The sequence below is a fragment of the Candoia aspera genome, chromosome 9 (assembly GCF_035149785.1).
Source record: "Candoia aspera isolate rCanAsp1 chromosome 9, rCanAsp1.hap2, whole genome shotgun sequence".
Classification (NCBI taxonomy): Eukaryota; Metazoa; Chordata; class Lepidosauria; order Squamata; family Boidae; genus Candoia; species Candoia aspera.
Genome location: NC_086161.1, coordinates 20525802 through 21527675, shown reverse-complemented (window position 1 = coordinate 21527675; position 1001874 = coordinate 20525802). Strand labels below are relative to the sequence as shown.

General features: G+C 43.9%; 15 protein-coding genes and 1 long non-coding RNA gene across 25 annotated transcripts; 10 read left to right on the top strand and 6 right to left on the bottom strand.

The window, feature by feature from the left end:
• Positions 1-12286: 12286 nt before the first annotated feature.
• On the top strand, positions 12287-74222 carry SEMA4C (semaphorin 4C). 2 transcript variants are annotated; one of them, XM_063311459.1, is made up of 15 exons: positions 12287-12501; positions 34131-34355; positions 53813-53961; positions 54579-54641; positions 56758-56856; positions 56961-57057; positions 57435-57551; positions 59439-59590; positions 60425-60600; positions 60939-61083; positions 61825-62047; positions 64660-64775; positions 66150-66307; positions 66730-66800; positions 71282-74222. In XM_063311459.1, exons 2-15 carry the CDS (start codon positions 34193-34195, stop codon positions 72121-72123), a joined length of 2571 nt encoding a protein of 856 aa, XP_063167529.1. In that variant the 5' UTR covers positions 12287-12501; positions 34131-34192; the 3' UTR covers positions 72124-74222. The 2 variants fall into 2 exon arrangements, with proteins under 2 accessions (XP_063167529.1, XP_063167530.1); XM_063311460.1 differs by lacking the exon at positions 12287-12501 and adding an exon at positions 31713-31812.
• Positions 74223-104211: 29989 nt separating this feature from the next.
• Positions 104212-115510, top strand: ANKRD39 (ankyrin repeat domain 39). Of its 2 annotated transcripts, none has more exons than XM_063311130.1 (5): positions 104212-104250; positions 108584-108836; positions 110464-110567; positions 113763-113966; positions 115272-115510. In XM_063311130.1, the coding sequence occupies exons 2-5, from the start codon at positions 108734-108736 to the stop codon at positions 115419-115421; spliced, it is 561 nt and encodes a 186-aa protein (XP_063167200.1). In that variant the 5' UTR covers positions 104212-104250; positions 108584-108733; the 3' UTR covers positions 115422-115510. The 2 variants fall into 2 exon arrangements, with proteins under 2 accessions (XP_063167200.1, XP_063167199.1); XM_063311129.1 differs by lacking the exon at positions 104212-104250 and adding an exon at positions 104257-104509.
• Positions 115511-120550: 5040 nt separating this feature from the next.
• ANKRD23 (ankyrin repeat domain 23) lies at positions 120551-141137 on the top strand. Its single transcript, XM_063310914.1, has 10 exons — positions 120551-120637; positions 128376-128534; positions 130603-130734; positions 132524-132631; positions 135822-135920; positions 137436-137534; positions 137628-137726; positions 139005-139103; positions 139929-140033; positions 141029-141137. The coding sequence occupies exons 1-9, from the start codon at positions 120611-120613 to the stop codon at positions 140031-140033; spliced, it is 927 nt and encodes a 308-aa protein (XP_063166984.1). The 5' UTR covers positions 120551-120610; the 3' UTR covers positions 141029-141137.
• Positions 141138-144240: 3103 nt separating this feature from the next.
• On the bottom strand, positions 144241-182873 carry CNNM3 (cyclin and CBS domain divalent metal cation transport mediator 3). 2 transcript variants are annotated; one of them, XM_063310981.1, is made up of 9 exons: positions 181446-182873; positions 165408-165551; positions 163736-163888; positions 160361-160530; positions 155680-155776; positions 153646-153779; positions 149397-149532; positions 147576-147677; positions 144241-144615 (listed from the first exon to the last, which is right to left on the bottom strand). In XM_063310981.1, the coding sequence occupies exons 1-8, from the start codon at positions 182860-182862 to the stop codon at positions 147628-147630; spliced, it is 2301 nt and encodes a 766-aa protein (XP_063167051.1). In that variant the 5' UTR covers positions 182863-182873; the 3' UTR covers positions 144241-144615; positions 147576-147627. The 2 variants fall into 2 exon arrangements, with proteins under 2 accessions (XP_063167051.1, XP_063167050.1); XM_063310980.1 differs by lacking the exon at positions 147576-147677.
• Positions 182874-191665: 8792 nt separating this feature from the next.
• CNNM4 (cyclin and CBS domain divalent metal cation transport mediator 4) lies at positions 191666-255665 on the bottom strand. 2 transcript variants are annotated; one of them, XM_063310885.1, is made up of 8 exons: positions 254157-255665; positions 217629-217772; positions 216421-216558; positions 211601-211770; positions 209236-209332; positions 204017-204082; positions 201234-201421; positions 191666-197374 (listed from the first exon to the last, which is right to left on the bottom strand). In XM_063310885.1, the coding sequence occupies exons 1-8, from the start codon at positions 255631-255633 to the stop codon at positions 197168-197170; spliced, it is 2487 nt and encodes an 828-aa protein (XP_063166955.1). In that variant the 5' UTR covers positions 255634-255665; the 3' UTR covers positions 191666-197167. The 2 variants fall into 2 exon arrangements, with proteins under 2 accessions (XP_063166955.1, XP_063166956.1); XM_063310886.1 differs by lacking the exon at positions 204017-204082.
• A 19883-nt stretch (positions 255666-275548) lies between these two features.
• Positions 275549-298464, top strand: LMAN2L (lectin, mannose binding 2 like). 4 transcript variants are annotated; one of them, XM_063311290.1, is made up of 9 exons: positions 275549-275732; positions 276877-276995; positions 282977-283094; positions 286224-286306; positions 288648-288680; positions 290221-290382; positions 291437-291551; positions 294295-294414; positions 295146-298464. In XM_063311290.1, the coding sequence occupies exons 1-9, from the start codon at positions 275582-275584 to the stop codon at positions 295286-295288; spliced, it is 1044 nt and encodes a 347-aa protein (XP_063167360.1). In that variant the 5' UTR covers positions 275549-275581; the 3' UTR covers positions 295289-298464. The 4 variants fall into 4 exon arrangements, with proteins under 4 accessions (XP_063167360.1, XP_063167361.1, XP_063167362.1 ...); XM_063311292.1 differs by having other exon boundaries at positions 275598-276202; XM_063311291.1 differs by lacking the exon at positions 288648-288680.
• Positions 298465-305979: 7515 nt separating this feature from the next.
• On the bottom strand, positions 305980-310178 carry TM2D2 (TM2 domain containing 2). Its single transcript, XM_063311087.1, has 4 exons — positions 309815-310178; positions 308546-308633; positions 308284-308399; positions 305980-307263 (listed from the first exon to the last, which is right to left on the bottom strand). The coding sequence occupies exons 1-4, from the start codon at positions 310063-310065 to the stop codon at positions 307050-307052; spliced, it is 669 nt and encodes a 222-aa protein (XP_063167157.1). The 5' UTR covers positions 310066-310178; the 3' UTR covers positions 305980-307049.
• Positions 310179-312582: 2404 nt separating this feature from the next.
• Positions 312583-324556, top strand: LOC134502749 (disintegrin and metalloproteinase domain-containing protein 9-like). Its single transcript, XM_063311224.1, has 2 exons — positions 312583-312726; positions 323541-324556. Exons 1-2 carry the CDS (start codon positions 312621-312623, stop codon positions 323762-323764), a joined length of 330 nt encoding a protein of 109 aa, XP_063167294.1. The 5' UTR covers positions 312583-312620; the 3' UTR covers positions 323765-324556.
• Positions 324557-326977: 2421 nt separating this feature from the next.
• On the top strand, positions 326978-985676 carry LOC134502748 (disintegrin and metalloproteinase domain-containing protein 9-like). Of its 2 annotated transcripts, XR_010068477.1 has the most exons (21): positions 326978-327391; positions 328444-328522; positions 331094-331170; positions 332134-332317; positions 333415-333480; positions 334608-334679; positions 340216-340385; positions 341607-341688; positions 343302-343435; positions 343981-344152; positions 347394-347486; positions 349906-350101; positions 351913-352018; positions 352755-352938; positions 353355-353435; positions 355422-355527; positions 357378-357516; positions 357804-357900; positions 359919-359956; positions 362511-363921; positions 985646-985676. XR_010068477.1 is itself a non-coding variant. In XM_063311223.1 (20 exons), exons 1-20 carry the CDS (start codon positions 327381-327383, stop codon positions 362590-362592), a joined length of 2169 nt encoding a protein of 722 aa, XP_063167293.1. In that variant the 5' UTR covers positions 326978-327380; the 3' UTR covers positions 362593-365785. The 2 variants fall into 2 exon arrangements, 1 of the variants encoding a protein (XP_063167293.1); XM_063311223.1 differs by lacking the exon at positions 985646-985676 and having other exon boundaries at positions 362511-365785.
• LOC134502750 (disintegrin and metalloproteinase domain-containing protein 32-like) lies at positions 369635-403362 on the top strand. The gene is made up of 21 exons (XM_063311226.1): positions 369635-369761; positions 371176-371258; positions 374804-374865; positions 377625-377703; positions 379148-379224; positions 379591-379780; positions 382093-382158; positions 384115-384186; positions 384656-384822; positions 386678-386759; positions 390018-390154; positions 391938-392136; positions 393866-393955; positions 396063-396261; positions 397574-397682; positions 398367-398550; positions 399189-399269; positions 399865-399982; positions 401355-401514; positions 402813-402857; positions 403230-403362. Exons 1-21 carry the CDS (start codon positions 369692-369694, stop codon positions 403252-403254), a joined length of 2295 nt encoding a protein of 764 aa, XP_063167296.1. The 5' UTR covers positions 369635-369691; the 3' UTR covers positions 403255-403362.
• On the top strand, positions 411761-445270 carry LOC134502857 (disintegrin and metalloproteinase domain-containing protein 2-like). The gene is made up of 19 exons (XM_063311377.1): positions 411761-411816; positions 412497-412575; positions 415712-415788; positions 416901-417078; positions 417976-418032; positions 418701-418772; positions 419060-419226; positions 420421-420502; positions 424684-424820; positions 426833-427013; positions 428548-428643; positions 430210-430408; positions 432408-432513; positions 433382-433565; positions 433795-433875; positions 439130-439276; positions 441159-441358; positions 442854-442892; positions 445105-445270. The coding sequence occupies exons 1-19, from the start codon at positions 411761-411763 to the stop codon at positions 445109-445111; spliced, it is 2145 nt and encodes a 714-aa protein (XP_063167447.1). The 3' UTR covers positions 445112-445270.
• Positions 454078-481864, top strand: IDO2 (indoleamine 2,3-dioxygenase 2). The gene is made up of 10 exons (XM_063311234.1): positions 454078-454176; positions 457570-457665; positions 465553-465672; positions 467229-467347; positions 467930-467944; positions 469775-469874; positions 472019-472136; positions 474502-474553; positions 480465-480613; positions 481506-481864. Exons 1-10 carry the CDS (start codon positions 454078-454080, stop codon positions 481862-481864), a joined length of 1227 nt encoding a protein of 408 aa, XP_063167304.1.
• On the top strand, positions 531231-532416 carry TCIM (transcriptional and immune response regulator). Its single transcript, XM_063311184.1, has one exon. It carries the CDS (start codon positions 531343-531345, stop codon positions 531628-531630), a length of 288 nt encoding a protein of 95 aa, XP_063167254.1. The 5' UTR covers positions 531231-531342; the 3' UTR covers positions 531631-532416.
• Positions 668237-808990, bottom strand: ZMAT4 (zinc finger matrin-type 4). Of its 2 annotated transcripts, none has more exons than XM_063311085.1 (7): positions 808814-808990; positions 773352-773456; positions 739861-739950; positions 724091-724247; positions 715431-715658; positions 687727-687823; positions 668237-668542 (listed from the first exon to the last, which is right to left on the bottom strand). In XM_063311085.1, the coding sequence occupies exons 1-7, from the start codon at positions 808859-808861 to the stop codon at positions 668527-668529; spliced, it is 741 nt and encodes a 246-aa protein (XP_063167155.1). In that variant the 5' UTR covers positions 808862-808990; the 3' UTR covers positions 668237-668526. The 2 variants fall into 2 exon arrangements, with proteins under 2 accessions (XP_063167155.1, XP_063167156.1); XM_063311086.1 differs by having other exon boundaries at positions 773352-773453.
• On the bottom strand, positions 885907-888538 carry LOC134502713 (uncharacterized). The gene is made up of 2 exons (XR_010068476.1): positions 887490-888538; positions 885907-887424 (listed from the first exon to the last, which is right to left on the bottom strand). It is a non-coding gene; the product is annotated as an uncharacterized LOC134502713 (long non-coding RNA).
• On the bottom strand, positions 891623-935608 carry SFRP1 (secreted frizzled related protein 1). The gene is made up of 3 exons (XM_063310910.1): positions 934920-935608; positions 920146-920223; positions 891623-892297 (listed from the first exon to the last, which is right to left on the bottom strand). Exons 1-3 carry the CDS (start codon positions 935467-935469, stop codon positions 891975-891977), a joined length of 951 nt encoding a protein of 316 aa, XP_063166980.1. The 5' UTR covers positions 935470-935608; the 3' UTR covers positions 891623-891974.
• Positions 985677-1001874: the final 16198 nt, after the last annotated feature.

Sequence of the window (1001874 nt, the reverse complement as noted above, 5' to 3'; positions counted from 1 at the left end):
AAGCGAATCACATTATGGCTTCGTTGCATGTACGGCCTCAGATGTAGGGAGACATAGCAAAAGGTGTCTCTCTCATTGTAAGAAGATAACCCATTTGGCTAGCCCAGTGTTTCCCAACCTTGGCAGCTTTAAGACGTGTGGATTTCAACTCCCAGAATTCCTTGGCCAACATGCTGGCTGGGGAATTCTGGGAGTTGAAGTCCACACGTCTTAAAGCTGCCAAGGTTGGGAAACACTGGGCTAGCTAATTCTCCTGCCCCAAAGTAAACGCTGTTTGCATTACAGTCCTAGCATTACAATCCTAGAACCATCCTATATTATCACCAGTTGCTAGTTCATATAAAAATACCTGGGCTCTGTGAGGCTCACACGTGTAGCTGCAAAACAACAACAACAAAATCTCTTTTTTAAGAAGAAGTCCCTTTTAAACAATGCTGTACTGTTCTCCTCCACTTCTCCCTTCTTCACTACTTCACCCAGGGCATGTCTATACCACAGACCAAAACTGGTTTAACAACAAAACCCTTTCCCCTGCAGACTGGGCTCTCCTGTCCTAGCAGGAGAATGAAGAATATTGCAGTTAACAGCAAACGCTCAGCACCCTTAGCAAAACGGTCACTCCCCTGTTGCCTGGGAGGGGGAGACAGCCCCGTTCATCATATTAAAATTACGGAATGGTTGGGCGTAAAAATTCTCATTGCACAAAGAGCCGTGACGTTGCAGTTCCACTTTGCTGAAATTGCAAGCCAAGGACGCCAAGCCTGTGGGTTCTGTCAGCCAGCCTTGCAGGCAAAGACATGGTGGGGATGGAGCAATTATATTCAAGCAGAATCCCACCCCCCGACACAGCCCATTTCTTCCTTGTCCCAGATGGCCTGGGTTACAGACTCCATTGGGAGTAGATCCCAGCTAAAAGGGAGCATTGCTGACCCCGCTGCACCGAGCCAGGATCCAGCAAATTGTCCAGCAAAGAAGGAGGGTATTTGCAGGGGAGAAGAGGAACATGGAAAGTGGTTGTACTGCATATGGTGAAGTCCCCTTTCATGCCAGATCCTTTGCACCATCTGATGTCCGACCCCTTCCCGACCAAGGCTGGGCTGGGTGGAAAGCTCTTTGGGAAAGGGATTCGAGGCTGGTGAGGGAAAAGATATAAGCCCACTGAATGCTGCTGCTTTTCTGCAGAGTCCTTTCACAGCATCCTAGAATCCCAGAATTGGGGAATGGGAAGGGACTGCAAAGATCATCTAGTCCAACCTTCTGCAGTGTGCAGAAAACCAATGAAACCATCTGTGAGAGGGGGCTGCCCAGCCTCTTCTTCAAAGCCTCCAGAGATGGAGAACCCACAGCCTCCATTGGGAGACCGTTCCACTGTTGGACAGGAAGTTTTTCCTTATAAACAAACTCTAGGTAGCTACAACCTATGCCCGTGTCCTGGTCCTAGTTTCTGGGCCCATGGAAAATAGTTCTTGACCATCTTCCCTGCAGCTTCTCTGTACGTACCTGTCTCCCTTCCATCTTCTTTCTGCCACATTGAACATCCCACGTTCTTTCGGCCTGTCCTCTAGTCCCCGCATCATCTTGGTTACCCCCTTCTGAATTCTCTCTAACCTGTCAAAAGTTTCCTTTTGGAAATTAGCACCCAGAATCACACACAGTATGGCCATGATATTTTAAAACCATGATGGCAAATAAATAAATAAATAAATAAATAAAATAAAGCCCAAGTCAAATCAGCCACAGTACAATTTAGTACAGGGACTCCTCGACTTAACGACCATTCATTTAGCAACCATTCAAAGTTATGACAGTGCTGAAAAGAGTGACTTATGATCGGTCCTTGCACTTATGACTGTCGCAGCATCCCTGTGGTCACGTGATCAAAATTCAAGCACTTGGCAACCAGCAGGCGTTAACAACAGTTGCAGCATCCCGGGGTCACATGATCACCATTTGGAATCTTCCCTGCCAGCTTCTGACAAGCAAAGTCAACAGAGGAAGCTGGATTCGCTTAATGACCACATGATTCACTTAACAACTGCAGTGATTTGCTTAATGACCATGGCAAAAAGGTAGTTAAATTGGGTGTGATCCACTTAACGACCACCTTGCTGTTCTGGTCCCAATTGTGGTTGTAAGTGAAGGACTGCCTGTATGTTGCAGGACCCCATCTGAGCTGCACAATAGTTTAGGCTAAAATGTTGTGGACCAGTCTGTGGCTCTGTTTGTCTTACGAACCTGGCTGCTGCATCCAATATATGGTTCAAAGGGTTTACGGAATGCAGGCTGTTGACTTATCTCTGCAAGAGTGGTTCAGTTAGCACGTTGTGTGAACCTAGTAATTGAGGGGCTAACAGCCTTGGGAACTGTGTGCCCCAGCATAAAATGTGATTTCAGCCTTACTTAGAAGACAGTCAAACTTCTGCCCCCAGATTCTGTGATAAAGCTTGCATCACAAATATCAACCGCGGTTGATCTCAAAACGCAAAGCCAGGTTGGGCTTGATTAATGCTCGGATACAAGCACGCCAGGGAATCCCAAGGTGATTGTCCAGCCTGGGGGACTGAAGAAGCTTGCCAGAGGAGCAAATCATTTCAGTAATGCTGCCGAGCATCTACATGGATATATTCATGGAGTCACCAGGAGTCAGGCATGAATTGCAAAGTTCGCTGCACCAGGAACAGCTTAATAAAATAACAAATCAAACGCGTCCTGCGGAGCTCAGTGGGAGTAAATGGAGAGAAAGCGGCCGGATCAAGCTGCAGGCTATTTATAGCAACCAACCCTGCCTTTCCTGGCTCCTGTTGAGCCCCTGCAAGCCTCCTTTGCCCTTTTCCTGGCTCAGGAGCAAGCCCACCAAGGGTCTGCGGCCATCCTGGTTTGTGGCCACTGGCTGGTTTAAGCTCATTAGAGCCCAGCCAAGGCGGCCTCGGACGAGAGGGCAAAAGGCTTTTAGCAAAGCAGAAGTGAGATGGGACCAACCCGAGCAGCCCCCAACCCCAGCAGGTATCTTGCAGGGAAGGAAAAAGGACACTTGTTGGGTCTGGCCTAAGCTGCCCTCTGTACTAAAGGCACAGCTGGTGCCAGCTGATGCCAAGAGGGGGTGAATTGAGGCAACCTGCTCTTTCAGGAGGGAGAAAAGTCAAGGTTTTTCTACCTTGAAGGCTATTGGTCGTAATCTCCCCCCCAACACGCACAGGCACACACCCCTTGGCCTTCCTCTTCTGTGTTTGCAGGGAGGCTCTGAGGTTTTCAGGGTTATGATAGGTGCCTTTGGCACATGCAGGTTTAAAGCCCTCCTTTGGGCCCTACCCCCCACCAACCCCACCCAATGCAAAAAGGAGCCCATAGCTTAGCTCTGTGCCCCCTTGTGGTGGTGGGCGGGGGGCTAAAAGGTCTTGGAGAAGCTCCCTTGCCTTTGTGCTCTGGGCCACGAGGCTGTGTCTCTGGCGCTGGGCTCTAGCAAGACATGATTCATATGCTGTTTCATCTCCGTTTCTATTTAATGCTGGTATGATTATTTAAATGTCATCTCATAACTGTTAGTGAATCCTCTTGAAATATTATTTAATAATGTAAACTCTTCTTGTGGACCACTTAAGGAGGGAAAAAAGCAATGTACAAATAAATAGGCTTTAGTGCTGCTGCGAGCGGTGGTGGGAACTTCTGGAGAGCATCCTTAGCTTATTTTACAAGTTGTCAGTGTCAGCTCCTTGGGTTTCTAGGGAGTGGAAATGTAACTTGGGGGTATGCTTTTCAAAATAAACCATTTGTTCAGATTTTGAAGCTCAGGCCTGAGAATGTCAGCTGCTGAAATGGCACCTCCCATGCACAAGATGGGAATATTGTAGACTTGGCAACAGTCAGCCCGGCTGGCTTACAGGAAGAGAGGAAAAATGGGTTGGGGAAAAAATTGGAATGGAAAAAGTAGAGGGGAGATGGACATAAAAAAGGGGGCAGCTTTGATCATTGGTCACAGCTGCCATCTTGACTTTTTTGTCCCCCCACCCTCCCTGCAGGTAGTGCTGGTGGGAGTACAGGTACTCCTTGCTTAACGACCACAATTGGGCCTGGAATTTTGGTTGCTAAGCAAAGCGGTCATTAAGCAAATCTGACCTGATTTTACAACCTTTTTTGTGACAGATGTTAAGCGAACCACATGGTTGTTAAGTGAATCACATGGTTCCCCATTGATTTTGCTTACCATAAACCGGCCAGGAAGGTAGAAAATGGCGATCATATGACCACAGGATGCTGCAACAGTCATAATGTGAACTGGTTGCCAATTGCCCAAATCGTGATCATGTGACCGTGGGGACACTGCAGTGGTCATAAGTGGGAGGACCAGTTGTAAGCTGTTTTCCCAGCATCATTGTAAGTCTGAGCTGTCACTAAATGAGTGGTTGTTAAGTGAGGACTACCTGTATCCTGAAGGAGAACAGGATAGACTGGAAAATGAGAAAAGCAGGAACCATTAACCCAGTACTGTTTCTCTCTTGTCTATTCCTTGTATAGGTGTATTAATAATCATTATTTCTCAGCTTCATGCAACTAAGAAGAAGGCACTCTTTTCGTGGCCAGGGCCAGCATCTAGCATAGGAATAGGAAAGAATTGGCCAAGGATTGAAAATGTGTCTAGTTGCATAGCACACTTCAGTGGCATTGAGATTTTCAGGGAGTTTTCCTACATTTTTGAAGAGAGTAGGGGGTTTTTGTTGGTGGGGGGAATGGCGCATCTTAGTTTAATAAACGAAGTTAAGCCTACGTTAGGGCTTCTATTACAGCAGACTTCCAACCTGAATGTCCTCCAAAGGTTGAACCAACTCCCAGGGTGGCCACGGATGAGAATTCTGGGGACTGAAGTTCTCACATCTGGAGAGCACCCAGGCCGGGAAAGATTGTTCTACAGCAGTGTTTCTCAACCTTGGCAGCTTTCAGATGTGTGGACTTCGACTCCCAGAATTCCCCAGCCAGATTTGAAGTCCACACTTCTGAAAGCTGCCACGGTTGAGAAACACTGTTCTACAGTTTTCACCCCTTTCCTGCCTTGGAACGGTTGGAAACGGTGGCCATTTTTAGCAATAGTGATCCAGGGTGGCTCTAGACCAGTGCTTCCCAACGTCAGCAAATTTTAAGATGGGTGGACTTCGACTCCCAGAATTCTTGGACCAAACTTGGTTGCGGTGTTTCTCAGTATGCTGGCTGGGAATTCTGGAAGTTGAAGTCCACCCATCTTAAAGTTGCTGAGGTTGTAAAGCACCACTCTAGACCTCTCCAAAATAGAACTGGGGGCTATGCAAGACCTGGAACATCAGTTTGCCCACCTCTGGGATAAGAGATGGTGGAGGGGGGAATCCTCCATGTTCTTAATTTCAGCACAGTTGGCTTAATTTAGACACAAGAGCAGGGCTGATGAAAAAACTGGCAACTAACCATTGAGTGCTGCTGAAAGACTGGAACCAAGCTATGAAGGACAGCAGGAATGGAAACCTTGATGTTCTCCAGCGAGGTCCTACATGTAGGATTGAGGAGTTCCCATTTTGCAATCTTTGCAGCCAGAAATTGCCAGTATTGATGGAAAAAGCTGGAAGACATCAGCATTGTCCTTACTTATCAGAGCCTGGGCATGGAAGAGATGAAGGCCTGGAGAACTGACTCCCTGTAGGAGGAAAAGGAAGGGATGAGCAGATGAGGATGGAAGCTGGGATGAGTTTGGTCAGCTGGCTGTTGGCCCCTCTTCCAATGAAGAATGTAACTAACATATGTCTATGAATCTTTGGATTCTTTCATCCAGAATTCATTTGGTTGGCCATTAACTCACCCATAAAACTGATTATTCTAATTAGTAGAGGCCCAATCTCCTTCAGCTGGCCAGGCTTCAACTCCCATAATCCTCAACCAACATGACCATTGAAGATTAAAGTAAAAAAAAAAACCGAGCTGCTATTTGCTACCTTCTACAAAAAGCTTTCCATCCTTCCGAGGTCAGTAAAATGAGTATCCAGCTCGCTGGGGAAGGCAATGGCAAACCACCCCGCTATAGGGGTCAGACGTGACTCGGTGCTTGCACAGGGGACCTTTCACCTTTCACCACAAGACTCCAGATTTGCTGCTTGCGGTAGATTGCTACTTCGGTCTTACCATTATACGTTCTGGACCTTGGTTATCTCTTTTGTCTCCCAGTTGCTTTGGCCCTGATTGATTAGATTCTATTATTATTGTCATAGTTTGCTTTGGCTCCCTGTGCATGACCTTGGACATCCAAGGAAAGAAAACGGGGGTATAAATGTTTAACCGTTCAGTTAACTGGCTGTTTTCTTTTCAGTTTCTGAGAAATCTCTAGACTGGAATTTGCCTTTTTAATTGCTGCTGAAAAGCAAAAAGGTGGCCAAGATCAGACTTCCTCTTTCCTTGAAGAACCAACAGTCCTCCTCAAATTGAATGGTGGCTGCGGCTTAGCGAGAAGATGGTGACAGCGACAGGGTTAGGGATAGTGGTTACCTCCTCATGCTGTTTCTCCCTTATCCATCCGAACTCCCCTTCTCCAATGTTAATAGTTTGCTCCAGCAGAAAAGCCGTATTTGGAACGAGTCCGAACCAGGAGATTGCCTGGCTGTTTTATAAAAGGGAATTGGGAATAGGGGAGCATCCCGTGGCCTGCCTTCTTGATCTCATCTCATTGGGCCTTGATTGGTGTTTCTCATCCAGCCACCCAGCCACGTCAGCCACCACCTCTTCCAACGTCTCCCCAACTTTTGTGGTCCGGATACATTAAGAATGTAACGCAGTGTTTCTCAACCTTAGCAACTTTAAGCTGTGTGGACTTCAAGGCTGGCTGGGGAATTCTGGGAGTTAGAGTCCACACAGCTTAAAGTTGTCCTCGGTTAACGACCACAATTGGGATTGGAATTTTGATTGCCAAGTGAAGCGGTCATTAAGCGAATCTGACCTGATTTTATAACCTTGTTGCAGTGGTTGTTAAGCGAATCACCATAGGTGTTAAGTGAACCATGCGGTCGTTAAGCGGATCATGTGGTTCCCCATTGATTTTGCTTGCTGGAAGCTGGCTGGGAAGGTCGAAAACAGTGATTATGTGTCCGTGGGATGCTGCAATGGTCATAAATGTGAACTGGTTGTGAAGCGCCTGGATCGTGATCACGTGACCGCAGGGACACTGCAGCAGTTATAAGTGCAAGGACTGGTTGCAGCTCACTTTTTTCAGCACCATCCTAAGTCCAAGCCATTGCTAAACGAATAGTCGTTAAGCAAGGACTACCTGTAATGACTGGGGTTTCCAGCTAGCACAGATGTTTGAATTTACGATTTCCCCCCTTTCATTTAACCGCACTTATTCCCCTACCTTATGCTTCCCTTGATTAAAACTCCTGCCTTGCATTTTGCTTTCTATTCCTTCTATGTGAAGAATTCTCTTTGGAGGTCTGTGTGAAGGTGCACCCTGCCAACTCCCTGCACCCAGCCTCCCTATTAGCGTATTTTTGGAGAAGATGAAGAATGCTTCAGGGTCTGCAAGCCCTCTGACGAGATGATTTGTTCATTTTGCATTTGCGCCCCTTAACTCTTGCAGGGTCTTAATTCTGCCTGGATCCCAACTCTCTGGGGACTGCGACAAGCGGCCCAAGAGGAAAGAGGTCTTCTGGAGGAAGGAGGCTGTCAGAAGCAGATATTCTCCAGATGCTGCATCAGATGACTCCAACCCACACACTCCTCTGCCACAGACAGGATTACACCCTGCCAGGCACCCAGACAACGACAGAGGATGTCTCTGTTTGTACATGGAGAACTCTGCAATCAGCAGGCTCAGAGACTATAGAAGTATGGGGGCTTTCTCAAGGGGCTCTTGGCTCAAAGGGAAACGCCAACTCCACACTGAAACTGGTTGGGTGAGAGTTGAGTGGGGCTGAGGCAGAAAGCTGAGAAGGCCCTCTGGCTTGGTAATTATGATGAGGACCAGCATTCCTTAAGCTGCATTTTGGGAAACTAGGGTCCTCTAAAGAACCAGAAGGTGTTCACAGATGATCTCAAGATCCAAGAGGAGGGTTTTGTGTGGGAATTGGGATCCATTCAGATTTCACTCACCAATCCAGGTTCCCCCACCATGAATAAAGAGGAGTTGACAGCAGTTCCCTTCTCAGATGTCACAGTTTGGGCGGGGGGGATCATTGGATGACTGTTGAGTGAAAGGCCAAGGAGAAGGTTAGCACGGAAAGCCGTTTTCTTCCATGCACCTTTACTGAAGGTGGCTTTTCATCCCTCCCCAAGACCAAATACTGAAATAGCAGAAGGTACTGTGGGTGTGAAGACTTGCTAATCTCATTCTAGACACTGATGGAGCATGCCATCGCTGGCAAACTCATGGTTCTGCCAAGGTACACAGCAGAAGTAGAAAGTATTCCTGAAATAGGTTTTACTTCAATATTTCTCCCCCCCCCTAAAAAAAAAAGAAACAGTTATAGGTGTTTATCAAGACTGAGATATGCTGTACAATGTTCTGGGCTCTTGAAAAGGTTTAAGGGAGGCATGACATCTGAGCATAACTTCAGGTGACAGATGCCTCCAAGAAAATAGTAAGAAAGCTGCAAGGTTTGCTCCCCAGCTTGGTGCCCTCCAGATGTGTTGAGACTCTTGGGAACCATCCTGGGGGAGGCTGCTAGACCCTTGTGCAATTCCTTCTCCTTTCTTTATTATTTGTTTATTTTATTTATTCAACCACTATCCTGCCGAATCTTGCAGGACTCCTACCGGTTGACAAGATTGAGCAGCTAAAACCTCCACAGTAAATAATTGATAAAACCTCCACAGTGAGAGTTCAATAAACATCCATAAAACATCCACGGGGAAGATAAACCTTTCCTGTTAGCGCAGCAAAGGCAAGACCTTGGGGCTGAAGCCAAGGGCCTTGCAGACCAGCTGTGGGGTGTGTGTGTGTGTGTGTGTGTGCGCACGCGCGCAAATGGTCCGAGCTGGCACAGGCACCTTTGGGCAAGTTAGTGGGATGAATTCGACACACTTTTTATTGTACCGGAAAAAGTCCAGAGCAGGATTTTATTGGATGATTTTACTTTCTTTATTCAACCTTTCCTTCCTTAACCTTACCTAGGCTTCTCTGCCGCTCTGATCAGAGAATGCTGAGCGTCTTGCAGCCTTGCATAGAATAGTCAGGCTCAAATCCTATACTACAAGCCCCCCTCCCAATTAAAAAAAAGAACACTTAAAATGCAGCAAAACAGAAACTGTTCCCATTGCAATCTCGCCAAAGCTGTCTGAAAACATAATAAAGAAGAGGCGGTCCTATCTGGGGGGGGGGGGGGAGGAGAGGCTATTCCAGAGGAGGGAACCACATCTGAGAAGCTTCAACAAGAGGTCCCTGATGGTAATATCCTTTCCAGGGGGGTCTGTGCATCCAGTCAATCTTCTGGAGTCGGTTTCCTGACCTGGCCTTCCTTGCAGGGCTGGCACGAGTGCAGTTTTCTCTGTGCCTGGGGCATGCATTTGGCAGCAAGGAAAAGGAGGAAAAGCTGCTAGTGGGGCTGTGGGGTTAGGAGGGAGGCCTAGCCCTTTGCCCTGGAGGGCATCCTCTGCTGACAACTCACCCTGGTATCTGTATTCACTGACAGCCCATGAAACTAAGGCCAGGCCAAGTTGGACCAGGGTGAATTCAAAGTGGCAAATTTATTGTTCCCCTGGCAGAGTCCCTGTTGCTTTGGCAGCCATGTGACAGGCCAATGTTCAACAGGCTATGCTTCCTCCCAGGAGGCAGCCGGAATGGGGCAGAAGGCTTAGCTTGTTGTATTTTTGCCTGTGGGGTAGTTCTAGGTTTAAAAGGAAGGCAAGATGAAGCTGAAGAATGGGGACGTTCTGGAATTTCTACCTGTGGCGCAGTTGGTGAGAGACGGTCTGCGTCCAGATTGTCCCCCGTGTTGAATTTTGTTCCTTGAGAAAGTTCAATGAGGCACAGAGTCACAGATGGGAAATGGGCAGTTATACAAATTGAATGAATAAATGGATGGATGGATGGATGGAAACTGAGATGGACGGACATAAAAAAGAACTGAAACTTTGATCTCACCATCAAGGCCACCATCTTGACTTTGTTTAACCATGCCGTGCAGACTCCCCTGGAAACGCATACGGTTAACCAGTTTAATTGCACCTTAAGCTTTTGTGAATGAAACCCACTTCATCAAATGAGAGGTAGCTGTGGGGGGTTAAAAAATTCAAGATAGCAGTGTTGACCATGCAGTCAAAGTCCTGTCCCTTTTTACATACATCGCGGGTGCCAGCTTGACTTTTTTGACCCACTTCCCCCGTGGACACTCCTGCGAGGGAAGGAAACGGGTCGCCCCAAAAGTGGGGATGGGAATACCAGCACCCATAAGCATCTGGCTCATTTCCCCAGAAGAGAAACACGGAGCACGATGGGGAGAATATTGTTATCTTCTCCGTCTTTGGATACTTCGAAATACAACACTGTTCTCCATCCAAAAGCTTTGTGAACAAGTCCGTCTTTCCCTTCTTTGTCTGCTTTATTATCTAAGTAAGAAAAAGAGGGAGGGACTAGGAGGAAAATGAGGGAAAATGGCAAAAATAAGGGGGGAGGAGGAGGTGGATCCTTAGAAATAAATTCTTCTTCTCCTTAGAAATAAATTCTTCTCCTTAGAAATAAATTTTTCTTTTCTTCTCAAGCCACAAGTACCTAATCCAGACATCCCAAAACTGCATGAAAAGTAAACTTTCAGGATTAAGGGAAACAACAGTTCCGGGTGGTTTTAGCCTTATTTATTGCTCTATTACATACGTTGATCATTGCTCCCAAGAGAGTTTACGGTCAAAGGCTAAAAGTATAATAACCAGCATAAGCATCAGGATGTCATTAAAACACCAGAAATACCTGGCAGGGCTGGGATTTTTTTTTTTTAAGTTTTCCCTCTCCCCTTTTTCTTCCTGCTCCTCCTCAAACCTGTCAAAGCGTGTAAGACAGTGTTTCTCAACCTCAAGAACTTTAAGATGTGTGGACTTCAACTCCCAGAATTCCTCAGCCAGCACGGTATAAGGAATAGTATCCCTGCAGTGGGGCTGAAGTGGGCAGGGCTGGAGCCCAAAGTGGGCCAAAGCCTGCTTGTGGCCTCAAGGCTGCAAGTTTCCCACCCCTCTTGCTGGGGAAAGTTTCCCAGGTGGCTGTGACACCTGTAAGGTAACTCTTGTCACCTCACAACTGCATAAGAGTTGGATTTTTAAAAAAATGCTTAGACTCTTAAAAAAGAAGACATTCACACAGCAGGCGAGTTTTGCTGCCAATCAGCTGCCCCTGGGTCTAAAAACCAACTTTTTAGTGCTGGCCTGAGCGGCTTGATTGATTGATTGATTGAACTGCTCCGAAGAGACTTCTCCTATTTTATCAATAAGATTCTTGCAACTGTTGCCCGACGTCTGACACGACAGTCGCGTTCCCACCACTGCTGTCTAGCCAGCCGCGGTTCCCTCTCACCCGTTGGGCGAACTGGGCCATAGGACTCTTCGGCGATTCCCCGGGGGGTGCGAATCGGGAACATGAATTTCTCGCCGAGCGCGAGACAAAGGTGCGTGTGAACGCCTTTAGAGGGGCACGGGGCAAAGACCCCTCTCATCCGGACCGGGAATGCCCCGGAGGCCCGAAGAAAGGCAGCTCCAGCAGGGTCCTGGGGGGGCGGGGGGGAGGCGCCGACGGCAAGGCGCTGCCGTTCCGCCGGCAGAGGGCAGCGCTTCCGACGCGCCCGGGGCTGCCTCGGGGTGTTCCCGCAGCCTTTCGTAACGCCTGGATGGCGGAGGAGAGCGCCGGCTTTGTTCTGCGTGCCCGCGGCAGCTCCGGCTCGGGGAAGCAGCCGCGCGATTGGACTGCCCCGGCCCCCGAGGGCCGCGGGAAGGGGCGATGCTCCGGCCCCCCTCCGCGGTCCAGGCGCGTGGGCGGCGCGTAGAGGGGGCAGCGGAGCCCCTCGGCCGGCGGGCCGCGGGGACCCGCGGCAGCGGCGGAGAGCGGCCCTTGCGCGCCCCTCCGGGCTCGGGGGCTCCGCCGCGGCCGGCGGCGGCAGGGCGGTGGAATCGGCCGCCCGGGGGCGGAGGCGCGCGCGCCCGCCCGCCAGCCCGCTCGGGATCTTCTCCAGCCTCCCGCCCGGCCCGGGCTTGACGTCAAGGAGGGAGGGGAAAGAAAAGGGGCGGCCGAGGCGGAGGGAGGGGAGCGTAGCGGAGCTAACGCGCTCGCCCAGCCAGGCGCAGCGCAGCGCAGCGGAGAGGCGAGGAGCAGCGCAGGGCGCGCCGCGGCCGGGGAGCAGGCAGCGCCGGGGGCACCAGCCGCGGGTCGCCAACTTTGCCCGTCCGCGCCGCGGGAGAGGCGACTCGCGCCCGCCTCGCAGCCGGGGATGTGAGCGGGGCTCGCCCGCCGCCCGTCCTCCCGCCCCGGACCGGGGAAGACGCCGAGCGGGGCGCGGGAGCCGGAGAGCTGCCCGAGAGGTAAGCGCGGCGGAGGCGCGGGGCTGGGAAGGGTCTATTGTCTCGCTCGCCCCCTGCCCGGCCCGCGGGTGACTTTCCGGGGGAGGCGGCGCCGGCGGCGCGGCTGGGAGCCCACAACTCCCGGTCGGGAGGACAAGCACCCTCCCCCCGAAGGAAAAAAAAAAGGGGGGTCGCTCTGCGTCGCCTCCCCTGGCCCTGCCAACTCCAAGGGAGTTTCCTGGGAGGGACCCCCATCAGGTGGCAGCGCCCCCCCTTCGGCCCGGCGCGGACGAGGCATCCGCCACGCGCGGATCGGCGCCCCCTCCCCCGCCCGTTAAAGGGGCTCGAGCGTCTCTCCTTCGCCCCCCCCCCCCCCGCTTTCCATCCAAGCACCCCGGCGTGGCAGAGCCCTGATTGGAAATTAATTACTCGGCTGGGCGGGGGAGGGGGAAGGAGAGACAAAGGGAATCCGGCCCTTTGGGGAAGAGGCTGAGCGCCCTTTCTTGTCTCCGCGTTCTCTCGCCCTCCTCTCGTCGCCCCCCCCCCCCGGCCCCATTGGGTCGCCTTTGGCCAGCCGAGCCTGTTTGCCTCTCGGGAGAGGAGTGGGTGTTGCCGGGCGGGGAGGGGCGCGGGGGAGCCGGTGCTTGGTCGGTCGGTCGGTCGATCTGTTTGTTTGCCTAGTTGCTTCTTCTCTTCCGCCTTTCCTGCAGGAGCTCCGGGCGCTGCTTCGGAGCTCTGCTCCCCCCCCCCACCCCGGAGCTTGCCCGCTTGCCCCGGAGAAAGCCAGGGAGGCGAGCAGCGAACGTGGCTCAGCTTCCTCGCTCGCTCCCTTGGGTGAAAGGCTTTCCCCCCCCCTTTTTTTTTTTGCAACGGGCAGTGGGTGCAACTCAGTCTTCGGGTGGGTGGGACGCCAACCAGCGCCCTTTCCCCGCACACACCCTCTTGCTTCCCTGCAGTTTCTGTTGGCTTTGGGGGGGGGCGTTGCACGTTTTTTGGGGGGTTGCTCCTTTTAGGGGAACTGCCTTGCTAGAAAAAGAGCTCTGGGAAAGCCCCCCCCCTTTTTTTTCCTCCTTGCCTCCTCCTCTTCTCTTTCCTTCTTGTGTTTGTGCGGATCTGTTTTGCTCCGGATCAGATTTCTCCTTCCTGCTGACTTTCTGCCCTGTTCTTTGCAAGATTGCACCCCCACACGGGGCTTTTTTTTTTTTTGTCAAGTGCTTGGCAGAGGGCCTGTTTACTCCAACACCAGCAAGGGCGCCGGCTGGCAGTGCCTGGGGCAAGCTCAGGATTGCAGCATTTGACCCATGCTTCGGGCAGCTGCTTGCCTGACCCCTTCCCCAGCTGCTGGGGATCCCTGCTGACCTGCCAGAATCTTGCGAAAGGATCCTCAGTGGATTTTTGAGCAGACATTTATGGCCCGGGATGAGCTCGGCCTTCCCCCTCCACCTTTTCAAGAGGGGAAGAAATCTGTTGTTTTGGTTCTGCTCCGACTGTTCAAAGAGGCTGACCTTTATTTCTTTAAGAAAACCAAAATGAGCTCCCCCCCCCCCCAATTCTTGTTAGGAGATGTTAGGAGTAGCATTCTGCTACTTTTCCAGAGTTGGGCAGCTGGTGAGCAAAAAGGTATTTGTAAACCTTTTAAAACAGGGACCAAAAAAACTCCTACCCTGTTCTTCCCTACCTCTCTGGTTCCTCTGCTTTTACGCCTTACTCACTCACTTGGTTCACTCTTTTTCTCAGTAATCCTAAAACACACTGATTGATCCCCAGAGTTTGTTTACATGAGTACAAAGGCAGGGAGGCACCCGGCGTTCAGTGCAGCCTTTTGTTGGGAGGTGTTGTCTTGGCCAGAACAGCCCCCCCACACACATCTTGAGCCTTCAGCCGCAGAGAAAGTTGCCAGCTGATCTGAAATAACCCTGCTGGATCTGCTCTTGTGCCATGAGTGGCATCTTGAAGGGGGGAAACCAGCAGGTGAGTCTTTTTGGGGCATGGGGACAAAACCCAGCCCATGGGTCGATCTGCCCGCGAAGACTTTTAAACAGCTGCCTCAACAAGGCAGCAGGGAAGTTGATCCTGATCCTGATGGGCTCAGAGGATGTGCTTGGAAAAGGGATCACTTGCTTGAAAGCTTTTAATGATGGGGGTGGGGGGTGTTCACGAACGCGCTCACTCGTCTGCAAGGCAGTTGGCCGGCTGGGGGTGCCATGAATCCGGGCAATCGAGTGAATCCACCCCATCGTGGGTTAATGTGTTTGGTGGACACTGCTGAAATGGATTGCTTGTCCCTGATATGTCCTCTGGCCTGAGTGGTAGGAGGAGGGTTTCTTCCATCCCTCCCATTAAACTTGGCCTCACTGGAATCAGGCAGTTGGTCTGTGGGATCCGGTGACTAGTCCCTTCCATTATTTTTAAAAATCAGACCGATTGGAATGGGGGCTGGTTGTCCTCAGCTATTAGCTGAGATGGTTGAATGGAATGGAGCCTCCATGTCTAGAGGCAGGGTACCTTTGAGTATCCTGCTGGGTGCTGAGAAGAGAGCAATTGCCACGCTGACCTCTTCTCGGAAGTTTTCCGATGAGATAGGCCGCTTGCTCTGGGAAAATGAACTCTGCACAAATTCTGGAGCAGTGGAGCTTCTCTGGATTTGGAAGGGCTGTTTCTTGAGTTAGTTTCACTCCAAATCAGGGAGATTAGATTTGGGCAGCCGCTGCTGGGTGGGGGGAGTGGATTTCCCCATCCTTTCCAGGCGCTCCTGGAGGTTTTCCAATCTGTCACTGACTCTGAGAGCAGAGCCAAAGAGCGGTCATGCTTTCAAATTAATTAATACGGGCGTATCAGCGCTCGATGTTGTGTTTATGCAAGACCGAATGGTGAAAGGGGGGAACCATGTCAGAGCCTGGTTTCTTTTGGCTTTCATGTTCTGGCATTTTTGTTTATCCCTTTCCTGATTTTCCTTTTCTTCTGCTCTGCGGGATTCATGCCTTCGCTTAGCCTGGCAGGAGCCTTCGGGTCAGAGAAACTGTGAAGACGCCTTGCACAGATCTTCCCAGGCTCCTGTGGGGGTGTATGTGGGTGGGGTGGGGTGTCTGCATCACTTTTTTCATATTACAGAATAATCCAATACTTCTATTTTATTTTATTTAAAAGATTTGTATGGCCGCCCTTCTGAAACACAACTCTGGGCGGCTCCCAACGATAAAGAAACAATAAAACCAGTATCTATACAATCACAAACCATAAAAGCGAAAAACAAAAACCCCGGCACCGAGGGGGCCACTTTGCAACTTCTTCTGGATGTCCTCTTAAGCATCAGCTGCACAATACAAGCGACCCTCCATTTGTACATATATTAGAAATCATGCTGAATATTGATATACCGTTTCTTCTTGAAAGGTCTAATTCCCTTCAATCATCACAGCGTTAACAGCTTCCAGCTTCTATCGGATGGCAGCACTGCACTCAATTTTTATTTATATTCTGCCGTGCATTATTTGTATTCTGTAATAAAACAATTAACTAAGGGGAAATAAAAAAGAGTATAGTGTACAAAATACTGATGGCAGGAAACCTTAATGAAAAGTTTAAAAAAAATGGGGGGGCTCCATCTGACAGTCTCTCCCCACCCCCTTTAATCAACTCGTTCCATTTTGAAGATAGAAAAGGGAGGAGGTTCATCCACACTGCCTATTTAAATAACACTTCCCCTATACTTGGGGGGTGGATGAATATTCTTGTTGGAAGGGGGCACCTGCATCTCACCCCCCCACACAATTTTCCTTCTTTCCAAGGGTGGGGGGGGGAACACAGGCTATTTCTGTTCAGCTTTCTTTTTGTGAGCAGGACCAGCTTCCCATCTCCAAGTTGGAGACCCTTGGGGCTGAGGGATGCCTTCTCCCCTTTGATCTCGGGTTCTGCGGTTTTTCCTTTGGGGTGGAGCGGCTGGGTGGCTTCCAGAGAAGCTGAGTGGCTTGAAGAGCTGCGCTTCTGTAATTTCAAAACACACGCATGCAACGCGGGGTTTAGCTGTCCAGGCTGGCGCATGTTTTCCAGCCAGGTTATAGCAGGAGGCCAGCTGTGGCGGCTTTGCCTTTCTGACCCCATTTTTGAGTGTGCCAACACAGCATGTCAGGGAGGAGCTGGGTCACTGCCGTTGATTCTAGGCCTTTGCAGCTGGTGGGTCAGATGCTGTGGGAGAAACCCTGGCTGGCGGCCCCAGACCCTACGAGGCCCAGTCTAGCCTTTGGGGGGGGCTCCCTTACCCCACCCCACCCCCCGACAGAGAAAAATGGTGTAAATCTCAATGACAGAATATCTCCAGCAGAGAGCAGATGCACTGCTTGAAAAACAAATCGGCCCCAATGTGTCATAGAATCATAGGGTTGTTAGGGATCCTGGAGGTCATCTAGTCCAGCCCCTCACTTGTCAGAGAAAGGTAGAGCAAGGCAGCTCAGTGAAGACGGGTAGCTGCCCTATGTTTTTCTAGATCTGAACCATGGGGCAGTTGGCTAACTTACCCAGAGCAATCCATAGTTTGGAGCAGTGTTTCTCAACCTTGGCAGGTTTAAAATGAGTGGACTTCAACTCCCAGAATTCCCCAGCCAGCATGGCTGGCTGGGGCATTCTGGAAGTTGAAGTCCACACATCATAAACTTGCCAAGGTCGAGAAACACCAGGTTGGAGAGTCTAATTGTTCTGCTTTCCTCTCCTGATGTGTGCCAGATGTGGCCTGGCTGCCTAAGCAGGACAGTTGTAATCCAACATATTTGGGGGGCATCGTCAACTGAGCCAAAGCTGAGACTGGGTGACAAAGAGGCCATCTATTCTCCAGCCACATCCAGGAGCACTTGGAGGGGGGAGTTGGACCGGTACTGGGGAGATCCAGGGTCTAATCTAACCTCAGGCATGGTAGCTCCCCGGGCCAGACCCACTCTTTCTGCCCAGCCTACCTCACAGGCTTTATCTGGGAGAAATGCAACGAGACCGATAGATCTAGAAAGCACCCAACTGGGGAAGGCAGCCCAGATCCCTCAGCATGGACGGACCTTTCGTGGCAACTTGCTGGAACACACCTCTTTGGAACCCAATAAACTCTGTCTGCCTGTTGTGCCGCCCCCGTTTCACCTCTACGGGCCTCAGTTCTGGTTTTCCTTGATCCACTGCCTGCCCCCCCAAGCCTTTTCTAGCCATCCTTCGACAGCTCCGCCTTCCTTGATGACGGCCGACTGTCGTTCTTTGCAACCTGCAAACGTGGCTGCCTGTTAACCCTGCCGGTGTGCATTTGTGGGTGTCTCCAGTGTAAAAGATCTCTGCTTGCAATACGTGCCCTGCAAACACTGCCACTACCTGAGCGTGCAAGACCAGCCAGGTAGTTTCTCGCTTTGGGATAAAGCAGGGAGCACCAGTAGGGCATAAGGGCAAAGGGGCCAGGCTCTCCCTCTCTCTCCCCCCCCTCTTTCTCTCCCTCTCTCCCTCTCCCTCTTTCTCTCCCTCTCTCTCTCTCCCTCTTTCTCTCTTTCCCTCTCCCTCCCTCTTTCCCTCTCTCCCTCTTTCTCTCTCTCCCTCTCTCTCCCTTTCTCTATCTTTATAACTTCTATCTCTCCACCTCTCCATCCATCATCTATCTATATCATCTCTCTCTCTCTCTATCTGATTTTTTATCCCGCCATTATTATTTTTATAAATAACTCAGGGCAGGGAATGTTCCTTATACACTTTGAGTTAATCCCAGCTTACTTTTTAGGTTAGTTGCTGTGGGCATAAAGGGAAGGGACTCCGGATATAAACACAAAAATAAAACAGAAATTATAATGTCCTTGGATCAGAAATGGGCAGCCAATGCATCCCCTTTTTTTATGATTCCTGGAGCTCCCCATCAGTAAGAATGAAAATAGCAATGCATCTATAAAAATAAACTTTAAATCTTGACATTGGCCCCTCTGGGGTCAGAGCCCCAAAATAGCAACTGAGTTTACTCCTTGCCACAAAAGATGGTCATCCCACGTGAATAACCAGCACTTTTCCATCATGGGCCATTTTATCCAGCTGCCAGCTCCCTGAAGCTCTAGCCCAGAGGCCTCAGCAGCTGGGAGTTCTGGAGTTGCACATCTGGAGGGGGCCAACTTTGGGCAGCTGTAATGGAGCCTTTCTCTACTTGAAGGCAAGGCGGAAGAAGAAGGCGGGGTGGATGGGCTAGAGAACCATTGATCTGAGTCTGTCCCACAACTAATCAAGTTTGGTTGGCTGATCTAAGCGCTTTCTCTTCGGATGTTTAACGTTCAAATGTAAGGCATTAGCACAGCTTTCTCAGCCTTGGCGACTTTAAGATGCATGGACTTCAACTCCCAGAATTCCCCAGCCAGCCAACTAAAGCACCTCTTTGGTTTTGGCAAAAGGGAGATTAGAGCTGAATCCACCCCGCCTTTGTTCAACCACTTTTGACCCCCAGCAGGCAAAATGCTCATTCTAGGCTCAGCCGGTGGCCAACTTGGTCTGGGCTTGGAAGCTAAGCAGGGTCAGGCCTGGTTAGCATTTGGGTGGGGGACTATCTGGGAAGTGGCCTCTGGAGGCTAGACAGGGAAGCAGAAAAACATTCCAGAAGACAGCAGTGGCAAAGCACATTCATCATGTTGCCAAGAAAACCACATAGGTGAAAACAGTCCTGCTCAGCTGAGGAACGTCTTTACCTGGGCCAGTCCAGCATGAGCAAGTAAGAGTCCTTCCAATCTAGCACCAGAGAGATCCAGTTTCAGCTCCATTGTCCTCTATGGAAACTCACTGGGCTCTTTCTTAGCCCAGCCTACCTCACAGGGTTGTTGTGCATGGCAAAAATGAAATCAGATTTGTCATAAGCAACCTTGAGTTCCTGGAGGACTGAAGAAACTGCACTACAGTGGCTGACTCAGGGTGGCCTTCCTAGTAAGTTTCCCCAACTAAGGAACTTTCTCCTGCAGGAGGCGCACTGGCCACCCACGCTGCCTTGCTGTAAATGACAACTCCTGTTCCCTTCAGGCATTTGCAGCAGAACAGCTGCTCCAGAATCCGCCTGCCTTTTTCAATGAGTTCTGATTTAATTGTTTGCACTCCCCATGTTCTATTGTTCGGAGGCAGATAATCTCTAATCTAATGCTACCGAGATCCCCTTCTCTACAGTCTGTAATCTAATGCTGCTGATATCTGCTTTTCTGTTTGAGTTCCTGCCAGCTGTCGGATGAGGAGACAGGAAAGAAGGCGGGTTTGGTGTTTTGCAGGAAAAGGGGCCTGTGTTTTGTTCTACCTGTTCTCATTCAATGGGAGGAACCCAATTTTATTTTTTGAAATTCCTTCCAAGGGAGAAAAGGGTTCCGGTGAAATTGCTCTGGGTCCTCTGTGGTTGCTCTGGAATATGGTGACATCTGCAGCCTCCCTGGCTGATCCCCCTTCGGTTTGGCCCTGTGGGACCTTGCTCCATGGGGCTTTCCAGGTGCAGCCAGGGAGGCTGTTGAGTGTTGGAAGAGTGTGTCACTGCAGAGACCAACAAGCCCACTTGACAGCGTTGCTAGGAGAAATTCAGAAGAAATGTTCAGGTGCCCGATGGATCCAGCAGAGAAAGAGGCCTCTTTCTTTCTCAGGAGAAGAAAACTTTGGGGAAATTGCAAAACTTTGGTTTCACACAGTCTGCTCTGCTCTTTCGCACTTTCGGCCAAGAACTGCGTGGAGGTTGGTTTTGACAGAACAAAAAGAGAGGTGGCAATGCCAAGTCCTTGTTTCTCCAGTGGTGTGACTTGTAACTGCTGTAGATTTCTTGAGGCTGCTGGAAAACTTTCTCTTGCACCTGCTCTCCCAATTCTGCAATCACCACAATATCGCCATGCTAGATGTATCTGCCAGGGAACGGGGGAAGCGACAGGCAGACAGGCCGCACTGCTGCATTTGGGTGGGGTGTGCAAGCTCTACCCTCTTTTGCACGCATCCCAACCTACACACCACTTGGTCAGCCGTGCCACCTGATCCAAATGCCTTTCCATTTTTTCAGCTCTGCAAAGGGCCAGATCTTCTCCTCCTGTTGATGGGAGAGATCCTTCCTTCGGAGATCCCGTTGGTACCAAAGCAGACCTTTTTCCAGCAAGGTTTGGCTGGATTGTGTCTTAAGAGTTACGACCAGCTCTGCTACTTTGATATACTGGATTGATGGAGAGATTTAAATCTTGTCTCTCCTTCAGGAGTTCAAGGTGGCGTTTGCAGCAGGCCCTCCTCCTGTTTTTCCCCACAGCAGCAACCCTGCAAAATAGGTTGGGCTAAGAGAGGGCAACTGGCCCAAAGCCATCCAGAGAACTTCCGTGGCTGAGCAGGGACTACAATGCGGGTCTCCCAGTGCCAGTGCAATGGCTTTCTGGTCACCCCTTCCAGATGTTTCTGGGTTTTGCATGCCAGTAGATGGGCCTCCTTGTCATCCATGCTCAGCTTTGGCTAACTTGATGCCTCCAGATATGTTGGATTATAACTCTCCGAATGCTTAGCCAGCCCAGCTACCTCTGGCAGGCACCAGATAGAGGAAAGCTGAACAGCTGATACGAAACAGAACGCCTTTGCTTTGATTTAGGCCCGAAGGAGTAGAACAGAGTTGCATTGGTGTCATCTCGCAGCTGCGTTCTTTTAAACTTGATTGGGATTGGACAGCAAGGAGCCCAAATTTCTGGTCTTCGGCACCATGGATTTGATTCAGGAGCAAAACTTTTGGGGAGAAGCAGCCTAAGGTAAAGGTAAAGGTTTCCCTTGACGTAAAGTCCAGTCGTGTCCGACTCTAGGGGGCGGTGCTCATCTCCGTTTCAAAGCCTTGGAGCCGGCGTTGTCCATAGGACACTTCCGGGTCATGTGGCCAGCATGACGACTCCGAACGCCGTTACCTTCCCACCGAAGCGGTACCAATTAATCTACTCACATTCGCATGTTTTCGAACTGCTTGGTGTGCAGGAGCTGGGATTAACAACGGGAGCTCACCCCGCCGCGCGGTTTCGAACCGCCGACCTTTGCTGAGAGCATCCCTCCTGCTCCCCAATGGGTTTATTCCCATTATCACTTTTATTTTTTGTGGCTGGCTGAAATGTTATTTTTGGCAAAGAGCTATTTTAAAACGTGTGTCCCTTAATTGGAGCCTCACACCCAGAGCTGGGCAGATTTGACCGAGATTGCTGGAAGATTTCAAGCACAGATTGCAGCAGGAAGAGGAAAGAATCCAGAGTCTGCTTTATTGGGGGGCGACCCTCTGCATACATTTAGGGCCCTTGCTTGGTGCGGGCTCTTCTGGCCAGCAATTGAATCCAGCTCATCTTAGGAGAACCAGGTTGGGGTGGCTGGTGTAGAGATTCCCACTTCTGGGGGTGCGACAGTCGGTCACTCCACAGAGGACCTAAACCAGCTCCTTTTAAGCACCTCTTTCTGAATCAGCGCCGAAAGGGAAGATCCGTCCACATTACGGCTTGGCTTGGTGGTGTGGACTTCTGGAGGAATGCTCCACAGTTCCCACAGGATGCTAGCCGAGCTCTTTCTCCTTTCCGGGATCCATTTATATTCCTCTTTCTGCCCTGAACTCCCCCAGAGACCCTGGGAAAGTCAGTGCTTCCTGTTTCCCTTAATGGGAAACAATGGCAGCTCCGGCTCCCACCTTGGGGGAGACGAAAGGTTCTCGAGGGCGTTCGGACCGAGTCCCGACTTGTTCTGGCCTGGCATCTGGACATGCGGAAAGCGGGCGATTGGCTTGTGCCACACTCGGGCATTGCAGCGGCTACAGCTGGGTGTGTTTGGAGGGCCAAGGTAGGCACTGCCGCCTCTTTCACACGCAATCCTCTGCCTGCACGACCTGCTACGTATGGTAAAGTGGGCTGGGGCTGTGAATCAGGGCATCAAGCAAACCAATAGTGATTCGGCCAGAGTATCTCCCTGCTGATGGGATGTCCTTGTGGTGGGCTCTGAGATCAAAGCAGACTTTTTCCTAAGAGGGTGTGGATGGATTGCATCCAAGAGCTACAGTCCAGTGGTATTTATAGTGACTAGTGATGGATGGATATCTCGCTTTTGGTTCATGAGCAAAACTGAGCGCTTCTATTTCCTGTTTTTAACAACAACCCTGCAAGATAAGCTGGGCTGAGAGAGGAGGACTGGATCCAAATCTCCGGGGGTTCTCTCTGGTTGAGGGGGGAACTATAATCTGGGTCTCCCCGGGGCCAGTCCTGGGGCACCTCTCTGCTATTCTGTCTCCCTACGTGAAATTACATTATACTGCATACATTATGCAAAATGCAAGTGATGTGAATCGGGCATATTGTGAAGCAAGGGTGTGTTCATTTGGGGCACTGCAAGCTGTGCGAATCCAGAAATGGCACCGGTCATCCGGGTTCGGGATTAAGCGTTTGTGAGAAAGCTAGCCAGGATATGGCAGACAAGTGCCCGGTGTTTATGGCTGGCTCATGGGGCATCCACGGGGATGGGTGGGGTTCAGGAATGTCGAGATGGTGGGCAGCCTGGGTGATTGACGTCCCACCCGTTTTTATGTGCATGCAGTTAAGAGACGGTGTTTCAGTGGCCTGCCTCACCTGCTATTTTGTGGTTGTTGGCACCCCTGGGCTGGCAGGCAATTTTGAGAACCCATGATTGGTGTGCTTGCAAACTAGCTTGGGGGGTGGGGGTAGAACCCATGACCAAGCCCTGAGCTGCCACCTTCTATCCCTCCTCCCCCTTTCCATCCTGCAAGATGCTCCCTGCTGACACACATACTTTGACCCTTTTTGGAGCAGGTGGATAACTGTCTTTTAGCCACCCATTTTATTTTCTAAGCAAGCTTGGGAACCCACAGGCACCCTCCAAATGAAAACGGATGCTGGATCCGGAACGTTGCTTACAACCATGCCAGCTTTCCATCTTTTTAAATTAAAATAATATTTTTAAATGCACCAAGTCAGATGGAAGAGGGAGCCAAGCAGGCGCCAAGGGAGATGTCTGTGGGCATAATGGCACCACAGGCACCATATTAGAGGACCCCAGAATGATATGCGTGCCTGAACGTGCCCTTTGAATTAAAGATCTAAAGTGGCTAAGCTGTGACTGAGAGCAGCATGCTCTGGCTGAATGACTGAGCCATTCTCCCTTTCAAAAATGGAGAATTAAATGCAGATTTAAGTAGCACAATTCAGATTGGAGAATACATTTTCTTTTCTGCATTGTAGCAACTGCTCTATACAGGTGTGGTGGAGTTGCATTTAGAAAGCTTGTTGTGGATTATTCTGATCCATCTTTCAATCTGCGGTGTTAGGAAGGAGCAAACCCAAGTGATTGGGGTGGGGAGGCTTTTTGGTTTAGGAGAAAAAGTGGCAGGGAGTAGGAATAATGATTGAACTGTGCTGGCTGGGGATTGTGGGAACTGAAGTGTATGGAGGCCACCAGACTGGATGTACTGTATATGGAGGCCACCAGATTGGAGAAGGCTGCCACAATGTAATGACTTCTTGAATGGCTTACAATTGCCGCGTTGTGCAAAGGAGCGAGCAAATGAATGATAGCAAAGTGGTATGCTTAGGGACATCAAGTTCTTTGGGGCCAGAGAGAGAAAATGCAAGTATCACCCAGTTCATCCTAGGATTCCAATATATTCAGTGGCCAGAGCCGCAGAAATAAACAGGAGATGCCAGGGTCTCACTTTGGGGGAAGAAAGCAGACCAGAGTCTTTAAATGTTTCTCCTACATTTGGACATCTTTAAGGTTCCCCAATATTTACTTATTTTTGTCTTTATTCCCTGGAGTCAGGATAAGGTCAGCCAAGTATGGCTTTCTGAGTAGGGCTGGGTGACAGGTTTTGAAGAAAGAATGGATTAGTGAAATCTGACATATGTGGGATGCTCCCAAAGGGCAATTCAGCTGTCATCAGAACTAGCTTCTTAAATTTTTCAAACACAGTGTGGTCCCTCTCAGTTCCAAAGGATCGGCCTTACTGCTCTCCGCTGGGTGCCCTTGTCTAATGGTGGTCTTCCTCCAGTCTCTGCACAAAAGAAGGAACAATGCATCGCATAGACAGCAAGTAGTTTTTAAAACCCATCTTCCCATGAATTTTTATGTGCGTGGGGGGAGAATAAGTTACTTCTTTTAAAAGTTCCTGAGCAATGCCTCTCTGAAGATTGTGACACGGGGCGATGAATGACTGGGCCCCTTCCACCAGCTTCCAAGATTTCAAAAACAACTTGGTAACTATCGGGCAGAATGGGGCACAGAGTTACCTTTTAATCAATCTCCCCTCCCCATCCATATTCGTTCCCCGGGATCCTTCATTCTCATGGCTGCTTGCTTCCTTTTACCCAGGTTTGACCAGCGATGGGTGACTTAGAGAGACCTTTTTAGGAATGATTTGGTAACTTGGAAGCTTTGGCTAAATGTAGGCATTAAAGTGCTTTTCTGCAAGGCCACCCAGCTGTCTCGCCAAAGATGGGAACTTTCTCTTTTCAGAAAAATGAACTTGCTGAGGTCTCTGTTCGCTGCCAATTTTTGCTGTTTCTCTTAACAGTGGAGATCTGCAAAGATCTTCTTGGAAACAGAATGCAGAAACCTGGTTCTGAGACAGGAACAGCCAGAACAGGGCAAACTTGTAGTTTATTCTCCCATCTTGAAGGGCTGCTCGTGAAGTCGTGAGGTCACCAGATGGAGGATGTGCGGTTGGGATTTCGCTAGCTTTGGGTGCAGTGAGCTGACTGGAGGCTTAACAAACCTTTTCAAGGGATGATTTTGCCCCTGAAAAATAGCAAAAAATCATGTTGCTGAAAAATAGCACTGAGGTTGTGAATTTTGGCCATGCAGTCTTGGAGATGGGCAGAGGGGCTACAACAGAGGGGCTGAAGATCTGAGGGTTGCCTGCTGTTGCTCTAAGAACCTTTGGGCATGTGCAGAGTTGTTTCTTTTCTTTATTTGCTGAGCATGTGTGGCTTGGATTCACACATAGACTGCATTTGCTCAATACAGCAGGTCTCCGGTTTAAGAACAAGTTCCGTTCCTAAGTCTGTCCTTAAGTCGAATTTGTATGTAAGTTGGAACAGTTATTTAGCATCAGTTAGTCAAATATTTATCTTAGTATATAACAGTGTTTCTCAACCTTGGCCACTTTAAGATCTGTGGACTTCAATTCCCAGAATTCCCTAGCCGGCATTAGCTGGCTGGGGAATTCTGGGAGTTGAAATCCACACATCTTAAAGTGGCCAAGGTTGAGAAACACTGCTATATAGTATATATTTTACCTTTCTATGCAGATAGAACACTTAAGAAACACTTCCAAATTTACAAAAACATCTTAAACATAATAACACACAAAGTAGTGTTGTGTATGTAACTTGAAACATTGTACTTAACTCAGATTTTTAGTACAATAGTCTTTATGGCAATCCATTCTTAGCTGTGAGTCATCCATACCCAGGATGTTCTTAAACTGGGGACCTGCTGTACACTTAGCCATTTTCTGGCTGGGCATAATACACTGAACCCTAAACTAACCAATTTAGCTGAGTTCACCCAACAGGCTAAGCCATAATCCTTCCTCCCCCCTCCCCCAGTTTAAAATTAGCCCAGGTTTATCATGATGGGCAAATGCTTGGTCATCAGCTGGCCTAGTTGAAGCGTGCTGTGCAAAGAAGTGCATTGGAGTTCATCTCTCACCTCGCCTTACCCTTCCAACTTCCTTCACCCCCTCCTCCCTTCCTGTCTCCTTTTGGGGGATGTAGCAATGTGGGTGGGGGGGAGGTTTGACCAGGAAGGGATGACATAGGAGATCTGTAGTTCATCATCCGGGGAGTGCAGTTATTTCCCAGGAGTTGGGAGATGAGGATGCAGATCTAACTCAGCTGGGAAAGGAAAATCCTGCTGCTTTGGGGGAAGTATGATTACATCCAGCTCCTTCCTTGCCTCCTTTCCCCAACTCCCCCGTCCCCACCCCGCAAAATCTGGCAGGCAGCTTGCTCAGTGCTGGACTTGATACAAAGCAGGAAGCAGTTAAAGTTCAGAAAAAACCACAAGAAAGGTGAATTGATGTCGTTTTGGGGGCGGAGTGGGGGAGAGGGATCCATCTTGGATCGTGGAGCACAACGTGGTCAGCTGGCTGGCTGGCTGGCGCAGCCGAGGTCTGGTTGCAATTTGGGGTGTGAACAGCTGTGGCAACCAGCTTGGACCTGAGAAGGCATGGCTTCTCCTTTTCCAAAACCTCTTTCTTCTGTGCAGAAAGTTTTTTTTTCTCCCCCCTCACCACTTCTGTAGAAGGTACAGAGTCGGCTTTCCCTGGATGCCCGTGTTTAGATTCTGTTCCTCGGGGCGGGGAACTGCCCTCTGTTTACAGCAGTTGTCAAAGGGCTTGGGAGCTGCCAGTCAGCCAAGAGAAAACAGGCCCGGCATGTTTTGCTTCTGTGTTCGGGCTGGTTGCCAAAATAGTAAAAAAAAAAAAGAAAGAAAGAAGGTGGGGGGGGTTGTTATCTATACACCTGAGGTTGATAGACAAATTTCATGCTGGCTCCGCCCGTGAACTGGCTGAAAGATGTGAGGCTCTGCTGAACACCTGCCTTGCCCCAAAGACGACTGCTCCGGGCTCAGCTGATGGGCTCCATCCAGACCGAGAAGGCAGCTCTGGCAGTTTCAAGCCTTGGCAACCTCCTAAACGCCCAGCGATGCCTAACGGGGTCTTCTAAAAGGCTAAGAAGAGGCTGAAAGAGGGACGAGAGGGGTGAACATCTTCTGAGCAGAGTTAGGATCTTTCCTTTCTGGAATACCCCATAAGAGTGGGATGCCAGTCCATAAGTTGGGTCAGAATTTATTGAGCAGTTCAATTTGTATGACGCTTACAGGTAGTCCTCCCTTAACAACCATTCATTTAGTGATGGTTCAGACTTATGACGGTGCAGAAAAAAACTGACTCATGACCTCACACTTATGACCGTTGCAGTGTTCCCTCCCAGTCACACGATCACAATTTGGGCTCTTGGCAACCGGTTCGCATTTATGACCGTCGCAGTGTCCTGTGGTCCCATGATCGTCATTTTTGACCTTCCTGGCTGGCTTCTGGCAAGCAAAATCAATGGGGAACCATGTGATTCAATTAATGACCACATGGTTTGCGTAACCCCTGTGGTGATTCGCTTAAAAATCACTGCAAAAAAGGTCATAAAATCAGGTCAGATTTGCTTAATGACTGCTTCGCTTAGGAACCAAAATTCTGGTCCCAATGGTGGTTGTTAAGCAAGGACTACCTGTGTTTATTTGCAGATAGGCTGCTCCAATCAGCTGACTCGGAGGATGTACGACTCGCCAGTTTACCACCGGGATTAAAACAAACCATCAAAATCAAATTAAAAAGAACAACCTGCATTGTTAGCCTGTGGGCCAGGTATTGTGAGCTGAACAATAACAGCGAATCCATCATCCAGAAGGATAGTCCAACCCAGTCCCCCAGTCTTGCCTCTTCACCCCACATCCACGCTTTGGTGGCCATTAGCCCTACCTGCCCTTCAAAGCTGTTGGAAAGTTTTTTCTCTCCTCAACTTTAGGAAAGGCTTTCCACAAGACTACATAAATTTCTGTCTCCAGAAAGCGTAGCTTGGTGGCTAAATCTCTGAACCCAGATGCTCAATTCAAGTTGGCTTCTGCCAGCCGTTTCACCCTCACACCTCATTTGCAGCGCTTTGCAAGCCCTACTCTGCAAGGAGGCCATGGGTAGGAACTAATTCTGAATGCATCAAGAGTTATGGAAAAGTAAAAACCTCATTACATCCGCGGATGTCCCATTTTAGAGGAAAGTGAGAGGCCCACATGGCTGTGTGCAAACCCCACGCATTGAACAGCTGTTCAAGTTCAGTCATGCGCCTTTTTGGGGCAGGTAGGCGCATGTCAGGTCTGAAGAACACATCAACAGTACTTCAATCCAATGGCCCTTGTGGGGAGAAGCGCTCTGCAGCCTCTCCTTTAGCTGTCTCCTTCCTTTAATGCAGGCGGGGAGACTTGCAAACAGCTCTGGGCTGCAGTTCCCCCCTCCCCATTATTTTTATTTTCTATGATTGCCTCTGGGGCATCACATTCACTCCATTTAATTACATTTTTGGAAATGGAAATAGCTTCTGAAAAACAAAGTCAAGTGGGGTAGGGAGAAGGGTGTCCGCAGGGGGGGTCAAAAAAGTCGTCCCACCACAGAGGCCCTGCCTTATATGTATAGGCATCTTGACCCCTCCAGGTGCCCTGGTAGATGGTCTTGTGGGAGCCAAGGGCATTGCGTGGCTCCATCAGAGAACCTCTGCAAGGGCCAAACTTGATTCTCCAAACAATTTATACAAAGCACCCTTTTCCCCCAAGGGTATAGCGACCATATATCCTTTATTATAAAGCACAGTCCTTTATTTCAGAAAGCTGTCCTTTATATTGATTTATTCTTCACAAACACCCTTTTGTCCTTTATTTTGGTCATTTCACTTTTACTGTACAAATGGTACCACCTAATGCACCGTCTTTCACATTCCTGCAAAAAATGTGGAACTCGAACTACCTTTTTAAAATAAATTTCCGTACACTGTTTGATTTTAGATAGTTTTATTAGAAAAGGCGTTTTTGTAAAGATTTTTTCTTGGTTTTGCTCTTGAATGTTCCTTTGTAAAGCAATGTGATAAACATAAACAGTTATTTTTTTTATCCCGATGAATCTCTTTCAGATTTGCCCAAAATAAAGGTTTGTCCTTTATTTTTTCCAAGAAAATATGGGCACCGTACCCAAGGGGTCTGTGATTTGTGTGCGTCTGTAACTAAGGAGGGGCTTGAACTTGGCGTTCAAGGTCCAAACGTAAATGCGTTGTTCTGTGGGAACTGATTTATTTTAATTATAAATACATAAATCCTAGGTGGTAGACCGCCATGAAAACAGGATTTGGTTTACCCCATGGGCAAAGGGCTGTTCCTTAGCCCAGGTTTCTTATCTGCAGAAGTGGATCTGATGATAATAAAACCAAAGAGCTCGCCTTGCTGGAGACATGGAAGAGATATATGTGGGTGGGAAAAGGTTCTTTATTTTAAAAAAGTAGCTTTCTAATTACCTTTAGCCTTTGATAATGAAGAGACGCGAAAGTTGCCGCTGTGGTTCTCAAGGGCCATTCTGACCCCCTTGGAACCCGTGTGCAATGGCCAGAGAGCTCAGCCAAAAATGGAGGGATCCTCTTGTGGCTTCCATGTCTAGCATTGGGTTAATCGGTGCAGATGGGCTTGCAAATGAGTGGGACCAAGCGGGCAGGTAACCTTGACTGTGGTCATCTTAGAAGGAAGTCAATCAGGGAGCCTGGCGTGACCAGGAGGGAGGACAGCCTATATCACAGGTGACAGTGGCCAGACCGAATCTTCTTCCCCTGCTCATCTGCATGCGCTGGGATTTGCACGGGAGGAGCAGCACCCCAATCTATAAATCATTGGGTTGGGCCCCAGATCTGTCTAGCCCAGCCCTCTGCTTCTTCTAGCAGATGTTCTTCAGAAGCTCGCAAGCCAAGATGTTCTTCAGAAGTTCGCAAGCCAAGATGTAAAGATGAGGCTCACTTCCACTTCCTAGTCCTGAGCACCATCTGTACCTTACCTAAAGGTTCCACCATCCTTATTTTCATATGAGCAAAGGGGTACCGGAAAGCAGACAGGCATAAACTAAGGCCAGCTTGACTTTTTTGACACCTCCCTTCCATGGAAGCCAATGCTTGGATTCAGCCCCCAAATTCTCCAAACATTGTCTACCGATTTTGTTTTGAAGGAGAAGGAGAAGGAGAAGATGATCATCTGTATGCTGCGACTGTGGCTGGTTTACCAATTGTTAAAAATGTTTGAAAACAAGGAACAATATAAAAAAGACAAAAACAACACAAAACAAGCAAAGATGGACATAAACCTGAATGGGGACCAAGAAAAGGGTGAAAAAGAAGGAGCAAATTATTAAAGATATCTGCCTAGGATTTAGTTGATTTAATGTCATTGTAATTCAGTAGGCGTGCCAGTTAAATTATGGAAGATCGTCTTCTGTTTTCTACTTGGCCCCACCCACATTTTTGTCCTGGCCCCGCCCCCTTGGGGAGGGCAGGCCTTGGCCCAGAAAAGTTGCTGCCATAGAGCTTTCAAGGGGACCACGAGTGTTGTGGAAAGTTTGCCCCCCCCCCCAATCCATCTGCAGCTTGAAACCAAATGCAGTTTTGCCAGCAATGAAAATCTAATCCCTTCTGAGTTGGCAAGAGGTGCAGAGGACAGAAATTTGCTGATTTTTCCAAAAGGCCTTCCTGGATTTATAAAAAACTGGAATTGAATAATGTTCTTTCTGTTTTTATTTTTCCCCTCCCTGCTGGAAACGTTAGTGTGTGTCCTGTAACAGGGAAAGTAAAACAGAAAAACTTCTGTTCATCCTTCCCCTCTCTTTTCCGCTCTGCTTCTTGATTCCTTGGCTTTTGATGGTGTCAGAAGGCTGCTCTGCACACGGTCGTTTTCAAACTGCCATGGATTGGGAAACTTTACTCTGCAGGGAATTCGAAAAAGGGAATAATTTGTTCTGTTGCAAATTTTCTGCCTTCCAAGTTCAACTGCGTATGATTTGAAGGTTAGGATCCTGTTGGTGGATTAGTCCATCCAGATAGATCTTCCAAGCTTAGAGGCAGTCTATCTGAAGTAGCTTCAGAAACATGAACATACTCTTCGTTTTATGCACACAGGAATGTCTGGATTTGTGTCTGTGAACCTGTCCAAGGCTTGCAGTTGTGGAAGTGGTGAGGAGGGGCCAAGCCTCCTTGCGTGGAAGAGATAAGGAGGGAAAATGGATCTGGATGGATTGACCAACTGCAGAGCAATTCTAGCTTTTGTGCCTCTTTTGCAAAAAATATTCCAGAGCTGAATATGGGCAGGGAAGCTCTCCTTTTGCATTTGCTGTTTTTGCACATTCCTTCCTGGCCCACTTGCCCTCCATAAACGTCAATTGCAGGGCTTGAACAATCAGCTGTGTAAATAATACCACATCTTGAAAAATGACACTGGGTCAATTCAACTTAAGTAGCCCATCTGGTTCTTTTGCTGTTGGTGGTGGGTAGGAAAACAAGGGAGCTTCCTGTGTGTTCTGACAGAAGGCAATTCTGCAGAGAAAGAGCAGGCGAGCTGGTGTAGGTGTATCCTGTGCAAATGAGTTTTCAAAAAAAAAAAAATCTGCCCGCTTTTCCTGCCAGTTGGAGAGAAGAAGGGCTCGCTGCTGCAGAATCAGACGGGCAGAGCGGCCTTGAGCGACCAGATCGGGACTCTGCATTTGGTTACCACATCGGAAAGTTTGAGTCAAATATGTCAAAAGGGGTATGTTCCAGAAACATTTCCCTGGTCTAGTGTTTTAAAAGGACCAACTGGGGCCATTCAGAGATTCCCAGCCAGTGTGGAGTTTGGATGCAGGCTTTAAAGTTAAAATAATGCAGGCCAACTTGCCAGCTTTTGATGCACTTATTTTTAAGTAAAAGTTGTTAAAATTTAAGCAGTCTTTTGAGGAAGCCTTGGACACAAAGGAAAGTCAAGAGGGGCAAAACACTCCATGCACAGAAAACCTGGTTTTCACAGGCACATTTGGGGTATCTGGGGCTGTGCATGGAATGAAACGAGAATGTTTTGCTCTAGCCAGAAGGAATGGGAGGCAGAGCAGGGAAAAAGCCAAGGATATTGTGGGCCCAGTGAAGGCAGGGGAGGTACTGGGAAAATTGGGGTGGGGTGGGGGCTAGTCAGCCAGTGAAATATGCCAGACTGGGAGCTGCATTGAAGAGAGAGGATCTGCCTTTCTCCAGCAGTCTTGTCTGAAAAAAAGCATCCCCAGGCCCTTGCCATTCCTGAGCGTTGTATGAGCTATATTTCAAAAAAGAGTGCATGCACGCATATCAATGATTCCATATCTAATGGGTTTGATACTTACCCTGGATTACTAAAATCGTTTCCAGTTGTGAAGCAGTAAAGCCAGCTTTTGCAATCGTGAGCAGATAATCCACAGGTATATAAACTGTTGAGGTCATGCTGGCTGGTCCATCATTTTATAATCTAATGATGCCCAAGTGTGAAGTGTGAGTTTTGTAATCCAGGAGCTTCAGAGAACTTCCATTTGGGAAAAGCTGAGCTGCTGATGCTGTGATTATTGTGTAATGTTTCTGGATTGAGTGTGTTGCGTTCTTGGGACTCATGTCCTTTCACAAGAATTCTAGTGGTAGAAGATGTTATTTTCTTGTTGCTTGACTTAAAAACTCATTATGAAAAGAGTTGCATGAAACAGTCACTCTCCTGAAACAAGTTAAAAGGGTGTGTTACAACCCTAGTGGGAACTGGAACCACTTTGGGGTCACTTCTGGCCGGGGGTGGGCAGCATTTGGGGAAGAGGGTGGACCAGTTGGCAGCAACGTGTTTGTCTCCCCAATCCAGAGAGTTGATCTTGCTGGCTGTTGACTTCATTTATTTTTTATTTTTGTTATCCCGCCTTTGTTATTTTTATAAACAGCTCAAGGTCGGGAACATGCCTAATACTCCTTCCTCCTCCTATTTTCCCCACAACAACAACCCTGTGAGGCTGAGAGGGAGTGACCAGCCCAAAGTCACCCAGCTGAAACATTTCCCAGGTTTCTTCGAAAACGTTTCTTAGAAAGAGTTTCCAACTCTAAGAAAAGATAGCTTGACTTCAGCCTGATGAATCACTAGGGGTGAATTCACACAGTGGGCTTTGGATGGTTGGAATGAACTGGGAGAGATGAACTTATTTCCAGCCCTGGGAGGTGAGGCAGTGTCGCTTCTCTCTTTCCATCCCAGCCGATGCCAACCTGGTGTCCTCTAAATGTGTTTGGTTTAGGTGGGTCACGGCTGGGGGAGCGCCAAAACGGGCGCGGAATCATGTTTGCCCCGGCTGACACAGACCCTAGCTGCAGGCCTGCTCAGCTGTGGAAGATTATTTGGAGATTGGGGGGGGGGGTCAGTGGCTCTCTTCTGCTTCAGCCTACCTCACAGGATTGCTGCGGAGGTAAATTGGGGCGATGGAAGGGTTCCTCCGGCTGCCTTTTGCTTCCTGGTAATAAATTTACGAGATAATAATCTAGAACGAAACGAATTGGGGGAGGCTGCTCCCAGCAAGGAAAGGGATTTCATAATTCCCTTTTCTGTGTTTGGGATTGCCCACCTGGAAGCACCCATTTCCAATCCCATGAATGAATGCCCAGAGGAAAAGACTTAATGATTACCTTAGAAGCTCCTTTGGTTTGTTTGTTTTAATGCCCTGCTTATGTTTAAGGGACTCTTAAATACAATCCAGGAAATGCAGAAAGCCTTGTCCTTGATATAGATACACGGGAAGCAAGGTTGCAAAATCTGGGAAATAGGACTGTGTGGGCCAGCAAGGAGTGGTGGTGATGGGGGGCAGGGGATTCTCACATTTCCAGTTCCTGTTGCTCATCAGCTGAATCACCGGTGCCCTCGAGCCTCCGAGAACAAGACTGGTACCCAAATGGAAACTCCCTTGATGCTTCCTTTGTTCCCCTCGAGGGCCCCTTCCCTTTCGCCCCCCTTCCTGGTCCTTCCCACTGTGTCTCTTGGCATGGAACCGATGCAGCCGTAACCTTAGTCCAAGCTAACCCCTTTCCTCTCATTGTTGCCAGGCCACCCCACCGAGGAAGAGAGGAATCGGGATCGCAACTGCAGCAGCAGCAGCTGGGTGTGGATGGCTCTTTTCTGGCTGCAGCGGGACCCTTCCTTCCCCAGCAGGATGGTTCCTGGGTTGGTTCTTAGCGTGTGTCTCCTGGCCTTGCTGGTTCTGAGCACGGACGCCTCTGCAGTCAGCAACTGGTGGAATTTGGTGCCCAGAAAAACAGTGTCCTACAACGGTGAGTCTTTTGTCCTCCGAGAGGGACTGTCTTTGTGCTGGATTGGTTATCTAACTGATAAAAAATGACATGGCAAGTTGGTGGCAGCAGGTGTAGGCCCCTTAAAATATCATGTAGGGCCCTTACTGTTAGAGCTCCAATGTGTTATTAGGTTCCAGCTGTAGTTTTACCTGGGCTTTCCCCATTTTCACCTCTTTTGTCTCCCATTTGGACAAAACGTCTAAGGGAGCATTGTCCTGACAAAGGACTACCAGTGGTGAACACATTGTGCTTGTGACAGACATGTAGAAGGATAGATAGGTAGATAGGACCTGCTCTGATGGGACTCCTGTAGAAGTTTCCGTGAATCTGATGGGAAAGCACACAGCTCGGCCAACTTTAAGATGGATAATCTAGTTCCTAAAATTAATCTGTATCCACCTGAGGAAAATGGCGTGAGGTTCTGTGGTCACCCTCTCACTTCCTTTCCTATTTTAAATTATATAGTGGCATTGCAGAATTAACAGGTGAACCTACATTTTTACTATCTAAAAACGAAGGTTTTAAAACGGTCCTCTCTCACAACTGTGTTTCTAGTCCTTGTGGTTATGGTGGTGATAACACTGAAGATGCAACAGGAATACAATTGTGCATTTTTCCTTTAAATGTATGTCCACTTTGTAGACCTCATAAGCATGGTATTCAAGCTCTGAAGTGTCCAATTCAGGCTTTTGAAGTTTGAAATAATCTGAAGCTCCACCCCTCAATGAGAACAGCAAGACAAGCAACTCTACCACTCTGGGTTAACAGTCTAATTTTTTCCCCCGTGGCTCCCTGACCTTAATTTCTCCCTCATTCCCGCCTCACATCAGTTTTCATAGGAGACAGAGCTAGAATTGCTGCATGGCGTCATATTATCAGCCCCAGTAGTGGTAATGGTGCATTATAGCCCTTGGACATTTTGCTCAGCATTCTTAAAGAGGAGCCCAAGGCATGAATGAGAAGAGCACTGAGGGCAATGAGGCAAAATAGCATGAGAATAGGGAGAATCACAGCAGGGCTTGGTAAAGGAAACAAGAACATCAGGTAGCAAATTCAAGGACTGCCATTTAGCCACTAGCAGCCTCAGCTTGGTTCTCTTGTAAAGAAGCTAAGGGCAGCCGGGATGATGGTATTCTTTGAAAGGCAAGACCGCATTTCTCAAGGGTTCTGATGGATCTTAACTGCCATGCTTTTCTTTTTTTTACTTGGAAATTTGTCTTTCTGATCATTAAATGTAGGCTTGGGTGGACCCCTAATTGATTCATTAGCCATAGTTTCCTTGGACAGGCCTCTCCAACCTCTCTAGAGTTCTAAAAGCATGTTACAACTGCCATGGTTGGTCACAAAACATGTTTTTACTAGGAAACAAGATAGTGGGGTTCTCTGGACCTTCCAGGTACCCTTTCCCATCTCAAGTTGCTTTTGTCTTTTTTTCTGGCTGGGTGAGCATTGTTGTAACTGGAATGTCTTCATCTCAGGCAAGATCCAGAGCAGTGTTTCTCAACTTTGGCCACTTCAAAGATGTGTGGACTTCAACTCCCAGAATTCCCCAACCAGCATGGTTGGCTGGGGAATTTTGGGAGTTGAAGTCCACACATCTTAAAGCGGCCAAGGTTGAGAAACACTGGTATAGAGGCATGCCTGGAAACCAAGATGATGCTTCAGGCTGGGATTTAGCTTTGCGGCATGCCAGCATCCCTGTTAATGCTTTCGAATTAATTACGATTAAAAAAATCAGATGGGGCATGGAGGTTTCCAGGTGCCGGGGTGGTGGTGTTACATGGTAGTTTCAGATCGCTGGGCCTCAACTAGGAACCTCCTAGAGAGCCTTCATATCTACTGGGAAGAAGGAAAAGAACGGTTATGGACAGGATCCTGGGTTGGCGTCACTGGCTGGTTGGCACTGTGCCATTTCCCAGCCTCTTTGTAAGAGGCATGCTTCTGCCATTCTCCTGGCACGAGGGAGGAGGAGGAGGAGGAGGAGGGAGGAGCTACGATGAGGACGTGCCTGGTGTTTCTACCCAGCCTGTGTACTGGTTCAACCAGAATGTTATCCTCCTGGCCCATTGTCAGATACTGAGAACAGAAAGCCAGGAACATACCACCCTGCCAAGTTCTTAGTATGCACAACAGGTGTGTTCCAGCACAATATGGGTGTATGTAATTGCATTTGCTGCATGTCTCCAACCCTTCGTCAGAGGAACACAGAATTCCCGCTCTACACCCTCAACCAGGGGCGGTCAACCTGCAGCCAGAGAGTGGCCTGCAGCCCTTGGTCCCACTTCCAGAAATCTCTGGAAGAAATCTGTTCTGATTCCTGGCAAGAGTGATGTTTCCCTTCCCTGTAGTTGACTAGCTGCTTGGGAGAGAGAAAACAGGGGGCCAGTATGGGAAATAAAAAGGTGTGTTAAGGAAAGGTTGGGTGTCTACTTCCATCTCTGGCTCTACCCACCCACCCCGCAGCGTCCAACAGCTGGTGTCATTGAGAAAAGGTAATGCTTGGTAGGAAAAAAAATCAGGTGTCCACAGGGTGTGGGCAAGAAAGTAAAGATGGTAGCCATGACCTTGGAATTGAAGCTCCGCCATTTTTTATGTGCATCCCACACATGTTTAATCCAAAGTGGGTGACCCACCTGCCCAGAGTGAAACTGAGCTCCCCTCACCTTCTCTTGGATGCATTCATACAACACACTTCATCTCATTCCTGAATTAGCCTCTTTTTAGGGTTTGCATAATACATTGACCATAAATGATTGAGATGGGCTGGTTTAGAGGAAATGATGGAGAGACTATGTAACCTGCTTAGGATGTTGGGGAACACAACAGTTTGTAACTGCCCCAGTTAAGTGTGTTGAAGGAGCAACGTTAGCTGAGAGTGAGCTGTGAGCTGTACAGGGCTACAGGACTACCCTCTCCTTAAAGCCAGCTGAGGAATTTGATTCTACAGCCCACCAGGCGAGGAGGCTGTCCTTTTACAAAACGGAGTCATTCTCCCTATGCTTAGGGCTGTGTGGTCTTTCAATCCCTTTTTAAGCCAAACTCTTAAGTTTCTTCTTCGGAACTTGGCGTGTGCTTGCCAGCCCTGGGTTTTGTACATCAGAGATGGTGGTGATGCCACTGCAAGGCATCACCACCATCTCCCACGCTGGCTGGGATCGCTGTGGTTGGGTGGGAGGGGGACGGCAAGCAGAGGACAGAGCAGGATGGAAAGAAAGGGGTCTGCGGGCTGCACCTCCTTAAGTCTCTCCTGAATCTCAAACTTTGGGAGCCCCTGCCATGTTTTCAACCTATAGTATATTACTCCATGTCCATGATTTCTTTTTCATGGAGTTGAACCTGGGACCTTGGCCTCTGTTCTTAGAAAGTGAGGTGGGTTCTCCAAGTCTTGATCATGTGGAAGGATTTTGGCTCTTCTACTTCTCCTGGTTGTCCCATCCTCGGTTCTGGGGGAGGGCCCCCCATTGGCAGGCAAGCGCAGCCCACCCACCCCAGCCTTCATTCTGGAGTCGCTTGCTCTCGAGTATCATCAGCCATGGAGCTCCTGGCCTGGCCCGGCTGGGCATTTGTGGCATTAGCTTGTCTGCTTCCCTTTCAGAAACCCACCCCTGATGGCAACTGTCAACAAGGGGGGTGGGGAGATAAATGGAGAGCAGACGAAAGCCCTGTGGTCTGCTGGATTGTTGGATGTCGGTTTGGCTGGGGCTTCCTAGAAGCTGTTAATTAAATTGGGAGTTGCTGTTAATTACATGCAAAGAAGGGAGTAGGGAGGCTGGGAAGAGGACAGGAGCAGCTGGAAAAGGAAATGCTCATTTTTAAAAACCAGTGGCTTGGGAAACCAGACTCAATAATTCAGATTTTAGTATCTGGGAGTTGCAATTTTTTTTCCTCGCCAGGGTCTGAGGACTACCATGGGTAGGGCAGTGATAAAATGGTATTTTTGGATAGAACGGGTGCCAGATATTCAAGCTCCCCCCTTGCTTTTTATGGGGGGGGTGGTAATCATTTCCAACTGTGTTGAGCCCAACTGAAGCTCAGTTACACTGATTTTTCTTTGACTTTTCAGCAAGAAATCACAGTTGTTCAGAGGTTGGCTGTCAAACACAGGGGTTGCAGTCTTTGTATGAGCTCCAAAGGGTAGAAAACTTCAAAAAAAAAATCAGGACAATTCCCTGCTAGAGTATTCCCCGGGGTGGGCAATTAATGAGACTTGTGGGATCAATTCATACAGTGGATTAAATTTGGCTGAAATGGAGTTGGCTAGTTTTTGGGACTCGACTGTAGTCTGCATCTGTTATGTGAAAGAGGCCACCAGGTTAAGCCAAAATATGGTTTATTTGTTTAGCTTCAACCTGATATATGTCTTGTTAGCCTGGGTTGAAGGTTTAGCATGTTGTGTGAACCCAGGCATAGTGTAACTCCTAAAATAGATTTAAGGCAGCCTTTCTTAACCTTTTGACCCTGGAGGAACCCTTGAAATATTTTCCAGGCCTCGGGGAACCCCTGCACATTTGGGCTCAAAGATAGGCCAGAAGTTACAACATTATTATATTCGTTTCATGGGTAGGCCCATATAGATGCATTCATAGTGTTCTTAAACTAAAAATAAAGAATGAAACATACCTCTTTGATTTGAAGTTGCCCAAGTTTGAAATAATTTTTTAAATAAACCGTGATCTCCCAGGGAACCCCTAGGGACCTCTCGCAGAACCCTAGGATGCCACAAAACCCTGGTTGAGGAACCCTGGTTTAAGGTGTTCAAAAGTAAAAAGAAACCCTCACCCATCCTCAAAGCCAGACAATACTGGCTCTGCCCATGTGGGTGCCATAGCCTTGACCACTTTGCATCAGTACCAAGCCTCCAAAAATTTTGTGGGCACCCAAAAGAGGCTCACCCACTTTCCTCAAACTGGAATGAAGCGTGTGCATAATTACACTTGCTCACACTTGTCTTTTGTTCCTTTCTTCTCCTTCTTCATCATTGCCCTTTCCTCGCTGCTCTCAAATTTAGGTTATAAGCATCTCAGGGCAGGAATCCCTGTTGTTGGCTTGAGCAAAATGTACAGAAAGTGCCACTGATGTTAGTAATAATGGCTGATAATCCTCCTCCTTTTGGACAGCAAAACTCTGAAGTTGAAAGTTATTATTATTATTATTATTATTATTATTATTATTCATTAAAGGTATCCCTAAGTCTCTGAGGAAGATTTTCCAAGAAGCGTGGCTTTAAACACAGATGGCAAACCTTAACTTTAAGGAAGCTGTGTGGATTTTGCTTTTTAATTTTCTCTTCTGTAACCATCTCGGCTGCCAGAAACAAAGCATGTCAATGTAGGGTATTAAATTCACAGATGACACTGAGTTAAGAGCAGTGGCAATGATGAGAAGTGGAAAATTACATGGGGTGAAATAGAATGACCTCATGTGCTGGAAGGCAGGATGCTAGATGGAAAATCCAAGAATTGGGTGTCTAAGGAAATTCATGGGGTTGGGGGGTGGGGCTGGTCATAAATTCTTGATTTGTTCTGATCTCACCAGCCTTTCCCAACTGGCCTCATCTCAAACAGCTGGACTTCAAGGTCCGTAAGACGGGCATTGCCTGAGGCCGAAAGGAACCCAACTCCAACATGTTGAAAAGGCTGGGGGAAAATCCTTAGTTATGAATGGGGGCAGTGAATACAATTCTAGGATGTTTAGGGAGGATAGGACGGGAAATCAGTAGTGGAAGTGAAGTTGAATCAGCTGGCAGTGGGATCAGTGTGTTGACACCCCTGTTCTTCCTCTCTATCTAAAAGCTGCACAACTTTCCATGTCCGGCAGCTTGTGTTTTAAGGCCTTGTGCACTGCTGAGAAATAAACACAGATGGGCTGTGTGTTGGATTTACTCTGCCCCTCTTTTTGCTCAATTTTAAAGGTGGGGGCTCAAAGAAGCTCCAGAAATCTCTATGGATCCTCCTCCTGTTATGGGGCAACCAGAGAATCCTTAGCATGGCACCTGGGATGGCGAAGTGCCTGCCAATGTATTCCTTGGCACTTGCCTAATCTTAATCTTTTCTCTTCTGCATTTAATTAAACAAAAACAAATGGGGAGTAAGAATGCTGGCGAGCAGTGTACTAGCTTCGAGCATAAACTATATTTACAAAAATGCTTCGGGACATTGGTTGTTTGTTTGTTTATATGGCCATTTATGTACCACCATGAGTCTTGGTAGTGGGCAGTACATAAGTGGCTGAATGAATGAATGAATGAATGAACGAATGAAGGCTCCAAAAGCATTTCTGGAAAATTCAAAGGGCCGGGTAGGCTATGCTTTTTTGGCCTTTTGGCGCATATCTTTTTTGTGACGGCCACATCGGTGGAGCAACCATTTTGTGACAGCGTCTATGACACGTTTGCAAAATTCCCAGTGTGCCCATTGGCTCCAAAATGATGGGGTTCTGTGGGGGTAACCTCTTCTTTCTCTAAATATGCCTGTTTAGAATAGGGCTACCCTATCTGGGCTGTAGAAATCCAGATGAGCGAGAGACAGCAGCTGTGAAATATGGAAAACTGTATAGTTGGGTCTGATGTGGGAATGAGTGAGTGTCAATTTTTCAGGCAACAGTATTGTGCAAGAGGCTTTGCAGTCCCTCTAAACCCCAGATCACAGTTGCCTGAAATTTTGCAACCCTGAGATCTTGTCCTAGAATGCTCCCAAGTTTGCATGTTCTTGTAAAATTTATTTATTTATTTATTTATTTATTTATTTCTCAAATGTATACTGCCGCCCATCTCCCCGCACAGAGGGACTCTGAGCAGTTTCCAATAAAATTGCCCAAACTTCACATGCCTGGAAGATCTCATGAAACTGCCAAGCTCCCTCAAGGCTTGGTGGTCTCATAACCTTTTGATCCAACCTTAATTTTAAGAAATTATTTTAATTTAATTTTTTGGGGGGGAGGGTTGCAGATATCACTTTAAAGGGTGACGGAGATCTGATGCAGTGCCCTGATGCTGAACCCTTGGGTATATAAAGATGTGGAAAAGACAAAAAATTCTGCCGGTTTATTTGTCCACTTAGTAACCTTGTTCTATTGCAAGACAATTTTGCACTGTGGTGCATCAGAAAACAGTAAACATGACACTTTCCCCCCCCCCCTTAAAACAGTAAATCCATATTGGTGGTGTTACTGCCGTTTTGCTCTCATTAAAATTTAATCTAAAATATGTCACTTGCTTGCAAGGATGTTGCTAGTGCAGCCAAGGAAGTTTCTCTCGCCGATGAAAGAGACAGATTGGATTAATAAGCTATGGGATGTCTTGATAATGGAAAAGTTGAGGCACAAATCTGAGCTGAATTTGGAAAGTGGGGGGTGGTGGTGGAGACAGCTTTATGAAGGATGAGTGGCTGTGGATTAAATATTTGGAAAAGGATCAGCACTGTAAACTTAAATTTTTTATTGATGAAGACAGCCTGGTCTATCTGTGCAGCACAACAGGCTAGCTAGACTGCTTAGAGACAGAGTGGATTTTTCCATTTAGGACTGGCATGGGTGTGTGTGTGTGTGTTTCAAACGTCCTCTTGCATCCCAAAAGTCCGGGGGTGGGGGGGAGGAAAGCATCAGGGGGAAATGACACACCATTGCTGTCCCTGATGACTTCGACGTGGCTGAAGCTACGCTCCCTGAAGCAAATGCCCCTGTGGGACTCTACCACTTCATTCCGCCGCAGACCCATCTCTTTTACAACGGAACGTCCTAATTTGACTAAGCCTGGGGAGTAAAGTAAAGCAGAGAAAGGTTGCTGAGCTGAACTGAGCTGAGCTGGAAGGTAGGCTGGGAGGGTTTGGAACAGGGCTTCAAAATCTCCTGTTTTAGGGTTGCATTTCAAAAAAAAAAAATAGTACCAAAGCATGTGTGAGTGTGTGTTGGGGGGAAGAGTCCCAAATAAAAAATCAGCCCCTCAACCTTAAAAGGAAAAAACTGTTGAAATGTCCAACCCCACTTTAACCTAACTGAATGTGGTATGCAGTCCCAGTGATCATTTAGAAAGGACTGGAAGCATACAGTGGTGCTTGCATCATCAGTCTGCTTTCCCTATTCTGACACCCTCCATGCATTTTACAACACCCACCCATCACTCCCAGGTGGCTGTGAAAGGGCCAGCTGGAAAAAGCTCATTTATATTTGGGGCTGTTCTTTGCCCAGAGATATTTACTAGGCTGCTTTCTTCTCAAAGGCCCATGCCAGTCCTCAAGGGTCTGGCCCCTTCTTCTCCACAGTGGATGCTAAAAAACTTGCAGAGAAAATTCTTGTCCTCATGGCTGATGAGACCTTTGGTGGAGGGGACTTCAGTCTTTCTTTGCCCTCCCCCTCTCTGGCCACCTTTTCTTCTTTGATCACGTTGTACAGATCAAACTAAGTGTTCCACCTTGCCGTATTGTGTGAAGAAACCCTTCATTCCTACCAACTGAAATTTGTCTACAGTTCAATCAGTCTTGTTTTCATGAGTGGAATAATCCACAGGTGCCAGCTTCTGGAAGGTAAACCCCTGGGGCTGCCTTCCCTAACCTGAAGCCCTCCAGATGTGTTGGACTTCAACTCCCATCCTCCTTCACCATCAGAGTTGAAGTCCAGACCTTCTGGAGGGAGCCCAGTTGGGCAGCTGAAGAGTTTGCTTTGTCTTGGAGTATCTTCCGAGCAGCCAATGGATCCTTATTGTCTTCAGCCTCCTTCCATGCCTGCTATGAGCTTCCAGAGTGTGTGTGGTCTCCTCTGAATTGTCTTGCTCTCCCAAGGCGATTCCCAACATTGTCATAAACACCTGAGTATGACCTCATTCTCTGCCTCCCCAAGGATGCCTCTGTTTCCTTTGCAGTGATGCTGCCTTCCCTTATGTTCAGGTTGGCTGTAGGGAAAAGGGAGGGAGTTAGCAATCGTCCCTGTGGCCACCCAGACTAATTTTAGTTCCAGACATAACAGCCTGCGGATTCTTTGCACATAGCAAATGACTCCATGGTGATCACTGCCATTAGTGGCTTTTGTCTACTTACCTGTATGTCACCTGTGTGCTGGGTTAAGAAGACAAAAACATTACTGGCTGAGAAGACAAAAATATTCCGGAGTGAGAAGACAAACACGTTCTAGGGTGAGAAGTTAAAACTATATACACAGCACCAAACTCTTGTGGCCAAAATCTGGCTCACCCGAAGCAACAAAATCACTTTGAAGATACAACAATATTCACAAAGCTCTTAATTTATTTTAAACCTGAGAACCAATTGAGATGTGAAGGGAGATGAAGTTAGATTCATAGATGCTCAGTCAGGTCAGTGACTGGGTGTATAATTTACTTGCACATAAACACACATACACAATGCTAAGCTTGGTTACCTTATGGCCAGTTGTGGCTTAGCATTTTGGTGTACTTTGTTAGTTATGGCTCCACGGGTTTTGCAAACCCAGAAAATGGGATAACTTGATAATCAAATTAAACTTTTATGGAAGCAGCCTGTGCATACATGTTAAAATTTAACAGCTAGTTCATTAAATTAGTTAATTAAAGTAGCAATACAATTCTTCCCCATTATTAAACTTTTTGGTCTGGCTCTGATCCTTTTGCTGTGTGGCCACCAGCATGATTCTTAAGGAATTGGAATGATGATTCCCAGGATTCCTGATGTCTCCCAGCAATAGGAGCAAAGGATTCTGGGAATTTCAAACTTCAGCATATTTGGAAGATGCCTGACCTTGTTTATGGGGCTTCACACATCCTCAGGTCCTCTGTTGTTTGACTCTTTAGAGTTAGGGTGGGGTTGCAAGATGAAGAGGGGCGGAGGTGTCTGAAGAAAGTGTGAAGGATCGGCTGTTTGTGGTTCATTCACAGTCAAAAATTCAGCAGTATCTGAAAAATTTGGCTTTTCTATGCAGAGTTCTTCCCTTGTTGTATGCAGTCTGTCCCCCACTTCTGCTGGGCAGAGCAGCTGGTTCACTCAAGATATCTGAGGTAGCAAAGCACCATTGCCTGGGTTCACATAATATGCCCTACCTGTAAGACCACAAGCTTCACAGAATGTAAGAGTTGGAAGGCCGCAAAGGTCATCTAGTCCAGCCCCTTGCCCAGTGCATGACTACAACAATTGAGCCAAGCTGCTTAATGCGATGCCCTGGGTCACTTAACTTGCTAAAACAACCACTTGAGCCTCAGTTGTGTGCTGTGCACTCAGAAAAATGTGTCCGTGCAATCCAGAAGATTTATTTATTTATTCAATTTATATTGCCGCCCATCTCAAACTAGTGACTCTGGGCGGCTAACAACAATAAAAACAGGCATGATATAAAACAATAAAAACAATAACAAAGGTTAAATTTAAATAGGCTGTCGGCATGTACCATATTGGCACAATAATTTAGAATTCAAATCCAGTTTCTGGCTGAGCTGGTTTCTTGCACGGGACTGGGTCCCTTGAGAGTTGCACACCCGGGCTTCTTGGGCACCTTCAGGTTTTGGTCCCACCTAGTCCTCTCTCTTGCTGACTCAGCAGCGTTGGCAGAGTTGCCAACCTCTTTCAGAGCACTGGCAGGGCAGGCGTGGCACCCCTGAATTCCCTCCCTCCCTCTTTTCTTCGAGGGCAAGTGCCCCAAACATGCAGGGAGAGGCTGCGGCAAGAGGGGTGGGGTGAGAGCGCCCCAGAGTCCGTGCCATGTGCAACTGAGGAGGCCTGCCTGCCTCTCCTTCCCTGCCACCAACCGCGGGCATTAGCAAAATGGAGCTGGGCACCCAGCTGAGCACCCATGTAGCTTTCATCCTTTTCCCCAGTGGTGTTTGTCAACCTGTTTGGTTGATGCACAGCAAAAACGGCGGATCTGAGAGCTGCTCAGGAATTGACTGGGTGGGACGTTTGGTTGAATGAGCACTTGCTGGTCCTTGCTGGAAGAAGGGCTGGTGGGCCTAAAGCAGGAGAGGGCAATCATGGGTGGGCAGAGGCTACCTGTAGCTTGTTTTGGGAGCCTGAAAGCAGTGGGGCAAAGTGGGTGGGGCTGTTTTTCCCCAAAGGGCGTTGCTTTGTTCTTTCAACTCTCCCAAGCCCACACTAGTCTTCCAGTGTCTCCTCTCTGGAAGTTGTGAGAAACTGAGCTGGTGGTTTGCTGGTGCTCAGAGCAGGCATGGGTGCCCCCCAAAAGTGGCTTGGGGGTCACAATCCTGCAGAGGTTCTTTTCCCTTGGAAACAGATTGCTTGCAACCTTCTTCCTGAGACAATTTCTACTGGGAGAGGGAGGAACACGAGAACCACTAGGATGATGAACTTCAAGCGATTTTCCAGAAACCTTTGCTTCCTCAGAGAACTGATCTGAGATTCTGGGAGGAATTAATAAACCAAGGTTTTCCCAAAATAACTGCTTGTTCCCACTGAGGGTGGTGAGGTGGCAGCTCAGCAGGTTTGGCGTCCTCTGTGACTGGTAGGTGCCTTCAGATGGACCTTCCCTAAAACTTAGCATCTCCAGGGGTTGTTGGGAAGGGATTTCCACTCCCAGAATTCCTGGCTTGTACAGCTGTTAACATCAGGTTGGAGAGACTGATGGGTCCCCTTGGCCCACTCTTGTGAACTGGCCATAACCAGGCTGATAGGGACTTCGGGGGATTAAGAGTCCCAGCCCACCTGAAGGCATCAGGTTGGAGAAGTCTGTGTTGGAATGTCCTGCAGAATCCTTTATAAAGTGTTCTTCTGGTTTGGTCTCCCTTCCAGCGTCAGACTGATGGGTTAGGTTAAAATTCCAACCCAGTATTGTGTTTCCACAAGTGGCCAGGGTTCAGGAGACTCACCAACAAAGGCATCTGTGTCTAGACATCTCTATTTAACTATCATAGATGTTAGCCATTGATAAGAAAGGGAATAACTCACAGGTCGCTTACGCTGGGGATCAGCCACCTTCTCAGACCACAGGCATCACCCTTAAATTATACAGTACGCAGTCACGATCTCATGTTTGTTTTGTTTTGTTTTTAAACTAAGCAATTGATTTTGGTTTTAGTGGATGTCACTTAGAATCAATTATTGCATTCATGCCCCATCTTTTCTCTTGGGAGCCCCAAAGTGGCATGCACCGGAGTCTTTCCAAACAGCTCTGTGAGGCGGGTTGAGCTGAGAGAAAGAGAGCGACCCAGAGGTGCCAGATAAGCTTGCTGGGTAAATGGGGACTGGAAGTCAGGTTTCCTTGCCTGACACCTTAATCACAATACTTCCTATCTTGGGATATGTGCAGAGTATATGCGTATGTCATATTGGTAATCATCGGCAAAGAGAAACACAGAGGAGTCATTTGACCCTGGCAATCAAGAGGGTGCCAGTTGGAGAAGTGTAATGCAACATGGTTAGTGTTATAATAAACTAAGTCATCCAGGCTGACCCATTGCAGGAGATAGGTCCAAGTGAGCAAATTCAAGACTGTTGTTCCTTTTCGGCTCTTGGCCTGATTAACTCTGCTGATCTCTGTATGCCTAGATGGCAACAGGTGACTTAGGTGAGACTGCCCATCATCATCATCATCATCAACCACAACAATGTGAAATCACAGCTGCCAGTTCTTTAGCTGTGTTGGCCTTCATTCATATCAACTTCTTCCCAAGAACCTGGGATGCCTATGTATCAGCATAGTGTATGTGCAGATCTAAGAAGTGTGGCCTTTTGTAACTGACGGATGGAAATTGTGTGAATGTGCAGATTTTCCAACTGTTGCCCAGGGCTTTTTGGAATGACACCCAGCGTGCCGATAACCGCTGGGACCACCACGGCCGGTTTATGCCATAATCTTTCAACTTCGATTTTCAGATCTTGATGCTTTGTGATCTTCTCCAATTCTTTGTCTTCTATTCTACTATCCCCTGGTATTGCCATATCAATTACCCATTTTTTCTTCTTTTCAACCACAGTTAAATCTGGTGTGTTATGTACCCAGACTTTATCAGTTTCTCTTCTGAATTATTATTATTGCATTAGCTCAGGAACGATGATTAGGGATGCGGTGGCACTGTGGGTTAAACCGCTGAGCTGCTGAGCTTGCCGATCAGAAGGTCAGCGGTTCGAATCCGCGTGACGGGGTGAGCTCCTGTTGCTAGTCCCAGCTCCTGCCAACCTAGCAGTTTGAAAACATGCAAATGTGAGTAGATTAATAGGTACCATGGGCAGGTAACGGCGTTCCGTGTAGTCATGCTGGCCACATGACCACAGAAGTGTCTACGGACAAACACCGGCTCTTCGGCTTTGAAACGGAGATGAGCACCGCCCCCTAGAGTCAGACACGACTGGACTTAATGTCAAGGGAAACCTTTACCTTTACCTTTACCAGAACTATGTCTTCTCTTTTTTTGCATTTATTCTAAAATTATTACAGGTAATCCTTGCTTAACAACCACAATTGGGATAAGTGGTCGTTAAGTGAATCTGACCCAATTTTACAACCTTTTTGTGGTCGTTAAGTGAATCACTGCGGGCGTTAAGCAAACCTCGTAGTCATTAAGCAAATCATGTGATTCCCTATTGATTTTGCTTGCCAGAAGCCAGCCAGGAAGGTCAAAAATGGCAATCACGTGACCATGGGACACTGCAACCGTCACAAATGCGAACAGGTTGCCAAGTGTCCAAATTGCAATCACGTGATGGGGGGAATGCTACAATGGTCGTAAGTGTGAGGACCAGCTGTAAGTTGGTTTTCTCAGCACCGTTGTAAGTCTGAACCATCACTACATGAATGGTTGTTAAGTGAGGACTGCCTGTACAATGTTTGATGTTTGCCCTCAAGCTTTGGCATGGAGAAATATCTCCCCTCCTTGGGAGATCCCCAGTCCCTGCATGCGATTGTTGTAGGCCTGGTGTTATCTTCTGCAGGGGGGAGGAAGGGCAGTGTACATACAGTAGGTGTAGAGGGACCCTTGGCAGACACATCAGACCGCCTGCTCCGTGCTGTCTGGGATGATGGCTAGTCGGAATCCAGCCTCTCTGGAGCATCCAGGTTGGGAAAGGCTGCTTCTCAAAGGCACAACACGTTGCCGTGGTTTTCCTCCTGATGTGTCATTCCCCACCTTCTCAGGAGGGCAGATGAAAAGCGCGATACCCTCCTGCCTTGAGCCTTGTGGGCGTGCGGCGGACCCGACAAGGCAGCACCATCCCAACTCTTCCTCAGCCCCAGATCTGCCCGTGGCACGTTTAGTCAGGAGATGCTGCTTCAGGGAGACAGGAGGAAAACCGAGCAGCAGTGTGTGAGCGTCAGCAGCCGCTTGATGTCTTTCTGCACTGCAGTTTCTGAGCCGAGTGCAAGTTAACCTTTTTGCACAGGTTGCTAGCAGGGATCCCTGGCCGTGTTTAATCTTCTCTCTCTGTGTTTGTGTGTGTGTGTATAAGTGTAATTAAGGCTTGGAAACTTGCATTACGTATAAAAATGGAACGCTGGCCTTGTGTCCTGTGGGCAAACTCTGCCCCCTGAGTTCCATTTTCCTGGAGCCTCGTCCACCCAGAGCAGTGATTCTCAACCTTGACAACTTTAAGATGTATGGACTTCAACTCCCAGAATTCCCCAGCCAGCATGGCTGGCTGGGGAATTCTGGGAGTTGAAATCCACACATGTTAAAGTTGCCAAGGTTGAGAAACACTGACCCAGAGGGTTTATGATGGGACTCCCTCCCTCCTCTTCCTTATCTCTTTCCAAAGTGTTTCTTTTCTTGCACTGCCTCCCACCACCCCCTTCATTTCCTGGGGTAGAAGTGGCTTCAGCCAGATTTTCTGGGCCTTTTGCACAATGCAGTGCATGTAAAGTCAGCTTCTGCTTGGGCCCAGGACCTAATTGGTGCCAGATGCATGATCTCTGTGGTCTCTTTGGCGGCTGGCATCTTTTAGGTGCCCGATTTGGGGGCTCCAGGAAGCCCCAGGGTCTCCACGTAGGCAGGAATGCCTCTAAGAGGGGTAGCTCACGAGTGCTGGGGGTGGGTGGGGTATTTGGTTAGAAATCCAAAGGATCCACCGTGGATCCTGCTTTGGGCCACATGGGAAGCACATTAGCTCTGCAGGATCTTTCATGCAAGCCAGGTAAGCATCAAGGAACAATGAAGCATCGGTTGACCAGGATGTTGGTCCAAGGGCAATTCGGCTTGTGAAAGCCTCCTGATCATGTAAATTCCTTTTTGCATTTTGAAATGCCCCTCTGTGCTTCTCGGTCTAACAAACTGGCTGGAACGATTGGAAGGAAGTCACTAGAGGTATCAGGTGCCTCCTGTTTCTGGAACTCTGTAGGGTCCCAAATCTTACCTTGTTTTTAACTGGTGTTTAAAACTGGTAGGCAAGTCTCCATATGGTAGCCTTGGAGTATGTCAATAAGCCGGAAGCATTGCTGCTTGCTTTGTTTGGCCTTCGTTGCTCCATTCTGGGATGTTTGGGCGGAAGGGAGGAAGAAGAGTTTCTTCTGGCAGGTGGATGGGATTGTTCCGCTCCCACCAGGCTGCCTTCTGAAAGCAAAGCCAGGAGAATCTTGAGCATCTCTGTGGCCGAGGTGCAAGACAGGGCCCCACCAACAAAGCAGAGGGGGTTAGAATCTGGGTTGTCCCCCCCAGCCAAACCATGTCCCTCACAGCAAGATTAGCAGACAAGAGCAGGGCTCCGTAGATGATTCCTTGACTCCTTACAGCTTATGTAACTGATGTGACCTTTTGGAGACCCAGAAGTTGGAAGCCTTTTTGGCTAAGTTGCCTCCTTGTGCCAAAAACCTGTGGCAACCAGCTATTAGTCTGAATGGATGCTCTTAAATTCCTGTTTTTCCTTCCCCCTGTGCAAACAAAACGGTGCATGGCCCTCTTGGGTTTCATTCTGTCTTGCCAAGAAAATGCTGGTCTCGCCCCTTCCTTCATCCCTGGCTCTGTAGCTTCTGGTGGCTTACAGAGAGACGAATGTGTTTATCGCCAAGCTGTGAACAGAAAGCAGGTTGAAGATTAACCTTCCCTGGACTTGATGAGGCATCCTAGGAGACAGATCATGTGAGCAAAGCTGGCTTGCTGGATAAATCCTCCCTGCCAAGAGGAAAGACAGTGGATAATAGGGTTTCGCTGGGGGGCTGTCTTCTCCAGCCACTTGGTTCCACTCGCTTCCATTCCATCTCCCTGCGGTTCAGTTCAAATCTGGTATACGCTGAATTTGGCAAAAGAATACCCCAAAGACATCACTCCCCCAGTGCAGTTCTGTTGCCTTCTCTTCTAGGTGGGTTTGAACCTGTTTGGCTCCCTGGGTGTCTGTCCCCTGTTGCAATTGCACTCAGAAAGGGTAGGAAAGTTTTCCACCCCTGAATAGATTCTCCCACGTCAGGCAGGCGTTCATGCTGTTGTACATTAATTTTTTTCTTCTGTTCCCGAATCCTCATAACACTGAATTAATTGGGGGAAAGTCATTCCGTAGAATCTAACTGATATCCGTGGCCTTTTGCATTGGTTGAGTTACCAAAGCAGCCCAGGTTAACATCACAGCTTTGCAACAGTGTGCTTGCAGACGGTTGTAATTAAGAACCAGGAGGGAAGGACCAGGAAAAAAGCAGATTTTTCCTGAGATTGTCTTTCCCTCCCCAGATCTGGCTTGGCAGCCCTGTCTTCGCCCTGGGCCTCTGTTGCATAAACAGCCTTTGTTTTTCTTTTGTTTTTATTCAAAAAGTAGACAGTTCTAAACCCATAGCTGAAGAGGTCACAGAGACCTGCAAAATGCAAAGCAAACCCATTGGAACCTAAATGAAATCCATTGCTGGTCCAGGAGAAGTTGGCGTCTTCATGAAGAACACTTAGACTAGTGTTTCTCAACCATGACCACTTTAAGATGCATGGACTTCAACTCCCACAATTCCCCAGCCAGCATTAGCTGGCTGGGGAATTCTGGGGGTTGAAGTCCACCCATCTTAAAGTTGCCAAGGTTGAGAAACATTAACTTAAGACAGTTTCTGATCAAGAAGAGCTCAAGATTACACACTGCACAAGAAATATCCATCATGGGGTGGCGAGTACATCTGGATTTTGGTGAGAGTACTGTGGGAATTCTCACAAGGTGTCTACCACAAGAAGGTTGCCTGCTCGTAGAATGGGTACTAAGATGGGCCTGACCAATCACTCAATACTCACTCACCCCAAGAAAAACTAGAATGGCTGTTCCCTGCCACTCTTTCCTGTCTTAACGATGCTCTCTACCACCCAATGTAATCTTTGGCCTTTTTTCTAGGCAGGGTGAGCCCGCTCCAGACACGGGAGTCATGAAAATCACTCAGTCGTCCCTGGCTGCTGCCTGTCAGGCTTCACGCCAGCCCCAGCAGTAAATCTGAGCTTTCAGGACAGTAATAAGCCCATATCCATTCCAGGATCTTGCCTTCTGCAGTAGGTGCACAGCTAGAGGAATCTCTTCGTAGCCAGCTAGAACAAAGCCATAGATCCACAGAAGATCTGCCTGCTGCAGTAAACAGGAATCCGAGCCTATGCAGGGAGTCCCCAGGTTCTTTGTGGGACCCCTAAACCTGACTTGAGAGTGCCACGGGTGCAGAAGTGCTGCACAATTTGACACATTTGAATTGGTTTATTCAAGGGTCACTGGGATAACTCAGCAAGTGCCTGTATTGAAATCTGCACTCTAGGCTACATTCTGATTTAGGGGCTCTGCCCTGCATCCGTGGTTAAGTTTTTGAAGTTGGAGGAGTCTCTTCTTTTAAGAAGGACTGAACTGCAGCAGTATGGCCAAACGTCTCCTGCTGATCCCTGCCCAGTCGGTGACCTTTAAAATGATGGCGAGACTGTTCCTACAGCACTGTGTTTTGCCTCCGTTTTGTATTCCTCAATGCTAATATAGCTGTTGATAACCCGAAACTTACAGTTACATTTTAAAAGTTTCTGATTTCAGGCACATCGTTCGTTAAAGGTTGCCAAGCCTTGAATTAAAAGCTCTAGGCTTGGAAATAAAGGCAATTCACTCCCCGCTGAAATTGGAGACATTTAGGGATATTTTGTAGCTAGGTTTTTTTTTTAAGTATTGTGTTGTTATTTTTTTTTAAAGAAGCAAATGGGAACCCTCTCGAGGATGGGAAGAAAATGCTTAGTCTGGACATCCCTCCAAATGAAAAATAAATTCACAGCAGCATAGCTGCAGAAATCATTGTGCTGTTTTCTGCAGGAATATCTAGAAACCAGCACATTAGGGATGAGCAAGACTATTTTTGCTGCTGGGGAATATGGCCATTTGGAGACAGCCTTATCTATTACATTAATTTGGTTTCTCTGCTGAAGAAGCCTGCTGGGGTGCAATAATACAGAGCCAAGAATCTTTGGTGGGGTAAAAAAAACAGGATTCAGGTAGGAGCCTGTCTTTCTTAGACAGGCCACAGAAGAGGGTGTGGGGGGGGGTGTGCTGGAAAATGTGTTCTTCATCTCCTATCTCCCTGTCATCCAGAAAGGGCCCACAAAAACTAGGAAGGAATAGATACATCTGCTAGCTTCAATACCAAAACCAGAATCGCTAAAGGTAGTCCTCAACTTACGACCACAATTGGGACCAAACTTCCATCGCTAAGCAAGGCAGTTGCTAAGCAAGACAGTCGTTAAGCGAGTCACACCTGATTTTTCAACCTTTTTTGCCATGGTTGTCAAGCAAATCACATGGTTATTAAGCGAATCTGGCTTCCCCCATTGACTTTGCTTGTCAGAAGCTGGCTGGGAAGGTTGCAAATGGCAATCATGTGACCCCGGGATGCTGCAAATGCCAGTTGCCAAGCTCCTGAATTTTGATCATGTGACTGCAGGGTCATGGCGATGGTCATGAGTGTGAGGACCACTCATAAGTCACTTTTTTCAGCGCTGTCTTAACTTCAGAATGGTCAAAAGTCAAGGATTACCTGTGAATCCACCTTTAAACTCACAGTACAGTACTCAAAGGAGCTAATCGTGAGCATAAATGAAAAAAATATTTATGTAGATGGCATTGGCAAACATGAAAAAAAATTAAGGTCTCCATGGATGCGTGGACATTTAATCCCAGAATTCTCAACAATGGCCATGCTAGCTAGGACTGCTGGGAACTGTAATCCCCATGTATTTGGAGGGCACCAACTTGGGGAAGGTAGTCAAGAAAGCTCAAGCAGATCTGAAGTTGTTAACCACCCAATGCCAGAAAGATCATAAAACAATATATTGAAGGCAGCTGGCAGATTTCCCCAGGTAGAATTTTCTAAAGCACAGGATGCCACCACTGAAAATATCCTGTCTGGGCAATGTTTGTTAGCTGGGGCAGCCAGACAATGATGGAGATGTGCATTCGAGGCTTCCCAACAGGTCTGCTCACACAGAAGAGGTTGCCTAGGCAACAAGAACCCACTTGCAGATTTTCTGCCCCAGAACTTGATGGAACTGGGACTGGAAGAGTACCACCTTCTTAAGGTTGTCCACCCTTCCCTTGCAGAACTGAAAGAAGTGACCAAACATTTCTCCAGGGTAGGAGTGTCCAACTATACAACACTGACCTTGGCTGACCCCAAAGGACTGCTCTACGTTGGGGCGCGAGAAGCCATCTTTGCCCTAAGCACCAGCACCATGGAGCTGGAGGAAGCAGTAAGTAGAAGAATGGGTTTGGACTCTGGATCTTCTGCTTTCCAGCCTGGTGCTTCTGTTTCCAGCAGCGGATCATCTGACGTTCCTAAGGAGGCCCTAAACCAGGTCTTTCTCGCCACAGGTTCCCCAAACCTCTGCGAATGAAATTATGTTTAGTTCTGACTGTTGTTGCATTTGCGACATACAGCTGGGTCCCTTAAAGACCAAACAGCAGCATCTATCCCATGTTCTAGGTTTGGTCTCTCTTAATCTTGTTTTTTGGTGGCCTCGTGTTTTGAACCCACCAGTTTCCTTTGTTTATGCCTCTGTGCCTTGTGCACACCTACAACATGCTTAGCTCTGTAACCATGTTCAGTATGTATGAGAGACAGGTGGATTTAGACTTGTGAGGGATGATCAAGCTCCCTGTTTAACTCCTGGTTCAATAAATAGGCTCTGCCTGTCATGTGGTCATAAATGGAAGGGCAGGTCCCTTGAGGTTTATGGCCCAGGCACTAAATCAGCCTTCCTTCCCATCATCGCCAGCAGCACAACCCAAGGTTTGTGAGACAGGGCAGGGTCAGCCTTCAAATGCTGTTGCTCAGAGGGTGATTAAGAGGAATAATTATTCTTTGCAGATACTTTGGGAGGCCCCAGCAGAGAGGAAAGCGGAATGTGTCCAAAAAGGCAGAAGCAATCAGGTAAGGGCCTTCTGAAAACTCTACTTCCTGGCCTTTCCTTCTGTAGAATCCCTTCACAGTATGGTGCTGATGAGCAGGAGGCTTGATTACGTGAGCCTGGGGGAAGATTACCTTTTGTTTAAGCGCTTTCGGAAAATATTGATGGCAAACTCCATTTTCAAAGGAGTGTTCTTCCTTCCTTCCCTCCCACGAGAGAAAGGGTGGGAACAATGTCTCCTTTGAACTCCAGGATCTGCTTGAAATCATGCATGCTGCATCTTTAAAACTAACGACCAGAAAGCAAGCCCCCTCTTTTTCTTTAGGACCCTCTGCCTTGGAGTTTTCTGCCTGGGTAGGCTGCTCTAATCCACTCAGTTAATCAGTTAACTGACTGCAGTTTCTCTGGGTATCACTTCTGATCCTTGCCAGCTGCATCATTTTGCTCCTCTGGGGTGAGTTAAGTGGCTGATAAAGAAGGAAGGGTTCTTATGTCAGCCCAGCTGGAGTGGCCTTGGGGGACTCGTGCTTCAAGGCCATACCCTCTGTGGCCACCTTTACATGGATGGCTGGTGCCTATTCAGTTGACTTGCTCCTCCCCATGTGTACAGCCAGTGAAGATATCAGGTGTGGTTCCCTGACTGGAAGAGCTGCCAGAAAGTAGCACCTAAGTTCCAGGTAGCATCTTGGGTGGTGGCCAGTAACATGCTGCTTACTTGTTCATGAGAAAATGTTGGAACTCCGGTCCTTTGCTTAGAACTCATCACAGGGAACAGTTCACTCCTCCTCAAGTCCTGGGGAGACTGGGAGTTTTACATACATACTTCAGGGAAGAGAAGAAATTCCATGCATGCAAAAGGTTAAGCTTAGGCCACGGAGAAAAGGTAGAGATCCACCACCAGAAATTGTCTCCTGGCTCAACAGCATTTCTATCGAAAGCTTCTTAGACGCTGATGCTGGTTCTCCTCTCTCCAAGTCGATAGGCTTGGAGCTACATCCATGCACATTTAACAGCCCCCCTTCCATCCCAGGCTGTAGTTTGTGGCAAGTAAATAGATCATTCAGCAGCAATGTAATGGCTGGGGAACATTTCTACAGCAGCCTGGCCTCTCTGCCAGTTGTCCAGCAGGGCTCTGAGATGGCCTATTGCAGACAATAGAGGACTTTGGATATTGAGCTTTCTAGTCAATTCGTCTACATTCTCATAGAGGATATCATGTTCCAGACTAGTTTATAATAATGTCATCCTGTGGATAATTCTTTTCACCCTGAGAGTGGCTTTAAAGAAGCAGAACTTTGCTGGCTGCTCTGGGGCAGGATAAATATTCTGTCTTTGCTGAGCTGAGGGATGCAGAGGGGACCAAAGACACCCCAGGCAGCACTGTACTGGTGGCCACAGTCAGCGCCATGTTCTTTAGTTTTTCCTCTGCTCAGCTTACCTTTTAATATTATTCTGGAAAGTCTTGGTGTCGGAAATACTTGCCGTAATAACTTTCATTGAATCATGTATATTTAATACCAGTTTAAATAGCTCAGGGTGTTTTTCATTAATCGAAAGTAACTTTCATTAAAAAAAGATTGGAGATCCCTGGTTTATTCATCCTTCCCCATTAGGCACAGTGAATTATTCTATGCTGGCTGTAGGGTGCCTGATGGAGAATGCTGGTTACTGTGCCATTTGAATGGGGGTTCAGAATTCAAATTTGGATTTGTTGGTCCAAAACAAAGCAGGATTTGTGAGCCAAGAAGAAAGCCGGGCTTGTAAAAGAGGGTTGACTACAATTCTGGCTTCTTATTCCCTGCTAATGCAGCCGCTGTGCCTGCACATTTTGTCCTGGAAAGATGCGTCCTGCAGTTTCCATTAAAGATGTTCTTTAAAATTAAGAATTGGGAGGAGACATTCAGCAGGCTGCTAAACCCCTCCGTCTGATGTCTAAATTCCTTTCTCGGCTCTCTCTTGGGTTGCTTGGATCTTTCTACTTCAAGCCAGTCTTAGCGGCCTTGAGGATTAGATACCTGCTATTAAAGACGGCTTAATTTTCAGGATGTTGAATTTTGTGCAGCAGCAAAGCAAATGCCAAGCCCAGATGCTCTTAGGTGTATTGTGAAGTTTGTTAACAAACCACTTCTTTCTCCCCAGACCGAATGTTTCAATTACATCCGTTTCCTCCAGACCTATAACAGCTCTCACATGTACACTTGTGGTACATACGCCTTCCAGCCCAAATGTGCCTACATTGTGAGTATAGCAGAAACATTTTCCTTACGTGATACATTTCGAGCAGCCCAGCTTGTCATCAGGGTTTATCAATAGCCCATGTTTTGGGGGGATGCCTTTTTCAGGATCTGGCCACATTCTCCTTGGACCGATTCTCCTTTGAGGAAGGCAAGGGCAAATGTCCGTATGATCCGGCCAAGGGATACACTAGCCTCATTGTGGGTAAGTGAATAATGGAGCAGTCTGGAACCAAAGGGGCTGATGCGGGTATGATGTAAAGGAGAATTTCTTGGGCAAGAGGGAAGATCCAACTTCTGGAGAAGTTCTCCTGCCTGGTTACCTGCCTGGCTGGCTTTACTCGCCATAGACCAGTATTTCTCAACCTTGGCAACTTTGAGATGGGTGGACTTCAACTCCCAGAATTCAACTCCCAGAATGGCTGGCTGGGGAATTCTGGGAGTTGAGGTCCGTCCGACTTAAAGTTGCCAAGGTTGAGAAACACTGCCATAGAAAGTCAAGTACATCTGCTCTTTCTAACTCTGCTGGGAGCCCCAGGTTTCCCATTAGCTAGGCTAATGCCTTCTCCTTGCGTGTTTCAGAGGAAGAGCTGTATTCCGCAACACACAACAACTTCCTGGGTACTGATCCCGTGATCCTGCGCAACCTGGGCCCCCAGTATTCCGTCAAGACGGAGCACCTGCCTACATGGCTGAATGGTGAGATGCCGTGGGAAGACAGGGTGGTGGTTCCTCCACTGAGCCTTCTCACCATAGTAACACAAGGATTTGCTTTCATGAACCAGCGTGTTCCGTGTTGGGCAGCGGGAGGATCACAGTGCCACATGCTGGATGTATATTGCTTATACTGTTTGCATTGCTGTACAATTGCCTTGGAGTAACTTAGACCCATTGTTGTGTATTTTGAACTGGCTAGGTTTGCACAGCGTATTAGGCTGCACTCAGATGAGGGTGGCCAGTGCGTGGTCAGCTGTCTTAGCATGTTGTAGGAGCCAGGCTGTGAAGTTCATCCAGAATAGAGTGGATTTCTTTGGAGATCATCACATGTATGGATGCAGAGTTTAGCTGGGCTACTAGGTCTGGGCATGGCAGAAATCTCAGTGGCCACTAGATGGCAACAAAGAGTTTGGAGTTTCTGTATTTTCTGGCAGCCATGTCTTTGCTGCCATCTGTTGGTAGCCCTAGAATAATACGTTGTGGGAGTCCTGCCAATATGCCATCTGGATTAAAAAGTGGTGCACAGGAAGTTGCTTTACACCATCAGATCCCACTGGGAGGGATGTCGATATCCATGGTGCTGGGCAGAGGTCTCTCACAGAAGCTGCTATGTGATCTCTTTAATCTGGGCAGGGGCGTTGGCCCATTTTCCTTGGCACCCCCAAGCTTTTCGCTCTAAATTAATTTTGTTTTCATTAACTGAAAATAAATAAGTGGGAAGCTGACATTTTGTTCATTTATTCAATTTCTGATGCCACCTGACTCCAACTGACATTCTGTAAAGCAATGCACCAGTCTCTCGCACCTGCCTCTTGTCCCGTGTGGACCGCACCGGCATTCTTAGAAAATAAAAAATTGGTGAGGGGGATGTGTGTGGCTGCAATCCAGGGCTTGCTTTGTAAGTGTGCCCACTGAAGGGAAACTGGGCTGGTAGAGAACATTCCTGGGGGATGAACACGGTATTTTCTGATAAATAAGTGTTTAGTAACGGATCAGGTTTACTGGAACAAAATGGGCCTAGACAAGCCCCACCTGAGAGTCCTTTATGAGTGTGCCCATGTTGTGATCTAAAAATGGCTGACAGGCCCCCCTCACAAGAAGATTTCATATTCCTTTAATTCGACAAGGCGGAGATCTTACACAGACAAGGCACATTTTTTACACTGGATTACAGCGTAGACACGGATCAGATGATGCTCAGCCCTTCTTACTGCCAGGAGACTAGCCCTTCAACATTTGGAAGATAAATTTATAGCCCCAAACACTCAGGGGATGGAAGACCTGGTGTTGCTCATGACTTGTGAACGGGTTGCTTATAGATGTCGATTATCTATGGGTGCTGACAATGAAATGTGGTTGTCCGTTACTGAAACGGTTATGTAGAACTTCATATATGCATGCAAATGTGTTCTGGGTGTGTGCCTGTATAAGAATTTTATATAATTTTTGTCCTGTGGCTTTCTTTTTTCGTCTTCTTCTTTTCTGTTTTTGTTATTTTGTTATTTTTTTCTCTTTGTTCTGTTTTTCAAAATGAACTAGTGTTCTTGTTGTTATGTGTGTGTTTGGTGGTGATGGGGAGAGAGAGATGCTGCCCAGGGACCGGTGAGATAAGAGGCAGCTTAGCCCTCAGCTGGATAGTGGGCGGGGCAAGAGGCTCAGAAGGGACCCTCCCTAGTTTCTCAGGATGTAAAGGAGATTGTGGGGGGGGGGATCGTACTTTCTGGTTTGCCAGATTCTGTCAACATAGCTTTACAGTAAAGTAGAATTATCTCATCTGGTTGTGTGTCCTGTCTGGTCTACCTGGTAAGGCTGACAAGAATTGAGGGGCCCTTCTGCCTCTATTCATCCTGAGCTGCTTTCTCTCTGCAGAACCCCACTTTGTGGGCTCAGCATTCATCCAGGAGAGCAAAGGCAGTGATAAAGGAGATGATGACAAAGTTTACTTCTTCTTCAGCGAACGTGCGGTGGAGTATGATTGTGACATTGACCAGGTGGTGGCTCGAGTGGCTCGAGTCTGCAAGGTAGGGACATCTCCGTGGTGGGGCAGCTCTTTCTGGGCTCCTGGAGGCTGGAAGAATATCAAAACAAATCCTGGGGAGTGTGCTTTTCTAGGCCAATCATGGGGGGAAAATGGCCCACTCCTGGGCTAAGATCTGAAGAGCTGCATCTAAACCAAAGGTCTGTTGGAGCTGTGGCTTGGTTCTTGAGATGCTGCTGGGGAGCTCTCAAGAATGTGACTATTTTTGCTCCAAATTCTTGGCCTTTGAAGGCTCCCTGTCTCTGGTCCTGGAGTGAAGTCTCCAGAAACAGAGGCAGTCTGGCTGGGAGGCCAACTGAGGACGGACACTTCAGGCTTAGAGGAGAAAAGAAGTGACACTTGGTTCCTCCAACAGTTTAGCAGAGTTGGGTAGACAATGACTTTGGAACCATTTGTCAGAACTCAGAGCTCAATGGATGAAGATCAGGTTCAACTGCAGTAAATACATGATTAATAAAATGTTGGGTGCCGTTAACCTGAGGACATGTCCCTTAGAGTAGACCAAAACTGTCCATCTAGCCCAGGCTTCCCTACCCTCGTTGGGCTTCAGCTTCCATCACCCCCAGCTTGCAGAGTTTGGGATCTGCTGAACTAACATATGGTGATGCTCTGCTACAGTTTTCCCCCATGTGGCGCCCTCTAGATGTGTGCGTGGGGATTGCAGTTTTGCTTTCTAGGTTGGAAACTCAGGCAGGTGGCATCTCAGCACAGCTTGGGGGGCACCAGTGTCGGGAAGGCTCTCTCAAAATATCAACAATGGGGCTTTTGCTTAGGGAGAGAATTAAGTGGTACCAAAGCCATTCTTCTTTCCATGCAGGGGGATGTCGGAGGCGCCCGTACTTTGCAGAAGAGGTGGACGACATTTCTGAAGGCCCGGTTGCTGTGCTCTATTCCAGAGCAGCAGCTGCATTTTAACCGGATCCAGGGAACCTACACACTGAATGGTGATCACTGGCGCGAGACCAGCTTTTTTGGGGTCTTCCAAGCACGCTGGTAAGGCATGACAGGATTTCTCGGGGGGCGTGGGTCCAACAGTCCTTTGCTCTAAAAGTGCTGATAAGATTGAACATTGGCTGCAGATTTTTTTCTTTTTAAGTGGGAGAGACCAGTGGATTCGCTTTCCCTTTTTAAAAAGAAGCAAGCCTGTATTCCATAAGGCTGTGAAGGAATCTTTTATGGGTTCCACATGTAAAAACCAGGCAGAGCTTGGATCACCCTGTCGTGACGGCCATCTTGACTTTTTTCACCATTCCCTGCAGACACCCCTGTTTCACTTGCTTTCATCTAACAGGAATAAACCCCCAACCCCCTTTTTCCTTTATTTCCTGCAGGGGAGACGTAGATGTTTCTGCTGTTTGCCAGTACCAGATTCTGGATGTGCAAAAAGTGTTTGAAGGCCCCTACAAGGAATACAGTGAAATTGCTCAGAAGTGGATTCGCTACTCCGACCAGGAACCGGTCCCCCGTCCGGGAGCTGTAAGTCTGTGTCCCCACCAAGGCAGGATGCCTCACTCTTGCCCCTTCCGTCCTGTTTAAAAGCGTTCCTGTTAACTCTGTATCTCTTATTGCTACCAGGCAGCCAATGCAGGTAGTCCTCACTTAACGACTAGCCTGTTTAGTGACTGTTCCCTTGGTGAGGAATTGCCCTGGCTGAGGAGCTAATGAGCAGAGGAGGATACAAGGCTTTAGACTTGCTAGCAACTTGCCTTTCTTGCCTCCGGTCTCTGCATATCATCAAATCATTGAACTGTAATGTTGAAAGGAATCCCAGAGACCATTTAGTCCAGCTCTCTGCAGTGGGCAGAAAAACCAATTGGAACAAGTTTACAGCCCAGAGACCAGAAGGAGGATGCTGTAAGAAATGTTCTTATCGCTGCTTTGCATGGGTTAATCCTGAGTGCTGGCAAAAACAGAGCTTTAGTGCAGATGCACCCCATGTTATAGAAGAGAATGACTTCTGCAAGTTTGACTTTGCGAATATGTTCTGTAAGCCACAGCTAAAGTATGTAATAATTTGCATCACGCATGCAACACCAAGTCGTGTGGTCCAAGGATTAATGCTTGATTTACTCCAAAAAAGTCAGGTTGCACAAGGCTTTCCAGAATGGAATAGCTAGGTCGGCTTGGTAAAGCCTGTGTTTTCCAGACCCAAGTTTTTGCCAGGTCCCTATATTTTAAGCTCTAATCTAAATCCCGCTTCTGTGGTCTTTCCTGCAGTGTATCACGGATTGGCACCGGCACAACAGCTTCTCCACTTCTCTGGAGCTCCCAGACAACACCCTGAACTTTGCAAAGAAGCACCCGCTGATGGACAAGGCCGTGCCACCACAGGGCAACCGCCCCTTGCTGGTCAAGAAAGATGCCAACTTCACCCAGCTGGTGGTGGAAAGAGTTCACGGATTGGATGGGAAACCGTACGAAGTGCTGTATATTGGGACAGGTATGGGCTGAGGTCAAGATTACAGCTATGTTCCGCTTAACATGCCTCACTGAGTCAATCAAAGTTTTGGCAGCTACCTTTTGCAGCAGACTAATCTTGGCTGTTTTTAATCTTAGTTATTTTATCAAGAGCCAGTTTGGCATAAAAGCACCATGACAGAAACCATGAGTTCTAGCCCTGCCTTAGGCACAAATCCAGTTGGGTGGTTTTGTGCTGGGCCCTCTCTCGCAACCCCAGGAAGAAGATAAGAGCAAAACACTTCCAAAAACAGTGCCAAGAAGACTGCAGGGACTTGCCTGTGTAATCAGCAGGAGTCAAAACTGATGCAAAGGCCCCCAAAAGCAGTCATTTTGTGGTTCAGCACGTTGAGCGCACACAGCTCTTTGTGGGGGTCAGTATTTAAGTGATAAACCCTATTTTCTGGCCCTAAAACCTCTTCTGCTGACTCTCTCACGAAATATAATCAGAAAAATAGTTTGCACTGTCTTGCAAGGGACCAGCAGACGTTTTTGTTCAGTTCCATTAGTTAAAAATTGATCAGAGACAGGAGACAAACTTTTAAGAGGGATCACGTGACTAGAAACATTTTCCCCTATGTGTAAAGCAAGTGTGAGATGCCTCTTTTGAGACAGAGCTTCTCATCTGCCATTTTTATTATTAGCAATTTCGAAATGAGTAAATCACAACTCAAGGAGTATTTTTAGTTGGAAGAGATGTTTTAATTGCTTCTTCTAACCGCTTAGCTGATTTTTTTAATAAACAAATCCTTCTTTTGAAGCGTTCAGCAGAAAGTGATTAAAGCAAAAAAGGAACAGCCAAGCAAGAAGTAAAAACTGCAATAACCCAACAGCTCATTTTAAACGTGGCCTCCCACGTTCCATCTAGCCGGACTGCAAAACCACCGTCTCTTAAGAGAAGCCAATAGAGATTAGAAGGTCTGGCGGGCAATGCAATAATTAGGACTGATGTTCAGATGCAGGGAGCTGAACTGCCTGCATCTGGAGGGCTGGGTGCACCGAAAGTGCCATTATGATGTTGAAGCAGCATTGGGAATTGGACTCTTCTGGCAAGGGAGGATGAAAAGAGGATGTTTGTTTATTTAAAGCATTTAAATGGCCACCCAACTAAAACAGTGCAACTTTAAAATTGTCATGTGTTCTCTGTTCTGAGCCCATTGCTCTCCTGGCTGGTCAAGACTCCTGGAAGGTGGCATGTGGTTGGATCCAAGCGGTGGCTGATGCCTCGCCGTGGGAGGGGGTGGTACCACCTGTCTTGAAGGAGGGGGCAGTGTGCCCCCTTCTCAAGAGGCCATCCTTTGGCCCAACGTTTGTCAGTCTTGAACCTTTCCTCTTTAAGGAAGGTTGCTGAGAGGGTGATTGGCACTCACATGCAGAGGGCCCTGAATGGAGTGGATTATCTGGGCTCTTTTCAGGCTGGGGCGCAGTACTGACATGGCATTGGTTGTGCTTGTGGGTGACCTCTTGGAGGACTCAGGACCGAGGTGGCCCTCCTAGATATCTCAGCAGCTTTCAATACCATCAAACGTGGTATCTTCTGGACCAGCTCTGGGGATTGGGTTGGAAGCATTGTTTTGCAGTGGTTGTTCTTGCTTTCTCCATGGCTGGTTCCAGTTGGTGTTGGCGGGGCGGGGGGAGAGAGCCAGCGCTAGGCCTCTGCTTTGTGGTCAAGTGATACTGTTGAGATGCTGACTCAGTGCCTGGAGGCCATGAGGCTCTGGATGTGGAGGAACAGGCTCTGGCTCAACCCCAGCAGAACAGAGTTGCTTTGAGGTTTTGGCCCCCTGGGGTCTGGTGATGTGTCATCTTTGACTCTCAACGGGGTTGTACGTCCCTGGGCAGAGTTGGGCAGAGTTTGGGAGTTCTCCTGAACCTGTGACTCATGCTGGAGGAGCAGGTGGCAGCCATGGGCAGGGGGGCCTCTGCACAGATTCATCTTGTGGGCCAATTGTGCCCATTCCTGGACTGGGAGGCCCTGCTCATGGTCACTCATGCCTTGGTCACTTCCTGGTTAAGACTACTGCAACATGCTGTATCCAGGGCTGCCTTTGAAGACCACCTGGAAGTCACAAATGGTCTAGAATGCAGCATCATGCTCAGTGTTGGGTGCCCCTTGGTTCACTCATGTTACACTGCTGCTGTGTGAGCGGCATTGGCTCCCAGTTTCTTTCCGGGTGCAATTCAAGGGTCTGGTTGTCATCTTTAAAGCCCTCCATTGCACAAGCCCAGGTTATTTGTGGGACCACCTCTTCCTGAGGGTCTTGCTTCTTAATTAAAAGCATTTTTAAAAAATCAGATGGGACAGGGAACCCAGCAGATCCAAGGATGGCAAGTAGTTTCCACACTGTTTCACTTTGTTGCTTGTCTTCTGCTGAGTCAGACCTTGGTCCAGCTAGACCTCAGTTCCTAGCAGGGACTGGCAGCTGCTCCCTGAGCTTCGATGGGAGTTCTTCTGCCCTCTTGGAGATGCCAGGATGGACCTTCTGCATGCAAAGCTGGTGTTGCCCACCAAGCTATGTCCTCTCTTTAAGAAGGGGGTCCTTAGAGTTACTGAATTGTCTCCTAAGCACCTACCCTGGTTTGCTTTTTGTGCAGAGAACGGCTGGCTGCACAAGGCAGTGGCCTTGCCTTCAGGTGTCCATCTCATAGAAGAACTGCAGGTTTTTGAGGAAGCCCAGCCAATCAAGAGCCTGGTGTTATCAGTACAGAAGGTAAGAAAGGTCCAGGTATGGTGGTTTCCAAAGTTGGTGAACTCCCAGAAGTCTTAGCCTTTGGCCATGCTGTTTGGGAAGAACCGGACATTGAAGTCCTGATGTCATTGGGGAAAACGTGGGCATCTGCAGGTGGTGGTGGTGAGGTTGGTATGATGAAACACGCACAGTGAGGTCATCACGCATGTGCCCTGAGCTTTGTTGCGTCGGACATCAGGAAGCCGGAATACAGTGGCAGCATTTGCGTGATGATGTCTTCAGACACGTCCCTTTGGTGTTACAGTGGTTCTCTGCAGCCACTGCTGGGGAAAGTTGACATGTAGGATGAAGTCGAAATTTGAGAAAGTACTGGCACGTGCTCCCATGCAGTCCTCACTGTGCACGCGGAACCTCACCAACCTCACCAAAAGTAAACGGTGCGGCTTAAAGCCGTGCCTTATATCTGATAATTGGTGTGTAAAGGCGCCTGTTGGTGATAAGGATCTGGTGGAACAAGAGGCGTCAGGTAACAGGAGAAAGTTACTAGTCAGGAACTGGGAAGGCACAGCGTAGATGAGGACCTGCATTCACAGAATATGCTACGCCCGAGGCCGAGTTAGCCAAGCAAAATTGCTGGGTTCCTGTCGCATGCTGTACCTGACTGAATAAACTGGTTTAATGGGATGGTTTGGTTCACCCAACAGGCTAAGGCGCTTTCTGGGTTTCCAGAGGAGGTTGAACCACCTGCTACCCAACCGAGTTTAACCCTGATCCAGCATAATGTTGAACCTGGCCTGTGAGACAGAACTATAGAAGCCACGGCCTCTTTTGGATTTCAAAGGTTTCCTCAGAAGCTGCCCACCTCCTGCATCAGGGCTAGAAACTTAGTTGCCTGAATAAACAGAAATAGAGAGTCATGTTTGGCAGGAGATCTTTGTCATACTAGGTAGTCCTTGCTTAATGACCACAACTGGGACCTGAATTTTGGTTGCTAAGTGGAACGATTATTAGGCAAATCTGACCCAATTTTATGACCTTTTTGTGGCAGTCATTAAGCAAATCACCACGGGCATTAAGCAAACCACATGTTTGTTAAGCGAATCACGTGGTTTCCCCATTGATTTTGCTTCCAGAAGCTGGCTGGGAAGGTCGAAAATGGCGATCATGTGACCGTGGGACACTGCAGTGGTCATAAGTTTTAGCACTGTCAAAATTCCGAACCGTTTCTAAACAAATGGCCATTAAGCGAGGACTACCTGTAGTCTATCTGGTGCATAGCATCCCTGGCCTTCAGAAAGCAGAGGTGGTATTTTCAGGCCCCCTAAGCATCAGGATGGAGTGAAATGGGAGGACTCCAGATCTGACTCGGCTAATTGTATTCTTTTTCATCCTCAGAGGGTCCTCTTTATTGGTTCCAATTCACAAGTTATCCAGGTACCTGTGGCTGACTGCAGCAAGTACCGGACGTGCTCCGACTGCATTCTGGCCAAGGACCCGTACTGTGCCTGGACTTGGAACGGAAGTCGTTGTGTCCGCATCGATGCTTACGATGGGTAAGATGCAAATGGGCAGTGGGGGCGGTTTACAAACACCGTTTCCTCCCTGCAACCCGAAGTTCTAGAGACCTGATCTTTCTCAACAAGGCTGTAACCTTTGAATGCCAAGTGCTGCATCTGCACAGGGGCCTTGCACATGTGTGCAATGCACACACCTCCAGTTTTGGTCCTGTTCTTTCTAATCCTTAGGTCAGTGTTTCTCAACCTTGGCCACTTGAAGAGGTGTGGACTTCAACTCCCGGAATTTCCCAGCTAGCCTTGGTGGCTGGGGAACTCTGGGAGTTGAAGTCCACACCTCTTCAAGTGGCCAAGGTTGAGAAACCCTGCCTTAGATGATTCCTTGGCACTGTTTCCTAGCCTTGTTCTGTTTCCCATGTGGCAGGAATCCTTGGTGACGGATTTACTTTTGGTTTTTCTAGGACCTCAGTGCTGTTCCAAGATTTGAGAATGGAGCCAATGATGTGCAACCCCTTGCGTTCTTCCAGGCCAGGTCAGTCCTCCAAACGAATGTCAACCCCTTTGGTGATTTTCACTGCACCCCTATTTTTATTTTTGGGTGTGCGAGGGGGAGTTTTGCAGTATTTACTCTTGTTGACCTGAAATGAAAAAGGTGGTTACCCACACAATCCTGTGTTTTGAAATGCTGGCTCAGGGGCTGGGCTGGCAATTAGCTTCCAACATTCCTTTGGAACATTTTTATTCATTCCCACTCTTTTAAAAATGTAGGGGAAATCCCAGCGTCTTGGGGCTGTCTGGGGCCATCAGCACAAACACAGGTGCTTTTGTTGCCTGACCAGTCCTGTGTGCTCGGTCAGGAAGCGTTTAGGGCCCTCTGCTGCCCGGCTGAGCGAGTAAAGATGAACTCTCAGCAGGATCAAAAGTGAAGCCTGTTGTGTGTGGAGTCCTGTGGCTGCAGCCGTTTTCTAACAGCCGCTTGGGTGCTCACGGCAGACAACACAGCGTAGGGTTACCTGAGCATCGCTTGCAAGCCGCAGGCTCATATCTATAACCTAGAGCAAGAGAGCGTGCTCTGCGCTTTTAGAAACCAGTAACCCTGCTCCAGTTGCTGCTTTGAGTTTTGATCTCCCTCTCCCTCTCCCTCTCTCTCTCTCTCTCTCTCTCTCTCAAATTCAGTTTTCCATTTGCAGATGTGCACAGGCTCATTTGAGGTAGATTTTTTCAAAAAGAGCCCAACTGTTTGGTCTCCCAGTTTTTTGGGGACAAGAAGGATCCCTTCCACCATCCTATTTTGTTTGTCTGCCTGACTGCCTGTCTTCCTCTTAGCTTTATCCATTCATTCATTACCAACAGCTTTATGACCCTTCAGTCACCTGACTCTCAATGGGTGCCAGCAACACATACAATATATAGCATTACAGGAAATCAAAATGTTCATAATTGCCAAAAATATCAAATAATAATAATATTATCAGTTAGGTTGAATTTATCATTATTATCATAGAAACCCTAACATCTTATAATATCAGAGCAGCCAGATTCACCCCCAGTCCAGGGACCCTCCCCCATTCTAGCCTTAGTCCCCAAATGCAGGTTACAAACAATGCCACATTTTAAAAAGCTTCCTGGATTTTAGAAATACCGTTCCTGTGTGTAATCTGGATGGCTTTTCCCTCCCCTCGTCAATTTCAAAACCGCCAGTTACCGTCTCATCAGTTTCAGAAGCCCCCCCCCACCCCCAGCAGTTTCACAGTGCTTGGAAGGCTCCCTTAAGTGAAGCTGATAATACCAAAGAAATATGTTATATTCAACAGTGCGTGGAAGCTGCAATTGCTTTGAAGCATCATCCCCAAAGTAATCAGAGAAATGAACAGATGCTGGAGGGAAGCAAGTATCACAGGGACTGGTGGGAACAATCATGGTGTGTGCCGGGAGTGTAGCAGTTGTTGGGGTATATTGTCAGTGCAGCTGTGGTCTGGTGTCCTCCCTTTAGGGTTGACGTGGTTTTGCTTTCATCCTCCACGTGGGCCATAGTGGGGAGCTGCTCCTCTGGAGGTTATTGCTGCTGGCTGCCGGGGGATTCAAAACCTCGTCTGAAAGGAGTCCTAGGGCTTACGGGAAGAGACAACAGCTGTTGCCCTTCTTCCTGTTTGTGGGACATGCAGGTTATTGCCTTTGGTCTCAGATGGCAAAGCTGAAGGGTTAAACCCTTGTAGGCAGAAATGTGCAGTAGAGTGGAAAGCTGCTGATACATATTTTGAAGTTGTTTCCAGAGAGGAAGCCCCGTTAGCTTATTGTGGGGAAGAACAGCAGCATAATAAAAATAAGCAAAAACTGATGGAGAAGCTCAGGACAAAGGTGCTCATTCTCAGAATGGGGATGCCTGAACAGGGTGTCTAATTCATCCGCATGCTCTCTTGCTGGGCGAAGAACTTCCCAAATGACGTCAGAGCTGGGTTCATGCAACACACAACCCAGGCTTACAAACACAAAGATGATGTCCACACAACATGAAACCACCACGGTCTGATTCGCACAACATGCTAAGAGAAGGGCTGGGTTCCCACCACTTGCAGATGCTCAAACGGGCTCATTTTATGAGATAGATTTTTAACTGATCCTACCTTGATGCCAACCTAGGCCATATGAATATCCCCATTTTGTTGTCACAACAACCCATTAAAGTGATGTAATGGGATTGGACATGGAAGAATAATTGATTATGGCTTGGCAATGACATGGTGCAAGTTTCCAGAGCTCTAAAAGGCGTTTAAGTACAAAATGTTTCAGTGGGGCAAATCAAATCATTCTCCATAACAACAAATATCCCTGCTTATTTAAATGTGTACTACACTGACATAATTCACAAGGAATGCATGTTCATGTTTTTGGCTTTACGTAGCCGCATTGCACCCACTTAAGGAAGCTATTAAGCCATGGAAAATGAAGCGTCACCAAGAGCAGGCCAAACCAAAGTCCGGTTGCCACCTTCCCTGGCAGATCAGGGCACACACTGGTGACCTCAGGATTATTCACAATGCCATACAGCTCGGTGGCATCCCCACAGCCTCTTTTGAGAATTGACCCCAATCTGTAATTTTAACAGGACCCAAAAGGAGAACCTCTTAAATTCTAGACAGTAATTATAAGTAACAGTCTTGAGATGTAATGGGAAGAAGAAATAACCTTGAGGAACAGGAGGAAGAGCTTCAGCCAAGATAAAAGAAATCTGAGTCTGGGGCAGAAGTGTAATTTGAGAAAGCATCTCAGACAAGCCCCTCCCTGGTTCTCATGAAGATAAAGGGGATGGGTGGGTGAAGCACATTCAGAGTCTCAAGACTCTGTTACCATAACTTTATAATAAAAATAGTATGGCCTGCTTGACTTCCATTTCCTAGTCTGGCCTACCTTGAAGGGCTGACATGAATCAACAGAACATTCCATCAATGGCTTAAATTTAAGTGAAAATAACACTTTCTCACAGCTGACTTTTGCAGCCCATAAACAGCCCTTGGACCCCCAAACATGTTCGTTCCTTCAGAGAGATTCTTAGCCAAACCTGGTATTCTCAGTAAAAGAAGGTTTATCATATCCACCTCTGTCCAGGCCTTTCTCCAGATTAGGTTCACTTGATTAAAAAAAAAAATTAGTATTTTAAAACTGAAGGATAAACTATAGACCTTCTTAAGGTCTGCTGATCTTGCATTTGACTCCGTTCTTACCCCTACATCAACATGCATTTGAGAAAGCAACTTACAGACCTCAAAAGCATTCACCAATCTTCCCAACTTTCAGATGAATTGGCCTTCAACTCTCATAATCCTCAGCTGGCACCACCTGTGTTTGGCTGTAAGGGGCCATAAGATACTTTGGAGTCCATCAGGCTGAAAAGCACAATATTAATGCATTTATTTATTTGTTGATTGATTGATGGCATGCCACTGCCCATCTCCCCCCAAAGGGGGGACTCTGGGCAGTATACAACAAAGATAAAAACATTAAAATGCTCTAATAAATATAAAAACAAATATAACATAAACATAAATACAATATACAATATACAATCCAGGTGTACTGGTCAGTGACCGTAATAAAATTGAACATATATATACAATCCAGGTGACGGTAGCAGTTGGAATATCATTCACGTGTATCTGAAGGGGCCATTTAAGTCACTAACCATCTCCAGTGGGGATTACTTCCCTTCCTGCCCCAAGCGAGGTGGCAGAACCAACTCTTCAATTGTTTTCGGAAGGCCGCAAGAGATGGAATCTCTCTTATCTCTCTGGAGGAAGAGTGTTCCAGAGTGGGGGTGCCACTGCAGAGAAGGCCCACTTCCTGGACCCTGCCCGATGGAATTCTCTTACAGACGGGGTCCGTAACATGCCCTCTCTGCATGATCGGGGGGGACGGGTTGATGCAATGGGGGTGAGAGGGACCCTCAGGTATCCTGGACCCATGCCATGAAGGGCTTTAAAGGTGATAACCTTTAAATGAAGTAAAGTCTCTGTTTCTATAAGCTCTTTGCAGAGTTTAGAATCCTAGATGTAATGAAACCTGTGGAGATCAAGAAAGGTTTTTTCTGCCAAAGGTCTCATTCCAGCTAGGAGGACAGCAAAGAGGGATGGGGAGTCTGAACAAGCATGCCTGCTGTCGCATGTCCACCATAAGCAGAACCAGGTGACCTGTGTAGGTTGATCTAAAGCAGTGTTTCTCAACCTTGGCAGCTTTAAGATGGGTGGACTTCAACTCCCAGAATTCCCTACCCACCCATGCTGGCTGAGGAATTCTGGGAGTTGAAGTCCACCCATCTTAAAGCTGCCAAGGTTGAGAAGCACTTGTCTAAAGACTTCCTTTGTTTTGTTTGTTTTTAAAACTCATTTCCAGGACTTCTTGTGCATGTTGAAGTTTGGTACTTTATAAAAAACAGAAATTGTGAACTGTTGGGATCCCCAACTATTGATAGAGTGAACCCCAGTCCATTCTTCTATCTTTTACTTGTCCTCTCCACAGGGACCAAGATCGTTTCCAAGAACATCACCGTGATGGTCGGAACAGATCTGGTGCTACCTTGCCGACTCACCTCCAACCTTGCTAAGGCCTTTTGGACCTTCAATGGGCAGGATTTGGCTGAAAAACAATCTTCTGTGGTCTACGATGCCCATCTTCAGGCACTGATTGTCCTGGGCATCAGTCTGAAGCACGCTGGGTTGTACAAGTGCATCCAGCTGGAGGAGCTGAACGAACTGATGGCTGAGAGTTACCAGGTCAATGTGTTGTCTGGCCCAGCCGTGTCGCTGGAGACCCGGGCTCCCTTGGACAACTTGGGCCTGGTCTGGGTGTTTGTGATTGCTCTGTCGGCCTTCTGCGTGGTTCTCCTACTTGTGGTGTTTTCCCTGAAGCGCAGGCTGAAAGAAGAACTTGAGAAAGGCTCCAAGGCCATTGAGAGCACCCTTGTCTACCCCATTGAGTTGCCCAAAGAGCCCAAGAGCCCCACCTTCATTCCCAGCACCACCTCGGACTCTGACGAGAAGCTCTGGGACCCGGCCAGCTACTACTATTCTGACGGTTCCCTGAAGATTGTCCCGGGCCACGCCGTGTGCCAGAACGGGGGCACCACCCCCTCGCCCACCACTAACGGCATCCCAGGCCAGCCCCTGCAGTCCCCGCACCTCCATTCGCCCAACCGCATCAACCTGGGCAACATCCGGGGCTCGTCTTCCAATGGCTACATCCGCCTCAATTTGGGCACTGAGGAGCGGCCGGACTACAGTGACTTGGCCGAGGAGCTGCGCCGGAAGCTGAAGCAGAGGCAAGCTCTGCCCGACTCGAACCCTGAGGAGTCTTCGGTATGAGCTGCCCTGCAGACTGGTCTGACGATTACTCAACTACCTCATCTACCAGGCCGGGATCACTGCCCCCAGCCACAACGCCGCCTTCTTTTTAAGAAAAGAACCTAGACGCTTTTGTAACAGGCTTCCTCACAGCCCCAGTTTTGATACACTGCCAAGACCCCGTCCCTCGCAGCTCATGCCTTGTCCAGTGTTCTCCACTGTGCTTCCTTGGGGACCATTCCCAGGATTTTGTGAGTGGTGGTCTTCGTCCCTTCACCTTGGATGTTGAGTCCGAGCCTCTAGAGACTTACCCTTTGGCGCATGGGGGTGTTGAAACGGTTGTGCGAAAGGCAAGCTGGAGCGGAATTCCCGTGGCGAGGTTGCTGTTGGCTTCATAGCAATCGATTCCACGCTTCTCTGTTCTGTCCTGGCTGCCTGCAGCGGCTGGACTCCGCAGCCAGTGATTTTCCCCAAAAGAAAGGCTAGGGACCAGGAGGATGGCCAATAATTTCCCCTCCCAAAGGAGGACCACTTTGGGGAGAACAGGACCTCGGAAAGACAGGCATCCTAAGGGGCAGGGGCAAGGGGTGTGTTAGGAAACTCAACCGAAGAGAAGGGGTATGTTGGGGGGTGGGGAACACTCTTAGCCATAGCTTGGCATCCATCCTCTCTCATGGCCACGTTTGAAAGTGTGTGGAAGAGACACGCTCAAGCTGCACAAGAACTTTCCTTTTCTAGCAGTGGTGGGATGGGGAACACTTGGTCCTGATGTCCTTCTGGGGGGCTGCAGGAGGTCTGATGTCACTGGAGTCGGTGAGCAAAGCTTTCCAGCCCAATTGCTCAGGGGTTTTAAGGCGTGCAAGGCTTAAGCCAGTGTTTCTTGCCCTTGGCGACTGGAAGATGGGTGGACTTCAACTCCCAGAATTCCCCAGCCAGCCATGTTGAAGTCCACCCATCTTCCAGTCACCAAGGTTGAGAAATGGTGGCTTAAGATGTCTGTTTTGCCCCTTTAAACTCTCCTTGCATCTTCACCAAAAAAAAAAAAAGGCATCCAATTTTTTTGATCCTTTTCATTTTGGGGGCTCTTTGGGCCACATGCAAGGAATGGGTTGACTGGGGTAATTCTGAAAGAGTGGATAAAGGGATGGATTGGGGTCAGTCCCACATGGCGCACACTCTCCGCTAATGCCTTGCACGGTCCCTCTGCAGATGGGTGGTTCAGGTAGGAGAATCACACCCTCCCATTCTGCAATTGGGCTATTACATATCATCTGCCCTGTCTCCTTCATAGCACCCCAGGCCCCCTTCCTGCAGGATACATGCAGCTTCAGGAAGGGGGTGTGCATGTGCACTCACGCGCTTGGGTGCAATGGTCTTCTGCAGGTGGATTAAGGAAAACAAGTGCCATCATGTGTTTCATCCCTCAAATTGCATTCTTTGCATTGTTCAGTGTCATGACCCATGTGACATTTTGTTTCTGCCAGACAACGTGTGTGTGTGTGTGTGAGTGTGTGAGAGAGAGCGATCGAGAAATGCTTCGTTCACCCAAGATGCCTGACTGGGTCAAGGGCAGACCTTGCAGATGCAGTCGCCCAACACGTGAATTGGTTTGTGGGAAACCTTGGCTCGTTTTAGGGTGAGGCGCAAGCCTAGCCCGTTTGGTGAATTTATGGTTTGGCATGTTGGGTGACTCCAGAATGTAGATGGAATTGGCCACAAGGTTGAATGTATTGGGTAAATACAGCTAGTGAGCATCAGAGAAAGAGAAATGCCCTTTCTAAAGAAATGAACAAAACTGAATTTCTCCGCCCTCCTTTTTCAGTAGGGAGCATGCAATTACCTACATCCATTCCAGCCCCTGGTAGTCTTCCATGTGGCCATTCCCTTTTCTGTCCTGCATGCTTCTCTCACTAAAACATCTCCCATCACCAGATGTTTGGTTTCCTTCTTCCTGGACCCTCTTCCTTAAAACACTACAATGTACATAATGAACACAGTAGCTCAGTTGTTCCGCCCCAAACTGTAATTTATTTGTTATTGAAATGTATTTATTTGACGGAAATGTACAAATATTTTTATACTAATAATAAAATGAAGAAGAAGAAAGGGAAAAAAAGTCAGGCTTGTCATGCTGTGTTCTTTGTTCTTCACCTCCCTCCAAGTCATCAGTAATGTGGTGAATATTTATGCGGTTTTGGGGGCTTCATAGTCAATATAAAGAGGAGTGTTAATGCCACCGCATTTCAATGAGAGTATCAGAGGTCCTTGCCCCAAGCTAAGCTTATATTGGTACAGTGGCAAAAGAGATAGCAGAAGAAAAGGTGTCAACCAGCTTTCTGCTTCCCACATTTTCTCAATGAGTTGGATTATCAATCCCAGGACTCTCATTTTAGGAATTGAGAGAGTTGTTACCCTGGACATACCACTCCAATGAGCAGGACTAAGGACGACAGCGGCTAATCTACGTAAAGGTACTTCATACATGAGCCAAAGGGCTGATCTGCAGAACCATGTTGCCCCAGCACTCAGGAACATCCATGTGTGTGCCTGGGCCAAACAAGATGGTGGCCGGAATCTTGAGAGCGACATGGATGATGCACATAGAAGGGGCAGGTCTTCAGTAGCATAATTACAGCGGCCAACTTGATTTTCTGGACCCCCCACCCCTGGCTAGTATAGAATTAGTGCCACAGCTAGTATAAGTTTAGCAAAAAGGGTTGAACGCTAACTGTTCCTCAAGGGCAGGATTGTCCAACATTGTCCTCTGCCCCCTTCCATCCCTTTTGTCCTCTGCCCCCTTCCATCCCTTCTTCAAGGCAGCCACTGCCCGTCTGCTTGTGTTATGTGCCCAAGGCAGCATTTTGTGACTTGTGCTAGTGCAAACAGGTGCCCAGTTCATCTGCTGCACATTGTTTAAAGATTTGAAACAGAAGGAAATAGTTCTTCATTCAAGGTAGAATCAACCCGTGGAATATGCTGCTGCAAGGTGTGGCGCTGGGTACTGATTTAGGGCACTAGACCCATTCCTGGAGGACAGGTCTTTCCGTGGGTCTTCGCCTTGATAACTGGTCCTTCCTCCAGGCCCAGGGCAGCCCATCGCTATATACTACATACATAGGAACAACAGGGAGAGAGGAGGCTGTCTGGATCGCCCTGTGGGCTTCCTTGATGCATCTGGTGGTCCACCATGTGAGACAGAATGCTACCTAGATGAGTCTCGACCTGATCCGGCCAGGCTCTTCTTACGTTCTCATACTCGTTGCAGGCAAATGCTGCTGCTCCACCCCGCTACTGTGTGCTGCGGCCGGAATGTCCCCTTGCCTCCAGACACTGGCCACTTTTTTCTCATCATGGTGGACTAGTGAAAAAAAGTGAAACTGACAACAGTTCTGCCAGGTTCCCATTCCTGCCCAAGCCATAGGAAAGGTGGTAAAACCAGGGAATTGTACAATTACACCAGTGGTTGAAGCAGACAGGAAGGGGTCAAGCGGAAGGGCAGTTAATGGGGGGTGCTCCTGTAAAAGGTCCCTCAGCGTAAGCCACAAGTTCTCAAAGACCTTTCCTTGGTAGGAAGATTTGCTTTCCCTGCATTGATGGGAAAGGAGGAGACCCCACCGATCATCAGTTGCGGTTGCTGCCATCCAGACAGAACTCCAGGCCCTCTCCTTTGCCAAAAGGAAGAATGGGCTGAAATCCAGAAAGAGATTTCTTAAACCAGCTTCATTTGCAGCCATGCTATGCACGACAGTCAAGCTGCTTAAGGCTGCAAGGTAGAAAAGCCCAAATTGAAGGCTGAAAAAAATGAAAACTGTGATTAGGTTGGTGCTGGATGGCAAAAAGACAAGACCAAGGTGGTATTTGGAATTATTCCAGGAGGGGGGGGGGAGGGTTCATGTTTTAGAAGCAGGAAAGAGGATAGGGCAAAATTGAAGGGAGGGAGGGAGGGAGGGAGGGAGGGAAGGAAGGAAGGAAGGAAGGAAGGAAGGAAGGAAGGAAGGAAGGAAGGAAGGAAGGAAGGAAGGAAGGAAGGGCAAGGGTATATTGGGATAAGATGGGGAAAAAAGCGGTGGGGGTGGGTTTCCAAGTGTCCTTCCTGGAAACCAATCCCCCCACCCCCATGGATGAATTCTGGTTTTTGACAGGGAATGGCAAACGCCATTTAAGCCAAGTTTCCTTTGCAGTGTGAAACTTGTCAGAAAAGGACAGGCTCTTCTTTTTTCTAAGCCCCCCACCCCCCACCCAATCAATTCTGGAGATCTTTCAGGCTGTTCATTAGCTTTTGTGTCAACTTGGGCTGCTTTCTGCTATGATCCTGGAGGAGCAACAGCAGCATTGCTTCAGCCTCTATTTCCCCCCCGCCCATATCGCTTCTGAGCTCATGGAAACTGTGCCGCAGGCCTATAAAAGGACATTTCTGTCTTCCCAGCACTCCAGAGGACACAAGGAGGGGGGGCAGCCCCCATCCCTTCTCTTGGGACCAGCTACGGGGTGGGGAGGGGGGAGGCAGAAATCCTTAAGAGCTGCTGGTAGATTAATTGGCTGCGCTCTCTCCTTGTTTAATGTATGCCCATTCTTGTTGACTTATACCTGCACGCATATTAAGAACAAAAGCAACGGAAGATTTAAGGAAACAAGTTTTTTTCTCCCAGCCTTTATCTTTCCTTATTTATTGCTTTTAGGGTAGAAAAATCCATAGGACTGTTTCCTTCAGCCTCACTGAAGCTGCAGCTAGGAAACGAAAATGTACGGCAGGATGCGCTTCAAGTTTTGTGGGACAAAGGTGCCAACGTCCAGATCCTGCCATGTGCTATCTCTTGCTCTGATTTGGCAACCTAACAACAACTGGGACTGGAATTTCAGTTGCTAAGTGAAGCTATCATTAAGTGAAACTGACCTGATTTTATGACCTTTTTGTGGTGGTCGTTAAGTGAATCACTGTGGGCGTTAAGCGAAACATGTGATCATTAAGCAAATCACGTGGTTCCCCATTGTTTTTGCTTGTCAGAAGCTGGCTGTGAAGGTCAAAAATGGCAATCACATGACCACAGGATGCTGCGATGGTCATAAAGGGGAACCAGTTGCCAAGTGCCCAAAGCATGATCACATGACTACAGGGATGCTGCAACGGTCGTAAGCATGAGGACCTGTTGCAAGTCGGTTTTTTCAGCACCGTCGTAAGTCTGAACTGTCACTAAACAAATGGTCATTAAGTGAAGACTACCTGTAATTTCTTCCTTTATTTCCCCAGCATGACTCAATACCTATCACTTTTGATTAAGGAAGGGAAAGACGCCTCTTTTAAATATATATAGAGACACACCCATGCTGTACTGCACGGTTAGGAACCCCAAAACTTCCTAGAATTCCCAAAACAAAAACGGAGTTTTGCTGACCCACAGAAGACCTACTTAACCTGTGTTACTTTTAGAAATGGGACTTCAATAATTAAGTCAAAGGTTCACAATCTGCATGGCCTCCCCACTAAGTAGGTTCTTGGGTGGAAAGTCTGGGCAGAACTGAGTTTATTCCTTGTGGAAACCTTCCGTCTGGGTACCATCTTTGATCTCTTACGTGGATCTCTGTAATGGTCTTATCACAAATCAGCGTATCCCTTTCTTTTCCTTTAATCCTATGTTTCTGTGCAGGACCAAAGCATTCTGAGGCCTGACCAGCAGGAGTTAGACCAGTGTTTCTCAATCTCAGCAACTTTAAGGTGTATGGACTTCAACTCCCAGAATTCCCTAGCCAGTTGGCTGAGGAATTCTGGGAGTTGAAGTCCATACCTCTTAAAGTTGCTGAGATGAGAAACACTGTGTTAGGTGGCCTCCTTAGTCACAACTAAGGCCAAAGGAACAGACTACTTTGCAGATATTCCTCACATCCTTGAGCAGAAAGGAGAATTTCTTTCTTGGTTTGCTAAACGTTAAGGCTGGTCTCTTGGGGTTGTTTAAAAAGAGAACTGCTAACTGCGGGGCGGGGGGGCACTTTTCTGTAAACAGCCCAGTTGGGATAGCAAATTCCTCCTGGCAACTATCATCTCAGGCAGGAAATGGACCCTGCTGTGCATCATCTTACGTGGCCAAGCTCCTCCACTAAGGCTAAGCCATCAGGATCTCTCCTTCAGGCGTGGAGAATGTCAGTCTGTCTGCCCAGGCATCTGAGTTTGCAAATCAGAGTTTATGGCAGGATGCGAAACCTGGCCCCGGGGTTGTGTGATGCACATCAAAAACCACGTTGTGGGTGCCATCTGGACTTTTTGGACCGTCCCGTGCAGCCACCCCTGCCCGGGCCTCTGTCCCCCAGGATCTGATGCATCCCTGATGCTTTGATGCAGCCTCCCCCTGCCCCCCGCACCCTAAGGCCCTTCCCAAAGTTGTCGCTGAACTGTAAATGTTCATGTGACTAAAAACCCACATTTAATTTAACCCAGTTTACTTTTACCCTGGTCACATTCACTTCTTTTCCTGGCCAGCCCACTTTCTGGGAATGGGACTTCCCACCTGCTACTGCAAAGTCAAGTGTGTCCCCCAGAAAGGTTGTGCATCGCCATCTCTATATGAACTGGGTGTCTCCAGCTTGTTCAGCAAACCATGAAGAAAAGAAATTCCAGCTTAGCCCGACAAGGTGCCAGCTTTGGTTTTGGACCAGTCCAGTTTTCCCATCCCAGATATAACTGCAGCCTGTCAATCAGCAATGATACCACAATGCAGCTTCATGGCCACATTTTCAAAAATTGCTCTGAGCAACACAAATGTCTCCCTGACCTACAATTTTCTTCCTATCTTAGTTTTCTTCCACCCTGGGCCTTCCAGATGTGTTGGCTTAATACTCCCATGATTCTCATCCAGCATAGTTTTTTTGGCTGGGGATGATGGGGTCGGTCACCTCTGGAGGATATCAGGTTACAGGAGAGTGACATTTAGGGCTATCAGCAATGTTACTGCGATTTGGTGAGAGGGAAACTTCTTTTGAGATGGGCTTTGGGTTGCTTAAGATGGATTATCCCCAGACATGTCTGCCTCAAAGGTCCTAGGAGAAAATTTATTGGACCCATCTTCATGGGAGATGTTGGATGCTTTCCACCATGTGGTCTCTAGTGATGACAAGTGAAAGATAAGGGTCACGCTTTGGTTTTAATAGATTTTCTGTGGTAAAATGGGGAGGCAGCAGAGGGGAATACCCACTTTAGAAGGAATCATAAATAACTTGAACCAGTGTTTCTCAGCCTTGGCAGCTTTAGGATGGGTGGACTTCAACTCCCAGAATTCCCTACCCACCCATGCTGGCTGGGGAATTCTGGGAGTTGGTCCACCTATCCTAAAGCCGCCGAAGTTGAGAAACACTGACTTGAATCATTGGAAAGTAGAAAATCCTATCATCCGGTTCCATGGAGCATCTCTGATGAAGCTCAGCCTGTTTTGCTTCCAAGGAACATCTCAGCTTAACCTGTTTTCCTCCCACAAGCTGCATAATCATTTCTAGTGATCAAATGGTTGGGTGGAAAAATAACCTTGCTCAGGGAGGGACCAGGCCAAAGGAGTCTGCAGGGTATGATCAAAACGCTCAAGATGGTGGCCGCAATGGTGTGATTGAAGTTCCACCTACTTTTTATGTGCACATAAAGATATGCACTGCACATAAAAAAATAGCCAGAGCTTCAGTCACACCATGATGGGTCCCTCTAGATTTCTTTAGCTGCATCCCTGAACCGGACTGTTTACAGATAAGGCCTCTCCTCCCAGCTCCTTAAAGTTTGCATTTATCCTTTCAGACCACACAGATATTCAAGGGATGCACATTAATGATTTCGGTGGCTGCCCTGTCTCTTCCCGGCTGGTTTGACTGTCAAAGGAGCCCCATCCCAAGTTGGCAGGGGAGGGGATGGGCTCAAGTTCCCCCAGGGCCAAGAGCATCCTCGCATCAGGAACAGCCTGGCCTGAGCCGTAACCTGATGCTCAGGGCTGGGAATGTCACTGTCCCATAAGCAGACTTAGCCTGCCCGTTTTTCCCACCAGAGCAGTGTTGCCCCAGCCTCGGAGGCTGGCTGGGAATCGTGGCTGGTGTTGGGCTCCCCAAGAGATTGATTTGGCCAAGCTCCAGGTGCTTCATCCAGACTGGAGGCGGGTGGGTGAAATTGCAAAACGGGGAGAGGGAGGTGGGAAGGGCCGGCAGGGATGCAGTGGTTCCCAGATGGCTGCGGTTAGAGGAAACTGACAAGAGCAGATGCTACAGACTGGCCTGTGGGGGCAGCTAAGAAGGCCTCCACACTCTCAGTTTCACATCTGGGCCTTTGAATTTTGCAGCTGTGGCCTGCTTGTTTCTTTGGCAGCCGGTGGGGAGCAGGGCAGCCTTGGTGCCCACCCAGGACTGGAAGACAGGGGGACGGCAGTGTTCCACTCCATACTGCAGTCCCTGTTCCCACCCTTCCTTCCTTGCTTGGCTGATTTCATGCAATAGGCTACAGCACAACAGGCTAAACCAGGGTTAGGCCAAACCAGGTTGCGTGTATATCCTTCCATCATAACCTCATTGTGCAAATAACGCCTCTGCGCAATATTAAGTTGTGCGTGACTTCGCTGGCCCTGCCATGGACATCCATGAACGAGGAGATGGATGAATCTGAACTCTCAGTCTAACACTGCACAGGTCCAAGCCAGCAAGTGAAGAAAAAAGCAGAGCCTCTATTTGTGGTTTTGTTTTTAATTTTTTATTGCCACATTTGCACTTGGAATGCAGTGATAGAACGGAATCGTTCAGGAAGGCAAGGGGGGAAGAAAAACGCAGGTGGCGCCTCTTCGAGAGAAAGGTCCTGTGTACATCACCATGGGGGAAAATGCTCAGTTTGTTTATCTTTTTTAAAGTTGCACACTCGGACAGAACCAAAAACGTCTATCTTTAGCCAATAGTACGTGGCAAATCGTAAAGCAGATTATCAAAATGACATTGTGGTGCAGGACAGCTCCTTGAAGAGGCTCAGATCCTGCTTGTAGGAGAAGAGGCAGCTGCAGCAGTTTTGCGGAAGGCAGGAGCAGGCTGAGACACCCCTCAAAAGTGGTGAATCTGAGCTTGTGTTTTTTAAACTTGCACAGCCTTAAAGAGAGCAAAACCCAGGGAGGTTGGTCACTGATTTTGATACTCGGGCATCGTTTTGCACCGGTGAATACTTCAGGCATGTTGAGAGCAGGTTGAGGGCACCCTCACAAAATGGCCACCATGGCAGATCTAGCGAGTAGCACAACTCCCAGTGATCAGAAGGCAAAATATTGAAGCTGGTGCCTGCAGCATCTCTAGCCCACTTCTAAGATATTCTCTATCAAACCAGCTATCTGGGTTTTTGTCTTCTTTAAGGACAGATAGATTTCCTTTCCAGAAAAAATAAAAACACTTTTATTTGCTAAGAATGCTTCTAGGCCCTTGTAGGGCCAGGCAGCCTCCCATTAAATAAACACCAGAAGCCTATGGTTTGCATGAGGCAGATCCCCATTTATTTACGTCAGGGGTGAGCACTTTTTGGTGGCTGGGAGTGGCTACATTGAAAATTTGGGGAGAAGGCAAATTTGCAATGGGCAAGGCTGTGTCATGTACAGGAGCAGGCTTGAATGCTTTTGGATTTTTATTTCTTTATTGGTTTGGGAGAAATGGGAGGTTGTCCTTAAACTTAAATTAAATTAAAACTGTGTACAGGGTAGTCCTCGTTTAGTGACTATAATTGGGACCGGCAACTCTGTTGTTAAGCAAAGCAGTGTGAAGCATCATGATTTTACTATTTTATTTCAGCTTTCCTTTGCTTTACAGACCCACGAAGGTTGTAAATGCAAGGATTGGTTGCAAAGTTACTTTTTCCTTTGTAACTGCAAACAGTCACTGTCGGAGGCAGTCATTAAACGAGGACTACCTGTATTCGAATGGTCAGCCTTACTCTATAGTTTGTTTGCATCTCCTGTCTCAAAATAACGGGACCGTATCACTGCCTTAACATTTTATATTTTCTAGTTAAAAGTCAGGGAGGGCAAGAGGCTGGGTGAGTGTCTTTCGGGGGGGTGGTCTGTAGCGTATGGGGAAAAAAAGTCAAGATGGCAGCTGCAATGTGCAATCAAAGCTCCACCTGTTTTTGATCTGATCAGTGTTGCACCCTGAGCTTCAACTGCATTGTAACAACCACCATTTTGACTTGTTTTTAACTTTAGCCTGGTGTATTTGGAAGATCCTACCCTGCTGTAGCTAAAGTTAACACAGAGGTCTTTCCACTGTGATCGATGGAGAGGAACAGGGAGAAAGAGGTTCAGTACTTATGAATTATGGAGCTGGGGACTAAGAAGTACCACGGATTGCCAGAAGTACCCGTCAGTCAGACCAAATAAAGGCTGATTGCCCCTTAGAGCAAAGATTAGCAAGCTGGAGCTCACGTAGTTTGGGCATGTGATGTGGGTGGGTGACGAGCGACTGAAGGAAAATGATGGCACTTGGCAAGAAGAAGCAGAAGAAAGGGAAGACAACCTGTAATGTGTGGACAAGAATCCAAGAGATTGTATGTGGAAGAGCTGCAAGTTCTCAGCGTCAGCCCAAGGGGATTAGCATGTCTTGCTTTTATATTTTATAGAAATAGTTCCATGCAGTCCTAGGAGTTGAACCCAACTCGATGGCATCTAAATGCCATCCTGAGGAACGGCTCTTTTATGGAATTTAGCTCAACCAAGTCAACCAACATTGGAGGTAATCGGTAATAGATGGTTTCCCCCCAAGGTAGGAGGACATTTTGCCAGTCCCTTCTTGCTGCCCCAAGTTCAGGAGGGTGATTTTAAAGATTTGGAACAGAACAGGAAGGAATTACAAATAATGGGTGTCCACTTCAACAGACGCCTGAAGTGTTATTCTTAGTCGCAAGTGCACAACCACACCAGGCAAGGGTTGTGAGGGAAAGCGCCAAGGTTAGAGAGGAACGAAACCCAGAAAGCACACAAGCTGACAGTGCAATTACAGCTTGCATGCATAATGAATTAAGCACCGTGACCCTTCACAACAGCGATGATGGATGGTAACGTAGCCAAGTCAGCGATGCTGAGTTCATTAACCTAAGTAATGGGACGGGCACCCTTGTCTTTGTGCATACGCTGGAGATCTAATTGAATTGTCTCAGCCTCGGCTTTCTCCCTCTGATGCTGCTTGGTCACCCCCCCCATCTCAGGATCTGTCTGAAACTGATAGGAGGTAGACACCAGATTAAGCAGACCGTAGGCGAGTCCAGGAAAGGCCAGGGTCTACTGGACCGGTGAGGTTTTTCAGTGCTGCGAAGGAAGGAAGGAAGGAAGGAAGGAAGGAAGGAAGGAAGGAAGGAAGGAAGGAAGGAAGGAAGGAGGGGGGAGGGAGGGAGGGAGGGAGGGAGGGAGGGAGGGAGAAGGAAGAAGGAAGAAGGAAGAAGGAAGAAGGAAGAAGGAAAGAGGGGAGGAAGGGATTCTCTGCTTTTTATACCACCTTGCCTGATGATGCTGTATCACCTTTCTCTCTCTCATTCTCCCTTCCTCCCTCCCTTCCCTCTTCCTTCCTTCCTCCTCCCTTCTTCTTCCTCCCTTCTCCTTCCTCCCTTCCTTCCTCCTCCCTCTGCTCTGACCAGGTCTGCTACTTAGAGCTTGCAAATAAATATATTCAGGGGTTCCCATCCCAGCTGAAAAAAAGCCTACCCTTAGAATAATCTAGATATTGCCCAACTAGGCTTTGGCATTTATTCTTTCTCTTGGATCAACATAGGTATTTGGAGAGTTTATATTCCTAATAAGCTGGGTTATCTGTAAAGCATCAGCATTTTACATTAAGCTTAACAAAATCTTGGGAAACATACTGCGTGTCCTACCTTTATTTATTTAATTAATTAATGTTCTATCCTGCCTTTATTATTTTTATAAATAACTCAAGGTGGCGAACATACCTAATACTCCTTCCTCCTCCTATTTTCCCCACAACAACAACCCTGTGAGGTGGGTTGGGCTGGGAGAGAGTGGCTGGCCCAAGGTCACCCAGCCGGCTTTCACGCCTCAGGCGGGACTCACAGTCTCCTGGTTTCTAGCCCGTTGCCTTAACCACTAGACGAAATGTTTTCACGCAGAAGAAGGATCCTCCAGGATTCGCCTGGAAGCATTTCGCCACATCCTGGGCAAGAAGCATCGCTTACTGGGGTGGGATCCACCATCCCAGGCACCAAAGCCATTTCCCACCAGCCGACGTGAGCAACCAGCATGAGAAAAGGCCAGCTGGTGACTTCTTCGGGCAATGAGTTCATTCTGGATTAAGCAACGTCAGAATTGCTTGGAAAGCAGCAAAGGATTAACCACCAGGGCAGGGGGTCAAAGGAGCTGTGTGCAAACAAGTTAAAATGTCTGAAACTTGTTATGAATTTATTTTCCAAGGGAAATGATTTATGTCAGAGATAACCACTGGCCATTGGTCGCATTCTGAACAGGGGGACAAATGGAAGACTTATTATCCATCTCTGCTTCTTTTCTTTTTTAATCATTAGAGCTCGCCGGCTGAAATGTCTTGACAGGATCAAGGCTGGTGAAAGAAATGATGACTTTTCCCACCAGGCCGTCTCCAGATGTGTGGGAATTGCAGCTCCCGAAATCCCCAGCTACCACAGCCAAACACCAACTCTGGGAAGACTCAGCCAGCCCTCTTGTAAGCCTTCCCCATTCCAAAAAAAAAAAATCAGTGCAGGTTTTCTTCTTGATCAATCGAAAAACTCAAAGGCCAGGCTGAGAGGACAAAAAAGGACCAGACGTCAAAACCTAATGATGATGTATGTAAATGTAGGAGCTAAAGGGAGCCTCCACATTTAGAAGCAGTATACCTCAGACTGGAGTCTAGCCCTGCTAAGGTCCGACCATCCTCTCCTGTGCCTGCTTTCGGAGACACCAAACTTTCTGATATAAAGCAAACGGTCTAAGTCAGTAGCCTGCAGCCTGACCCCGAAGTTCATTCCCATGAGCAAACTGTGGCTTTTCATTATGAAAAGTCATGCTTATCTTCTGCCTGTTCCCTGTGCTGCATCACTAGCAATTTCCCAAGAATTCATTTGGAGAGCGTATCAAGGGTTTTGTTTTGTTTTGTTTAATGCTGGGCAGAGAATTTTTTTCCCACCAGTTCTTTTTCCATTTGATGAAAGGAAACACGCTCTCAGAAATTCTTGCGGAGGAGAGGAGAATTTTAGCAAATTGTTAATGGATGCAATGCCTGCTCTAGCACTCACATAGGTGCAAAGTGGCCGAGGGGTGGGGGCAAACGTCCTTTCCAGCGTTGTACAGCCCTCCCCACTAAACTTCCCCAGCTTCCTGCAATTCCTTGAAACCCCAGCAAAAAAACGATCAGAAAGAAACTCTACCCCCTTTTAATTAGCACATGAGTGCTAATTAAAGGAGGAATCCTGCCTAGGATTAATTGTGGGACAATTTTTATGCCCCTGTTAAAAAGCAGAGAAATCACCCACCCTGTTTCTTGGCCCGCACATTTCATGGAGAACTGCAAATAAGTAAATACCGCCCCACCCCTATAGTCAGTGCCATTCAGAGCTATGGCACTCCTTGGCCCCTGCACACATGCTGCCTGCTGGCTCTTCTTCCCCCTGGTTGAATAGTCCCCAAGCAATTTTGAGGGCCTTGTACAGTTTTGAAGTGTGGAGTCCTTGGTGCTCTCTGAGCTTGGTTGTTGGCTTGCAGACATTTCATTACCCAACTAGGTTATATCATCAAACTGATGATGACTAATGATGTTACCTGGTCGGGTAATGAAACATCTGCAAGCCAACAACTAAGCTCAGAGAGCACCCAGGACTCCACAGTTCAACCCTGAGCTACAGATATTCTCTTCTACTGGAATGTTTTGAACGCTCTTTGACTCACATAGTTTGGTCTTGTCTTGCCATAGCTCCCTTCAGTTTTGAGTTATAGCATATGCTAACCTGGTCCTGGGGAAAAAGATATAGCAGTTAAAGATGTAGGTGTTGAGAAACAGCCTTTCTCAGCCTTCTGACCCTGGAGGAACCCTTGCAATATTTCTCAGGACATGGGGAACCCCAGAACATTCAGGCTCAAATATAGGCCAGAAGTTACAAAATTATTATATTCCTTTCATGTGTAGGCCTGTATAGATGCATTAACAGTGTTCCTAAACTGAAAATAAAGAATGAAACTTACCTCTTTAATGTGAAGCTGCCGGAATTTGAAATAATTTTTAAAATAAATCGTGATCTCCCAGGGAACCCCCAGTGATCTCTCGTGGAACCCTGGTTGAGAAACCCTACTCTAAAATATGGCATTTGACATTTTATGAAGAGCTGTGGTTTCCTTGAGCCTGGGGCTCAGCAAAGAGAATAATTTGACATTGATGGAGAGAAATTCATTCTCGCAACATTATGGGTTTAAGATTTGATTGATGGATTGATTATATGCCATCAAGTCAGTGCCAACTCTTAGCGACCACAGGGATAGATTTTCTCCATGATCTGTCCCCAATCTGGTCCTTTAGATCTTCCAACAGTGCCCCCATCACCACTGTAACTAAATCCATCCCCCTTGCTGCTGGTTGTTCTCTTCTTCTCTTTCCTTCCACCTTTCCCAGCATCAGAGCCTTCTCCAGAGAGCTCGGTCTTCGCATCATGTGTTCCAAGTCGGATAATTTGAGCTTGGTCATTTGTGCCTCAAGTGAGACCTCCGGGTTGATTTGTTTGATGATCCATCGGTTTGTTTTCTTGGCTGTCCACGGTCTTCTCAGGAGTCTTCTCCAACACCCAAGTTCAAAAGCATCAATACCCTTCCTCTCCTGCTTCTTCGAGTTCAATTTTCACTTAAGTATCACAGAGAAAACCATGGCTCGCACAATTCTGATCTTTCACATGCTCATTATCCATTTCTGAAATGTCATTATGTTCTAAATAAAATGAAGCAATTATTTTACATATGCTTGAGAGTTAACGAGAAGCTTAAGGATTAAATAAATCTTATATTGACATTATATAGATTTTTCTTTTTTTTTTAGATTTTTTTTTATCCTGCTTTTATTATTTTTATAAATTACTCAAGGCGGCAAACATACCGAATATTCCTTCCTCCTCCTATTTTCCCCACAACAACAACCCTGTGAGGTGGGTTGGGCTGAGAGGGAGGGACTGGCCAAGGTCACCCAGCCAGCTTTCATGCCTAAGGCGGGACTAGAACTCTCCTACCACGCCTGATTGGCTCTTGGGCTGAGAGAGGGGGACTGGCCCAAGGTCACCCAGCCGGCTTTCATGCCTAAGGCGGGACTAGAACTCTCATACCACCCTGATTGGCTCTTGGGCTGAGAGGGAGGGACTGGCCAAGGTCACCCAGCCGGCTTTCATGCCTAAAATGGGACTTTTTTCCTTGTATCTTTTTTTTAAAAATCCCATTACGTTCTGTTTACTTTAATCACTGCAAGCTACGTAGGTTTTTTTTAACTGTACAATCACTGATTTTGTTTGTCTGTTGTACTTCGCTAAGAAAACATTTTTAAATAAAACTAAGCCAATTTTATGCAACTTCCACACTGTCATTTGTGGGAATGAGGAAAGTTACACTCGGTGGAAACCCTTTCTGTGGTGGCACTAGCGGCCAAATGAGTCATCAAGAATTTGGAAAGTGGGTGGAAATTGGGCTTAAAGGTCAAGGGAGACCTACCAGATTCATTAAGTTGGCCTTCCCCAACCAGGGTCCACCCTTCAGGGCTGTCGGACAGCTGTAAATGTCTGGCTGCAGAAGATTGGAGTTAACATGATCCAGCTCATTGGGAAAACAATAACGGTTGGGAATCAGGGTTTGTGTGCAGGCAGCTAGATAAGCTTCTCTGAAAAGATGTTCAACACTCAGGACACCAACACTGAGAAGGCTTCCTACATAACCAGCTGCTGCACTTCATTTGGTGGAACATCTGGGGACATGCCTCAAAAGATAATCTTAAGTCCCGGGCAAGTGAAAGAAGATCCTCGTTGTAACCTGCCCCTAAGTGTTCAACATGGTCATTGTGGATGGGTAAAATGTATTATCATGTCAAAGAGCAGCAGCTAAAATAGGTTGCAAATTGCAATCACGTGACCGCAGGACGTTGCAGGTGACACTGAAGGAACCATAACAGGCATGACCAAATCGTATGAATTACTGAATATGGCCAGCAAAGAAAATCTAAAGTCCATCCTTTCTGGTCCATTCTTTGAAGCAGCCTTTCTCATCCTTTTGACCCTGGAGGAACCCTTGAAATATTTTTCAGGCCTCAGGGAACCCCTGCCCATTCAGGCTCAAATAGAGGCCAGAAGTTGCATAAGTATTATATTCGTTTCATGGGTGGGCCTGTGTATATGCATTAACAGTGTTCTTAAACTAAAAATCAAGAATGAAACTTACCTCTTTAATGTGAAGTTGCCCGAATTTGCAATAATTTTTAAAATAAATCATGACCTCCCAGGGAACCCCTAGGGACCTCTTGCGGAACCTTAGGGTGCCACGGAACCCTGGCTGAGAAACCCTGCTCTATGCATTTGTTGATGGCTGATGTGTTGGAATGCCAAGCTTCTAGGAATTCCCTAGCCTTTACCTACTTATATTTTATTTGTGTGTTACCTAACTCTGTTGCATGGAAGACAACCACTGGTATTTCAAGAGTGTAGCCTGTTCAGTGTTACCTCTTTATTTGCCTGCTGTGTTTAACTGGATTCATTGCAGACTCATTGCAATCAAATCAAATCAATCTTTATTACAATCATAGACCAGCATAAACCATCACTTTTGTCTTCTGGTAATTGATGCTCAGACATCCCTCAGCACAGAAGGTGACAAGCGACCCTAAGTATCTCTTCAGTCCAATTAAACTTGTTGAAAGTGTCACGGTGTCATCTGTGTAGGAAGGCACAGCTACAGCAGGATACTGATGTTGTTGAAAGACCCCCTTGGTGAGACTTTGCACTACAGAGAGGACATGGAAATGGAATAGAAGAGGCATCAATGCACACTCTTTCTGAGCAGTGATAGAATTGGGTGGTTGGATACAATAGTTGCATTTAACTTCCATAAAGGAAAAATCAAAGCACTTTCTGACTGATAACTACAAGGACTGGTATACAACAGAAGACTCTAACTTCATCATTGGCCTATCCATGGGGATCATGTCAAAAGCTGCTTTAAAATCTACAAAGGTCCCTCTCAATCTGAAGATACGCTTCCAGCTAGATATTCTGCACGCTGTCTTGCTGCAACCAGTCAGGGAGTTTCAATAATAAAGCTCGCTTTGAAACCTGCAAAGGTTGCATACAGGCCCCTTTCTTGAGCCACAGATAACACTTCCCAACTAGATATTACTTGATTAAGCACAGATCAAGAATTGAGCATCCAACCCTAAATTCAGCCACCTCGTTGACTCATTAGGTGTCTTGCTCCATCCAATCCAGCCATTTCCAATAATTAGAGCTTGCAGCAAATACTCAGAAATGGATGGAACACTAATTGACTGGATCATATGTTCTGCCCATTCTTGCAAGTGGCGGTAATAGCTAATAGGCCCCTGTCCTTGGGCACACACCCCAAGGGATCGATCTGAGTAGAAGGAAACCGGAACAGAACTCCACCGATGTTGGACTTGATGGGTCTATAACTATAGATTTCCCACCTTCTTCCTCTCCCCACACACATGAAGGACATTCCTCGTTTTCAGCTCTGTTGGTCTGCTTGTCTCCAAGCCAACGAGATACAGACTTAAGTGGACCCTTTGATCCAGCATGTGGAGCAGGCTGGAAGCATCTTACAGTCTTTTGAAATAGAACAGTCCATTTAGGGGCTTTATCATAAAACGGTCCCAATGTTATCCACCCAGACATAGCAACATTTAGATTCTGGATTTAGAACTCTGGTACTAGACAACTCTCTGTTCCTCCCTTTCTATCTTCCTTACAGTCGTTCTTACTGAGTTCTGAAGGTTGCCTGCATTTTTACTGGATAAAGGTACCAACTGTTTCTGAATTAGCTTTTGAACGCAAATGCAAACCGCAAAAATCCCACGAAACCCCAAACCACGAAAATCTCACAGGTATTATACCTGTCCATCAGGGCGTTCTATGACACACCGTTTAATTCTAAGAATATAGGAATTGCTTTTGTGGGCCAGACCAAAGATTTGTTTTGACTGGCATCCTGTTTTCTGCAGGGGCCAGCCATAAATCCCCAGCATCCCATAAACGGGACATGAGATCAATAAGTTATTCCCAGTGACTGGTTAATTCAGAGGCATATAGATCCTGGGGGTACCATAAAAGTGCATTCATGACTTGGAGCCGATTGATTAAATCACCAATAGAGATCTATAGCTATACTCTGTAATTACATTTAACAACTACAGTTTACCTTTAATGATGGGTGGGTACCCACTGTCCACTGCAACACTCCCCTTCCTTCCTTCCTTCCTTCCTTCCTTCCTTCCTTCCTTCCTTCCTTCCTTCCTTCCTTCCTTCCTTCCTTCCTTCCTTCCTTCCTTCCTTCCTTCCTTCCTTCCTTCCTTCCTTCCTTCCTTCCTTCCTTCCTTCCTTCCTTCCTTCCTTCCTTCCTTCCTTCCTTCCTTCCTTCCTTCCTTCCTTCCTTTTTTGCATTCAGATTTCTGCCTGCAAAAGATTGCCTGAACTGTCCTGATATCCATAGAACCAAGATAGGGAGAACTGGGATCCAGCCCCCTCCTCAGTGTTTGCTTTGTACATGAGGATTGGATCAAGTCCACAGCCATTTACCTCTTCATCACATAATTCTCCAGGTTCTGCTTCTCCTCCTGTGGCTATTTCCCCTGCTGGGGAAAAATGGATTTGGGGGAGGGGGTATTTCAGTGGGGTCTTTTAAAAGAAATTTATCAAGACCATCATTGCAATCAGAAATCTGTTGTGGTTCATTTGTTCAGTCCGGTGTAGAGGAGAAGGAGTTGGACTAGGAGGGGGGAGACCCTGGTTTCTAGTCCCCCCTCAGCCGCAGAAGCTCCCTGGGGGATTTGGGGCCAATCCTGCTCTTTCTGCTCAACCTACTTCACAGGGCTGTTGCAGGGGGATAGGAGGAGGGAGTGATGTATATGCTACTTTTTCTTCCTAACTGAAAGGTGGGATAAAAATTATTATAATACAATACAATACAATACAATACAGTACAGTACAGTACAGTACAGTACAGTATAATATAATATATAAGAGCCAGTTTGGTGCAGTGGTTAAGGCATCAGGCTAGAAACCGGGAGACCCTGAGTTCTAGTCCCGCCTTAGGCACAAAGCCAGCTGGGTGACCTTGGGCCAGTCACTTTCTCTCAGCCCTAGGAAAGAGACAATGGCAAACCACTTCCGAAAAACCTTACCGAGAAAACTGCAGGGACTTGTCCAGGCAGTCTCTGAGAATCGGACACGACTGAACGGATTAAAAAAATATTATATTATTGTATTGTATTATTATACAAAACGATGCAGTCCAACAGCTCCTGGGATGGTACATGATTTCTTCTGTCTGACTTGGGACCTGTATCTAGACGGCTGCTTAAAAGCATCAGAGTCCTGTATTCCTCTGCTAATGTTTTCATATATTTTCACACTCCGTATGAATTAAAGTTAGCTCAGGCTTTTGATTCAAGAAAACAATCTCTGGTCAACAACTTTAAATCAGTGTTTCCCAACCTCAGCAATTTTAAGATGTGTGACCATCCACTCCCAGAATTCCCCAGCCAGCAAGCTTGCTAGGGAATTCTGGGAGTGGACGTCCACACATCTCAATGCAGCGGAGGTTGAGAAACACTGGCTAGGTGGCGAATTCTGGCTGGGGAATTCTGGGAGTGGACATCCACACATCTTAAAGTTGCTGAGGTTGGGAAACACCTGTGTGTCTGATTGTGAAGCAGTCTCTACAGAAAGAGGGCAGTGACACACTGGAAAAGCTCCATTCTTCTTTCGAAGTGCACGTGCACATCAAGTGCATTAAAAGCCTGCAATTATCCACACTTAACCAGAGAATAGGTAGTTCAGTGGAAATGACGTTTCAGTGGATGGATGGCAGAGAATGCCAACATGCAGCTGGTATTTAACTGAGCAGAAGACTGTGCTTCATAAAATGGCAAAAAGCGTTGTTGGCATCAGGCATTCTGCCATGAACTCTGGTTTGCAAACCATAATTGCTTGGTTGACACATCACCACAAGTCAAAGTGTGGTGGCTTAGCAAGCTGAGTAGACCATAAAGTTTGGTGGGCTTCCTACATTGCTCTAAGCCAGTGTTTCTCAACCTTGGCAACTTTAAGATGTATGGACTTCAACTCCTAGAATTCCCCAGCCAGCTTCCTTGACAAAGTGTGGACTTCAGCTCCAGAACTCACTAGCCAGAAATCCCCACCCAGCCAGTGTTTCTCAACCTCAGCTACTTTGAGATGTGTGGACGTCCAAGCTGGCTGGGGAATTCTGGGAGTTGAAGTCCACACGTCTTAAAGTTGCTGAGGTTGAGAAACACTGCTCTAAGGCATTGCTTGGTCAACATTGATTCAACAAGCCATGATTGGCTGGGTTCACACAACACACTAATCCAAAACCAAACATGGAACGTGGTGGCTGGCTGAGACCCACAGACTTAAAAGGGTCTGAAGACGTAGTTAGATGTCCCTATCCCCCATCCTCTTTGCAACTCCCAGCTCCCTTCTGGCAAACAGCCTTTCCATCCCTTCCCCTAAACTTTTTTTACAAGGGGCCAAACATCCCTGTCCCCTGCAGATATCATGGGTGAACAGACTCCAATAGAGGCCACATTTTTTTGTTTGTAATGAAAGTGCTCCTAGCCTGAAAAAAAAGTGCCTGTCTCTCTGCTGAGGCTACTAGACCTAGGAAGCAAACCTTTAGATCACTGTGTCTTAAACCTTTTGCACTTAGGACCCCTCCCCACTTTAAAAAATGATGGAGGACCCCCAAAGACCTTTTTTTTTGTCTGGGTTAAATCTATCAGTATTTACCATATTAAAAATTAAAACTGATACATTCATAGAATGTTTATGTATTGAATCATGTAAAAATAACAATGTTAATCCCATTAGATGTTAACATGAATAAAACATTTTTCATGAAAAAACCCTATATTTTTTAACAAATAAAAAATAATAATGAGAAGAGTGACAGTTTAAAATTTTTGCCAATATCTTCAATACCTAGCAAATAATTTGGAATTTGCAGACCCCAGAGAGGGTCTTGGAGGACCCCCAGAGGTCTTTGGACCCCACTTTAAGAAACACTGCTCTAGATAACCATTAGATGGCAGCAAAGAGACACTGAATCCTCTTATGCTGCCCCCTAGTGGTCTTCTGAATGTATGCAGCCCAGATATTCATTTATTTGATTTATATCCTGCCTTTATTATGTACAACTGAAGACAGCTTACATCATGCTCCCTTCTCCTATTTTCCCTACAACAACAACCCTGGGTGGGACAATTGAGAGGACTGGTCCAAAGTCACCCACCCCGCTTTCCTGCCTAAGGGATGACCACAACTCACGGTCTCCAGTCCGGCACCTTCACCAACTAGTGCTCTTCATAGTTTAACAATACTGTAGTTTTTTGTTTAACCTATAATTGGCTGGATTGGCTTATCATGCTAAGTGATAAACCTCATTTGCCAACCCCACTGGCTGGGTTGGAACAACAGTTCCCAAATCCAGCAAGCTACATCCTGGCTTAATGAGTTGCATGGTCCTGACCTGTGAATTTTTCTCTGCAACAGACTAACATGTTACCTCTCTGATAATTGCTTAAACAATGACATCCCTCAAAGCATCTTGGCTGAAATTCTGTTCATCCTTTCAAATCGTGGGCTGAGGGTGGAAGTGCACCGGCTACTTATCAAATATGCAGATGGCTCCAAGCCAGGGAACTCTGGGGGAGAAATCGGGTAGAATTTAAAAAGGAAGCTGTGTAATTAGGACTGAAAGCCTCTGTCAAGTTATCAGAAGGATGGATTGATTAATGCACTAAATGGTGGATTTGAAGAGGGAAGTTTAACAGCAGTTGAAGAATCGGAAAACAGTCACACCAAGAGGCAAAGGGTGCCCCGCACAGATTTTCTACTTCAAGGATGGTTTTATGTATTTCAAGCAATGGGGGAGCCCTAGATTTCAGTCAAGGCCCACAGAAACATGGGCCCAAGCCAGGCATTTTGGTGCTTGAGGCCTAGATCAAGACGGTGGTCTTCCCATTCGATCTGCAGTAGCCAGCTGGATCAACATCTTAGAAGAGAAAGGCACAAAATATGTTTTTTCAGTGACGCCTTAATGCCACTTATTAACTCTGCCTTGCTCTGCCTATCGTGTGAACGCTGCCAATTGTAGCTTATTTACTACACTATCATTAACAAACCAGGGCTTGGGTGAATCAAGACATTCTGCTTCTGTGGCTTTCCCCCACCTGTGAAGGAACCTGTGATGTTCACTGTTATTATTTAAGAGATGGTCAAAGTAACTAGAACCCCGCAAAAATGCTAGACTAAAATGGGATTGGGTTTGTTGCAGGAACCCTCCCATTTGCTTAACATGTATGAATCGGGTCGTCACAAGCCAAGGGGATGTGTATTTAGTCCCTGCAGGTTAGGGGACCACAGCAATGGAGTTTTGTGAACCTGGGTTGAGGGTGTTGTGTGAACTCCGCCTCTGCCTCAGAAGTGGTCTTTTCACTCAGCTTTCAGAGAATGCCCTAATGCTGCATTTTGATGTCATGTTTAATTGTTTAGGAGGGAGAAGCAATTAACTTTGTTAAATGTCTTCATATATTCCCAGTATGCCAAGTTGCTGCAAAGCTATTTTAATCAGTTGATGTCTCTTTGAATGGTAAAAAATAGAGGAAGTTCATCAACTGGCAGCAGGGAAAAACTCTTTTGTGGGTTTACTGCCTTTCCAGGAGCATCCAAGAAGGGGGCGCCCACCACCGCAGGATCCTTGCCTTTTTTTGACCCCCCCACCAGGAGGATGGCTGAGACCCCGCACGAAAAGTGGGACGGCTGGCAAAACTGAAAAGGGGGAATTGGAAAGTGGAGTCAGCAAGAGGACATCTTCCCCACAACCCCAGACGATGTCTTGGGATGCCTTCATATTTCCAATTTAATTTACATGGCAAAAAAATGCTTTAGAGGCACGAGGGCGTGAAGGAAAGTTACTGTGATGTGCAAGAAGGGCAGATTTTACAGCAAAAGGAGGCAATTGAGCATCAAAAGCCTGTTATCGGGCTATTAGTTCCTACTTCTCTAATTATCTGCTCCAATGTCTTTCTCCAGCTCTTTTAACCTTTTCCTGTCTAGGGTGGACAAAAGTCACTTTTTTAAAGAAAAGCCTATTCTTTCCTTCTTAAAACAAGAAAATCTCCTTTGATTCCTGGGAAATTCACTAATGCCATTTGCTGGGGAACAGTAAAGAAGTGATGAGTTATTGCTATTTTCTTGGACTTATTACTTTAACTTCCTGGTCTAGCCCACAGTTCTGGGATCACCTAGTGGTCCCCCATCCAAGTACTAACCAAGTCTGACTTTTTGGGAGGTCTAAGTGGTGTTCTTTCCCTCCTATGTACTTTCAACATTCTGTGAGATATAAACAGAAACAGGGATGTCCACAAGATGTGGTCCAAAAAGTCAAGATGTGTGATTGAAATTTCACCTGTTTTTTATGTGCATCTCATCACACCATTGTGGCTGCCATCTTGACTTTTTGGACCATACCTTCTGGACACGCCTGAACAGAAGGAGCTTTAACTCAGCATCACTGTGAAAATAAAGATGTCTGCAGGGTAGAGAGCAACATTTGGAATGGTGCTTACTTGGCACATGGCAAATGCTTTGGCACAGGCTCTGCTGTGTTTCGAGTGTGAAATGAGGCATGCACCTCACAGCTGGGGAGAAGCAGAAGGTGTTAGAAAAACCAGATGTTTCTGGCAACCAGTAGCCAATTACAGACTCCAATTGCTACTGTGCCTGATTTTTTTCATCCAAATTTTCTGTCTGTGGATGTGCACAGATTCAAATAATTGTACCTTCAGTTTTGTGCATGCCATGAGGTTCCTTTTTTAAAAAATTGGTCTTTTGCTACCCACATGCTTATTCCTTGGGGATAGCAGGAATTCCTTGGGGATAGCAGGAATTTCACTTGGGGATAACATTTTATCTTTATCCATTCCTTGTCTGCATCTTAGCAGGTGCTGTGATCTAGTCAGTTTCACAACCTTTTACTCCTAGCCTTTCTTCCCTAGAGATCCTTCCGGATCTCAGCCCTTGCTATAGGGACACTCAGCTTCTTGTCAGACTAGCCAACTCTCCTGTTTGCTTTCTCCTTTTCTGCACCGCTTGTAGTGCTTGACGGGTAAGTGAACAAACTAAAGCTGGAGAAAAAAACTGATCCAATTCAACCCCATCAATTGGTTTCCTTCAGAATATCAAGGTTTTATTGGGGGAAAAGTTGGACAATAAGTGATAAAAAAAAGCATGGGATCGAAAACAAAGCAATCAAAAAGTACTTCCCATTAGCCCCATACAGGTAGTCCTCACTAAACGACCATTCATTTAGTGACAGTTCGGACTTACGATGGTGCTGGAAAAAATGACTTACAACCAGTCCTCACACTTACAACCTTCACAGCATCCTGCGCTCACGTGATCACCATTTTTGACCTTCCCAGTCAGCTGCCAGCAGCAAAATCAGTGGGGAACAGTATGATTTGCTTAACAACCACATGGTTCACTTAATGACCACAGTGATTCACTTAATGACTGCCACAAGAAAGGTCATAAAATCAGGTCAGATTCACTTAGCAACCAAAATTCCAGTCCCAATTGTGGTCGTTAAGCAAGGACTACCTGTATAATTTTAATTTTGTAAGCCGCCCAAAGTCATTGTGTGTGAGTTGGGCAGCCATATAAATCTATTAAACAAACAAACAAACAAATGAATAAATCATGGCTACTCTTTCCTTAGGAACAGCACGGTTTTTCAAGCAAGACCCAAATGGATTGTGGAACTCCATTCCCCATCATCCCTAGCCAAGGGGAGATGGATGGCATTATGGGAGCTGCCATCCAAAGGCATCTAGGGGGCTACCCCTCCTTTTAAAGGCTCACTAGATGCTGGGGGGAAGGATCTGACTCCATTTCAATCAAGAGGCTTTTCTGCAGCGAGGTACCTTATTTAAGACTCTATTAGAAAGGCATTAGGAAATTGGAGCGGATGCTAAGCAGAGCATCAAAGAGGAGAGAGGGTTTAAAATTAAGAAAACATCTGAGATTTGAAGGCATTGAGCAATTTCAGCTTAGGGAAAGAAGATGAATGGAAAACAGGTTGACCATCTTCAAATATTTATTAGACTCTGCTAAAGGATGTAGGGTGTCTCTTGAAGGGGATTGAACTTGGATACAATGGAAGTAGCAGAGCCCTGGTTTAAGGCTCAGATGTGTCCCAAAATAAAGCCAGGAGAATTCTGGGATGAAGAACCTCATCTGGTTGGAGATAAATCACTTTCCCCCTTAACTGCTTTTCCAGTCAATACTGTTCTTCTCCCCTCTCATTCCTTCTGGTACAGGAGCCCAGCAAAAATCATCACCATCACCACCATCACCTAAGTTCGGAAGAAGCCCCGCACCCACCCCAAAACAGGTGCACCTTTAGCCCAGTATTTTTACCCCTTCTGCCTAACTTCCCCACTCCTGGGAGGGAGTTCTGTCCCCTAAGAGAATAGATTTGTGTTCATTACAACACACTGAGCCAGATTAATTAAAAACAGAGTGGCACCATTCATACAACTCAGATGTCAGGACTTTTTGGTCTAAGATATTCTGTCATCCCTGGGCCTTAGCTTGAGGAATTGGGGTGCCCCCACCAGTGGAGGATAATGGGGCAATCTGCAGAAACGCAGGCTAGCTGCAATATAAGTGGGATATGTTTTGATGACTAAGGAGTCACAGACGATGAACGGCAGGGTCAGCAGGATGTGGTGAGCTGTGGGGGAGAACACAGTTTTACAAGATGCCACAGAAATCCAAATCCAATCAGGTTGGATTCCAACCGCTTGCTGACATGCTTAGCCATGCCATGTGAATGGGGCCCCTCTAGACCAGGGACTGGCCTGATGAAGCATGTTGTGAGGAGACAGCTGTGAAGTTAGAAGCGGCCACTCAGGAATCCAACCAACAGGTGGATTCCAGCCACTGCTTGAACCAATCCAGAAAAAAGGAAGCAACAGGTGGGTGTCAAACATGCAACATGTACAAAAAAGGGAGGACAGGTCAAGCCACCGGCATCCTGACTTTCTTTGCCACCCACTTGTTGATGTCCCTCCTGAGTAAAGACATAACTCAGCTATAGATTCTGCATATTTCCCCAGTGCTGTGTCTGGATTTCCTTGAGAATTACACCTAGGTGCCTTCCCTAGAATTATTTGTTGAATTTTAGAGTGGTGGAAGGTCACTCAAATTCATATGGCTGGATCGGCTACTATCTTTTCTCTGCTGTTTACTGATTTTTAAATTTAAGTTTTATTATTATACTTCAGGTTCGGCTGTTTTTGAAAATATTTTGCCAAGCCTGGTGCTCCATCACATGGAGAGGAGGGTATAAATAGAATTAACAAAAATAAAGAAATAGCTAGATATTTCACAGAAGGGACTGCTTATGTTCCCCAGCAACTGGTACAATATACATAGCTGTCTTCACTAAGATCTGTTAAAAGCCTTATCCTCTGATAATTTCTTTAACCCCCATGTTGGTGGCTTTCCATGTACAAGGGGATCAAATCCACATTTTAACTTTGTATTGAGTAGAGGGGTTTCTGCAGGATGTACAGATAGTCCTTACTTAACAACCATTCATTTAGTGACTGTTCAGACTTATGATGTCTGACTTTTGACCTCTCCCCCCACTTATAACTGTTGCAGCATCCCCCCAGTCATGTGATTACTATTTGAATGCTTGGCAACTGATTCGCATTTATGACTGTCACAGCATCTCACAGTCACGTGATCGCCATTTTTGACCTTCCCGGCCAGCTTCTGGCAAGCAAAATCAATGGGGAAATGTGTGATTCACTTAACAACCATGTGGTTTGCTTAATGCCTGCAGTGATTTGCTTAACAACCACTGCAAAAAAGTTCATAACATTGGGTCAGATTCACTTAATGGCCACTTCGCTTAGCAACTGGAATTCCAGTCCCAATCGTGGTAGTTAAGCGAGACTACCTGCAGTAAAAAAAAGTCACCCATAAAAAGCAGGCAGAGCTTTGATTGCACCATCGTAGGTGCCATCTTGACTTTTTTGACCATACCCTGGGGACACCCCTGGCTATGTCTTTTGTTATGGTCTCTCCTGACAGTTTTGTCCTGTATCTCCCATTATTCAGTTATGGGATGATCCAAGTTGGGTTCTTTTTTTTTCTGTCTTTTTAAAAAAAATATTTTATAGTATTATTATAAAAGACAAAAAGCAGCATTCTGAAACACGAATAATACATTGTATTATTTGGGTAGACGTATTTATACAATGTTGATTAGAAATTATTAACACTCTGATTATTTAGATAACTTAAGCCTTTGAAACCAAAGGAAAAAAGGTTTATATCAATCTTAACTATGATTTCTAAAATATTAATGTAGATAAGTATAAGGCTACTTAGATTTTACTTCCAAAGCCAAGTGTGGCATCGATAAACAACTGCAAAATACATAAAATTATTTATTATGCTACAGGTTTCTCTCTTAAGCTTAATACTTAATAATAAGTTCTCCACTATATTATTTATTGTTGTTTTTGCATATTAAAATAAGAAAAAAAAATAGAAGCCAGAAAAAAAAACTATATGGTTCCTAACTTCCCCCTTCTTGTACCGCTGCCAATTTGTGGTGTTGATAAGCATTTAGGCCCCTGTGGAAACATACTGTAAATGTTGATATTTGCCATGCTGCGTTATATATTGTACTTTAAATTACTTATTTTTATTTTTATTTTTTTTTTCAAATTTTGCCACCGCTCCTCTCCCCCAAAGAGAGGGGAGTTCTTGATTGAATTTACAGGCAGCCCTTGCTTGAATGTACACGTAGTCCTTCCTTAATGACCACAATTGGAACTGGCATTTTGATTGCTAAGCAAAGCAGTCATTAAGCGAATCTGACCTGATGGTGCAACCTTTTTGCAGTAGTCATTAGGTGAATCACCGCGGGCATTAATTGAACCATGCGATCGTTAAGTGAATCACATGTTCCCCATTGGTTTTGTTTGCCAGAAGCCAGCCAGGAAGGTCAAAAATGGCAATCACATGACCATGGGATGCTGTGACGGCAATAAATGTGATCTGGTTGCCAAGAGCCCAAATGAGTGCGGGGACTCTGCAACAGCTGCAAGTGTGAGGACCGGTCACAAGTTGGTTTTTCATCACCGTCGTAAGTCTGAACCATCACGAAATGAATGGTCGTTAAGTGAGGACTACCTGTAATGGATGTTGTTTTATTTTGTACCCCTCCTTTCCTTTGAGAGCTCAGGGCAGCTCTCATGAGGAGCAGTGAGACTTTCCACCCCTTATTTAATCCTTACCCAGGCTATCCTGTGAGGTAGGTGGGGCTGAGGTTAGCGAGCCAGCCCACGCCTGCAACCACCTGTGGGGACTCAGCTCTGGCATTTAAGAATAGTGTCTCTGATCCTCCCCAAGTGCTGCGGGAGACCAGGCGGGTGGTGAGCAGCTTTTCTGACAGGCAGGCAAGCTTTGGGCAAGATTTCAGCGTCTCTGCTGAGTTGCAGAGGATAGAAAAAAGCAAATTTTTTGTTCCTAAATGCAGCTTCTGAATTGCTGCCTCCCCTGTGAAAATGCAGAGAGCGAGTGAGCGAGCGAGAGGCTGGTATTAAACATGGCATTTTTCCATAGCGCACCAAGCCTGACACACAGTTGCTTTTACATTGTTAATTTCCTTCCCTTCAGTTCCTATGTATGTAATTTTAGTAAATACAGAGAATATTTTGTCTACTTTGCTCCTATGTTAAAGATTAAAGATTTCTGGGCGGTTTGGTGGGAGAGGGTTTGTCTCCTGAAGGTGAAATTGAATCTAGAGTCAGGTGCTCAAGGAAAGATCCCCCCGTTGTTTCTCTGCCAAATGCTGTTTTCCAAAACCATTTTCCTTCTTCTCTTTGGGGAGTCAACTGGTGAAAGACACCCCACCATAAAACCAGCTTCTCCTTAATCTTTAATTGCTGCTCTACCATGCATTAAAGATGTCCACAGGCTAAGGTAAAAAAAAACAAGAGGGTGGCTGCGATGATGCGATGCGCATAAAAAATTGGACAGAGCTTCAATCACACCATCACAACTTTTTCCACCCTCCCCCTTGGACACCCCCGACCTGTATTATGGTTTGATGGAAGAGTAATTATATCAGAACAACATCACTGGCAAAGGTGATCCAAAACTGAAGGTACCACCTGCAGTTCCTTTTGAAAGAACCTCTCCTTATCTTTCAGGGGTTTCTGCTTGCCTGTTTTGTGCCATCTTCCAGTGTCCCACCCATGTTGTCCCATGGCTGCCTCTGGGCCCTGAATGCTATTTTTGTAGTCCTGACCACAACGGATGGAAACAGACAGTGTGGGTGTCCTGCCCATTTTGAATTGGGACATGATAGCTGAAGCATGAAAACTATAAGAAGGAAGGAAGGAAGGAAGGAAGGAAGGAGGGAGGGAGGGAGGGAGGGAGGGAACATGAGGAAGGGAGGAAGGGAGGAAGGGAGGGAGGGAGGGAGGGGCAATATTATATAGTCTCTTTACTGAATTAATCCATTTTCTGTATTTATACCATATATCAAAACCAAGGCATACTAGGAAGGGTGAGTTTACACGACATATGGCTACGCAGCCCTGGAGCAGGCGGTGGGCTGTCCTTTAATGAAGGTGTTTCAGTAGAGACTGGAAGGCCATCTTTGGGGCGAGGGTAGCAACAGTTTCCTGCCCTGGGCAGGGAGTTGGACTATATGCTCTCCAAGGTCTCTTCCCAGCTTTGTATTCTATGATCGTATGAGTGACTCTAACAAGGCTTGGGCTGCTGGGGGAAATACAGGCAGTGGGTTTGGGACTGAGCTTGTGGAGTATGTGATAAAAACACAACCATGCCAGGAAGCGGCTGCACCCCATTTTGCATCCTCACGTTACCTCTCAGCCCCCCCCCCCGCTTTAAAAACCTCTTCTGAAACTTCCGTCGGTCAGGGGAGACAAAGAGTGCAGGACAGTGATTATGTGTCCCTGGGCCTGTCCATCTCTCTAAGCGTTCCCAGATGGAGCGGCCTGGAAGATTCAAGTGCTGCAGATACAAAGGGTGCCCCTTCACACACAGCCCCGCCCCAGATTTGGAGAGACTCACCCTTGGGGGCCCTTTTGCTGGCAAGTGGAACGCCTGCCAGAGCAAGAGAGGGTGGAAAGAAGTTTCTGCAGGAAGGATCTCGGGCCAACAGATCCTGATGGTCCCGAGGGAAACGGCATTTCCGCAAAGGCAGGAAAATTCCCGTGAACGCCATCATTTCCCTCCAAGCTGAGCTGCCAATGTGCTAGTGCACCCTCTGCTCTCCCTTGTGGATGGCCGTCCGTGGCTGCTGGCCAAATACCCGCGCTGCTTTGCACGAGTGCCTGGTGCTTGCGGGGAGTGGGTTGCGGCTGAGGGCCAGGAGGAGAGCGTGCCAGGAGAGGAGCAGCAGACTTGCCCTCCCCCTGCATCCCTCCGAGCCAGAGCAGGATGAAGCCCAGGTGCCATGGCTGCTTGCCATTGCCCCACTGCCTCACCTGGAGAATGCCAAACACACACACACACACACACACCCTCCTTTGCTCACCACCGAGGCTGCTGTGCACGTCTGACCGCTGGATCACCCCTGCCACGAGATTTTCTGGCCTTGCTAGAAGCAGCTAAGGGTTGGTATCTGAGCAAGCAGCCAGCCACTGGCTGGAAGACATCCTACGCTTCCTGCACGAGTCAGGCCACTTTAATTAAAGTGGGAAGCTCTAAAATTATAGGTCTTCAGCTTGCCCACAGATGTCTGCTCCTTTGCGGTCAAGGGTGGGCCTTCTGTCAACAGAAAAGGCCACTCAGGAGCCACACGGCTCGGACAGTCATCGGCAGTAGAGTTTTGGTCCCTGCAAATGTGGATTTAACATTGCCACCCTCTGTTTGTGCTCTCGTGGCATTGGAGGGCTGGTTGGGTTCAATTCCAGGTTGAATCTCCTGCATTTCATGGTTGTATGGCTCCCCGGTCCACTCATGTCTCTCCCATCATCCCAGGCTCCCATCATCCCACCTCTCCCATCATCCCCAGCTGTGTGCTGGATGATAGGACAATCCTCCAGATGCTTGGAGAACGTCAATTTAAGGAGAGCTGTTAAAAGGAATCATTGAGCAAGGGGGCTGTCATTTTTAGGGACACATATAATACATTTGGGCAATAGATAACTTTGATTCCCCAGTGCTGTTGTGGGGAGGGGGTTATGGGGCTTGGGGAGCCAAGCAGAGGAGGTCATCAAACCTATTTTGCTTCGTAATGGGGTGCTCTTTTGAATGCTTAACATTGCACTGCTAAATTTCAGTGGAGCCAACTAAAGGAGTGGAATTAAAGGTTCATGAAACTAGTAGGGCTGAAATTGGGGGTTGGACTAGAAGACCGCCAAGGTCCCTTCCAACCTATGATTCTATGATATGATTCTATGAAATGTTACCCGAAAGTCTCAGATTGCTTATCCCAGCAGCACCCACAAGGGTTGATGGTGAAAAAATCATATTAAAAAAAATGTCTGGAATAACATACTATGAGAGACAGGGTCCCCAGCTTTATTTTCAATATGCTGGTTCCAATTACAAGGTTAATCTAGTCTGTGAATTAACCCATTTTCTGGAAGGAGGCAAGACACTGACTCACCATCGCCATAGCTATTGCCATCGCCATCATCACCATCCACCATTCCTGAGTTCTCGGCTCTCCCTAGTGGACATTTGACGCCACTGCGGGCGAGGCAACATTCGCTCTGCCCCCGGAGCTTTCTCATTGGTTGTCTGTTCCCGCCGCCTCGTCTTGGATTGGACGAAGCACATGTCTGTATCCGGCAGGAGGCAAGATGGCGGCTGTAAGACGGGTGTGGGAGATTGTTTTTCTGAGGGTCGCTCCGTTTTCACGTGTCTTTAGCTGAAGGAGGGGGGAGTGTTGTAGCCCCCCCTCCCAAGAGTGGAGATTAGGGGTAGAGCAGTAGGGGCTCAGAATCTTGAAAATTGGCTTGTGTTGTTGCTCCCATATTGTGGGACTGCGACCCCCATCCTCTCCAGCCAGCATGGACCAAGGAGACGAGTTGGAGCCCGACATGTCTGCAAAGCTCAGCATGGAGGAAGGTGGAAGGCAGAGCCTCTCGTGACTGAGCCTGGCTGTTGGTGATGCCATTTATTTTAATACGGAAATGACTTCACATTCCAGGATTTTTTTTTTAGGGTTTCCTTGTGGTCTCCCATCCAAGCTACAGACCAGTCTTGGCTCTGCGTGGCTTCTGAGCCAGCTAAGGATGCTCAAGGGCTGCTTGAGCTTAATCTGCTGCCCATTCTGCAGATGAAATTTGTATCGTGGGTGTAATACTTATATTACTTTAAAATATTATGGCTATAGTGTATTTATAGCAATCGCTGCCCCTCCTTCCCATCTCTCTCCCTCCAGAACTGTGAAAAAGGATTGCCCTACATTTTACTGGCTACTTTGGAGGTGTCTTCCCTCTCCTGAAAAATTTGGGTATCCCTCTCTATAGGCATTCAAAGGTTGTGGACACTTTGGAGTTTTTAACACAAGGTGGGGGGAAGAGAGTGTGGGATACATTACATACTTGTTAACTAGATGGAAGTTGAATTAAATTTAAATTAAAACCACCAATATAGAGTTTCTCCTCTCCCCACCTACTGCTTTCAACATGCTGCTAAAAAGTCAAGTGTGGTTCTTGTTCTGGAAGAAGTTCATACTTCTGGATGGGCTTCACAAAACTGATTAGACTCAGCTAAAATGGGATCCAGGTGGTTTCTGGGTCAGTGTGTTGTGGGAATCTAGTTGTTATATTAGTATGTGGCTACAGGTAGTCCTCGCTTAACAACCATTTGTTTTATGACAGTTCGGACTTACAGCAGTGCTGGAAAAAACTGACTTATGACTGGTCCTCATGCTTATGACTGTTGCAGCATCCCCACGGTCACATGATCACGATTTGGGTACATGGCATCTGGTCACATTTATGACGATTGCAGCATCCAGTGGTCATGTGATTACCATTTTTGACCTTCCTGGCCAGCTTCTGGCAAGCAAAATCAATGGGGAACTGTGTGACTTGCTTAATGACCACATGGTTCTCTTAATGCTCGTGGTGATTTGTTTAGCAACTGCTGAAAAAAAAGTTGTAAAGTTGGGTTGGATTCGCTTAATGACTGCTTTGCTTACCAACCAAAATTCAGGATAGCATGTTGTGTGAACATAGCAGTTGTGTTTAATGTGCTATGTGAACCTACCCATGGCTTAGTCTTTGCTTAGCTACACAAATGGCAGGTCTTTTTCCTGATTATCTGAGTGACTGTTTCCAAAAGGGGTGTTACTGGCTAATCCAGACGCCAAACTCAAAACTTGTACGCATTGCATTGTGGCTTGTTCATTTTTGACTAGAGGTGTTGCATAAATTTAGCCAAATATGGTTTGTAGACCATAGTTCTTTGGCCTTGTGTGACGTGTGAACTGTAATCTGTTTCATGAACCACCGTTCAGCAAATTATGGCTTTGTGACCCTGGTCAGAACCTGGATTTATAGACCTATTATTTGTTGTGGCTTGGTGCATTGTGCAAAATAAACGAGTATGGTTTGTAAACCATAGTTTAAGGCTTACACAGCCAATTGTAGTGCATTTAATAAATCATGTCATAACATGTAAGAATGCAGTTAGAGCTTGTCTCTCCCAGTTCCTTAAACCTAGGTTAACAATTATACAACTGCTGGATTCTTGTCTTGCTTAATGCAGTGCCCTGCATTCCTAGAGCAACTGAACCACAAATTCTTCTTAGTTACTGTATTTTATCCTGCCTTTTCTCTGAGAGCTCCAGAAGATCAGGATCATCCCTGATTTCAAAAGTGGGGGCTTAGAACTGGTAACTGGTCCAATTTTTATTTGTTCAACCTTTCTGACCGTTCAGCTTTTGCAGCCGTAAGAGCTATTAAAGCCAGGGCCTTGACAATACACACCTCTGTTGCCAGTGTTATGTCTTTGTGCTTTACTGCTTTGTCTAGATTTGTCGTTGTCTTTCTTCCAGGTAACAGGCATCTTTGTTTCATGGCTACATTATGTTGCCATAATTATGCTCATTACTTGGCACTGATTTACTCCACATCGGTTTATGTGTCTCTGATTTAAGCACCAAGCCACACTGGTATTTGTTGTAAAAAGCTGGAGTTGAACTTCACCTTGATTGCTCCGTGTTAAAAGTTTCTTTTTATGGTAGATGACTGCAGACTATAAAGTAGCAGATACTGTGGTGACTTTAATGGCTACTGCATTGAGATGCGTGTGGATGATGCACATTAAGGGTGTTAACTTTTAGGAGCCTTGGAAGGGTGCTAGTAATTCACATTTCCTACTTTAATAAGGTGTCCATTCCTAAAAGACAGAGCAGAGGAGCTATAATTAAATGGAGGCAGGGGGCCTGATATAAGTACGCCGATACGTAGCAAAATCAGTTCCTTTTCTCTCCTAAATAGCTGAAAATGTGCAGCAGACATGGTTTGGCAAAACAAATTTAGTCCATTCTCCGAAGTCTCAATAAGCTTTAAATTGGGGTGCCCAACGTAATTCTTGAGCATCTCATCAGTGACCCCAGTTTAAGCTTATTCTAAGGCTTTAACAATGGTGTTGTTATTTCTTCCTTGCAGAAGGCAAAAATCATGTTTCAGTGGGAAACTGCCAAATGTGGTTGGTTTGTGTGATTGAGTGGGATAGCAAGGAGCACCACACACACACACACACACACACGCAGAATTTGGAGGAACATGTTGTCCTCCCCTGGTTTTAGAGAAGGTTTAGAGAAGATGTGAGAGCCAGTTTGGTGTAGTGGTTAAGGGCAGGGTTTCTCAATCTTGGCAACTTTAAGATGTGTGGACTTCAACTCCCAGAATTCCCCAGCCAGCAAGGGGGACATTATCATCTTTGGTTCTGGATGGGGTTGCACTGCCCCAGACAGACCCGATGTGTAATCTGGGGGTCCTCCTGGACTCATGGCTCCTGCTCAAAGAGCAGGTGGCAGCCATGGCCAGGAGAGCCTTTGCGCAGCTACGTGCTGTGCACCAGTTACGCCCTTTCCTGGATCGGCAGGCCCTTCAAACAGTCACTCATACCCTTGTTATCTCTCATACAGACTATTGCAATGCGCTCTACATGGGGCTACCCTTGAAAAGTATCCAGAAGCTTCAGTTGGTTCAGAATGCAGCCACACGAGCTGTTTTTGGTGCCCCTAGAAGGGCACATGTAACACCGCTGCTGCGTGAGCTGCATTGGGTACCAGTTTGCTTCCAGGTCCAATTCAAGGTGTTGGTTATCACCTTTAAAGCCCTACATGGCATGGGGCCAGGTTACCTGGGGGACCGCCTCTTCCCCATTACATCAACCCGTCCCACCTGATCGTGCAGAGAGGGCATGCTGCAGACCCCGTCTCTAAGAAAAACTTCGTTTGGCGGGGTCCAGGAGGCGGGCCTTCTCTGCAGTAGCTCCTGCCCTGTGGAACATGCTGCCCCCAGAGGTGAGATTGGCCCCATCGCTCCTGGCCTTTCGGCGGAGTCTGAAGACCTGGTTCTGCCACCTTGCTTGGGGCAGAGAGGGGAATAGATCTACATGGGAATGGCTGCTACAGACCTCTCCTCCCATACTTGGACTGTTTTAGATTCTTTTGCCACTTGGACTTTTTAGTTTTTACTCTTATTTATATTATTTATTGCTGTAATTTTATATTGTATATTTTATTCATTGTTTTATTGTTGTTTTAATTGATTATTGTAAACCGCCCAGAGTCCCCCAATGGGAGGAGATGGGCGGGGGCAAATTGGATAAATTAAAACAAAAAATAAAACACTGGGTTAAGGCATCAGGCAAGAAGCCGGGAAACTGTGAGTTCTAGTTCCGCCTTAGGCACAAAGCCAGCTGGCTGACCTTGGGCCAGTCACTTTCTCTCAGCCCCAGGAAGCAGGCAATGGCAAACCACTTCTGAAAAACCTTGCCAAGAAGACTGCAGGGACTTGTCCAGGCAGTCTCTGAGAATCGGACACGATTGAACAGATTTTTTTAAAAAAAATTACAAGACGCAGCAGCTCCTAACAAGTTGGGCACTGTTATTGGTTGGCCATCACATGCTAAGAAATAATGCTTTTCTTGCATAATTATGGGTTTTTTCCCCCCCAGGCTGTAGCAAGTCCAAAACCTTTCTTCTGGAAACCACCATGCTTTTTCTAGACCATGTGCTAGAGAAGGGTTGATCCGTGCATCATAGCCACCTCTTCCCCTGAATAGAATTTCCAACTAAAGAATTTTCTGAGAGGACACACAGTGGCGATGACCTGGTCCCCGGGACACCACGAGGATGGGGCCTGTTCCTGCCACTCTGCGGCACCACAGGGTGTTCACCAGACTTTGGATGAGATGGATTTTGAGAGAGGTATGGAAACTCTGGGGAAAGATGCAGTTGTGAGCTTGCAGAGGCTCAAGTTAAGGACAGGATGAGACTCGCTTTAGCTACAAGGCTCCCTTCCCAGGGTCATGCTGCTGGAGAGGATAGCAGTCATGCAAGCTCATGGTTGTCATGATTCCTTGTGGCAGTGAGTTCTAAAGGTAGGGGTTTTTTTCCCCCAAAATACAACACACCAGACACTTGTCTTTTCAACACACTTTCTGTGGTATTTTCCAGGGTGCACGGGAAGCAAAGGTAGCTGTGGGTCTACAGGAAAAAAAAAACATTTAGCCCAGCCTTTCTCAACCTTTTGACCCTGGAGGAACCCTTGAGATATTTTCCAGGCCTCGGGGAACCCCTGCACATTCAGGCTCAAAGATAGGCCAGAAGTTACAAAATTATTATATTTGTTTCATGGGTGGGCTTGTAGATATGCATGAACAGTGTTCTTAAGCTAAAAATAAAGGATGAAACTTGCCTCTATAATGTGAAGTTGCCCAAATTTGAAATTTTTTTTATATAAATTGTGATCTCCCAGGGAACCCCTGGTGACCTCTTGCGGAACCGTAGGGTGCCACGGAACCCTGGTTGAGGAACCTTGATTTAGAGCATGGTTTCTAAAGTTTATACCAATAGATACTGCAAATCGGTTGGATAATGAAGAAATGGGAAGTAAAAAAATCGCAGATTTATCTATATTGTTTTTAGATACGTTTTTCTCTCCTTCTTTTTCCCTTCCCTTTTATTTTTAATATTTATACTGTAAACAATATGGTGGAGATTTTTGCTTCCAACTCTTCATGACTTCATGGACCAGCACATGCCAGAGCTTCCTGTCGGTCATCAACACCCCCAGCTCCCCCAGGGATGAGTCCGTCACCTCTACAATATCATCCATCCACCTTGCCCTTGGTCGGCCCCTCTTCCTTTTGCCCTCCACTCTCCCTAGCGTCAGCATCTTCTCCAGGGTGTCCTGTCTTCTCATTATGTGGCCAAAGTATTTCAGTTTTGCCTTTAATATCATTCCCTCAAGTGAGCCGTCTGGCTTTATTTCCTGGAGGATGGACTGGTTTGATCTTCTTGCAGTGGTGGAGATTTTACTAAGCTCAAAAATCATATTTCTTTTTCCCTTTTTAATATTATGAAAACAACTCAATGTACTTTGTGTGGCATTTTTTGTTAACGTTATATTGAGCATCAGTTGTTCAGTCATGGTAACTATCTGTCCATAGGCATTACGTTTTTTGAAAATATATCTGTTTCAAAAAAAAAAAAAAACAGAGTCCATTGCTGGACAGTATGCTTTTTTAGAGCCAGGCAGAATGCTGCAAAATAGTAAGGGGACTTTCCATTTATCCCAGACCATTCATCACCCTGGTTATTGAGCAGTATAAAGAGAGGAGAGGAAAACACTTGAAGTTGTAGAGTTTGGATTTAATCACAATCTGAAAAGGGGGTGGCTGAGAATTTGAAGAGTTGCAGTTCCAACATAGGCAGGGTTTCTGATTGATTGATTAAAGCCTGGAGCTAGTTTTAAGGTGTTATTTCCTACCCCGAGTCCTAACAAAAGAGTTTACCGAAACCTAAAATACTAAAAAAAAAAATGTTTGCATAGGGATCTGGAATGCTGCATTGAATGGAGACCTAGAGGGGGTCAAGAGACATGTCCTGAGCCATGGGAAGCCCAGTGAGCCAGACCCTTTTGGATACACAGCTTTGGTAAGTGCATTCAAAAGCAGGCAGATGGCTAAAACAAGACAATTAAGATCCCCCCACCTCCCAATAGAAGGTTTCAGGGTAAGGTAGCTCTTCTGTGGAATGTGGACTGCAAATGGGGTTGCTAATGTAGAGTCAGTTCAGAATAAGTTTTTAAGGGAAGTTCTGCTGCGCATTTAAGAATGGAAACAGGGTTGCCCTCAATCCTGGTCAGAGTTCACTGGAAATTGCCAATGTATTTCAAGAAACTTTATAGCCTCCCAGAGGACTGTTGAGTTAAATTGTGTAATTCACATTAGCATGAGGGAGCCCATTGGGAAAATATGCAGTCTCATCTTCTGCCACTGGAGAATCTGAAGCTTTGGGACAGCGAAAAGATCCATGATTGGTTCTTTTTGCAGGATGCAAGGCAAAAGGCTAATTCAGCATGTAAAGCTTTCCTTGTGGTATCCTTGTTGCAAGAAAGTTGGGGCCGTCTCACAATACTTATCTGAACTTCCTGGTGCCCCATTATGGAAGCATCAACTTCCACACGCTCAGCCTCCTTTGAGGGAAGGTTCTGTAAAACTCCAGTGAAAAAATACCTTTACTCTTGTGGTCGGGGACAAGCGGCATATATTAAAAACTATGTTCTGTATTGACCTATGGAACAATTAGAACAAAAATGCCAGGCCATAATATTGGCAGATTTGCAGCCTCTAAAGCAGAGAGTGTTAACCTTTTATTAGCAAACGCATTTCTTTATATTAGCATCAAGTGCTAACTTTATTGTCTGTTGAAATTAGAAAATAGATAATTTTACTAGATGCCAGGTAGTTTATAGCTCTAGGCTTAAACTTATTTCTTGTTTTAGAGGTGTAATTTTAAGCATTCTTAGAATGTTTTTAATGTTTGCATTACTTACTGTATTTTAAATTGTTTGTGTCTTAATGTGTTATGACCTGTGCTTACAACAATAAAAATTTCTTATTTACGAGGGGACAGCTAATTAGCTGTCGGGCTGATTTATTAGGTACAGAACTAATGATGTAGAAAAAGTACTTTACATGTTGTATGGAAATCTGAAAATGATTTAGCTCTTTAAAGCAGCTACAGCATCGTTTGGACTTGCATGGATGCATGGAAAAAGATGTGGCTGTTTTAATGGATAGGAGGGAGGTGTTCATATGATGCACGTCTTCCAAATGTTTCTAAAGCATTCTCAGCTCTACCCACCAGGAGCTTAACCTCACGTACAACGTTCTGATGCGTGTAGCAGTAACAGCCCCGTAAAACCAGTTGCATCATACCAGTACAGTGAAAGCAAGAGTGGAATATTCCTCTTAAAACAACACCACGAAAAGGTTAATGAAATATTCCAGCCTTTATTGGCTGTCCAAAGGATGATAAAGCAAAATCCAGAGGAAACTTCACAATCGGGGTGTTGCTGTTAGAAGGACACTGGGTTGCCCGGGCCCCAACTTACTTTATCTAAATGATGGGACAGAAGCCAAACTCCTTAAGAAAAGAAGCAAATGATAAACAGCTTTCTAGGAGAAAGGGTAGATCTTTTGGCCTCTTTTGTATCTCTTAGTCCTGAACTGTTTAGATTTTATGGAACCAGGATCTTGACTTGGAAACAAACTGGAAGTTAATGAAATTGATCCAAGGACAGTGAGGCCGATTGGTTGGTTGGTTGGTTGGTTGGTTGGTTGGTTGATTGATTGATTAGGTGCCATCAAGTTGGTGTTGACTCTTAGTGACTGCATAGATGGATTTTCTCCATGACGGTCTGTGCCTAACCTGGTCCTTCAGGTCTTCCAACAATGCACCCCTCACCGCTGTAACTGAGTCCCTCCACCTTGCTGCTGGTCGTCCTCTTCTCTTTCCTTCCACCTTTCCCAGGATTATGGACTTCTCTAGGAATTGTATGACTTGCCCAGATAGAAATGGATGGATGGATGGATTGTGTGCCGTGAAGTTGCTGGCAGATCTTAGCGACCTCATAGACAGGTTTTCTCCAGGAGGTTTTGTCCCCAACCTGGTCCTTCAGGTCTTCCAGTGATGCATCCATCACCATGGTAACTGAATCCCTCCATCTTGCTGCTGGTCATCCTCCTCTTCTTCCTTCCTTCCACCTTTCCCAGCACCGGAGCCTTCTCTAGAGGGATAGGTCTTCACGTAATGAGACAGACTTTTTTATAGTAGATTGTATTTGTTGTGTATGCTACTCTGGGCTGCAGTGAGAAGAAGGGTGATAAAATAACAACAACAATACTTGCTGTGTATTTTGTATTAGGTGTAGTTGTAGTTTGGGGGCAATTTTCAAAAGTAGAATATGTTACAGTAGTAATCAAAATGGGAGGTGATTGTGCTGTGTGATGACTAGTCCAGAACATCCAGACTGCTCACCTGGTCCTTTATAGGAAATGCTGCTACAGCCTGAACAAATGAGATTGCTAGATAGTTAGTCTTGTTTGCTGCTTTTCGTTCCTCCACGGGTCCCGTCAACAGTTCCAGCCTTCCGCATCCTTCTTGGCATTTGTTTTAATAGGGGGAAGAGAGAGACAAACAGACAGAAGACCCTGAAGTACCGTTTCTTATGGTCTCTTATGGAAAGGAAGATGGTTCCACACGCAGACGTCCTCCGTCAGTTCCAGTTACACTCGTCCCATTCGCTACCCCTTAGAAAGACAAGCTGCATGCAGGAATCAGTTGTCGTGTTTAAGGATGACTTGGGGGCATAACAACAGCTTTGCTGGAAAAATCTGCTGTCCAAAATCAGAGATCTTTTTGTGTGGATTTTTCTTCCTTGTCTCCGGTTTCTCAGACACTTTGCATCCCAGTGCAATCTGGATTTATCCTCGAGATCTAGGTTCCAGAGCTGAGTTAGTGTAAGGCACGGTCAGGTGAGTTAAAGCCCTGTTGGCTGCAGTCACACAACATGCTAAGCTTGATTTCTTTCAACCTGGGTGTCTTTGTTGGGGGATTCCTTGGTTGTGTGAACCCAGCCGATGTGATTAGTTTGTGGTTTACGACTCAGTGTTATTGTGTGACTCCAGAAAACAGGTTCACCCGGTAAATAAGGTTAGAGTTACCTAGGGCATATTGTATGGATTCCCATCTGCATGTTCTCTGCCCACCCAGATTGGAAGTCGAGGTGCCCCACAAGCCAGATGTGGTTCGTTTTTCAGAGAGCTCCCTTTTTTGTTTTTGCAGCACTATGCGAGTCGCAATGGGCATTATGACGTCTGCCGTTTCCTTCTGGGGAGTGGAGCTTCCTGCAATGCCTGCACCCACGGCGGGGCCACCCCCTTGCATCGAGCAGCTTACTGTGGTCACACAGCAATAGCCAAGCTACTGCTGGACCATGGAGCTGATCCAGCTGCCACAGATGACGATGGAAAGACCTGTCTGCACAAGGTGTGTGTGTGTGTGTGTGCAGAATAGCTCCAGCGACTTCCCTTTACTAGATAGATATCACAGGGTGCAGTGACACACCACTCCACATTTTTCTAAGGCAAAGAGACTTGGGTGCCCAGCCTGAAGCTTTAGCTGCAGAGGCTGTCTCCGAGACTGTGCTGTGCATGACTTGGATGAATCCAAGTTTACCCCAAGCATCTCCAGTAAATTCTCTGGAAGCCTCTTCCTGAAGACCATTTGCAGCAGCAACTGCCAACAATAAGCAGAAGCATGAGACTCCCTGGCGTTGATGCAGACCTCCTTTTGGAGCCCACCCAACTTTTGAGAAGCTTTTTAAGAAATGTTAAAAATTACACACAGAAAATTGCATGCTGGTCTACCTCAAAGCCGTGTCCTGCCATGATTTTTATTTCTAAGAATGCCTCTGGGGCCCACAAGAAACACGGTAGGTGGCTTCAGCTCACACCTACATTTGGAAAGTGCTCGACTGTCCCCAGGTTCTCAAAAAGTCAAAGGTAATCTCTGGAAAAGGGGTAGGAAGCCTAGGGAGGGGCTGGAAGAGGCAGTGGGGAGCATCCATACCAGTTGGCTTTCTGCTAAATGGGTGTTTTGTGACTGGCCATGGATAGGGTCACCTGCCCCCCGTAGCTGCCATTTAGCAAGAGTGCCCTCAGCAGGATTCCAAATGGCTCACTAGTGCAGTGTTGTTGAAAATGGCTCTCCCAGATTCTGTCTTAAGATTCAGAGTTGCGTAGCCTCTAGGAGTAGGTTTACAGCACTGTCTCAAAATTCCCAAATTGCCCTCTGGTGCAAAAATGGGGATCCCTGCAATAGAGTGTACTGGATGATCCAGTGATCTTGACTCAGTATACTAGATTGTCCTCTGCCCCAGTGGATGGGGAAGGCAGGAAGCTCGTGGTGGGCGTTCCACAAGATGAAAGTCCCAGACGCTGTTCCTGGCCTCCAGGCTTTGCTGGAAAAACCGGTCAAGGTTAACCATCTGGAGGTAGATTTACTAATAGTCTTGAGATGGGACAAGGCAGCTTCGTCTCTGAGCCTTGGGGAGTTGAGCTGGAGTCATATTTGAATCGGGTTGAGATAATGTGAACTAAGCTTTAGATCTGCATTCCCACTGCCCAGTGCTCAATGTATGGTTGAGTGTTGCTTGTAGAAATTAAGAGATTCTTCCCTTGCTTCCTTCCTCTTCCATCATCTCCCCCCTCCATTGCTCGGTTGGTCAAGGGGACCAGCCCTGGGATGGGTCTTCTGTTGCTCCACTGAGATGGTTTTTCTCCCTTCCTCCAGGCAGCAGAGAATGGGCACCAGGAAGTCTGCGAGATCCTCTTGGAGCACCACTCTCGGCTGAGGCATCTGCAGGACAACAACCAGAGACGCCCCAGTGACTTGGTTCCTGCCGAGAACGAAGGCTTGCGGAGGAAACTTTTGGATCTGTGATTTGTCCATTGACAACCTGGCTGTTCCCTGAGCTGAATGCCCATGTTCCGTCTTCTCTCCCGATATTACAAAGAAGCAAGTGAACTGAATTTGGTGTCCAACTTTATCTGTGTAGCGCAGTGTTTCTCGATTAGAAGTTCTTCAGGTGTGTGGGAACCACAGTATCCCAAATTCTCCAACCTTCTATGGTTAGGGAAGGTAGATGTAAGATGTAATTGGTTTGAAATTGGAGAGTGTTTCAGCCTGGCTTAACCTCAGGAGCCATAGAAAGCAAAACTGCTGGGAAGATTGTGGTGGGCTCTGAAAGATGTAGGGAATCTTCTGTTTCCTAGAAACAGAAAAATCAGCTGCTTTGGTTGAGAAAGATAACACATCCACAGACATTGTCAAGGTTCCCTACCACTTCCTTGTGGCCCCGCTTCCATTTCCCACTTGCTATTTTAGATTTGCTGTACAGCTCTGCTAAGTATTATTACTGTGGTTGCTGGTGTTGTATTGTTCAATTGCTGAATCAGTTAACAACACCTAGATTGAGTAAAGATGATTCCCCAAATTAATTAGGAGATTCCCCCCCTCCATGCAGTCCTAGAGTTGGAAGGCACCACTTGAGTTAAGTCAGTATAGGATTCCAAATCAAACTCCCCCTGGCAGATGGCTGCCTGCTCTCTGCTGGATCACATCCCATGAAAGGGAAGCCCGGCACCTTTCTGGATCCTTGGTTCGGCTGTCCAACTGCTCTTGCAGTTCGGAAGTTCTCTCTAATCGTCCATTGGAGCCTGCCTCCTTGCCATCAGATCTGTAAATTAAGTCTGGAACGAGAGGGGACAGATCCTGACTTCCTTCTGTGTAACATCTTCTGGCTATTTGAAGAATGCTTTAATATTCCTCCTCTTCTCAAGGCCAGACAGACTTGGTTTTCCAGATATGCCTTATTTTCCAGTCCCTGAACATTGCGCTTCCTTCTATTTCTCTGAACCTTAAGTGCTGCCCGGGACACAGACTTAATTGTAATATCATAACTTACCAGGACTCTGTCTTTTAGATGCCTTCTATCCATGATTTTTTTTAATGGCGTTGCGCTCAAACAATCTCTGTTAGATAGTGAATGGATATGGGTTTTGTGACTTTGCTTACTGGCCCTATTTCCCACCAGTGATGGTGTGCTTCAAAAGCTTGGTTATTAAGAGATGTGGCAGGCAACTTTTTTTTTTTTAATTGCTTTTAATCTGTAAGCTGGAAAGAGGAAAATGGTAACCAAACGCAAAAAATGGAAATAAAACCCAAACGAAGATACACCAAGAAAGAAAGTTGAAAAAGACATTTTGAAATAGATGGATATAAAAGGACACACTCTGGTCTTAAACAAGCAAACCTTGGGCTGCGTTCCATCCTGTTGGTGCGGAAACCGAAATGCCTCCCCTGAAAGTATACCTGCCCTTTAAAGACCAAGGATGCTTTTAAGTTTTTCTCCCTGCACAAATTCCTGCAGATGCATTTGTTTTGTGGTCCAAACAAAAGAGCTGAATCATTTTTAAATTGCTGACGTTCTTAATTATACCATTCAATCAAAGCAAGAAAGGACGGGGCGTGTTTTGATAACTCCCAAACTGATCCAAACAGAATATAGCTTGCTCAGTTTTGTATAGGTCAAAGGTCCTCCTGCATTCTTTTTCTAGGCTCTTCTGCAGCTGGTTTCTGAGCTGGTTTCCTCAAGATGTGTTGGGCTTACAACTCTGAGCATCTCCAGCCAATGTGGCTATGAAATTCTAAGCTGCAAAGCACATCTGCCGGATGCCAAATTGGGAAAGATCGGTGGGCAGTCAATCCAAGTGGACAACTCGACCATGGTAGGCCACGCTGGCCTTTCACTGAATTTCTTGCTGTGGTAGCCCAGGGTGGCCAAGGATCCCCCAGCTCATGGGAGAAGGCCTGTGGAAGAGAACAGAGAGTTCCTCCCAAGATCTGTCTGGGGAAGAGAAATCAACTCCCCAAAAGTTGCCAAGGTTGAGAAACACTGCTCTTGAGAAGCTGCTTCTCTTCTTGAGCAAGCCTCATTTAAGAGCCCCCCAGATGCCTTCTGCCTCCTTGAGGAACCAACCTATCAGTTAAGTCCACAAATAAAAACATCTAGCCTGCCAATATTATTCCTCATCTCCAGAAGATGACCTAGAAAGAGGGCAAGGTCCCACTTCTCTAAGAGTTGACTTGATTTTTAAGTCCACAAATCTTGAAAATTGTCATGGTTGAGAAACACTGCTCAAGAGAATCCCTCTGCCCTCTTTTAAGCGAGCTAGATTTTTGGTGTTTGTTTTTTCCCACCTAGGTGTCAATGACCACCTTATTTGCTTAAAGATAAAATGAAGTACCTTCTTGCTTCCTCCTCACAAAGAGAACAGTTGACCCTCAACAGGCTCAAGCATAAATGTCAGTATGGGAAATGGCTGCCCGTCTGTGGGGGAGAGCCGCAGCAGAGGCTGATCCTTTCTCTTGCCAAAACTGCCCCTGGCTGTGGCTTTCCTGGTGTGTCTCTCTGCTCCGCAGGGAGTGGAAGAAAGATTCCCCCCCAAATTGAGCTTGGCCCTGGTGACGTCACAGACTGACCCGTGTTTGGTGATGAAATGGAAGTTGTTTGCCATTGGATTATTCTAGGATGTTTTCTTCTCGTTTCCCCCTTTTTTCCCTTCCCTTTACTCCTTTCCCAGTCCAGCCTGTAGCCATGCTGTTTCCTGGTCCTCTCTCATCCAAGGAATAACCAGCTTCAGGCTGCCTTGGGTTTCTGAGATAAGCCAAGGTCAGAGACGTGCTGTTTTTCCTTGTAGTTGAATTCAGGGATGCATGTTCCCAGGCTGTGCCGGTAGCACCCCAGAATACTTAACCAAGTGACCAGGAGATCTGAAACAGGAGGACGCAGAGGGCCCAGGGTGCCCACTGCCTGGCTTTACCTCATGAGTTCACGCTGCGTGGCTGCCAAGTGGGAAGTGGAAGAGGGCATGGCGTTTGGCCATTGGCATCTCTCACCTTGGAGAGTGACAGGTGAGAGCCCACCTCCTTGTTAGGGCAGGTATGGCCCTCTCGTTCCTGCAACGGGATACCCGTCGCCACGCGGGGGGGCCCTGGCGCAGCCTCTGCAGCTAAGGGCACTGGGAGACGGAGGCCGCCTCCCTCCTCCTGCCTCTGGTGCCTCTTGCCAGATCCCACATTTGGAAGAAGAGGTCTTGTGCTCGGCAGTCTTGCTTTCGAAGCAGGAGGCCTGCTCCCCTGGAAGGCCAAGCAGAGAGGCTTGTTTTGAGAAGAAAGAGGGGAATGCCATAACACTGCTGGAAGATAGGATATCAGCACTGGGAAGCTATTTCCATCTGTAGCTGTAACATGAACTCTGGAGCAGCCTAGTGACACACAGTCCTGGATTTGGCATTGCTGTAATCCTTCGGGCTTTCTCTCATTGTGGGGGGACTCCGGCAGCAGCCAAGGAAGCCTGTTGAGTTGGTCGGGGTGGGGGGCAGGCTTATCTGGCGGGATTCTGGCGGGATTCCCATTCCAGGCACTTTAAATTTTAAGCTGTAGTTTACAAACACAACTGCCTGACCGCGTAACCATGATAAGCCAAACCTTGGCGTGATGGAGTCACAAACCTCCTCCAGAGGTCTTGCTACAATGTTGATTTATTTCATGAGCTCGTTGCAGGAATAAACTCTGGATGTTCTGCTTTGGATGTCAATCCAACACACTTTCTGTGCATTACTCCCCAACCTTCCTAAAGAAGGTCAGCATTAGATAATGATGTTCACACCATATGTTTACTAGGTGACTTGGAGGCCTAGGAGGTGCCAGTGATTAAGGTTATTGTTTACTTTGGTTAGAATGTTTTCAGCTGGGTGTGTTGTGCAAACCAGCCTGTTAGGCTGGTTCATGGTTCAATCTACGTACAAACCTAGAAAAAGGGGTTAATTCAGTTACCAGATTAAGAGTGTTGTGTGAATGCAGCCATTCAGTTCTTTAAACGTGAAGCCCTGTATGGCTCAGATATCCATGTTCAGGGAAGTAACATTTCAGGAAGGGATTGTCTAAATCGTGCCTTTCTACTTCAGCCATTGGCGCCCAGCAGAAGCTGTGATGATGTCACGGCACACCATGATGTCATTGTGCAACTGCTGCACCTCATGATGTGGTGACATCGCTTGACTGCCATTGGGCGCCCAGACGGGAGCCCTCAGGTTGTATTCCATACGAAAATTACAATCTAATACTTCAAACCACCTTTCCCAGTTCCCATTTCTGGCCATGCTGGGAAGTCTGAGAATTGTGGTTCTTGGTCATCCCCTGTCCACTCAGCAACATGGAAATAATTTGACATTTTAAAAACGTTACCAGAGCATCTGTGGAAGTTGCCTCGTTTCAAGTTTTTCTCAAAAATTGCATGTGAGGACTTGATTCTCGTTCTTGTCTTCAGAATGAAAACTCCCAGGTGACGACAAGCATTATTTTTCTGAGATGGGTGACTCACCCTCTGGTGCATTATTCTGTATTTGATGCTCCTACATTCTCCATTACTCAACCATAAAAATACAGATTGCTGTTAGCTAATGGTGGAAGCAGCCTATTATGAAAAATGCCCGATTTTAGCAGCTGAAAGTATGACTACTAATTAGCTTTGGAAAGCTGAATTCGTGCATATCTGCAGGAATCTGGAAATCCTGGGTGTTCCTGATGCTTTGGACTCCCGTGCCCACCATGAGCAACAGGGACCTGTGGGAGTCATAGTCCAGAACATGCGCAACACCTCAGTTTGCCCATCCTCTGCCATAGCTGTGCAACCTAGCAGGGAAAGTTTTCCACCAATGGCTTTTCCTGAAGGGCTCCAGCTGTTTCTCCTGGGCTGATAGGACAAGACAGTCCCATGTCATCCAAAAGTTTGGAAAACCCAACAACTGAAATGTTGAATAATGGCCTGTTCCCTCACCGCCCCCCCACCCATCCCTCTGGATATGGGCAGCTCACTAGAGGTAGCTAATGAAGTTATTTTAGCGGGTGTGACATGGCCCTCCAACAATCCAGTTGCTGGGCCCAGGAGGGTGCTGGAGGAGAGCTTTGGATGGCAGCCTAAATCCACCCTCCCCAGGATGGAATAAATACAGCTGCCCAGGCAAACCACCAGAGAGGGAGCATTGCGGCTCTGGAAGGGGGGGACCATGGAGATCTTCAGCATTCAGCAGTTGGTAAGACTGGGAAGAATTGGGTGAACTGCGGATAATCCAGCCCAAGACTGGCTCTTTGGATTTGCTTTGGGAGTGGATAAAGGGTGGACCTGATGGAAGAGGGGCCCAGCTTGTGGGTCAACTCAGGGCTGTTACAAGGGGGAAATGCAGAGGACTGAGTGGGAGGGAGCCATGGAGGGGTCTGCACATCCCCCAGGTCAGTAAAAGCTCTGATGTCTGCTTTTGAATAACATGCAAGGGAATTTGATTAAGTCAAACCGTGATTCCAACACCCTTCACCCTCCCTGCCTTGTCAGTCAGCATGATGTGTGAAACCAACCTGGTTTGGTTCAGTGTATTGTATGAACCCAGAAAACTGGTTAACTGTGTTGTGTGAGTGCAGGCAGATTCTGCTCAAGTTTATGAAAGCAAACATTTTTATTTCCAAGGACAGATTTTTTTTTTAAAACCAGGATTCCCTCTTGCTCACATCCACAAAGTATTGTGTGTGTTTCTCTCTGCACCAATTTAGCTGAAGCGTGTGCTCCATGTGTAGAGTTAAATTCTTTCGTGGTGAGGCAGAGCCGTTGTGCATCCAGAATGAACTAGAAACTGGGTCATTTCAGTAGCCGGAGCAAATCTGTGCCTTGGGACAGGAAGGGAGCAAAATTTCTCACCAGAACTTGAAAGGGGAAAATAAGAATAAATCAGAAATACGTAAAACCGTGTAATTCATCAGTATTCAGGATGGCAAAGCATATTTCTAAAAACTATTGAAATTCAGAGATCTCTTAAAACGTTTCTGTTTAATCGTACAATAATAATAATTACAGTTATAATCTGCACTGAGCTAAGGTGTGGATTTGCATAAAATGTGGGGTATTTTAACTTACAATGCGATGGATCTATTTTCCAGCTGGCAGTGAATCATATTTTTGCCAGTAGCAGGTGATGCATAATACCACGATGAATAATGTATACTAATGCTGAGTAAAATGTAACTATATATTCATCATTGGATCTTTGGTTATACATGGTTTCTCAACCTGTTGGCTAAGTTTGTAAAGAGTAGACTTGGTCTAGTTGTTTCCGGAGCTGTTTGGTCATCTGGATCCATCCCTCAAAATGTATAAATGAGTTTGTATAACTATAAACTAGGCTCACACAGAGTGGTAGCTTGTGTCCAGTGATTGTGGGAGCCATTGTCCATTGACTCGGACTGTTGGGTGAAACAGCCAGAATACAGATTACTGGTTTGGATGTGACACACTCTGTGGATAGCAATTTTCTTGTTATCCTGGGTTTGGGATTTCACATGCTATTATGTGAACCCACTCTCTACTTCCAATACACATTTTCTCCCTGAACCTCAGGGTTGAATGTGTGCAGAAATATGAGATATAAGTTGAATAAATAATATTAAAGTTTGTGACTTCAAAGATGTGGATTTTGTGGCGGCGGGAGGCAAATTCCCAGGAGCTGACATGTTTATCTGCCTCCACAACGTGTGATGTTGTTTTTAAAACCAAACATGCAACCATACCTTCCTGCTTTTAGACAGTTTGCAGTTCTCCTTTGTTCCCTAGATGGCTGGGGAATTCTGGGAGTTGAAGTCCACACATCTTGAAGTTGCTAAGGCTGAGAATCCCTGGTTTAGGAGTTGGCCCATGCACACCTTTTTGAGACCGAGCAACCCGTGGCTGAGGATTTGTTGGAATATTTCCTTCCTGGCTTTTTTCTCATGTATCAGTGCAGCTTTTTCTCCATTATTTTTGGTCCACCGACATCAATAGCTTAACGGTCAGGAACACGGAGGAGACTGAAATTCTGAGCCTTGGACTGGTTGGTTTCCCTGCCCTGAACGATAAAAAACAATCTGTCCAGTATTCCTTCCAAATACTGGATTATATTTTGGGTGGGCCTCCTTCTACATGAGGAGGCCAAGGGATTTCCCTGTCCCCTTTTAAAAAGGTCCTGATGTCTCGTGAACTCTGCCAAGAAGATAGCTCCCGACTGGGGAAAAATATTCTAGAAAATCTCTGCCTTAGAAAGAGAGAATGAACAGCTCCTGGTGCAAATAGGGATCAGAAAGGGCTCCTGTGGGAGATGAGCTCAGTTGTTTGCTGGGACACAACATCAATAAAGACGTGCCCCTCACCCCACCCCTTCCTCACACCTCCCCGGGCTCAGAGCACCCAAGAAAACAGGTTCCAATTTAAGCTGATCCACCAATGTCCCCACTTCTGAGCCCACAACGTGCAAGACACTTGATTCCCAATAGTCACTATGTCAGGGGTCGGAATCCTCCAGCCCTTAAGCCTAATCTGGCTTGGTGGGCTGCTTGGCCCACAAGGCCTCATCTCCACCTCTCCAGAATGGTAAGTAGCATGGCTGTGATTTTGCTACCTAATGAAGTTCCCTTAGGGAAAGAACTTTTCTCTGTGTGTCAAGGAGGTGGAAGGTTGATCTGATTGAGAGGAGAAGTTGTGGGTCAACTAGAACATACTGTTGTTTCTTGGGTGGTCTTCACAACGCCCAGAAAACCCTCTGAATGCTCCATGTGTGCCAATGGAGGAGAGAGGTTCTCCCAGAAACGTCAGCAAGTCCATTCCTGGCCTTGAGACAGCAGGTATCTTATTTTGGTGGCTGCATCAGGCCCAAAACCTGCTTGCCATCTCATGGAAGCCATTCAAGACTGCTGGGAATTTGTTGGCCTAAGAAGGAAGGAAGCAAACAAGCAGGTTGACCATCTTGTGGTGTCTGAAATTGCCCAGGACAGCAGTGGGGACATTCCTGCCCTGTTTGGCCCAAGAAGGTGGGAATGCCAAGATGGGATCGTGTTCCTGTAGCAATGTTAGGTTTGTCATTCCTGTGCCCTGAGTGATGGGCTGCTTCAGGTAGCCCATTTTGGAAAACCTTTCCAGGGAGAGGTGCTCAACTTAGGCTCCTGGGTCCCCAGGTGGTCCCTAAAAATGGCCTCCCAATTGTGATTTTTAATGAGACAGTGATTGAAGACAGGATGTCTACCTTAGGTTCTTTGCTTCACCAGACATAAACCAAGCAGCTGGGCTGGTTTTGCATACTTAACCCAGTTTATTCAGTAATCAGTATAACTGGATCATAGGTTAACCAAACTGGCTGGATTGTATAACAGTCTATACCACTGTTTCCCAACCTGGGCCACTTTAAGATGTGTGGACTTCAACTCCCAGAATTCCCCAGCCAGCCATGCTGGGAGTTAAAGTCCACACATCTTAAAGTGGCCCAGGTTGGGAAACATTGGGCTAAAGCATAAAAAGCTGACTGACTACCCTTCCCCAAACTGAGTATGGTGCACAAATACAGCTTCTGACTCTTATTTGGACTGGGTTCACATGTTGTGTGAATGCAGCCTGTATTTCACATGAACTGTGAACGCTCTGCAAGTGGGGAGAGCATATTCTTTGAGGGGTGCTTGCTCCCCATCATTTCCCTAAAGGGCCCTTCCTAACCTTCATCCATCAGGAAACCCCTTCAGACAAGCTCCCTCATGCTCTGCTGGATCCTGCCCTGGGCAGGGGTTGGACTAGATGACCTCTGAGGTTCCTTTGAACTGTAGGGTTGCTTTTCCTCAGAGCTAGAGGAGTGGGTGGCCCAGGGGGATCCTTCCTCAAGCAAAAGAGGGGATTTGGGACCTGCTCTGCCTCTGGTGCCTGACTGTCTCTGGCTACCCCGGCTGGAAATGTGGCCGGGCATTGACACCACATCATGTTTTTGCAGAGAGTCACACCCAGAGGCCTGCATATATATATAGCAGCTGCTTCATCTGGGGCAGGAGGAGCCGTGGCATGGGAGGGAATGTCAGAGCCAGACCTGGCACTGTCCTCCCAATGAGGGAGGGTGGCAGCTTGGATGGGTCAGCACTTGGCAGAAACCAAACGCCTTGGCCAAGGAGGGCAGCAGGGTCAGGTGGGTGAAGGAAATGAGAAGACGGGATCAGGGACAGTGGGCTGCGGCATGTCGCCATCTGTCCTGAAAGCCAGCCCCAGAACCCCAGTGGAGAACTGGTTTTTCCCATTCAGTGCAGGAATCCAGATCCAATTCTCCCCAAGCGATGGCTCTCCAGCTTCTGCTTGAGCGTCTCCAGTGAAGGGAAGGCACCATCTCCCTGGCCACTCTCTTTCCTCTTACTTTTAGGAGGTTTTGCAAACACCCGGTTGGAATCTGTCTCCCGTGCTGCAACTTAAACACATTATTCTGGGGCCTTGATGTTTGGAGCCAGAGAGAAGAGGGCTTGACCACCTTCTCCGTGACATTCTTTTAGCTATTTGAAGATGCCACCATATTCCCTTCCATCTTCTCCAGGGCAAGCTGGTCCAGGCTTATTCTCTAGTCCTCTGACCACCTTGAGGATCTTTTCTGAACCTCTTCCAGTCTGAGGACCTTGAGGGCAACCCCCTGCCCAGGGCAGCATCCCAGTTCAACCCTCCCCGAGAGATGGCTGTCCAACCTCTGCTTGAACATCTCCAACACTTCTCCAGGTCATTGGCTCCACTGTCCAACTGCTCTTCATCCTTACATCCCCATGATTAGGACCATTACTCCATTATCTTGCTCTCTGGAAAGACAAAGAACAGGACTTGCTCCCTCTCAGGAAGACAACTTTTCAGGATTTTGGAAAGGGCAAGCGTATCCCACCCTCACTTGTTGTTTCTCAAAATCAAACTCACCCAAGTTTCTCCTTGTGAGTTTCCTGCTTGTTCCTTGTTCCAACTGATGAGAAGGATTTTTTTCATGGTGCCTAGAACTGGATCCCATCCCAGCTCTTCCATCCAGACTATGATCCATCCCCAACCTTGTGCCTTCCAGAGGGAATAGATTCCAACAACCATCACCCAGCCTGACAAATGATTCCCCAAGGTGATGGGCATGGGAGTCCAACATGTGTAGAAGCTGTTGGAGCAGAGCTGACCCATTTCTCCCACATGTCAGCCAGATGCCTCTGTGCTTGTTTGCTTCTATAATTTATGTTCTGCTGTTCCATAGCAAGTCACACACCCAGCAGATGACAAGGCCAGGATTTGCTTTAAAAATGCAATTAAAATAACATAACAAAGCAATCAACTAGCAATAATTCATAAGCCACTGTCACTTTAAAAATGCACTAGGAGCCAGAATTAAAATAATAATTTAAAAAATGTGATGGAAATGTTTTCTAAGTGCATCTAAAGGCAGCCAGTGAAAGAAAAGCTGTAGGTGGAATGCTTAACACAATCCCTTTCCTACTTCTGTTATCCATTGCCAGTGTTGGCAGGTAGAGTTCTTCTGAATCTGGAGGTTCTGTTAAGCTGTGGGGCTACTATTTATGCACAGATTTGCCTCTGCCACAAATTTATGTGATTTCTCTTTAAATCAACTAAACGAGCGACTGCGATAGAACTTGATGCTAACACTCCTCCCTAATGGACAAAATTTCTGTTCCCTGAAATAATAGATTAGTCCGTTGCATCCAAACGTGTCTGGATTAGGCAGTTAAACTTGATAATTTTTACCTTAATTTTATGTCATCAATGTATATTTCATGCATATTCTGAGTAATGGCATCATTTCGCCAATCATGCAAATTGTGTCATTTGCATCTGCGAATGATACGGATTGATGCAAATGTCATTGTTCGGGATTTAACAGACAACTGGGAACAACAGACACCTTTTATTCTCCAATTAGTCTGCTAAATCACTACATCTTACAAGAAACAGAACATTTTACTCTTATTTCTGATTAAGAACCACTTGGTCTGCCTTTTTTTCACACAACAGAACAAGCCAGGTCAGATAAAGACCTAGCAACTGTATTGGCTGAATGTGATTAGCATTAACTTCTGTTAAGTTGTGTCTCCATCTATTGTGCGAGCCCAGAGAATGAATGAATTCAGTAATTGGTGGTTGTCTGGATGCAGCCCTCACAGCCTTCCCTGCACTGCAGCCACTTCTGAATGCAGGTAGGGAAGGGTGTGTGTTGGAATTAATTAATTAAATTCGTATGGTTGCCTGTCTCAATTGCACAATTCTGGGTGGCTCAGAATTAAAAACAAAATAAAAACAATAAGCTAAATCTATAATTTTCCCTGATCTTATCCCTGCATGGGAAGAACTGGCACATCTAGGAAAAGAGAAGGTTGGGTCTCCCTATTCCCAAAATTATTTGTTGAGTTTTTAAAACAGCCCCCCCACAAAGGACCACACTTTTTTTCTGAACTCAGATGTATAACACACTTGTGCTTCAGCTTGAGTGACTGCCCCAGCAGGACCTTGATGCTCCTGTTTAATGGTGCCAGCTGGCCAAGGGTCCTTCCCTGAATATTTCTGCCAACAGTGCCAAGAATGCCTGCAATTTTCTCATGGAATTTGGCTTTCCACATTTCTGCCAGCCAGGGACGGCTGTCTCCTTCCCCCACCCAAATTTTAGGCTCCATGTCCTTGGAAAAAAAAGGTGCAGCGGAAGGCAGGAGCCAGGCTCTGCAATAGAGTCTTGATTCTTTCTCCAGAATTTGCACCTGGAGCCACACCCAGACAGCTCAGTGCTGTCTCAGAAGCTTGGCTCCATGACTCTTTGCCCCCATTTTATGACGGCTACTGGTCCCAGGGCCTTCTTGGTGATGGCACCCATTTTATTCTAGCCCTGACGGACTGGCAAGAGGAGTACTCTTTCAAGGAGTTTTCTGTGCAGTAAAGATGAAGAGTTCTGATATCCAACTTTCCAGAAGCTTGGCCTCTCCCAATGTATTAGATTTCAACTCCCATAATGCCCAGCAGCACAGCTATGATGAGTGGAGATTATGGGGCTTGAAGTCCAACATACTGGAAAGGCCTCAGTTTGAGGAAGATAGAGCAGTGTTTCTCAACCTCAGCAACTTGGACATCAACTCCCAGGATTCCCCACCCAGCGAGTGTTTCTCAACCTCAGCTATTTTAAGATGTGTGGACTTCAACTCCCAGAATTCCCCAGCCAGCTAGGGAATTCTGGGAGTTGACATCCACACATCTTAAAGTTGCCAAGATTGAGAAACGCTGCTCTAGAAGTTACTGCTGCCCTTCCATCCATCCATCCAGGATTTGAAGAACTGCCTTCCTACTTGCCTTTTAAAACTAGACTGAACGTCCGTGTATGGATTCCATTTCTGGAATTTCCATTTCCGTATTTATTTTTCTTTCTTCAAGGGCATTGCAGCGAAGTAACTGCAACCATCGGCCAAGAAAGCAGTATCGAAAGAACCGCTAATAGAACAACAGTGATTTGAACAATAAGCACTCATTAGCTCAAGGACTGAACCAATTGTATTGCCAAAACATTATTAACAAGTGATGGACCTCCTGCTGTGGGCGATGGGTTAATTAGATAGCAAAAAGCGAAGCTGCTCCAACGAACTCTTACTGTGCAAACAGGGGTGCATCTGTTAAAAGTCGTAACCTGCCCCTTCCTCCAAGAAGTGCATGCCAAGCCCCCCTCCTCTCACCCCCCCCCAATTTTTCCACCTGCTGTGTTCTATTTCTTTTTCCTGGCTCTGCTCTCACGTAAGCTGTTGGGGAAACGAATCACCTCCTTGTTTAAAGCTGTGAATACTCTGTTTTTACTTCTGCAAACTTCTGGTTTCCTTCCATTATATCAAACCCTCCTTGTCTCTCAGCAGCCCCATTTGGGGTATAAATGCATTTGAAGGACTTGCACAGCCCAGAGCATCCTTCTTGTGATTGATCTCCTCCCTGGTCTCCTTCCATAGGTAAGTGATGAACGGCCCGAAGAGAAAGTCAGCTGTTTTGCAGTGCGGGCAAGAGGCGCAGCCTGGGAGCCTGAGCGTTGGCGCTCAGGTCCCGCTGGCGTCTGGTGGGAATCGGTGGAAAGAGAGAAGCAGAAAGCGGAAGACGAGAAAAAGAAAAAGGTGAGCTGTCTGCCAAGTGGCTTGTAAGTTTCTGCGCAAGATTGTAGAGATGGCCTTGGAATGGAGGTGAAGGAGAAACTCGGTCCTGGGAAAGTAGAAAGCGCGGGAAGGACACTGAAATAGCCCCACTTTAGTTCTGTTTGGTGTCGCAAGGAGCAGAGACAAACTTTGGCCGACTTTCAAGATTTGTTAACATGTCCCATAACCACAAAGTAGCATTTCTGGAATCCTTGTGGTGACTGTTTCCTGACCTGGCCTACCAAGGGCTGACATCAATCTTCAAAATCTCAGAGTTTCTCTCTGCCCCCTCTGATACCAAAGAGAATCAAGATGGAGTTACAGGGAGTCCTCACTTAACAACCATTCGTTTAGTGACAGTTTGGATTGACAGTGGTGCTGAAAAAACCAACTTATGACCGGTCCTCACACTTATGACCATTGCAGCATTCACCATGCTCGCATGATCACAATTTGGGTGCTTGGCAACCGGTTTGCATTTATGACCATTGCAATGTCCCATGGTCACACAATCACCATTTTCAACCTTCCCGTCTGGCTTCTGGCAAGCAGAATCAATGGGGAACTGCATGATTCACTTAATGACCACATGGTTCACTTAAAGCCTGTGGTGATTTGCTTAACGACTGCCACAAAAAAGGCCGTAAATTGGGTCAAATTCACTTAATGACCATTTCACTTAGCAACCAAAATTCTGGTCCCAATTGTGGTCATTAAGCAAGGACTACCTTCATTTTAAAGGCAAAACTGAAATACTTTGGCCACATAATGAGAAGACAGGACACCCTGGAGAAGATGCTGATGCTAGGGAGAGTGGAAGGCAAAAGGAAGAGGGGCCGACCAAGGGCAAGATGGATGGATGATATTCTAGAGGTGACGGACTCGTCCCTGGGGGAGCTGGGGGTGTTGACGACCGACAGGAAGCTCTGGCGTGGGCTGGTCCATGAAGTCACGAAGAGTCGGAAGCGACTAAACGAATAAACAACAACAACCTTCATTTTGAGCATCTTTCTTACACTTCCCACTTTCCTGGGACAGAGTTGCTGTTTCACTTCCTTTCATGGTTCCTCCATTCCAAGGTCAACGCTACAAAAATGGGACAGGGCTAGATTCCTTACTGGACTGATCTGGCTTCCTTTTTTATGCTTATGGTTAACAGTGGAGCCAAACCTGGCAGAGCAAAGATGTGAACTTACTTAGGGTGCCTTTTTTGCATGAACACATCTGTGCTAGGAAGCTTCGAGGAGGCACTTTAAAGCAGACATCAGTTCCCAGAATTGTCAGCAATGGCCATGCCGATTAGGGAAAGCTAGGAATCTGTACATCTGAACAGTACCCAGGCTGGGAAGACTGAAGTACCACTTGGGGCTGCAAAAATCCAGATTACCACTGATGATAATGATGTGCTACCAAGTTGGTGTCAACTCTTAGAATCTACATCAGTGTTTCTCAACCTTGGCAGCTTGAAGATGGGTGGACTTCAACTCCCAAAACTGAAGTCCACCCATCTTCAAGTTGCCAAGGTTGAGAGACATCGTTCTACATAGATTTTCTCCAGAATGATCTGTCCCCAACCTGGTCCTTCAGATCATCCAGTGGTGCACCAACCACCACTCTAATGGAGTCCATCCACCTTCCTGCTGCAGCAAATACATCTTTGCTGCCATTTAGTGGTGGCCCTAATATTTGCAGTCCAGACAGCTTCCTGGATCTGAAGAGGCCCAGGTTCAAGTAACCACATAATCAGGGATCTCGCTTGGTTGACTTTGGGCCAGGCTCTGTCTCCTGGCTCAACAGGGTTGTTCTCAGAGGATTATATAAATGGGTATCCCCACGTGAACTCTGTTAAGCTCCTGGAGTGAGGTTCACCTGGGCCCTGGAAGCCCTTATAAAAGGCTACCACACTCTGCCTGACCTCTAGAGGGCAGCAGAGAGGCCCAGAATGTTTGCTGCTCCCCTCTAGGGGTCCTCTGGATCTTTGCAACTCAGATCTGTGTCCTAACTCACAACTGTGCAGTGAGCTCATTATTCCTCACGTCCTCTTTTCCAGCTTGAGGCCCTCAACAATGCCAGGTTGAAGATTGAAACCCTGCAGGACTTGGAGGCCATTGTCAAGCTTCACAAGCAGAAGAAAAAATGTAAGAAAGTGGTCCTCCCCAAACAGCAGGAGCCAGAAATTATTGTGAGTATTCTGGACGTTTTCTCAGGTGTGCAAACCTCTGCAGGGCATCGTCAGCATGTTTGGGGAAGAGTCAGGCTGCCCTGAAAGATCCAAGTGTCCGTTTCTGTAATGGTACTGTGGGAAAGACCTTGGGAGATGGGGCGAAGAGATGCTGCCTAGGGAACCATCAGATAAGAGGGAGCAGAGCCCACAGCTGGATAGTGGGCGGGGCAAGAGGCTCAGAAGGGACCGTCCCCAAGTTCTCAGGCTGTAAAGGAGATGGTGGGAGAATTGGACTTTCAGACTTGCAAGATTCTGCCAATGTAGCCTGACAATAAAGGAGAATTAGCTCACCAGGTCATGTTTCCTATCTGGTCTTCCTGGGAAGGCTGACATCAATCTTCCAAGTCTGAAAAAAAAGCCACTGGGATCCTGCATTCCTGGAGGCTCTCCAATTCCCTTTTAAAACTGGTTCAATTGGGGAGGCTGTCCCCACATCTGATGGCAGCAAATTCCGGCTTAAATACTGTTTTTTAATCACTCGCAAATCTCCAAAGGCCCCTGAGTTTTAAGACAGAGAGACGAACCACGTCTCTTTATACATATTTTCCAGATTATGCATGATTTGATCTACTTGGTTTGGGAGACTTCCTCTGCATGTTTTCCGGCTTTATTCTTCGCCCATAAACATTCTTTGAATAGCATTTAATATGTATGTACCAGCTTTACTAGCTTTTTTGCTGCTTTTGCCTCATTTGTTCGTTCGTTTATCAGCTTTATTTTGTAAGTCAGTCAGTCCCTGGGGAAGCCTCTATTTCTGGAAAGGACAGATGTAAAAAGGATGGCTGATAAAAATTTGCAACGAGAAGATAAAATTACTGTTCTCTTTCTGCCTCTTTTTATAAAATATAAAGACCTCTTCAAGTCTGTGATGTTTCCTTGGCAACAAGATGGAGATGCTCTGCCATTCTTCTGGGTGTTACTGATATTTAGGGTTTTTTATTATCATTTTTATTGTAAACCGCCCAGAGTCCCCCGTTGGGGGAGAAGGGTGGTGATATAAATTTAAATAATAAATAAATAAATAAAATATTTCTCAAGCTGGCCTACAGGCCCAGGATTTCTTGGTGGTGTCTTATCCAAGGACTAACCAAATCCAGCTTATTTTGTGCTCAGCCCAGCCTGGCTAGGAATGCCACCATCCCTGGTTCTAAGGCTTTTCAAAATAGGATAATGACCATTCATTTAGCGATGGTTCAGACTTATAACGGTGCTGAAAAAAATCAACTTATGACCTGCCCTTGGACTTATGACCATCATAGCATCCCCATGGTCATGTGATTGCCATTCTTGACCTTCCCAGCAAGCTTCCATCAAGGAAAATCAATGGGGAACCCCGTGATTTGCTTAACGACTGCTACAAAAAAGGTCATAAACTTGGGTCTGACTTGCTTAATGATCACTTTGTTTAGCAACCAAAATTCTGGTCCCAATTGTGGTTGTTAAACAAGGACCACCTGTATAGTCTTGATACTGGCAGAAGAAAGAAGGGGCAGGAAATGTGTGGGGGGGTGTTTCTCTAAAAAAAGAGTATACATTCAAAGTCTGTTCTTTGGGGTGGGTGGGAAATGGCACAGACAGACTGAGCCTCCAGGGGCCACAGGGAGTCAAAAAAGTCATGATGGCAGCCTGAAATAGATGATCAAAGCCCTGCACTTAACTTTTTTGACCCACCCTCCCCCTTGGGCCCCCACCTCTCCCTTTTCGAACGCCCCGTAAACAAATGTAATTTCCGTGTTTTATTTCTTAGACAGAATCGGTGGAGCCAGAGCAGTTTCTTGATGCCGCGCTGGAGAACCGGATTCTTGTAATCAACAAGTATCTGGCTGACGGAGGGGACCCCAACGCCCATGACAAGGTATGGTGGGGTCACCAAGGAACACCCCCCTCTCCACACCCCAAGGGGGTAACTTTTCATGCAAAATCATTCAAGCAATGGGTGGGGGGAACAGACCCCAAGACATTTTATGTAGCTAGAATTTAAAGTCCAAAGCAGCATGGCTGTTTCATACTTATATGACCTATATTTTACAATTAATTTTGTATTTTGTAATCCATTCTTTGTAGCATTTGTTTAGCTCCGTGCCACCTGTCTCGGTGACACACCAGCATCGAACAGTTCTGACTGAACAGGGGAGGGCATAAGATGGGGCTTTTTTCCTACCTCTGAAACTTGCATCCCAATTTTTGCCTTTCAAGCTGTTTTCTGCTGGTTGAGCTGGTCCTGTTATCAAGGTACCCAAGCACCACCTGCTGGCCACCAGGTGCATTGACTTGCTCCATCTATGTACCAGACCAGCCTTTCTCCACCTTTTGACCCTGGAGGAACCCTTGAAATATTTTTCAGGCCTCGGGGAATCCCTGCACATTCAGGCTCAAATATAGGCCAGAAGTTACAAAATTATTATATTTGTTTCATGGGTAGACCTGTATATATGCATTAACGGTGTTCTTAAACTATAAATAAGGAATGAGATTTACCTCTTTAATGTGAAGTTGCCCGAATTTGAAATATTTTTAAAAATAAATTCTGATCTCCAAGGGAATCCCTAGTGACCTCTCGTGAAACCCTAGGGTGCTACGGAACCCTGGTTGAGAAACCCTGTACCAAATGGATATTTACAGAAATATAAAAAATCAAAAACCTTGATGCAGAATTACGTAAGTAAAGGCACCAGTGATGCTCTGGAAGTTGCTTGGCTATAACTCCTGGCAGCCACAGGCGATGTGGCCACTGGTTAGGGTTGATGGGAACTGTCCTTCAGCCAACCAACCAAGGTTCCCAATGTCTGTTGGATTAATTTTGTGCGTTTTAGTCAAGCCATTCATAATACAGGCAAATTAGTCTATTCAAGAACAGTTATTCAGAATAATGCACTCGTTTTTCATCTCAGGAGTTTGGAAAGGGCCTTTTTTTTTCAGAAGAGGCACTCAGATTCCCTTTTCTTTCAACCAAGAAAGAAGTACTTTATTTTTAAAAGGTATAAAAATGTTTGTATTAGGAATTTGGAGCATCTTTTCAAAGGAATAAAACAGCTTTGATATACAGCCATGCATGTTTCTTATTTTGTACATATATATGTTTGTGTGTTTGTGTTTGCATACACCTAAGGCGGCATTCCTGAAAAGATAGGCTGGAAGGTGGCCATTTGCTTTGCAGGAGAGGAGAACATCTTGGCATTCAATTTTTTTTTTTTAAACGTTTGTTTTTTTATTAAAAGATTAATCACCTTACTCTTTAATTTTAAAAAGATTTTTCAAAAGAAATAATCTTTTTCAAGCCATCCAGGAGCAACTGGAGTGGTATAGAAAGGGCTGCCCTAAAGGAGCACATCTTGCTTCCTATGCTTAGAAATTCCTGCACGTAAAAGCATGTGGTTATGCAAAGCTGCTCCGTGAGGGTCTGATGTGAGTTTGCAAGGGGGCAAGAGTGCTCGGGCATCTCCATGTTGGGGGAAGTAATGTCACACTTGCATCATGGTATCTCTTGAGACTGATAGCAACCAAACTGTGTTTGCATGAAATGCTTGTACCTGTTTCACTGGGCAAATTTTCTGAGCTCTCACCACCACCAAATCCTAAAATAATCACACAGGTTGGGTTCTCACAACACGCTTGAATAAAATGAGGTTGATTGATTTGTGGCTTGCTTCTCCTGTGTAAAGCCAGGGTGGGCAAAGTTGGATTCAGAGATAAAATGATGGGGAAGATCCAGCAGTTGCATTCTGGCACTGCCAATGCTTCCTGCTGCCTGTGCTAGCATTTAGTTCTTGCTGTTTTGGCACATGTAATTTGGAGGAACCAGCATGTGCCAGCCCAGCCTTCCCCAACCTGTTGCTCTCAAGATGCCCAGCCAACAGAACCATCTTTATGGGGTTTACATTAAATACATTGGGAGGACATCAAGCTGGGGAAGACTATGCTAGATCACAAGTGGGTTGAGGCACAGGCTGAGCTTATACACACCGTAAAGTGGTTTATTCAGTTTTGGTTTTGGCAGATTGTGAGAAACCAGCTCAGCTGATGTCTAAACATGGTTTATAGGGTAGTGTGTGTGCAGGCACAATCCATAGTGGCTGGTTCACTAAAGGATGGTCAAGCTAACCATGATTTAGTGTGGAGATGCCCATCCTTTTTGGGCTGCTGAGCCCATTGGTGAATTTGACAGTTGCAAGCATTCTCATAACCTGGCAACTGACAAAATGGCTGCCATGGAGCACAGAACCAGTTCTAAAGGACAGAGGAACCTGAGTGCAATCTGCTATTGTCCCTTATTTCCTTCCCTGCCTGCAGGGCTCTTTCCTCATCCTGGTCCCTTTTCTGGGCCTGGGGATATAGTTCTGTGGACATCCATCATTATTTTCTTATAAAGCTTATGGGCCCATTGGGCTGAAAGGCATTCTTGGAATGGGATTCTTGCATCACTGTGCTTTCCTTTACATGTATTGACCACCAGGAGGCAGCATATGATTGCTTTCATCCTATGCTGGGACTTGTCAGATACACACAGCCAGATCTCCCTATGGCAGCCAGCCCTCTACCAGGAAAGGTCTGGCTACCTACTGATGAGTCCCAACATAGGACAAAACCAGTCACATACTGCCTCCTGGTGGTCAATGTAAACAAAAGCACCACACAGGATAAAAACCACAAAAATAGAAACACCCCCCTCCCCCAATGTGTGTGGTAGTACATAAAACCTTGCAAATGAGGACATAAGATCTGTATCTCTCTGCCCTAAGAGCTTAAAGAAAGGTGGACTCTCTTCTGTTTTGATACTTACCATATTTTGTAATCTAAGTTTCTTGTGGGGTAGAAAACCTAGTGTCTGCATAAAGGTGTGTATCTGTATCTGGCATGAAATGCTTTACAAGCCTATAGGTGAAGGTTTCCCTTTTCCTCAAGAGATGCCACCCCACCCTCTTTTCTCCAAGGGCTGCACATGTGGAGATAGGATGCATTGGGGGTCCCCCAGAGCTGGAGTGGTGGGGAGTCTATGCTGGAGAAATATCCCCAAACAGTAACCGTCCTTCTGCTCCCTGCTACAGTTCAAATGCACAGCCCTGCACCGAGCCTGCTTGCGGGGCCACACAGAGATTGTGGACAAGCTACTGGCAGCAGGGGCCAAACTGGAGCCAAGAGACATGGTGAGTCTTGACAGATGGCCTACAAATCCTCAATGCTGGCATTTCCCAGATCTTGGGAGTGCTGCCGTTGCAAACAGAGCACGGCCGGGCATTTTGCACAGAGCAAGAATCTGCCTCTCTCGGCATGCATTCCAGGCCTTTGCCTGAGAAAGAATGAAGATTGGGTCCCTGCTTTGTCAGTCTTCCCCAATCTGGTGTCAGTCTTCCCCTAATTTGTTGGACTATTCCCACGCTGGCAGGAAATAGTAGTTCAACAGATGCAGCATTCGCAGGCTGTAGAAAGCTGGTTTAGGCATGCCAAAGGACACTGTCTACCTACTATCATCAAGGAAAAAGGGCTGCTCCTGTAAAATTTCCCAGCACAAATAGAAAGGTCTAGACCAGTGTTTCTCAACCTGGGCCACTTTAAAATGTGTGGACTTCAACTCCCAGAATTCCCCAGCCAGCCATGTCATATATAATTCTGGGAGTTGAAGTCCACACATCTTAAAGTGGCCCAGGTTGAGAAACACTAATCTAGAATGTTAGTCTCCAAGTCCTTCAAAGATATTCTTTCATTTAAAAAGTTCTAAAATGAGAAGCCCATCAGAGGTATCCTCTATCCTCATCTCCTGTTTCAGGGCACGTCCAAATCCTTTTTCATGCATTGAGAAAAAGCAGAGCTCTGAGGCGTGGGTTACAGGTGTGAACTCTGCTCACTCGCCACTTGGTCTGTTCTGCTCCTGCTACTACGAAGGACCAGCATGGAGGACATGAAGTTTCTCCACCGCTAGATATTCTCAGCAGTAGCAGCCCCTCACTGATTTTGGCGGATCTCAGAAATCAGCAAGCAAGCTTGGCCTTGGTTAGGACCAAGAGGAGGGACTGTGTGGATTCCAGAGTTGTTGGCTTGACTGGGAACTGAAAACATTTCAGGAGGCAAACAGCCATTCCATAGCCCAGGAAATTGCATGGATGTGGTTCCCAGGAGTAAAGACAGTCTCTACCTTTCTTAAAATAATAAACGCACACGCACACACGCACACACACGTGGGACAGCAGAGCTAGGTTTAGATTTTTAGAGGTGGGGGTTCTTAAGCCGAGATCTGCCTGTCCTGGTCCAAGTTTCTTCTGGGTTGATCCATGGGGTGCATTTCCTTCCTCTACTAAGATGCTAATGTAGCCTTTCCCAACTGGCGCCTTTGGATGAATCTGAAACTGCAGCTCCCAGAATTCCTAGCTATGCTGGCAGGGGAATTCTGGGCAGTGTAATCCCAGGTCCTCTGGAGGGGACCTTTTGGAGGAAGGCGCCCTGGGACTAGGCAGCCGACCAGCACCTTCTGAGGCTTTTCCTCTCCAGCTGTTGAGCAGGATGGCCACCCAGTCAGAACTTCCAGCTGCTGCTCCAAATTGGCTCTCTAAACCTTTAAGCCTCTGAGGTGCACTGGAGGTTCTCCTCCATTCGCCCCAAAGAGTGGAAGTTGGAAGATTGGAGAAGGCTAATGGTCTTGGTGAATCTCTTTTGCTTTGGTGCAGCTGGAGGCAACCCCCTTGTTCTGGGCTTGCCGTGGGGGACACCTGGACATCCTCAAGGGGCTGATCAGCCGCGGAGCCAAGATTTCCACACGGGACAAGGTGAGCGGTGGGAAGGTCTGGTCCCCTTTCCTGTACCTGGATGAGTGATGTCCCATATGAGGATTCAGGGTGGACTTTTTGTTCTGGTTGCAGCTATGGAGCACCCCTCTGCATGTGGCTGTCCGGACAGGCCACTCTGACTGTGCTGAACATCTCATTGCCTGTGGGGCAAACATCAATGCCCAAGATAAGGTAGAGGAAGTGGGGGGGGGGGGGAGGAAGCTTGGTGCCAAGGGCAGCTTTTGCCTTGGGCAATGAAAGGGCAGTGGGTACCTGGTCTTGGCCATCTCCACCCCAACCTTCATTATCGTGCCATTCTGCTGATCATCTCTTTGGGGGAGAGACATTGACAATAAGAAGCCCGTTTGCTTCAGTCTGAACCTGGATGATTACAACATAATGCTCAAAGACCACCATGTGGTGGCCAGGTTCACACATGCCAGGACAAAGGCTGGATTCTTACAACTTGCTGAATCGCTAACACAAAACCCCATCTTAACTTAGTCAAGTGTGTAACATGAATCCAGCTTCAATAACTGTTCCTAAGCACTTTTACGATTGGCCCATTGGTAAACTCTGTTTTAAAAGAAATGATTAAAATAAATAAATAAGAGCAACGATAAGGCATCTTTGCAGGATATCTACAGGGTGCAGTTATTTTCTCCCCTTCGGCACCAAGTTCAGAAGCCACGCTCCATTCAGCCAAGCCATGGAGTGGTGGCTGTGGCCCAGGGCCAGAGAGCCAGCTTTGCATCCTGCAAAATTCAAGGTCCAACTGCCAGCTTCTCAAAATCCTGGTGGGGAGAAGAAAGTTTGCTCTGGAGCTTTGGAGCACTTGGCCTGCTAGTGAGCAGGTTGACACAACAAACTAAACCCCCAGTCCACAAAACACTATGTTTACCAAATGTGCAAAGCTCAACAAGTAAACCTTTTATGGCTTAGTGAGGTGGGTCTGGATAATGTTCACAATGTGGTTGGTTTGGTTTCATTGTTGTGTGCCTCGCTGCAATGTTTGAATCCAGTGCATTAAGCCATGTCTATGCAAATCATGTCTTGGTGCAGTCTGTGAACCAGGTCATATAATGCATATTCCCATCTTTCCTTACCAACACTGCCACTCCAAGGGTTGGGCAGGGGTCTTTCCTGGCTGAAATGCTAGAGATTAACCCTGGATTTTTCTTGTAGCCCCATCCCATCTTTGAACTAGGAGCAGGATGGAAAGGGCTTTATGCACTCACTCATTGACTACATCTACAAAATAAACTTCACCAGGTCACTAAAGACCCAATATACGCATTCGAACAACATATTGAGCTTGGTTACTAGAGACCTGTTTTTGGTGGCTTAACGTGAAATGCAAACCCAGCCTGTTTGGTTAGTTTGTGCTCCAAGGCATTGTGCAAAGCCAGAAAATGGGTTAATTCATAATTGTGTTGTACGGACACAGACTCTCTCTCTTTCCCTGGCCAGGAAGGAGATACGCCCATTCACGACGCAGTCAGGCTGGGACGATTCAAGGCGGTCAAGACACTGCTGATGTACGGGGCAAATCTCAGCATCCAGAACGAGGTGAGGAAGAACCCAGGATGGTGGTGGTGGTGGAGTGCTCAGTTGCTAACACAGCAGGTTGAGTGTGGGATACTCTTTGGGCCTGCAAGAGCCCTGGCTGGAAGAAAGCAACCGAACATGGTGCTTCGTGTGGGAATGCATGATTTAATTGCTAAACCATTCCTTGTCCTGGAAGAGCAGGTGGGACCGCTCACCGATGGGTATCAGATAGCTCAAGAAGTCAGGATTAAATGTGGCTCCACTACATAGGCTTCTTTTTATGGAGAAAGTTAGTGCATCAGAGTAAAAGCAAAGTAAAAATCCTTGTCGATCCTGTAGTGTTTTGGAGCAACAGCAGGCATCTTCGGGGGGTGGAGGGTGCACTTCACTGGTGGTGGTGGGGGACATGATGCAAAGTGGGTGAAAATGTTCCACGACAGCAAAAAGGAGAGTTGGGAGTTGTTTTAGGCTAAAGCAGTGTTTCTCAACCTTGGGAACTTCAAGATGTCTGGACTTCAACTCCCAGAATTCTCCAGCCAGCACAGCTGGCTGGAGAATTCTGGGAGTTGAAGTCCAGACATCTTGAAGTTCCCAAGGTTGAGAAGCACTGGGCTAAGGATATATGCAGCACATGCACGCAAGCTTTGACTGAGGACTAAAGTCATATAGCCCAGGTGCAGTTTAGCGCTTCCTCATGAGGACTAGGATGCTCCGAGTAAGGAAGAGCAAGCGGTATGGCTTCTGTGGCTAATGGGGTGAGATCACCTACAGGGACCAACTGAGGAGGGGAAGGGGGTGGGGGGCCCTACTTTGCTTCTAATTATGGGCCATTCTTTGTCTTGGCAGGAGGTGGTCACCCCAGTAGACCTGGTGAAGGACTGGCAGACAGGGATTCGGGAGACGCTGCAAGCGTGTGCCGACCGGCAGCAAGGCCTGGCCAGGAACTGCTGAGTGTGTGTTGGGGGGCATCTTGGGTGATGGGGTGTTACCTCTATGAGGCAGTACCCCCCCCCTTTCCTCCACCACCCTGTGACCAACTCACCATCCTTGTCCCTGTTTTGCACCAAACTGTGGGCAGAACTGCCCATCCTCTACAATCCTGGTGCTGAGAGATTTAAAAAAAAAGGGGGGGGCTTTCTTGCACCCCCAGGCCGACATGGGGGAGCCTGCTGGGCCTTAGGCCCCCCCGCTGCTTTGTCTCAAAGGCCTCAAAGGGGAGATTTCCTCTGCATGCAGCAAACCTGGGCAGGAGAAGAGTTTGGCATCCATGTGCTCCTCTGGGCTACCGAGAGAGAGCAGCCTGGCCGGGCTGTGGGCGAGGGAGGCCTCTGGAGGAAAGCTTGGCCTTTCAGCCACCAGATCTGGGGGGCGGGGTGGGGGCTTAAGTGTGTCAGAAGCCAGGGGGCCTGCAAGGAAAAAGGCCCGACACGGAAGCCACCTGCCAACCTCCAGAAGTCCAAAACAGGGGATGCAAATTCTTGGGCAACTGTAAATAGCACAGATCGCTGAGCCCCACAGCTCCCCGTCCGCTCCGAGGGGCAGTGGGGCTGGCCCTGCTGCTCCCTGGATCTGCGAGGAAGGCAAGTCTTGAATTTTAGAGGAAGCATCCGGCCTTTTCTCCAACCTGCCACGAACTCCAGTGGTCACTTGGCGGCATCTCCCCCTCTTCTTTACCGGAAGGAGCGTCTTGCTGCAGCCCTCCCTGATGCTGTGGTCGAGGGCCAGGAAACGCTTCTCCAGAGGTGGGGAGACCCTTGGGCTGCTGGAGGGAGGGCAGACCAAAGTCCTCCGGGGCTTGTTTCCCCCCAAAGCCAAACTCCTCTCCGGTATGAGTCCGTCCCCCCTGGTGAAGCAGAAGAAAAGTGCATCTTCCCCCCCCCCCTTTTTGGCATCTTCTCTTCAGTCAGGAAACCCACCGGCAGCTGCTGCCTCCCCACCGTTTCCAGCCATTGCTGGTTCCGTGTCTCTGGGTGTCCTCACCCTTATTCCTTGTACGTTGGAGAAGTAGGACCTTGGTGCTGCTGGACAGGCCGAGTTCTCCCAACAGGCTCACGGTCCTCAAACAACGCAATTCCTTCAGTGAAAGGAGGGGCCAAAACGTGACTGGCAGCGCAAAGTTTGCACAGGCCGGCTGGCTAACCTTTCGCAAGCCTGGTGATGGAATATTCTTGGGGTGGGAACACGCGAGCAGGTACCCACCTCCCTCTAGTAACTCCTTCGCTTGGGGGACTGGGTTCCCCCTACTGACCTCTACCTATTCACGGCTTCGAGGTCTGCACCCGACAAATGCGCCCCAGAGCCAGGACGGGCATCGGCGACAAAGGCCGGCCTCGATCTCTCTGCCCGGGATGGGAATCGTACTGGCTCTGGTGATTATTTATTTATTTATTCATTTGTTCTGGCCCTCCCCTTCTCCCTTTTCCAGAGAAAGGGCCACCAGGGCTGGAGAAAGATACTTGAATTTATCTTTGTAAACCACTGCAACTTCACTTCTTTGTGCCAATTTTGACTCCAAATGCATCACAAGTGATACTGTAGACCTTTTGCCTGACGGTTCTGAGCCGTACCGGGCCACCGTGAATGGGCGACTCGCCTCTCTTGGCCACCTCGGTGGCTTAAGAATGGCTTTGAGGTTGCTTTGTGGTGGGCCGACGTCTTCGGTATCATCTCAGGGCCAGCCCTCCACCTGTGCCCACTGCAGGACCTCTGACTGCCCAGGAAGGGGCGCATGGGCGAGGATGGATGGCGTTCCAGAAAGACACTCCATTTAGGGGGCTGATCACGCATCGCTAAGGCTTCTGTTCCTTGAAACTTTGTGATGGCGGTGCTGCTGTGATGTAATTTTTTCTTTTGTAAATAATAAAAGTGTTTTAAGTTGTGTCCTGAGAGCAATTGTAGCTGTTAGAGGGCTGGTCTTGAAGCCACTTGTCTCTTGAGGCTGGAACACGACTTCCCTTTATCTTAAAAGGGAGATATTTATTCACACCCACTGAACAGAAATCTAAAGCCCCAATTTCTGTGCAACAAATGAAAACTATACTCTGGGTGTAGACTGCAAGGGTCCTCCGGGGTCAGAAGTCCCCGGAAACAAAATGCTAGCTTATCAGTGAAGGAGGTTCCAGCCCAGCCTGCTCTTTGCGCTGCTAGCTTTCTACCTGCAGGATTCTGCCATTTCTCCCCAAGCCCTCTGCAGCAAGCATTCACCATGGACGTCTTCCTTGACATCATCTTTCAGGTGCGCTTCCTGAAAGTAGGACAGCCACCAGAATTAAGAGGGAGATGCTAGCTGCCCGAATGCTGCCAAGGGAAAGGAGGGCATCAGAAACTCCCTGGAACAATCTGCTTCTCTAGGAAGGCAGGAGGAGGATCCACTCACTTAACCTGGTTACTAAAGGAACCCATTTTCTGAATTCCCCCAACACGGCAATCCGTAAACCAACCAAACAAGCAGGGCTCGCCCCACATGCTAAACCGCAAAAAACCAAAGATTAACATGAACCTGGCATAGCGTGTTGTGCCAACGCATCAGCTAGATCTTGATCAGACCAGGCTTCACCTGTCTGTGACTGCCTGCCAAACAGACCAAATGGGAAGAGGGGGGCATTCACATCCGCGTGGCTGTGACCTCAAAGGATGACAAGCAATGAGGGACCCATTCTCTTTCGTGCATAAGGGAGCCACCACCCATGTTCCACAGCTTGAGCGAGCCAAACATTTCCTGTGGCACCACTGGTTCTCCTCCTCCTCCTCCTCTTCCTCCTGAGTGTGACTTGCCCATCTCAGCCAGATTACCGTTTTAGAGATTAATTACATCTAATCCTGCATACACGGCCTGGGTCTCACAATGACAGACCAGCCGAAAAGCACGTCTCCGCAAGAGGACTGGCATGCTCCTTCCACCACCCCAAAATCAGGCCCTTGTCAATAGGCATCCTCATGGCTGGGGAGAAAAAATAATAAATTGGTGCATCTCTCTGGCCTTATATGCTTCCTGAGAGAGAAGGGGTGGTGGTGTTTAAACCCAAACTGTTTTTAGTGCCTGCCCCTGAACCATTACGATACTCACCTCAACCAGGAGGGAGAGAAAAGACGCAGGTTTCGTCCACCGTCATCAGTGACTTATATACAGACGTGAGCGCGTAGACAATTCCATGGGAAGATACAGCCCGAGGGCGGGTTACAAATAATTTACCCAAACCAAACACACGTTTTGGACACGTTCTGCTGTTGGCTGTGAGCAGGGAGAGGCTAAGGGAACGTGACGCCCTTCTCTCTGAACCCCTCGGGGGTTTTGCCTTTTTATTTACTTTAAAAAATAAGATTTTGGGATGGGCGTGTCCGGGAGGGGAAATACTGGAGGGGAAAAAGTCTCTCTGCCAAAGCCAGAGTGGAGGGTTTCTCTTGCCCAAGGGAAAAAGGGAGTTGCCAGCGAGCCCCTGGCGCCCGGACTGGGAATCCGAGGCGGAAGATAACCCAGGGGAAACAAGAGACCCGGTGTTCTTCCTGAGAGGGCGGGAGGAGCAGCCCCAGAAGTGGGGAGGGCCCTTCTGACGTTCACCTTTTCAAGGATGGCCGTGGTAAGGAGAGCAAGCCAGCTGGGAGGCAAGTAGCTGCCCACCCCTCCTCTGCAGGAGCCCCCCCTTGGCAGAAACAGCACATCCCTGGTCTGGCCCAGGGGAGCCGATTCTGGGCAAAGGGGGCAGCTGGCAAGCCTGACGCCAGGATGCCGAAGAGACGTGCAGGATTCCCAGAAGAGCCTGGGCTTTGGCACTGTTTGGGCAGGGACAGGCAGAGGACAGGGACTGGGGGGTGCTGTGCCTGCTGCAGGCACTCGAGCGAGCTTGGGGAGGCGCACGGAATCGCGGCTCGCAATTGGCAAGGCGGGGCATTCTGGACCCAGGAAGGCGGGAGGCCCCAGTGCCCGCAGCCAAGTAGAGAATGACAGGTGGTGCGACCAATCTTCGGGGCTGTGGCTGCGAAATCTGGCAGGGAGGGAGTCTGGCAAACGGAAGTGCTTTTCAGGGAGTGGGGGCCAGGAGGGATTAGCGTGGCGGGGAAGTTGAAGCACAGAGAACAAGTGCAATGCTGGCGAGGCAACAAGCAGGAATGGCCTGGCAGCTGCCTCCCCATCCGCCCGTCTGTTTGCACCACAGGTGTTAAAGGAGTCGAGTCTGTATTTGCAGGCTACTGCCCTCGGCCACAAACAAACTTTGCCCAGGTCCACCAGCCCTCTGCAGTCAAGCGCTGCTTGCAAACGTCCTGGGCGTGGCAGCCCGTCGGAGCACTGGAAGCCCCTGGTGTTCGGTCCAGCCAGCCCCCCGAGATGGCCAGGCTCCACCCGGCTTAGGAAGCTCCTGTTGGAAACGCCAAACTAGAAGTCCATCTGAAACGAGGGCAGAAGCCAGGAGAAGTGCTGAAGGTTTTAAGGGAGGGGTCCTCCCGGGCTCCCCAGCCTGCAGCCCTAATGCTGCTTGCGGAAATCAAACCCCCGTGCTTGCCTCTTCCAGCAGATTCAACTTGCTTTGCCATTTCCCTGGAACATGGAGACAAGGAACAGCCATGAAACGTGGTCGCACGACCCTTGCGAGGACAGGGCAGCAAATGGCGCATGATCTGCGGGAGGGGAAGCCTTCCAGGCAGGGAATGCTGAACGCCACAAGCTGCAAAACAGCGCACGGACAGAGTTCCCCAAAACCCTGGTTGAAAGCTCAGCTCGGCCAAATTTCCTAGGCAGGACACCCTTCTTAAGTATCAGCCTTCCACTGGCAAGGGGGAATGAATATGGCAGGCCTACTTTACAGGTCTGTTGTGAGATGGTGCCATTGAAAGGCAACTAAGCACTGTCTATTCCTTACATTTTTTTCATCTGTTCAATCGTGTCCGATTCTCGGAGACTGCCTGGACAAGTTCCTGCAGTTTTCTTGGCAAGGTTTTTCGGAAGCGGTTTGCCAATGCCTCTTTCCTAGGGCTGAGAGAAAGTGACTGGCCCAAGGTCACCAACCTGGCTTTGTGCCTAAGGTGGGACTAGAACTCCTGGTTTCTAGCCTGATGCCTTAACCCAGTGCTTCTCAACCTTGTCCGCTTTAAGTGGTGTGGACTTCAGCTCCCAGAATTCCCCAGCCAGCCATGCTGGCTGGGGAATTCTGGGAGTTGAAGTCCACAACGCTTAAAGCGGACAAGGTTGATAAACACTGCCTTAACCACTACACCAAACTGGCTCTCTACATTAATATACATCTTATCTATTCTGCGAAACTTTACATGCTTGCTTTATACATCACTTGTAGACAGAGGCCTCTGGTGGTCCCACCACACCCAGAAATGCCACTGTTTGCACCTTTTCCAACTCATGCTAATCTCCATAAGGTCTAGAAACATGAGCAGAGGATTCTGGGATGCTGAATGCTGCAGGGGACCTCAATTTTTCTAGGTAATTGTTCTGGAGGTAATGGGACAATAATGAAGGAGAGGGATCGTAACAGGTATGCAAACTGATGCGCACTGATTGCTAAATAAAAGCTGCTGATGTTTTCCACAGACAAGTAGGGAAGAAACAAAGAATTATCTGATAGGATCAACAGTCCAAACAGAACGCATTTTCATAATTCCTCTTGCATTTTTTTGCTATTTTACATATTTAAGTTTTCTAGTCATGAGGAAAGGGCAATGGAAATGGAACTGTATCACTCCCTTTGGGTTTGAGACATTTCAGAAGTCCTCCTCACTTTTTAAATCTGGGTAGCTATCTCAAATTTCTCCAAGCAATTCAGAACAACATACCAGGTCTTCCCTTCCTCCATGTTGATCGTCACAACAACCCTGTAAGGTAGGTCGGGTTGAGAGTCAAGAAACTGACTCAGACTAACCTAGTCACCATCAGGCTGTGCGGAATTTCAATCTGGGAGTCTGTCAGTCACAGTCACAGACCCTGCAAGCCAGCCTTCCCTACCCAGAGGGCTCCAGGTGTGTTGTGACCACAACTCCCAGAATTCCCAGGGGTTTTGCTTGGGAATTCTGGGAGTCAAAAGTCCCCAATGCATCTGGATGGCAAGGGTTGGGAGATGACTGCTGTAACCATTATGCGGTACCATGCAGGCTCAGAAGTTCTACAAAACGGCCAGAAAAGTAGAAGAAAGCAGGGATTTGAGGGAAGCTAAATTATCAACTCGTGGGGACGCGGTGGCGCTGCGGGTTAAACCGCTGAGCTGTCGATCGGAAGGTCGGCGGTTCGAAACCGCGCGGCGGGGTGAGCTCCCGTTGCTCGTCCCAGCTTCTGCACACCAAGCAGTTCGAAAACATGCAAATGTGAGTAGATTAATTGGTACCGCTTCGGCGGGAAGGTAACAGCGTTCCGTGAGTCATGCTGGCCACATGACCCGGAAGTGTCTATGACAACGCCGGCTCCAAGGCTTTGAAACGGAGATGAGCACCGCCCCCTAGAGTCGGACACGACTGGACTTTACGTCAAGGGAAACCTTTACCTTTACTTAAATTATCAACTCAGTATTGATGTTTGCGCTTCTAAAGAAATGGGGGGGCCCAACCTTCATCTGAACATTGATTATCCCTGGAATCAGAACTGTATAAAAGGGAAATCTGGATGTTTCTTCTGTTGCTGAGCTTTGAAACGGGGAAGCTTAAAAGCAGGGGCGTTCTGGAAGAGCGGCCTAAGGCACCCCCCAAGCAACCTGCTTAGCCAGGCCACATGACCATCGGGCACATGTATTCGGCCAACATACTAAGTTTGGGAAGTGCCTGGTTAGTTTCCTCCATGGCTTCACGGCTTATATGAATCTGGGTTAGTTTATGGTTCAACATACTGCGTGAACCAGAAAATGGGTTCACGCAGTAGCCAGGTTAGGTATCTTGTATGAACTCAGCCTGTTGCTGGAACCAAAGCTCTAAATCAGTGTTTCTCAACCTTGGCCACTTGAAGATGCATGGACTTCAGCACCTAGAATCCCCCAGCCAGCCATGCTGGCTAGGAAATTCTGGGGGTTGGAGTCCACACATCTTCAGGTGGCCAAGGCTGGGAAACACTACTCCAAACCATGTGAGTCCTTGACTCATGAAAAGCCATTCCCTGTCAATTCATTCCTGAGTGACACAACAGAAGGAACAGAGACAGCAAGCAGGGACCCCACTTCTAATCACACGTGGGTAGAAATAACATTCACTGCCTTGTAAACACCGTGGGAAGATAGCTGGGTTCGTCCATGGTAGGCAAAGTTTTCCTCGAGCAACGCCGGGATGTGGCTGGAACGACCCAGTCACGGGGCCAGGGGCCCCGTGGCTCGGCTGAGCCCCCTTCCCAGGTGTGGCAGGCAGCAATCCCTGGAACTGTCATATTGGTTCCCATGTTTGAAATCCTCCCCGAGAGTTAGAAACCTTCTGGAGTTTGCCCAGGGTCGGGCACCAACTGTCCAAAAGGGGAGCACCGAGACAAGAGACAGAGAGAGACAGAGAGAGAGAATACTATCTGAAGATATTTACCTTGTGATTTAAAAAAAGAAAGGAACTCCAGGCTATGGCAGAGAGGCCTGTGTTAAATGCGGTTTTCAATTGTGCCAAAGAAAGAGAGATTTAGCGGGAAGGCTGGAGGAGGGAGGAGGAAACAGAAACAGGAGAAAGAGAAGCGTTTAGCTCCTGAAAGCAGATGCAGAGAAAGAGAACAAGCGAGAAAGCTTGGAGAACAGCTTTGCCGGGCCAGGGACTCCAAGGATACAGCCTCGCCCCTCTTTGGAAGCCCGGCGGCTTTGGTCTGGGCAAACCCTAAGTGCCTGGATGGGACCCACCCCACCTGGGCTATCTTTTCTTCCTGCCCCATCACCTCCACCTAAGCTCTCTAGCTCCCCAGTGGTCTTGCCTGGAAAACCCTTGCAGGGGTCTTGTAGGACATCGGCTTTGATTCTTGTCCTGTCTCTCAACCCCCCACCCCTTTTCTTCTGCAAAGCTATTCGGGCAGCTCCTTACCCTGATACTCTATTGTAAAGATGCCTACTAGGCATATGATTTCCCTCAGTTCTATCTTCTATGCCAAAGGAGATGGCAAGCTCTTTGGGGCAAGGGCTCATCCTCCAGGATCTTGGTTTGCACAACCCAGATTTCATATCATGACCCCTGCAAGCATCAGGATCTGCACCCCAATCCAAAAACATTGCCTGCACACTCTGCCCCCTTGTTAAAAGGAAATGGCTTATTGATTTATTTTTTAAAAAAACATGGTTGAAATCTTGTGAGATTTGCTGAATTTCACAGTATTCTAAAGACTTTACATAAGAACTTAGGTGCTGTCATGAGTAAGGACAGGTGCCATCACTGAAATTTCAGCAGATTTAGTGATCTCATGAAATTTGGAAAGGGGGGGTTGGGGGATCTGGGTTGTTGTGCAAGAACTGGCATAGATCAAGACAGAACATGGGTTCCATCCAGGACAACCGTCCCTGCATTCCCCGCTTACTTTTATCTGGGGAAACCCCAGCATGGAAAGCTCTATGTTGCACAGGATTCTCAAGGGGCCTCCTTTGGTTGGCAAAGGACCCAGGTTGGGGCTCCCAGATACTTCAAGGCTCTGCAGCAAAGGAGTAGGCTGCCCCCACCAATCCAGCCCTTTTTCCATGGGAAACCAGGAACAAAGCTCAGGGATCTTTTTCTGCTGATCTTCTCTTGGAGGAGATCCTGAGAAGCCTCCTTGGAAGCCCAGTGTTCTCCAGAATTTAGCATTGGTGGGACAGGATCAACCCCGTCCAACCCAGAGCCCCATCAGCTGTTGAGAGTAGCAGGATTTGAAAACCTAGCTTCTCCTATTTCTGCCCTGATGTGGTTTTACTTCTTTTTTTGTCCCCCTTTCCCTGAGTGACCTCGGACCCTCTGTTCTTGATGCCTCCTTTCCTCTCTCTCAGGAACCTTTTCCCCCCAGTTCTCTCTGACTCTGACACTCCTCCTCTGTTTGCACAAGCATTCCAGGAGGACAGCCATGTTACTTATGGTAGCCCAAACTCAGGAGTCACCTGGCGACCCCTTTTCCAGCTAACAAATCTTATTCAACGAGACCAGCTTTTGTGAGCTACTGCTGGTGTAGCTGATGGAGACGGCTGCAGCTCACAAAAGCCAAAGATTTTACTAAGATTTGTTAGTCAGAAAAGGGGCCATCAGACCCCCCCTGTGTTTTTGCTCAAGCAGAAGTCCAAGTTTGATCTGAAGGCTTCTGCAGTCAGCTTGGGGGGCCGGAGAGAACCAAACGGATGTGAAATCAGCAAGGCCAAGCATCAGGGGACAGTCCCAACTGGCCACCCCAGCAGCGAAAGGGCCTACCTGCTGCAGCATTTTTGTCATTGAGGAGCTTTGTCTGGCTACTGGGGACAATCTTCAGATCCACAGCCTCAGGGGACTGAGGTGAGTTCTGTATTCTTGAGGCCATAAGAGCATTGAGATACTGCAAACGGGTGACCTGCAAAGAAGCAGCCGCATGCAGAACATCAGCCAAATAATACTGACAATAACCACTGCTCCTACTGCATCCTGCTCTTTCACTCGAAGGAGCCCAGAGCCACACGCAAAAAGAATGGAAGAATCTTCCATTAAAAAAACCACTCCAGTGAAGAAGAATAACAGTATAACAATTCAAACTAAATTCATTTGAACAACCATTTGGGGTAGCTGTCACCCTGCAAATATCCAAGTGAAGATGTGGGTCTTTAGTTGGCATTTGCAAACATACGTACAAATCATTATATACAGAGAGAGAAAAAAGAGAGAAAAGGGAAGGGGAAGGGACACCAAAGCATATCTGGCTTCAGTATTAAGTAGCCCTATAGATATATTCCTGTTAGGTGATACAGTTAAGTTAAGTCAAGTCACTAAAGATAACAAAAACAAGATAACTTAAACAGATAAGCTAGGATCTGCCACCTCAGTGACTATTACGTCTCCCAACAGGGCTCCTTTGCTCAGGTTGAGCTTCTGAGAAGAATTTAAAAAAAATCTCCTTCTAGCCTTGTAATAATTTCTCCCTTTCTGACTGGTACTGACATGAGTCTTGGGTCTATTTTCACAGTCTTTTTGTTAGTTGGCAAACTGCTAATATATGATCCAATCGAACAGGATTAACAATACAAGAGAATATCCGTGGCTCAGAGTTGAACTGTGGAGCCCTGGGTGCTTTCTGTGCCTGGCTGTTGGCTTGCAGACATTTCACTGCCAGACTAGGTAACATCATCAGTGCGAGGAGGGTGGCGTTTGCTCCCTGTTTATCTACCTTAGCTTGCCCTGCCAGTGTTGGTGGGGTGTTGCTGTGTCTTGATTAGGGTATTGTTTACTGCTTGATTGTTTGCCTGGTGTTAATCCTGGTGTTAATCCTTGCTTATCTGGGTGTTGATTGCTGGCAAGGAGGTGTTGTGGTCTTTTTATTTCTTTCATAGCTTTTTTATTGTCTCTTCTGAATGGTGCATAAATGTGGTTAATCTCAGTTGATGGCTGATTTGTCTGAATGCCAGGCTTCCAGGAATTCCCAGCGTTTTTGGATTTGGCTTGGTCTAGGATGCTGACAGTTTCCCAGTTGAAACTGTGGTTGAGGCTGTCCGTGCGTTGTGAGATTAAGGAGTTTTCATGTGTCTTCTGACTGCTAGTTGGTGTTTGTGGATACGCTCTGCTAGTCTTCTGCCTGTCTGTCCTACACAGTGGCTCTTACAGTCCTTACACTGTATGTTGACTCCTGTTTTTTCTTCTTGGGCTATTGGGTCTTTTGGGTTACTTAATATGTTTTGAAGAGTTTTAGTTGGTTTACGTGCTACGGTGATGCCATGCGGTGGTAACAGTCTGTTGGCCCCCTGAACAGGGACTGTCAAAGTGTAGGTGAGAATCCCCCAGAGTTCACCTGCAACTAGGAGGAGGTCCTTGGTTTTTATTCCCCCCCCCCAACATGATCAGGCTCAGGTAGGCAAAATCGGAGCACCATCAAACGTTGCTCTGCTTGTCATTTTGCCTGCGCAAGCCTCCAGTGCCAGCTGCTGAACCACAAAACAGGATATTTAGATTAAAATTTAATTAGTCAGAATGGCATATTTATTTCTTGCCCAGCCTAACACTAATGAAATCATTTGTTTAATACTCCACCATGCGTTACACAAAAGTGTATATAATTATAGGGGGCTGCAGTATTGCACTGCTGGGAAAGCTCTGCAACAGAACAGAAGCATTTCCCCAAACCGGTGGGCTTTTAACCCTAAAGACGTGCTTTTCTGTGAGAGAATTCCATAATCCAGCGCTGCCAAGAGGCAGGTTCTCCACATCAAGAAATGGTTTCTTTCGAACTGGGTGGGGGTCCCACATTTGGAGCAAAGAATCGCCCCGGATGAAGACAAAACTTGTTTCCAAAGGCTTCTCACCTTCAAATTTTGATTCACTGACGTCATTTTTAAAGGATTAATCCGATCCCTTTATTGAATTCTTTATATTAAAGAATTTTGCTCTGTTCTAGCCAAATGTCTGTCGCAAACCACTGAGCAGTATTTCCAGATTCAAAGCATGTTCTGTTTTTGCAAAGCTAAGATGTTTATCTTGCCCCTGGCAAGCCAACAATGCCCATGGCAGGTGAGTTGCTTGAGACCTGACAGGTCCCTACGTTCCAAATAAATAGACGAACACCCAAGGATTCAAGAAAGAGCATCCAAGCGGACTTCCGGTGGGGATAACGGCGGCTTTAACAGGTTTTCCGCAAGCTCTGCAGACTGACCTGACAGCCGGCTTTTTTTTCAAGCTCAGGCAGGTTTTCTTGGAGCCAAGGAGAGTGCTCTGGATTAAGGAGAACCCCATGAATCATCCCTTATGTCCTCCAGACGGTGGTCACGGCCAGAAGACCACAAAACGGGGTTCCATGTTTGACTAGTGAGTGATCAGCTGGGAGGTGGGGTTGTCATCTCTTCCCACACAGAGCTGAAGCCAAAAGCAGACTTGAAAGCTGACCACCCTATTTTTAAATCACCAACTTTTTTCCCTTATATTTGTTACGGAAGAGTGGCTTTCTACAGCAAAGAAATGTGGAATCTCTTGGTGACTCATTATTTTTGGGATTTTTTAATGTGAAAATCTGGCTTTTTAAATATATATAAACTGTAATATTAAGATTAAAGATCTTTGTTTTTCTATTGTCACTTTTTTAAAAACTAAGCTTTGAGGATTATAAAAGGCTTTTTTCCCTACTTCGTCGAATCTGCGGAGCTGAATTTCATCCTATCTGTTTTTATTTTCCTGTGGGAACGGACTTTGTTCTCACTTTCTACAATGTTGATTGGTTCTTTCTGATGATAAAGTGTGGGAGGATATTGTTATAACTGCCTTAGTGGACTTCACCTTCTTGAGTCACTAGAGGGCGCAATAATCTACTGTGGAGAGACATGGAGGAAATTAAAGTGATTTTTAAAGAATTTTATCTCAAGTTCTGGACAATCTCTCCGAATTTGTGGAGTTCAAACTGTGCCAGCAGTTGGAAGACGCTGACAAGGTTGACAGTTACTCTAAGTATAAGGCTGCTTCCCCAAAGAAGATGAGGATTATTGACTTGGAGATAAAAAAAGAAAGGGGAAAAAAACGAATTCTGGAGATTTGAACAAGAAAGAGATTTGGATTTTAAAAAAAGAGAGCTGGGAAAGGCTGTGTTGCTTAAACATCAAGATCAAAAAAGAGAGTTAAGCTTCAAACGCTGGAAGGTTATTGAAGAATATTTGGAGTGTTCAAGGCAGGCTCCAAAATTGGAGACCTATAAGGGGAAAGCTCTGTGGATAATGTTGAGATGTGTAAATGCTTTGGTTTACTTCGAATTGGGATAATTGTTGAAATATGGTTATAAGGATGGCTTTTTAAGGGTTTAGATGGATGCTTTTGCTTTTTGGGTAACGTTTTTATTTTTGGTAAAAGGATATAACAAACATATTTATTAGGATAGGTTTTAAGGGTTTAGATGGATGCTTTCGTTTTTTAGAGAATATTTGTAAGGATAAAACAAAGTTACCTTTTTCTATATATCACAGTATTAAGATCTTGGCAGGTTATTTTTGTTAGTTTAACTGGCAGAGAGGAATAAAATCATAGTGAAGAAGGATAGTATTTAACTGTTTATTAGGTGAAAAACCATGTTTGAAAGGCTTTTTTTTAACATTTGTTAAATGGGAGGGAGAATTGTTTTAGAGGGGAATATTGTATTGAGATTTGAAATGCCTCATAGAAATAAAGTTTATCATCTAAATTGGAGTAAGAGATGGATACTGATTTATGTATATCTGTTGTAGGAGGTCGGAAGTCACTCTAATAGTTTTCTTTTGTAATTTCACACCTTTTTAGTTTCCTTTTTTACTTTGTAGGTGTTTTAGTTCATGCTTTTTAGATTTTACTTACATGTTAAAAAGTTTAATAAAATTTTAATTTAAAAAAAAAAGAAAGGGCATCCAAGCTACCCACTAGCAAATGCAAACTTAGATCCTGAAGGATCTTGAGGATTTCTGCACGGCCACCCACAATCTGCCCCCGCCCCTCTCACTCTGCTTGGCAAACCACTCCCAGTGTTTACCTTGATGAACTGTAGATCGGTGAGGGCTCGGACGGTGTAGTCAGGACAGTAGGCCGAATAATTGGTGGACTCTGTGCCGTCCAGTTGCTGTTCACGACGATTCATCCGTAGAGTGGACACTGGGGACTGATGGACTGTCGAAAGGAAAAAGCAACACTGTAGGAGACTTGGGAACAAGATGTTGAAGCAGTGCATTTAAAAAAAAAGTAATCAAGTTTCTAGTTCTCATGAAGACAAACACATAGTTCTGAACATATCAGAGGCCTTTGCTGAAGGTTACTAAATGCAATATTGTGGATTCATTTCTAGCTGCACTCAGAGAGTACAGAGGGGTTACAATATAACCCTACTGGATGAACAAATGTAATTTAAACCAAATGCAAAACTGACTGCTGGGGTAAGCATTAGGAACTACAGACTGAACCACAAAATAGTCAGTGAGTCCGTTTCAACTTTTTTCTTCCTTTTTGCCACAGATGCCGAGGGACCTCAGCTAACCCATTTCTTTCAGCCTCAGCCCTTTTCATCTGCAATATGGGAAAGCTGCAGATGATGAACTGCAACCTCTTATCAATTGCGTGCTGGTTGACTGAAAGGGACTCTACTTGCCTTCCTTCCTTTACCTGGTCATTTTGAGATGTCCTGAACTTCAACTTTCATACCTCAATAGTTTAATTTTTGTGTGTGTTTTTTAAAGAAACAGAAATTAGAGTGGAAGCAATGGCTTGGGGTGTGGCAGAGTTGCAAAGTCTGACTCCTGAAAACATTTTTTAAAATTTTGCTGAATGTCTGCAACCTCCAGCTATTATCTCCCTCCAAATCAGTGTTTCTCAAACTCGGCAACTTTAGGATGTGTGGACGTCAACTCCCAGAATTCCCCAGCCAGCATGAATTCTGGGAGTTGAAGTCCAGACATCTTAAAGTTGCCCAGGTTGAGAAACACTGCTCTCAATACTGCTGCGACACATGGTACCTCAAAATGCTCTCAAAATGTGTAATGCGTTGTAGGAGGAGCACCAGGTTAGCCTTATCTAACCAAAATTATTTATCCAAAAATCAGAAGGGATCTGGTAGCCCCTATTCTGGCTAGCAGTTTTATTAAAAGGCATAAACGACAGCTCACTTCATCATAGTATCAAGAACTGCATGAGCATTCAGGAGCCTGGTAGCGCCTTTTTCTGATTAACGAGTTTTATTAAAAGGCATAAGCTTTTGGGAGCTATATTCTGATTTCTGAGGGTGCACAGGTGGGTAACTTTTTCAGTGGGAAAAAGGTGCAGGAGGGAATCTACTTTTCATCCCACCATGGATCCCAGTTCGGACACAGATCTTCTGGTGGGTGATGCCCATTAACTAGGTTAGCAACTAATGCACAGGAATGAAGAATGCGGCAACATTTGCACCAGCAAGCTAACACAAATGGGAGTTAAACAGCCTCTGGTCTCTGCTTTAAAAGGGTGAACAGAATACAGGTAGTCCTCAACTTACGACCGTTCGTTTAATGATAATTCAAAGTCACAACTGCCCCAGAAAACGTGCTTTACAACCTGTACTCACACGTACGACCATTGTACCAACCCCATGAGTGACTGCATGTTGATTGCAGTTCGGGCGCTTGGCAACCAGCTCACATTTACAACTGGTTGCAGCATCCTGCAGTCACCTGATCACGATTTGCAACATATCATGCCGGTTTCTGGCAAAAACTGTCCATTGGGGAAGCAGGATTCGCTTAACGCCCATGGTGATTCACTTAACAACCTGAGATTCGCTGAACGGCCATGGTAAAAATGGTTGTAAAATCAGGTCCGGTCATGTGGTGAGTCAACTTACGACCATGACAACTTACAATGGAAAGTCCAGTCCCAATTGTGGTCATAAATCGAGGACTACCTGTACACATTTGGGGGTCCATCAGGTTCTACTGATCCCTCAAATATGGGCATTATTAAAAATCAGTTACCAGTAAGGCCTCTGGGGTGAATCCTTGCCTCTGAAGGGGCTGTTCACATCCGGGATGAGCAAAGGACTCACCTGAAGAAGGAGCAGTAAGGGCAGAAACACCGTAATACGTGAAGGCTCCGTTTTCAAACTTCAGTCCTTCCTTTCCGATCTCAACTTCAACCCTGCCCTGGCAGAGGAGGAAAAGAGCAAAGTGAGCAAAGGAACATCTGGCTTGAGATGGGGAGAGGAGGAGCATTATGAGTCACACCCAAACTGCTTCTAGGACTCCCAAATCCAACTAGATCCTGGATTTTGGTTGCTCAGTTAATTTCTCCTATACCGGATTCTTCTCTCTTAAAAGTCTTCCTTTCACTGATTAGGGGTGACCCCAAATACCTGCCCCGGAGATACTCCCACAACACCAATCCACCCTCTTTCAGGGACCACAGCCCATTTTTCATCACAGCCACTGATAGCTGGCTTTTCAATCGCTGCTCTGTCCTCTGCTGTTTTAAGTACAGTCTGTAGGCTTTTTTAAAACTGTCACATTTATAAAAGTACTCATAACCTGTCCTGCTCTGTCTAGGACATGCAGATTTATCTGGAGGTTTTACTGCAGTCTCCCCCAACTTCACCCCTGGCATGACTACGTATCTTGCCTCTCCAGACATTTCACCCTGCGTTCTGCAACTTGCTTACATCAGAAGTTCACAGACCCAATACTGTTGAATAAATCGCTTCGTTGTAGGCAAGAATGAAGTGATATACATATCTGCCTCCTGAAAAACACAGAGATCGAGACCTTCACCGATGTCTGCTCCAGGGTTTAAATTCTGGGCCTTTTCACCCTGCCTTTTCGAGTCAACAGAAATCTGATGGTTTTCTTCCCAGATCTGCCCAACGGTTCTGTCTAGCCTGAGAATCGCTGGTTCCCACCTCACCAGCATCAGGCCTTACCATCTGGGGGAGCCCAGGCTGGGGAAGGTGGTTTCCACAACTGCTTTTAACATACCATTCTTAATTGCTGTCTCTGTTTCATAGCAGAGAGGTGGCAAATGAATATTGCAAAACTAAACTAAAAAGCAGCTTGGCCTCTTGCTAGGATATACTGCATTTCTTTTCAAAAGTTGGCCATCTTGGAGCTCAGTTGATACTCACACAGAGACACAAAATCACTTCCTCACCTCACCTCACTTTTTCTTTTTATTTGATATATTTTAATTAAAACAAGGAAACTGATATGTAGCAAAGTAAAGCGTCGTTCTCTTGTATCATATTTATTTCCAATTCCCCACAGGAGGTTCACTTCTAGGCAATTCTTAGAAACATCTGACCAACAAATGAGAAAGATAAAAGGGAGTGGTGGTGAAAAATCAGTGAATCAGTTTCACATGTTTACTTTTTTTTAAAAAAATGGATGTTTTCTGACCAGCCCCCTACCAGTATCATGCTAGCTGAAGAGACATTCCCTCTGCGCCCATTTGGGGCATCAAATGGAATCTGCCCACTTGGCGAGAACATCTCAGAGGAACCTGTTAAGAGATCCCCCATCAAAAGGGGGGGGGACATGGGCAGGACTACAGATCTTCTCTGTGGCAGTCCCCCATTTTGGGACTCTCTCCCCACCTCCCAGGTCTCCCTCTCCCCCTCCTGGCTTTTAGGTCCTTTCGCTGGGCCTTCAACTCTAGCTATGTTTCACCGGCAGTTCCATCTTCAGTTTTACAACTTTCATATATTCCTACTGTTGTTTCGATAATTTTAATGTGTTGTAACCTGCCCAGAGTGATTTCCCCTGGGCAGGCTATAAAAACAGCCAAATTGATTGATTAATTAATTGTGGGAAACTAAAATGGCAGCCCGCCATTACCAAGAGAGTTTTCCCACCAGATTCTGTGCAGAAAATCAGCTATGTGGATGGCCACAATCCCCTACAACTATAGGTCATATTGCCACTTATCTTTAGTATGCAGAGTTTAGATCCCAAGCAGTAGCAACCCCCCACCCTCCCAGTATCTTATAGACAGGTGAAGCGAGGACCCTGATGCTGGATCCAACCCATGGATCCTGCCATGGATCTGAATACAAGTGGTCCCTGGTTTTATTTATTAATTTATATTTATTTTTTATTTATTTTCTATCCCGCCTTTATTACTTTTATCAATAACTCAAGGCGGGAACGTATCTAATACTCCTTCCTCCTCTTTTCCCCACAACAACAACCCTGTGAGGTGGGTTGGACTGAGAGAGTGACTTCACCCAGCCGGCTTTCATGCCTCAGCCGGGACTAGAACTCACCGTCTCCTGGTTTCTAGCCCGCTGCCTTAGCCCCTAGACCAAACTGGCTTAAGAATGAGTTCTGTTCCTAAGTCTGTTCTTAAGTTGAATTTGTATGTGAGTCAGAACAGTTATTTAGCATCAGTTAGTCAAACATTTGTCTTAGTATATAGTATATACTTTAACTTTCTATACGTATAAAACATCTAAGAAACACTTCCAAATACACTAAAACATCTTAAACGTAATACACAAAGCAGTACTGTGTATTTAACCCGAAACTGTCCTAACAGTGAGACACACACTGAGATGAGGAGTAGTTCTCTAGTGTTTATTACTGCTACATAAACAGAATCCTAACAAACTGAAGAAGCGTGGGAAAAACCCAGACAGATAAACCCCAAAAGTCAAGGCGGGTCTGATCTGTGTCTCTTTGAATGGCTGCTTAATTCCTCAGTACTACGCATGCGTTTTCCCACCTGGATAGAGGCCCCCTCCTGCTCACCGTCATTACTCATGACAGAAACATTGCACTTAACTTGAATTTTTAATACAATAGTCTTTATGGCAGTTCGTTCTTAACTAGGCGTTGTCCGTAAACCGGGACGTCCTTAAACCGGGGACCGGCTGTACCGAGTCTCCAGAGCCCAGTCCAAAGGCAGGGAACCCAATCAGATTGCCCCCCCACCCCCGCCAGCAATTCAGCCTCCTCTTGGCTTGGCATCCCACCTCTTTCTCATCTCCACGAAGGAACAGCATTGGGGTGCACTACTCATAACAGCACAGAGGAGAAGACTCCCTTGCAAGGCCAGTGGCTTTTTTTGACCGTCAACAGACAGCAAGGGCTGGCATTGCAGGCTTTTGATGCAGAAGATGGGCAGTCCTGTGCGGGGTTTTGTGCATGCCTCAGAAAGGGTGTGTAAGGAAATGGCACAATGGACCAGACCACTTGGAATTCCAGGTAAGAAAGGACACTACGGAAGGCATCCCTTCCGTTTAACGATCGAGCGAAACTCATCTTGGCAACCACAAGGATTTACTAGGCGCTGTTGAAAGTCTTCCAGCGGCACAGGATTTATAGCACAGGGGAAGGACTGAACACGGTCAGTTCGTCTCCCCCTTTACAGAGTGGTGCATTCCTCCCCACGTAATCTCTCCAGTGCTGCCTTCCAGACACTGATGGACAATCACCCCCACTGCACCGGCCAGCGAGACTGTAGTTTGGCAACATCTGGAGGGCAAAGAGTCCGGCAGCCTTTATCCTCTGCGGCCAGCAGCAGGTCGGAGGCCCCCAGGTAAACATCTTGGGGGAGAGAATAAAGGGAGCTGGGCGACCAGGAGGCTTAAGGCCAGATTGAACGGTAAAGCAAGAGGGATTCAGGCCAGGCCACTTTCCTCTTGCAGCCCAGCCTACCTCGCAGGGTTCTTGCAAGACTCATATGAGGCGGGGAGGAAAAGAAGACCTATATGTCATCCTGAGCTCTCTTTCTGAGCTCCCAAGAGAATGCAGAATGCACATATAATAATAATAATAATAATAATAATAATAATAATAATAATAATAATAATTCCAATACCATTCTCCTGCCTTTTGGGAAATGTTTACCTTTTGGTAGGAGAATGGTATTGGAATTATTATTATTATTATTATTATTATTATTATTATTATTATTATTACATGTGCATTCTGCATTCTTCTGGGAGTGGGTTGGGCTAAGAGGCCCCCCAAGGAGGTCCACTATCACACAGTAACTTGAACCCAGGTCTCCCATCAGTGTCTGGAACTCCCTGCAGTGTCTATCACTGTAACCTTACACCATACTAGTTCAAAGTATTATTTTATATTTAAAAATATAAATACAATGAACGATGTTTTCACACTCTCTCTCCAGCCAAGACAGGAAGGCCCTTGACTGGCCGTTGGTTCCACAATTGTCAGCCTGCCAACCTTCCAGCATTCTGACAGGGCAGGAAGGGGTCTTGGAGGTCATCTAGTCCAACCCCCTGCTCAGGGCAGGATCCACTAGCACACCTCTGACCAATGACCTTCTACTGGAACTCCTCCCCACCTCGCGTGACAGCCTGCTCCTCCTGGACTGGATTTGGAGGCCAGGGTCTACCCCAGCAGCCTCAGCCTGGCCCCAATGGAAGGTTGCTTAAGCTCCAACATGTTTCTTGAACCACGGCCTTCACCCTCCCTCAAGGTCCTCTGCGTGTACCCTAAACAGCTTTTTTTTAACCAGTTCAATCATGTCCGATTCTCGGAGACAGCCTGGACAAGTCCCTGCAGTCTTCTTGGCAAGATTTTTCAGAAGTGGTTTGCCATTGCCTGCTTCCTGGGGCTGAGAGAAAGTGATTGGCCCAAGGCCACCCAGCTGGCTTCGTGCCTAAGGCGGAACTAGAACTCACGGCCTCCCGGTTTCTAGCCCGGTGCCTGAACCACCACACCAAACTGGCTCTCTTAAACCACTCCCAGCATATCGTAAACATACAGTACCTGCAGGATGAGGACAAAGTAATTGACTGGTTGGTTGCGCTGGTACAAGTAATGTTCGGCAGCCAAGCGATTGCAGTCATCGAACTTCACCTCCTGGTTGACACTGGGATGCTGCAACAGATGCAACAAGACCTTCTCGGAGATTCGGCCTGGGCTGAAGAGATCCACCTCTGGGGTGGGGTGGGGAGGGGAGGGGGCAACAGGGGAAGCAGAAAACACAGAAGCATCGTATTTAGTATTTTGAAAAAGGAGAGGTTATTTCTTTTTTAAACAATAAGCAAAGCAACACCCAGAAGAGGCAGGAGCAAGAAACTCAACCATGAGATGAGAGGGGTTTGATTCGGCACCTCAGAAAGACGGAAGGACAGGGGACAAAGATGGACTCCCTCTTCACCTCCTGTCAGCACTACAAGGTAGACCAGGTGAAGAAACCAATGCCACATAGCTCAGGACCACCTTTATTGCAACAGCCACCCTAACAGAACTCTGCAATTCTGAATGGGTTTCCCCCACCCTCACTTTATCTTCAGGTGAACTGGGGAGGGGCTTGTTGGCTTCTCTCCTAAGGTCACCCATGAAACCCCGAACAATTTTTCCTACTCATGGCCTTCAGTGCTTAGCTGGCATCTCTTGACATGGCTTGCTGGAACCGTCAGGCCTATAAGGTAGTCTGCACTAAGAAGTCAATGCCATACAGGTCGCAGCTGCAGTAGCAGAACCTTGCAAGTCTGAAGGGGCTTCCCCCTCCCTCACTTCATCATTGTGTGAACTAGGGAGGGGCCTGTCTGAGACGTTTTCTCATGTTCTTTTCTCTGAGACGTTTTCTCATGTTCAAAGCGGTGAACATACCTAACACTCCTTCCTCCTCCTCTTTTCCCCACAGCAACAACCCTGTGAGGTGGGTTGGGCTGAGAGAGAGGGACTGGCCCATGGTCACCCAGCTGGACTTTCATGCTTAAGGGAAGCCTGGTGGTTTGATTGTACTTTTATACCCCCCAACAACAGGAGTTCTCTGGCCGGTATACAGCTTCACTAATTATTATTTATATTATTTAATATAAATGAACATATGAATATGCTATTCATATGTTTTCAATATTTCATATTGAAAACATATGGAGTCAAACCTATTTGACTTAACCCTGAAGTAAATACTGAAAAAAATGGCAGAAGAATATTTGAGTTAACCGCCTTGAGTTATTTATAAAAAAGGTGGGATAAAAAAATACAATCATCTAATAATGACCGATCAATCACCAAAACCTTTGGATACTTTTCAGTGTTGTGACTTTAGCGGAACTATATCAGTGACAGTTGGGATCAAAGAAAATAGATTTCTTCCCAAACGGTCCCAGGGGTGTGTATGAGAGATCCCCACCTGAAATACTGAAAAAATGGCAGAAGTAAATGCCTGGAAAAAATGGCAGAAGAATATTTAGGAGCATTTGTTAGAACTATGTACACCTTTATTTTGCTTGCCAAATGTATTTAATGCAGTGTTTCTCAACCATGACCACTTGAAGATGTGTGGACTCCAACTCACAACTCCCAGAATTCCCCAGCCAGCCATGCTGGCTGGGGAATTCTGGGAGTTGAAGTCCACACATCCTCACGTGGCCAAGGCTGAGAAACACTGATTTAATGAGTCAGCTAGGAAGAATCCATTTTGCACCGATTAAGCCAAGTAGTGCAGGGCTTTGGAGAGGCTAATGTGCAGGGTCAGTTATTTTATCCAGCAAGTCTTCTTGCAATTAATTGGCTGCTAAGAATTATTACGCTAGGATAGAAATACTGTATGTGCAACCTGAAGCTTCATGTTTATCAGAATAGGTTTGCAGAAGCCATTCTCTATTATCTGCTTGAGCTTCCTCTTGATACACAAGGAAAGTTTTACATTTCTTTATCCCACTTTGGAGGGATTATGAGACCAGTTGAACCTACAGTTGAGTTGGCAATGAATGCTGAAGATATGGAAGTGAAATGAGGTGAACGTTGAGAGCAAACAGATTTTTACACTGTTTTATGGGTCTTTAAGAGTGTTTTTAATTAACGTTTAAAAAAAATGTTTTTTCTTTTGTATTATTATTCTATTTATGTTACGTTTATATTCTATCTCTATCACATAGGAGTTGAATTCTGGGCAAAGAAAACGGACTTGCAATCAAAAGACTTATTGTTCAGCATCAGAAACACAAAAATATGGCTCCAACTATTCAGGGGTTTGCAGAATTGATTAATATACATCAGCGATGGATGGCTGCAATGCATCACGGCTTCAGTTTACTGATATAGTTATGTCTGTAAATATATGTCTTCTATGGTGTTTCTTTTAGCTTTTTTTCCCCCTTCTATAATTTTGTGTATTCTTGTATGCATTCTTTTTCAATCTGCATGGATGCCTGACTTGGAGGGATGTGAGGAGGAACTGGAAGTCATGTTTCTTCCCTGGCTGAACAAATCCCATTCGGTAACTAAAAATAAATGCATTTCAAAAATCGGGATACATAGTTTGACTGTGCCAGCTGTTCATTACTGGCTCCTCTGCCCCCAGTTTTTAATCCTACGCAACTTGTTATGCTTCGAAATGAAATCAACGTAGCAAGTAAATTGAATTTAAGAGAACAATCCCCTTGCATTAAGGATTCGTGATAGCCAAGAACACTGGCCTATCATCCTGCCCAGGGTAACCTGATGGGGGACCTTTTCCTTTCTACAGTTCAAGATACAGCAATTCATTCAAGACTCATCAGGCTAGAAACCAGGAGGCCGTGAGTTCTAGTCCCGCCTTAGGCACGAAAGCCGGCTGGGTGACCTTGGGCCAGTCCCTCCCTCTCAGCCCAAGAGCCAATCAGACGTGGTAGGAGAGTTCTAGTCCCACCTTAGGCACGAAAGCCGGCTGGGTGACCTTGGGCCAGTCCCTCCCTCTCAGCCCAAGAGCCAATCAGACGTGGTAGGAGAGTTCTAGTCCCGCCTTAGGCACGAAAGCCGGCTGGGTGACTTTGGGCCAGTCCCTCTCTCTCGGCCCATGACATCAGCCTCGGGCAACAAGCCCGTCGGTCAATTCCTATTGCAACCAACGGATCAACATTCAGTTGATCTGAAAAAGCAGACCCTGTGCCAGCGGCAAAACAGCTAGGAAGAAAAAAAAAAAAGTTCAAGATTAAACAGCACCAGGTGCTGCTCGTCCTTAAGAAGCCATAGCAAAAATCCAGTGAGAACTCTGAAAAATCTTTTCCATCTTCCTCCAGGTTCAAGGTCCAAGACAGAAAAGAAGAAAGAAATAGAAAAGATAAGTGGGGATTGGACTAGAAGACCTCCAAGGTCCCTTCCAATTGTATGATTCTATGATAAAACTTCTCTCTTCCGTGCTCTTACCTCTAGATAAGAAGCGCTGGGTAGCTAGGAGTAGCTGAGGGGAGATTTTCACCTTGTACTCATTGTCAGAAACTTTGAACAAGGAGAAATCTTCTTTCCGGCGATCCATCAAAGTTCCAAGCGGAGGCGGCTTCTTCTTCAATCTGTTTTCCCCTGGAGTTTGGAGGGGGGCGAAGAGACAGTGAGAGGAATCAATCTATACCACTGTTATGGACACCCGCACAATTCTGTGCAAGGACAGGAAAATCACAAGACACTGTTACGGGTAGAGCCTTCAGTTTCAGGTCCTGGTATGGGGTTAAATACCCCACTCCAAGATTCCAGCCCTTATGGCCATCAACATCTCCAAGAGATACAAGGAAGAAATCTCGAAGTCCAAAATGCAGTTGAATAGAATGATTGAAGATGATCTTCCAGATGTTGCTGAACTAAAGTTTCCAGCATCCTCACCACTGGCCATGCTGGCAGCTGTATTTTAACAATACCTGGCAGACCAGCGGTTACCCATCCTTATTTAGAGGATGGGATTCAGTTTAGAGGATGATGATTCAATTGAGATTCAATTTTTTTAAAACACCCCAAAAGCAGATAAACATGATTACAGATAAATAAATCTAAAAGGGCTCATGCATCATTTCCCCCTCCTCTCACAATCATTACAAAGGTTCTGAAAGGTGAGCTGTCCTATGCAAGTTTGTTTTTCCAGACTAAAACACTGGAAATACTGCAACCAACAGGAAAAAAAATAACTTTTTTCTTTATCAGGCCACACAATTTTGGAGATGAGGAGCCAAGAAGCTCGGAGGGAGAAACAAACTACCACACATATTTTCCTGACTTTTTCCTGATCTCTGACATACCTACTGCATTACCTGCCATAATAAGAATTATGAACAATGCTTTGCAGCCCACTTCGAGGATGTTCAACTACCTCTATAGTGAAGACAGAATGAAACCACAGAGGAGGGGTGCCAAGTTTATTTATTTATTCATCACATTTTGCCACCGCCCATCTCCCCCCAGAGGAGGGAAGTTCATACCTCCCAGAGGTTTCCAACAACACCTACAATCTTCTTGCCACTAGCCATACAGGGTGGGATAGATGAGTCCTGAAGCCCAAAATGTCTAGAGGGCACGTGGTTCCTGACCCCTGCTGCAGAAATGGAAGCTTTCATGGGCTTTGTAGCAGAGCAAATATCCTGCCCTAAATCCCTGGCCACTTGGTGTGCTAAATTGGGCTGTAAATGTGGAAGAAAACTGGGGAAGAAAGCCTGAAATGGAGATTTGTGCGAGGACTGCTCAATAAGTCCTTCAATCAACTCAGTGTTTCTCAACCTCAGCAACTTTAAGACGTGTGGAAGTCAGCTCCCAGAATTCCCCAGCCAGCGCTCTGGCTGGGGAATTCTGGGAGTTGACATCCACACGTCTTAAAGTTGCTGAGGCTGAGAAACACTGAGCTAACTGTATGCTCAGAGGTTGCTTTGTTCCCTAATTCTAGAACCCACCACCACTTCTCTGCTTTCGGTCTGGGATGATGGGCTTCAGAGCGCTAGGTGGCAAAACCTTCTCATCCTAATAAAGCAACCTTAACTGGGCTAAGAAAAACAAGCAGCATCAGGAGCAGAAGAGAAGAAGCCTTAAACAGGCCATACCTGCGTTGGAACCCACTTACTGTAGTCGTCTGACTCGTCCATGATCTCTGACTTTATGATCTCTTCAATGACGTCTTCCAGGGTCACCAAGCCCATGACTTCGTAGAATGGGTCCCCTTCCCCTTCGTTGTTCACCTTCTGCACGATCGCCATGTGGGATTTTCCTGGGGAGAGAAGGAGGCCCCCCCAAAACTCAGCGTGCAATGGCAGACTCTGAAAAACACAGGCCAAGGCTGCCACAGATCTCCTCCCTGTGGAAGAGAAGATCAGCCGAGGCTTATGGGGGCCTCCCCAACCTTTTCGAGGCCACGGACCTGGGGAAGCAGGGTGTGGACTGCAGGCACAGTGGAACTTCACCTGTCATGGTGCCTGCCCTACAGGACCCCATGCCCCCTGAGATTTGGATGGCCCCAACTCTGTTGGTAAGACCCGGCTGTTCCCCCAAGTCATGTCCTAGTGAGTCTGCTGGGTACCACATTTGTGTACCAGAACATCAGGAGGAATCTGGTAGTGTCTTTTCCGACTAAGACATTTTATTAAAAGACAGAAGCTTTTGTGAGCTGCAGGTCCCTTCTTCAGAGGTTGGGAAGCTCTTGAGTTAAACCTTGGTGCCTTTGTACTATGTTCACAGTTGCAGGAGTTATTTTATTTTTCTTACTGGTGCTCCTTTAAATTGTGGTTACCTGCCTAGCGTTGTATGCAGAGATGGGTGGTCATGTAAGTCAGACACACAAATATTCACAAAATGGCCATGGTAGTAGAGCTACTGCATCTGGGCTGCAAAAATCTGAAGGGCCACTAGGGGGCAGGGAGATAGAAAAAAGCCCAACGTTCTGCTGCCACCTGGTGGTGGAATAGAGTTCTGCAGCCTGGATCTGACCACAATCCCATTAACCAGGAAGTAAGGCTACTCTCTACCAACTCTCTCATCCCTTGACTCTCACTTCTGCCCCTGTTGCTTGCCTGCCTGCCCTCCTTTCTTGGCAGTGGGATCATTTCCAAACCCACCCCTTCTATTTTCTGTGGATACAGAAGCATTTCTGAAAATAAAAATTATGCTGAAAGCTGCCAATTTACTTTGCAGCAGATCAGTTTCCTATGTTTTTAATTAAAAGAAATCTGACTTCTTTTTTTTAAAGGTCAGGAAGCTTGTAAGAACCAAGGAAGTGCCCATGGGCTGCATGTTGGAGATACAGATCTTAAATAATGTCTCTTGTGGCCAATATGATGGATAATTGTTATTGCTTTGGCTGAAAAGCTGACACAGCAACAAAGAGTTTTGCAAAAACCTGCCAGGAAGATAAATTTATTAAAATCTAATCACCATTCATTAGCAATGCTAAACAAACTTTCTTCCCTAATAGATTACCTCCGTCCACAACAGAAGATATATAGGCAGAAATAGGAAATATTATTCAAAAAGCTTGCCATGTCTTCCAAGATCAAATATATGTTCTCTCTTTCACACAGACACCCACGCAGACACAAACAAATACATTCCCCCTTTTTATAAGTTGCTGTTTTTGCTCTTTACTTTAAAAAAACAACTGTTTTGTCCAATGTCGGTCTTTCACAGCGGTGGTACAGAAGTGAGTAAGCAAGCATGACAGATAACATCTTTTGCAAAAGGGCAATTAAACTGATCTAAAAATAAATTTATGATTAATCAGGAAAAAATGACTCCAAATCCAAGTAATATTTAATATTTTCATTTGGCATAAGGCCTACACTTAAGCACAGTATAAGATGCATTCTTCCTCCGCAACCCTCTGAAGTAGGCTGGGCTGAGAGGAAGGGTCTCAACCCAAGCCCCACAGGGAGTTTTTGGGGCTGGGGGCTACAACCTTGGTCTCCCCACTCCTAGCCTAGCCCTTTCACCGCTGCACCAGCCTGGTTCTCACAGCCAGACAATAGCAATATTAGGGTCATGGAAAATGCACCAAAGAGCATGCAAACATTTGAATTATTCAGAACGCCTCACTTGCAGGAGGATCTGTATCAGCGGGCCACCTTCCCATGTTCTACAGTGAGAAAGTGCACCAAGTTCCATTTTGGCTATACTGCACTGAAAGGTCTGTGTCTGTGTCTGTCTGTGTGCATGTAGGGGTCCTGCTCTCTGGCTCATTTTACTCCTGTTCTTAATGAGGAGAGCCAAGACTGCTTTGGGGATTGGATTAGGATTAGGCCCATGTGCCAGAGGTGGCCCCTGCCCGTCACTATCTCAATGCAATTTTAATTGAATTTAAATGTGCAGTGAAATCAACTATGGACTTTTTTTTCGCATGGGAATTTGGAAATGGATAGAAACAGTAATATAAGCTCTATACAGGTAGTCCTCGACTTAGCGACAATAGGGGCTGGAAAAACTGGTTGTTAAGCAGTGAGGTCATTAAGTGAGGCATCATGTGACTGCATCTGATTTTACAACATTTTTTGTGGCAGCTGTTAAGTGTATCACACAGTTCCCCCTTGATTTTTCTTGTTAGAAGCCGGCTGAAAAGGTCATAAATGGTGATCACATGACCCCAGGACACTGCAACCATCGTAAATACCGGCCAGTTGCAAAGCACCTGAATTTTGGTCATGTGACTGCAGGAATGCTATGACAGTGGTAAATGTGAGGACTGGTCATAAGTCACTTTTTTCAGCACTGCTGTAACTTTGAATGGTCACTAAATGAATGGTCATAAGTCAAGGACTACCTGTGATAGATATTTTAGTAAAAACAAAAAACCTCTCTTTTGCCAAACACGTCCATGTTATTTTCCTGGCAACAATCCAGAGGTGGTTTCTCATTGCCTTCTTGTTTTTTTTTCCTTGGGGGTCTTCCATCCAAGTGGTAACCACAGCTTAGCCTTCAGAAATCAGCCAAGGTTGGCTAAACACATCGACCTAGCAAGACCCTTCCCCCAATTCCCTCTTCCCACCTTGCCCCATGCAAACGTGGCCTATCCTTTTTGCATCCTGATCCCTCCCTCAACAGCTGAACAGTGGTCCTTGGCCACCAAAAGGCTACACACCTTTGCATAGATGGGACACAGATTTAGCCAGCTCACTTGGGGGTCTGGGCTCTGTAAAATGAGCTAAGTGCTTCCCGTTGCACTGCGCTCCTAAGTTGACTGTCTGAGCTCCTGACATGCGACAGACTGAACCAACTTCCACCCAGTTAATGCCTTTCTATGTATGCTGGTGGCGCTTCCAATCCCCCCCCACCCCCATCTTCACTGCTCGGGTTTCACTTTTTCCTTTGCTTGACTTACTGCACAGGGCTGAGAAATAAAGCGAAGCCCACTTTTCTAGCAAGAGCCATGCAGGGCGATGTCCGACAGCTGGCAATCAGGGAAAGGGGACAGGCTGTACCTTGCCACCAAGGATCCCCATTTGGCATGCCCAGGTGAAGCTGGGAAGGGTCCCTCCTTAAGAACAGAGAGCTTTGCCAGCTGGAGAGTTTAGCTACTTCCCTGGAGGCCACCAGACACGGCAGTCTCCACACGCCTGAAGGGCACCAGGTTGGGGACGTCTGGGCAGAAGACCCTTCTCCTTTTAGAGAGGAAAACAGAAGTACGTTTAGCTATTTCCTTCCAAACAGCTGATCTGCCCTCAGCTCCAGAAGCTCTCTGGGGTGACTACCTCGCAGGGTTGTTAGGGCACACCTGGAAGGTGGTGTGGAATTCAATTGGGATTGGAGGAAAGGTGGGATGCAAATCTGCTCAAGAAAACCATTTACAGCCTGGCAAATAATTATTTGAAGCAGCAGATGAAAACAGTTCCAATGATACCAAATGTTCACCTCAAATCTTTGGGGTTCTTTGCTAGAACACTGAGCTAAGACCACTGATGGGCTGGCTGTGCTTGGCTGATTCTTACCTGTTTTGCTTTCATTATAATCCTCCACTGCCCTGTTCTGAACATTTTGTTTACAAGTTGCCTTGCACGCTGCCAAGCAGAAAGGTGGGGCGCTGATGTTTCTTAAATACAAACGAGCTCTTTAAAAGCACCCGATTTCACTCCTTTGGGTATCCCCTTTGAAGAAGATGCCTTTCCTTGCTTGTTCTTAGTGGCCCTCAAAGTTTTCAGGCTGCACACAATGGCCTGGAATGTGCCCCATGCGCTAACCCTGGCGGTGTGCCACCAAGCTGGCCCTTCCAAACACCAGCAGGAGGCTGTTTTGTTCTTATGCTGTTTTGTTCTTATGCACACTCCAGGCTTCTTAAAGGCGGATGACGCCGCCCACAAGTGGCATGATGCGTGCCTTTCAGCTCATCTCGGAGAAGGAGCTGAGCGTCACAGGGACCTGCCGTGCAGTGGAAGGAAACCAAGCGGCACAGCTGTGGAAGCAAGCAAGGAGGAACCGGCTGAGAGGTCACTCTGCCCTCTCTGAGCCCCATCATGGGTGCGACCTATGAAAACCTCTCCTGCCTCAGTGGAATATGGAGGAGCTGCACCAAACCAATTCTCTGGTTCAAGTCAGAGCAGTGTTTTTCAAACTTGGGCAATTTTAAGATGTGTGGACCGACCCCTAGAATTCATGCTGGCTGGGGAATTCTGGGAGTTGAAGCTGCCGAGTTTGAAAAACCCTGGGTTACAGACAGAGAATTTCACGGGGGGAATCACATCCCTAACAGATATTTCAATGAAAAGCACGCAAGCGCCATAAACTCTGCTACAGGTGACAAGTTTTGGCTTTCTGAGAACGCCTGCACTGCCAGATAAGAGGCACAGATTGATGCCTAGGATGTTTTTTAAAGCAGAAGGGCAACCAGCTCAGACCTCTGGAGAAAGATTTCCTCTTTCCCCAAAGCCTGGCGCTTGGGAAAGAGAAAAACAGAGTGGACATTCCTACTCATGATTTGCTTTGGCCTTATCCATCACACAGTCTCCAACAGACCTGCCAGCAAGAAACATGGTCCTGGATTTTGACTTTGCTTCTCCAGATCCTTCATGGAGACTCTATTTTAAAATATTTAGAATTCCGAGGTTAAGATTTTACTTTGTCACTGAACACAGCCCCATTTAACCACAGGCTAACCAACCGCGTCTGGCCAAGAGTTCCGATGCATGCAGAGTGCAGTTAAGCTCATGGTTCAGTGTATCACGCAGAGCCAGAACCCGGAGTTCACTGCAGTCCCAGGTTCTTCCACCAATGGACATTCTAACTCAATGAGAATTTGCTTTAGACTTTCAGAGAAGAGAAACTGCAGTGAAATTGTCACGGCTGGGAGGTTTTTCTGCCAAAGGTCAGTCTTGTGTGATGAAAGAGAGAACTTGCTTTCAAAAAAAATTTCGGAAAAGAGAAACGGCAGGGGAGTTTTCACGGAGGGAAGGTGCTGTGCTGGATAGGTTTGTTCCAAGAGAGATGAGGCGTCTTCTGTTGCTCCAGCTGTCCTGGTGCTATGATTGCTCCAGCAGCCGTCAGCTTCCCTGGCCTTCTTTAAATTGCAAGAAAAGAGATTGGGGGCTCGGGCAGGGGGGACATCCAAAGAGGCTGTTCTACAGACAGGAGAGGGGGCAGCCAAAGAGGCCCCAAAACGAAAGATGCATCATCGAAACCAACAGTTTTAGTCATGGTGCTTCTACCAGCTCTGAAGTGCAAAAGCCTTGCTAAAGCTTTTTGAGAGTAGTAGCAAAACAGAAGCCTCCTTCTTCCCAGGGGAGGTAAACTTTTGAGAAACCGTAAGACGCAGGTTGGAACAGCATCAGTTAATTGGATAAACCGCAGTTAAGCAGGGGCAAATGTGCCGGACGTGTACAGCCGCTCTCTTCCCGCCTCCCCAGGTCAAGCTAAAAATATCAGCATGTATAAACAGGCCTTCATGGACCACTTGCTGGGTGGAAACCACAAGTATGAATCTGATGCATTCCTATAACCGTGTGGCGAACGCAGTCAAGCGAGGAACACCATCTACGCACGCCACATGGCTCTGAAATAGAGGCAAATTGTGATAATCTGCATTCAGACGTGCGGCACCTTCCTTAACTAGCTACAATCACAGGTCCTTGCTAATGCCCTGTTCATTCTGCACAATTAAGAGCCGGAGCAGAGTCTCAAACTTTCTAATTCCAACAGTTATGCCAATACTCAGCAGCTGCATTCCATTCGACATAGCGGGAGGGCACCCACTTAACCCCCAAATTTCCATTTAATTTGGCTGCTGGGGTGAATCGGAGCAAAACTGTTAATTCCTGCCACATGCCGGGTGCAGAGAGCCTCTTGGCTATGAGGACAATCAAAGTTAAGGGGGGCTGGGGAAGTAGGGGAGGGAAGAACAGAGGCATGAGATTCTTCGGGGGTTTAAACTCTGGCGTGAAATAACCTGGCCCTCTTGGGAGGAAGTGCAGGAGTGGCAAACCCAACCTGTGAATCAGTTGTTTTCTTCCCCAGGAGAGCAGCCAGATCCCCACAGCTATGCTGAGGTCATGGGTGTCACTGGCTCTTCCTGCCAAGCGTTTCAGGAGAGGGCTGGAGAGGGGGAAAAAAAATAAAATAACACACAAAAGACGCAGGTCCTTTACTAATGCAGAATAATTTCTCTCTACCAAGGATACAGCAGTCAAAACGATGACAAATAAACAAACCTATTTATGAATTCAACAGCTTTTCAGCTGCTCCATCTAGGGCCTGGTTTAGTTCAGATAGTGCACTAAACCATGACTTGCTTGACCATCACCTACTAACCCCCCCGCCCAGTTTCTGGGCTCCCAAAACATCTGTGCCAAACCCAAACCACATGATTGTGTGAAGTCAGCTTCTTTCCCAACCTTTCCCAACTCACCCCTTTTGGATATGGTGAGATTGCAGACCCTACATCCCATAGCTACCGGCAGTGGATTACAGGTAGTCCTTGACTTATGACAACTGGGACCAGAACTTCCGTCGCTAAGCAAGGCGGTCAATAAGTGAGTCATGCCCGATTTTACGACCTTGCCACAGCCGTTAAGCGAATCACCACAGTCGTTAAGTGAATCATGTGGTTGATACGCGAATCCGGATCCCCCTATTGACTTAGCTTGTCGGAAGCCGTCTTGGAAGGTCGCAAACGGCAACCATGTGACCCCAGGACATTGCAGCCATCATAAATACATGCCAGTTGCCAAACACCCAGATTTTGATCACGTGACCGGGGGACAATGGTTGTAAGTGCGAGGGCCGGTCGTAAGTCACTTTTTCAATGCCGTTAACTTTGAACGGTCGCTAAACGAATGGTCATAAGTCAAGGACTACCTGTACAGGAATTGCAATCCCATCAGAAAAGGCTGCTTTCTGGAGGAGAGACATCCACTGAAGCCGTGATGATTATCAACTCTGCAATGATGTCATGGAGTGTGTGACATCACTTGGCCCCTTACAGATGTCCCTATTCCAGGGGCCCTCACTGTAGGTCAGGCAGTTGAAATATCACCCCCACCACCCCCATTTGATCCAAACTGATGTTTTCTCTGGCTTTTGCCAGTAAAAGAGCTGACTTGTACCAGCAAGGAACAGGGATGTGGATCTACTGAACTGCAGCTCAACTGGCTGACGACATGTTGGAGAAGAATGCACGCAAGCCTCTAAGTGAGCCAGATCTCCGTTCGCACGATGTGGGAAAGATGCAAACCCCACCAAAAATAAAGCACGCGAAAACCAGGTGCAATTTTGCGGAAGGAAGTGGAAAAACAAACCACCCCAGTAAGGAACAGCAATCTTACAAGCATGAAGGCGGGTAACAAGGAAGCACACGAATAGGCACCGCAGGTAAATGGAACCTCTAAGGACAGAGCAGCCTGATCGCCTGCGTTACAGAACTGCTGTAGGAAGATCAAATGGCAAAACTCAGCCTCCTCTGGTAGCCATCACATTCCCTGGGTGTGGCCTTTCTACCTGCCTGTGCTTTATGAATGCACAACTGTTTGGTCACTACTGCGCTGTCCCTACAATACAGCAGAAAACAGGCAAGCACTATGGGGATACCAGAAGAGCAGCCGTGTTACCCCTGTGATTCATTTCACGGAAGGGGGAACAGTGCTTAAACCCTCTCCCCCATCATGGCTAGCCTCAGCTTTCTTCTTGAAGGTCAGCTGAGCTAACAATAATTCATGACATGCTGCATGAGTTTGAAAATTGGTAGAATCCACACACCTCGGAGCCCAGGGGACCAGAAGCTAAGCAGGATTAGTTCTTGTTACCACTTGACTGGGCAATCCCTGGGCTTTGGGCTAGGCTGGGAAGACTGAAAACACTGTGGAAGAAGGCAGTGGCAAACACTGATGGGCTGTGCCAAGAAAGTTGCACAGATGGGTCTGCAGAATCAGCAGGGGTGTGTGTGTGGGGGGGGGGGGTGCACACACTTCCCCAAACTTTATACAGTTAAGTAGGCTACAATCATAACCAATGGTTGTGTTCACAAGTAATAATAACCCCGAGGTCAATCAGACTTCCATCTCACAAGGGAAGAAAGAATTTTTTGCTTAGTGTCTTTGGCTAGAAGAAAGCTTTTTATCAAACCTTGATAGCCCCGTGTGCGACTCTGTTTAGAGCTCCATGCAAAGTAGACCTGGCTTGTTTCACTGTGAGCATGCCAGGAACAGGGCTTAGGGCTTGTTCTTGGCTTCTGCACCTAGTCTGTTAAGATAGACGACCAAATTTCCAGTTCCGACAGAATGCCAAAGAAATCCTGGGCAGAGCCGTTAGCTCTGGTCCGCTACTCCTGCTGGCAGGAGAAAACTCATGGAGAACTGCAGCATTTTGCAACCCCCCATCATGGTTTGTTCCTGCAGAAGCTCGACTTCGGAGAATCCTGGCTTAGCCCGGCTTGTGAAAATGGCAAAGGCTCTGTTACACCCAAATGTATTCCTGGAGCCACTGCCTTAGGCAGGTCTGAATTTTTATTGATTTAAGGCTTTTCACTTCTTTAATCCCCAAAGCCAAGATATCGAAATCCAAAACAAACATTCCCTTCTTGCTAATATTTATCTGGTCCTTTGAAATTCAGGGTGAACCAGGAACACTTCAGACACCAGGAGACAGTTTCGAGGACGAGATGCTTCCCTTGGGCGTATCCTGGGAGAAAGCAAAAACAGGAACTGGGGGGAACGTTGGCCAAGGGGAGGATGGTATTTTGCGTCACCCCCTGGCTGAAATCAAAGGCGCCGCCCTCCCAGCTCCCACTCGGGCACCTGCTGGCTTTGTTGTTGCTGGAAAAAGACGAAGTTCAGTCACACCATCCCAGTTTCAACCAAAAAGCGGGGGCAGTCTAGAAATAGAAAATCTGGAGGGAGGTATGGGCGGGGGGCTGTGATGGGGTTCAGGAACACAAGAAGACTTGAGTTGAGTTGGAGAGAAAAAACCTTACTGAACTGAGAGCAGTTTCTGGAGATGAAGCCTCATTTCTATGCTCAACGAACAGAAAAGGCTTTATCTCGTAGGATAAGCAGTGATGGCCACTTTGCAACACTGGTTCCCTGGGTAGCTTACCAAGTATTTTATAATTACTTAAAAATTAGACGTTATTTATTGGTTAGTTTTATATTCTTTCATTCAGGAGCTGAAGGTAGCATAATTAGGGCTTCCTGTTTTTTTTTCCCCATAATGGCAGCCCGGTGAGGTAGGTTGGGTTGAAAGATAAGATCCCAAAGTCATCCAGGGTGCCTGTGGCTTGAACCTGGTCTCCCCTCTGCCAGTCCAGCATCTTAACCACTACAACACACTCTCCTTTAATAATTAAAAATATTTTTAAACACTGAAACACAGCAGTAATTTAGTTTCTCAACCTCAGCAGCTTGAAGATGTGTGGACTTCAACTCCCAGAATTCCCCAGCCAACATGGCTGGCTGAGGAATTCTGGGAGTTGAAGTCCACACATCTCCAAGTTGCCAGTCAATGGAGAGTAAAGCTATCAGGCAACCAGGCAGGAGAACTTCTCCAGAAGTTGGGTCTTCTCTCTTGCCCAAGAAATTCTCCTTTACATCATACCCGCATCAGCCTCTTTGGCTGAGAAACACTGATTTATAAACTAATATGCAGCTTATGCCAGGCTTTCTCCATCTGCTGCCTTCTAAGTGTATTAGATTACAATTCCCATCCCTCTCAGCTAGCAGCCTTTATCTGTGAGAGATGGATTTTGCAGTCCCACACACCAGGAATTTGCCAGACTGGGAAGGACTAGCTCACATACAATGGCTGTGCAATGGCTATGCTCATACAAGATGTTTTATTTCTTTAATTTAATTCATTCATTTGCTGGATTTGCACAATTATCCCCAAACAGGCTGTACTCATACAACATGCAAAGCCACGAGAACAAGGTTAGCAACGACAAAACTTAGCATTTTCTACCAACAGAGCTCCTAAGAGTCCTACGTGAATCCAGACCATGGCAACACCAATTTTGTTGGTTTAAAACATTAACTGATGAGACACGCAAGTGAATGCAAATGCAATGAAAAGATAATACATTTGGCGTTGGGAAAAATCTTCCAAATCATCTCCTTTGAAACGCAGAAGCTGACAATCCTGAGGGCGTACCAGGAGCTTGGAATTGTCCACATCCCACAACTTGTTTATTAGATTTATACCCTGCCTTTATTTTATACAACTCAATAGTACTCAATAGTATACATAATGCTCCCACCTTCTATTTTCCCCAAAACAACCCTGCGAGGTGGGTGGCCTGAGAGAAACTAATTGGCCCAAAGTCAGAATTTAAAAAATTAAATGAAAAAAAAAAAGATGTTGTCAGTCTCTAAAACTAAGAGAAAGAGGAAGGATCTGAAAGAAGGTGGCCTGATCTTGTGGAGCTGATAAATACATGCAGGAAAGTATAAATTTAATTATGAATATAAGGGCTACAATGTTGGCTGCAAGGTGGTTGTGGTTGCATATAAAATAGGCATCCATAACAGATGCACGTAGTGATAATGAAAGTACCAGGGAAGAGTTTGGGGAAAAATTGTGCAGCATCCTGAATCAATGTGATCCAGGAGAATTTTTTTCCCCCTGTGAAGTGACATAACTGAATGGATGGAAAAGATGAGAGAGTAGAGAAGAAGTGACGGGGCCATTTGGAGACCCCAGAAATGCATGAGAATGGGGATTGTTGAGTATCTGCTTTTAATAAGGTCTGCTTCTTTGAAATACCTACTGTAAACATTAAGTCTATTCATACATACACAAAGGAAAGGAATTATTATAAATCTAAAGCATGACTGGTTTGATGATTATAAGGAGGAGGATTAGTGAGAGACAGAAAAGCATGGAGGGATCCTGAATGTGGGACAGAAGATTTTTTTGATTGTGTCAAGATGGGTCTTAGCAAAAAAAAAAAAAAAGTTAACATAGAAGAAAAGGAAGGAAGACATATGACTGCAGGAAGAGAAGCCACAAGTCTTGTATGAAAAAGTATTAAAAGATACTGTCCCAATGCAATTAATTGAAAGAAGACATAAGAAAAGAGGATGTGGAGGCTACTTGGAACAGAATGAAAGCAAATGCTACAGAATGCCACAGAAGTGTCTGGAGTTACACTCATGGGAGGTATGAAAAAGGAGTGATGAAGTGAAAGAGGCTATGGATGTGAAAAAGATGTCTGTGAGAGGCAGACTGCTGCAAAAATTAGGATTAAGAAAGTTACTGAATAATATATATTAGAGAGAAAAAGATAGTTGCAAAGAAGGTATTTAAAAAGAGCAAGGAACTGTTAAGATGAAAAGAGATGGAAAATGCAGAGCAGTGTGGAAATAAAAAAATGTTATGTCTGCAGGTGTAGACGGTGTAACTGGTGAAAATATTTAAATATGGAAGTAGTTTCTTTCTAGAATGGCTGTGCGACTTGTTTAAAACGTGTGCGAAGGCTGCATCTGTGCCTGAATGGAAGAACGTTGTTACTTTTCTTGTATAAAAAGGGAACAGTAGCAAGAGTGAATACAAACACTGCAGAGGGATTTGTTTGCTAAATTGGCCTGAGAAGATACTTTGTACAATTCTGACTGAAAGAGTGTAAGATGTGAAAATAAGCAACATTTGGAAAGGGTAGCTTTAGACTGGGCTGGAAGTGTGAAGAGTAGATTTCTACTCTTCAGCAGGTCATTGAGAAATGTATGCATGTGAGAAAGAAAATCTGATTACATCTGTTGATTTAGAGAAAGTGTACGATAAAGTAGGGACGCGGCGGCGCTGCGGGTTAAACCGCTGAGCTGTCGATCGGAAGGTCGGCGGTTCGAAACCGCGTGGCGGGGTGAGCTCCCGTTGCTCGTCCCAGCTCCTGCACACCAAGCAGTTCGAAAACATGCAAATGTGAGTAGATTAATTGGTACCGCTTCGGCGGGAAGGTAACGGCGTTCCGAGTCGTCATGCTGGCCACATGACCCGGAAGTGTCTCCGGACAACGCCGGCTCCAAGGCTTAGAAACGGAGATGAGCACCGCCCCCTAGAGTCGGACACGACTGGACTTTACGTCAAGGGAAACCTTTACCTTTACTATACGATAAAGTAAACAACCTTGAACTATAGAATGTTTTAATGAAGGACTCAAAAGTTAATTACTGAATGGAGTAAGAGCAGTATACGATGGAGGTATGTATGTGAATAAATGGAATGCTTGGTGAGTAATTCAACAGTGAATGAAGAGTAAGACAAGGATGTGTCATATTCCCTAAGTTGTCTATGGATGGATGAAATGTTTGTGGTGTACCAGGAATGCTTGGGGTAGAGGCGTGATGGTTGGGAATACAAACACATACTTTTATACGCAGATGATACCACTTTGTCGGCTGAGAACCCAAATAATTTTGAACGAATGTTAGACTGCATAATACAAGGAGGACAATGGATCTGAAAATTTTAATAATTGTATTTGACGACAACAAAGTAAACTATTGCTGTACATAAATGGCAAAAAGCTAAAGTATATGATTTATGTATCTCGGTAGAATACTTACTAAAGATGGGGAAATGGACAGAGAAATGTTAAAGTGAGCTGACAGAGCGTGTGCTTCCACCCACTTTGTTATATGGAAGTGAGAGTGGGCGTGTCAGAAGAAACAAAAGGGTAATCTGAACACACCAGAAATAATGTACTTAGAAGTGTGGGTGGTAAAACAACAAGAGATAGGGTCAAGACTGAATAGCTGGTGAACTGAATACAAAAAAGAGTAAATCAAATATGGAATACAGAAGTGAGTAACCAGCATGAAAAAAGGAGTTTGAGGTGGTTTTATCAAAGACAGCAGATGAGTAAACATTGAATGGATGTATATGTATATATGAAGGAAGGTGTATATCAAAAGGAAGACCAAGAAAGTCATGGCTGGATGGAGATGGTAAGATCCTAAAAAAAGAAAGAGGGAGAGAAGTTTGAAGAACAATGGCAGTGCGTGAAGCGGTATTTGCATATGATGGAAGCAAGGATGATTTCTAAGGATGGAACAGTATGGGGAGGTATCATATATCATGCAGTGTAAACCAGATTTACAAATAATTGTATTTGAAAAAATTGCATGAACTTCCAAAGGTACTTCTTCAAGAATGAATGAGCAAGCAATGTATTACAGCCCAATATCAGATCACAGAAATTAAAACAACCAAATACAATCTGAGAAAACAGCAAAATCTACTTCTGTTGTGGGCCTGAATGTAGTAGAGCCTTAGGGTTGAGGCACCTTCTGCAAGAAAAAAAAATAGTACCCATATTTTACCCGGTTTCACCCTAAGAGGTGGTAAGATGAAAGACAGGTCTGATTCTGGGCATCCTCCACTTCGACCAGGAAACAGAAGAGAAGGTGGCTTGCTTCCACACCATGAACACAGCTTCACACTCCCTCAGGGGGGAAATCTGGATTTGGGTTTGCAAAGGGGAAACAGGCTCATCTATTACTGTTACAACTTAAACTGCAAAGAGTCCTGTGGCACCTTAAGGATCCACAAATATATGACAAAATAAAGGCAAATTTTGTAATCTGGATTCTGCCACTCTTGACGGCAGGTGGGGGGGTTTACATGATGGGCTGATGCTCTTGATAAACCCCCTCTATGAAGGAAACTGCTACATCAGAGCAAAGGGTACAAGGATATCTTTCTTCTTGACACAACAGTTTTCTGTGTGAAATCAGTTATTATGACGGGTATGGAAAAAACACATTCTATCAAATAGCCCTGACCTGCACAACTGTACCAGTCCAGAGGTGTTTATTTTTTGCAGGACTTAACCCACTATGTCCTAAGCCAGGCCGAGAGAAAGGATTCATAAGCCTTCTGGTTGAAAAAGTTGGCTTTATAGCCAGACTTTCTTTCTTTCCCCCCGTTTTTTGTGCCCACAGGAGTACTTTAAGCCACCAAACATTGTTTCCCACATACAGAAACATTTCCCTGGAAGAAAACGTATGTCAGCAGATGTATATTGTCACATACATCAATCACATCTGCACATATGTCTTGGGAAGATTTATTTATTTATTCTATTTCTATAGCTGCCCATCTCAACAAGTGACTCTGAGATGGGTCAAGATGCAAGTGGCCATGATATGAAGGAATATGTATGTAAAGCAATAAACTTCTTCCTTCTTGAAAGATCACACATGCCAACCTATGCAAGAAATGCCTATTGAGGAAGAAAATATGGAGCAATCTCCCGTTTTGTGCAACCTTCTCATCCTGGTGTCCTTTAGGAGTGTTCTCTTTAGCGGTGGTTCCTGGGGATTATGAAAGCTGAAGTCCAATCTGGGGGGAAATTGACTTAATAGTCTGAACTGCATGGCAAGCTGCTGGTCCCTGTGGGCCTTTTTACGATGCATTTTTGCTGAAGGTTTCCACAGTTCAAGAGCACACAGAGAGGTTAGAGAGTTCAAAAGCCAGCAATGTTCACAGATAATTAGCTGACCCAATAAAATTTATCATTTTACTCAGCCCTTGTAACAACTGATAAATCCTTAAAGCACCAAGATCAGAATTCACTCGTATTATAAGCTGTCTTTAAGTACATGGAATTATTTATTCATACGCTTCCTACTATGCATTCTGACCAGCTGTGGAGAGGGATTCTCTTCCCAACTTTTACTGACTGAATCTTCTACATCTAAAGAGGCACTGAATCACTGAGATGGTTTTGTCCCACATCAACTTCAAAACACCCAGATAATACTATTCTTGGACCATTCTAAATAGGATAAAAGAGTCTACTTTATGAGATGGGATGCTACACATAGTGGGGGACAGGGAAGAAGGAAGGCAATCTCAACATCAGGCCAGCATTTCTTGCTTCTTCCCCATTACCTCCCTGATGAAGAGCTCTAGAGAACCTCAAAATCTTGCATAGTCTTTTGTGCAACTTTGGTTTGTTTCAGAAAACCAAATGATTGCTTTTTTTTTAGAGGGGGACAAGGCAACAATAACTTTCATTACTTCAGGAGAAAGTTGCCTCAATTGCTTGTTTTCAAAACAAGGAGGGAGGAACCCAGTACCTGCTATGGATCTGCAGGCTGCCATAAAAAACAGAACTGTTCTCAAAACAGAAAATGTGAGCAGTTAGTGCTGAACTGGGACCAGAGAGATGTCAGTTCAAATCCCCACTGTCCTGAAGTCCATCGGGTGACATTGCATCAGACATTAATTCTAAGCATAACCCCACAGAGCTATTCTGAGGATGGAAGTATTGGCTAGGGGAGAGAATACCAGACAAGCCATTTTGAGCTCTTAGATGGAATATACACGTATGCAACAAATGCAGGTGGGAACAGCTTATGCAGGGCATGGCTGGATCTCACTGGATTCCAAATGGGGCAGCAGAAGTTCAACACTCGGTGAGCTGAGGAAAAGATCAGTAGCAATAAGCAAACTATTTAGGCAAGCTATCTTCCAGGGGTGTTTGTTCACCATCACTGATCATCTTGCTGGACAACCCTGGGTAAGCTTCTAAAGAAACTTTCAGAAGTGTCCAAAAACCAACCGTATAACCAACTGTTATACAGGCAGATGCTCACCAGGATTCAGGTAGGTATCATTCCCAAGGGTTTTTTTTTTAACCGGACAAGCAACAATCTACTCTATACACAGCAGATGAGGTGAAAATATAAAGATACGTGTTTACCTCTCTTGAACTCCTCCAGCACAGCATCCAGCTTGGTGTCATTGAAGACGAAGTGAAGCGGATGGTTGTAAAACTTGATGATGGTACTGAGAGGGGTGCAGTCATCAGGGTCCACCAAGGCCAAGTCCTTGACATAAAGCATGTCCACCAAGTTGGTGCGCTCATCCTCATACACCGGGATGCGGGTGTAGCCACTCTGCATGATCATGGACATGTTGTTGAAGTCCAGCACCGCACTGGCATTCAGCATGAAACACTCGTCCAGCGGGGTCAGCACGTCTTCCACAGTCTTGTTGCGCAGCGCACCCTTGCTGAATTCCTCCCGCACAAACTCATTGTAGGGGTCACTGTTCCGCACCATGTCCAGGATCTTCTCCCGCAGGAGGCAGGTGCTGGTGTCATGCCGCAAGGCCAGTTCCAGCACCCTGCTGAGGGGCAGCGAGATGGGGAACGTCAGCAGCATGAAGAACTGGGTGAGCCAGAGCCCGCGCGGGGCCAGCCAGAGCCCCCACCGGGAACTGACGGTGAAGGGCAGCACCTCAGCCAGCAGGAAGGCCAAGGCGGCGACGCCCAGGATGGCCGGGGCCAGCGCCCCCACGGCCCGGTAGAAAAGCACGGCCAGGGCGGCGTGGGCCAGGGCGCTCAACAGCAGCAGGGAACACAGGACGAACGTCCCCCGCTGCCGGACCGGCTCCAGCGCCTTGGAGGCACCCCGCTCAGCCTCGGAGCCGCAGTCCCGCAGCACGTACAGCTCCGCCGGGTCCAGCCACAGGGTGCTGAGCTGCAGAGTGCGGAGCAGGGCCAGGAGGGCCAGCAGCACAGCCACCAGGGTGCCCAGCAGCCAGGGGGGCAGCGGCGGGGGCCACACCTCCGCAGCCACCTTGCCGCCCCCGCCTTCGTCCTCCATCACCAGGATGGCGTCGCCAGGGGCGGCGGGGGCCCACTGGCGCCCGGGGCCCGCCAGGCTGCAGAGACGGAACTGGCCACGGGGGCCCGCGGGGGCCACCCTCACGGTCACCAGCACCGCGTGCTCGCCAGCGGGCAGGACGTCGTGGGCCAGGACCTCCGGGGCGCCCGAGGGCGAGGGCGTGGAGGAGGGGCCCCCGCACGGGGCCCCCGCCGGCACGAAGGCCGCCCAGGGCCAGCTGCGGTTGTGCAGGCCGGTGCCGTAGAGGCGCAGGCGGAAGGTGGCCCCCGGGAGGGCCCGGACGAGTCCCCCCGTGGCCGAGGCGCCGTCCTCCAGGCGGAAGCCAAGCACGTTGGGGCACGGGGGGCAGGGCCCCGGGGGGCCCCCGGCATCCGGGGGGCCCGTGCCGGCGGACGCCTCGCCTCGCGCCGCGGCCCCGCCGGGCCACATGGCGGCGGCCGCTGCAGCCCAGCCGCAGAGGAGTGCCGGCCAGCTGCCCCTGCCCACCATGGCCTGAGGCAGCGGAGCAGCGGAGCCGCGGCGGCAGCAGCAGCAGCAGCGGCAGCAGCAGCAGCAGCCCGGGAAGCTCCGAGGGGGAGTGGACGGGCCAGGGAAGGTCAGCTGACTCCCCTCCTGGCGCCGCCGAACCTGCCTGCGGCGCCCGGGCCAATGCCGGGGCTCGGCCGCCGCAGCCCAGCCAATCGGCGCGGCCGGGGGCGTGGCCGGGGCGGCGGGAGGACGGAGCTCAAGTTCGGTGGCACCGCGTTATAAACAAGGCAGAGGGGTTGGGGGGAGGACGGGGCCGCGCTTTAAAGGGGCCGCGGCCTCCCATTGTCCGCACGGCGGGGCGGCTGAGGACGCCGGGGGGAGGGGAAACGCCCGTGAGGACCAGTCTAAGGGATGGGAATTGGCCGTCGTCCCCCTTCCCCGTTCAAATCATGCCCGTGCAAAACTGGGGGAAACCCAATGCTTATTTGCAACAAGATTTAGTCGAGAACCAGGCGCAGGGGGATGCGCTGCCCTGTCAGCGTGCATCGAAAGGAGACCAGCCAGTCCCCCATTGCATTTCACCCCTACGTTGGGACTGCCGCTCCGCTAGTTCTCAGCCAGGCTGGCCTTTGGCTGTGCACGATGGGAATTGGGGTGCAGCGCGGCTGGAGAGCCCCAGCTGAACGGAGTTGATGCTAGACTTTTATTAGGTCAAAGTCTGCTTTGGAGTGCATGGGTGTTTGCTCTAAAGCAGTGTTTCTCAACCGTGGCCCCTTTAAGAGGTGTGGACTTCAACTCCCAGAATTCCCGGGCCAGCCATGGTGAGGTTTATGCTGCCTGGGGAATTCTGGGAGTTGAAGTCCACACCTCTTAAAGGGGCCAAGGTTGGGGGCAGCTTTTTCTCTCCCAAATTGCCTTAGCCAGCATGGCTGTTTGCTGAGAATTGTGGGAGTTGAAGTCCACACATCTGGAGGGCCATCAGGTTGGGGAAGGCTGCTGTAAACTTGGTTATGCATTGCAGTAAAGCCAGCTTAAGTATGCTTTCTGAGAAGTGGCTCCATATTTTGACCTTGAGCCATTTTGAACCTTTACAAACCACCCTTGGCTGGTTTCAGAAAACACTCTTTGAGATGCAAATACATAAACTACATTTTGATCTTGTGCTTTGTGTCAGCAAAACCCCCAAGTTAACAAACTGCACTGAACCATGGTCTGTTTATCATAAACCTCAGTTCGCTGAGATCACACAACATACTAAGCCCAAACAAACCACGCTTAGGCTGAATTGTATGAACCACAAACTCTGACTACAGAATTAGCACAATAAGAACAAGGGGCTGAGAATGGTCTAAAATCCTCACTTTCTGCAGACCCCAGCTAAACTTTTGAGCTGGGTGTCAGTTTTCTTGCACGCTCCAAGGTCTCTGCCATTTTTATACAGCACTTTAACCTGCAATGTGGTTTGATGGTTTTCATGTAATGGGCAAATTCAGCGGGCTTAATGTGTTATATAACCCCAGGCAATTGTACTTTACTCAGTAAACCACTCTTTAGCAAGTCATGGCTTGGTGTGGGGTGTGAACTTGGCTTTTGTCTTCTTTTGAATCCAATGACAACCCTCCCAGTTTCCTTTAAGCCTTTTTTCTCCCTTTTCCCAAAAACTAAATCTCCAGACATGGAATAAACTCCAGTGGAAGACAAATTCTTCCCACCATTTCTTATTTCCTCCCTCCTTATTCTCCTTATCGCCCCTAGAAGCAAGGGCATATTTTTTGTGCAAAGCATTATCCAATCCAATAGCATATCAGTAATATCATTAATTAGGCTGGATATTTAAACAATAAGGAAAGTATTGTGCCTAAAGCTTGGTTATCACCCTATGCCTTGCCTACTTGAGTCAATCAGCTTTTCCAGGACTGTGCCTTAAAATTTAAAGCAACCCTTCTAAACCATGTCCCTGTCCCCACCTTGCTACCCTGCCCCACTTTACAAAACCCTGGAAAAGGAACACAAATGCAGATATACCTTTATGGATAATGCATGTATTTGCTGTGGCGTGGCTCCCTGGTACAAAAGAGAAAGGTTGAAATTTAAATCAAGGAAGTGAACATTGACTGAAGAAACAGGTTGGTTGTGAGTAATAACAATATCAAGGTTGAAAGGAGGAGCTATTTTCTCCTTCATTGGGTCTGCTCCAGGAAGCAAGAGATACAGTTTTGCTAGAAGTGGTTTGCAAGGTCTTTTTTTTTTCATTCCCAGGGAATACAAATAGGAAAAAAAAATCAAAATAAGAGAATCAACAGAAGTAGCTCTATTCTCAGATTCAGAGGTGCTGAATTTGAGACCCACATAGCTCCCCAAAACCTAGGATGTGCTCCTCTCCCCCCCCCAGGATCCTTTCAAAAGTTTGCCACTGCATTGAACTGATTCAGTGGTAATGACATTTGCGTTACAATTGATTTAGGTTTTGTCCTGGCCCTGCACAACTCTGAAGCGTGTCTAAAACAGCTGTGACTCCCAGTTTGATGCCTCTGGCAGTTCAGAATGCAGCTGAGGATTTAGTTCTTGATTTATATTTCAACTGATATGGCCACCCCTCTCAAATTCATGACTCTGGGCTGCTAACAGCAGTTAGAAACGCCACATACAGTAACTGTCCTAACAACCAGGAAACACACTGAGACAATGAACTGGTCTCTAATATTTATTGCTAGTACTTAACAGGAATCCTAACAAACTGAAGAAGCGTGGGAAAAACCCAGACATATAAACCCCAAAGGTTAAGGCGGTCCTGATCTGTGTCTCTTTGAATGGCTGAACAATTCATCAGTGCTACGCATGCGCTTGACAGTCTGGATGGGAGCCCCCTGATCGCCATCCTTGCTCATGACAGTAACAGTGAAAATAGCTACATACACAATTGGCAACCAAGGTAAAAACCAAACAATGAACAGACAAATGAGCATAACCATTGCACAGTCTTGATATAGCAGAGCCGCAACTGGGGGGGGGGGGAGCAGGGCATGTGTCCCAGGCGCCGTGCTGGGGGGGCGCCAAAAGGTGTGCAGAATCCATGTTTGCCCCGGGTGACACAGACCCTAGTTGTGGGCCTGTGATATAGTAATGAACTTCTACTCAGTTAAAATCAATAATAGCTGTTGAAAGATCAGAGGTGTCCAACAGAAGAGAATCTCTGTAGCTCAGGGTTGAACTGTGGAGTCCTTGGTGCTCTCTGGGCTTGGTTGCTTGCTTGTAGATGTTTCATTACCCGACTAGGTAACATCACCAGTGCCTTGTATATATACTTGCAAGCTACTGAATATAAACAAACAGCAAACCCCACTCCCTCTACCACTGAAGATGTTACCTAGTCGGGTAATGAAACGTCTACAAGCAAATAACCAAGCTCAGAGAGCACCACAGATCGAGGTGTCCTGGTGGCCACATGGATTTCATAGAAAAGATTTGTATTTTTAGCTGGGCACTTGCAAGTAGGATATGAAACACTTCCTCAGTTAATTGCCCCAGCATGACGTTATCTCTAATGCTTGAACTTTCCTTGAACTGTTGCATCCGTTCTACCTGGAAATCCCAAAGCTCCTTCAGATCTTCCACATGTATGGGATGCATTCTATCTCTGGGCTATATCCACTCTCTTAGGGAGCACCGGAGGCTATGCTGTGTTATTTTGGACGGCTTTCCTAATTGCAACTCAGTCATGGAGAACGCTGTCTGATACCAAATTAGCTAAGCGCAGTGTTATTGAAGCTGGGCGCTTTTGCATAACATGCTAAGGGTACAGTTCTTCTCCTGGAAGTAGTTCCTTTACTTTTTAGAAGAATTTTATAGTGTTGTATTCATGGCTTTTTTTTTTTTTTTTGGAATGCAGATCTCTGTAACAAAACTCTGTAACTCTCTGCACCCGTGTAAAGTAAGGATGAGGGATTATAAATTTGCACTTAAACAACCTCTGGAATTCCCAAGTTTTCTATTCTGTACTTACCTGGTGGATCCTAGAACAAATCAACCCAGAGTTCTCACTCGAGGCACAAGACATATTATTCAAAGACTCTGGAGAAGGCTCTGATGCTGGGCAAAGGTGGAAGGAAAGAGAAGAAGAGGATGACCAGCAGCAAGGGGGGTGGACTCAGTCACAGTGGCAATGGGGGTGCAATTGGATGAGCTGAAGGACCAGGTTGGGGACAGATGGTCATGGAGAAAATGTATCTCCAGTATGTGGTTGCTAAGAGTTGACCCCTAACTGATAGCACATAATCAATCAACATGAAGACCTCACTCAAGACACAAATGACCAGGTCCCAATTCATAGAATCATAGAGTTGGAAGGTACCTAAGAGGTCATCAAGTCCAGCCCCCTGCACTTCGGGCACATAATGCAAAGATCTACAGTATCTCTCTGGAGAAGGCTCTGATGCTGGGAAAGGTGGAAGGAAGGAGAAGGTGAGGACAACCAGCAGGAAGGGGATGGGCTAAGTTACAACAGCAGCGGGTGCACCATTGGAAGACCCAAAGCTGCTAAGAGTCAACATCAATTTGACAGCACATAGTCAACCTTTACCTAAGGATATTGCATCACTGAGCAGAAATCAGGCTGTGGTCTGCTTTGCAGTGGTTGGATGTGCATCACTTCCAATGTTTTCCAGAAACGAACATCAAAATCAATCAATCATTAAGAAGTCTACCTGGGCCTACTCAGAACCAATCAGTGGAGAAAAATCGAAGCTAACATCCCCTTGATATTTTTATTTCACTCTTCCCACACGTGCAGGGATGAAGATGGAACCCAGATCAAGTGAATCACCTCATATTACTGCTTTTCTTGCCAAACGGTTCTATTTCCTGGAGGCCAAAAAAGGTGTGGTGGGGTGTTACCCATAGGCTAACCCCTCTCCCTTTGCACAATGCTGTGGTTAAAGTTAAGAGTACTATTTTGTTTCTGTATCCAACCCTGGATTATAATATATACACTTTTATAAAACACTTATAGCTCCTGCCCTTGTTGTCTGCACCAAATGCTATTGTTGTTTGCCCACCAATCTCTCTGCTCTGCTTCCAGCTGTTGCTCAAGAGAAACTGAGATCTGGGTGCTGGCCATAAACTGCAGATGGAAGCCAATTTGCCAAGGCTGTTAATTTACCGTTATCAAGTTACCTTTGACTTTAATCGGCGGCAAAGTGGGCACTTTCAGCAACAGGAGAAAGATAAATCTGCCATGGATAAAGCAGGCATTCAGTGAGCACACCTGGGAGCACCACCCCAGGTAGAAAAAGTCAGTGATAGTCAGAAGCCATGCAAAGTGTTTATTGGTGTGAGTTGAAGAAGGAATTTTTCCAGCACAGAATTGTGCTCTGGGGTTGCCTTTTGAAAAACATGGCAGTCCTGAGAAATTTGCAATGATTGGTTGAGGTCAGGTGAACCCAGGCACTGCCTTTTTGGACCTTTCGATCAGCCTAAGAAAATAGTGTCCTGGGTGGGCTGCCTTCAAACCACACACTAATCCATTGATTACTCCATTAACCCCATTGCCTGCATTTGCACAATGTACTGAAACCATAAATCCATAAAAACGGCACTCCCCGTGGTTCACAGAGGAGCTGAGGGTTTTGAAGAGGCGTAAGAGATGCCTAGAGTGCCACTGGAGGAAGACAAAAACCGAACCCGACCAAACACAAGCTAGAGCCGCGATTAAGGCCTACCTTGTGGTGGTAAGAGCGGCAAAGCTCCAGTACTTCTCCGCTTTATTGCGTCCGCAGAATGCTGCCCGGCAGCCCTGTTTAAGATTACCCGATCCCTTTTAGGGAAAGGGGAGTCAGAAATCCATCTACAGGGCCGTGCAGAGGAATTTTCAGGGCACCTGCAGGATAAAATCGCTCGGATCCGGACTGAGTTGGACTCCAAGCATGAGACAGAGTTGGAGGAGATACCCAGGGAATGTACTTACCAGGTTATTTGGGACCAGTTTGATCCTGTTGAACCCAAGGAAGTGGACAGGATCCTCCAGACTGCAAATGCCACCACTTGCCAATTAGACCCATGCCCCTCCTGGCTGGTGAAAGCAGCTTGGGAGGTGACATGTGGCTGGGTCCAGGTGATAATAAATACATCCTTGAGAGAGGGGGTGTTCCCAGCAGCCTTTAAGGAAGCGCTGGTGCACCCCCTCCTCAAGAAACCATCGTTGGACTCTACTATACTGGACAATTTTCGCCCAGTCTCCCACCTCCCCTTTTTGGGGAAGGTGGTTGAGAAAGTGGTGGCTTTGCAGCTCCAGAGGATTCTGGAGGAAATGGATCTAGACCCCTTTCAGTCAGGTTTCATGCCCAATTATGGGACGGAAACGGCATTGGTCACACTTATGGATGACCTCTGGCGGGAGCGGGATGGAGGCAGTGCATCCATTCTTGCTCTTCTTGACCTCTCAGTAGCTTTTGATATCATCAACCATGGTATCCTTCTGGACCGACTTAGGGAGTTGGGGGTGGGCGGCATGTTCTGCGCTGGTTCACCTCCTTCCTTCAGGGTCGGTCCCAGTCGGTGTTGATAGGGAGCGAGAGATCTGGCCTGCAGCCCCTACTTTGTGGGGTGCCGCAGGGTTCGGTACTCTCTCCGCTCCTTTTTAACATCTACATGAAACCACTGGGTGAGATCATCTGTCACTACGGGGTGAGGTATTATCAATATGCAGATGATACCTAATTATACATCTCCATCTTGGGTGAAGTGATGCCGTGACCACCCTTTCTGAGTGCCTGGGGGCTGTGGGGGCCTGGATGGGGGACAACAGGCTGCGGCTGAACCCAGGGAAGACAGAGTGGCTGTGGATTAATGGCTCCTTGATTTCTGCGAAATTGCCATCTTTAGTTCTGGATGGGGTTGCACTGCCCCAGACAGACCCGGTGCATAACTTGGGGGTCCTCCTGGACTCACAACTCCTGCTCGAAGAGCAGGTGGCAGTCGTGGCCAGAAGGGCCTTTGCACAACTTTGTGTTGTGTGTGTTATGCCCCTTCCTGGAGCGAGAGGCCCTGCGAACGGTCACTCATGCCCTGGTTATCTCCCATATAGACTACTGCAATGCGCTCTACATGGGGCTACCCTTGAAGAGTATCCGGAAGCTACAGCTGGTGCAAAATGCAGCTGTGCGTGCGATCTTGGGTTTCCCAAGATCAGCACGTCACCCTGTTGCTCCGCGAGCTGCATTGATTTCCAGTATGCTTCCGGGTCCAATTCAAGGTGTTGGTTATCACCTTTAAAGCCCTACATGGCACAGGGTCAGGTTACCTAAGGGACTGTCTCCTCCCCATCACATCAACCCGTCCCACCTGGTTGTGCAGAGGGGGCATGCTATGGACCCCGTCTGCAAGAGAATTCCATCTGGCGGGGTCCTGGAGGCGGGCCTTCTCTGCAACAGCCCCTGTTCTTTGGAATATCCTTGCCCCGGAAGTGAGACTGGCTTCCTCTCTCCTGGACTTTAGGAAACAGCTAAAGACCTGGTTCTGTAATTATGCCTGGGGCGGGAGAGAGAGTAGCCATTCCTGGGGATGGTTAGTTTCTTAGAAGGACCCTGCTCTGCTTGCAAATCACAGAGAACTTCCAGCCATCGGGGTTTTTATCATATTTATTTTATTGTGTATTATAGTGTTTTACAGTTTTATATTTTTATTCATGTTTTATTGTAAACCGCCCAGAGTCCCTTTTGAGAGATGGGCGTTGATAAATTTGATTAATACATAAACAAACGAACAAACCAGATTGGCTGAGCGCACTGAGTCACAAATGGCCCAATTGCCTTTTTGCCTGGGGAAGCCAAGCCAGATTTCAGCCCCTTCGCTTTTTCTCTAATGCAGAAGACTTCGGTACCCCCTTAGAAACCAGGAGCCTCCATCACCCTCTGCTTTCCCTGAGCAATTTTAGCACAAGCTATGTTCAGACCAATGTTTCTCAACCCTGGCTTATGTATGTAAATGTAGCTTATGTATTTGCATCTCAAAGAGTTTTTTCTGAAATCAGCCAAGGGTGGTTTGTAAAGGTTCAAAATGGCTCAAGGTCGAAATATGGCACCACTTCTCAGAAAGCATACTTCAGCTGGCTTTACTGCAATGCATGACCAAGTTTACAGCAGCCTTCCCCAACCCTATGGCCCTCCAGATGTGTGGACTTCAACTCCCACAATTTTCAGCAAACAGCCATGCTGGCTAGGGCATTCTGGGAGAGAAAAAGCTGCCCCCCTTCCTTGGGGAAGCTTTGCTGGCTGGGGAATTCTGGGAGTTGAAGTCCACACCTCTTAAAGTGGCCAAGGTTGAGAAACACTGGCTTAGGCTGAACTTGTTAAATTCTGTGTCACATGCTTGAAAGAGCACAACCTGCAGAACCAAAATGTGTTTGGCTAACTTGAGGCTGTATCACATGTTATGAAGGATCCTTTAGATTAAAGCCTTTTATGGCTGAGGCATAGAATGGCGTGTTGGGAACTATATTCTGAAAAAAGGAAAACAAATAGGTGGGGCTGGGAAAGAAACAAGGGATAGTTGATTTCATTGCAATTACATTTCAAATTCAGCCTCATTCATTTACTCTTCAGTCCTGGTTAATTTTAACATTTAAAATGATTAATTTTCTCATTCTAACTCAATTAGGTCATCGTTCCCCAACATGAGTGGTGCAAATTGCAAGGTTGCTCATTGACCAGGGGGGAAAAAGGGGTATCCTGCTCAACTGGCTTTAACAGCACAATCATCCACGGAAGCCAGCAACTGAAATTTCTCACTAATGATGATTACATCAAGTGGCAGCTTCTTTTGGATTGCTAACTCACTATCCCTGGAATAATTATTATAATTATCAAACAGCAGATGAGGCTGAGAAAGAAAAATCACAAACTTTTTCACCATAAATAATTTGATATTATTTATTTTATCTTTTTTCCTTTTACAGCGTATCTCCCCCGCCTGCCGCTGCCATGGGAGCTAGAATCTTAAAGCTTAGTGTTTGTATTTTAAAATCAGAAACAAAGACAATAAATTACATTAGGTCACCCACAAAGGGGCAAAAAGGTTGAGAAACCACTGTGCTTTCCGTAGGAATAATAATATCAATAGTTTTAAAACGGGAAATAAGACTCCGCACAAAACAGAAAAGTTTAATAGTCAGATGAAAAGCCACATTCAAATGAGACACATGTATAGTCCAATTAAAGCTGTTTAAAAGCGCCAAGATCCATTTACAATATCCCTGCGAGGGAGGAAGGGAAGCAGAGACCATCCCTGGCTGTAGGTCTAGCTACCCTTCCTGCATAGTTTTTTTTTTTGTTTAAGTTACAGAGGAAGTGAAGGAATTCCTATCCTCCTAAATTCCAGAATCAAGTATTGCTAGAGCCAAACGCAACTCAAATCCAATTCTGTAGGCGAGTTCCAGAAACAAGGAGGACAAAGGACATTATTTGGCCAAGCCTGGCAGAGGAATGAAAAGGAACATATGAAGACGGTTGGTCATCTTTTTTTTTTTTAAGAACCCCGCAAGGAGAACACTAGAACAACAGGGTGAAAAGGATCTTATCCGACACACACACATACACACACACACCCCTCTTCCTTTCTTAGGACTGACTTTAGGCTGCTCTCCTGCCTCAGCATTCAGAAATGGCATCAAGCGTTGGCAGCGAACTTCACTGCTCCAGACAACAGCATTTCGGTTTGCGGGGAATTCCTTGGCAAGGAATACAGTTGGTCGAAGAGGTAGCCCGGCAGCTGAGCTGGAATTGAGCATCTCTGGGGGTTTCCCTTCTACTCCCTGAGCCTTTAGGAATGTCCGCTGCCCACTTGCAAAACTCGGATCAAGGAATGGAGCTCACCCTGATGGCTTGCCATCGTGCTGAGGTCAAACGGCGGTTAAGGGCAGGACTAACGTCTTGTTGTTGTTAGTTGCTGCGTGGAATTCCTGACCTTGGGTTTGGCAGGTGGGAAACCAGGACTGTGGTTCATAGCCACGCTCTATGCTCGCCATGGAAAATGGGACCCATTCTGAATTCAACCTCAGGACCAAATGCAAGCCCCATGCCATGACAGTGTGCCCATATGCAACCGTTTGCTTCTACCCTATATCAATGGCAAATTTTAGGAGGATGGCTGCAAGTTCCAAATTATTCATGTTTTTATTTTTTTAGGAAGACACATCGATTTTGATATCAGCTTTCTCCAAGCTGGAGAGCAGAACTCCTACAGCGGAAGCTCAATGCAATCCAAAACATTTGCAGGGTACCATACTCTCTGACATGAGCACGTAGTTTTTCCTTATGGAATGGTGCCAAGTGGCTGACTTGTGACAAACTCATGCTAATGGAGTAGCGTCCTTCCTCCTGCTGCACAATAAATATATTTCAATAGAAACAGGACCTTTTCCTGTGGGGGCAAAATTAGCAGCCTGCATTCTCTCCTCATCTTCAGAGGAAAGCTTGGATAGCCATGAATGCAAATCCAGGCTGCCATCCTGGTTTGTTTTTCCCATCATGGTGACATCTGGAGATGTTAAAAGAAGAAACTTCGGAATCTCCAAGAACAGAATTCCCAAAGTTGGGCCTTTAGCTGATTTGGAAAATGTCAGAAAAAGGGTCCCCATTGTGCACACTGGGGCAATTTCTAGCAAAATGTGAATTCTGGGATTTGACTTCTGAGTCCTTTTATTTCAAAACGTGGGCAGTCTGAGGTCCTGAGGTTGCATGTGCTCCCGAGCCCTTTTCTGTGGCCCCCAGAATCTCCTTTAATGGCAGTTGGTGCAAATGGGCAGCATGATTTGCCATCACTAGAATGCATAATATTGTTAAGTCTACAGTAGACATAGTTTAAAAAATCCCCCTCCCCCACATAGATGCAAAACTCAAAAGAATCCCAAATGCCCCCCACCCCTTTACAACATCACTCAGCCCACAGCAGCCCTGGCTGCTTAGAGTTTGCCCATCCTGTTCTCGTTCACAGCAAATTGAAGCCTTTCATCAAAGGGCTTCTGCGCTGCACTGGGCCTGTAAGAGGTTTCCTGTTGTGCCTATATTGATTTGCAGGTGCTTTTCCTATAGATACAGAGCTGCAACTTGACCCTGAGCTAGGAAATAAAAATCAGTATGCAAAATAAACCACGGCACAAACGGGAGAGCCAAACCACCCGCTGTCTCTCTGCATGAGTTCCTGCACTAGAAACACCTGAAGGATTCATACAGAGATGCAATGGGCAACCTCCAGGTAGGAGATAGGTCAAGCTGGGTCAGGTATTCCCCATGACACACACTTCTGCTGACCACTCACCTGTTGTGCAAGATGCAATTATTAATTTTTAAACTCTTGCCTTTAGGTAGGTGACATACCCACTTTGGGAATCACTTTTATGATCCGTCAAGCCTCACCCTGAGCTTGATGAGGCTCTGGAGAAGAAAGTAGAATACATACTTCTGCAACAAATGTAATAAGTGCCTTGAGGCTCATTAAACAAGGTGCCACAATGTTCTTAATTATTTAGTTGCAACATGGCTTGCTGCAAGCCCATCTACAGGTTACTGGGTGACTCATGTTATTGTAGCATTATTATCCATATGGTATTATTAATGTGCTTTATGAGACGACAGGTATTTGTCCAGGGGTGGGGTGGGGAGAGCAGGGAGCTACACTCTTAAGTTCAGCTGGAAAGAAGAAAGAGAGGAAGGGGCAAAACAGAGATGGGAATCCTATATTTTGGTTACATATATTTAGATTTCATTAGCTGACCTTGCTTGATCTCTACAAGCTAAACAGGATCAAATCTGGTTATGCGTGGATGGGAGACCAGGAGAAAATGCCAGGGCGTGTCAGGGCTGTGAGTTAGACTAAGAAATTAAAAAACAAATCTGAAAGAAGCAATGGGAAGTCACTTCTATATCAAGAAAACAACACGGAAGTATCCGTAAAGTCAGCAGGGATCCAATCCAACTCAAAAGAAGACTAGTGTAGGCAGACACCTTGAACCCAATTCCCACCAGATGGGTTTAATTACAACTCCCATAATGCCCTGGTTACCATCACCCTTTGTCTAGGGATGAAGGGAAGTGAAGCCTTGCAGATCTGGGGGGTCCTCAAGTGTGGTGGTGGTTGCCCTTGTGCCCAAGGCCTCTTGGAAATAGTCTGGGGGGAGGATTTAAAACTCCAGGCGGTTCTGAGGATCAGAGGAAGCGAAATGAAAAGTAATGCCTTTTGAAAGGAAAGTGGGAGATCCTAGGATGGCAGACACAGGAATGAAGATGCTCAACAGAGATGTGACTGGCTGCCCAAACAATTCCATTTTCTAAGATGGGTTTGCACATTTTTAAAGCCATTGCTGAATGGTAACTGATTAAGAGTGGAGGGATTAAAGAAGCGTACATTCATATGTGCTGTGCAGCCTTGAAGAGCCAAACTTGCTAATTCAACATCTGGTTCTCAAGTTTGCAACATCTGCCAAAGGGCTGAGTTTTCATACCCATGGGAAAAAGGCAGCAGCATTTTTGCTGCAGATTAACACCTGTCCCAATGAATACCTCCCTAAATGAAACAGGCATTTTTGCATAACTGCTTTGATCCAACGATCATACTCTGTGTCTTTCTAAAAAGCTGCTATCAAAGTTGCCTCCAAGTTAACCAAAAATCGCACACGGTAAATTGACCAAACTATCAAGCCTGGCTAGATTGTACTGGAGTTTGTTTTACATCAACTGCATGACATTTGGCCACTGAAAATTAGTTCATATCCCAATTCCAACCAGTGGATGACACTTTCCCCATAAAACCTCATCTCATGAATTCACTCAGTTTTCATACATCCCAAAAAACATGCCTTACTTGTGGTCCACAAGTAAATCAAGAGGACATTGGATCCAAGTCAGGTTGAAAAAGAAATACAACAAAATGTATTACTACAATTACAGCCACATGTAATGTCTCCAAAAGGAGGCGATTCCAACATTAGGAGTTGGAATGACTGTCCTTCCTCAGCTGCAGCACTTGCACAATCCAATTCTTAATCTTGCCTTTAATTTGCAAGCCCCAAACGCCACCAACTGTATCCCACAACTATGACTGCACCAGAACCTCATGCAACTCTATAGGGTACCTTGAAATTGGAAATCAGAGATTGACTATGTATATAGCCCCATTTTGGGTTGGCAAAATGAACAGTACCGCTGGAGACAGGAAGTGGAGGGTACCCATTTAAATCTTCCCCAGTAAAAAAAGCAAGAAAAAAATGAGAATTATTACTCCAAACGGAGGCACCTCCCTGCAAGTAGAAACAAAGGACACCCAAGAGGAAAGCTGTACCTCTGCCCAACATTTATCTTCCCATGTTAGGTTTCTATTTGCAGAAGCTTAAAAAAAAAACAACCCTAGGGAGGCTTTTATTTGCTATTTATGACCTGATGTAACTTTCATTTGATCTCCTGCTGTTTCTTGTCGTAGGACTGACTTTGTTAGGATCCCTTGAAACATGAGGCTGTAACTGGGAACCAAACGAGAACCGAATTGGAATCGGGAAACTGAACTTTCTTCCAAAGCAGAGGTCCTTGGTGGGGACAGATCCTGGCTGGTTCCTCCTTGTCTTTCCTGCTATCAAATACCCCAAAGGCTTGATTAAAAAGAAAAAAAAAAGATAATCCCAAATAACGAAGTCTCAACTCCCTGAGATGGGAAAGCAAAGTTTGTCTTCTTGAGAGACAGCGGCTTACGCCCCCATAAACCTGCGTCTCCTTGGCTGAGTTTGGTGCCACCTTTGTCACTACTGGCTGCTGCAACTGAAGCAAGGAGCTCCCCCACCTCCTGGTGGGGAAGGAAGGGAGAACCAGAACGGGCCCTCTGGAAAAAGGCAGCTGCCTCTGGGCACCCCTGGCTGTGTGGTGGCTTGCTTCCTCCCCGCTGCACCAAGTTCGAAACCAGAACAGAGAAGGGGAGATCTGCTCTTCCTGCTTGTCTGGCTTGCTGAGATGCAAACTGGGAAGAAACCGGAACACTGCAGGCGACCCAGGATCGGGCCTTCCCTTCCTATCCATAGCCTGTCGCCTTGGAATGGGTGGCCAACTATCGCTTTCAAGGCTGGTTTGCCTGCCCTCCCAGTTCAAAGCCACCTGGCTGGGAAAACAGGGCAGATGAGTCGGAAAGAGTCCCGGGGGCGCAAGGGAGCATTCTCTCCCCACGGCCCAGGTGGCAGCTGCTACCTGAGGTTGATAGATGCCCAGTCAAAACCCTTCTGCGGGCACTGGCGTGTCTTCGGAAGGGAAAGGGTGGGCAAGCTGGGCCAGACCAGCTGCCCCGGGGGCCTGGGTCAGACCACGTTGTCAGGGGAGCTGTGGTTCGTCTTTGGGTGCTGGCAGTTCCTTTCGTTCAAGAGGCCAATTGTTTCGTTGTTGGCCAGGGGGCCCCCCTTTTCTGGCAAGGAGGTGTCCGGTTTGGGGGGGCTCCCGTCGGGGGACTGGGGACAGCTCTCCAGACGGGAGGCCATGAGACCGTTTTGGTACTGGAGGCGCGTGATCTGCAGGGGAGAGGAAGACAGAGGGGGTGAAACTCAGTGTGCAGAAGCATGATTTTAAAAATAATAATAATAACAACAACTCAAGCTGGGCATGGTGGAAAGCAATATTCTATTATATGCATGCATTAAAGTTCTATTATATGCATGCATTAATTATGCAAAGAAAGCTTATTTGCATTAATCACTTTTCATTACAGCCAGATACACCCACATTCATACCACTGTTTTGCATTATCCATTGCTTCTGCCAGTCATGGGGAGGATTAAAAGCAATGATTCCCTACCCTTTAACCTACAAAGTCTTTGGCGATTACTCACCAGCATCATGTGTTTTCAACAACAAGGACTAGCAACATGCTGCTAAAAACTGCCCAGGTTGATAAATTCTCTTGTAACTGAATGTAATCAGCCCAGCTAAAGATTCCAGAGGAAAGTCAGACTGGAGCTGGGAAGTGTTTTATTAGGCCACCCAGCTCCAAAATGACTCCGGGAGTCTTCACAAGAGTAAAAAGCAAGACAACAACATTATATAAAAGGACACGGTCTTCCCAAGGGAATGCATAAAATGCACCCTCCCACATCACCCCCAAATTAAAGAGTCCACCAAAGGCCTGGGGAAGGAGCCAAGGTTTTAGGGCTCGCTTGAAGGAAAGTAAGGTAAGGACTGTGGGAATGTCTGGCAGGATGTGTTCCAGGGCCAGAAGCTGTGACAAAGGAGGTCCACTTCCTGGGTCCCAGTAGATGCCATTGCTTGATGATGGAACTCGACTCTGTCTGATTGCACAAGAGAGGCAGGCACTATGGGAGACAGACGGTCCCTCAGACAGACAGACAGACCCCATGTCATGGAGGGTTTTATGGGTCATAGCCAGCATCTTGGATTGCACCTGGAAGCTTACTGGTGACCAGTGCAGCTCACAAAGGGGGGAGTCTTACACGGGCATAGTGAGGCCTGCCCATCAATGCTTCTCCTGCTGCGTTCTGGACCAGCTATAGCTTCTGAGCAAACAAGGATAGCCCAATACAGAAAGCGCTACAAAGGTCCACCTGCAAGGAGCTGTAGGAATAACCTTGAGGAGCAGGAGGGAAAGCCACAACCAAGACAACAGCCAGATAAAAGAAATTTGAGTCCAAGGCAGAAATGTAATTTGAGAAAGCATCTCAGGCTTGAACCTCCCTGGTTTTCTTGAACATAAAGGGAAGGAGGAGGGAGGCACATTCAGACTTGCAAGATCCTGTTACTGTAACCTTATAATACAAGGAGCATTAGCATTCGTAGATTGGGTTTCCTAGTCTGGTCTGTTTTGAAGGGCTGATACCAAGGCATGGATGACTCTAAGGAGCGTTTCCCAGTCCAGGAACAGGTGCAACTGGCACACAAGTGATACTGGAGCAAAGGCCTGCCTGGCAAGAGCTGCCAACTTCTTCTTGATTAGGATCTGAGAGTCCAGGAAGGCCCCCACGGAGCACACCAGTCCCAAGTGGGTTAATGCAATGCCATTCAGGACCAGTCCCCAGAACTGGGAAGACCAAGCAGCCGTATCAGGGTTGAACTTGAGCTTGTTCTTCCAGACACTGAGAAAAACATCACTTGGCCAACATCACTTGGCCAGGCAGGAGCTGAGATGGCCAACCAAGTATCGTCTGCGTGCTGCTGACACCTGACCCCGAACCAATAGAGGACCTCCCTCCAGCAGCCTCAGATACAGAGTAAACAGGAGGGGCAAGTGTGACGTGCCCTGGGGCACCCCACAAATTAGGGACTTCGAACTCAGCCTCCTTCCCCCCAATACTGACTGGAAATGTCTGCAAAAAAAAAAAAAAAAGGTAGAACCACTGTAACATTGTGCCCCTTACTTGGATACCCCGCAGCTGGAGGTCAAGGAAGTGCAGGACTATTGCACCACCTCCATCCTGGCAGTGTCACAGATCACTGGCATGCACGAACAATGCCAACTACATCCTGAAACTCGGGATAATCCATTTCTTCCAGGACCCTCTGCAACTGCAACCCAGCCACCTCCTCAACTTCCTTCCCTATAAAGGTTGTTGGACTGGATGAAAATTGTCCAGGATGGTTGTGTCCAACAATGGTCTCTTGAAGAGGGACACACCACTACCTCCTTCTAAGTCAATGGAACCATTCCCTCTCTCAGAGAGGCCAACGCCACCACATGGATCCTATCACAGAAAGGGCAAGATCTAACACAGAGGTGGCCCAGCTAACAGCCTGGAGGACCCCATCCACCTTATCAAGAATTACAGGATCAAATTCTTCCCAGCTAGCCAGGCAAGGCTAGGCCTCTCTCACTTTCATTGGACCAGCTCAGTTGGAGTCCAACTCTGAGTGAATCCAACCAACTCTGCCTGCTAGATGCCTAGAATATTCTTCACAGCAGCCCAGTAGATGGTCCTGAGGCCTATCCCTCACCAACAAGGGATGGGTCACCTAAAAAGGGGCCACTGGCCAGCTCTTAGTGGGTGTGGTAAGAATGGAGAAATTACATTTTGTTGCTGTTATCACACAATGTAATTCGTATCATGGGCTTTCACACGAGCTCAGTTGGGTTCATTTTTTATTCTCTTCCAATGGCACTCTAGGTATCTCTCCTGACATTTCAATTCCTGGAGTTCCTGAGAAAACTAAGGGGCCACCGGGATCAATGTACAGCAAGAGGATGTATAGGACCAATCTGGTCCAAAGCCATCTTCCCCTGCCTATTTCAGACAGAAACTGAGGCCTGAGATGAACAGTTGGTCAGGCCCTTGGGGAAAAACTCAACAGCCCTCTGAAATTCTTCTGGGTCATTAAGTGCTTGGAGCAGACCAGTCTAATAGATCCTACCTCCCTATAGACTTGGGGGTAGTACCAACAAGCTGAAAATCAGAGAGTGATCTGTCCATGGCAAAGGACTGACGGTAACATCCTCCACTTTCAAATCATGTTGCAGCTGCATCAAGACAAAATCCAAATCTAGTGGATGATCTTCACCGTGCATCACCCTCTCAATGATGTGCAAGAGGTCCATGGTTGCCCCTGGTTGCCCCTGAACTCCCAAGTGGCCCCAGTCTCAATCATGTCCAGGGGCAAGTTAAAATCCTCAGGGACTCTCAGTCTCAGGGAGTCAACTGCCAACTTGGCCATAGAATCCAGCAGCTCAGGCAGGGATGTCACTGTGCAACAGGGAGACCAGTTCAGTGGTAACAAATCCAACTCTTCTCTAGAGCCCAACCCCAACCACAAGGACTCACATCCAGTTATCTGTGGCTCAGACACTGTGAAAAATGTCAGAGCTTCTCCCATGAAAATCTCCACCTTATTCTGCCCTGGGATTGCCACTCATTATATCTTCAAGACAGAAACACCACCCTCTGGGCCCAGCCACCCTTGAAATGACAATCAACTCAGTAGAGAAAACCAGCCTGTTAAGAAGAAACCATTTTCCTAAGAAGCTAGCTTTCTCCATTTTTAAAAAATCTCGCTTAACAGCCACAACTGGGACCGGAATTTCAGTTGCTAAGCAATGTGGTTGTTAAGCGAATACGACCTGATTTCACGACCTTTTTTGCAGTGGCTGTTAGGTGAACCACATGGCTGTTAAGCGAATCATGCAGTTCCCCATTGATTTTGCTTTCCAGAAGCTGGCTGGGAAGGTTAAAAATGGCATCATGTGACCGCGGGGATGCTGTGACGGCTGTAAGTGCGAGGACCAATCGTAAGTCCTTTTTGTCAGCACTGTCGTAAGTCCAAACCATCACTAAGCTGTTGTTAAGTGAGGACTACCTGTACAGTATTTGAATGGATAAAACCAGGAATTAGTTCAGCTTAACCCATGGGAGACTTAGGCCTAAGGCTCACCTTGACATACTGGAGATCCGTAAGAGCACGAACACTGAAGTCTGAGAAGTACTGGGTACTTGCGTTGGCATTAAGCTGGTTGTTGCTGCCACTGAAGGTGGAAGAGATGGACTCAGAGCGCTCGTGGTAGCAAAGAGACGCCGAGCGATTCAGATTGCTCATATGAGATGGAGAACGCATTTCTGAAACTAGACAGAGAGAAAGAAGATGCAGGAGCCACATTCTACCCATGCTGTTCCTCCATTTATTTGATTCTTTCCTAGAAGGTGGCAACTCTTAGTCCACTTTGGCTGACCTCAAAAGAGCTAAGCAAACTGGATCACTTTTGTAATGCTGCTAAGGACACCTCAGGAACCTGCCCATGAAGCCACCAGACACTAAGCTGGATGTGGGGAGTCTTCACCTTAAACTGTCTTCCAGGGGCTCATGGGAGCAGCATCTTCTCTTTCAGTTTTTCTCCTACAACGATCACCCTATGAGGTAGGTTAGGCTGAGGGATACGGACTGGCCAAAAGTCACGTAGGGGGCTTCTGTAATGGGGCTTGAACCTGGGTCCTGCTCCAACACTGCACTCCTAGGTGCACATTTTGGGGTTCGAGGATCCCAAAACAGCTTGGAATGGCATGTGAGAAACAAACTCCTCAAAGTGGCTGGAGCAGGACAAAATTTAAAATTGGTTTCACTTAAATAATTGTTTCTGTACAGGTAGTCCTTGGCTTATGACCATTTGAAGTTACGATGGTGCTGAAAAAAGTGACTTACGACCGGTCCTCATACTTATGACTGTCGCAACGTCCCTGCGGTCACATGATCAAAGTTCAGTTGCTTGGCAACCGGCATGTATTTAAAACGGTTGCAGCATCCTGGGGTCACCTGATCACCATTTGCGACCTTCTCAGCCAGCTTCCGACAAGCAAAGTCAATGATAGAAACTGGATTCACTTAACGACCATGTGAGTCACTTAACAATCACAGCAAAAAAGGTCATAATAATGGGTATGACTCAAATAACATCCGCCTCGCTTAGTGATGGAAGTTCTGGTCCCAATTGTGGTTGTAAGTCGAGGACTACCTGTATATTTAATAGTGTTCTCATTTTTCACATTAAAAATTGAAAACCAGTGGCAACTTTTGCAGTGTCTCTGGGGACTGGACTTGTTCCCCATCAAGCATCACTTGCTTTTTAACTCTGCTTGAAACCCATCTCTTTTTCAGTGAAGAAAAAGATGCTCTCCATGGAGCTATGTGGCACATAGAACATTTTATTGAATATCATCTTCTTCTAAGTCCCCTTCATACAGGGATGGCCTCAGAGGAATATGTGATGTCACGTGTGTTTGACATCATTTGCATGCCATTATGATGTCATTGTCCCTTCTGCCGGGTGTCTATGACTTCACACCACAATGCAAGCATATGTACAGCTACGTGCTCCAAAATATGGTCAGGATTGCAAACTTTTGCAACAGATGAAGGCATAGGACCCTGAACCTCCATGTTTAGCTTCTGACAGTTGTTTTGAGTCAACTGTGCATCCCAGCTACCATCAAGATTAACTGCACAGAATGATTCTATGCAAATAACAACCCATGCTAGGTAGGTGCATTCAAGGAGCACCAGGGCTGGCAAGAGAATGACAACCTTCTCCAATGTGTTGGGACTTCAACTTCCAGAATTCCTAGTCAGCAACATCTTTGGCCAGGCTGGGTAGGAATTCTGGGAGTTGAAGTCTCAAGACAGCTGGCGGATGCCAGGCTGGGGAAAGCAGTCTAGTGGCTTTAGCATGGCAGACGGCTTTCAAGTACATTTGGGTCTGGGGCTGCAGCAAGGAGAGCTAGGGAAGCATCTTGGCATCTCCCTGGGCAATTGTGTGTAGCTGGTGCTGGTGGCTGACCCCAGCTCTGATGAGCAGGCCCCCAGACCCATGCCGAAGCACACACATTCCTCTCCACCCAACCGCAAAGTCCTAAGAAGAACCCCAGATTTTGCTGTGTGGTGTTGCAAAACAAGATGCAGTGAGCTGGACAGCAGTCTTCAAGGTCTTGCTTAAAATGAGACAGCCAAGAAAACTTGAATATAGCATGCAATTATTTAATACACCGCACTCCTACCCTTAGCAAAGCACCCCTAACCCAGGTCAGTTAAAGACATTTGCACAAAAGGCTTACCTTGGTTTGTGTTAAATTGGTTTAAATGTTACAAGCCAGTTTGGTGCAGTGGCTAAAGGGGTGAGACTGGAACCAAGGAGACTGAGTTTTAGGCATGAAGCCAGCTGGGGGACTTTGGGTCAGTCCCTTCTCTCTGAGCCCTAGGAAGCAGGTGGCAAGGGCAAACCGCTTCTGAAAATGCTGCCAAGAAAACTGCAGGGAGTTGCCAGGAGTCAGGACTGACTCGAAGGCACATTTAAAAAAAAAAAAAAAAGCAAAATCCAGTTCGTTCAATTAGTTTATGATTCAATGTATTGCACACAGCACCCCCCCGTGGGCTTCATTCAGTAACAAGTTGTATGTTGTGCAAATCCAGACAGGGAGGGTTACTTATTTTATTTTTGCAAAGCCAAGGAGCGAAAGGAAGGCAGAGGGGAGGGGGGAAGAACGAAAGCCATTCCAGTGAAAATGGAGCTGAAGCCACATCTCTCCAGCCCCATATTCCACCTGCAACTCCAAGCATGTTTTCAAGGAATAATGGCATGTCATCCGTTACCTCCTGCACCGCAACCTGTGGTGCGAAGCAAAGCATTAACATGCAGCACTCACCCCCAAACATCAAATGCAATTTTTTACCTGACAGCTTGGAATGCAAAGACCCTCGCTGTATAAGAGACTGCTGCTGGGGTCTGTCCGGTGGTGCTACATGCACATACACACACAGGGTGGGGGTGGGGGACCAGACAAGAGAAAGATGCAAAAGGAGACCAAAAATCAAAAATAACCTTGCCATGCAAGGAATGACAATATTCTAACCATTGTTGAAAGGAGAACCCAAAATACAGCGGGCTGGCTGGTCTCAGAGCTGATCCATTTTTAAAGTGGAAAAACGCTTTATCCCAGCTGATCTGTTTAATCTGCACAGTGGGTCCCCGGGGAGATCCTCTTTGGGCAAATGGATTGTACCAGGCAACCCTCCGCATGACTCTAAGGGCTCTTTTCTTTTTTCTAAAAGGAGCTTGTGCAAAAAAACGGCAAGCTTTGTCAGTCAAGCTCACATCTCTGCCGGGTCCCCCTTCTGCACCCCAAATCCACTGCCAGAGCTGCTCCCCTTAACTGGCTCCCCAGCAGAGGGGAGTCCTCCACATAAGGGAGGCTATCTCAGGAGGCTCTGTAGGAAATGTTAGCAAATGGAAACAAAACGTCACCCCCCGCCCACTAATCCTAACTGAAGCACAACAAATGTTGCAATACGTGCAAAAAAAATAGTAAATTCTCTAAATAAGTATAGTCCCTTTCATGATATGTTATTTGAGGGACCGCCTCTCCCCGATGACATCTGCCCATCCCACCAGATCTTGCAGAGTGGGCATGCTGCGGGTCCCATTGGCTAGGGAGCTTCACTTGGCAGGTCCTAGGTAATGGTCCTTTTCTGCTGTGGCCTCCGCTTTATGGAACATCCTTCCCCCCAAAGTGAGGCTGGCCTCATCCCTTTTAACTTTCCAGAAGTCCCTCAAGACCTGGCTGTGTCATCAGGCCTGGGGTCCCCAGGGACTGGCAAAATACTGAGATGGCTCCAATGTAATTAATACCTGTTCTTCATCCAATATATTTTTTATTTTTTTAGATTTGTGCCTTTTATAATTTAATTTTTTTAATGATATTTATTTGTATATATTGTTTTTAGCTTTGTTGTACGTCATCCAGAATCACTTGTCTGTGAGATGGGTGGCCATATTCATGAAATAAATAATGTCTTTCATTGGTACCCCCAATTCTTCCCTTTACTGTTATAAAGGGAGCCGCTGTGTAAAAGAAAATAGAAAAAGACAAGCGGATGATGGGATAAAATCATTATTAATCATAGACTCAGCTGAAGCAGACCCTTGAGGGGACTGTCTTATTTCTTGCTCAGGGCAGAAATCCCCATTAAAGCATCCCCAACAGATGGTCTGAACACATCCAGCAGCCAGGAGCCACCAACTTCCTAGGTTCCTGGTTCCAGGGTGTCTGTGATGGTGGGGGCAGTGTTATAATTGAAGCCCCGCCCCTTTCGTACCTGTGTACATGCACTTACGGAAGGGATGGAGCTTCGATCACAATGCTGAGCAAACGCTGATCACTCTCCACCAATACTCCTGATGGGTTCCACCACCGAACCTCTTTTAGACTTTGAAAAACTTTCCTAATATCTAATCGAAATTTGATCTCCTGAAGCTTGACCATTTGCTTCTGTTCTGCCTGAAGTACCTGAAGAGTGTTGTCATGTCTCCTTGGACAGTTTTTCAGAACACTAGAAGTACCTAGTTCTCTCCATTCCTCCTCCTAAGATGTAGCTTTCATATACCTGATCATTTGTGTCGCCTTTCTCTGCACCATTTCTCTGATTTGTTCTCAGAAATATACAGGCAGTTCTAGACTTACAACCACAGTTGGGACCAGAATTCCCATTGTAAGTCATTGTGGTCGTAAGTCAAATCATCACGTGACCAGATATGACTTTACAACCATTTTTACGGTGGTCATTAAGCAAATCATCGCAATTGTTACGTGAATTCAGTTTCCCCAATGGCAAAAGAAAATGGCAAAAAACATCACAAAATGTGATCACGTGACCGTGGGACACTGCAACTGGTCGTAAATGCAAGCCAGTTGCCAAGTGCCCGAAATGCAATCCTGGACAGGAGAAGTCATTATAAGTTGCATTTTCAGTTGACTTTGGGGAGACCACTTGAAGCATTCATTGCATTGAGCGATTTCAATTGCTTTTGTTTGATTTGTTCATTGCAAACCGCTGAAAGTCTGTACATTTTGACAATCAACCTGATTTGCAAGGGGGGCTCAATAATTTCGATTACAACTGTATGTGTGTATGTCTATGTATATGTGTGTGTGTGTGTGTGTGTGTGTGTGTGTGTGTGTAGGCACCCATCTCATAGTAGTGATGCTGATCAGTGCAAAGGGGACTAAAACCCAAAAAACCAAGAGAATATACAAAATATTTAGACAGTTGTGTATGAATGTCTGTCAAAAGACAAAATAGTTGTGCTATTTTGAGTGCTTCTGCTCTTTTTAACAAAATGAACTGAGAGTTAGGAGTATGTCAGGAAAAATAGAGAAGGAAGTTGAATGCAAAGAAGGAAGGAAGGAAGGAAGGAAGGAAGGAAGGAAGGAAGGAAGGAAGGAAGGAAGGAAGGAAGGAAGGAAGGAAGGAAGGAAGGAAGGAAGGAGCAGGCATCTTCCCTTTTTTGACCACCCCTGTGGGTGCCACTGGTGGTCTCCAGGAGTGAAGAACTTCAGCTTCCCTCAGCCCCCAGCAGCATGGCCAAAGGGCGAAGGCCTTTCTGCCTAGGAATGATGGGAGTTGAAGTCCAACCTATCTGGTGGCCCTCAGGTAGGAGAAGGCTGTTGCAGATCAAGTGCTGCCTGTTCTGCAGAAGAAGTTAAAAGCTGAATGTCGGCCGCTAGATGGCAGAAACCTAACATTTAATACTACCAAAACCAAAAGGATCAACTTGTCAAACATGACACTGCTAGTTTGGGGAGGAGTGGCTGAAGTTCCTTTAGGGCAGCTTTATCTATCCCATGTGGCTTTCCACCAAGTCCTCCGATTACATCAAAAAGCTTGTTCTGGCTGGGTCAACTCATCAAGACAAGCAGAGGGCATCATCCCTCTGGTGCTCATTTGTGATCCAGCTACTTCTCTGGGCAAACTGAACCTACTTTTTGACCCAAGTCCTCTGCCAACTCCAATTATTTATGGACTTGATTCATGTGCCCTTTTCCCATTAAAAACAGACAGACAAGGTGGCTTAGTGCTGAAAACCAGACACAAAGATTGAAAAAAAAAAGTTAGAAAAAGAAAATAGGAATAATAAAACCAATGACTTTGGAAGAGCTGGTAAAAGAGATGCATTCTGGATGCTATTCTAAAGGCAGTGCAGTAGGGACCAATTGCAACTTCCAAGGAAGGGCATTCCAAGGACTGGGAGTATCAACGGCTTGTTTTCTGGCATCTTTGTTGTTTGTATTATTTTAACTCTCTTTACTATGGAAGCACTTGAAATTGGAAGTGAGAGGAGTGGCATGTATGCCTGGTATAAAAAGTGAAATTGTGGGAGAAGGCCTTTTTCTGTGTGGGACAGCTGGTGCCCCAATAATCAAACCTTCAGCTTTGAAGGTTAAAACACAAACACCCTGGAAAGCAACGGGCATCTAGTGCCAATCTTTCAATATGGATCTCATGTGTTCCTGGTGTCTTGTACCCATTAACCACCGTTCCGCAGTGCTTTACGCCAGCTGCAATTTCTGTACAATTTTCAGGCACAGCATCCCCTTCCAACACATGCTGCCAATCCAGCCTCTCCTTCAGCTTTCTGGTTCTTGCTTCAGCCATCCAGCTCTTTTGCATCCTCATTTCTCATCCCATTTCTCCCTGCTTACGTTCTCTTCTGCCCAGTGGAACAGGAGACTTGCTCAACCAAAAAGCTATCTCCAGTTGGCTCCCTGACCTATCCTAGCTTGGCCCCACTTGGTGACCTCCAGTGTGTTGGGATTTGGATAGGAGCTGAAGTCAACACACTCGGGTGGCACCAGATTGGGGAGAATCAGAAGTGCGGCTTTTGGATTTCATAAAGGATCTCGGAAGGGCTGCGGGTATGCAGGAAAGGGGACCCCCTTCTGCATTCTGGAAGTTCAGCGTTTGCCCATGCTATAGGTAGCCTGGGAATATGGAAGTGTATTCTGCAGCAATGGGACGAGAAGGGGATGTCAAACGCTGTCACATATTTCTTGCCACCCATGTTACAATTCAGGGCACGCTTTAGCTGGGCGTGCACCTCACCCTTATCCAGGTAAGTGGAAGATTAACAGCCACATTTGCACAACCTCCTATGTTGATTCATTTTAACTTTGGTTCATGAGATAAATCAACCGATAAAATAGGTCAGATCAGTAACCAAGTTAAGCATTTTCGTGAACTTGCCCCTTGCTGGAATATTACATGGACAGTCATGAAGACAAATGTATGGGTGACCATTTTCCCCATGGACATCTGCAGGAGAGCTCAACATCTGCAAGATTTTGCATGGCGCATGGCATCGTGATCCAGTCCCACCCCTTTTGCATACAAGAGGGGCGTGGCTTAGATTGTGACACTGCACCCACCTTCCTGCAGATGTTGAGTCCCCCCCAAGACCTCGTGTGTTCTCCCCCTACCCACCTCCCCGTTGTAAGCCTCTTTCTGCAACACATCAACAACATTCACACCGTCTGGCCAGTTTTTTCTTTCTCCTTACAAATGATTTCTCCCTGCCTCAATCTATGTACCTGGAAAAATCTATAAAAATTCCCTATCATCCCCAGGGCTGCCAGCTGAGGTCTGCTGAAACGTGTTGGGCAGGGCAGCTCATACAGAGAGAGAAAAAGAGGCTTTGATTTACGGATCCCATCATCTATTTTTATTGCTTTTTGATTGGTTTATGATGTTATCTAGGGTTTAATTTCCAGGACTGCTTACTGTTTATTGCTTTGCCATTTTACTTGTACCATGGATGTTTTATTGTTGAGATTGCAACCTGCTGAGAATTTCTTGACTGAGGCAGGCAAGGCAAAAATATTGAACTGTGGAGTACTTGCTGCTCTCTGAGCTTGGCTGTTTGCCTGCAGATGTTTCATTACCCAACTACGTAACATCATTAGTGCTGTTTCATCATCAGTGTTTATTCAAAATATTGAATAAACAAATAAGTCAATGAATAAAACGTTGGAGGCTCACACTGTTACCCGACAGTTCTCTATGCCTCCTCCTGCCCCCTCCCAGTCCCTTTTGCAGCCAACTGAAGTGGGGAACTTACTTGTGACAGGTGGACTCAAAGCCATCACTCCATAGTAAGAGAAAGGCCCGGTCTCAAACTTCATGTTCTCCTTGCCAGCTTCTACCTCCACCTTGCCCTGACAAAGCAAGCCCAAAATATATACATATATATATCCAGGGTAAAACTTCACCAGTTTACCAGCTTAGGTTTGCAGCCTCCCAGAAGCATTTTAGTGCAGTTAAAAAAAAAAGTCAAAGTTTAAAGTATTATTTTAAGAAAACATGTTAACGGTTTGCATTTCTCCCCTTCTTTATTCTACATTAAGTACAGAGGATTTGATCTGGATCGGGACCCTACTTTGCAGAGTAAAAGTGGCGGGGGGCGGGGGGGACAGCTTTGCCAAAGTGGTCCTCATTCCCAAGTGTTGCAATCTTTACAAGTAGTAAATTGGGGTCAAAGAAAGGAATTGCAAATGTAAGGGCTCCAATCCAGATTAAGGCATGGTGGAGGGTGTTGAAAGATAAAACCTTTATGCTATGGTCCATATTCAGACCAAAGTAAAGAAAGCAACATTTTATTTATTTATTTATTTGATTTATATAGCTGCCCATCTTACTTTTACATGACTCTAGGCAGCTTACAATAAAACAAATAAAATACATAAAATACACAATATAAAAAAAAACAAAAACAAAAACACATAGCAGCTGGGCATAATCTAATCCAGTGTTTCTCAACCTTGGCCATTGGAAGATGTGAAGACTTCAACCCGCAGAATTCCCCAGTCAGTCATGCTAGCTGGGGAATTCTGGGGGTTGAAGTCCACACATCTTCCAGTGGCCAATGCTAAGAAACACTGATCTAACCTTTCATCCAATCAACCAGAAGATGGGCTCTAACCCATGCCCAGGGCCCCAGGCTTGGACACAATGCCAAGTTTTTAAGGCCTTACAAAAGGCCAACAGGGATAGGGCCAATCTAATCTCAGGGGGAATGATGTCCCAAAAGGTGGGTGCCAAGACAGAAAAGGCTCTCTCTAGCCGACAGTACCCGGAGCATGCCCTTCCTGTCAGATCGGGAAGGATGGGTAGAAAAATGAGGCTAGCAATGTCTTCAAAGGAGAATCTGCTTCCTTCTTAGCTATGGGACACTGCCAGGTCTGATCAAAGATGTGTTCTCAATTTACCGGGCTGTGAATGCTTCAGATCCTACATGTGATCTCAGCAAAAGACATGGCTGCTTTAAAAAGCTGGAAGGAGATGCTGTTTGCGATACCCACTTTTCAGGAACTGAATGCAAGGGGCCACATTGAGGAGATACTGTGAGACCCCCTGATATTTTGGGAACTTTTTCCTTCAAAGCTTTCTCCAAACTGATGGGTTCTGAGTCAGTTCTACTATATGGCCTTTTGTCACGTTCCCACACATGTGGAGACCTGCATGTTGGGACACCCCTCTTCTATAGAGGGATTTTCAAAGCATGTTCCAGGAAAACCTGGGGTTCTGCAAGAATTTGATGAGATTCTGCGAGAGACGAGTGAAAAAAAAATCACTTAAACACAGTCAATTTAGTTAAAGAAAACAAAACCTAACAGGTTTCATGGCCTGAAAAATTTGAAAAACCCTTTTCTATAGTACCACAGATGTTCCTTGGAGCTGAATCTAAGTGACAGCCTTATTCCTTACAGAAAAACTATATTCTGTGGATTGAGCTGATGTGGGTTGGGGGTGGGTGTTCTCAGGCAATTATCACCATTAAGATGCAACGATTAAAGCTATTTAAAAGCTCCTGCTTGTTTTTCTCATAGGAACTCTGCTGAGGAGGACAACGCTGCTCGTATTTCCCAGGCCCACGGTTTGCAAATGAATCCTAAGGCCAGGCCTGGATTTGACCACAATCCTTCCACCCGGGTTAAGCCCCTGCCTACATGGAAGCATTTGATATGAGCCACGGTGCGATGTGGTTGACACGATGCTGTCAACCACATCGCACCATTGCACAAAGGAGGCAATACATAATTTCGTTGTTGCGCAAATGACGCAAATTATATAATTTTACCATTGAGCGAATGATGCAAATTTGCTAATTTTACCATTGCGCGAATGATGCAAATGATGTAATTTTATCACTGTGCGAACGATGGAAATAATGTAATTTCATCATTGCATAAATGATGTGAATTATGTAATTTCACCATTGCGCGAATGATGCAAATTTTGTAAATTTACCATTGCGTGAATGATGCGAATTTGGTAATTTTACCATTGCATAAACGATGAGAATTTTGTGATTTTACCACTGCGTGAATGATGTGAATAATGTAATTTCATCATTGCACAAATGAGACGAATTATGGAATTTTATCACTGTCCTTTGGAAGGTGAATCCAGAGCAGCCCCGTTACCTGAAGGATGAGGATGAAGAAGTCAGCAGGCTTGTTCCTGTTGAAGAGGAAATGTCGGGGAGACTTCTTGTTCTCCTCATCAAACTTCAGCTCATGGATGACATCACGGTGCTTGAGCAGGCGCAGCAGAATCTTTTCCGAAATGAAGGTGGCCGTGAACTGCGTCACCTCTGGGGGGAAAAAAGGGCAGTGGGTTGGGCCACCTGATGCCAGACTCAGCAGGCAGCCTCTATCAATGTCAGCCCCACAAGGTAGACCAGGGCTGGAAATCAACTCCACAGGAAATCTAAAACTACTTTGAAATTGACTATAACTGAGTCCTGCAATTCTGATTGTGCTGGGCCTCCTCCCCTTCTTATATTGCAGAGAATTAAGGGGAGGTGTCCTAACAGCCAGGAACCACGCTGAGACAAGGAACAGGTCTCTAGTGTTTTATTACTGCTACATAACAGAGAATCCGAACAAGCTGAAGAAGCGTGGGAAAAACCCAGCCATATAAACCCCAAAGGTTAAGGCGGTCCCGATCTGTGTCTCTTTGAATGGCTGCTTAATTCCTCAGTACTACGCATGCACTTTACAGCCTGGATGGGAGCCCCCTGCTCGCCATCCTCACTCATGACAGGAGGTGTCCTTCTGAGCCACTTCTGAATGTTACCTGGAGCTTCCAGGCTTAAAAAACGTTTCAGCCCCTTTTGCCTAGGTAACGGATCCTGCATATCTCCATCAAGGCCATCTTCCTTTCTCTCAACAGAGTAACTTCAGGCATCTGAACTGAGGAGCAGCACTCTGCTCTCTTCCCTCCCCTCGGATCATTTCCGCACCAGTGACTCACGCACATCTTCCAAGCATCTCCCAGCTGTCCTTGAACTGATTTAAAGTCTGTCCTCACTAACAGTTAGGTTGGCATGACAATGGCTGGATACCTCTAAAAGGCACTGTATTTTCCAGCTTGGAGTTTGTAGTGCGTCAGTCTTCCCAAATAGATCAGACAGGAAACACGACCAGATAAGCTAATTCTACTTTATTGTAAAGCTACATTAACAGAATCTTGCAAGTCTGAAAGTACAATTCTCCTGCCATCTCTTTTACAGCCTGTAAAGTCAGAGAAGTTCCTTTCTAAGTTTGTCTGGCCATTATGCAGCTGTGGGCTACGTCCACTCTTATCTAATTGTTCCTTAGGCAGCATCTCTTCCCCCATCTCCCAAGGTCATTCCCACATACCATTACATCGTGTGAAGGTGCTGGACTAGCAGCCCAAAGAGCCAGGTTCTGGTCCCCCAGTCATGAAACGCCCTGGGATACTATAGGTCAGTCCCCCCCATCCCAAAATGCAGTGCGGTCCAGTGGTGGAGGGACCCAGATTCTAGTCACCCCTCAGCCATGGAAGCTCCCTGGGGAACTTTGGGTCAGTCTTAGCCCAGCCTACCTCGCAGGATTGTTGTTGTGGGGAAAAAAGAGGAGGAAGGAGCACTAGGTACACTGCTCTCAGCTCCTGAAGAAAAGTTGGGATATAGCTCTAACAACTAAATAAATAAAGAAGAGTTGGATGAGAACTCCTGGAATTCCCACCAGTGCTGAGTGCTAGGCTGAACTTCATGCCAAATTAATTTCTAAACTTTATATTTGTATGCTGCTTGTGGTACTGAAACTCAATCGTGCATGGACAAACAATCTTTGGGGACACGGGATGTACTGGTATTTTTGGAGTGAGGGTAAGGGTGCAGTGGGAAGGCAATACGCTGGGGGTGTACCTTGAAATCTCCTGAGGTTTTGTTAAGGGGGAGCTCCCCCCCCCTTTTTTTACAATGCATGATGCCCATTGAAGGATTTAAGGTCCTTTTTTTATGGCTATCCTGACTCAAAATGGGGGAAATCAAGGTCAAGTGCAGGGGACGATTATACTGTTGAATAATATTATCTCAGAGTGCAGGCTGGAATGAGGATGTTGCATAAAACAACCCTGGAAGTAGACTTTTTCTTAAAACTCCGAGGCAGACACAGGGATGAGCCTAGTTCACATTTCAGGCCCAAGGCTTGTAAGGTTGCAAACGGGGTCTATCTGCTGAAATTGCCCTATTTCCCCAGTGGGCCTCCCAGTGAAATTCAGCATCTTCCTGTTCTACAGATTTGCATGGGGGAAGAAAACAAAGCTACTATTCTATCACAAAAGAGGGTGCGAGCCAGTTTGGAGTAGCGGTTAAGACACCAGGCTAGAAACCAAAAGGCCATGAGTTCTAGTCCCGCCTTGGGCACAAAGCCAGCTAGGTGACCTTGGGTCAGTCCCTTTCTCCCAGCCCTAGGAAGGAGGCAATGGCAAACCACTTCTGAAAAACCTTGCTAAAAAAAACTGCAAGGACTTGTCCAGGCAGTCTCCGAGAATCGGACATGATTGAACAGATAAAAAAAAAATCATAAAAACTGAATCTTAAAAAACTCTCTTCCTCCTTCCACCTGGAATTTGTGGGGAGAGGGCACTGGTTCTCGACACTTAAAGTCTCTTTCAAGTCACGCTCCACTCCTGGGGAGTACCTAGAAAAATCTATAAAATTTACCTAGCAAGAAGACAGTATGTAGTGGTTTGCACCTGCCTTCTTCCAGGATATTTTTTCCAAATTCCCAATCTAGCCTACTGCCCTGGCTGTTCCTGGTGCTCTCCCATCCAAGTTTGTTTGTTTATTAAAGAGATTTATATGGCCGCCCAACTCACTCACAGTGACTCCAGGCGGCTTACAGAAATAAAACCCCAAATACAAAACCCACCACACCCCACCTCTTGGCAGCAATAATACAATTCAAACAAACCACTTGATGGGCTCCACATCAATCTGGGATTCCCAGGCTCGCTTGCAACACCATGTCTTCAGGGTCTTTCAGAAGAGTATTAAAGTGGGGGCCAATCTTATCTCTACAGGGATGACGTTCCACAGGGAGGGAGCCACCACGGAGAAGGCCCTTCTTCTCGGTCCCACTAGATGGACCTCCTTAATGGGGAGGACCCATAACATAACCCACTTCCCCAATCTGGTGGGTCAGGCAGATGTAACTGGGGAAAGGCAGTCCTGCAAATAACCTGGCCCCAAGCCATGTATGGCTTTAAAGTTGATAACCAGCAGCTTGAAATGGACCGGGAAGCAAATCGGCAACCAATGCAGCTCCCACAAAAGAGGTGACACATGTGCAAATCTGGACTTGCGCAAAACCACGTGGCTCGCAAGTTCTAATCAGATGGGCTCTGCTGAGCTTTTAAAGATGACACCAGCTCGGTACTGCCACTTGCTATGACTTTCCCCAAGCTATTGGAATTTTATTTATATATTTTAGAAAAAAGGCTATACTATCCTTAAAAAAAATCATTTTTTTTTTTAAAACCCACAGTCTATAATCCCGAAACCAGCATCTTAAGATAAAAAAAAGCCAGACAGGGTTTGTCAGGAAGAGCATTCCAGACATGGGGATCAACACTGCCAAAGCACCCTGGACCCCCACCTCCCCTTGTATGAGCAAGAAGGGGGTGTGTCCAGGAGACAAGAAGTCTTTGTAATATGGCTGGGGAGACAGGGCCAGGCATTTCTTCCTCCATAATTAAAATCTCCTTTCCCTTTCTCAGAAAGAGGGCTTTTCTCCCCCCCCCACCACTTTGTAACATCTGGGCCGAAAGCTTCATCTTCTGCTGGGGCTTAATTGCCTGGGGTAGGATGGGGGGCGGGGGGGAGACAAATAAACAAGCCAGGCCTGGAGGAAACTCCCATTCAAACCTAAAGCCGCAGCAGACAGGATAATGGAGGCTTGCTTTGCTGAGTTGGCAGCCCCCTGTAATTTCCCCATGAGACAATGGGGACAACCTGTGGGGCGGGTTTCATATTAGTCTTTGGAATCTGCCTTGGCCAGATTGCGGGCGGCAGGTCTGGCAGATCGTGGGAGGAGAGGAGGAAATGGCCTTTGCCGACCTCTGTTGCCCCAGCCACCGAGGGCTTCCTTTGGTGGTAGAGAACAACAGCTTGGGGTCACAACAGCCGAGATACCCTTAATGCAGTGTTTCTCAACCTTAGCAACTTTAAGATGTGTGGACTTCAACTCCCAGAATTCCCCAGCCAGCCATGCTGGTCAGGGAATTCTGGGAGTTGAAGTCCATACAACTTCAAGTTGCCAAGGTTGAGAAACACCGCATTAACATGCTGGCTGGGGCTGGATAGAGGCTGGTTCCGGCCCTTTCTGAGTACAGGTAGTCCTCAACTTACGACTGTTCATTTAACAACGGTCCAAAGTTATGACGGCCTCGGAATGGGTGCTTCACAGCCTGTAAAGCACTTCCGAGTGTCACAAAACATCGCACACCCCCAGCAGTCACATGATCGCATTTCAGGCAGCTTGCATTTACACTGATGCAGCATCCTGCGGTCACGTGACCACATTTTGCAACTTCTCTGCCATTTCTGGGCAAAAAACGCCCATTGGGGAAGCTGGATTCACTTAACGGCCTGTGATTCACTTAACAAACTCTGTAATGGTAATGGTAATAAAATTGGGTCTGGTCATGTGGTAACTCACCACCACAGTGACTTACAATGGAAATTCTGGTCCCAATTGTGGTCATAAGTCGAGGACTACCTGTAATTCCGGGACAGGATCACAGCCTTCAACTCAACCTTCTTCACTGTGGTCTTGTACAGGAATAAAACTAAAGGAGATCCTTCCTCCTCCCTATTCTGCCTTCCCCTCCCGGTGAAAAGTGGGACGAAAGAAAGGAAGCTCATCTTTTTGCAATAAGGGATAAAAGTATCTATTTTCAAAATTCCCCCCATGGGGGGGGGTTCTCTTACCAGTGGAGAGGAAGCGATGAGCAGCTAGGAGCAGCTGCGGGGAGATCTTCACTTTGGACTCCGCGTCGTTGTCCTTGAAGGCAGAGAAATCTCTCTTGTCCTGCTTGTGGCTCACACGCTTCTTGGTGCGGTTGTCCGCTACAGCGAGGAAAGCCGTTAAAGACACCACCCTACGTTCTGTGTTCACACAGCCTGCTCAGCCAGGCCCAATGAATTAATGCGTGATGTGTGAACACGCACGTCGCGCAATTCATTGGACAGTACGAAGGACAATCCGTGGCATCGTGGAAAAGGCCCACAATAGAGAGTTCTTCCTGTATTTCAGGGACAGGCAATATATTTGGGCACTGGAGCCCATTTGGGGTTTTGAGAGTTGGTATGGGGCTCTGTTGAGGGACGCGGTGGCGCTGCGGGTTAAACCGCTGAGCTGCTGGGCTTGCCGATCGGAAGGTCGGCGGTTTGAATCCGCGTGACGGGGTGAGCTCCCGTTGCTCGTCCCAGCTCCTGCCAACCTAGCAGTTCGAAAACATGCAAACGTGAGTCGATTAATAGGTACCGCTTCGGCGGGAAGGTAACGGCGTTCCGAGTCGTCATGCTGGCCACATGACCCGGAAGTGTCTATGACAACGCCGGCTCCAAGGCTTAGAAACGGAGATGAGCACCGCCCCCTAGAGTCGGACTCGACTGGACTTTACGTCAAGGGAAACCTTTACCTTTACCTTTATGGGGCTCTGTCACAAAATGGCTGCCATGGGGCACTTTACTCTTCACAGAAGGGCCTGATGGCCCTGGCCAAATTCAAAATGCTTACTGACCAGAAGGCCCTCCACCATCCTTTTGCGGATGCCCACAAATAATGCGGGTCCTAGAAGCTGGAGTTTTGCCTTGTCAGCATGTCGCAGTTCCAATTTTTGATTAAGATAATATTTTCAAAACAAGTCAGGTGGGACAGGTAGACCGGTGGGCATCCAGGAAGGTACATGAGGTCACAGTGTGACCTCCTAGTACTTGATATAAACCAAAATCTTATTAGGGTCATTGGCTGGAAAGCCAATATAATAAATAAAGTTTAATACAAAATACAACATTCATGAATTTTCACTGGTAACCGAGGTTACATCTGCAGATAATCACTCTGACTTGTGATAGTGATGTTCTTAAAAATATACATTCCCCCCCAAAAAGTGAAGATTTAAAATGAACCTAACTGTACATATCCGACTCGTCTAGGATCTCCGATTTGATTATCTCCTCGATGACGTCTTCCAATGTCACCAATCCCAACACTTCATAGAAGGGGTCACCCTCACCTTCATTGTTCACCTTCTGGACAATAGCCAGGTGTGATTTACCTGCGGGAGAGAGCGCTCCTGGTGACAACCGCACTGTGACAAGAGATACAAAGAGCAGGCTGGGTCCATGCTCAAAATCCACATGGCTGCTAGCACAGCTTCCCCCCAGAAGGTGCTGCAGAGTTTGGGCAAAGCAAGCTCTATCATCACCACCATGCTTTCCTGGTGATGGCACATGCCCTATGGAACAGCTCCCCCATGCCCCCAGAGTTCAGACACCCCTACTCTACTGGCCTTTCACGAGGCCGTGAAGACCTGGCTCTTCTCCAAACACTGGGGCTGGGATGTTAATACGGGGGGTCTGGCATGAGTGTTTGTGATTAGTGGTGTTGTCATTCTACTGAACCTCAGCATGCTTCTGTTTGCTTTTCTTGGTTTAATGGAATTCTTTGTTTCCATCTTGTCCATCGCCCAAATTTTTTTGCATAGATAGGTGGCCAGATAGATTGGACGGATGGATGCATACATTTTGCTAAGGATGGCTCTGGGGAAGCAGTTAATGTTCCGCCTTTAGAAACAGAGAGGACCGATCTGTGATTTGGTGAGCATGATGCTTTAGTGTGGAAGACAGAAGACCTGTTATGTCTCTCCCTCCACAGAAGCCTAATGGCCACTGGATCTAGCTGAGTTGTCAACTACAGTCCCCACACGATGCCCTCTGGTTGGGTTGGAACTGCAACTCGCAGCAATCCCAGTCAACACAACCAAAGGGTGATGGGCATTGTTGTCCCAACCCATCAGGACGACGTCACGCTAGGCTTTGAAATAGCACCATAGGCTTGACTTTGCCTTCCTCAGCCCTCTTCCAGACAGGGCACTTGACCCATCTTTCACGATGGTGCAACTCATCTGGCTGCATTCTTGTGCCATTTTGGACAGATTTCTCAGTTCAGGCCAAGTTCTTCAAAATCAAAGCTGGCTAAAGCTTGAAGGGAGCTGTAGTCATTGGGAGGCACCAGGGTGGGGAAAGCTGGTGCAGCAGAGGCATAGAGGGCTCGGATGACATTTTATAACTGAGAAGCAAAAACAGCAGCAGCAACAACACACACATACACACAAGGAATGGGAGGAAAAAGAAAGAGGGACAGCCTTATGTGGGGTCCTACCTTATGCCTTCTCTAAAGGCTGGGGGGCTGGCAAGGCCCCCAGTCGAAGGAAAGTCACCCCAATTTGGGGGTTAGTAAGATTTTTAAAAAGCACAATGGGGGGTCTTCAGCAGACATAAAAAAGGGGCACAGCTTCATCTATGTAGCTGTGGCCGCCATCTTGGCCTTTTTGACCTTCTTCCCACAGATGCCCCTGCCCAGGGGTCACAGGTTGCTCACTTCCAGGAATCTAAGGGAGGTTCTTGCCTGCTCTGTCCCAGGCGACAAACGATTTCTGACGGTGGAAACGAGAGAACTGCAGTGGAAAATGTCCCAGCAGAAAAGCCACAAGAAATCTTAGGAAAGGAAGGGAGAGTTTCCCACATAAGCACACCCTTCAAAAAACATGTCCCGGCTCTGTTGCATGACGTCCCCTTTCTCGGAGCCTCCATGCAACACAATGGGGGATCACTTTACGTAATTCTTCACGCTATTATAGCATTAGAGAAAAAGGCAATTAGATATCTTGGCATGTTGCAATTAGGAGCAAAGGAACCCACTCCTGCGTTTCTCGCTGTGGGTGGGACCAGACCTCCCATGCTCCTCGGCCAGGGGCTTCCTCAGTGGCTGCTGCGGGCGATGTGGTTTTGCTAGGCAGAAAAGAGGCGCTGCAAGTTCTCGTGCATGCGCTCCGTCGGTGCTGTGCTGCTCCCATGAGAACAGCCGTCTGGGAGGCTGAGCTGAACACAAAGACTCCAGCTCATGTCGCCAACGCTTCTCCTCCAAGCATCTAACTGCGGTGAGGTTCCCACATTGGGTAAGGCTGTGGTGCGCTTGCCAAAACAAAACTGGCCAGATTCACACTTCAGGCTAAGCCACAGTGTGGTTTACACACCACACTGGGTCCATGGAGAAAGCCAAGGTAAAACCAAACAACCCAGGTTGGGTTTTAAACATGATCTGCAAATCTTGCCTATGAGAAGCCAGCCATCATTAGCAGAGGCCCGTCACACTCTCTCAGCCTGGCCTACTTTGCAGGACCATTGTCAGGACAGAAGGGAGCACCAAGTATTGGGATGAAAAGCAACTAAAATGTCAAGACTACGGCAAGACTGCCAAGATCTCAACAATTATTAATAGATAGTATAGATAGTCCTCGCTTAATGACCACAACTGTGGCTGGAATTTTGGTTGCTAAGCAAAGCGGTCATTGAGCAAATCCAACCTGATTTTACGATTTTCTTTGAGGTGGTGGTTAAGTGAATCACCATGGGCATTAAGCGAACCATGTGGTCGTTAAGTGAATCACACAGTTCCCCACTGATTTTGCTTGCCAGAAGCCGGCTGGGAAAGTCGAAAATGGCGATCGTGTGACCACAGGACACCATGATGGTCATAAATGCAAACCAGTCGCCAACTGCCCAAATTGTGATCACGTGACTGCAGGGACCCTGTGACCGTCATGTGAGAACCAGTTGTAAGTCAGTTTTCTCAGCACCGTTGTAAGTCTGAACCGTCACTAAACTAATGGTTAAGTGAGGACTACCTGTACTGATACACTTAATTATTAAGATTACCTATCTATCTGCTTATAAAAGTCTGCCAAGTAAGGATATTTGTTCAAGCATTCCTTACATGGGAAGGAGGCTGAATGTTGGTGACCGCATGTGTCACTCGGCATTCAGCGCAGCACTTGAGGCAGCTGCATGGATACTTAGCATCTTGCAAGAAATACCAGCCCAGTCCAGCATCCATGAGTGCATTTGGGGGCTACCTCTCCTCCCTCCCCTTACGACTGACTGGCAAGGGCTGCACAATATAACGCAATGGGGTTGTCCTGATTTGTGGAGAGGGGATACGTTTTGCGGTGCTTGCAGTGCTACGCCAAGCTGGGGAGAGAAATGTGTGTGCCTTTTTTCTTCTTACCAATTTGATGAAAGAGAATTTGCCTTCTAAACATCCTTTCCAAGGAGGAGAAAACTAGGGTGAATTTTCCTGGGTGGAATCAAAAGAGTCTTGCACATCTTTGGGGAGAAGGTTGGCCAAGGGCCGTGTCTGCGAGTGTTTCTATTTATTCACGTAGCTATTTAGCGTATTTCTGCCCCGCTGCAATCAAAAAGCTTTCCAGTGGCTTTCGTAGAAGGAATGGCACAATTTAAAACATCCACAGGACAATCTTTAAAACCCTGCAGTCGTAAGTAGGAACAATCCAACCATGCTGAAATAAAAACAACCACTTCTGGACAATGTCTTTCGCTGCACAATCCTCTCTCCGGTAGTGTGGCCTCTGTGGCTTCCCACACACACAAGGAGCAGCAGTGCCCACAGGAGGAAGCTAGGCAGGGCAGATGGTGAAAGCAGCGTTGGGCCAATGCAATGCAAGCGCCACCCCTTTTATACTCGTGTCGTGACGCTGCACGCACATTGGCAAAACACAACGTTTGCACTGCAACATCGCAGCGCTGTGTTTGTCATCTGGATCCTGCAGAGGTCTCTCACCAGGAGGGGCCTCTTTCATCCCAGACACCCTTTTAGCCACCTGGCTCTGCCACTGCTAAGGGGGCACCTTGCCCTTGAAGAGCTATTGAAGTTCTCTTGGCCTTGAAGGGAAAAAAGAGCAAAATCACCTGGCTCAATTTCTCCACCTACAACTCTTGTGGAGAATTTTGGGAAGCCAGTTGCATTCAGGGATACAGGTAGTCCTCGCTTAACAACCATTTGTATAGTGATGGCTCGGACTTACGACGGTGCTGAAAAAAACCAACTTGTGACCGGTCCTCACACTCATGACAGTCGCAGCGTCCCCCCCAGTCATGTGATCATGATTTGGGTGCTTGGCAACTGGTTTGCATTTATGATCGTCACCATCTCCTGTGGTCACGTGATCACCATTTTTGACCTTCCCAGCTGGTTTCTGGCAAGCAAAATCAATGGGGAAGCACGTGATTCACTTAATGACCACCTGGTTCACTTAAGGCCTGTGGTGATTCGCTTAATGACCGCCGCAAAAAAGGTAGTAAAATCAGGTCGGATTCGTTTAATGACTGCTTCATTTAGCAACCAAAATTCTGGTCCCAATTGTGGTCGTCAAGCAAGGACTACCTGTAGTTTCAGGTGCAGGGTAATGACACAGCCGCTTCCATGCTTCTAACAACAGCGGGGCTAGAATGCCAGGAGCGGAAATGAAGACTGCAGGATAGGAGAGCTTGTCCTCTTACGCCAAGACCAGTGAAACATCTATTTTATGCTCCTTCTTCCATGCCCCTGGTTGAACCTGTGCCCTTTTCAACCCTGTGGTTCTGTGACTGGGTTTGTTCATCACCCACCTTTCTCCTCCCCATTAAATAAGAAGGGGGAAAAACAAGATTTCTTTCACTGTAAACCAAAGGTCACCACAAAACAATTCTTCAAAGGAACTTCCCAGGGAGCAACACATACATGACAAGGCAGAGAAAAACGGCTGGCACAGACTGGAGCTCGGCAACTGGAGCTCAGCATTGTTTTTCATAATCAACTTTTTCTGATAGCAAAGCATATAGGTTTACCAGGTCTGTTTCTTCCTGTGGTTTTGAGAGGCGGGGGCACTGTCACTGGAGCGTATCTGGATAAGGGAGGCCAAAACAAACCTAGAACAAGCCCAGGATGGGCTGCAGCAAGATCGCCCAGGACCCATGGTCTGTTGACATCTAAACCTCAGGAAGCACGAAGAATGTGCCAACTTCTGTAGCTCCAGCAGGCAGACATGAGGTGCCAGCACCCATGGCTGGGCAAGGGGGGAATCAGTTGGCAATGGGTGCAGTATTAACAAGCCCAGACTTGGCCCTGGAACCCCAAATTCAGACCCACCTCCCAGGAAGCTACTATTATCCAGGATCCCATCTCGGTGTTTACAGCCATTCAATGCCCACTGGTAGCACAGAGGTCTCTATTTTGGAATCAAGGGTATTTGCAGGATGTGGTGAAAAAAACCAAGATGGCAGCCACGATGCAGATAAAAACCAGGCAGAGCTTCAATCACAGTGTGGCAGCCGCCATCTTGACTTTTCTGACCACCCCTGGAGGACACCCCTGTTTGGAATGGTTTAGACCTTCTGCAAGAAGAGAGAAAGCTTTCTGATACATGTTCACAAAAGAACTCAGACCAGCAGGAAACAGGACAGGCAGAAACCCCGGTTTTGGATAAGGGATGGTTCTGCTGACTGAAATAGTTTGAGGAATTTGGAATACAAAGAGCAAAAAAAAAAAAAAAGGAAAAAAAAATTCAAATAAAACAAAACAAAAAGAAAACAGGAAGGGGAAGAGATCGATGGTCATCCCTGCTCTTAAGCTTTTCTTTCCAAGACCCAACAACAATCCCAGATCTACATGTTCCTTCAGCTAAACTGAGGATTTCTGCAGATGGAAATGGCCATTACTGTACTTTCTTCTTGCAACTTTTTCAACTTCTCAATCTAGGCTCCTGCCATGGAGTTTCCTAGTGGTCTCCCATCCAAAGACTAACCAAGCCTGATCCTGCTTAGCTTTTTCAAGATCAGATAAGTGCTGCCCTCTCCTGGAGAAAAAAGTGGTTAAAAGACTCAATTTAGTTTCCACTGGGAAAGACAGAATAGCAGATATTTATAGTGGGAGATGGGGAGGAGCTAATCACGAAAAGCTGGGATAGGGGAGGAGCTAATAGGAATGGGAGGGGTAGGGGAGAGGCTAATCAGGAAAAGCCGGGATAGGGAAGGGGCTAATAGGAAATGGGAGGGGTAGGGAGGGGCTAATCAGGAAAGGGGGAGGAGCTAATATTTGCTAAAAGCAAGGTCTTGTTTGAGTCCAATTCCTGTTGACCTCATGCACACAACCACGGAGTTTTCTTGGCAACAATATGGAAGTGTTTTGCTGGCACCTTCGTTCAGGATTTATTTGTTTATTCAATTTGTATGCCCATCTTGCCATAGCAGCTCTAGGCAGATAACAACAGATAAAGACAATACAAATCAAAACAGCCGCATCTCTAACCCATAATGACCACCCAAGTCACAAGCAATCGAGTAAAGTTAACTCCCCCCACCCCAGGGCTCCAGCTAACTCTCCAAGCCCCATGCCTGGGAACACACCCACCTCTTCAGAGCTCTGCAAAATGCTGGCGGGGTTGGGGTCAACCTACCCTTGGGGGGATCCGGTGCCCCCTAGGGCAGGGGCTTTGAGTCCCGCAAGGTGATGCTCTTTAATCGACGGGACCCACAGCATGCCTCTCTGGCAGGATCCAGTGGGGCAGGTAGAAACAATTGGGGGAGGTGGTCCCTCTAGCCCCCCCACCCCGGGCTTTCCCATCCAAGGATGACCCAGGTCTGGCCAGGCTTGGCTTCCTGCGTGGTTTCAAGAGCCAGAAGAAGCAAACTCTGCCCCCTCCCTGATTCAGGAGAGAAATACTTGCTTGCTGAGTTGCCCTGTGTCTGTCTCTCTCTCTGTCTGTAATTAACTATAACATACCACAGGCAACCTCACAAGGGGGGAGTTAAGGCTAAAGAAACAAATAGATAAAAATCCTGCGTAACGCCTTCGGCTTTCTTGCGCAAAGTCTTGCTCCCGCAAAGGCAGTGAAAAATTGCCCCTAGGAAATTTTTCCCAGAGGAATCTTTCCATCAGGAATCTTTTTTTAAAAAAATTTGCCTTCTAGCTCATCTCACACTACAGGTTATTTACGGGAAGCTGCTTATTCGCCGTTCTAACAGGGACAGGGCCTTCTGGATCACCGGGAAAGTTTCTGCATTTTAATAAAAGATATTGGTTGGGAAAGGATCCTTCTGATTTTTGGCCATTGTAGACTAACACAGCACTCCTTCTACAACGGGTTACCCGAATCCCCACGTGCACACAGACAAACCGCTCCCAAGCCACATTAAATGCTTGAACCTGATCGCTTTACATGGCCAGGCGGGATGCACAGCGCAACGCCCAGGCCCGAGTTTCAATCCTTGTGATGGCCTCTTACAGCAGAGGTGCACAACCTGGGACCTTAGGAGTTGTGTGAAACCCCCCAAAGCCTTGGCATGACTGTTGACCAGTGTGTATGTGTTAAAAACGTCAAGATGGCAGACGCCGCCACCCCTTCAAAGCCCTGTTTTACAGTTGGGCTTGAGGTTTCTGGCCACCATCTTGACTTTTCCACGGCCCACTCCTCCACGGATGTCCCTGTTGGTCATCTAGCACAGAAGCCGTATCTGAGAGCAACGGGCAGCCCCACAGCTCAGGTCCTGGGGTTCTGGCCATTCTCCTCCAGCCCTTTTTATAGGTAGGATCAAGTGCAGGAGAATAACTTGGCAAGGGAAATCTACAGCTGAGGATCTCCATGAGGGCTAGAAACTTACCCCTTTTATGAATACTTCAAAATCTCCATCAGGAGGAAGGTAAGGAAGTACTTCCACACGTACTTTCTCACCACTCACTTGGAGGAAGAATCACCCCATTTTACATCAAAGGAGCAGGCCAATTTCAAGCAGCCAACCTGAAGCGTGGCTAGCTAAGACCCCTGCGTGCAGAGCGCAGCATCAGGCCAGGATCCAACAGAGAGGCCAACCCAAAAAAGCAGAGGCTGGCTTCCCTTGGGGCTTCCTTCTTACCCAGCTCCTTTCTGCCCGATAAACCCAGGATTAAAGGGTTTAGGAGGCAAGGAAACTGACAAGTAAACAGTTGGTGGGTGGTAAATGCCTCAAGGCACTTGGGGAAAGGGAGGGGGGCTGCTAAAAAAAAAATCACAGCTCCAGCAAGACCAGGATATAGCAGAGACCACAGTGGCGGGGTTTTCTCTGGCCTCAGGGATGGAAAAAGGTACAAGAGCATCAGAAAGTCACTTATGCATCTAATTATACTGGTTCATCCAACTTGTTGTTCTTGTATTTATTTCAGGGCTGCAGAGAGGAATCTGTCCCAGCCTTGGGACTGAACCTTTGACCTTCTGTTATGTCCTGCTCAAGGACGCCATGGGGAGTGTTGTTAAAGAAGTCAAAATGGCAGCCATATCTGCTTGATCGAAGTCCTATCCCTGGCTCTGCCCCAACGCTGCCACCCTTAGAAGCCACTTCATACGGAGCCAAAAGCTTCTGCGCCTTTCCCAATGGGCTCTCCTGAGGTCTGCACTGAATAGCAATGGCTCTCCAAAATTTCAGGCAGATCAGACAGGAGATGGTAAAGACCGAAATGGGTTTATTTGGGTGCCTTCAAGTCAGTGCTGACTCCTGGCAACTGCCTGGACCAATTCTTGGCAGGATTTCAGAAGTGATTTGCCATTGCCTCTTTCCAAGGGCTGATGGGGAAGGACTGGCCCAAAGTGAACCAGCTGGCTTCTGGGCCCAAGATGGAACTAGAACTCATGGTCTGTTACTAGTCTAGCGCCTTCACCACCAGATCAGACTGACTCTTACAATGACTTCGAGTCAGACTTGATTCCAGCTGACCTACATGACAAGTCCCTGCAGGCACCTTTTTTATACAAAGCCCATGTTCTTTTCTGACTGCGGCTTTCAGAGGCAATCAAATTAGGGTTGCAGGCTCCCCTAAAGAGGAAAATCTTTTTCCAACACGTTCTGCTTCAAGACATCCATGCCAAAAGTAGAAGCTTGAGATGGTATGCTTCTAATATGCATCTATAAAATTATAAAAGGTATAGAGAAATTTACATTTTTCTCCTAAGAGAGCAATGCGATGACAGTGCAGTGCAACCGACCCACAATATGTCAGGGACTTCTGTTGTATTTTTTATGTTTTCTATTGTTTGTGTATGTTTGTTTCTCCTTTTGTGGTTTATTAGCTGTCCAGTTATTTGACTAAGATGGGTGACCATCTAAATTAGCAAAAGAAAGAAAGAAAGATGGAAAAGTATGTCATACAAAAAGAGTGAGCATGGAACAGGTTGCCATGAGATACAATCAAGAAAAAGTTAAAAGAGGGTAATTTTTGGCAGGATGGGCTTAAATCACCTGTGGGCAATTTATGGTCCTATTCCTACCTGTAGCCCTCAGTGCAATTTCCAAAGTCCCCCAGAACCCCACTATCACTGATTTTGACCTCATCCACCAGTGTCTCATAGCCTGAGTAGATCACACTCACCTTGCGAATACAACCATTTACCATAAAAAGACTCAGAGAAAGCTTTGAGGTTCCAAGGCAGAGGTACGTTTGGATGCATCCCTGTTTTGCAGCCCTGAAACTCATTTGCACCGTGTGAGTGATGCACCACATAAAAAAAACATGTGTGAACACCAGATGAACCAAAATAACGTGGCATAACATTGCAGCCCTGTGCTAAGCATGCTGACTTGGAAGTAAATCCTGTTTGAATTCAAGGAGAGTGTAGACACAATTAAACTCCCACTGCTAATTCAACTTTCTTGATACATGATATAAGCTACTTGGCCTAGTTTGGGAGGCAGTGTGTGTTAGATGTGGCCAGACTCTTAGAGCGGTGTTTCCCAACCTTTGCAACTTGAAGAGGTGTGGACTTCAACTCCCAGAATTCTGGCTGGCTAGGGAATTCTGGGAGTTGAAGTCCACACCTCTTCAAGTTGCAAAGGTTGAAAAAACACCGCCTTAGAGACTAGCAAATCCTCTTCTTCAACAAGGTCATTTCAGTTGCATTCACAATAATTCCATCTCTTTTATATTTAATTGTAGATTGTCGGTTGCCTTGAGTGGCCTACAGGCAGCACAGTGAGGTTACCAGTCCGTCAGGGTAATAAACAATAATCCACATAACAAACGTAATAAAGAGTTGTCGAGATGGACGGTGAAGAAATGTAATAAATAAATAAATAAACTCTTCAAGCAGGCGTGGCTGTATCTTCCAAAAATCTCAGATGTTCACCACCCATAAAAACTAGAAACCCACGTGTTTGAAAGGACGTGCAGCTCTCTGCAAGCTGAGAAGCATCTTGCACAATTCGTGCAGGGAAGGTCTATTACCCCAACGAGAGCACGGCACTTCCAGCAGAAAGTGCTGGTTTGGCTCCTGGAAGCATCAATTAAAAGCTTCCCCACTAAGGAAAGCAGGAGGAAATGTACAGTTTGGGGAAATACGTGGCTTGTTAATAGCGTTGTCAAAAAAGTCTTGCTATAATCATTGGTTGCCAACCAAATATGAGTCAGCAGCATGATGTGGCTTCGAAAAAGACAATTGCAGTTGTAGGCTGCACCCACAGAAGTATAATTTCCAGATTGTGGAAAGTAATTGGTCTACTTTATTCTGCACTGGTGGAACCCCACCTTGAATACCATATGCAGTTACAGGCACCAAACTTTAAAAAGGATTCAAACTAAAGCAAGCGCAGGGGATCAAGGATCGCCATGGAGCCTAAAAAAAAATCCGATGAAGAGAGATTGAAGGAATGGGGAATATTTAGCCTTGAGAAGCAGAGGACAGAGATTTATTTTTAGAATTCAAATGTATAGAAGCCATCCAGCTCATAACGATTCTGGGAGGCATACAAGTTAAAAACAAATCGAGTGCATTAAAAGCAAAATAAGGAGACAGCCGCTGGATGGCGGTTGCTGGAACACGGAGTCCGGTCAAACGTTCTAATTCCTGTTCTAACGGCAAGAGCAGTTTGAGAGAGAGGCGGTGAGCTCTTGAATGTGGCCAAGCGTAGGCCAGACAGCCATCGGTCAGGAGACTTGGGTTGGCAGTTCTTCTCCGAGTAGAAGCTTGGACTCCGAGATGAGGATTAGGACTCAAAGATGGTATGATTCCACGAACCCGGAAGCCCATTATGGGGAAATGCTACGCCCAAGTTCTGAAGAACCACAGATGTCTACTGTGGTCTGACCTCCTTTTCATTTTCTCAGCCTGGCAATTTATAAAAGTCCCTTGCTGGGGGATTTCAGCTGCCTGATGTGTCCCAAGGCTGTTTCCTCTCACGTCCTCCCTGGAATCCCAGACAACTGTAACTGAAGCGGATTAAGTAACACAAATTCTAGATCCAAAAATAGGCAAGGATGACCTCACCTGATGAGCAAGCTCTTGCGGCTAACGGAGTCATCCGTCATCCCATCTGCAAGATGCTATGTCTTGCGTCTCCAAATAAATCCTGGCAGAGACCAGGGACTCGTCCCTCACCCTATGTGCTGCAAGCTTGAAGGCAGCTCCAATATTCAAAGACAAAGGTTGAAAGAGCACTAAGGCTACCCCAAATCTATTTTTCTAAAACAAAGGAGAGCAACGGGATGCTGCAACCACCACTGCCAAGAGGGAGAACTTACAAATGGTCTAGAACTGCAGAAGAATTCAATTCCCACCACCCTCGCTAACTACACTGCCTGGGGATGTTGCAAATCGCAGAGTATCTCATCTGGAAGACACTGGGTGGGGAAGGTGGGCTAGAAATCTGCTTCCAACAGACCAGCTTTCCCCAAGCGGGAGACCTCCAAATGCTTGAGTATCAACTCCCAGAATTCTTAGCAATCACCATACTGACTGGGGCATTCTGGGAGGTGAAGTCCACACTGGGGAAGTACACCCCAGGCTCTATAACTAGGAGAACTTTAGGCTGTAGTTGGGATAGTGGATACTGACATCTGATACGGCCTACCAGTAATTTTCAGGGAATAACAAGATGTTCTCTGGTTCTACCTGTCAGCCCTCCAGAGTAGACCAAACATGGAAACCAAAGACACACAAGCTAATACTGTTTTTATTATAAGGTTATAGTAATGGAATCTTGCAAGTCTGAATGTGCCCCCTACAAGAACCAGGGAGAGTCATGTCTGAGAGGCTTTCTCGTATTACATTTCTGCCCCAGACTCATACTTCCTTTATCTGACCGTTGTCTTGGTCGTGGCTCTTCATCCTGTTCCTCACAATTATTCCTTCTTCCCATTACAACCACCTTTTCTGAACTTGGAAGAAACATCCCTTCAAACCTGACCAAGGCATTTTGATGCTGGGGACAAAATGGCGCCTGCTCCAACCTGTGTGCAGAGGCCAGTTAGACTTGGCTGCTGCATCCTCCTTCAAAGCCGGCAATGAGAATAGGGTCCCCTCCCATATCTGATGGTAGCTCTGTGTTTGAGATGGGGAAGACACAGGGGACTCAGGAGCAGCTGCTCTAGTTGGCAGCTCCCATCTGCCCAATTTGTGCGTCTCACCTGCCCTACAGGAGGGGAGTGTGAAACCTAGTATCTAGGGCAAAATCTCAGCTTTGGTTGCTAAGAATGTCCTATTTTTCTGATGCTATCAAATCTCTTCGTGAAACCCACTGAGCCTCAGACCCTAGATAGTTTCTAAAACGAATGCACCATATATAGTCATCTAAAGTGCAAAGGTCCATGAGTTCAATTCTGGGTAGAGATCTGAACCCTGCAGAATAATATCCGGGTACCTATATCTCATGAGTCCCAAACAGGACAAAACTGGTCATGTCGTGCCTGCCTCCTGGTGATCGGTGAGACTATTTTTCTGAAGATCTGGACCAGGGGCAGCTAAGCCATTCTTACTTTAAAGACTGAAAAACTGTATTTTCATCTTACCAGGCCTTCTTCTCGGCAAAATTTCAGGTCAGATGTCTGGCCTCCATGTAGTAAAACAAGCAAGAGATGATCTTCCCCCCAAATGATGAAACTGGCCCACAGTTATACTCGTGCAAAGCCATATGTGCAGATTAATTCCCACGTGTAAGGTGACTTAACTGCACCACTGCTCCTGTGAGCGCAAAGGTGAAGCAAGGCAAACTGCAGACAGGAAGTCTCCAGCCAGCTTGCTTTGAGTCAGCAAGCACTCCAGCTGACTCACTCCAGCCTTTTGGCGCAAGGACAAATTTCATGCTCGGCCTCATACCCAAGGGTCATTTCCCACCCTCAGGGTCAAAACGAAAACTGCGGAAACACTCCAGCCCATCCGTGATAAAATCCTGGACTTGGTGGCTCTGGACCCGTATATTTGGAATATATTTAACATGCAGGTTTGAAACCAGAAATTCACTCACTTGCTGATTGCATGAAGGGAATCTCATCATATTTCCTTTAGATGGGTCAATGCAAGGGCCAGCCTTCCTCTATAAAAATAAACTGAGTGGGAGGCTCTATAAAACCTATTTTTAGACAGCAAGGGCAGATGCACAAGCAACCTAAGTTTGAAATGAGTCAGAGGACTGGGCCACAAGCCTCACATGGATGCAGATCCTAACCAAATCAATGAAGCCCAATCCATGGAGGTGTGAGCTACGCAGGATCAGATGCAATCAAAGATAAATAGGTAGAACAAGACCTATAATGTAAATAAGGATCCCAAAAAACACAATGATATAACCACTCACAGGTCTTGTTGCAACCAAACTCAACACCTTCTAATTGGCTAACAAAGATGTTAATGGTCATCAGGACAATGCCACCGCCTTTTGAAAATGTGGTTTCTTGTTTTGTTTTTTGGACAATGTGAATTTTAAACTAAGTGTTGATACCTTTGACCCTAAATGCCTAAACTTAAAAAGGAAACAAAAATGAACAGTAGCCCAAATCTCATGACATCCCCACATCAGGGGGGACTTCTCACATAGCGGCAGGCAAGAATGAAGAACATTTTGGCCTTTTTAATTTTTTCAAAAGGTTGAAGAGGCGGGTGTGTGTGTTATTTATTTTATTTAGAAAACAAAGAAAAAATATAAGAAAGTGAAGAAGAAAGAGAGCAAGACAACAAACAGATGATATAGAGGAGAATTTCTCTCCTGTGCAGTTTTAAATAATAGCTTCAAAAAAGAGTACCCGTATTTCATTGCATTCTACGTCTGTAAGCAACTTGTTCATAAGCTGCAAGCAACATCAGGTCTTCAATCCGCTGAGGAGTTGGGGCCATAAATTTATCTTTTCAAAAAGTTGCAGTGGAAAGCAGAGCTGGCCTGGGGTTTAGGTGGGCTTCCACAGAGGACCTTTAGGTACATTCTACCTCCTTCAGATGCTCCACCCCAGATGGGTCCCATCAGCAACACTGTGATCAGGGTAAGGCCTACCACTTTAATTGTGCACCAGTCCCCTCCCTTGGAGAAGGTCTAAGTGTGTGGTCACTTGGAGTTCATTCCAACCTGATGGCGCACCGTCCATCTATCTGTCCTCATTTAAGTAGTGAATGCTACTACATTGAAAGTGGTTTGGGATATCATGCTCAATTCAGTGCAGGAAAAAAAATAATGACAGGCCAATCCAGCCAGGGTGGGAGACAGTTTGATGTCTCCCAGGCTAGAAACCAGGAGACCGTGAGTTGTAGTCCTGCCTTGGGCACGAAGCCAGCTGGGTGACCTTGGGCCAGTCCCTCTCTCTCAGCTCTAGGAAGGACACAATGGCAAACCATTTCTGAAACCCTGGCAAGAAAACTGCAGGACCTTGTCCAGGCAGTTGCCAAGAGTCAAAACTGACTCAAAGGCCGCCATCATCATCACCACCACCACCACCTTATAGCCAGGGTACAGAAAGCTCTGGTTCCTACCGACACACGAAATTTGCAGCAGGCATCAAAGGATGCAGTAAGCTGAGACCAGGCTTAATAGCAGTCTCGTTGATTCGTCCCACCAAGATCAATACAACATTTCCCCCTTCCTACAAAATACGCCACTTTGAGTATGATGCATTAAAGTAATCACCCTGCGCTTGGGGTGGGTGGGAGGAGAGATGCCATCTCACCATCCTCAACCACATATTTATTTAGTCAGTTTATACGGCTGCCCATCTCAAATAAATGACCCTGAGCGGCTAACAATAGTAGAAGTAAATAAAACCAAATACGTGTACAAAAATCACAAAAAGTATATGGCAAGCCCTCCGCCCATGACATACTCTTGTATGCTTTCAAGGTGTTTTAACATCATGCCTTCTCTGTGTTTATAGCAGTCTGGGGAAGGGATTTATTTATTTATTTATTTATTTTCTATACTTTTTTGGGGGGGGGGTAAGTAATGGAGGCCTAAGACAACAATGTGCCTTTTCTAGGGAAACATGCATGCAAAAATATTGCTCACTGATGGTGTGGTTCCAGCCTGTGGTTCCTCTACACACATTTGAAAAAAGCCACTCTGTGGTTGGGGGCAACTCCTGGTTCCTCCCATCTGGCAGCTAAGAGACAGGACACCAAGCCAAGGATTGCTTGTCTGCTAGGAGCTCCTAGATCAGAGATGCTGGGTTTTATCTGTGGGGTGCCGCTCCCCACAAAGTTGTCTTGTACAACGACGGTGGAACCGACGAGGTGGTACCCAAGCGAGGGAGCTAAGTGACAGTTTTCAAATGATACCTTTGAGTCGAGGAGGTGGAAGGCATGTATACGATGCAAACATTAGCAACAGGAATCCCAAACAAAAAATCCCCACCCTTCAACAGGGTACTTAGAGCCGTTAGGATCAGATAAAAGAAATAAAAATACAAAAGTCAGGAACAAAAAGATGAAGAAAGTGCATGCCACCATAGATCGATCCAGCGCATGGAGGTTGCTGAAATACTGTTGTGTTCCAGGTCTATTTTTAAAAGGAAGGAACAGCATGCACCAACCTTCTTTCCCATGCATTGCCTTGTTTGTGGGCTATCAGGCTTGCCTTGTGTCCCCCCACCAGCACCACCAAAAAATTAAAATAAAATCAGGACTGCCTTACAACCCAGCAGTAGAAAGATCTGGACTTGAACAGCAGGTAAGAGCAGAATAGTTACTGTCAGCCGGAAGGGAAAAAACAATCATTCACAGCCAAGAAGACTGAGTTTTCTGCCCTTGGGGCAGGGTGTGTCATGCCAAATAAGCAAACCACCCATGTTGGGAGGGACAATCTACTGATACCTGTTTCCACCCTGACCTTTGCTCTTCTACCTGGACAGCATCTTACAGGAGTTTCTGATTGCCTCTGCAGCAGCTGGTCTGTCAATGTTGCTGCCCCTGTTAAGCTGGCTTCCCTTCCTATATACCCCTAGCCTACCCCCCCACCCCTGGGTTCAGATACGTTTATTGGCTGTACGCCCCATTCAAATGTGTAGCAGTCACACCTCCGTTTAAAAGCAGAGCACCACAACAGTCACTGGGACCTTTGCAAGGCTCCTCAACTTCATGCTCCCCAAAGCCATCCCCTTATTTTGTAGGCCCCTCTTCCAGCCATAGGAGCCCAAAACATCTCGTTTTCCAGCCATAGGGATGAGCCGGAAGAATCAAGACCCTGCGATAAGGGTGAAGGGTGGCTTTTCCCAACGGAGTGCCTTTCGGATACTGGATATGCAGTGTTGGCGCTTGTTGGTCATTTCTCTTTTATTTCTTGTTTCAAAACTTTTCCTGACTTAGATGACTCTCTGCCCAGAATCTCTCCAGAAGGACCTCAAAGCTGGAAAGGGGAAGTAGAAAGAAGCGGGCCACAGCTTGCTTGAAAAGTTGTAAGGTTCAGTGGGATGATCTTGAATCAGGCAATCTCCTCCATTCTAGCTTCAGTTGCAATATGATGATGCCAAAGGAATCTGGCCAAGCCCCCACTTTTGGTATGGACCTTCTGCACAGCAGCCTAAGCCAGGGTTTCTCAACTTTTTGACCCTGAAGGAACCCTTGAAATATTTTTCAGGCCTCGGGGAACCCCTGCACATTCAGGCTCAAACATAGGCCAGAAGTTACAACATTATTATATTGTTTCATGGGTAGGCCTGTATAGATGCATTAACGGTGTTCTTAAGCTAAAAATAATGAAACTTACCTCTTTAATGTGAACTTGCCCAAATTTGAAATAATTTTTTAAATAAATTGTGATCTCCAGGGAACCCCTAGTGACCTCTTGTGGAACCCTAGGGTGACACAGAATCCTGGTTGAGAAATCCTGCTCTAAGCCATATTTTTTCAATGTATATCCTGCCTTTCGTTCAGGAGCTTAATGTACCCAATGCTTCCTTCTCCCATTTTTCCCTACAATAATAATCTTGTGAGGTAAGTTGGGCTGAGAGGGAGAGACTGGCCCATAGGGAGCTTCTGTGGATGCGGTGGGACTAGAACCTGGGTCTCCCCATTCTTAGTTCAGCACCTTCACCACTGAAGGTTCATGAGCTGAGAGGGACGGATTGCCCCAGAAGCTTCCATGGCTGAGGGGAGGACTAGTCTCCCCACCCATAGTCCAGGTCTTTAACCATCTCACCTGTCCTAACAGTCAGGAACCACACTGAGACGAGGAATAAGTCTCTAATGTTTTATTACTGCTACATTAGACAGAAAATCCTAACAAACTGAAGAAGCGTGGGAAAACCCAGACAGATAAACCCCAAAGTCAAGGCGGGTCTGATCTGTGTCTCTTTGAATGGCTGCTCAACTCCTCACTTCTACGCATGCGTTTTCCCCCCTGGATAGGGGCCCCCTCCTGCCCGCCATCAGTGCTCATGACATCACCATGTTGTATCTTGGGCAGAAGTGGAGGGACTGGCCCAAAGATACCAACGAAGCTTCTGTGGTTGAGGACGGGCTAGAACCTGGCTCTCCTCGCTCCTAATCCAGGACCTTCACAGTGACCCCACGCTGTTTCTAGGGCTGAGAGAGGGGGACTGGCCCAAAGTCACCCATGAGACTCCATGATTGTGATGGAACAGAATCTAGGCCTCCCCAGAGCCAGTCCGACATCTTCACTGCCACACCATGCTGGCTCTCTCTACTGCGGTTTGGCTTAATGTGCTGTCTCTGTCATCATCGCAGTCAGCAATCATGGGTCGTTCTGGGTCACCTTACCCAATCACAGTCCAGCCGATCCTTCAAAGGCTGACTAATGGCTCACTGATGCCAAAGTAGTTATTAATCTTCTAGGGGAGTCACACCAAGCGGAGCAGTCGCAAAGCGAAGGGACTCCGTCAGCAGGGCTTCTGCTACGCTCACTGGGGTTGGGTTGACCCAATGCGCTGGGTTAATACGTGGTGAGCTATTTAGTGGGTCTGCATGTTATGCAGACTCAGCCAGTGTTGTTAGCTTGTGGTTCAAAGTACAGGATAAACCTAAGAATTAAGTTAATTTCTATAAGCCAGGGTTCAATTAATCATAAATTAGCAAGTTGTGCAAAAAGAGTCTTTAATTTGATACGGAACTGAGTCTTCACCCCTTTGTACGCAGCACTTCTGGGCCCTCCTGGGCCGTGCGTATGCAAGCTAACAGAAGGAGACATGCCCAGCCAGATACAGAATGTTGCAAGTCCACTGGCTAAACCATGCTTAGATCATGTGAACACAATAACTAAACCCAAATTCATACATTGCACTAAGCCCTAATGCTTGTTCAGCATTAGAGTTGTGTGTTCTGGGAACTCAGCCAATTATGGTTTGTTCAGCCAGCTGCAGTTACTTACCCAGGCATGGCACTCTGGGCTTCTAAAAGGAATGACAATACAGTTAGCCCTCGCTTAACACCCATTCATCTGGCAATGGTTTGGACTTAACAACAACACTGAGAAAACTGGCTTGTGACCAGTCCTCGCATTTATGACCACCACAGAGTCCCATGGTCATGTGGCCAGCATTTTTCACCTTCCCAGCCGGCTTCCAGCAAACAAAATCAATGGGAAACCGCATGACTCAGTTAACGACCATGTGGTTCGCTTAATGACTGCCGCAAAAAGGTTGTAAAATTGGCTCAGATTCGCTTAATGACTGCTTCGCTTAGCAACCAAAATCAGGTCTCAATTGTGGTAATTAAGTGAGGACAAGCTATATGTTGTAGCGAGAGAGAACCAGGGATTATGTCAGGGAATCCTGGAAACCCTCCCCCCAACAAATGAGCCTATGTGACTCCTTCCCCATTGACCCACTTATTCCACTGGGGCTGGGCAAGGAATAACAGCACCCATCCTCAGCAATCATATTTCAATCCACATTGCAAGAAAAACACGGATGGGACCATGAAGCTCAACAAAGCAAACCACGCTGCACTGGAAACAAGTTACAAAACAACCACATGTAAAAGCAAACCCATCAGTAAAAGCAAACCCATCAGTGAAAAATACAAGCTTGTCCAGCAGCTCTACGTACCCCCTAAAATCTGGATGCATCTTTGAGACTACCATTCTCACTCCCTGCCCCAAGGTTTGCTCTCTGCAACAGCACCAGCGACAGAAAAACTTAAGCCTGCCAACAGCCAATTCTGGCTGAAGGAAACCAGCTCTGGGCATGACCCACAGTTTAAGAACCCCTGTGTTATGCTAACTGGTTCTCTTCTACTTCTGGGCAAGAGAAAGCAAACTTTGTTTTAAAGCTCAGTCAGAAGCCCCATCAGTAGACAAACAAAAGATTGCACACACCAGTAATTATTGTTGTATTTTTACCTTCTCCCTTTTCTGTCTCAGTCGGAGAGTTTAAAGCAGAGGAGGCTATCTTTGTAAGGGATGTTCACAAAACGTTCTAAACCCCAGGTTGTTTAATCATAGTTTACCAGCTGGCTTTGACACATTTCATGGGTAGGCTTGTATACATGCATTAACAGTATTCTTAATCAAAAAATAAAGAATGAAACTTACCTCTTTAATGTGAAGTTGCCCACATTTGAAATAATTTTTTACATAAATCGTGATCTCCCAGGGAACCCCTAGCGGCCTCTCATGGAACCCTAAGGTGCCATGGAACCCTGGTGGAAAAACCCTGCCTTTATGGCTTGGGCCTTCTTACCTTCACCATCATCTTTTTCATGAAGAACCCGCCCCACCTTCACAATCTGGCAGGGTTGGTGTTGTTGTTTTTCCCACCCAGGAGGAAATTGGGGAAGGGGAGGTAACCCCAGAGGCTGACTTTTGGCCCCTAAAGTTAGATGTTTTCCTACCTAGATGTTTCACTCTTCTGTTTGAAACAGCAATGGGTTTATTTAAAGTTTTTAACTGCTTTGTTTATTTTGTCTTGGTTTTAGGCATTGATTTTATGATTTCACTGATGTTTTACCTCATATATTGTAAACCAACTAGAATCAGAAGAGTAGGTGGCAGATAATTGTTGGTAAATAAATCAGTATACTTCCTGCTTTGGTAAGGGCTGGATCAGGATGGGCAGAGGACAGGTCAGGAGCAGCTGCTATAGATCTCTAGAGGAGCTGCATAGATTAGCAAGGATTTCAGATTCCAAAGTATTTAGCAATGCTTAAAAAAAAAAACAGCCAACTTTCCACCAAAAGTGGGTTGCGGAAATTAAGAACATTTGGGGGTGGAAAGGAATGCTTTTAGAACACAGCTCTCAATCTTGGCAACTTGAAGAGGTATGGATTTCAACTCCCAGAATTCCCCAGCACGGCTGGCTGGGGAATTCTGGGAGTTGAAGTCCACACCTCTTCAAGTTGTCAAGGTTGAGGAACACTGTTTTAGAAGGACGGAGTACAGATACTGTGTGTGAATCAAAACTGTCCTTCCAATTAAGGATTTGTCCCTTGCATCATATGACTTGGCGATCCATTTCGTTCAGTAACATTAAACCAAATCATGGTTTGCTGACTAAACCACAGTGTGGGTCCACACACTGAGCTAAACCATCAACCAGAGAGCACCAAGGCTAGAGGTAGCCCCCTCAAAGTCTTGGGGGGGGGGACAAGAAACTTTCCCCAAATTTACCAGTGATGTGATGGATGGGGGAATGGTTAATTCATGGAGAGAAATTTCAGCATGAAATCAAATTCACTTGCTGGAAGGCAACCTTCCACAAGTTACATCTAAAAACAACGTGTGCTGCCATAAATCACAGTTTATGAACCACAATGACTGGGTGGAAACAATCCCATAAGCCCCAAAACAAACAGATCACAAGGCTTGCAAAATGCAGGAATTCAGTCCATGTTCTGTATGCCTGCATGGCTTTAGCCCTGCACTGAAACACTGGGGAGAAAGAAAAGCACTACAATCAGCATTATAGGTGTTTCTACCACATCCTAATATTTTAAAATAGACACACTCCCCAGTCCCTCTCTTGGAGCTAACATTTGAAGACAACTTTCAAGACTGTGTTTCCTTGATCCAACTCAGCACAACAAAGCCGGCCGGCAGCAATATGGCCAAGTTATGCAAACAGGGAAGGGCTAAGACATTTCACTTTTGATGGGCTGTTGATTTACTGCCAAACAAATTGGAGCTGGCTTCTGGAAGCAGCTGGTAAGGCCAGGATCGCACATGTCAATGTAACAGATAGCCACTTTTGTTGTACTGAGAAGGGCTGGCCCACTGGACAGCAGGAAGTGATATTCTTAGTAACCATCATGACTCAAAGGACATGGGCCATGCTTTCCAAGCCAGCCTTCTGCAAATGGGCTTGGACTGCAACTCTGTCAACACCCAGGTAACACAGCTCTGAAGGGTTCCAGGTTGGAAAAGTAGTTTTGTTCAATTACTACCAGTTAGGAGCAGGTGATGAGAGAAACACTGGAGAACCTTTTGTGGTCGGTAAAGCATTTTCAAGCCATGCCATTTTCCAACACCAATTCCCTTCTCCTACTTTAGCCATGCAGGTATGACAACCCAACTCCCCAACCAGGTGGCTGCTGCATAGGTGGACTTCAACTCCCAGAATTCCCAGCTAGTATGGTCCCTGCTGAGAATTCTGGGAATTGAAATCCATATATCCAGAATGCCCGCTAAAGAAAGCTCAGGGGCTGAATCTCATAGCCAAAATGGGACCCTGAGAAATAAGAGGAAGGTAACAACAAGCGTCCTAAGTTCATAGATCTAGGTAGCTTTGTGTTGAGTTCATAGCAATTCCCTCAAAGCAACTCAACAAGAACCAGGCCTCTTCAGTGAAGAAAGGAGACTGAGCAAGCCTCATTCGGTTAATTGGAAAATTGACAAAAGGGAGAGACAGGAAAAAAATGGTGAATTTTGGAAGAGTAAAGTGGAACAACAAACGGTGTATCCCACATTTTATGTTGCAGCTTGGGGGTCAAAACAGTCAAGATGGCCACCCTCTTGACTGTTTTGACCCCCCAGTTATAATTCCCCCAAATTCAGCTCTATTGTTAATGCTGCTGGTGGGTTTTTATAGTTTCGTGGCTGCTCTGTGGTCTTAAAATTGTTTTGGACTATTGTTTTGCGGGTGGGGGGAAGAAGGAGTCTGCACTGTAAACTGCTTTAAAAAATGCCTTTCAAACAAGGAGCGATGACCAAGTATTTTACGTAAATATAGGCGAGTCACCCCAGGCAAACAAAATCTTTCTCAGCAGCAGACCGAAGTGGCAGGGTTGTGGCTCCATCCGCCGCACATGAAGAGCAACACGTAAACACTCCCCCACATTTGGAGGAATTACAATGACTCCCCTTCGAGGAATCTTATCCCACGCTATCAGATTTCTGCCCCAGCAGAATGCAGGAATTAATTCCCTTGTGAAAGCGCCTGCTTGGGCACAAGGGCAATTTATCTTACCCCGTTCAAAACATCCTTTGAAAGGGAAAGCAGCAAAACCCCCCAACTCAGCCAGAATCCCCTTTTCTTCTGTCTTCGTTGGCAGCCCCTCTCCAGCCTTGGTGGATCTAGAAAAACTCAGCGGGCTCAGATGAGCAAAGCTCTGCACACTTCTCACCTCATGCCATAAAAGTGCTTTAAGCACAGAGCAAAGCCAGCACCACTCTGCCGTTCACTAAATCACAAGTATCTTTTTTCAGGTTTCCACGTAAGTGTGGGGGGAAAAGAGAGAGAGACGCAGCTGCTTTAATGAAATCATTACAGCCAGCAGGCCTTCAACTTGACTCTTAAAGCGTTGCAACTTTTTCGAGCTTGGGCAGAATGCGTGATTTCACAAACAGCAGAGACGTTCTTGCTCAGATGAGATCCAAAGCACTTGCAACTCCAGCTAAGACAACCTTCCCCAGCCCCTTCCCCTTGGATTACAATTCCCATTGGCTCTACCAGCATCATCGTCTCACGGATAAATGAAACCCAGCAGGAGATCATTTTTCTCCTTCTTGCACAATGCTAAAACTTGGACTGGGGATAGACCAAGAGCAAGCAAAGTCCTTCTCTATCAACCCTGCAATCTTCAACAAGCTGATCAGTGGTTCTCAAGCACCAGTAAAAGCCAGTCTCTCCAATACATACTAACCCAGGAGGCTGGGCCCACCTCAAACATGCCCAAATCTGCTCTGCTTCTTCAGTTGGGGAGAGACCAGTGCAACTTCAAGTGCTGGTAAATGATCTTTACTTTCAAAGCAGTGTTTCTCAACCTTTAAGATGTGAATTCTGGGAGTTGAAGTCCACACATCTTAAAGCTGACAAGGTTGAGAAACACTGCTTTGAAAGGAAAAGGGTGGAATTGAAAGGGAGGTGCATTACACAGCGTATTGCTACCGGATGGAAAACATCAGCCTTGAGGATTGATCTGCAAAAATAAAATAGACTTGCCACAATGCTTGTGGGTTTTCTGTCCCAGCGAGGATTGCAAACCTGAGCTACTGTTTTCAACTTTTGCATGAGGCTTTGAGGGTTATTGCAGAAGAGCAGAGAAAGAGAATTAAGGTCGGGGTTCAAATCTTTGGCCACAAATGGCTTGAAGCCTAGACCACGTGACAGGGCTGATAAGTGGATAAAATGAGAGGAGGATAAAACTACACATGGGACAGAATAAGAGCATCTTTCTCCCTTGCTGTGTGTTGGCATCATCCTGCTTTTTTTGCCAAAAAAGCAGAAGAAAAGGAGGACAAAAAAATAAGAACCTTAATAAAGAAAAGATCCCAGCAAAGGCAGTGAAGACAAGCAGAAGCATCGATCCCCTTGGCTGGTGGCCAACCTTTTGGCTAATTTGACCAGTTTTCTCCCAGTTGCTTATTTTAAGGACTGTAACTTGAAAAAGAGACGCTGCTGCTGCCCGCTCACCACCCTGCCTCACTGCGCCAGGCAACTTAGACTGCAAGCTCACAGCAGCAGGGGCTTGCTTTAAACCCACCGACCCACCAGCGCTGTGATGGCGAACCTTTTGGGCTTGGCAGGTCAAAAATTTGGAAAATGCCTAACTTGATTCTGCTGGCGCGTCAACCGCCCCCCCCCCCGCAAAAGCTTTGCACAAAGCCAGCCAAAGCACGCCCCTTCGCTCAAAGGCACCCCCTTGTACAAATTGCAAACGGCTTCTGCAGGAACCAGCTTTGCGCAAGAGGGAGTCAGAAGACAGCCAGGTGAGCTGGGCTGGCGGAAGGCAGGGCATCAGGGGGCTCAGAGGCGGCGAGGGTGGCTGTGGTGACTGTGGCTTCCCAGGTTGTGGCAAGCAGCCATGTGGGTCTGGGGCTGCTTGCCGCCCCACAAGGCAGGGTGCAGGGCAGCCAAAAGGGCAGAGATGGGGGGGGAATCGGTGGGTGGGGGAGCTGCAGTGCCTTTTGTTCACTTTTTTACAGGGAAAATAGTTGTTGTCAGGTGTTGATGAACACTGACACGTCACCCAAAACTTTGTGGCATGTCACCTTTCACACACGTGTCATAGGTTCGCCGTCACTGCCCCAGTGCACGCTTGCAAGGATGTCAGAATGGTGATTCCAGAAAATAAAAACTAGAATCAGCAGGGAACATGTTTTCTTCCCTTTATGTTTCCTTTGCCACTCACATCTTTCACTTTGCTGATTATTTTTACTCAGAACTGGATCACATAAATCTATACAGGACATCCTCGTATAGTGACCACAATGGGGACTGGCAACTCATAAGCAAAGCAGTCACTAAGTGAAACCACGACAGTGCTTACAATATTCCTTCAGTTTTCCTTTGCTTTACAGACCTGCGAAGATTGTCAATGGGAGGATTGGTTGCGAAGTGACTTTTCCATCACCGTCGTAACTGCAAATGGTCGCTAAACAAGGCAGCCGCTAAACAAGGGCTACCTGCAATGCTAAATTTCCCCAAATTTAAACTTTTTTTTAATATATTAAAGAGAAGGCTTGGGGTAGATGAGTAAGAAAACCAGCAATGGAGGACAATAATTGTTCCTACTTTTGACAGCGAATCCTTGGACAGTTTGCACATCGCACTGCAAGGCTCAGAAATTAAACAATGGGCTTTATCAACCTACAACCAGTAGAATAGAGACAGGATCCAGTCATCTCTTACTGCAGGGTTTCTCAACCTTGCCAAGTTTAAGACGAGTGGACTGGGAGTTGAAGTCCACCCATCTTAAACTTGCAAGGCTGAGAAACACTGTCTTACAGTGGGAGCTGCAATGCACCACATCTGGAATGCACCAGCTTGTACATTCCAGATGCGGTAGACAGAATACAATACAAAAGATGTGGTGGATGCAATACAATACAGCCTGTATTGGGGTCCATCTTCCACAGCTGGGGATGGGAGGTTCACCCCAACAGATCTGGAAGGTAATAAATTGGACAAGGCTACAGTGAAAGCAAGTGAAACCATATCAACAGGTTTCATATTCAAATCCAGAGAACTTTCCCAATGTTGTCCTCACCAAAAGTACGTGGAGCAGTTCAAGGCTGCGAGCAGTAAAAGAATGGAGGGCCGCTTGCATTTATGCAGCTATTATATACTTGCCCCTCAAGAGATGTTTTGACTTCTTCCCAGCATCTTCAAAATTGGATTGCCCTACAGCCACAAAGTGATAACAAAAACAACTAGCAAATTTTAATCCCTTGGCTGGCTCAGATTCTAGTCCTAGAAATCAGCTTAGCAGGCTTGTCAGATCTCCCCTCTTAAAAAAAATCCTAAATCAAAGTTTATTTTATTTATTTATTTATTTTCTATTGCCTTTATTATTTTTTATTATAAATAACTCATGGCGGCAAACATACCTAATACTCCTTCCTCCTCCTCCAGTTTTCTCCACAACAGCAACCCTGTGAGGTGAGTTGGGCTGAGAGGGAGGGACTGGCCCAAGGTCACCCAGCCGACTTCCACGCCTAAGGCAGGACTAGAACTCTCATACCACATCTGATTGGCTCTTGGGCTGAGAGGGAGGGACTGGCCCAAGGTCACCCAGCCGGCTTCTCAGTCTCCTGGTTTCTAGCCCAGCACCTTAACCACTAGACCAAACCATACTTGCCCAGCTTATGCACCATGATCATTATTTGGAGAGAATGTTCCAGCTACGACTGAGTTCCTATATTTTTCCTGGGGCTGAGAGAGAATGACTGTCATCACGCTTCTAAGGCAGAACTAGAACTCATGGTCTCCTGGTTTCTAGCCTGTTGCCTTAACCATTATCGTGTTTCAATTTACATATGAGCAATGCTGACCTCATTTCTGGATGTAATCAATGCTCTGTTCTAGTTTCTCTGCCATAATAGCTTACTTTCCAGAAGGCCTTTGTGTCTATTCCAACCTCACAACGATAGTACAAAATAGGCCAGCATCTTCTTGTTGCCATCTAATGATTGTCTAGGTCTGTGCAGGCCAGAGATGTAAACCCTAGGATTCCTTCTCTGACCTGAGAGTACAGGAAAGGTTGTAGCGTGAATTTCCTGAGAATACAAACCCATAATGGATCTTTATGACTCGGCTTGCGCAACACAGTAGATTAGCCTAACCTGGGGTTGCATTGTTTGTTGTTCAACCTGGGCGCTGTCTTAGCTTGATGCACAAATCAGGCCATCATGTGAAACCATTATATGGTTTATTTGTCTGAGCACATTTAGGTAAGCACAATCGTTATGCTTTGCTACTGGACACAGGGTGAAATGCACTGTGTGAGCATAGCCTACATTTCGGGAAACTTTCCTACAGCAATGCACCCCAATTAAAACATAAAACCCTAGGGCATACAGAAGATCATTTTTCTGTAACTGCTGATCCACATCCCTCCTGTATTTCAAAACATTTCCTGCAATCTTCACGTGATGACAGTGGCATCCTGCAATCATCCCTTGATGTCCTACTGCTCTACCAGAGGGTAAGTGTGCATCTGCTGGGGAACAGCAATGCAAGGAGTCAATCTGAGCACTTTTACAAGTGGATTATGTCTTATTAAGAATGGCAGACCAGGAATCGCAGGGTGATCCATGAACGACCAGGAACTCTACCCAAGGAAATACAGGTGGAGCTGTCTAAAAGCCATGCTGGTTGGAGAATCATGGGACCTGGAATCCAATACATCTGGAATACACCTAGTTGGGAAAAGGAATGCTGTTTTCTGGTTGGCAAGCGTACAAGTTAACCCACCTCTGAAGCACACACAGTTGTCATGGTCAGCACAGCTGACAGGCAGCCTTCTAAGAAGTACGTGTGTGTATTCACAGGGCTACAGCTTACAAGAGACACAACCCTAAGCAAACAAGTTCTGAAACAGAGATCTGCTTGGGTGCCCTGCTGCTCCTCCCAAAGGCTCAGAGATTAATAGAGTGTTACAAAGGCTCCATGCAGCACCTAACCTTAGAAGCTCTTATGCTGAGCATCTCTTAACTGCCCTGGACCAGAAATGTTCTAAAGTGAACAGCTATCTCCCTGTCATGCAAGGGCAAAGGCTGAAACAACCCCAGTGTCATGCTGGCCAAGCTTTTCTGAACCCAACACTAGAATGCTAAAGGGTTGGAATCAAGAGAAAAGGCCACAGAGTTGGAAAAGCTTCTTCTGGTGTTAAGGTTGGGAAAAGACCAGGAAGGATAGGGAGACATATGGGGGGGAAGCTAAGGAAGAAGGAATGAATGAGTCAGTCTCTTCAAAAAATTATTCCAATTTAGGCTCAGGAGAGATTCTGGATTCTGCTGAATTTAAAAGTACTGGCACCAAGAAGTGATGAATTCAACAAATAGGGTCAAGTCTGTTTTCCCAACCTCTCAACTGCAGAAGACTGGGAAACGGAAAGTTTCTCCCTAAGCACACTGTATTATTTTCATTTACTTATTCTTAGCCTACAGATCTTCCAAAGAGCTCAAGGCAGTATACATTCCCTCTGATTTTTTTTGCCTTCCAAAGGAGATTACAGGAAGACACTGATGGCCCCAGATTACAAAGTAGGGTGAGAAGATCCTTGGTTCCAAGCATCATGGAAGGCTTAACAGTTGGGCTGGGGAATTGGACTGGTTTGACTAGCTTCTCCCCAGCACTTCTCTTGGATCTCAATGGGCTGGGCCAAAGTGGCAGCCTTGCTTCTTTCACAGGCTCATTTCAATCCCAGATTAGAGCAGCTCAGGTGGCTCCCATCGAGGAGGGCCTTTAAGTGCCCGCCAATGTTGCAATGTAAGAGTTGGTTCCCAGGTTAACCAAGATCCAGGAGACAATTAGGTAAACAACCCATTGCAAGTTTCTCCATTATTAGTGCAAAGACCCAACAGATCACAGGAAGACTATTAGAAAATCAAAACTTCTCTACCCTAATGTACAGAGGACGGTTCTAGATGGGAAATGGTTCAGTTTTTAGAATGTTGGAATTCTTGAGGCTCCATTTTCTCCCTACATTTTGCTAAAGAGATTCTAAGAACTGTGCCTAGAAAAGGATCACTCTGGTTTTAGGCAGCTGCCGAAGAATCTGACACCAGTCCTGGATCTTTCCAAAGACACAAAACTGGGTAAATCCTGGGGAAATGATTCTTTGAGTTTCTGTCTAATAGTTGGAATGGGTCTTGGGGAGAAATTCAGTTGAGATGCTCCCCCGGCACCCCCTCAATAGGTGGCAGGCAGGTAGGATGACCAGGCAGTTGGGATGATCAAGTAGGATGCGTTTGGCCTGAGAGCTACCAGTTTCCAGTCTATGGCAAACAGCATGCACAAACTCTGAACTAAATCTAGCACCACCTAGTGATGAAACTATATGAATGACGTTATCCATAAAGGGAGCCTCCTGATTAAAATACAACAGATGATCCCAGCCTTTTCGAGCCCAGCACCCTCCAGCTCTGGTCAACTACAATTCCCATCCTTCCCAGCTAGAATTGGAAAAACTGTTAGATTCACTATGCAGAGGGCCATCAATTCTGGTGCAATCCAATGTGTCACAGACCCACAAAAAATCTAGAAGAGATTTATTTTACTTTCAAAAATTTGAAACACCCTCCCCCCCCTCCCTCATTCCGCAATATTGGGAAAGCAGCTGGAGATATATTCTGAAAGGAGTGCTTAGTTTCAGAAACCGCAAGTGCTGGGATTGTCCAAGACTTAGACTATAAACTGGCAGGTATTCATGCCCCTGAGACTGAACTGCTCACAGATGAAGAGGGAGCAGCATTCCACGCATGTTCTGCATTACTCTTTTAACATTACTGTCATCTGCCACAGGATTGCATGCTAGGAATACTTGGCTCAAACTGCATTCCGAGCAGCTACTATTTGTTTGTCCCCTGTCTGGACTCACCCCCCCCTCAAATCATCTAGTGCCTATCACAAGCCCTCTCCGATTGACTTATAGCTGGTGGACATACACTCTTCACTTATGAGCTTGTCCTCTACTTTTTCCAAGTTTATGCAAGATGCCTTTGCAGTATATTTGCTGCAGACTTTGAGTAAGCTCCAAAGCACAGGATCCTAGTCACTCAGTAAGCTATTAAAATACACACACGCGCACACACACACACAGGCATGTTTGCACAACATGATGGAGTAAGCTTAAATAAAATTGGTCAGTGTGCTCTGGGAAACCAGACACTGTCTTGCTTGGTTTCAGACAAATACTGCTTAAGCCAGCGTGACTTATCCATTTGGGAAAAGCAGGCTCTGAGAACACAACTCTGCTCTCTGATCCCAAGTTAGGCCTAAGTCTGTGATGTGAACCGGACCATCTCATGCAGCCAAAGGGGTCTGAAGGATCTCATGATTTCAAGGAAACAAACACTGCTATGATGGGATGCAAGCTCTGACCCTTTTTAAAGAGCATGGTTCCATCCCAGCAGCACCAAGTGTGCTGCAGGTTAACTTCTGAAATTCCTAAGTAGCTGGAAATGGAAGGTGGCCAAATTAGGAGTCTCTTTTTGAAAGAAAAAAAAAAAGAATCTTGGACAAGCATCAATGTATGTTCAATATATGCAGAACATGTGAGCACCTGGCTGAGTTTGCATTACGTGTCGGGCTAAACTGCTGTTGGCTCATTTGTGCTTCAGTGACTTTGGCCATCACCATGGATCAAGTCAGACCCTCCCAAAGACAATTAACTCACCTCTGGGCACATGCAGGACATGACTGCTGGTGTCTGGCCAATCCTGGAGCAGCAGCCATCTCTGAAGTCTGTGGCAAGGGAGGCTTGAAGGCAACTTTATTGTGGTATTTGGTTGGGTGGGGGATAAGAAGTAAGAGTAATAAAATGACAGGGTAAAGCAGTGTTTCTCAACCTTAGCAACATCAAGATGCGTGGACTTCAACTCTCAGAATACCTCAGCGGGCTGGCTGGGGTATTCTGGGAGTTGAACTCCACACATCTTAAAGTTCCCAAGGTTGAGAAACACTGGGTGTAACGGACTGTGAGAATAACCTTGAGGAACAGGAGGAAGAGCCACAGCCAAGGCAATGGTCAGGTAAGAGAAATCTGAGTCCAAAGCAGAAATGAAATTTGAGGAAGCATCTCAGACATGAGACTCCCTAGTTTGCTTTAGGATAAAGGCAGGGAGCGGGGAAGCACATTCAGAGTTGCAAGCTTCTGTTACCGTAACTAATAAAAGTAGTTTTAGTATTCGTAACTTTGGTGTTCAAGTCTGGCCTACCTTGAAGGGCTGACACTGGGGTAAAGTCAGACAGGGGTCTTACCCACCCATCTGCTTTCTGTGCCTTGTCTACCCCTTCTTGTGCGCAGGACGAACCTGAGGAGGAGTCAGATGGAGGGCCTGATACAGCCCCAAATGCCAGGACTATTCTAAGGTTTTGTCTGCTCCAGAGCAGAGAAAGAGGGTTAGCACTCCATCAACCATTCCTTCCATGTTTGCACAATACACTTTAGCCCCATGCAGTCCCTGGTGTTCGTTTTTGAGGTTCAATGAGTTATGGTGTTTATGTGACACCCTAATGACTTCTTAACCTTCTTAAGGACTGGATAACTTTGTATTCCCCAAACAAGGCCAATGGATCCCAGGAACAGTGTGCAGAACCTCTAGGCTTGCCCATCCCATTTCTCTGCTTCTTCCTTCTTTCCTTCTAACCACACTTAGCTCCAGTCCAAGTTGTCTTCTACTACCTTATTTCAACTCCAGGCTTCCTTGGATATCCGCTCCGTTTGCTTCCTTGGATATCCTCTCTTCAGGTCACAACGGCTCTCTTGCAATACTTTCAGTCAATTTCCAATCTTGAACTACCTTCCCAACCTATTTTCTTCTTAACGCACTTCGTCTGATCTTAAGCAAGGAGAAACTTCATCACCTCCTGCTCTGTCTAATTAGCGTCTTGCTAAATACCATCTCATCTCTGCTCTCTTTCTTAAGCCTTATTCTTCATCAGCTCCTTCTGAAGAGCCTTCTTTCTCCAGTATGACTTCTTTCAGATAATGTTTTAGCTTCCTTGAACATGCAAGGTTTTCAACCCCAGCAAAGAAGACCACTTTCCTTTCTCTTTCAGAAGTTAGATTACAAATTATTTATTTCCCTGGATCACCTTGCAAGCTCAGTCAATTGATGCCAGAAGTTTCACAGCATTATATCCAGAGGTCCCCAAATGTTATCTGTTCATGGTGCCCTTAGTAATGTTTTTCATGGTGCCCTGTAGTTCCCAAATTGTGCATTGCACACTCCAGTTTCGGAACTGTGGGCTTAACAGAAGCAGAGAACTCACAGGAATGGTGCAGGATATTTTAAATTTTGGAGAGAAACACAGCGATACTAGGCTAGCAATTTGCAGAGTATCCAACAGATGTCAAATAACCTTTGAAAATTAAAATATCCCATAGCACCCCTGTGTTTGCAGCAGTGCCTTGTGGTGCCATGGCACAGATTTGGGAACCATAGCATTCATCCTTACGTACAGAGATGTATTCAACTTCAGCTCCCATAACTCCAGGACAGCATGCCCAAAATATCTGGAGGCACCAGATTAGAAGATGCTATTACAGTATATTAGACAACTCTTTGACCCATTGGGTCATCCTCTGAGAGAAAGGTAGTGTAGTCTGATGTGACCAGAATGAACATTAATTTTAGGCTGATCATATTTCTTTTTCCACTATGCTGGATGGTCCCATGATCATCTAAGAAGGGTATATATTGCAAATAGAAAAATAATTGTAGGGGCAAATGAACTTCAATAATAAGTCAATATATACTTACCTAAACAGATAATCAGAGTGGCCACGGGTGGACAAAAAGCAGTGGGAGCGGGAGCGACTTTTGACTTCCTGCTGGCTTCCCCACTGACTTTGCTTGTGGGAAGCTGCAGGGACCATCAGAAATCACGATCACTGAGGGGACGCTGCAATGGCCACAGCTTTGTGAATAAAACTAGTACGAACACTGTGGAAATTTCTATTCTACAGGAGTAATGGGTCCTGGATTTTTTATGCATTCTTTAAATTAAGCGGATTTGGGGTACCTTGATTCAAAATTGTTGCAGTACGATACCCCGTTTGAGGGTACAGACAGACAAACACAATGAGAATTTTAGTAGCCTATAGATTACTGTATATACATTCAAAGGTTTATATTCTCCTGATATTGCATTTCTGGAATGGAAATAATTAAAGAATTATCTTCTGGGTGGGTTCACATATTCTGCAATACTGTGATTTGTTTCAGTTTAATCATTATTCAAGGCAAAGTGGGGACATTAGCACAGTGTTAAGCTGTAAACTGTGGTTTACATACAAAGCTGTGTTGATGCAACATGCTAACCCAAAACATCACATTTATGGCTTAGTGGAATGGGTAAGCCCAGCCACACAAAGATACCTTTGTCCAGGATGTGCCTGTCCACTATCTGTTATTCCCTAAGCTGAGATGCATCCCAAAGGAGAGCAAGCAGATGGCCGAGGAAGCTTTCTCGACGTAATTTTCTTGTGAACAGTTTTCAATAGAATGGAAACAAGGGAACATCATATCTGTCCAGATTTGTTCCTTTTGCCATCAGAGAAGTTTGCACAGACAGTTGAGACCAGGGTTTCTCAACCAGGGTTCGGTGGCACCCGAGGGTTCCACGACAGGTCCCTAGGGGTTCCCTGGGAGATCAAAATTTATTTAAAAAATTATTTCAAGTTCAGGCAACTTCACATTAAAGAGGTAAGTTTCATGCTTCATTTTTAGTTTAAGAGCACTGTTAGAGCATCTATACAGGCCTACCCATGAAACAAATATAATAATTTTGTGACTTCTGGTCTCTGTTTGAACCTGAATGTACAGGGGTTCCCTGAGGCCTGGAAAATAATTCAAGGGCTCCTCCAGGGTCAAAAGGTTGAGAAAAGCTGGTTAGACCCTATCTGTTCATTTCTTCCGATAGCCTAGAATTACAGCCAAGGAAAATCCATGCCAATATGAAGGAAAGCTGATGGATGGGCATTAACCAGCGACTCACAGAACAAGAATAGTCTTCTCATCTCTGAGCAATTTTATCTGATCACTGTTGGCTCTATAATCAAGCTGAGGTTTTTTTTAAAACTAACCCAAAACTTCTACCCACAAATCTTCTTTCAAAAGAAGAATCTCATTCCCCAAACCTATTCTTTACTTTTCTATAGAATATCCCAAAAACTGCATCCAAAGTTATGTTAACTTCCACATTATTGGTAATGGCTTACACCCTGACTGCTTTGCATCTGCAGTTTAATTTATAAGTGTAAAGTGATGCATGCTGGGGCAAATCCCCTAGCTTCACACATTCTCTTCAGTGGGGCTGAACTGTGTGCAAAACTAGTCAGAAAAAAAAAAGATCTTAGAATCAAATGAAGACATTAGTGTGTAGCACCTATGAAAAAATCCATGCAAGGGATCATTAGTAAAAGTTAGAAGCAGAACTGTAATGCTGTAACTGTAACGCTGTAATGTATTCTAACATCAGAGATATTATGTATAGTTCTGGTTGCTGCTTTGGAAAAAAAGGATGGAACGAAGCTGGAAAAAGTGCAGAATAGGGCAACCAGGGACAAGGGACGCGGTGGCACTGCGGGTTAAACCGCTGAGCTGCTGAGCTTGCCGATCGGAAGGTCGGCAGTTCGAATCCGCAAGGCGGGGTGAGCTCCCATTGCCAGTCCCAGCTCCTGCCAACCTAGCAGTTCAAAAACATGCAAATGTGAGTTGATTAATAGGTATTGCTTCGGCGGACAGGTAACGGCATTCCGTTTAGTCATGCAGGCCACATGACCACGGAAGTGTCTATGGACAAACGCCGGCTCTTCGGCTTTGAAACGGAGATGAGCACCGCCCCCTAGAGTCGGACACGACTGGACTTAATGTCAAGGGAAACCTTTAAGGGCAACCAGAACAATCAGAAGGCTCCAAACACCTTTTCTAAAAAAAAAAAAAAAAAATCTAGAATCTTTGGGAGTCTTAAGCTTTAAAAAAAACGCAACTTAGGGGGAAATGATTGAGGACTTTAACATTATGTATGGCATGGAGAAAGTGGACAAAGAGAAGTTTTCTCCTTCTCTAAACAGGGGCTGATAAGAAAAAGATTTAGAACAGATAACAGGAAATGCTTCTTTACACAGCACATAATTAACTAGTGGAACCCATTACCCCAAGACCTGTCACTGAAATAACACTCAATCCTAAATGTAGGTTGGGGACAGCATATCTCCAAATACCAATTCCAGGTGAACAATGGTGGGAAGGTGGTCAGTTTGCCATTCAAATTTCATGTGTGGAGCTTGGTAGGGAGGGAGGGAAGGGAGGGAGGGAGGAAGGGAGAGAGGAAGGAAGGAAAAGAAATACCCCTAATATACTGAATATATTCAGAATTAAATTTCATTTGTTTAATGAGATTAAGTTTAGAGAATAAACTAAAGAGTACATTCAGGACTGGAGTCAAAAACTTTGAATTACTCATGGTTAGGCTGTTGATGTCTACTCAACGGGGGAGGTTTATTCAATATGGGCATTCACCAAAGGCCTGATGCTCTGGTTCCAATGGGTCATTGTCATGCTAAACACATTGAAGTGGTCAGGGCAACTGGCTACACCCAAATGTGGTAAATCAGAGCCCATTTGCTTTTGACTCACACGCTCCACCAGAAAGCAAGGAGTGCATTTCTCTCCATGGAAACCACAAAGTACATATATATGCTATAGTTTCACTTTTGCTCCTACAGTTGTGCCAAGATTTGTACAGTAGTCCCATGACCCTGTTTGGACTGCAAATACAGGGAAAAGTTTCATGACTTACAGTTAAAAAAAAACCTAATGACCCACAACCTTTTCCCCTTGTTTATATACATGATGTATTCCTATTTCATATTGCTGTGCAAAATCTAGACATGAAATCGATGTGGGGAAGGGTCTGGTGTTTAATAGCATTATTTCATTGTAACGCATGTTTCCTGATCCTTCTGTGGGAAGCGTTAGAAACATTCCTTTGGCAATGGAAGAGCAACAAAAAAGCCAGCACGGTTTATTAAACGCACACCTTGTCTGTGGGCAAAACTACTCAGGGCATGCTAGAGGAGTCGGATGCAGTTTCCTGGCCCTTCACCCACTAAATCTGGCCCAACACCGGAAGGATCTCATTCCGGAAGGATTTTCTTTCTCACTTTCATTCTACTTGATCAGCTCACTTGTTTTCCAGCAAGTGAAAAACACACCTTGCAAAAGAGAACCGCTGACAGATTAGTTTAAAAAGTAGGAGTTGCTTTTCCCCCTCCGTTGAGGGATTGCACACATCTGCCTGCTTCTAGATTACTGCACAGCAGCTGGGAGAGTCCCTTTGCAGGCTGTTGACATCCAAGTAACACCAGCCAACAATTCTGCTTTTCTCTCGCCCGTTCTGCTAAGTCAGCAGAACTTATGTCTGAACAAACATACGTAGGACGGGGCTGCAAAGCTGGCTCAAGAAAATAAGCCCAGCCATCCCCACGGGCCTTTTTCTGAAAACACTTCTGCTGTTAATACGTGATGTGTGAAGGACTGGGTTCACACATCGCCTCAAGCTATTATTTGCCTTTTATAAGCCACAACTGGCTGGGCTCTGTAGTTCTAAGAAGTCAACCTAAGTTTATAATTATTTGCCACCGAGGCGGCTTTCCCATGAAATCATCAGCCAAAGGTGCACAAAGGCTGTGACAACGTGTGAACAGAGTCCATGGGACAAATGAATTCCAGGCATCATAGTGAGCATAAGACCCTCCGAACCCTTTTGCTGGATTTGGCCATAACATTCTGCATCAGAAGCCTTGCCTAGAAGGAGGTGGCCCTGTTGCATCCCCGCCGCCAGGATTTAAGAGCACGCTCCGTATGATTCTGGAGGTATGCGTAATCACAGAAGACCCTGCATCTTTGCAAAACATGCCCTTGGCAGCAAAAAGCACCTTGCCCACACCAGTACCGATGCACAACCTTCCACCTTGACTTACCCTTTTTGAATTCCTCCAGCATGGCATCCAGCTTGGTGTCATGGAAGACAAAATGGACAGGGTGGTTGTAGAACTTTGTGATTGTCTTCAGGGTGGTACAGTCATCGGGGTCCACAAAGGCCAAGTCTTTGATGTACAGGATATCCACAATGTTGGACCGTTCCTCCTCAAAGACTGGTATACGGGTATAGCCACTTTCCATGATTTCAGACATGGTGTTGAAATCTAAGATGGCATCACTGTTGATCATGAAGCAGTCATGAAGGGGCGTCATGACATCCTCCACTGTCTTGGTCCTAAGCTCCAGTGCCCCCTGGATCATGTTCAGCTCCTCCTTCACCAGATCATTGTAAGGTTCAGTGATCTTCAGCATCTCCACCAGCTTCTCCCGGTTGTAGACTGTGCCAATTTCCTGGCCCAACACGAAGTCTAGGAGCTTGCTGATGGGGTAGGAAATAGGAAAGGTTAAGAGCATGAAGACCTTGGTGAGAATGATTGTATTGGCACCCACAGCCAGGCCATGACGGGAGCAGAGAGCTTGGGGCACAATCTCCCCAAAGATCACAATCCCAGAAGTGGAGGCAATGACAGCCACCAGCCCAGAGCCAATGAGGTCATCAAGCAGGATGGTGAGGGTGGTGTTGACCAAGACGTTGCCCAGCAGAAGCGAGCAGAGCAAGTAATTGCCCTTGCGCCGGATGGGTTCAATTTTGCGGGCATAAAGCTTCTCTGTCTCGCTGCCGCAGTTCTGGACAATGCGCAGCTCCATAGGGTCCAGGGCCATGAGGCCCAGGTTGAGCCCGCTGAACATGCCCGAGAGCACCAGGAGGCCGATGATGACGATGATCTGCAGCCAAAGGGGCAGCAGGTGCTTCTTCTCCTCCACCACGCGCAGGAAGGCATCCTTGCCCTCCAGGCGCAGCCAAGGCTGCCCGGGGTCGCTCCGAGAGCACAGCACGTAGAGCTTGGAGCGCTCGGCCTTCCGCAGCAGCTGGACCTTCACGGCGATCACCGCCGAGGTGGCGCGACTCTCGCTGGGGAGGGGATGCACCACCAGGTCCTGCGTCTTCTCCGGGCAGGTGGCGTTGGTCCCGCGGGACGAGGTGCCGTTGCCGCCGCCGGGCAGGCCCGCCACCTCGGCGAAGTACACCGCCTGGTAGGCGCGGGCGGTCATGCCCAGCCCGTAAAGGCGCAGCTGGATCTCGGCGCCCTCCTGCACCTGGAGCACGCCCGCGTCCCCCAGCTCCGGCTCGGACAGCGGCCGGTCGGTGCTCTCCAGCCGCATGCCCAGCACCACGGGGCCGCGGCGGGCGGGAGGCTCGTGGGCGGCGCCAGCTTGCCCGGGACTCAGCAGGAGCAGCGGGAGCAGCAGGAGCAGCAGGAGCAGCGGCGGCAGCCCCGGAGCTCTCAGGCCCGGCGCCGGGCCCCCGGCCTCGCCCCCTGAGCCGCGGAGTGGCCCGGCCCGGCGCAGCGCCATGTTAGACTCGCCCGGCTGGCGGCGGCGGCGGCGGCGGCGGCGGCTGCAACTCCGGAGCCGCTCGGCTCACTAACTTTTGCTCGCGGCGGGGGAGGCTGAAGAGCACGTCACGGGCTCGGCTCATCTGCATACGGCACGCCCCCTCGCTCCCGCCCCGGGGGCGCCCCTTAAGGAGGCGCCGGGAAGCGGGGCCGAGGTTTTAAGGAGGCGCCCGCGCAGAGGAGGGCAGCTGGGGGTTGGCAGCGCGGGCGTTCCGCCTGAACGGGTGCTTGAGCCCAAAGGGGCGGGGGGAGGAAAAACGGCATTTTGCACATGCTCGGTGGGCCGAGCTAGGGCGGGCACGGCCCGGGTCCAGGTCCCCCTCCAGCCGTGGAGAAAGCTGGCTCGCCCCCCGCCCCGGCAGAGATATTGGGGCGCGAACGCAAGCCCGGAGCGCGATGCGCGGCGCTCTGCCGCTGGAGAGGGACGCCGGATGGGGAGCGAGTAGCCCCAGCTGGTCTGGGACGCTCGCGGGAGATTCGGCAGCCTTGTCGCGCCCCTCCGTCGTTATCCTCGCGGTCTGCAGGGATGGGTGATCTCCCGTTCTTGTTCATTGCTACCCCGGTGGCTTCGGGTTGTTCGTGCCTGCTTGGCGCTTCTAGCTTCGAAGAAGGGGAAAGAAGGCGTTGGCGCCACCGGGGACCCAAATAGCAGGACAGGGGCGGCTGGCCGAGGGCGCAGGAAGGAGCGTGCTCGGAAAGGTCCGCCTTAGCCCGAAACGGGTCCACCGCGGCCGGGTTCCCTGAGTGCGCCCGCGGGCGCACAGCCTAAGAAGCGGATTTGGGCTCAGCGCTTGCGGGGCCCGGCCGGGCTGCAGTTGGGCAACGGTGTCCCGCTTGCTTCTTTCTCCCCGGGCGGGGAAAATCCCTTTGTCGACGCCCGAGGAGCGGCAACCTCGCCCGGCGTCTATCAGATGAGTTGCGTTGCAAATCCGGCCATTATCCTAAGCAGCAATGTCATGTTCCTGCTTTTTAATTTAGCCTGACACGTGAACCCGGCTAATTGTGGCTTAGCCAAGAGCTGCGGTCCTCTTCAGTTTCGGAGATCATGCGTGGCCCAAAGGTTTCTTTATTTAAAACAAAGAACAAAAACCAACAGCTGCTGCCAGGAGGTGGAATTCAACAGGTCAGCTTGGGGAATTAGCGTTGCTGACGTTACTGGTATTGTTCTTCATTTAATTGACCTCTATTCCTTCTTTAAAGATTAATGTGCTTCAGTGGGTTCATTTAGTGAAAGTATTTTGATGCGTCCATTGCTGCATGTCTTAAGATGATAGTTGTATTCAAATGGTTTACTATGAACTGTGTCCACAAGAGTATTAGGCAGTGAAGTAAATGATCCACCCACCCACTGTATCCTTACTCTATCCCAGCCTTCTGAACACAGCAATGTGCCCTCAAAACTGGCAAAACTCACCAGGAAAACAAATATAAAAATAAACTGAGCACCTGCCTCTCTTGTCTTGGTCTGGAAACTCAACAGGATTAGGCCTGGTGAGGGTTCTGAAAGGAGACCACCAGGGAATTTCCAAATTGTTACCTCTTTTTCCTTGGTGCTGCTAGAGTGCAACCTTGGCTGATCTCAAAAGCAAGCCAGATCAGGGGTAGTTAGTAATTGGGTGAGGGGCACCAGGAAATCCTGTTGGCTAGACTGAAAAGTTGGAAAACAAAAAACATCCAGAATAAACCACTTGTGTATTTTTGTCAGAACAACACAAATGTAGCCATGAAGTCAGTTGGAGTCAAATTAAGGAGAGCCTTTATGAATCTTGGCTTCCCCTCTGACCTGCTAGAGAGCAGCATCTAGCTTGGTGATTCTCAGCCTTGGCAACTTTAAGACATGTGGACTTCAACTTCCAGAACTAACATTTTGATTAATGATTGATTGATTATCTGTCATCAAGTCAGTGTTGACTCTGAGGGACCTCATAGATAGATTTTCTCCAGGAGGATCTGTCTCCAACCAGGTCCTTCAGGTCTCCCAAAGGTGCCCCCATCGCCGCTGTAACGGAGTCCCTCCACCTTGCTGCTGGCCCTCCTCTTCTTCTCTTTCCTTCCACCTTTCCCAGAATTATAGACTTCTCAAGAGAGCTGGGTCTTCGCATAATGTGTTCAAAGTAGCTTAATCTGAGCCTGGTTATTTGTGCCTCAAGGTTGATTTGTTCAAATAGCCATTTGTTTGTTTTCCTTGCTACCCATGGTATTCTCAGGAGTCTTCTCCAACACTTCTCCAAAGTGTCAACCCTCTTTCACTTACATAAGGTGTTGCAGGAAAAACTACTGTATTGTCTGCACAATTCTGATCTTTGCAAATATAGCTACTGACATCACCAGGTATACAGTATACTGTGGACATTATACATTCAACGAATGGGAGAGTTTTTACTTCTAAATCATCCCTTTACCCTTTTATTCCACTGAACCTCTCCTATCTGGCTGGACTTGGGGTGGCAGGGGGAGAGGCCTATCCACATTTTCTTAACCATAGTATACAAATTCACTGGTTGCCTGGATAGGCACATCACACTGAGCCATAAATCAAACCTGCCTTGCTGGATTTGTGCAAAGCAGAGGGCCACTAAGTAGCTGACTCTGTTTAAGTCTAGCATCTTGTGCAAAGCACCCTTTCTTTCCCTAGCTTTCTGTCACGCAGTGTCAGCAAGGTGAGCAAAAAGCTCCAAGCGATTCTTTTTAGGGACTCTTCTCCCCTCTTTGCTTCAATTATTCAGGAGTTTTAGGTTTACATTTTTTTTAAAGAAAAGCCAGTAATGGCAGGAAGAACTATAAGTGCAGGTGCGTAGGACCTTCTGATGCCTTCCATCTCCATTAATGCTTTCTCAGCAGAAGGGGAGATGAAACATTTGATGTTGGGAGGCAGGATGCATCCCTTGGGAACTGTCCTAACATAGAGCGAAGTACCACACTGAGACAGTGAGTTGGTCTCTAGTGTTTATTGAATGCTCTAGTAGATAGAAAATCCTGCCAGACTGGAAGAGCATGGGAAACCCACACAGATAAACCCAAAACTCAAGGTGGGTCTGCTCTGAGTTTCTTTGAAGGAAGGTTCAAAGCCTCTACACTATGCATGTGTTTTCCCCCCTGGATAGGGGCCCCCTGCTCACCCTCCATACTCATGACAGGAACAAAGTCAAGTGAATGTGCCCTACTTATGACATGCTTCATCTAAGATGGCTGGGTTTGCCCATTAAGCTTTACCCTATTGTGGTTGAATGTGTTGTATGAACCTGGAGCAGGGCCCAGACTGATTTGAGGAGCTCAGTTTGTTATGATCCAGTATCTATCCCTGAATCCATGCGGACAGCGCCAACTTCCAGCAGGTTAGGCAGGAACGGCCCAGCAACATCTCGGCTTTCTAGCTTCGTTCTCCCAAGAAAGGCCATTCGTTTGGATTTATGGAAAAGAGATTTGGTAAGCTAGGCTGGTTTTTGTAACCCCTCAATATTAGGCTTTGGGGGTTTGATAGTAAGCCTAAAGCTTTGGTTAAAGAGCCACCTGGGTTGGAGGAGATAAAATGACAGTGTGATGTTCTCAAGCAGGACTTCTTTGTTTAGCATGTTGTGTACATGTGATAAGCATTATCCACGAAGAACCAGGCCATCATGCAACACAATCTTCCCCTATATTCTGTAGCCATGTAGCTGAGAGTTGTGGGAGTTGTAGTCCGATCCCTCTGCCGGATACCAGGTTGGAGAATGTTGGGTAAGGTTTTGCCCCACAAATCAAAGCACTACCCTTTTCCCAAGATGCTGTTTTTCTCCCCCTCTCCTTGGTCCTTGGACTGTCTTGCCTTCAGCCCTCTTTTTCATCTGATTTCATTGCATGTTCTCAATTTACATAATTGAAATGACCTTCTTTTGCTAAGGGAAAATGCTCTTAAGTTGAGATTGACTCTTGGTGACTCCATGTAATTTTCTTGGGTAAAATATGTCATCTTCTTTTAGTGGTCCAATCCAGCCTACAGCCCTGGGATTTCCTTGTGATCTCTCATCCAAATGCTGGCCCAGGCTGACCCTGCTTAGCTCAGGCAAGGTCAACCCAATGCTGCCATCTGCTGAGACATTTCTGCTAAAGCCGTCTTCCTTCGCCTACAACACAAAGGCACTGCAGTCTCTTGGCACCTGGTGCAGCTTCCCCCAGCTAGGTTATTCCCAGCTTCTGCAACATCATTTGAATAATTGATCCTTCAGAAACATTACATCTTGTCATGCTGTACCTCCACCATGTCATGTTCACTGTTTCAATGCACACTGTACATCGTAACGTACACACCAATGATGTGAGCATGAGTGTGCTGCGAACAAGGCTCCTGCCAGCGATTATCCAATTATAATGTTTCCTCTCTCCCTGACTCCTCTGTAATTCAATGCGGAGCTCTGAGAGCCCAGCAGCATATGGTGTATTTATAACACCATTTATGAATGAACAAATGAAGCAATCGGCATGGTGGGTGAAGGCATCAGCAACACCAATGAGATCAGATCCAAAGGTGAACAAACTGATATGAGTAAAAGGGAATTTCCAGTGTTTCCCTTGGGGCACGATGTCTTCAGTCCCCAAATGTGCAACAGTTTGAGCAACTGGGATCCTGCCCTATCATTAGCTTCCTCTGCATTTTCATTCTGATGTTTTTCCAAACTGACTGTTGTCTTGCAAAAGGTAAATTACCTTGGGTTTTTTAAAATTGGTTATTCCCTTTTTCTTTTAATAGAAGCAGCCATAGGCCAGAGAGAATTCTTAAACATAGGGAAGAACGAGTCAAATCTGAATGACTTGTGCTGAAGGGAGCTCGCTGTCTCCCTAATTTTTGTGTCTGTCAGTGTGTGTTGCTGAAGGGACTACAGTAAATATATTTTACTTGGTCTTTCAAAAAGACTTTTATCAAGCCCATCAGAAAGACGCCTGATAATCTTAGCAACCATGGGAAGTGGAAGAAATCCTGTTACAAATCAGTAACTTCTTTCTGGCCACATTCTCACAACCTAAGTGCATCATCAAGGTGGTTAGAGGGTTGTGGGAACATCATAGGCCAAAACAGGCTTTCCCATGCACAGGGCTAAACTATTTCCATCAATTAACAGCGTTGTATATGACCCAGTCAGTTGCCCCATTTTATCTATCTAGTTGTGGTTAAGGTGCTGGGCTAGAAACCAGGAGATTGAGAGTTCTAGTCCCGCCTCAGGCATGAAAGCCGGCTGGGTGACCTTGGGCCAGTCACTCTCTCTCAACCCAAGCAACCTCACAGGGCTGTTGTGGGGAAAAGAGGCAGGAGTATTAGGTAAGTTTGCCATCTTGAATTGATCAAATATGTACAGCAGGTCCCCAGTTTAAGAATGAGTTCCATTCCTAAGTCTATCCTTAAGTCGAATTTGTATGTGAGTCAGAACAGTTATTTAGCATCAGTTAGTCAAATGTTTGTCATAGTATATAGTATATATTTTACCTTTCTATACATCTAAAACACTTGCAAATAAACTAAAACATCTTAAACATAATAATAGATGAAGTAGTATTGGGTATTTAACCCAAAACATTGTACTTAACTCAAATTTTTAATATAATAGTCTTCATGGCAGTCAGTTCTTAACTAGGAGTCGTCCTTAAACTGGGACGTTCTTAAACTGGGGACTGGCTGTATTTTTTATAAAAAGGCGGAATAAAAATCTAGTTGTCATCATCGTCATCATCAGTCCTCCAAGAAAAAGGTCTGGAGAGAAAAAGCAGCTAAAACAGCAACACTCTCAAGTACTGATTTTCTGGAGTTGCCAAACTACGCATATGGCTGCCCACCAGGCCAATGGGCAGGGAGCTGGTGATGCCATGAAAACTTGCCAATAAATCCTGGAGCGAAGGCTCACAGGATATTTTCTGGAGAAGGTAAGTGGGGTCTCAGTATTCCCCAGATGGTTATTTTTGACCCAGTCAAGCGTGAGGTCTGCTGGCCAAACCACCATAAGGATATTTGACTGGCCTAAGTTTAGCGGAGGACCTTAGAAGAAGAAGCAGAGCAAATAAATGGACCATTCCTGCAGTGGAGGAAAGAGAAGGGTGGGGTGGGGTTGCTCAAGCATCTGTATTGGACACGAGCTTTTAAATTTTAAATGGTCTGAGGTTAGAGGTCAGCAGTGACGTGGCTGGGTTTCCAGATGATATGGTATTATGTAGGGTGGTCATAATGAAAAGGAACAGCAAAGGATTTCTGTGGCTGGGCAAAGGAATATGAGAGATGCAGTTCAGGGTAAACAAGGGCACAGTGAATCTGAACTTGCCACTGAGATGGTCTTCATACAACACTAAGCTGTGGACAAGTGCCCAATTGTTTATTAAGTTAATCCACTTGCCTGGGTTAATCCAACACCTTAGCCATAAAGTCAATCCACCAGCTGCATTCACAGAATACCAAGCCCACAAACCAGCTGACTGCATTTTAACCTAGGGTGTCGTAGAAATCCAGCCATAGTCTGAATGTAGGCACCCTAAACTATGGTTTGGGTACTAAAGTTTCTGCACCATCTAAGAGCCACTGCCTTCTTCCAAAGATTTAAAGTGGCAGAGGGAACTAGACGTTTATTTTGGCTGCAGATCCTGCAGGTAGCAAGGACCATGGTAACAGATCTCTTGGCTGGGACAAATATTCACACCCTCTTCCCCAAAGACCTGGAAGAAGTAGATTTAACAATAATAGAGTTGGCAGAAAAGGCATAGGCAGAAGCTTCAGGAGTATTTTATTTCATTTCAGTGCCACTTAGTTGCACAGCTTTTGGTTTGTACCTTCCCACCTGTTTTTTTTTGTTTTGTTTGCAGCTTACTGGTAGTCCTCGCTTAATGACCACAGTTGGGACCAGAAATTCAGTTGCTAAACAAAGTGGTCATTAAGTGAATCCAACCCAATTTTACAACTTTTTTTCTGGCAGTCGTTATGTGAATCATCGTGGGCATTAAGCAAGCTATGTGGGGCATTAAGTGAATCAGGTGGTTCCCCACTGATTTGCTTGTCAGAAGCCAGCCGGGAAGGTCAAAAATGGCAATCACATGACCATGGGGTGCTGTGATGGTCATAAATGTGAACTGGTTGACAAGCGCCCAAATTGTGATCGCGTTACTGTGGGGACGCTGTGATGGTCATAAGTGTGAGGAATGGTCGTAAGTTGTTTTTTCAGCACCATCATAAGTCCGAACCATCACTAAACGAATGATTGTTAAGCGAGGACTACCTGTAATGATAGCCTGCTCTTACACATAGGACCTAGATCTCCTAAAAGTTCCCTGGTTCTCCAAGTTGTTGTGTTTCTTGACAGAAAACCCCTTGATTAATTGTTCCTTCAGGATTGCGTTGGTGCTACCTGCAACCCTGCACCATGCATTCCCAAACTGTTGGGCCCTGGTCACCCTGCTAAAAAAAAAATGGTGGGAAGGGGATGGAACCCTTTGTTTAAAAGCTTAGTCCTAGAAAAGCAGATTTCTGGTTTGGTTCACTCAGATTTGAGCTGGTGCAGCTTAGCTTCCTGGCTAGGGTGAAACTCACTTGGAACTGCAGCCGCACCCGGGCATCTGGAAAGTAGGATAGAGGGTGTGGGAGGGCGGCCATCCCAGGTAGGCATCTGGAAGGCTTCTGCGTGAAGTGTGTTACACCTGCTCTGTGACATGACAAAAATAAATTCAGTTACTGTTTTGCATCTGATTTTCTTCAGCAGGCAGGCCAATATTTTATTCTCGGTTCCGGTTGATGTTGTAATAATCATTGTCATCATAGACAGGGCTTCCTTAGTGGCAGCACCCTAATTGTGAAATTCTCTCCCAAGGGAGGGGCAGCTGGCTCCCATCCAGCCTCACTGAACATGGCAACTGAAGACATGCCAGTGTATACAAGCACTTAGAAAAAGCAGTTGCTCCAGGAACATGCTGCCTTTTAGATTCCATTTTTTTTAATAATGAAATTTATTTAAATATTGATACTTTAGAAGTGTTGGTTTTATTTCATATTGACAATTGTTTGTCCTCTTTTGTTCACTGCTCTTGGGGAGAAAGAGCAGTGTAATAAAATAAATGCAATTAATATTAAATGTTTTTACCCACTTTTATAGTTCCCAGTTGAAATCTGCCCACACCTGATGCCCACTACACATTTTATTTTAAAATTGGATAATGTCTTCTAAAAGATCCTTCCCTCCACCGACATCTTTGTTTGAATAGGTCCACCACTGGATGTTTCTCTTTTATTACTACACAGAACAGTGAGATGATAGATGTGTTTTTTGTTTTGTTAACCAGGTAAAAATGAAAAGAATTCGGCAACTTAACCTTTCTAGCCCAAGTCACAGGAAGAATGATAAAGTTGTCGCCTGTTTTCTTTCCTTCCTTCCTTCCTTCCTTCCTTCCTTCCTTCCTTCCTTCCTTCCTTCCTTCCTTCCTTCCTTCCTTCCCCCTTCCCTTCCTCTCTGTTTCCTCCCTTCCCTTCCCATCCCTTCCCTCTCCTCTTTGTTTCCTCCCTCCCTCCCTCCCTCCCTCCCTGGATAAGAAAGGTGGCAAATGACCACTGAGGGGCCGTGGTTAACACTGTCTGGACAGAACACCAAACCATCAAGCAAAGGAGAGGAGTGAAATCCAGAAAGAGATTTCTTAAGCCAGCATCATTTCCAGCCCACTGACTGTAAACTGGTGATCTCTGATTTAGCCCAGCAGGTTGAACAATCCCAGTTTGCATGATTGAAGACTTTAGGATGTCATGCAAAGCCAAAAAATGGGGGTTCCTCTGATCTCATGAATGTATGGATCTGAAATTCTTATCAGGCAGACAGCATTAAACTCACATCATCCTAAGCTCTCCTTAATGTCCAGGATAAGCAGTACGGTGTTACAAGGAAGACCAAAGGGAAGACTTTGTCTCATAATGTAGTATAAATACAAATGGGTTCAATCCACAGCTGGAATGAGGAGACATTCAAGAGGTGGTAGAATGGCAAAAAATGATAAGGTAAAAAAAAAAAGATTGTATCTTAGCTGGCCCAGACAGTTATTGATCTCTGGAAATCCCTTCTCAGTAATGGAGGAACTGAGGACATTTAGTGCATGCTGGGCACTCTGAGACCTCTTTGGATCAGATCCCATCTAGGCTTGGCTAACCACCAAAGTATTTTAGGATTTAAGTAGCAGTGACGTGGATGGGTTGCAGCCATTATTTGCATAGGGGTGATCTCTGTTAGGTGAGATAGATTAGAGCAGTGTTTCTCAACCTTGGCAACTTGAAGATGTGTGGACTTCGGCTCCCAGAATTCAGAATTTATTATGGCCTTTAGGCCAGAGAACCCTACAATAAAAACACATAAACCTATAATTATTAATAAAACTAAAAAGTAGACATACAATACAATAAAATTATATAAAGTAGCAATAATACAGATAACAGTGGCAATCACCATTTGTACTAATCTTTAGCCATAGGTAGGACAGATGGCACAAATGGGGGGCACACAAACAACCTGGAAAGAGATGTTGGGATGCTGGTCAGATAGAAGAAGTGACAGAGAAGCCTTGTGCTCTCTCACAGGGTAGTTCTTTAAAATAAAAGCAAATATATGAGTGTATCTACAAATGTATGCCCAGCCAAAGGTAAGATGTGGATGATGCTTTTCAAAAGCAGTCACAGCTTTTTCTAAGATGAATGAAGTCATCATGATGGGGACTTGGAACAAATTAATCCCACCAAGCATGGTCCTGGGAAGTTCCGATTCTATCAATCCATATACTACTAAAACCTTGTGTCTGTCTGATATTTGTAACCTTCAACTAGGCGAAATGGTGTATTGTAGGCCAACAATTTTTGAACCAAGGTACCTCAAATGGGCTAACTTACAGAATGTGTCCAAAATTTGGGACCCATGATATCCATGGAATTGAAATTTGGCAAATTTTATCAAACATGACATAAAAATAAACATTTTTTTTATCGTATGGCATAGCCATTTGGTGTTCATGCTGCTTTTTTTCTTGCTGGGAAACCCTTGTGAGGTCCAGCAGCCAGATGTGTAGACTATTTAGCTGTGACAAGTCACGTTGCCCGGGGTCCACCATGAGGAGGTTAGTCTCCATTATAAACAGTTTATGACAAAATGCAAAATGTCATAAAACATTTCCTGTAGTCAACTCCTGATGTTTGACTGTGCTATACAGTTCAACACTGGCTACTTTCAAGGCAGGTACATCTCTGAATATCTCCCTGAATTTTTAAGAACTTTTCCAGTACATTAGAAGCTCTGCTATCGTTGAAGGCATTGAGGAATCTGGTAAGGAAATATCTCTGAAATGACCCAACAGGTCAGAGGTTGTCTAGTTTACCCTACTGACAACTTCTCAAGGTTTGGCAATCTTTGACACAATCTGAACCAACAACGAAGACTTCATGGAGGAAATGGAAATACCAGGAACACTGAGGGAAAGCATGTGGATCCTGGAGTTAAGGCTAACTAAAGCTAGGTATAGGTGTATCTTGAACTTTTAAAAAAGCAGATTTCAGTGAATTCAGACCAATGTAAGAAAGAAGGGAAAAGATGCTCAGCGTGGGTGAGAGTTCCTAAAAGCCAACTGCAAAAATTTCCAGTGAGAAGAAAATAGTAGAAGCTTTAAATTAATGAAATGTAAGCAAGGTGAGTGCAAAGTTATTAAGTTTTGAAAAAAAAAATGCTTTAATTGGGGTTCCTGCATGTGCAGGAGGTAGGGCTCCGTTGCTTGAATGGCTCTTTCCAATTTAATGATTCTAGGGAGAAATATAATAGAATCATCACCTTCATGAGTTTCCATGCTTCCTGTTGGGGTTTGCAGCTTAGAGACAGCTGTCCTTTTCTAGTTGGGCAAGAAAGAACTTGTCCTGTCTATATGATGTCTCACCTGGTGAATCATCTTAGGAAAGCAATAAATACCTTGCTTTAATATAGTCCATTTCATCTCTTGACCAACATTTTCCTTTAAGCTGCACAGTGTTAATGGCAGGAGTTTGCTGTTCCATGTCTGAAGTGCAGCCAATTTCTTGGAGCAATATTGTGATTTTTTTAACAACAGAAAAGGACTTAACATGCTCTTTAAAAAGCAGAGCTAGCTGTTGAGGCTGTTTCCACCACTGCATGGTGGAAGGAAGTGTGAACAGTAGCATCAAAGCCAAAGCAAGTTTAATCAAATGAGGGCTTTGATTAATAATTTTGCATTATTTGTCAGTGAATTTCAAGGCTGGGGTTGTAAAAGGTAAAGAATCATCCAGGTTCCCCTTAACTTCATGAAGCTGTCCATCTCATATTCCTGATAACAATACAGAAGTTTATTGCCCTGCTGTTTTCTGAATTTTTTTTTCTTCTCAACTCCCCAATTTAGCTTACAGTTCAGGATTTCTTCTTGGTCCTCCATTATTAAACAAATCCAACCCTGTTTAGCTTTTCAATATCGATCAAGATCATCGTTTTTTAAAAACCAGTTTTGGCTGCTGGGGGTGCAATGCTGCAGCTGAGATCTTTGGAAGAGTTGGGAACAAAGTTTCTTTCCTCCCTTCTTATCCAATGTTTTCAATTTTGAAAAATTAAGCCAATTTTAATGTGCCTATTTTACTTCCTTGTTTTGGTTTAATTGGCGAAAGATTGCAAAATGTTGTACTTCCACAGTTTGCAGTCAAACTTCAGCTACACAATCTGGGAGGTTCTGAATATGAAAATAATACTGGAGGCTAGGGTTCACTTCTGATATGCCCAGAAGGCTGGGGAATGCTGGGAGTTCTGGGAGCTTGGAATTCTGAGAGTGATAAAGGTAAAGGTAAAGTCCAGTCGAATCCGACTCTAGGGGGCAGTGCTCATCTCCGTTTCTAAGCCTTGGAGCCGGCGTTGTCATAGACACTTCCGGGTCATGTGGCCAGCATGACGACTCGGAACGCCGTTACCTTCCCGCCAAAGCGGTACCTATTGATCTACTCACATTTGCATGTTTTCCAACTGCTAGGTGAGCAGGAGCTGGGACGAGCAACGGGAGCTCACCCCGCCGCGCGGATTCGAACCGCTGACCTTCCGATCGACAGCTCAGCGGTTTAACCTGCAGCGCCACCGCGTCCCTTCTGGGAGTGATAGTTCCAAGCATATCTGGAAGAAACAGGTGGAGGGAAGCTGCTGTCAACTGTACACTTCTATCATCCTGAAATTTAAAAAAAAAATCATGCTGGCATTTTCATTTGTTTGTATTTTTATACTTGCTGAGTTGGTGATTGTTGCTACCATATGTCTCCAATGTTTGATTTAATGCCATTGTTATAATTATTATTCCCATTATGTTACAATGTCCTTGACCGATTGTCGATGGATGCAAATGGTTAAGAATAGAATTGGATTCCTCTGGTTTTTAGTTTCAATGACTTTCTCATTTGATAAATACCATTCCTTCCATATTCTAAGCATTATTCATCTTGCAGTGAGTTTAGTATTCAGTTTTTACAACTATATTTAGTGCGGACCCCGTTTTAACTCAGTAATTGCAGTGGAAGTGGAACAATTAAAACCAATTGGATTTGATTTCCTGATTTCCTTCCAGCATTAAATGGGCACTGGAAATTAATGTCGTGGTGTTCTTAAATGCTACAATAATTTAACATCCTTACTGGAACTACAGAACGACAATAAAAATACTTCTGGGGTTGCAAGTAGATGGGGGTGGGGGTGGGGAAGGGACATGAACAGAAACAGCACAAAAAGCTAAGAAAAACGACTGGCACCAAAATGTAATGTAACTGAAGATGGAAAGAGAGACAGGCAGAGTTTTGGTGCAGAGATTCAGTAGCGTCCCAAGCCAGCTTGTACAGAGATGGGAATTGAAATAAAAGTGGAAGCAGGGGTGTCCATGGGGGTTGTGCATGTCAAAAAAGTTATTTTGTTTTGTCTTTTTAATATGTCCAAACAATAATAAGAAACAATACAGTGGAGATCTTAGTATTAAGTATGAAGCTTAAGATAGAACACTTTAGCATATAAAAAATAGTGTGATGTATTTTGCAGTTGTTTATTAATGCCACGGGAGCCAGTTTGGGGTAGTGATGAAGGCATCAGGCTAGAAACCGGGAGACCCTGAGTTCTAGTCCTGCCTTAGGCGCAGAGCCAGCTGGGTGACCTTGTGCCAGTCACTCTCTCCCAGCCCTAGGAAGGAGGCAATGGCAAACCACTTTTAAGAAACCTTGCCAAGAAAACTTCAGGGACTTGTCCAGGCTGTCACTGAGAATCAGCCACAATTGAACAGATTAAAAAAAAAAAATTAATGCCACGTTTGGCTTTGGATGCAAAATCTGAACAGTTTTATGCTTATTAACATTGACGTTTTAAAAACCATAGATAACATTGCTATAAGCTTCTTTTCATTTATCTTTAATGACGTTTTAAGTTATCTAAACATTAGAGTGTTAATAATCTCTAGTCAATGTTCTATCAATACCACTGTACTCAAATAATGTAATATGCCTACGTTTTATAGTAATATAATGCAACAAATTAAAAAAGGAAAAAGAAAAGGAGAAAAAGTCAAGATGGCAGCTGCAATTCTGGGAATGAAGCCCCACTCCTTTTTTACATGCATCAAAGGAATGGGGCTTTGATCCCATCATGACCACCATCTTGCCTTTTTTGACCTATTCTGCCCTGGTATTTATGCTATTCTCCTGATAAAGAATTCTTGGGAAGACTGAACACACTTAGGTGCACCACAAGTTGGCTGGTTTTAGTAAAATGTTTAGTGGTGCTCAGTAAGAGGAAGCCATCAGAGTTGACAATTACATCTTATGGTGTGAATTAGGTGTGAGCAGATTTTGAGAGGCAACTAGAGAGGTCGATGATTAATATTAATACTATTTATTTTGTTGCGCTGCTATTCCTCCCAAAGGGCCTACAGCAGTGCACAAAAGAATAAAAACAATCTTGACTAGCTGAAAGGATAAGACCTGGTCTATAGCTTTACTTGAAAAAGGAGCTGATAAAATCAATCCTACGACAAGGCAAAGCAGTGAACCCTCGTTGTACAAGGAATGAGGGAATTTAATCGTTTGTATGAGAGATAAGCCTCCTAGAAACAGTTGCATCAAACATGACGGGCATGTTAAAACATACCAAGACTATGTAAATGTTCAAAAATTCAGATCCAATTAAAAGAACAATAGGGTGAAAACAATAACTGTGTGATGCAAATACGGAAAAGAGGAGGTTTGATCACACCAGTGTGGCTGCCATCTTGATTTTTTTGATCCCTCTCCCCACAGACATCCTGTTGAAAGGCAGCCCTTGGTAAAGGTTGGAAGAACTGAACCAGCCCCTCCCCACAGAGAGGCATCCTTAAATCTGAATTACTTGAGTTATTATTTTTTTAATCCAAGAATCTGGCTAGAGTTTCTTTCTGTCCCCAGAGCTATTACTGAAGTGATGCAAATCCTGTTTTCAGTATGGTTGCATCAGGGCAACAAGGGCTGGATGACCCCAAGGGGGAAATGTCATAGTTTCATGGGTGTCTGACACAATGGCAAGGGAGGGGTCATGGTATCTTGATCTCATTAGGCTTTAATGTAAATTGTATCATCTACACCATATGCTTGAGGTTATCCTGGCTGTATGTCACCATCATGGCTTCTACTGGTTGCCTATGTGCGGTTTGCTTAGTTTGAGCTTAGCACATTGGGTGAATTCAAGTGAGTGTCATGTTCCAAGCGCTGGTTAGACAAACATGCCTTAGTCTGATGCGTGAACCCAATCACAGCAATAGTCCAACGTCCTGAAATCTGAGAACAAAACTCATTATGATGAATACAATCATTAACCAAAGTTGCTGCTGCTAATTCCATTTAAAGATTAGTTCTAGTACTGAACTTACAGGGATTCAGGTGAGAATACAGCTGTCTTATGCTGTGTTGCAGCAAAAACAACAATGGGCTTTGCGATTTCTTAAAAGAAACTCATGTGACCTTGGCTATATTAAATGTTTCTTCCATTGCAGGGATATATACAAACTGGGGAAAGAGAGAACCAGAGGCAGTTACTTAGAAAGAAAGAAACTTAAATGAACAGAATGAAACGTAACATACTAAGCAGTAGTGTGCTTAACCAAGGTTAATTGAATAAATCACAATTGGCTGGGTTCACTGAGCTCCGTAAGCCATGGTTTAGAAACTACCCAGGATGAGTTAACACAACTCCCTAAACCAGCCTTTCTCAACTTTTTGACCCTGGAGGAACCCCTGAAATATTTTTCAGGCCTCGAGGAACTCCTGCACATTCAGGCTCAAATAGAGGCCAGAAGTCACAAAATTATTATATTTGTTTCATGGGTAGGCCTGGATATATGCATTAGTGTTCTTAAACTGAAAATAAAGAATGAAACTTACCTCTTTAATGTGGAGTTGCCCGAATTTGAAATAATTTTTTAAATAAATTGTGATTTCCCAGTGAACCCCTAGTGAACTGGTGCAGAACCTGAGGGTGCCATGGAACCCTGGTTGGAAAACCCTGCCCTAAACATAAACGATCACTATTGGGGGAGGGGGTCAATGTGTTCTGTGAATCCAATCAGACACCATTCAGTTTGATATGTTTGAATGCAACTCTTCCCAATGGAGAAACCCAGGGTCATTCTGCCCAAAGGGCAGATCTAGAGGCTGTTGGCTGGAGCAAAACTGTTCCTGAATAGAGGCAAGATGGCTCTGTTCTTTACTAGAATGCTGAATGGTAAGGTCCAGATGATGGTTAAACCAGGGGTGTTATCTAAATTAAACAAAGCCAATCTGGGCAGATGAGGGATGGGGTAAAGCTGATGGGACTAATGCATCCAGAGATGGCTTCCTGAAGAGGGAAGGGCCACTGTTCCCCCACTTTGCTCTCTGGGTACTGGATGTGGCACCTCTGCTGGTAGGTGGTCCTTGGTGGTTCTGGGCTGGCATTGCCAGGAATGGTTGAGGCTAGGCTGTGCAGAATGACTTTACACTGGAAAGGGGTATGTGTTGAGTAGAGTACGACTCTTTAGCAAGTGATGTATGAATGTGAAGAGGAATGTTGGTTATATGTTAATTTGAAGGATGTGTGTGAGAATGAGAATAGGCCTGAATTATGGAATGTTGTGCATGAGTGTTGTGCATAAATGTGAAGTGGAAAGTTGGTTGCTGAATGTAATAGGAGTATATATGTTGGAAGTAAAGTGTGTGTGAGAATAAATGGAATAATCAGCAAAGGGTTCAACACTGAACAGACAGCTGGACGAGGATGGGTGATGTTCCCTTGGTTATTTACGTATTAATGGAATGATTGTGGTGATAACCAAGGTGGGGTCTGTGAGCGTCTGTGTGCTTTTCAATGCAAATGATGCCACATTGTTGGTTGAGAACCTGAATTATTTGCAGGAAATGTTAGGTGGTATGTTGCAACAAGAAGAATGGATCTGGACATTTTAAAAAAAAGGTGGTATGTTTAACAGTTAATTGATTTGGTGCATCAACAGAAAGCAAGGATGGTCTGCAAAGACAGAAAGGTGAGGAGCGAGATAAGGAATGAAGGCGTTGGGGCAAACCAGTTTCGGCTGTTTCTTTTCCCCCCCTTACCTCATGCTTTTAAGTCCTTTGGCTTGGTCTTTACTTCTTTTCTGAGCTCTGCATAAGGTTGCTTATCCTCAAAGGGAATACCATGATGGGTGGCATGCATATATACTGCAATGATATTCTAAAACACTCTCAGACTCATGAGCAGGAATTCAAAGATATCTGATTTATTAAAGAACAGTATGCAGGATCACAGAGAAAGCTGAGAACGATGAAAGCGCACCAAATGCAAACTAAAAACCCTCGGTGCAAACGAGATCCCTCCCCCCGTAGAATCTTCCCAGGCTCACAATCCCAGGTGCTCCTAACGGTTTCTGCTGGTCCGCGGGAAAAGTCCTTGAGCAGAGCACATAACCCAAACACATTCCATTGAAATGAACATAGATACAGAGCTTGGCACAAGGTTTCACAGCAGCTCCCTCCCAACAGAAATGCGCATCAGCGCCATGGCATGTGAAATGTTATGATGTATACTGTACACTGAAACAGTGAACATGACATATACATGAAGTGAGCTGTTTTCTGTGAGAATTTATGCAGCTTATTCCCCCCAAATATCGTAGGATTAAAGTTAGAAAGTCCAGGTGAACTTGATTCCAGGTGACTTCATGGCCAAGTCTCTCATCCAAAGACCAGCAATGTCTCACCCTGTTGTCAAGCCATCTTGCGTTCACAGTGCTCCAGATCAGTGTTTCTCAACCTTGGAAACTTTGAGATGCTGGCTGGGGAATTCCCCACATCTTAAAGTTGCTAAGGTTGAGAAACACTGCTCCATATGGTTATGCCGTTGTGACAGACACAGGATACACATTCCCTCATTTCAGTCAGATTCCACATTTTTATGGGAGAGAGATATTCTGAAAATCAGTGTTAGAATGTCAAGGTTTCTTTTCGGTACAATGCTAATTAAGCCTCACTGTTTCTTGTGCTCATTTCTTTGTACAAGTATGGAATTCAGTGTAACCTTGCCTTTTTATGTCTGCTCAGGCTATCCTCCACAAAATTTACTGTTCTCTTTATCAGATCCAGGCTCATTGATGGTAACAGGGCAATGCCATCCTGTGGCCTGCCTGGAACTCTACATGTACTTTTGTAAAGTTCCTCTTAAAGAAAAGCATTGTTGGTCTTTTCTTTTTAAAATAAAATTTATTTTCGTTTGTCTCTTGTGAGATTGGTCCAGCTCTCCAAAAGGGGAAGGCATGAAACCTGTCATGCGCTGCCTACCTCCGAGTAACACACAGACACTGGTTCCGTTGAAGCAGGCTCTGGTTTATTCGTAGTGTAGATACAGTGGTAGAAAAAAGCTGAGAGTGACAGGAGCGCGCCGGTGCGGGGTTTAAATACCCCGCGCCGGTCAGCGCCCCCTCACTCGCGGTTACGTCACCCCCCCTCTGTCCAACATGCTGTCTTGCCGGTAGGTGAGGGGTTGCGAGGCCCCGCTGGCGCTCCGGGATCGCCCATCATCGGTTTCCCTATTCCTCCGGTGATTGCTGTCAGCTGGGCGATCTCCGTTGCGCTAGCGCTAACAGCTTGGGTGTGCCTCGCGATCCGCTTAGCCATTGTATCTTGTTCTTTAGTCTTTGTAAGTTGATGGCTACTTATCTTGAGCCCCTTCCCGTTTCCTTGTTATTGTCATGTGTGCCATTGCGCTGATGTCTTCAGCTCAACGGCACTCATGACAAAACCCCTTGTTACATGCTGCTATGCCATAAGGTCAGCAGGTGGCCTTCCAACTGCCCCCCCCCCCCATTTAATCACTGGAAAAGCAGCATACGTGGTAAGCAGCTGATCTCTCATACACATCAGAGAAAGGATACCAGGTGAGTTGTGCCCCGGAAGATAGTGGGTGGCAGAGAGAATGATCAAACAGCTTCCGCAAGGCAGGGGGCAAGGGCAAGTTGTGAGGACCCAAAGACTTTAGGTAAGAGATGGCCGTGCTTCTACCCTTTGGTCAGCTGTTGACAGCCCTTTGAGGTTGGCAAGGTCAAGAAACAGGAATCCCATGGATTTGAGGAATGATCTTTCTTGCCGTTAGGGAATTGTAACAGAATCTTGGCAGTCTGTCAGAGTCCCTTTCTACTACCCCTTATACCTAAACAAGTCAAGGTAGAGTTATTCTGAATTAATTTCTCAGGCTTTCCTCCTTCTCAAGCACTCGATAAGATTTTCTCTCTTAATGGTTTACCAATCCCATACCCATTTCCAGATTAAGACTGAGATTCCCTCATAGTCTGGCTGCTGAACTCCCCTGTAACTCTTTTGGAACAGCCACAATAAATGTGTTAATCTTTATTGTATTGTATTTTTTTATTTTTATTTATTTATCATATTTTTATCACCACCCATCTCCCCCACACGAGGGACCCTGGGCGGCTCACAATAAAAACAATTTAAAATTCAATAAAATCATAAATAATCCCAGTAATCAATAAATGTAAAATGCAATGAAATCCAAGTAACGGCAGATCTAAATTCAGCCCATCTAACTTTAAGTGGTTACGAGTTGAGTTCACATGCTATGCATAAAATTGACTGGCCTTGGCTTAATAAAACTGAGAAATCAGCTCAGCATAGCGTGTATTACAAACCATGTTCAAAGCAGCCAGAGCCCAGCCAGATGTCTGAACCCAGTCTCTTTAGGACCTGCTGTGATTTGCAAACCGTGGGGGCTTCTTTATATATGTCATCAAGAGTCGTTTAACTTAAAGTTTGCTAGTTTTACCAAATTAAGCGAGCTTCCAGATTTGAGCTGCAAAACCGCAGACCATGCAGAAAATTCTTAATTCTTGGCAAACTTTCAGTTTGTTCATAGATGTCAAGATAGTAGCTTCAGCTGAAGTTGGCTGCATGAACTGGAGTCAGCCTCCCTGAGTTCAGTGGGGCTTCGTTTCAGGGATTTGAGTTGCAAAACGGGTGATGCAAAAAACTCTCAATTCTTGCAAGTCGGATCTGGTAATGTTGGCTTCAGCCTCCTATTCCTTAGGCTAGGCTGGCAATAACTTGAATTTTAATTTCTTTGCCACCCAGTCATCAGATGTTGAAGACACTTGTTGCATCAAGACGATCTCAGCGACGTCGCCAGCCCAACTCCGCAGCCGCCCCTGAAACAGGGCCGTTATCCCTTTAAAGCCGGAAGGAACTGTGCACTACGTTTCCCAGAATCCTTCACGGAGCTCCCCGTCGAGGTAAAGCTTTCTGCCAATCAACGGGGGGAAAGGAACGCGGAAGGGGGCGGTGCCCAGGGGATGGACCAATCCGGAGGCCTCAGGAGTCCGCGAGCCCACTCGGGGCTGGTGGAGGGAGGAAGATGGCGGCGGCGGTTCGGCGAGCCGGCGGCGGGGATGCCGGGCTCAGGCGGCGGTTGCTGCCGCTGCTGTTGCTGCTGCTTTGGGGAGCCGGGGCGGAGCAGATGGAGGAGCACCTGAAGCGGGAGCACTCGCTCACCATGCCTTACCAGGGTGCCGCCTCCCCTTCCCTCCTTCGCGGCTGTATCGGGTTGGCTTGCTAGGTGGAAACTCGTCCGGCGAAGCCTCTCCCAGGGACATGGTTCTTTTAGGCTCGGAGAGGCTCCACCTGTTGCATGCCTGCCTGCTAGGGCACCGGGCGTCCCCCGGAGTTACTTTCCTAGATAGGGAGGGAGGCTGTCGGGGTTTGCAATGCTGCCTCGGTTGAGCCGCTGCCCGCTTTGCAGAATTCAGCGTGCAAAGAAGCGGCGGAGTACAGTGGCAGGGATATGGGTGGCGGGGGGTGGGTGTTGGCACAGAAATTATCCAGGACTGGGACCAAGGTGGCAATTGCGGGCTGCAAGGAGAAAATGCCATAGGTGAACATTTCCTTGCCAACGCGCCTAGCATAACGGGAAAGCGGTTGCATTTCCACCTGTGGGGAGGTGAAATGAATGCAAGGTGGGAGTCTGGCGTTCGTCCAGGTTTGGGGTTTGAAATAGGATCTCTTGGCCCAAAACCTGGCCAGGAGGCTGGAGCAGAGAACAGCAGGATGATGGGGGTGCCAATGCTGGGAATTTGGTCCAGACTGGAGTTCGGTGTGTACAGAGGGGGTGTAACCTGTTGCAATTGAGCAGTGTTTCTAAGGTCCATCTGCACAGGGGATCTCCTCCTCCCCTTCCATTCTAGTCAAGCAGCTGGCTTCTCCCATAGAAACGGATGCCAAGTGGGCACCCCAGCTGCGGTTCTCTTTCCTGGCCTGGCTAGGATGCGTTGCAACATACAGCTGAATATTGTGGGGTTGTGGGGGCCAGAGTGCTCCTGAACGCCATCCTTGTTGTTCACCTGGTTTTGGAAAGAGATACTTTTTTATTAATAAAACCAAGGAACTAGAAAGCTGGCATGCTGCAAAGACCAAGATACGGTCAGCCTGTGATACGGTCTTTATTTGCAGCCTGGCCTTTGGGTCTCCCAAACCTCCCACAAAGACAGTAGAGATGCTGGGGGGGTGCTATTTTGCCTTCTGGCCAGGGGGAGTTTCAAGGCTGGCCATGTTCCTCATAGTGGCTATTTGGTAAAAAGGCAGGTCAGCCTCTGATGTGAGATGGAGTTGGGAACTCGTTTTGACTTGGGTGAGCACTCTGTCTTTGTTTTCCAGGTGTGGGATCGGCGAGTTCCTCCTTGTGGGAACTTATGGGCAATGCTATGGTGATGACCCAGTTTGTCCGCCTCACTCCAGATATCCAAAGCAAGCAGGGTGCTGTCTGGAATAGAGTGGTAAGGCTTAATTGACCTGAGGGTGGGCTCTGGGACTTCATTAGGGCTGAAATAATTGGCAGGTACCTTCTCTGTTGATGTTATCCTGTCGGTAGGAAACGGAGGGAAGGGTGAGGCCAGAAATAGCAAAAGTCCTGGGGGAACTGAGCCTTGCAAAAGGGCCTGATGCGTAAAGGTGATTATCTCTGTCGGTTGGAATGGATGCTCAGATACTGGCGTTGCATATTTCATTAAGCCAGAATTTGTTTAGCCATGGTTTGGGGAATAAACAAGAGTTGGTTTCACACACCGCCCAGTTGGCACCAGTCCTTTTCGGAAAGCATTCTTCAGGCCAGCAAAAGCGATTTGCCCTTGGCTGGCTGTTCTCATCTTTTAGGGCAGCATTTCTCAACCTCAGCAACTTACCACATGTGGACTTCAACCCCCAGAATTCCCCAGCTGCTCATCGTAAAGTTGTTGAGGTTGAGGAACAACTCTTTTAAGCAGCCTTTCTCAACTTGGAGGAACCTTGAAGTATTTTTCAGGCCTCAGGGAACCCCTGCACAGTCAGGCTCAAATATAGGCCAGAAGTTACAAAATTATTACATTTGTTTCATGGGTAGACCTGTATAGATGCATTAACAGTGTTCTTAAAATAAAGAATGAAACTTACCTCTTTAAGGTGAAGTTGCCCGAATTTGAAATTTTTTTTTAAATAAATCATGATCTCCCAGTGACCTCTTGCGGAACCCTAGGGTGCCAGCAAACCCTGGTTGAGAAACCTTGGTTTTAAATTTGTGTTGCTGTCCGTCTGTTTCCTCGTAGTAAGTTTGGGCACCAAACAAGGGGCCTGATTGCCATGCACCTCAGACATTGTAGGACAGCTGTGTTAGTCCATGGTAGCAAAACATCAGGAGGAGTTGATAGCATCTTTCCTGGTTAGAAATTATATTAAAAGGTCTGTGTCTCACATGTAATCTATATTGCACAACCACCTTTCTTCCCTTCCCCCCACTCCCCACTGCTTCATCCCAGTTTAAAACCTGTATCGGTCTAGCCCAGTGTTTCTCAACCTTGGCGGCTGGAAGACGTGTGGACTTCAACTCCCAGAATTCCCCAGCCAGGCTGGCTGGGGAATTCTGGGAGTTGAAGTCCAGACGTCTTCCAGCCTCCAGGGTTGAGAAACACTGGGCTAGCCATTCTGTGCATCTGATGAATGAGCTGCAGCTTTTATTATTATGCCTTTAATAAAATTTTAGTTGGTGCTATCAGACTCCTGATTTCACGTACCACAACTATCCCCTTATTTTCTGTTTCCTTGCAAACAGAGCAGCATTTGCCAGATAGAAGCTTTCGGGTGTGCTGCAAATTGTTGCGCTTCGCAAATTTCAAGGCTTCCTTTACCTTGAACAATGATGAATTTTATGACAGCTTCTGCAGCTTATAGGACCTTTCCTAAGATCACTGAAGCAACAAAGTTCTGATTTTTAGAACAACCATTCCTGTGATTTGAGATTCTAGCATTGATTTGAGATTCTAGCATGGGATAACTTGTGGTATCGAAAGTGAGTGGGTTGGATAACAAAGGTTATTTTCCATTTCATGGTATTTTGCATTTTTGTTGAGGAATTGCCTGAGCCAGTTATGAAATAACTTCAATTGGACACCCAAGTTCTCTTTGTCTCTAAAAATTTAAACTGAGAATTTGAAAATCATGATTCTGTATGGAAGGTTCATACATTACCCAATGCCAAGGTGTGATTCACTTGCTTATGGCTGCACGTTTTCTATGTCCCCAGCATCTTTGAGGCTGAGGCAGTAAAACAATTAAACTACAGGTTGGGACGATATATAAATTCAGTTTATTGTTATGTCCTGAAAGTGAACCTTAGCAAATAGTTTCCTCGTACCAAAATGTTAGAAGTTGACTGTCTGCCTTTTTGGCTTCCACAAAATGATGTTTGTGTCTCTTTTTGGTGGACTTTGAGTCTCTAACAAAAGAAAAGGCTGGCGCTCGGTGTTCTCACCTAAAGATTGCAGAGTCCATTCCTCTTCCTGATGGATGAATTGAACAGTGCTGGGTCATGGGGTTTCTACAGGCAGTCCTCGACTTAAGAACACAATTGGGACAAGAACTTCCATCACTAAGCAAGGCAGTCATTAAGTAACTCACGCCTGATTTTACGACCTTTTTGCTGCAGCTGTTAAGCGAATCACTGTGGTTGTTAAGTGAATCACATGGTCATTAAGTAAATCTGGCTTATCCCATTGACTTTGCTTGTTGGAAGCCAGTTGGGAAGGTTGCAAATGGCAATCATGTGACCCTGGGACGCTGCAACCATTGTAAATAAATGCCAGTTGCCAAGCACCTGAATTTTGATCACATGACTGCAGGGACACCGCAACAGTCTTAAGTGCAGGGACTGGTTATACGTAATTGTTTTCAGCCCTGTCATAACTTTGGTTGCGAAATGAATAGTCATAAGTTGAAGACTATCTGTACTGGGTTAGCCTATTTCTCAGTGGAAGTTATAGGCATAGAAGAATTTGAGCCAAGCTGTATTTTAAGACGACGGTTTCAATGAAGGCCTGCTACCCTCCCACTGGGGATGAAGTGAGCTGTAGTCTTTCAGGCCTCTGCAGGTCTTCGATGATGGCAGTCTTCAGGCTGGTTCTGGATATCAGGATCAGCTCTGAATGTTGGTCTGTTCTGCTTTCCAGAGGCATCTCTGAAAGCTGTTGGGAAAGGAAATGCTGGATAAGAAGAACTTTGGTTCTGATCCAGCAAAGCAGCTGTACTTTGAATTTAGCACTAGCTGGGAATGATGGGAGCTGAAGTCCAGCATGCCTGGAGGGCCTGAAGCAGGAAGAGACTGCATTGTCTTCATACGACAAAGGGGTGTGTCTGTTGTGCTAAGCCTCAGCCTGGTTTATTGGTTTTGGCTTAGGGTGCTATTGCTGTGGACTATGGTTTAGAATTCTGTGTGAACTCAGTAGTGGCTCTGTCAAGAAACCGTGGTTAAACACTGGCTTAATGAGGTGTGTACCAGGATTGTCTCAGCACATGCTTGTGCTACATATATGGCAGCTTGCTTCTTCTTTTTCTCTGTAGGAAGCTTGATAAAACTTTAATTCTGAACCGAACTAGTGCAAACGCTTCCTGTTTGTTGCTGCCAAGTCTCAGGGCATTTTAATATTTTTGGGGCAGAGAGGGCTAAAGTAGACTGCATGATTGGAAGAAGGTAAGTGTTTTGGAGTCTAATGTCCTGCTAAACTGCTTCACTGATTCTGCGGCATTCGCACTTGAGCGAATTTGCTCATCTTGATCGAGCTGTTTGCTTTCTGAGTGTGCTGTTCCCTGTAGTTTAATAATGTGAGTCGGGATTAATTACTGTGTTTCTGGCCCTAAATATAGCCTGGCTGGAAAGGGAATACATAGGTTATTGGCACAAGGAATTGGAAAAGTGCTGCTCTTTGCTGCTGAGGGTGGGGAAAGGTCCCTTGCAACTGTTGGTGTGCAAAATCAGTTGTCGATTTCTGTAGTGCTAATGTTTGCAAGCACTTAAAATACAGATAGTCCTTGTTTAACAACCACAGTTGGGACTAGAATTTCAGTTGCTAAGCGAAGCAGTCATTAAGCAAACCTGACCTGATTTTACGACCTTTTTTGTGGCGGCCATTGAGCGAATCACTGCAGGCACTAAGTGAACCACGTGGCTGTTAAGTGAATCATGTGATTCTCCATTGATTTTGCTTGCCAGAAGCCGGCAAGGAGAGTTGAAAATGGTGATCACAGAATGCTGCGACGTTCATAAATGCGAACCGGTTGCCAAGTGCTCAAATCGTGATCACATGACTGCGGGGACACTGCAACGGTCGTGTGAGAACTGGTCATAAGTAGTATTTTTCAACACTGTTGTAAGTCCGAACCATCACTAAACAAATGGTTGTTAAGTGAGGACTACCTGTAAACGAAGTGCCAGGCAAGATTGGACAGATGCTTTGGCTCTAGCTGAAAGCTTCTCTTCTGTGTGTGAAGACACAGAATTGGGGGAGGGAATGGAGAGTGCAGCTACCCACAGAAATGAAATAAAGGCACCAGCCTCTTGTTCATCCTTTGTGATGCCCAGGCAACTTCAAAGCCTGTGACATTCCATTCGTGAACATTTTTTGCTTGGTGGCAATTCTCTCTCTCTCTCTTTTTTTTGAGAGCCAGTTTGGTGTAGCGGTTAAGACACCAGGCTAGAAACCAAGAGACCGTGAGTTCTAGTCCTGCCTTGGGCACAAAACTGGCTGGGTGACCTTGGGCCAGTCACACTCTCCCAGCCCAAGGGCCAATCAGGCGTGGTATGAGAGTTCTAGTCCCGCCTTGGGCACAAAACCAGCTGGGTGACCTTGGGCCAGTCACACACTCCCAGCCCAAGGGCCAATCAGGCGTGATATGAGAGTTCTAGTCCTGCCTTGGGCACAAAACCGGCTGGGTGACCTTGGGCCAGTCACTCTCTCAGCCCAAGGGCCAACCAGGCGTGGTATGAGAGTTCTAGTCCCGCCTTGGGCACACAGCCGGCTGGGTGACCTTGGGCCAGTCACTCTCTCCCAGCCCTAGGAAGGAGGCAATGGCAAACCACTTCTGAAAAACCTTGCCAAGAAAACTGCAGGGACTTATCCAGGTGGCTCTGAGAATCAGATATGATTGAATGGGAAAAAAAAAATTCTCTTAGTTCCAGGTAGAATGATGCTTTGGCTCAGATCTCTGCCCCCTTCCACTTTTTACTCTTAAACGATTAAAAAAATCTAGTAGAGGGAAGAAGATTCAGTGTCAGTTTCCGTACATCTGGGTGTCTGTAAATAATGGGTTATTTTTACCTGATCCTTTGCATGCACTATCTTTACTGATAGTGTATGGCAGTATTTCTCAACCGTGGCAACTTTAAGATGTGTGGACTTCGGCTTCCAGAATTCCCCAACTTTAAGATGTGTGGACGTCAAGTCCCAGAATTCCCCAGCCATTCTGGGATTTGAAGCCCAGACATTTTAGAGTTGCCAAGGTTGAGAGACACTGGTGTATGGGAAACATCCACACTATACACTGGCTGGCTAGGGAATTCTGTGAGCTGAGGTCCACATCCCTTAACGTTGCCACATTTGAGAAACACCGCACTAGAACATTTTTACAAGCCAGCACTTCGGATGTTCATCTTCTTGAGCTATTTTGTGCTGAGGACAGCATCTGTTGCCTTGCAGAACCCCAGTGAAAAACCATCCTTTCCCTCCTTCAAAACCCATTTTGTTAGTGATACTTTTGGCAAAACGTCCCCATTCTTATGCTCTCTGGTTCAGTATTGTTGAATTGGAATAATTTCATGGTCTGGGTTCGCACATAAACCATAGGTTAAACCCTAAGACATAAACCACAGCTTACAAATGGTGGTGCTTGGGATTCCATATTGGATTAAACCCAAAGCAAACACCCACACCTGGCTTTGTGCAATATGTGAAACCAGCCATGAACTTGATTGCACCCAGGAGACTGAGCTGTGACAGGGTGTGCTTGTTTTTTGTTTAGAATATGATAGGAATCCAGAGTGTATTTTATAGTTTTTGCTTGTCTTGTTCTTTTTATGATATAAGCTGTTGCGCACTCTGAGAATTATATGTGTATGTATGCACACACACACACTTTCTAGCAGGATTTATGTTCCTTTGGAAGGATCCATTTCCTTGGGGAACCTACGCATCTCACCTGCAAAGGTGTTAGATACATTTTTCTTTTTAAAGAATTTTTCTCAGACTTTTAAACAAGAAGATTAAAAATGAACACAAGCTAATAGAAGTAAGAAAGTAAAGGGGAAATGAAGGGAGTCAAAAGAAAGAGCAGAAAGTGCAAGAAAAGGATAAAGAGAAACAGAAGGTGCGAGATACGTTTTTCTGATCGCGGAGATGTTACATAAGTCTTTAATGCTCTCCCTCCTTTCTAATTTGCATCTTTCTGCTTTCAACAGCCTTGTTACTTGAGGGACTGGGAGATGCAAGTGCATTTCAAAGTCCACGGGCAAGGGAAAAAAAACCTCAACGGAGATGGCTTTGCCGTCTGGTACACAAAGGATCGAATGCAGCCAGGTAAGCACTTTTCCGAATGCGTGCTGAGCTCTGGCCTCTGGTGCTGCAGAGACTGCAGCAGGCCACCCCACCTGCCAGCAATTAGATTTAGAAAGCTGGATCTCCTGTCCCTGGTTTGGAGCATCTTTTACATGTGCCACATCTTCTCCTGCATATGTATAAACCATCGGCATTCCACAATCTTGTAAAGCATAGATACGGGGCAGATTAAAAACTGCTCCACACAGATGCTCTTCTGTGGGGCCAGCTGGAATCATTGACCTCCTGGCTTCTGTGAGGAAATATATATAAAAGGCTTCCAAACTGATGCCTTTTCCAAGTGGAAGCGTGGCCTGAAATTCACCGGCACAGGAAAGAACAGTCCTGCTGGTGATGCGTTTTCTTATCTCCCTGTATTTTTTCAGCTCTCCCTCTCTGCAAAAGGGGCAAGGCAGACCTTAGATGTGGTGCCAGAGCCTGTCCAAATACTGCTGCTGAATGGACAGAAGGAAAACAAATAATGCAGTGGAAATAATCATAGAGGTAGTCCTCGCTTAACGACCATAATTGGGATTGGAATTTTGGTTGCTAAGCGAATCTGACCCAATTTTATGACCTTTTTTGTGGTGCCCATTAAGCGGATCACCACAGCCGTTAAGTGAAACACGTGGTTCCTCCATTGATTTTGCTTGCCAGAAGCTGGCCAGGAAGGTTGAAAATGGTGATCACATGACTGTGGGACGCTGTGATGGTCATAAATGCGAACCGGTTCCCTCACTTCTGAATCATGATCACGTGACCGCGGGGATGCTGCGACGGTCTTAAGTGCGAGGACTAATTGCAAATTGGTTTTCCAGTACCGTTGTAAGTCTGAACCGTCACTAAACAAATGGTCGTTAAGCGAGGACTACCTGTAATCACCTCTACTGTATTAAGTAAAATGAAATCAAGTTCAGGTGTGTGTCTAGGTCCATTTATTGGCCTGGGCTCATTTGTCTGAATCTTAGCATGCTGTTCAAAAGCCAAGTGGTCTGATAAACAGTTACAAATGGGTATCTGGTGTCATGATGGCCGTAACAGTGCAATCAAAGCTCTTTCTGGTCACAAACCTGTGGTTTCACTGGTAAAATAGACTTGAGCCAGTGTGGTGCAGTGGTAGAGATGTTGAACTAGGAGGAGGAAGACTCAAGGCTCAGGTTGCTCAAATCACATCAAAGTGACCAACATGGTAAAAACGCAGAAGTAATGGCCCAGTGCAGTAAAAAAACAGTGTAGCAGTTGCATAAAACCTGGATGTTAAGACTTAAGAAACAGAGAAAAATGGAATAAATGACAAAGCAATTTAAGATGTATAGTAGAGAAGAAAGCCTTCATAGCATCATCACTAAGATTAGGACATCTTGTGCCTTCCTACAGAAACCGCTGCAGATAGAAATGCAGCATCCCCCCTTGGTGATGGGAGGGATTGATCGGTGAGCAGGAAGGAACCGCCTCTCCCCCGAAACAGATTCAGGTTTTGTTAAGAGGTGGTAAAGGTATGCCTGCACTTGCATTGGTGTTGAAAGGGCAGCGGAAAAATACATGCGGGGGGCCTCGGCTGCATTTTGAGCACAAGGGCAGCCTCTCTCAGCAAATGGGAAGCTGCTGCACCTCCATCTGGTAGTGTCGTTGAAGTGAGCCGAAGAAAAGCCTCGCTTGTGCCGGGCAAACAAGGTTGACTAAGTAGTTTGCAGGTGTAAAAGGTTTCCTGCCAGGAACCCCAGCTGCAAGTTGGCTGTACCACCCTCATCCGCCTGCTGGACAATGCCAGAGACGCTGCGGGGTTCCAGCTGTAGCGTTCCCTTACCCTGGGATCAGCAGGGAATAGACAGACTTGGAAGGCGGCAATAACACAGTTCGGCCTTTTACCTGGCTTCTACTCCCCTCAGCCACAGAAGTCCCCTGTGCCGTGAGCCATGATTTCGCTCTCCCCCACCTACCTCATGGGGTTGTGGTGGAGAAAACGAGGAGGAGGCAGCACACACACAAAACAGGTGGAGCTTCAATTGCAGCGTGGTGGACGCCACCATCACCTTGGCTTTTATTTTATTTTTTTTACTATACCCTGAAGATGACCCTATGCAGTGAAAAATAATCAAACTTAAAAGGCTGACTTTTGCTTATGACCTTTGCTTGTGAATGCCACAGCCACCTGCTTGGCTCACAGCCCCATAAATCCCAGCCGGCAAGTTCAGTGGCCAGGAATTATGGGAGTTGCAATCCAGGGCCTCTGGAGGATCCCAGTTGGTCTCCCATCTAGGCACCAGTCGGGGGTCCCCCTCCTTGAGTGACTGGGCAGCTGCCATCTTTCCAAAATGAAAGAACCATCCAGTTATTAGCCACCTTCTCTGCGTTCCATAATAGCTGGAATCACACATGGTGTATTCCCCCTGGTTTATTTATATGTGGTTTAGAGGATGAGCCATGAGGCTGGGTTTACAAATAGTATGGTTTACAGACTGGCTTTCACACAGGATGACAGTCAAAGCAACACTATGGCTTAGAGTGCCTTCCTAGGTCATGCTTGCTGTGGTTTGTTTTCAGCCTGGTTTATTCAAGAAACCAGTGTGCCTGGTTCGGGCAACTCTTAAGCTATAAACCATGATTTACGAACTGCAAGTGCTGGGGTCAAACAACGTGCTAAGCCCAAACCCCAATAACATAAATACAGGTAGTCCTTGACTTATGACCATTCGTTTAACAACAGCCCAAAGTTACAGTGGCCTCCAAATGGATGCTTTACGGTGTGTAAAGCACTTCTGAGCATCACAAAACATCGCGCACACCCCGCGGTCACATGATCACATTAACAACCGCCTTAAAAATAGTTGTAAACTCAGGTCTGGTCACGTGGTGACTCGACTTAAAACTGCAACAACTTACAATGGAAATTCTGGTCCCAATTGTGGTCATAAGTCGAGGACTACCTGTACATTTTCCTGTGAAGGCCAGGTTCTCCAGAATATAATTGGGTGAGTGGAGAAGAGAATCTAAGCTTTGACACGCTGTAAAAATGGAAAATTCTTTGGGCCTTTCTGCAAGCATGAATCGAATGCTCAAGAAGCAGCTGCTGGGGTGGCTGTTGTAGACACACCTTCCTGTCTGTTGCAGGGCCGGTCTTTGGCAGCAAGGATAACTTCATAGGGCTGGGCGTGTTTGTAGACACCTACCCAAACGAGGAGAAGCAGCAGGAGGTAAGGGGCCCCCGGAGTGGCTGGGCAAGCGGTGGAAGAAGGCTGAGGGGGTGGGGCATTGGGCTTCTCTGATGTCCTGGCTGGTGGTTGGAGCCAGACAGAGAAGACCGTTAGTTGCCATGATGCTCCTCAGCTCCAAACCTGTCATTGGCTGCAAGTGGAACATGAATCCCAGGTGGACCATTTGCTGTTTGGTGCACTCTGCCCTTCGCCCTCAGTCTTCTAGCTCGCACGACCCACACAAGCTGGATGAACGTTCTGCTTGTTTGGAAGAATTGGAGTTGTTATGGGGAAGGGGGGAATTGAGGGAGAATGGTGAACCCATCTCCCCAGGGCCTGGAAGTGACAGCTGGCTGGGCTTCAGAGAACCAGGCAGGCACTGCTCTGTGTTTTCGTGCATAGTTTGGGGGAGGGGAACTCTGGATGACCTCTAGTGCACCACAGGTAGTCCTTGGGTTATGACCATTCATTCAGCAATCATTCAGAGTTACGAGAGTGCTGAACGAGGGCGACTTACGAGGGGTCCTTGGAGTTCCAGCCGTCGCAGCATCCCAGGGTCACGGGATTGTGATTTCCGACATTCATGCTGGCTTCCCACAAGCAAAGTCAATGGGGAGGCCAGCAGGAAGTCCGAAGTCCATGAGGTCCCCGCTTAACGATGGCAACTAGGACTGCTGGAATTGCCATTGCTAAGTGACACGGTCATGTGACGTTGCACTTCACAACCACGTTGCTTAGCGACGGAATTCCCAATCCCAATTGCCGTTGTAAGCCAAGGGCTACCTGTGGAAACCTGCTCACCTGTTTAGAATACTTACTCTTCTCAAGAAACCAACTTTCTGAAGAGTTTGGCACTTTAACTTATCAAAACTAATAGTGTAAAATATCTTCCTATTTTTTTTAAGTGTTACAACTAGCTGCCTTCTTTCTCTTTCTCTCTCAAATGTCTAAATCACAATAGATTTTCACAGAGTTATGGAGATGATGCCCATGTTAGCTTGCTGTATTTACACCCTGAAGTGTGTGTAAGTTATAGGTTTAATCCTGGCTTGAAACTGGAAGAAACGTGATCTTAGCCAAAAGGCCAAGACCCTAAGCCTAACACCCAAATTGTTTTGGTTGCGGTTGGCTTAATCATGGTATGTGCTGCATGTACAAAAAGTGGGGTTTCAGCGGCAATGCCGCTCCCACCATCTTGCAGATTTCAACATCCCCGGCAGACACTGCTGCATAGGACAGGATCCATAAGAGACCCTAGTGAGGTGGAGGTGGGACACTCCTGCAGTCTTTCCATGCTGGTGTAGTTGCACCTGACTGTGTGCATTTCCTAATTCATCACTGCACAGTTTAGGATGCTACTGGGCACACAGTGAGGACCGGATTAGGACGTTTTACTGATACGCACCACTTAGGATCTTCAGCTCTGTCTGTTTTTAATCTTCATCTTGTCAGCTCTGTCTGGCAAAGCCCTCCAGAACGTCATTCTAGCTCAGAATATTGCTTTTAGCATCTTGCTTGCTGTGAAGAAGTCCTGTGGTGAATCATGTAGAGATACAACAGGTCGTCTCCCCTTAAAACAGGAATAAGGCACAGCAGCTAGCCATTTCTGCGGCTTGTTCTGGGGGCTCACATGCGCCGTTGGGTTCAGTGTATTTCTCCTTACACACTTTCTGGAAATGTTTGCAGTGGGATCTTGATCTTCCTGTTTTTGTAGCCGATTGACATAATGCTGGTAAACCACCTGGCTGGCAAAGAGATGTAGATCAGTGTTTCTCAACCATGACAACTTGAAGATGTGTGGACTTCAACTCCCAGAATTCCCCAGCCAGCATGCTGGAAATTCTGGGAGTTGAGGTCCATGCATTTTAAAGCATGCTGGCTGGGGAATTTGGGGAGTTGAAGTCCACACATCTTCAAGTTGCCAAGGTTGAGAAACACTGACCTAATCTATCCCAAAATAGAGCTATATTTGTACTTGCACAACCGTAAAGCTGTATGGCATCAGAGAAGGCCGACCTGTTTTTTGCAAAGTTAGAAGGCCAGAATGTTTCTGCCTGCTTCGGCGTGCATTCTGGTACAAACTGCATTCCTCAGGCAGGAATCTCTCCTCTGGCCCCTCCAGTTCCAGGATCCCTTTGCTTCGTACCCCAGGGATATCTTGCAGCCTTTTCCCCTGATGTGAACCGTGGGCCAGCCTGCCCAAGGGCACGGAGGAGAGGAAGCCCAGGGACTGGATGAGGGATGACTATCTGTTGACTGGAGACAATCTGTTGGGTGACTCTCTCTTGCTTCTGTCCCCCCCTCCCCCCCTGGCTTTGCAATGACCATTATGGATTCTCAGGCACAGAAGAAGAGGTATTCTTCAGGAAACCAGGTACTTGGTGGTGCTTCCTAGTTCTATTCCAACCTTCTAGCGTAGTCTTTGCCCACCCCATTTCTCATTCTTGCTCCTCGACTCAGCTTGCATCTCTGGCAGCTAACACAACGGCAGAGCTTGGCGCAGTGATTGGTGGCCCCTGGCTTTGTTGGGCCCCTCAGTCTCTCCCTTCTCCTCCGTAGATGTGATGGTGAACAGGACATCTTGTTTTTATGGTTTTCCCCTGCTTCTTGGAGAGGTGTCTAGCTCCAGATCCCCCATCTCAGATTCCTCACGTGGCTGGAATCAGTAAAACCAGAGGGTAGTCTAGGGCAGCGTTTTTCCACCTTGGCAACTTTGAGATGTGTGGGCTTCAGCTCCCAGAATCCCCCCAGCATGCTGGCTGGGGAATTCCGGGGGTTGAGGTCCATACCTCAAAGGTGCCAAGGTGGAAAAAAACTGGTCTAGGGTGTACGTGGCCTGGTTAAAGCAGAGGGATTGTAATGGTGTGTGGGAAAGACCTTGGGAGACTGGGCGAAGAGATGTTGCCCAGGGAACGGACAGATAAGAGGCAGCGTAGCCCCCAGCAGGATAGTGGGCGGGGCAAGAGGCTCAGAAGGGACCCTCCCTAGTTTCTCGGGCTGTAAAGGAGATGGGGGAGAATTGTACTTTCAGATTTGCCAGATTCTGTCAACATAGCTTTACAATAGAGTAGAATTAGCTTATCTGGTCATGTCTCCTGTGCGGTCTACCTGGGAAGGCTGACAGGGATATAGCAGGCCTCTTCCCTCAACGCTCTTTGGTTGTGAGAACTTCAACTCCCAGAATTCCACATCCAGCGTGACCACTGCTGAGGATTCTGGGAGTTCGCCTTCACATACCTGGTGGGTGCCTAGTTCTGAGGGCCTCCGTTTGCGCTGCTTCCTTCGAAGAGTCAGTCATGCTAAGTTGTTCAGTGCTGCAGGAGCCTGGAGAGAAGAGCCATATATCCCTTATACCGTATCCACAGGATACTGTGTACTCAGAGGAGAAAATGCATTTCCACCACGGGAGCTGCAACTGCTGGGCAGATTCCGAAGCCGGAACGAGAGCTTGAGTGGGGTCTAATGAAAGAGGGGGGTGCGGCTTAGGACAAACCCTTCACGCAGCACGTAACTGACTTGCAGAGCCAGTTGCCACAAAGCATGGTGACAGTGGCTGGCTTAGATAGCACTAAAAGGCAGCACAGAAGCGGCTTGAGAAGGGCGGTCTGCCACAGGGCTGTGTGAAACACACACTGATACAGGGGCACTCCCTGGGTGCAAGAGCGGGGTGGCTTCTTGCTTTCCTCCTCCCCAAATCCTGCCCATCCCCGGCATCCCAATCTTTCGGTCAGATGCATTTGTAGGGCTGTCACCGTCTGGCTGAGTTGCTAGCTTCTCCGCTGCCTTGGCCTCTCCTGCTTGGCTCCACCCATCCCTGCTTGCATGCTCCTTTCCACTCCGCTGAGGGTGAACCGGCATGAAAATAGCCGTTTGAATGGAAAGCCGGTCTCTTCCTTCTGCTCCTCCTCTTCCAGCGCGTGTTCCCTTACGTCTCGGCCATGATCAGCAACGGGTCCCTTGCCTATGACCATGACAGGGACGGGAGGCCGACGGAACTCGGGGGCTGCACGGCCATGGTGCGCAACCTGGACCATGACACTTTCCTGGTGATCCGCTACGTGAAGAGGAGGCTTACCGTGAGTTTCTGTATCTGTCGGTTGAACCCCTGGATCCCTCTGGGTGGAGTTCCTTTCTTTTTTCACTTTCTGTCTTCAAAATGTAGCTGTCATCTTGTTAATGCAGGGAGACCTTGAAAGAAGTTTTGCCGTTGTCATCAGATCCGTTCCTGATTTGGGAATACTTTTACAGGTACTCCTTGACTTACGACCGATCGTTTAACAATGGTTCAAAGTTACAGTGGCCTTGGAAAAAGTGCTTTACGATCTGTACTCACATTTACGACTGTTGTACCACCCCCACGGTCCCATGATTGCAGTTTGGGTGCTTGGCAGCTGGCTTGCGTTTTGGACCTGTTGCAGTGTCCTGCGGTCATGTGATTGTGATTTGCAAGCTTTTTTGCCAGTTTCCGGCAAAAAAACATCCATCTGGGAAGCTGGATTCGCTTAACGACCCATGATTCGCTTAACGACCGTGGTAAAAGTCGTAAAATCGGGCCTGGTCATGCGATGAGTCGACTTACGAGTGCAACGACTTACAACGGAAATTCCAGTCCCAATTGTGGTTGTAAGTGGAGGACTACCTGTATTCTTTTTTCCCCTCTGTTTTTTAATATAATATTGGAAGTAGTGTGACTAGGTGGAACTCAGGGAGATACAGAGAAGCACAGTCAGTTAGTCAACGTTTAAACAAGGAATTGAATTAATGTTTATTAAATAACCTAAAATGAATTGTAAACAGATTCCCATAATCTTATAATGTATCTTTGGGAAGTTCGTCTTGCTTGCCTGGAGTGAAATAACTCTTCTAGCACTGTTACTCAAACAGATGGAGGTTTTCTCCTTGGCCTAGGACTTTGAGTTTTTCTCAGACCCACCTTTCTACTCCCACCCCCCAAAATTCCTCGCTCCCCATTCCCCCCCCTGTCTGAAATTTAAACCAGAAGGAGGTGCCCTGTGCTACCTTGCTCCGAGGGACAGGTCTAACACCCAATCATCATGTCCTTCCCAAGGATTCTCCAGGTACGTTTTGGAAAGGATGAAGTTAGTATGTGTCTCCTCTGTTTGACTTGAGGTCTTGCTTGATATTGATGGAAAGCATGAATGGAGAGATTGCATCGACATTCCCGGAGTCCATTTACCTCGCGGATACTTCTTCGGAATCTCTTCTGTCACGGGAGACTTGTCAGGTACTGCTCCTAAGACCAGCATATCCAGAAGAGCTTTTTCCTACTATTTTTCTGCTGGAGAAGATCCTGTGGAGCTTAAAAACTTGGGACAAGAGAAGGGAACCTGTAGGTAGCTTTGTCAACACAATGTCCTCCAAATGTGTTGGACTTTAGCTCCCATTATTCTGGGGACTCATGGGAGTTGAAATCCAGAACATCTGGCCTATAGTATTTGAAACCCAATGCTTCTTGAGAATAGTAGGTTGGGAAGGGCACTATGAAATTGCCACCATTTCTGGTCTTTTCTTCTAGCTGGATTCACACATTGTGCTGAGTGTTAAGAGATCACCATGGCTGGCTTCAGAACAACCTACTAATCCAAAGCCAGTGGTTTTAAGAGCCAGTGTGACATGGTGGTTAAGGAGCTGAACTAGGAGTGGGTTCAAGACACAGTTTCAAGTCCAGTGTCAGCCAGAGATGCTCTCTGGAGGAGTGTGGGCTAGTCATTTACTCTCGGTCCAACCTATCTCACAGGGTTATTGTTGAGCGGGGCCACAAGAGGAAGGAGCACTATATATGCTGCCTCGAGCTGAACGATAGGCAGGGTATAAATCTAAATAATAATAATCACCACCACCACCACCACCAAAAAATATCTTTACAGTTTAGTGCAAGGGATCAACTCAGCTGGCGTGGATGTAGAAAAGGTTGGAGGCGTTTCTGGATACCTTGCGTTTTACTGTTTGTTTATTTATTTTCTATCCTGCTTTATTATTTTTATAAATAAATCAAGGTGGCGAACGTACCTCATATTCCTTCCTCCTCCTCTTTTCCCCACAACAACAACCCTGTGAGGTGGGTTGGGTTGAGAGAGAGGGACTGGCCCATGGTCACCCAGCCGGCTTTCCTGCCTAAGGCGGGACTAGAACTCACAGACTCCTGGTTTCTAGCCTGCTGCCTCAACCACTAGACCAAACTTGCTTCATTAATGTTCATAGTTCACCACCCCCCTCAATTATTTTGGGGAGGGGGGCTGGTGGGCCCATTTGGAGTACTGGGAACCCACGGGGAGCTCTTACAAAGTGAACTCTCTAAGGATGCAGTGGGCCCTCAACTTCCAATCCTCACAGATTCTCCTACAGGCCATTCCTTACGGCTTCTGTTCATTTTTTGGCTGTGCTTCCAATTTGGCTGCAGCTCTTGAGCATTTTCATTTCCCCAACTTGGCCAGTGGGGCCCAGGGAATTCCTGGAAATAAAGATAATGCCAGAGGCCATGACTGGTCTTTGTGGTGTGGCTGCTTTTTTTTTTTTTTTTAAAGTACTTTTAGTATAAAAGGTCAGGTGGGCAGGGCGCCTGAGGTCCACACAGAAACCCAAGTTGGATGGATTATTTTCTTGCAAATTTGCCAGCAGTGCTTCTGGTTAACTCCTGATTACCGATGGGCAACAGTTCTGTCCCTCGTGCTTGATGACACCTTTTGTCCTAACTGCCAGGAACCACGCTGAGACAAGGAACTGGTCTCTAATGTTTTATTGCTTGTACATAACAGGAATCCTAACAAATTGAAGAAGCGTGGGAAAAACCCAGCCATATAAACCCAAAGGTTAAGGCGGTCCCGATCTGTGTCTCTTGGAATGGCTGCTCAATTCCTCAGTGCTACGCATGCGCTTAACAGTCTGGATGGGAGCCCCCTGCTCGCCATCCTCACTCTTGACACCTGTTGTTCCTTCATTGTACCCCACAGCTTTTCCTTGAGGGTCCTGGGGGCCTTCGCTCAAAGCTGGCTTTAGGAGTGCCTGCAGGGTGTGGTCAAAAGGTCAAGATAGCATCCCCGACTGTGTGATTGCAACTTTGCCCGTTCTTTATGTGCGTTGTGACGCACATAAAAAAAAGGGCAAAGCTTCTGTTGAACATTCGCAGGTACCATCTCGACTTCTTTGACCCCACCCTGCAGACCCCCCTGGCTGGTTTATTTCTGGAGGAATGTGTGGTGGGTGTGTTGCACCACCAAGGGCTGCAGTATGGAGTAAAGTGGTTGCAAGTCAGGGAACAGAAAGCATTGAAAGCATAATTCAGAAAGTAACTCTTTTTTTTTTTTTCAGACCAAGGGCCGTATTCCAAAAGATGGGCTGGATGAGATGAAAGAAGTGGGTGGGGCCAGAACACAACTGGTTTAATTAAAATTGAATTATTGAGTGTCACAGAGCTAATAATACAATTTTACCAACCTGGGAAAGTTTGGTGGCCTGCAAAAATTACGACTCAGTGGGAACTTCTGCAGGGTTTCGGAGGCCGGTGTTCATTCCTTGTCTCCTCCAGCCTCGCCAGGAAATGTTTTCCTTTAGGAAATAATGTTCCACAGGACTATTCCTCTCCTGTGACTTAGGGTTACGTTCATACAATACCCTTAATCTGGTTATTGAATTAACTCATTTTCTGAGTTTGCCCAGGACGTTGAGCACTATGCTTCCTTTAGGATGGGCTGGGTTCATACAGCATGCTTATCTGCAAAGAGAACCCCTAACCAGGTTAATCCTGACCAAGCTGAGCAGATGCAGATGTAGCCACCGAGCTGATTAAGTGTGTTGTATGAGCACAGCCTAAAATTTCTTAGTGTCTAAAACCAGAGCAAAATTCAGATCCAGGTGGGATTAGCAACAGCAGGATTCCTGAGATGGTTCGGCCATCTAACTGGGAAGGAGATTTGGTGAATGGCTCCGGGTGGAGCCCCCTCATTCTCCCTCTTCCTCTTCAAACTCAGACAATCACGACATAATTTCTCTGAAGCTGTACCAGCTGACGGTCGAACGGACTCGGGAGGAAGAGAAACGTGACAAAGAGGTCTTCCTTCCCGTGGTGGAGAACATGAAGCTCCCTGGGAGTAAGTAGGATGTTCAATTTCACCCAGTGAAATGAATCAGGACAGACAAAAGGAGGTTTTTTTTTTTTTTTTTTAACACGATGCATAATCAAACCTCAGAATTTACTACCATGAGAGGTAGTACTGCCTACCAGCTCGGTAGGCTTCAAAAACAGGTTAATGGAAGTCATGGGGCTCAACATCTGTGAGCCTTGATGGCTGCGGGACTGACTCTGAAGGGGATCTGCTGGAAGACGGGTAGGCTTCCTTGTGTGGCTGGTAGGCCATGGTGAGAAAAGATGGGATAGGCCAGGGGTCCGATCCAGCAAGGCACCGGTGATGTCCTTATGACAGCTGGGGTTTGGGGCCTGGAGCCGCAGGCAGGGTGCAGTTGCTTCCAGGATGGTGGGGGCCCTGTCAGTTGAAAGGGGCAGATGCTGCGTTTTGCTTATGAGTGTCCTGTTGGGCCTCTTGAGCAGAGGAAGAAGGCTCTGTTTCAAGAGACCCAGTGTAGGCTGTTCAAGAAAGGATTGGCCAGAGAGTGAGGTTCCCTTTCCTGCAGTTGGACGACTTAGAGAGGGCGTCAATGAAGCCAGTGCTGGGGAAGCCCACAACTCACATTGGGTGTCCAGGTCTCTAGCTCAGTACGTCCAGGTGCATCCAGGAAAGGTCCTGCTTTGAACGAGGCATCCGCGGAGTGTCTGGGCCTTGTTCTTATAGTGGAGCCTCACCTCTGCATCTGTCCCTTGTAGTGGAGACGCCGATGGAACCCATGAGCGGCCTTGCTCTTTTCTTGATCGTCTTCTTTTCGCTGGTGGCCATCGTCTTCGCCATCGTCATCGGCATTATCGTTTACAACAAATGGCAAGAACAGAGCCGGAAACATTTCTACTGACCCACAGGCCTCGTCTTTGAACCTTCGTGCCCTCCTCCTCTCTGGACAGCCATCAGATTTTATCAGCAACGGGCCGTCATGGAAACAGGCAGCTCATCTTGGGAAGCCCTGTCCAGTGGGCCTCTGGCTGTCTGGCTCCTCAACTTAACACTGGGCCAATGTAGGACTGGCGGGCTTCTTGTGGTGGTGAGACACCATTATCTCTGCTCTTTCCTTTGCCTTCTTTGAACTGAGTTCTTAGCACTGGCTTCCGGTGGGTTGTGACAGGCTTTGTCAGCAGCTCCCTGCATATGTAGCACACAATGGACTCTCATGTCACTGTTGACTCATTTGGGGGACATTTAATCAGTGATTCGGAGCTGCCACCCTCTGCTCCCCTGGTGGAGTTTGTTGGAAGATGGGGCTGTGGGGTGGGGAATCTCAAGACAGCAGCCCCTGGTGCAGTGAAAAGGAAACCAGGATATGGTAATCAGCACTAATGAACTGAAAGTTCCTTTGGGATTCCTTGAGTAGCAGATCTTTGCCTGGATGGCAAAGGCAGAACCCTTGTAGCCTGAAGAAAACCAAGGCCATTATCTTGTTCATCCTGCAACACAACTCTTTTCTTCTGTTCAGGGCAAGCCTCATGATGAAACCACTATCCTGCTGAATAAACCAATGTGAATCTCTTTGCTCCTTCAGCACAGCAGCTCCCTCCTCTTCCTCCTCCTCTCTGCCCATTTTCCCCTCCCATCTGCCCTCTTGACCTTTTTGGCTGCCCAGCGGTCCTTGCTGCTGTATGTTCTTTCCCTGGGTGAAACAAGTTGGCCCTCACGAAGAGATGGAAGTGTGGTTTCTGCTTTCAAAGTGGACCTCAAACCCGGGCCTCTAGCTTTGGAAGTTGGGGATAAATACTTGAGGCTGGGAGACCAGGCTTTACTTTTGGCTGCATCAGCAAAACCTGAAAAGAAACGCTTGTTGGACCACAGGGCTGCATTTCCCAGGGTCAAAGTGGTTCTTGAATGTTTGGGTCAACCTTTGGAAAACTGGGAAGCTTGTTGGCAGCTCGTGGGATTCAGAGCAGGGACTGTTGTTACAGTACTCCAAAAAATGGCTTTGTCCACCGCGACTGATCATCCCTGCATCGTCCGAGAATGAGCGGCTTGCAGGGAGTAACAGTGGAACCAGTGAGAGATGCCTTGGGCACTGAGCATAATCTCTAAAATCCCCCCCGCCCCCCCATGGCTTGCCTGGCCTCAGCAGTGTGGGGCTGGCAGATCTCAAGGGTTTCTCATGGGGGAAATTTAGCCTACAAACAGATGTGGCCCAACTTGAGATTTCCCTGATAATAAACACAACTCTTTTCTTCTGTTCAGGGCAAGCCTCATGGTGAAACCACGATCCTGCTGAATAAACCAATGTGAATCACTTTGCTCCTTCAGCCCAGCAGCTCCCTCCTCTTCCTCCTCCTCTCTGCCCGTCTTCCCCTCCCATCTGCCCTCTTGACCTTTTTGGCTGCCCAGCGGTCCTTGCTCCTGTATGTTCTTTCCCTGGGTGAAACAAGTTTCCCTGGGTGAAACAAGAGTAGTTTAAAACAAGTAGTTTTAAACTACACTTCTAAGAAAACAAAATGCTGCTGACTGACTTTGCTATTGTTAGATTTTCTAAAGCCAGCTTTTCCCTGTTACTCAGAGGATGACCTCACTTCATCTCCTTGGCTGCCTGATCCACCCATTCCCCTGTAGTTAATTTCACTCCTGCCTCTCCACGGGCAAAATTCCTTCTCCTACAGATCAGATCCTTCTTTTCTTCCCTCCCTCCTTCCGTCCCTCCTTCCTCTTTCTATCTGTCCCTCCCCTCCCCTCCCTCCCTTCCTTCCCCAAGATTTGCTGGTTGGAGGAAATGAAAATGTTATTCCCCACTGGAGCTTTTTAGCCCAGCAATTCTGAATATCCATCCCAGTCTTTCAGGAGAGGAGCTGACTGACCTACCTCCGCTGACAAAGTCCTCTTTGGTGGATGATCTCATGTGGGAAATTCATGGCTTCTGGGAATTTCGTGGTGATACTGTGTAGAGAAACCAACAGTTGCCTTCTAGAGTGAGAAAGTTTGGTTACTTCTCAGATCACAAAATTTGTTCTTGGGGTCGGTTTTCCATTGGTTTCTTTTTTTCCCACTCTTTATCCGTCAGTTGTATGTCTCTGAGCTGTGCTAAGTAGTCTGATCCAGCTTCTGTGTTGAAAATGCGGTTTTGGGGGAAGGGCTGATACATTTCCTCACATTCCATCATGGTCTCCTCCAGTCTCACCTGCTCATGATTTTTTTTTTCTTCTACTTTTCAAGGCTTGGCGGCATTTTGTAAAGGAAGGTTTTGCTGTCTTCCTTACTTGAGGTACCCCAAGAAACCAGAGAATACACTTAGCAGGATCATACTATAAGGCTTTATGTAGCCAGTTATGTGCTAGGGCTAGTGAGAGCAAAGCCAATTCAGAGTGAGGGCTCTGCTTTTCGGCCTAGTCGTATGGATAGTGCCAACCGGTGAGAACACAGACTGTACTCTTCCAATTTGTCTTCTCCAGGTTGTCCTCCAAATAGGTTGAAGCATCCAGAGTTTGGAAATCAAATTCCTGGACATCAGGTTTGGGGATGATTGGCTTTGGCAATGCAGGTTCATGGGCAAAAATTGCTAAAAGGGCAGAATTGGCTTTTAGGGGTGAAAAATATTCACCCCCAAAGACATCCCCCTGTGAACAAAGGTGTGTAGAAGTTTTCAGTTCTTCAGAACTCTTCATTAACCACGATGGTAAGCTAAATCGAAGGATTGGGGAAAGGGAGAAACACACCCACGACTGAGGCATCTCTACTTTTAGCTTGAGTTAATTCCTCAAGCGCATGCTTTTCTTCTCTATTCTCGGGGATATGTTTTGGACACTCGTGTGCTGCTCTCAAATCACAAGCTGCTGTTTTTAAAGAGGTTTTTTAATCTACTGTCATAAATATATAAATATTGTGCCCAGCTACTTCTGTAAAAGGTCAGCTAAGGAGGTCAGCAGCTGCGGATAAACTCCTTCTACTGCCAATGGAGCTGTCCATGGGATTATTGTATTTATACGTATATATTGACTTTAGTTTTTTAATTATTATTTTACATTACATTATACACAACAGCTACTACGTTAAACAGTCTTGTATCTTAAATTTTCCCTGCCTCCTGATGGGTATTAGTTTTGTCATTTATAAAACAGATAAAATCCTGCCAATCCCGATAAAATAATGATTTTTCCACAGTTTTTTAAAACATGCAAATTTTATCAGAGGCCTTCCCAGGCAGGACAGTTGACCTACTCTAATCAAACCATTTCTCAAGAAAAAGAGGATCCGGTTATTTCCATCGACTTTACTGCTAAAAGCAGGTAGAAAATAACTCTTGCTTTGTGATGTTTTATTCCTTCTGCCAAACAGAACTCGTAAGCCTAAATTTGGTGAGAACTCAATCCTTTGTTTATTGCTACCATTTTGTTAAAGACCTTCCCTCTAACATATTGCGAATATTGTAGTTCTAATGAAAAGCAGGTAACAGCCCATGTCAATAAATGGGAAACGCTGTTCCAGAAACAGGACTATGTGTTGTGTGCAGATGGTTCAGAGATGTCTCCTTGCTTTGGTCCCTATGATGCTGTCTTGTGGGTGTTCTTCCAGGGAAGCAGAGAACAGGAAGACAACCCCCATTATTTCTGGAGGTTACTTGGCAGTGGTGATTGTTTCTAGCAATCTTTTCAGTTTTTTCCTTTTAAATTCAATTTGCAAGAGAGGATGAATGATGTCATGAGCATTTGCTCTTTGGCCTTGGGGTGTGCATGATGCTGTCTAGTCTTCTGCTGGACACCTATGATAACAGGAATAGAAAATTAAAGACAGACATGCAAATTGCCCAGCCAGATTTTCTTCACTCTGATGCTGGCCAGATATGTAGATATCACCTCCTTTAATTCTTTGATGGTGCGGCTGAAATTCTCACTGGAAGTCAAGGGATTTGGCCTTGGGTACCTTTGGGGATACTAAGTTTATTTACTATTTATTTTGTTGGCTTCATTAGGCTAATATCCTGCCTTTCCTTCAGGTCCTCAAGGCAGTATACATGATGCTCTGTCCATCTGATCTTCTGAACAAGAATCCTGTGGGATAGGTTGGGCTGAGAGAGAAGGAACGGCTCAAATCACTCCCTCCTAGTCCAACACTTTAACCGCTGCATCACATTGGCTCTTTAATTTGTTAGATGCATATCTCCCCTTTCCTTCAGGAGCTGAAAGCTGCATATATCTCACCCCTTCTGCAGCAACAACAACAAACCTGTGCAGTAGATTGGGCTGAGACACTGGCCCAAAGTCATCCATTGTAGAGAGTAAGGAAGATGACCTTAACAGAGATAGGCCAGCTCCGTTACCGAAGTGACACAGAGAAAAACATGACTTAGGTCCAAAACAAGCAGAAAGTATGCACAAGCAGCTCAGATAGACATCTTCCTAATTCACATGGGTGTAAGGAAGGAAGGGGGCAGAACAGATTTACAATATTCTGTTGTTGGAACCACTCTCATAAAAATAGACTTTCTGTGGAGTTGTCAGGTCTACTTGGTAGGGCTGCCATCCATGGCTGAGGGTGGCCTGGAAGTTGGGCCTTTTTGCTCTAATCCAAGAGCTGTAGAAAACCACTGCCAGTTGGAGTGGACAATGCTTGCCTGGTCAGATTTGATACATAGGTATGAAAGTACTTGTCTGTACCAGAACTGGGTTTTGCCTCACTGAGGTAGTTTCACTGGACAATATTAAAGAATTCTTTGAGTTTTGGATCCTGACGATCTGCTTCATTTAGATTAGTTTTGGGTAGAGAGGAGGTTGCTTTGAATTGTGCACCTCGTGCTTTGTTGGAAATGCAGGTTGGAGAGCACGTTTGCTGTATGGTTTGCAGCTAAAAAGGACTCCATCTTGGATGATCTGACCCAGGTATTCTCACTTACAGAAAGCCCAAAGCTCAATAGTGGCTTAAGATGATCCAAAATGGTGGTTGATTTGGGTTTGGGAGCATAGTCTGAAACCTCAGTTAAAAAGCCATGTGCAGAGGGGAGCAAGAGGGCTACGCGTATGTGAATGGGTTTCTAGCCGAGTGGATCATACATGTACAGCTAGTGCACTGGGCGCCTGGCCCATCAGGCCCAGTGTTGTCCACACGGACAAGTTTTTCCAGCTTTGTGGGAAACCCTGGAATCGAGCCTTGGACGTTCTACAAAGCACGTCCTTGGGCTCCTGAGCCATGGCAACTTAGGACTTGGGCCTCAATAAATTTCCTTATAGGAGAAATAGAAAGGGGAGTTGTTTCTATGGAAATAGCCCCTGAATGAACAGCTGAAATATGAGTAAGGGTTCATGGTGGAATTACTTGGTTCCTTCAATAGGACCCTTGTAGGAGGTAGAATTTCTAGGGGAAAGCTTTGCCACTTCTAAAAAAAAAAACTTTCCTTTTTTTTGGCCAAACTGACTGAAATCCTCCCATGTGCATCTGCCTGTTTTTCTTCAGACGTTTGCGTCTTGAAATGAACACAAATGTGAAGTGTGCAGTCTCTTTGCTGATATGAGCGGATAGGCAAAACTTGTGCGACTCTGAATGGCCCAGCTTGCTAATTTGGTTGACTGAGCGACGAAATCAACACCAGTGAACTTGTGTGTGTGTGTGTGTGTGTATAAAATTGGAGTTATTAAAGAGAAAATAAAGGATGCATCTGGGATGTCAAAAAAGTCAAGATGGTGGCCACGTGATTGAAGCCCTGTTTTTTTTCCTCTATCGCACATACAATACATGTCAAATATGGCACGTTATCACACATACGATGCATGTCAAAAAAAGGTGCAGGGCTTCATTCACATGGTCGTGGCCACCATCTTGACTTCTAGGCCCACAAATGGACAACCCTGACACAGCAATGTAACATTAGACATGAGCACCAACCTTATGACCCTCCTAATGTTGGTTTCATGAGGACTTTGATGTGACATTTTCCTTTAGAAACATCAGTCTTAGGAGAGGGAGGAAGAGCCAAAGGTGGACTAAGATGCTTCGGTGACCTCTTTATATTTTTTTGGAGCTTGCCTGGAGTGACTCCGTGAGAAAAGAACTGGCTTGCCAGCTACTCAAATCATGCTGAAAATAGGAGGAATTTCCTTCAGTTCATTCTGCCTGGGCTTGAAGTGTTCAGTTAACCTCAGCAACTTTAAGATGTGTGGACTTCAACTTTCAGAATTCACCAGACAGCATCTTAAAAGTGGCTGCGGCTGAGAAACTCTTGAATTAACAGATGCCCTCCCATCATTCTAGCAGGTTGTGGACAGGAGTGTGAAACTGGACAGGCATTTTCTGTCCGCTTTAATTGTGGTTCACCTAACTCCTGGGGTCCCAAAGCTTGGAAGGGGGGACAATATTTCCTACAGACTCCATTATATTGCCGTACTGTCCATATAGTGACTCCAATACCCCTGATTGAGCCAACAGGGGGCAGTATTTCCTATGAATGACCTTGTATTGCCCTATAATCCATATAGAGCCTACAATTCCTCATTGAGCCACCAAGGGGCAGTATTTTGTACAGACTCCATTATACTGCCCTATTTTCTTATCTTGACTCCAGTAGTTTTCCAGGTAAACAAAAGTGAAAGTCAGAAATACCATTACAAGGAGTTCTGCAGATTTCTTAGAAACACTAGCAAATACAGTGTTCAAAGATGTAATCAAAGCAGACACAGGCCAAAATATAAAGCAACTGAAAGAAGCTATAAGAGATCAGAAATCATGAAGAGAGCTGGCTTATGGAATCACCAAGGGTTGGATACGACTGAATGGTTAATTGGATACAACTGAATGGTTAATTCGATTCGCATTGCAGAGAGGAGCCTTATTGTGCAGTATATTGCGCAATAGGCTCCATTACATTGCTCTATTGAGCCTGCAATACCACATTAAGCCACCAGGGGCCACTATTTCCAATAGATTCCATGAAGTACTGAAGTCTTCTTCAGCAAAGGATCATTACCTTGTGGTGCTGGAGCTTGAGCACCTCAATGATGCCATGAGCTAAACCGTGAAGGGCCACCCAAGACGGGAAGGTCATAACAGAGAGGTCAGACTAAATGCGATCCCTGGGGAAGGTAATGGCAACCCACCCCAGTATTCTTGACGTGAAAACTAAATGGATCAGTACAACCAGAGATATGTCGGTATACCATCGGAAGATGAGACCCCCAGGTCGGAAGATGGTCAAAATGCTACTGGGGAGGAACAGAGGATGAGCTCAACTAGCCCCAGACGTGATGACGCAGCTAGCTCAAAGCTGAAAAGGCGGCTAGCGGCCGATGGTGCTGGTGGTGAACAGCGAATCCGATGTTCTAAGGATCAACACACCATTGGAACCTGGAATGTAAGATCTATGAGCCAGGGCAAATTGGATGTGGTTATTGGTGAGATGTCAAGATTAAAGATAGACGTTTTGGGCGTCAGTGAATTGAAATGGACTGGAATGGGCCACTTCACATCAAATGACCACCAGATCTACTACTGTGGACAAGAGGACCACAGAAGAAATGGAGTAGCCTTCATAATTAATAGTAAAGTGGCTAAAGCAGTGCTTGGATACAATCCAAAAAACGATAGAATGATCTCAATTCGAATTCAGGGCAAGCCATCTAACATCACAGTGATCCAAATATACACCCCAACCACAGATGCTGAAGAAGCTGAAGTAGAGCAGTTCTATGAGGATCTGCAGCACCTACTGGATAACACGCCTAAAAGAGATGTTATTTTCATCACGGGAGACTGGAATGCTAAGGTGGGCAGTCAAATGACACCTGGAATTACAGGTAAGCATGGCCTGGGAGAACAAAACGAAGCAGGACATAGGCTGATAGAATTTTGCCAAGACAACTCACTCTGCATAACAAACACTCTCTTCCAACAACCTAAGAGACGGCTTTATACATGGACTTCCCCAGATGGACAACACCGAAATCAGATTGACTACATCCTTTGCAGCCAAAGGTGGTGGACATCTATACAGTCGGTAAAAACAAGACCTGGAGCTGACTGTAGTTCAGATCACGAACTTCTTGCACAATTTAGGATCAGACTAAAGAGATTAGGGAAGACCCACAGATCAGCTAGATATGAGCTCACTAATATTCCTAAGGAATACGCAGTGGAGGTGAAGAATAGATTTAAGGGACTGGACTTAGTAGATAGGGTCCCGGAAGAACTATGGACAGAAGTTTGCAACATTGTTCAGGAGGCGGCAACAAAATACATCCCAAAGAAAGAGAAAACCAAGAAGGCAAAATGGCTGTCTGCTGAGACACTAGAAGTAGCCCAAGAAAGAAGGAAAGCAAAAGGCAACAGTGATAGGGGGAGATATGCCCAATTAAATGCAAAATTCCAGAGGTTAGCCAGAAGAGATAAGGAATTATTTTTAAACAAGCAATGTGCGGAAGTGGAAGAAGACAATAGAATAGGAAGGACAAGAGACCTCTTCCAGAAAATTAGAAACATCGGAGGTAAATTCCAGGCAAAAATGGGTATGATCAAAAACAAAGATGGCAAGGACCTAACAGAAGAAGAAGAGAACAAGAAAAGGTGGCAAGAATATACGGAAGACCTGTATAGGAAGGATAACGATATCAGGGATAGCTTTGACGGTGTGGTCAGTGAGCTAGAGCCAGACATCCTGAAGAGTGAGGTTGAATGGGCCTTAAGAAGCATTGCTAATAACAAGGCAGCAGGAGACGACGGCATCCCAGCTGAACTGTTCAAAATCTTGCAAGATGATGCTGTCAAGGTAATGCATGCTATATGCCAGCAAATTTGGAAAACACAAGAATGGCCATCAGATTGGAAAAAATCAACTTATATCCCCATACCAAAAAAGGGGAACACTAAAGAATGTTCCAACTATCGAACAGTGGCACTCATTTCACATGCCAGTAAGGGAATGCTCAAGATCCTGCAAGGTAGACTTCAGCAATTCATGGAGCGAGAATTGCCAGATGTACAAGCTGGGTTTAGAAAAGGCAGAGGAACTAGGGACCAAATGGCCAATATCCGCTGGATAATGGAAAAAGCCAGGGAGTTTCAGAAAAACATCTATTTCTGTTTTATTGACTATTCTAAAGCCTTTGACTGTGTGGACCATAACAAATTGTGGCAAGTTCTTAGTGGTATGGGGATACCAAGTCATCTTGTCTGCCTCCTGAAGAATCTGTATAACGACCAAGTAGCAACAGTAAGAACAGACCACGGAACAACGGACTGGTTTAAGATTGGGAAAGGAGTACGGCAGGGCTGTATACTCTCACCCTACCTATTCAACTTGTACGCAGAACACATCATGCGACATGCTGGGCTTGAGGAATCCAAGGCTGGGGTTAAAATCGCTGGAAGAAACATTAACAATCTCAGGTATGCAGATGATACCACTTTGATGGCTGAAAGCGAAGAGGAACTGAGGAGCCTTATGATGAAGGTGAAAGAAGAAAGTGCAAAAGCTGGCTTGCAGCTAAACCTCAAAAAAACCAAGATTATGGCAACCAGCTTGATTGATAACTGGCAAATAGAGGGAGAAAATGTAGAAGCAGTGAAAGACTTTGTATTTCTAGGTGCGAAGATTACTGCAGATGCTGACTGCAGTCAGGAAATCAGAAGACGCTTAATCCTTGGAAGAAGAGCAATGACAAATCTCGATACAATAGTTAAGAGCAGAGACATCACACTGACAACAAAGGCCCGCATAGTTAAAGCAATGGTGTTCCCTGTAGTAACATATGGCTGTGAGAGCTGGACCATAAGGAAGGCTGAGCGAAGGAAGATCGATGCTTTTGAACTGTGGTGTTGGAGGAAAATTCTGAGAGTGCCTTGGACTGCAAGAAGATCAAACCAGTCCATCCTCCAGGAAATAAAGCCAGACTGCTCACTTGAGGGAATGATATTAAAGGCCAAACTGAAATACTTTGGCCACATAATGAGAAGACAGGACACCCTGGAGAAGATGCTGATGGTGGGGAGAGTGGAGGGCAAAAGGAAGAGGGGCCAACCAAGGGCAAGATGGATGGATGACGTTCTAGAGGTGACAGACTCGTCCCTGGGGGAGGCGACAACTGACAGGAAGCTCTGGCGTGGGCTGGTCCATGAAGTCACGAAGAGTCGGAAGCGACTACACGAATAAACAACAACTGAAGTCTTAAAATGGGAAATAGGCGAATACAATGGAATCTCTAGGAAATACTGCCCCCTGGTGGCTGAATGAGGCATTACAGGCTCAGTTGAGAAAATAGGGCAATATAATAGAATCTATAGGAAATACTGTCCCCTAGTGGTTCAATGAGGAAAGGTAGGCTCAATATGGAATACAGGGCAATACAATGGAATTTATACGCCCCTTGGTGGCTCAATGAGGCATTGCAGGCTCAACGGGGGAAAATAGGGCATACAATGGAATCTATAGGAAATATTGATTCCGGGTTGCTCAATGTGGTATTGGAGTCTCAGTATGGATAATAAAGCAATATTACCAAGTACCACTACACCAAACTACCTCTCCTTTTTAAAGGTATCTCAGAACATTACAGAGAACACACATCATGCTTGACACTTTGAGAGTTTACTCTTATGCAACACCTGGAAAGTTCAGCAGCCCATCATGTTTCATTATACTGCAAAAAGGAATACATTTTGATTTCAGTTTTTGAAAGGTAAATATCCTAGAAATTGCCATACTATTTCACTCCAGCTGACTAGAAGACAGCAACCTGTTCCTGTCGGCATGCAACCGCTATTACATGGATTATTTTTCTGCTGATATTGATCATGTTAACATGTTCCAACACTGGCTGGATTCTAGAAGGGATGGTTTGGTTAAGGTACCAGAGCAAGGATTTGCTTCTGTGTTAATTTGAAGTATGACTGATTTGTCTTAAAAATCTGTCTCTGACAATTTTCTCTTAAAGAGGGACAACAGATACCACTGCTTGAAGGAGACAAGGGTCCAGGACCCTGCTCTCTGACTTCACAAGCACATGCTGGGGTTGACATTAAATAAGTTACACTTGATGTAGCTAAAGAAAGGGGGTTGCTTCTCCATACCTCCAACACAAGATGAGATTAAGAATGGGGAAGAATTGTCAGAGATTCCCTATTTATGTACAAAGACATTTCCCATGGAACTTCTGACTTGCATTCTAAGGGAAAAAATAGTGCCACTATCCTCAAACGCAAAGTAAATAAGCATCAAATAGCCACCTTTTAATTCAGCCTTCAACCTTGCAAGTTACTGACAGCTAATTCTAGCCATGTGGACTTATTATAAAAACCTCTTCCAAACCCACAGCCATGAGAACCTAGGGCTAAGCACTGGGCACCCATCAGCAACTGCCATGGCGCAAACTGAAATACAGTGTAGCTTGATGTGTAAAAATTGCATTAAACTCATAAATAAATTTACAGGCTTCCTATAGGCAGGAGAACAACAACTCCTGTAGGCAGGAGAACAACTTCAACAATGAGGTATATACTGCAGAACCATGGTTTGTGTTTTTTCTGTTAAACCCCACCCTAGTCCCATGGAAAAGCAAATACAACACCACAGTCTCTTTTGTTGCCATGGCATTAATCTCAAGCAGGAGGTCTTCATATAAGCCAGGCTTCCACTCTCTTTTCCTCTCTGGATTAAGTCCAGCCAGAATGATAGCTTTTCAGTAAATGGTGCACCAATTGCTCCCATCGCTGGGCATAAGTCCTCCCGTAATGAGCAGAATCAGGTCCACAAACCACCAGATGCCGAGTCCTCCAAGGGTCAGCAGCTTTCCCACAGCTGTTCCTGTATGGCCCAGGCAGAATCGGTCTACCCCAAAGCAACCCAAGAAAAAGGAGTAGAGGAGAGTGGTAATGAAGTAGTGTCCGGTGTATCTGGAATTCAAAAGTCACAAAGAGAGGAACTGAATCATCAGACAGAAAAGGTGTTCATTCAAACACATTTTTCTGTCTTATTAGACAACCCTGTGACCCACTGGGTCGTCCTTTGAGAGGAAGGTAGTGCAGTCTGATGTGACCAAAATGAACATTTCATTTTAGGCTGAGCATATATTTTTATTTACTCCAATGCTGGACAATCCCGTGATCATCTAAGACAGTGTTTCTCGACTTCTGCAACTTTAAGATGTGTGGACTTCAATTCCCAGAATTCCCCAGCCAGAATGGGAATTCTGGGAGTTGAAGTCCACACATCTTAAAGTTGCTAAGGTTGAGAAACGCTGATCTAAAGAGAGTATATATCATAAAAATAAAAATAATTCTAGTGGCAAACGAACTTCAATAATAAGTCAGTATTTCCTTACCTAAACAGAGAAACAGAATGGCTTCCCCATTGACTTTGGTTGTGGGAAGCTGGCAGGGAGTGTTGGAAATCATCATCATGTGACTGTGGGGACACTGTAACGGCTGCAACTTTGCGAATAAAACTGTTGAGAACATCCTGGAAATTTCAATTCCACAGGCAAAATGGGTCCTGAATTTTTTACTTACTCTTTACGTTACTGGATTTTAGGTGCCTTGATTCAAAAATGGTTGTGCTATAATGCACCATTTGGGGCTAACTTGAGGGTACAAACAGAATGAGTGTTTTACTAGTATATAAAGTATGCACAGCACCCTCTAGTGGATATAACATGACATTACATGGAATACACAGCGCAAAAAACGGTTACCATGCAAGTGTGTGATTATTTAGGACTTCGCCTTAACAGAAACAAAGCTGTCTAAAATCAGCACTTGGGGTTAGAATGGAATTATTGAATGATTCTCTTCTGTGTTGTACTGATGAGTAGGGAGGCTCATAAAACAAAACAAAACAAAATCAGTAATGTATGCTGCACCTGGCTTCTGTGGTCATCTGAAACTGCAAAAATGTACCCAAGAAAGGGAACTCACTTTACACACGGCTTGTTCCCACGCAGAAAAGTTCGCTGTCCTGCGCACTCGATGCCATCCAATGCCCTGCAAAGGACTCGAGTGTGGCTGACATCGCTATATGCTTGGCCACCAAACTATTATAAGGACAGGAAACAGCAGAACAAATGGAAGATTTATGGGCTGACATTCCTTGGTTGAAGTATCTCTTTGCAAATAAGCATCCCTCGGAACTGAAACTCTTTGTCTAAGAAAAAAGCAACAAAACGACCTTCTTGCTCACCTTGAGACATCCGTAGCCTAATTCATCCCGTGCGCTTATGTTTCCGTTATGGTCCACAGGAGCTTCACATTCTACGAATTCTTCAGGTCTGCACGTAAATCAAAAATTGAGTTCAGATCTGAGGAACGGCTCTCAAAAGTTGTACTTCTGATGCTGCATTAAATTCAAACTCAGCACAGTGGCAAACACATGGTGTTCATGGTGTGTGTTCTCCAACATCTCCATACCTGTTACTTTTTATTTTATTTATCAAACTTTATCACTGCCCATCTCCCTCCCAGCTCCTGTTAGCCCTTTGAGATAGGCCAAGTCAGAAAAAAGGTGCCGTAAAACTTGACTTTATTGTTACGCGGTACAATAATAGAATCTTGAAAGCCAGGCAGAGTGTTTCCCTCCCTCCCTCTTATACCAAAGGCAAGGCAAACTTGAGTGTCCTCCTCACCTGCTCCTGTCTTTCTGGGTTAAGTTGATGTTTCCATAATGGCTGTCAAACTCCTCCCTCAGGGCTATCTCCAGATAGCCATCAATTAAACTTTGCTTGCCCAGGCTCCCAAGCACACCTCTAAACAGGGATGGGTTGTGTCCCAATCCATTGTCCATTCCTGACTTCAAGCACTTTTAACTGCCCTTGAGCAGAAATGAATTACTGGCTCCCAATTAACTTCTCCATCAACAATTTCTCTTTCCCTCCATCCCAACCAAGCATGCCTCACCCTCCAGACCCTTGACCTCTATTTCGCTTGAGGTTAATGTACTGGGCCAAATCAGAGCAATGGTAGCGTAAGCCGTACAGCCACAAACTCTGCATCCCTGGGTAACTGCTGGGGAGTTAGGTAGCTCATTGACCCCAATGCCATGGAGTTTCTCATGGTGGGAAACAACAGGATGCTCTTTTAGATAGGCTACGGTACTCTAGAACACAGCTGGTGAACCAAGAAGCCTCCAGAGCAGTGTTTCTCGACCTTGGCCCCTTGAAGATGTGTGGACTTCAACTCCCAGAATCCCCCAGCCAGCATATGCTGGCTGGAGGATTCTGGGAGTTGAAGTCCACACATCTTTAAGGGGCCAAGGTTGAGTAACACCGTTCCAGATGTTGCTGCATCCTTTCCCATTAGTTACTTTGGCTTCAGCAACATACGCAGGTCCACCTATTGCCCCCCTTCTCTTCCGCGTTTCTCCGCCCCGCCCCCCGAAGCCCCGCCCCCGCGCATTCAGTCATTCATGTTGCTCCGCCTCCGCGCGCCCGAAGCCCCGCCCCCAAGTCCTCACAGGTGGTCGCAGAGGACGAGCGGCGCGTACGGGCCTTGATACTCCCAGACGCTGGCGGCGGCGGAAGTGGCGGCGGAGGTGGCGTGAGGCGACCGCTGCTGCCCCTCTTCCTCCTGCGCGGCGCCGGCGGGGCTCTCCGTGGCGTTGTGCTGGTGGCTCCGGGAGACCCCCTGCAGCAGGAGCAGGTTGCCCAGCAGCAGCGCCGCCTGACCACACAGGAGCGCGTAGCACACCGGCCCTCCGCCCGCCATGGCGGAGACGGCGCTCTCCCGAGTTCCTGCGAGGCCGCTTCGGAAGTGCCTCGCGCTGGCGCCTCTCCGCCAATCGGGAGGCAGTTCCTCAGCAAGGGCGGGCCGAGGTCGCTCTTCTGACCAATCGGAGGCGACGCCTGTCCAGTTGGAGGCGGGTGCAGCGTCACCGCCGAGTATCATAGAGATAAAATAGGAGGACGCTGAACTTCGGGGTAAAAGCGCTATGAACCGATCTGAGACCGGAAGTATCTTCAGGATGGCATGTAGTCTCTAATGGTATAGCTGCCAGAGCTGGGCTATGCTGCCATCTAGAGGTCGTCAGAGCTTTGCAACCCAGATCTGGAGCTATTGCACTCCAAGTGCAACCACCTTTCAGCGGACGGTCCTCCCGCTTCCTCGAGCGCGGTTTCGGTTGGCCACAAGGCCGCTCCTGGGATCCAACAAGGGAAGACGGTAAAGAAGAACGGCGCTCCTCTGCATGGCCGGCAGGTGGCAGCAGCCGCAGCCGCTTGCTGGAGGAGAAGCGAGGTCCGTGATTTACTGAAATTGCTTTCTCGAGTTTGCACAACAGCTGGCGTGGTGTGCTATGTTGTGCAAATAAAGCCTCACGTTTAGTTTACCTGCCGGCGTGTTCAGCCTAGAAAATTAGGTTAATGCGGAAAGCTGAAAGCCAGTGTTTTTCAAACTCCGCGAATTAAAGGTGGGTGGACTTCAGCTCCCAGAATTCCCCAGCCAGCCATGCTGGCTGGGGAATTCTGGGAGTTGAAGTCCACATATCTTCAAGTTGCCAAGGTTGAGAAACACTGGCCTACAGAAAACCAATGTGAAATCTCCCATCCTGAGGCTGTAAAATCTTGGTTTTCTTTAGCTTTTCCATGGCTGGCTGGGGAATTCTAGGCGTTAAAGGCCACACATCTTCAAGTTGCCAAGGTTGAGAAACACTGATACAAACTAAAGAAATAAACCACCATTGACTTGAGGGATGGAGACTTGAAGGATGGAGATGCCTATTCCATGGGGCATTGAACTTCCTAGTTGAACAGTAACTGAACTATAGGAATCTAGGGATGCCTAAAAGAACTTGGCTATTGGCAGTTTTATATGAAATTGCTTTCCGAGCCATTTCGGGCATGGGTATGAGCCAGACTACAGCAGCCACATTAACCTGAGCTGCTGTGCCTGTTCAGATGAACCACAGGATGGCTTCACATCACTGCCCAGTTGACTAGGCTGACCATACGCACCGTTTTGAACGGGACAGTCCCGTTTTTTTTAACTTTTCCTGACCATCCCATCGTTTTAATATAAATGTCAATTTTGTCCCGTTTTGACCCATCCTCCACCAAGTCCTGCCTTCCTACGCCTCCTCCACCCTCCACCGATGCCTTCATTGCTGCCAAGCTGCTGCTGAAGCCTCCAAGGGTTACCCAGCTGGAGCTCGGTACCTGAACCTGCTGGCTTCTGTGCCGGTCCTAGTGCCTGCCTTATACCTAGAGTGGACTGGACTCAAGCCTTGTCTTGTACCTCGTGTGAACTGGACTCACATTTTTTTATAGCTTGAAGTCTACCCTTGCAATGCCAAAGACAAAGAGGCGAACCTGCAGTTTTAATGACAATCTCCAGAAGGAATTCAAATTTATTAAACTGGACAAACTGTGCAGTGATGGAACAAAAGTGGTATGCCAACATTGTAATATCCATTTTTCCATTGCTCATGGAGGTAGAAGTGACATCAACCAACATCTACATAGCCAGAAACACAAGGATGCTGGAAAGACTCTGGCTTCAGTTAAAAATATCAGTTCGTTTATGAGACATGATATTGAAAGCGATAAAATACAGTCCCCTTCTACGTCTAGGTAAATTTTTTTATAAGTTCTGTCCTTGAAGAATAATTGTTAGCTCAATATGTTCACGTAATAAAACTTTTTCATTTTAATGAAAACAAAAATCTTTTTATATAAACAGTAATCTGTTTCAAGACCAACAAATGGATCTTAAAAACTCTTTAAAACTTTTTCTTTCATCTTACTTTTTCATGAATACGGAATATTACATAAGTTTAACCCAATCCTGTTTTGCCATCCCAATGTCCGGTTTTTGTCTCAAGGAAATATGGTCAGCCCTTGGTTGACCCAAGCTGTCACCAGGGACTTTCCCTTTCAAAAAAAAGACTTTCGCCCAGGCAGTTCTTTCAATGGGTGGGACCAAGAGGGTCTTCCTTCCTTAAGCCCCTCTCCTCCCTGAGCAGCCCTATTCTAGGGGGCACCCCCATCCATCTCTGAAAAGGGATGGGGAATTTGGGGCTGAGGGAGGGAGCGGCAAGGCATTTGATGCCCACGGCCATCCCAGAGGCATCCCCCACCTACCCACCCATCCTTGGGGATCCCGGCTCAGGAGCTGCCTCCCAGGAAGGGCGGGCCCGCCGTGCCCTCTGGCCGGGGGTGGAGCCGTCGGCTCCTCCCCGGGGGTGGTCCCGGGACGGGGAGGCCCGCCGCTCAGCTTCCATAACTGGAGCGCCCGCCACGGCCCCAAGCCCCGGTCCGGTGGCGGGGATGCGGACAGCTGCGGGCGTCCGCGGTGGCGGCTTTCGGCGGCGGCTGCTGCTGCTGCTGCTGCTGCTGCTCTCCGCGGCTCTGAGCTTCCCGGCCGAGCAGCCCGGTGAGTCGCCTGGCCCCAGCGGGTCCCCGCCTCCGCGCAGCCCCCACTGCCCGCCCCTCCCCGCCGCCGCCGAGACGGGAAAGCCGGCGGGGATTGCCCGTCTGCCGGCCGGCCAAGCCCTGCACTCGCTGCCGCCTTCGGGCGGGTGGGGGCCGCGGAGGCCCGGGAGGAGCGGTGGGTTTCCCCGCAGGGCAGCCTCGGGGCGGCGGGGGGCAGGGGCAGGGCGGGGCAAGACCCACGGGAACGGGGAGAGCCAAGGCGAGCGCCTCCCCGCCTTTTGCGCCTCCGGTTCTTCCCGGGCGGAGCGCTCGGCAGAGGATGCTCTGCCCGGGGATGCTGAGCCGGTGGCTGGAGAAGGAAGGGGCCGGCTGCTAACGCCACCGCCCCCGATCTGGCGGGGTCGTCGCTGCTGGTGTCCCCGCGGCAGGCTTCCACGGGCCTCGGCCTCCGGACGGCTTCCCGGCTGCATTTTCGCCCGGGGAGAAAGTTTGGCTGCGCCCGCCCTTGATCGCAGCTTAGCCTGATGTGCCAGCGCGGATCCTGACGTTCGGCTTTGAGTTCCTGCGCTGCGTGAAGCAGAAAAAGGGCGTGGGTGCCAAGGCAGCTACTCTGGCTTGGTCCAGCCTGCCCCCTAGTATTATTGTGGGGGGAGCAGGATTAGAGCTCCTGGAGGAAATAGATTTATATGGGCTATAAATATAACAAACCAATCCACCCTTTTGAGAAAGTGTAGGCAGTGTTCCTCAACCTTGGCAACTTTAAGATGCCTGGACTTCACCTCCCAGGGAAAAAGGGGTAATTGGGTCAAAGGATTTAAGGACCACTGCCCTACAGCAGACCTTGCTCTCCTGGATTCTCCTCAAACTGGTATATTAAACCTCAAGCGGATATGCGATTGGGCCCTCTTCCAGCGGACTGTCCGCGGTTAGGCAGGATCCTTGTGTGCAATACTCGCTAGAAGACCAGTCGGTGATCAGCAAACAAAATCCCAGCATTGTTGACGGTTGTCGTCTTGAATTTATAGCGATGTTTCTCAACCTTGGCACCTTGAAGATATGTGGACTTCATACTATATTTAATGAAGGCAGTTATTGTTTTGCTCATATAAATATGCCCCAATGGTGATAATTAGGTGGTATGTAGAAAGAAGTTGTGAGCTATAATAGTATTCTATTAGAGTATGTGTATCGGAAAAGGCACATCTGGATGATTAATATACTGTGGTTTAGAGGTGAAGTCGCTTAAAATTTTATGATTATTTCTCCTCAAGAGTGTGAACAATAAATGTGGTGTCATCACTGGTATGTTAGTCTTAAAGATGCCAGAGGACTCTGTGCTGCAACAGATGAATTCAGCTGCGATTTCTTGCACATAAACTATGTAATGTATCAAACTCCTGAGTTACCAACAGGTTTGGTTAGTATAGTTGCAAAAACTGGATTCTTCTGGTGTGGCAAACCAGAATTTTACTGAATGTAATGTGGCTTTCTTTCTTGAAAAGAAGGGTGTGTGTGCATCTAGAAGTGAGGGCCAGTTTGGTTGGCTTAATCATGGTTTTTTGAATAAGTCAAGAACACGGAAAGTCATGAGCTATGGTTTAGGAACTGTGATGATTGAATTCATGTAGCCATAATGCATTTTGTTTGGTTTCTGGTTAGAGCAATATTTGGCTTTAGACAATGTGGTTTGTAAACCAGAGGCTTTGGCTTCGCAGATATAGGAAGTCCTTGCTTCATGACCACAATTGAGACCAGAATTTTGGTTGCTAAGTGAATCTGATCTGATTTTACACTCTTTTTTGCACTAGTCGTTAAGTGAACCATGTGGTCATTAAATGATTTATACAGTTCCCGATGATGTTTGCGTCCCCGAAGCTGGCCAGGAAGGTTGAAAATGGTGATCTTGTGACCATGGGACGCTGCAACGGTCATAAATGCGAACCGGTTGCCAAGCGCTCAAATCTTGATCGCGTGACTGCAGGGACACTGCAACAATCATTAAGCGTGAGACTGTCTGTCAGTTTTTTCAGCACCATTGTAAGTCCAAACCATCACCAGATGGTTGTGAAGTGAGGACTACCTGTAGTATGAGCTGAACCCATGACACTGAGATCATGTGAGTCATTTAGTTTTTTTTCTGAGCTCGGTGGGACAATTGGCTCCCATCACCAAAAGACTATCTAGAGATCCAGTACAGAAAAGGACGCAGGAAAAACTCCTCTGTAAGTTCCTTCTAGATAACTCCAATTGCTTAAATAATGGGACAAATTATATACTGCCAGGAGAGTGACACATAAAAAAACCCGAACACTGCCAGGAATCTAAACAGACTTGGACATAATTCGCCTAGGAAGTCTGTACATTTCCCAACATGAACTGTAATCTTAAGAATGTTGGATGCTGTTTGTCCCTTTGAAATTAGCAGGTTACAGTTTAAGCATTGTGATGAACAGGGTATTTCACCGTATTTACTCAAAAAATAATAATGAAAAGTGTTATCCAAACAGCATGATGATTTTATCAGAAATCCAGCTGTTGGTCAGAAATCCAGCAGCTAGAGGGGTTTTTCTTGAATTATATTCTCGCATCTTTATAAGGGGCCCATGAATAACTCCTAGTTAATTTAACACTTTTCCTTCAATTCATCATTTGGGGGCTTGGCACAACATACACTGAGCTGTGAACTAACCCACAAAATAGGTTGGTGCAACACTCTGGGTTCAAATCTGATCAGATGTGTTGAGTCACAGAGCCCGAGGCAGAGCTGAAAATGGTTACAGCTTCAGAGGGAGAATTCTAGGCCCTTTCTTGGTTCTGATACTTTCTTGTTCTGATCCCTGCAGAGATCTTTCACACTTGGCTCAAATGGTCATAATTAATTGGCAAAGAACTTTGTTCATCAGTGACCAGGCTGACCCCTTGTCCTGCCTACACTTTGCTAAGCTTATCCATAGGTTGTTGAATAAGCTCCAGTGGGTGGCTTCACATGCTGCACTAAGCCATAGTACAGTTTGGTTGGCTTCAGTTTACCATGTTGTCAGTTATGATACATATGTTAGTTATGGGTGCTGCAATAAAATGTAGTCAAGGGAGCCATTGTTCAAGAACAGGATGTTAATCCAGCCACAATATTTGAATCTGGTGCAATATACAAGCCCATGCAGGTAATAAACTCTGGTTTATAATGTAAGACAGCTGAGTATCCATATTACAGGATGTCATAAGCCATGTTAACACACCCCAATGTTTAGGCTCCACAGATCAAGGTAAGACCCAACCAAGCACATTGCAGTGTGGCTTGGAATCGTGTTAATCTGAGGCCAGCCTAGTGCTGATGCTGAGTTGCAAATTTCCTCCAGTGCTGAAACTAATCTACAGTATAAGCCCTCATTGAATTGAATTGTCTGTTTATTGTGGTCTAGAGATCAAATTTATTTCATTTTGGTCCAAGGCCACCTGTAAGATAACATTTAAAACTATGGGACAATGAATCCTTCCGAATGTAACAATCACTATATACAAACTGTAGGCAAGATAACTAAAAAATTAAATTTATAGCACAAAATTCTAAAATCCTTACAGCAGTCCTGTAAAAACTACAAAAACTATCGAGTAAATTATGATAAATATTAAAACCATGTGTAGAATTATGTTAAGATTAATATAGCAATAACTGTATGCTATCATAAAGGTAATAAAATATGGTAAAATATTCTCTGCTATCTCTAAAAGGAAAAAAAGTATTAAAATATTATTGTTAGCACATAAACCATAGCAATAAGATTTTCCTTCCCTCTTTGGAAGAATGGTTAACTAAGTTGTGGGGGTATGCTTTGATGTCTAAAATAACTTCATACCCTGAAAGTAGATCTGACAGAATTTAATTTGGACTAGAATCTAATTTGGACTAGAAAGTGCTATGGTCTGCACTTCGATTTATAGATTTGTGCCTCATCCAAAATTTGGGTTTTTCAATGTATAGAGTCTATATTTCAATTTTGTGGGATATTTAAGTCAGAACAGTTGATTTAGTTCAGTTTTGACTTAATTTACTAGTTTCTGGCTCTGTCTGGTGATTCACGCTGTTGACCACAATTCTTGATATTTATCCTTGCTTAGAGCTTGTTTAGTTTCTTAAAATAATATATTACATTCACTTGTTCATAATTAATTGATACACTGGAAAAGTACAACCCTTAAGATGGTTTTTTGATCCCTTGTTTACTTATTTATGCTTTACTTTCTTATTCCCTTTATCTGTTTATTTTTATCTGTATTGTTTTCCAAAAGGCTTAATAAAAAAATAGTCTAAAAAAGACTGTTAAACTAGGTACCTAGAAGGCTGAACACAGTAGACAGAAAGGTGAGAATGCTATTTTATAAGTTGGGGTTTTAAACTTTTACGGGCAGTCAGGTCCTGGCTTGTGAATTTTACAAGCAAAACTTTGCAACTTTGTATATAAGATTATAATCAGAAACAAGAACAAAGCCTTAAACGTGTTCCAGCCTTGTAAATTTTGCACCGATGAGAGATCTTTGAATGTTTCTATAAAATGAGCAGAAAAGAGGGAGTGTTTACTAATCTCCACATGCCCACACTTGTCCTCTCCCTTCAGAAAAGAAATCTTATACTGCAGTGTTTCTCAACCTTGGCAACTTTAAGACGGGTCGACTTCAACTCCCAGAATTCCCCAGCCAGTGTCGTAGTTCCCATTCTTCATCTTGGAAATGATTGTGCATGGCGGGCTTTATGGAATAAACATAACTTCACTGCCGAAAGACTAACAAACCGATTTCCCTTTTTATAACCCCTAAATCTCCCTCTGGCCACGAAGACAGGTTACCACTGTTCTGAGATGAGAAACGGGAAAACTATGTGCATCTCTAAAAGAAGCATTTCAGCTGTAAAGGAAAAGCTCCCAGATTTCTTCCAACCCATTCCCAGCTGGGAAGGTCAAAAATGGCAATCACATGACCACAGGATGCTGCTGCGATGGTCATAAATGCACACCGGTTGCCAGGCGCCCAAATCGTGATCACGTGACCACGGGGATGCTGTGACGGTCGTAAGTGTGAGGACTGGTCACAAGTTGGTTTTTCCAGCACCATCGTAAGTCCAAACCATCACTAAACAAATGGTTGTTAAGTGAGGACTACCTGTATTTGGTTTTTCTGGAATGCTAAAACTTGGGGGTTTGCCAGATGAAAAGCAATTCCAGAGGGTTGCCCTTATTAAACTCATGCTATGGCAGGGTATCTTTCAGGTTGCCACCCTAGTGGTGTCCTCCTGTTCCTTTGCCTTTAATAACAACATGGCAAGGAGAGATGTATCGGCTGCATCTGTCAACTGATACCTGTCAACTGATACAGTCTGGCAGCACCTTTTGAGCCACAGCTCACAAAAGTTTATGCCTGATAATAAAATTGGTCTGTTGGAAAAGATTCTACCAGGTTCCTCCTGATTTTTGACTACATTTCTAACTCAGTTCTCCTCCTACAATGCCATATTTGTCAATATCAGGTAAAGCTATTGCAGATGCCAATTCTGCACCTCAGAGCTGGTGAAGCAACAGCCAGCATTATCTAAAAATTTTCCTTTTTTCTTAGCTTTTTTCTTTGGGTTCATCACTCATGAATTGTTTTTTGAAGAAGTTTTGTTTTGTGTGTTTTTCCTTGGCCGTGTGTTATTCCCCTACTTGCATTTTAATCAACTGGTAAGCTATTGCCTTGGATTAAAAAAATATTTTAATGTTTTAGCAAAGCCAGCTAAGTTCCCTTGGCTTGGAGAGGACCTTTCAGTTTACTGGGATCTGTGTTCAATATTCTGATCCCAGGTTGTTTTTGGCTGTCCCTATTGCTCTGTCACACCGACCTTCTGCAGATGAATATTTTTCATACGTTTTTCAAAAGAGGACAATTAATTCCTTAATTTAAAATGGGCCCAATCTTAGCAGTTCACAAATCTTGTGTGACATCTGTGTCTTAAGTGAAACCATGGGAGATATTGTATGATATTTTTAAACGATTCTTAATTGGAATGTTTATGTTTTTGCATCTACAACATTATGTACTATAAGCAGTGATATGGGGACCACCATATGCAAAGGCTGCTGCCAGTTTAGGATGGATGAGGTTGACTTCCTCCTGCTTTTTTTCCACGGGGGACCTAATATTGCAAAGGTGGCGTCTCCTTTCAGGTTGTCCCCCTTTCCAGCCCATGTCAATATTTCATTAATAATTTCCATAATTTATATCAGTAAATTGTAAAAGGGAAAGAATTAAAACTATCCTATAAAATCATCTGTCCTTTGATGTAGAACGATTGGGATGATGAAACAACTCGCTTGTTTCAAATTGGACTTTTGCTAAAAACATAAGCTTCACCTTTTTAATATGCTAAATAGGAAGGAAAAGAACAAAAGGAAGTTAAAAGGGAAGCTGGTGGTGGGTAGGGCAGTGCACATTGACAGCATTTTGGATGTCAGGGAAGGAAGGCGACACGTTTTTTTCTAATTCTAGTGCCCTCTAGATATGTCGGAATACAATCTCCTTCCCAGGCAACATGACCTGCAGAACAAGAAGAATTTCCTTTGAGCTCCTTGAATATTTGAAGAATGCTGTTCTCTTGTACGTGTGTTCGTTGCCCCTTTCTGAAAGTACTAGATGAGATTTAAAACCTGCCCATTTCTGGCTGAACAGTGTCCTGTATTCAGAACCAGCAGCTGGACAGAGGGCCATAAAATAACGCAACATCATTTGATGGATGGAGGAACTGCTGGGTTGGTTATGGAAGGCATTCGGCAAGATCTCAGTTTCTTGGCAATGGTCGATATATTTTTGTTACAGACATATTTACTGCATGGGATCGGTCTGTTTCCATTTGTTCCCAGACGGAATCTTTAAGACAAAATCTCTAAAAATCAATGTGAGGAGGATGTGAGAAACAGGAAAAAATTTATTACGCCAAAGTTCATGGGAAAATATCCAAGCTGGGCTTCCTAGAAATGGGGATTATAAATCAATTTATCAGCTGTTTGATGTACAGTTTTCCCAAACATCTTCCCTGGGGGTAAGAAAGAGAAGGAATTAGTGTGCCTTAGTGTCAAGAAGTTGTGCTGCAAAATGGTAAAAATTCTCATTTCAAGTTTCAAGTGGCTGGTTTGGTAAGGAGCCTTTGGCGAGTGACTTTTTTTCAGCCTCATTTGGTGGTTTCAGAATGAAGATGATTCCACAAAGTTTGGGTCTAAATTGCTACTGCTGAGATGCACTGAGATTGTGAGTGGTTTGGGCATGGATGCTCTTTGGGATGGCCGATCCCATGCAGTAAATATGTAACAAAAATATATCGACCATTGCCAAGAAACTGAGATCTTGCCGAATGCCTTCCATAACCAACCCAGCAGTTCCTCCATCCATCAAATGATGTTGCATTATTTTATGGCTCTTTGTCCAACTGCTGGTTTTGAATACAGGACACTATTCAACCAGAAATGGGCACATTTTACAGGTATTCCTCACTTAACAACCATTCATTTAGTGATGGTTCAGACTTACAATGGTGTTGAAAAAAAAACTTAAAACCAGTTTTCACACTTACAACCATCGCAGTGTCCCCACTGTCATGTGATCATGATTTGGGTGTTTGGCAACTGGTTCACATTTATGACCATCGCAGCATCCCTTGGTCATGTGATTGCCATTTTTGCCCTTCCTGGCCAGCTTCTGGCAGGCAAAATCAGTGGGGTGATTTGTTTAATGCTCATGTGGTTCACTTAACACCTGCGGTGATTCATTTAACAACCACTGCAAAAAAGGTCATAAAATCAGGTCAGATTTGCTTAATGACTGCTTTGCTTAGCAACCAAAATTCTGGTCCCAATTGTGGTCATTAAGTAAGCACTACGTGAAAATGGGTCTAAAGGGGTTTTTGGCGAGGGTTTAAAAGCAGCCATGGGGCTCTGCAGAAGCAGACAGGACTCTCAACGCAAAGATGTGGAATTAGCCTGTCGTAACCTTTGCAGGGAATCTTGTGCAATAGTTTCACATAATATATCTAGAAGGTCCTCCAGTCACTAAACTGGAGAGGACTTATTTCATTTTTGGCAGCACTTTGAATGATCTAAACCTAAGCTTTGTTTTCCAAGAATTCTGCATTGCTCCATATTGATACTGTTTGCTTTTATGGAAGTCAGATGTTTATTTTATGAAAAGAGAAACGTCCGGAAGAACCGGCTGATTTCATTCACTGTAAATTGACGCCAGCTTGTTTCTGTTGATTCATTTCAATCGTTTCTGCCCACTTTTTTTTCAGTCCCAAACAGAGCCCTGGTATGTTGTACAAATCCAGCTGATTAGAGTTTATTCAGAGCATTGCGTTGCCTCTGCTGCTGAGGAACAAAAGGCATTGAAAATCCCTAGCGGGTTGAACTGCATGTAGTGGTTGCCATGCTAAAACATGGATTATAAGGCGCAGTGGATTTGAAACAACACTTGGCTTACTGCGTAGTGCAGTATCCATGGTGGTGGTGTAAAATTGGAATCTACCTCCATACTGAAGTGGTGTGCTAAGTAAGAGGCACCTGAAGGACGTTTCTGAACATTTTTGTGAAGAGGGATTGTGCTGAATTTCCAGCATAACCCCTCCTCACAACAAAGGCACTCTGTACTCCCTCAAGGAGACTTTATTTTTGCTGCCCCGCAACAGAGATAACCTGTCCATTCTTAGATAAAATGAAGCCCAACTACCCAGATTTCTTGAAAACAGAAAGCTGGTCATTCCAAGTGGTTCTAACATTATGCCTTTATTTTTTTGTTGTCGCAACAATAGCCGTCTTTCTTCTTGAAGAGCAAAACATGGTATACAGGGGGTGGGGGTAGGGGGGGGGAAGGCAAAGCTTCCTTTATTTTATTCTCACAACATCAACCTTGCCAGATAAATTGGCTGAGAGACATCCAGAGAGCTGCAGGATCAAGTGAGGGCATAAAGGTGGATCTGTCAGGTCTGAACCTACCAGGGCAGCTTTATTTCAGATGTGGGGCAGTTACGTTTTGATGCCACCCCCTCCCCCGCTGAGCAGTAGAGGGGCCAAATTTGTTGGCTGCATCCCACCAACTTGGAGGTTGATGGAACGTATTCACATACACTCAGAATACTTACTGGAATATAGACAGACAGACACACACACACACACACACAATATTTATAGCCTTCCCTGATCCAAATGGACTCTGGGTTCATATTGCCAAGGATTTTATAGTCATCTGCTCTTGAGCAGAGAAGGGATGTCTCCCATCATTGCTACTTCAGGTCTGGGCAACCTTGCAGCACTGTCGAGTCCCGGGTGCTCTCTGAGCCTTGCTGTTTTCTTGCAGACATTTCATTGCCAGACTAGGCAGCATCTTCAGTGCGAAGAGGGAGTGGGCCTTGCTCTCAGTTTATATACAGTAGCTTGCCCTGCCAGTGTTGGTGGGGGTGTTGTTCTCTCCTTAGTAGTTCCTTGATTGGGGTATTGTATACTGCTTGATGTTTGTCTGGTGTTAACCCTGGTCTTAATCCCTGCTTATCTGGGTGTAGGCTGCTGCAGAGGATGTGTTCCAGTCTTTTTGTTTCCTTCTTAGCTTTTTTATTGTCTCTGTTGAAAGGTGTGTAAATGTGGCTTATCTCTATGTTCCTGTTGAGGGCTGACTTGTTCTGAGTGCCAGGCTTCCAGGAATTCCCCAGCGTTTTTGGATTTAGCTTGGTTTAAGATGCTGACAGTTTCCTGGTTGAGTCTGTCCATGTGTTGTGAGATTAAGGAGTTTGCATGCTCTCATCTGACTGCTGGTTGGTGTTCATGGGTGCGCTCTGCTTAGGCTGACTGTATTTACTTAAGACAAAAATGGAACCTTGAGATGGCAAAATGGGGCAGGGCTGGGCGATGGGCTGGATTGTCAGGCAGGAACTTTTCCGGTTTTCTCAGGCTGGGAATCTTTGGATTCCTTTGTTTGCAAGAGGCAAGCCTGGGCTGGAGAGTCTAGTGAACGGCTGTCCCCGACAAGCCGTTCCTCCTCTGGCTGTGCTTTTATGTTCTTTTCTTCTCACCATTTCAAGGTGGGAGCCAGTCAGCTCCCCCTTTGATCACCGCCTATCAGCTGATCCTGTTTTTCTCTTTTTAGGTTTCCCGCCGGGTTGAGCTCTGTGGCTTTTTTCCCCGCCATTTCTGCTGAGCTCCCCCTCCTTCCCCTCAAAGTCAGACTGCATTCTGAGAGGTTTGCGGGAACTTTCAAATTTTTAAGTAAGGTTTTTAAGAAAATGGGACAAAATGGACATTTATATTAAAATGATGGGACAGTCTGGAAATGGTAAAAAAAACGGGACTGTCCCATTCAAAACGGGATGTATGGTCAGCCTAGCTCTGCTAGTCTTCTGCCTGTCTCTCCTTGTAGGAGCCCAAGGCAGTACCTGCTACAACATTACTCAATCATTCTAACTGCCGTTGTACCTGAGACTTCCTGTGGTGCTGCTGATCTAGAATCCCTGGAGGACAGAAATGCAGGAGCCCAAGGCATAAGCAAAAAAAAAATAAAATCCTAATATTGCATCCTCTTTCACAAACACACTGAACTCTGCTGCCATTAGGTTTAGCCTGATAGCCAGGGTTAATTGGGAAAATAAAGAAATGCTGGCTGGAGAATTCTGGGAGTTGAAGTCCACTCATCTTAAAGTTGTCGAGGTTGAGAAACACTGCATTAATGTATCTCACAAGACTCGATCCTCCAGCTATTTAAAAGCCAGAGCATTTGTTTTACAAGTTAATATTTCTTCTTCTGTTACAGGTTTTCAGCCACTTTCGCATCTGTCTTCCTATGAAATTACCGTTCCCAAGAGGATTGAAAGAGAACAGCTAGAGGCATCCCAGAAAACTTGGGCTTTGGTATTTAAGCATGGGGGAACTTCCTTCCAGTTAACTGAAGCGATATGGAACAGATTGTTTGGAAGCCCCTGCAAAATCACGAATACTATACTCTTTGTAGGCTGGCGCTTTCAAAGGTGGTCTTAGGGAGCAAGCAGGCATAATCTTTGCAGAGCAGAGGGAATGTTGGAAATGGCCTTCTTGTGATAGAGGCAAAGGTTGCATATGGCTGTGATGGGCATGTAAGGATGTAATGCTTTGTGGGAATGACCCTGGGAGACGGAGGAAGAGATGCTGCCTAGGGAATGGTCAGATAAGAGAGGCATAGCCTGCAGCTGCATAATGGGCGGAGAAAGAGGCTCAGGAGGGACCCTCCCTAGTTTCTCAGGCTGTAAAGGAGATGTGGGGGGGATTGTACTTTCAGACTTGCAAGATTCTGTCAATGTAGCCTTCCAAGAAAGTAGAATTAGCTCATCTGGTCGTGTTTCCTGTCTGGTCTACCAGGTAAGGCTGACAGACATTCTACACGTTTGTAGCCAAACCTTAGGGGCAGCACGAATTGGTTAACATCTGTGCCAGCTTCTCCCAACTGGGTGGTCTCCACTGTCTTGAATGGTGGTTCTCTGAACTGGCTCTTTTGTTTGCTGGGGATGATGGAAATCCCATTTGGACATACATGGAGGTTATCAGAGTGGGGAAGCCTAGTCTTATCATCCTGAAAGTTGGCCCAGGAATACTTCTGTTGGGGAAGGGGAGAACAGCAGATAATATATAACCTTCTGGAGCCTCAAGTCTTGAGGCGCAACATTCAAGTCTATCAAGTGATTTTTGGCAGTTAAGGCAAAAAAATTCCACAGATGTCTTGCCTGATTCCTGGCAATAAAAAAATGGCAGTAAATTGCAGTAAATTGTCATCAGCAATTTGCTATTGTTTCATGGATGCTTTTATAGATATAAATTAAACTTAACATTTATGTTTAATTTATATTTATAAACATAAGGACTCAGTGCATCTCTGATAAACATGGCAGTGCCAGGCTGCTATTCCAGGGGAAGAACCAAAAGTCCAAGAGAGGATTGTAAGTTTTCTTACAAAATAAAAATGATTGGTAGCTGCAACTCAGTGCTTTATTTCAAATCAAATCAATCCTTATTACAATCATAGGCCGGCATAAAGGGATGGAGTGCAGTCATTAGGGAGAAACATAAAAACACAAATATAAAGCATAAAATTTTATTTAATTGAATATAATTTATCCAGTTTAGGCACTGCCTGACTCCAAACTGACTGGGCAGTGTACAATGAAACCAAACAAACTGGAAAATACAATATAATAAATGATAAAAGGAATATATGAAAGGTTATATGTAAAAGCCATGTAAAATATATAAACTAAAAAAAACAAAAACAAATATACAGGTAGTCCACAACTTATGACCATTCGTTTAACGACAGTTCAAAGTTATGATGGCCTTGGAGAAAGCGCTTTATGGCCTCTACTTGCACTTACGACTGTTGTATCACCCCTGTGGCCACGTGATTGCAGTTCAGGTGCTTGGCAACTGGCTCACATTTATGACCGGTTGCAGCATCCTGCGGTCATGTGATTTTCGGTTTCTGGCAAAAAACAATCAAAAAAGTCCATTGGGGAAGCTGTATTTACTTAATGACCATGGCGATTTGCTTAACAACTCTTGAATTGCTTAACGACCATTGTAAAAATGGTTGTAAAATCAGGTCTGGTCTCATGGTGAGTCAACTTACGACTGCAATGACTTATGATGGAAATTCCTGTCCCAATCTGGTTGTAAGTGGAGGACTACCTGTATATAAGAGACACAGAAGATATAAAAGATTTATTTATTGATTAAATTTGTTTGCTGCTTGACTCCGACTCCCAGCATCTCACCAGTAAAAACCCGCTCCCCCAAACACAAAACTATAAGAAACAAAAATAAAGAATAAAAAGTGGCAAAGGTGACAACTGGACAGAAATGAGAAAAAAAAGGAAATAATCCACACAATCCAAGGGGGCTTCATTCACCCTCGTCAAAGGCCTGGAAGAAGGGCCAGGTTTAAAAGACATGAAAAGCAAGACCCCTGAAGGAAGCAATGGGAGCATTAGAAGCGTGTGATTATATCGACTGATTATGTGCCATCCAATCAATGTGGACTTTTAGTGACTACGCAGATTTTCTGTCATGAGCACTGATGGCGAGCAGGAGGGGGCTTCTATCCAGGGCGGAAAACGCATGCGTAGTACTGAGGAATTAAGCAGCCATTCAAAGAGACACAGATCAGACCCGCCTTAACTTTTGGGGTTTATCTGTCTGGGTTTTCCCACGCTTCTTCAGTTTGTTAGGATTCTGTTTTATGTAGCAGTAATAAACACTAGAGAACTACTCCTCGTCTCAGCGTGATTTCTGACTGTTAGGACATTTTCTCTACAAATTAGAAAGATCTAGGGGCCATGAAAAGTTCTGTGTATATAGTATGTGAAAGGTTTTATGGATGAGATTAGAGAACAGCCTAACACAGCGATGGTGAACCTACGGCCTGCGTGTCAAAGGTGACACACCACGACATTTGGGGTGACACGCCAGCGTTCACCAACATCTCACAACAGCTGTTCTCCCTGTTTGAGTTACCCAAGAAACTGAAGGAACAAAAGGCCCTGCAACCCCTGCCACCTATCTCCCCCCCTCATCTCTGCCCTTTTGGCTGCCCAAAATTGGATTGTATTTTTAAAAAATAAATGTATTTATATATCAAATTTAGTCACTGCCCATCTCACTCAGAGAGCAACTCTGGGATGAATGAATGAATGAATGAATGAATGAATGAAGAATTGTTTCTCTTTTGTTTGGGGTGCGTGTGTGTGTGTGTGTGTAACACGCCAGCAGAGTCAAGTTAGGCATTTTCCAAATTTTTGACACACCAAGCCCAAACAGTTCACCATCACTGCCCTAACAGGCGCACAGAGTTTCATTTATAAGGCTGAGTCCTAAGCACAAGTTAGAAATCATCATACCACAGGTTTTGAGTGATGCTGCCCAGAACCATCTGGCCACGCTGTATGTCGGGGCAGGGTTATTGTCCGAGAGCAAGAGGGAGGTGTAAAATTGCCCTGGGTGCCCTGGATATTTTCAGCTGCTCCTCAAATAAAAATTACGGTGAAAAGCAATGCAACAGTAAAACAGGCTAAAAACCAAGCAAACAGTAACAAGTTGGCAGCATAAAAACAGCAGGAATGCTAAACTGGTACCATGCTGGTGCCCCTCAGATGTGTGGGCCTTCAGTCCCTGTTGGTCTTGACCAGCAGGGCCAGTAGAAGGGGCTATGGGGGTTACAGTCCAGAAAATCTGTCGGACAATGGGTTTTTTATACCTATCTTTACACAAAGTCACATTTTTACAACTGTTGGATTTCTCCAGCTTAAAATATTGAGAGCAGAGGGACAGACAGTCAGCTGCTGGCTATCTTGGGGCGATAGATACTGAGATTCCAACTGATCATGCTTTGGACATCTACCATATATTAGGAACATATACTTGGTCTTAGATCGTTAGACCCCCCCATCCTAAAGTGTGTCTGTGGAACTTCTACATTTCATAGAATGGGGAGGAAACGCCATTTTGTTTGTTTGGGACTTGGTCCCGAGGTACAACTGAATCGTCTGCTAATGCTGCTTTCTCTCCACTTTTTGAGGAAACGTTGTCGTACGTTGTTTCAATTGAAGGAGTACAGTACACAATTCATCTGATGAGGAACAAGTAAGTGATTCCTTTCTGGCTGGGATTTGTGGATTTTCTCTCCCGGGAATCCTACTCTACTTGAAAGTGGCCCGTCTTTCCCCCTGTGGGTGAAAAGGACCCAAAGAGCCTTTTTGTACCCTACTCCGGTGCCCTCTGAACGTACTGGACTTCAGCTCATAGAATCACAAGGTTGGAAGGGACTTTATTTATTTTTTTATCAAATTTATATGGCGGCCCATCTCGCAAGAAGTGTCTTTGGAGGTCTTCTAGTCCAAGCCCCTGCCCAACGCAAGAATCCTCATCCCATTCTGGACCAGTGGCTGTCCAGTCTTTTCTTGAAAGCCTCCCGAGATGGAGCACCCACAGCTTCAAGAGGCAGGCTGTTCCACTGGGCCAAAGAAGACCTCATTGGTGGGAAACCATGGGAATGTTAAATCCAACACATTAAGAAGGCGCTGTGTTTGGGAAGACTGGCGGTACAGCAGCCATTCAGGGCCACCCCCACCCCTCCCTCCAAACACTACAGTGTGGCTTGATCTGATTTCCCTGCTCGTCATCTTGACTTCTCTTCCAAAGACCAGTCCAACTTTGTTGGTTTGGCTGCTGCGACCGCAGTGATGACTTACCTTTGGCAACGGAGGTGGGTTTCTTAGAAAGATGCTCGGCTTCATTGTCTGGGCTGTCCCTAGCGCAGTTGTATCTGGCCCTGTTGTTTTAAAGCATAACACAAGCATTTCAGGTGGGCGTGAGAAACTGAAACCAATGAAATACATCGATATGCCTCCAAGTGCAGCTTTTCTCACCGTGTTCCTCAGCTTTATATTTTTCTCGACCCTCCTCCTATAGTGCTCTTTAGGTCAAAAGTTACAAGGGGTAGAAAGAGCCAGAAGTTTAGTTGGGGATGCATGTCCCTTTGTTTCCCCACCCCACCCCACCCCACCCCACCCCACCCTTTCTCTCTGTGGCTGAGGTTTGGTCCACTCCTTTTCTTTCAGCCACATTTCTCTTACTTTGATTTTTAAAGCATTTTCTAGTTTGCATTCATGTGTTTACCCCCTCCATCCTTTCAGAGAACTGGTGCCAACAGACTTCAAAATTTATACCTACAATAAAAAAGGAAAACTGCAAACACATACTCCAAACTTACAGGTACATTTCATTTTTCTCAGAGGATTGATCAGAAAAAAAGAAAAAAAATGTTTCAAAGAATTTCCTCTGGCTGAGGAGGAAGGTGGTCATGAGGTCAAAAAACGTAGGTGGGCTTTCTCCCCCACGTCCTTTGGAGCCCTTCTTTCAGTCTGTGAGGAGAGGGGTTGAGTGTGTGGGCATGTGCATAGAGAGAGAGAGATTTTTTCTTCTACTTCTCTTTCAATTTGTTAAAAGAGACTTTACTTAAGAAATGCCTGTCGAAGGAGAAGAGAATAGAGAAGAAATACTTACAAGGGGTGTTTGATGTTCTTGCATTTATTTAAGGATGAATTGGCGGTGCACTGGAATATCTCATCTTTAATTGCACCATCCTCTCTCAGTGACTTGCTGTTTGCATCTGATTTTGCAGGGCTCAAGGCTGTTGCTGTACCGCCTTATGCCCTATTAGTTTTGAAGAGGAATCTGCTTAGATACTGTGACAAAATGTGTTGAGCCATATTTTGCTTATCCATAGTTACTGAATAAACCACAATTGGCTGGGTTTGAAACTTGACTTCCTTCTCCAGCTTAGCATCCTCCAGATATGTGATCTTCAGATCCCAGAATTCTCCAACCAACAGGGCCAATGCTGAGAATTCTGGGATTTGAAATTCATGAATCTGGAGGCCATTTGCTGAAGGAGCTTTAAAAGAATTTAGAATTGTCCATCCCATTGCAAAAGCAAAGGGCTTCCTTTAGCCTTTTGGGTGAATTAACACTCAGTGGGTGAACACTTGCAGGGAAGCCCAACTCTGTTCATATCCTGCTTTGTCTTCTCAAAGGGTCTGTGCTCAGCAGCCCCCGCCCCCCAAATCTGGCATTGCAGCATTTAATAGGATGGGAAGACCCAACCTTGATGCAATGTCTTCCTTAGTGTTTGGTGCCTATGATCTCCATCTGCCCAGTGTTGTTGCAATTTGGAGAAAAGGCATTGACTTTCGTTACGTTTCTTTTTATTAGAAGAATCTTGGCAGGTCAATAAGCTGGATGCAGACAGATTCCTCTGCCAGACCCAAGCAAGATATGTGCCCTGTTCTGTAGAGAAAAAAGATGGTTGCTTTTTGGGAATTCTCCTGCATGATTAGTAGGGCCATTTTTCTCCCTGGAATGTCTCCCTGGAATGTCTCCCTGTCCCACTCGCTCAGCCAAAGGTATAGCTACTTGAGATACAGTTACTGATAGTCTAGGCCAGTGTTTCCCAACTTTGGCAGCTTGACGATATGTGGACTTCAACTCCCAGAATTCCCCAGCTAGCCCCAAGTCTACACATCTTCAAGCTGCCAAGGTTGAGAAACGCTGGCCTAGACACTTGTTGTCTAGCCTCCATTCCACATTTTTGCTACCATGCTTCTGGAAGTTGGCAGTCAATGGCATACTGTCTCCAAACATGGAGGCTCTATTTAGCCAGCCCAATGTTATCCAATTGGGCTTCAAATTGCATAGTACCTAGCTTCCCAAATAATTGCAGATCAGCCTCTTTTCTATTAGAAGTGCATTTTTTTTTGGAGGGGCGGACAAAGGCTTCTGTGTGGTGCATTGGGACTACAGCCCAAAATGTGGTGGGCAAAGAAGTAGGGTGAGAAGAATGGGAGAAAACCTAAATTTTGATTTAATGTCTTTGGTGTTTCCGACTGATCAAATGAATTCAATCCATGTATTACGATTTGTGTCCCTTATGTTTAGTAATTTCCCCTTTGGGTCACACTAACGCTGCCAATTCCTGGAGCTGTTCCAGGAAACTCACCCAAGACTTTTGCAGGAGCAAATTCCACAAACGTAACTCATGTGCTGGCAGATAATTAATTGGGTTCATCAGGAGCTAGCAGGCATCTTGAGTGCGTGTTTTGCTTCCCTTTCCCATAACTTTGGGTCCCTCCGTGCCACACAGTAGGCTGCCCCACTTGGTGCGTGGAGACCGCCACTCAGGCTTTGAACAGGGTCAGAGCGACTAGCTGGCTGAGACAGTAATAATTTCCCTGGGAAACCTGTCTCTGTGGTTTATAAAGCATGTTTTAGAGCTTAGCATGAATGGGAACTCAACAAGGGATAGTCAAGCTATTGTTAAACCGCAGCTTAGCACGAGCTGCGATGAGGGATGGAGAACCATGGAGGTGGCCTTGAGGGGAGCCGTTACAGAAACAACCATTAGCCTTGCAAGTTTGCTTGTGATTTGCCTTCCCTCCCTCTTACACCCTAGTGCAGTGTTTCTCAACCTTGGTCACTTTAAGATGTGTGGACTTCAATGTGTGGACTTCATGGCTGGCTGGGGAATTCTGGGAGTTGAAGTCCACACATCTTAAAGTGGCCAAGGTTGAGAAACACTGCCCCAGTGAATGAGAGAGGAACTTGCCTGGGCCTTTTCTTAACTCTATCCCCTTTCCTGTGTTTAAGGAATGCTTCTGCCCTTACTTCTCTAACAGCTTCTGAATGTTCCCTTCAAGGCCATTGCCATGGCTCTCTATATCAGGGTTAAACTGTTAGGTTGACCCTAACGCTCAGTTTTCTTTCTTTCTTTTTCCCTCCCCGATTTAGAATCACTGCTACTACCAGGGATATGTCGAAGGAATTGCAGATTCGTCAGTTGCAGTCAGCACTTGTTTTGGGATCAGGTAACAGGATACCTTTGGTACATTTTCAGTGGGGAAGAAGCAGAGAAACAGCAGCTACGTTGGTCCTGCAGTGACTTGCCACTCTGGGGTCCCACTTTAAAAAAAAAAATCCCTACACAGGTAGTCCTCGACTTACGATCACAATCAGGAGGGGAACTTCCATTGCTAAGCGAGGCGGTTGTTTACGACCTTTTTTGCCACGATTGTTAAGCAAATCACAGCGGTTGTTAAGTGAATCCATCTTCCCCCATTGACTTTTCTTGTCAGAAGCTGGCTGGGAAGGTTGCAGATGGCGATCACGTGACCCTGGAATGCTGCAACTGTTGTAAGTGTGAGCTGGTTGTGAAGTGCATGAATTTTGATCATGTGACCGCAGGGACTCAGTGACAGTCGTAAGTGTGAGGAAGTCACTTTTTTCAGTGTTGTCATAACTTTGAATGGTCCCTAAATGAATGGTTGTAAGTCGAGGACTACCTATATATTTTTAAAACTTGTTTGATGAGGAGCATTAGCCATGGCACCTGCTCTCTTTCTTTCACTTCCATGCCTTGGGTTCTGAATTAGGGGTGCATAGCCAGGACCAGAGCTGGGTACCTAAAATGTATGCTTAATTTTGCAGAAACTGGTTTAGATTCTAGAACGGAAAGTAACTCAGTCCTCCCCTCCCCTCCCCTCATTTTCTTATCTTACATCTAGGCCCAGCTCAGAGTTTAGTTCTGATATCCTTATAACCTGAATGTGGTTGGTGAAGATTTTATGCATGTGCATGGATGTGTTTAGACATGACCCCACCCAAAATGCTTCCGGGCTGTCATAGTACAGTCCAAGATGCATGTTATTTCTGTATATTTGAATCTTAATTTCTGTTTTCTTACCACCAAGTGTGATGTTCTGTAGCTTTTTTAAGGTTCCTCCCTATCATTTGGAAAATAATTTTGATGTCTAAGGTATTGTTATTGCCAGGGGCGTTGTGCAAATCAGGAATATGACCTATGGAATTCAGCCAACATATGTAGCTTCTCAACATGCTGTCTACCGCATGGAGAATGTGAAGAGGGAGCCCAGGGCCTGCGGCATTCCTGATCTGGATGGAAAACAGGAAAACACAGATGCTCAGCACCACCCTGATTTTTCTCTGCTGACGAGAGTAGGTACCCTTTGGAAATGTTTCCTTGTTTACAGTCTGCCACTTGCAGCAATGAATGTCATTTTTAAAATCCCCCTCTTTGTTAAATTTAAGGAAAAAGAAAAAAAGTATGTCAGACCATCTGTGTAAGAAGATAATACAGGTAGTCCTCACTTAACAACCATTTGTTTAGTGACGGTTTGGACTTACAAGAGTGTTGGAAAAAATGACTTACGACCGGTTCTCACATTTATGACCATTGCAGTGTCCCCACAGTCAAGTGATCGCAATTTGGGCACTTGGCAACTGGTTCGCATTTATGACCGTCACAGCATCCCATGGTCATGTGATTCCCATTTTCGACCTTCCTGGCCCGCTTCTGACAAGCAAAATCAATGGGGAACCATGTGATTTGCTTAATGCCTGTGGTGATTCGCTTAACAACTGTCACGAAAAGGTTGTAAAATTGGGTCAGATTCACTTAATGACCGCTTTGCTTAGCAACCAAAATTCTGGTCCCAATTGTGGTCTTTAAGTGAGGACTATCTGTATCTAGAAAGTACAATGTACAACCTGCATATTCTAAAAAGGAGGAGGAGAGAGCATTGTATGGAAATAAGTCAACAGTGACAGAACAACTCAAGAAAATGTGACAAAATTGCTTGCAGAAGTAGCGGGTCAATGAGGCCAAATTGGTGGGTGTGGCTGGGTTGGTGAAGCCCTGCCCCCTTTTACATGTATGCATGAGTTTGGTTCATGAGAGTCAGAAGGATAATATGATTGACATATTGTGAAATCTGATCAATATCCTAGACATTGGTATTCTTTTGAAATAGCCTATTGGAACTTCTTGCCTGAAGTCGCAGTATTAAGGGAACAAATTAAGTGTTCGATGTTTGGAATGAGTGCGTGAAGGCAAATTTTTATACGGTGAAGGTGAGAGGGAGGGAAAAAGGGATTAGGAATGTTTGGTTCTCCTTTGTGTTTATTTCCCAAAGATACGGCTGTGGAATGCACGGAAAATGGGAAAGTGGAGTAGCGCGACATCCCTCTGTTCTGAATTTAAGAACCAGGAGAGACATCTTTATTATAACCCTGTTTTGTGTTTTTTTGGGTAGAGGAAAAGAGGCATTCTTCAACAAACAAGATACGTGGAGCTTTTCATCGTTGTGGACAAAGAAAGGGTATGATGTTTGTGGCTGACATACAATTGTCTAAAATAGTGTTTCTCAGCCATGGCCACTTTAAGATGGGTGGACTTCAACTCCCAGAATTCCCCAGCCAGCCATGCTGGCTGGGGAATTCTGGGAGTTGAAGTCCACGCATCTTAAAGTGGCCATGGCTGAGAAACACTGGTCTAAAACTTGATGAGCAGATGAACAAATCAGACAATCCATCAATCATTTGATCCTGGAGTCTGACAGCATCAATCTCTGTCTCATCATATTTTTGAAGCCCCCAACTGTCAAACCACTTGTTTCTCCCTCTTGGAAGATGATGCCTCCCCAAATCCAGCCAGCATTTGATATCTTTCTTTTGCTTCCTGCCATGTTTGATCATTGCCTGCCCCACTCCCCTGCATTTAAAGATCTTCCTAGAGAAGGGTCCCAGCTTAGTGGGGACAAGGTGTTTGGGGAAGTGAGGATGTAAAATGGGTGCACTGGGGCGGGTGCGTGGATTTTCCAATTTTAATCCAGGGGGGGCTTGGGGATTTTCTTGGAGTTTTAAAATTATGTAAAGCTAATGTTAGAGTCCACACCACCGTTTTCACGTGTTCCCAACTTAAAATGGTAGGAAGCATACCACTAATTTTCTGCAGTCAGGCTGGGGAATTGTGGAGAGAATTTTGAAGGCAAAAAGACCCACGGATTGTCCAGCCTTTACTGTAGGTAGAAGTGCTACCACATCATATATTTGGACTACTTGTCATAGCATCTCCAAATTCTCATGTTTCCTTGGAATTCTTATGCAGGGCTAGATCTGGAAGAAAAGGGAAGAGCTTTCAGGATCGTTGAAGGGTTATCTCCAAACTGCATCTTGGATCAGGGACCCCAAGCCTGGTGTGGTCCCCAATCGTGCCCCCCCATCGGGGATTGTCAGAGATAGGTGGTGATAAAATAGAGAAAAATTAGGCTGATCAAGTTGTTATGAAATTTGATAAGGTTTTCTACATCACAAAGGGAGCTGCGCTGAGTCTCTGGGTCAACAAAGCGGTTGCTGGCTAGCCTCAAAGAGTGTGATACTGTGTTTGACAGTTCCATGGGCTGACATGATGATGTGCATCACCCTCCTTTATTTCTTTTTCTTGCAGTATCACTTGCTAGGCCAGAATACAACTGCAGTAAGAGAAGAGATGATGCAGCTGGCAAACCATCTGGATAGCGTAAGTGGAAGAATTTCATGGCACACGCAAAGAATGCAGAATCTGTTGGGTACTGTCCCTGCCCTGGTTCCAGACAAATGCATTGTGTTTGTTGTTTATTCGTTTAGTCGCTTCCGACTCTTCGTGACTTCATGGACCAGCCTACGCCAGAGCTTCCTGTCGGTCGTCAACACCCCTAGCTCCCCCAGGGACGAGTCCGTCACCTCTAGAATATCATCCATCCATCTTGCCCTTGGTCGGCCCCTCTTCCTTTTGCCTTCCACTCTCCCCAGCATCAGCATCTTCTCCAGGGTGTCCTGTCTTCTCATTATGTGGCCAAAGTATTTCAGTTTTGCCTTTAATATCATTCCCTCAAGTGAGCAGTCTGTCTTTATTTCCTGGAGGATGGACTGGTTTGATCTTCTTGCAGTCCAAGGCACTCTCAGAATTTTCCTCCAACACCACAGTTCAAAAGCATCGATCTTCCTTCGCTCAGCCTTCCTTATGGTCCAGCTCTCACAGCCATATGTTACTACAGGGAACACCATTGCTTTAACTATGCGGGCCTTTGTTGTCAGTGTGATGTCTCTGCTCTTAACTATTTTATCGAGATTTGAAATTGCTCTTCTCCCAAGGATTAAGCGTCTTCTGATTTCCTGACTGCAGTCAGCATCTGCAGTAATCTTTGCACCTAGGAATACAAAGTCTTTCACTGCTTCTACATTTTCTCCCTCTATTTGCCAGTTATCAATCAAGCTGGTTGCCATAATCTTGGTTTTTTTGAGGTTTAGCTGCAAGCCAGCTTTTGCACTTTCCTCTTTCACCTTCATCATAAGGCTCCTCAGTTCCTCTTCACTTTCAGCCATCAAAGTGGTATCATCTGCATATCTGAGATTGTTAATGTTTCTTCCAGAGATTTTAACTCCAGCCTTGGATTCCTCAAGGCCAGCTTGTCGCATGATGTGTTCTGCATACAAGTTGAATAGGTAGGGTGAGAGGATACAGCCCTGCCGTACTCCTTTCCCAATCTTAAACCAGTCCGTTGTTCCGTGGTCTGTTCTTACTGTTGCTACTTGGTCGTTATACAGATTATTCAGGAGGCAGACAAGATGACTTGGTATCCCCATACCGCTAAGAACTTGCCACAATTTGTTATGGTCCACACAGTCAAAGGCTTTAGAATAGTCAATAAAACAGAAATAGATGTTTTTCTGAAACTCCCTGGCTTTTTCCATTATCCAGCGGATATTGGCAATTTGGTCTCTAGTTCCTCTGCCTTTTCTAAACCCAGATTGTACATCTGGCAATTCTCGCTCCATGAATTGCTGAAGTCTACCTTGAGCATTACCTTACTGGCATGTGAAATGAGTGCCACTGTTTGATAGTTTGAACATTCTTTAGTGTTTCCCTTTTTTGGTATGGGGATATAAATTGATTTTTTCCAATCTGATGGCCATTCTTGTGTTTTCCAAATTTGCTGGCATATAGCATGCATTACCTTGACAGCATCATCTTGCAAGATTTTGAACAGTTCAGCTGGGATGCCGTCGTCTCCTGCTGCCTTGTTATTAGCAATGCTTCTTAAGGCCCACTCAACCTCACTCTTCAGGATGTCTGGCTCTAGCTCACTGACCACACCGTCAAAGCTATCCCCGATATTGTTATCCTTCCTATACAGGTCTTCTGTATATTCTTGCCACCTTTTCTTGATCTCTTCTTCTTCTGTTAGGTCCTTGCCATCTTTGTTTTTGATCATACCCATTTTTGCCTGGAATTTACCTCCAATGTTTCTAATTTTCTGGAAGAGGTCTCTTGTCCTTCCTATTCTATTGTCTTCTTCCACTTCCGCGCATTGCTTGTTTAAAAATAATTCCTTATCTCTTCTGGCTAATCTCTGGAATTTTGCATTTAATTGGGCATATCTCCCCCTATCACTGTTGCCTTTTGCTTTCCTTCTTTCTTGGGCTACTTCTAGTGTCTCAGCAGACAGCCATTTTGCCTTCTTGGTTTTCTCTTTCTTTGGGATGTATTTTGTTGCCGCCTCCTGAACAATGCTGCCAACTTCTGTCCAGAGTTCTTCCGGGACCCTATCTACTAAGTCCAGTCCCTTAAATCGATTCCTCACCTCCACTGCATATTCGTTAGGAATATTAGTGAGCTCATATCTAGCTGATCTGTGGGTCTTCCGTAATCTCTTTAGTCTGATCCTAAATTGTGCAAGAAGAAGTTCGTGATCTGAACTACAGTCAGCTCCAGGCCTTGTTTTTACCGACTGTACAGATGTCCGCCACTTTTGTCTGCAAAGGATGTAATCAATCTGATTTCGGTGTTGTCCATCTGGTGAAGTCCATGTATAAAGCCGTCTCTTAGGTTGTTGGAAGAGAGTGTTTGTTATGCAGAGTGAGTTGTCTTGGCAAAATTCTATCAGCCTATGTCCTGCTTCATTTTGTTCTCCCAGGCCATACTTACCTGTAATTCAAGGTGTCATTTGACTGCCCACCTTAGCATTCCAGTCTCCTGTGATGAAAATAACATCTCTTTTAGGCGTGTTGTCCAGTAGGTGCTGCAGATCCTCATAGAACTGCTCTACTTCAGCTTCTTCAGCATTTGTGGTTGGGGCGTATATTTGGATCACTGTGATGTTAGATGGCTTGCCCTGAATTCGAATTGAGATCATTCTGTCGTTTTTTGGGTTGTATCCAAGCACTGCTTTAGCCACTTTACTATTAATTATGAAGGCTACTCCATTTCTTCTGTGATCCTCTTGTCCACAGTAGTAGATCTGGTGGTCATTTGATGTGAAGTGGCCCATTCCAGTCCATTTCAGTTCACTGACACCCAGGATGTCTATCTTTAATCTTGACATCTCACCAATAACCACATCCAATTTGCCCTGGCTCATAGATCTTACATTCCAGGTTCCAATGGTGTGTTGATCCTTAGAACATCGGATTCGCCGTTCACCACCAGCACCGTCGGCCGCTAGCCGTCCTTTCGGCTTTGAGCTAGCTGCGTCATCACGTCTGGGGCTAGTTGAGCTCATCCTCTGTTCCTCCCCAGTAGCATTTTGACCATCTTCCGACCTGGGGGTCTCATCTTCCGATGGTATACCGACATATCTCTGGTTGTACTGATCCATTTAGTTTTCACGGCAAGAATACTGGGGTGGGTTGCCATTACCTTCCCCAGGGATCGCATTTGGTCTGACCTCTCTGTCATGACCTTCCCGTCTTGGGTGGCCCTTCACGGTTTAGCTCATGGCATCATTGAGGTGCTCAAGCTCCAGCACCACGACAAGGTAACGATCCTTTGCTGAAGATGCATTGTGTACTTAAGATAATAATGATGATGATAATAAAATAATCTACCATTGTAACATAGGCCCCTGAACAGGGAGGGGGACTCCAATGGTGTGATTTTGACTTTGATCAAATGCCTCCCACCTTGCTTCTGGAATACCCTCGCCCACCCCACAGTGCTGCTTGTGTTCAAGACAAAGCAAAAATGTTCCTTTTTTTTTTTCTAATAAGGAAATTAAATGGATTGTCTCCATGGCTTTTCTGTGTCCTGCAACGTTCTTAGTTCTTCCACTGGGTTTATTTTAAATATGTCCTGCCCTAATGCCTGGAGGAAAGTTTTAAAATCTGTTAAGTATTTATGAATTTACGTAGGAATTACCCTGCCCATTGGTCATTCGAGGCAATATACAATGTGCACAGTAAAAATAACAATCCGAAAAGGAAATAAAGGCAGTCTAATAAATATGGGACACACAGGTAGTCCTTGACTTATGACCATTTGTTTAGTGACCATTCAAAGTTATGGCAGTGCTGGAAAAAGTGACTTGTGACTGGTCCTCGCACTTACAACCATTGAAGCATCCCTGTGGTTATGTGATCAGAATTCAGGTGCTTGGCAACTGGCATATATTTACGACGGTTACAGCATCCCAGGGTCACCTGATTGCCATTTGCGGCCTTCCCAGCCAGCTTCTGACAAGCAAAGTCAATGGAGGAAGCTGGTTTCACATAACAACCATGTGATTTACTTAATGACCATGGTGATTCACTTAACAACCATGGCAAAAAAGGTTGTAAAATTGGGTGTGGCTCACTCAATGACCACTTCACTTAGTGATGGGAGTTCTGGTCCCAATTGTGGTCATAAGCTGAGGACTATCTCTACAATGCAATACATTTAAAGATAAAAACAAATACAATACAGGGTTGATTCAGGTAAGGTCCTCTCTGATGGTGCTCCAACCTAACCTTTTAAATTAGTAGACTTATAAGGAGCCTCTGGAATAATTATTAGAGGGCATATAGTTTTTTTTCTGGATTAAAATGGGATGCACACTTCAAAAGGTTAAATATAGAGCCTGGGGTTCATTTTAAATTCCTTCTTCAAGGCCCCTGATTTCTTCAAAGTGCTCTGGAAAAAAAAATAAAGTAGTAAGAAATTTATATTCATGCCTGAATTTTTAGTAGTGTAAAAGAACTGCGCAATTTACCTTTTTACCCAGACCTTTACATGGAAGGTGGCAAAGGATGGTTGGGTTGGCGTAGATGGTTTTTAAAAAATATAGTGCTGGGTTAATCATGTTTCACCCGAGGCAAGGGCATTGAGCTTGGCTCTCTGTCAAAATTTCCTTTATTTTTAAGCACCAGCCTTTGCCAGCTTGGTGTCCCAATCCCCAAAATCTTCAGCCAGTATATACGGATATGGGTAGAAATCATCCGACATATCCAGACTGGATTCACATAAACCTCATGGTGGTTTCTATGATTTTGACTTAGAATATTGTGTGAAGCCCACCAGTTGTGGCTTATTCAGTGGTTAAGCAAGACATGGTTTAATGTGATATGGGAACTCAGCCAATTTTATCTGAGGGAGCACCGGGAAAATCTAGTGCTGTAGGCTAGACTGGGAAATCACTGAAAAAAAACTGCCTTGGGGAGGACAAACCACTTCCATACTGTTACCAAGGAGAAGCAAAGTCACTTGGTTGACTTTGGCTGACCTGGGAAAAAGCCATGCAGGGCCAAACCTGGTTAGTCTTTGGATGGAAGACCTTCAGGAGATCCCATCAGGGCTGTCAGCTAGACTGGGAAACTGAAAAAAAAACCATAATTGAGGAAGGTGGTGGCAAACCATTTCCATTCTGTTGCTAAGAAAACTGTGTGGATGTGTCTATAAAGTTACTAGAAGCCAAGACTTCTCTTTTTGAAATAATGAAGCCAGCCTTGGTGAATGCCTGTCAGCCCTCCCAGGTAGACCAGACAGGAAACACGACCAGATGAGCTAATTCTACTTTATTGTAAAGCTGCTTTAACAGAATCTTGCAAATCTGAAATTACAAATCTCCCACCATCTCCTTTACAGCCTGATAAGTTATGCAGCTGTGGGCTCTGCTCCCTCTTATCTGACCATTCCCTAGGCGGCATCTCTTCCCCCCTCCACCGGCCATCTGCCAAAGTCATCTTCCAAGGTTCCATTACAGTGCCATATTCAGGCTCTGTTATGTCCTCTGTTCCACCGTTATCTCTGCTCTTTCCAGATGTACATTATGTTGAACATCCGCATTGTGCTGGTTGGCCTGGAGATCTGGACGTTTGAAAATAAGATCCGAATTGAAGGAGGAGCAGGGGATGTTCTTGCCAACTTCGTGCAGTGGAGAGAGCAGGATCTTGTCCCACGCCGACGGCATGACAGCGCCCAGCTTGTTCTGTAAGATCTGGGCACTCCCTGTTTGGCAAGGAGGCCAGACACCCTTTCTGCACAAAACCACTAGACAGATTCCTTCCAGAACTTCCTGCCAGTCCCCTCTAATCCCTTTATTTTTTTTTCTGTGTCCACGCAGGTGCATCAGTGTGAATGGAGTGGGGCAATTTTTTCCATTTTGTAGATAGAGTACACGTAGTCTTCGCTTGACAACCACAATTGGGACTGGAATTTCGGTTGCTAAGCAATATGGTCGTTAAGCAAATCTGACCTGATTTTATGGCCATTTTTGCTGCACTCATTACGCTAATTTCCATAATAAAGGTGGGATAGAAAATCAATCAATCAATCAATCATTGTGCTCGTAAGTCAATTCACGTTACCAGACCCGATTTTACGACCATTTTTATGATGGTTGTTAAGTGAATCCAGCTTTCCCAATGGACATTTTTTGCTGGAAACTGGCAAAAAAGGTTGCCAATCACAATCATGTGACCACAGGACGCTGCAACCGGTTGTAAATGCGAGCCAGTTACCAAGTGCCTGAACTGAAATCAGGTGACCATGGGGGTGGACCAACGTTTGTAAGTGCAAGTACAGATCATAAAGCACTTTTCCCGAGGCTGTCGTAACTTTGAACCATTGTTAAATGAATGGTCGTAAGTTGAGGACTAACTGTAGCTAAACCAAGTCTCCGCCAGCTCTGTAAAATTTCAGGACTGCATAAGAAAAGGGCACCTTTACTCTAGCTGCAGATAAACTTCTGCAGAACCAGAGGAAGGGCTCTGTTCTCTAATACTTGCAACATTGTGGGAATACTGAGGTTTACAGCTGATTCTAAATTGGTTGAAACAATCCTTCTGGAAGTGACCAGGCCGTTATTTCGAAGAATGGGCCCTACTTAAAATCCTGTGTTCCTGTGGGATTCTGAATAATTTCATTTTCTGTATCTTTTAAACCTGATTGTTAACCCCAAATTTCTGGGGACTCCCCTGCTTCACTAGGTATATGCATATGTTTTTTTTTTTTAAGAATAAAAGCACATTACCTTGTAACAATAAATAATGTGATTTGCCTTTTGGCTGGTAAGAAAATGCTGCAGATGATGTAATGACTACTGTTTGCCAGCAGTACTGCATGTGGTTTTAAATGGCTTACTTTCAGATGTAATTAACTCACTTCTTAATTGTCATTAACCAACTTGGTTTATTTTCCCCTAAATTATAGGAGGAAGGAATTTGGTGGCACAGCTGGGATGGCTTATGTAGGAACTGTGTGCTCCAAAAGTCATGCTGGAGGCATTAATGTGGTAAGCTGCCATTAATCGCATCTCAATTGAGTTAAGGCTAAAATTACAGCTTTTATGGCTGTGATGGAAAGTACGGTGTCTGGGATGGTTTAGATTCAAACGCTTCTGTTGCATTTGGGCAGTGTGCATTTTTACCGATTGCATTTTTACTGATCTGCAGTGTGCAGATCGGTAAAAAAATTCCTTTCTTTTTTGGTGCTTAGTAGGGCAAAATTCCAGGGTTTTTTTTCTGTACAGATTTTTCAAAGAGGTAGACGTTTCATCAGCATTTGCATTCCTAATATGCAGAACCTTGGTTTGCATCTTAACCCTATTACCATACACATTTGCCTACATTATCTAAGAAGCCATTTTTCGGTGCAGATCATCTGCCTTCCATCCTATGGCACCTATATTTTCCAGGCTTTCAGACACAGATTCCTGGTGTCAGAATGCTAAGAACTTGGAAATTTGTAACAACGTCCTTTAAGCTTCAGTTCATTGCATTTTTAAACATCTCTCTCTCTTGCTAAGCTGAAGTATATAACTTTGAAGGGCAACCAGGATGACTAAGGATTGAAAACTGAGTCCCTTGAGGAGAAATGTAAGGGAGTGGGTACATTTAGCCTGGAGAAGAGAAGATAGGGACACATGATAGTAGGCCACACTGAATGTCAAGGTCACTTCTCCCTCATCTAGGATTTTAGGACACAGAATGATGGTCTTAAGTTGCAGAAAGATAGATAAACCCATAACGTTAGGACAGACTTTGCAGCGATAAAAGCAGTTTGTCAGTGGATCCAGTGACTTAGAGAGATGATAGGCCCCCTTTGTTGGATGCAATCAGACAGAGGCTGGACACTATCTGTGGGGATAATTTAATTTGGACTCCTGAATTGAGCAGATGGGAGTTGATGATCTCCCCACCTCCTCCAGTCCTGTGATTCTCTGGCTCCATAAATTTGATTGCCTGCTTGTCAGTGATGGGCAGCTTTCCCTTGTCAGATGATCACGTTTGCACTTCCAGTAAAAGCCTTGTTTACAGGAAGAAACCTGATTCTCCTTTTCCCTGACGAAGGACGTGGGACCTCTGTTGGACTTCAGTGGAGACAACCATTTCAGCTGGACCTCTGTTGCAGAAATACCTCCATGGGAAAGAACATTCTGGGATGAATGTTCCTGGCCATTGAAAGCAATCTTTTAATTAGACTTTGATTTGCCTAGGGCCACTACTTGCTGTTTGCCTGGCCCATTTTGGAGGGTGTGGTTGCTGGTGTGCTTCTCAAAGACCACGTGTGGCCCTCAGCTGGGCAGAAATTATCTTAATGTCACCGATAGTAGTTAATTCCCTTAAAGCAAGGAAGTAAGGCAGGGGCCCTTCCTTTCTCATCCTGAGAACTTGAGGAAAAAACAGAACAATGGCTGTTTTTCCTTTCCACAGGCCTGGGACAGAAATCAGTTGCAAATTGAAACTGCTCCTGCCTTTTTCAAATGCCCAGCACAAAGCCATTCACTTTTCCTTTCTCAGAATTTGCTGCATGTGTTGGGAAATTGCTTGAACCCCATGACATCTTGCCTAGTACTGTTGGTCTCAGAGTCTCATGCTGCCTTCTTTGTTCTGGGCTATTTTGTAGTTTGGACACACCAGCGTGCAGGTGTTTGCATCCATTGTTGCTCATGAGCTTGGCCACAACCTGGGAATGAACCACGATGATGACAGAAACTGTCACTGTGAAACAGGGAACTGTATTATGAACTCTGGAGCATCGTAAGTAACTCTCAGTTCTGTTTTCCAAAGGCATTTTGACATGTGCCCCATGGCCAACCTTGCCTGTAGTTGGAAGCTAAGCAGGGTCCAGCCTGGTTAGTACTTGCATGGGAGACTTTTGGGAATTTCAGTACTGGAAGCTAGAACAGGAAGCTGAAAACATCTCAGAAGGATGCAGCCATAGCAAACCACTGCTGTATTGTTGCCAAGAAAATTGCATGGATGTATCCATATAGTCACCAGTACTTCAGACTGACTAAAGATCTGAAGTCCTGAAATGGTTGAGGGTTGGTGGGCACAGCTGGAAGTTGAGAACTTGGGGTGGGTACTCTTGTATCATGGCCACCAGGGGTGGGGCTTGCCCATTCACAGAAAGGTTGCCCTAGGCCAGAACCATTTATAAAGCCCCAACTGATCAACATGCTACCTGCTATCCCTATAATTCCACTCCCAGATCCAGTTTGTAGAAAACAGACCACTCTTTTTACTGACATGCTTAATTGAAATACACTATATGAGCTTTTGAAATGGTCCCTTCTTTGTAGAGGTGCTAGAAATTTCAGCGCGTGCAGCGAGGAAGACTTTGAAAAGCTAACCTTGAACAAGGGTGGAAGTTGCCTTCTCAACATCCCCAGGCCCGATGAAACCTACAGCGTCCCCTATTGTGGCAACAAGCTTGTGGATGCAGGAGAAGAGTGTGATTGTGGGTCAGTGGAGGTGAGTAACATGTGCATCATAAAGCCAAACTGGTTGGCAGGACCAGTTTTAGCTTCCAACCCAGGTTGAATGTTGAGTGAAACCTCAAGAGGAAAGCAAGTGGCTTTCAAGAAGCACAATTGTCCCGAGACCTTGATGTGAGTAGAAATTGCACACAGACAACGGCATGTGCTTAAGAACTCGGCTTGCACTGGAGAAATGTCTAATTGTTGAGTTTGGAGGAATACAGTGACAGCACTCCAAAAAAGTAGTGGGTGAGGCCAGGACAAAAGGGAAATCTATGTCATTTACAACATTCTGTATGGTTTGCGCTGATTGATGGTCATAGAAAGTTGATGCCTGGTTAACCCCATAGTTAATAAAATTCTTCTCCATTGATGTGCTTAATAATTTTCTCTTTCTGTCATGCTACAAATTACAATTTGTGCCCTCTGAGGATCTCTAGGGGATGGAGACACCAAAGGCTTTTCTGGACTTGAGGCTGTGCGTGCCATTGTAGAGGAAAGCAGATAAAATTGGCAAAGGCGTTTCCCTCCTGGAAAAGGAGTGAATGCGGGAAAGAGATTCCAAAGACGCTGACGTTGATTCTGTATGGTATAAGAGGGGGCAGACGGAGACTCTGGCGGGCTTTCAAGGTTCTGTTATACATGTTGGTATTTCAGGTTGTTATTAAGGAGTAAGGTTATTATGGTAACAAATCACTCTGGCAGGGTGAACAGGTCAAACTTAAGTATCCTCAGTTTTGGGGGGCGTAAAAAGGCATGACCATATAAGGTAAAGCTCCTGATTTGCCTGGAGGGCAGCTTGCCTGGACTAGTTTCAGTTTCCTTTCTGTAGCCTCTCCTTCCAGTCCTCTCTGAGTGCGTGTGAATGCATAAACTTGTAAATATGTTTATGTAAGAAGCTTTCTGTAAATACATTTATTTTTATAGAAATGCCTGGTGTCTGATTTTTCTGATCTCTCAGGCCAAAATCTCTGAGAATACATTGAAACAATAAAATGGACTTCCACTAGTCCATGCAGTGCCTGTTCCCTGACCTGGCCTACCTTGCAGGGCCGACAGCCACGAGTGGCCTTGTGCTTCAGAGGTCTTGCTTGTTGCTGGGCTTGGCCACTCCTATGCGGACACTTGCGCCTTTTCTTAAAATATATAATTTAATTAAAACTTTTAAGAAAGAAGATAAAAAATGAAGAGAAACTAATGCAGAGAAAGAAAAAGGAGATCAAAAAAGGAGTGCAATAACAAAGCAAGAAAATACAAAAAAGTCACTTCTAATTTTCTTTACAGCAGTTATAAGTACAATTATAAGTTTACCTCTCGCTCTGTAGTGACAGCATAACTGATTTTTTTCTATAATCTTTCCTGCCTAATCATCAAAACCATAAATCATAAGTTCATTTTTTTTCTGTTTCATGCAAAAAAGTCTATGAGGGGTTTCCAGTCAGCAATAAATGTAGGTACAAGGTAGTCCTTGTAACATAGTGAAGATGACAAAAATGGACGTGCTGTCGTCAGGAGACCCATAGGATTATCTGGCTGCCTCGTATATGATAGACCGGTTAGCCACGCCCAAAAGTCTTAGGAGGCCCAGGGGACACAACGTGGACAGGGCCGCAACTGGGGGGGGGGGCGCCAAAATGAGCGCTGGGGTGTGTGTGCCAAAATGGGCGTGGAATCCATGTTTGCCTTGGGTGACACAGACCCCAGTTGCGGCCCTGCATGCGGAGGCGGTCTATCGATGGTCCGCTGTGTGGTACTACGTGGGGTTCTTCTGCTGACACGCTGCGCACTTTGGCTCTAGTGCTGGTCTATTCAGCTGCAGAGTATTGCGCTCCGGTGTGGCTCAGTAGTGCACACGCAAAAAAGGTAGACGTACAGCTCAACAGTATGATGCGGATTATTAGCGGAACCACCAGGTCCATTCCTACGCAATGGCTGCCCATCTTGAGCCATATCTGTCCTTCAGGCCTCCGGCGGAAGAACGCTCTTCTCCGGGAATATAGAAGGATAGCTCATAACCCCGAGCTCCCCATACATGGTGATATAGAGGAATCAGGAATAAACAGATTGCGATCTAGGCATCCACCTGTGGCTACTGCCAGGGAACTGGCTATAAAAAATTTTCATCTTCTCGATTCCTGGAGGCGATCTTGGCAAAAAGCCTGCCCACAGCACTGTCAAAGCCTACCCTGTATTACAACAAAGCCTCCTGCTTTTGATCAGCCACGCAGAATATGGCCAGCTATCAATAGAGGGCGCACTAATCGTGGCAGGTGTGCAGATTCCCTATATAAATGGGGTAAGATACCATCTCCAAGGTGTGACTGCCGGGCTGACAGGTAAACTGTTAGGCATGTAATACAAGAATGTAAGACTAGAGCCTACGACGGGAACTTTGCTGATTTCCTGATGGCAGCAGATGCTGCAGAAGACTATATTTGTAATCTTAATGTTTGTTTTTAGTTATAATTGCCCTATGACCAATGTATATTTTCTATATACCTTTTTGCATTCCCAATTCTTTTAATATAATATATTTGTAATAGTTATGATGTGCCGCCATACGATAAATAAATAAATAAACAGGTAGTCCTCGCTTAATGACTGCTTGTTTAGTGACAGTTCAGACTTACAATGGTGTGAAAAAACTGACTTATGACCGGTCCTCACACTTAACGACTGTCGTGGCATCCCCGCGGTCACATGATCACGATTTGGGCGCTTGGCAACCGGTTCACAATTATGACCATCACAGCATCCTGCAGTCATGTGATTGCCTTTTTCTACCTTCCCAGCCAGCTTTTGGCAAGCAAAATCAATGGGGAACCACGTGATTCACTTAACAACCATGTGGTTTGCTTAATGACCACAGTGATTTGCTTAACAACTGCTGCAAAAAGATCGTAAAATTGGGTCAGATTCGTTTAATGACCGCTTTGCTTAGCAACCAAACTTCCGATCCCAATTGTGGTCATTAAGTGAGGACTACCTGTATTGTCTTCTCTCTGATCAAAGAAGTCAGTTTAGTCATCTTAGCAAGTTCCATTGTCTTCACCAACCATTCCTCCATTGGGGGTACTTCCGAATCTTTCCGTCTTTGCGTGTGGACGCTTGTGCCTAAGAACACACACACAGACCTGCTTGCACATAGAATCTCAGTTAGCTTAGCCTTTTAGTTTCAGGATGGGGCTGAAAAGGGCTGGAAGTGCGCCACCTTCTTATGTGTTGATCTTTTTCAGGAATGTAAGTCTGATCCCTGCTGTGAGGCAGGAACTTGCAGGCTGCGCTCAGGGGCCATCTGCGGTTATGGAGATTGCTGTCAAGATTGTCAGGTGAGAACTTCCTGCTCCGAACTCCTGCAAGAAATAGCAGGCGGGGGCGGGGATTACTATGGGTCAGCCTATCAGCAGAACAAACCTGTGTACTTTTGCTTAGACATAACGCCCCTTGAATTCAATGGAGCACTGGCTGCTTTATTTTGTTGTTGTTAGACAGGCATATGTAATAGTACTTTTGCTGGGGGTTATACTCTTTCACCCATATTTGTCCAACAGGGTTGTTGTCATGGTGTTGATGTCACCAAAAGAGGTGGAAGCAAATGTTCAAGTCCAGTATTTTTGTCCAAAATATGTGTGTTAAGCCATCCAGTAGCTTAACTGTGTGTTAGGCCATCCAATGGCTTAACTCATCTACAGTATCAATAGAAGAGAATCTCTGTAGCTCAGGGTTGAACTGTGGAGTCCTGGGTGCTCTCTGAGCCTTGTTGTTTTCTTGCAGACGTTTCATTGCCAGGCTAGGCAACATCTTCAGTGTGAAGAGGGAGTGCCCAAGCAGGGCAAGCCACGGTATATAAACTGAGAGCAAGGCCCACTCACTCTTTGCACTGAAGATGTTGCCTAGTCTGGCAATGAAACCTCTGCAAGAAAACAACAAGGCTCGGAGAGCACCCAGGACTCATCTACAGTATTTTTAACCTTACTGTAAAACAAAAAGGCCCCTCCAGATTGTGCTGCTGAAAATGGCCGTTTGCAACTGAAGTCCAGCAGTGCAGATTTAGAGGAGAACCTGGAGAATGCAAAAATGTTCTCCCTCGGGGACTCCTTGTGACCCATAGACTGCCCAGCAGGGTAAGGGGGATACATGATTCCCCAAAAATGAGCGGAATTCTGTTGCCGGCTTGGGCAGGTGGTGCTCGGATCCGCTGAATTTTAATGTGGATTAAAAACACGAGCTGGAAGATTAAAGACAAAAGTTGGAAGGCCTATATTTCCTTTTTAAAATTTTACGTTGTGTCTAAGGGCTCTTTTAGAAAGGTTGGTAAACCAATTGCAGCACTGGACCTATTATACTGGTTATACCAGCTATGCTGGCTGGGGAATTCTGGGAGTTGAAGTCCACACATCTTAAAGCTTCCAAGTTTGAAAAACACCGCCTTGTCCAGCTTTCTGCATTAACGTAGGTTGAGAAACACTGCGTTACACAAATGTTTCTGTAGTTTTTGAACGACAAGATTTAGGAGCCTGAAGAAGTGCCAGAAAAAGGGAAGAAACCTATCTGCAAAGATCTCGCATTGCTCTAAGTGTGTTGTTGTTTTAAAAAAAGATTTAAGCACAGCTGAAAGACTGTTTGCTGTGTTTTCCGTTTTGAAAAAGCAATTCTGATTCTCCGGCAACTCCACAGATTTTGTGGATAGCCCCAGTAGGTGGCAGAATCTAGCCACTGTGGCTGCTCTTGAAGAAAGCTGAGCAAAGTCAGAGCTAGTTACTACTTGGATGGGAGACAACCAGGATCCAGAATTAGAGAATTTGAGAAAAATGCCCCGAAAGACAGCAGTGGAAACCATTTCCTATATTACTGCTCATGAAATAACAGGGGTGTTATTTCAGAATGAAATGAAATTCAACCTAAGGAAGTCACCCCCCCGCCCCCCCCATTTTTTTCCTTACCTGTAGATAGCATGTTTTTTCTTTGCATGCATTTCTTTGGGAGTGAAATCCTCTAATCTGCTCTTAAAAATTCTTTTACATCCAAGCACCTGGCGTAATATGTTTTTCAGCTACACTTCATAACCAAGCTGGAATTCATGGTGCATGAAAAGTTCACAGCTAATCATATTTACCAACTTTGGCAGGAATTATGTATTAGAAATTATATTCAGCCGGCTGAATAAAACAAAGGGTTGAACAATCCTTGATCGGTAATAACATGGTAGCTTCATTTGCTTGATATACAATAGCCATTTTGAATGGTTACTAGTCTGTCTACAGTCCCTCTCTCTCAGCCCCACTCGGTGCAATGAAGACTAGCCTCCTCCTGGTGCACCCTGGGCAACATGACTTGTCACGGCTAAATAGTCTACACATCTGGCTGCTGGACCTCACAAGGGTTTCCCAGCAAGAAAAAGCAGCATGAACACCAAACTGCTATGCCATACGATAAAAAAAAAAAAAACTAGTTACAGGGTTAGTGTACGTCGATGAGCAAGATACAATGCAATGTTTTAGGCACGTGAAATGTGATGAATAAATGATAAATAAATTGCATCATAGTGTGAGGTTGGGTCTATTGTGCTTAGCTTTATTCCAGTCTTCTTCAACCAGGTGCCATGCAGTTATGCAGCAAGTCCTACAAATCCCAGATAAATTGCCATTCCACCTTATCTGGAGGGCACTGGGTGGGAGAAACCTAGCTCATTTCCTTAATGGACTTAAAAAGTTGACAGTGGCCCCTTTCCCCTTTTTCCCTTTCCAGTATCTTTCCAAAGGCACCGTGTGCCGGGAGACAGCCAGCGAGTGTGACCTTCCAGAGTATTGCAATGGGTCTTCCGCCTTCTGCCCGCAGGATGTCACCATTCAGAATGGACACCCTTGCCACCAAGATGAGGCCTACTGCTACAATGGGGTTTGCCAGTATTATGAGTTACAGTGTCAGAATATCTTTGGACCACGTAAGGGAAATTATGGTTTGAGTCAAAACAGCCAGAACGTTTTGGCATTCAGCAGGGATGTGTTACTGCCCCATGCCTGGGATAATCGGATTTTGGAACAGTTGTTTCCTAACACCTGGATTGGGATGCTTTTTCCTGAGCATGAGACAGAACTACAGGTAGTCCTCGCTTAACAACTGGCTCGCATTTACGACCAGTTGCCAAGTGCCCCGTGATCCTGTGATCACCATTTGCAATCTTCCCTTCTGGCTTTCCCAGAAAGTCAGTGGGGAAGCCGGCAGGGAAGGTTGCAAGGGGAGGGTATGGAGGAGGGTGGAAACCCTTTGGCAGGCTGAAGGAACAGAGTTTAAATCCTGAAGATTTCTGCTTTGTTCTAGCAGCCCCATGAAGTATTTCCCCTCCATGCATGGAGGGGAGGGGAAACCCTTTGGTAGGTAGCTCTTTTGCTCTGTCTGCTTAACAACCCAGGAGATTGCTTTACAACACAACCGGGAGTGCTGGGATTGTGGTCGTTGAGCGAAGCAGTCACGTGGGCATCTCGCTTAATTACCAATTCGCTCAGTGACCGAGTTTCTGGTCCCAATTGTAGTTGTTAATCAAGGACTCCCTGTAGAGTATTGTTTCCCCATATGGCTTCAAATGTGCTGCTATAGGGATCAGCGGGAGCAAAAGCAAGCCTTTGCTTCCCTTATGTTTCATCCATGTATGTAGGTGGGTAATAGCTTTTGCCACCCAAACTACAGAAAAATTGGCCAAGGTAATGATTTTTTAAAAAAAAATTACAAGTGTTTTAGAATTTTCCATAGCAAATGGTGGAAGCAAAAGTTAAGCAAAAATAAGCACATTTATTATAACCTGCCTGTGCAGTCTTTAATTTAACTTAATTTGGGGGGTGGTATAAAGTCATTAGAAGCCAGTATTGTTATAAAGTGGCTCTAGCTTTTCCCTTGTTGGTTTTTCTGTTTTCTTTGCATTCCATCATTATGTCAGAACCTTCCTAATAATTTGGGGTCCTTGATTTGATGCTCCTTCTGGTTCTTCCTTTTTAGCCTGATTTCATTTGAGTCTCTTTTCACTTTTCTTTGTTTGTTTGTTGGCATATTTGGTTCTATAACCGGCTTGTATATTTATCAGACATTATGTGTTTGTTAGTTGCCTTGGATGTTTAGTCTAACAGAAAAGTCAGAACAGTGAGGCAGAAAACGTGTTTGTTTGTTTCTAAACAAGTAAATGAAAGGGTTGTATTAAAAAAAAAAAGTACAGTTGCCTTTTTAGCTCCTCCGTCATTAAAATCAACAACTTTGTGTCTTCAGTTCTTGAAGCCAGGGACAGGCCATCCCTGCCTGCTTATAGGTCCTACAGTACAAAGGACCTATTTTGTATCTCCAGAACACCTCCAACATTTTCAACTCATTTTTAAAAAAATGTTTGGCCATTTGATTTTTTTAGGGGACTTTGTTTAGGCCCCTTAGAAGCTGCCCCATCCCAGTCAGGCTGATTTTTCTCATTCTGAACAGGTTTTAAGGGGGAAATTTGGAGCACCCTTCCCACCAAGAAATTCACTGAAGCCTTTAATTCTTCTAATCCACCTAAAAAGTTGAAAATGTGGTCCCCATCTCCCTGGTGCCATCCTGGTATTATTAACCCCATCTCAGTGGCCTTCAGGGATAAATTAAGACACTGTTTCTAAAAGATTCCAGGGCATTCCTACCTGCAGAGGGAGCCTTGCTCCTCTTTTGGGCATTGGAGGGGCTGGTGGGCTAGATGAGCTTTGGATTGCTAACCTGGCTTACAAAATGTATCTTTTGCAGAAGCAAAGGTTGCCCCTGAAATTTGTTTCTTGGAAGTGAATTCCAAAGGGGACCGGTTTGGAAACTGTGGTTATCAGAACCGTGAATTCAAGAAGTGTTCAAGCTGGTAAGTAGGCAGGATGGGGAAATTTTCTGGATACCTAATGGAGGTGTTTCTTAGAAGGGCAAGTCCAGGGTATTTCATTCAGTTGGCAGAAGCTCTGTATTTCCCTAATTTTATTGGCAGTTCCCTTCAATTGGCCTCTATTGGTAGTCCTCACTTAACAACCCCAATTGGGACCAGAATTTCAGTTGCTAAGCAAAGTGGTCATGAAGTGAATCCGACCCATTTTACGACCTTTTTGCGGCAGTTGTTAAGTGAATCACCATGAGGGTTAAGCGAACCACATGGTCATTAAGCGAATCACATGCTTCCCCATTGATTTTGCTTGTCAGAAGCCAGCCGGGAAGGTTGAAAATGGCGATCACGTGATGACGTGATGCTGCGATGGTCATAAATGCGAACTGGTTGCCAAGCTTCCAAATTGTGATCATGTGATTGTGGGGACTGCGAGGGTCGTAAGTGTGGGTACCAGTTGTAAGTCATTTTTTCCAGCACCGTCATAAGTTTGAACTGTCACTAAATGAATGGTTGTTAAGTGAGGACTACCTGTAAATCCACTCTCCTCATGCTAGGACTGGCTTTTTCTTATGACGTTCAAGCCTGAGGGAAGACTGCCTGGGAGTATAGATACAGTTTGATCTAAATATCATTAGAAAACCAAATCCCAAAGAAAACAAAATGGATATTGACTTTCTGAACATGGTGTAGGCCATCACAGTGATGTCATTTGTCTTGCCAGGAATGCCATGTGCGGAAAGCTGCAGTGTGAGAACGTGAAAACCTTACTTGTCTTCGGGATCAAGCCTGCCATTATTCAAACTCCTATCAAAGGCAACACTTGTTGGGGTGTTGACTTCCAGCTAGGATCAGATGTGCCGGATCCTGGGATGGTGAATGAAGGAACCAAGTGTGCACCTGGAAAGGTGGGTTAAGCAAGGTACCCTCCCATGGGCCACTTGAGGATGAGTTGACTTCTTTTCTTCTAGAACATTGCTTTTGAAGCTTGGCAACTTTAAGGTGTGGTGGCTGGCTGGGGAATTATGGGAGTTGAAGTCCACACATCTTAAAGTTGCCAGGCTTCAAGAAACAGTGTTCTAGGCCTTAAGGCCATGCAAAGGCCTTCAAAAGAGGTCTTCCAGAATGGCGGCGGGGGGTGGGGGCACCTGCAAAGCACCTCTTGAACCCTTCACTTTGCTTTAGATTTAGCTGGAAATTTGGGGGGGGGTTCCATCCCAAAACTTTTGGATAGGGCCAGGTGGGGAGGGTGTGCCTCAGATAACCAGAGTTTAACGCTTGCGGCCCCCATGCAAATGAATCATGTGGGTGTGCTTTGTTTCAGGTTTGCAAACACTACCAATGTGTTGATGCGTCCGTGTTAGATTATGACTGCGACATAAAGAATAAATGTAGTGGGCAAGGGGTAAGTTCAAAACAAAAAGCAGCTTGATTTTGTAGACCCTCCTGTTGCTTCCTGGGTTTTGTTTCTGGAGCTAACATCTAGCTTGTAGAATAGAAAAAACACGGCCGTTTCTCACGCTTACGACTCTCACAGCATCCCCGTGGTCACGCGATCGCAATTTGGGCGCTTGGCAACCGTTGCGCATTTATGACGGTTGCAGCATCCCATGGTCACACGATCGCCATTTTTGACCTTCACAGCTAGCTTCCGATAAGCAAAATCAATAGGGAACCGCATGATTCGCTTAATGGCCACGTGGTTTGCTTAACAACCACCACAAAAATGATCATAAAATCGGGTCTGGATTCATTTAATGACCGCATCACTTAGCGACCCAAATTCTGGTCCCAGGTGTGGTTGTTAAGTGAGGGCTACCTGTAATAATAACAAACCAAAAGGAAAAAAGGAACAAAAACAGAAAGGAAAAGAAAACCAAAGTTAAGAAACATGTAGATGACTTCCAACCTTCTTTTCAACAGATAATTACATTCTTATTCTTCCTCCTCCCTCTTAAGTATTTTATAAGTCCCTTCACCCTTCATTTAGTTCTCATCTTTCTTAGTCTTCAAATCCATAAATCATCCATTCATTTTTTTTCCCCTTTCAGCAAAAAGTCCATATAAGGCTTCCAGCCTTTCAAAAAAGTTTTTGTTGTTTGTTCTCTGACCAAACAAGCCAGTTTTGCCATTTCTGCAAATTCTGATATTTTCACAATCCATCCCTTCGCTGTAGAGATTTCATTGTTCTAGGATTCAGCATCTCAAGAAATGGGAATGTGAATGTATTCCCCCCTGCTCAGGTTGCTTGGTAGTATAGTATATCTTTAGAGATAGTCCTTGCTTAATGACCACAATTGAGACCAGAATTTTGGTTGTTAAGCAAAGTGGTCATTAAGCGAATCCAGCCTGATTTTACAACCTTTTTTGTGGCAGTCATTAAGCGAATTGTGACGAACACCTACCCAAGTTTCCAACCAGACTCACACAAGAAGCTTATGGATATCTGATTTATTACTGGATAGTATGCAAGTTCAAGAGCAAAGCTGAGAATGGCAAAAGCGCGGGTCTTTCAAACAATTAAAGCTTAGACAGTTCCAGTCCCTCCCCCCAGAGTCAGAAAGAGTCCCCTCCCCGCAGCCTGCAGGAGTTCCTATCGGTTCCTGCCGGTCTTCGGGAAAGTGTCCTTGAACAGGCGAGATAACCCAAATAGACATTCCAAAGCCTCTCCATCAGTGCCTGGTACAAAAGAACAAGAGCAGCCCCCTCCCGAACAGTAACACGTGTCAGCACCAGCATGGCATGGGGACTGGTTACGATGTTCACAGGAACATTGAAACAGGAACCATGACATGAATCACTACAGGTGTTAAGCAAACCAGGAAGGTCGAAAATGGCAATCACGTGGCCACAGGACACTGTGATGGTCATAAGTGCAAACTAGTTGCCAAGCACCCAAATTGTGAACGTGATGGTGGGGGATGCTGCAACGGTTGTAAGTGTGAGGACCGGTCGCAAGTCGTTTTTTCCAACACCATTGTAAGTCCGAACCATCACTAAATGAATGGCTGTTAAGTGAGAACTACCTGTATATAGCTTGCTCTTTGGTAGTTTTGTTTTTTTAAGCTTTTCAACTAAAACTAGCTTTTAACAGTGTGGTGTATCTCCATCCAAGTCAGTGTCATTCAATGGGTTCTTGCAGTTTGCAGTTAAGCCCTGAGAATAAACAATGCTGTTATTTCTGTATGTTTTCTGCTTCAGAATGGTGGGAGGCTATTCCATGATATTTCAGAAAAATGATTAGGGCGAGTTCCTGGCGTTCCAAATTAAAGGGGCATATTTTAAATGGAGGTGCTAAAGATGGGAGGTGGGGCTCTTCCCATGCAAAGCATTTGCTCTCCCCCTGAGTTCTGCCGCCTCCCTAAATATCCTTCGTCCCGCTTTCAAACAGGTATGCAACAGCAATAAAAATTGCCACTGTAACTCAGAGTGGGCCCCTCCCTACTGCGATTCCCCCGGATATGGTGGAAGTGTAGACAGTGGACCCGCTTACAATGGTAAGTCTCCACAGTGGAAACCGTGGCACGTGGAAGGCACAAAGTCAGAGCCCAGCGTTGCCAGATACGTGTCCGGAATGCGGAATTCCTCTTGCTGACAGTCAGAATTCAGAGTCCTGGGCTAGATGGACAGCAATCTTCCTAGAGCCCTGATAAGGCAGGACTGCGATCCCTAGACAAACTTGTGAGCCTTGTCCTCCTGACCCTCGAGATTGTTCCTGCACTTCTGAACTGGACAACGACATATGGAGCCGTCCCCAATTCCCCACTTTTGAATCGCTTTCCCCAATTCAGCACCAGTTTGCACGCTGGACAAATGCAAGGTCGTCGGAAACGTACCTTGAGCCGTTAGCCTAGTTGGCAGCTTCTTTTCCAAGGATATGTAATGGCCTTCTCCAAGCCTGCGAAGGAGGATGGTGGTTTGCAAACAGGACAAATTTGGAACAAGTACATTTGAAAGAAATTTTGAAACCTGATTCTCCTATTTAAAAGAGAATCAGGAATCTGCCTGCATTTTTCTGTATAGGTAGTCCTCATTTAGCGACTGTTCACAGTTACGAAGGTGATGAAAAAGTAACTTTTTGACCAATCCTCGCATTTACAACCTTCACGGGTCTGTAAAGCAAAGGAAAGCTGAAGAAAGATTGTAAGCACAGTGGTGGTTTCACTTAGTGACTGCTTTGCTTAACGACTGAGTTGCTAGTCCCAATTGTGTTCACTAAACAAGGACTACCTGCACTACCTCTAGCCAATGTGCACTAGTTTGACCCCATCTTTCTCTCTGAAGGTTTCATAAGTTCCTTCTCTGAATTTTCAGCTTTTATTACAAGGCCTCTAGGCAATATTCTCACAAATACATAAAGAGGACAGTCTGTCTCAACACCTGGAATGTCTTTGTTCCTGCCTGTCCATAATCTGACCAAGGAAAGCACAGACAGTGAAGGAACTGGTAGGCAGTTCCTGTCAGCTTTTTGTTTTAATTTAGAAAAACAAAGCTACGTTTTCCTAGCACTATTTAAAACTGACAGTGTAATATGGCTAATATAGCTACTCAGAAGGGTGCTTCACTGCACATTACTCACAGAGGAGGTCATACAGAATTATGGCCATAAAGAACTGCAAACTGAACACATTATACAACATTCCTAAGTGTGTGGGAGATAGACTTCCAGTATTAAAACTTGCTTTATTATAAAAACTCATTGATTCCTACTAAAGACCACTTCCCCTGCTGCAACCTTTAAGTGGTGACCTTTTAAATGTTCTGCATTAGATTACCAGTACATGGTGTCAGTAATCTCTGTGTGGTTTTATTCTCTCCATCTGAAATATTTACGCAGCATTGCATGAAGATTTACATTGCAAGTAACGTTGTTTTACATTTAATTTTATGATTATTCCTGTAACTTAATTTTGCTTTTAGCTGTCTATAAATTGTTCCCCCCTCCCCTGCAAAAACCAACAACATCCTCTTGTTAATCACTCCCTAAAATGTCAGGAAATAATCAGATGAAACAAAGGCGATAAATCATACCTCTGTCAGCTTAGAAAAGGAGAGCAGTTCCTCAGATTTTTTTCCTGGGGGAAAAAAAAATCAGTTCACGTTTCCTACCCGACACACATTACTGAGCCATGAGATTTGTCTCTAAGCAGATCCTGACACACCTTTTTGATAAAGTCTGATTTTATTGCCTTGTGATTGATTTACTTGGTAGTCTTAACATGTGAAAGAGAAGTTGGTTAAACAAACTCAGTTGTTCTATTTCTTTTCTCCTATCCATGGGTTGAGAATGTGGGGGGCACAATTCTGGGGAAAAGAAATCCCACACTTCTTTCCTTCTTTTTTCCAGACAGGGATGCTGCAACACGAAACTGGATAATGGCGTTCGTGTTTATAGTTCTCCCCATCCTGATAGCTTTAGTCATTCTTTATCGCAGAAGAAATCAAATGATCTCTTCCATGATGCCACTAGTGGAGGCCTGTTGCAGGTAAGTGTTTCCCTGTCCTCTATTTTGCTCTGAAAATCTCTGCAGAAAAGCAAGCCTTTGTTTTGAAAAAAGAACAGATCCTCTCTTCTTTGTACAATGTCTATTTTCTATTTTGTGTGTGAAGACATAATCTGGGTTTTTCTTGAAAAGGCCCGCGGAAGCAAATCTTTGGTTTTTCAAAATCTATGCATTGGACAGCTTCTGAAAGGCACCCTTGAATCTAGCAGCCTTTGTCTTTCTCAGAGGCTTCAAGCTGTACTAAGTCTTTTGCCCACCTATTTGTTCAGACCTTTTCGCAGATCAGGTGTCGGTAGGCAGCAGGCTGTTCGAACCGAGCGCCCACGCAACTTTCCGTATTCTTCCAGAGGTGCATCATCTTCAGCGGTAAGAACAGCAGCATTTCCACTATTTACCAATCTTGGTGGTTTTAAGGGAAAATGGGAGGAGGCACTCCAGTTGGAAAGAATGGGAGCGCTGGCTACAAGCGTAAGCGTGTGCAGATTCTCCCGAAATAACAAGGAAACACCACTTTGGGGCTGGTTCTGTTGCAGGGCCTTATTGGATACAAGCACAGCACTTTTGGGGGGCATAAACGAGTCCCTCTTTTGGGGGAGGGGGGTGATGAAATTTGATAAACGAACGAACCAACCAACCAACCAACCAACCACCCCCTGTGGGTTACTGAGATTGTGTTATCCTGGGAATTGTTTCTATGTTATGGGCTTAGCTTTAATTTAAATTATCCTTTAACGTTATTGTGGATTACGTCGTTGGGTGCTCTTATTTTTAACCTCCAAGAACCTGCTTTGATTGAAGCAGGTACAAATTTGGGACTTAAATAAAATATGCAACCAACCAGTCCAAGAAAGACACAAAATATATGTGGATATGAGACGAACCGTTATATCAAACCAGGTTTTTTATCTGTTTAGCTTCATACTGGAGGCAGACCATTTGGGGGCTGGTTATTGTCCCCCTTTGCTGGATTTGCGTAATGCACGGAACCATAGCTAAACCAAATCACCAAATCACGCCACACACACACAGAATCAGGCCAAAGTTAAACCAACCAAGTTTAGTTTGTTGTGTGACTGTGTCTGCACACTCTGTAACTGATCTTGTTCCCATACTGTGGAAGCACAACCCTCAGACGTTGAGCAGCTCCCCATGGTTTTGTGCAAGGGTCTTTTCAGCCTTCAGGTGCCCTGCAGTTGTATTGCACTACAGCTCCCATCCTCCCCTAAACAGCATGGGTATCTTGGATGAGGATGGCTGAAAATGTAATCCAGCACATCTGGAGGGTATCACGTTTGGGAAGGCTGGTTTAAAGGCTTGTTTTGATGAGCATAATGTCATAAAGAAGAGGCTGTGGACATTCCCTCTTGTCCTTCTGGGACACAACTAATAGGTGAAACCAGTGTTTAACCACTCCCAGAAAGGTCCGATTGGCCCGTTGCAGGGGAAAATAGGATATTCCGGGAGAACAACAGGATGTCCTTGGAGCCAAATTGCTCCAGTAGGGAATTTCTGCACACCTTTTGTTCATAGATGAGGATTTCATATGTTCATATATTCTCCAAATTTGGAGCGGCTTTTTTTTTTTGATATGCCAAGGATTGAACCAATCTGCTGTAGGCAAAGCAAGCATTCTCACACTTGAGCTAAAGACCTCCACCTTGACTGGATGGATGGATGGATGGATGGATGGATGGGTGGGGAAAACAGTGCAGGTGGGTGGGAAGAGAGCTGGACAACACATTTCCTTGGCTCAGCTTGTCTACGACACTAGTTCAGCCATCTTCTGGGACCTCCTGTACCTCACACAAAGTACAGGCCAACAGATACCTTGGGCAACTGTACCCCATTAATCAACCATCTGTTGGAGAACCTCTCGTCTCATTTTGTGTCAGAAATGCAGGAAATAGAAAGGGGGAAAGTATTAATTAAAATTTAAAAAGTTAAAAATTTAATAAAAATATAGAATTTGTATAGCTGTAGCCCAGTACTAGGCCACATTGATGGCAGAGGTGTTTCCCACCAGTAAGTCACTGTGTGTCCACGTTAGTCCCAAAGGGCCCTGTAAAAGATGGGTCGTTGTTTGAATATTGCTGCATTCTCAGCAAATACCCTTTCCCTCAGGGAGAAACCTCCATTTTTCCATATAATCTTTAGTTCTGGCCAAACCAGTGCGCAGTCTGTTTAAACATATCCAAACCGTCCACTCCTCCTCCGAACCTCCAGGCAACTCCTCGAGTGGTTCTGCCCAATTATGAAGGTGTTTTACTTGAGATTTCCATCTTTTTAATCATTCTGTCTGAGGTATGGTAGCCATCTCCTCAGCAATCTCAGTAGCAGTCTCCTCAGAACCTAATTTCCTTCCTTCATTTCCTTCCCTCTCACAGGTAGTGTCATCCATGGACCAGCAGTGTGTCCCACCAAGGTCAGTATGGGAAGGATGGAGAACAATGCAAGCTGGAGGGTCTAACTCTATCTCTAACTTGGCGTTGGGAAGGTTTTCTTGTGGGAGAGCTTAATAGCGTTTCCAAGGCTGGTCTGAGGCTTGCGGCCCAATCCCCTCTCTGGCTTCACTGAGCCACCCTGGGCCAGTTCATTAACTCTCAGCCTAGCCAGGAGGAAATGTCTGCTCTCCATGTCTGCTGCCCATAATCAGAAGAAGACGACTGTTAAGAATAATGCATATTCATCCAATGACACCAGGCTGGTTCAGACAGCCCATGTGCAGAACATTCCCTGTGGGAGCAGTCTGGTTTCAGAGTATTCTATTTTTCTCCTGGAAAGTTCTGTTTCCCCCCAGAAGGACCATTCAAGGAATGATTTGTGCAATTCCAGGAATAGATTGCTTGGAGCACTTTTTTTGTGATTTTTGGTGCCATTGTGGTGCCGAGTGATTTTTGCTGCCATTTCCAGACAATTTCGTTTCTGGAAATACACGAACCGCTCCTGGAAAGGACAGATTGGCCTGTTGCAGGGGAAAATAGGGTATTCTGGGAGAAAACAGGATGTCCTGGGAGCCAAATTGCTCCGATGTGGAATTTCTGGACACCTCTTGTTCATAGATGAGGATTCCATAGATTCCATAGATTCTCCAAACCTGGAGTGGGTCTGGCTTTGTGCTCCCTCCTTTCTTATGGTCTCAGATGCTGGAATAGAAAAGTTCCAGGTTTTTCCAAGCTGAGAAAATATCACACAACACAACCAGAATACAAAACCAAGGTATGAGGGAAGGAGCACCGAGAGAGAGTAGCCACAATTCTTGATTTAACGCTGTATTGAACCAGAATGGAAATGGCATTGAATCATCACCCCCGCAAAAGAGACCCCTCCCCATCTTCTTTATCATATATTCAATTAGTAAACCCTCCCACTTCAAAGGACCTTTTTTACCTTTAACTATGACTTACTAAATCAAATTTATTTAATAGGACAGGGCTAGTGGATGGCATCTGCCTGACTGCCTGGGCTGAGAGGCTATTGGGAAGTTGAAAAACATTCCAGGAGGTGGCAGTGGCGAATCACTTCCATACTGCCACTAAGAAAGCAACCTGGGTGTGTCCATGATGTCATCACAAGTTCAGCTTCCTTTGAAGGAGTCTGTTTTTTATATAAAGAACCAGTTTGGTGTTGTGGTTAAGGCAGTGTTTCTCAACCTTGGTAACTTTAAGATATGCGAACTTCAACTCCCAGAATTCCCCAGCCAGCCATGGGAGTTGAAGTCCGCGTATCTTAAAGTTGCCAAGGTTGAGAAACCCTGGATTAAGGCATCAGGCTAGAAACCGGGGAACTGTGAGTTCTAGTCCTGCCATAGGTACAAAGCCAGCTGGGTGACCTTGGGCCAGTCATTTTCTCTCAGCCCTAGGAAGGAGGCAATGGCAAACCACTTCCGAAAAACCTTGCCAAGAAAACTGCAGAGACTTGTCCAGGCAGTCTCCAAGAATCGGACACGATTGAACAGATGAAAAAAAATTTTTTTATATACATTGCACTAAGTCATAAGATGGCTTGTTCAGTATTGGCATATTTTGGCTTATAAACCATGATCGATGTCTTAGCGTCTTGTGTGAACTCAGCCACTTCTGGTTTATTCAGTAAAACAAGGTTCATTGACTTATAACAGTATGTGAGTTAGAGTTTCTGAACTGATTGGGACCCCTTAGCTGTAAACCCCTTTACTTTTGACCTCCAGAAAAGTTGTATTTCAGTGCCAGTGAATTGTAGTTATTGTATTGGACTTTATTAAAGGCTCAATCAAAACAAAGGGCCCCTTGGCATCCTTGCACAGGCCTTAATCTTACCAGTCTCTCTGAGCTTACATATAATATGTGTGTTCACACAATTACTGTGATTCAGGGATGGGCAAGCTGCAGGTGTTCAGCTCCCAACACCCCACTCCATTGGCCATGCTGGTGGTGACTGCAGAAGGTTGCAGTCAACAGCATTTGAAGGCTGCTAATTCCCAGATTTGCTGATGACCAGGAATGTTGAATTTATTTATTTAATTTCTATAGCTGCCCATCTCAACAAGTGACTCTGAGAGGCTTACAATCATAAAAACCATAAAACAGTTAAAATAATTAAAAACCATTAAACAGTACAAAATAAATATATATGCTCGGCAAGTAAACAATGCATGGATGTTAGTATAGCCAAGAAACGGGGCCCTTAACACACATGGGGCCCTAGGCCCGGGCACATAAGGGGGCCTTCACGGCCTTATGGAAGGCCAACAGATTCAGGGACATCCTGATCTCTAGAGGGGGAATATTCCAGGGGGCAGGCGCTACGGCAGAGAAGTCACGCCTTCTAGTCCCTGCCAACCGACAATCCTTGGCTGATGGGATCCGTAGCATGCCCAACCTACCAGACCGAATTGGACAGGTTGAAACAACTGGGAGAAGTCGGTCCCTTAGGTAACCCAGTCCCAAGCCATGAATTCTTGGCCCACAGGCTGATGCTTGACTTTCTTCCCATTACAGGCCTCCGCCCCCAATGCTGAAAACTACAAAAGCATCGGACCAGATTTTTCCTTCTCGACCAGCACCTTTGCCTCCTATATAAAACATCTCATTTGACTTTCGCAAGCCGCCCCCCCCCCCTTCTTAGAGCAGAGCTCCCTCCAGCTTTCATCAAATGACGCTTGAATCTGTCTTTTCCTCCTTGGCACTGGATAAAGAGGAAAGAAAATACAGAAGCAAAAATGAGATGAAAAAACCAAGGAATGTAAACTTATCAAATACCTCTCCAGGAACTGAAATCACTGAGTCTGTGAAAACTGTCTGAGCTGGCAACATTTGGGCTGCGTTGCTGGAAGATATCAGTTTGAACTGGAACAAAGTTTTGGGTGCAACTGCATCTTCCTTCTTTTTACGATTAGATTTAATCATAAGATACTTGACATATGCAATCCCCCCCGCATCGCCAGTCCCTGATGGATTTTCTAGAAAATAAAATCAGTTAAGGGAAGGCGGGCATAACATTTTTTAAGGACCAGTATGCTGATCAAGAAGTCTAGTTGTGTTTCACTAAAATCTATCTTACTGAAAAGTGTCATTATCAAAAACAAATGCAGTTCTGCTTGGTTGGGGAGAGGAACTGGGTATGGACAGCACTGGTTGGCAGGAGCCTGTTCCTTCACCGAGACATCCTCGGCCTTGAAAGCATTGTGGCTATTCTTGAATTTTTCTTCTGAAAATAGTGCAAACAACAGACATGTATAACTGCGTGTGGCACTTTAAATGATTGGACCAAAATATGACAAGAGGATCAAGGCTTGCATGTAATATGCTTGTGTTTGCATCAGTTGCTCAAAATACAAAGCCAGGAGGATGCCAGTTCATTCTGTGGCTGAGAGGCATGGTTTGACAGCTGCGCTTTTAAAAAAACCCTTACATCTGTCCTCACATCTGTAGCTGCACCAAGATAGATCAGAGCTGCACTCCAAAGTAGGCCAACCCAGGAGTGGAAACAAAATTAAATTGTTCTGTGTGGATTGGAGTTTCTTATCTGGAAATGCATGGAGGCTAAAAGAGACATGGGAAAATGTGAAGAATAAGGACTGTGCAATTTTCTTCCTCTCTGCTTAGAAATAAGACCCACTAAGTTCAATGGGACATTTGTTCAGTGGGTATAATATTGCAAGCTCAGCCAAGCAGGGCTATCAGACCAAGGACTCTGACTGTTCATCGCTGACACTGACATTGTTCTGTAATGAAAAAAGATGGAAGAATTGGTAGGAGAAGAGTATAAATGGAAGATGATCCTCCCTGTGACTGGTTTGATAAGGATGTGGTCATAAAGTCCAAATTGGTGGCCATGATGTTGCGATCAAAGCTCTTCCCATTTGAATGCACCTGCATAAAAATGGGCAGAGCTGCAATCACACTACAGGTAGTCCTCTCAGCAACCACAATTGGGATGGGCAACTCAGTCGTTAAGTAAAGTGGTCGCTAAGTGAAACCACAACCGTGCTTACAATCTTCCTTCGGCTTTCCTTTGCTTTACAGACCTGTGAGGATTGTCAGTGCAAGGATCGGTCCCAAAGTGACTTTTTCATCACCTTTGTAACTGCGAACATCACTAAATGAGGCAGTTGCTAAATGAGGACTACCTACATCATGGCCGCCAACTTGACTTTTTCCCCGTGCCCTGCTGACAGCCCTGCTTCTGCCAGAATTGAGGCAGGGTGATTGCACAACAAGCTACTTGTCTGGGTGCCTTCTCCTTCCTGAAAGTTAATGAAATGCATTGTTAGCATGTTCATAGCTTTTAATGCTGTGGGTGACTGTTAACGCATTCTAAACAGCTAATTTTATTTCAGCTGGCTGACCTTACAACTGTGTTTAATAAAAGATGTTAGGGATGTCTAACCGTTTTTAGTTAACAAGCACTAACCTGGGAAATTCTTCTAATTAACCACTACTGGTTCTTCTAAATGATGGTACAAGAATTGCACCTTAGTGGGGAGTAAGTGGCTTAAAGGTTCCAAAAACTCTCCTGGATTTGCTAGAATTCTAAACTGTTTACCTGTCAATTTTTTTCCCCAAAAAGCATATGCTTGAAAAAGGAATGAAAACCAATGTCCAAGTTTAGAAATCAAGACTGTACTTTCCACTGATGGCTATTACGTTGACATTTGTCTAGTTCAGGAGTTTTCAAACTTTTTCAGGCCATGGAAACTGTTTGTTTTATAAAACATCCTGGATCCCTAATTAAGGGGGTTGAGGCTTCTGGATGACAGCTGACAAGCCTTGCCCTTTCTGGGGGCAGATGGCTGAGAGTGTTCAAGTCCCCCCCAATTCCATTCTGGAGAGGGGCTTCCCCCCCACTTCATGCTGCAGTCCCATTCAAGTCCCAGCAGAACCCCAGGTCTGCATGGAAGTCAGTTTGAAAAACCCTGGTCTAGTTTATTGTACTATATTTGGGGACTGGAAGACACTTCCCATGTTTCATATGGGACACAGAAGAAAGACCAGGGTGTCCCCCTTCTGAATATAGTCTGCATTTTTCAGGGTCACAGAAATGCTACACAAATAGTGCTAAGACCGTCCAAATTAGTGCCAGCTTTTCAGTTTTGCTGTGCTTTTCCCTGCCAAACTAATGGGCACCACTGAAAATACAAAGAGCAGATGGAAACAATGGTGAAACTGTGATGTTGAATATATACACGCCCAAATGGCTGACTAGATATGTTAGCTTCATGGGCAGTCTGCACCTTCTCCAGCTTAACCTATTTGCTCTAATATCTGCCTTGATGCAAAATCCATTTTATTATCTGAACCCTTGGACAATGGCATGAGCACTTTAAATCTGAGAGGCCTGCTGAAGAATCCAATCTGTCCTTAAAAATGGCTTTTTCAGATCAATCAGGGATGCTTATATTGGCTAAATATTGTTGGACTGAATTGTGCCAATCCTTGCACCATCGACTGAGCCGGAGTTTGAATGTTGCTGAAAAGATTCTGCTAGCTTTGGGGTCATAGATTGGCACGGGTGTTAGACAAGGGGGTGGGATCTCTCCCGGTTAGACACAATATGGTTAGTTCATAATGGACAAGGATTCTTGCAAATCAGTAAACTATCTCCAAAGAGTGGAATAGTTATGAGTAAATTATGTAAAGATTTATTCCCTAGCTGTCCAACATAACTCTTTGTTTGGTAAATGTACACATCATTCTTGCCAAAAGAGAGTTTTTAGTGTTTGTATATAGTCATTTGTGTTAATAAAATACTTGAATGATTTAGTCTCAAAAAATTGCCAAATACTCAATTTTGTGCATCGTAAACCCCACTAGAGTCCTACAGCTGAAGGTGCAGTGTGTCACGACTGTTCTTCCAGAGCTGAATAGTCTGGAAGAACAGCTATTATCACCTCCACCCAGCTCACAGATCACACTAAGCTGTGCTTCAACCATAGTTTATTGAACAAGTCACAAATAGATCCTGAATGAAAGGTAGTTAGCTGCCTGTTTTTTTAAAAAAAAAACTAGACAACCCGTGACCTGTTGGGTCATCGTTTCAGAGATATTTCCTTACCAGATTCCTCAATGCCTTCAACGATGGCAGAGCTTCTAATGTACTGGATACGTTCTTAAAAATTCAGGGAGACATTCAGAGATGTACCTGCCTAGAAAGTAGCCCACATCATTCATACTGAACTGTACAGCACAGTCAAAGATGACTGCAGGAAATGTTTTGTGACATTTTATGCCGTAAAATGTTTTATAAAATTTGTCAATTTTCAGCTCCACAGGAGTCATGGGTCCCGCATTTTGGATGCATTCTGTATGTCAGGCCATTTGAGCTACCTTGGCTCAAAAACTGTTGCCCTACGATGCACCGTTTCACCCAGTTAAAGATTACAAAGTCTCAAACAGTCGTGAGAATTTTAGTAGTATATAGATAGAGGATAGCCTGGTTCAGTGATGAAAAGTGGCCGGGCTTTGATTTGCAGGGTTGTGAATTGGGTGAACTGACCTCCACCCACAGACAGACAGACAGATAGATTTGTTTGTTTGTTTGTTTGTTTATCACATTTTTATTACCGCCCATCTCCCCCACTCGGGGGACCCTGGGCGGTTCACAATAAAACAGTATAAAATTCAGTAAAATCAGAATAATATCAATAAATATAAATGTAAAATATAAAATCCAAGTGATGGCAGATCTATTCCACCCCAAGGGGACAAGACTGGTTCCGGCAGGACTAGGGAACCAACCAACTCCAAGAATGGGTCTTCCTCTCCCCACTCCAAGCATGGTGACAAAACCAGGTTTTCAGCTGTTTTCTGAAGTCTGGAAGAGGGGGGGCTAACCGCACTTCCATGGGAGGGGTGTTCCAAAGGGCGGGAGCTGCTGCAGAGAAGGCCTGCCTCCTGGACCCCGCCAGATGGAGTTCTCTTGCAGACGGGGTCCATAGCATGCCCTCTCTGCACGACCGAGTGGGACGGGCTGATGTGATGGGGAGGAGACGGTCCCTCAGGTAGCCTGGCCCCGTGCCATGTAGGGCTTTAAAGGTGATAACCAACACCTTGAATTGGATCCGGAAGCAAACTGGCAACCAATGCAGCTTGCGGAGCAGAGGAGTAATATGTGCTGATCTTGAAGCACCTAAAATCGCCTGCGCAGCTGCATTCTGGACCAGCTGTAGCTTCTGGATACTCTTCAAGGGTAGCCCCATGTAGAGCACATTGCAGTAGTCTACATGGGAGATAACCAGGGCGTGAGTGACCAAAGGGCCTCTCACTCCAGGAAGGGCCATAACTGGCGCACAACACGAGGTTGCGCAAAGGCCATCCTGACCACGACTGCCACCTGCTCTTCAAGCAGAGTCGTGAGTCCAAGAGGACCCCCAACTTATGCACCAGGTCTGTCTGGGGCAGTGCAACCCCATCCAGAACCAAAGATGGCAAATTCCTAGGAGCCGAGGGGCCATTAACCCAGAGCCACTCCGTCTTACCCAGGTTCAGCTGAAGCCTGTTGTTCTCCATCCAGACCCCAACAGCCCCCAGGCACCTGGAAAGCCAGTCACAGCAGCACTTACTTCCCCCGGGATGGAGGTATACAGATGCCCCATCCACTCTACCAGTTTTGAAGCCATTGGTTGAGGTTAGCTCAGGTGGGGCAGAGAAGACCCTGGGCAGCTAGGCACCCTTTTTAAAAATTCAAATACCCGTTCATAAGGATCACAATTTGGGGAAACGAGAAAGCTGATGGAGCTGATCTTTCAAGAGGGCTTAAGGAAGGGGGCCCTGTCCCTTGCCGTCCCTCTTGGACATTAAACTGGCTTTTCTTCCTGATACAAACATGGGAGAAATTGAGCTTTCTCGCTTCGCTGTGGTGGAGGCTATTCTGCCTTTCTTTTACTCTCATTTCAGCATGCTAATGCTCTATTGATTTCCCTGCAGCGTTTGTACATTCAGCCAATGCTGGCATAGGATGTTCACCTTTGGATGTTTGAGAATGGAATATTTGGACAGAAAGAAGCTAGATAAAAGTGACAGAGGAACCTTATTTGCACTCTTTAATCAAGCCAGTGCCATGATCCAAGAAAATCCAGGTCTGAGGATGACTATCAGCAGGAAAGGTAGAAGAGAAGAGGAGGGGCAAGGAAAGAGCCTAAGACTTGACTGATCATCAGTACTCAGTTCCATGCTTGTAATTGTAACTTCTCAATTCCTTTTTGCCTTTTTAGTTTGTTCGTTTATTGTTGAAAACATTTATAGGTTGCTTCCCATTGCAAATTCTTGTCGTTTACAACAGAATTCAAAACGATGAAACTAATTTGAATCAAATTGATATAAGGTATATACTGAAGCACGTATAAAATGAACAGTAACATAATAAAATAAAAAAATGGAGTAAAGAAGTTAAATATATCACCGCAACGCATAAATCAACATTATTCAAAAACATGGGAGAATAAACTAATACTAGGGTAAAGATTTTCTGGAGAAGTAACCATTTAAGCCTTTTGCAGCAACACCAAACAGATCTAATTCCTTCTGTCAGTGTTTCTCAACCTCAGCAACTTTAAGATGTGTGGACTTCAACCCCCAGAATTCCCCAGCCAGCATGGAATTCTGGGAGTTGAAGTCCACACATCTTAAAGTTGCTGAGGTTGAGAAACACTGGTCTAACATGAAGAGGCTACTGAAAATTATACCTACTGTTGGCTGAAAGTGTTGCTGACAAGTAAGTAGGGCAATTTAAGTCTCCAGTTGAATATGAGATTATGGTGCTTCTCAATTTATTTTATTTTATTTTATTATGATTTTATTTAAAAGATTTATATGGCTGCTCATCTTAAGCACCTCTGGGCCTGCATAACAATTATATTTGCATTCTTGTTCCACAATCTTCCTGGCTCATTCATGGAATTGCACAGGCAGCTGACACCATCTTCCTTTTGTAACTCATCTGGGGGTATTAATCTCTACATCAGTGTTTCTTCAACTCCACACATCTTCAAGTGGCCAAGGTTGAGACACCCTGCTCCACCTGAAAGAGAGACCACACAACTCAACAGCTAAGTTAGATGGCTAGTAGGGCTTTGCTTGGTTAGGATTAAAGTTCTATCAGGGACTTGCAGCTGCGGGGGGGGGGGGGGGATGTGTTGTGCAAATCCAGTTTATTTAGCTAGATTGAGTGTCTGAGTTCACCCAACATGTGAAACCAGGTCGTGTGAAGGTCTAACACGCCCAGTTTTGGAATCGGGTGGTGCCTCAAGTGAATTAATGAATTAGACAAGCCGATGAATTTGCACCCTACGCTAAGCTTAGCTAGGTTTCCTGGGCCTTCCGAAGCCCATTTGCTAGCTTGGGCGTCAGTGCATCCAGAAAAACGAGCTCACTCAGGTCCCCGGGGGAAGCCTGCTGTGTGAACCCAGTCGACGCAGCGTGTAAGAGCAGGGAAGGGTGAATCCCATCGACTTAAACCCGCGGCGCGATAAGACGCGGCAGCCGGGCACGCTCCCAACAGCCTTGCGAGGTAGGCCCGCCGCAGACCCGGCGGGGTCTAAGCCTGTTTCGCCGCGAAGCGCCGCTTCCCGCCGGCCCCGCTCGGTCCTCTCAGCCGCGGCTTCCCGCCCGTTCCAGACGGGAGCCGGGACCGTTGAGCGTGCGGCGGACCGGCGAGGCGCAGCCCGAGAGCCGGGAGCGCCATGGGGCTCGGGCGCGGGGCCGCGTCGCCGCTGCTCCTTCTCGGCTTGGCGAGTCTCCTGGCGGACCTCGGTGAGCAGAAGGCGGAGGGGAGCCCCCAGTCGGCCACCCCACCCCGGCCCCCGGCCCCGCTGGGTGACCCGCGGCCCTCGCCCTCCCCCCCGTGCCCACCTGCCCTGATAAGGGTCATGGTACTAACCGCTAGCTAGAGGGGTTGATAAGGACATCACCACCACCACCACCACCACCACCATCATATAATATAGTAATAGCAGCTACATCGTATTTCTATTAGCCAATGACCTAATAATATTTATAATGAGGGTCGTCCTGGAAGTAGTTGGCTGGGCACGGCGGGATTTGCCATCTGACGTTTCACAGGATGCCCAGGATCCTGGGGCTGGTTGCCTGTGGGCTTTGTTCATCACACAGGGTGCTGGTCCAACCTTCCCCCACCCGGTGCTGTCCGTTCATGTTGGTTCTGTAAGCCCCAGTATTCCCAACCCGCCTCTTGGGAGGGTGACAGTTGCAGTCCGCAGAGGCTGTTCCGTGGCCAAGGACTATGCTAGCTCAATTACCGAATTGCGTCTTCGCTCGGCACCCTGATCCCAAACCCCTGTAACCATGTTTTATCCCAATTTATTTTGCAGTCCAAACTAGACAGTCTTATCTACCTCTGAATAAGACGGCTAAACTTCCTGCAATAAAGTTTGCTGCCATCTGGATTCTGTTTTACATTTATCTGTTATGTATTAATTGTGGTTTTATTATATTTTATTTTTTTAGTTCTATTGTAAAATGCCCAGAGTCCCTCTGTCGGGGGGAGATGGGCGGTAGCGAAATTTGGTAGATAGATAGATAGATAGATAGATAGATAGATAGATAGATAGATAGATAGATAGATAGATAGATAACATATGCTCATTCAGAAAATCAACCGACCATTTTCAGTGGCAATTTTAAAAAATTAAGGTGATTTTAAGATTAGATACATGGTATGTATTAAAATCGTCAGTGTCCATGGCTTAAAAGTTCAGAAAGTCTAAACGTTTTAATGTAAAGAATGGTCCAACAGTTAAGTTTGAATGGATAATGATTAGTTTAATAAAGTGGCAGTGTTGGGTATACCACCTTAAGCTCCTGAATGACAGGCAGGATATAAATTAATAAGTAAATAGACAATTGCATAGCAAAGTTTTTTTTAATAGGCCACACCCTTTGTAAATCAAGCCATAGTGAGGCTGTGTTCTCACAATATGCTAACTTACGATTTGCTTAATCATTGAAGGTTTACAAGCCACAAGGGCTGGATTCACGTAAAAAACTGCCAAATCCAAACCAAACAAGTCACATTTTGGTGGAGTGCAATGTGTGTGAACTGATTTGGGGGGGGGGGGGGGGATAAAGTTTTTTTTAAAGAAAATTCTGGGAAGCAGGATTGTCAAATTAAGTGCTAACTGGCTTTGTCCTGTTTTTTATTGTCTAGAGTGTCAAACATTTTTGCATATCACCTATCCACTGAAGATACCATCCAACTCATCTGAAGATTATATGGGTGATACTGATGAGGTATTTGGAATTTTAAAATGCAGCTCTTTGAACGTTTATATGGGAGAATGAACATCTGTCTTAAATGTAGTTGATTTGAATTGACATGAAGTGGATTTCATTCAAAAGGGATATAGATCGGGAACAAAATGAAGCTTGAGCATATGTTAGGAGGCCATAGATGGGGGGGCAGATGATGAAATGTGCATGCTGCAATTTACATACGTGTCAATCTGTCACATTTGTGCGAATCTGGAAGGGTGGCATTTATATGATGGCACCACGGCAGACGCGTCGCCATTTATTTATATTTATTTATTTATTTTCGATCCCGGCTTTATTATTTTTATAAATTTTTGGTGTTGGCATGGTTTGCGGTAGATGCGGCTGAGGATGGGAAATAAAAATAAAGTCTGTGTTAAGTTTCTCATTAAACTTTCTTCATTAAGCTTTGAATGAGAAAAATTTATTCATGGTATAACAGGGAATTGGATCAAATCCAAAGTCCTTTGCATGCTTGAGTTCCTGTTTCAAAACCATTCTGTGGAATCCATCCAGTTGATGACATTTCATGAACTTTCAACAAGTGAAGGATATTTCTTCTTTATTCTAAAGACCTGCTTTGCAGGGTTGTCTACAGGGTATGGTCAAAAAAGTCAACATGGCAGCTGAGACCGTGAGATCAAGCTTCCTGTAGTTCCCGTTTTATTAAGGAGGAATTATCTTTTTGACTCTGCTCACAGAAAGGTGTGGGCAGCAAATGGGGCAGAGGACAGACTAGTCCCATGTTCGAATCCAAGTGGTTGGCACTGGAATCTGACCCACTTGCTCTTTCAGATGGTGATTTCCTAAGATAAAAGGGGCACTTGGCAAAGCAAATAATTTGATTTACTGTTGTGAAAAACAACCTGTGGAGTTAACCTGTACTATATTAACGATGTTATCTGTGCTCTAGAAATGCAAGAAGATTGCTGGCACTCTTGCAAATTAATTTTTGTCGATTTAGCTTAATCTCTTTGTAAGTCCCTGATGGGAAGATCACTAAATTGCATGGTAACTAAACCGTGGTTTTCACTTACTCACTTAAGAGATTAAAAGCATCCCACGAACAGTACACATAAAGAAACATGTTCATAAACAAGTACATCAAGTGTTAAATTCACTGAGGTGTTTAATGTTATTTTTTAAGGTTAAATTGATTTTTAAAATAAATGTCTATTGTGTATTTCAATTTTGAATCCCTCCTGGTTTAATGCCTTTCAGTTTTTAATTTAATTTTAAATGCAGTTTAATGCCTTTTTCCAGATTTCCTTGGTTTCTGTAAAACTGCAGATATTTCTCATATACTTCTCCCATTTTGCTTTAATTGACTGTGTTTAAACTTTGCATTACACTTTGGTTTGTTTAACCATGCTTTATTGAATAAACCACCATTAGCTATATAAGGCATGTTATACCAAAAGAGGGGTGTCTGCAGGAAGGGTCCAAAAAAGTCAAGAAGGTGGCTGCAACCCTATGATTGAATCCCCACTTCATGAGCGAATGTCTTGGTAGTACACAACCCTTTCAGTCAAGTAGTTTGCCAAATCCCAGCCTTGTAGGGCCACCAAGTGGAAACATGATTTGATTTGGCTAACTTGGTTTACCTTAAGAGCATAAGCTCCCTGCTAGATCAAACCAAGACTAGATTCATGCATGATCCTAAGCCATGGTTTCCTTAATTATCATCATTTATTGAAGACATCACAGTTGACTCAATTCAAACAACATTAAGCCATAGGCTGTGGTTTATGAATGACAGTGTTTGGATTCTTAGAATATGCAAAACAAAACCCAAATGGCATAATGGTTCAGCCCAAAGGTCCATCAAAACCAGACTTCTCTTTCTTCTGGACCTCCAGATGCTAGTCTGTGCTGTTTGTTCACACCTTGGATGTTCTGGCAACCATTACTTTGCTGGGAAAATATGCAGAGTTGCTTACACGTTATGTGCCCTATTGTTGAGCATAAGAATTCGGGCCAACGAATATTAAATTTTCCTTTCCCTATCACTTTTACTCTCTTGTTTAGCAGCAATTCTTCTACTATCGTCCACATAGAGATAGCCTTAGCAGCCATGGGTTCTAAATTTGTTCCCAGATTTCAGGCCCTCCCCATGCTGCCTGCTTCCTTCTATTTATCTACCTCTGCCTTCTCTTTTCATCACCCCCCCTTTTTTTTGCTGTTATTTATTTGTGGAATTGGCCCTCTAAAGATGGAGAGGCCTCAAAGTCTTGGGCTGTTTTTTACATTGGTAAATATTAGGATTTTTTCAAGAGGAACATTAAGCCGTCAAGTTCCTGTTGAACCCCTTAAAACCCCTGAAATCTTCTCCACCCAAACTGGGAGCAATTTTCTGATTTTTGCTCTTACTGCTACTTTTTCCGATGCTGGAGGTCTCAGCTACCAGGTAAGCCATAAAAACCAACTCACTGGACTGCCAGAAGGATCAGACACTTTCTTTTTCTTTTTGGGTTCTGGCCAAGCTGGGAATTCAGTAAAATGCACCAGATGATCAGTGGAGGTCAAAGATACTATATTTATTCACCCAAAGTTGTCAATGAATGGGTGGCCACAAATGGACTGCCTTTGATCTCTCTTTTATAGGAATTTTTTGGTTTAAAATTTAGCCAATCATTATCAATGGAATGGAATGTGTTAGCTTATTACAAACAAATGTTTCCTTATCTTAGAGTGAAAGCAGATACCTCCTTATTTATAGTTAAACAGATGTCTCTTTATCTAGAGCTGAAACAGATATGTTTTTCTTAAATGGACATTTTATCTTTCCTATACATGTGTTTTTCTAAGATATATGTCTTCCCTCACATGGATTTTGCTGAGTGATGTCTTTATGGTTTCTAATGGAGAAGCCAGCTTTTATACAGTGGCATTACTACTGCCAATATGATCTTTATTCCAATGGGATCAAGGCAGCCAATCACTATTTAATCTTTTTTTTTTCACACTCTGGTTTCTCTTCAGATCATCTAAATCATCTTTTCTCAACTTTTTGACCCTGGAGGAACCCCTGAGATATTTTTCAGGCCTCGGGGAACCCCTGCACATTCAGGCTCAAATATAGGCCAGAAGTTACAACATTATTATATTTGTTTCACGGGTAGGCCTGTCTATATGCATGAACAGTGTTCTTAAACTAAAAATAAAGAACGAAACTTATCTCTTTAAGGTGAAGTTGCCCAAATTTGAAATAATTTTTAAACTAAATCACGGTCTCCTAGGGAACCCCTAGGGACCTCTCGCGTAAACCCGGGGTGCCACGGAACCCTGGTTGAGAAACCCTGCTCTAAATCTTTCCCTTTCCCTTAACTTTTTCTGCCTTCATTTTTAGCACCAAATGCTTGTTTAAAACAGATCTATTCTGGAATTGTTACTTTTATAGCATGTGGACGGTAATATTATACAGAAACTGTGCAATTGAGTGGTTTATTTAATGAACAGGAAAACTGTTTCAAAATAGTCTTCTAACAAATTGCCTCTTGCTTTGTTTTGTTCTAAATGGCCAGAGCATTCAGGCTTATAATCTTACCATCAATCAGCAGCTGTACACAATCCACCTGAAACAACAGTGAGTTACTTTCTGTTTTCCATTCTTGGCCTTTTGTGAGTGTGAGTCAAATTCTTCACTAGCTGAATGAGTTTTCTTGTTCAGTCTTTTACCTGCGTTGGCTGAAAGTCTCCACAAAAAGGACAGAAACAGCTATATATACAGTGGAAATTCCCTTGGAGACCCTGCCCTTTTCAGAATAGATTTATTTGCCTATTAAGAAAATGTTGAATCTCCCTTTACAATCCAAAGTTTGCAGAGCAATTTAAACAGGGTTTGAAGTGCACCTTCCTAAAAGGGTAAAAGATTTAAAAATAAATAAATAAAGGCTTTTATTTGACAGCGAGAAGGCCTGGTGTGCCTTTTTGGGGAAATAAAATCCAAAACCAGGGTGCCAGAATGGAAAAGTTAGTATCACTAATAAGCAGATGCTTTACCTCCAGTGGAAGAGGGATTCTGAGAGAGAGGTGTCCAGTAGAAGCCACACTGATGTCACATGGGTCATCAGGTCATCCTGTAAATGACATGAATTGCACGAATCATGGCAGTGATGACATAACTTGAATGAGGTACAGTACAAGTAGTCCTTGATTTATGACCATTCATTTAATGATGGTCCGAAGTTACAGTGGCCTTGGAATGGGTGTTTTATGGCCTGTAAAGCACTTCCAAGCATCGCAAAAGTCATACCACACCCCTGTGGTCACATGATCGCATTTTGGGTACTTGGCAACTGGCTTGCATTTACAACTGGTTGCAGCGTCCTGTAGTCACGCAATCACGTTTGGTGACTTTTTTGCCATTTTCCATCAAAAAACATTGGCTTCCCCCATTGGGGAAGCTGGATTTGCTTAATGACCCATGATTCCCTTAACAACCACTGTAAAAATGGTTGTAAAATTGGGTCCAGTCACGTGGTGACTCGACTTATGACTGTAACGACTTACAATGGAAATTCCAGTCCCAATTATGGTCATAAGTTGAGGACTACCTGTATGTAATTGCCCTGACTTGAGCTATGATGTTGTGGCAGATGTGACATCGCTTGCTCCCCCTGCTGATGCTCTGAGAGGACCCTTAGAAGGAACACCTGTGTTAAGGGAATTTATGGAGAGGGTTAGGCGTTCCAGAGGGCCTTAAAGACCTGGCTGTTCTTGCAGGCTCTAGGCTGGTGTGGTTAGAGCCACTTGCTGAATGTAGGATATGTTTTTCTTCCGAGGAAAATCATCTTGTTTAATATTTCATGTTCACTTCACTGAGTGTGTATTTGTTATTTTGTTATTTTGTTTTTATCCTGTGAGCCTTCCAGAGTCGATCTGGAGTTGGACAGCGCCCGAGTCGATGAATGAATGAATGAATGAATGAATGAATGACTAAATAGATAAATAAATAATGAATAAATAAATAAATAAATTTAAATTCTGGCATTGGGAGAAGCCTAGCAGAGGCATTTCTCCCTTTTCACTTTGCTACCTCCTTCTCCCTATATCTTATGATGCAGGTTTTTATACATTTCTTGTAGCTAGGTAAACTTAAAATCAATAGCACGATACAAACAAAGGAGAGGAAATCCTGGAGACAATGACAGAGGGAACATCCTCATGAGATTTAGTGGTCAAGAGGTTGGGCGATTAGCAAAGGGTAAGGAGAGCGCTAGGTAGGAGGATTCACAGTATTTGGCACTTAACCAAAGTCTTCAGGAGTCCCCAGTCTTAGATGAGGGCCGTCTGAGACACTTGATCTCTTCATGCTGGGGGAAAGATCCAGCCACACTGAGGATGCATTGGAATAACAGTGGAAATGCAGGGAGCGGTGGGGGAAATGCGGAGGAAGAAAATATGGAGGTAGATTGTCCTTTGCAGAAACCGAAGGTGGCCATGAGTAACACAAGGGAAATGAGAAGGAGTTTTCAGAGTAGATGGATCCTCCATTCTGTCCCTTTATTTTTCAGAACTATCCTTCTACTTCCTTGACCTCTGATTCGATATGATCTGGTGCTCTCTGGCCGAAATACGCACTAGAAAAGCCTTCCTCCACGTATACTTCACTGTACTGTGTTATGAAGGAAATTTTGCTGGTTGGTGGGACTCCATACTGCATGTAGGTCAATCACAGCATGTCAGATATTTAGCGGTCAGACCACCAACTGGCCATTGAAAGACTTTATGCAACCTTATTTATTTATTTATTTATTAAATTTATATCACTGCCCATCTCCCCCAGTGGGGGACCCTGGGCGGTTTACAATAAATAGCATTAAAACATAGCCAGATAAAAATTACATTAAAATATACATAAAAGCAAAACATGAAGTCCAACTTCTTATGGAAGTTGTCTTTCCAATGAGGTCCTTCTAAAGGGAAGGTGTGGGCAACCTTTCGGGGTTGGGGCAAGGTTGGTTTGGAATTTTGAAAGGACGTGATGGCTGGGCTCACAACTTGACTGACATTGCAGATCTAACCCAGAGTCAGAAAGCACCATGTCCTACAAGGCAAACTAGGCTGTTTATGACAGTGGAGCTGAAAGGCATTTTTGGAAAGAAATGGGATGCTAGAGGCTGGTAGTATCCTACTTGTAGCAAGTAAAATCCAGTTTCAGAATTAAATGAATCCTTTAGAACATTTATATATGGGTAGGACAGGGAGCCCAGTAGACCCTACTGGAGGTAACTGGGGGCGTATTGTGGCCCACAAGTACCATGTTCCTGTTCCTGCTACTGTGCAATTACTTATCCATCCTATGATACCAGTTTGAATGCCATTTCACTGGTTTCTTCACAGATCCTTTTTGCCAAATGATTTTATGATTTATACATACAACCCTGGAGGCTTTGTGCAACCCAGTTCCCCACAAATTCAGGTAAATATTTTTTTTGTTGCGTTTTGTAGTGACATGACTGAAACTACAGTTTAAATTATATTAAGCCACGGAATGCTGATTTTTTCAAATCATGCCTTCCAAAGCAATTGATAACATTTTGATTTGCTGCAATAGCACAAAAGTTAATATTATACAGCTGAAGAGATATTATAGGAATTCAGGGAAGGACTTCTGAAGAAGATCCTAGTTTCCAGGCAAGTTTGTGTGTTAAGAAGTAATCCTAGAATTATTTTAGTTCTAAAGAGTTTAGGGCTTTTCAAATTGAAATTCACATCTTGAGATAGTGGCTCAGAACCCAACAATGCTCTTAAGATTGGTGAGAAATGGTCTTTCTGCCCAACGGAGTCATGTCGTTAATATAATCATAAGTTCCAGGCCATCTTGCAAAAGTCCAAAAGGGCACATCAATTGTCCAAATAACTAGGGACAAATTATTCTTATTTAGAAAAGGCTATTTTTGATAAGTCAGTGAAGGTATTTGAACTACTGTTTTGGAGGAATGAGACAAGGAGAATAGAGGTATAACAGAAGTGCTGGGTAGAAAGATTAGAACAACCTACTTGTAAACCTGGTTAATACATACTCTTTAGGAGAGTGTCCTAGATCATTAATGAATGGTTTTATTCATTAATTGATTTTTGAAAATATGTATGGAGTCCTTGGTGCTCTCTGAGCTTGGTTGTTTGCTTGCAGACGTCTCATTACCCGACTAGGCAACATCGTCAGTGTGAAGGAGTGTGGGGCTTGTTCCCTCTTTACATACCGTAGCTTGCCCTGCCAGTGTTGGTGGGGGTGTCGTTTTCTCCTTGGTAGTTCCTTGATTGGGTATTGTTGTCCGCTTGATTGTTTGTCTGCTTGATTGTTTGTCCCCTTGGTAGTCCCTTGAGTGGGGTATTGTTTCCTGCTTGGTTTTTTGTCTGCTTGATTTTTTGTCTCCTTGGTAGTTCCTTGGCCGGGGTATTGTTTTCTGCTTGATTGTTTGTCTGGTGTTAATCCCTGCTTATCTGGGTGTAAGCTGCTGGGTTGAGAGGCTATGTTCTGGTCTTTTCGTTTCTTTCTTAGCTGTTTTTATTGTCTCTTTTGAATGAGGTGTAAATGTGGTTTCTCTGTGTCTATTGATGGCAGGTTTGTCTGAATGCCAGGCTTCCAGGAATTCCCTGCTGGTTTTGGATTTAGCTTGGTCTAGGATGCTCACCGTTTCCCAGTGGAAAGTATCATTGAGTCAGTCCATGTGTTGTGATGTTAAGGAGTTTTCATCATGTCTTCAGGGAGCAAACCCCACACTCACTAGCACTGATGATGTTACCTAGTTGGGTAATGAAATGTCTGCAAGCAATCAGCCAAGCTCAGAGAGCAACAAAGAACTCCACAGGTCAACCCTGAACTACAGATAGTCTCTTCTATTGAAAATATATGTCTTTAGAATGAATGCTACTATCAAGGGCATATCCAAGGCTTTCCCAACTCTGTTGTAATACTCAGCACCTGCTCTGGACTCAGGTAAGAAACTTACTCTTGAAAATAGCCACAGACTTAAAAGTAAGTCCCTACATTTCTCCATGTGCAGCTAATAGTTGCTTTGGAAATGGGAATGATGGAAGACATCATCTGGGGTACCAGATTAGACATGGTCACAATCTAAACTTTGATGCAGAAGCTTTTTCAGAAAAAAAAAATATTGGGAGCTCCAGGTATGAAGCTCCCGTGTGATACTTAGTTCTACCTTAACATTCTCTGGTTGGGGATGAAATGGTTCTGAAAGGACTGCAGCATATTTCATAGTGAATGAACAATGGGGTGGGAAGGTGTGCTGGGTCTGTAAATGGCCAAGAAGATCTTGTGCCATAGCAGTGTGGAAATTTTCAGAGGACTGCTACAGTTTGAGAATGTCACCTATGGAATTGAGCTCCTGGAATCCTCAACTACGTTTGAGCATCTAATTTATGAAATAAACAGCAAAAATGTCAAAGGCCCACTCTGGACAGAAGATCTCACCCAAGTAGACAACCAAACGCGGATTGAACATGCATCTTACAAGCTGCTTTCAGATACCGTGGTAAGTGCTGATCTCTTGCTTCATTTCCTTTTAAAGTGAGGTTGAAGAATGGTTATCGTGTTTATGTCTGAGGGGTGTATCTTCCTTTTTCTACCTGCTGAAGTTCTCAAGATAGTTACAATGTAGGTGTGTGTTTATACAATAGGGCTCTGCAGAGCATTTGAAAGGGGTCCATTGCAAAATGCACTGGCTGAAACAGGGCATCCTTCCCTAAAGTGTTAAAGCAGCCACATCCTTTGTAAGTCTTGCTCAATTCCTCTGAAGGCTGTCTTCGGTTGTGTGTGAGAGCATGTGGCTGCTTTAACACATCAAGGAGAGATGTTTTGCTTGTGCCAATACACTTTGTAAAGTGCCTGTTTTAAATTGCTTTAAGTTAAGCTCAACTTGATTTCCTCTGTGTGCTTAGTTATTTTTTTCTTTGATGATCAATTCAATCAATTTTCCTAAAAAGAAACATTAAGCCTATAATGTCCTGGGTTTCCCCTGGGTGCCCATTTAAAGATTGGTATCTTCCAGTCCTCTGGCACTGAGCCTTATTTGAGGGACAAATTCTGTAATTTTGCTAAGATGTTGACCATTTCACACTCAAGGTCTTTAAAAACTTATGGGTTGGTGCCCTCAGGACTTGATGATTTGTTACTGTATAGATGTTTTACACTATCTGGTCCATAAATTGGGTGCCAGGGAGCTAATTCTTGTCTTTTATCTCAGTGTGCTTTAATTGTTCCAGTTCATTCCCTGAGAAAATGAATGCAGGCTTGGGTATCTCTCTTCTGTAATAAAGACAAATTTTCTCAACAATCTCCATATTCCCCTTGATGATCTCTTTCATTCCTTGTTATCTAACAGCCCAACCTCTTCTCTGGTGGGTTTTCAGCTTTGAATATTTCTCTCTCTCTTTCTCCTATTGTCAAGTCTCTAAAGTTCTTACGATTTCCCTTACTGTTTTTGCCCTATGCTTCTCAATGTTTTCTCCCTTCTTTATTCTTTATACTTTTTCTGACAGAGTTTTTGGTTCTCCTTACCAGAAATGGTTTTCCGTTTCTGGAAGGAAGCTTTCTTTTATAGCCTCCTGAACATCATAGCCTCTTGGTTCTGGCAAACCGCTCCCACTTATTGTTGCCATGACATCACTAGGAGTTGAACTCAACTTGGAGATGGCTACCTTTTTTGCCAGGAAATTAAAGAAATCAACTCCATTATTTCCAGTGATTCCACGTTGCCCTTCCATCGTTTTACCTCATCCACAAGGCAGCTGGATCGAGAGACCTGTTTTGTTCCTGGTGGCACTATGGGGCATTGGGAGAAATCAGAAAGGTGGCAAAACTAGCTACCTGGGCCTATAAGAAGAACATTGCTCATACTGATCTATGAAGCTACCAGAGTCCACTAATGGAGTGGGAAACCACCAGAGAACATTTAGCTAGGGTTCCCTCAGCTCTGGAGTTAACTTTAAATGTAAGGAGCTAGCCATCTCCAACCAAGACTCTGGTACTGAGAGGTAGCTTATTCTTTGTGCCATTTGGTCAGAATAAATATGGCTACTGGTCAGATAGCTACCAATCCTTGTCAGCAGTCAGCTATTCACATGAGCCAAGTACCATGAGAGGCCAGTAATGGTCCATCTGGTCCATAAATTGGGTGCCAGGGGCTCAAGGATGCATTATTGGCTGGCTTCATGCTGATTCCATATTGCCCTTGCATTGTTTGCTGACTTCATGCTGTACAAACATGGTATGTTACATATGCCACAGTGGCTGGGGTCATGCACACTATCAGGCCATAAACCATGAAAGCTTGGCTTGTATAACATGGCAAGCAAACACCAAGTGAACAATCTCATGGGTGAATCCAGCCATTAAGTGGGTGGTTTTAGTTTCCCATTGATCTGCTTCTCTTTGGACTGACTTGATGGTCATCCTGCTTGGTTGCTCTCCTTCTGGTTAGCCTAGGGAAGAGCTTTGCACCAGAGATTTTATCAAGCATAACTAGATGGATTTTTCCCCTGCATCCTTGATTGTATCCCATGAAGGATTGTGGGCAGGAAAGAGAGCTGAGTGCAGTGTGGTTTTTCCCTAAATACTTTATTGATGATGGTGTGTGAGTGTTTGTGTGTGCGTGTGTGCGTGTGTGCATGTGCACATGTATAAAGAGAGGGAGAGCTTTCAGAACAATGGTTTTTAATAGTGCAACTTGCAGCAGTTCTAGTATTGCTAATGATAACACATTTTGCATGCTGCTGGCCTCGTATAACTCCAGCAAGTGAAATATAGAAGCATTACTAAACATGCATTTGTTTTGTCAATCCTCAGCCGCTGTCAGATACCACTAAAAACCACAGGTACATAGAAGTCTATATTGTTCTGGACAACAATTTGGTAAGTCTCTTAACCAGTGTTACTCAACCTTGACAACTTTAAGATATGTGGACCCAGCATGCTGGCTGGGGAATTCTGGGAGTTGAAATCCACATAGCTTAAAGTTGTCAAGGTTGAGAAACATTGCTCTTAACTATAAAAAATATTCTGTCTCATGAATTCTAGGAAGAACATTTCCTGCAATAGGTATGGCACAGAGCAGGGGGCATATCTGAGGTTGCATGCACCCTGAGATAGGACAGTTAAAAATGGGCAACGGCAGTGTGGGGTTTTTGTTGTTCTCGAAGGGGGGGAAATCAAAGGTGGGAATGGAAGTTTTGGGGAAGTAAACATGAAAACTGCCCTAAGGTCTGACTCACAAACTCAGGGTTGTAGTTTAAGGAAGTGGTTTGCTTTCCTGGTTCCATTCCTGCCCAAAAGGCCATGAAGGCTACTTCTCCCCATCATCATGTCTTTTGATAGCCTTCCAAAATGTTGGGAAGCCAAACTGCACCCCACAACTCTTCAAACATCTTGCAACTCTAATGCAGAGGACACAGTAGTTGAATTTAGATGGCTTCCAATTCCTGCTTATTTGGGACAATCGTTGCCTATCCCAGCCTTTCTCAACCTTCTGACCCTGGAGGAACCCTTGAAATATTTTTCAGGCCTCGGGGAGCCCCTGCCCATTCAGGCTCAAATATAGGCCAGAAGTTACAAAATTATTATCTTTGTTTCAAGGGGAGGCCTGTATAGACGCACTAACGGTGTTCTTAAACTAAAAATAAAGAATGAAACTTACCTCTTTAATGTGAAGTTGCCTGAATTTGAAATAATTTTTAAAATAAATTGTGATCTCCCAGGGAACCCCTAGGGACCTCTCGTGGAAACCTAGGGTGCCATGGAACTCTGGTTGAGAAACCCTGATCTATCCACTTAAATCAACATTATAGGGGTAGGGCAAGGATAACATGAAATAGTCCTGTATGGTCTGAGCAACTTAGAAGAAGCATGAGATGACAAATGGGTGAGTTTGAGACTAATTAACATCCCATCTAAGCAGTCAAGATCTCTCCTTTCAATTCTGATTTAGAAACTGCTGTGCTGAACAGAAAACATGTTCCCAAACATATGTAGTTGTAATGAAGTTGGGGCTGAAGAACTTGTCAGAATATTGCTCCTTTATGTGTTTGTTTATTTAATTGCAAAGTTTTTTTTCAAAAAAAGAATACAAAGATACAGAAAGAAACAACTAACTACAAAATAATGCAAGAGATAACCATAAACAAAAATAAAGAAATAAAAAACAGAAGAACACAATTAATGTCAAAGAATAATAAACAGAACAAAAAAAATATTATGAACCATCTAGGCATGTCACCTATATATCAAGTTTTCAATAATACATGAAAATGTCAAATTTGAGAAAAGAAGTCTATTCTTGTAAAGTATCATGAAATCCGTGCCCAAGGAAAACACACTGCATCATGTTTTGATTAGTGGAAAAAATGGCTTTTTCAAAAATAGTTAATAACAGATACCCTGATTCCAATCCTTTGGTGACCAGACTAATAGTGCTTTTCCAGTTTCCCGAAATAATTCTCTTAGTATCCCCATCCTTCATGGCTTAGTATCATGGTGGGTACTGTTTTTATTTTTGTTTGTTTGTTTGTTTGTTTGTTGACTAAACCAGTGTTTCTCAACCTTGGCAATTTCACGCTGTGTGGACTTCAACTCCCAGAATTCCCCAGCCAGTCATGCTAACTGGGGAATTCTGGGAGTTGAAGTCCACAGAGCTTGAAGTTGCCAGGGTTGAGAAAGTGGACATTAACTGAAATGTGAAATTGTGGTGAACTGTTAACCCATCTCTGATCTAAGCCAAGTTTTGCTTTGAGTGCAGGATTTGCATGTAAATAGAGGTATGCAATAATTGTCTTTGTTTTATTGCTAACTGTGTACCACCTCATTGTTTTCCAGTTCAACTATCTGGGTGGAAACCCTGATTATGTAACCCAAAGCATCGTGCAGATTATTGGCTTTGTTAATAGTGTAAGTTACTGACATCTTCTTGTTTTCTATGAAATTAACTTGTGTTCTGGCTGCATTTTATTCTTAGTTCTAGGAGCTTTGCTGTGGAAATGTTTACGTCGCCAAAATAATTGCAGAGGGTTAAATGCTAGAAATATGTATGCATGGTGCAACAACTTTTAGCAACAACAACTTTTAACACTGCAGCTTTATATTATGTTCCGAATATAATGATGTGCAGGCAGCACTTTTGGAGTGGATAAATAAATTGATCATGTAGTGATTAACTTAACTCCTGCCGCAGTCTGATTTTCTGACCTGGCTTTCTTCTTCAATGTACAATTCAAATGTGCCACTCTTTTTGGAAATAATGCTAAACCCACTTTAGCCACAAGAAGGCCTGAACCTGTTTTTAATTAACTAGAGTTCCAAGGTGTGGGGAATCCCCTTAAAGAAGAAGTATCTGACTGTTTTATTCTTATCTTTTCAGATGTTTGCTAACCTTAACGTAACAATTGTACTTTCCTCTCTGGAGTTCTGGACAGACTATAATAAAATCTCTACTGTAGGAGAACCCGATGAATTACTCCGGAGGTTTTTACAGTGGAAAAATTCATACCTTGTTCTGCGGCCGCACGATCTGGCCTTTTTGTTTGCGTAAGTGGGAAGACATTAAACACCCATCCTCATTCATCTTGTGATGTCCTAGATATTAAAGTGTTCAAGATGGAAAAAACATGTGCCTGCAAATACATACAGCAAACAGCTTTTGAAATGTGCTTTTAAAAAAAAAGAACATGCTTGTCTCTAAGTCCAGGTTTACAAAACACAATAGCTGCATGTATAGAACATGCTATGGCCAAATCAATGCATCCTATTGTGGTTTAACATGAAGGCCTAGTTCACATCTATCTATATATACTACTAATACTCTTGTGTCTCTTTGATACTTTGTAACCTTTAATTGGGCCAAACGGTGCATCGTAGGGCAACAATTTTTGAACCAGGTTACCTCAAATGGGCTAACTTACAGAATGCGTCCAAAAATCCAGGACCCACGACTCCCGTGGAATTGAAATTTGGCAAATTTTATAAAACATTTTATGACATAAAAATTTTCATAAAACGTTTAATGACGTAATACAAAATGTCATAAAACATTTCCTGTGGTCAAAATCCTGATGTTTGACTGTGCTATGCAGTTCAACACTGGCTGCTTTTTAGGCAGGTACATCTCTGAATGTCTTCTTGAATTTTTAAGAATGTTTCCAGTACATTAGAAGCTCTGCCATTGTTGAAGGCATTGAGGAATCTGGTAAGGAAACATCTCTGAAACGATGACCCAATGGGTCACGGGTTGTCTGGTAACATACTAAAGACATTGCTGGGTTTCCCAAAACAGACTGAACAATGGTACCCAACCTAGCCTAATTAACCTAGCCTAATGTTATGCAAACCCAGCTGGTTTATTGGCATGTCCTGATGTCTGCAACTGTAGTCCACTTTTTCTCTAGTTTTTAAAATACTTTAAAATACTCGGTAGTTTTTAAAATACTGTTAAAAGAATACATTAAATAGTTTTCATTCATTTATCAAGAGTAACAGGAAAAGGTCTTAATGGTTTCCACCAAAATAACTTTCCCAGAAAGAAATACTGCAGTAGATCCGTGCCTGAAAGGACAAAAATCTGGTTTAAAAAGTCACTTTTCAAAGTCACCTTAGGATTCCTGAAAGCAGTTACATTTTTTTCCCCCAGACTTGAACCATCTCTTTCTCACGTCCTGTATACACAATCCTATTATTTTAATATTCATGATCCTTTAAATTATTTAGCTCCTTTCCAAAAAGCCTTGGACTTCCCATCTGTGGACAAGGTGTCCTAATGTCAGCCTTACCAGGTAGACCAGATCGGAAACACGACCAGATAAGCTAATTCTACTTTATTGTAAAGCTACGTTAACAGAATCTTACATGTCTGAAAGTACAAATCTCCCACTCTCTCCTTTACAGCCCAAGAACTTACGGAAGGTCCCTTCTGAGCCTCTTGCCCCACCCACTATCTAGCTGTGGGCTGTGCCTTCTCTTATCTGACCATTCCCTGGGCACCATCTCTTCCTCCATCTCCCAAGGCCTTTCCCACATATATCTAAGCCCCACTTTCAACGCTCTTCCAGATGTTCTGGGACATAGATTGCTTTGCTTTATAGGGTCTGTGTTTAGCAAACCTTCTCTGTGCAGTTTAAGCTAGAACTTCAGTGCAAATATCTCCCTTTTTTTTTGCCTCCCTAAAATGGTTTGTTAGCATAGTTTGACAAATGAGGCCCAACCTAATCCTTTGGTCTTTACATTTGATCAGGTGAATCTCATTCCCTAGATGTATACGTATATGTGTCCCTGTTGGTACCTAAAACATACAACCTAGTACAAAGAGTTGGGCTTGTGATCTGAGGATCGGTAGCCCTTAGGGGTGTTCTCAGAATAGATTAACCCTTTCTCTCCCCTTGTGCTTTAGGTACAGAGAGAAGCCAAATTATGTGGGAGCAGCTTTTTCAGGGAAATTGTGCCTCCGAAATTTTGATGCAGGAGTAGCTCTGGTACTGTATCACAGGGTTTTGTTTTTTTTTTGGCTAATATTTTGATGTTGGGCTGGTTTGAGTTTAGCTGTAGATACTAGATAATAAGAGATGCCAGATTTAGACACTAGCAAAGTACATAAAAGAAGAGTTCCCCCTGAGCTTGTCCTTGTACAGGTAATCCTTGGCTTACGGCCATTTGTTCAGCGACTGTTCAAAGTTACGGTGATGCTGAAAAAATGAATGTATGACCAGTCCCCAAAGTTTGGGCTATCACAGCATCCCCACAGTCATGTGATCACGATCTGAGCGCTCGTGTTACGTGGCCCATCCCCACGGTCACGTGATCACCATTTGCGACCTTCCCTGCCGGCTTCCCACAAGCAAAGTCAATGGGGAAGCCAGCAGGGATGGTCACAAGTTGCTCTGATAAGTTGCTCCCACTTTTTCTCCCACCCACAGCAACCCCCACCATGCGCAGCCTCCGCCGGCATTCCCAGGCCCTCCCCTGGCCTCCCCCAGCCCCTGTGGCACCCCTGCGCTCCTTACCTGGAACTCCCACCTCTTCCTGCTTAACAACCCACATGGTCCTGGGGTTACGATGGCAACCGGGACTGCACGGGATTGCCATCACTAAGCAATGCAGTCACGTGACGTCACGCCTTATGACCTCATCGCTTAGCGACAGCGATGCTGGTCCCAATTGCTGTTGCAACCTGAGGGCTACCTGAAAGGAAAAATGGAAAGAATCTTGGGTGGGCTCAAAGATGATTGAAGATTCCTGCTTAAACTGTCAGGCTAGTGACAGTTTTTTTGTAAGAGATGCTTTAATAGAGCAGCAAAAAGGAACGTTGGTATGTTGCTGTGAAGGGATGTAGATCTGCTCTTGGGAATAGGAAGGAATAGCAAGCCATTAAAGGGGGAACTCTCAGAAAAAAACTGTTCAATAGAAGAGAATCTCTGTGGTTCAGGATTGAACTGTGGAATCCTTGGTGCTCTCTGGGCTTGGTTGTTGGCTTGCAGACGTTTCACTACCCGACCAGGTAACATCATCAGTACGAGGGAGGGTGGGGTTTGCTCCCTGTCTATATAGAGTAGCTTGCCCTGCCAGTGTTGGTGGGGTGTGGTAGTTCTCCTTGGTAGTTCCTTGATTGGGGTATTGTTTTCTGCTTGATGGTTTCTCTGGTGTTAATCCCTGCCTATCTGGGTGTTGATTGCTGGCAAGGAGGTGTTGTGGTCTTTTTGTTTCCTTCATGGCTTTTTTATTGTCTCTTCTGAATGGTGCATAAATGTGGTTAATCTCAGTTGATGGCTGATTTGTCTGAATGCCAGGCTTCCAGGAATTCCCCAGCGTTTTTGGATTTGGCTTGGTGTAGGATGCTGACGGTTTCCCAGCTGAAACTGTGGTTGAGGCTGTCCGTGCGTTGTGAGATTCAGGAGTTCTCATCGTGTCTTCTGACTGCTGGTTGGTGTCCGTGGATGCGCTCTGCTAGTCTTCTGCCTGCCTGTCCTGCATAATGGCTGTTACAGTCTTTGCACTGTATGTTGTAAATAACTCCTGTTTTTTCTTCTTGGGCTCCTGGGTCTTTTGTTTTACTTAAAACCACACCCACCCAACACTGGTAGGGCAAGCTACTGTGTATAAACAGGGAGCAAACCCCACCCTCCCTCGCACTGATGATGTTACCTAGTCGGGTAATGAAACGTCTGCAAGCGAACAACCAAGCCCAGAGAGCACCGAGGACTCCACAAAAACTGTTCAGTTCTGAGAAAGAAGGAAGCGTGGGTAAGTAATTCAAAATGACCCCACCTTGTTTCTGTGGAGTCTAAGAGGGGACAAAGAGAAATTTGGACAGGTTTTCAAATTTTGTTATTCAACCTTACTACAATAAAGAGAGTCCCTGGAATCTTTGCTGTGCCTGTTTCTTGATCTGGCCTACTTCGAAGGGCCAGCATCAATCTTGAAAGCCTGTCCAAGTTTCTCTCTCTCCCAACTTATACTAAAAGCAAGGCACTTTTTTTCCTTTTTCCCTTCTTTCCCACACTCTCCTGTTCCTCAGGATTGAGCAACCTCAAAATCCCTCCTTCAATGTCTTGCTCCTCCTCCTCCTCCTCTTCCCAAGGTCAGATCTACATTCCTTCACAGTTGCAAAACAAAGCACCGATAAGCCAGCATTATCTTTATTTGGAGGATGTCTTTTGCTCAAATGGGTCTTGCAGGGATTTTTAGAAGATAAAAATATCCGGTCCCTGCAATTTCCTGCTTTGTTTGGAAATGTGCCCAGCTGCCCCTCCCAATGATGGAGGGAAGCTTGGGGGCATCGGAGAGGAAGGGGGTGTCAAGAAATCAAGATGGTAGCCACAGCCATGCCGTTGAAGCCCCACCCCTTTTTATGTGTGTTGTGTAAAACAACCGGGGCTTCACTTGCACAGTTTTAGGCACCACACCCCCTTGACTTTTGTTTTTGACTTCCCACTTTGGATGCATCTGTTTGGGTGCTGGGGAGCAGCTAGAAACTAAAGGAGATGGTGGAAACCATTATTACCAGTTTGGCCTTCTGGTAGATAGGAATTTTGTTACTGGCCAAACTAACCATGGTGGCCATTTTGTGAGAGCGACCACAACATGTTCTCCCAATTCCAGCTGTGCCTTCCATCTCAAATGGGGGTTTATGGACCCCTTTCAATCTGGGATGAACTGCTTCAGCGGCTCGACAGACTTTGCTGCGCTGTGTTAAGCTGCTGGCAATGAAATACTGCAACACCCATTCTGCCTGGTCAATTGCTCCTGTTTTTTTATCACCACATGGGGTTTCTTGATGCTGCTGGACTACAGCTCTCATCATCTCCAGTGACTAGCTTGTGACTGTGAATAATGGAAGTTGTAGTCCAACAGCATCAGCGATCCCAGCTGGCATCCAAAGCCAATTCCAAGACAGGGGGAAAAACGCACATGTCACACTTTCAACACAGTGGTCCTACCAAGCTGTAGGATGAATCAGTTGATTAAAAAGGCAGAAATGATTCAGGAGAAGAGCGGTCTAAATCAGTGTTTCTCTACCATGCTGGCTGGGGAATTCTGGGAGTTGAAGTCCACACAGCTTGAAGTTGCCAAGGGTGAGAAACACTGGTCTAAATCAATATAGAATACGACTTTCAGATCTACAAAACCAACAAAAAACGAAAATGTGCTGTGATAGACTCATTGATATTTCATTGTTCTTCCCAACTGGGTGAAATACTTTGATTCCTTTGTTTAGCTTCTCTCCTTTCTTCTAGTATGAGAAGGCGATAACTTTGGAGACTTTTTCAGTCATTGTGGCCCAACTGCTGGGTTTCAACCTGGGGATGGAATATGAAGATGGCAAAGAGTGCAAATGTCCAGGACACATCTGTGTAATGCACACAAATGCCGTGCAAGTATTGTTGTTCTTCGTGTCTGTCCTCCATAGCTGGAATAGAGCTGGGGGGCCATACTCAGTATGTGATCTTGCTCGATTGGCTTTTGCTGGCCAAGAGACAGAGTGCTTACACATCACTGTGCTATGTGTACATTGGGGGTAGAGACTGGTGGATCACAGGGTGTTCACCTACCCAGTTCAGATGCTTGAAGGTTAGGGTGGAGCCTGGTGGGTATGCACTTAGCAATGTTTCCAATAATACAAAGTGAAAACTCACACATGCTGGATTCTTCAATAGGCTGCTAGGTTGGAAAGTGTTCATAATAGTTTCCATGGGCTCAAATTAGTAAAACAGATTTTGCAGTAGGCCCCGTGTTGTCACAATACATACAGATTTCTGTATTTTCACTTATTTAGTCAATTTCCAGGGCGGCCCACTTGCTAACAACTCTGGGTGGTTTACAGAGGATTAAAAATAAGAAGTAAAACTACAGGTAGTCCTTGCTTAAAGAGCACAACTGAGACCGGAATTTTGGTTGCTAAGCAAAGCTGTCATTAAGTGAATCTGACCTGATTTTATGACCTTTTTGCGGTGGTTGTTAAGCGAATCACGCAGTTCCCCTTTGGTTTTGCTTGCCAGAAGCTGGCCGGGAAGGTCAGAAATGGTGATCATGTGACTACGGGATGCTGCGATGTCATTAATGCAAACTGGTTACCAAGCGCCCAAATCGTGATCACATGACTGCAGGGATGCTGCGACAGTCATAAGTGTGAGCATAAGTGCTGTTGTAAGTTATTTTTTTCAGCACCATTGTAAGTCTGAACCATCACTGAACAAGGGGTCATTAAGTGAGGACTACCAGTAGTAATAAGAAACAACTGGCAAGCAAACTCTACCACATACAGTTACATATCTAACAGTCCCACACAGCATCACCCACCTGGTGCCGGTGGGAAGAACCAGACTTTAAAGGCCCTCCTAAAAGCAGGTTTTGGCTCTGCAGATTTTGCAGGGTATGCTGTTCCAAAAGGCAGGAGCAGCTACAGAGAAGATGGCATTGCTTTATTGATGGGACTGGGAGCATATCAACCCTCGTTTTTGTTATGTTGACTTTTCCCCCCCTTGTTTTTAATCCTCGTAAGCCACCCAAAGTCATGTGTTGAGACGGGCGGCCAAACAAATTGGATAAATAAATAAATAAATGCCCCCTGACAGATCTTATGGGAGAAGCTGTGCCAAATGTGGCAAGTTGGAGGTGGTGCAAAGTAACTCTGAAATAAATGTGCCCAGTCAGCATTTCGGGATGACACCTTCCCTATTTCATACATGGCTACTGTCTTTCTCATGCTGTCTCTGTTTCTCTGTGTATGTGCACGATCTGCCTGGGGAGTCTCTCTTTTCTATTGCAAGTGTAACTTCAGGATGGTGTGGCTATCTTGAGGACCATGTCAGAGCTGTGGCATTAAACTAAAAGGCAGCTGCTAACCTCAACATGATTAGCACCACTTGCAGAGTGCCCTTGTGGCCACGACCAAGGCTAAACTATGTGCAACCTTTGTTATGTTCCCCCTTAAGTTGTTCTCCTCAAGTATGAGAAATCTCTGCACATCTGTTGATAAAGAAACACAGTGATGGGGATCAACAGGCAGCGAGCTTGTCCTCTTCCATTTTTCTTCAGTTGCTTAACCACATGCACATAAGTTTTGTGATGTGGTGCGTATTTGCAATACGTATATTGGAAAGAGAGATGGATAGGTGATAATGTCATACATATTCTTTCCCTTTTTCTTTTTCCAGTAATTCAAATGGAATTAAAAGATTCAGCAGCTGCAGCATTGAAGACTTCCAAAATTTCATTAAGTTCAGAAGCGCCCCTTGCCTTTCTAATCGGCCAAATTTGAAATTATACTCTAGGAAGAGAATGTCAAAAGGCAAATCAGCTTGTGGGAATGGCATTTTGGAACCTGGAGAGAAATGTGACTGCGGCACTCCTGAGGTGGGTGTCTGAGAAACATTTTCATATGGGTTTATTTAAATATGTTCAGTATGTTGTCCTCTTCCAGAGGCTCAGACAGGTTGTCAGAATGCAGCATAAAATCATTAATGTAGGATAATCCTCACCTAACCCTAGGGAGAGATGCTTTGAGAAAGCCCCATTAACTTTGTGCTGATCCCCAAACTTCTCCTTTCATGCTCCTCAGCCTGGGAATTTTAAATTTACAAGCTGCCGTTTCCTTAAAGTGAAGTAGGCATTTAGATGAAAAAAGAAAACTTAAGATACTGTAGGGATCAACTCTGCAGTTGCCTGAATGCCGGAGCTACGTAAGTCAGCAAGAGATTGTAGATGTGAAGACCAATATAACAGCCACTATTTGAATTGCTGTGCAAGAACCAGCAGCAGTACCAAAAGCTTGGAGGAATATCTGCCCTGGAGCCATTCTGTCTCTGAGACATTGCAGTGATCCTATTGCCCAGTACAGCTGCAGTCTAACATGCATGTGATCATTCAATGCAGCGGAATATCTGCTGCCTTCCCAATGTGTGCTCAGGTCAAATCCCCAGATTTATTTACAACGGATCACTACCCTTCCTTAAGCCAGTAGGCCCCCTTCCTCCAGCCTTGTCCATTTCCCATTTCTTCTCCTTGGACTCATCTTTTTCCTTTGAATATTTTTCACTCACATGAACAGAATCCATGATGGTGAATAGAGGAAGGAGTAAATGTGTTGCCCAAAATGAGGCACTGTAGCTAGTCTTCAAACGTACTTGCCTTGCAACAATAGTTGGAACTTCCTGTTTGCAAAAGAACTTTCTAAGAACCCGTTTCTCTCTGCTTGCTCATCTGCCCAGTTCTTCTCTTGTTGGCTTCTTCCCCTTCCTCTTCTTCTACCTTGAAAACTATTAAAGGTGCAGCTATATCAAAGAGTGAAATGCCTTAACGGTGCATGGAGATTTCAATTACCCCAAAGAACTGTCACAAAATCAATGGTGGGGGGGGGGCAGGGAGACAGGATTTTGAGAAAAAATAACTCTAGGAGCAAAACGTGGAAGTGTGTCAGGCCTGGTGAGTGAACTCGATGTCAGGGGGATGGGAAAAAGTGCTCGTGCAGGTTGGGTCTTTGCAATATCTTGGGGCATTTGTTGCGTGATCACAAGACCTTTTCTGCTTAGTGAGGGCACTCTAAGATGCTGCCCTAATCAACATCTGTTACATTTTCTCTCTGCATCCCTTTTGCCAGAAATTGAAGATGCCTTTGTTTCAGTGGGCTTTTGTACCACCCAGTTTTACAGTAGCAGTTTGAGGAACCTAGTTTTGATATAACACTACATGATGCTTTTCAGTTATCGCTGAACATTTATATATACTGCCCTTCAGAAAGGAGTTTTCAAGAGCTCTGAGCTCATGCATTGAAATGCATGAGAAGAAGCTGTTTTTAAGCATTACGGTGAAATATTAGCTACGGTCTTCCAGCACAGGGAAGGCATTTTCTTACCTGTCTCGTTTTATCCGGGCTGCAGAAAGATTGTGTTGAAAGGAACATTTAATTATTACTAAGGGTCTCCAGAGAGATGAAGGATGGGGACCTTAAATGTGTGTACACTGGAATCAACTTCTAATCCAGTTTCTCTTGCAACCACTGTGCAGCCTGATGTTACGCCCAAGTTCCTTAATCATCTGAGCATTTCACAGCCCACTATAAATAGCCTCATGATTGTGTTTTCAGCAATGTAAAAGGAATAAATGTTGCACCAGCACTTGTACGTTTCAGCGTGGAGCCGTGTGCAGTAATGAATTATGCTGTGACAACTGCAAGGTAAGGCATTGTGAAAGGTCTCAGGTGGGGGAGGTGGGAAGCAGTGGGGTTGAGGCCTGACGGAACCATTGTGTGAATATCAAGCAGGTGCCTCCTGAACTCTTAAGGACTGGAGGAGAGCAGCCAAACATCCAGTGACTCAAAAATGTGGGAGTAAGAGGCCAAAACCCAGGAGATATCTGGGGCTGCCCTTAATGATCACCTGGACATTTCAGCTGTACAAAATGCAGCTGCATGTATGCGTACAGGTCAGGCATGTGATTTTCACATGATAACACAGCTACTGAAGCTGCATTGGATTCCGGTTTGTTTTTGAATACAATTTAAGGTGTTAGCTATTATAAAACCCATCCGGCTTGGGACCTGGTATCTTCAAGACAATCATTTTGAGTAGGAATTGCCTGTCCAGCACATGTAGGCAGAGAGTGCCTGTTAAGACTCCCCACATAGTGGATTTTCAACAAGAAGGGGCTCCAAAGTAGGCATTTTCTAAGGGGGCTCTCCTCCTAAGGAACAGCTTGCCCCAGGAGGCAAGAGTAACTCTCTTCTCTTACGGTATTGTGGCTTGTTAATTCCAGAAGGCCTTTGGGGATCACAGAGCATGTGGCACTATCAATGCATATTGATGGAGGATATGATTGTGTAATGCTGCCACTTTACTCTTATCACTATACTATTGTTTTATCTTGTTGACTTCTGCCATGTATGTAGTTGGACTGTAATTTGCCTACAGTAGCCTGCAATTGTAGAACTATAAAACCAAAATATCCCTAGGGCTCAATTTATGTGTTCTGCAGTAGATAGCTCTTCTACGCATACATGGCTTCTGTCTTGTCGGCAGCAAAACAGCTTAGCTATGACATGTCTATGAGTTTCTGCTGTAATCAAGTTTCTGAGTACAGAGATGAGTTGTCCAGAGAGTTGAGATTTGCATTGTGCTTGGTGAAGTCTGACTGGGCGTTAGGCCTGGAATAATTTAGATGCCCTTCATGATCATCTTGGATGTACATTCTTCTCAATTTGTCAGAAATGCCAGGCCTTGGTCCCTGAACTTTCCCTTCTAACCATTGCTAACTGATAGTTCAGTCTGCACTGCACCAAAATAATTGAACTGGGGCAATGTCAAGAGAGGAAGCCCTTGGAAGATGGAACGATGGTCTGAGGACTTTCAACATCACCAGCTATTATCACAAGGCCTAAATGCTGATTCTGTCCCAGGGAAGTGGCATGTTTTAGGAATTTCAAAAATGACATTGGCCTTTGCTTGTATTACTGTTGTAATAAGCAGGATGGGGAAGGGACCGCACTCAACATTAGTTTGAGGAGTGAGGAGTGTTTGCATCGTGATGCAAAGTGGGTGAGACCATCTGACTCATAGTAACAAGACCAATCTCCTTGGCTTCTGGGTTGTTTTTTGCTTTGGGTTTTAATGCTTCTTCCATTTAGAGCAGGGTTCCTCAACCAGGGTTCCGCGAGAGGTCACTAGGGGTTCCCTGGGAGATCAAGATTTATTTAAAAAATTATTTCAAATTCAGGCAACTTCACATTAAAGAGGTACATTTCATTCTTTATTTTTAGTTTAAGAACCCTGTTCATGCATATATATATATATATATATATATACACACATACATACATACACATACACATACACATACACATACATACATACATACATGCATACACACACACACACACACACACACATACATACATATATACACACATACACATACATACATACATGCATACATACACACACACACACACACACATACATACATACATACATACAGGCCTACCCATTTAAGAAATATAAAAAGTTTGTAACTTCTGGCCTATATTTGAGCCTGAATGTGCAGGGGTCCTCTGAGGCCTGAAAAATATTGCAAGGGTTCCTCCAGGGTCAAAAGGTTGAGAAAGGCTGATTTAGACCATATGTATTTCCCCCCTCAAAATAGTACCTAACCACAACACCACTCACTGTGACTGGAAAGGGTCCTACGCTCCAAAATAAGATTTGAGGTGGGGCTCTACAGCCTCATCTGGACCCTTCCTCCTATAAAGAACATTCCTTGTCCATTTTATTCGTTATCTTTTTGCCTAGTTTAAGCCAAGAAACACAATATGTAGACAAGCCATAGACAAGAACTGTGATTTTCCGGAGTATTGCAACGGGAGTTCAGGTTCCTGCCCAGTCGATGTTTATGCGCACAACGGTCTCAGCTGTGCCTTGGATACCGGCTTCTGTTACGACAGGTCCTGCCAGTCAGCTGATCTGCACTGCCAGGAGCTCTTTGGAATACGTATGTTGAAACCACCATTTCTGGGTCTTTTCTGTCCCCTTAAAGCAAGGAAGGCTTTTCCCCTTCTGGCCGTGGTTTAACACCGTTCTCAACCAACGCCACCTTTCTTCTGGGATTGCTTTTTGTGTCCAGAAGAGTGCATTCTTGGCCATTTATATCATGGGCTTTGAATCAGATTCAGGTTTCTTTATTGTAATTCTTGGGAATGGGCAACTGCTACTTCTCAAGTTACAGATCTCCCAAGACTATAGATGCCCGCGTGACTTGGGGAGAAGGAATGACTCTAATGCCCATTTCGGTTTATAGCACGGAACGAATCTGAGCTCGGATCTCTCACATACTTTGCAACCTTGTTTGTCCTTTTCAGAAAGGGCAGAGAAATCATTTTCATTGCAAACTGTTTTGAGAGGCAGTGATATGGGAAGCAGTGTAGAACGATATTAAATGAATAAAGTCAGTAAATGGGACATTAATACAGGTAGTCCTCGCTTAACAACCACAATAACGACCAGAATTTCGGTTGCTTAGTGAAGCAGTCATTAAGTGAATCCGACCTGATTTTACGACCTTTTTCGTGGCAGTCATTAAGCAAATCACCACAGCTGTTAAGCAAACCATGTGGTTGTTAAGTGAATTGCATGGTTCCCCATTGATTTTGCTTGTCAGAAGCCGGCTGGGAAGGTCAAAAATGGTGATCATGTGACCGTGGGATGCACAATGGTCTTAAGTGTGAGCACCAGTTGTAAGTTGTTTTTTTCAGCACTGTCGTAAGTCTGAACCATCACTAAACGAATGGTCATTAAGTGAGGAGTACCTGTAATGACTTCTGGTTGTAATGCAACCCCTTCTCACCTCTCAAAATAGAAGACTTTCAGCCTCCTTTTCCTTTTAAAATAAATAAGCATGTTTTGAAGCAGCAGCCATGTTTCCTGCCCTCTACCTCCTCCAAAGTCTCTACGGAAGCCATGTATAATGGCCTCTGTGTAATGGCTGCTTTTTTGCAAAGTGGTTTGCAGGCAGTAACAATTTTCCCCTGCCCTCGTTTTTTTCTTTTCCGTTCTCTCTCCCACCCTTCAAAAAAACTGTGAGGTTCACCAGAAAAAGTCCAGTTGGTATTTTTGTCCCATTCTCCCGTGCCAACATGCCCCCCCCCCCCCGAACAACTGCTCATGTGATGGGAGTGAATGCAAACGTATTAAAAAACCCAAAGAAACCCAGAATCTCACGCCCATGCCGAAGTTAAGATTTTGCCAGGAGAAAGGTCCCAGGTGGCATTTTTGCTCTTCTAACCGCACTCTGCCAAAATGTCTAGGGTCAAGAAATGCTCCGCAAGTGTGTTATGAAGAAGTTAATAGCCAGGCTGACAGATTTGGACACTGTGGCCTCGATCACAGAAAGAAATTTAAGACTTGCTCTTTTCGGTAGGTGATTAGAAAATAAAGAATAAATTGAAAAGTATTGTTTTGGGGAGAAGTGGTCTTGGATGGAATGGGGTTTGATCTATGGTCTGATGTTTTCTTGGACCAGTTTATACAGGTAGTCCTTGCTTAACTACCACAATTGGGACTGGAATTTCGGTTGCTAACAAAGTGGTCATTAAACAAATCTGACCCAATTTTACGACCTTTTTTGCAGCAGTTGTTAAGTGAATCACCACAGGCGTTAAGCAAACCATGTGGTCATTAAACAAATCACGTGGTTCCCCATTGATTTTACTTGCCAGAAGCAGGCCAGGAAGATAGCGATCACGTGACCATGGGATGCTATGATGGTCATAAATATGAACCAGTTGCCAAGCACCCAAATCGTGATCACGTGACTGGGGGGACACTGCATTGGTCGTAAGTGTGAGGACCAGTCTCAAGTCAGTTTTTCCAGCACTATTGTAAGTCCAAACTGTCACTAAATGAATGGTTGTTAAGTGAGGACTACCTGTATGGGGTTTTCATTGTGGTATTTCAGTGCCTGTTTTCTCATTTGCTTTGCGTATGCTTGAGGATGCTTGTGCTAGGAAATCAAGAGCAGAATGGGTAGATGGGGTGGCGATTGTAGATTTTAATGCCCACTGTATGATTCTTCTCTTCTTTTCCAAATGCCTTTGATAGGGATGTCAAATGTGGAAAGTTACTCTGCATGTATCCCTATGAAACTCCTTTTACTAAAATTAATGTTCCCGTCTTGTATACACTGGTGAAGGATGCTGTCTGTGTGTCTTTGGACCTTAAACAGCCAGAAGGCACAGCAGACCCTATGATGGTGAAGGAGGGTACAAAATGTGGACTTGGTAAGGTAAGGAAAACGACATGCTGTCCGTAATACTTGTTCTGTAGCAGGCAAATAACATTCTGGCAGTGGAAATATCCGGAGAAAGGCAGATGACATTCAAGCTGATGATGATTTGAATTATTGTGAACAACAACAATAACAATATCACCTTTCTTAGAATCTAGGATCTCAGGCTTTGGTCTTCTACCAAGGGTTTGTCCTGAATTCCTCACAAGAGGGGTGCCTCTGGGCTTGTCTGAGCTACAAATCTATCCAGTGGAGTATCAATACCTTAACAGAATCCTAGGAAATAGCGAGTCTTATTGGCAGTGAAAGTTTGTGATGACACGGATGGGCCTCCTGAGATGGGAAAGCAGGTCTAGTATAGTGGTTAAGGTGTTGGGCTGGAACTAGAGAGATCCAGTTTCAAATCCACGCTCAGCCATGGAAGTTTTTGTGATGAGTTTGGATCAGTCACCATCTCTCAGCTCTACTTCACGCTGTTACAGTAAAGAAGGGAGAGGAGAGGAAAGAAGGCTTTATACAATGTCTTGTGTTCCTGGAGGAAACGCAGCACATCAGTCTAACAAACCAATAAATGAAGCCTGAAGAAAAGCATTTATTTTTTTTTTGAAAACTGAAAAAAATATTGTTCTTTGTAGATTTGCATCAAACACATATGTGAAAATTATGACATTCTGAAGTATGATTGTGACCCTCTGAAAAAATGCTCAGGGCATGGCGTAAGTAAAATAAATAATAGATTTTCCTTGAAGCCTTTTTTAAAACAAGGAAACATCTTTCTTGGACCAAAAAAGGAGAGAAAGAGTCTTGATCATGATAAAGTGGATTTGCAATGCTCTTAAAAAAGGCATAGTGCTTTGATTGCCCAGTTGCTGTTGTCACTTTGACTTTTTTGACCCCCCTACCTCTGTGAATGCCCCAAAGGTGGGGTACCTGATGTTTTAAATTGATGTCCTATGCCAGTCTTCCCCAATCAGTTGTCCTCGAGATGTACTGTAGACATAGCCCAATATGCAAGCTGGCTTCTTTGCAGGATAAAGACGTTATCTGGGCCATGGCAAAATCTATATATGATTAATAGGTTGGATTAAAATCGAAATATATCAAGGAATAGAGTGGATGAAATCACCCCCAGATCCCACTGCCATCATTAACCTTTACCTTTGGTGACAACCTTTGAATAAACTCCTGGGACTTTAGCTTGTGTGCCCATAACCTTGGGTTCCACTTGCCAAAAGCAGTCTCCCATTTTGAAGTGAAACACTTGACTGCAAGATTTAGATCCATTAGAGTTTTCTCTGGTTGGTTTCTCAGGTGTGCAACAACAAAAGAAATTGCCACTGTGACCCAGGATGGGCTCCTCCAGACTGCAGAAAAAAGGGAAATCCACTGGGAGGAAGTCTTGATAGTGGACTTCGCCATCTGGAATCAGGTCAGTCAGTTGTATCTTACAGGGACATCCACCTGAACGGGTGTGTGTGTGCGCGTGTTAAAATGGCAGCCATGTTTGTTTATTTTTTTTTAATTGAAAGTTTTAACAATAGTAAGAACTAATACAAACTGAAGTAGAATGAAGAAGAAGAAAGAGAAAAGGGGTAACAGAAAAAGCTGAAAGGGCAAAAAAGAAGAAGTAAAAGAAAAGTAGAAAAGAGAAGATATTAAAAAAAGATATAAAGAATTGTCTTCTGATCTTCTTCACAGCAGTTATAAGTACAGTTATATTTTAACCCCTCTCTCTAAAGTTACATTATGACTCTGTTCTTTCTATAGTCTATCCCAGTGTTTCTCAACCTTGGCCACTTGAAAATGTGTGGACTTCAACTCCCAGAATTCCCCAGCCAGCATGTGCTGGGAGTTGTAGTCCATACCTTAAAGTTGCCAAGGTTGAGAAAGACTGGTCTATCCTGTCTAATCATCAAAACCATCAATCACAAGTTCATTTTTTTTCTTTTTAATGCAAAAAGCCCAGAAGGGGTTGCCAGTCGCCAATAAATATTGTCTTTTCTCTAATCATGTCAATTTAGCCATTTGTATGCTTAAAGCCCCCCCTCACTGCCAGCTGTGGACTCCCTGGGTCTGTACTGAGCAAATCCAAATCAGTTTTCCAATGGCTAATTTTAATTCCATATTTTTCAGGCTGGAATCGTACTTTCACGCCACATCCAAAACAGTGGAACTTGATTTCTGTTTTCATTTTCAATTGCTTAAATAATAAGGATTTAATAGGAGCAGTAAATACCACATCTTCTGTGCTTGGAGCAGGAACACGTTTTTGGTGGGGGGGAGAAGGTGAAAGGTGAAAGGTCCCCTGTGCAAGCACCGAATCATGTCTGACCCTTTGGAGGGATGCCGCTTTCACCACGTCTTTGTTAGGTCCCCTTAGGGAAATAGCTGAGGGTTGCATGTCCATGTCAGGCAGGACTAAAAAAGCCCTGCACTATTTATTTTTTATTCTCCCTCAGTGCAACTCACATTCCCACATTCCATTCTTTCTGTAGGCATCCACAGCTAGCACGATGAGAGGAAAAGAATGACAGGCGCATGATGATGTCACAAGGCAAAACCTGCCCTTTGGTCCTTGCGTCCTGGCACTGGATGCAGTAGTAAGTCTCAGGCTTGCCTTGTGACATCACAATGCGTCGTTCACCCCTTGCCCCCGACAGACACCTGTGATGATTTCTTCAGGAACCTGCCTGTCTCAGCCTGGATTTGGTTAAATTTCCATGCGTTGGCACGTTGGCCCAACCTTCACAACTGGAGAAGCCATCCAGGTTTAGACCTGTGTGAACTCTGTTCCGACCTAGATATTGCGGAAAAGGCCAGGGAAGACAGCATGCGGACATGGATCCTGCTGAGCATTTTTCTCTTCCTGCCCATTGTTGTTGGGAGCATCACTGTGGCTGTCAAGTGGAAACGCATTAACAAGTATTGCTTAGAAGAGAATGAACTGGACGAAGATTCGCTGTAAGTTGCTTTGAAGGGGCGGGGCAGGGAGGGACTGCAAACTCCTCAAGTACCAATAATTTGAATAAGTTTGCTACAGAAGGATGTAGCAGGGGCCGAGGCTTCTGCAGGGAGGGTCAAAAAGGTGAAGATGGCAGCCACAATGCACATGAAAAGGGTAAGGGCTTTGTGCAATTTTTCCCAATATAATGCAATTTATATATTATTTTTGCAAGTATTTATTTTCCTGTAAATCTACATTGCAACATTCAGAAAATTACACATTTTGAATAACTACGTTTTAGGTTGTATAGTAGGTCAAAAATGCAAAATTAGGTAAGTTTGCATTGAAATCGTATCCCCCCCCCCCCGCCTTTAGTGGAATGGAACTGCATAATAAATCTGGCATACGTGTGTTTCTTAGTTATCACATTTTTGTTTTGGCCAATATTTCCACTGACTTGGGCTAAAACCCCAAGACTGATGAAGCAGAATAAACCAAAACAGCATCTTCGCAGCCAGGCTTATGTTTAGAATCACAGAAAAATGTGATTCAGCCCAGGAATTTATTTTCAGTCCCAGAACAGAACTTACAGTTCTTTTACCCACAAACTTTCGCCCACTCCCTTCCCCCTTTTAACAGGGAACTTTTAACATTTGCTACCATTGTTTTAAAAGTTGAAAGTTAGAACCCCCTGCTAATCAACTGTATGTGACCAGTGACTGACCTCCTTTTTCCCCAATATCTGAATTGATTAATTTGGTTTAATTTTATTTATTTAGTTAGAAGCCACCTCAATCACTTTGACAACTCTAGGCAAAATACAACACAGTACAATAAACATACAGGTAGTCCTCGACTTACAACCATTCGTTTAGCAACCGTTCAAAGTTACGACGGTGGTGAAAAAAGTGACTTATGACAAGTCCTCGCACTTACGACTGCTGCAGTGTCCCTTCGGTCATGGGATCAAAATTCAGACGCTTGGTGACTGGCATGCATTTATGATGGTTGCCGCATCCCGGGGTCATGTGATCTCCATTTGCAACCTTTCCAGCCAGCTTCTGCCAAACAAAGTCAATGGGGGAAGCCAGATTCACTTAACGACCATGGCGAAAAAGTTCGTAAAATTGGGTATGACTTACTTAATGACTGCCTCACTTAGCAACAGAAGTTCTGGTCCCAATTGTGGTCGTAAGTCGAGGACTACCTGTATTTTAAAAACAAAATCAGCAGGATTGATAAAACAATGTTAACTATACAAATGGTATAAAAAATCATCTTAACTTAAATAATCTTAACTACTGTTGCTTTCTAGATCTTATTCTAGATCAGAAGAGAGTAGCACGACCGACAAAACAAGGTAAGCTTGTAGGAAGCAGATGCGGGGCAACCTCCTGCAATCTAGAGCCACATGTTGCTTTTGGGATAAGCGAGTCTGTTCTGTGAGAGCAGCAGCTCTCTAGGCAAAGCCTTGTTCCCTTCCATCTTAATTCTAAAAAGAACAAAAGTGAATGACTGCCAAATCCAGGTGCTTGGGTGGCAAGTCTTCCCATACCTTCTCCACCCCTTTTGATAGAGCTGATCTCTCAGGGGGCCTTTTATTTATCAGCTGTAACGCCTGAGAAAGGGATATGTACTTTCCTCCCCTCTTCTTATTTTGAAAACAACAAAGCAAACGCTTGTTCGATGGGTAATTCTCGTGATACTGCTTAACTTATCTCCTCCTCTTAAGTTTCAGCCAAACAGACCTGATGTGAACAGAGGGAAATTGCGCAGCTGCTTTCCAAGCCAGAAAAGAGAAAGCAGCAAGATCACTGCACATCTATGTATCACCACATGCCATATAATAAATCACTGTTTGCATGTATAAAGCACCGGTGAATGGCTTTCTAGGTTCCACTTTAGTATGGATGTGGAAGTCACCTGTCTGGGCAATTACAAAGCCCACAGAGCCAAGAGCCTCTGACCCCTATTGCATGTTTTCTCTCGCAGGTACAGTTGTTCATTCGCCCTCTCCAAGCAAGTATCCTGTGCATCAGGAAAGACACCTGAAAGTAGTGGGCCCTCTCTCCAAATACTGTCTTCTGCTCCATTTGCTTTCCTTTGGTCACTGCATGGATTAAATCTTGAGGTCCCCACCGTGTCACATAATGTACCACAGAGACCACTCTTGGCACCTACCAGCTTCCCTGTTCCTCTTTTAAAAAAAAAATATTTAAAAACATCCAGGAAGTTGGCTTGCTGCAAGTCAAAACATGGCTTCCAGCATAGACTTCCTTTTCAGAAAGGCCTCTATAAAACATCTTAGGGAATAACAGCGATGCCGGCCACAGTGTCACCTGCCCAGGAAAGAACAAAGGTGGAGTGTCTGCAGTGGAGCCTTGGGGAGAAATGTGGTGCTTTGTAGCTAATTATGGCCTCCACTGATAGGTTCTCAGCATTCCACATGTGCTCCCAAACCCCCAAAAGTTGACGGCCAGCATTACCTTAAAAGTGGGCTCCATTTTTCCAGGCTTTCTAGTTTTCTCCGGAATTTCCCCCAGTGGCAAAGTGGGCCTACTGGGGCCCCTTGTCCAAGGTTCCCATCAAACCCTGGAAACAGCACAGACAAGGATATGCAATACAGCACATGTTGTGATAAAAACTCAGTTATAGACTTGAGACCTATCAGGGATAGACACTCTGCTAAGCTATTGCTGATGGCTAGTGAGAACTGTGGGGGACCAATCAGATGGCATGCAGAAGACCCAAAATGTTGTCTGTTTAGTCCCTTTACTGAAATGCAGGCTGGATGAGAGGCTTTCACCAGAACTGAAATTGGAGGTGGACAGAGACAATGCTTGACATTTTTTCTACACATTGGCTTTCTGATCAAAATCACCCACTCCCTTCCAGCTACTTTTTTTTTTCCTCCAAGGGAGAATGAATATAAAAGCACATTAAGGATAGCAATTTTGATTGCAAAGACACCATTCCTTGAGGCACACACATCAGTGATTTTCATGCACACTGACTGGGTCCATACCAAATACGTTTTCCTCATTACCTGCCTTTTAGAGAACTTCAAGCTTGCAATGTCTTTGGTACTGCTTTGGTTTGATAAATATACAATGCAGCTAAATGGTTCACAGTAGGACAAGAAGTGCACCATGATTGTATAATGTCAGCTGATTTATTTAGTTTATATGAAGAATATATCATGAGAAATGCTGGACTAGAAGAAATCGAAACTGGAATTAAAATTGCTGGGAGAACCATCAACAATCTCAGATATGTTGATGATACTTTTATGGCTGGAAGCAACAAAGACTTAAGGAATTGCTTGGTGAAGCAAAGTTCTAAACCTGGTCTGCTGTTCAATATTTAAAATCCAGGATTACACCCGCAGGCCTCTGATGCCTGGAAAAATTAAAGTAATAAAAGAGGCTGACAAAGACAAGGTGGCTAGATACAATCGCTGATGACATAGGCAGGAGTTTACAAGAAGTCAAAAAAAGCAGCCACTGAGTCTTGGCAAAATGACATTCATTGTATCACGAAGAGTTACAAGCAACTGAACAACAGCAATAATAAAAGAATTACCCGTTACAGTTCGTCAAGTATCCTTTTTAAGGTTGCAACATGGCTATAATAAGCCATAATATTGCTGGTTTGATTTTGGCTTAATTCAGGGATTCTCAAACTTGGAGGCATACCCTCTTATTATTGCCTAAAAACTCAGGCACCCCAAGTTTTGTGTGGAGCTGGTAAAAACTTGGTCCCAGAATTTGGGAGAGAGACTAACTTTGCAAAGTGGCTTTTTCACCCCTCCCGACAGGAATCCCAAATACTTCAGGCACAGCGAAAAGCATTTATTAAATGGGTCAAGTCTTTTTGTAGGGTACAGAAACAAATGATACACATATGGGGTATATGGGATAGGCCAGGAAGCAACTAATCAAACAATAAAAGACATTGATTACATGTGAGGATTGTACAGTAGAAAACATTGACCACGGGTAACATTCCACCAGTGGCAGATTGATGGATTAGGTCACTCCCTTCCCCAGCTGGGTTTGCGGCCTCTTAAAACTTGCAAGTGAGTTGAAGTCCACACCTCTTTAGGTGGATGAAGATTCTCAGTCATCCAGGTGGAATTGTCTGTAGGTTGAGTCATGGCAACTGGATTTCTTTCTTTTTGGTTGAAACGTTTCAACCAAAAAGAAAGAAGTCCAGTTGCCATGACTCAACCTACAGACACCTCTTCAAGGGGCCAAGGTGGAGAAACCTTGGGCTGAGCCCTCCCAACCTGGTGACATTCGCGTGCTGGCATCTTATTCACCCGGGTGGTCCTCCCACCCTAAAGACGATCCTGGGCGACGCGGGCGCCTTTCCGGGACAGCCGGGAGCCGGTCCCCGCTGGCGCTTGGCCTTCGTCTCCAGGAGCAGCGAAGAGACTGCGCCAGAGCCCTCCAGAAGCCCCTTTCGGCTACCGGGCGCTTCGTCCCATCCCGAGCGGCAAGAGCGCGGCCAGCGAATATCCGGGCGCAGCCCAGAAGCCGCCCGACCGCGGCTTCCCCGCCGTTCGGGGGCGGGGAAGCGCCGCGCCGCCGGGGCGTTCTCATTCCTCCGCGCCCGTTAGCGGTTGCCCGTGGCCGCCGGCGCCGCCTCCCGGGGAGGTGGCGATGGCTCGGTTTGCGCTGCGCTTGGCGCTGCTCGCCGCCTCCTTGGCGGCCGCGCAGGGTGAGTCCGCCGCAGCCCCCCGGACTGCCGCCCCCGAGCGCTGGGCGGCTGCAGCCTTCTTCCGCGCTGCGGCGCGGCCCCGGGGAGAAGCGGGGACGCGCCCCGAGCTGCGCGGGCTTCCTCTCTCCCTGGGCCGGGCTCAGCTGGCCGGAGGGGCCCCTTTAGGTCCCTCGTAACCACAAGGGCACATTGTTAGAGCGGCGGTGGGCATCGTCACCAGTTTATTGGGGTTATTGGTGATGCCACCGTCAAGGCGAGGCTTCCAGCAAGCGTGAGCTCAGATAGGATAATAGCGCCATCATCATCATCTTCATCATCACGATCATCACCACCATCATCATCCCATCATTTATATATTTATTGGTTTGCGTACCCGCTGCAATTCACCTGACACAGTGGTGGGCAGATGTCAAATGCCCACTTTGCAATTAATATGTAAAAATGGAATTTAAGCCATGGCAACGAAACTCTAAAACAGGGGTTGTATAAACATTACCCATGGCGTTGTTACCTAGGTCAGAAATTGATTTAATTGATTATGTGCCAGCAAGTCAGTGTTGACTTCTAGGGACCACATACATAGATTTTCTCCATGACGATCTGTCCCCAAGATGGTCCTTCAGGTCTTCCAACGGTGCGCCCATCACCACTGTAACTGAGTCCCTCCACCTTGCTGCTGGTCATCCTCTTCTCTTTCCTTCTACCTTTCCCAACATCAGAGTCTTCTCCAGAGGGCTGGGTCTTCGCATCATGTGTCCAAAGCAGTAATGTGAGCCTGGTCATTTGTGCCTCAAGTGAGAACTCTTGAGTTGATGCGTTTGATGATCCATTGTTGGTTTTCTTGGCTATGGCTGGTATTCTCAGCTCTCTCTAATTCTTAATCTCATTTTATGATTTACGCTGTGTTGATTATTGCTGCTGTTACGATCTATTACTTGGATTTTAAAAAATGATTGTTTTTCAAATGGTAGTTTTGAAAATGATATAGTATATTCAGCTACTTCAAATAATTAATGAAAGACGGACAAATTTAACCTGATTCTATGATGCTTGTATATTCTCTGCTTTGTGCTTTATTTGTCTTTGTCTTTTTTTGCCTTTTTATTTCTTTTTTCGTCTGTCTTTTCTTTTCCCCTTTTCTTATAAATGCTTAATAGAAAATATAATAATAGAAAAAGCTCTCTGGAAGATGATGACGATGATGATTCCATGGAGTGAATAGTGAAGGGTAGGCTGGATCGTGCTTTTTGATAACCTCCGCTCTTGATCTGTAGGTAAAAGAACTCCAGCACCAGAATTCATTCTGTTGTTATTAGCGTACCTTTTATTCTAATTTATAATGATTACTATAACAACTTCCTCTGAAAGGAGTTGTGTTTGCTAGAACTCTAGCAAAAAGGCAACTTTTAAGGGACATCCCAATCTTTGCACAAGGTCATTATTTAGTTGTTACCATGAGAGTCAGCAGCCCCAAATGTGGGAAAAGTATCAGCACTATTAAGCAGAAAGAATGTGCAGTGTTGGAGTGTGAACAAAGCTTCAAGAGATACACTCCTAAGGATATCTTTTTCAGTGCTTTTCTTTTACTTCTTCTTGATTCAAAGCTAGAGAGGTTAAAAAAAAAAAAAAGGACATGGGCTGCTAGCTGAACAAGCCAGCCCTACGGAAAAGCACAACCAATGTGCAGAGCTTTGAAAGAATTGCCACTTGGGGAAAATACAGAAAATGCTTCTTGCAGAACCACAGTGCCTAGGAGTTTGAACAGAAATAGAAATGGTTAGCCAGGCAATGCTTCTGCAAATCTTTTCCCAATATAAGAGGTTTATAAATACAGTATATGATTATGAAACTCTTTCTTCTGCCTAGGTTTTCAGAGGTCATTTCTGCAAGTGATTGTTCCTCAGAGGAACCCATCTCATGCCACTGGAAATAAGGTATTTCTTGGATTTTTCCTTGTCTGCTGCTAACTCACCTTTTAATCTAGGCCATCCTCTCATGACTGCTTTTATAAAAAGTTTAACAGGGTAATTGACTAACGCAGTTGGCTGTATGAAGACGACTTGAAGCTATAGTGGGTTTAGAACACAGTATCCAGTAACAATAGTGACAATAAATTTTATTGATTAGTCCTCTAACCATATCAACAAGCCGTAAAAACAATACAGAGAAAACAGTAGAACATATTTATAATAAGTCGTCACCCCTGCAAACAACCCCAATCTGTTCTAGATAGTCTATCCTCTTCACAATCGTTTTTGATATAAAACTTAATTTATATACAGATTGAGCAGAACAGGAGCCAGTATACATCCTTCTCTGACCCCTTTGTTGGTGTTTATTTTCCCTGTTAGGGAACCCTGCGCTCCTGTGACATAAAATGAAACGATTGTCAATAGTAGTGTGACCAGGCCTAAATCCAGACTGCTCTTCTGCTAACAAGCCCTTTTCAATTACCTAGTTCTCAGTCTTGTAAAAAATATATTTTGCCTATAGTTTTGTTACCACATCAGTTGAACGGACTGGTCTGTAAATTGAAGGATCATCCTTATCACCCTTTTTGTAAAGGGGGACCACAAGAGAGCTCCCAGCCAGCTGGAATTTGGCAAGAATGATTTATATGAGTAAATAAACCTGCGAGTAAAGGAGCCCCCCAGTCAATATGGTATTTAAATAGTTCAGAGGGAAGGCAGCAGTACCCTGCTTATTGACTGTTGGAAGCTGCTACAGCACACAGCGTCAACATCGCAGGAGTGAAGTGCTGCTGATTGGCTTCTGGTCCAGTTCAAAGTGCTGGCTGCTTTCTGTGAAGTTTTTTATGGTTTATGCCTTGCACCTCCGAGGTAGAATCTCTCCAGACAGAATCTCTTTGCCCAATATATGCAGGCAGAGAAGTCTTGGTTCTTATCCTTACAAGTTTGGGGTGAAGTGGGGTAGGTGGAGATGGGCTTTCTCAATCCCACCCCCTCACTCTGAAAGACCTTGCTCCCCCAGATGGGGTTGGCCCTTTCTTTACTGACATTTAGGAGAGTAGTAAAGTCCATGCTTTTCTGCAGAGCCTTTGGCAAGGAGAGTGTTGTGTAATGCTGGTAGCAACTATTAGAAAATAATGAGGGACGATGAACAGGGTTTTTGCTGCTTAATTACCAGTTTCCCTGTATTTCTCCACCTGACAGTGAGTTTCTTTAAGTTTTAGATAGTTGCACAATCACGATAGGGTTTTCCTCCCTCTTTCCTTGGACTATTTTTGACTGGTGTGTTCCTGCATTTTTTTTATTTCTAGATTTGTGCAAAGCAGCTTAGATTTCCTTCAACAAAGTGATACATGCTGTGCAGGCAAGTGATTCTCTTTGGTGAAGTGAACAGTCAACACGATTCTCCTTGATGAAGCCCTTGGCACCACGGCAAAGCACTTTAGGCCAGTGCTGGGGGCCTTCTCCTGGACTGTTTGTTGAAGAAATCTCTCAACCATCTCCTGCTGCAGCATAAACTCTGTAAGGAAAGGTTGAGAGGGATTGTAAAACAGAGCACTGCAAAGTCATAGAGCTACTTTGCCTGTGGAACTCAGGGAGGCTTGCTATTTTGTGAAGGAGATCCAAGTACCCCTTCAAAGATTGGCACAGCCCTGTTTTTCACATTATTTTAACAGACATCATTTAATGTGCAAATAAGATGTGGGAGGAAGGGCAGACAAACCAGCCTAGATAAGACCAGGTAGAATTCTGAAGTCAGGTCTTCTGCATCCTGGCTGGTCAAATGCTGAAAGGAGCCAAAGGGTGCAGATGCTGGGAATGGCAGCCAATCAGCTTGGCTATAGTGACCCTCACACTCACAAAGCAGGACTGCAGTGGAGACAGGAAATCGATTGGTAGTGGGAAGACCAAATGTTATGCATGTTCTGTTTAGGACAACTTCCAAAGCAAGTATAGTGAACTCTCCAAGGTGCTGATGGTGTTTGTCATCCGTAGATGCCCAGTCCCTAGTTGGCTTTCTAGGACCCTCTAGCCTGGCCAGGACAAATACTGGTAATTATACCATCCTTTCTCCCTGGAGGTGGGAGATAGACTGCCTGGAAACAGGTTCAGCCTATTTAATGGTCAAAAGACCCGTTCTCCCACACACTTCCCTAATTCTTGCTAGTCCAGTAAAGCTTCCATGGGTGGCAATACATTTTTAATTCTCTGCTTTTTGAAACAAAAGAAGTCTTCCCCAAGTAAACAGTGAATGGAATAGATTAGAATGGACAAAAGGATCCACAGTGTAATTTTTCTTTTAAAAAAACCCAAGAAATGAAAGAAAGAGAGAGAGAGAGAGAGAGAGAGAAGTGAAAGAGCAACATAAAATAGGTCACGATGATGATGATGCTATCCGTTCAATCGTGTCTGATTCTCAGCGATTCTATGGATCAGCTCTCTCCACTTTTTCTGATCGTGTATGGCTGACAAATATAACAAATAAATATGATACATATTTAATAACATTTATTAAATATTTAAAAAACTATTTGTATTTTCAATATCTAAATATTCGTTGAATTGATTAAATATTATCAAATTAATTAACTGCATTATTAAATAATATTAAATATTAATAGTAAATGTTAAATGTTTAAAATTTATCTGAACTATTTAAGAATATTAAAAAATAATAATTAAATACGGTACAATATGTCACATCTTCAGCCTAACCTCAGATCTGAAATCACCTAAGAATGGAACAAGCACACTGTTAGAGCCTGTTCTGCATGCTTGTCAAAGGGAAATTGAGACAAAAGTACATTTGTGGTTTATCAGAGAGGAAATAAAGAATGGGCAAATGGACCTTTCAAGAGAGGTAGTTAAGAGACGACAAGCTATTAAGTAAGCTCTGTCTCTCATTCCTGCTAACCTGGTTGGGATACTGGGGGAGGCTGTGAATGGAGATAAATAAATCAGTGCTGAATTGGATCACAGCTGCCCTAAGACCTGAGCGTGTGGAGTGGAGGCCAGGTGGTGATGCCTCTCTTTGGAAGAAGAAGGGCAAGCCAGGCTGTTGCTGTAGCACAATGCAAGACAACCACCATGGTTCCCAGAAAAAGGAGGTTCTTGACTTTCAGTAGCTTCAATAGAACCCCAGAGCTCCTGTGTCCAGGTGGTCTGGAAGGAGGGCACTTCTCTTAGAGGCTGGGAGTCAAGCTGTGTGCTGGCTGGGATAAGGGGATGTGCAGTCTGGCATATTTGCAGATCATTGACTTGGGGAGAAACCTTCAGTGTAAATATTCCCAACTTGATCACTTTGGGGTGTTGGGATCCTTGCCCCTAAGCTGTGGATCCTAGCCCCAGGCAGAACACTGTGGGTGGGGGAGACCTGGACTGCAAGGTTGTATTTGCAGACCCTGTGATGGGATGTTCTACACCCAGTTAAGAAGCACCTCCAGCAAGCGGTAAAACTTGCTTTCAGTTGTACACACTTTATGAATCTGAATGATCTGTGCAGCTTGGATCTTGCAATGTAAATGCAACAACAGCAGTAATATGACAAACTCTTTGGCTGTTTCAGGAGAGGATGGCATTTGATATGAACATAGAAGGGACATCCTGTTCAATTTACCTGAAGCAACAGTGAGTAAGAGAAATAATTGGGAACTACTGTCCACTTTCCAGTTAATTTATATAATTGCATGAATGCTTAAAGAACCGTATAAATGGTTTAAGAGATTTCAAGGCTGGTCTGTCCAAGGAAGAAGGAAATGGTCTCCAATTCTGCTCTGCAGAAGGAATGAATTTACTTTCAGAAGCAAATCTTCCTAGCCCTGGTTGAAAAAAAAATCTTATTTCGAAAGGTACCCACAGAGGAACAGGGTAGAACATGAATGCAAACATCATTGGCTTATAACAATGAAATAGCTGGTAAATGATACATTTCCCGGGTGCTAGAAGCCTTGCTCCAGGATGCAGTAGGACTTGGTCAAGAAGAAATATGTAGCCTAGGGGATTCTGGGAACTGCAGGATCAGCACTGTTAAGCCCTCCTGTTAGCGAGATTATTAAAGTGGGATCTTTGAACCTTTTGAATCTTGTTTTTCCTGGAATGACGATGGACTAAGAGTTCATATATTTGAAAAACCTACAATTTTCTTTCTTTCTCAATCTCAGCCCAGTCTTATAATCTCTTATTTATTCGTTTTCTTCTGTGTTCTAATTCCATATGTCTATTGGGCTGTATCATGTAATGCATACTCTCTCTGTTTCTTCCCTCACTTCTTTGCTCTGCATCTGGTGTTTGTCTGCATTTTTTGGAAGAGCCTTTTTATCCAATTATTTTAGAGTTTATACCTACAGCACAGAAGGCACACCAGTTTCTTTTGCCCCTTCCATCCAGGTAAGATTTCTCTGAGATGGGAAGTAAGTCTTTTTATCTGATTGTTGTTTGTTTCCACTAAAACTATCCACTGATTCAGAAAAATAGTCTCTCAGTGATTAGAAGTTTAATTAATTGGCTGATCGTTACCAGGTTAGTCTATTTTTATTGTTACAATGTACAAAAAAAGGAACGAACTTTTACAATAAGTAAAAACAAAAAAGAAAAAAATAAGAAAAAGTACAAAACAATAAATCAAGTTAAACATGTGCAGAACATACAAAAACTCACCCAAAGGCTACTGAAAGGCTTCAGTGTGGCAAATAATCTTGCAAATGTTGAAGCTGTAAGATGAGGCATAAGAAGTCACTGATGTGCTCTGAAAATGGTGTTTGTGTGTGTGTGGGGGGGGGGGAATGTCCCAAAATGCAGCTAGAGCAAAGATGGCCAATCTCACAATGCAAATCTAGCAATTTTTTTTTCTTAACCACAAAGTCAAAAGGGGGACTACAGGTGGCATGAAGAGTTGCAAGGATTTTGTGGGGATCTCATTTCAGACAAATGGTTTGGCAGTGGGAGAGCTCCGATCATGTATGATCTTGAACTAAGCTGTAAAATCGGGTGGAAATAGCGGCTGTTAGTATTTGAAGAGAAGAGACCCATTTGGAATCATCTAGGTTAAGGTGCGCTATCTGGGGGTCATCTCGGACTCGCAGCTCCTGCTGATTCAGCTCTGGCAAGAGGGCCTTTGTACAACTTCATCTATTGTGCCAGTTGCACCCTTTCTAAGACTGAGAGGCCCTTCAGAGGGTCACTCATACCCTAGTCATCTCACATCTCAATTATTGCAACACGCTCTACATGGGACTGCCCTCAAAGACCACTTGGAAGCTTTAAATGATCCAGAATGTAGTATGCTCCTGGGTGTGAATCAAGGTGCTGGTTATGACCTATATGAAGCCAGTTTAGTGGCCTGCTAGAACCACTGAAATGGAGCAGAGCTTATAACACAGCTGAGAAGCTGGCACAGAAAAAGAATTATCTTAAAATAGCTTCAATGAGCATGCCAGAGAAATACAGGTTATGGATCTTATACACTCAGCCCTCCCAAGCATAAAGAATCACATGCTTAGACATATTAGGTTGAGAATAAAAAGAATCTTACTGATTTTATTGTTGGTTCTGCTACATCCATCTTGGTGAAAAGATGAAGTTCCTTTGTTCTTCTTTCCTTTCTAATTACATAGTTTGCCCTAAACTCTCAGCCCTACAGCTGCCAAGAGCTGCATGGAAGAAAGGGGAATTCCAGGCCCACCACATGGTGCCCAGAATGGGGAGAGCATTACACATCCGTGTGCTGGCTTCTGGTGGAGAAGAAGGAAGAGGGAAAGTGGGAGTGGCAACAAACAGCTTCCTCAGAGTTGCATTGTGGGACAACTTAATTTACATGTTAATTCACATGCAAATGAGGCATGCTGGATTTGCCAGAACTTCCCACACTATAAGGTCCTACATGGCATAGAGCAGTGTTTCTCAATCTTGGCCACTTTAAGATGCATAGACTTCAACTCCCAGAATTCCCCAGCCAGCATGACTGGCTGGGGAATTGTGGGAGTTGATCCACACATCTTAAAATGGCTAAGGTTGGAAAACAATGGCAGAGAGCGTGGTTATCTGAGGGACCATCTATCTTCTATAGTGTCTGCCTGGCTAGTAAGGGCTGACAGTGTTGGTGTGCTCAAGGTTCCTTTCATTAAACAGTGTCATCTTTCAGGACCCAGGAAATGTGCCTTTTCTGTTGCAACACTGACCCACTGGAATGAGGTTTCCCTGGAGATCTGTATGGCTCCCTCCCTCAAGAACCTGGCTGTTTCCCCAGGTCTTGGGGTAGGGTGGATGGGACCCCTTATTAACTGTGTTTGTGTTGATATTGTTGGCCAGACTCACCATCTTGTTCTTTATTTCTTTATTTTTATTTATAATCCTACTTATCTTGTATTTTCTACCTGTTTGGTTTTATTGTGAGCCACCCGGAGTCAGTCTGTAGTAGGGTTACCAGACATCTGGCAAAAGGAGGACATGTCCTCTTTTTTGTCCTCATGTCTTCCATCTGTCAGGCATAGCCTTAAACTCCAATATTGTCTGGCTTTTTGAGTACCTTGTGTTTTTTAAAAATTTGGACTGTTTTCACAACAGTAGTCATTCAAATTTTTGTGTAATGTGACCTGTAAATGGCCTGCTTTTTTCTTTCCCTCGTCTGTTGACAGACTCAACAGCCTAGATTTAGGTTATTTAATTTATTTCCTGATTCCAGCCATCAGCTTCAGTCCAGCCCCTTCAAACCTATGATTGCTGTAGTCTGTAGATCACATGACTCAATATACATTTTTGTGGTGAAATTCGAAAAGTGTGTTGTCATCTATTCTATATTATCGCTAGTGTATGTTCTTGAAAATAAAGATTTGTTGGAAAAATATTGTGATGGAAAAAAACAGTCTTTCTGATGCTGGAAAAAGTAATTTCATCTACATGTGGGCCTAAATACATTTTTTGCAGTATTTCAGTGTAATTTTTGTTGCAGATGCCAAGAAAGCTAAACAGTGTGTCCTCTTCCCCCCACCCTCATTTGTCTTCCCTTCCATGACCTCCTTTGCCTGTTCAGATATCTGGTAACCCTAGTCTGGAGTCAGGCAGTCCCTACATTAAAAAAATTGAATTATAGTACTTCCAAGACACCAATACTTGGAGAGTGGAGCCCAGACACCTTCCAGGCCAAGAAGAAGAGGTGGAAACAATGCACGAGTGATGCTTGCCCATTTTTTAAGGTTCAGAACTGGTGGGAGAAGTTTCTCCTAGAAAACAAAATGATGATGGGATTATTGGTTTGATCAAGTCTGGTTCTTAATCATCCCAATTTTAGTATGGGTATAAATGGTGTCTTAGAGCAACAGTCTTCTGCTTCCCAAGAGGTGGAACTGTGACTTAACAAAGGGGGACCTACTTTTGGAACTGATAATGAGAGAAACCATGTTGGATTTCCTAGTGCAATAGATGTAGATTGGAGATATCATCTATTTCTCCTCTTCTCTTCCTCCTTTACTATAGCACTTAGATGCCTCTTGTTGCAGCATAAATCATTCTTGTTTATTTTTTCTAGCGGGATTGCTATTATCAAGGCTATGTAGATGGTTACATGGATTCACTTGTGATGCTCAGCTCCTGCTCTGGGCTCAGGTGAGATCTTCTAATTCTTCTTGAGCAGACCCCTCTTGTCCCTCAGCCCAATGGTTATTGCATTTGGTCCTCTCCAAAGACAACACCACGGCTGCCCCAGATGCAAGTCAAGTATCTTTAGTGTGGCCAAAGACCTGTATGTAATAATACTCAATAGTATAAAACAGGTTGCCTATATAAATAAGGACAAATAATAAAACTGAGTGGGCATATCAACCCGTCAGCAGTGCGTTTTGCAAATGAAGTGACAGAATCAAACACACTATTTATTTAGCCATAGTACTGGATCTCATAAATGTCAAAAAGTTAGTTTTTTAAAAAAACAACTACCTTCAAAATGGAACCTCCTCCATTTCTCTTCCAAATTTATTTTTTTCCTCTTTGCCTAAAAGGACCTCGGCCCCCACCTATGTTAAAATGGTCAACTAGTAGTTTTGGCTGGTCATAAATAGATTTTTTTTTTGCATTCCTTCAATGGGAGAAAAATAATGACAAGTCTCTACCTTTTCTCATTTTCTTTAAAGATAGCTCTGCTGTCTGTCTGGGAAAGGGGATAATGAGTCTTTGCCCAGGACACTGAGCAGAAGCTAGCTAACCACATTTTAGCTTATCATGTTGGGCAAACCCAGCCTCTGTGATTAATTTACACTTTATTACAGCCTGCAAAGTCCAGAAAACTGGGTTGAGTGAATCAGGGTTCCAATAATTGGACAAGCACATTATAGCAAGCTACCACTTGGCTATTCAGGGCACAACAGAATGACACCTGGGTGGATCTCTTTATTTGTTTGTTTGTTTATCAAATTTATATGGCTGCCCATCTCACAAGAAGTGACCCTGGGCAGCATATATCAAGAAATATAAAAACAATTAACATGTCAAAAGCGGTCAAATTAAAAAATTTAGAAAGCATAAAACATACAAGAGGTTAGATCAGCAAGGGAGCCACCTCAGGATTTCACCAGTTCCCTGAGACCGCAACAGAGAAATCTAACCATTTCTTAGAGACTCGCTTTTTCAAATTTATTTCCCTTTTTCAAAAAACAATAACCTTGGTAATGGTGCATTATTTGTTTGTTTGTTTGTTTGTTTATGTTTCCTCTGCCCGCCAGCGGGCTGATACAGATTCAGAACATCAGCTATGGAATTGAGCCAATTGAGTCAGCCTCAGGGTTCCGCCATCTTGTTTTTCGAATAGATTACAATGATAAAGGCCTTCAGTTTTCAAAGCAGAATTATTCCATTAAATGGAGTACTGGATTAGCTTCAAAGAAAAACTCAGCACAACCAGTGAGTGCTACTGCTTTTTCTGTTTCTAAAATCATGATCAGTTGTTCAATTGGGTCCTGGCCAGGCCTAACATGTCTTGCATAACCCAGTTTGTAATGGAGTACAGCGGGTTAATTTTAGGTTTAAAGTAACCCCTCCTGTCCATTAAGATCCTGAAACAGGAAAATGAGAATTAACAGAGAGTTAAGTCTATCTTTCTGCTACCAGCAGAGGCAAAATCCTAGAGTGGCCCTACAAAAAATGGAACCCTTCTAGGAACTACATCTTGCTGCTAATTGTATTTTTTCACTTCTCCCCTGCAGCCACATAAAATAGAAGGGCAGAAAGGGATGGGCAATAGGTAGAACTCCTCCAGTTCTATCCATGATGGTGCTGACCCTGTTCAGGGTATGGGCATTTTTTTCCCCCTAAAAAGTAAAAAAGGCTACTCTCATTTGCCTGGGCTGTCTCTGAATGTGTGGTGTGGGCATCCCAGTGTAGCCACTGAATGGGTTGGCCACGTTGCCCAAATTTAGCCCTTGTCCACTCTGACCCGGTGGCACTTTCCAATATCTTTTCTTCCAGGGGTGACTGCAGGGTGTGATGAAAACAATCAAGATGGTGGGTTGTTTTTTTTTTTAACCATACCTTGCAGATACCGCTGGTTGGTCCCCATCCCAGCTCTCTGAGATGCTTTTCAGCAAAGATATTGAAAAATGACCTCATGACCATCTGTGTGTCCTTCCACACCTTTCACTGACCTCTCTGCTTTCCTAGGCAGGTCTTTGTGACCACTTTCCTCCCCTAGAGTGCAGGTCCAAACCTGGTAAAATCCAGGGCGAGTAAAGGAGGATGATTAGTCACCAAATCTATCACTAATAACAACTTAAACTTTGTTTCTTCCTTGAATTAAAACAGGTTACCTTTGCCACCCTCAGATATGTGGAAATGCATGTGGTTGTGGCCAAATCTCTGGTATGTATATTTTGTTGGCTGTATTCACCAGGGTTCATTGTCTAAAATGCTTCCACAACTTGAGTTGGAAGGAGTGTGGATAGTGATGTGCAGTCTAACTCCAGTCCATGTCAGTGATGCACCATTTCTTACAATTAATTTGAAAAACGGGAAAATTCACCTTCCTGATTAGTCGTAACTTCAGCTCTACTTTAATTCCCTCAGTATCTACACTTAAGAAATGTTCCTTTGAAGCACATCTGTCTCAACGCATAATTTTGTGAGAAATGACAGTCACTAACCGCTTCCAGTTAGTCCCAGTGCCTGCTTGGAAATGTTCTGGTGGATGACACAAATTTATACTTGTGACAGATTTCTTTCTATCCATGGCTCAGTGCATTAGTTAGGATCTCCTCATTAACAATATCCATCCAGCCGTTCCAGCTCCTGCTGGCCAGAATGAGAAAAGGAATAAAATGTTTGGGGGTAGGTTGTTTCTGTCTGTACCTTACCTGGAAGAAGTGTTTCAGCATGGTAAGCGGGTTTGCAAACTTTTAGTCTTTCAAATGCACACTGTGTACTGTATGAGTAAAGTGTCTTCAGTGGCTTCCTAAACATGTGTAAAGTTGATACTTTTGATTAATGAAGAAGTCTTTCTCTTCCCCTCCTCCTCCTCCTTTTCCTCACAGTATGATTATATGGGTTCCAATGAAGATGTTGTCACGGGAAAGATCATGCAGCTTATGAACTTCATCAACACTGTAAGTTGTGCCTGTTTATGTGCTGACAATATCTACACCAGCCATGCTCAGAACGTCATGCTTCTGCTTTGGCTCGTGATGACCGATTCTGCCCCCAAAGGCTGTCAGAAGTGCTGAATCTGCCTTCCTCTATAATAAGAACTTGGGCAACTTAATTGCATCCTGGCCGGTGATCTGTAGATTCAATCAGTATCAGTGAAGCAGGGAGGACTGGCCCCTCGTTACTCGTGTATGTTCTGAATCTAGGCAAGAGCCTTTCCTTGATTTATTCTTCCTCCTATTTTCAGATGTTTTACAAACTCAACATGAAGATTATCTTGTCGTCGTTAGAATTATGGATAAACAAAGATAAAATCCCTGTGGCAGGAACAGCTAATCAGCTGCTGGAGCAGTTTCTGCACTGGAAAAGAGACCACCTCACTCTGCGACCTCACGATACGGCTTTCTTATTTGTGTAAGAAGACGTTCTCCCAAATTATTAAAGAATGGCTTCTTCGGTATTGTCTCGAATAGACAACCCACAGGACGATACTGCGGTCTGACCGAGCAAATGAAATGCAGCTGGGGGGATTCTGCAGATGAGTTGGAGCAGTTGATTGCAAGGAAGGGAAGAGGGCTGGTGGGGTAAGGAACATTGCTGCGCATGAAGTGAAGGAAGGAAGTATCTCTAGATATCTGGGGTGAGGAGAAAGCTGAAACAGCCTGCATTGCGATCAGCCTATTGCGGCAACGTGAGCAGTGAGCCCAATTGATATGGGTCAGATAGTTGGTAGAACTGGTTGAAGACATTCTGTAGTGGTCTTCCCACCATCCCTGTTGGTCAGGATTGCAGAGAAGAGCCTTTCCCATTGGCTGCTCTTTGGTCCTTTTACCTGGAGATGCTAAGAACTGAGCCTGAATGGCTTCTGTGTAAAAGCAGGTGCCCTACTGCTCAACTTCACGGCAAGTTGTGTTCTACCATGTCAGACCTGTGTTCTGATGGACTAGAGTTATCTGAACTGATTGGGAATGTTTCCTCCAGGTTTCAGACAGGACTCGCCCCCGGTTACAACTGGGAGGTCAAGGACTGAAACCAGGACCTTTGGTAAATAAGCAGATGCTCTTCTGCTTCTGGCCCTACACCAGATTCCAACAATTCCACCATTTTGTCATCCATGTAGAATGCCCAAGTCCAAGATGGAGCCCTGTCCTGCAAGTATCATAACCTAAATTTGGACCAGGAAGGATAGAGAGAAATAGAAGTCTGTCACTTTTTCCAGACACAGAGGGCCATGGTTTAAAAAAATGGATTGGGACCAGGACAAGAGCTAAATGCTGTTTCTTATACAGTTCTATAATTTTTTAAAAAAAGAAAGATAAAAACTAACAAGAACTAATATTTAGAATAAAGAAAAGAAAGAAGAAAAAGAGAAGAAAAAGGCAAAGCTATATTTAAAGCAAAGATAGATAGATAGATAGATAGATAGATGGAAATATCATGGATATTCCAGAGAAGAACCACTACCCAAAGAACAGATGCATATAGGAGGTCATAGTAATTGTTAGAATGGCAATAATTATGCCTTTGACTTAGAAAATTTGAAATATTTCATATTGTTTTTATATTTATTATTTTTGTAGTTCAAAGCAATTTCTTCTCTTCCTTCAGTTATAGGAAGAAGGCTGATTCAGTGGGGTCAACATTTGCCAAAAAGATGTGTTCTAAACCCAGTTCTGGTGGAATTGCTATGGTAAGATAGAATAAATGCCCCATGCTGATTTGTCTTATTATTAATGTTATTATTCATCACTTCTTGGTTCTGTTTGCGCAACCCACTTCATCAGATCAGTTCATAGGTTTGCAGCTCCATTTACGCAACACCCTAAGCTTGATTAATTTTAGCCCTGGTACTTTTCTAAACCAGTGCATTGTATAAACCACGCCTCTTTGGTTGCTTTGTGGTTAAGGGCATTGTCTGTCCTCAGAAAATAACTAAATTCAGTCCCTAATTTAAAGTTAAGGTGCAGCACAGCCCTGATATTGTTAATTCCTGGTAGTTTAAGGTAAACTGGAGGTGGGGTGGAGTGTTAACTGCATGAATGCAAATGGATGTTTTTGTTATATAAATGTAGGATCTTAGGATAATGTAGGGGAGGTGGAAGGGGCAAGTTTATTTCTCTCTCTTCTGGCCATCTTCCCATTTTTTTTTAAATGCCTCTGAACTTTGAACTCACCAGACTGGATATGTATTTGGGGCTGTGCAGTGTTTTGTAGTCAATTTGGAAGAGGTGCAAGAAGGCACAGGAGTGCAATGCAACACCTACCTATGGTTCATTAAAGCAGCTGCCTCTTTGTTCAGGCTCACCTGACTGCAGAAACAGTTTAATGAGTTGCAGATAAGGGTTGCATTCATGCTCCCACATGTTCCAAAGTGTGTCTTCCGAACTAAATTCAAAGCAAAGGATAATCCCATATGGATGGGTGTAAAATTTGGCAGTATTGTCCCAGAATATAGGAATATCTGGACAAAATTGGCATGCTTTTGTTTCATCTTCAAAACTCTGATGGTTTTCCCATCATAAGTCAGGTGTGAAGAATTGCATAATGCACTTTTGAGGACTGGAGCAATGATGTTAAGAAGGTAGGGCTCGGTTATGCCAAGAAGCAAGGCCAGGATTTTCAGGGTGTTCCCCCGCTTTTTGGGGGCTGGGTGGGAGAGGGTTGAAGTTCTTCATTGTTAAAAGTGGGTTAAGCCTTTTTAAGGTTTTTGGTGCATCAGCCATGAGACTGATTTTCAGCAGTCTTTGTTGGAGTGGGGCTCTGGAGCTACCCCAAAAGGTTTTGAGGTCTGGCAGGATTTCCCCAACCTCAGCAAAAATCTTAGGTCCAATAAAACTTTATTAAAGTTGCTTCCATATGATCACATTCTGGGGATGTGCAAATCCCTTCACTTTGGGTTTATAATGATTTCTCTCTTGCTGTCTGTTCAGAAACTTTCTCTATAAAAGTGTCCATGTGAATTTTGTAAAGCAGATGCAAGTCCCTGGTTGTATTGCCTCTGCCTTTGGCTTAATGGCATGTCCTGTTCCCCATAAAAAGCAGAAGATAACGTACACTTGGTTCAGTATTGCATATTTATATGTGATTAATGTTTTATTTGTGGGCCTTTTGAAATTATTTGCTGAAGCAATTCTACATAGGTTCTTTTTTTGGTTGTCTTCATCTGCTTTGTTGGTTGCATGGAGGCTCCAAACATGGAGAGAGGTGGACTTAAATTGAGATCAGCTTGTGCGGTACATCACATTGGGCAGCAATTGCTCTCCAACAATTTCAATCAAAACATATTGAACTGAGTCTGTTGTTTCATTAGCAGTGAATTTTTTTTACAGGGTCAGGTTGCTAGGCTGACACCCAACTTTCCAACCTTTCTCATCCAGGCTTAGAACCAGCAGTGATGGAGGGAGGGGAGTAGGGTACTCATGAAGTTTAATTCCCCGTGTTCCTGCATGTGAGCTTCTCTGTAGACTTTCACACAGCCAATGCAAAGATTCGAAGAGAATTTCTGAACATATCAATAATCCAGAGTTACTGATTATGAAGTTAAAGGTGAAGTCTCCTTCAAGTCAAGCTTGGCATAGAAACATTCACGTTGTTTTCTTGATAACAATATTGAAGTGGTTTGCTATTCTGGGGTGGTTATATGTATATGTACAGTATATATCCCATTCTCCCCTTCAACTCAGGTAGTCACTGATGATCTTCCATCCAAGTACTGTTTAGATCTGTCCCTTAGTAGGGTTTTTATGAAGTCACTGCCTAACCCCTTCTCAATAGCTCAGGAATGATGAATACTTACAGAGGATTGTTAGAGAATATCATGTGTGTGCCTTTGAGGCAGTGTTGACTCCTGGCAATTGCCTGGACAAGTCCCTGCAGTTTTCTTGGCAAGGTTTTTCAGAAGAGGTTTGCCATGGCCTCCTTCCTAGGGCTGGGAGAAAGTGACCCAGCTGGCTTTGTGCCCAAGGCAGGACTAGAACTCACGGTCTCTTGGTTTCTAGCCTGATGCCTTAACCACTGCACCAAACTGGCCCTCAAACAACTTATACTAAAAATTTTAACCCGTTCAATCATGTCCAATTCTCGGAGACTGCCAGGACAAGTCCCTACAGTTTTCTTGGCAAGGTTTTTCAGAAGAGGTTTGCCATGGCCTCCTTCCTAGGGCTGAGAGAAGGTGACCCAGCTGGCTTTGTGCCCAAGGCAGGACTAGAACTCACGGTCTCTTGGTTTCTAGCCTGATGCCTTAACCACTGCACCAAACTGGCCCTCAAACAACTTATACTAAAAATTTTAACCCGTTCAATCATGTCCAATTCTCGGAGACTGCCAGGACAAGTCCCTACAGTTTTCTTGGCAAGGTTTTTCAGAAGAGGTTTGCCATGGCCTCCTTCCTAGGGCTGAGAGAAGGTGACCCAGCTGGCTTTGTGCCCAAGGCAGGACTAGAACTCACGGTCTCTTGGTTTCTAGCCTGATGCCTTAACCACTGCACCAAACTGGCCCTCAAACAACTTATACTAAAAGTTTTAACCCGTTCAATCATGTCCAATTCTCGGAGACTGCCAGGACAAGTCCCTACAGTTTTCTTGGCAAGGTTTTTCAGAAGAGGTTTGCCATGGCCTCCTTCCTAGGGCTGAGAGAAGGTGACCCAGCTGGCTTTGTGCCCAAGGCAGGACTAGAACTCACGGTCTCTTGGTTTCTAGCCTGATGCCTTAACCACTGCACCAAACTGGCCCTCAAACAACTTATACTAAAAATTTTAACCCGTTCAATCATGTCCAATTCTCGGAGACTGCCAGGACAAGTCCCTACAGTTTTCTTGGCAAGGTTTTTCAGAAGAGGTTTGCCATGGCCTCCTTCCTAGGGCTGAGAGAAGGTGACTGGCCCAAGGTCACCTAGCTGGCTTCATGCCCAAGGTGGGACTAGAACTCCCAGTCTCCCGGTTTCTAGCCTGGTGCCTTCTCCACTGCACCAGACTAGTAGGACAAATCTATTAGAAATGATTTACAGCAGTGAATTGTTGTTGCATGCTCTTGGTCAGTGTTTGAATTTTGTTGTCTATGGTTAAATATTTTCATAGGGTTTCTTTTTAAAAAAAAATAAGCGATATAAAATTGTGTTAGGAGTTTTTATCCTGTTACTTTAGGGCACAGGGCTTAGTAGCTGAAATCGATACTCTGTTTAGATTTCCTGTCATTCATTTTATGCCCTAGCTAAATGTCTGCACCACAGTATTATGCTCACACCATTAATACTCAGTTTGAAATACCTGTATATTTTAGTGATTTAGTGATTTTTATGTACTGTCCATCCATTTGTATTCTATATACTTTTAGCATTATATATAGTTTTATGTAAGAGTATACATCTCACATAGATTTATATGGTGATATTTATCATTGATTTTGAAGATCAATCATCCATCTCCTCCCTCCCTCCCTCCCTCCCTCCCTTCCCAGTATTAGTACTATATTTCTATATTGGTACTAGCACCTTAAATCATAGTCATTCTTACAGCATGCATGTTAAATTATTGGTGTAATGGGATGGCTTTAATCTTAGCACTGAATGTAAATTTTGCTGGTCAATGACCAAAATAAAGGACTATTCTATTTGTACTTTTCATATTCTTTTTTTTAAAAACTTTATAATGAAAAAAAAAAGAGAAGCTGCTTGAAATACTTAGAAACTGCCTGAAAATACAGTGGTCAAAACAGGGCCTACGTCTGCCCCATGGGCAGGTAAACTTCTGAACAGAACTTTCCAGATTATAAAATCCAAGGTATTTCTGACACCCTTAAAGACTCATCAGAACCAGAATGTGGGCATTTTGTAGTTAGCTATTACTGCTTTTAATGGATTTCTGCTTTCTCTTAGTTTCAAAATGGGATGACACTGGAAACCTTCTCAGTTATAGTGGCACAGTTGCTGGGGTTTAGCGTGGGACTATATTTTGATGACTCCAGAAAATGCTACTGTTCGGAGACAATCTGCTTGATGAATACCAGAGCAGCGTAAGCCTATATAACATTTGTTGCTTTATCATTAACCTGGGGTCAAGAATCAAGTGTGAGGTTTTGGACTTAATTACTTTTGACACCCTAAGTAGCATCACCCCCATTAAGTTGATGGTAGATGAGGGATGCGGTGGCGCTGCGGGTTAAATAGTTGAGCTGCTGGGCTTGCCGATCGGAAGGTCAGCGGTTCGAATCCACGTGACGGGGAGACCTCCTGTTGCTAGTCCCAGCTCCTACCAACCTAGCAGTTTGAAAACATGCAAATGTGAGTAGATTAATAGGTACCGCTTCGGCGGGCAGGTAACGGCATTCCGTGTAGTCATGCCGGCCACATGACCATGGAAGTGTCTGTGGACAAACGCCAGCTCTTCGGCTTTGAAACGGAGATGAGCACCGCCCCCTAGAATCGGACACGACTGGACTTAATGTCAAGGGAAACCTTTACCTTTACCCTAGATGGTGACTTTCCCAGGGAAGTGAACAGCTTTCATTTATCCTTGAGCAGATGGTGCTAAAACTAGCCTTTGGGGATTGTTGACGGCACCCAGCCTTCCACCCCTAACATGGAGCTGTCCCACCACCAAACATTTGGCAGTTGGTCATAAAGGAGAGGAGATGTACCACAGATGGGGTTGTACAGTATGCTAAATTTCTCTATCTATAGTCTGCCAGTTGACTGGTTGAGGCTCCTGTGGGCACACCCCTCTGGTCACTGTCACTGCCTTCCATAGCCATTTTGGCTTAGGCAGCAGGGGAGACCAGACATCCAGTTTGCGCAATGCCTGACCCACAATTTGCAGGATACTGTTCAAGCATTACATGGTACTGATCTTCAGAAACACTGCTAGATCTGTTCTTAATCATGCATTCAAATGATTTTCAAAATCTGGCATGCCTGCTGGTCAATGTAAGCTGGGGAAGAGATGTATCACTGGCTTTGTCCCAAATTAGTGCACTGTATGGTAGATGGGCCCATGATAAAGTGGACAGGAGGTCTCTGAATGTGCTATATGAACACCTTCCTTCTTCATCCTGCAACCCTCCTCCACCCCGTCAAGCTGTCAGCTGGATTACTTTTGGGACACTGGTCCAGAAGATGAGTAGAACCGTGCTTAGAAATAGCCAATGACAGGTTGCTAGTCCTGAGCACTACCCCATCCCTCCTGGCAACTTATTGTTCAAGCAAATTGCCCAGGCTTGTCCCATATATGTTAAGGAGAACAATTAGTTGTGGGTTTTCTTGTAGGCTAGAGATGGTGAGTGAGAAGGGAAATAAATTAGGGGAATCCGCCAATCACTGCCCTTAAATTGTCCTGAAGGAAACGTGCGGACAGGACCATGTGTTCCTGAGGCACGACCAACACGGATTGCACACTTTTGCACACTTCTGAGGTAGATCCACATAAATTGCACACATGTTCCTGAGGCAGACCAACAAAAACAGCACACTTTTCTGCTGACTCAAGGACCAGAGGAATGCATATTAACGTGGCCAGGAGAAAGAGTCCCTGATCTGGCAAAATGAGGGATGGGGAACAGTTATAATAATTATATTTTAATGCCAGGGTGCAAAAAAAGCTATGAACAGGGAGGGAGTGCAGAGTGAACCACAAGGAGAACCCAACATTGTGGTGTTCAAGCACCCATTTCTGACATCATCCAGCCACCTCTTTTCTTTCTCTCTCCCCCCCCACCCCAACATGCTTCCTTCTCTTTCTCAGCATTTATCTTCTTTCCATCTCACTGTCATCACCATTACATGGTTCATCATGACATCAGAAGCTGGCCAATGAATAAACACAGTTCGTTTAGAAAACCCTCCTATTTCCCTGGGCTGTACTAGAAGATGAGAAGGCACGTCAGCCTGAGTCTTCTCCTTGTAGCCATGGGTTGGGTTTCCTGTTTTAAACCTGCTGGGTGCTCAGCATCAACTAACCCGGGGTCAGGATGTCCTAGTTTTCTTTTTGGTGCCACCCAAGCCTGTTCGGAGCTGTGTTTTGCCCTTGCAGACAGTCCAGCGGCATCAAATCCTTCAGCAGCTGCAGCATCAGAGATTTCCAGAATTTCCTCAACTCTGCCTTGTCGCAGTGTCTTCTGAACAAGCCGCAGGTTGACATCTCCTACCGAGCGCCCCTCTGTGGCAACCGAGTGGTAGAAGATGGAGAACAATGTGACTGTGGGACAGTGAAGGTTTGGAAGAAAAAATGGGGGTGGGGGCTGGGATTGGAGAGAAAAAGCAAATGAAGGATCTCCTTAAAATAAGAACTAAAAATAACAAGTAACTGCCCAGGATGATGGACAATCCAGTCCTTTTACTGAGGCAGGTGTTTATGCTCTTTGACACCAGAGGTGAAGTCTTTTTACTTGTTTAATCACAGGATCATGGAATGTAAGGGCCGGATGTGACCCTAGAGATCATGTAGTCTCTCCCCCAGCCCAGTGCAGGTATCTGATAGTTGGCCATTTTGTCTCTGTCATGGGAGACCACAGGCATAGGGGAGGGGTCAAAAAAGTCAAGATGGTGTATGCAACCTGTCAGCCCTTTGAGGTCGTGCAGACAAGAAGCATGAACCATGAGAAATAACACTACCTGTACCAATCGAAGTGAATATTTGTAGCTCAGGGTTAAACTGTGGAGTCCTTGGTGCTCTCTGAGCCTTATTTTCTTGCAGACATTTCATCACCAGACTAGGCAACATCTTCAGTACAGCAAGCCACTGTATATAAACTGAGAGCAAGGCCTGTTAATATGTTTTTTATTACAGATTAAGGTTACTATGGTAACTAATCATTTTGGCCGGGTGAAGAGGTTGAATTTAATTGTCCCCTTTTCACGTGTTAATGGTTGCATTGCCTAAGGGAGGAACTTGCCTGGACCTGTTTTAGTTTCAGTTTCCCTTCTGTGTAGGCTTGCAGAGAATACGCAGCTGAGAGAAATCTCTCCTCTCAGCAAACAGCCTTTAAATATGTTTGTTTTCTGTAAATAAAATTATTTTTATAGAAATGCCTGGTGTGTGACTTTTCTGATCTCTCCTGGGCCAAAGGCTTCCTAGCAATCTGCCAACAAGGCCCACTCCCTCTTTGCACTGAAGAAGTTGCCTAGTCTGGCAATGAAACGTCTGCAAGAAAACAAGGCTCAGAGAGCACCAAGGACTCCACAACACTACCTATATTGTAAGGTTACAGTAACAGAATCTCGCAGGTCTGAAAGTGTCTCTCTCCTCCCTTAAAGGATCCTGTTTTGCTGACTTCCAATTCAACATAAGGGTTATGATAAATATTTCCTTGCTTAAACAGACAATGTCCATGTTTACCCAGGCCTTTTATTTAGACCAGTGTTTCTCAACCATAGCCACTTTAAGACGTCTGGACTTCAGCTCCCAGAATTCCCTAGCCAGCAAAGGCTGGCTGGGGAATTCTGGGAGTTGAAGTCCATACATCTTAATGTTGCCAAGGTTGAGAAACACTGATTTAGACCATGTGACAGTCTCTTGTGCAAATCCAGAAAATGGGTTAATTCAGCAGCTAGGGTCAGATGTGCTCAGTGCTTTATTTCCCACTGGGCTCTGGGGGGGTATCAAGCCTGACCTTCTGCCTAGGGTGGGTTATGACCTCCCACTTCAGCTGAAGGGACTGGTGTTCCCGCTCTCCAAACACGATGCAAACATGCTGCCAGCTGACTGGTGCAATGCTCAGCTGCCCCATGTATTCCTTCTGTTTGCAGGAATGTGAAAACCATCCTTGCTGTGAATCGGATTGCACCTTGAAAAAAGGAATGCAGTGTGCCCAGGGAGAATGTTGCTGGGAGAGAAGATGCAGGGTAAGTGCCAGTCAAGACAGTGCCATGTTTATGCAATGGAAGCCATGCTCCTTTTTCACCTGCATCACAGGGGTTTCCACTGCACAGGCATGAACATAATCTTGACTTTTTTGACACCCCTGCTCCCTGGTAGATGCCCCTGGTGTCAGTCAGGTACACCCCCATTTCCTTCAAAAGTGTAAAGCAGGAGTATATAGTCTGGTGCTCCAGGACATGAGTGTTTGCCAAGTGGACTCTTCTTCAAGCATTTGAACACCACAAGGGATCCTATGATGAATCAGCTAAGATCATCTTTGTCTTCCCATTGATCCGAGAGAAAACTTTATAGAATGCACTAAGCCTTCTAAATAAGCAGAGCTTCATATGTATGTTTGCTTTGAGTCAGGCAGCAATCCTGCAAATTCTGTCATGTCACCCAAGAAGGCCAAAGATTTATTGAGGCATGAAGGAATGGGAAGGACTGGGCACACTCTAAATCAGTGTTTTTCAAACTCAGCAACCTTAACATGGGTAGGTGTCAACTCCCAGAATTCCCCAGCCAGTATTGTGGCTGGGGAATTCTGGGAGTTGACGCCCACCCATCTTAAAGTTGCCGAGTTTGAAAAACACTGCTCTAAAGGCTATAAGAGGGAACCCATGAACTGCAGGGTGAACCCCAAACCTCCCTTCATGCCCAACAGGCTATTTGTCCCACTTGACTTTTTTTTTTTAAAGCTTCTTACATCCAGAAGGTGTGGCCAAAAGTCAAGATGGTGACCATGATGGTGTGAGCATAATTCCCCGTTTCTTTTATGTGCAGAGCTTTGATCTCACTGTCACAGTTGCCAACTTGACTCTATTGGTTTTATCATACCCTGTGAATATCCCCGCTTATATCCATAGGAATCTGGCCTTCTGGTTTCTGATGACGTCAAGTTGCACACTTCAACAATGTGTCAAGAAGCCCTTCCTTTTCTTACTCCTGGGTCTCCCTGCATGGATTCCACAGATGACCCCCCCAAGCTCAAACATTATGACAGCAAACCTCCTCCCTATCCGCCTCTCCTATTTCACATGATTTTACACTATGGAAGTGCCAAGACCAGCCAGAGTGACATCATGAAGCTGTTGAGCAAATCGTGTTTATTACATAATCTAACTAGCGCAAATTACATAATGGGAGCGACTTGCAGGATGCTTCCTGTGATGTCACTTGTCCCCTTGTTCCTTTGTAGACACCAGTAACCAGGGCTTGTTTTCTTTTGTGCAATTGTTGCTTTCATTTCTATGTTTGATGTGGGGAATGAAACAACTCAAGAGAGGAACTGCAGGACTTCACTTCCCAACATTTTGGTGGCACGCTTCTGCCTAATGCAGTGTTTCTCAACCTTGGCAACTTTAAGATGGGTGGACTTCAAATTCCAGAATTCCCCAGCCAGCCAGAATTCTGGGAGTTGAAGTCCACCCATCTTAAAGCTGCCGAGGTTGAGAAACACTACCCTAATGTAATATGCAACTTGATTCCTGGTTAAAGTTGATCACAGGAACTTGGGCTGGAATCTCCTCTTGGTTCTTCCTGTCTTCCAGTTGAAGGCAAGAGGTACCTTATGCAGAGAACTGCCGGACGAGGACTGCGATCTCAAGGAGTTTTGCAATGGTACCTCTGCGGAGTGCTCGGAAGACCATTATGTCCAGGATGGGCAGTGGTGCGAAAAGCAAACTGGGATTTGCATGAGAGGACAGTGCCAAAGTGCGGACCGATGGTGCCGAACAATATTCGGACCACGTAATAAAAAGTGTTTCTCTCCCTTTAACCTCTTTGCTTTCCATCTTTGTTCTTTTCCACTGTGTTTTAGTAAATGAATGTGGTACTGTTTTTGGGAGAGAGAGGGAATGAGCAAGCCATGGTGGAAGGGTGGACTTTTAGGGCCAGGGGCCTCTGTGGGATGTGTGTGCGCGCATGTGTGTGTGTGAGAGAAGCCAAGATAAGGAGGCATGTGAAAAAGGGGTGCGACTTTGATCACAAAGTTGTGCCTGCTCTCCTGAGTATTTTGATCCCCTCCTGCAGATCCTTCTGTTTAGGGGTGAGGCTACATGTTTATTTCAAGAGTAAGCAATTCTTGAATAAGAGCCTGAGAGAAGGAACCGGGGAAGCTGGGGATTTCAGCATCCTAGGTTTTTATTGCTACCCTACTTCAACATTTCTGTTTGCAGTTAAGACTTTCCTCCCATATTGGTTGCTCATAATTCTTCCTAATAGTTTTGTATGCAACTCCATGATAAAGTTACCAGGGTAATTATGTGCATTTATTATAATATGCCCTAAAATTCAAAATAAGACGAAAGACATACTTTCCCTCCCTCCCTTTCTTCCTTCCAAACTTTTGAGCAGAAAATGAGAAAAGATAATAGGGTCCTTTCTTTCCTACTTGTCTTTACAAGATGGAGGCCACTTTGTATCTTCCTTTTACCTCCCTTGTCAGAGCTGAGAAAACTGACAAATCATGGAGAAGCATACTCTTCTCCATCTTGGGTTAATCCAGCTGGGAGTGTCTGCAGGGTATGGTAGAAAAAGTCAAGATGGCTGTGGTGGTGCAATCAGAGCTCTGCCTTTAAAAATGTGTGTTGCACCCTGATTCCAAAAGAGGAGGGCAAGGGTCCATCAGCCCAGGGACAGGTCACTTGTGTTTGCATTCTGAAGCTTCTGTTATTGGATGTGGTTGAGACTGTGAGGTGGCCGTATCATTTTGAGAAGGCCTCTTTTCTTTGAAATTGGGCACCAATGACCTCTTGAAATTTTCTACCAGATTTCTGGGGTGGGGTGGGGTGGGGAATGGATGGAGCATTCTTCAGAATTTATCCAGGGGAGGAAGAAATTATCTCAAGCATTTACTTCTTAGTGGTGATAGGAGCACCCCTCCTTAAAAAAATGTTGTTGGGTGGAGTTTCTTTCTGATAGTTAAATACAGACCAGGATATTGTAATATTTATTAAGCTCCATCTTCCTCTCCTCTCCTCTCCTCTCCTCTCCTCTCCTCTCCTTATTACTTGGCATAGGGCCTGGTTATTTGAGGGACTGCCTTTCCCCCATAGTATCTGCCTGTCCAATCCAATCTGGCAGGGTTGGTATGCCCCAAGTTCCTTTGATTAAGCAATGCCATCTATTGGGACCCCGAACATGTACCTTCTCTGTAGCTGTGACTGCCCTCTGGAGCAAGGTGTCCTCCGAGATTCAAATGGCCCCCACCCCATTGGTGTTTTGAAGGGCCCTGAAGACCTTTTAGCCCAGGCCTTTGGCAGGTGTGATTTGAGCCCCCTTTTCTCCTTTTTTTGGTTCCCATCTGGGTTTGTTATCCCTGCCATCTTTGTTTTGTTTTGTTTTGTTCTGTGTTGTGTTCTTGTTTTAATGCTTTTAACAATGTGTAATCCACCCACAATCGCTGGAAGTTGGGTGGCATATAAATTTAATTTAATTGTGGTAATTATCCTATCCTATCCATCCTGTCCTTATAACCCATCCCAATTTTGAAGGCCTCTGAGCTGTGCAGAAGTATAAAAATAGAATAATAAAACAACAATACAGATTTACAGGTAAATTCCACAGAGGGTGCTATCCCTCCATCAACAGGGGCTAAAGGCTTGCCAAAACAAATTGGGGAGGGGGCAGCATTCTCAGCTGAGGGTCTCCCCCTCAAAATAGCCAGGATGGGTCTTCTTCTTGGGCCTCAGGCCTCTGACAGAACATTTTGTCCCTGGTAAGGTTGGACCTGTACTGTATTTTGCAGGCTCCAAAAGTGGAACTCCTCAGTGCTATGAAGAAATTAACAGTCAAAAGGACAGGATGGGTCACTGTGGCTCAACGACAAGAGGATACCAGACCTGTCAGTGGCAGTATGTTGGAACACAAGCAAACTTCACTAGATCAAGTCTCTGTTCTCTTACTGTTGTCATTCTCTTGAACTCTCCCAAGGGTTATGCGGTTGAGTAGCGGTACAGTAATGAAGCTGCTGGGCTGACAGGGTGGAAAATACATTCATTAGGAGTCAGAATTAGTCAAATAGCAATAATAATAATAATAATTGAGGAGCCCCTGGGGATCCAAGCCAGAGGCAGATTGCTCCCCTAGCCTTGAATAGAGCACAACTTCCCAACACCGGCATAGCATAAGACTTAAAGTCAAGCACGCCATATATATTATATGTGCAGAGCATTGCTGGCTGGATTCAAAAGTGACGCAGAGCCATGATATGGTTTCATTGATTTTGTTTTAAGGTGTTGTGTGAATCCAGCTCATTTGACATCTTCCTTTGATCCGCTGCCTTAATTTTTTTATAGGAAATTTATATTAAGCTGTAAGGAAAAGCAGCAGTCACAGATTAGGTTGAGTGCAAGTAATCGCCAGATGTTTATGCTGTTCTCTGCCTCCTGAGTTCTACTATTTGGAGGCTAACCAAAGCCTAGGTGGGTTATCTTTTAGGGAAATAAAATTGAGCCAACAGCCCCAGCCAGCCCTCAAAAACATCTTGCAAATCACATTGCTAACCTTTGGGAGCACAGATTTGGATGATACAGCTTTCCCTTCCATTTCTACTCTTAATCCCCTTAACTCTCCCCCAGACCACAAGGGACAGTCATCTATTCCCAAACAAATCAACTGTATGTTGGCCGAGGTTAGAATATTTGTCCTTTGGGACATCTGATGTCATTGGTGGATGTGAAACTCTGCGCCAGTCTCAGTTTCTTTATATTCAATTTGCAGAGACCTTAAGTGTGGCAAGCTGGTCTGCGAATATCCCAACAGAGTGCCCTTCTTTTTGGAAAATGCTGCCATCATTTACGCAAAAGTGCAGAATCGCTTGTGCGTCACTTTAGATTACATGAAGGGGCCAGGAGTGAAAGATCCGTTTCTGGTTCGTGATGGTACCGCCTGTGCAAAAAACAAGGTAAAAGTTTAAATTTGGGGTACAAAAGCAACCTGATGCTTCTGATTTCAGGTCTGGCCTAGGGGCCTGTCCCAGTGGATCGACTGTTCAGCATTGTTTTCTTCCAGTATTTCTACCACTTAGTCTTACTATCTCATTCAACATAAATTTCAGTTTCTGTCTGTGCCAGAGAATTGCTTTTAATTTTTTAATTTCAACTTGTCTTTTTTTTTTCTTTTTCCTTTGTAAGATTTGCATGAATCAGAAGTGTGTAGATCGAGCAATAATCAGACTGACTTGTGATGCAGCAAAAAATTGCCACGGGAAAGGAGTGAGTAAAAATAAAATCTGGAGGGTCAAAGGGATTCTTTACTATTGCACACCTACACTGATTTAACCATCATTCTTTCTCCTGGGGAATTACAAGAAATGTCATTTTTGAAGAGCAGCAAATGATAATTCCCATGGGGTGGAGGGCAAAGCAATTAAACAGAAATAGGATAAAACCAATACAGATTTGTCCTTCAAATGTGCAATGGAATTTTTCATTTAGTGAAAACACCCCAGACCACTTTTTCTGAATTTAAGCAAGATGGATGAAAATGCTTCTCCTAGAAAAAAAAGGGGGGGCAGAATTGATTCTCCCCCCCCCCCAGCCTCCATCAAAGTAGTCAACTTTTCAGTCACAAAAAATTGGCATTTGCATGGAACTTAAGTTAAACTGAGATCAGGGTAACCTTCCTGGGGGTCTTTCAGATGTGTGGACTTTGACTCCCAGAATTCTCAACAGTAGCCATTGTGGCTGGGGAAATGTGGGAGTTGAAGTCCACATATCTGGAAAGCACTCAGATTGAGGAAAAACAAGTTAGGGAATGGAGCCTGATAGATTCCTAACAGGACCAAAGCTAATAACAAAAAATTATTTTCTAGTCTTGGGGTAGTGCTAGATGATATAGAACAGAATCTTGGTTGCATGCCAGTCTAGGCAGAAAACTACTTCAAAACTTAGCATCCTCCAGAAAGGACTAAACTTTAATACTGAGAATGCCAAGCAACTAAAATTCCTTACAGTCCTAGAGATAACATTCAGAACAATTGAAATAACTAATGAGAACTGAAGAATTGTACAACAGACAATTAGATCTTTACCCAAATGGGCACAGAAAGATCCTCCTCATGACAAAAGGAACAGCAGTCCTAAAAACATCAAAGAAGGACCAAATCATCCCAGCAGACAAAGAACAAACCACAGTTATCATGGACAGGGTATAATATACCCCAGACTCAAAATAACTGCTGAATTACAGGGAAACCTATAACCTCTGATACAGAAATTGGACAACCAAATCAAGAAAACACGCATGGAAAGGACAAATCATGAAGAACAGTGACATGAAAAGCTGTGGAGCAGTCATCCCACACTTCTGTGGGCACCCTAAAATACACAAACTTGACATATTGAATCACTCTGCCCAATTGAAACACTGCTGGAGATTAGCCAAGGAACTCACCAAGGAACTTGGACACCTCATTGAAGGGAAAGGAGAGAACATTCCATCAATTCATCACTATGATGCCTTGAGAAAATCAAAGATATAAGAGTTGAGGAGGATGAAATCATGGCTTCATTTGATGTTACTGCATTCTTCACATCCATAGGTCCAAAATGGGCAAAAGAGTCAGTTGCAGTACTCTTATGTATCACAGCAAACAGCTGAATGTACAAAAAAAATGGAAAAACCAAGAACTCATAGATCTTTGCTTCACCACTTACTTCCAGTTTGATTGACAAACATATAAACACATCACCTATGGGATCATCCATTTCAGGATTCACCACAGATACAGTGATACAACGCCTGGAAGCTATAGTTCTCCCACACATAGAGCTCAAAATAGGAACCTGTTAAATAGATGACACTTTTGTCATAATCATAAAAGAACAACTAGAGAACATACATAAGACAATTGAGAATGCCTTCAAATTCACAAGAAAGGGGCCGCAGTGGCTCAGTGGTTAAGATGCTGAGTCAGAGGACCATTAAGGTCGGCTGAGTCAGAGGACCATTAAGGTCACCAGCTCGGCAGTTCAAAACCCGAGAGCGCGAGCCATGTGACAGAGTGAGCTCCTGTCAACTTGTCCCAGCTCCTGCTAACCTAGCAGTTCAAAAGCATGCAAATGCAAGTAGATGAATAGGTACCACTTCGGTGGGAAAATAACAGGGACATGAAAGGAGCCCCCTTAGGCATCCCCCCGGCAACAGTGACATCACCGGCAAATCCTTTCAATACAGAAGTGCCTTGGTAGGTGCTTCTGACACACACACACACACACACACACACACAAATTCACAAGAGAAGAACTCAATAACAGACTATCTTTTCTGGACCTTCCCATCAGCAGAGGAAACAATGGCAAACTACAAAGTACAAGTGCATTGCAAAGCAACTCACACTAACCAAGTACTCAACTGCCAAAGCAACAACCCAACAGCACACAAAAGAAGTTGTGTAAGAACTCAATTCAGAAGAGCAAAAACACATTCCAGTAACCCAGAACTCCAGAAGACAGAAATAGAGTACCTTTATAACATTTTCCAATGCAAAATATATCCATGCAACTTCATTAAAGAATGTCTATCTATGCAGCCAGTCACAACACAACCATCACAACCCACAAAAAGGATAACCCTGCCAAATGTCAAAGGTATCTCAGAAACAACTAACAGGTTACTACAATCCCTTGGCATCTCTGTAGCACACTAAAAGCAGAGAGCCAGTTTGGTCTGGTGGTGAAGGTGCTGGGCTAGAAACCAGGAGGCTGTGAGTTCTAGCCCTACCTTAGGCATGAAAGCCGGCTGGGTGACCTTGAGCCAGTCACTCACTCAGCCCAACTTTGTGCAATGGAGACTAGCCTCCTCCTGGCGCACCCCAGGCAACATGACTTGTCACGGCTAAATAGTCTACACATCTGGCTGCTGGACCTCATAAGGATTTCCCAGCAAGAAAAGCAGCATGAACACTGAACTGATATGCCATACGATTAAAAAAAACCCAACAACTAAAAGCAGAATCTCTCTAAAACACCACAAGCAAACCCCAAAATGCAGGAGCTAAACAAGACAAAACAGGGATCAGTTACAATATACGGTATAAGGACTGTGGAGACCACTAAGTAGGACAGAGAGGTAGAAAATTGGCAGAACGCATCCACGAACATCAATTAGCTGTCAAAAGACATCATGAAAATGCCTTAATCTGACAATACATAGATTCAACTGCAGTGTCAGCTGGGAAACTGTACACATTTTAGACCAAGCTGTTCTAAAAACAGAATTCCTAAACGCATGGCCCACTCACAAATTAGCTATCAATGGACAGACCAAAATAATCAAAATAAATTCCATTTATGAACCATTCAAAAAGAGCACGCACAATTCAACAAAAGGGCAATACTTTGGCCAATATCTAGATAAAAGGGAACCAGCTATAAGTTAGTGTATATAAATAGCCAACCAACCTTCCTTCTCTACATCAGTCCACTGATGATATTACCGAAGTAATGAATGTCTGCAAGGAAAATCCCAAGATCAGAGAGCAGCAAGGACCCAACAATTACATCATTTGCCCAACGATGACATGTGCAATACCTGTGACATTATTACAACCTCTACCAGATGTTTATGCTGTGAGCCAAGATAATTTTTTCTACTGAGCAAAGAGACAATTTTTGTTGACCTGGCAGCTAGGGAGGGAAGGGTTTAACCTGAGTATGGTCCTGATGGAAGACTCTGTTCCTCTCCTGGTGTTGAGGATTAAATGGGAAAAAAAAGTGATAATGGCTGCACACCAAGCCGTTAATTTGCTACCTGCAAATGCTTGCGTGTATATTTTTTTATTCCTGTATGTTTTCGACTTCTGGGGCTGAGGGATGAAAAAGAAACATTCTGAGTTCTGCAGACATTCTTCAGAAATGCGTGGCGATAAATCGGCTGAGTCAGGTTCTGTGCTAAAGGAATCTTTCTGTTTGCTTGGCGCCCTCAGGATTTCTCTCAGTGGTACGTAAGTGGTATGTAATTTCTCTCAAAGCCTGTACCACTTTGTCAATGCCCAAAGTAGAGAACCTGTCTGGTGTAGTGCTGCAGGTGCCGGACCCAAAACCAGGAGACTATGAGTTCTGGGCCTCCCTAAGCCTCTTAGGCATGGCAGCAGGGTGGGTGATGCAGAGCAAGTTACTCTCTCTCAGCCCAAACCATCTTATAGGGCTGTTGTGAGTAAAATGGGGTGTGGGGGAGCATTATGTATGTAGGCAGGATATCAATTTAATAAATGAAGATAGGGCACAGCACTGGAATTCTGATGTAGCAGTTAATTTTTAATTTTCATGCCAGGTAAATCAAAACAGCCATGGGGTTGGCTGGTGTGGTAGCCTGGGGATAAATATCTGGCAACTTAGATTTCCCCCCATGGTATCCCTTACTAAATAAACTCTAATTTCCCATTCTCCCTTGGTATCTATCAGGCTACATCTCCTCTTGGAGCTTTATTTTATTTTATTTACTCTAGATAATTAAAAAAAAATGAGATGGGAAAATGGCACGTAGCCCCTAGCTAACTTTGGGTGATACTGAACACGTTAAGCGAAGTCCAGTTGAGGAGGACTTGGATGAGAGATGGCTGGGGCTGCAGGCTAGTTGGGAAGTTGAAAAAAAAATTCTGCGAGGCAACGGTGGATCATTTCCGTACGTGCTGCTAAAAATTTACATGGGGGAGACAAGCTTGATGTAAGGGAGCCTTAGGCATATTTCCCACACACAGGTAGTCCTTGCTTAATGACCATTTGTTTAGCGATGGTTTGGACTTATGACGGTGCTTAAAACTCAACTTGTGACCGGTCCTCACACTTACAAGGTCACAGCATCCCCATGGTCTCATGATTACGATTCGGGCACTTGGCAACCGGTTCGCATTTATGACTGTTGCAGCATCCCACAGTCATGTGACCGCCATTTTCGACCTTTCCAGCTGGCTTCTGGCAAGCAAAATCAGTGGGGAACCATGTGATTCGCTTAACAACCATGTGGTTTGCTTAACGACTGAGGTGATTTGCTTAAAAACTGCCACAAAAATGGTCATAAAATCGGGTTGGATGCGCTTAATGGCTGCTTCATTTACCTGGGGTATACAGGTAGGCCTCGTTTAACGGTCCTGGTTGTGGCCGTTAAGCAAGGCCTACCTGTATACCCCAGAGGCATTCTTAGAATGCGATAATCGTTGGGGGGCCACACCCCAAGGGCTGTCATTGTAAATGTGCCCCCCCGCAAAGGAACTGAACCCTGCAAAACAGAAGCCAGCCGAGATTATGCTGGGAGGCTTGAAGGGGTGGTGGTGCTGGTAAACTGGCAGCCATTTTGTGAGCGTGGCACAAAGTCCCCGTGGGCCGCCCAGTGCAAAAAGAGTTTGGATCCCTGGGCTCCCAATTGTGGAAGGGGGTGGGTGGGAAAGGGTGGAGGGGAGAGTGAGCTGGGATCAGGGAAGTAACTGTTTCTTTCTCCGCTCCTTTCTCCTTCCTGGGTACAACTCAGAAGTGCAACAACAAAGGCAGGTGCCACTGCAACATGGGCTGGGCTCCCCCTGACTGTCAAAGAGCCGACCGTGGAGGCCTGGGAGGAAGCGTCGACAGCACCTTCCGAAGTGGTTTGTTCCCTCCCTTTTCAGACCTTTCAGACCAGGCGGGTTGACAAAAAGAATTTGTGCGTGACTCCTGTGTCACAGACGGCGGGGTCTGCCGCACAGCGGGGCAGGTTGCAGCCAGCTTGGCCTTGCAGGGATGGCCATGTGCAAGGCCCTCCTTTACATGTGGTGCAGCGGCAGGGCAGGCCGGTGTAGTGTAGTGCACATGCTCAGATGCACATCTTCTTCCTTACTTGCTGGCAAAAGAAAATCCAGCCAGACCATCAGGCTTGTTTTCTGCTAGTATTTGCCAGTTACCAGCTGAGAGCAGACCAGTTACAAATGCTCCAGAAAGCACTGAAGATGTTGCCTAGTCTGGCAATGAAACGTCTGCAAGAAAACAACAAGGCTCAGAGAGCACCCAGGACTCCACATGTATTTTGCTAACAAAAAAACCCTCCCTCCCTTCCGTCCTTCCTTTTTCTGTCCTTCTTCCCTCCCTCCCTCCCTCCCTCCCTCCCTCCCTTCTGTCCTTCCTTCTTCTTCCCTCCCTCCCTCCCTCCCTCTGTCCCCTGCTTGGATTAAAAAAATATGGGAATCAAATTATGTCAACTGACTCCTCTGACTACAATGCAGATGACCGTCATCACAGACAGAGGAGTAGTTTTGTCACACATATTTACCGGCCACTTCATTCATCTGAAAAGAAGACTATTCTGCTCCTTTTACAGTGGGAGTATTTTCTTACTGCGAAAACACAGCAGTAGAGGCAGGTAAACCTAAAGCTGTGTTCCTTTCAGCTAAGCAGAGGAATAGCACAGGATGTTGGTTGATGATTCAGCCGATCAAGAGATTATCTCCTTACAGCAGAAGAACTCTCTGGAGTGCGTTGAAGAAGAAGTTCTGCATCGGGGCCGTAGCCTATTCTGGAATCCAGATGTCCCTAGGAGCGCTACGTCTGAGCACGGAGACTATAATTCTGTTTCATGGTTTTTCCAATTCCACGGATCCTACTTTGAATTTAGAAATTACGTACAATTGCTACCCAATGGCCACGGAACAACTCTTCTGCCATGAATGTGTCTAAACCCACTTTAAAACCATCCAGCCAGTTTTGCCATTGGACAGCAACCACCAACATAAAATATTAGGCACTATGTGGAGGAGGACTTCCTTTTGTTGTCTTGAATTTTTCATGATATTCAGCTGCCCAACACAGTCCCAAGTTTTAATATTGTGACAGAGGGACGAAATGACGCTGCCTGCTTTCTTTGCATTTGTATTTTTCAAAAAATCCTTTCTTGTATTCCACTTAGTCACTTCTGTTTTAAAAAGCTCCAAGCAATTGAGAGACATCGTAAAAGAGCCCTTGTAAAAGAGCTGTTCCACCTTGCAATCCCCTTCCTTCCTTCCTTCCTTCCTTCCTTCCTTCCTTCCTTCCTTCCTTCCTTCCTTCCTTCCTTCCTTCCTTCCTCAGGTTTTTTGAGGGGTGTAGGCTGCAAACAGAACTATTGATAGCATAAAGTTACGAGACCTGAAGTTCCACTTTTGATTAGAATCATATACAGAGCATAGATTTTGCCTGATTCAAGAGTTCAAGACATTGTCTCAATATTTTCACTGAAGTGGCAAGATCTATGCCCAGGTCAGTGACTACCATCACAGATCCCATAGAGCTAAGTGTGAAATTAGGAGTTTTTCTTTACTTTTCATATCAAACTGTAGTTGCCACTTAATCACCATTTATCTTGGTTTGGAAAGCCATTTGAAGTTGCATCACATTTGCTATTGAAAGGTCTGCAGATAGCTCGCTAATTTCCTTCTGGTTCAGTGTATACAATCTATCCTTTCAGGTGGCTAAGATAAGACTTGGTTACCTGAAGGAACAATGAAGTTTAGGGGTAAGTTGCACATTTTTGTTAGAAGAACTTTACATTGTAGTTCTTCCCTTGCTGCGGTTTAGCCCTGCCCGATCATCAACCCAAGACATTTTCAGCGAGAAACTGGCTTCTTGTGGGCTTCTTTCTCTTCCTGCCTGTTGTGATTGGCTCCATCATCTTGGCCGTAAAAGTGAGACAAGCTGTATTACATGCAAATGTGGAGGAGGAAAAAGATGAGGAGGAAGAGTACGACACAGAAGGGTAATACAGTGCAACCTGATCCTCAGCATCCTGCCTTTGGAGGGTGGGGGGAGATGAGAAAGGAAGAATGTGTGGCTTTTGCAAACTGAATGGATTGATGTGGGGAGCACTCATAGACTATTTAATGCCTTGTGTGGCACAGAGTGGTAGGCGGCAGTATTGTAACCGAAAACTCTCCCATGACCCGGGTTCGATCCCAGCAGAAGCTGGATTCTCGGGTAGCTGGCTTAGGTCGACTCAGCCTCCCATCCTTCCGAGGTCAGTGAAATGAGCACCCAGCTTGCTGGGGAAAATGATGACTGAGGAAGGCAATGGAAAACCACCCCGCTCTATAGTCTGCCAAGAAAACGTTGCAAAAGCGGCGTTCCCCCAAAGGGTCAGATGTGACTCGGTGCTTGCCGAGGGGACCTTTCACCTTTCACCTTCCCAACCATGGCCATTTCCAGGTGTGTAGACTTCAGCTCTTAGAATTCTCACCAACGGCCAGGCTGGCTGTGGAATTCTGGGATTCGAAGTCCACACATCTGGAAATGGCCAAAGTTGGGAAACAACTGTCTAATGAGTTGCTTCTCATCATCTCAATTCCTCCTTTGTCCACTCAGGCATAGGTCAGGAATCAGGCCGCTTTTTCTAGCCCACAGAAATCTCTTAGGATTCCACCCAACCTGCAAGGTGTAGTACAAGCTGAACCCTGGTAGTCCAAAATATCCCTTTTGACAGATGTTACCAATGCTTTAAAGACCTCTCACCTACCCCTTCAGCATGTTTATGGGATCACGCACTGTACCAATCCATGCCTTATTCTAACCATGATTGGCTGAACAAACCATAATGGGCCGGTTTATACTGCATAAACTATGGTTTACCAAGCACAGTGTCTGGGTTTACACATCAGCTGAAGTCCACATCATTCAAACTAAATTATGGTTTAGTGCAAATTCAGTGCAATTTCTTAACTGAGTGACACAGTGGCAGATACAGGTGTGTTTAGCGATTCAGCTTCTGTAATAACATGTCGTCTGGTGCACCCCTGCTTATTGGATATGACTGAATGGGAAAATAATCTTCCCAGCAGTGGCAGCCATGGGGGGTGGTGGGGGTGGTGTAAAAGAACCAACAAGATGGTGGAAGTGGAATTGTGATGCAAGGCCTGCTTTTTTGTGCAAAAACAATGGAGCTCGTTTCACAATGCTGCTTCCACCATCTTGCCTTTTTTGACCCGTCCCCCCTCCATGCCACAGCTTCCCTGACTGATAATATTTTTGTAAATGGAAAGAATATTTTTTTCCATAGGGAGTAAGTTTTGCCTCCCTCCCCACAAAGACTTAAAATGGCTTAGTTCAGGGAGAACTGTATTACCACATCCTGGGCTTTCTGAAGGCACTCTGTAATGGGTGGACTGGAGAAGTAAGCAGGGCCAGGTCTGAAATGCCTTCAGGTTCCACATGTTTCCCAAAACATTATTTTGAAAATGTGTATATTTTATTCTTTTCAGATCTAAATCTCAGGAAGCCAACCAGTCAGAGAGTGCAAGGTAGATTTCTTGATGCTTCAGTCTGCACTTCTGCCTGTTTTCTTTTGGCTTGGTCAAGAGGGAAGGGCCATGGCTCAGTGCATACACGTTGCCAGGTTCCATCTCCAGGGATTCCAGGTGCCTCTGAGAAAACCCTGATCTGAAACTTCAAAAACTACCATCTGTCTGTGGCAGGCCTGCAACTAGGGTCTGTGTCACCTGGGGCAAACATGGATTCCGTGCCCATTTTGGCGCCCCTCCCCAGCGCTCATTTTGGCACCCCCCCAGTGCTCATTTTGGCACCCTACCAGCACAGCGCCCAGGGCACATGCCCCACTTGCCCCCCCCCCCCAGTTGTGGCCCTGGTCAGTGGAGAAAGTTCTAAGCAAAATGGCTATGCCGAGGAATTCAGAGCAGTGGAGAGAATGCTAAGCTCTGAGTCTATGCTAAGGAGTTCTGAGAGGTGACCTCTCAACTTATTTGGGAGTTGGGTTGGGAGAACTGTAGCCTGACCCCAGCTCTGCTCTCAACCCTGACATATGTTCACACTGTCATCTGGCCAGCAGCACTCCAAATGCAGTTTATGGTTCCTACAGCCAAGCCCGGTGCCTTTAACAGGGACTCTTTTTGACTGTGTGCTGTCACCAGAATAAAGAAGGTACTTGACAGTGGCAGGTGGATGAGCACACCTGTAGTTTGTGTGGCCAGTGCCTGGAAGGAGGCAAACCCAGAATAGTGACTGATGCTGTGATGGTATGTGGGAAAGACCTTGGGAGACAGGGCAGAGAGATGCTGCCAAGGGAACAGTCAGATAAGAGACGGCATAGCCCGCAACTGAATAGCGGGCGGGGCAAGAGGGACAGAAGGGACCCTCCCTAGTTACTCGGGCTGTAAAGGAGAATGGCGGGAGAATTGGACTTTCAGGCTTGCAAGATTAATGTTGGCATCGTGGGGTAAAACAGATAGGAATCACAACCAGATCAGCTAATTTTACTTTATTGTAAAGCTACATTGACAGAATCTTGCAAATCTGAAAGTACAATCCTCCACCCCATCTCTTTTACAGCCTGAGAAACTAGGGAGGGTCTCTTCTAAGCCTCTTGCCCTGCCCGCTATCCAGCTGCGGGCTATGCCCTCTCTTATCTGACCGTTCCCTTGGCAGCATCTCTTTGCCCAGTCTCCCAAGGTCTTTCCCACATACCATCACAGTTGCAGAAGAACAACTATTCTCTAGTGATAATTTACATATCTTAGCCTGGAGAGTTACCAGTGATCTGATTTATCCTCACAAGGAGATGCACCAGAATTCCCACTCTTAGCTGCAAGGAAGTAAAGTCAAAGAATGAATTGTGCAAAGGTGCTCCAGAGGACTATTTTAAGCTCTCAGAAATCTTCAGTCATTCAGTTAATCAGTCAATGGTTACATTCACATAGCATACTTAAGCTGATTATGGAATTAACCCATGGACTGGGTTTGCATAATACGTGGAACCATAAACTAACCCCAAAGACTGCATATACACACCATGGTAAGCCAAGAAAACATAACCAAGCTTAGCAGATTGTGAGTGTGTTCAGAGGGGCTGTTAGGTGACTAGGTGAATAAGAAAGAGGAAAAGTTCTAGCTCAGCAAAACTTCAGTTTTGAACTTTTTCTTCAGCAACCAAAAGGTTTTGGTTATTTAAAAAAAAGGGAGGAAGGTAGGATCTCTCAACAATCTGATATCCAGGCACAGCAGCATCTCCCGAAGCCTGAGAATGGGGCTATGGAAGTGCGTGTAGGTAGTTTTCTCTCAGCATTCCTGCACAGGAAAATCCTCAAAGTTCATCCTCCAGCTCTTTCCTTAGTCATTCTTTTGGCCTGGGAATGGTTGTGAAAGACAGTGAGTGCTGCATGGAGAAGGGTCCTTGAGGGATTTTTCCTGGGGTGGAATTCTAAGCTGTTAGCTTTACAACGTGAGTGTAAAGTGGTCTGGGCATCACTCCATCCACCCCCGCCCCCCAGTTTTAGTGATGGCCCTCAGGGGTCTAGGCTGGGAGAGAGGCCCCATAGCCTAGATTCTTGATTATGAATACCTTCCAAGTGAGACCCAACTAGCTCATTTGAAATGTTGGAAATAGCACCAGGAATGGTGCTGAATGTTGGAAAGAAGAAACAGCAAAGAATTTGCACAAATTTCCACTTGATGTCTGTTTCCACTAACCCTCTCCTCTGTTTCTGCTCTGCCTTACAGCGTATAGGCAGTGACCACAGAAGTTGCCCAGACGGTGACCAGATTCCTAAATGGCTGCAAAAGGTCTCTTCTCCTCGCCAGGAAATGCAAAGCAATTTCCCCCCTATCTGAATCCTTCACTCCATCACTTTCTTTGTACTGTAATATAATTATTCAAACATTTCAGTTTCTACAATAAATTGCTTTTATGCTACAGTGCTTTGAGCAAAATGTTTGTTATAGGTAGGAAGGTGGGCTAGAGGAAAGGTGTGGCTGGTGAGAGCAGAGTGAACTGCACCTGACTGAAGGAATTTGAAAATAATTTTAAAATGGATTTTGTTTAGTCCACCGGTCATCCTGAGTCCCAGCCTAGTTTAAAATCTCAGCACAGACTGGGTGGAGGGTTTGGTCTTTGGGAAAGTAATCCTCCAGATTCTCATGCACCTTTATAAATCACCTTGTAGGACCATGCCCCTCCCCTTCCCAAAGGTAAGTATAAGAGGTGTGGCATTAGATTCACAAAATGGCTACACAGCAGCAGCGAAAAAAAAGCAGGCACATGAGCCATGCTCATTCTTATGGAAAGACTCGAGAGAAAATAGCAGCACCCTCAGAGCAGCTAAGCCTAAGTCAGCTAGAAACAGGTTCCATAAATGCAAGCATCAGCAAGGAGGTCCCGTTTATCAAGTTCACCAACCTCACTGAAGCTCAACATCAACAGGCCACAAAAGATGTACATGGAGAACTAAGGTCAAGAAATCAACCCAAACTAAAAATATAGTATACTTCTACATTTACATTTTAGAAACTCGGCAGCATTGGCAAGAATTGTCTATGAAGCAGAACACTGACATGCATGCATCCCTTTGGCTTTACCTGCCTTTTATACATTTTCTTTTGCAGGCTAGCTGAAGAATGCATGTGACTCACCCTCGTGAACTCTTAACCTCTCCACAGCAAAGAATTTGAAAAAGAGCAAAGAACTTATCTGTAGGAGGGCAGCTGCAAACAGTTTTCTATCTATGCAAGAAAAACAGCTGAGCAGAGTCCACAGTGGCTCTTCTTCTCTGAGCCATAAACTTAGTAATTGCCAGGACCACCCCGCAGTGCCATGGAATTGCCATGGAAATATAGAATATGCCTAGGATGAATCCATGAAAACCTGAAAAAAGAATGTGGCTATTTTAAGGAGTCAGTTCATCAAAGCAGCTGCATCTTCTTTCAGACTCATGCGAAACCATAAAAAAAGATCTGGCTGCTTTAAAAAGGCACTATGTTGTGTTCCTGTGTATTAGGAAGCATGTCTTCTGAATAGTTTTTGCATTATGCAGAGTCCTAAAGGGTATTCTGTCCTTCTGATGCAGACAATCTCATTCAGAACTGGCTTAATGCCTGCACCCAGATACCGATCCACAAGATATTGTCTTGGTCCGCCTCAACCCCTTTACTGCAATCTTTTTCAATATTTGAAAAATGAGAATAGAGCTGGGGTTTAGGAAGTTGGTTAACATGGGTCCTCTAGGAAGCCTTTAGGATCCCTTCCAGCTCTGTAATTCTTCAATTTAAGTTTTCTTTGAGCAAAGCAGTCCCAAGGAAATGCCTCTAAAAATTAATAAAAGCAACTGTTGGTTCGTGGTATTATGGAAAAGTCTTTTCAATGTGAGTTCAGATGGTTGGTGTTGGGTTAATTCCCCCCCACGTCCTTTCATTACTCTACCAGGTAAAGACCTGGCTCTGCCATCTCACTTGGGGCATGAGGAGGGGAAATCAATCCTGGGGGTGGTTAGCACCTTGAAGAGGCTCCCATTAATTAAATCAATTTAACTGAAGAACTTTTTAACATCTCTATCTTGGATTTTATATTTATATTTTTATTTAAGAATATTGTTTTTATTGTATTTTAATCTTTATTTATTCCAGTTTTATTGTAACCCCGCCCCCCCCAGTCGCTCTTTGAGTGAGATGGGTGGTGACAAAATTTGAAATATAAATAAAAAGTCAATAAAGCAAGGGTGGGTAGTCTGAGGGTCACCAAATGAGCTGACTTACAACTGCCAGCACCCCTCACCATGGACCACATTGGCTGGGCTGATGGGATTTCAAGTTCAGCAGCTTCTTTAGGGCCACCCAGAATGGCAGGAAATCCTGTAGAATTTAGTTTTGTTAAAAAGAGTGACTGACACAGTTGACACTGTTGTATAGTAACTGGTCAAAAATTGCAGTTGACAGCAGTATCTACGTTTATTATTGACTGGAATCTGCTTCTGGACTTTCTGCCTAGAGCAGAAAAAAGTGAATGTATGATTTATGGTTTTGATGATTAGACCGAATAGATTACAGAAAGAAGAGAGTCCCATTGTAACCTTAGAGTAAGGGGTACATTTATAAATGTACTTATAACTGCTGTAAAGAAGATTGGAAGTGACTTCTTTGTATTCTTTCCCTTTTCTATTGTCCTTTCCCCTTTTCCCCCTTTCTTGCACTTTTAGCTTTCTTTCTGATTCTTTCTTTTTCTTTTCTTCTTCTTCTTACTTTATATTAATTTGTATTAGTTTCCATCTTCCTTTTTAAAACTGAGTCTGTTACTCATGCCTAATATCCCATGAAATCTTGCACTAGGACAGTACTGGGAAGGCTAAATGACATCACCATCTCCTTTCCATTGGCTACGCAAGAGCAATAGCCATGGCCTGGGGTCCCTACCCAATTAGTGCTTGGGAGGTATGTTCTGTTCTGGTAGTGATTTCTGTAATGGAGATACTTGCTTTTTCAGCACTTTTTAGCTCTCTTTCCTGGAGGAATAGGTATGTAAAATAGGCCAGTTGACTGGGATCAGGTATTCCCCAAGTACGATTGACTGAGTGAAGTTTGACCCCATTAGCATCTGACTTGGGTGAAACGTAAAGTTTAGCTGGTGTAGTCAGTAATGAAATATTATTTCTCCCAAAGATTCTGGCCTCACCAGAGTGACTCAAAGAGACTTACAACATCATCTCTGCACAACTATAAACCAACAGAAAACATAATAATTATAAGGCACCCAACATCCACAGTCTGCACAAAACACTTGTCAAACTGGTATGGTCTTAAGAGCTTTGCAAAAGGCAAGCAAGATGGGAGATGTCACAGAAAGGATCCAAAACATGGAGGCTGTCACAGTAAAGAGGAGTCTCTGAGCCTCCTTTCACCGCTAGTAGGGTTAGGGTTCTCAGTTCTTCTCAGGATGAATGTGCAAGGTGAGCTGATTCTAATTGGGGTGCTGAGCTGTGTAGGTACTACCCTTTTCCTGTGTTAGAAGGAAAGTTTGAGGAGAAAGACCTTGGTGTTCCTTTTAGGACCTTGGTGTTTCCCATCCACAACTAGCATCAGAATGACTGAGGACAAGTTTACTGATCATTCTCTTCCTCACTATGGTGAAATATTTCTAGTTAAACACCAGCCATTAATTCTGAATTGACATTTCTATATTTACATCGGCATATGCAAAACATTCTTTGATCAGCCCCTTTGGCAATGTGCAAACAGCCACTGTAGATCAAGTGTTATGTCCAACAAGCCCACTAAGATCTCCTTATGGGAATGATGGGATTCCAAAGTCTCAAGCAGAGATCATTTCCCGTCACCTCTTAGTAACCAACCCTTCTAATGGGAGAAGCTGGGGATTGAACTTCGGATATTTGCAAGCAAATTACCTGCTCTGCTGCTGAGCTTTGGATCACCTTGGCCTGCCCACAACCTCCTTGTTATCTGGGGGTCTTGCTGAACAAGAAAGAAACGAATGTTGAAGAAAGAGTGTTTCGGCAATTCACACTAACAAATGTTTAATCCAGCATTCTCCACAGGTAAACAGAGATGAGATGGTGATTGTCCAGGACAGAAACCAGGTGATAGAGATTTGCCCTGTTTAACAGGGACAGTGTGTGGTTTGGGGTCTGTGCTTGAGTCATGAACAGGTTCTACCCCAACTCTTACCTACTGTCCCTCAAAAGTTTTGATAAGCATCCCTTCAATCCATGTCACTTATAAAAATGCTGACATCAGGAAGGACTGCTCAACAAGGTAGTGTAGAACTTTGCCCATGATCGATGTAGGTCTTATCACTAGGTAGCTCCCCTGATTCTCTGTTTGGCGTCTTTGAAAGACAGGGATGATATTTACCTGTCTCCAGATTTCCTTAGGCTCCTAATCTGCTCTCCAAGAATTCTCAGTGATTGTTAACAATGGTTCAGAGAGAAGAAGCTCTGTAAACATTTGGATGTATGCTCTGATCCCAGGAATCTGAACTCATTTAAGGTGAATAGCTCCTGTGGCACTAACAGCACACAAAGGACTTACCAGAATAACTGGAGAGGAGCCAGACAAATGTTATATTTATTGCTACAGGGAATCACAAGACCCTAAAATCTCTGGAGGCCAAGAGCCCAGGGTAAAAGTTTCAGGAGTATATATAGCTTACATACTTAAAAAAAAAATTAATACATGCGCACTACAGTTCAGATGGTAATTACCTAGGCAGTTACTTAGCACCGAGGGGGAAGATAGGAAAGTAAGTGAGATTTCTGTATTTTTAAATGACTGACATTAGAACAAGGTTTGTTCATCTGATTTCTTCATTGGTAGGACCTGTTGTGATAAGAGCGTGCTAGGATGCTCCCTTATTGAGTTTTTAGGTCTTCTTGGTCAACTGCTATTTCTTCCCAGCTCAGAAAGGGCCCTCTTTTGCCCAGTTTACTACTATTTTATAGTACGCTAAGCTTTTATTGTTGCTTTGAAGCTAAAGGATGCTAAGAAAGGCATTTGTCACCTATGGTGAAGGGTTTCTCACCTCTTATTGCAAGATGGGTCTGATTTAAACACTGGAATTTTCTTCTACATTTTCATCTCATGTGAGTTTGTTCTCCTTGCACCTGGCTGAATGTAACTCCCTTTGTAGGACAGCAGAGGGAGGAAAAATAGGAGCTACCGGGTTCAGTCTTTTCTCAGTCAATGCTGCTTTGGTGAAACTCTTCTTTTTTTCTTGCTTTGTAAACCAGCCCCTTTTTGTAATATTTTCAAAGGAACTTTTGCAAAGCTCACCTAATGTTGGTTCTTCATCAGCCTTAGGCTTATTGCATGGTGAGTCTGATTTAACCTGAGACTGTCTTTACAGGCTTTGGCTATTTTGTTATACGCACCCTCTGCTCTGTTGTGGATTTTGTTATGTCAACCACCCTTAGTCCTTCCAGCAAAGAACTCAGTTGGATGCAAAGAATTCAGTGGGATGGGGGTGAAGGTGTCCAACTGATGAAAGCAGCATCATGGAATCCCAACACAGACCCCACCCCTTTTCTATGAACATTGTGCTTTTGCATGTATGACCCCCAATGGGCAGAAGCTCTCTCAATTACAGCTTCTTCCTTCCATCTCCAATATAGGCGAGGGCTGTGTAATGCATCGGCTTCCAGGACAAAAAGAGGCTTTGGAACACCTCTTTCACACACTGGAGGCATTTGCCAGAAGGCGCTCGTTATCCCTTTGAGGTTTGGACTGATCACAAAGACCTCCAAGCTTTACAAACCCCCAGGAAATTGAATGGCAAACAAATTCGTTGGGCTCAATTTTTTAGCCGTTTTAATTTTACCCTAAATTGCCTTCCTGGCAAGAGGAATTTTCTTGCTGATGCGCTTTCTCGCCTCCCGCAGTATCACACTGCCCAAACTCAAATTGTAGACACACTTCCCTCTCAGAAGCAGCTTGGAATGGCTTGCGAATCGCGCAAACAAGCAGTAGCCGGGAAAGTGAAAGTGCAGGCTGACCTAAAAGAGGAACTGCTTCAGGCACTCCCTAATGATCCCTGGCTACAATGTAACAAAGCCCAATTAACTGAAATTGACAACATCTGGTATTGTAAGGGCAAAATCTACCTGCCGGAGTCTCTTCGCCAGACAATTTTGCACCGTTCCCATGACATTAAATCTGCAGGTCATTTTGCCTTCACAAAAACTCTTCACTTGGTGAGGCGCCAATTTGGGTGGCCCTCACTTCGTGCTGATGTACAGTCCTATGTCACACCTTGTCACATCTGTGCCCAAGCGAAGAGAAAGGGGGGGAAACCGCAAGGACTTTTACAACCTGTAGCCTCCCCCAAGGCTCCATGGAAAGAAATCACCATAGATTTTATTGTGGATTAACCTGAGAGTAAAAACAAGACTGTTATTTGGACTGTAATTGATTTGTTTTCCAAGCAGGCTCATTTTATACCTTGCGCTAAAATCCCAACTGCTCAGCAATTAGCCAAGCTATTTCTCATGCATATCTATAAAATTCATGGGTGTCCCATGCGTGTAATTTCCGATAGAGGCATCCAATTTACTTCCAAATTTTGGCGGGCATTTTTGAAATTAATTGGTGTCCAGCAATCCCTCAGCTCATCGAGCCACCCGCAGACGGATGGAGCAACTGAATGGGCTCAGTTTACTCTAGAGCAATTCTTATGCTGTTACATTAGCTTCCAACAGGACGATTGGGTGGACCTCCTTCCTTTCGCTGAGGTTGCTTATAATAATGCAGTTCACCAAAGCACTGGGTTTTCCCCTTTTCATATTGTTTATGGCCAGGACTTCATTCCAATACTTCAATTGCAATCCTTGCCTGACTCCTCAGTAGCTGACTGGGCTGCACAGATTGCCACTAATTGGCCGGTCATCTGCCAGGTGTTAGATCACACCCATGAAACTCAGAAAAAGTTTGCTGACTGTCACAGGTGCCCAGAGTGGAAATTTAAAGTGGGTGATCTTGTTTATCTCTCTACCAAATTTTTAAGCTCCCAACAACCCTCAAAGAAGCTTGCCCCTAAGTTTGTTGGACCTTTCCCCATCACAAAAATTATTAATCCTGTGACTGTTCAATTACAATTACCCCCCACCCTCAAAAGGCTTCACCCTGTTTTTCATTGCAGCTTGGTTAAACCTGCACCGGAACATTCCAAGTGGCACCAGCCTGCAGCAACCCCTCCACCCATCATGGTTGATGGCCATCAGCATTTTGAAGTTAAAGACATTCTGGACTCTCGTTTTTATCGCAAATCTTTACAGTACTTGATTCAATGGAAGCATTTTCCAGATCCTGAGTGGGTTAATGCATGTCATGTTAATGCTCCTATTTTAACCAAAAGGTTTCATGCAAAGCATCCTTCTAAGCCCTCTCCTTACTAACCTCATTGCTTAATTTTATGTGATATCTGATTGTTTTTTAGTCTTTCTTGGGCGGGGCGGAATGTCAGATCCCCCCGATCAAAAGTTTTACAAAAACCCTTATCGGAGCATCTACCATCATTTCCTTCTCCAAGGAATGGAATCCGTGTTGCCAGATGGGAGGGGGTGTGAAGTTGGAGTGTGAAGTGGTTTATTATGGCTATGGAGGACATCAAGGACATGGGGTTGAGATATGCCAGGAATACCATCTGGATGGGAGGGGGGTGACATGGTTTCATGGGAAAGGGGACTAACTAAGGGAATGTAGTTTTTAAGTTAGGTTTGAGCAGGAAATCTTTATTCGCAGCTTGCCTTCTGTACCATTCATTACACTTCATTAAAACAGTTAAAGGAATCCCAGCCTCCTGACTGTGATTGTGTGAATGCTCGAATGATCAGGTGCTGACAAAATCCTGAAGTCAAACACATCTATTCCCAGGATTGTGCAACTATTGTGCAGGGCAGCTATGTGATCCAAGGAAAAGATGCAGCAGCAGCATCTGCTGCAAACTGGGATGATGCCAAATAATGGCCAATGCATGATGAGGACATCATGCAAAGGCCACCATTATAGATGGTGGTTGACTAATTCAGGTTTATAAGTTGCTGTAATGGTTGCCTATTCTGATAAACTCAGTCTCACAAGCAGGTGCTTAAGGATAACTGATTTATTGAAAGAATAGTGTGCAAATACAAAGAAAGCTGAGAATGAGCAAAAGCGCGCCAAATACAAACTAAAAACCCTCGCATCAAACCCGGTTCTGCCCTTGCTCCCGCTTAGCAACCACCCCCTCCCAGGTGTTAGCAACTGTCACCCACATCGGCCTGAGAAAGTAACCTTGAACAGAGTCAATAACCCAAACATACATTCCACAGTACAGTATGGAGATTACAGCCCGGCACGACTGGAAATCTCCACCCAGCAAACACGGATCAGGAAAGTGACATGCGAAACGTTACGATGTTTTCAGAACATTGAAACGAGGAACATGACAGTTGCATTATGAGGTTGTCACGCAGGCGTTGTCATTTACACCCCTTTCCCTCCCTGCAGTTACTTTGGAAGCAGCTGCTTTAATGACTGACAAAAGCAGCTACATGAGCATCCCAGCCTGCTCTGAGACACCTTTCTATTTTTGAATCCAAACACTGCATTGCCTCAATACACATCTTTCTTAAGTACACATTAAGAAAAGCAAAAATGCCCACAACAGTCCCAGATGGCATCCCAGAATTTAGCAGCAATTCAAAATAATAATTTTCAAAATATTGAAATTTTGCAAGATTGGTAAATTGCATGAGATTTGGGACAAGGCTTCTGAAATCCTGACACCAGATATTTTTCAGTCCATTTTTAAAAACAAGGTTAGTCTCATGGGTTGGTATCCAGAGCCTGAAAAAGTTGCTAACCTTTGTTCTAAACTTTTAGCTTTTTTGAGAGTTTGGGGAACCACAATAGCATCTCTAAAAGCTCCCCATCTCTATTTTCTATTATCAAAAGAGTTGGCAGTTGTGCCTTTAATTATTATTTTTTAGAATCTCACATCCCTTCTGAATTCTTTTCTCTTTCTGAATTTGGCCTATTGATGACATTATCAGCACCCCTCCCTGATGTTTACTCAGCTCACTGATCATTGGTCAGTGACATTTAACAGGTCAAAGGTCTGGGACTATGAGGAACAGAGAAAACACTACACATGATCAAGACCTATTGAGAGTTACTAGTAGGGTTGTCCTGGTCTGGCTGCCAAATCTAATAAAAATGGAGATCACCAAGGATCACGTGAAACAGAAGACGGCATTCACACTGAAGAGATTTCATATTTCTGAAGATTACGGTTTCCTTCTTCCAGATCCACTGGTAGGAACAGCCTTTTGCCAAAACCCTAAGGTGGGAGCGGGAGGGGACAGTCTGCAGAAGGCTGGGGGCAAGGAAGGAGGTTGAGGAACAAAATCTATTAGTAACTTTCTCCCAAAGTTGTCTGGATTTGGGCTTGCAGATAGGCAGAATTATCTGGGATCAATTTGTATTTGAGATTGAATATTTAAGAGATTATATAAGCTTTCAGATAGGGAGGAATGTTTATGTTCTGATATCCTTACATGGTTTTAAGAGTGAGAATGGGGAATGGGGTCTGGTACAAACAAATGTGAGAATATAGATTTTTTATTTTTTTCCCAATCTGAGAAGGACAGACAGTGAGTGGCTATTGTTTCTGAATGAATAGATTGGAGACATCCTTGGAGACCTGAAGATATCATCCCACTGCAGCAGCGATCTGTGGAATGACATAAAATAAGCTTTGCTGGAACAGGAAATATGATCTTTCATGGATCTTCTTTTAATTGAGGGCAATCAGATGTGGGTAGGCATGCGTACCCTTTTGAGGCCAAAGACCTAAGTAGGGAGAGTGACCAAAGCCAGCAGGAAGAACTATATTTGATATAACATAAAGGAGAATTAAATCAATTACATTAATGACAGTTATGAATATATTTCCTTACCTTGTCCTGAAGAATCTCTTCTTTCCATGCCTCCCAAAGCCTTCAACCTGTCCTTCTGCTAAACCTCCTTCAGAAATGATTACCCGACTGTAATTTTTAACCTTACAGTTAAACGTTGTTAAATTACATGAAGAGTAATTTTATTAACTATGTTTCATTCATTTAATTTGAGATAACCTGAAATGAAGTTTAACCTTTGTCCTGGTCCTGCTTATGTACTCCAGTCTGAGCCCAAATACCAAAAATTGTGCACTTTTCCTTAGTGATGCAGTTCTAGACTCATGTAGATGTTGTGTCATGCCCTCTGGATTTCTAGGGGCAGAGGGGCTAAGAAGGACTGAAGCTAGCAGCCTTGCCCACAGCTCCTGCAAGGGAAGGTCAAAATCTGCAAGACTGAGGTGTGGGTGTAACATTGTGATGCAATCCTCCTTGCTCCTATTGCAGGCATGTGCCACCATCTTGCAGATGTTGCCCCCTTCCCCTGTGGACCCCACCAAGCTCTGCTTCTGTAACGGCATGGCCCCTATCTGGATGGGTGCATGGTGTCAGGGGAAACGGCAAAGAGAATCATGCTGAGCCAGATGCAGACTCTAGTTTCTTTCTTATTCTCTACCATTGTTATGGAGATCACAGGTGAGGAATGAGGGGGTGCGTTCCAGGGGGAAAAACACACTCACAGTGTAGAAGACCTTGGGCGTCTGGCCAAGAAGTTCAGGCAGGACATGCCTTAGAGTTTCTGGAGTTTTTCCCTTAGAGCCTGCTAGTTTTGCTCAATTTGGCAAGATTCTGTTTGTATGATAGAAACCGTAATGACTAGCGCTTCATTCCTGGCTCAGTGTAGTTGCTTCGCCTTATCCCTGACAACCACACACAGAACCTTGCCATACTAAAGCTCCCTTAGCAGAGCTGAAGGGAAAAATCCCCTTGTGAGTCTCTCCTCTCCCCACCTTCCAATCTCCATCTCATCACCCCCCTCCTCAGGGAGAAATCCTACCACATATGGTCAAGCAAAGCACAGCTGGAGGCTTGTAAGAACCAGTCCAGGACATCTGAAAAGCTCTTAGATAGAGCTCAGCATTGAAGGTCTTTCAGAAGGAACCAGATCAGTGGGTAGAGAAATTGAGTGGACAATTCCTCAGAATTTCTGCAGGGACAAAAGAATTTCTTCAACTTCCCCTCAGCAGGAACTGGAGCATGGCTGTTCAACATCCCATGGATCTTCTTTTCTCCTGATGCCTTAGTAAATGGAAACATGGAAACCAGCAAAACTGCAGACTGTCAGGGAGACAGTGAAACAAGCCAGAATTTTCACACATGCACATTGGTCACATTATCCCTAAATAAATGGGGGAAATCCACCACCATTCAGAGTAATGTCTTTTTTCCTTAGCAAGGATTACCCTCTTTCATCAAATTAAAGAAGAGGTAGAGAAAAATGGAGGAGCATTACTCTGTCAGACAAAGCATCCAGTTGTGAAAGGTTGATTTTTTTAAGATTAAAAAAAAATCAGTTTAAGAGTTTTGCAGAGAAACTTTTCATCAGAATGGAAAAGAGTCACAAATCTCAACTTGAGGGTAATTCTAGAAACAGGACTCCACTTTACATCGTGAACATTAGCAATCCCAATGGTGCCAAATCCCACCATGGGGGAAGAGATAAATAAATCTTATACTTTGGATCAGCAAAAAAGACAGTCATAATGTAAAGCAATATTAGGGAAAATTAAAAGCAATGGCAACTATCCCAGGATGAAAAACAACAGGACAAAGAAAATCATCAGAGTTCCTAACCATTGCTAACTTCTCGGCAATCTTTTCTATTTGATTGTCTCGCGCATGGGATTATATAGTAAGAAATTTGTTTCCCATCACTGGTCAGGATATAATTAAAATAGCAGATTCCCTCCTCCCCAGGGAAAGCCCTCAAGTGGATCAAAATTTATTAAATGCTGACACAGCCAAGAATCTGGAAGAACTGAGAATTTCTGGTTGCATACTTTTATTACAGTAAAAATGTACCCTACTTCTTTGCAGACATTTCTATGTCACAGGGCAGATGCCTTTACCAGTCAGTTCTGATGATTAGGTGGTCTATAAGTGGCCACAGCACTGAGGCAGCCATTCTGTGAAGAGTTAAGCCTTCCCCATGATAATGTGCTTTGACAGCCTGTTGTGGGTGCTCTCAAAGTTCTAGTTGTGGTGATTGACCCCAAAGGTTACTTGTCCCCCAAGTAAAGAAGTAAGCAGATCAAATGCATCTTGATCTTTTAGATAATGTATGATCTAGTGAATTGACTGCAATCCATCAGACATGAATTGGGGCCTGACAGGGAGCAAAATTTGGGTATCAGCCAAGTCCTTCATGGAAAATCACATCTAGTAGGTGGGTGGCCATTCGTAGGAGGACCTAGACTTTGCTGTACCTCAGCTGCCAATATGACTGGTCTTTCTAGCTGGTGCAGTTGGGATCTTTAATTTAGGAACCGTTGGAGGACTACAAGTTCTCCATTTCTCTGCTTTGAGGATAATAAAGTCTTTTAGGCCTCTTTTCAATCCAGGGGTGGAGAAACTGCACTGAACTACATTTCTCAGCATCCTAAGCCAGTGTTGACAATGGGCATTGAATGCTGGGAACTGTAATTCCACAATGTCTGAAGGATCACATTCTCCATGTTCAACCTAATCTGTAGAATTCATATGTACACAATTCATATAATCACAAATTTCTCTTTTGTTCTCTCCCTTTAAGAAAGAACTTCCTCCTTTCTATAATCCATGGATGGAGATTGCTCACAGACTGACTTACTTGATTGAGAGCCATCAACTTCGTTCCCATGTGAACAAGGTACTGAAATTCCCCATCATGCATGCTTCTAGCCATAGAGATCTCACAGTGTGCTTCTTGGCTCTCCAGCAAGCCAGTTTCGTTTCTGTTGTGCATACTGAAGGACTGAAGGCTGGCTTTCCTTTCAGCCTTGTCTTTTAGTTGGGATGTCCACTTTTAATTTTTAAAACACCCTGAAAAATTGTGTGCTTATTCTCTCAGTATTTGTCTTATTGATTAAAAATGAAATGTGAGTTGGCAGGACATATTTCTTTGTGATTTTGAAGTGTGAGGAGTGGTAAGGGCAATTATTAATACATCTGATGGCAAACTTCCATGATGTTTGACTTCCCAACATACCATACAGCCCAGAGTGATTTTAAGGATCTTCCTCAATGTGAATAAGGTAGGAATACTTGCATTTTATAGTGGGTTAATGTCCTCTACAGTGTAGAGGCTATCACTAACAAGGCCTCACTCCTAATCCAATTTCCTTCATTTCCCAAGGGGTGGAATTTTTAGCAGGTCCTCGCTATAGAAGTTGGTTCTCAAGATGATAAAGATTCAAGCAGTCATCATATACACAACCAGGTGCCAGGTTCCCCTTTATCAGTGAAGAGACTTGCACCAGAAAACTATGGGGAACAGACTCAGAACATCTCCACTCTAATGTATGCAGACATATATTGTTTCTAAATTGAAAATACTTCACTTGCTGGAATTTTTGTATCACTGCTTCTTTCAGCTTAATAAATCTGGCTAAAGAGAACTCTGTGGTATTTGTGCTTGAGACAAAAAAATCACTTTCAGTTCAAGCAGCTTACCGAACAGCCTGATATTCTTGATGTTTGGGCTGGATGAGCAGAATCATGCTTGCAAGGCCATGGGACAAATATATATAAGGGACCATATTGTGCAGCCTTTGGTTCTGAAGCCAAGAAGATTGTTTGGGCCATGCAGAAATGTACCTGTCTCCAACTCCTTAAACCAAACCCATCTTTTCCTGGAACTGTGCTGCAGCAGTGCAATCCCAGGAAAAGACAAATTTGTGTGAAGGAATTGGAGACAAGCCCTGCTTGAGCATCCTGCATAAACCAAAGCATCTTTTATCCTTTAAATCTGAACCACTGCACAACCCTAATATTTTTTCCCTGTAGATGGACTTGAAAGCAGTTCTGAGCAGGAAAAGAATAAGATAACCTTTTCCTCTCCCCATGGATCCTCTCTTAAAAATTATCACCTTTCCACTACGTTTTTCCTTGGCAAACAAGCGAAGGGAAATGAGGAAAGGATTAGGCAAGTTTGGCTTTCAGACTTCCTGGGTTCTTGGTGTTTTCTGAGCTTGGTTGTTGCCAGGAAATGAAACATTTGCATGAAAACAACTAAGCTCAAGGAACACCAAGAATCCAACAATTCAGCTCTGAGCTCCCTATATTGTCTACATTTGGACCTCTGTCTAAGTCCGAGGTGTCCACAAGAGCAGGGCTGCAACTAGGGTCTGTGTCACCCGGGGCAAACATGGATTCCATGCCCATTTTGGTGCCCCCCCCCCCAGTGAGGCACCCGTGGCACATGCCCCGCTTGCCCCCCACCCCAGTTGCGGCCCTGCACAAGATGGGCGAAAAAAAATCAAGAAGGCTTCTGTGACCACACCACCAACGCCTTGCCCATTTTCATGTGCATCATGAAGTCATGGCAACTATCTTGATTTTTATAACCCCCCCCACCCCCATGGATAGCCCTGCCCAGCATCTAGGTCATACTGGTTTTATTTATGTAGATGGCAGTCCGAAACACAATTACTCTGAGATGAATAGATTCCCCAATTCAATTCAGTGGGGATTATTACTGAGCAAACACATTTTACAATTTTCTGTCTTCTATTTTACTGTGAAGCCTAGGGCAATATGGCTTAAAGGCTTCTGGAACTGATTATCAACCAATGAGGAGGGAGGGAGGAGGGAATGGAGATAAGCTTTAAGTTAGTTTTTTAATGATGACTAGCTGGAGTGAAAAGACCAAGAGAACAGAATATCTGTAGCTCAGGGTTGAATTGTGGAGTCCCTGGTGCTCTCTGAGCCTGGTTATTTCTTGCTGTGGTACTGAAGATGTTGCCTAGGCAGGCAACGTAATGTCTGCGAGCAAACAACCAAGTTCAGAGAGCACCAAGGACTCCACAGGAGTGAAAAGAGGCCAGGGAGATGAGGCAACAAAAAAAGTTGATCTCCTAGCTGGTCAGTGGGTAGGCCCTCCTTTCCTTCTGTCCAATGCTGCAGTGAGGTTTTGGCCTCAAGATGGAGGTAGAGGTTCCCACAGCCCAGGGCTCCCCCAGAAGGTGATTTAAGGTTAAACTAGGCTAAAATGGGGTTGGGCATTATAGATTCAGATTGTTGTGGAAAACAAGTCATACTGTTAGTATATTGTGTGAGCCACATGGAGGCCCCAGATTATCTGCCAGGACTACCTGTCAGCAATCGGAACCATAAGTGGACCATGCAATCAATGTCTTCACCTCTAAGGTCCAAGGGCAGATTTATTTTTCCTTCTCAAGTTGATGTCCTTAACTTGTTACTGCAGGTGACTGCCTAGTTTTGCCACCTCTGCCCATCATATAATATGGTTTATTAGTTTATTATGTTATTCACACAACATATTATGTGAATGCTCCATTGTTGTATTGTGAAGCAGCAATTAGGGCTAAGCATGATGGGTAAATTCAGCCACAATGTGCCTTAACCACATCAACCACCTCCCGTTTGGGTGAAACCAAACAGATCTGAATGATTTATCCCATTTTCTTTGAATGTGGGAGCTACATCTTGGCAGTGGATGGGGTTGGAACAAAGGGGATAGGGTGACCATTTCTCTAGAACTGGGACAAAATAGACGGCCCCTTTTTTCTCGCTAAATTTCTTCTTCTCTGTAGTGTGCTCAAACAGCTAAGACAGTTGTTCTTGCAACTTGCAGACAGATTTGGAAATTAGTTGGAGGGCTGCTGAAGTCAGGGTGACAAAAGTGTACAATCACAGGCATACACTATGCCCCATACCTGCTGTAACCTTTCAGAAAATTTTGTGCATTAAAAAAAAAGCAAATTGTGTTGTACCCCTTACTTGTTCTATATTTTAGAATAAGAAAGGAAAGGAAGAGGAAGAGAACAAATTTTGGCAAAGTGCTTGGAAGATAAACAAAGCATGTTCCGATTTCTGTAAAAATATGAACCTTTTGCCTTCTCCTCTGCAGTGCTGCAAGAATTCCAACAGAGGGCACTTGTCTCACAGAAGAGAAAATACATAGGCGTTAGATTTCTTTTTTTTAAATGTATATTTATTAAGAATTTTCATACAATAAAAGATGAATCAAAAGAAAAAAGAAAAGAAAAAGAAAAAGTGTAAGAAAAGAAAACAAAAACTAAAGTTAAGAAATACATAAATGGTCCGACCTTCTTTTCAACTGATAATTACATTCTTATTGTCCCTCCTCCCTCTTAAATATTTTACAAATCCCCTCATCCCTCATTTAGTCCACATCTTTCTTAATCTTCAAATCCATAAATCACCAATTCATTTTTTTCTTCTTTCAGCAAAAAGTCCATATAAGGTTTCCAGCCTTTCAAAGAAGTTTTTGGTGTTTGTTCTCTGACCAAACAGGTCAGTTTCACCATTTCTGCAAATTCTGGCATTTTTACAATCCATTCTTCTACTGTGGGAAATTCCCTATTCTTCCATCATTGTGCATACAATAATCTTGCTGCAGGTACCACATACAATATCAATCTACCGTGAATCTTTTCTAATTCATTCTAAGTTCCAATAAAAAGAGTTCTGGTTTCTTAGCAATATTGATCTTTAATATCGTTTGCATCATTATAAGAATTTGTATCCAAAATTTCTTAGCATTCTCCCAAGTCCACCATGCATGATAAGATGTCCCCTCATTTGTATCATGCTTTTCACATGATAGTTTCCCTGGTGTTATATACCACCAATGCATCATTTTATTAAAAAAATCTCTTAAATTATGACACAGCGTAAATTTAAGGCCAGTTACCCACACATTCTCTCCCAAGTGTCCATCTCTTATGTTATATACAAGATTAGTAGCCCATTTTGTCATGCAATCTTTAATCTGTTCTTCTTCCATTTCAAATCTTAACACGAGCTTATACATTTTTGCTATTACATGTTCATCATTTGTACAGAATTCAATTTCAAATTCCATTTTGTATTTTTCAATTACAATGGTCTTTTTATTTATATAAAATCTTCCTTTTAACTGTGCGTATGAAAACCATTGAAAACTATGTCCTTCTGCAACCAATTGTTCCCTTGACTTCATCTTGATTTCTCCTTCATTCTGTATTAATTAGTCTTGATATCAACCACTTCTCTCTGTCTGCTGTTTCTCTTCTATAAAATGCTTCCTGTACTGAGGTCGATATAGATATCTTCGGGCACAGCCTGGGTTGGTATTTATTCCATACTCTCAATATGGGAATTAGATTTCATTGGGTTGTCTATTGAAGCCTGCTGATGTCCCAGAACGTCTACATCAAAGATCTTGATCAAATCTCCAAGCTTGATTACTTTTTGCCAACAAATTACTGAGGGAGCCCACAAAGTAGGAATGAGCCCAAGATCAAGGGGAATTGCCACTTCAGATTCTGATGGTTGTATTTGGCCATTATGGCTACTATTAACTGATAGGCTTCAGGGAATTTTATTACCTCCCCTTTTTAAATTCCCTATCACAGCATCATCAATTTGAGGTACCTGAGAGTCCAGGAATAGCCTATCTACCAAGTGGTCAAAATTTAAGTAGTCCAGGATATTCAGATAAGGAAGTTTCTAAGAGTGGAGCAGAAGAGACAGAGCTGTTACTATCACCCTTCCCCTAATGGCCTGCACTGCAAGACCAGACTCTACAAATGTCAGTGAATGACAAATTGATTCAAGTGCTGGCTCTGCCACCTGGTCTTGGCTCTCTATGTGTATGTGGGAAAGACCTTGGGAGACCAGGTGAAGAGAAAAGTCAGAAAAGAGATGGCATAGCCTGCAGCTACATAATGGGTGGGGAAGAGGCTCAGAAGGGACCCTCCCTAGTTTTTCAGGGTGTAAAGGAGATGGGGGAGAATTGTATTTTAAGACTTGCTGTTGTAGTCCCTGTTCCAATGTTCCTGTTCCAGTGTTCCTAGAAAACATCGTAATGGGTTCCCATGCCATGGGGTTGACACGAGTTGCTGTACGGGAGGGGGCTCCTCCTGCTCCTTGTACCAGGCTGCGATGCGAGGAGTGAAGAATGAAGAATGCATGTTTGGGTTATCTTGCCTGGTCAAGGACATTTCCCGCAGACTGGCAGGAACCGTTAGGGGCACCTGCAGGGCATGGAATTGTACTGACTTTGCAGGGAGGGACCTGAAGCCGTTTGGGGTTTTATTAGGAGATACCTTGCGCTTTTACTATTCTCAGCTTTGCTTGTGATCCTGCATACTATTCATTATTAAATCAGATATCCATGAAAGCCTTGTGTGAGTCTGATAGTGATTTTGAATAGGCAATCATTACACTTGCAAGGTTCTGTTAATGTAGCTTTACGATAAAGTAGAATCAGCTTATCTGGTCATGTTTCCTGTCTGGTCCACCTGGGAAGGCTGACACTATGGAAGTTCTGCAGCCTCTACTCCTGGGCTCTCGAACCCAGTTTTCTCCTCCTGTCAGACTTCCCTCCTTTCAAAGTAGATTGGAAACCATTGATTTAAAGAACAAGAATCTAGGACTTCTGATCAATAATTTATTAGAAGAAAGGATAAGGGTGAAAGAGTTCCAGTAAGTACCCTACTTTCAACAAGACAGTTTAGGGCAGCAAAACCCTAGTTCATTTCTTCTGACTTTTTCTACATAAGAGTTTATTTATTATTATTATTATTTTTTAATCCCTCCTTAATTTTTTTTATAAATACTTCAAGGCAGCTAACATACCAAATACTCCTTCCTCCTCCTATTTTCCCCACCAACAACCCTGTGAGGTGGGTTGGGCTGAGAGAGAGCGACTGGCCCAAGGTCACCCAGCCAGCTTTCGTGCCTAAGGCGGGACTAGAACTCTCAGTCGCCTGGTTTCTAGCCCAGCACCTTAATCACTAGACCAAACTGGCTCTTAAACTGGAAGCTTGCCTTTTTTGTGAAGCAGCAGCAGCACTTTACTGTTTTATAGTAATAGTGTGAGAAATAACTCTCATATCCTCACAGCTGAACTGGAAATCACCGTAACAAAGCCATATTTTAAGGCATCCTATTCATGAAGTAAGCTTTAATGGGGCATATGCACTAAGGGCTTGTCTGATCTTTGATCATAATAAACTGAAATTGAAACACGTAAGGATCTTGTTCATCTTGACTTCATTCCCAAAACAACTGTGCCCACATGCCCATCGTTGCCCCAGGCTGGCCAGCTTCAGCAATGAGTTCTGCAAGGGAGCTTTAGTCATGTTTAAAGGTAAAGGTTTCCCTTGACATTAAGTCCAGTCGTGTCTGACTCTAGGGGGCGGTGCTCATCTCCGTTTCAAAGCTGAAGAGCCGGCGTTTGTCCATAGACACTTCCATGGTCATGTGGCCAGCATGACTGAATGGAACGCCGTTACCTGCCCGCCGAAGCGGTACCTATTAATCTACTCACATTTGCATGTTTTCGAACTGCTAGGTTGGCAGGAGCTGGGACTGGCAACGGGAGCTCATCCCGTCACGCGGATTCGAACCGCCGACCTTCTGATCGGCAAACTCAGCAGCTCAGCGGTTTAACCCGCAGCGCCACTGCGTCCCTTTAGTCATGTTTACTGGACTATAAATAGACCTTTTGCAATCAGGATCTTGATGAAGGCCTCTCATCACATTTCAGTGATCAGAGAAATACAGAATTCTGAATTCTTCCTGACTTTGCAGCTAAAGTCCAAAAGTAAGAGTGGAGAACTTCAGGGCTGAAAACAATTTGCTGTTAACATTAAAGGTGAGATTGGAGAGTGGAAGCTTTTAATTAGAAGTGCAAGAGCTCTGAAAAACACTTCAATGGCATTTTGCCTGCATTAGATCAAGCAGATGCTGCAACTGTATCTTATTATGAGAAGAAAAAGAAATGTCCAGTAAATAGTTACAGTTGCCCTGGAGTGCAAAGAAGTTTTAATCTGGAAGGTTTTCAAGCATCCTGTGATGGGTCTGATAGATGCTGTGCTGGTCTGGAAAGAGTCAGCAGATCCCATGCTCCTTAGCATAGCAAACCTGTAGTGTATGTTTCCCTTCCACTGTGTGATTTCTTCCCCTTTCAACTATTCTTAAGGGAAAGCATTAATAATGGGGAGTGATAAGTAAGTTCTGTTTCTAGTGCCTGATGTATGATGGCTAATTTGCATATGCACGTCTTCACTCAAAGCTGTGGAAATCAAGTGCTGAACATGGAGGCTTGTACAGCCCTCAGCTGGTGCGCTGTGACATGCTGGAGAGGAATGGGAGTTTTGCTGTCGTTATGTCAGAATGCAACGGGAAAACCAGAACTTAGCAAAGTTAAATAGAGTTGGAATGGGTTTATTGATCTGAAGTATAGCAGCGTGCATCCCACAGGAGATTTCGGACAAGCATTCAGTGGTGTTAAAAAGAGTTCAGATTGTATGAAATATTATTTCTTACAGTCAAGCTGAATTTTATGTATTTATTCTTAATGGAATATTCAGGAAGGAAGGAAGGAAGGAAGGAAGGAAGGAAGGAAGGAAGGAAGGAAGGGAGGGAGGGAGGGAGGGAGGGAGGAAGGAAGGAAGGAAGGAAGGAAGGAAGGAAGGGAGTGGAGGGAGGGAGGGAGGGAGGGAGGGAGGGAGGAAAATTAATAACAATATTGCTTCTGTTTAATGCTTTCCTGTTTCAACAGATGCCTCTACTAAGCTGCCAGTACCTCCAAGGCCACCGAGAACTGTATTTGGCCCATCTGGTCCTGAGCTGCATCACAATGGGCTATGTCTGGCAAGAAGGTGAAAAAGGGGCTGCCAAGGTATAGTCCACACTTGCAACATTTGGCCTTTATTAAACCTAACATGAATCAGAGCATCTGCTCTGCAGGAGGACGCAAAGGGAAAACACAAGTGCAATGATGTAAGCACGCAAATGCCACAATTATGACCTTTCATTAGAATGTCTGGTGCAAGAATGTAAGTCACAGCATTATTGTGCTGATGTCATCATGCATATGTGGTCATTCACTGCCTTTGTCCTCTCCCTACAGGTTTCTTTGATACAAACAGATCCATGCCTCCTACACTAATGTCTAGTTGGGATTAGTTACAAGATTGTTATCAGCTCCAGAAGCATATCAAAATGCTAATCCATCTGTCACAGCAACAGCCCATTGCCTTGATGTTTCTGCTTCTTTTACTATGTACTGTTTTATTGTCTGCACTTTTTAGTGCTTGTAGGCTATATTAATTGGCTGGCCTTTGGCACTAATAAAGAATTCATTCATTCATTCATTCATTCATTCATTCATTCATTCATTCATTCATTCATTCATTCATTCATTCATTCATTTTCAATTATCTTTAAATGCATGTCTTATAACAGCAACCTTTCCTCCAGTTAGAAAGTGTCCATTCTCAATATTCTCAATAGATTTTTTTTAAAAAACAGCAAATTACAGGTTAGGGTTAACCCTCGACTTATAACCACAACTGGGACTGGAACTTCTGTTGCTAATGAGGCGGTTGTTAAATGTGTCTTGTCTGATTTTTATGACCTTATTGCTGCAGTAGTTAAGTGAATCATGTAGTTGTTAAGCAAATCTGGCCTCCCCCATTGACTTTGCTTGCGAGAAGCTGGCTGGGAAGGTCACAAATGGTGATTATGTGACCCCAGGATGCTGCAACCATTGTAAATACATGCCGTTTGCCAGGTGCCCAAATTTTGATCATGTGACTGTGGGGACGCTGCAGGACAGGTTATAAGTCACTTTTTCCAGTGCTGTTGTAACTTCACACTGTCGCTAAATGAATGGTCGTAGGTCGAGGACTAACTGTAGTCCAGAAGGAGGTTTATAAATGACAGCTTTGAAATAGAGTCCTCCACCATCTTTATCAACTTTGTCTTGGTAACCATGTTTGCATTGGGAAGGCAAATACCCCAAAGCTGTCCATTTGGGAGCCACATTCCTTGCTGCTTGTCAAGATGTCAAGATGGGGCTGTCTACTCTTTGGCATGTACATTACACCTGCATAGAAGCTGCTGTTTGCTGAACCAAGTGGCACAGTGACTATGTTCTGCTGATGAGAACCGGGGTAGCAGAAGCAGTTCTGGGTTTTCGAAGGGATACTTTGCTTGAGTATCTGGTGAATGAAATGCTATTTTGGAGATGTACCTAACCTCAAAATATAACTCATTGAAGTCTTCTTCAATGCTTTTAGTATCGAAATATTGGGACAACATTGGGCAATATGGACTTACAAGGCTTTCTACTGCTTTCAAGATCCTTTTTCCAGCCACCTGGAACCCTGCTGAAATCCAGTAGGACACAGTCTGAGGCACAGCTGGTGTTGACCTGCTGGTCTTGTCTTCCAGATCTTGCCACGAAACCTGGCCATCCCCCTTGGACAAGTCTCTGAAATGCTAGGTCTGCCTCCTATCCTGGTCCACACAGATTTCGTTTTGGTGAACTGGAAGAAAAAGAATCCCCATGGGTAAATCTATTGACCAAAATACCTGTGCTTAATAGTTGGAGATCAGATCATAGCTGGTGCCATGTAACCTTAAATGTTGAACTGTCTAAATGGGATGTTTCCATCTGGATCAGTTTTGGTTGAGCAGGTAACTTTTAAAAAACGGAATAGAGAGTTTAATAGAGAATTATATTTTAACAATAGATTAATAGATAGATCTATTAATAGATTACATTTTAATTGATTATATTTAACAAGCATGGGCTGCTGTAGAAGTTTTGAGGAGCCAATTACATAATTTTGTCTACCCTGAATAATCTAATCTTAAAGAAAATGAACCCAGCTAGGTTCCCTAATTGCAAAAATAAAGAGAAATGTCAAAATCAATTTTAGGGCAACATGAGTTGGCAGCAGTTGCAGAAATGCTAGTGATGACTTATCCAGATGTTTGCAGCCTAGATCTGCTAGCCCTAACTTATGTGTGGGGATACGTTGTTGTTTAAAGCACAGTAGTACCATGGTGGACTTTACTCTTCAACTGATTTCATCTCTTGATTTTGCTTCCTTGTATATGTTGGCGGATGTCACTTCAATTTCTCCAAGGCCTCTGGAAATTGAGTAAGTCTTTGAGAATCCCTGTTTTTTTTTGCAGGACAAGATTAATTTAGCGATCACCTTAGAGTCAGTATTCAGGCTGTTTGAAGTCAAACAGCTGCTAGTTTTAGGAAGACAGCTTGTTTACAATGTTCCAAGCGGCTATTCTTGCCAGTTACGTTCCCACAGAATAGAAAGCTGAGATCTTAGAGAATCATCTCTGCCCATCAAACAGCTGCTTGGGGGCACGTGCAGCTTTCCTCTTAAACAAAAATGGCAAACTAACCAGAAATGGATTGTTTAGCAAGTAATTGCTTATCCAGGATCCTGGCCTCTTACCCCCTTTCCAGGCCAGTACTATAAACCAAGGTGTATTTAACTATTTATTTCATTTAGCTTTGTTTTTGCTTGGCTTAGGGTTCTTTACTGGAACACTAATCTAATTCAAAATTTAGGAATGTCTCCAGTGCATTGATTTGCACTGTTGGTTCTGGTTTATCTCAGTACCACTTCTCACTGCTACATGTCCCTTCTTAAGTTGCTTCTGGAGGAACACGCTCCTTGGTAGAGAAAAAATATTGCCGATCCTCTGTGTTCAGGTGTGAGAGGGATTAAGTGGACTTGTACATGGTAAGCTAGGAGTTACCGAACATCATATGGCAATGCACAATATTGTTTTTTCTACCTGCCTGCAATTGTAATAATAAGACAGAATAATGTTTAGCACTTAGGACAAGTTTGATACTGTTTAGTGGCCAGATGGCCAAATCTTAATACAAAATGTGAGGGACTTTATTTATCACCAGTCATCAGCAAATAATAGAGGATGGGATTCCCTTGTCCATGGGACTAATCTCGATCACTAGAATGACCCATCTGGGCTGCAGGATCTCAAAGAAGTCCTTTTCCAAGTTGTGTTGCTGGAATATGTTAACCATGTATAACTTTATTAATGAGTTAACTATATACCAGTATATTAATGCCTGTAGATTGTCCCTGATGTTTGATACCAATCAACATGTCATGTCATGATATAGTGCAGTGTTCCTCAACCTTGGCGACTTTAGGATGTGTGGACTTCAACTCCGCTAGCTGGGGAATTCTGGGAGATGAAGTCCACACGTCTTAAAGTCGCCAAGGTTGAGGAACACTGATCTATTGACATGTGGTTAGAGGCCAGGCATTTGTGTGAATGATGAGACCCACTTAAACCAAGCCATGGAGATGGGAAGGTTTTCTCAGGATGATTTTAACTTATTCAGAATGTGGAAAAGTACCAGAATGAAGACTCACAACAAAAGATGGTCCTCAAAACGACAGATGGTTCCCATGTGGACTGGCTGAGGCAATGGCATTCCAATAGAAATGAACCAAAAGGTATGAGAAAAGTGCCAGGATGGGTCTGGTCAAACTTTGATGGACTGATCAACCCTTGTTGGAAGTTACAAAAATCAATGGGAACCATCACATAGAATGAGATTCTGTGCACTCTAGGTGGCCTGCCTCACTTCTTCTGGAGCTCCAACCTCACTTGGCCAAATAGACTTTGAGTTGGGGAGGCATGCATGTGAATGAGTAGAGCTTTTAGTTTGGAAAGTGAACGATAACAGTTATAAACCTACATTTGTTTCTATGTGCCTGTGTCTTCTGCTCAAACAGGTGGTACAGATGTTTGAAACACCGTCAAAGCTTGCCAAGCTGTGAACGGAAGCAATAAGGGAGGGATTGTACACAGCCTATAAATCTACTGTTTTGTACACCTTGAGCTTTTTACAAGAAACAACCTCTCCCTTGCAAGCGCTAATAAATACTTGTACTTCCTTTCCTAGACTTTCGATTTTGCTCTCTTCACAGGAACCTGGAGCCCATAGTTAGTCTGCCTGGAGGACCTAGCACCACCGGGTTTATGCTTGTCAGTTTTCTGGCTGAGAAAGCTGCTGCACCAGGACTCAAGGTCTAGTCTTCCCTTAAATTAATTGTCAGTGTTTGTTCTGGATCTTTTGTGAGTGATCAAGGAGCACATTCACCAGTGTTTTGGCTAATCTGAAAGCACGGAGGTTGAGTTCACATAACGGGGTAGACTATGCTAAGACAAGCTGGTGGTCTGTGATTTGGATCTAACCATTCTGTCAGCGTGGACCTGGTCATCACATTAAGTCCTCATGTAGTACACTGACAAGGTGAGGAGGCACAGCATGTTCTGTGAACGAAGCAAATGTGTTTTTTTTAACCCTTGTTTAGGGTCATATGAACCCAGCCATAGCTCACATGGTAGAACTCCTAACTTCTGTTAAAAATAAAGTAGAATTTTGCCTAAACCATGCATAATGAACACATGCATAATGAACTGCAAAATGACTCAACACATTAAAAAAATAAAGTAGCAAGCAAAATGGAAGGATATAATGAAAGCATAATTAAATCCCAGGGTGCTTAAAATTTCCTATCATTATTGCCATCACTGGGAGAAAAGCAGTGGGTCAAAAGCACATCAGTGGGAGTGCCAGGTAAGTCTTCTGGAGGGCATTTCTGAAGTGGGAACTTGCAGTAAGAAGGCCCTCTCCTTTATAGCCCCCCATCTCACTTCCCATGGTGGGGGAACCAAGAGTTTGACCTGTTGGAATGGGCAAAAGGGCCATGCTGGCTCTTAAATTCATAAATAATAATGAATTACAAGTTAATTATGTCTCGAAGGACTTCCTTTTGTTCATCTTATAGTCTGAATTGGCAGGTTTTTTTTCAGATCATGGGCTATAACAGTTATTGACCTGCTAGCAGGCTATGCAAAATCTTCCCGATAGGTGGTCAAATTGTTTGGTCTGCTTTCACTTGTTTTTGTGAGTTTGGGAAGGGGATTAAGGAAGTTTTCTTTTCTTTTCTTTTCTTTTCTTTCTTTTTGCCTCACAGAGGCCTTGAACTCATATGTACACTCACTCTTGAAACCACCCCAACCTAGCAAAAAGAAAAAAAACCCACACCCAACTTAGTAAAATTGTGCCACTAAAAACTGCCCATTTTAGCACCAAAATTTGGCAGTGATATCTTGGGGTGCTTTAGGAGATACACATGGGATGCTGGGGTGTGTGAGTTGGGATATGGAAGAATTCCTCCAGTGATTTCTTTGGAAGTGAATTTGGGAGTTTACCTCCCAGAAGAACCCATGGTTTGCAGGAAGACAACACAACCAGCATTCGTCTTCTTGTTCTCTAAAAAAGTCATCTGCTGAAAGGTTGCACTTGTTTGTAATATATATATGGGGTGCCTAAAAATTAATACACCCTTACACTGTGTATTAAACTTTAAAAAACCCCAGAAACACTGAGCTAGCTTCCCTTCATTGGTTCTCCCTGGAAAGATCATGGTATCTATGAGAACTGCACCTAGTTTTTCTCTTTTTAATGAGAAGATTCTGCTTTAAAACCCTTCAAGAGCCAGGAGAGAGTTATGAACTTCTTTTGAGAATGTGCGGCAAAGACAGAAAGGGCAGTAGGAATTAAAAAAAGAACCAAAGAAAAAAAAAGAAATGAAGAGGGAGAGAAAGGGGAAAACAACATGGTGGTGCAAAAGGAAATTTATTCATTAAATCAAAAAGCCCAGTACATAAATGTATTCATTAGGGTGACTTTCAGTGTCAAACTAAATTTAAATTTAATTTAATTTAAAATTAATGAAAAAAATAATTTTTATTAAAGCTTTTAAGCAAGAAGATTAAAAACTAACACAAACTAATAGAAAGTAAGAAAGTAAGAAAGAAAAGGGGAAAAGAAAGAAAGAAAGAAAGAAAGAAAAGAAAAAAAACAGAATGCAAGAAAAGGAAATAGTTAAAGAAAAAGAGAAAAGAAATATGTAAGGAAGTGGCTTCTGATGTTCTTCACAGCAGTTATAAGTACAATATATTTTAACCTCTCTGAAATTTTGGAAAGTGCTTTCTGAGATAGGAAAACACGCCCCTGTTGGCCCTCTGGCCTGTGGGTTAAGAAGTTGGGGATATGCAGCCAGTGGATTCCTGGAAGGTAACTCAGTCACTGGGATTCAGGCGGCATATAAATTTAAATAACAACAACAACAACAAAAATCTCTTGTTCTCATTTCTGGCAGGCACTGGCCAAGGCTGTGACTGGACTCCTTCAGCCAGATGATGAAATCCTGGTTGACGCGTTGCAAGAAGTGACAAACACAGTTCAAGAAATGACCAAAGCTATGAAGAAAACACATGGTAGGCCTTTGATTCACAGACACTTAACCGAGTTCAGTCCTGGGCTATAACCATGGTTTGTTTCCATCACGATCTGTTGAACTATAATGGGCTGATCTGACCATAGCACATGGGTGCATGTGTTTCCCAAAACCTCTGAGGAAACTCCCAATTCCCTCCAAAAGTTGTTTATTGTAGTTTATCCACAGAGGGAATTATTAACTATGGTTTGTATAGTATAAGGAAACTTAATTATGGCTTAACACAATGTATGAACCGATATGTGGGCTTTATGAAGAAGCAAAGATGGAGAAAGTGCAAAATAAATAAATAAATTAATTAATTAATGTCTATATGTATATACTTTGGCCACATAATGAGAAGACAGGACACCCTGGAGAAGATGCTGATGCTAGGGAGAGTGGAGGGCAAAAGGAAGAGGGGCCGACCAAGGGCAAGGTGGACGGATGATATTCTAGAGGGGACGGACTCGTCCCTGGGGGAGCTGGGGGTGTTGACGACCGACAGGAAGCTCTGGCATGGGCTGGCCCATGAAGTCACGAAGAGTCGGAAGCGACTGAACGAATAAACAAAATATGTATAGACATGTATAGGAGGTAATGGCAAACCACTTCCGAAAAACCTTGCGGAGAAAACTGCAGGGACTTGTCCAAGCAGTGTCTGAGTATCGGACACAACTGAATGGATTTTAAAAAAAAGTATAGATTAATTCTTTTGGAATTCATGAAAAGCACTGTAATTTCTTGGCATTTATTTATTTAATTTAAAAAGCAAGTTACTAGTCTTTGTGGCTATGATGGTAATCTTGAACTGTTTGGAAAGCGTCTTAAAAGCCTGTTGAGCTGAACTGCTCTCCCCCCCGCCCCATTTGGATCCCACTATTCCTCCAATGACAATAACAGAGGACATACCTTCCGTCTCCGCCACAACTCTGTGAGGTGAAGTTGGCCAAAGCAACACTGCAGCCTGAATCTGGGCCAATTCATGTTGGGATGTTTAGGGCCGAGCCTGCACACGTTTCCTATAAACATGACGCAGTCAAGATGCAGTCAGAGTTGTCTTAATCACGAAGTGGAATAAAATACACAACACAGAAAATATATATTCCATAGATTCCAATTGCGCCCGGACTGCACAGGGATAATCTTTGTGATAATGTTGTTTTGCCGAGTCGCCCCTCCAGGGTTGCTCAGGGGAGAGCATTAAAAAGAACTCTAGACACGAACCATCAGTGGCTGTGATAGGAAAGCGGGTCTTTAATGCTGGGAGGAGCCTTTGAATTTCGCTACGTGGTCGATGGGTCTCAGTTCCGTTTGAAGCTCAGTATTGTTGTTCAGTATTGTTGACCCATTGCCTGATTATTTCCTTGGCCTTTTCCAGCCCTGATATTAGGAAAGCCTCTGATGCTGTAACATTTACCCACCATTTAGATCTGTAATTGTCTCCTGTGATTAGTGAAAGCAACCCCACTGGGGCTAGACTGAGGCTTAGCCAAATGGATAGAACTGATTTCCAAACGTTGGCCTCTCTGCTAGGCAGTCCTGCTTCCAATCTCAGGGTTGTATTTATTAATTAATTTAATTAATTTTTGTCCCACCTTTATTGTTTTTATAAATAACTCAAGGCGGCAAACACGCCTAATACTCCTTCCTCCTCCTGTTTTCCCCACAACAACAACCCTGTGAGGTGGGTTGGGCTGAGAGAGAGGGACTGGCCCAAGGTCACCCAGCCGGCTTTCAGGCCTAAGGCGGGACTAGAACTCTCCTACCACACCTGATTGGCTCTTGGGCTGAGAGGGAGGGACTGGCCCGAGGTCACCCAGCCGGCTTTCATGCCTAAGGCGGGACTAGAACTCTCAAACCACGCCTGATTGGCTCTTGGGCTGAGAGAGAGGGACTGGCCCAAGGTCACCCAGCTGGCTTTCAGGCCTAAGGCGGGACTAGAACTCTCCTACCATGCCTGATTGGCTCTTGGGCTGAGAGAGAGGGACTGGCCCGAGGTCACCCAGCCGGCTTTCATGCCTAAGGCGGGACTAGAACTCACAGACTCCCGGTTTCTAGCCCAGCACCTTAACCACTAGACCAAACTGGCTCATTTGGCCCACATCTCAATGTCAGGGGAAACAAAAACAGTCTTAGAGAGCTAGACTGCTTAATTTTCTCACAGGGAACCAAACCAGAAAGGAGTCACAGTTGTGCCCTATATAGTAACTGAGCAACAGATTTTGCATTGAATAATTTAATTGTGGTTAGGACAAATATCCTGTCTGTCTTCAGTGAAATCAAATGGCAGCCATGCTTTGATGGTCAAAAGAGGAGGCATACCTGCCAAGCAGAACCTGATCTTTATGTTCTCTGATTCCTAGATTATGTGGATCCTTCAATATTTTATGGAGTGACAAGAATATTTTTTTCTGGGTAAGTACGGCGTATAGTCCTTTGGATCTAGAAGTGTTTTTCGAGCAGAATCACAGAGAGAAGCAGCTGCTGATATTGAGAAGACCCACACTGCCAACTGAACTGGGCACTCTCCCTATTCTCCAAGAACTGGCCCAAGCTCCTGGACCAGTTAGAGGTGGCATTAAGCAAGCACAGGCAAGGGTTCCTTCTATTATTTTCCTTTGTAATGTATTACTCGTTTTCACAATATTCAGAGCATTCATTCTCAAGTCACACATAAGGCTATAAAGCTCTCCCATTTGCTTGGGATGGCTCAGGTTTATCCTTCCCTCCCTCCCTCTTTGTTTTCCTTGAGCACTCATTCATCTAATCTAATCTTTTTGTCTGCATTTTCAATTAATATGCATGTTTTCATAGCCCATGTTTTTTGACCCTGCAAGCTGCATCATTAGGTGTGAGAGAACAGATTTCAACACAGAGGGCATCTTTACTGGTCTGTCCGTTTGAGAAGCATGGGCTGTGCAGCATTTGCATCAAAATCTGCATTAGATGAATGCTTGTCTGACCCTCACCAACGCCTTAGTGTTGCTTTGGGAAAGTTCCTGGATCATAAATGAAGGAAGAGAATAGATGATTTCAACCCCTGACCCGCACATCTTCCCTCCGAGTCTTTACAACCTCTTCTCTTACAAAAAGCTTGCTAGCGGGCCATGTTAATCTCTTCCTTAATGCTTGGTTTCCTGAGGCCACATTAGCTAATTGTGTTGCCTTCACTTAATCAGGGCCTCTCATTAAACCTTCATTAAAATTGGGATGTATTAAAGCTGAGAGGGGAACAAATGATACTTGTAAGGAATGGAATTTTGACTCTAATGCCGAAGCCTCCCTTTGGGCATTGCAGAGTCCCTGAATGACCACAAAGGGAACTTGTTGCTCGATCGCCAATATAAAAGTAGGTTACATGATACTGTATCTGACTAACTCAGGCTGAGGCTGAAACAGGAGTGGTCCTCCTAGTTTAACAGGAGTAGCACTCACACAGAGAATGAATGAGAGGGAGAGAGAAAACCCTATAGATCTGTGTTAGATTGGGACCTCAGCAGAAACAATGGATAAGCCTGTTATTGGCCTCCATGCTGGGTGAGTTCAGTTGTCAGATTCTCTTTGCCTAAACCAAAATAAAATTGTGGGGGTGTCTGCAAGGTGTGATTAAAAAAAAAGTCAGGATGGCAACCATGATGGTGTGGCTACCATCTTAGCTTTTTGAGCATATTCTGTGGACACACCTGAAAAATTGTATTACCTGCATTCAACAGCAGTTTTTGATAAGTGGTTGTACTCTTAGCAGAATAGTGGCCCATTCTTGGGGAGGATTACTGTGTGTGTGTGTGTGTGTGTGTGTATTCAAGGAGTGAAACAAGTGTATTGAGATTTATGGAGGATTAAAGCATCCATGTTGCTCTTATCCCAAACCAACAGAAATAGCCCAAGTTTTAGGATGTTGGGAGATTTAAGGGATAAAGTGCATGCCTTAAGTATCACCAAACTCTGCAAAGCACCATCAACCACTCAAATCCACAAAACAGGCAAAAAGGTTGTCCTTGTCTTCCCCATTTGTGTTCTAGATGCTCAGAGACTGGGTGGCCATGAAAGCCCATGAGCCTTGAGTTGCCCACCCTTGCCTTAGATTTACATAACAAAGAAACTCACATCTGAGCATCAGAACTAAAAGGTCAGCTACATCTATTAACTTTATTGTGGTTGCTGACTGTCACTGAAGAGAAGGAGAACAGAGGCCCCAATGGGTTTCTGCTCACTTTTAGGAGAAAAAGGCCTGAACAGAGGCTGTGCATTCCCAGTACTGGGCCTGAAGGTGAGTCAGTGGCAATGCCTCCATAGTCACGTGTTGCTGGGCAAAAGGGGCTTCACATGCCAGAAACAGACTTTCCACCTCCCACATGCTCCCTGTTCCTTGGTAGAAATGCCCCAGTGCAACCAGGTCTTCTGAGCAGCTGCTAGGAAGCAGGCTTTTCAGCTCTTGTTTTGCTCTCTCTGACCGTTTCAATAAAACAGCAGCCTAAAAATAAATCTGATTGATCCCTGGTGCTTCTGTAACACCTGGCAGGGAGGGTAGGTGGCACAGGATGGCTAATGAGCAATATGCAGCTTGAGTCTCTGTGAGCGCCAACCTACCTGCAGTTGAATAGTGTCTCCTGCAATGCACCCCTTGGCAGAGGAATTGCGGGCTCTGAAGCTACCACCGCCCTCCTCCTCTTCCCAGACCATGAAGGTTCAGGAGAGTGGGGGAGTGAAGTTTATTTTTATTTATTATTTATTTATTCAAATTTATCACCACCCATCTCCCCAGAGAAGGGACTCTGGGCAGTTTACAATAAAACATAGATTGAAAAGCCTTATAAAACTATAGAATAAATATAATAGATAATAAAATATAAATATGGTAGGAACCCAATGGCTAAAAGTTCTTTATAAGCTGAAAGCCAAACAGGGCCACTCTACAGAAGTAGCCATCCCCAAAGGTGACTATTCTCCCTCCCGCCCCAGGCATGGTGACAAAACCAGGTCTTTAATTGTTTTCTGAAGTCCAGGAGGGAGGGGGCCAACCTCACTTCCAGGGGAAGGATATTCCAAAGGGCAGGGGCTGTTGCAGAGAAGGCCTGCCTCCTGGACCCCGCCAGATGGAGTTGTCTTACAGACGGGGTTCGTAGCATGCCCTCTGTGCATGACTGGGTGGGGCGGATTGATGTGATGGGGATGAGACGGTCCCTCAGGTAGCTTGGTCCCATGCCATGTAGGGCTTTAAAGGTGGTAACCAACACCTTGAATTGGACCCAGAAGCAAACTGGTACCCAATGCAGCCCGCGGAGCAAATGAGTAATATGTGCTAATCTTGAAGCACCTAAGATTGCCTGTGAGGCTGCATTTTGCACCAGCTGAAGCTTCTGGATACTCTTCAAGTGTAGCCCCACGTAGAGCGCATTGCAGTAGTCTATATGAGAGATGACCAGGGCATGAGTGACCATTTGATGGGCCTCTCACTCCAGGAAGGGGCGTAACTGGTGCACAACACGAAGTTGCACAAAGGCCCTTCTGGCCACGGCTGCCACCTGCAGGAGCCATGAGTCCAGGAGGACCCCCAAGTTACGCACCGGGTCTGTCTGGGGCAGTGCAACCCCATCCAGAACTAAAGATGGCAATTTCGCAGAAATCAAGGAGCCATTAATCCACAGCCACTCCGTCTTCCCCGGGTTCATCCACCTGTTGTCCCCCATCCAGGCCCCCACAGCCCCCAAGCACTTGGAAAGGGTGGTCACGGCATCACTTACTTCACCCGGGATGGAGATATATAATTGAGTATCATCAGCATATTGATGATACCTCACCCCGTAGTGACAGATGATCTCGCCCAGTGGTTTCATGTAGTTGTTAAAAAGGAGCAGAGAGAGTACCAAGCCCTGCAGCATCCCACAAAGTAGGGGCCGCGGGCTGGATCTCTTGCTTCCTATCAACACTGACTGGGACCGACCCTGAAGGAAGGAGGTGAACCAGCGCAGAACATGCCGCCCACCCCCAACTCCCTAAGTCGGTCCAGAAGGATACCATGGTTGATGGTATCAAAAGCTACTGAGAGGTCAAGAAGAGCAAGAATGGATGCACTGCCTCCATCCCGCTCCCGCCAGAGGTCATCCATAAGTGTGACCAATGCTGTTTCCATCCCATAACCAGGCCTGAAACCTGACTGAAAGTGGTCTAGATAATCCATTTCCTCCAGGAACCTCTGGAGCTGTAAAGCCACCACTTTCTCAACCACCTTCCCCAAAAAGGGGAGGTGGGAGACTGGGCGAAAATTGTCCAGTATAGTAGGGTCCAGCGATGGTTTCTTGAGGAGGGGGTGCACCAGTGCTTCCTTAAAGGCACCCCCTCTCTCAAGGATGTATTTACCATCGCCTGGACCCAGCCACATGTCACCTCCCAAGCTGCTTTCACCAGCCAGGAGGGGCATGAGTCTAATTGGCAAGTGGTGGCATTTGCAGTCTGGAGGATCCTGTCCACTTCCTCAGGTTCAACAGGATTGGACTGTTCCCAGATAACATGGTAAGTATGTTCCCTGGGTATCTCCTCCAACTCTGTCTCACACTTGGAGTCCAACTCGGTCTGGATCCCAGCGATTTTATCCTGCAGGTGCCCCGAAAATTCCTCCGCATGGCCCTGTAGATGGATTTCTGACTCCCCTTTCCCTAAAAGGGATCGGGTAATCTTAAACAGGGCTGCCAGGTGGCATTCTGCAGACGCAATAAGAGTGGAGAAGTATTGATGCTTCGCCGCTCTTATCACCACAAGGTAGGCCTTAATCGCGGTTCTAGCTTGTGTTTGGTTGGGTTCGGTTTTTGTCTTCCTCCAGTGGCGCTCTAGGCATCTCTTAACCCTCTTCAAAACCCTCAGCTCCTCCGTAAACCATGGCGAGTGTTGGGTTTGGATGGGCAAGAGAGGCCACACAGGCGCGATCCTGTCCAAGGCCCTGGCTGCCTCCCTATTCCAGGCGGCAGCCAGGGCCTCTGCTGGCCGTGCAGCAGATCCCTGGGCACCACCCCCAGCTCCCTCTGAAACCTCACTGGGTCCATCAGTCACCGGGGATGGACCATCCGAATGGGTCCTGCCTCCCTGCGGAGGGGGGCGGCATAGGAGAATCTCAGGGCCAGCAGGGCATGATCTGACCATGACAATGGGGACAGATGTGGCTCTCCCCTCAGATCACATTGCCACTGCTCTGACAAGACTAAATCTGGTGTGAGGCTGCTGTCTCGAGTTGGGTCCCGAATAATCTGGTGGCCATGAACTCCTGAGCTGCTTCCGAGGCCCACCCCAGGGAAGGCAGATTGAACTCCCCCAAAACCATAAGTCTGGGGAACTCCAATTGGTTGCAGATAGGCTGTGCTCATACAACATGCTTAACTAGATCAGGTTAAAACCTGCGAGCATAGTTTGGTAAGCTTGGCCAGGCTTTTCCTTCACTGGGGATCTTGTGGCCGGTCTGTTTTAATGAGTTTAGAATTCAGTATACAGAACATGGGGTAATTCAGTAACCAGCTTAAGTATTATGTATGAAAGCATCTGAATTGGGATTATTGTATCTAGTTGATCCTAGGGATGGGGGTCAAAGAATTGACTCTTCTTAGCCCCAAATTTGAGAACAACCTGGATTTCTGCTGAACACCTGAAAACCCAAAGGGCAGTTGCTCATGGTTAGACAAAGGGCATTTATTTGGAATGCAAATGGATCAGAAAAAGCTTGAATTATTCATATTTCAAGGCTATTGTCCAATAAAATAGCAATGAGGATCTTTTTTCTTTCCTGTCAAGGGCCTTTAGCCTTGTCCGGGGAAGGTAAAGTGATTGTAGGTAAAGTGGAAGCAGAACATGAAAGGGGCAGAGCCCAAAAGAAAGAAAGTTACAGCTTTCTTTTCCTTTGCAGAGAAATCAGGCCAACAGCTATCTGTCCCTCTTGGGCCTCACACTGCCCACCTCTGCTGAAAAGTAGGACATTTCTGAAGTCTGAGCATGGAGAAAATTCAAGCGTTAGAGAATCTATATAGCTCAGGGTTGAACTGTTTGGTCCTTGGTGTTCTCTGAGCTTTGTTGTTTTCTTGGAGATGTTTCATTGCTGCGTTAGGTAACATCATCCATGCATAGGACAGTGGACTTTTCTGGTTGTTGATAAATAGTACCTTGCCTTACCAGTCTTGGTTGGGGTGTGTTTTCTTCCTTGATGGTTCCTTGATTAGGGTATTGTTTCTGCCATGATTGTTTGGCCAGTGCTGTTCCTGCTTACCTGGGTATTGGCTGCTAGAGAAGGCCTATCTGTTGGTCCTCCTTTGTGCAATCCATTGGCCTGTTTTCTCTTTTTTAGTTGGAAAGATAACCCTGTTTTACCAGAAGGGTTATTGTATGAAGGCCTATGTGAACAGCCTCTGGCGTACTCTGGGGGCAGTGCAGCCCAAAGTTCCACCCTGCATGCCTTTGATGAGCTGCTTGGTATCCAACATCAGAAGGAGAGCGGTAAGGCCTGTCCTTTGCCTGCATTCAGATCTGCCGTTGCATGTTCAAACTATGGTAAACACCAGTGGGTTTTCCAAATCTTCCACCCAACTGGTGGATCAAGGAATCAGGTGTATGATTTCTCAGAATTTCTCTGGGAGAAGGAAGAAGAATTCCCCTGTGTGGTCACAGTAGACTTTCTACTGAGAAAGTCCCACCAGGAAGAATTTCCTCCTGATCTCTTCCATTGGGATTGAATGGAAGTGTGGGAAGCCAGAAAGATTGGGGACTGCAGGAGAGGCCATGAAGGCCGAGGCATTCATACCCACTCCTTGGCCACCTAGTTACTAAATAAGCATGTGTACATCACATTCCATCCATGAGAATTTCACTGAAATTAACTTCCTTTTGAAGGAATGTTTAAAGCAAAGTCTTTCTCTTCAAAGTGAATGAGGACTGTCAGGGGATAAATGCAGATATTTCCTCCATGCTTCTTGTTAAAACTCTGGTATAACTCCTTGAAAGTTGAAAATTAGAGGTCAGGGAGAAGAATCCTAATCTAGCTCATCCTTTGCCAAGTTAGTTTTGGTGCTCAGGACTAATGTTTACCAAGAATAAAGAGGATATGCAAAGTGAAAATTAAACAGAGAGACTGTGAAAGGGCATGGAAAGAGTTTGAAAGTCCACCATGTCCAGTATTGGCTTGTCTCTAGTGATCCAGCTGCTGTTAACATAGGCCAGCTTTCCTTAGTCATATGGTCTCTGGAAGCCTATTCCTGTAACTCTGAGCGTTGTTGGTTAGAAATTATGAGGGATTTCAAAATATCTAAGGGGCTATTTGTTGTGGAGGCTGACTTAATCATTTTAAATTGCCTTGAACCCTCTTATCCATTACTTCTATATCTTTCACCAGCTGCATTTTTGCACAGGATGAGAAAATATATGCCCCCTCACCATCAAGCGTTCATTGAAGAAATCCGATCTGTCCCTCCACTGAAGTGTCATGTCTTATCTTCTGGAAACAAAGACCTCCAATCCACGTATAACAAGTGTGTGGCTGCCCTTTCTGAGCTGAGGACCTACCATATCACCATGGTCACCAAGTACATCATCATAGCAGCTAGAAAAGCCAAGACCAAGCTGGGCAAAACTGTTCCTCAAACAACGAGTCCTCCATCTTTCTTGGAAGGGGTAGGGACTGGTGGCTCACGGGTTCTGAACTTCTTAAAAAGTGTCCGGGACACAACAAGAGAAGCTATGATACAACTCTAAAAGACTGTCCTTTTTGTCAAGTAGAGATTACAGTTATGATTATGGGGCCCAAGTCAGCCAACTTCTCTTTATATGTATATAATAGGAGTGAGCAACTCCACAGGCAGACGGCACCACTTTTTAAAATAGTTTTTATTAAAAGATTTTACATATATACTAAGAAATACATTCAAAGAGAAAAAATATTAAAGTAAATGTGAAAAAGAAAAAAAAAGAAAGGGACATAAATATATAAGTATAAATATATATTCATGTTTTCTGTAACATGAAAAAATGTATATATAAAGAAGTGGCTTCTGATCTTCCCCTTGGCAGTTATACATACAATTCTAATCAAACCTCTCTGTCTAAGATTACATCATAATCCCCTTCTTTCTATAACCTATTCTTTCTAATCATCAAAGCCATAAGTCACAAAAGCATTTTCTTTTTTACACAAAACATCCCTAAGGGGTTTCCAGTCATTGATGAATGTCAATAATGATCTTTCTCTAATCAAAGAAGTCAGTTGGGCCATCTTGGCAAGTTCTGTCAATTTCACCAGCCATTCCTCCATGGTGGGTAATGCTGACCATCTTTCTGCATATAGTAATCTTGCCACAGTAATCATATATTGAAATTATCTTCCATGACTCTATTTATCCATCAATCCTAAAAGGAAAAGTTCTTTCAATTGAGTATTAATCTTTAAAATCCCCTGTATCAATGTGTGTATTTGAATCCAATTTTTTTTTACCTTTTTTACATGTCCACCAAACATGATAAAACATCCCTTCATGTTATTCACACATCCAACATACATTTGAAATGCCTTTATACATTCAAGATAATTTCTCTGGCGTCAAGTACCAACAATCCATCATTTTATAAAAATTATCTTTAAGATCATAACATAATGTAAAGTTCAACCCTTTTGACCACATATTTTCCCATTGATCCATCTATATATTATAACCAAAATTCTTAGCCCACTATCATACATTCTTTAACCTGTTCTTCTTCCATTTCAAATGTCAACAAAAGTTTATACATTTTAGCAATTACATGTTCATCATCAGTACGCAACTGCACTTCAAATTCTTCTTGCTTTGCTCCATACCATAAGTCTTTTTATCCATTTTAAATCTTTCTGATAATGGTAAATGGGGAAACCATTGACAAGTATATCCTTCTGTCATTAGTTGCTCTCTTGATTTAATTTTATATTCCCCTTGGTGATTAAATTCCCCTTGAATTATTCTCCAATAATTCCTAGTACGTTAACCATCTGTCTTTGCCTGTTGTTTGTCTTCTATAAAATGTTTCTTGTGCTGAGATCCACAGTGGTGTTTTTGGGCACAGCCCAGGTATATTCCATATTCTCAATATAGCATGTCTAATAAAATGGTTTTTAAAATCCACATTAACTTTAACTTTATCATACCATAAATATCTATGCCATACAAACCTCAGGTTGTGCTCTTCTGACTCTAAATATCTTTTGTTTCTCAGCAACAGCCATTCTTTCATCTGAACAAAACAACAATCTACAAAATGCAATTTCAGATGTGGTAAACCCAATCCTCCTCTTTCTTCTGCATCTTGTGACATTTGGTATTTAACTCATGGATTTTTCCCTTGCCATACAAATTTAGATATATCTTTTTGCCATTGCTCGTTGTCAAAACAGGTATTGCCTGAAACAAAAACCTCATTCTAGGCAAAACATTCATATTTATCACAGAAATTCTCCCCAACAGTGACAATTTTAATTTCTCCCATTTTAATATGTCCTTCTTAATTTCATTCCATGTCTTAACATAATTATTTTGAAATAACATACAATTCATATTTGTCATAATAATGACCATATTTTACTTTTTTATCAATCTTAAAACCAGTTTTCTACATCAGTTCTATTTGATTGTTTATTTTCATATTTTCTGTTAATATCTTTGTCTTCTGATTATTAATCTCAAAACCTGCTAGCATACAGTACCAAAGTCCTTTAATTTTCCCATTAATGTTTCTACTCCCTCTAATTGATCTTCCAAAACCACCACCAGGTCATAAGAAATGCCCTTAACTTATAATTTTTTATAAAAATCTAAATTAATTTTTAATTCCACAAAATTAAAAATTGCCAAAATATTAAGAGTTCTTATGTTCAGACATAAAAATCTTGCAACTTGTTATTTCAGGAGATTTGGGGCATTTTTTGTTTTCATTTTTCATTGGATATTTTTAATTTAATTAAAGAAAGCCAAGTTGGAGATCTTTGAGCATCTTCTGCTGGAGTTCCTGATGCAAATTCCCTGTATGTGGAATCAAAGGGGCAGAGCAGACAGGAGGTAGCTGTTCTTAGTAAAAAGCTTTTCAAGAAAGATTCTCAATGACCATAAAGTTATTACTGTGCCACCAAATCTAGCAATGAACTGTGGTTAAGGAGGTCTTCTTGCAAAATAGCTGAGCTAGTAAGATCAGACCAGGGGGCATCACCTGATGCCCAGCATGAAGTAACTTTCCACTCAGATGCCATTTGGCAAGGACTAGGTTGAATCCAAAATAGGTTTCAGTCTGCTGGAAGAATCCATAAGATGATGACGGCCATTTTGGAAATGTGCCACATCTCAGTGGCAAAACTGATGTTCTGTAGGCAAACTTGAAGGCATATTTCACTGCAGACACAGCTTCCTGGGTTCTGCAGTTGAATCTCTCTTTTGAGAGAAGGCTGTTTGCTTTCCCTTTCAAATGTATGATAAATTTTGAGAGAAGGACCAAGCTGAGTGTTTGCTTGCAGGAGCTGAAATCTCTGTCATTTCCAGCGGTAGGAAACAGCGCTTGCCAATTTCATTCTCATCTCTTCCGCTTTCATTGGGCAGGGTAGCCATAGCTGCTTTTCTAAACTCAGTTTGACTCATTGACACTCCCACTGCAAGAATGAAGATCTAGACTGAGCTGATGCAGCATCAAAAACTAGAAGGGAGAAAGGTGTATCTGCCCAGGACTGCATGATCCGGTCATCATCTTGATTTTTTTTAACACCCCCATGGATGCCCCTGGAAGGGGGAAGAGGTACTTGAAAAAAATAGAATGTTAAGAAACCACTAACACGTCCTTACAATATATTGGTAACTTACAACGGCTTATGTTTCTCTTTGATCTCATGTTTCTCTTTAACAGATATTATCTTTCTAGAAGAAATGCTCAATACACTGGATTTGATAGCATGTACCTCTATTTCTTCCTAGCCATTCTGAGGCTGGCCCCCTTCTTTTTGTTTTTCTGAAGTTGTAACAGACAGCTTCGCAAGTTCCCATATTTGTAGCGGTGAGATTCAGCTGTTCATCCTGCTCAGTATCAGAAAATAATTTGCTTTCTTTCCAACCAGTTATTCTTCAAGCATCTTTAGACTGTTCCTGCGGCTGGATGTGATGCTGCAGTGGCCAAATGCAAAATTAATGTTCTGAGACCTGGAGATCAAATTCTGTGCTGAGAATTTCCCAAGCAGGTAATCTGCAAGCTTGCTTGTAACAGGCAAACTGCAATACTGCTTATTTGCAGAAACCTGAACTGCAGCAAAATTGAAATGAAAAATGTTCAGAATAAAATGAAACAGGGAGTAAAAATCAGCACAGCTCCAAAATCAGTGGCTTTTCATTGACGACACTTCATGTCACGTAATTGCTGGTTCTTTGGCTGGTTTCACATACAAATTCTATAGTACATATCCATTTTCATTATTTAATTTCGTTTGAAAAAAAAACAGGCTGCTCATCTAGTAAGCCCCTAAAAGCTTGCTCAACCAGCCCAAGGAAGATGAACTGTGCAAATGGGGCAGCTTGTCTACTGGCTCATCTTCCATGAAATGCACCTCCTGGCTTACCCCCCTGTCACTCCAAAAATGGCTGAGCATCAGTCACCAGTGTGCATTCTATGGCCACATGGCGGTTGGCTTGGAGGATAGAGACAACTGCAACCTGAGAAGCTGGTAGTGGCTGGTGCAGAGGAAGAGATGTCTACCATTAGAAAAATGATGTGGGAGAAAGCAAAGTTTGCTACAAGGGGCTACCTGCTGGAGCAAGACTGCAGGAAGATGAAGAAGGCCACAGCAACAGCTGCTATTTATTTATTATTTATTTCTTAAACAGATTTATAAGGCCGCCCAACTCACACTCGGTGACTCTGGGCGGCTTACAGAATTAAAAAGCATAAAAGCACAATAAACACCCCCCAGCGGCAGCAAACACATTCATTCCAGCCACTGGATTGGCTCCGAAGCAGCCTGGGGTCCCCAGGCCCATTGACAGAACCACGTCTTCAGGGCCTTCTGGAAAAGGAGCAAGGAGGGGGCCAATCTGTCCTAACTTAGAGCGAAGAACCATGCTGAGACAGTATCTTGGTCTCTAGTGTTTACTGAACTACTCTAGTAGACAGAAAATCCTGCCAAACTGAAAGACCGTGGGAAACCCACACAGATAAACCCAAAACTCAAGGTGGGTCTGCTCTGAGTTTCTTTGAAGAAAAGTTCAAAACCTCTAAACTACGCATGCGCTTTTCCCCCTGGATAGGGGCCTCCTCCTGCCCACCATCAGTACTCATGACACAATCTTACATCTGGGGGAATGATGTTCCAAAGGGAGGGAGCCCCCACGAAGAAGGCCCTTTTCCTTGGTCCCACTAGATGTACCTCCCTAACTGAAGGGACCCACAACATGCCCTGCCTCCCCACTCTGGTGGGCCAGGTGGATATGACTGGGGAAAGGCGGTCCTGCAAATAACCTGGCCCCATGCCACGTAGGGCTTTAAAGGTGATAACCAGCACCTTGAATTGGACCTGGAAGCAAATTGGCAACCAATGCAGCTCCTGCAAAAGAGGTGACACATGGGCATGTCTAGGCTTGTGCAAAACTATGCGGGCCGCTGCATTTTGAACCAATTGAAGCTTCTGGATACTTCTCAAGGGCAGCACCATGTACAGCACATTACAACAGTCCAAATGGGAGGTGCCTAGGGCGTGGGTGACCGTGAGAAGGGCCTGTTGGTCCAGGAATGGGTGTAGCTGGTGCACAACACACAATTGTGCAAAGGGTCTCCTGGCCACGGCTGCCACTGCTCTTTGAGCAGGAGCCGTGAGTCCAGGAGAACCCCCAGGTTACGCACAGGGTCCATCTGGGGAAGTGCAACCCCATCCAGAACCAAAGATGGTAATTCTCTGGAAACCAAAGAGCCCTGAACCCACAGCCATTCCATCTTGCCAGGGTTCAGCTTCAACTTCTTGTTCCCCATCCAGACCTCAACAGCCTCCAGGCACTGGGAAAGGGCAGTCGCGGCATCGCTTAACTCACCTGGGCAGAGATGTATAACTGAGTATCATCAGCATACTGATGATATCTCACCAATGGCAGGATGCTATTTGGATGTCACTGTATTAGCTACTCTAGAGCAAGGGTTTTTACACTTTTTACAGGCAGCAGACCCTGTTAGTTTAAAGAAACAAAAATTCCCACAACCCCTGCTCAGGAGGCAAAACTCTGTGATAGGGAATTGGCTGCATTCAAGTGGATTCCTCCCTCCACCTTTAGTCTCTGAAGAAACCCACTGAGCTGTCACAGAACCCTGGGGTTCTATGGAACATTGCTCGAAAAGCCTTGTGCTAGAGGCTAGAAACCTGAAAAAAATATCCTGAAATACTCAGGAAGCAAAACGTTGAACTCTGTACAAGCTCTTGCATTGGCACAAAGTATCACGAACTCTACAACTTAGCAGTTTAAAGTGTTGGAAATTGGAGGGGGGGGGTGTCTCTCAAAGCTCATACTTAACGCAGTAATAGAGGGAAAATAAAGATGTATTTTAGTAGTATTGCAACATTCAGTCAGGTGATTTAATAAAAACATGTAGAAGGTTGCATGCCAAAAGCAAGATTTATTTTGGACTTTGACAATTAAAGAACCAAGCCATTTTTTTTTACTTATTTATAGATAAAATCTGTTTTATCATAATTTGAGAAAGAAAGATTATCGTATGCTTTCTCTATGTGCATGTTGTAGGTAAATTCGATTGCCCAGCAATTCCACAATAATGATACCTTTCTAATAAGTCAATAGGAATAAAAACAAAAGACTTTGCCCAATAAGTCACCATGAAGTATGACACCAACCTTTACAATGATAAAAGTTATTTTTACAAAACGGTGGCTAGATCAAACACTGGACGTCTTTTAAAACCTAAATCATGGTCCCCAAAGTTGATATTTCCCCAGATGCATTGGGACGACAACTCCAAAATTCCCAGAATTTCCCAGCAATAGCAACTGGGAATTGTACTCCAACATTCAACATGAGAATCTAAAAGACTAACCTAAATATTCAGCCCCTTGGACAATTAACACCATTGGGGCCCATATAACAAAAAGGCAGGGCTTTGATTGTGCAGGGGTTCAACTGGCTGCCATCTTGCCTTTTCGACCTCCCATTCCCCTGCACTGCAATAAAATAATAAATTACCTTCTAAAATACCTTGTGCATCACTCCAAAATCTCCATAGTAGATCTTACTTCTATTCAAACTGATTTATCTCATTTCCCTGCTTTATCCAAAGAACCCATGAAATATGTCTTAGAGGTTGCTAAATCTTTTAGTTTAAGATAACACTGATTTAATGGAGGCATTTGCTTTTTTATTTCTTAGCATAAAGAAATTGGGCTCCTAATACAATTTCACACAAAACTATAGTTTTTCTTCAGTACTTCATCTTTTAGATACATTGGTCAATAAATTCTAGGACGGGTTGGGATTGCCTGTTGCTAAATATTATTGATAGTACAAATTTCCATCCAAATTCTCTTAGAATAATTCTACCACCAGTGCCTAAAATCTACTCTCTTCCCTTCCCACACCTCTAAGAAATACACTTATGATTGCTATAAGTTTTAAATAATTTTAAAGGAACGGTAAAGCAGTGAGTCAGATATTTAATCTAATTTTCAGTTAAAAGACACAGAGGCTGTATATTTAATTAAATTATTCCAAAGCTATTATCCCATTACACCTGATGTTCTTTCTCAAAATAGGTCCTTCTCCTGTGAAAAATGTAAATTGATCTTCTGCTTTTTTCAATATGTGTCTCAATTTAGAACCTTTGTTTGCTTGTTTGCCCCAATTATCTTTTCAGATGTGTCTGACTTGATGCTGCCTTCCTGCTGCTTAAATAATCTCTGATTTGGAATTATTCAGATATTTTTAATCTTTTTCCCCCTCCAGTTGGTTAGCCTGTATGTGTCTGCCATCTATTCAGTCCACAACTTTATCATTCCCATATGGTTGCCATGTTATAAATTATCTACCGTACTCTTTGTACTGCACTGTGTATCATATCAACTGAACCCGATTGTGGGTTTAAAGAACATAAATAAACTTTCAATTTACCCCAAGCTATTCATAAATCTCGAATGATATAAATAATCAAGCAGTCCTGAGCTCCTAGAAGTTCAAAATTCGGCTGACTTTCAGACTGGTACATGAAATGTGTATCAATTTGCAAATCAGGAAGCAAGCAGCCCACCCATTGCTGCAATTGTGAGTTTATGTGTGTGCATCGGTAGATGGATATGCAGTAACAAGATGATATTGATGAAAAGCGACTGTCTCCCCAATTCTGAATGTAATTCAGTATCAGCCCTTCCAGGTAAACCAGACAGGAAACACGACCAGATGAGCTAATTCTACTTTATTGTAAGGCTACATCAACAGAATCTTGCAAGTCTGAAAGTACAAATCTCCCACCCTCCCTACTTACTGCCTGAGTAGTTAGGGTGGGTCCCTCCTAAGTTTCTTTCTCTCTCTGTTACTCTGTTACGGGCTCCTTTCTCTTTTATCTGATTGTTCCCTAGGCAGCATCTCTTCCCCACATCTTCCAAGGTCACCCTTACACTCCATCACACTCAATCTCTACTTTCTATTTGGTCTATTTTACCTTCACCTCTGTCCCTCACAGAATGAATGCAAAGGAGAACTAATGGTTTACCCAGAAGTTCACACGGGAGTGTCAAAGGAGTCAAGATGGCATCCACAGATGTAATGGTCTGTGGGAATGACCTTGGGAGACAGGAGGAAGGGCCGTAGCCTAGACAACGGTCTGATAAACAAAACTTGAGTCCGAAGAAGGTGCGGGTGGTGAAAGGATCTTGGAAGGGACCTTCCCTAGTTTTTGGGAGAGTAAAAGTGACGGATGGGAATCAGACTTGCAAGATTCTGCTAAGGTAACCGTACAATAGAGATAGAGCGAGTATTCTTGGGAGTGCTTCTTGTCTGGACTACCTCACAAGGCTGGCCACTTTGCAACTAAAGCTTTGTCCCTTTTTTCTACATGTGTCCCATATGGTTATGGCTGTCATCTTGGCTTTTTTGACCCCCTGTTTGAGGACCTTCTCAGTTCAGCATAGCATTACAAATTTTCAGTGCTTAAGTTTCCATTCAAAGAGGGGCTTCTACTGGCATTTTAAGAAAATGTCATAATTCTAAATTATCTACATAATCTCTTTGCTTTATTATATTAATCTGTAATTTAGCTTAAAGAATTGGATCAAAATGACTTCTCAAAACCAGAAAGAAAGATCTTTTATTGTTGTTGTTTAATAATAATTTTAATTCTATCACTGGTATGGGAATGTGTTGCAGTAATACATTTACTTTATGTTACATTAATTTAATGTATAGTTAAATTTATTGCTGTTACTTTCTCTGAACATTTATGGCATCCCCATCTGCTAAGTTCATCCTTTATTTCTAGTAGATAAGAATTTAAAGCTTGTAACTATTTTCATGTAGAAAACTCAACTCCTAATTATTCTGCTGACGTTTTGTTATCTTCAAATTTTATCTTCCTGCAAGATTAATTCCTGTTCTGTAAAATAAAAGATTAGCTTGGTTTAATTGATGTTAACTATTCTGTTCTCACAAGATGAAAAAATATATCTGAATCCTATTTGATAGACAGTTCAAACTTTTTTTCCAGTCCAAAATAATTGCTTAATAGCAATTACTAAAAACCAAAGCTGGTTGTTGAAAATAAAGTAAAATGACGAAATGGTGTGGAATGGTGAGGAATGGTGAGGAATGATAAGCAGAGTTATGAGTTTCAGATGCCCTATAATGATGCCTAGGCCATCACATCTAATGGTGGATTCCTTGGACATCTACTGCCTGCAGGGAACTGTGATATCTCTGGCTAAACACCAGAGGATTTTAGGGTTTAACTGGTATTTAAAGTCCCCAAATGTAAAAAAACCACAAATGTATTTCAATTAAATCCAAACCCCTGCCTGGCATTGCTTTCTGCTACAGAGAATTTATTATGCAGGGGGTGGGTTTACCCCAGGCTGTGTATGTGCTAAAGCCAAATGCAACTTGCAGAGATGATGGGAAAGGATAGAAGTGGAAGAATTTTAGCTCCTGCATGCAGGCACTCCAAACAATTAAAACACAAAGAGTCATAGAGACATGTGATATCTATATACTACTAAAATTCTCATTGAGTTTATCTGTTTGTCTGTTTGTACCCTCAAGTTAGTCCAATGGTGCATTATCCCGCAACAATTTTTGAATCAAAGTACCTAAAATCCACTAACTTAAAGAATGCGTAAAAAATCTGGGACCCATTACTCCCCTGGAATTGAAATTTCCACAGTGTTCAGGCCAGTTTTATTTGCAAAGTTGTGGCTGTTGCAGCATCCCCGTGGTCACATGAGCATGATTTCCAATGCTCCCTGCCAGCTTCTGACAAGCAAAGCCAATGGGTAAGCTGGCAGGAAGTCAGAGGTCACTCCTGCTCCCGCTGCTTTTTTGCCTGCCTGTGGTCATTCTGTTGATCTGTTTAGGTAAGTAAATATTGACTTACTGAAATTTGTTTGCCACTAGAATTATTTTTCTATTTATGATATATACTCTTCTTAGATGATCATGGGACCATCCAGCACTGGGGTAAAAAAAAAGTATGGTTAGCCTAAAATTTTATGTTCATTCTGGTCACATCATACTGCACTATCTTCCTCTCAAAGGATGACCCAACAGGTCACAGGGTTGCCTAGCTTCTTCCAAAAACAGAATAGAGGCAAAATCTAGGGGGTTCCAGAAAGTGTGGTATCATAATAGTTAATGTGTTAGACTAAAACAGGGGAGATCCTGGTTGAAGACAAACCTCACACATGGCAACTAGGATACCTTGAACCAGCTATACTTTCTTAGTTGATGTGGCGATAAAGTAGAGGTATGAATGCAATGTGCATCTGCTTGAGCTACTGATAGTCAAGTGGGATGTATGTGTCTAATGAATAAATAAATATCTAACGATTATAATAGTATGGGAGCGAGAGATAAAGACATCTGGAGTTGAGTGAGACAACAAAAATCAGGGGAAGAATTGTGTCTCTCTGTGTGTGTTTGTGTGCGTGTATCTTTTTGCTGAAGCAGTTCTTCTTCCATGCTCTAGTTGTCATGCTTGGTGCAATGCTTTGTGCAGTGAGGATTTCAAGGTCACTGAACATCCAAATTGTCTTTGCTAACAAACAGATGGTATCTGGTGGGGAAGTGTATTGGATTCCTTTCTTCTTCTCATTTTTTGAGATCAGCCTCAAGCCAAAGATCAAGATGGTTTTGGTTATGGTAGAAATAATTGTTGACCGGTCCACCTGGATATGAAGTGTGTCCTGTCCAGATGTAAAACCTTTCTTCCTTGGTCCTTTCTCATTGCTGTGTCCCCCAAAGGGGAGGACATCAAGTAAGGAGGCTATATTACCCCTTTGGAGCTCAGATGGCTACCTATAGGTATGCAATATGTGTGTGTCCATTTGTAGATGTATTCACTTTTACATGTGCATGCCTTGGCTTCTTGAGCTGATCTTTGGTAGCAGTTTGAATTGCAGCAATAATGAGAAAATCAGGATTTTCCCTGCTTAGGGTGCATGCCTTCACCAGCATAGGTTTTTCCGTGGCTCACATTGCCTTTGAGCATCTCTTTGGCTATTTTAAAATTATTATTTGAGAAGAGCAACCATAATAAGATGTCAGCCTTCCCAGGTAGACCACCAGCCAGGAAGCATGGCAAGATAAGCGAATTCTGCCTTATTGTAAGGCTACACTAACAGAATCTTGCAGGTCTGAAAATATGAATCTCCTGCTTTCTCTTTTACAGTCTGATAAATCAGGGAGGTCCCTTCTCTTTCTCTTCCCATTACGCAGCTGTGGGCTATGCCGTCTCTTATCTGACCATTCCCTAGGCAGCATCTCTTCCCCCACTGCAAGGTCATTCCCACATACCATTGCGTAATATGATAACCAGAGTTGTGATGGAGTTAGGTGGCTATAAATTTAACAAACAAACAAACAATAACAGTTCTACTCCAACACTAGCCTCTACATCAAATCACCATCATCATCATGATCATCATCACAATATTGAAAAGGTGCTTGAGCATGAGGAGGTTAACATCCTGTGGGACTTCCAAATACAAACTGGTAAACATATAGCCCCTAATAAGCCAGTCACAACTACAGTTACAAAGAAACAGTAAGGATAATTGGTGTTGCTGTGAGAAAGAACTAGAAAAAAATTGGGAAATATGAAGACCTTCAAATAGAGATTGAGCCAATGTGGAAAAAGAAAGGAACAGTGGTGCTGTAGTGGTTGGTGCACTTGGTCCCATCCCAAAAGACCGGAAAAGCACTTTAATGCTATAGGAATGGACGGCATCTCAGCTCATCAAGAACAAGAAGTTGTATTACTTGGAACAGTGCTTATATCACAATGGTATCTTTAGCTATCATAGATCCTTGGGAAGGATCCAATAGTCAAAAGACCGTTTACTGGTTTGCCCACTTGGATCATTAAATCAGATACTGTATAATTTATTGAGAATGTATAGTCATAACTAGTTTACTTTGCTGAATGCTGCCTATGGGATCCTCACAGGAACTCAACTTTGGAGCTGGCATTTGTAATGCAACGAAAAATCATGGCCACAATAGTTTCAGTGCTCCTCATATGAAGCAAGGTTAACTATAGACTTCATTCTGGTGGTGCTAGGCTTGAGCTGAAGATGTTAGAAACTCCCTCAACCTCCATCCCAATGTTTGTGTCATGTTCACCCTTCCAATGTCACTGTTGCATCGTAACGTTTCGCATGTCATTTGGCTGATGCGTGTTTCGTCTGGGAGGGGAGGAGGATTCCGTCTCGTGGGATTGTTATATGTTAGCAGCTGGATTGGAATGTGTTTGGGTTATCTCGTGTGTTCAAGGTTCCTTTCCCAGGACATCAGCAGAAATGGTTACCAGCATCTGGGGGGGTGGGAGTTTGCAACGGCTGGGCGAGGGGAGGGATTACGTTTGAGCCAAGGGTTTTTAGTTTGTATTTGGCGCGCTTTTGCTCATTCTCAGCTTTCTCTGTATTTGCATACTATTCTTTAATAAATCAGATATCATTAAGTTCCTGCTTGTGAGTCAGAGTCTATTAGGGTAGGCAATCCTTACAGTTTGAATTACAAGACTGATATATGTAACAGCATAGAAGTCAACCCTGGGGTGAGGGTGGGCATCCTTCTGTAGACTGCAATGGTCTATCATCTGGATTTCTGTAGTTTTTAAATTAATCCACCAGATGGCAGCAGAGGGCTGTCATTCTTCTTATCTTTGGTAACCCTTCAGCTGAGAGGCAGGATCATCTGCCCCCCCTGCCCCCACCCCCCAAGAATTTAAGAAACAAAAAACAGTGATGACAAATGAGTAAACTGCTTTTGGGCAGCTGAAAGACTGTCGCAGGGAAAAAGAAAAGCCCTAAGTGTTTTGGAAAGTCACTTGTTTGACCATAAAAGAGATCTAAAGTTATTAAGATGGCTGCAGAGTGATAGGGAAAGATTTTTTTCACAGTGACATGGAAGTTGATCCATAATCACTTCCCCAAATTACGGTGGTAGTACTGGTGCATGACAAGAGACAGTACACACACACACACACACACACACACACACACTTTATTTTCCAACTCATAAATCACAAACACCCCATTTTCTACACCCCATTTTTGGTCCAATGGAGATGCCTTTTTCTCTTTTTTTATTACTGTAACTTTCTAGGGGTGTTAACACCTGTCCGAGTTAATCCCTGAATGTCCAGGTGGGCTAGCTTGCCTTTTGTGTAGCTGCAGGCAAGCCCAGTGCACGTCATAGGCATTTGTGCACTATAAAATGTGTTGCATGCTAAGTTACAAAATCACAGGACATCATTGGAAGGCACTTTGCAGGGTTTTGAACGGAACCCTGTATCCCATGTGGGATCTGCAATGCAGGCTCAGTTGAAGCACTGATGAAAGCAGGTGTACCAGGTCCAAGGAGAACACCTCACCTCAAGGATCAGCTCCACTGGGGAGTCATGTGTTTGGTTGGGAAGTACCTCCTGAAGTTTATTAAAAAAAAATGCTTCTCTGAAACATCCACCTGACGGTTCTACAGGTAGTCCTTGCTTAACGACCACAACTGGGACTGGCTAAGTGAAGAGGTCATTAAGCAAATCTGACCCGATATTACGAACTTTTTGCAGCGGCTGTTAAGCAAAAGACCATGGGCGTTAAGCGAACCACTTGGTCATTAAGTGAGTCATTGATTTTGCTTGCCAGAAGCTGGCTGGGAAGGTTGAAAATGGTGATCACGTGACCACAGGGCACTGTGATGGTCATAAATGCGAACCGGTTGCCAAGTGCCCAAATCATGATCACATGACCGTGGGGATTCTGCAATGGTCATAAGTGTGAGAACTGGTCATAAGTCATTTTTCCCAACACCATTGTCAGTCTGAACTGTCACTAAGTGAGGACTACCTGTAATCCTTCCTGCGCAGCAAGAGAAGATCAGTATTTTGCTCCATCTACTTCCAAGCAACTTATTGGACTTATCCTTCTCCAGTGACCATGTGATGTTATGGGTTGAAGGAAACATAATGCAGGCAGTGCTTTTCCTCTCTGCAAATCTACTCTTTCCAACGAAAAGATTTAAAAATAAAATCTGGGGTTTAAATCAATGGAGTATATGGCTACTATAGAGTAAACCAACAATACGTCTTCTATGTGGGTGGCATTCCCTTTTAACAGCCCAGCAGTTGGGGTAAAATGCACAAAAGTTTTGTTAGTTGGCCCCTTCTCTTCAGCAGGGGACCAACCAAGTGCCACTTCACTGCGGGATTCCTCCTCTTTCTCTCCCTTTTGTGCCGAGCCAAGTCTAAGAGGGGAAGAAGATGTTTGACCCACAGCAGCATGGAGTGAAATAGAGATTTGGCTCCCAGTGCTAAGCATTTCCAATTAACAGAAGTGAAGACCGTCATAGATTGCCTCCCAGCTGCTTCTTACATTTGGGGCATGTGTGTAAAAGGTGGACCTGCCCTGAGAAAAGACGGACTGGAATTCAGGTGCTTCCCTTCCTGCATTTCATCAGAATGCACAAAATAGCATTGTTTAGTCTGGGCTGGCCCAACAGATTTCAGTGCCTGGGCTGGCAAATTGGAGGACTGTTTTTTCCTGCACAGGGTGCAGTTCAGCACCACCATATTCTTAGACAGCTCCCAGAATTCCTCTTGAGCTGGAGAATTACGAGAGTTGAAATTATGCATCTAGACAGGACGTGGCTCAGGACAGGCTGGTAAAGCAGAGCCTTGGCTCTGTCTGTGCTTTGCTCTACCCCCCACCCCCCATCCCTTTCTGCAGTCTTTAATCTCAGCAAAGCTCCTGTCCTGTTTATCTCCTCCAGTTCCTACCTTGCAGCAGCAGCTCCTTTTAAAAACCAATAGCGCCTTTGTGAATGGGCTATTGCTCCCCAGAGCCCTCATTTGCTGGCAAAAGTTGCAATTATCCCATCACCAGGGCTTGATTTAATTCAAGGTGGTAGGGACGTTGAGAGCAAGGTTTAAGGAGGAGGACTGTGTGGGAAGATGTCTGAGTAACCCATGTTTTTTTTTTTTAAAGGAACCTGGTATTATAAATTTTGCAGAAGGTACATGTGGCAGATGTTTACAGCCCTGGTTTTAGCCTTGAATGTACCCTACCATTATACCAGCATTTCCATCTGGGAGTTGAAAACAAGTATTAAGTAGCAGGTGTTTTGGGCCACATAGGCAAAGTCAAATGATGCAGCCCTCTGTCCATGTTTCTAACTAGGGCCATTCAGAAAGATTATCTTGCATTCTTTCCCTACCAGCTTTCAACCTTTAATGAAAGGAAATGTGCTTTAGAAATTCTTTAAAAGGAGAAGAGAAACGAGGAGTGCATTGTTCTTGTCCTTATGGGCCTGTTCACTGCCGTGTTTAACTTGATCATGTGCAAATCCCTAATTTTACACAAAAAAACTTACTTTATTAATTAAGAGGAGGTTATGTTTTTCCCAAGTAGACCTGGCCCTGTTTGGATGCTAAACCAACTGTTCCCTCTGTATACTAACTGCCCCTGTCTTGCCAGTTACTTCTCAAGGAGTCAGTTGATTCTCCTCACTCCAGAGACTGAGTCAATGTCCTAGAAAGGATCCATGAAAATCAAGCCACTCTAGGAAAGCTCATCTTTGCTTCCTTGATAACTCTCCCCCACAAAAAGAAATTTGGAGACATCATCCATCCAATTTCCCTGCCTGAAAATGTGATGGGGGAATTTCCAGTTGTGGGTTGTCCCCAACTCTCATTTGGCCTCTTTACACCTTTCTTCTCGTAGCCCAAACTCACAATCGCAAAGCACAGAAGTGCCCCAATGCTCCCCTATAAAATGCTGGGGAAAAAGGTGCACAAATACTGTTGTTGTCTCTGTATTTCAAAACAAAAAGAAAGGTCTTGCTACCTGGCTGTGGAAAACTGGCAAGCTTCTGAGAAAAATGCCAAAAATGAGCTTTGTAAACAGTAACAGCTGGAAGTAGATTTCAGTCCTGTTGCTTTAGGGACCATCTGCTATAACAATGATTCCACACAGGGTCAGAACAAATAAACACAGAAATCATATTGTGGAGAGGATGAACATCACAAAGCTGGAATCAAGCCTGGGAGATGCTGGGATAACGGTATTCCCAGGGGAGTCCAGGGCAAATGAAAACTAGTCACCGAGAAGAACAACAATTATTATATTATGAATATAACAGATTTGGGAATCGGTAAAAGAAGTTTGATTATGTAAAAACTGGCAACTGCAATATTTTGAAGGAGGTCATCATCGTCCAGCTCTAGTTCTTACTAGGATCACCAAGCCATCCCACTTTTCCATCTGGCCATCATAGCAGGACTGGTGTCGCCATCAGGTCCTACACACCATCAAGGGTTCGCTGCTGTCACCTGATGTGAAATATAACACAGCCACTCCTTTTCTAGAGTTGTTATGTATGATAGTCCCCAGGCTTAATCTTTAACTTCCCCAGTTAGAACGGGGGTGTCCGCAGTAGGGTCAGATGGCAGCCACGGCCAGGTGATCAAAGCAATGCACATAAAAAGGGGGTGGGGCTTTGGTCACATGGCTGTGACTGCCATCTGGACTTTGTGACCACCTCCCTGCCGATGCCCTGAGTTAGAAGGATCTACTATTAGGGAATAGGAAACATTCTGGGGAAAGGGTTGTGGAGAGGGATGCAACTTTCTGCAGGAAACAACGCTTCCAAGTGACCTTGCTATTCTCCTTTTGCCACCCTTCTTGCCAGTATGTATCTTCCTTCATAACTTTCATCTGTCCTCTTCCTCAAAGAAGGGAGTCCTCCTCAAACTCAGGAAAAAAAAAGGAGAAAAGCAAATGCATCCCAGGCCCCACTATGAAGTGGGGACCTACTCAGTGGGAGGAGTTCTGTGAGACTCAGCAAGAGCTGCAGGACTGGAATTGAGCCCTGCCACTTGGAAGAAGCCATCCAGAAATGCTTCTTTAGCAGCTCTTTATTGGTTTTGACACAGGGAAAACTGTTTTCTGTTTTGTGCAAGCATTTGATGTTTCAAGCATCAAATCCATCATTCCCATAAGGACAATAGAAAACTCTGCACTGTTCAGGTGATTCTGTCGAGTTTTCCTGGTTTTCCATCTTTGTTATTCTGTCTGTTCTGAGATTCATTAAACATCACTTAAAAAAAAAAAGCTTGCCCTATAATTTGCCCTATTTCAGTGCACATTTCTCCAAATGTATATATTTTCCTTTGCAACTTGGCATGTATATGTACACACACACACACACACATTTTTTGCAAATATATTCTAAATTTAAGGTATTTTAATCTTTTTCTCTGCACATTTTTTCCAGTGTTGACAGATGGTATTGCAATATTCATAGAACTGAGTTCTGAGTGATAGCTAGGTTTAAGTGTGTGCATTGATTTAAAAAATGGAATTAAATAAATTTACATTCCAATGAGAAGTGAATTAATTCTCTTCTTCAGACCCTACTTAAACCAGTGATAGAAGTCCTTTCCTTACCACTTCATTTTGTGCCCCAGTTTTGAAATAATTGTCCTTAAAATGACAGACAAATGAGCCTTGGTAAATAGATTCCAGGGCATTATTCTTATTGTCTGTAGCTTATAATTTTGGTGGGCCAGTTGCTTTGCAGTCGTCTCCAAATCACAGCTTCATATGAATGCTGGAAGCATTTTAGTTGATTGAATTGTTGAATGGAATACATTAAAGGGCATTAAGGAAAACAACAGCAGTTAAAAAAATGATCTCACATATGCAGAGACTGCAGGCCTATCCTTATTTGGATATGGTCAAAAATTAAGGCCTTAACCTTGTCCCAGGCTCCAGTCAGTTATGAGCTGATAAAACATCAGTGGGGAATAGAACTAAAAACCAGCCAACCAACCAGGAAAATCTCCCCCAACTAGGCTCAGACGTGGGTGAAGTCATGGACACATCCATGTGATTTTTTGATAATAATATGGAAGTGATTTGCCAGGATCCTAGGATTTTTTAAAAATTCCCTGTCTAGCCTCTAGACCTGGATTTCCTGGTGGTGTCTTATCCAAGTACTGTTGACTCTGCTGATCTTTACAAGATCAGGCAAGGCTGAGGTGTGGGGGATAATGAAACGAGCAAACCAAACAGTGGGAAAATAATATTTGATGTTTCTGCTAGTTGCTTAAGTATAGTTAGGGGAGTGGAAGGTTTTTTCTTCTTTTTAGGACAAGGGCCATTCTGAGCATTCAGGAGGTATGTTGGAAGAGGAAATATATTTCAGAAAGTAGATGAGGCCAGGACAAAGAAGTGAACAGGGAGGCTACAAGTTGTCACCATTGTGCTACAGGTAATCCTCACTCAACAACAATTCATTTAGTGAAGATTTGGACTTACGACAGCACTGAAAAAACTAACTTATGACCCGTCCTCACACTTAAAACCATCGCAGCATCCCTGTGGTCACATGATCACTATTTGGGCGCTTGGCAACTGGTTCACATTTATGACCGCTGCAGTGTCCCATGGCCACATGATCACCATTTTTGACCTTCCCAGCCAGCTTCTGGCAAGCATAATCAATGGGGAACCACATGATTCGCTTAACAGCCACATGGTTCACTTAATGCCCAGGGTGATTTGCTTAACGACTGCAGCAAAAAGGTTGTAAAATCAGGTTGGATTCACTTAATGACTGCTTTGTTAAGCAACCAAAATTCCGGTCCCAATTGTGCTCATTAAGCAAGGACTACCTGTATACGTTGGAATCATTGGAGACTTCTGGACTGCTTTTGTGCAAATAAAATATTTGGGACTACCCACCCCCACCCCAAATTTACATTTGAAATGAGTTTGGTCATGAGGTTCTCTGAAAATATTATAATGAAAGCTGATGACAGGCAATAAAACAAATCAGTTTCACAATAATTATTTCAACATTCAGGGTTTTCAGTGTATGCCTGGGCCATTGACTTCAATGGGTTTTTAAAAGATGGCATAAGATGCAGTGAAAGGTCAGTGGCAGGAAGGGGATGCTCAAATGAATATTTTACCTGCAGGCTTCTCAGTGTCTTAGAAAAACTGCTTCATCCCTTCTGATGTAGGAATATGTGTGTTTTTTTAAGCACCTGTAATTTTCATTTTCAATTGATGAGGTTGAAGGCAGTCTCTGGGTTTATTCCTCCCTCCTTCCTCATGATTTAACATTGTAAGCTAAGTCTTTGCACATTGTCCAGGTTGTAGGTCCCAGATCTGGTGTAGTTCCAGATGCTGGCAAACCTACCTGTGATGTTCTGCTGAGGGATTTATGTTTGTTTTTTTTTCCCCTTCCAAGGAACTGTGTTGAATCAGGTTAAGGCTTAGGGGCCAGCCAGAAGCAGACAAAATCAGCATAACAATGACCTTTAAACCACTCCTGGTCTGTGTGACAAATGGGGAGATTGCCGAGAAGTAAAATCTGACCAGAGCCTCAAAGTTCTGGGTTGGCCCCTTGAGTTTGTAGTGGGCCTGTAAGCTGCCAGCAAAACTGACTTCTCTCTTTTGGTACTCTTTTAGCAAAACTGCCAAAGTTTCTCCAAGGCTATCTCAGGAAAAAGACAATAAATAAATAAATACATAAATAATTGAGGTTTCTAAAGGGGTCCCCCAGAGGGAAATCAGCTATCACGCAGAGCTGGCTGAAGTCGTTTTGCTGGAAAAGGAGAAGAAGGTATTTTCGGTCAAGTGGTGTAATAATTGCCAATAATGCTATCCACGTTATGCTTTTGTGGAGCGGGGATCTATTCTATTTGCTATCAATGACAAGGGTGGAGAATTTGATATTACCATTATATTAAAATAGCTCAAGCGAGGGGGAGATTAAGCTTCGAGGGAGCAGAGAAAAGCTCTTGCTTTTTCTCATTCTGTCAGATGGCTGAGGAATTGCTTTAACAATCTGTTTAAAGGAGAGGAGGACTTCAGAGGAGTTCTCATGGGTGGATGGTGGTGTTCTTCAACTTCTTTAGTGATGAGGTGGCCAAGGAGGAGATTGGAGTGCCCTGCTTTTTTTGCTGTCTAAGCATCTTCTGAGCTGTCTGTGACTTTCCTGCCTCCCCATTCCTTCCACTGAATCCCAAGAGAAGACATCAGATGGGACATTTTTCTTGGATTTTTCCACTCACAGTACTCTTCTCAACATTAAGGGGGAGTCCTACTTGGGAAATTATTGGAGATTTTCTCCTCTGGGGGGAGAAATTGGGAGAAATCATCTACCCTGTTTCTCTGGCCACGGATTTAGTGGAAAATGTTGAAATAAGATATGCATCTATAGTGAATGTGGAGAAATCTCATCCCATGAGGTTAAGTCATGAAGCAGCTGAAGGAAAGCTTTGATCTGATCTGTCAGTCAAATCTCACCTGTCAATCTGGATAATGAACTAAAATAATCTGAGCCAGTAAAAATCAAATCCCGAGCAACTAATCAAGTTTCCCTCTCAGGTGGGCTTTTAAAACCTGAAGGAGAGCATCTCCCTTCCCTTCCCTTCTTTAATTTATTTCCTGATTCCAGCCATTGGCTTCATTCCAGCCCCTTCAAATCTATCTGTAGTCTGTAGAGCAGATGACTCGTTATTTGTTTCTCTGATGAAATTTGAAAAGCGTGTTGTCATCAATTCTATTTTATTGTTCCCGTATGTTCTCGAAAATAAAGATTGGTTGGAAGAATATCGCGATGGAAAAATCAGTCTTTCTGATGCTGGAAAAAGTAATTTCATATACATGTAGGCCTAAGTATATTTTGTTTTGCAGTGTTTTGCTGTAAGTTGTGTCACAGATGCCAAGGAAGTTAAACTGTTAGTGTCCTCTTCCTCCCACCCCCATTTGTCCTCCTTTCCAATTGCCCATGTCCTCCTTTGCCTGTTCAAATATCTGGGAACCCTAACTAGATGCAGTATAGCTTGTTTAGGTCATAGACTGATTTCAGGTGTTGGGATCTTCGTGCGTCTTCATGTTCCTGGCAGAAGAAGTGATAGCCCCTTCAAAAGTTATTATAAATTTCCTTTCCCCCCCCTTTCTCCTGTTTTTTCTTTCAACACTCGTCTAGCTCTTTACCCTTGATATGCGTAATCAGACTTGAATTCTTACTGAATTGGTGACCCTTGTTCTGAAAGGAATCTAGCCTTTAGCCACAGTTGTAACCACAGGATTGGAAGTTTTTCAAAGTGATGAAAGCATCATCTTGCTTTCGTGACACACGGTCTACCCCCTCTATATGTCTGTGCCGTGTGGTGATGAGTAGAGCTAGCACTGCCATGGTGTGACAGTACCTTTTTCATTGTCTTCCCTGCCCTCTTGTCCCCCACTGGGGACATCTCTTCCCTTAATACATGCTTCTCTTTGCTTGGTTAAGCTACAGAGTAAGGTATAAAAAAGTTTGGCACTTTACTTCCCTTTAAGTAGGACAGGGAGTGTCCTCACCAAGGGAAAGTGGCTGGTAGCTACATTACTGAATAGGCTCTTCCAGGAGTTAGAAGCGGGTACTGTAAGAGTTTTGGGAGAAGGGTTGAGAGACCCATTTATGGGCCAATCCCCAGATCCTGTGTGTGCATGCATCCACACCCCCTAAACAACCTTCAACCCTAATTTGTCCCCTACTGTTTTCAGAACTTCTTTCTTGACAATGAAACAACAGTATAATTTCCTTCTGTATTGGCTAGGGGTGACATTTCATAGGAGAACAATAAAGTGAAATTTCTTGAGAAATTACCCTTCTTTTTCTCCTATAAACACACCCCAAACTGATGTAAGGTTTTGCTTTTCCCTAGAAGACATTGTGAAAAATCCCCCCACAATCCATCTTTGTTGCTCACAAAGTAGAGTCTTGGGCTCATGGATCTGGGCTCATGGATAAGATTAGATGTTGCTACATTTTGCATAGAGCAGTTTTACGATTAGGAGAAAACGACTTATGGGAGAAACAGATTTTGCTATGCATTGGATAAAAATAGATTCTGGCATGGAAGAAGACATTTCATAATAAAAACAAAGGAAGCTGCATTTTCAGTTGTGGTATTTTGACTAACTGAGCATTCAGTCCGAAATATATAGTGGCCCTAGAGAACCACGGGAAGATGGAGTCAAAATATGCAAGATGGCAGTCGTGACAACAGAAGCCCCATCTCTTTGGTACATGCATGTGATGTCAATGCACACACAAAAGGGGTGGGGATTCTGCTGTGATGCCATACCCACCATCTTACAAATTTTGACACCCTTTTGCAAATGCTACAGATAGGGACCAAAAGAGACCATCATCCTCTCTATAATTATGTCACCCCATAATGAAACATTTTTGGGGTAGTTCCACAGAAATTAAACAACAACAACAAAGGGCCAAAAAAGTGAGTGAAACATAAGATGTATTCAGAATTTGGTTCCAAATGTGGGTGGGTGGAATAGTGGTAGGGGACAGTGTCCTCCAAGCATCTTATGTAATATGCAGATATCTGCACCCAAGTTCTACAGTGAAGGACTCAAAACAAAGGGGGCCTTTGCTTGAAACCCTGTGGCCTGGTGGGCCAGATTAGGCCAGTTTAGGTGGCTGAATTAGGCCTCTGGGCTGGAAGCTTTTCACCCTTTCTCTATAGGTTTCACTCCTCTGCATGATGACTCCCATTTGTATCCTTTTAGTAGATTCTCCCCTTGTAAAGAGACCTTCTTCCCTGGTGATCCTTCGTTGCTCAAAATAATCTAAGTAAAACTTTGGTTAGTTCATTCCCAACCCCAGAATTTACGCTTGGGTGTACAAATGACTTCTATCTAATATTGGACCTATTGAGTGAGACTGTAGTGAAATTTGCAAGATTTCTCATTTCTGTTTTTTAAAATTAAAACCCAAGGGTGTAATAATGCAACCAACATGAAGTCAGAGATGCCTATTCTCAGACCAGTTCCAACCAAAATTCTGTCTTTTTCCAAAGAGTTTGATTTCTTATGCCAGTCATATATTTCTTAGCCTCCTTAGGAACCTGAAACAGGATAGTGATAATGGATAGGTTAGGATTTGCAGCTTAAAGTCAGACCTACAGTACAATATAATTTGTTGAAAAGTAATCATTACCAGAAATACAGAAATTGATTCTCCATCTTCTTATGATTTAGCAACATGCAATTATTAATTCAATTTACTTGTATTTAAGATGATCAAAGCCTGTAATTATTATACCACTTCCCAGCAGAAGAACACCAGTATGTTTATCCCAAGCTTCTCTTAAGTAGTGACTGTGCCCTACAGGCTAAATCAAAGAGTTCATTTCAGGACACACCTCATTAAGCACATAAGGGTGTTCTTTACATCTGGTTTTATTTAAGTTGGCCATAAGTGGTGGTGGTGGAAAAATAAGAAGGTAAAATCTCCTTTCACTTTTGCTCAATAATTCATGGATGGCAACACAAAAGAAGTTTGCCATTGCTTTTAACTCGTTGTTTCTTCAAGTTCCCAGTGTACCTTTTCAACTTCCCAATCAATGTGCCTCCTGAGGTTTACTGACCGTCTCTCCTTCAAGTACTAACCAGGTTCAATCCTGCTGAATTTTTTGAGATAATAAAAAACCTAACTGAGTAGATCTATTCAGATGGAACAGCATGATGCATCTGTGGTCAAGGCTGATCCCTGGTTGTTGCAGGACTTGAACCTGGAAATCCAGCTGGAGTAAACATCTTCACCACTACAGTTCACTTCTACAAACCTGTGGACTTCTTTACCACAATGCCTGACTTTCTAGAGAACTTCCTTCTGAATAATTATTTCTCAGCCAGCTCATTTCATTACCGTTTCTTATTTTCCAGAAGGTGGCAAAGGCCTTTTCTTTTTCATAACAGCTTTTACAGTCAAGGCACCAACCACCAAGATGACATTTATGGGCTCTGAGTTACAGCTCAGCTGGAAGGAATAGTGTATTTGAATTTGTTCTCTTGTTGCTCTGAGTTCTGATTTTAATTGTATTTTATTTCTGGCTTTATTGTACTTTAATTGCATTATTTATTACCCAAGCTGCTTGGGGAAGCAGTTAGACTACAAAATGAGATAGAAATCAAAGACAGCAATAATAATAATACCTAAAGACAAATATATACATATATATTGGGGAAAGGAGATTCCAAAGTATTGGTCTTGAAGTTTTCTCTCTGTCTCCATGGAGATCGGATGTTTTTAGGGCCCAATTTTAATTGGTAGATGAACTAACCAAAGTTTTACTTAGATTATTTTGGGCAACAAAGGATCACCATGTTGATTCAAGAAAATATTATGCAGTTTAATGCTAGTTTTTTCTGATCGGGAAAGGTTCTGACTTTCCCATCACCCGCTACAAAATGCATTTATCTGGCAAAGATCAAATCTGGGACTGTGATTTAAGGCACAATTCTCCCTTTCATGACCTTATCTAAGTACCATCACTGTTCTGCCTTTCTTCTTAGAAGTCAGAACAGAGCTAGCCTCTGAGTCACCGTAATTTTCTATTAATGAATAGAATATATTTGAGTATATGTCCTTCTTTTCAGAAGAACTTCCAATCATCAGTTCTCTAGAGCTGGGTTAGAATGTCTTAAGCAACATTTTCCTGAAAGTTTTCTTTCTCAAGACATAAGATAATGTCTCCCCAATTTGCAAAAGAGTGACTCTGCCTTCCCCAGTTTGCCAGCCCCTTCCAAAAGAGTCTGGGAATGTAGATTCTGAGTAAAGATTATTTAATTACAGCTTAATATTGTTGAAGGAAGCACCGAGCCTGATTTCTGTTCCTTCCCCATCCTCTCACGTTTATCTGGAAGAGCTGGGGGGAAATTCCTCAGAAGCAATTTTTATTTTTAGGCCTCCTCTCCCCCCTCTGAAAGCAGAGAATTCTGCCCCATTGGATGTATTGTCAATTACCAAAACCGAAGAAAGAAAAGGGGAGGGGGTACGGCTTTTCTTCGCTTCCTGAGGGGCCAAAGCAGCCTTGTAGACTCAAGACATTCAGATCCACCCAGCAAGGTTGTTCACGCAATTGACAAAATTTTGCTGGTTTCTCATATTGGATTTGGTTGTTCTAATTTTTATGATCTGGTCTTGAACCGTAATAAATTATCTGTTCGTTGCAGCCTGCTTGGAATCCGAGCCAGGCAGCTGCCAGTGTAGCCAGGGGACCTCAGCAGCGCTTATTGTATGTTTCCAGATGTCTTGAGATGTGCAGCTGAACAGCAACCCTAAGGAAGCAGTGGCGGCAGGGAAAGGGGTGGGCTGGGACGCTTATTATCTTCTTCCTTCCTGCCACTTGCCGACCTCCGGTTATTTCTGGGTAGCCTGGAGCTTGGGAAGGACGAGGAAACATTCCAAGTTGAGAAAGCCACCGTAGTTGCAGAACTTTGGAAGTCTCTCCCCAACTGTTCCAGTGGTACACCCTTCCCATGGTCCGTGCCCCACCTGGCTTTGTGTTGGCATCCTGTTCTGCTTGTGCACAAGCTACGCTGTGTATAATGAAGGAAGGGTCAGCAGCTGGCTGGAAATCTTTGCTTGGAAAGGGAATGGGCTGTCGAGCCATGAACTGCCCTAACGTTCACTTCAACTTAAGTTCCATTTTATAATGTTAGTCTTCCCTTGTCTGTTCTAGCCGGTTTAGCCTGGGGCGCTGGAGAGAGAGGGAAGCACAATTTTTGCTTCTAAAGAGGTATGTGGAGCTAATGTGTAAAAACATGTCTTCTCTGGGCCAACCGACCCAGTTTTCTTTAAAAGTGAGACATTATCCCCCACAGGGTTCTTGCCTCTGCTGCTTTTAAATATATTTGAGAGTGACTGTGCGCAGAAGTGGCGCAGAAAGATTTGCAGGTCACAAGACAGGTCCTCCCTACTTATTCCTGCTCTTTGGTTATCCATATTTCAATTTCTGTCCCCAAAGATGTCCTTCCATGCGAACTGTGATGGCTTGCATACTGGTGGCAAGAATAAAGGACCTGCAAGGGAACTGTTTTACGCATGTGGGGGGTGTCAGACTGTGGGTGAAAAGAGACTCTCAATGTCACTCTGGATTCTAAAACTCAAGAGTTACAAGTGCAACAGACAAGCTGAGAATTTTAATGCAAGATTGACATCTTTTTTCTCCAATATTTCTCAAAGTTCTCCTTGCATGAATGAGGCTTTCATTTTCTGCCTCTTCCTCAAAGTGCTTTCAGTGTGTGGTATTTTCAGCTTGACAACATTACAAGGCAGCCAAGAATGCTGCCTTTTCTGTTATGTTTATTTTCATTGCTCTGCAAACTATCTCATGATGGAGGTTGTTGGGGACCAGCATGGGAGGAGATCCCCAAGGGCTTAATTGAGACGAGGTCAAGTATTTCAAGCACATTTTTTAAAACAAAGGCCTCTAGGGGCCTCTGGGGTCTGTTGATCGAATGATATCACTAGAAGCAGGACCCCAACATTTCACTGATTTTCTTTTGCTTTTCACATGTTCACATAAAGCTTTGCAGCAGCATTTGTGTCATTTTAACCAAAGCTTCATTGTACCAAATGAAGTTTTAGCATCCACCTTCTCCTTCCTGGCACCCTTCCAATGCATAGGAATCACAAGTTGGCCAAGGGTGTTGGCTGGGAATGTGACACATCTGACACCATTTAGGGATTGGAAAATGGCGTCTGAGCCCATCAGACAATCAAAAGTGATTACATTTGGATTGTGCCCTTTCTTGGCTGCAACATAGTTGAGATTGTACAGTTGGATGTTTTAACATTTCCTCCATACTCTAGAGAAGTGGTTGGTGGCAACTCTGTTGCCTGGAATTTAGGCAGTGTTTGTGCCAAAAGATGATAAATTTGGTGTTACGCAATTTGGCTGAAAGTCAGTTGAAGGTATAGGTTAGTTTATCATCTCAAAGAGAGATGATTCATGGGAAGCACTACAGAATGGTATTTACCCACTCAAGAAATGTAAATCCCAGGTCTTCAATGATTGCCTCCATATCAAGATCAGATAGTAGTGAAATGTTCCAGAATATTTGACTGAAACTGCTGATGTACAAACATCCCAGCCTAACTGGAGAAAGAATTCATCCAAATGAAGACATCTGGAGATGTATTTAAAACATTTCTTAATTGCCCTTCTCCAAAATATTCTTGAGTAGTATGCAAAAGGGTGGATAAAATTATTTGAGCAAAACTTTACCATGTCATCAGTTGGATCTAGAGAAAGCCTGCCTAGAGTAGAAGCATTGCAGTAATTGAGAAAGTTAACATTTATTTATTTATACAATTTAAATAGCTGCCCATCTGCCCATGCTGGCTGGGGAATTCTGGGAGTTGAAGTCCACCCATCTTAAAGTTGTCAAGGTTGAGAAACACTGGCATAGAGGATTAAAAACAACAGAACATATGGCAAAAATTGACATAATAATAATCATAATCATACCTTAATATTATTAATATTATTAATATTAATAATAATAATTTAATATTAAATATTAAAGGTATTATTTTACCTTTACCGTTTAATAATATTAAACACCATCATCTGCCTATCCCAGGCCCTTGGGAAGGACTCAATAGGTGGACAAAAATGCCAAATCCAGTCTAAAGACCTGGCTACTGTGCAGCCAACCATCATAATAATGTGCTACTTTAAAGACTAAGCCCAAATCCAACTTTTTTAAAACAACCAGTTACCAAATACAACAATCTGTTTAATAGAATCACTGAATCCTAGAGTGGGAAAAAGCTATTTGGGTAGTATAAAAGCAGACCAGAAAAGGAGATTGGATTATAAGCTGCATGTATTCTTTTTTCTCTTCTCACCGTGATCTAAAACTCGCATAGATGTCTGTGGGCTCATAAATATTTGCCTGTCAAAATGCCACCTGTTTGCCAGAAGATCTTTATTCAAGAGGATGACGTTCAGGTCAGCCTGGAAATGCTGCAGCATAAATTTCACCGTCTGACTGGTTAGAATAGCAATAGCTGCTAAGAGAGAACCAGTTGGTACTGTGCTTAAAGGCACCAGGCTGGAAACCAGGAGACTGTGAGCTGTAGTCCTGCCTTAGGCAAAAGCCAGCTAGATTATTATTTTTGTCTGTAATTTATTGTTTATCTGTAATTGTATTTTTAGACACTGTATTTTTATATATTGTAATTGCATTGTATATTTATTGTTTTATTGATTATTTTGTTGTAAACTGCCCAGAGCCCCTCTGGTGGGAGGAGATGGGCAGTGACAAATTTCATAGATAGATAGATAGATAGATAGATAGATAGATAGATAGATAGATAGATAGATAGATAGATAGATAGATGACTTTGGGCCAGTCCCTCTCTCTCAGCTGTAGGAAGAAAGCATTCCAAAAATGTTGCCAAGAACACTAGGGACTTCTTGCAATTGCTGAGAGTAAAAAAATGACTTGAAGGCCCCCAGAAGGAAAACAAAGTGTATAAGTCAGGGTTTCTCAACCAGGGTTCCGCGAGAGGTCACTAGGCGTTCCCTGGGAGATCACGGTTTATTTAAAAAATTATTTCAAATTCGGGCAACTTCGCATTAAAGAGGTAAGTCTCATTCCTTATTTTTAGTTTAAGAATATTGTTAATGCATAAATACAGGCCTACCCATGAAACAAACATAATAATTTGGTAACTTCTGGCCTCTATTTGAGCCTTAATGTGCAGGGTTTCCCAAGGCCTGAAAAATATTTCAAGGGTTCCTCCAGGGTCAAAAGGTTGAGAAAGGCTGATATAAGTGGTGGCGATGCAACACCCCAGGAGGCATCCATAGGATCTCAGCACTGAATGAAATTTATCCTTGAAAATGGCTGCAATCTTGCAATATGGCTCCATCGTAGAAAAGATTGGTGCCCTGGCTTCAAATCTTGTTTAGAGGAAGAATGTCAATATTTCTTGACATTTTAGCCAAGTATGCTGAGAATTTGTCAGATCTTAGGAGAGATTCCAACTCTAAAATTCCCTGTCCTATTGGTCAATTAATATAGCCCTGACCATCAGATGAGACAGAAATTCCAGGGTTGGCTTGTTTTGGACATTGTTCTGTGTTTATAGAGGAGATTTCTGAACATTTGAGGAGAAATTGGATAATCCCTACTCGGCTGTCCCCGCCTGGCCTCTCACTCTCCTTTTCCTCCTCTCCTTTGTAACTAGAGATGCTTAGATAACATTTTATTGCATTCATAGGAACTATCCTGCCAGTAATGGGCTTCATCAAGATCACAACATATTTCCTAGCCAGTATTTTAGTGCCTTGGGCAACCGCCCACTCTGGGAACAGAATGAGCTGAAGCAGTGGCTGGCCAGGCCAGTACCATCTTGCACTGCCTGGCCAACCAGACAGGCCCATGTATTTTTGGGTTGAATAAGACTTTGTTCTAGCCCATAACACTCAGAAAGGAAGAACTAGAAGAGGAGAACAGTCAAAGTAGCAAGGTCAGGACATACAAATCTGTTCATACAACACTTCTGGGAAAAGCCGTGATCAAGATCAGCTTGTCAGTCAAAAGCAGTGGTGCAAGGCTGAATCCAAAAGGAACAGGTGGAAGGTGTGGTTGAGATATGATCAAGCAGTCTGGACAAACAAAACAAGGTCAACGTTTTGGATACAAGGCTTAGAACAGATTATGCCCAATGTTGTTTTCAGCAACCTCACTTAGAAGGGCTTATGTTCCATAAGATGAACCCCTCTCTTGGGTTCAGCTAGCACCTACGACAGACTGAACTTTAACTTTGTTCCCAAGCTGGGGGGCGGGGGCAGAGAAAATGACATGAATGCATGAATGGAGGTTAGGGCTGTGTGGTGGATTTCAGCGGTGTTGCTGGTTCTCAGGAAGGAGGGAGCACGTTCCAAGGAGGTGGAGGAGATAAGAGGAGGCCCAGTCCAGGAGGCAATGGTGGGAAAATGAAGAGGTTCAGGATAGCTCCGCCCTAGAGCTCTCCCAGGTTATTTCCCCTTAGGTTAGGTAGGGTAGCTTTAGTCTGGCAAGATTCTGTCTATACGGTGTGAGCAAATAAAGAACTGGAGTTTGAATGGACTGACTCTTCACTCTTCTTGGGCTGGGCCTGATAGGCTGGAAGTGTTTGCCATTTGCTGAGAAGGGGATGGAATGTTTGAAAGATTGGAAATGGGAGCCTTTTGCACCATAAAAGCAGCATGCCTCTATTTCTACCCTTATCTCGATAGCTGGTATGGTTCCATAGTGCTGGACCAAGAGCAGGAGAATCCAGGTGCTAGTCCTCCCTCAGCCATGAAAGCTTCTTGGGGGTCTTTGGTTCAGTCCCACCCACTCAGCCCAAGAGCCAGGTGTGATCTAGTGGTGGAAGTGCTGGAGCTGGGCTGGGGAGATCCAGGTTCTCATCCCCCTCCTTAGCTCCCTGGAGGTCCCTGGAGGACTTTGAGCCAGGCCTTCCATTTTAACCCAAAAGCTGGGGCGGCTTTCCAAGAACGGTCTTCTTGCTGAGGGGTAGAGTAACAGAATCTTGAATTCCTGTCAGAGTTTCTTGCTGATCCAACTTAAGCCAAATGAAATTAAGGCAGGATTATTCTGAGTTTCTTTCTAATCCCTTCCCTCTTTCTCAGGACTGAGCAATTTTTTCTGAACGTCCTCCTACCTTAACGGTTCACTCGTGCCTTCCGCGGTTCCAAAGCCAGGTCCTCATTCCTTCCTGGTTGGGTGGGTTTTAGGGGACGAAGAAATGCCCTTTTCTTTAAATCCTCTCCCTAGACCTCAGAATTGGCTTTGGGGGCTCTGGTAAAGACTGGTAATTTGCTTCATGGGTGGTGCATTGCCAGCCCTGATGGACAAAGACTAAGAATCTTGCATTCTTCTGTCACTGCTTGGAATCCTCACTGCATTCATTACAAGGCTGCAGTGAGCTGCTACTATTTTCAAGATGACACGTTTACTTTTTCTTGATCAGATCTATTTTTGTGTTTTCTTTCCATGGAACTTTGAGTTATTCTGGGGAAAAGCAGAGATAAGTAAAGCAAACAAACCTCTACACATATACACTGCCCACACTCCCAATTAAAAATACTTTGCTAGATAAGCAACTAAAAATGGTGCATCTGCTGTAGCTATTAATGGAATTCATTGGCTCTGGAGCATCGCCAGCAAAAGAAATAGATGCCATTTCAGATGTTGTCTATGAAGAACCTTTCCCCCACTTGGCATCTTTGGGTGAGCTGGGACTGGGACTCCCAAACTTTTCGAAGCCTGCAGTTTTTATGGATTGCCCATCTCAAAGTCCCAAGGAACTTTGGAAGGAAGGCTCTAGGCCAGGGTTCCTCAACCTTGGCAACTCTAAGCTGTGCAGACTTCTACTCCCAGAATTCCCCAGCCAAGGTTGAGGAACCCTGCTCTAGGCAACAATCCATGAGAATATCAATTTTCTAGTTCAGGGATTTCAAAACATTTTCAGGCTGCAGAACCCAATAGTTAAAAAAACAAAATTCTTGGAACCCTGGTTCAAAAAGCAAAGCCCTCATGATAGAAAATGGCAGTAAATCAAATCTTGCCCTTCTTGTGATTTATTCATGCAAATTCATATGTAAAAGTTAGCTGGTCTTCACAAAATGGATGCTTCTGTTGCTGTCCCAGAAAATCCCTCCGCTTACTATAAAAAGGAAGCTGTTTGTTATCAATGCAAAATTAACATTTCTAACCTACCAACAATAAAGACTTGAATTTCACAATTGCTTGGGAAGTTAATGCTTTAACCAAACAAATCAATGTTCATCGTCTGGGATGTGATTGTTTTTCCTTAAAAAAACTGCTATAGATGCCAATGACTGCATTCAAGTGAACATTTTGGGGGGAAGGGGGTTTACTTTCTCACATTTTTGTAGAATCCTAAGGTTCCATGGAACATGGTTTGAAAAACCTTGCTCTAGCCAATATCAGCTCTCCAAGGGTCTCAAGAGCTCTTAAGCAGAGTTGAAACAATGTATATTGAATATAAACCTCCAAAAAGCCTTTCCTATGATCCTTCTTCTTCTCAGGTTGAGGACCAACAGTAATAGTTCTATACCAGTTAGTCAATTCTAGATATCCAGCCTATATCTCACCAGTTCTTCCTTTGGCTTGGGTTAGTCCGCTACTATCAATACGTTTGAAGTGGGATTATGATCACCAACCCTGTTCATAGTTTAATATTCCAAAAATCAGCAAGAAAAGTTGTAAACCTTCAGTGGTTCCTATGTGACTGAATTTCTACCTAGTAAAGAATCAGTAGCACTGGGAGGGTCATAATGATCAACTTTATGATCCTCCATGTCAAGGGGTCCACAGGGCATGGTCAAAAAAGTCAAGATGGAAGCTGTGATGGTACTATTGAAGTTCTGCTTGGATATTATTTGTGTGACATGGCCCCCATCTTGACATTTACATTTGTGTGACATGTATATCACTTCAATTCTATCTCACCCCTCTTTAAAAACAAACAAACAAAAATCCTGGAAAGTCAGAGAAAGATCGTATCATTTATCCAGTATTCAAAATATCATGGATAAAAGCTAGACTTCCTTATTATCTGATGCTTTCTTCTATTTTGGGTTTTTTAAAAAACATAATTGGAAGAATTTTCTATTTCAGTTCTAAGTTCTAGGATGGCATTTTTTCTTCTAAGCCCACATCTAACAACTACAATTATAATGATACTTATTACAATTGTACATTATCCATAAAAATAGAAAGAGATATACAAGCCACATTTCAAACCACAATGTAAAAATACACCTGCATTTAAAATACTCAGCAGAAGCGTGAGCAGGTCAGTGAACAAGAGAACCAAAAATGGGTTGGGTCAGGGAAGTCATCACCTTAGAACAGTGTTTCTCAACCTTGGTGATTGGACAATGTGTGGACTTCAACTCCCAAGATTCCCTAGCCATGCCATCAGGTGTTTCATGGCCTGACTAGGTAACATCTTCAGTGCCATCAGGCATTTTGTGGCCCGTGTTGTGACCTTCCATGCACATGTAAAGGGCAGAGCTCAAATTTCAACACTGTGACACTCCTGTCGTCATTCTCATGAAGCCATTAGGTTCTGCTGATCTCTCTGCCTTGATACGGTCAAGAAAGACTGGAGAATCACCTGCCCTGCATGCTTTATTTAGGATTATGTTTTATTAGGAATAGGGGGACGCGGTGGCGCTGCAGGTTAAACCACTGAGCTGCTGAGCTTGCCGATCGGAAGGTCAGCGGTTCGAATCCGCGTGACGGGGTGAGCTCCTGTTGCTAGTCCCAGCTCCTGCCAACCTAGCAGTTCAAAAACATGCAAATGTGAGTAGATGAATAGGTACCGCTTTGGCGGGCAGGTAACGGCGTTCCATGTAGTCATGCCGGCCACATGACCACAGAGGAAGTGTCTACGGACAAACGCCGGCTCTTCGGCTTTGAAACGGAGATGAGCACCGCCCCCTAGAGTCGGACACGACTGGACTTAATGTCAAGGGAAACCCTTTATTAGGAATATATTTTATTTAGGATAATGTTTGGTTAAGAATCCTGCCCTGAGCAGGAAAGTGGACACAACTGTGTCGGTGGCCCTTTCAAACTCTGTAATTGGCTGATCCCAGGAATTTCCTCCTGTTCAGTGAAATTGCTGGTTCTAAATGTTTCATTTTCTTGTTTATTTAAAAGAAACAAACAAAAAAAATAAACCAACGTCTGGGACCAAAATAGATTTTTCCACTAAACACTGCTTGCTGATGATTCAAAACTGAACCTTTGGGTGAAAATGATGTTTTTATAGGAAAGCCACAGAACAACAGAAGCCAGTGACGTTAGGATTAACTGGCCCCAGATATCACTGGGAGGGCTTTGTCTAGCAGTTATGATGCAGAGAACCCCAGTTTGTTTATCTCCCCTGTAAAAATGGTTGCTTCACCATTCAGATGTATTGTGCAAGCTGGGACTTTAACCTTGGCATGAAGGTACTTACTACCAGATGATGGGGTATTCCAAAATTCCAACAATCCCTGACAAAACTGTTATATCAGAGGAGTGTGTGTGTGTGTATGTGTACTTGCTGTCCTGTTCACCTCTTCATCTCTTTGACAAATATTTAAATAGCAAAGCTGTCTTCTTTAAATGCGCAAGTTAATTATGCAATGTACAATTTCACAGAGTGATCCAGACTGCTAGGTACACAACATGGAATTGGCAGGTAGGACTTCATAGGTTGACCAAATCTCACCAAGGTTTAGTGAAGCTTCAGGATGAGATAGTCAAAACCTTGCCAGATGTTTTAATCCCTTTGGGTTATTCTGTGGGGGAAGGAGCTGGTGCCCAAGTCACTGCAGGTACCCAACATCTGGAAGGGTCACTGACCCCTGTAGTGGAAGCAAAAGGAGACTGTGTGTGTGTGAGTGTGTGTGTTATGGAAGACGGAAAGACACATTGAACTGGAGGAATCTAAAGCATTCCCCTTCTTTGCACATCCAACCAACTTGGATTTGGGATAGATGAATTCTTTCCCATTGGAATAATTGGGAAGGCACTTCAGAAGGTGTGTGTGTGTGTGTGTGTGTGTGTGTGTGAATATACTGGTCCTTCCTCCCTTTTGCCAGCAAAAGCATAACACAACTTTGGATACTGCAGATCCTTCATCTCTGTTTTTTCCACCCTAAAAGTAGTTTTGTTCTGCTAGATGGTATTTACTTGGAAGTGACTTCATTTAATTGACATTACCTGACACTGTGCTATAAAAGGTTAATGCTGCGCTGGCATCTATCTAGCAATTTCTCAGAAGTTTTCTTCCTTTGTGGAAGACGTTTCTGTTTTTCTATCATTTGGTGCTTGAGAATGTCTTTTGCACTTCTCCTGGTGGTGTTTTTGGACTGACTTTATTGCTGGAGGTGGTGGGGGAAGTTATTGCTGGTTTATTCAGTTTCAGTTGGACGTCTTTCCCTCACCTTGAATCCTTTCTGGATGCCTGGATTTCTCAATTGGAAAATGGGAGATCCTCATGAGGTTTCCCCTTGCAACTGAGTAGAAACGTCAACATGTGAATCTTGGGTGGCTGCAGACCACTGGAGAGACGATGAAAAATATGACATTGGCACATGTCCACAGCCACCTCGTTGCCAAGTCAGGGCAAGAACATATTCCACTCCTGCCTTCTCCTTGAAAAAAAGTCAAAAGCAAATTCTCTTTCATCAAGTTGAATGAGACATGGAAGGAAAAAAATGCTGGAGAATTTTTCTGTACATCACCAATAAATGTAAGAGCTGTTGCCAGATAGACAGGAAGTGGAGGCATCAGACTGGCAGAGCTGGAAGTTCAGTCCACAGTCTGCTCCAACACTAGAGAGTGAGACTAAATGGTCCTGTTTCAATTCATCCCTTCTAAGGACATCAGTCATCTTGACATCCATGGAAACAAAAATCTTCTAAGTGGATAGGCTTCCACTAGATACTCCACAATTCATAGGCCATGGAATATTTCCATCTCCTCAATTCTAGCCTCCCATTTTCCAAGAAATGGAGAAATCAGAGCTTCCCAAAATAGCAGCCTAAGCATGCCAAAGTGATGCCTCCAAGCAGGATATAACTTTGCATTCATTTTATCCCACTTGGGGATTGTCCTTATGTGGACCTAACTAGACCTCTTCCTTGCAAGCAGCTCCATAGTCTTTGATTCTCAAAGCAAGAACTGCAACTACCTTTTATATCCCAGAAGAGGAGAAAAAAGTTAGAGATCTGGGGGACTGCCCAAATAGAACTGAGTAGAACTGGCATGTTCACTTCCCCTACTCTACCATGCTGCTCTTGACTGCTAGCTCTCAAGAACTGGAGATAGTTGTGAGACAGACAATGTCAGCTTGCCTATTTCACAGGAAAAACAACTTGTTTGTTTCCGAGGAAAAACATATGTGCCTGTTTTACAGGATGGATTTGCAAATTTTGTGTATTCTTTGACTGTTTGATATTTCCTGTAGACTGAGAGGGGAGCATGGAGGGTGTCATTCTTTCCATGGAGAAGCCCTCTTTGGAGAAAGAGCTTCTTGGGCTGAAAGATCATGAGAAAGAATGCCCACTAACCCCAAGGCTAATTATACGATTTCTAACCTGGTCATGGTTTTGGGCATACAAACAGCCCTACCTCAGGTTCTGGCATGGAAACTTAGCCATCACACCATTCCTGATAGTACAATCTTCAAAGAATCCAGGCTCAGTTGGTTTCCAGAAAAAGAAATTCCTGTCAAAGGGACTGAAAGCACAACTCCTTGTTGGTAAAAGACTACTCATAAGGATGATTGCCTGGCAAGAAGAAACTTCTCGAAGGGTACCACTGACTCCCTGATCCTAAGCTTTGGGTGAAGTTCTAAGAACCTGGCTGAAAGGCACCCACCCTCTGGAACATTCTTCCTCCAGAGATGAGAGAGATTCCATCTCTTGCGGCCTTCCGAAAACAATTGAAGAGTTGGTTCTGCCACCTTGCTTGGGGCGGGAAGGGAAGTAATCCCCCCTGGAGATGGTTAGCGCCTAAAATGGCCCCTTCAGATACACGTGAATGATATTCCAACTGCTACCGTCACCTGGATTGTATATATATGTTCAATTTTATTATGGTCACTGACCAGTACACCTGGATTGTATATTGTATTTATGTTTATGTCATATTTGTATCTATATTTATTAGAGTATTTTAAATGTTTTTATCTTTGCTGTAAACTGCCCAGAGTCCCCCTTTTGTGGGGAGATGGGCGGTGGCTGAATTTAACAAACAAACAAACAAACAAATAAATCTGTTACAACAACTTTACTGCCTCCTTTTGACCTTGGGCATCTTGACTCTTGGATTTTCTTTGGAACAGTGTCCAAGTCAGGGGTGACCTCTTGCTAGCCTGCCACTCCTCTGCTCCTTAAGAAGCTTTAAACACTCAGCTGGCGTTAAGACTGGGGGTGGGAAAGTTGTAATCCCATACCATTTGGAGCCCAGATGACAGCCTGGGGAAGTTGGTCAAGAGCCGTAGTAAGTTGAAAAGGAAAAGGGAGGTGAAGAAGGAGTGGTGGGTCAAGGGGGAGGGAAATTAAGACTGAACCCCTGGTTACAGAAATAGATCTAAACTCACATATATGCATTCACTTCTTGCCTACAGGCTTAAAATGTTATTGAGGTTATAAACAAAACAAAGAATGAAACCAAGCAAACTGTTGGTTGCATAAATGCTTCACATTACAACAGTATAGCTACTTAATGAGGGCGATATTCCTGGTAGATGAAGGAGGCTATGCTGTATCTCTTCTTTGTCTTCTGCAATCAGATGAATTCCAGGTTTAGAAAAGGCAATGGCTGTTTTATCCCATTTAGTTCAGGCAGGCCATTGCACAATCTTGTTGGGCTTCACTTCTATCTTGCACACCAAGATGCTATAAATGGCACACATCAGACTCCTACAACTTGGTTTTGCTTAGGAAAGCTATTACAGAAGGGCAACCTGCCATTTCTTTTCCAGTGCTGAATTTTTTTTTTAAACTGAAGATTCTCTAATAAGTTTTGGAGGAACTGCAGGGACTTCTGGATCATAACCTTAAAACTATTCATGTCGTTGGTTGTCAATAAGCCAGGACGGATGCAAGCGTAATTAAATTTCCATGAAGCATAGGAGGAACTTGGCTGAAAATCTTTTCCAGCTTTTAACTGCTACCAGGGGGAGAGGCTTAGTGCTGTAAGCTACTCTGAGTCACTGGTAAAGCTGCAGAAGAGCACAAGGGAACCACGTCTTCAGGAGTTAATGAAAGAAGCAGATGGTACCTTTGCATGGCCTACCTTCACCCAGTGAAAGGTTCAAATTCTTAGAGCTTTGGGACATTAGAAAGCTGTTGTTAGTAATGATAGTCAATGTAGGCATTGATTGGCCTGTTCCAGACCCCATCTTCTCTGGGAACAGCAGCCCAAATCACAACATCAATAAACAGCACCTGCCATCTGTCCATATTTTTAAGCACCTGATGACAGTGTGTCCTGCACAACCAATGTCATATAGACAATGAGCACCAGAGCAGAGGATGTCTTAATGTTCTCCTTTTTGGTTCCCGAAAAGAATAAATTCAACAAGCAAGGTTAAAAAGTGCACTAAAGTAGAGGCTGACTTCTTTGCAGTAGAGGCACAGTAGAACTTTTTTCAGTTAAGGCTGATCAACCTCATCCATGGTCCAGCAGACCACGTAAGACCTTTTCTGAGTTTTCAACATTTTCCCCCACCCCCTGCAAAGAACAATGCTCTTGAGAACTCATTAATAGCTCACTTGCTAGTAACCAAGTTGGGAAAGAACCAGAGGCATAAGGGAAATAGATTTCTATTGGCAGAAGAATGGAAGGCTCTTCCTAATTTGGGATGACTGAAGTCACAACACGTAGCCAGGTTGTTTTGCAAAACTGTGTCTGTAATTTGTATGCCTCTATGGAAGTATGAGAACCAGTTTGGTGTAGTGGTTAAGGCATCAGGTTAGAAACTGGGAGATTGTGATTTCTAGTCCCTGCTGGTTGACTTCGGGCCAGTTGCTCCCTCTCAGCCCTAGGAAGGGGGCAATGGCAAACCACTTTCAAAAATCTTGCCAAGAAAACTGCAGGGACTTGTCCAGGCAGCCTCCGAGAATCGGACACGATTGAATGGACTGAAAAAAAAAGAAGAAATATAGTGAGCCTGCATATTCTGGCAAATGAATGTTGGAAGTGTGACGTGAGTATCAGCTCCACAACCTGCTGCCCACAAGAGGTGGCGGAGCACAGATACAGTACATTCCTAGCTAGCGATATCCTTCCAGAGATAAGACCAGAGATCATCTCAGGAAGCAAGTTCCCTGAGATTAGCAATCTCCCATCAAAGACCAGACAGATTAGGAGACTGCGGGGAGGCTGGAAAAGAAATGGAAGAACACGCAGACATCAAGAGCCAAGAGACAGCGGGTGAAGTAGATAACAGCTCTCTCTTAAACAACAACTTAGCCGGGGTGGTGAGGAATCTGGGAAGAAGCATTTCAAATCACTCAGAAAATCTTTTCCTTAATTAACCCATTATAAAGGAGGCTGGGAAAATTTCCAGTTCACTTTCCGGATTCTATATTTACCAAAGGCTCATGTTAAAGATACCTTACAGATTAAGAGGGATTACATCAATAAATCCATTCCTAGCTCCTGACGGTTGTTGCAAGCAGGCTATGTAGTGCTGAGAGTCAATGCAAACTAGCCGCGCTATCAAAGCAGCCTTTCATGGCTCTAGTAAAGTGTGCTGTGGGGCAGATTCCCCTTCTGCTTCTGGTGCTAGGTCCTCTTGTATCATACTAGAGGTTTAAAATTGACCCAGGTTCATACAACATGCTAAGCCGTAATGTGGTTTGCTTGGAGTAGCAGTATATCAAAGTAGCCAGTATGGCTTGTAAATTACGGTAGATCCATTAGTATATGAAGTGAATGCAGCCAGGTGGGGTTTATTCAAGAATCAAATCATGGCTTAGTGCAAGAGAACACAACTTCAGTTGGCTTAAGGTTAAACCATTTGTTGGGTAGCACCTCAAGGGCCTCACTCCAAAGTGGGCTGGGGCAGGATCGACTAAGATGGGGTGGCTTTTAAGGATTTGAAACGAGTGCCTTATGCCCCTGCCCCTTAAGCTCTGTAAATTCCAAATAATGCAAAATATGTATGGGGTGGTGGGGGCAAAAGGTTTGACCTGACCCGCTTTGGGAGACTCTGGGGACACCAATAGGATTCTGACGTGCCCCTGGTCTGCCTTTTAGGTTTTTCTGGCTTAGCGGGCATGGATCTAACCTTAAAAGGAGATCCCAGCATCAATGTCATTAAGAGACTGACGTAGAGGAAGAATTGTAGCTAACAGTTCCCAAGAAGTGATTTCCTCCTTCCAAGATTTTTAAGAATTAAGATTTTGGCATGAGGTGGACAAGACATTCCAAATGTTTAGTGTAAGTGATGTGATTTTTCACCATGCATCTGCAGATTACATTATGGCAGGTTGACTTTCCAGAAAAGACTTCCTTTAACACAACACTTGACTAGCCACTATAGCAGTGTTTCTCAACCTTGGCCTGTGCTGGCTGGGGAATTCTGGGAGTTGAAGTCCACACATCTTAAAGTGGCCAAGGTTGGGAAACACTGCTCTATAGGGTTGGAGCTATCACTGGTAAGCTGCCGCGATTTCCTTTGCAAGCCCTACCCCTGTGGAGCTCTGTTCTAAAATAGAGCTACCCCCAAGGCATCGCTGGAGGAACAAAATGGCAGGCATGGAAACTGCATCTTTTCCAAAAATGCTCTAGATTGTTTAGGGAATTATGGGAATTTTACTCCAAAAACCTCAAGGAGGCATCAGGTTAGGGAAACCTTTGCCTTTTCCAGGTTTGCAGCAGGCAGGTCCCAAATACAATCCCAGCAATCTTAGAAATAAAATGTATTATCAGCTCATCACACTGTCCCGATCAGGCCACTGGTCATTTTTCCAAGAGTTTTCCCTGAAAATGAAGTTTCTGCAGACAAACCCAGTTATGGTTGTTACTGTTGCTGTTTTTACTTTCACAGCCATCCCTTATTTAAAATCTCCAGTGGTCTTTTTCTTCTTCTTGTTACTATTCTGTCTTCAGTTTTTAATTAGTGAATCATATTTGAAATAAGCAGGAGGGGGGCAACAGAAGTGCCTTTTGGATTTTTGCTGCCGTTGGGTTTTCTTGAAAGAAACGTAAAGGGTGGAAGGAAAGTGACCAGAAATCAAACTTCTTTGCAATGAAGTAACTGCGTTCAGGAATGCCCTATGCAAGACGACGCTTGTTATGCATCGATTCATAGTTTGGAACCAGGATGTTCTCAGAATGCTTTCTTTCTCTGCAGTAGACCATTTCCAGAGTGAGAACCTGGAGGTATGGTGTGATGGGACAGGAAGGACAAGACAGAATGGTGTGCAACTGGCCCGGTTTGCACCTTCTAAACCAGGGTTTCTCAACCAGGGTTCCGTGGCACCCTAAGTTTCCATGAGAGGTCACTAGGGGTTCCCTGGGAGATCATGATTTATTAAAAACATTATTTCAAATTCGGGCAACTTTGCATTAAAGAGGTAAGTTTCATTCTTTATTTTTAGTTTAAGAACACCATTAAGACATATAGACAAAAGCTACCCATGAAACGAATATAATAATTTTGTAACTTCTGACCTATCTTTGAGCCTGAATGTGCAGGCGTCCCCCGAGGCCTGGAAAATATTTCAAGGGTTCCTCCAGGGTCAAAAGTTTGAGACAGGCTGGTCTAGAGAAAGCAGTCATAAATCAGTTTCAAGGCTGTCTACAAGAGTGTCAAAAAAAGTTGGTGGTTGTGACCACCAGATAAAAACCAGCCCTTTTATTATATGCATCATTCATGCACTACACCTGGAGTTATCACTTGGATAAGTAATATTCCATGGGTATCTTTTGAAGGAGGGTTATCTTTCCAACCTTACGTGTTGATCTTGTTTTAACTGGAGTTGCCTTGGAATGAACCTGGAAGAATCTGTAAGCATCTTTTCATTTAGTTTTTGAACACAGAGGTAAGTATTTATGGCATATCATCAGCAAAACTGGAGCCCATGAGAAATCATAACTGCACAGGCTCTGTAATATGGACCACCTTACTGAAGAAGGATACAGATGCAATTAAAACACAATCATTTGTTCTCTTTCTGAGATGAGAGGTAAGCGTGGATCATTCTGTAGCCAAACTGGCAGCATCACAGATAAGTGATGCTGCAAAATTGGAATGAACCAAAAATCTTAAGGGAAAAATAATTTAAGGCAAAGGAATCTATGCGAACTAGTTTTTGGGGGGAGGAAAAGGAATGGGCAAATGAGTGATAGTATAAGCTGGGATAGAAATACTATATAGATGAAAGAAAGAAAGAAAGAAAGAAAGAAAGAAAGAGAGAGAGAGAGAGAGAGAGAGAGAGAGAGAGAGGCCTTGAAGGGGCATGGCTGGCTGAGGGGAAACTGATCAGGATCCTCCATTGTGAGCATCAAGTCTAAGAGAAGACGGCTAAGGACTGTGGGAGGCAATCTGGCATGGACGGAGATGCTTCTGCCTTTTCTGCCACCAACTCCGCACGCTTAGCATTGCGCATACGTTTTCGGCTCTGGAGATCTTCAATCCAGGAGTGGCTGCAGGCTGTCGTTCTGCCTCGGATCGGTTAAAAAAGAAATAGTTCAGCCTTACCCTTTGCCTCAGCCTCACCCCCCCAGAGAACCTTGGCTCTTTTACAGGTGGTTTCCATTGCAATACGGCTGCTGAAAATAGCTTCCTTGACTGGATCTGTGTCTATGTACGTGTTTCTCGACTGTTTACCTGAAATAAAATCCAAAGGGAATCTGGAGGTTCTCTGTGCTGTGACATTGCTGAGAAGTTTTCAAGGGGAGCTAAACAAATTCCAGTAAGATTACAAAAATATTTGGTCTCTTCTCTCTCTCTGAATTTGGAAGGTTCACCCAGCAACTGAAAGAGAGTTAATGGAGAGATCAGTTGCGTGAGAGAAGCTCGACAAAGATTAGTAGGTACAGTAGTTCTCGACTTACGATCATTCATTTAGCAACCATTTGAAGTTATGACGGCGCTGAAAAAAGTGACTTACGACCGATCCTTGCACTTACGCCCATTGTAGCATCCCTGTGGTCACATGATCAAAATTCAGGCGCTTGGCAAACAGCATGTATTTACAATGGTTGCAGCATCCCAGGGTCATGTGGCTGCCATTTGCAACCTTCCCAGTCAGCTTCTGACAAGCAAAGTCAATGGGGAAGGTGGATTCGTTTAACAACCAAGTGATTCACTTAACGACAGTAGCAAAAAAGGTTGTAAAATTGGGCACGACTCACTTAACAACCACCTCGCTTAGTGACAGAAGTTACAGCCCCAATTGTGGTCGTAAGTCAAGGACTACCTGTACTGCTGTAGCTGGCAAACTCCCATGCACAGATAAATAGAAGAAACAGACTGAGTGGTCAAGGACTGTTGTAATTAGCAGAACAAAAGAATCCAACCAACCTCTGATAATTGTATCAATAATCAGAGTAAAGCCAAGAGCATTCTGATAGTCATTGCCACCACTAATTTCTTTTGGCCTTCTTTGGTGTTTCAATGCGTGCAATTCATTTCACCAAGTGAACACTGAAAGTTCTTAGGCATCCTGAGAGAAGAAGGAAAGAGGAACCTCTTTCATAGCAGACATTTGGGAAATTGCAAGACAATTTTTGGTACCACAGCACTTCTGTGCAACTGCATCCGAGCCTTTGGAGTGGGAGTGGGTGAGTCAGTGAAGAGCGATCTCTGGTTGTGCAGTGTTGATCTTTCCATGGTTACGGCTCGGGCTTGTTTGCTTTGTGTCTGAGTGCCAGGGGAAGAGAAGTTTGATGGATACAGTCAGCCAAATACAGTAGCCAAAGGCCAGCCACTTCTTCTGACTCCCCTCTTCTTCAGTGGAATGTTCCAAAATACAAGAAGTTTATTCAAGGAAGCACTTCAAAGGAAGAAGCAAACTGTAAATGTCACCAAGCAGATTCTGAAGTTGCCTAGACCTCTTTTTCACAATGGATGATAAATCAAAGAAGAATACGGATAATTAAGCAGAAAGAAGTGAGGGAAAGAAGAGAAAAAGCTTGTGATGATAACAGTCTTCCAAAGTCTAGAGTTTGTTAGAATACAGATAGCTCTGAATTCCATGAGATTGTATCAGAATAGATTGACATATCTATTCGATTGCATGGTGATACAGTATATCCATAGATTGCGTGGTGAGGCATGATTATGCTATGTTCTTTCTCTTGTCCCATGACATGACATTACATCTGTATTTTACTCTCAACAGGTGGCTGTATCTGGTTGACCGTATCTGGACTTAGAAGCTAAGCAGAGTTAGATCTGGTTAGTAGTTGGAGGAGAGAACACCTGGAAATCCCAGGATTGTAACCTAGACTAGGTGAAAAAAATATTATGGAAGAAGCCATTTCCATGTTGTGGTTAAAAAAAAAAATCACACAAGTGTCACTGGAAATCAGGTCCAACTTGAAGGAGTTTTTATCTTAAAATAGCTTAAGATAATGCTGGCTGGGGAATTCTGGGAGTTGTAGTCCACACATCTTCAAGTGGCCAAGGTTGAGAAACACTGATTTAATGGTCGGGGAGCACATAACAACCTCTACCCCACTATTATAGATAAAACTTCCTCCAGATATAGAATTTTTCTTCTAGGGGCAATAATAAATTAAGTGTTCCCTAAAAGATGTAGTGCAAGCAGTAGAATGAGGTGGCACATCTTCTTCAGTAGCTGGTAGAATATTGTCAAAACATGTGAGACTTCATGTGAAATCTTGTCAACCATCAAAATACTCTCTCACTTAGGGAGGCCAAGACTCTATGAGATTTGAGCCAATTATTTTTACTTTTTAGTGCTTATCAGGCTTGCCTATCTCATTTCTCATTTTCACTTTGGAAAGGATACAACAGTGTTCTTTTCACCAACAAACTAGTACATATGCTCAACTTAGCCTTAAGACAGCAGACAAAACTTTCATTTTATTCCTGCAGGAGCCATGATTTAAACGAATTCTGTATGCCCTTCTCAGAGTTGTTCTTTTTTATTTTAAACCCAGGTTGACCAATTGCCTTTTGTTTTTCTGTTGGTGTTTTTCTCCAGGATCAAAAACAAAGAAGCACTTGTCAAGAATGAAAAGGCAGAGGAGGAGAAAAAAAGAAATCTCTCACCATAAGATTAAGATCTTGCCCTGTTTCTGAGGCTTCTGGGCTTCTATTTTATTCTTAGGGTTCTTCAGAATTTCTTTGAAAGTTCTCCAGATGGTACTTTGCGGGTTGACTTGACTGGAGGAGGGTTGAAGGTTCCTGTGGGATTTCTCTGCTACTCATCATTCCCTCCCACTATAGGAGAATTTCTTTGCCAAGCAGGTCCTGGAGGAAGTCAGAGATGCTGGAGACAGCCAGGGAATCTGCCTCGGCTTCATTGTTAATAGTTCTCTGCTCGCGTCAGTATATGAATGCCAGGAAACAGACACATGTCTCGGCCACCATGGTCGTCGGTCCGTCTGCCTTACCCACCCCACAACCTGCCTGGTCCTCCTCCCAATGTCCTTGTACCAGAGCCAGCTACAGTGGCGTCTGGGATCTTTAAATCATGTTGTGAAGCTTCATGGGGATGCATGGAAGGCCCAGTGCATCAGCCTGTGCTGAGTCAGTGGAAATGCCTTCTGCAGACAAAGCATAATCCACAGAATAATTTGTCCCTCATCTCTGCTCAGAAATGGATAAGGTGAGACCCCAGGTCTGGATGTGGCATAGTCATTGGAGGCCTTTAAAAGAGGTTCCTAAATGTTCTTCAATTGTTTTAGGCAATAAAGGAAAAAATTCATTGAATCAATGGATTGAGAGGAATCATCTTAAATGTATTTTACTTTAATTAAAATATGAATGCAAATGAAATGAAATCAAAGCTAGGGGTTTTCCCCCCCTATGTCCTACCCATTCCTTTTTGGAGTGCCCCCCAAAGCTGATAATTCTTGAAGCACCCATCAAAACGATGTATTCATGGGCATGAATGTCTTTCTGTAGAGTAGGAACGTCTTCATTCAGACACAGCCAATTTTTTTCACCTTCACATTTCTGTCAAATAAACATATTTTCTCCCATGTGGATCTCCCACCAAGGGAGAAGGAACAATGTGGACTTGGGAGGAGCATCTCTGAAATTCCTCCCTTCATCTCTCTGAACTTTGCTCAGTTCATCTTGGCCCTTCTTTATGTAGTATCATTCCTCCAAGCTGCTATTGTGTCTCTGGAGGACTCCAGGAAAGGCCAGCAACTTTTTGGCAACTGTCAGGGGGGCATTCAGGAGCCATGGCCAGTGGGCAAGTCCAAAATATTCAGTTCAGTTTCTGAGATATTTTAATGGATGATGTTATTGGCTTAATTAGCAATGCATAAGGCATCTATTTTTCTTCTTAAACTTCCCATCTCCACAAAGGCTGAAAATTTCACTTTGCTCATTGGGCAGCTGCCAGTAATCCTAAAGTTGTAGGTGTCTCACCATTATGTGGCAGCCTTTTCATTTGGTTAAAAAACAGAAAGCTAAGCTCATGGGATGCCAACTATATGTAACAAATTGGATTGGGGAAACTGGACTCTCCTTATCCTTTGATCCAAAGGATTTAAGAGTCTTGCCAAAGTCTCTTGATGATTAATCTACCTGTTCAGAAAAGTCACCTTTTAGAGCTACCTTGAGGAAGAAATCACGTGATGAACCATTGCTCAAAAAGAGGAAATTAAATGACCAAAGGTCCTCCTCCTGTCTCTTACTTGCTTATTCTTTTTTATTTTCTTAAAAGTGAATATGCTACCCTTTAAACCAGAACTTTCACAGAGTGACATGCAACTGCTAAAAACACACAAAAGCCATACATCAGCACAAAATGAAGACACTGAAAGCCTGGGGAAGGCTTGGAACAGAGGCGTAATTGGTTCAATCAAATTGAATAAAAAATTAGGGAGGGAGGGAGGCAGGGAGGGACGGAAAACACGTTACCACAGTTTAGGATGACTAAACAGTACAACTAGCTGCGCTTATCCTCTGGTATCTGTAAGAACTTCTGTCCGGCATCCTTATCATTTCTTGGCATGAGCTCTTGTTTGATCAGCTAAGCTCTTGATGGTGATGCAACCTGAGAAATATGTTAGGCCTGGAGGTTTAAAAGGCTCCAGAGAAGGCCCGCCTCCTGGACCCCGCCAGGTGGAATTCCCTTACCGGTGGGGTTTGTAGCATGCCCTCTCTGCATGACTGGGTGGGATGTGTCGATGTTAAGCGGATGAGATGGTCTCTCAGGTAACCTGGTCCTTTAGCAAGTCACAACAGTCCTTTGTCCCCACACCTTAAAGCCATATTCATTTCAGCATGCAGTGCCAAAGAGGGAACCAGCACAATAATTCTGAATTAGTTATTTGCTGCTCACTTGTTTCCTTTTTGAGTTTTATTACAAATTATTTTCTTCAGCATTCTGCATCATGGATGATGAGAGTTAATGGCAACAGCAAGAGACTGGTCCAAAAATGATTGGCATTGCCATGTCAAATTATTTGCAGGCCTCAGCCTTTGCAGAGGTCCCACTGTAGCTTTCTCCAACCCTGGTTACTTGCATACGTATCGGACTGCCACTCCCATTACTCCCAACCATGGGCATCCTGGAAGCTGCAGTCTAGTGCATCTGGAGCTGTGTTTCTCAACCTACTGCTTGCACTACATCTTTTAGGGAACACTGGATTTATTATTGACCCTAGAAGAAAGATACTATATCTGGAGGAAGTTTTATCTATAATAGTGGGGTAGAGGTGTTATGGCTGGCTAGGGAATTCTGGGAATTGAAGTCTACACATCTTCAAGTGGCCAAGGTTGAGAAACACTCATCTGGAGAGCTAGCCTATAACTTTCTTTTATATGCTTTCACTAAAGGAATGATGGGGATCGTAGTCCAATCCATCTGGAAGGTGCCAGGTTGGAGAAGTCTGGTGTTTTTGCTGGGTACTGACATTATGCTAAGCCATAATTGGGCATACTCAATTGAAGTTTAGTGTGTTTGTGAACTTGGCCACTCTAACTCGCAAGACAGGTTTATGGCTGAATATGCTTTGTAGGAGAGTCTGTTTGGTGTAGTGGTTAAGGCTCCAGGCTAGAAACTGGGAGACCGTGAGTTCTAGTCCCACCTTGGGCTTGAAGCCAGCTGGGTGACCTTGGGCCAGTCACCTTCTCCCAGCCCTAGGAAGGAGGCCATGGAAACCACTTCCAAAAAACCTTGCCAAGAAAACTGCAGGGACTTGTCCTGGCAGTCTCCGAGAATTGGACATGATTGAACGGGTTAAAAAATGTTTTGTGAACCCTGCCTTCACGATCACAGGGTAGCAGAACAGGGTGCTGAAAGGGTGTCTCTGTACATCAGATTTCCCAACTTTCTGGTTTTTTCCTTTGGCAAGGTTTTGAGTGTACTTTCCATATTCAGGGAGGAAAAAAATAGCACTTGCCATCTGATGATAAAAATTTTAATTAAAGTGACAAGAGGAGTCTTTTGTCAAGCATCTGGTAATGAGAGAGAGAAAAACCTTATTTCTTAAAAAAAAAGCAGACACAGTCAAGGAAAAGGAACCACTTGTTTTCGAAATGTCATTCCTCCTAATGCTAGTTGTCATCAGAAGCTCAGCTTGGTTGAAAGCTTTTGGGAAATTTCTGCAGCCTTTTTCAACCCACTGCCCTATACTACAGAAAGATCCAACCCACTCCTTGCTCTTTCCAGGAGAGGAAGACATCTGATGATCCTTGGACCCAGGAGCAAGCGAACATCAGCTATTTCTTGACTTCCATCCCTCCTGAATGTTTTGAGACCCCGCTTGGCTGATAAAACTTGACGTCTGTTTACAGACGGAAGTTTTGATTGAAAGCGTGTTTTAAAAACCCACATTTGGAGAGAAAAGGCATTTTAAAACGTATAGTTAAATGTGGGTCCCCGTGCGTGTTATATTTAAATCAAATATCAAAGCGTGCAAAAGTTACACCGGCTAGACAAATAGACTCTTCCCCCATCCCTTAATTTTAACCAGAGTAATATATTTTGCATAAAGAGTGAGATTCAGGTAAAAGATTTACACAATCTGAAGAGAAAGTTGAAACCATCTCACACATATTATTACACTGTAAATTTTATAGGGATGTTAGGTCAATCTACATTTTGCCCCTAATAGATAAATTCCCTGGGAATACAGATAATTTGTATGTGAACCATCTTCTTCAGGATCTAAAACCATACATTATGTGCACAGTAGCCAAATTTTGTGTTGCCGCAAGGATAATAAGACAAAACCGGCTAAAGAAGTTAATTACCCTTGTTTTAAATATTACTTTTAAATTGAAATATCTTAATTAATAAATTGTTAGGGGAGATTTATTTTTTATTTTATACTTATTCATGTTTTAGACTCACACTACCTGGGTAACAAATATATTACTCCTCCAGTAATAGAGGAGTGAATGCTACATTATTAGGTGATCTATTTTATTAGTTGGTAGTATATTATTGTATCTCTTTGTTTGACTCTGTTTTTGTCCTTTTAAATTCTGCTGCTCATTGACCAAATAAATATTATTGATATTGATTGAGTCAGGTAGAAGATTTGGTTTGCAACTTCTGTCCCTCTGAACTTCTCTTTTCTTTTCTTTTTTACATGCCTTACCTAAATCCACTGAAGCAAATCTGTGCACTTGGTAAGCAGCAATACTTCTCTTGTCCAGTTTCACCGCGGAAGTGGAGAGAGACGAGAAGACTGGCAATTCAACTGTTAAACCGGCCTTTGATTACTGGATGTTGAACTCCGCATGATGTCATTTTTGTAATATGAGCTTCCACTTCAGCTCTCTGCTGCCTTTAAATAGCAGTGCCATCCCTAGGAGTTCTCTACGGGTTCCCCAGGCAATAAACTCGCAAGACCAACGCTGCTCTGTCTGACATCACTGGAAGTGGTGTGGAGCAAACCGGGACCAGCCAGCATGTCGACCTCCTTGAGAGTGAGCCCATCCGTCCACGGCTATCGCTTCGACACTGCCCTGCGTAAGAAAGCAGTGGCCAACATCTTTGAGAACCTGGATCAAGAGACTCTGGAGAAGCTCTTTAAAAACTCGGGGGACAGGAAAGCAGAGGAAAGGGCTAAGATCATCTTGGCCACTGACCAAGATCTGGAGGAGAAGGCAAGATCGCTCATGGCTCTGAAGCAGAGGACCCGAGAGAAACTCTTCCAGTTCCTGAAGTTCGGGAAACATTCCATCAAAGTCCACTGAGGAGCCACAGGAGCAAAGTTATGATGAAAGAGAGCACAGCTCTTCGGCCGGAGTCGTCATTTTCACACAGAGCATCTCCAGTGCCTGGCACGAGATGGAGGATGCTTGGACATATTGCTCATGGGTGTTCAATCCCCACCAATTGTGTGCTTCCTCTGCAGACTCCAACTTGCACAATCGAAAGAGAACCAAGGAAGCCTTCACCAAATGATGAAGGTGGCAGTTCCTGAGCCACAAGGATGGAAAAGTGGAGGAGCAGACACTGCAACTTTTTCCAGCAGCATGGGTGGACAAGAGACTCTGTGGTTTTCCCCTTGACTAAACTGTCTGCTGTCTGACAGTCTTGTTTACTGACTGTGTAAAGCCTTCCACGAGGTTCTTTCCTCTTGTTTGCTGGGATCACAGGCGATCAGAAAACCATCAGTGTTTGTCCATTTGCCTTTGCTAAAAATGCACCAGGAGAAACGCATCTTGTCTGCATGTCAGATATTCCCCAAGAGAGAACTTTTTCCAGGACAATGTGAAGCAATCCTGTTTCTGTTCCATTTCTTAAAATGAGTTGCACAAACTTTTTTTTTTTTAAATAAGTTACTTCCTGAATGAAATGAACCATGAAAGTCTCTTTGAGACACCACGTTCATTTTTTAAAAACTTTTTTCTGCCCTAATGACAATGCTGTAGTGATCTTAACAAGTGATAAGCTATGCTGATGATGCTGTAGTAATGGGCATTAATTTATTGCATATGCTGCATTGTGGAACAAATAAATTATAAAGTTGATATAAATTGTTCTTGATTTGAAATGCTTTATTTGGCAATTAAAGTTGGTTTTGAATTTCCTAAAACTTCTTCCCTCTGAAGTACCAGATCAAAATATCATTAGACAGGGTTGTTCCAGAACAGAAAACTCTTTTTAACAAAAGGAAATATCTTTTTGTTTGTTTTAATAGATGATCCTTGTAAAATGAAACATTAGTAAGTCTTTTTTAAAGTAAGTTTCAGTGGAGATTATTTACAGAACCTTTTTCTAATGCCAACCCTCAGATCCTGTGAAAATATAACTCTGAGCATATGCAAAGTAAATTTCACTGTGTACTGTTAAGAAACAGTAGCCCTGACGCATCTGAGTTTAGGTATTAAATTTAGGTATTAAATGATTTATGTTTGTTGGCTCTTCCCAGCAACCTGAAATCACTTTCTTTCTCTTTTCCTTTGAGTTCCTGGTTATCTCTCCAGGCAATGGGTCCAGAGAGATTATATCACCAAGCTTTTCATTGCTTTAGGCAAAGATTACTCCCACTTTATAGGTGAGCTTTAGTAAAGCTCATGGCTTCCCAAGAGATTTTGGCTGAGCTCCTCCATTCCAAATCTGGATTCTCAAGATTAAAACATTAACTGGAAGCAAATCTAAGCTGCATCCTTTGAAACTACTTACCTTGGGAAAAAGGAAGTTGTAATGGATGTAAGCAGCTTCTTACTGACTCACTCTTGGTAATGCAGAGCACTGGAGGGTCTTCTCCTGCAAAATTCATTGGAGTTATGCAGCAGCACAGGGTCTACCTTAGTTTATCAGAGTAAGTTGGGTAAATCAAATAATATTTAAGTAGGACCAATCACTCTGCTAATTACATAGAACATCTTTCAGAGAGAAAATTTGCCCTGAGCTTTCATTTAAGTACTTATTTTCCCCCCTCTCTTTGATGGCTATTTAATATTCTACCTGAGCCATTTTACACATTACAAACCTGCAGATTGAGGCTTGTTGATGGAATGTAGGTTTGACAGGGAACAATGTAGGTTTGACAGGGAAAAATCTGTCTAATGCATAGATGTTGGTTTAGAGTTCAGCTAAAAAGTCTCAAAGACATTCTTCCTCCTGAGCAAATGCCTGAGATTTTTCTTTTTCTCATTGCTATTTTCAGTGGTAGCACAGCCACACCTCCCCCCCGCAACTTCTTTGTCCATAGCAGTTCATGTTTGAAAGGCCAGCTGTTTACAGTGCTACTTATTACCTCCCTATGCTTATTGCATTGCACAACACACTAAACAAAATTAAAATAGGGTTGGATCAGTTGGGGTTCACCCATGGATATTAGCAAGTTGTTTAAGCCAGGCCTGCATTTTAAGCCAGGCACAACATGTTATATAAACCCAGCAAGAGGATTTGGTTAACCCAGATTTAGGGATTAGCATGCATGACCCACCCCAAACTCATTACCCCAAGAGTTCCCTTGCAGATATTTCTGGAGTCTTTTGCTGTAGATGCTTTGTTCACTGGCTCAGGTAGACATTACAGGCATCATTAAAAAAAAACACCTGATTTTCTATAACAGCCAATAAAATTAAAGTCTCTCTTGAATTGAGCACAACAGCGGGAACAGGTAACGTGCTAAAGCTCTCTTGGCAATAATTCGTAAGTGGTTTACCACTGTTTTCTTCTGGGGCTTTTTAAAATGTCCCAGTCCAGAATACTGGATACTTCTGGGATTTCCCCCCTCCCCCAAGTACATATCAGAATGGTTTATAGAGTCTACCTTGCCTTAAGCTCTCAAAGCAGAGAGATATAGATGTGACATTATGTCGTGCTCCTGTGTATGGGGTTTTGGAGGGAGGGGGAGTATTTATTTTTAGACTGTGTATATCCAAGAAGGGGTGGAAGTCATGTAAAAACCCCTGCATGGGGGCATGACGTAATCTCACATCTGTTCATTATACTGTACCATTCTGAGAGCTTCAATATATCCCCTCCTATAATGCCGCTGGGTGAGAGGATCTGGATAGTTCCTAAAGCTAATACACTGTATGTAGAGGTCTAAAATGCAAAGGTCCATGAGTACAGTTCTCAGTAGGGGGGGTTGAACCCCACCAAATAACATCTGGCTACCTACTTCTCATGATTCCCAGTAAGGCTGAAACTGGTCATGTAGTACCTGCCTCTATGTAGCTGAAAACCGCAGCCAACTACTGAGCAGATCTGACCCTGTTTAGATTCTGAGATTAGCTAGCTGCTCCTTTTATCAGGGTACACAATAGCCAAGAGAGAAAAGCAAAGTTAAGTTCCTTTTAGTGTATTTCAGAAAGGAATAGTATGGTTGATCCCTGAAAACTTTAGAAAAGGAATCCCAGTTTCATCCCACCCCACCCCACCCTCTGGGCTAGTCTGAAGGCACCAAAGAATGTGCCCATCTCAGGACATTTTCTTCTCTGTCCATTGAAATAAATGGCTCTGAATACTCAACCAAGGGAAAAGCAGAAGTTCTGACTCAGCCCACCCAGAGTTATTGTCTCATCAGCTGGACCTCAAAGGATATTGATTTTGGCCATCAGCCACCAAAAAGTTTCCCACTTTTGCCTTAGAAAGGTGAGTGGGCTGGACTTTGATAAATGTGAGTCCTAGCACTTAAGTTCACAATTGTAGTAAGGATGCCCCAAAGGCCAAATTAAAAACAAGAACAAGGTCAGAGAACACGATCTTTCCCCTTTTAAACTGGGAGGATTAGAGAATGCGAATGTCTTATGTCAATCTTGGCTTTCAGGTGAAGGTACAGAGATATGACTGTTTCCTGTGTAAACTTCATGGACTTAAATATGCGCAAGAAGCTACGTAGGTGCATATCTAAGGAAAAATTGAAATTGTGGCCTGGCTTTAAATCACAGCCAGTTCTCCCTCTCTGGTCCTCATGTTTGTGGCATCTACGCTCTACATTTTTAAGCGGAGAGCTGAATCTCAGCACCACCATGGTCCCACTCATCAGTCACTGTCAGACACTCAGTTTTAGCTTTCAGCTTTGTTTTCTGCATCTCTGAGTCTCCCCAAAGGAGATATGACAATGCTGGAGGCAGAAGCCAGACAAGGTATGGGAACATTCCTGCCTCTGGGCTGAATATGCCCCCCCCCAATTCTCCATTCAGCCCCCAAACTTCTCAAGAAGGTCTCATTTCTCTCTGCAAGCCATTTCCCCACTAGTCATTGATAGCATTTCCTACTGTCACCCAGGATTTGTGGAGACAATGTAAAACCTTCACTTTTGCAGAACAATGGTTGGATGACTCTAAAAGATGTTGCCCATGGGCATCCTACCTAGCCCTGTCCAAAAATAATGGAGGCCAAGGGGAGGCTCATACACAGTTAGAGGAATAGGTACAGAACAGAAGATACACACAAAACACAGAACACAGAACACAAAGCTAGTAGAGCTACTTGCGTTTAAATGGATTGAATGTTGGGCAAATTGTGTAGGAAAAAAAAGCATATATTTGGAATAGCAGCATGGAAAAAAGTATACAGAGGGGCAGCTTGATGCACTGAGAGTATGACAGATTTCCTGGCATTTCTAAAAAGCAAAGAACTCTGAAAAAATTGCTTGAATGAAATAATACAGGGATACGTATCGTTCTGACACAAAACAGATGTACAGAAATTAAACCCTGGATAAACACTGCTGGAAATGCCTAGTTTGAGAAAAAGTGTTCCAAAGATTGCTAGCGTGATATCCACCCTAGTTTAATGGTTAAAGTGCTGGTGGGACTTGGGAGGCCCAGGTTCAAGAACATCCCCAGGCACGGAAGCCTCCCGAATGGCCTTCAGCCACTCTCCCTCTGAGTTTAACCCAGGGTTTCTCAACCAGGGTTCTGTGGCACTCTAGGGTTCCACAAGAGGTCACCAGGGGTTCCTTGGGAGATCACGATTTATTTAAAAAATTATTTCAAATTTGAGCAATTTCACCTTGAAGAGGTAAGTTTCATTCTTGATTTTCAGTGGAAGAACACCGTTAATGCATCTATACAGGCCTACCCATGAAACGAATATAATAATTTTGCAACCTCTGGCTATATTTGAGCTTGAATGTGAAGGGGTCCCCTGAGGCCTGAAAAGTATTTCAAGGGTTCCTCCAGGGTCAAAAGGTTGAGAAAGGCTGGCTTAACCTATCTCACAGGGTTATTGCAATGATAAAATCTACGCTGCCTTGGAATTCTTAGGTGGGATCATTATGTAAATCATCCTCAGCATCAAAACTCATGCAGTGTTTTATACAGGAAGCCATCCTTGCCTGCAAAGCCCGAAGGGTGTAAGAAGTCCTCCACCCGGCTTTCTTTCACCCGTGCATCCCTTTGGAATTCCATGGGTGGCCAGTGCTAAAGGGCAGGGTGTCTGCATTGTATTGATCCCTTCCTGAGTCCCTGCGAATGCAGACTCAGTGTCTGTCAGGATGAGCAGGGCGCAGTGCTCAGGCAGGGCGAAAAGCCTTCCGGAACAACGTAAGGCCCATTGTAGCGGCGCAGCGTGTAACAAAACAAGGAAGAGACCCGTGCAAGAGATTTCCTGCTGGCAAATGCTGTGTGCTTCCATTAATTCTTCTGCCTGAGCCACAGAAGCAGTCTGTCTGGGCAGCTAAATTTATCCAGGTCTGTCTAAGATGCTCCATGGAGCCATGGCATGCCCACAGCTCTACTGAGCATGTCGTTGTGCCCTTGGATTGTCGGGGGGGGGGGCGGGGAGCAATGTGGCATTGGTGGGCACTAGTCTGTCCTATGATTCTTTCTATGGTGCTGTAAAGAATATGGAGGGTGGCCTTGGTGGAGAGATCTCTTACCAAGGCAATGAACAGATAAACGTGACTGAAGCCCATACAAAGATAGAAATGTATGAAAATGCCTAAGTCAAGTGCCCCCTAATTCACATGAAGATAAAAGAGGGAGGAGGGGAAGCACATTCAGACTTGCAAGATTTTGTTACTATAGCCTTATGTACATATGTATACAGTATATATGTATGTGTATATATAGCCTTATGTACATATATATACAGTACGTATATATGTGTATACACACACACACACACACACACACTTATGTACTTATATACTATGTTACTAAAAGTAGTTTTAGGTCTACAGGGTGTCTGTTTCTTGGTCCGAACTATCTTGTGGGGTTGACAGGTACCCACCAGGCTCCCAGCTCCATCACAAGGAGAAGTAGGAACCCAGCATTCAGCAAAGCACCAACTTCTAGCATTATAACTTAGGTAGGTCTCCATGGCATTGTTTCATGAATCCTCTCAGAATTCCAAATCTGCTCAGCCAAGCAACGTTGTCTACTTTGGGTTACCTGATACAGCAAGTCAAATGAAGCAAAAATGATAATAACAGCAGCAGCAGCAACAACAACAGCAATACTAATAATGAGGTTCTTTTTGAATGCTAAGAAATATTGTGCAGGACAAAAGTGTGGTTTGATACAGTTACTGAAAACATGAGTCTATGAAGTACTGTGTAGAAATACTATACAGAGGTACTGTATAGCGAATGAGCATCCTCCAGAAGCCGGGGTAAGCAACCTGTCACCTTCCAGGTGCTTCATTCATTCTACAACTCCCATTAATCTCCATCCCCATGAACAAGGATTGTACGAATTGTGGAGCAAAATCTTTAGCGGGCACCCAGTTAGTTACTCTTGAAGCATATAATGACTGAAGCTGGATTTAACTGGGGATAGAAAGTCAACATGTCTGCAATTTGGAAACATCTTTTCTGTCAGGCCCAGCCCAAGAACAACGAAGAGTCAGTCCATTCAAACTCCAGTTCTTTATTTGCTCATACCGTATAGACAGAATCTTGCCAGACTAAAGCTACTCTACCTAACCTAAGGGGAGATAACCTGGGAAAGCTCTAGGGCGTGGCTATCCTGAACCTCTTCATTTTCCCACCATTGCCTCCTGGACTGGGCCTCCTCTTATCTCCTCCACCTCCTTGGAACGTGCTCCCACCTTCCTGAGAACCAGCGGCACTGCCCAAATCCACCACATCTTCCCTGGCTGACCTCACAAACCTCTAGCCAGGTATCGCAATCCCATTGTGAGACCAGGACAAGACTAGGACATCAGGTTAGAGGCCAGCTGGAGATCTGTAGTATCTCAGATGCTTTAAGGGTGTTGAGCCAGAAGTTCACTTCCCTTGCAAATGCCATGCCAAGCTGTGAACAGTTATTAACTTGAATAGTCCAAAGAGTAAGTGCTTTTTGGTAAACAAAAGATGTGCCCAGTTCTACAGTGAGAAAATGCCACTGTTCATTGCTATCCCCAGAGAGAGTGTGCTTAGAGCAAGTTGAATTGCTGATTTCTCACCTTCAAATGGCTGAATGTTTATGGCCCTCTGTTGTCCAAGCGCTGTAGATCTGTCAGTCTCCTGCTCCCAGAAGGATCAAAGCTAATAAACAAGCCAAAAATATTTGCTTTCAGACTCACAAGCTGGCCCTGGGAAAACTAAGCAGAAAGCAGTGGGACTTTAGGCTATAGTTTTGCTGGGCTCGTGGTCCTGTTCCTTCATTCCAAGCATTTCACAGAAAGGAAGTCAACAGCTGAGACAAACAAGGGCTTAGCTGTTTTTGTCAGAGGGCCCTGAAGCTAGAAAGGACCTATGACACCAAAGAATAGAGATGGTTGTGCCAGAAGATCCTGCAGTTCCTGCCAAATATTACTAATTCATTCTGGAAAAATGGTGTGGAAATGTTGCTCGCCTGGATGCCCTAAGTCTGACGGAGACTGTTGGTAGTTGCTAGACAACCACAAACACAACGTCCTCGCTTTTTCATCCCCTTCACCGAGCTGGCTCTTGGCCGGTCTGAAGCTATGCTTGGAAGCACAATATACACCCACTCCTTTGCCCTTTGCAATGGACCACCCCACTGAGAGATGAGTGGGGGTGTGGGGGTGGGATGAGCTGCACTTTAGACTTCCTGTGACAGAAACCTGAATATTCACTTGCAGGAACGGATTTTAGGAAGGATGTATATACTGCATGGAGCAGCTCTCCATCTGATGATCTAGTGGGCTGCAGGTGACATCAACAGAAGTGTGGTGACCTTTGTGATGTTACAAGAAGAGGAGGTCCCTGCTTCTCCAGAGCTTTCAGGTTTTAATGGGTAGAAATGGGAGTGGGATGGCTCTGGCTGTTCTAATTTCTACCCATAAGTGCAACCTAACCTCCTGCTCTCCCCACCATGACCCAAAATCAATTTGCCATAATGTGATAGCGAAAATTGCAGCAGCACATTCTGGACCCATTTTGGGGGTTTGGGAGTGGGGATTAAGTGCAGAAATTAAATGGTCCCTCCTTCCTATTTCCACCCTTATTTTTGAGGGATAAAATTGTATGGCTGAACTTCAGCCACATTCTGGTGGCAAGAATTTAGAGTGCTGGTGAGCCAACGAGATGCTGGGTGGGTGGCCTTTGTTACCCACCTCTGCTCTATATGGAAAGCTGCCTAATGCAAGATAAGGACTTCAAGAAAGAGGACAAGGCACCTTGAAGTGGCTCATAAATAATTTCTGTCCACATCAGAGGTGCACAACCATGTTTGGACCAACATCCCATTTGATTATTGACTGGCATGCTGACAGTTGATAAACAGGGGCAAGAATGCCAAGGGTCCTTTCACAGAAATCCTGGTCTCCAATCAGACAGCCCAATGGGTTGCTAAATAAATCCCCTTCTTCCTTACTTGCTGGCCTGTGAAGGCAAATGAATTCATATTCTTTTAAGCAGCTTCCTAACACCCATCCAAGTTGTTGAACTACTCTAATTCCCAGCCAGATGCATTGCTAGCTTGGAAGTGTTGTGTGCTTATTCCAAGCTATGGATTGTCCCAGTTTTGGGAAGGCTGTGTGAGATACGGGATACCAGCTCCAATTCAACCTCTATACATGTCATTTCATAAATAAATTCACCCGAAGGTCTCAGGAACCTTGAAGAAGGAAGCTGGATGAAGGACAAACCAAGCTAGAATAAAAGCAAGGGACCTTTTCCAAGACAACAACATTTACATGCAGCAATTTACTGCATCTTTTTAAAAAAAGCCTAGTGAAGTTTACAGCTTGGTTTATGGAGTTCATGGCCCAATCATCCTGGCTGAAGGCTTCTGTGTGACGTAGAGGAAGAGCCCAGTTTTATTACTCACAATTTCCCATTGCCAACGCTCCCACCCACACCCATGGGCATTTGGTTTTCAGGCCGGAGGTAGAATGGATTAGCACAGCCCCAGACTCCAAGGTTAATGAGCCAAGCGGCAATTAGAGTGGGTTGGAGAGTCTCCTGTGAAGGGGATTGACCTGTGGTCCCAGAGCTGTAGTAAAATGGCTCCGAATTAAAACTGGGAAGTTCATGATTAGCCAGGAGTTCATCAGTGGGCTGAAGGGAGTTTGCATCTCCCAATAATGGGAAGGAATGGCTTATCTGCTTTCTATGTAAAAGGTCCCAGTAGTTCAGTTCTTGGCACCTCCCTGCCCATCAGAAACTGGGCTTGCGGATTGTGCTAAACCACAATGTGCTTTGTTGAGTTTGGCTTAGCATATCATGAGAACACAGTCAATGGTGGATCATTTGGTAAACCATGGTTAAAGGAGCCATACCTTAATCTGATCCACTCGCCTGATAGCTGGGTTTGCCCAGCCACTAACCCATTGTGTGAATTGTTTGGCCTTGGCTGAACATGTTGTGTAATCCCAGCAATTGTGATAGGCAAACCCTGGTTTAAGGTGTAGTGTCTTCTAAAGATTTATCTCACTATGACTTATTCACTAAGCTATGCTTAAGCAAATCACGGTTAGCACACTGCATGAGCCACACCACTGGATACAGAACCAGCTATAGAAACCAAATGCCTGACTTGGCAGAGGGAAGCTTCCTCTGTTCTTTAATTCCCTGGCCTTTATAGCCCTTTCACTTTTTGGGACATAATCTCCCTCCTTTACTTTGCCAGCACTCGGACCTGTGTTCCTGCTCAGTTTACCTCTGATGTCCTGTTGTACTGCATGGCAACACACTGCAGAGAATGGTGCAGTGGCCTATGGGAGTTGTAGTGTTCTCAGGGATTATTGCAGTGCATGAAGCCCTTGGGAATACTTTAAATCTGAAGTGTTTTTTCCTCTTCTGTATGGAAGGAAGGATAAATAAAGTCCCAATAGGAAGGAAGGAAGGAAGGAAGGAAGGAAGGAAGGAAGGAAGGAAGGAAGGAAGGAGACATAGAAAGAGGAAGGAAGAAAGGAAGGAAGGAAGGATAGGAAGGATAGGAAGGAAGGAAGGAAGGAAGGAAGGAGAGATAGAAAGAGGAAGGAAGGAAGGAAGGAAGGAAGGAAGGAAGGAAGGAAGGAAGGAAGGAAGGAAGGAAGGAAGGAAGGAAGGAAGGAAGTACACCTTTTCTCCTACCGGTTTCAAAGTTATGGCTGGGCTTTGAGACACTGCTGTGAGAAATGAGTTTTTAACCTTGTATAATACACAGCCCAGAAGTGAAGTAAACAATGAAGTCCCTCCTTTCTGCACCACCCTCAGATTTCAATTACCTTGGCAGCATTATTACTTGGAGATAATAGCCAGTTAACAATGAGTTACGGACAGCTCTGATCACCCAAACTGACAAGCAAACATTAAATCAACTCCAGGGAGAACAATGTCCTCTATTCAGCGTGGTGTGAACACCCTGTGCTTGCAGAGGTGCCTAGTATACAATAATTCTGCTGCCTATAAACTTTTATAACCCCTTTGTAAAAGACCACAGAAACCGACTATAGATTGTGTTATTTGTTGTCCTCCCTTTGTTAGCCCTGGACCATATTTTCTGGGATCTGCTTGTGGTAAATTACTGTTAGTATTTTTATTCGTGGGACAATGCCTTTGGATATGGCTAGTTTCCCCCAAATGCAAAAGAATATTATCAGGGATGTTGCTGGGAATGGATTTAGAGATTTTGTTTTCTCATGGATCCTTAGTAGGATAAACTAGGTAGCCCTTTTCCTTCCCCAGGGAAAAAGGTCAGATCACTTCTCAAAATTGTATAATATGGGTGGGCTTTTTTCTCTTTTCATAATACACATGTTTGATTCATTCATTGTAGACCTGTCTCTCCTTTGCAGGACCTTCTGGGAAAACCATGTGATCATGCAACATTTATTTATTTACTTACATCCATAGGTGTACATTTGAGAGCCTTTTCATGGAATTTTGTCCTGTTTTTTGAACATTTCCAGACCGTCCTGTCGTTTTAATATAAATGTCCATTTTGTCCCGTTTTCTTAAAAACCTTACTTAAAAATTTGAAAGTTCCCTCGAACCTGTCAGAATGCAGTCTGACTTTGAGTGGAAGGAGGGGGAGCTCAGCAGAAACAGCGGGGAAAAAAGCCGCAGAGCTCAACCTGGCGGGAAACCTAAAAAGAAAAAAAACAGGATCAGCTGATAGGTGGAGATCAAAGGGTGAGCCGATTGGCTCCCGCCTTGAAATGGCAGGAAGAAAAGAATGTAAAAGCACAGCCAGAGGAGGAACAGCTTGTTGGGGACAACCGTTCACTAGACTCTCCAGCCCAGCCTTGCCTCTTGCAAACAAAGAAATCCGAAGATTCCCAGCCCGAGAAAACCAGAGAAGTTCCTGCCTGCCGATCCAGCCCAGCCCTGCCCCGTTTTGCTATCCCAATGTCCTGTTTTTGTCTCAAGGAAATATGGTCAGCCTACTCTAAGTATTGTACACTCTGGTACAGAACAAGATTAAAACGGTAAGTAAAACCATACAACACAAAACCAAGACCATCATAATAACCTTCACCTCCCCCCAGTCAGGAATACCACACTCATCAACATAACCATCACACCCTCCAGGGGAAAAGTCCCAGTGCTTATCACAGTCCTCCAAAGCTTTTTGAAGTAGTCTGTTGTTAAATCTCCCCTCATCACATTCCAGGGTAGAGCATCAAATCTCACCCCAGTAAATGCTTTCTTTGTGGGGTTGAGAGAAGACTGTAAAAATATTTAGGGACAGCATAAAGAAAGCTGATAAGGGCCCTGGAGGGGTCAAAAGATGTGTTAGCCCCGTCGTTTTGCAAATTTAAATTGAATACTCTCTGTTTAACCTTGGTCATAGTCTTTTCTAAACCCAGCACAAGGTGAAAGTCCACAGTGAGCCAGATTAGCAGCTATTTATTTCTTCTGAGAGAAGGTGAATTTATCAGTCAGGGTGAGGCAGGCCAAGGACTCACCCTCAAACACTTGTTTCATTCAGTATTTCAATGGGTGGAATCTCATTAAAGCTTCTAAGCAGGGTGCAACTGTACTTCCCCTCTCTCCAAATGTTAGCAATGAGGATCATCCAAAGAAGCTCACTGAAAGGAGATTTAGAGCAGACAAAATAAGTGTGTCTTCATGTAGCATACAATTAACTGGTGAAGGTCACTGCCACCAAGACTTGGTGCGAGCCGCTCAGTTGGATGGCTTGAGAAGGGGATTAAGTACGTCCATGGAGGACAGATCTATCTTGACAACTCAGGGTCCATGCCCCCAAATCCCAGTTTCAGGGGAACAATGTCCAGAAAGTGTTACATCTTTGTTTCCTGCTTGTGAGTATCCCATATACTCTGGGAAACATCTGGCAAGAGAAAAAATGCCAAAAATAGAACTTGGCTTGAGTTAGCAGAGCTACTCTTATGTTATTATGGTCAATAGTAAGGATATATGGATATATCTATATCTATATATATCTGATCAATCGTGTTGGATTCTCGGAGACTGCCTGGACAAGTCCCTGCAGTTTCCTTGGCAAGGTTTTTCAGAAGTGGTTTGCCATTGCCTCCTTTCTAGGGCTGAGAGAGAGTGACTGGCCCAGGGTCACCCAGCTGGCTTTGTGCCTAGGGTGCGACTAGAATTCACAGTTTCTTGGTTTCTGGCCTGATGCCTTAACTGCTACATCAAACTGGTTCTCTGTTAGGATATAGTATCAAGTAAAATATGAAAGCCAGTTTGGTGTAGTGGTGAAGGCACCAGGCTAGAAACCAGGAGCCCATGAGTTCTAGTCCTGCCTTGAGCACAAAGCCAGCTGGGTGACCTTGGGCCAGTCACTTCCTCTCTGCCCTAGGAAGGAGGCAATGGCAAACCACTTCTGAAAAACCTTGCCACGAAAACTGCAGGGACCTGTCCAGGCAGTCTCTGAGAATTGGACACAACTGAACAGAAAAAAAAATCAAGCAAAATGCTGTTGTACATGGGATTGACAATTTCTGTCCACTTTTTCAAATCTTTCTGGTATGGCTCCTATGGAAACCTGGCATATAACCTATTCTTCTGCCCTGTGGGTTAGAATCTGCATCCCCTTTGGCCTACCTGTCTTATAAACATACATCCAGAAAACTGATTGGTGACTTCACATGAGTCAGCTCCTTATCATTCAATGTCATGGAAGGAAGTTTAGTTCAGCCCTGGAGCGCCGAATTTTGATGAAGCTTCTTACTTTATCCTGTTTAGAGAACAAACAAGCTTGTTTACACTGCTAATCTCTGCCTGGTTATCTCTGGAATTGGAGAAAACTCCAGCTAGTTTAAAAATGGACTCACCCTTTCTCCGTGTATAATAGAATGAGGGGGAGATCTTTCCAGAACTTATTCTTGCCCACTCTGGTAGCCACCAGATTATTTTGGAGTCTGAAATCCTGGAATTGTCAGCTGGAATTCTGAAAATTGTAGTCCCAACAGATCCAGAAGTTACCTGGGTGATAAAACTAGAGCGTCTTCCTAAGCTGCAAGAAAGCCACAACGTTCTGCAGAATGAACTATTATAGGGTTGAGCCATAGGATGAACAGAGTCTGTTCTGAGGTCATCCAGGGATCGTCATATGCAGATCAGCCTTGAGTTGGTTGCCCAATTCATCCATAAAAGTCTACTCTTGAGATCTATAGGATTTGGTCCATATTAACTCTGATTCCATTTAATGAGCACGTATTACCCAAAATATATATCTAATTAAGAAATTCTAAGCAGAGATACTCTGCAAACTCATCTCTGAATTTATTTTATTTATTTATTTTCTATCCCACCTTAATTATTTCTTATAAATAACTCAAGGCAGCGAACATACCTGATACTCCTTCCTCCTCCTATTTTCCCCACAACAACAACCCTGTGAGGTTAGTTGTGTTGAGAGAGAGCGACTGGCCCAAGGTCATCCAGCCGGCTTTCATGCCTAAGGCGGGACTAGAACTCACAGTCTCCTGGTTTCTAGCCCATTGCCTTAACCCCTAGACCAAACTGTCTCCCCTTGGTTTCTGAGATTGCAGTTGTCTTGCAGTTGTAATGGAAACTATAGAATTTTCTTTTTTTAAATAAAACACACATCTTTCCATGTCAATCTGCCACAGTCTGTTGCTATTGGCTATGCCTGATTGGAGTTAGAATCCAAAACATAAGAAGGGCACTAGGTCACCTGTGCCTGCAGTAACATAATCAAACAGAGGCAATCTCCTGATCTTTAAAATTACATTAAAAGAGAGGGATTGTCAAACAACTGGACCCCTTAAGTTGATGCTAGCATGCTTTTGACAAAGATAAAAGCAGCAAACAAGCTGTTGTTTTTTTTAAAGGAAACTGGCAAGAAAAAAGTGAATCATCTCCTTTCCATCTTGGGCCTTTGCAATGCAAATTCCCCTCTTCCCCCTCCTGCCCTCCTCACAGCCCAGACTATTTATACCTGTGTTTTTCCTAACTTGGGCATGTTCTATGGGTATAAAGTGATGTGGTACTGCTTTGAATGAGTTTAACAGATTAACCTGGGGACAATGTCCAGAATGCATCATTTCACTGTCTTAATGGTAGAAAGGATGCATATTCCAAAATCTGACAGAGGCAGATACTTAGGATACATTTACAGAAAAAGAGCATTTGGCATTAAAAGCCCTAGGAATGAAGTTAACAGCCCACTTATTTTTCTGGCTGCAATCACTAAAAACATGCTTCACTTTATCTGTAAACTGCTTTATATATTAGCTATACTATATAGATGCACACACACACAGATACAGAGGGAGAATGATATGGGTACAATGTATGACTCAGGGCCTTAGATCCTGCCCACCTAAGGGGACAGACAAGGCCTGCTGAAGATCTCCACCAATTTAGAAATGTGATGGGAGCCCCCCCTAAATTTGGCATTCTCTGTGGGGGCTGCTTGGAATTTTGATCTGGGTATAACAGGTTGCTTAATTTTCCCTTTTCTAAATAAGGTAAATGTAGCAGTTCAGTTCTATCAGTGTTCTTCAAACTTGGCAACTTTAAGACGTGTGGACTTCAACTCCCGGAATGGCTGGCTGGGGAATTCTGGGAGTTGAAGTCCACACGTCTTAAAGTTGCCAAGTTTGAAGAACACTGAGTTATACAGTAAGATATGTAAACGTAAGTAGGGCTAACAGTCATTAAGGGAGGGATATGTATGTGCCCTTAATATTTTTCTTTCTGCTCCTTCTCTTTTTATTCTTTCCAGCTGAATGAAATATTGCAAACCGAGTAGGTAAAGTTGCTCAGAACTCTGCCCTCCTGTCTATCTGCCCATCAGCAAGATCATGCTCTGAAAAGGGAATCGAAATGGAGCAAATATGGCATGTAGGGAAAAGCTGGCTGAAGACGGACTGAGGTCAAAATGGGCCGGAGTCTGCAGAGAAAAGATTCCTCCCCCCAAAGACCATTGGGCAGCAGTCCAGAGACTTGACAATTCCTCCATTCCAAGCCCTTCCCTGATCACATGACCCAAAGCGGAGTAAGTGCAGCCCACCCTGTGTTCTCAGTGCACACACTGACATGCACATAATCACAGGGACCAATGGGGACAGCAGGAACAAAGCAGCACATTGCTTTATTACACTGAAAAGATACCGAAAAATACAGATGCCTCTAGTGGCTGTGGCTAATGCTTTTCCTACCTTGAAATTTTACAGATGACAACGACGATGTAGGCTCACCATACGTCCCATTTTGAACAGGACAGTCCCATTTTTTTAACATTTCCAGACCGTCCCATTGTTTTAATATAAATGTCAATTTTGTCCCGTTTTTTAAAAACGTTGGAACCGTTACTGGGAAAAGCGGGAAAAAAATTGAAATTGAAATTGAAATTGAAAAGGAGGCTGACTTGGCAGCAGTTCTCAATCTGGGGGAAAACCTAGAGCGGAATCGCAGGAACAGCTGATTGGCGGTGAGCAAGAGGGAGAGTTGCTGCCGCCAATCAGTGCAGTGGAAGATGGTCGGAAAAGCGCGCCCAGCAGAAAAGAAGCCGATTGGCTCTAAGGCCAAAATGGCGGGGAAGAAAATAAAATAAAAGGGCGTGCCAGAGAGGAGCGGGTTGTCGGGGACAACCCTTCACTAGACTCCTCCGTTCCTGTCCTCCCGTCCCAGCCCGCCTCTGCCCTCAGCCCTCCTGCAACCTCTCCGCCCAATGCCACCCCTGGGCCAGCCTCTCCGGACCCAACCATTGCACATGTCATTCATTCATTCACTCATTCATTCCAATTGAGAGGCCGCCCAACTCCAAACGGTCCCGAGGAGCTTACACTTAAAACTAGTAGTAACAAAAAATAAAGAAACAGAAGCATCCAGAATGCCAACTTCTAGATCAATGCCTTTATCTAGCTTCTTTTTGAAACCGTTTTAATTTGATGGCCATTTAATTCACCATACTTAATGAATTCCACACTTCCTCCGGTGCCAAATTCCACCTTGCCATTTCAAAAGTCCTCTTACTCTGCCAAAGAATCCTTTGCTTCTCTAACCTACTTTTTGGGCAAACCAAGAATGTCTTTGGCATTTTTCTGGGTGGCATTTTTTTTAGCCAGTTCAGCAAGGGACAGAGAGGGGGTGACGATATTCTAGAGCTACCCCAAAAGTTGAAATAGTCCCCCTTAGAATTTTATGGTATGTGAGGGGGCCGAGGCTGAAGACCCCTGGAAAGATAATGATGCAATGCAAGTCCGGACATTTCCACACAATTCCTATCACTAAGTGAGTGGAGAATATTACAGCCAGGGGAATTTTACTGCAATTCTTGTTTTTGAAAGAAAGGGTGAAAGGAAATTCTCTCTCCTCAAACTCCAGGAGAATTGGGGGCGTGGGGGTGGGGAGAGACAAAATGACGTGTGGAGAAGCCTTCTCTTTATCAGCCCTGAAATTTGCTGCCTACCGTGCATGGATTTTTTTTAATGATTCTGCCAGCCATTCTCGGTTAACAATGAAAGAATTTAAACCTGAGGCTCCAATCTTGCTGGGCCAAGGAAAGTGAGTCCTTTTAAATAAATGCTAAGAACAAAATGACATCTGAACCCTGCACAGTTTTTCTGGAAGCAAGGCCAGATGGACACATATTTCTGGATAGGACTGCACTCTATCCAGAAAGGAGTAGAGGATAGGAAAGACTGCTCCCTGCTCCGAAGAGCTGTTAAAACAATGCAGCACAGATATTACTAAAGAGGCATTTGGAAAATTCAATGAGATAAAGCAGAATCAGTTAAACAGGTCATAGCTGGTTGCTCTGTCTTACCCAATCCAACAACACATAATTAGGTTGTAAAATTCTTCCCCGCCATCCAGATAAGCCGGGCTAGCTAATCTGTTCAGAAACTCTCCCTTACTATAAATAATATCCTGACTCAGTTTTTTGAGAGCAGTGATAATCAGCTATTTAGGGGAAGCTGGTTACTGGAAAACAGCCACAAGCTGCAGAAGAGCAAAAACAGCTAGGCTGAAGGACAACAGTCCATAATTCACTTCTACGGTACCTGTTGCAGTTCATTGCACCCTGAAGAACAGTTGACATGCACATTTTTCTCTGGGCTTCCACTCAAACATGCCACGTTCACAGCTTCTCCACCCAGATTGGAACATGGTGACCCTTTTATGGATCTATGAAATTTGTCATGGCTAAGGTTACCAGATATCTGAGGACATGGACAATCGGAAAGGAGGACAAATGGAAGGAAAAGGAGGACACACTGTTTAACTTTCTTAGCATCCACAACAAAAATTACAGCAAAAACTGCAAAAAAAAAAAAGTTCTTAGGCCGACATGTATATGAAATTACTTTTTACAGCATCAGAAGGATTGGTCGTTCAATCACCAAGTGTCAGAGCCCTTAGGAGGAAAAGCCTTCAGTGTGTAACTGATTATGGTCTTGTCAGTTTCAGGAAGGTTGTCAGGAGGGTGCTAATCATGGTCACAGAAGGGATCTTGTTAATTTGCAATTAGCACTTATTAAGGAAGTGCTGCACGTGGAGAAAAGCTGCTCAGGAGATGACAGCTGGTAGGTAACTCAAAAGCCGGGACAATATTTGATTTTAAGGCTATGCCTGCCAGAGGGAGGACATGAGGACAAAGAAGAGGACATGTCCTCCTTTTCCCAGAGGTCTGGAAACCCTAATCACAGCCCAGACAGACTGCAACCAACCATGTCTCAAAATTGCAAACAAAGAAGTGTATGTTTGGAAAAGATGCATCTACCACATGGTGTTAGTTTCCCATGTATTGTGTACAAAAAAGCATGTCAGGACTAGCGTAGTTTTCTGAAAACATTTATATTCATTTGTTGTGGTTGTTTAAATACAGCAGGGCAAGTTGAACACATAATTCAATCTCTTATATAAATTCCTGGGCACAAATCTGCGTATAAAAGTTAAACCCAAGTTATACAGCTGAGCCGCATGTTTTCCTTCACTCCTCGATCATGAGTTTGCAGGCTGTCCCCTTATTCCAGGCCCAGGTAAAATGTCCCCTCCCTAATGTCCCTCTCGTTCGGCAACCTGCGTGTCCTGCTCTTTTCCAGGACAAATCTTCTAGCAGAAGCTTTTGTGAACAGAGCTGGGACTTGATTCCTCTTGCCTTGACCAAATGATAAATCCTTTTGCACTTGTATCACTCCACTGAAAGCCCCATAGACTTCTCTTCCACAAGTAAATACATTACGCTGTAACTTAATATTCAGTTTCAGGATTTATAACATGGATCTTCTCTAGCTTCTCAGGTAAATGCTTTGTCATTGATAGAAAGGGAAGAGCTCCATTAATCGTGTCCTTCTTTGGAGGAGGAAAGCTAAGTGTGAGGGATGAGATCAGGGGAATTCAGGGCCCATCATTCATGGAGTGCCTGCTCTGCATGTCCAGAGGTCTGGCTTTAGTCCCAGACGTCTCCAGATTGAAGGGAAAGACGTTCCTCTCTACAGCCCTGGAGAAGTAGTTAATGTTGGTCTTGTGCCAGAAATGTCCCCTGAATTTTGTTATCTATTGTTCTCATTCAGATTTTCGAAAAAAACAACGTATTCCCCATTTTTGTTTTCAGTTCTCATGTGCTACCAGATTCTGGCAGCTGCTTTAATGGCCATGGGGTATGTGGGTCTGGTCTTTCCTTGTTGTGCTGCCTAAGGTAAAGGTAAAGGTAAAGGTTTCCCTTGACGTAAAGTCCAGTCAAATCCGACTCTAGGGGGCGGTGCTCATCTCCGTTTCTAAGCCTTGGAGCCGGCGTTGTCATAGACACTTCCGGGTCATGTGGCCAGCATGACGACTCGGAACGCTGTTACCTTCCCGCCGAAGCGATACCTATTGAAGATTTTGATACTCCAACTGGAGATGGATTTATTGTTAAATGCTATTAACAGTGCTTAAAACTGAGCCTTGTTGTTTTCTTGCAGACGTTTCATTGCCAGAATAGGCAACATCTTCAGTGTGAACAGGGAGAGGGCCTTGCTCTCTGTTTATATACAGTGGCTTACCCTACTTGTGTTGGTGGGGGTGTTGTTCTCTCCGTGGGAGTTCTTTGATTGGGCTGTTGTTTGCTGCTTGGTTGATTGGTTGGTTGACCTCATCAACCTCTGTTTTGTTGACCACATCAACTTCTGCCTTACGACCTACTTTCAGTTTGATGGACTAATATATCAACAGATCAAAGGAACACCCATGGGATCACCTATTTCAGGACTTATGGCAGAGATTGTAATGCAGAGTCTGGAAAGGATAGCACTCCCACACATACAACCCAAAGTATGGATCTGGTACGTGGATGACACTTTAGTCATAATACAAAAGAAACAACTGGAAGAAACTCATGAAACCATCAACAACATCTTTAATGGAATAAAATTCACAAGGGAGGAAGAAAACAACAACACACTACCATTCCTGGACATCCTCATCTGTAGAGGAATGATGGCAAGTTAGAAACACAAGTCTTCAGGAAAGCTACCCACACCAACCAAGTTCTCCATTACCAAAGCAATAACCGAACCTCCCACAACAGGAGCTGTGTAAGAACATTATTCAGATGAGCACTTACACACTGCAGCAACCCAGAACACTGGAAAAAGGAAAAAGATCATCTGTACAGCATCTTCCAGCAAAATGGACACCCTCCCAACTTTATTAAAAAGTGCCTCACCACCCAACCCACTACAACCCAACCAACAGAACCTATGAAAAGGATAACTCTGCCATACATCAGAAACATCTCAGAAACCACCAACAGACTGTTACAACCACATGGCATCACCGTAGCACATAAACCAACTAAAACTCTTCAGAACATATTAAGTAACCCAAAAGACCCAATAGCCCAAGAAGAAAAAACAGGAGTCACCTACAACATACAGTGCAAAGACTGTAACAGCCACTGTGTAGAAGACTAGCAGAGCGCATCCACAAACACCAACTAGCAGTCAGAAGACACAATAAAAACTCCTTAATCTCACAACACATGGACAGACTCAACTGTAATTTCAACTGGGAAACTGTGAGCATCCTAAACCAAGCCAAATCCAAAAATGCCAGAGAATTCCTGGAAGCCTGGCACTCAGGCAAAGCAGCCATCAACAGACACATGGAGGTAAACAACATTTACAGACCATTCAAAAGAGACAATAGAAAAGCCAAAAGACCAGAACACCTCCTCACCAGCAATCTACACCCAGATATGCAAAAATCAACACTAGGATTAACACCAGATGAACAATCAAACAGCACAATACACCCTAATCAAGGAACTATTAACTCAGTCAATCAACCAATCAGCAAACAACAGCCCAATCAAAGAACTCCCAAGGAGAGAACAACACCCCCACCAACACAAGTAGGGTAAGCCACTGTATATAAACAGAGAGCAAGGCCCTCTCCCTGTTCACACTGATGATGTTACCTAGTCTGGCAGTGAAACGTCTGCAAGGAAACAACAAGGCTCAGGGAACACCCAGGACTCCACAGTTCAACCCTGAGCTGCAAATATTCGCTTCGATTGGTACAGTGCTTAAAAATTGCCTCCATCTACACAAACCTCAGGAGTTTACTTGAGCAAACCAATGTTCCCCCTCCCCAAAGGGTATCTCTATATCTCTAAAAGAAGACGACATCTCAAAATTATAAAAAGAAACCATCACAACAATAAAGACAGGTGTACCTCAAAACATCTACAGTCCAAGGCTACTGCAACAAAATCGTTTTGAGGTCCTTGCTCAGCACAAAGAAGGTAAGAGGTAAGTGAATGTCTGGGGAGAGAATGTTCCATGAAGCTGGGCCCCTACTGAGAAGGCCTATCCCCAAGAAAATATAGAAAGAACCAGGCATGATTCAAACAGGGAGCCAGTTTGGTGTTGTGGTTAAGGCACCAGGCTAGAAACAGGGAGACCATGATTCTATTGTTGTATGAAAATGTTAGCATAGGTCCATCTAATCATTATCCATATTCTCTACCAGAATACCGTATCTGTGGATACTGTTGTTTCATGATTTATAGGTTTATAAACGCTTGGAGAACCAGTATAGGCAAGTGGTGAAGGTCATGGACTAGGAACAGACAAACCTGAGTCCTGCCTAGTACAAAAGGTGACAGGGTGACTTTGGGACAGTCCCTCTCTCTCAGCCCTCGGAAGCAGGCAATGGAAAACCACTTCTGAAAATGTTGCCAAGAAAACAGCAGGGGTTCATCCATGAAGTCATCAAGAGTCAAGGCTGACTCAAATAAGAGACTCAGTTTGGTGTAGTGGTTAAGGCATCAGGCTAGAAACTGGAAGACCATGAGTTCTAGTCCTGCCTTGGGCACAAAGCCAGCTGGGTGACCTTGGGCCAGTCACTTTCTCTCAGCCCTAGGAAGCAGGCAGTGGTAAACCACTTCTGAAAAACCTTGCCAAGAAAACTGCAGGGACTAGTTCAGGCAGTTGCCAAGAGTCAAAACCTGACTCAAAGGCACAAAATCATCATCATCCCTCATCATCATCATCATCAAATGGGGGCAAATGCTAATTAAAGCTAAGTCCTTGACATGCTGAAGTTGTGTATATATCTCCCCAAATCCCCTCCTTAAATTTCTGGAATGCCTTTCAAGAACATCTGGATTCTTATAAAAATGCTGCCATCATTGAGACACAGAAAGCCAGTTTTATCATCACTTCTTCTCCCACTTTCTGAGTGTTACTCAGGCCAGCTAGTTATCTCCAATTTTATGTTGAATTTCCTGAAAGCAAAACAATGCCACAATAAGGACAGATTATCAAGAGACCCGGAGTGGTGGTTTAGAGTTGGTTTAGGACTGGGGAGACTCAGATTTAAGTCTATTCTCTGCCATGCAACGGTACTGCCTGTCTCTCAGCCAAGTCTACTTCACAGGCATGTTGTTGTGGATATAAAATGGAGGGAGACTCTGGAGGAAAGGTGAGATATAAATTTAAAAATCTAATCTAATTAAGGTTGCTACAACCACAAGCAAGCTATGGTATACAACCACAATTGCCATGAGTGAAGGAGGAAGCAGCCACATATCAAGTGCTCAACATATCAAGTTGCCGCACAGATTGAATGAGATGATAGATCTGCCAGAACATTTCACTGCTCTGTTTTCCAGTGAGAATAGAAATTAGGAGTCTGTGAATGACTGGGATGGTAACTGCTAAGATACAAAGGTCTCAACCTTTGCTCAGCTGAATGTCAGGCTACACAAGGCCATCTTTAGAGAAAGTGAACTGAAGCTCTGATCAAAGGGGCTTACAGCTTTCTTCCTTCTGTGTACTTTTGCACACTTCTGTGCAAGGGGCTTCTCAAACACAGGCCATGGATTTTTGCTCACTTCTCATATAGTCACCCAAACTGCGATCCTTCGGCTGACCTTTGTTTTGTTTTCATTTTCAATTTTATATGATTTTATGAAAAGTTTTAAAAAGGAAGATAAAAACTGATACCAACTAATATAAAGTAAGAAGAAAAGAGAAAGAAAGAAATCAGAAAGAAAGCTGAAAGTGCAAAAAATAAAAAAAAAGAAAAATAGAAAAGAAAGAAAAAAGATACAGAGAAGTGGATTCTGATCTTCTTTACAGCAATCATAAGTACAATTATAAATTGACCTCTTACTCTACGGTTACAACATGAGTTTCTTCTTTCTGTAATCTATCTTGTCTAATCATCAAAACCAGACATCATAAGCTTATTTTTTTCTGTTTCATGCAAAAAGTCCATGAGGGCTTTCCAGTCAGCCATAAATGCAGATATTCTGCTTTCTCTAATCAGAGAAGTCAATTTGGCCATCTCAGCAAATTCCATCATCTTCACCAGCCATTCCTCCATTGTGGGTAGTGCCGAATCTTTCCATCTTTTCTGCATTCAATAATCTCGCTGCAGTTATCATATACAAAACCAAAGTTCCATGACTTTTTTCCAACTGTTTGTCCATCAATCCCAAAAGAAAGACCTCTGGTCTCATTTGTATATTAATCTTTAAAATCCTCTGAATCAGTATATATAAAATCCAAAATCTTGAATCCAAAATTTTCTAGCTTTTTTACATGTCTACCAAGCCTGATAAAATGTCCCTTCTTGTTCGCATTTACAACATAAATTTGAAGTGCCTTTATACATTCTAGACAATTTCTCTGGTGACATATACCAATGGTACATCATTTTATAAAACTTCTCTTTAAGATTACAACATAATGTAAATTTCAGTCCTTTCAGCCACATATTTCCCCATAGTTCCATCTGTATATTGTAACCAAAATTTTCAGCCCACTTTATCATGAAAATCTTTCACTTGTTCTTCTTCTGTTTCAAATTTCAATAAAAGTTTGTACATTTTAGCAATTACATGTTCATCATTTGTACACAATTCTATTTCAAACTCTGTCTTACAGTATCAAAAACCATAAACTCCTTTGTCTACTTTAAATCTAATTTAAATTTAAATAAATAAGTGTAACTAAGAAAACCATTGGCAATTATATCCCTCTGTCACCAGTTTGTTAATTTGCATTTTCAGATGGAAAATTATTCCTTTATAAAACATAAAATTCAATTCTGTGATTCTTTTTTTTAAAGGGCGGGGATGTAGAAAGAAAAATGAACTGGATTTAAATCTGTTTGGAAATAGCCAGGGCTAAATTCCTAATGTATTCATTCCATGAAAATTGTATTAAGGGGCATTTTAAGACTGCAAAGGTTTCCTTTCTGTCCATCCCATGTAATTTTCTTCCTTTAATATACCAGAGCAGAAAGCTGATATAATGCTTAAGATTTCATTTTAACAGATTAGCTTCCTTGCATGAAAAAACTCTTGTCTCATCTGATCATTTCAAACCCTGAAGCCTGTTTTAGGAGGAGCCCTTCTTTATGGGAGTCTTGGATAATTTTCCCAGTTTGGAAAAAAAGAGTCATTGGTCATGCACGATCAGATAGAGAAGATAACTCTTGTGCTGCCTCTGCTCACTTATTCTAGCTACTGCGGGAAGGTGTTATGTGAAGGAGCGTGGGATTCCTTGGTCTAGTTTGTTAATGATCGGTTTTGAAGATCTCATACGGAGGGCTTCCTTACCCTGTGATCAGATTCATTAGCTGGGGATGCCAAAAATTGAAACTATCCTCCTGCAGTGTTCTCTGACCCCGCCTTCCCTTCTTTGGGGCATCGGAAACAGAAAATCAAAATTACCACCTTTTCCCCTACCTTTCCCCATGCCAGGGTCCCCTAGATATGTTGGGCTTTAACCCCCCAGATAGCTGAGAATGATGAGACTGAAAAATCAAATAAATTGGAGGATGCCCAAATGCACAAACATGACACTTTGGGGTATCCTCCCCATAGTATTTAGTCTGGGCTTGCCCTGATGCCCTTTCTTTCAGTGGGGCCCATGTGCAGGAGAAGACCCTGCTCCTCAGGCTTTTCCCGGCACCCAAATCTTCTACCTAAGCTGCTGTCTCTCTTTGCTGAATACTGAAACAGCTTTTGTTCTGCATTGCAACTTCCTCCACCCTCTTTCATCAGAGTTGGGGGTGGAGGAGAAATCAGCTGTGTTTACTGGAGCCTTTCTCTGCAGGCCACAGTTGCGGTTGAGAACCACCAGAAAGCAGCTTAGACCAGTTTGTCACGCCCAGGCTAGGCTCTGAGTCATGGGGAAAGGTCCCTGAGTTTTTACTGTGTTCTCATGGAGCGGCTGGCCCTTGAGAAATGTGCTCACAGTTGTTTATCGCATGATTCTAAAATGCCTGATGAGTAATAGCTTGTGGAGGGGATGTTTATCTGGGCAAGCAGATCTCTCCAAAAACAAAGAACCAAAACCCACTTGACAAGCTTGTTTTCATGATAATATCCGTGGTTACTTGCCAACCGAGAATTTGCTCAATCGATTAGGCAGCTTATTCTAAGCTGACTCAGAGAGACATTACCTCCTTTTAACACAGAGGTAAGCCTTCACACAAAGCCTTTTAACACAGAGCCTTTTCCCTCAAGGAGACCCATTAAGCCTAGCAGTGTTCCAACACATTCCTTCTGGGAGAGGAACATCGGAACCCTTCCAGATGAGGTGCTATGTCAGCCAGGGTCTAGGTCTGTGTGGCACCCTGTGCAAATTCAGCCCATGTCGTGTTTTATGATTCAGCATGTCGTACAAATGTGAATAATTGAGCTAATTGAGTAAACCATGCTCAGTTAATCAAGGATATGCTTAGCATGCAAACACAGCCTATTTGTGTCATCTGAACATAACTGATTTCTGCTCTGGGTACACAAAGAATTAAATTGTCTTGGTGTTTTTTATAGCCTAGTTTTAGTTGTCTCCAACACTTTTACTTTGACTCTGCTGCGGCCCATATTTTACAGCAGATATAATCGGATGAAATCAACTCTTCCAGCAGCAGAATATGGGGGGCAGGGTAGGGGGGCAGATGGGCACCTGAAGTAGTGTGTTTTTTCTTCTAACTTTGGCTCTATTGTGTGAGTTGATGGAGCTATATAAAAATATCTGGGGTTAGCATTGACTAGGGCTTGTCTTCCTTGCATTTAACCATGGCACAACATGCCCTGAAAGTTACTTGGTGTCATGTCCTCATGATGTTGCTCCAGGTCCCTTCTATCAAGTGATGTCACCTGGCAGGACCTAGGAGGCGGGCCTTCTCTGTAGCGGCACCTGGCCTATGGAACAGCCTCCCTCCGAGATCCAGAGGACTTCTGCCCTCCTGGCCATCTAAAAGGCTGTTAAGACCTGGCTCTCCTCCCAGGCATTGTGCCAGGATGGGAGGTGAGCCCAGCACATGTGCATTTGGGATAGGGATATGGTGCCTCAGTTGTGTGAAATGGTTGTAATGATTTGTGTTTTGTTATTTTTGTATGTTATATGAGCCACCCAGGGTTATGTTGTATAAGATGGGTGGTCCAATCAATCAATCAATCAATCAATCAATCAATCAATCAAGCTCATCTTCAGCCCATAGGTGAGTTTTAAATTTGTGTTCTCTCTCTTCTCCTGGCATCCTTTGTGCTGTGGGTATGATCTGGCAAATGCACTAATGATTTGGTGCGGTTGGGGATGAGATCTCTCCAACTTCTTTTGGCCCCTCTAGAGTAGAGTTTCTCAACCTTGGCAACTTTAAGATGTGTGGACTTCAGCTCCCAGAATTCCCCAGCCAGCATGCTGGGAGCATGGCCCCTCCCTTCTGGTTGTTGGATTGTTCCCTCAGGGCCATTTTGGCCTGGTTGCTGGAGAGACAGGGCACCTGGTTTGTACGGGGACCTCTGCCTGGATAAGGCCTGATTGGTGCTTCTCACAATACTTGTCAAGTCTAATGCTGGCTTCTTATAAACAGAGTCACTGGGAGTTGATCAGCATATAAATTTTTAATAATAATAATAATAATAATAATAATAATAATAATAATAATAATAATAGGTCTAGCACAGTAGGTTTAGTGCTCTTTCCTTGTGCTGAATAGAGGGCAGTTTAACCTGTGTTCTGCCAACTATATTTATTTATTTATTTATTTAATTTTATTTATATTTCAAATTTCTATCACCGCCCATCTCTCCCGAAAAGGGGACTCTGGGCAGTTATATATATACTTTATATTTATATTTATATTTATATTTATATTTATATTTATATTTATATTTATATTTATATTTATATTTATATTTATATTTATATTTATGTATATTTGTATTTTATAACAAATCTTTTATTTTTTATTCTTTTATTCACTTGTAAACCGCCCAGAGTAAACCGCAACATGAGATGGGTGGTGAAGAAATACAATAAACAAACAAACAAACAAACAAACAATGTGTTGCTACGGAAGTTCTGTCGCCATTAGCTGTATTACAGGCTTTCTATGTTTCTACTTACAAGGGGCGTTGCTTTTTTTTACTGTGTTTATTATTATTTTATCTATTTATCTGTCATGAGCACTGATGGTGAGCAGGAGGGGGCCCTATCCAGGGGGGAAAACGCATGCGTAGGAGCGAGGAATTGAGCAGCCATTCAAAGAGACACAGATCAGACCCGCCTTGACTTTTGGGGTTTATCTGTCTGGGTTTTCCCACACTTCTTCAGTTTGTTAGGATTTTCTGTCTAATGTAGCAGTAATAAAACACTAGAGACTTATTCCTCATCTCAGCATGGTTCCTGCCTGTTAGGACATTATCCACAATTTTTATCCCACTAAAGCACAGGAGGGTGCAACAGCTATCACCCTGACTGGACAACTCCCGGGAAAGTTGCAGTTTCTACACCCATTTATGCGATGTGCCATGTTCACTTGTATCGCCGTGGGTGTGCAGGGCCCACTTCCTTCTAGTGTAAGCACTGGGCACCATAGTGATGGGTGAAGTTATAATAAACAGGCCAGTGACAGTGGTGTAAATCTGAAAGTCACCTCTAATATAGATGTTCTCTATGGCTGTTCAGTGGCCAGTGCCAGCCATGAGGTCAGAACTAAGAGCCTTCTGATGTGCAGTCAGCATTGCCATTCCCCTGAAGCATCAGTAGGGAATGGAGCTCACTTGTTCTCAGTCACTCCCTTCAGCTTCACCTTATCTCCTGCTCCCCACATCCTAGCCTGGCTGCTAGGGAACAGGCCTAGGGGAGGAAGAACATGGAGATACCTCCTTCCCACTTCATTCCACACCCCTCCTTCACACTTCTGACCTGTCAGCTGGGCCATTTCTGAATCCAGTTTTACTGTTTTTCTAGAAAAGTGCTACAGCCATGTACAGAAATGGCTCAACTGACAGCTAACAGACAAGGAGGAGGTTTGCCGAGAGCTTTCAGAGAGCCACCCAGAGTCACTTGCTGAGATGGGCGGCTATAGAAATTGAATAAATAAATAAAATAAAAACTTCCTGCTTTCCCCAGTGCCCTCCTTAGCATTTGCCACCTTTTAGCTGGTCAATATCCAAACCACAGCTCTAAGCATCTGTCTAAACTTGCTCCACCTACCCCACATTAGGGTCAGAGAATGACCGGTAGCTGTTTTCCCACCAGCAGGGAAACAAAGCCAGACGAGTCCCCTTTCCTTAACTGGGCCTGCAATACATAAAGCAGGACCACACCGTTGGCTGGCCTTCTAACTGGGGCAGGATAGGAGTAGGCAGTGGGGACAGTGAATGGTATGCCAACCTCCTTTTCTGCCAGCTCATGGGTTGAGAGGACTTGAACTGGGTCTTTAGGAAGAGTCCTGGGAAAGCAAGATTCAACATGCAACCCCCTGAGTCTTGCTTATGGGCAAATTCCTGGACTGGAATATGGAACCACTGTGTGTGCATGTACGCATGCATGTGTCTGTGTGCGCCTGTCTTCAAGTCAGTATTGTCTCCTGGTGACTATATGGAGAAGTCCATGGAGTTTTCTTGGCATCATTTTCAGAAGTGCCATCGCTCCTTCCTAGGACTGAGGGAGGGTGACTTGCTTTGCACCAAAGGCAGGTCCAGAACTCAGAGACTCTGGTTCTAGCCTGATACTTTTAACCACTGCACCAGACTGGCTTTTGGGAGCTATTTTCCTTGCACAAGAGCTTTTCCTTTGCTGACCTTGTATTATGCCTACTTTTATTTTGTGAGTTTGTACTATTGATGCAAGAAATTCTCCCTCTCTCCCCCTTCCCCCCTTCCTCCCTCCCTTCCTTCCTTCATCCCTTCTTCATCCCTCCCTCCTTCCCTCTCATGGAATAACCACACATATCATTTTCAATTTGCCTCCCATTGTTCTGGAAAGATAATTTTGCAAGAGCTTTTAGCCTTGCGCAACGACTCTTCCATTTATTCCCCTAAATCAACAGCTGCTTAAAAGAGAAATGACTGATCTCCATGGGAAAAAAAAAGATGTTCTCAGTGCAGGTCACAGAAATAGACTCATTAGGAACGGCCTTGCAGAGGGCTTTCTCACTGCTTGCCTGTCAAGACAGCTTCATCATTAAACAGAGTCACCTTGGGATTATGTAATTTTTCTTTTAAAGGCTTACTGTGCTGGGCTTCTTAAACCAATCTCCTAAATAGTTGCAGAAAAGCCAAGAAACGACATTTCAACGAAGAAGTAAACAGCCTGGATGGAAAAGGCACCTGTTTATAGCTAGATAACTGAAAGAGCTTTCAACTTTTCCCAGTGTAATGCTCTCCAACTGATAAGGACTCCAGTTCTTGGAATATCCAGCCAATATGGGCGGTGGCTATATTTTCCCTTGATATTAGAGTTGTTTTACTTTTTAGGATAGAGATTACATTGTTTGAAGGCACTGGATTTGACGCAATAATTCAGTTTCAATTGTCTCAGTCCAAGAATCCTGCTCTCTAATTACCTGCTACATTACTCTATTCCTGCCCCTCCATACCCTTCCCCCTAAAAAATGCTACTAAAAACATACCAGCTTGCCCAGAGAAAACGCTGAAAATGTGGTTGTGGTTGCCATTTTGGCCTTTTTGACCCCCTCGATGTCCCTGGCTGAAATGAAAGTCTTTTTGTGCTGACAAAAGCCCAAATATTGTTTAACTGGCTCAGAGGTTCAAAGCAGGAAGCCCTGAAGGAGTCGGGGGTGAGGGTTTTCATCCCAACCCAACTCTGGAGGCCACCGCATTGGGGAAGACTATTTTAACAGTTATAAACTGCTGTTTATGTGGGGTTGCCTTTTATGATGCAGAGTTGGATTTATTTTTTCTAGTTTGCTGACAGTCACTTTTTAATGGTTTATGTTTTCCGCATTACGTTTTATGGTTCTTTGCTTGTGAGATGCAGATGGAGCAATATTACTATGCAGCCATATAAACGCCTGTATATTACGAAGTAACAGATACAGCTTTTTGAGGTTTTAAGTGGTTTAAAGTGGGGGCGTAGAGTTCCCTATTCTCTTGGGTTTTTTTTCCAAATTTTGTTCTGTTACGTTTTGCTTTGTCTTGTTTTACAACATTCTGCAGCAGGAATGCAAATAAGACTGCAGCCTGGGGAGAAGAGTTTTGGTTTAAATGTTTTCCTGCCTATTCTTACGTTTTCACAGAAAACTGATCCTAACATTATTTGGAGCAAATCATCCCTTTCAGAGTTAAGCAGCAGCATTTCCTGGGTAGAAATGGGAGACAACTGATAGGAAAACAGACTGCAAATGAAAGAGTTAACCTCCCCTCTTTTGACCCCCCTGAGTAGACTCCCAGAATTCCTCAGCCTGTACAGCCATTGCAGAGAATTTTAGGCCATGATCACCCATCAAGGGGCATCTTTCAAAAGTCACCAGTGCCCAGCTCTTAGCTTACCACCGCTACCACTACAGGTAGTCCTCACTTAACAACCATTAGTTTAGTGATGGTTTGGACTTACAATGGTGCTGAAAAAACCAACTTACAACTGGTACTCACACTTACAACCGTTGTAGCATCCCCAAGGTCACATGATCATGAGTTGGGTGCTTGGCAATTGGTTTGCATTTATGACTGTTGTAGTGTCCTGTGGTCATGTGATTGCCATTTTTGACCTTCTCGGCTGCCTTCTGGCAAGCAGAATCAATGGGGAACCACATGATTCGCTTAACGACTGCTGCAAAAAAGGTCGTAAAATCAGGTCAGATTCACTTAATGACTGCTTCTCTTAGCAACCAAAATTCTGGTCCCAATTGTGGTCATTAAGTGAGGACAACCTGTATTGCTTGCTTATGTTTATTACTTATTAGTAGATAGCAGCTCCTTTCATTTTTTTCTACTTTTCAATATTGCTTTATTAGTAGAGTGTGGATGTTGTGTTAAAGTGACCTAGTCCTTTGCCACAACAGGAACCCAGCTGTTTGTGGTAGGAGATGGTGCACTATTAATAGGATAGCTTGGCTCTCAGTTTCAGTTTCTCTTATCTTTGTGGCTTTTAAAAAATCAGTATGAAAAGCTGTGGGCACTATAGTGTGCCCTTTTCCTTAGATGCAGTTTTATGCAAAGGTTTAACTAACGAATATGTTTTTGGAGCATAATATAATTGCAGTTTTGCAGTTTTCCTATCACAACACATATAATTTGTTGCATGCCCCTCCCCTTTACTTTGAGAGTGAGAAAAAACTACCATTAAATTCTGTGCAATGGTAAAGGAGAAGGACTTGATCCATCTGTTGATCCAGGAAATGCAAACTTTGTAAATGTAAACTGCACACAATGTTTACTTTTCCTAGGTATCTTTCAGCTTGTCCTATTAGACACTTCATCAGCTGAAGGAGGGAAACGCACAAATCAGAGAAAGTAAGGCTTGAAGAGATCTTGGAGATCATCTAGGTGAACCCTCTGCCCATTGCAGTAATCCACTACATGTAACGGTTGCCTATTCTAAAACACTATCAGACTCATGAGCAGGAATTCAAAGATATCTGATTTATTAAGGAATAGTATGCAGGATCACAGAGAAAGCTGAGAATGATAAAAGCGCGCCAAATGCAAACTAAAAACCCTCAGTGCAAACGAGATCCCTCCCCCCGTAGAATCTTCCCAAGTTCACAATCCCAGGTGCTCCTAACGCTTTCTGATGGTCTGTGGGAAAAGTCCTTGAACAGAGCACATAACCCAAACACATTCCATTGTACTGATTCCATATACAGAGCTTGGTACAAGGTTTCACAGCAGCTCCCTCCCAAACAGCAATGCGCGTCAGCGCCATGGCATGTGAAATGTTATGATGTATACTGTACATTGAAACAGTGAATATGACATACTGCCCCCCCAAAAGAAAGAAAACACTAAGCAGCAGGCTTCAAAGGGTAAGCAAGGTGGAAATGGCGAACTAAATCAGGAGCATTAACATGGCGGGCAGACACCCATTCAGGATGAGGAAAGTGTTTCCATAGGACCAGATACTGGAAGGTGCCTTGAAGCTTGCGAGAATCAACGACCTCCTTGACCTCAAAGTGCTGTTGGCCATCAATCATGATCGGAGCAGGAGGAGGAGGTTGAGGATGCCAGCGGGAGGGGTGGTGGACAGGCTTGAGCAAACTGCAATGGAAAACAGGGTGCAAGCATTTCAAGTTGTGAGGCAGGTCCAATTTAACAGTAACTGGATTGATAAGACCAACAATAGGGAAAGGACCAATGAACTTGGGAGCAAGTTTTTTAGAGGGTTGTGGTGACTTGATAAATTTGGTAGATAGATACACCTGATCCCCAATCTTGAAGTCATGTTGCAAGGAATGATGCATATCGGCCTGAAACTTGTAAGCAGCCTGGGCATCAGCCAAAGCTTGTTGAATCACTGGCCAGGAATCAGCCAGCTTAACAGCCCAGTCAGATGCAGAACATGTTTGGGAAGGGGGTTGTGGCAGTTCAGGGATGGGAACAAAGTCGTGACCAGAAACCACATGAAAAGGGGTTTGCCCGGTACTTTGATGGACAGCATTGTTGTAAGCCACCTCAGCAAAGGGCAGTAACTCCACCCAATCGTCCTGATGGTAGTTAATGTATGCTCTAAGAAACTGTTCAAGAGTGGAGTTTAAAATCTCAGTAGAACCGTCAGTCTCAGGATGGGAAGACGTGGATAGCACTTGTTTGGTGCCAATCAATTTTATAAATGATTTCCAAAACTGGGAAGTAAACCGTGTCCCGCGGTCACTGACCAAACGGGAGGGGCTACCGTGGAGGCGGTAGATGTGGATGAGAAATAGGTGCGCCAATTGCGGGGCTGACGGGATGGATGCACATGGAGTGAAATGTGCTTGTTTGGAAAAAAAATCTTTTACAACCCAAATGACAGTTTTCTTCTGACTGGGAGGAAGATCCACAATAAAATCCATAGAAATCTCATCCCAGGGACGGGACAGGCTGGCCACTGGCTGTAGAAGCCCCTGTGGTTTCCCCCCCTTACATTTTGACATTGCACAAACAGGACAGGAAGCAACATAGTCTTTTACATCACGTCTCAGGGTAGGCCACCAGAATTGATGACGAACCAAATGCAATGTTTTGACACAACCAAAGTGCCCAGCAAGTTTATTATCATGGGAGCACTGTAAAATCTCAGCTCTTAAAGTTTTGGATACATAAAGGTGGTGTTCCACCCATGCCAGACCGTTTTCAAAAGAAACAGCGTCTTTATTAGCTAGCAACCAAGTGTCAGATTTCAGCGCCTGGAGAAAGTCCTTCTGTAACTGACAAGGAACTTGCACTTTCTGCTTCCCAGACTGGGTCGGGGGCGGGGTTGCTTGCACACGGGTCTGGCTCTGAGTGACAGCAACCAAACCCAGTTGTGGTTCAGTGAGAACAGTCCCAACCACATTTGCCCCCTGGTCAAAATCCTGAGGTAAATATGACAAAGCATCGGCCAGAAAGTTTTTCTTTCCTGGGATAAATTTTAACTGGAAGTTGAAATGACTGAAAAACTGAGCCCAGCGAACTTGTTTAGGACTGAGACGCTGGGGGGTGCGGAGGGCTTCCAAATTCCTGTGATCAGTCCAAATCTCGAAAGGGCATTTAGTGCCTTCGAGGAGGTGAGGCCAGGCTTCCAAAGCGGCTTTTACAGCAAATGCCTCCTTTTCCCAAACATGCCACCGGCGTTCGGTTTCAGAAAATTTTCTGGACAGATAAGCGCAGGGTTTTAAGTGATTTTCAGAATCTCTCTGTAACAAAATAGCCCCAACGGAGGAGTCAGAAGCATCAACTTGGACCACAAAGGGGCGTTCAGGATCGGGGTGCTGTAGAATAGGCTCAGCAGTGAAAAGGGATTTCAGTTTTTTGAATGCTGCCTGGGATTCAGGCATCCAATTCAGCACTACTCCAGGATGTTTTACCTTGCGTGTCTCCCCCAAGCCCTTGGTATGGAGGGGCAAGGCAATCTCAGCGAACCCCTGGATAAATTGGCGATAGTAATTACTGAACCCGAGGAAACTTTGCAATTGCCTCCGGGTGCGGGGACGTTCCCAACTTAAAATCGCCTGAATTTTTGCAGGGTCCATTTCAATGCCTTTGTCAGACACCCTATAGCCCAGATAGTCAAGTTGGGTCTTGTGGAATTCACATTTGGAAAGTTTGGCATAGAGTTTGGCATTTCTAAGCTTGAGTAACACCTGTTTGAGGAGGCATTTGTGTTCCTCCTCGGTTTCAGTGTAAATGAGAACATCATCTAAATAAACCAGGACCCCTTTAAACAAATGATCATGTAATACTTCATTAATCAATTGCATGAAGACTCCGGCACCCCTGCCAATCCAAAAGGGAGGACTTTGTACTGAAATGAACCCAGTGGGCAATTAAAAGCAGTTTTCCACTCATCTCCAGCTCATATGTGGATGCGGAAATAGGCTTCGCGAAGATCGAGCTTGGAGAAAATCTTGCCCTTAGACAAATGAGCTAACATGTCCTTCATGAGCAGAAGAGGGTACTTGTTGAGAATTGAGATGGAATTTAACCCTCGATAGTCGGTACAGAGTCAAAGTGTGCCATCTTTCTTTTCCCAGAATAGCACAGGGGCCCCAACTGGGGAATTTGCAGGTTCAGTAAACCCCCTTGACAGATTTTTGTCAATAAAGTCCCGTAATGCCTCAAGCTCCTTCTGAGTCATTGGATAAATTTTTGGCTTGGGCAATTGAGCATTGGGAACCAACTCTATCGCACAGTCAGTTTTCCGATGGGGGGGGGGGTAGCCGATCTCCTTCCATTTCCCCAAATATGTCTGCAAAGTCTTGGTATCAATCGGGCAAGCCTTCTAAATGTGCCAAGTTAGGGCACAGCGTGGCAGTTGCAGCACTTCCAACCCCCGCACGTGCAGCTCTCTCCGCTGTAGGAGCTTGGTAAAACCCATCTTTAAAAGTCACAGTTCTGTGTTCCCAGTTTATATATGGGCTTCAATAGGTCAACCAGGGGATCCCCAGAATTACCAAGGGATTGCCAACAGGTGCTACAACAAATTTTAAAGTCTCACGGTGGCTGCCCATTTGCATTGCGACAGTTCCAGTGAAATGGGTTGCCGCCCCCCCCCCCCCGCACCGTTGAACCATCCAACTGTGTGAAGATCAAAGGCTGCTGGAGGGGGAAGCTAGGCAGGTCCAAAGCAGCAACCAGATCAGGGTGAATTAAACACCTGGAACACCCAGAGTCAACCAAAGCCCAGACCTCTGTAGTTTTTGTGCGGGAGCTCAATTTCACTTTTACTGCTAAAGTGGGACAGTAAGCACTCACCATAGCATCCTTGCGCCCATCCTCCTCCACCTGCCCGCAGTCGATCTTCATGGCAGGTGGCTGGCGTTTCCTGCCAGCTCCTTAGAGTTGTCTTCAGCCTCTCCCGAGAAGTAGAATACTTCCTCAGCATCGGCTGTGCCCTTGGCTGCTGTCATCCGCCGTGGGGGGGGGGGCGATTTGGCCGCCGGCTTGCCCGCTTGATCTCCAGCCTTGGCTTTTGGGCAATCAGCTGCTCGATGCCCTTCCTTTCCACATTGGAGATACTGACCCCTTGCGTAGCGCCGATCTCTCTCCTCATCCCAGGCTCTATAGCTTGGCCGGGGAGCAGCCGCAGCACTTTGGGGTGCCCTCATGGTGGCGAGTGGTCTTTCAGATCTTCTAGCTTGCATGAAGGTATGCTGAGCGTGCTCAGCCTTGCCTGCCAGACAGATCCATTCGTACAATGACTCTGGGTCGTCCCTACACAACGCTCACTGTAGGACGTCCCGGTTGAGTCCCTCTTTAAACCGTTCTATTAAGGTTGACTGAGACCAGTCGGGGATTTTCCCAGCTAGAGCCTTAAACTCCAGGGTGTAATCAGCTACAGACAGTTGGCCCTGGGTAAGATCCTTCAGCGCCTTCTTAGCTCTTCCCTTGGCCAGAGGATCCTCAAAATGCAGCTTTAACGCCCACATGAAGTCCTCAAAATAGTCAAGTGCAGGGGAGTCAGCCTCCCTTAATTGAACATACCAGTCAGCCGCTCGACCCTTCAGCTTGGTGGCAATGACAGTTATCTTAGCCTCTTCGGAAGGGAAGTATGCTCCAAACTGCCTCATGTAACTGTTAGCATTAGTTAGAAAGAAAGATAACTTGGTTGGATCCCCATCAAACTTGCCAGAAAAGTCTCTCACCCCCACTCCGGTTGGAGCGGAATTGGCAGCTGCTTGAGTGGTTGGGCCCCAGGTTACAGTAGCTCTCCCTCTTCGGGGTGGGGACATTGGTGATTGAGCCCTGCAGGGTGGAGATTCATCCTGGAGCTGTCTCTGGTCCCGCTCCACTGGCGGTCCAGATGGGAGGATGGGGGATGGTTGTGTGAAGCTGGATCTTCTCCGCGCCTCCTCTGCCCCCCCAATGACAGAGACAGGTTTCTTAGCATGTACTCCATCGATTCTATTTTGGCCTCCATCACTCTTAGCCTTTCAGGGGTTTGAGATTCCTCCCTCCCTCACGTGTTAGGCTGTCTCTCTGTTGATACCATGGTAGATTCTACGTCTGGGGTCAGTGGGAACCGATACTTCCAGGACACCTGGGACATCCCTGGCTGGGGTTCTCCCACTTCATCCCAGGTGATCAACTCTGTGGGTGATTTGCTGGGTGCCAGTTGCTCTGGTTCCCCCCCATCGTCAGATTCTTCCACCTCAGGACTGGAACTTGATTCCTCCTGGAAATCTGAAGGTTCTGGGGTGAGGCTCAGTTCTCCGCTCTTGACCGTTGACTCAGGCATCAAGCTAGCCGTCTCCTCAAGTCCCCCAGTCATGAGCTTGGACTCGGCCATCGTTAACTATTTCCCTCACAAGAAACTAATCTTGGTAGGAGCTAATGGTACAACTTTGGTGATTCTCAGCTTTATGTAACGGTTGCCTGTTCTAAAACACTATCAGACTCATGAGCAGGAATTCAAAGATATCTGATTTATTAAAGAATAGTATGCAGGATCACAGAGAAAGCTGAGAATGATAAAAGCACGCCAAATGTAAACTAAAAACCCTCGGTGCAAATGAAATCCCTCCCCCCGTAGAATCTTCCCAAGTTCACAATCCCAGGTGCTCCTAACGGTTTCTGATGGTCTGCGAGAAAAGTCCTTGAACAGAGCACATAACCCAAACACATTCCATTGTAATGAACAGAGATACGGAGCTTGGTACAAGGTTTCACAGCAGCTCCCTCCCAAACAGCAACGCACATCAGCGCCATGGCATGTGAAATGTTATGATGTATACTGTACATTGAAACAGTGAACATGACACTACAGCAACTACAGCATCACCAAGAGATGGTCATCCAGCTTGTTTTAACATCTATATCAAAGGAGAGTCCTCTATCTCCTAAGAAGTTCTCTTTACTTCTTGAGATGCTGATACCTTTTTTTTTTTTTTGCTGCTGAATCGTGTCTGATTCTCAGTGATTGCCTGGTCAAGTCCCTGCAGTTTTCTTGGCAAGATTTCAGAAGGGGTTTGCCATTGCCTCCTTCCCAGGGCTGGGAGAAAGTGACTGGCCCAAGGTCACCCAGTCGGCTGTGTGCCCAAGGCAGGACTAGAACTCACCGTCTCCCGGTTTCTAGCCTGTAGCCTTAATGACTAGACCAAACTGGCTGATACCATTAGAAGTCCTCAATTGGGTTTGACTAAGAGCAGAATGTGATTTTCATGGTATGTCAGGAACACACTCCAAGATCTGGTAGAAGCCAAGGAAAAGGATGGCAAAGTCAGGACAAACACAGAATCATCATGAAAAAACAACATTTTATATCAGATAATTTTATATTTTTATTGCTATTTATTTATATGGTATTGATTTTATATTGGATTGTTTTTTACTGACTGTTATTTTATTTGTAAGCCATCTTGACCCAACTTTTGAAGGAGCTTTGGCATCAGGTCTTATTTCTGCTTTAAAAAATACGTTTAAATTAACTGGGAGCTGAAAAACTTCACATCATCATCATCATCACCACCACCACCACCACCACCACCACAATATTTAAAGGATCACTTTACCTCTGTTAGAGTCAGAACAGGTTCCCTCAGTTTCTCTAAAAACAATGCACAGAATCTCCTGAAAAATAATTTTGAAGTTTTCCCCCTTCTGAAATACAACCCTAAATGTTTACATTGGAAATTATTGATGGGGAAAGGGTGGAGGGACACTGAAGTGGTCTAGTAAGTTTCAGCAATATTTGAATTGCGAGGGGCATCCTGTTCCTTAACTGCAGTGTTCCACTTTGGGGTTTAGAAGAAGTTGGTTGGTTTGAGAAGAATTTAAGCTCTATAGAGACATAAACTGACAACTGAAATTGGAATTGTCAAGGTCGTGGTTTTCCCATTTGTAACAAATGGCTGTGGAAGCTGCACCATCAGAATGTCTGAATGAAGAAAAATGGATGCCTTTGAATTGTGGTTACTGGAGAAAATTGCCAAGAACACCTTGGACCACAGAAAGAATAAAACTTTCAATACTAGATGAAGTAAGACCAGACTGCTCACTGGAACCACAAAGTTAAAGCTTAAATATTTTGGACACATAACATAAAGGGACAGTCATTGGAGAAAACGGATGCTTAGAAGAATTGAAGGCAATTGAAAAAGAGGCTGGCAGAAGACAAACTTGCAAGAACTCAAAGAAGTAGTTGAGTGGCATATTGGATGCTTTCCATTTCTCTTTCCAAGACAATGAAGTCACTCGGTAGGGGGCGTAAAACGGAAGTGCATGTGTGCCCATTAGTGAACAGTTTTAGCTTATCCTATCGTGAGAACCATCATGTTATAGTAGCTAAAATGCTGGTCTGGGGCTGGAGACACCCTGGTTCAAGTCCACCATTAATCATGGGAACCTGCTGGGTCATCACAAGGTTGTCTGTATATGGAAAATAGGAAGGAGATCTGAGTGTGTTGCCTTGAGCTCTTGGACAAAGGTTGGATATATATCTCATACCATGATGATGAAGGAGAAAGAGGAGAAGAAGATGTTGATGATCAAAAGTTTTTAGCTTACTCTGTCATGCAAACACAATGAAAGAAAGAAAGAGAAATCAGGCACATTATGTACAGTATACAGCTATGCCAATTTTAGGGAACTGTAAATAGAAATACAGTAGATAGTGAAATGAAGCAATGATGCCAGAAGCTGGTGGTAGTCTAGCTACTGGCAGTCTCAGCCATAGCAGAGAGAACTTCATGGAGACACCAAAACACATAAAATAAAGATTCCATACTGGATGTGTCGTTGCCTGGGTCAATAAGAACCACATCCGCTGCTGTGGCTCCTGAGCATCAGTTGATAAATGGACTACATGATTCAGTTGGTCCTACTAGGTAGCCAGGGTGGCTAGCTGCAGAGCAACTAGAAGAGCCAGCATAATGAACAAAGGACGGTCAGTTAAAGAAAATCAAGCAACCATAACACGCTATTTTAATTAGATATGATTAAAAAAACAAGCAACGAAGATTAAGAACTGGAGCGCACCAGGAAAAGATGAAGGATTTTAGCTTAATCTTCTGACAACACTCCATGGAAGATTGGCTACTCAGTTTAATGAAATATGGCAAACTGGGAAAGCTGAAGAATGGATGGCAACTAGTAAAACACATTTGATAATAAAAGACAGAGAGAAGGGTATTATTGCAAGCGATTACAGGCCAATTATTTGCTTGCCAACATTGTTCAAGCTGCTAACTGGTATATTAGTAAATCCTATTTCAAGTCACGTATTCAAATATTCATTACATCCACCTGAACAAAAGGTTTACTGCTGAAATTTATGAGGAACAAAAGATCAGTTGCTGACAGATAAAATAATACTAAAAAACTCCAAGTGAAGAAAAATCAACTTACAAATGGCTTTGATTGATCATAAAAAGATGTTTGATTCTCTCCCATAGTTGGAAACAGAATTGTTTGAAAGTATGTGGCATTAGTGCAAACATCCAGAATTTTGTAAAAGAAACTACGAAAAAATGAAAAAAAAACCTTTGATGACATGCGGTAAAAAAATTGGGAATGCACACATCAGGAGAGGATTTTTTTTGAAGGGGATTCATTGTCTCTATTGTTTTTTTTAAACCATCTTAGTGGTACTCCTCACTCATGTTCTGAATAAAAGAGAATTTGGAAATGAATTAAAGCAAAATGAAAAAAAAACACCCTACATGTACAACATTACATGGATGATTTGAAACAACGTGGAAAATCAAAACATGAAACTGAATCCTTCATTAATGCCACAGGATATACAGTAAAGATATCAAAATGGAAGTAGGTTTTGACAAATGTGCAACACTTAGCATAAAGAAAGGAAAAATTGAATACGATGAAGGAGTACAGTTAAGAAAATGGGACTCTCTTAACAACTTCACCCATAGAAGGAAGCTACAAATATCTAGGAATACTTGAATCAGATAACATTTTGCATGATGAAGTTAAAGAAAACCAGTATGAGTGTGCCAAATTCTACATTCAAAGTTAAAATGGTAAAAATACAAAGTTAAAAACACAGGGACACTGTAAGTAATCAGATACAGTGCTAGTATAGTAGACTGGGCCCAGCCAGAACTGGACAATGTAGATTGCAAAACCCCAAATGGATGGTTATGCATCATTGTTTCTATAAAGTGATGTTGATCAATAATACTTAGCATGAAAACTTGTCTCAACAGAGTAGCACTGTGATCCATTGGCATCTGTGTAAAAACTATACAGGACCTTTTGAGTTTCCTTAATATGGTATGATCACAACATTAAGAAAGCTGCTGCAAATGACAATATTAAAATGTCATGGGATTTTTGCATACAACGAAAACAATAATTGAAAAGAAATAATAATTTTTGCAAATGTAGGGACCTGGGGACAGCAGAATTGAGGAAAAGGACAAAAATATAAAATATAGAGATATAAGAATTGAAAGTGGTAGGTTATGGAAAAGATTTTGAAAAAGTCATCCTCGTGGTCAGGTCAAATTTTTATTTCAGTCATAGACCAGATAACATGCAATCAAGAAGAATAGCAGCCATTTCAGTAATAACACAAAGCTTTTAAGGGATAAAAAAATAGATAAAAACTAAGATTGCTAACCTAATACTATAATATTAAAACACTGAAACATTGCTTAGAAACTCTTAATGCTAAGACTAAAAACGGGCGGGGGGGGGGGGCTCTAACAGCCCCCAAAAGGATATAATCATAGTTATTAATAGTAATGATTGGCCCATTAGGTGGAATAGCAAATAGATTAAGGGTGTTTTGTTTTTTTACAAGAACTAAATATTTCAGCTATAGGAAATGTGGATTTGCATAAAGACACTTTGGGCATTCGCACTGTTATGACATTACTTGAATTAATTTAACTAGGTTCCCAGGTGGAACTCGAATTCCAGTCAAAGATTTTATTCTTTTTGGAACAGGCTATGGTCATGTTACTTGGCTGTTATGTTCTTTTAAGTCATTTCTGTTGTTTTTAATTTTGGGTTTTTTTTACTATGTTTTCATACTGTTAGCCACCCAGAGTCACGGATTTGAATGGGTGGCCATATAAAGGTATGAAATAAGCAAAGAAGTGAAAGTAATTTGCCATTGCTTTCTTTTGCACAATTTCCAATTTCCCACTGTATTTTGCAGCCTTCTGTGACCTGTTCTAACACCAGGCCCAATTCTGCTTAGTCTTCTTTGAAATTAAGCTAGGTGGCTATGGATAAACAAGACGCTTATGGCAAGCACAATCGCAAAATTAGCCAGTGCTCCGAATGGAAAATGATGCTTAGTTATAATTGGCTGGAAACGAACCATCTGGAAAATCTAGCTTTAGCTCAGTTTTATAGAAGTAATGTTTATTCCAGTTTAAATTAGAGTAAGAGATTGATACTCAGTTATCTATATCTTTGTAGAAAGTTGGAAGTCAGTGTGTATGTAGTTCGTAGCAGTCTTTTTTGTATTTTTACACATTTTAGTTCTTTTTTTTCCTTGTACACTTTATTTCATTTCTTGTAGTTTTTATGTTGTTGAAAAAAATTAATAAAGCTTTAATTAATTAAAAAAAAAAGGGAAATCTAGCTCTGGCAAAAATTGCACGTTTGTGGATAAATAATCAAGAATCCAAAATGCCACTTCGCTTGGTGGAAATACCAACCAGGATTTCGCTCAGCAGTCCTGTTAGGCTAGAGTGTTCTTCAAGCAGCCCTCTCCTTGTGCACATGCAGCAAATTCAATTGTGTGGATGGACCAACGGAGTGCATTTGAAACAGAAGAGAACAAGCTCGCCAATTATGCTGTGCCATTTCCTTGACATTTTCATTATCTGAGACACAGTAGCCATCAAAGAGGGCCTTGTTCTGAAATGCCATAGCTGTCAAATTAAGTTAGAAGGAACTGGGAGGAAGCTAAACCTTCCACTGCTAATCTTGCTACCTGGAAAATCAGCAGAGAAGTATAATTTTGTATTGTTTTTCAAAGAAACTCAAATGGCCATTTTCTGAACTGAAGAGTTAATCCAGTGCTAGGAGGGGGCAATTCCCCTCAACGTTGGCTTTACCAGGGAAGTCTCACTCCATAAGAAGAATGGCACCTGAAGATGGCACCTGATGGGGCCGTATTTCTCCCTCCAGGGTTCAGTGCTTTCCATCCATGGTGCAAACGGGGTTGACCACTGTTCTGTGAAGTCCTTGGTGCTCTCTGAGCCTTGTTTTCTTGCAGACGTTTCATTACCAGACTAGGCAACATCTTCAGTGCGACATCTCTAGTTTGCAAACCCTACTGCCTTTTCGCACTGAAGTTGCTACCTAGTCTGGCAATGAAACGTCTGCAAGAAAACAACAAGGCTCAGAGAGCACCAAGGACTCCACAGTTCAACCCTGAGCTACAAATATTCACTTCGACTGGTGACCACTGTTCATTAAGAAGACGCTTTCCATTTAAAATCAACAACAAGGTCCAGTGTAAATTTATCTGAAAGGACCTAAACTGGTAGGAAATGTGACTTTGGCAATGAGTTTCTTGCAATGTCAAGAAATAATTCCTTGTGCCTTTTCTTAAATCCACTGCTGGTTAGGGATGTACCTGAAATCTTCCTCCGATTTCTTTATAGTAAAATGTTGGACGTGTTGGAATTATCAGAGGTCAACTCAGCATTGTCTCATAAGCATAAGGGGGTCTCTCTAGCAAACACACCTCTATTGTGCTTGTGGGATGTCACATGGGTCATCTGATTTCCACTTCCTCCTTCTTCTTGGGCTTGGGGATTAACAATCTCCATTACCCTTCTGGCAGACCTGCAAGCAGGAGCTGCTGCAGGATGCAGCTCTTGCCCTTTAGAAAGTGTCTACAAAGAACCAGTGACAATAAGTGCTTTCTACTATGAATCTACCTGTATCCAGATCTACTGAATAAAAGTAAGCTATCTCTATTTTTCTTCATCTAACTACAGTGTGAAGACTGAATTTATTTCTGAATGTAATTAAGCTTAATGTGCAAGTTCTCTTTTTTGGTTCATGCTTCTACTCTGCAAGATTGCTGTTAGCTGTTTGGAGTTCTTTTATTAACCTTTAAACATTCCATCAGGACAATCATGCAGTGAGTCTATTAACATCTGTCCCTGTAATGCAAAGGCATTGAACAAATGTTGCATGTATTTGGGGGAACTGTGCATACCAAAAGTGTATGTCAAGGGGCTTGTCTTTGAACAATTGCATTCAAATATAATACATTTAAAATATGCACATTAGAGAAAGAAGCATACAAAACTGGAATTAACCACATGGTGAACCCCCTTTTCCTTTCCTTTTTAAATAATATCTCTAAGAATATTATGTACAGCTCACAGATATAGACATTGCATTATGTTATGCTCCTGTGTTCGAGCTTTTACATGACTTCTACAGAGGAAATTTCTTTATATTTTACACAGTATATCCTGTGTTGTGTTTTCAGTTCCATTGACATTGAGAGCCAGTTTGGTCTAGTGGTTAAGGTGCTGGGCTAGAAACCAGGAGACTGTGAGTTCTAGTCCCACCTTAGGCATGAAAGCCAGCTGGGTGACCTTGGGCCAGTCCCTCTCTCTCAGCCCAACTCGGTGCAATGTGGACTAGTCTCCTTGTGGTGCACCCTGGGCAATGTGACTTGTCACGGCTAAATAGTCTACACCTCTGGCTGCTGGACTTCACAAGGATTTCCCAGCAAGAAAAAGCAGCATGAACACCAAACTGCTATGCCATACGATTAAAAAAAAAAGTTCCATTGACTACCAGAAGGCAGTTATGTGACTGGTTCATTCCTTATTGGGCATAATTAGACATATGTAGCCAGATCTTATTCTATGGGGTTCAAATCCTCTACAGGGAATTAAACTCATGAGCATTGCACTTTGGATGACTGCATACAGTACATAAGCTTTGGGAGCTATCCATGTCCTGGTGCTCAGTGGTGTTGCAGGGAGGAATAGAATCTTTCAGAATGGTATATGCAGTCCAGCTTCCTATAAGCTTTTAGGTTTTTTTAAAATAGTAGTAGAACATTTGACTGAGCAGAATAATGAATGAATGACAGAAGAGTAAATGGCCAAAAGGAAGAGTAGGTTGACATATACCTAGATTTAGACCAAACATGTTCAGGATAGAAGCTAAATTCGAGTGCATTAAAATTAAAACTAAATTAATAATATTAAATTTAGCATGGCTTTGCAAATACACCCAACAAGGCTAAAATAGGAATGGGGCTAGTCATTCAGCATGTTACAATGTTAAGCCAGAATATAGTTTCTTTTTTGGGCATTGTGTATCATGTGAACACAGCAATAATATACTCATAACTCAGGAATGAAGTATAGCAAGATATGAAAACATAGTCTTCCCATAGTTTAAATTTAACTATCTGGCACATAAAACATTATAATTTTTGTTAGCTGTTCTGAGTGCTGTCCAGACTAGAAAGGTGAATTATCAATCAAGTCAGTTGATAAAATGACTACCAGAATTCACTGCAAAATTGATTTTAGGTGGTGGTAGTCTTTTCAGTTTGCCTTTTGACCAAAGCTCAGAAAAGCTATTGAAGATTGCCATGAGACGGTTTTCATTGCTTTTGTCTGTCTTTATCAAGCATCAGTGAAATGATAAGGTTAAAAATGCCATCAGCAACAATGAACATTTAAAAACAATAGGCAAACAAAATCTACCCCAGTAATTGTAAAGAAAAATACAGAAATTTATAGACAACAGATTGTAATATTTCTTTCCCAAAGGTGTGTGTATGTAATAATTTATTAGGAACTGCTTTCTTGATACACCTAAGAATAGAGAACAATGTGAAAACCGAAAGATTATTTAGCTGTTACATTAATTTTTTAACTGAAGCTGTTTTCCACACTTTGAAATATCTGGGATTTTCCAAACAAGACACTTTTCACTGTTCTAAGAAGTCTGGGGGCTTATCAGCTGTGAACTGTCACCTTCTCAGATGAAAGACCCCAAATTCATTACAATTAAAGGGACATTTTGGAACCTGGATGTTTTTCACTGAACACAGCCGGCCTCAAATTCCGCATGCCCCTGCAGTGTTTCCAGAAGCTGAAACCATCTGCATGCTTGTAAAAACATGTGTTCCCGATGATTGGTTGCATAATTTGTATTGCCTCCAGCCATGTGTCTCTTGCAACAAGAACATTTGCCTGTCTTGTTTTCAGAAACCTAATGAAGCATATTGATGAAGAAGGAATGAGTACACGTTGACATAAGAGTCAGTGGTGTTTTCTTGCTAGGACATTAGCTCCCCATGCCTTTTTACTGCCTGAAATGTTATGCTAGCTACAGTCAGTTAGTAAACAGAACTGCTTGTACTATATAGAGAATCATTAATCGGTTGATGAATTAGAAAAACTCTCTTGCCAGGAAGGACAGAAAGAATGGAATGTGCATTCCGACATCGTCATGCAAATGATGTGAATTAATTTTGCACTGTTGATTCAAATTACACATTTTACATTATATAGAGAATAATGCAAATTTTGTAATTTGTGTTGCTGAGGCAAATTACATTTGCATCATATGTACCATGATGTCATGATGCGTGTGATGTCATCATGGCCAGTACTGGAAATCTATGCTTGCTCCCACTTCTTCCAAAGCAAGAGTGGCACCTACTAACCATGAAAATAACCATATTTCAATCCTGTTGCAATCATTCAAGACTCCGTCATCTCATCGTCTAATTACTACAATTCTAATTACTACTATACCTCCCACTCTTGGTCAAGATCTGATTTGAATCATCAGCTGAATTGTGTCTGCAATCTGATTTGATTTGGATTTCCAACCTGATTTCAGAACTGGCTCAATTCAGGTAGGAAGTTGGAATGAAACTGTCTAATGAAGTTATTCAGAGCTCTAAACTGTTTTGCAAAAAAAGCTTATGCTTATATGGAGAAGTCATCCAAATCATATGAAATGTTTCTTGGAGTGACCCAACATGACTCTTACAAATATAGTTCCATTTTAATAAGTCAACTCAACTTTCTGCTTCAATGAAGTTAATTTGATTGTGAGATTTGATCAAATCACTTTCAAGTTGAATCTCCAAATTGAATATACATCCCTAAGCATTACTAATATTACTATTACTATCTCTAAATGGGCCTGCTCTTAAAGCAGGGGTAGCCTTTTGGGACTTGTGGGCACACTGAGATGTTTGAAAGCATCTCATGGATACTATCACTAAATGACTGCCATGAGGACCAGTCATTTACCAGAAAGAAAAGTGGTGGGATTGCTCCAAATATTCTCTACCGCCATGGTTTACTTTTTCCTCCTTCCAGTGCAGGCAGGCAATCTTCCTAATCTAGCTCAATGTAGCCACCCAACATTTTGATGTTCTATGGGATATTTTTCTATGCATCTTTAAGATAGTGAAGGTGCAGCAATGTGATATATACAGTCTCACCCAAATGGCTTTTTGTGTGGTGTTTTATGCGATGCACTTTTGCAATATCAACATGAAGGTGGACATCAGGATAAGCGAATGGCTTGACACAGTTGATATTTGTCCCAAACTGCATGCCCACATTTCATAATTCTGCAGATTTAGGGTGGAACCTAGCAGTGAGCACAACACTGAGTCATCCATGTCTCTTCTTCTTTATTTAAAAGCAAGCTTCTGCAGCCTGAAATTTGAACTGAATGTATTTGAGCAGCGTTTGAAGAAATCTTCAAAGCCACACACAGTATGGCTTTGAGATATGACTCTTGGAGATCAAGGGATATGGTGTGAGTCCAACTCATGATATCACATCTGATATTGAGCTGATCAACTTTAACTTTCAGAATCTTATGACCTGTGAGAGGTCCATAGTATTTCTGCCATATTTCTGTGCAGATCTACCAGATCCCCAAAGCATAGTATATCATCATCTGAAGCCTGACAGTGATCCTCAGGTGTGCCTAGTCATGACCACATCTTGACTGGCACCATTTAAAAGAAATGTAGCCCTTAATTAGGCGAACAATTTGCTTATGCTAATAATTAACCGGCACTTTGAAAAATGTAACAGAGGACTACTTAATGAGGCTGCGAATTGTGTGCACTCAGCATTAAGAAGCTCTTCAGTAAGGCTAAAATGAACCGGTTGCATAAAATAAACCAGGGAGAAGAATTTTTTTGTAGAGATTATTATTAACATATTTTTTTAAAAAGCAGATTAATGTCAAAATGGAACAGGCTTGAGATGATCATAGACTGGAGATTAACCATGGTCCAATTCCTGTAATGCTACTTTTCTAAGCAGAAAGCTCCCTGAAATGTGTGTGTGTGTGTGTGTGTGTGTGGGGGAGCTTTTGAATAGAAAGAAGCAAAAGAATGTGCTGTGGTTTCCTCCCCCCTGTACTCAAGTAATCCACCTCATCTGTTGATTATTCTTCTAGGAATCTGCGTACCTTGTCCTGAACTTCCAGATCCTCAGTTTTTCCTCATCCACTTTAAAGCTAGGCAGATAAATTCTTTTGAATTATTTCTGACCACCCCATTCAGTTGGATGAAAGTAGATTTGCTTTAGAATATATTTTGATGAAGAAGAAAACTTGGGAAGGGTGGAGAGTGTGATCTTGCACTTACATGACTGTGAGGTGGCTGAAGATGTGAGCAAGTGTCCTGTCTTTCACTGAGTTATCAGCTCTTCAGCATCTGCAGCCTCTCTAGTTTCTGTTAAGTCTTGGGATAAAACCAGAGAAATTGGGACCAGTTTTTCTTGACCAAAAATTTGATGCAGAATTTCCAAAAGTCATTTATGCCCAGGATTCTATTCTCATACAAAGCCATCAACCTTCACATTGTCCCATTCTGTCCACATTCTATTATCACAAACATTTTCCCGTGCTTTGACATCCAGTAGATGTTACAATGACCTCCCATGTGTCAGCCCTTTGAGGTAGTCCAGACCAGGAAACCAAAGTTATGAATGCTAATACTACTTTTATTATAAGGTTACAGTAACAGAATCTTGCAAGTCTGAATGTGTCTCTCCCCTCTCTGCCTTTACGTTCAAGAGAACTAGGAAGGGTCAAACTTGAGACACTTTCTCAAATTACAGTTCTGCCTTGGACTCAGATTTCCCTTATCTGACTGTTGTCTTGTGGCTCTTCTTCCTGTTCCACAATTTTATTCTCACAGCCCATTACACATGCATCATGACACCATTATGGAAATAATGCAGATGGTACACTGCATCTCATTTGTTTGGTGATGTCTATAATGTCACTTGTTCCTATGTGATTTGAACAAGGCTAGCCAACCTTTTGTTGGCCACTACCCCACTCAGCACATCTTAGTGAGAAGAATGATGATTGAAGTCAGTAGGGCCACATCACACAGGTGGGTGGGGACAAGATTTTCAGTTTCTCCCTGTTTCTTGGGGTGGACAGTTTTGGTTTTTAAATCTGTGTGAAGCCTATTTTAGCCTTCCAATACATTTTAAGGTGGTTGCCCTCCCAAGAGGGAGGAAACAACCAGGCAATCTGGGGGAAATATGATTGGGGAGCTGAAAAGGGATTTGGGGGTCACTTGTGGCCTTGAGTGAGGGGTTAACATGGACGTAGGGTATATATGTAGCACTCCTTGCTCCAATTTTATCTCCACAATAACAACCTTGTGAGGTACAGCGGGCTTAGCAAAAGTCATGGGTGAGCTTCCATGGCTGGATTTGAAGGTGGAACTCCCTTACCCTTATTCTCCATCTAGCTACTATGCCATTGCATTTCAGAAATCCAACAGCTTTCCTTCCCAAGAGAGCCTTCAGGCATCTGATTCTCCAAGCTTGGAACAGTATATTCCTGAATATGTTCTAGCATGTATGTGTACGATAATCACTTGGAACAAAACCAACCTAGTAGAGGGGGTCTGTATGATCAAATGATCCTTCCCCTTTAATCTTTTTACAGAATTTGTATCATGATGCTGCTTTTTCATTTCCTCCCTCCCCACCCCCTGCATACCTCTGTGCAATCAAAACTCTTGCAGCAACTAACACATTGAACCCCTTTGTTCTTGCTACAGAGATCACAGTCCATTTCATCACATGCAGATCGTGAAATGTAGGTAATAGTACCAAAGGCATTGGAAGAGGGGGGCTATCAAAAAGTCAGGTGTTTGTGGCTGCCCTCTTGACTTTTTTTGAGCCCCTCCCATGCACTCCTTTGACTAATACAAACCACCGTGTGAATATTCACTTCAGACCATTTGGTGTAATTTGAAAGCACTGAGCTTGACTCCTTGAACTGAATTAGATTTCTGAATCAAATCTGCAAGTCTATTGGCATCATCAAACTGGATATCTCCAAATTGGGTTGGATAATCTGGATGACTTCCATCCACGTCCCTACCCCCAACACTGATTCAGAAGTACAAACTGGATTGATATAGATGCTCAAATCAAATGAGATGGATGTTCTGAATGGAAATGGGAGTCCAGATTCAGCTGGATAGCAAATCTGAATGAAATCGATGATTTGATCTGGAGTTTACCTGATTCACACACATGTACTCCCAATTGTAACTTTATTGTGTTGGAAGCTAGCTGCCTTTTCCCTAATCTTTTCCATTACCTAATGAATGAGGTATAGCCCTAAGCTGCCATCTTGTGGACAAATTGTGATCTACTTGGCAGCCTTCATCTCCTGATCTCTCTCTCTCTCTCTCTCTCTCTCTCTCTCTCTCTCTCTCTCTCTCTCTCTCTCTCTCTCGATGCTGTTTTTCATATACAAATGGCAGGAAGTGCATACATGGTGAAAAGTGGTAAACAAGGGAAAGAAAGGAAAGGGGCACTGACGTGTTTCCAATCTTTCTTGACATTCAGGAGGACTAAAAAATGTGATGGAGAAATGAGACCAGTAGATTGCAGACATTTCAAGACAGGTCTAAGGAAGGAAAGATGGTTCACGGGTCTTCCCCAGAGCCTGGGTTGATCACAGTTGTCAAAGGATAGACAGAATGATTCCTGCCATTTTGAGACAAATACCCACATACAGGAAAACTGTAGTGCAAGCATTAACATTTGCTTTAGGCAGAAAAGTCTCTTACATTTTTATCCTCCAGAGCAATGATCTGTTTGATGAAGGAGAATTTCCTTCTGAAATTTATTTCAAAGGAGGAGGGAATTTGGGTGCAATTCTTACGAGTGGGTTGGAATATTTTTGTACTGGGGATGTCAGTGGCCTGAAATACTGCTAATCCATTGCTGTGCAAAGTTTAGCAGTTCTGTTAGATACAATGAAAAAAAAATGGTCGAGCTTGTCCAGTGCCTTGACAATTGCACCTGTCCCACTGCAAGGATCTAGAAGACAAGACTGTAGCCTTACGTTCTTCTCAGAACCTTTCCGGACCATCTGGATGGATGGACAACAGCAGATCAAAGGCCAAGCAAATGGCTGATCGGGAGGATCCAACCCAGAAGACCTCACATACCTGGGGGTAGAGTAGAGTTAGCTTCTTTTGGAAGAGACAAGGGCTATTAAACTTAAAGGATATTCTGACGTAACATGGGCAAGAAAGTAGTACATTCTAACTACCCTTTCAAAAGGCGGTAGGAGGGTAGGCAATAGCTCAGTCTTAAGTCAGAATGGGGGCAGCTTGATTAGAGGAACCACCAAAAGCTCCCTTTTAAGATTCAGAGTGGCAAATGAGCTATTATTTCCTTACCTATGTGGAACTGAGCTTCCAGGGCAGAAACGTTGTGCAGTTAGGCCTCTTTCCATCAGCACAGAAGACAAGTATAAGATTAGACATCACAAATAACCAGGCTTCTAGTTTCCAATTATCACAGCAGTTCCAAAGTGTCTGAGTTTTGCAGGGATCAGATTAAATCTTTGGGAGAGGAACAGTTGCTGCTGTGGTTGATGATGATGATTTATTCTCCTTATGCTTGTGTAGCCGAGATATGTTATTCCATTCCTTGCAAAGTGTAAATGGGGCTTTCTGAAAGTCTGCAGTGATCTAATTTAGATTTTTGCCCACTTTGCAGTGCATTATGAATCAAATACTATATGCTTGCAAAGTTCTTCATTGAGTAATGTTAGCATCTGTATATCCACAGGTTAAACAAGGAAGCTTGGAATGGTTGGGAAGGAGTCTAATTCCCACATCTATTTTAGCCTTTATTTTATAGTTTATCACAAGATGTTGAAATGGAGTGATTTTGGGGAGGACTTCAAGGGCCATAAAAATAGGGTCCTAGGCCTCATGCACAACATGGTTATCTACTCCAACTGTAGCATAATCTCAAAGTTTTTTGTTGTTTATTCGTTTAGTCGCTTCCGACTCTTCGTGACTTCATGGACCAGCCCACGCCAGAGCTTCCTGTCGGTCGTCAACACCCCCAGCTCCCCCAGGGACGAGTCCGTCACCTCTAGAATATCATCCATCCATCTTGCCCTTGGTCGGCCCCTCTTCCTTTTGCCTTCCACTCTCCCTAGCATCAGCATCTTCTCCAGGGTGTCCTGTCTTCTCATTATGTGGCCAAAGTATTTCAGTTTTGCCTTGAATATCATTCCCTCAAGTGAGCAGTCTGGCTTTATTTCCTGGAGGATGGACTGGTTGGATCTTCTTGCAGTCCAAGGCACTCTCAGAATTTTCCTCCAACACCACAGTTCAAAAGCATCGATCTTCCTTCACTCAGCCTTCCTTATGGTCCAGCTCTCGCAGCCATATGTTACTACAGGGAACACCATTGCTTTAACTATGCAGGCCTTTGTTGTCAGTGTGATGTCTCTGCTCTTAACTATTTTATCGAGATTTGTCATTGCTCTTCTTCCAAGGATTAAGCGTCTTCTGATTTCCTGACTGCAGTCAGCATCTGCAGTAATCTTTGCACCTAGGAATACAAAGTCTTTCACTGCTTCTACATTTTCTCCCTCTATTTGCCAGTTATCAATCAAGCTGGTTGCCATAATCTTGGTTTTTTTGAGGTTTAGCTGCAAACCAGCTTTTGCACTTTCTTCTTTCACCTTCATCATAAGGCTCCTCAGTTCCTCTTCGCTTTCAGCCATCAAAGTGGTATCATCTGCATATCTGAGATTGTTAATGTTTCTTCCAGAGATTTTAACTCCAGCCTTGGATTCCTCAAGGCCAGCTTGTCGCATGATGTGTTCTGCATACAAGTTGAATAGGTAGGGTGAGAGTATACAGCCCTGCCGTACTCCTTTCCCAATCTTAAACCAGTCTGTTGTTCCGTGGTCTGTTCTTACTGTTGCTACTTGGTCGTTATACAGATTCTTCAGGAGGCATACAAGATGACTTGGTATCCCCATACCACTAAGAACGTGCCACAATTTGTTATGGTCCACACAGTCAAAGGCTTTAGAATAGTCAATAAAACAGAAATAGATGTTTTTCTGAAACTCCCTGGCTTTTTCCATTATCCAGCGGATATTGGCAATTTGGTCTCTAGTTCCTCTGCCTTTTCTAAACCCAGCTTGTACATCTGGCAATTCTCGCTCCATGAACTGCTGAAGTCTACCTTGCAGGATCTTGAGCATTACCTTACTGGCATGTGAAATGAGTGCCACTGTTCGATAGTTTGAACATTCTGTAGTGTTCCCCTTTTTTGGTACGTGGATATAAGTTGATTTTTTCCAATCTGATGGCCATTCTTTTTCCCAAATTTGCTGGCATGTAGCATGCATTACCTTGACAGCATCATCTTGCAAGATTTTGAACAGTTCAGCTGGGATGCCGTCGTCTCCTGCTGCCTTGTTATTAGCAATGCTTCTTAAGGCCCACTCAATCTCACTCTTCAGGATGTCTGGCTCTAGCTCACCGACCACACTGTCAAAGCTATCCCCGATATTGTTATCCTTCCTATACAGGTCTTCTGTATATTCTTGCCACCTTTTCTTGATCTCTTCTTCTTCTGTTAGGTCCTTGCCATCTTTGTTTTTGATCATACCCATTTTGGCCTGGAATTTACCTCCAATGTTTCTAATTTTCTGGAAGAGGTCTCTTGTCCTTCCTATTCTATTGTCTTCTTCCACTTCCACGCATTGCTTGTTTAAAAATAATTTCTTATCTCTTCTGGCTAACCTCTGGAATTTTGCATTTAATTGGGCATATCTCCCCCTATCACTGTTGCCTTTTGCTTTCCTTCTTTCTTGGGCTACTTCTAGTGTCTCAGCAGACAGCCATTTTGCCTTCTTGGTTTTCTCTTTCTTTGGGATGTATTTTGTTGCCGCCTCCTGAACAATGCTACCAACTTCTGTCCAGAGTTCTTCCGGGACCCTATCTACTAAGTCCAGTCCCTTAAATCTATTCTTCACCTCCACTGCATATTCCTTAGGAATATTAGTGAGCTCATATCTAGCTGATCTGTGGGTCTTCCCTAATCTCTTTAGTCTGATCCTAAATTGTGCAAGAAGAAGTTCGTGATCTGAACTACAGTCAGCTCCAGGCCTTGTTTTTACCGACTGTACAGATGTCCGCCACCTTTGGCTGCAAAGGATGTAATCAATCTGATTTTGGTGTTGTCCATCTGGTGAAGTCCATGTATAAAGCCGTCTCTTAGGTTGTTGGAAGAGAGTGTTTGTTATGCAGAGTGAATTGTCTTGGCAAAATTCTATCAGCCTATGTCCTGCTTCATTTTGTTCTCCCAGGCCATACTTACCTGTAATTCGAGGTGTCATTTGACTGCCCACCTTAGCATTCCAGTCTCCTGTGATGAAAATAACATCTCTTTTAGGCGTGTTGTCCAGTAGGTGCTGCAGATCCTCATAGAACTGCTCTACTTCAGCTTCTTCAGCATTTGTGGTTGGGGCGTATATTTGGATCACTGTGATGTTAGATGGCTTGCCCTGAATTCGAATTGAGATCATTCTGTCGTTTTTTGGGTTGTATCCAAGCACTGCTTTAGCCACTTTACTATTAATTATGAAGGCTACTCCATTTCTTCTGTGGTCCTCTTGTCCACAGTAGTAGATCTGGTGGTCATTTGATGTGAAGTGGCCCATTCCAGTCCATTTCAGTTCACTGACGCCCAGAATGTCTATCTTTAATCTTGACATCTCACCAATAACCACATCCAATTTGCCCTGGCTCATAGATCTTACATTCCAGGTTCCAATGGTGTGTTGATCCTTAGAACATCGGATTCGCCGTTCACCACCAGCACCGTCGGCCGCTAGCCGTCCTTTCGGCTTTGAGCTAGCTGCGTCATCACGTCTGGGGCTAGTTGAGCTCATCCTCTGTTCCTCCCCAGTAGCATTTTGACCATCTTCCGACCTGGGGGTCTCATCTTCCGATGGTATACCGACATATCTCTGGTTGTACTGATCCATTTAGTTTTCACGGCAAGAATACTGAGGTGGGTTGCCATTACCTTCCCCAGGGATCGCATTTAGTCTGACCTCTCTGTCATGACCTTCCCGTCTTGGGTGGCCCTTCACGGTTTAGCTCATGGCATCATTGAGGTGCTCAAGCTCCAGCACCACGACAAAGTTTTTAAGAGATACAAAATAGCTGCAAGGAAAACGTTAAGGAAGAAAAAAACCCAGATATGTTTCAATGATGTTTTCAGAAGAGTACCAGGGAGAATGTATGTATGTATGTATGTATGTATGTATGTATGTATGTATTTATTTATTATTCAAATTTTGCTACCGCCCATCTCCCCCAAAAGAGGGACTCCGGGTGGTTTGCAATAAAATTAAGACTATAATAATAGACAATTCAGATCTTATAAAAACAAATCACAAATATAAAATACAATATAAATAAGTATAAAATCCAAGAGGTTAAAAATTCTGACCAGGTGGGAGGGGCTCTAAGGCACAAGCCAACCCCATGAATGGTTGCCCACCTTCCTGCCCCATGCGAGATGGCAGAACCAGGTTTTCAGGGCCCTCCTGAAGGTCGGAAGTGAAGGCGCCTGCCTCACCTCTGGGGGCAAGATGTTCCAAAGAGCGGGGGCAACTGCAGAGAAGGCCTGCCTCCTGGACCCCGCCAGATGGAATTCTCTTATCGACGGGGTCTGTAACATGCCCCATTTATCCACTACACTCACTTTAAAAACCATTAAATTGATGGCTCCACATTTCTTTGCACCTTGCTCAAAATGGGGAAATAATACTTCAACCAGGGAAAAATGATGAATGTCTGGTGTCCATTTATAAGTAGCTCTCCACAGTGTTAAAAAATAAAGTCAAATCTCCTTCAAACTTCGCTGAGCTCCTGGTGACTTTATGGATGCATCCAAGCAGTTTTCTTGGCAACAACACAAAAGCAGTTTGTTAGTGCCATTTTCTGGATGTTTTTTGGACCTCTCTGTTTAGCTTCAGCCCGAGCACTGCTTGGACTCCCACACAAGTCCTAACTAGGCCTAGATCAGCCAGACTTAAAAACTGATTATTACAAATTAATGGAAAAGAGGTGCACCAGTGACTATTAACTGTAACAACATGGACGCCGAGAAAGAACTAGGGATTCTTTTGGTCCCAACCCTGCTGGCATTTCATAACTATCGGGCAACCTGGATGTTCCCTCAGGATGGGACTTGGAGGCTGGGTGAGCCCATCCATGTAGTTTTTCTTCTTAATGTGACTGTTGTTATAACAGCTGGGTTAGGTGGTCCTCAGGTGACAGTGTGTTATCATTGTCTTATTGTCATTATTCTTTTGCCTTTTCTCTTGTTGTTGTCTTGGTTTTTGAATCCTGTGTTCACCAACCAAAGTCACACTTCCAAGATGGGCAGCTACATGAACTGGTATCATAGCACACATAAATGATTTACTAGACCACCAGTGATGGGTGGTCAAGGAAAATGGAAGCCTTTACCTGACAGGGTCCACTGTTAAAACCTGGATGGTGGATCTTCATCCAGTTTTATCCCAGTTCAGTTCTGTCTCTGCTAGATTCCAGCATCTTCTGGCCATGTAACTGCTCTTGGCCAGAAAGTGAAAACAACCCCAGAAAAGGGCAGTGGTGCCCCATTTCCATATTTTTATGATCCATTAGACTCCTATAGGAGTGAACTCAGGATCAGTTAAGTGGTGTGATAAACTGCAGACAGTCTTAAGAGTTGCACAGGATCAGCCTCTGGAAATATTCAGAGACCCACATTTGTATCACCTGCAAAGTGGGATGCAGCATTCATACATTCACTTTGGCATTCTAAAACTGTTGGCTTTTCATCATTTTGGTTATTCATGCAGCTGGCACTTAGCTTCCCATTGCTGCTGTTCTGCTGTCCCATCTTCAGAAAGAAATCTTGGCTTAAACAAAGACTGAAAGCTTCCTGAGATTCTTCAGGTTTGTATTAGCAGCAATTTCATTTAACACCCAGAATTAAGTGGAAATCTGAATGCAGATGTTCATTCATTTCATTCAGAATGAAATGGGGTTGCTGAAATTCACTAGCATTCAGTACTGAAAAACTTTGTTAGTGCTCCCAAACTAATGTTGCTGAAACCTGGAAAAATGCTCCCATATATAATGGGCTGTAAGAGTAACCTTGAGGATCAGGAGGACGAGCTGCAACCAAGACAATGGTCAGATAAGAGAAATCTGAGTCCAAGATAGAAATGTAATTTGAAAAAGCATTTCAGGCTTGATTCTCCCTAACTGTCTTGTAGATAAAGGGAGGGAGGGGGGAGGTGAATTCAGACTTGCAAGATTCTGTTACTGTAATCTTATAATAGAAGTAGTAGTAGCATTCATAACTTTGGTTCCCTAGTCTGGTCTACCTTGAAGAACTGACACTGCGTGATGCAGTCATAATTCTGCAGGTAACATTTATTAACCATCCCGCTTTTGGGGGAGATGGGCAGTAGCAAAATTTGAATAATACATAAAATAAATAAACAAACGTTTCTGTTTTGTGCCTGGTTAGGCCAATCATAGCAACCATTTTGTGAGTGTGTCTCAAAATAATGTGGGGGAGGGGAAAAGGACTGCAGCTATCCATTGCATCCATTGCTTGAAAGTTTCCTCAAAGCAACTGGCTTGTGGCTTTGAAAAACAGACTGTGAAACTACGCAGTCTACAGTCCTGTTAACCTTAAACTTACACATTGCTTAGACTTGTATAATGTTTCATTATAGTTTGGGACAACAGATGTTCATTATATCTACCTTACAAAAGTATGAATATTGTTTTCCATGTTCTCTCTCCTGTTCTTTATTGTTCATACCGTAGTGAATCCAGAAAATCTTGTAATTGGATGTCTAAGTCAGCTATGCCCTGTTTCCTCCAGCTTTTCATGCAGATGCCCACAGTATTTTGTGCTATGAAAAAGCTGCCAGTATGGAAAGGAGCAGACTATCATCCCAAATGCATTCCCCAAGGATCTCAACTGCAAAAAACACACTTCACCCAGGAGCTGAAGTGTTTAACTGATCTGTCACTCCACATCTATAATTGATAGGCTTCCATAAACTATGGATGAGTCACAAGCTGTCAGGAAAGAAGAGGAGAAGGCATCTCATCCTCTGGATGGGACATTGCAAGAGGACCAGGGATGACCCAGCACCAACAGGGGCTAAGCTAGAATGAGGTCCAAGTCCTCTATCTTCACTTTTAGTGGCTGAACCATTGACTTTGAGCAAGTGAGGAAGCCAAGGACCATCCTTTTTGACCCCAAATATAGCTCCCCAGTGAAAATCCTCCAGTGTTAGTGTTGAAATTAGTGCCATTCAGAGAAATTATCCTGAATTTCCATTCTACCAGTAGGATAAAATAGAGCAATATTTTATTGGATGTGATGTATTGACTTTTCCAAACAAAATAACCCCAAAAGACAATAGAATGCAACCTTTAAATTTAAAGCACATTTTTTTAAAAAATGACATTACAAGTGTCTATCATTAAGGATAAAAGTGCAGTGATGGCTTGGTTCCCTATAGAAGGAACAGTAATTAAGATCAAATCTATGTCACATTGCTATAAGATGTACAGCTGCTGTTAGATACTTAACTATACAAAGGGTTGTAAGTCTCTTAGCTTTTCTATTAAAAATCGGCGTAAGAGCATTCTCTTGTGGCTTTGTATCAAGAATAGAAAATGACTGATTCTATGCAACTATTGTGCATGTTCAAACTTTATTTCAAAGGGAAAAGGATTTTGGTGAAATCCACATGGCAGAATAAAGTATTCCTGGTCTTGTTTAATAAGGTCTCTGCAGAGGTTTGAGTGAGAGACTTGATTCAAGGATGGTCCAACTAAATCTCTGAATTGGAATGACTTTTCCAGCTGGAATGGTGATTTGGACTGAACTGGCAAGCCAGCTGGGTTCAAGTGGAACCTGATGATCTGGAAGGCCTTTGTGCATGTCTAAAAGTTGTTTTTTTCCCCCCAGATGACTCAGAGAATCAGATCCTTCCAGAACACAGTGGTGACAGATTGCATTAATGCTGTACAGGGAAAAATTCCTATACTTTCATTCCCTACAAGATCTTGTATAAATTGATGAAAGAAAATTTGCTTTTGGTTTTTTTTCGGAGAGAGAGAGAGAGAGAATGAGAGAGAGAGAGAGAATGAATGTTGGTGAGAGTCTCATTGATCAAGAATGGTATTCTTGCAGTTGTGTAATGATGTGTGCAACAGAGACATTTCTAGGTTCGAAGTCTTCTGTCAAAATTACAAAAGCAGCTTTGTGCCACTGCAATGCAGGTTTCATTCCTTTGAACATGCATAAGACATCACAATGCATATACAAAAGGCATGGGAGGTGTGTCACAAAGGTATAACCCCCCTTCCCCTTCCCCCTCCTTTCCTCCCTTCCTTCCTCAGCTCACAATATAAAGAACAAGTGCAAATACAATAAGATGAATTTTTAAAAAATCAGTAAGAGAAGTAAATAAAATGGCCGTTTTGGACAACTGGCATCAAAACCCCTTTAAGCAATGTATTTCTTAGATTTATATCTCAGCTTTCGTTCAGGAACTTCAGTCAGCATATGTGATGCTCCCATTTTTCCCCACAGCAACAAGTCTGGGAAGTAGGTTGGGCTGAGAAGGAGTGACGGGTCTGAAGTCTCCGCAAAGAGTTTCAAAGGCTGAGGGGGGATTAAAACCCAGGCCGGCCTGCTCCTAGTCCAGCACCTGGCTCTTGGGCTGGGGAGACAGTGGCTCAAAGTCACCCAGAGTGCTTCCATGATTGAGGATGGACTAAAACTTGGGTCTCCCTAGTACCAGGACAACATCTTAACCACCACAGATGGTCAGTTCAGTTCATTGGGTTTGAACTCAATTTATATCTCAGCTGTTTTTCAGAAGCTCAAGGTAGCATCCACAGCACTGTTGTTTTTCCAAGCAACCACTGTGTGAGGTAGATTGGGCTGAGAGAGGGACAGACCCAAAGCACCCCCAGGAACTGTCATGGCTGAGAAGGGGCTGGAACCTGGGTCTCCCCACTGGCAGTCCAACACCTTCACCATTACCCCACGTGGTCTCTTGCCAGGCAGATTGAGAAACTTTCATCTAGCCACTGTTAAAAATGAGCAAAGTAGTAACTAGGGTGCTGAAGCCGTTGTTTGGCACCTCTCCCTTTAAATAAATAAATCAAACAGAAATGACTGCAGGAACAGGGGCTAATTCCTATGCTGTGAGGATGAGGAGGAGGGGGAGGAGATGTTGCTGAGGCTGTCTAATTCTGTGAGGGAATTCATTGAATCAAATGCTATCAGAGAAATGCAGAGGTTGTGGGGAAGAGCAGGCAAATAGACGTCCCAAGTCCCTCCGGATTTATGGCTCGGTTTTGCTCACTGGCTCGATTTTCTGTTTTGTTTTTTTTAAAAGAAATGAAAGACACTGACTCAGTGGCAGTAAGTAGGAGCTTTATCGATGGCACTGAAAAAAATTGAAATTATACCCTGTGGTCAATAGGAAAAAAAAAGGGGGATCAATTACCCAGTTGGAAGAGCTGATTTGATTCAATTGTTTTATTTTAAAAATAATTTACTCCAGGGGGTCTTTTGAATAAAGCATTAAGGGAGTGCTGCTTCGTTCACTGCCACACATCCCAATGTTTCATTGAAAGGAAAAAGAGGTGGAGAACATTAGTGAGAAGACTGGGACAGATACAAAAGAATATGATTGGAAATAATTGTTCCTTCTTCCTGTGTAGAAATAATCCCCTCCTTGTCTATTAACAACTACGTCTCCCACTCCTCCCCACTCCCTGGTAAAGCTAGTTTAGAATCCTGCAAGCTCTTGGGGCCATTGGGCAGTTTTGACATTAAGAGTATGCTAGATATGCCCCAAGAAATGGCTGTCACAGAGACAGCAGGTCCATGCTGGAAACGGGCATTCACAGGGGAAGTGGGTGATGTCAAGGATGTGATGTCTTATGCCAGGTTATGGGCTGGGTTTAAAACACCACTTTCCCTTCTGTCTTCTACAGCTGTCTAAAATCCTTACCATCAGCTGTTATCTTACCTTTACATACATGCATTTTTTCTGGAGGTCAGTGGAAAGAAGGAAGGAGGGAGACCGAGGGAGATTTATTAGATTGGGATAAGGATAAGGAATCTGGAGATCCTGATAATCATTTGTTTGTTTGTTTGTTTGTTTGTTGATTGACTGATTGATTGATTTATAAAGCCGCACAGACTGTGTGACTTTGGATGGTGTACAACATAAAGACACAGTTAAAAAAAACAAAGAAATCTATCTAACAATAAAGAATATATAAATACAAAATCTAAAATCTGTCTGTCTATACATATATATATATATATAGAGAGAGAGAGACAGGGAGAGAGGGAGATAGAGAGAGAGAGAGTAAAGTGGGACAACAAAAAGTCTGGAGCTCATAGAATGGATGGATGGATGGATGGACAGATCCATCCATGAGTGGTAGGTCATTGTCATGAGTAAGGATGGCGAGCAGGGGGCTCCCATCCAGACTGTTAAGCGCATGCGTAGCACTGAGGAATTGGGCAGCCATTCAAAGAGACACAGATCGGGACCGCCTTAACCTTTGGGTTTTATATGTCTGGGTTTTTCCCACGCTTCTTCAGTTTGTTAGGATTCCTGTTATGTACTAGCAATAAAACATTAGAGACCAGTTCCTTGTCTCAGCGTGTTTCCTGGCTGTTAGGACAGTCATAGGATGAATGGATAGATTGAGAGAGTGGAATGAATGGATAGATGGATTAAAATGGGAAAGGAGGGTCTAGAGGTAGGTTGCGGGTGCCAGTAGGGAGAATCCAGATTTATTTTGTTTTTCTTGGGCAATATGAAGTAGGAGAATCAAGGAAGGGGCGTTGCTGGTAGGGAAGACTAGGTGTCAGTGAAGATGTGGGAACAGTCCTATTTCTAGGCAGATTGGAACAAAAAGAGCTTGACCCAGGGATGGCTCAGAAAGACCATCTCTCTGGTGGCAAAGGGAATCTGTAATGATTGCCTATTCTAAAACACTATCAGACTCATGAGTAGGGATTCAAAGATATCTGATTTATTAAAGAATAGTATGCAGGATCACAGAGAAAGCTGAGAATGATTAAAGCGTGCCAAATTCAAACTGAAAAACCCTCGGTGCACAGGAAACCCCTCCCCCTGTAGAATCTTCTCAAGTTCACAATCCCAGGTGCTCCGGTTTCTGATGATCTGCGGGAAAAGGCCTTGAACAGATAACATAACCCAAACACATTCCACTGTAATGAACACAGATACAGAGCTTGGCACAAGGTTTCACAGCAGCTCCCTCCCAAACAGACACACACATCAGCGCCACGGCATGTGAAACATTACGATGTATAAACTACATTGAATCAGTGAACATGACAGAATCCATGACTGTTGCTTCCCCATTTCATATTTCCAGCTCTGTGGCTCTTTCCTACAGACATTGCTCTGAAATGGTAGGGTGCTTACCTGTTCAACACTTTGCTGCTGACTTTAGGAAATGTGATCTTAGGATAATGGCCTACAAAATATGGTTTGATGGCCACATAGCCCATAGTCCATAAGAAAATCACACCTTACATATGGCGAAAACTTTCCCATTAAAGTTGGTTTATCTAGTAATTGTTTTCCCACAGGGACATGTGGATGAGCCAAATTCTGATTTGAGCTTTGCTTGTGATTTGCTTTAGTTCAAGGTTGGAGAGTCGGTTTGATTAAATTGCAATTTGTGATTCACATTCCATTTTCAATTTGTAGAGTTGGAAAAAAATCAGTTTGAAGATTCCATTTGATAATGGTGAGAGTTTACAGAAGTTTATTAAATCTACAGATTGATTCAAAGGTATCTAATTCAATTTGTTGCACCAAACCAATTAAGTAATTTCATCTGCAGATTCAATCTGAAGAGGTGAGGTGATTGATCCATTTGCAAATCAAATCTTTAAACCAAAGCTTCCCCCGTCATGCAGTTCTTTAAGCTTTTAAGCTCTGTTAATCTAATGGATTCAGTGTCATCAGAAAAGGAGATACTCACCAATTTAGGTGGTCTTTAAAAAGTAGAAGACAAATTCACAAAATAGATCCTTGATGGTTGTTTTACTCCTCCCTGAATCAAGGCAAGGCAACGATCTGAAGGACCAGCTGCTAAAAGAGAGCTACTGCATCTCAGTTCACGTTTATGATCTTCTGAAGTGAATCTGGTTGCCTGTTGTATAACCAAACTACTAGTCTAGATGGCCTTTGGCCTAATCCACCAGGAAACATTTTATGTCCTTATTCACAGTAAGTTACAAAATGAGTTCCTGGAATCTTCCAGTAAAGGGTCCAGGTTATAAATCTGGGAAAGATGCCAGTATGAGACTTGGTGAGCCCAAAAGGTTCTATAATATCATTTTAAGTAAAGGGACTTGCTGTGCATCCCCTCCTTTGCTCCCCTCCCAGTTTGTTGGGCACTGGCCCTGACAAGTACTTGCAAAAGTGGTTTATATGATATGGAGTAAGAGGTGAAGTTGATGGAAGAGAAGTGTGCAGATCTTGATTTCCCAGAGCTATATTTCATTTTGATTTTATTTATGACACCTCCCTCACGATCTCTGAAGTGGGCACTATGGCATTGTTACATGGCATCTTCCCTATGGTAAATCTAATTAAACTGCTTTAAGGTGGAAGGATTGCCTTTTTATTATTGCAAGGTGACCTGAAACTTTTGCTAAATGCTAATAAAAAATAATTCCACCCCCCCCCCACTTCAATATCTCCTGCCAACTGGCATTCAACATGAAACACCCTGGAGGATATTTATTGATGTAGCTTTTAGATTAATATAGTTATTAAAGTGCTTGGGGTAGTGCAGAATATCAAATAAATATGTGGCTAATTTTCTATCAGCAAGAGTGGTGGTGTGTCCCTTTTCTTACTGAGCTTGAAAGTTCCATGCCAAAGAGATCCAGAAGGAATTTATAGCTTTGTTGCTGAATCCTGTTGCAAAAGACACTTTCGGGCAACCTTCTGAGTCCCAGCACCTTGGCAAGACTCAGCATCATTGACCCTTGCTCTCCTGCCATTTTAATTATTGTAATGGTTTGTGGGAATGACCTTGGGAGACAGGAAGAAGAAACACATAATAGGCAATGGTCAGACAAGCAGCAGCTGAGTCCACAGAAGGAATGGGGGCGTGGCGAACATCTCAGAAGGGACCCTCCCTAGTTTCTTGGGCTGTAAAGGCAAGTGGGGAGGGATGTACTTTCAGACTTGCAAGATGCCGTTAATGTAATCTTACAATAAAGTTACAGCTAGTACTTCTGGGGGTGCTTCTTGTCTGGACTATCTTGCAAGGCTGAGAATTACCTGCAATGCTCAAGAGAGAGAGAGAGATTATCTGCCAGCCACATGTGGCCTTCAAGCTCGCTGTTTGCAACCCATGCAGATCTCAGAAATCAAGCTCCCAATAATCGAAAGTACAATGTCTTCTAAGTGGAATTCAGCTTTAGAAGAGATGCACAAATTTAATTGGTTCCCCCCCCCAGTAATTATCTCAACAAGTGTGCAAAAAACAAACCAAAGAATCACCGATAATCCTGGTCCACCCACTGTAACTCTAACCCATCTAAGTCACTGTCTACCCACTCTTGTTCTAAGTAGCAGCATCCATGGGGGAGGACAAGAGAATGTCAACTGCAGCATCATGGCATTGCAATGCAAACCCCTCCCTTTGTCACAGGCATTGTGACATGGCACACATGCTCCCAAAGGGGTGGAGCTTCAGCATGATATCATTTTGAGGAAAGCAGCAGAATTTTGCAGACACTGCTGGTCAGAGGCAATCCATGAGGGAGTCCAAAAAGTTAAGATGACTGTTGTAACTGTGCAATTGAAGCCCTGATTTTTTAAATGTGCATCAGCCATGTAGTAAAAAGTGATGGGACTTGGATCATGTGGTCACAGCCATCATCCTGACCTTTTAATAGCCCACAACCCTCAAGTGGACTCTCCTCTACCCTGGGCACCAGGGGATAATAACGTGCTCTGCATTTTCCCACCAGCTGTAGGCAGCAGTCCGCAAAGAGGAAAGAAGAATGGAACTTTGCGACATATCTTATTACCCATTTACTGTGCCTGTTCCAGTTTTTAGATGATCTTTAACCTCTTAGCATGTCCCACTTTTGGCTCAGCTCATTTTCTAACTCTGCTTCTGTCCCTGATTCACTCTGGATTTTTGGCTAAACGGAAATCAGCTCCAAAACAAGGGAAGGAGGGAGGGGGGAAGGAAGAGAGCAGAGGTGTCAGTCTCCACAATCAAGCATTTGGGGAAATGTCTGATTGTGTTCATCTGCAATGGAACAGCCACTCGACGCATGTCAGAAGAAGAGGGGCAGGGGGAAAATGCAAGGAGGGTGAAACGATCTTGTTCGGGTTTCAGGTGGGAGTCAAGGGTGTTCTGCAGGAGACACCTGCGGCTGGCAGAGTTGGCCGTTTGGAGGAGGATGGGAAAGAAACAAGGGGAGGGGAATGCCTGAGACTGGAATGTTTTAATGGGGGATTTTGAGCAGGAATTTCTAATCACAGCTTTTTCATTGTTCTGTGCACTTGTTTCCAATAAACCTAAATCCTGCATATACAGGAGCTGTTGTGCATGAGTTGGGTGAATGGTGAAACTGAGGGTGCCAGTCCTTACAAGAGGTATATATCATTCTTTCACTGCTTGGTTGCTTATTTGGAGAAGGAATGTATGTGGGAAACAACGATAAAACAAACTAGGAAAACAGGTCTCCTGAATTAAGGTTTGGCTCCTCCAAAGGTATGGCCCTTGGCAGGTACCCAGTGATATCATCTTCTTATGCCAACACTGCCATTTTAATTCAATATTGCTTCACCATAACATGTAATTTGGTTTTCAGTAGAAGCAGTTAAAAACTATGTAAGGGAGGCCAGCCCTATTGTCAGGTAGATGAAGCAACTATCCCAGATGCAACCTTGGCAATAGCACTATCTCCCCAAACTCTTCCTCTGGAGCAGGTCTGCCATTCCCTTCTCTTGCAGGAGAGACCTCTGTAGGGCATGCAACTTGCCTTGGTCCCCTAAAACTGGTCTCTTGGCATTATGGGAATGCCACCTCAAATGCAATGCTTCCAGGAGATCCAAGTGCTGTAAGTAAAAACTATTTGTCTTTTGCCTTAGGTAGCCCAATGCTTTGTGACGGCCTGGAGCCGCCATGCTTCCAGGTCACTCTGTTGCTTCAAGGGTGACTGACTGGCCTCCACCAATCACACAGTTGTATTTATTATGGGAGGCCTTTCTAATTACAATGAATATTAATCAAATATTTGGGTGGTTTTGTTTTTCCAGCAGTGTCACCTCAAATACATCTAAGCATGGGGCCTTTGACCTCGTGGAGGTGAAAAGGGAAGGGAAGGGAAGGGAAGGGAAGGGAAGGGGACATCTAGTTTCAATATGGGGTGGAGTAGGAATTTAAAACAGTGGAAGTATTTATTAAGCACTGAAAATAGCTCATGAGCCACAAGCATGACATTTTAGGCACTGAACAAAGCTCTGTCAGCTGTAATTACTAGTAAGAGAAAGAATGGGGTGTCTAAATCTGCCCAGCTTGACAAGTTTCCCTGGTAGTAAACATGGAAGGAGAATCTACCGTATCAAAAGGGGGGAAAAGATTCACCCAAAACTCTTACTGCTGTGCTCATTTTTTTTCTTTGTTTGTTTATATGGGGAAGTATTTCCCAATGAGGTTGTCCATAGCAAGCCAGCCACTGCCTGAAATGCTCTGCTTTGTTTTGTGGCATGTATAGTAAAGGTAAAGGTTTCCCTTGACATTAAGTCCAGTTGTGTCCGACTCTAGGGGGTGGTGCTCATCTCCATTTCAAAGCCGAAGAGCTGGTGTTTGTCCATAGACCCTTCCGTGGTCATGTGACCGGCATGACTACACAGAACGCTGTTACCTGCCCGCCGAAGCGGTACCTATTAATCTACTCACATTTGCATGTTTTTGAACTGCTAGGTTGGCAGGAGCTGGGACTATCAACGGGAGCTCACCCCATCACGTGGATTCGAACCGCTGACCTTCCGATCGGCAAGCTCAGCAGCTCAGCGGTTTAACCCGCAGCGCCACTGCGTCCCTGGCTTGTATAGAGATAGGCAAGGTTGAGTCGGATGCTGTTGTGCCACATGGTACCTCCCTCCCTCGGTTACCATTAGGCTCCTCATTTTGCCATTATTATTGATGATGATGATGATGATGATGATGTAAATGGCATGCACCAATGCTAAGTACCATACTAGACTGTCAGATGTATTTGCAATAATGTTAATGATAATGATAATAATTGGGAAGGACTCGATAGGTGGATAAAAATGCCAAAACCAGTCTAAACATCTGGCTGACTGTGCAACCAACAATAATATGTGGTTGGCATGGTCCAAAACTAAGTACCATATTAGACTATCAGATCTATTTGAAACAATGTCTTCTGGCTCCAGAAAGTTCAGTTTGGGATAGGAGACAGCATCCCAAAAGGTGAGTTTGCCTTCTGCTTAATGAATGTTTTAGGACTGGACATGTCTACCATGGTAGCCATTTTGTGAGTGCACTTATCATCTTCTCTTGAAATTCCAACCCAAAACAAAGGTTATGCCAACATCAGCAATTTATTATAGTAATGCAGGTTCTTACACTGGCCAATGCTGTTATGATTATTAAGTGTTTTTTAAAGGCATTCTTCATCTCACATACTGGAACAGTTTGCAAAACCAAGACCCACCAAAACTGAGCCTTCCCCCACAGAGTTACATAATTTTAAACATATAATACAAATCATAAAAATTGTAAAACTGATAAAAACAAAAAGTACAAACACCATTAACTGAATTCTGAGGAATATCTTCTGAAACACAAGGGTGGGGCATACAATCATCGGCTCCATGGTTACTTATCATTGCCAGCTTTGAGTAGGGTCCAATGCCACATTTTTAGGCAGATTTGTCGATTTTTGAATCCTGTATAGGAAAGCCCAGAAAATGCATTTAACACTTTGAGAATTTTTGATGGAACCCAGAACACATCAAACTCACATGAATTTGCATCATGTTTATTGTTGTCGCTGTTGCTGTTATTATCACCACATTTATACCAGGCCTTTTCACACTCAGTATTAAGGGAAGATTCTCTCAAAGGAAGAGAGGATGCTCCAAAGCGTTTTCCTCCAAAAGATTGCATGTGGAAACCCAGAAAAAGTGCTGAGATGCATACAGACATGAAGAAATGTCTGCAAAAGAAATGAAGGCACATCTGTCTGGACATTGTCTGCCAAATTTGCAAACTGTACCTTTGAACAGAAAGTATGGTCTGTAAAAGGAAAAGTTGGACCAAACTGAAATTGTTAGTTTATGCCATTCCTAGATGTGGCAAGACCATCTTTTATTTCAGGAGAAAGAAACCAGTCCAGGGCAGAATGACACTGACAATAATTTGACAGGTGCTGGGTATGCCAAAGGGCGGCTTTTATCTTTTGGCTCATGATAGTATTGACAAAATATCCTTCCCAATATCACAGTGCTTTTAGTCACCGATAAGTGATTTAATCTCCCGGCTGCCTTTACTGGAACTTAAATTAAGGCTGCAAAAATGTAATTTAAAGTCTTTCTTTCTTTAATTAGGACCTTGCACATAACCACAGCATCTGGACTTTATATCTGAAGTTTGGGTGGGTGGCTGTCCAATCTGCAGCCATTGTCTTGTATTCTCCACTGACATGTCTTTTTAATGGGTCCCTTTGTATTAATCTGTCAGGATTACAGATATTTCTCCTGCAAATGTAGAAGATCCCAAAACTAATTAAGCAACATTGCCAGGTCTTCCAGATTCTATTTATTACCATTAGTGGAATCTATTATACCAGGATGAGCCGTTTGTTAACAGCCAGCTACACAAGGGATGTAATCAGTTATTTTTACACATAATGGCAACGTCTAGGTGGCATGCCAAAGGTGTTAATGAAAGAAAGGATGATGAGTCATGTCCCTGCTCACTTTTTCCAGGCTGTATCTGTTATATTGTTAGTCCTAGCACAGGAGAATATTGGCAAGGCTTCTTGGCATCACCAGACACTTTCAGACTAGCTAGGCATGGAGCAACAAATGGGGCTTGGCCATGCAGCTGGCCAAATACAGTGTGGATATAAATGTAACCAAAATTTTATATTACACAGTCGAGATGTGATAGGTGATATATGACAACCAGTTTGGTATAATGGTTAAAGGCACCAGGAAACTGAGTTCTAGTCTTGTCTTAGGCATGAGGCCAACTGGGTGACTTTGGCCAGTCATTCTCTCTCAGCCCTAGGGAGAAGACAAGGCAAAACATGTCCAAAATGTTGCTAAGAAAAGTGCATGGACTTGTCCACATAGTTACCAGGAGTCAAGAATTGTCAGCCCTCCCAGGTAAACCAGACAGGAAACGTGACTGGATGAACTAATTCTTTCTACAACTTTATTGTAAGGCTACATTGACAGAATCTAGCAAGTTTGAAAGTACAAATCTCCCACCCTTCCTATTTACCACCTGAGTAGTTAGGGCGGGTCCTTCCCAAGTTTCTTTCTCTCTCTGTTACTCTGTTGGGGGCTCCTTTCTCTTTTATCTGCTTGTTCCCTAGGCAGCATCTCTTCCCCACATCTTCCAAGGTCACCCTCACATTCCATCACAAGAATGCCCCAAAGGCACAAAAAGAATAAATGGACATGATATATAATGGCATATTACTTTTGTCAGTATTGGATAACTGCCATACTACAGCATATACTGGGTTGCATTTGGGAACTGACGTGCAACAGAATTTGGAATATGTTAGATGTCACACAATGCCATGCAACATTTGAATATTTACTCTCATCCATGCATTCCTTCCAGAAATGAGTGTGTCCAGAAGTGAAAATGGAAAACAGAGCAGTGGAGGTGAAAATGTATTGCCCAAGCAAACAACAGAGAGCTATTTCTCTGCGATATTATTTAAATTAGGAGAATTTGCATGACAATTTCCTTTTCTCCCCATAATTCTTCAGCTTGATGCATCGACTTCATATGACCTTGTAGCTGCAAGTTGTTGAGCATCCATGTTAATTTAATTTACTTTCTCTGTAAGTTAAATAAATATGTCTACCAGTGAAATAAATGCAGGGTACAACTTAAGACAAATGGCATGTCTTCCAATTATATTTTGTAGTGACATAGCAGTAATCAAATTTGCAACAGGGCTGTGCTTCTGCATTCAGCTGGCAAGTGGGCAGTGAACATTTATGTTCACCCTGAATGTTCATTTAAATCTGGAATGGGTGATGAGAGTAGTTAGTAATTTGCAAAGGAGGTTCATAAATAAGGGGTGGAAGAACAAAAGTTTTACAGAACTTGGAGTCTTCTGCCCTTCCAAGCTTTGATTAAGATGAATTGATAGTCCCTCCTGTTCGCTTTCTCCTTTCAGCTAGGGATGCTGTTGAGGAGCTTAGCCGCTGAGTGTTATGTCCCCCAGAATCCTTCGTTTTCTCCAACAAAATATCATTTCCTGTCCAGTTCTTTGGAAATCACATGATTTACAGTTGAATAGGCTTAAGCAGTGTCAAGATCATACTATATATCTCCTGAGAGATTAGGTAAGGAAGATACGGAGCTTCTGGATCCTATCTTGCCCAAGAATTCAGATTGTAGTACAGAATCTGGAGAGGATCCACAGATCCCTTTCAGACCCTGAGAATGTAGTCTTAGATCGTTATGGAACTTTGCAATCCCAAAGCAAAACACATTGTTCCTAGTGCAATGTAAAGATACAAGCAACAGAATGGGACAAGAATACTGGGATTTACAGGGCCATGTTGGAATCCTAAAGAAGCAAGCATGGTTGCTGGTTGTGGCTGGAGGACTTGTCATCAGGAGCTTAAGATGTCAGAGACTGGACAGTATGGTGGAAAAAATATCTCTTGTTTTGTGCTCACGTGCCAGAATGTGTCTCAAGGGGGACCCAGTTTGATATAGTGGTACTGTGTTGGACAAAGAGTGAGAAGAGCCAGGTTCTAGTTCATCTTCAGCCATGGAAGCTCACTGAGTAACTCTGGGCTGGTTGTTCCCTCACTCAGCCCAACCTACCTCATGGAGTTCTTGCCACGGGGGAAAATAGGAGGAAAGACTACTGCATACTGCTTTGAGCTACTTAATGAAACATGGGACGTACTGTAAATCTAAGAAATAAAGACTCTGTTCATCTAGACATTTACTTCTTCTCTAGCAATTATCTATGCCTGATTCCCTGAACCTATGGTATTGTTTTGAGCCTTTGATTGGATTCTGACTATCCTAGCAATCTCAGTATTGGTCGCATGTTCCTGGGCTTGTTAATTAGGTTTTGCAATTTGTCTTCCTTTAGATCCTCCTGTTGATTCAGGAGCATCAAGGTGGCATCAGGAAAAATAAGAAGCTTTAGAGAAGTGCCTTGAGCAATGGGAAATCCAGCCTAGAAGTACCCAGCAGTCTCCCAGTTTGAGGAAAAGAACTTGGAAACAGGTTACTCAAAGAAGAGTCTTCTCTACCTGTGTCTTTGGATCTTGAGGACTTCACCTTCTTCAGATCCCCGTCAATGAGGTGAGGCAGAAGTGACAATGGTGATACGCTCATCCCACTCCTTCCACTGCCAGGTGAAAACCTTTTATTTTCCTAAGGGTTTTAGAAACCATTCTTAGCATGGTTCGAAGCGCTTACCATTTTATGATGTTTACTTTATATATTGTTTTATTTGGTATAACATATGTTTTGCGAGCATTAGTTCTCCTGAAGTTGGGGAAAAACAACACGACGGCAAATCTGATGGCTATAAAAACAAAGGACAGATGGAGATAAACCAGCCCACCCAAACGAGGAGGCAGAGCAATCCATTCAGAAGGGCAGGGAAAAAAATATGAAATATGGGGGCGGGGGGTGTTGAACATTGTTTCTCTATATAGGGCTTACTTCTGATTCACTGTATTTGCTCATTGTCCTTTGATTTCTCAAGAACTTACTTAAGTGGTTCATTCCAGGCTGGGAGATGAAACATGATTTTTTAAATCAGAGGATAGGTTATTGGGCAGTTTGGAAGGAAAAAAAACCCAGATGTACTGTACCTCCTAAGCCCAGTTTTTAAAGTTGGCTGAGGATGTACTGGATCTGTGGGGAGATGCCGCACATAGTGAATCTGGAGCTGGCAGCTCTCTGTGATGTATCTTCAGACTTGAGCCATCAGATCTGGGCCGCAGACATCTGGCCGACCACTAGATGGCAGGAGAGAGCTCCTGCTGTTGTGTGGTTATTATCTGGATTTTTGGAGACCGGATACGATAGCTCAAGGTTTAATGCAGTGACCAGACCAGACCTCAAATCCTTTTTCCGAACCCAGGAAAACAAAAACAAATATCCTAGCCCACCCTGTTTTATTATTCCAGGGCAGTGCCCCATGTACAAAAACTGTAGAGCTTAAATCAAGATGCTGCCATCTGTCATCTGGACATTTTTTAACTGCTCCCCAGACACCGCTGTTGTCACATTCACGGCAGCCCTCCCACTGTTGGATTAGCATGGGCTCTCTGAAATGTCCTGCATCTGGTTCTTTCTACAGTTTAGGTGAGCCTCAACTCAGATAGCTGTACATGACCAAACCTTGACCTGAAACCAGTGGGTATTTGCTCTTTCCAGTTTGGAATTCACCACGTGCCCCTTTTAGCATATCTTTGGAGGATGAGGGAACTCTTAATCTGAAGATTTATTGAAATAATTAAGATAATTAAATATCTTAAACCATAATAGTGTTCGTTAGGTTTTGGCTCAGAATATTATCTGAATCCAGCCAGCCATGATTAAAGGGACACAAGTGAACCTACCCTCACAGTTGGCATATGGCCTGGATCCAGCTTGTCATAGTAACAGTAAGAGATTTACAGGAGCATTATTTTTAAACATCACCCCAGGGGATATCGTGTCATTAAAGAACATCATTTGTAGCTTTATTTCAACCCTCTTGGAACATTTTAATTTTTCTCTGTTATGCCCTTGCCAAATATCCTTTGCCGCACCCCAAATCTTCTGAATTAATTTCTCCAAGTTTTGACATCTGAAAAGAAATCACCTGTGATTGGTGTCTTTCAAAGATGAGGCATTTTATTGTGCCCAGATCCCTTGTACCCCAAGGCCTGATCACCCCTGGAAAGATCCCAAATAAATCCATCGGATATTGGCAATTTGGTCCCTAGTTCCTCTGCCTTTTCTAAACCCAGCTTGTGCATCTGGCAATTCTCGCTCCATGAACTGCTGAAGTCTACCTTGCAGGATCTTGAGCATTACCTTACTGGCATGTGAAATGGGTGCCACTGTTCGATAGTTTGAACATTTTTTAGTGTTTCCCTTTTTCGGTATGGGGATATAAATTGTTTTTTTCCAATCTGATGGCCATTCTTGTGTTTTCCAAATTTGCTGGCATATAGCATGTATTACCTTGACAGCATCATCTTGCAAGATTTTGAACAGTTCAGCTGGGATGCCGTCGTCTCCTGCTGCCTTGTTATTAGCAATGCTTCTTAATGCCCGTTCAACCTCACTCTTCAGGATGTCTGGCTCTAGCTCACTGACCACACCGTCAAAGCTATCCCCGATATCATTATCCTTCCTATACAGGTCTTCCGTATATTCTTGCCACGTTTTCTTGTTCTCTTCTTCTTCTGTTAGGTCCTTGCCATCTTTGTTTTTGATCATACCCATTTTTGCCTGGAATTTACCTCCGATGTTTCTAATTTTCTGGAAGAGGTCTCTTGTCCTTCCTATTCTATTGTCTTCTTCCACTTCCGCACATTGCTTGTTTAAAAATAATTCCTTATCTCTTCTGGCTAACCTCTGGAATTTTGCATTTAATTGGGCATATCTCCCCCTATCACTGTTGCCTTTTGCTTTCCTTCTTTCTTGGGCTACTTCTAGTGTCTCAGCAGATAGCCATTTTGCCTTCTTGGTTTTCTCTTTCTTTGGGATGTATTTTGTTGCCGCCTCTTGAACAATGTTGCGGACTTCTGTCCATAGTTCTTCTGGGACCCTATCTACTAAGTCCAGTCCCTTAAATTGATTCTTCACCTCCACTGCATATTCCTTAGGAATATTAATGAGCTCATATCTAGCTGATCTGTGGGTCTTCCCTAATCTCTTTAGCCTGATCCTAAATTTTGCAATAAGAAGTTTGTGATCTGAACTACAGTCAGCTCCGGGTCTTGTTTTTACCGACTGTATAGATGTCCACCACCTTTGGCTGCAAAGGATGTAGTCAATCTGGTTTTGGTGTTGTCCATCTGGGGAAGTCCATGTATAAAGCCGTCCCTTAGGTTGCTGGAAGAGAGTGTTTGTTATGCACATTGAGTTGTCTTGGCAAAATTCTATCAGCCTATGTCCTGCTTCGTTTTGTTCACCCAGGCCGTGCTTACCTGTAATTCCAGGTGTCATTTGACTGCCCACCTTAGCATTCTAGTCTCCCGTGATGAAAATAACATCTCTTTTAGGTGTGTTGTCCAGTAGGTGCTGCAGATCCTCATAGAACTGCTCTACTTCAGCTTCTTCAGCATCTGTGGTTGGGGCGTATATTTGGATCACTGTGATGTTAGATGGCTTGCCCTGAATTCGAATTGAGATCATTCTATCGTTTTTGGGATTGTATCCAAGCACTGCTTTAGCCACTTTACTATTAATTATGAAGGCTACTCCATTTCTTCTGTGGTCCTCTTGTCCACAGTAGTAGATCTGGTGGTCATTTGATGTGAAGTGGCCCATTCCAGTCCATTTCAATTCACTGACGCCCAAAATGTCTATCTTCAATCTTGACATCTCACCAATAACCACATCCAATTTGCCCTGGCTTATAGATCTTACATTCCAGGTTCCAATGGTGTGTTGATCCTTAGAACATCGGATTCGCCGTTCACCACCAGCACCATCGGCCGCTAGCCGTCCTTTCGGCTTTGAGCTAGCTGCGTCATCACGTCTGGGGCTAGTTGAGCTCATCCTCTGTTCCTCCCCAGTAGCATTTTGACCATCTTCCGACCTGGGGGTCTCATCTTCCAATGGTATACCGACATATCTCTGGTTGTACTGATCCATTTAGTTTTCACGGCAAGAATACTGGGGTGGGTTGCCATTACCTTCCCCAGGGATCGCATTTAGTCTGACCTCTCTGTCATGACCTTCCTGTCTTGGGTGGCCCTTCACGGTTTAGCTCATGGCATCATTGAGGTGCCCAAGCTCCAGCACCACGACAAGGTAACGATCCTTTGCTGATGCCTAAACTAAGCAACTGGGGGTGGAGGGGGAAAGAGTTAAAGTAAAACTTACCCAATGAAAGCAACCCTTGGTGAGTTGAATTCCAGAGACCGTCCCTGCCACTTGGGCTCACAGTGGGAATTGGGAAGGACCCCTGGTGCTGTAAATAATTAATGGGGACAAACACGATGGTGTTTGTTTCAGTCTTGGCACCTCTTTTAAAATCCTCCTCCTTCGGTATCCATCCTGCAAATTATCAACTAGCCGGCAACACAAGAATTGCAGAGAACATGGCCTTTGTCTGTTTTGAAGGTAATAGACAAAGATGCTTTTTTGAAGTATGTGACTCAAGCTCCTGAAAGGCCTCAGTCAGCATGGCCAACAGGCAGGGTTGAAGGACAGTGTGGTCAAAAATATCCACTTTCCTCTCCAATAGAGAAATAGAGTGAAAATATTTGCCACAGAGATCATACCTAGGCCATGGAGAAGAAGGCTGTTCTTCTACATTTGTCACTGAATTAATCATTTCCATCTCCTTAAGGTACCATGGCCAGTGGCAAGGATGGTTTGATGTGTGCTCCACACATATCTGGACAGTTTGGTTTTGGGTGCTCCACAAAGTGGCAAACTCATAGCTGAAACTCACTGAAGCAGCTTACAGTGCAAGTAGAGGAAGACTGTCTACTGTGGATGAAAGCTTTTCTATCATGTATCAGAGAGAAGATTGAGTTAAATTAGTAAATATTAAGTAGATAAAGTACCACCAACCCACTCATACAACAGCATGCTCCTTGAGGAAGGGGATCAGGAAGGGTGACCAATCCAGCTTGGCGTCTTGTGGCTTTCTAAGAACCAAGGGATTAGGGTTCATCAAAGTGAAGCATGGCAGACATAGCAGGTCTTAACCCCTAAAATGATAGAACAACTTGAGTTGCTACTCTGGATATAGAAGCCATCTGGATCAGCAGTTTTATTGAGACACTTGTATCTGGATGGAATCTTTTCCTTTCCCAGAGAAAAACAGATGAACCTGTAAGGCATACAATAGATTATTTGGCATAAGACAATGGGCTTGAAACCAGGAGACGGTGAGTTCTAGTCCCGCTTTAGGCATGAAACCCAGCTGGGTGACCTTGGGCCAGTCCCTCTCTCTCAGCCCAACCCACTTCACAGGGTTGTTGTTGTGGGGAAAATAGGAGAAGGAAGGAGTATTAGATATGTTCACCGCCTTGAGTTATTTATAAAAATAATAAAGGCGGGATAGAAAATAAACAAACAAACAAACAAACAAATAAATACAGGTTATCCTCGACTTATGACCATAATTGGACCAGAACTCCTGTTGCTAAGCAAGGCAGTTGTTAAGTGAGTCACACCTGATTTTATGACCTTTTGCCATGGTTGTTAAGTGAATCATGTGGTCATTAAGTGAATCTGGCTTCCCCATTGAATTTGCTTGTCAGAAGCTGGCTGGGAAGGTTGCAAATGGTGATCACATGACCACAGGATGCTGCAACCATTCTAAATACTTGCTGGTTGCCAAGCACCTGAACTTTGATCATGTGACCACAGGGATGCCGCAATGGTTGTAAGTGCGAGGACCAGTCATAAGTCACTTTTTTCAGCACTGTCTTAACTTCGATGGCATAAATCCAGCCTGTGGAATTCAAACTTAGCAGCACAAAGAGGGTTGGGATAAAAGTGTTTTCCTGAGTTCATTCAAATGCAGAAGCATGCTTAGTAACAGTCTAACTTATATGGCTTTATGCCTCAAAACCAACCCTTATTTTGAATGCACAGATAACTTGATCTCTGCCAGACTTTTGATATGTCTTCCTGACTAATTTTCTGAACCTTGCTACACTGTTGGATACTTTGAAATGTATTGCAAATCTATTACAAAAACATATTCCTTCTGGTTTCCAGCTAGGATGAAAAATGGGATTAATCCATTTCAGTCAAGGGCTGCAGTGCCTCTGTTCCACTGGGTGGGGTTTTGAGGCCACCAAAAAACCTGCAGCCAGAAACATCGTTCCCAAAGGTAGCCCTGGGATGATGGGACACGCAGGCTGAGCCTCCTGTGGCGCAGGGCGGTAGGCAGCAGCATTGCAGCTGAAACTCTCCCCACAACCCGAGTTCGATCCCAGCAGAAGCTGGATTCTCGGGTAGCCGGCTCAGGTCGACTCAGCCTCCCATCCTTCTGAGGTCAGTGAAATGAGCAGCCAGCTTGCTGGGGATGTGACGACTGGGGAAGGCAATGGCAAACCACCCCGCTCTACAGTCTGCCAAGAAAACGTCGCGAAAGCGGCATCCCCCCAAAGGATCAGACATGACTCAGTGCTTGCACAAGGGACCTTTCACTCACTTTCAAGACCACAGCTTGAAAACCTGACACCTTGAAAGTGTTTAGGACTTTGGCTCCCATCAGTTCCACCCTGCATGGTCAAAAGCAAAGGATTATAGTAGTCCAAAACATCTGTCCCTGCTATCTAGTTTCCCCTTAGATGGTTTGGCAATGAACTGCCCTTTCTTGGTTGCTTCGAGATACATCTATTTTGGGCTGCCATTTCCTCCATTGATTTCGTATTTTTTCTAATGAATTCCAGGGACCAATCATTATATCGATGGTGGACACATCACAGTGGCATAGGCTCTAGGTGAGTGTTCTCGAATATGGAGTTCAAATCTAACTTTTGGACTGTTCCTGCCTTTCTTTGGTTTCAGTCCTTTTAGATGATCTATTCCTGCAAACTTTAGCAAAAAGAAAGACTGAGGTTCAGCATCTGAAAGAACAAGAAGCGGCTTTTATGCCTCGTAGAAAAATAGCTGTCTTCTGCATTATGTAGCAGAAGGCATTAAAGTAATGCCTGAAGGATTGGAATTAGACAACAAAACTGCTAGGAAGATTTTTCACAGCACCTTTTTTGAAAAAAAAAAGTGTAAAAATATCTGCCATGCTTCCTTTCAATGTACCCTTAATTGGGCTAGAAAGGACCTGCTGGTCATCTTCAAAGATATTGATGATAAACCCATATTTTGCATTCAGATTCAACCTTGGGAAACAAGCAAATGGAATGCGCTTTACTTGAAAAGCTGCAACCAATCGGTGAAGGTTGAAACTAAATGCTAAATGCTAAATGCTAAACACTAAATACTAAACTAAACCCAAATTTATGACAATTAAGCTAGGCAGAAATAGCCTTCTAAAATTCTCCATTGAAGAAATGGAGTGAGTAGCTTTTCTGAATTTCTGCTGGAGAAGGAAAGATTCTTCCGTAATTTCTCAAAGGTGGGATTCCCTCTTAGCAGGGACAGAAGCACCACTATTGAAAAACGCTCCATGAAAGAAGTTCCTTTTTGACGTCTTTCTTTGGATTTAGCAGACATATGGTTGGCCAGAACGCTGCAGACAGATAAACACATTACAATGAAAGACAAGTTTAGGGTTTTATTTCTGAGGTCACATTATTTTTAAAGGCGATGGAGGGTGTTAGTTGCTGGTATTGACTTTCCATCACTTCTGTAGCCTCCCTGCCTGCTCATCCTAGACGCTCTGGGACAACCCAGTGCAAGGAATTCTCTTTTGATATCTTCTACTGAGTTGTAAAGAAGGAATTTGAAACCAGGAAGGCTGCACACCACTAGAGAGGTGATTGCTGTGCAGTGAAAAACAGGAGACATGCGCGCTCCTTGGCCACCCCTTCGGTCCAGTGCAAGAACAATGCCCTCTATCCACATGCAGTTCTCTAAGATCCTTTTCTCCTTTGAAAGAAACATCTCTAGCAAAGCATCTTTGTCAAACTAAAAATGAAGTGTAGAAGAAAAATGCCTGATGATTGCTCAGCCCAGCCCAGCTTGACACTAACGAAGAACTTCACACAGTAGGCAAAGTTGAAACATTTAGTTTGCATTCTCCATCAATTTTCCAGGATTCTGGGATGGTGAGAGGAAAACACCTGCAGGGTCATGTGAGTTCATACTTTCATTGGGATGTTTGGAACACTCTTGAGAGATGTTCTCATCCTGGAGGAACTCCATCTCTCTCTCCCCTTAAAAATAACTCCTCTTAAATATTTAAGTGAAATGTGGTGGGAACTCCATCTAGGAGCAGAAATGGAAGAAATTTACTAAATTACCTTTTCAATGTGACTTTATCTAAATTTGCATTTCCAAACCAATGCATGAACCCAGACTGAAAAACATTCCCTGCCCCTTACACTGATTTTTTAAAATTATTCTGATGTTTCTACAATGAATAATTCAACCAATTCATAAATGTGTGGCCCCCCTCCTGGGTTGTGTAATTATCTGAAAATGTCATGGTCAGGGGAGGTACAGAATGCCAGGCTGACTGGAAAGATCAAGAAAGAATAGGAGTATTGTTACAATGAGGAAGGTCTTGTTTTAAATTTTAATTGAGATCAAGGACTCATTTATCAATTTGTATTCCGGTCAGGAACTAGGGCACAAATGCAGAAAATATATGAAGGTGCTTGGCTTATGTAAGCTTTTTAAGAGCTTGACTCATGTCCTAATCCTTTTTTCTTCTCACCTCTTAAGATTGAATTTCCTTTTCACTTATTTGCTGAGGGAATGACGAATAGAACATTGTTTTGTATTCCTCTTTCCATGCAAACATAAAAAAATATCAAATTTCCAAAGGTAATGAAATCTCTAGACAAACATGGCAATGCTGTTACATGATAAGAACATCACAAAATTATTTTCCATGTTCACATGCCAGTGGTTGGCAAACCTTCCGACTTGCACAGTCAAAAAATCAAGTTGGGGTCCACAAAAAAAGGATAAGGTTTAAACTGTGCAGGCAGCTGAATTGTTTTTACCCCTCCCTGTGGACACCTCTGGAAAAATGAGGTGAAATTCAAAGTAGTGCATTAACTGTTGGAATTATAATCTGGTTAGTTTACTACCTTGCATGAAATCCTGGCATCAAGCCATCTGTTAATTCAAATGCTAAACCAAACATTGGGAAGGATAGCTGAGTGGAGGGGTTGAATCCAGGTCCTGATTGTTCCTCATCTGATAGCTACATTCTATAATCTTCAACAGAGGGTTGGAAATTGATTCAATTTGTAGGGACTTCTGGATCAACAAAACCATTCATCCTCAGTAAAGCTGCATTAGAATATTAGGAAAAGAAGGGGAAAAAGTCTGACAAAGTACATATATGTATGAAGACCCAAAATTTTGTACACAAATCCTTTCCCAAGTGCATTTTAGGACACAACTAACCAGATGTGGTGCTCAAGAAGGCATCTGTGGGCTAAGGGAAGGGCAGGTAACCACAGCCCATGGGCCATGTATTGTTCCCAGATCTAGTCCTGCAGTTTCAAATTCTCTCCAGGATCACACTGTTGAATTTAAGTGGCAAGTCATGAGTTTTGGTGGTGCAATTTTTTTTTCTGGATTTTGCAAGATCTCAGGGCACACATACATGTGCTAACCTTCTACCATGCTCCTAGCCCCTATTTGATCTTTTATTCACCTAGAAATGGGTGAAGTCTTCAGCTTCACTCCTTCCGGTGACATTATTGCATGGGGCTCTCAAAGGCTGACAGAGAAAATGGTGGAGTTTAGTTTGGATTCACCGTGTTCACAACAGACTTTAAACTGTAAAAAGTACAACTCTGCTTCTTTCTGACTTTACCCAAAGAATTAATCCAGGCTACTCAATTTATATAATAATAATAATAATAATAATAATAATAATAATAATAATAGAAAAATTCTTGTTCCACCTTATTTTTCTAGTAGGGTTACTGTTACCCTCTCCATGCACAATATCCAGGCTATATAAACAGGGGATTATGAAAGCTGAAGTCCAGCAGATCTGGAGTTGTAGCAGTTGGTGAAAGCTACATTGACCAAAGGCTTTCTAAATTAGGGGATGCAACACAATGGTTAACACTCCTTTTGTGACATTTAGAATCACATTTTAAGGTGGTTCTTAATTGCTACTATTTGTACCATTTAAAACATGCATAAAAATATAATAAAAACTCATTGTCAAACCCTGGAACCAGAGAGGGAATGAATAACACAAGCACTTTAAAACACTGCATCAAAGAAAAAAAAAAACACTTTTGGTGTGTTCCTGAAAACTTCAGAAATTCAACCAAGCTGTATTTGTTATGTGATAGAAGAGAAAAATTATTAAATACAAAACTGGAGAGTAATCAAATCAACCATACATAATTTTATGTGTAAATAAAATCAAATTTAGTTTTTGTCTTGGCTCAATCTACTGGTTTTTGGATTGTAGCCCACAGCATGTCCTTCAGAATACAGCCTTCAGCCAAAATAATGCACCCTTGTATTAAAGCAAGCTTGGCAGAGAAAGGAAAGGCTATAAATAGATACCAGTGACTAAATCTAAAGTTTCTTCCATAAAAAAATAGAATCAAAAGAAAACGAGTCCACAATCTTTTGTTTAAATTACTTTTGGTGTGATGACAAGAAGAAGGAGGGAAGTTTGGGCCACTTCTTTCTCAATTTATGGAGCCCTCAAGGACAGGATTTAGGAAGATCTGGCTAAAATTAATTGGAGTTCCCAAGGAGAAGCCATTCATCATTGGAGTTGACAACGAGGAGGAGATTATTATGGATCCAACAGTATGGCTGAAATTAAAGCTGTATCAGAAGCTTTTGGAGCAGTGGAAAGGACCATAAATGCACTAAGGAGAAGGTCACTGGGAAAGTGGACAAAAGAGGTTGCTCGTTCAGAGCAGGATTTCATTTGGCAATTTTTAACAGAGTACAAGTAGTCCTTGACTTACGACCATATGTTTAATGATCATTCAAAGTTACAATGGTGCTGAAAAAAGTGACTTACAGCTGGTCTTGCCCTTACAACTGTCGCAACATCCACCCCAATCACATGATCAGAATTCAGGTGCTTGGCAACCAGCATGTATTTGCAACAGTTGCAGCGTCCCAGGGTCATGGGATCACCATTTGCGACCTTCCCAGCTGGCTCCTGACAAGCAAAATCAACAAGGAACCACCTGATTTGCTTCATGACTGTGGCAAAAAAAGTAATAAAGTCAGGTGTAACTCACTTAACAACCACATCGCTTAGTGACGGAAGTTCTGGTCCCAATTGTGGTCATAAGTCGAGGACTACCTGTAGTCTTAAGTCACATTAGCGCAGTGTTTCTCAACCTTGGCAACTTTAAGATGTGTGGACTTTCAGTAAAATTACTATTAAAAAAAAAAAGTAGAGGAGGAAATCTCTTTTCTTCCTGAGAAATTCAGAGAAATCATCCAGCCAATTTCTCTGCCCTCAAGGTTCAAATACATACATACATACATACATACATACATGCATACGTACATACATAAATAGTGTCCAAGTCTAATAGATTCTGGAAATATCCAGGCCACAGGGACTTCCCATTTTGATGAAATTTCTGGCTGGCCAGCTTGCTGTGTTGTGCTTTAAGAATGAAGCTTTGCTAAGTGGCCTAATCTGTTCTCCCCTTTGCATGCCAACTGGCTGAAAATAAGCTCTGCTGGGCCTAAGGTCCAGATGGCAAGGAAACTGTCCTTTTCGTTAATCACATCACATCCAAGGCTACAATATCTCAGCTTCAAAGTTCTGAATGACCACATTTGGGCAACAAAGAATATCCTTGAGGTACCGTATCAATTTGACAGCATCTAGTAGTAGTCCAGATATGGTCATCTTAAATCACACCATAGCAATATAATTTTGAAGAAATGTGGCTTCCGGGAATTAATGATCAGGAAGAAACCAGGCCATGTACAACGACTTTTTAAAAATCCTATCAAAACATACATGTCATTAAAAATATTGATCTCTCCTCTCACTTCACGTTTCCAAATCATTTCTACAAGTAAATCCTGATTGACCTGGAGGTTAGAAGAGTGGAATCCTCTTTTGATTTGACTCTAGAATGCTTGGAGTGCAGCTGTATTTTTTCCCCTGCTTTCACTAGCACATGACTGAAACTGAAACATATGATACTACTTCCAAGTCAAGTGGAATTGGAAGTGGTGCCACCTGGTGAAAGACCAGTGGGGTCTTATGTTACCACAGGAACAGGAGTAGGGAACTTGATAAGAGGCCGACAACAAGATGCCACGGCAAAAACTTGGAAAAGGAAAACACATCCCAATAAAAAGATAAGAATACAAACTAAGAAAAGAAAAAAAAAGATAAAGAATAAATAGAAAGTACAGGAAAGAAAAAAAAGAAAAAGAAAGAAAAAAAAAGAATATATATATATATATATATTCTTTTTTTTTCTTTCTTTTTCTTTTCTTTTATATATGACTTCCCTCTTCATCACAACAAGTATAAACAATTTTAGTAACTTACCACCTTCTCTTAAAAGACAACAAATGATCTTTTCCTCCCATTTCTCATCTCTTATCTATAAACAAATCTTTCAAGCCTCGTGTTCAGTCCTGGTCAGCAAAAGTCCATCAAGGGTTACCAGAGATAACAACCTATCTATTTTAACCTTGATCAAATAAACCAACTTTATATTCCTTCTTTTTACTTTTAACAATCTTGATCATTCTATATTTCTTTCCTTTCCTTTTAACAATCTGGATCCTTAATCTGCTCAAGGAAAGCCCTGGAACTTGATTTCTTCTCATTTGTTCTTGGCCCCTTCTCACAAAATTCTTCACAACTTTAACAAGTCTCCTTTGCAAATGCAGTATAAGAAAGTTATCCAGGTCACCCTTTTGTTTTGGTAAGACATCAACCAGCTTCATTTGTATGTCCAGTGTGGCATCTCCTTCCACATCATTCCCATAGCCCATCGTTTTTAGATCCACTTTCATATCAGACTCAATCCTGTCCAGTAAAGCTTGCTCCTTTTCCATATCATATTCCATATCCTCCTCTGATTTTTTCAAGGCCACTGCCTTGACCATATCCTATCGTTCCTTGAGGTTTACTGGAACTGTGGGAAGCCAAAAAGGCTGTTTACAGTGGAAAGAAGATTGCATAATGGAGACAAAAGGATTCTGGTAGCACAAATTAAGAGGTGGGTCACAAAAGTATATGCCTTTTAATAAAATGCATTAGCTGGAAAAGGTGCTATCAAACTTCAGATTTTTTTACCACTATAGACTAACAAAGTTCTCCTCCTATAATTAAGACCTGACATTGACACTCTGTGCCCTCCTTGTAACCAACTAAGTACAATAATATATTCTGCTCATAAAAAAATCACTTCTCCTCTGAACCCATTTCTAAAATAAATTATTATGCAGGAGAATGTCTTGGTCTGGCTTTTCTCTCTCTACCTTCCTTCCTACCTATCTACTTGCCCATTTATCCGTGCCTCTATTTATCCAGCTCTTTATTTAAAACAAGTCTGTTGAAAAGCCATGTCTCTCAGTTGAGGGGCTCAAAAGACATTAGTCACACCCGCTCAGAACTAGAGAAGTTGCAGTCAGTGTTCCTGAAAGGCTCCCAAACTGTGAATGCTAATTTAAAATAACCTAAGGCAATTTATTTTAATCTACCCCATCATAAAGGTTTTCCTTCAGGCCATCATGCTTTAATTTGCTGCAAGACAAAGATGCTGAATTCATTTCTTATACAGCAACTAGTGGGCAGGCTATTAGAATTTAAGAAAGAAAAAATATTGGTGCCATTACTGGACAATAACCGTAACTGTACAGTGGTGGTGGTGGTGGGATGAAGAAATGTAAAGCTGAAGCCAACTCTGCATATATGTGTAGGAGGATTCATTTTAAAATATCTTCCCAGTTAAACTGAGACTTGGAAGAAGTCAAACCTGAGGCCAAGGAAGCCAGAAAAAGAACACTAAATCCTTCCACCACAATTTCAGGAAAGAAATTGTAACAAGTCTAACCCCTCCATATTTCAAAAGATTTCTTTCCATTTCTTCATTATGTCTTTTGAAAGAATATAAGAAGTGGTCGTATGCATAAGAAAATCAGCTTCAGATAGAGAAATATGGGTGGATAGACAACAAATTGGAAATAGCATAAACCTAATATATTCCAACACATAATGAGAAGCTTAGAGTATTATGAGATACTTCATATCCATTTCCTTGTCAAAATCCATATATCCCTGTTAAGCTTTAAGCTAAAATATACTTGGTTAACATCGGTCATCACTGAAAGAAAATGATAAGTAGGAAATAATGCATACCACCAATGCTATAAATTACGCAACCAGTTAAAATATGCACTCTACAAATCAAATTTTGGGTGTGGCACAGTTCCATGTATAAGACTCTGGTTACAAAAAGAAAAGCTGTCTTTTTCTATTATCTCTTTGTTTTTAACCATCAAAGCCATAAATCATAAGATCATTTTTTTCCCTGTTTCATGCAAAAAGCCTATGAGGGGTTTCCTGGCAGCAATAAACATAGATAACGTCTTTTCTCTAATCAGGAAGTCAACTTAGCCATCTCGGCAAGCTGCATCATCTTCACCACCCATTCCTCCATCGTGGGCAGTGCCAAGTCTTTCCACTTTTGAGCATATAATAATCTCACTGCAGCTGATCCCCACTTGGGAAGAATGGCTAGCTAAATTGTGAGAGTATGGCTCCATATGTGGAATAACTCTGAATTTAAAAAGTAAATCCAATACAGGATTTGATTCTCACTGGATACCTTTCCTGGACCAAGATTATTATATGCTCAAAAGTGGAAAGACTTGGCACTGCCCACGATGGAGGAATGGGTGATGAAGATGATGCAGCTTGCTGAGATGGCTAAGTTGACTTCCTGATTAGAGAAAAGACGTTATCTATGTTTATTGCTGCCTGGAAACCCCTCATAGGCTTTTTGCATGAAACAGGGAAAAAAATGATCTTATGATTTATGGCTTTGATGGTTAAAAACAAAGAGATAATAGAAAAAGACAGCTTTTCTTTTTGTAATCATAGAGTAAAAGGTAATTTTGTAATTGTAATTATATTTGTGGCAAAGAAAAACAGAAGCTACTTCTTTCTATTTCTTTTCATTCTTTCTATTTGTCCTTTTTGTCTTTGTCTTTTTTCCTTTCTTTTGTTTCTTTACTTAATATTAATTCTTGTTAGTTTTTATCTTTTATTTAAAACTCTTGATAAAAAATTATACCAAAAAAAAAGTGGGGATCAAAGGTCTGGTCCAATAAAGGGCTTATAAAATCCTTGCAGCCATTAACATGTACAGGGCCAACCCAGTATATTTTGATGGGATGTATCGTTGAAAAGTTGTTTGCAAGGCAGCATGTTTGAGAATGCAAAGCTGGTGGGGGCCTTGCATACGTCACCTGGTGTTTTGGCTGGCTGCCAAGAGAGGCACACGGGCTGAATGCCAGATGCTACTTGGCTAGACTTGTTAACACAGCAGCAGCTTTAAAAAGTTTTGCCTGTGACTGCCCCACATTTAGATCAGATTCAAGGTTGTTTAGGGCCTCCCTTTCATACAAATCAGGGATGTGTTGTGTTTTCTAGGCTGTAGTTGTCCTTGTTCTTTAAGGGGGTAAGAATTAAGCTCTATTGAGCTGGACAGCCAGATCTATAGATTATTCAATGGAGACTCTATGGAAACCTACTTTTAAGTAGGTTTCTAAAAGTTTCTAAATATGTTTCTATATAGCAATGTTTCTCAACCTTAGCAACTTTAAGACAGACAGCGATTCTGACAGTTGAAGTCCACATGTCTTAAAGTTGCCAAGTTTGAGAAACCCCGCTAGTCTAGATCAGTGTTTTTCAAACCTGGCAACTTTAAGATGTGTGGACTTCACCTCCCAGAATGCTGGCTTGAAAAACACTTGTCTAGATTTAATGATATGCTTAAGGATTACATTAAATTTATATTAATATCACACAGACTTTTTTTCTTATTTCACTAGTTTCTCTACCACCCTTCCTTAAGTTTACTTTATTTTAATCACTGTAATGTACTGTATGTTGTTTTGGTTGTAGGACCACTGATGTATTATTCTTTGTTTGTTATACATTGCCAATAATTTTTTTAAAGTTCTTTAGATAGATGTTATATTAAATAGGACATTAAGATTGTCCAAAGATTCCTCTGTTGTTGGTTAGATGCATGAAAGAGGCTAGTGATGAGTAGTGATTTTGGTTTTTGCAGTTAAATACACCTCCAAAGAAAAATGGTAGAACAAGAGAAATTAATGTTAGATGTATACTCACTAACTTAGGCAGACTAGTGCTGACCTTTACATTCTTTCTTGGCGCTAACAGCTTTCCTACTACCATTCTGAACATGGCCCTTTCCCTTACCACTTGAGTCTGCATCACAGTGACAAGTGTGTAGAATGCATGATATTATAAATGCTTGTTCTTTTGACCATTCTGAATTAAGCCAGCCAACATTTCTTCAACGTGCCCAATTTTCACTATTTGTTTGCTCCCACTTCACTCACTTGCACACATGCTTTTTTCACGCATGCACATACAGAAATGTCTCTGTTCTTCTCATCCGTCTCAGCTCAATCCACCTCACAAGGTTGTTGTTGTGGGAAAAATAGGAGGCAGGAGTATTAGGTATGTCCACCGCCCTGAGTTATATATTACAAGGTGGGATAAAAATCTAATCCTCCTCCTCCTCCTAAAACAGGTCGTTTTTTTTTCCTGATTTGCCCCCAGACTGGATTACAATCTCTTCTTTGTTCCTTGCTCTCTCCGCCTTTAGAGGATCAGTAAAGATGCCTCTTTTCGGCCTTTAAATGTTAGTGATTTGACCATGTAGAGTAATTCCTTTGTTTTTATTTTATGTATTTGCTGGTTTATTAGGATACACAAGGTGGCCTTCATTTTAAGGCAATCCAAACAGAAAAACAAGAAAATAATCAAGAGAATTAAGAAATAAAATTGAATTGTAACTGTAAGTACAGATATTCCATGATTATTCCCCAGACAGGTAAATGATTCTAAGGATGTGCAAAACTTCATTATATCAAATCCATCTGACAACACTTCAACAATTCGATGCAATGAATCATTGTGCATAGCAATAAGATCAACTGTGCAGGTGTAAAAGACTCACTTTCTAAATCCTAGCAGGAAATTGAAACTATCTGACTTGCTAAATGAAATTGGCGAAACAAATCAAAGCACTGAATCGATTTGGTTTTCTTGACTGAGTCAACAAACTGGATCAGTCCTGATTTGCAAACCCATAATACCTCCCTTCTCACGCACCTCTCTTTTTTTCACATTAAAAAGTACAAATCAGCTGCAAATGGGTAAGGGATCTTTGGGGCCACAAATAAGGCTTTTGGAGGGCCATCTGTGGCCCTAAATCTGTGGGTTGAAATAAACGTGTGTTTGAAATAGAACTGACAGAGTCCAACTAGACCTGAGACTTTCTAGAGATCTCTACACCTTGCAGCCTAGTTAATCCATTTGGGCTTAGATCCTGTATGATCTTAGATCCATTGGATCTTAGATCCATTTGGGCTTAGATCCTATATCTCTCTCAGCACGGATCAGCCCCTCACCCCTGTAAATGAGAGTACATTCACAGTCTGTGGCCCTCAAAATATTGCTGGGGTTCCCATTACCATAAGCCTAGCCAGCATGCCTAATCAGGAAAGATGGAAGCTGTGGTCCACCTTCACTGGAAAACTGCATGTTGCCCATCTGTGCTATAAATATTAACAGTAGAAGAGGAAAAAATGTTTTTGTGTTCATAAGTATAGCTTAACTGGATTGGGCAGATGGGCCACAGAATTAAACCCTGTCCTCCTTACAGTCTTAGCTGTGTACTAAATCCTTGCATACCCATCATGGAAATCTGCAAGAATTTTTGTATTGCTCTGTGCTAAAAGACCTATATGTCTTAATGTGCAGATAAACCCCTGCTTAGGAGTCAAGCTGGATGCTGAAACTGGAATTAATTTGGGAGATCCGGGTAGCATCCAGGAAATTCAACCAGATTCGTGCCAGATTAACTGGGGAGAACATTTTGCTCAACTTTATTTCCAGAAGAAATCCACAATCTCCAACTTTTATTGCTTTGTGGGAAGAATCAGGATGTATAAAGAATCTGCAGGAGTTGTCTTGTAATATTATCATTTTTCTCTGTCAACACTCACTGTATCTTAGAGTAATTGCAATGCCCATGTTAGATATGGGGTGATTACTTCCAAATCCCAGAGCCTGCATTGCAGTGTTAACACTAATTATCAAAATGAAGAGATAGGCACAATTACCAGCCAGCTATTGTGAATGATGTCCTTACCAAATAAAGACAATTTCCAGACATTCCACATGATGGAATCTTCAGTCTAATTAACTCTCACATGTACATATTAGAATGTTGACTTTGGATGTTTGATACAAAGGTCCAAAAATATGTCATCAAATAAGAATTGTTCTCAAAATAGGGTTTCTCATGAAAAGCATATATTTTGGCTCCTTTATTGTTCCAAGCTGAGTTCAAGGACCAGACAGAAAATGCCTGTCAAGGAGAAGGAGAAGGAGAAGGAGAAGGAGAAGGAGAAGGAGGTCTTTAGAACGTATTTCCTGAAGTGGCCATGTTGATTGCTTCTATGGCAGCCATCCTCAGGATAGCTGGTGGGATAATAAGTTGCTGTGGAGAGTCATATGCCTTAAGCAGCTGCTCCAGGCAGTGGGTCAAATGGCTGATGAATCAGATGTGGTTCAAATTCACTGCCTCCCAGCTCTCCTGCTTGAGGCAGCTGGTTCAGTATCCCCAGTGATGGGGCTGGCTCAGGCACAGTGTTCTTGGGCTCCTGAAACTGGCCCTACCTGGATCCATCTTGCCAAATATGATTCTGCCTTCTAGTCCAACAGCTGAGGGGGGGCGGCTACTACAGGTGTCACACCCAAGAGAAGCAAAAGGGACTTGGACTAGGAGGCAGGACTTCTAGGTCACAAGCTCCACCCCTTTTGTAACAATGTTGGGCTTTCATTGCAATGCCAGACTGTGCTCTCATCATTCTGCTCCACGCCTCCATGCCTTGTGGAGGTTGCCAGCTGGTCTGAGCAGAAGCAGGCAAGATAGACAGACAGACAGACAAACCTGAGCAGATGCTGTTCTTGAGCCATATAAAGTCAGTTTTGTGTGCATGCAAATCAGGACAAAATGTGAAAGTTCAAATATGGTTAAAAAACCCCCACACCTTTATAACTGACAGGAAAAACTGGCTGCTATTTCAGCTCAGTCTTAAAGTGGCCAAGTCATTCTGTTTGATCTCTCATGCAGATTTTGTTGCAGGCACCCTACAGAGTTGCCTAATATTGCTGATACCCAGGAAGCTCTTACTAATATTCTTGCTTGATCTGTGTTCTTCAGGAAAAAGCAGTTGGCTGGCACTTTTGCAGATTGTGACAAATCCACCCCTTCCCTATATTTCAGTGGGACCTAATCAATGATTTCTAACATGGGTTCTGTTTGACAAATAATACTGAGATCATATTATTGTCAGTGGTTCAGATGTCAGTATAATGAGGCACTCCTGGAGTTGATCTCTTTAAAGAAACATCCTTCAGCAAGCTTCACACCTACTTCTGGAGCAGCTGGGTTTCTGTATGCCCACACAAACAAGTTTCCCACCTTTGGAGCAGCTGGGTTGTGAGGAAGGCTTTCAAAGATGGCCTGGCCAGTTGGGACTTGTCCTAATACAACTGGAATAAAGTGGCTGCTTAAGTAGCAAATTGTGGTCATGTTCCCATTAGTCTCTTTTGCCCCACTCGCTGGTGCAGTCCTTTCCTTGATCCTAAGGCAGATGATTGTCTGGTACAGCCTGCCACTGTCCCACCTGTCCTATAGACATCTCTTTGAGGGGGCCTGTAGAGTGACACATTGGGAGGGGGCTGCTGCTGTTGTCTGAGGGGCAGCCTAGGTTTCCCTGAGGAACATCATAGATGTCCAACTAGTCAGTGGGCCAGTGGCAGAACTGCTGCCAGTGAGGACAGAGTGAATGGGAAAGTGCACATGGAGGAAGGAAGGAGAAGCTGTGGATGTGTCTTCTAAATCAGCTGATGGGTGCTGCTAAGCCACCTCTAGACCTGCTAAGAGCTGGGAAGCTGCAATGGAGTTCAGCAGAATTTTCCCAGCATCCTACAGTAAGTATACCCTAAAGCCCTACTACTAAATAAAGTAAGTGATCCCAACTCTAGCTATACCCCATTGCATCGGTTCTTGCAAGCCAGCACACAATAATTCATATTATTTGAAAAGCTAATTCATGGGAATAGATGAAAGGATAGAGATTTGTGTCGTTTACAGGATCCGACTCATAAGCATCTGCTTGCTTCTTCATTAGCTTCAAGGATTGGGAAAGGACTGGAGACCACACACAATGTCCACACACAAGAAGACATGTTAAGCTGGCCCATGGCACCTGACTGCTTGAGGCAAAGAATAAGGTATTGCTTGTTCTCCATTCATGTACGGAATCCAATCGAACTGCATTTTTCTTTTACATAAGAAGAAATGTATCCTCTAGAAAGGTGTTTTGGCATATTTATGGAGTTAAAAATGGGTTGCGTAGTGCATCACAATCTCATATAGCATTTTGCTGCCACCTTCTAGTATCTGCTGCCTCAGACAGCATTCTCATCTTGTCTAAGGGGAGGGCTGGACAGTAGTCTTCCAGATTGCAACTCTAATCTTAATTCTCTCCAGAATCTTCAAACCCAAACCTAAACTTAATCCTAAACCTGTTCTCTCTTTCTGTTTTGTTCTTTCTCCACTCCCTCCTTCTTCACTAAGGATGTACAAAATCACACCTTTAAACATTACCTGCACAGGGTAAACTCTGGTTCTGAATCTGCATAATTAATGAACAATCTCAACGTGAAGCAAAAATGAACTCCGGTCTCTGCTCGGCTGTCAACTCTTTCAGGCTGAGAGCCTGCTGATTTTTCAAAGAGGAATTGGGCTTCCAGCCAAGTTGAGGTTGAAGCCCAATCCCACTGCAACCCATTAGAGCTAATGTTCCTTGTTGCCACAAGTTCCATTTCCACATTCTGCACATCCCGCTGAGTGGGAAGCTGCCGCCGTTGTAATTCTGCTATTGTGTGCGCTGCATCCTTTACAGCTAAATGGTCTGAAACAAACACCATATGGAGACTGATACAGCACAGCTGCCCCTACAGAGAGGGAAGCTGGGGTCAAGGGAATTATGTCCGCTAAGCCAACCCACCATGCCATCAGCAGCCCTGAATTAGCATGACTTTCTGGAACACTCAGTCGCCTCACCATTTATTGAGTTGCCCTCTGTAAAACCTTAGGGGAAGTTCAAACATTGGCTGCCAAATCATGCTTCAGGAACAGACTAATGTTTGGAGCAGAACTTAGGTGGATCTACTTGAGGAACAGCAACCAAGGATCATCCCTGTGAACTCCCTTTCTGATGGCTCCTTCTGCTGTGCCAAAACTGCCTTTGCAATTTCTCCAGTGGTTTCTTCTCTTGAGAAAGATGCTTCTGGTTTGTCGTTTTTCTTCCCCCAGCCTTTTTCTCAGGACTTTGCACATTTCTCTAGATGGTATTTTTGAGCTGACTAGATGAGTGGAATCAGCAAAGGGAGCAGCTGTTGCTGGTGAGCTTGGGCCTGACTCCCCTTTCCTTCACTCTAAAGCCCTCCTGGCAACTCATCTTTCTCCATCTGAAGAAGGTCAGTGGAAGTTTTTCTTCCCAATGCTCTTCTCTGGGATTGAATAGAAACGAGATGTTGTTGAGGCTGTATACCAGAAACCTCTGTGTGTGTGTGTGTGATGTCAGACTGGTAGCCATGACCTGCCCCTTTTTAAAGTGCATTGTACATGCATGATAGTCCTTTGGGCTTGAGGAAGACATGCTGTTGTGCAGTTCATCTGTGGACATGGAGGTGCTCTACAGTTCCAGTCAATTGCACAACAGAAGCCTGTGTGTGTGATGGAGCTTTAAGTGGAACAGCCGTTGCACAGGGGCAGTCCCACTCTCTCGGCATAAGGGACCTTAATCCAGTGACACGGAGAACCATTACAGCTGAAGACCTCTCCTGCTGCAGTGGATGACCAGGACATCTGAGTGTCTTGTGCTCTTAGCACTTCACACCTGCTGGGCCTGCCTTCTTGACCACTGGACCATTGATTGGTCTTCTCCACTCCATCTGCCAGGGCCAGACTTCCCATGCTGGGGCAGACCAATCCCCTATCTCACTGGGAGTCAAAGACCCATTGGCTGCCCTCACCTGGTTTGGCCCATCTGTCAAGATGGTTTACCGGAGTGTGGCTGCTGCACATGTTACAGCTACTTGGAGCCACAGGTGAGACCTGAGCACCAGGTGGGAATCAAAGGTGAAGAAGCAGCCCTAAAAAGGGCATGGTGGCCCCTCCATCAGGGGTGCTACTCTTCCCTGGACACCCCATAGACATGCAACATGCAACACATGCAAAAAACACATGTTGTCATGGCCACCACCTTGCCCCTGTGGATGTCTCTGCCGCCCACTCCTAGAGAAGTGAACATTGTACAGTGAATGACTGGATAATCATATGGGCCCCTTGGCTAAAGACACCACATTCCTCCTCCCCTTCCCCAATCTTATAAGAATTTCATCAAACCTGTCTTCTTTGAACTAAGTTTCCAAAGGAAATTCTCTTTCATCGGATTGAATGACAGCTGGTCAGAAAACTGCAAGGGAATGATTGATTACATGAATGATTAAAAAGTTAGGGCCCTAACTTTTTAAAGGGAAGGTCAGCAGTAGCTTCTAAAGTCTCATTAATTTGGGAGTGGGTGGGGTGGGGTTAGAAGCATGTTTTCTGGGCAGCTGGATTGATTTCAAAAGTAAAACTCTAGCTAACAGTCACCCTGTTATTTTGTAGGAAAAGGTTACCCCAGAAGTTAGTTTCCTATTTATTCTTCAAATGAAAACTTTGAAATAAAATACAACAAAATCAGAAAGCGTTAGGGGCCCAGGGGAGAACCAAGGCAGCTCTCTGAGGACATGAGGTTTCTCTAGGTACTTGGCCTTCATTCTGACTCGATTCTAACTACCTGGAGCTTATTTGGATTAGAGGTGTGCTATTTATTTATTTATTTATTTATTCATTCATTCATTCATTCATTCATTCATTCATTCTATTTCAGTGCCGCCTGACTCCAGACTGACTCTGGGTGCCTCAAAATATGTTAAAACATTTTTTTTAAAAGCAATACACAATAAGTAATGAACAAAATGGGAAGTCCAGCCAAACAAATAGAAAAATATCTACAAAACACAACCATCAAGGGGGCCTATCCATCCTATTCAAGGCCTGGGAGAAGAGTTTTAGGGCCCTCCAGAATGCCATCAAGGTATGAGCCATAGGGTATTTCATTCCAGAGGGCAGACACTGCAACAGAGGTGTGCTTCCTAGGTGACATGGTTTAATTGAAGGGATCCAGAGTGTGCCAACTCTGTTGGCTTGTACCAGCTGGCTGTGGTGGATTTCTGCAGTGCTGCTGATTCTCAGGAAGGAGGGAGCACATTCCAAGGAGGTGGAGGAGATAAGCAGAGGCCCAGTCCAGGAGGCAATGGTGGGAAAATGAAGAGGTTCAGGATAGCCCCGCCCTAGAGTCTCCCCGGTTATTTCCCTTTAGGTTAGGTAGGGTAGCTTTAGTCTGGCAAGATTCTGTCTATACGGTGTGAGCAAATAAGGAACTGGAGTTTGAATGGACTGACTCTTCACTCTTCTTGGGCTGGGCCTGACACTGGCAGAAACTATAAGAGATAGGAGGTCTCTCAGATAACCTGGCCCTACGCCATGGAGGGCTTTATAGGTAGTAACCAGCACCTTGAACCACACCCAGAAGTACATTGACAACTAAAGCAGCTCACAAAAAAGGGGTGTCACGTGGGCATACTGGGAAAGTGCAATCCCATCCAAGAGTAAAGGTAGAAAAGCCCCAATCTTTGGTCCCAACAAACACAGCCACTCAGTCTTGATAGGACCGAGCTGGAGTCACTTTCTCCACATCAAGGCCTGCACAGCCTCTGGGCACTGGGACAGGGGTTCACCAGCTAAGGATATCTGCCACCCTTGATTTATTCTCACCTCCTTTGCTTCACCGACTGTATGCACCTTGAAAGAACCCCGTAGATCAGTGTTTCTCAACTGTGGCAACTTCAAGATGTGTGGACTTCAACTTTAAAATGCATGGACCTCAACTCCCGGAATTCCCCAGCCAGCCAGTTATTGCCCAGATTTCTTAACAGAAGAGTCAGATACCAGGGTATACCCATTGCTTTGAAAGACTTCCAATGTCTTGAATGATTGACAGATCAAAAGCTTTGGAGTTGCATAAAACACAACTGGAGTGCTTTTGATACTCTCTTGCTCTTTCCATCATCCACTAAATGCCGGCTGGGGAATTCTGGGAGTCGAAGTCCACACATCTTAAAGTGGCCAAGTTTGAGAAACACTGCTGTAGATAAAAAGAGGCAGCAAAATCCTTTCTTGTAAAATGTAATAGAAGAAACATTGCTCTTATCCCAATGCCTTTGATCTTAGAATCTCAAGGCACTTTGTAAAAGTAAGAGTTTTCTGTTAATTAACCATGTTTGACTAGAGGAGATGCAGATTTATCTAGATCAGACTGGCATTTTGCCTCTAGGAAGATCTAGCAGATTAGAACAGGGGCATCCTCAAAGGGGAGGGGGCAGAAAAGTCAAGGGAGCAGCCCCAGCTGTGTGACCGTGTGACCAGACCCCTGCCTATTTATATGTGCATTGTGCCTGTGTACAGAGCCCATTAAAAAAGGCTGGAGCTTCAGGATGGTGGACTTGTTTGACCTTTCCGATGGATGTCCCTGGCTTAGAGGTTTAGAAGAGGGGAAGAGCTTCATAAAGATCCCAATAAATCCAGCAGCTTTGTCCATGGGTGGACACTTCTGGAGGCATTTTGAAGGAAGTGGAGTCTGTATTTCCATCTCCAGACTTTCTGGAGTCTGTCCTGTCATCTGTTGAATCCCCTGAAGAAGCATGGCTGAAACTTTGGGGCTTCTTTCTCTGAATAGTGGTGGGAGAGTTAAGGTGAGGATAGGAGCTGGGGACCTTAGGGAGGCAGCTCTTCAAACTCTAAGAAAGAATCCAAATGTATTATTTTTTCAGGGCAGGGAACGATGGGGTGCTTTGAAGAGTGGGAGTGGGAATGGGAGACTGTCAAGCATTTTGGGCCTGGGGGATGTGGAAAGAGACATACAGGTGATCCCTGGGTTAAGAATGAGTTCCGTTCCAAGGTGGGTCCTTAAGTCAAATTTGTATGTAAGCTGGAACAGTAATATTCTCTAATACTGTATAAGTAGTATTGTGTAATTAACACAAACCATTGTGTATTTAACTCAAATCATTGTGTATTTAACTCAATTTTTGCTACAATAGCCTCTGTTCTTAATTATGAGTTGTCCTTAACCCAAGGCATTCTTAACTCGGGAATTACCTCTACTCCTAAAGGCCTCATACGCCTATACCACCCTTATTGTATAAAAAACAAAAACTTGCTCTGCTGAGATGCAGCTATTTTGATGCTGAAAGAGTGGGATGAATTGTAGGGAGCATAAGCAGCCAAGGATGCCATCGCTTTGACTAAAATCTAGGAGGTAAGCTTGCTCCTTTAAATGGGTCAGTTCTTGAATTCAGCTCAGCTTCCAGGTCTCCATTTTAACAGTTTCTTTCAAAAGACAGTTTACCATTTATAACACTCCAGTCTTCCCATCTCTTGCAACTTTCACTCCCTGCTTTACAATATAGTTCCAAGGAGTTCAGAGAATATGCTGCATGATAAAAAGGGTACACACAGTTTTGAATTTTTGCGTTATAAAAACTAGGCATAGTAAAAAGTAAGAGATGGAAGGGGCCAGGACAAAAATTAAAATGGGTTTCACTTACTTATCATTTTCATTTGAATTAAATGAATTAAAGGCAGATACCTTATGAACAAGGAGTATATTTAACAACTTTTTAACAATCCTTGGCACCAAAGATTCCTTCTAGTGTAGGGGGAGCATACAATGCCAATATTGGAGATCAGACTCAGAACAAATATTGAAATATTGAGGAGTTAGCATTCCTCAACCTTTTGACCCTGGAGGAACCCTTGAAATATTTTTCAGGCCTCGGGGAACCCCTGCACACTCAGGCTCAAAGATAGGCCAGAAGTTATGCAATTATTATATTTGTTTCATGGGTAGGCCTGGATATATGCATGAACAGTGTTCTTAAACTAAAAATAAAGAGTGAAATGTACCTCTTTAATGTGAAGTTGCTCGAATTTGAAATAATTTTTAAAATAAATTGTGATCTCCCAAGGAACCCCTAGGGACCTCTCGCGGAACCCGAGGGTGCCATGGAACCCTGGTTGAGGAACCCTGAGTTAGATTATATGAAGCCTAAGGAGAAAATGATAGCTTCTTATGTAAGAGGTATGATTTCCCTTTTGTCCTCTTTAAGCAGTTTGATCACTGCTGGCCTTGAAGGCATACAGACATGACTTTCCTATTCTTAATGCCCATATCCCCGAAAGAATTGAGTAACTTCAGAAACTTCACAGGGGCAGAAACTACATTTGCACAACAAAAACCAAACCAGACAAAAACCCAATCCTAGAAAGGCATTCCAAATTCATGATGAAATCCATCAGACTGTGCACTTGTTTGATTTCAGCATAAATTTACTGGTAGATTTGATCCCCAGTGGAAACCAGTACATCACTCTGCAACGTCTATTTCTCCTTCTTCCTTCAAATTCAGGTGGAAGATTGTCCAATTCATCATTTCTGTTAAGAAAAATTGTAGTCTGAATGAGTCAGGAGAGGGTGGAGAATGATTTTCTGAAGAGTAGATGTGAATCTTGAAATGCAAAGAGAAAAATATCCAGTAGTGTCTCAGTGAAAGAAATACAAATCAAAAAGTGGAGCAGATCCCTGAGGGTTGGCTAGGAAGCAGGTAGGAAAACCGTGAACATGGGGGCAAGTCAATAAACTGCAGAGCAAATTACTGAAATCTCTGGTGGTAGGAAGTTGGGAGAACAAACTTTGAAACAAGGTCAGATGGAGGTCAATAGAAAATAAAGTGCTGCCTTGATGAAAATAAAAATCCTAGTTTTCATGTTCAAAATGAATGCTCCACTGAAAACAAGAATGGACCTGCTGCTGAACAATAGCTGCTGTACTGTCATAGGTTGCTTGAAGCCTGCTAACATAAATAAATTCCATATTCTCACCAGAATATCTCCTTTACTCAACTGGAGAACTGTAGCTGATCAGAATGAGGGGAAAAGTAATTGGAGGATGCTGGTTATTCTCTATCTAACTGCATCAAGGAGCAGAAACATATGACATCAGGCAAAAGTGTTCTTTTTTACATGAAAAGCAATAAATGCCAGACCTGCTAAAAAGCAACTAAGGCAGACTAACTAGAGTAACTAAGAAAGTCACAGAGGATGGGATAGGCAGTAATGGAAAAGAGCAGATCCATGCTGAAGTAGGGGGGGACTGGTCATTGGAAAGGCTCTAAATCTCCTTTGTTACTCAGGTTGGAAGGATAAGAGTCACATGGCTGCACAGGGCTACCTTCTGGTTTAGAGGCCTCTCAGCGTGTTGGACTATGCAACATATTCTAACTTGTTCTTTGTTGGGAACAGACCATTGCATGTGGCAAGGCATTGTTGAGGCCAATTCAGGAGGAGAAGGAGAGAGCTCTTTGGAGAACTTCTCGTGCCTGATCATGGAGAAGCTGAAAAGGGGTCCAGTGTCACCACGCAGCAAAGGAACTTTGCCAGACCATTTTGCTGAATACCTAGTGACTCATCCCTAAAGTACTGTAGTGGAAGAGATGTTTCAGGACCTGGGGGAGCTCCTTGTCTAAAGGGACAAGCTCTAAATTTGTTCAAATAATTGAGATGCTCCTCAACCTGGCCCTCTCCAGGTATGTTGAACTTCATTTCCTAGTATTCTCAGCCAGCATATAGACCTGTGAAATGACAAGCCCGGCAGATACTTAATACATTTATTTCCTCCATTTGCTGCTGAAAATTGGTAGGAAATTGTGCCATTATTTTGAAATTGGCTAATTAGTTTCATTAGCATGGTTTTAGGGCGCTCTGTGGCTGCAGGAAAAAAGTATTGGGAGGTAGAAGTTGCTCACCAGTTGCTCGTTCACTTCTCTTTGATTAGTTGCTCTTTCACAAGCCATTTAACTGAGCAGATGATTAATAGGGTACAAAGGAGAAGTCCAAGGCTTACTATCAGACCAATAGTGAAGTCAGGGTAAGTGATACATCATCAAAGAAATCCTGGGTTTGGGAGCTGAACAAATGGAATTCATCTGTTGGGTTAGCTAGGCTAAAGCCAAACATCATTCCCACAAAGCTCACCTTTATGCTCCAGCCAGCAGACATATCCAGATTCAGCTGCTAGTCTTAGAGGTTGACTAACCAGAAAAAGCTACTCACAGATTAGGACTCATGAGTAGACTTACTATCTTATAGTCTAGAGATCTAGCTAGTAGATAAGTCTATCTTATCTTTGTGTCACTTCATGTACTCTTCAGATCTATATTCCTGGGATTCTGTAGATGCACAATGGGGGTTCATCCTCTAAGTTATAGACACATACTACCAATTCCTCATTTTTGCAAGATGATGATCTTGGTACTGCTTCCCTAAATAAGACTGAGCTAGCAGGTTCCTTAAGCAATTTAAAAAGGTCTTTTCTAGGAGCTTTGCTCATGACAAAATGAACTGCAGGCCCAGAATTGAGTTCCCAAGGGGAAATTATGACATGTCACCTGGGCTATGAAATGGCAAATTATTTTGGGCAATAAAAATCCTCCCACTGCTCACAATACCAAGACTATTTATATGATAATATAGATAGTTCCATATCTGTGTGATCAATATTGCCATGTTTTTCCCATGCAGTCTGGATTTGGATGAGAAAGTTTTATTTATGGTCAGGTGGATGGGGGTTGACACCCATCTTCTTCCTTTCTCAGCTTCCTTAGGAAATTAGATGTTTCTATGTATAATTCTCCCAGAAAAAGCTGCCTGAATGATTTATTACATTAAATATTCTCTAACTGTTAAAACTGTAATCAAACAAGGTGGTTTATCATCAAACCTAGAAGTTCATCTTTATTTCAGATATAAAAAGGGCCAGACTAGCTTTGTGGTCTCAGCTGCACCCTTATGATGGAATCTGTGAAAGCTGATGCATAACAAATACATGAAGTCTTTAAGATGCCACAAGATTATTCGTGCTGCAGTAAGCCAACACAGCTATCTCTGTAGGAAAACAATAATGCTATTCTACAGCTCCTTAGATTAATGTTGGTTCATTATGCATGTGAAAGCCAGTTCAGTGCAGTGGTTAAGGCATCAGCCTAGAAACCCAAAGACTGGGAGTTCTAGTCTCATCTTAGGCACCAAGCCAGCTGGGTGACCTTGGGCCAGTAACCCTGTCTCAGCCTTAGGAAGCAGGCAATGGCAAACCACTTCTGAAAAACCTTGCCAAGAAAACTGCAGGGACTTGTCCAGGCAGTCTTTGACAATTGGACGTGATTAAATGGATAAAAAAAAATTATGCGTGTACATACATGTGTTGTGGAAATTTAAACCACCGCTAGAGCATGCAGGTCCATAAGGAAATAATTATATTGGCTTGTTCCCAATACCAAATTGCTGTGATTTATAAGAATCCAAGCTGGAACTATTGTGAAACTGACTAACAGATTCTGAAATTGACTAGAGAAACAGCCTGCATCTCCAGAGCCACCTAAGATATACAGGGTTGTATGCTATTCTTTCTTGTCTCCATTGTGAAGACATTTCTTTTGAACAGGCTGTTTGGATTGTTTTGTTTATTACATTGCATTTCTTGGATTGTTTTTCTGCCATGTTTAGCTTTGGTGTGTTGTAATTTTCTGTATTTATTGCTATTTAATAATTGCATTAACTTTTGCATCATCAGATTAGTCATTTTAAGAATTTGCCCTTTGGAGAAGAAAATAGTGCTTAGAAATTGTATTATTACTAAGTGATTAAACAGTTTAAATGTGCACAATTTCTTTTATACTGTATGATTAATTCTTCAATTCTAATTATTCTAATTTTTATTCTAGTTTTGCACAGAAAAAAGGCAGAAATTCAGAAAGGGCATCGAAGATTTGCCTCTAGACAACTTGATCAGTCATATTGTCAATTTCTACAGCATAATCTTATTTCATTTGCATATTTTTGCCTAGAACAGTTATAGAAACAGTGCTAGAAAAGGAAAGGAGGAGGGAAGAAAGGTTAAAATTCCCAGGAATCTGAGTTTTGCATCCAATCAAACTTTTTTGCAATGAGTCAAAAGAAAAGAAAAAGGTAAATATTGTTACAATGGGAGAATTACTGGGTAACCAAAATTGTCTAGTTCTATAAATATATTAAATAAAACTGTGCAAAGCTTTGAGAGAGATTTGATTCAAAAATGTTTGATAGAATCTCTGAATAAAATCTTCAGGATCAGATTGACAATTCAGATGCTCTCATCAATCCACACTGGATGTTCAAAGAGATCGATCAATTCAGAAGACATTGGAATGATCTGCTTTGGCTTTCTGAACTGAGATGTTGATTTTCTGAGTCAATTGAAATAATAAAATTGGATCCAATCAACCATCAGAACTAAGCAGACAATTGGAAGAAGATTGGCACTGTAGTAGACATTTTTACCTTAAAAGGGGTTCATTTAAACTGGAGATCAGGACAAACTACACGGAAGCACAAATTGGTTTATTGACAGCACCAGAGGCAAAGATTAGCCTTAAAGAGGGGGAAAGTTACAGCCCCCTCTTATAGGCTTATGCAAATTAAAATATACATATAATTGAATATAGCAGCCAGACCCTGGAGAAGATGCTGATGCTAGGGAGAGTGGAGGGCAAAAGGAAGAGGGGCCGACCAAGGGCAAGGTGGATGGATGATATTCTAGAGGTGATGGATTCATCCCTGGGGGAGCTGGGGGTGTTGACGACTGACAGGAAGCTCTGGCGTGGGCTGGTCCATGAAGTCACGAAGAGTCGGAAGCAACTAAACGAATAAACAACAAGCCAGGCATTACATTGGATGTAATGCATCATGCACCTAGTGAAGTCAGTAAGGCCATGAGGGTGTAAGTGTGAGGTAGTGGGGCAGGACTACAAAGACAATGGGGTTTTGAAAAGACAATGGGGTTTTGAAAAAACAAAGCAATATTTCATGAACATTGTTTCTTTCTAGGAAGTTACTTTCTTGAGCTTCCCAGAGCCCTGCTTGCTCCCCAGGGTCTTTTCCCAGCATATCATCATTCTTTGGCCTTCTAGATGTTTTTTATGGCTGAGCTGACAGTTTTAGTTTCCCTGGGAATGTATTTTTGTAATGAAGGAATCTGCCCAGTTAATCACCCTAGAGCTGAGCCAGTGTTTGGTTTTCCCCAGTAAGATGTATTTGGGTTAGGGGCTTTTAACTTGATCCCTCCCCCCAAATTCTCCTTCAGAAACAATGTTCATCCACAGCACTTTTGAACAAAATCTTGTCTGTGATCCAAGTCTAGGCATCAAATATTTTCGAGCTATATGCAGCATTCATGCGCTATAGGAAGAAGGATCTTGGATTAAACAATCTACAGTGTACTTAAATAATGTTAATAGAAGCCAGGATGTGATTAGCTTGACCCTTGCATCTCTAGACTCTACCAGAATCTTAGACTGAGAGAGAAGAAGGAGTGACTTAGTTCATCACACCAGTTACAACATTTCACGTTTCCTACAAGGTTATAAGCACATTGCTAGAAAAATTATCTTTATTCGTTCCTTTTGCAAATGGCAAATTGCACTGCTGTCCTAAGTATATATCTTTCTTTTAACTTGTTAATTTAAATGATGACAGGTAGGAAAGGAAACCCTATATTTTTGCATGAATATGTGAACAAATTTTAAGTTTACCTTGATCATAAGTTCAGCTGAAACATAAAAGCTCCAAGGTTTTGAGGGCTTTTCTTCCCTCAGCCATTCTATCCAAAAACACAGCAAAGAAAATTCGCATTCTGTTTTCTACCCCTAATGTGCTGTTTTCGATGTTCTCTTTAATTGGAGGCACAGAGGCCAAATGCAATTATATTGCTGGTTCTGTGAAATCACCTTGTAAAGTTTTTAAATGTTTCACCTTGGCCTGAAGTCTAGTTCAAATCCATTACAGTTTTGGATCTTAGAGTCAACTAGAAAAAAAACAAAAGGGGAAAAAAAGTAGCAACCTATTAGTGCAAAACAAAAATATGAAAAGAATAACCTTGATCCAGCTAAGAATTTCTATTATAGCAGGATATGTATATGAATATATCAGATTTGATCCCTTGTACAGAGGAATCCACATGCATGTGCCCCATAAAATGTGTATTTTTGCTCCTCAGCCACTCAAATCTAATATATAGAAGAAAATGCACACCAAAATCTGGGTGCACAAAGCTCTATTTTCCAGTGGGAAATTAGCTTGTCAAAAATGTGTACTGCAGACTTGAGTAAATGACACCTACCTTTGGATAAACAGATTTACAGTCCAGGCATGTGCAATCTAGATTCCCTTAATGTGGGTTTTGTGATTGCTTATTTTTCAGCTATTGCTACTTTTGTGGTTAAAAATACATTTCCCTTCAAGCCAAATTTGACTCCTGACGATTCATGTCCATGTCCATGTAGCTTTATTTCCAACAATTATGCTTTTGCCTTTTTTGGTTCTGGGGGTGGGGGGCCGGTGGACTTTGTAGGGTAGCTTAGAGCCTGGTTATTGGAGCACTAAGTAGGTCCAACACCAGAAAAAGGAAACAGATCGTCTGTACAGCGTCTTCCAGCAAAATGGATACCCCCCGCAACTATATCAGAAAGTGCCTCACCACCCAACCCACTACAACCCAACCAACAGAACCTATGAAAAGGATAACTCTGCCATACATCAGAAACATCTCAGAAACCACCAACACTGTTACCACCACATGGCATCACCGTAGCACATAAACCAACTAAAACTCTTCAAAACATCTTAAGTAACCCAAAAGACCCAATAGCCGTGTGGGGGAAATGGGTGGCGATAAAAATATGATTGATTGATAAATAAAATAAAATAAAATAAAATAAAATAAAATAAAATAAAATAAAATAAAATAAAATAAAATAAAATAAAATAAAATAAAATAAAATAAAATAAAATAAAAATAAAAATAAAAACAGGAGTCATCTACAACATACAGTGCAAAGTCTGTAACAGCCACTGTGTAGGACAGACGGGCAGAAGACTAGCAGAGCATATCCACGAACACCAACTGGCTGTCAGAAGACACGATGAGAATTCCTTAATCTCACAACACATGGACAGACTCAACCATAGCTTCAACTGGGAAACTCTGAGCATCCTAAACCAAGCCAAATCCAAAAACGCCAGAGAATTCCTGGAAGCCTGGCACTCAGACAAAGCAGCCATCAACAGACACATAAACAACATTTACACACCATTCAAAAGAGACAATAGAAAAGCCAAAAGACCAGTACACCTCCCTGCCAGCAATCTACACCCAGATATGCAAAAATCAACACTAGGATGAACAATCAAACAGCACAATACACCCTAATCAAGGGACTATTAACTCAGTCAATCAACCAAGCAGCAAACAACAGCCCAATCAAAGAACTCCCAAGGAGAGAACAACACCCCCACCAACACAAGCAGGGCAAGCCACTATATATAAACAGAGAGCAAGGCCCTCTCCCTGTTGGCACTGAAGATGTTGCCTAGTCTGGCAATGAAATGTCTACAAGAAAACAAAAAGGCTCAGAGAGCACCAAGGACTCCACAGGTCCAACTCTGCTTAGCTTCTAGGCTTAAACATGGTCATCCAGGTGCCACCATCTCCTGTAACTCTAAACGTACCACTTGTTCTGGGCTTTTGGGAGTTGACCCAAATTTGTCCCAGAAGAAAAATCAAGTGATTGGAGAGCAGGAATAGTAAAAGTGAAGCCTTCCTCTAGCTTTGTCCTCTTAGAGCTAAGGCAAAACTCCATTAACAAACCAAATCAAGATACAGATTAGGAGCTACTGTATAATTAAAAATAAAGCCAAAACCCAGCTATCAAAGGTTCTTTCCAAAGCAATCTGGCCTTTGCAAACAATGCCTTCTCTGTCGTTATAACTGGGTAAACATGAATCAACTGAGTTAGGAATTCTATCCTCCATGTTAATTCCCTCTGTTCTCAGGGTGTTACCAGAGTTTCAGGCATTTTTCTCTTTCATGAGATTACCACAAGGACAAGGAGGTAAAAGAATGAGCAAATTGGTTAATAAGAGTTACTAGGGTTACCATCTTTCCAGATCCCATAAATAGCTTTGTTCCTGCAATTTTCAGAGCAATCCAATGGGTAGAAAGATAGCAAGGGAAGTTTTAACTGTCTTGGACAAAAGCTTTATTTATTTAAATATCTGAACACCAGTCACTTGCTAAAGCCATGAGAGACAGGTCAGGAAGTATATTTTGGCAACCTTAGGAAGGATAATTTCAAGCCAAGATTCCATTAAGATCTGCCTATCCTCTTTCCATAGGGAAGGACCTCTAGAACAGCATTTCCCAACCTCATGCTTTCCAGCCTGACTAGTGATTCTGGGAGTTTCATCCCAACCTACCTGGAGGTTGCCAGCTTAGGAGAACCTTATAATGCAATCACTGAAGCATTAGGAAGCCATTTTCCCTAGAGCAGGGGTGATGCATGTAAAAATGGTGCAGGGCTTTGATCTCTAGGCTGCCATCTTGTTTGTGTCACCCCCTTCATGGACAGCCCTGATATGTGGTTCTACATCAAGCCAATGGATATAATATTGGCCCCTGAATTTCTAGTAGATGGAAATGAAGCCAAATGGTACAATGCCCAAGTTTGAGGAAGGAGGAGACCCAAGTTCAATCTACTGTCTGTCATGGAAGCTCAGTAGTGATTTTGGGCCAGCTACTCTCTCTCAGCTGAGCTTAGCTCACAGGGTTATTGTTGAGAGGAAAATTGCAAGAAAAGGATGCTGTTCATGTGGCCTTGAGCTCTTGGATAAGAAGTCAGATGCATTTCTACTGAAAAGCCATGATGAATAAGGAGCCACATGACTTTCCCCATCCAGCTGGCATCCTCCCTTCTCATGAAATGGCAGTGGGTGGTGGAAAACAGTATCTATTACTCCCCCATTCTGAATTCTTGCATTCACATCCACAGACATTGCAGCTGAATTGTTCAGGACTAGACTGGTGGTCAATCAGCTCTTCTTCCAGAGCTGAATTAGGTTCTTATCTAGAACTAGTTATTTTTTTTCCTAAGAACTCCAGCCAGTCAAAGATGGAGGACACCCAGCTCTGCTGCACTATCAGCACTCACCTGCCCGTGTACTACTGGGGCATCATCCACCTGGATGCAGAGGATGTGGCAAGTCTTGGCACAGCCTGGAGTGCCCAGATAATCTGTCCTCCCATTGGTGCTGCTACAATCCTGGGGAGTGCCTTCTCCTTCTTCGTCTTCCTCCTCTTGGGGTCTCCTCCAGCAGCTGCAACTGGAAGACTCAGTGTGGGAACTTCTTCAGCAGGCAGAGGCTGCTGCTGTTCCCCTCCCAAAACTTTTTCTAATGCTGGTGGCCCAAGGCTATAGCTGCCCTTGGCCTCCAAACAGTCCATAGAAAGCATAAGAAAGCTGCAGACCACTGGAGAGAGAAAGAGAGAGGGACATTCACAAAACCCTCTATAACTCACAGAAGAGAAACTCTGTAGCTCAGGGCTGAACTGTGGAGTCCTTGGTGCTCTCTGAGCCTGGATGTTTTCTTGCAGACGTTTCGTTGCCCAACTAGGCGACAACTTCAGAGCTAGAAGCTAACATCTTCAGAGCTGAAGAAGTTGCCTAGTCGGGCAATGAAATGTCTGCAGGCAAACAACCAAGCTCAGAGAGCACCAAGGACTCCACACCTCTATAACTCAGCCAAGAAGCACAGCCTAAAAATCATTGCCAAGAGAAATTTGAATTATCAATCTCCCTGAGAATCAGGCAGGAAAACAGAAGCTTTTGCCTGGGAAGAACAAAAACTACTGGTAAAAATTCAACACAACTTTACTACACAGGGATTCGAAAAAGTAAGCAGAATCCCTCCTGAGCCAAGCTGATGACTTGATGGATAGGCCACTGGTCTTCCAACTTCCTAAGCTAGTCCCCAGCCCATCCAAGTACTACTATAAGTAGGTCCATCCCTGTTTAGCCATCCCTGTTTAGCCTTCTAATCAGCCAGGATATCTACACCTGGTTTCCTGCTGTGACAAGTTATTTGAGGGCACCCTAAATCTAAGTCAACCCCTGCTCTTCTCCAAGGTTGAGATAGTTGATGCATCTAAGCTCTAACTCAGATTTAAAACAAGAGACTCACCATTCCTCCAAGATGGATTTTTAGGGGTAACGAAGCCCCCTCTCCTAGGATCCACCGTTTCTTCTAGGTAGGGAAGGAGATAGCATCAGCTTTGCCAGCAGACCAGTCAGTACAGGAGTTGGTCCAGCTAAATTCAGTGAGACTCTTTACAGGGTAGCAGCCTTAATTAACTGATGATCCATTATCCAGCTTTTCAGAGATGCTTTTTATTTTATTTTCTTCGCCTGGACCTCCACTGGAACCTTTTCCAGAATTATTGGATGATGGGCTCTCTCCCTTTCTCTCAAGCATCTGAGTTATTGCGCAAATATCATTAGTTTAATTTACTGCAGGAGGTAATTCCAAGACTGGGGACTTCTGCTTGCTGGGCAGGATAAATTGTTTCAGCAAACTGGCCTGACATTTAATGATGCTCTGGGGCATTTGTTCTAATCTGGCCCAAGGTGAAAGCAGGCGTTGGAAATCTGTGGCTAAAGAACGGGCAGATGGGTGGAAGCTGATGGTGATTTCTCAGCTGAGCAGTAGAACAACCATCTGCTCTCAAGCCAAGATGGGCATGGCTTTTGTGTTCCAATGCCCAAGTCCAGCACACAGGAACCTCTGAGCCTTTGTAAACAGCTTAGTTGGCTGGTTTCTCAGCCAGGTTATTTTGTTGCATGCTTAATTGCATCTTGAACCACACATCTTAGAGCAGCCTTCCTCAACCTTCTGACCCTGGAGGAACCCTTGAAATATTTCTCAGGCCTTCGGGAGCCCCTGCCCATTCAGGCTCAAAGATAGGCTAGAAGTTACAAAATTATTCTATTCATTTCATGGGTAGGCCTGTATAGATGCATTAACGGTGTTCATAAACTGAATATAAAGAATGAAACTTACCTCTTTAATGTGAAGTTGCCCAAATTTGAAATAATTTTTAAAATAAATTGTGATATCCCAGGGAACCCCTAGTGACCCCTTGTGGAACCCTAGGGTTCCACGGTAGCCCGGTTGAAAAACCCTGGCTTAGATGCTGTGTAGGCTCATTCTATTGTAAAGGGCAAAGGAGGGACGCAGTGGCGCTGCGGGTTAAACCGCTGAGCTTGCCGATCGGAAGGTTGGCAGTTCAAATCCACGTGACGGGGTGAGCTCCGGTTGCTAGTCCCAGCTCCTGCCACCTAGCAGTTTGAAAACATGCAAATGTGAGTAGATTAATAGGTACCGCTTCGGCAGGCAGGTAACGGCATTCCGTTTAGTCATGCTGGCCACATGACCATGGAAGTGTCTATGGACAAATGCCGGCTCTTCGGCTTTGAAACGGAGATAAGCACCGCCCCCTAGAGTCGGACATGACTGGACTTAATGTCAAGGGAAACCAAAAGGGCAAAGGAGCAGCCAACCCCCCCCCCCCCCCCCGGTTTGAAGGATCCACCCACAAAGTTAAGCGTGGAGGCAGTCTTCTCCCTTTTTATTTTCAGGCAGGAAAAATGTTACTTGCTTAGCAGCAGGGATGATGTGTAATTTCTTCCTCCTTTCCTCTGTTGGCACTCCATAATTCATGCTAGAAAGCCATCAATTCCTGAATCTTATGGAATTCAACATTCCTTGCATCCAGAAAGCTAGCCTATCAGGGAGGAAGGTACACAACAATCCTTCTACCTGACATTAAATTTGCTATAGGGGTTCCCTCACCCACCCCAAAAGGAAGCACAACCCTTGATATGGTACCATGCAGGAATGATTTGATCACGTAAGGAGCTGCATGGGCACCTCTCACTCCCTTTCTTCCTAGTTTTGATGGCCAACTGGCCAGATAAAATGCCATTTCACTTGCCTGTGTGGCTTTAAGAGCAAACTGTAAGGTTGCAAACTTTTGAACTAATCCATAAGCTAGTTCCACATTTAGGAGGTAACAAAATGTATCTCTAAAGGGCTAGCCCTCCCATTACAAATGGGAAAAATTCTTTATCAAGCCACTGATTTGGGCTTTCAGGAAGAGGTAGCAATTTGTTAACTATTCAACTGATTTTTCTTTCTCTCTCTTTGGCCAAAGGTGCCAAAAGAACTTATAAATATTGAATACTATTTATTTTTACCTGGGGGATATTTACTGTTCTATACTATTTTAGGCTTGATTTCCATGCCAGGAAAAACATACCAAGTTCTCCAAGCAGATGCTAGAGCAATGGAACCAGACATCTCCCCCGCTTTCCCCAGTTATTTGGCATCCATAATAATCACAATCAGCAATGAAAGTTCACAACACGAAGATAAATATTGTGCCTGCCCATAATGCTGTTTTAAGATGCATATTTACAAATGACAGATGAAAAGTTGGACCCCTTCCTTGTAAAACCAATGTAGAATCTATTTCTTCAGGATTTGGGGTGGGGAGAGGGGGACAATTGCTGGGTTTATCTGGGTATTAGCACTAAATCATCTACTCATAGATGTAAGCCCAGCCTTGTCCAGGATATCTGCCCAGTACTGTTCATTCAGAACAGTGTGAAATAATAATTCAAAACCAAGCCAAGTATGTCATGAACTTTCAGCTTGGAAAATGTCAGCTCCATTCATCCTTGGGCTCTCCCTCTGAAATCGATGGGGCTTGAAGTTTTGTAAAGAACCTCTTAAAATGGAAAAGAAATTCCACCTGGATCTGGAACAGAGAGCCCAGTTCTGCAAGGAAAATCTTCCTTCTTCTCTCCTAAAATTACCCATGAATCCCTGCACAATTTTTCCTACTCATGGCCTTCAGTGCTTAGCAGGCATCTCTTGACATGGCTTGCTGGAACCATCAGGCCTATAAGGTAGTCTGCACTAAGAAGTCAATGCCATACAGGTCGCAGCTGCAGTAGCAGAGCCTTGCAAGTCTGAAGGGGCTTCCCCCTCCCTCACTTCATCATTGTGTGAACTAGGGAGGGGCCTGTCTGAGACGTTTTCTCATGTTCTTTTCTTGGCCGGGGCTCAAGCCCATCTTATCTGGCTGTTGCCTTGGTAACATCTCTTCCTTCTGTCCTTCAAAGAAATAATGCATGGCTGAAACTGCATAGGGAGGTGTCTCTCCAGGACATATCAGTGGCAAGACAGAAACTTAATGAAAATATCATTCCCCAAGGGAGGTGGTGATCAAGAACATCCTGTCCATAAATTCTGGGGTGCCCATCATGCCCCTAGATGGCACCACTGATGAGAGAGAGAGAGAGAGAGAGAGAGAGAGAGAGAGAGAGAGAGACTGGTGGAATGCCTTCCTAGATGTCAAGCCTCCCAGAGCTGGGCAAGATCAAGGAAGCAAGAAATATACAGACTTCAGTAAGGTATGGGACAGCCTCATGTGGCGCAGAGTGGTAAGCAGCAGTATTGCAACCAAAAACTCTCCCCACAACCTGAGTTCGATCCCAGTGGAAGCTGGATTCTTGGGTAGCCGGCTCAGGTTGACTCAGCCTTCCATCCTTCCAAGGTTGGTAAAATGAGTACCCAGCTTGCTTGCTGGGGAGTTTTTTGTTTTTTTTTAATTGTATGGCATAGCAGTTCGGTGTTCATGCTGCTTTTTCTTGCTGGGAAATCCTTGTGAGGTCCAGCAGCCAGATGTGTAGACTATTTAGCCATGACAAGTCATGTTGCCCCAGGGTGCACCAGGAGGAGGCTAGTCTCCATAGCACCGAGTTGGGCTGAGAGAGAGTGACTGGCCCAAGGTCACCCAGCCGGCTTTCATGCCTAAGGCGGGACTAGAACTCACAGACTCCTGGTTTCTAGCCCAGAACCTTAGCCACTAGACGAAACTGGCTCTCAAACTGGCTGGGGAAGGTGGCGACTGGGGGAGGCAATGGCAAACCACCCTGCTATAGTCTGCCAAGAAAATGTCGTGAAAGTGGCGTCCCCCCCAGAGGGTCAGACCTCTGAAGGTTTTGTTACCCCCCTTTACCATCTCCCAAGCTTTCCTACTTGCTTTACATCTTCTTCTGTGGTTTGGTTTTAAGGGACCTTTCTTTGTCTGCAAAAGAAACCCAAATCACACACGGGCATCTTTTGAATGCAGAGCAGCTGCACGGTTTATTCCCCCCAAAGGTGTTGCTGTGGAAATTTCTTGTCTGGAAATGCTCATTATTTTCCCAGTGTTTCTTATTTAGTGAGCATAAGAGAAGTACACCCCAGTGGATATTTTAATGAAGGCAGAAGTCATTGGGCATCACTCTTTTTAGTCCTTGTAAATATTCCTTAACAACACACTTAATAAAATGAGGTTCTTATGTTTTATATTCAAATTACGTCAACAGATTATTAAAAAACATATATATTCAGGGTTTTTTCCTCTGGTAGGTAATGACTCCAAAGGCATCTGCTAGAGCAGGTTTTCTCTGCCTGGCCCATTGGAAGATGGATGGACTTCAACCCTCAGAATTCCCTAGCTGGGGAATTCTGGGAGTTGAAGTCCACCCTTTTCAGGTTGAGGCCTTGCATGACTTGGATTTGATGACCTTGGGAAATGTGGCACTTTTCTTTCGAGATACTATTTCCTTGATATTGGGGTTCTCCAGAGGCTAACCAAGGGGGCTGAGGGCCCACTGACATCCTTGGTTTCACATGTCCAATGCTGATAAAAGTCATCCCTTTCAATACATTAAATTTATTCTTAGATAAATTTAATTTAATTCTGTAGATAAAGCTATCAACAGGGATAAATTTACAGCATCCAACCATAATGGCATTAGCATCTGCACTGCAAAATAGATGCACAAACAGAGGCACATATTTGCATTCTTCTGTGCATAAACACTTGCACAATGCCACTTATTAATTCAAGAACAACTCAGCCATTTAAACTGGCTGTTTCACTCTGGCTGGGAAAGGGGAAAGAGGATAACAAATGGCTAAATAGAACTTCATTAATGATTACCGTATTTCTAAAACTACATCCCCCCCACACCCATTTTCTATACCATTAAATATCTTCATATCATGCCTCAATGTCTCATTTTCACTCAACACTCCTGCAGGAGTCTTCCACTGAACTGAAACCTCAAACCAGGCAGCCTTCTCAATTTATACCCTTTTCTTTTCCTTTTTTGATAGTCTCATTGTCTTGGCTATACTACCACTTTGTGGTTGGAGAAGCCCTGTTACTTTTTCCACTCTACAGCTTTAGGTGATTTTTGGTGCAGCCATTTTTCTCTGGCATAGCCCAGGCTCTGCTGATCTGGCTGTTGAGTCTGCAAGCACCACAATCCCTTTCTTCTGGGGCTGCTCTGAACCCTTCTGGAAAACAAGTGCCATTCACTGGGGCATTGCCACACCAATTCATTGCCATCAACCAACGGCAGAAAGTTGAGAACATTTTTACTAAATCTTTCTTCATACCTGGAGCTGGGCAGGCTGCCTGCTGTCACATTCTCCCACTTACAATCTGAAAGTGTAGCTCTTTATTCAAACCTTTGTTCTCTTTTTTTCCATAGAAACATTCACAGTGATTATTCAGGGGATTAGATGTCCTTTATTCAGTATATTTTGTGCCCAAGACAGGAGATATGCATTTCCATTTTATTTAATCTTTCAAATGGCCGGCATGTTGAACAGCAGGGTAGGGCTGTTTGCATGGAGGCATCTTCTGAGCTTTTCCTGGAATTCTTATGTTAATTTTACTTTCTCTGAATGGAACAGAGCTTCCCTACCAAAAATCATGGACACCATGCTAGAATTAGCTAAAAATGCATGTCATCTTTGATGAGTGCCAACATACATTCAGGAGGCAATGGCAAACCACTTACAAAAAAACGTGCCAAGAAAACTGCATGGACCTGTCCAGGTAGTCTCCAAGAATCAGACGCAGTTGAATGGGTTAAAAAAAAAATTCAGGGAAGAAGCTGTATTAAACTAGTCATGTTCCAATTCATGTAAAAGTTGTCCAGTAGAAATCTATCTGAGATGAAGTAGAGGAGATCTGCAAATGAGTAGAATTCCTTGAGGAGCATTTTTGCAACACCTAAGAACAACCAACTGAAAGAAATGGGCAAAAGACTAGCAGGAGCATATGCAACCATTGCCAAAGCAGAAGGCAGATCCATTTAGTGTAAATGATCACCAAGCACAATATTTTGATAGTTTCATGCAAGATTGACATAATTACCAATTTCAAACCCTGTGAAATCAGGTCAGTTTTTGTAACTCTTTCAAAGGTCCTGGCTGAAAGTCGATGAGCAATTATGCAATTGAATCAAGCCAATTAGCTGCTTGAAGTTATTAGCAAAATCTTGGGAATATAACATGCTTGTCAGTGCTGCTGCATTTTCTTCAAGGCACTGAGTTTGTTAATCATGTAGGGATCTTGCTGATGTTCTCCTCTCCATAGATTGGCCTGTGTCCACTGAAGGCTATTGTCTCTCTTTTTTGGGTAGGGCCAACAGATATAGCAGCAAAAATCCATGTCATGCTCCCAGATCAAACGTTCCCACAACATATGATCTGACTCGCACGCGTGAATGGCATCAACACGGGTCAGGAGGGGGGGACAAGCCAGGAGTGTGAAAGCATCTTGTTTGGATTATCTCTGGCATCCAAGATCAACCAGCAGAGCTGTTACAGACATCTGCACAGAACTGAACAAACTGGCACGAGAAGGGGAGGTGGCATACTGAAGAAGGTGGGGGGGGGGTGAGTTCATTGGGCTGTTTAACTTAGGGAAAGTGCGGGAATTTCTATTTGCAGCTTTTTCTCTGTACTGCAAACTACACTCCATTAAAGAGATTTCTACTTATTCACGTATGAATCAAATTTAATGGTAAGCTGAGTAGGCAGTCATCACAATCCAGATGATCCCTTGATGGCAGGAGAGAGAACGTTTTGTGTCTCTTTTCTGCCATCCACTGTGTTGTCTGGATGTTTCCAGCCTAGATCTGGTAGACCAGTCTTTTGGAACGGCCAACTGGGATGCCAACCTCTTTCCTTTCATATATAAACATGAGTGTAGAAAAGTAGAAGCTACGTCTTTTGTTGTGGATTTACTATTTCTATTTTTATACCACTTCCTTCACCCCATCTGCTAAAAGGCACAACAGATACACCAGACTGGAGAGGTCTGAGTTGATCCAGAGATGGTTGGATTGAGCGGGGTGGTAGGAAGTCTGGAGGCAAAGCACAGTGCAAAACCCACTGTGGCCCTTTTTAGAAGAGACTGTGATGGAGTGTGAGGGTGACCTTGGAAGATGGGGGGCAGGAAGAGATGCCGCCTAGGGAATAATCAGATAAAAGAGAAAGGAGCCCACAACTGAGTAATGGCCAGAGGAAGACACTTAGGAAGGACCTGCCTTAACTATTCAGACAGTAAATGGGGGGGGGGGGAAAGATTTGTACTTTCAGACTTGCAAGATTCTGTTAATATCATCTTACAATAAAGTAGAATTAGCTCATCTAGTTGTGTTTCCTATCTGGTTTATCTGGGAGGGCTGACATCAATCCTGGAAGGTGAAAGGTGAAAGGTCCCCTGTGCAAGCACCCAGTCATGTCTGACCCTTTGGGGGGATGCCGCTTTCGCGACGTTTTCTTGGCAGACTATAGAGCGGGGTGGTTTGCCATTGCCTTCCCCAGTTGTCACCTTCCCCAGCAAGCTGGCTGCTCATTTCACTGACCTCGGAAGGATGGGAGGCTGAGTCGACCTGAGCCGGCTACCCGAGAATCCAGCTTGCGCTGGGATCGAACTCAGGTCGTGGGGAGAGTTTTGGTTGCAATACTGCTGCTACCACTCTCCGCCACATGAGGCTTGCAAATCTGAAAGTATAAAGTCTTCCAAGTCCCCCTCACATTCCATCACTGTGCCCTTGGTTCTGGCAATGCCCTGCACAGAAAGGCTCATTAGATGCCATTTATTTGGAGCCAAGCAAAGTTGCCTCTTGTCCCATATCTTTTAATGTTACATTTATGGAAGCTGTGGTGGTGCTTTTTAATATTATCCCTGCTATCTAGTGACTGTTTGAATTGCTTTCTTACAAATGTTCTGCTATTGTTCCTACTTTAAATTATTTGAAAAAGGATTATAATGTGTTTGCAAGCCACTGGGAAAACTTCTGCTTTGAGGAATGACATAACCTAAATTAATTCATACATCAAGTTCAGCAGTAAAAGCGTCTTAAAATATTGAAACAATTAAACATTGAAAATGGTTAAAAATGCAAAATTAAAAAGGGCTTACCCAGATCTGAGTACCAACAACCTTTCAGAACTCTCCAGCCAGGTAGAGAAACTGGGTGAATGATTTCTTCAGATTGCTCCAGGGAAAGATCAATTTCACAAGAGCAAAATTCTCCTTAGCAGTGACTATTGCAATACAACTGAAAAGGCCTGGATGGGATTTCATGAATGTGTGAGAAGCCAGGGAGGCTGCAGATTATAGGAAGGGGTCTTGGGCAGTGAAAGGCAGGCCATTCACCCAACCTCTGGACTTCAGTGGATGATGGTATCCTGAAGAGGTGAAGATCTGAGCAACCAATTTCAATGAAGTTAGCATCTCAATTTACGTTTCGATTTAGTTAATATCAAATCATATTAATTTCCAAGTCTTAGGCTGCTCTATTGGGCCTGGAGGCTCCCCGCAACAATGTCATTTCAACAATTCTTACCCAGCATAGCCTAACTCTGGGGATGATGAGAGTTGCAGGCGAGTATTATAGGGGTCCTAAGATTGAGGATAAAGATTTTTTTAAGTAGAAATGCCAGATTTGGAACCCCTAAAATGAAAAACATGATTTCTCTCCAAGATGTAGGTATTATGTACATATATCAGTAGGCCCAATTTGTCTGAATTTTTCTTTTCCATAAACAAAACATATTGATCCTATGCTAGTATGGATTTATATTCAACTCTCTTGTTTAACTTGTATGGGTTGAACAAGTGCATATTTACAAGAATAGGATGCTTGGCCAAGTGAACATCTCCAATGTATTAAGTCAGGCTGTGTGCAAACAAGGTAATTACTGGAAAATATACAGTTAACATATCACAGTGTCTTGATGTTGGCTTCCATTCTGAGAAATCAACAAAGGGAGACGTAAATTATTCACTGTCCAGAGAATTTACTGTCCAACATTCAACAGATGTAATGGAGGCCAAAAGAAGTCTGAAATTTGATCTATATCCATCTTCATCTAGTGATATATTCATGCTGGGGGTTGCAAATAAAATGTGCATTAGCATAAATTAGTGAAAAGAAGCTTGTATGTTCCAGGGCATTGGTTTAGTGACAGACAAATCCTTAAGTTCTGTGAGCCCAGAAAACTCATTATCATAAGGATAAATGATGTATCCAACAAGCAAATAACACTGGCATGATTTATTGTCCCTAAAAAGGTCACATTTAATAGCTGCAGAAGTGGCAGTTGTTGATTACAGTTGTACCACCCAATCTAGGTAATCCCATGAAAGCAAAATCTTGGAAGAATTTTTAAAAAGGGTGGGGGAGTACAGGAAAAATTGATGCCTTTCTACTGATGCCCCATGTGCATATGGATTGAAGCAGGGCAAATGAATGAAACATTTCTTCCATAAAGCTAGAGATAGCCACCTCAGAGAATATGGCCTTTAAGATGGCATGGGGATAGGTTACTTGCGGGACCATCTTCCCAGTTGCATCTACCTGTCCTGTGAGATCCAGCAAGAGAGGCATGCTCCAGGTTCTGTCCATTAGGGAGTGTCATCTTCTGATCCCCAGAAGAAGGCCTTTTCTGCTGTGGCGCCCACCCTCTGGAGCATCATTCCCCAACAGATTAGACTTGGCCGAATGCTAGTGGCTTTTCATAATGCCCTAAAAACCTGCTTTTGTTGCTAAGTCTGGGGCCTGGGATGTGTGGTTGAGCCTCTGTCTTGCTTATATTGACTGTGTTGTTGGTTTGATCTCAGCTCCTATATTTGTTATTTAAACATAATAACTTTGGCTATGATGTTTTTATTTCATTTTTATTCTCCAGAGTTATATGTTGGAGAGGGGCTGGCATGTAGAATGAATGAATGAATGAATGAATGAATGAATGAATGAAAATAAATAACTATCCAGCTTTAATTCATTCTCTGTCTAAACCAGTCTCACTCTGATTTAAAGATCAAGACCCCTAAGAAAGGCAAGCTGGACCTTTCCAATCAGCTGTCAGAAGGCAGAGAGCCCAAACAATCAGGAACATGAATGGTGACTGTCTTCTCCAGATTTCAAATTTCCATTTATATTCCAGTAGTTACTTCTAAATGTATAATTATACATCACCCAAGCCCATAATTTCTCCTTATCTTCCTCTTTTTGCAAAGCATTAGTGGAAAATAACAGGTGGAGGTTAACTGTCTAAAAACTAAATTACTGGTTAACTACAATACTCACCAAGTAGAGTCATATTGTCAACGGGATCCCTAATGATGATCTTTTCCTTGACGATGGGGGAAAAAATATGAAATGTGTATCATGCCATCATTAGTCAAGCTCTGCCTTTTTGTCCTTGCATTGGAACATCACATGTAAGTATATAAAGAACAGAGTCTGTGTTATGGTTTTGCCACACGTTTCATCATCCCACCCGTTCTGCAGATGGTTACGCATATGGTCATTCCAGGAAGCACCACGCAATAGTGGCAGAGGATAGATGATATATATTGCTGAAAAGGTGTGCAGTTGACTGCCTGCCTCATAATCTGATGAATATTTTTCTGGCCATTCCAATATTAATCTGCAGAATGGAAATCTTTACCCCAAGAAAAGAATATAATGGGTTAGATTTACCCCAAATCACACATACCTACCAGCAGGCCCCCTAAGAATGATGAAAACAGCTTTTCACAGCTATCTCTTCCTTTCCCTAAAATGAACATTTCTTGATGACCCTTGGGGAACTGAGGAAGACTTAAAGAAAGGAAGAGAGTTAGAATGTGGGTCAGTGTAAGCTGAGTCATGAAAGCTGCTTCATGGCAGCTGCTTCTTAAATAACTCAGCACAATTGTTTGCCAGGTTGATTCCCCTCAGATAAATCTTGTGACACTCCTCTGCACAGCTGCTCCCAACTTGGAGGCGGTTGTGTGAATCAGGCTGTGAGGAAAGTGAGTCAGAGCAGATGCTCATTTGGATCACAAGCAAAGCACTGCAGTGTAACTGTTGCTACTGTGAACCCTGTTAGTTCCAGTAGGTGGGGATCAGCCAGCAATGCAGGGCATGAGAGATACACAAACAGGCCTTCACATTTTTCCTTTCAGTGACAGTGACAACTATTCTTAATAAAACTAAGGTTAAAAATCAAACTAAAATAAATACTTACTTCCTTCCTCCCTCCCTCCCTTCCCTCCCTCCCTCCCTCCCTCCTTCCTTCCTTCCTTCCTTCTCTCCTCCTCCCTCCCTCTCTCTTTTCCTTCCTTCCTTCCTTCCTTCCTTCCTTCCTTCCTTCCTTCCTTCCTTCCTTCCTTCCTTCCTTCCTTCCTTCCTTCCTCCCTCCTTCTCTCTCCCTCCCTCCCTTCCTTCTCTCCTCCTCCCTCCCTTCTTCCTTCTTCCTTCTTTCTTTCCCACTGTTTGGTCACAAGCTCAGCTGCCAATTATCCTAATAGCTCACTCCCTTCAAATTTTAAATGTGCCCTTTCCCACCCTGGTATCTTCAGATATATTAGGCAACAGGAGTGGTGAGGAATTTGGGGCACTTTGGGACTCAACTACTTCCGGCGAGTTCTAGACTGGGAAGGCAATCAGAGCAGGATATTCCCTTCTTCCTTCATCATGATGAAACGCTGGGGAAGGCAGTTCATTCTGAGCCCAGGCAGGGTTGCCGATTCTCTCGTGGGGCAGACGTCCGTACGTGCAAGCGTGTGCCTGCATTTTTAACAAAGGAAGGAGTCCTTTGTGTGCCTGGAAGCTTGTGAGATGGGCCTTTAAAAAAAATCTTGCCAAAAGGCCCCATTGGAGGTCCAGGGCAAGTCTGCTCCACTTTTATGTTTGCTTTTAGGCACAGTCGTCCAACGTGTTGAATTTCTGGCCAGTTTGGGTTTTTAGTCAAAAATCAGTTCCAGAGTTGCAGAGGACAAGAGGAGGTTTAACTTATATGAACACAGGAATAAACCGGTGGAATGGCTTCTCCTCCTCCTTGGCACATGAAACCAGGGTTGGCTGCGGGCACTGCCCCCTCTCAGAGGTTCCAGGAATTGTCACGTGACATAGATTAGTCACATCACAGGTCCAAGATATCCCCCCTAATACGGCTTTGACTTACCCAGTCTGTCATTAAAAAAAAAGTAAAGCTGCCTGTCAGACATAACATTCAGCTACTGATCTTAAGATCTTTCTGCTTTTTTTAGGGAGAGAGAACAGGAATTGGTCTTCATTTTAGCTAACGCCCATCTTGCCCCTTATCTAATTGGAACAAAACCCACCCCCATTCTGTTCCCCACAGAACTGGGAGGGCTTTGCTTCAATCCCCAGTTTTTGCAACCTTTCCTGGCAGGATCATGTGGCTATACAATGTTGCATGGTGGTTTCAGAGACTGCAAAGAGAAGTTGGCGTCTGCACCAAACCTTTTGCCACTGTGACTGTGTAGGACATTTTTATTGCGGGGGAAAAAAACAGCAAGAAGGTCACCTTGTACATTTTCAAAACTAAGGTGTATGTTTTTTCTCACCAGGAACGATGAATGCTAACCAGACTTCATTTCCGTTTAATACTGTTCATTCCACAACAGTTCTACAGGTAGTCTTCACTTAATGACCATTCACTTAGTGATGGTTCAGACTTACAGCAGTGCTGAACAAACCAACTTACAACCAGTGCTCAGACTTACTATGGTCAGAGTGTCTCCACGTTCATGTGATCATGATTTGAGTGCTTGGCAACCAGTTCGCATTTATGACCGTTGCAGCATCCTGTGGTCACGGGGTCACCATTTTTGACCTTCCCAGCCAGCTTCTGGCAAGCAAAATCAATGGGGACCATGTGATTTGCTTAACAACCACATGGTTCACTTAATGATAATGGTGATTCACTTAACGACTGCCACAAAAAAGGTCAAAGAATTGGGTTGGATTTGCTTAATGACCACTTCGCTTAGTAACCAAAATTCCGGTCTCAGTTGTGGTCATTAAGCGAGGACTACCTGTGCTTGGAATGGAAACTTAAATTGGCTCCTGGATCTACCATAGATAGTCAAAACCTGTTTTCCTTTGTTCCAGAATGTAGGACAGAAAATATTAGATTTAAGTTTAAGTAGATTCTGATTGAATGTTAGGAAAACTTCCTACCAGTAATAGCAGTTCAACAATGAAACCAATTTCGCTGGATGAGTTGAAGTGGAGGCTAGAAGTGGAGGTCATCTAGGTTGCTTTCATTTGAAGAAGGGAAGAAGAAGGCCAGGGCAAACCCCTTCCAAAATCTTGCCAAGAAAACTGCAGGGACTTCTCCAGTCGGTCACCAGGATTCAAGGCTGACTCGATGTTGCACGCAAGCATGTGCACACGCACACACACAAACACACACACATGGAGCAGGAGGCTGGATTTGATGGCCTAACAATTCGAGGATTCTAGAAAAGAACTTTGCATCCCCCCCAGTCACTTTCTTCCTTCTTCCCTCCTCCACATAATTTCCTTCATCACTTGCAACAGCCAAGAGAGGCTTCTAGGCATGCAAGATGTCTCTGCTGGGTGTTGCAAATATTGCAGGAGGCTGCTGAGTGCTGAAGGGGGTAAGCGAAGCAGAACTAAGCAACGTTGTCACTTCTAGTCCCTCTTAGAAGCAGGCAGGCCACATGTTTTGCAAAGCAGCATCACGGGAATGCTTAGCTCAAAACATCCCTGAAACGAAGCACCCCCTCAGGTTCTCCACAGTCCTAATGATACAATCTGTGCTTGAATTTTAATAAAGCACACGCACATTTCGTTTTTGTTACCCGCCGCTTCTTTTAACGGGATGAGACCGCAGAGCTTCCTAGGAGATGTGCTTCCCAATATTGCTGCTGTTGCCTAGTGGAGGGAAAATATTTTCTTTGTCTTCCTAGGTAAACAGGAATGAAGTGAGATTCCCAACATCTGCCTTTGGGTTTCCACTGATGGCATTGCAATATCATTAAGATGCAAATGAAAGCTTCACACCATTGATTAAAAACCTGTAAGGCAAAAGCTATTGGTAAAAATCTACAGGCTCCTTATGAAAGTTGATTAGGGAGAAGTAGCCTGTGTAGGATGGTAGAGTTTGCTGTAGCAGAGACCCACTGGAAACAGGGGCCTTGTCTACGATTGTCCTATTACACTTTACTAGCCCATATATTCCTTCCAAGTATACCAGATTAGCTTTATAGAGGATAACTGCTTCAAGGATATTATATGCGCCTTACTGGAAAGGTGGTCTGATCCTTCAATGGAAGAAGGGTTATGACTGTGGAAATACACTTCAAGATCTACAATAACTTCCTACCTTAAATTAAATCTGACACAGATTTCAACTCAAACTGGAAACCATTCTTAGACTATAATTTAATACATGGATTGGTATCCCATCTGAAATTGGGGTGTATCTATGCATAATATCTATATTTAAATTTTATGAGATACCTAGATCAGAATAGGTACTTCGTGACATAAACTGGACTTATTCAAGCTTTCAGTGTTTTATATTGTGGTGACCATGGTCCTTGATATTCATTCTTAAGTCTACCAGTGATTCCTAATCTGTTAATGTAATATAAAGTACAGTATGTTTATTTATAACTAATTAATGATGTATTAGAAAGCTATATCCTCCATAACATTTTAAAATCCTTGGTTTATTCACCTGTATTTTATTCTTTTTATTCATCTGTATTTTATTCTCTTTTTAATGCTCTCTGTTATACTTGCTTATATCATCTCTTTAAACTGTCTAATAAAAAAGGGGGGGGGGAACCCAAATTGTGTGGTCATTTATACTACTAGAATGAAGCAGAAACCCAATTTTAAAAAATAAGAAGGAACATCTGCGTGGGGAGGACGTCAGACTCTGCAACATGGTGGGCATGGCATTGCAATCTAGGCTCTGTCCCTTTGGTACATGAGTGGTTAACATATGTAGAAAAAAGAGCAGGGCTTGGATCTTAATGCTGCATCTGCCATCTTGCAGATTTTGACATCCCCCCTCCCTGTAGACACTGCTGGTGATCTCTGATGTTAAGTCACTAATGTCAATTCAAGCAATCGTCTGGGCCTGGAGCTCCAGACTAACCCCATTTCAACATTTCTTTTGCATTCCTTTATTGACCCATTTCATTCTGCAGCTTCTCTCGCTTCCAGCATTTCTATGATCTGATGAGGAGAGAACTCATGTCCTACTATGATCACCTAGGGTTTTTAGATGATAGCTGAAGAACAAAGTATAAAATTGATTCACTCTACAACTAAAGTTGGTCTCTATTCAAATCCTTGGTCTGTTTGTCTGGTATTTAGGGATTCAAAAAACAATTATCTCTTCATCCCATATCCCATCTCTTATTTATAAGCAAATCTATAAAACATCAACTTTTTGTCCTGGTGTCAGCAAAAAATCCATAAAGTGTTGCTAGAACTCTGCAAAAAAAAAAAAGTCTTATTTTAACCTTGATCAAATAAACCAACTTTATATTCCTTTCTTTTACTTCTGACAGTCTTAATCTTTAATTCAATCAAATGTTGTTGTAGGATTTCATTTCTCTTCAATTCTTCTTTATCCCATTGCACAGATTTCTTCATGGGTTTAACAAACCTCTTTTGTAGATCCAATAAGAAAATATTTTCTAGGTCATTCTCTTGGTTTATCTTTTAGACATAGTCTATCCATAGAAGCAGACATCATTACTGACAGTGTTGATATTGTAGTTGTAATTTCTGGCTCCATTCTTCAAATATCTTCTTTAAAGTTTCTGATGTTATAATGTTTGGTGCCATTTGTAAGTCCCAGTATTAACCAACATCTAGAGCAGGCTTGTATTTTTTTCCTCTTCTGCTTGGAATCTTTAGTCCCCTGTTGTGTCGAGTTTCCAAAATCAAAAAGTGACTTATCTTTGTTATAGCTTACAATAGCCAGGATAGCCAAAATAAGTCTCTTTCCTACAAGAAGCTATTTAATTTTATAGTTAATTCCAAAATCTTATAGTAAAAATCAATATTCCAAATTTATCTGAACCCTTAATCCAGTTATAACTTTCCTAGATCAAAATCTTATTTAGCTTTATTTCAAATTCTTTAAGTTTTAAAGAATTCTTTAAGTCTTAAGCTTGTAATTAATTTTTCTTTTGTTCAGAGTTGAAGCTAAACTCACCTGGCAACTTTTCAAACTTGTCGTTCTGAAGGTCTCTAATAGCTTTAAGATGGTTAATGAGCAATTTTATTTGAGAAGACAGAGAACGTACCAAAAGTGGAACTACAAATAACAGGCCAAGAGAATGATTTGGAAAAGGATACTTTACTGGATATACAAAAGAAACCAGCTGAATTTTTTAAAATTAAAAGGGAAATACAAATGATAAACCAAGAGAATTGTTGGAATTATCGGAGGTCAACTCAGCATTGTCTCATAAGCATAAGAGGGTCTCTCTAGCAAACACATCTCTATTGTGCTTGTGGGATGTCACATGGGTCACTTGATTTCCACTTCCTCCTTCTTCTTGGGCTTGGGGATTAACAATCTCCATTACCCTTCTGGCAGACCTGCAAGCAGGAGCTGCTGCAGAATGCAGCTCTTGCCCTTTAGAAAGTGTCTACAAAGAACCAGTGATGATTAAGTGCTTTCTACTATGAATTTACCTGTATCCAGATCTACTGAATAAAAGTAAGCTATCTCTATTTTACTTCATCTAACTACAGTGTGAAGACTGAATTTATTTCTGAACGAAATTAAGCTTAATGTGCAAGTTCTCTTTTGGTTCATGCTTCTACTCTGCAAGACTGCTGTTTGCTGCTTGGAGTTCTTTTATTAACCTTTAAAAACTCCATCAAGAATGACCTGGAAAATGGGATGAAGAGATATTTGTTTGGTAACCTTATAGTGGGTGAAGAGTTACTAAATTTGTCTATACTTGTTGAGATGAAGATTGGAAGTCACCTCTTTATATATTTCTTTTCTTTTCTTTTCTTTTCTTTTCTTTTCTTTTCTTTTCTCTTTTCTTCTTTCTTTCTTTCTTTCTTTCTTTCTTTCTTTCTTTCTTTCTTTCTTTCTTTCTTTCTTTCTTTCTTTCTTTCCTGCACTTTTTATTAGTTTTTACTCCTTTAATCAACATTCTTAATAAAAATTATATTTAAAAAAGTAATGCCATAAGTTTCATATTTGCTGGTCAATGACCAAATTAAAGAGATCTGACTAGCTTTAAGTGAGACTGAGTTCATGATAGTGGGGAGGCTGAGTTCATGAAATACAATTTAAAATATAATCTGACTATTCCTCCTTAAATTTCTGTGGAATTTTTCACCAAATTCTATCCCCAAAGCCAAATTATAGTCTAATTTAATTTTCAATGCAGTATGTATTGATAAACACATTGGTTCCTGTGGCACAAATCTACCTGGGGTTGGCCCACTAGTACAAATCAGAATAGGTGTGCCTAACAGAACCACAGAAAAATTTTGAGATTAAACCTAACTAAATTTAGGATGTCATGGAAATACAGCTTCTAGATCTTGGTGAATCCAGAGTGTTGGGTTCACACATGATGCCTGATACAGGCAGGGGTCCTTGCAACATGATGCCATGATGGAAGTGACAAGAATTATGTGCTTATGATGTCACGATGCAAGTATATAATTGTACAATTTGCATCGTGAGATCAAAATACAGGATTGTCATTTTGATGTGACTGCAGCTTGTTATGAATGCTTATGTGTTTGCTGCTTCCCACTGGTCTCCTGATACAAATTATCTGTGTTCCTTCCTCTTGGAACTTGTTCAGTGTGTCTTAGGATTTCTTCTTCCTTCTGTATCTTTAGCTGTCCCTGGATGGTCTGCTAACTGCTGATCTTCTGCTGCAAAATTTAATTCTACTTTTCCTCCAGACCAGCTCTCTGATGACTGATGACATAACCTTTGGCCTCAGCTGTTTAACTGACCCTTAGTGCAGACATTTCTTTACCTTCTTTAGAAGTCCATCATTCACAGTGTTTTCAGGAATATTTTCTCACTGGCTGACAGTGGAAGCATCTCAAACTTTTGAACACAAGATGGTATTCAGCTAGTACACTTGCCCTTTAGCTCATCTTTCTCTGTGGATTAACACTTATACTCAATAATGTAATATAGCTCAGATGACATGGCTTCCCACAAAACAAAACAAAATCTATATGGCAGTACCAATATTAACTGTACAACATACGTCATCTACAACACACAGTGTAAGGACTGTAACAGCCACTCTGTAGGACAGACAGGCAGAAGGCTAGCAGAGGGCTTCCATGAACACCAACTAGTGGTCAGAAGACACAATTAAAACTCCTTAATCTCACAACACATGGACAGACTCGTGACACATGGACAGACTCAACCATAGTTTCAACTGGGAAACTGTCAGCAACCTAGACCAACCCAAATCCAAAAATGCTAGGGAATTCCTGGAAGCCTGGCACTCAGACAAAGCAGCCATCAACAGACACATAGAGGTAAACAACATTTACACACCATTCAAAAGAGACAATAAAAAAGATAAGAAAGAAAACAAGACCAGAACACATCCTGTCCAGCTGCCTACACCCAAATAAGCAGAAATTAACACTAGACCAACAATCAAGCAGAAAACAATATCCTAATCAAGGAACTATCAAGGGGGAAACCACACTCCCACCAAAACTGGCAGGGCAAGCTACTATATATAAACAGGGAGCAAACCTCACACTTACTTGCACTGATGATGTTACCTAGTTGGGTAATGAAACAACTGCAAGCAAACAACCAAGCTCAGAGAGCACCAAGGACTCCACATATCTCTAGGTAAATCTTCCCTATTGATTTGCCTTCTAGATATGTTAGATTTCACCTCTTATAATTTCCTAAATCCTGGAAGTTGATGTCCAGCACATCTGGAGAACAACAGATTGTGGAAGGCTGATCTAGAACACAATGTCTTTTATTATAAAATATGTCTCTTTCATTCAAATTCTTTTATTCACCCATCTTGGCTTACGTTATACCAGGTTGTCAAAAAGTCATCTCATTTCCTTTTCCTAAGGAAAGAGAGAGTTCCAGAAACAATTTCTGGAGGAAGCATTAGCTGCCAGATCATCTGAGAGGGCCAGCCCAGGCAAATTATTCTGTGATCACCAGAAAGGAGATTAGGCTAGATTTTTTTCCATTCATCATTGCATTTCATGGAGCATGCTTTTTAAAGGTCAGGAGTTGCTAATTAAGTGGATTCAGCAGGAAGCTGACAAAGACAAACGACTTAAAATAGTAACTAAAGAGAAATTAATCATTGGAGGGAGAAAACTTCATAAAGGAGCACAAAGTAGAATTACTTCCATTGACTATGGTCACCTAGTTCTTTTTGCTAGTGGCAAGAGGTGGGGGGGGGGGGCTAATAAGAAGGGTTATTGTTTTAGTTCGTTAGGTGCCATCAAGCCAATCATGACTTTTGGTGACTGCTTGGTTACACACTCACCATTTTGATCTATCTCCAGACTCCAATAACAACTCATAGCTCCTCAAGGACATTCCCATGATCTCGTCTATCCATGTGTCCACCCTTCTCTTTCTTTCCACCATAATCGTTTCTCCTAGTCCATCATGCCAAAGAAGAAAATCTACTTTAGCACCATATTCAGCATACTAGATTTTTACATACAGAACATTAAGTAGAACTGGAGCCTCACCTTCAGTCTACAGCCTGCGCATAGGCATCTCCCTTCTATCAGAATAAGGCTCTACAACAGTCTCCCTCATGGCTATACTGAACAGAGACTGCAGCCACAACCTAGCTGTCGAACAAATTTCTTCAGTGTGTTGGAGAAGGTTGTTCTGTTGCATTTTGGCATGGTTTTGGAAAAAGATGTGCTAGCAAGTTGTTCATAAGGAGTTCTTCAGTCACAGAGGGGAATGAGAATATTTTTTTTTACTTGGTGGTTTAGAAAAATGAAGGCATCCTGTTTCTCTTGCTTTATTTTTCCTGGAACCATCTTAGCTAAGAGTCAAGAGAGTAATTAAAGTTGTAGGTAGTAGTATGTGAGGCCACCTTCTTTTGGGTCTTCTTGAAACACTCTCCTACTTGGCAGCCCTTGCATGGATTCATGCTGCAGGCCTTGGGACACTTGCCTTAATACTTCCATCCCTATAGACATGACCAGACTATTGCGAGTGGATCCTTCATCAGTGTTCCTCTCTACATTGTCTCCCTACACTCTGTATACTCCAATAAATTATACTGAACTAGGAACTTTGATAATTTCCCCAAATTTAACAAGGGGTTCTTAGAAGACCCCTGAAGCCACCTCCTATAAACCCCATCCACCACCCCCATCTATGCTCTGCTTTACAATGGACTATAGTCTTTTTGAAGCCCAAGTCAAGCTCAAGAACCCCTCCCCTAAAGTAAGAACAGCAGCTGGGGCAAAAGTGCAAGTCATTTGATCACAGTCTTCTCTATTATGGTCATGCTAGGCTTCACCCTACAAGCAGGAATGGACCACTTAAAGTTATAATAAAACTGGGAGCTTCAGATAAGTAATATTTACTGGAGAAAGTAGCATAAATATTAGGAAGTCAGATCCAAAGAACTTCAGCAACTGCTGTGATTCAAGAAAAAGTTTGCTATATAGAAATAAACACTCTTGGACTTTGCTTTCCTTTCTGCCCTACATAACTGTCTGCTTGGCCCCCTCTTTTGGGTGGGCTGGTTTATTTCCATCTCTGTCCTTCATTTTTGTATTTGTCAGATTTGCTATCATATATTTCACTGACTGTGAGAGAACTAATTCTCACAGGCTAAAGGTCAATGTATTTCTTGAATTTCTACACATGAAAATGTTTACATTCAAATAAATAGTCAAATAAATTATAGTAATTCTTTCTAAACTGGCATCTATACATATCTTAAGATTAAGACTGTTAGAAGTAGAAGAAATGAACATAGAGTTGGTTTATTTGATCAAGGTTAAAACAAGATATGTTGTTCCTTCTGGCAACCCTTTATGGACTTTCTGCTGACACCAGGACTAAAAAGATGATGTTTTATGGATTTGCCTAAAGATAAGGGATGGGATATGGAGTGAAGAGATAATTGCTTGTAACCTTAGAGGGGGTGAAGAACTTTGTTTATCCTTGTTGTGATGAAGGTTGGAACTCACTTCTTTACATATTTCTTTTCTCTTTATTACATTCTTACTTTTCTCTGTCTTCTCTCTTTCTCTTTTCCTTTTTCTTGCACTTTTTACCTTCTCTTCTCTTCTCTTCTCTTCTCTTCTCTTCTCTTTCATTAAGTTTAGTTTGTATTAGATTTTACTATTATAATAAAAATTCTTAATAAAAATGATATACAAAAATAAATTGGCATCTATACATACACATGAGTTAGCATGTGTCAATTTTCCGTTACCTTTTAATTTTTAAATTTTAGTTATGCACAAATGACCATCCTAAGAGGCTTCCTCATTTGGGATCGATATCTGACTGGCATACCCTTTCCCATAGCTGCCAGTATCCTTCTTGATCTGCCACTGATTAGACCTTCCTTAGCTCCATAGAGCCTGTGTGGTGCAGTGGTAGAGGGATAACCCCACTCTGCCAGCCATGTGGATTAGGGTACACAGGCTAAGCTCTACCACATTGTGCCTGTGATGGCTTAAATATATACTGAATGGGCAGATGAAAACAAGCCCATCTTCATCCCAAACATCTAAGTTGATGCGGCATTTTTTGTCCAGGACTCTTATGTCATCCCCAATCAGAACATACATTTGAGGGCACAAGGCTGGCAAAGGCTGACTGGTTGGATCTTCTGACACAAGGTCATTAATACCGGTACTGTAGGTCTAAGGTAAAGGTAAAGGTTTCCCTTGACGTAAAGTCCAGTCGAATCCGACTCTAGGGGGCGGTGCTCATCTCCGTTTCTAAGCCTTGGAGCCGGCGTTGTCATAGACACTTCCGGGTCATGTGGCCAGCATGACGACTCGGAACGCCGTTACCTTCCCGCCGAAGCGGTACCTATTGATCTACTCACATTTGCATGTTTTCGAACTGCTAGGTGAGCAGGAGCTGGGACGAGCAACGGGAGCTCACCCCGTCGCGCGGTTTCGAACCGCCGACCTTCCGATCGACAGCTCAGCGGTTTAACCCGCAGCGCCACCGCGTCCCTTTTACTGTAGGTCTAAAAGGGGAATTTAATGAATTAAGGATAAAAGGTAAGGATGCCCAGAGACTACATGGACATAATTTCCCACTCTAGTTTAAAGCTTTAGGATTTTCTGTGATCAACTATCCAAGAACTAACCAGGCTTGATTCTGCTTATCTTTTTTCAAGATCAGCCAAGGTAAATAAAAGATAGGTCATCAATAACGGTGACAAGTTTAGAGTATATCTGAGCAGGCCAGCTGTTAGAAAGAACAAATACAGAAGAACCCTTTTCTTAATAGACTTTTCAATCATCTCCTTGGCCATTGTAGTAAGCAGGATACTGGATAAATAGATAGAAAGACAGAAAGATAAACCAACTTGTAAAAAAATTTAAATAAAAATATGCCAACTTTTTAATTTGAGGCTAAGGGGTTCAAAAAAGCAAGCTAAGGATCAGTATTCCCAGAGTGTAAAAGAAACATGGAGATCACAGTTTCAGCAGAACAGGTACTTTGAAAGATGTTAAAAGCTCCATGCAGGAAGCTATTGGCTAGGCCAACTTGCTAAGATCCTAACTGAAGCCTTATATTGGCTGCCAGGGCCAAATGGTCCCTTAATCCCTTCCCTAATCACTGTTGACTTGACTTAAAGAGCTCTTTGAAGCCATTAGTGGACAGCTAGGACCACTGAATGGAGCAGAGCTTAACATAGCAGAGACGCTACACACAGAAAAAGAATATTATCTTAAATAGCTTTAATGAGCATGTCAGAGAAATACAGGTTATCGATCTTACACACTCAGCCCTCCCAAGCATAAAGAATCACACCCTTAGACAAAGTAGGTTTAAAAGTAAAAAGAGTCTTACTGATTTTATTCTTGGTTCAGTTACATCCATCTTAGGTGGAAAAATGAAGTTCCTTTGTTTCTTCTGTTCCCTAAACTTAATGAACCCTTAGCCCTCATAGCTGCTAAGAGCTGCATGCAGAAATTGGGAAAAATCCTTTTTCAAGGCCCAAGCATGTGGCCATAATAGAGGGAGAGAGAGCAGCATGCATTCTGCCTCCTTGGTTGGTGGAAGAAGGAGGAAGAGATGAGAGAGGAAGTGGGAGTGGCAACAAACAGTTTCCTCTAACAAGCATGGAGTCACATCATGGGACAAACTCATTTTAATTAAATTTGAATAATAAATAAATAAAATAAATTTACATGCCAACTGAGTCATGCTGATTTGTTAACATCTCCAACACTCTTGACACCTGCATAGCTAAGGAACTACAAACTGTCTGGGAGCATCATCTTTTGAAGATGAGGAATCTTAAGATGGTCAAGATGACAAAAAGAGGTTATAGAAGGTTTCCCTAGAATTGGGCAAACATGGGTCCAGCAAAGTTGTCTTGAAGGCTTTTCTGAGTTCTTGATTCTGGAAACATGGCACTAATCATGCCTTAGGGATGGGTAAATCCATATATTTTGGGTTTGTTCAGTTTCTGGTATTCCTGACCATACATTCATGTTGATCCATTTCCACCTCCCTTGTGATTCAACCAGAAAATTCCACACCCCACTAATTTTATTTATTTATTTATTTGATTTCTATAGCTGCCCATCTCAACAAGTGACTCTTTACATCTACATTTATATTTTTTCTGATATATACATTTTCCATTTTTCCAAGGGTGCACACTTTTTTTGCATCATATTTTTCCATAATAAAATATTTTCCAGACAGGGTGGGTCTTCCTAATTGTCCATTTTAGTGCATACACATCCACAATGTATACCCTATTCTGGGTAAGTGTGGAAGTTGTAAGCTGCGCTGCCAGTTTCTGGAAAAAAAATGGACAAAATGCATCAATGAAATCCCTACTTCAATTCCATTAACATCTTATCATAAAATAATTCAACCCATCTCTTCTGATCATTTTGGTTGGGTGTGAAGGCAAGTAAAGATTGCCCTCCTTACTTGAACTTTGGACTGTTAAATTAAATATATGATCTTTTTCTTTTGCGATTACTTGTTTCATCTGCGTTCCAGTAATCCTGCCTCCATGTGCCTCTTGCTTCAGTTTTGCCTAACTGTTTTCTGGGATGTACCTGGCTTGGTTTAAGAAGGTTTAGAAAACCCTAATGATGTTGCAAAAGCCTTCAAAAATCTGGCTGTTCTCCCAAGCCCTGGGGTAGGGGGTCTGCTGAGCCCCTGTAGGGTTTGTCGTTGTTGTTGTTGTTGTTGTTAGGTTTGGTTTTTCTGTTTTGGACATCTATGATCAGTTTCTTAATTTTTTGTTCCTGATTTTCTAGTGTAAACCATCCAGAGTCACTTAGAATCAGGTGGTCTGTCTTTCCCTCTCCCTCCCTCTCTGTAACAGTATGTGGGAATGACCTTGGGAGACAGAAGAAAGAACCTCACTAGGCAACAGTCAGATAAGAGGCAGCTGAGCCCACAGAAGGAATGGGGGTGTGGCAAAAGTCTCAGAAGGGACCCTCCCTGGTTTCTGGGACTGTAAAGGGAGGGGAGGGAAGAGATGTACTTTCAGACTTGCAGGATTCTGTCAATGTAACCTTACAAGAAAATTAGAGCTAGTACTCCTGGGTGTGCTTCTTGTCTAGACTACCTCACAAAGCTGACAGGGTTCAAAGTGTCAAGTGTGTAAGTGTGCAAGTGTATGTCAAAATCACAACTTTTAATGATTTTTAGCTCATAGTAATGGCCTCAAGGACAACTTGTATGCTGGTGGGGCAAACCTTTGAACCCTGCAGTGTTTCTTGCGTTGTCTTTGATAATAGATGACCCAAGATGAGAGCAAATACATGGATCACAATGGTAGTTTGAATCTTTCAGATTTTACCTTGTCAGAACCTTGGCAAAAGTCTTTCAGTGATAAAATGCAAGACTGCATATTTTATCACTGATGGAGGCTGAGTTTAATGGATGGAACCCAAGAGGCAGACAACAGATTTGAAAAGTTCCCCTTCCCCCTGCAGCCCTCCTGGAGTCTTAGGAATTTGTATTTAACCCGGTTACTTCTTTCAAACCAAGTTCTCCTATGTCCCCAGGCTGGCAAATGTTTCTTGCCTGTCTCAGTCAGGACTTCAGAGCAGGGACATCTGTAGAAGGGGTCCAGAAAGTTCAGATGGTGTCCACAACAGCACGATGAAAGCCCAGCTGCTTTTAAAACACAGAGAGCCAAAGAAAGTGGTCCTTTTGTGACAGCACACAGGCCCATGTCTTGCAGGCACTGCTTTTTCATTGGTAAAAGGGGTCATTCAGCCTTTGGCATAACGAGGGTCTAATAAATCCACTTCCCTGGGATGGCTACGATGGAAGTGCTGGGGACGCTGGCAGCCACGGCCTCTTTAAGTATTTATGTTGTTTCCTCTTTGATGCCAAAGGCTCTTGAAAAAAAGCTAAAAAGCAACAAGAAAAGCCACCCTTGGTCTGGCTTCTGTTCCTCCAGAGGGGAAGGCCTGGATGTTTTCTGCTTTGTAAAGAAACAGTTGTTGCATTCCATCTTCTTTTCTCGATTAGGGACTACAAAGAATGACAGATTCGCCTTCAGGAGCTGCTAATCATTTATATATTGCTTTACTTGATTCAATTTTGGTGCTGCCTGACTCCAAATTGACTCTGGGCAGCTCACAATATATGGAAAACAAGATAAAAATACATTGGGTAAATAAAAATACAATAGAGTAAATCAGTGTTTCTCAACCTTGGCAACTTGAAGATGTGTGGACTTCAACTCCCAGAATGAACAAGATGGACAAGCAATACCAAAACATATGCAACGTATGTCAAGCCCTTTCAACAAGGGGTTCCATCCATCTTACCCCAAAGACTGGGAGAACATATAATATTCTCCTCCAGACCTGAAGAGTGCTATAATTATAGAGTAATCCTCAAGTCTGAATCCAGGTTTCCACTTGGATGAGACAGACCCTTCCCCTTAATCCTCCCTTTGATCCCAAATTCTTTGACCTCTTACAGGGGAATCCACAGGATATGGTCAAGAAAGTCAAGATGCCTGCTGCCATGATATGATTGAAGCTCTGCCTGCTTTTGAAATGGGCACATATAAAAAAAAAAAAAAACCAGGAGGAGCTTTGATGACACCATCAGGGCCACTATCTTGACTTTTTGACCCCACCCTGCAGACATCCTTACCTCTGTATCTATTTGACCCACATGAGGCCAAACTAGTTTCCCTTGGGGAGGAATTTTATGTCATAGAGGCAACATGATGCACAGTATCAAGGTAAAGAGGCCCTGCATCTGGTGTGACATCTGGCATCCTTTTTGGTGTTCCTCTTTGCTTCACTCTTAGGGGGCCATGTTGCTCTACAAATTGGCCTTGAGCAGGTGCTTCCTTAAGTGTTCTTCCAAGATCTCCATCAAAGATCTGCACAGCCCTAGCTCCTACAGTATGACTTACTCAATGATTAAAGTAAAACCATCCTTCTCCCTAAGGACAGAAGCAGTGTTCTTTCCTAAAGGGTTGGGCATGATTTGTGAGACAAAGTGCTGTTCATCAGATGTATCCTGAACCTAAATTCATCTGCGATCAAAAGAAGGGGGAAGATTTTCCAAGGCCATCTGACCAGAGGTGACAATGAAGAAAAAAAGAATAGTTGGGGTTGTTCGTTTTTGCTGTTTTGTTTAGTTTTACACCATTTAATGGAAAAATATAAACCTACATGAGCTCATCTTGGATTTTATATCTGCATTTGATTCCATTTTAAGAGCAATGATATGAAATGAATGTTAAGAATTCATCTATTGATAGGAGCTTAGTTTTGAGCATTCAGAAACACTATGCTAATATTGTACATCCTTAAAAGTGAGACCTAACCACCAAGGGCACTTTCAAAATCAGGAACTACCCAGAAAGGGGTTAAATAAAAATGCATATGGGTACCCAAACTATTCAATTATTATATTAATTCATTTCTCTGCCTTTTGGCTAAGATCAAGTGTAGTGTGTGTGTGAGTGTGTGAGAGAGAGAGAACTCTATGGCCAAAACCTTAGCTAAATGAGATCTCCGTCTGAGATCTCCGTCTGACCTCAACTTTCTCAGCTTGCTATAGGCTGATGTTATGGCAATTATTTTATGCATTCCAACTGGCTTGAAGCTGGATATACGATCTCTCTCTCTCTGTTTCTTTATTTCCAATTTCTTTTTAATGTTTTCCCATATATTTTGCATCTCACAAAATGTGGCAAATGTGGAGGATTCCATTCATTTAGAGAAAGAACCTGGAACCATACCAGCAGTAGACTTTCTTTTCCCAATCAGTCATACTCTCGTTCCAGGTACTCCAGCCAGCCAGCCCAGTTCCAACAGGGTCTCACATTCTGTTCTTCCATTCCAATTGGTCAGGAGGGTCAAAAGAGTCAACTTGATAGCCGCAACTATGTGATGAAAGACCCAGCCCTTTTTTACATGTGTTGCTGTCATCTTGACTTTTTTAACCCTTCTGAGGACATCCCTGCAATCGATACTCAACATTCCTTCTCAGGAAGCTCAGTTTTGGGCTGGGGGAGATAGGGAATTGTTCTTTTAGTTTTTTTTAAGTTTAGAGCAGTGTTTCTCAACCATGGCCACTTTAAAACGTGTGGATGTCAACTCCCAGAATTCCCCAGCCAGCATGGCTGAATTCTGGGAGTTGAAGTCCACATGTCTTAAAGCTGCCAAGGTTGAGAAACACTGCTTTAGTGTTTCCCTGAAATTCCTTTTCATTTTGACTCCATTTTAACTCACTACAGCAGTTCAGTATTAGAGAAAAATAACAGCTGGAAATGTGTCTTATTTTGTTTTCCTTTTTCAGTAACCTTTTAAAAAAAAAATTATTCAATTGTGTCTGAATCTCAGAGCCTACCTGGACAAGTCCCTGCAGTTTTCGTGGCAAGGTTTTTCAGATGTGGTTTGCCATTGGCTACTTCCTAGGGCTGAGAGAAAGTGACTGGCCCAAGGTCACCCAGCTGGCTTTGTGCCAAAGGCAGGACTCATGGTCTTCCAGTTTCTAGTCTGGTGCCTTAACCGCCACCCCAAACTGGCTCTTCAGTAATCTCACTGGAAATCAAATACTGGAGGAAATAATTAATTCTACATTACTGAAAAATCGAGTCATGTTTTTCTTCCTTTTTGCTCTCCCACTCCATTTAGATGACAAAAATCATGCAGGAATATGGTGAAGATATCAAGTTTATTTCTTGAAGACTTGTTACTTACATCACAATTATAGATAATTTAATAGGATCTTATACTCTCTGAAGAAATCTGAGGATAAATACGAAAAAAAGAAAAAAATATTTTATTCTGTTGGCCTCCGAAGATGGATGATATATCTTACATTTTAAAACATACTCTTGATTTTAGGCTGAATATATAGACTCTATCTCCAAAGGGTATAAAAAAATCCATCTGAATCTTGTTACTCACCACAAAATAAAAATAAAAAGTAAAATCCATTCATTGCTCAAAGCAAAGGTTAGCTATACATTAATGATGTCACACAGGAAATGCTCATTGTCCAAGAAAGCATCAGTCCATGTGCAAGGGCTTGTTTTTGTAGAATTATTAGAGGCTGAACTTCACTTGGGGATGACTGTCTACTGATTCTTCAGGCTGCAAAAGAGAAAGAAGGACCTTAGTGTTATTGAGTAGCTTTTTATTCTGGGATGCCAAGTTTCTATTAAATGTCCTATTTACTTCTAGCAAAGGAGAGAAATGTACTTAATTCATACCAGCTAGCAAACCTCTTTGAAGAAAGGTCCTCTGTGGAAGCACCAAGTCATGTCTGACCCTTTGGGGGGATGCTGCTTTTGTGACGTTTTCTTGGCAGACTATAGAGCGGGGTGGTTTGCCATTGCCTTCCCCAGTCGTCACCTTCCCCAGCAAGCTGGGTGCTCATTTTACCAACCTCGGAAGGATGGGAGGCTGAGTCGACCTGAGCCGGCTGCTCGAGAATCCAGCTTCTGCTGGGATCGAACTTGGGTCGTGGGGAGAGTTTTGGTCACAATACTGCCGCCTACCACTCTGTGTCTTTACTTGCATATTTTTTGAACTGTTGCTGTCACTTCTCTGAATTTGGCAATGTACTTCACCAGTAATGGTAATTAAAAATACACTGGAGAAAACTCAGAAATGCATATGTCTGTGAACGTAATGTGCAAAAAAATGCACACCGATGTTTGTTTATTTAGCAAATTTATATAGCCGCCTATCTCACAGGTAGTGACTCTGGGCAGTTTACAACCAATAAAACAATAAATATTTAAAAACAAGCATTGTTAAAAATATAAAACAATCAATTATTGAAAATGCAAACCACCAGGCACAGAGTAGATATTAACAATGATGGGGACATCTTACAACGTCTCCAGCCTCCTGGGACCCCCCAGGCCTGCTGACATAGCCAAGTCTTGATGGATTTACAGACAATAACAAGGATGCAGCTAACCTCACTTTGGGGTTGCTTGGCAAACTCACATTTAGAGAAAGGCAAACAAACACACACACACACTCAAATTTTAGTGCCAACTTTTAAAAAAATATTCATCGAATTAGTATGGGCAGCGATGACCTGAACACACCTACAAAGAAATGAGACAATGAAATTGACAGATTGAATGAGAAATGGAAAGAAATCAAAATGAACAGATTCACCCATCCCTACACACTTCACAATGCTCAGCTTTTCCTAAGAAATAGCAAACTTACCCAGTTCTCTTCTTTATTATTCCATGGTTTAACCTGCTCTCTACCTCATTCCTCTTGAAATTCTGCCTAACACAATTAATGGTAATATGGGAAAGTTGGGAACTGAAGGTAGGCTATTTGACTGAGACCTCAGATTGATATGTCAGAACACACTAAGAAGAGGAATAATAAATCAAGGTCTATTCCTAATTCTTCCACATACCATTTCATCTGCCTGCAATTTATTCTTACTTTCAGAGAAGAAAATCCAACATGACAGCAAAGTGATCTCAGAGTATTAGAATCTTATAAAGGAAATAACACTTATTGGTTTCATCGTTCTTGAGACAAAGAACCAGCCTATAATGTAATATACGGAATAATTCTTTTGTTGTGTCTGCATATGTTTAACCTGCTTAACATGGCAGGTTAAAATTCAATAAAATTTTAAAAAATCATTTGGGTTACTGCGCTAACACAATGTTGCATAAAACACCAAACAAGTCTCAGCAGAGATTGTAGTATTTAGGTCATTTCTGTGTGGTGTTTACTCAAGCAGGGTGTCAAAAAACAACACAGCAAAACAGCCCCCTCCCCCTCAGCACCTGTTGTATTCCTGCACAGTGGCCTAGGTACACACACATATACAGAAAGCTTCTGGATGCCATCATGGATGCACTGCCACACTGAAGCTGCTTTCTTTTTCAAATGCATTTTGGTGGTGCAGCAAAACTGAACAGAAGCAAGAACTGGAGTCAACGACAGCAGTGATGGGTGCACCTTTGAGAGACCTGAAGGACCTAGTTGGGGACAGATTGTCCTGGAGAAATCCTATGAGGTCACTCAGAGTCAACACCAACTTGGTGGCACCTAATCAATGGCATGAAACCTGTAATACGTGGTCTCTGGAGCAAAAGCTGGGGGTGGGGGTGGGGAGAAAGGAGGGACAATTTCCTGTCCATCAAAATTACAGAAATAATTCCAACATTTGGAAAATAGACTTTTTGACTTCCAGGACCACCTGAGTACAGACCTGTGAGCCTGTATGGATATGTACAAGCAGATACATTCATGTGGAAGATGATGCACACCCAATTACACTCATCCAAAACACCATATATTTAAAGACTCTGCTTTGTTTGCTAAGCTGAGCATGATGAAGGAAAACAGCCAACATTTATCATGCAGTGCATTGTGTAAGCTTAATCCAGGGAAGTTGGTAATAAACAATGGTTAAACAAGGCATGGCTCACTGCAGTATGTCAACAAGTCTAAATTCTGGCTCATTTTCTTCTCCAAATGATGAACGATAAGAGTAAGATAAGAGTAAGGCTGGGTTTGCCCAAAATGCTAAGAAAGGCAAAATCAATTCAGGCAGTCGGTGGATTGAAATTTACATTATGTTCTAGTCTTAAAGAGAATTTTTATAAAGTGATGTACAGTACATTGGTATGTGTCACCAGAGACATTGTCTAGAATGAATAAAGGTACTTTGAATCTTTGCTGGAAATGTGAACAACATGAAGGGACATTTTATCAGGTATGATGGACATGTAAAAAAGCCAAAAAAATTGGGTATGAATACATACACTAATTCAGAAGATTTTAAAAACTAATGTATAATTGAAACCAGAGGCTTTTCTTTTAATGGACAGGCAACTAGAAAAAAGTCATGGAACTTTTTTCTGTACATGACAACTGCAGCAAGACTATTATATGCTCGAAAGTGGAAAGGTTCGACACTACCCACAATGGAGGAATGGCTGGTGAAGATGATGGAACTTGCCGAGATGGTTAAATTGACTTCCTTGATTAGGGAAAAGACATTATCTATGTTTATGGCTGATTGGAAACCCCTTATAGATTTTTTGCATGAAACAGAAAAAAATGATCTTATGATTTGTGGTTTTAATGATTAGGGGGAAAAAAAATAGATAATAGAAAAAAGTGAGGGGTTTTTTTTGGTAACTGAAGTAAGAGAGTTAACTTTGTAATTATACTTTTATTTGCTGCAGGGGAAATTGGAAGCTTCTTCTTTCTATTTCTTATTATTCTTTTTTTCCTTCCTTCCTTCCTTCCTTCCTTCCTTCCTTCCTTCCTTCCTTCCTTCCTTCCTTCCTTCCTTCCTTCCTTCCTTCCTTCCTTCCTTCCTCTTTGTTCTGTATTAGTGATTGTTAGTTTTCATCTTCTTTTTAAAACTTTTAATAAAATTTATATTTAAAAAGAGAGGAAAAAAAAATTCAGGCAGTCAATGATTCAACATGCTGTGAGAATTCAGTGAACCGTTGGCATGAACCAAACCATTGTTAAGCCAGCATATAGTTTATTGGGGGGCTGGGCGGCCACTGTATGCTGTGCAGGAACAGCAATGGTGTTTTATAAGCCCAGATTTAGGAGCTGCAATGTAATGTGAATACAACCCAAATGTTCCATGTTGAGATGGGGAGACACCATGTTAGTCACTCAGAACCAAAATAAATCAAAGGCTTCAGAGTTTAATGATATTCTAGCTATGATCAAGCACTTGAACACATCCACACAACTATTTTCTGCTTACTCTGAAAAGGAAAGATGAGAAATTTAAATCTCCTAATGACAGAAATATTATATCCTCCCTTCCTGGGGGAAGGATAATTATTCAGATTCTTTTCAGAGGCAAGGAGTGATAAATTAAAATGCAGTTAAATCCCAACTAGCTTTGATAATTATTCATCTGCTAGAATTTTGATTATGTTACAGACCATTTTCCTCCCTCATATTTCAGTTGGTTCTCAGCGTGAAGCAGAAAGCACACAGAATAAACACATAACTATTAATAAACGTTAAAACCATTCAGATTAGCCCTAAATTTGGGACAGATGTGCTTTATGGCTTCAGTGCTTAACAACATTTCCTGGAGCTCAATGGAAAACTAACTGTAGGCAGAAAAAATGAATCTCTACAGAACACATACAGAAGTGAATGAAACAGAGAAAAATATGACCTTCCTAGAACATGAGTGGCAATTTAAATGACATTTAAAGAAGGACTTGGAGAAACTTCAACAGATCAAAAAAGGGCAACCAGGGTGATGATCAAAGGACTAGAAACCATGGCCTGTGATGAGAACTCAGGGCATCTTGTGGGATGGGGGTTGGGGACTCAAAAGGTCAAGATGGCATCTATGACTGTAGGCCTGGTTCTTTTTTAGGGGCAGGGCTTCAATCACAGTGTCATGGATGTCATATCAACTCTTTTGACCTCCTCCGTGGACACTCTTGACATGCTTAGGCTTGAGAAGATTGACACAGGTGATGTCACCCAGAAGGTTAATAGCTGTTTTCTATCATTCCAGAGTGCCCAACACAGCATAATGGATTTAAATGACGAGAAAACAGATTCCAACTGAATGTTAGAAGAAACAAGAACAATTCAATTGTAGAAGCAAGGATCCAGAGAAATGGTCGGTTTCCCTTCATTGGATGTGTCAAAATAGAGGCTAGATGATTGTCTCTTGAGATTCCTCCACTGAGCAGGAGCTAGATTTGATGGTCTCAAGGATCTTTTCTAATTCTGAGATTCTCTATCTCATGCTAAAGTTTCTTGTAAAGATAGAGAACCCTGAATGGCAGCTTTAAAAATGGAAATTGTTGAGATGTTGGAAAGACTTGTTTTTTCAGGACAGTTCAGTTTTCATAGGGGTCCGCAACCTTCAGGAGGTTGTGGATACATCTGAAAATCTGGGATGGTGTAGTGGGCATTTCCACCAAATGGATGCTATGATAGGTACTGATAGTCAGGAAGCAACCATTTTCTTCAGAAGACTAGTTGGTGAGTCTTAAAGAAGAGTAACCTGCTCCAGGTCTAAGACCTGCATTTCTGCTTCCACAGAGAAAAGGAAAGGCTCAGAGACAAGGACACTGGCCAAAAAATGAGAAGAACGTAGACTGCAACTGAAGTTGAAATAATTCTATTTGCTAGGGTTATGCTGGCTTTGAAACTCATTCAGAGGAAGTGTCTTTGACCTCATACAAGTGCAAGCTCACCTCTCCTGTTAAACCAGCCCCTCTTTTTTCCCGCACAAGTCAAAAAAATAGATACAGTTGCTTTAAAAGTTGCATTAAAGATGTGCTGATATTTGATTCATTAAAATACCCACACAGGTGCCTGAAAAAAATGACACAGCTGCTTTAATGAATAGCAGGTAAGTGCTTGTGCTTGCATAAGATCTAAAACACTTCATTTGAAGCATATGTAGCTTTATTCTTTGCTAAAAAAAAATTCACAGTGAGATACCAATCTCACAAGAGAGAAACTGGTGATGCTTCTGAGAGTTATATATAGAGAGTATTTTTTTTAATTGTTAAAGAAAATCAGGAGGGGTGGCTGAATGCAGAGCTGCATCCACTGTACCACCAATGGAACAACAGAACTACTTTTTAATTCTCAGTCCCAATTCCCAGGAATATAATTTCATTAACTCAATCTTCACCAAGCTGCTACTAATGAACTGCCTTGGGATTACAGTCCTCAGAATTCCATCATTCCACTGGAGTCAAAAGCCGCAGAAATTCACTTCAAATCTTAGCTGGTATTTTTTTTTAAAGTCCTACTTTTTTATATATACTTTTTTAAAAAGTTCTACTGGACTGAGATATACATGACTTTCACATAAAATCAACCTATCCTGGTGATTTAAAAAAGAATATGGAATAAATAAATTTATTTATTTATATACTGTCACCTTATTTAAGAAGGTCACCTATATTTCATGTATATCATGAAAAATTCTGGACTAGAAGAAATAAGAATTGGAACTAAAACTGCCAGGGAAAACTTTGACAGCCTCAAATGCCAGTTTGATGGCTGCAAGTAAGGAAGTCTTCAGGATTTGTTTTGCTGATGGTGAAATAAGAGTGCAAAAGTGAGCCTGCTGCTCAGTAAATATGCATATTTGTGTGTGTATGTATAAATATATGTGTTTGTGTGTGTGTATAAATAAAATTTATATTTATCTATAAATATATAACTAGGCAGTGAGAACCCAGTACAAATAGGCAGAGAAGATGTTGGAATATGGACTTAATTTTATTGATCCTGTACTGTATAATTTTTATTATAATATTTTTTGGCCAGGTGGAGGGAGGTTGTATGATATATACTGACCAAAGTTATGATTACATGAGTTGGGCTGTTATGTAAATTTTCAAATAAACAAATGTCTTTATCTTTCTAGACTCAAAAATTCCCAGCGATGGTGACTGTAGCTATGAATATAAGAGATGTCTGCTACGTGGGAGAAAGACTATAACAAATCTATCCAAAATATTACGCTGTACAGACACCATGAAAGATACGTTTTGTAAAGCCCATGGTTTGCCCGTTTGTAACATGTGTCTGTGAAGTCTGGGCCTTCAGAATACCCGAAGGAAGAAAAAACAATGCCTTTGAATTGTGGTGCTGGAGGAAATGATTGAGAATAACTTGGACCGCAAGAAAAACAAAACAATTCAGTTGTAGATAAAATAAAACAGACTGTTCATTGTGACCACTAAATGACGAGTCAGTCAGTTTGGTGCCCTTGAGTCAGATTTTAGTCCTGGCAACTGCCTAGACAAGTCCCTACAATTTTCTTGGAGACATTTTTGGAGGTGGTTTGCCCTGGCCTTCTTCTTCCTAGGGCTGAGAGATAGGGAGTGGCAGAAGGTTACTCAGCTAGCTGGCTTTGTGCCTAAGGCAGGGCTAGAACCCATGGTTGGCACCAAAATAACTGCAGCGTTAAATATAAATTTGGACTCCTTAGCAAGAGATCAAAGATACTTCTTTCAGTGATGGCCTCTTCCTTTGGGAGATGTCATGTTCACCGTTCCAATGTGCTTGGTACATCGTAACGTTTCGCATGTCATTTGCCTGATACGTGTTTGGTCTCGGGAGAGAGGAAGATTCCTCTTCGGGGAGTTCTTATCTGTTGGCTGCCGGGTTGGAATGTGTTGGGGTTGTCTCATGTGTTCAAGGTTGCTTTCCCAGGATGTGTGGAAGACGGTTAACAGCACCTGGGAGGGGGTGGTTGCTATGGCCGGTAGGGGGGAGGGATTACCTTTGGAGCCGAGGGTTTTCAGTTTGTATTTGGCGCGCTTTCTGTCATTCTCAGCTTTCTCTGTATCTGCCATAATTTCCCTAATAAATCAGATTTCATTTAAGTAACCTCTTGTGAGTCTGAGTGTGTGGGGTAGGCAACCATTACAGAAGCTGTCTGATCCTAATCTTGTTAGAAGTAGAACTGGGATCCTTTTTGCATCTTGAGATCACAGCTGCAGCCAATTGGCCAGGCACCTGCCCCAGATTGACCTGAAATGTTATAAAAGCCATTCCAGAGCCCACCTATTTCCATACATTTTGTCCAATAAGTAAGCTATACCTACTGTAAGCTGTTAGACTGAGCTTCTTTACCCCAAGAGTCTCAGCAGCCTTGCCTGCAGAACAGCAGTGCATTCCCTTTAGGGAGGCTGCTCTGTTAGAAGGAAAAGTTCTGCAAAGCAACATATAAATTGTGTGTGGGGGGGGAGAGGGATGACATAGTACCTGTGGGTATCATGGTGTATGACTCCCTAATCTGTTTGGGGGTTGCTAAAATTAAATCATTTAAGAAGAATGGAAGTGGTTGCCGAACCAGCTGAAAATATTGACCCATCAAAAGCAGGGGAGTACAGCTGGGGTCAGATGTGCCCTTCTAAAGCTAGACCTAAACACATGATTGTAGTGATATGTGGGAATGACCTTGGGAGACAGGAGGAAGAGCTGCAGCCTAGACAACAGTCTGATAAACAAAATTTGAGTCCAAAGGAGGAGGGTTGGAGAAAGCATCTCAGAAGGGACCCTCCCTACTTTTTGGGAGAGCAGAAACAAGGGACGGGAGAGGTACTTTCAGACTTGCAAGATTCTGTTAATGTAATCTTACGATAAAGATGGAGCTAGTACTCATGGTTGTTCTTCTTGTCTGGATTGCCTTGAAGGGCTAACTTCAGTCTTGCAAGTCTGAAGGTTTTGAAAGCTTTTTCAAAAGTTGCTCCCAAATAATCTTCTTAAATATGAAATATAGGGGAGGAAGAATAATTCAACAGAGAGATGGGGAGTACTCATACTACCGGTATTTAATTTGATTTTACTTTGATTCAATTTAAATGAAATAAAATTTAACTTTTGTCCTGACCCTGTCCACTCCTTTGATATGGCCTCACCAGTCCCCAGTATCCCATTCACAAACCAAGTACAACCATGGTCCAAAAAGGCTGAGCAGTCTTGATCTCCCATTGTTCTAGATGGAAGTGTTCTCCAAAATTTAAGAGCAAAAGGGTCATTCCTACCTGGTTCTTTTAACTGCCAGAGATTAAACATGACCTTCCAAACACAAAACATATATTCTACCACACTCAAGCGATGTGCTTCATACATCATATTTATATTTTGGAGGTCAACCATGTTTTGTAAGTGGCTTATAGATCCCAAACACAGCCAAGGTGAAATATAGATGCAATTGTAGGAGGACGTAATATTTTCTTCAGCACATTAGATGTAATATTATGATTAGCTCAGATCTTGGAATGACAAAACAGCTTATGTTAATAAATACCAGCTCCAATTAAGCATCTGTGCACACAGTCTAAATAAAACCAACAGGATTTTTTTTGCAGCTCTCACACCAGCCCCTGTTAAATCTCCAGGCTTGAGCTGGAGAATACATTTCTTATTATTACTGAGTGATCTTCTAAATCAGGGTTTCTCAACCAGGGTTCCGCAAGAGGTCACTAGCGGTTCCCTGGGAAATCATGATTGATTAAAAAAATTATTTCAGATTCAGGCAACTTCACATTAAAGAGGTAAGTTTCATTCTTTATTTTCACTTGAAGAGCACTGTTAATGAATATATACAGGCCTACCCATGAAACGAATATAATAATTTTGTAACTTCTGGCCTATGTGCAGGGGTCCCCTGAGGTCTGAAAAATATTTCAAGGGCTCCTCCAGGGTCAAAAGGTTGTGAAAGGCTATTCTAAAGGGAAAAAAAATCTTAATTTTACGATCATTATTGGGATGGTTAAATTTTCCCAGAATCCTATGAATAGGGATGTAAATAATTTCATCCTAGAACTTTCTGGGAGTAGACTTGATTTTCATTCCATGTGACTCCAGGGTAGGATGAATCTTGCCAGCATGAAGGAAAAAAACCCAGACCTATTCATTTTTGAAAATGTATGAGATGCTCTGCACCCTCAGCATTATGGGTTCTTCACAGAGATGGCTTCTGTTCTGCAGCACTTCCTGGAATGATCAGGTGACCATGCCACATTGTATGTTTTTCAGAATTATTTAAGCCTCTTGTCTGCTCTTAAATGGATTGGTGCTTGTCTGGATTTTTGATGCTACCTTTCTAAGAGAGACCTCAAAAAGTTGTGTGGTGAGAATTGGGCTTCAAGGTCATAATACGTGGGCTTTTGGGGGGAAGAAGCTCTGCTTTTTCGGTATTTCATTTGTCTGCTCTCTTCTTCTGAAGGACATTCTTAATATTTTGAAAGCTGTGCTTCAGCCTTCAAGTGTGCAAGGTTTTCATGGAATCCTTCAGCCTCTGAAGCCATTTTTGTGTGAGATCAGTGCTAAGGATTCACACGTGTGCAGGGGCTGTCTCTGTCTGTAGCCTTCATCTGAAAAGGGTGGAAACAAGAGCTTGGCCAGCAACTGCCAACTATTGCTTGAAGAATAAACTCTTCCCAATTGGTTTGGTTTCATAGGTATCTTCTGATCACTTTCAACCTAGGTGCAAGCAGGTCATGCCCCTAAAGTTTCACTTCCTTTGCTCTCTCCCCAGAATTTTAACTCTTCTTGGGTCATGGGTAAGCCAAAGTTTAAGTTCAAAGTGTAACTTTTAATAAATGATCCACTGCTTTTGTATTATTGCTTCAAATCTTGAAGCATTTTATCTGGCTGGTCTTTGGTGGCAATAACATTCCTTCCTCTCTTTCTACAGTACAGTGATATTGCGTTAGTATTATTATTTTAGATTGATAGTTTAACAACTTCTAGTCTACTGATTAATCATTTTACACTATGACATTTTACAGATCACATTTATCTCAAATACAAATTGTATTTATCTCTGCCTAGCGGCCCTGGGTAGGTGTTGTACTTTACACCACCAGGTGGATGCAACCCTTCTGTCCCTGTAGTTTTATGCCATTTCACACTGGGCTGTTGCCAAGTCTTGCACCACACAAGCTGTCAGAGCTCAAAAAATGGCTTGCTCCAGTTTTAACTGGTGGCCTCTCCTGAAATATTGAGTCTGATTTGACCACTTGCCCTGAGACAATGCATCAAGGATTGGGAACAGAGCATAGGGCTTCCTCCCTCTTGGCCTAACATTAGACAAAAACAAGGCAGCGGCCAGGTCCTTTCCTCAACTGCTTTGAAGCTTGTGTGACCCCCATTAATGGAGCTGCCATCCCTTTACTGCTGATCCACATAGAAACCAGGATGCTCATGAAGCCCGTGATCTGCATAAAAAGCACCCTTAGCAAATGACACGGCAGCCCTGGGCCCTATTCTTCCTGCTGAATGCTGGTTTTGTTTTGGTGGCACTCTCTTTGGAATGGGCAGGAAAGAACCACACTTGTTTCAAGAACAGCCTGTTAGACAATGACTCAATCAGTTCAGCTTGTGTCCCAAGCCCCTAATTAAAGTTTTCATCCTTGCCCTCCCCAGCAGATGTTCTGAAAGGTCTCACCCCCTTTTAATGTTAAGGACTGTGGATGTCCTGGTAGTTCATAATAACTGTTGCTATTTTGAAACTATTATGGCATGGCCAAGAATAGCTGACAATCAATGGGTAGAATGGGACCAGCTTGAGCAAAGCTTCTCTTCTTTGAAAGAGGCTGGAATCACATGCTGGCAATATAAAGTGATCCTGGCTTTTTCAAAAATGTTTGATGAATCTGGAAGATGTTCTGATTTGTCTCTGCTTTGGGAGATCTAATGTCCTAATATATATATATTTGTTTTCTTTTTCTTTATCATAATCTTTCTTTTCTCTTTCTTTCATTTTCTTTTTTCTCGCACTTTTTATTTTTTTTTTACCATTCTTTTTTCTTTAAGTTCAGTTTGCATTAATTTTTACCACTGTAATCAAAATTATTAATACAATTATATACAAAAAAACCCACCCTATGGTGTTATTGCCTGTAGACCTTTCTTTGTGTTCATTATAGTGCAAAATATTAAGGGGAGGACCTTCCAGCCCATTGTCCAGATGCAGCCTCAGAGGTCTCCTCATCTTTTCTGTTGAGTCCCAGGTAGGGGCCTGCTCTGAAATCCCATCCAACATGGATCCCTTTTCCCATGTGTAAAGAGGCTTGGAACTATCTGTTGTGACAGCCTCTCTGATGCAAGAATCAGAAGGGGGGACTTAATGGGACTGGGGAGCTGCAGTATCTCAGGAGCCAGCTTGGCCCTTGACCCATAAAGGTTCTCACACTAGGTAACATCACAAGTTTTTTGCATATCTGTCTCTGGACTCTGTGGCTCCAAACCATTCCAGCTAGCATTCATCAGTATGATTTGTGTTCATTTTAAAACCAGAAGCATGATGGGAATTTGGCACATTAAAACCAAAGAACATCTGACCTCTTAGAGTACTTTTTGGTCTTGTTTAGCTGGTCCTCTGCCAATTCAATCTAAGAGTTCAAAGACTTTGTGATAATATTAATGGGAAAATAAATTGGACACATGAAATGCCCCCCAGAAGAGGCGGTCTAAAATTTCTCACAAAAGTACTTGAAGCAACAGCCAAGGCATGCACACAAGGGGGACAAAACCAAGGAGACTTTCTCTGGGGAAACAGTAAAGGTGGGATGAAATTTCTCTCTCAGTCAAGCAAAATTTGTGAAATGTCAACACTGATTATGGAGGTAAAATCTGCAGTCCAGCTTTAAAGCCACCATCAGCCATGGAAGCTGGTCAAGAGATTTTGGGCCAACCACTCTCTTTCAACCCAGCCTACTTCACATAAAATGAAAGGAAGCTGCCTTTTTCCTGGAGAAAAGGTGAGATATTAAGCTAAGAGATAATAGTATAATTAAAGTATGTTAGTACTTATGTTATTTGATTCCTTAAGTTTACATGTGTATGTATCTCTTTATAAAAACAAATAAAAGGTTATGCTTTGAGGTACAAAGCACTTTTGAGACAGAGCATACAGGAAAAAAACACAAATACTGGTTATCATCTCTATCATCTTCCTTCCTTCCTTCCTTCCTTCCTTCCTTCCTTCCTTCCTTCCTTCCTTCCTTCCTTCCTCCCTCCCTCCCTTCCTTTCTTCCTTCCTTCCTTCCTTCCTTCCTTCCTTCCTTCCTCCCTCCCTCCCTCCCTTCCTTCCTTCCTTCCTTCCTTCCTTCCTTCCTTCCTTCCTTCCTTCCTTCCTTCCTTCCTTCCTTCCTTCCTTCCATTGGACCTATGGCCACAGATTTGGGCTGTGTTGGCCTTGCTGGGTAAACCAGATAGGAATCACAACCAGATGAGCTAATTTCACTTTACTGCAAAGCTACATTAACAGAATCTTGCAAGTCTGAAAGTAAAATTCTACCCCCCATCTCTTTTACCACCCGAGAAACTAGGAAGAGTCCCTTCTGAGCCTCTTGTCTGCCCCACTATCCAGTTGCAGTTTATGCCCTCTCTTATCTGACTGTTCCCTTGGCAGTGTCTCTTTGCCCAGTCTCCCAAGGTCTTTCCCACATGCCATTACAGGTTGTGAGATCTGGGCTGCAAAAACCCACATGTCTGCTAGATGGTAGCAAAGAGTTACAGTGTCTATTTGCTGCCCTTTCATGTTATCTGATCCTTTGCAGCCCACATTTAGTAACTTCACTCATGACTCAATAACTGTTGCCAACCATGCCCAACCCAAAGTATCAGCAAGTAATAAATTAGAAGAATGAGAGGTGTGGAAGTATGTGTCTTCCTGAAAGGGTTCTTTAGGAGGAAATGCTTATCCTTGATTTGTGGTTGCTCCTGAGTTCACCTGGATGCTGAGCTGATGCTTGCAACCCCTGGGAATGCTGGAAGCAGGACCTACTTCAGCTGCCTGGATGCCTACTTTATATCTTAGGACAGATTCCTAGTTAGTGCTCTTGAGTAATTCTTTTCTTGTGCTGAGAACTCCGGATACAGTTTTGGAATTCTGCTAAGTCAGATTTTTCCTCCATCCTCTAGTGGGTGGTGTTTCCATAAAAGTCTTGACCACACAAAACCTAATAATGCTTCTTCAGTGAAGACATCACCTTTTGCACAGTTCTACAAATTTATAGAATTCCACAATTTTAAATACTTTAATTGTAGATGATCAGTACTGTTTCTTGTATTGAAAGGCAAGTCAAATATTCAGAAATCAGTTCTATATTCATAGCTGCTCCTTCTCCTCTTTGGCTGAGCTTTCCTCTCCCCCAGCTAATTTTTCAACCAGGCATCCATCACATGCCCCTGAATTCCTAATTTCTCATCTCCAGAGGAAACCATGTAAGAGCAATCATGAAGACGAAGGAGAATGATCAAAGCAATTGCTTATCAAAAACTGGCTGGCTGAGCATCTCTAACTACCGTTTCGAATTAAATTTGTGAATGTTCTTGCTGCTGAATTTGATAATATCATATTGCTTCTGCTTTATTAAGTGTCACAGGAGTCACTAGCCAAATTTATATCATAATGTATATGTGATGAGAGATTATCCAGAGACACTAATAAGAATGCTAATTCAGAAGAAAAGCATACAGAGAGAAAATGATTGCCTGCCAGGACAGTTCATTTTTGATCCAGATAGTTTGCATCCATCTTTCTGTCATAAATACCACAGAATATTAGAATGACAAGGATTATCTTTTGCTTGAGGATCTGGACCCTCGCAGAGACATTTGAGGAGGTCCAGTCCCTACCACATCTATGCATATTGTGACTTTGAACCTCAGTTCTGAAAAAACAGACCATTCTTCAAGTTTACAAGAGTGGATCACAGTGAAGATAAGAGAAAGGACAACAGAACAGAGCAACTAAGTTATTCTTTCTAAGAATGATTCTCACAGCGTTCTGTTTGATAAGATTTAAGAAGAAAGGGATGGGGTTACAAGAATTCCAGCAACCTTAACTATTTCCCATTTAAAACCAATTCATTCCTTTGAAGATTAGGATGGAGACATTCTCATTTTTTTTCCTTTCTAACAGCCCTCCTATGATCTGGCAAAGAGGCAGGTCTCTTCACCAATAATGGAGAAACTTGCAGCTGGCTATTTATTTACGAGTCTCCTGCATTTTTATCAGGCCAAGAACCAACCTTTGCAACCATCACATACATAAGGGTAATGGTCTTCAAAGAATCAGAATTCTGCAGAAGTACTATTGAGAACCCTTGGAGTGAGAGAGATGCTCAGCAACCTGGAGCATAAAAATCAGAGATCACTGCTGAATTATTATTTGGTTGCTTGGACTCTGATTTTCAGTTGCACTTTTACTATGCATTCTGTCTTATCCCTTGGGATTCTCAGTATTACACTGTTGTTGTTTTTTAAAGATCAAAGTTGACAACTTAATTAATTTTACGGATTGAGTTGCGCTTTGCTTTTGGTGATTGCATGGACAATTGGCTACCATCTTTCTTTCTTTCTTTCTTTCTTTCTTTCTTTCTTTCTTTCTTTCTTTCTTTCTTTCTTTCTTTTTCTCATTCATTCATTCATTCATTTAATTTATAGGCTGCCTGATTCCCAATGGCTCTAGGTAGCTTATAATTAAAAAGTAAAAAAATGCAAAATATGAAAAATATGAAAAATAAAATCATGAGGGGCCCAAAGGCAACATATAACCAGAAAAAACATCAGCAGGGGCTCAACCTTCACCTGCCCCGAAGACTGGGAGAATACAGTCTTTAATAGCTTCATGAACATCATCAGGGTGGGAACCATCTCAATCTCTGGAGGGATATCATTCTAAAGGGCAGGTGCCGTGACACAGAATGTTATTCCATTTCAATGATCTCTTTAATCCTATTTTGTCATTCTGTAACTCCACTTGTCAAAGGTTTGAGTGTAGCTTTTCTACCTTCCTTTAATCTCTATTAATGCTCATCCATGATTACTCTTGAATATTCCTAGTTTATCTGTACATTTTTCTGGGATTTCTCTGAATTTCTTTCTTTTCCTTATGATCTTCTTCTACCTGTTAAGATTCTTGACTGAGATATCTTTTCTTATCTTTTCATGCTTGAGACTGAAAATCTATTTTCAGACATCATACAGTCTTTGTGGTGTTCAAGACTTTCCTCTCCTGTCTTACTGTTGCTATCATGAGAGCTTGTTCTGAAAGTCTCCTGAATCTTTTCTTTGAAATTTTGGGATTTCTTTTGTCCTCCACTTTCGACAATGTTTCTTCTCTCTTTTGATAGTTCCTCAGGTTCACTTCTGCATGTTAAGCAGATTAAATAGGTTCCTTATATGGATCTTATATTTTGACTATATGTTCTGCAAGTCTTATGTTAGTGGTACACAGTTTGGTCTAGTAGCTAAGGATCTCGGCTAGAAACCAGGAGTCTGTGAGTTCTAGTCCCGCCTTAGGCATGAAAGCCAGCTGGGTGACCTTGGGCCAGTCACTTTCTCTCAGCCCAACTTGGTGCAATGGAGACTAGTCTCCTCATGGTGCACCCTGGGGCAACATGACTTGTCATGGCTAAATAGTCTACACATCTGGCTGCTGGACCTCACAAGGATTTCCCAGCAAGAAAAAGCAGCATGAACACTGTTCATTTTGACTATATGTTGAACATATAGTCAAAATTTAATTGTATGCCATACAATTAAAAAACAAAACAAAAAACCCTACTTTTCCTAATGTAAGTTTAACTCTCTGCTAAAGAATCTGACTGTGACAGACCTGTGTTCTTCTGACTTTACCTTTCTAGAGAATCCTTCTTGACCTCTCATTCCAAGCCTGTGGGACAAGCCTACTCTCTATTATTTTTTTATCCAAATGAAAATTCCAATTTTTTCCTAAACATGAATTAGAAGCAGACAAATTCTCTAAATGTATTCAGAAGTGAACTTGCTCACCAGAGGTTTTCCTTTTAGGTCTGATGGATAAACAGATTGAAAGAAAACATGGGACTTTGTTCTTATATATGATAATAGCAGTAAGACTTTTATATGCACAGAGGTGGAAAGATTTACAAATACCTACAATGGATGGTGAAGTTAATCAAATTGGCCAGATAGTGAAATTGACTATTTGATTAAAGAAAAGACTTTCTCTAGCTATGTTTCTACTTGGAAACCACTTTTGAACCTTTTTGCTTGAAACTGAAAAAAAATGAAACGAATTTTGGGATTTGATGATTAGAATTGTTTATAATCATAGAAATATTGTGTACTCTTGTTAATTTTAGGGTAAGAGGTTGATGTATCTTATATTTGTATCTGTACCAAAGAAAGCTGGAAACTATTTCTCTTTCTCGACTCTTTTCTTTTCTGCACTCTTAACTTTGCTTTCTTTCTGATCTTTTCTTCTCAACTCCTTTTTCTGTTGTTGCTTTTTTAATATTTTATCTCTTGTTGAAATTTAATGAAGTTTTAAAAAAGTGAACTTGCTTGGACAGTGTGTGTGCGACGTTTCATCTCGATCTCTGTCCGCATCCCTCAGTGATTTAAATTTAGTTCATTCGACTAGCACTTCTTGGCCTTTTGCCTCCGATCATGTTCATTCTGCTGAATTCAGTTAATCCATTTTGCAGTCATAATATCGAGTGTACCTTATAGTTCACCTTGTCCACATGTACCACCAGCAAATTCAATTTAAGCTAGGCTAGCTCCTTTATAAATCCCTCTAGAGTGAAGGTCAACTTCCCCTTTATAAAGTAAGCTTGTAGCCTTGGCACAAAAGGTACAAGATATAGAGAAAAATTATTTGCATTTCTGAAGATGATTAGCAATTAAAAAAAAAACTCAGTGGAAACGTTCCAGTCATGGCCTTGAAGCATGATGAGATGCCCAGAGGAAATTGCAAGGAAAAGTAGAGAATATCGGTTTGACTGAGATTGTTTTTGGATGAAAAATAATACAGAGAAGTGAGCAGAGCACAGCTTTGGAATTTTTTCCAACCCCTTTACCAGCAGTAATGTAGAATGCTTCCATATTTCCTTCTATGTAACAAAATGATGGAGAACCAGTCTGGTGTGGTGGAGAAGGCACCAGGCTAGAAACCGGGAGACTGTGAGTTCTAGTCCCGCCTTGGGCACAAAGCCAGCTGGGTGACCTTGGGCCAGTCACTTTCTCCCAGCCCTGAGAAGGAGGTAATGGCAAACCCACTTCTGGAAAACCTTGCCAAGAAAACTGCAGGGACTTGTCCAGGCAATCGTTGAGTATCGGACATGACTGAACGGATTAAAAAAATTATAAAAACATGTGGCATCTGTGTGTGAGTGGCTGCTCTCCCCTCATGTTGCATGCATACGTGTATGTGAGAATGGGTGTGCTGTGAAGCGCAAGATGGGCTGCATATGCACCACTCTGAGTCACATGACAAGAAGGAAGGGGAGGCTTAGAACAGAGCAGCCACCAACATCCTGAGCTGCTGTCCAAGTGCCCCTCTCATTGGGGAATTTTTCCTGGATTTTTTTCCCCTGCCTTTTTTTCTGGGATCAGACCCATTTTCAGACTCAAACCTTCCTTTTGCCACCTCCTCTCTCCCAACCACCCCTGCCCCTACTAAGTTTGTTCCCATTTTGTTTAATTTTTGGAGAGTTATCCTGCTGGCAGAGTTTCAAGTCCCAATACTTAATATATTTCCCACATGCCATAGGGTTGGAAAGAATAACAAGAGAAGACAGTAAGTCTAGAGCAGTGTTTCTCAACCTTGGCCACTTAAAGATGAGTGGACCTCAACTCCCAGAATTCCTGGCTAGGGAATTCTGGGAGCTGAAGTCCACACTTCTTAAAGTGGCCAAGGTTGAGAAACACTGATCTAGAGAGAAAGACAAAGGTCAACCTGATCTAGACCTGGCGAGATTTTTGCAGTTTCATATTTACAGACTGATTTCTGAATCAGACTTAGGCAAGGTAGAATCCCATAGTGTACAGAAGAGTGTTCTGGATGCTGATCTTTGTTTCTGAAAAAATAGTTTATTCCCCACCCCTCCCCCTCCCATACACACCTTTTTTAACATGCAAATGGTTCAATAAAGCAATAGAGGAAAGATGCAGCAGTGCAGAGTTGCACGAGTGTGCTACTGCTTCATTTAAACACGGGGGTGAAACAAAACAGTGCCCTCACACTAAATGTCATTGAACAGCTCATAAAAAGCATTAGAATCATACCCCTCCCTCACCATAAACTAGGGCAAAACCCTCAATGCAGGAGAGAGACGTTTTGCAACCTGGCACCATCATTTAGCTATTACAGTATATTTCTCAGGAAGTAAAAATGGAAAACAACCCAAAATAAAGAAAAAAAACCCCATCTTTTTCATCAATGCACACTCAGACAGACACAGCTGCTATGGCTAGTCTGAGTAACAGAGCAGAAGTGCTGGCAAAGGGCAGGGGGCTAAAATTGGCGCGCTGGTGATACAAACATTGTTCATACAAGGTTAAGCTCCTCCTTTCTTCCCAGAAAATAAGTGCTGTTCATCCCACACTGAAGTGCTTCACTTCAGTCCCTCTCTCTCACAAACACACACATTTATAAATGCACATACACGTAGATGGCATCGCAATTGTTGTTGTTTATTCGTTTAGTCGCTTCCGACTCTTCGTGACTTCATGGACCAGCCCACTCCAGAGCTTCCTGTCGGTCGTCAACACCCCCAGCTCCCCCATCGCAATATTCCACTCGATTTCCACCTTCCTGATTTTGACAGCCTCCTGCAGATGCCCCTCCTTGGCCCTTCATTCTGCTTTCTGAATATGTGGCATTTCCACATTTATGGCTTGTTACATAAACTTTTTTTTACTCCATCCAATATCCAGAAATGCAGGTTAATTATAATGGGAAGGGAAAATAACCGTGTCCCTAAGACCCATTCCCTCGCCACACCTAACAAGAGAGTCAAACTTACTTGTTCTGATGCTTTGAGCCCTTCAAGTGTGCGTGATACTGTTCTATTGAGTTTAGAGTGACGGCACAGACGTTGCAGGTGTACGTCCGCTTCAGACCTGTGGACAGAATGTAACAGGGTGAACTGCACCATCTTATGAAAACAGCAGGCTTGATAGCTGCATCTACCCCAACAGGCTATTGCCTGTCCTGAAGTCATCCTCTGTCCACGGAAGGTCCCCCTGAAACTTTACCGTTCTGATTTTCCAAACTCTCAGGGTCCATTGGTAACAGAAGATCATCTCTGCAGATCCTCACCTTCCATATCTAGAGGACAATGAAAATGGCAAGGGAAGCTTCTGGTCTTCCTAGTCTTCTCTTCCCAGGCCTCCATCCTTATAGCTAGAGTTTTCACCAGTGGTTCCTAACCTCTGGGTTGCCAAAAGGACTACCATGCTTTTAGGGTAAGGCATCATAGTCCTGTAGATAAATTGAATTTTCTTTCTGCATAGATGTATTACAGCATGTGTGTGTGTGTGCGTGCAAGAGAGAGAAAGATTAATTGAAGTGAGCTGATTCAACAGCACTTATTTTCAGGGAACAAGGGGAAAGTTTAACCTTGGATGAATACGTGAGTGTCCTGCTGCCTTCAAGAGTCACCTCTTCTTCTGCTGTTTTCCAATTCTTAATGTCTGCCCTCCCTTCCTTCTGACTCATGATGGCCTTGCCCAGAATTTTGCATTGCAACAGACTTGTTTCCCTGTGCACTCATTCTGTAATTAGGTAGGGTTCTGATTGTGCTGTGTGGAAATTCTCACTGCAGCATGTGAAAAAGAGGTGGAAGAGGTGATGGATCAATTTTTTGAAACAGCCATGTCAGAACACCAGTAAAGTAGTTAATAAGAAAACCATTATTAATTCAAAACTGAACCATCAGTCACAAAGCCAGTCCTAAATGTATTCTGGGGCCTAGCTAGAAAAGATTAAGAACCCCTATTTTACACAGAAGCAAAACAACTGAATTGGATGAATGAAAATATAGTGCTATCTTTCATATATTCAACTGCAATAAACCTCTAGTTCATCTGATAAGTTAGCCCCATGATGCAAGCCTGAATAAACAGAATTCAGCTTTCATTTCCTCAAATACTTTCTCCCATAGGATGCCATTTATAGAGTGACACAACTGGTTAAAAACTAGGCAGCCTTTATAATTCCACAAGGTTTGTTAGAAGCTGGTTTAGCCACAAGGTAATTTTTGATTTGCTGACTGGTCTTAGGACTTCAAAGATGGAGCGTTTTACTTGACTGAACAAGCAACAGTCAAATCCCTGATGAGGCTGAAGATGGTGACTGGAAGGAGGAGGAACAAGGAGGGCCTGCCTAAGAACATCCCGACAGGAGACACAGATGTTGCCTTTCTAATTGTACTCAGCAATGAACATGGGCAGAAACCTAAAGATGCAAGAAATAACTATCTGGAAATATGTGTCTGTGATTGCTGCTGTCTCCTGTTTTCCTGCATTTTCCCAATAAAATCCCTTTGTTTTTCTTCCTATCTAGAGATTTGGTTTCATTGGCTTAATAAGGAAATTTCTGATTACAACCTTTTCTACCTGCAAGGCTGCACAGTTACGTAACTACGCCTTAGGTCCCCAAAGCAGTACAAGGTTTATGAAGTTTTGTGTTTCTCAGCTTTGGGCAAGAAAATTCAATGTACCTTCCTTTCTACTATTCCTAGGACTGGACTGAATGGAAAAATTCTGGATAAAAAGCTAAAAACTCCTTGGGGTGTGTCTGAATGGTGATTAAAATTTCATATTTCTCCTTTTAGGAACCTTTGAAAGAAAGATTCTAGATTGTATCAGCAACACTTTCCCCAGTACAGAAAACTTCACTTTACTGGGTTCAGTATTTCTTTAATATTGTTTAATAAAAAGCATATGCACAGCTTCTTTCTCTGATTCTCCCAGCAAATACAGGTAGTCCTCGCTTAATGACCACAATTGGGACCAGAATTTTGGTTGCTAAGCAAAGCGATCATTAAGAATCTGACCCAATTTTACAACCTTTTTTGCGGTGATTGTTAAGCAAATCACCACGGGCTTTAAGCAAACCACATGGTCATTGACCAAATCACATGGTTCCCCATTGATTTTGCTTGCCAGAAGCTGGCCGGGAAGGTTGAAAATGGCGATCATGTGACCACAGGACATTGGGACAGTCATAAATGCAAACCAATTGCCAAGCACCCAACTCATGATCATGTGACCAGGGGGAACACCATGAGGGTCGTAAGTGTGAGGACTGGCAATAAGTTGATTTTTTCATAACCATCGTAAGTCCAAACCATCACTAAATGAATGGCTGTTAAGCAAGGACTATCTGTACTATTACATTCAGAGATTTGTCTAAGACAGTGTTTCTCAACTGTGGCTTGAAGATGTGTGGACTTCAACTCCCAGAATTCCCCAGCCAGCATAGGGAACAACACTGGTCTAGCGATTAGATTTCATTGCTGATGGAGAGTTGAAAGACACAGTTTCCACTCTTTGCAACCTAGCTTCCAAAGGTAATGATACAATGGGCACAATCTAGTCCATATTAAGCATTTTAGGTTCTCATTGTAAGAATAACCATATGCACAGCTCTCTCTGTGGATATCCAAGGGGTTTCATGATGCTTGGAATGTGTCCATGGTGTATAATATTATATTATGTCTCCCTATTGCTTCAACAGATGGCTGTGCAGCCATTATCAGCTTAACATATGTTGCAAGGAATGTCTGAAATTTGGTGACAATCCCAGATTAATTTTGCAAATGTCTGAAAACTGAGAAGATTGTAAGGGTAAATGTTGACAGTTGTCGATGTGTGACTGCCAGCATTCACTGCTGTACTTCTGAAAAGTAAAGAAATAGGTTTAATTTTAAACTGTTGCTTAAACAGGCAGATGCCAATGTCATCCCTTTGTGGTCCCTGACTCTATTAATGCCTCCTTGTTTGTGTCAGCCTTGCGAGGTAGTCCAAACGAGAAACACACCCAGGACTACTAGCTCTATCTTTATTATAAGGCCACATTAACAGAATCTTGCCAGTCTGAAATACATTTCTCCCCCCTCACTTTACAGTGCAAGAAACTAGAGAAGGTCCCTTCTAAGATGTTTGCCTCATCCCCCATTCCGTCCCCATTGCCTAGTCTGCAGCTGTAATGATTGCCTATTCCAATAAAAGGAGTCTCATCAGTAATTACTAGAGAAAACTAATTTATTGAATGAATAGTATGCAAAGTACGAAGAAAGCTGAGAATGAGCAAAAGCGCGCCAATTACAAACTTAAAAAGCCTTGCTCCCGTTGCGAACCCTCCCCTCAGGCTAGCATAGCAACCACCCACCCCAGATGCTAGCAACCGTTAGAATCGGCCTGAGAAAGTAACCTTGAACAGCAGAGATAACCCAAACATACATTCCAGAAGATCACAAGTCAGCACAAAGGAAATTTACCAGCGTGGCCAGGCAGGCACGCAACTGCAGAAATGACATGTGAAACGTTACGAGGAACCATAAACATCGGAACGGGAACATGACAGCAGCTCTTCCTCCTGTCTCCCAAGGTCATTCCCGCATACCATTACAGTTTGTGAGGGATTGTGGGGAAAATGGAAAAGGAAAAGAAGGGAGAGCAGACATAAACAGTCAAGAGATGGAAGGCTGGGCCATTGGCAGCTTATCTTATAAAAGGCAACTCAGCCCAGGTGGCAAAAAAACTCGGAAGGAGCATTTCAAGTCATTCATTGAGACTCCACTTTAATGAACTCACTATGAATGCTGGCTGGAATTCTTCTTGCAGTTTCCAAGATACTGAATTTACCCCAGAGTAGCACTAAAGATACGTAACTGAAGTCTGCTTATTCTTGCGGTCTTGATCTGGTTCAGCTGTGTGGGGCTTGGCCATATTATGAGGAATTTTGCAGCCTTCATCAGCAAAAGGCGCACACTGGTGTCATTTTGCTGGATCCAAGGTAGTGAGAAGCTGGGAACTTAAAGAAGGAACATGAATGGTGTTAAATGGTCTGGAAACTCCAGCCTGCCTGGGGGAATGTGCAATTCCATGTCTGGAGGAAGAAGTGTTGAGAGTGAAGGCATATGAATTTTTATCTTGCACAGATTGGGGGTTCCTGGATTTTGGAAAAAGCCTGGGAACATGAGGTGCCCCTAAAACACACCAGTGATCACATATTAATCATTGCTTATAGGAGCAGCAGAATATGCCAAGAGCTGGCATTTTGCTTTTTATCTAGCATTAATGTGAAAAGGAAATGTTTACACAAGCATTTTGAAAAGGAAGGCCTTGGGTTCAAACAATAAAATAATGGAAGTGAATCAAAATCTCTCATGGAGAGAAAACAGCTTCAGGAACTCTGAGGGCAGAGAGAGCCAAACAGGAAGAATTGAATGATTCTTCTTCTTCCTCTTCCTCTTCCTCTTCTTCTTTTCTTCTTTTCCTGCCTTTATTTTTTAACAACCCAAGGCAATGTGCATGACGTTCCCACTTCCCATTTTCCCCAGTACAACAGTCCTGCGCACTGGATTGGGCTGGGAGACAGGAACTGGCTCAAAGTCACCCAACTGGCTTCCATCCCAGCATCTTAAGCACTCCACCAAAGGATGTAGAAGCAAATACTGGGTTCCGAGGCACATGCTGATTCCCACAACTGGACTGATCCCTAGAACTGGCTTAGCCAAGTGAGGGGATCGATCAGAAGCAAAGGAGTCGGCATGGATGCGGGACTATCAAGGGATGAGGCCCTGAGAAAGCTTTAGTTGGCAACAAGGCAGAGTCCTATAAAAACTGTAGCTCCATAGAGAAGAGCGGAGCAAACTCCATCTTCAACTGGCAAGGGGTAGATTGTGCCCAAGCTCATCTCCTCCACTCTTCTGCATTTGCACTGGCACAGCTACGGTAACAGATGACAGACTGATATGGATTCAGGTGGTGGTTTCCGACAACTCCTCCATTATCTGTGAAAAGAACTGCCTCTTTGCTGATTCACAAAAAAGTCTGTCAGGAAATCAACTGGGAATGTTGGGGGGGGGGGGTGAACTGGTTTTGAACTGGAAAGAGTTCAAGTCGCTGAAGTTCTTGTGACCCTTTCACTTCCATCTCAATAAATCTTACTAAAGAAGATTCTGCGAAAATCCTGCTTGGAAGAATTCCTTTTGGCTGAGTCAGCTCCCAGCCACCAACCAGTATAGGGATTCCCAGCTCCTGGGAAATAACAGAGAAAGGGGACAAGTGGCCTCTTCTGTGTATCTGTGAGAGTCCCTGAGTGCATCTAATCAATGCAGGGAGTGCTGGACTAGGTAAGGTCTGGAAGAGCGGGCTCACTCTAGGTCCCGATCCCTCAGTAGCATTGCCATCAGGGATCATGGAGGCAGCCCTGCTCTGTCACAGCCCCTTTCTCTGGAACAGTGTATCTCAGAGATCAGAATGCCCTGACTCTGCTAAGATTTTGGAAGGCCATCGAGACCTGGTTTCTTCAGAGGGCCTTTGGCAGATGACTGCTCCCATCTTGGAAGGTGGAAGGAAGAAGAACAATCGCATGGCTCTTGAGATACTACAGGATTGCAACCTTACCCTTTCATTAAGTGACTCAGTGATTTTAAGTTTTAACTGGTAGGACTGCAGATTCCCTTTGTTGAATTTTAGCTTATTCCACATTTGCCTCAGTATCTTATACAAGGTATCTTCATTGTTTTAGCAACATATCCATTCATTTTAGCTATCAGACAAATCAGTTAAAATGTAGGTGATTCCTCAAATAAAGATTCTTTAATCAGTAGATGGCCTACAAATATTAACTGCCAAGTTTTGAATATTCAATAAGCAACTTCCTGTAGCAATGTCCTTGAAAGGAAGAGAACAGGTCCAAAACCCATCCTCCAAACCCACCAGAAACTGCTCTATCCACCCTTTGTTTTTATTAATGATTTAGATGAAAAAGTACTGTAAAGTGAATGCTTATCAAATTTACAAGTGGCACAAAGGTGGGTGGGATAACTAATCCTTCAGAATACAGATAGAATATTCAAAACAATCTTGATAGGAGAGACAAATGAGGTGAAAATCACATAATAAAATTTAATCATTCAATAAATGCAACGTTAAGCTCCATCAACCATTATATCATTTCCAAATCCACTTGACCTGCTGAAGTCGGATTGTACCTTGAGTCCTCTATCTATTCCTGGGCATCACTCTTTAAGAAGGTTAAAGGGTAGGGCAATGAGGATGATCAGGGGACTGGAGAATAAATCCTACAAGAGACTGAAGAATTGGGACTGCTTAGCATTGACTTGAGAAGACTGAAGAGGAGGAACAGTGGCATACATGGGGTTGGGGTTGAAACAGGAAAGATGGTGGTTGCAGCTGTGTGATCTAAGCCCTGTGCCTTTTGCAGACATGTTGACGTTGCATGAATGTACAAAGTGATTACAACACCATAACTGTCATCTTGCCAGTTTTAACACCCCCACACAGATGTCATGGGTGGGAGGAGATATTACAGCAGTCTTCAGTTATCTGAAAGGATGTCGCACAGAAAGTTGAGCCTTAGAATTATAGAGTCATAGACTCGGAGAATTGGAAGGGACTACAAGAATAATCTGGTTCAATTTTCTATAGTGTGCAGGAAATCAATTTTCAGAAGGCTGTCCAACGTCTTCTTCAAAAACTCCAGAGATGAAGAATCTAGTACCAAAACAAGTAGACTGCCCCACTGCTGTACAGATCATACCATCAGGAAAGTTTTTTTTCCCTTATATCTAAACAACATTTAGGTGGTGGCAATTTACACCTGTTATTTTTGGTCCTAGTTGTTCTTCATGGTCCCAGAGTGCAGGATATAGAATGATGGACTTAAGTTTCAGGACGGCAGACTCCACGGGAGTGTCTGAAAGAGCTTCCCAGATCTAAGAACAGTTTGGCGGTGAAACCAATTGCTCAGATAAAGGATGGATGTGTTGAAGCAGAGGCTCATCACCCATCTGTCTGGGATTTCTGCCTGTCTGGTGGTGGGGTTGGAGTTGATGACATAAGTGCTCCCTTCCAACTCTGCAATTCTATTTTCACCCATTTCAAGAATCCTTTTACAATAAATTACTTTTGTTAATGTCATTCCTCACTTTTAGTGGGAAATTGGATTTGTGGATATTCTTTGCTATAATGCACAGGGTTAGAATTTGATCTCTGGGGAAGGTGTCCTTCCAAAAGCCCCCTCCAAACTAAATTGGACTCTTATTTTCATAACAATATAGGTGCTGAGCTTCTTTTCATGCACAGCTTTTAGACTGCAATTGCTGCCTTGCCATGCTCCTTATTTTTAGTTAAAGCTCTACCTGTGAACATCCTAATTTTGCTTCGGTGCAGTTTTTAAGAAATCAGGAATTTTCTACTGATCAGCATACTGTAATCCGGAAAGCAAAAATGGGGGTATCTCTACCCCTCTTGGTGAGCTCCCTGCATTTTTATCAATTTTCACAGCTACTTTTTTTTTTTTTTTTAAATCACTTTTCACTTTTTTATCTTTTGTAGTTTGTATTACTTTTATCTGTATAATGTACTTTCTAATTTTCACAGCTCCTCAATCTTAATACCATCTAGTCAGTTTCAAACCCTTCTAGTCAGCTTTCACAATGTCTGCAGAAAATTCCCAGACTTGATTATTCCTTCTGTTAATAGTGTGCATTATCCTCTAGATCAGTGTTTCTCAAACTTGGCAACTTTAAGACACGTGGACTTCAACTCCCAGAATTCCCCAGCCAGCATGCTCTAGATTTTCCCCTAACTGTGAATGTGTTGCTCTTGGCAATACATAGAAGCTACAATTATCTGAAAGCAATAGTAGCAGTTAAGGGAAAAAAGATTGTTAAGGGAAAAATAACATCAGAATATGTGTTGAAGCATGTTGTTACCTAAAGTGGTAAACTCATTATTGTATTGGGATAATCAGTTCAGTTCAATTTTATTACGGTCACTGGCCAGTACAAGATACAATTCTATAAAGATATACACATTAGCCTTAAAATATGAACCATCTGATTTAAAATTTTCATGGAGATCTGCTCTTGATGTCATATCCTTGAATTCACATGCTGACTAGGAATTCTGGAAGTTGTAGCCCCAGCATAGCTAAAGAATGGGAAGTTTGGGAAAGCTGCTTAGAATCCTTCAGTATACCTTTGTCTGACATCTCCAAATAGTAACCTATAAATACAATGATTATGGCTTTTGCATCTATGGATTTATATCTTAGTGTCATCAGATTGTTCAAACCGCCTGGGCATTTTTATAGATATAGATATAGATATAGATCTTTGATGTGTGCATGAGTGTGTAGGACTTTTCAAATTATAAGAAAAAACAGTACATGAAAGAGGGGGAAATGGTTTCTTTGAAAGTCTAAATGAGATTGTGGAACTTGTAGCTATTTTTCAGACAGGGTTTAAGCAGAAGTGGTCATACATATGCATGGCAAAGCAATGAATCGGCAAGCACGGTTTGCTTATGTATGGTGAAAGAGCTGAGAGAATGCATTAACACAGTTGCATTCTCCGTACTGCCCCATTCAGAGCGGATGCATACTTTGTGGTGGTCCCTCCTCAACTTACAGCTCCTGATTCAGCCTTTCTCAACCTCTTGACCCTGGAGGAACCCTTGAAATATTTTCCAGGCCTTGGGGAACCCCTGCACGTTCAGGCTCAAATATAGGCCAGACGTCACAAAATTATTATATTTGTTTGATGGGTAGGCCCACCCGGTAAGATCCAACAGAGCATTTTATGTCCTCTCTCCTCTTCAGTGTCTTCTGATAGGGCCTAGGAAGCAAGTCTTCTCTATTGTGGTGCCTGTCCTTTGGAATCACATCCCCCTGGAGGTTTGGACCACCTTGACCTTACAAATTTTTGGACAATCTTTAAGAACTTTGCCCTTTCCCCAAGCTCTGGGATAGATTGATGCCCATTGGAGGGAAGTCTGTCTTGGCTGTAGCATATTGTCCCCTCTGTTAATGTTCAATTTTTTGTTAATGTTTTTCTGTTTTTTAGGTGTTGCATTGATTGTAACGGTACACCATCCAGAGTCTGTGCTGAGAGAGGCAGCGGTTATAAATCTAAAATTATAACTAAATAAACAAGCCACGATATAGGTTATTTAATTGGGCACAGCATGTTACGTAAACACGTAGCAGTTGTGTTTTGTTAATTGTAGGTTTAGCCAATAGCTACGACAATGGAATTCTTTGTAAGAAAATGGTCATGATCGCAAGCCTCCAGCAAATCTTAAGGCTGGCTTAAGATGAAATTACCTAGATGGTAGAAGCAGGGAAAAGCCTTCATCTTTTGCAGCATACTCAGCTATGAAATATAACTGGCTTGCAAATGTGTAAGATTCCTTTTCGTTGGTTCTTAACTATTTGTCATCTGTCTAAGTCTAGCAAATGGTGGAAAAGAAATAAACAGTTTTGATTCTGACGATTGTCGCTTTCAGAGTTCAGTTGGGCCACTTACGGCAGGTTTCTTTGGTATAATACTGCCATTGCACCCCAAATTGATACATTTCAATCTCTTAGTTAATTAGATTTTCACAGGTTTGAAAACAGATGCTTCGTTAACCAAGATCCAAGCAGCATTATAGGTTTATCCCAAATAAAGTATTTCTGTCCAACATTACATGCCTATGTATACTACACACGATATCACTATCTCCATCTCTATCAGCCCAAGTTCAACATTTTCATCTCAACTGCATAGTGCTCTCATTGCAATTAATTTTGTTGTTGTGTTGTTTATTCGTTTAGTCGCTTCCGACTCTTCGTGACTTCATGGACCAGCCCACGCCAGAGCTTCCTGTCGGTCGTCAACACCCCCAGCTCCCCCAGGGACGAGTCCGTCACTTCTAGAATATCATCCATCCATCTTGCCCTTGGTCGGCCCTTCTTCCTTTTGCCCTCCACTCTCCCTAGCATCAGCATCTTCTCCACGATGTCCTGTCTTCTCATTATGTGGCCAAAGTACTTCAGTTTTGCCTTTCATATCATTCCCTCCAGTGAGCAGTCTGGCTTTATTTCCTGGAGGATGGACTGGTTGGATCTTCTTGCAGTCCAAGGCACTCTCAGAATTTTCCTCCAACACCACAGTTCAAAAGCATCGATCTTCCTTCTCTCACCCTTCCTTATGGTCCAGCTCTCGCAGCCACATGTTACTACGGGGAACACCATTGCTTTAACTATGCGGACCTTTGTTGTCAGTGTGATGTCTCTGCTCTTAACCATTTTATTGAGATTTGTCATTGCTCTTCTCCCAAGGATTAAGCGTCTTCTGATTTCCTGACTGCAGTCAGCATCTGCAGTAATCTTCGCACCTAGGAATACAAAGTCTTTCACTGCTTCTACATTTTCTCCCTCTATTTTCCAGTTATCAGTCAAGCTGGTTGCCATAATCTTGGTTTTTTTGAGGTTTAGCTGCAAGCCAGCTTTTGCACTTTCTTCTTTCACCTTCATCATAAGGCTTCTCAGTTCCTCTTCGCTTTCAGCCATCAAAGTGGTATCATCTGCACATCTGAGATAGTTAATGTTTCTTCCAGCGATTTTAACTCCAGCCTTGGATTCCTCAAGCCCAGCATGTCGCATGATGTGTTCTGCGTGCAAGTTGAATAGGTAGGGTGAGAGTATACAGCCCTGCTGTACTCCTTTCCCAATCTTAAACCAGTCCGTTGTTCCGTGGTCTGTTCTTACTGTTGCTACTTGGTCGTTATACAGAGTCTTCAGGAGGTAGACAAGGTGACTTGGTATCCCCATACCACTAAGAACTTGCCACAATTTGTTATGGTCCACAAAGTCAAAGGCTTTAGAATAGTCAATAAAACAGAAATAGATGTTTTTCTGAAACTCCCTGGCTTTTTCCATTATCCAGCGGATATTGGCAATTTGGTCCCTAGTTCCTCTGCCTTTTCTAAACCCAGCTTGTACATCTGGCAATTCTCGCTCCATGAATTGCTGAAGTCTACCTTGCAGGACCTTGAGCATTACCTTACTGGCATGTGAAATGAGTGCCACTGTTCGATAGTTTGAACATTCTTTAGTGTTTCCCTTTTTTGGTATGGGGATGTAAGTTGATTTTTTCCAATCTGATGGCCATTCTTGTGTTTTCCAAATTTGCTGGCATATAGCATGCATTACCTTGACAGCATCATCTCGCAAGATTTTGAACAGTTCAGCTGGGATGCTGTCGTCTCCTGCTGCCTTGTTATTAGCAATGCTTCTTAAGGCCCATTCAACCTCACTCTTCAGGATGTCTGGCTCTAGCTCACTGACCACACCGTCAAAGCTATCCCCGATATTGTTATCCTTCCTATACAGGTCTTCCGTATATTCTTGCCACCTTTTCTTGATCTCTTCTTCTTCTGTTAGGTCCTTGCCATCTTTGTTTTTGATCATACCCATTTTTGCCTGGAATTTACCTCCAATGTTTCTAATTTTCTGGAAGAGGTCTCTTGTCCTTCCTATTCTATTGTCTTCTTCCACTTCCGCGCATTGCTTGTTTAAAAATAATTTCTTATCTCTTCTGGCTAACCTCTGGAATTTTGCATTTAATTGGGCATATCTCCCCCTATCACTGTTGCCTTTTGCTTTCCTTCTTTCTTGGGCTACTTCTAGTGTCTCAGCAGACAGCCACTTTGCCTTCTTGGTTTTCTCTTTCTTTGGGATGTATTTTGTTGCTGCCTCCTGAACAATGTTGCGAACTTCTGTCCAGAGTTCTTCCGGGACCCTATCTACTAAGTCCAGTTCCTTAAATCTATTCTTCACCTCCACTGCATATTCCTGAGGGATATTAGTGAGCTCATATCTAGCTGATCTGTGGGTCTTCCCTAATCTCTTTAGTCTGATCCTAAATTGTGCAATAAGAAGTTCGTGATCAGAACTACAGTCAGCTCCAGGTCTTGTTTTTACCGACTGTATAGATGCCTTTGGCTGCAAAGGATGTAGTCAATCTGATTTCGGTGTTGTCCATCTGGTGAAGTCCATGTATAAAGCCGTCTCTTAGGTTGTTGGAAGAGAGTGTTAGTTATGCAGAGTGAGTTGTCTTGGAAAATTCTATCAGCCTATGTCCTGCTTCATTTTGTTCTCCCAGGCCATGCTTACCTGTAATTCCAGGTGTCATTTGACTGCCCACCTTAGCATTCCAGTCTCCCATGATGAAAATAACATCTCTTTTAGGCGTGCTGTCCAGTAGGTGCTGCAGATCCTCATAGAACTGCTCTACTTCAGCTTCTTCAGCATCTGTGGTTGGGGTGTATATTTGGATCACTGTGATGTTAGATGGCTTGCCCTGAATTCGAATTGAGATCATTCTATCGTTTTTGGGATTGTATCCAAGCACTGCTTTAGTCACTTTACTATTAATTATGAAGGTACTCCATTTCTTCTGTGGTCCTCTTGTCCACAGTAGTAGATCTGGTGGTCGTTTGATGTGAAGTGGCCCATTCCAGTCCATTTCAGTTCACTGACGCCCAAAATGTCTATCTTTAATCTTGACATCTCACCAATAACCACATCCAATTTGCCCTGGCTCATAGATCTTACATTCCAGGTTCCAATGGTGTGTTGATCCTTAGAACATCGGATTCGCCGTTCACCACCAGCACCGTCGGCCGCTAGCCGTCCTTTCGGCTTTGAGCTTGCTGCGTCATCACGTCTGGGGCTAGTTGAACTCATCCTGTGTTCCTCCCCAGTAGCATTTTAACCATCTTCCGACCTGGGGGTCTCATCTTCCGATGGTTTACCGACATATCTCTGGTTGTACTGATCCATTTAGTTTTCACGGCAAGAATACTGGGGTGGGTTGCCATTACCTTCCCCAGGGATCGCATTTAGTCTGACCTCTCTGTCATGACCTTCCTGTCTTGGGTGGCCCTTCATGGTTTAGCTCATGGCATCATTGAGATGCTCAAGCTCCAGCACCACGACAAGGTAATGATCCTTTGCTGAACTGCAATTAATTTATTTTTTATTTTTATTTATTTATTTTCAAATTTTCATCACCGCCCATCTCTCCCGAAAAGGGGACTCTGGGCGGTGAAAAGTGTTTAGCTGGACCTGGATTATCCTCGTGGCTTCCGACAAATTGTAGGCAGATTTACTCATACATCTTTATTTAAAGGTTCACATTAGGAGAACAAGAACACTTGTGAGAATTTTCAGAATCATGTAATGGCACTGGAAAGTGCCTGTAGGCCTGAGGAAGGAAGGCTCCACACGAGAAAAGGAAATGGTATCTAAATGGAACATTTCCACAGAGCTGACCTGCTGTTTTTAATCATCCCGCTGTAGATTTTAAAAAATAAGTATTTCTGTCCTGCTGTATTTAATAATTTAGCACAAGCAGCTGATGTTCAGGCAGTTCTACTACTCTTCTCTAATTATTTCGGACAGCTCCATATCCCCAGCTGTTTCACCCTGTCCTCTTTCAGAGTGAGTTCAAACCAGCTCACAATCTTTGTCACTCCTGCTGACTTTGAAAGGCAGAGAAGATAAAGCGGATCTTGCAAAACAGTCCCTGCTCAGCTCCTTTCTCTCCAACTGACCAGTGCAGGAATACAAAGAACATCAACACTATCTCTGCTCAAGGAGTGGTAAAAATTCCCCCATTCTATTCTAGAGAATGGGTTGGGGGAAGCTGTCATCAAGGACCATGACAGAAGACAAATTCCAAGGATAGGACGCTGGAGGTCTAAGGAGGTGATAGATGGTGGAGGGACAGTTGGCCTGAGGCCAGATGGCCGGGCAAAGTAAGAGTTCCTGCCAATGGGAATAAGCAAGTCCACACTTGCCTGCTCCCTTGGCATTCCAAAGGAAAGCATCTGCTTTCCTCAAGTTTCCAAAGATCAGAGCAGAATCAGAAATGAATCAACTTAGCTCCTAAAAAACAGATGATGCCGTGGGATCAATCAGGTCAGGAGCCAATCCCAGAGTGGCCCAAAGCATTGATACGGAAGTGCCTTTGATGATACTGAGAGAAGAATATTTTAGAAGTCTTGAGAAAGAGCCCACTACTCCCAGCTGCCCTTGAGGGGGCCTGTTTGTAGATATATTTATATTTTTATCGGTTGTTTTTATATTTGTTGTTTTATCTCGTTGTTGTACATTGATGAATGCTGCCAGGAGTTGCTTTTGGCTATATAAATTTGCTTAATAAGTAAATAATAAATAAATATGCACAACCTGCCCAGGCTCAGCTTCTCTGAAGACTTCTCTTTGAAATTCACCCTTCTGCAATTCTGCCCAAATCCGGAAAATGAAACAATATTTTACAACACAAGTGAATCATCCACAAACTATTTTTTTCTTGGGCCTTTGTAGAGAGCCACAGAGAAAATTCACAGAAAGAGTGACGAAAGCCAAAGTGTGTTTTAACCCTGGGAAACAGAGAATACATGAGAAAGAAGCTCGGACTGGTTCCCCCCAACTCCCTAGGACAGTGTTTCTCAACCTTGGCAACTTTAAGATGTGTGGACCTCAACTCCCAGAATTCCCCAGCCATCATGTAGTTCCAATTAAACTCATGAAGTCTGTTTCCTGACCTGGGCTACCTCAAAGGACTGACAACCCTTTCTCCTTCTGTTGTATCCTGTTCCTTCTCTTTCTCCTGAAGAAAAATGCTATTGCTGAAAGTTTGGGCTCAGCTCCCCAAGACAGTGGAACTCCACTTCTCTCTCCAGAGTTCCAGGATTAAGGGAGTCACGTTTAACCTAATCCAGATTTCCTTTTATTCTCTCAGAGGAAGCCCTGGTAGGGAGAAGATTTTAAAACATGACGCTTTGCTGTTTAATTGCAGACTTCAACCATATCTTTAGCCTGTCCAGCGGTATATATCCCCTTGGGATATTGCCTCTGCACTGCATCACAGATCCAGCTTCCTGCAAATGGTGAGAGTATAGTCAGACTGAGATACTTGTGTTCATTTTTCACACGTGTTCTCAAATCTCCCTGCCGTCGTAGCCCACAGTTTCCAGTTGGTGTCAGTTGTATACTTTATTCCTTTGATACGTTTGATTATCCATCTCCTGCTGCCTTAGTCATTTGAAATGGATTCGCCCTTATATGGGGATTTATAATGTCTCAGTAGGATTTATTTTGTTCCATTCTATAAGGTTCTCTCCCCATCCCAACACAAGGATTAGAAAAACACTCTACTCACTATAATTGGGGGCAGGAGGGAAGAGATGTGATGCACCAAGTACTTTTGCTCTTCTTTCTATTGATGAGTAGGCTGACCATATTTCCTTGAGACAAAAATGGGACATTGTGATGGCAAAACGGGGCAGGGCTGGGTGATGGGCTGGATCGGCAGGAAGGAACTTCTCCAGTTTTCTTGGGCTGGGAATCTTTGGATTCCTTTGTTTGTGAGAGGCAAGGCTGGGCTGGAGAGTCTAGTGAACGGCTGTCCCCGACAAGCCATTCCTCCTTTGGCTGTGCTTTTACGTTCTTTTCTTCCCTCTGTTTCCCTTTGATCACCTCCTATCAGCTGATCCTGTTTTTGCTTTTTAGGTTTCCCGCCCGGTTGAGCTCTGCGGCTTTTTCCCCGCCGTTTCTGCTGAGCTCCCCCTCCTTCCCCTCAAAGTCAGACTGCATTCTGACAGGTTCGCAGGAACTTTCAAATTTTTAAGTAAGGTTTTTAAGAAAACGGGACAAAACAGACATTTATATTAAAATGATGGGACAGTCTGGAAATGGTAAAAAAAACGGGACTGTCCCATTCAAAACGGGACGTATGGTTAGCCTATTGATAAGGCAACTCTAAAGCAGGGAGCTCAGAACTAGGAAGAAAGTTTGAGCAAATACTTGCTAATGGAAAGAGCATCTCATTAGAATTAAGCATTAAAATGCTCATCAGCTCAATGCCAGTACCTGGCCAATCTAGGCTGATGTTGAATAAAAGTTAAGCAGATTCGGAAAAAATTGTTAATAATTGGATGGGAGATCATTAGAAAATCCCAGGGCTATAGAATAGACAGCAAAGTTTCATTGAAAGTTTTGGAGTGTCAGCCAGCTCACTGAAATTGAAGTTTCCCTGGAAGTCCCAATGTCACTGGACTGGCCGAGCATTACAAAAATGTCTGAAATAACAGGATATTGACAGTTCAAGGCAAAACTGAGGCCATGAAATTGAAGGCATGGTGTTGTCTACTTAGTACCATATCCCTGACCAAGTTTTATAGTATGGAGGCCAGTGGAAAGAAAAGACTCAAATGAATTTCCTAAAAGAAGGGCCTTAAGTATGAAAAGATGGGCAGCAAGTCCATCCTCACTGTGGATCTTTAAACAATGGGGGCAAAATTGAAATGTCCACATTTCACTCTCCCAATTAAGAGGCTTTAATTTTTTTTAAAATCAAAAGACAAGGAAAATGCCATCTTTAAAGAGAAGAGAGAGCCTGGTGATGCAGCGCTATCACCATGAAAGGGAGTCTGGGACAACAAAGTGGTTGCATTCATACAACATGCTAGATTGAACTGAAAAGGAAATGGATAGTTTGTACTTCAGCCTGTTGTGGGAATCTAGGCTTTGTCTTGGTTTGTTAGGTGCAGTAGCAAAACCACAGTATAGTAAACTTGCCTGTGCATAGCATATGATATGAAAAGTTATGTTTCACTAACCTGGATTTCAATTTAGTGTATTGTGTGAACCCAACTATAGGTCATTCTCAGATGGTATCTACTTTCCAGGGAAAATACTGGCTATCGGTGGCTGGGAGGAGCTCCCCTTGCTACTGCCATTGTAAACCTGCCAAGGGCAGTGAAAGAAGGAAGAGGAGGAGGAGGAAGAGCAGAATTCCCATCTTTGAACCATTGGCTCACAGAAGCTGCTGTCTCCTTAGGATTACAGGTGGTCCTCGCTTAACAACCATTCGTTTAGTGACTGTTCAGACTTATAACAGTGCTGAAAAAACCAACTTAAGACTGTTCCTCACACTTAAACACCGTTGCAGCATCCCTGCAGTCACGTGATCACGATTTGGGGGCTTGGCAACCAGTTCGCTTTTATGACCATAGCAGCGTCCCGTGGTCATATGATTGTCATTTTCGACCTTCTCAGCCAGCTTCTGGCAAGCAAAATCAATGGGGAACCATGTGATCCGCTTAACAACCATGTGGTTCACTTAATGCCCATGGTGATTTGCTTAACAACCACCACAGAAAAGATCGTAAAATTGGGTTGGATTCACTTAATGACCACTTCACTTAGCAAACAAAAATCCAGTCCCAATTGTGGTAGTTAAGTGAGGACTACCTGTAATGCTACCAGAACGAGAGATGCTGGAAATCTACCCTTTATCTTGGATCCTAAACATCTGAGTAAAGGGATCCTTTCAGGCCACAGAACTGCAGTATTGAGTGATCAGTGCAGACCAGGACTGGCTTTGCTGTTACGTAGGATGGACTGATCATTTCAGGAGGGGGATGAGGAAGGGTAGGAAAAAGAAGGGTGGGAGCGGAGTGGAATGTGATGGTAGCAATCTTCCCAGGCATTGGTGGTGCAAGCTAGGCATGGGAAAGATAGTGAGGTTTCCTGGGCTGCTTCCATGGCAAAAGTCAATAAAACAATCATTAGACAGGAGAATGAGAATCTAAGCCAGATAATTATGCTTTCCATGTCTTCCGCAACGTGAAGGCAAGGGGAAGAACCTGGGAGGGATGATCTGCTTCTGTAAGCATAAAAGGTATCCCATCAAATTCCATGCATTGTACAGCAAATTCACTGCAGTATCCTATGAGTTAGAAGGCTCCTCCTTTTACCCAACTTCCAACCTGAGCCCAGACTTCCTGTCCAGAAACCAATTTAGTATCAACAAAAACTAGTGGAACGAGACTGAGGTAGAGTAAAATGGCTGTCTTCCTACACTGACTGACCTCAAAATAACTGTGATGATTTGCAAAGTTCAAGAGAACAGTTCTCTGCCCAGAGACTTCCAAACTAAATGCCACCCAGGGGAACAGCAGAGGAGAGGGAAGGAAAACTGAGGGAGGGGTAAGCAGGAAGGGGAAAAGATGCTGATATTCAATTACATCTCTGTACTTCTTAGCTAAGTCACACTATCGCTGGGGACCTGGAGGCCGGGCCAAAGTCTTCACAGAAAAGATGAGCCTGGGAACAGGAGCTGACAGGAGGAGAGGAGACACCATAAAGTTACTTACTCTTCAGAATGATTCATGGCATAAAGGGTAGCAAAGGACAGCTCTTTTCCGAAAACTGAGCAAAATGAAGCTGGAGGAGCAAAATTCAAGGACAGGTTTGCAAGAGTACTTCAAAGCTGAGAGATGGGAGAGAACAAGGTCAGAGACCCTGTTAAAAGCCACTGGCATGTACCCAGGGCCATATAATCAGCAAGGCCTCCCAATTCAGCACGGCCAATGTCTCCCCCCTCCCCACTCTGCAGGAATTCTGTTCTGTTCCTCCCTCCTTTCTTTCCTTAGTTCCTTCCTTCCCGAGGTACTCTGGAAAAATGAAGGCGTTAAGCATGACTGCAGCTCTCTCTGCAATGCACCCAAAAATTACAGAAAGGGGAGAAATAAAGTTGTCAGTGTCTAGAAAGGTTAGGTGAGGAGAGAGAAAGAGAGAAACGAGGGCAGAAAGTGGAAGAGGGAAACTATGGCTGAATTCATGCTATATATTTATTTAAATAAATAAAAACCTGGCAAATACATTCAAACAAGCTACTTTTGATGAGTGTTTACTGGGATTATTTCAGACTGGAGTATTGAGATTCAAAGAGGGTATAATTTGATTAAAGCATGTGATTCAAGGCCAAACTACTTCAATTCAAGCTGCTTCAAGATTTAGTTCAGGGAAAAAGAAATGTCCAGAAGCATCAAAATGGCTGCGGTTACATTAATTTTGGGCAGAAAGGGACGAAAGTAGTAGGGATACAATACAAAGGTATTGGAATGGACAAAGTTTCAACTGGATTGCCTTCCAGGGTCTCACTGCAATAGGTTTGGCTGACTGGGGGAATTCTGGGTTGAAGTCCACCCATCTTAAAGTGGCTGAGGCTGAGAAACACTGCTCTAGGCAGGTCACATGCATAATAAGGCATGGCACAATCCCCTTCCCCCAGATTGCAGATATGAAAATTAAATTTAGAATTATATTAATCAGAATAAAATTGGAAGTAGAAACAGAATTTATGTGGCCACTCTAAGCACACAATGGTCTGAACAGCTCTCCTAAAGACAGTTTGTGTGGGGCCATCTGGACCTCAGAAGGGAACTTATTCTTGTTATGCATCTGGATCCCCCCTAACCCCCACCCCAGGCCAAGGGAACCCTAACAAACCCTTTTGAACAGAACACAAATATGCCGGATAGAACCTATTGAAAGTGATGGTCCCAAACCTAATAATTATTACTATGAAGTTTTTTATTTTCAAGGCTCACTTCAAAGGTGAAATCACCAAATCAATTAAATGCATTGACTAGATGCCTTCAGATCAATTCAATGGGCTTCTGTGAATGCACGTACACAGTTTTAATTGATCTGAATCAACAATTGGAGTCAACCTGTCAAATTGAATTAAGTCAGTGTTTTGAATCGGATCGTGGGTGTTTCACTTTCTCTGTTATTTATAAACGTTAGTTTCAAAAGCTGATTAAGTGTGCAAGTCAAAGTCCCCCCCCACCAACTATTTTACTTTTAAAATCTTATTGTTCAGCAGTGACCAAACATAATGGAATCACATTCATTTTTCCACATTATGCAGAGAACAGGGGATTATTCTTAGTGAAAATGTGCTTGTGCCCTCAATATTTCATGATGGAAATTATGATGCAGAAAGATGGATGGGTAGTGTCAAGCACAGGACGAATACAGAAAATCAAAAGAGTTTGAAATCCTCGCAAGCACTGAGCTCTTGGCCCAAGCCAGACAACTGAGAGGCAGACAGAGAAAGACAGAAACACTTTTTCAGATTTTTCTTCCATGACACCAAAATTTGCCGTGAGTTATAAATCAGAGTTTTAGTAAAACTGGAGGCAAACTACTCCCAGATAATGAAATAAATGATATGCGCACCAAAATAACAAGGGAGAAATAATCTAATTTACTGCATTCATTTGTACCTAGGGAAAGACTGTTCCACCACACCAGACACTGTTTCAGCCCCAGTTACTAATCTCTTCTTTGAATCTATAGTATACCTTTAAGACTTGAGGAGGAACAAGCTATATAAATAATAAATAAATAAAATGGTGCACCCCATGCAGCACATTTATTTATTTATTTAAATGCAGGGACTGCCCAACTCCGAACCTCCTCTGGCTGGTGAAGCATTGCAGAAACAATGTCGCTATTTCTTAATCTGACATGGATAAAATTAGTTTAGGATTAGGGTCAGCTCCACATGATTTAAGGATTCACTTAAAGCTATTTGCCATGCTCATATAATACAAAGCAAAGCTCCAATCTCTTGCATAATATTTAACTTTCCAAGAAGGCTCCCATATTTTGCATTTTTTTTTTAAAATGGTGGATGGGTACAGCCTAGTATTTTTCTGGAAAAGTGCTCACTTGACACACACACACACACAGGCTAAATAATCTGCAGCTTTTGCGGGTAGCCTAGAAGAGATGGTGAAGAGTAAAATTAGTTTGTGGGTAGGCAGTTATAAGGAGCAAGGCCAGAAACGTCCACAGGGGGAAGTAAAAAACAAGACAGGATGATGGTAATGGAACACAATCAAAGCTTTTCTATGTGCATGGATTGTTGACACATGTACAAAAGGACCAGGGCTTTAATCATGCTGCAACAACTGTCATCCTGATATTTTTAACACCACTCCCCTCTGCAGGCATACTAAGCAGGACCCTGTTTATGGGGTCTTCATCCTTACTCAATGCCCCTATGCAACTCTAACTTTAGGACTTTAACTCCTTCTTCAACTATTTTTTAAGTGTATTTAAGTGATGTTGGTCAATAATCCATGTTCCCCATGTTATCACTGGCATTTTAATTCCATTTTGTTGGAAGTGTATTTTTTAATGTGAGAATCTTCTTTGATCATTTTAGTTTGTAGACACCTTCATGGAGGGTTTGTAATTAGTAGAACATGAATCTTTTAATTAAAAAATGTCAGCCGTACAAGGTAGACCAAGATAGAGACACGTAGGCCTAAAACTACTTTTACCTATTTGTTGCCTTGGTAATGGATCTTCTTTCCATCAACGGATCTTCAATGGATCAATGGATCTTCCCCCATCAAGGTCATCCTGTATACTCTCTATTTTGATTTGATCAATTGACTAATCAATATAGTTATATTACTTACTCTATACTCTCTATGATAAATAAGTAAAACACAGTGCTGAAGAAAGTACCTACATTTCACCTTGGTACAGAGATGACAAGAACCACTTCATGGAGACACCCTGCATCACTTCTGGCCTGGTGACATTTTCAACTACTGGACATGCTGGAGGTGGCCCCAGAAATGATACAAAGCTAACCAATGCTAAGCAAGCAGTTCCCATGGAGCACTTTGCTCAAAGTAGACCAAAGTGAAGAACCCCTTCAGAGTTTTGCACAGCCATAGTATAGCTTAGTCCAATTTTGTTGAGTTACTGAGCATGTGCTCCAATTAGCTGAATTCCCTGCAAACATAATCAAAGCACTTGCCGATGTTTATTGCTCAGCTGCAGCCCTTGCTGAGACCACCTGCTTCAGCAACAGCATTGATGAATAATGCTATTCACAATGTAAAATGTGTGAAATGCAACTTGATGGAAGCAATTCACACCATGCCTGTTACAGTTTGACCCTTGGTACTTTCATCTGGAGTGAGGGAGGCATTAACTCAACTTTCCTTTTCTTAAAACTAAGGGATAATACTTGCAAAGCATCACCAACAGCCTGACATTAAGTGTTCTCATTTGGAGGTGCCCAGGCTTCTGCTCTGAGCTGATTCAATTCTTAGTCTGAAGCTAGCTAAGTAAACAGCTTTCAAAGTTACCAGAACACGATCAGTAGAAAACAAATGTGGCCACGGGGGCCTGTGCGAGGCAGCTTTGCTTTGCCTTAAGGAGGCACTTCAAGCCACAAAGAAAACATAATTGGCTTCAACAAAGGGGATTCATTCACATCAGGAGACAGCCTCTTACCTGAGAGTATATACAGTAATACTTTTTAAAAGTACCAGTATTCCCTGTATATGCTCATGTAAAAGCCCATCCGCAGATAAACAAACCCTCGAATTTTTAACCAAAAATGCGGGTTGGCTCATCCACAGGTGGCACATGTCATGGTATTTCCCAAAGAGTCACTTGCTGAGATGGGCAGCTATAGAAATTGAATGAATGAATGAATGAATGAATGAATGAATGAATGAATGAATGAATGAATGAATGAATAAATAAATAAATAAATAAAATTTTGGTTAAAAAATTGAGGGTTTGCTTAGCTGTGGATGGGCTTTTATGTGAGTACATATGGTACTTCACTTGTACCTTCATCAAAGCAAAGTCTCCCTCGGAAGATCTGCAGCGGCCACACCTTCTTTTTATCCCATGGGTTGGTTCTGAGAGCTTTGGAGTTGATTCTGAGAGTATTTTAAAAAGTCATTGTATGGGCCCTGGATTTATGCTGCAGGGTCCCATTTGCTCTTTCAAGACTAAGTTCCCTTCAAACCACATGTTTATTTTTCATAAGCACATCTGTACTTTGATCCCAAGACCGAATAAGGAAGGAAGTGATAGACATTGCTCATGTGCTACAGAGGACAAGCTGAGAGCCAGTCTGGTGTAGTGGTTACCAGACTAGAAACCAGGAGACTGTGAGTTCTAGTCCTGTTTTTGGTTGTAGATAATTGTGGCCCACTAGTCCTTTTCTTTCAAGCCCTAGAAAGAAGGCAATGGAAAACTACTTCTGAAAATTTTGTTAAGAAAATGTTGTCAGGCATCAAGATTAACTTGAAGGTGCCCCACACACACACACACACACACACACACACACACACAAGGGCTAGCAGAAGTCCTTAGAGAACAGAGTTGAGGTCAAGGCAGGGCTAAAGAAGGTCTACCAAGAAATCTAACTCAATGGAATTTGGGGTGATCAGGACAGGGACTCAAAGATCTACACAAAACATCAGATTCCAGGAGCAAACACACAACAGCTGGATTCTCATGACAGGAAGAGCAAAGACAGTGTGGGTTGTCTGTGATTCAGGATAGTGGGCCAACTACCCATTGTCTGAAACAGGCCATCCTAGCTGTTTAACAGATACATTTGCATGCTAATTCCCATGACTTTAAATCTCAAAGTGGTTTTACACCATTCAAAGTACAGAACAGAAATGACAAGTTAAAACAAGATAAAATAGAATAAAATCGCAACTGCAACTAAAAAAGTGAAAGAAATGAGTGAAAGAAAAAGAATGAACAATAATAAAATCAAATGTGTTGCACATAAAAAGGGTTGGGATTCAACCGCACAATCACAGCTACCATCTCGATGTTTTTTACACAACCCACCCAGATACTCCTGATTAAGGTGTTTGCGCTGCTGATGTTGCTCATTAGATCTTCTGGTTACTGGAAAAATAAATTATGAAGAAATTGGCTTGACAGGTTGGAAAACCTTTGGGAAAGACTCAAAGGAATTATTTGGGCTAGACTGGGGTTTCTCAGACAGGGTTCCGTGGCAGCCTAGGGTTCTGTGAGAGGTCACTAGGGGCTCCCTGGGAGATCACGATTTATTTGAAAAATTATTTCAAATTCAGGCAACTTCACATTAAAGAGGTAAGTTTCATTCTTTATTTTTAAGAACGCTGCTAATGCCTCTAATACAGGTCTACCCATGAAACGAAGATAATAATTTGATAACTTCTGGCCTATATTTGAGCCTGACTATGCAAGGGTTTCCCAAGGCCTGAAAAATATTTCAAGGGTTCCTCCAGGGTCAAAAGGATGAGAAAGGGTGAGCTAGACTGTAACTGGTAATTGGAAAGATGTTAAATGTATGTTGCTGAACCACGTGATTACCTTATTGTACTCAAATAATGCATTTGATTTTCTGAGCTGCGATAAAGTTCTCTGTGTTTTATCTTCAATAAAAAATGAACATGGAAAGAGAAGTTCTTAAAATAAGGATTTCCACCTTTTTGATTAATTTCTGAAATCCTTCCAGATAGAAATAACTAAGAGGAAACTGCCCTTTTGGAGTATTCCTCTTTCTCTGCCCTTCCTGTCCTTGGCCTCGTTCCCTCACTCGCTATTTAATCTTTTGGAAGGCAATGTGGTTTTGACATCACGGCATTAGGACTTTTATGACAATATCACAGATCAAAACACCCCAAGGATAGCCTGGCAGCTGACTGAACCAAACAAAAATAAGGGTGAGCCCATGTGAGGTCAGGGAGAGAAGGAGAAGAAAGGGAAAATGATACTTAAAAAAGAAACAAGAGCTGGAAAAAAGAAGGAAATGAAACAGCATCCAAGCATCATAAGCACCCAGCAAATTGAGGACTGAGAGGGGGAGGAATGATTTTTTCAGGGAAGATGAATCTTGGAAACAATGAACAGGCAGAGCATCTTCAGAAATAATTAATGCAAACATTTGGCAGACAGATTGGTTGGGTCATCTAATGAACTGCATGTGGATCTCATACCCTCTGGGGCAGGTTTCTCAGCCTGAGCAACTTTAAGTTGTGTGGACTTCAACTCCCAGAATTCCCCAGCCAGCATTAAAAGCTCTAATCCCACAATAGGCCAATAATGATCATTTCTGCAGTGTAGTGTGCAAAATGACTCTCCGTTTGGTTGATGCAAGGGGTATCATGGTTTAAGGCAGTGTTTCTCAACCTCAGCAAGTTTAAGAAGTGCGGACCTCAACTCCCAGAATTCCCCAGCCAGCAATGGCAAATCAAGCACGTGATGAAAAAAAAAATATTTTGCATAACATTCTGGATGGGGAGAAGAAGTAACAAAGCCCGTGGGGAGTTTGCAGCCATCTTTCTGCAAGTCTCCTGCATCACCCACTCGTGTGAGGGTGTCTCTTTGCCACTGAGCAACTTCAGTCATGTCCTGACCACCCAGAACCACCTTGTCACCATGCTGCCAACGCACTATTTTACAATCAGGTGATGGTCATAACGTCACGTGAGGCTTTTTGATGAGAATAAGGGCGGTCAGCAGCAGAAAGCATTTCTCAAAAGTTCTTAACAAGCTGCTAGGAGTTCTGTTTTCCTTTCCTCAAGTTCAAATTTCACATGGAAATCAGCCCCCAGGCCATCAGAGATCATTCGGCTCCACTTCTCACTGCTTGAACAGATTCAAAATCAGTCTGGAACAGTAATCTTTTCACACAACACTCACTTATTTACTAATCAAATGCACTATTTCATGATCAGATGCTGCCCGGTCTTGAAACCAATTATCTCCAAAACAAGCTGCTTGGCCACTTGTCTCATCCCCACTCTCAAGTTCCTTCTCGCTTACCAGCTTCAAAATCCAGACATACCAGCTTTGTTAGCTGCATGTAAAAGTGCCAAAATATTCCTATTCTCACACACATACACCCCCAGCAAACGGTACTTTCATTATCCACTCAGTTTCATGGATTTGAAAACATCAACATTTAAATGCCAAACCAAACAAATCTTTTACACAACATTATTGCATATCGAAGCAGAGCCAAAAAATGAAGTGGCAACACATTTCTTGGTCATCATTGCAAATAACAGAGAATGTTTGCAGTGGCGGCTTTGTGGAGATCCTTTCTCAGAGAAGTTGGACTAGCCTGTTCTGTTCTAGATTTTAGGAGGGATGGATGGATGGATGGATAATCTCCTGATAGTTTCTCTGAAACAAGTATAAATCTCTAAGATAAAAAGATTTTTAAAAGATGGGCATGAAGCTTGCATTCATTTCCTTTTTGTCTGACCTATTCATTTACTGTTTATAGATGGATTGCTCTGAAAATTGAGGTTTTATTGTACTACCATAGCTAAATATGATGCAAAAGTAACAGATCAAGAAAGGAATTGGCCAGATAGTTAGGATGATTCAAAATACTTAACATGGAGTTTCTATTCATGATTATACTTTCTTGGGTCAGATCTTTGGTCTACCTTGCTCAGTATTAATTTCTCCAAATGTCCTCAACCTCCAGGTGAGTGGGACTTCAGCTTCCATAATCCCAAACATCTTGATCAATGTGGGATTATAGGAGCTGAATACCAACACAGCTGAAGAAACCAAGGCTGGAGAAGATTAGTCTACCCTTCTGCTTTTCAAATGACCTCTTCCCAAGCCCTGCCAGGAATGCCTAGAATTTAAACTGAAATCATTTAAGAGTCCACTGAAGGTTTCCACCACTGACTATGATCTTTCCATCTTAACCCCTGGAAGCTCTACTACCCTTGAGGCCATTGTCACAGGTGTTTTTCACAAAAGGGCATTGAAGAATAAGGCCTACCCAGTCCAAACTCAAGTATCTTAGTTTTACAAGAAGCAGTTCATAAAACAGAATTCTACCACAAGACAGGAGGCTCCAAAAATATAGAAAAAACATATATAAGATTTTAGGGAGAGGTTCTGCAGCTAAATTTGCTTTTCTCTGTTAAGATGAGGGCAATTCATCTCTGGGATTTTAATATAATCAGTAGAAGACTTGTGGTAGGAGTTGAATCTTAAGGGAAGGGCACCATTCATTAAATATGAATTGGTTAGCTTGTGATATATCTAGAAACTCAATCTATATTTTGGAGAATTGAGAAATGATGGTATTTTTTTTAAAAAACTGGATTTTTTTAAGCCACCACATTTAATGTTGCCCCAGGAAAGCTTTCTATTTTCAACTCTCTTTGGTGAAACATAAATGGATAAAATGTTCCATGTCTGATGGGTTATCCGCTAATAGTTCTTGACTGCAGGAAGCTGAAGGCCTTATTTAACAACAATAAGAAGAAAAGGAGATGAAAAACCCATTCTCACTGTGATCTCCCAAACCCTTTTGAAGGCACTTTTGCCCCTTATCCTGGATAAGGATAAGGTATGATGTTCCAATTTTCCTTAATTAACCAAGTTTTAGTTAGTTCGTTTTTGCAAGAGATGGAAAAGGTGATGGTGGGCTGCCTTAAGCATTAATTCACATATGTCTTTTTTATCACTAAAACAATTGCTGGAATGTCATGCTCTACCATAAAAAATTAACTGAAAGGTTTTTCTCCCTTGAGAGAAAAAAAGTGCAATCAAAAGCAATATTGTTTCCATTAAGGTGAAAGAACAGTGCGGAAACGAAAATGCCAATGAAACGTTTGGCCGAAAACTAGTCTGAAGAGATCTATCTCAGAAATTCGGAGTTTAGCTCAAATACACCCAATGGAGGTACGTCATCCTCAACATAGGAAACATCAGGCGTTATTACGAGAAAGACAGATCTGCAGTCTTACATCAAATCCTCATAATTTAATTATGACACCCCTGTATTTGGATCAGGTCACTCAATGGGCATGGTGATAACCCACTGTTAACACAAGGAACCATCCCAGTGGCTTTTCAGGTTGGCCAATCTGTGCCTGGTTTTAACTGATGGGTACCCACCCAAAGAATACAATCGCTTTCATTTGCCCAGCTGTACAAAGACTTTCAACATGATTATTTGAGAAGGCTAAAATCTCTTACCTCTTACCTCGCCTAGGTCCAATGTCTTTCCTAGCTGCTCTAGTAGATCAGCCCTGGCTGCATTCTTTTTGTGCTTTTTTCCATCATAATGTTGCTGTGCCATCATTGGGTTGTTAAACCAAGCTGCGCAGAGCTGGCAATACCTGTCAGAATCTCTTCTCTGATGGGGTGGAGACACTGCTGGGGAGCTATCCACATGTGGCTGCTTAAGAGAGCTCAGGTTGGTTTCTGCAAAAGAAAGCAAGCAGGAATGAAGTCACCCAGGTTCCTGTCCCATCATGGAGAAGCAATGCTTCCAATAAACAGCTAATTGTCATATGAAATGGGTAGCCTTCTCTCCATAGGTGTTTGAGGAGATACTTAATATGAGAGAATGTAATTAATTCCATCAAGAAAATCTTGTGATCACAGGTAATTGTAGATTTTCTGTGGGATGTATATTGGAGTGCTGGCCATCTACAGCATCCTAGAGATTGGATTTCCAGGGACATTTCAAGATGTAAATAGCCAGGCTTGCCTTAATGCATGCATGTTCTATCATAAGGCTTATAAAATCACTTCTAGGACCCTAACATGAATAATTTAGACCTGACCTGGGCCCAGAAGAGCAGCAGGCAGAGGATCCTGCTTTCATATTTGTCAGAAAGATCCAGACCAAGAGTGGAAGCTCAGCTTCCAGCTACATATGCAAGACCTCAAAACTCCAGGTGCTTCATGCTCCTTTTTGATCCCAAGGACCAAAATTGCATCTACCCATTACCTATCTCAACTGGTTTGGAATCAAGTAGCACCTAAATTGAATTAAATAAATACACAAACACATAATAAACTCTCAGCCTGAGCACAGAGCCCCAAGTAAATACAGAAGAGTGTAAGATGAACTAGACCAGATCAGTCCAACAGCTCACCAAACCTTCCCACCCATTTCCTCTATTTGCTAAAAATATCTCCTTGGGAAGCCTAGAGGCCAGCCATTAGCTTGGTGGCATCCTCCTGCCTGTTTCTCAGCAATTAATAGTCAAGGGTCTCTTCCTGGAGCTATTGTAACTAACTGCCACTGAATTTCTTCTCCAATTGACCAATCCCCCATTACAGCTGTACAAAATAGTAGCAACCACAGCAGCTTCTGGTGTTGTACTTTTTGTACTCTATGGCTCAGTGGAGTTGAATAATTAAGGCCACCTTGAAGCTATCTCAAGATGGCAACTCATCACATTTCAGACAAAATATCTTGTCACTGATGTGTCAGAATCAGGAGGAGTCTGGTAGCATCTTTTCCAAATAACCAACTTTATTAAAAGGTGTAAGCTTTTGAGAGCTGCAGCTCCCTTCATGATATGCATAGTGCAGGTGGACTGATGTAGGATTTAAATTGGGTGAAGTGGGTCAGGGGAAAAGCTGCGGGAAAGAGAGGGGAAGATGGGTTGGTTATGCAGATGCAGCGTACATGTGAGCCAGGTTATCTTATCAGTTAAAACTGTAATGTATTAAAAACCCTTTGTGTTTGTTGAGATCTTCTGAGATTGCCTGAAACCTTTTGATGTACAGTATGCGAGTTCAACAATTTCTCACTCAGTGGTGTTTTTGAAGTCCCCGTTTTCCAAAACAGTCACGTTGAGGTCTGTTATTATAGAGAGTAAGGAAGATGACCTTGGCAGAAAAATGTAAGAACCCTTACCTAGGCAAAAGGGGCTGAAACTTTTTTTTTTAAGTCCAGAGCAATGAGGTAACATTCAGAAGCAGCTCAGACACCTCCCTAATTCATCGGAGTATGAGGAGGGGGGAAGAGATACAGCACAGTCAGCCTTGCAAGATTCTCTTACTGAGGCCAATTTCAATAAAAGTAGTTTTAGCCTTCTGCTGGAGTTGGTTTCCTGGTCTGGTCTAACTAGTGGGGCTGACAGCTATGGAGTGTCCTGGGAGGATAAAATGCTGTGATATTACTTTGTCCTAGTTTTGACTCCTGATGTCAAGCTTGTGTCCATTAATTCTTTTGAGCAAAGTTTGTCCCGTTTGTCCTATGAAGAAGTCAGAGGGACATTGGCTGGCAGACAATGGCATATGTCACACTGGAGAAAGAACATGTGAAGGCACCTCTAATCTTCTGTGTATTTTTGGGGGCCTGTGATGGTGCTGTTGGTGAAAGGCTGGGAGGGGACATCTGGGTTTGTTGCAGGTTTGCTTCCCAGGTTGGCATCATCATCATCATCACAGATTATCTGAATTGGGAAAATAGTTCATTCCATAAACCATGATTAAGTTAAACTATGCATAAGTATGTCACGCACATACTGATATTCACTGAGATGGTTATTTTTTTCATAATTAGACTACACCTCCATCAAGTTGTGAGACATGTGCAATAGATTTGGACAATGGGGAATAGTGTGGCATGGATTTATATTCTTAAAAGGAATACTGTCAAATCTGTTCTCATATGCAATCTTTCCTAACATTTATTTCTGTGGTGTGGTTCTTTGTTATGTGAAGTTCTGTAGGGAGGGTTTTTTTTAATGAAAATTTCTATATACACACACACACACACACACACACACTGTATATTCATGCAGACAGTGCCTTTTTGTACACAACTTTCAGAATCACACATTCACAGATACTGTTCTTGAAGGTTTGGAGATGATGCCTGGCCAAAAAAATGATACATCCTGTGTAAGTAGGAGGAGGAGGTACAGAACAATCTGACTTGCAAGATTCTCTTATTATAGCCAATCTCAATATGAATAGTTTTAGGCTACCTGTTGAGTTGAGTTTCTGGTCTGTTCTACTCAGTGGGGTTGACACCTGCAGACTTTGTTCAGTGTTGTCATTTGCATAACGGAGTCTGTTTTGGCAGCTCAATTTTCATAGAAACCTGTGATGGATTCCTTTTAAACTCTTAGGGGTGGGCACAGTCACAACTGGTTGCCCAATTTCCTACCATCTTCTACTGGAAAATGCACCAACAGTATAGGCTGAGCATTGGCTTAACATAATTTATAAGACAGAAAAATCCGAACACGCAAAGAAACATACAAAAAAAAAAAAAATAGAACAGCATAACTTGGCTCCTTCCATTTTTCATCTTCCTCCTTCCCTTGCATGCTATCTTCCCCCACTAACTCCCCTTCCCTCCCCTGTCATCAAAAGACTGACCACCTCTAGTTCATCATCTTGTTTCCATTCCTGGCCCGCCAGATGCCCCAGGAAAACCCCAGTCAAGAGATGAAATCACTACTGTTCTTAGTGTTGCAAAAAATACAGCTACTTCTGAACTGCTCCTAAGAGTGCCATAAAACTCTCAGCGCTGATATCCAGAAGAAATCTACTTGAATCTAATTCACTTTTAAAGCCACATTCTAAATGTTCCTTCTTACTAAATTGAGGAGCCCAAAGTCACCTCTTGATGAGGTCAGACTAAAACTTGGATCTCTCTAGTCCTAATCCAGGACCTTCACTGCTACTTCATTCTGACTCTGTTTCATACAATACATCTGTACCTGAATCAAAGCCCTTGGGAAGAATCGCTTATTTATCTGCAAGGAACTCTAGTTTTCTCCCACATTAAAAAGGTAAAGGTTTCCCTTGACGTAAAGTCCAGTCGAGTCCGACTCTAGGGGGCGGTGCTCATCTTCGTTTCAAAGCCGAAGAGCCGGCGTTTGTCCGTAGACACTTCCGGATCATGTGGCCAGCATGACGACACGGAACGCCGTTACCTTCCCGCCGAAGCGGTACCTATTGATCTACTCACATTTGCATGTTTTCGAACTGCTAGGTTGGCAGGAGCTGGGACGAGCAACGGGAGCTCACCCCGTCACGCGGATTCGAACCGCCGACCTTCCGATCGGCAGCTCAGCGGTTTAACCCGCAGCACCACCGCGTCTCCCACATTAATGATCTTTAAAAGGTGAGGGTCGTCTTGGATATACTGAGAGTATAATAGAGGAGGGCTTTGCAGAATTCATATTGGCTGTTTTTTCATTCCTTCCCACCTTGCGCCATGCCCCATCCCTTTTAGATACTCTGCAAAATGACAGCAGTCACTGCAGCTATTCCTCAAGATATACAAGGGGAAAAAAGAAACAGGAACAAGTGAGGTAGAAAGAAAGAAAGAAAAATGTAGACAGATAGAAATAAAGACGGAGAGGAGAGGAGAGGTAGAGGTGGACGGATATGAGCGAGAGAGAGAGAGAGAGAGAATATAAATGGATAGACACACACACACGCATGAATGCTTAAAAGAAATAAATAATCCCAGTTCCCTCTTTTCTACTGTCATCAATTAGGAAAGAGGGAACTGGGATTATTTATTTCTTTTGGTAGCTTTGTGCAGTTGGGCACCTTGTAAATGAAAAAAAAATGCAATACATCTGAAAATGGCAGGACGGGGTTGCCGGACAGCCTTTTGGACACGTTGTGGGGCGGTGCTCTGGGCTATAAAGCAAGAAATGTCCTCCGTCAGGCTAAGCCACTCTTTGTGTATCAGCTTCCCAGGCTCCTGGAGAGAAGCAGACTAGAGCATCGTTGATGTAGCTGATAGCAGCCTTGGAATTTATGTCAGCTGGATGCTGACAGAAGAGCAACGGCGGAAGTTCACCTACTGGCTCTTCCCTGCCCGCCTGGAGAGGTTTGATGCTTTTAGGGTTTGGTGGGTTTTTTAAAAGAGAGATTGGAAGTCCAGTAACAGAAGCCAGGTACAAACCATGGGCAAAGCTAGTACCCTGCTGATCTCCAGCAGCAAAACCCTCAGACAGGTTGCAGAGCTAAGCACCCAAATCACCACAAATTAGGAGATCGAATTCTCCAGCATTTGTCTTTCCTAGTTTTCGTGAAAGAGAAGTTGCTTCTTAAAAACTTTCAAAGGAGAAAAGAATTTGGGAGGTGCGGTTTTACTACTACTAATAAAGTGGCCAACGGTGTAAGTTTGGGTACGAAGGTCCTGATTTTCAATGTTCAAGCAACTCCCCAGTGGATGGACGTTTATCACTTCTTTTCAACCTGACGGGGAGACAGAAGAGGACACTCGTCTCAGATGGCTTCTTCATGCCTGAGATGTCAGTCCTTTGATACAGGCCAGGCAACATATTATTCAAGGACTACTGAAACTGTCAGCCTTCCCAGGTAGACCTGACCAGAAACATGACCAGATGAGCTAATTCTACTTTATTGTAAGGCTACATTCACAGGATTTTGCAAGTCTGAAAGTACAAATCTCCTGCCATCTCCTTTACAGCCTGAGAAACTAGGGAGGGTCCCTTCTGAGCCTCTTTCTCTGCTCATTATGCAGCTGAGGGCTAAGCCCTCTCTTATCTGACTGTTCCCTGGGCAGCATCTCTTCACCCACTTTCTCAAGGTCCTTCTCATGTATCTTACAGAAACTCTACTTTATTGTTGCAGGGTATACAGGTAGTCCTCGCTTAACAACCATTCATTTAGTGATGGTTTGGACTTATGAGGGTGCTGGAAAAAATGAATTATGGCCAGTCCTCACACTTACAACCGTCACAGCATCCCCACAGCCAGGTGATCACAATTTGGGTGCTTGGCAACTGTTCGCATTTATGACTGTCACAGCATCCCATGGTCATGTGACTGCCATTTTAGACCTTCCTGGCTGGCTTCTGGCAAGCAAAATCAATGGGGAACCATGTGATTTGCTTGACAATGATGTGGTTCACTTAATGCCCATGGTGAGTCACTTAACGGCCACCACAAAAAAGGTCATAACATTGCTTTGCTTAGCAACTGAAATTCCAGTCTGAATTATGATCGCTAAGTGAGGACTACCTGTAATAACAAAAACCTGACAGAGTTTCTCTCCCCTTCTTTTATACCCAAGGGAATCAAGGTGCAGCGATCTTGGATTTTTTTCTGAACCCCTCCTTTCTTTCAGGGCTGGGTTGGTGTTGGCATAATTGCTTTTGCATTCCTTCTTCAAGGCCCAGTCTGTCATGGGCTTACTGTTTCTGCTAAGAGGGAGTCCCAATCTGGAGAAAAGCAGAGACATTGTCCACACAATACATCCGAATGATAAACAGAGTGGAGAATTTTGAAGGGCTATTTTTACCCAGCTTGAATTTAAAAACATCTTTGGGGGTGGGGGTGGGGGTTGGGGTTGGGGGGAACTGACCTTTCTTGTTGTCATCATTTTGAAACTGGCCTAAGATATTCTCTGAGTCACTTAACAACAGTGTGGTGCTTTCCTCCCACATTGACTTGCCTGCACCATGCTGAGTTACCACTGGAATCATAAGGTGAGGAATTTGGCCCAGAGGGAGGGGAGAAGCATTTCACTGAAATTACTAAAAGTTCTATCACTGAATTTTGTTAAAGAGTTAACTAGCACCATAAGCATTTTCCCAGCCTGAGTAAAATTGCCTTCCAGATGAGTTAAGCTGCTTTTTTGGGGGGGCGGGGGGAGAGTTCCATTTGTTTCCAAAGTAATTCAACCTATTCTACATCTAAGCAGAATTTCCAAGCCCTTCCCACACACCTCCATGGGTTTCCTAAATTCAGTATCATTGTGCACTTTGAGACCATACAGGGGGCCCCATTTAAAAAAAAAAATTAAATAGATGGAGTTAATATGGTTGTTTCACTTTTTTAAAAAACTAATTTCCTTATTAGACCACACGGAAAATCTCAGTTTGGGAGAACACATGGAAAGGGGCTCCAAAGTGTGCTTCCAAGCTAAGCAGACGCCATTTCCAGAGATGAAGCCAATGACCTAGTTTAACCCTGTAATTCTTGATAAGCATCAGCTTTTCAGCATCTCCAGCAGAGAAGCTGGTAGGACAGAAGGTAGGACGATGTGACCAGTTGCCATCCTTGCTTGCCATCCTGATGGGGATCCTTTGGGAGTGAAAGAATACTCAGCAACCATGGACAAATCCCAGTATCTAAAGACTCATCTACACTTGCCACATTGTCTATCACGTGGATATCCTAGCCCACCCCACATCAGCCCTAGCCAACTGGCCAGTGGTGAGGGATTTCAGTCCAAAACTACCTCCCTAGGATGGCTATTTTTAGTTTATTTGAAATGGGAATCCAGATTTGCAACTGTACTGTAACTGGAGCGAGGGAGAAGGGACACAGCTTGCTTACGGTGCTTATCCTAGGCTAATTGTAATATCAGATTTTGCCTTAGAAGTATGAAGTGCAAAAATAAAACACAGTGTGCTTTACTGCAGCCCCAGCTGGTTCTTTTATTCTTCTGTTTAGGTTTTTTTGTGCAAAGGTGGAAAAAACGTAGCTCCTCTGCATGTTAGAACTTTGCATGGATTTTTGCAGTTAATGCTCCGATGACTAAATTATCTGCTACCAACATTTGACTTCTTAAATGTGAAAATTAATGGTGTGTGCATATCCTACAGCAGAGTAGGAGGAAGCCAAAACATCAGACAAAATTCAAGAGGCCAACCAACCAAAAATACTCTTTCAGAAGAACTTCTCTTCCCCACTCGCATCACTGCAAAGTTAAAAGCAAAATGATATTTTACTCTGTGGGATGCTGGAAGGAGATATAAATGCATTTGCTGAGCTAAAGGCAACCGCAGAATCGGTTACACATGGCCAGAGGGAGCAGTGTCAAACTCACAAGCACGTTTCAGGAAAATGGAGTTACTTTTGGAATGACAGAACCCAGTAGATGGTTATATACATCAGCCTTCCTCATCTTCTTGTCCTCAAAATCTGCCAGACCACGTTTTTCATTACCCACAAACAACCCAGTAATGCTGGGAGGTGTACATAAGAATTTAAGACAAGTCCTACTTGATGATCAACTGAATGGGTACCCTTAAACTAACCAGATGCATTAAGGAAGATTGCATGTATGGACTGAACAGTGATTTCCCCCTTCCACTGTAGCTTGTATTTCAGAGATGCCGTCTGTGACTAGTAGCCACTGGCTACGATTCTCTGTGAATTTGTCCAGCCATCTAAATTGGATGGCCGTGAAGTCTTGGTTCGTATTGCGGAAAGAAGTACTTTTTAAAATCTATCCTAACTTTCCCCATATTTAGCTTTAATGGATGACCCTGAGTCCTAACACTGAGTGTGGTGGAGAAGAACTTCATTCTATCCACCGTTCCAAAGTAGCCCATCTACTCCAGGTTTCCCAGTTTGCTACCCGCCAGAGAGGTTAATTTTCATAAGAACATTGGAAGAGTCCTGAGGCTACAAAGGCCTGTCTAAGCCAGCATTCTAGGTCACATGGTGGTCAACGAGATGCATTGAGGAGCTCACAAGGAGGAAGACAGGAGTACAATAGCTCTCTTCCAGTAGCTGGTCCTTAAAATCTGCCCTTTGTAATTCTATGATAGCATGGAGCCATCAAAACTGGTGATTGTTGATAGGCTGATCCTCCATGAAGCTGTCCATTCTCTTGGCCATCCCCACAATTTCATCAGAGGGTACCAAGTTTAGGTTCCTTCCCCAGTCAGCCTAGTTCAGTGTTTCTCAACCTTGAACAACTTTGACCTGTGTGGGCTTCAACTCCAGGAATTCCCCCGCAGCCTTAAAGTTGCCAAGGTTGAGAAACATTGGGGTGGTCACTTTTAAAAAGCTGTTGTACCAAAGAGTAGTGATGTCTTATTAGTTTCTTCTGGGGCACACACACACACACACACACAATTTCTTACCAGTATTGTTGGACTTACCAGTAGCTTTTAAAGTCGGCTGTACTCCTAGCAGGAGTTTTAATCTTTTGGCATGGATTTTCCCTTGATAGTGTGACTCAGCCACAACTGCTGAAGTAAATGACATGTTACAGAGCGTACAGCACTTGTTCTTATCCACCAAGTCATCACCACTACCCTGAAGAAGACAAGAAGGAAGAACCAGGGAGATTAGCTTGTTGCGAAGCAGCAGGCAGAGCAGGAATTGCAGGCAAACTCCAGATGAACCTGACTTTGATGCCAGATTTGGAGGGTTTCAGAAGTACCAGGAATCTGAAGAGAGACCTGAGTGGGAAATGTGGATGTGTGGATGAGAATTGACCTTACATACATACTGTAGATACTTCCATCACAAAACGGCTCTTCTACCTTTTTTTCAAATAGCTGACCTCTGAAGACCCAGAAGATTGTAGGGATTCAAACAACAACAACAACAACAAACTCTAATGCCCAAGTACATACATCAACAATGGGTGTTAAAAAAAATCCAACAGGACAAAGAGAGTTGGTGTATATAATAAAATCACTGGATCATCCATAATGGCATGGCCCCTATAAATCTCATGGGATCAACCCAATCTTTTAAGATGATAAAATCCTAAACTGAAATCACATCAAATCCTGAAGATGAGGTAGCTGGAATCTGGCACCATCACAGTATGGGTGATCTCACAAGGCTTGGCCACTTTTGATGGTTACCGTCTGGAACCTGAAAAGAGCAATTGCGCCTATCATGGCTATCTCCCACCATCTGGCCTTCCTGAGCAATGCTGGTAACAGCCGCAGAATCTCTCTTTTTTTCTGCCTTATTTTCCACTGCTAAATAAAGGAAACGTAGCCTATTCTAACCCAGAGTGGATTCAAGTGAGAAAAGACATTCCGTTTTGCTATTCAAGACAATTTTCTAAGCTCATTAATGCTTTGATTAATGTTTTAATTCTCCTAAGTGATTCTTTAAAGGGGGAGGAGTCTTGTTAATGTTCTGTGTTTTATATTCTGTACCTTGATATGGCCTAATGGCTAATCAATAATAAACTAATCACTAACGGGGGGGGGGAGGGTGTTTCTCAAGATTCTAGTAAAAGACGGAGTCTATATCCCATCCCAAGCTATAAGCAAAAAAAAAAAAAAAAACACCTTTTTTTTTCCTTTTTGCTAACTCAGAGTTAGGATTAGGGTCACAAGCAGCATTCAATTTCCATTTCAAAAAATGCAAGAGACTCCCCACCAAATTGGTAGGTTTCAGTAGCAAAAGTTTTGCTGGAGAGAAAGAGAAAAAGAGAGAGAGAGAGAACATGTATATATATATAGAGAGAAAGAGAATGCAAAATAGGTGCATTAGATTCTCCTGCTCTTAAAACAACTTTAAAAAAAACACATAAAAGCAACACACACACCCAACTGGCAGAACATTTATACTCTACCTCATGGACAATACCACTGCATCCCTTCTACCCTTCTTGTAGGCTCCAAGCCAGTTTATTTTTGTTTCTGGTTTTTAAAAAGTGCCACAACCATCAGCAAACAGATTTCCACCCCTTATGCCTCCAAAAGGAAGGGTTAAAACACCCCAAAGCAATGCTCACTTTATTGTAACCAAGGGGCGTGTATAACAGGAACTTTCTGAATTTTTTCCCTAAGCCCTCAGGGAAAATCCATTCCATTCTCTTAAAGGCAAGTGATCTAGCCTGCACTATGTAATCTGGGCTGAAATAATAGCGTTGTTCTATTGTAGGGCCAGAAGTGAGACAAAAAGTCTTTCAAAATTCTCCACCCAATTTATGGGAGAAGAAACTGACGAGGCAAATGGACCAAAGGAAGGAGAAATCTCCAACAGTTTCTCAAAGGCAAGAGTCCTCCTTTGTACGCTCAGAGTATCTCAACAGGAGAAGGTCCAAGGGACAAGTTCTGACAACTAGCCTCAGAACTGAAGCATGGGAAGCCAAGGAGATGACAAAGAAAGGCAGGTTACTCACATCCACCCCTGGGTCACCTTCATCTCTAAAGAAGCGGAAGACCATCACACTCATCCGTGCAAATGTCATAAAGCTTCTCTGCTTCCTTTAAGAAACTTCAAAAAGCAAATTGCCTTTCATCAAATGGAATGAGAGGAATATGCAAGGAGAAAATTATATGCAGGAGAATTTCTGCCTGGCACTAAATGGAGTATGGAAGGGGAAATGCAGGCCAGAGGGAAGATCCCCAATACCTTGGGCTTCATAACTGTCATTTCTGGAATAATTCTGTCATTTCTCTTCTCTCCCCAGAGGTACAAGTTCAGTTGCATCAGTAACAGCCACGGATTTCTTCCCATCCTAAACAGAGCTCATAAAAATGAGCGTTTCTAGAACATTTAAAAAATGAAGAGAGGACATTTTAAAGTCATTTGTCATTCTCATAAAGCTGTATCTATGGCGAAATATGTGCACAGTTGCTGCAATATGATAGATCTGAAATGAAAGTTCTGGAGGACAAATGGATCTCCAGATCCTGATCTGCATGTCATGAATATTTACCAACCCCTATCAGAAAGATTTGTGATGCTACAAGCTTACTTTAAAATATAAATACAGAGAATTAGAGATTCTGAAGCGCGGAGGAGAGTGACAACTCTACCAATGAGCCATAGGGAGGCAGTTTGTTGAGCTAAAGCAAGACTGATCTGCAAATCCAGCCATCTAGGATTGAAGTCTCACCTCTGACATGAACTCACTAGATAGAATTTGGACCCACTACTCTTTCTCAGATGCTATCTTCCCTTCCGTGATATGGGTATAATAAAAGCCTTTTACCACAGCTGCCCTATATGCTGCTATGCAGACGACATCTACCAGAGGTCCCTTCTTCATCCATGCCATCATTTCCATGGTCTGCATGTCACAGCACAGGGCAGAGCGTTCTCACGTGTTAGAGACTTCTGACATTCCACACACACACAGCATCACAAGGGGCCTAACTGGGGAAGGAGGGAACGTATCTCCTCCCAGCATAAAAAATAAAATAGCTTCCAAAGATCCATCCACTTGGAGACTCTAAACTGTTCCTCCCTCCCTAGTTTCCAAACCAAATTAAGTATGTTCTGTTTACTGTATAATTATGAACACTTGCCCATTCAAGTTCTTTTACCCCTACTGGGTGACTTCCTGAGATGGTTTGATTGTAAAATAAATCATACCTATTTCCTTCTCCCCTCCCTTCTCTCTTTCCCCAGAGCCAAGCAAGACCCACTCTTTTAATCTCTAATGCTCATGAGGGAGTAGCTCTGATTTTGATGTTCAAGCAGTGTTCACACTTCAACTCTGGACATTTAAGCATTAAGTAGCCTACTTAATGGGAACATCCTTCCCCCAGAGATAAGACAGATTCCATTTCTTGTGGCCTTTCGAAAACAACTGAAGACCTGGTTTTGCCACTTTGCCTGGGGTGAGGAGGGAAGTAAGCACTCCTGGAGATGGCTAGTGCCCTAAAATGACCCTTTAGAAGTATATGAGTGGTATTATAACTATTATCGTCATCTGGATTTTATACTATATTTATGTTTTATGTTATTATATTGTATTTGATATTTATGTTTATGAGATTTAAAGCTTTTATCACTATTATAAATCGCCCAGAGTCCCTCCTTTGGGGGGGGGGAAATGAACGGTAGCAAAATTTAATAAATTTAAAAAAAAGTAAAATACTCATACTCAGGACACAGCTACTTTCAAGTTACTGCCAGGGCTGCATTCAGAAGGGACTATGGATTTCAGATACGCTCCTCAAGCAGGTTTATTCATTTCATGGAAATTATTTCTATGGCCGCCCAACTCACACAATGACACTCAGTGGTGTACAAAGATTAAAACCATACAGTACAACTGATGGCTAAGACACCCAATATAAACACAAGAAACCCCAACTGTGAAAACCACATCGACAGTAATGCTTGGCTAACCTCCTGGCCCAAATGCCTGGTCTTTAGGCTGAGAAAGGCTGAGAGGGTCAGCACCCAGGGGGATGTTGTTGCACAAGGCAGGCACTGCCACCAAGAAGACACAACTTCTGGGAGCAATAAAATGACACTCTTTAATGGAGGGGACCTGGAGCAACCCCCTCTGCTAGATCTGGTAAGCCATGCAGAGACACAGTTCCACAAATCGTCTGGCCCATGTTGGGCTTTACAGGCAATAACCAACACCTTGAATTGCACTTGGAAGCCTACTGGAACCAGCGCAACTGATAGAGCAGGGGTATTATATTAGCATAACAGAATCACCAAAAACTCCCTGTGCCACTGCATTCTGGACCAAACGCAACTTCTGAATGGTCTTCAGGGGCAGCCTGTGATGGAATGGGAGAGATGCTGCCTAGTGAACAAGCAGATAAAAGAGGAAGGAGCCCACAACTGAGTAATGGCCAGAGGAAGAAACTTGGGAAGGACCTGCCCTAACTACTCAGAAATAGCTCATCTAGTTGTGTTTCCTGCCTGGCTTACCTGGGAAGGCTGACATCAATCGAGCTAATTCTACTTTATTGTAGGGCTACACGAACAGAATCTTGCAAGTCTGAAAGTACAAATCTCCCGTCTTCCCTATTTACTGTCTCAGTAGTTAGGGCGGGTCCTTCCCAAGTTTCTTTCTCTGGCCATTATTCAGTTGTGGGCTCCTCCCCCTTTTATCTGACGAGAAACCTGGTCTCGACTGATACAGGAACTGATGAAATGAGCTGCAGCAGCTCACAAAAGCTTCTGCCTTTTAATAACATTTGCTAGTCAGAAAAGATACTACCAGGCTCCTTCTCATGTTTAGCTGGGTGACCAAATAAACCCATTTTCTGGATCTGCACAAGACTTTGGATCCTAAATGAACCAAATTGCTATGCTACAAATCAACCCAAGAAAAACCAGCCAACAACCATGGTTCAGACTAACCAAGCATGTTAGCATGTTGAGCAAATATAGCCACCCAGTCTTTATCCAACCTGGTTCAGCACCTTGGTGAAACCCAGCCAATGCTTTACTCTAACCTGAAAACAAGATAAAACTCACCTTTTTATTCAGCTAAACTTTAAAACAGAAGAAGAAAAATGGCTTGCTTCCCAAACAGTCAATAAAATACAGCATTAAGTAATAGTCACAAAATAAATTATAGAGATCTGAATTATGGTGAGGGAAATAGGTTTGCATTTCCCGCTGCTAAAAAAAAAGTCCTTTGTGTGTTTAGGGTGACCAACTGCATTCTGTATACAGCATGGCTACATTTGCAACCCTTTCCATAGCAAAGAATTCCCCGGGGGCAATAAATTAACAGTACAGTAGTGAAAATAATACTTCCTGTTTATCCTAAAAGAATCTTTCTTCTCCACTTTCTGCTCCCCCTTCCTATATGTCATGTGTGGAATGCTTCTGCTCCAGATTATACCTCGCCACGCCCTGATCTACAGTAGGTGGGAGGGGGCCGCAGTCAGTTCTAATTCAGGATCTGAGGTTGCTTCTGGGAGGGCAAAGCAACATGTATTCAGCCCCTTTGCGCTCCCTTCTTTGCTTCTTCTGGCACCTCTGCTTTAAGTTCGACACCTTGGGATGGGGGCTGCCAGTGATGTACTTGCTAATACTGCAGGCTAAAGCCTCAAATAATTTTATGCAGCAAAATCAGTGAAAAGAACACATCTGGGTGAGAAAACAGAACTGTAGCTGAAGAAGGGGGAGTCTGAGATAACCTAACCTGCAAGAAAAATGATGATAAGGATCAGTGGTTGCTTCAGGCAGTCCATTTTAACCCCTAAAGGAGGCAAAATGGGAGTAAGATCAAACTGGATATTCTCCATGCTGTTCTTCTGCCCCACGGAAAAGAAGAGGGACAGATCCAAGCAAGTGAGTTTCTGCACAGCTCATGGTGGTGATTTTTTTTTTCTTCCAGTAATAACTTATGAGGGCCACAAGATGATTTTTGCAGGGGCAAAGCCATGTTAGTTCAGATTCTGGCCTAACCAAGTCAGCTGCTCCAGAGGGAAATTAACTCATCCTGGCTGTTCATGGTTATGGATAATGCAATCAGTGTGTACTGGGCCATTTTTAAAATCCTCTCAGCCATCACAAAGGAGGACAGGAGATTGTCACAGAGGGAGAGTCTGTTTTTTCAAATGATAATTTTAAAAAGATCCACAGCTGTAACCCAGTTGGGGTCATGGCCATGATGGATAGAGTAGTGGTGGAGGTAGGACAGAGAGACAAAGATGGAGTTCCTAGAGATGCCCACCTTTGCAGGGACACTTTTCTCATTTTCTCTCCATTTTGGAAGTAATCAAGGAGAGAAGGGGAATTAGTTAATGTTTAGGGACAAATCAACCCTCTCTGGGTTCATTTTCAGGTTAGTTTCCTGGGTTATAAAGATGAACGTGAGGCAGGATTATAGATAGATAGATAGATAGATAGATAGATAGATAGATAGATAGATAGATAGATAGATAGATAGTTTATTCGGTCAATGAGCAGCAACATTTGAGGCAGGGTTGACCCAACTGTCCTGGCACTGTTACAGGAATGGGGTGCCACCACCTCCTTCCACCATGTTTTTTCAGCTTCCCAGTCTCAGTCCACAGCCCTGGACTTCTTGAAAGGTCTGTGATCAGCCAGGGTTAGCTAGGAGTTACAGCCTGCTGAACCTAAGCCTATTGCAAAACGTATCATTCGTATGTGTTCCCAGCCTCAAAATGTGAGGAAACTCTGCCCCGAAGCTTTAGCAATGGTGGTCAAAGTGAGTTCTGATAGCCGGCAACCCTGAGAGAAGGGATCAGAGCTTTAGGACCGCCCTTATATATTACAATAGGGATGCGGTGGCGCTGCGGGTTAAACCGCTGAGCTGTCGATCGGAAGGTCGGCGGTTCGAAACCGCGCGGCGGGGTGAGCTCCCGTTGCTCGTCCCAGCTCCTGCACACCAAGCAGTTCGAAAACATGCAAATGTGAGTAGATTAATTGGTACCGCTTTGGCGGGAAGGTAACGGCGTTCCGTGAGTCATGCTGGCCACATGACCCGGAAGTGTCCTATGGACAACGCCGGCTCCAAGGCTTTGAAACGGAGATGAGCACCGCCCCCTAGAGTCGGACACGACTGGACTTTACGTCAAGGGAAACCTTTACCTTTACCTATATATTACAAAGCCATTTCTTAACATTAAGACAATTAGAATTTTTAAAAATTGGGTTTCACTTGATCTGATAGTCCTCGGGATTGGACGATAAAAAGTATTCTGAATTCAAGGGATTGTGTGCCATTTACTATAACTATCGGATACATAATCTGGTTCTCATACACGTGTGTGTGTGTGTGTGTGCCTTCAAGTCAGTGTTGACTCCTGGTGACTGTCTGGACAAGTCCCTGCAGTTTTCTTAGCAAGATTTTGGAAGGGGTTTGCCCTGGCCTCCTTCCTAGGGCTGAGGGAGGGGGCCTGACCCAAGGTCACCCAGCTGGCTTTGTGCCCAAAGTGGGACTAGAATTCAGGGTCTCCTGGTTTCCAGCCGGGTGCTTTAACTACTACCTAGAACTTTTTTTTAAAAATCCATTCAATCCTGTCCAATTCTTGGAGACTGCCTGAACAAATCCCTGCAGTTTTCTTGGCAAGGTTTTTCAGAAGTGGTTTGCTATTGCCTCCTTCCCAGGGCTGGGAGAAAGTGACTGGCCCAAGGTCACCCAGTTGGCTTTGTGCCCAAGGCAGGACTAGACAGTCTCCCAGTTTCTAGCCTGGTGCCCTAACTACTACACCAAACTGGCTCTCTCATTCACATGCTTACCCCAAAATAACCCCAACTTATTTCCACTGCATAGACTCAGAAGAAATCATACACTGGGAACTGCAGCTTTCAGCCCAACAACTAAGGGTCAGCCTGATGCTCTCTGGCTTGCTATCTTCTTTGCCTTGCTATCTGTCTTCACCTGACATTTTAACCAAGATTAGCAGCAGGTATTTCTGCATTAATAGCAGAAAATGTCTGCACAAATATCCAGCAGTGCCATAGTTATTTTTATCAGGGAATGCGCCACTGGTCTAATTCGTTTGCCAGGAAGAATTATTTCCTGCCATCACTTTACTAGGAAGATTTATAAACAAAGGTTGCTAAAAGCCCCCTCTGTGGTACCTTTCTAAAACTACCTTTTTCCCCCACAACCATTTATGAATACTCAATCACATAACGCTAATCATCATCATCATCAACAACAACATTCTACCTTGAAAGTTTTCTAACATTGCACGGCTATGGAAGAAGAGATTGCCTGCTGCATTTTATCAAACTTAATTATATACCACTGATTCTGCAACCCACTGGGTTTCCAGTCCAACCCTAAGCAGATATATTTAGGAGGATGTCTGACAAAGATAAAACCAAAAGAATATAATCTTTGACAGTGACACTCTCTTCCCCCACCCCTCAACTTCCAGGAATTACTGCACCAATGTTGCTCCCAAAGATTGAAACAACTCCTTTTGCTTTTACTTCCCATCAGAGTTTTACTGAGTTGGGAAAAGCATGCTCTGCTCCCTTTAAACTCCAGTGCTCCACCACACAGCCCCCAGCAGATTATCCCAGCAAGAAGGTGACCCTCAGCTGAAAAAGGTTGGGGTGTTCCTGCTGCAGAAGCAATCAATGTCGGTCAATGTAGAAAACAAAGCTGGACAGGCCAGCAATAGAAGACAGCTTTGGATTTCTGTACCGAAGCAAAGAAGCATTATGGAAATCCGTGTTTTCCGGTATCACATCTCTTGTACGTAGGGTATTTATCACTTCACGTAAGATAAATAGCAGCATTTCACAGGCTGACCCCCTAGGAAAGGCTCCTAATTGTGTATGTCTCCTAATCTGCCTGACCCAGATTTACAGCAGCAACAGTAAGTCAGTTACAAAGGGACCCCTTCAAGGGTTCTCGTTGTCCTGGAGCCACCCCTGACAACATATCACAATGGTGCTCCTGGTGCTGTCACAGCACCAACACCTCTGTTGGTTTGCCCTGTGAGTGGATTGAGGGACACCTCAGACAACACATGGTCCACCTAAATTGGAGCCCTCTCCCCAACTTGGGTCCTTGGCAAGTGTGGGATCTGCAGATGCAGCAGCTTTGCTCTTCCATCCTGGGAATTTAGGAGAACCTCTCTACTCCACAGTGAGCAACTTATGGCCCAGAATTGCATGATGCACCTGGGTCCCCCTCAATCATAACTGCTGAAAACTGGTTCCACATCCTATTTTGAGGAGGAAGCAGCTGAAAACTGTAGGTGTAAGTATAATAGACATAAGGAAGGCTGAGAGAAGGAAGATAGATGCTTTGGAACTGTGGTGTTGGAGGAAAATCCTGAGAGTGCCTTGGACTGCAAGAAGATCAAACCAGTCCATCCTCCAGGAAACAAAGCCAGACTGCTCACTTGAGGGAATGATATTAAAGGCAAAACTGAAATACTTTGGCCACATAATGAGAAGACAGGACACCCTGGAGGAGATGCTGATGCTAGGGAGAGTGGAAGGCAAAAGGAAGAGGGGCCGACCAAGGGCAAGGTGGATGGATGATATTCTAGAGGTGACGGACTCATCCCTGGGGGAGCTGGGGGTGTTGACGACCGACAGGAAGCTCTGGCGTGGGCTGGTCCATGAAGTCATGAAGAGTCGGAAGCGACTGAACAAATAAACAACAACATAATAGACAGATCACAGTTCAAAAGCTGAAGAGAAGTCCTGAGCTCATTTATGGATGTGACATGGCAACACCCACTTTGCAGTTCTCAGCCACCTTCAAAGTCAACAGCAGCCCTGGGCTACCAAAGGGTTCCCAACCACATCCCAATTCAGTATTTGGCCAAGGCTTTGTTTCCAGGAGTTTTACACCTATAGCATCTTCCTCTCATCTGACCCGGAAGCATCAACATGGAGTTCTTTCAACATGAAATGGGTTTATCATCAGCCTTCAGCAGAGGAGGAAAAAGGAAATGTCTTTAGCTACAGGAGCTATCACTGCTTATTAGCAGAAAAAGGCTGCTTTTTAATGCCCTGTTTTTACTCCCTATTTCTCCCCCTCTCCTCTTCTATATTAAGTTTTCTTCTCATCTCAGGCCCTAGGGAATGCTTTCAAAGTAATTTCAAAGTTGAAGTGCAATAAGAAATGGCTGCGAATTCACAGATCAACATCCAATGATGCTCAAACTAGTCACCCACAAAGATCTTGTCTGAAAACCTGCCACTTGGAAAGTGTCTGCGGCTGGGGATTTTTTCTCGCTCAACCAAGTTCAGTTGGGAGGTGTTTGTCCTGAGCTTCACTGACATTATTTCCCTTCAAAACCCAATAAATGTTATTCTCAATTGTGGCCGTTTCAGGGTCCCCCTACTCCATCAACCAAGTCTGTGTCTTTGTTCAGATGTTATGCTGTAAATAATGGCAAGAGCCTTGTGGGAGAATTCAAAGACCCCCATTGCTAGCTAAATGGCTTTGAATATTTCTCTTCCACATTTTGGGCCTATCAGCAAGATTTGGAGGATAGAACAACTGGATTCCATGATAGAGTGTTTCGAAAAAATCTAACAACCCAGAAAAGACGCCTGGTGTTCTCAGGTCCTTTCCTACTCCTTTCTTTTCATTGACCCCCTAGTCCAAGTGACTTCATTCTGTTGGAATTTCTCCATTCAAATGTGTACTCATAAGAATGAGTGCAGTAAATCTGGGAATTAATTGTTGCAGGGGATAGCTAAATTTGATTAATAATAAATAAAAATAGCAAACTGGTGCCAGAACGTACCATGCTGCCCATGATATTGCCAGATGGTATAAATGGGAATAATTAATAATAATAATAATAATAATAATAATAATAATAGCCAACACCAGCTAAAGAACTGGCAGCTGTGATTTCATATTGGTAGAGCAAGACTACCAGAATCTTGTACAATTTGCTAATTTTGCAAGATTTTAGAGGCTGGGTTGTTGACCTCTATATCAGAATTATTTCCTGCCTGACTCCTAAGACAGTGATCTACCATTTTTTGTCTGGCCAAAGGTTGCAGTGTAAAAAGAGAAAAGGGTGCTATTCTTAGGAGAAAAACAAAATGATGGTAATGGATAGCCAAACAATAGGTCCCAAAATGGGACTTGTAGACGGAAGAGGGTCCTGGGTATAGAAAAGTTGCCTTCAGGATGACATCAGTACCAGAGGATACATTCTCTCCTGAATCTCCACTTCTTTCTTCCTCCTTCTTTGTCCAACATTTTTTCCTTAGATTTGCCTATATCCTTTTCTTTTCCAAGTGAACTGCTATTCTTTGCAGCTTCTCAGATACCCCTCTAGAACATCTCTTCCACTCCACCTTCATCTTTAAGACCTGCTGACGTTGGAAACTGCTTTACTGCAGTTCATTTGTCTATCGAGCCACCTTGCAGCAATTCTTCCAGGAACTCAGGCAGATCAACATCCTGATCCTTTACAGTGGAAATATCGAGGCTTGAACCTAAGCTGTTCTGCCTCTGGTGAAGCCTGGGCTCTACCACTGACCTGTGGAACAAGAGTGAATGGTGCGAGATGTTCACAGCCTAGTAAAAGAAGACCTACTCCCATCACTCAGTAGCAACCTGAGGCTCATTGTACACATCCCATTCCTCATACTCCATCCTTGGTCAGGGAAAAAAAAAAACGTTGCACTTCTGAGTGGTACACCAAGGAGTAGAACTATCCAGTTGCCAGTTGTTGATGGAATACAATGTGGTTAGATAGCCAGCAGGGTACCCAGGGAAGGCAATTTATTTTCTCAAGGTGGGCAGGAGCAATGTGATGCCACTGTGTTTTCTGACTTCAGGGCAGTCAGTTTGGGGATCCATCAGGATCAAGTCAGAAACACAATAAAGCACTCTTTGTAGGTTTGGGACATGGGACAAATTCCCTCTGTCTTTCTTGGTGGCATGATTACCCCAATGCCTCTGAGGCCTTGGGATTGTTTCTCTCTGCTGCAACTGAGACTGTGTTAGCAGCGATAGGAATAAACCGCAGCAATGTCTTGTGACCTCCTTTCTCTCATATGACACATTGCAAGCCAGTCTTTGCCTATGGGGATGATGTGGAAGACAACATTTCAGTAGGCCTGAGATGAAATAAATCTAGAAGCTCATCACTACTCAATTACCACAGGGCTACAAGGGGCCCGATAAAGCTAAGAGGAACAAAAGACAGTGTGAGCCTTGTAATGTTTGTGATTGATGCAACAATCATGGACTAGAATTTATTTCTCCTAGCCTTTCCCCCTAGGGATGAATAAACACATTATTCACTTTTTCTTTTCTTTTTTGCATTTGGAGGGAGGCTGCAGGAAGAATTCTGGTTTTTTATCAGTTCCAGTAGGAAGTGACCTGATCCGCAAGTGGTGGACTAGTGAGTGAATTGAAACTTATCAAGCCCATTAATCTGGATAAGATTGAATTGGTTTGGATTGGTTTTTTAAATGTATCAATGTGCATTTCCAAACAAGTCTTTTGAGCAAAAAAGCATGCATTTAAATATGATTTAAATGAAAAATGTCTTGCTATTTTTTGAAACTCAAATGAATGCAAGAACATAGTAGGATCTAATTTTCCTGAGCTTCAGAGCCCCAATCCTGGCTATCCATTTTTCCCCTTTTCCCTTGCCTAACTGAGCATTTTATAGCTGAGCAGATTTCCCTCCCCCACTTAAAAATATCTGGTATTTCTTTTCCTCCTAGTCCCAGATCTAAAGGCATAATCAATATAGAAGTATCCTGGAATATTTTGTCTGATATTACCCCCAATTATCTCCAGAACCATCATCATATTGGGGGTGGGGGGCAATCATTCTGTCCTACCTAGTCAATATGGGTAATATCCTAAATTAACTCAAATTATCTCTAATAAGCAAGGGCTCACCATCTGCCATTAGCTTTCAAATGGGAGAGGAAAGGTTCATGCTATGCCAAAGTCTACCTTGCTATGGCTTATGAATTTCTTTTCTTCCTACTTTACAGCTTGCTTCAGATTTATTTTGGCTTTCTCTTGCTGTTCCTCTTGAGCTGTTGGCATTACTGGTAGCAGAGGGCACTATTTCTGTTTTTTTTTAGTCTCCCACATCTTTTCATCACTCTGCAGCCTCCTTGGCTGCTCAGCCTTTCATCTTGTTGTCTCCCCTTAGAATTGCATGCAAGTATGGGAGAAGCCAGGGAGGCTGCAGATGGTTGGAGGGATGACTGCACAGCAAAGAACAGGAAATTCACACATACCCCTTCTCATTGCACACATGAAAACATCTCTGAAAGGTTCTCCTTATAAGTTTCAAAAGCACATACAGGTAGTCCTCACTTAACAACCATTCATTTAGTGACAGTTCAGACTTACAACAGTGCTGAAAAAACTGACGTACTCACACTTACGACCATTGCAGTGTCCCCATGGTCACATGATCACAATTTGGACGCTTGGCAACCAGTTCGCATTTATGACCGTCGCAGTGTCCCATGATCGCCATTTTCGACCTTCCCGGCCGGCTTCTGGCAAGCAAAATCAATGGGGAACCACGTGACTCCGGTCCCAATTATGGTCGTTAAGCGAGGACTACCTGTACTCTTTCATCAAATGGAGTGCAAACTGGGCGAGGGGTGAATGCAGGGGACTTTTTTATCCAAAGTAATGCAGATGAGATTAATGCACAGCCTGGAACCAAAAACAGGTCCATTTCTTCCTGCCACTGCAGCTTTCATGTGTCTGTGCCAATTATTCACTGCCCTTTTTGTTGTCCCCAGTAAAAATGTATCATTAAAGAATTTATGATCGCATCAAGACTATATCACAGCCGTCCCAGTTTGGCTTTGTGGTCTTAATTTCCTTAGATTGCAAGGGACAGCTGCAAACAGTAAATCAAATCCCATAAAATAAGTTGCCAAGCATCATTTATGATGTCTGCCAGGCTGAGATGCTGACATTTAGGACAACAGCAAGTATTACCTGAATTACACGTTGTGCAAACCCTTTCCCCCCCTTTCTCCTGCTCAGTCATATTGATTTCCCCAGTTGTTATCATAAGCCTTTACTTAGTTACGGTATCTTTTATCCTGCTTTTCATTAAAAAAAAAACCAATTACAACAATAAACGGAATAAAAAATAGAATAAAACTGCACAGTTTTAAAGAAACAGTAATACCAGCCATTTAGATAGAAAGTAAACAGCAGTTAAGGCCAGGGATAAAACAACAGAAAGGCGTGAGTGATAGGTAAGTGCTCAGTGAAAACACACCACAGCAGGAGGCCTATCTAACCTTTGGGAAGATTATTCTTGAAAATGGGCACCATTACAGAGAATGTCCCTCCCCTGGATCCACAGATGAGTGACAGCCTGGCAGTTTGGTTAATAGGGCCTCTATTCCGGAGCCTAAAGACTGGGTAATCCTGAACCGAAACTGGCAATTCCTTATATACCTGGCCCTGAGCTGTTTAGAATCATATAGACAATACCTTGAAAATGGCTTAGTATCTATCGGGAAGTCAGCATGGATGTTTTAACACCCTATTCTGGCTATTTCATCTCTTTTTCCATGGTGGATTAGCTCTTCGAAGACTCTCAGCCAATCAGGGGTCATAGAATGAGTGGAGGCTATGACAAGATTATAAGACCAAGAGGGTTTGTCTATGGGGCGATAGCAGGAAAGTCAAAGGAAGTCACTTCCGGGTAGAAAGAGGACATCAGGGTTCAGCTCACACATCAGGTTTGGACAGAACATCATATCCACCTACAATTCTGTACTGAAGTTATATCCCCTGCTTCCCCTTTCTCCTTCCACATGCAAAATAAAAGTTTCGCACTTGAGAGGCAGCTAAGATATTCCAAAGTATCCTCACTGTACCATTTTCTCAGGCTAAGACAGAAATGAACACAGTTATCCTTCAGTCTTTCTCTGAGCTTTTCTTCCATGTTCATCTCCTAATGCATTCTTTCTCTGAGGATGTGCTGTTAAGAGGGCAGTTTCCTTGAGTTATTCTTGCACTCTGGCCTAGCCCCTCGTGAAAGTAACAGCCAGGACTTCAGGCCAGAGTTCTGCAAGCCAGACCTTAGGCTGGGCAAAAGTTCAGTGGGGTGACTTGATTCAAAAGTGATTCAGAGCAGACCTGAAAAGGGGAGAGGGGGGTGCTTTTAGTCACCAAAGGGGCTAAGAGCTACTGTCAGACTCCACAATCAAATGATTGCTGAATCGTCTGATCGTGTTTGTCTGCCATGATGAGTCAACACGTGTCAAGAACTGGATGGGAGGGGGGAATTGCAAGGAGTGTGAATCTTTGTTGTTTGGGCTGGAAAGGGGGGAGTCAAGGTCATACTGCCAGAAGACATCTATGCCTGGTATGGCTGATTGTTAGAAGTAGGTGGGAAGAGATAGGAGGTGGGGGGAGTGGGGTGACAGGAAAGTTTTGATTAGCTAGTTTAGACAGGAAGCTTTCAATCATAGCTCTCTTGATCTATACACTAATCTCAATAAATCTGAATTCTGCATATTTCAACTGTGTGTGAGTCAGGTCATGATTGGGACTCACGGTGTCAGTTCTTACAGCTACTTTGCCACAGCCCATGCTCAGAAACCACTTTGCTTTAAACATTGTGTCAGACTGTGGGGTCTCTGATGCTCCAAGTTGATTGTACCCCTTCTGCATTGGTCTACTGGTACATCCCTAAATGCTTATACATCTATGGATGCTGTGGAATCCAGCCTGGGTCCCTGTTGGGCAAGTAACAGACAGAGGAATACTCACATTTTCTGACCGAAGTTTCTTTGCAGGACAGCCTCCGTCAATTGGGTGGAGCATGTAGTAAAGCCGGACTTTGCTTGCATGTTTCCGACTCTGTGGAAGAAACCAAGGAGCTTTTTTTCAGTGAACCAAATGCCTGCCAAGGACAGCAAAGGACAATTCTTGTCCTAATCCTTAGATTGCTACAGCTGTCTTTTGTTAGGCTTGAGGGAGAGCTTGAATTCCCAGCCTGCTTCCTGGGTGACAAAACTGGGATGAGGTTGTGATTTTTCTGAATATTTACAGAGCTATGTGCTGGACAACTGATGTCCCAGTTTGGTGCCATCCTACGTCACTGGCCAGGCTGGCTTGAAATTGGGGAGGCTGCAGCCCCAATGTATCTGGAAGGCCCTAGGTTGAGAAAAAATGGAGTCGAAGTTCTCTGGCCAGGTCAAGAACCCTTATTCAGTTTGTGAGATTTGCTTTTGAAATTGCTTCACATAATAATTAGGAAGCATTTCCTGCATGGGGAGTACAGTGATCTCACACATCTTGAGTAATTATGTGGCCAAGGGGTATGTGCATGTACATGTGTGTGAATGTCCTGTCTTTCAGTGCATAATCCTGTCCAATGGTCTGCAGCAGAGGCATCCACGGGATAGGATCAAAAATGTCAAGATGGTGGCCACAACAGTGCAAACAGAGGCCTTTTTTAAAATGTGCATCTGCAGTCTCCCTGGTTTTCATTGTTTCTACAGGAAGACATCAGAAGGGAAGCCCTCCCAGGGAGCTTTTTCAATTGCAACATTTCTGTCCCTGGTAAGGGGAAATTTTACCCTTGGGAAATTGTTCTTCCCCTGGATAAATTCAGAGAAATCACCCATCCTGCTTCTCTAGTCAAAAATCTGGTATGAATTCCAAAATTTCTGCCTAGCTCAAGATTATATTGAGTTAGATGGGGTTCCTTGGGATAAAGCAGCCTTCTGAAAACCCTCAAAAACAGAACTTCCAAAACAGTATAGAACAGGTTTCCTCCATCTGCTGTCTCCAGATGTGAGGGACTTCACAATGCCCAGCTAGGCTGCCCTTTGGCTAGGATTCTGGAAGCAGCATCAGGATGCCGAAGACTGGCTTATCTACTCCATGTTTGGGGAAAGTAGTTAGCCAAACATAGAAACAAGAAAAGCTGGATTTTCTTGTTTAAATATCTGTGAAAAATGTCTGGGTTTCTCCATATGAACTCCCCATGTCAAAGAATAAATAAATAAAAATTAAAGTACAAATCATAGCAATTATTACATTGTTTTACCCACCACAAGAGAGTCAGTCATATCAAAGCCACCGCTGAATTCTTTCACTGAGATCAGCAGGACTTGGAATTAATTAATTTTAGCTGGATCAGGAGAACCATATTTTGCATCATTTCTGAAGAGGATAATCACCGATTTGTTAATTAACCATCAGAGATGTGTTTTGATTTTTTTTCTTTTTGATGCCTTGTTCGCTTTGTCTCTCACCCTTGGAATTCCTGATGCTGTCAGCACACCATGTGCTACTGTGTGCATGCCATTGTGGCACTTTTTTCATCCCCAGGTTGGAGGCAGGAATTTGATTGAATTGAGATATCCGCAATCCTTTTACCCTCTAATATTCCTGCTGGTTTTTCACCTTTCTGTCCCTACCTTTTCTGTCCCTACCTTCACCTGAGCTGCAATCCTCAGGTGAAGCTTCTTGTGGCTTGTGCAGCATTTCAGATTTTAATCAATGAATCGCCTTCATGCACGCTAACACCAGTGACTAGCATAGCAAACCAAGTTTCCAGCCTTCAGTCCTTTGCTTTGGGTGTTCCTCAGTCTCTTTTGCTTAGTTTGATTTAATTGGAAGAGATGTTTTCTGAGCCAGCCAAAACACAACCAGCAAGTAATTTTGCAAGAGAAGTGGTTCTGGATTGCCTGAAACTCAGTTTCCGCATATTAGCCATTTTTGCATGTGAAACAAGGTCATTCCTTCCACGTCCAACAGCATTCTGTTCCACGCTTCTGGGGCTGGCTGTGCCTCTGATTAATTAACATGCTTCAGTCCATGGTCCTCCACTTTCCTAGAGGCAAAACTCAACGGCCTTATAGTTTGGGCTACTTTATCACTGCATTTTGGTGCATGACCTCAGGGAGCTGCAAAAGGGGGAGGCATTCCTGGTTTAGCTTGTTATATGAATCCAAAAAGAGTGGGCTTAAGAATCACCCTCCAAAGGAAAAGGAACAGAAAACTGTTCTCCCCTCCCCTGCACATAAATCCCACCATCAATGTCCTTCTCCAACTGGCAAGACCCTACAAGATGTCGAAAGTGGGAGCCAATCGGTCAGTTCATTCTGGGTCCCAATCCCAACTGAATTTTTTTCTTTTAGGTTTGAGTTGCACTATTTTAAAGGAAGGAAGGAAGGAAGGAAGGAAGGAAGGAAGGAAGGAGGGAGGGAGGGAGGGAGGGAGGGAGGGAGGGAGGGAGGGAAGGAAGGGTCAAACTCCAGGAAGGTGGGAGAGAGGAAGGTCAAACTCTGGAGGGAGGTCAAACTCCGGGAGGGAGGGAGAAACCTCCCCAGACATTGAAAACTAGCATTTCTAAGCAAAAGCTAGAGTGAATTGCTCAATGATTTATATATTTACTTATATAACTTCTATATCCTGCCTTTCATTCAGGAACTCAGGGTGGTATACTCTCTCCACCTTTTAGTTTTCCTCTTTTACCTTCTTTTATCTTCCGTATTTTTTGTATTTCTGTAATGGTTTTTATGACTTTTTCATCGGTAAGCTACCCAGAGTCACTTTTATAGTGAGACGGGCGGTGTATAAAATCAATCAATCCATCCCTCCATCAATTACATAGCATCTCATCCTTTTATTGGTTTTCCAAACAACTAGTACACTGTGTGGGAGGATGGGAAGGGAGAGAGGGAGCAGCCCAAAGTCACCAAGGAAGCTTGCAGGGCTGACAAGAGACTAGAGCAGTGTGCCTCAACCTTGGCAACTTGAAGATGTGTGGACTTCAACTCCCAGAATTCCCCAGCCAGCCTTGCTGGCAGGGGAATTCCGCATATCTTAAGCTGTCAAGGTTGAGAAACACTGGAGTAGAACTTGGGTCTCCCTGTTTCTAATCAAGCAGTTTCACCACTACACCACTCTGCCTCTCAGCTTTTCTCTGATTGAGCTGATTTCCCATCAAGAGCAGAATGGATCAGAAGCACTGTCAAAGAACTTGTCTTTGATTGCCACCACTACGAAACATAGAATGACTGTGACGTGTTGTTAAAAAGGAAGATATGACTGCACAACAGACATCGAAATAGTTTGCAGTGCTGGCTGGATTATCTTTGCTTCAGATCATCTGCTTGGCAAATGTACCATTTGAATGGAATAGCAGATCATAATTTAGCAATTGCGACCGGTGGGGGGTTGGGGTGGGGAGCAGATTAAACTGCCTGGCAAGGATAAAAACCTCCATTATTTTTTCCCTGTGCCAGAAACACATTTATATTTGCACGTTCCCCTGTGTCTTCAATTTAAACGAAAATAAATGCATGTGCATTAAATGGGAATGGGGAAAGAGAGGACAAAATGTTATATATTTCCAGGGTTTGAATGAGTTTTCAGAATATGTTATTTTCTCTGATAGACCCCAATTGACCCAAAGGAGTAGAGATGGTATTTTTTTACAGTTGTTTGAAAACATTTTAGCATGGTGTTGCAGAAAAGCATCAAAATCTAAGAAATCAGACCCAAGAACAGCAGTCTGCCTCTGAGTGTAATGCAGCCTTTCTCAACCTTTTGACCCTGGAAGAACCCTTGAAATATTTTTCAGGCCTTGGGGAACCCCTGCACATTCAGGCTCAAATATAGCCAGAAGTTACAAAATTATTGTATTCGTTTCATGGGTAGGCCCGTATAGATGCATTAACGGTGTTCTTAGACTGGAAATAATGAAACTTGCCTCCTTAATGTGAAGTTGCCCAAATTTGAAAGATTTTTTTAAATAAATCGTGATCTGCCAGGGAACCCCTAGTGACCTCTCATGGAAACCTAGGGTGCCACGGAATGCTGGTTGAGGAACCCTGGTGTAATGCTAGACGCAGATTGGTTCTCTTGAATCTGCCTCAGTTCACTGTTTTTTGAGAACATTCTTCAGCAAACACATTTCCAATTTTCCACCTTCTCCCACAATGGGCCCCTATACAGTACAGCTACATGTTATACTGTGAGGTTAGCAGTGGATCAGGTTGTCAATTGTGGTTTCTGTCAGCCTTTCAAGGTAGGCCAATTTGGCAAACAGATACTATTGATGTAGGCCAGTGATGACGAACCTACGGCACACGTGTCAAAGGTGACACGCTGTGACGTATTGGGTGGCATGCTAGCATTCACCAGCTCCCGACAACAACTATGCTCCCTGTTTGAGTTACCCAAGAAACTGAGCAAACAAAAGGCCCTGCAACCCCACCACCACCTATCTCCCCCCTCCATCTCTGCCCTTTTGGCACCCAAAATTGGATTGTATTTTTTTAAAATAAATGAATATGTAAATAATTGTTTCTCTTTTGTTCGTGTGTGTCTGTGTGTGTGTCATGTCACTGTTTCAATGTGCAATGTACATTATAACGTTTCACATGCCATGGTGCTGACACGTGTTTCTGTTTGGGAGGGAGCTGCTGTGAAACCTTGTACCAAGCTCTGTATCTATGTTCATTTCAATGGAATGTGTTTGGGTTATGTGCTCTGCTCAAGGACTTTTCCCGCGGACCAGCAGGGGCCTTTAGGAGCACCTGGGATTGTGAGCCTGGGAAGATTCTATGGGGGGAGGGATCTCGTTTGTACCGAGGGTTTTTTAGTTTGCATTTGACGTGCTTTTTCCATTCTCAGCTTTCTTTGTGATCCTGTATACTATTCTTTAATAAATCAGATATCTTTATGATCCTGTTCGTGAGTCTGATGGTGTTTTAGAATAGGCAATCCTTACATAAAGCTGAGAATCACCAAAGTCATATCGTTAGCTCCTACCAAGATTAGTTTCTTGTGAGGGAAAACAGTTAACGATGGCCAAATCCAACCCCATGACCGGGAGACTCGAGGAGCCGACTAGCTTGATGCCCGAGTCAACGGTCAGGAGCAAAGAACTGAGCCTCACCCCAGAACCTTCAGGTTCACGGCAGCATTCGAGTTCCATCCTTGAGGGAGAGGAATTCGAAGATGGGAGAGCACCAGAGCAACCGGCACCCAGCGAATTGCCTGCAGAGTTGATCACCTGGGATGAAATGGGGGAACCCCAGCCAGGGACATTCCAGGCATCCTGGAAGTATCAGTTCCCGCTGACCCCAAACGTAGAATACCACGGTATCAGAAGGGAGACAGCCTAACGCACGAGGGAGGGAGGAATCTCAAACCCCTGAAAGGCTAAGAGTGGTAGAGGCCAAATTAGAATCGATGGAGTACATGCTAAAAGCCCTGTCTCTGTCATGGGGGGGGGGGCAGCCAAGGCGCAAAGGAGATTCCAGCTCCACGCAATCATCCTCCATCCCCTCACCCAGACCACCGGCGGAGCAGGGCCAGAGACGGAGCCGAGATGAATTTCCACTCCGCAGAGCCTGTCCATCAGTGTCCCCACCCCGAGACAGGAGAACTACTGTAACCTGGGGCCCAACCACTCAAGCAGCCACTAATTCAGCTCCAACAGGAGCGGGGGTGAAAGACTTTTCTGTCAAGTTTGACGGGGATCCAACTAAGTTGTCTTTCTTCCTCACTAATGCTAAAAGTTATATGAAACAGTTTGGACCCTGCTTCCCTTCTGAAGAGGCTAAAATAACTGCCATTGCTACCAAGCTGAAGGGGTGAGTGGCTGACTGGTATGTTCAATTAAGTGAGACTAGCTCCCCTGAGCTTGAGGATTTCGAGGAATTCATGTGGGCGTTGAAGTTGCATTTTGAGGATCCTCTAGCCAAGGCAAGGGCTAAAAAGGCACTGAAGGATCTTAGCCAGGGCCAACTGTCTGTAGCTGATTACACCCTGAAGTTTAAGGCTTTAGCTGGGAAAATCCCCGACTAGTCTCAATCAACCTTAATAGAACGATTTAAAGAGGGACTCAACAGGGACGTCCTGCGGTGGGCATTGTGTAGAGACGACCCAGAGACATTGTATGAATGGATCTGTCTGGCCGGCAAGGCTGAGCATGCCCAGCATACCTACATGCAAACCAAACGAGCTGAAAAACCACCAGCCACCATGAGGGGACCCCGAAGTGCCACAACTGCTACCTGGCCAGGCTATATAGAGCCTGGGAAGAGGAGAGAGATCAGCGCTATGCGAAGGGTCAGTGCCTCTGATGCAGAAAGGAAGGGCACTGAGCAGTTGATTGCCCAAAAGCCAAGGCTGGAGACCGAGCGGGCAAACTGCCGGCCAAATCGCCGCCCTCATTGCTGAGGATGACGGCAGCCAAGCAGGCAGCCAACGCTGAAGAAGTACCCTACTTCTCAGGAGAGGGGGAAGATGACTCTAAGGAGCCGGCGGGAAATGCCAGCCACCTGCCATGAAAAGCACCTGCGGGCAGGTGGAGGAGGATGGGCGCGAAGATGCTATGGTGAGTGCTGACTGTCCCACTCTAGCAGTGAAAGTGAAATTGGGCTCCTGCACAAAGACTACAGAGGTCTGGGCTTTAGTTGACTCTGGGTGTTCCAGGTGTCTGATTCACCCTGATCTGGTTGCTGCTTTGGACCTGCCTAGCTTTCCCCTCCAGCAGCCTTTGATCTTCACACAGTTGGATGGTTCAATGGTGGGGGGGGGCGGTGACCCATTTCACTGGAACTGTCACAATGCAAATGGGCAGCCACCGTGAGACCTTAAAATTTATAGTAGCACCCGTTGGCAACCCCTTAGTAATTCTGGGAGTTCCCTGGTTGACTTATCGAAGCCCATATATAAATTGGGAACACAGAACTCTGACTTTTAAGGATGGGTTTTACCAAGCCCCTGCCGCAGAGAGGGCTTCAAGAGTGGGGGTTGGAAGGGCTGCAATTGCCATGCCGTGCCCTAGTTTGGCACGTTTAGAGGGCTTGCCCGATCGTTACCAAGAGTTTGCAGACCTTTTTGGAGAAATGGAAGCAGATCAGCTACCCCCTCATCGGAAAACTGATTGTGCCATAGAGTTGGCTCCTAACGCTCAATTGCCCAAGCCAAAAATGTATCCAATGACTCGGAAGGAGCTTGGGGCATTATGGGACTTTATCGACCAAAATCTGTCAAGGGGGTTTATTGAACCTGCAAATTCCCCAGCTGGGGCCCCTGTGCTATTCTGGGAAAAGAAAGATGGCACGCTTCGACTCTGTATGGACTATCGGGGGTTAAATTCCATCTCGATCTGCAACAAATATCCTCTACCACTAATGAAAGACATGTTAGCCCATTTGTCAAAGGGCAAGATTTTCTCCAAGCTCGACCTTCGTGAAGCCTATTTTCGCATCTGCATATGAGCTGGAGATGAGTGGAAAACCGCTTTTAATTGCCCATTGGGTTCATTTCAGTACAAAGTCCTCCCTTTTGGGTTAGCAGGGGCACCCGGAGTCTTCATGCAATTGATTAATGAAGTATTACATGATCATTTGTTTAAAGGGGTCCTGGTTTATTTGGACAATGTGCTCATTTACACTGAATCCGAGGAGGAACACAAACAGCTTCTCAAACAGGTGTTAAGTAAGCTTAGAAATGCCAAGCTGTATGCCAAGCTTTCCAAATGTAAATTTCACAAAACCCAACTTGACTATCTAGGCTATAGGGTATCTGACAAAGGCATTGAGATGGACCCTGAAAAAATTCAGGCAATTTTAAGTTGGGAACATCCCCGCACCCAGAGGCAACTACAAAGTTTCCTAGGGTTCAGTAATTATTATCGGCAGTTTATCCAGGGATTTGCTGAGATTGCTTTGCCCCTTACTGACTTGCTACGTACCAAGGGTTTGGGAGAGACACGCAAGGTGAAAAACCCTGGGGCAGTGCTGAATTGGACACCTGAGTGCCAGGCAGCATTCAAGAAGTTAAAAACCCTCTTCACTGCTGAGCCTATTTTACAGCACCCCAATCCTGAACGCCCCTTTGTGGTCCAAGTTGATGCTTCTGGCTCCTCAATTGGGGCTATATTGTTACAGAGGGATTCTGACAATCACTTAAAACCCTGCGCTTATTTGTCTAGAAAATTTTCTGAAACTGAACGCTGGTGGCATGTTTGGGAAAAGGAGGCATTTGCTGTAAAAGCTGCTTTGGAAGCCTGGCGGCACCTCCTGGAAGGCGCTAAATGCCCTTTCGAGGTTTGGACTGATCACAGGAATTTGGAAGCCCTCTGCACCCCCCGGCGTCTCAGTCCTAAACAAATTCACTGGGCTCAATTTTTCAGTTGCTTTAACTTCCAGTTAAAATTTATTCCAGGAAAGAAAAACTTTCTGGCTGATGCTTTGTCACGTTTGCCTCAGGACTCTGACCACGTGGCAGATATAGTTGGGACTGTTCTCACTGAACCACAACTGGGCTTGGTTGCCGTCACCCAGAGCCAGACCCGTGCGCAGGCATCCCCGCCCCCAGCCCAGTCTGGGAAGCAGAAAGTGCAAGTTCCTTGTCAGTTACAGAAGGACTTTCTCCAGGCACTGAAATCTGACACTTGGTTGCTGGCTAATAGAGACAATGTTTCTTTTGAAAACGGTCTGGTGTGGGTGGAGCACCGCCTTTATGTGCCTGAAACTTTAAGGGCTGATGTTTTGCAGCGTTCCCATGATGATAAACTTGCTGGACACTTTGGTTTTGTCAAAACATTGCATTTGGTTCGCCATCAATTTTGGTGGCCAACTTTAAGGTGTGATGTAAAGGACTATGTTGCTTCCTGTCCTGTTTGTGCCATGTCAAAGCGAAAAGGGGGTAAACCACAGGGGCTTCTGCAGCCAGTGGCCAGCCCATCCTGTCCCTGGGATGAGATTTCTATGGACTTTATTGTGGACTTACCCCCCAGTCAGAAGAAAACTGTCATTTGGGTTGTAAAAGATTTTTTCTCCAAACAAGCCCATTTCATTCCATGTGCGTCCATCCCGTCAGCCCCGCAACTGGCGCGCCTATTTCTCATCCACATCTACCGTCTCCACGGTAGCCCCTCCCACTTGTTCAGCGACCGTGGGACACAGTTTACTTCCCAGTTTTGGAAATCATTTTTAAAATTGATTGGCACCAAACAGGCGTTGTCCACATCGTCGCATCCTGAGACTGACGGATCTATGGAGGTTTTGAACTCTACCCTTGAACAATTCCTTAGAGCATACATAAATTACCATCAGGACAATTGTGTGGACTTGTTGCCCTTTGCTGAGGTGGCTTACAACAATGCTGTCCATCAGAGCACCGGGCAGACCCCTTTTTGTGTGGTTTCTGGTCACGACTTTGTTCCCATCCCTGAGCTGCCACAAACCCCTCCCCAGTCCTGTTCTGCCTCTGACTGGACTGCTAAGCTGGCTGATTCCTGGCCGGTGATTCAACAGGCTTTGGCTGATGCCCAGGCTGCTTACAAGTTCCAAGCCGATAAATGTTCTTTGCAACACGATTTCAAAATTGGGGATCAGGTTTATCTTTCTACCAAATTCATCAAGTCCCCACAGCCCTCGAAAAAGCTTGCTCCCAAGTTCATTGGTCCTTTCCCTATTGTTGGTCATCAATCCAGTTACTGTTAAGTTGGACCTGCCTCACAATTTGAAATGCTTGCACCCTGTTTTCCATTGCAGCCTGCTCAAGCCTGTCCACCACTCTTCCTGTTGGCATCCCCAACCTCCTCCTCCTGCTCCAATCATGATTGACAGGCACCAGCACTTTGAAGTCAAGGAGGTCGTTGATTCTTGCAAGCTTCAGGGCACCCTCCAGTACCTGATCCGCTGGAAACACTTTCCTCATCCTGAATGGGTGCCGGCTCACCACGTTAATGCTCCTGATTTAGTTTACCATTTCCATTTGGCTTACCCATTGAAACCTTCTGCTTAATGCTTTCTTTCTTTTGGGGGGCAGTATGTCATATTCACTGTTTCAATGTGCAATGTACGTCATAACGTTTCACATGCCATGGTGTTGACACGCGTTTCTGTTGGGAGGGAGCTGCTGTGAAACCTTGTGCCAAGCTCTGTATCTATGTTCATTTCAATGGAATGTGTTTGGGTTCTGTGCTCTGCTCAAGGACTTTTCCCGCAGACCATCAGAAGCCGTTAGGAGCACCTGGGATTGTGAGCCTGGGAAGATTCTATGGGGGGAGGGATCTCGTTTGTACCGAGGGTTTTTAGTTTGCATTTGGCGCACTTTTTCCATTCTCAGCTTTCTTTGTGATCCTGCATACTATTCTTTAATAAATCAGATATCTTTGTGATCCTGTTCATGAGTCTGATGGTGTTTTAGAATAGGCAATCCTTACAGTGTGTGTGAGAGACACACACACACACACACACCAGCAGAGTCAAATTAGGCACTTTCAAATTTTTGACACGCCGAGCCCAAAAGGTTCACCCTCACCTTAGCCAGGCTGGACACTCTACCCTCAGCAGTCCTTTTTGGACATTTTAAGGGTGTCCCTCTGCACCTTTGGTTACGTCCATGTGGTGATGACTCAACAGAAACCCTAAGCCCTAAGTTATTACATTGTTGCCTATATAAGGACTCTAGACAGGCCCTTATATATCTGATATTGAAGAAATGTCCATGTAGAGAGTGTGATTTCTATTTAATGCTGCATCTTTTGGACAAGGACTTGAAAATATCCTCCCAAGTTGCCCAGTTCTATGCTACCATCTGCAAGATATGCTGCACCATTACTTAGGTTTACAGTTTCTTAAAATAGTATTTTATTTCTATGTATTTTAGTATTTTTACTCTTAATTTTACTTGATTTTTTTATTTTATATATACTGTATATATGTGTGTGTGTGTGTGTGTATAAGATTATTACTACTAGATATTTTGATTGTATCTGGCCTTAGGGCTGTAATAAACTTGATTTGATACAGGCTATAATAAAAGGACCTTGAAAACCTGGCAGCATTTTCCCTCCCCTCCCCTCCCCTCCCCTCCCTCTTATACCAAACAGAATCAAGGCAAGGCAACTTCACATTTCTTTGTCATGCTTTTTATTTTCCCAAGCTGAGCTCATGTTTTGCTAAAGGGCTTCCCATTTCTTCCAAGGTCATCTCTGTGTCCCTTACACCTTCTCATCTGTCAAGTTCTGTTTTTCTCACTTCTCTTTTTAAAATGCACTAAGAATCATAGGTTCTTCACATTTCTTCTAAGATACCCATATTTGCTTGCAGTTTTGATTAATAAGCCTTGCTTGTGCAAACATATTACGTACATAATAATGTATTCTGAAATGTTTTAATGCATTTTCATATGATGATGAAACTGCCCCCCAAATGCAGAAAGTAATGGCAAATAATAACCTCGTTCTAGTCCGAAAATGCGAAACGATGAAATTTTGCATTCAAATGCAGGCTAAATTACTTTCTCCCCCTTCCTTACTTGCCGCTAAGAGCCCACTGTTTCTCCATCTTCGCTTATTTGAAAAATGACTTTAGATTTAAAACCTTAGTAGCTGATGTTATTCATTTTGCAATCGTATAGCAAAAGAGACTCAAGATGGCAGCTGTGGCAGGGCAATTGACGTTTTTCATGTGCATTTTCCAACATGTTTTTGGTCTGGCTAAAATGTCGATCTATCCCAATATTCTGTTTCCATAGGAGCCAACCAGATCTCTCTGGGAAGACCATAAATAGGGTGTAAGCAAAGGGACAATCCTGCCTGCATTCCACAACCACTGATATTCAGGCACTCACTGCAGTAAGGTGAAGGTGAAGGTGAAGGGTCCCCTGTGCAAGCACCGAGTCACGTCTGACCCTTTGGGGGGACGCTTTCACATTTTCTTGGCAGACTATAGAGTGGGGTGGTTTGCCATTGCCTTCCCCAGTCACCTTCCTCAGCAAGCTGGGTACTCGTTTCACCAACCTCGGAAGGATGGAAGGCTGAGTCGACCTGAGCCAGCTACCCGAGAGAGAATCCAGCTTCCGCTGGGATTGAACTTTGGTTGTGTGGGGGCTTCGGCTGCAATACTGCCGCCTACCACTCTGTGCCGCATGAGGCTCTTACACAGTACAGGCACAATTGAGACATTTTTTGGTTGTTAGGAGAAGTGGTCATTAAGTGAGTCCAACCCAATTTCACTTTTGCAGCAGTCATTAAGTGAATGACTGCAGGTGTTAAGCAAACCATGTGGTTGTTAATTGAATCATGTGGTTCCCCATTGATTTTGCTTGCCAGAAGCAGGCCGGGAAGGTCGAGAATGGCGATCACGTGGCCACGGGATGCTGAGATGGTCAGAAATGCGAATTGGTTGCCAAGCGCCCAAACAGTGATCACGTGACCATGCAGATGCTGCGATAGTCATAAGTGTGAGGACCAATTGTAAGATGGTTTTTGCAGCACCGTTGTAAGTCCAAACCACCACTAAACGAATGGCTGTTAAGCAAGGACTACCTCTAATATACCCTAGGAGATACATATGGCCCCTACCTAACCCACCTTGATGCATGTTTTAAAAACAGGCTATTCCCCTAAGCCTCGGGATGGGGTGATTTGATGGGCCTCTTTAAACCAGAGGGAAAGTGGAAAGATGGTTCCATTCCTTGGATAGTTGTTGTTTCAACTTTGTGCAACCACCCAGTTGTTTGGGACTGGGTGGCCTGGAAATTTAATAAATAAGTATATCATTAGCTTGACTGGTAGCCATGCAAAGCCTGAATTTGTCTATGCTGTTTATAAAGCTCCCACATCTTTATAAAGATACTAATTATAAGTTGTAGTTAATTCATATTTGTTGAATTCACTCAGTCATCTTAGATGCAAATTAGATCACTTTATTTTTCAGAAAAGCTAAATATTTATATTCCATTCTCAAATCATAAATGATCTGCAAGGCAAATCTAACAATAACAACAAATAAAATCCACAATCCATACTTAAACAGCAACAAAACAGGGTGAAGTATTAAGGCAATCCGCAGCCCTTTATTCAAGGTCAGGCCTCTGAAAAGTTAGGTTTCCTTGTCATCTCAAGTCATGTTCAAGCCAAATATTTCTGGGAAGAGATTTCCATAAGACGATTCGAGGTGAACTTTTTATTACACCATTGCATTGACTTGTCCATGGAATTTTAGGGGATTGGACCGAGCCATTGTCTTCTATTGATTTCCGCCCCTTTCATATATACAAATCCCATCATTTTTATTTCCAAAGAAAATGAATTGAGGAGACAAAGAATAACTATACAGTGCCTTTAGATGGGCAATCTGAAGAATTCTCCAGCTGGAAGGAGCCCAATCGAGAAGGAATTGTCTGGTGCATCTTCTATCCCATGTGGCCCACTGAACCTCTGGAGAAATGTAGAATAGGGTTTCCAGTGATGATCTGAGTGTTCACCAGATACATGATTATTTTTGCATTCAGCACCAAAAGAAAGGGGAGCGGTACTCCTCCTCTGTCAACAGCTCTTTCATATTCCCTGGAGGAGAGAAGGAAGCCTTTTGTGCTTCATAAAAAGCATTCAGGACACACTAAGAATCAGTGTTAATGTTACAAAACTTAATATTGGAAAAAGTGATGCTTTGAGATCTCCTAAATCTAGCTTTGGCCAACCTGGGGGCTTCCTGAAGATGCCCAGAACTCCCCACTCACCTGGTTGGGAAATGAGAGCGGTGTGCAGTCCTTGGGCCATCTATGTCTCCCAAACTCTTCTTTGCAAATTGACCACTCTAGCCCACATTTGCAAGAGGAAACACATGCAAAATCAACAGTATAAGTGACGCTGTGCTGAACTTTGCAAGTTTTTCTCCCATGTTAGACTGTTTTGTTTTTCTACCTTATCCTTTGGATGCTTGAAATGTTTATTTTTATTTTTTTTTCTCAAATGTCTCTCACAGGTGGTTTTGAGCTAGCGACTAGTAGAGATGCTGGGGAGGCTGTCGGAGGTGATTGGATTCTGTTATACTCCTTTGTATCATTCTGTAACCTCCGTGGCACCACAGAGACTCTCATCTGAAAATGGAAATGCTCTGCACAATACAGATAGTCCTTGCTTACCAACCACAATTGGGACCAGAATTCTGGTTGCTAAGCAAAGCAGTCACTGAGCAAATCTGACCCGATTTTACAACCTATTTTGCAGCGGTCGTTAAGCGAATCACACAGTCTCCCATTGATTTTGCTTGGTAGAAGCCATCCAGGAAAGTCAAAAATGGCAATCACGTGACCATGGGACGCTGTGATGTCATAAATGTAAATTGGTCGCCAAGCACCCAAATTGTGTTCACATGACTGCGGGGAAGCTGTGATGGTCATAAGTGTGCAGACTGGTCGCAAGTCAGTTTTTCCAGCACTGTTGTAAGTCCAAACCATCACTAAACAAATGGTCATTAAGCAAGGACTACCTGTACTTTCCCTTGAGGCTGAACAGAAGCCAGGGAGGCTGCAGATCACTAGATATATGATTGTACAATGAAAGGAAGGGCACTGATATGTCCCCATTGGTCACCATTGCTAATAAATGCACATCTCCCTCCCTCCCTCCCTGACACTTTCTCAAAAATTCTTTTCTCCTTTGAAAAAAAAAATGGGAAAACAAATTTTCATTCATGAAATTGTTAACTGGTAGCAAAAAACTCAAGAGATTTTTTCTTATGTACTAATTGTTTGCCTTAAAAGAGACTTCACATACTTGAAAACACAAATAATTCCCCAGTCAAGCCCACAGGAAAACATGTATCTCGGTTCTCATGCCTTGTCCCTAACCCTAATCCTTCGTCTCAACTATGAGATTTTTAGACCTCTGCAATGTTGTGACTCTTGGAAGTTTACAGAAATAAAACATCCACCATACAACAATATAGACTAAAGCAGTGAAACCATTTTTTAAAAAAAACTATCATTCATTGCTATCTCATGCCAACTGCACTACATTCATTAATTTTAAAAGCCCTCTAGGAAAGCTCTACTGACCAATTTCTGAAAAGCCAGAAGGCTTGGGAGAAAACGGATCAATGTGAAACTTGAAAGGCAGGATTCATTTTTTCATCGTCTCTCTCTCTCACACACACAGGGAAGAGTTGAAAGCCATTAGTGTGAAACTGGACCTCAGAACTAACTTAAGGTCAATGAAGCTGGCCCAAGATCAAAGTGATGCCACCTGAACAGCTCTTTCCAGTTAAAAATTTGGCTTCCACCTTCTGGATTGAACAGTTTATATATTTAACTACAAACTTAACTGGAGACTTTTTCCCTCTCTGGATGGCTTCCATTCAGCTTCTCTTCTTCTCTCTCCCTGTTTATCATTCTGCACATTTGCATCATATTACTCTTTCTTGGATACTGGGCTTAGATGTTCTACCTGACTAATTAACTTCAAAAAAAAATCTGTTCCTCTTTAAATAGAATCCAAATTGGTATTCTGGGTTAAAAGGGGTTCTGCAGCCCTCCCAGTCTCCTCCCTGCATAATAAGAATGCCAATATTTCATATGGAATGAATTCACTTGAATGACATTATCAAATGGAATTGCACAATCTTAATACCTCAAGGGAAAAATAGCTGAATCTCATATCTGGGCCAAATAACAGTTGAATCTATCACTGGCGATTACAGTTGTACAGCAGTGTTTCTCAAAAGTTTCTCTGACAGCTAAAGACCACAGGCTTTTTTTCTGTATTGAAACTGGAGACATTCTTCATTCTGTTCATTGTGGTCCATGGAGTTATTAGGGTAAGACTTTGAGGGGGAAATTAAGGGATCTTCTCAACAGAATGTATAGAAGGCATCCAAATGTAGTCAGCTAATTATACAGTGAAATGATTTTATCCTAAGATAAAATCCAGGTCTTCAGTTACCCATCAGACCCAATGAGTTTTGCTTCGCTAAAGGTTCTGTTGTTCTGGATTTCAGGAAGGGATTTCCTAATCTGGCTTCTAGAACTGGATGTTTTGGCTAACTGATTCCCTTAAAGCATTTAATTATTTATGTTTCCATTCATTCACATCTTTCTCCTGCTATACTGCTGCTGCATCAATAAAACATGTTGTTGTTGTTGTTGTTATTTGCCATCGAGTCATTTACGACTCATGGTGACCCTATCTATAACAGAACGACATGCTGTTTGGTCTTGCGCCCAATGCCTGGCTGTTCCAGCGTTTGCACCCATTGTTGCGGTGACTGTATCAATCCATCACACTGAAGGTCTTCCTCTTTTCCGCTGGCCCTCGACTTTACCAAATACGATGTCCTTTTCAAGCGATCGGCCTTTCCTGAAAAACTAGTAAATAAACTCTAGCTTGCTCTGAACCAACATTTAATTGTATCAAGATGAATTTTCTGTAGTGCTTTTACCGATGCAGTATGCCTTCCCACACCTCACTAAACACCACAATAAAGAATGTTAATGCAAGGAAAGATATGTATAATGCTACCAAGATGGCATGTTTGGCAACGTTTCCTCTGAAGCCGAAGGAGGCATTTATCATCTGATTTGTAGTGACAAATGTAGGACAACGTTTTGGCAATGGTTTTTTAAGGCAGGGGCGGGCAACCTGCAGACCTCAGTCTCGTTTCAAAATAACTTTGTGAGGTAAACTCGAATCTCTGGTAAAGGTTCTGCTGCTTGGGAAGGAGGCAGGAAAAAGCATCAGAAAGAAAAATACAGTTAGTCCTCACTTGGCAACCATTCGTTTAGCAACAGTTTGGACTTACGATGGCGCTGAAAAAACCACTTGTGGCCGGTCCTCACCCTTACGACCATCACAGCATCCCCGCAGTCATGTGATTGTAATTTGGGTGCTTGGCAACCAGTTTGCATGTACACCTGTCGCAGTGTCCAGCAGTCACGTGATTGCCATTTCCGACCTTCCCAACCAGCTTCCAGCACGCAAAATCAGTGGGGAACTGCGTGATTTTCTTAACGACCACGTGATTTGCTTAACGCAATGCAGAAAAGGTCGTAAAATCAGGTCAGATTCACTAATGACCACATCACTTAGCAACCAAAATTCTAGTCCCAACTGTGGTTAAGCGAGGACTACCTGTAAGGGTATCTTAGGGAAATAATGGATGGCTCCACCCACTTTGAGCTCTGGCTCCACCCACTGTTTTCTTTATGCAGCATGAACCCTGAGATAATGCAGCAGTGGACAGAAAAAGAAATCCCCACCTTTGGTTTAGGGGGAAAAAAATTAGAAATAGTTTCAGGGTTATGAAATGATTTCAGAGCAGGAAACTCTTCTAGTATCACCAGCCTCCATTGTTTTCTTTCTCTTACTGAACAGCCTAAAAGCTGGGGGTGGTTCCTTCTCAGGTTGCACTGTGAAACCAGAGAATTTTGCCCTGTTCTCTATTTTCAAGGAAACTGTTCTAAACTTTGCCATTCCAAAGCAATATGAGGATCAGGAAAGTGACCTTCAGATTGGGCACTCATTCAGCATTTCCAAATGCAGTTCTCAGCTGAAAGAACCCTGTGTAAAAAGATGCTTACTTGAAACACAATGCACAAAATGGCATCAGATCAGAAAGCTCAGGAGCCAAAGAGCTTCTTTTATGGAAAGTGAAATGCAAAACTTGTATGCCTTTGGAGAAGTGGTGTATGAATTGTGTGTGTGTGTGTCTACCTGCTCAAGATACTCTCCAGATGCTGATATTGGATAGATAACCCCTGATGCTAACATGTGTTATAAATCCTTCTCTTTAAACTGAATTTGGGTTGGATGGTCTTTCCAACAGTGAATATCTTCACGTAGAGGATGATCTTCGGTGATATTGGGAGATGGGGATGGAAAGCCAAGGAGAAAACTCAGGCTATCACAACTGTTGCAAGACAAGACTGAGCACAAAAAACAACAAAAAAAGAGGAGCTGAGTGCTTCTCAGTCTCATAACTTAAATTCCTGGAAGTGTAAAGATGAAGCTGCTGTATTTGCACGATATTCTAGGGCCCAAAGTTAAAGTAACCAATGCAAGTGCAGTGCCATTTCCACACCTTTCCCTCCCAATTCTTAATGTCTTTTTTAACCAGACATGCTGTCTTCTGGGCGAATGCGTGACCAAAATCTGCCTTGCAGTTTCTCAACCATTTTCTTCCTGTATAAATCTCTTCTGTTTTTCTACCTTGTTCTCCAAAAGCTTAAGAACTTCTTTTGAATTTGTCTTGGTGGTAACTTCTGAATTTCCTTTATTCTTTGAGGGGGGCAGAAGGTTCTGCTGCAGTATTGCTGCTTTCTGTGATACATCTTTTTATTCTTCTGAAATTTTCCTGATTTTTCTCACTTTCCAATCAGGAAAAAACCCTTGGGCGAAGTTCCTTCCATAATACCTCCTTTGGGATATAATATACTTGTAAGAAACCAGGAAGGCTGTAAGCCACCAAGAGATAATTTTATAATGAAAGACAGCACATTTAGCTATCCTTATCACTACATAAATCCAAGAACACCATATAGCTATAAGTATTTCACCACAACTTCTTCTCCTTTGAAAGCAATTTCAAGAGCAAATTGCCTTTCATCAGACAAAAGGAGAACCGATGGAAAAATCCTGGAGAACATTTTTACGTGGTACTACTCTGAACTCAATGTAATGTTGGGTTTCCTCAAATGGGACTTTATATGTAATGAGGAATTTTGTAATTCAGTAAGTGTCTGATGGTAAGTGCAGTTTGCAGAAATCCCAAACAACAACTGTTTGGGGGGGTTAGGCCCCATGGTAAGGCTCTAACCTTAATTAAAATGCAGCGCTCGATAAGGTAAGATGGCAGTGTGTTCATTAACTAAGCTTCCTTGGCTCATGGCGTTGTGTAAAAATAATCAGAGATTAAGAGCTCTCTGCAACTGTAGTCTACTTTATCATCTGAGGTTAGATAATTTCTATCTGTAAAAATGAAGTATTCATAAAGCTTCCCCCAGCATCTCTTACCTCCTCCTCCTTCTCCAGAAAGGTTACCAAATGGGTAGAACTACACTGATTTTAATTAAATTTGTCAGGCCCTGTGTAGCTGCCTTGACCTTCTGGCTTTCACAGGCTGAGAAGGGGAGAGAGATGAAACAGCCTTGTTCCGAACTTACTTTCACCCTCAGTTTGAGTTTCAAAAAAGTAAAAACCAGTAAATCATCCTTAGTTCATAGCCCTGCCCTTGTTTTTTAACAGTTCAATATATACAGAGATGGGGGAAAAAAGGCAATCCATTTAACAAATATTTGGAGACAAGAATAGGTTACTGACCTAGGAAAGACTGAGAAAAAAAAAGCTTGCCTAGAAAATTTCTAGGAAAACACACACTTTATGGCACTTCAAAGTCGTTAATTGGTTTTCTGCTACTGTTCCTTGTTCCCCTGTGAAGGACTGCATAGCCAGTTTATTGCTGGACTTTCCCGCACCTTTCCCAGTTCTGTGAGGACTTTGAGAACTCATAACTTTTTCGAAACATGTTGCTTTATTGGCTCACTCCTGCAGTATTGTGAGCAGTTAAATCCAAATCCACACCTTGTGCTTAGATGGATAGACAGACAGACAGAATAGACAGACAGACATGCTCACACACAAACACACACACATCAATAAATGCTTCACTTGGTGACCCTTTAAACAAGGAGCCTCCTCAAAACTGCTTTGCCCAGCAAACACAGCCCTCCTTCTTACAACGAAGCAAGCAGGCTGCTTGGGCCTCCTCTTAGCCTTCTCCTGCAGAACTGATGCTATGGGAGAAGGCGAGAGAAGACTTCTCCAAGCCCCTTTGTCAGCCACCTGGCTCTGCATCCCATGGGAGCTTCAGAATGGGTGGCTTTGGCATGCCCACCAGAGTCTCTCAACCACTTGGGAGAGTCTAGCAGCATGCATAGATCTTGGTCTCTTTCAGTTTGTGGCTAATAGTTGGAAGAAAGCAAGCAGAAATAAAGGATTGGCAGTTGTCTACGCCACATCTACCTAGTCTTGGAAGCCCACACTGAGGAGACCCTGGGCCTTTCAGGGAGGAAGCTAGGGAGTGTGCTGCAAGATCCCCTGCTGCCGACATTGCAGAACACACCAAAGAGACTTCAGGGACTTCCCAGTGGGGTCTGTTAGGCTCCAAGATGGGTGTCTCCAGCTCACACGGCAACACAGCTCATTCTTGGTGCACACGGTGGGACCTTTGGGCTGAATGCCTGTAGCACAAGTTGGAGCACTACCCACTGCTTGTGGGGTAGCTGCTGCCGCCAAGCCTTGGAGTCTGCTTGGCACATGTAGAGGGAGAGACTTCTGAGCTGAAGAGCTTAAGCAACTGTGGCAGGCAAACCCAGAGCCCTAAACTGGGAAGCACAGATTCAACCAGGTCAAGGCCATCCCGATGGGGGGAGAGAGAGACAATGAGCTGATAGGAGACACAGACTGGGGCCTAATATTCAGCCATTACTGTTTGTCCCCAAGTCTAATTTGACCCAATTAGACTTCTCACTAATGAAAGTATTCAGTCTATCCTGAAACTGACTACACATTATATATGCCACCTCATCTAATGATTCTTGGCTTTCATTTCATAAAACTGTAAAACAGGCAATGATGTGAAAGATCTGATCTAATCCTTAGATTTGCTTGCTTCTTCCCAACACTCTTCACTAAGACTTCTGGGACTCTCAAACTCTGCATTGTACCAATTTCGTCTGGTTCTAACTGAGGCATGGCCCTGCTGTGAATGTTGGAGGGATTATTTTTTTCTGTCTCATAACCCAACATGGCTATAACTCTTCCTTTAAAAAATTTTTTTCCTGCAAAAACACTAACGTTACCATCAGTTTCTTAGAACATGTACAACAGAAGCGATTGAAAGGCCTTTTGCCCACAGTCATGGTGAACATCTGTGGAGACTGGGGAGTTTTCTTACCAAGAAGACAAGGCCTGCATGAAAGGCAAAACAAGTTTGCTGGGGGTCATGCTCCGTCATGTGAGGAACCAACAGATGTTCTGCATAGTGAAGAAGCAGTTCAGTGTAATAGAGGGTTCGGTACAACACTGAGTTTTTTTTTTAAATTCTTTCCAACCCAATAGAATTTTGGAAAGAAATTATGCAAAGGAGTCAGAACTCTGTCCATCCATCTGCCCATCAGCACAATACACTCAGTCCACACTGGGAGCACAGCCCATCCAAAACATGGCTCATTATGTGAAATGATCAAATGGATCAATAACTTTTCATTCAAGGCAAACTTGTTAAATAAAAATTGGCAGACTTTAGGATCTCGGGTCTCCACACACTGCTGAATCTAGTGGACAATGGAGAGAAGTTGAGGAGAGGGCCAAACGAACAACCTTCTACTAACCCTTTCGGCCAAAGAAGTCCAAGTTAGACCAAAGAGACTCATTCTCATTCAGCCATGAAAGATCACTGAGTGTCTTAGACACAGCCTCTATCTCTCAGCCCAACTTAACTCCCAAGAGTTGTCATTGAGGTGGAATTTGACACTGGCTGCCTTAAACTTGCATAGAAGAGGCAGGCTATAAATCATCATAATCCTCCAGTGAAGTTCAGCAATATTCAATCAAATGCCTACCACGTGTGTCATAAATCCATTAGCAGAAAAGTGCACTCAGAAATCTAGCAAAATCCCTCGGTGCCTGTCTGGCTTTCTCTTGATTAACGGATTTATCTGCTCAATCACGGTTGCTTGTTAGATTGAGAACAAGATGAAATAAATGCAGATGTCCCTAGTGTAATCCAGTCTCTGTTAAGAGACTTGGAATATGGACATAGAAAGGGGGGTGGGGTGTTGTGTTTCCTTGGTGTATATTTTCAAGGAGGAGCCGTTTAACAGAATGAACTATTTCTTCTTCAAAAGGGACATTGGAGGCTGCTTTGGAAAGTAGGTAAATTGGATGAGGTCTGGCATCATTGTTACAGCACTTGGGCTACATTACCCATAATAAGCTGCCATTATTTTTGACAATGGAGAAGGAGTCAGCACATTGTAGAACATCTGCTTGGTATTAATTGCTTTTTTCAGAACTGATGTGACCTCTATTTTTTCCCACTCCCACTTTTTGTTTTTGTTAAGAACAAAAACCAGACATCCAAGCTTCTTAAAATTCCTGGCAAATCTTCTCAGAATGTTTTCAGGGCATGCAAAATATTCACAATCTTCAGATTCATGTTTCGCAATTCCAGGAAATAAATCCAGTTATGCTGAATAGTTGAATATTCGAATAGTGAATATTCAGTGGGTCAGAGGTTACATTAGGCGCATTAAGGGCTGTGATATTTGTGCTTAAGTATGTTGTGGGAATCTAGCTGTGCAAAACAAACCATCACATGAACCTAGAACATGCTTTCTTTGTTCAGGTATAGCATGTTACAGTAATATAGCAATGTTGTTTTGTTAATCTGGGCTTCTCATTAGCATATTGCATAAATCAAGTCAAAAAGGAGCCAATTTTTTTCCCATTTAAAAAATCCTAAAATGTAATTCAGGGTCCAAAGTAAATTCAGATTGAATTTCTAGGCTTTAAGCTTCCCTAGATCTTTTGGTTGACAGAGATGTAATATGTAGCCTAGCAATCAGAAAAGATCAGTATATAAAAGAGATTTAAAAAAAAAAACAAAAAAGAATGGGCACATGACCAAACCACTGCACTATTCACAAAAAGAAAATTTTGCTTAAAAACTCTGGTGAGTAGAGCCATAGAGAGACAGAAATGCTAAATGAAGAAGCAACTTTCAGAAAAAGGCAGAAGGACAAATCAAATAGCCAAGATGGATAATGGAGAGAGCCAGAGGGTTTAAGAAAGAGGTTTGTCATTGCTGCTTTATTAACTACACAAAAGTCTGTGATTGTGCAGGATCATCTCAGACTGTAGCATACAGGTAATCCTCACTTAACAACCATTTGTTTAGTGACAGTTCAGACTTACAATGGTGCTGAAAAAAATCGACTTGTGACCAGTTCTCAACCTTTTGACTGTTGCAGCATCCCCACTCTATGTGATCACAATTTGGGCTCTTGGCAACTGGTTTACATTTGTGACTGTCACAGCATCCCATGGGCGCATGATCGCCAGTTTCAACCTTCCTGGCTGACTTCTGGCAAGCGAATTTAATGAGGAACTGCATGATTCGCTTAACGATCACTTGGTTTGCTTAACGCCCACGGTGATCTGCTTAACGGCCACCACAAAAAAGGTCGTAAAATCAGGGCAGATTTGCTTAATGACTGCTTCGCTTAGCAACTGAAATTCTGCTCATTAAACGAGGACTACCTTTATATTAAAAGCAAGAGCGCCAGAAGACCTGATATTTCTCATGAGGACCCTTTAAAATGTATATGGTGACTTAAAAACAGAAATTGGATAAAGCAGCATAGGGAAGGGAGTGAGATAAGGATGCATATTGTCCACATGTTTGTTTCACATATAGTTCCCTCTTGAAAATACAGGGGTGGTCCTCAAGGGAGGGGGCAAAAAAGTCAAGGTGGTGGTGGTGGTGGCGGTGACCAAACAACTGAAGTCCCGTCCCTTTTGTACATGCGTTATGGTCCTCCCACAATGCATATATTCTAAGAATGGCAGAAGTAGAAGGAATAAAAGTGAGAATTGAAAGAGCAGGCCAAAACCCCAGCCATCTCAAATATGCAGATGATACCACTTTGCTAGCCAAAATTAGACTCATTATGAAAGTCACAATGGAAAGTAAAACATCTGAGTTAATGTTAAGCATTAAGAAGACAACGGCAATGTCAACCTGCAAACTTTGTAAACTTATAGATGATCAGATACTAGTGGTGGCAGATAGTTTGGACTCAAGAATAGATAAAGATGGACTGGATACAATACAAGAGAAATACAGTAGAGATTAATCCTACCGAGGAAAGCAGTTACAAACTGACACAAGTTCTAAAGGATATTTTTATGACAGCGAAGATCCAAATAATTAAAACAATGGTCTTGCTGGTGATAAGCTACAGCCATGAAAGATGGACACTGAGAAAGAGGAAGAGACGGAAGAGAGACACATCCGAATTATGGACCTGGGACAGTTACTCTGATCCTGTGGCCTGCAAAAAGAACCAGTTAATCAATCTGGGACCAAATAAAGAGTGAAGGGATGATCAGCAAGTAGAAACTTGCATACAGATATGGGGATGGATGGGATCAAAGAGGTTGTCCTTGGAAGAGGGACAGGCGCTTATAACAGAGAGGTCAAAATGGTTAGCATTATTCCATGCCAGTGTTTCTCAATCTTGGCACCTTTAAGATGCATGGATTTCAACTCCCAGCATAGCTGGCTGGGAAATTCTGGGAGTTGAAGTCCACACATCTTAAAGTTGCCAAGGTTGAGAAACACTGCTGTATGCTGTGAGCTGGAGTTGAGCCTATCTCAATGGCACCCAGCTAATCAGATATTTGTGGGCTTGGATAATGACATCATTGGGCACTGGAGTAAGGGAGACCTACCTGCAGGAGAATCCATTATAAACTGACCACGAACTTGGAGAGCCTGATCCCAAAATGGTACTCTATTGCTGAATCTTTGCCCTCAATTTCTCCTTCTCAAATTGTCACCCATGCAGAATTGAGAGGGATTTTTTTTAACCACTTCTCCAGGTCATTGTGAGAGGATGAAAATGGTCCTTAGAGTAGCACAGAGAAAGCTGGGTACTACTTGCATGGATGTTGGAAGTAAGAATAAAAATAACTCCGTCCCCACAGTACACACACGGGTAATGCCAAAATGATGAACTATCCTGAGCAACAGCTTTTCAAATGCTCCCTCACAAATAAAACAAACAGCATAGCAGACAACTGTTACACCTGTCAGATTCTCGTGTGATAACTTTCAGCCTGTCAAAAATAGTTCAACACTTCCCTTCACAATGACAAGCACCCATCAGCTCTGAAGCACGTGTCACTACCCTGAAGTTGCAGCAGAGCCTTATCAGATAAGCAACAGACTCTTTCCCCTCTATCTGTTGTTCAGCTCCAGAATAGCACCTCCTGAATTTTCTTATCTTGATTGTTAATGCACTATTTAATCAACAGAAAATAGTGTAAAAACTTGTTGTCTGAGAAGGAGTCAAGCAACTGTTGTACAGAAGCAACCCAGACCTGCTGTCCTGACTCATGACACCTGCACATTCTTCTCAGCTCCACTGTCAGGCTGTGAGAAAAAGACTCAGAAAGTTTCTGCCATAAGGGACACCTAGTTACATTGGTTCACTTGCTGGAATTCTTGTATCACTACTTATTTCACTTCAACAAATCTCGCTAAAGAAAACTTCGTGAGATTCACACTTGGAAAAAAAATGGCTTCCAGTTACCAAAGTCTGACAAACAGTATGGTTGAAGTGAAAGGAGATTACCTGGAAGATAATTTACGTTATTAGCATATTGCTCAAGCTTACAATACCCAGAGGGGTCACCCATGACAATATGGCAGTTTTCACAAAGCAGCTAAAATCCTGGAACCGACATCAAAGAATCAGAGAAATGCTGGCTTTGGTTTATCTTGGCAGCCATCTCATTTTAATTATCTGCCCTTTCATAATCCCTGGAATTTTATGACACCTATATATTGCAAATAGTTACAGAATGCAGAACAGAATACAGTTTTTATAATTTCTTTAAAAAATAATTCCTCTTAGCTTGTGTACATACATTTTAGGGTTGCTATTCAAATATTTTTAAAAGCCCCTGGAGCAATATTCAAAGAACAGCTAAAAGCCTACATGTGCCTATTAATAATTTGGCTCAACACTAAATCTGAGTACAGTACAGCCTGGATAATTTTATTGCAAGATTCTTGGGGGAAGTATGAGAAACAGTTCCATTTCTTCAAAAGGTGTTGTATATGCACAGGATCCTAGGTAACATGGTGCCAAAATCTGCCTGGCCATTTCTTAAAAATGTCCTTCTTCTGCAAAAAAGGGTTCTGTTTTTGTATGTGATTTGCAGGATGCCTGAGAATTTTTCTAAGTATTGCTCTTAGGGGTGATTTGTTGGCGTTATTGTTTTTAGTTATACCTCAGCAGCACTTTCTTTTATGCAAATGCCCAAGTCCTCAAAAGCCTAAATAGGCTGCATACAAAAAAGACCACCCGTTTTATGGAAGCACCTTGGCCCAGCCTCCTTATGGAGGATTCATAATCCATTTTAGGCCATCCTTGGTCAACGTAACTGCAAACAAACCATCAAGCACCCTTCCACAGCCGGAGGTGCATGTTGCTCATATCCTTGCCAAGAGAGGCAGCTAAACTCACAGACTGCAGAACAGGTGGCCAGCATTGGAAATACTCAACCGGCATTAGCAAAAACACGGACCTTCAAAAAGAACACGCTCGAGACTGAAAAGAACACTCTGTTGCTTTCCATCCGATTACTAGTCTGTGCTTAATAAATCCATCCACCTGTCCTCATTTCCTCCTCCCCGTGAGCAATTTCATTTTGCTTAACGGCATTTCTTTGGGTTGGTGTAGAAAGTTCTAACAAATTGTGGGTATTTTTAATAAGTTACTCAAATCGCTTCACATATGAAGCTAGAAGTAATGGACTTTCCTAAATCAGTAAAAGGCAGAGTGATCTTCTAGCAAAAAAAGAGGCAGACCAGATAGTTTTGAGGATATCTGGGCCTTCTCCTCGTCTTCTTGAGCAGCACCAGGGAGTCTCTGAAATGTATTTTCATTGCCACTGATGAAATTTTTGCGTGGAAAATGAAAGACCCGAGGCATCAGAGGGAGCAAGCTCCATCTTGGGGCCAGTCATGTTTGTTGGCAAAGACAGATTTGGACGCTCTGGTTTAAGTCAAACAGCTGCAAAGCTTTGGGCTCTGCGTGTGTGTGTGTGCGCGCAGATGTATGATTCGGAGGAGGGAAGCAGTTGCTATTCCTCTGCTCATGTGCCTTCCCCAAACTCTGTTTTACTCCAGTATAGCACACCTAGTGCATAAATGCTCACTGGAGGAAAACGATTGCAGGAACAGGAGCCAGGAGAAGCAAGTGGGCAGAGTCCAGACTCCTCCTCTACTCCAATCTCTTTGCCCACACTTTACACTTTTTACTCTTTGCATCTCTTTACACACACAGGTTTCTCCCTGGAGCCTCATCCCCACCTGAGTCCCAGCAGCGGGACGAGTTTTACAAAATGTAGTTGCTGCTCTGTATACCCAGGAGAACAGACCAGCACAGATTCTTCAGTATTTAGAAGAAGTTCACACTTCATATCCAGAAGATGCCAGGAAGTCCATGTGCTTTTGGTAACAGATAGCTCTGGAACTGACGCTCTGCTTGCTGCCACATGAACGCGCAAGTGCCTTCAATGTTCTATCTTTGAAAAGTCTTCAAATTATCATTCTTTCACGCCTACATCCTTGACTTTGATTTGACGAGAAGGAAGGAAAAACTAGATTTGTTTCCTACCGATCCCTTGGAGAAAGCCATGGTCAGGATTTTGCCTTCCTCCCACCTACCCCTTGGCCTGTTCTCCAGTCGATTTCACCAGCAGATTTTATTAGGGAAAAACCAACCTAGTCAATTTCACAATCCCTCTTTGTCAGATTTACAACTGAAATCTCCTTGTCTTGGGTCCTTTTCAATTTTTTAAAATGTTTATGAAATTGGTGCCCACTTGCCCTTAGGATTGTCCTATAAATGAAACAACACTTCAAAATTTATTGTATTCAGACCTACCCTAAAAGTTAAAAATACCTTGCTGTTTGAGGAAAAATGGAGCATCTTTTGATAGACAAGGGGTGAAATTTTTGTGTTGTCCTTGTTTAGGAGGTGGCAATTGTTCCTCCACTCCATAGGGCAGCCTTTCTCAATCTTTTGACCTGGAGGAACCCTTGAAATATTATTCAGGCCTCGGGGAACCCCTGCACATTCAGGCTCAAATATAGGCCAGAAGTTACAAAATAGTTATATTTGTTTCATGTGCAGGCCTGTATGTATGTATATATGTTTGTACATATATAGAGAGAGCCAGTTTGGTCTAGTGGTTAAGGCAACGGGCTAGAAACCAGAAGTCTGTGAGTTCTAGTCCCGCCTTAGGCATGAAAGCCGGCTGGGTGACCTTGGGCCAGTCACTCTCTCTCAGCCCAACTCACATCACAGGGTTGTTGTTGTGGGGAAAAGAGGAGGAGGAAGGAGTATTTGGTATGTTCACCTCCTTGAGCTATTTATAAAAATAATCAAGGCAGGATAGAAAATAAATAAAATAAATAAAAATAAATATAGATATGCATTAAGAGTGTTCCTAAACTAAAAATGGCAGGGATGCGGTGGCGCTGCGGGTTAAACCGCTGAGCTGCTGAGCTTGCCGATTGGCAGGTCGGCGGTTCGAATCCACGTGATGGGGTGAGCTCCCGTTGCTAGTCCCAGCTCCTGCCAACCTAGCAGTTTGAAAACATGCCAATGTGAGTAGATTAATAGGCACTGCTTCAGCGGGCAGGTAATGGCATTCCATGTAGTCATGCTGGCCACATGACCAGGGAAGTGTCTACAGACAAATGCCGGCTCTTTGGCTTTGAAACGGAGATGAGCACCGCCCCCTAGAGTCGGACATGACTGGACTTCATGTCAAGGGAAACCTTTACCTTTACCTTAAACTAAAAATAAAGAATGCAACTTACCTCTTTAACGAGAAGTTGCCCAAATTTGAAATATTTTTTTAAATAAATCGTGATCTCCCAGGGAACCCCTAGTGACTTTTCATGGAACCCTAGGGTGCCATGGAACCCTGGTTGAGGAACCCTGGCTTAGGGTAATCCTCTGTTTTAATTTTTTCCACTTAGGTCTTTAACTGCAGTTGCAAGCCCTAGGAAATCTTTGTCCAACAGTGGAACTAAAATAAATGCAAGAATGATTTGAATACAGTGTTGGTGAGAATTGTGCTGGAATAAGATGATTGAATCCTGGTTCATTCAACCTTTCTTAAAAATAAAAATGAGATACATTTCTAGACATCATGATTTAGGCATTTTTACTGGGGCAAAATCACATTACAGACACTTGCACCCCAGCTCAGACCCTCTGGATCAAGCGATAGAGCACCAGTGCAGCAAAATACATCAGCACTATAATCAGAGCTGGTTCAGGATTTGGTGGGATCTCAGGCATGACATTCACTTGTGCTTGTCTCAACTTCAAAGGAGCACATATGTAATCTATGGATTCTCTCTGGCCGAAGGGCTAAAGCAGAAAGTTCTGCTTATGTATGACCCTCAAAACTCTTACATGCAGCCTTTGAAGTCCTGCCACTTCATCATGGCCCTTCGGATGAGGCCTCTCTCCAGAATAATCAGGAGCTAGGTGAGGAGGAGGAATAGGGCAAGACCAATCCTGAGGATCCACAGCTTATCTCTGAGATCTCAGGGGATCCCCTTCTACCACTTACACCCTGGAATCAGCCCTGAAGCAAGTACAGTTGCCGAGCCTGTAAGGGTGCTGCTGCATCCAGATTAACTTCTCTACTGGAGAAGAGCCAGATTGCTGGGAAGAGCACCTTGGGAGTAGTCGATTTCTCTGAAAAAGCCGGTTCCTCCCAAATCACCCAGTGCTGGCATCCATAGGGAGGTTCAAAGGCAAAGATGGCAGATGCAGCAGTGCAATGCAAGCCACACCACTTTTGTACATGAGCTGTGCATTGCAACACCAAATCCACCATCTTGCCTGTTTTGAACCTCCCTTGCCTGGATGTCACTGTCACCTAGCCCCTGCCCCTGAATCCAGCTTGACACTCCCACCCACAGAAGTTGCACCCCTAAGCAGTAGATCAAAACCCCAGTGCCGTGTGCAGAAAGGAAAACTGCGATGAACTGGGGTGGGGCTGATACTTGCTACCATCGCTAATAAATGGAGCAAATCTTCGTTTGTGTTTCCACTCCCCACTCCCCCTCCCAAATCAGAACAATTACGGCTTTCCAAAAGTGCAATGAAGCTGAGCAATGAAGGAATTAGTGTATAAAAAGAGTAATGAAGAAATTAGTGTGCTTTTTAAAAAAGAAAATGATGGCATATAAATTGATATATTCTTAATAACACAGAAGACGGCTTATTGGACCAGGAAAGCTGTGGATGAGATTATAACATCTTTAGAAGAATTCCAGCCCAAGTACAGTTCTTCTGCATTGGGAAGGAGGCAACAAATTATTATAAAATAATCAACTGTCTTCTGGGGCTTTGGTGAGGAAACAACCAGTGTGGAAAAGATTGTAGGCGCAGCATGCAATCTTATTATAGCAGTTCAAGACGGTAGAGTGCAATGCAGTTAGAGAACACGGTTGGCAATAAAACTATACTATGAAAACTATACTTTCTGCCACCTTCTCAGGAAGACCTTGCCAAGAACCCCTGGATTCAGCCCTCTGCCAGTGCCCAGCAGGTCAGTGAGCCTGTTAAGCAGTCAGGGGAAATGTTAGGCCCTGTTGTCATCACCCATCAACAAGCGAGCTTCAGATCCACGCAGAAAGAAGAAAAATAAATAAATGCTGCGCTGATATTTTCAGTGTATGTTGGGTTCAGTTCTCTGGCCATTTTGCAAAAAACAACAACAAACCCATCCAGAAGGTATTACTGTGATTAGAAAACTGCCTGGATGTCAACAGATAATTCTTTCTATGTACAGATTCCCACTGCAAGCTGCGATGACGTAGTTTTGCACCCTGCTCCTTGTCTCAACAGCTGCAACCAAAGTTGTAAGCTGCAGTGCAAAGACCCCATAACGCGACAGATCCCAGAGGCTGGGAAGTGGGGTGAAGCAACAGCGGGGTGCTCACTGTTTAATACCCACCCAGGGAAAATCATGCTTTTATGAAATAATATCATGATTTTATTTATTTATTTTTTCTATCCAGCCTTTATTATTTTTTATAAATAACTCAAGGCGGTGAACCTACCAAATAACTTCCTCTTCCTCCTATTTTCCCCACCACAACAACCCTGTGAGTTGGGCTGAGAGAGAGGGACTGGCCCAAGGTCACCCAGCTGGCTTTCATGCCTAAGGCAGGACTAGAACTCTCATGCCACGCCTGATTGGCCCTTGGGCTGAGAGAGAGGGACTGGCCCGAGGTCACCCAGCTGGCTTTCATGCCTAAGGCAGGACTAGAACTCACACCTGGTTTTGTTACAAAATTGACTAGAAACTGACCAGAATAATTAAGATTTTACAGATCACATTGCCTGGGAAATCCACTCACTCAAGAGATCCAAGCTAAGGGAGGATAAGGCAAGAATTCCTCCAACTGAAAAACAGCTCACCCATAAAACCAAGGACCTGCGGTGGGACATATAACAAAATCGACATTTTGCAGCTGGCTGAGTTGCTCAAGGCAGACAATGGTCTAAGAGCGTGGGAATGATGCCTAAGTCCTACATGGACGCATCCAATGTCAAGCTCTGCAGCTGTCATAGGAACTGGTTTGCCAAAATAGAGGAGACCATATTTGCTGAGACCCATATGGGTCTTCCATAAGGATCCAGCAAGATCCATGCTACACTCTCTGTAACACACATACCCATACAAATCCCAACCATTCTGAAACTTAAGCAGCAGAATAAATGCTGAAATCACACAAATAAAAAGAGAAAAGCCATCTTTCCTAAACATCAAAATGTTCACTTTCTATGTTCATCACATTCATTACAATATTTCCCCTGCCTCTTTCCAGAACACCCTTTTCATCTTTCCAGAAGAAAATAAATTTGGGAAGGGTGATTTGGATAGGAGGAACAGCAGGAAAAGAGAGGGCTAAGTCACTGAATCTTCTAAAATTCAGTATATTAAGGTTGGACCATCTTTTCTCAGCCATGGGCCACCATGGGTGAAGAAGTGATGCAAAGTCGTGAGCGGTCAGTCACAATTAATATTGGCAGAGCTGGGATTTTCCATATTTCTCTTAAATTTGTTTCGCCAACTACACTATCAAAATACAAGGGATACAGAGCCTGACAAAGATTTGCAACGCTCAGGCATTCCTAAGGTCACACCCCACAATAAATGGACCTACTATATATTTTTTTTCTACATGGGGTTTCTAATGGATAGCAAAGTCTCTGTTATGGGGTTGTATCACTTTTCACTTACATCCTTGAATAAATACATTCTGTCTCGAGTTTGCATTACTCTGCAGATTTAAAAAAAGCTGCTTGAAAAAGCACATTTTTAAGGATACGTTTTTTAAGCATATTTCTTCACAAAAGACACACTTCCAAATGTGTTTGCTCTCCAAAGATGCCTGCTTAAACTATATTTTTGAGCTAAGATGCATATAGACATTCAGAACACGAGGAATCTGGAAGAGAACTAAGCGTTAAACGCTACCTTCATTCATCAGATGAGGGTTAGGTCAGTCTGTACTGAAATTCTCAGAGATCAAATTGCAGAAAGACCCTCATTTCTGCTCAGCAATGGGAAACTTATCGGCATGAATTATACGGCTTTGGCAAAGGAGATCCAGCCTCACTTGTCATCTAGAGATTTGTTCTTGGCAGGGACAGGTAATGGTTTTCAGCCGGCATAGCATCATCCTCACCATCATTAACCTCAGCCTTCACAGAAGACATGATGATGAAAGGAATAACATCACCAGAGTGGATGATGGAGATAAAAATGTCAGTCCATTTTTGTAAGTTTTAAAGATTTGATGGTGGCTTCATAGAATCAGTATGTTAAGTATACCAGAAGATGAATCCAGGAATTGGAAAGTCTATTTGGGGTCTTGCATCCTCCTTACTACAGGAACCTAAACTAAAAAGTTATATTTATTGCATTTTATAATAATTGTGATGTGCATAGGTTTTATGAGATTCTAATGTTTATGTTTGGAGTTTGATCTTATTGTAAACCGCCCAGAGTCCCTCTCTTGGGGGAGATGGGCGGTAATTAAATGTGAATAATAAATAAATAAAACATAAAACATCCCAGACTTGTGTGTGTGTATAACAATGGACAACAGAGCTCAGCCTTATTTTGTATGACCACTTTCCAGGTACTGTACCAGTTTCCTTTCAGTCTCCTCTTTCCAGGGTTAAGCATACCCAGTTCTTTAGACCATTTCCTCAATATTGACTTAAAACATCTTCGTAGCATCACCCAACCCAACTGAAGTGGTATAAAGCCTGTCTTTTTATGTTTGCCCAATAGTGGTCGGACGACTCTAGAAGACCCTAAATTGGTCCCTTGATCATCCTCATGGTTTCTTTCTCCTGTTCCAGTTTCTCTGAAGCTTTCTCAAAACTGGTGCCCAGAAATAATTGTTGAGGTTACCATCTTCACTTTTTTTTTTTTATCCATACCATGAGGACACCTCTGCTTTGCATATTTCCTTCAAACCCACTGTTAGATTGCCCATTTGCCACAAGCCTCAGTCTCTTCCGGGCACTGCGATAGCTTGCCAGCCACCAGGTTTCCCCCCACCCTCCAGCACCTCCCTTCTTACCTCATAATGAGCCACGCGTTGTGATTCTGATATTAGTTGGGCGCTGCATACCCTGCAGTAACTTTCCGTAAATAATTCTTGATCGATCTCCGATGACTTCATCTGCTTACAAATAAAAGAAAAAAATTAAAAAACAATTTGGAGTCTTATGATCACCTTCTTGGCATGAAACTGCAGCAGATATTATCTGGGGTTTCACACCGACCCATGAAGAGCTCTGAGCAAGTACTTCTTTGGGGCGGGGGGGAGGTGTCAAATTAGAGATAGTCAAAACGGGCATTATAACTGAACCAGACCATATAAGGCAAAAGAAATGCCTCGGTGATTGTGTAGGACTCTCAACTCCCTGACGTCTCAGCTGTCAGTGAGCCGTCAGAAGTCTCATCGTTCTTGGGAGAACTTACAGAAAAGGACAAGTTGCAAGTGCAAAAGTATTCAGCAGAGCAAAAGTGACAATGCGTTTGAAGTTGAATGTTACGTTTCTTGTCAACCCACATGCACTTCAAGCTTGGGGAAAAAGTGCATCTTGCCAGTCAAACGTAACCAGAGGGAGCCTCCATGTAATTTCTTTATCTCATCAAATCTCCCTTTCTCAGATGCTTCTTTGCCTTGTGGTGGAGGGTTTCTCTCTCTCTCTCTCTCTCTCTCTTTTTTTTTCAAATTTATCTGGATGGGGATCTTTTGCTGAGTTGGGTTTTGAAGGTCATGCAAGTTGTTAAGTCTAAGAAGAGTGGAGCCAGAACCAGGCAATTGGTGCACTTCTGCGGAGGTCTAATGAACACCCATGGGTTGCAGTGCCAAAATTCTATTGTGTGATTTTTTCACATTTGGAAGACAGAATAAGACAAGGTGTTCTTTTCTCCTTTAAAGCCCCATCATATCCTCTCCCTTCCCCCAAACAGGATAAGTGCACAAGATAATTAAGGACATAAATGATATTTATCATTCTTTAAAAATCTGAAACAAAACAAAACAGATTGCTCTTTGCCTGCCTCCAAATTATCTTCCAAGTTAGTTCATTTTAAAATAGGTTTATTTGGTGGTAGATTCAAACAAGATGTTGTGTTGAATGTTAGCCTAGCCTTAACATGGATCTTTCTACTCAGATAAAATAGGATAAGCTATTTATATGCTTGTGGTTTGCTGTGTCCTTGGCTAAAGGAATTTTCGAAAATAAATTGGGCTGGAATGGAATGGAATGGAATGGAATGGAATAGAATAGAATAGAATAGAATAGAATAGAATAGAATAGAATAGAATAGAATAGAATAGAATAGAATACTCTTTGGGTGAGATGGGCAGTGACAAAATTTGAAATATAAATAAATAAATACTCTCTTCCTTTAGTGGGGTTCCTTCTGTTCATTCCTGCACCACCCCAGTGGCTACCAAGTTGGCTAACTGTCAAACTAAATTGCAATTCACTATAAAGCACTTAAAGTTTATTCTTTATTTATACTGGTTAAATTAAATTTTATTCTTTATTTATACCTGTTGTTGATATTGTTATTTATATTTTTATGGTTTTAATGGCTGATTTTATTGTGAACTGCCCAGAGTCCCCCTTCTGGGGGGAGATGGGCGGTGATATAAATTTGAACAATCAATCAATCAATCAATCAAGTCTGAAAGGGGAGGGGGAGCCTAAAACTGAAAACAGATGGAAAATCTAAGCTCAAAGCAGAATGAAACAGAGCTCCCTTTGTGAAAGGCCAGGAACAAAGAACTCAAAGCTACTAGGAATCTTAAAATCAACCAACATTTTTGAATAATCCTAAAACTATATCAACAAGCACCCCATGCAAACAGATGCAGCAGAATTCAGGGATTTATTCCAGGCACCACCGCAGTTTGGGGTCCTGCAGGCTCTTCTATGGAAGCAACGTGAGCCGTGCCTTCATCTCTCTGCCTTTTGCTTCCGACAGAGCCGCATTAAGCTCAGCATCAAGCCCCCCTTTTCGGTTCCCATTTCATCTCCCCGCGCGGGAAACACTCTTGCTAGGACGACGATCCAACCCATGCAGCTCATCCCGCCTTGGAAAAGACGGCCTCTTCCCTTGCAAACCCCAACGGAAAGGCACAACTTTCCATTTAATTGTGGGCTGCCCCCCAACCATTTGGAAGACGTCGCTCTGTCAGGAAGAGCCGCAAAGCTCTTCAAAGAGTAATTAACGCTTTGCTCCCAGAATGCTGCCAACGAAATACATGTCCCAATAAATAATGCATCTGCATTTTGGAGATCTAATTTTTCGAAGCTAAGGCTGTCGGAAGGTTATGAAAAGGAACAAAGGGGTCTAAATAAGATTGTAAAATGACTAGGGAGGAAGTTGTTGGGTCAAGTGGATGGGAATTTGCCCGTGCAATACAACAGGGCAATTTTTGCACACTGGATTTTTTTTTAAACTTTTGCTTTAGGTTGGTTGGCTGTTTTTTGAGGTCCTTGACTGAGTCATTGAAATGCCACAGCACTCCTCGTGTTTCCTTTTTAAAGCAAAATAAGTGCACCAAGCCCTTGCTATGATCAATAACTCTTAAAGAAAAAAAAAGTTCGCCAATCATATAGTTGCTTCAGTGCTGTGCCCCTGCAGCTCTTGGAGATAAGGAAAAAAAGGGTCCAGATCCTCACCCCTTCCATAAGCCACAAAAATGTATCTTGCCCCCAGGATAACAGATCAACTGCGGTCACAGAGAAGGGATGGGGCTGCCAGAACACATGGCTTCCTCATCTCAGCCTCTGCTGGTCACACAACCATCCATCCAGGGCTTCTCTGAAGCTTGTATGATTTGGTATCACCAGCCCTGCCTGTACCTTGAGCAAAGCTGATAAGGAAGCCCTTTGCTTTGTTCACCTCCACCTTCCAAAGAGCCTGAGAATTAACATCCATCATCCCCCCTCTTGGCCACTGGATCTGAAAGACTCAGCTCAGCTCAAAGCACTTCCAAACGAAGCAAGTTCTGCATCTTGCAAGCCGAAGGGGTCTGGTAGCACCTTTTCCGACTAACAAATGTTATTAAAAGGCATAAACTTTCATGCTTATTTCAAGCTGTGCTTTACTTTTTCCCTCTGCGCTTCTCTGCCTTAAGCCTCTCGGTTATGGATAATTGCTGTGCAGTATCAGGCTCCTGGGCAGTTGACTTAAACTGAAAGTAATCATTTCCTACAAATTGCCCAGAATCTTTTTAACTAATGTACTGAAGTGAAAGTTTAGCTGCAAGAATGTCAGCAACTAAACTATTTTCCATTAGGACCAATTTATCTCCTAATACATTAGGGTGGGGCCTTCCATAATTTCTTTAGGGTGGCTTTACTGTGAACAGGAAAGCTTCTAGATGGTTGGTTTAATTGATGATGACTGAGGTCTATTTCCAGAACCATCTCCTGCATCCTTATCAGTCTGAGAACAGATTCTTACATGTTGATTTGCCTACTTCAGTCACGTCATAGAAGTTAGTTAATTCGCTGACATAGATACAGGTACACACACCCAAACAATTGTTAACTGAAGGTTTTGCTGGAGCCAGCATGCCACTGGTTGTAACTTCTTTGCATGCTGACCCAGCATCACCAGAGATAAATTGGACAACAGGAATACAATAAAGCCTTAGCAGCACTAAACAGAGCTCAGCCATTCTTTAAAAATGTTGGGAAAGTGGCATTTCTGGAAAGGATTTGCAAGAGCCAATCATTCCTGGAAAGTTTGCATCACTGAGATGAGTCTAGGATGAGCCAGGATGGTATCATGCATACATGACAAACTTCTTCCCCTTACAAAGCTGCTGTCCAACTGGGTGCCTCTCTTGAATTTCAACTCTCATCATGTAAACAGCCAAAGTGATTTGGGACTAGGAGTCCCACAGCATATGGGAAAGTCAACTTTTCTCTCCAGAGTGAAACCCCTCCGCCGTTGGGCAAAGAGGAGAAACGAAAGGTGGAGGCTGGGGGTCCCTCCATCTATGCCAGTGATTCTCAACCTTGGCAACTTTAAGATGTGTGGATTGCAACTTGTTGCAGTCCACACATCTTGAAGTTGCCAAGGTTGAGAAACACTGATCTATGCCTTAGATAAAAATCTCCATTTTTTTCAGAAGCTCTCTTTAAAGAGGGGTGAGAGAAAGGACAATCTATTTATTTATGTGTAATTGTTAAATGTATATCTCATCTTTCCTCTAGGGCCTCAACATGGGATATATCACATGTCTTTCTCCAGTTTTTCCCATAAAATCAACCCTAGTGAGTAGATTAGGTTGAAAAATATAACTATCTCAAAATGCCTTCATGAATTTCTCTGGATAAGACAGGATTTGAACCTGGTTCTCTTGGGTTCTAGTCCAACATCTTTACCCCTATGCTACACTAGTGCAATCCTGCAAAGCTGTAAAGTCACTGTGTTGGTTGGCTCAGACCAACATTCCCACAATTCACCAGCAGTCAACCAGATAGTTCCAAAAAGTTCTCAGTCGGGCATGAAGGAAATACACCCCGTTGCCTTGTTAGACATGTGCATCCATGTTTACTGATATCACGATCCTGTAAATGAAACCTTAGTTGTGGAAAGGGTTTGTTAATTAACCAGATTGGAGCCATTTTTGGTTTTAAGTAAAGCCATCTCATCATCCTGTAAATAGATTCTTTGCACTAGAAGGAATTTATATACGTGCAGGGACGTTTTGTCTTCTGATAGTTTACAGGATGCCTCTGAAGGAAAGAGAGTGCATGTGCTACATGAGGCACAATAAGATCAGTGAGGTGAGAACTTGGTTTGTGCATGTCTGGAGACTGACCTGCATTTTCCAATCATCAGCTGGAAGAGAAGCTGCTTGGACAAGCCAGCTCTTCCAATTTACTCTTGCAAGTGGTGAGATAACAAACTTTTTGCTCTAACCCCAGTCAGATAATTTCTTCCTTAACTGCTAGACACTTAATCTTCATGAATATGGGACCTTCCCTTGCTGATGCCTAAACTAAGCTACTCTGGGGGTGGAGGGGGAAAGAGATGAAATAAAACTTGCCCAATGAAAACAAGCCCTTGGTAAGTCAAATTTCCGGAGGCTGTCCCTGCCACTTGAGCTCACCATGTCAATTAGGGAGGGATCCCTGGTGCTGTAAGTAATTAGTGAGGACAATTTAAATATGATGCTATTTGTTTCGGTCCTACACCTCTTTTAATGTCCTCCTGCTTCAATATCTATCCTGCAAATTTGAAATTAGCCAGCAACACAAGAATTCCAGAAAAGTGTAGTCATAAGGGAGAAAGCAAGATATTGAAGGAATGTGTCTGTAGCTTTGCTGAATGAATCCTTAGTTCTATGGATTCACATAAACAAAGTGTGGATTTGATTTTATTCCATATAACCATCACTTGGCTAGTAGCCAATACTGTAGAACTATTATTATATGAATGAATGAATCAATCCATCAATCAAATATGAGTCAAATCAGAATTGAAGATTCTGTTAATGTAGCCTTACAATAAGGTAGAATTAGCTCATCTGGTCGTGTTTCCTGTCTGGTCTACCTGGGAAGGCTGATATCAATCTTGCAAGTTTGAAAATACAATTCTCCCACTGGCTCCTTTATGCCCAAGAACCTAGGGAGGGTCTCTTCTGAGCCTCTTGCCCAGCCCACGATCCAGCTGGGGACTATGCGGTCTCTTATCTGACCTGGGCAGCGTCTCTGGACCCAGTCTCCCAAGGTCATTCCCACATACCATTACACCTGTTACAAAATGCAGCAGCCCACACATGGCAGGTAAGAGCTACTTCTGAAGTATAGCCAGACCCCATATTAGGAGGGCTGCATTAGGTACCGGTGTGTTTCCAGATAGAATTCAAGGTCCAGGTTGTTATCTGTAAAGCCCTACATGGCTTAGGGCCAGGGTACCTGGAGGACTGTTTCCTCCAGAGTAAAGGAGGAGATGCTCTGGGGTCCTCACTTGGGAAGATTAAAGGGGGCTGAGCCAGAAGAAAACCTTTTCTGGGGTTATCCCAGTCCATGGAACATACTGGCCCCTGAAATTCACAGAGCCCCCCCATTCCTACCATTATGATTACATGAATATGCACCCAAAAATGCAATAAGACAATATCTTTGAGTAGACCCTCTTTCATAATTCATAATGTTATTTATTTATCAGATTTGTCACTGCCCATCTCCTCCCACTCTTTATTATGAATCACGTCTTCTCCAAATAGAGTGGATCCCCAAATGCACACTGTTTTGTATACATTTAGGATCAGTTCAGGAATTGCAAACTGGACAGGTATGCAATGTAAAAGCAAGAAGCATTCACACCCACACCATAGGTTGCTTTGCTTTAGGATGCAGGGCTGAGCATCATCTACCAGCCTCCCACCCAGGCTCATTGCTCTCTAGTTTAACGATCCTGTATGTTTGGCCCTGAAGCTGCAGGGATGCAGGAGCAGGTCCCAGTTCTGAGTCACTAGACCGTGTGACACAGCCTACGATGGGAGGAAACAGAGATCAGAAAGCAGCCTCCACCCCCAGCTGTGAGTGCCATTAAAGAAGCCGACACCACCCACTTTGCAGTACACTGTACTTTTCTCATGCTCCAGGCAGCCAAATGTCACCCAGACGTCCCCAGTAGTGTTAAATTAAAATGTCACCAAAATAATATCAATAATTTAGCTTGGGTTTTTCTTCTACCTTTACAGGATTCCAGGGAGGAGTGTTCTTCTTCTTCTTTTTTTCAAATAGAAAGGAATAAAGTGATGCTTCCTGCCCCCATGAAGAATTCATTTACAGACATGCAAGCAGAGGAATTTTATTGCACATTTTCCTCTGTCAATTCTGGTTCAATTTGCTTTGGAGACTTGGCTTTGGAAATTCCATTCAAAGGAAAACAAAATTTCAGGGAAATTCTCACGATGGAGTCTGGCATTCTTGCACTTACATGGTGCAGATTATGAAGGGGGACAAGAGCTGTGTGTCAGTGCCCTGTTGTTCATTAGATGGTCATCTGCCCAGAAGTCTGCACCTCCATGGCTCCCCACACTTCATTCAGTCCCAAGGGCAAGACCTTGGACCTCTTTCAGTAGAGGTGCTTCAGTATCCATTATAAGACAGTCCTGCTCTTGAGAACTGGTTAGATAATTTATTCTCCCCATTATCTACCTACTTCTCTGCTCATAAATTTGGTGGAGAATTTTGAGAGGTCACTCATGGCCAGCTCTAGTTTACACAGAAGAGTTAATCTGGATGTCATGCCATGTTTGATTAGTTTCAACCTAGCATGTTATGTGAACCCAACCACTGTAGTTTGTAAATCATAGTTTATGACATGAGTGATACAGGCTACAGTGGCTTGTTATCAACCATGGTTAAAACAAATGTTATAGGGTCACATAGCCAATGGTTGACGTATTGAGAAGTTTCTACTCAGAGCACCCAAGCTTTTTAAAAAACAGGATAGAAGAGATAGCTAACCATCTTTGATAAGCTGAGTAGTTTTTTTCCAGGAAAAAACAAAAGTTAGCCAGATCTTGTCTCAGTTAGCATTCATTCTGTCATGAACTTGTTAATGCAAACTTCCCAGATTGGCTTGCCATAAAATCCACAGTGGAATTCTTTCTTTCATCAATGTTCATTGGAAAAGCATTTTTGTTAATTTCCCCTTAACAAACTGAATGAAAATGGTGAAAAATAATGCCGAAGAAACATTCAGCTCTGAGGACAACTAATACATTGGCCTTTCAAAACATATAATTCATCCTGGAAGCTATAGTGTGCTATCAGGCCTAACTATCAAGAAGCTTTTAATAACAGATTCTTGATTTTTTTGGATATTTTTAAGTATTTCCCCAACTTCCTTTAATACATTCACTAATAAATACCGCATACTACATATTTTAAGTTACTATCTATCTTCTTCCCATAAAGATGTCAAAAGACTGCTATGTACTTAACTATAAGCCAAAATTAGAAACGACATATTGAAATGGGAATCATACCGCAGCCTATCTTAAGGTCAGGCGTCAATGAGAGGCCTGCCATAAAAAGCGAGTGGGAGAGACCTCTATCATTTCCCATTAGGATCACAATATACATATGCACACACACATACCCACACATGATTAAGGCTAGCAAACAACACTGACAAGTTCTAGAGTAGCATTCCCCAACTTGGCAACCTCCAGTTTAATCACTGGACTTGTAACTCAAGTGCCCATAAGAATCAGCCCATCATGCTAGCTAAGGAAAAAAAATTGCACCCCAGCAGATGCAGAAAACACCAGGTTTGGCAATCGTTTTCAAAAACAAACCAACATGAAAACAAAAGATTAAATCGTGTACTCTAAACTACAGCTGATATAACCTCAATTCATTGAATGAAATAATGCTGTCTAGGTATCTGCCGTGCAATTTCTTCAAATTTTTCTTCCTTTACAAAAATAAAACTTCTCTTTTTCCATGGCTGCCCCAGGGTGCTGGAAAATTTATTTCATGTTTCTCATCGCAAGTTTTTAAAATGTTGTTTACCCTGGCAGTGACAATGGCTGCTGCAATTTTTTTTCCTATCACACAGGATTCCATCCCTCTGAACATCACCCATCACTAAAGAAATAGAACACCCCCCTCATGAGGACTTCACTAAAAGTCTCTTGTCCTTTGAATGTCATTTTGAAGAGCAATTTCTCTTTCATCCAAAGGAATGAGATCTGGCAGCAGAGGAAACTGCAGAAAACATGCATTTGGGAAGGAAAATGGGGCAACGTCTGGGAGAGAAAGAGGTCTGAGATGGGTTGGGAGACATGTTCATTGGTGCAGGAATAAAGATAAGCAAGAACACCTCTGATTTTAGCTTGGATGCCTTCAAGGAGAGGCTGAGCAGCCACGTGTGCCTTCCTGCATATGAAGTGGGATTTGATGGCTTCAAGGGCCTCCTTTCAACCTATGTTTCCATGATCTATCCTGTGATGGAGAATTATGGGGAAGATTCCAACTGTTCTCCAGGTTGACCTTTTCAGAAGCGCTAGGAATGGTACAGCTTCCTTTCTTAACTGCAGACAAATAAGAAAGGAAGGTATACCATTCATAGCATCTATAGACCTCCCTTCCTACAAGATGATGACACCAGGCCAAAGTTAACTCTAAAAGCTAGACACACTGCACTGTAGTCATCAAAGTGCAGTGCCTGTGAGTTCAAATCCTGACAAAGGGTTGAACTTACAATATATAAAACCTAACATTTGGGGCTGCCTATGCCTGACAAGTTCCAGCAAGAATGAAACCAGACATATAGTGCCTCTGCTGATCAGTAGTGAATATAACAATATTTCAGAAGTGTTGGAAGAAGCACAAGGGCAGAAATATTGCAAGACCTGGTCAAGGCAGCAAATGGCATAAAGCACCTCACATATTATGCCAGCGAAATGTGACATCACCACAGGAAGGACTGGGTTCTGCTATGGTTTGGTACCCTGGAGAAACTTTAAGCCAGGGTTCAGTCAGCAGAAATATGGCTAGGAATGCCAAGGAGCAGATGTGTACACACGACTCATTGCACTGGGATGCATTGTACAAGGTTAATGTCTCATGTCCTCGGTGAAAGAAGCAGGAGCTGCATCAGAAGACAGGGATAACATCTGGCTGAGTTCTCTGATCATCAATCAGAGTGAACTGGTGGGATTTATTTCCAACCACGCATGCAGACATTTGGGCTGTAAATGAGCCACATGTTAAGATGATATAAATATGGTATCAAATCACCAATGAATCCCTCCTTCTCTGTTTAGATGCACTGGTCCCATAATGTGTTGGTTGTTATGGTAACAGGGGTTTCATCCGAACAGCGGTGTGCATCAGTTTGCAGGAACTTAGCTCCAAGCTTTGTGATCCTTGCTGCTGTGAAGGACAAGGACTTCACAGCAGAGGACTTTGAGAGCAGTTGGATTCTTTAACCACACAATCAGCTTGGGGCCAATTCTGCTAGCTTGTGCCCAAGGGATGCTTAGCCCAGAAAGTTGCATGTGCAGAAAACATGTGCATGAAAAAAGAACCAATCTAAGGAATCATGCTTTCCTCCAAAGAGAAGAACAGCACATGTGAACAGATCAAACTGTCCATCTACCTTTGAGCCATAAAATAATTTTTTGAGCCAAGGTCACAACGCTGCCTCAGCTGATTTTGTGGGGCTCACAGTCCAGCTGTGGCTCTGTAAACATCTGGTTGAACTCAGGTGCTCAGGACTTGTGGGACTGAGATAAACTGAGCTGCATTGGATCCTTGGCTTTCTTGCCTGCCCCCACAACCCCACACATTTAACGCTGACCAAAACTACCAGTGGGGTAAATAGGAGCTCATCTCTTTTCCAGGGCCCAAGCAAACTTTGTCCACATCAAAGAAAGGTCATGAGGATTTGTATACTAAACACCACTGGGATTCTAGTAAAAGAGACTTGTATTTTGTTGCCACCTCTTCCTTGATTACATGCACTGACCAGTGTTTCTTGATCTTTATTTTAATAGGGCATAAGGATATATGTCTCTCAAAGCAGTCTGTTTCAAGTATCAAGTGGAAATTTTCTAGCAGGGAAAATTTCTAAATTTCTAAAATTAGAGACATGAGTTACTGCCTTGTGTTGACAAGCTTTACACCTCTCATTGATTCAGGATGCAAGTTATTTGCTTTGGGCTGAGCATTGTGTTCAAGCTCAATCATGTGATAATCCATAGTTTACAGTTTAGGACAATGTGTGAATCCAAGTAATTGTGACTAAGTCAACAAGGTATAGTTAATCCATGGTTTAGTACAACAGGCAAACCTAGTTTCAGGCTGGATAGACACACCACTCTGAGCTATAACGTGGCTTGCATAGCATGTGAAATCACCAGAATGATTTGCAAACCAAGATTAGTAGCTTAGAGTGCTGTACAGACTCACTTGTACTTTGTTGGGAAAAGCATGGTTAAGTAAACCATAATTCAGCATGTGGTGTGAAGACATTGAATTTAAAACTGGGCTTTATTTAGTTTATAAACCAACAGGCTTATGGTCAGGAGTCTTTTCCAGGTTCACCAGATGATGTGGATATTGACCTTGGGGCCTCCTGCTTGCAAACCTCTCGCTCTGCTGCAGAGCCATGTCCTTCCAAGGTTACCATCAAGCCAAGCATCAGGTGGCTTCATACGTCCTCAATCCGCAGCAGACCCTTGCCACCATGGTTAGCAACTTGGCCCTTGACAAACTCCCTGCTATGATGTTATTTCTCCCTTCCAGGTCACAGAACTATGACCCACCTCAGTGTGAGTTCCTGCAGAAAGCAGGAGAAATGCCAACAGGCTGCTTGCATTATCTGTTTGGCTACTGCTTGCTATCCAAAAACTTGCATGCTGACTGAGAGGGACATAAAAGAAATCTCCCACAGATTTCTTTTACAGCAAAGCAACCTGATCTGCCAGCACAAGGTCAAGGATAACTATTCTGCACAATGCCTGAGAACAATTCATCCTCAGCACAAATATACACACAAAGCAACATATATATCTGGAAAAATGCATAACCCAGATCACTCCTCTTCCTATAGTTAGAACTGGGGAGGGAGGCTCTGCCAGGGGAATTCCTCACCCCAGGAACTAAAGTGCTGCTTGATTCATTACTTCCTTCCTTTCAACCATACCCTCAGCTTACCAATTCAACAACAGTTCAGCCCTGTGCTTCACATTCTCCACTATAGCAGTCTCTTGAGTACATGTTTTCATTCCTAGAGAAAATTTATTGCTGTAACCAGGATGAAACTCTGATACGACCTGTATTGAATTAATTACATGTAAAAAATAAATTGAGAGCCAGTTTGGGGTAGTGGTGAAGGCACCAGGCTGGAAACTGGGAGACTGTGAGTTCTAGTCCTGCCTTAGGCAGAAAGCCAGTGGGGTGACCTTGGGCCAGTCCCTCTGTCTCAGCCCCAGCAAGAAAACAGCAGGTTCACCCATGTTACACCCCTCCTGTGCAAGCTGCACTGGCTGTCAGTTTTCCTCTGGATGCAATTCAAGATGCTGGTTATCATCTTTAAGGTCCTACATGAAATGTGACCAGGTTATTTGTGGGACCACCTCTCCTTGAGGGCATCTGCCTGCCCCACCAGAGCAGATAGGGTAGGCACGTTCCAGGACCCTCTCCTTAAACCATTGTCTCTTTAAGTATGGTCCTAGTATAGAGGTCACCCAAGAGGTCCACAAAATCAAAATTATTTGCCAGCCTATGTTGACAAATAATACAATATTAAAATCCCATCAAACAATCATGAGAAGCAGTAGCAGCAGCAGCGAATGCATCCATTTTCATTTTTAATATGGTGAATATCAATAAATATAACCCATACAAATGGACAAAGAGGCTGGGGAAAAGCTGAAGATGATAATTACTCAATAGAAAGAAAGGCAGAAGGCATAATTGTGTGTTTTTTCTTTTTCATATTTCTTTCTTCCCTATTCCTTATTTTCTATCTTTGTTTTTGTTTGTTCTGTATATTTTTATTTTCGGGGGTCCTCTGTAATTTTTCAAAGTGGGAAGGGGTCCTGAGAGAAAAACGTTTAAGAAACACTGCCTTAAACATTGTCATCTCGTGCGTCCGCAGAAGCATGCCTTTTCTGTGGCAGCCCCTGTCCTATAGAACACCTCCCCCTGGAGATCTGACAGACCCCACTCTTTTAACCTTCCAGAGGGTACCAAGCTGCTGGGACAGGGTGAGGTTAGAGTGTGCAATGGTATGTGGGAAAGACCTTGGGAGAGTGGATCCAGAGGCGCTGTCTAGGGAACGGTCAGATAAGAGGGGACATAGCCCACAGCTGCATAATGGGTGGAGAAAGAGGCTCAGAAGGGACCCTCCCTAACTTCTCAGGCTGTAAAAGAGAGAGCGGGAGATATGTATTTTCAGACTTGCAAAATTCTGTGAATGCAGCCTTACAATAAAGTAGAATTAGCTCATCTGGTCATGTTCCCTGTCTGGTCTACCTGGTAAGGTTGACTGAGTGGGAGGAGAACACGATGGGTTGCATCAAAGACATGTGGCTGCAGCACCAGGTTTTTCTGTTTTCCCTGTTTGGGGTTTTATTGCTGTTGGTTGAGCTGTCTATATTGTAACCCACCCAGAGTTCGGTTTGAAGATGGGCAGCTATCAAATGTTTTAAATAAATAAATAAACAGCAAACCACTTCTGCAAATGATACTAAGAAAATTGCAGGGCAATCACCAGGAAAAGACTGACATGAAAGCACAAAATGAATGAATGAATGAATGAATGAAAATTAATTAAATTAAACTAAAGTTAGGTGTTTACCTAACATTGTTCTGGCTTTAAGTCTTAGGCATTCCAGTCAAACACAGGCCATCCATGAAAGAACTTGTGTGTTCCTGAGCCCTGACATTTGACAGAGCCAGCCTTTGGGGCTTGGATTCATTCATCCCCACCTATATTTCTAGGGGAATTTGAATAGAGCTACAAAATCTGGGCTGCAGAATCTAGATGACCCCTAGATTACAGCAGAGAGAAACAAAAGCCACTAAAGCTTTGCTGCCATCTAGTGCTTGTTCAAAGTTTTGCAGTCCTGATCTGGTAGCCTTAGTGATAATAACTATTCCAAAATTGGGATTGCTCTGGAATGAAAGTAGGATATAGATAGTCCTTGAGCTACAATCACAATTGGGAGTGGAACTTTGGTCCGCTGCGGTCATAAGTGTGAGGACCGGTTGTAAGTCACTTTTTTCAGTGCCATTGTAACTTCAAATGGTCACTAAATGAATGGTCATAAGCCGAGGTCTACCTGTATTCAACTGCTCCTCTCGGCCATCTTATCATGCAGGACACAACACTCCACCCCTCTCACCAGCACTTTTTTTTTCCTTTCAAAGAACTTCCAAAGCACATTCACTTTTATCACACTGAATGAGAACTGAAAAAGGAAAATGCAGAGGAATTTTTCTGCATGATACAAATAGAACCATCCTCTTCCTCTGTGTCCAACAACTGAAACCAGCTACTCAAAGCTCTGCTGGGCTTGGACTGTAGAGGCAAAGGGAGCTCTCTGCCCCAATTCTGGTTCTTTATAGCACTACAGTAGTCATGTTCCATTTCCACAAAAACCATTGGTCGAGGCAAGATTAAACAGTCCTGTATACGTCCCCATTTCAAGCATCATGGTACCTCACTTCCTTTACTAGTACTCCTATAGAAGTCAAATCTCCCTTAAGTAAAACTCAATTTCTGTGATTGTTTTGTCATATCTATGTACAGGAATGTCTGCGAGGAGGGAGTACAAATCAAGTCAAGGTATTGGCCGCAGTCATGTGATCAAAGCTGTCCCTTTTTCACATCCATCACAATGCATGAAAAAGGGCAGCCACAGGCACCATAGTGTCTTTCTTAACCCTCCCTGCGGACACCCCATCTGTCTAGTTCAGTGTTGTTCAAACTTAGCGACTTAAAGATGTGCGGACTTTAACTCCCAGGATTCCCCAGCCTGCCATGCTGGCTGGGGAATTCTGGGAATTGAAGTCCACACATCTTAAAGTTGCCAAGGTTGAGAAACGCTGGTCCAATTTCTTGACAACACTATGGAAACTTTTTGGCCACTGCTGTGCAGCCCCACACAGCTGGGCAAAGCAAGGAAGCAATAATTCCACCAACTTTGGTAGGGTGTCTTTACTGGGGAGTCCTTGCTGCTCTCTGAGCTTGGTTGCTGCAGACATTTCATTACCCAAGTAGGTAACAGCATCAGTGCGAGGGAGTGTGGGGTTTGCTTCCTGTTTATATACAGTACCTTGCCCTGCCAGTGTTGATGGGGGTGTGGTTTTCTCCTTGGCAGTTCCTTGACTAGGGTATTGTTTTCTGTTTAATACCCTAATCAAGGAACCCTAATCAAGGATACCCTAATATCTAAAATTGTACTCCTAAAATCTTGTCCTCTCCTTCAGCAAATTCTTCCTTTGACCTTCTTTGAATAGCATGCATAAATAAATAAAATAGGGGTCCCTGAACTCCCATTTTAAGATGATTTATATGAACTCTGAACTGTCCATCTGAGATCCCTCCCTCTGTTGCTTTAACATGTCCAGGTCCTTTTAAAGCAGTAGCATTTTTTTATACAGGTTCAGCACTGCACCATCGGTCACAAGTTGGAAAGAGACACCTGCTCCTGCATTGCATAATTTGGAGGGAGACATGCACTAAAGTTCAATGCGTCATCCTACATCCTTCAGGGTTTATGGGGTCTGACTTCCCACACACTTCTTGCAGTAAGACCGGAGGCGTGAGAAACAGCTTCACATCTCTTATGAGGATCTGAACAGATCATTCTTTCTGGGCCTTGCCAAAGCACAGGAGATCTGCGAGGATCATTAATCTGGAAGCTTTTAACATATTTTGAATGTGTCATGCAAATTGCAAAGAAAGGCCCTTTAGTGGGCAAGGGGATTTGAAGGGCAAAATGCAGAATTTGCTATCCATATACCAAGAGTATAGCTGGGAAGAGAAGGAGGAAAATGACTGTTTTAGATCCCTAATTTATTAAAGGTTGAAGGATCTGTGGCAGGTTTTTTTCATTCAGTCCACCTGGATGCATTGCATAGATCTGATTGTCTGCATATAATTTTTATTTGGCCTTCCCTGTATTTCTTTTCCCCTTACAAGTAATGTGCTGCTAAAGCCAAATTTGCAACTTCTCCCAAATCTTCTTCCCCTAAAAAAACTGACTTTATCAATGCAGGGAAGTGAGAAATGCGACTGCTTGGGATTTCTTTTGCACTTTTTTCCAATCTGAAAAATGTTTTGAAGGAGTTTCCTTGAAATTGAATGGCGCAACCGTAAAGGGGGTTAGGCAAATGATAAAATGACATCATAGTGGAAACTCCACCCCTTTTGTACTTGGGTTATGATATCACAAGTCTGTTGGGGTGGAGCTTGTGTTATGACATCATGCCTCATGTTTTGTCATTTGGATGAAATCTCAGTTTGCTGCAGGTACCTCAGGAATGACTTCAGCAAAGGATCGTTACCTTGTCATGGTGCTGGAGCTTGAGCACCTCAATGATGCCATGAGCTAAACCGTGAAGGGCCACCCAAGACGGGAAGGTCATGACAGAGAGGTCAGACTAAATGCGATCCCTGGGGAAGGTAATGGCAACCCACCCCAGTATTCTTGCCATGAAAATTAAATGGATCAGTACAACCAGAGATATGTCGGTATACCATCAGAAGATGAGACCCCCAGGTCAGAAGATGGTCAAAATGCTACTGGGGAGGAACAGAGGATGAGTTCAACTAGCCCCAGACGTGATGACGCAGCTAGCTCAAAGCCGAAAGGACGGCTAGCGGCCGACGGTGCTGGTGGTGAACGGCGAATCCGATGTTCTAAGGATCAACACACCATTGGAACCTGGAATGTAAGATCTATGAGCCAGGCAAATTGGATGTGGTTATTGGTGAGGTGTCAAGATTAAAGATAGACATTCTGGGCGTCAGTGAACTGAAATGGACTGGAATGGGCCACTTCACATCAAATGACCACCAGATCTACTACTGTGGAAAAGAGGACCACAGAAGAAACGGAGTAGCCTTCATAATTAATAGTAAAGTGGCTAAAGCAGTGCTTGGATACAACCCCAAAAACGATAGAATGATCTCAATTCGAATTCAGGGCAAGCCATCTAACATCACAGTGATCCAAATATACAACCCAACCACAGATGCTGAAGAAGCTGAAGTAGAGCAGTTCTATGAGGATCTGCAGCACCTACTGGACAACACGCCTAAAAGAGATGTTATTTTCATCACAGGAGACTGGAATGCTAAGGTGGGCAGTCAGATGACAGCTGGAATTACAGGTAAGCATGGCCTGGGAGAACAAAACGAAGCAGGACATAGGCTGATAGAATTTTGCCAAGACAACTCACTCTGCATAACTAACACTCTCTTCCAACAACCTAAGAGATGGCTTTATACATGGACTTCACCAGATGGACAACACCGAAATCAGATTGACTACATCCTTTGCAGCCAAACGGCGGACATCTATACAGTCGGTAAAAACAAGACCTGGAGCTGACTGTAGTTCTGATCACGAACTTCTTATTGCATAATTTAGAATCAGACTAAAGAGATTAGGGAAGACCCACAGATCAGCTAGATATGAGCTCACTAATATTCCTAAGGAATATGCAGTGGAGGTGAAGAATAGATTTAAGGGACTGGACTTAGTAGATAGGGTCCCGGAAGAACTATGGACAGAAGTTTGCAACATTATTCAGGAGGCGGCAACAAAATACATCCGAAAGAAAGAGAAAACCAAGAAGGCAAAGTGGCTGTCTGCTGAGACACTAGAAGTAGCCCAAGAAAGAAGGAAAGCAAAAGGCAACAGCGATAGGGGGTGATATGCCCAATTAAATGCAAAATTCCAGAGGTTAGCCAGAAGAGATAAGGAATTATTTTTAAACAAGCAATGCGCGGAAGTGGAAGAAGACAATAGAATAGGAAGGACAAGAGACCTCTTCCAGAAAATTAGAAACATCGGAGGTAAATTCCAGGCAAAAATGGGTATGATCAAAAACAAAGATGGCAAGGACCTAACAGAAGAAGAAGAGATCAAGAAAAGGTGGCAAGAATATACGGAAGACCTGTATAGGAAGGATAACAATATCGGGGATAGCTTTGACGGTGTGGTCAGTGAGCTAGAGCCAGACATCCTGAAGAGTGAGGTTGAATGGGCCTTAAGAAGCATTGCTAATAACAAGGCAGCAGGAGACGACGGCATCCCAGCTGAACTGTTCAAAATCTTGCGAGATGATGCTGTCAAGGTAATGCATGCTATATGCCAGCAAATTTGGAAAACACAAGAATGGCCATCAGATTGGAAAAAATCAACTTATATCCCCATACCAAAAAAGGGAAACACTAAAGAACGTTCAAACTATCGAACAGTGGCACTCATTTCACATGCCAGTAAGGTAATGCTCAAGATCCTGCAAGGTAGACTTCAGCAATTCATGGAGCGAGAATTGCCAGATGTGCAAGTTGGGTTTAGAAAAGGCAGAGGAACTAGGGACCAAACTGCCAATATCCGCTGGATAATGGAAAAAGCCAGGGAGTTTCAGAAAAACATCTATTTCTGTTTTATTGACTATTCTAAAGCCTTTGACTGTGTGGACCATAACAAATTGTGGCAAGTTCTTAGTGGTATGGGGATACCAAGTCATCTTGTCTGCCTCCTGAAGAATCTATATAACGACCAAGTAGCAACAGTAAGAACAGACCATGGAACAACGGACTGGTTTAAGATTGGGAAAGGAGTACGGCAGAGCTGTATACTCTCACCCTATCTATTCAACTTGTACGCAGAACACATCATGCGACATGCTGGGCTTGAGGAATCCAAGGCATGGTTAAAATCACTGGAAGAAACATTGACAATCTCAGATATGCAGATGATACCACTTTGATGGCTGAAAGTGAAGAGGAACTGAGGAGCCTTATGATGAAGGTGAAAGAAGAAAGTGCAAAAACTGGCCTGCAGCTAAACCTGAAAAAAACCAAGATTATGGCAACCAGTTTGATTGATAACTGGAAAATAGAGGGAGCAAATGTAGAAGCAGTGAAAGACTTTGTATTTCTAGGTGCGAAGATTACTGCAGATGCTGACTGCAGTCAGGAAATCAGAAGACGCTTAATCCTTGGGAGAAGAGCAATGACAAATCTCGATAAAATAGTTAAGAGCAGAGACATCACACTGACAACAAAGATCCGCATAGTTAAAGCAATGGTGTTCCCCGCAGTAACATGTGGCTGTGAGAGCTGGACCATAAGGAAGGCTGAGCGAAGGAAGATCGATGCTTTTGGACTGTGGTGTTGGAGGAAAATTCTGGGAGTGCCTTGGACTGCAAGAAGATCAAACCAGTCCACACTCCAGGAAATAAAGCCAGACTGCTCACTTGAGGGAATGGTATTAAAGGCAAAACTGAAATACTTTGGCCACATAACGAGAAGACAGGACACCCTGGAGAAGATGCTGATGCTAGGGAGTGTGGAGGGCAAAAGGAAGAGGAGCCGACCAAGGGCAAGGTGGACGGATGATATTCTAGAGGTGACGGACTTGTCCCTGGGGGAGCTGGGGGTGTTGACGACCGACAGGAAGCTCTGGCGTGGGCTGGTCCATGAAGTCACAAAGAATCGGAAGCGACTAAACGAATAAACAACAACAAACTTCAGGAATCACAGCCAATATGTTGCCAAATGCTGGAAAGGGGATTGTATAATGAAAAATAGGGTGTTAACACATCCCGTTTGGCCACCTAAGCACCAAAAAAGTGCCAGATGATCTCTCTCTCTCTCAAGAATGCAATGCTCCTTACTTCAGAAAGACATGTCAAAAAACAAAGTCTCTTTCATGAAATAGAAAGGAAATTGACAGGACAAAAATATAGGAGCCTTTTTCTATATACAGTCCTATTAGTTACAAGATGCATTTGGTCATAAGCATACAGGTAGTCCTCATTTAACAACCACAATTGGAACCTGAATTTCAGTTGCTAAGCGAAGTGCTCATTAAGTGAATCCAACCCAATTTCATGATCTTTTTAGCGGCGGCCATTAAGCAAATCACTGTGGGAGCTAAGTGAACCACATGGCCGTTAAGTGAATCACGCAGTTCTCCATTGATTTTGCTTGCCAGAAGTCAGCTGGGATGGTCGAAAATGGCAATCACATGACCATGGGATGCTGCAATGGTCATAAATGCAAACTGGTTGCCATGCATCCAAATTGTGATCACGTGACTGTGGGGATGCCACGAAGGTCATAAATGTGAGTACCGGTTGTAAGCCATCTTTTTCATCACCATCATAAGTCCGAACCATCACTAAATGAATAGTTGTTAAATGAGGACTACCTGTAAAGTGAACTACAATCCAGACAAAGCATAGCTTCTCTTGGGCCCCTTTCAGAGGGACCCCCACACACTCCTAATTATGCATGGCTAATTTTGCCTCTTTTTCAGCTCCCTATCAGTCCTCTCTCATGTCCCTTAGACAATCTCCCTCCATCCTTCCCCTTTCTTCCCTTCTCAGGCCACACAGTGGGCCATTTCCAGAAGCAGAACCAATGCAATTAAAAGGATATCACCAGTTATCCTGCATCCCATTTGTAAAATGTATAACGGAAGACTCGAAAGACATAAAATTAAACTAAAAAGGGTCCCAGCCATCCCAACCTGGTGATCCATGCTGGTTGGGAATTATAGGAAGCAAAGTCCAACATATCTGGAGACCTCCCACATGGGGAAGGTTGAGGTATACAATGTGACCTACTTTCTTAATCCAGTTTTGGAAGCCACCTTTTGTTAAATGGGGCAAAACCAGCACTTAGGAAAAATACTGACAGCGTTACAGTTAACCACGAATTGAAGCAGCAATAAAATTAGAGAGGAATTAGGGAATGAGTCCCTCAGGAGTGTTTCCCCAATTCAATGTTGCTTTGTGAATGAGATCACTCTCAGAAACTTTATTTCTTTTGGGCTAATAAATATTTGGAAGTAAACAGGAGGGCATCAAGAGATAGACCATCCAACCCGAATCATGCCTCCGCCTCAGCTGTTACTGTTCTTTCCTTACAATGGGGATCAAGAGGCACTCCTGCTAAGGGGAAAATAAACTAAACAACTGCCTACATGAGGTTCAAAAGCAGCAGCATCAACGCAACCTTGGTTCTGAGGAGGTGAAGGGAGGAAGCGATTAGGAAGCTCTGACCCCCTGCATGGTTTTGTGGGGAAACAAGGGCTGAGTTTCTGCCACACACTGGGCTAAAATCAAGTGGGGAGTTTGTGATTCAGCATGCTGCCGAAGCCAGCCACTGTCTTCATCTGTTACATGAACCAAGCCATTGCATGAAGCCAGGGCTGATGGATTTGTTAGGGCTTTGTTCATTTATGAATTTAGCAACTGTGTTTGTTGATCTGAGTTTTTAAATTGAGCATGCTGTATTGTTGTCCTTGCATTAATCCCACCAGGATACTTCTGGTTATACAACAGAACTGACTCTAACCTTTTTGCAAAATAAGGGGTTGGCACTTCATTTTAATCAAATGCCCTCCAAAAGGACTGGATCTGCAACATTCGTTTTTGTTTTTTTTTAATCAATTCAATCGTGTCTGATTCTTAGAAACTGCCTGGACAAGGCCCTGCAGTTTTCTTGGCAGGTTTTTCAGAGGTGGTCTGCCCTTGCCTGCTTCTCAGGGCTGAGTGTGTGTGACTGGCCCAAGGTCACCCAGCTGGCTTTGTGCCCAAGGCAGGACTAGAACTCACGGCCTCCCAGTTTCTAGCCTGGTGCCTTACCATTAAACCAAGACATTCAGATCTCATGAGCATTTCATGGCAAAATGGGTGTTTCTTAGCTCACCAAAATTTTCTTACTTTTTGTCCCATTTCTCTACTAAGCAGTCCCTAATGGCTGCAAAATGGGGCATCTGGGACAATCAGGAAAGTCAAGATGGTGACCATGAGTGAGTGATCAAAGCCCTTTCTCTTTTTTCATGTGGGTTAATGTTTTGGCCACAAGCTGAGATGCATTCATGGCTGGGTCAAACATAATGAAACATCTCTCTGATGGTTGGACCTAATGCCCACTTTTATCTTCCATAATAATGGAAGGACATGAGCCAAGACAGCTTTATTTGGGTCCAGTATAAACCTGTTACAATTTTCTCTTTCTTCACACATACTCCGATGGCAGCCCATCGCATCGTATCCTCTCCGCAGCAATGGGAAAAAAGTTTCCCGTCTAAAATGACATATTTACCATTTCTGAAAGTGAATGGCTTTGATTGCCCTCTGATGGCTGCTCTCTTGACTTTTTGACCCTCCCTTGGGCGGCATATATCTACGAAAGAATAGTTGGCAGCATTTGAGAATAATTTTTACACTAGGAATTTTAAACTACAAAGAGATAAATAAATGTATGCAACTAGTGACCTTCCAATTTTAGGTTGAAAAAAATACAATATAAATTACATGTACAAAAGCATTCTGACCTTTTTTTTTTTTTCCTAGATGGTTTTCATTCAGTTTGATGAAAGGCAATTTGCCCTTGAATGTTCGATGAGACAGGTAGAGAATTGTTCTAAAAGTCAATTTTCTAAATGTCTGGAACAAGCTGGAAAACTTTTGTCATATTTTTTGAAAGGCCTGGAAGAAAATCTTCATTTGAGGATGGGGAAATTCATGAGAGAAACAATCAGAGTTTTAAAACCTCATAACAAATTTCTTAGATCAAACAGCTACCTTATTGCTGAGTTGAAGACTTTTCCAGCTGTTTTTGAGTGGCCGAAAAATTAGAGCAGGGTATTTGCTGTTCTTACTGTTGATTTGTTCTCTCACTCTGCTGCCTCTGTTTTAAGTCACTGCAATTGTCTTTCCCTCCAAACTAACAGGTGACAAAGCCTCACAGACCTAACCTATCCACAGAGGTTGCCCTTAGATGGTGTCAAAATAAACAGGGAAATACTACTTTAATGCCAGTACAGAAAAAGATGACTCAAAACAGTCTCACCAACTGGAGATGAGATGAAGGTATTATGGCATGGATGCAGCAGAAAAAAAATTGTTAGCAAGATTTTTTCCCCCCTGTGGATACATGCAAATGAAGAATGACCTATAATACAAAGTTACCAATTTGCAAATTCCACATGTAACATTTGGATTTTTTAATATTGCAAATCTTGAAACCCAAAACTTTTTTAAAAGCTTGTTTCTTCCTAGAGCTCTCAAACTACTGAATTTGAGTTAATTTGATGCTAGCTTTTTAACTACAACCTTGATTAATTGCACAATTAAAATGGTTTTGCAAACAGTTTACACCTCAGCAGTGGTACCTATTTTAAGAGAGTGGTGGGTGTGTAAGTAACGGTTTCATCAGCTGAAGTTAACGCTTGTCAGCAAGTGATCACTCCAGTTCCCATGCAGCCCTCATTTAAAAAAAAAAAAAGTTTGAGATCATTTTTATCACTATTGTTTATTCGTTTAGTCGCTTCCGACCCTTCATGACTTCATGGACCAGCCCACGCCAGAGCTTCCTGTCGGTCGTCAACACCCCCAGCTCCCCCAGGGACAAGTCCGTCACCTCTAGAATATCATCCATCCACCTTGCCCTTGGTCGGCCCCTCTTCCTTTTGCCCTCCACTCTCCCCACCATCAGCATCTTCTCCAGGGTGTCCTGTCTTCTCATTATGTGACCAAAGTATTTCAGTTTTGCCTTTATAATCATTCCCTCAAGTGAGCAGTCTGGCTTTATTTCCTGGAGGATGGACTGGTTTGATCTTCTTGCAGTCCAAGGCACTCTCAGAATTTTCCTCCAGCAACATCACTATTACATACCCTGTTTTTCTTTTTGATTGCATTTAGTACGGTTGTACCACTTTTTTTTTGTTCATTAAATTCATTGACTAAAAATATGCAATCCTCAAGCAGGAACATCCTCAGGGCAGGATCAAAAAAAGGTCTCCTTTTTATGTGTATCACATACATGACACATATAAAGAAGGGGTAGGGCTTCAATGTGCAGTCCTGACTGCCATCTTGACTCTTCTGACCACAGCCTGAGAGCATCCCTGGAGACAGCCTTCTGTTGCCTGGGAATGAGCCCCACCCTCCCAAAATCTCCTCTCATGGCATCCTAGATCATGGTGATGTCTTTCCTCCACTATGGTTTGTCTAATAAACAGGAGTATTGGGGAAAATTCCCCCAGATTTATAATCTTCTACCTGACTGGTTTCTCTTCCTAGTTTAGATCCATCTGGTCATTTAAAAGGCTGAATGCTACTTTGATTGCTGAGGCTTCCAAGGTGGACCTGGGCCAATCATCCCCATTTCCCACCCGCCCGTTTAAAAAAAAAAGTGTTTGAGTCCTGCTACTGCCAATTTTTACTGAGAATAATAACATCACTTGCTAATTAGTGTTGATCACAGGGTTGTTACAGACCAGCTGAGAAGTTAGCAGTCTCTAATGTAGGGATTTGTTCCTGCAGACTATGTGATACCCACACTTCTTTATGGGAAGGTTATCAAAAGGTGTTTGTTTTCTGCTTGTAAAGGAATTCCCCAGAAAGACAATAGAAGAAAAGAGCAGAGATAGTGACATAATAAGTCCAGGAGCCAAACATCAGAAATTGTGCAGAGCCAAAGAGTTTTTAAGACACAGAACATCATTCAACGCAATGCCAATGAGGATATTCAGAACAGCCATCGCCTTCTTGTACCTACGGAATCTCAGCACCTAATCACTGCTGTTCCTTCATTCCAAAATCTCTCTTTTATCACATTTTTTTTCCCCAGGACAGGAAGGAATTTTCAAAGTCTGTTTAATGCAGAGCCTGAAAACGGAAAGCGTACCCTTACTTGTGAACACGGCACTGAGCAATCAGCTAAGGCTTTCCTTCAGGATTATCCAACTTGCGAGCTAAGAGAGCCACACTTGGTCTTCGAGGGATGGGCCCGGGCAGCAATGTCCGCAGGGTAGGGTCAAACAAGTCAAGATAACGCCTGAGATTGTGTAATGGAAACTTGGCCTGTTTTTTATGTGCCCCTCTGCATTACCTTCTAGGACTATGGCTAAACTATCTGCAGACTGTGGTCATACAAGCCAAAATGGCAGTCATGATGTATTGTGTGTGTGTGTGTGCATGTATACATACACATTGTGTGTGTGTGTGTGTATACACATACACTAATATAAACACACACACACGATACATCCTGATACATCATGACTGCCATTTTGGCTTGTATGACCACATATGGTCATGGTATATCATATACATATATGTATATGATATACCATGTACGGTACATAAAAAACAAGTGGAGCTTTGTGGACACTGTCATGATCACCAGCTTGACTTGTTTGACCCTGCCTTGCAGACACTCCTGCTTCCCAGAATGGCTGGCATACAGACGGTGGAAAATATTTAGCCAAATGGTCCAGACAAAGCAGACATCAAAGGACGATTCTGGGCCAATGTCCTTCCCACCAAGGAGGAGATATACCAGATGCCTTTGGGCTGAGCTGAGCTTGTCTTGGTCATATAGACCAGTGTTTTTGAAACTTGGCAACTTTAAGGTGGGTGGGCCTCAACCCCCAGAATTCCACAGCCAGCTGGCTAGGTAATTCTGGCAGTTGAAGTCCACCCACCTTTAAAGTTGCCAGGTTTGAAAAACACTGATATAAACGGGGCAGCAATTTGGAAGGGTGGCAGCCAAGGAAGGCAGAAGCGATCCAGCCTTCCTTCTTCGTCACCTCATCCCCCTGCCCATGTGCAGTGGGACTACAATCTCCACAAACGAGTAGCTTGCTGAATAAATTGTCTTGAGCTGGGTTTGCGCAATTTGTAAGCTAAAAACTATAGCTTAAAAAGTCACAAGGCACCACCTGAAACAAGCGGCACCCTGCTTTAATACAGCGAGTGTGAACTAAGTGATTCCATTCCCTTCTGAAGCGGTTCGCTAGGGAAAGTTGGCATCCAAAGCCCATTTCAAACACTTTTGCCTTTGAGGTAAAACAGAACAGAAATCACCTGGGTCTTAAGGAAGGAGTATCAGGAATTCTGTTTTGGCCAGGAAAGCAAACAAGCAGCTCTGGACAGCAGCAGTCTACCTTAAAACATCTCCAGGTACCAGAACAGGCAAAAAGCAAAACGGGAACTCAGATAAAATACGTGAGCATATGGCTAGCACCATCGGTGTGTTTGTTCTGCTGTCTTTCTCTTGAGTGAGCAGACTTTTTGGGGGCTGAAAACATTCTCAAAGGATGAGGAAGAATGAGAGTATTGGATGTGTTTACCATACAGGGACCATGCATCCTCTTCAGCAAAGCAATGAGTCCATTTGTATATTATGCAATTTTCTCTGGAAAATCATTGGTGTACCACATGGACGGGTGATGCACTGAACTGCCAAAACAACAACAGCCACCATCTCAGTATGCTTGTAAATGAGCATCGGAGGCAGAAGATGGATTGAAGAAATGGAAATTTTGTCTAAGTACCAAGCAAAAAGAAACATAGGAAGGAGGAGAGGCAGCGGCATTAGGTTATGGGTTGGATGGAAGTAGGCAATTGCAAAGTGTCAGGACTGATGAATGGATGATGGCCCATTTTGGATGATTTGATTTCTCAGCAGCAGCAGTGTGCAAATCCAGGGAAGTCACCCAACCAGAAGGCAGCTTGTAGGTCATGCCCAGAAGTAAGGCAGAACATTTGCCAGGCACTTCTAGTACATCCCCATAGTATGTATGCCAAGAGTTCAGCCATAGCTAAAGGCCAGAACTATTGGTCTTTAGCTATGGCTGAATGATGCCAAGCAGCCCAACCAGCCACAGCCAGTACTGCAGAGCATTGTAGATCAGCAATGCTAGAGGGCACTGATTCTCAGCCCTAATTTATGCTCTTCACATTGTAGAATAAATCATGTTGTGTTGCATCAAATGAGAATCCCTGCTTTACTGAACAATGCTTATGCTTTGTCAATGCTGATTAACGTCTAGATCGGTGTTTCTCAACCTCAGCAACTTTACGACGTGTGGACTTCATCTCCCAGAATTCCCCAGTCAGCTGGGAGATGAAGTCCACACGTCGTAAAGTTGCCGAGGTTGAGAAACACTGATCTACAGGGTTCTACAGAGGTTGAAAAACACTGGTCTAGATCAAGAAGGTGATTCATTTGAGTTACCCATGACCTTTTACGACTGGTAGTTCCGAGCGACTGAATGCCTGCTAAGTTAGCTTTCCCCAGTGTGATGCCTGCCAGATGCTAGAAATTTTAGGAGTTAAGGATACTTCTGGAGCGCACCAAGTTGGGGAAGGACTGAGACTGGAGGGAACGTTTGGGACTGCAGCCCAGTTGGAGAAGGAGGCAAAGATGAGGTTCATATATCATACATAAATTAAGGGTTCCAAAGTTGGGCTAAGCTATGGTGTGTTAACTTGGCCATAGTTGGCAGGGTTCAGACAACATGCTAAGCCTCATCATAATTAACGAACCCAGTCCAAATGTTTGATCTCAGCTATTAAGCAGTAGTTTATGGTTTAGTGTGTGTGAATCCAGCCAATTAAATCATTCAGTTTAGTTACTATCTATTTTATGGGTTCAGACAAAACCCAAACCCCTCCCTCATCAAACTAAGTATCTTGCGCCAATGAGGCTGGTGGGTCTTTAACCAAACTGGTGTTGTCTGAAACCATCAGTTAATCTGCAGTGCTGTTTTCTTGTAAAACACCGATGCAAGATCAAATGAAGAATCTCAGGCTCCATGCAAAATCTCAGCAGAACTTGCCAGACATTCAGTTGAGCTTGGCCACCAGGCCTTGGCTACAGGCTCTCAGACATACAACGCAGCAAAGGCGAGGAATAATCTTGACTATTTACTATGGTGTTTCTCAGTCTCAGGAACTTTAAGATGTGTGGACTTCAACTCCCACTGTGTGGACTTCAACTCCCATTGCTGGCTGGGGAATTCTGGGAGTTGAAGTCACACATCTTAAAGTTCCCGAGGTTGAGAAACACTGATTTATTAGGTGCAGCCATTGAAAACAGTTGATTGCTCTGTCAGAATGAGCATGCAAATTCCCTCTTTTATCCCAGCGTAATTCAGCCCCATTGCTTTTTCTTCCTATTAGGTTCAACAGAGCCTTTGCTGTGCACTTCACGGCCCAGTGGGTTGGTAATATCATTGAGGTCTCTGTCCTTGGAAATCCTGGCTCTTGGCTTCACTTTGACAGAGAGCATGAAAATGTTTCTAGCTACCCAAGCACTTGTTCTAGCTGCTTAACCTTATTTTAATTTTTTTTTAAAAAAAACCATTGTTTGTAAAAGGTTGCCTAGACAGACTTGCAAATGGCTGTTGCCTGACTTTCTGGACCTGTTGATGCCCATGAATCTCTCCTGACTTTTTCTTCACTTTCTAGATCAGGGTTTCTCAAGCTTGGTAACTTTAAGATGTCCCTAGCATGCTGGCTAGGGAATTCTGGGAGTTGAAGTCCAGACATCTTAACATTGATCTAGAACAATGTTTCTCAACCTTAACAATCAGCTACAGGCAGAAATTCTGCTTATTGATTTATTAAACAAATCTATATGTCTGCCCATCTACTCTGGGTGGCCAGCAAGAGACAAAACACAATGCAATTATAAAAACTACGTAAACGAAAAACTGCACTGAGGCCCTGATAAAACTATTGGTAATCCTCTGAACGGGATGAGAGAGGGGATACATCCAGTCCAGGTTCGGTCATCATATTAAGCCAAACTAGTTCATTTGGTATTGCCCTTGCATGGCATACAAACCAGCCACTGTGGCTTGTAAACCATGATTTTATGGCTTAGTCTCAGGCATGAATCCAGGCAGTGGAGTCCCCCTTATTAGACACAACTAAAAAAAATCTAGCTTAGCCCAATGCACAGCCCAGCTCTGATATTAATGACCAATAAATCCTAATATTATTGTCTCTGTTGTGGATATACAATCATTCAGGATGAAAATTGCCCTGCTTGTGTTAGTTGGATGCCTCTAAATGCCAATCACGGGGGAGTGATCTAGTCCTGCTGGCGGGCTCCCCAGAGGCGTTGAAACGAGCTGTGTTGGACAAAGGATGCTAGCTGAATGAATATTTTAGTCTGACCCAGCCGAGCTCCTTGATTATTTTAAAAGTGTCCATTTCATTAAAAGCTTTCTGGATTATCCGCATAGCTCTTCAAGAATCATTGCTGTGCGCGCTCCTCTGAAGCCTGGCCCAAACAAGGCAAGGTGAACTTCAAACCCTGCAAGGTCTTCTTCCATTAGAACCATTCCCACAAGGAATGCCTCTAGAGTTTAGAACTCTGTCAGCTTTCCCCCACCTTCTCCACTGCAACGCATGCCCCATCCCAGGATCTCAGCACTCAGATAAATTCAACCAAGAGATATACTCTAAGGAGATTCAACTTCCCCAGCATGCACCAGAACATTTTGAAGGGTTTGTACCACATGCTTAACTGGTGACTGCATGAACCCATTTTCTGGATTCACACTACATGCTGAATTATGAAATAACCACAAGCTGCACACCCAGAGAGAGAGAGACCAAAGCGTGAGAAGCTTCGACACTACCCACAACGGAGGAATGGCTGGTGAAGATGATGGAACTTGTGAACATGACTAAATTAACTGCTTTGATTAGAGAAAAAACAACATCTACCTTTATGGCTGACTGGAAACCCCTTATACTGTAGACTTTTGGCATGAAATGGAACAAAATGCACTTAGGATTTGTGGTTCTGATGATAAGGAAAAAAACCCTGGATAATAGGAAAAAATGAGCTTTTATTGTAATCATTGAGTAAGAGTTAATTTTGTAATTGTACTTATATTTGCTGCAGAAGAAATCAGAAGCTGCTTCTTTCTATTTCTTTGTGCTCTCTTTTTGCACTTTTCTTCCTTCTCTTTCTTTTGTCTTTCTCTGTTCCTTTTACACATTAGTTTGTGTTAGTCTTTATGTTCTTCGTAAAACTTTTAATAAAATCTATTAAAAAAAGAGAGACACAAAAGTGTTAACACTAAGATTAGCATGATGTGGGAATGCAACAGGAAGGGTTTTGAGCTGCCTACACCTGGGGTACAAACCCATATTAGGAGATTCTAGTCCCCAAGTTGCTCCAAAATACTTTAAATAATTTCTTCCTTCCTTCCTCATTCCAGCCTGCTGATCCTTCCTTCCTTCCTTCCTTCCTTCCTTCCTTCCTTCCTTCCTTCCTTCCTTCCTTCCATCCTTCCAATGAGGTAAAACAAACAAGAAAAATGCAAAAACAAGCATAAGGGAAATGGAAAGGAGTACATAACAGTACATATATAAGTAAGCTTTACACTACAGCAAAGGTTAAAGTGAAAATATGATTATTTAAAACATTTAAAAAGCAAAACAGACCAAAAGAAAAAAGAAAAAAAAAATACAGGAAAAAGCAATCTAGTAGCCCCCCTCTCTTCCCCTCACCCTTCATTTTTTCCCCAACCCCTATTTGCTCCTTAAATATTTTTAAATTATTCTTTGGATTTCTGCAATTATTGATTATTTCTATTTGGATCACTTTAATTATTCTGGGAACAGTGTCTCTTTTTCTTCCAAAGCATTCTAAATGCCTTAGCTTGTCTTGCTGTGTAACCTGTAACACTCCACAATCAAAAGAAAAAGAACAATCTCAGAGAAGCTTTCCATGTGCCTATGCACACGCACACCCAGACACCCCTCCAGGGCTCCTGTGCACAGTTATTAATTAATCAGAACCGTATCTCAGTGGCTGGATTTGCAAAACATGCTAGCTCTGGCTGAAACGGATATGGGCAGTTTGGGATTCAGACAATAATGGGAACCCAACCACTGTCTTTGCCTCTGGTGTGAACTGGGTAATCACATTAAACCATCATACTGTGTATTTGTTTAGGCATCACCATCTTCAGTGATGTCTTGACTATTGCAACTCACTCTACACGGGCCTGCCCTTGAAGACCACCCAGAAGCTTCAACTGGCCCAGAATGTGGCAGCACAAGCAATGATGGGCATGCCTCAGTATGCCCATGTAAAACCTCTGCTTCGCAGGCTGCACTGGTTGCCAGTTTGCTTCTGGGTGCAATTCAAGGTGCTGGTTGTTACCTATAAAACCCTACATGGCACAAGGCCTGATTATTGAGGGATTATTTATTATTTCTGTCTCCCATAGCATTTGCTTGGCCAATTTGATCCTGCAGGTTGGCACACTCTGGGTGCCTTTGATTAAACAATATCATCTATCAGGATCCCAGAAGCAGCCTTCTCTATAGGAGTGCCTGCCCTCTGGACCAAGGTTCCCCCAAGATCCAGATGCCCCCCACTCTTCTGAACACTGTTCAGAAGAACAGTGAAGAGCTGGCTTTTCCCCCAGGCCTTTGGCCAGGGAGAGTAAAACCCCTCACTTCATCATCCTTGCCATCTTTTATCTTTATTTTTTATTTTTTATTGATTTTATAGTAATTGCTTTGTTTGATTGTTGTGAGCCACCCATTGGTCAAGAGTCAGGCGGCATACAAGTTTAATACATGATGGTGATGATGATGATCAATGTGTTTTCCTAATCTTGATTCAAGCTTGAGCATGTTGCCTAACTCCAGCCAACAGAAGTAATAATTGCTTGAGACCAATAACTGTTTAATAGGATCCTTCAACAGCAAGTTCAAAACACAGTAGCGATTTAAAAATAAACAAGCAATTCATCTGTCCTGCTGTAGATTGTTTTAGTTAAGTCGCATACTATAGTTGTTGAGTTTGGTTTGCTTTGTTGATCCTTAGCTAAAGGAACAAGCTCATTTCTGCCAACATTGTAAGGTAAGGTGCTAATACAGCTCCCAGCGTAGTCCCCCCACTTCAAGCAGGCATAAATGCGGAAGAACAGCCCGTGCGATTTCTACTAACCGCTTTCCCTAAATCCCATGGAAGTGTGGTTTCTTGCCTGCTGAAACTGTTTTAGAATAACTAAAATAAAATTTAAACCCACCCCGGAAGCCTTCCATCCTTCAGAAAGGCAGCCCAGGAAAAAAAAAAAAAACTGGATCCCGTGATTCATAAATAGAAGGCGTGGAGTCTAAAGGCAGCATCAGCTGTTTTCTCCCAGCTGTCACACCAGGAGCAAAAGTGGAGCGGATTACACCCAAAGACCTTGCTCTTCAGTCCCTTTGCTTGAGTTGCAAAGGTTTGAGTTGCTGACCAGGGCCTTAACCTCAGAGCTGTCCAACTGCTCACCCACAGCATGTTCAAACTTATACTGTGCCAACTTTCTGAGTGGCACAGAGCAGGTGCCTCTGTGGCAAGCCACAGTTCTGGCTGCATTTTACTCTTTACCGAGACAGATGCACACTTAGCTGCCCCTTCCCTACTCCACAGGAAAGAGAGAGGCAGCGATGATTGTTTACCGGGAGAAAAAAACCCCAATTCTCCATTCTTTAGTTGCTCTTTCCTCTCTCCCCACCCTTCTCTTTCTACAGCAGAAGATTCTTGTCTGCAACTCTCTTTCAGACCAGCTCTCCTAATATTCTCTATCAAGCTATACACCTTTGCCAGTTGGCAGCAAAGCATCTTCAGAAAATAGCCACATGTTTCTGGCAAGCAACGAAAGGCTCTTCAGGAGGAATTTGTCTCCTGCTTGAGAAGCCTGCTATGCTGTTATGCTGGGCGACAATGCTCGGCTCCTGACCATCTAAATGAAAAGCAAAATGGTTTTGTTTTGATTCTTAATTCCATCAGTATTCACCAAAAAAAAAAGGTGAGAAAATAACAAAGGGGCCTTTTTAAAGAAAACAAGAACTCAGCTGGACACAAATGCGGGTTGCGTATTAAAGATGGCTGGTATGATACACGCATTGTGGGGAGTCTACGGCTCCCGCCATCTCTATTTAATAGGTTTGGCAGATTTCTGTAAGACTAAAAAAACAAAAAGCCTGCCTGAGCAGGGATGACAGATGGATAATAGGAAACCTGCATGTTCCTGCCAACAATGCCTCTATCCTTATCACCCTCAGCTTTCACAAAAATGATTTATTTGCTGGAGATGTTCACACAACACACTTCCCTTCATGGATTAACCCATTTTCTGAGCAAACCGAATACTTCCAACTGCCTGCTGGGACAACAGGTTGGGTTTGTGTAACACGCTGAGCCCCAACGGGCAAGACCCCGCTTGAGTTTCATGCGTTGTAGGAATGCTACCACTAGGTCCTTTCTTGGCCTGCGTAAACATATTGTGTGAACACAGTTGCTGCTTACCATCTGAAAAATAAGTTTGAAATCCCGGATCCCACTGAATGATGCTTTTTGAGGATCCTACCGAGGAAACATGGGGTGCTGTTTCCTTGCTGGCATCAGCAAGTCAGTCCTGAAATGTGTCTGAGAGAGAAAGTACACTTGAACCTCGGTGGGGTTGCTGCTCTGCAGGAAAGAACTTACCTATCTTGCCATCTCCAGACCAAAAGATGGGACAACTGTTACTATAGAAAGGCCTCTCCTGAGACAGATGCCACCAAGTGTCATTAGTTCAGTGTTTCTCAACCTCGGCCACTTTAAGATGCGTGGACTTCAACTCCCAGAATTCCCCAGACAGCATGCTGGCTGGGGAATTCTGGGAGTTGAAGTCCACGCATCTTAAAGTGGCCGAGGTTGAGAAACACTGCATTAGATGCTCCCATTAGATGGGAGATGAAGTCCATGCATCTTAAAGTGGCCGAGGTTGAGAAGCACTGCATTAGCTGCTTCAGCAGCAAAGAGGCTGGACAAGGCGTAGGGAGACACAGCTTCAATTCTCCTCTCAGCCCTAGAGCCAGGCAGTGTAGTGGTGCTGTGTACTGCTTGTCAATTTTGCATTAGTGTTTTTCTTTGCTTTTTACGAAAGAGACTTGAAGATTGATGTCAGCTTCGCCAGATAAACCAGATAGGAATCACGACCAGATGAACTATTTCTACTTTATTGTAAAGCTACATTGACAGAATCTTGAAGTCTGAAAGTACAAATCTCTCCCCTGTCTCATTTACAACCCGAGAAATTAGGGAGGGTCTCTTCTGAGCCTCTTGCCCCACCCATTATCCAGCTGAGGGCTACGTCCTCTCTTATCTGACCGTTCCCTTGGCAAGATCTCTTTGCCAGTCTCCCAGTGTCTTTCCCACATGCCATTACAAGTGGTGAAGGTGCTGGGGAAAGTGGGGGAGGCAGGTTACATGCACAGCCCTGAGCTCCTGAAGAAAAGGCAGATATAAATCTAAAAAATAAGAGAGCCTGCATGTTATAATGGTTATGAAGCTTGGCTAGGCATGAGGACACGCTGGTGCTAGTCTCACCACACCTGTGCAATGTCCCTGGGGGTTTGGCCCCCCTCCTTCTCTCTCAGCCCAACAGGGTTGTTGCTCTAGAAATGAAGTAAAGGGAGATCCCCATGTGAGCCTCTGAGCATCTCAGAGAAGGGGGAATATCTCTCTAACAAATGATAAAACAAATATAATACTAGACTCGAACGACCATCCCAGGAGATTCTGGATGAAGTAGCCTGCTGCATTTAATACAATATATGGGCTTGTGGATTTGGCTCAAGATTCAAATGCTTATTTTTACACTCCAGGTGTGCAGGCACCTCTGAGTCTTTGTTTTTAATCCATTCTCAGCTGGTTGACACTTCCTTCAGCTGAGGCATCAGCTATGATCAGATCGCAGCTGGCATCAGCAGAATTGCCAACTGCTTCCTTCCCTCTTTTCGTATCTGCAGAGGTTATGCTGGCAATTTTTTTTCCCCCAGGCATGGAGAAAAGTGTGAAGTAAAAAAAAAATCACCTGTTGCATTCCTGCCTACCAGGTTATTGCTCCAGACACTTGCATGCACCCCCAGGGCCAAAGTGGGGGAAACCTACTATGAAGGGTGTTTTGAGTTACGTGGATGCAACTGCGCCAGCCCTCCAGCAGAAGCGCTGGGAGCTTTGGGGTGCAGTTAGACTGGTCCCCTTCAGGGCTGTTTGGAGCAGGAACACCGAGCTCACAGTGCAGCGGGCCCAGGAGAGGAAGGCTCATGGAACATCCTTCGCACATAAAACGTGCTTGAGCATCAAGAAGGGTAGCACTGAGACCTCTTAAAAACCGGACCCAGGAGGGGTTGCATGCAACAGAAGGGCAGTGTCTATAGAGGTCCCCAAACAAACACAGACACCAGTGTGAGAGCTGCATTGCCAAAATTCCTTTGCTATCCAGCATCTCCCTCTCTTGCACTGTCCTCAGAGGCTCCAGGTGTTCCTCCAAATTCCCAAGCTTCCCAGCCTAAATCACAAACCTGCAGCCCCTGTTGTTTTATTATCTGTCCACCTGCACCTACAAGTTCCTAAACAAACTTCAGCTGGGCTGCCTTGCAGGGGGTGGGGTGGGGTGGGGTGGGGGGAATTGGCTAGCCACCGATTAGAGGCATTTACTCAGGAGTAAGCCCCACGCACCAATCACTGGGCTAGCCTTCTACAGGAGCAGACCATCCCCCCCAAAGCATTGCAGGATTAGAAATACGCCAGGTCAACAGCGACTCCCCCCACACCCCCAAAACGCCAACCAGGATTTATCGACCTGGGGAAAGATTTGAACCCAGCTCTTCCCCGTTTTAAGGCCTTATCGCCACGAACAGAGGCAGCGAGTGTTTCCCGGGGTCTTACGCAATCCTTCTCCCCGCACTGCCCTACAGTGCCCTGTCCCTAAAGTTGGGGGGCACATTGGTACCATCACCCCCGCCCAGTAGCCAAGAGCTAACCGCGCATTTCGACCTCCTCTTTTCTTTCCACGCGATGACAGCCAAATCCAGGTTTAGGAAGGAAGGTCGGACAGACGGGCGGCACGCATCCCCCCACTCCCCACCCCAAACCACCCCCAGCATCATAAAACTTTTTCCCTACCTGCAGAAGCAAGACTGAGCCGAGCGCGTCCTCGGCGCCAAAGGGCATCCCCTTCCGGGCAGGACGACGGTCCACCGCGACCGGCGGCGGCCCAGAGCCGGGGGTCCCGCGACGCTCCCCAGCTGCGGGGGCCGCGACTCCGCTCGCCTCGCCCGCCGCAGTGAGAGCGCTCAACCGCCGGACCACCTGGCTCGCCCCGCAGCGAGCGATTCCCGTATTTGCTGGCTCTCGGGCCCCGCCTTCGGCGGCTGCGATTGGTCGCCCGGCCAGCCGGCCGGCCGCTCGGCGCGGCAGCCGCTTTGGCCGCATCGCGGAGGGAGGAGAGCGTTCTCACGACGGGACCCGGGGAGGCGGCTCGGGTCCTGAGCTGGGCGCCCGGGGGTCAAGGCGGAGCCTGGCCTGGCCTGGCGCCCGCGGGCGACGTCTGGGCCTCCCACCAGGGCTGGGCGGTGGTACCCAGCGGGGCTCTGCCACCTGTAGGCTGGATGGAGCGGCGCTTGCAGGCATCGCTCGGTGCGGGAAGGGGCTGGCGGGGGCCGGCTCGTGGGGAAGGGCAGAGACGGGGAGTGGGGATCGCTGGCTCTGAAGCCGCATTCCTAGCGGAAAAAGTTAGCCCGCCGCCCTCTGGTGTCAAGCATGCCAGCCCCCCCACCCCCCGGCTGTCGTTCCCCGAGGCGCTGTGGCCGCATGAAGTGAGCCCCTCGCTTCCCAGCGCCACTGGAAGCAGAAAGAGGCCACGCGGCTGGAGGTGCGCCATGTGCGAGGCTAAACCGTGGCTGGCTAAGGTGTGGCTCGGAATGGGATGCACACACCATCGGGATTCCCTGCAATAAAGACTGGGAATCTGTCTGTTAGCCCAACTAAGCAATTGGCACAAAAGCCAACCTAGAATGAATTCACAGGGTAAACAGCATAAAGAATTGATCTTTTTGTTGTTGTTTTTTGGGGGTTGGGGGTTGCAGCCAGTCAGGTCTCAGTGCCAAGATCGTGGCAGGCAGGAAAGGATTTGAATATTTCCACGTTCATTTCCCCGAGGGATCCCTCCATCTAGCTCCCGGACTGATGGTGTTCTGTAAGGCAACAAAAACTTGGCTGCTCTCCCAGGCCTTGGGACGGGGTGGTGGGTGAGCACCCCTGTAACATTCTGCTTTGACTTGGTTCTGTTTTATATAGTCTTTCTGGATGCAAAACATCTTTTTTCATTGTTCTGCCTTTTTTATTATGTAAAGAGCCCACAGTCGTCTTTACATCGGGCATCCTTTAAATTTATATTGAAATAAATAAATGGCGGACGCTCTGTTAGAAAACCACTCTAATGGAAAAATCGACCAAAACAAGACATCAATATTACGATAATGCAGATGATGATTTTTATCCAATCTGGCTTAAACATGCTGATTATGTACCACAGGAGCATCATCATTGTTTACTACCCAGCTCCAGGTCCCTAGAAAATTTAATGAGGAGGTGAATATTTGATTTTTATATGTACTTTACTGCATTGTAAATAACAATTTAAAAAAGGGGGGGGGGAATGCCAGGCTTGTTTGGGGTGGCTTGGTATGAAAAGGCCTGTGGGGGAATGATGAATCTTGGGACACCTTAAAGACTTTCACGGTCCGTTGGCTTTTGTAAGACACAGTCCACTTCATCAGAGGCATGAGATATAGTCCCCCTGAGAAAGGATTACTAAGAGTACGGTCATTTCACTGACTTTCCTCTGCAGTGCAGCAATTCCCCAACGGTTCTGGGGAAGAGATCCTGAGCCCTGAGATTAGTTGCATGGATTTATTCCACTCTCCTCTACAGTGTGGTTAGTTCCATTGGAATGGGTCACCCCTTCGGATCCTTTGCAATACTTGATGCCCACCATCAGTAGAAGGGAGTATCTAGTACATAGCTCAGGACTGAACTGTGGGGTCATTGATGCTCTCTGAGCTTGGTTTTTGGCTTGCAGACGTTTCATTCCCCAACTAGGCAACATCTTCAGTGCTCAGCCAAGCTCAGAGAGCACCAGGGACTCCACAGCCTACCATCTTTCTGGCTACATTGTGGGAGAACCGAACAGCTATCCCAGAATATCTTGACTAGCTGTGCAGTTGGTAGCAAGTCTTAGGGCACATAGAAGGGTGCTACATGGAAGGGAACAAGATTACTGGCTGGCTGGAATGCCAACTCTGTAAATGTTGTATGACCTCTGCCTATAAATTCTGGGTAGGTACCAACTCAGCTTAGGATGCAAATTAGGTTAACAAAACAAATCCCATCAAAATCCAGGGAGATAAAGTTAGTTACCTTCACTCACACGGCTATCATTGGGAACGAAAGTCTCAAGTTGGTATGGAGGAACTACCTCCAGTGAATTCTTTGTTTTAATCACCAATTAATTAATTTACTCTAGCTTTCTCCAGTCTGATGCCCTCCACCTGTTTCCTTTTTCAGACAGACTAATGTTGGCCTAATCAGAGGCTGACTGCCAGTCTGAGGTCTGGATGATAGAGGAAACCATGGCTGGATGAGATGATCAAGAAATGAATCACATGCACAACTTGGGCTTAAGGCACATTGCCTGAACCACAATGTAACCTATTCTCATTGTCTGCACAGTGCAGTAAGGTCTAATCACACCATAACTTAGCACACCACCATATCCTCTTAGCCTTATGCAAGGCCACGAAGACCCACATCTTCCCCCAAGTGTTGGGCTAGGATGGGAGTGAGCCCAGCTAATGCAAAATACACAATGTCATGGCACCATGGTGGGAGGTGGGATGTTTTTCTTTGCGTTGAGTGGGACAGTTGTTTTATTTCTATGTTCTTGCTGGTGGCGGCGGTTGTGAGCCACATATAAGATGGAGATGGGTGGCCAAATAAGCCTCTTAAATAAATTTAACGAATAGACAACACAACCAGTTTATTCGGGTAATAGGACCAGATCTGGGCTGCAAAAATCCAGATGGCAGCAAAGGGTTGGGGAGAATTTAAGGGAATTTAACATTCTCTTTGTTACCTTGTAATGGCCATCTGAATATTTGCAGACTAGTTGCATGGATATTTTAATCTTGTTTTATCGTAAGCCGCCCAGAGTCCCCCTGTTGGGGAGAGATGGGCGGTGAATAAATTTATAAATAAATAAATGTACGGTTATACATACCCATCATGCTATTCCCTTTTGAAGCAAGCAACGTTACACAGTCAGACAAGGAGAAAGGAAGGAAATAGAAATAAAGAAAGGGCTTGAAATAAGAGACGGAGCTAAAATTTGTTCACCCCATTCATACCATTCATTACACTCTCTCTCTCTTTCTATTACTGCAAATCACTGCTTTTAGTGCTTAAACTTCTCACCTGTTTCTTCTGGAGGTGTTCATCAATGCAACCACAACTTTCTCCCATGTTCTCCTTCCTTTCCACCCACATCATCCATATATTTGTTTGGTGATTCAGTTCTCATTCTCTGTATGATCAAAACATCTTGCCATACAGGTAGTCCTCGCTGAACAACCATTTGTTTAGTGACAGTTTGGACTTACGACAGTGCTGAAAAACTAACAACCGGTCCTCACACTTAACAACTGTCACAGCATATTCACTGTGACTGTCACAGCATATGCACGGGACACTGATGGTCACGTGATCACGATTTGGGCATTTGGCCATCAGTTTGCATTTATGACCGTCACAGTGTTCTGTGGTCACATGATCACCATTTTTGACCTTCCCAGCTGGCTTCTGGCAAGCAAAATTAATGGGGAACCGTGTGATTCGCTTAATGACCACATGGTTTTTAACCCACGGTGACTCACTTAATGACCATGGTAAAAAACGTTGTAAAATCGGGTGAGATTCACTTAATGGCTGCTTCACGTAGCAACTGAAATTCCAGTCCCAATTGTGGCAAGCAAGGACTATCTGTACGTCTTTCATACTGATCACTCAGTTTTGTATTCAACTGACATTCATTCAGGACTCATTCATCTTGAACCTCATCTCTTCTTGTTTTATGAACCACACACTTGGCTTCTTAAGTACCCAATCCTACAGTATTCAATTTAGTTACGTTTCCCTGACATACGGCTCACTTTCATATAACAAAGTGAGCAGAAGCACATTGTTAAACACAACTATTCTCATTTCCCCCCCACAAAAAAGCATTCATTCCTAACAACAAACCACAAACCATTACTTTTTTTTGCAAGGATTTCTTTGTCCATTTCCCCACTTTTAGTAAACATTTTATCGAGGTACAGAAGTTCACTACTTGTCTTGAGGGGGGTTGCAATTAATGTGTAACTTGCAATTGTTCTGTCAAACAGAGCTACCTTGGACTTTGATCCATTAATTTTCAGATCCATAGCGCTCATTGCATCAGACAATGGGTCTAACATTCACTGGAAATCATTTGGATTCTCAGCCAGCAGCACGGCGTCATCTGCATACCAAAATTCATGTGCATTCAAGGCCACAACTCCAGCATCACCACAAGCATTTTTATACATTTATCTTTAACATTTAAAGCAAGGGAGGGGATATCACGCAGTATTCTCTCACCTCTGCTTGATGTTGAATCATTCCATAAGTATTCTATTTATTCTCCTGCAGGCGTTCCTCCTTTACATTTAGCAACTAACTTTTAATTACATATTCAGGCAAAACACTGCAGAATTCAAACCTGTTCACTTTATCATATGCTTTCTTTAAATCAACAAATGTACATTAATTTTTCCTTATCACGCTGATACCTTTCTCAATGACCAGCAGAAGAGCAAAAATTTGGCCTGCTCATCCGTTAACTGGCATAAAGATATGCCACACTATCATCTCTTGAACCTTTTTGATCAGAATCCTGCCAAACACCTTCCCAGGCACTCTTTAAAAACTAATCCCTGCAGATTTGCAATCAATTTTCTTACTTTTTCCTTAGTACAGGGAAGAATAATTTTCCAATTGTCAGGCACAGATGCAACCTTCACACGCACACATTAAACCAGTCAGGCAGCCACAGCATAAGTAAATCACAACCATATTTTATTCCTTCCTGCAGCCACATCATGTATGCCTGTATTCTTAACAAGTTTGCCTTTAATTAAGCAGAATAGGAAAATAAAAAAAGCAAAATGTACTATAAAAGAAAGTGTGTGTGTGTGTGTGTGTGTGTGTATACAGGCAGTCCTTGACTTACAACCGTTGGTTTAACGATGGTCCGAAATTACGACAGCCTCGGAATGGGTGCTTTACAGCCTGTAAAGTACTTCCAAGCATCACAAAATGTTGCACCACATGATCGCATTCCAGGTGCTTGGCAACTGGCTCATACTTATGACTGGTTGCAGCATCCCACAGTCACATGATCACATTTTGCAACTTTTTTGCCATTTTCTGGCAAAAATAACACCCATTGGGGAAGCTGGATTCACTCAACAACTGTGGTGATTCACTAAACGATCTGTGATTCGCTTAACAACCATGGTGATTTGCTTAACCACCATCATAAAAGTGGTCCTAAAATCAGGTCCGGTCACGTGGTGATTTGACTTATGACCGCAACAACTTATGATGGAAATTCTGGTCCCAATTGTGGTTGTAAGTCGAGGACTACCTATATAGCACCTATCTATACAGTATATGGCACCTAAAGATGAGCTGTTGAGAGAATGGCTGAGGCAGCAGCAGACATGGAAGGAAGATCAAGCAGAGGAAATGCCATGGCAAGACAAGACCCTGCAGGGGATGTACCATCGACAGCTGAGGTGGCTGACACTGGGAAATCCTACTGGAAAGGGCTGGGCTAAAAGACAGCACTGAGGCACTGATCACAGCAGCACAAGAACAGGCACTAAGCACCCGATCTATAGAAGCAGTGGTCTACCACACTAGACAGGACCCGAGGGGCAGACAGTGCAGGGAGGCCTCAGAGACAGTCGGACACATGGTGGCAGGGTGTAAGATGCAGTCAGGAACAGCATATGCTGAACAGCACAACCAAGTAGCTGGCATTGTGTACAGGAGCATCTGCACAGTGTATGGGCTAGACTCTCCCAAGTCCAGATGGGAGATTCCACAGAAGGCCATGGAGAATGACAGGGCTAAGATCCTGTGGGACTTCCAGATCCAGACAGGCAGGCAGGTACTGGCCAGTCAACTGGACATCGTGGTAATACAAGGACCAGAAGACAGTGGTGGTGATAAATGTAGCAGTGCCAAATGACAACAATGTCAGGAAGAAGGAGCATGAGAAGCTGGAGAAGTACCAGGGCCTGAAGGAGGAACTGGAGAGGACGTGGAAGGTGAAGGCCAAAGGGGTCCCAGTGGTGGTAGGCGCACTTGGGGCTGTGACTCCCAAGCCGGGAGAGTGGCTCCAACAGATCCCAGGAACAACATCAGAGCTCTCTGTCCAGAAGAGTGCAGTGCTAGGAACAGCTGAGATCCCGCGCAGAACCCTCAAACTCCCAGGCCTCTGGTAGAGGACCCGAGGTCGAGGAAGACACACACCACCATATCATAGGGGTGAGAAAGGAATTTTAATATATAGTGTCATATATGTATGTATGCATGATTTCAATAAAGTATAACCACATTTCATTGTAACTGTCCATACTTAATCTACAACTTGTTCATAAATTACAAATAATTATCAGTCCACTGAATAATTGAGGCTCTATGTTTACCAGCTGTCAGTTTCCAAGGCATGCAGTTCCAAAGAATACAGACACTACAGGGGAAGTAAAAAGTATTAAACCCTGTCTCAAACTCCACTCTTCACAGATCACCGTGATTCCTTTACAAATGACTAAAATACTTCTTCCAGCATTCCCTCATTTAGTTCCATTCCACTTAATTTCATCACTTTGCCAGGACAAAACTTCTCCATCAACATTGCTCTGCATTTCATCTCCTCTTTGAATCTTCACCATTCCTTGATCTTTTTAGCTGTGTTCTTTCCAACCACCTTTTCCTGAGGTTGAGAAACACCGCTCTAGCATCACCATGAGATTTTGTGATGCATTAATCCATAAATACATTACACAACTAAGAAGACATCATACTTCCTTGCCAAACTCCCTCTTCAGCACTGAGCTATTTCTTAAGTGCTCCATTTATTCTCACCCAAACACACAGCCTTTTCCAAACTCAGTCTTAAACTGCTCGATAGGACATTTGCCAACTGTCCTATCGAGCCATGATGTTGCCAGATCCATTACCATTTTGCCTCCTTAGCTGTTGAATTAAAGAGAGGTTAAGCTTTTGAAATTGAAACAAGCAGCTTAAAAAGCTGCCTGGAGCCTTGGATCCTTAAACACCACGAATGAAGATAGATGGATGGTCGGATGGATGATATTAACGGAAAGGGTTATAAGGAAACTGTCCTGATTTTATTGACTTTAGGAAGTTATTTAACTTCCAAATTTGATGGATGTTTCTGCCTTGGGGGCCTCACCTAATCAAGGAGTGTTAAAAAAGAACTTGCACAGTACTACAACCTTTAATCCCCTATCAGTTATTTCCTAAGTGTTGCTTAAATAGAAGATCAAAGGGGTGGGGGTGGGGAGGATGCTACCACTTACACTACAGAATTAAAAGTGGGTGGGAAGAACCCTATTTAAATAGAGGTAGACATCAGTTCATCCTTATATATTTTGGGACACACACAGGCAACCCAAGTGATAGAAGTATTCATGATCGTCTTTATTACTTGCCAAAGCAAGTCAGGATTGTGTTCATAAAATATTATAAGCTTTAGGAAACATACACTGAAAGATTTCAGTTGGCAGCTAGTTTAAACAAAAAAACGGTCATGCTTTGAATTGAGCAAGAGGGGGAAAATGGCTGGTGAACTTGGCTTTTTTCTCTTATAGACACCAAAGCACCCGGGGAATCTGCAAGGAGGGGGTCAGAAGATGGCAGCCACAAATTAATTGCATGAATACCATGCTTTTTTATGTGTGTGGCAATGTACATAAAAACAGGGCAGGGTGCACACGCATAAAAAGGGGGTGGGACTTCAACCACACATGCAAACTAACCTAAGTCCAATTGTACTTACAGTAGTTTTTTGGAGGTCATCCAAGGTCACTTGGTCTATGAATACTGTACAAACCAGCGGAGGGCATGCTACATTTTGGGGAGGCCAGGGACCAAATTGAGAGTGCCACGATGCAAAGAAGGTGTGCATTTTGCCCCTTAGTTTTGGGGAAGGTATTTTTTAAGCCACATCAGGCCCACAGTGAAGCTTGCAGATCAGATTTCATCAGTGTTCTCACAGTGTTGAGAAACTGTGCCACCAGTTTCAGCAATCAAGATCGAAGGAAGTTCCAGCAACCACAGAAAATTGGCCTGGGGGCAGAAAAGTCAAGATGGTGGTCATAGCTTCATGATGGAACACAGGTAAAAAAGGGCAGGTTGCGATCACATGGTTGCAGATGACTTCTTAACTATTTTTACCTCCCCCCCACCAATGGATGCCCCACCTGAACATTAAGGCAAATCTTTTCCCCAGGTAAAAAGTTCTACATTTCTCACACTAATCTGCTTGATTAAAATACCAGGTTGAATTTGGCAAAAATTAATTGCAATCAAGCACAAAGTGACTCACCTCAGGGACTAGAACAATATAGCTTGTGTGGGAGGTTAGCCTAACAGATGTCAAGTTGCAAACATCTTGGTTGAGCAGCAGCTTGAACCCAGACCCATCGCTCTTCATTCCACCCAGAAGCCACTATCTCACAACAGCCACCCAACATATTCATTCATGCTTTATATACCAGGGTTGACTGAACTAAACTATGGCTGGATTCACCCAAAACACTGTTGCTATTGCACAACCTACAGAGCTGCACACCAGTCAGCCATGCTTGAGCATCATACGTGCAACCCCACCATCGATCTCAGCATTCCAGCCATGGTCAATCTTTGTGTTCTCAGAACTGCCAAAGGGGCCAGACAAGTAAATGATTGAGCTTCCGTGTCCACAGAGCTTCCTATCTCCAGCTGCCTAAGACTGCTCAATATTTCAGATATTCTGTATGTTAATCTTTCTTATCACGCTTTTCCAAAGTGGGAGGGCAAGTGGAACAAAACACCTGATCCTATCCTGTTTGAGTCCTTAGCTGTCCTATTGATTCATCTCTGTTTTATACTTAATTGTGGCATCAATGTGAACTGAGGGAAGTAAACTAATTTGGACATTCATCCATCACCCCTCCAGGGGACTTTCGGTCAAATATTTTTTAGCTTCCAATTAGAGAAAGAATTATCTTCTGGTGAGTAATTAAGCTATTTACCTGAGGAATAGCATGGTATGTTATGAACTGAATTTAGGATGATGCAGGAAAAGATGACTCAGGAATGTTGGGAGTGAGCATCTTGAATGATGAGCGTCTAAGACAGGTGAATTATCCAGGGTTAGACCAAAGGGCAGAAAGATACATTAGATGCCCTCACCCATAATGGCTGGGGGAAAAGGCAGGCAGGCTTAGGTTCAGAGGTAAAGACTGAATGTGCATGCATGTGTACAAAAGGGGTGGCCCTTGGATATGGCACTGCACCCATCACCTTGCAGTTCTTAACTGCAACATCTCCAATTTAGACTTTTCTACTCTGTCTATGCACAAGCAGAGAACAAGTTAGGATGGGAGGGCTTTTTCAGCAATTTCTGAAATTGCTGAGGATGAGAGAGAGAGAGAAGCAGAGGGGACCACCAATCTCTTCAAACAATCTGGCTTGCCAGCTAACAGGCATCCTTAATGCTTGTCTGGGCAACCTACTGATCACATACAGTATGGCCTCCTCAAAGCCCATCTGCACTTTCCAGATCCCCTCCTTGTTGTTGAATTCCTGGTTCCACTGTAGTATTGTAATGCTTTAGGGCTGGGGATATTGTAAAGAATAGCAAAGCCTTATTCATTAAGTGGGGGTATAAAAATTGTTTGCCTTTTTATTTTTCCACCTGACCTAACTTTGAACGATAGAATTCAGTTTTACAGACAGTGAAAGTACAATCTTAGGCCAGGAATAAGTTTTTACTTCCCTTACCCTAAAGGAAGATTCCTGAAAGGTACCATCTAGGTGACAATATGCTAGAGGAACCCATTGTTCCTCCTCATTGGTCAAAAATGTCAAAATGGCAGCTGAGACCACAAAATCGAAGCCCTACCACTTTTTTTAACTTGCAAAAGGGGTAAAGTTTTGATCATGCAGGAACAGCTGAAATCTTGACCTTTTGACCCCCTCTGTGGATGACCCTGACTGCCACCAAATCCAGAAAACATATGGCAGAAGCAAGACGATAGAAAATGCAAGCTCTGGTATTTCCCTAAAAGCATGTTAACATCCCCCTTGTAATGGTATGTGGGAATGACCTTGGGAGACAGGAGGAAATGCTGCAGACTAGACAACGGTTGGATAAGAGGCAACTGAGTCCACAGAAGGAATGGGAGAGTGGCAAATATCTCAGAAGGGACCTTCCCTAGTTTCTTGGACTGTACAGGCAAGGGGGGAAAGATGTACTTTCAGGTTTGCAAGATTTAATGTGAAGTTGCCCGAATTTGAAATGATTTTTAAAATAAATCATGATCTCCCAGGGAGCCCCTAGTGACCTCTCATAGAACCCTAGGGTTCCATGGATCCCTGGTTGAGAAACCCTGATCCAGAGGTTAGAATATGTGCTCCAGTTAGCCAGTTCCAACTCTGGGACTCTATGATGGATGGTATAGGGTTAGGACAACATCCACTATTTTTTCTTAAGCCCTAGTACCTTTATCTCCATCTGTGCATACTGCCTAAGAAATCCACTCCCCATCCAGCCTCAAGCCAGAGTCAGCAAAATCTTTGTTGTGATGAAAGAGTCAGGTCAGGGGCAGCCTCATATATAGGACCAGCTGGAATCCTATTGGTGCTTTGGATCACCTGATCATGCCCAGCTTTGTTGATAATTGCCTTATAACTTTCTTGCCATCTGTAAAGACTGGGCTTGCAGAGCCATTATTACAAGCAAGCCAGTTGTCATGGTGAGTGAAGAGCCAGCCTTTAGGGACTCTACTGCATTACCTTCTAAAGCCACTATTTCCAACCTGGAGCCCTCCACACAAACTGGGATATTTCCAATGTTATCTCCTCCCCAAAGCCAAAAAAAAAAAAACCAGCCTGAAATATTGTACTACTAAAAATTGATCTGTTGGCTACCAAACCTCAGGACAATTGTGGTGCGTGTATGGGTTGGGGCAGCATGTCTTCCAACCCCTCCCCACTCACACACACAGTTTGGGTGTTCAGTTGTGTAGAGAAGCAAACACTGTGAAACAGAAGCAGAAATGTGCGCCTATGTGCGGGGAATCGGTGATGTCACCACTGAAATGCTTGTAGTGATGTCCTGCAAGAGAGAATAGTTCCCTGACTCTTGCCTTGGGAGCGAATGAGAGAACAGGCTTGTTGTAAATCATCCACAGAATTGCCCTCTGTTAGGCTGGGCTGCTAATTATAATGCCAGATCCTGAAGAGCCGGTGGATTCAGAAGCGCTGAGTCTCCTTGACTACCACCAGCCCAGCATGACTCTTCACACACTCATTAAAGATGTCTTTGTTGAAAACAAACATTATCTCCTGAATGCACCACATGAGGCAAAAAGCCTGCACACCTCAACTTACATGTTGCAAAATGTGGCATCTGGTGGATTATTTTGTTTCTGTTCCTGGTCACTTTCCTGCATGCTTGTTTGTAAGATCATGGTGTCCCATTTCCACATTAATTTGTGTTTTTAAAAAAAACAATCACATAAAAACATACCTATAAACAAGTGCTGAAGAATGACCTTGAACACGTTTACTCACCAAACACTTTGAACACATTTAGTCACCAAACACTTGGAAAAGCATCTGCTCTCAAGCTTCCCATGTTTAAATCTATTATGTACTCCAACAGACTTCTGCGTGCATTTGGAGCTAAATCCTGCATTAAAAAAAAAAAAGACAAGGAAGTGTGAAGTTGGAAAGATGATTTGGGTCCAATCTGCAGCTTCATCTGGTTGGATCTTATTCCATTTTAGTATATATCACTGGGATCATTAGAAACTTGGGAAGGCAAATGAACTGGCCTCCTCCCCTTCCTGACCATTTTATCCTTCTGTTTATCTACCCAATCAATTTATTATCTGCCTGAATTTCTAAAGCAATTCTCCATGGCAAACAAAGAGAAAAGAATTTAAAACCAGATAAACATATCCAAAAATAACCAATGGAAACCACCCATGTTGAAGAAATAACAGTATAAACAACATACAACAAGCAGGGTCTCCAGGGGTTTCAACAGGGAAGTCAAAAAGTTAAGATGGTGGCCACAGTCACAGCCCTGTCCTTTTTTACATGCAACACTTTGGTTGCATGGCTGTGGTTGGCTTCTTGGACCTCCCTGTGGGCCCTCCTGGGGATCACAAATACCCCTGTTCAGGTACCTATAAAGCCAGGTCTTCACAGCATTTCTGAAGGACAACAGGATCAGGGAGGGCCACAGAGATTCACATAAAAATGGGGCAAGGCTTCAATAGCATGATGGTGGCCACCACATTGACTTTTTTGACCCCCCTTCAGGCATTCCTGAGTCCTTTCATTAAAATGTAGGGTGGCAACCTGTATTGTCACTGTCATAAAAGAGCTCTCCTTGAAAGAATGGCCAGTTACACAAGGCCCACTTACTGTCAGCCTTCCCAGGTAGACCAGACAGGAAACACAACCAGATGAGCTACATCTATTTTATTGTAAGGCTATATTAACAGAATCTTGCAAGCCTGAAAGCACAAAACTCCTGCCATCTCCTTAACCCCGAAGAAATTAGGGAGGGTCCCTTCTGAGCCTCTTGCCCTGCCCACTATCCAGCTGTGGGCTATACTGTCCCTTATCTGACCATTCCCTAGGCAGTGTCTCTGGGCCCAGTCTCCCAAGGTCATTCCCACATACTATTACACTTACCAAGAGGTTGGGAACGGAACTCCCTGACTCCAAGAAAACTAATTTCCTCTAGCTGAACCTTTCTTTTTCCTGGTAGGTAGACATGCTTGCAAAGAAACATTGAACTCTCCTAGCACCTATTTTGATTTTTTAAAAAAAGGACTGGAAAACTGGAAATGAATGCTTTTTCACTTGAGCTTTTGGAGCCCCACCCAAACTCACCCTCATCAGAGAAGCCTTGTCAAGAAGGATCCTACTCCAGGCTGTCTTTGCTCATGAGTACTGTTGTTTTGGGCTCCTTAAATAAGCCCTGCTTAGGCTGGCAGCCAACCAAGTCTGCAACCTGAGGCTGAGCAATTGCTCAACTGATCCTTTGAAATTCAACAAAGGCTCATATGTCCAAGAATGTCTTCAAGAGATTGGGACATCTTGGTCAGGTTATCAAAGGGAACCAGATCTTTCCAAAGGCTCTAGGGAAGCAGAAAGGAATATAGCATCCATTTTCAATTCTTCTGGCTATGTGAATTAGGCAGTTCACACACTCACACACACAATCGTTTATTTTTCCTCCTGTTTTTTCCTCCTTTCTCTACCATTCCAGCTGAACACTAAAGCAGGTGGGAAAGCATCCCTTTCATTCTCTAACTTGGCCCCAAGCAGTGTGCCATCAATGGCTTGCTGTTGCAACTCAGACCTTCTGCCACTCCCAGCAACAGTTACACAAATACACCTTCCTTCCCAGCCCCTGTCAGCAAACAAACAAGAAAAGTGTTTTCATAGAAAAGAAGAAAAGCCCTGGAAACCATTCCTTAGTGGTGAGCAAGCAAGCGCTTGTCAATTTCATGCTGAGATCTTCCCAATGTAACCCTCAAGTTATCTGGAGTCTTGCTGCTGTCCTGGTTGGCTAAGAAAATGAAGACTTGGTGGTGGGATTATCTTGAAGAACATTGATTGGCTGATGAGCAGCCAATGGCAAGCATTTCTTGTCCTCTCTCCTAAGATGCAGGCACCCCTGAATGTCAGGGTCATCTGGTTCTGACTATCTACTGAAGGTGATCAAGTCCAAGTAGGGCACATGACCACACATCTCTGAAAGAAGCAGAGGAAATGCAATGAAGCTTACACATATTGGTTTGGGGGCTACTTAAAGGGGAAAAACTGGGTATTTTGCAGAAGACAACACCGTAGCATTTAAACCATGGGCTGAGGATGAGATAGACACAGCACTTTCTGGGGAAGGGGGTAAAATAAGAGCTGCCTGGTCATTTTGATGCTGCTGGAAATGGCAAGCCAAGATTTGGAGGCAGGGACATGTGAATAAACCACACATTTGTGTTCCCAGGGGGAATAAGTCACCCAGATGGAATGTCCAGGAGCTATAGTGTGGTGGAATGGATAAAAGCTTGACCTTGAATCAGCCATACTAGATATTGAGAGTCAGGCTGTGCACAGCAGGCAGTCAAGAAGTCTAGATGGTGGCTGTGGCTGGCCAGTCAAAGCCTTATCCCCATTCTACATGCAACATATGTAAAGGGATGAGGCTTTGATCTGACAGTGTTCAGACCATTGTGACTTTATGAAACCTCCCCAATGGACTCTCCTGTAGGAGTCCTCCATCAAATGACTTGTGTTCTTGGAGCAGTGACTCTCTTGCCAGACTGATGTGAAGATAAAAATAAAATGAAGAGGACACACATGCTGAGTGTTTGTTTTCTGGAAGAAGAGGTAGGATAAAACGTGATCAATTTTTTCCTGTTCGGAATAGGGAAAACGTTCATCTGTTTCTTGCATTCCCTATGTTTTCATTCATGAGTCTGTTCTGTCCACTTTTGCATTCATCTGAGTTTTTTTTTTTAAAACCTGCATGAAAACTTAGATCTGGATAGAAGAATTTAGTAAGTGTGAAAAAGGATTGTGGGTGCACATATTTTGTCTCTCTATGTGTGCACATTTTCAAGGTGTGCACCGGATTTGCTGAATTCCAAATGAAGATCAAAGGCTTAATCTGAGACTGGATGTGGCACAATCTAATATCTACCAAAACTACCAAAACCAGACCAAGACATGGTTGGAGACTGTACTGTGTGGCAGAAAGGAAGAGACTGTGTCTGTACCATTTCTGTTTCTCCATAAAATGCTGGGAAATGGCCGGGGGGGATTAAATCCAATCAAGTCTTCTGATCATACTTCCTCAACTGCATTCCTGGAACATCCCTGGAAGCATAACATTTTAAAAACGTTTATTTATGGAATCAATTATTAATAAGGTTTATAAAGCTGCCCCTCTCATGATTTGAAACTCTGCAAAAGACAAAGACGACAAAACATATAAATACAATCACCAAAAGCAAACTCTAATGTCAGGCCCCAAATCAAAGACATAACCAGCACATAGTCAAGGCTGATGATAAAAACATGCACACGCATCACAGAACGGACTAATCTGCCATCCCAGTCAGTGCACAGGAGGAAAGTCATGCCTTTCCAACTCTATGGAAGGCCAATAGGGTCAGGGTCACCAGGGAGGATGGGGGGCAGAATTGTTCCAAAGGACAGGTGCAGTAGCAGAGAAGGCACATCTCCTAGGTCCCATTAGATGACCCTGCTTCAGGAAGACCTGGAGCATGCCTGCCTTCCACACCCTCATGGGACAGGCAGAGATGACTGATGATCCTGCAAGTAGCATAGAATCATGACCCCACACTTGGGCCATTGTCAATTGCATAACCATAAGCAAGCATCATATTGAGTCACAGCACTTTTTCCATGTTCCTTCAGCACTCATTAGGGTGCTTGGAGCCTTCAAGGGTCATCATCGTCCAAAGATGAACTTCTCCCTCCTACCTCCGGGTGGAAGGTGAAGTTGTTCCCATCCTGGACTTTGTATGGAGACGCATGGACTTTGACTTTCAGAATTCCCTGGCCAGGGTGGATATTGCTAAGAATTCTGGAAGTCGGTGTTCTTGGGGGTGATCCCATGCTTTTGGCTGTCTTAATGGGTGTCCTAACAGGCAGGAACCATGCTGAGATGAGGAATAAGTCTCTAGTGTTTTATTACTGCTACATTAGACTGAAAATCCTAACAAACTGGAGAAGCGTGGGAAAACCCAGACAGATAAACCCCAAAAGTCAAGGCGGGTCTGTTCTGGGTTTCTTCGAATGGCTGCTCAACTCCTCAGTGCTACGCATGCATTTTCCCCCCTGGATAGAGGCCCCCTCCTGCTCGCCATCAGTACTCACGACAATGGGTGATCCATGGTTCTCCAATGATGAAGCTACAACAAGAGTGCAAAACACTTGGCCTCTGGGTGGCGTGTTTGGGCCCAAACACCTAAAAGAGGCTGGAGCTAAGATTTAATTTTCACTGATTACAATTAGTTACATGGGGCAACTGATTATGCATCATCAAGCTGGTGTCAACTCTTAGTGACCACATAGATAGACCTCCTCCAGAACTTTCTACAGTATCTTCCAGGATGATCTATCTGGCCCTTCCTGTCTTTTAATGGTGCACCCATTGTTGCTGTAATAGAGTCCATCCACCCTGCTGCTGGTTGTCCTCCCCCCGCCCCCATGTATTTAATGATTTCCTCTTTGGTTCCACATACTGTAGTTTTAATTTGGTGGCAACTTGGGAAGAGCTTTGGGGCACTGCCTGCAACTCTGTAGCCTCAGATTGTGCTTCTCTGGCTTAGAACAGATGGGGTTGTCCTGAAGAACATGCAGGTGCGTATCTATAACTGGAAAGCACTTGGTGCTGAAGCGAAGAAGGTGCTTCAGAATGTAGCTGAGCAGGCATGTAGGACCTGTTGTGAACTCCTTAAACAAATGCCTCTTCTGTTGGGATCCCACCATCGATGGAGACCATCCTGGGAGAAGACCCAGCTGTTTAAGAAGTTTATTTATTTTAAAATTTTGTATGGCTGCCCATCTTAGAACTGAGTGGCTCACAACAACAATAGAACTACAAACCATAAAAACCATAAAACTAAAACTAAAAACTCGGCGCTTCAGTCATCCTCCTAGGATGCCCCAACAACCAACCGTATGTTCCCACCACTCTACCCCAGTACCTGGGTAAAGACCCAGGTCTTGATGGCCTTCCAGAAGGCTAAAAGGGTGGGGGCCTGCAGGAGTGCTGGGAGGAGAGTGTTTCCACAGAAAAGGCATGCTTCCTAGGTCCATCTAGGTGGCAGCATTTCAGGGAAGGGACCTAGATCTATCTGATCTGGTGGGATGGGCAGATACTTTCAGGGAAAGGCGGTCCTGCAAATAGCCTGGTCCCGTGCCACGTCGGGCTTTAAAAGTAATAACCAGCACTTTGAACTGCAGTTAGAAGGAAACTGGGAGCCAGTGAAGCTTGCACAACAGGGGTGTAACATGAGCAAACCTGGGAGTGACCAACACTGCTCACCACTGCATTCTGGACTTGTTGTAGCTTCTGGGTGGTCTTCAAGGCAGCCCCATGTAGAGCATACTGCAGTAATCCAAATGGGAAGCGAGCAGGGTGTGAATTACCAAGTTGCTAACAGATGCTTTGTCAATATCCCCATGTGCTTTGTAGCCTCTTCCAGCATGAAGCACTGCACAGCACTAGCATTGATCCATTCTGAAAATCACTGGGCAAGCAATTCAACAGGTTTTGGTGAGATAATAGCTAAAATACTTAGCCCATATACAGTAGTTCTCAGCAAGTCGTTGGAAACATCCTGATTTTTTTTTTCTACCTCTAAAGTATGAAGTCTTCCTTTCACCCCCACTTCCACTTGCCCTAATGCTAAGTTCACATAACATGCTAGGCTAAAGTAAGATTGGGTATTTCATGGTCCAGTGCATTGTGGGAATCCAGCCATAGTCTTGGCAAGTTTTATGAACCCAGCCATCACATTAAGCCAGAACATGATGGAGTTGCCTAAATACAGCACGGTATAAGGGTTAGTTCACATACTGCTAAAGATTCAGAAGTTGGTTTAACAAGCACACAGCTACAAGGTTTTCCATCATCTGCAAAGAGGGCCACCCCCTCACCACTTGACAAAAAAAAAATCGTTGAGAAGGAAAAGAATAAGTCTACAATCTAGGATATTTCAGGGGATAAATTAGTTTTATATGAGTAATCATTCAGTTGCTGAAATCCCTTTCATTCTAACCTTCTCAATAAATCTTAATTAAAGCTAGCATGAGCATCTTCCTTGGAAGAGCTGTTTTAGGTATGGGACGGTGGTCAGAGGATAGCGCATGTTTTGTGACCATAGCAGTGGTGTTTTGTTAACCCAAGTTTAGGGTGCATTGTGGAGGGATTTGCAAGCCGTATGTGTTCTATTGTTAGCATACAGAAAGGAGGTGACTTCAGCTCAAAGCTCTATTTGCCCAGCTCCTCCTTTGCAACCGAACCATTAGTTTCAACTGGCCTTAGCCACAGGCCCACACTTGTTTTTTAATTATTGTTATGACTTGCTAATCAGGTGTTGAAGGATTTTTGCTCAGTCTAATTTCAAAAGTGTGCCATTAGCTGGGATGTAACACTCGGCTGGTAATGGCACTGCTTGTGTGTGCTAAGTGTTTAGTCTTAGGTACATAAAGAGAAAGAGGGAGAGAAATGTAAATTTAATGATGGAGGTGATTTAAACATGCAATGGTGCTTAGGTTGATACATCAGTGACAAAATGACCACCTTTTGCAGGATTTGATATCACTTCAGCACAGGCACTGAGAGCCCACTGTTGCTTCTACAGCTACCAATATTACTTGGCTAATGACCTATGGAGGGCTGGCATTTACTAGCTAGAGGCCTCCAGATGTTCAAATGGGGAATGGAGAGACAGAATCAAGCAGCTGGAACATAATCAGTACTGGAGACAGAAATCTGCAGTTCAGAGCCTCTACAGTTAGAAAAATCAGCTTTTAGGGAGGAAAATTCTAGGATCTTCCTTCAAGGAACAAGCCATGGGCATCTGAGGGGGGTGGCAAGGGGGCTAATTAATACCATGTCCATCATGACATTACTGTGCAAAGGATGTGAATTAGGCAATTTGCCCAGTGACACCATAACACACACATCATTAACGCTTCTCCCAGATACTTATGGAAGAGGCCCCATTTGGACAACTTGTTCCTTTCGTATGAATTTTATGGTTATATATATGATTACAGCAGCAAGACTCAAAGATGGAAAGATCCACACATTCCCGCAATGGAAGAATGGATGATTAAACTAATAGAACTGGCGCAAATGGCTAAATTGACAGTATTGATAAGGGAAAATGCCTTTTAGGGGGAGACGGGTGGTGATAGAAATGTGAATAATAAATAAATAATAAAAATCTCGTGACTTGATTTGTTCCTACCTGGAAATTGCATTTGGGCAGTTTGCTTGTATCTGAAAAAAAATGAAGTTCTCATTTGGGGTTTTGATGATTAAATGGCTTAATTAAATGATTACATGTTACTAAAAGTTTAAGTAATGATAAGAGATTAATTTTGTATAATACGCATCTATATTTGTGTTGGAGAAGGTCTGAAGTCACCTTTTCTTTATGTTTTCTATCTATTTCTGCACCTTTCTAGTTTTTTTTTTCTTTAGTTCTGTATTCTCTTTTTTCTGTCTTCTGTCTCTGACTATACTTCAAAAAATTAATAAAGTTAAAATTAAATAAATTTTTTTAAAAAGAAAGAAATGGAGGACCTTGCCCAGGTTCCCTCAAGCCTGAGATGATTATCGAAGACACTGCCTTAGAAGTTCTACTTGCAGACACTTTAAGAATCCAGAATGACCGAAGGGCTCTTCTGACATCAGCACAGTTGATCCCCTGACCCATAACATTCTAGGAAATGCCTTTCAAAGCCTGACCAACTGCATGCTGCTAATTACAATTAACACTGATACACCAAGCTCCTTTGCTTCATGAAGTACTCTGTTTTGGAAATCAGGCGTGGGAACCATTTAAACAGAATTTGTTAATCTCAATCCATTCCTTGTCCTCTGTGCCTGTCCAGTGCATGACCAGAGGAGGTGGAGAGGAAAGAGTTGAAAACAAAATGCTTGTTGAGTTGCCAAGAATTCCCATCTTCATGCATCACTTTATACAGTCAGAGTCTCTCGAGGGGGAGATGGGTGGTAACAAAAATTGAATAATAAATAAATAAACTGTTGCAAGACCAGTCAGCAGTAGGAAAAGTACAAAAGAACCCTCCCTCAAATGTTTTTCTGGAGGACTTGCTTCTATTTCCAGAGAAGCCTTTAGCTCTTTGGACTCAGTCCTAAAACTGGTTTCAAAATCCTGTTTCAAAGACACTTTTCACGATGAAAAGCCAAGTGCAAATGTCTGTTGTCACCTGTCAGGATGTAACCCATATTAGAAAGAAGGCTTGAAAAAAACGGGCTAGGTTTTGGAAACAAGACCTTTGAATTTGAAAAACCATTAAAGCAGAGGGCTTCGGATGTCAAGGACAATCTATTAGCTGCCAAATTATCAATTTCACATCAACCTGAAGACCTGTTGCTAATTTTCCATTGTCATTAAAAGTAGGACTGTAGGACCTCATGCTTAATGAAGAGGCTGAGTAAATGCCACTTCTCTAGCAGAAAAGAAAAAATAATAGAAATGAAGGATTCATCCATTGTGGAGATGGGGGAACAGTGCATTGTTCTTTTTAATAAGTCACTTGGCAACTTTCCTGCTTCTATCACTGTGCATCACAGGCTCTGGAGGCTTTTAAAATGATCATAATTCTGCTTTGTGGAAATCTTCCAGTTACCTGGCAGTCGTAAGACAACATAGAAACAAATTACCTTTCAAGCACTCAGATACTGAACAATAATGTCCCAGCAGACAGAGCATGAATTCAGATTTCCCTTTTCAAAACTTGCATGCAAAGTTTTTGCTGCACTTTGGAATATTTCATGGGAAAATGACTTATGGGTCTTTCTCTGCTTCCAGTCTAGACTGCAAGAAGGGAAGTCTGACAATATAAATCTAAGAGGAACCTTCACAAGCATGGATATGGGGCGTGTCAAAATGTTGGACATGCAGCTGAGCCCACTATTTTTTACCTCCTTGTGGATACTCCCATTTTCAAGTTGGACTGGAAAAGTGGGGAATGGGCAAAACATTGACACCTATTAGCACAGCACAACCTGGAATAACAACTGTGAAAATTTACTCCCTATGCTTGAACTTTTCTAATTTCGCCCTTATGGTTCAATAGCAAAGAAATTTTTAGTCCATTTAAACAACACTGAAGCATTTATTGATCAGTGCTGGGGGAAAAGACAAGCCTGTTTTCCTGGTATCCAACTGCTGCCACCAAATCGTAGGAGAATTTTTGAGTTTGTTTAGAGACCAGCCCCACATCATTGAAGCAAACATTGGTTTATTGATCAGTTCCAGAAACATAGTCAAGCCTTGGAAGGGGAGGGGTCACAGTTCCTCTTTGTCAAATTATGCAGATTGTAATATACATTTTATCTGGCTTTGATTCATTGTCTGGATTACAACCTGTGTGTTGTTAATAAGGCAAGATAGGTGAGATAATGAGTTTGACCGTAATGGTGCCCTCAAGTTAAAACAAGGAGTCAAAGAAACCATATCTGAAGCTGATTATCTATCCATCAATCATCTATCATCTGTCAATCATCTATGCAAGCTACCTTGCATTCCCAGTGCTACGTGTGTTAATTCTTTACTGTCCTAGTTACCATTCTTGCGGTTAACACTTTCATTATTTCATTACTGCTTGCAACATTCTTCACGCCTGAGCGTTCCTAGCACCTAACTGATTATAGCTGAGCTGGTGCTCTGGTTTTCCCCTGGAAATGCATTTTAATCTGGAGTTTAGCTTAACTTCCAGAATTCTATTTCACAGCCAAATTATTGGCTATGTTTGGACCTCATTCTTAGTACCATGGTTATCTAAATCATAGTTTTCTAAACCCAAATTGAATAATCAACTAAGCATATAGGTTAGCTAACATACAAGGCTAAAATGTGGTAGCCAAGTTTGTGGTTCAGTTTATCACATGAACTAGTGATACATATCTATATACTAGTAAAATTCTCATTATGTTTATCTGTTTGTACTCTCAAGTTAGCCCAAACGGTGCATTATTTTTATTTTTGTTTATTTTTTATTTTCTATCCTGCATTTATTATTTTTATAAACAACTCAAGGTGGCAAACATACCTAATACTCCTCCCTTCTCCTTTGTTGTTGTTTATTCATTCAGTCACTTCCGACTCTTCGTGACTTCATGGACCAGCCCACGCCAGAGCTTCCTGCCGGTCGCCAACACCCCCAGCTCCCCCAGGGACGAGTCCGTCCCCTCTAGAATATCATCCGTCCACCTTGCCCTTGGTCGGCCCCTCTTCCTTTTGCCCTCCACTCTTCCTAGCATCAGCACCTTCTCCAGGGCGTCCTGTCTTCTCATTATGTGGCCAAAGTATTTCAGTTTTGCCTTTAGTATCATTCCCTCAAGTGAGCAGTCTGGCTTTATTTCCTGGAGGATGGACTGGTTGGATCTTCTTGCAGTCCAAGGCACGCTCAGAATTTTCCTCCAACACCACAGTTCAAAAGCATCGATCTTCCTTCTCTCAGCCTTCCTTACGGTCCAGCTCTCTCAGCCATATGTTACTACGGGGGACACCATTGCTTTAACTATGTGGACCTTTGTTGTCAGTGTGATGTCTCTGCTCTTAACTATTTTATCGAGATTTGTCCCTTCTCCTATATTGCAACAATTTTTGAATTGAAGTACCTAAAATCCATTAACTTAAAGAATGCATAAAAAATCCAGGACTCTTGTGGAACTGAAATTTTTATGAAGTTCAGTCCAGTTTTATTCTCAAAATTGTGTCCATTGCAGCATCCCTACAATCATGTGATCATGATTTCCAACGTTCCCTGCCAGCTCCCTACAAGGAAAGTCAGTGGGGAAGCCAGCAGGAAGTCCCTCCCACTCCCACTGCTTTTTTGTCTGCCTGTGGTCATTCTGTTTCTCTGTTTAGGTAAGTAAATGTTAATTAATATTGAAGTTCATTTGCCATTACAATTATTTTTCTATTTATGATATATACCCTTCTTAGATGATCAAGGGACCATCCAGCATTGGGGTAAAAAAAAAATATTGTCAGCCTAAACTTTAATGTTCATTCTGGCCACATCAGAATGCACTACCTTCCTCTCAAAGGATGACCTAGTGGGTCACAGTGATGTCTGTATGTACATAAAGATGAGCAGAAGCTTACAAGAATTCAAGCTGTTATTGATAGACCGTCCTGGTGAAATAACGTCCGTGGTGTCCAAAGAGAGAGAAATGCACTGAATGACTGAAAAATAGCAGTTGTGTGAATGCCTTCCCTATAAGTTGGATGAGTGCCTTTCGTAAAAAGTGGTTCAGTTGTTTGACACCCATTCCCATTGTTGCAGTTTAACTCACAAAGTTTTCTCTTAGATTTGCAAGACACCTTGTTGCCTCGACTGAAAACAATCCAGGGACCAAGAATCTGGGATTCTCTCATTAACAGTTAAGGTTACAAAACAAGAATTCCAGCAAGTATCTTGCTTTCAAATGCAACGCCTTAATATAGATAGTTTTTGGCAGCAAAACTCCTGTCCATTTCTTCTAAATTTTCTGTATAAAGGTTAGAAATTGCTGTTTTTGTGAAGAAGGAGCACCTGTTCATTGATTTGATAATTGCTAGTCTATTTATCAGTAAAGGAAAAATCTCACAGGTATTGGACTGAAGCCAGATTTAGTGCTAAAATACATATTTTAAAAGCATTTGTCTCATTACTTTTACAATAATTTATAATGTAATAAAATTATCACATTCAGTTTTTCTCAGTTTCCCAATCTGGCAGCATTAAATTCCAATTATCCCATTTCTGCATAAGCCTAAGATTTATAAAGTTTACTGTGAACTCCTGTGAACTCCTATGCATTTTCATACGCATTTCTCACAATACCTTCACATGTTATTTGCCTATGCTTTTGCTAGCAATTTTCCTCAAGGCAAAGCTTTTAAAAGCATAACTACATACCTTTGCATGCAACTTTGGTCAGCAAACTGCACTGAATGATTTGGTGAACTTAAAAGGATCTTGCATTTCACTTTATGTGTTATTTCAACAACACAGAATATCTTGCAAAATCCACACATCTCCCCACCCCCAGCCAAAGCAAGGCAGGTCAAGTGGCCTTTAGTACAGCTTTCCCCAGACCTGGAAGGACTCACCCATGAAGTCCCAGTCACAAGCTAAACCAATGGTAGAATGAAGATTTAAGGGGATTAAAATCCCATGCCCTTAGAGAGCACCAGGTTAGAGAAAATTTGCTCAGTATATGCTTCCATTTTTTCTCATTTTTACGTATTCCACCATAAGTGTAAAAATCTCCAAGCTGATCAGAAATATAGATCCCACAAAGAGTATCATAACCAACTTATTAGTGAGAACAGACCTTCCATCCTTGTCCAATGGCACGCTCTTATAGAGCCCAAGCATTGTAGCTAACAAAACCAGACAAGCTACCAGATGTGGCTAATTATCTGCACTTGCCTGGTGACTCCTGATTTAAATCATTAAGGCAGAATTGGGAAAAGTGTAGCCCATAGACAGCACCAGAGCCATTTTGCTGCTGGAATGTCATAGTAAAATCACTGTAAGAGATTGTGGGACAGCTGGGAGCAAGTCAGTTGAAAGTTTATCTCAGGAAAGGCAGTGCAGCTCAGAAAGATCTGGGGAAAAGGGCTCCAAAGCATATCCAGTACCTGAGATTGGGAAAGTCCTATTATTATTCCAATTACATTATTTATATATTTATATGTGTATGTATGTATGTATGTATGTATGTATATATATATCCCACCTTTATAATTTTTATCAATAACTCAAGGTGGCGAACATACCAAATGCTCCTTCCTCCTCCCATTTCCCCCCACAACAACAACCTGTGAGGTCAGCTGGGCTGAGAGAGAGCGACTGGCCCAAAGTCACCCAGCCAGCTTTCATGCCTAAGGTGGGACTAGAACTCACCGTCTCCTGGTTTATAGCCCAGCACCTTAACCACTAGACCAAACTGGCTCTCATACATAATAGTAATCCTATTATTCATGATTCTGTATTTGCCTCCAACTAGCATTAAAGAAACCTTCCTGAAATCTGTGTTGTTCATGGGTCCTTGGTCTTGCCAGCTACATGTGACTTGGCTGATCTTCAATACCATAATTTTTCTCTCTCCTCCTCAATCTTTTTGCAATGCTAAAGGTGGGAATGGATGTGTTAAAAGGTCCACTTCTACCTTTAACTCCTCCAGAATCCTTCCAATCTCCCACTTGGGCTCTATAAGAGTGTGCCATTGGACAAGGATGGAAGATCTGTTCTCGCTAATAGGTCAGCTATGATACTCTTTGCAGGCTCCTATATTTCTGATCAGCTTGGAGATTTTTATGTGTCACAATTTTTCAGTGTTGCCACATGGCCAGACAGGCCAAAAAGCAAGTGTAGTTCTTCATATTAGGAGAAATAGCATTTTATGCTAACTGCTGCTGCTGAGAATCACCAGGAGAAGCCCTTAGAAGTCTAGGCATAGAAGATGCTGAGAGTCTCCAAAGGTTTGGGACATTTGCTGCTACAGATGGTGTTGGCTGCCTCAGCAAACTGCTGATGCAATCCTGTTGTTGTTGTTGTTGTTTATTCGTTTAGTCGCTTCCGACTCTTCGTGACTTCATGGACCAGCCCACGCCAGAGCTTCCTGTCGGTCGTCGACACCCCCAGCTCCCACAGGGACAAGTCCATCACCTCTAGAATATCATCCATCCATCTTGCCTTTGGTCAGCCCCTCTTCCTTTTGCCTTCCACTCTCCCTAGCATCAGCATCTTCTCCAGGGTGTCCTGTCTTCTCATTATGTGGCCAAAGTATTTCAGTTTTGCCTTTAATATCATTCCCTCAAGTGAGCAGTCTGGCTTTATTTCCTGGAGGATGGACTGGTTTGATCTTCTTGCAGTCCAAGGCACTCTCAGAATTTTCCTCCAACACCACAGTTCAAAAGCATCGATCTTCCTTCTCTCAGCCTTCCTTATGGTCCAGCTCTCGCAGCCATATGTTACTATGGGGAACACCATTGCTTTAACTATGCGGACCTTTGTTGTCAGTGTGAGGTCTCTGCTCCTAACTATTTTATCAAGATTGGTCATTGCTCTTCTCCCAAGGATTAAGCGTCTTCTGATTTCCTGACTGCAGTCAGCATCTGCAGTAATCTTTGCACCTAGGAATACAAAGTCTTTCACTGCTTCTACATTTTCTCCCTCTATTTGCCAGTTATCAATCAAGATGCAATCCTGACCTATCAAAAATGAGAGATACCAGAAAACTCCAGCTGAATCTGGACAATGTACCAGGTCCCAATGTGGTAAGTATCAATTCCTACTGAAGCAAGGAGCTTCCACAGTTGGATTCTGGTTTAAAGACAGCTCTGTAATGTTTCTCTTTTGCTTCCAAGACTGCACTGAAAAAAATAAATCTTGTTAACTGTTTGGTCTCCATCTCATCTTACCCAACAATATGGGAAATGGCTGGGTTAATATGAATGAGGTAGGGACAGTATTATCAAGGTCTTGATAACAGCATCATCCTCAGAGGTTCTTGGTTTCTGAAAGGGCCTTTTTGTAAAGTGTCTAAGTCCAATTCCTCATACAGCATAAGGGTGAAATTATAATATGGGTTAACAGAAGTATCTTTTATTCACAAAACTCATGACCTATATACAATCTTCCCCACACTTCTGTCCTCCAAATGAATTGGCAGTTCAACTCCCATAATCCCCAGCCAATCTTGGAAGCCTGCTTTGTTATGTTAGCTATAAAAAGCTCCAGAAACTTCCCACCAGGCTAATTATATTTCGATCCTTGCACACATCCTCACACAACACATTTCACTTGATTACAGGTTTGACCCATTTGGGAGATTTGTGTTATGCATAAACTCATTTGGGCTGAGTGTGCATGACATGCTAAGATGCAAAGAACACTGACCAAATTTATAGTGGGCAACTGATCTAGACAAGAGGCCTAGTTAAGCATGTTGTATGGACTACAGACATATTTGAACTTTTTTTGTTTCAATTCACAGAAAATGGTGTCTTTCCTATTCTGTGGATATCTTAAACTCCCAGGAACATGAGTCAGGTTAGATAGAAACACAAAAAATCCCATCAAGACAGGAAAAGCAGACAGAGCAGACATAATCAAGTCAGAGGACCTGGGGTGACAATAGTGAACAGGACCTTGGAGAGCTCCGTGTGAGTCCTTCTGGCTGCGCTTCTCTCAGCACACGGTTTGATTCAAATGGTGAAACAAAGTCACCGCATCTTATTATTGCAACTGACTTCACCAAAACATATAAAGCTACTTAATTGCGAAAGTTCACAAATCTTGGAATATCATTAAAAGCTTCACAAGAGTCATAAGATCATGCCCCGAAGTTTGTCATGAAAAATCATGCCTAATAAAAGGGCTGCAGTACAGGATAGCGATGCAGAAAAGGTTCACTGACATCCCTATAATGCAGATCCGGTCAACTTCTATGTCACAGAGCACAAAGATCTGACAACCTCAGAAACAGGCTAACTGGTTTGTCTGACCCGGCTGGCCAAAGATCTGACATCTGCTTAACTAGAGACAGAGGGAATCAATGCTGTTTCTAGCAGTTCTTGTATCTCACCACCTCTGACATTCATCTCAATCCCCTTTATCCAGCAAAGATAAAGACACAGAAATATCAATATCAACAACACGCTGGTCCTAAAGCCCACCCAGTGATTCCCTCCCTCCAGACAAAGGAAGGAAAGAACTATGAATCGTTCTAGCTGAGTGGAGGCCACAGCAATCAAAGATCTGGGAGGAAAAATTTGGGGATACTGAAAAGCTACCCAGGTGTTCCTGGCCCTCATCTTCTCCCAAGAACTGCTGTAGAAAGTCATGTCACTTTCTGTCCATACTTCTAGATTCCTGGTTTGCAATGTTGCTACCTGTATCTGCATAGTTTTAAGATACCTGCTCAGCCTTGATCTAAGTATATGACACAGACAGTGAGCCCTCCTAGTTTCATGAGGTTCTGCATCTGTGCCTATAAGTCCATGTTAAGGCAGAATCTACCTGTATTTTCCATGGGGCCAAAGTAGCTTTTTCTATGAGATTAAGAATTGATGAGTGATGCACATCCTGGGAAGAAGGCACTATTCAGGTAACCCCGAATAATTTGTAATGGCAGGCAATTCAAGCATAGTTAGAGTTACATGAAAACAAAGTTCATCCACTATGTAGATTAACCAACCACCAATCCTTTAAAAACACCATTCATCTCAAGTGTGGAAAGTATTAGTGATTAAGGCATTAGTCTCAGAACATGGAAACGTTTTGGTCTTACTTTAGGCATGGGAGCCAGTGGGGTGACCTTGGCCCAGTAATTTTCTATTAGCCCTAGGATGGAGGTAATGCCACCCCCTTCTGGAAATGTTGTGAAGAAAACTGAATGGACTTGCCCATATAGTCACCAGGAGTCACAACAGACTCAAAAGCACCCTCCCCCACCAAAAAATTATGCATCCAAGATATAGATGATTCCACCAATTAAAATGAATGAAGATCAAATGCTATGAAAAACCACCTGGAATGAAATACTGTTTCCCCTCTATAATGATATTACACTATGCTGAATTTTAAACTCAGACCAAACATCTCAAATCTGTTCTTAGTATTCTTTCCTAAAAAGATGATTAATTTGGAAATTAGGAACCAGGGGGGGTAGGGTCTTTTTATTATTATTATTTGTTTCCTTACAGCACAGGAGAGTTTTGCAATGTTCCAAGGGCCACATCTTACCTTTCCATCTTGAAGAAACTATCAAGAATCATTATAAAGCAGAGTGCAAATAATTCAGAAGATTTCAAGCTCCAGGAAGAGGCAGAGAACCATTTCTGTCCACAGCCTATCACACTAGGATAGTTTGCGTGTTTTCATTTTGCTTTTAGCTTTACAGAGTTGCATGAATGCAGCCATTGTGGCTTGTATACCATGGTTGTTTGCATGCATATTTCCCTGTAATTAACTCAAACAAGGTTTAATTAACCTAGTTCTTTGGGTTTTCATGACACACTGAACCATCAACTAACCACACAAGCTGGACTTACACCACACCAGCTTAAAATATGTCTGGCTAGTTTGGAGCTTATTGTGGCATGGGAATGGACTCTCTGTCTTCTCTTTAATTTGAAGCATATGTTTACATCTTGCAGCATGAAGATCTCATCTGCACTGGGGCCCTTTAGGAAGACAGGCATGGGGATAAATGCCCCCCCCCCCCACGACACACGTCCATTATACAAAAGGGCTGGACCTCCATCTGTGGTCTCAACTTAGATCAAGTCCTTTGAGCTTACTTCGTGCTGGAATCTTCATTTCTACAGACAACTGTAGGAAATAGGAGACAAGGAATGATCATTGCAGAAATCCCAATTTTTCATTTCATTTCATTTTATTTTTAATTTAAGGCACTGTTAAATTTGCTTTAACAAATTTCTTATTAACAATAAGAAATTTGAGAGGGTGCTTAATGAGGAAAAGGGTCATAGCTAGAGATTGGTGGTATGGAGAACCCTAGAGGAGAATATAGCTGACTGGCTGAAATCCTGGGTCAGTTTTCAAGCTTGTGCATCTATCCAAATTAGGTTGCATGCCGATCTGCAGTAAACTCATTGCTCTAGATATATGTGCAGCCGTTGGTTATTCTCCTATTTCAAGGCTAAGGTAAGAGAAAGAACTAAATCTTCAAATGCTAGAAATCATGGCTTGGGCCAGTTCTGACCCAAGGAGTGAAATTCTGATACACACTCCCTCCCTTGAACTCTTGGGCCAGTTCTTAAAGATCAGCATTTTCCACCTGGGTGCCATTAGATGTCAACTCCCATTATCCTCAGCTATAGTGAGCGACCTGATTCCCATCTCCCTCCACCAAAGTGGCTCATGAGCCCAATTGCTAGAGATGATAGGAGGATCATGTTGGGAAAAGTTGGGCGACATGCTATACTGGGGCTGCATTCACACAATCTGCTGGTTTAGGCTAAAATGGGGTTGGCTGCATCACATCTTGTTAAGGGAACCCAGCCTAAAGCCTGAGTGTGAAAAGAGCAATCACTTCCTCGGAGCTCAGAGGTCTCTGGATTCAGCTTACTCAGTGGAATGTGTCGTGCAATTGTCAAAAGCAGGGACAAAATATTCTCCCTTTGTACAAACGTCACTTCGTGCCTTGTAATTTATTGAAAACAATGCAATAATTAGAGCCATCAGCTCAGACTAACACAGTCAAGAGAAATGGTTTGCTTTTCACTTTCCCTGAGGCTGGAAAAATAAGACAGGAGCTATGTATTTGCAAACCAGGCCAGTTTCAGGACAAGCTCTGAGATGCAAAATGAGGATTTCTTGCAAGGCCCAGCCATGAAGCCTTGCTTCTACCAGCAAAGGTCGCTGTGACTTGCTTCACAGAGGATAGTCCTCTATTCGAAGGGGTCCTTGAGTTGAAGTCCTTGTCAAAGAGAATCTCTGTAGCTCAGGGTTGAACTGTGGAGTCCTGGATGCTCTCTGAGCCTGGTTGTTTTCTTGCAGACGTTTCATTGCCTGACTAGGCAACATCTTCAGTGCATGAAGCAAACCCCACCCCCTTTGTGCACTGAAGCTGTTGCCTAGTCGGTGACTGAAGCATCTGCAAGAAAACAACCAGGCCCGGAGAGCACCAAGGACTCCACAGTTGAAGTCCTTGGTTGGATGGCTGGAGGAGGAGGAGGAATCAGAAGAAGAATCAGAAGCTGGAAGCTGCCCATCAATTGGGAGCATCTAAGCAGAAAGCAAGCTCAGCTGGCAAAAAGCTCACCTGGCTTCAGGGTTCCACATTCTGGGAAGGTGTTCTTTATCCCTAATTCAGGGATCTACAGTAGTACGAAATTTTTTTCAGCCTCCCAGTGATGCATCTCAGGTTGCACCCAAAAAGATGACAGGCAGAGCCAGAGAAAAGCTTGTATTTCATGAAGACTACACATAGCCAAGATTATTGCTCTTTACTCATGTATTTAATCATGTTCCCTTCAATTATATGAAAAATTACAATTTGATAAAAACTTTTAGAGAGTTCACAGACCCACAGCTAACCTTTCTTTAAGTTATACCCTTAAATTATACCCTTATGACTTCTACATTTGTAATTCTACATATAATTTAGGATATAGTATGTATCATTTTTGCAGATCAGGAGTAGCCATGGAAATGGTGAAAGAAGTGAAGGTGGGGGGGTTGATCACATGGTTGTGGCCACCATCTTGACTTTTTTGACCCACTACCCTGGACATCCCTGTCAAACCTGAGTTTTTTTGTTTGGTGACACCATTCTTTTGTTTTCAATGACATGTCAGTTGCCTGGTTGCCACAATTGTTCCCCTAATCACTTCTCTTTTCCAACCCAATTTAGGTGTAGCTGGGCTTAATTTATACAATAAAATCATACATGCTGGATTCATACATTTCACTAAGCCATAATATGGTTTGTCTGGATTTGGGTTAATGTGTTGTGTGAAACCAGCCAATTGTGGCTGATTCCACAAACAAGGATTAAGTAAACCATAGCTTAATTCCATGTACAAAGTAGGTGAATTATTTAGCAAACCATGGTTAGATAAATCATGACTTCATGCAACACACACACCAGGTCTTACAGCATTTATTTATTTATTGAATTTTTACCACCACCCATTTGTCCCCAAAGGAGCGACTCTGGGCAGTTTACAATAAAAACAAAGTTAAAATTTGATACCATTATAAAACAATAAATATAAATATGTGAAAGGTGAAAGGTCCCCTGTGCAAGCACCGAGTCATGTCTGACCCTTTGGGGGGATGCCGCTTTTACGACGTTTTCTTGACAGACTATTGAGCGGGGTGGTTTGCCATTGCCTTCCCCAGTTGTCACCTTCATAAACAAAAATATAAAACATTTACTTTGCCAAGGGAAGGAAAGTAGAAAAAAAATCCAGACACACCTTCCAGTATCTGCTTTCCTACAGCTATTTTTCCCCTGAAATATTTATAAAACTATTCAGAGCAGTTTTGTCAAGGAACATTACACACAGAGGCACATCCTAGTCTTATTTCTTACGGGGAGCCTCAGAATGCACGGAGCCGCTGCAAAATCAATTTCTAAGCAAAGTCTTCCATCTAGTGGTTGCCTTTCATAAGCCGGGGGTGATTTCCAAAATGCTTCCACATTTTCTTTGTGACACCTTACAGGACACGGGGAAAATGTTGCAAGTGCCTCCCCTGTGTTGTCTGAGACGGTCAACATGTTAGATCGAGATGGGACTGCTTTGCCAGAAATATGCTAGTGGGTGAAAAAAACACGCCCTTGCCCACAAGGCCAAACCCAAACATTCTTCTGATTATTTTTTACCCAGTTCTCATTCAGCTGGAAGACAATGAATTTTTTTCTGGAATTTCTTTCAAAGGGGAAGAGAATTCATGGGTGGAATGTAATGTGCTTGTACAGGTTCGATCACAGGTTGGTCAAGCGAGTGTATATAAATGTCCTTTTTCCACCACTGCTTTAGACAGCATTGCTCTTCAACATTCTGAAATCCCTTGTCTTCCCACATTTTTCTTCAACCCCAGTTCCAAACATAGAATCAGAGAATTGTAGAGTTGTAGGAGAGCACAGGGATCATCTAGTCCAACCTGCAGACTAGGCAGCGGTCGGATAAAGCCGGCTTGGCCTGCAGAAGCTTTCAGGCCTGCAAGATTCTGTTTCTGTGACCTTACAATGAAGGTACTGCTAGTACTCATGGTTAGGGTTGCCTGCATTAATCGAAGAAGGCTCTACACATGCATAAAGTCCTCTTCCAGCCTGTGAGTTTGTCCAAGGCAGCTTCAGAGAGCAGCATGGAAGAAATAACTTGACTGCTTCACTCTTTGGAAGCAGGGGATCAATGATGCTTTGCCAACAGCTTCAACATGGAAAAATGCATTAGACCTTATGCCTTTCCCATTGAGTGAAGGTATAAAATGCATTCATTTTCATTCATTCATTCAATTTATATAGCTGCCCATCTCACTTTTTCATGACTCTAGACAGCTTACAATAAAATAAATAAAATACATAAAATACACAATAAAATATACAATATAAAAAGTAAAAATAAAACACATAGCAGTCAGGAATTATCCAACCAATCATCCATACAACCTGGAGACTCTAACCCATGCCCAGGGCCCCAGGCTTGGGCACAAAGCCAAGTTTTCAAGGCCTTACGAAAGGCCAACCGGGAGGGGGCCAATCTAATCTCAGGGGGAAAGATGTTCCAAGGGGCAGGTGCCATGGCAGAAAAGGCTCTCCTTCTGGGCTCTGCCAGCTGACACTCCCTAGCCAACGGTGCCAGATCAGGTAGGATGGGAGAGACAATCAGGGAGAGAAAATTGCAGCTTGCTTGCATCTGTAGGGGGAGATGCGTGGTGATAAAAATTGTCCATTATTCCCACATTCAAGGAGAGAGGCGAAGAAGACCTTTCCAAAAGAAATGTCACCATTCTGTTCCCAGAATGGTAGTTGGGGGAGATGGAATGGGGGAACCCCCACCCCCACCCCCCATTCCTCTTAGGGTTGTCTTCCAAGGACAAGTGTGTTGTTATAATAGTTTCTTCTACTGAAATAATAATGGACAAGCTGTGTGGGGGAGATGGGCGGTGATAAAAATCTGATAAATAAATAAATAATAAATAAATAAATAAAAAACCTGTGTAAAATTAAAACCCTCTCTCCCACTCTTTTCAGCCTGATTTAATTATTTATTTTGAACCAAACATCCTGTCCTCAATATTCCTTCTCCTGGAACAATAACTAAAACAGTCAGAAAAAATGAAAACGTAGACGAAGGGAAAATTTCCAAGGTTCATTCCAGCCTGACAAAGATTATGCGGCCCCAGGGAATCATTCAGTATTACGGTACTGCATTTTTCAAAATAAACACTAAAATGATTGATATACAGGAGATACTAACCAAATAATAAAAAGGGTTCCAATGGTGGAAAAAGTTCAGAGGGAATTTTGAAAAGCAGGGGAAGGGGGGATGAGGAAAACAAAGATCAGACATTTTCTCTGAAAAGTATATTTAGCAAGCCCTTGGGCTCTCATAAATTCCAGAAACATAAAAGATGGGGACTTAGCTTTGCCCAACTACTTAACGTGTCCTTGATTCTAAAGTATTTTTAAAGTAACACGTCCTCTGGGTTTGCATACTACTGTACATTAGATCATAAATGAACCAGATGGATCACCCTGCCCATCAAGACAGCCCAAAATCCTAAATCCAAAGCAAGGTTAGCACTAAACAGGTTTAGCCTGTTGTATGAATGCAGGCACAGACAGGGTCCTGCTGCAATACAATCTGCTAGACCAGGTTGGGCAGTCTGTGATTCAGCCATCTGGGGGAATTCTGGCATTGTCTCTGCATGTTTTCAGAGCAGCAACAAGCCCTAATGTGTGGATTGTTTTTACATGTGGCACGTCGCGTCAACATGGCAATTGCATTTTGTTAAGCCAGGTGGAAAGTTTTGCATATTGCATGACCCAACGCTCTCCTCCCCTCCCCTGCCCAGGGCTTGCATCACCATTTTGCTGGGAGCTCTTTGTCTCCCTTCCCAATCAGCATTTGATTATTCGATCTCTAGCTGGGTGGCTGTTGGCTGATGCTGGTAAAAAGAACTGTTGGGGGAAAAAGTGCCCACATTCAAGGAGAGAGGCGAAGAAGACCTTTTCAAAAGAAATGTCACTCTTCTGTTCCCAGAATGGTAGTTGGGTGGGGAACAACCCCCCCCCCCCAATTCCTCTTAGGGTGGTCTTCCAAGGACAAGGGTGTTGTTATAATAGTTTCTTCTACTGAAATAATAATGGACAATTGAATTAATGAAAGCTAGGTTGTAAACTTAAAGTAAGGGGTTTTTTTATTTATTATTTATTTATTTATTTATTTATTTATTTATTTATTATTCACATTTCTATTACTGCCCATCTCCCCCCAAAAGGGGAAACTCTTCTAAACTCTTCTAAACGTAAGAGTTTAATGCAAATGTATATTATATCTGTAGCAAAGGAAGTTGGGAGTCACCCTTGTTCTAAATTTTCTTTCTTCCCTTTCTTTTTCTGTACTTTTGACGTTGCTCTCTTTCCCCGTTTTCTATTTTGTTCTCTTTACTTCTTTCATTTCTTGTTAGCTTTTATCTTTTTATCTTAATAAAGTTTAATAGAAAAAATATAGTTGCTTCTATTCAAGAGGTGAAAATGATATGAACTGGGTTAGGTTCCCATCCCAGGGGCCAAACAAGGAACAGATTACATTTTCCTTCAGTTTTGGAAGACCCATCAGCATTTTTTTTTTTTTTTTTCCTTCCTGGAAGGAAGGGCGTCTCGGCATCTTTAACATCTAACGGTCTGACAATGGCTCATGTTCAGAAATTCCTAGCTGTTGGCTCACTCCTTCTCTCTCTCCCTCTGTCTTCTTTTTAACTGGCTTGGAAGAGCAGAAGTTTTGACAAGATATAGGCACTCACTCCTTGATCAACACTCCAGTCCTGATGCCGTAGAAGGAAAGGAAATCACAGCTTGGGATGATAAGATGTTAACTTATCCTATGACTGAACTGTCTCAACACCCAAATCAATGGCATATCAGCGGGGGGCTCAGAAAAATGCAAGGGGCTGAATTCAGGGGCTGAAAATTGCATTGGAGATGCTTTGGTTCTTTGGTCTCAGACCCACCAACCCCAAGGATGTGACAAATCCAAGTTATCAACATGTTTGTCTGTTTCTCTACTTGATTATTATTACTTAGGTCCATAGTCCACTTCAGTTGTTGCCAACTCTACCTTTGCAACAAAGTTTAAAACAATGCACAATCAACAGTATTAATAATCAACATCCTAATGCACTGTGGAAACATTTAAACCAGTGTTTTTTCAAATTTGGCAACTTTAAGGTGTGTGGACTTCAACTCCCAGAATTCCCCTGGAGTACCTGCACTTCAGTCCCAAAGGCTTCTTGGAATGCCCAGGTTTTAATAGCCTTCCTGAATTTCTTATATGCAGGATCAAACTTCATCTTTGGGTTTCAGAATGAAATCCTGTAGCGTTCAGCAACTTTCCCACTTGATAGGAACTCTAGCTTCTGAATTGCATTTCACTGAGAATAAGACCCTATCTCAGCATCAGAGGCTGGGGCTTGGCACAAGGCCAGTCATATACTATGCTGTTGACTATGCTGCAGAAAGAATCTTGAGGACCTACCAAGCTGGACCTGGAGGTGCTGAGGGTTGCATTCAGATTTTGCTGAGTTGCGAATTCCAGCATCCTCAACACTGCCCATGTGAGATGGGACTTTTGGAATGTTTGGAGAGGCAGAAGTCCCAGATTTTAGCTTTAGGGCTTTCCAGCATGTGTTCAAATCAATTTACAGTTAAAATAAAAATAAAAATAAAAGAATTCTATCTTGGATCCTGTAGATTTGGAGATTTGACTACAGTGGATCATCTTGAGATTGCATAGCCAGCATTCATCTTTTCCTAAAGTAAATAAACAAAATAAAACTGATAAAACAGCAGAGAAGGCCTGTGTACAAACCTCACATCTGTTGTAGACTTGGCTTCTCCTTTGCAGTGATCCCTGAATATAGCAATATCAAGGGGTCATTCCAGGAAGGGCTGCAAAGAAGCATCAACCTCTGAGAAGGTGCTTCTATGAATGCATGAGACATTTTCTATTGCAAGAAGAAAGAAAAAATATTGAGCGTGCTGACTATCTCCTCTGGTTTCAAAAATGATTACAATACATATATCATTTGTCCTTAAATGGACTAATACATTTTTCTCCAATTTTTAATTAATCTGTCCTGTGAAGTCTGAAAACAACCAGGATGCTCTGAGCTGAGGCCATATTTCTTGCTGTTGGTACCACGACTTATATTGTATGGAACACCATGCATTATCTTGGATTCTCAGCAAAGTACACTTTAATTAAGAACCACACTTTGCAATCTTGATGTTCATTCAGCCAGTAGGATCAATGCAGGGGAGAGCTTCATGCTTTTCAATCTGGCCAAGTCACTCTGAGCTATTTTGCTCCGAAGGGTTTTCTGGCTCTGAGCCTCACACATTGTTTATTGTTACACATCCATCAGGCGTGACGAGAAGGAAGCCTGGGAGATGATTATCTATTCCCAAACCCACAGAATTCCTTTACAAAGGTGAATGACTGCACTCAATACAGACCTTGCTTGTTGATCCTCCCAGCCCTAATCAGCAACTCACTTTCCTGGAAGGCCCCCTTACATAGCAAGCCAGAAGGGACCATCCATCCATCATCTCTGGAGCACCCCAGAAACCACACCTCAGGGCAATATATGAAGTTAGGTGAAGAGCCATTGTTTTATTTTTCTTTTCTTCATCATTGTTCCTGTTGATACATTCTTCATTCTGGTAAGTCTACAGATGCAATCCTAGCAAATTGGAAATCGAAATAATCCTGGCCCTTCATCTAATCATAGAACATAGTGTTGAAAAGGATCTTACAGATCATCTAGACCAAGCCCCTGCTCAGTGCAGGAATCTACTGAAATCATCCCTGATTGTTGGCCATCCAGCTCTTGTTTGAGAACCTCCAGTGGGAGTGAGTCACCACCATACTAGGCAAACAGTTACCTGATGAACATCGCTTACAGTCAGAAAATTCCTCCTAGTTTTCTCCCTGAATTTCCTCTCTTTTAAGATCAAGCCATTAGCCCTTACAGGTAGTCCTCGCTTAATGACCATGATTGGGACTGGAATTTTGGTTGCTAAGTGATGCAATTGTTAAGCAAATCTGACCTGATTTCATGACCTTTTTGGCGATGGTTGTTAAGCAAATCACTGCAGCCATTAAGCAAACCACGTGGTTGTTAAGCAAACCATGCAGTTCCCCACTGATTTGGCTTGCTGGATGCCAGCTGAAAAGGTCAGAAATGATGATGACATGACTGTGGGACACTGCAACAGTCATAAATGCAAACCAGTTGCCAAGCACCCGAATTGCGATCACACGACCGTGGGAATGCTGCGATGGTTGTAAGTGCAAGGAACGGTCATAAGTCAGTATTTTCAGCACCATTGTAAGTCTGAACCATCATTAAATGAATGGTTAAGTGAGGACTACCTGTATTCTCACCTCAGCTTCTAAGCACACTTAAAGAAGTAGTGGTAAAGACTCATTTCAGTGAAAGTTTACGATATGAGACAAATCATAGATATTGGTATATGCCTTTGTCAGTGAGAGTCTGGCATGATCAGAGCCTTCCATTGTTGAGTTGATCTCCGTATATATAAACAACTGATACCTAAAAGTAAGCTAAGGAGAGCAACAGCAAAACTCTTATTGACAACAGCCTCAACACAGAAGCCAGAAGAAAAGAGACTGGTAGAGGTGCAGAAAGAACAAATAAAAATAATGGTGGGGTTGAAAACGGTGGGAACAATAAAGAAGAGGTCAGCCCTGGCTAAAAACAAGGCAAAGTCTCTCTTAAGCTGAGTTCAGCTCCTGGCAACTTCATGAATCACATCCAGGCAGCTTTTTTGGCAACCCTATGGAAGTGGTCTGCCATGGCTTTCTTCCGAGAGTTTTTCCCCACTTTCTTGTCTAGCCTACAAGCCTGGAATTTCCTGTTGATCTCCCATTGAAAAACAAACCAGGTCTGACTCTGCTCAGCTTTGGGGGATTTAGAAGGAATATAAATATCCCATATTTTGTCTCTGCTTCAAGGTTGTTTTTTTTTTACCCTCCTCAAAGAGTTTCCCCCAGTTGCTTCATGTGCTGTCCTTACTCTTAATGCATGGATGGGAGGGTATAACTCGGCCTCCCAGCCTTTCCAGCACAGTGAAAGAGAAGACTGGGTTTCGTTGTGCCAATACGCTTGGCGGGCCCGAGAGGGCAGAAGGTTTCCCCTTTGCAATCTGTGCCCAGAGAAAGAAGGAGCACATTGTCCAGGGTGAGCTTCCATATGCTTTGTGATCTGTTGGAGATGTATTGCTCTGCTGACCATGAACCTTGCAGGCCGTAAGGCCCAGTTAGCATCACGTGCAAAATATAATATATTGGTCTATCTTCCTCCTGGTTCCCCCAAACCATGTTTTTAAAAAAGCCAGATAAAGAGGGAGAGAAAACAGGGAGGGAAGGCATAAGAAATCTGAGAGGGAGAGAGAGAAAGGAAGACCCTGATCACCTTATTGGTATGGCTTTTAATTCTATTTCTTCATGTTTGGTGGTGATCGTGGTGGTGGTGATGATGATGACTGTATTACTGCAATGTTTCTCAACCTTGGCAGCTTGAAGTTGCGTGCACTTCAACTCCCAGAATTCCCCAGCCAGCATCCACTTCCCCAGGCTGGCTGGGGGATTCTGGGAGTTAAAGTCCACACATCTTAAAGTGGCCAAGGTTGAGAAACACTGCCTTACTGACAGCTGCTTTGGGGACCTGTTGCCAAGAAGAAATGGCAAATGGAGCATAAAAATAAGTAATAAAAGAACAAGAATAGTCTTTTCTTTAATAGCTTCCTCCCCAGCTCTTCCAATCTTAAGGCTTTGGAGCAGGCATGGTGATAAAATTCTCTCTCTCATACACTTTCCCTAGCAGATACAGGAAGATGAGAGAAGTAGTTTCACTGCAGGGAATTAGGACACAATACAAAAACACCCCAAGGCTGCATTCATGGGCCTTTCCTCCTGCCTTTTGCAGTGAATGGGCTTTGGGCTGCTCTTTCCTTGCCCTTGAAAGTATCCACTGTCAGCAGGGCCACAACTAGGGTCTGTGTCACCCGGGGCAAACATGGATTCCGCGCCCATTTTGGCGTCCACTCAGCATGGCACCCGGGGCACATGCCCCGGTTGCCTCCCCCTAGTTGTGGCCCTGACTGTCAGAGGCATCTGGCACAAACTACAACGATGCAAAAATGACACCGTGCGCTTGTGATGTCATGGCACAAGCTCCACCCTTCACAGGTAAAAAAAAAAGGAGTGGTGTTTGCATTACCATATTGCAATACATGTTTCAGGGTTAGTTTACCATATTGATTTATATGGCCACCCCAGCTGAACCACAGCTCAGTGCAGCTAATGATCAATCAAATAAACAACACAATTAAAAACAAAATTTCTTGCACCAAGCACAATCTAGAAAAAAGCAAGCAATTACCATATGAAAACGGGTTCACTGAAGTACCAGACCCAATGCTGGTGTGTGGGGGGGGGGGACACTTTAACATCTTATAAAAGGCTGGTAAATTGAGGGGCATCCAAATCTGGAGGGAATGCTGTTCCAAAACGTAGGTGCTGTGACAGAGTCATGGTTCCTGGGACCCATTAGATGGCACTATTTAACAGTAAGGACCCAGAGCATGTCGACCCTACAAGGATGAGCAGAAGTAATTGGAGACAGATGGTCCTACAAATAACTTAGACCTATGCCAAGGAGAGCCAATCTGGTGTAGTGGTTAGGGCATCAGGCTAGAAACTGGGAGACCGTGAGTTCCAGTCCCTCCTTAGGCACAAAGCCAGCTGGGTGACCTTGGGCCAGTCACTCCCTCTCAGCCCTAGGATGTAGGCAATGGCAAACCACGAAAACTGCAGGGACTAGTCCAGGCAATCACCAGGAGTCAAGACTGACTCAAAGAGACCCAAAAAGAAAAAAGAAAGAAAAAGCCAAGAAGGGAATTGTAGGGGATAACCAGTACCTTGAATTGCACCCAGAAGTCTACCAGGAGCAAGTGCAGCTCATGGAACAGAGATGTTATGTGGGTGGAACAACTGCAATTTCCAAGTAGTCTTCAAGGGCAGCCCCAGATAGGGCCCACTGCAATAGTCCAAATAGGAGATGATCAAAGTATGAGTGACAGTGAGCAGGGCCTCCCAATCTAGGAACAGGTGCAACTGGTGTACAAGATGGAGCTGTACAAAGACCGTTCTAGCCATAGCTGCCTCCCCTTAACTCCCTCCTCCAGATACCCACGCCTATCGTCTAAGCCTTATTTGCAAAACAGCTTTCTCTGGCATGAGAGTCTGGGAGTCCCACCTCATGAGCTTCACCCTTTACTGTACATTGATAAGTTCAATCCTTCCAGACATCTAAGACTCTACAAGGCATCAGGACCATGTAGATGTCTTCCAGGCTGCTTTTTCCAAGGTGAATTTTTGCAATGATTGTGAATGCTATAATAAGCTGAAATAATATTTTGTCCTTTGGTGAGCATCGTTCAGGCCCCTGAGCAATTCAAAGCATGCAATTAGTTTTGCATTTCTTACTTTGCACCTATACTTTGGACATGTAAATTCTGCTGGATATTCACTTGAGATTTTTGCCTAGAGTAGCACTTTCCAGACAGTTGGACTACACCTAGAATTTATGTTTGGCATGGCATATCCAATGTGGATATTTAGAGAGCCAGTTTGGTGTAGAGGCTAAGGCATCAGGCTAGAAAGTGGGAGGCCATGAGTTCTACTCCCACCTTAGGCACAAAGCCAGCTGGGGGACCTTGGGCCAATCCCTCTCTCTCAGTCCTAGGAAGGAGACAATGGCAAACCACTTCCAAAAACCCTTGCCAAGAAAATTGCAGGACATGTCCAGGCAGTCTCCAAGAATCAGACATGATTGAACAGATTTTAAAAAATCTGATGTGGACATCACATTGGAGAAATCTATTTAGAAACTGAACTATGAAACTCATGCTGCATGTTGCAGGCTCTGAAAGTAGTTAAAATATAAACCAAGTGCAAGAATGATCCAACATGATGGCAATCTCATGATAACAGCATACCAGGAGCTTCAAGTAGGGTGTTTCAAAAGGCCCTTGTGTCCAGCTCTAATTTTGCCCCATAGTAGGGCTGGCCCTTAGCTTTTCTCTCTGCGTTGCTCCTGGCATTCCTCTCTCCAAAATGCTGGAAGAGAAGTTTTCATCCTCTTGTTTGGTCAGGTTCCCAAGACTCAGATTAGGGTACAAGAAGAGGCAAAGCCCAGAGGTCCTTTGAAGCTGGGCCTTTCCCCCTTTCAGGAAGGGTGGATGTTGGTTATACAGGCATGGTAGGATGATTCTGAGCTCAGGCCAGTTCTCTAATGTTCTTTGGCAACAAGGAGTAGGGAGTGGGGAAGGTGCTGCAAACCAGCAAGTGTATTCCATGCCGTTTTTTCCCCCAAGAGGCTGTATTTCAAGAAACAAAAATACAGCTGGAACAGATACATCCTCAGCCTGACTGGACCTTGCCTGCTGACTTTGGCACAACAGAGAAGAATTGATTTCTGCAGGGACAGGTTTGCTACTGCTGTTCCTTCTCCATTCCAGAAGTGGGTCTGAAACTTGCCTGGACTTTTCAGCCAAGAGGTACTGGTGCCAGTTGAAGAGACAGAAAAGGGGGAAGTGCAACAAACAGGTTGATCTGAGCCCCAGGCAGCACAATCCATTGAGGATCTCTTCTGACCAACACCTTGCAAAGAAACAGGAACTTTCCTGCATTTCAGCAGTGCTGAGAAAAAGAACTTCTGGCAGGGGTCTCCCTTGTTTCAAGGTTGTTCCCTCAAAATTAGAAAGGACCAGGAGAAAAGGAAATGGTGGGGCCAAGTGAAAGTCTACATTAGCTTTCATTTAATGCACATGTATGCTTAATTAAATTGTTTAAATTAAATAGAGCTATTCCCCATGTATTTACTCTTCTTCTCTTTCTGCCACCTTAAAAATGACCACATTGCATCATGAGTGAAGGAGTGAGGCCATTAATTCACCCTAAGACATTTCTCATCTTCAAGAGCTGTGTACCGAACAAGTGAAGTGTAGATGTTTCCCTGCTAGAAATAGTTGCATCTGCTGAACTTGGTTTGCACAAAAGGTGACCATTTTGTTTGGTTTGATTTTTAATGTGGCCTCATCCAAGCCTGGAAAATTCCCCAGAAAACAAGTGGAAAGAGCTTTCGCCTGTGGGTGAAAATAAATCTGGTAGTTTGTTTTAGCCATTCCTAACCCACACTCAGAATCATGACAATTAAAAGTCTCTAATGCTGAGAAAGGTGGAAGGAAAGAGAAGAAGAGGACGATCAGCAGCAAGGTGGATGGACTCAGTCACAGGGGTGATGAGTGCATTGTTGGAAGACCTGAAAGACCAGGTTGGGGATAGATTGTCATGGAGAAAATCTGTCTATGTGGTTGCTGGGAGTCAAACATGACTTGATGGCACATAGTCAATAAATCAATGAATCAAATCAATCCAACTCCATAAGACCTGGGCCACCATCCTGATTTTTTCTATATTGATTATATTTCTATGAACAGAGACAGGGTGCTGTTGTTCTGTTTCTCGAGGACGTATGTGAACGCTTTATCTTTGACTGCTACAATAAGATCTCTGAGGAATGCTGAAGTCCTGACTTGGCACAGATCCACTGAATTCCAAGGGAATTCATCAGAAAGGACCATCTCCCATAGGACCTTCTCCGTTTGGGAGCCTTCAGGGAGACAGAAAGACATTATAGCACCAGCAGTCATACCCTTTGTCATCTCCAACCATAAAGTCCATTCAGATGGGAGACGTTGGAGAGAGAGGACAGAGATTCTCAGTCTCCTTGAGAATAAGCTAGAACAACTGAAGCCTCTTTTGCAGGAGAGGAACTCTTTTCAGACATTGTCAGATGAATTTCAGCAGGGCAGGAACCCTGTTGTAAGATGGCACAAGGAAACCAGACACCTCCTTGTCTCTTTCGGCTGCAGTTTCATATCCTAGAGAACGAGTAGCTGCTTCAACCTTTTCCTCCAAGATATGCTCTCAATACAGATGCTGGCATACTGATGGGGAACTATGAACCTCAAGGGATGGAGCTCAAAAGAAGGTCTCGTCTGTGCTTGCTACTTTATTAAGGAAGGAAGGAAGGAAGGAAGGAAGGAAGGAAGGAAGGAAGGAAGGAAGGAAGGAAGGAAGGAAGGAAGGAAGGAAGGAAGGAAGGAAGGAAGGAAGCAGGGTTGCTCAATAGAATCACCAGCACTGATGGGAACTGAAGTTGGCAAAAGCTTGAGGAGAGATTGCTCTACGGAATGACAGACAAAACAAATGAGGCCCATTCAGAGCAATTGTGAGAGCCAAAGCTTTAGCCAGAGCCAAAATCCATCCTGTTTTTCAGCCTAGCAGAGACAGGGGAGCAGGTTGCATTCTGGATTGGGCTGTCAAATGGTAACCAGGCTTTAATCACGCATGATTTATAACTTCGGAGAACTAGCAGTTCCATGTGATCCTGAACTTCACTTCTGCCAACCAGTGATTACTCCCCACTCCCCTTTGCTTCCACAGCTTTTGTAACCTGCATCTCTGTCCCTAGAGCAGTGTTTGTCAACCTCGGCCACTTGGAGATGGGTGGACTTCAACTCCCAGAATTCTGGGAGCTGAAGTCCACACATCTTCAAGTGGCCGAGGTTGACGAAGATTGCCCTAGAAAGTGCCCAAAGAACATCAGTGCTAAATGCTGAAGGAGATGTATTTTCAGTGCAGAGCCCAAAGCGTGGGCTGTGCGATCAATCCCAAGTACAGCAATTTTTCTCCTTCCCTCAGCTAAAGCTACAGCAGGTTGCAGCCATGGCATGGGTTCCAATATGTGCAGAGGAGGGGAGAGTTTGGGATACTTTCTTCCCAGAGATGTCCACAGGGAGGGGATCAAAAAACTCAACATGGCAGCCACAACTCTGCAATTGAAACTCTGCCCTTTTCATTTGCATCATAGCACAGGTAAAAAAGAGCAGAGCATTGATCACATGGTGGTGGCTGCCATCATGCCTGTTCTGACCCCTTCCTTGCAGACCCCCTGGTTTCCTCCCTCCCTAAATCCTTCCTGATTTGTTTTCCATACCATGGGAGAAAATAAGATACCGGTATGCTCTCTCATCGGGGATTCAAGGCCACTAGAGCAGTGTTCCTCAACCTTGGCAACTTTAAGACGTGTGGGCTTCAACTCCCAGAATTTATTTATTTATTTATTTATTACTCAAATTTAGCCACCGCCCATCTCCCCCAGAAGAGGGACTCTGGGCAGTTTACAATAAAATCCCACATAAAACATAAACATTAAAATCATATAAAACAATTATGATAAAACACAATAAATAAATAAAATCCAAGAGAAATGTAAAATCCAGGCTGGTGGGAGGGACTCTGGGGTGCAAGCCATCCCCAAGAATGGTTATTCACTTTCCTGCCCCAGATGAGACAGCAAAACCAGGTCTTCAGGGCCTTCTGGAAGGTCAGGAGTGAAGGGGCCTGCCTCACCTCCGGGGGCAAGATATTCCAGAGAGCAGGGGCCACCACAGAGAAGGCCCACTTCCTGGACCCTGCCAGATGAAATTCTCTTATGGACGGGGTCCGTAACATGCCCTCTCTGGATGATCGGGTGGGGCGGGCCAATGTAATGGGGATGAGACGGTCCCTCAGGTAACCTGGCCCCATGCCATGTAGGGCTTTAAAGGTAATAACCAACACCTTGAATTGGACCCGGAAGCAAAGTGGCACCCAGTGCAGCTCGCGCAGCAACGGTGTTATATGTGCCCACCTAGGTGCACCAAAAATAGCCTGCGGTGCTGCATTTTGGACCAGCTGAAGCTTCCGGATACTCTTCAGGGTAGCCCCATGTAGAGCGCATTGCAGTAGTCTATATGGGAGATAACCAGGGCATGAGTGACTGTTTGGAGGGCTTCACGATCCAGGAATGGGCGTAACTGGCGTACAACCTGAAGTTGCGCAAAGGCCCTCCTGGCCACGACTGCTGGCTGGGGAATTCTGGGAGTTGAAGTCCACATGTCTTAAAGTTGCCAAGGTTGAGGAACACTGCACTAGAGGGCTGGAAATGTAGCAGAGAGGAAAAGCTAATGGTCATCTACCCCACCATTTTGGTTTTGAGCTGGAGCTACAGCTGGCTCGAACTTTACATCTAGCTGAAGAGCAATGTAGTAGGCGGGAGGGATAAATATTGTGCCAAAGATTAGGAAGCGGGTACAATGGTGTTGACAGGACAGACTTTTGGCCATGTATGTGTCAGTAGTATTTATTGCTGTTCTTTGGGTAATAATCCAAGTCCTCCCCTTTTAATGAAAAAAAAAAGCCTTGGAACACACCACGAAGACTACCTCCCCCCGAACATTGAGAATCGGGACATGTCCTCCTACGCAGTAATGGGTTCTGAATGTTCTTTTTCTCAGGAACCAATCTGGCTTTTTGTTACTTTATTAATGGTTTTGAGATATATTTTATTGTATGGAGGTATTCCATCCCTAAAACTCAACCATGCAAACACAGATGAAAGCCACCAACTGCAGGGCTGTCTACATGGGACAACCTTGAGAGAGTAGTCAGAAGCTCGAATTGGAATAAAACTGCAGCTGGGCTGTTACAGGAATCATGCAATGGGGTGTTGAATGATCTGGTTATCAGCTGCATTCCCAATATGATGCAAGATGTTGGTTGCAATCTTTAAAGCAGCCTTTCTCAACCTTTTGACCCTGGAGGAACCCTTGAAATGTTTTTCAGGCCTTGGGGAACCTCTGCCCATTCAGGCTCAAAGATAGGCCAGAAGTTACCAAATAATTCTATTCGTTTCATGGGTAGGGCTGTATAGATGCATTCACAGTGTTCTTAAACTAAAAATAAAGAATGAAACTTACGTCTTTAATGTGAAGTTGCCCGAATTGGAAATAATTTTTTAAATAAACTGTGATCTCTTAGGGAACCCTTAGTGACCTCTTGTGGAACCCAAGGGTGCCACGGAACCCTGGTCGATAAATCCTGCTTTAAAGTCTTAAACTGCACACCAAGCAGTTCGAAAACATGCAAATGTGAGTAGATTAATTGGTACCGCTTCGGCGGGAAGGTAACGGCGTTCCGTGTCGTCATGCTGGCCACATGACCCGGAAAATGTCTACGGACAACGCCGGCTCCAAGGCTTAGAAACGGAGATGAGCACCGCCCCCTAGAGTCGGACACGACTGGACTTTACGTCAAGGGAAACCTTTACCTTTACTAAAGTTTTAAATGGGGTCAGACAGGAGTGCAAAAAGGGTATTTTGAAGGTTCCATGTGGATCATAATGGGTGGGGCAAATATTTGGCTGAGGTGGATTGGGAAGATGGGACAAAGGGGTGACAAGCTTTGTAGAGGATTAAGGTACCTACTTCATCCCTTAAAAAAAGCCAGCCCCTTCTAAAATCAAGCCTATTGTAGACGATTATGGAGATAACCTTGAAGAAAATACGTGGTAGCCATTCTGAAACATTAGCTTAGCCTGGAAACAGAGGGAAGAGTGAGGAAGAAATTCAAGATTGCTCCATCTTGACTCTCTTGGGTATAAGAAGGGGGGGAAAGAAATGAAGTCAGGCTTTCAAGATTCTGTTATTACAGACCAGTGTTTCTCAACCTTGGCAGCTTGAAGATGTGTGGACTTCAACTCCCAAAATTCCCCAGCCAGCATTAAAGATGCTGAACTTCCAGAAGGCTCTTGTTGCACATGCCAGCCTAACATTGAAAAAGATTCTTTCCAAGCAAGATTCTCTCAGAGTTTTTTTAAACAAGATTTATTAATTAGAAAAGGATGGAATTCCAGGAATTCCAGCAACTGAGCTATTTCTCATTTAGAACCAATGTATCCCCATGTATATTTGGGGACAGTCTTTTTGAGTTTCTTTCTTTCTATGATCCGGCAAAGAGGCAGGTCTCTTCACCAATAATGGGAAAGTATTTACATAACAAATTAGAAACATTGGAGGTAAATTCCAGGCAAAAATGGGTATGATCAAAAACAAAGATGGCAAGGACCTAACAGAAGAAGAAGAGATCAAGAAAAGGTGGCAAGAATATACAGAAAACCTGTATAGGAAGGATAACAATATCGGGGATAGCTTTGACAGTGTGGTCGGTGAGCTAGAGCCAGACATCCTGAAGAGTGAGGTTGAGTGGGCCTTAAGAAGCATTGCTAATAACAAGGCAACAGGAGACGACGGCATCCCAGCTGAACTGTTCAAAATCTTGCAAGATGATGCTGTCAAGGTAATGCATGCTATATGCCAGCAAATTTGGAAAACACAAGAATGGCCATCAGACTGGAAAAAATCAACTTATATCCCCATACCAAAAAAGGGAAACACTAAAGAATGTTCAAACTATCGAACAGTGGCACTCATTTCACATGTCAGTAAGGTAATGCTCAAAATCCTGCAAGGTAGAATTCAGCAGTTCATGGAGCGAGAATTGCCAGATGTACAAGCTGGGTTTAGAAAAGGCAGAGGAACTAGAGACCAAATTGCCAATATCCGCTGGATAATGGAAAAAGCCAGGGAGTTTCAGAAAAACGTCTATTTCTGTTTTATTGACTATTCTAAAGCCTTTGACTGTGTGGACCATAACAAATTGTGGCAAGTTCTTAGCGGTATGGGGATACCAAGTCATCTTGTATGCCTCCTGAAGAATCTGTATAACGACCAAGTAGCAACAGTAAGAACAGACCACGGAACAACAGACTGGTTTAAGATTGGGAAAGGAGTACGGCAGGGCTGTATACTCTCACCCTACCTATTCAACTTGTATGCAGAACACATCATGCGACAAGCTGGCCTTGAGGAATCCAAGGCATGGTTAAAATCTCTGGAAGAAACATTAACAATCTCAGATATGCAGATGATACCACTTTGATGGCTGAAAGTGAAGAGGAACTGAGGAGCCTTATGATGAAGGTGAAAGAAGAAAGTGCAAAAGCTGGTTTGCAGCTAAACCTCAAAAAAACCAAGATTATGGCAACCAGCTTGATTGATAACTGGCAAATAGAGGGAGAAAATGTAGAAGCAGTGAAAGACTTTGTATTCCTAGGTGCAAAGATTACTGCAGATGCTGACTGCAGTCAGGAAATCAGAAGACGCTTAATCCTTGGGAGAAGAGCAATGACCAATCTCGATAAAATAGTTAAGAGCAGAGACATCACACTGACAACAAAGGCCCGCATAGTTAAAGCAATGGTGTTCCCCGTAGTAACATATGGCTGCGAGAGCTGGACCATAAGGAAGGCTGAGAGAAGGAAGATCGATGCTTTTGAACTGTGGTGTTGGAGGAAAATTCCGAGAGTGCCTTGGACCGCAAGAAGATCCAACCAGTCCATCCTCCAGGAAATAAAGCCAGACTGCTCACTTGAGGGAATGATATTAAAGGCAAAACTGAAATACTTTGGCCACATAATGAGAAGACAGGACACCCTGGAGAAGATGCTGATGCTAGGGAGAGTGGAAGGCAAAAGGAAGAGGGGCCGACCAAGGGCAAGATGGATGGATAATATTCTAGAGGTGATGGACTCGTCCCTGGGGGAGCTGGGGGTGTTGACCGACAGGAAGCTCTGGCGTGGGCTGGTCCATGAAGTCACGAAGAGTCGGAAGCGACTAAACGAATAAACAACAAAATTTACATAACAGCTTCTTGAATCTTTGGTGATGTACACCTGTCGTGCATCGCACTCTGTGGAATACCGTCTCTCAAAAATTGTACATAACCCCCTATATTTCCACCTTCAAGAAAGGAATCAAAATGTCATCATCAGCCAGGCCTTTTCAGGTGGGCCAATAATCATTTTAGCTCTCTCTCTCTCTCTTTTTTAATGGCTTATATTTTAGTTCAGAGTGCAAGCTTCCTTGAGCATGCTCTGAGTAGAAAGTCAAAGCTGGCTGGGGAATTCTGGGAGTTGAAGTCCACACATCTTAAACTTGCCAAGGTTGAAAAACACTGCTGTAGAGAATAGGGCCCTCCTTGGGAGTCCTCTAATGTTTCATCTGATAGATCAGTTGGGAGTGCTTTACCTTGCATTCCTACAAGGTAAAGTGATAATAAATGAGCAAATGAATCATAACCTCACGCCATCAACTCTCAAGCAAAAACCTTCACAAAAAATTAATCTTTTGTGCAAACAGAAATCTACAGGCATAGAAATGCTTGGCCTCAGGTCCTCTTTAATGGCTGCAAGGCTTTCATTCTTGTACCTTTGGCCATCACACAAAATGTGAAAACAGTTCCCCATCTGCAAACAATTGGGAAGCATTGGCTGTGAACATCAGACTCTGGAGCCAAGTTCCAACATCACTGACTGTTACCTGACAGTTTTTTTTTTCCTTTTCTTTTTCTCAATCAACAGATTTTAGAGATGGATTCCCCCAGCCCAACGGTGTCTGGGGAAGAGGATTTGAATTTTGGATAATCCACCTATATAGATGGGCTCCTGCAGGAACTGAAATGTCTTCCACATCTTTCCGAATAAGAGCAAAGGGCAAACAAAGCACAGAGCTCACTTTCCTCTGCCCCAGCATGCACGAAAGAATTCTACATGGAATTACAGGCTGCATAATCATTGCAAAGAAGAGGGTCTGTGTTGTAATTTATGTCGGATTATGTAAATATTCTGGCTGTTTTAGGAATTAGAGGGAAAATAAATGTTCCAAAAAAGTACTTTAGCAAAATGATTTTTTAAAAGGCAGAAGCTGAAGCAAACTGGAGGAGGACCAGTCTTAGGAAATTGGTGCTGTTCGTTGCACTTGCTTGCCAGCCACCAGTGCATCCCAACTTGGTGTGCCAAGAACGAGAGAGACTCTACCTAAAGCTGATCCTTCCTTTGTGTCTAGAGCAGTGTTTCTCAACCTTGGCAAGTTTAAGATGAGTGGACTTCAACTCCCAGAATTCTGGGAGTTGAACTCCACACATCTTAAACTTGCCAAGGTTGAAAAACACTGCTCTAGAGAATAGGGCCCTCCTTGGGAGTCCTCTAATGTTTTATCTGATAGATCAGTTGGGAGTGCTTTACCTTGCATTGCTACAAGGGTCCCTCCCAGCTCTGTAATCCTGTGCTTCTGTTACCTCTTCCAGGCATCCCACTTCTGCCCATTTTCCTTTGAGAGGAAGCCAGTACAGAAATGTCCACCTCCTGATATCTGCTTTTACAAATGGAGGTGCTCAGCTTATGGACTGTATTAGAATACTGTTGCTTTCAGGTTCCATACCTGAGATCACCAAACAGACACCTTCAGATACTGCATGCATATAGCACAGGTGGGCATCTTGTGGTTTTCAGAGAACTTCAGTGCTGCGTTGACAGGTACCCATGTCCCTACTGAATACTTCTTCTGCTTCTTGGGAAGCTGAAGGAAGCCTGGTTGGGAGGAGAGAGTTAACCCTCCCATTTGTGTAAGATGCTCACTCTGTGCAGAAACATGCATCCCACTCATTGTCAGCCTAGGCCCTGACTATCTCAACCCTGCTCCCCCTCAAACAGCCCCGGTCACTCTCAACCCAAGCCCCATCTTCTTCTGTCCTTGGCCTCACTCTCTGTAGGCCCAGACCCTACCACTCTTGGCCACTGACCACCAACCTTTCCTCCATCCTAAGTAAAGAGATGGTGCTAAAGCTGAGAAAAAGAGGAGTATCTCTAAACACAAACAATCAGCAAATGGGCTTATCAGATAAATGACCTCCACCATGCAGGCATTTCAGGAAAAAAATCCAAAAGGTTCAAATTAACTCACTAATAAAGGAGGGCTTAATTATTCCTGTCTCATTTCTCAAGGTTTCTGTCCTCTTACCCCTAATTCTTGGCATTATAACTTATTGAAGAAAGTCCATCTGAACTTGCTTTATTATTGCAGCATGTAACAGAATCTTGGAACCCTGATAGAGATACTATCTCTACCCATACTCCACAACTCTTATACCAAAGAGCATCAAGGCACAGCAATCTTGAATTTCTTTCTCACTCACTTCTATCTTGATGTTGATGTAGCACCTGTTAAATACTTTCTTCAAGGCCATCTCTGTACTCCTCTACATCAGGGTTCCTCAACCTTGGCAACTCTAAGCTGTGTGGACTTCAAATCCCAGAATTCCCCAGCCAGCAAAGCTTAGAGTTGCCAAGGTTGAGGAACCCTGGCTGGGGAATTCTGGGAATTGAAGTCCACACAGCTTAGAGTTGCCAAGGTTGAGGAACCCTGGCTGGGGAATTCTGGGAGTTGAAGTCCACACAGCTTAGAGTTGCCAAGGTTGAGGAACCCTGCTGTACATGGTGAGGAGTACTCCTCTACATGGTAAGACTTGCTCCCATATTAGTCACTTTAGAGTTGGCAGGAATTTCTTTTAGGGAGTGAGTCCTCAAGGTTTTCAAAGTGAGCATGAGTTTCAGAATGTACAAGGAATAAGTAAAATGCTTTCTCAATACAGGATTAAGGACTATTGGAACATCTGCAGTGCACTGACTCTCAGCCCTAGAAGCATATAGTACTGATTCTGCAGACCATGCATGGTTGTTAATTGATTTCTAAGTGTAATTTAAGAAGCTGCTGTTGAACAATAAAGCCTTCCATGGCTTGAAGGACCACCTGTTCCAACCAGAATCGACCTAACCCAGTAGATCCTTTAGGGAGAAACTCCTTTGGTTCCCCCACATCCAAGAGGCCAAAGATAGAAGGTGCTGCTTTTCTCTGGTGGTGGTGGTGGTGGTCCCAATGAAGATCAGGCTGGCCACCTCTTTGATGACCTTCAAGAAATTGTTTCAGAACGCATTCTCCTAGTCTAAGAACTGCATCATCTTTTCTTTCTTCCCTTTCTTTCTTTTTGCTTCCTCATTTGTTGTTCTTCTTTCTGGGGTCTTCTATTTTCTTTTCGTCATGCCATGGATGTTTTAAACGTTTGGTTATATTATATACTATGGAAGCTGCTGAGAAAGGGGACAATTGTGGCAGGGTATAGGTCAAATAAATAAGTAAGTAAGTAAGTAAGTATCTAATAGACCTGCTTTCTCAAACCTTGAATATCTTTCAGATATGCTGGGATGGCAACACCCAGAATTCACTCTCATGGAACTGTGACATTTGCAGTCTCCTTGCACCTGGAGAGAAAGCTTCAGTGAGTGGTCCTCATTTTTGTCCCTGTCTCTTTGCTTTTTCATGTGTGAAGATTTTACCAACTGATAGAAAAAGCCACCTTAGAAACATTCTTGATGTTTGGCAGGCCTCTGTTTGCAATCATGAAAAAGGCCACAGATGGGTGAGTCAGCTGGAGGGGTCTTCTCGCATGCCCATATACTCAGAAACACGCACCAGCTGGGCAGATCTTCTTTCTGGTTGCAAGATGAAGTCTCCCTTAGGCTGCATCGCTGGTGCTTTCAAGAAAACAGCTCCTCTTCTTGAAATAGTTGTTTTAACGTCAGTTGGTTTTCTCCTCCCCATATAAATGGGATCTGGATTTAATCAACACTACTGCCCAAATGTGTTTAGTTTTTGGAAAGTTGTTTTGGCAGAGATGAGGTCCACTGAACAAGTTTCATGAAATGTATCAGCTAAGGCCTCCCTTCTCCTTCTGCAGATGATTTTGTTCCATTTCAGGACTCTTATTAACTGGCTTCTTGGTATAAATATACATGGAACAAGGACTTCTATGGTGTAGCAGCTCCATGCTTTCAGCATTTAGACTTCCCCCCATCCACCCCAGCCCAATTCATTTCTGGAAAAAAAAAAAGAGTGATGAATGATTAAGATGGATGGCAAGCCACAGATCTTTCACTTGAGTTAAAATAATGTTTCCACACTAGAATGGCCCACTTCCCTCTTCATTCAAGTTGACATTCCAAACTGAAGTGCCTGGCTGGATCAGGCCAAGGTTCCACCTATTCCAACAGTTGCTAGGTGTTTCTGGAAGCTGACAAACAGGACTCTACAGAGGTGGCCATCTTTTTTTGTCCCCCAACGCATGTTAACAATAAGCTAGTTGATCTCCTAATCATGTCAGTAGGACCTCTGTTTGGTGTTTTGCATTACTTGGTGGATGTTCTTTTAGATAAATTGCAAGGAAAATCTCTTTTCAGGTTATACACTTTCCTATTTTTTTGCATGTATTTTTAGGATAGTATCTGCCCTACACTCCCAAGTGGCTACTTTTGCAAACAATCTTCAAGCCGAGAAATATTTCTGAGTCCATGAAATATTTTTGTGCCCATTTTTTGCCAAATCACATTTTACTGGAACAGCCTATTTTGCTCAAAATAAAACCCATGATCTGTTTTGCAGACACATTTGTAATTGTCCTAGCCTGCTTGTTTTTAGAAAATTGTTTCTAAAGGATTCAGTTATTGTGTAGTAGCCAGTTCCAGGTTCTAAGATAATTTAATTAAACAAGATTATGGCATGTTTATATTCCCTTTACTGTATTGAAAATGAAATTAAATAAAAAATAAAGAAAATCCTTTATAAAACCCAACCAAGCTCCTTGCTTTCATTCCATCTCTCTCTCTCTCTCTCCTACAGCTCACCAACTGAGCATCCAGCAATTGTTTTTTTGTGGGCAATTTTGTCTATTACTGTGAGCCACTGTGGCAATTCAGTCCATCTTCTTTTGACACACATAAGCTAAGAATGAACAAATAAGTCTTCATGTCAGTTTTGCATGTATGCAATTATCCTGTCCCTGTTTTTGTGGTGATCTGTTTCTTTCTTTTTAATCAAAATAATGTGGGCCAGGTGTTTCACTCATACACATTACAGTTCAAAGTTAGTCTCTAGTTGTGCAGTGCAGAAAAAAAAAATCTGCATTTTTCTCCTTGCTTGTTCTCATTTAGTTTGATGAAAGAGAATTTTGTCCTGGAAAGCTGAAAAGCTTTTTGGTGAAATTATCATAGAGGAGGTGTGGCATTCTTGCACCTTGATAGTGATGGGAAGCAGGGCATCTGCGAGGGTCAAAAAAGTAAAAATGGCAGCCAAGAACATTCGCTTAAAGCCCCAGCCCTTCGGACATGCATGTGACACCATCACATGACCTGCAGATGCCCCTGATGGGGTAGCCAAACCACTGTATGGATGTTCTGTCTTTTTTATCCAAGACTCTCTCCCACTCTCTATAGCAGTGTTTTTCAACCTCAGCAATTTTAAGATACGTAGACTTCAGCTCCCAGAATTCTGCATGTCCATGCATCTTAAAGTTGTTGAGGTTGAGAAACACTGATCTATAGGCTCTCTGGCTGCCCGTGATACCTATAAATCCCGAGGGAAGACTTTCAAAACAATCCAATCTTTCCAAAGAGCTTCTTTCTGTTTAGGAAGCAGAGGCAGAAAGGGGAGGCTTCAGAGGGATGGAATGATGTGTGACACTCGCTCTTGCAACCTTCGTCATTGCCATGAACCTAAATGAAGCTCAGGGGAAAAAAAATCAACTCACCAAGAGGTATTTGAAAGAAACTCTCAGGCTCCCTGAAACTAGCACAGAGAAAGAGAATGTTGAGGACAAGCCGGGCAGATTGGGCACAAGGTTAGTCTCAAGGACTGTGCAGCTCTTCAAAGGCGCTCCAGATGGAAACTTACCCCCACCCTCCATCCCATTCAAAGCAGACTGGATGCAGTAAATAGAATCAGGCGGTTGCAGAGCTGTTCACAGACTTTGCAAAGGCTTTGCTGATTCAGTGGCTTTTCTGCCACTTTTAAGATTGCTACAGATAACATACAATGAATGCGGCAGATTTGGAGAACATATAGAAAGGGAGTAATTGCCTGGAGTGTGATACTGAGCTGAGAAGTCACCCAGGGAGCGTTTTCCCTTCTTTAAACCCTTTGATTATCAGAGATCTTTTGCCAAGCAAAGCTAACATTGCGTTTGGCTTTGTTCACTTACTCAGCTCCCACCTTTTTAATTAATTCATTAAATATTGTCAGCCCCCAGCCTTTACAGTACTTGTTCTCTCTTACGCTAAGAGAATATCACCATTCTGGGCTGGTCCTGCAACACAGTAGAAAACTCAGTGCAGCTCTCAGGATTCTAAATAGGAGCCGAAAGCTGATCAGCACAGCGGCTGCTTTTGGGTCAAGCCCGACTTCTAAATTCTGCACAACTGGGAGAGATTTATGTCTTGCAACAATGAATGATTGGAGTCCAAGCTCACATTTACAGACATTGGTCCAAATTGTTACAGCTTTTATAGTGGTGGCAAGCCTCTGGATGCTTTCTCGCCCCTGTGCCAGTCTTTTTCTTTATAGCCTGGCTATCTCAATGATGATGTATTTCACGATGCCGTCCTTTCTGCTGTCTGTATTAAGTATATAACTGGGAAGATACCACTGGCACAACTGAGTTGTTCACAGAAGAGCACAATCCTGCCTATTTGCCCTGCCAGCCAGGCACCTCCCTGAAGTTGGCAATTAAGGGACTGCTCCAAGAGGGAACACCCATCTTGACACCCATCTATGTCAGTCTCCTGACAACCACAAACCCACTAAACAGAAGCAGCAAAGGCTTCCATCCCACCAGAACAAGTCTGGAGTTATTCTTTGGAGTCCTGCCCAGAAGAAGACAAAGTTTGCCAAGATTCCTTGTCCAGCCTGGCACCTTGAGTGAGCGTCATGATGAGGTCCTCTCCAGAAGGGGCCAAGCTCTCCAACCAGCTATGCTACTCCCTTTGGCACCTCACCCGATCCAGGAATCAGAGACAGCAAAGGTCTAGCAACCAGTTAGGACAAGCTGGTCTTAAAAGGTTCTGAGAAATAATTCCCGTCAGGAGACTCATGACTTTCCATGAAATACGGAGATGGAAAACAGTGGTAGCATCCTCAGCCTAAATTAAGGATAACTTTTTTTCAGTTGTTTCCTAGATGATACATAAACACTTCCAAATTTACATTCTTTGCTGGAATGGTTGTGGGGAAAGAGTCCATGCTGGTCATGCCATTATGTCTTTTTTCAGAAGCCTGTAAAATCATAAATCAAAGAATCAATTTGTGTCAACAGCTTGCACTATAGAATATAATTCCTTGGGATCCATGTTGATATTCTCTCCAAAGATCTGGTCATAATTTTGTTGACTGCTGCTAGTCTGTCCATAGCTAACCCTTGGAAAAACAAAAACCCGATTCTGGATGATTGGATTCAGAACATCTGGCATATCGCCACAGCAAAGAAGTTTTTAACCCATACTTTTCGGTTTTATTCAGGTCAGGTTAAAGCCAATATTTTTTTAAAAAAATAATAATATATGGTTTAAATTTATAGTTTGTTAATTAGGATTAGAGTTAGGGTTAGCCACAACCCTAATTAGGGCTGCTCTCCACTGGTCAAATTCACATCTGGAAGGAATATTAAAGTAATATTAATGCTTGGTTCTGTGAGATGTGTGTGTGTGTGTGTGTGTGTATACACACATATACATACATGCACACACAGACACAGAGATACATACATATATCTGTGAGTGCATGTGTGCATAAGTGCATGTTTATGTGTGTGGACACTGTAAAGTTAATAATAATTTTTAAAAGCCAAGGAGAAGTGAAGAGGCATGCTTTGCTCTCATGCCAAATCTGGCATCCCAGAAAAGAGTTGGAAAAGTTAGTTTTTCCAGTTTGGGAACATTTTTATTTTTAATTTGGAATAGGATACTTTCTGCATTGATTGCAACAGCACTATATAAACCACTTTGCTAGGCAGTTTGGAAGCCAGCATGTCACCCTTTCCTCATCCTGGCTACCTCTGTCATAAAAATATTTCAAAATGTCATTGTGGTGAAACCCTTGAGCGTATCAGGCTGAAATCAGCGGGGCATCCCCTAAAGAGTCTACCATCCTTCTGATACATCTGATTCGCACAGACTTATTAGTCTCAAGATAGAGACTGTAAACAGAATGCATCTGAAGAGCTACGTTGGGTGTCATCATTCCTATTCTCTTTGTTATCCCCAGGAGCCTGTGAGCTTTGAAAGAATGACTTACGAATTTTTAGAACCAAGAGGAACAACCAAGTTCTGAGATCTTAAATATTAGACATTAGTTTGAACTCTACAGATAACTGTCCTAAGTGCCCACCTGCCAATCAGCCCTTTGTCCAAGATAGTCACAAGTGAAGCATGGTTCTGTGTAGACCATATTACTGAGATACATCTGTGTGACTCCTTAATTCATTAAGAAGGGAAGTCTCTCCTGCAGGTGCCGTGAGAGTGATCCTAAGCAACTCATTCTGCCTAGTTTTCCCAGCTGACCTGTTCAGGTAAGAAAAACAGCATCTGGATGGAGCCCGAGGCTCTGATGGAATGACCACATGACAGGCAAGCTCCTTGATTCGTGCATCAGGAGTCTGGAGAGAAACAAAGGTTGACCTGACTGGAAATCGAACTTTTTCCAAAAGTGTGGTCAAAACATTGGATGAGTCAATGCTGTAATAATGAAAGAGCATACAAGGGTTGATGAAAAGGCCCTGCTTATTAAAAAAAAAAATGAACAGGGACTTATTGTATAATTGTCTTGAGAAGCAAAAGGCAGGCAATGCTACAGTCAATCATTCATAGCCCAGGCTACCTCAAGGAGGATGCTAAGGAACCAAAGATTTCCATGAAATATACCATACATCCTTCTAGATTTTTCCCCCCCCAGATATCTCTCTATGGTCTCTTTTCCACAATACTCTTCAGATTTTTTTTTTGTCTAAACACTTCTGTAAAAGAGATGTTGAGCTTTTCCTTTGCCAGTATAGTTTACACTTTGTGCTCACTTGAGCTGTAAAAATATATATTAAAAAAATAAAAAAGAAATGGTTACTTGAGGGACCGCCTGTCTCCCATTGTATCTGCCTGGCTGATTCAATCCTTGCTCTAAGTTCCTTCAGTTAAACAAGGTCATCTCTCAGGACCCCAGAAGCAGCTTTCTCTGTGGCAGTGCCTGTCCTCTGCACCGAGCTTCCCCCCAAGATCTAGATGGCCCCCACTCTGCTGTTATTTAGAAGAGTGGAGAAGACCTGGCTATCCACCCAGGAGCTGGGCAAGGGAGATGAGACCCCTCACTTCATTGCACTTGCCACCTTCTATCATTATCTTTTATGTTTTTATTGCAATTTCTTCCTTTGTTTGATTGTTGTGAGCCACCCAGAGTGATTGAATGTCAGGCAACATACAAGTTTAATAAATTATTATTATTATTATTATTATTATTATTATTATTATTATTATTCCAAGAAGGCAATTGCTTTCTCTTCTCTTCTCTTCTCTTCTCTTCTCTTCTCTTCTCTTCTCTTCTCTTCTCTCATTCATACTGTCCTTTTCCATCTTTCTTTTTATCCTTGTATCGTGTATAATTCCAGCAGATTCCATAAATTAAGCTGCCTGGAAAGGCCCTAATTAATTTGCTACAGGCCTCTCTCATTACACCCTGATACCATGCAATCAGAAGGCTGGAAAGTAGGGAAGAGGATCTAAGCATCTATTGTACCCCACTGATGTTTTAAGGGTCAAAATTCAGGACTCCTGCTACCATTCACTTAACCCCTCTCCCAAAACAGGAGCAAAGAATTTTGACCCCATGCTGCCTGGTAAATCAGCAATAATTAAATGGCCTTCTGTGGCTTGGATTCTTCCCCTCCAGCACCTCCAGTGTTACCCACCTTTAGCCCTATTCCTGTATAGCATTTCCTCTAGAATAAGGCAAGATAATCCACCCATCTCTCAGGGCAATGGAGAACTGCAGAATAGAATACTTGAACTTATTTCCAGATTGAATCATCATCATCATCATCATCATCATCATCATCATCATCATCATCATCATCATCATCATCCCTCTTCTGGATGTTCCACCAACTGAGCAGATGTAAGAGAAATTCACGAGGCCTAATGGGGATTTTGACACTTTATTCTTGGGGGGAAGGGGGGGAGATTACATGTGATTGATACCACCATCTTTCACGTCTGCAACCTCTACCAACCTGATAGTCACTTTTCCTTCTCTCTGAATGTTACATGGGCAAAATAGGAGAATATGACCTTCCCAGAATTCTTCTAAAACTTTGCGTCCTCCCTCATGCTACTCCCAAATCCATTGAGCCTGGTGGCATGCCTTAAAAATAAGAAAGACCCACGAAAATGATGGAATGTATGGCTTCATTCTGAATTAAACCCTATGAATAAGATTAAGATTATCATTATCATTATCATTATTATTATTATTTGAAAAGGAACAGTTCAACAGAAAATGAAGGCTTACTTGTGAGATATCCAACATTGACGGCTTGTGTTGCAATGATATGGATGCCCTTAAAAGAAGACATTTGGAAGTGATTAAAGAGAGCACACTCATACATTCATAATCAGCCTCGCTGCTAACCCAAAGAGCTGAATGGAAACTAGAAAACAGGAAATGAGAGCTTAAATTTCCCAGTGGAGGGACCCTCTTGTAGCTTGGTGATCCGGCCTTCCTGAAGGGTAAGGTCAGTCCCCCTCAAAAGTATAGCAAGAGGAAACAGCAGGTGAGAAAGTGTAAACACTCCTGTCCTGGTTACTTGCATCTGTCCATGCTTATTTTCCAGCTGTTAAAAAGCCACTGGGCAGACTGTATTTCATTAGGGGCTGAACTTCTGTTGTGCCAAACTGTTCATTCCTTTTTAATTCTCCCTGTTTATGAAGATGTTGGGGGTAAGTTAAGAAGGAATGAATGGAAACTAGAGTGTGGTTGAATTCCACTCTGATTTGACCATGCTGGTGTAATAGAGGATGCCTTGACCAGGAATGTATTTCTTCCTTTCTTTGGGGATTTTGACACACCCCAGCGCAGATGTGGTTACTCATGGTGGTGCCGCCCGGGCGGTCTTTAATTTCCTTTGTTTCTCCTCCAAGAAAAAAACAATTGGAGCACTCAGTGCCACAAGGTCAGATGACCCAGAAGAATTGCTCACAGGCCCAGACAACATTGCATGGTCATGTTATTTCTCTTTTTTTTTTCTTGGAGGGAAACAAGCAAGAAACAACATATGTTGGGTCTTTATGACATCCAAACGAAAGGAAGGAAAAAAGATGGGCAAGGTCATGTCCTTCTTTTCCAAGCAGGATTCTCAGAGTCATTAAAGAGACTTGTTAAGGACTGATGAAGAATAACAGGAGAGGGTTACAAGAACGTCAGCAACCGAATTATTTCCCATCCAATCAGACAGTGTCTGGTAGCACCTTTTCAGATCAACCAATTTTATTCAAAGACATAAGCTTTCACAAGCTACAACTCACTTCATCAGATGCCTTTTAAATCAAAAGAATAAAAAGCTTATGCCTTTTAGTAGTATTGGTTATTCTGTAAAAGTGCTGCCAGACACCTTCTGATTTTTGGCTACCAAGGACTAACATGGGTCACCTCTTACAATTCCCATCTAAAGCAACTCATATATTCCCTGGAACATTAGGGTGGAGACTTCTTTCTCTTCTTCAAAATCACATTACTGTGAACTGGAGAAATGGCAGGTATCTTCACCGGGGATCCGGAATCTTTTGGGTATATGTTTCTTTTATCAGTTTGGGAATTAACCATTACAGGCAAGGCATTTTTGAAGCAACTTCTGCTTCAAATGTTAAGTACAATTTGTCTGCACCTGTGAAAGAGGCAGTAAGGATAACATACTTTCTTGCAAAGATTTTTTCATCATTACCCTGATCGGTAGGAATAATGACTAGTATGAATGTAAAACTGATTCTTCTATCAGGTATTGAAGGTTGCCTTAGTTGGTAGGTTCAGGACACCATGATGGGCAGTCAGGCAAGAGAAAGAGATCTGACCCAACATGGCAGAATCCAGTATGAAAGTCCCCTGTTGAGGTTTCATTGTAATGAACAGCTGCTGTGCAAGCATGGTCAGAAATGGCACCCAGCATGATCAGGATCTACAAGAACTAACCTGCATTGTGGCCACCACTGGTTCAACCTTCCCATTCATCATTATCTGTACAGTGAGCTTATTTGGTTCACACCAACTAGGAAGCCTGGGAAGATGGACAGCCAAACCAGACTACCACCAATATTTCAACCTTCTGCAGTGATAGGTAAGATGGTTCTATTGGCACCCACATTCCCCCAATAGCTTCCTTGCCCCATCTGACTTTTTTGAAAATCTTCTTGTAAGAATGTAGAAAAGGAATAAGTAAATAGAAAGGAGGCATATTGCCAAGCAAAGCAACAACTTTAGTGTATTGTCTACAGAGGTGTCTTTGGATCCCACAGAGATCCCACTGGGCTAGTAGAAAGCATTCTAGGGGCTAGTTCACCCTTTGATAAATGGAGGATTTGTGTCTGACTGTGCCCATCAAGGCACTCTTTGTGAGCAGGCAAGTGTCCCATGGTACCCTTCTTGCAACATGATGTCCAGGATGGTCTCAACCCTTCAAACATCTAAATCCAATCCTTGTTCCCCATCCTCACTGTAGCCCAAACAGGAGTTTCCTGCATTTACAGGTTATGACTAAACCTTTTCAGACAACAATTAAATTCAGTGCCAATTCTAGTTTAGGCCTCTCTCCAGGAACAGATGTTGCTTCAGACTGCAAGAGTCCTTCCAGAACAGAGAGAGAGAGAGAGAAATAGGACAGGAAAAAAAATGTTGATGTGTAAAAAATATTTCTCCAATCAAAAAACAAGGCCAACTTCAAAAAGTTAAAACAAGCTGCAGTGACAGGAGTGTTTACTCCATAATGAAATAAAGCTTTTTTTTTCCCCTTGTAATTTCCTTTCTTTCAATTTCCTGTTTTACTGCCTTGACTGAATGCAATTCATTTGGAATTTCATCATGTGCTGACAGTATGCTGTTGACTGAGAGTGATTGTGGTTTGATTGATGGAAGGAACTGGGGATTCTGGGATGAGAGGAAGCAGCTTAGGTTAGAAGGAACCAACACAGGAAAAGTAGCTTAGCCTGTTTAAAAAAAAAAAAGTGCCCAGATTTCTTTTTGCAACATCAAGAGAAGAGAGTGTACACCTTATTTCCATTTCTCTTTCCACTTAATAATATTACAAAATAAGTAAGTGGTTTCAGGAACCTCTGTCATTGAAAATCCAATTATCTTGGCTCCCAAATTGATCATGAAGCAGAACTTCATGCCTGGGGGAGAAACAGCTTAGGAACTCTCTGTTGAAAAAAGAATCCCTGCTCTGAGTCACAAACTTATTTCTGTGAGTTTATGAAATTAGTGCCTGGTTTGGCAATTCATAGAGTCCAGTGTTTTTCAAAGTTGGCAACTTGAAGTTGAAGTATGGACTTCAACTCCCAGAATTCTGCAGCATGCTGGCTGGGGGATTCTGGGAGTTGAAGTCCACACATCTTCCAATTGCGAAGTTTGAAAAACTCTGATATAGTCAGATTTTCTATGGCAGGAGTGGAAAACTGATAATCCTCCTCATGTTTTTGAATGGCAACACCCAGCTGCACAATTGATTCCTCCAACTTCACAAACACTGAGAGACAGAGAATTTTGAAAGGAAGCAGCATCCCATTTTGGAAAGGAGCATTTTTGCTAGTATTAATAGAAGCTCACAATTAGCCCCCTAGTCACTATGGGTAGTCCTCACTTACCAACTGCAATTGGGACTGGCAACTCTTGCTACATGACACAGTCATTAAGTGAAACAACAACATGTGACTGCATCTGACTTATGACATCAGTTCGGCTGCGAACAGATCCATTAAGCGAATCACCTGTGCTCGTTAAGCGCGGCATTACATGACCATGACTTGTGACTTCCTTGTGACTTCAACCCCATTGCTTGTTGGAAGCTGGCTGGGAAGATCGCCAATGGTGATCACGTAACTGCAGGGATGCTGTGATGGTCGTTAGTGCAAGGACTGGTCGTAAAGCTACTTTTTCAGCACCATTGTAAGTTTGAACACTTGCTAAACTGGGCAGTCGTTAACTGAGGATTCCCTATAATCAGCAAAGATGTTTTTCTGCATTTTCCCCCCCAGAGGTTTTCATTCAGTGTGATGAAAGAGAAGTTACTTTTAGAGGCCTCCACAGGTGTGCATCAGGTGCAGCATTATGAGCAAAGCTCGGCTCCTTTCGTATGGACTTCCGCTGTGATGCCACACTCACCGCATAGATTTCGGTCATTGCCCTGTGGACGTCCTTGGTTGCTTTTAACATTTATTTCCAAAGAGAACATTTTCAAAGACATTTTCGTGGGGGGGAGGGCAGTATTCTTGCATTTATTGGCTGTGCTGACATAATACACATAAACTGAAGACCAGATTGACCCATTTTCTATATTTCTGTAATACACTGAACTTTGATCCTATAGGCTGGTCTCACAGCCCATGAAGCCACCAAAAATATATGCCAAATATAGTGAGTTTTATCATCAGTTGAGTTAGAATTACTACATTTAGCATGTAGTGTGAACGGATCTGTTAACTCTACCTGTCCCAAACACATACACCGTTCTCTAACAAGGTGACCAAGAGGGTTGTTTGAATGTGCTATTTTCAATGTACCCATCTCTCTCCAGTGATCTGCAGCCTCCTTGGCTTCCCACACTTCAGTCAATCCCCATGGAAACCGGTTAGGGAGAAACTCCTTTTTCAGTCACAATGCTACCAATGCTGTGGGACAGCCCATCCTTGAGAAATGGTTGAGAGATTTCTCCTTCTCTTGTAGAAATCCAGATACATTCCACATCCACAGAGGATTTGGAAAGCCATCTGGGCCCAGATATATGTATTTATGTACATATGTATGTATGCAGAGCCGATGTCATGAGTACTGATGGTGAGCAGGAGGGGGCCCCTATCCAGGGGGAAAAACGCATGCGTAGTTTAGAAGCTTTGAACTTTCCTTCAAAGAATCGCAGAGCAGACCTGCCTTAAGTTTGGGTTTATCTGTGTAGGCTTCCCCCGCTCTTTCAGTTTGGCAGGATTTTCTGTCTACTAGAGTGGTTCAATAAACACTAGAGACCAAGACACCATCTCAGAATGGTTCTTTGCTCTAAGATAGGACAGCCAATCTTGTGTAGTGGTTAAGGCACCAGGCTAGAAACCAGGAGACTGTGAGTTCTAGTCCCACCTTAGGCACAAAGCCAGCCAGGTGACCTTGGGCCAGTCACTATCTGGGTGACTTTGGGCAAGTCTGCAGAGACTTGTCCAGGTAATCTCCAAGAATTGGACATGATTGAACAATGTGTGTGTGTGTGTGTGTAAGAGCTTTCTGCATAGAAATTCACAGTATTGTTTCACTAGATAAAATAGAGTCATAAAAGGTAGTAGAAAGTTGGGGGATTGAATTTGTCTCACTAGGAAGAAAGCCATTCGTCAGTGCTATAAAGAATCTAATGAAATAAAATATAAATACATAAATTGTAAGGCTAAACAAGAAAAATGGCATTTTTAGGGTGGAATACCAACTTATTGGTAATTCCTTCTCCATCAGCAGTATATTCAGTCCTACCATTTCTCTTTTGTCCTATAAAATCAACATTAAGGGTCTGAAAGTGTTTATCTTGCTTAATAAGGGATGGAAAAGAACTAGGTTTGCTGGTACTGTAATATATTCACATTGCAATTTCAAAGTATACATACAAATGAAAGCACAACTCTCCGAGTCTTCTGAGTGATGCCGTGCACTTTGCAATGTTAGAAAATGCCTAAAACAGATATATGTGTTTGGGATAATTGCATAGGAATGTATTGTGCTGGGGAAAATCACTTGCAAAAAATAAGTATATTAGGGAAAACACAGACACAAATCCCCATATTGGGAGAAATGCATGTGAAGATGTGCATGAATTTTCAGGATAACTCATATGCAACCTGTATCTCAGAATGGGCAAATGACACAGGTATAAACATAGAACAAAGTTAAGCTTGGGAAAATGAGTCAGTGGCCTTGCTCCAAGTAGATAGATTTGCCCATCCTTGTCCTAATATGTAAAAGATGTTATCAGAACCACTGAATTATCTAAGTTAGTGGAAACTGAGCCTAATGGTATCTGAGTTTAATTAACTGCCGCTAAATCTAATTTTCACTGTTCTAAGAATAAGCTTTTGATAATTATTTGAGGGAGATAATGCCTTAGAAATAAATCTCTTTCTCTTAGTACCAAGGCATTCCAATTGGCTACAACCTTGCGCAAGAATTTTGGACTCATTTCAAAGAAAAATAAAGCTTTGCCCAGGGTGCCCCTGGATCTGGCCACATGCGGCTATTCCTTTGGCTTTCATTTTAAATTAAGTCCATCTCAATGCTGCAACCTTATCCTAAATTGGTTTGCTATGATTTGAAGCTCACTTGCTCAAAGTTTAAAATGGAAGTGAAAGTTTTTCAAAGGCCAGGATGGAAGAAAAAGCCTGGGAAGTTAGGAAATTCTTTCTTCTCCTTTGAACGGTAGAGGGACCCACAGGGAAATCCCAAAGCTGCTGTGCTTCCTCCCTCAACGATTTTGATTATTTTTATTTTTAAATTTTACTTTAATCAATTTTCTGCTGGACTTTGGCGGTATGGTGGTCCAGAGGGCAGGGCCTACAACAGAACTGAGGTGGCCCTCAGAGATCTCTGCTTTGGTCCAGTTAGAAATCTACCGGCTTTGGGAAGCATTGGGGGTGGAGGCCTAAAGCCCCCAAGTAATTTAAGACAAGAGGCCCCTCCTGCATCTCCCACTTGCCTGGGGCCAGTGTTGTCCAGCTCCTGAATACAGCTTGCTGGGTGGTAGCGTTTAGGTTTTGTGTTTTTTTTGCACATGCTAATATAGACATCTGAAAACTAACATTGCTTTGTCATTGTGGAGAGGTAGGAAACTAATGGGAAAAAGATGTCAGCATGATACCTTAACCTTTGCTAAGCAATAGTTCAGCCCCCAAAGGCCAGCCAGTCTTGTCTCCTTCTCCTTCTGTTTCTTTTTTTGCCACAAAAAAATTAAAGTTGACTGTTAAGTAAAGGGATCCAGGGTGGTTTGTTTGAAGAGACAAGCCGGAGCGTTTTTGAAAAAGTGACTCAAGGCTGTTTTGTTCTTCTGAGCTGTCTTGTTTCCTTTCAGCATTTAGGGAATCCTCCTTCTCCAGGAGTTTAATCTCTTGTTTCTGCTCAGTAAAAAGAAAATGCTAGCCCAACTTTCCCTTGCTTTTCATGTAAATTAATCAAGGGCAATAACAGTGAAGGCTTTTGCGCTTAGCTTTCACATTTCAGCAAGGAGATATATATCTGCTTGCATTTAATGGGCATGGTACAGCCTTGCATGCAATTATGGGTTGACGGCCTAGCTAAAGGATCAGCAGATTTTAGGGATGGATGGGTCACCTTTATCAGCTCCCAGCTCCTCAAGTCAAAGCTGAGGTGGAGAAGAAATGGAGAAAAAATGTTTCATTGTGTACAACCTCGGTCTAATTCCCATGGTGATCCAAATGAGATGTATTGGGTCAATGTTTCTTGACCTTGGCAGCTTTAAGATGTGTGGACTTCAATTCCCAGAATTCCCCAGCCAGCATGCTGGTTGGGGAATTCTAGGAGTTGAAGTCCATACATCTTAAAGCTGCCAAGGTTGAGAAACACTGTATTGGGTAAATAATCCACGAGTATCTTTCTGGCTGATGGGGAAATCTCCCTTGATTGGAGTTTCCTGGACCAAAGGAAACCATTGCCATCAGGACTCCAATTTTCCGCTACAATTTAGAATGATTTGCATACTAGTCTATGTAAGAAATACGTTTTTCTGCTAAATAGTACGGTTGTGTTTATTCAGTAGAATAACAGAAAGGCAGAAATTTTCTGAGCTGAGGGTCACTCAGTGTTGAAGTTGGATATTAGACGCCACATTCCAAAATGCATTGAATAGGACCAGACCTTTGCCCTGATTTTATTTATTTCAATTCACTGATCCATTAAATGTTTGGTTGAATTAAAATGAATTTCAATTTTTGCAGCTCAGATATGGTAGCCGAATTAATCTCAAATATAATTTGTTACATCTTAGTATGTTCTGGGAAGCCAGCCACTGTGGATTGGGAATTATAGTTTATGGATCAATGCATTGTACAAACCTACACAAATGTGGTTTATTCAGTCAACCAGAATTAAGAAAACTTAATGCAATGTGTCAACCCCTCAGAGAAGATAAAGAAACTAGAGAGCAGAGCAGATTTTTTTTTGGAAAAAAAAAAGGGCAGTCCCCTCCTGTCAGGCATTGACTTCCCCCAATGTTTTGGACAACATGTCAGTAGACTCTGGAAGCATCTACTTATCTAATTAGAATGAGAATGACTTTTGCTATCAACTGAAAGAGATTGAAATTTAGTCAATAAGAAAATTGGCAGTAAAATGAGTCACATCTCACTGGAACTTTCTGGCACAGAATTGCTATTCAAGGCATTTCAGCAAATCATCAAGGACTGGCCATAAAAATAATTCAAGGGAGGCTTTGCACTCTGCTAAAATTACACAATAAAAATTGTAACCTTTCTAGACTGTTTTGGGCCATCGTATGCAAATTGGTAAATATGGTCATCTCAATTAGTCGTTTTGGGCAAAAGAGTTGAAGAAGTTGGGAAGGTCACGGAACAGTCATCCATAATGATTCTTGCTGTTGCTTTGCAGAGCTGGGTGAACCTTCAAGGTGCGCGGAGGGGGCTTTCCCTTCAGAAAGTCTCTCGAAGCTGCTTCGGAGATGTTTGACTAGATGTTTAAAACTTGACTATTTCTACTGTTCCTTTTTTTATTCTATTTTTCTGTGCAGCTTATTTTTCTTTTTCAGTTCTGTAATTTGTAATTTCAAAACTTTTTTATAGTTTTTACTTGATGTTCTGCTCTATAAAAAATAAAAAAATATATTCAGGGTCTCATTTGCTTCAGATTCCTGACAAAGGCACATCCTCCTTCAAAAAGGGGAGGAAGACACTCTGAAATTTCATTTCATTTCATTTCATTTCTTTCTTTCTTTCTTTCTTTCTTTCTTTCTTCTGTTAATATATCTCCCTTTAGCTCTGTGTTTGTGTCTTGAGCTATTGTTCATCCAGTTAAAAAAATGAAGAGGGGATCCCGTGGATTGACCTGAGTTGATAATCTTGCACTGAAGCCAATAGCCACTCTTGAAGGCACAGCTTTCTTGTGGGTTTAATTTTGAATTTAATTCTGAAGCCATAATCAAAGCAATGAACCTTCTCTTGGGAGCCCTTTCATAATCTGAAAGTGTACACAAGAAACAGAAGAGACGAGCTCCAAGGCAGTGGTCAGAATGACTGTGATCTTGACAAGACTTGACTTGAAGTTTCTTTCTCTTTCTCAATAACCCTTTTTAATGGACCAATTATCTGTTTATTTGTGTGGCCTGTTGGTCTCAGCATCCAGGGAGGAAAGCAGATACTTGCTGTGACCTGAGGCACAGCTGGCTCTGAAAGGTTTCCCCAGGCATCCTAAGGTGAACCTTTCTTGAACTTGACAGAAATAGGGTGCCCAACCTCTTTTGCAGGCTGCTTCTGGATTTTTCAGCTTCTTCCAGTGAAGCAGAGAGGCAGCAGTAGCCTCTTAGGCCCCAACCATCTTGGTTCCAATGGTATCCCCTGGACAAATATGACCTGAAACCAAATAAAGCCACTTCCCCCAACTTGCTCCCGTTCCGATACTAAAATTGCAGATGTGTTGAGCTATCTCAGGGCTATGACATTATATTAGAGTAACATCTCCCAGAACTGATGCCAAATGATGTTGATAGTAGATCAAAGTTTCGGGTTGTCCCTGGAGGTACAAGCCATTCAGACTTCCCTGGGGCCTGGTCACAAATGATTTAATCACAGCCAGTTGTGCCCGCAAAGACTGTCTTGGTGACCCTGCTCTTTTAATCAGCACTGGATCTGACAGGATGAATCTCTTTGACATCCGTGCAGCCTGGCCCAGGACCTGCCATCCTGCTGGGGAGCAATCGGGGCCACCTCAAGAAGCTCTGAAGAAAGGCAAGGAGCCAATTTCTCACTGTCACCAAGGGCACTAAAAATTTGGTCTCTCCTGTTGCCACCCAGGCATTGTCAAATGGAGTAGTACTGACAGGGTGTTTAGCAAATATTTAAACCCAGGAAGCTTTAATAGCTCTTTTCGGCATTATTAAATAAACATTTCAAGTGAACGAGAAGGCTGGTGGAGGAAATGGAGAGGGAGAATTAATGTAAACTTTCCGACACTCGGGGCCAGGGCAGTTATGGGCAAGAATTCTGCCAAGCTGCAATGGCTGTTTAATACTTTGAGAAGTACCACCCCATTTTGAAAAACATGCATCCCTCCGAGAGTGTTAATGTGGAAAGGGAGCGAGATCAGCGCAAATGTTTAGTCTGAGATGAATGTTTTGTTAAGGTCAAAGCAGTTTTAGAGAGGGTGACTGGCACTGGTAGCCCCTTACTCAGCACTAACCTTCTCTTCACTCCTTTTGCATGAGTTAATATTCAGTTCAGTTGCATTGCATGCGCTGCAAATGTTACTATATCATTATCATCACCATCACCATCATCTGTTTTTATTAAAAGCACAAAACACAAGATCGGTATTGAAATACGAGACTAAAATATGGGAACAAAAAATTAAGCAAAAGGGAGAGAGAAAAGCGCCAGGGGAATGTGTGTGTCTTTACGTGAGTATGAATGCTTATACGATCTTAAGGAAACATACAAGCATTTCAAACATCCAAATGTGGCTACAAAGGTCATGGTGATCACACTTACCCAAAAAGAAGATGGCTTTGAATTTAAGACACCCTCCCACTCAAAAAGAGGTTGGACATTAAAAAAAAAATGCCTCTGCTTTGTATCTCATCCTTCTCCTAGAATTTATTTAGGCAGGATCGCTTAGAAAGGAGAGAGAGGGAGAGAGAGACTCAGATTTATTTTGCTACACCCTTGTGTACCTGGTTGGCTCTGTCTTGTGTGATGCTCTGCTAAATCCATATCCTTTTCTATTTATCATTCCTTATCTCTCAGACTGTTTCTCTGCTTGTAGCTGAAGTCCATGATAGTCTCTGCAGCCAGTCTGCAGTATCTACAGTTCTTGAGCTCTTTCAAACCCCATTTCGTTCCTTTTCACTCTTCCCCCAGTTTTAAAATATCTTTTTCCCCCTGATACTGTCAAGTTCTATGTAGCTGCCCAACCAAAGAAGAACCACATGGATTTTAGATGGGCATCTTTAATGCCAGTCTGGGATAAAAGATAATCTTGAAAAATGTAAGACTATATTTCTAGCCAGACTTATAGTGAGTTAATTAAACCAGAGTCTCTTTGAAATGCTCCTTTGCCATAATCTCTCACACCCAGCTGTAGTAAGTGAGTCTTTTTTACTGCATAAATGGATCTGTGCTTGCTATTCAACTATTGTGCATAATGCAAACTATTTTCTTTACATAGTGTATTATATGCATTTATATCTTTTTTTAATTGCTGTACAAGCAGTACATAACATATCTCCAGGGGCTAACCTTGTCAATGAGCCATACAAGCAGTACATACCTCCAGGGGCTAACCTTGTCAATGAGCCATACAAGCAGTACATATCTCCAGGGGCTAACCTTGTCAATGAGACATACAAGCCATACATATCTCCAGGCACTAACCTTGTCAGTGAGCCAAGCCAATAAACCAACTAACCCAGAAAACTACGTAATCAAAAAGTGGTGGACTCTTCAGTTGTACGAATGTATTTTTAAATAGTTTTTGGAAGTTTTAATTTTTAAATTGAGGGGGAACATTTCTGCTTTGGCTCAGTACAACTTCTCTATAGATTCTTTGTGGAACAATTTGTAGGCTGCTGTTCTAGCTGTTCACCATTGTTTTTTATTATCATAATTTTTTCAAAAATAGCCAAAAAAACAAAGAACAAAAACAAATTTAAAAAACCACTAATATACTCCCATCTAACAGATAGCTAATTAATTATTAAGTTATGTTTCCAAAGCAAACAAGACAGAAATAAACAAAAAGACAAACACCCCCTAAGAATTATCATGTCAAATTGATATAAATCACCTAAATATATCACATATATGTTTAATAACAATAGATCAAATTACATATAAAGATTTGTCTATTCCTGTAAAAAATTATGACATCTATTCCAAAGAGAAACATATAGTATCCTGTTTCAATTAGTAGGGAAAAAAAGTCTTCAAAAAATGGTAAGTTATACATTTTTTAATATAGTCCTTGATGTCCAGAGTATTAGTACTTTTCCAATATCAGTATGGCTATTCCTCATTCAGTTGTTCCTCAAAACTTTCAAAATATTTCAAGATATTTCAAAATAGTGTTCACAACTAACATGAAAACATTTAGCAATAAATCCATATATGTATGTTACATTATTAATCCCAAAATGTAGAGGAATGTAACAATTACCTTGAAGAATGTATGCAGGAGCAGTTAAGGGCAAATAAAAGGTGTTTCGGTCCTGGGAAAAGAGAAGGCATGAGAAAGAAACTCAACATAAGCCTGCCTTGAGTCTGTTTGGTATAAAAGAGGCAGAGGGAAACTGTAGCAGGCTTTCAAGACTGTGTTATTATACCCCACAACAATATAGTAGCATTCTGGAATCCTTGCACTGTTTTCTCTCCTGGCCCACCTCAAAAGACTGACACTGAAGGGACCAATAACAGGCATGACCAAATCGTATGAATTACTGAACATGGCCAGCAAAGAAAATCTAAAGTCCATCCTTTCTGGTCCATTCTTTGAAGCAGCCTTTCTCAACCTTTTGACCCTGGAGGAACCCTTGAAATATTTTTCAGGCCTCAGGGAACCCCTACACATTCAGGCTCAAATATAGGCCAGAAGTTACCAAACTATTATATTTGTTTCATGGGTAGGCCTGTATATAAACTAAAACTAAAAATAAGGAATTAAACATACCTCTTTAATGTGAAGTTGCCTGAATTTGAAATAATTTTTAAAATAAATCATGATCTCCCAGGGAACCCCTAGTGACCTCCCGGGAACCCTAGGGCTCCACAGAACCCTAGTGGAGAAACCCTGCTTTGAAGTATCCAATAAACTTAGAATAAAAGTTTTGGATGAAATCTTTTGATGAACTTCAACTCCAAAGGAACATTTTTTAAGACCATCATTTCTTCATGCTGATGTCTCAGACATATAGGGGGAATATTTCAAAATGTAATCATGGTGAAATCCTTGATCCAGCTGAAACTTTACAAGAGTAGTGTCCTCTAAAAGAATTATTGTCACTTATTTTCATCCCATTCTGTCAAAAAATGAGAAAGCTTCGAGCAAGCAAGTTTGATGCTCACCTTTGTAGCTTGTGGCTGAATCTTTTACCTTTTATTGAATCAAATTTCAAATTTCAAGGCAGTGAATTGATTCAATCTCAGTTGATTTGCAGACTTCTAAAATACAGTGTTATGATATCAACAGATTTATTTCACGTCTATTTCAACAGGCAAAAAAGAAAAGCATCAGTCGCACTGTGGTGGTGGCTGCCATCTTTGACCATATTCTTCAGGCGCCCCTGAAGAAAAGGAAAAAAAGAAAAGCAAGAAAAAGAGCCACAAAAACAGGCAATCATATTTCTAAGTGGACTTCCAAGCAGGACTCCCACCAATAAAATGCTATTTAGACATAGAAGGAGCAATATATTCTCCAGATCATTGTATAGCTCAGTGTTTTTCAGCCTTGGCAGCTTGAAGATGTGTGGACTTCAATGCCCAGAATTCCCCAGCCAACATGCTGGCTGGGGAATTCTGGGAGTTGAAGTCCACACATCTTCAAGCTGCCAAGGTTGAGAAACTGAAAAAGAATGGGTGCCTTTCCAACCTGGAGCATTAACACGGGCATGTCAAAAAAGCAAGATGGCTGCTGCAACTACACAATCGAAGCTCCACCCTCTTTTATCTGTGTTGCAATGTATGGCTGGGGCTTCAATCACATGCTCATGGCCACCAGCTTGAGATTTTGATACCCTCTGCAGATGCTGTAGAAGCAAAGATCTACTTTGTCTATGCAGTAGAGTTCCCCAAGCCATATGCTTGAATCTAGTACTAAGTTCTTGAATACGCATTTGCATGGCTACAGAGGGATTGATTCTCTCGTTGGGAGTGCAGATCCCCAAACTCCCCATTTATTAATTTGTTTTGTTAAGAAGAATTTTAAACAACTGAAGTCAGGTGTGGAAGGGAGATGTGCTGAGACCAAGGAAGGGGAGTGCAGCACATTGATGCCCAGGAGAAACACATTGCCCATCCCTGCCAGAGGCAGATTCTACAGCAGTGACCACAGTGATGAATTATATTCCACCTTTCCTCCATGAATTCACACCAACATACAGACGTCTTTTTTCTAATTGTTGCCCCACAACAACTTTGTGCCGTAGGTTGAGCTGATAGACAAGACAATCCCCATGAACTATAGGATGTGGCCCTGAAATGGTGGAGGAACAGGAAGCTTGAGAAGGAAAAAAAAATGTTGCTGGACATTGGGAAGTGATTGCTGGGGAATTAATTGACGCACATGGTGGAATTTTAAGTGATAATCCAAAGTCTGGTGTTTCTTTTATGCACACTGGCATTGCTGGGCAGTGTCTTTAAGCTGCAATTGACAAGGTGCCATTTATTAGGGTGCCCAGGTCCCTGATGGATCAGAAGCACATATAACTAGCCAGTTACCGATTCCATAAGAATTGCTTATTCCTCTTTAAATAGGTCATTGTACTGCAGCGTGTGTGCGTGTGTGTGTGCTTCTGAAAATGGACCACTTATGTATCTGGTTTTATTTTATAAATTTGAGGGTTTAACTGAAGACACTTCATCTAGTTTTCCTCTCTGCTGGTTCTGTTCCAATCAAGGTCCACGGGGCTGCTTTATATATTTATTATTTCTTGCATGTCCTGCCTTTTCCTCTAAGGAGCTCAAGGTTGGCCCTCAATTCCTCACAATAAAAATCTTACAGATTGCATTGAGAGGGAGTGATGGGTGCAAAGTTGAGGTCCTTGATCAAGGGAAGAGTTGAAATGGGGACTCCCTGGTTCCAGTCACTACGCCACTCTGTTCACTTGCAAGACAACTGAGCAACCCAGAAGAAATTCAGGGAAGGGAGATTTAGCTGTTTCTCTCTTCTTGCTGTTCAGTTCATCACTGAGCAACACGGTCAGGAAGCATCTGAGATACGGAGAGGAGGCAATAGAAAGCTGGAGATCAGCTGAGCATATTCAGTGCTCCTCCACATATAATAGGGAAGGATAATGAAAATTTTACAGAGACAATTAACAGGTGGCCTTCTTTCTGGTTGCTTTGACAAACATTTTTGTTGATGTAGAAATGAATCTCTCCATTTATAGATGGCCACTGTAGCCAAAAGCAAAATTGTTCAAACAGGGATATAACCTCTCAGAAAGACCTCAGCTTGCAACTGGTCCCACTGGAATCACAAAGGGAATGAGTCAATCCAGACCAAGTCAAGACAAGAAGGAAGCACTGAGCAGAGGTCCTAAGCTTTTTGAATCTTGTGTGCAGGATGGCCCAGGTGCCTCTCCCCTCATGCCAAATCTTGTGAGATTGCCAAATCACTCAAGATCTGGCCAACGTGGAATAAGATCTCCTGAGAGGTTATATGAAAGTGATCAGTCTCATAAGAGATGTCATTACTGTCTTTCTCATACAGATGGAGGCTGTGGCCAGGAGGCCCTCTACCCAGCTTCAGTGGTGTGCCAAGTCTGGCTCTACCTGAAGAGAGAAGCCTTGTGACAGTCCTTCCCACTCTGATCCCCTTGTTATTGGGCTACAGCAATGCACTCTTGATGGGGCTGCCTTGAAAACACCTCAGATGCTGCAACTGGTTCAAACTCCAGCAGCCACGTGCCTTTTTAGGGGAACCCATTATAGCAGACTCACACTCACCCTACAGTTGCTGCATGTAATGGTATGTGGGAAAGACCTTGGGAGACAGGTCGAAGAGATGCTGCCCAGGGAATGGTCAGATAAGAGAGGGCATAGCCCACAGCTGGATAGTGGGCAGGGCAAGAGGCTCAGAAGGGACCCTCTCTAGTTTCTTGGATTGTAAAGGAGACGGTGGGAGAATTGGACTTTCAGACTTGCAAGATTCTGTTAATGTAGCCTTACAATAAAGTAGAATTAGCTCATCTGGTCGTGTTTCTGGTCTGGTCTACCTGGGAAGGCTGATGCTGCACTAGATGTCAGCAGATTTCTAAGCTCAATGCTGGCTATTTGCTCTAAAGCCACATACGGGATGGCAGTGGGTAATATCCAGAACCACCTTGCTATATATGACTTTGCCCATCTAGTCATCCAGAGAGAACTTGCTGAACTTTCCACCCTGAAAGGAAAGCAGAAGGGTGGGAGCTAAAAAGCAAGCCTTTTCAATAGTAGCTTTTCCAACTTTCAAACTTGCTGTCCCCAGAGGGATGCACAGTCCCAATCCTTTTGATGTTCCAAAAAGTCCTTAAGGCCATTTTTGGGGGGTTGGGGGCTTTTGACCCAGATGAAACATTTTAACAGCCATTGCTTGCTTGCTTGCTTGCTTGCTTGCTTGCTTGCTTTCTTTCTTTCTCATAGCAATATGTTGGTTTTCACTGTTTCCCTGACTTCTGCAGTCAGAGAATGAATGATTGAGGGGCTGGTCTATAAATACTGTAAAATGAATGAATGAATGAATGAATAAATAAACTCTTGCACAGGTTTGCTGAAATATAGCAAGATTTGATGCTATGGGGAGATGTCAGGTTTTTTTTCCTCCAAAATATTACTTAAATGTGTGGTTGGAGGCAGGGATGCGGATGATTTTGCAGGAAATAATGGGCATTCACAGGCACCATGTTGCTGAACCCTGTCCTACAGTAAAGGCAGGTGAGAATTAGTTTAGCAACCCTTGAAGAGCTATAAATTCCCCACCCCAGTGTACACACACACACACACACACACACACAGATGTTTGTACCATTGTCACTTCTCACCAAATTGGTTTTGTAATGGTACAGAAAGTTTACACAAGCCCTTAATCCACATTTCAGCATTTCTTTAACATCAGTCTCCATCCACTGACTTTTTTTTCCCCTTTTCCTCAAGCTAAAAAATAATTTAAAAAATGGGGGGAGAGGGTTGACAATTCAGTTCGGTTGCGATCCAGACTTATTTTCAAACAGCTGATTAAATCACTCCCTCTCAAAAGGTCCTGCGGGGTGTTCAAAACACAACCTGAGATAGAAAATGTCATCTCTGAAAGAAAACCATCTGTACATGCAACCCCCCCCCCCAAATAAATCATACAGGGACTGGTTAATTCAGCAACTTTAGTTAAGTGAATACATAGCTGAGGAAACATTCTAGAAAAACACACACACACACTTGCTCTGTCTAAAGCTGTACCGTGGAAATGGCAGATAAGCAGTTTTAACTCGATACAAATATGCACTCTTGTTTGGAAATGAAAGCTGGTGGTTTATTTTCCAGGGCTGACACAATATAAGAGGGAGTTCATCCACCCCATCTCCAGACTCTGTATTTCTTTGCTGGCAGCTGAAACATGCTGTTGAACTCTGACTGGTAGTTGTCTTGATTAGCACTGCAGGGAAGTGAACCACCAAATCAAAGCCATAGGCCATAGCTGTCGAGCACCCTCTGCAAGAACACTCTATCCTCCTACAAGTTGGTTTCCATCCCCTTTCCCCTGGAATTTCTGCAGACACAAGTGTTATTCCTTGAAAGCCAAGTTAGAGTGAAGCATGGCTTTCTATCAGAGTCCACCTTCTGTGTCCCCTTTAAATATTACTCAAAGTAGCAACCGCTTTGGACCATCCCGCTGCTTTGCCATCAATATGCCAAGCCTCCTTCAATCTCATACCTCTTTGTATCCCAGAAGCAAAATATCACATCACAGAATGGGTCAAAAATATTCGGGGGGTGGGGGGAATTATTGCTTAGAAGCAAAGAGGATCAATACATCTGGGCATGCAGAAGTCAGGCGAAATAACCATAGATTAATCTTGAGGCTAAGATGGTTCCCTTCAGATGAGTGGACTATCATTGCTGGGATCTGCAATCAGCTGAGTGTGGCCTGGGATTAGAGGAATTGGAGAGCATCAGGTGAGGGAAAGCTATTTTAGACCAAAATACATTTCGCATCAGGAAGCAGAGATTTATGAAGAGCAACTTGGTCAAAGAATAGGAGTGGGGGCAATAAACCATTTGTGCGAAACATCACATTTCCTGAAATGACGGAATCGGATCTAATCAACATTCTCATCTGGATCAATGATTTGAATCAAAGCCATAACCCCTAATAGACATCAACTAGATGGAGTCTGTTGGGAGAAGGACATCTGAATTGACCAACTGGTGCTGCTGTGTGGCCTGCTGGGAAAAATTAGGTTGCCGTGTGTTTATGGGATCTTTTCCTCTTTCTTCTGAAGCCCCAAGGGCATTTGACAGTCAGTGTTGGCAGTCAGAGATGATGTCTTCCAGCTAAGCTGAAGACTTGGCTTCCCACTATTTCTGCTACAGGGAATGAAGGTAGGCCAGATATGGAACCCCAGCAGCAGATTCCCCTCTTGTTAATGGCACCCCTAAGAAAATCTGAGTCCTGAAGGCTGTATCCATTCATTTTCACTTGGAAAAACTCTCACTTCAGCACAAGATCCAGTCGCAGAAGGGCTAGAGAAGAGCACATTGTATGAGCCCAACCTATACATGACAACATCATGCTGGTTAATTTGTCCAATAAAACAGGCCACTCCCACTGGAGCTGAAGCAAGTTCATCTCCAACCCCCATCATTCATGCAACACACTAAACCTTCATCTGGTTAACAAATCACGCTGGCTGTATTTCCTTAATATGCAATGCCCAGACAAACCAACCATTATCTGGCACCTTGAGATGGGTCTGGTTCACACAAGGTGCCCTGACAATGGCTGGATTCCCATAGTATGCTCAACCACTACCTAACCCCATTTTAGCCCAGTCTAGCAGTTGTGTGAATCCACTATGGACAAGAGTAGTAATAGACTTCATTAGAATAAAGCAGGAAATAGGAAACATTCTTAATTTTAAAAAAAACTGAGCAACAGTTGGGAAATAAGCTTCATTGCAACAACAACAACAATTAGAACTTTTGAGGATGGGGACAGACTTTTGCTTTTCAAATGTCAAGGGATTCTCTTATTCTTTCAGAAATGCATCTTTTCTATACGTTTTCTTGGTCATCCCATCATCCATGCTACCCCTCTCCCCACGCTGTCCCAAAGCCACTGCTTTAGCCAAGTTTTACATTCATGATAAAGAAGGAAACCACAACAAAGATGCAAAATTACAAGATGGAAATGCATTGATGAAGCTGGAAACATCTGCACTAACTTTTATACATCTCTGCTAATTTGAAATAAAAAAAAGTCAATTTGGGGCAGGGAGTGGAATAAGTCATTGTCTGGGAAACATGACATTGGGAGGGAGTAAGAAGGTGGCAGAAATAAGGAAAGGGCCTAACAGCAAAATGTAGAGGGACTTCTTGCAGCCAATAATTGCGATGTTGGCTGCAGGAAGTCCCACAAAGTCATCTCTATCTCAGCTTACAATTATGGGCCAGCTTTCTGCTTTTCCCCCCCATCTAGGATGGGTAAACACCTGACAGTATTTCAAAATAAAATTGGGAAGTAAAACCCATGTTTTCTGCCATCAGTGGCCTCCTGCAGAGGATCAACTTGCTGCGATGCCCATTTGGATTTTGAAACCATTGCTGCCAGTAATTTTAGAACTTCATGCAAAGATATCAGAAGAACCTAAAAAGAATGCAAGATGCCTTCAGGATATATTCTCCCCATTCTTCAGTGTGGCTATCTTCAGAGAAAACAGTTAACAGCAGAAAAATGAAAACAAAAGAGAACAGAACTTCTTAATGAGCAAACTCCACTCACATCCCTAAAGATTCATCATCACATTTACCAACAAAATTACCAACTAAGGAAGAGGCACGTGGGAACAAGGGAATGGGAACACCAAGAAAACAAGCAAAAAGAAAGCTATCAAATACAAAATTCACAGGAGTCATTCCTGGAAAGGACTACGATCATACTCAAATAGGGCATGTCTATCATCTAGGTCCCCGCAAGGTTGAAGGACAGTAATGCACAATATTTTACATTTTAAGTAAACAGCTGGAACAGAGGTGGCTGTCGTGAGCCATGTCTGGTCTCCAGAGCAATTTCATTGTAGTTCTAGCAAAGCTTTTAACAAGATATGGCCAAATATCAGCGTTTGTAGCAAAAATGAAAATACTTGTAAGAAATATCCCTTATTTTGAGGTTGCCTTTTGGGACTCATTTTCTATACCAATGTGTCACAAAGTGCTCCATTTCTGGGAAGCTGTTGATGCTAGATGGCACCAGTTTTGCTACACAGCTGGATCACCTTGCAGGGGGTGGTAGTTTATGCAGGAAATTATACTTCTGCTGCCAACTCACTCAGTCAAGAATGGGGTTGGGTAAGCTTATGTCAAGGGCCACATTTCTCTGACAATTGCATTTAACTATATGGGTGGGGTTAAGCAAGCCGTGGGCAGGACCACAGGAGAAGAGAAGTGGGGCTATCCTCCATCTTCTCTTTTTCTGACCACCTCTGCTCTTTCCTCCCTCCCCCATTTTTTTTCAACTCACATAGCCCCAAATCCAGATTAATTATAGAAATCAGCCAAAAGGTTGTGTGCAATTAGTCTGGAATCTGCATAGAATAAGTCTCAGTGTCACCTGTGGCTCCAGCCCTTGGATTGTCGATCCCTCATCTAGGGAATGGAGCTGCCAGCACCACTGCTGACTGTGGAGAGCCTTTGCCAGCCTTCCTTTGTTAATAAGCACACAAAGCCATTCAACAAGGCTGTTCATAAGGCTGCTATTCAGAATGCCTCTACATAATTTCCTCTATTGAAACAAGTAGGCCTTTCAATGCCATTCTCAGTAGGAAGATGTTATTACAGACATCCCATATTTGGAGCCTCTAAAGGTTCTGGTTGGCCATTATGGAAGCAAATATGGATTATTTATGGGTAAATAAACCTTTTGGTATGACCTTTGTTTCCTTTTACTTACATTTTCCTTAATGCCTTCCCTTCAAAATCCCCTTTCCAGGGCAAAGTTCTAAACTCATCTTCCTCAAAATTTATGAACTTGGATTCACCCCTCTTTTACTGTATAAGGAGCCTGACATAAAACAGCCCACAGATGCCAGGATTCTTGTACACAATTTTGGACAGCTTCCAGCTATGCTTCTTCTTGTCTTGGAGGAACTTTGGAAGTTACTCACCTGGGTCCAACTCTGAGAAAGTTTTCTTAGAACAAAAACAAAGCTCTTCCCGAGAGGTCATTTCTACGAATGCATTGTAAATTAATGGGAATTGCCAGGGGTCCATTTTGGGGTTGACTGAAGAGGAAGAGTGCCCTAGCCTGAAAATCCCAAGCTGTCCCTTTACACCCACAACCCTTCCTCACATAGGCAAAATCCAAAATGGCCATCATATCAACATTCTGGACAGTTCGTAGGCCCAGCAGTTGACACTTGGAGGGGATCCTTACGCAAGGATGGCTCCAAACTTCCCTGAAATAAAACTAATCTATTAAAATACAATACCCAGAACTATCCTTACAATGACTCTTTCCACTTTCTTCTACTGGGTTGTTGAAGTCAACTGAACACCTCACTCCATTCTTTTCTTTCTCCCCCTCCATTTCCTTCTTTTATTGATTGGGGATGCAGAAAGAACATAAGAATCAATTGATCTGCCTCCAGATCTCTACATGTTTTAAAAAGGCTCTGCTTACATGTTCATGTTAGTAATTCCTGCTCATAGGCAGAGATACCGTTCATCTAAAAAAGCCTACTTGTAGTAAAAACCCACTAGCACCACACGAACGACAGTTCCCGTAGTCCTAGCAATTTCCTAGCAATACACATCTATCCTTCAGATATCCCAAAGTAGAGCTGAGTTGAAACAATTCATGGTGGTTTCTATTTCTTTCTGAACCATTTCTGCAGTGTGGAGGAATACAGCTAGCCTTCGCTTAACAATCACAATCGGGACCAGAATTTTGGTCGCTAAGCGAGGTTGTTAAACAAATCCGACCTGATTTTATGACCATTTTTGTAATGGCCGTTAAGCAAATCACTGCAGTCATTAAGCAGACCACGTGGTCATTAAGCGAATCATGCAGTTCCCATTGATTTTGCTTGCCAGAAGCCAGCCAGGAAGATTGAAAATGGTGATCACGTGATTGCAGGATGCTGTGATGGAAGTAAATGTGAACCGGTTGCCAAGTGCCCAAATTGCGATTACTTGACCGTAGGGATGCTGTGATGGTTGTAAGTGTGAGGACCAATTGCAAGTTGGGTTTTAGTGCCATCATAAGTCTGAATGGTCATTAAGCAAGGACTACCTGTACCTCCTTTTTGGCAATTCTTGGCTATGCCTTGCAAAAATACCAATAAAATAAGTGAAGAGTTACATTAAGTCATTTATATTGTTGTCCTACCTCATAGTGATATTACATAGTCAAATCCAACTGGCCATGCAGTACTGTGACATCATCATACCATCTATCACATGATCCCTGGCTAAAATGGACCATCTATGCGGAACTAATCCAGGAAGGAGGAGGCAATAGGAGTTGGGGGATGGTCCCTTAAGAAAAAGCATGTGGAAAGTGATGTAGACTAATCCAAATTTTTAAAAAGGAAAAATGTCAGGTTTCTATGCAAAAAACAAAAAGCTACATTAGAGCTGCTGCAAATGGTTGATTTTCTGGCTGGCTGTAGAGAGATGTGTGCACAAAACCCCAAAAGTATATAAATTGCATATATTGAACAGTCCCTAATGAGGATATAACTGGGGCAGAGGAACCGGGGGTGGGGGGTGCAAAAAAACTCAAGATAGCAGCTGTGACCACATGATTGAAGCCCTACCCTTTTTTATGTGTCACACAATGCCCATTAAAAAAGAGGTGGAACTTCGATCACATGGTCACAGACATCATCTTGACTTTTTTGCCTCCCCCCCGCCCCCATGAATGCCCCTGAACTGGGGGTAGGTGGAGGAGAATAGGCAAGAAGAACATGAGAAAACTCTAAAGGCACAAATAGAAAGGAATGTGGAAGAATGAGGGGCCAGTATCTACAAAGGCTAAAGAAGCCAAAATGTACGTGAAGCACCAAGTCAGTCTGTGCAAGTTCAGGGCCTGTTATATATATATTTATATATATATATATGTGTGTATTTATATATATATAATATTAAAAAATTAAAATTTTATTAATGAGAAATGAAAATGAAAATATGTCCCCTATCCTCCAGCGCCAGCGGATCATTTGAAGACAGACTGGAATGTGGGACATTCGGGAGTCTTCATCTTCTTCATGAATTTTTTGAATTCTTTATTCTTTTTATCCCACTTATGGATGGCTGTCAGCAGATACTGGGCCTTCACCTTCCGACCCATTATGAGAAACTGGTGGCTGAGGTTGTCCAGCTGGTGGCAAGGACAGTCTGCCCCATTCTTGAGGTACAACACCAGCTTCTTGAGCTCTTTCTTCTTGATGGTGCCCAGTTTCAAAGGCTTTTTCTTCCTGGGGATGATTTTCTTGTCACCATTTTCTTTCTTCACCTCTTTTATTTTCATCTTTAGGGCTGGAAGGCAAAAGAAATTCAAACAGAAGAGCCAAATTAGTCAGTTGCAGAAAAATCACACTGGGAGCAGTAAACTACATTGCAGCCAAGACACAGCAGAGGAAGGAATGTTTGTTTAAAACAGGCTTCCATGACCAGGTATCCGCCAAATGTTTTAAATTTCAGGTCCCATAATCCCCATGAAGATTATGGCAATGGAAGTCCAACATACCAAGCTGAAGAAGCCAGGCTGAAAACGAAACAATATACAGCCTATGAAGTTGTGCTCACAAGTGAGCTGGAACAGAATCTGATGTTAATTTAGTTAAGTTTATTTATATCTACGTTCTTCTATGGAACAAAGTTTATGTCACCTAAAACAGTCGTCCACAGCCTGGAGGTCCTTCACATGTGCTGATTAGCTCTCAAGATGTCCAGCACGATCACTATGGGAAAGTTAGAGAATCGAAGTCCAAATGTATGGAGGATTTAGCTAAAATATTGAGATTCCATACCACAATGGCCAGATACGTTTTCCATCTCCTGGAAAATTATGATCCTGACCAGCAGTTCCCAGATCTTTGCTTGACTGGCAGAATACATATATGCTGCAGTGAAAGAGGCGTATGCGCCAAATGTTCAAAATACTTAAATTACTCCCCTAACTAACCCCAAGAGCAGGCAGTGAGCTAAGCAAATGTTCTGCTCAGCAGCCTGTCATCTAGACCATTTAGAAATGACTCTACAGGAGGCATATCAGTACCTGAAGCTTAGACTTTTTGTTGGCCTATTAATTCAGTTATTTAAATTTCCTGTACTGGTGGTCAAGAATATCTGGGATTATTTGACAATCAACAAGCAAAAAGAAAAAGAAAGGCAAGGTAAGGTAAGGCAAGGCAGGATTGGGTCAGGTAAGTAAGGCCTCTTGGTATCACTGTGCCATCATCAAATGGTGCTAGAAATGGGAGCAGACTACTCTATGGGAATTCAGTGATCCAAAATCTTGACTTGTCCACAACTAGATGAAGCAAGACCTACCCTTCAGTGGTGACCCTCTCTCTCTCTCTCTCTCCATTTATAAGGCCACCCAACTCAAGAAATGTGACCCTGGGTGGCATACATCTCTACAGCATAACTTCCATGGATCGAGAATGTGACCCTTGTAAGTCAAGCTACCAAGACCACAATCAGCAGCAGAGCTGCCATCAAGCACAAGGGGTAACATCTCAGCTGAGAATCCCATCCAGGACAAAACTGAGAAGATCTAAACCAATGCCATTGTTAGTTTGGTTGCTCCAGCATTTGCTGTTCTCCTTCAGCTTGGGGGATTGAGCAGCAGGTGGGAGGAACAACAGGGCAGTGGAGCAGTACCTGCTTTGCATGCCAAAGATCCCAGTTCTATGTTTCTCATCCTTTAATTTTAAAATGGTATGATATACTTGACACAGTTTTATGTACAAATATTTTTCTTATTAGTTAGTTCGATGTAATAAAATTAATTGTGAAAAAAAAGAGTTGGATCCATGGGATCTCAAGCTAAAATGGAGCAGGTAATGTGTAATTTTTCAATGGGAGACCTTGCACTTGATGGACAAATGGCTGAAATGGGTCTAAGACAGTCCTCTAAATTCCTCAGCATTTCCCATGGCTTCTTCTGCTTCCCAACTCTTTCCAGCTGCCTCTTCATATGCTTTAGGGATGTATTGCCTGTGCTTTATCTAACAGCTGGTGGGGATCTCAGGTCTCTGCAGTCAGGCCAACACAAGGAAAGCTGGCCACTGAGCTAGACCATGCAAGAAGTCACGTTGAGAACACATGGAGGACTCTCATGTTTTCCTGCCTTATATGAAGTTACAACAAGCTTCAAGTCTTGCCATTACTTTGCAAAGTACTGCCACCCCCTTCACTGCCTGCTATTATCAGGATTCTCACATCATGCTAAGCCATGGTTCGCTTGGCCATTCATTGTTGAATAAGCCACAACCGATGGGATTCATGCAAAATACTAAGCCAAAATCAAGCCAACCACATTATGATTTAGCATAGGATATGAAGAAAGTTATATTTTCTCCTAGATAAGTGCATGCAGATGAGTTGCTTTTTCAGCTGGTAATCAACTAAAACAGAAAGGATTAACCAACAAAGATGGATAAATAACTCTACTTTCAACATGTAATTGCTGAACTGACTGAAACTCATAGTTTGAATTGACTTAAGACGACCAATTTACAGACATTTCACTTTGGCACTGGTCTATTTGGCTCCTTTGCATTTTCCAGGTTTCATCTATCCAATCATTGCTCTGGCTCCCGCGGGAGGCTCACAGAGGCTCTGATCTAGTTTTCAGATTGGCCACATGGCCTTCACTGTCACACTTCGATCCTTCTTGTCTCAATTGAGTAGTGTCTGGATGTGTTAGGAATTTAGCCATTGTAGCTGGGAATTCTGGGAATTATAGTCCAATCACATCTGGAGGCTACTAGGTTGAGCAAAGAAGGATTAATCCCTGGGGGCATCGAGGACCATTAAGCAACTGTCCATGGAGAACAGTTTTGGAACTTTCTCCTGGAAACATGCCGCAGCCCACTCCCCAATTCACATCTTACACGGGACAGAACAGAGTTTCAATCCAACCGACAGAGACTGGAAATTGGCATTTGGCCTGGAGTCACAGCTGCCAAAACAAATATCTCCCTTCTGCTGGAACCCGACTTTCCCACCAGTTCAACACACGGTCTCTCCCAGGTGGGATCCAACGCACAAGTGATGGAACAGCTCAAGTCCCATCCAGACCTGTGGCCATTTATCCACTTCCCTAGAGCCCAATCTTCAATCATCCCCCTTATCTAGGCCATCATTCACCCAGTTCAGCAAACTGCTGATTTACCACATCCCAAAATAAGGTACAGGAAATTTCCAGCTGGGTGGAATTAGAGGAAGAGAAGGCAGTGCAAGCTGACATGGATGACCATGAGCCATAAGCTCCAGGCAGCAGGGTTCAAAGGTGGGGCCGTGCTGAAAGGCCAGGGGGTTAACCTAAGCCATTTTGCAGCTTGCAAGGAAAGACAGGGCCTCTCTCTCCATTCTCTACACTGGGAGATGAATCTTCCTTCAACATCATCAGTGGAAAGGAATGGTTTTTCCCACTACTCTGCTGGACAGGGAACAGATCTGCAAATTCTAGCCATTTTCTTCTCCTTCCATTTAAAGCTTTCATGTACAGTACTGCTAGGCAAAGGAATACCCCTGCAGGTTTTTTTCCTACCAGCTCTCTTGAATTTTTTCTCAAAGGAAGAGAGAACATTTAACATCCCTGTGGGTGGAGGTAGCCTGGGGCTTCCACTGGCAGTAAAGCGTAGTCAAGCCCGTCAGACAGACTAAAGCAGCATTGTGGCATCATGTGCTAGCTCTGCCCCTTCTGTGCATGCATCGTGATGTTGCACGGACATCCAAAAGGCACAGAGCTGGTGGTCTGGAGGCGCAACCTTGCTTTCGTCATGTCACCCAAGGCACCTAGAACTACGAGCACCTATGGAGGCAGCCAAAAGAGAATATGTTAGTGCCAAGTCGTTCCTTGTACCACCATCTCTCCTGGGCTCTCTCTGCAGCCTCCCTGACTCCCCACACTTGCATGAAACGTCAAGAGAAGACATTATCGCCAGGACTGGCAACCTTGGCCATTTCCGGGGATAAAATAAACTCAAAAATACCCCCATGAGAAATTTGAAATTCTCAAGCATTCTGAAATAAGCGATAGATATGAATCTCCACCTTTCTGAGAAGGGAGCATATCTGGAATTGTGGGTGCTTGCACAGAATGATAGCCGTGGTTGGCATACCTGGTAACACAATAACCATTCATCAAACAAAGGACTGTACAGGGCACTTCAGCTTACAATTTCCTTCTTTTCTAATCAGTTCAGACCATTTCCAGAAAAACTGGTGGAAATCTTTTTGGTTTTGGAAGAACTCTGGAACCCAGGTAGGGTCCAAAAGGAACCTTGGAAATAAGGACAAGACTAAGTAGTAGTCCCTTTATAGCCTTTTCCTGCAGGTATTTATTTAGACGAAAAATACTTTTTCAACAGTACAAGCTTCCCATGTCTTCATTTGAATGAAGTTTTTTCATTCCGCTGCAACAAATCTACCAAGGAGGGATTTGACAGTCCTTTCGAACTTGCCCAAAGGCGAATGAAGGATGGGCAACTGCTCACAAGGAGCCATCCTCTGTTCCAACTGACCTCAACTTCTTGCCTAGAAAAGGTCTGCTTTCTATCTCCAGATGTATACCCACCATGTTCTCCCAAAGGAAGTCTCCTGTCTGCCAAGACCCAATGAAGGAAAAACCATTAACTCCCTGGAATGATCCATCATGGGAAGAACAGTCTGTAACTGCTGCCCGTTTTTCACGACCTGCTCCAAACACATCCATTCTTCAAAGCCGTCCTTCTTTCCACTGAATGCACTTTGGCCATTCCCGGGAATTTCTCAGCATTTCACCAGGGACTCTCCAAAGGCCTCTTGAGGCAAGAGGGTGGCAAAACCACCCTTTTCTCTTGCCTGTGTGCCCAGGAGTAGCTGGCAGGCTGGCTGACATCCAGGACTACTAGCCACTGGATTTGTATTACTACAGTGGAGTTTCCAAAACTACAAACTAATGAAATCCGTACCTTCCTGGGTTAAAAACTGGAGGCATCCCTCATACTGAGACATTAGAAAGTTTTCTCTCTGGAATAGAGTGTTTTCTGTTTTATATCAGGCTATTCCAAAATCCACAATTGCAATATCTTTATGTTGACTGATAAAATGACACCACAGTGGGTGCACGTGTTCAAATTCTCCAGAAGCTACCAGATAAGAGGTTACCAAAAATCCAACATGGTGAAGACAACAAAAAATCCAACATGTGTATGATCTGGTCTAACTCTTCTTTTATCCTTTACCATGTCCTTCCCCACCCCCTCCCCTCCTGTTGTCAGACAGGTTTTAGAGAACTTAAACCCTTGCACACAATTTTAAAACATTTTTATGGACACCCCACCTCCAAAAGACATCTCTTGACTGAAGACTTCTTATGCCTGCTTTTCAAAATTAGTCTTTCATTTTTTTTTTCTCAGCACCTGGAGAAAAACGATCTTTCCATTTTATCTTCATAACGGCCTGGCAAGGTAAGTTTGGCTGAGACTTCCTGGATTGGTCAAGTTCAGAGCCTGATCTTTTAGCCATGGGGGGAATCAAACTGGGATTTTAGTCAGGAGCTATAGAGATTAGAAGCGACAGCCCATGGCCATATGGTGTGATCTGCCCCATGAAGTGTCCCCCAACCCCCTCTATCTAGGATCCAGAGAAAAATCCAAAACAGAAATGCTTTTTGGAGCAAATTTCACTTTTCCGCCTCCAAAAATGAAAGCTGCCAAGAGATCCATTAGATCGGTAAGATAAGGAGGCTCGAGGCAACTCGCAACCACTCAAAGAAGGGAGAAAACAAAACCTTGTATTGATTTTTCTTTCAGCTTCCACAGTAATTCAAGAAGAAGAAACCCCACAAACTCCAGCTTGAGTGGCAGAAGCAAAATGAAAAGGTCTCTCTCCTGAGAGAGGGCCATGGCAGAAATTAGATCTCAAAACTCTGGTTGCTACAGAGGACAGACAGGCAGCAGCCTCCCATTTCTCCTGCTCCCGCCCTCCCAAATAGGATCAAGCTACAGAAGTCATTCCCTAGGAATACAAGCAGTGAAAAACAAGAGAGGGAGGGAAGAGTAACAAATTCAAAAACTTAATAGATATACAGTACCATAAAAATAAATTTTCTTTGCAACATAGCTCAATCCATCTGAGGGCTAATTTGGTTGGGGTGAAGGTTCAGGACTAGAAACTAGGAGGACTAAGTGTTACTCTCATTGCATCTCCAAAAACATGTCCATATTCTTTTGAACTACAGGTAGTCCTCACTTAATTACCACAATTGGGACAGGAATTTCGGTTGCTAAGCAAAGTGGTCATTAACTGAATCTGACCTGATTTTACGACCTTTTTGCAGCAGTTGTTAAGCAAATCACCAAGGTCATTAAGCGATCAAGATCGTGTGGTTCCCCATTGATTCTGCTTGCGAAAATGGTGATCACGTGACCATGGGATCATAAATGACGGTCATAAATGTGAAACAGTTGCCAAGCACCCAAATCCTGATCATGTGACTGCGGGGACACCGCGATGGTCATAAGTGTGAGAACCGGTCATAAGTCATTTTTTTCAGCACAATTGTAAGTCCAAACCGTCACTAAACAAATTAGGTTAAGTGAGGACTACCTATATGTATCTATTACATGGAAATTGACAGCTGGACCATGCAAATGGATTCTCCATTACCTTCTTATTCCAAAAGACTACTTCTTCAATATTGGAAATTTAAATTTATAGCCCCAGTTACTCAGTGGATTGAACTCCTGTTGCGTCTTGCATCTCTACACATGTAGATTATGTATGGATGATTGCAATGAAATATGATCAATTAATATTTTTATTACAGTCACTGACCAGAATTGCAAACAAACACATTACAAATAAAGTCAAAACAGAACAAGATAAAATATTACAATTGGTGGTGGGTTCGTCGGTGGATAACAAAAGCCTGCCTAATTTTACAGACAGTATAACAAAATTTAGCTACATTCAAAGAGACTGAATCATACTGATCTGATAACGTAAAAAAGATTAGAATTTCCCAGGTGTTTCACCAGGTAAGGAGTTATAAGGCGGGTCCGAGAGTCCTGATAGAGGGTGCAGCGTAGCAGGACATGAGCTGCAGTTTCAATGACAGGGACACAATCTCAGCTCACAGGGGACTTTTTTGTACTGGTCCTCCAAAACAGCTGATCATTTTTCTTGTATTGAAATTGCAAAGATAAAGATAAATATATATATATATATATATATGAGTGTGCATGCATGCACACACGTGTGTGTGTATATGAATATACTGTGTGTTTGTGTGTGTGTGTATATATATATATATATATTTGTTGTCGTATTGCTTTTGCATCCTTTTTAAAAAAAAATTCCTCTTTGTTTTGATTTATTAAATAGGCAATGGCCAAAATAATTTTAAAGAGATGAATTATCTGACCCCCAAGGTACAACCTGAAACAAACAGCATCACCTGCAAGCACTGGACATTTACTTGATCAACCTGAATATCTGGAGAGGAGAAAATCCCAGCAGGTTGTGCCTCTAACTCAGAAGGAGGCACCGAAGGCATTGAAGTGTCTCAAGTCTGCCTTAACCAAAGGGCTGTCCAGGAGCGATCTCCTTACATTCCTTCATTTGAGCCAAACCGCTCAGCGCCACTGAACCAAAGACAGTAAACACAGAGACACTTGTCAGCAGCTCATCACGCTCAAACAACCCAGACATGGTATCCAAGTTCATAATCATTGACTGAACACATAGCTTCTTCATCAGGCTGAGACTGACACCGGATCCTCTGCGGAAGTCTTTCTTGCAGAAGTTCTCTTGATGCACATAACACCCTCACGCTTTGAATGGCCCATTAGCAATAATATTGGCACTGGGGAGCCTGGGATCGAAGCTTTCTGGCATCCAGATACCCATGCTAAGAATTCGTTTCTCCTGGGAAAAGTATACTTCCCAGTTCCCTGGATGTTTCCAAGCACCATGGAGAGCTGGCTGACAAGAAGACCAGTTAAGAATGAAGAGGATGTCAAGGGAAGCACAGGAGAAGAGGGTATCATCTTGCTTCTCATCTGGAGATCCTACAAAATCCAAATAGGTGTTTTGTTCTGCCCAGTTGCATCAATGTACTTGATACGTACCCAGCTTTGCTCATGCTTGGGGAAAGCTTTGCATTTCCTTCCAAACGAAGGTGCCATGGAAATGGGAAATAATTCTCTCCCCTATGCAAAAAGTGTAAACCAGGCCGGGCAAGTTTGTTTTTTAAATACAGGTAGTCCTCAACGTGAGCCTTGTGTGGTGCAGAGCGGTAGGCGGCAGCTTTGCAGCCAAAACTCTCCACACGACCCGAGTTCGATCCCAGCGGAAGCTGGATTCTCGGGTAGCCAGCCCAGGTTGACTCAGCCTTCCATCCTCCCGAGGTCGGTAAAATGAGCACCCAGCTTGCTAGGGAAGGTGATGGCTGGGGAAGGTAATGGCAAACCACCCCACTCTATAGTCTGCCAAGAAAATGTCATGAAAGCGGTGTCCCCCCAAAGGGTCAGACATGACTCGGTGCTTGCACCTTTAACAGTCCTCGACTTACAACCATTCATTTAGCAATGGTTCAAAGTTATGGCGGCACTGAAAAAAGTGCCTTATGACCAGTCCTTGCACTTACGAGCATCACAGTGTCCCCCCGGTCATGTGATCAAAATTTGGGCACTTGGCAACCGGTGTGTATTAACAATGGTTGCAGTGTCCCGGAGTCACGTGATCGCCATTTGCGACCTTCCCAACTGGCTTCCGACAAACAAAGTCAATGGGGAACTGTGGGATTCACTTACAGACCGCAGCAAAAAAGGTTTTAAACTGGGTGCGGTCATGTGATGCCTCGCTTAACAACCACACCACTTAATGATGAATTTTCCAGTCCCTATTGTGGTCATAAGTCGAGGACTACCTATAAGGGATGTATTTCCTCAAGGATAATCTGAGGGCAGGATACATTGGGATGGGGTTGATGCACACAGTGGGTGGGGGGCTAAGCCAAAAGTAGGAGGGGATAGTTGATCTCTTTCTGATACTCCTTCTTCCTCTCTTGAGATCCTCTTCCTTCTCACACATACACACATAGGCCAAGTTTCAGAGGAGGAGGAGGCCACTCTTACTAGAGGTTTCATCTGGGCTCTTGCTGAACAGGGGCATGAAATTAAGAGGAACATGGCTGAAAGCCATCAGATCGAGTATTAGTTTCAAGACTTCTCTAAGTGGGTCGCATTCCCTGATGCCCAGTCACCAAGCAGAAAGCCCCACCACCAAACCTGATCAAGATTAGCATGTTATGCAAATGCTGCTGCTGCTCTTCAACAGACTCAATTAAGTGTGTTGTATGGACATAACCAGCTCTTTTCCAACTGGTAGAGACATTAAGACTGGGGCTTGTTTCTTTGGCTGGCTAATTCCATAAGAGTGGCTCTACTGCCTTGCCTGATGCAGGATTATCTCCCCCGCCCCAAATCCCTTCTGCCTAAGGCCCATCCTGGGAATTCATACTGCTGCTTTCATTGCCCGAAAACTGTCCACACAATTGCTGCACCAGAGGACCAAACGCCCAGTCCGTTTGCCATGAAGCATTCTAGAAGGCGAGTGAACCAGAAGACCACGCAAGTAGAACCCTTGCAATTGTGGAGAAGTCATGTAAAGAGGAAGGCCCCAGATCCTGACCTTCTGTCAGCCACCTCCTTCAAATCTGACTTGATCCAAACTGGATAGCGATGATGCGAGTTGGAGCCCAACACATCTGGAGGGCCTGATGGGGAAGACTATCTTACAGGGGACACACTGCTTATTGACAAGGCACATTGTGGTTTTTCTATCCTATCCGAAATATCCTGGCTGCCCTTTTCTACCACAGCCGTGGCTGTTTTCCAACAGCGGCTGAAGATATCTCAATGTTTCGTCTGAAAGGTACCTCCAGGCTTCCATCATGAGCCAAACCAAGGGGCACCAGGCAGAGTTTCCCACGCTGCTCACCCATTGTACAATCAGATTTGAGGGGCACCAGAAGCAGGCAAAGTCCATTTTACTCATTATTGGGGATACTCTCCAAAGGAGGACAGGAAATGGGGGAGGCAGACAAAAACACCCCTGCCAATCCCGTTCTTCCCCTCTCCCTCCCATTCCTAACAATGTAATCTCTCCTTGTACAGACTTGGCTTTTCCCCCAGAAATTTCTACCTGCCAGTTAGCATTGTTTACCTTGGTGGAAATTCATGGGAATTCCGAGTCTGAATTGATTAGAAGTTAGGTCCAGTGCCAGGACCTAATCTTTGCCTAATTATACTCCTGCCAGGAGATACCATTTGATTAAAGATGTGACAAAAGAATTAGACAGTCCTCTCTTATGGCCTCCCCCCAATGTTGAGGACTACCCCGTTTTGTGGGGTCAGGAAATGTGGTGACTATCCTGGAATGGGTGTGATTGTGGCAGTGATTTCTCCATGCCATGCTGTTCAGCAGCACAATCTTCACTGCATTCTGAACATGAGCACAGACATCTCCACTACAAAGGTTGTGTGTTTTCTACAACCAACAGTACTGTACTGTTGTTGTAGGCTGCAATGTCTGTGTGTCTCTCTCGCCTTCTCTTAGTCCAATTCTCTGTTGCAAATGTCCATCTTTCTTTCTTACCCAGTTGATGGAGCCTGAAAAACAAGCACTCCATTTCTGTCTAACAAACCCATCAGAGAAGACTCAATCAGGGGTAACGCTGCTCCCCATACCATCCTGTTCTTTTACCCATTCTCTGCTAAATTTCACAAGCAGATTTTATCAAATAATATAATCTAGCCAGTTTCAGAATCCCCTGATCCGTTTACTGCATCCTTAGAAAATTCCACACCTTGATTCTTCCTACCTGTAGCACAGCACCCTTCCCCAACACAAAATAGGCAACTTACTTTCTAAAGTCTAGGAGGTCCCAACTTGCTATATTGACCAGCAGAAGGGCTGGCGCAGGATGTCACAGGAAGGTGTGGCTGATTTGGGAGGGGGAATTTGGAAAGGATTGGGTTTTTAAGGGTGAGAATGTGAGCAAAAGGCCTTTAGGAGGCAAATCCTCCAATGTACAATCATCATCATCATCATCATCATCATCATCATCATCATCATCCCAGGTCCTTGGGAAGGACTCAATAGGTGGACAAAAATGCCAAATCCAGTCTAAACATCTGGCTGACTGTGAGATCAACCATGATGATGATGATGATGATGATGATGATGGTGGCCTCCCAGTGGCCTCCCATTTCCATTTCCAACCTTATTTGGGAGAAAGTTTTTTGTTTGTTTCTTTGTTTTAAAAAAAAGCGTTTTCAACTACTGACCATGTGCAGGTGAATTTCCATGGTGTGGTCTCAGAGCATGGAGGAACCACCCACAGACCATCTCAGCCTTAGCCGCATCTAGCAAGTGAAACGGGCACTAGCACAGCTTTGAAACACATTGCACCTGGCAGTGCCTTAAGCTGTGATTGCCCTAACAGCTATAAAGCAGTTTGGAGGACAAATTTGAGAGAAAAAGTAGCATCTGGAGGAAAAACTGGGGTCCATGTCATGAGTACTGCCAACATGGTAGTCAACCCCTGAACTGTCTAAGTTTGCCCTAGGTATGGACTGGGGGTGACCTATGAGTACGTGTTATGTCTTCTGCTTTTTAGCAATCTGTTCAGGAGTAGAGAGGATTGTCAATTCGCAGATGCTAGAAGGATTGGGATTGTTCATGTGTTAGTATTCACAGCAATACCTTCACAGGGAAGTCTGCTAAACAGCCACTCACACGTACCTATTCCTCTGAGGAGAAACACATATTTTGTGCATTCGTAATGCAAAAGAAATTAAGTCAATCCCCCACTCGCTGAAAAAAGATCAACATGAGATTACATTTGGTTCTTGTAGACTTGAACTCAGCCTTTGCATTGGAAAAGCCACGAAGTAAGCCCATGGGGCATCACTGGACATGCAATAATAGAAGTTTCCTCTGCAAAATATCTCTGGACGTGCATTCTTATATGACAGCATATTACTAAAATTTTAAAAAGGGTGGAAAGAGCCATATGGACGTATAACACACCGGTAACAGAAAGCAGTAATCCATGCGGGAGAGAACAGCTGTGGTGCCCCAAGAAAATAAAGCCTCCATGAGACAGAGGAGGCTATCAGTCACAACTCAGCCTGATTACGCGTTCGGCCATTGCAATAAGCACAACTTAATCCTCCCAACTCAGATACATCTCCTTCAAAGGAAGGCACATCTCTAAAAGGATCCCCAACCAAATTACACAAACCCTTGATTGACAAGACCACAGTTTAGTAAACTTTGAATGCAAGAAGACAAATCTGGACACCCCTTTCCCTCCTATCAGTCTGGTAAGTCCAGGTTTATTGTATATGGAAAGAAGCTGACATGGGGTCCTATATGGAGCAGATAATCTTATATACTCAACTTGTGCAAGCTATCACATCTTAAACCTGGGTTAACTGACCACAACATGGTGTCCCCAACAGAACAACCTCATGATGGTATCATATAGTGGCCTGATTCACCCAACATGGTAAAGTCAACAGTTGGGTTCCTACAACACACTGAATGATAAACTCCTAACCCATTTTCGCTTAGCTGAGGGGCCTGGGCCCTTCCAATTATTGAGGCTCCTAGCCATAATAAAAAAGAAAAAAAATGACAACATATGAAAACTAGATAAAGTGCACATGCTCCCTCTCTCTCTCTCTCTCACACACACACACACACACACACATCTCAAATAAGATGTAATTTCAACAGGGTTTAAAAGAAAATAAAAACAGCCAGTGTCTAAATGAGATGGCCTCCTATCCACCCCACTTTGATTGGCCTTAATTGTGTAAAGCTACCCCAGGAGCAAAGTGTGCCTCTCAATCTTAATTCAGGAAGGGAAATCATGTCTCTTTTAGCAGTGAAAAGTTGGAGATCCACTTACATAAAGCTCCATGACCTGCAGATTAACTGCCTCTACGTTCTAATCTTGGATCTGGCAACCTGTACCCCCAGAATGACAAACTACCAATGTTCAGATACCTTAAACTAATTAAGGAAGCATTTCCGGATTTGCAGGCACATGCTGGGTTTTTGGCAAGCTCACGCTGTTAAAACTATGACTCCTGGCCAAAGCTGGAGAGAAAAACGCAGCAGGGAAGAAAGCCCATTGTCTGATGCATGGCTTAGCAGGGGTCTGCTGCTTCCCCCCTCCAAAAATCAATAGAAGCTATCAAAAGAAAAACAATGAGCAGAATTGCTGAATAATTCCTAACAGCCCTGTCTGGAAAAGGCTCAGGCCAAGAGCAATTAGAAGCAAAGACAGGAGAAGCCCCACCAGATCCTGCCAAACAGAAAAATAATTTGGCTTCAACCCCCAACTCACTCATGATGAAGCTGCCCCCCCGCCCCCCAGCGGCAGCATTACTCTGGAGTTGCTGTTCTCCCAGTTGAAGCACCTACAGCCTCCATTCGAATGTTTTGCCTACAGGCCAACTGATATGTGGTAATCTCTGTAACTGCACGCATCACAATCTATATCTCAAAAACAAACAAGGAGAGACTGATTTGGATCAAGGCTATAGCATGGGAGAAATTTGACTCCCAATAGGATTGAGTCAAATCTCTCAGTTTCGGGGAATCTCCATTTCTCCTTTTTCCAAACTTGTCGGTATGAATCTCTCTTCTCATTTTCTCTGATTGTCAATCTCAGCACCCCTCAATTTCTCACTGTGTTTGATTTATATGCATATGGTACAAAAATGCCCATTGGGGAAGCTGGATTCGCTTAACAACCACAGTGATTCCCTTAACAACCTGTGATTCGCTTAGCGACTGCCATAAAATGGTCGTAAAATCAGGTCCGGTCACGTGGTGACTCAATTTACGACCACAATGACTTATGATGGAAATCCTGGTGCATTTGCCTTTTTGTATACACCTTTTTCTAATATCTTCTTTTGAATTATCAGAATTACAGCTTCCAAGTCACCCCACTTCAAGCAGGGTATCCAGATCTGGGCACCACTGTTTAAAAAGGATTCTACCAATGGGTCCAGGTTTGTGGAAAAGCACCTGGGATGACCGGAGGCCTTGAAACTTCAGCCTTGAAAAGAGACCAAAGGAACTGGGAAGGCTTAACATTCAGAAGGAAAGGGAAGGGATGGTAGGAGAGCAACCTCCAAATTACCTGGAAGAGTGTCGTACAGAAAAGATCACAACCTGTTCTTTTTCATCCCAGATCGCAGGAGACAGAATAATAGGTTTAAGTTAAGGAAGGCAGGTTCTGGTTGAATGTTAGAAAAACTACCTAACAGTAAGAGCATCTCAACATTATAGAAGGAGGTGGTGGGCTCTCCTTCCCTGGACCTACAGGTAGTCCTCGACTTACGACCACAGTTGGGTCGGAATTTCCACTGTAAGCCATTGTGGTTGTAAGTCGAGTCACTGCATGACTGGGCCTGATTTTACCACCATTTTTGTGGCAGCTGTTAAGTGAATCACAGGTCATTAAGCAAATCACCATGGCTGTTATGTGAATCCAGCTTCCCCAATGGGCGTTTTTTGCTGGAAAACAGCAAAAAAGTTGCAAAACGTGATCACGTGACCATGGGACGCTACAACCGGTCATAAATTCAAGCCGGTTGCCAAGCACCTGAAATGCAATTGTGTGACCGCAGGAGGGGGTGGTGCGACATTTTGTGATGCTCAGGAGTGCCGTAAAACATCTGTTCGGAGGCCATCGTAACTTCGGACGTCATTAAACAGACGGTCATAAGTCGAGGACTAGCTGTATTCAGACAGGAGGTAGGCAAGCCATCTGTTGGGGATATTTACTGCACTGAGTTAGGGTTAGGGCTGATGGTTTATGTGGACTCTTCCAACTCTAGGTCCTATACTACACAAGTGTTGAATCTTCTCAATGGCATTAGGTTGCCATATAAAGATATCACCACCAGCCCATTCTTTTAGCACAGCCTTCTTCAACCCAGTTCTCTCCAGATGGGATGGAGAGACTCCTAGAGATCCATAGCTGGTTCTGGGTACTGAAGACCAACAAATCAAGAGGACCCCAACTTGCAAAGATGCTCCAAGGATAAACTGCTCTGATTCCTCTCTAGTCAGATTTTGCTTCTTCTGCCCACCTTCGCTCTGAAGTTTCACTGTTGGCTAATTTTAAAATCTGGGACAAACTTTGCAATGATCTCCTTTTTTTTAACAAAATGTTCTTTGTTTGGAGTATCTGTTGCCCTAATTCAGCTTTTTCCTTCTTTGTTTATATAGCCATCGATATTGTTTGAAGCTAAAGTTGCAAGCTTCCTTGAATAATTTAACAGAAGCGAAGTATATAAATATTGTAAATTTATAAGTGAGCAGCATTAACGGTGAGCCGTATAACTGTTGGGCATAGTCTTGACAACTTTTCTTTTTTTTTTTGCAACTGGCTTGAATGCTCATGATCCCTGCTTCCTTCTCCTCCCCCAGCTCAAGATCTTAGGATAAGATGGTCAAGCCTGCTGCTTATTCTGCAACAAAAACCATATGGTTTCATTTATATAGTTTTGCAAAGGCCAGCCAGTAACAGGTTCCCATGGCAGCCAAAATAAAAATGGATTACAAAAAATGAATACACACATGCACCCGCAGATAAAACTCAGCAGCAGCAACATATATCCACACAATGCAAAACCCTATCCAGAATACCTAAGACTATGTCAATACATTGCTGCAATTCTTAATCACAATATACACCTCTCAAAATAAGATCTTTGCAGGCCGCTGAAAAAACCTGCCATCAAAGCGGGGAGCCACCACAGGAGAGACTCTGCTGTTGTATCTCCAATTGCAAAAAGGATTCCAAAGCAGAGCCTCTTCTGAACCTATCAAAAAATTGGTGTTTCAGATACATCCAAATCAGAGATAAAGAAACCACAGATAGATACTTGTGGTAACCTAAAAACCCGGGTTAATGTTTGGATGGGGAGGCAATTAGGAAATCCCAGGGCTGCAGACTAGACTGGGATGTCAAATGAAGTTGGGGAAACAGGCAGAGCATGGCTCTGGGGGCAATTTCCAATGCCTGTACCACATGACAAGGAGGGAGAAAGAAGAAGAGCACCATTCTGGGGCACAGCCTGATGCCTCTCCCATAGACATGCACGGGAGGAATTTTCCAGGATTTTTCGTCTATGCGGCTCCCTGCCTAATCCAGCCCATTTTTGAACGTGCTTTCTATTGCTGCCTTCTGTCCATCCCCCCCCCCCCAACCCCACCAAGCCAAATGGGGTCTCTTTGGAGAGCTCTCCTGCTGGCAGACAGACAGACTCTTGGCCCTTGAGATCCGCAGGATCTGGATCTGAAGTGGGCAAAAGCTTGAAGCCCCAACATATGGAAGGCATCAGGTTGAAGAAGGCTATTTTAGACAGTGCCCAGGAAATAACAACATGGGTGACAGCTAAATTTCAGCTGTGAAGCAGCTTTTTTTATAAAAGGAGACAAACTGTATACATGAAAAGGCTTTTTTTTTTAAAAAAACTAAGCATTCATTGCTGTAATGCCAAGTCAGTCCCCAGGGCTCCCTTCTACTTCTTCTGGTAACTGTTTTCCAAGGTGTGTATGCATCTCCTCTTTTGCCTCAATTGTTATGATGGAAATATAGAGGCAAGAAGTTAAAAAAGGAATGGCCATGATGACTTGGATCTTTCAAGTCAGGGTCGACTCCTGGCGACTGGACAAGTCCCTGCAGTTTTCTTGGCAAGGTTTTTCAGAAGTGGTTTGCCATTGCTTCTTTCCTAGGGCTGAGTGTGTGTGATTGGCCCAAGGTCACCCAGCTGGCTTTGTGCCAAAGGCAGGACTAGAACTCACTGTCTCCAGGTCGTTAGTCTGATGCCTTAACCACGACACCAAGCTGGCTCTGAATTTACTTGGATTCACAGACACCAAATATAATACCCAAATGCAACATTACTTTTGTAAAAAGGTGACGTTGTAGCTTGCTAGCAAAAGACGAACGTCTTTGCACATTTTCACATTTTGAGGATGTGACTTTGATGTCAAATTCTAATAACTATACAGACATAAAACTCCTGTAAAATTACAAAATCATATTTCCTAGTGACAAGTCCCTTGGGATTCAAAAGGATTTAACTGATTGTGTGATTATGTGCCATCAAGTCAGTCTTGAATCTTAGCAACCACATCGATAGATTTTCTCCAGGAGGATCTGTCCCTAACCTGGTCCTTCAGCTCTTCCAACAGCACCCCCATTGCCACTGTAACTGAGTCCACCCACCTTGCTGCTGGTCCTCCTCTTCTCTTTCCTTCTATCTTCCCCAGCATTATACACTTTTCAAGAGAACTAGGTCTTCATTTTGACTGATAATGTGCCATCAAGTCACTGTCGACTCTTAGAGACCACATAGACAGATTTTCTCCATGACTATCTGCCCCTAACCTGGTCTTTCCGGTCTTCCAACGATGGACTCATCACCACTGTAACTGAGTCCCTCCACCTTGCTACTGGTCATCCAATTCTTGTCTTTCCTTCCACCTTTCCCAGCATTACAGCCTTTTCCAGAGAGCTAGATCTTTGTATAATATGCCGAAGTAGGATAATTTGAGCCTCATCATTTATGCCTTGAGTGAGAACTCCGGGTTGATTTGTTTGATGATCCATTGGTTTGTTTTCTTGGCCATCCAGAGTTTTCTCAGGAGTCTTCTCCAACATCAAAGTTCAAAAGCATCAACACTCTATCCTGCTTCTTCAAACTCCAACTTTTGCTTCCGTAGAGTGTCACAGGAAATACCATGGCCCTGAACTTTATAAAATAAAAGCACTTACTTTAATAAGTCGTTACTTTAATGTAAAAGTACTTAAGACTGGGGCTATTCAAGCTACTTTATCTTTGCAAATTCCAGTGGAAAAGTACCTGATCAGGACAGAAACATCGGTCCTGATTAAAGCAGGATCATGATACGACATCTGTCGTTGGACAGTTTTGACTCCTCTGCTTCCCCCCAGATGTCACTAGTGGCTATCCTTTGGATGTTGCTGTTTTCAGGCCCTGGGAAAGTATCAAAATGTGTGAGAGAAAATGTGTTTAAAATGTACATTTTGAGGTGCAGTTTTGTGTGGATGTGCGGAAATATTTGAGTAAAGTTTTAAACAAAGTTGAAGACAACTGAAGAAAAGGAACAGAACCCGTCTATGACTGAATATATGAATAAATGGCTGCAGAACTTATTTAATTCATCTTCCCTGTTGCTTGATGAGCCAATACAGGAATTCCTGGCAGGGATGGGAATGAGATGTATCAAATCACAGCATCTGCCTCCTGACTCTTATTGTAAAGAACACCCTCCTGCAGTACAAACTCTTGGTTCCTACAAGGTCTCCCAGTATTTAGTCTGCCATGTCCACAAATTGGCTTCTTGGATCCTTTCACCAAAGTCCTGCATAAACCATCAGCAGATGGCTTGGCTGCTAATGTGCCGTTGCTCCGAAGCTATGTGGAAAAGGAGAGCTGGAACAAGTCAAGGAAATGGCTGAGCTTCCCAACGTTCAGCTTCTTCCTTGCTCCAATGCAGGAGACCCCAAAACTACACCATGAATCAGGGAAAAGAAAGGATTTTCCTTGCCTTCCAGATTCATTCTGGGCAATAGCGTGCCCTTTCTTTACTGGTTCTTTTTGCTTTGGCCACTAAGTGGATAATCTTCATGTTTCTCCTTTGGATTAATCACACTATGTGTGGGTGCAGTGGGGAGGGGAGGGGGCATTAAATTGGTCCATTAAACCAATGTCTTTTTAATGGATTTCTTGTTTTTCAGGATCAGGTTGAGACAGCTTGGTGCCTGAGATGGAAAATCCAAAACTTTACCCTTCCTTTCTACTAAAGTATCCTTCCCAGTCTGGGCTCCTCTCCAAATTTCAGTGCCTAGAATTTCCAGCAACAGCTATGCTGGCTGGGGAACTCTGGGAGTTGAAGTCCACACATCTAGATGACGTTGGAATTATCAAGGGGTCAACTCAGCATTGTCTCATAAGCATAAGGGGGTCTTTCTAGCAAACACATCTCTATTGTGCTTGTGGGATGTCACATGGGTCACCTGATTTCCACTTCCTTCTTCTTCTTGGGTTTGGGGATTAACAATCTCCATTACCTCTTGGGCACACCTGCAAGCAGGAGGTGCTGCTGAATGCAGCTCTCATCCTTTCATCTCGCTTGCACACAGACTTTCTGTTTCCATAGAAAGTGTCTACAAAGAACCAGTGACGAATAAGTGCTTTCTACTATGAAGCTATTTGTATCCAGATCTACTGAATAAATGTAAGCTACCTTTTTTTTCCTCTTCATCTATCTACTGTGTGAAGACTGAATTTATTTCTGAATGCAATTAAGCTTAATATGCAAGTTTCTTTTGGGTTCATGCTTCTACTTTGCAAGATTGTTGTTAGCTGTTTGGAGTTCTTTTATTAACCTTTAAAAACTCCATCAGATGGCACCTAGATTGGAGAAGGCTCTGAGGTGTACCCTTTAGAGCCCAGCACAATCCCCACAGATTAGCTCCATTCTTTATTGTACCAGCACTTTTGCTACTTTTTGATTATGGCCCCTCTCAAACTGACTAGCAATATACATCTCCCCACAAGCAAGACTGAGTCCCCAGCCTTCCCTGTTCATTGGCAGTATCTATGACTATATATACACACACCTTATTCTGAGTTGAGTTACTCTCCGCTTAACTGCAGGGAGGGAAAAATCAGAGCCTGCTCCAGATGCTGCCAACACTGAACATTTGGTAGGCAATAAAGGGGTCACTCTACCCTCAACAGTATTCACATGTTCACTCTTCATAGAGTACTCAAAAGGGAAGAGAGAATGCAAGGTTTTTGGAATTAGCCTCGGAAGAGGAGAGTCATGTTAATCTCCGGCAGCAAAAAATTACGAGTCTAATAGCACTTTTATTAAAAGACATAAGTCACTTCTGGAGGAAGAAATGGCGGACTGAAGACAGCTCCGTGAAAAGTGGATCTGATGACCAAGGCCAAGAATGAAGAGCCAGTGAGTAGACCAGCTCTTCAAACCTCTCTGGACAAAGAGAGGACAGGAGATTGCCCACAGGGTTCCATACAGTTTCTCCTCATGAGGAGACCGCAAGACAGTTGTCTCCAGTAGGTTTTGAGCCCTGGGTGACAACGGACTAGCCATCTTGCTCAAACTGCAGTTGGCGCCTTTAAAAGCACACTAAGTTCACATAGTTCCTTTTCTGATCACATTCAGAAATTGCTTATTGACTACTTTTCAGCTATTAGAAACCATTGAATTGACAAGTCTGAAAACACCAGGCGAATCTGCCTTTAATCCTTAATGAAAGAAAATTTTAACTACAGGCTTAAGAACTTTTTAACAAATGAAATAAATAGCAAAAATCTAATTAAGGCTTTGATTTTAGAATGTTATCAGTGGATTAAGGGTCCAGATAAATTTGAAATAAGATTTTGGAATTAATTAGAGGTATTAATGAGTAATAATAATTAATTAATTGCTTTCCCACAGGAAGAATCCTTCTTGTGGGAAAGTCAAATTGTTTTGAGTTTTTTAAAAAAACATAGTAAGGTAAGATTTTAAAAATTGGACACTAGAGGGAACTAAAGATTTCAATTAAAGGAGAAGAACACATAAACTTGACTAACAGTTACAGAATGGCACAAGATATTCTAACACTGGAAATATTGAAAGACTTGAAAAATGGAGTCAAAAGTTAATATGAACAATGTCAACAGTGATATCTGCCTCTATGGATAGACTGTGTCTAAAAGATATTATGGAAGAGGAACAAGTTTTATCTGACAAGACAGAGACTGAGTTGAAAGTGGATTTACAAATGACAGGCTACAAGAATGACACGGAGAAAGGAACTGGCTGATGTTTTAATAATTAAAAGAAACATACAAACAATAAACCAAGAGAGTGACCTGGATAATTTTTCTATATTGGACTTATAAAAGATACTTGTTCAAGCTTTGAAGAATCTCATGAGAAGGGATAAAGAAGAAAAGAAAAGAAATCAAGTTCTACAACATTATTTGAAAAGACTAAAGATTAAGATTGTTAGAAGTAAAAGGAAGGAATATAAAGTTGGTTTATTTGATCAAAGTTAAAATAGATATGTTATTTCTGGTAACCCTTACTGGACTTTTGCTGACACCAGATCTGAAATGATGAGGCTTTAAGGATTTGTTTATAGATAAGAGATGGGATATGGGAAGAAGAGATCATTTGTTATAATTTAAGAGGAGGTAATAATTTACTAAAAGTGTTTACTCTTGTGGTGGTGAAGGTTGGAAGTCACTTCTTTATATATTTCTTTCCTTTTTTCCTTATGATATTCTTACTTTTCTTTCTATTCCTTACATCTTTTCTTTTTTACTTTTTCCTTTGCACTTTTTAGTCTTTATTTCAATTTTTCTATCTTTCTTTTAGTTTCTATTAGTTTTTATTATTGTAATTATAATATTTAGTAAAATTACTTTTAAAAAAAGAAGGCATAAGTTACAGGTCATAAAAGCTTATACCTTTTAATAAAAATTTCTTAGTTAGAAAAAGTACTACCAGATTCCTCCTGATGTTTCAATTAGCCTGGGTCACCTTAGATCAGCATTTCTCAACCTTGGCAACTTGAAGAGGTGTGGACTTCAACTCCCAGAATTCCCCAGCCAGCAGAGCTGGCTGGGGAATTCTGGGAGTTGAAGTCCACACCTCTTCAAGTTGTCAAGGTTGAGAGAGAGACTTGTTAAAGCTTTGGAGAATCTTGCTGTCTGAGCAAACTGACAGAGGCTGCATTCCAGAGATGTTCAGAATGACCTTGAATGATACAAGTTGGGCTGTTCCCATGACTGAGCTTTACTGCAACTCAGCAATGAGGTGGGGCAGTTATGCTGTCCTTGCCATTTTTATCATGGTGTTGTTTCAGGGCCGTCACTGGTAGACTTCTTGCTGTCTTCTCCTCTGCCTCCCTACGACAACAGCTTGCCTCTTCCCGTTGCATGGATCAGTGGGGCTGGATAGCGGTATGAAATAGGGATGCTTCATGGAAACCCACCAATGAGCAAAAGGTCCCTGCGGTCTTGGGATTGGTTTGCCATGGGTTAAGGCAGTCTTCCAGCTTTGCCTGAAGTTGGCCGGGATGCTGTTTGAGGTGGTGTTGAGGAATGTAGAAGAAATTAATTCTCAATAAATAAAAGAGTCTAACATGAAATGAAAATTAAGATGTATGGGATCCAGTTATGTCCTTTGGAAAAGGCCAGAAGAACCACTCACCCCCTTTCAGTTATCCCTTCTGCTGTTAGGTTGATCCTGGGGCTTCTGCATTTAATCTTCATCTCTAAGCCCAAAAGATACAGAGTGAACTTCAGATGGCAAACCACATGACCCTGTATGAACCATCTTACTGCAGCAGAGTAAATCCAAGGGAAAGTTCTAATACATTTTGGAGAGGTGAGGTTGGTTTGGACATGGGACTATCAGTCTCCTGCAAGACCATGTCCAACCCTTCCTAACACAAACACACACAAAGGCTGCACAAACCAGGTGTTCAGGCTATTTTTCAACCAAAGACAAAATGGCAAAGAGCGAACTGCCCAGTGACCAAACCAGGTTGTCATGAGTGCCGTTGAGCTGAAGTCATCAGCGCAATGGCACACATGACAATAGCAAGGAAACAGGAGAAGGGGCTCAAGATAAGTAGCCATCAACTCACAACGACTAACGGCCAATAAACAATAGCTAAATGGATCACGGAGCACACCCAAGCCATCAGCGCTAATACAACGGAGATCGCCCAGCTGACAGCAATCACCGGATGAATAGAAAACCCGATGATGGGCGATCCCGGAACGCCAGCGGGGCCTCGCAACCCCTCACCCACCGGCAGGGCAACGTATTGGACAAAGGGGGGTGACGTGACCGCGAGTGAGGGGGCGCTGACCGGCGCGGGGTATTTAAACCCCGCACCGGCGCGCTCCTGTCACTCTCAGCTTTTTTCCCGACGCTGTACCTGCGCTGTGAATAAACCAGAGCCTGATCCACCGAACCAGTGTCTGAGCATTATTCAAAGGTAGGCAGCGCATGATACAGGTGGAAACAGGCCTGCAGAAGATCTAGGAGGTCAAAAGCAGCTGGACAATTCCCAACTCTGTCAAGCCCAGCACAGATGGGTAAGACCAAGGAGGCAAGAATTACACAGATTTCAGTAAGAAATACTTGTCTGGGCAAATATAGAATCTTGGAAACTATCCTAGGAATTTTCGATCCTCATTTATAGTGAATTAATTAAGGCAAGTCCCTGTATAGTTTGAGTTTTTTCCAGATTCTTTCCTCACTTGGGCTGAGTTCCATTTATTTTTATTTATGTTATTTATTATTTAAATTTATATCACCGCCCATCTCCCCCAACGGGGGACTCTGGGTGGCTTACAATAAAAATGATAATAAAAACATCTAAACCTAAGTTAGAATCTAAAAATATAAATACAATAATAAATATAAAATCCAAACAAAAATGGAATCATGATCAATAGGGGGTGCTATGGCGCCAACCACCCCAGGTGGAGCTGTTACCCTCCCCCTCCCAAGCAAGGCGGCAGAACCAGGTCTTCAATTTCTTCTGGAAGTCTGGGAGCGAGGAGACCTGTCTCAACCCCAGGGGCAGGATATTCCAAAGGGTGGGCACCACTGCAGAGAAGGCCCGGCTCCTGGACCCCGCTAGGTGAAATTCCTTTGCAGACGGGGTCCATAGCATGCCCTCCCTGCCTGACCGGGTGGGGTGGGTCGATGTTATGGGGATGAGACGGCCCCTCAGGTAGCCTGGCCCCATGCCATGTAGGGCTTTAAAGGTGATAACCAACACCTTGAATTGGACCCAGAAGCAAACTGGTACCCAATGCAACTCACGTAACAGTGGTGTCACATGTGCCAATTTTACAGCACCAGTAACTGTCCGCGCAGCCGCATTCTGGACCATTTATGAGATGGGCTGTTAACTGACTCATCCGCTACCTCTTGACTGTTGATATCGGTCTTCTCTTCTCTTCCATTCCTTTCCCTACCTTCCTACAGTCTCATAGCTACTGGCTGCATCATCTCCTCCAGCAACATCACTGAGGCACTGTAGATTGTCCACGTGGTAAGATTTGGGTCAGAAGAAGGAAAACACCTTCACATCAGAAAAACTAGAGCCCATTCTAGGCTGACACAGCAGAGGTGAGGGATTTGATAGTGATGACATCATGACATGTCCCTCAAAAATGGCTGGTAATTAAAAATGAAAAATAGTAAGGGCTTCATGCAGCAACAAGTTAAGTGTATGGATGAGCAAGAATGAACTCACGATTTGTGGTTTTGATGATTAGGAAAATAAATCTAGACAATAGAAAAAGGAGCTTTTCTTTTTGTAGCCATAGGGTAAGAGAGAATTTTGTATTCATACTTGTATTTGCTACAAAGAAAATTGGAAATTTCTTCTTTGGAAGAAGCTGCAAAGAAAATTGGAAGCTTATTTCTTATCTTTTCTTTTCGCACTTTTGTCTTTTCTTTTTCTCTTTCTTTTCCTTTTTTCCCTTTATATTAGTTTTTGTTCGCTTTTATCTTCTTTTTAAAACTTTTAATAAAATTTATATATTAAAAAAATGTATGGATGAGCAATCAAGGGAAATTAAAATGAGGAAGGTTTCATCTGATTTTCAACCACCTTCCTCATCTAGTAGCTTCAAGATATTCAAGACTTCAGTTCCAATCATCCTCATCCAGCACAGGCCAAATCAGTCTATTTAATACGCCAAAAAGGGACCAGAAATCTCCATATATCTTTGTGGGCAGGAAAGGTTTATCCCTATTCTAACACACAAATAAAGAGGGAAATGGTTATGTACGTTTATCTCCGTATAGGGTCAAGTAGGCTAGTAGTCTATGAAATTTATGCCCCACTGAATTTGTTAGACTTTGAAGTGCACCAAAGCTCTTCCTTGGTTTTGAAGATTAACATTAGCTGCTTCAAATATTTTTGCCAAATCTTTGCTGTCTTAAAACATTTTAGGATTTAAAGCTGACATGAAGTTAGGCGTATATACACACCCAGACACACACCCCAAATTCTCACAATAGGTATCAACGTTACCGGGGTAAGTATCAAAAGGTCCAGTGCCCTTATATTTTATATATCCAAGTTTGAAGTACAACTTCAAACAGAAAACTCAGAATTCTAATTACAAAGATCTGGTAATCCACATTTCACAAGGTTTTAGCACTTAAGAATATTCACTCCAGTCTACGTGGAGAACTCAGCCGCCATTTTGAAAGCAATTCCTTGTTTTCATTTCCTCTTCTGTTTTTCAAACTGGCCAGAACCAAGGATGTTCTGAAGAAGGCAGGGATTCAGATGTGACAGTTTATAATATTTCCTTGGTACAAAGAAAGAAAATGTTCTTAATAACCATTCTGGAATTGTGGCTGGGTGGAAGAGTCAAGAAAGAAGTACCAGGCTTCTGGGGACTTTGTTTTTCTATATAATATGTTATAGCAGCAAGACTTTTGTTTGCACAAAGGTGGAAGGACTTACAAATTCCTACAGTGGAAGAGTGAATGGTGAAATTAATGTTGCTGGCAGAGATAGTGAAACTGACTACATTGATTAAAGAAAATAATTTGCCTACCTTTGTTTCTACTTGGGAACCACTTGTTGCTTGAAACTGAAAAAACGAACTTTTGATTTTGGGATTTGAAGATTAGGATTGTATAAGAATATAGAAATAATGTGTGTGATAGTTAAAAATAGAGTAAGAAAGTAATGTATTTTTTTATTTGTATCTGTACCGAAGGAGGTCGGAAGTCACTCCTTTTTCTGTACTTTTCTTTTTATTTCTGCACTTTTAAGTTTGCCTTTTTTGTTTCTTCTTTCTTTCAGCTTTTTCTCTCTTTATATAGTGTATCTGTATTTTAAAAATTAAGAGAGTTTCTTTTAAAAAAAGAAAGAAACATCAGGCTTCCCGCCTTGACAAAACCTGAATTCCAGAGGAAACATCTCTCATGTAGCCAGCCTTTTGTTATCTTCCAGGAAAGTCAGATTTCCCAAGGAGGCATGAACTTCCCTCATTTCAGTTAGCCTTGTGCTAGCCATATCCCCAGATCGGGACTGGCTATCTGAACCACCTAGATAAATAGCCACTTCCATGATGAACCAACCTTCGCCCACATTTGCTCCTTTTCTCAAAGGAAGAGCTGTGGAAAACGATTCATTCCTTGCAGGAGCCAGTGCAGGTTTCTAAGAGCATCTCATGCCAAATCCATATAATCTCCTTTTTTGGAAGAACTGACCAGGTTAATTAACCAAAGGAATGCCCTAGTTAACCACTTTTCTGATTTCTCAAAATACTCTGTAATGCCACAAGGAATGAAAATGGATATAGCCATTTCTTGTTATTCGTGGTAGTTACGTTCTATAAAGTGGCTACCAATGCTGAATCAGTGGATGCTGAGACCTCAGCTGATCATGTGTGCATTGGGTGACTCAATATTTTTGCCACCCTGCATGTCTGCGAATGACTGCGAAAGCACCATAAGTATTGATTTTGCAGTTACAAATAAATTTTATTAAGTACAGGCAGTCCTCACTCAATGACCACAATTGGACTGGCAACTCTGTTGCTAAGCAATGCAGTTGTTAAGTGAAACAACATATAATTGCACCCAACGTACAATGGCAGTTTCACTGCGGTTGTTAAGCAAATTACCTGCAGTCGTTAAGCGCAATGTCACATGACCATGACTTGAGACTTCCTGCTGGTTTCCCCATAGACTTTGCTTGTCAGAAGCTGGCTGGGAAGGTCGCAAATGGCGATCATGTGACCGAGGGATGCTGTGACTGTCGTAAATACGTGTCAGTTGCCCAGTGCCCGAATCGCAATCACATGACCGTGGGGATGCTGTGACCATTGTAAATTTGAGGACCAGTCATAAACCTACATTTTCCAGTGCCATTGTAAGTTCAAACAGTAGCTAAACAGGGCAGTCATTAACTGAGGACTACCTGTAGGCAAACTCACAAACTCAGAATCCTTGAATAATGAGAATCAACTGTATCTAGACCCAGCTGCTTCATGTTTCCTAGAACCCTGGGTGAAGAAGGACACAAAGGGAACATGATGGATCAGAGATTTGATTCTTGTCTAGAACAACTGTTGCCAAATGCTTGCCAGTGTGACTGCCACAGCAACTGCATAAAAAGTAGGTGGGGGAAGAGCCCAATGTTGATAAGCTGCAACCCATTCTTCCCCAGCCTTGTGCTGTCTTGATGCATCAGGACTGCAACTCCCAGAATTCCCAGCCAGTCCCCACGCATCAAGAAATCACCCGTTGGGGGGAGACGGCTGCAAACAAGATGTCCTCCTCCCTCAAGCCCGCTCGAATGCCTCTTGCTTCCACCCCATTCTGGACAAAGGGGTTCTCAGATGCAAGAGGGCCGTATAGGCTGTAGTTCCAGATAAACAAAGCTTGCAAAGGGCAGAGCGTGAAGCAGTGACATCATAAGAGAGGTAAGGCTGGGGTTTTCAATAATTTAGGGAGAGGATCTCACATTTGTAGGTGAAGTAAGCTTACCATGCCTCATTGCCGTTTGTTTCCTGAAAAACAGGAGAGAATTAGCCATATTGTTCTTTAGCCATTTTCTAGTTAATTTCAATTGTGCCAGTTGGGGTGGGGGAATTGGGAGGGTTTAGAAACAGGAGGCCACTGTTTACTGACCTCTGAGCCAGATGATTATTGAGATCCCTCCTAAGTCTATGATTTCATGAGACAAGGCCTTAGCTGAAATGTATGTCCTTGGCCCTGGTGGGACACTGCTTCCTATTCTTGTGGTGCTAAGGAGACCTGTATCTCTCAACATATGGATGGGAGACCAGTCTGGGGAACTATTCATAAACTACATGGTGGAGGAATTTCAGGGACTGGTGGCCCAGCACATCTGCAGAGCATCAGGCGAGAGGAGGATCAAATAGTTCTGGGAATGGAGAACTTCTGATTCTTCCATCTCCTACTGAGGATATCTATAACAAGGAAAAGAAAAGCTTCCTTACCAAACTCACTGGCGCACAAGTGCTCAAGGATGGCCTCCGACTTCATTTCATTGTCACAAGGGGGACACACAGCAGTGCCTGACAAGAGAAGGCAGGACAGCTTAAAGCAAGGGAAAGTAACAACAGCAGCAAAAAAAAAAGAACAAGTACCCATACATTACAGGTAGTCCTCGCTTAATGACCACAGTTGGGACCAGAATTTCAGTTGCTAAGCGAAGTGGTCATTAAGCAAATCCTACCCGATTTTACGACCTTTTTGCAGTGGTTATTAAGCCAATCACTGCAGGCATCAAGCAAACCATGTGGTTGTTAAGTGAATCACATAGTTCTCCATTGATTTGGCTTGCCAGAAGCCGGCTGGGAAGGTAAAAAATGGTGATCATGTGACCACTGGATGCTGCAATGGTCATAAATGCGAATCAGCCAAGTGCCCAAATCGTGATCACATGACTGCAGTAATGCTGCAATGGTCGTAAGTTTTTTTCAGCACCGTCATAAGTCCAAACCGTCAGTAAACAAATGGTTGTTAAGCAAGGACTACCTGTATAGGCAAATACACAAAATTCAACTTTAACTACAGAATAATTAAGTCCAGCTTAAACACAGTGCTGCCTTCACACCTGCCCAGAAAAAGGACAGAGGAATGAACAGGAACCTCCTTGGAAACTAATGAGCATGGTGTAAGACAACCCCTCCCTTTACACTTGAGGGAAAATGAGTGTTTTGTAGCTAATCACGGCCAGCAGGGCAGCCATGTGGCGAACAGAGGGGCTTCCCCACAGCCATTGCATGAGAGGACCCACAACATGGTCTCTCAACAGTTGAGATCCATCATTGACTGCAAAAGATTACCCACTGCAGAATTCTTTCAGGCTCACGGGAAACCTGGAAAAGCACCATCCACAACTGAGATCTTTCTTCTGTTGATTTCAGCTACAAAACCCAGATGCTTGTCACCTCCCTTCTCGTCTGCACAGTTTGCCAAGATCAGCAACAGGATTCCAAAAGCTAAATCAACTTTTTCATCTGTCTCTTGACAGCAAAATGGTTTTCTCCTCTCCGCAACTCACTCCCATTCATGTTTGGCTTTCATCTTTGTTCGTTCCTCCTAAGCTGTTTACACAGCACCTGAAGTCAGCCATAAGAAATGTAGTGGGAAGCTATGAGGTTTCCTAGGCAGGAGTTCCAAAGAAAACATCCTTTCCTAGTTGAAACTTAGCGTTCAACCTCCAGCAAGTTGCCCAGAATGGAGTCATATCTGAATCCTTCTTTGTGCATATCTGCAGGTGTCTAGGATGGAAGGGGGAGGGAGATGGAGAGCCATCTTCAGATGGGGTTCGCACAATACACTAAACCCCAAACCCACGTTAACTAAACAGAGTCATTGTGTTCACACAACATGGTTCCTACTTAATGCTAAGGACAATAATAGCTGAAGCTTGAACCCTAAGCAACCCAACGCCATTTAGCCTAGTCCAGAATGTTGTGTGAATCCAGCCTCAGTGACATTTATTACATAGTCTTCTACCTAACTTCGCCTTGCCAAACCTGGCACCCTCATGCATTGGAACTGCAACTCCTAGGGACCAAAATGGTTGGGGAATTCTGGGAATTGCAACCCCAGCCCATCTGGAATCTGGAAATTAGGATCTCAACACACCTGAGGAAGGTCAATTTGGGGAAGACTAATCTGACTGTTCTCAGTCAGATTCCTTTTTAAGAGGGAAATGCTGAGAAGCTAAGGGCCACAATTCAGCCTTCCCAATGGCCACAGAAGGCAGGGGTGGGCACAGGAGGCCCACCCAGAGGCAATCTATTTCCACTCCCACCCTTAAAATCACCCCACATTCCCCCCAAAAGGTCTGAAATGGCTGTGCTGAAATCCAAATGTTTTGCATCAGAAATTCGGCACAGTGATCTTGGGGCACGAGGAGACCCTGGGCAGGAGGAGGGAACACAGTCCCATTACCTGCTCATTTCTGCCCTAGGCCAACATAGTTAAGGACAACCTTAATCACAGTGTAAAACTAGACCTGTTCCCAGTTTATTTACCTAGACCAAGATGCTGGGTACCTGTGGTTAATCCCTCCAGACAACGAGATGGGAGGCTGAAGTGGCAACAAAATGGGGTCACTCCAGTTGTGAAGCCTCTTCTGCTCTTATCTCAATGGGGACAAGAAAGTGAAATCAAGAGACTACGTAATACTGGTTAGGGAACTGCATTAGTGGTCTTTATCTGCTAATAGCCAGACCAGTAATAAAACTTAAGGTCCTAAGATTTAGCCTCCTGATACTCAAAGAATCCTCCTTCCCAATATGTGCTGGCCCAGATGTTACACAGGGGCACCCTCTTCATTTTATTTTATTTATTTATTGAATTTATACACCGCCCATCTCACTATAAAAGTGACTCTCACTATAAAAGTCATTAAAAAACCATTATAAAAATACAAAAAATACAAAAATAGAAGATAAAAGAGGAAAACTAAACGGCAGAGAGAGCATCTTCAAGCCACCAACCACCCCCATGGCTGCCTACCACTCTTGGATCCCCAAGCCAGATGGCAGAGCCAGGTCTTGACATTCTTCCGGAAGGCCAGAAGAATGGAGCCAACCTCACTTCAGAGGGCAAGATGCTCCACAAGGAGGGGGCAATGGCAGAAAAGGCTTTCCTCCTCGATCCCGCCAGTCAAAATTCTTTAGTCGACGGGGTCTGTAACATGCCCTTCCTGCCAGACCGGGTAGGATGGGGTCGATGTAATTGGGACGAGGCAGTTCCTCAGGTAACAGTTGAGAGAGAGGCATTATCTGGGGCACAGGGCAGGGCCTTCTCCATGGTGACACCCCAGCCTTGGGAGGCTCTTCTCTGGGTAGCCAGCTTAGTGTTGACAGAATCTGCATGGGAACCAGGAGATTTAATCTCACATCTGACCGTGGCCTATGACCCCTTGAGAAAAACTGGGCCTCTTCTTACTGTATTCTGCTTATTTTTATTTAAGTACTACTTCATTGCATTTTATTGTCCTTAACTTCTGCATTTTATGAAGTGTGACAAACGCTGAGATCCTTAGGAAAGTGTGCAGCCTCAAAATATTTTAACATATAAAGAAATAAGTTATAAAGAAAGGTATAGGTGAACTAGATAAATGCCCTACCCACGGTTTCCATCAAATGTGGCTTAGCATATCATACAAGCACCTTACTTTGTCTCAGCCTTGCCTGTTGCACAGGATTGGATCCTGTATCCCCTACATTAAGAGGGGAAAAACACCATTCTTTTAAAATATATATATATATATATATATATATATATATATATATATATAAATAAATTTATTTTTGGACAGCTGGTGAGAATTAAAAGAGGCAGAAAAGGCAACGCCTGCTGCCCTGAGTTCTCTGGAGGTGAAACAGCTGGAAACATAATTTCTCGCTCAATGTAGATTACACTCTATTAATTGGCAATTGATGCATCCACTGGGTAGGCTGGTGTTTAAGGCAAAAGGAATCCCAGCAAATCAGCATTTCAGAAGCAGAAATGGATCCTGTATCCCCTACATTAAGTGGGGGAAAACACCGTTCTTTAAAAAAAAAAAATAATAATTTTTGGACAGCTGGCAAAATCTGCAACTGGTTTGTCCCCCAATCAGTGAGAGCAACAAATAAAGCCTTTGCCCATGAATATTAGGAGCGAGGTGGAGTTTTCTAGGGAACTGGATTTTGTTCTTTGGTTTTCCACCCAAACTCTTGTGAACATAGTACTACAAAGGTGCAATGACTTGGATACAACAAGAACCTAGAGCTAACTGCTTTTAAAGAAAGACAATCAACCCAAGACCATATTCAAAGGGACCATATTCAAAATAACATTTCAATATTTGAAATGGTATGGTGGGTCAATGTATTTTATTCCATGCAGAAAAACGGAGGAGTTAAAACAGAATCTCAGAGAGACAGATTAATATTTTAGGTTTCCACATTCACTTTTTCCTGGACCACTGTTTCAAACAGAGGGGAAAATATTATATTGATTTCATAAGCTGGGAAAAGAAAAGGGGTGCTCAAAATAACCCCAAATCTCTCAGAGCCTTAAAAAAAAACACCACTCCAGAGCCCTTCTCATCACAATATACTGTATATCTATTATCCGTGCTTGGAGTAAGCATTTTGAGCTATCTAGCAGCTAAATCAGTGTTTTTCAAACTTGGCAACTTTAAGACATGTGGACTTCAATTCCCAGAATTCCCCAGCCAGCACAGAGTGCTCTTTACTTAATAAAAAAAACAGATTATTCCTCAGTCTATCATCCCAGTAGGGGTCACCATGTGGCCAACTTTGCATGAACTGGCTAAGCACAGTCAGACCCATGTGCTACTTGGATGGGAGACCACCAGATGAACTTAGGCTGCAGGCTAGGCTGGGAAAAAATATCCTGAATTTAATGTTACCTATCCATTGTGGTTTATTTAAGAAAGCACAGCTAAAGCAACCCATGATTCAGAATGATGCGTAAACCCAGTTATAGAGGGTGCTTAATCATTCTCCTCCCACTGTTCCTACAATTTATTCTATTATCCATCCATGGACGTCATATATTAGAAGAATGTTAAATACCAGAAGAATTTGCTGTGGCCCTTTATTGTGCAAATTCTTGCATCATAAAAAGTCTCAGCCAAAGGTCGCAAATTTCAGAAGAACAACAATTTATTTTTAAATTCACTTATTAATTCATTCCAGCCTGGGTTCCACCAGGTGCTTTGGATCACAATTCCCATCAGCCCTGACCACAAATCGTGCTGACCTGGGCTGATGGGAATTGGGAGAAAAAAAACACTCTGAAGTCTGTGAGTAAATATAAATAAATGTCCCTCCTCATAAGGAGGGGGGAAGACTGATTTATTGCTTTTTCATTTATTACATTTTTGTGGCAGATGCAACAGCTAATCCTACAGACAGCATTATACTTCCTACAGGCCAGGGGTGAAAAAGGAAGCACTTATTCATGCTTTCTCACACAACCACACACAGCCAAGGCCAAAGAAGGAGCATAGAGATAGTTAATAGGTTTTCAGCTCACTGAGCTGCTTTGCCAAGAGAAATGTGCAAGTCACTGTTTTGGGAAAAAAGTGAAGGAAGTTTTGAATGTGAGACAGACTGCAGAATGACAATACAAAACTGGTGGCTTTTTAAAAGTTGTAGCACAGTTCAAAATGTTTGAAAGCAAACTTCACAGCTCAGTGATATTGTTTATCTGTCTGGAACGCTAGAGCTTAAAAAATGTTGTTTTTCGTCTTTTACAGGTCATACCCAGGATGATATCAACACACTTGACCCTTGCTTCCCCTGAGTTGCTAAACCATGCTTTTGTTTGACCCATGTTTTGTTGAACAAGCTCTAGTGCAGGGTTTCTCAACCAGGATTCTGAGGCACCCTTGGGTTCTGCCAGAGGTCACTAAGGGGTTCTCTGGGAGATCACAATTTATTTTAAAAAATTATTTCAAATTCAGGCAACTCCACCTTAAAGAGGTAAGTTTCATTCTTTATTTCCGGTTTAAGAACATAGTTCATGCATACTATATATACAGGCCTACCCATTAAACGAATAGAATAATTTTGTAACTTCTGGCCTCTGTTTGAGCCTGAATGTGCAGGGGTTCCCCGAGGCCTGAAAAATATTTCCAGGGTTCCTCCAAGGTCAAAAGGTTGAGAAAGGCTGCTTGAAACACACCTTAAGAATTCCATTGACACAGAGGAAATTGATGGAAAATGGACCTCCTTTACCAGGCTTTTTACTAGTCAGGAAAAAAAGGGGTGGTTTGGAAGGACACACTCTGTCTCCATCCAACCAATTAATAGAAAATAGGTTTTTTTTCTTTTTTACTGGTTTGCTAAGAATAAGCAGCTGGTATTTTCTGCATGACTTCCACAAAAGGGATAAGAGCCACTATGCTCTTAGCAAAGCAGTTCTTTTTTTGCACTTCTTTTAAGTTTTGCAGGCTAGTAAGCAGCATTGTGCAGTAAAATCCTTCACTGTGTTTTTCAACCAGTTTTCGTCCAATTCGATGGAAAAGCATTTGGTTTTGAAAGTTTCTTCAAAGGGAAAGAGAATGCTGGGGAAACTCTGGGGAAGAGGAGGGAGTTGGTGATGGAGTTAATGACTGATGAGTTGGCAAGAAGTACATGGAAATAGGAATTAATTTTATTACATGATACCTTTTCAGTGGAAGACACCAGAGAAGAGCTCCCATTTTGATATTGGGAAATGCAGGTTCAAAGTGGCAAAATTATGTGTACAGAAAACACCGTCAGTAGCACCGTTGGATACTTCTAACATTCAAGATAAAGACACCCCTGAGAAATTTGAAAGGAATTCTCAAGCAATCTGAGAATGAAGTAGAAAAACAGAAGTCTCTTTCACGGGGCAAGAAAACATCTGCAAAGCTGCAAGCAAGGGTATGTGCAAGGTGTTGGTCAAAAACTCATGTGTGTCACACATAAAAAAGTGCCAGGACGTTAATCGCACTGTCGTAGCCACCATCTTGAGGTTTGGGGTTTCTTTAAATATCTTGTTTTATTGTGTTATTGTAAAACACAAGTACATTACATTATTTGGGTACCGTGGTATTTATACAGTGTTGACTGAAGATTATTCACACCCTAATGTTTAGATAACTTAAACCTTTAAAGATAAAGAAGGCATTTATATTAACATCAACTGTAACTGATGGTGAACAATCAATTGCAATTGAAGTAATCCGCTACTTTTGGACCAGCCAACATTAACTGTGATTTTTAAAATGTTAATGTTGATACAGTAAGCATAAAGTTGTTTAAATTTTACATCTAAAGCTAAATATGGCATTAATGCATAACTGCAAAGGACATTTAATTATTTGCTATACGATAAGGGTTTCTGCCTTAAGCTTAATGCTTAGTATTAAGGTCTTCACTGTATTGTTAATTGTTATTGCTTGTACTCCACCTTGATTTTCTTTTTTAACCACACCCTGCCGACATCCCCAGCTGCAAGGCAGATTTTGGGGAGCCAACAGCCCTCAGAGCTCACTTCAGCCACTACTGCAGAAAATCTGGACACAGATTTTCCTACCATGGGCACATGGTTTCCTACCATTTTGTAGTGGGATCTTTCTCAAAAGAAACTTTTAAAAAAGAAAGTCTCCTCCTTTCCATGCAGTTTTCTTAGAAATTATAAATAGGTGGTTCTCCACTGTCCTTGTCCAGGACTTCTCATTCTAGCCTTCATCCATGAGAGGTCCTGATGTTCTCCCATCCAAGAGGTTGCGAGTCATAAACTTATAGATAGTCCTCACTTAACAACCATTTGTTCAATGACAGTTCAGACTTACGACGGTGCAGGAAAAACCAACTTATGACCAGTTCTCACACTTAAAACCATCGCAGCGTCCCCAAGGACATGTGATCACAATTTGAGTGCTTGGCAACAGGTTCGCATTTATGACTGTTGCAGCATCCCATGGTCACATGATCAACATTTTCAACCTTCCTGGCCGGCTTCTGGCAAGCAAAATCAACAGGGAACCGCATGATGCACTTAACGACCACGGGGTTCACTTCACGTGCATGGTGATTCGCTTAATGGCCACCGCAAAACGGTTATAAAATCGAGTCAGATGCGCTTAATGACTGCTTTGCTTAGCAATTGCAATTCCAGTCTCAATTGTGGTTGTTAAGCGAGGACTACCTGTACACCAGGTGCTGAGACCGAATAAATTTAAGCACAGATAACACCGCCCCAAAAAACCCTCCAAATCCTACGCAATCCTGGGAAAAACAGAAAGCCCTGATTTCATTTATGCATCACAGCCATAAACACTGCAGTTCGTGTTTCTTCCTAACATAACATGTTGGACGAGTCCTCTGACAGTCCTTTCCTTTCCATCTTTTGCAAACTATCACCTTACCCACCATATCCTGTTCTAATTTGGCACCAAATTTTAATCAGGAAAAATATCTACTTCTCTCAAAGGGCTGGATTTGTAAAATTGGCAGCTTATACCAGAAACCAATACGACTTGGGGAGGGCGTGCATGTGTGTTTTTGTTTTAAAGGAGATTTTGGTGCCTCGACGGCTGAGACAAACAGCCAAAGGAAAACTCCCGTCAATCACCTCCTGGTTTCCAGCTCTGGAGCAGTTATGAAAATAACTTTTTCCTCCCAAGAGATTAGTTAAAAAAAAAAAAAGAAGAAGTCCTAAACACTGCCCTCTGCTAAGGAATGCAAGGGGAAAAAAACCTTTAAAGGAGAGGGCACCACTTCAGTGCCAAAGTATTATTTTACATTTGGACCCTGATGTCAGCTTATTCAGAAACCTTGGATAGTTTAGGAATGTTAACTTTTTAAAGATGCACAGATTTCATGCCTAATGTGGAACGGAGAGGCCAATAGTTAAGATATTCCCTTCAACCGCCCTTCCCAACTTGGTGATAAGAATTGCATGTAGAATTGCAGAGTCAAAATCCAGGTCAGTGAAATCTGCATAAGGGTGGTCCTGGTCCTGGTCTATGCTAGCAGGGAATTATGGGAGTTGAAGTCCTTCCTGTTTGGAGAGGTTTGTGGTGGGAAAGCTGGGGGATTCCCCCTACTCCCCGGTAATGGTCACCTATGCTGCTGCAAAGGCATAATTATTGCTCACTTTTAGCTTAGGGCAGTGTTTCTCAACCTCTGTGACTTTACAATGCGTGGGCTTCAACTCTCAGAATTCCCCAGCCAGCCATGGGAGTTGAAATTGAAGCCATGGGAGTTGAAGTCCACACATCATAAAGTCGCTGAGGTTGAGCGACATCGGTGTCAGGTAATCATGTGGAATGAGTGTGTCTAGTAAAGCATCATTGAAAGTTCTGCTAGGTGTGTGAACCACACCAAGGGTGGCTTCTTGAAGAAACCCTGATTAAGCAAGGCCACCTGGGGGATGTCAGAGTAGTCAAGACAATGGCTGTGGCTGTGCAATCAAAGCCCAACTCCTTTTTATGAGTGTGGCGACTCGTCCAAGAGCTGTACTTGGGATGCTGCGCACCACTGGGCATGCGACCCAGCTCCCTCTGAAGCATCGCGTGGGGTCAATACAAAGCAGAGGAAGGACTTCTTCCTCCGGACAGCACATTCACGCAGGAAAGCCATTACTGCAATGCTGCAGCGGCCAAGCAATGACCAGGCACACATCCTAAAATCGAATCTTTACTACGGTCATTGACCAGCATAAGGAGGGTGGGGTATGGCCAATTAAAAAGCATGGAAGATACCTCAGTCTAAAAAGATTAGGAAAAGCTGGAAGATATAAAAGACATATGTATAGAAAGTATACATAAAAAACAAGAGTCTAAAGGAATCTAAAAGAAGGGATAGGAGCATTCAATGGGTGTAGGGGACCATAAAAGATTAGCACACAGTTTCTCAACCAGGGTTCCGCAAGAGGTCACTGGGAGTTCCCTGGGAGATCACGATTTATTTAAAAAATTATTTCCAATTCAGGCAACTTCACATTAAAGAGGCAAGTTTCATTCTTTATTTTTAGTTTAAGAACATTGTTCATGCATCTATATGGGCCTATCCATGAAACGAATATGATAATTTTGTAACTTCTGGCCTCTATTGAGCCTGAATGTGCAGGGATTCCCCGAGGCCTGGAAAATATTTCCAGGGTTCCTCCAGGGTCCAAAAGTTGAGAAAGGCTGGATTAGTGTGTGGAAGACTATATCAAATTACAGAGCACTCTAATATGGCAAACTAGGTGCTCATTAAGTCTAGTTTATGGTGCAGGTCACCATCCAACGAATTTTGAGCAGTGCTGCGCAGAATCTGGCAACACTGTATATTGTAGCATAGATCCTAAGTGCACAAGTGGAAAGAAAAATCACCCAGCAGGTGGGTGGACTAGATGATCTCTGAGATCCCTTTCAACTCTATGACTCTACAATCCCTTCAATCAAACAATGTCATCTATCAGGACCTAGGAAGTATGCCTTCTCTGTCATTGTTCCTGCCTGCTGGAACAGCATCCCCTGGAGATCCTCATGGCTCCAATCCCAGCGTGGTTCCAAAAATCTTTGAAAACTGGGCTTTGCTCCCAAGTCTGGGGCTGGTGTAGTTGTCGAGCCTCTGCTGCTTTATTCTGGTATGTTGGATTTCTCTTTTTCCAGACATATGTGTTTCTTTTTTCTTTTAATTTTTCTTTTATTGGTCTCCCTTTGAAAATGTAAGCTGCCCAGAGGTGTCTGGGGGAAGGAAGGGACGGAGGGAAGGACAGAAAGAGAAAGAAAGAGAAAGAAAGAAAGAGAGAGAGAAAGAAAAAGAAAAAGAGAAAGACAGAAAAAGAGAGAGAGAGAAAGCCAAGGATGAGAGAAAGCCAGGATGGCAACAGAGTAGGTCAGTGTTTCTCAACCTTGGCAACTTTAAGATGTATGGGCTTCAACTCCTAAAATTCCCCAGCCAGCATGAAGATGTGAAGTCCACACATCTTAAAGTTGCCACGGTTGAGAAACACTGGAGCAGACCATTTCACTTCCTGAGGATCCCAGAGGGAAGGACAGGGAATGAACAGCAGATATTACAGGAAGGCAGATTCCAGCAATTTCTTAAAGGTAACAGCAGATTGGACAGTGCAACCAATGAGCTAGAGAGATACTAGTTCCCTTTCACCAGATGTGCTCCAGGTCCAGGGATGCTTTTTCATGGATGCCTGCATGGAGCAGACAGATGTTCAAGGCCTTGTTAGCCCCTGCCAATCCTAAATTTCTTGGATTCTAAGCGGAAAAGTATAGGACCTTCTTGAGCTGCAATCCCATTTCTTTCATCAGCTAGCCTACTAACTGCTTAATTTTACATATGCAAATGAGGGCTGGGCTGGGTTGGTGGGGTGACCATTTGCCAGCCCAGGATCCATCTCCTTGAGTTTGACCTCTTGGATTCATGTTTTTCTGCTTAATATTGGACTTGTAGCACCAACAGACATATACCCAAATGCATGGGGAGGAAAAATACTTTCAATTCTGGGTTACATCCCCCACCCCAAGGGTATGAGGGCAGGTATTTTACCTTCACAATACCTCTGAGGCTGAGAGTTCAGGGAGTCATGTTGGCTAAGACCCACAAAGTACCCAGTGGAAGATTTAAGTGACTCCAGTACCCTCTCCAGCCTGATGCTTTCAGATCCTAAGAGTCTAAGCCCAATATACTGGGGGGGGGGGCACCAGTTTGAGGATGGTCAAGCCCCCAACTCTACATCAAGACTAAGGCCGAAAAGGTAGCCCAAGGCAACACAGAGTGTAAATTCCAAAGAGCAGAAGTTTATATCTGGCATGTTTCATATGTCTAAATACGTAACATATCAGAAATCTTTCCAACATTCTGGGATATCAGCTTAGTATTGTTATGATCCTGGTATAGCAGAGAAAGGGGAATTCAAGAAAGTGGCTTGTTAGAGATTCTCTCCTATGCGTGTTTACCCAGACCAGCCTTGCTCCACCTTTTGACCCTGGAGGAACCCTTGAAATATTTTTCAGGCCTATTTGTTTCATGGGTAGGCCTGTACTAACAGCATTCTTAAACTAAAAATAAAGAATGAAACTGACCTCTTTAATGTGAAGAATTGCCCAAATTTGAAATAATTTTTATAATAAATCGTGACCTCCCAGGGAACCCCTCATGGCCTCTCATGGAACCCTGGGGTACCACGGGACCCTGGCTGAGAAACCCTGACCAATGCTTCAAGCAACACACACATGAAGAACAGGGCTTCCCTGGACTCATTTAAAACTTCCTAATGCCCAGCTCCAGCCCGCATTTCTTCACACCAATTCTTTCCAGATGCCCTGCAATGGCAACTCCCATAATTCCCAGCCAGCAAGGGGCATGCTGGTTGAAATTATACAAGGCAACACATTGGAGGGGATGAGGGAAGAAGGATACCAGTTTGGGAATGGGTCCTACCATAGCGCTCACTTTTTGCACGAGTATGGCATGGTTACAAGCATCACACAGCACAATCACGAAGGAGTTTCTCAACAGCAACTGTTCACCTTAAAAGCTAAATAAAACCTCCAGCTGCAGAAGCAGTTGGAGTCAGGAACTGACTTCAGAGAAAAGGTCCAGAACCCATAATTAAGGGGGAAGCCAAATTAGCATCCAGAAAAGTTTCATCACATGGGCTGGCAAGAACACAGAACCAGGAACTCAACTATGAAACTACTCAATATGGAATCTTCTCTTTTTTCCCATCTCTGTAAATAATTTACAGTATTTTTCAAAAATCCATTCAATCATGTCTGATTCTCAGAGACTGTCTGGACAAGTCCCTGCAGTTTGCTTGGCAAGGTTTTTCAGAAGCGGTTTGCCATTGCCTGCTTCCTGGGGCTGAGAGAGAGGGACTGGCCCAGGATCACCCAGTTGGCTTTGTGCCTAAGGGAGCACTAGAACTCATGGCTTCCCAGTTTCTAGCCTGATGCCTTAACCACTGCACCAGACTGGCTCTAATTTACAATATAGTCAGGAGGAAACAAAATGGGAATTGGTTGCAGAGGCTCACTTTATTATCTTTATCTCTGAATACATCCTCTTTTCTACAACAAAAAAAAGTGCTTATCAGAGAGAATTGGGAGGCTCAAGTTTAAATCTTCACCATGGATGGGCAACTTTAAGCCAATCAGGATTTCTCAGCCTAATCTACCTCTTGGGTAGGGTGAGGAAGTTGCTTTAAGCTGCAGAGGAAAAAAAGGCTTGGTATAATCAGACACACCAATCATGCTGAGTTTGCCAGCATCTAGGCCCCAATATACAGATACCACTTTGATGGCTGAAAGCGAAGAGGAACTGAGGAGCCTTATGATGAAGGTGAAAGAAGAAAGTACAAAAGCTGGCTTGCAGCTAAACCTCAAAAAAACCAAGATTATGGCAACCAGCTTGATTGATAACTGGCAAATAGAGGGAGAAAATGTAGAAGCAGTGAAAGACTTTGTATTTCTAGGTGCGAAGATTACTGCAGATGCTGACTGCAGTCAGGAAATCAGAAGACACTTAATCCTTGGGAGAAGAGCAATGACAAATCTCGATAAAATAGTTAAGAGCAGAGACATCGCACTGACAACAAAGGTCCACATAGTCAAAGCAATGGTGTTCCCCGTAGTAACATATGGCTGCGAGAGCTGGACCATAAGGAAGGCTGAGAGAAGGAAGATCGATGCTTTTGAACTGTGGTGTTGGAGGAAAATTCTGAGAGTGCCTTGGACTGCAAGAAGATCAAACCAGTCCATCCTCCAGGAAATAAAGCCAGACTGCTCACTTGAGGGAATGATATTAAAGGCAAAACTGAAATCCTTTGGCCACATAATGAGAAGACAGGACACCCTGGAGAAGATGCTGGTGCTAGGGAGAGTGGAGGGCAAAAGGAAGAGGGGCCGACCAAGGGCAAGGTGGATGGGTGATATTCTAGAGGTGACGGACTCATCCCTGGGGGAGCTGGGGATGTTGGCGACTGACAGGAAGCTCTGGCGTGGGCCGGTCCATGAAGTCACGAAGAATCGGAAGCGACTAAACGAATAAACAACAACAAGGCCCCAAAAGGATCAGGTCATTTATGGTTCAGCATCCTGTGGGAACCCAGCCATGGATTTTAGCATGTGGTATAAACCAGGTCATCACATGACGCTAAATAGGATTGATTTGTCTGGGCACTGCAGGCACTATAAACAAAGCAATTATGGTTCGTTAATCCAGGTTTAGCATTAAGCCAACGTGTTGAGTAGCAGACCAGCAGAACTAAATGCTATTCTATGTCTGGGGTTGTACCCTTGTGGGGTACAAAGAGCCAAACTGCTCCTATGAAGAGGCTCTTGTTTTAATTAATTAATAAATAAGGGCGACAATCAGTTGTTTGTTTTTCTTTTGCTCTAGCATACTGAGAACACAGAAGCTGCTGTAACGCACGAAATGGCAATGGAGCCAGAGAAAACAATTGTTTGTTGAGCTCCCAAAAAGCTACTAAGATTCCAAAATTACCCAACTGCTGCACAGCCATTGCTGCAGAAATGGGAGAGTGTTTCTTTGAAGCTCTCCCCCCTCCCTTTTTGGGGGCAGAACTGCATGATCCTGATTCAGCAGGGTCCATAGGAAGCTGCCAAGTCAAATAATTAATCCTGTTACTATTAGCAATGTCTGCAGTAATTGCAATTAGAACCAACATCATCAACCTTCCAGGTGAGCAGAAGTTTTCTTTACCCTACAGATGTCCAGGGTTGAACCTGAAATCCTCAACATGCAAAAACTGTCCTCTATCACTCAGCTACAGCTGTTCCCTTCTTCTTAACTCACACATGAACCCAAGTTAGAATGGGTGGACTACTGAGTCCAGTAGAGTCTCAGAAGAGTCTTCTCCATCCTCCTTCCAACCTGGATGTGCTTCAGAGATATAGACCAACTCCCAGAAGAACCTTGGTGTGACCACTGCTAACAGTTCTGGGAACTGAAGGCCAAATAGTCAGAAGGTGCTGAAGTTAGGGAAGAATGATCTATTCATTACTGAAGACCTTTAACTGGAAATGGTAAAGATGGGAAGACAGGACTTGGCTAGATCATGATGCTATGGGTTCTCCCTGAACATCCAAAAGGCCTGCTCAGGTCTCCCTCTAAGCTGGCCACCAGGAGCTATCAACTCACCTCAGCTTCCCAGCAGGGTCATCTCTGAGTGGCTCTAAGTGAGGCGGACACAGAGAAAGAAGATGCTATTGGAGACAAAAGCTTACCTTGAGGCTTCGAAGCCTCGGTGGCATTGGGGGCCGTCATGGCAATACAGACATCATCCTGGGGAAACTGGTCACATTTAAGCATCTCGGGCCAGTAGAATCCAAAGAACTGCATGACCGGCTCACAGGAGTCACGCACAGCCTCGCAGAGCCAGCGGCAGGGGTAGATGGGCCGGTCCAAGCAGATGGGGGCAAACAGAGAGCAGAGGAAGAGCTGGGTGCCAAAGTGACAGTTCTTGTTGAGCAAGGGCACCCAACTGCTGGCTTGCTGTTTCACCTCGGCCATGGTCTCGTGGTCCAGGAGGTTGGGCAAAACCATCTTGTCATAGCCCACGCTGTGGCACAGGCGGAGGTCAGCCGGGATGGCCACGCACTGCGGCGGCTTGGTGTAGAAGCGCCCGCTTTGGTAGGAGCTGATGTCCGACTGGAAGCTGACGTAGTCGTACTCGTTGGCCCTGGCCGGGCCGGGCAGGAGAAAGAGGCCGAAGGCTGCTAACAGCATCCAGAGGGCATCCCAGGCGGGATCTTGCGGGTGAATGGCGGTGCCCATGCTGGAAGATGGAGGACAAGGTTTAAATATTGCTGGCCTCGACACCAGCCGCCCGCCCGGCTCCTGGCTTCTTCGCGGAGTTGGGGAGGGCTGCAAAAAGCGACTGGCGCGAACCTCAATAACCCGGGATAACCGAAATGGGGGTCGAGCCCAGCCGTCCGGCTGCTGCTGCAGCCGCCGCCAAGTTGCCCCGCCGGGCGAGGCAGCCCAACCCAGCCCAGCCCCCCTGCCCGGACCCCGAAGCAACAGCCGGCGCCGAGAGCGGCCACCGAAGCGCACTTTCCTCCCGGAGTTTCGGAGCCCTTTTCCTCCACCAGCCAATCTGCGACGAGCTACTCCCCACCCCTTTATCCCTCCCCCCGGGCCACAAGTGTCACTCAATTAGCCAATCGCGTCCCCGGCGTGGGACCCCTCCCCTCGTCGCGGGGGTAGCCGAGCGCTTTTCAGCCCGCGGCGGGGGGGTCCGCTCCGAGCGGTTCCCCCGGGTCGGGCAGCGGGCGCGGGGTTTGGGGAAGGTTTGCTGGCACAGAAGCCCGCCCCCCAAGATTTGCACGCGCGGGGCGGCAGGCGCGCCCCGGCTCTTTCCTCCTCCCCCCACAGCTGGCTTCCTCGGTGGTCGTGGCAGATGGGTTCCTCGCAGGAAAGTGGAAGCGTCTTGCAGGTTGCGCGTCGGTTTGCTCCGCGCTCTGCTTAACCACGCCGTACTAAGCCGACCCCGATGGCTTGTCTTGGCACCACGCGCTGAGCCATAAACCCTGGTTGCAAATCATGGGCTAACCCGACCCAAACGAAGCCGGCGAGGGCTTAGTAAGAGGGGCTAATTCACTAAGAAGTAAAGTCCACTGATAATCAGTTGACTTACTCCCAAGGAAGGGTCCTTGAAGCTGGGTTTCTGTCGCCCACCCTTTGTGTGGGTTTTAGCTCAAACTAAACTTTGCCTTTTGGTGAAGGACACTGTGGCCCACAGATTGGAAGAGGTCAATCTATAGTCCAGTTCTAAAAAAAGGAAAGAAAAAAGGAGACTTAACAGTGTGCAAACTACAATTAATTTCACAGACTAGCAAAATAATTCTTAGGATCACCCAATGCAGATTAGAGCCCTGTATGGAAAAGGAGATGCCGGATGTTCAAGCTGGCTTTAAAAAAAGGCAGAGGAACTTGAGACATTATTAATGATGCATGCTGGGTAACTGAGAAAGTCAAAGAATACCAAAGAGAAGTCACTATGCACTTCATTTGTTATACAAAGGCCTTCAATTGTGTTGATCATGTCAAGCTGTGGAAAGGGCTTAGAAAAATGGGAATCCAAGAACATCTCATGAGAAACTTATAAACAAGTCAGGAAGCCATGATATGGACAGAACTCGGCAAAACAGACTGGATCCAGGTTGGCAAAGGAGTGAGACAAGGCTGCATACTCTCCCCTTATTTATTCAACCTATACGCTGAATATATATTAAAGGGAGCTGGATCAGAAGAAGACAAGCGTGGTTTTAAACTTAGAGGAAGAAACATCAATAACCTATGCTGATGACACTACCATGATAGCCAAAAATGCAAAGGATCTGCAAGTCCTAGTAATAAAAGTCAAGAAGCAGAGTGAAAAAAATGGGACTAAAAGTAAATATAAAGAGACCTCAGTGATAACAGGTAGAACAACCAGCTGTGGAACTGATAATCAAGATATCAAAGTGGTGGATAGTTTTTCCATTTAGGATCAACCATCAACAGTAAAGGAACAAACAGCCAAGAAATATGTGCAGAATAGCACTTGGTAGAGCAGCCATGAAGGTCTTCTAAAAGATTCAGATGCCATGATATGTCTATACGTAACAAAGATCAGAACTGTGCAAGACTTGGTCTTTCCTGTGACACTCGGTGGAAGCAAAAGTTGGGCTTTAAAGAAGTGGGATAGGAAGAGTATTGACGCTTTTGAACTTTGGTGTTGAAGACTCCTGAGAAGACCATGGACAGCCAAGAAAACAAACCAATGGATCATCAAACAAATCAACCCAGTGGTCTCACTTGAGGCACAAATGACCAAACTCAAATTATCCTACTTCGGACACATTATGCAAAGACCCAGCTCTCTGGAGAAGGCTCTGATGCTGGGAAAGGTGGAAGGAAAGAGAAGAAGAGAACAACCAGCAGCAAGGGGGATGGATTCAGTTACAATGGCAATGAGTGCACCATTGGAGGACCTGAAGGACCATCTTGGGGACAGATCATCATGTAGAAAATTTGTCTGTGTGGTCTCTAAGAGTCAACAACAACTTGATGGCCCATAATCAAACTCAAAAGCTCAGGACACAAAGCAATATTAATTCCTCTACATTCAAAGTAACAGGTAAGAATTACATAATGTAGCTACAATTCATAGTGCAAATGAACTCTAAGCAGATAGAATGTCTGTGCAGTCATAAAAAATTGTAACATTATGTGATGCAAAACAGAACTTACTTAGTATAAGTAGATAAATTAAGTAAAAGAAAAAAAAATCAGAGGTGCAGTCACAGAATGACTGACATGAGGAGCACAGTTGGTCACAAGGACCAGAACAGCCTCCATGTTGTTCCCATTCCCCACTCTCCTGGATGTAATCCCAGGTTATCTTTGTCTGTTTGCAGGGCAGGTGGGCACTATTTCAAATCAATCACTGGGCTGTTCCAGCTTCTTCCATTCCACCACCACCATCCCAGAAAAATTCTGAGAATTTACAATTTCCACTTTCTTTTCAGAAATTCCTCAGGAGGCCCAGAGTTAGTCTAAGAAACTTCTGAAGGTCATCACTTTGTTCAGCAGCTTGCCAGTGTCCCATTCATTGCCTGCTTTCTAATGATGGAACAATTACATCAAGAGCTAGTGGGTGAATTGGAGAGTTGTGTCTTAAGCCATGGAAGACCCTGCGCACCAAATTGCCCCAGTGTGCTTAATTCCAGTTGTTGCATTGGCCAGGAATTCTTGATCATCTTACTCCAATTGTAGCTGGGCACAGGAATTAGAAATAAAACTCAACCTGTCCCTGGCTTAGGACTGGATTAATCCTAAAGAAATCCACCTAAGCCAGCCTGAGGTTGGCTGACCCTGTGAGAAGTGGATTCTTTGGGGAATGTTTTGCTTTGCACTTGCTGGCAGCTTTGGGGAAAGGATGATCCGTTCAGCAGCTGCCTGCCCCATCTTCCCCGAAACCTCTGTGAGGTCCTGACGCTCAGCCAGTCCAGGGAGCGTCAGGCAGAGTGTTAGTCCTTGCCTGCCTTGGAAGCATGCTGGGAGGTCTCCCCTCCCCTCACACCCCACAGCACCAACTTCCCTGCTCTGCTTCTGCCTGGAGCCCTTGCTCGTACACAACACAGCTGGGAAAGCTGGCTTGAGTCTTTGTGCATCCAAGACCTGGCAGGGTCTGAGAAGTAGGCAGGCTGCTGGTGGTGCTGCTGTTCATAAGATGCAAAAACTGAAAGGGGGTGGCTGCAGGGAATGATCTCACGGGGTGGGAAGCGGGGCGGGTATTGGCCCAAAATATCATCATGCAATTTTGCAAGGCTAAATCTACACCAGCAGCCATGGATGGGCAATAAGGTGCTGTTTGCTAACAGCTGAATTAATCTTTTTCCAACAGAGGGGCAAGGAAGCTTAGCCAGTTATGTGAACCCAGCCAACTGTGTCTTATTCAATAGAATGTGGTTAAAGAATTCACGGCTTGGCACAATATATGTGCCCAGCTGCTAAGACAAATCCCATTAAGGCTTAGTGCTGTGCAGGAGCCCAAGTTTTGGTCCATCTGGCTGACCATGGTGATGCTCCAGAATTTATGCAGGAATTTTCTAATTCTCCTGGAAATACAAAGGTTGGAACCTGGGACTTCTTGCATGCCAGCATACATTCCATCACTGAGCCTCAATCAGGGTATACAGTCTAATTCCAGAGTTTTGGGACATTGTTCCCCATCAGCCCATCCCAGCACAGCCCTTAGCGAAGCATTGGAATGGGAGTCTAAAATATCTACCTGTCCCATTAGATCCATCCATTCCATTAGAGTGGGACCTAGGAAGTGGGTCTTTTCTGTTGCTCCACCTGCCCTTCAGAACCTCAAGATGTGATGGCCCAATCCCTTGCCAGTTTTTTGGAAGGCTCTTAAGATGTGGATGCGTTCTCAGATATGAGGGTCAGTGGCCCTGTGATGTGCTCATTATTTATCTACATTGATTTAGTTCCTTGGCTGTTGTTTATATTTTGTATTATGTTATTATCTTGTTTTTTAAAGTTGTAAGCTGCCCAGAGTCACTGGATCACTATTGTGAGATGGATGGATGGATGGATGGATGGATGGATGGATGGAAGGAAGGAAGGAAGGAAGGAAGGAAGGAAGGAAGGAAGGAAGGAAGGAAGGAAGGAAGATCAATCTGCAGGCAACCAGTTGCCAGTGACTAGCTATAATCCTCCCAACAGAAGGAGGAATGATTAATAGCAGGCATATCCTGTTTGAACTGCAAACATCTGAACAGCAATTTAGACAGCAGACTCTCTGTCTGTTGCCATCTAGTGGGTCATCTAGATGGTGGACTTAGGACACACATCATCAGCTTGTAGTTCAGACTTCTGCTAACCCATTTCTCATCAATGAGCAGCCTCCCAACTCTGAATGGACAGCCACTGAGCACTCAACCTTAACTTCTTTCATATGGTATAACCAGTGGCTCCTGGAAATGGAGAGGAAAAGAAAAAACAGATGCAGACGGAAGCAGGCTTTTGTTTACACAGCCTCCTGTTTTTCCCCAGCCTGTATCCAGCTCCAAATACGAATGAGCAGGGATTGCCTCCTGCCCTCGAAATGATATCCACTGCATGACTTGCCACTGAGAACAGTTACGCTAAATATTGCCATTAATTCAAAACAGATGAGCCCTGAGCCTCGCACACCATTGTGCCGAATGTCCTGACCTTTGGAACTTGCTGAAAGTCGCACCGAAATTTACTAGAACGCATTGCAACTTCTGTAAAGATTTATTTATGGCATAGTCCATAAATAATATTTGTTGTGGATTTTCTCTGCCAACCTAGCATATGAATTAGATTTGGTGGCGAGGGGCAAACAGTATTTGAATGTCAGGCAGATGTATCTGGGGAAGGGGGAGCTATTATTAGCATGTCTTGCTATTACCATTCTCCCATTTAGCTGATTGTATAAATACAGTAAGTCCTATCTACAGAAGGTTTTAATCTTCTGCGTGGGAAGGGCTTTTTTCTCTCTCTCTCTCAAGACTTTTTTGTGTCGTTCTTGTTAGCATCTATATGCAGCAGAAAGAAATGGATCTCCTGCCTTCACTTAAACTTTCAGGCTTTGCTAGAAAAAGGGGCAAGTTTCATTTTCCAAACAAGGAGGAAGCTTTAATTCAGTTGAACATCTTCTTCCTTCTGCTTCCTAAGATGAATTACAGTATGAGCCTTGTTGGAAAATCATTGATTTCTGAAGAGAACCCAGTGAAATCTGCAATTAATTCTGTTCCTGATATTATCTGGAGTAAATAGTTTAATTTCCTTGATGTCTGCTGCATGTCCAGGAAATTAATCTGGACTAAGAACACTTACAGGTAGTCCTCACTTAACAACCATACTCAGGACTGGAATTTTGGTTGTTAAGCGAAGCGGTCATTAAGCAAACCCAACCCAATTTTATGAGCTTTTTTGCAGCAGCCATTAAGTGAATCACTGTGATTGTTAAGCAAACCAGGTGGTTGTTAAGTGAATCACACAGTTCCCCATTGATTTTGCTTACCAGAAGCTGGCCGGAAAGGTCAAAAATGGTGATCACATGACCACGTGACACTGCAATGGTCATAAATGCAAACCGGTTGCCAAGTGCCTGCAGGGGACACTGCAGTGGTCGTAGGTGTGAGGACCAGTTGCTAGTCACTGGTGACAAAAATTACAGTGAAAAACTGCAAAAAAAAAAGGACTTAGGCCATACACACATACATACATACATTTTATTTATTTATTTATTATTCAAACTTAATTACCACCCATCTCCCCCAAAAGAGAGAGTATGTATGTACGTACATACATACATGTGAAATTACTTTTTCCACCAGCAGAAAGACTGGTTTTTCAATTGCAGGAATGTGCTAAATCTGGTTAGGAGGAAAAGGCCTCAGTGTGTAGCTGATTATGGTTGTGTCAATTTCAGGCAGGAGGGTACTAATCAAGGTCACAGAGCAGATCCTGTTAACAGGCAGTTAGCATTTCTTAAGGAAGTGCTGTGCCATGGAGAAAAGCTGCTTAAGAAGAGACAGATGGTAGATAATTTAAAAAGCTGGACCATATTTGATTTTAAGGCTATGTCTGCCAAATGGAGGACATGAGACAAAAAGGAGGATATCTCCTTTTGCCGGAGGTCTGGAAACCTTAGCTATAGCATGGTAATGTCATTTGATAGGTCCAGTTTTGAAGTGGACCCAAATGAATCAATTACTCTGGAACACAAAGGCCGAAACCATGTACACCACCTCAGATTCACTGTCTGTTGTTTGCTGGAATGTCCATCGGAGCCAAGCTAGACTTCAGTTCGGAAATTCCATTCAACGGCAAATCAGTCAACTCTCTGAATTCGCTTTTTGGATCCAACTGGAAAGTCAGATTAAACTGAATGCCTTAGAATTTATTTGGATGGTTCAGAGCTTCTGTGTCGGTGCAGAAATGGGTTTTTCAAATCAGTTCAAGAATCCAAATTGAATCAACCCAGTTAATGACTTGATTTGGGTGTCTGAATCAAATTGGAATGACTTTCTGAACTGATTAATCTGTCTCATCAAATTGAATTGATTTTCCAAATTTGTTGCAGTGGGGGGGTAAAATGGGATCAGGGCTGTTTTTTATAGGAAGTAGTCTGTTTATCAGATGCAGAATGTGGGTCACAAGGATGCATGGCTCTGAGAACAGCGCACAAATCACCCAGGAATGCTTTCGGTGGCACTGGCATGCATTATAACAGAGCCCTCACTGCTTCCTTTCTTTGAGAGTGATTTTTTTTCTTTGCAGAGTCACTGGTTTCTTTGCATTTCCTCTGATCATCTCTAGGAAGGGGCATTGCAAGGGACAGCGATAGCTGGCAAAGTGGTGCAGTGGGCATACTCAGGGCAGGGGAAAGGGTTTTCCATGTCCTGACCCAAGTGGGCATGGAGACAACTAAACACATTCTTTTCTTCCACAGTCAGGAGCATTTTCTTCCACTCATGTCCGGGGTGGGTTAGGGTTAGGGTTGGATCCATGCTTTAAATTCTTGGCATCCAAGGCAAAAGAAGTTGTTTTAAGATACTATTGCCAGCACTTCAAATCTGGCTCCATTTCTTAGCATTTTCCTTTTTTTTTTTTACCAGCAACCGCTAGGCCCTTCCAACATGCAGCGTTCAAGAAATAGTGGTAGTAAATATCTATCAATTACTTTCTAGGTGAATACAAGAAGAAAGAAAGAAAACTTGTGCATAAGCCTGAATCTGAACAAGGAATTCAGGCAGTATACCTATGTGGGTGTTTGTACTACTACTAATATTATTAGCAGCAGCCCAAATCAGTCCATTACAAAAGGAAGGCCTCTTTGTTGAAGGTTATGGATTGTAATCTACCACTCTGGTCTGGTAAGGGTTGGAAGATGTCTTTCAACCAGGTGCTGGGCCAGGAGCAAAGGAACTTGAGGTCAAGTCTTGCCTTGGGCATGGAAGTCAGCTGGGTGACCTTGGGCCAGTCCTTCTCCATCAGCCCTAGGAAGAAGGCCAGGGCAAACCACTTTTGAAAATGTTTCCAAGAACACTACAGGGATTTGTCCATATAGCTATCAGGAGTCAAGACTAACCTAAAGGATTTTCACATCCTGTCTGGGAATGCACCTAAAAAACAGGCAAAGCTTTGACTGCACATTGCAGCCAACATCTTAAGTTTTTGGACCCCAGCCTGGATAACCCTCTTCCCAGGAGAATGCATCCAGTGTCATGGACGCACAGGGCACAAAGCACAGGGAAAAGGGGAGAGGTGCAGGGCCGTTTGGATCGCCCCTCCCACCCACCAGCTTGGAGTGTCTTAGACCACCACATTCACAGACACCAGTCACTGTTGCAATCAGGCAAGCCATGCACAGTCAAGACAGACAGTCTGTACATGCCAGAATAAAAGCCATTGTTCTTGGCCTCTCAGTCCCACTGTCAAAGCACTGCTGGAAGAAAGTCTGACACAAGTGATTTGTTGGTGGGCCCTCATTTGTTATCAAGCCTTCTCCTTTTTCCTTTGGCCTTTGTTCAGCTTCAGGACTAAAGATGAAGGGCTGCTCTCATGAGAACCAGCAGCTTCTTTTTCAGGAGCAGGATCCAGAAAGGCTCTCTCAGTTTCCCCAGCACAGATTCCTACAGGGAAAGCAGCCATTGAGTCTCTAGATCAAGATTCCTCAACCAGGGTTTTGTGGCACCCTAGGGTTCCATGAGAGGTCACTCAGGGTTCCCTGGGAGATCATGATTTATTTAAAAAATTATTTCAAATTTGGGCAATTCTTCACATTAAAGGGGTAAGTTTCATTCTTTATTTTTAGTTTCAGAACACTGTTCATGCATCTCTACAGGCCTACCCATTAAACGAATATCATAATTTTGTAACTTCTGGCCCATATTTGAGCCTGAATGTGCAGGGGTTCCCTGAGGCCTGGAAAATATTTCAAGGGTTCTTCCAGGGTCAAAAGGTTGAGGAAGGCTGCCCTAGATGCAAATCCCTGCCCCACACAGGAATCGAAATGGCCCCTTGAGCATGGAGAAAATCTTGCAAGGAATTTGGCCACTGATATCACCTGATGGGATTTTGAGTGACACCAGCACAGCCAGGGGCATCCACAGGGCACGGTCAAAATCAACAAGATAGCAGATGGGATGCTGCAGTGTAAGCATAACCCTTGTCGATGTTTACCCAACTCAATCCTGCAGATGCCCCTGAGCATAGCTCCCTGGGTTCATGCTCTTCTGATCTCTGCTGGAAATGGTTTCAAAAGCTTTTCTTTTTATTCTGTTCAATCGTTCAGTCTTCAATTCTCAGAGACTGACTGCCTGGACAAGTCCTTGCAGTTTTCTTGGCAAGCTTTTTCAGGAGTAGTTTGACCTTGCCTCCCTTCCTAGGGCTGAGAGAGAGGGACTGGCTTGGTTCCTAAGGTGGGACTAGAATTCACAGTCTCCCAGTTTCTAGCCTGGTGCCTTAACCCAGTGTTTCTCAACCTTGGCAACTTTAAGATGTACTGTATGGACTTCAACTCCCAGGATTCTGGGGGTTGAAGTCCACACATTTTACAGTTGCCAAGGTTGAGAAACACTGCCTTAACCACTACACCAAACTGACTCTTCAAAAGTTTTAGGTTCATGTAAAAAAAAAAAAAAACTTCTGTTTTTCCATGGAGGTTAAGGTGGAAAAGTTCGCTTTCATTGTTGGAGCTGTTCCTCATCTTTTGTGGTGGTATTTGGTGCTGCTGCTGCTTCCCAGAAAGGAGGAAAAGCATTCCAAGCTGATAAGAGGACTTGCAGTCTGGAGAGTCTTGGCAGGGGGTCAAAGAGAGTCAGGGTAGCCACTCCCTAGACTCTCCCAAGTTATTTCCCTGTAGGTTAGTTAGGATAGCTTTAGTCTGGCAAGATTGTGTCTATACAGTGAGAACAATAAAGAACTAGAGTGCAGAACACGCTGACTCAGCGTCGTTCTTGGTCCTGTCCCAACATCTTTCCACCACCCTGCAGCCTCCCTGGCTGTTCATCTTTCCCATTCTGAAAAAGGTCCACAGGGTAAATTGCACTCCTTGATCGCTGATGATCCTTTTTGGGGACCCATGTAGGTGGTATATGTGATGGATAAACATTTTAGCTAGTTGACTAGCTGTGGGTACCCCTTCGCAAGGTAAGAAATGGGTCTGTTTAGAAAACAAGTCAGTGACTACCCAAATTACTGTCTTTCCTCCTGACATCTTGCCTTAGGGTTGGACTGAAAGACAGGGGAGCCAGGAGGCTGCTGAATGCCAGAGAGGTGATTATGCAGTGAAAGCCAGAGCGTTTGCACTCTCATCACTCAATAAGTCCAAGAACCTCCCTTCCCATCCAGAGATCCATACGGCCCCAATCCTGTTGGTCTTTTGTAAGCCAATAAAGACTTAGTTGTTTTCTTAGGCATTTGTGCTAAGGTGCTCAGCGAGCCCTGCTGTTGATTTGGTGGATTGTTCTTTCTTCTGGATTGTGAGTATGGCCTGTTTTTAAACCTCAGGCCTATGTTGTATCAATAGTTCTGGGTTCTATATTTTAACAAACTGTGCTCTGTTATCTCTTGGGTTTTACTCTGTTCACCATCTAAGCGCTGTTGTGAGATGAGTAGTTCTATCCATTTTTAAAATAAGTATAAAATGAATAAAATCTGAAATTCTCTTTGAGGAGAATTTTGAAAAGCTAATTCTCTTCAAATGTAATAAGAAATAGTAGGAAAAATGCAGAAAGCTTTTTTTTAATGAACGGCACTCCCTGTATTGCATTCTCTTTGCTTGGAAGATAAAGCATCCAAGGATAAAATTTTGAAGCCTTCACTAACTTTCCATATTACCTATCCTTCTGGGTGATTAAAATAAACATCCTTCCTATACATTGCCTTTAACATGTGCCAAGGAACTGATAATATTTATTCTGTAAGGTTTCTCCATTTGCCAGAGGTAACCATTCATTCAGATCTTTATAGAGAATGAAATGCAGCTGTGCAAAACTCACCAAAGTCATTCCAGTCTAATAATTCAGCTTCTTTTCTACTATAATCAGTTTACATATTGATTCCATTATTTCATGTGAATATAAAGGAGAGCCATCAAAGAACTCATTGCTCAGGTGGTCTTCTTTTTCCTCCTCCTCCTCCTCCTCCTCCTCTTCACCACCACGACCACCACCCTCCTCCTCCTCCTCTTTTCAATTCAACCCAAGAGTTTTTGAGCAGGTTTTTTTGTTTCACTTTGCAGTGGACCTGGATGTTATTTTCAAGACAACTCCATGTGAACCTTTTATGCACCATATTAAGGGTGATTCTATATTAAAGTTGTGAGACTCCCATGTAGTCATTTTTGTGCATTTCTGGGGATATAAATTTTTGGTTACTCTCCAACTTAAATCCAGAATAGACTTTGGGGATCAATGAATAAGAGATGGGAAAAGGAAGAGGGGGAGCAAGAGGGGGTGAGAATGAGTTTGCGAATGGAGGAATTCTTTTGTTTTAGAAGAATTCAAACTTTGGCCTTTTTTCTGATTAGCACAGATTAGTCCTAGCACAAGATTAAGACTCATAATCTTTTTTCAGTGCCAGCCTCTTTCAGCTCTGATACATGAAGTAACAATACAAAAGAGTTCAAGGAGCTTAGAGACAACCTTTTCCATTGTCCACTACGTAGCTACAAATTGCCCAGCAAAATATATGGTCTCTTTCTTAAACAGCATTATTACTCAGCCTCCACAATCTGATGTCCTGCAGATTTGCTGACTTCAGGTCCCATCCTTGCCAACCTACATGGGCTTTGGAGGACATCTGTCTGCAGAAAGTAGGTTTGGTTGCTCAATGAATATCTGTCTAGCAGTAGGAACAGCTACATTGCAAGCCAGGATAACTTAGTGATTTAGGTGTTGTACTATGACTAGGGAGACCTACGTTCAAGTCCACCATCAGCCATAGAATCTCATTGGATAACTTGGCAATAGGTAGGTAGATAGGTAGATGATAGAGTGAGTCACTGCCTTTATTCAGACAACGTACCTAACCAAGTCAATTAAAAAACTTAGCACCTGCATACTAAGTTTGATTAGTGTTAACCTTAGTTGGGGTTTTATGTGTATGTGGATATATCTGTGCCTATGTGCCTTAGCATGTTGTGTGAACCCAACAGGTTTGATTAGGTTATATTTCAGTGTATTAGGGAAACCCAGGTAGTAACTTAACTCAGTAGCCAAGTTAAGTGTGTTATGTGAATGTGACCCCTGTCTTTCAGCCCAAGCTGCTTCACAAGGGTGGTCTGGACAAAAATAGAGGAGCAAGTGCAATGTACATTGCTTTGAGCTCTTGGAAGAAAGGTGGGAATGAGAGGGAGGGAGGGAGGGAGGCCTTTGCCCAGAAGTGTGAATAATAGCAGGCTTCCCTGGGCTGATATCCTCCAAATGGAATGGGAGTACAATTCCCATTCTCCTCAGCCAGAAATGTTGGCTGGATCTGGGAGAAGTTGAAACCCAACACCACCTAGAGAAGGCTATCCAATGGTTTTGATTTCCCAGCAGCAATTTAACAGACTTTGCTTTTGTGCTCTGCTTTGAAGTCTATGTGAGCCCTCAAGATGAGCCCAACCATCCGTTATTGCCTGCCCTCCCCACCAGGGCAAATTCTATATCCTACTCCTGCAGATATGCTCTACTGTGCCTCAGGAAGGATTCTGGATATCCCTTGTTTAACTTGTTAAGGGGAGGGTTGAATTGCCAACTCATTTTCTAAAAAACGAAATTGCCCTGCTGAAATTGAAACTTCTTGCTCCAACAAAAGATCTCAAGAATTTGGGGCAGGGGAGTCCCCTGAGTTTCTCTGAAATGTGACCCTAATGTTAATCTGGGAACTGCATAGACGGTGGAGCAAGACTATGTTTACGAGGCTAGATCCAGTCCTGTACATGCTGGGCATACAAATCCTTTCCCAAAATGGTGCTCTCAAGCCATGCTGTGACTTATTCCCAGAATGCCCCACCAGCAGGGCCCAAGGGTATTTTGGGAGTTATAGCCCCAACGTATTTGGAAGGAGTCACATTGGGGAAGGCTGGTGTACTATATAGGCTTAGAATACAACCACTGGAGAAACATGTCATATCTTAAGAGTTAAGTTACAGAAAGACGGATTTCAATTGAATGTTATAAAAGCTTTCCATAACATTTGACAGGAAACCAGGGATTGAGAGCTGGGGGGTGGGCTCTCCTTCACTGGAGGTGTTCAAGTAAAGGCTGCACAACAATCTGTCCAGAACAGTGTTTCTCAACCTTGGCTGCTTTAAGATACGTGGACTTCAACTCCCAGAATGCCCCAGCCAGCATGGCTGGCTGGGGAATTCTGAGAGTTGAAGTCCACGTATCTTAAAGCAGCCAAGGTTGAGAAACACTGGTCCAGATACTTTAATTTGGATTCCTGAACTGAGCAGGGGGTTGGCTTCAGTGGCCTGAAAGTGGAACAAGTTCAGAGAACAACAGCCAAGATGATGAGGGGACTAGAAAACAAGTCTCATGAAGGATGGTTGGGGGAGCTGGCCATGTTTAGCTTAGAGAAAAGAAGTCTGAGAAGAATTCTTATATTTCTGTTTTTAATTATGTTAGTAACTTCATAATGTGTCCAAAGAACTGATTAGATGGATTGAAAAGAATTTAATTAATATACTTATTTGTTTGTTCGTTAGGTTTCTATCTTGCCTTCCATTCAAGAGCTCAAGGTAGTGCATGTAGCCTGTTTTTCTCCTTCCCCCACCCCCACAACAATTACCCTGTGAGGTGGTTAAGGAGAGAGAGAGACAGAGAGAGGGAGGTCCAAATCACCTAATGACTTTTTGTGGCAAAGGGTGGACTAGAACCTGGTCATGGTCCAACAGCTTAGTGACTACATCACACTAGATCAGTGCTTCTCCACCTTGGCACCTTTAAGAATTCCCCATGCTGGCTGGGGAATTCTGGGAGTTGAAGTCCACACATCTTCAAGTTGCCGAGGTTGAGAAACACCACACTAGATCCTCTTCCCCTTCCTCCTCCTCCTTTTTATTATTGTAGCTCCTTGTGAACTTCAGACCCAGGCGAATCAGGCAAAGAAAGTGACAGCCACAACTAGTCAAAAGGGCAGAGTGGTCCTCAGGGCCCTCTCTGGAAGTGTAATCACCAACCATGACTTTTTTGTTTTAAAAAAAAGGCCCTTTGTCTCCATCCCAGAAATGGCACTGAAAGCAGATATGGTGCCCAACCTTCAGGTATGTCATACAAGGAACTCCAGCCTGGCGAGACCACTCAGAACAAATGAGTAATAACAGGAGCTAGAAATACCACGGGGAGGACATGAGAAGATCATCTCTTCTACCAATGGTTTCCCAAATACCCACACAGTGTTAAAGGTTTGTACTGCAAACATCTTCTAATGGCCAGCCATAAATCTGGGCAGCTCTCATTATGACAGCACTAGACTTCCAAACACAAGGCCAAAGGATTTCCCTTGCAGGTTCATACTAGATGCTACCGTAGCACTATTTCATTCATTCATTCATTCATTCATTCATTCATTCATTCATTCATTCAGATTTATTTAAATATTTATTAAATATTTATGTTTGATTTTTTGGTATTGTTTTAATTGTTGATTGTTTTTATTAGTGTTAGCTGCCCAGAGTCGCTGGTCTGAGATGGGTGGCTATATAAATTGATTGATTGAATGAATGAATGAATGAATGAATGAATGAATAAATAAATAAATAAATAAATAAATAAATAAATAAATAAATTTTATCTGGGTGGGTGGAAAAGATTTGAATTCTCAAAGTGGATTTTAAGATGGCCATTGTTTTTCTCCACTCTCCCTTCCTCATCCATTCTCGATTCCCTGCTGTTCCTTATCTTGGGTAAAATTTGTCTCCGGGGCATTGGATTTCCATTTGAGTGCCCCTGAAGTGAATGGCTGTGTTTTCCCCAGGCCATACTGGAAACTTCTTTTGGAAATCACTGGAGCACGGAGTCATTAGGGAGAAGTGCAGAGGAGTTATACAAAGAAGGACTTGCCAAATTACTAATCAGCAAAAAGCCTCATCCATCTTAATGAGATGGGGTTAAGAAAATAGCAGCCTAAGCTGGACACAAAGGGAGCCTTTCTGAGCTGTTTACTTATTGTGCTTAAAAGTAACTCTAAAGTTGGAGAAGGGATCGGTATGAAACCTATAGGGGGGCTCTCCCCAGTGAACTAGGGGTTTCACACAGGGCCCAGATCATGGAAGCAAAAATTGAGAGATCAGGAGAAACAATATATTTGGGATTTTATCTTCTCAGGGCAGATACAGGACAAAATGTTGCAAAACAACTTGGTGCAATGTCTTCATCTTGGCAAAAATGAAGCAGCCTTGTTTACCCAAGGGTCCTTAAGCCTGGTAGTCTTCCTCCAAACTCTGCTATTATTAATATTAATGCTAGCAGGGAGTCAGCAGCATACCGATTTAATCAATAAGAGCTACTACAACAATAACAATAATTAGCCAGATGGTCTAGGAAGGCTGACAAGCAGGGCCTGTTAAAAATAAGTGTCCCCTTTGTTGTCCCCATTTGGTATTCATAGAGATGCTGCGTGGAGGATATATTTAAATACAGCATCTGATCGCTTCTGATAGAGATAATCTCCATGAACACTTCCGGTCCCTTCTTAAGGTTTCGCCATCACAGCTATTGGAACTGAGGTCATAAACAAATAACTTCCTTTGCTTCACACCAAACAGACATTGCTTCACACTGGTCAGCTGCCCTGGATGAAGAAATAACACAGTACTGATTTTGTGCAGATGGCTGAACAATTTGTTGGCTATCTGTTCTGTAACATTCATAATTTATTGCAATGGGTTTGGAATCTGTGAAAACTCAGGCCATCCCTCAACATCTTGGGCATCTTCCAAATATGTGGACTTCAACTTCCATAATTCTCAGCAAAGGCTATAGTGGCTGAGGGATCCTGGGGGTTGATGTTGGAACATCAGGAGCAGCATTTCTCAACCTTGGCAACTTTAAGATGTGTGGACTTCAACTCCCATGGCTGGCTGCAGAATTCTGGGAGGTAAAGTCCACACATCTTAAAGTTGCCAAGGTTGAGATACACTGATCTAGAGGGCACCCAGTTAGTCTCTGTGTTGGCCTTTATGGCAGGGATTGGCATGTAGCCCCTGGAAGATCTGATGCAGCCACTACAGCGCCTCTATTTTACAATACATTTTGGGCCAAACTTCTGCAGGAAACTTTGCCATTCAATTCCAGCAGCAAACCATAGAAAACAGGGGATCTTAGGCTTAGAAACAAGGAGCTAAAAAATAAAAATAACTCCAGGGCAGACATTCAAAATAGCTTCTATGCAGACAGCTGAAATAGCAAGCATTTTTTAGGAATTCAGTTTTTTGGAGAAAGTGCGCACACTAATAATTTGTGTACATTAGAGGACAGGGAGAATCATTGCCCTACAACGCAGCAGAACAAATGAAATATTTGTGAGATCTCCATCTGGCAATAGGTGACAATGGATAGAACTTTCCATTTGCTAGTGATTTTGGTGAAGAGAAGTCTGTGCAGCTGAGGACAAGATGTGGAAAACACAGAAGGTACAAGTAATCTAGAGACAACGTTTCAGAAGCTTTTACACAGTTAAGTGAAAAGCTAGATGTTTGGCTGATACGATCTCCCTGTACGTTTAAATTTTTCAGTGACCTGCTGAAATTATTTAAAATCCCCGCCATATAAACAAACAAAAGCACAGGCTATGTGAACCAATGTTTTCCACTCATTTTTATAAATTGCCATTCATGGGTAGACTGCCTGACTCAGTGAAACAATGATGCATGCTCCCACCATTGTCCTGGTGTGATTTTCTCTTTAAAGTATAAGTATATTTTATATTTACTGTGCTTGTGTGTGTGCTTGTGTCTGTGTGTGTGTAGTCCTTGGTGCTCTCTGAGCTTGGTTGTTTGCTTGCAGACATTTCATTACCCAACTAGGCAACATCTTCAGTGTTGGTGAATGTGGGGTTTGCTCCCTGTTTATATGCAGTCGCTTGCCCTGCCTGTGTTGGTGGGGATGTGGTTTCCTCCTTGGTAGTTCCTTGATTAGGGGATTGTTTTGTGCTTGATTGTTTGTCTGGTGTTAATCCCTGCCTATCTGGGTGTTGGCTGCTGGAGAGGATGAGTTCTGGTCTTTTTGTTTCCTTCTTAGCTTTTTTATTGTCTCTTTTGAATGGTGTGTAAATGTGGTTTATCTCTATGTGTCTATGGATGGCTGATTTGTCTGAGTGCCAGGCTTCCAGGAATTCCCTAGCATTTTTGGATTTGGCTTTGTCTAGGATGCTCACAGTTTCCCAGTTGAAACTGTGGTTGAGTCTGTCCATGTGTTGTGAGATTAAGGAGTTCTCATCATGTCTTCTGACTGCCGGTTGGCATCCATGGATGCGCTCTGCTAGTCTTCTGCCTGTCGTCTTACATAGTGGCTGTTGCAGTCCTTATACTGTGTGTTGTAGATGACTCCTGTTTTTTCTTCTTGGGCTCCTGGGTCTTTTGGTTTGCTTAAGAGGTTTTGGAGAGCTTTAGTAGGTTTGTGTGCTATGCTGATGCCATGTGGTTGTAATAGTCTCTTGGTGTTTCTGCTTTTCATCTGCCACTGTTCCTCTTTTGTGATTTGACCTTTCTTAGTCAGGTCATTGAGGGTTATCTTGATCAGGTTGTCCAGTTTCTGTACTGGGTGAAGTTTTCCAGAATGGAAAGTTTTCCAGAAGGCAAAAACCACACCCCACCAACACTGGCAGGGCAAGCTACTATATATATATGTTGGAATTATCAGGGGTCAACTCAGCATTGTCTGATAAGGATAAAGGGGTCGCTCTAGCAAATCACATCTCTATTGTGCTTGTGGGATGTCATGTGGGTCACCTGATTTCCATTTCCTCCTCCTTCTTGGGCTTGGGGGATTAACAGTCTCCATTACCCTCCTGGCACACATGCAAGCAGGAGGTGCTGCAGGAATGCAGCCCTCCTCCAACCATCTTCTGCTACCAAGAACTAGTGATGATTAAGTGCTTTCTACTATGAAGCTACTTGTATCCAGATCTACCAATTACATGTAAGCTACCTTTTTTTTCTTTCTTCATCTAACTACTATGTGAAGACTGAATTTATTTCTGAACTTGTTGTTGTTTATTCGTTTAGTCGCTTCCGACTCTTCGTGACTTCATGGACCAGCCCACGCCAGAGCTTCCTGTCGGTCGTCAACATCCCCAGCTCCCCCAGGGACGAGTCCGTCACCTCTAGAATATCATCCATCCATCTTGCCCTTGGTCGGCCCCTCTTCCTTTTGCCTTCCACTCTCCCTAGTATCAGCATCTTCTCCAGGGTGTCCTGTCTTCTCATTATGTGGCCAAAGTATTTCAGTTTTGCCTTTAATATCATTCCCTCAAGTGAGCAGTCTGGCTTTATTTCCTGGAGGATGGACTGGTTTGATCTTCTTGCAGTCCAAGGCACTCTCAGAATTTTCCTCCAACACCACAGTTCAAAAGCATCGATCTTCCTTCGCTCAGCCTTCCTTATGGTCCAGCTCTCGCAGCCATATGTTACTACAGGGAACACCATTGCTTTAACTATGCGGGCCTTTGTTGTCAGTGTGATGTCTCTGCTCTTAACTATTTTATCGAGATTTGTCATTGCTCTTCTCCCAAGGATTAAGCGTCTTCTGATTTCCTGACTGCAGTCAGCATCTGCAGTAATCTTTGCACCTAGGAATACAAAGTCTTTCACTGCTTCTACATTTTCTCCCTCTATTTGCCAGTTATCAATCAAGCTGGTTGCCATAATCTTGGTTTTTTTGAGGTTTAGCTGCAAGCCAGCTTTTGCACTTTCTTCTTTCACCTTCATCATAAGGCTCCTCAGTTCCTCTTCACTTTCAGCCATCAAAGTGGTATCATCTGCATATCTGAGATTGTTAATGTTTCTTCCAGAGATTTTAACTCCAGCCTTGGATTCCTCAAGACCAGCTTGTCGCATGATGTGTTCTGCATACAAGTTGAATAGGTAGGGTGAGAGTATACAGCCCTGCCGTACTCCTTTCCCAATCTTAAACCAGTCCGTTGTTCCGTGGTCTGTTCTTACTGTTGCTACTTGGTCGTTATACAGATTCTTCAGGAGGCAGACAAGATGACTTGGTATCCCCATACCACTAAGAACTTGCCACAATTTGTTATGGTCCACACAGTCAAAGGCTTTAGAATAGTCAATAAAACAGAAATAGATGTTTTTCTGAAACTCCCTGGCTTTTTCCATTATCCAGCGGATATTGGCAATTTGGTCCCTAGTTCCTCTGCCTTTTCTAAACCCAGCCTGTACATCTGGCAATTCTCGCTCCATGAACTGCTGAAGTCTACCTTGCAGGATCTTGAGCATTACCTTACTGGCATGTGAAATGAGTGCCACTGTTCGATAGTTTGAACATTCTTTAGTGTTTCCCTTTTTTGGTATGGGGATATAAGTTGATTTTTTCCAATCTGATGGCCATTCTTGTGTTTTCCAAATTTGCTGGCATATAGCATGCATTACCTTGACAGCATCATCTTGCAAGATTTTGAACAGTTCAGCTGGGATGCCGTCTTCTCCTGCTGCCTTGTTATTAGCAATGCTTCTTAAGGCCCACTCAACCTCACACTTCAGGATGTCTGGCTCTAGCTCACTGACCACACTGTCAAAGCTATCCCCGATATTGTTATCCTTCCTATACAGGTCTTCTGTATATTCTTGCCACCTTTTCTTGATCTCTTCTTCTTCTGTTAGGTCCTTGCCATCTTTGTTTTTGATCATACCCATTTTTGCCTGGAATTTACCTCCAATGTTTCTAATTTTCTGGAAGAGGTCTCTTGTCCTTCCTATTCTATTGTCTTCTTCCACTTCCGTGCATTGCTTGTTTAAAAATAATTCCTTATCTCTTCTGGCTAACCTCTGGAATTTTGCATTTAATTGGGCATATCTCCCCCTATCGCTGTTGCCTTTTGCTTTCCTTCTTTCTTGGGCTACTTCTAGTGTCTCAGCAGACAGCCATTTTGCCTTCTTGGTTTTCTTTTTCTTTGGGATGTATTTTGTTGCCGCCTCCTGAACAATGCTGCCAACTTCTGTCCAGAGTTCTTCCGGGACCCTATCTACTAAGTCCAGTCCCTTAAATCTATTCTTCACCTCCACTGCATATTCCTGAGGAATATTCGTGAGCTCATATCTAGCTGATCTGTGGGTCTTCCCTAATCTCTTTAGTCTGATCCTAAATTGTGCAAGAAGAAGTTCATGGTCTGAACTACAGTCAGCTCCAGGCCTAGTTTTTACCGACTGTACAGATGTCCGCCACCTTTGGCTGCAAAGGATGTAATCAATCTGATTTCGGTGTTGTCCATCTGGTGAAGTCCATGTGTAAAGCCGTCTCTTAGGTTGTTGGAAGAGAGTGTTTGTTATGCAGAGTGAATTGTCTTGGCAAAATTCTATCAGCCTATGTCCTGCTTCGTTTTGTTCTCCCAGGCCATACTTACCTGTAATTCGAGGTGTCATTTGACTGCCCACCTTAGCATTCCAGTCTCCTGTGATGAAAATAACATCTCTTTTAGGCGTGTTGTCCAGTAGGTGCTGCAGATCCTCATAGAACTGCTCTACTTCAGCTTCTTCAGCATTTGTGGTTGGGGCGTATATTTGGATCACTGTGATGTTAGATGGCTTGCCCTGAATTCGAATTGAGATCATTCTGTCGTTTTTGGGGTTGTATCCAAGCACTGCTTTAGCCACTTTACTATTAATTATGAAGGCTACTCCATTTCTTCTGTGGTCCTCTTTTCCACAGTAGTAGATCTGGTGGTCATTTGATGTGAAGTGGCCCATTCCAGTCCATTTCAGTTCACTGACGCCCAGAATGTCTATCTTTAATCTTGACATCTCACCAATAACCACATCCAATTTGCCCTGGCTCATAGATCTTACATTCCAGGTTCCAATGGTGTGTTGATCCTTAGAACATCGGATTCGCCGTTCACCACCAGCACCGTCGGCCGCTAACCGTCCTTTCGGCTTTGAGCTAGCTGCGTCATCACGACTGGGGCTAGTTGAGCTCATCCTCTGTTCCTCCCCAGTAGCATTTTGACCATCTTCCGACCTGGGGGTCTCATCTTCCGATGGTATACCGACATATCTCTGGTTGTACTGATCCATTTAGTTTTCACGGCAAGAATACTGGGGTGGGTTGCCATTACCTTCCCCAGGGATCGCATTTAGTCTGACCTCTCTGCAAGTTCCTTTTTTGGTTCATGCTTCTACTCTGCAAGCTTTCTGTTTGCTGCTTGGAGGTCTTTTATTAAGCTTTAAAAACTCCAGTAATATAAACAGGGAGCAAACCCCACACTCACTTGCACTGATAATGCTACCTAGCCGGGTAACAAAATGTCTGCAAGCAAACAACCAAGCTCAGAGAGCACCAGGGACTCCACAGTTGAACCCTGAGCCACATATATTCTCTTCTATTGAAGAGAAATAGAGAGATTTCTCCAACTGATTTTGTGGTGATTGTTTCAGTAAAACACAGGTTTCTTGCATGCCAAATATACTGTTTTTGCATGCCAAACATACTGTTTCATAGTTGTGGTACAGTAGTTTCACTTGTGGGAAGCTGCTAGGGCAAAATGTTCTTTCCTTAGATAAGTAGAGAAAATCAAATTGTCCTTCTACCGGCACTGTGAAATTGACTAGAAGATACTAGTTTAGCTAATAACCCAGACTAAAGTGTAGGCAACTTGATGTCTCCTTTCTCTGCAACTAGCCAAAGGGATGGTGGACTGAAAAGAAAGTTTTTCCAGCAAAGTCTTTATCAAAGTCTAAGACTGAAGGGATGATTATTCAAATCAGTTCATATTTACAGAGAGAACATTGCTTTAAAAGAAAAATATACAAAACAGGAGATACACCAGGGCAACAGAGTCTGCAACTACAGGGCTTGCTAGCACCTTCTAGTTCTCTACATAATGAAGTGTGAGCTTTGTGCCTCCCTTTAAAACACAGAAGATACTGCATTGTGCTGTGTGTGTCCTCTGCCTGCTAAGCAGAGACTTTGTTCTGGAAAACTCCTGCCACAGCATGGAGAAGGTCCAGACTCACAGGCAGGAGAAGGTCCAGACTAGATCCTACCTAGGCTGAAGAGAGGCTTCTCAGAAGCTCAGTCCCAGCGAGATGTTTCTCAGGCTAGCAGCTGAGTCTTTAGTGTGGATCATCCTTGAAACTCTTAAGATTTTTTTTTCATCTTGAAAAGGAGGAAGAGGAGGAAAAATTACACTTTGGGTCCATCACCAGAAGATCCTGAACAAAGATCAGGATCCAACAGTGCAGGTGAGAAAACGCTTGTTGCCTCTTCCAATCCAAAAGCTACCTCTTCCCTTTGGAAATCAAAAAGTTACCACAACTGGTGAGGGCCACCATGAAATTTGGCACCATCTGAACATAGCTGAAATGTGTTGGATCAGCTAACCTGTTAAGACTGGAGGTTGCCATGGGTCTTCAGGACCAGCCTAGGCTAAAGAGATGCTTGATGGTTTGATATATACTTTTGCATTTGTCCCTATTAGAACAAATGTCTTGCTTCGTCAGCAGCAGAAGCTTCACAAAAGGTGGATGTAACAGCACCTGAGAATTTAGCTACATACTACACTTCTCATACAAGATGTGCCACCCCAGAATTGATCTATCAGAGAAAGGAATAAGGTGAAACTGTAATTGTGGGATTATTGCAGGTGCTGCCATTTTAGAATTCATTGCAGCAGGCTTGGATCAAGTGGGTTCTTTGATGGGAAAGCACCTGGAAATCCCAATAGTAAAGGTAAAGGTTTCCCTTGACGTAAAGTCCAGTCGAATCCGACTCTAGGGGGCGGTGCTCATCTCCGTTTCTAAGCCTTAGAGCCGGCGTTGTCCGGAGACACTTCCGGGTCATGTGGCCAGCATGACGACACGGAACGCCGTTACCTTCCCGCCGAAGCGGTACCTATTGATCTACTCACATTGGCATGTTTTCGAACTGCTAGGTGAGCAGGAGCCGGGACGAGCAACGGGAGCTCACCCCGCCGCGCGGTTTCGAACCGCCGACCTTCCGATCGGCAGCTCAGCGGTTTAACCCGCAGCGCCACCGCGTCCCTCGGAAATCCCAATACCGCAGGCTAAACTGTGAAGTCAAAAAAAAAAAATCACAGAAAAAGTCACACTTTTGCCCAGAAAAATATATGGATCTGCCTATAAAGTCTCTTGGAATCAAGTTCCACATGATGGAGTCTATTTTGCAGAAATGTTAGGAAGTTTATGATGCCAATCCTGATACCTACTGAAGACAAATGGCAAAGCCAGCACCACTCCCAGAAGGATATTTTGTGAATTCAGCTAAAACATTATGTCTTCTCTCTCGCAACATGGCCAAATATTCATCAGCTGATCCCTCAGCCTGCCTGATACTGAAAATTAGACTTTAATATTGCACTGGGAAATGCCTTTTTGAAGAAAGCCAGTTTGCAGTATAAATTGCTACAAGCACTTTCTAGCTGAAACCAAGTAAGAGGAGGGCTGAGGTGGGTGGGGGCTCTATATTCTTTAGTTCTTAATCATTAGAATGGGAAAATGAGGTAGTGTCACATTCTGGGCTCCAGGACCCTGGTTCCATTCAGGCCTTTCAGAAAACAGGGTCAGACGTGTCTTTTGACCTCCAACCTCTTGCTTTCCTCCTCTCCATAATTATCTTCTGCAGCGCTCTTCACTGCTCCCAAGGACAATGAAACAATTTGTCACTTCAATTGTCCATCAGTCAACAGTTGAGCTCCTTTTCAACAGGCCCAACACATGTTTTTTGAGGACTTGTCAGCAAGACCTGTCTAGCCAGACGCTATAACCATGGAAAATGGACGCTTTGTTAATGCTGGTTCTTAGAAAAGTAAATTCATTCACTTTCCTCTCACCACCACCACCTCTCTCACATTCTCCCATTCTTTTTTTTCCCATGGCCTTCAGTTTAGTCTTGAATCGCTCCTGATCCTTAAATGATTAGTCAAAGGATTTGCATGAGGAAGCAGAAATTAATTATTCTTTTCTTTTGCTTGCTTTTTTCCCCCTCTTTTTTTGTCCCATAATTGTGTGTGCCCAAATGAGATTACATTATGGAAGAGTGCAAAGGATCTCAGAGGAACTCCTTTGCATTTATTTAGCTTCTAGTTAAGGTCCCAACCTAATCATTCTACAGCTTTTCTTAGAATCATTCCTTTTCCTTTTGACATTAATTATTAAACAAAAATTAGATTCTATTCCCCAGGAGTTTTCTTGCCAAATCTGCAGGGGAGGTGGTGAGTGGGGTGAGCAAGAAGACAGGCCTTATCTTTCTGGTGAATTTTTGCCAATATTTTGGTACCAATGAGTTCTTACCACCACCAATGAGTCAAGAATTTGAGGAGATATGAAATACCATCAGTGACTTTGAGATAGATCTGGAAGACCTTTCAAACATCTGTGCTATTCTTCATAGCTGGCCAAAGTAAAGCACGTATTTTCAAATACCACGCAGAGGTGATGTCTATTTCCACAGAGCCCTTACAATCTGATTTATGATACTGCTGGAGGCACTGGTAACCCAGGGTCATCATGCAATACAGCAGCCTTTCCCAACAGCAAGAAACCGTAGGCATCCTGCACAAGCCACAGGGCCATCACGTGCATCATATCGTCATCATGCATTTATGGCATCTCACTTGCCACATCCTGTGGACACTCACGATCTGGAAGGCTGGAGCAGGCTGCTACATGCTAACAGCAAAATCAGTTGTCCAAGCATGGATGCTTATGTCATCCAAATGCCACCAAATTATGCAGGAATATAAAACTAATACGTATTTTATCCTCTCCAGAACAATCATGAACAATGTTACATCATACTCTGGGGGGAGCCCTGAACGGTAGTCCAATTAACAGTCAGTGAGATGCAATGCTGAAGATGTTGGGCTAAATATGGGGCAACCCAGGCTGTGGTCCATCCCCCCAGAAGCCCACTGGGCCAGCCATCCTCTCTTAACTCAACCTGAGAAGGGAGAGGGAAGTTCAGCATCCTTAGTTCCTGAATGGAAGATGGGACAGAAGAGAGATCTGGCCGGTCCCTCCATGGGTGCATTTAGGAAGGTGCTGAAGGCAGAACTCTAGCAGGGGGCTCTTGTTTTATTTTTTGAGTTATTTTATTGATGAGCAGCTTTGTTTCATTTCTGAGTCATTTTTATTTTTACTGAATGTTGATTTCACATGGATTTTTATGCTTCCTGCAGATGTTTTCAGATGTTTTCCTATATCGTATTTCCCCACGAGAGTCCTTTGGTTTGCAGCAGGATACAGATATAATAAATAATTAACTAAATGCCACAAAGCCCCACACTGATCCCGAAGGGGAGATCGTGTTTGAAGATTTTTAGGGAAATGATTACCCCTGCTGGGCCCAAATCTATCTGCCCCTCTCTCGGGAGTTCTGTCCCTCTGCATTATTCTCAAGGTGCTTGACAAGTGCTTCTGAATTTCTCTTTGAGTGTTTTGGAGCTTCTCCTGTATGGTTGGGAATGGCAGGGGTGCTACAACTTTTCCCTCATACTTCCAAGCTGAGACAAGGGTTCCCTTGGAATGCAACTCACCGCTGAAGAGAAAAGTGAAAAATGGGATATGCACACCCACCCCTTGATGATCTCCTCACTCAGCTACAATGAAACCTCAGTTTTCTGGACCTTGATGTGACCAATTGTGTGTGCAAAGGGCTGTGTTCCATTGCATTTTCCCTATTTCTGCAATGACTACATTTCACAAATGATCACAATCACATTATTTGTGTTTGTTGCTGTCACACATGCAATGGTATCATTGTGCAAGTGACATCTTTGGTGTCACTGCCATGATGAACTGTCAAGCCCCACACCACCAGGCAAGATCCAGGAAGCAAGAACTACACATTTTTCAGTAAAATATCTATTATGCTAATCTTGCATGAATCCTGAATCTTGGAAACTGCAAGATGAATCTCCCTCCCTCGTTTATAGTGAATTCATTAAGGTGGACTCTCATTGAATGATTCGAAATGCTGCTGCTTTCCAGATTTCTCCCCACCTGGCTAAGTGAGCCTTTTATAAGATAGGCTGCCAACAGACTTCCCTTTTATCTTTTGACTGTTTATGTCTGTTACGTCTGGAAATGCTTTGATCCAGATCCTGAACAAGACAGAGAATTTGCTTGCGCAGCTAAATGAGAATTCTGCCATTTGGAAGAAATATTTCTGCTTCCCCAAAATGTGTCATCTATCACAATTATCAGACCTACCTTGTGCTGCAAAGTTTTATGGGGCTTTTCTTCAGCCTGGATGTTGTTCAACAAAAAGAGAGAAATGGGAGATTTTTTTTTTTAAAGAAAAGGGTTTGATAAGAGGACATTCGTGTAATTTCAAACATGTCAGAAAGTTATCTTTAGACATTTTTATCTCACAGCTCACGAGATTATATACATGGGGTGGACTGCAAAGAGACATCTGAGATTATGCTGAGGTTCAAGAGGTATGAAAAAAATCTGTCACCAGTTCCATCAGACAAGAAGAACCAGGGGTATTACCAATCAAAGCGAATATTTGTAGCTCAGGGTTGAGCTGTGGAGTCCCGGGTGCTCTCTGAGCCTTCCTTGTTGTTTTCTTGCAGACGTTTCATTGCCAGACTAGGCAACATCTTCAGTGCGAAGAGGGAGTGGGCCTTGCTCTCAGTTTATATACTGTGGTTTGCCCGGCTTGTGTTGGTGGGGGTGTTGCTCTCTCCATCCAGCTGTGCAGTTGATTGGAGGTTTGTATCTGACACTGCAGGGCAGGGTATTCTGTCACAGGCATTCATGCAATTGGTACCACATATGGGCGTCAAACGCTCCAGAAAGCACGCAAATGGGAGAAAGCTCCAGGTAGGCAAACTTTGACCAAAGAACAGCTATTCTTTCTGCATGAATGCCTGCGACAGAATACCCTGCCCTGCAGTGTCAGTTACAAACCTCCAATCAACTGCACAGCTGGATGGAGAGAGCAACACCCCCACCAACACAAGCAGGGCAAGCCACGGTATATAAACTGAGAGCAAGGCCCACTCCCTCTTTGCACTGAAGATGCTGCCTAGTCTGGCAGTGAAACATCTGCAAGAAAACAGCAAGGCTCAGAGAGCACCAAGGACTCCACCAGGGATATTCTTTTATGGGGCATCATAGCAGCAGGTAGTCAGTTTTCTCAGATCAGGCATGGAAGAGGAGGGGAAGAGAGAATGAAGGAAAAGGAAAAGGAAGAAAAAAACTTTCAAAAAAGTACGTTTTTTGAAAAAAATTATGTAGGGGCACTTTGTGTTCCAAACATGCCTCAGAGGTATGGTTTGTCAAAGGACAACATCAGGGTGATTGGGAAGCTGAGGTCATTTAATCCACCCCGCTGCTCTGTGGGATCAGTAAGGCCGAGTGCAAGTAACCCATCGCTGGCAGATGAAAGGCCCCAAGTCTTCTGCAGATGGATACCTTTCCATGACAAATGCAGAGGACTTCTTTAGTAGGTGAGCTAAAGAAGATTAAAAAGGCTAGAAATCCCTGGTCTCATAGTAGCTAGGTCCTAATGCAGAACCCTTCGATCAGTGGTTCCAAATCCATGGGCCTCAAAGATTCTGCAGGTTCAGATCCACTGTGCCAGACATTGGGTGATAGCAGGGATGAGCAATCTATGGTTTTAAAGTTACATATTGGCCTGTTTTTTTGTGTCCCTGCCCCTTTTCTGACCATGATTGCAGAAAGGAAGTATGCTGTTTTCTTTCTGAGAGAGGAAGCACATTAAAACTGTAATGTAAGTTTGATAAATAGATGTAACTTGCCTACCAAAAACCAAGAAACACGTCCCACCAACTCAAAAACAGTCCCAGCCCCATCTACTTATTTCAGCATCCTGCCAAACCTTAAATGCAACCTTTAGCCATCAAAATGTCCTGAGTTACAGCTCCCATCATCCCCAGCCAGCATCACTAGTGTATAGTCCAGTGTTTCTCAACCTTGGGAACCTTAAGATGCGTGGACTTCAACTCCCAGAATTTCAACATGGCTGCCTGGAGAATTCTGGGAGTTGAAGTCCATGCATCTTAAGGTTCCCAAGGTTGAGAAACACTGGTGTAGTCCAATGCCTCTGAAAGGGACTAGGTTAGAAACAGCAGTTTGATGGCCTTAGCTGTCAATTCTGTCTGTTTCAGCTCCAGGGTGATCCAAACCAAAGTTGTAGACCTCCTGTCATCCTGGGGTCACCTCAGCAACCTTTTAATAGCCAATGTTTCCTCCAGACAGACATTCAGACTCCAGCCAAAGAAACTCCAGGGAATAAGAGAAAAGGGCAAAGTTCTACAGAAGGTTTGTATCATATTACACAGTGAATTTTAGCTGGGAAAAAGAGATCTGGGATTCTTTGATACAACAGGACAAAGGGAAAATCAGAAAACACCACCAATAGCTGAGCGCCTGAATATCAACCTTCTCTGCAGGCAGGGATCATTATGGATGCCTCCAAAGCAGACTTGATAAAACAAGTACATTTGTGGAGCATCCGTTTTTAAAAATCCAGGGAGGAAAAATGAAATATGGGCTCCTACTTCCATGTCAATATGTGGATCCTACAGAATCAGTCCAGAGATCCACCTAGCTCTCAGAGTGGGCCAACCCAGAGCACTGGAGAACTCATGAGGGTGGAGAAGATAATCAATGAAATCTTTATTACAGTCAAAGACCAGCATAAGTGGAGAAGATGGAAATTGCCCCCTTCCCCTTTTGCTGCCTAACAGCTGGTATTTAAGGAATGGTGCCCACGGTTGGCGACCGACAGGAAGCTCTGGCGTGGGCTGGTCCATGAAGTCACGAGGAGTCGGAAGCGACTAAACGAATGAGCAACAACAAAAGCCCATGGATCAGGAGGAAGAAAACAGCCAACAAGAGTAGTGACTGCTGCTTCTTACTGGATTTACCTAAAACTTTTCAAAGCCATCTAAATTGGTAGCCATCCCCCACTTTTGATGGCCACAGATTTCACAGTTTAGGGGTTGGGTACAAAGTCCTCTCTTTATTTCTTCCTCCTGAATGTCCCTGCATTTTGCCTCAGTGGATACACAGACCTCTAACATTGTAGGAGAAGGAAAATAACATCTTTCTAACCATACCAAACCAGGCAGGCTTTTATGGATGCCGGTCCTGTTTCTTCAAACCAGCCTTTGCTCTAACCAAGGAGCCCAAATGTTGTCATTTTCCCTGACTGGTTGGAATATTTGGCAAGGTATGTTGGAGGTCCCATCAGTGAAGGAAGGGCATCTAGTGGGACCAAGAGAAAGGCTTCATTCTCCATGGGGGCTCCCTCCCTATGGAACATCATCCCCCCAGAGATAAGATTGACCCCCTCCTTGCTCCTTTTCTGGAAGGCCCTGAAGATGTTTTGTCAGCAGGCCTGGGGGCCCCAGGTCGATTCAGAGCTGGTCAAGTGGTTAGTTTGAGTGTGTTTGTTGCCACTGTGGGGGGGTAAGGATTTTTTTTGTTTTGTATTGTATTTTAGTCTTGTAAGCTGCCCAGAGTCACTATATGTGTGTTGGGCAGCTATATGTCGTTAGTTGCCATTGAGTCATTTACGACTCATGACGACCCTAAGTATAACAGAATGAAATGCTGTTTGGTCTTGCGCCCCATGCCTGACTGTTCCAGCGTTTGCATCCATCGCACTGAAGGTCTTCCTCTTTTCCGCTGGCCCTCGACTTTACAAAACATGATGTCCTTTTCAAGCGATCGGTCTTTCCTGACGATGTGCCCAAAGTATGAGAGTCTAAGCCTAGTTATCTTCACCTCTGGGGAACATTTGGTTGTATTTACTCTAAAACTGATTTGTTTGTTCTTCTGGCAGCCCATGGTATTTTCAATAATCTTCGCCAACACCACAATTTGAATGCATCAATTCTTCTTCTGTCTTCCTTTTTCAATGTCCAACTTTCACAGGCATATGTGGCTATTGAGCAGACCATGGTGTGAGTCAGACACGCCTTTGTTTTTAAACTGACAGCTATATAAATTTGCATAATCAAGAAATAAATTATTATTATTTGGTCCCCTCATTCCTGCCTCCAGCCCTGGGATTCACGGTGCAGGAAAATCCAAGCTCACCAGACAATATTTTCATTCATTCTGCTCCTCTTCGGAAAGCGGAGTTCAGAGGGGAACGAAAGTCTCGGCAGCAGGAAGCTCTGGGCTGGCCTAGCTCAGAAACCTTTGCCTCCCCTCGCCCCATTACAGCTTCTGAAAACAAAGTGCTCTCTCCAAGCCACCCCGTGTCTGTTCTTGCACATTGGAAACAAGACAGACTTTTGCCACCTTCTTAAAGGGCCACCTCGCTGATTGAGGAAAGAGAGGGGCAAGTCGATGGATCTCGGCCAGTCTGACAGGTCAGGAGGCTTCATGTCAACTGCCTGCTAGCCCAGCATATTTAAAATATTTCACCCAGGAAGAGAAGTGATAACTGACTGCTATGGCTGGAAAATAGGCACGAATTTGATCCCTTTCTGCCTCTTCTTTTCTCCATTCTTAGCATAGTTCCATCCCATTTTCTCACCAGGGTGGGAATTATTTTTAGCAGTCCTCCCCAGAATTCTTACTCTTACCCACTTTTAGACATGGTTTTCCAGGTTCCAAGCAAGTTAGCGTAACATATGCATTTCTGCAGACAAATTGTCCTAATATCAGTCTACTTTGTACATTTTCTCTAATAATATAGATGCTTCTCCCCCACCCCACCCCTCCCCCATGTTTTTGCACACTTTTTTGTCCAGAGACCTGCACTGTCAAATCCAGGAAGTATAAAAGCTGAAGGGCAGCTGCATTTCAATTTATGAAAGGAAGCAATTTGGTTTCTGTCACTGTTGTTGTTGTTGTTTATTCGTTTAGTCGCTTCCGACTCTTCGTGACTTCATGGACCAGCCCACGCCAGAGCTTCCTGTCGGTCGTCAACACCCCCAGCTTCCTCAGGGACGAGTCCATCACCTCTAGAATATCATCCATCCACCTTGCCCTTGGTCGGCCCCTCTTCCTTTTGCCTTCCACTCTCCCTAGCATCAGCATCTTCTCCAGGGTGTCCTGTCTTCTCATTATGTGGCCAAAGTATTTCAGTTTGGCCTTTAATATCATTCCCTCAAGTGAGCAGTCTGGCTTTATTTCCTGGAGGATGGACTGGTTTGATCTTCTTGCAGTCCAAGGCACTCTCAGAATTTTCCTCCAACACCACAGTTCAAAAGCATCGATCTTCCTTCGCTCAGCCTTCCTTATGGTCCAGCTCTCGCAACCATATGTTACTACGGGGAACACCATTGCTTTAACTATGCGGACCTTTGTTGTCAGTGTGATGTCTCTGCTCTTAACTATTTTATCGAGATTTGTCATTGCTCTTCTTCCAAGGATTAAGCGTCTTCTGATTTCCTGACTGCAGTCAGCATCTGCAGTAATCTTCGCACCTAGGAATACAAAGTCTTTCACTGCTTCTACATTTTCTCCCTCTATTTGCCAGTTATCAATCAAGCTGGTTGCCATAATCTTGGTTTTTTTGAGGTTTAGCTGCAAGCCAGCTTTTGCACTTTCTTCTTTCACCTTCATCATAAGGCTCCTCAGTTCCTCTTCGCTTTCAGCCATCAAAGTGGTATCATCTGCATATCTGAGATTGTTAATGTTTCTTCCAGAGATTTTAACTCCAGCCTTGGATTCCTCAAGGCCAGCTTGTCGCATGATGTGTTCTGCGTACAAGTTGAATAGGTAGGGTGAGAGGATACAGCCCTGCCATACTCCTTTCCCAATCTTAAACCAGTCTGTTGTTCCGTGGTCTGTTCTTACTGTTGCTACTTGGTCGTTATACAGATTCTTCAGGAGGCATACAAGATGACTTGGTATCCCCATACCACTAAGAACTTGCCACAATTTGTTATGGTCCACACAGTCAAAGGCTTTAGAATAGTCAATAAAACAGAAATAGATGTTTTTCTGAAACTCCCTGGCTTTTTCCATTATCCAGCGGATATTGGCAATTTGGTCTCTAGTTCCTCTGCCTTTTCTAAACCCAGCTTGTACATCTGGCAATTCTCGCTCCATGAACTGCTGAAGTCTACCTTGCAGGATCTTGAGCATTACCTTACTGGCATGTGAAATGAGTGCCACTGTTCGATAGTTTGAACATTCTTTAGTGTTTCCCTTTTTTGGTTTGAGCAGAAGAATGCACACCAGTTTTTCCAACCTGGCACAGCGGCTGTGTTTGAAGGATTATCCATGCTGTAGATCATATACTGTACAGCAGTGTTTCTCAACATTGGCAGCTTGAAGATGGGTGGACTTCAACTCCCAGAATTCCCCAGTTGAATTCCACCCACCTTCAAGCTGCCAACGTTGAGAAACACTGCTGTACAGGGAAAGCAGCAGGTTGCAGAAGATAGATGTTCCCAAAATGCACATTTCTTTTGCCTCCTCTGTTAACATTGGTCAAATAGGAGTTACGGAGTTTTGATGAAAACCTAACAAACCTGTGTGCAGAAAAAAAAAAAAGCATCTTGTACCATGAACAGTGATCTCTTTTCAAACTCCAATTATTGGCATAAAAGCCATGATTGTAGGTCACCAGCCTAAAGCACCTGACTGTGTTATGGATATAATTCTATACTTAGTTCCCTAGGAGTAAGGATTGGATTCAGAGGTTTACTTCAAAAAAGGCATGACGCTTTTGCATTTACTGGCTTGCTATCAAGGCAGAGACACAAGCAAGGAGTTTTCCCAGCCTTTTTTTTTTTTTAAGGATGGTCAAATTGCCCGATCATGAGTTATTTAGTACAACTCTTGTGTAAAAGATGATAGGTAGATAGACAGACAGACACAGAGACAGACAGACATGTGTGAGGAGACTTTATATATACATAACTCAATTGTTGTTTTCTTTCCTTCTTTACTATTCTGCCTTTGTTATTTTTATAAATAACTCAAGGCAGGGAATGTACCTCATACTCCTTCCTCCTCCTGTTTTCTCCACAACAGCAACCCTGTGAGGTGAGTTGGGCTGAGAGGGAGGGACTGGCCCAAGGTCACCCAGCTGGCTTTCAGGCCTAAGGTGGGACTAGAACTCACAGCCTCCTGGTTTCTAGCCCAGCACCTTAACCACTAGACCAAACTGGCTCTCTTTTGCTTTCTTTTTCCTTTTTCTATTCTACTTTTTCTTCATTTTAACTAACTAAAAAGTTTAAAGGATTATCAAATGTACTCGCTTTTATTAATAGCAAACAATGTCGTGAAAGACAAATAAAATATATGGAACTATTCTCAGTAACCTTTTAATGCCAATGGGGCAAATAACATCATGCAAAAACATAATGCTCCCCATTCTGATGGCATCAGTAATGTGGCATACATTCTCTATAAAATGTAGAACACCATTCTGCCGATCATTAATGATAACCAGTTTGACCTTCCAGCAAGAAGATTGCATGCAGGTATAAAAGGATGGGACTTCCACCATGATGATGTGTCTATCATCTTGCAGATCTTATGCAACCGCCCCCCATAGATCCCCAAGTCCTGCTGACCATGGGCCTCAGAAAAGCACCCCAGTTGTGTATGAAGTGATTGTTTATTTTCACCATGGTTTTCAGTGACCCATGGTGAACTGTTGCTACTTTCCAAGAAATAAAACATGAGTTTACTATTAGTCTTTGTAGTATTCTGGGAGCTGTAGGCAAAACCATCTGGAGGGCACCAGAGTGAGGAACAGTTGGCTTGCAGTCTTCTTGACTTGCTTCATCCCTCCCTTTCTAAAGAAACTGCATTTCGTTTGATGGGCTCAAAGGCAGCAGCTCATCAACTGACCCTGACATTTTGGAAGAAAACTGAAGTAGAAGTAGGATAGGATCTCCTGCTGCTTTCAGAGGCCTAATTTGGAAAGCAGCAGCTCAGTCCCAGCCTTCTGCCCTGCCTCTCATCAGGAGGTTGTAAAAACAAGGCCCCAGCAAAATCCTGACATCACCTTTAGAGAGAACTGACAGGCTGCAAAAATAGAATCCAGCTTCTGTTTCAACAGTTGCCCTGAAGCAGGAACGGGCTTACCCTCTCAGTCCTGCAGACTGAAGCAAAAGCCAGAAGGAGGGACTTTCTTGCAGGAATTAAATTTCTGAGATTGGGGTGCCATTGTATGGTTTGGGTACAAGGATTGGCCCCTGCATCCAAAGATTTGAGACTTGTGGAGCAGTAGAAATCAGTGTGACCGCATCATGAAATCAGTGTGACCTCATCAAGAAAGCCTGCTGGGTGACCTTGGACATTCTCTCTCAGCCCAACTGACCTCACAGGGTTGTTGTTGTGGGGAAAATAGGAGGAGGAAGGAGTATTAGGTATGTTTGCCGCCTTGAGTTATTTGTAAAAAATAATAAAGGCGGAATAGAAAATAAATCTTCAGCAAAGGATCGTTACCTTGTCATGGTGCTGGAGCTTGAGCACCTCAATGATGCCATGAGCTAAACCGTGAAGGGCCACCCAAGACAGGAAGGTCATGACAGAGAGGTCAGACTAAATGCGATCCCTGGGGAAGGTAATGGCAACCCACCCCAGTATTCTTGCCGTGAAAACTAAATGGATCAGTACAACCAGAGATATGTCGGTATACCATCGGAAGATGAGACCCTCAGGTTGGAAGATGGTCAAAATGCTACTGGGGAGGAACAGAACAGTTCGACTAGCCCCAGACGTGATGACGCAGCTAGCTCAAAGCCGAAAGGACGGCTAGCGGCCGACGGTGCTGGTGGTGAACGGCGAATCCGATGTTCTAAGGATCAACACACCATTGGAACCTGGAATGTAAGATCTATGAGCCAGGGCAAATTGGATGTGGTTATTGGTGAGATGTCAAGATTAAAGATAGACATTCTGGGCGTCAGTGAACTGAAATGGACTGGAATGGGCCACTTCACATCAAATGACCACCAGATCTACTGTAGACAAGAGGACCACAGAAGAAATGGAGTAGCCTTCATAATTAATAGTAAAGTGGCAAAAGCAGTGCTTGGATACAATCCAAAAAACGACAGAATGATCTCAATTTGAATTCAGGGCAAGCCATCTAACATCACAGTGATCCAAATATACGCCCCAACCACAGATGCTGAAGAAGCTGAAGTAGAGCAGTTCTATGAGGATCTGCAGCACCTACTGGACAACACACCTAAAAGAGATGTTATTTTCATCACGGGAGACTGGAATGCTAAGGTGGGCAGTCAAATGACACCTGGAATTACAGGTAAGCATGGCCTGGGTGAACAAAACGAAGCAGGACATAGGCTGATAGAATTTTGCCAAGGCAACTCAATGTGCATAACAAACAATCTCTTCCAGCAACCTAAGAGATGGCTTTATACATGGACTTCCCCAGATAGACAATACCGAAACCAGATTGACTACATCCTTTGCAGCCAAAGGTGGCGGACATCTATACAGTCGGTAAAAACAAGACCTGGAGCTGACTGTAGTTCAGATCACGAACTTCTTCTTGCACAATTTAGGATCAGACTAAAGAGATTAGGGAAGACCCACAGATCAGCTAGATATGAGCTCACTAATATTCCTAAGGAATATGCAGTGGAGGTGAAGAATACATTTAAGGGACTGGACTTAGTAGATAGGGTCCCAGAAGAACTATGGACAGAAGTCCGCAACATTGTTCAAGAGGCGGCAACAAAATACATCCCAAAGAAAGAGAAAACCAAGAAGGCAAAGTGGCTGTCTGCTGAGACACTAGAAGTAGCCCAAGAAGGAAAGCAAAAGGCAACAGTGATAGGGGGAGATATGCCCAATTAAATGCAAAATTCCAGAGGTTAGCCAGAAGAGATAAGGAATTATTTTTAAACAAGCAATGTGCGGAAGTGGAAGAAGACAATAGAATAGGAAGGACAAGAGTTCTCTTCCAGAAAATTAGAAACATCAGAGGTAAATTCCAGGCAAAAATGGGTATGATCAAAAACAAAGATGGCAAGGACCTAACAGAAGAAGAAGAGATCAAGAAAAGGTGGCAAGAATATACGGAAGACCTGTATAGGAAGGATAACAATATCAGGGATAGCTTTGACGGTGTGGTCAGTGAGCTAGAGCCAGACATCCTGAAGAGTGAGGTTGAATGGGCCTTAAGAAGCATTGCTAATAACAAGGCAGCAGGAGACGACGGCATCCCAGGTGAACTGTTCAAAATCTTGCAAGATGATGCTGTCAGGGTAATGCATGCTATATGCCAGCAAATTTGGAAAACACAAGAATGGCCATCAGATTGGAAAAAATCAACTTATATCCCCATACCAAAAAAGGGAAAAACTACAGAATGTTCAAACTATCGAACAGTGGCACTCATTTCACATGCCGGTAAGGTAATGCTCAAGATCCTGCAAGGTAGACTTCAGCAATTCATGGAGCAAGAATTGCCAGATGTACAAGCTGGGTTTAGGAAAGGCAGAGGAACTAGGGACCAAATTGCCACTATCCACTGGATAATGGAAAAAGCCAGGGAGTTTCAGAAAGACATCTATTTCTGTTTTATTGACTATTCTAAAGCCTTTGACTGTGTGGACCATAACAAATTGTGGCAAGTTCTTAGTGGTATGGGGATACCAAGTCATCTTGTCTGCCTCCTGAAGAATCTGTATAACGACCAAGTAGCAACAGTAAGAGCAGACCACAGAACAACGGGCTGGTTTAAGATTGGGAAAGGAGTACGGCAGGGCTGTATACTCTCACCCTACCTATTCAACTTGTACGCAGAACACATCATACGACATGCTGGGCTTGAGGAATCCAAGGCTGGAGTTAAAATCGCTGGAAGAAACATTAACAATCTCAGATATGCAGATGATACCACTTTGATGGCTGAAAGCAAAGAGGAACTGAGGAGCCTTATGATGAAGGTGAAAGAAGAAAGTGCAAAAGCTGGCTTGCAGCCAAACCTCAAAAAAACCAAGATTATGGTAAACAGCTTGATTGATAACTGGCAAATAGAGGGAGAAAATGTAGAAGCAGTGAAAGACTTTGTATTTCTAGGTGCGAAGATTACTGCAGATGCTGACTGCAGTCAGGAAATCAGAAGACGCTTAATCCTTGGGAGAAGAGCAATGACAACTCTCGATAAAATACTTAAGAGCAGAGACATCACACTGACAACAAAGGCCCACATAGTTAAAGCAATGGTGTTCCCCGTAGTAACATATGGCTGCAAGAGCTGGACCATAAGGAAGGCTGAGAGAAGGAAGATCGATGCTTTTGAACTGTGGTGTTGGAGGAAAATTCTGAGAGTGCCTTGGACTGCAAGAAGATCCAACCAGTCCATCCTCCAGGAAATAAAGCCAGACTGCTCACTTGAGGGAATGATATTGAAGGCAAAACTGAAATCCTTTGGCCACATAATGAGAAGACTGGACACCCTGGAGAAGATGCTGATGCTGGGGAGAGTGGAGGGCAGAAGGAAGAGGGGCCGACCAAGGGCACGGTGGATGGATGATATTCTAGAGGTGACGGACCTGTCCCTGGGGGAGCTGGGGGTGTTGACGACCGACAGGAAGCTCTGGCGTGGGCTGGTCCATGAAGTCACAAAGAGTCGGAAGTGACTAAACGAATAAACAACAACAAAAAAGAAAATAAATAAATAAAATGTTCTTCTACGTTCAGTACAAACTTACATTCTTGTCTGAGCTGTGTCAAGAAGTCCTTGATCCTTCCCTTGTTAAAGGGCCTGGTTGGATCAAATAATGTTACATCCCCTTCCACATTATTATTCCACATTATTATGCAGAAGGACGTAGCTTGCAGTCCAATTTTACACCAGCATCTTCCACATTTGCCAAATGAGGCCTGGCGGATCTAAAATAGCTTTATTTACTTTGCCAGTTAAGTCCAAATAAGAGAATAAGATAATGATTGTAATTAATTGCAATCGGAAACAATTGTTTAGAAGTATTATCTCGTATTATCGTAAAGAAAGCAATTCAGGCATGTCATTTCTCTCTGCAATCTAATATGCTATAACAGTGTTTCTCAACCTTGGCAATTTTAAGATGAGTGGACTTCAACTCCTAGAACTCCCCAGCCATTCTGGGAATTGAAGTCCACTCATCTTAAAGTTGCCAAAGTTGAGAAACACTGTGCTATAGTCTCAAGATGCCCCTACCTCACATCCACTTCCATCTTAACTTTTTTGACCACACCTCTTATCCCCAACACCAACATCTCTGCAGGCTGTGTCTGCAATTATCTCAAAGATTAACCTACCAAGTATCTGCCTTCAAATATCTTGTACTGTATTGGAGGGACGAGATGAGTTGAGTAACCTCAGTGATAAACTGAGCTCATTCAACATACTAAGCGACAAATCCTGGTTTATGAGCCCCACTGTGAATAAAATGCCTTTGGCTGGATTCACCATATGCAGTTAATCCATGCATCATGGCTGACAAATTATAGGGACTGAGTTCACACAATATCCTCCGCCAGTTCCCTAACCTACCACGCTCTGGATTAGCGTGATGTGTGAATCCAGCCGCTGAATAAAATAAAATGCAGAGAATCTGCTGCCAGCAATCCGGCACAGGAAACGTTTTCCCTGTCTGCTTTTCTTTTCCCAAGTCCTGTTTTTCCTTCCTTCGTGGTGTTTTTACCCCCAACTCAGCCATGAGCCGATCAAGGCCTCCCATCCCACTCCCCCACCCCCCAGTAATCTGAACCAGTATCAGTGGGAAGCCAACAGAACAAGTTTTCACTTGTTATTGGTAAGCTGAACCAGCTGGAAGCTAAAGGTTGCAGATCAGGCCCTGAGAAAGTCCAAATGTTTTTGCTGTGTTTTGCTGGCACGTTTCACTCGGCTTCCTTGCTTCGGCCCTTGGGCTGCAGGTGTTAATTTGCTGAGCTGAGCTGATCCAACTGGGCAGAACCTCACAAGAGAACCAGGATCAGGGTTGGGATTGGGAAGCAGAAGGAACAGAAGATCTCAGCCAGCCTTTCCCAGCCTGGTTTTCTCTAGGTACGTTGGCAGTTGAGTCTGGGGATGATGGGGGCTATATTATAACTGCAGTTACACTTTCAGTGAGAGAGGTGTTCTAGTGTGCCTGGTGGTGGACTGGGCTAAACCATGAATGGGTCCAGATCAGTGTTCCTCAACCCTGGCAACTTTAAGATGTGTGGAATTCTGGGAGTTGAAGTCCACACATTTTAAAGTTGCCAAGGTTGAGATACACTGGTCCAGATGATCCTGGTTGAGGAATTAGAAAGTTCAGCTAAACAGGCACCTGCTGATATCTCTAATAAATACAAGCATTTTACACTATTGCCCAAAGGCACAAGGGCAAACTTCTTCAACCTGAGGCTCTCTGAATGGGTTGGGGCCATTTAGTTCAGTTCTACCCCTCCAAGGCCGAAGATAAGGTTCTGCTTCGGAAGGACTAAATCACAGATTGCTTCCATCAGCCTCTACAGTTGAGAGTTTCTAAGGTTGGGAATGATGTACATGAAAAGGGGCGGAGCTCTGACTGTGTGGTCCTGGCTGCCATCTTGACATGTTTTACCCTCCCCCATGGATACCCCTACCTAATTGTCAAAAATAGTAGTTAGAGAATACCACAAATGAGGGGCTTGCATGCCATGTGACACTCTGCAGATGCAGGCTGCCTATCCCTGCCATAAACTACTATGGCTAAGCTCAGATATCATGCTAGGCCTCACTCAACTAAAACACAGTTTGACTGAACATAAAATGTGATCCTCGCTTGAGACAGTATTCACACAATACCCTTAATCACCCACCAAGTTGCTGTTTTTCTACAAAATGCAAAGCTGGGTTCACATTAATCGTAATTAGTACTTTTGTGACTTAGCCTTTGGTGTGGAAAAAGCCCAGGTGGTTCATTTGGTGTTCATGGTGAAAGCTCTGCAAACGGATTAGTTCACTCACCAGATGGAACTACATGAACACTCCGGCTGTCTGAGTATGTTATGGATTTGCTGAATCTGTAAATGCTCCTTTGAATGTAATGGTTGGGAGGAAGACAGCAAATCTCATAAGCTCTATAGCAACCCAGTAAGATAGGCTAGTGTTAATCAAGGAGAGGGGTGGATTGCTCATGGGACTTTCCAACCCACTATACCCATTTATTTGCCATAGCACTGTGTCATTACTGGAATTGCTGAAAGGAAATGGTATGACTGCACTTTGAATATTCAACCAGAATATTCAAGATAGTGAGAGCCAGTTTGGTGTAGTGGTTAAAGCACCAGGCTAGAAACTGGGAGACCATAAGTTCCAGTCCCACTTTAGGCACAAAGCCAGCTCAGTGACCTTGGGCCAGTCCCTCTCTCCCAGTCCTGGGAAGCAGACAATGGCAAACCACTTCCGAAAATCTTGCTAAGAAAACTGCAAGGATTTGTCCAGGCAGTCTCCAAGAATCGGACACAATTGAATGGATAAAATATTATATATATACAGGTAGTCCTCACGTAATGACCGCAATTGGGACAGGAATTTTAGTTGCTAAGTGAAGCAGTCATTAAGTGAATCTGACCCAATCTTATGACCTTTTTCACAGCGGCCGTTAAGCAAATCACCGCGTTAAGCGAACCATGTGGTCATTAAGTGAATCATGTGGTTCCCCTTTGATTTTGCTTGCCGGAAGCCAGCCGGGAAGGTTGAAAATGGCGATCCATGACCACAGGATGTTGCAACGTCATAAATGCGAACCGGTTGCCAAGCACCCAAACTGTGATTACATGACTGCGGGGATGCTGCGATGGTCATAAGTGTGAGGACCAGTCATAAGTCATTTTTTTCAGCACCATTGTAAGTCTGAACCATCTCTAAACTAGCTGGTCATTAAGCAAGGACTACCTATATATTCAAGACAGCAACTTTTACTGAAACGCAGGCTGTGGGACTGGGAGTTTTGCTGGAAGGAGCCATCAGTCTTCAGCCAAGTTCAGTGACCACTTGCCTGGGAGAGTTTCAGCCACCCTTTATCATTTTAACACGCTTATTCTATAGAGTTGTAAGCCTATGGAACTACCTTCCCTGCTTACGCATAGGAAGGAAGGAAGGGCCGCAATATAAGAACTCTGGTCAGAAACTCTTTCTGCAAGTACTTTTTACATTTTTCAAAAAAGCCAACCGCCTGGAGAGTTCTAAAAAGTAAGATTCCAAGAAACAAACTACTTCCTTGCTTTTTCATTCTTTTATTTTTGCTGTTGATTACACAAGAGCACATGGCCAGTAGGGGAAAGCATCCATCAAAATCCACTTGCTGTCTTCTCGCTTCCTGAGTCTTTGGCCCGATATGTGGAAAAACACCGTATTTCCCTGGCCTGTTCCTGTGAGACGGCAGAACCTGCACGCCATGTCAGTTCTGTTGAGACCAGGGGAAACTGTGTGGGAATCTGCATTGGAAATGGACGGACATGCCTGTTTTGGATTCTCTCTGTTTCTCATTTTGAGGATCTGTGAAGAGCCATTTAAGATCGCACTGAATTTTTAAATGTAATTTAGTGCACATTTTTTCAAAACCTACAGGTTTTTGTTCTGCAATTTAGCCTATGCAAACCATTTTCCCACACAGAATGCACTTGCGTGCATCCTTTCCCTGGTGTAATTTTTTAAAAATGCTTTATTTAGGTATCGGTTTGAAAATGCCAAATTAGGTAAGGTTGTATTCAATCCTAGTCTAAGTCAAAATTTGCTAGAGATGCATGTCAAAAAGAGGTGGGGCTTTGATGCGACTGCCATCTTGATTTTTTTGACCCAAACAGAAATTGGTGTCCTATAAAAGGGGGTCATTGAGAAAATTGAATGTGGTTGCTAAGAATGGGAAAGGAGGGAGGAAGGGAGGAGAGGGAAGGAAGGAAGGAAGGAAGGAAGGAAGGAAGGAAGGAAGGAAGGAAGGAAGGAAGGAAGGAAGGAAGGAAGGAAGGAAGGGAGGGAGGGAAGGAAGGAGGGAAGGAGGGAGGGAGGGAGGGAGGGAGGGAAGGAAGGAGGAAAGGAGGGAGGGAAGGAAGGAAGGAAGGAGGGAAGGAAGGAAGGAGGGAAGGAGGGAAGGAAGGAGGGAGGGAGGGAAGGAGGGAAGGAAGGAAGGAAGGAAGGAACTATCATGTCTGTCAACAGTAGTTTTAGATTGTCCAGAGAGAGGAAAAAAGGCCTTATAAATTAAAATGTTTGTATATCTGAGCATCAGAAAGAAAGAACATGACAGTTCTTCATCTTCAGGATGATGTCACTGCCTATAATCTGGAAGGCAGAGAAGGGTTATCAGCCAGGCAGGAGACCTTTCGAGGCAAGGACGATGCATGCGTAGCACCAAGTGCTTCCATTTTGTGTGGGTACGGTGCATCTCTGCAAATGCCCGGTCACCGTGGGAGGAAGAGTACTCTAAAGTCAGGAATGAATCACGCATACTCTTCTGGAATGCTTCTATGTCCCCCTGCTTCTCCACCCCGCCCTCCCCCGCCCTGCCCCATTTTTCTGGAATTTCGTAATGCTTCCTTCCACCAGGCATTGTTCCCACTCTTTGAAGCCTTCATTTGCAACCACAAGGACTAGAAACTTTTTTTTCTTCAAAAGAATCAGCAGCAGCTGATGTTTCCAGGGGGGAGCAGCACAGTCCTGCGTTCTGCAGCTGGGTTTCTGCACCGGAGCTCGGGAAAAAAGCCACACTGGGAAGGGAGGGACTCTGTATACAACAGAGAGGGCTATCGAAGCATATTTCTGATGCTTTCGCGAGAGACGTAATGCCCTGACTTCTTTAGCAAAGCATTTCACTTCTAATCGAGTTAGGAGAAATTGTTCTTGTCAGACTTATAACGATGACCTCTTAAAAAAAACACTTGCAGCTGGAAGAAGAGTCACGTAAGTTTGTTTTTCTAGTGTCCGTTAGCACATTTTGAGAACTAGCAGAAATTTGGGCTGCAATATTGACACATTTGCATACAAATTGAAGAGATGGTTCCTGATGAGAAGTCACAAGACCTTTTCCTTCCCTCCTTCCCTCCCTCCCTCCCTCCCTCCTTCCTTCCCTCCCTCCTTCCTTCCCTCCTTCCCTCCTTCCTTCCTTCCTTCCTTCCTTCCTTCCTTCCTTCCTAAAAACAGCTCCTTGCCTGTAGTTTTTAAAAACACTAACAGAAGTCTAATTGGATCAAATTTTATATTCAAAAGCACATCCTCCAGCATGTTTTATATGTGTGTGAAGATTCACAGGGAAGATGTTCTCCGTTGCATCCCTAACGGTTGCACATTGGACAGAGCAAAGGGTTAGGAAAATGTGGCCCATCTGGTGCCATACAGTAAAATGCAGATTCATTTCTCTGTGTGTTTCTTGTTGTGGAACTGCAAGATTAAGCACACAAGTAGCTATGAATTCCGTTTCTATCAGAAACAACTTTGACAATAGTCTATACAATGTATACATTTGGATCTCATTCATCTATGATGTATCTGTAGTTGAAAGGCGTATACTGTATGCCAAGCAAGATCCATTGCTGCCCCTTGCAAAGATCAGCGTTTAGTTCTCCCACAAGATCATTAGTTGGGAGATTTACTGCCAGCTTTTCTTTTAATTATGACTAGACAACCTGTGACCTGTTGGGTCATCGTTTCAGAGATATTTCCTTTCCAGATTCCTCAATGCCTTCAACAGTGGCAGAGCTTCTAATGTACAGCCTTCACCGGAGAAGTTCTTAAAAATTCAGGGAGATATTCAGAGATGTATCTGCCTTGAAAGTAGCCCATGTCATTCATACTGAACTGTACAACACAGTCAAACATCAGGAGTTGACCACAGGTAAAGTTTTATGACATTTTGGATTATGTCATAAAATGTTTTATAAAATTTGCCAAATTTCAATTCCATGGGAGTCATGGGCCCTGGAGTTGGACACATTCTGTAAGTTAGCCCATTTGAGGTAACCTGGTTCAAAAATTGTTGCCCTACGATGCACCGTTTCACCCAATTGAAGGTTACCAAGTACAAACAGACATGAGAGTTTTAGAAGTATATAGATCAAGTATTAGCTGTTTTGATTATCCCCCATTGTAAGAAGACAGGACAGAATGTTTAGCACAACCTTCAACTCCCAGAATCCGTAGCTAATACAGCCACTGGCTCTGCTGGCTAAGGATTCTGGGAGATGGTCCAACATGTCTGAAGGGCATCATGTTGGAGGAGACTGATTTAGCATGAAGAAAGAGTAAATAATGTAACCAATGCATGGAGGGCAAGCCTAGATTTGAACCATGGCAGAAAAAGGGAGCATAGCTTGAACCTCCAGTCCAGATCTGGAGATGCACACACCTGCCCTTTATCTGGGAGAGAAGTTCCATGGGAATAGCAGCACCAGCTGGGATCAGAACTGCCAAAGCGGTGAATTGAAGAAGGCTGTCCTTCCTTGGCACAGGACCAGCTGCAATCAAGGAAGAAGAGCAACTTCAGAACTTCACAGTTTTTCTGTCTTATTTTCCGTATGTTTAGAAGGAGAGCATTAGCAGTTTTGAGTTTCCTGGTTGGAAGTGGTGGAGGGTTCAACTGTTGGTGGTGCATTCTTTCCTCCCCATCCTTTCTGTTACTCTGACGTCTCCCTGACTGCTCACATTTCCCCAACCGGGGGGGAAAAAAGAAAATCAGAGTTTTCTACTGACTTTCCTCTGGAATTCAGTTGGAAGCCAGGGAGGGTGCTGACTACACAGATATTATATAGTGAAAGAGGACATTCATGCATACCTCTTGGACCTCTCACTACTTAGCTAGTTAATCAGTTAGTTAGTTTTTATATACCATTATAATTTACCCAGATTCCTGGTAGCTATCTAGGAAAAAAAATTAAGATATATAATATAGTTAAAGCAGATAAAATGTAATCATACAAAAACAGTGAATAAGTGAACACAGATGGTGTTCACAATCTTCAAATGGAACAATTCTGTTTTCTTGCAATCAGTGAATGCAAGAACACGCTGAAAATTTCACCCAAAAGAAAATTCTCTTTCATCAAATGGAATAAGAACTGGTACAGAGCCTATTGTAGCAACATTTGAGTTAAATACGCAATGGTTTGAGTTAATTACACAATACTACTTATACAGTATTATACAATAATACCGTTCTGGCTTACATACAAATTTGACTTAAGGACAGACCTTGGGAACAGAATTCGTTTTTAAACTGGGGGCTACTGTAGACAAAAGAATGCAGATTTCTCACTCTGTCTCTCTCTCATTCTGGATCTGCTATACATATTTGGTTGCTAATCATATGAATAATCTTAAGAGCAGTTTAATCTTTTTCTACCCAATAAAGGTGTTTTTCCTTTTGTAGTGAAGTTGCCACACTTCGTTTGTTTCTCCTGTTCTAAGCTAAGTATATTCTCATTTCTTATTCTCAGGCTATGCTCGGTCCAACTCCTTCTGGATCTGCTCCAGGAGAAGTCTTCTTTCCTTCCCCCATCTCCTTTTTCACTTTATTTATTTATTTGCTTTATTTTGAGCTGTAGCTTTTCTCAGATGATAAACCTCAGGGCATGGCCTATCACTCTTTATCTGTGTAAAGTGCTTTGCCTGCTTTCTGGCACTTAATGCCTACGATAAGATGAATGATGGAAAGGTGGTGATGGTTGATATTTAACAGTGAGTCTTCAGACTGTGTGAGCCCATCTGTGACGTGTCAGGAATCCTGAGGTCATGGTTCTGCTTTTTGACAATTGCAACTGTGACATGGTTGGTGTCTTTTTTTTTTAATCAATGAGGGTTGACAGCTAGGCTCTTCCTGAAGGCCATTCTGAAGGCTTTGACAACAATTGCTGGCATTTTGTTCTAGGCACATAGAAATCATATGGCTTAACAGTATGCTGTACAGCCAATATTGTACTTGCAACATTTCCAACCCTTCCTATCCCTAATTTTTATTTATTTTATAATATTTTATTTATATCTATTTTGTAATATTTTATTTTATTTATTATAATTGTAAACCACCCAGAGTCCCTCCTTTGAAGTGATAAAAATTTGATAAATAAATGAATAAATAAATGTTTCCAACCCTTCCTATCCTTAATGCAATGTCCACTGAGAAGCTGTTGCTTGAGGGGAGTCTGGTGGGTCTGATTAAAGCCTCAGCTGCCAGAACAGCAGGGATCAGCTGACCCAAATAGCCAACCACTAGATTCCCCAGCAGGATTCCACTGGATCTTATAAAACTGCTACCACCATTCAGGTTTTTCAGCTTCAGCTCATCTAAGATGATTTGTCCTGATTGACCTCCCACCCAACAGCTTCAACACAAAGGAGTACACTGTCTCAAAGTGGGTTTGAGCCACACTCTACTAAGGCCAGGTGGAAAAAAAATGAATTTGATTTAATTAAAATGAAAGAATAAGTTGATTCAAGGCAATTCATATGATTATTCCCTCTATATTTGATCATTCCTTGTATGATCCTAATAAAAATTACAATTCAGTAGCAACTTCTGGAGGCAGGCTAGAGGCCAAATTTGAGGATTCCATAAAGTTGAGGATTACTAGACAAATTACAAATTATGATGATGATGATGATACCATGGTTACATTTGTACCTCACATTAACCTGATTACTAAAGTAATACATTTTCTGGGTTCACACAATTCACTGAACCATAAGAAATTATCCGGACGTCAGGCTGACCCACAAAATAACAAAAGAATAAAAAAAATTGAATGTTAACCAAACTTAGTCTATTTTACAAATTCATCTGCTAGGTTTTAGCAGAACGGGATAAAAGTGCTTTATTATTTATTTATTTAAAACATTTATGTAGCTGCCCATCTTAAACCAAACTCTGGGTGGCTCACAACCCAAGGATAAAACGATATATACCGACTATAAAATAAAAACAGTAGACAGTGTTTTAGGAATAAAGCCGTTCTGTCCCTGACATCTTTCCTTGTAACAAGTTATATACGTATTGCAAGAAAGCAATGAGATTAATTTTCACTCTTGTGGGGTTACCCAACTTCCAGGGCAATTGGGGGGTGGGGGGCAAAAAAGTCAAGGCAGTGGATGTGACCACATGATCAAGATCTTAATGCAAAGGCAGTGGGAACTTCTATCACATGGTCACAGCTCCCATCTTGACTCTGCAGACACCCCTGCCTGTTTCATTCTTCCCAACCTGGGCGTCCTCCAGATATGTGGTCTAACTCCCAGAATTCTCAGCAAGGGTCATGCTGGCTGGGGCATTCTGGGAGCAGAAGTCCACACATTTGTAAATGTGTGCAAAACTGGGAACAACTAACCCAGGTGCTGGGGCCATGCATGGTGGACAATCCCAAACATGGATCTGCCACTATGATAGGTTCCTGTGGTGTTACCCAGGCAGTCATGGAAAGGCATGTCTTCTGCTGTCTTTCTTTTTTCTTTTTAACATTCACACTGACTGTACAGGGCATGTTTTCTTCTTGAAGCCCCGTGAGATGTGTCTTAGCATTCATCCCAAAGAGCCTGAGGAGCGATCAGTTCAGCCTGTTTCTTCAGGGGCTGGATCGGAAGCAGGAAGGAAGGTCAAGATCTCATAGCAAAAACCAGTCTTTAGAAGCTGAGTTCCATATACCCTGCTACAGATACGTGAGGGACTGGTCTGATAGGCAGGCAGGCAGGCAGGCAGGGAAAAGAAAAGAAGAGAAAAGAGAGAGAAAAAGGAAAGAAAGAAAGAAAGAAAGGAAAGAAAGAAAGAAAGAAAGAAAAAGAAAGAAAGAAAGAAAGAAAGAAAGAAAGAAAGAAAGAAAGAAAGAAAGAAAGAAAGAAAGAAAAGCTATCATGTCTGTCAACAGCAGTTTTGGATTGCCCAGAGCAATGATTCTCAACCTTGGCCACTTTAAGATGTGTGGACTTCAATTCCCAGAATTCCCCAGCCAGCACGGCTGGCTGGGGAATTCTGGGAATTGAAGTCCACACATCTTAAAGTGGCCAAAGTTGAGAAACACTGGCCCAGAGAGAGGAAAGAAGCAGGCCATATAAGTTAAAATGTTTGTATATCTGAACACATCATGGTATCATATGTTTATTGAAATACCCATGGTTTGCATTATACTCTAATGTAAACAACATGCATTCAATTTGTCACTGCTGTGGCTTTACTGTTTGGCTGCGCTGCAATGCTGTTGTGTTGTTATTGTTGCGTAATAAAGTTTGTTTTTCCACCGGGGTCTTTTTGGAGTTGCTTTTTTATTGCTGCTTGGAGAGCTGCCTTCTGAACCTCTTTGAAATTAACCGAAAGGATTAAGAAGTTATTTAAAGGAACAAAATCAATTCCAACTTGATTTTAATATGTGAGAGGAAGAGGCCTCCTTATTTAATATTCCAGGTCCCAATAATGGAATCTTAAAAGGAGCAAACATTCACTGCAAAGAAGATGCGTTAAACAACACAAAGCTATAAAACTTAATACTGCACATAAGATTACCTTTTGAATTTGCACATGCAGCTTTCCCCAGCCATTTTCTTCCCATGCAGAAGAGGCTTCCCATTTTTTTTTCTACGTTCTTGTGGGACTTGAGAATTTTGTTGGAATTTTTCCCCAGGGCTGCCCACTTTTCCCATTGAGAGAAAACAACATGGGGGACTTTTCCCCCAGAAGTTTTCTCTTTGGATTTAACGGAAGGGTAGGAAGTTCCCCGTGAAAGACTTTGTGAAAGCAGTGAAAGACTTTGTATTCCTAGGTGCAAAGATTACTGCAGATGCTGACTGCAGTCAGGAAATCAGAAGACGCTTAATCCTTGGGGGAAGAGCAATGACAAATCTCGATAAAATGGTTAAGAGCAGAGACATCGCACTGACAACAAAGGCCCGCATAGTTAAAGCAATGGTGTTCCCCGTAGTAACATATGGCTGCGAGAGCTGGACCATAAGAAGGCTGGGAGAAGGAAGATAGATGCTTTTGAACTGTGGTGTTGGAGGAAAATTCTGAGAGTGCCTTGGACTGCAAGAAGATCAAACTAGTCCATCCTCCAGGAAATAAAGCCAGACTGCTCGCTTGAGGGAATGATATTAAAGGCAAAAATGAAATACTTTGGCCACATAATGAGAAGACAGGACGCCCTGGAGAAGGTGCTGATGCTAGGGAGAGCGGAAGGCGAAAGGAAGGGGCCGACCAAGGGCAAGGTGGATGGATGATATTCTAGAGGTGACGGACTCGTCCCTGGGGGAGCTGGGGGTGGTGACGACCGACAGGAAGCTCTGGCGTGGGCTGGTCCATGAAGTCACGAAGAGTCAGAAGCGACTAAACGAATAAACAACAACAAAGGAAGTTCTGGCAAGCTGTCCCCTGATGGATCCCAGTGTTTTGCCATTTAGGGTTTCAAAGGTAAGTAGACAACAACTGGAAGGAAGAGACAGAAAAATAATTGGCCTGAGATTAGATAGACAGACAGACTGACTGACTCTCTATAGGAATGATGGCTAAATAATCTAGCAAGACTGTCCTTTAGTTGCACTTGCTCCTAAGTCTGAGCTCTGCTTAACCTAGAGCCATTTATGCATTAATTAACAATGGGTTTGATTCAGACTTCATCATGCTCAGAGCAGGCCTACGGAAATATCTGGTGCTGGCTGGGGAATTCTGGGAGTTGAAGTCCACACATCTTAAACCTGCCAAGGTTGAGAAACACTGCTATAGTAGGCCGTTATGCAAATGCCACCATTATACGCAAGAGCAAAAGTAAGCTGTTCGGGGGGGCGTCCACTTGCTTAGAAATACATCCGTGACCAAATGTGGATTAGCCCAGGTGCCTAGACCCTTTGAAATGCCGTGTGTGAAACTGACTACACGCAGTAAGCTTGCTTGCAGGTGTATTCAGGGTGCTTTACCTGGGAATGTTTCTTGACGTGTCCTTGCACGTCTGATCAAGATTCTGCAGCCTCTTAATGAAGTTTTGGAGACTTTTAATCCGTGTCCGGACAGAGGAGAGGAGCTGAGCTGAACCTCGCCACCCAGGGGGCAGAGAGGGGAGAAAGGCTGTGAGGTTTATTCCTCAGGGTATTTCTCCAGCCTCACCCACCTTTAAGCCCCCTCCTGCCACTCCTCCAGGCAGGTGGGCAGCTTAAACAATATGATAATACAATGATATCATGTATTAATTTTTTGTTAAACGTATTTCTACGCTGCTGCAATCAAAACTGCTCTTGGCAGCTCACACAGAAGAAATACAGTACAAAAGATATCCAATACAAAAATGAAAACACAACAGTAATACAAAAATGCAAAGAAGGCAGAATACAAGGTAGTCCTCACTTAACAACCACAGTTGGGACTGGAATTTTGGTCACTAAGCGATGCAGTTGTTAAGTAAGGCATCATGTGACTGGACCCAACTTTACGACCATTTTTACTGTGGTCATTAAGCGAATTCATGGTTCCCTATTGATTGGCCTGTTGGAACCGGGCTGGGAAAGTCACAAATTGCGATCACGTGACCGCAAGATGCTGCAACCGGTCGTAAACACAAGCTGGTTGCCAAGTGCCCAAATCATGATCCTGTGACTGCAGGGGTGATGCAACAGTCATAACTTCGAGGACAGGTCATAAATAACTGTTTTTAGCCCCATGGTATCTCGGAACCATTTTTAAACAAATGGTCATTAAGCGAGGACTACCTGTAAAAAGATGGCAACATCAAATCAAACCAGGAGAGGACTCTCCATCTTCAAGAGCTTTTGAAAGGCCAGCCTATAATATTATATAAAAGATAAACACGATCATATGATATTGTACTTCAAGGTTAATATATTATTTCACTGATATTTCTTTAAGAGTAGGAAAGTTCACCCATGCAGATCTGGAGCTGGCTAAGGGGAGGCTGCAAAAATGGAGGTTTCCCTTCCCTTGCTCTCATCCTTTCCTACAAAAAGGAAATTATCTCCTTTCTGTATTGCCCCAATTGCTTTACTTAAGGCATTTTAAGTCTACCCATATCAAGTTTTTCTGGGTGGAGACTTCAAAAAGCAAAGCAATTTCCTATTATTCTTTTCCTTCTTTATTTTCACCCTAAAAAAAAAATGCCAGCAGATTGTTCACCCCATCATGTCCTCTTCCTGGAACTGGGGAAGCCTCAAAAAAAATCTGTCTGCTGCTCTCTTCCTGCAAATGCTCCAATTCCAGAAATCAGTGCAAAAGGAATTTAATCTAGCTGAACATGTGCTCGGACTCTGAAGTCTAGACAGTTTTTGGATAAAGGAGATAAAGGGTATGATCTGACCCAGTGTGGCTGCTGCATAACCCTGGTCAGGAATTCTGCCCCGTTTCTCCTGCAAGTGGCAGATACTGTCCTCAACTCATGTTGGATTGTTTTCACCTCCTAGGGGAAGTAGCTTGATCTTAAATGTTAAATTTAAATTATAAGTTAAATTATGACCCTGAATGATGAAATTCTAAGGGCCGTCAGATTATTTGTTGATTCAGTTTTTAGAGCATTAAAAAGAGGATGTGGGTTCAACTGCAGTTACAGCTACCATCTTGGTTTTTTTCAAAAAAACCCCCACCATCCATGGATACCCCGATAGGGTCACCCTTATAAGATCTCACTTTTAATTTCAAGATTTCCAGCACACACTTTGGAAAAGCCTCTGCTCTGCTTTTTTCTTTGCTGTGTTAATTCAGGGAGGGGGTCAAAAAAAGCCAAGATGGGGGCCACAAGGCCTGTGATGCAGGCAAAAAAGGGGCAGGGCTTCAGTCCCATGGTTTGGACCCCCCGCCCTTGACTTTTTGGATCCCCTGCAGATACCCCTGGTAATGGGTTATCTTCTTTTGACTTGAAAATTGTATACATTAGGAGGGGAAGTAATAACATTTTAGGACAGGGATTGCTCCTGATAAGTGGAAACATTTGAAGCTTATAAAAATTATATGGGGATGCCATTACCCAGCAGCTGCATTAGCTCTCCAACCAAGGCAGCACCTTCAAATTGTTGTAAAAAAAAAATCCATGAGGTTGGCTTGGATTTTTTAAGGGGTTGCTTGCTTATTGGGATTATCGCCCCTTGCTGAAGAGGAGCATTATGAAAATGCCCCCAGCCACACAAAAATCACAGTCAAGAAAACAACAGCAGCCAGTCAAACCAAAAGGGGAGAATGCCCTTTAATTCAATGCAGCAAAATGAATTTCCCAAGGCAGAGAGTTCCACAGCCTGCGGGTACCGCAGAGGAATCGCTTCCCGTCATTCTTAACTAACCATTCTTCAGGAAATGGTAAAATGCAGAAGATGGTCTCATCCTCAGAAAGGATGGAAAAGGAGAACCAATATGGGGATATGGTTTCCTGTAAAGATCTTATATGGCCCCTTAAGCCCTTCCTCAATTTTCAGAGGAATTTGGCAACATACTCATCCACAAAGAGAGCCAGTGGTGAAGGCACCAGGCTAGAAACCAGGAGACTGTGAGTTCTGGTGCTGCCTTGGGCACAAAGCCAGCTGGGTGACTTTGGGCCAGTCACTTTCTCTCAACCCTAGGAAGCAGGCAATGGCAAACCACTTCCAGAAAACCTTGCCAAGAAAACTGCAGGGACTTGTCCAGGCAATCTCTGAGAATCGGTCACAACTGAACGGATTAAAAAAAATCATGCTGAAATTCAGCCTAGTAGCAATCAAATTGAATGCACCAAATTTAAATGTGATCCAATCTTCAGAACAGAGTCTAAAAAGGTGGCTGGGGTTTTATAAATGTTTTCGCTGCTGTCTGATGGGCAGACCCTGGCACACTGCAAGAGGTCCCAATAGTCTGGTCACCTTGGATCCAGTGGCTTTCAACTCCCAGAATTCCCAATCAGCATGCATGGCCATTGCTGAGGATTCTGGGAATTGGCCCTCCATTCCAGAGGATACCCAGGTAGCTCAAAGGGGAGTCTGCAGGGACCACGTGGAATTAAATATGTCCCAGAATCCTTTGCAGGAATTCCACCATGCTCCAAGGGGTTCTAGAAGAGGAGCCAGGGCAGTATGTCTTCTTGATAGGAAGTTTGAAAACTCCTGCACCACAGTATTTGTTGATTAACCAACCAATTTAACTGATTAGGGTTTCCAGTCTTTAGGGAAGCAGATGCCTCCATATTAATCCCTGGGAGGACTTTCAAGGGATCAACTGTTCTGTCTCATTGACTGAAAACCACCATGCTGCGTGCATCAGAAATGAACATCTTGAATTCCCAGCATGACTTTCTATTTATATCAACCAGTAATAAACTGCTATTTTATTAAAGCCCTTGAGCAGGTCATTGAGTTACCCAAGAAAAATCACATGACACAGCCATATTCTTGCTTTCTTTTTGTCTATTAATTAACATCCTCTGCAGACAGAAAGGTTAAAAAGATTACACATTCACAGACTGAGTTGTTTCTTTCTCGTTCTTGCCCCATAGTGCAGGAAGGCTTGGTGCTGAACATATCCATTGCATGAAGAAGGTTGCCAAGAAAATCTGTCTCACCAGCTTGGCAGGATGTGGTACATCCTAGTAGTAAAGCCCATTCTGGAACAAAGTGTTCTTGTTTTAGTGTGGTTGAAGAACATGAAGTCCACCAGATGTCACTGAAGGACCACCCCTAGAATTCCTCACTAGCCATGTTGGCTGAGAGGCTAAGAGAAGTTGGTCGCCAACATATGCAAGCCTATGCTTCTGCACTCCTGGTACAGATCTACTTTATTATCTTGGGTTGGGTGCCATTACATCTTCTTCCATTCTAATTCGTATTCAATAATTAATCCAGGAGAGATTACAGATGAGATTTCAGCTCTTCTGGTACGATCAGGAAGGATGATGATGAGGCTGAAGGTAACATTCCAGATGGACCAAGGCAAGGAAGTTTATACACCTGCTCAATAAGACTATGGCTGCCAATTCTATAAACTGACTTTGGGGGGAAAGGATTTATTGTAAGTCCTGCTATGCTGCTAAAAGATCTACTATAGGAGTGGGTAACTGTGGTTCATAGTCCTGAAAGGCCCACTCCTTTTTCTTTTTTTGCAAGGCTGTGTTACTGAAATTTGCAGAAAACTGACAATTACGGCAGTGGAACAGATTCAGGGTGTGGGGGAGGAGGGCCCTGTCATTCTACTGTTCTGCCATTTCAGCTTGTCGTGGCACTTCACTGTTCCTCTATTTCATTTTTAATGTCAAACCTCTCACAGCAGAGTACAACCCAGCAAGAAAGATTTGTGATGAGTCTTTTTAGTTACTGGTTATTAACTATTGAGGTAAGGGGTCAATATACAGAATTGTTGAAAATGAATAAGCCACTCACTTTGTAGTGAATTTGTTCAGGTGGGAACCCAGACAGTGGCATCCTCAGTGGGGGTCAAAAAAGGCAAGATGGAGGTGGTGGCAGCATGATTGAAGCTTCACCCCTTTTGTTCACGTATGGACATCACATGCACATACAAAGGAGGAGGTTTGATCATGCCACCCTGGCCACCATCTTGCCTTCTTTACCTCTCCTGTGGGTTCCCTGAACTCCGAGAGCTGTTTAAACCTCTCTTCCCCACTAAGTGAGACCGAAGGGCTGTCTTTTTCCCAAAAAGACTGGCACCGAAACACCCACCGTCTCGTTATTATTAATGCTTTGAGATACTCCCGTCTCATTTCCAGCCTCAGAGATTTCTCTTGCAATTGCACCATTTCACTTTTACACCTTTTCACTGTTCAATTTCATTGTACTACTTCACTCTGGCATCGTTTCTGAATGGTGCTATTTGAAAAGTCAACAAGTTGTTTTCTTTATGTTTCACATGCTACTTTGTCTGCCTGGGACAGTGGTAAAATGTGTCAGTAGATGAGGCTGTCCAGGGACCAGAAGGAGAAAGATGGGCGCACATCAGCCTGAAATGGCCAATAAGTGTCTGTCTGATCCTTCCCACTACTGGCCATTTATCCCCAATTGTAGCAAAGCGTAATACATTTTACACACTTTTCAGTCACTATGGGACACTGTAAGCTGATGGGGGAGAATCCTGCTTTAATATTGGTCCACCTAAGGGCAATTTGACAGCCAGTTTGGTGTGGTGGTGAAGGCACCAGGCTAGAAACTGGGAGACTGTGAGTTCTTGTCCTGCTTTGGACATGAAGCCAGCTGGGGGAACTTGGGCCAGTCCCTGGAGGAGGCCATGGCAAACCCTTTCTGAAAAACCTTGCCATGAAAACTGCAGGGAGTTGTCCAGGCAGTCACCAGGAGTCAACACTGACTTGAAGGCACACACACACCAAAAAGGATGACTTAAGGCTGCCTCACTCATGGGCTGAGGATGAGATGAAGGCAACATCCTGGAGACACAGCAGAAAAAAGAGGCTGTTGGGTCTAGTGTTCAGCATTCTCTACATTACTGTCCCAGTTCAGCTGTCTGGGCACCAAAGACTCCAGATGTCCACAATGGTCTATAATTTTCTGCATATAAAATCTGATGAAAGTTGCTCTCTTACCCCCTGGACTGCCAAAAGGAACATTTCATACTGTACAGTTTGTAATCCCCTAATGGGCCCAGTGTGAAATGAGTTGTCATATACAGTGTTCCCATTCAGGATCCTAACCAGTCAGCTGAGCCTTCCTGTTCCCAACATTCTCTCTATAATCTCTTTTCAATGGTTTTTGATTTCCATGCACCCCATACAGAGAGAAAGAGAGACTTAATGTAACTGGCAGGGGTACCCATACCAATCTGATTGAAGCCCATCCTCTTCTTACAGCATCAGGATGCACCTAAAAAGGGGCAGGTCTTATGGTTTTGATGATTAGACGGGATAGATTATAGAAAGAAGAGTACCAGTCGAAGTGAATATTTGTAGCTCAGGGTTGAACTGTGGAGTCCCTGGTGCTCTCTGAGCCTTGTTGTTTTCTTGCAGACGTTTCATTGCCAGACTAGGCAGCATCTTCAGTGCAAGGAGGGAGTGGGCTTTGCTCTCAGTTTATATACCGTGGCTTGCCCGGCTTGTGTTGGTGGGGGTGTTGCTCTCTCCTTGGGAGTTCTTTGATTGGGCTGTTGTTTGCTGCTTGGTTGATTGACTGAGTTAATAGTTAAGATGTTGCCTAGTCTGGCAATGAAACGTCTGCAAGAAAACAACAAGGCTCAGAGAGCACCAAGGACTCCACAGAAAGAAGAATAATGTGATGTACCATTAGAGCAGCCTTTCTCCTCTTTTTGACCCTGGAGGAACCCTTGAAATATTTTTCAGGCCTCGGGGAACCCCTGCCCATTTAGGCTCAAAGATAGGCCAGAAGTTACAAAATTATTCTATTCATTCCATGGATAGGCCTGGATATATGCACTAACAGTGTTCTTAAACTGAAAATAAAGAATGAAACTTACCTCTTTAAGGTGAAGTTGCCCAAATCTGAAATGATTTTTTGAATAAATTGTGATCTCCCAGGGAACCCCTAGTGACCTCTTGTGGAACCCTGGTTGAGAAACCCTGCATTAGAGAGAGAGGTTAAAATATATTGTACTTACAACTGCTATGAAGAATATCAGAAGCCACTTCCTTATATATTTCTTTTCTATCTTTTCTATTTTTCTTTAACTTTTTTCCTTTTCTTGCACTTTCTGCTTTTTCTTTGATTTCCTTCTTTTTCCTTTTCTTTCTTACTTTCTATTAGTTTGTGTTAGTTTTTAATCTTCTTGTTTAAAAGCTTTAATAAAAATTATTAAAGGGGGGGCAGGTCTTTGATCACATGGTTGTGGACACCATCTTGACTTTTTCACCCTTCCCTGCAGATGCCCCTAATAACTGGAATGGTTTGAGGTCTAGAGACTTCAGAAGTTCAACAAGACGGGAATTATTTCTCTCTCTTCCCCCCCACACCCCATGTGAGTGAGTGAGCATGAGTAACACAGCCATTTTAATCCAGGGTTTAGGACCAAAAGGAAGAGGTCCCCAGCCTGCCTATCTATCTGTCTATCTGTCTGTCTGTCTGTCTATCTATCTATCGAAAAACATTCTTTCATTTGCATCTTTTTCAAACAAGACTTTCTTTCTTTTCTTTTCACATGAGATGTTACTACAACTCTGCTCAACTCATTCAATAAAGCAGGAGCAGGTAAGAAAACTCTGTTTTTCTTTTTCTTTTAAAAGAGCGCCTTTTAATGATCACCAGAAATGAGTTGAGTCGTTCCATCGGCTGCAGTACCAACACTATTTCTTTGTAAATACATTCCAAAGTGACAAGGCTTCACATTAAACAAACAATTAACCGTCTTGGTCAGGACACCCAGAACATTATCTATAAAGAATTATCCAATTATGCTTCCAGTGAAATAGGGGTGCTTCAAGGTTGCTTTTACGGAGCAATCCCTTACCCCGCTCCCCACTCCCCCAGTGTCATTCATGGAATCTTACAAAGGAGGGATCTTTTCATAAGCACCCTGGGCTTTCTTAACTGCTGCTTTTGCCTTTTTAATTGCGGGGTGGGGATGGGAGGGGGTAGATCTGTTAGGAAAGGAAAGGCAAAAGGAGCTGCAGAAAGTCTTAGGAATGACCAATCTTAGATATGGACAGACCCTGGGTTCCTGGCTCCCAAATGGAAACCTTCACGGGAACTGAAGTTTACCATCCTGGACCTCTTCTGCAACTGTTCCCTTTCTGTCATTGCAGCCAAGAAGCTGTGACACCTACCACATGCCAACACAAAAATCTAGATGTGTGGTTGCAAACATCAGCCACAATGACATCAGCCACAATGTCCCATAAGAGAAGCCACACAACTCAAAGGCTGGTTGTCCTTTCTGCATGATGTGGAGGTGTCTAACACATAATTGTGGACTTCAACTGGCTGGCTGGGGAATTCTGGGAGTTGAAGTCCACACATCTTAAAGTTGCTGGGGTTGAGAAACACTGGTCTAATATAAGGCAGGGATGCATCTGTGGGCTGTGGGATGGACGTGTCTCCACCAAAGGTAGGGACAGGATAAAAAGGCCATTTTCCCCCTTTTCAATTTGTTTTTTGTTGAAGGGTTCAAGATGTGTTAAGTTATCCACTTTTCACTGTGGTTTAGCAGTCTACTGCCAAAAGTAGGAGGGATCTTTTCATAAGCACCCTGTAGAAACGGAATGTAGAAACGGAACCTTGGACAAATTCAGCAACCACAAAACAGGGACTTGGAGTTGAGCAACCCATTAACATGTCTGCCCTTCTGATTATACAAGGTTGCTGAGTGACGGATGCTGAATCTGCTCCACTGCTTGACTTCGTTCCATGGCAAGCTTTAGACATCCTTGTTGGCTTGAGAAAAAAACCTGGACAGAAGGACTGGGGAGGTATTCAGTGGCGCAATGGGCCGATTCATTCTTTGCCATCTCTCCTGTAAAAAAAAAAAACACCCTTCTCTGCTTTACACACATTTGTTTCCAACCAGAAAGACCACTGTCAGCACACCTGATGGGCCCTTTGACACTTGTTATATTGAACAGAAGCATGGTCACTCATGATCACCTTTGGCTTTCTCCTCTTTTCCCCTTCCTTTTGTTTACTTAAAATGTTTCCATATAAATTAAACCCAGATTCCAGTTTAGCCCGAGCCCTGTGCATTGGGCTTTTATAAACAGATTTCAGTCTATAGCTGTCGTTGAGCAGCAGCTCCGCTTCCTGTTAGCCAACAAACCAAACATGTTGGATTGCCATCTCTGCTGAATTCGATTCACAAAGTCAGGGGGATATTGATTTTGACCTAAGGGGGAAAGGTTAACAGCCAGGAGGGAAGTTGGTGAAGAGTTTCTGATCTAACAAGCAGAGAAAAGAATCTCCAGACAGAAAACCATGATATGCCACCTTCATCAAGATGGTACTTCAGGATTTGGTTTTGACCTATCAAACTCTTTGTGGCTTGGTGCCTGCAGGACTCCTTCTCTTCACTGGAGCTGGCCAGGCCACTTTGATCATGCTGGGAGAAGCAGCTGGTTGCCTCCATTTTTGAGCAGTATGGGGTCAAAACCCAGAGATACTGCTCTTCTGTAATCAAACTAGCTCTTTGGAATGGTCTCCTGCAGGAAGTTTGATTGAGTTCTGCAGAGGGCATTTGGTGGTAGACACCAGACACTGGGTTGTAAGTTTTTGTATTTTTGTATATTTGATTTTCTATTACTATGTTGCTGCTTTGCTTCATTTGCGGGGCTGCCAACAGTCTATTTATGACTGCGACTGGTAAATGCAATTAATAGATCAATCAGTGGATTGATCAATGGGACTTTGTTAAATGGGAATTTAACATCAGGCTGCTGCCTGTAGTAATACTTATGTCTCAGCTTCTATGGTGCGGTTCAGGATGGTGATCAAAGAACATCGTTGTAATTTAAGGGAGGGAGGAAATGCAACAAAAATAGGAATCCAGCCATTAAATACAGTGTAAAAAGCATGCAAATCACCTACTATCTATGGAAAGAGTACATAATGCCTTTTAGGATAAAGGACCCTCAGCCTTTGAGAGGTATAACAAGGGCAACCCTCCACCAGTGAACAGACTCGGAAATTTAAAGACAATTTTATTTTCTTTAAAACTGAATTGAATTAAGAACACTCCCCAAATATTAAATATCTGAAATACTAAATTAAATATTGCCTCTCCTGCCAAGTTAGAAATTCAGGGTTGCTGGGCTGTGGATAGTGTACTATGTATGTGAGCCAGCCACTATAAATTGTTACCCAAAACTGGCTTAAAATCAAAGTAACCATGCCTGGGCTGATAAAAACTAACCACTAGAGAGCAGCAAAGCAAGACGGAAACTCTCTTTGCTCCCCTCTAGTGGCCTTGTAAATTTTGGCAGCTGGTTATGGCAGGTCTAGTTAAAACAGATCATAGCTTAGCACAGCATAAACCTAGAATTTATGGGAAATAATAGAGACTGATTTCCACTGACACCCTCCTGCTTTGCTAACACAAAGAATGGGCTGTAGTAGGTAATGACCATAACAACTGCAACAGGACCAGTAATGCGTGTTATGGCTGCTCTTTTCTGGGACCAGCATACTGGCATCAAGAGGAGAATTGTGTAAGAAATGCAAGGGGAGAATTGTGTTCAATGTGCAAAAGCAAGGGAAATTATGTAAATAAACCAAGTATTTCAGGCCGACTTTAAAAGCACAATTTCTGAAAAGGGTTGATTGCAAAAAACTAGACAGAGGATGCTACAGCTCAGGACACTTATAGGAAAAGAGCGACACCTACAGGTCATATGAAGTCAAACAACTATTTTTTTTTTCAGCCTGTTCAAAAGAGGATAATAGATTTTCTTAGGTATTTTTTGCCAGGAAGCTTTGGAAAGCAGGACATGAAGGCATTATCCACAAATCAGAGAAGACAACTTGGTTCACCCAACACACTCAGACATGAATTGCTGTTTTCAATGTAATTTTTTCCTCCACTGAAGTCATTGGTCCAAGGCAGAAACCCAACATGCTGAAAAACAATTAGGGATTAGATTTTAACTGATCAGATCAGCTCCCAGAATTTTTAGCAATGGCCACACTGACTAAGGAATTCTAGGAGTTGAAGCCCACTCATCAGATGGGATCTGCAGCTGGGGAAGCCTGGATTCAATTCATGCTATGAATGAAAAGTATCAGCCAATCTAATAATTTCCAATTTTCTGGATTGGTACCATGTGTAGAGCTAGACGGGTATCTCCATTGCTTCCTGAAAATGGCTCTGGCTTCTGGGATTGTGGTTCTGCCCTTTTGTATTTCAAGGAATGGTTCCCTATTCATAATAATGAAAACACAACTCCAAGCAGACTTTTTCAGAACTTTGTCGCGTGAAATTTAACGTGGCTCCCTTTTCATTAAGGTATGTTGGAGTTATTAAACAGAAGTGCAGACAGCTGGGGGGCTGCAAAACCCTGGTGAGAGGATTATACAAGGAACAACAGGAGGTTCAGACACATACACACTCACCATCATCATCATCATTTATGTATTTATTTATTCATCACCTTGTCACTCATTAACTGCAAGAGCAACCCACCCCCCATCCATGTGCATCCATTTTCCTAAAATCCTCTCCTCTCTTGAAAGAAAACTCAAAGCAAATTTTAAAAGCAAATTTCAGTTAAAGGAGAACTGGTTTAAAAAAATGCAGGATAGATTTTCTATGAAGTGTTACTGTCCTGATGCAGAAAAGGGGAGGAAAATTCACCATTTTCCTAGCTTGGTTTCCATCACAATCACAGAACTGTGCTTGATCAGACTAGAGCAGAGCTGACAGCATTTTGGCCTTTGTGGCTAACACTTGGCATTTTTAGAGCATCTTATGGGTATTTTCTCAAAATGGATGCTAAGGGGTGGCCTATTTGTTCCAAGTGGGAACTTAGAAAGTGGGAACCAGCCACTACATATACATGGAACAAGAGCTGTTGACTCAAATGTTCAAGAGGAAAAGATCTAGAAAGTTTGTGTATCTATATATCTATATCTATCCACACACCCACACAGACACACACTTTGATTCTCTCTCTCTTTCTCTCTCTCTCTATTTTTTTCTGGCCTCCACTAAGCAATTTACAGTATCTAATCACATCATATCCATGAACCTCTAGCTGGCAACTAGCTCTTGAATGTTGGGTGGTTATTTATTTTATTTAACTTATTTGTGTAGATTTATATTTCACTTTTCCTTCAGAGCAATGCACACGGTACTACCTCATCTAATTTCCCCCCACAATAACAGCCCTGTGAGGTAGGTTGGATTGAAGAGAGCCCGCAGGATCCTAGTGGCTTTCCATGGCCAAAGGTGGACTAGAACATGGGTCTCCCTGGGGCCAAGACAATAACTTCATCACTACACTCAGGAGGGTCCAAAGGTATATTAAAAAAAAAAAAAAGTCAAGATGGCAGACCCAATGGTGCAGTCAAAACTCTGCCGGTTTTTTCTTTTTTAACCATGGCTAGTAAAAATTAATGACATGCCCTTATTCCCACAAAATTCTAACAAATATCCAAGCGGAAGGTGGCCAAAAAAAGAGAAAAGAAATGGCAGCTGAATTACTCCTTGTGGATACCACAAAACAGGCCAGCTGCAAACTGGCTGGGTGGGCTAGCTGGCCTGTTTTTTGCTGGCAAGCAAGGAGCAAGAGGCGTTTCCATGACATCTGAGCATGTGCAGTGAACCCACTGCGCAAGCTCTATCCCACAATGGTGTTGCGATGTGGGCACATGAAAGAGGGGCTTATGCAGTGAGGTCACTGTAGGACAGGACTCCTTGTACCTTGTCCTGCTTTGCTGATGACACTCTGGCGACAGGTCTCCATGTAAGTACCAAAATACAAATCCCAGTTTCTCCTCCGTTCCTGGCACATAGTCCTCAGCTGAGTCATATTCCAGAAGCCAATTCTTCTTGCAAGGCTAAACCCCTAAAGGCTACAGCTGAACAGCCCAGGCTGCAAATCACTCAACTCAGTTCACAGCTCAGATATTTATATACACGTATAAAGAATTTCCACAGCAGTGCACACGAAGAGGATTCGACTGTCAAAGCACAAGCCGATTCCAACTGGCAAACCGTTGGATGAAATAGAAAATCTGTTGAATCCCAGGTGTGGTGGCATTTGGGACACCACAGTTTTAAAGCCTCAAAACTCTTGCAATGAATCTTCCTCCTTCAGGAAACCCAGAGACAAAACCCTACTCCTTCAAAACGTGGTCCCAGCCCTTTCAGAGCTGCCACCCACCACGGTGCGGCTGTTCCAAGTGTGGGGATCAGAATGTACCGCCCGGGTTCCTTCAGCCAGGGAAAGTCTAGCTCAGCAGCCTTGCTCTTCCCAACAGCATCCATCAAAGGCCATTAGGACAACTTGCTCAGAATGGGTTGCCTTTGCTCTGGTGGGAATGCCAGGTTCCAGGACTCCAAGCCAGGATGGTTCATGGCTGTATGGTCTGGGAACCCTGGGATTTGTAGCGCAATGCTCACTTCCTCTGGAAAGTTTACAAGAATCACTCAAGCACAGGCTAGCCCGGTCCTGCTGCGAGGTTGAAACTGCAGCAGCTTTGATGTGATGCCAGTTGCATCAATACCTCCGAGAATGGCCAACTCATCACCTTCCCAAATTGTCTGTTCAACTAGCAAAGACATTCTTAACCCTGGAGGCTGTTTCGATAATACCTGTTCCTTTAGAATTCCTTCCCGTTTGGCTCCAGATGGAGGCAAAGAATACCAGGCAGCTTCTGTCCATCTTCTGTGTGAGCCTTTCAGACATTTGCCACTGTTTCCCTTCTCACCTGCAGCCCTCCAAGTTCCTAAATAATTCACCATCTTGCTTGCCTGCCTTTGGATATATTCTGATCTGGCACAGTAAAGAATAGTCTCTGGCACCTAAAATCAGGAGAAATATTGCTTTGGAATTAGAGGATGTATTTAATGATCCTGGAAGAAATCTGGCAGTGAATTTATCTGATACCTTTGAAACACACATGCATATCTAACTTCATGACCCTCAACATGGCTTGTGGCAATGAGTTCCAAAGTCCCATTGCATATTGTGCATACACAGTCTTTTTCCCCCCCTCAGTCTTGAATCTATCTCCAGACACCTTAAAATACATGAGAGCAGAAGCTGAAAAACAGAAACAAAAACCCTGGGATGAAAATCAAAGAAAGTGTTGTGACACATGTTCTCATCACTAGTGAGAAAAATGCATTCATTGGTAAACTCTGCATAGTTCAATGTATTTATTTAACTGTTTCTTTGTAGACTGAAATGTTTAGGACTTGGTGTTGGACCAGCACTGCAGAAACCCAGATTCGAGTCCAGCCACAGTAGATTAAAATCTCCCTGGGAGACTCTGGGCAGGTCACTGTCTGTCAGCTGAACCTACCTCACAGGGTTGTTGTTGGGAAGAGAGAACCCAATGCATACTGCCCTGAACCTCTGAATGAAAGGTGGGATATAAATTGAATAAAGATATACATACATACAGTACCTACATATATACATAAACAATCAGGTGGGCAAAACCATTTGCTTAACTATGTTTTTTTTAATCCCGTCTTTATTATTTTTATAAATAACTCAAGGCGATGAACATATGAAATACTCCTTCCTCCTCCTGTTTTCTGCACAACGACAACCCTGTGAGGTGAGTTGGGCTGAGAGAGAGTGACTGGCCCAAGGTCACCCAGCCGGCTTTCATGCCTAAGGTGGGACTAGAACTCACAGTCTCCTGGTTTCTAGCCCAGCACCTTAACCACTAGACCAGACTGGCTCTATTTTTACTATTTTACTCTATTTTTACGATTTACTGAAAAAAACACAGTCTGCTGAGTTCGTGACACGCCAAGCTCTTAACCCCGATTTACAGAGCACTGGGATGGGCTCTCATGCCCTGTAAACTAAAAAGGAACCACATTTTGAACTGCTGCGATCCAGGCCTTTGTTTTTTCACCATTTAACCAGAGATTTGTCCTAGCATCCCAGGATTTGTCTCTTTTCTTTTTATGATTTCTTGCTGGGCATGCTAGTTGCTGCATTGTCCCTGCGATCCAGAGGAATTTTTATTAATCCATCTGTGGGTGAATTGATTCACAGAACAACTTCTTTGGCCTCTCCACCCCTGGTCTTTTAGTCAATTGAAAATGTGCTCAGTTCATAAGCCTGGAAATCTGCCCTGGAGCACCGCCAGCCTGAGCTGTACACCTATTTCTCCAACATCTGCTCCCTCCAATTAATTTCTACCATGAAAAATAATATTCATTTCCATTTCTGCCCAGAAACAGAGCTGATCTGGGGCATGATTCACTGACTCCTGCAACTGTTTTACATTTCCTATTTTTAAAGATGCATGTTGACATGATGTGACCCACAAAGACATGAGCATTGGTATGCAGGCATGAATGGATATAGCATGTGTTGTATGATTAGGTAGATTGGACAGAGACAAATTCTGCTTCAGCCTCAATTAGTTCTCATTCATTACTTGAGCATATTTCTTGGTTTTTGCTGGCAGAAAATGGCTTCTACAACAACAAAGACTGCTTCAGCCCAGTAAGCTTCCTGTAATTAATTAGATACAGATCTAGGTTTTGGCTTTTTTGAGGAACTATGTATATTGCATTGTGCAAACTATATTGCTACCGGTAGTCCTTGTTTAGTGACTGCCTCGGACAGTAACTGTTTGCAGTTATGACGGTGATGAAAAAGTAACTCTGAGACCAATCCTCACATTTATGACCTTCGCAGGTCTGTAAAGCAAAGGAAAGCTGAAGTCAGAGTGTAAGCACAGTTGTAGTTTCACTCAGCAACCACTTCACTTAACGCCCAAATTGCCAGTCCCAATTGTGGTCGCTAAACGAGGACTACATGTATTTCTGTCCTGCTGTCAGATGTCGAACTGTTGCAGTCCAAAAACAGTTTGATCCACCACATACAGAATTTTCCAACTTCATGGTCCTCCTAAATTTTTGATTAACAGAATTAGTGACCAAGATTGGAGAAGATAAACCAATCACAGAGACAGTCCGGAATTGTACAGCCCATGCTCACAAGCCTTGTTCACCCATGATTGAATACAGGTTACTAAAATAATTTAATTTTCTGCATTTGCAAGGCATGTTCAGCCCCGAAGTGATTACAGGGTCTCACTTCACCCAGCACACTATATGGTTGATTAGCTTGTGATTCAGTATCACAGACATTATCTCTCACCAACAAGAATGGAACAGCCAAAAATCTGACATTAATTCCTAGTGTATGGGAAAGTTCCTGCACCACCTAGTTGGCAAATTATGCCATATCACTAACAGGCAAAAACAAAATGGGGTGATGGGTTTCACATACTATGTCCTAACTACAGCTTCCAGATCTGGGCTATAAAAATCCAGGGTGGAGTTTTCTGGATTCCTTTACTGCCCTGTAGTGCTTGTTCAATGCTTTTTGCCCAGATTCGGCAACTGTATCTAAACCATTATGTGGGTTGTTGGGTTTCACCTTAGACCATTGTATAACTCAGTCATGGTTTAAAATGAGGCCGATGGGTTAACAGGTTGTGTGAACTCAGCAATTTGTGGTTGGCTCAGTAAATTAAAGCTAACAAACTACGCCTTGCTGTAATCTGTAAGCCTAGTCTATGTGTTTTGCAGAATGCTAGCTCTGAGATAAAGATAGCTTATTGTTTGTTTAAGCAAGTGTATAACAACAACCACAAAGTGGAAATCTGAATGATCAGGTATAGATTCAAAGAGGAAAAAAATGTTCTCTGTTGATCACGCAAAATGCCGCACACTGAAAAACATGTTTTGTTGTCCATTAGGGCAACCAGATTCGAATTAGAATCTCTTTGCTGCCATCGACCAGCTGTTTGCAGTGTTGCTGCCCAGATCTGAGACCCTGATTGCACCTTATCTGATGCGAAGCAGGGTTCGGACCTAATTAGGAGTTGGATGGGAGACCACTGGGAAATCTGTGGGTTGGAGGAAATAAAAAAACATTCCTGAGGAAGGCATGGGCCAACCCCTCCCATACAGTTGCCATGAAGTTGGAAAACCTCGTCCTAA

Bases quoted from the DNA above. Each gene is read 5' to 3' on its own strand.
- SEMA4C (XM_063311459.1), top strand. From the start codon at position 34,193: ATGGCTCTTTTCTGGCTGCAGCGGGACCCTTCCTTCCCCAGCAGGATG. The intron at 53,962-54,578 runs GTAAGTAGAAGA...TATTCTTTGCAG, and splicing joins CCATGGAGCTGGAGGAAGCA to ATACTTTGGGAGGCCCCAGC. The intron at 66,801-71,281 runs GTCAGTCCTCCA...TCCTCTCCACAG, and splicing joins CTTGCGTTCTTCCAGGCCAG to GGACCAAGATCGTTTCCAAG.
- ANKRD39 (XM_063311130.1), top strand. From the start codon at position 108,734: ATGACCTGGTCCCCGGGACACCACGAGGATGGGGCCTGTTCCTGCCAC. The intron at 108,837-110,463 runs GTATGGAAACTC...ATGTTTGCATAG, and splicing joins TGAGATGGATTTTGAGAGAG to GGATCTGGAATGCTGCATTG. The intron at 113,967-115,271 runs GTGTGTGTGTGT...CCCTTCCTCCAG, and splicing joins GAAAGACCTGTCTGCACAAG to GCAGCAGAGAATGGGCACCA.
- ANKRD23 (XM_063310914.1), top strand. From the start codon at position 120,611: ATGGAGATCTTCAGCATTCAGCAGTTG. The intron at 120,638-128,375 runs GTAAGACTGGGA...CTCCTTCCATAG, and splicing joins TCTTCAGCATTCAGCAGTTG to GTAAGTGATGAACGGCCCGA. The intron at 137,727-139,004 runs GTAGAGGAAGTG...TTCCCTGGCCAG, and splicing joins ACATCAATGCCCAAGATAAG to GAAGGAGATACGCCCATTCA.
- CNNM3 (XM_063310980.1), bottom strand. From the start codon at position 182,862: ATGGTGGGCAGGGGCAGCTGGCCGGCACTCCTCTGCGGCTGGGCTGCA. The intron at 155,777-160,360 runs GTACTGTATGTT...CTCCTCTGCCAG, and splicing joins ACTTTGTCCTCATCCTGCAG to GGCAGGGTTGAAGTTGAGAT. The intron at 153,780-155,679 runs GTGAGTCCTTTG...TCCTTTCGACAG, and splicing joins CCTTACTGCTCCTTCTTCAG to TCCATCAGTCCCCAGTGTCC.
- CNNM4 (XM_063310885.1), bottom strand. From the start codon at position 255,633: ATGGCGCTGCGCCGGGCCGGGCCACTCCGCGGCTCAGGGGGCGAGGCC. The intron at 217,773-254,156 runs GTAAGTCAAGGT...TCTCTCCCGCAG, and splicing joins GCTGGAGGAATTCAAAAAGG to GTAAATCACACCTGGCTATT. The intron at 211,771-216,420 runs GTAAGAGAACCC...TTTTCCCCCCAG, and splicing joins TCATCGCTTCCTCTCCACTG to AGGTGACGCAGTTCACGGCC.
- LMAN2L (XM_063311290.1), top strand. From the start codon at position 275,582: ATGGCGGCGGCGGTTCGGCGAGCCGGCGGCGGGGATGCCGGGCTCAGG. The intron at 288,681-290,220 runs GTACTTGGTGGT...CTCCTCTTCCAG, and splicing joins GGTATTCTTCAGGAAACCAG to CGCGTGTTCCCTTACGTCTC. The intron at 290,383-291,436 runs GTGAGTTTCTGT...GTTTGACTTGAG, and splicing joins ACGTGAAGAGGAGGCTTACC to GTCTTGCTTGATATTGATGG.
- TM2D2 (XM_063311087.1), bottom strand. From the start codon at position 310,065: ATGGCGGGCGGAGGGCCGGTGTGCTACGCGCTCCTGTGTGGTCAGGCG. The intron at 308,400-308,545 runs GTGAGCAAGAAG...TCCTTATAATAG, and splicing joins TAGGCTACGGATGTCTCAAG to TTTGGTGGCCAAGCATATAG. The intron at 307,264-308,283 runs GTGAGTTCCCTT...TTTGAATTCCAG, and splicing joins GGGAACAAGCCGTGTGTAAA to ATACACCGGACACTACTTCA.
- LOC134502749 (XM_063311224.1), top strand. From the start codon at position 312,621: ATGCGGACAGCTGCGGGCGTCCGCGGTGGCGGCTTTCGGCGGCGGCTG. The intron at 312,727-323,540 runs GTGAGTCGCCTG...CTTCTGTTACAG, and splicing joins CTTCCCGGCCGAGCAGCCCG to GTTTTCAGCCACTTTCGCAT.
- LOC134502748 (XM_063311223.1), top strand. The intron at 333,481-334,607 runs GTATGATGTTTG...TTTTTCTTGCAG, and splicing joins TCGTTGTGGACAAAGAAAGG to TATCACTTGCTAGGCCAGAA. The intron at 340,386-341,606 runs GTAAGATCTGGG...CCTAAATTATAG, and splicing joins GACAGCGCCCAGCTTGTTCT to GAGGAAGGAATTTGGTGGCA.
- LOC134502750 (XM_063311226.1), top strand. From the start codon at position 369,692: ATGGGGCTCGGGCGCGGGGCCGCGTCGCCGCTGCTCCTTCTCGGCTTG. The intron at 369,762-371,175 runs GTGAGCAGAAGG...TTTATTGTCTAG, and splicing joins GAGTCTCCTGGCGGACCTCG to AGTGTCAAACATTTTTGCAT. The intron at 396,262-397,573 runs GTATGTTGAAAC...CAAAATGTCTAG, and splicing joins CCAGGAGCTCTTTGGAATAC to GGTCAAGAAATGCTCCGCAA.
- LOC134502857 (XM_063311377.1), top strand. From the start codon at position 411,761: ATGGCATTTGATATGAACATAGAAGGGACATCCTGTTCAATTTACCTG. The intron at 411,817-412,496 runs GTGAGTAAGAGA...ATTTTTTGGAAG, and splicing joins TCAATTTACCTGAAGCAACA to AGCCTTTTTATCCAATTATT. The intron at 415,789-416,900 runs GTGAGATCTTCT...TCTGCCCGCCAG, and splicing joins AGCTCCTGCTCTGGGCTCAG to CGGGCTGATACAGATTCAGA.
- IDO2 (XM_063311234.1), top strand. From the start codon at position 454,078: ATGGAGATCACCAAGGATCACGTGAAACAGAAGACGGCATTCACACTG. The intron at 457,666-465,552 runs GTACTGAAATTC...CTGTTTCAACAG, and splicing joins TTCGTTCCCATGTGAACAAG to ATGCCTCTACTAAGCTGCCA. The intron at 474,554-480,464 runs GTAAGTACGGCG...TCTCTTTTTTAG, and splicing joins ACAAGAATATTTTTTTCTGG to TTGGAAAGATAACCCTGTTT.
- TCIM (XM_063311184.1), top strand. From the start codon at position 531,343: ATGTCGACCTCCTTGAGAGTGAGCCCATCCGTCCACGGCTATCGCTTC.
- ZMAT4 (XM_063311085.1), bottom strand. From the start codon at position 808,861: ATGCCCTTTGGCGCCGAGGACGCGCTCGGCTCAGTCTTGCTTCTGCAG. The intron at 739,951-773,351 runs GTAAGAAGGGAG...TTTCTTCCACAG, and splicing joins AACGCGTGGCTCATTATGAG to AGTCGGAAACATGCAAGCAA. The intron at 724,248-739,860 runs GTGAGTATTCCT...TGTCTTCTTCAG, and splicing joins AGAAACTTCGGTCAGAAAAT to GGTAGTGGTGATGACTTGGT.
- SFRP1 (XM_063310910.1), bottom strand. From the start codon at position 935,469: ATGGGCACCGCCATTCACCCGCAAGATCCCGCCTGGGATGCCCTCTGG. The intron at 920,224-934,919 runs GTAAGCTTTTGT...TTCTCTTGTCAG, and splicing joins CGAGGCTTCGAAGCCTCAAG to GCACTGCTGTGTGTCCCCCT. The intron at 892,298-920,145 runs GTAAGGAAGCTT...TTTGCCTTCCAG, and splicing joins CTTGTGCGCCAGTGAGTTTG to CCCTAAAGATGAAAATAAAA.